We start from the raw sequence: 1125675 nt of genomic DNA on the forward strand, positions 1-1125675 counted from the left end.
CTCAAAAATGTAAATAGATGATATAGATAGGTAGATAGATAGATAAACTCTAGGCAATTTTAAAAAATATAACACATTATTATTAACTGCAGCCACCATGTTGAACAATGGATCTCTTGAACTTACTCTTCCTATTTAGCCAAAATTTTGTATTATTTGACAAAATAATTTTGTATTATTTTACAAAATTTTTATTATCAGGCCCTTATAATCAGCATTCTATTCTCTACTTCTGAGTTAAACATAATATTCCACATCTATGAGACAATGTGGACTTTGTGCCTGGCTTATTTCACTTAACATAATGCCATCCAGTATATCTTGTTTTCCAAATGCAAGATTGGCTTCTTTTAAAAGGGTGAGTAGCATTCTGTTGTATATATGTAGACTACATTGTTTTTGTTTACCTGTTGTTGGTTATTCAGGTTGGTTCTATATCTTGGATATTATGGATAATGCTGCAATAAATATGGGAGTACAAGTATCTCTCCAACATACTGATTTAACTTCCTTTGGATATATACCTAGCAGTGAAATCACTGAATTACATAGTAGGTCTGCTTTTAATTTTTTAAAATTAGTGTAGCTTCTCATAATGGCTGTACTAATGTAGATTCTCACCAGCAATGTGTGTGAGTTTCTTTTCTTTACGTCTTCACTGACACTTGTTTTTCATCTTTCCCATGATAGTCATCCTAACAGATGTGAAGTGATACTCCATTGTGATTTAATTTGTACTTTTCTGATTATTGGTAACCATGGGCACTTTTCCTACATCTTTTAGGCAATTTTATGTCTTCTTTAAGAAATTTCGAATCAGATTACCATGTTATCTGTGTTATTTCTATTCTTACTCTAGAATTTGAGTTCTTACATGTTTTGGAAATTAAGTCTTCACTAGATGTATGGTTTGGAATATTTTCTCCCATTCTCTAGGTTTTCTCTTCACTTTGCTAATTGCTTCCTTTGCCACACAGAAGTTTTTGAAGTTTGATATAATTCCATTTTCTATTTTTTTCTTTTATTACCTGTGCATTAGTGTTCATATCCAAAAAGTCATTGTCCACACCAATGTCATGGGGCTTTCCCCACAAGCTTTCTTCTAGTAGTTTGTTAACTTTCATTTAAGTATTTTTAATGCATTTTGAATTGACTTTTTTATATTGTGTTAGGTAAGAGTTTCATTTCATTCTTCGGCATATGGACATCCACTTGTTACAACATAATTCATAAAAGAGACTCTCTTTTCCCAATTGTGTGTTCTTGTTTTTCCTAGTTCTTCACATTTGAATATTTCATTCTTTTTTGAATTGTGCTGGGGGGGTCCATTGTGACTTTTACAAAAGTTCTTATAATATATCATACTTGAATTCACCCCCTTCATCATTCTCCTTTATCCTTTATCCTCCCATTCCTGGAATAGTTTCAACAGGTCTCAATTTTCTATTTACATACATGTGTATACAATATTTATACCATATTCACCCTCCTATACCCTTTCCTCACATAATCCCCCTTCAGACTGGTACCATACCCCCAGATAAGATTTATTCCGCCCTTCCGTTCTCTATTTTCATTTAAAAAAAATGGTGACATTCTTGTTTAAGATAGATATACATTGGTTTCCTTCTGACATTTCCAAGTATATATGTATTATAACCTGAATTGGTTCACTTCTATTTTGTTAATTGGCTACACAGGCATGCATTTATTTGTGGCATCTCCAGTTGGTTCTATTGGTATACAAGTCTGTTTTCTGCTAGTATCAAGCTGTTTTGATTACCACAGTTTTGTAGTATACTGTGAAGTCAAGTAGTGTGTTGTCTCTAGCTTGGCTCATTTTGTTCCATATTAGTTGTTTGAGCTGTTCAAGGTCTTTTGTAGTTCTGTGTGAATTTGTGTGTGTGTGTGTGTGTGTGTGTGTGTTTCTGGGGAAAATTGTATTGGGAATTGGACAAAGATTACATTGAATTTGTACATTGCTTTGGATAGTATGAACATTTTAACATTAATTCTTCTACTCCATGAGCATGAGGTATAGTTTCATTTATTTGTATCTTCTTCAATTTCTTTCATTAATATTTTATAATTTTCATTTTATATGATTTCCATCTCCTTGGTTAAATTTATCCTGGGTAGTTTTGTAGCTATTGTAAATTATTTTCTATTCTTGTTGTTGTTTTGATGCTCTGTTTTAGTGTACAGAAATCCTACTGATTTTTGTCTATTGCTTTTATATCCTGCAATATTTTTTTGTGGTAGGACTGGGGTTTGAGCTCAGGGCTTCATACTTGCAAAGCTGGTACTATACCACTTTAGCTACACATCTAGATCATTTTGCTCTGGTTATTTTGGAGATGGGGGCGTGTGAATTATTTGCCCAAGAAAATGTTCTTTTCTTAAATGTCCAAGGTTATAATCTTCCCAATCTCAATCTTCCAAGTTTCTAAGATTATAGGTGTGAGCTGCCGGCACCTGGCTTCTTTCCAATTTATTAATTCATTTATTAGTTCCAGTAGTTTTTGGTGGAGTCTTTAGTGTTTCTATATAGATGTCATATGCAAACAGGAACAGTTTAACTTCTTCTTTTTGTTCTTTCTTTTGCCTAATTGCTTCCAATACTATGTCTAATAGAAATGACAAGAGTGTGTGTCCATATTCTGTTCCTGATCTCAGAAGAAGATCTTTTTTAACTTTTTACCACTGAGTAAGATGCTAAATGTGGGTTTTTCATATATATGACTTTTAATTTGTTGAGATACTTTCCTTACATATCAAATTTGTTTGAGTTTTAATTATGAAAGAACATTAAATTTTATCAAATGCTTTTAATGCACTCATTGAGAAGATCATACAATTTTTGTGCTTCATTCTGTTATTGTGGTATATCATATTTTTCATTTGTCTACATTAAACCATTCTTGCATCCCTGGAATAAACCCCACATGACCACAGGGAGATGATCCTCTTAACATGTTGCTGGATTCTGTTTGATAGTGTTTTCTTGAGCTTTGTATCTGTGTTCATTAGAGAGGTTGGCCTGCCATGTTCTTTTCTTAAAGTTCTTGTATGGCTTTGGAGTCTCAGCATTTTATCTCTTCTTATTTTGTGTTTTTTAGTTGTTATTTTTGTAGGACTTTGTCTATTTCACATATGCTTTTCAAATTTATTGTACAGCACTGTTCACAATTTTCATCTTTTGTGAGTTTAGGATCCACAGAAAAGTGGTTGAATTAGTTTCCTGTGGCTGCTATAACAAATTACACATAAACTTCATAGCTTAAAACAACAGAAAATTATTCTCTTACAGTGCCAGAGGCCTGAATTCTGAAATAAGTTTCATAAGTTCAAACTCAAAATATTGGAAATGCTGTGCTCTCTGGAGACTATAGTATCATCCATTCCTTGTCTTTTCTAGCTTCTGGCAACTGTTGGCATTCTTAGTTCTGTGGCCATAACAATCTACCATTTAAGGCCATCGTCATTAAATCTTCCTGTGCTCCATTCTCATGTAGATGCCTCCTTCCTCTGTGTGATATCTACCTCTGTATCTTTGTATGAACATATTTGTAATGGCATTTAGGCTCTAGAGTGATCTAATAAACCTCCCCATCTCAAGATACTTAACTTTATCATGTCTGCAAAAGTGTTGTTTGCAAATAAGGTAACATTTACAGGACCTGATATCTCTGGTACTATTATTCAGCCTACTACAGTGATGCTCCCTTTTTCATTTCAAATATTATATACTTTGCTTTCCTCTCCCAATCAGTCACTCCAAATGTTTATGAACCTAAAAATTTGTCAAAGAACAAATGTGGATTTTTTTTGTTTCTTTTTTGTGGTGTGATTGCTAATGTGCTTTCCATTCTAACTCTTTAAGAACTTTAGTTATTTTCTCACTAGGTGCTTTATCTTTCAACTTCTTGAATTAGATGCTTACTCATTCATTTTCATCTTTCCTTCTTTTCTAGTAAATGCTAAAATGCCTCTGTGACAGAGTTAGTGCCAATCTCACTATATCCCTCTCCTGCTTTGTTTTTTCTCCAGGGCAGCGATCATCATCACCTCTTCTATACACCATGGCATCATTGTTTTGCTTATTGTCTGCCCCCATAGGAAATAAGCTCCATGAAGTATAGATTTTGTCAGTTTTTCTCATCCCTGAATGTGACATGTGCCTAGAACAATGCTTCTTATATAGACTGAGAAAAATACAAATTGAGAGTCCATCATGTGCTGGGCACTGTGGTACCTGGGTGAGATGTGAAAAACAAAACTGGCATACTCCCTGAATTCATGTGGTTCTGGGTTAGAGGAAGGACAGTCATTGAGTGAAAGATCAAAACTATAATGAGTCCTTACAAAGAAGAAATGCTGGCAGCTAAACAGTGTAAATTGAGAGCCCTAATCCAGCCTTTGTAGGTTTAAGAAGACATCACTGAATTAAAAATAGTTGAACTGAGAATAACTAGCTGTTAGCTTCCCCAAAGAGAGAGTATATAGGAGGAAGAATAAATTGGTGCAGGAGATCTTAAACAAAGCTATCCACCAAATGCATACTGAATGATAACAATTAGAGGTCAATTGTGAATCTCCCAGTTGTACTGTATTTGACAGCATGTAAGCCACTTTGGGTGCCATGGGTGTTTGATTTTTTGATTGGTTCTTTCAACTCCCAGTAACATCAATACACTCCCAATGTAATTGTCCAGAATAAACTGCCATACATCTTATAATATGCTTTAATAAAAATCATAAACATGAATTAATAAAATGGAACATAAAGCAGTTTGCATTATTAGAATATTTACTAAATTCCAGTTCTTTCTACCCACTCATGAAAATTCCTATTTTAAATTTTTTAAGATTGTAGTTTTTGCTTCCTCACACAAAATTTACATGACATTTCTGTCCATAGAGCATTCTCTGGCCTGTGTCAGAGCTTGGTAACATCTGGACTTGCTACTATTTTCCTTGTGCCAGATGCTTTTTATGGATGGGGAATTTGTTCTCATAATTTTCTGCCTACACCCCTCCCTTTAGTTTAAACATCATATTCACTTATCTCAGGTTTAAAAGTAGAGCTATTTTACTTGAAAGTAATTTTGCCAATATCCAGCTTTCTGTATACACCCTACCACCTGCCCGACAAAATGGGAGATTAAATTACTTCTTTCGGATTAGCTTTAATAAAATTATGTAGGAAGTTCAAAGTGGCAGAACTGATATATATATTTTTCACATCAAATTCATTTTTCATTGGCTTTTATCAAAAGGAGACAGAGAAAATGTATAATCACAAGAAAAGGGAATGAGGGGGTCTATAAAAAAGAAAATTAATAAAAGGGGGAAGGAAGTAATACATTTTCAATTAATTTTCCAAGGACCATTGTGATATCTGCTTTACTATGTCCATTTTGTGGGTTAGAAAATAAAGGAATGGAGAAATATAGTTATGAAGCAAGGAGGAGAGATTGGGACTTGTATCTTCATCTCTGTCTGACTCTATCCATCATCCCAGTTGCCTCTGAGAATGAATGTTGAGTAAATAAAGCAAGATGAAAATGAGGGAAACTAGAAAAACATAAGGAAAATAGTTTATTTCTTTTATATTAAGCTTTCATTAAACAACAATAGGTAATTAGGGGGCTTTCTGGACTTAATGTTATTCTTGAGAGCATGATTTTGAAACCAATAGTTGACTTCTGAGTATAACACTGCTAGATTTTGGAAATTCTCCTTATTTATTTTTAAAGATTAAGTCAAAATGTCATGAGAATCTTCTTTCAAGCAAATAATGCCTTGATAGTTATTTCCATGGAATGTGAAAACACATTGGTGACAAGTGACAGTAACAAGAAAAACAACAAGACAGTCTGCCATATTGAATTATGACCAGTTATGAATTAAATGGGAAGGACTCAAGCTCAAATTTTCCTTCCTTACACTTTACTTCCTAGAAATAAGAGATGTCTCTCAGTATGATCATAATCTAGCTCTTAGTTTTGTACAGACAGTAAGATAAAATAAAATATGATATAATGATCTGTAGCTTCCATTGGTATCTACTGGATGATGAGCAAGTATGCAGCTTTGTCCCCACCAGGGACTAAGAGTCTAGGAAAGGTATCAAACACACTTAGGTATTTGGAGCTATGAGAGGGCAAAAAAGAACAATAATTTTTACCAACGATACTCAATAACAATCTCAGAGAAGATCCTTTGAGTTGAAACCCCTGTACAGAAAATCAAGGGTCGGAAAACAATCTTTTACTAACCTTGTCTATCAGACACCAGCTAGGGTAATGCATCAAGTTTGGAGTCTTCAAATAGTTAAAAGGACCAGAGAACCTGGTAAGTGGTAAACAGGTATTAAAAAAAGGTTAGAATGACAAATAAGAAATAGCTTAAAGAATTCAACTGGTTGGAGATGATGAGAATTACCTTCAAATAGATTGACTTTTAGAAGGAACATTGGATGGGGCCCCAAAATACCTGGGTTTTTTTTTTTTTTGATGGTTACATGTGTGACTTTGTTCAAGTTACATCACCTTTTCAACACTTAGCTCCATCTATAAAATGAGGAAACTGCATTAAATTATATATACAATTTGTCCCAGCTGTAGCATCATGCTATTCTAGATAAGTGAAGGATGTGTGTGTGCTAAAGGTGATAAGAATCCTTATCACAGACAAACAAGAAAAGCAATGGCCTCAAATAAAAGGAAAAGAGTATGTAATTAGATATGCTCATCTCCTTTGATTTTGTTAGGCCTCTAGATATTATAAACTTATAACTCATAACTGTTTTCTAGGGATAGTTTCACCATAACAGATCCCGTTTATTTGGTGCTTCTATGGATCAATTATTATATTTAACATGTTACATTTATTATTTCATTTAATACTCAAGACCTGTAAGATAGGGCTATGATTTTCCCCATTGACTAGAAGGAAACTGAAGTTTACAAAGGTGAAATAACTTCCTTCTGGTCCCATATGCACTAAGAGGCAGGGCTTGGATTGGACCTTAGTCTGAAAAGCACTTGCCCTTAACCTTGACAGCCTCTTCCTGTCTTAGACCAATAATGGGCCACATCAATTGTGAGTTCCCTTCTTTGATTTTGTGATCATGGAAGGGCTGATAAAATTTTGAGTGCAACTTTTTTTGTTTTAAATGTTACCGATCAAGGAACAAATACCTAGTGTTTACAGAAATAAAAGTTCTATTACATTTCCTCATGTCAGAGTATACAGAGGGTTTAATGTGTTTCTCTGGGAAGAAAAGGAAATACAGCTGTTTTGCAGGTAATAACAGTTTATTTTATGTCCTATTTTCTTTAACAGTGATTGTTCTTACTTGGAAACTCTCCTGGCATTTTGTAGGCAATAAAAACGTAAAAGGAATGCTCTTTGCAGAGAATTTCACAACCCAGTTCCCCAGTTCGTAATCTTTGGCAAAAGGCATCTGTAATCTGATTCCAAAATGGTTTATCAATGCATCCAACAGATGCATAGGAACCAGGACTATGCTCTGAAACACCTCCAGACAACCTTTCTATTACTGGAGACTCCAAAGCCATTGTGTGAAAAAGAATGATGCCACTTTGAGAAAACACTGAGGAAAAGTTTAAAAAAACTGTAATTTAATGTTAATAATATTTAATTGCTCTCTGATTAAATGTCCTTGTCTAGGCTTAGTGGTGGCCTAGAGCAGAACAACAAAAGAATGTTCAGAAAAGTCTGTGAGGAATCATTCTTGCTTGCTTCTGCACATTTTGTCTCTGTAAGGCCCTATTTCAAGTGATCCCCAGGGAGCAAGTCTTGTTCTCTGAATTTCTTGGCTTTCTTTTAGGTCTTATTGGGCCTTACTTACTTTTGATGAATTAATCATGGCTTTATGGGCAAGGGCATTATTAAATTATTTGCCTATTTATTTATTTTTGGAAGTACTGGGGCTTGAACTCATTGCCTTGTATTTGCTAGACTGGCACTGTACCACTTGAGCCATATCCCCGGTTAGTTTTTGCTTTAGTTATTTTTCCAAAAGGAACTTGTGTTTTTCCCAGTCAAGCCTCAGACCATGATCCTCCCAATTTCTGCCTTCTGAGTCACTGTGATTATAAGCGTGAGCCACCATTCCTGCTGCCTTTTTAATTTTGGGAAAATAAAGTACTTATTTAAAAAACTATTGCTTTTTACTGAGCACCATGCTGGTTACTTTATATAAGTGAGTTCTGATTCTTCAAAGAGGCCCTTCAGATGAACATTTGCAGATGAGGAATGGGGGCTTTAAGAGGTGGAAGGATTTGTCCATGGCTGTACACAGATTAAGTGGGAAATGATGACAGCAAAATCCGTTCTTTCCCCAATGTCCTGCCTGTCCTTCCCAAGCCTTTTCATTTTTGGCTCTTGGCAACATTGTTAAAATTGTAGGCTTTCCAGGCTTCAGGCAGATTTGTGTATAAGACTGAGGAATAAGACTGCCTAGAAGTGCATCTCCCTTCAACTGAATTAGCATAGGAATTTCTATCCTCCTCGTTCATTCTCTCTCACTGTTGGCAAATAGCAAATAGCATAACAACAATAATAACACCTATCATATTCTCTTACAATTGTATAATACAGTACTTCATTATTTTGTTTCAGCTATAACAACGAGAGCTTAGTCCCAGTAGTGTTTGCTTCTCTTCATTTCTACATGAATATTTGGAAAAGTAAAAAGACTCCCTCTGGGACAAATAGGCACAGAGGAAATGAGAGTAACTACATTATTATTTTGTCCCATTGCTGGGGACTTTGGGGAACTTTTTATGAATGCGAGTAGTTGATGTTTGGCTTTTAAAAATGACAATGGCTTTTCAGGAAACAAAAGAGTAAGAAAATCTCATGATCTACTATAATTTATTGCTCTTAATGTTAGTATGTCTCCAGCGAAGCAGGTGAACAGAGGATATTGCAATATACAATATATTAAGTTGATGACCTAAAGGACAGTGAAGGCTCAGGATTCAGAGAACAGGACTTCTTGAGAGAGGAGGATACTTTGCAAGTGTATTTTCAAGATAAATTGCAGATCAGATCGCCAAAAGCAGCACCCTGAGATGCTGCCGGTCCAAAAGCATCAGCCATGAGCATTGATGCTAGTATCTGTTCACTGAAGAGAACAAGTGCTGCAGAAATTGCCCACAGGGAAGGCATGCAGGAGTCCCAAGCCACTCTAGTATGGTGAGCTGGAATTGGGCACCTATGTGCAAGTTAAGGACAGGCATCACAAACATTTCTCCAGACACAAGCTGCTGGGAGACAGATCCAACAGAATTTAGACATTTGCAGACTATAAGCAACTCCTGGAGGCAAGATGATCTTTTAATTTACTTTTGCACACATGGAAAAAAGAATCGAACTGCAAAAAGATTTTAAAATATGGGCAGTGATGTTTAGTGGCCAGTCAGAAATTTGATAGCTCACATAAGAATTTCAGAATGAGAAAAATTTTTCTCTTAATATGAGGAATGTTAATATTGTTTACAACCTATGTAAGGAGTGTTCTCTTCCTTGCTTGAGTATTTCATGTTAAAGAACTTTTAATAATTTCCCACATTTAGACAGGGCCGTTTGTAGAAGTCAAAAGGGACCTTAAGAAATTAGATAGCCAATGTTTCATAAAGGTTCTCTGAAATATCAGTGAAGATAGTAGAAGTTCAGGGATTTTGTCATTGTTTTGTAAGTTGTCAGTTTCTGAAATTGTCCTGTAAACATAGCTCTTATTATATTATTGAATATTTTTAATAAATATCTGCTATCTCCTGGTGTTTCCAGCTTCCAAGTTACCAAATACTGCAGTACCAAGATACTGAAAATCTTACTAGTACTTTGTGTTGGATAATAACTGACATATATTTATAATAATAGAAAAGTTAAATGTGACTGACCGCAGAAGACTTAAGAAAAAGCTAATCTAACATGAATGCTTGCTACTTGTTATTTAGCTTATAAAGTATCTATCAGTCTATCTTTGTATTTTACTTAGAATCATCAGAGAATAGGATGGGAAAAGGTAGCTGCCATCTAGTCAGCAAGCATCTGCTTTGAGGATTATTGGGATACAGATGTAAAACATTTACTCACCATAATTTCAATAATCTGATGAAATCCCCATTCTAAGGGATGCTGAGAATGACAAGGAAGGGGCAATTTGTCAAGGTCAAGCAGTTTATAAGTATTGAAAAAAGTATGTGTAGCTTCAAAACTCTTATTCCCAATTCTATTTGTTCTACATGGTCTTAATACATTTCAAATATTCATTATTTACACTCAGAACTTTTTTGTATTTAATGTATAGGACAAATGAATATGAGAGATACTCCAGAAGTTTGTGTTGTGCAAGGCTTATCTGCTACTAAAACAGGGATAATTCACAGAATAAATCCATAATTATTACCAATTTAAAGTATAAAATGTAGAAACTGCAAACGACTTTAGAGGCCTCCTCTTTTACTTTATAAATAAGAAACTGAGCTTCACAGTGACATGACTAGTTATAATTCATTATTCAATCACTTATCAAATTGGGCATCAGAGAATTTTATTTTAGCATTGTTCAAGCAGTGATCTTCAGGAAAAGATCTGTTGCTTGTCATTGGGATTTTTGGCACTGTTTTAAAAATCATGTTTGCTGCAATAAACATCTGTCCAGAAAAAATGAATTACTGGTACAGTCTCCGTGCCTGGGATTGTGAGTTTGAATGAAATTAAGTGTTGAATGGAATTAAACTGTATGAAGAGAAAGAGAAAAAAAAAAAGAAAAGTAGGGGAACTAATCTTTGCAGATTAATTTGGCTCTTCCACCCCAGTTTATGAGGCAGCAATCTTGCTATACTTATTGATTATAAGACAAGACTGCTAATCCCCTTAAGGTCATTAAGTGTACTTAATTAAAGAGCAGTTAGCAAGGTTCTCTTTACTAAAGTAATGTGGCTGTTAAAAGTGATTTGCACTTTACCAATACAGTAGCTATTAATCTGAAGGTCAATTTGTCATTTATATTTTCCCAAACAAATACATCTGGCAAGGCAAGTGAGCACTGATATTAACATTCTGCACTGTTTTGATGCACGGTATCTGTAATTGGCAATTAAGAAAGTATCCAGTTGTCCTATACGTAAAACAGAGTAGTCATGACATCATACCTCATTGTTTGCTTAACGATCTGATCTTTTTTCCACTTTTACCACTGGTGTTATAGGAAAAAAGAAAGCTATTTCTTTTAACCTGATGTGTTTCAAAAAAGAATGTGATCAAACAAAGGTAACAGACAAATTCACATTGTACAGTATTTCCTGAGACTGATTAAAAAATAAAAACTGAGTTTATGAAATTCATAGTTGGAAATCACAGGTTGCTATCTGTATTGTGTATGGTGTAGTTGTAGGAAAATGTGGATGACTGAAGTTGTTGTTCAATATTTTCACACACAGTTGTCTCAGAATTGTACTTGTAATATGGTGAATGTTCAGATACTGGATCAAACATTCATATGGATGATTACATATTGAGGAGATTCTAAGGAAAAAAGAAGAGTAATCACATAAAACAAGGTTTATTGCTTTCATAAATGTCCCAGGTTGTTTCCATTGGGTGGCACTGATATAACATGAACAACTGGAGTCTTGCAGAAAGGACTGGAGACATTTCTGGTATTCAAGAAGGTATGACAAATCTGGGTGGTAGCAGCAGATTGCATTTTAGACCATCTCCTTTCTCTCTTTTATCTAGGCTTCATTTCTGTTTCTCAACAGATTCAAAAAGGCAGCACTCTCATTTGAGGATATATAAGAAAACATTCAACTCCCAAGAGAAAAGAAGATACCACAAAACAACAAGATTTGATTAAGAGGGGTTATTTTCGATCTGTTACTCCAATTACAGTTCTAAAGGTTAGACCATGATAAATGGGGAGAGGAAAAACCCTTGTAATTTTGTAAGGTAAGCAGCAGGGGAAAATGAATCTAAGTGTCACGTTTTTGAATGACTGATAGGGAGATTCTTGATCCTTTCTGACTCCAGATCCTTTTGCAACCACAACAGCCATTTCCCAGGGGAATCTACCTTTGGAACCCAACCAAATGTGCAAAACCTAACAGTGCAGTGGGTGGTGTGGTTGGGATAGACTTTAATGAAAAAAACAGTACCCAGATCACATTTCTGGCTCTGGGGTATCAGTGTCATGGCCCTGAAATGGTCCAGTGATCATAATTTTGCAGTTGAGATGGAGAAGAATATCTAGGACACTTGATTCTTTGGAACAATCTCTGATATATTCATCTTTTATAGCCCCGACCATAATAGATCTTACATGCATATTTAAGACTCAGTTCTGCAGCTCCAAAAGGGCAATTTGATGAACAATGTCCTCAAATGGAACGTTCTTAGATGGCAATCAGTAGGGAATTAAACCTTGGGTTGGATCAGGCTGAAGCCGAGGAACTAGGAATAAGCTGTGAGGAGAATAACAAGAAACAGTTACTGAACATGTTTATCCTGCCAGGTGCATGGTTACCTCTCACATCCCACAACCACCTGAGAGTTCAGTCCAGTTTACAGGTTACAGACAGAGGCTTAGCAATATCACACCTAGGAAGTTGGCTCCAGGGTAAAGTGCTACTCAACTTTGTAAATACTTTAAGAAGGGAGAGGAGCAGATAAATCAGCAGTAAGGAGGGGCAACAGAATCATCCCCAGGGCACGCCTCACCACTACTCAAATACTGAAGGGCTAAAGATAACCTTCCATTACTCGTTATGATTCCTACTGCCATGGTGCATGATGGGAAAGATGGTAACTAACCTCGAGTGTGTGTGCCACAGGTTTTTAAGCTTTGTCTAGTCCAGTGAAAGATTTGAATCCTAAGGTAAAATTAACCAAATTCCAGAAAACATTTTTTTACCATGTTTATAGCAGTAGGATGGTGTAGTTATATATTAAAAGCTTACTTTATTATTCAGCATTTTCATCAACCTGAAGACGGATAGCTCCGGAATTATAGAAACCACAACTTGACTAAACTAACTGGTAACAGCACTTGCTTAGCCATGTGTGAAGCCCTGAGTTCAAACCCCAGTGCTGCCACAAAAAATAAATAAATAAAAAATACATAAACTGATGATTAAATTAACAAGTTCTCGGCTTTCACTCTGATATGTTCTCCTAGGTGTTTTTCTGTGTGCTTCTTTAGATTGCTTCTGCGTGTTTATGCTGGCCAATGTCATAGCTATATTCAGGACATCCCTTTAATATTCCTTCAGTGACTATTAAATTTGATTTTAAAAAATATTAATTTAGATATTTTCAAGCTGCTTACCAGTTAGCAGTATTTTTAATGTCCTATTTATCTAATACATTTGCTTGTGTTGTTTTTATAATCAGATAAGGGTCATTAAATCATTTTTGAGATTAAATACCACAAAACCATTTTTTCTGTCTATGTGCCCCATTAATATTGGAGATTATGCTTACTATGGCTTAATGTTTCCATTTTTAAATATCATTTATGTTAACATGGAGCGGCTCTGTTATCTAATTGTGAGGATTATTTCCATTACCTTCAAACATAATCTCTGTAAATATTGGCCTCTGTATTTCTTTGAGCTGACAGATTTTTAACCTTGGACATTTCCTAGGACATTGTTCAAAATGTTGTTATATTTACTCTTACTTGCTCAATGTTTTATATTTTGTGTTTTGTATTTTCACATGTAACAAGTAATTAATTGCAAATGTTTTTCTTGTTTTGTTAATCTATTATCTGAAACATTCATAACATAGAAAACTCAATGAACCTTCTTGTGATTTTAAGTCATACTGAAATAAGAGAGAGTCAAAGAGAAAGACAGAGAGATGGACACATAGAAAAAAAATGAATGGCAAAAGCAGTTAAGACTTGCACCCCTTAAATAGTCTCCCTTTTGATTTGAGATCAGACTCCACTGCTCTGAAACAGGAGAAAAAATCAACTGGCATTTGGTGCTCAAAGTTATGCACGTCACAGAAGCCCAAAGTCGCTTCTAGGACTGTATATCTTAAAATTTTTAGAATGCACCTATTTCAAGTATTCTTTTCTATTTTTAACACCCAGGTGTCCCACAACTCCCAGTTATTAGCTGAAACATAAAGTTGTAACTGTTATGCAACATCACACTTTCCATGATGGGAGAAAAGATCTTTTCCTACCCAAAATAATAAGACATCACTTTGCTCATTCTTTCAGCCAACAGAAGAGGGCATTACTTTGTGTACATAGAGTCTGTGACCTGCTTAGGTGCTGTTCTTGGTTTGGGTAGATCAGTTCCCTAGGCTGGTCTTTTCTATCATTGACCAGAGCACCCAGCACTTCCTTCTGTGCACCCTGCCCTTTTCTACAGCACCATCAATGATGCAGATGCCTTGATCTCATTGCTCACTAGATATAAGGTAGTATTGGCTATGCTCTCCGACCAGGAGAATGATTTCTGTCAAAGATAACTGAGAATGCAAGTTCGAGACAAGAGCCTCGGATATGGATTCAGGAGTCCTGGGTTAAATCCCTGCTCCCTCATTTACTACAGGAGTCACTAAGTCTCTCTAAATCTCAAAGGGATTGGACTATGAGCACATGATAAAAGTGAGAGCACACAAGGGAGGGGTGAGGATAGGTAAGACACCTAAAAAATTAGCTAGCATTTGTTGCCCTTAACACAGAGAAACTAAAGCAGATACCTTAAAAGCAACTGAGGCCAATAGGAAAAGGGGACCAGGAACTAGAGAAAAGGTTAGATAAAAAAGAATTAACCTAGAAGGTAACACCCACACACAGGAAATCAATGAGAGTCAATGCCCTGTATAGCTATCCTTATCTCAACCAGCAAAAACCTTTGTTCCTTCCTATTATTGCTTATATTCTCTCTTCAATAAAATTGGAAATAAGGGCAAAATAGCTTCTGCTGGGTATTGAGGGGGTTGGGGGGAGAGGGAGGGGGCGGAGTGGATGGTAAGGGAGGGGGTGGGGGCAGGGGGGAGAAATGACCCAAGCCTTGTATGCACATATGAATAATAAAAGAAAAAAAAATCTCAGTGTTGTTTCTTAACAATTATGATCAACATCACTACTCCTTGAGCTGCAATGAATGTTAAACTAGAAGAGTGTACATAAATATGTTTCCAACAGGTACCATTTTTGCATTTGCATACTTATGTATACATTATCTGTGCCATATTCATCCTCTAGCCCCTTTCACCACCACCTCCCCCACACACCAGAGCCAACAACCCCCCTCTCTGATTTTCTAGAAGCAAAAGAGATAAAACAAGAAACATGACGCTTTGCTAGTTTGAGATAAAGATAACTACACAAGGAGTTTCCTTGTGTTGTTCCCAAGCATATGTATATTGCAGCTCTAGTTGGTTTGCCTCTTCCAGTTCTCTTCACTCATCCCTAGTCTGCTTCTCATGGTGGTCCCCGCCAGTTTAAGATTTCTATATTCATTCCTATACAGTGAGCACATCAACCTCATTCAAGTTTTTGGTTTCCTTCCCTTGCCTCATCTCTCCATTGCACAGCCTTCCCTTTAGTGTGACCCACGTCCCATAACATTGCTACATTTGTTTTAGGTTTACAGTCCATATATGAGGGAGAACATGTGGCTTTTGGCCTTCTGAGCCTGGCTTACTTCTCTTAAGATGATATGTTCCAGTTCCATCTATTAACTTGTGAATGACAAAATTTCATTCTTTTTTGTGGCTGAATAAAATTCAATTGTGTATAAATACCACATTTTCTTAATCCTTCAGTCAGTAGTGGGGCATCTTGGCTGTTTCCACAGCTTAGCTATTGTGAACAGTGCTGAAATAAACATGAATGTACAGGTGCCTTTCTAGTAACCTGACTCACATTCCTTTGGGCATATCCCTAGGAGTGCTATTGCTGGATTGTATAGCAGATCTATTTCTAGTTCTTTAAGGAGCCTCCATACTATTTTCCAGAGTGGTCGTACTAGCTTCCATTCCCACCATCATTGTATGAGGATTCCTTGCATCTCACCAACATATATTGTTGGTGTTCTTGATGGTAGCTGTTCTAACAGGAGTGAGGTGGAATCTTAGTGTGGTTTTGATTTGCATTTCGTTTATGGCCAGGGATGGTGAGCATTTTTTCATGTGTTTTTTTAGCCATTTGGATTTCTTCCTCTGAAAAAGTTATGTTTAGTTCAGTTGCCCATTTCTTTGTTGGGTCATTGATTTAGGGGAGCTTAGTTTTTTGAGCTGCCTGTATATTCTGGTTATCATTCCCTTGTCTGATATATAGCTAGCAAAGATTTTCTCCCATTCTGTGGGTGACCTCTTCAATTTAGAGACCATTTCTTTTGTTGTGCAGAAGCTATTTAATTTAATTTGTTGGTACTTTCTCTTACTCGCTGAGGAAGTCCTTCCCTACACCTATTGCTTCCAGTGTATTTCCTGTTTTTTTCCATACTACTTTCAAGGTTTCAGGTCTGAAATTAAGGTTCTTAATCCACTTTGAGTTGATACTTGTAAAGGGTGACAAACATGGATCTAGTTTCAGTTTTCTGCAGGCAGATACCCAGTTTTCCCAGAAACATTTGTTAAAGAGACTATCTTTTCTTCTTGGTATGTTTTTGGCATCTTTGTCAAAGTTAGGTTGGCATAGCTACATGAATTCATATTTGGGTCCTCTATTCTGTTCCACTGGTCTTCATATCTGCTTTTGTGCCAGTACCATGCTGTTTTTATTGCTGTGGCTCTGTAGTATAGTTTAAAGTCCAGTATTATGATACCCCCAGCATTGTTCTTTTTGCTCAGTATTACCTTGACTATTCATGGTCTTTCAGTTTCCAAATGAACTTTAGGGTTGATTTTTCATTTTCTGTGATGCATGTCATTAGGATTTTGATGGGAATTGCATGGAATATGTAGATTGCTTATGGTAGTATAGCCAGTTTTACTATGTTGATTCTGCCAATCCATGAACATGGAGATCTTTCTATGTTCTGTAATTTTCTTTGATTTCTTTCTTCAGTGATTTGTAGTTTTCCTCCTCCATTAAGGTTATTTCTAGGTATTTGATTTTTTGACACTATTTTAGATGGAAGTGTTTTCCTATATTCTCTCAATCTGTTCATTGTTAGTATATAAGAAAGCTACTGATTTTTGTTAGTTGATTTTGTACTCTGATACTTTGTTGAAGCTGTTTATGGTGTCTCAGAGTTGTTTGGATATTTTAAGTATAAGATCATGTCATCTGCAAATAGGGATAGTTTGATTACTTTTTTACCAATTTGTATTCCTTTATTTCTTTTTATTCTAAGACTGTGTTGAATAGGAGTGGAGAGAGTGAGTACCCTTTCCTCCTTCCTGACCTTAGGTAAAATGGTTTCAGTTTTTCCTCATTAAGTATGATATTGACTAGAGGTTTGTCACATATAGCCTTCATTATGTTGAGGTACATTCCTTCTATTCCTAGCTTCATCAGAGCTTTTATCATGAAATGGTGTTGAATTTTATCAAAAGCTTTTTCATCTATTAAGATTTTTAGGTGGTTTTTATTGATCAGTAAGGAGATTGGCCTGTAGTTCTCCTTTTTGGATGTGTCCTTGTCTGGTGTTGGGATTAGTATAATTCTGGCTTCATAGAATGAGAGTCAGTGTTCCATCCTTTTCTATTTCATGGAAAAGTTTAAGGAGTATTGGTAATAGTTCTTCTTTAAAGGTCTGGTAAAATTCAGCAAAGAAAGGACTTAGGCTTTTCTTTTTTGGGAAGGCTCTTTATTGCTGCTTCAATTTCATTACACATTATAGATCTGTTTAGCTGGTTAACATCTTCTTGGTTCAGTCTTTTGGATGGGTGTATGTGTCTAGATATTTTCCCATTTCTTCTAGATTATACAATTTATTTGAACATAGGTTCTCAAAGTAGTCCCTGATGATTCCCTGGATTTCCTGGGTGTTGTTGCTATGTCCCCTTTTTCATTTCTAACTTGATTAATTTGGGTCTTTTCCCTCATTTAGGTCAGATTTTCTAGGGGTTGGTCAATGTTGTTTATTTTTTCAATGAACCAGCATTTTGTTTTGTTAATTCTTTGTATGGTTTTTGTGGTCTTTATTGCATTGATTTTGGCCCTTTTATTATTTCTCTCCTTTTACTTGTTTTGGTTTTAGTTTGTTCTTGTTTTTCTAGGAATTTCAGATGTAGCATTAGGTCGTTTATTTGAGAACTTTCTGTCTTTTTATTGTATACACTTATGGCTATAAACTTTCCTTTTAGGACAGCCTTTGCTATATCCCACAGGTTCTGATAGGTTGTGTTTTCATTTTCATTCAATTCCAGGAACTTTTTGATTTCCTCCCTTATTTCTTCTATGACCCACTGATTGTTGGGCAATGTGTTGTTCTGCCTGCAATTGTTGAGTATTTTCTGCTGCTGCTTTTGTTGGTGAGCTGTAGTTCTATTGCATTACGATCAGATAGTATGCAGGAAATTAATTCAGTTTTCTTATGTTTGTTGAGACTTGCTTTGTGCCCTAAGATATGATCTATTTTGGAGAAAGTTCTATAGGCTGCTGAGAAGAATGTATATTGTGCTATTGCTGGATGGATTACTCTGTAGACATTTTTCAATTCATTAGATCTATGGTGTCATTTAGTTCTAGGATTACTTTGTTTATTTGTCATTTGGATTACTTATCTATTGTTGGTAGGGGGGTATTAATGTCTCCCATTTCCACTGTATTAAGGTCTATATGTAGCTTTAAGTCCTTTAGTGTATGTTTACTGATATTGGGTGCACTGACTTTGGGTGCATAGAAGTTTGATAATTGTTATTTCTTCTTGAGTATTGCTCCTTTTATTAGTATGAAGTGACCTTCTTTATCCTTTTGAGTAATTTAAATGTAAAGTCCACTTTATCTGATATAATTACTGCTACTCCTGCTATTTTCAGGGGCCACTGGCTTGGTAAATCATCTTCTAGCCTTTCACACTAAGCCAGTGTTTTGTTTCGGTCAATAAGGTGGGTGTCTTGTAAACAACAGATTGTTGGGTCTTCCTTTTTTAATCCAGTTTGCCAAATGGTGTCTTCTGATGGGGTAGTTCAGTCTATTAACATTCAGTGTTAGTGTGGTGATTCTTGCCACTTAGTTGTTTTTGTTGTTCAAGGATTTGAGTGTTAGCAGCCAATTCACTGCTACCTTCTGAGTGCTTGTCTGTTCTCGTGAGGTTTAATACTTACCATTCTTTTGTGGTTATGTGTGTAGGATTCATTTTAGAATCTTCTGTATTGGAAGCTTAGTGGTCATATTTTTTTTTGTTTCTGTTTATTATGGAAGAATTTTATTCCTCCATCAATTTTGAATAATAGCTTTGCTGAGTAGAGAATCCTAGGACTGAAATTGTTTTCTTTCAGTGCTCAAAATACCTCTCTTCATTCCCTTCTTGGTCTTAAGGTTTCAGTTGAGAAGTCTACTGTGATTTTGATGGGTTTACCTTTATATATTATTTGTTTTTTTCTCTCTTACAGCCTTCAATATTCTTTCTCTGTTCTCTGTGCTATATGTTTTAACAATTATATGCTGTAGAGAGGTTCTAGTTTGGTCAAGCCTGTTGTATCCTGGGGACTTCCTATACTTGAGTGACAGCTCTTTCTTCAGATTTGGGAAATTTTGCTATTATTTGGTTGAATGTATTTTGTAACCCTTTGGATTCCTCCTCTTTTCCTTCTTCTATGCTCATGCAGGTTTGGCCTTTTGAAGGAATCACTGAATTCCTTTCACAACTTTTGAGTCTTTTGTAAGAGTTCTTCAGTTTTTAATTTAATGTATGTTTTGTCTTCAAGTCCTGAGATTCGTCTACTTGTTCTAGTCTGCTGGAGTGGCTTTCCCCTGTATTTTTTATTTGATTGAAGGGACTTTTTATTTCCAGGGTTTTTTTTTTATACTCATATGTGCATACAGTGTTTGGGTCATTTCTCCCCCCTTACCCCCGCCCCCGCCCTTCCACCCCACTCCCTCCCTTATCCCCCAAACCCCCTCACTACCAGGCAGAAACTATTTTGCCCTTATCTCTAGTTTTGTTGAAGAGAGTGTATAAGAAATAATAGGAAGGACCAAGGGTTTTTGCTAGTTGACATAATGATAGCTATACAGGGAGTTGACTCGCATTGCTTTCCTGTACGTGTGTTACCTTCTAAGTTAATTCTTCTCAAACTAACCTTTTCTGTAGTTCCTGGTCCCCTTCTCCTATTGGCCTCAGTTGCTTTAAGGTATCTGCTTTAGTTTCTCTGCTTTGAGGGCAACAAATGCTATCTAGTTTGTTAGGTGTCTTACCTATCCTCATACCTTCCTTGTGTGTTCTCGCTTTATCATGTGATCTAAGTCCAATCCCCTTGTTGTGTTTGCCCTTGATCTAATGTCCGCATATAAGGGAGAACATATGATTTTTGGTCTTTTGGGCTAGGCTAACCTCACTCAGAATGATGTTCTTCAATTCCATCCATTTACCTGTGAATGATAATATTTCATTCTGCATGGCTGCATAAAATTCCATTGTGTATAAATACCACATTTTATTAATCCATTCATCAGTAGTGGGGCATCTTGGCTGTTTCCATAACTTGGCTACTGTGAATAGTGCTGCAATAAACATGGGTGTGCAGGTACCTTTGGAGTAACCTGAGTCACAGTCTTTTGGGTATATCCCCAAGAGTGGTATTGCTGGATCATATGGTAGATCTATGTTTAGATTTTTAAGAAGCCTCTAAATTTTTTTCCAGAGTGGTTGTACTAGTTTACATTCCCACCAGCAGTGTAAGAGGGTTAATTTTTCCCCACATCCTCACCAACACCCATTGTTAGTGGTGTTGCTAATGATGGCTATTCAATGGGGGTGGTGGGATCTTAATATGGTTTTAATATGCATTTCCTTTATTGCTAGGGATGGTGAGCATTTTTTCATGTGTTTTTTGGCCATTTGAATTTCTTCTTTTGAGAAAGTTCTGTTTAGTTCACTTGCCCATTTCTTTATTGGTTCATTAATTTTGAGAGAATTTAGTTTTTTGAGTTCCCTATATTTTGGTTATCAGTCCTTTGTCTGATGTGTAGCTGGCAAATATTTTCTCCCACTCTGTGGGTGGTCTCTTAATTTTAGAGATCATTTCTTTTGATGAGCAGAAGCTTTTTAGTTTTATGAAGTTCCATTTATCTATGCTATCTCTTAGTTGCTGTGCTGCTGGGGTTCCATTGAGAAAGTTCTTGCCTCTACCTATTAGTTCCAAAGTATTTCCTACTCTTTCCTATATCAACTTTAGAGTTTGTGCTCTTATATTAAGATCCTTGATCCAATTTGAGTTAATGTTGGTGTAGGGTGATATACATGGATCTAGTTTCAGTTTTTTGCTGACTGCTAACCAGTTTTCCCAGCAGTTTTTGTTGAAGAGGCTATCTTTTTTCCATCATGTATTTTTAGCACCTTTGTCAAAGATAAGTTGGTTATTGTTGTGTGGCTTCATATCTGGTTCCTCTATTCTGTTCCACTGGTCTTCATGTTTTTTTTGTGTGTGTGTGTGTGCCAGTACCATGCTGTTTTTAATGCTATTGCTTTGTAATGTAGTTTGAGGTATCGTGATACCTCCTGCATTGTTTTTTTGACTGAGTATTGCCTTGGCTATTCGTGGCCTCTTGTGTTTCCATATAAATTTAATGGTAGATTTTTCATTCTCTTTAATGAATGTCATTGGGATGTTAATTGGAATTGCATTAAACATGTAGATTACTTTTGGAGTATAGACATTTTTACTATGTTGATTCTACCAATCCTTGAGCATGGGAGATCTCGCCACTTTCTATAGTCTTCCTCAATCTCTTTCTTCAGAAGTGTATAGTTTTCCTTGTAGAGGTCTTTCACATCCTTTGTTAGGTTTACACCTAGGTATTTGATTTTGTTTGAGGCTATTGTAAATGGAATTGTTTTCATATATTCTTTTTCAGTTTGTTCATTATTAGTGTATAGAAATGCTAATGATTTTTCTATGTTGATTTTATATCCTGCTACCTTGCTATAGCTATTGATGGTGTCTAGGAGCTTCTGAGTAGAGTTTTTTGGGTCTTTAAGGTATAGGATCATGTCATCTGCAAATAGGGATATTTTGACAGTTTCTTTACCTGTTTGTATTCCTTTTATTCCTTCTTCTCGACTAATTGCTCTGGCTAGGAATTCCAGTACTATGTTGAATAGGAGTGGAGATAGTGGACATCTTTGTCACGTTCCTGATTTTAGAGGGTATGGTTTCTGTTTTTCACCATTAAGTATAATGCTGGCTGTAGGTTTGTCATATATAGCTTTTATAATGTTGAGGTACTTTCCTTCTATTCCTAGTTTTCTTAGAGCTTTTATCATGAAATGGTGTTGGATATTTTCAAAGGCTTTTTCTGCATCTATTGAGATGATCAAGTGGTTTTTGTCTTTGCTTCTGTTAACGTGGCTTATTACGTTTATTGATTTTTGTATGTTGAACCACCCCTGCATTCCTGGGATGAGGCCTCCTTGGTCGTGGTGAACAATCTTTTTTGATGTGTTGTTGAAATCGGTTTGCCATTATTTTGTTGAGGATTTTTGCATCAGTGTTCATTAAGGAGATTGGCCTATAGTTCTCCTTTTTGGAGGTGTCTTTGCCTGGTTTTGGAATAAGTGTAATACTGGCTTCATAAAATGCATTAGGCATTTTTCCTTTCCTTTCTATTTTGTGGAACAGTTTAAGGAGGGTCGGAATCAGTTATTCTTTAAAGGTCTGATAGAATTCAGCAGAGAATCTGTCAGGTCCTGGACTGCTGCTTCAATTTCATTTTGTGTTATAGATCTATTCAGTTGATTAATGTCCTCTTGGTTCAGTTTTGGATGATCATAAGAATCTAAAAATCTGCCCATTTTTTAAGATTTTCGAATTTATTTGAATATAGTTTCTCAAAGTAGTCTCTGATGATTTCCTGGACTTCCATGGTGTTGTTATCTCCCCTTTTGCATTCCTGATTCTCCTAACTTGGGTTTTTTCTCTCCTCATTTTAGTCAGGTTTGCCAAGGGTCTGTATATCTTGTTTATTTTCTCAAAGAACCAGCTTTTTGTTTCATTAATTCTTTGTATGGTTTTTTTGGCTTCAAGTTCAATGATTTCAGCTCTTATTTTTATTATTTCTCTCCTATTTGTTTTGGGATTTGCTTGTTCTTGATTTTCTAGGAGTTTGAGATGTATCATTAGGTCATTGCTTTGGGATCTTTCAGTCTTTTTAATATATGCACTCATGGCTATAAACTTTCCTCTCAGGACTGCCTTTGCTGTGTCCTATAGGTTCCAGTAGGTTGTGTTTTCATTTTCATTGACTTCCAGGAACTTTTTAATTTCCTCTTTTATTTCATCAATGATCCATTCTTCATTAAGTAATGAGTTATTTAGTTTCTAGCTGTTTGCCTGTTTTTTGTCTTTACTTTTGTTGTTGAGTTCTACTTTTACTGCATTGTGATCAGATAGTATGCACGGTATAATTTCAATTTTCTTATATTTGCTGAGGCTTGCTTTGTGCCCTAGGATATGATCTATTTTGGAGAAGGTTCCATGGGCTGCTGAGAAGAATGTATATTGGGTAGAAGTTGGATGAAATGTTCTGTAGACATCAACTAGGTCCATTTGATCTATAGTATATTTTAGATCTAAGATTTCTTTATTGATTTTTTGTTTGGATGACCTATCTATTGATGATAATGGGGTGTTAAATTCTCCCACAACCACTGTATTAGAGTTACTGTATGCTTTTAGGTCTTTCAGGGTATGTTTGATGAAATTGGGTGTGTTGACATTGGGTGCATACAGGTTGATGATTATTATTTCCTTTTGGTCTACTTTCCTTTTATTTGTATGGAATGTCCTTCTTTATCTTGTTTGATCAATGTAGGTTTGAAGTCTACATTGTCAGAGATAAGTATTGTTACTCCTGCCTGTTTTCAGGTGCCATTGACTTGGTAAATCTTTTTTCAGCCTTTCATCCTAAGCCTATGCTTAATTCTGTCAGTGAGATGTGTCTCCTATAAGCAACAAATTGTTGGATCTTCCTTTTTAATCCATTTCGTCAAATGGTTCCTTTTGATGGGGGAATTAAGTCCATTAACATTAAGTGTTAGTAAGGATAGGTATGTGGTGATTCCTGTCATTTAGTTGTCTTAGTTGTTTGAAGGTTTGAATGTGTGTACCTAAATTGAGTTTACTCTCTACTTTCTTGCTTTTTCTTTTCCTGTAGTTTTGTGCTGGCTGCCCTTTCATTATTATGTTAGGTTTCACTTTCTGTGTGCTGAATCCCTTGAAGAATCTTTTGTAGTGGTGGCTTTGTGGTCACATATTGTTTTAGTTTCTGCTTATCATGGAAGACTTTTATTACTCCATCTATTTTGAATGATAGTTTTGCTGGATAGAGTAACCTACGGTTGAAGTTTTTTTCATTCAGTGCCCGGCAGACCTCACCCCAAGCTCTTCTTGCTTTTAATGTTTCTGTTGAGAAATCTGCTGTGATTTTGATGGGTTTACCTTTGTTATGTGTTTTTTCTCTCTTACAGACTTCAGTATTCTTTCTTGAGTCTCTGTACTTGTCTTAATGATAATATGCTGTGAGGTAGTTTTATTTTGGTCAGGTCTGTTTGGTGTTCTGGAGGCCTCCTGCACCTGTATTGGCATATATTTCTCTGTATTTTGGAAATTTTCTGTAATTATTTTGTTGAATATATTATGCAATCCCTTTGCTTGCACCTCTTCTTCAATCCTCATGATTCTCAGGTTTGGTCTTTTGATGGAGTCAGTGAGTTCTTGCATTTTCTTTCACAGATTTTGAGTTGTTTAATAGTTCTTTGGTTTTTCCTTTAATTACCATTTCATCTTCGAGTTCTGAGATTCTGTCTTCTGCTTGTTCTATTCTGCTGGATTGGCCTTCCATTTTGTTTTGCATTTCTGTTTCATTTTTTTTCTGAGGTTTTCCATATCCTGAGTCTCTTCCTCTTTAATATTTTCTGTTTTCGCCCTGAGTTTATTTATCTCTTTATTAATCATGTTATTTGTTTCACTTTGGTATTTATACAGAGCTTCTATTGTTTCTTTTATTTGTTCTTGTGCTTTCTCAAATTCTCTGTTTTTGCTGTCTTGGAATTTCTTGAGCATCTCTTGTATATTTTGGTTGACCATATCCAGTATCATCTCTACAAAATTCTCATTGATTACTTGCAGTATTTCTTCTTTCAGACTGTTCTTGTGGGCTTCGTTGTGTTCTTTGGCATAGTTTATCTTCGTTTTTTTGGAGTCTGGATCTGAGTATCTGTTTTCTTCATTTCCCTCTGGTTCTTGTACTAATTTATTGCTGGGGCAAACTGGTTTCCCTCTTTTTTCCATCTTCCCATCATTGCCCTTGGTATTGTTACTGTCCCTGTACTGTGTGCAATTAAGTATTTTCTAGTTTATAATAATAACAATGGTGATATCTAGAATGGAAGGGTGAAAGGAGAGGGAAAGCAAAGAAGGTAAAGATAAAGGGAAAAACAAACAAACAAGTAAAAAACAAACAAACAACAAAAAAAGTCAAAGAAATGAACAGGAGAGAGTGTACTAATCAACAGTAAGCTGAACAGGCATTAGAGAGACAGGGAGAGGATTAAAAAAAATCCTCAAGTTCAAATGCAATAAAGTTTCAGTCTTAATTATTTTGGTGTTAATCCCTAAGCCTCCAGTCCTGGAGATAGTGTCTCAGTAGTAGTTGTGTCATTGTCTCTTCAAAGTGGAAAAAAAGCAAAAAAACAAAACAAACAAAAAAAGCAAAACAGAACAAAATATCCCAAGTTCAAATGCAGTACAGTTTCAGTAAGTCTTTCAACATGAGGTTGTAGTTCAGTCGTTGTCTCATCAAAGGAAGAGAAAAGGAAAAAAGAAGAAAAGAAAGGGGTCTGGAGACAGTTCTGTGAATGTCTAGCTGAGGCCTCAACTCACCTGCCTGCTACTGTCAGCCAGCTGTTGCTGGAGGCTTTATTGATTGCAGATCTCAGGAGTTAGCTTAACACTCACCTAGCCCCTCATGCTTTGTGTACTTAGAGTTCTCCTGGGTGCGACTGCCACTGTTACAAGTTTCCCCTTTCCAAGCACACTGGGGGAAGTGGTGCTATACCCGCCTTCTCTGGCCGGCATGTTTATTACAGTTCACATGGGAAGTGTCCCTTCTCCCCTCTCCACTGGGGCTTTCCTCACACAGCCACTTTTACAAGCTTTCCTGCTCCAAGGTTGCTGGGCGTGTGCTGCCACTGCTGCCTTCTCCAGCTGGCTTGTTCATTTACAGTTCTGTGAGGGATTTCCTCTCCCCCACTCTTCAGCCCTCAGGGCGCCCCACCCTCTTTGCTACGTGTCTTTTGTTGTTGTTGTTGTTCATTCAGTTTGGTTTTTTTTTCTCCTTTTTCCCTGGGTGGGGGTCAGTCTGTCCAGGGGGCTATGCTGATCTGGCCCAGCATTGTTTGTGGGGGTACCACGTACCGCTTAGCTCACCTGGTGGTCTGCTTCTCTCGAGCTGGTAGGAGATGGCGTCTGGCGGCGTGGGAGCCTGCTTGGTTTCTCCATGTAATGTGGAGTGGGCATGCTTTGCGAGGGCTGGAGGTGTGGAGGAATCAGAGGAATCAGAGTTTTGCCTCTTCTTGATGGTTTTTCCTGTAAGGTGTATCTCCAGCGTCTCTCCAAGATTTTACTTTAGGAAGCATGCTTTCTGCTTCCTCCCTCTAGTCACCATCTTCCAGGGTTTTTGTTTGATTTTTTTTTCTGAAGTTTTCCATATTGTTGCTAAATTCCTCTTTCATATCTTGTGCTCCCTTCTTTACTTCATATATCTCTTTTTTTATAGATTCCTTTGCTTCACTTTGGAGTTTGTTGAGTCCTTTCTGAGTTCATTTAGATGTTTCTGTGTCTACTCAAGTTTTTTACTTGTGGTGTCTTGATATTTCTTGTGTGCATCTTGTGCTTTCTGGTTAACTGTGTCTTGAGCTTCTCCATGAGTTTCTCAATGATCTAGTCCATAATTTCCTCTTTGAGAGTGTTTTCGTGGGCATCACTGAGCTCATTGGTGATATTTATCATCGTACTGTTGGAGTGAGGAACTGGGTATTCATTTTTTTCATTTCCCACTAAATCCTCTATTGAATTGTTGGTCTTTTGGGAGGTAGGATTTCCTGGCCTCCTTCTTCTCCCCATGCACCTACGTTATTGAATGGTTCACTTGGAGATTTTAATCACTTGTTATCTCCCCCTTGACTCAATTACTGCGCTATGATTACCTTAGTTGTTAGCTAGGTTCATGTGCTATTTCTATTCTCTGACTAGGTGGTATAAATTAGCAATAACAGATTCACTGATTCAATGCTGGACCAATTATTTACCAAATATAAAGTGAACCCTTTGGTGATATTATCTATAAACCATGGAGATTGAGGGGATAAAGGTTGTTTGGGTAGAGGTGGATACTTAGGTATTGAAAGACCTGGTGCTGGAGTAAGGTGTAGGAAGGGGGAATGGATTAAGCGGTGAGGGGCAGGAAGCATGGGGTTTCTAGGCTACTAAGTTCCTAGTGTTGAGGTATAGTTCAGTCATTGTGGAAGAGGTGACATTGTCAGGGATTGCCGAGGGAAAGGAAGGATGGAATAATGTATAAAATTGGTATATTAGATATTCAGTAGGTGGTGCATCTTTTTATTTTATTTTTAATTTTTTTATTATTCATATGTGCATACAATGCTTGGGTTTTCTCCCCCTTGTCCCCACCCCCTCCCTTACCACCCACTCTGCCCCCTCCCTCTCCCCCCTCACCCCCTCGCTACCAGGCAGAAATTATTTTGCCCTTATCTCTAATTTTGTTGAAGAGAGAGTATAAGCAATAATAGGAAGGAACAAGGGTTTTTGCTAGTTGAGATAAGGATAGCTATGCAGGGAGTTGACTCACATTAATTTCCTGTGCATGTGTGTTACCTTCTAGGTTAATTCTTTTTGATCTAACCTTTTCTCTAGTTCCTGGTCCCCTTCTCCTGTTGGCCTCAGTTGCTTTTAAGGTATCTGCTTTAGTTTCTCTGCGTTGAGGGCAACAAATGCTAGCTAGTTTTTTAGGTGTCTTACCTATCCTCATATCTCCCTTGTGTGCTCTCTCTTTTATCTTGTGATCAAAATTCAATCCCCTTGTTGTGTTTGCCCTTGATCTAATGTCCTCATATGAGGGATAAGATATGATTTTTGGTCTTTTGGGCCAGGCTAACCTCACTCAGAATGATGTTCTCCAATTCCATCCATTTACCAGTGAATGATAACATTTCGTTCTTCTTCATGGCTGCATAAAATTCCATTGTGTATAGATACGACATTTTCTTGAACCATTCGTCAGTAGTGGGGCATCTTGGCTGTTTCCATAACTTGGCTATTGTGAATAGTGCTGCAATAAACATGGGTGTGCAGGTGCCTCTGGAGTAACCTGTGTCACAGTCTTTTGGGTATATCCCCAAGAGTGGTATTGCTGGATCAAATGGTAGATCAATGTTTAGCTTTTTAAGTAGCCTCCAAATTTTTTTCCAGAGTGGTTGTACTATGGGTGGTGTATGTTAAGGAGGTCAAGGTAGTGGGGAAATGTGGAGGGGAGGAGAGGAAGATGATGAGGGTGAAAGGAAAGAGATGAGAAAGCAAAAATTGGGGTAGAGAAAGGAAAGTGGGGCAATAGAATGCTGAGTGAATTAGTGTTAGGACAGAATGGAGAAGGGAGTTAGGTAACCGTAAGATGGCATAATGAAGTGGTGACACTTTAATTTTTTTATAGGGGCTTTGGCTAAGACTGTCCCTTCTTTAAGTTGGTGTGTTAGGTTGTGTGGCAATGAGTGTTGCTCCTCCCTATCAGACAGCCTTGAGGGTAGCTCAGCTCTGGGTGCTTGAGCCTGTGATTCCTTAATGGAGTGGGGCCTCTGGAGTAGGCAGGTTCTCAGAAGGGTCCAGTGAGGTGTTGATGAGTGAGCAGTTGCCAGACCCTTCCACTCTAGGGGCAAGCCTGTGAGTTAGAAATGAGCTTTTCTCTTGATGAGATTGTCAGTTTCAGCTTACTACCAGTTCATCTAAAGCAGTGTAGTGACTGGCTTTCCCCACAGGGGCTGCTGTGTTGCTCCATCCTGCTATGGGCTTTTTCAGCTAGTGTTCGGCCCCTCTCCCCCAAGCAGAGGGGAAACATTTCCTCCCTCTATTTGGCTACCAGTCTTTTTCCAGAGAGAGTGCAATCAACTCTCCATCTGTGATAGAATACGCAAGTCCCTCCCAAATAGTGCATTGTGCTCACCTGCAGGGTTAGCAGATTCGTTTGGTTGAAAACGGATCAGCTACAAGGCAGCACAGGGAGGTGGCAGACAGGTTTTGTGTCTGCTTGTGTTTGGTGGTCCTGGTCTTCCAAGATGCTTACAGTTCTGTTTCTGCAGTTCTTTGCATTGAGTTATAGGTGGATAGAGATCTGCATAGGTGGGTGGCAGTTAGAGATTCTGTGCCTGCACATATTATGGAGGGTCCAGGTACTCCCAGATGCTTGCAGGTCTCTGCCATTCTCTGTGTTGTGTTTTAGCTTTACCCACTGAGGGGGCGGGGGGGGAATTAAGAGAGACAGAAAAAGAAAGAAAATATAAAAATTAAAAAAAAAAGCAGCAGATCAGTCAGGGCTATCTGACCCTGTTCCCAGTTGTTCCTAGCCGAAGAACAGACTGGTGGACCAGCAACAGCTGCCTGCCCTGCACCAGGCTGTTATGCACTTTAAAATGTTAGTTTAATGCCTGGTCAATGAATATTATGTTCCCCCTCTATGTTGGCGGTATCTTGGTTACCAGAGAAAGCAATATTACCGGATCCTTGCTACCAGGAAAATCTGTACTAATTGTTTAAAATTGTGTAGGTCAAGGGTCCATCAGCTACCTACCATCTTGATTCTCCTCCACAAATGTGATTTTAAACTGTATAACAACATACAAAGGTTAGATGGCACCCAACTTACTATCAGTAGTAATATATATAAATGTGAATACCTTAGTAGCATCTACAATGTGTGGACTGATTTCCAAGTGTTTTATATTATATGTCATTTAATCATCCTAATCCTTGAGTGGTGAGTACCATGAATATCTCTGTTTTATAGATGGGTAAACTGAGAGATGAAGGAACTTGCTATAGAGTCACATTGCTAGTAAATGAATGAGCTGGAGTTCATCTCCAGAGACCATGTTCATACTATGCTGCCTCATGAATTACAAAACAATGATGAAAATAATGACAATTATTATATCAAAACTATTTATATATCTTCTTTATGAATCAGGAAGTTTGACTTTTACCTGAATATCCTTCTTTCCTTAATCATTAACCAAGTACATGAACAAATATTTTTGGTAAAGGGAATGACTCAGTGTACAGGAATTTAAAGTACATGTCCTCATCTAGTAGGTCAACAATCTCATTTTCTTTCCTGGTGACTGTGTTGTTAAGAACAGCTAAATTTAAATAGTGATATAATATTTTCATTTGATATGAAATATTAATGATGATTTTAAACTCTATTTTCAAGGAAATTATTGGCCACATCTGTGTCTACAATATATTCTGCTACCTCCTTTATTTTAGCTGTCTTCAATTTAGATAAAATGCATTAAACTTGTATTTATCTCTCTCAGGTATTCATGACACTTGAAAGATTGTTTAGTTACACTTGCACTTGTCATCCCCAGAATGTAGTTTTCCAAATGGAGTTACAATACATGCTAATCGATGTGAATGCATCCTAGAATTACTGTTAAACTTTGTCCATAATGTCTTATGGAATCCCCATTCCTCCTGATGGCAGAAAGTGCTTTAGTCAGTTAAAAGTGTTCTTAGTCCTTTTGGATTTTAACGTAATTCCAAACTCCCCTTCTTTATTCTACTGTCATGAAGAGCACTTAATTCCTGGGGTTCACATAACATCGCCCAGTCATGGAGAAGTTTACTTATGATGTCATCTACCGAGGTGGCTCCAGTTCTGTGGTGTCTATGGTCTTCAAGACCCATAGCATCAAGCCTTCCCCCACCCTTTCTTTTAACATTGATTAAATCTCAGCACCTACATAATTCTTCTGGGGAGAAAGGAAATTTGGGGAAAGTATTTTGTGCCCTACTTCTAGGCTTCTGGAAATTTGTGGGGTAGAGGTGGGGAGTGAGGTGAGGAAGACATTGTCTTCTGTCTTCTCTATCTGGACCTGCCCCTGTTTAATATCCTGACTTTTACTCCTCTTGTCTTGTTTCAGTTAGGTATCTTACCTGGGCCCCACATATGTGAACTGGAGGCCTTTCTGCTCTTAGGTCACCAAACTTATCTGGGGATTTTTTTGCCTTCTTGAACTCTACTCCCTCTCCATTCCTAGAAGGAAGATCATATTTCCTTTCTCTGACTGGGGTTTTGAGATGTGTAGAGAAAAATACAAATTTTTTTTATGGTTGCACATTTATAGAAATCTTTCCTTGAGAAGGTGTTTTCACCTAGACTAAGAATTTTTATGTGAAAGTCAAGATGATAATGGTTTTGTCCAAGGGTTTCAGTGTAAATGGATTCCTAGATTTAGGTACTCCTGAAATGGGAAGGTGGAGGAGGCAGATAGAGAATATGGGGCTAGGGTTGTTTGTGTGTGCCTTGTTGGCTTCATCTCACCCCATCCGTTCAGTTATTTTACTTGATTTTCTTTTCTTTTTAAAGATGAACGTTAGAGAGGTGTGATGCAGCTTGTGTTGCTGAAGATGATATAGTTGCAGTTCTGCTTTGTCCAGTACAAGTCTTGTTTCAGCCAGAGTGTTTGACTGCACATTGCAAGGCATTTGATCTCCTCCTCCTCCTTCTTTGTCTTTCTCTCTCTCTCCCCTTCTCTCTACATGTATCAAAGTTCAGGACTATATTCTTCCCTTCCATTTAAATTTTTACTCAATTATTTATATTTATGTTTTGTTAGCAACTTCATGTTTAATTCTAAAATGTATTGAACCATTAACATTTAACCAATGAGAATATATATATATATATATATATATATATATATGCAATATGCTTATTGTTTCTTTCCAGCTGCTTTATTTTTCAGATCTTTGCTGATGTGCCCATATTGCTTATGCCATCATTGTGCTAGGCAATGGAGATACAGCAGTGAAAAAAGTGGATAACAGTATTTACTTTATGGAGTTTGTTGCCTATTTGGGAGATGATTATTAGGTACTAACAACAGAAGATAGTGAGTGCTATGATGGTGGAGTAAAAGATGTTGTCTGTGTTATGGCCCTCATTTTCCAATTCTCTATGTGGTACAAAAATAGAAGAAGAGAGAGCTATTTTAAGTACATAGGGTCAAACCAAAGTCACATAATTCTATCACCATTCTCTGTGGTTAAGAAATAAAAATAAAGTTGGATTGTTAAGTTAGATTCAACGTTACTTGTAATGTATTGCAATTGACTAATTATAAATTTCATACTTCTCAGGGCATTAAAAAGATAATCGTTGACTAGAGAGAGGCATGTGATGAAAATGCTTTTTCCTTTATAATATAAGGAAATATGAAATACATGTAAAGAAGTACATTTTATTTCAAAATAACTATTATAGATATAATGCATGATTCAGATGAGTTTGACACAAATATTCTAGAATAATATTCAGAACATTCGTCTGTAAAAATAGCCTTGACTGGAGTGGAACTTAATAAGCCAGCATGGAAAGATGGCTTACTTGTAATCAACCGAAGTTTTTATTAGGAAAAGTTCATCAATGCAGCAAACAAAAACATTTAGGAAACAAATATTTGTATTATATTTTATGGTGGCATTTGTACTGATATTTTCAAAACATCACAAGAAATTTGTTTGGCTTTGTACCAGGAATCAAGAAGTAAGATTCATTCTTTGGGAGTCCTGGTTCCAAACTGTATATGTTTTGTAACACTTGTTTTTCTTTTCCTCCAGGACTTTGTTTTAAACAAAGATTACCTTTCACCAGAAGTGTGTCTGTAATAGGTAGCCCTATCTCTATGAACAGTGCCTGCCCCATGTCTAGACAGATGAATATGCAATTTGCAGGTTGCTGATTAAAATGAAAATCTGCATGTGTAAATGAATGTCTGTCACATTTTAAAGGGAAATTTCAAATGCAGAAAGAATATCATCCCCCTTTCTATACAATCCAATATCTTGAGTTCTTGTATACCCACTAAGTCTCATGCCATACCTTTTAAACAAAGAATGAACCTCTGTATGAACAGCAGCCAGGAAGACTTTGGCTTCATGGCTCTGCATGAAACAAATGCCCCATGAGAGCCTCTTCCTCCTACTCCTCCACTCCTCTGCTTCAGAATCCCTGGCTGTTGGTATTTGAGTGATGTAGCTGCAGAGGCTCATGGGATTTTCACTGGCACTGAGGAGAAGTCCTGTTTTAGATCATAATAGACCAGCTACTGGTGAAGAACACGGAATGTTATCAGTCAGCTTTTACACTGGAGCCTTGGAAAGGGGTTGGGGGTGGGGGTAGGGAGCAAAGAAGAAACTGAGTAGGACAAAATGCTGTACTCTGTGGAGGGGGTGTCCTGAGTTATGCTGGGAGACTGTGGAGTCACTTATTCTAAACTATATGTTAGTGGCCATTGGTAAGAATTAGTGTTCATTCAGGAAGTGGTAGCTTGAGAATAAGACACTACTGCTGTTATAGTTAAAAGAAGTCATTTTGTACACTTACACCTAAAAGTGTAATGAGGTGATTTCAAAAATCTAAAACTGCTTGCAGAAAATAACATGAAAGCTCACTATTTTCCTAGAGAACATAAAAGCAGCATGTGTGAGAAAAACACCCTGCTTTTTAGCTCTGAAACCAGACTATAAGGTTTTCCAGTTAGCTCATTTATCAATTTCTCACTGAATCATGACAACAATAGCAATAACAATAGTTGAAATGGTCAAAAGGCAAAATGTCTTTTTTCCAGAGGATGGAGGTAGGGTTTATTTCAGATTCATTTGTCTTGTCTGTGCCATCAGAACTGACAATTCATTTGATAAACTGTATTTTTTATATTTAAAAAGAGGGAAAACGTTTACTTGGCATATATTGGTGGCCATTGTGAGAGGTACAGGGGTTTAAAAAATAAGGATAAATACATAGAAACTCATAATTGATCATCTAGCATTTTGCTGCTTGTCATGTTGTAGATAATGATTGAACCTTTATTAATTGAAGGATGTCTATCAGAAGAATAAAACCTATTGCTAACGCTAAAGAGTGTTTGACTCTCCAGGTAAGGCCAGGGATGCTTCTCAGAGCAGGTAGTGTCTTCTTTTGGTTTTAAAATATGATTAAGAGTTCATAATTAAGAGAAAAATTGTCATCTTATATAGAGTGCTGGTAGCATAAAAGACAGAAGTATAAAATACAGAGCATATTTAGGAAACTGAGAAATATGTTGTGAATACAGCATAGGGTGCAATAAAATAGGGGGAAAGGATGTAGAAGGGGCTAGAAGGTGGAGAAGAACCAAGCAGCAAGGATTTTACATCATATTGAATGCTCAAGACAAATAGTGCCTGGTTTTTACAGGCCTTAAATATTTGTTGAGTAAATGAATGGGTAGATGAGTGAACAGGTAGATGGAATGGTGATGATGAGGCTGTTAATCTTCTTGTATAGGCATGGGGAAGTCAATGAATACTTAAGATACAATGGTGCTTTGTGATAGTTTTCAAAATGCTACTTCATTATTCTTTTATGTCACCTTACAGTGACATAAGTCAAGACTGTCTTTAGCTGTATTTATTAATGAAAGGTGAATACGTTCCCTCATATCAGTGTTGATACGGATATTTTGTTAAAATCAGGCAGAACCACCATGGATGAACAGTAAACATACTTGGGTTAGAGCATGAGATTATTTTCCAAAACAAAGACAAAGGGGAAGGAGGCATGGGATCAAAGGACCCACACAGACCCTGAGACATTAGAAAAATTCGAGTTTTCTTTCTTTTTTGAAAACTGTTCCTCTTTGGAGATTTATCTGCTACTCAGAGAAACCAGGTGAGTCAAACTTAGCCTCCAGTGGGCATTTGTCCTGATTCTCCCATTAGACACAATTTAGCACAAATTGTCAGTCTGTGCTGAGAATAGCAGGGGCTGCATTTGACAGAGCTTTGAGCAGAAATCACCACTTACTGACATTGAGTCATTAGTCAGCATTTTAGTCAGCATTTCAGTCAGCACGGGCCCACTGTGTCTTTCAGGACCCAGAAATTCACTGTTGCTCCTTCTAGAAAATCAGGAAGTTGGTGCAAAAGGGAAGCTAATTAATTTTACAAATAATAACAAATACTAATAAGGTAAATGAGACCATGAGAACAAAGTAAGATACACATTGCACTTTTTTTCCCTTACCACACAAATTGGTTTTTATAAATTAGTACATTAATGTATATATAAATCTGGTTGCTGCATACACCATTAATTTATTATCCCTTCCTGAGAGAAATGATAGCTATTCAGATTCTATTAAAAGGATTAGTTAAATTTTGAGCTTGCTTATGAAATATGGACTAAATAGCCCTGTTCCTCTAGAGTAATTGCTTTCTACTTTTGTTAATGATTTACTTTCTGAGACTGATTGAAAGGATGAGTTTTATCTTCAAAACAAGGATACGTCGCTTTTATCCATAAACTTAGAGGTAAAGTACTGAAATATGGAGGAAAAGGTTATTGTCTGGTAAGGCTTTGTTTACTAGAAAACCCCAAGAAAGTCTAGTTTGCGTAACTCTGAGTCAGCTTTAACGCAAAGAGATTTTCAGACAAAACTCAGGAGTTTTTCTTATATTTTTTAAAAATTTGATCAGCTTTCTGACTGGAAAGGAGGAAGAATATAGACAGTGGGAAATACGCTTTTCCATTAAACAATTTTGAGTATCTTCTCTGTTCTAGAAACTGTGAGGACTAAAAATTCAGTAGTGAATATGGTGTGTCTTGAGTTTTGGAATTCCTACTTTACCTTCTACTGTGCAGAGAATACAAACTAGATGTGCTGTATTGAGGTAAATACCAGGTGGAATTTAAAAAATTTAATTCATTGATCAATTTACTTATTCTCAGTGTATTACACAGACTTGAAGTAACTTACACATATACACCTTTGCAAAAGTAAAAACAGGTAACTGGAAGTGGTGAAAAGAAAAATAACTAACAAGGCCAGGGATAAAATTATATCCAGAAATGTCTATTATTTGGGCCCATATGATTGTAGTAACTTGAGATGGTCAGATTGGTCTGTAAGTTTCCCAGAGGCCAAGGCAAAGAAGAAAACAGGCTCATTTATGAGATTACAATGCTAAAAAGCACTGTTTCAATGATGTCATCTATTGTCACCATTTATTGAGCACTTATACTTCTCATTTGACTCTCCTAATAGCTGTTTTTTAAAAAAATGAAGGACAGGAAAGTTAGCCATCTTGCTGAAGGATATATATCTAGTAAATGGCAGAGCTGACTTGTGAGCCTGACCTTAACTCTCTATACTGGCCTCTTCTCTAAAGTGCATTGTCTCAAAGACCCATGGGAGAAACCAGTCACTGTAAGGTGACATTCTAGAGGCATTTCCAAAATGCCATGGAAATACAGAGAAGGAAATAATTCTTCCATATATGTGAGAGGAGGTCATGCAAATATAGAAACATTGGCTTATACTTGTTTATACATAAAATAATTTGCAGATTTTTAGGAAATAACTTTTATAATTACTCCAAATCCTTTCTCATTTTTGTCTAGATAAGCAACCAAACCACTATACATAGGCAATCTTTAATGGTTTTAGAAGAAATAATGTTTTGTTATTAAAATTGGCTCACAAATCTCAAGTTAAAAATATTGTACAGTGCTCAAAAAATACTTACATATGTGCCAAAATTTGCTTTCAACTTGTCACATTTCTTTAATCAACAGGCCAAGGATAAATGTAGTATTTCAGGCTGTTTGAAGGCTGATAATCAGTCTTGAAAATGGTATTTTTTAATGAGTTGCATAAATGCTTTGTGGTATTACTGAAATATCTTAATTGCTTTTATGAATGTATTTAATGAGATCCATTTAAAATGTGATGTTATTTACCTTATGGGACTAAATGACTCCACTCCATCCAGACACTGTACAGACCCAAAGGAACATTGCTTTTTGCCTGCGGTGCAGGGTGAACCAGAAAGCTCTGAATCCCACTGTTAGTCGCTCTGCTCTGTCTGTGTGAGCTGTGTGCTGTGCCCACAGGAGATCTGGGCTGGGGACTCTCTGTCCAGGAGCCTCTGGTCTGGTATCCAGGCTTAATTGAATAACAGCAGGGGTTTCAGCTGGAAAAGATGAGATGGCCAGTCAAGATGGCTACAAGGTCAAGAAACAGCCTCAGAGGAAGCAATGTTTAAGTCACGGAGTCGGTGGAAGATCAATTTTGGAGTCACTGAGTTGCTGAGAAGAGAAGTTCTTTATTGTGGAGTTAGAAAGAGGGAAGGCAAGGGGAATATCTATGATTCTAGAACCCTGAAAAGCTGTGTAGCTCAGAGAGAAAGCTCTTATTATTTTAAATCATTTTTACTCCCATCTCTTTTGTCCATGACATTATAGTTCATTCATTGCACTGTGTCTTAAGCAATTATAACAGCTAATTTATAATGAACACCTTTTATGTTCCAGGCACTGTACTAAACACTTTTGCATACATTATCTCATTTAGTCTTCCTAGTGATAATAATTGCTATTAATATCATTTCAATTTCACACAGAAAGAAACAAAAGCTTGGTGACCTTGCTGAAGGTTATGCAGATATTAGCTGCAAGATATAAAATTTAGTGTCACTAAGCCATCTTGTCATCCATATGCTTATTTATATTTATTTTTTTGAGTTCTATTTGCTGAGTTACAAATGACATATAGTAAAAATCCCTCATTTAAATGTACAGTTCATGAAGTTTTGGCAAATATACATAATCATATAACTATCAGCTCCATCAAAATGTAGATGAAAATATTTTTATAACCCCCAAAACTTTCCTTCTGCTCCTTTATAGTCAGTCCCATCCACTCACACATAACCCCAGCAATCAAACTGATTTCTGTCTCTATAGTGTTACCTTCTCCATAGTCTCAGAATAATGAAATAATATAGTTTAGGTGTTTTGTTTCTGGATTCCTTCACTTGGCATGTGCTTTTTGGATTCATCCATGCTTCATGCATTCGTAGTTGTATTTTTCCATTGCTGAGTAATACCTTTTTTTATGAGAGGATGATGATTTATTTGTGCATTCATCAGTTGATGGACAATCGTGAACTGTTTCCACTTCTGGGTTCCTGTGAATAAAGCTGCTATTAACATTTGTATATAAATCTTTGTGTGACATTTGTTTTCATGTTTTTGACTAAAATGTTTGCTAAGTAGTACTGTGTATGCTTAACTTTATTATAAGCTGCCGAACTATTTTACAACAATGGCTGTTCCATTTTGTGTGGGTTCCAATTGTTTTATTTCTTCACTAGCAGTGAAGTTTATCCAATCTATGTGTACAGTAATATCTCAATGTGATTTTGTTTAATATTTTTCTAATAGTTAATGATGTATCATATTTTCTTATCCTTATTTGACATCTGCATATTCTTTTGGTTGGAATATTTTTGAGCTCTTTTGTTACTCTAAAAAATAGTTCTTTTATAATTGAGTGAAACAGTTTATGTATTCTGGATATAATCCCTTTAAATCATTCTGTTATTCATTCATTCATTTCTCCAAATAATCAATTTATTGTCTATTCCTTATTTGTGTTCCCACTGAAATTCATGTTCACTTGGAACCATAGAATGTGACCTTATTTGCAGACATAATATCCCAGATGTAATTCATTTGGGATCTTGAGATGACATCTTTCTCAATTTAGGGTAGACCCTAAATCTGATGACTGGTGTCTTTCTTCTAAGAAGAGGAGAAGACTCAGAGATAAACATATAGAAGAAGGCCCTGTAAAGACAAAGGCAAAGATTAGAATTATGCTGCCACAAGCTGGGTCTTGCCTGGAGTTGTCAGAAGCTGGAAAAGGCAAAGAAGGATATCCTGAGTCTTTGGAAGAAGTACAGTCCTTCCAACATCATAATTTCAGACTTCCTGCTTTCAGAACTGTGAGAGTAAATTTCTGTTGTTCTTAAGCCTCCAAGTTTGTGATAATCTTCTTGTATCAGCTCTAGGAAACTAGGAAAATTATTAGGCAGCTAATAAGTCATATGGCAGGAAATAGAGGCTACTAAAATGAACTTCTTAAGAAGTTCAAAGAATGATAATATCAAATCAATTGACACATATTTACCAAAAGTACTTGCAAAATTTTTCAGAATTGGCAATATTTTTTCTTCTCTGTCTCCTCCTCCTCCTCTTTCTTCTTCTTTTTCTTCTTCTTCCTCATCTTTGTCTTCTTTCTTCTTCTCCCTCTCCCTCTTCCTCCTCCTCTTCCTCTTTCTTTCTTTCTTTTTCTTTTCTACTTTTTCATCTGAGACAGGTCTCGTTGTGTTGCCCAGGCTGGCCTGGAACTCCTGGATTCTACTAATCCTCTTGTCTCCGCCTCTCTTGTAGCTGGGACTATAGCCTTCAGCCTCTATATCTAGTGCTTGCATTTTATCTTTAAAAGGATGAATAGAGGTTGTTTGGTGAGATGTGGGGTGGGAAGAAGGAGCAGAAAGGCGATGTAGGAAGGGTAGAGATAGTGAAGTGTGAAGCCATAAGAGGCCTGGATGGGAAGGAAATTGTGTGGCTGTGTGCACAGCATAAAAGGGGTGTGGTGGGAGAATGGTTGCAGAGGCTGGGAGGTGAATATAGTCTGAACATCCTTGTATACCATGCATACAAGGGTTGTGTATGCAACAACCAAGAGCTTAATGATGGAAAACTGTCGTCAGATGTGAGCATGCTGGAGGACATGTGCCTAGACCTGAATCCTGGCTTGGCTTCATATTGTGTGGAAACTTGGGACCATTTCTATCATCTGTCTTTCATCTTTAAACAGAAATAATAATGCAGGAAAGTGCTGATGTGAGGTGTAGATAATAAAGCAGTCGTAATTCTTATCTTCCTCTGACTACTAGACATTGAAGTGAATGTTAGTCTTCATTATCTGGTGTGCATTTCATTAATAGAAAGTTCATTCTGGCCAGAGCATGGAGATACCTCAATCAGAGAAAACAGTTTTGAGGTAGAAGCAATTGTTTGAGCAAAAGTCTGCATAATGAAGATGGAAGAAGAGATTTGGGGCCCTGTTTTATATAGAATCAAAAGGTTGTATTGGTCCGTATGAGATGAATTGGGAAGGGAGCAAAGATGTTGGATCAAAGATTTCTGCCTTGAGACATAGAGGAGATACTTATGCTATTAACAGAGGTAGGAATACAGTTAAGTCATAGAATTTGAGAGTGGTTTGGAGGCAGAGAGTAGGGAATACATTTTATTTTAGATATGATACATTTAAGGTGTGTGTGACACCCAGATAGAGATGCTTAGAAGGCAAGTCAAAGGCATTCTTAATCCTTGCATTACATTTCTTGATGGGGTGGAGGTGATGAAAAAGTTACCAGGTCTATGGTGTAGCCCTGGTTTGAGCAGCTCAGAAGAAGAAAGTCTGTTCTGACTCTGCCACTTACCACCTAGGTTCTATAGGGACTGGTATTTCTCTGAGAATCAACTTTTTCATTTATAAAAACAGGTAAGAGTTATATTCTAGAAGATTTTAGTTATTTTAGTTTTAGGATAAATAAAGCAACTAGTGAATGTTAGGGTGCTTATAAATATTCCCAAAACATTAATTCTCTAATTTGTTCCCCACCCCCAACACACACAACCTTCCCTTGTTTTTGTGCTAATAGCAAAGTCTGAAAGGCTATCAAATAGATATCTATGAAGTACTGAGTACTATCAAAATCTATAATTAAGGGATACAACAAACACACTTTTGTTTTACTTTACTTAATTTCAGTCCCCAGAAATACCCCAATGTTGCAACTAAGCTCTGTGGAGCTTACATAAAGAGGACAATGTATAAGGAAATAACTGTCCTATGAGATGGTCTTCATTTGGTTTTTTGATGCAAGCATGTTGTTGCAATATCCCCATCTGCCTCTGTTTTAGTGCAATACCCTGGGTTTGGGAACAAGCTATTGTTCCAAAACCATCGTAGGGCATGGGTAGCATCCTTAAGGATTCTGACCCTACCTGAAGGTACTCTGTAGCTTTTCTCTCTTAAAGGGCTCGTTGTCTTTTTTGTGGTCCCTTTCCAAGGAACAAGGCACAGAATTATGCTCTTGGATTCTACAACATGATTTTAGGAAGTCAGAATACAAGGCCTATTCTCTGTTCCCTATGAGAGCTCTCACTCTTTTCTTCCTTTCCTGGAACTCTTTTTCCCCCAGCCAAATCCAAAGTAGCACAGATTAGAAGGTTTGGGAAAGATTGACAGGGTGCCCTACCCTTTATAATACTCTGTGCCCCTGCCTGTAAACATTTTATGACTATTTAGGGAGTTCTTTATTCCCTGAAAGGCTTTAGGTTTTTTAAATGAAAGTCAGAAACAGAGCCTTTTTATTTTTTAAATACCATCTTCTTTCCTGCCCTATCTTATCTTTTTGCAGAGGAAATAAACAGATTTGTTACTTGGAAGGAAAGAAGGGGTGTGAAGGAAAGTAAAAATCCCATCACACAAAAGGGCTGGTGGAGTAACTCAAGGTATAGGCCCCGAGTTCAAACCCAGTACTGATTAAAAAAAAAAAAAGAAAAGAAAAGGAGTAATCAGTTCAGCAGGGTTACCCCAATACTCTCAAGCATCTTGTTTAAACCAGACCTGACAAACAATTACTGATGATAATTGTAGACAAAATGGGGGAACCATTTAATAGATCTATAGTGACTGAGGGCTGGGATTCAGAAGAGGGAATGAGAGACTCCTTAGATTTAGCCTGATTAAGTAGCAGCCTATTCTGCCTAGTGTCTACATAAAAGGCAGGGCTTTTACATCTTGTTGAATAGTGAATGAACTTTTAGAGAGATTGTGTAATCTGGCTAGAGCACCTGTGTAATATAGATTCTTGTCTCAAAGGCATGCTCCTATAAAAATATTAATCATTGGAAGGCCCCAACATATTGGCCTAACCTACTCCATTTTGTAAAGGACTTCATCTTGTGTGGCAATAAGGCTGTTTTACTTTGCTTTGCAGAAATTGTTTTTCTAAACTCAGAAAGAACCCCACTTGCATCTTGTGGACAACTTGACCTTGTGATGTCATAGAAAAGACTACAAGCTAACAAAAAACTACCTTGCAAAACATGGAGAAACTCACCACCCCAGTCACTTCCTGAAACAGCTAGTTAAACCAAAAAAAACCAGAATAGCAACAGTGTTCTCCCTCTACATCTCAAATGGATATAAACCCCAGCCCTAACCTCATTCTGGTATCAGTCCCTTTCTTCCCTTGGAAAGTGAATAAAACTTTGCTTCTGCTTCAGTTCTTGTTTTTCTGTGAAATCTTTCACACACGCCCCAGCCTCATGGACTGGGACCTAACAATCATGGGCTTTGGAGTTCATCTAAGTTTTATAAAGCCCAACAGAATATAATAGACATATATTGTTTGAATAATCAAACCTAAAGTGTACAAGGACAAATGATAATGTTGCCTTTTAAATATCCAAAATATTGTTTGTCTAATTAATTAATGATATGGAATGTAACTGAACAAAGTATCTGACTGCAGACTTCCCTTCTACCTAAATAAATCTCAGAAGAGAAAATGTAATACTTCTGTCCTCTTGAAAAGTTTGTAAAATAGACCCACCTGGACTGCTGTGTTTTATCAACTATGGGTCACTATTGTCACAATTCTATACATCCATTATATGACAGCAATGACAACAAGAAATTAATGTTAGGAAAGTTGTGATATAAAAGATCAGGACAAGAATAGTAGAAGTTGAGACTGAAGTCAAACTGTTCTATTTGTGTATGAAACTAAAATTAGTCTGAAAGGATTTGTACTACAAATAGTAGAAATAATTCTAAGCATTCTACAAAGTAGGGTATGAAGACCAGGAAAAGATAAAAGTAACGGAAGTAAGAATCCAATTAATTTACCTCCCCTTAAAGGTGGAGCCAATTTGTTTTGTTAGTAATTTTGACAGTAGGAGAACTTTGTTAGAAAATGTTTTGAAACCTATAATTCAAGATGAAAGACCAAGCTCATACTATAATCCTTCTTACTCCACTTCTAAATAATGTTAGTTTAAGGATCAAAAAATAAACTCCATAGCCACAATGAAAGAAAAAGGAGAAACTGGTGACAAAAGCTATAAGAGAAAATGAGTGATGGAAACAGATGATTCCAGACTGAAGAAGTAAGTCATAGTTGAAAGCTAAATGCGACCTAATGCCAACAAAAGTGGAAAGTAGCACCTGGGAGCAGGATGGGCAATTCATACAGATGCACAGTTTTATTTACATACATTCTTCCTTCCTTATTCTTAAGCCAGGGAGGAGCAGCAGAGATAGAGGGTAGGGATGGGAACTTGAGTCAGTCTAACTGGAAGTCACTCAGCCATAATACCAGTCAGTGAAGCAGCTTAAGTTTTAACTCTCTGATGAATATAAAGTATAGCTTTAAGTTCCCCATATATCTTCTCAAGCAAGTTGCCCAAGTAGACTGTCTAATGGCTATCTTCTATATGTAACTGTATATCCCTGGGTACATTAAATGTTTGAGGAAAAGACATTATCTAAGAGAGGATGGATACAAAAAACAAATTAGTAACAGTGTTTGTATTATAAACAAGATGACTGTAGAATAAGTATAATTAATGACCATATAATGAATTCTTAGTTTAACATAAAAGTATATTAATTAAAGCTGGAAATTAAGCTTTATTACTGAAACAAAAAAAGTTACAAAATATAGCTGGATTAGCTCAATAGACAGAGTCTAAGATATCATTTATAAACTAGATGTTGAAGAATTATTCCAGATGTAGAACAAAGATGAATAGAAACAAGCACAAATATGTAAGACAAATACACTCCTTTTAATAATTTGTCTAATAAAATTTCCAGAAGGGAAGTGCAGAATATGGAAGATAGAACTAAACTATGAATAGAGAATAATTTCCTAAAATTGAGTTTGCAAATCAGAAGCATCAACTGTGCCTACAAGGTCAAATTCTAAAAATGACCTCACACCTAGGGTCAACATAGAGAAATTTCAGTAAGAAAAAAACTGCAAAACTCCAATGGTGAGGGTGAGTCACAACCGGATTTCCTATAGAGGCATAATAATCACACTGGCATAAAATTTCTTGCTTAAAAGCTGGGATATAACAAGGCAGAGATACGAGTTTTGAGATTTTGGAATAAATCAGTTTAAAAGTAGCATTTATACCAAATAAAAGTTCATTTTAAGATGAGAATGAGATAAAGACATTTTCAACTATTTAAGAACTTAGAAATCTGGCCATTCACAGATTGTGAATTTTTTCTGTGAAGAAAATCAACACAGGAAGTGGAAAAGGAATGCAAGAAGAAACACTGACATTCACAATAGTAAACTCATTGATATGTCCAGGCAAATGTTGACGATTAATTCACAATGCAGCGTGAAGCTAAAATTCCAAGTGACTTTCACGATAGGTGAGAAGATAGATGGAAGAAGAAGCAAGTCAAACTATACCAAAATTCTTCATTTCTTACACAAAAGGTGTAAATTTCATTAACTCCACATATTATAAGAGAAATAATATGTGGATAAAAAGCTGAATGATGAGCATTAAAGGAATATGAATAAAATATGTAATTGTTCACCAGCAAGGAAAAAGAGAATGGAGAACTTATTCAAATCATACAAAGATAGGGAAGGGGAAAATAACAGGTGATGTAAGTAAATTCCAAGATACCAGAAATAATAATAAGTGCCCAAAGATTTAATTAATTTATTTAAAAGACATTGTATGATTGGTTTCTGGCTTTCTAAACTTTTTGTTGAATTATATGTTCAATGATTGAATGTATACAAAATATGTCAACCACAGCTCTATTTTATAGAAACTGCACATTTTCACAAGTTTACGCACTGTTGAATTTCATGTAAGTGCAATCTGTAGGATGTACTCTTGCCTGTCTGACTCGTGTCAGCAATTACCATCACATTGGTGAGATTCAAACGTCATTGACTATTCAGTCTCAGTGCTGCACAGAACTTCACTGTGTGGACATATTCACTTTAGTATTACCTGTTCCAGTGTTGATGGACATTTGGGTGGTTTCCAGTTTTCAGGTATAGTGAATAGCACTGCTATGAACTCTGTAGCATGTAAACACACATCTTTTGGTAAGCATATGACTTATTTCTTTTGAGTTTAAATCCAGCATCACAACTTCAGTGTGTAAAATTTCTTGTTGCACCATGTCTTTGGCCCACACTTGGTATTTCTTTTCTTTACAATTTTGTCTATTTCGGTTCAGGTGGATTGTTATTTTGCCCATTTTTTATATTGTTTCTTTCTCTTTTTTATTGACTTGTAGGTGTTCTTTATATAATTTGCATTATAATTATTTGTCAGATGTGTATTGCAAATGTAATTTTTTTTACTCTCTTAGTCATATCTTTGACAAGTAGAAATTTTTAGTTTTAATGTAGAGAAATTTATCAATCTTTTCTTTTGTGGATGTCTTTCCCTAGCTTAAGTCATGAATGTATCACTCTGTGTTGTCTTCTAGAAACTTTGTTATCTTACTATTCACATTTGTAAATATAATTCATCTGTAACTAATTAGTGTATAGTATAAGGTATTGTTTCCTTTGTATATTAGTTAATTGATCTTGACTCACTCATTTAAAAAAAAGCAAAACAAAACCAATAAGCCTTTCTCACTACTCTGTCTGACGATGTTTCTGATACCCTATTCTGTTTCTTTGGAACATTTGTCTGTTCTCTTCACCAGCACCGCACTATCTTATTCTAGCTTTATTACATCTCAGTGTCTGGTAGAATTATTGATTGTTGGCCTTCTCCAGTTTCTTTTTTTTACCTGCTTAACTTTACTTTTCATCTTCATTATTATCTAAACTGTTCTTCATTTTTCACATATATAATTTTATAATTAATTTATCAATCCCTTTCTCCCCACCAAAACCCTTTTTGGGTTTCATTAGGATTACCTTAAATTTGTTGCTCCATTTGGGAAGATTTGACCTTGTTACAATATTGAGTCTTTCAGTTTCTTAACATGAGCTAGCTCTCAATTTATTTGCGACTTACTTTATTTATGAGAATAAAATTTCTTGGTTTTCTGTCTTTTATTAAAGTTATTGCTTTGATTTGCTTAAGGTACCCTAATATGAATTTTTAAATTTTAAGTTTTAATTGTACATTGATAGATTAAAATGTAATTTTTTTTCTATTTTGATATTAAACCTAGTCCCCTTGGAAATTTTTTTCATTGACTTCAATAGCTTATGGAATCTTTTGGATTTTCCATTCATCCATTAATGTTGTCTGCAAATACAACATATTTTTTCTGCTGGCTGTATGTTTCTTCCTTTTTCCAGATTATACCATTAATTTCTTTACTTAGCTCATTTTACTGATCTAAAATTTTAGTTTCAGGATGAATAGAAATGGTGGTGTCTATAATACTAGTAAATCCTCTGTATCTGCAAGTTTTACATTCATAAGTTCAACAAACCATGAGGTCTTGAAGCTTTGCTCAAGTGGTAGACCACTTGCACTTGCCTAGCAAGCATATTGTCCTGAGTTCAAACCCAAACCCTGGTACTCCAAAAAAAAGGAAGAAAAGATTCAAACAACTATGGATCCAAAAAGTCTTTTAACAAGTGTAGGCTTTTTTCTTGACATTATTCTTTGAACAATTCAGTACAACTGTTTTCATAACAGATTTCATTAAGCATTGTAAATAATAACCAAGAGATGTTGCCTTGATATTGGTAAGTTTCACTTTCCTGATTTTTTTTTCTTATTGGGTTTAAGTTTTATTAGTCTTTTCCAATAAAATTTTGGTTTTCTTGATATTTCTATTACATGGTTTTCTTTGTGTCAGTTTGGCTCATTTCTTTCCTCTTCATTTGGTTTTATTTTCTGTTAGAGATAAGTTCCTTCAATCATTGACTTTTAACCTTTTGTTTTTGTTGTGTATGTATTTAGATTACTTTTGTCTTTTGAGGATGATTTGACACTATATTTTTGTTAACAGCAAGCTCAGAATATTTTTATATTCGAGATCTGAATTTTCTTTGATTCATGAATTGTCTAGGAGTGTTGCTTCATTTCCACACTTGAGATGTTCTGCATGCTTTCTTTACTGATTTCTGCCCTAACATCACTCTAATCTGACCATGTGCTTGCTCTGACTTGAATCTTTTAAAATTTCTCAGAAATTGTCTCATGGCCACACATAGAAAACATTTTGCTTAAATAGTCTGTGTGTACTTTAAAACAACATAAATTCTGTCGTGATTATATACAGTATATTCCCTACATTGATAAGATCAAGTTAATTTTGCTGAAGAACCTTTTAATCACTATTAATCTATTTGCTAAGACAAGTAGGATAAAATCCTTTGCTGATGATTGTGGGCTCATCTATTTCTTCTTTAATTCTGTATATTTTCACAGGCTATATTTAGTAAAAGGTAAAAAATTTATATGTTTTGAAAAGAAACCAGAGTATTGTTGAATGCATTTGGAAGTTTTGGCTACAATCATGTATGTTTACAATTTTGGATTTTATTCTTATGAATTGACCCTTTAACATTAAAAATATGCCACTTTTTTTCCTACTAAGGCTTCTTACACTCTAATTTTCCTGAATTTTTATTATAATCACCACAGATGCTTTTGGTCAATATTTTCTTTTACTTTCAACCTTTCTAAGATATGTATTTTGTAAGCAGCATATAACCTGATAATCATGTTTTTAAAACTTAACTGCAGAAAAACTCCTTTTTGGATATTAAAGCCTTTTATTTTTTAGTTAAAAAATTAACAAATTAAGTATTCACATTAGTGGGGTTTCTTCCCATACATGCATTCAGTGTGCACTGATCAGATTCAATTGCCCTTTTCTCACTCCCCCTACACCCTTTCCAGGCTATACTGATCATTAGTCTACATTCATGTCAATTATGGGTCTCACATTAGAGAAAGAACTTGCTGTATTTGTTTTTCTGTGTCTGGCTTATTTCACTTAACATAATGACCTCCAGTTCTGTTCATTTTGCTGCAAATGACAGGATTTCATTCCTCTTTATGACCGAATAATGTTCCATTGGTATATATCTTACATTTTCTTTATCCACTATCTGTTGAAGGTCACTTAGACTAGCTTTAGACCTCAAATTTTATGAATTAGTGCCATAGTAAACATGGGTGTCCAGGTGTATATCTTTTTGGTAAACTTTTTTTTCCCTTCAGACTTATTTCCAGAAATTAAGCAGCTGGATCATATAGTTGTTCTCTTTCTGGTCTTTTGAGGAACCTCCATATTGCTTCTCAGAATGGGCATACTAATTTCCATTCACCAACAGCTCTTTTGTCCATGTGCTTCCCAGAGTTTGCTACTTTTTATCTATTTATCTCATTGATAATAGCTAAGGTGATTCTCATCATGTTTTTGTCTTGCATTTCCCTGATGGCTAATAGATTGAAGCATTTTTTCTCATGTATTTGTTGATTATTTGTATTTCTCCTTTGGAAAAGTATCTTTTCAGATCATTTGTTCAATACCAGATGTGATTTTGTAATTACAATCATTGTATCTTCTTGTTGAATGGTTCCTTGGATCATTATTATAATGACCTTCTTTGCCTCTTCTTATAGCTACCAACTTAAAGTCTGTTTTTTCATGTGTAAGTATAATTATTCATGTTCACGTTCAAATTCTGTCTTCTTGTAAGTTCATTTTCCATCTTTTCACCTTCAGTCTGTGTGTCTTTTATTGTGACATAAGTTTCTTGTAGGTAGCATATTAGATCTGGATTCTTTGTAATCCCTTCAGTCAATCTCCATAATTTAGTTGGAGAATTTAGCCCCACTTACATTCAACATTGTTCTCAACAGTTAAGGTCTTATTCTTTTCATTTTGTTGATTTTTCTTCTAGTTTTATTTTTTTTAAGATTCTTTATTCTCCCTTTCTTTGGTTTGATGATTTACTGTATTGATTATATTTATTTTCTACTTCTCTTTTGCATATCCACTCTCCTTGTGGGATTAATACTTCCTCATGCTATCAAGATAGTGATCTTTCTTTCCCTTCTGGATGCAGCATCCTTTTAAATGTCTTTTTACAATACTTTCCCCTCGTGTATATTAATTGCACAAAGGGGTTTCATTGTGATATTTCCATACATATATATAATGTGCTTTGATGACACTGTGACACATATTATGTACTTTGAGCTTTCTTTTCCCTCTTTCCCCTTATTTTTAAACAACTGTAATGGGTTTCATTGGTCTATTTTCATACATACATATAAAGTACTTGGTCATAGTCATTCCCTATTACCTTCTCCTTTTACACTCCACCCTTGTATTAGTTACCCCCAAAGTAGTCTCAATTTTATGTTTGTATCATTTTTAATATCTATATTATACATACATGAGAAAACATGCAATATTTTTTATTTCTGGCTTATTTGATCTATCAGTCACATATTGGGTTTCAAATACCACTAATTCCAGAGTATCTGGGATTGTAGCTGTGCCCTACCACACTCAGCTAACTTTGGTCTTTCAGTCACATATTGGGTTGTAAATATCACCTGCCATTGTGTCATTGAATGCCTCAAACTGTAGTTTTGCCATTGAATAAATAGAATATTGTGAAGAAATAGCAAAGAGATACAGAACTTTCTTAGTACAATTCCTATTACATTGTAAGCATTCAATAAATTTAATCATCAATAATGTTAGTTGCCTGAATAGTAGTAACAATATCAAATAATATAAAATTAAAAAGCAAGACTCCTGTATAATCTCAGCTACTGAGGAGGCAGAGAAGAGGTTGTAGTTCAAGGCCAGCCCAGTATAAAAAATGTTAGTGAGACAATCTGTCACATAACCAGCTTGGCATGGTGGCATACATCTGCTGTTCCACTTACTGAGAGATATAGGTAGGAGGACTGTAGTCTGAGCCAACCCTGGATGAAAATGTAGGACCCTAGCTAAAGAATAAAGGGCTGGAGATGTGTTCAGTTGTAGAGCACCTGCCCAGCAAGACAAAGTCCTGAGTTCAAGCCTCAGTACTGAAAACAGAAAAATGAAAAAAAATAAAAAGAAAGAAATACAAAGATTGAATATATAGTGCCAAATAAACAAAGAATTTGGAAGATTTGGAAGACTAAATAGGAATAAAACAAAAAATGACTAACTATATAAACAATAATATTGACAAATACACCTAGTGGTTATTTTAACCCAATGGTTAAAATAAATTTTTGTCTAATATAATTAAAAAGCCAACTAACAGTAAGTAGGGATGACAAAATTACAAAAAACAATTTGTTAATTTATTTATTAACAACATACACTACTTTCTGAAAAATACAAATATAAGATCATGTAAGAGAAAATGTCAATAATACCCCCAGTATTTAAGTTATCCAATAATAATATCTCCACACAAAACAAAATGGCAGTGCCAACTGGTTTTACTTTGAATCCTTCCAAATTTTTAAGAACATTTAATTCTTATGATACACTTTTCTAGAACAGAGTCAAATAAGGAAAATATCATATTATTTCATCAAAGTAGCAAGAACTTAATACTATTTTATAAAACTTACTATCTGATGCCATGAATACAAATGTAAAACTTCCAGATAAAATCCTAGAATATCTAGTTCACAATTTATCAAAAAAAAGTCAGTAAGACCAGGTAGGTTTTTTTCATTCCATAAATTATATACAGTATGTACATTGTTATGCCAAAATAGAAAAACAGAGTCTTTTCAAAACACTTAGTAGCAGTTATAAAGGCAGTATTAGTAGCACCCTAGAAATGCAAAAGCATATTGTTGACATTTTGAAAGATTAAATAATTACTGCAGCAGAACCCTAGGTGTTACCTTATAATTTTCCAACAGTGTGAAAAATGTTTACATTATATTAAGAAAAAGATAGAGATGCTTCTTCAGTAAATGCGATACTATATAAAATAAAAATAGGAACAATAGCTATTAGAATATAAAAGGAAATATCATTATTGCAAATGATATTCTGTATTTAAACCAATTAATCAAATGAAAATATATAATATAAAAATATTGTTCAAATATACAAATGTACAAAATACCAGTAGTTTTTTTATATACAGCAACAATTATTTAAATATCATAATGAAAACAAAGTGTTCCTTATGTGATATTATAAAAATAGGGATTTTATAAAAATAATAAGAAATATGTGGGACATTTATGAATAATTATAGTGGAACAACTTTTTTGGGAACTGAAAAGAAGTCTTGAATAAACTGAAAGATGTACCATATTTCCAATTTATTAAAGAATAACATTTTAAACTATTCTTTCTGTTCTTTCTTTGCAAATTAATGTACAAGCTTAATATTGTCTCAAATATTCCTAACATGACTTCTTTATTCAAATTTGAGTAAAGTAATTCTAATGATGCTAGAAGATTAAATGTCTGAGACCAATGACATTTTAAAGCAATAGAGAAATGATGAATTTACTCATATCCCTTGTTATTAAAACATGTCTTCAATATTAAGTAGAGTTAGTGCATAATAGTCAGTAGAATACTAGGTAAGAGTTCAGAAACATTTTCTATTACATATACGATCATTTTGCATATAAATGTGGCATTGCTACATTAGAACTGGGAATCAAATTGATGGTCTATTGATTACCTAACCTTAAAAATAATACTTAAGTTGAAAATGATACCATAAATATTAGAGGAATATACAGATGACATTCATACAATTCATGAAATAGTTTACATTATTTTAATCATGAAGTAATAAAGTAATCACAAAATGAAAAAGATGAATAAATCCAAATTTAAAGACAAAATTTAAATTTAAATGTTTTTTGTTGAAACAATCACATTTTTGCACATAAAAAGATGAACATCAGTAAACAGGAAAGAAATGAAAATCAAAACTATGGTGAGATACTACTTTACATTCATTAAGAGGACTATTAAAAATAAAAATATAAAGGTGTGTTACTTAAAAATAAAAATAGCAAGGGTATGATAAGTTTGAACCCTTGTGAGTATTGTGGGAAAGTAAAACGTTTCCTGTTTGAAAAATGGTACAGCAGCTCCTCAAAAATAGTAAACACTCAATTACCATGTGATCCAGTAATTTGGCTTCTGAATATATAACCAAAAGTATTGAAAAGATGAACATGAACAGATTTTGTATATTTATGTTCATGGAAGCATTATTCACAATAGCTAAAAGGTAGAAGCAACCCAAGTACCATCAATGGATGAATGGATAAGCAAACTGTGTGTGTGTGTGTGTGTGTGTGTGTGTGTGTGTATGAATGAACATTATTTAGCTTAAAAAGGAAGGAAATTCAGACACATATTATAACAGGTATTGGCCTAGAGATGTAAATATGTCACTTACCTATGTCAAGTGAATCAAACCAGCCACAAAGAGACAAGTACTGCATAATTCCACTTATATAACTCCTACCTATGGTAGCTGAATTCATAGAGATACAAAGAACAATATCTTTGGTAGTTAATCTTTACTGTCAATTTGATTGGATTCAGAATCACCTAGTAGATTAGTAAAGCATATCTTCTGAGAATGGGAAGACCCACTCCACCCTGAATGTGGGTGGGGCCCAGATGGAATGAAAAAGAGAGAGCCTGAAGTTCAGACATGTTCTCCTCTCCTCTCCCCTCCCCTCCCTGTCCCTCCTCTACCATCCTCATTTCTTTCTGGCCTCCATGACATGAGCTGCTGTGTTCCCATGATGGACTCTCACCCATGATGGACTCAAACTGTGAGCCAAAATAAATCTTTCCTCCATTAAATTGTTTTACTCATGTATTTGTCATAATCATGAAAGCCCTAGTAGTGCAGTGGTGATTGGGGGGGATGAGATATTTATATATTTTTTAATGTATCTGGAGTTTCAGTCTGGAAAAATGAAAAATTTCTAGAGATAATAGTTACAGTTACACTACAAAGCAAATGTACTTAATGACACTGAACTATGCACTCAAATGGTTAAAATAGTAAATTTTATATTATGTGTATTTTACCACAGCAAATAAAACCGAACTTTCTTTTGAAATATTAAAACATACACAAGAAGCCAGGAAAAATATTTTCTGCAGGCATGCTGAATTATTAATATCTTTAATACACAATGTATAATAAAGCTATTTTAAAAAATTGACCCTCAACTAAAACACAGACTATGAATTGATGAAATTGTGATGACAAATAATAATAGCATGTTCAAATTTACTAGCAAATAAATGACAATTTAAAGACAAGAATGGCATTTTATTTACCCTTTTCAAATCAGGGAAGATTAAAATTTGCAATATTTGGTATTGATGTTGGTGCAATTGATATGAGACTTTCACATCCTAGGTAAGAATGTGTAGGAGGGCGAATATAATGCAAATGCTGTGTAATTTATATAAATTTATATAAATGGAAAAATGAGAACTATTTAAACTGTTCCATGAATGGGGGGTGAGAGGGAATAAAGGAAAATTATAGAAGGGGTGAACTAAAGTATGACATATTCAATATATTTTAAGAACTTTTGTAAATGCCACAGCATACCCCCAATACAACAATACAAATGAATAAATAAATGAGCAAATAAATAAATAAAATCTCCATGGTCTTGTCAAGTTATGCCATTTTTAGGAACTTAATTTAGAACAAGTACCAGAGATGGGGATAAAAATACTCCTTTTGGCATTACTGCAATAGTAAAAATAATGTTAGTTTGAAAAAAATACTGAAACTCATTACCCTAATTTTTGTTAAAAATGCAAAGAGCAAAATGATTAGAAGAAAATATAGCAACATGTTTGAGGGAATCTTGGTGGTTGACTATATTTTTTATTAAATGTTTTTGTTTTTACAAAAGGTAAGTTAGTTAAAATAAAAGGTTCTATAGTGATCCTGTATTAGTTTCAGAACTTATTGCTAATGTTACTAAATAAAAATGTACTTGTCATTTATCTTTGTCTTATTTCACCTCTCCTCCTAGTTTGTTGAATCATGTTGGGAACTCTGCTGTTTGTAATCAGAGTGTACAGGCAGGAGGATGAAGAGGCAGATGGCTATGATAGCTTTGGACAGGAATGTCACATGCTCCCTGAAGTGACGAAGGACTGGGCACAGAACAGTTGCTGTTTGTGTGCTTTTTTCTTCACTCTCTGATAAAAAATCAGTAGACTTTATTTTTTCCATATTTTTTCCTCACAAGAATAAGATGAGGCTACAGGCTAACCATACAGCAACAGAATTTTACTTTTTCAGAAGTCCATTTTGCACATAGCCTATTTCAAATTATTTTATTTATTTTCTACTTCTGACTCCTTTGGCTTCTCTTTTTGTTCTCACTGTCTGCCAGTCCTATACAGTCCTCATCATCCTAAATTGGTGTTTTTACTAGTTCTGAAAGCTGAGTCTCATCACAGTACTTTGTTTTGTATGTTCCTCCAAAGCTAGACCCAGAGCATAGAGTATGGCTGTCCAGCACAGGGTGGACATCTTAACTGTAGACTTGCATTATTTCAGCTGTTTATCCATTCCTTTAATGCATCATTCAGCTACTAGCTATGCGTTGTGTTTGAGCAAGATGCTACATGCACAATGACCCTCTTTTTGAGTTGCTGAGGATATAGTGATTCCCATGGTTATTCTTCAAGTAATTCTTCCTGGTAGTGTGTGTTCTCCCCTATGCTACGTTCCATTTGGCCTTTGCCCATAGTACTTGCTTCTTTCAAACATTCACTGCTTTACATAGGCAGGCCATTTGCAAACTATATCCTAGTTCTGGTTCAATTCTGGAGTCCTGCAACGGTCTACAAAGTTCTCCTTTTCTGTGGTCTTAGGGCCTTGTCAAGTTGGGCTACCCTCTATTACATTCTCACTGCAACCTACACTTCAAATAGAGAATATTTATCCAAGTGGAAAGAATTCTACAACCCCTGTAGTGGTGCTTCAAGTTAAAATTATAGTTGACTCATTTGCCCATACATAAAATGATTCCCTGATTACCAATAACTTTAGTCTTACCAACTATTCATTTAAAACTGTGCTTTCCTTCTTGGTTTTCCATCCTTCTAATTTTTTTCTCAGGTGATCCCTTGAATGTATTCTGTTAGTGTTATTCTAGGACAACAGAATCAAAGACATCAAAACATCGTACAGTCCAAATGGACTGTTTCTGTGAATCTTAATTAAACTAAGGATTTCTATTCCATCCTAAAAAAAAAAATATTTACTTTTTCTAAAGCAAAAGACCAATTCTTATTTTCAAGGAATGAAAGAACTAAGTATGAGAACAATCTCTTGAGACTAGCAACAGTGTTCATAGTACTGTTAACTGAGTGCATGGTATATAGAGCACCATATTCAAACACTGTTTCAGTAATCTTTATTAAAAAACCTCAAGCAATAATTAATCCTATTATTATTTTAAATATATTAGGATATTAAGACTTGGATAGTAAATAATTTATTACAATCTGACACTAAATATTTAGGAAGAAAAACAAGATTCAAATAAAACTTCCTCTAAATTTTCACACAACAGACTGTCCTTAAAGGAACAATCTCAGATAATATTCTGTTAGGCATTTTCTTGTATTGAAGCTGTATTCTCTAAAGATTATGTAAGTGAAGAATTCCAAAATGGCAGCTAGAGGGAGGAAGCAGAAAGCCTGCCTCTTATAGTGAAATCTTGGCGAGATGCTGGAGATACACCTTGCAGGCAAAACCACCGAGAAGAGGCAAAACTTTGACTCCTCCACACCTCCAGCTGGTGCAGAGAATCTCCACTTCATGTAAATGGAGAAACCAAGAGGACCCCCAGGTCACCAGATGCCCGCACCCAGACGGCTTGGGAAGACATGGACAAGGTGAGCTAAGCAGTACGTGGTACTTCCACACACATCCCTGGGCCAGATCAGCATAGCCCTCTGGACAGACCAACCCCCACCTGGGGAAAAAAGAGAAACTGAGTAATAAGCAATAAGAACAATAAAGACACATTGCAAAGAGGGTGGGATGCACTGAGCACTGAAGAGGAGGGGAGGAGAATCCTTCCCAGAACTGTAAATAAACAAGCCAGGCCTGGCTGGAGAGGCTCTGGCAGGAGCGGGAGCATGCACCCAGAAACCAGGAGAGGGAAAGCTTGTGAGAGTGGTGGTGGGAAGAAAACTCCACATGAGAGGGGGGAAGACCCACCTCCCACATGAGCTATAAACAAACACACAGACCAGAGAAAACGGGTGTAGTGTCACCTCCCCCAGTGTGCTTGGAAAAGGGAAAGCTTGTAGCAGTGGATCCTGCACAGGAGAACTCCGAGTAAAAAAAGCCTGTGGGGCCAGGTGAGGGTGAAGCCCACCCCAGAGATCTGCATAAATAACGCCTCCAGCAACAGCAGGCTGACAGCAGTGGGCAGGCAAGCCACAGCCGCAGATAGCCATTCACAGACCTGACTCTTTTTTTTCTCTCTCCCTACCTTTGATGAGAAAACAACCAAACTATACCTACATGCTGAAAAACTTACTGAAACTGTATTGCATTTGAACTTGGGACACTTTGTGGGGTTTTTTTTGTGCAGTTTTGTTCTACTTTATGCGTCCCCTTTCATGAGACAACTACAGAAAACATCTGAGGCACCATCTCCAGGATTGGAGGCTGAGACAGACTCCAAAATTATTAAGACTGAAACTTCATTGCATTTGAACTTGGAGGGTTTTTTTTTTTAATTTTCTATTTTTCATTTTGTTTTATTTTATTTTATGTATATTTTTTCTTTCATTTACTTATTTTTTATTTTTATTCTTATCTTTATTCTTTTCATTTTTTATTTTCAATCCTCTCTCTGTCTCTCTAATGCCTCTTAAGCTTACGGTTGATTAGTACACTGTCTCTTCCTGTTTATATCGTTGAAACATTTTTTTTGTTTCTTTGTTTTGTTTTTTTTCTTTCTACTTGATTACTTGTTTTTCCCTTTTCCTTTAACTTCTTTGCTTTCCATCTCCTCTCACCCTTCCATTCTAAATATCACTACTGCTATTACTATAAGACAGAAAATACTTAATTGCACACAGTACAGGGACAATAACAACACCAAGGGCAATGATGGGAAGACAGAAAAAACAGGCAAACCAGATTCCCCACAGCAAAAAATTAGTACAGGAACCAGAGGGGAAGGAAGACAAGAGAGTCTCAGATTCAGACTCCAACAAAATGAAGATAAACTTTGCCAAAGAACCCAATGAAGCCCACAAGAATAATTTAAAAGAAGACATACTACAGGCACTCAATGAGAGTTTTATAGAGATGATACGGAATATGGTCAACCAAAATGTGCAGGAGACACTCAAGAAATTCCAAGACAACAAAAATAGAGAATATGAAAAAGCAAAAGAAGAAATAAAGGAAACCATAGAAGCACAGCATATAAACACCAAAGTGAAACAGAGAACACGATGAATAAATGGATAAATGAACTCAGGACAAAAATTGACAACATTAAAGACGAAACCACTCAGGATATGGAAAACCTCAGAAAAAAGAATGAAACAGAACTGCAAAACAAAACGGAAGGCCAATCCAGCAGAATAGAACAAACAGAAGACAGAATCTCAGAACTTGAAGATGAAATGGTATTGAAAGGAAAAACCGAAGAACTATTAATTAAACAACTCAAGACCTGTGAAAAGAAAATGCAAGAACTCACTGACTCCATCAAAAGACCAAACTTGAGAATCATGGGCATCATTGAAGAAGGAGAAGAGGTGAAAGCGAAGGGAATGCTTAAAATATTCAACAAAATAATAACGGAAAATTTCCCAAATCTAGAGAAAGATATTCCCATACAGATGCAAGAGGCCTCCAGGACACCAAACAGACCAGATCAAAATAGAACTACCCCATGACATATCATTATTAAAACAAGTTCAGAAACTAAGGAAAGAATATTGAAGGCTGTAAGAGAGAAAAAACAAGTAACATACAAAGGTAAACCCATCAAAATCACAGCAGACTTCTCAACAGAAACATCAAAAGCAAGAAGAGCATGGGGTGAGATCTTCCGGGCACTGAATGAAAATAACTTCAACCCCAGGATACTCTACCCAGCAAAACTATCATTCAAAATAGATGGAGCAATAAAAGTCTTCCATGATAAGCAGAAACTAAAACAATATGTGACCACAAAGCCACCACTACAAAAGATTCAGCAAGGGATTCTGCACACAGAAAGTGAAACCCAACTTAACCATGAAAAGACAGGCAGCACCAAACCACAGGAAAAGAAAAAGCAAGACAGTAAAGAGTAACTTCAACTTAGGTACTCTCAATCAAACCTTCAAACAACTAAGACAACTAAATGGCAGGAATCACCACATACCTATCAGTACTAACACTTAATGTTAATCCACTTAATTTACCCATCAAAAGGCACTGCTTGACGAAATGGATTAAAAAGGAAAATCCAACGATTTGTTGCTTACAGAAGACCCATCTCACTAACAGAAATAAGCATAGGCTTAGGATGAAAGGCTGGAAGAAGATTTACCAAGCCAATGGCCCCCGAAAACAGGCAGGAGTCGCAATACTTATCTCTGACAAAGTAGACTTCAAACCTACATTGATCAAATGAGATAAAGAAGGACATTCCATACTAATAAAAGGGGAAATAGACCAAAAGGAAATAATAATCATTAACCTGTATGCACCCAATGTCAACACACCCAATTTCATCCAACATACCCTGAAAGACCTAAAAGCATACAGTAACGCCAACACAGTGGTTGTGGGAGACTTTAACACCCCATTATCATCAATAGATAAGTCATCCAAACAAAAAATCAATAAAGAAATCTTAGATCTAAAATATACTATAGATCAAATGGACCTATTTGATGTCTACAGAACATTTCATCCAACTTCTACCCAATATACATTCTTCTCAGCAGCCCATGGAACCTTCTCCAAAATAGATCATATCCTAGGGCACAAAGCAAGCCTCAGCAAATATAAGAAAATAGAAATTATACCGTGCATACTATCTGATCACAATGCAGTAAAAGTAGAACTCAACAACAAAAGTAAAGACAAAAAACATGCAAACAGCTAGAAACTAAATAACTCATTACTTAATGAAGAATGGATCATTGATGAAATAAAAGAGGAAATTAAAAAGTTCCTGGAAGTCAATGAAAATGAAAACACAACCTACTGGAACCTATAGGACACAGCAAAGGCAGTCCTGAGAGGAAAGTTTATAGCCATGAGTGCATATATTAAAAAGACTGAAAGATCCCAAAGCAATGACCTAATGAAACATCTCAAACTCCTAGAAAAACAAGAACAAGCAAATCCCAAAACAAATAGAAGGAGAGAAATAATAAGAATAAGAGCTAAAATCAATGAAATAGAAACCAAAAAAACCATACAAAGAATTAATGAAACAAAAAGTTGGTTCTTTGAAAAAATAAACAAGATCGATAGACCCCTGGCAAACCTGACTAAAATGAGGAGAGAAAAAACCCAAATTAGAAGAATCAGAAATGCAAAAGAGGAGATAACAACAAACACCATGGAAGTCCAGGGAATCATCAGAGATTACTTCGAGAAACTGTATTCAAATAAATTTGAAAATCTTAACGAAATGGACAGATTTCTAGATACATATGATCATCCAAAACTGAACCAAGAGGAAATTAATCACCTGAATAGATCTATAACACAAAATGAAATTGAAGCAGCAATCAAGAGTCTCCCCAAAAAGAAAAGTCCAGGACCTGATGGATTCTCTGCTGAATTCTATCAGACCTTTAAAGAAGAACTGATACCAACCCTCCTTAAACTGTTCCATGAAATAGAAAGGGAAGGAAAACTGCCAAACACATTTAATTTAATGAAGCCAGTATTACACTTATCCCAAAACCAGGAAAGACACACCTCCAAAAAGGAGAACTATAAGCCAATCTTCTTAATGAACATTGATGCAAAAATCCTCAACAAAATAATGGCAAACCGAATTCATCAACACATCAAAAAGATCATTCACCACAACCAAGTAGGTTTCATCCCAGGAATGCAGGGATGGTTCACATACGAAAATCGATAAATGTAATAAACCACATTAACAGAAGGAAAGACAAAAACCACTTGATCATCTCAATAGATGCAGAAAAAGCCTTTGGTAAGATCCAACACCATTTCATGATAAAAGCTCTAAGAAAGAGAGGAATAGAAGGAAAGTACCTCAACATTATAAAAGCTATATATGACAAACATACAGCCAGCATTATATTTAATGGTGAAAAACTGAAACCATTCCCTCTAAAATCAGGAATGTGACAAGGATGTCCACTATCTCCACTCTTATTCAACATAGTACTGGAATTCCTAGCCTGAGCAATTAGTCAAGAAGTAGGAATCAAAGGAATACAAATAGGTAAAGAAACTGTCAAAATAGCCACATTTGCAGACAATAGGATCCTATACCTTAAAGACCCAAAAAACTCTACTCAGAAGCTCCTAGACACCATCAATAGCTATAGCAAGGTAGCAGGATATAAAATGAACATAGAAAAATCATTAGCATTTTTATACACTAACAATGAACAAACTGAAAAAGAATATATGAACACAATTACATTTACAACAGCTTCAAAAAAAATCAAATACCTAGGTGTAAACCTAACAAAGGATGTGAATGACCTCTACAAGGAAAACTATAAACTTCTGAAGAAAGAGATTGAGGAAGACTATAGAAAGTGGAGAGACCTCCCATGCTCATGGATTGGTAGAATCAACATAGTAAAAATGTCTATACTCCCAAAAGTAATCTACATGTTTAATGCAATTCCCATCAAAATCCCAATGACATTCATTAAAGAGATGAAAAATCTACCATTAACTTTATTTGGAAACACAAGAGGTTCGAATAGCCAAGGCAATAGTCAGTAAAAAGAACAATGCAGGAGGTATCACAATACCTGACTTCAAACTATATTACAAAGCAATAGTATTAAAAACAGCATGGTACTGGCGCAAAAACAGACATGAAGACCAGTGGAACAGAATAGAGGACCCAGATATGAAGCCACACAACTATAATTAACTTATCTTTGATAAAGGTGCTAAAAATACACGATGGAGAAAAGACAGCCTCTTCAACAAAAACTGCTGGGAAAACTGGTTTCAGTCTGCAAAAACTGAAACTAGATCCATGTATATCACCCTATACCAAAATTAACTCAAAATGGATCAAGGATCTTAATATCAGACCCCAAACTCTAAAGTTGGTACAGGAAAGAGTAGGAAATACTCTGGAATTAATAGGTATAGGCAAGAACTTTCTCAATGGAACCCCAGCAGCTCAGCAACTAAGAGATAGCATAGATAAATGGGACTTCATAAAACTAAAAAGCTTCTGCTCAACAAAAAGAAATGATCTCTAAACTGAAGAGACCATGCACAGAGTAGTAGAAAATATTTGCCAGCTACACATCAGACAAAGGACTGATAACCAAAATATATAAGGAACTCAAAAAAACTAAATTCTCCCCAAACTAATGAACCAATAAAGAAATGGGCAAGTGAACTAAACAGAACTTTCTCAAAAGAAAAAATTCAAATGGCCAAAAAACACATGAAAAATTGCTCACCATCTCTAGCAATAAAGGAAATGCAAATTAAAACCACACTAAGTTTCCACCTCACTCCTGTTAGAATAGCCATCATTAACAACGCCACCACCAACAGGTGTTGGCGAGGATGCGGGGAAAAAGGAACCCTCTTACACTGTTGGTGGGAATGTAAACTAGTACAACCACTCTGGAAAAAAATTTGGAGGCTACTTAAAAAGCTAAACATTGATCTACCATTTGATCCAGCAATACCACTCTTGGGGATATACCCAAAAGACTGTGACACAGGTTACTCCAGAGGCACCTGCACACCCATGTTTATTGCAGCACTATTCACAATAGCCAAGTTATGGAAACAGCCAAGATGCCCCAGTACTGACGAATGGTTCAAGAAAATGTCGTATCTATACACAATGGAATTTTATGCAGGAAACACAACAAGGGGATTGGACTTTGAGTACATGATAAAAGCTTTAGCACACAAGGGAGGGGTGAGGATAGGTAAGACACCTAAAAAATTAGCTAGCATTTGTTGCCCTTAACACAGAGAAACTAAAGCAGATACCTTAAAAGCAACTGAGGCCAATAAGAAAAGGGGACCAGGAACTAGAGAAAAGGTTAGATCAAAAAGAATTAACGTAGAAGGTAACACACACGCACAGGAAATCAATGTGAGTCAACTCCTTGTATAGCTATCCTTATCTCAACTAGCAAAAACACTTGTTCCTCTCTATTATTCCTTATATTCTCTTCAACAAAATTAGAGAAAAGGGCAAATAATTTCTGCTGGGTATTGAGGGGGTAGGGGGAGAGGGATGGGGCAGAGTGGGTGGTAAGGGAGGGGGTGGGGGCAGGGGGGAGAAATAACCCAAGCATTGTATGCACATATGAATAATAATACAATAAAAAAATAAAAACAACAACAAAAAGATTTATGCAAGTGGGAGTAGCATAGGGCCAGTTATACTATAGATGGTTACTGATAGATGAATTCTAATTTTACATTGTAATTAAATGTTCATGTGTGTGGAATGGGTAGCAATCATGCTGGTTTGGTCATCAGGCATGTGGGCTTATGCCTAAGCTCTGACAATAATTAGCCCTATCTTCTCTCATATGAAACTTCTACTTCAATATATTTATCTTACTTCTCAAACTACTTCAGTTATACTGATCATGCTCGTTTTTGTATGTATTTTAAAAACTACTAAAAGTATACCTTTACTCAATTTTTACTGTTCTTAATCATTTTACTAATTTTTGATCTTAGAATCCTTGGTCTTCTGAACTTAAAAATTATATTACAACTGGAGTATTCTTTATCTGAAATGCTTGTGATCAGATGTGTCTCAGATTTTGAATTTTTTTCAGACTTTAGAATATTTTCAAGTAGATAATTAGATATCTGGGGGATAGTACTCAAGCTGAAACATAAAATTTGTTTATGTTTTATGTGCACTTGATATAGCTTCAAGGTAATTTTATACAATTTTTTAGTGCATGTGTGTTTTGGCTGTGACCCATCACATGAGGTCAGGTGGCGAATTTTCCATTTGTGGCATTATGGGGGTGCTTAAAGACTTTCATATTCAGAAGTATTTTGGGATTTTTTTGATTCTTGAATGAAGAATGCTCAATCTGTAAGAAGCTATCTAAGTAAACCACATGGAAGAATAACGATGAGACTTTTTAAAAGTTTGCACCATTTAATATCCCCTCAATTAAAACAAAATCTCTTAATTTTTTTCTTTTAAGCAAAGCTATTTTTAATTCCAGTATAATGAATTTTATGCCCTTCATTTCACTCTGAATGTGAGTACACTTAAAATTTTGTCACTGTATGGGACTGTTTTAAATGTTATTCAACTGGATTGAGTTTTTATGACTATACACCCTCCCTGCTTAGCTCGCTGTTTCCTGAACCTATTGTTTTGCCATGTTTCTTCCTTCACTATGTTGGTGCTTTCTGAAAACTCTCCCTGGGTTGCACACAATCCAGTGCATTCTCATTTGGTGAGAGGGGCTGCCTCACTCCTAGCAGCAGAGCTTTTTGTAGAAACTTGACCCTTAATTATTGCCGATTGCCTATTTGGCTTCAGATCAGTCTGTGCTCTGCTTGCCTTCTGTCCTTCTTCGCATTGTGTCATTTTCATTTGCAGACCTACACCCACCTATTTGTCCCATTCACCAGTCATTAGCTTCCCTGCTGCTACCTGTCCCACTCTGCTTCACAGCTGTTACTTCACTGCCATGCTCAGACCTAGAAAGCCACTCTTGAATTCATCTGCCAGCCTTAGTCTGGGCCCTTGCCCAGGCAGAGGAGAAAGAATGGACAGGAATTAGATGGCCTGCCACATGCTATCTGAGGTGTCATGTTCTCACTGTGTCCCAGGCTAGCCTGAAATATCAATGTGAAGCTTTTATGCTTCAAACAAATACAATCTTGAGTCATCTGAGAGTCTGCATAATTGAAGAACTATACAATCACATGTTGATGAATTTTGAGCAAGGTAATACAATGAGAAATGTTAGGATATAAATATTGCATAAAAAAAGGAAATTCCCCTGAATTACTAGCAATATGTTTGCTAATGCTTTGCAAAATTTCAGAAAAATCTTAAAATCTGATAAACTCTACATTAGAAGGCTAAGTTGTATTTCTTTGCATGTTTTGATAAGATATGTAGTCATAAATATTGGACACCTTATTCTAAATAGTGTCTTTACTTGTGTTGTTGGAATATTCCTGTTATCTATAAAATCTCTCAACTTTCAAGAACAATTCAACACTCCACCACTTACTTTCATGAAATCTCCAATTAGTTCAGTCATAGTAGAGTGTACTTAGGCTAGTGGTGGATGAATACTGAGTTTAACCTAGAAAATCCAGGCTTTGCCACTTAGAGGTTGTCTGACTTTATTCCCGTGATTCTCATTTTCTTCATATGTATATTGACTGTAATAGTTTCTCTGTATAGTTTGTAGGGTTGTTATAAAGATCAAATGAGATAATCTAGAAAAGCTATCATAATTCTAGGTCTGGTGGTTCATTCTTTTAATCCTAGCAACTCAAGAAGCAGAGGTAAGAGGTTACTGGTTCCAGGCCAATCCAGGCAAACTTACCATAAGACCCTATTTCAAAAAAAAAAAAAAAAAAAAAAGGGCAAAAGACTGGGGCATGGATCAAGTGGCAGAATGCATAGCAAGTGGGAAAACCTGAATTTAATCTCCTAGTACTACCAAAAGAAAAAGAAAAAAATCACAAATATAGGGTACTATAGTGTAGTAGTTAGTAAACTATGATAATAGAGAAAGAAATCATGGTATTTCCTTCATACATGTTTATTCTACTACTTTTGGTCATCCAATTACAGAAAAATTTGGAAATTTACATTGGAAAAGGTACAATGAGCAACAGTAAAAATCCAATCATTGTTACTCTCTGGAAGATTTTTCCTTCCAGGAAGAAATTTAAAATCAGAAAATTCAATAAAAAGAACAATTTGTGGTTAGTATTTCCTATTGTTTCTAAAATTTTCCTTTTTTCTTGCAATGTAATTCATGTACAGTACGCAAATCTTATATGGACAGCTTGATGAGTGTTTTCAAGTGTGTCCCCTTGGGCAGTCACCACCCACGTAAGGGCACAGAATATTCCCAGCACTTTTGCAGGTCCTTAAACTTCATTTGATCCTCTGTCTTAAAAAGAGAGAATCATTTCACCAAAGGTAAACTCTACCTTTGTTTGAACTTCATATAAAATCAACGATAGAGCAAGTTCCTAATATATCTAGCTTCTTTCCCTCACCACCGTGTCTATGAGATTAATCAATGATTTTGCTTGTAGCGTTACTTCCTTTTTTTGAGTTTTATTTTGTCACTGTATGAATTCACAACAACTTATTTATGTATTCTACAGCTGATGGCCCTTTGGATTGCTTCCAGCTCTCTTCTATAATCAATTTTGATTGGAAATGGTTTTAGGAATTCATCCAATTTGTCTAAGAATTCAAGTTAATTGTCATAAAATCATCAACAATATTTTCTTTTATTTGTAATCACACAGCTTTTACAGTTTATGCCCCTAGTTTTGTAACTAATATTGCTTTTTATATATCTATTCTTTCTTTCTTGTCCAGTTATGCCAGAGGTTACTCAGCTTTAATAGAAAATCCATGTTTTCCCCAAAACCTATGAATAGGGGATATCTCTTGATTTTAGCCGTGAACAGGAGCTAAGCCTGAAACACTTGAAAAGTTAAGCTGCATATAGTCTTACTATAGTAGGCTTTTCCAAAATAATGAGGGGAATTTGCTAATAGTTGTCTAACTTAAACTATTATTATAATGGCACCTTCTTTCACTTACTTGTTTTTTGGTGGCACTAGGGTTTGAACTCAGGGCTTTATACTTGCAAGCAGGCACTCTACCATTCGAGGTACCCCTCTAGTCCTTTTTGCTCTGATTGTAGTAGAGATAGCAGGAGGTCTCATTATTTGCCAAGGCTGACCTCAAACCACTATCCTCCTGATCTCAACCTCCCAAGTAACTAGGATTACCCTCTTTTCAGCAAACTAACCTGAACACCTTCCCTTGTAGCCACATCCCTAGGGTTTTCTTTCAGGTTTGTGAGGTCTTGGTGACATAGTGGCTATTTGCAATCTGCCATCTTGAGACCAGTCTCATTTTTGTACTTATCTCTTGGGCACTTATAGGAGTGGCAGAACTTTGTGCCTAACTCACTAATTTGATGTCTCAGGATTGATGGTGCTGAATTGGGAAAGCTGAGGCAATTGTCAGTTCATTGTCTGCCTTCATTTATGACTGAGAGTTTCTGACTGTGGAGCAGAATTTCTAATCCTAGGTTGTCCATTTTGTGTCACGACTTCTAAACACAGTTGTTATGTGGTGGAAGAATTCTTTTCCCGTAATGATGCCCAAAATGAATGATACACTAAAGGACCAGAGATAAAATTTAAAGCTAATCCTTGAATTTATAAGGTGAGAGAGAAGCTAGCCCTTAAAGGATTTAAAAACAGGTCACTTACATGTTTTATAACAGGTTTGGATATTCCATTTGTCTAATTCACCCTGTTTCATAAGTTTACATTTAGACATGTTGCAAATCTCTAAACCCAGTCTTTAGAGATAATATCAGATGTTCCTTAAAATGTAAAAAAGCATGTGTATTTAGGAGAGGGTATCCTGGGGGGGGAAGATACAACAACTGAAGATCTAAAGAAACTTCTACCAATGAGCCAATCTTTTATATATAGTTTAGAATCTTATTTTTTATCACCTAACAAGAAAGAACATTAGAAAATACTTGTTGCATTCCTGTCTAATAGGGACAGATTATTTTGATTAAGAATGGATTGAGTTGCATGAATGTAGAAAAGAGGAGGGGTCAAGGAGAGGATAAGGTATACTGTTACTTTAAAATTATGCATGCATGACCCCATCCTGGTCCCTCCCACTGTTTGAGGTCCCAGCTGAAAGCTTGGGGAGCTCAGTTCCAAGAGGGCCACCACGCTGACAGCACTGAGTTTCAGGTAACCAAGTGTTTGCTGGGCAGAATACTTTACGTGGGCACCTGAGTCTTCCTTCCAACATTCCTGTTGCTGTGCCTTTATTTGCTAAGAGTAACTTGGGGTGGGGGTTACAGTAGTGTTATCAGGCGACAAGGGACAATGGTCCTTTTGAAGAGCCATTTGTTACACTGAGGGAAGTAGTTGAAATGCAATAAAGAAATGGTAACACAGCTTATCAATATGATTACTTACACAGTATTAGGAATCCATATTTAAACTACAAATACAAAGTCATATGAGGAAACACTAACACAAATGTTTGCTAAATATTAAGGTGCAGCACAGGCAGATGGTGTGGGGTTTCTAATCAGCTTTACTGTGAGCTTAAAGTTGCTGCACATGCCGGGATAAGGGGAAAGGCCCAAAGTGCTTTGCCAGCTTTATTTTGGGCTTCTGCAAGTTAGCACTGGGTTTCAACATATGGTACATGTGTAAAGAGAATCTATATGGTTCTTTACCTTGTTAAGTAGGGTAGAGAGTGCTATTACCCTGGGGCAGAGTAGAACCTGACATGGCTGTATGGTGAAATACATTATTCATAAATATTTATAAATAAAGAACTAAACTGGCTGTCTTACAGTCTTTTGAGCTTGATTTGTTCAATAAAATTAAGACATTTATCAAAAGAGTGAGTATTTTACTCTAAGCAATGTACTTCAAAATGTGTTTTGAGGAGTTCTGAGTTGTTTCTTGGAAGGGGCTCAAAGTCCTAATGCTTAGGATGAAATTAATTTTCAAAACTCTGCAGCTTTCTCTTGACATGCTATTTTTCTGATCCCCAGACAACAGCTTCTCCTCATGTCTTCATCCTTGCTAAGAACAACTTTGGAATTACCTCTGTGTGAAAACGTGTCTGCAGTTTCCTGAAGATGGAGTATCTCAACGTTACTTAAAGTGTCCTGCGTCAAAGTGCTGCTGGCTAGAGACACAGGCCTGATTATTTATTTAGGAATGCTTTATCAGGAGAAGAATGCTTTTTTGTAAACATGAGTCGCCTGGCTCTTTCACTGGGCTTTGGCTTATTTTTTCAGGTCATTGAAACATTGATCTTTGCCTGTTTTGCTTCACTGTCGTTGGCTATCTCGCAGGGTCTTTTCCCAAAGCTGGAGAATGTGGGAGCTTTCAAGAATGCTTCAACTGTGCCAGCCAGAGCAGTGTGTGGAATTCCAGGCCGAAGTACTTTTTGTCATAGCTCTGAGGCTGCTGAGAATCTTCAGTTGTGTACCCAGCAGTTCTGTGTTCAGGATTGCCCCTACAGATCTTCCTCCCCTACCTCCACAACCTTTTTTTCAGCAGACCTCAGGGACTGCATCACAGAGGAGCATGACCTGCATCCTCACTCCCATAGCAATTCTACCGCTTTTGTCTTTGGAAATAACCAGAATTGCTTTTCTTCCCTTCCTTCTCTGAGGCTGGTGGCAGCATTTACTTTAGCTGTGTGGTTGAAACCTGAGCAAGACGGTATAATGTAAGTAGTAGTGTGGGTTTTCAGCATTCCCAGGACCTTGAAAAAATCAGTAATAAGGAGAATTACTGCAACCTGAAGTCCAAACTAGAAACAAAAGCTAACAGTATGGAACTTGTGCCATTGAAGCTGGGCTACTGTGCTAATCTTTCCTGTTCCACGTTTACAATCCAAGTATTTGTTCTACAATATTTTCTCTTCTCTATGAATGTAGACCATGAAAAAGAGTGTGTTCATTGCAAGCAGATATGTTTACACCTGAATCATTTATTTCTGAGTAGGTTAGTTGAACCTTTGGCTCTGTCTAGCCTTTGGAGGCTAAATGAGGCTCAGTGTGAGTTTTAAGGCACAGGTGCTAGTAATACAAATTATTCATATTTTCAAAGTCTTGGTTTAGTTTTCCATATGAAAAGTATCACCACTAGACTATAAAATTTTTATTTGGCAGATAGCTCTCTGAGGACATAGAACTGAGTTTTATTCATCTCCCTTTTTCTAAGAAAAGATGTTTGACTTACGGAATATATTCAATAATATGAGTTGAATATATGAATAACGCTCCATCTCTAAAAGGATATAGCTTTTGGCTTTTACTTTGTGGTATTTTCCTCTTTCAATGAAATAAGAACCAATAGATAAGGAGGGGGGATTTTCGAAAACTTTCATGTTGTTGATCCCAACAGGAATGCTTCAGAAAGAGGAAAACAGCTTCCTTACCATCATTTTTGCTAGGCTGTTTAGTCACCTGATTTTCATTCTGTAATCTTTTCTCAAGCTGATATCTAATTTATTTCCCTTAAATAATATAAAGCCAATCTATAAATTTTAGTGAATAAGGTAGTTTTGTAGCATTTTTTGGCTTATTGTTTTGTTTCCCTGTAAGACTTCCAGCTCTTCTTGTGATGTTTACTTTGTGGGAAAGTGTTGGCTGAATATCTGAATACTTGTGAAACAAACCAGAAAAGTCTTCCCATCTCATAAGCAAATATAACTTAAATGTCTCTGGTGTTCACTTTCATCTTGCCAAGTGAGAATTCACATATTTTCATTTTGTTTTAAATTTGAAATGAAAAAAAAACACAGACTATTACCCTGATATCTATTGGACTGTTTAGAGAAAAACTTAATTTTTTTATTGTTGGAAAATATAGTAAATTCAAGCTCCTCTGTTTATGTAACTAGTATCCAAAGTATCATAAAACATTGTCTCTTGACAAATAGGGCTAGGATAAAATATTTTTCCAAGCTTAAATTCATCTTCTATTGGCATTGTTTCTTGTAAGTAAGACAGAGGAGTATTTATAAAGTTGGTAGCACATGGTTTATGGTCTTGAGAGCTCCTTCTTTGTATCAAGGTCATTTTCATTCTCAAAACTAAAATACCTATGGGAATTGGGGGAATTTCTGGGTGTTTGCACTAGATAAGTAAAACAAACAAAACATGGATTATCCAATTATTGTTTATTCAGGAGCAGAATAAATCCAGTTCCTAAATATTTTGCTACCTGCCTTCCTCTCAAATTTATTATCTACCAAAGCTAGTATGTTTACGAGCAAACAAAATAGCAGGGAAGATAATCAATAACATATTAAGAAATGCATTTTCAGTAAGCTTGGGGAAATAAGTCTGCATTTGGTAAATACATTCCTGAGTAATGATCGAATTCTCACTTGTAGATTTAAGCTCAAGAAAAATGAACAGAGGCAAACTCTTAGGTTGTTCAAGGCCTAGAAGCAGAGGATAAAGAGAAATGATTTCATTCCAGTAAATTACAAATATCCAGCTACTAAAGGGTTAAAATAATATGCAGTAGAATTTACTAATTTATGGCAGTAAAATTATTTGCCTAAATTAAAAATATACTTGCTCTCACATCTTACCAAATGTATGCACAAAGAATAGTAAATTAGTGTCTGTAAAAGTTGACTATTAATGTTTTCCAATCTTATTCTGACCTCTCCACTCAGGGAAAAAAATAAATATAAGTGAAAAGAAGTGATTTGTGAAAACTGTACCATTTAAGGAAAATTTTAAATCATCTTCAATAGTAATGCTTGGTTGACCCAATTTGACCTTTGCCTCTTGGATGCTTCTGATTGAATTTGACCTCTCTGTGAGGTCTTCTGTATGGCATGCATGTTTCTAAATGCAAAATACTAATAATCTAATGGAGAAGACAGATGGATTCTTGATCTTACCTCGGCAGCAAAATGTGTTGAGTGAGCACAAAGGAAGCCCCTTAAAGAAACTTGACAGGAAAAAGGGTTTCTGCACTAAGCATAATTGCAGAGATTCTGTGCTGAGTAGATGGAAATCAGGTGAAGAAAGAGTCCCAGGGTCTGAAAGATGTGTCAGTCGATAAGCATAGAGGTAACTCTTTAAAAATAATTTGGGTCAGGCATTGTGACACATATGTTTTATCCCAGCACTCAGGAGGCTGAGGCAGGAGGATAAAAATTTGAGGTCAGTCTGGGCTAAACAAAAATAACAATGGGCCTAACATGAAACCTAGGAATTTTCTAAAAAGTTTTATAATTCATCAAAATATTATTTTGCTGTGCTTTTATAAAAATCCAATGAACTTTCATCCAAGATTGTTAATGTTAGTTCAGTTTCTAAGTTGGGCTGTATGGTCAGGGAGAGGTTTGCCGGTCATCTCACCGATACTGCTTTGGCTTCTAGACTGATGGGGTAAGAGAGACTAAAGCTGTCCATTATCCTTTTTATCCTGGGAATTAACTGGAGTGGTTCTGACTCCAGGGCTAAGAATTTAGAGCCTTCTATCAACACTAAATTCTCTTTCCATTAAAACAGAGAAAGATTTGCACTGGTGACTCAATACCCAAGTGGGATGTAGTGTATCATACAACTTCCTATAAAAGAAATGGAAGAGAAACTAATGATCCATTAGGCTAAATGTTAGTTTTGAAGACTGATTCAACCCTGTTGGTTTCTATCATGAATCTCTAATGAAGGATGTTGAGGCTCTAGGGAATATATTGTAAATAAAAATTCTAATTTTTGTTGAAATAAAATGATTTCTTTATAGGAATAAAGCTGGCTTAGAATATAATGATGTTCAGGCACTTACTCATAGTGCACCATTTTGAGTTTGAGGTCACTTTATCACTGCACAATGCCTTAGCTTGTCATTTTGCTTGGATGCTGACCTTTTCTATCTTTTCTGGTTGCTTCCTAAGGTGTGTGATAGAAAAGACGCTGGATGGGCAGATTGTGTTCAAACTTACAATATCTGAGAAAGAGACCATGTTTTATTACCGCATAGTAAATGGTTTGCAGCCTCCAATAAAAGTAATGACACTGGGGAGATTTCTTGTGAAGAAATGGATTCATCTCAGTGTGCAGGTTAGTAAAATAAAAAATATTTAACATTTGGTTAAACACAAGGATCTATCTTCTTTTCTCTTCTCTAAATGGCATCTGCCCAAAAAATCTGAAGCAATATCTTTTATATTTTAGGTATATGTAAATGACAATTAAAGAATACAGATATTTCAGTGATCTAATGATGTATCTCTTGATACATAGCAGATTCCACCCTGGCTCCAAAATTGCTGTAAAACTCCCCCCAGAAGCTTCAAGACAATGCTATGTGTAGTAATAATATGTTCAGGAAATTTTTGTTTCATTTGCTTAGAGTATTTTATTTTGTTTAAAAATGTGTAAGAACTCTTTTTTGGTGTCTAGTACTGATTTTTCTAGTCATGACAGTATTAAAACCCTTGCCTGGTATTTTTACAGCTGTCTTTGTCAGATAGCATCTGATGATGTGAATAAAATTTGGCTGTTACATTAAAATGGTGACCTTAGAACTAATGAACTTTACACTTGAGGCACTCAGAAAGTGTTATATTATTATTTTAGTTGTCAACCACAGTTTGTGTGAGTCTTAGAAACTGTGAAAGGCTGAAATAGCTGTGAGATGTCTGATAGTTTTAATCCCTGGAATACAGGAACAATTTATCCTCTTGTTTATTCAGGACACTGGAATGACTCAATACTGTCAAAGGCCACCTTTTCCTTTCAAACCAGAGGTGCTATGTGTCACAGTTCCCAGTATGTGCTCTTGTAAGAGTGTCTACTCAGTGGTCAATGCAAACTCTGCTTGCATTGGAGGATATTTGTACCCTTACCCAATTTATGAAAATTATCTTTAATTTCTCATGTATATCCCTGAATCAGAAGCATATTTCTTCAGAAGGTCTTGAGAATGTTATGTGGTTTAAAATTATTATTTTGACATAGATATTATTTTTGACAATTTTAATACATTTTGTTCACTTCTTTGTTTGGGCTGATGGTAACTGTGAACTGCTGCCATCTCAATGACTTAAACAGCTTAAGAGTAATATATATATATATAAAATATTAAATGCAGAAAGGTAACTATGATTGATTTTAGGGAGATATTAGCAAAGTAGTATTTAATCAACATGATATGCCATACTGACTCAGAGCTTTCGGTTAGGAGATGAATTTAGCAATTGCTGTTGGCGGGAAACAGTGTTTTCATGCTACTAGGCTTGAGTGGCCATGCAGATGGTGAATTGTGGCTGACATCAGGCTCTATGGTACCATCTGATTGTTTTAGTCTTTCAGTACCCACCTCCAAGTGATTCAATAGTTAATAGATAGGGGACCCATTTGTCCTCTCTCTTTTTTTTTTTTTAATTTTATTTATTTATTTTTTCATTTTTCTTTTATTATTCTGTCCTCTCTCTTGAAGTTGACCATTCCATCAACTGACCAGTGCAACAGAATTGGGTTCTAGTGTTAAAAATGTAAAAACAGAAACTTAAAGAAAGGCACTCTGTAAAAGGTGCCAGAACATAGGTATGTTGCACAGTTTTATAACAACAAGGATTAAAAAAAAACCTTTCTTACTTACCTTTATTTTTGCCTTATCTGTAAAACTGTTCCTGGTTTTGGCAGGTAATAATATATTAAAATCTTTGAAAGTTTAAAATCTAAAGGCAAAGCAGTAACCAAGGCTGAATTACTTTCCTTAGAGGGCCTCTTGAACTCTGCAGTGTCATTTCAGTGCATGTCAAACATGAGTCACTTCTTTGTTCAGGTAAAATTTCTTTATACATCTTTACATTTTCTCCTTCTTTCAAGAAAAGGTTAAAGTACTTATGATTTAATGAAATTGAGTTGTTTTACAACTATTTGACTGTTTAAAAAAAAACTTACACTTTCCAATTTGTATACTTTATTTTTCAGTTATTTTTTTCTCTTTTTGACAGGGTCTATCTATATAGCCCAGGCTTCCCATGAACATTCATCACTTCTGCCTTAAACTCCCAATTTGCTGGGATAAAAGGCATGTACCACCAAACTCTGCTGTTTTAAATTTTTAAAGCACTTTTTAGTATACATCAATTGCTCAAAGCAATGAGTCTCTTTGGGACACGTCCATATAGTATACAACACACTTTGATCATATTAACCGCCGTTTTCCCTTCTCTTATACCACTCCCACTCCCACGTCCTATTTATCTTCCCTAATGCCTCCACTTCTAATATAATGCCCATTTTTTCACTTGATTCTACATTCCACATATGATAGAAAACATGTAATATTTGTCTTTTTGAATCTGACTTATTTTGTTTAATATGCCAACCTTTCTGTTTCACCCATTTTCCTTCAACTGACATGATTTTGGTCTTTATGGCTGCATAATACTCCATTTTGTGTGTGTGTGTATATATCACATTTTCTTGATCCATTAATCCATTGATTGATGAGCACCTAGGCTGATTCTACAATTCAGATATTGCAAATAGCAATATCTGAAAAATGGGTGTTCACATACAATCTGTATTGTATGCTAACTTCCAGTATATATCCAGGTGTGAAATATGGCAGCTCTATTTTTAGGTTTTTAAGGAAGTGCCATACCTATTTTCATAGTGTATGTACTAATTCAGTGCATTCCTACCAGCAGTGCATTCCTACCAACCTGCCCTGCATTGTTGTCAGCATTTGTTGTTTTTGCATTTCTTAATGATAGCCATTCTGACTGGGATGAGATGGAGACTCAATGTAGTTTGATTTGCATTTCCCTGATGGCTAAAGATGCAAAATTGTGTGTGTGTGTGTGTCTGTATTGGCCATTTGTACTACTTCTTTTGAGAAGTGTCTGTTCATTTCATTTCCTCATCTGTTGATTAGATTATTGTTCTATTGGTGTTTAAGTTCTGAATCTATTTATATAGTCTGGATATTAATCCTTTAGCTGATGAATAGCCGGTGAAGATTTCCTCCCATTCTGTAGATTGTTTCTTGATTCTGGTAATTGCATTGCTGTGCAGAAGTTTTTTAATTTGATGCAAATCCATTTGTCAAATTTTTGTTCTTATTTTCTGAGCTATTGGAATCCTATACAGAAAGTCATTGCTTGTGCCTATATCTTGAAGTGTTTCTATTAGATTTTTCAAAGATTCACGTATTGCGTTAAGAACTTTGATCCATTTTGAATTGAGTTCTATAGGTGAGAAACAGGGATCTAATTTCAGTCTTATACATGTGGCTATCAGTTCTCCCCATACCAGTTATTGAAGCAGCTGTATTTTCTTCAATGTATGTTTTTGGCAACTTTGTCAAGAATCAGGTGGCTGTAGTTGCAGGAACTTATTTCTGGGTTCTTACTCTATTCCATTGGTCTACATGCATGTTTTTGTGCCAGTATCATGCTGCTTTTATTTCTATGCCTCCATAGCATAATTTGAAATCAGGTAATGGAATATTTTCAGCATTGCTCTTTGTTTTTTCAAGGTTACCTTGGTTAATTGGATATTTTGTGCATCCATATGAATTCATTTTTCTAATTCTGTGAAGAATGTTAACAGTGACATTTTAGTGGAGATCACATTGAACACATAGATTAGTTTATAAATATGGCCATTTTCACATTTTTTTTTTCGTGGTTCTGGGGTTTGATCTCAGGACTTTATGTTTGCGAGGTAGGCACTCTACCACTTGAGCCACTCTGCCACCTACATTTCTGCAATATTAATTCTGTCTACCCATGGACATTGGAAGACTTTCCATCTTCTAGAATCTTCAAATTCTTTCTCTAATGTTTTATAGTTTTCGTTGCAGAGGTCTTTTACCTCCTTAGTTAGGTTTACTCCTAGACATTTTGTTCTTCTAAGGCTATTGTGAATGGGACAGTTCTTTTTATTTCTTTATCAGTGGGTCATTATTGCTGTGTAAATAACTAGTGGCTTTTGTATCCTGGTATTTTCTGAATTTGTTTATCAGATTTAAAAGTCTTTTTGTGGATGCTTTAGGATCTAAGTATAGGATGATAATGGCATCAAATAGGAAGTATTTGATTTCTTCCTTCCCTATTTGTATCTCTTTTATTTCTTTTCCATGCCTTATTGCTCTGGTTAAAATTTCAAGGAATATATTGAATAAGAGTGGTGAGGGTAGATAAACTTTTCTCATACCTGATTCAAGTAGAATTGCTTTCAGTTTTTCCTCACTCAGTGTATTGTTAGCTATGGGTTTTCATGCATAACATGTTTTACGTTGAGGCATGATCCTTTTATACCTACTGTCTTCAAGACTTTTATCATGAGGGATGTTGAATTTTATCAAATGCTTTTTCTGCATCTGTTGAAATGAACATGTGATTTTATCTTTGAATTTATTTATAGGCTGCCTAACATTTATTGATTTGTTTACATGAACCATCCTTACATCTCTGAAATGAAAACGGCTTGATCAAGGTGTGTGGTCTTTTAAAAAAGTTGCTGGATTCCATTTGCAAGTACTTTGTTGAAGATTTTTGCATCTATGTTCACCAAAAATATTGGTCTATAGTTTTCATTTTTGATTGTGTTCTTATCTGGTTTTGGTGTCAGGATAATACAGGACTTATAAAATGAGTTTGACAGCATTCTTCCCTTTCTATCTTATAGAATAGTCTGAGAACATTGGTAGTAGATTTTGAAAGGTCTAGTAGAATTCAGCAATAAATCTGTTCCTGGGCTTTGCTCTTTTGGGATTTTTTTTTTTATTACCGCATCAACCCAATTGCTTGTTATTGATATATTTAGATTTCTGTATCTTCTTGGTTCAATTTTTGTAGGTCAAATGTGTCTAGAAATTCATTCATTTCTCCTAGATTTTTCAATTTATAGAAGTCCAAGTTATCAAAAAAATCTCTTATCATATAGATTTTGCTGGTGTCTGCTGTATCATTTTTTAGTCTCTAACTCTATTAATTTGTGTGTTCTCTGTCTTCATTTGGTTAGTTTAACTAAGGGTTTATCAATCATGTTCATCTTTTCAAAGACTCAATTTTTTAGATTTCATTAATCCTTCATATTATTCTTTTAGACTACTTAATTAATTTCAGCTCTGATCTTTATTATTTCTGTCCTTATATTGGCTTTGAGCTTGGCTTTTTTGGGTTTTTTGGCTTATTTAAGTGTTTATTAAACTGGTAATAAACCCAGTTGGAGAAAACCCACACCCTTCAGGGATTTTATTAACCTTCAAAATGCAACTCTAGGAAGTTTGGAATTAAGAGCTGATTAAACATGAAATTTTTTTATTGTTGTGCTTGGTGTGGGTACATTGTAGTATTTACAAAGGTTCTTACAATGTATCTGATACATATGATATTTTTCTCTCCCCACAATTGCTGGAACAGTTTCAAAAGGTACCGTTTTTGCACTTTGCATTTATATACATGTGTATACATTGTTTGCACCATAGTCGTCCTTCTATCCCTTTCCCCACCTCCTCCCCCATCCAACTGGTGCCACCTGCCCCTGCCACAAGAGAACCTGTTCCATCCTCCTGTTCTCTGATTTTGTAGAAGATAAAACATAATAGATAAAATGACAGACATGATGTTTTGCTAGTTTGAGATAAAGATAACTACACAGAGAATGTCCTTGTGTTGTTCCCATGCATATGTGTATTACGGCTATACCTCTTCCAGTCCTCTTCACTCATCCCTGGTCTGCTTCCCATGGTGGCTTCACCAAGTTTAAAATTTCTATATTCTTTCTTATACAGTAAACACATCAACCTCATTCAAGTTTTTGGTTTCCTTCCCTTCCCTTATCCCTCCATTGCACAGCCTTCCCTTAGTGTGACCCATGTCCCATAACATTGCTACATTTGTTTTAGGTTTACAGTCCACATATGACAGAGAACATGTGGCTTTTGGCCTTCTGAGCCTGGCTTATTTCACTTAAGATGATATGCTCCAATTCCGTCCATTAACCTGAGAATGACAAATTTTCGTTCACTTTGTGGCTGAATAAAATTCAGTTGTGTATAAGTACCACATTTTCTTAATCCTTTCATCAGTAGTGGGGCATCTTGGCTGTTTCCACACCTTAGCTATTGTGAACAGTGGTGAAATAAACATGGATGTACAGGTGCCTTTCTAGTAACCTGACTCACAATCCTTTGGGCATATCCCTAGAAGTGGTATTGCTGGATTGTATGGCAGATCTATTTCTAGTTTTTTAAAGAGCCTCCACACTGTTTTCAAGAGTGGTTGTACTATCTTCCACTCCCACCAGCATTGTGTGAGGGTTCCTTCTTCCCCTGCATCCTCGCCTTGATGGTAGCTATTCTAACAGGAATGAGGTAGAAACTTACTGTGGTTTTGATTTGCATTTCCTTTATGGTCAGGGATGGTGAGCATTTTTTCATGTGATTTTTAGGCATTTGGACTTCTTCTTTTGAAAAAGTTCTGTTTAGTTCAGGTACCCATTTCTTTATTGGGCTATTGATTTGGGGGGACTTTAGCTTTTCGAATTCCCTGTATATTCTGGTTATCAGTCCCTTGTCTGATGTGTAGCAATTAAAGATTTTCTCCCATTCTGTGAGTGTCCTCTTCAATTTAGAGACCATTTGCTTTGTTGTGCAAAGCTATTTAATTTAATGTAGTCCCATTTGTCAATCCTGTCTCTTAGTTGCTGAGCTGGTTGTGTTCTACTGAGGAAGTCTTTGCCTATGCCTATTGCTTCCAGTGTATAACCTGATTTTTCCTGTGCTAGCTTCAAGGTTTCAGGTCTGATATTAAGGTCCTTAATACACTTTGAATTGATACTTGTACAGGGTGACAAACATGGATCAAGTTTCAGTTTTCTGCAGGCAGATACTCAGTTTTCCTAGCAACAAATGTTGAATAGACTGTCTTTTCTCCATCATATGTTTTGGCATCTTCTCCAAAAGAATAGGTGGTCACACCTGCATGGATTCATATCTGGGTCCTCTATTCTATTCCACTGGTTGTGTTTTCATTTTCATTCAATTCCTGGAACTTTTTTGTTTCCTCCCTTATTTCTTTTATGACCCACTGATTGTTGAGCAATGTGTTGTTCAGCCTCCAACTGTCTGAGTATTTTCTGCTGCTACTTTTGTTGGTGAGTTGTAGTTTTATTGCATTGTGATCAGATAGTGTGCAGGGGGTTATTTCAGTTTTCTTATATTTGTTGAGACTTGCTTTGTCTCAACAAAGATATGATCTATTTTGGAGAAAGTTTCATGGGCTGTTCAGAGAAATGTGTATTTTGCTGTTGCAGGATGGAATACTCTGTAGACATCTGTCAATTCTATCAGCTCTATGATGTCATTTAGTTCTAGGATTTCTTTGTTGATTTTTGTCTGGATGACCTATCTTTTGTTGATAGAGGTGTATTAAAGTCTCCCACTACCACTGTGTTGAGGTTTATATGTGTTTTTAAATCATTTAGTATATATTTAATGAAGTTCAGTACACATGAGTTGATAATTATTATTTCCTCTTGATGTATTGCTCTTTTTATTAGTGTACAGTGATCTTCTTTATCTCTTTTGAGTAATTTAAGTTTGAAGTCCACTTTATCTGATAAAATTATTGCTAGTCTCACCTGTTTGGGGGGGCCATTAGCTTGGTAAATCTTCTTCCAGCCTTTCATCCTAAACCAGTGTTTGTTTCTGGCAATCAGGAGGGTCTCTTGTTGCAAATAACAGATTGTCTGGTCTTCCTTTTTAATACAGTTTGCTAAATGCTATCTTTTCATGGGGAGTTGAGTCCATTAACATTTGGTTTTAATACAAGGAGGTATGTGGTGATTCCTGCCATTTAGTTTTGTTTGTTTTTGTTTGTTTAAGGATTTCAGTGAGTGCAGCCAATTCAGTGCTATTCTCTAAGTGCTTGTCTGTTCTCATGAGGTTTAATACTTATCATCCTTTCATGGTTGTGTGTGTAGGATTCTTTTTAGAATTTTTTGTAGTGAAGGCTTGGTGATCATATATTGTTTTCATTTCTGTTTATCATGGAAGACTTTTATTCCTCCAAAAATTCTGAATGATAGTTTTGCTGAGTAGAGAATCCTAGGACTGAAATTGTTTTCTTTCAGTGCTTAAAATCCCTTGCTCCATGCCCTTTTTGCTTTTAAGGTTTCAGTTGAAAGGTCTGCGATTATTTTGATGGGTTTACCTTTACATATTGTTTGGTTTTTTTTCTCTTACAGCCTTCAATATTCTTTCTATGTTGTCTGTGCTAGTTGTTCTAACAACAACAACAAAATGCCATGGAAAGGTTCCATTTTGATCAAGCCTATTTGGTGTCCTGGAGGCTTCCTGTACCTGAACAGACAACTCTTTCTCCAGATTTGGGAAATTTTCTGCTATTATTTTGCTGGATATAGTACATATCCTTTTGGCTTACACCTCTTCTCCTTCTTCAGTGCCCATGATTCACAGGTTTGATCTTTTGATGGAGTCTCTGGACTGTTGTTTATTCCTTTTGCAGCTTTTGAGTCTTCTGTGTAAGAGTTCTTCTGTTTTTTCTTTAATATCTATTTTGTCTTCAAGTCCTGAGATTCTGTCTTTCACTTGTTCTAGTCTGCTGGAGTGGCTTTCCCCTGTATTTTTAAAATTTGATTTAAGGAACTTTTTATTTCCAGGGTTTCTGTTTGATTCTTTATTTTGAGATTTTCCCTGTCTTGATTATATTCCTCTTCATATCTTGTGCTGTTTTCTTTATTTCATATATCTCTTTTCTTTTTATAATCTCCTTTGCTTCACTTTGGAGTTTGTTGAAGTCTTCTCTGAGTTCATGTACTTGTTTCTGTATCTTCTCAAGTTTTTTTATTTGTGTTGTCATTATATTTCTTGAATGCATCTTGTACTTTCTGGTTAACTGTGTCTTGTAGTTTCTTCATGAGTTTCTCAGTGATCTCATTCATAATTTCCTCTTTGAGAGATTTTTTTTGTGGACGTTACTGAGCTCATTGGTGATATTTATCATTGTTCTTTTGGGATCAGGAACTGGATTTTCATTTTCTTCATTTCCCACTAAATCTTTTATTTAATTGTTAGACATTTGGGGGATAGGATTTCCTGGCCTCCTTCTTCTTCCCATGCTTCTATGATATGGTGCACTTTTATGTTGTTGGGTGGCTAATTGTTGAGTTGATTTTAATCACTTGTTAACTTCCCCTTGACTCAGTTACTATGCTATTACTGACATAGTCATTAGCTAGGTCGACATACTATTTCTGCTCCCTGACTAAGTGGCATAAATTAGCAATAACAAATTTACTCATTCAGTGCTGAACCAATTATTTACAAAAATGTAGTGAGCCCCTTGGTGATATTGTCTATAAGCCATGGAGATTGGGGGGAATAACAGTTGAACAGTTGTTAGGTATTAAAAGAGCTGGCACTGGAGGAAGTAGCAGGAAGGTGGGATGGGGTGAGTGGGGGAGGTTTGTGAGGCATGGGAGTTCCATGGTACTAATTCCCTACTGTGTGTTGAGGTGTAGTTCAGTCATTGTGGAAGAGGATGCTATTGTCTGGAATTGCTGAGGGACAGAAAGGATGGAGTAATGTGTAAAGTTGGCATAGACTATTCAGTGGGTGGTGCATTTGGAGGAGGTCAAGGTAATGGGAGAGAGGGAGGGAGAGGAGATGAAGATGACCAGGGGGAAAGGAAGAGGGAGAAGATAGAAAGAGATGAGAAAGAAAAAGTTGGAGTAAAGAAAGGAAAGTGGTCAATAGAAGGCTGAATGAGTTAGGGTTAAGACAAAATGCAGAAGTGAGTTAGGTAAGAACAAGTTGGAAGAAAAAATGAGGAAGATAAAAGTTAAAATTGAAAAAATACAAAAAAGTTAATAAAAATTAAAATAAATTAAAAGTAAAGTAAAATAAAAATAAAAAAGGTTTATATACTTATAAAATCAGTTAAATGAATGTTGTTGAGCCTTTCCTGCAATTTCAGGTTGAAGTGGTGACACTTTTATTTTTTTATAGGGGCTTGTCTAAGACTGTCCCTTCTTAAGGTTGGTATGTTGGGTTGCCATGGCAATTAGTATTGCCCTTTCCTATCAGACAGCCTTGTGGGGGTGAGGGGTTCAGCTCTGGGTGTTTGAGCCCAGGCTTCCTTAGTGGAAGCCTCTGGTGCAAGCAGGTTCTCAGAAGAGGTCCTGTGAACTGTTGGAAAATGAGCAGTCGCCAGCCCCTTCCACTCACAGGACAAGCCTGTGAGTTAGAAATGAGCTTTTCTCTTGGTGAGACTGTCAGTTTCATCTGACTCTCAGTTTCTCCAAGGCAGTGTGCAGTGCCTAGCTTTCCCCACAGTGGCTGCTGAGTTGCTCCACCCCCGAATGGATTTATTCATCTCTGCATTCTTCCCCTGTCCCCAAAGTATGAAGGTATGAAGGAAATATTCCCTCCGTGTGTTTGGCCACCAGTTTTTCCAGAGGGGGTGTAATCTGCCCCCCAGCTCTGCTAGAATGTGTGGTTCCCTCCCAAACAGTGTGTTGCACTCACCTGGCAGGTTAGCAGATCGACTTGTCTGGAAACTGAATGGTTATAGGGCAGAACAGACAAAGGTTTTGTATCTGCTTGTGTTTGGCAGCTCCTGGTCTTCCCAGACGCTTGCAGCTGCTTTCTTTTTGCCATTCCTTGCATTACATTATTGTTGGTGAGGTTACAGACCCACTAAGGTGGAGAGAAATCTGCATAGGTGAGTGGCAGTCAGAGGTTCTGTGTCTATAAGTATAATGGTGAGTCCAGGTACTCCCAGATGCTTGCAGGTCTCTGCCATTGTCTGCATTGTGTTTGGGAGGGAATTAAGAGAGAGAGAAAAAGAAATGAAATGAAGAAAAGCCAGAAAACAGACCAGCAGCAGCTGCCTGACCCTGCACTGGGCTGTTTTGCACTTTAAAAAGTTGGTTTAAGTGTCAGTCAATGAATATCACATGCTGCTGTGTGTTGGCAATGTCTTGTTCGGCAGAAAAACCAATATTACCCAATCCTTGCTGCCACGAAGTCTGGAGTAATTGAAATTGTACAGGTCAAGATACAAGGTTCCATCATCTGTCTGCCATCTTGATTTCTTCTCGACTTTTTGTTTTCCAAGACTTTGAGATACATCGTTAAGTTATTTATTTGAAATCTCACCAATTTGTCAATGTAGATGGCTGTGGCCATAAACTTTCCTCTTAGAACCACTTTTGTTGTATCCCACAAATTCTGATATGGCACATTTCCATTTTCATTTGACTTTAGGAATTTTTAAATTTCCCCTGATTTCTTTAATGACTCACTGATTGTTGATCATGTATAGATTCCATGTGTTTGTAGAATTTCTTGCTGTTGATTTCTAGTTCCATTACATTATGATCTGATGGGATGCAAGAAATTAGGTTATTTAAAAATTTGTTAAGACTTACCTTGTGGTTTAAAATATGATGTATTTTACAGAAAGATCCATGAACTGATGAAAAAATATGTTTTTTGCAATTATTGTATGTAATATTCTGTAGATGTCTGTTAAGTCCATTTGATATTTAGTGTACTTAAATTCTGAGATTTCTTTGTTACTTTTGTTTGTCGGAATGACACATTTATTTGTAAGAGAGTGGCATCACCCACTATTATTATATTGGGACCTAATGTCCCTTTATACTCAGTAGTTTTTTTTAAGTGATATTGGTTGCACTAACATTGAGTGTACATGTATTTATAAATGTTATATATTCTTGATATATGTTCCTTTAACCACTATGCAGTGACCTTTGTCTCTTCAGACTGTTTGCTTGAAGTCTGATTTGTTAGATATGAGTGTAGTTACTACTGCTTCCTTCTGGATTTGATTTGCTAGTAATATCATTTTCAGTCTCACTTTATTTATGTCTTTGCTGTGAGGCATGTTTCTTGCAGGTAGAAAACACCTGACTCTCATCTTTTAATAGAATAATCCAAGACATATTTTTAAATTAGAAAATTAAAAAATTGTTTTTATTCTAGGATATAAATGAATGGTATGTCCTAATTTCTGTTGTTTTGTGAGTTTGTAATGTTTGTTATTCTAATTCTCATTTGCTTGCTTGCTTGCTCTTCTAATAGGATTTCATCATTCCTGTGTTTTCATGATTGTGTTTATCCTCCTGCATATGGGACTCCTGTAATTATCTTCTGCAATACTAGTTTAGTGGTCACTAGTTCCTGTATGCGTATCTTACAAGAACTTTATTTTTCTTAACCTAGAAGAATAACTTTGCCAGATGTAGTAACCTGGGCTGGCAGCTATTTTCTTTCAGGGTTTGAAATATAGCATTCCATTGTCTCCTCACTGTTAAGAGTTTCTGTTGAGAAATTTGCTGTTTTTCTGAGATGAGTCTGCCTTTATAAATGAGTTGGTCTCTTCTCTCACAGTTTTCAGTATTGTCTCCTTGCTCTCACTCTGGCCTTTTTAATTATAGTATGGCATGGGGGAGGATTTTTTCTGGTCATGTTTTTTGAGATTCCATTATTTTTTGAGGAAGGCTCTTGCTATAGGTCTTGCTATGTGGCTTGGAACTTTCTCTGTATCCAAGATTGGCCTTTAACATATGATCTTTCTGACTCTGCCTCCTGAGTGCTGGGATTATAGGCACACACCACTATGCCTGGCTATTTGGGGTTTTATATAAATGCCTATTATTTCTGGATGTCCATATCTGTCCTAAGATTTGGGAAATTCTCTGATATTATTTTACTAATAGGTTTTTCCATACTTTTAGTCTGTACTTCAGTGCCTTCTTCTACACCAAAACATATGATGCAAGTTTGGTATTTTAATTGCATCCCAGAGATTTTGCATATTTCTATTTTTTTCTTTGTTAATGTCTGAATATGCTAATTCATCAACCTTGTCTTCAAGTGGTGAAATTATCTCTTCTGATTGATCTAGTCTATTGTTGAAACTTTTCATTGAGTTTTTTATTTCAGCTTTTCATTTCTAAGATTTTATTTTTTCAAAGTACCTATTTATTAAATTTGTGTAGATTCTGCATTTTCTTTCTCATTTCATTCAGTTTTTTCCTATATTTTCTTAGACTTCCTCCATCTTTTTAAAAATCATTCTTTCAAATTCAGAACTTTATCCACTCCAGCCTCTTAGGAGTCAGTTGTGAGAGAGTTTTGAACTTTTTGAAGGACTCATGTTGCCTTGTTTTTTTCCCCCTTTTATCTTGTATTTCTATGTTGAGATTTATGTATCTGTTTGGATGAGTATCTGTTCCGTTTTTATGTAAGAGCTTTGTAGAGAACACCTTATATTGTTGGTGTGTCTCAGAATATTTGATTTTTGGGAAGTGTTGTAAATATTTACAATTGGATATCACAGTATAGTTTCTTGGTTACTTATTTAGTTTTAATATGATGCGTACTGTTCAGAGCCTGGGACACTACTTTCTTTGTAGGTCTCATAAGAATGGAGAACTAGTAAATCATTCAGATGTGTAATAGACAATGGATTATATGGAGTACACTGCAATAATTCATTTAGTCTTGTCAACAATGTATGGTCTGAAGTGATATGGAAGCAACCTATGCTGTGGCCCAACATTTGTGCTTGTGTCCACAGTCTTTCTGTTATTTCTCTATGCTAGGTATGGATGACAAGGGAAGGGGTCTTCTGGACCACTCTAGCTGTGCCTACTTGGAGCATGGTCATTGGCTTGGGTTTTCAGCCTTATTATTTAAATAAAAGTAGTCACTGCATTTTGAGGGCAGGTAGGTTGTTTGAAGAGCAAGGTTACTGGATCATAGCTGGGCTGGGAATGTGTATCAGCAGCAGAACATCACACCACATACTCAAAGTGTTGTGCTCAATTCCCAGCACCATGTAGAAGGAGGAAAAGAAATAACAGTAACAGCAACAGATAAGTGAATCAGAGGCAGAAATGAAATGAAAACCAAGTACCAGCTACAAAAGAGAATAATAATAAGAAAAAATGCATAAATAAGAGAAAAAGAATTACACACACATGCACACAAACACATTCACACACATAGGAATAAACCAACCAGTCAGGGAAGGAAGGAAGGAAGGAAGGAAGGAAGGAAGGAAGAAAGAAAGAAAGAAAGAAAGAAAGAAAGAAAGGAAGGAAGGAAGGAAGGAAGGAAGGAAGGAAGGAAGGAAGGAAGGAAGAAAGAAAGAAAGAAAAGAAAGAAAGGTCATAATAAATAAAAGTTTAAAAAAAGAGAAAAGAATCTTCTCCACTGGACTATCATTCAGGTAAGGGTGATTTTTCGGTACTTCAGAAAATCTGCACTTTTTTCTTTGTCTTTTTATTCTATACACACTTTGGAGAGAACAAAGACTGGGGGTAATTCACCCTGTTTTTTTGCACACCTGTTGGTCAGTGTGAATTGTTGGACTAGCTTTGTTTCCCTGCTGGGTAGTACAAGGTAGCATGGAAACAAAGTTGCCTTAGATGGAGTTTACTGTGGAAGGTTTAGCCCAGAACTAGGTTGAGATTGAGCTCAGCTGCATGTCTGGATCTTATGTGCCCTATGAAGCACTCACAGAGGGTGGGGGCAACAAACTGTATTAGGTAGTCAGGGTGCAGCAGGTCCCACTCTTTCTTCCACCCATAACCATGGTTTTCTGTGACCCAGTCCCTGCACACAGACATGCATCTACTTATTCTCCATAGTATCCTTAGCTTGATATCTGAGCCACCAGTCTTAAATGGAAAGAAAACTCCAGTTAGTTGTCTCCAACCTGAATCTCACTGTGTATATTTTTTAGTGAACTTTCTTCAGTGACATTCACTATAGCAATACTGAACCACAAGGTAAATGCTGGCCAGAACACTATGGAAATACTTGTTGTGAGTTTCAGGGAAAAGAAAATGTAGGGACATGTTTCTCAAAGGAATGACCTTGGGCACCACCTTCTCAAGATGGCTTCCCATTATAGCACCAGGTTTTCTTGCTGAAAAATGCAGGACACTTCTTAAGCACCAGCCGAATTTGCAGCTACCAGCTTAGCTAAGTTCAGACTGCCTCTCTGTTCTGAATTTGTTTCTGTGTCAATTACTCCTCACTACATCTCTTGCTCTTTCCCTTTCTGTTATTCCTCTCCTCTGCTGTGCCACCAGGTGCTCTTTGCTGATCTATTGTTTACAGCTCTCTGTTCTAGTAACCATAGTCTCTGGGTCTTTCTAATATAAAATTTCAATGAGGTCTCTTAGTCAGTCACCTCACTAAGAAGATTTTTTCTGGTTGCTTTGACTCTGTGCTTCTAAGAAACAAACAAAACAAACAAAAATGCTGCTTTTCTAATCTACCATAAAGCAATTTGCAAAGTTTAAATCATTCAACATTGTATATTAAAAGTACAGAAGTACATATCATCAAATATTAGAAAGGCCATTCAAATCAGTCATGAAACTAGATTTATTCAAATAAAAATTGAATTGTAATTATTTAAAATTGGGGATCTACTTAAGGCCCCTTAACATTAGACATCAGTCTGAATACATTTTCAATTGTAATGAAATTTATAAGAACCTATTTTATAGGAATTTAATACAGAAAGTCCTCATTCTTCAGAAGTTGTCGTAAGAAGAAGCAGTGGAGAGGACAGAGATAAGTGTTCGGACATCTCATTTAGTAGTCAAGAAATTCACTTGACCCAGTTTCCCCATTTGGGTAGTGAGAGGTTGAACATTTGAATAAAAAGAGTTCCCTCTAGATTATACATAAAAAAGTTAGGTGGAGTGTGGTATGAGGCAGAACTAGTTAAACTAGGGAATGGTACTGAGATGTGTACAGTTATCTAGATAGTGACAGAGCCAGCTGCAGAAATTAATGATCAGGGTGCATTTTTTTTCTGCTTTCCTAGGTTCTCTGTATTTATATAGAAACATTTTTTGGTAGATTTTGTGACTAGGATTTAGATACATGCAACTCATTACCCTTTCATCTTATATCTGCTATATATATATATATATATATATATATATATATATATATATATATATTATATATAAAATGTAACTTATTTTTGCAATATGCTGTTATGTGTTCTAATTGTGGTTTAGAGATTAAGGATTTCCATCATGTTAGGCATAGAATGGAACCCATAATTAATAGTTTAGTCAAGTTTCAAATTTGAAGTCCATATTTAATACATATGCATATTTCCATTCATCCTATATTTTTACAAGTTGATTTATTTATTGTGTTGTGTGTGTGTGTGTGTGCGTGTGTGTAAAAAGATGTATGTCTGTCCTCATGGAACGTCTTAGAAATCAGAATTTGACTTGCAAAGACTGGTGACATACAATTAATTATATGCTTTCCTTCAGATGGTTCCCTTAGTATCAGCTTCTCATCAATAAACTCAGAATTTTAATTTCCCCAAATCAGAAAAAGAAGAAATGGTTTTAAATTATTAAATCCCTGGGCAAGAAAATGACAGGAATAGCCAGACATACTGAACATCAGAGATCTAATTTCCAAAACAGAAAATTCCAATATTGTTACAGTGATGGATCTTAACAGCATTTATTCCAAAACTTAGCATTTTGAAGCTGAAACTTGTTGAAAAATGATTAGTTTTTAAATTAATATTCATTCAGGGACTTGAATCTGACATGATTGCCAATTTAAATTTCACTTTGGGGTTTAATATATTGGCTATTTCAAATTATATCAAGCTGAAATTCGTAATGTCATATTTTATAGTGGAAGTGGAAAAAATCAATTCACACTTTTTATTATCAAATGGGGAACACTGATAATATTAGCAGATTTTTTTTAAAAGCTTAGTTTTCATATTGAATTAGCACACATTATAGTTATTAAGAGATCTTTCTTTTCTAAGCTTTGCAATATGCAAAATAATTTTATTTCAACTTTTGTTATGTAGAGTGCATAACTTGGCAGTACACTCATTGAGTTGTATGTCACTTAAAAATAAAACCCCAGAGTGAAAATAGTCTTTGTTTGTAAATATTTTTATACATTGACTAGGACCAGTAGATCAAAGAACGATTAGTACAGTCATCATTCTAGTAACTGTGCTGAATTGCAATAAAACAATTACTATAATTTGAAGCTGCCAAAATATTACAATAGTGGATCCATAAAAAATATTTTAGTAACAGGTTTGCTTACATTTTCCATATTATTTTGAAGGCTTTTAAGTGTATTGACAATATAAGAGCCACAGAGGATTCCAACTACAACAGTATGAAAAAGAAAAGTTCTAATCTGATACAGTGAAGGGAAAAAGGAGAGTAAATAAAGTTTAGAAATTAATAGAAGGAGTTTCATAATCATAGTTTGTTCATGAAGTATGCTCTTTTGACTTATGTATTCAAGTTGAAAAAGGGAAACGGTTGATAGTTCTGGAGAAAAATGCAATTAAAGGAATATATGTTACCATAGATAAACCAAGCCTCACAATTTCTGGAGTATATGCTTATGTGCACACTTAATAAGGGTGTTTCCACATCCCTGTTGATTGAAGAAACATAAAACATCTACACAGATGCTCTCTTAGTGAGTTCAGAAAACTCTATCCTAGGATTTCCATAGAGACACTCTCCTATCATTACCCCTAGTTCAAGAGAATCTCAGCCATATTGTTCCTTTGATAATTTTCATTGCTTTTTTTCTGTAATTTTGTACATGTGTGGGCATGTAAGTATACATGCAAGTGTTTATTGAACACTTTTTATTTGTGCGAAGCCTTCTCTTTCAATGTTGCCATCTGAATGACATCCAACTTAGTAGAATAGTTTTGGGTTATTCAGAATTAAGTTAAAATCAGGAGAATTTATGAAGTTTTTCAGAATGATCACTTAAAATATGGTAGCTGTTCTTATTTAGCACTGATTTATGTACACTGTATTAAACATTTTACATGCTTACTTTTCAAATGCTAAAAATAATTCTACGGCATTGACTTACATTACCCTCATTGTAGAGATAAGAAAAAAAATGAGCCTTTAGGAGATTAAATTTCTTGTCTAAAAGTGTAATATTAAATATCTCAGACATTAAGTTAAAAATAATAAATTGCCATGAACCTAGGCCACTTTGAAGGTCTAAAGAGGTGTTTTCAAAGTTATCTGAACAACAAAAGAAAAAAACTACAAGAACTGAAAAGACCTATTTGTAATTTAGATATAATTTTTGTACATTTGTACATATTTATAAAGGAAATATATGCAATGCTTCAGAGACTTACATGACTGTACAAATAATTTAAGTTAATATATTTTGCACGTGGATCCCTCATTTTTACAAGTGTCTTAAATGCACCACAGAATGTAATTTTATAAAAAGTTCCACTTAACATATCTATGATTTTGGCAGTCAAAGATGAATTAAGCCACCCTGATCACCTGGTCCATGCCATACAGAACTGACTCTTTTTATATGAAAAATAGGAGCTTTTTTCTACTTGATTAGGTAAAGAAGTAAAACTATCTAAGGACACTGTGTGCATTTTTTCCATGTGATTTTAAAATACAAGATTTAGTCAGATGGCAGGTTTTAATTCCTGGCATTTCTGTTAAAATTATACAATCCTGGAAAATTCTCTCTCTCTCTCTCTCTCTCTCTCTCTCTCTCTCTCTCTCTCTCTTTCTCTCTGACAGCCTCCTGGTTTTAGGAAAGCACTCTATCACTTGAGCCATACTCCTAGTCCTTTTGCTTTAAGTTCAGTTTTTTAAAATTTCTTTTATTCATATGTGCATACAATGTTTGGGTCATTTCTCCCTCCTTCTCCCCGCACCCTCCCTGGTCTCTTGCTTTTGCTGAGGCTAGTCTTGGACTGTGATCTGCTTATTTTTACCTGCTAAATAGTTGGGATTACATGTGTGGATCACCATCCCTGGCCCTATCCAACTCTTCAAAATGTTAGAATACCCGTTACAATTGGAAACATATACATAACCCATTTAGCTTCAGCATAAATTTGAACAGATTGAGAAAATACCTGATAAAGCACTCTATGGTCTGTAAGTCCCTGCAGTGATGGAGTTTGTAGTCTGCTAGGAGGAACACTCAGTCAAATATCATGCCAATGAAGACAAAAGTGTATCTGTGGTAAGTGCTATTGACTCATATGAAGAATCATTTGATCAATTCTCTGAGGTCAAAGAAGGCTTCTTTGAAGAAATTATACTAAACAAACATATTAGTTTTCTCAGTCTGCTGTAAAAAGTTATCCTAAACTGTGTGGCTTAAAATAACAGAAATTTATTATCTCACAGTTCTGGAGGCTAAAAATCTGAAATCAAGTTGTTGGTAGGGCCATGTACCTCTGAGACTTCTAGGAAGGACTCTTCCCTGCCTCTTGGAGCTTCTGGACTTTGCTGGTGATCTTTAGAATTCCTGAATTTGTGAATGGATCACTCCAACCTCTTTTTTCATCACCAGGTGACTGTGGCCATGACCTCCCCTTGCATGTCCTTGTCTTCTCTTCTTGTAAAACAGCAGCCATATTGAATTAGGGTATATCCTAATCCAGTATGACTCATTGTAACCTGATTACATTCAAAATGACACTAAATGATTTGTGATGGTATGAAAGTGAGAGGCATTCAGTAGAACTATACAGTGCATTTTAAGTCTTGATCTTTTCCTGGGATGCCTGTATATTACTGGGATGCTGGGCAGTGACCAGCTCCCAGAGAGTCACATAAATCATGAGTAAAAACACTAACACGCTATGTACTGCATGGCTCAGCTATGACATTTGGTAGGTGAGGTATATTCAATGCATTTTTTACTTACAATATTTTCAACTTGCAATGAGTTTAGGGGGGAACTAATCCTTTTTAAGTCAAGAAGTACATTCAAATGCACATCCAAATGTCACATTCACAAGACATAATTCAACAGGTAGCACTGTGTATTCAAATGAAGTTATAAGGTTCAACTAGGCAATGGGTGTAAAGAAGAACATTCCATGTGTGCACAGAAAACAGTGTAAATACTTTTTTATGGAAGGGAATGTGTCGCATATGAGAGACTAAAAGGTCACTGTTCCTGGAGAGCAGCAGACAGAGTTAAACCTGGTATGAACTGCGGACCTATTGTCAGAAGAGACTGTGTTAAGTTTTCTTAAACGGGAGAGGGGCAGGGGCTGAGGGGTGAGGGGAAGGAGGGAAACTTGTGATATGAGTTAGATTGTATTTTGCTGAAGACCACTTTGGCTGCAGTGAGGGAGAAGAGGTTGTCTGAAGACAAGAATGAAGGGTTATTAGGATCTTTTCATAGCCCAAATGAGACTTAAGTATGACATGGATTGCAAAGGTGATAGTGAATATGCAGAGGACTGGTTAGCTTTGAGAACTGTTTAAGAATTAAAATTAAAGGGATTGTTGATAGGAAATGCAGTGTGTAAGGAAAAGAGAATTGCTGAAGAATCCAAGGTTTCTGGCTTGCATAATTGCATGGACAGAGGCTTCATTTGCCCACATAGAAACACTAGGAGATAATCAGGCATTTGATGCATAGCATGTATTAGCTAGATCTCAGCTCACAGCAATAAGTATATGCTATAGAAATCATTAGCATTACTGAGATATTAAAAATATTCTGATTCCCATACCTCGGTGTGTCTTCATTGGACTGAGATGAGGCTCAAGCTTTAGTTCTTTCATTCTTTCTGCCTTCCTGCCTTGATGGACTAAGGAGTATGCAACAAAATAACTAGAATTCAAGGCAAGAAATTATCTAGTCCAATTCAGATATATTAGGGAATATGCAAGAAGAAGGTGTGATGTTAATTAACTCTTGAAGGATAAATAGGCTTTTGATTGATGAAGAAGATAAAGGCTTAAATTCTATACAGGAGGAACAGGGAAAGTTCAGGTGGAAGATGAAAAAAATGAAAGGTGTCAGAAAAGAGGGGAGTCTTACTTAGAAATAAATATGTCACTGTTAGATAAAATGACTGAAAAAATAGCTTACAGGTATCACGTAGAACTATGAAGGTTTTTTTTGGTCTTTTTCTTCTGACAGGTAACTCATGTTTTTTCACATACTTCTAATCCAATCTAGGTAATAATTGTTACTACTAATTATCAGTAGTTATTATTACTGTGTTGCTATTAGTTATTACATAGTATATTCTATGTATGCATCAAAATAGTTATGTTTAGCTAATGTGCATAAAAAGAACATCACATGTTATACTATAGTGTTTACATTTGATAAGTCTGGATGTTATCAGTTTAATATTTTACAGCAAAAATTTAACACCAGTGATATCTTTCCTACAGGAATACATTTAATTAAGACATATAGCAAACTGTGAATAAATTAACATTTAACCCTGGAAACTGATATTTGAAGATGAATTTAGCTATTAATTTCTGCTACAAAATCACTGATTCTTGGCTACTACCTATAAAATGAATAACATATAACAAAGGAAAACATACACAAATACCATAGTCTATATCTATTACATGGTATACTAAAATTTAAAATTGCTATGAAAGAAGAGTGTTTTCCAATGTCCATTTAGTTTTTCAACAATCTCTGGTCTTGAAAATGCCACTATGGTAATTCTGTCAAATTTTCAATGCTTAAAACTTGATGGTACTGCTTTCTAAAACCTATATTATAATGGAATTGTCACTTATATCATTTTCATCTAAACGTCAAGTATAATAAGACTTAGATCATTTTTGCTTTCTTTCCTGGGTAGGAATTTTTGTGCCTAAAGGGCTAACTGATGCCTTCAGTTATACATGAACAATTCACACTAAAGTCAGAAAGAGCAGTGTGAATGTAACCTAGGGCAGAATTTGGCCTATGGTATGTATCACTTGGTAATGGAATGGAGAATATGGCTTTATTTAAACATGGACTTGAATGGTTTTATTTTCCCACACTTTTCCCTTGACATTTTCCTCTCTAAAATGCAACATTCAAAAGTATTCTGTGTAGCTATATACTGTTCTGGATGCATAATAATTATGTATATTCCAAGCTGGTTTATCTCTATAAGGGAAAGAAAGAATAATTGTTTAAAAATGAAGAAAACTTTTCCAAGAATAGAAAGGCTTTAATAGGTTAGTTAATTTTCCAGTGATCTAATTCAGCAGTAAAACTTGATATTCATAAATTATATATAATAAGTTCTTATATTAGATAGAAATTTCATTCTTCTTCCTAAAAGTCTAAAGATGAAATAAATCCCAAGAAAGTGAATTATATGTTCTAGAAGTAGAAAAAATTCAATAATTTTTGTTTATGCTTAGTATTGAGTTGTTTTTAGCCTGAATAAGGAAGGAAGGAAGGAAGGAAGGAAGGAAGGAAGGAAGGAAGGGAGGGAGGGAGGGAGGGAGAAGGGAAGAGAGGGAGGGAGGAAGGGAGGGAGGGAAGGAGGGAGGGGGAAGGCATATGACCTGGGCAGGATATTTGGGAGCAAAGTTGAGCACCATGGTGAGAAGCCTCAGTAGGGGTGAACAAGAAAGTTTAAAGTTGTTTGTTTTTCTGAAAAATAAACTCCTTGTGTTATTCTAGTTATTTGGACCAAATGTTACATATAACTCTTTAAGAATATGCTACTTTGAGGAATTTATAAAAGAAGTTGGGTTCAATGTTTTGGTAAAAATCAAGTAGATATCAAAAGCAGTAAAATAAATGAGCCACAGTTGAAATGAATTCTTTAGGAACATACATTAGGACAAATAGTGACCATTATCAATAAATTCCCTAATATATCTGCAGCAGTCTTAGACAGAGCATCTCAAAATTTGTGTCAAGAGGCTATTATCAATATTAAAGAAATGCAACATCCCAGAAAGTTTGACAACTTGGGAGAATTGAGCTTAGAGAGGTCTAGCACAGATATTTTATTTGTTATTATTTTACTTGTACATATTTATAGTGTACATTGTGATAATTTGATACATGTACACAGTATCTAATGATCAAATCAGAGTATTTAGCATTTTCATCTCCTTAAAGCATTTAAATTTTTTGATTAACTCTTAACAATTGCACATATTTATGAGATACAGTATGATACTTCAATATGTATACAATATGTTATGATGAAATCATGTCATTAAAGTTTATATCTCCTTGTCATTACTATATTCTTAAAGACTTCAAGATCCTTTCCTCTAGCTATTTAGACATTGTATGATGGGTTATTATCATTCCACTGTGCTGTACAATACCAGAACTTATTACTTTTCTCTGTGTTTTGGTACTTGCTACCCAACCGCCTTCTATTCTCCCCCATGCTCCCATCTTTCCAAGCCCGTGGTAATCACTATTCTACATTCAGATTTGCATTTTAGTGTAGAAATATGACAGTTGATGTGCTATTTGTCTTTTTTTTTCCTGACTTATCTCACCCATCATGATGACCATTTCACTACAAATGATAAGATGATTCTTTTATGGCTGAGTAATAGTTCATGGAGTAAAAATACCACATTTTCTTTCTTTATCTATTGATGAGCATCTAGGTTGGTTCCATATCTTATTCATAGTGCATAGTATGGCAATGAATATGGGCTTGGAGATATCTTTTTATATGCTGATTTCATAGTGGGATAGCAGCATCATAAGATACTTTTATTTCTAGTTTTCTCGGGGAAGCTCCAGACTGTTCTCTATAATGGCTGTACTAATTTACATTTCTTCCAAGAGAATATTAGAGCTCCCTTTTTTCCACATCCTTAGTGTATATATATATATACACTATATATATATGTATATATATGTGCATACATATATATGTATATATATGTGTATACATATATATACACACACACACATACGCACATATATACATTCACACAAACACACACATACGCAGTGATTTTATAACAGCCATTCTATCTGGGATGATAATATCTGATTATGGTTTATATTTACCAGATGGCTAATGATGTTGAGAACTTTTTAATAATATTTTGCCCATTTTGTTTTCCTCTTTTGAGAAGGGTGCATTCATATTACTTGGTCGCTTTTAATTGGACATTTTGTTATCAAGCTTTTTGAGTTTCTTATCTATTCTGTATACTAATCCTTTGTTGGATGAATACTTTGCAAAAAAAAATTCTTACCCTGTAGTCCTTTTTATTCTGTAAACAACACTAATATAAACAACACTAATGATGGTGTTGAGAAATAAATAATGAAAACTTTTCCACTCACAATAGCTACAAAAAATGTCTAGGAATAAATTCAACCAATGAACATTCTACAATGAAAATTACAAAATTCTGATGAAAGAAATTAAAGAGAACACAAAAACTGGAAAGTCCTCTTATATTCATTGATTAGAAAAATTAACATTGTTAAAATTTCATACTATCCAGAGTGCTTTACAGATTCAGTCATGTTCATGAATTCAAAATGTATCACAAACCTATAGAAATCAAAAAAGTATGTTATTGGCATAGAATTATACCCAAAGAATAATGGAACAGAAGAGAGTACCCAGAAATAACCTCCATGCATTTAGAGCCAACTGATTGTTGACAAAGGCACCAAAACATATGTTGGAGAAGGGACAGCTTCTCTGATCAATGGTGCTAGGAAAAGTTGATGTTTGCACATAGAAGATTCAAACTTGCCTATCTCTCACTGTATGCAAAAATTAACTCAAAGTGTATCAGACTGCATATAAGACCTGAAACTATGTAACTACTAAAAGAAAACTTTGGGAAACACTTCAGTACATTAAAGTAGGCAAGGATTTTTTAAATAAAGAGCCACAAAGTGCAGGCAACAAAAGCAAAAACAGATAAATATTTTTAAAAACTACTTTATTGAGATATCACAACATATAAAACTCTGTACATATTGGATATATATGACTTGATGGGTAAATATTTACCCATGAAAAGACCACATGGTGGAGGAGGCGAATTTAATCATGATATATTATAAGAACTTTTGTAATTGTCACAATGTACCCCCCGTACAAAAATAATACAGTAATAAAAAAGGAAAAAAAGATAATTATAGATTCACAGACACTTGTGGGAAATAATTAGAAGAGCCCATTACCCTTTACATATTTCCCCTCATTGATAATATCTTGCAAAACTGTAGTGAAATATTATAACCAGGATGTGAACATTGATATTATCCATTCTTATTCAGATTTCTCTAGTTTTTCTTGTATTGTATCTGTTTCTCTCTCTCATGTGTGATTAATTTTATACAATTGTATCGTAATTTTATATACCACAATCATATGCAGTCAAATCCTATCACTGCAGGATTATTTTATTTCATGTTGCCTTTTTATAACCATGTCAACCTTTTTCCTTATTTCTACTACTTCCCCAGATATATGCAAGTATTTATTAAAATTGTCTAGAATTTCTAGAATACCTACATAATGTAAAAATTGTTAAGTCATATATCAGGTACACGTTTAGTCCTTTAAGAAACTTTTTTCCAGTGTGGCTGTACTGCTTTGCATTCTCAACAGTGATATATGAGTAACCCTATTTCTCCAAATACTAAGCAGAATTTGATGTTACCACTATTTTTTTTAAAAAACATTAAACCAATCTGAGAGGTGTTTAGTGACTACTCAGTTTAGTTTTAATTTGCATTTTCTAATAACTAATAATGTAGAATATCTTTTCATTATTTGTTACTTGTAGATCCTATTTTCTGATAGGTTTCCCCATGTCTTTTACCTATTTTATACTTCTTTGTAGCTTGTCATTTATATTTCCTTAAGTGGGTCTTTCAAAGAGCAAAAGGTTTTATTTTGATGAGTTTCAACAGATCAATCTTTCCCTTTATGGATTGTGCTTTTTGTTGCTGAATACATAAATTCTTCCCCAGACTTAAATCCAGAATGTTTTATCTTAAAATACTTAATTTTATGTTGCTAAATTTAAGTTTGTGTTCCATCAGGTGTGAGGTATATTTTCATAGCCACTAGATGTCCAAGTGGTCTAGCACCAGTAACATTGGTTGTAAAATCTATCATTCCTCTACTCAGTTGTTTTACATATTTGCCAAAAATTGGTTAAGCCTGTGTGTTGGTTTATTTCTGAACTTATTATTATGTTCCACTAATCTGTGTGTCTATCCCTCTACCAGGGCCACACAGTATTGCTTAGGGTAAGACTTAATATCTGGTAGTGGACTCTCACATTACTCTTCTCTTCAACTTTTGAAGCCTACTTCAAGGCCTGTTCCTTTTCATATAAATTTTACAATGTATGTCTTTGCTTGCAAAATACCTTCTTGGAATTTTGATAGGCATTGCATTGTATCTAGGGATCAACCTGGAAAGATTTGAGACCTTTTACTACATCAAGTTCTCTAATACGTGAACATGTTATGGATATCTCCATTTATCTAGGTCTGTGATTTCTTTCATTGGCACTTTGTAATTTCAACATACAAAGGCTGTGCATGATTTGCTAAGCCTATTTAGAAATGTTTTCTTTTGGGGGAGTACTTATAGTTGGTTTGATGTTTCGAATTGTGGTTTCTATGGATCTATTATAAGATTGCAAAAATATGATTGACTTTTCTGGGTTGATCCTGTAGTTTAAAACTTTACAGACACTCACTTGTTAGTTTGGGAACTTATGACTTGTTAGATTTTTCTATTCTTTTTTTACTTGACATGTAATGTTTGTACATATTTATAGGATTTGGTTTTATGACTTGATACATGTACACAATGTATAATGATCAGTGACAGTAATTGGCACTTTCACTCAAGCATTTATCATTTTTGTGTTGGGAACCCTCAAACACTTCTCTAGTTGCTTTAAAAATATAATGAACATTGTCAGGTATATTTACCCTGCTGTGCTATCTAGAACTAATTCCTCCTATCTAACTATATTTTGGTACCTGTTATCCAACCATTCTCGATTCTTTCTCTTCCCTTCCATTTCTAGCCTCTCATGGCCACTATCCTATATCTACTTCTGTGAGATCAACTTTTTTAGCTTCCATATATGAGTAAGAATATTTCTGTGGTTGGCTTATTTCACTTAACATAATGTCTTTCTGTTCCAAGCTATGTTGCTGCAAATGACAGAATGTTATTTTTATAGCCAAATAGTTATCTATGTACATATTTTTTGTGCATTCATCATTCATGGAAACTTTGGCTGTTTTTATTTCTCCTATTACTTGTGAATAGTGATGTATTGAACATGAGAGTGTGGCTACTTCTTTGATTGGTATTTTTATGTAGAAAAGCATATCATCTCAATTACAGCAATGTTATTTCCAATCCGTGTTTTTCTTTCTTTTTTCCTTAATGCACTGGGTAGAATTTCTAGTACTATGTTGAATAAGAGTGGTAAAGCATACACTTTTTGCTATTCTTGTTACTAGGAGGAAATAATTCAGTCTTTCACCATTAAGTATAATGTGGCTGTATTTTTTTTAGGTGCTCTTTCTCAAATTGAGGACATCCTCTCATATTCTTAATTTACGGAGTATTTTTATTATGCATTAGTGTTTGAGTTTGTTAGAGAGTTTTTCTTATTTAAATGATATAATCATGTGATGATTTCTTCTTCAGTCTGTTAATATGATTGATTACATTGATCAATTTTCAAATGTTGAACTAATCTTACGCACCTGAAATAAATCTCATTTGATCTTTCAGTGTGATTCCTTTTACATGTTACTGAATCTGATTTGCTTTTTTTTTTTTTTTTCTTGAGCTAGGAATTTAATGTTTTAAGACCCTATCTCTTTTGTAATATAAACATTACATTTAGTTTAGTGCTGTAATCTAATGTGCAATTTAATTCAGTGTGTAATCTTAGTCCTATAAATTTCCATTTCCACACTGCTTTAGTTGTATTATGCATATTTTAATACTTTACCTTTGCTTTCAGTCAAATATGATTTGATTTTTGAAACTTTTTTCTTGACTCATGAATTATTTAGAAAGCTGTTGTTTAGTTTCCAAGCATTTGGAGATGTTTTTCTATTGTATTTCTATTATTATTTCTATTATCAATTTCATATTTAAATCCATTATAGTCAGAGAACCCACTGTATAATTTCAAATCATTAAAATTTATTTAAGATGAGGATGTAGCTATTCTTGGTTGAATGTTCCCTGTTCCCTTGAAATCAATGTGTACCTTGTTATTGTTATATGTATGTGATATATATGTGTGTGTGTGTGTTGTTACATACATATATCTGTTTAAATAACTTCCTTTGGTTGTCCTTTAAAAGTAGGTTTGACAAAAACAAATTCTCTTCTTCCTTTCTTCATTTGTTTCTCTCTGTATATTCCTATCTCTCTCTGCCTTTATCTCTGTCTCTTTCTTTCAGTGTCTCTGTTTCTCTGTCTCTCCCCTCTCTCTCACACGCATACACACACATAGCCCAAAGTTATAGAGTTTATTCTTGAGTTCTTCTATATCCTTGCTGAATCTCATTCTGGTAGCTATATCAATTGCTGAGAATTGGGTGTGAAGTCCCATAAGTTCTGTGTATATCTATTTCTCTTTGCAGTTCTATCAATTTTTGATTCATGTATTTAGTGAATACATGTTCACTCTGTTATTAAGTACCTGCATGTTAAGTTCATTATATCTTTCAGGTTGAGCAATCCTTTTAGCATTATGTAGTGTCTTCTTTCCTTCCTTCCTTCCTTTCTTCTTTCTTTCCAAGGTACTGGGGTTTGAACTCAGGATCTTATGTTTGTTACCCAGGTATTCCTCCAGTCCATTTTGCTCTGGTTTTTCTATAGATAGGGACACTGTTTTACTCAGTCAGGCCTGGACTATGATCCTCCTATTTTAGACTTTCTGCTGTCACTGGGATGACATGCACATGCAACCACACACAGCTTTTTTTTCATGAGATGTGGTTTCACAAACTCTGTCTGATCTTGGCCTGGAATTGTGATCCTTCTGATCTCAGCTTCCAAACTAGCCAGAATTACAGGAGGGAGCCACTGGCACTGCTTATAGTGTTCTTTATGTCCACTTATTTTGTGTATTTTAGTCTGTTACCTGATATGATGTAGTCATTCCTTCTTTGTTTTGATTAATGCTGGAATAATGTCTTTTCTCAAGCTTTTAATTTTACCCTTTTCATGTCATTGTATGTGAAGTGAATTTCTTATAAATAGCATATTTTTGAGGTGTCCTTTTTTAAAAATTCATTTATTCACATGTGCATAACTTGTTTGGGTCATTTCTACCCCTTCTGCCCCCACCTTTCCTCCCATCCCCCCTTGCTTCCAGGCAGAGCCTGTCCTGCCCTTATTTCTAATTTTGTTGAAGAGAAGAGATAAGCAATAATAAGAAAGACATAGTGTTTTTGCTAGTTAAGGACAGCTATACAGAGAGAATACTAGCATTGCTTCCATGTACAAATGTGTTATATGCCAAGTAGATTCATCTCTAACTGATCTTTACACTGGTTCCTGATTTCTTTCTCATGTTGACCTCTGTTGCTTTAAGGTTTCTGCATTAGTTCCTCTGCAGTGGGGACATCAAATACTTTCATGTTTTGGGTTACTTACCTATCACCATAACTCCAGTGTGAGCTCTCCCCTTATCATGTGACCCAAGTCCAACCACATTGCTGTATATGCCCTAGGTCTAAAGTACGCATGTGAGGGAGAACATACGATTTTTGGTCTTCTGTGCCTGGCTAACCTCACTCAGGATGATGTTCTCCAGTTCCACTCATTTACATGCGAATGATAAGATTTCATTTGTCTTCATGGCTAAAAATTCCATTGTGCATAAATACCACATTTTCTTGATCTATTTGTCAATAGTAGGGCATCTTGGCTGTTTCCATAACTTGGCTATTGTGAATAGCACTACAATAAACTTGGGTGTGCAGGTGCCTCTGGAGTAATCTGTGTTGCATTCCTTTGGGTATATCCCCAGGAGTGGGATTGCTGGATCATATGGCAGATATATGTTTAGATTTTGAAGAAGACTCCAAATTTTGTTCCAGAGTGGTTGCTTTAGCTTGCTTTCCCACCAGAAATGTACAAGGGTTCCTTTTTCTCCACATCCTCACCAAGACCTGTTGTTAGTGGTGTTTTTGATGCCAGCTATTCTAACAGGGGTGAGGTGGAATCTTAGTGTGGTTTTGATTTGCATTTCCTTTAGGGCTAGAGATGGTGAGCGTTTTGTCATGAATTTTTTTGCAACTTGAATTTCTTCTTTTGAGAAAGTTCTGTTTAGTTCCATTGCCCATTTCTTTACTGGTTCATTGAATTGGGGAGACTTATTCTTATTGACCACCTTACCAATTATATAGGCCATTTTAGCATTTCTTTTTTGCCTTAATTTTTCTTATAACTTCACTAGGTTAAATGCAGTTAACCTGAAATGCAAGCCTTTTCTTTTATGCTTCACACACAAAAAATTAACTGAAAACTATAAGGAAATAGCTTAAGAATTCAAGAATGATCCTCTGAAGCAGTTTTTCTCAATGGATGAGTTGGTCCTTGAGGGATATTGGGCAATGTCTGTGAATATTCTTGACTATTATTGAAAGTGATAAAAGTAGTTGGAACACTGGGAAGTCAGCTACTGGTATCCAGTTGGTAAAGGTCAGGGACCCTCTGAATATCTTACAAGGCACAGGACTGCCCCAAAAATATTTTACCAAGCCAAAATGTCAATAGGACTGAGACTGAGAAATTCTGACCCAAAATAATCAATCTATGCAAGTAGACCTCCCTCTCCAATTCAAAAATTCACTTTTCTGTGGTTTCAGTTACTCACATAGGTAACAATGGTCCAAAAATTAAAAATTAAAGGGAAAATTCCAGAAATAAATAATGCATAAATTTTAAATTGCCTGCTGTTCTGAGTAGTGTGGTAAAATCTAGTGACATCTCACTCCATCCAGTTGAGACCATGAAGTGTCCCTTTGTCCAGCATATTCATTCGGTATATACTGCATATGCTAGCCTCACTTAGCAGCCATCTTGGCTATCAGATTGACCATAGTAGTGTCAATGTTTCTGTCCAAAATAACCTTCTTTTGCTTAACAATGACCATAAAGGGCAAGAGTAGTGGTGCCAGCAATTTTATTCAGTACATTTAATAATATTAGACTTTGAACTATCCTTGATTTGGAACCACCACTGAGCATCTTGAAACATATTCCCTACGGATAAAGGTAGATTGCTACAAGCCATTAAAAACCTAAAAACCAATCAAATCAAAATTCAGGGCAATTTCTTGATATTTTTCTTATTCTTTTTCAACTCGTACAGAATCACATACCTATACACTAGTAGATCTGACACTTTCTTCAGTATCAAGAAACAGCAACAGTACAATCTCTCAATTTTTGTTTAAAGGTATAACATGGAACAGTCTAAGGAATATAACCAAAGCTTGCAATAGAAGTAAATATAATATATAATGTGACTTAAATAAAAAGAAAAACATACAAACATGAGTCTGAGTGTATGAAAATCTTTAATCAAAGACTTCTTGCTTATGAACAGTTTTCTAGTATTTAGTGTTTGAAGCTGGATGAGTAAGTAGACTCAATACATTTTTTAAATTCATTTATTCACATGTGCATACATTGTTTGGGCCATTTCTCCCCGCTACCCTCTGCCCCCTTCCTCTCCTCCCAATCACCCTTGCTTCCAGGCAGAACCTGTTCTGCCATTATCTCTAATTTTGTTGAAGAAAAAACATAAGCAATAATAAGAAAGACAAAGCATTTTTGGTAGTTGAGATAAGGATAGCTATACAGAGAGATTCCTAGTGTTGCTTCCATGTACAAATGTGTTACATGCCAAGTAGATTCAACTCTGACCTTTTCACTAGTTCCTGATGCCCTTCTCATATTGGCCTCTGTCACTTTAAAGTTTTGGTATTAGTTCCTCTGCAGTGGGGACATCAAATGCTTTCATGTTTTGGGTTTCTTCCCTATCCCCATACCTCCTGTGTGTGCTCTCCCCTTATCATGTGACCCAAGTACAACCACATTGCTGTTTTTGCCCTAGATCTAAAGTCTGCATATGAGGGAGAACATATGATTTTTGGTCTTCTGTGCCTAGCTAACCTCAGTCAGGATGATGTTCTCTTGTTCCATCCATTTACTTGAGAAAATTAAGAGTTCATTCTTCTTCATGGCTAAATAAAATTCCATTGTGCATAAATACCACATTTCTTAATGCATTTGTGGCTGTTTCCATAACTTGGCTATTGTGAATAGCACTGAAATAAACATGAGTGTGCATGTACCTCTGGAGTAAACTGTGTCCCATTCCTTTGGGTATATCCCTAGGAGTGGGATTGCTGTATCATATGGCAGATCTATGTTTAGATTTTGAAGAAGACTCCAAATTTTTTTCCAGAGTGGTGCATTAACTTGCATGTATATGTGTGTGGTTTTTCTAATCAAGTTTGATTAAAGAAGGGCAAGTACTTTTTGCCAAAAAGCTTCTGTGGTATGGGCTGCCATTTTCCTGGTTTGCTCCTAAAGAAGCAGTCTTCTGTTGGTGCTTATTTTATCTATGCCTGTTGGCAATTGTAAGTTAGAGGCTTCCACCATGCTTTCCCCAGGATATATGTGTGACAGTAAGAAAATCTATGGGGTTTACTGCTGTGGTGTTCTGTAAGTCCTGAGGTTCCTAAGTTTTTGCCTTCTTCCACTTTATAGAATCTTCCTATATTTGTTTCTGGGTTAAGTTCAGTACTTTTAAACTGTAGACAGAGCTCAAAACAAAGATAGACTATACCCAACAAAGAACATCCTGAAAGAAATCCTGCAAGAAATCGCTGAGAATTTTATGGACATGTTACTAAATAAGGTCAATCAAAAATTACAGAAGGAATGCAAGAAGTTTCAAGACAACAACAAAAAAGAATATGAGAGGACACACAAACAAATGAATGAACACATAAGAGCCCTAAATAAATACCAAAGTGAAACAGAGAACACCATAAATAGAGAGATAAATGAATTAGGACAAAAATGGACAATATTAAAGAGGAAATGACCCATGATATGGAAAACTTCAGAGAAAAGAATGAGACAGAAATACAAAACACAATGGAAGGCCACTCCAGCAGACTAGAACAGACAGAAGACAGAATCTCAGAACTTGAAGATGAAATAGAAATTAAAGGAAAAACTGAAGAACTATTACTCAAACAACTCAAAACCAGTGAACGTAATGTGCAAGAACTCACTGACTCCATCAAAAGATCAAACCTAATAATCATGGACATTGAAAAAGGAGAAGAGGTGCAAGCAAAAGGAATTTGTAATATATTCAACAGAATAATCACAAAAAATTTCCCAAATCTAGAAAAAACTATGCCCATTCAGGTACAGGAAGCCTCCAGGCCACCAAACAGACTTGACCATAATAGAACTACCCCACAGCATGTTATTATTAAAATAACAAGGACAGAGAATAGAGAAAGAATATTGAAGCCTGTAAGAGAGAAAAAACAAATAACATACAAAGGTAAACCCATCAAAATCACAGCAGACTTTTCAACAGAAACATTAAAAGCAAGAAGAGTTTGTGGTGAGATCTTCTGGGCATTGAATGAAAATAACTTCAACCTTAGGATACTTTACCCAGCAAAACTATCATTCAAAATAGATGAAGCAATAAAAGTCTTCCATGATAAGCAGAAACTAAAACAATATATGACCAGCAAGCCACCACTACAAAAAAATCCTTCAAGGAGTCCTGCACACAGAAAATGAAAACAAATAAAACCATGAAAGGACAGGCAGTACCAAACCACAGGAGAAGAAAAGGCAAGAAGGTAGGGAGTAACATTGATTCAGCTGCACACATTCAAACCCTGAAACAACAAAGACAGCTGAAGGACAGGAATCATCACATACCTATCAATACTAACACTGAATGTTAACAGACCTAATTCCCCCATCAAAAGACACTGTTTGACAAACTGGATTAAGAAGAAAGATCCAACAATCTGTTACTTACAGGAGACCCATCTCATTGACAGAAACAAGCACTGACTTCAGGTGATTGACTGGAAAAAGATTTACCAACCAAATGACTCCTGAAAACAGGCATAATAGCAATACTATCTCTGACAATGTAGACTTCAAACCTACATTGATCAAACAAGATAAGGAGGACATGTATACTAATAAAAGGGGAAATACACTAAAAGAAAATGACAACTATCAGCCTATATGCACCCAATGTTATTGCACCTAATTTCATCAAACATACTCTGAAGGACCTAAAAACATATATAAACTCCAACACAGTGGTGCTGGGAGACTTTAATACCCCCCATCACCAATACTTTGGTCATCCAGACCAAAAATTGAATAAAGAAATCCTAGATCTAAATCACACCATAGATCAAATGGACCTAGCTGATGTCTACAGAATATTTCATCCAACTTCTGTACAATACACATTCTTCTCAGCAGCCCATGGAACCTCTCCAAAATCGATCAAATATTAGGGCACATAGCAAGCCTCAGAAATATAAGAAAACGGAAATAATACCATGCATTCTATCTGAACTCAACAACAAAACAACAGTAAAAAAATATGTAAACAGTTGGAAACTGAACAACACATTGCTCAATGATCAGTGGGTCATTGATGAATTACAAGAGGAAATTAAGAGGTTCTTGGAAGTTAATGAAAATGAAAACATGAACTACCAGAACCTATGGGACACAGCAAAGGCAATTCTGAGAGGAAAGTTTATAGCCATGAATGCATATATTAAAAGGAGAGGAAGATCTCAAATCAATGACTTAATGCTTCATCTCAACCTCCTAGAAAAACAAGAACAAGCAAATCCCAAGGCAAGCAGAAGGAGAGAAAAAATAAAAATAAGGGCTGAAATCAATGAAGTAGAACCAAAAAAAAAAAAAAAATACTACGAATCAGTGAAACAAAACGTTGGTTCTTTGAAAAAAGAAATAAGATCATAAGATCGACAGACTCCTGGCAAACTTGACTAAAATAAGGAGACAAAAAACTCAAATCAGTAAAATCAGAAGTGCAAAAGGAGAGATAATAACAAATACTGCAGACATCCATGAAATAATCAGAGACTACTTTGAGAACCTATATTCTAATAAATGTGAAAATCTTGAAGAAATGGACAGATTTCTAGATTCTTACGACCATCCAAAATTGAACCAAGGGGACATTAATCATCTATAACACAAAATGAAATTGAAGCAGCAATAAAGAGTCTCCCAGAAAAGAAAAGTCCAGGACCTGATGGATTCTCTACTGAATTCTATCAGACCTTTAAGGAAGAAATAATACCAAGTGAAAAAAGTATGGAAATAGGTTTATTTTTTATACCATATGAGAAGAGACATATTTGCTTGATATTCTTTATTGAAACAACAGCAGTGCACAGTTGCTTAGTGCAAGATCCTATGTGGAAGTTAAGATTGGCCAGTATTTCTTCTGTTAGTATATATCACGGGTTGAAAATAACTTTTATGTCCCTTTCCTAGTAAACAAGTCAAATCCTTTTGCACAAAGCATTAGACATTGCTAACTAAAAAAGACAATAAATATCTACTATGTACACAAAATTTTTAAAGAGGTCTTAAGGTTACTGAAGATAGCAACTTTATGGTGTCTATTCTCAAGAAGGCATACATAGGAGAAAGGAAACAAACATTGGTGCAACATTGGGTAGACAATTTGGGAAGTAATATTTGAATAAAATGAAGCTTAAAAATTATAAAAGTTTTTGGACCAGCATTTTCAAATATTTAGAAAAAGATAAGAAAAAAAGAAAAGAGAAACACAGCCAACCTTCTCCAGACATTTTTCTGTAATATTAATGTAACTCCCTGTAGTTTTTACATGCATTTTATGTAGTTCTAACCATGGGGTATCCTTAATACCTACATAATTTTGTCTACTCTTCATTTCTTTGAACATTACATCATAGGTGATTTCCATGCAGCATCATAGCTTAAGGTGTGAGAGAATTGGTAGAGACTCTCTAAGCAAAGTGAAAGTATATTGCTATAGTAGGGACTGGTATGAGATTTCAGAAAAATGCAACAGTCTGGATTGATTTTTTTTTATAATGGAGGAAGCTATGCATCCTGGAAATATTTGTTCTTAACTGAGCAATTTGTCATGGACTATAAGCTGTAAGAGGGATGACAATATTTACATAACATTCAACATCTATCTACCTACCTATGTCTGTTGGTTTTTGACTAAGCTAAGGGTTTTGCATGTATCATTTTATGAACTCTTTATGAAGAAGGTACAGATAAGACTATTGAGACACAGAATTTTTAATGGAGATGAGCAGAGCACCATAAGCAGTATTTAACTCAATACATTTTTCTTAGTTGAAAATATACAGAGAGAAGAGGGATGAATAGAAAGTTTGTTCAATATAGTATGAAAACCTGGAACAAAAGCCTCTGGGCGCTGGCAGAATTTGCTTAAGAGGTCACAATGCCCAAGGGGAAACAACTCTAAGCAAGTCACTTAACCTCACTCACCTTAGTTCTCTTGTTGGTAAAATGCAGTGCTATGCAGACTCAATATGTGTCAAAAAATATCTGCAAGGCATTGTTTAAATTTGACCCTCTGGATTTCTTCATGCATGCCTGGTTATTATTTATTAAGATGTACTAGAGGCAAGTCTCAAATGGAAGGCAAAATAAAAGGCAGATCTGCAAACGGAAGAAATGAGGTTATGCACAATGCATCAGAAACTCTTATACTAATCCAGGAGAACTTTGCCTGTCAATCAAATCTATATTCATTACTTTTTAAGATTAATAAGAGTTTACTAACTGACGTTAGAGCAATGCGATGAGATCTTGGGGCTTCTATGGCCAGTTGATGACTGACTGACCAATTTCAAAAGATGCTATGGAGGATCATAAAGTTTAGTTCCATGTGTATTTTGATGATAGTTGTATCTATATTTAAAGCTTTCTGTCACTGGAAGCACTCTTGGTGTTGTCAGACTGTCTATTGGACTGGATGAGCTGCAACGTCTTGCAATTGAATGTCAATAAGACCAAAGCAATTTTGGTTGATTCATAGCACCAGCTTAAGCATATTCACTCGCACAGATTACATTTGACAGATAGTTACCTTCAGCTGAACTCTGTGGTTAGAAGCTTGGGCGTACTCTTGACAGTGAGCTTAGAGTTGATGCCTAATGTTTATTTCATATCCTGTTTTTACTTCCCTAATACTGCATGTATACATCTATATTTAAATAAATTCACAGCTGATATTCTCGTCAGTCTACTTGTTATCTATGGACAGAGTAGTGTAATGATTCAATGTCATTATTTTAACAAAAATACCTTTCACTCTCCAGTTTTAATTTTACTAAATTCATCCTGTAATGATTAGTTTTATCTACTTGGCAAGCAATTACAACACTGTAATGCAAGAAAATGCTCGAGTTGTGGTGGAGTGTTGGGGGAAAAAGCCTTACACCTCTTTTAAACTTAAAATCAGCTAAATTTGGTGCATACTTATAAATACTGGAGAAATAAATCCACATTTATTTGCCATATCATTATTCCTTTATCTTCTGTCAGTTATTTAGGTAGAACAGTTCTCCTACAAACTTATGGATAAAATTTTTCTTTTTGAGAATATTAAGACTTTTAAGGGGAATATAATTTAAATAGTCTATTCTAAACTGTTAATTGAACTATTGAAAGCATATAACACAATAGATGACAAAAATTTTAAACAATCAGTAAGAACCATTTCTGAATATTTGGATTGGGAAAGTAATTAAGACTTTTGGTTTTATGTTCAGAAAGAACTGAAATTATGGTATAATTCATTTATCTCTATGATGTTATTTTCTCAACTTCTGAGTTTTGTTAAATCCATAAAGAATCTGGTTGGGAAATTTAAGCAATACATAGATCCAAAGACCTGAGTCTAAGTCGTCTGTTCTTTACAAATGGCAAGGCAAAGCTCTGGAACCCCTTTATTTGAGTAAGCGAATGGCAGCTGTGTTTATATCATCCGGGATCTAGCTTCAACATGGTGATTAGAAAGCACATGTGTTTTGCTCATGCATTTCCATTTCTTCTAGAATCTACAATTTAAGACATCAAACATTTCAAAGTATGTAGCAATACATTTCACACAGGAGAGAAACTAATGCTAAAGTGAGTAAAATATTTTTAAATTTTAGTTTATCATTTTTACATTTACTTACATGTGTATAGGTATGTGTTCCCCCACTTCTGGGCAGAACCTGTCTCTTCTCCAATTTTGTTGAAGAGATGGCATGAGAGATAATAAGAACAATATAGCATTTTGCTAGTTTGAGATAAAAACAGCTGTACAGAGAGATTCCTAGCATTGCTTCCATGCATATGTGTGTTATAACCCACATTGGCTTATCTCTACCAGACCTCATCACTATTTTCCTGTCCCCTTCCTATAGTGCCCTCTGTCAATTTAAGATCACTATATTTGCTCCCATACAGTAAGCACATCAACCAGATTTCAGTTTTAGGTTTCCTTCCTTTTCTCTATTCCTCCCATGCCCATTCTCCCCTTAGTGTGTGACCCATGTCCAATAATATTACTGCATTTATTTTAGGTCTATAATCTGCATATGAGGGAGAACATGCAATTTTTGGCCTTCTGAGCCTGACTAACTTTGCTTAAGATTGTGTTCTCCAGCTCCATCTACTTACTTGTGAATGACAAATTTTTTCTTTTCTTTGTGGCTGAATAAAATTCTGATGTGTATAAATAACCACATTTTCTTAATCCATTCATCGGTAATGGGGCATCTTAGCTGTTTCCATAGCTTGGATGTTGTGAATAATGCTGCAATAAACATGGGTGTATAGGTGCCTTTGCAATAACCTGAGTTGTATTCCTTTGGGTATATCCCTAGGAGTGGTATTGCTGGATCATATGGCAGATCTAAGTTTTGATTTTTAAGAGGCTTCCATATTGTTTTCCAAAGTGGGGGTACTAGCTTACACTCCCACCAGCAGTGTATGAGGGTTCCTTTTTTCCCCATATTCTTGACAACATTTGTTATTGCTGCTGTTCTTAGTGGTAACAATTCTAACAGACACCGTTTGTCAAATTGGATTAAAAAGCAAGATGTGACAATCTGTTGTTTACAAGACACCCACCTTATTGACAGAAATAAACACTGGCTTACAGTCAAAGGCTGGAAGAAGATTCACCCAGCTAATGGCCCCTGAACATAGGCAGGGGTAGCAATACTTATATTAGACAAAGTAGACTTCAAACTTACATTGGTCAAATAAGACAAAGAAGGACACTTCATACTAATAAAAGGGGCAATACATCAGAAGGAAATAACAATTATCAACCTATATGCACCCAATGTCAGTATACCCAATTTCATCAAACACACTAAAGGATTTAAAAGCACATATAGACTCCAACACAGAGGTAGTGGGAGACTTTAATACCCCTTTATCACCAACAGATAGGTCATCCAAACAAAATATCAACAAATAAATCTTAGAACTAAATGAAACCATAGATCAAATGGATCTAACTGATGGCTGCAGAATATTTCATCTGACAACAGCACAATATACGTTCTTCTCAGCAGGCCATGGAACTTTCTCCAAAATAAATCATATCTTAGGAAAAAAAGCAAGCCTAGCAAATGTAAGAAAATAGAACTAACTCCCTGCATTCCATCTGATCACAATGCAATAAAACTAGATTTCAACAACAAAAGCAACAGCAGAAAATATGCAAATAATTGGAGTCTGAATAACACATTACTCAACGATCAGTGAGTCATAGAAGAAATAAGGGGGGAATCAAAAGGTAACCGGAAGTTAATGAAAATGAAAACACCACTTATGAACTTATGGGAACACAGCAAATACCGTCCTGAGAGGAAAGTTAATAGTCATGAGTGCATATATTAAAAGGACAGAAAGTTCTCAAATAAACAATGTAATGCTACATTTCAAATTACTAGAAAAACAAGAACAAGCAAAACTCCAAACAAGCAGGACAGAAATAGTAAAAATAAGGACCGAAATTAATGAAATAGAGACCAAAAAAAAAAAAAAAAAAAACCCACACAAAGTATTAACAAAACAAAAAGCTGGTTCTTTGAAAAAAATAACAAGACTAACAAGCCCCTGGCAAATCTGACTAAAATGAGGAGTAAAATATTTTCCAAAATTATTTTTCTTTACATTTATTGGCATTCTTTCTCTTTCAAAGATGAAAAAAAGTCATTTTAAAAAAATTTTTCTCTTTTACTGACAGCTAGTAAATGTACTGACAGTTGAGAAGCAGGATATAAATGTAAGTCACTATTATTTTGTCCACCTGATACCTAAGCATTAGTAAAAATGCCTAGCTATAACTTAAAATAAAAACTAATGTATTTCCTACCATTAGGAAGGGAAGGTGTATAGGAAAACTATTCTCTATAAGTAAAATGTGTTTGTAGTATTGCAATGCATTTAGAAATGTAGCTTCTTCATTAAAATGTGATTAGTATTTGTTGTAAATAACTATAATGCTTGTTCATTTTCCATTCTTTTACCTGTAAGACTTTTCAGAATGTGCATCTTTTTTAGAAATTAATTGAAAATATGTAAGTAGAGGAAAGAAAGCAAGTAAAAAAGTTAATGAGTATCAGATTAAGAATTTTCTCCTACTGAAATAAAAGACTGAAATTTTAAAATTGTGTTATAATTAGAAAAATACTGTTTAGTAAATTTATCCCCTGAAGAAAGACTGCAACTAAATGGAGAATTCTATTCTATGGATGGAAATTTGTTGTAATAAAGTGGACCAACACTTTCACCACAAAAGGGCTAATTCCTTCCTTGGAAAAGTGCTTTCTCACTTCTCTACATTGTAAATGGTAGCTACATTTCAAAACAAGGAGATAAAAAAGTACTAATGTTCATTTACTATTTACTTAGTGTTCAAAGAACTGCATTTCAACTTTTTTAAAAGTATTTTTTGGTCCCACTATTATTGTCACATATGCAATCATTGCTAAAGTGGGAAGGTTTGGCATTTATAATGTTTTTATATTGAAGCATGAATAATAAAGTAGTCAATTTCATCCAAGACCCCTTTTTATCTCTTTTCTTACAGGAAACTTTCAGGAAATGTGCCGTATAATGCCTTCTATTATTTTATTCTGTATCTGCCAGTACTTTTAATTGTTTATTCTTATGGGGTGTTTGTGCATGTGTAACTTTGTGAAAATTAGTCAGCTAAGATTAAATAGGGTGGTTTCCAGATCCTTGCTACTGTTTGAAGAGTAGTTTTGGGAGGCCCAAAAAGATCAGCATGCTAAGTGACAAAAGTCAGGAATTTGCTTACAAAGAAAGTGGCAGGAGGTCCCGTGGCAGGAGTCCCCCCAAGTGGGATCTGCAGCTTAGAAGCTATTCTCCACTCTGAGCCCTATGCATATGAACCACAACTCTATCTTGTCCTCTCTATCATTCTTTGATTTTTCTGTTAACATGGCATATGCATTTTGATCTGAATGAGAACAAAGCCCTGTGCAAAGGCCTCATGACATATGTAGAAAACTGCATTTGGGTTAGAAGTTATTGTGTTATCTTGTTTGCTGTGTCTATAATAAAAATTTATCTATGAGACTTACCTCATTTGGAATTCCTTTGTGCATTTACAGTACAGTTTCAAAGTCATAATATTAATATACAAGGAGTAGATGTCTTCCTTCTTTCCATTCATCCTTCCTTCTTTCCTTTCTTTCTTGCTCCCTCCCTCTCTCCCTCTCTCTTTCTTCTTTCTTTCTCATCTCTTCCCTCCCTCCCCCCTCCATCTTTTTCTCTCTCCTCCCCCTCTTCCTTTCATCCTTTCTTTCTTCCTTCCTTCCATCCTTCTTTCTTTCCTTTTTCCTGGCCTACCACTTAGGATCCTCTTGTCCCTGTTTCCTGAAGGCTGGGATTATAGATGTGTGTCAGCATGACCAGATATGAGTTTATCCTTTAAAAAAATGGCCAAACAACAAAACAGCAGTTAGGTGCTCACTAATAGCAATTAAAATGCAGCATTACCATAAACAATTAGTGAGTTCGATTTCTATCTTCAGTGGTTTATAGTTTCCATTAAAAAGGTCTTTGGTTTCATTTGTTTAATTTATTCCAAGGTACTTTATTGTTTTTGAAGCTACTGTAAATGGGATTTTTTTTCCCTGAGTTCTTTCTTAGTCTGTGCATTGTGGGCATATAGAAAAGCTACTGATTTCTGCAAGTTAACTGTGTATACAACTACTTTGCCAAAAGAGTTTTTGATTTCTAGTAGTTTTTTGTAAAGTTTTTGGGGTATAGGACCATGCCACCTGTAAATAAGGATAATTTGACTTCTTTCTTCCCTATTTGATTCCCTTTTCTTTCTTGCTCTTTTTTTATTGCTCTGGATAGGAATTTCAAAACTATATGGAATAGGAGTGGAGAAAGTGGACAGCCCTGTCTTGTTTCTGACTTTCAGGGAATAGTTTCAATTGTTCTTCATTTAGTATGATGTTGGCTCTAGGTTTGTCATATATAGTCTTGATTACTTTCAGGAACATTCATTCTATTCCTAGTTTCTTCAGGGTTTTTATCATGAAAGGGTGTTGGATTTTGTCAAAGGCTTTTTCTGCATCGATTGAGAGAATCATGTGTTTTTTGTCCTTGTTTCTGCTTATGTGCTGTATTATGTTTATGGATTTATGTATGTTGACCCATCCTTACATCCCTGGAATGAAACTGACTTTGTCATGGTGTATGATCTTTTTGATGTGTTGTTGAATTCTGTTTGCCAGTAGTTTATTGAGAATCTTTGCATCTATATTCATTAAAGATATTGGTCTGTAATTCTCTTTTCTGGTTATGTCTTTATTGGGTTTTGGAATGAGTGTAAAGCTGACTTCATAGAATGAGTTTGGTAGTGTTCTTTCCCTTTGTATTTCCTGGAAAAGTTTGAGGAGCATTGGTGTTATTAAAGGTTTGGCAAAATTTAGCCATGAATCCATCAGGTCCTTGGCTCTTCTTTGTAGGGAGAGTCTTAATTACGGCCTCAACTTCATTGCATGCAATAAAATTATTTCAGTGGTTAATATTTTCTTGGTTCAATTTTGGTTGGTTATATTCATCTAGGAATTTATCCATTTCATGTAGATTTTCTGGTTTACTTGAATATAGCTTTCAAAGTACTCTCTGATGATTCTTAGGATTTTGGTAGTATTTGTGTTTATATTCCCTTTTTCATCTCTGATTTTATTTAATTTGGTTGTCTCCCTTCTCTGTTTTGTCATGTTGGCCAAGGCTTTGTTGATCTTGTTAATCTTTTCAAAGAACCAATGTTTTGTTTCATTGATTCTTTGTATAGTTTGTTTGGTGTCAATCTCATTGATCATGGCCCAGATCTTCATTATTTCTCTCTGTCTGCTGGTTTTGGGTTTGGTTTGTTCTTGTTTTTCCAGAAGCTTAAGGTACATAATTAGATTGTTTATTTGAGAGATCTCTGTTTTTATAATATAGGCACTTATAGCTATAAACTTTCCCCTTAGCACAGCCTTTGCTGTTTCCCATAGATTCTGGTAGGTTGTATTGTCATTTTCATCAATTCTAGGAACTTTTTGATTTCTTCCCATATTATTTCAGTCACCAGTCAGTTTTTTAGTAGTGTGTTGTTCAGACTCCATGTGTTTGCATATTTTCTAGGGCTTCTTTTGTTGTTGAGGTCTAGTTTTATTCTGTTGTGATCTGATATGATACAGGGGGTTATTTCAATTTTCTTGAATGTGTTGAGACTTGCTTTTGTCCTAAAATGTATTTTGGAGAAAGTTCCATGAGCTGCAGAAAAGAGTGTGTATTACCTAATTTTTGGATAAAATACTCTAGATATCAACCATGTCTATTTGGTGTAATGTGTAGAGTACCTCTGAAGTTTCTTTGTTGATCTTTTGTCTGGATGACCTATTTATTGGTGACAGTGGGGTATTCAGGTCTCCCACTATCATTGTGTTAGCATCTATTGGTGCTCTTAGGGGTCATTGAAGTTTTTTTAATGTAGATGGGTGCTCCTGTGTTTGTGTTTGGTACACATATGTTAGGGATTGATATTTCCTCTTGTTCTTTTCATTAATATGAAGTGAACTTCATTGTCTCTTGTGATTAATTTTAGTCTGAAATCTACTTTGTCAGATATGAGTATAGCTGCTTCTGCTTGTTTGTGTGGTCCATTTGCTTGGAAAAGTTTTTTCCACCCTTTGACTCTAAGACAGTGTTTATTTTTCTCAGTTAGATGAGCCTCTTGTAAGAAACATATGATTTGGCCTTTTTTTACAATCCAATTTGCTCTTCAATGTCTCTTGATTAGGACATTGAAGCCATTTATTTTCAGTGTTAATATTGAGAGGTACCTGTTGTTTCCAGTCATTTTTGTTTCCCTGTTGTTTAGTTTTACCAATTCCTTGTTTACTGATCTGCTTGCTCAGAAGGGTTTATCTTTCTAGAGTCTAGCTATCTCACTCTAGCTTTTTTTCTATATGTAAAAGTCCTTTAGGTATCTTCTGTATTGCTGGCTTGGTGGTCACAAGTTCATTTAGGTTCTCCTTCAATTAGGAAAGATAGTTTTGCTGGGTAGACTAGTTGAGGATGATGGTTGCTTTCTTTTGGAGGCTAAATTATGTCTTTCCATGACCTTCTTGTGTTTAGAGTTTGAGTTGAGAAATCTGCTCTAATGGGTTTGGTTTATAGGACACGTCTTTTCTCTTTTGTAGCTTTCAGAATTCTTTTTTTGTTCTGTGTGGAAAGTGTTTTGATTATGATGTGTATGGGGGTGTTTCTCTTTTGGTCCTGATGGTTTGGTGTTCTGTAAGCTTCCTGCACCTGGGTGACTCTTTCTTCCTCAAGGCTAGGGAAGTTCTCTGTTATTATTTTATTGAATAGGTTGTCAATGCCTTTAGTTTGTGTCTTCTCTCCTTCTACACCCGTGATTCATAGGTTTGGTCTTTTTATGGTGTCCCAGGTATTGTTCATGTTCTATTCATATTTTCTTAGCATTCTTTCATGATCTTTTACTGTTTGGTCTAATTCCTCTACTTTGTCTTCTGTTCCTGATACTCTATTTTCAACTTGCTCCACTCTGTTCACCAGGATACTGAGTTGTTTATTTCAGATTGATTATTTTTTGGGGTTTCCATATCTTTATTTCTAATTTCTTTTCAGAATAGATGGAGAATCTATCCTGGATAATTTTCTTAATTTCATTCATCTGTTTGTTTGTATTTTCTTTGAGCTCATTTAATTGTCTATTCACATCTTCTTTGAGGTCAAATACTAACTTTTGTGTTTCTTCTTTGAGGTTGTTAATCATTTTACTATTTTTTGGGGGAATTCATTATTTGATAGTTCTTCCTCTATGCAGATGTTTGCATCCTTAGTGGTGGAATTGGCTTTTGATGAAGAGTGGTTGTCTTACTGTTACATTCTGCATTGAGATTTACACATCTGGACTTGTTTTGGTTGTGGCTTTTATTTCTTATGCCCCTGTAGTTGGTGTTTTGAGTTTTTTTTTTTCCTCCTGGAGCTCCAGCAGTGTTCCTCAGAGAGGGGTATGCTGGATATGTTACCTCTTGCTGTGTTCTTGTTGTGGTGTTGATTACCTCTTTTCTCCCCTCAGTGAGGTGGCTGGAATTCCCATTCTTTAATGGGGGCACAGGGGCTCTCTTGCAGTCTCAGAGGGGAGTGTTGGATCTCTGTGCACTGTGAGGGGTAGGCCTTCTAAGCACCAGCAGAGTAGCAGATTGCCACTCAGTGGAGGACCTGGGATTCCAGCTCTTGGATGGGAAAGACATGACTCTCCTGCAGGGAGGTGCAGTACGAAATGGGCTTCTGTGTACCTTGAGGGAACAGGGCTTCTGGTTCCACCTGCAGAGTAGCAGGTTATAGCTTTCCTCCCCCTAGTGGGGAATTTGGCATTCTCACTTTTTGATAGGGGACCAAGGGCTGTCTTGCTGTCAAGGACTGTGGGGAGTGCTGAGCCTCCTAATGCTCTGAGGGGAGAGAAGTCTCCTGGCACCAGCAGAACAGCAAGGCCTGGAGACTGGGGTACACTTGGGTGTGTGGTGGCAAGCTCCTGGCATTGTGTAGCAAGTTGAAGGAACCTGTAGGGCAGCAAGGCCAGTGGGCTTGAGTTGTTTGGTGCCACAAGGCAGAGAAGGCCCTGGTGTCTACTTGCACTGGAGCATGGGCGTCCAGTGCAGGCATGAGAGAATAAAGCCTGTGGACAGCAGGAGTTTTAGGGCCTGATTTCTTACAGGGGCATCAGGGAGTGCAGTTCAGTTGTACTGCTGCTTGCTTGGAAGAACCAAGTCTGTGGGTGGTGTGACTTTTGGGGCCCGATTTCTTCACAGGCTTCAGGGATTGCAGTCCCATAGCATTGCTGCTGGCTCAGGAAAACAAAGCCTGAGGACAGAGGGAGTTCCAAGGCCTGATTTCTCTCCTGGGCCTCTGGGGGAGCAGTTCTTTGGCACTGTCGCTAGGGGAACTGAGCCTGCTGGCTTGTGTCTTCTGTTACCTGTGGAGCAGCAGGATCCATGGGACCTGCTTACATAAGGTCACTGGTTTTCTTGGCATTTCAGGGTGACAGTAGCAGGTCATGTGTGTGCTGGGAAGTGGGACCTACCACCAAGTAATGGAGCCTAGAGTCATGTGGTGACTCTGGGGTGGGGAATCAGGAATGTTGAGCTGTAAGTCATTCTTCCCATTCATCCCATGGTTAGTTGCTTCTCTATTTGCAGATTCAGAGAGGGCTTTGCTTCTCTCTGGTTATGGAACCCCATGAGTGCCTTTTGGGGTCCTCTGACCTTCCTATTTTGGGATAGTTGGTTTCTGCTGATCTATAGAATGTCAACAATCTGCCAAATTTCCCTCACTCCAAAGGTGTTATTTTCACCATGTACTTGTTTTGATGCCTTCCCAATTTGGACACTTTTGATACCCTTGCCTTACGTGAAAATTGAGCTTTTTTTTTTTTAAGGAGAAAATAGTGGAGATGACTAAACTCACTGATATAAATTTATGGCAGTTTTGCCTTTAACTTTATGTAGCCAAGTCCTGGGCAAAGAGTCCCCCACCTCACCCCATCTAAAAATGCTATTCAGGGGAAAGTGAGTTACTGTGTGACACAGGGAGATTTGAACAAAAGAGGAGGTTAGAAGATCAAGAGAACCTGATGTTATTCAAATAGATATTTGAGTATAATTCCCACAGGAGAATTTTGCCACATACCTCATTCAGACAGTGTACTAATGGGGGACAGTAGCAAGAGGGAGGGCAGATGGAGATGTCCTTTTTAGTTAAGTGGTAAAATAAAGTCATTTATTTCTGTCTCTGGTGGCACTGGGCATTAAAGACCATGTGACACATTTTGGAAGTGCTGCTATAAAATAGATTTCAACGTTTGAGGATCTGTAAAGGGTCTTATTGAGTACTTAATAGCTTCTGTTTGCCTACTGAAGTCACTAAGATGCCAGCATCTATCTTATTAATATGAAAAGCAATTTGGCCCAGCTGGGGACTATGTATTATATTAAAACAAGTGTTTGTGTCTAATAATTATAGAATGTTCCACATTTGAAGGAAATTATCTAAATGCAAGAATATTGATCTTGGATAGTGCATGGATTTCTTGCATGGATTATTCCATGCAAGAAAACCTTTTTTGGGCAGCACTGGTGTTTGAACACAGGGCCTTGAGTTTGCTAGGCAGGTGCTCTACCACTGGAGCCACATCCTTTGGCATTTTTTGCCTTAGTTAATTTTCAGGTAGGGTCTCACGTTTTTGCTTGGGGTTGGCCTTCTGCCTCCTGTGTAAAGCATTGCTGGCCTATATCACCACACTTGACTTGTTCAGTTAAGATGGGTTCTCACTAACCTTTTTGCCTGACTGGCCTCAAACTGTGGTCCTCCTGATCTGTCCCTCTAAAATAGATGGAACTACAGGCATACCCCACCATGCCTGGCCTTAAAGAATCTTCTATTTTATTTTTAAAATTAGAGTTAAAAGTTTGACTCTATCTCTGTCAGGAGATTTGGACAAAAGAGAAGATTAGAGGGCCAGGAAAGCCTGATGCTATTTAAGTAAATATTTGTGTAGAATTCTCATACTGGAATTTGGCCAGATGCCAACCCAGTGCCATTTACATAAGTTACAGTAGCCTTATGAAGAGCACTTCATCACACAGACTCTAATAAGGCCATCAACCTTCCTTACTTTACACCCATGCCTTTGGTTATGTGTCTTTTCCTTCTCCCATGTTTCTCTGTCCTTCATTTCTTTTCTTTCATTCTCCAACATCTTAACATTTTATTCTACAGCAGTCTATAACATTTTTATTCTACAGTGGTCTATAAACATGCCACCTTCTCTGTACTTTAGCATTTTTGTCCCAGTTCTCCAAAGTCTCTGTCTTCATGAGTGGTGCTTCTTCCCTTTCCTGGCCCTTGCAACTGGAGGGTACTTGTTCATGCCCTCCTCATGCACCTTACTGCTGAGAGCTGGTGGGTATCTAGAAATTTCATTTTTGTTTTTCTTTCACTTTGTGTTGGAAAGAAACATTTTCTTTAAAGCTTGTCTTAATTAGTCATGTATCTTTCTTCAGTAGTTGCCTCAGGTTTTTTGTCAATGCCAGTACGTTGAATATCCCTCAGATACAATGAAAAATTCCATAGTATCTCTCTATATCATGATCTTTTGGTTAATAACCATGTACCCTTACCTTCTCCCCTTTTTGCATCTTATCCAGCCACACTAAAAGCTTTCTGAAAATGTAGCCCTTAAAATAACTTTGGGTTGCAGACCTATGTTCATCACCTAGACCCTTGTAGCTTCTTGGGATCTGTTGGGTTCATACACATGACTTCTAGTCAGGCCACAATGAACACAACAGCATCATAATCTTTCAACCATTTTCTTTTCCATTTCTCTTCTTTACTCTTAAGAACCCATCAAGACATTCACCTGTTTGCCTTCTTAATTCTTGCATATAGATTGTAAAATAACACTGAATTATTCTGGGCATTGGAGCCACTATAAATGAATGGTTTTCAACTGGAGCTACATCCTCAGGCAGCCCAAGAGTAAATTTCAGTGGTGCAGTTCTTGACTGAAGGGATATACATGACTTTATTTTTGGTACATATTGACAGATGGCCTTCAGAAAATCTTTGACTAGTGCAAGATCTTACCAAAAATGAATGATTGTCTGTTCCTCAGATTCTTTTCGATATGGGGAATTATCCTTTTTTTTTTTCACCAGGCATTTGCATCTCTAACTTATTTGTATTTCTTACCATACCTTGTGCATATCTTACTTATTCAGTGCTATTGGTCAGCAATATGTATTTTTTTCTTCTGAGTAATGTACCTTTCTCTCTCTTTGCCTCTCTTTCTCTCTCTTTAATAAAGGGATTTGCATTTTTTATTGGTAACTAAGAAGTTTTAATGTGTTTAGAAGTGGTTTCTGTCTGGCAATTTGAAAGATAGGAAATTTGGTTTTAGATATTCTATGAGTATTTAAAAAAATCTACATGCAAAAATAATTTAAATCTGTATTCCTCAATTCATAAATTTCAGACATGAAACTATATTTCTTAACTATAGGATAGTTAGGAAATTATGACTCCTTTGCTTTTAAAATTCTTTTTCCCTCTCCTCACATTCCAGTTTTTTAATAAGTAGGGATTCTTAACCCAATACAGGATAGGAAAATTCTTACTTAAAATTATGTTTTACTTCAAACATTATAATTTTTTACAGGTTACTAATATTTTTGGTGGTACTGGGGTTTGAACTCAGGGCTTTGCACTGGCTAAGCATATGCTCTACCACTTAAGTCACTTAAGTAAGATAGGGTCTTACTTTATTCCTGGGCTGACCTGGACAGTGATTCTCTCAGTAGCTGGGATGACAGGTGTGTGCCACCATGCCCTACTACTGATTGAGATGAAGTCTCAAGACTTTTTGTCTGGTTTGGCCTTGAACTGTAATCTTCCCAATCCCTGATTCCCAACTAACTACGGTAACAAATGTGGCCACTGGCACCTGACTTATAGCTGTTATTTCAAAAGTTAAATAATATTTATATGGGTGCACTGTTCACTGAACATCATTTTCTGTAACATACTTACCTAATTTGTTAATTTGGTTCAGCCTTCTACTTGGTGGGGCAATTTCTATTTTCTGAGTGGAAACATGCATGGGTATTTACCTTCTAAGTCCTGTACAATTAAGAATGTCTTTCTAATGTCTGTACACATGAACAATGACTTGAATTATGAATTTTTTTATCACATTACTTTTCATTCCTGAGCTTTTGATATGCTTATGTTTCTGGAGAAAAGTCTGAGAAAACCATAAGAATAATTTTTCTTTGTATGCAACCTGTTTAAATATGTTTTTTGTTTTTGTGGAACTCTTATAGTTTGCTTTCTTTATCCTTAAAATTCCAGGACTAGCAGCATCAATCTTGGTGTTAATCCATCTTTCTTTCTTTTCTTGAGAGCATAGAAATCTTTTCCTAGTTGAGTATATAGGTCAACATTTGAACCATTAAGTCATAATTTCTACAATCTTTGAGTTTTTGTCATAACCATTTATTTTCCTCAGGCTTCCATCCTATAATATTAATAGCCAATATAATTTTTTCCACTTCTGTCCAATATATGTAAAAATTGTCTTTCTCAAGGGCCTTTCTTCTTCCACTCAGGATCTTTAGTTTGGTGTTTTCATGACTTCTTGCTTAGCCTCATGCACTTTTCATTCTGTACCTTCTCCCTGAGAAACTTCATTCACAACTGTGACTTCTTATCACATGGTTACAAATTTTATAATTCCTAAATTTATATTGCCACAGCTCTGTCATTATGATTCCAAAATTCAAGTATTAATTTTCTAAGTTTTAGGATTCTTTAGTGTGGAACAAGATCTTTAATGACTTAGCTCTGATAATTGTTTACCTTCATGTACTGTTACTACCATTCTTGTACCTTTCCTTCCAGTAACATTGAGCTATCTGTTCCCCACATGTATCTATCTTCCTTACATTTGTACAAATGAATGTGGTCTTTACCAAAAATCTTCTCCCATACTACTTATTAAGCTTACACCAATTCCTACTTTAAGTCTCTTGTCATCAAAGTCTTTGAGAAATTGTGTAAAAATTTGAATAGAGATCCTCTCAGTTTTTCTGTGAAATTGTCACAATTAATGCATTTTTTAAAATTTGTGTCCTCTACTAAACTTTAGAACCGAGATAAAAGATGTTATTTTCTTTCCAAGCCCCTTCAGAGTTTAGCATTGTGTCTGAATGAAAGGATGAATGAGTGAGTGAGTGAATGGCTGGATGTTACCATCATCATTTATTGGAAGAGTTGAAAGCTTTGGAAGATGTTCAAGTCTTTCATATTTGGTCTGACTGTACATCTGCAGCTCATTTTCTTTCTGTAGACCTTGAATTCTAAAGACAGTGTTTTCTGGGTTTCTTCAAACCATGTATTTCATGGTCATTGTCATCCAAGATCTTCACACTGCCTTCACTCAGTTTCTTCTGCCTTGTGCAATTCTTCTTCCTGATACATTTCTCCTTCTTCTCCCTCCATGTTTTATATCTATGTCCCAAACAGTATAACTTCCTTTATAAAAACAAAAAAAACCCAAAAAACACTCTAATTACATCTCCCATTTGTCCTCTATTCCCACTTTCTCCTCCTCTCTGACCTTACAGCACTTTTTCTATTGGTTGTATGAAATTTGTTACATAGGTAGATTTTATTACACATTAGTTGATAGACTTTTTTTGCATTAGTTAGTTTTTTTTTATTTATTGAAGGTGCATAATTTATTCCTTTATACATGTTTAGAAAAAATAGAAATATATTTGTTACACATTGGATATTTAATATAAATAAATTTATAACCAAAAAAAGAAATTGAGTGAATTTGGTAAAAGATGTCAATAAAGGGAAATGATGTGTATTAAAATGAATAACTCAAGATGCTTTCTGAATAATGGGTGAGCATTTATAATTTTGGCAAATTATACATAAATCTTCTCCCTTGTCCTGAACAAAACTTTCACTTCTATTGGTGATTTCCTTGTTGTCTTTTCCAATGTACTGTTTGCATAGTCCTTCCAGTAGTCTCCTTTCAATAGTTTTGCACATCTGTGGCTAAACTATTGTCTCTGTTTTTTTTCTCCCACATTATTGTCTCACATTAATGTCATATTCTTTTCTCTCCACAAATATATCTGCATACAGCCTTCTCTGAACTCTACAGTAATCCAGGAGTTAGTGGAAATTCATTTTAAAATAACACATTTCTTAACTTTGCATACAAAGTAAAAAAAAAAAACATGCAAACTTGGGGCTCCTTCTACATTTCCTTAGAACTTTTTCTTTGGCTGTTTGTTAGCATTTCTGGTCTTTGATTTTCCCTGATTCTGGCTACGTATTCTGCCTGCTGCTGGGAACATTGCAGTTTCTCAGTGAATACGAGGTGATGGTACTAACATCCATAAATCTTTTTAACTACTTGGAAAGAGAGATTATTTAAAATGTGTGTTTGTGTTAAGTAACATTCCATTTGACTAGAGTGAATCTCATTCTTAGTTTTCTTTCAGTATCTAACCTCTTGCATTTTCTTTTATGTCGTTTCTCAGTGATTTTTTCAGTACCTATCAATTTAATGTCATCTTCAGATTTCATTAATTCCTTCTCACAGATGTAATGAAAACACGAAGTGATACTAGAGTTCCTTACTAGTTCTTCCCTTAATTCAGTAAACATCTAGTTCTAAATAATATTGCTCAATTCAAGCTCACATAAAATATTATTTCAAGTAAGTTTGGGTTTTCAAAATACATTGTCTGTATATATTACATATATATCTATATCTATATCCTTGGTTCAGCCATTTTTATTTTATGCATTTTGTTTTCCTGTGATAAGTTAATCCATTAAAATATATATTTGTTCTGAACTCTTCTTAGAGCACAAGTAGAAGCCCTCTGGGAAGGTACCTGTGATTTTTTTTATTGGATAATTAGCTTTTCAATTGTCTTATTTTCCTTAGAGAAACAGAACCTTTCCAGTTCCAGTTTTGGGACAATTGGTGCAATGGTTGGATTCAAATGGAATGACACTTTTCCCCCTTGTAAGTCTGTAGTTCCTTAGGGAAATCCTTGGAAATCTGTTGACAACTTGCTGTTATCTAGCTGGTGTAATGGTATAAATGACTTAGACACTGGTTACTGTGAAAACCTAAAAGAAAAGTGAAATTTTGAGAAGATCTCAAGTGAGTTATAAATGATATACTTAGACAGTGTGTAGTGCCATTTCTTACAGCTTATCATGTTTTCCCTGCTTGTTTTTTTTCCTGCTGAAAAGGATTTATAATTTCAATCTGATTAAATATTATTTGATCAAAAGTGTTACTACTCTAAGTATAGAAAAGGATACAATTCTAATGAAATTATTTTTAGGAATTTGCAAAAGTAGAAAACAGGTGAAATGAAATTTGCAAGGGAAGTCACAGCCCAGAGCACACATGAAAAGCTGTGACAGAACATTGAGTTGTCACAAGTGTAGAGTTGATAGACTTCTTGGGCAGGGGACAAATGGGGGTGACTGCCAGGACATGAGTTGTACACAGCACATAGAATCTGGACTGGCTTCTCACAGTCTCACTCGTTATCTACCATCAGGCTATAGAGGGTCTAGAATTATGACATCCAAAGCTATGAGAAAGCAGGTGGATGGAATCAGGATGCAACAAAGTCCTCATAACAAGAAAAAGGCATTTGTTACATACCCACACTTGCTAACAGTGGTTGGATCTTCTTTGGGTCGCATAGATCTGTGGACAGATCGAGTGTTCACGTTATAGAAATTTCAGAATATATAAACAGAGACTAGATAGAAAAAACCACAGAAATTATATAAAAAGTTATGCTACATGAAAGTTATGTCAAAAGAAATCCATCTTGAATCAAAAAGGCTTAGAAATTAGGACTAATGCAGTTAACTATTTAGAGCTGATTTTTTTTGCACATATGCATATTGAGGGATGAATATGGGGAGAAAAAGAAACCCTATATAAGCAGGAAATATACTGAGAGAAAAATAGTATCCAAAAAATAAAATGGTAGAATAAAATGATAAGAAGTTATTAGGTAATAATTTAGGTCTGTGTGGATGGTAAAGGGTTCCCCAAGATTATAGTAGTTAAATTGAGATCTGAGTGACAATAAGATTTAGTTAATCCTACATCTCTTAATCCCTACAACTCATGCTTTAAAAACAAATTTAATAAATCCCAAGATCTCAAATTAAATTGAGTAAATGTGAGCTATAATTCAAAGGTGAATTTGTGGATGGTAGCAAGCTACCACCTAATTATATTTACATGGGGGGAGTTATACTAATTTTCAAACATCCATTGTTACAAGTATTAGAAGATACAAAGCATCATTGAAATTTGCTTAACAGTAAGCAGTATGGGACAGACAAAGGGTATTATGGTTTTTTTTCTATTAGCTATTGTAGCCATGGTAATTCTCACCCTTACCTTTTAATCTTTTCACCTTTTAATACCTATCTTCATTCTTTGCTCTTTTTAACAATATACCTAAAGTAGTTATAAGCTCATTATTTTTCTTTTTAATGAGTAAAATCAACACACAAACGTTTTTCATACCAAGTGTTTTTATCAGGACCTCACACTTCTGAAGCCTGTCAACCTCTGTGGAAGTTTAATCCAGGCTTTGCAGAGAGAGAACTTTTCTACATAAATAGCCCCACCAAATTTTGAATTTTTTTTGGCAGGTGCGAATTACCTGGGGGAAAATGGCTTGTGAAGAAATATATAATCATTGGAGAATAAATATGAAATATAAAAATAAACATCAAACATTATTTTCAAAAACACAACTCAAATTTGGCAATTACCTTCATATGGTAATAGAAACATTCATTTTGTCCAAATTGATGGCATGGTCCAATTTTTTTCTGGTTGTAAAGAGGATGAAAGAGGAAGTGTCTAAATATTCTGCATTTGACTCATGCCTGCTTTTGTGTTTAGGGCTCAGAGATCTTTGTTTTAGAAGAATGATTTTTTTTTTGTGCAAACTGCATTGAATATATGTGCTTCCCTATTTTTGATTGAGAAAAAATTATTTAGTCAAGCACTATCATTTTCCCAGCTTTAGGACAGAGCAGACCTCTAAAGAAGGGTGATTATGAAGATTCTATTCTCAGTTCTACAACCTTTTTAGAAATGCAACAATGCAGGTTAGATTTCATAATCAACTTTTATCAAGGAGGTTAAAGAGATTTATATTTTTCCCTTGGTTTAAAATGATTACTTCATTTTATTTATAAGACATATTTTTAACAAAATTTGCTCAGTTCTGTCTTTTGAACTAAAATATTTCTAGGATGACACAATAGAGCTAGAAGATAAGTACTCAAGGAAAAGCATGCATTTTAAGAACATAAAATTAATAAATCCTTTTCTTATTTAATAGGATATTTCATCTTTAGGATTTTAGCAAGAGTAATACATGCATAGTGTGAGTGGGCACTTGTCTCTGCTTTTTGTGTCAGGACCATATTTGTAACTACAAATTACTGCTTAGGATCTTTAAGATGGTGATTATTATACTGAAAAGAATACAAAGAATCCTACTATGATACATTGTATCTACTGGAAACGGTGTATTGTGTAGGTGTAACAGTGTAGATTTTGTTGGTGATTTTATTTTTGGGGTATCAATTAATCAGTTCATATTTATTGTGCTTCTCCACAGTGTGTAAAACAGGCTCATCAAATTTGCAAATGACATAAATCTTGGGAGGATATAAATACATTGGATGACAGACGTAGCATCCTAAAAGATTTTGACAACCCAGAGTAATGGGCTGAATCCAACAAGATAAAATATAACATGGATAAATGTAAATTCCTGCCATTAGGTCCATGAAACCAGCTTCATATGTGCGATACAGGGTATATGTAATTTAGAAATGATGTCAGTCAAAGCTAAATAGAATTTTAGTGAACAGTCAGCTAAATTTAATTTCTCAGTTTTAGCAGCATCTTGTCATTGCCAAAACTTTAGCAAGCAATTTTAAATTGATATCAGGTACAAATTTTAAAGGTCAGACAATATCTGGAGCATTCCTGGAGCCAAATTTTAAGAGGGAGATATCACCGAAGCTAAACACATTTCTTTTGAAGAAGACTTAGGCAGGTAAAAAAATGACATTTTTCTTTACATTTCTTACATTTACATAAGCTTTCACATGGAAAAGGGAATAGATTTGTAGTGTGTTCTTGATAGTTAGAGTCCGGACTTAAGAATTGAAGTTACTAGAAGATATCTTTCAGTTTAATCATTTATAATAACAGCTGTTTAAAGATTAAAGGGTTCCCAAAAGTCTATAGAAGCATAATACCAGACCAGTTAAGCCTTAATAGCTTCATTTATAATATGGGAGTGATAATACCATAGTGGGGCAATGTAAGAAGGCAGAGAGATGACATAAGTAAACTGCTCAATACAATACTAGGCACATGGGATGTGAGGATGTTATCCTACTGACTGTGGGAGGTGTTAGCAGGAAGCCTCAGTCATAACTAATAGTCATAAAAGAGACACTCAATGGGTGCATCTATCAACTGAATGACTTTTGCTTCCAAATGCTAACTGGATTTAACTGATTTACTAAAACTGAATGTTTCAAACTGGCTATGAAGCCAGACAACCTTCTAGATGACCTTGAATAATTTTTGTTTTTAGTTCTTTGTGACCCATTTTATTACCTGTAAAATGGAGATAATAGCAAACCTCCCATGGGTTTCTGTAATGATAAAAAAAGATGGACTATATGTAATATTTTTAGAACAATGCCTGACATGTTAATTTTTCAATAAATGTTAATGTTAACCATCTTTATAATGCTGAAGTTACTGATATATTATTGAATGATATAGAACCTAAGATACATGTTTAAAAAAATGCTAAAAATTTAGGAAAATGCTTGTATGTAAATAATGTACATAAATCATAGGGATAGGAATAAATATCACATGATCACCAGCAAGTGAGGAGACTTTACTAATGAGACTAGAGGTTAGCTGATAGCAAAAGTTGGAAATGCCAAATTGGATGTTAGGAAAAACCTCAGAAGAACTTAGGTCTGGAATGGTAAGCAATTGAAGAGTGGGAGTTCATGTGTTCTTGGGCAGAGCAATGGAACAAGTGATATTTTAAAATAACCTTATCGAGTTTTCAGGATAAATTTCTTATGCTTAAAAGTTATAGATAGTAAAACAGAATCCTTTATGCAAATCCTTCTTTCTCTTAGAAATAGACATTTCTATTTCAGGGCAATTTCTATTTCAGAAAATCTGAGACTTTTTCACCTCCATAAAGTTTTTCCTTCTGATTCATATCATAGTTATCTTCTTTGTTTGAATTCCTTAACGTTCAAGTAGGTGTTCATCATGAGGGTCAATTTTAATTTAGAATGTGTTGTCAAACCACTATGTGTTAAATATAGTAAAAGGTGCTATTCAGGATGCTTAAAATGGTTTTACTTTCAGATAAGACTCATTGAGTTAACAAATTAGTATTCTTGGGATGTTTATGATTGTTATTAAGAATGCACATCCCATGGAGATGTACACCACACATGCATTATTGAATTAAGACAACTTCTCAAAGCAGCTCCTCAGAAAAGATGATACTTTGTTTACTGCAGTAAGATTTAATACTTAAGCCAGATGCTGATGGTTCATGCCTGTAAACCTAGGTACTTAGGAGACTGAAATCAGGTTTGTGGTTTGACGTCAGCCTTAGGCCAGAAATTTGCAAGAATCCCATCTCAACCAATATCTGGGTACAGTGGCATAAGACTGTCATTCCAGCAAATGGGAGGCTGAAATTGGGAAGAACATAGTTTCAGGCCAACCTGGGCAAAAAAACAGTTCAAGAGACCTCCATCTCAAGAGAAAAGAGCCAGGCTTAGTGGCATGTGTTTAGTCATCCCAGCTGGGAGGGGTGAAGCATAAAATAGGAAAATCTTGGTCTGGATCTGCATGGGCAAAAAGTGAGAGCCCGTCTCAAAAATAATTAGAGAAAAAAGAGCCAGAGTTGTGACTCATACTGTAGAGTGCCTGCCTAGAAAGTGTAAAGTCCTGTGATCAAACTCCAATACCAAAAAAAAAAAAAGACTCCAGTAGTTAGATTTAAAGCCATTGTTATTTATAGCTATTCAAACACCATCTAGCATGTTAAAATTATTTAGTTATAATACCTATAGTCTCCTTGACAGAAAGGATCATGATTTACTATTCTTGGTATAACTCATAGAGCCACTCTGGGTACTGGGCTGATGTTTCATTGAACTCAACTCAAATTAGAAGACTTTAGGTAATGGGAAAACCATTTTGCCAACTAAGGAGGTCAGTCCTTGTATGCTATTTTTTTTCCAACCTGAGTCAGTGGTTTCTTTGGGTTGTTGGTAGTCACTAGAAGAAGAATAGCAACATGAATCCAGCTTTTCAAGTGAACAGGTGATTTTGGACAATTAGGCCCTAGTCTAGGTAGACTTATATGTTCCTCTTATAACTGCTCAGCTAAAATGTGACTTTCATGCTTATTGAATTATACTCCTTGCTAATCAGTCATGAGAGTAGTAGGATAGTGTCAAGAATTCTTTTTTAAAATGTAGTATACTCTTGCACTAAAAGGGTGAGTGTGATCTCTCCTAGGGATATACACTTGACCAAGAATGTGGTTGAAATAGAATAAGAAACTCCCAGGGAATAAAGGATTGAGAATGACCTGCCCATCTATATTTTCTTTCCAAAGTGTCTTTGGATTTCTTTATGAGAGAATTTAAAGGCTCTTCTGAAATTGCTACTGGTTTTGCCAGTTCACTCATTCAAAGCACATGGATAAACTTGCAGAAGCTACACTCTTCCTCAAGACTAGACAATGAGACAGGTGGGAAGTTTGCTTTAGCAGAAGGCTTTTTCTTCACAAATCAGAAATTCCATAGTATATATTCCTATTTCTCTCAATAACTGACTAGAGGGTCATCAGGATGAGCTATTGCAAAAAGCCATCACAGTCTTCACATTTCTACATTATGGGGCCCCAGATCAGAATTGTAAAATAGGCTGGAGAATCTTGGAACATAAAACATGGTGCAGAAAACCAAAGAAGATTTAATCTTATTTATAGAAAGGTGGTTGGTAGGGGAGGAGACAATGGGAAAGAGAGGCTTGGAATCATCATTCATCATTTTAAAGTACCAACCAAGTGAAAACATCTTCTGCAATTCACTGCAAGTGACACTGAATTCTCCTACTAAGCAAATATGTGATGAGTTTATAAAAAAAAAAGAAGGTTCTGAACTCCTGACTACAGATATAATACAGTGAATACAGAAAATCAAAAGCATGCTTTCTATCTGACTCAAAATAAAGGTGCACTTAAACTTGTAAAAGACAACATTTTTATTTGAATGATATGACAGAGCTGTCACAGGAGTGTTACCTGCTATAAAGAAAGCCTAAGAATTATTACCTTTATTAGACCAGTGACACTGAGCTTTAGCCATACATTTCTAACTTCTGTCCCTCTACAGAGACAATTTTCTTTTCTTAAATAAACTGTCATGCTAGTGTTAATATATTGTTGGCTCTCTCATGCTCTGAGAATACTGCTGATATAAAACATGTATATGTTAGATTGGTAATAGTATCTTTAGTGTAGCTGACTAGAACAAATGTGTTTCTCTCATGGCTGTGTTAATGTGATAAAGGAAAATTGGCTGTTCATCAGCTTTTGGCTGGGTAAAGACAGTAGAGATGGAACCACATTCTTTTTTATGCATTAATACCACCGAGAACTTTTCACTAGTTATATTTCATGTGCCTGCATGTTGCGCAAAGATGTTGTAAAACATGAGATAATGCTACAAATAACAAAGTAGAAAAGCCTGTATCTTTTATAATGATAACAGTCAAACACCAAATGACAGTAACAGGCTGTAAAAAATGGGATGCAAAAAAAAAATAATGCAGCCCTACTACTCAGCAGAGAAGAATATATGCAGACCCCATGAGGAGGTGGTGTATGATCTTAGGTGTATTAAAGACTTCTTTTAAAGTAAAGTCAAATGTAACGTGGGGTCAGTCAATTTAAGAAAGATCATGTTTAAATAACTAGAGTGGGGAAAAACTATGTTGGGTAACTTTTTCTGATGAGTCAGTTTTACTAAGTAATCATGACCTTAATGTCTAGGTTTTTTGTTTTGCGTTGTTTTTGATTATGGGATTTTTGAAGGGGGCTCTTATGGCAAGGATTCAAATAATAAGTTAAAGATAGATGAGAATAAATGTTTATCTTCACTAATTTTTGCATGTCCTTTTTTTAAATAGAAAGGCATTTAAAATATCCTTATTTTTTAGATCAGTTGTAGAGTCACAGAAAAGCTGGGTGGCTGGTAATGATATTTCCTACATCTGCCTTGCCTTTTATACCCTTTTGTACTCAGTGCCCTTCCCCGCTATCAAAACCCTACCCCAAAGTGGTACATTTATTATATGGATAAACCTGTACTGATGCATCATTATCACTCAAAGTTCATAGTGGAAGAAAATTTTGAGTGTTATGGCTTGACATAATTTTAATTAAAATGTTGACAACCAGCCTTTCGATTGCTTGCCATCCCTCCTCCTCTCCTTCAGCCTTTACCTTCTCCAGAGCCTTTCTTTTGCCCTTTGAGTTGCTTTACTAATTTGAGTGACAATAATTCTGTTTCCATTTTCATTAGAAGCACTTGAACAGAAAGACTATTTGTACAGACTGAAGTTTATGTCAAAACAGCTGATCCTTTAATTTGGAATTATATGTAATCATCAAAGCTAGCGAGTAAATGCAACCTATGAGTATTCTTCATAAATGTTTGATTGAATTGTTCATTCAGGAATCACGTCACACAAAAAATAATTCCATATTTTTTTGCGGTGTAATCCAGGGGTCATTAAAGTGTAACGCATAGGTTATATCTGCTACCTATTTGTGTTAATGTTTTATTGAAACACAGCCAGGCTGCTTTGTTTACATATTGTACAAGGCTACTTTTGCCTTACTATATCACATTTGTGTCAGTAGCCATTTGACCCCCCAAACCAAATTATTTAACCTGCAAAGAAGAAATATTAACTGGTCATTTATGGAAAAATTTGTTAATCTCTAATGTAGATGGATAACAGTGCATCTTGATTGATTAGCTTATAATCTGGCAAATTTTTGTGCCATTTTATATTGACAAAGTATATTTGAAAATTATCAGTTGTTAGCAACATCCAAACAAGTAAATATCTATGAGTAGTGTCTCATACTGGTAAGTTAAATTATACTCACATATAATATATTTTTGGTATATCTGGTTTTGAATATTTCTCCCTGCTATATTCATTTCTGCTTTATTTCCAAATACAGTCATGGCAAATTTAATCATCATATAAAGAAATTATATATATATATACACGCATATATATATAATTTTGGTGTTGGTGGTACTGGGGTTTGAATTTAGGGCCTCATGCTTGATAGACAGGTGTTATACTGCTTGAACCACTCTGCCACCCAAGCAATAACATATTCCAAAAAAATTTATGAAGGCATGGCAAGCAGGCTGGTGACATTATGGGACAAACATTATACATACATATACTCTGGGAGATGTCATCACAGCACAATACCAAACTCTGTAGATTAATATCTAGATAATTTTGCTATTGAAATAAATTGCTTACAGTCTTTCTAACTGAAGAAAGTAGAGAAATAGTAAATTAACTTGAAAAGGACTGCTGGTATGTGGTTATTACAAATTAAAAGTCTGTGCACTTAAAATAATAATGGTGATGATTTCTTACAGGTGCATCAGACAAAAATCAACTTTTTTCTCAATGGTTTGGAGGAGGATAATACAGCTTTTGATGCAAGAACTCTAAGTGGTACAATTGCAGATTCTACTTATAGTAGTATACAAATAGGACAGAGCATCAATGGTAAGATTCTGTCTTCAGAATCCTATTTATTTTAACCATTACATTGTTCCTAGAAACAAAACGTAAAACAAATAGTGTTTAAAAATATCTAGGTATATTCATTTCCCGGGGCCACTGCAATAAATTGCTTTCAACTGGTTGGCAGCTTAATATAATAGAAATTTATTCTCTCAGTTTTGGACTATAGAAGTCTGAAATTAAGGATACATCAGTGTCAGTACCTGCTGGAGACTCTGAGAGAGAAGCCACTCAGGCCTCTCTCCTTTTGATGGCTGCTGGAAAACCTTAGAATTGCTTGACTTGCCACTGTAATAGCTTCAGTTTTTGCCTCTGTTTTCACATGCCTTCTTGCTTGTATTTTCTTCCCTGTCTTTTATTGTAAGGACTGCTGTCATCAGATTTAGGACCTACCTTCATGAGCATGAACTCATCTTAAGATCCTAATTTCAACTGCAAAAACTTTTTTTCCAATAATGTCACAGTTCCAAATTCCAATTGGACGTATCTTTTAGGGGGTCTACTCTTCAACCAACTGTACTAGGGAAGGTTTAAAATGAAAACTTGTCATTCTAATCAATTTAAGAGATAAGAACCATATATAATAAATGATACTTTTCCCCTCTTTTTGGATTTTAATGTAGGGCAATGTTAAATTAGAATTACAGCATGCTAGATAGAAACTGAGGAGTAACATTAACACGTAGTAAACCAGATCTGTGTTGTTCATATCTCCCACACTAAAAATGGAAAACATAGTTTAAGAAGATAATGTGTATTATATGCTGAGAATAACTGAAGTTGAAAAGAGAATAATCTTGAAATATTTACCTGAATGGTCTTTTCCTCTTAAAGTAGAAATATTTTATTATATAATATATGGTCATTTTAAGAAAATCCAAACAATATGGAGCTCTGTGAAATAGAGTATACTTTCCACATTTCCATCTTCAGAGATACAATTTAACTGGTTTATAGTCTTCCAGATTTTTAGTTCATATAGCGAGAGATATGGTTACCAATATAATAGCTTTCCAAAAAGGAAAGTGGAATACACACACTTCCTTTAAGCCCTCTAAAAATAAATACTCCTCTCCAAATGTAACCAAGCACATTTCATGTCAATAAATCTTCTCATTTAGATATACCTTCTCATTTATAATGGCTGCATTCTATGCCTTTGTAGAGTTTATAACAATTCTTATAATGTATATTTAGATTATTTCTAGCGTTTCAATATTATCAAACAGTTATTTGGTAGAAAATACTGCATACATACATTTTAGAATATATTTATCCATATTTATATTTCTATCTAGTATACACCTATAAATATATTTGAGCACTTACCTGACAGTACAGATAACCTGGTGTCCATCTGCCTGAGTTTCAATCCCCTGTCCCCAATTACTAGGTATATGAATCTGGAAAAACTCATTAAACTGTGGTTATCCCAACTTTAAGATGATGATGATGACTTCAGTACCTTAAGTGCCATGTTGTATCAGGCATTAGTACTTTTCAAACATCTGGTATGTAGTAGATGCTTCAGATGTCTTGATTGCATTTCATGTGTGAATTCCTTGTGTACCTGTGTTTACACTACATAGCTTGTTATTTATTTTTAAAACCCATTGGTGTTCATAATATTTTGTTGCATTTACCTTCTCTAGTTGTTTTTAGCCTGTAAACTTTGTGTTACAGATACTTTAAAACGTTATTTGAAATGTTTAATCAAGGCAAAGCATTCATGCAAAATAGTGTATAAATATTAGGGACATAATGACGAGTATATTGATGAGTTTTTAATAGTTGTCTGCACCTGTGTAACTCTCATTTAGAAAAAGTTAGACAACATTTCCAGTATCTCAAAGAGGCTCTCCTATTAAGTACCACCTCCAAAGATCTCACAAGGTATTCAGTATAGACCACTACATAGAATATTATCAGTAGAGAGCTCTATCACCTTGTTGTCTGTTCTTGAATTATCATGAAAATATGCAGTGAGTATTCTTGCATTCTTGTTACCCAGCACTGAGCCCATAGATGTATAGATATTGCATGTAGTTATAGTTTAGTTTTAAAAAATACCTGTAAACAATTTTCCTAAGTGGATATTCCAACCAGCAATGTTTGAGAATTCTGGCTGTTGCAAATCCTTACAGACTCTTAGTACTGCCAAATGGTACTGTTGTTTGCCATGCTGGTGGATACATGGTGCATTTGCTGATGATTAATGACCCTGACAATTTTTTCATGTGCATATTTGCCATGTAGATATGCCTTTATACGAAGTACCTACTTAAGTTATTATGCCAATTTTTAATTGGGTAGTTTGTCTTTTTCTTATTAATTTGTAGGAGGTCTTTAATATTTTGAATAAAAATACTTTGACAGACACTTGGCAAATATTGTCTTCCAGGCTACTTCTTGTAGTTTCATTCTCTTAACAGTGTCAATAAACAGAACTTCCTTAGTTTCATGAAATTCAATTTATCAATTTTTTTATACTTAATACTTTTTGTGTCCATTTTAGAATGTCTTAGCAAACCCTGATGTCATAAAGATGTCCTCTCATACTTTATTTAGGAAGCTTTATTATTTTCTCTCTCCAGTTTAGGTATATGCTGAGTCTGGGATGGACATTTATATATAATGTAAGGTAGAGAGCAAAGTTCATTTTTTCTTACCAGAATATTTGATTAATATAGAAACTTAAAGAAACAGTTGATATTTTCTTTCACTCTGCAGTGCTAACTTTGTCGTAAAGTGAATATCTGTATATGTTAAGATAGGTTTGTTTCTGAATTCTGTATTCTATTCCAATAATCTGTCTATATTTGGGTCAGAATATTAGTTTTAATTACTATTGCCTCATAAATGCTTTGATATTGGTCAGTGTAAGTTTCCCAGCTGTTTTTCTTTCAAGGTTGCCTTGGTTTCATTTGAGTTTTAAAAGCAATATTTCAATTTCCCAAAAAAAAATCTGTTGGGATTTAAATCACTAACTTTTGGGAGAATGGATATCTAAACAATATCAAATATTTCAACCCATGAATATTTCATTTTAGCAATGTTTTAGCTTTCTGTTGTATATATTAAACTTATTGCTACATATTTATTAGCTGGTTTTTACTTGACTATTTTTTAGAGCAGTTTTACTTTCATAGCAAAAATGAGTGGAAAGTGCAGTGTTCCTGGTTATTCTCTGCACCCATCGCATAGCTCCCCAGTGTCAACATTCCCCACCATAATGCTACACTTTTTATAGTTGATGAGCCTACATTGACTCATCATCATTCCAATGTCCATAGTTTATATTACAGTCTGCATGATCTCAAGTCATGACATGCTTTCACACATCATTTTTCCTTTTCCAGAATAACATCTATTTGGAATCATAGTTTTAGCCTTTTTATATTGGCTTTTTTATTGATGCTTTTCACCAACCAATTCTTTTTTTATTATACATTTTTTATTAGGATGTATTCATTATACAGAGGGGAATTCAAAGTGACAATTCTGATCAGACTTATATTGTATATTATTTACATTTCCCCCATCATCTCTCCCCCTCAGCCTCCTCCCCACTTCACTCCAATCAATTGCAAGAGCTTTTTTAGTTATGTTTCATATAGGTATAGGAAGTCTATCAACCATATACCATCACCTTCTTTAGTGAGTAATATGAATTTCCTCCATGTCTTTTCATGGCTTGATAGCTTATTTCTTCTTAATACTAAATAATATTCCACTTTATGGATGTACTAACGTTTATGTATGCATTCACCTGAAGGACATCTTGGTTGCTTCCAAGTTTTGGCAATCATGGGTAAACTGCTATAAGCATCCATGTACAAGTTGTGTGAATATAAGTTTTCAACTCCTTTGGTAAATATTAAACATAACTACTGGGCATATAGTAAGATGTGTTTTGTAAAAAGTACCAAACTGTCTTCAAAAGTGGATGAAATATTTTAAAATGTATTTTTAACTGATATAAAAAGCATACAAATAGAGTACCATGTAACCATGTAATGTTTGATATGGGTATACATCATATAATGTTTAAATCACATAAAATACCCTCAAGCATTTCTTGTTTCTTTTATGGTGAAAACTCAATATCATTTCTTTTACCTTTTTGAAATGTAAAGTATATTGTTATAGTTTATTGTAATTATTATTATAATCTATAGTTGTAACATAGTGCCTATTGATCAACCTTTCCCTAAGTCTTCCCCTCTTATTCTTCTGCCTGGCTTCTGGTGACCCTTATTCTACTCTCAACTTTTATGAGGTGAACAGTTTTAGATTCCACAGATAAGTGACATCATGTCGTACTTGTCTTTCTGTGCCTGGCTTATTTCACTTAACACTAGGATCTCTGGGTCCACCCATTTGCTGCAAATGACAGGATTTTATTCTTTTTCAATGGTTGTGTATAAATAACACATTTCTTTATCTGTGGGCATAGGTTATTTCCATTTCTTTGTTATTGTGAATACTGTTGCAATGAGCATGATTGTAGATGTCTCTTCCACATATTGATTTCATTTCCTTTGAATTTATTTCCACAGTGGGATTATTGAATACCTGTTTTTAATTTTTGAGGAAACTATACTGCTTTCCATGATGGCTGGACTAATATATATATTTTAACCAACACTGTGCAAGGGTTTCCTTTTCTCCATGTTCTCAATTGCACTTATTATCTTTAGTCTTTTGGATAGTAGCTGTTCTATGTAATAAATAAAGTCAAGTAAAAACCAGCTAATAAATATGTAGCAATAAGTTTAATATATACAACAGAAAGCTAAAACATTGCTAAAATGAAATATTCATGGGTTGAAATATTTGATATTGTTTAGATATCCATTCTCCCAAAAGTTAGTGATTTAAATCCCAACAGATTTTTTTTTTGGGAAATTGAAATATTGCTTTTAAAACTCAAATGAAACCAAGGCAACCTTGAAAGAAAAACAGCTGGGAAACTTACACTGACCAATATCAAAGCATTTATGAGGCAATAGTAATTAAAACTAATATTCTGACCCAAATATAGACAGATTATTGGAATAGAATACAGAATTCAGACACAAACCTATCTTAACATATACAGATATTCACTTTACGACAAAGTTAGCACTGCAGAGTGAAAGAAAATATCAAATGTTTCTTTAAGTTTCTATGAAGAATGCCATTGGTATTTAGATAGGGATTGTATCAAATCTGTAAGTCACTTTGAGTAGCATGGACATTCTATCAATATTGATTTCTTCAATTCATGCCTTTTCACTTTTTTGTGTCCTTTTGAATTTCTTTAATCAATGTTTGCAGTACTCATTGCAGGGCTCTTTCACCTTTCACCCTGTAGGTTAAATTTATCCCTAGTTTTTTGTTTGTTTATTTGTTTTGGTTGTACTGTGCACTGAACTTGGGCTTTCCATTTGATAGGCATGCACTCTACTACCTAAGCCATGCCCTAGCCCTTTTAATTAGTTATTTTTCAGACAGGGACTCATGTTTTTGCTTGGGCCAGCCTGAGCCCACAATCCTCTTATCTCTAATTCCTGTATAGCTGGGATTGCAGGTGAGTACAACCATGCCTGACTTATTTTTGAGATAGAGTCTCAGTAAGTAACTTTTTTGCCTGGGCTGGCTTTGAACTGTGATCTTCCCATCTCTCCCTGCATAGCCAGGATTATAGATATGGGCCACATACCCAGCTCCTAGATTGTTTTTGTATTTATTATAAATGGAATTAATGGAATTGTTTCCTTGATTTGTATTTCAGGTAATTCACTGTCAACGTATAAGTATAGCTGATCTTTTATGTTGATTTTGTATCTTGCAAATTTGCTGAATTCATTTATTGACCTTCATAGTTTTGGGGGAGATTTTGGATTTTCTATGTGAAATAAATTGTCATCTCCAGACTACATTTTGATTTCCAATTTGGATGCCCTTTCTTTTTTCTCTTGCCATACTGCTCTGACCAGAAATTCCAGTACTGTGTTGAATAAAAGTGGTGAAAGTGGCATCCTTGTTGTCATCTTAGAAGTAAAACTTCAGCTTTTCCCCACAGTTAGCTTTTTATAAATGTCCCTCATTATACTAACATACATTTATTGCATGCCTAACTTGTAAGCACTTTTATCATGAAGGGATATTGAGTTTTATTGTGCCTTTTCCACATTCATAGAGATATCCTTCGTTCTGTTGATGTGGTATATCACATTTGTTAATTTGCACACGTTGAACCATCCTTGCACCCATGGGATAAATCCCACTTTACCATGGTGAATAACTTTTTTAATGTGCTGTTGTTTTCAGTTTGTTAGCATTTTGTTTTAAGGTTTTTTATGTGTGTGTGTGTGTGTGCGTGTGTGGCACTGGGGTTTGAACTTGGGACCTCACACTTACTAGGCAGGCAGTCTTATACCATTTTGTTTAAGATTTTGTGTCTAATTTTTTTGTGTGTGTTGCATGGTTTGAACTCATGGCTTTGCACTTGCTAGGCATGTGCTCTATCACTTGAGATGTGTCCTTTTTGCAACGCTTTTTGTTCTAGATAGTTTGGAGAAAGGGTCTCGCTTTCTGCCCAGGTCAGCCTGGACCACAGTCCTCTATTTTTGCTGCCACTGGGACTAGAGACTTGTACTACCACATTCAGCTTTTTTCTTCTAATATGGGATCTCACAAACTTGTTTTTGCCCAAGTTGGCCTGGAATTGTGATCCTCCCAATGTCAGGCTTCTGTGTAGCTTGAGATGACAGATTGCCTACGTTTTTGTTGAGACTGGGTTTCACAAACTTTTTGCTCAGGCAGGCCTGAGCCTCCAAAGTAACTAGGATTACAGGCATGAGTCACTGGTGCCCAACTTCATGTATCTTTTCAACAAGGTTATTGGCCTGTAGTTTTCATTTTTTTTGTGTGTTCTTATCTAGTTTTGGTGTCAGGGTGATGCTTGTCTTGTTAAATGTGTTTGGAGGAATTCCTTCTTCTTCTGTTTTCTAGAATAACTGAATATAATTGTCACTGGTTGTTAAAACTTTGATGGAATTCAGCAGTGACACTTCCCCAGTCCTGCGCTTTTCTTGGATGAGAACTTTGGATTCTTGATTCAGTCTTGTTACTTGTTATTGGTCTGTTCAAGTTTTCCATTTCTTCATGAGTCAGTCTGGGTAAGGGGTATATGTCTTGGAATTTGCTCTGATCTTCTAGATTACCAAATTTATTGGCACATAGCTGATCACAATCATATCACTGATCTGTGGTTTCGCTGAAATGTGTCCCTATTCATTTCTGATTTTAGTTATTAGAGTCTTCCCTCTCCTTTTCTTAATTTAGCTAAAGGTTTGTCTGTCTCACAATAGCTGCACCATTTTGCGTTCCCACCACTAATGCATGAGAGCTCTTGTGCTCCCACCAGCACTGTTCATCAGTGTCTGGCGCTTTCAGTGTTCTCCATTTTGGCCTAACATGTACTGAGTTCATGCAGTTACACTTTGTATTTGTGTGTGTGTAATGCTGGGGCTTAAACTCAGGGCCTCTACCACTTGAGCCATGCCCCAGCCCTTTTGCTTGCAGTATTTATTCAGATAAGGTCTTGCATTTTTGCTCATTCTTCTGCTTTCACCTCCCAAATAACTAGGTTTGCAGGCATGCATCACCATACCCAGCCACTTTGTATATTTTTTTAACTTCATTTCTGATTTTGTTTTGTAATTTCATTTTTACATTTTGTTATCATTTAAAATGTAACCAGTGACCTTACTAAAGTCATTCTTAATAGCTACATAATCCTGTCATTTTGTATATAAAAGTTACTTGAAAGTTTTCAAATGTTTGCAACACATGCATAGAATGTAAATGGATTTAGGATTGTCCTCTAGATATTTATATAGCTATGAATTGTTACTAGTTTTCAAATAATAGACAATTTCAGATTTATCCCCATGGGACTGGAGCTATTTAAAGTCATGTCTTGTTTAAAGAAAGAACGTATATAATTTTGATATTCAAAGCAATGTTAAATTTGGTTAAATTTTCAAGTTCTGGTGTCAAACAAGCCTGGGTATGTTCCTTTGCTCTGTTTAGTTCAACTTGATCTATTGAGTGGCATTTTAATACATAATACACAAGGCTATTAGGACAATTATGTAAATGTGAAGTAACTGACAACTAGAGATAGGCACAATGGTTGCACTGAGGCAAGGGGATCTTAAGTTTGAGGCCAGTCTTGGGTATGTAGTGAGACCCTGTCTCAAAAACAAAACAAAACAAAACAAAGGAAACCAAATCAAACCAAACCAATAAGTGACAACCACTATTAACTTCTTTGAACATCAGTTTTCTTATTGTGGAACAATAAGGTAAGGATAATCTTTCCATATGATTGTCCTAAGGATCAAAAGCAAAAAAAAAATCCATACGTGACTCTATTACTTTAATTTGTATATGATCTTAGATCAAGTCAACCATGTGAAAAAGCAGCAATTTAAGGAAACTCTGCATTTAGAAACTGTGCTTCATTAATTAGTGTATTGAAAAACTTTTATAAAGTACTCTACATGCAGCATTTTTTAGTAACACATTAAATAGTGTGAGGCTTGTTTCAATGTTTAATCCCCATCAGTACTTCTAAAAGTGTGCTATTGTGCCAAATGTTGGTCAAAGTATTTGGTAGTGTCATAAACTTTGTCCACTTTGTACTGCAGGGTTAAATGACTTGTTTCTATTCTGCTTTAATATGCTAAACATGGAATTAATGCTTCAAAAAGACAGTGTGGACTTAAAGATGATATTTATTTTTAAACTATGTCAAAATAATTTTCACTTGTGATTGGAAATCATATAATTTGAAAAGGGTTTATTTCAAATGTTAGTTTTTATTACACTTTTCTCCTTTATGGGCCTCTAAGAGCTATGGGGGGAAAGGCTGTTTGAAATAATTTTTATCTTTACTCTATTAATTACAGGTACCATTGTACCTACTGTATCTTTTCTCTAATTAGAGATGGCACGTCCACTGGCTCATTACTTCTGCCTAATGAGCCAGGCTCCATGCCACCTCTCTAATCAGAAAAGAGATAGGTACAGAATGTTCCCATGGACTTATTATAAATCATTTTCTTTCTCTCATTTGCTCCTGTTTTTAAATAAAAAAAATTAAGTCACTGTCCTCCATAGTTTTGTCTATATCCAAGATGGTTTCATTCAGAAGAGGTAATTGTGCAAGAGATTTCTGTGAGCTAAATTAAAGATGTTCTCATGCAGTGCCAGTCCGAATGTCTCTGCTTTGGAAGAGACATTGCCTCAAACACAGGCATATCATGTGAGGGCCTACAGAAGATCAAGATGTATCTTTTCTGTCTTTTTCTGGTTACCTTGAACTTGATTCTGTCTTTCTGAACCCAGAAAGTGATGACTTTCCAATGTATGTAGGCTGCTACAGAGATTTTGAATATCACTTTAAAGAAAAAATGTTGCAATGACACTTTCTGTTCCTGCAGGACTTGTCATTGCCTTCTTTAGAAAATTGTATTCGGTTAAAGAAAGGAATGTTTTTCACAGGACAATCACCTATACATATTAATGAGATAAGCTGAGTTCTTTAGGCTGACTTCTAAATATAAAAATCAAAACACCTTAGACCATATCAACCATTGTGTATCAGGTCCTCTTTGGGGATATTTTCTTCAAGTTATAGATTTATTTCAGTGTTCTGGTTGGTCTATGGCTTGGGGAGTTTGTAGTAGCAGATAGACAGTTATAAGCTGTCACAAATGTCATTGTGGTCATTGTGTTATAGCCCTCCAAATTTTGGATTTAGAATTACAGAGTCATGTGAATAACAATGTTTTAGAACTATTTCTGAAGTCGTTTATCAACAGAGTTCTTATTCCCTATTAAAATTGAGAATTCCTACATTAGGTGTTCTAATGCGTAACATTGTCCTAAGAAGATCGTTGATCATCAAGGAATAGACATTCGAGTATCTATTAAAGTGAATGCTCAGGGATGAGAAAGGTATTCATCTGAGGCTAACTCTAACTTACTTTCCCTTCTGAGTTTTCTCCTTTGTGCACATCTTAATTCATTTGCTTGTTCTTAATTCTGAAGTTGGATTGCATCTTTTAATTTCTACAGTGTCCCCTGGGTCTATTTTTCTATTCTTAGCTACAGAAGCTCCATTTTCCTTTTGTTTCAGCCAGGATTATGCTAAGGTTTTTTTCTGAGAGAATGTTTGTTTGGAAGTAGGGAAAAGACAAGGAATAGAAAAGTATAGAAACTGATGAATTAAGACAGGCAAATGGAAGAGAGGAAGAATAAAGGAATCAAGGGAACATAGATTTATAGAGGGGTTGCTTTTTGAACCATTGCCTGAGGGCTACCTAGTAGTGCTATCAGGACAATTAGTTTAAAAACAGAGATGTTAAAATGTATGACTCACAACCATACTAAATAAAAACTATTGAGAATTAAAGCTTGAATGTAAAATGAGTAATCGTGGGTTAGTAGAGGAAAATGAAGGCAAATGCTTCTATAATCCAGCATTCTGAAGTTTCTTATTAGCATGATACAAGGTCCAAAAACATGAAAGAAAAATATTGAAACATTTGACTTGTAAACTGTTTAAAATTCTCACAATGCTTATCATTTTCTACTTTGGCCAGGAAAAATAATGTAATCATACCAGGGTGGGAAAGAGTTTGGTATAAACTGACAAACTATCAAAAGTAAAAATTGTGAGAGGAACTCAATCTAAGATCTGCTTTCAGGGCATTAGCTCAAGAATATAATTAGATAAGGGCTTAAATATATACTGAAACTATTCACTGTAGAAAAAATATAAAGTAGCAAATAACTGGAATAGTTAAAAATTTCAAAAAGGAATTGACTCTATCTATCTGTCTGTCTGTCTATCTATCTATCTATCTATCTATCTATCTATCATCTATCATCTTTGTGTAGTGGGGATTGAACCCAGTGCTACTGTATGCTAGGCAAGTGCTTTACCACTTGAGCTCTTTAGTTTTTTTATTTTGTTTTTGTGACAAAAAATATATATATATATATATAGCCTCTCTCTCTCTCTCTCTCTCTCTCTCTCTCTCTCTCTCTATATATATATATATATATATAGCCTAGGCTGACCTAGAACTTACAATCCTCCTACCTCTACCTCCCAAGCAGCTGGGATTACAGGTATGTGCCACCTTGTCCAACTATTTAAATAAATTTATAGCTAGAGTGGGATAGTAATACACCATGACAAAGTCATGGAAATGGGTTAATATGTATTATTGCATGAAAAATACCAAGTAGGTGGGAATCTCTTAATGTGTAACATATGGGTTATTATAAATATACAGATTTAAAAGTCTGGAAGGAGAGATGCCAAAGTGTTATTCAGAATGTTAACAATGTTCATCTCTATGAGTAGAATTGCAAGTTACTGTCTTTCAAATGTCTTTCTGTATTGATCACAATTATTTTTAGTAAAGTGTATTTTCATAATAAAAGGAAAAGTGTTTTCTAATGTTGGACAAAGTAAGTAATGGAAGAATTTCACAAAGTGGATTCATTTTATGACTGTAAATGAAGTTCAACTTTATATGCCTAAATTGCACAGTTTTGAGGGTAGTTTGAAGAATTTCGCTTGTTTAAATTTTGTATTGGTCACATGGCTAGAAGAAAATCAATTTGCACTGAACATTTAACTCATTATAAGTAAAAATTATTATCACTACCTCAATTAGTGTCTGAAAAGCAAGGCATGCGATGTAGAAAAAAACAGATTGGGGTTTGAATACCAGCTCTGCTTCTTAAGAGCCAAGTAACTTTGGCAATAAATTTAATTTCTCAATCCTATTTCCTAATTTTTTTCTCATTTGTAATATATATATATATATAGATATATACACACTTTTTGAGATGATTACAAATGTTTTAAATAATGTATGCTTTGTTCATGAAAGTCAAAGAAATTTTGCTGTCATAAGTATTAGTGTTAATTTAGATATTACTTGTTTATTGACTTTATGAAAAATTAATTATTTTAAAGTAATAATCATAAGCCATATTTAATTTTTTTGGTTCCATGCCAAGTTTTTCTTAGGCAGGGGAAACAATTTTAACTTAGAACAATAACACAGTACATGTTTGAAAATACATTTTGTTGTCTAGGCAACCATATGAAAAATCCTGGGTTCCACCTGAAGAATTTTTTCCATTGTCTGTAGTGCAGTCTAGTGAAACAAATTCCCATAACTTTTCAGCAAATTCCTTTAACTGGTCTTTACTTTTGAGGGATATTTTCATTGGCTTTTGGATTCCATATTGATTACCATCATTATTTATATTAGAATGTTACTTTCTTCTTGCCTTCACTGTTTGGTGAGAAGTCCACTATCATTCATGTCATTGTTTCCAGATATGGTGTATATTGTTTTCCTTTGAAGCTTGTAATGTTTCTTTTTTATTGTTCATATTACCATTTTGACTATGATATACAAAGGGATGATTTTCATTGTGTTTGTTCTGCTTGAGGTCTGCTCAAATTCTTGGATGTGAATTTGGTGTTTTTGCTAACAATCTCTTTAAATCTTCTTCCTTGAGCTGAGTATGATGAAGCAGGCCAGTGGAGGCAGAATCAGCAGGATTGTGAGATTGAGGCCTATCTAGGCTACATAGTGACACTCTGACCTCACAAAAAATATCTTCTTCCTTCCTTCCTTGCTTTTCTTCCTTCCCTCTCCTCTTTCCTTTCTTTCTTCCCTTCTTCTCTCCTTCCTTCCTTCCTTCTTTCCTTTTTCTCTCTCTCTCTCTTTTCTCTCTTCTCCATATTTGGTTTTAATTATAAGTCTTTAATTATATTTTTATCATAGCCTGGATATTGTCCCAAAGATTTTAGACACATTTGTATTTGTTTTTGTTTCCCTACTCATTGTTTTTGGTTAGTGTTTTTATTTGGATACTTTCTATTGACTCTCTTGTATTCATCTGATGCATCTTATTATTGTGTCTAAGCCACTGTTAAATCCATCTAGAAATTTTTTGATTTCTAAGTCATATTTTTTACTTAAAGTGCTTGCATTTGGCTAGTTTTTGTTGATTTCATCTCTCTGCTCACATTGCAACATCTAGTCACATACATGGTTCACTAGATTCATATTTGTTCATATTTTCACTAGATCTTTGAACATTTTTATCATAGATATTTTCAGATTACATCTGGGTCATGTCTGCGTCTCTTTCTAATGACACATCTTTTCAATGGGTCACATTTGTTTGCTTTTTCCTGTATCTTAAACTATTTTTAGTATATGACAGATTTTATGTAAAAGAATGGAAGATATAGAAGTAAATAATAATTACCTCCAAAATAACAACACTGTTCTATCAATCCTATAGAATGGGGGTTAGGGACAGGAAAGAAATACTATCAAATTAAACTGAAGTTTGTCTGTATGTGGGCTTTGTTACAGTTTCAGTATGATTTGGTTCACTACTGGTTTCAGATCTCTGAGGATAAGATCAAAATGCAGACAGACTCACTTTGTGGTTGGGTTCTCTGGAATTCTAATCTTTCTTTCCAGTCTGTATATTGATGATTTTCTTCTTCTTTGCTGTATTCCTCTACTTTTTATCTTTCTGTAGGTATAACTTCCTTGTGACAGGCTTCTAAACTTGTAGAATTTTATTCAAGTTTCTTTGGGACGTCTATTTACTGAGGGATTTAAAATGGCTATATAGATTGTTTGGCAGACAGACTCACTTTGTGGTTAGGTTCTCTGGAATTCTAAACTGTTTGGCTTGTTTTGGTTGATTGATAGCAAAATGATAGTTTCTCACAACATTCTTCTTTATTTTTTGGATGCTGTACTCAGTACTGGATGCTGAACTCAGTGCCTCACAGTTGCTTGGCAGTAACTCTACCACTTGAACCACTCCACCAGCCCTTTCTGTATGGGTTATTCTTGAGAAAAGTTCTCAGATGGGAGTGGCGTAGACCCTAATTCTCCTGCTTGTGGTTCCCTGAGTAGCTGGTATAATAGGCATTTGCCACTGAGTCCAGACATTGAATGAAATAGGGTCTTGGGACTTTTTCCTGGGGTGGCCTCACACTGAGAAGTTGGAGTAGCTAGGATTGTAGGTTTAAGTCACTGGGCGTGGCCTCCCTTGCAACTTTTTAATTGTAAACCAGACATAGCAATACATTACATGCACCCCTTTTCTTTCTTTGGCACACTGTGCTTAATTTTGCAACCCTCCAGATTCTCTCAGCTATGACCCCAAAGATTTTATTAGTAAAAATCAGGCACTGATCTTCTAGTAACCTAGTTTGATTTTTCCTGGATACTTTTATGTGTCCTAACTTTATCTCTGGCTTCAACTTTTGTATCTGTTTTGTGGTCATGTGACTTTTGTGCTGAGCAACATTGTTTAGTCTCAGTGCCTTGTAACAGGTGTCTGTCCAGAATTTCTTAATCATTTTCTATAGCACACAGATTTCTTATATTTCCTTATCTGTTCTACATATAATTGTACCAAGCAGCTTATACCCATTGTATTCTGGGTCTCACAATCCTACAACTCCTCTGGAATCTTCAAATGATCAAACTTCTCCCTCACTTCTGATATGCTCTCTTCTCTCTGAACTTAGTGTAAAGTTAAGTCTCTATCATGATTTCCTTGCATTGCATCTTAACTCCCCTGCCTTTTTCTCACTTTTGGTATTACCTTGGCAGTGCCACAGTTTTGGTTAAGTGTACCTAATCAGCATGACTAATCTCACCTTAAGTTCTTGACTGCAAACCCCACATGTGCACTAATGATGCCATTCAGTTACTGTGTATTTCCCTTATCCCTTCACCTCCCATCTCATGACAATTGCTTATACATGTTCTTCTTCCCCTGAACTCATTTCTTATCTTGACTCAGCTGACATTACTTCCCACTTCACTATAAAATTAACAAAAATCTTAAAAGAACTTCTGAATATTCACGACTGCTGTCTATACCCATCTTTGACATGTAATCTGCATCTGACCAGTAGTATTCTTGCAGCATCTCCCCCCATTTACTCCTATATTATGAATGGTTTCTTGTATGAATGGGACATTTTTCATGAGCATAAAAACATGATCCTTTTTCTATTGAAAAACAGTTGCTTGGACCCCCCTATTTCCTTCAGCAGCCAGTATCATTTCCTTGCTCCTTCTCTTTTGGTAAAATTCCCACATTCACTAATTGGAGTCTCAAGGTTCTGTTTTCCTATCTAGTGACTGCAGTTAGATGTAGCTAACCACTACACTTAAACTGCATTTGTCAAAATACTACTGATGTTCACATCAAAAGCCTCATAGTGAATTTTAAGTAATTTCCTTATTTGTTCCATCAGCATCATGTAATGGAGTTGATCAATTGTTCTTTAGTATATTTTCTTCACTTGGCATCTGAGACTCCATCACCTCTTGATTTGCCTCTGGATTTCTAGTTTATTTTTCTCAGTTTGATTTAATGTATCTTCTTCATCTATGTGACTTCTTAATATTGGTATCCCAGGCCTTAGGACTCAGCTCCATTCTCAACTCTATATGTACTCAGTCCTTTGAAGATTATCTACAGTCTTATCTCTTCAAATATCATCTAAGTTACTTGACTTCCAATTTTTATTCTATCCTAAAATCCAGACTGCTACATATATTAGACTCCTAACATGTCCATTTGAATGTTATTTTGAAAGTGTACTTTGTTAAAAAGTATTTTTAGCAAGGCACTGGTGGCTCACCCTTGTAATCCTAGCTACTCAGGGAGCAGAGATTAGGAGGATAACCTTATCTCTAAAAAACCCATCACAGAAAAAGGACTGGTGGAATGACCCAAGGTGTAGGCCCTGAGTTTAAACCCTTGTACCACAAAAAAAGTATTTTTAGACCACAAATTCCCTTGCCCATAGTCTTCCCCTTGGAGTCAGTCTTGCCAATACTTCTCTCACATTCCAAATCTTGTGTGTTAGAAAAATCCTTTCAAAATTTCTTCTTGTTTTGATTCCTTCTTACCACCCCTGCCAGAAACATCCTCGTCCAAGTCATGGTAGGCTGCTTCAGCCTGGGTCACTGCATAGTGCTTTCAATGCTTTTGCTTTTGCCCTCATTTTCTTTGTAACACAGCAGCCAGAGCTATTCTATTAAATCTGAATCAAACATATTATTTTTCTGGTCCAAATGCTCTATTTCCCCAGAATGAAAGTCAACATTTTTGCAATAGTTTATAATACAAAAGTGATCTGATTTCAGTATTTCTCTGACTTGATTTCTTGCAACATTTCTTTTGATCTTTTCTTCAATATTGAGTTATACTTCTATCATAGAGCCTTTATCTTATTAATTGCTTCATCAGTATAGAACTTTTTATCTCTTGCTGTGCATGAAGTTGACTCTTTACACACTTAGGTATGCTTAAATAGTACCGTCTAAAAGACGTCTTTCTTTCTCTCTGATTAAAATTACAAGTGCCAACTGCTCACTTTTGGTCCTCATTATACTGTTGTTTTTTCCCCAAAGTTCTCGTTGTAATAAATAAATACCTTAGACTTACTGTGGTTGTCTCTTTTTCCATGTAGAATATACATTTTATGAGTGCAGGGGTTTTTTGTTTGCATTGCTCTATTATCTATCCTAGGAGCCAGAAGATTGTCTGCAACATGGTAGCTACTGAATAAATATTTGCTGAATAAATGGATGGAAGGGTAGATCTGTAGTGCAGAGTTCAATGGGTACAAATCTTTTCACCTTAAACCATTTTGTTAGTTTTGCCTCTGTGACAATATTCCAGAAATGCTATCTAGTATACCAGGTTGGTGAGGATTGAAAGTGTGTATAAATAATTGAGCAGACACTGTGATTATGGTCCATAAAATAGAAAGAAAAAGAAAAAGGAAAAAGTAATATAAACAGTGTGAAATTGATCAAGGTACATTATATGCATGTATGTAAATACCTCAAAGAAACCCCTTTGTACAATATTATGTTAATAAAAAATTTCAAAATAATAAGAAAAAAAATAAGACAGAAGAAAATGGGAAATTGAAAATAATAAAAAGAATTAAAAAGAAATTCTGCTGGAATTTCCTCCAGACTGATTAGCTCCACTTATTCCCAGGGCTGGGGTACAGCCAACCAAGCACCTGTATGTGTCAGGATCCTAGGTGTTCCCTGACCTCACACAGAGAGTGGGGAAACTAACTGTACTGAGAAGATAAATAGCAGGCCCTATGCCTGCCACTTCCAAGGTCTACAGTTTTCTGAGACTTAGTTGCTGTGTGCAATCACATGTGCCTGTTCAGTTTCCAGGTCCTCCTCACCTGGCCCCCCAGCTTGCCAGTCTTAAAAGGAAGGTGAGCTTCACTCCCTCTGAGTGAGTTTACTTCAGTAGTGTTCTGCAGGGTCCACACTGGTGTCCAAGGTAGATACTGGCCAGGACAAAAAGGGGATATTTTACTATGAGATCCAGGGAAAGGCTTGGTGTGTCCTACTCAAGATGACTTTTTTTTTTTTACAGCATCATGCTTTTGCATGGAGATTTGCAGAGCTGGCCCACTATGGCACTCCCAGAACACATTAGCTTAAAGGACCTTTCTGTTCTACATCTATTTCTGTGCCAATTTTGCCAATGTATCTCTTCCTCTTTCCCTTTCTTTTAGCCTTCCACTCTGCAGTGCCACTAAGCCCCTGTGGGCTTGAGCTAATGCACTTTTTCTTGCCTCTGTTCAGATAACCAGTATCTCTGGGTGTCTCCAAGTCTTTATACAGAATTGAACTTCAGCAAATGTGTACGTGGCCCATTCTATGTATAATCAATATCAATAATCAATAATCAATAATCAATATTCCCATGCACCTATCGGAGCTTTGAGAAGCTCCCAATGGACATGCCATTCCCCAGCTTCTCCTTTCAAGTTTTTTTGGGTTTTCCAACTGTTAAGGCTGCCTTGGGCAACTGCAAAGTTAAACAGTTGATGCTAACTGTTTTCAACAAACATCCCGAGGGAAAGACTATTCCCATGAGGAGAAACCTGAGTCAATTCAAATCTTGCTATTTTTTAATGGTATTGCCATACAGATCAAATAATTATAATTGTCTGAGGATGGAGCCTTGAAAGCATTGCAGTTTCAGATTGGTCCTTCCAGTGGCTCCCAGGTTGTTTGTTTTCAGTTTGACCATAAACCATTTGTTTTCAAGGCTACCTGTTAGTTTCAGGAAAAACAGAAATAGAGAAGGTTAACAATGTGAAAGAAACTGTTGTTCTTCCCACATTATTGCAAGTCTTATTTGTTTCTAGAGTTCTGAAAAAGTTGATTCTACTTTCTTGGCTAATATAAACATTGCTTTTATGGAGAAAGAAATTTCAGTTCTTACTCTGCATTCCGATGATATCCCGTTATTTGTTCATCAAGTTTTAATATATAACTGTTTAACTTAAAACTGTCTTTTAGCTTTAACATACTGACACTGCCATGCTGCATTAAATTTATTAATATTGGACTGGAGAAATGGCTAACAAGTGCAAGACCTTGAGTTCAAACCATAATGCTGCTAAAAAAACTATAAATAGTAGTTCATGTTTGTGTTGCTAATATAAGCAGACTTAAAATTTAAAATTTTTATTGACTTATACATATATCATATGTAATTGATTTTATTTGCACTATTGGGGTTTGAACTTAGGGCTTTGTGCTTTCATGGCAGGTGCTCTACTGCTTGAGCCATACCTCTAATCTTTTTTGGCCTGATTATTCTGGAGATAGGGTTATCACTTTTTGCCCAGTCCAGCCTGGACTGTGATCCTCCTATTTTGTGCTTCCTGCCATTTCTGGGATAACAGATATATACCACCATGATCAGCTTTTATCTGTTGAGATGGGGTTCTTGTAAATGCTGGTCTAGAACCACAATCCTCCTGATCTCGTCCTCCTGCACAGTTTCAGATGACAGGAGCTATCAGCTATTGTTTGAAATAGCTCGTGAAATTTTTTCCCCTGGCTAGCCTTTGAGATTGATTCTCCCATTCTCTGCTTTCCAAGTAGCTAGGATCTCAGTAGTGAGCCACCAGTGTCTAACCTTTTGAATTGACTTTTATACATTAAACTGTTATACATATTAGTTCTGGTACCTTTTGTGTCAATTCACTGGGATATTCTAAGTAGATAATGATGTAGAGAATCCAGGCAATTTCATTTCTTCTTGTCTGGTTGGTGTTACACTTTAAAAAAAAAAACAGAACTTAGTCTTATTCAAACCTATTTCACTCTGACTTATTTACTTAGTTTTTGCATTTAACTAACTTTACTCTCTAGTCAGTTGTAGTGCAGCACTGCTTCTTATCTGTCATTACCTAGTTTCTGACTACATAATTATGAAGTCTTTCTTGTAGGTGTCATGTCTATTTCCTTGATCAATTTATATAACTTAGATCTACCTGTGCCATATGAATATTTTAAAAACAGAAATCTCTTTACAGAATGTTTATTCCAATGAATACATGTTAAAATTTGCAGCTAGCAAAGAAATGAGGAAAATCCATCTCTATGTCAGTGTCCTTAAATATTTTATGGCATTCTCCACCAAATCATAATTCTCTTGTTTGAGAGGGATGATTCACATTAACACTTGGTCCTTGGGAAACTTTCTCTAATTCTTTTTGGAAAAAAAATACATCCAGTACGAATTCTGTAGCAGTGATAAGGATTGTCCTATCACATATTCCAAAATGTAAAATTAAAATGGTTTTTAAAGGTTATAAAACCCAGCCCTTTTATTTTATAGATGATAAAATAGATTTTATTATCCCTCTTCAGCTGAGCTTCTCTTTAACTATTATTAAAATATAGGAAGTGAATTCTAATTTATCAGCATTTCAGGGGATACCTCCACTTCTACAATCCTGGTTTGATTTCCATCATTTTTCACCTGGATGACTGTAATAGCTTCTCCAGTGGCCCCTCTGCCTCTACTTTTCTCCCTTACATTCTAATCTCAACACTTTTGGATAAACCTGAGATCATATCACTTCTCTATTCACAATGCTCCAGTGACTTCTTATTTTACTCAGAATAATAACTAAAATCTTTATAATGGGCTATAAGGCTTTAAACAATTTGTAGTTCCATCCCTACTGACCAGTTACTTGTTACACTTAATCTTTCAATGGTGTCTCTTTCTTTCATTCCGCTCCAGGATGCTAGCTCCGTGTCCCTCTTCTAACATGGCAAGTACATTGCACTCATCGTCGGCTGCCTGGAACACTTGGTCCCTGGATATCTGCATGAGTCACTTTTTGGCCCCTGTCAACGCTGCATTCTCAGCGAGGGCTCTCTTTGAATGCACCATACCTACTAAAATCCAGCATGTTCTCTGTTCTGCTCTAATTTTTCTATTTAAAATTTTTCTCCTATTTTTGATAGCACTTAGTATGTTCTACTATATTATGTCAGCTACTCATTTACTAAGTTTATCTATCTGCTTGAGTGCAAGCTACATAAAAGCAAGGGTGTTCTTTTGTTAGTTGGTGTGTCTTTGGCAGCCGTGAAAGTGCCTGGCACATAATAGACTCCTAATAAATATTTGTGAATGAATAAATATACAAAAAATGAAGTCATCTTGACTTCATTTAAAGCCATAGTTCAGGCTTTCACAAAATCAGAGTGTTTCATCATCTTGGCTGTTTTTCAGTGATAGTAGACCTTCCAAAATCATGAATGATTAGCACCTATTTGTAATGATCTGATTCTTGAGATAAAACATTTCCCTTAGAGGTTTTGTATAAAACCCTTAGATAATATTTCATACTGAGAAAAAAGCTGGGTAACATGGACTGCATGTCATAAAATTATTTTTTCTCTTTGACAACTCATATTTACAAAAATAGGAAGTGTGGCTGTTTAAGTTTCCTGTGGCTGTCATAACAAAGTGAATGGCTTAATACAATAGAAATTTATTTTCTCAGTGTTCTGGAGGCTACGAATTCCTCACTGAGGTGTATTCAGGTCCCTGGTCAATTGGAAAACTGAGAAGGAGAATCCTTCATTAGCTTTTGCTAGTTTTTTTGGTTCCTTGGCTTGTAGCTGCATCATTTAGTCTGTCTGCCATCACATGGCCTTTCCCCTGTGTGTCTCTGTGTTCACATGCCATTTTCCTTTTATAAAAGTCACTATTTGTATTGGAGTTGGAGCTTACTTAAAATGACTTAACTGTAACTTGATTATATCTGCATATAGTATATTTTAAAATAAGATCATGTTCATTCATAAATACTAGGGGATAAGACTTCAGAATATCTTTTAGGTACAATTCAGCACAGAGCAATAAATTTCTTCATGGACAAGTGTGCTTTGAGTGTGGTGGGAGTCTTCCTGTTGTTCCATTAGTCAGTGGGACTAAAAGGAACATTAGTGTTGCTCAGGTTTTGTTTTTGACTCTAGACAAGATGAAGGTGAATACTAAAATTGTTTCAACTATCTTGTTTCTTTATTTCTACCATACTCTCTTCAACTTCACTGAGATGACCAGTCCCTCAGCTTTTCTCTTTTTCCTGGTTTATCATTTGTCATCTGGTTTCATGTTCCTGTCCACTTAAGTACAGTGGTACATCTTTTCTGCCCTAATGCTTGAATCATTCCTTTATATCTTCCTTTTTTTTTTCGGGGTTATTTGTTACACAGGTATTCTTTTAACTTGTAGACTATGCAAAGTTACAATCAAAATACTTCTTAAGGAGTTCTATAATTTTCCTTGTCAACCTCCCCATTCATTTTCTATAATGGCCATTACAGGTCTTTGCCATTCTCCTTAAGTCCACTTTACAACTACTTCCCCTTTCTCTCTGTTTCATTCTCCTTTTTTCCTCCATTATTAATTATTTGTTGAATAATTTAGCATGTGCCAGACACTTGGCTATGAGCTGGTGCTATACCAACTACTACTTTGTGTGTCTTGAGAAGGAAGTTTATTTAACGTGTTTTCATGTTTCCTAAGAAAGATAGAGAAATAAGTAGGCATTTGTAAAATAGAATAGAAGTGTACTTCACAGAGCTACAGGAGCTCATAGTAACATGATGGTCTCAGAAAGTTTTGCACAGTTTGTAATTAAATGCTTCCATAGAGACAATGGCTGGGGTCAGGCAGGAACATTGGAAGCAGAGGTAAATCAAGTGTAAAACCTTAGATCTCAGCGAGCTTGGCAGCTGAGGGGCTTTGAAAATTAGCTCAGCTACCGTATGGAGTCTGAAAGATGGTAAGAGAAGGACTGGGTGTGGATAAATATAAGTAAAGGTAAACAATAAACAGAAGACAAATCCAGCTTCCTTTATTCATGACAGACAACAGTATCTCTTGCCTCACAAGGCAAATTCACACTGTGATTTCCTCAGTTTGTCTCCACTCTTCCTCCAAAAAAAGCACATAAGCAGTATGACTTAGTTATATTCACATCTATTCTTCCCGTCATTCCTCCTACCTATAAGAGCACTATATCCTTCCTATACCCTTCTTATTTTGTTTAGTTTTAGACCCTGAATTCATATCAGAACATTACAAATAAATTTGCCTAGATGGCTAGGCAATTTACTGAATGAACAGTTTGCCACGTTTTCCTTGTTTCTTTTAAATGATTAAGAATTATCAAGCAACTTGTGTTGAAGATCATCTAAAGAGTGTTGCGAAGTTTTTGTCAATTCTTGTTGTACTTTGTGCTCATAATACAAGTTGAAAGAACAATTATTTTCACTTGTCTGTTTTTGAATAGATAGAATAAGAAATGCTGTTGAGAGAAGTCTGATTAGCAAGTCTACATAGAACACCATCTTCGTGGTGGATGTAAGCTTAGAAAGTGTGAACGATGGAGATGAAAATGCATAGAGGGAGCACAAAGAAATAAGTGTTTTTTAGAATGTACCAATTGAAAACATTTATCTTCATGAGGAAAAATCCATGTATAAAATAGTCCCAATTTTCTTCAATATGACATTGAAAATATAAATACATAAATACATATATATATATAATACCCATGTGTGCATGCATACATTCTTTTTTATGCCCCCAAGTCTTGCCATTCTTTGCTCATTGTCCCCTTCTGATCTTCTCAGAAGATCCTTTTATCTCCTGAGATCAACATCTGATCTGTTCTGGGTGTAGATTCTACTCCCCATCTTCTGACAAATCTTACTCTGCTCAGTTTCTCCTAACCATTAATAAGTAACAACAAAGACAAGTCAAACATTCTTTTTTTTTTAAGTAAAAACCTCATAATTTTATTTTGTCATGTGTAAAATAGTAAGAGGAGACCATTGTCAGATTTTATGAGTGGAGAAAAGACATTTCAAGTGAATTCAAACATTCTTTAGAAACTCCTGTTATCAAGACATTGGGAAAAATTTAAAGGTTAGAAGAAAACACACATGGGTAAAATGACCATCTGGTGAAATAGCTATTTCTCCAATTTTAATTTTTTAAGAGGCTAAATTATTGAATTGGCATTATACACTAGGAACCAGCATATTTTTTGTGTCCGATGACCCAAACTTTACATAGTATTTTACCTTTTACCAAGTTTTCTCTTTAATAAAAACAGACAAAAATTTAGAGATGATAGTTTTCTTATATATTTTTTTCCTTTTATATTCTCTAGAGCTTATTTGTTTTGGTAAATACCAAATATCTGCTAAACAAATTCATAAAATAATATGTGGATAAAGGTTGATACCTACCTAAGCCTTGAACAATCCTGTAAGTCAATGTAGATTGGTCTTTTAACCATGTTGTCTTAGAAGAATTCTCATTAGGTGACGAAATTTTGAAATTGAACCACAGTGTTGGTGAGATATGTGAGTAACTCAGAACCCATGAGTCGGAGGTTATAAATTTATCTTCGTTTTTGGGACATTTTCTACATAAGACATTAATCTAACTTTAGGGAGTCTCCAAGCATATTCTGGAGTTTGAGGCTAGAATAAGTGAAATGTAAGGGCAGGCAGTTTTCCTGTTGGCACTGCAAATACTGGGGAAATTGGAATTGAATGCAGATAACAATTAAATTTAGGGATTATGAGATGATAGATTTATAGGTTTAAACTCAAGAGAAATTTGATTTGGGAAGCAAAGCTATGAGTAATGTCAGTAAATAAGCTGGCTATGTATTCACTTTTATTTTAGTGTTTCAATGTCTATGGAGATAAATATGATTATTACCGTTAACTCATGTAGAATTAGAAAATGGATATAGGTCTTTAAGAATTGGAAAGGGAAGTGGCACAAACATGTTTTAAAAGCTTTGTAGCTTTAAATAAATACCACTTAAATATTTTTAAACAATTGCTTGGCCAACTGAGGCTTCTTGTATTATATACATACATATATTTTGCAGGTTTAGAGCAGTTTGCTGGAAGAATGCAAGATTTTCGATTATACAAAGTGGCACTGACAAACAGGTGAGCAGATGTGGTATTGTAAACCTTAAGAAGTATTTGTGTAAATGCTGAATTCACTTAAATAAGAGTACCATGGAGATTATAGCATTTTTCACATGTACAGCATTTGACAAACATCACTTAATTAATGTTTGCAGCTTGTTCTGGCTTAATCTATGCCTTCTACTCACTAGCCTATTTTATCAGTGACTCATAATATGAAGTTGATAAAATTCTCTACAAAGCCTTTTCTGTAAGAAAACTAGCTTTGTGAACATTTTATAGAAATTGAAATACATTTGTTTAAATGTTCTGTATGAAGTAGATTCTAATGTTTAAAAAGTATTGTATGTACATTTTAAAATTGCTTTGTTGAAATTATAACTAGAGAGTGTAGAATAATGAAAATGATTATTTATTTTGATGTACAAGAAAGTCTCAAGAGATTAGAATGTTACACTTGGAGATGAACGAATATTTGAAGTGTTATATATTATTCTATTTCTAGTGAAAAGTTATATATACTTGGGTTAGCTTTCATGAAGTGTTCCCTCATCTTGAGAGTAGGTACAAATCTTTCTTTTTTTTAAAATTAAAAAAAATTTTTTTGTTCATTTATTCACATGTGCATACATTGTTTGGGTCATTTCTCCACCCTGCCCCCCCTTCTCCCCTCTTCCCCCCCTCAGTTTCAGGCAGGTTCGGTTCTGCCCTTGTGACTGATTTTGTTGAAAAGACATAAGCATAATAAGAAAGACAAAGCATTTTTGCTACTTGAGTTAAGGATAGCTATACAGAAAGATTCCTGCTAACACTCATGTACCCATGTGTTACGACCCATGTTGATTCAACTCTAACTGATCTTTACATTGGTTCCTGATCCCCTGCTAGTGAAAACTTGTCATTTTAAGGTTTCTGTATTAGTTCCTCTGGAGTGGGGACATCAAACACTTTCATGTTTTGGGTTTTCTACCTATTCCTATGTCTCCCGTGTGTGCTCTCCCTTTGTGATCCGAGTCCAACAACATTGCTGAATTTGCCCTAGATCTAAAGTCCACATATGAGGGAGAACATATGATTTTTGGTCTTCTGAGCCTGGCTGACCTAGCTCAGAATGATGTTCTCCAGTTCCATCCATTTACCTGCAAATGATAAGATTTCATTTTTCTTCATGGCTGAGTAAAATTCCATTGTGTATAGATATCACATTTTCTTGATCCATTCATCAGTAGTGGGGCATCTTGGTTGTTTCCATAACTTGGCTATTGTGAATAGTGCCGCAATAAACATGGGTGTGCAGGTGTCTCTGGAGTAACCTGAGTCGCATTCCTTTGGGTATATCCCCAGGAGTGGGATTGCTGGATCATATGGCAGGTCTATGTTTAGATTTTTAAGAAGTCTCCAAAATTTTTCCAGAGTGGTTGCACCAGCTTGCATTCCCACCAGCAGTGGATTACAAATCTTTCTTAAGGCTTCCTAAAAGTACATAAATTTCAATGTCATTTAGAAATATACAAGTGAAATTCTGTTGTTGGTGGTTTCTGAAGTTTCTTTTCCATTTTACGACCAGTGACATAATATTATATTATTGTATGTATAAGTCTATCTCATTTACTCTTTTCAAAATAAAAAGGAAGAATGTTTATTCATATTTCTTCTTACCTTTGTCTAACATGCTTAAGAGCAATATTGCAGTAATTTGTTGAGAATGATTTTTTTTCCTAGGGAGCAAGGATTTCACGTTATATATTGACTTTGGATTCCATTCAAAACCTGATGTCAGTTGAAAAATATCAATGGGATTTAAAGAAATGTCACTTAATCAATGGGAAAGCTGCCTGACCCTCTATTGCCTCACTGGGATATAGGAGAGGAAGCCTGATTTCTCTAGTTAGATCTGGGTTACTGGCATTGGTCTAACTAAAATGTCTGGAAAGGTGTTATGAGGAAGAATGCCTAAAAATACAATAACTAATTCTGATCTAGAACAGGTGTATTGCCCTTAATGGAAAAATTAAATATATCTGCCAGGAGCTGGCATTCTTATTTGACTTTTGGCAGCTGGCATATGATCTGAAGCCATTGAAACATTTCAGGAAGCCAGAATCTGTACCAGATGAGTCACAGGAAACCATTAATGGCTTTGGCCTCATTCCCTTCACCCCAAAGGAAGCAGATAAAATAGGACTAGCCTTTTTATTCTTTCCTGTGGATGAACTAGATACACACTAAGTCTCATTATTTTCAATATATTATTGCTCACTGTCAGTAGCAAGTCAGCTTATCTATCTAAGTAAATGGTGATCTTCTACCTTATCACAAATGGGCACAGTGACATATATTTAAATAAATCTATTTGTTGATAATAAGAGCTTGAAGATAAACAAGAGCTCATATATGCTTCTTAATGTGAAAAGTTAACACTTAAAAATTTACTATAGTTGATAACACATTTTATAAGAATGAGAATATTTAATTGTCCAAGAATGATTTTATGTTCTTTTTAGAAAATTATTAAAGCTAAACAGTTACTCATCAAGGCATGAAAAGAGTGATATTCATTTGTAATAGTTCTTAGAAGTTCTATTACTGTGAAGCTATCTATCCTTATATTTTCCTTTTTGGCCCTTTCAGAGAGATTCTTGAAGTTTGTTCTGGACATCTGCCCCGATTGCATATTCAGTCACATTGCCACTGCCCCAGCAGTGACCCTTGTGTCCACCCTCTGGCACAGCAGTACTGCATTCCGAATGGTGCAGAAGACACGACCAATAATCGAGCTTTATGGCTGAATCCTGAAGCCCATCCTCTGTCCTTTGTCAATGATAATGATATTGGTACTTCATGGGTTTCACATGTGTTTGCAAACATTACCCAGCTTAATAAGGGAATGACTATCTCAGTGGATTTGGAAAATGGACAATATCAGGTAATTAGAAATAATGGAGTGTGCATTACTTTCCCATGGCTGCTGCAATGGGTTACTACAGACTTCATGTCTTAAAGCAAAGAGATAACTGCACTCTCACAGTTAAGACTAGAAATAGGAAATAAAGGTGCTAGCAGGTCTATAATCCTTCCAAAGGCTTTAGGGAGGAATCTTACTTGCTTTTTCCAGTTTCTCGTGACTTGTATTATTTAGCTTGTTGGCAGTGTCACTTCAAGAGTCTCTAGAAAGGAGGCTCAATTTTCCCTTTTGTTTCTTTTAAAGCCTCACTCTAAATCCATAATGATCTAATAGTGAGATCTTTAATTATATATGCATAAACCTATTTCCAAGTAAAGTCACATTCACAGATATGCAAAATAACCCAATGGATATACTTTTTTGTGGTAATTGAATATTACCTCACTAAATAGAGTCTTAAAATACATAAAATAAAGGAATGTAAAAGATGATATGGAAAGCTTAATTTTTAGAGATTTGTATCAAAATGATATTTATGAAATGTCAGAACAATCTTTTATATTAAGCATCACAAATTAATAAAATCTGAAGTGCTTATTCTGGATAACTACTTAAGAAAAGCATATATGAGATTTATTTCATGGAACTAAATGTTTATTGTTAATGTCTTCATCATAAATTTAATATTAATTTACACTTTTATAAAATCCTTGAGAGCAGAGACAACATAGTATTATAAAATGTGTTGCTTTTACTGTACATCTGAAGTTTCTGGATGTTCGTAAATATTTGCTTGTTATAATTATGAGGAAGCAAATCAATAATTGGAATGCAATAATTCCATGGTTTGATTTCTACTGATGTGTCAAACTTAAACTTCAGTTACAATAATTAACTTACTGTTTCCAGATGTTTCATATTATCATTCAGTTCCTTAGTCCACAAACAATAAGGATTCAAAGGAAGGAGGATGATTTAGATTGGGATGACCGGCAGTATTTTGCTAGAAATTGCAGTACCTTTGGAATGAAAAACAATGGAGGTTTGGAAAATCCCGATTCTGTCAACTGTCTTCAGCTCCCTAAGTATGAACATTTAAAAAACATTTAGTGGCTATTAATTGTATAAAATAATGGGTTTCATTGTGACACTTTTACATGTATATAACAAACTCTGATCACATTCACCCTTCACTACCCTCTCTATTTCACCATTGCCCTGATCCTCTTCCTTTTCCCCAAAAGGTCTCCATCTACTTCCATGTTTTTTTAAAAAAGTCTTGATAATACATCTGAGAAGTCTTTCTCAGTCTGGCTTATTTCACTTATCATGATGATCCACAGTTCCATTCACTTTCTGGCAAACAACATAAATTTTATTCCTCTTTATGTCTGAGTAAAACCCTATTGTATATATGTACTACGTTTTTTTTAATCCATTCATTCATTGAAAGACACCTAGGCTGATTCTATAACTCGGCTATTGTGAACAATGCTGTCAAAAATATGGGTGTGCAGGTATTTCTGTTGCATGCTGACTTTGACTTCTTAGGATATTTACCAAGGAACAGTTGAGCTGAATCAAAAGATAGCTTTATTTTTAGTTTTTTGTGGACTCCCTACTAATTTCCATGGTGGCTACACTAATTTACGTTCTCACCAACAGGGTTCCTTTTCCCTCACATCCTCTCCAACATTTATTATTTGTTTTCTTGATGACTATCATTCTAATTGAGGTGAGATGGAATCTCAATGTAATTTTGATTTGCATTTCCATTATGGCTAAGTTGAACATTTTTCCCTGTATGTATTGGCTACTTGTATGTCTTCTTTTGAGAACTTTCAGTTAATTTGTCCATTTATTAATTGTATTATTTGTTCTTTTGGTGTTTAATTTTTGGAGCTCTTTATGTATTCTGTGTATTAATTCTTTGATGAATAGCTGGCAAAAATTTTCCATAAATTGTCTCTTCATTCTGATTATTGAGTTTCCTTTGTTGGGCAAAAGCTTTTAAATTTGATGTAATCCCATTTGTCAATTCTTGCTATTATTTCCTGAGCTATTAGGATCCCTATTCAGAAAGTCATTGCTTATGACCCTATCTTGAAGTCTTCTCCCTATGTTTTCCTGTAGTAGTTTCAAAGTTTTAGGTCTTATATTAACGTCTTTGATTCATTTTTATTGATATTTGTAAAGGGAAAGAAGTAGGGATCTAGTTTCAGTTCTCTACATCCAGTTTTCCCAAAACCCTTTGTTGAAGGAAAGCACTTTCATTAGACTGAAAGCAGGACAGCTCTACAATGAGAATGGTGTTTCTGCAGTATAATATAAAATCAGGTATTGTGGTGCTGCCAGCATTGTTCCTTTCACTCAGGATGCTTTGACTATTTGTGGTCTTTTGTATTTCTATATATATAAGATTGTTTCTTGTCTCTGTGAAGAATGTCATTGGAATTTTGATGAGGATGGCATTGACTCTGTAGGTCACTTTAAGTAATTTAGCTGTTTTCAGAATAGCTATTCTGTCAATCCATGAACATGGGAGGTCTTTCTGTCTTGTAGTGTCTGCTTCTATTTCTTTCTTCAAAATTTTACAGTTTTCATTGCATATATCTTTCATCTACTTGATTAGCTTTATTTTTAGATATTTTATTATTATTGTTTAGACCATTGTGAGTAGGATTGTTTTCCTGATTTCTTTCTTGGCATGTTCATTTTTGCTATTGTTTGTTTTGTTTTCTGCAGCATGAAAATTGAAGCCAGGGCTTTGAACTTGCCAAGCAAGGGGTCTACAACTGAGTTACATCCAGTTTTAGTAGACAAATAGCTTAGTAATAACCTATAGGCTAGTCAACAGTGTAGCTGGTAGAGATCTTGCTCTACCACTGTCTTTTTTGAGGCAGACTCTCCTAAATCTCCCATCTAAATTCAATTTTAAACTTTGTTTAAAGTTCTTTTTTTCTTTCTTGCTTTTCAACTTTTTTTGGAAGTACTGGAGTTTGAACTCAGGGTATCATGCTTGCTAGGAGACACTTTACTACTTGAACCACACCGCCAGCACTAAAGATCGCGCAAAATGACGTAGTTTATTTGCAGACTCACTGGTGTTTTGCAATCTAGTATTTATTTTGTTTAGCAATTTATCTTCATTTACAGATTTTTCTTTATGCTTTCAAGGAAATGTTTACTATGATTCTTTGATGAATAAATATTATCTGCACATGAAATATATGGAATATTTTTCCAGAACTATTTAAGCCTTTAGTGATATTGCATAGTAATGACTCAAAGTTGTGACTTCTATTTTACAAAAATATGAATCAATATTCATGGCATTAAATTTCTTCCATCAACAGTTTTACTCCATTTTCCCGTGGTAATGTTACATTTAATATTCTGACATCTGGACCAAAGAATCTTTCTGGGTACAACGATTTCTATAATACCCCATCTCTTCAAGAATTTGTAAAAGCCACACAAATAAGGCTTCATTTCCATGGACAGTACTCTATTACTGAGCCTGCTGTAAACCACGGACACAGATACTATGCAGTAGATGAAATCACCATCAGTGGGAGGTAGTGTTCGTTACTCGTTTAAATTGGAGTGTGGTTTTCACTATACATTTTCAATGAGGTTTTTTTGTGCCTCTTTTAAAAAACAGAAAGATTTTAAAGAAATCTATATTATAGCCTTCATATTTTGAAATGGCATTCTACTCTAATTTTTTTAGATTTATATATGAGCATTTCTTGTATATTATATAGCATTGTTATGGAATCAACTTTCAAAAGTTGTTATGTTCAGATGTTATGACGGAAATGAGACTTAGTGTTCAAACACTGGCCCAGGATGTGTGAGTCCCCAGGTTTGAGCCTCGGCACTGCAAAAAAAAGTTCTGATGCTCTGAGTCTGACTTAGGTATAATTTAGCAAATATTTTACTGCGTTTATTCTTAAATATAATTTTTAAGTACTCTTGACCTCAAAGAGAAAACAACTTGATTTGGGGATGTAGCTATAGTACCAGACAGTTCGTAAGTATGGGGCTGGGTCCACATGAGTTTCACAGTTGCATAAGGAGTATTTGTTTTGCTTCAGAAGAAACGTGCTATATCCTTATTAATTTATAGTAAGTTTATAGATTTCTGATCATAACTGAGAACATGACACATAGGAAGTTTTCAAAATGGCAGGTGCAAAATAGAGAGCCTAGTATCTAATTTAGAAATGAACATTTAGAATATATTTAGGGTATTTTCTAGAAGAATGATATGCCTTGTTAGTAAGGGACATTGTTAAAAACAGTCCAGAATGCCAACTTTTGTTAAGTAATAGCATAATGAAAAGTAATACTATTAAATAGTCACCATCTGATTTTGAAACAAAGGACAAAAATTGAAATTCATTAACTCTGTTTTGCAGTTTATTCTGAGCCTTATATTCTTAACTGTATTTTGAAAAGTTTCACCAATTACCTTCCCTGGACAAATTTCCCACATGATTGGAATAGGTGCATGCAGTCAATCCCGCAACTCTGCCCAGGCTGGTTGAAAAATTACCTTAAAAAGTCAATGCAGTTTGGATATTGATGACAGTTCTGGTACTTCAGGATTAGTTCAGCACTATGATGAATAAACATATGATTTAATATAAAACTATTTTTGTGTTAATCTGATTAAAGGTTCATGTCTTCCTTGTTGGGTTCACACTGGGTGTATATCCACAGGCCCTTAAACATACTCACAGTTCACTTGTTTCCTGAGATTTGTATGATGATCATGCTCACAGGTGTCAGTGCCACGGCCATGGTGATCGTTGTGACATGACAAGTAAGCCATGCAGATGCCTCTGCTTTCAGGAAAGTTTCACTGATGGACTTCACGTGAGTTGTTTTATGCATGAAAATCTTTTGAAAATAGGAAAGGTGAATATAAATTCCATAAACTTAATTTTGCTCTAACTTCTGGATGTACATTAAAGATAAGTTGAATTGAGCTTAAATTTTTGATTATCCCTGAGGAACATTTTTTTGTATACAAAATTAAAAGCTAAAATCAAAAGTTACGTTTTAAAAAATAATCACAATTAGAGAAATCATAACTGACATGAAACCCTAATGTTTTCTTTTCCTTTCTTTTTCTTTCTTGGCATATCAGCATTATCATGTTTTAAAAAACAATGTTTAAGTTTTCTGGATAGCCTGACACTAAGCAAAGAAAAGTTTGACTTCAATATCTAGAATATATTTGCATAAAGGCATCAAAACAAAAAATGTAGGGTCATTAGTTTCATGGTAATCTTTGTGTCATTGAGACAACCAAGATTAATTGCTTATATCAAGAATTTAAGGTAATTAATTTGAAAAACCTATGGTAAAATGACTTTGAGTTATGTTATGTTAGTTTGTCTATGATGGTCAGGGGAAATCTCATAGTTGAGGTAGAAATTTAACTGTGTCTTTTGGAATAATAGGCAAGTATGAAAACACTTAAAAATCTGAGAGACACTAGTAGATAGAAAGGTCTAGCATCAGCATCTGCAATAGCCAGTATGGATGGATACACAGCAGCAGTAATAATCACTCTGATAATGAAAGTAGGTAGTGTGTTGTCTACAGTAAATGATGCTGTGAGCCACTGGCTGCTAGTTTATAAGAAAGAGAAAAGGTAGATGGAATGTATAGAAACTAATTTGGTTTAAACATTTAAATAAAAAAACTAAATCTTTTAAAAAAATAGCAGAATATTTAAAAATCCAAGATGAAAGACCTTTAAAAGCTAAACAAATGAGATACAAGCAGAAATATATATCTTAAATCATGAAAGAAGTTAATGACATGTTCTGTCATATAAATATTGAAAATTCTAAACAGTGTAAAGACCAACATAACTAGAGCATAGCAACAAGTGATGGATTGATTTATTTCATAGTAAAAGGTAAACAGTTAAGTTCCTTAAACATAAAAGTATTAAGAAACATTAATTTATTTAAAAATTAAGAATTATATTTTGGTATAGCATATTATTTAATATAATATTTTAATATTTTAAAATACTAAGAATATTTACAATAATAAACTTAAAAATATTAAGAAAAATATAGTAACCCAATTAAAAGGAGAAAAAACATGAGCAAGCAATTTAGAAAGGAAGAAATCGTAATAATCAACAAATTTATGAAAGGTTACCCAGCCTTAATTTTAATCAGGAAAGTGCATAATAGAATATAGCTTTTAATTCTCTCAAATTAGCAAAATGTTGAAAGACTAGTAACATTCATGGCTTGCAAAAATATAACCTTGTACACAGTATTGATGGGACTAACAATCAGCATAACATTTTCCAGGGTCATTTGACCGTATCTATTTAAATTAAAGTTACGTGGTTATCTTAAGCAAACAGAAATGTCACTTTTCTTTTTTATAAAAACATAGAACAAGAAGGCAGAACAGGTCCTTTCTGGGAGGTTGGGGCCAATGGGAGGAGGGAGAATATAGAAAAGGGTGTAGAAGTGTGACTGTGGTGGAAATATTTTATGCACATGCATGTAAATGGAAAAATGAGACCTGCTGAAACTATTCTGGGATTAGGGGGAGGGAAGATAAGGGAAAATTATGGAAGATGTAAATTAGACTATGATATATTGTTATAACTTCTGTAAATGTCACATTGTACCTCTAGTACAACAATAAGAAAAAAGAAAACAATAAAAAATAAGGTACAAATACAGTGAGTTACATTATAAATTGCTGTTATTCTAAAAAGAAAAGTTTTAATGACAAGTATATGGACCAGTTATGTTTCTGTCATTTTTTATTATATAAGTATGGGCTTATATGTTAGTGTATGTTAACTTTTTAGGCAATATCAGTGTCTATAGATTCATGTAGACTTGTCAACTGTTCTATCTCTTAGGCCCTGCCCTGTGTTTGTGTATAACACAGTTCAATTCTCTTGTGCAGTTTTTTGGGGGGATTTAGGGAATATCTCATTAAAAAAATCACGTGTCAAGATTTAACAAACTACATTTCTGCCAATTCCTAATCTAATTTTCTCCTAAATGTAGCATCAGTGTATAGTTCAGTGGCAAGAGCATTGTCTAAAATGTAGACATATTTACAATGTAGTTCTGCTCCTGCTTCAACCAGGAGTCTTTGGTTTGGTTATGATTCTCTTTCCTTCTTGGTACTCAAACCAAAACTTTCACCTTCTAGTTTTGATACAGTTTTTGTTTTCTTGATCACTGGTTTATGCTGCTGTTCTTTTTATTAACATGTTTACTTTGAACCATTAGTAAGTAGTCTTTAAAGAGAAAATCTTACATTTCTTGGATTTCAAATGTCTACTGCCTTAAATTTGGTTTGATGAGAAGATTAGGAGAAAAAAGTCTTTTTAAAAACAATTTTAACAATTTTCATTTATGACTTATTATATTGCTATAAAAAGTAAATTAATTGAGCTACAACCATGTTTTAAATTTTTTTTGTCAATTTGACTTGTTCTAGATTTTAAAGTTAAAGTGCCATTCAGTCTGTATTCCCTACTCCCTTCTTTTTTTTTTTTCATTTTTGTTTTATTATTCATATGTGCATACAAGGCTTGGTTCATTTCTCCCCCCTGCCCCCACCCCCTCCCTTACCACCCACTCCACCCCCTCCCGCTCCCCCTCCTCAATACCCAGCAGAAACTATTTTGCCCTTATCTCTAATTTTGTTGTAGAGAGAGTATAAGCAATAATAGGAAGGAACAAGGGGTTTTGCTGGTTGAGATAAGGATAGCTATACAGGGCATTGACTCACATTGATTTCCTGTGCGTGGGTGTTACCTTCTAGGTTAATTCTTTTTGATCTAACCTTTTCTCTAGTTCCTGGTCCCCTTTTCCTATTGGCCTCAGTTGCTTTAAGGTATCTGCTTTAGTTTCTCTGCATTAAGGGCAACAAATGCTAGCTAGTTTTTTAGGTGTCTTACCTATCCTCACTCCTCCCTTGTGTGCTCTCGCTTTTATCATGTGCTCATAGTCCAATCCCCTTGTTGTGTTTGCCCTTGATCTAATGTCCACATATGAGGGAGAACATACGATTTTTGGTCTTTTGGGCCAGGCTAACCTCCCTCAGAATGATGCTCTCCAATTCCATCCATTTACCAGCGAATGATAACATTTCGTTCTTCTTCATGGCTGCATAGAATTCCATTGTGTATAGATACCACATTTTCTTAATCCATTCGTCAGTGCTGGGGCATCTTGGCTGTTTCCATAACTTGGCTATTGTGAATAGTGCTGCAATAAACATGGATGTGCAGGTGCCTCTGGAGTAACAGTCTTTTGGGTATATCCCCAAGAGTGGTATTGCTGGATCAAATGGTAGATCGATGTCCAGCTTTTTAAGTAGCCTCCAAATTTTTTTCCAGAGTGGTTGTACTAGTCTACATTCCCACCAACAGTGTAAGAGGGTTCCTTTTTCCCCGCATCCTCGCCAACACCTGTTGTTGGTGGTGTTGCTGATGATGGCTATTCTAACAGGGGTGAGGTGGAATCTTAGCGTGGTTTTAATTTGCATTTCCTTTATTGCTAGAGATGGTGAGCATTTTTTCATGTGTTTTCTGGCCATTTGAATTTCTTCTTTTGAGAAAGTTCTGTTTAGTTCACATGCCCATTTCTTTATTGGTTCATTAGTTTTGGGAGAATTTAGTTTTTTAAGTTCCCTGTATATTCTGGTTATCAGTCCTTTGTCTGATGTATAGTTGGCAAATATTTTCTCCCACTCTGTGGGTGTTCTCTTCAGTTTAGAGACCATTTCTTTTGATGTACAGAAGCTTTTTAGTTTTATGAGGTGCCATTTATCTATGCTATCTCTTAGTTGCTGTGCTGCTGGGGTTCCATTGAGAAAGTTCTTACTTATACCTACTAACTCCAGAGTATTTCCTACTCTTTCTTGTATCAACTTAAGAGTTTGGGGTCTGATATTAAGATCCTTGATCCATTTTGAGTTAATCTTGGTATAGGGTGATATACATGGATCTAGTTTCAGTTTTTTGCAGACTGCTAACCAGTTTTCCCAGCAGTTTTTGTTGAAGAGGCTGCTATTTCTCCATCGTATATTTTTAGCTCCTTTGTCAAAGATAAGTTACTCATAGTTGTGTGGCTTCATATCTGGATCGTCTATTCTGTTCCACTGGTCTTCATGTCTGTTTTTGTGCCAGTACCATGCTGTTTTTATTGTTATTGCTTTGTAATATAGTTTGAAGTCAGGTATTGTGATACCTCTTGCATTGTTCTTTTGACTGAGTATTGCCTTGGCTATTCGTGGCCTCTTGTGTTTCCATATAAATTTAACAGTAGATTTTTCAATCTCTTTAATGAATGTCATTGGAATTTTGATGGGAATTGCATTAAACATGTAGATTACTTTTGGGAGTATCGACATTTTTACTATGTTGATTCTACCAATCCATGAGCATGGGAGATCTCTCCACTTTCTATAGTCTTCCTCAATCTCTTTCTTCGGAAGTGTATAGTTTTCCTTGTAGAGGTCGTCCACATCTTTTGTTAGGTTTACACCTAGGTATTTGATTTTGTTTGAGGCTATTGTAAATGGAATTGTTTTCATACATTCTTTTTCCATTTGCTCATTATTAGTGTATAGAAATGCTAATGATTTTTCTATGTTGATTTTATATCCTGCTACCTTGCTATAGCTATTGATGATGTCTAGAAGCCTCTGAGTAGAGTTTTTTGGGTCTTTAAGGTATAGGTTCATGTCGTCTGCAAATAGGGATATTTTGACAGTTTCTTTACCTATTTATATTCCTTTTATTCCTTCTTCTTGCCTAATTGCTCTGGCTAGGAATTCCAGTATTATGTTGAATAGGAGTGGAGATAGTGGGCATCCTTGTCTGGTTCCTGATTTTAGAGGGAATGGTTTTAATTTTTCTCCATTAAGTATAATGCTGGCTGTAGGTTTGTCATATATAGCTTTTATAATGTTGAGGAACTTTCCTTCTATTCCTAGTTTTCTTAGAGCTTTTATCATGAAATGATGTTGGATCTGATCAAAGGCGTTTTCTGCATCTATTGAGATGATCAAGTGGTTTTTGTCTTTGCTTCTGTTAATGTGGTTTATTACATTTATTGATTTTCGTATGTTGAACCACCCCTGCATCCCTGGGATGAAGCCTACTTGGTCGTGGTGAATAATCTTTTTGATGTGTTGCTGAATTCGATTTGCCATTATTTTATTGAGGATTTTTGCATCAATGTTCATTAAGGAGATTGGCCTATAGTTCTCCTTTTTGGAGGTGTCTTTGCCTGGTTTTGGGATAAGTGTAATAGTGGCTTCATAAAATTGTGTTTGGCAGTTTTCCTTCCCTTTCTATTTCATGGAACAGTGTAAGGAGGGTTGGTATCAGTTCTTCTTTAAAGGTCTGATAGAATTCAGCAGAGAATCCATCAGGTCCTGGACTTTTCTTTTTGGGGAGACTCTTGATTGCTGCTTCAATTTCATTTTGTGTTATAGGTCTATTCAGGTGATTAATTTCCTCTTGGTTCAGTTTTGGATGATTATATGTATCTAGAAATCTGTCCATTTCTTTTAGATTTTCAAATTTATTTGAATATAGGTTCTCAAAGTAGTCTCTGATGATTTCCTGGACTTCCATGGTGTTTGTTGTTATCTCCCCTTTTGCATTCCTAATTCTACTAATTTGGGTTTTTTCTCTCCTCATTTTAGTCAGGTTTGCCAGGGGTCTATCGATCTTGTTTATTTTTTTTAAAGAACCAACTTTTTGTTTCATTAATTCTTTGTATGGTTTTTTTGGTTTCTATTTCATTGATTTCAGCTCTTATTTTTATTATTTCTCTCCTTCTATTTGTTTTGGGATTTGCTTGTTCTTGTTTTTCTATGAGTTTGAGATGTATCATTAGGTCATTGATTTGGGATCTTTCAATCTTTTTAATATATGCACTCATGGCTATAAACTTTCCTCTCAAGACTGCCTTAGCTGTGTCCCATAGGTTCTGGTAGGTTGTGTTTTCATTTTCATTGACTTCTAGGAACTTTTTAATTTCCTCTTTTATTGCATCGATGATCCATTCTTCATTAAGTAATGAGTTATTTAGTTTCCAGCTGTTTGCATTTTTTTTCTTTACTTTTGTTGTTGAGTTCTACTTTTACTGCATTGTGGTCAGATAGTATGCATGGTATTATTTCTATTTTCTTATATGTGCTGAGGCTTGCTTTGTGCCCTAGGATATGATCTATTTTGGAGAAGGTTCCATGGGCTGCTGAGAAGAATGTATATTGTGTAGAGGTTGGATGAAATGTTCTGTAGACATCTACTAGGGCCACTTGATCTATTGCATATTTTAGATCTTGGATTTCTTTATTGATTTTTTGTTTGGATGACCTATCTATTGATGATAATGGAGTGTTAAAGTCTCCCACAACCACTGTGTTGGCGTTTATATATGCTTTTAGGTCTTTCTGGGTATGTTTGATGAAATTGGGTGCGTTGACATTGGGTGCGTACAGATTGATGATTATTTTTTCCTTTTGGTCTATTTCCCCTTTTATTAGTATGGAATGTCCTTCTTTATCTCGTTTGATCAATGTAGGTTTGAAGTCTACTTTGTCAGAGATAAGTATTGCTACTCCTGCTTGTTTTCGGGGGCCATTGGCTTGGTAAATCTTCCAGCCTTTCATCCTAAGCATATGCTTATTTCTGTCGGTGAAATGAGTCTCCTGTAAGCAACAAATTGTTGGATCTTCTTTTTTAATCCATTTTGTCAAGCGGTGTCTTTTGATGGGTGAATTAAGTCCATTAACGTTAAGTGTTAGTACTGATAGGTATGTGGTGATTCCTGCCATTTAGTTATCTTAGTTGTTTGAAGGTTTGATTGTGTGTACCTAACTTGATGTTACTCTCTACTGTCTTGCTTTTTCTTATCCTGTGGTTTGGTGCTGCCTGCCTTTTCATGGTTAAGTTGGGTGTCACTTTCTGTGTGCAGGATCCCTTGCAGAATCTTTTGTAATGGTGGCTTTGTGGTCACATACTGTTTTAGTTTCTGCTTATCATGGAAGACTTTTATTGCTCCTCCTATTTTGAATGATAGCTTTGCTGGGTAGAGTATCCTGGGGTTGAAGTTATTTTCATTCAGTGCCCGGAAGATCTCACCCCACGCTCTTCTTGCTTTTAATGTTTCTGTTGAGAAGTCTGCTGTGATTTTGATGGGTTTACCTTTGTATGTTACTTGTTTTTTCTCTCTTACAGCCTTCAATATTCTTTCCTTAGTTTCTGAACTTGTTGTTTTAATGATGATATGTCGTGGAGTAGTTCTATTTTGATCTGGTCTGTTTGGTGTCCTGGAGGCCTCTTGCATTTGTATGGGAATATCTTTCTCGAGATTTGGGAAATTTTCCATTATTATTTTGTTGAATATATTACGCATTCCCTTCGCTTGCACCTCTTCTCCTTCTTCGATGCCCATGATTCTCAAGTTTGGTCTTTTGATGGAGTCAGTGAGTTCTTGCATTTTCTTTTCACAGGTCTTGAGTTGTTTAATTAATAGTTCTTCAGTTTTTCCTTTAATTACCATTTCATCTTCAAGTTCTGAGATTCTGTCTTTTGTTTGTTCTATTCTGCTGGATTGGCCTTCTGTTTTGTTTTGCAGTTCTGTTTCGTTCTTTTTTCTGAGGTTTTCCATATCCTGGCTGTTTTCTTCTTTATTGTTGTCTATTTTTGTCCTGAGTTCATTTATCCATTTATTCATTGTGTTCTCTCTTTCACTTTGGTGTTTATACAGTGCTTCTATGGTTTCCTTTATTTCTTCTTTTGCTTTTTCAAATTCTCTATCTTTATTGTCTTGGAATTTCTTGAGTGTCTCCTGTACATTTTGGTTGACCCTATCCAGTATCATCTCTATAAAATGCTCATTGAGTACTTGTAGTATATCTTCTTTTAAATTATTCTTGTGGGCTTCATTGGGTCCTTTGGCATAGTTTATCTTCATTTTGTTGGAGTCTGGATCTGAGCTTCTGTTCTCTTCATTCCCCTCTGGTTCCTGTACTAATTTTTTGCTGTGGGGAAACTGGTTTCCTTGTTTTTTCTGTCTTCCCGTCGTTGTCCTTGGTGTTGTTACTGTCCCTGTACTGTGTGTAATTAAGTATTTTCTAGCTTGTAATAATAACAATGGTAATATTGAGAATGGAAGAGTGAGCTGAGATGGAAAGCAAGAGGTTAAAGAAAAGGGGAAAACAAATATACAGACAAGAGGGAGAAAGCAGAACAAGGTATCAGACAAGAGAGTTTCAAAGGTATAAACAGGGAGTGTTAGTGTACTAGTCGACAGTAAGCTGAACAGACAATAGAGAGACAGAGAGAGGATTGAAAATAAAAGATAAAAAAATAAAAAATAAGTATATGAAAGTAATATCTACATATAAAAATGAATTAAAATAAAATGGAAAATAGAAAATTAAAAAAAAAAAAAAACCAAAGAACTTCCAAGTTTATATGCCATGCAATTTCAGTCTTAATAATTTGGATGTCTGTCTCAATCTCCAGTCCTAGAGTTGGTGCCTCAGATGTTGTTCTGTAGTTGTCTCATCAAAGGGGATGCATAAAGTAGAACAAAACTACACTCACACACACACAGAAGAAAAAAAAAAAAAGCCCCGCCAAGTGTCCCCAGTTCAAATGCAATACAGTTTCAGTAAGTTTTTTGGCTTGCATGTGTAATTCAGTTGTTCTCTCATCAAAGGCAGGGAGAAAAAGAAAAAAAAGCGTCTGGAGACAGTTCTGAGAGTGGTATCTGCAACTGTGGCTTGCCTGCCTGCTGCTCTCAGCCTGTAGCTGGCGGTGTTATTTATGCAGATCTCTGGGGTGAGCTAGCACTCACCTGGTCCCACAGGCTTTGTTTGCTCAGAGTTCTCCTGTGCGGGGGCCTCTGCTACAGGCTTTCCCCTTTCCAAGCACTGGGAAAGGTGACACTGCCCCGCGTTGTCAGGCCTGCATGTTTATTTACAGTTCACGTGGGATGTGGGTCTTCCCTCCTCTCCTGTGGAGTTTTCCTCCCTCCTCTCACAAGCTTCCCCGCTCCTGGTTGCTGGGCGCGCCCTGCTCCCGCCAGAGCCTCTCCGGCCCGCCCAGCTTGTTTATTTCCAGTCCCAGGAAGGATTCCCTTCCCCCAATCTTCAGCGCTCAGGGCGCCCCACCCTCTTTCCCGTGTGTCTTAACTGTTCTTATTGCTTAGTACTCAGTTTCTCTTTTTTTCCCGGGTGGAGGTCAGTCTGTCCAGGGGGCTATGCTGCTCTGGCCCAGGCTTGTCTGTGGGGGAACCGCGGTACTGCGAAGCTCACCTGGTCCGCGTCTTCCCAAGCCGTATGGGCGCCGGCCACTGGCGGCCCCGGGGGCCCTCCTCGTTTCTCCATTTAACGTGAAGTGGAGATTCTCTGCCCCGGCTGGAGATGTGGAGGGGTCAAAGTTATGCCTTTTCTCAGTGATTATGCCTGCAAAGTGTGCCTCCAGCGTCTCTCCAAGATTTCACTATAGGAGGGTCGCTTTCTGCTTCCTCCCTCTAGCCGCCATCTTGGAATTCCTCCCCTACTCCCTTCTTGTTCTTTAATACAGACACTTTGTCCCTTTCCTTGCCATTAATGAATTCTTTCAATGACTTTATCCTTTTTTCCCAATCCCACTAATTGTCCACTTAAAAACTGCTCTGGGACGAGTTTAGTGGGATACTTGAACAGAAGGGGTAGAGCATGTTCAAGGCTCTAATGCCGGCATATTTTCCCTAAAGATGCTGCTACTGATACTTGCTTCTCATGCCGTCCTGTTTTCTCAGCTTCTCTTGCTTTATGTTGATGATCCAGTCTATCTCAGTCTCCTCTCTACCTTCCCTGTTTCTTCCTCTTAATGTCCTTTCCCATTTCTCCCCTCCAGTTCCTCACATTGAAGTGTTTCATATTTTATGATTCTTGGGTGATTTCATGCTTCTCCTTAAAAATAGGGGCATTAAATGAATTAAAGCTTATGATTGGTTTCAGAAGTCAAGTTGGGATTTTCAGACTTGGTCTCAGGTGCTGACTGTTACATTATGAACTAGTGGACTAATTAAGTATAATTTGTGTTGAGAGTGTATCTTAATGCTTCTTATCTAAAGAGTATCTTTTGAAAACAAAAATGAAAAAGTAGACTTGTGTTGTTTTTCCTCTGTTATATTTTGTTAGTTCATGAATTTAGCCATAAATAAAAAAGCAGCAAATTCAATTTACTTAGTAAAATTTAGAAAATGCAGCTGAAGGGAAAACATCAATAGACTATTAACTTGAATGATCTCTCAGTCCTGTGATATTTTGAACCTGTGTTAAAAGTGAAAAGTGATTTTATAAAATCATTCATAAGATGATATTTTCATTTTGTTATCATTCAAAATATCGTAATACATGTGGGGACTTCCGTATCTGAGAAAAGGTGCCTTATAATCATCTGAAAATCAACTTATTCAAGTGCTTTTCACACTTGTCCACTTTTAAAAATAGGTTTTGATGTAAGCTATTCATTTCCTATCGGGAGCATGTTCTTTTTAAAGAAATGGATTTAATCCAAAAACAATGTCTTCAATTCACAGTATTAGGCTAACCATTAAAGATATTACTCAATAAAACGTGATTTTGTGAATTATATTCCAGCCATTTGGCAAACAGATAAAAATGTAAATCTTAAGAATTTGCCAGTTCTTGGCAATTGCCTTTTCTATGAGAAAGTGTTTTTAGCAGAAGTGAAAACGAATGAACTGGAGAGAAAGGAGTAGAATGTTAAATTCTAGAGCAGGTTGCCATTCTAGGGAATTTTCTATTTGAAACACTCTTTAGTTGTTTATATAGTTGATGTCACAAAATAGTGGCCCAAAGGTGGAAACAAAGTTTTTACAGTTTTTTATTTGTTTTTCAATAAGAATTTTCACTTAAATTTTTATTTCTGACTTTTCTTATCAGAACTTACTCTAGCACTGTGTTGATGTCTTCCCATGTCAATAACTGGTCGATGAGGGTAGCCATTACCCTACTTACGGCTGTACTATGCTTTGATTTGTCACCACATGCACCACTGGTCATTTCCTTATATCTAGATTTCCTCACTTCAGCTAACTTTCTGGCTTCAAAGACTTTTGAGTTTGGAAAACTTATGAAGCAAAAATTACTCATAGTTTGTAAAATAGCAGAGTTCATGATTAATTGTTCTGAGTAAAACAAGATTAGCTCTCTATTGCCATAGTGTCACCTACTTCTAACTTTGTCATATCCTTTCATAAAAATAAAAAGTAACAGAGAACAAAAAACAGCTCAAGATAATTTATTAGCAAATATCCTGCTGATGCTGAAATGAACTTAGAGCTCCACTTACTGTTATTCACATTTTATTACTTATTGTTATAGCTGAAAATCTAGCTTGGGAAGGTTCAATGACTGTCCTCAGTAGTATCTGCCAAGGAATGTTGACATATTTTGGTACTATATTGGCAATTTAATGTATGATACATACCATAAAAATAATGGTATATTTCATCAATAGAGAGTATTTTTACAGTACTTGTCACATTTCTTCCCAAGAATGGCCAAAGCAGTAAATGATTAATTTACTGTGCTCATTTTTGGATTGATTCGAGACAAAACAAATTCAAAAGACTAGATACAACTCATTAACTTTTCAGCAGAGTTAAGCCTTTACTTTAAGATAATTAAAGGTTCACATGCAATTATAATAAATGATAGAGATTTTGTGTACTCTTTACTAATTTTGACCATAGTAACATCTTTCAGAATTAGTCTTTTTTTCTTTTAAATCAACTTTCCTGATGTGTTAGTTGTATATCCCAAAATGTATCCATTTAAGTATCTACAGTTTGATGTGTTTCGGTAGCTGTGTTCTTTTGTGTAATCACTGCAATCAAGATACACAATGTTTCCTTCTTCCCGAACATTTTCTTGTGACACTTTGAAGTCAGTGCCCTCCCAACCTCCTATATCAGCAAACCACCAACCTGTTTTCTGTCACTACAGATAAGTTTTGCCTATTCTAAATTTTTATACCATGGAATTACTCAATACACATTCTTTTGGTACATAGACTTTTAAACCTCATTCCACCACCTCTCTTTTGTAGATAATTCCCTAACTACTTGTCCTCTTAGCTTTATTGTTTTCCACTTGGGCAGATCATAATTCTCAAAAAGTATATGTTAAGCTCATATGAACAGAATATAACTTGGAAATGGAAGTTTGGGCTTGCATTTTGTATGTCAACTCACATGCTTGAATAGTACCATATATCTACCACTTCTCTTATCCTCTTTTCTTATTTAGTACTTCCTTAGTTTAAGAGTTCAAGTGTTGATAAAATCTGGCTTTAGGAAATGTGTCATCAGGTGAAAGTTGCATCCTTATGAATTTTCATTTTCCTTTAATAATTATGTTCACCTTTCAGGAGTTCTTGCCAAAAGTGATGCAATGATCAGTGCCCTAGCCAAGCAATGGGACTTTGTTGGCTACTTAGCTATTCTTCCATCATTTTGTGACATCATTACCTGCAAGGGCAGCCAAGCCGGCACAGAGTAATTTATTAGTGACCATGAATGCCTCTCTTATTTTTGGGCTCTAATTCGTGACCCCTTTTACATTAATCATGGATCTTATGAATTAACTACAATCAAACTTTCAGTATGCATTTGTGTTAGTATTGTAAATAGCAGAGCCAGCTTGAAACATTTTATATAATAAGCTTTCCTACCATTCAATAATTTGAATGGTGCTAACATCACACTCTACAATGCTTATTATGTAAATCACTATTTCCTGTTATTTTAGAGAACATATTCCTTTTGAACACTGAAATCCAAAAGTATGAGTCATTCTGACTAGTTGGCATCATATTTATATTATAATCAGACTTCATCCCTATTTATTTTTCTCTGCTCACAGAAAGATTTTATTCTAAATGTATTTCATATTATATTTAACTTTTTTAATGCTAGGGAATTAATTCACTCTTATATAACTAGCACTCAGGCAACTCATTTTGTGAAATCTATTTGAAGTTCATTTAGTGAGGCAAGGTCAGAAATGTAATTTTTTCTCTGACATATTGTGATGTCATTAATCCTTAAAAATACTTGCACTAGTTTTTCCCTGAGATATGTCCATAAAATAAATTTAAAGTATAAATTGAAAACATCAAAAAGAGGATATGAGCATGATGACAAATTAACACTCCCCTACAGAGGACATAAGTAGATATAATAAAATCACAAAAATATAATGAAAGACAGTATTTGGAGGGGTAAAACTAAAGAATTTTCCAATGGTGAGGGATGACATAACTCTTTTGAGTGCCAAGGGGGCTCAGAAAAAGAAATGTACAAATAGGTCCAATATAATAAATCTTATGATCACCAAAGACTAAGAGTAGATCCTAAAAGCAGCCAGAGATATAAAGACAAATTATAAGACATAGGTTTATAAGAAGCTGGTAATATTATATTTCACAATAGCCACAAGTAAAGCCAGAAGAGAATGGGGTAGTGTTTTTGAATTACAGAGAGAAGCTAACCAACAAATCTACATTTGTAATTATATCTAGACCATCAACTAAAAGGAGGGAAGAACAAATATATGTCAATATTGTCACCAATAGACTCTTAAGAAAAGAATTTTAAAGAATATATATAGTTCATTGAGAAATAATATTCCCAGAAAACATGCAAGAAGAAATTTTAAGCTTTTAAGTCAGCAAATATGTAGGTAAATAAAAATAAATATTGATACATTTAATATAAATTTATGTAGGAAAAGCAAGATACCACTGAATAATTATTAAAGAAGTATTTAAGGGAAAGGATGAAACTAACTTCTGTCTCCTCAATTTATCCTGTCTCACCTGGGGAGTATTTGGACACAGGATTGTTAAAACTGAAATCTAATCAAAGAACTAAAGTAAATGCAAATCATTCTATGAAAATGGCCAATATAAAAATAGCTATGTCCTATATGATCCTCCTGATATGGTACTCTGGGTTACGGGAGAAGGAGGTATGAATAGGAATTGCATCAGAGAATTCTTCTATAGAGAATTTATGTGGTAGTGAAACAACCGTTGTAATACAATAATGTTAAATATAAGTCATTACACATTTGCCAAACCCATTGAATATACAACACTAAGAATGAACCATAACATAAACTATGAACTTTGGATAATGTTGATGTGTCAATGTAGGTTCATCATTGACACAACAGATATAACCAAAATGGGGGGTGTAGATAGTGGGGAAGGCTGTATATGGAGGTGAGAGAGAGCACTCTATTTTCTGCTCAATTTTGCTTTTGAAAACTGATCTAAAAAGAAAAATATGTGAGAAAAAAATAGCATCTAAGAATGGTTTTATTTAAAGAGATCAAAGATCCTTAGATTATTCAGAGAAAGTGGAGTAATTTCAAACTTCAAATAGTATTTTCATTCCTAAAGATAACTCACTCAAAGCTGTGAAATGTAATATGCAGGGTCCCAAATTATAGAGCATGAAAAGGAATACAAACAATTTTCTCATTCCAAGATAAGGCAAAGAGGAGAGGAAAAGAAAAACGGGTAAATAGTACATAAAAATAGTACACAAAAATTCAATAACCATAACAGATTAGAATTTAGATATTGTCAGACTGGAAAAGAAAGAAAATCCTGCTATAATCTGAGCAGAGTCTGGTTTAGGATGAGACAGTGTCTCAGGGACAAATCAAAAACCATTAAATAGCAAGATTGCAGTAGAAGGCCAGCCTGGACAAAAAGTTAGTGAGATCACATCTCACCTGGCATGGTACTACATGCTATGCGGGAGACCTAGGTAAGAGGATCACGCCTGGACACAAATGAAACACCCTACTTAAAAAATAACTAAAACAAAAAATGGCTGGGTGTGTGGCTCAAGTGTATACTTCTGAACTTATATGCATATCATCACATAGTTTCAAAAGTATAAAGCAAAATCTGATAGAACTGGAGGGTGACTCTCTACCACTAGACTCATGTCAGCCCAGCAAGCACAAAGCTTTGAGTTTGTCAGTACTGCCATATATATATATATATATATTTATATATACACTTAACTATATATATATAATTAAGTATATTATATTTATAACTACTATATATACAATTTGTTGAGACTAGATTTATGGATTCATAAATCCATGATTAGCATTAATAATTTTCCATCTGATCTTGACATATATATACTTTCTCATTGTTGGAAACAAGCATCTGTTAACTTCAGCTTAAAATTTGTCCAATTCTCAATTGTTGAGGATTTCTGGAGTATTTTTTGATGACCTGCTTGATCAGTAACTGAATGAGATACAATAAAATCCTCTACAGTTATAGTGGACTTGTCAATCATTCCTTTTATTCTGCAGATTTTGCTTTAGTTATTTTTGAGGTAGGGTCTCAGAGTTTTGGCTAGACTCAGACCACAATCCTCCTAGTGATTCTCCCGAATCCCCTGGACTGGCCTCCAAATTGCAATCCTCCTGATCTGCGTCTTCCAACAAGTATCAACTTAATTATAAGCATGAGCCACGGCACCTGGCTACAAATTATATATGCTATGCAGTCAAAATATTTTGTAGGCATTAAATAGTTGTAAATACGACTTGTCAAGAAAAATCAAGAGGGAAATCCCCAATGAATTTTTTTGAGCATTTTATTAGTGCAATTAAATTTATTGAGTACTCATCTGCTAAGCACTACTGCATCTATAAGCAAAATGAAACTATCACCACTCCTGAGGAATAAGGTTTCACTTAAGAGTTGGTGGTGTGATGGTAGAAGGCAACAGAAGCAAAATAAATGCTACATACATAGTGTGTTAAAGTTTTATCTGAAGGCACAGGTCTTTATTTTGAACTTGCCAATTGAAGTGTGGAGGTCAGAAAAAAATAAAATGAGGGTATCGCACAAAAATGTGTAACAGCCAGACTTGTAAACCTAAGCTGAAAATTCTAAGGTGATCACATACACACTCAATTGAGTTTCTCCCAGGAATGCAAGCATAATTTAAGATTAAAAATATATTAATATAAATTACCACACTAACATATGAAGGAGGAAAACAACAGATGGTCATTTCAATAGATTCAGAAAAAAGCAGTTGAAAAAATCTAACACATATCGGGATAAATATTTTCAGAATACACCGAACTGAAAGCTTCCTTAGTTTGACAAAGTGCACCTTCAAGTTTCTAAGAACAACAGAACATATAATGGCAGCTCTCTTGAAAAAGTCCTTTTAAAAATCAGAAATAAAACAAGGATGACTATAAGATTGAGCTGGAGACTTTAGCTAGCTCAATATAAGATAAAGAAATAAGAACTTAAAAGAATTGAAAAGAAGCTTATCTGCCAGTGTTTGTTCTTGAGACAGCAAACACACAAGACTATTGACATAGAAAATTCAGGAAGAAAGTCTTTAGATGAATTATTAAGTATTACAAAAAGAGGCCAATAAGGTACCTAGATATAGGACATATACATAGAAATCTATTGCCTCTAATATACCAGTATCATTAACAGAAATTTAATTGTTTTTAAAATTTTTTATTTTTATTATTCATTTATTCACATGTGCATACATTGTTTGGGTCATTTCTCCCCCCTGCCCCCCGCCTCCACCATTACCCCCCTCCCCCCTTCACTTCCCGGGAGAACCTGTTCTGAGCTTTTCTCCAATTCTGTTGAAGAGTAGAAATAAGCAGTAATAAGAAAGACATAGCATTTTTGCTAGTTGAGATAAGGACACCTATACAGAGAGATTCCTAGCATTGCTTTCATGTACAAATGTGTTACAACCCAGGATGATTCATCTCTAACTGATCTTTACACTGATTCCTGATCCCCTTCTCGTGTTGACCTCTATCGCTTTAAGGTTACAGAAATTTAATTTTAAAGGAACAGATAATTACAGGAGTTTTAGGAAAATCTACCAAGAAGATATGCATGGATAAAACACAATTAAAACATTCAAATATTTAAATTATTGGAGAGCTACATCATGTACTAGATTTAATATTGCAAAGATGTAAGTTCTCTCTAATCATAATATAAATTCAACTGGATTCCAAACTATCAGTACAGTTATGTTCTGTAAATTGATAAACTGGGTCTAATATAATAATGGTAGGAAGAACAAAACCAACACAAGTAAATCTGAATAAAATAAGGATAAGACCTGATGGTATCAAGTCTTATTTTGAAGATAGAATAATTAGAAAAATAGGATCAAGGATCCACAAAGGAATCATTAACACATGGATGAGGGCATTTCACTTTCATGAAACTACTTAAATAATTGTAAGGAAATTCATTATTCATAGGAAAAATTGGATTGATATTTATAACAAAAATGCATATTTACAAAATATGATATAAATGTTCAAAAGAACACCAAAAATACAGTATGTATTTATTACCTCTGGATACATGAAGTACGAGCTATAAAGGAAGAAACTAGTAAATGTGGCTGCATTAAAATTTGAAATATCAAGTTGTGAATAGGCCCCTAGAATCCAAAAGAAAAATATGGAAAGCTTCAGATTAGCCATCAATATTAGCATTCTAACACTTGAGGCTGACAAAGTAACTTTTTTTTTTTTTTGCAGAGCTGAGGTTTGAACTCAGGCCTCATGCTTGCTAGGCAAGTGTTCCACTTCTTGAGCTACTCCACCTGCTTTTTTCTGTGTTGGGTATTTTCAAGATAGGGTCTCAAGAACTATTTGCACAGGCTGGCTTTGAACTGTAGTACTCCTGATATCTGCCTTTCAAGTAGCTAGGATTATAGGCACTATTTAAAGTAAGGTTTTTTAAAAAAAATTATATTATTGCTGTTTGGGGGTACATTGTGATACTTACAAAAGTTCTTACAATATACCATAGATGAACTCATCCTCTCCATCATTTTCCTTTATCCCACCTGCCTCCATTCCTGGAATAGTTTCAACATGTCTAGTTTTTCCTTTTTCATACATGAATATTTATTAAAGAAAGCAAAGTAGACAAAACACATGATTCACCAAAGAGGCCAGAAGTGAGGAAAGCTGCCACTCCCCAAAAAAGTTGATTTCACTAAACTAACATTTATACCCATCAGGATAGCAAGCATTAAAAGATATGAACCAGGTGCCTATAACCACTGACAGGAAGGTGCTACACTGTGGAAAATAGTTTTCAAATATAAAGATTGAACAGCAGTGAATATGAATGAATATAGCCTTTACCTCAACATGACCAGACATCTCAATCAGGACTGTAGGAAACTTGTTTCGGAATAATCCATGCACTATATATCATTTGTAATATTAAAGCATGAAAAACAATAGCACGTTACTAAGTGATACACAAATGTAAAGTGCAAATATCAAGACGTGACTGTGTATGTACACTGCTGAATTCAAATACTATCAGTGAGGAGAATGCTAATGGTAGTCTTATTTTTAAAGTTGATGAATAAGAGTACAGTTTGCTTTTATGTCACATGTAAGTGAGTTTACCTTAAACTTGCAATATTAATTTCCTAAAATATGATGATTTACTTACTAGGAATACACACAATCTATGTTAAGCATTAATTCTATTGCTGAAGACAGCATGGAAGTGACTAATTCAGTCTGGAATAACCATTACTAAATTCATGATTGTTGTGAACATTTAGAGTTCTTTTGTGAAGATTGATCACTTGATAGCTTTATTCATTCAACAAATATTTATTAAATGTCATCTTTGTGTACAACATTATACTAGAGAACAGCCATTATGCCTTGATTACAGATGCAAGTATTTGAAAATATTGAAGGACCTTCATTTGTGAAATTCAAAAAAGATTCCCTGGCAGACACTAATTGGTATAATAAATAGAGATGACTTCAGTGCAAACAAATGATTCTGGCTGACAATTAGTAATTAACAGGTAATATAAATATCATAGACATTTTTAATTCTAAAAGAAAAATTTAAATGCAGCAGTATTATTTGAAGGACTCTTACTAATGCTGCTGTCAAATCCAGTATGAGAAAACACATCCAATATGAAACTCCTTTATACACAAATGGCCACTCAAATGACTTTCATGTAAGCGATGTTTAGAGTTTCTTAAAAATTACAAAACAGCAATCATTCATTATGCTTTTTAATATATCAATTTATATTTGTATGATATGTATTATTTTGACTAGTTTCATAAAAAACATATTTTCTTCACTGAGTTCCATTATAGTAAATAGTAAAAGTAATTTTATATAAATGTAATCTCTACTTCACAACACATTTCCTGGAATATCAATACACTCAAATTATTTAAGCTGCAATAAAATAGAATTATTTTGGCACAGTGACTATCTGCAAATCCTGAAGTCCTTCTTCTGGACTCTTAGGGGAACACAGTGTGTCCATATAGGTTTTTTTAAAATTTAATATACAAAACAAGTCCCTTAGTTAACAAGGAAGAAGGTACGCAGGCCAAAGAAGAAATCAAATAGCAAGCAACACAATGTATTCATAATTAACAAGGAAGACTCCAGATTCCTCATGCAAATGGCTCCCTGTCTTTCAACCATTAGATGCACACATTTGTATTTAAAAAGCGTAGTCAGAAAATCGTGCTTAAAAGTGCAAAGACTATAGGACTAGTGGAGTGGTTCAAGCAGTAGACCACCTGCCTTCAAAGTGTGAGGCTCTGAGTTCAAACCCCAATACCTCAAAACTAACTAGATAAATAAAGCACATGAAAAATGCATAGACTATCAGTTATATTAACATAGAGGTAATAGGTGCGCTGAAGAAGTATACAAATAATTCTGCCCAAAGCCTTGTTTTGTTTTCCAAATGCAGATTTTGTTTCACATATTGTTAAAATTGATTTTATTGGGTAATTTTCCAATTCTCCATTTTTCTTTTCTTATAGAATTATAGAACAAGACATTGCTTAGTTGATATTGTAGTATTGTTGTCAGGGTTAGAAAGTTTCTAAATGTAGCCACCACATTTACAAGTTGTAATGCTGGATGGGATATAGATAGATAGATAGATAGATAGATAGATAGAGAGAGAGTTCATGATCATTGATATTTTTATTTTTATAAGGATATATATGTATATATTAAGTGTTCATGATCATTGTATTGTCAACTCTGTCTAATCAGAATTGTCCAAAACTATTAGTAGTGATTTAATTTATGCTACTAATTTCAGTAACTAAAGAGCAGGTAAGTGGACACTTTAGTTATATATGAATTTCTACTTAGAGGAAAGATAATTACTGAGAATTGAATATGTCATTGAGGTATAAATACTTCATCATTTCTGTCTTCTCAAAGGCAAAGTATGGCAATTGGTTTGGATTGCTAATTGAAATGACATAATTCATAAGTAAACATCTTTAGGTAAAAGTATTTGCAATTAAACATATAATGTTACTATTTAATTAAATAATAGTCACATTACGATAAAGTCCAGTATCACACCATAAATGCAGAGGCAAACACATCCTTTACTCCTGCGTTCATCAACTGTAGATCAATTGGTCACCTATTACATACAAAACACTGAGCCGTTTTCTATTGAGACTCTCTCTGTAATTAGGACCTTTATCTATGTCATGCTCACCAAAGTCAATCATTGATAATAAATAAGATTATCTAATATTACCTTTGCTGTTAGAGATACCTAAACACTCATTGAGTGGAACAAGTTACATGAGTATAATAAAGTTTTTATTTTTATAGGGATAATTTCCTCTACCCAGTAGCTAAAAGAAGTAACTCTGAAATTGCATTATTTGAATTATAGTTGAATTGCTCCATCCAAAGGAGAAAGGAACCTCCAAAAGAGTTGTAGGATAATTATTATTACTAGAGATTTAGGTTTTTATAATTCCCAACATGTGTGGCTGGTTTCTACCTAGGGGAAAAGAAAAATTTCATAATTTTCAGAGGTTCTCCAACTCATTTAAGCCACTTGGGAATAGTTTGACAAATTACCTGCTTTAATCCAGTAGGTAGCATTGCACTGAGCTCTAAAACATGAGCACTGCATAATCTCTCTGATAGAAGCAGACTGCTTCCTTCACTTTCCATACAGACATCTTTAAATTTTCTGGTTAGGAATGGAAAGACTGTCCTTGGGTTTTCAGGGCTCTGTGGTTCAGTTTGGATTCTGAGCAGAAAGTAAGGATGGACTGAATTCTTACCCTTCCTCAAAGAATATTCACTCTTAGAGCAGTACAGCATGGTGATTAGGAGCAAGGGCTCTACAGGAGAAAACCCAGATGCATGAACTGAGTGCCTTTAATGTGTAAGGACTTTTTATAGGCACTAGAAAAATTTCTGTGCTCAGAAATTTTAAAATTCTAGTTTACTTTGTAGTAGGTGACCTTGGGAAATTAGTTAATTTTATTCTCTAGTCCTCAGTTTTCTCACCTGTAAAATGGAGGTAACCTACTTCATAAGTTGTTGGAAAGATTTAGCCAGCTAATAATGATTGACACTATGCATCTGATCTATTCTTATTGCATGGAAAGTATTGCATGGGAAAGGTACTTGTGGTGTTTTATTACTGAGGGTAGAAAGAGAAATAACTCCCCCTTTTCTTGCATCATCCATTCATTTAATTCCTTAGTCATTAATGCATTCATTCCCTGACTCAGTGAACATTTATTGAACAATTGCAGTGTTCTAGACACTGTGGTATGATTCATTATGTCAGTGAAATCCAGTTCCTGGTTCAAGAAGCTCCATCTTAAGTGAAAACTGATCAGTAAATTAACTATCACAATATTTTGTAATAACAGCAATGATTTTTAATGTATAGCCCAAATATGCTTTTCTCTATAAATGGCTAATAAAAGAAGATATCACACATGGTTATCCTTTGTGTCCTTAAAATTTTAGCCCTTATGGGATGTAATAGACTTAAGGAAAAAAACCCATAATTTTATTTGTTTACCTTTGTTGAAGAATTCTTGTAAGTTTGTCAGTTATGACTTTTTAAAATATATACTTAAGAATATTTTTATCCATTGTTTTGAAATCATTCAAAAACAGATTAACTTCTCTGTTTTCTTAATCTATAATATTGAGGACAAGTTAAATTGTTTTTGATGGCTCACTGTCATCATTATGAACTTAAGTTTTCAAAGGCAACTGAGTCAGACCTAAAGGAGTCCCTTGCAAGAAGAACCTTACCCCTGGCTTCTAATCTTCCTGTGGACTTCCTGTGTGCATCTTTGACTAAGAGGACATTTTATCCCTCTGTTCTTCAAAAATACTTAATAGGCATTTAAGATTGTTGGATAAGTAACTGAATAAATGAGTTTCTCCTATACATAAATTACTTTACGTTTTCCTTTATGAAAATGTGTAGCTTCTCTGTAAACCTAAATGTGAAGGCATTAAGAAATAAGTGATCAACTTTAGACTGATGGGAGTGGGGTTGACAAAAATGCTTAGGGCCTGTGGATGATCTTTGAAAGACTGTCTTGTTACTCTGTGATAGTAACAGAAGAGCACTGTATTCCTGCTCAATGATCCAGAAGAGGGAAATGTCACTGTGTATTATTAGAATATAATGTAATAAAGTAAATTTCATCAGTGTCTTCCAGATTCAATGGTTATTCTATGATTTTCCTACCTGAACTTGTCAAAGTATTTGGCTGCAACTCAGTGGAGTTGATTAGTAGCCTTTAAGAAGCTATCAAAATGAAAGCAGTTAAATGAATCAGAGATCAAGGTTCTTGACCCTGATACAGCCATTGTCTAATCTTATAATTTGGGCATCCAGGGATATATCAGTAGGAATCCAGTTGACACATAAGAAACTGAAACATAATTAAAGGTGACAAATGATCAGCTGGAAATTGGAAACACACAAAATAGTAAGTCATTTGCTTCAGGGTGTACACAAAATATAAGATATGCATATATTTCCATCTTTTAAATGAAACTTTAAAGTCACTGATAAAAACTATGGATGAAAATTCAAAAATTTACTGATAATGCACTTACCAATTACTGTTTCTTCCATTTTGTCATAGGTTTCATTGTATTGTCTGAAAGGAGTTATGAAAAAACATAATTATGAAACCAAAATTTAATACCTTTATGAAGCTTTATAATCAAAGGATTGACTACAAAGCATCCCGTCTATTTTATCTGTCTTTGTAAACAACACAAAATGATAGTAGTGTAGAATTAGCCTTAGGATCAAAGGCCACAATCAATGTCAGTGAGTCATTTAGTTGTGTTAGTTTTAAAACAAATTTTAAAACAGAAATTTTGCAGTCATCTCTCAAAATCTGTGCTTCTATATATTAATTGTATTGATTTGAAAAAAATTGTATCATAAAAAATTCAATTCTTTTTACTATGAATTATTTAATTCTTTCCACTTTCATCATACTTGAAAATCATCTTATCCAAGTTTGTCTCTCATCTGCGTAAAATAAAATGAACATTTAATTTTCTTAGTGAAATACTTCGTGCAAATAATGCAAATGATGTGTAATTTTCTTGTAACCATTTTATTTATCCTTAATTCTAATACATTAACAATAAATGTTCCCTGTAGAAAAAAATGAAGTTATACAAAGTAAACGTTATTTGTAACCCTAATACCCATTGGTAACCTTCTTAAAAATAATCTGTTTCTATCATTTACACTGTATATTATTGTGGATACATTTATGGCATGTCTTTATCTTCTTAAAGTTGTATCTCTGTATCTAAATATAAATACATCTTTATTGAGAAAATAGGATTATATTCTACATTGCTATTTTCACTTGATTTTAAAATTCAAACTGAGTATTTTTACAAGTGTTTGCATTATATTTCTTTGAATATGCATGACTTTTTAAAAAAACTATTTCCTTACTTTTGGACATTGAACTTGTTTCCTTTTCTTCACTATTATCACTACCCATTCGCACAAATCTTTCACAAGAAGCTTTAAAAACTTACTGTCCTGAAATCACAGTGGAATTTCTAGATCCAATGGGATGTGCACATATTCTGCTCCTACTGTGAATGGATAAACTGCCCTCCTTTGGGTAGTGTCTGCACTGATTCTCCTTACAAATCCCTTTTATCCCAGCATAACAATAAAAATTCAAAATTATAACTATAGTTATTTTCTTTATCAGGAAAACATAGTATGTTACCTATATTTATCTAGGGTTTTGATTTTAAGCATGAAAGAGGCCAAGATTGTGGCTTTGGAGCATTGATAGAACCTTTAGTCTAGTCTTACCTACAATAAAGCTTTTAGGCTGACAATAAGGATAAGATCTCAAGTGAGAAATTTTTTAGAGCAAAAGAAAAACATAGTTCCATGGAAATAGCCAAGGAATGCTTTTTCTGGACTTGCTCCACTAAGTCATGCGGCAATATTCCACATTCAAAAGCCAGCAGTTGCTCTGTAGATGACAAACTGCATCTGTAATCAGTGTGACAGGGCCACTGGTTGTCACTTCCACCAACTTTTCCTCAGAACACACTTCGAGAAATAAAACCACCATTGGGCAAGCAAATTCTTCAACAAGAATATTTTTGAAGTAAATCAATAAAAAACAGCAACAAAACCCCCAAAACCCAAGGAAGGTTATTGTGTTAGTAGTAACACATTTGCCTTTGACTGAAGTTGTAGAGATAGGTTTATAAATATTAAGAATGAGGATATTTGCATGGCTAATTGAGCTATGGAAGAGAACTTAATGAGCTCATTTCTTTCCTTCAAATTCAAGGAGTCAGAAACTGAGTTTTCATTTATTATTTCCTTTTTTTTTTCTCCAAGAAAACATATCTCCCCCATACTTAATGCTACTAAAAGAAGTAAGAGTTATATCCTAATGATATCTGATGGCTCCTAGGAAATAGGTGTTCATAAGGGTGAAAAAAATTAACCAGAAGTAAATTTTGGTCTTGGTCTAGTCTGTAGGTTGCTTCTTCCAAAGCAAATCATGGACCAGTGCATTTATGATTACATAATCCCTTATGGTGTTATTAATAATATGTTAGCATGAGGAATCTTATAGACTGCTGATTATTTAGGTATTAAAACTAACTCTATACATGCAAATACATTTTGATTATTAAAAATTTTGACTTTATTTTTATGAATATTTATTAAAACTTGAAACATGTTATTTATTAAAGCTTCTTAATATATTTTTACTTAGTAAAATGGTATTGGTATTGGTATTATTTACCACTACTGATGCTAAATTTATTTTAAGAGTGAAAGCATAGTTTCCAATTAATCTATTAACTTGTATGATTTCCAGATCAGCAGGTCAAACAAAACAGTCAATGAAATTTACAATGAATTTCTTATTTTTTTTAAAAAAGTCTTGTTTTGCAATAGATATTTCTTCTTTAAAATGATAAAAATTATCTAGATAAAATCAATTATTAAAGTTGTGACATTAAGGACATTTCTATTAAAGTCAGACAAAAAACAAATATTTCTTTATCACCATATCAATTAATTATTATGTAAAAAATTCTGTCCAATAGAGTAAAAGATAAATTAAATATATCTTAAAATTATCAATAAATCTTTATTATATTATGGGGAAAAGGAAAATTCTGATATCTGGGATGACCTTTAAAATCATTAACACTTTAAAATCTTTTCTTTTTCAAAAAGAAGTCTCTCTAGCCAAGAAATAAATGAGCACTATTTGTCTTGTAATTTTGGCTTTACATACATAATAAAACAGTGATTAATACTTTTTCTAAAGTCAAAATAGAGAAGCGATAACATGATTTTAATGTGGGGAAAACACAATTCTCAGTCACTGATGATAGGTATATAATTGACTTTAATTTTTTTAGAAAGATTTTGGCCATATTAACAAAGTCCTAAAAATATTTTTAATAATGAAAGCATCATTGCATCTCTTTTAGTTTTCCTAAGGAAATACTGAGATACATTCACACTTCCCCCAAATAATACAATTTTTTAAAAAAGGTAAATATATAGTAATTGCAGAATGGTTGAATAAATTATTTTATAAAAATGAGAAATAATGCAATAAAATAATGATATTTAATGATAGTAGTCTATATAATAATTTGGTGTACTCTCATATTCCAAATTATGGAAAGAAAAAATGTACACCCATACTAGTTTAGGAAAAAATTGTGTCTTATTAATATTTTGACCTTTTTATAGTCTTAGCACCAGTGATTTTTATTTTCTACTCTTTTATTTATCTTATATTGCTTAACTGTTAGCTCTTCAACTCACAAATTGCCATGTAAATAACAGATGTAAATCCTGATGTGAACAATCACATAGCTTTCTTTCAAAGCCTATGGGTAACTGGTTATTGCACATTTATGTTTGATTTGTTCAGAGAAGCATGTGGTGGTTTTACCTTCTTATTAGGTAAACTCATATGATACTTTACATGTCAGCAAACTATATTTCTTTGGACATGAATGTTCAAAGAAAGGGAACTGGCCTACAAAAATAAAAAGAACATGAAGAAGGAAAATATTGGAAGTGAAATTCAAATTGAACACAAATGGAATTAGAGGAAAAACTACACTGTTGCCCTTTGAGAGACTGTAGATATGCAGTCAGAGCAACTTAGTGAAGGAAGGTTACCATCAGGGGAAATAGGATGTTGCTGGTGGTTTGGAATGTTCCAGGTGTTGCTTGATTTCTGTCCATGATAAGGATGCTGCTCCATGTGTAGCAAAAGAACCATACAGCAAAAGAAGCACAGAGAATAGAAAGAGAGTAAAGGTGTTTTATCAGTAAAGCGTAAGTATACCTCCAGGCATTTGGTGACAAGTAGGATAAGGGCTGCTGCCTAAATAGGGACAGTATACCTCGAGGGGTGAGCTGGGCAGTTGCAAAAGGACAAAACACATGAAACTGTCAGGGCTCGGGGTTTTGTACAGTAGGGTGAGGTTACTGAATGTTATGAGATTGAGGTCCTCCTTTATGTGGCCCCTCCCTAAATGGTTTGGCCACTGCACAGTGACTATCTGGGTTTGGGAAGTAATAAGCCTGCACATTTGAGCACTTGATCCTCTGTCCCTCTGGTGTAACCTTGACACAGGGAGTAAACTCTATAAGGGAATACTGAAGGCTATTATCTTAATCATTGGTTGAGGAGTGGTCCATTATGTCAATTGTAGACTCAGATATGGGTCATTATTAATATTATTTTTTTTTTTAGTGATTCTATTTCTTTTAAGGGAAGTAGCCTGCCTGGGAATTTCCTCCTCCTTGCCTAAGCTAACATTGATACAATGAATATGTGATGACAATCTGGAAGAAGCAATACCAGCCAAAACATTGCATTAGAGGAATTCTCAGATTCCTCTTGTGCTTCATAATACTGAAAGCACAAAGGTTGAAATTCTTGTGCTTCGTAATACTGAAAGCACAAAGGTTGAAATATTGGAGCTAGTCTAAATTTAAGAGTGAGTGAGACAGTTCGCCAAAGCATAGAAAAAATGCTTTCTTAGTATAATAAGATATAGGATAAGTAAGGCAAACACTGCTCAAAATACTGCTGGTGAGATTTTTTAACAAGAAATAAAACAACTTTGTGGTGTTTTAAATTGCAGAGTACTAAATTAATATTACTTTCATTGTTTTTATTTCCTTTAACAATTATAACTGAGAGTAGGGAGTCTTTAGTATTTCAACATATTTTTAAAGGTCATGGGGCAGTCATATCATGTCTATGATAGGCTTTTTTCTGATTTATAAAACATTTTTCAAAATAAAGTGATCACTGGATAATGACTTTGCATTTATGAAAATGACTTGTATATAAATAAAAAGAAAAATCACTTTCTATTTATTTTGATATTACTTTCTTTTTCTAGTGTGATTGCTGCTTGCCTCTCTATAATGACAAGCCTTTCCATAGAGGAGATGAAGTTCATGCTTTCAACTGTAAACCCTGTCAATGCAACAGTCATTCCAGAAGCCACCACTATGATGCCTCTGTGGACCCATTTCCTTTAGAGCATGGGAAAGGGGGAGGAGGTGTTTATGAGGATTGCCAGCACAATACTTCAGGTAACCAACAAGTAGCAAATTGCTGCCTTGGGCTCTGAGGCTATGTACTTCTATCTCCAAAGTTTACAGACTAAGGCTGGTTGATCAACTCTCTCTAATTTCAGATCATTATGCAGTTTTCAGAAATAGTGCTCTAACCTTCAACTATATTTTTTTCAAAGATGTAGTTGAAAGAGTTTCTTTTAAATGTTTCACACTATTTGACCAGACCACATATATATATAAGTAAATTAGCAATTCCCATTTTGAGTAGAGATATATACATATCCTTAAAGTAAGTTTCCTTGTGTCACTTTTATCTTATCTAAGTCATGTTTCCCACAGTGAGATGTTTAGCATACATTCAGATTTGGCCTAGGAACTGGTGATCTGGGAATAGTCTTTTTTCAAACACTAGTTAAATGCAGAAGTTGATAAAGAATTGTTCTGCACCACAGGATTGTAGACAAAGTTACAGAGCATTTTGACCAGTCAATAAAAATCACTGTTTTCTGGGCTGGCGGAATGGCTCGGGTGGTAGAGCGCCTGACTAGCAAACTACAAAGCCCTGAGTTCAAACCCCAGGACTGCCAAAAAATTACTATTTTCTGAAGGCAGTATGTTAAAAATAAAAATACACAGCATCTGAATTTGTAAAATATAATGGCCCTAGTCTGATGGACCTGGAGGTGCTCCCCTGAAGCATGAATGAATTTATTAGATAATTACTTGTGAAGTGCTGGCGATATGAAGATGAATAAGATGATGAATTTTTCTTGTCTTTGAATTATTGTATAGTGTGAAAGGTGAGAATTTGAGAACAATTCTCATGTAAGATGAGTGGTACCACACAGTACCAGAACGAGCAAACATTTTCAGTAAGGAAAGCATACACAATGGCCTAGAGAAGTAAGAAACAGGACACCTGTCAAGGACAAATGGCTGGTGGCAATAAAGGGAAAAAAAGCAAGGGCTCCTTCATAGGGGCTCTGTGAGCCATCATAGAGTTTGACTGTTCACCTGAGGTCAATGAGATGTCACTTAAAGATTTTATGTATTAAAACCTGACAAAACATCCACTTGGTTGTAGAGTAGAGAATGGATTGGAAGTCAAGAACGGTTTAGGAAAACCAAGTGAGAAAGAATGCTGATCTACATTTAAGGTGATATAGATAAGGTGACATGTATCAAACCAATATTTAGGATAGAAAAGTGAGAGAATTTGGTGAGCAAGTTATAGATAAGGGAGGAGAAAGAGTTAAGACTGATGCCTAATATTCCACATTGAACGGTAGGATCATATTGGGGCCAGCCACTGAGTTAAGAGGCACAGGAGGGTTAAGTTCAGGGAGAAGATGGTAAGTTTCATTGTGGGTATGTTCATTGTGTACTTCCAAGAGACCCAAGAAAAACTCTCCAGTGCAGAGCTGGAAACAGGTCAGAAGCTCTTTTGTTCTAGATTTGTTTATGGTGCTCAGAAAAGATCAGAATCATCCATATACTTCAGTGGCATTTTATGTTGATCACAGTTCATAAGTGTATATTTATTTTGATTTTGATTTAAGGTTTATCTTACCAACTAGACTGAAGAAAACTCTGTGGAAGAGTCTCGGTGGATTTGTGTAATTCGCTGAAATACTTGTGTTGAGCAAGCACACCACTTAGCACAGGGTTTAGAACATGGGAATCTCTGCATATCCTTGAATGATAGATTGGAGATACAGATTTGGGAGTCATCAACATATATACATGGAAATGTTCTAGAAATATTATAAATTCATTTAACTTTAAGTAGTCCTTAGCTAATATCCATCAGAATGTGAATATTTACTTGACTATTTCTCTAGTTTTCAAATATTGGCTGATTTCAGCAATATTTGAATAACATACATAATACTTAAAGGGAACATTGCTAGCTTTGAGTTTTATTTCAGTGTCTTTCATGCTACTCACATTCAGCTTAGAAACTCCTTACAGTCTATGTTTTTTCTTATATAAAATCACAAGAGAAAATTTTCAGTCAATAAATCACCAACTATAGGAATTACTGATATGTCAATATGCCAGACTCTCCTAATATTTATTATAAAATGTATTTGTCATATCTAAAGATAATGAATTTTGTTTTGATATTTGAAATGAAAAATTATGGTCACTAACAGAAGCATTTTCTCTTAATCATGTTAACTATAGAATAATTTATTGTAATAAGAACATTCTCCAATTTTTCAAGACTTACTTCTGGAAAAATATTTCTAGTGTTAATACCTTCTGTATTCCAACTGTATAAGTGTCATCTGCCACATGTGTAGAGATTTCTCATATTCTACTTTAGATTGAGTGTATGACCATAGAAATAAAGTTTTAGGTTTCAAGTGTATGGGCCCCTACAAAGCATGGCTTTTGAGAAATGTGGTATTCTATAACAGATGTGAGTTTAATGAAGGAAAGCACAGTTTGTAACAGGTTCATTGTTTCATATGCTCCAGATCACTAAATTGGCAGGTAGAGATGAAAGGTGCATTAAAATGGACATCCCGAAAATTATAGAATTCCCTCAAAGGAATACAGTCTTTAATTTTGAATTATGCAGCCAATTTTAATGAATTGGAAGTCATAATGCATAACCTTTTCCCTGACACAGGAAGGAACTGTGAACAGTGCAAGGATTACTTTTTCCGACAAGTTGGTGCAGATCCTTCAGCCATGGATGTCTGCAGGCCCTGTGACTGTGATAAAGCTGGCACTACAAACAGAAGTCTCCTTTGTGGTCAGGTGAGTTCTTAGCACTGAAGATAAGGAATTGCTCACCTCTGGTAACTAATTTAGGAGATGCTCTCCTAGTCAGACTGAAGACTTTTTTTATCAGGAGTCCTCTGTGTGCATTTGCATTTCAAAGAGATGGTCACTTTATAGGGGAATGTTCTGTAGGGTTCATTTTGAATGTGAAATAAATACTATTTACATGGTCCCTTGCATATATGAAAGGCTCACTTTAATTTTAATGTTGCAAATGTCAAAACATGGGCAATGGTTCCAAGTAATGTGGGAAATAAATCCCAATCTCATACATGGCTTAGAATTATTGGTGAAGCAATATTTATAAATAATCAGTACACAAGAATGGTATCCCCCCAATTCCATAGAAGATAACATAACAAAAATCACTCATATGAAGATCCAAATGGAAGTTATGATTGCTCTGCTGCAAATTTTTTTCTTTTGACTTATCTCTTCATTTGAAAGTACTATGATTTTTATAATTTTTAGCCAATTTTGCTACCTACTGAATAAATATTGCTTTCTGACCTACATGAATTCAGAGTTTAACCAGCCTGGGTTCATATAGCTACTCCAAACCAAAACAGAAATGGGTTGTCTTCAGCTATAGTTTTTGTCTGCTCTGATCATATTAATAAATGAAGACGGGTAAAAGAAAAAAATGTTTTGCAGAATCAACTCAATGACTGGTTTCATTTTTAATAAATATATATTTTAAAGAACTGAGAATACAGTGGTTGGGTGCATGAACTACAATCCAGTCACAGAACAATTTTTAAGTTAAAATGTAAGCATAATAAGCTCACGACAAAAGTGTTTGTTATATTACTTTCAGCATGTATAAAAAGGGCTTTCCAAAGCTGGCATGGTGGTTTATGCCTATAATCTCGGCACTCAGGAAGTAGAGGCAAGAGGATTGCGAGTTGAGGTTAACTTGGGCTACATAGTGAGAACTTGCCTCAAAAAATAATTAACAAAAAAACCATGCTTTCCAAAATAGAAGAAAAATGTGAACTATGACAAAGTACAGACTTAAAGGCCTTCAAAGTAACCATTGTGTTAATAAGAGACACCATATTCATCATCGAAGTGATGAAGACCAAAAAAATAATTAACAAGACAACTTGTATTATTTTATTTTGTGCTATTGAGGGACTGTTTTCTCAGAAACCATAATATAATTTTTCATACATCAGTTACTATAATCTGACTGGATCTTCACATATCTCATCTTTGGACATCTGCCATGAACTTCCAACATGTCTATCATCTTCTTGTCTTTCAAGCCTCAACTGCAATATTGATCAATCTTTGATGATATCTTTGCTAATCACCCAATTAAACAATATGCTCAATCACTGTCTTTCATATGGCCCCATATTATTTTTTTATTAGTCTTTATAAAGAGTGTAATTTTATAATAATTTCATGAAATTAATTAATCTGCTCACTTCATGTCTTCTCTTTGTTCAGCTTAAACAGAACAGTTTCAGTCATAGAATAGTGCACAATAAATACTTGTTGAAAAATGTTGAAAACATGAAGAGTGATTCTATATGAGCACTAATTTGTATTGAAGCATAGTATTTGTGTATACTAATGGTGCACCATATAGTAATTTCATATATGTGTATGTATATGTATTATACAGGGTAAGAAGCATTTTCATCTCTTCAAACATTAATTATTTTTATGTGTTGAGAAGTTTGTATTCTTCTTGTCATTTACAAAAACATCATACATTATTTTCATCAAGTAACCGCCCTTCCAAATATTTAGTGACTACTATTCTATTTCCTTCTTCTATGAAATCAATTTATTAATTTCTATAAATTCATGAGAACCTACTGTATTTATCTTTCTGTTTCTGTCTTATTTCACTTAATGTAATGTTTTCCAGTTCCATCTATGCTGCTACAAATGACAAGACTTCATTCTTTGTGACTGGATAATATTCCATTATATATGTACACACATTTCTTTACACTCACTCACTGATTGTTATCAAGGTGGAATATGTGCTTTAGTTACCATAAATATTGCTAAAATAAGCTTGGGAAAGCAGATACCTTTGGTATGCTGATTTCATTTCCTTTGGGTATATAACTAAAAGTGGGATAGTTGGTTAATATGATAGTTCTGATTTTAGTTTCATGAAGAACTTTTCAACTATTCTACATATTGTCTATACTAATTTATAATCCCAACAGTGTGTAAAAATCACCTTCTTTTTACAACCTTACCAGCATTTGTTATTATTTTTGTTAGCTATTATAACTAGGATAAGATGGGATTTCATAATAGTTTTGATTTGTATTTCTCAGATAATAATAGCAATGAATATTTTTTCACATAATTTTTGGCCATTTGGATGTCATATTTTAAGAATTGTTTACTTAGTTCTTTATTGCATTTTAAAATTGAGTATGTAGTATTATTTGGTATTAAGCTTTTGAGTTCTTAAGTATTCTGGATGTTAATCCTTTGTTGGATGAATAGCTTGAAAATATTTTCTGCCATTCTGTGGCTTGCCTTTTAATTCCGTTGGTTATTCCTTTGCTGTACAGAAGCTTGTTAGCATTTTATAATCCCACTTATCTATTTTTTCCATTCTTGCTTATGCCTTTGAGCTCCTATCTAAAAGAATCGTTGAATATACCAATAATTTGAAGTGTTTCCTATTATTTCTTGTAATAATTTTAGCTTTAGGTGTCTGAATCATTTTGAGCTGATTTTTGGTACAGTGAAAAGATCTAGTTTCATTCTTCTGTATGTGTATATCTAATAGACCCAGTGCATATTTGAAGAGATTATTTAATCTATCTTTGGTATGTATCAGGATAATGCTGGCCTCATAAAAAGAGTTTGACAAATTCTTTACATTTCAGATTTTTGAATAGTTTAAGAAGAATTGGAGTTAGTTCTTTAAATGTTTTGTAGAATTGTAGAAATCAAAAAGAAAGCCATCAGGTCTGGACTTTTTTAAGATGGGAGAATTGATTAATGCTTTGATTTAATTAGTGATTATTTGTCTATTTAAGTTGTCTATGTCTACTTGATTCAGTTTGTATGTATTCAGGATTTTATCTATGTCTTCCATTTAGCTGTGCGTTTCCAGTTTTCTAGTATATAATTTTTCATAACGGTTTCTTAAGATTATTTGTATTTCTGTGTTTTCAGTTGAAATGTTTCCTTTTTCATCTCTGATTCTGTGTATTTTATTATTTCCCTTTTTATGGTCAGTGTAGCTAGAGGTCTGTCAACTTTGTTTTTCCTTTCAAAAAATCAACCCTGGTTTCACTGATTTTTTTTTTTGTATTGTTTTCTTAGCTTCAATTTTATTTATTTATGCTCTGGTATTTATTTTTTCTCTTCTTCTAATTTAGGAAGGTATAAATAACTGTTAGGTTGTTTATACCTTTGTACATTTTGATGTATGAACTTATTGCTGTAATTTCCCTCACAGAACTTTTTTAGTGTACTCCACAGCTTTTGATGTGTTGTGTTGACATTTTCATTTTTTTTCTAAAATTCTTTTGTTTCCCTTTTAATTTTTTTATTATCTACTGGTCATTTAGGAGTACACTGTTCAATTTCCATGTATTTGTTTGCTTTTCATTCTTATGAATTTTGCTGATTTATATTACTACTCCATTATAATCTGAGATGACATGACGTGATTTCGATTTCTAAACTTTATTGAACATATAGCCAAACATATAATCTATCTTGGGATATATTCCACATGCTAATGAGAAAAATATGTATTCTACTACTCTTGGGTGAAATGTTCTGTAAATACCTATTAGGTTCATTTGCTTGGTATGCAGATTTTTCTTTGTTGACTTTCTCTATGATCTTTCCCTTGAAGAAAGTGAGGGCGTTGAAGCCCTCCATCATTATTGTATGAGTCTATCTTTCCTTTCATATCTAATATATTCTGGTGGTTCCATGTTAGGTGCATGTATTTATACAGCTGTTGTATCTCCTCATTGAATTGACATCTTTGTCAATTTATAGTGACATTCTTTGTTCCATTTTGTTGTGGTAATGGGGTTTTCTTTGTCTCTTTTTGCCATTTTTTAAAAATTTAAAGTGTCCTTTATCTGATATAACTATTCCTGCTTGATTTTGGTATCCACTTGCATGATATCTTTTCCAACCCTTCACTTTTAGGCTATGTATATTTTTAATCAGTGACGTGAGTTTCTTGTAGGCAACATACAATTGGGTCATTTTTAAAAGATAGCCAGTCTGTCTTTTGATTGGTGAATTAATCAATTTACTTTCAAGGTTATTATTTATAGGTAACAACTTTCACTTGCCATTTTGTTTATTTGTTTATTCAGTCTTTTGGTGAATTTTTTGTTTCTTTTCACCTCTCTTATTTATTCTTGTGATTTGATAGCTTTATGTGATACTGAGGTTTAAATCTCTTCTGCATTTATCTTTTATATCTCTTCTTCCAGTGAGTTTTGTGTAATTGTTCTCACAATGGTGCTTATCATCCTTTCATTTCTAGTGTAAAAATCCCTTAATTATTTTTTGTAGGAGTGGTCTGATAGTATTAATTTTCCTTAGTTTCTGCTCATCTAAAAATAATTTATTTATTCTTAATTTCTGAAGGATAACTTTATGGACATAGTATTCATTCTTGGCAGTGTTTTCTTTCAGTATTTTGACTTTATAATCCCTTTCATTTCTGGTCTACAATGTTGCTGCTAAGAAATGTGCCATAAGCCAAATAAACAGTCCATTATATGTGACATGATGCTGTTCTCTTGGTGTTTTCTCTTGCTGTCACGTTATATTATATGTAACCTGACATTTTTTTTTTGCTTCCCTGTTATTTCTATTGACATTTTGATACTGATACTCCTTGGTGAAGGCCTATCTTGGTTTAACCTAATTGTGGTCCTTTGAGCTTCTTGTATCTGGATGTTCAAATCCCTTTAAGATTTTTGTAAGTTTCAGCTATTATTTTATAACAGGTTTTCAATGTCTTCTCTTTTTATTCACTTTTTGTAATTCCCATAATACAAATATTTGTTCAATTAATGATGTTCCATAAGTTTTATAGCCCTTTTTCCTTCTCTTAAATTTTTTCTCCTTTTTGAGTGGTTGGAGTTTGGGGTATGTTAATTCAAAAGTTCTGCCCTTGAGTTCAGAAAACTTTTCTAGTCTATTGTGGAAGCTTCCATTGTATTTTTAAATTTTTCATTGAGATTTTTAGCTCTGAATTTCTTATTGGTCCTTTTTAATGAGTTTGATCTCTTTGGTGAGTTAATCATATGTATTCTGGAGTTTTTCCCATTTCTGTGTATTGTCTATATGTTTTCTCTTGCATTTCACTGAGTTGCCTTTTGATCATTATTTTGATTTTTCATGCATTTCATAGATTTTTTGAATTGGTATATATTTCTGGAGAGTTATTGTACTTTGGAGCTATCATGTTTATTTTTCTTTTTTTGTGTTTCTATGTGAATGTCTGTGTATCTGGTGTAACATTATCCTTTTTTAATTATAAGAAGTAGCTTTTGTAGAAAAAGATGTTTGTGTTTAGATAGTTTATAAGGTGGGGTAGATGTTTTGGTTTTGGATATAGGGAAACTCAAAAGTGTAGTCTCTGTGTGATTTCTTCATTTTTGTTTGATATTAGAAGAATCTTTGAGTGCTTTTAAACTTCAGTGTTTCACACAGATAGCTACATGACTTTGCAGTGAATGTGAACTTCCACAGATGTGTGTCCTCAGTCTCCACAGCACTGAACACTGCTGGCACTGGTATTTGTGTTGGCAGCTACTAAAATTTTGATGGTGTGAGTTGTGTATTCAAGTTCCTTTGGGCAAACAGAAGTGATGCCAAAGGACAGGATATCAGCAACCACTGCCCCTGAGTCACAGAATGTGAAGGAAACCTTGCTTAGTACCCTCAGGTTTGAATGTGGAACACTTCTTTACCTGCAGCACTAACAGCTGCAGTTCTAGAGTTACAGAATATGATGGAAACTCTAGGTCCTGTGCTATGCATGTAAATGATGTTGTCATTGTGGACTTGAAGATCTTGAACACAAAGGGTAACATCCCTGAGTTCCATTTGGTGGTTGTGTTTGGGGCTAGGGCCTGTGGTGCTTTTAGCTGCTTTTGGAGTTGTAGAACACAGATGATATCTTCTCTAGGTCCAAAAGGCAAGCACATCAGGTACTATGATTTTTGGCAATGGAAATTTTGGTCCCAAGTTCATGATCTGTGGAGAAGACCTTGTCTACCTGCTCTGGACCATTGCAGAATACATAGGCTTTGGTTCTGATATTCATGCTGTTTATGATGTAGGATTTGGAAGAAACCTTCCCTATATCTCATTGGTTGAGTATGTTTTTGTTGACCACATTGGAATCAAAGTAGATATCAATAACAGAAAGATAAATAAAATGTTTACTGTTACTTAGAAACTAAGCAATATACTTTAACATTAGCCCTGGGTCAAGGAAGATGTAACAGAAGAACCTTAAAAATACCAAACTGAATGTTAATGAAAATACAACATATTTTCATTCAAGTGCATGGCTGCTGGTAAGTCAGTGATAAGAGGGAAATTTATAACACTAAGTGCTTACTTAAGGAAATTGGAAAAATTCTCACATCAGTAATCTAAACTACTGTAAAAGGGCCAAAAAGGGGAATTACTACAAACAATAAAGGAAATAATGACATTCAGAATAGAAATGAGTACTTTTTAGAATACGGAAACAATAAAGAAAATCAATGAAAAGAAAACTAGCTTCTTGGGAAGATAAATAATATTTATAAAACTCTATCAAGACTCATGAAGAAGAAAAAATATGGATTATAAATAACAGGAATGAAACAGGAATCCTCACTGTGGATCTCTCAGGTAACAAAAATAATAAAGGAATGCTACTGGTAACTCTATATGTACATTTTATAAATAGATGAAATGTGGAAAAGTATAAATTGCTACAAAGCACCCACTATTAAATTATACTTTGAATAGTCCTGTAACTACTCTAAGTCTAGATGTTTTCACTGGAGAATTCTACTAAACCTTTAGTTCTGTGTCTCTAACAGAAGAAAAGGAACAAATATTCCTGAGTCCATTTCATGAATATTTGTATCCTGGTATCAAAATTGAACAAATCTAGTACATAAAACAAAAAAACACATACCAATATCTCTTACAAGCATAGATCCCAAAATTCTTAATGAAATTTTAGTAATTAGAATTCAGCAACATATAACAAGAATAATACACAAATACCAAGTTAGTTTTATGACAGGAAGGCAATACTGGTTTTGTACTTGAAAGTCAGTGAATGTAATCTATCTTATTTACAAGCTAAAACAAAGAATGTGTATGATAAAACACCTGAAATCTTATGAAAGAAACCAAAGAAGATCTAAATTAGTGAACTATTTTGTGTTCATCGATTGGAATGTGGCATAGAAAAGATGATCACTTGTTTCCAAATTAATATACAGGAAACATATTTATATCTATATCTATATCTATATATGTATATATAGATATATATACATGAAATCTGGCCAATGTTCCAGAAATACTATGTCAATGTAGACAAAATTATACCATACTTATGTGGAAATTTTAGAACGGTTAAGTAATTTCAAAAATGGAGAATAAAATGGGAAGTCTGTAGTTTGTACCAAAGTTTACCATATAGCAACAGTAACCAGGATTGTTCAGCCCTGAAGAAGGGACAAGTGTATAAATAAATATAACAAAATAGGGAAATAAGAAGTATGCCTAACCAGTTTCTGACATACATGTAAAAGCAACTCAGTGGAGCAAAGATATTGTCAATGAATAGCAGTGCTTATCAGAAATTAACTCAAAATGAATATCTTAATGTAAAATATGAATAATTAAACTTTTAAAAGATAACAAGAGGAAGTCTTTAGGGTATAAGTTTTGCTAAGGAATTCTTAGGTGTAGCACAAACACATAGTTCAAAAAGAACTATATTATAAATGGCAATTTGTCAAAATCAAAACTTTGTTCTACATAATAGGCTCCTAAGAGAATATAAATCAAACAATGAACTAAGAGAAAATATTTGGAAATTCTGGAGAAAAGAAAGAAGGAAGGAAAGGGAAGGAGGGAGAAGGAAAGAGAGAGGTTACATTCAGAGTACATAAATAAAACAATATAAAATAAAACACTAAAAACGTAGACAAAATCCATTGAGACATATGGAACAGGACATATAGATGGCAGACTGAGGACATGAAAACATCTTCCACATTTGCCATTAAGGAATGCAATCTATTAAAGTAGCTAAAATAAAACATAGTGATAAATAGTTGCTTATTATTGCTATAAATATTAAAACAATAATATTTAACAATAAAGTCATTAAATACAATCAAGTAAGAATGAAGGTAATGAAAGTCATAAAGAAAATATTAGAAAACTTTGGAAACATCAACAAAATTGACAGAGCTCTATCAAGACTGACAGAGAAACCATTCTGGAAAATAGTTTGGGAAGCTTTACAAAACTAAATATACACTTCTCACATAACAATTTCATCTCTGGGCATTTAACCTAGAGAAATGAAAATGTATGTTGTGAAAACCTGCACACATATTTTAGTAGTTTAATTTATAATAGACCCAAACAGAGAAGAGATCAAAGGTTTCTTGGAAGCTGAATAGTTACAATCCACATTGCATGAAGGTCAAATTACTTGTTTTGGTATTGTACTGTGATTCTGTGGAACGAAACATTGACAGAATTTAGGTTAAAAGTACATCATATACCCTTCTGCTATCTTTATAAACTTTTTTGAAGTTGTAATTCTTTCAAAATGAAACATTAGCACATACATAAACAGAGAGCAACAGAAAAAAAATGAGAGCGGTAATGACATCATTAGGAATTCTTATCATAGAAGACAACTCAAAATTGCTCTAAGAATTTGAGTGGAAATTGTTTTGAACAAAAACTCAAGACCCATTTTTAACCAGACTATCACTGTTAGTAATAGGTAAAGACTATGTTTGTATTTGTGTTCAAAATATTATCATTCACAGTCCCATATTAAAATATTTAATATGCAAAATGAAAAAAATTCAAGACAGAATAACATTAATCAAAAGAAAAAGGCAAAATATATCTTAAATAGTTCATTTGTCTTTATGATCTTTGAAGATCATTTCTTTTAAATGGGTATTTAATAATTTCATTTTATTCTTTTAAGGTCAAATGACAAGGTTTTTGTTTTGGGTTTTTTCCCCCCCAGAACTAAGGTTTAAACCACAGGCCTCATGAATGCTAGGGAATTGCTCTGCCAGTCTTTTTTGTATTTTGCTTTTGCGATAGGGTCTCCATAACATTTTGCCCAGTCTTGCTTCTGCCTCCTGAGTAGCTGGGATGTGCCTCCACATCTGGCTACAAGTTTTTACTTGTGATGGTTAATACTCATACAACCATAATGCTGTCAGTTTTGTTTACAATGTGTATAGACTTCACCTTATAGACAAAGAATGCAAAACATAATACTCTCAAATAGACTGTCTAAAATGGGTGAATACTTATGAATTTTGGGATGATAAATAAAAGAGAGACATAAAATAAAGGAAAAATTAGTCAATGTCTAACTTGCGAGTAGAAAGTCAATAAATATTTAGTTATACAAGTAACCAACTGAGAGAAAATACACATATAAAACCAAATATTTCAGAGAGAAACTAGATGCTTTTCTCCTAAGATTGAGAACAAGGCAACAATGTCTTCCGCTGACATTTTCCTGAAGGTCCTAGTCAAGTAAATTAGGGAGAAAAAAAATACACTCAAGTAAGAAAAGGAGAAATAAGTACAAAAGACAAATAAACCAATTAATAATGGGTAAAAAAATCTACATGGATATTTCTCCAAGAAAGATACAAAAATGTCCAATAAGCACATGAAATGATGCTAGACATTAGTCATCAGAAAAATGCAAACCAGAGCCACAAAGCAATACACCTTCATACCCATTGGGATGGCTGTAACTGAAAAGACAAAAACAAGAGTTTGTAAGGAATCATGAACTCCCTCAGACTGGTGTAAAGAATGTCAAATGTATACCCACTTTGGAGAATCTGGTATTCCTCAGAGCATTAAATATAGTGTTACCATGTGACCAAAGTTTAATTCCTCAGCATATAGACAAGCAAAATGAAAACATATCTTCACAAATCTTATTCATGAATGTCATAGTCACATCATTCCCAATATTATAGAAACAATCTAAATGCCAATCAACTGAAGAATGAATCAGTAAAATTGTGGGTAACTACATAGTGAAATGAATGAATGAATGAAGAAAGGATGAACTGCTATAAACTGTCACATGTACTGAAATCTTAGAAATGAAAGCAAAGGGAGGAAAGAAGAGGGAAAAAGAAGAAAGAAGATTTTTTTTCATATTTTTAAACAAAAAACACTTCTGAATGCTATTATTCATGCATAAAAATCTACCCTAAAAATTTGTGAAAAGAAATTCCTTAAAATGCTAATATTATTTGTTTGTGTTAAAAGCATTTTCCTTTAAAAAAATCTTGTTAATCTTTCCAAATCTCATCTGTTGATAATTTTCATAGTTAGAAAAAAATAGAATTTTCATTTAATCTCATTGTAGGTAAAGAGAGCTACATCTAGGAGTATTAATGCAAATAAAAATGATACAAGATTTCATAAATTTGAAACCTCCAATTGTCTATCTCTAAATCACATTCTTATTTAGCCTTGCTTTGTTCATGCTCCAAGTATAGAGACAAAGAATATAAGTTATTGGTACCTGTGGAAATATTGTGTCAAGTATAAATTCCCCAAATAATGTTATAAAACACTTTAGAAATATTTAGTATAATTTTCAATCGGATAACAGAATACACATTAAAAATAGTTGTCAACAACATCAGAATTGTAAAGTACAAAACTGAACTCAAGGACATTATTAAAATTCATAGAATTGCAATCCTTAATAATATTAGGGAGCATACAAGGAAATTAGGCAGTAGTTCAAGTCTCATTTTGCTATAATAACTTAGGAATCAAGCCAGTCCCAAATGGCCTGAGTGACTGTGTTGTGTGCTCTGTGTTCTGGAAGGAACTTTCCCTTTGGCACTTGTCATTTGAAACTCAATCCAGCCTCATGAGATATGGCATGTTTGCCTTATTCTTCCAGAAGAAATACTGTAATTCTTCCTCATTGAATGCCAAGATCTTGGGAATGGCATGAAGTAATGCTCTGAGTCACTGAATCCTAAATACTCATGCCAAAGTCAAGACCAAGAGAACTTCTAAGGCACAATAGCATTATTAATATTGGTGGGAGAGAGGAAAATGAAGAGCAGTCATTGTTTCTGAGGAGTTTTTACTATAGGGTCCTTGAAGCCCCAGCACTGCTGTATGGGTTTTGGAACATGTGTGTAAACCTTTAGATTGTACGCAGGAGTGTGTCTGTGTATTTTTCTTTCTTTCTGTTTATTTTTTCCTTTGTATTTCTGAAGTGAGAGCTTTCAATACTTTCATCACGTACTCCAAAAGGGATACATGAGCCAAAAATGTGGTAAAGAAACCCATTTGTCTCATGAATAGACATGGTTATCAGGACAGGTACGTATAAATGTGAGTTCCAAGGGTGACACTGCTCTTTTTTCTTGGTTATTTGAACTCAGTGCTCAAGTTATTTGATATGTGTCCTGAAGCTGTCCTATCCTTTTCCTCATCTAGTGTAATTTAAGTCCAGACAGAGCCCCAAGCCTATATGATGCTTTCTTCTGTACTTTGACATATGTGGAGAAGGGTCTATTAATCCACACTTAAAGTGTATGTATATACCCAGACAAAAAAATTAAAAAGCACGTATCTAGAAATCTCTACCTGCTCCTGCCCCAAGGTGGAAGTAAACTGGCTTCAACTTGCATTGCCCCTGCTCCTCCATAAGCTGCTATTCTTAGATTGCCTAGTATAGTCAGCCCCACAGATGTTGACAATCAGGTGAGGAGATTTCATTAAAAGGGCCTTGCAGATGTCCCAACTCATGTAGAAGGCATTCAAGAAATACTGTAAGACTATTCTCCTATTTAGAGTTTTCCCTATTGCTGCTACCTTCTCTCTTTCTAACTTTGTTGTGTTTTTGAGTTGATCTGAAGAAGGTGTGAAAGTTTAGCTATAACATTCAAGATATTAGGAGATCAGCCAGAGCATCTCAAACTTTTAATGTATGCATGAATACTCTAGAGATGCTTTATTAGGCAGATTCTGATTCAAGACATTTAGTTTGAGAACTGAATAGCTACATTTGTAAAAAGCCATATGCTGCTGATCTGTAGACCTTTTTTATTTAGTTTTAGAAAGGGTCTTGCTATGTAACCCAGGTGGCCTCAAACTCTTGATCCTCCTGCCTCAGTCAACCATGTTCTGGGATTACAGGCATGTACCATCACATCCAGCTTATAGACAATTTTTCAATATCCAAAGTGGTAGAATATGTCTATCCAAGGTGCACAGATGAAAGAAGTCAGATATAGATGTGGGTTAGGGAAAGGTATAAATGTTTGCTCATGCACACTCGTACAGGAAAGTGTATGCAGTTATGTGCACATGTATACACTCTTAGTCAGATGTGTATTTACTCTGCCCAATCCTCTGGATCCCATCTTAAAAACAAATGGTTTTCTAATTTTTCATACCACTGACCATTTGTGAACTTTAGGTCAAATTGTGCCCTCAACTGTGTCCTCAAGATTAGAGGGTCTAGCCTAAGATATTTTTTTTAAAAAACAGAAACAGAAAACAATAAATAAAGGAATATAAAAGTTGGATGAAAACTATAGTCATATGTATACAAAAAAGGAAAAGAATAGCTGATTTTGGTGCTCCATAAGCCATCAACAGACAGTGCACTAGCACCACAACATAAAGATATGATTAAGAGATAGAGAACGGGGTTGGAACGAATGAGATAAAATGGAAAGATAGCAATGAAGGAAGTATTTTCAGGTCTACTCCTTGGAAGATGGAATCATAAGGAATAGGGACCTCTTTCCAGAGTGATAATTTTCAAGGAAATACATAAAAATTTGAGCAGAATAAACTTTCTCTGTGTAATATACCATTTCCTCTACTGTATATCAATGCTTTCTCATCTGCTCAGAACAAGGCATTTATCATTAATTAAAACATGTCCAAAAGTCATCATGTAGGTGGATTTTCCAGAAATATATTTCCTTCTATTTTCATGACTCAATATTATATATATACACAAGAGAAAGATATGGTGCATCGTTCCCTCCACTTTTGAGGCACTTGACCCTGAACTGGTCATGTATATGAGGATGGGAAAGGATGGGAAAGGCGGTGGAAGGTTTAGAGTTTACCCAGATCTGACCCAGAGATGTGAGGGTGTGGGTATAAGCTGTGGGTCTCCCAGTTAGCTGAGTAATAAGTGATTGAGAATCTGAGAATATAGAGGGCCAGATTCATAGGGTAGGTATAAAAGTCCTAGAGTGTAAATGGGAAAATGAATCTGAGCTTAAGAGAGAGGGTACTACTAAGGGAAATTTCTAAGTCAAGGTTGTGACAAACTGTAAGTAAAATGAGGTTTCCAGCCTCAACTTAAGTTGAATTCAATGCTTGGACACATCTGGCATCCTGTTGGGAACTAGCTCATTTTCAAAGCCAGAGTATACAAACTTGGCCAAATAAATAACACCTTAGGTATTTAAAGCTAGATTCAATAGTGTTTGCACTGGCAGTGGCACTAGCTAGTGACTGTATGTTAGAATTCATTTAATTAATAATTGTAAGATAATGTGAAATAAGGCTCATTTCATTGTTACCAATACTAGCTTTCATAGGCTAAACAGATGTAACAAATAAACCTTTAAATATCTAATGAAATGAGCAGTATAGAGGTTTATTTCTTGCTCACACAACCTCCTCAAGGTAGCTTTTCCTAGTTTCTTGGTGGGTGTCCTTCACAATTAAGGGGTATAGGCTCTTTCCATAGCCTGGTTCTGCATTCCCTTGGGAAAGAAAAAGACATTGTAGAAAGGCAATTCCCATTTTTTAAAAGCTTTGATCCAAACATTTCTCTTTGGCTTTAATCCCCTTGGTAGTAGTTAGACAAACAGCTAAGGTACTTACCTCAAGCGCTAGATGAATGTAGCCCTTGGCTGGGTGGTCACTTCCCAGCTACAGTGTGACTATGGAAGGTGAGGGAAGTCTGCCTTCTCTGCTCAGTGTCCATGTGACACAAGGTATACAAACAGGTGGAAAGGCATTCTCTTCTACATGCAGAACAGGGTGGTTTCTTCTCAGTGAAGATCCAGAGAATTCAGTTGCTCATCAGTACCTTGAGATTGACAAGCCATTTGCATTGGGGGTAGTGCCTGCTTGGGGGTGGACTCTAACAGTGGAAGAGGCCACTGTGGAAGCACACACCACAGCAGCACACAGTGCCAGAGAACAGATGAGAGAGGAGAAAAATGCTTGTCTAAAGAGGAAAAGACTTGTTCATGGACACATGTGAAAGATGCTTTAGGAACAAGGAATGAGAAAATGGTCACTGTGCCCTCTCCCCTGTATTTCCAGAAGAGGGCGCTGGGAGGTGAGTGAAGTGTACAAAGAAAAAATTGTACAGAGGATGCTTATGAATCATAGATTTGAAGGTAATTTAAAACTATAAGATTTTAACACTTTTAGCAAGAAAAGTCACTGTAGGCTAGGTATAGTTTCTTGTGGTAATGATTAACAGGTGAAAATATCTTTTATTTAGATTGGAATAGTCTATCTATACATATGGACATGATAAATTTGTTTAAAAGATTAGTCACTATATCATATTGACCTTTTGAATGTATTTATGATGATATTGAGTTTTTTCATAAACATAAAAGAGCTTCTTACTCCCTGACCTGCCAAACCAATATGCAATGTGAACCTAGAAGTGTACCATAGACAGGTACACTTCTAGGTTCAAGGGACAATTGGTGACAAGTGTGCTAGTCTGTGGTATTCTCTAGGAATGGGGAGTATCTTAGCTCCTGGTGGCCCAGTGAACATGGCTTTCACTTTGAGCTGCCTACTTGTTTTGGTGTCATGTGTGGGACTGCTACTTTTGGAAGCACTTAAGACAGACTAACATGTTGATAAAAATGTATGAGGACAGAAACTAGTCTATAATGTTCCCAGATATTCCATTTCCTTTGAATTTGCCATATACAAAGAATTATGCAAGCATTAATTTAGTCAATTAATTCAGTCCTTATCAAAGTTGATGAAGTAGTTATTGATTTATCTATTATATTAATTTATCCATTGAGGACACTGAACCTCAAGGAAATTACATAATTCCTACAAGATGACACAAGTAATAATGAACTAGAGAAAAACATAGAACGTGTATTGTTTATTTCCAAAGCCCAGGTCCAACTTGAGGCTAGAGATACAGAGTCTACCTAAATATGGGATTCCATGACTGTGCATAGTGCTTTGCACCTAACCTGACCCCCATAGCAAACTAGTTAATTGAATATTTATTTGCACTATCCAGAAGTAGGAAAGAAGCACAACTACTTGTATATGCATATAACAAATCCATATGTATAACAAATCCTGTTCATTTAATCTTAAATGTTAAGAAATGTAAACTATTTAGAAAGTAACTTGCATGTAGTTTAGTAGCCAATTGGCAACAATGAAATTTTCAAGTGGAGATCCGGTTAACATTAAATAATTAATACATGTCCCTTTGTGCTCAATGTATACAAAGATTCAGCTTAGTATGTTACAAATACCAAGAAATTTGAATACTTTGTAAGGGTACTTAAAAAAATCTTTATATATTTATTTCTTTAGGTGGACACCTTACTCTTCTAACATATTTTAAATTTGCATTTCCACTCGTTCAACTAATACTGTGTTAAGCAGGCTTTCCCCTATGTAATTTCATAGCAACATTTATCACTTTTACTAAAACCAAAAACGAATGCTAAATCAAATGAGTTAACTTTTCTAAAAGTGTATTTTTATACATTAACTATAAACATGGAAAACATTTATACATGTTGGAAATACATGCAACTAAAAGAACTTTCAGTTTAATAAAGTCAAATTGCTACATTGTTAATGACTCCTATATTAATTTTGCAGCAAATTGCAAGACCACACTGGATAGTTGTGCCATTCAGATGACATTTGTGAAATGCTCCACTTTAACGTGGTGACATACATTAGCTACATCATTTACAAGTTATAGTTTAAAATCTCTAAGTAAAATAGATTTGAACCAGAAAAAGCATAGATGATGCAATATGAAATTATACCCCTTTGAGAGCTAAAAAGACTATAATTATATTGCTTCCTCCTAAAACCATTCAAGTATATAAACATTGCTGGGAACAGCAGTATGTGGGGACCCTCTTTGCACTTTTTCCATCTCAAACATTCAAAAGGTTGAGACAAAAATGTATTCTGAGCTTACTATGGCTTCATTTGAGCATGCTTTAGAATTTTACCTTTCTGCACATTCCTTAGAGACTATGGTGGGGAAGTTTGGAAAGCAGTTTCTCAGAAATGCCTTTTGGTGGGGGAAGGGAACTATAAAAATATACCAGCCTGACAAATGACAGGCATTGTGGAATGGAAAAGAAAAGCCCTCTTGGTTTCACACCAATGTAGAAGCTTTTCTTCTCAAATGAATATTTTCGACAGCTGAGCAAGATGATAAACAGCAGTATCACAAAACACTTAAATGGAAACAAGTATTATGATGTCCATTATTCACCTGGCATTCTCCAATTCGTGACATTTATATGTGGCAGAACCTACTGCAGATTCATTTATTTATTTTTGAAGTAGAATGAGCACCTTACAAAGGTAGCTTGTTACAATAATGTGGACTTTACTTCTCTAGAGAGGCAGAAGCTTAAGGAAAGAAGTCATTGTGCCTATAATGGAAATAAGCAGTAATTCTGAGTCCTCCTCATCTATGCCCAAGCAAGCTCTTAGCTGGTAGAAAATACTATACAGACAAATAGATGGGTGTATTTTCCTTTTTAGTATCTGCAGTGATGCAAATGATTAGGTATTTCATACAAGATAAGCATTACTGAACCTAATCTATTTCTAGAATTTAGATGTTTAGTAGTATAAACACTGCAATCTTGACTCATTTTAGAAAGATTATATTCTTTGATGTTCGACTATGGACCTAGCAGTAATTAGATGCATGACTAAGGAGAAAAGGTAAGACTGAATACTTAGGTACTGATTGACTTATTATGGTGGCAGAATATGTGGCCATTACTTACCACATTAGTTGTCAAGTGCTAGTGTTCATAAAACTCACCAACAGGATCTTTTAAAAATGAAGATTCCTGGCCTTGACATTTTAATTCTTTGGGTCTGGGTTATTTGGTTGTGTAAAATCAAAAGGTTCAACTTTTGAAAACAAGGAACATGTTGAATGTAAATTTACATATTGAGATTTTTTTCAGTATTTAAAAATGTCATGTATAAGACAAATATTTTTTAAACTACCAATGTGTGATTTTTAAATTTAAATGGAGAACAATTTAGGATGAGTATTCTCTAAAGGCAACCTTGTACTCATAACTAACTCCTTATGAAAAGTGGGTAGAAAATGTGATTACTGTAATCTTAAAATTTGCCAATATCCCTTAAGCATATTTCAGTGATATAACAATTAATTTTAAATGATTCATTTATACAACAAATATTATGTGGATGTGAATGTTTGCCAGGCACTATGCCAGTCAAGTGTGTGTAAAAGTTAATAAAAGAAATAATAAGAACTGCTAAATTTAACGTTCTTGAAGTGAATGGCTATTGGTATATTTAAGTGAACTGTTCAGGGTTTAAGTTTTTTATTGCCAACGTTAAATGTGTCCTAACCTCAGAATGTCTATAGCTAGCTCTCCTGCCCATCTACTCTCAATAGTTTCTTCTTAATGAGGGCTTGGCCATGGAAGTAAGCCCCAGTTAGCCAGTTTTAGAGGTTCATGGAAACCAGACTTCTCTGTCTCATCACTTGCCACTGCATAACTCTTAGGGTCACTTCCTATTTGGCCAGAAAACTCCTCCTTCCTCCTTCAGTGGCCATTCTCATATTGGCCCAGTACATTGTAGGCTCTCCAGTACTCAGATCTTTTAAAAGTTAAATGTCTCTTTATTTCTCCCACACAGGTACTGACAATATGCGGGTCTCATGATTATTGGTGGTTTATTTCCACTTGCTTCTCTTCAGGGGTTTCTCATGACAACTGATCATCTGGTTTTGTTTCATGACTTACTCATGTATTCATGACTTATTTGGGGAGGTGATGTCACTTTTTTACATGTTTATATGTTGGGATTAAGGAAACATAAAAACTCTATGATCTTACAACCATTAGCTTATGGTTTGGAAGTGATATACACGTTACTCCCAAAGGTTCATGGGTTGAAAGTTTGGTCCTAGTGTGATATTAAGACGTAATGGTACATTTAAGAGATGGGGACTAGTGGAAGGTAGTCAAGGGCCCCTCTCCTTCTCTGGACATGTTATTTCTACTGTTTGCACATACTCCTACCATTGTGACGCCATCTGCCATGTGGTCTTCACTAAAGCCAAACCAATGCTAGTCCCATGCCCTGCAGAATCCAGAACTGCTCTTTTTAGGCACCTAGCATCAGGTGTTGTGTTACAGTAACAGGAAACAAACAAATACACTATTGTTTCATTCTTCTAAAGTTATCTTTGTCTCTCCTGCTTAACTGAAACTGGCATATAGAATACTTGAAAAAAGAGTCCAAGCTCTTTTGTTATTTATCTTCCTAAGTTATGGCTTCCCTTTCTTCTTCTTTCCCAAACCACTTCACCAAACAATATTTGCCCTTCCTCCACTTCACTTATTCTTTACAACACTTAACAACATAGCATTTCTTACATCTACCTCTGCCCCAGCTTTTTCCTGGTCTCACTGTATAGCTCAGAGTCCAGACTAGCCTCAAACTACTTATGCAGAGCAGGCTGGCCTCCACTTCATGATCCTCCTGCCTCAGCCTCCTGAGTTCTGGAGTTACAGGTATGCACCACCACATCTGGCTGAGTTTCAGATTCTTATGGATATGGGAGGAGATGCCCTAAGCACAAGTGAGGATGAATAGAGAAATAAGTGTGGACAGCGACAGTCAGACATTTGAGAAGACTGCTTTCTGAGCACAAGAAAGATAATAGGAAAGAAAAAAAGAACAAGCTAAATGCAAAGTAACTGGAGAATGATAATAAAAAAGTAGAATTTAATCAATTAGAAATGCTTTAACAGTGAAAATGGACAAACTCAATCATTGATTGTTTTGAAAAGGTTAATAAAATTAATTAAAAGGAGATCATATATTATCAACATTAGAAATTTAAGAAAAAGCACATCATTGTGCATTCCATAAACTTCTAAAATTATAATACAATATTATGAGTAACTCTGCAAATATTTTAATAAATGAAATTATCTGAAGTAAATGGAATGGATAGATTAACACAAAATACAAGATAAAAGCAGAATACTAACATAAATATAAGAAGGAATAAAACATCTAAATAGCTCCATGAAAATTAAAGGCATTGAATTTGTAAAAATTAAAAACAGAATTAAAAAAACTGTCAGCAAGGAAAACTTCAGATCAATATGGCATCTCTGTTGGATTCTCCAATAACTTCAGAAATAAATCATATTGGTCTCACAAAAACTTGCCTAGAAAACTGAGCAGGAAGAGTATATATATTAAATTAATTTTGTGAGGACTACCTAACTCTAATCCCATCACCAGACAAAACATTAAAAAAGCCAATATGGATATTCCATATAATCATAGTTGTAAAATATCTTAACAAATTATCAAAGTGAATCCTGCAATATATAATTTATCATGACTGGTACCTACCTTAGGAATGCAGTTAACTTTACTATTTGAAAATCAGTTGAAAGCCAATTAATATAGTAATCCACATAAACAGAATAAAAAAATTTCATGTAATCATCTGAATAGATGCTGAAAAGCTTTTGAAAATATTCAAATAGTTTAATAATAAATAGTCTCTGCATACTAGAAATAGAGAGGAACTTCCTCAAACTGAAAAGGATGCCTGCATAAGAACCTACAGCTAGGGCTGGCAGTGTGGCTCAAGTGTAGAGCACCTGCCTAGCAAGGCCCTGTGTTCAAACCCTGGTACCACACAAGAAAAAGAGCCCATAGCTAACAACATACTTAATAATAAACATTGAACATTTTCCCTTTGAGAGCAAGAACAAAGGAAGGATATATGCTCTTAAAACTTCTATTCAAAAACAGATGTCAAGCAAGATGAAAAAAGTCATGGCCATCAAGAAAGAACTGCTGTTATTTGCAGAAAACATGATATTTTATGAGCAATAGGAACATAAGTTTCTTTGTTGTTGTCAAGTCCCCATACCATGTTATCACTCTCCTCTTCTATCAATCTGTTGTACAAAGTCATTAAAAATCACTTTATTAACTAAGTAGGAAGAGCGTGCTTTCTGTGTAAAGACAGCTGCAAGATAAATCCCAGAGTGAGATTTCCAGTTGATTGCTGTCACACCTTCCATCCTTTGTAGAAACTGGTGCCATCACTGAGGTAGGAAGGACTAGTAATGTTTTATGAGACTGAAGAGACATGTTGAGACCATGTCATAGAATTTTGACTTTCTTGGTTAAGAATTTGGAAGCCACTGAGTATCTTTGTGCACAAGAGTGACAATGGTACGGAAGAAGCAGTCGGAGAAGCCAACCCACTGAGGGGTGTAATAACACACAAGTTATTTACAGTTGTTGGTCCTTGGTTATAATAAATAGACTAACAACTTTACCTTAATCTTATTATTGGTTTTAATTTTTTTTTTCAGAAAAGGCATCCTCTTTTCTTCAACCAAGGAATTTTATTCTCACCACCTCTCCTTCAGAAGGCCACACAGTATCACTGTCAGAATTAGAGTGGATGAAAATTAAAGTGATAGCTCTTTATTAAGAATCATAGAGCCGGGTGCCAGTGGCTCACACCTGTAATCCTAACTGCTCAGGAAGCAGAGATCAGGAGGATCTCTGATCAGGAAAATAGTTTGCAAGGCCCTATCTTGAAAACAAAACAAAACAAAACAAAAATCACAAAAAAGGGCTGGTGGTGTGTTTCAAGGTGTACCACAGGGTTATATACGTTCAAACATTTGTTGAGTAACTAAAAATGAATACTTCTCTAACAAGAAAGAAAGAGTGTTAAAGAATTTCTATAAGAAAAGTCTACTATATTCTTTCTTAAGAAAGAGTTTTCTAAAGAATTGATTAAATAATTTTTTTTGCCCTCATTTGTATTTCTTTTCTGTTCAGACAAACCCCTCCAAATCCAATTTAATTTCCAGGCTAGACTTCCTGTTCTTAAATTTTTGACTTTACTTTTCAAATTCCTACTTTCTTTTGGCAGCATCAACATTACCTCATTGGCTTTTAGTGAGTTTTGTGTGAAGATGTCATCTGTAGAACATTTTGTCTTCAATCCCAGCAGCCAAATGAGTGCTTACAAAGACATATATTTATGCTGCTTTAAAGAACTGCTTCTCATTACTTAAAGTACGGTGACAGAGAACACAGATAAGTACTGTGTTCATTTAATTTATCTTGAAATCATACTTCATATTTCCTTTAGACATAGAAATTATATTTTCTCACACATACACACAAAAATTATGTATGGATTATTCAGTGCCTTAAATTTGTCTTAATAAAGTTCTAACTGTGAATATAGAGGATGGAAATAAAGTTGAACAAGGTAGTTATTACAAGATATTATTATTCTGTCAGTAATATCCCTGTCAAATTGATTGTGACAGTTGTCACTTAACTGTGCATATCCACCATTACTATGTGGGCTAGGACAGAAAACTTTTACTCTATGTTCCAAAGTTGGAGAGGTCCTAGGTGTGATCACAAGGTAATATGCAGCAACCATTAGTGAACATCAGTGCTGTTCAGAGAAATTCACAAGGCAATAACAGAATTGCTTGCCTAATTCTTGCACTGTACTTTTAGTTCCTCATTGGTGAGGCCATGACCTTAAGCTTTCTTGGATCTAGCTCTCTTCCTATTGTTATTAATGGATTTGTAGCTTATCAGGCAGAGTAAATTTAGCACAGTGGCTATGAACGTGAATTTGCAAGTGTCTGTCTTTCAATAAATAACTCGATCTTTCTTAGGTTTGGTTTTTTCTGCAAAATTAAGATTAGTGCATTTTCTCATGTGGTAAAATGACTACAACTCTTGCCACTGTACAGCCTACATTGTACTGTGGTTTGGGGAAGAGAGGGGGAAGATAATAATAAATGGTAAAATAAGTAAATTTCTTTACTAAGTGCTAAGGAAGAAATCAGACAAGGCACATCTTGGTGGATGGGCTGTCTTAAGAAAAGGAATTTTAATTTTAGATTTGTAGCTAAGGCAAATCTCCTTGCATAGGTGACATTTGATGCAAAACTTGAAGGAAGTAAAGAAGTTAGTTGTGTGATATCTATGGAAAGAGATCCAGGCAGAGGGGGCAGCTATGCAAACACCACAAGGTAGACACATTCTTGCTGTGTTGGAAGAATAGAAAGTGAGGCCTTGTAGCTAGAGTGAAATGAGCAAAAAAGAAGGAGCATCCCAAGTTGTCAGGATCCTTGCACAGATGCAAATGATTGGTCTTTTCACATTATAACTGTCTTCCCCACATTCATGAAGTACATTTGAAGGGTTGAAAAAAGTTGGCTATCAATCATTTGATGAATTTTCACGCCCATTATTTGTCTGTACCAATGTGGAATATGCAGATTAATAGTTCCATATAATCTGTACCAAAAATTTACTTTGCTCACTTTTACATTTATAGTCTGAGTTAATTCTGACAATAGATCCTTAAGGTAGATATTATTATACCCACTTAATAGATAAGCAAATTGGGATGTAAGTTGATGTTATTCAAAATATAGTATATACAGTAACTAATAATGATGACACATAACCCAAATGATTAAGGAATTTTCATTATTTGATAGAGGAGATATAGGGCATGAGTTTGTTAAATTCAAAGGAACAGTAGCATAGCAAGAAAGGGCATAAGCAGGCATGGGTGCAGAGTCCTCAGTTTCCAGTTAGGCTAAGTCCCTATTTCTCCTGGCTATGTCCTCATTTTCCCTTTGATCTTCGAATGTCAGTCACTTTTTCCCATAAGAATTATAATACTTCCCAGGGTTTTTTAAATAAATAGGAAATATTTAAAAAACGTCATAACATTCTGCCTGCAATATTGCAAGTATTCAAAAAGTTGTTGACATTATTATTATTGTAAGCCAAGGAGTGGTAGAGAAAAATTAAAAGATTCAAAAAACTTTTACTCAAAAAAATTTGCTGAACATCTTATCTGTGGAAAGCACTCACTGTTGGATCAGTGGGTGATGTCAAAATGCAAATGCTTATGGATTATAAGTACCTTACAGTATACTAGGGTGAAGTATTTTAATATAAGTATGTAAGAATAACCCAAGTTAGACGTGGTACAGATAACAATCAAATGCTGTTATGTTGTGTTAGCAACGGAGGAAGAAATCCTTTAGTGTGAGAGGATCTCAGTTTTGGAAAAGGCTAGCAATAGGTAGAGATAGCACTTATGGAAGGGAGGCAGTGGTGCCCGAGTTCTCCCGTCTGTTGAATTATCACCATGTGTCTCTGTGCTCTAGCATCCCTTTCAGTTTATGGGCATGCTGCTAGATCTTACATTGAATACTTTATAGATTGTAATTCCTCCTATAGCTGTTTTCCCATTTTCTTGCTTTCTTTTTCAGAAAAGCTTCTAGAAAGATTTGACTATGCCAAATCCTGCTCTATTTTCTTTGAAACTGCTGCCATCAGACTTTGACTGTCATCATTACACTGCAACTTCATTTGAGAAGATCTCCAACAGTCTCTGTCTTTTTAAATCTAAAGTAAATTCTCAGTTTTCATTTTACTGCCAAATAAGCATCACTGGACACAAATACTTTCTTATTTGCTTGGTTCCTCCCAAGTCCTTGGCTCTTTCTCTTTCTACTGGATGGCCTGCTCCTCTTACCTGACCACTTATTGTAGAGTGCCACTAAACTTTCTTTATGATTCTTTTCTCTATCTGTATTCATTCTCTCAGTTATATTTACTTCAAATGCCATCTATACACTGAAAACGTGCAAATCAGTTCACACTAATATTTTCAATTAAGTATCTGACACTTCACAGATATATCAAATGTAATGTGTCCCCAATGATCCGATTTCTCCTCTAAATCTGCTTCACTCAAAGTCTTTCCCACCTTAGTTAACCACATCTCCATCCTTCCAGTTGCTTAGGAAAAATGATAATATCCTCTTTCTCATAGTATCCTTTACATAATCCATCAGCAAATTGTGTTGATTTTACTTTCAAAAAATACTAAAGTCCTTAATTTTCATCCTTCTTACATTTAATACTTCCTTTGCTTATTTATTGTCTGGTGTTCTAAATATCAATGACAAATTCCTTCTCCAAATACTGACAACTCTTCTGTGTGCATATCTATAAGTTATGTGTGTTTGTGTGTATTCACACACATCTGTACAGCCCTCCCTTCTCAGAATGTCCTATCCTTCTGATCTAGTGTAGACCACTGGTTTTCTTAGTTCCTGTCCATCTATCTAGGACTTTCCACACATGTCTGAATCCTCATTTCCAGGACCCAATTCCTTCCATCCTTGTTGCTGTTGTTCATTTGTTTGATTCTTGCATCCATATTACTTACTAGCTTCCTAAGACAGGAAGTAAAATTCTTTAAGTCTTTGCAACTCTGGAAAATGTCTTTATTTTTATTCAAGGTGATAGTTTTATTTTACATAGAACATTAGCATTGCAGATACTTTCATTCAGAATTTGGTTACTAGGTTTCAGCTTTCTACGTTACTATAATATTGCAGAATATTGCAATAATAGACCGTTTTTCTTTGATACATGACTTATGGTTTTTCTGTACATTTTTGTATCTTCTTCTTAATTTTGGAATTTGAAAGCTTCATCAGCTTGCACATTGATGTGGATTTTTCTCCATTAATATTTCTAATACATAGTGAGCCTTTTCAAGCTGTGATTTGCTGTATGAAAATAATTTGTTTTAATTCTTTCATAATTTTCTCTCAATATTTTTCCTGCTCTTTTGAAATTCCTGTGTTTATATTTTATTTTTCATCTCTTTTTTATTACTGATATCTTTTCTCAAGATTCTTCTCGATTTTCTCTTTGAATCTTTTCATTGATACTTTTACTTTGCCTATTGCATTTTAATATTTTAGAGTTCTCTTAACAGATTGGTTTTTTTCTTAAGGCTTTTTTCTAAATTTATATCTGCAACTTTTATAGCAGATATTTTATTTAATTATTGTTGACTAATGATCTGTCCTGTTTCTAGTGTTTGCATTCATTACTTTTTTCTTCTTTGTCCATCTCCTCTTTTGTTTTAGTCCCTGTCTTTCATGTTGGAAAATTTCCACAAAGGTCTGATCAGTCTTTGCTGTCTCTTCCACTCCATAGTGAATGGTAAAGCACTTCCTAAATGGGCTTTATTTTGTGTTTATGAGCAGCAAGAGAGCTTTTTTTTTTTGCAAGGATCAAAGACCCAGGTACCCATTCTGGAAGTCTTTCTAGCTATTCTCTGCCAGTTGCCTGTTTATAGAAAATAAATCTGGCTCTTCGTTTTCTAAAAGCAATGCAGAAGAAGGGGAATAGGTAGGCAAGGCTTTGTATGTAGGTTTTTATTTAATCCTGACATTTCTACACTAACTCCTCTCAGTCACGAGCTGTTGATGATCTAATATAATGGAACTGGTTATTTTCAGTTTTTCTTGACAGGTAAGGTTGATGTCACTATGATGTTGTCTGTGAGGAGTGGAGACCTGAGAATTCTATATACTTTCTTGTAGATTCCTTCTAACTCATGATTCCCTACCTTGGCACTGGGGATATGTTGAACTGGGCAACATATTTTGGGGAGCTATTATGTACATTGTAGGATGTTTAGCAGGATGCCTGCTCTCTACCCACAGATTCCCATAGAGTTCCTCCCCCAACTAGGATAGCCAAAAAAGTCTCCAGGCACTGCCAAATGTCCTCTAGTGCCAAACTTATACCCAGATGAAAATGATTGTTCTGACTTCAGTCCTGTATTCTCTTCCTTATTTCAGTGTTTTGCTGCCTTCAAAGTTTAGAGATTTGGGGGGTTCTTTAGTAAAAATAAGTTCTCTTAGTTTAGGAGTCCAGTCCAGCTGGCTGCTATATCTTAGCTTTTCTGACTAGTTGAATAATTTTGTCTATATTAATTAATATTTCTTCCATTTTTGGCTTTTGCAATGTTTGCTGAAATTTAATTCTCTATTCATTTCTTTAATGGTAACATTAAATTTGTAGGTTATGCTTTTTAGATATTCATGTTATTCTTGTGAGGTATTGGGAAAAGAAGGCACCATATGCTTAATCCGAGTTTTATCAAACATATTATTTTTGAGCATAAATAGTTAAATTTATACTTTTCAAACAATGGCCCCAATTGGCCATTGCCTACATCCTTTTCCTTGAGAAAAAAAAGTTATTGTGATTTTCTTTTTTTTTATTTTATCATTTTTACCTTTACTCACATGTGTATGCATTATTTGCCTCTCCCCACACCTTCCCGGTGCTTCTGGGCAGAACTTGTTCCACCCTCTTGTTCTCCAATTTTGTTGAAGAGAAAACATAAGAGATAATAAGAAAAACATAGCATTTTAACTAGTTTGAGATAAAGATAGCTGTACAAAAAGATTCCTAGCGTTACTTCCATGCACATGTGAACTACAACCCACATTGACATTCCTTCTCTTCTATTCCTCATCGGTAAATCTTGTCAATGTATGAATGAACCATTTCTGGAATGATCAAATATTCCTCAGAAAATAGAATGTGTACAGTATACTTATCCTTTATTTCTGTCTTCCTGGGTACTATCTCAATCATCTGTATACCTAAGGATCAGCATGATAATTGTTAAATGTTCCGTATTTAGCCAAAATATCTTAGTGATGAACTAGGCTGAGACAGAATCTTGTTTTAGTTGATATTACTGAATGAAGTGAGAGTCTATAAATTTAAAAATTTTGGAGTAGTTACTACATAGAAATGAATATTTTTCTTCCTTTCTTTTGTTCAAAACCATGTGCACAACAACCAGTGTTCCTAAGTTCTACTGCTAGTTATACTGTTGTTTCCTAAGCTTCAAAATATCATGTGCTTCTGCTAACCTTTATCTAAACTCTGCTTTATGTCAGAATTAGCCTTCAGGAAAGTGTTGTGTGGGTGGGTTGATCAAATGGTAGTCCTTGAATAGCTGAGAGATGGCATGAGGTTTTGGTACATGCACTTCATTTTTTCTTGGTAGGTAGGCAGGAATATCTCTGCTAAAATTCTTTGGAGCTCTGTCTTATTTGGGTTCAGAGTCTGGAAATTATGTTAAACAGCTAAACAAATGTTTCTCAATGCAACTCCATCTATGATACAACTAATGAATTACCTATGGATTTTTTCATCTAGTATTCTCTTAAATTCAGTTTGTAGGTTTTTTGTTGTTGTTGGGTTAGACAACCTTGAGACTTCTATTTTCAACCAGAGTAATAGAAACTGACTTAATGGTTCTATCTGAAACAACCCAAATATGAGCATATTAAGTGTTTGCAAGACTTTGGTAAATGAGGAAAATGCCTCCTGAGATATAGAAAATGAATTATATGACTCCTACAATCTCCCCTATGTTACTGCTTTGAGAGAATTTTCAAACCATGCTGCAGGGAGCTGAAACCCAGGTGGAGCCATGTGAGTTCTCTAAGTTGAAGATAAAAAGCTGAGAGATCCAGAAATCCAAAGTGATTAGAAGTTTCACAAGAGGAGAAGGAAGCACAGAGAAATAATTTCAGATATGTAAAGAGTATATTCCTTAAATATTCACCTAAATACTTATCATTCTATTTGTGTGAGACTTGAGAAGACACAACCTGGAAGGATAAAAGGTAACTGCTTAGCATTCATGAGATGCTGAGGTTAGTGTCTGTTCCCCCTACCAACCTGGAGAAAACTAATGATTTACACGGCTTTGCATAGAGAATACAAAAGGGTCTTGACTGACTGGTGGAGAACACCCATAGGCTGATAACTGCTCCAGTATCACCTAATGCAGCTTTTTAATTTAATTTTATTATTTTTCTAATACATCTTAAGAACAAAACCCAAATACTTACCTGGCAGGGGAGATATCATGATCACAAAGTTGGTTTTCCCAGGGCGAGGCTTATCCATTGCACTCCAGATGCGTTGACCCCTGCCATTTCCCCAAATGTGGGAAACTCGACTGCATAATTTGTGATAGTGGGGGACTGCATTTGTGTTCTCTCCTATAAAGAAAAAAAATGAACAAGACCCAAAAGGAACTATTTCCAAGTAACTTAATTGCATCCCAGAACAAAACCCAGGAATATTTATAAGAATATTAGAGTGTCTAGAACCCAAAAAGGAAAAAACTGATAATATCTAATCAAATATTACCAGGCATGTAAGGAAGTAGAAAAATTCATCCCATAATGAATCTAAAAAAATCATTCAATCAAACCTTATTCAGCACTAAAACAGATTCTAGAATAATCAGTCAAGTATATTACAATATATATTTATAAATATGTGAAATAACAGATATATCTAGTAATGTCCAGTGTATATCTGTTATTTCATATATTGCATATAATTGCATATTGATGATAATTTTTAAATTAATATTTATATATTAAGGTCTTTATATATTAATTACTATATATGCATACATACAATGCTGGGGTTGAACCCAGGATTTTGCACATGCTAGGAAAGCATATTTCCACTGAACTACATCCCTGGCCCTCATTTCTTGGAGACAGGGTCGCACTTTATAGCTCAGTTTAGCCTTGAACTCACTATATAGTACGGGTTACTCTGGAAATTGCTATCCTTCTTCCTCTGCCTTCTGAGTACTGAGATCACAGGTGTGTGCCACCACACCAGGACTGTAGGTATTATGACTGCAGTTTGAATATTGAAAATGCTCCATAAAAACATGGAAAATATAAAAAGACACATTACAGTTCTAAAGAGGAAAACTGTGATGTGTGCAAAGAAAACACTGGCTGGAATTAACTGTAGATTAACAGTTGAAGAAAGTATTTTCAAAACTGTACCAATATAACCTATCCAAAATGAAATATATAGAGAAAAGATAGTTTAGAAAAATGTAAACAGTCTCAGTGAACTGTGGGAAAAATTCAAAAAGCTATCCCTCAGAGTCTCTGAGGGAGAGGTGGGTGGGGTGGGAACAGAAAAAAATATTTACATAAATAATGGCTGGGAACTTCCAAGAATTGCATCTAGAACCATAAAGTCAGAAACTTCAGAAGCTCAAGAGAACTCAAGAACAAGAGAAATGAAGAAAATTACAATGGGCACAAAAAAATTGAATTGCTTAGAACTCATTACCATTTTTTTCTTTAGTGAGAAAGACAAAATATTAAACCAACCAGTGGAAAAACAAATGATACATACAGAGGGGAAACCATAAGAATTACAACAGATTTCCTATCAGAAATAATGCGAAAAAGAAGACAATGGAGAGACTTTTTAAAATACAGAATGAAGATAAATTGTGCACTTAGAGTGCTGTACTAGCAAAAATATCTTCCTGAGATAAAGATGAAATTTTAAAAATTCAATGCAATAAGTTAAATGGTTTGTTATTAATTGACCTGTACCATAAGAAATAGTTAAGTCTTTCAGCAAAAAGTAAAATGGTGCCAGATGAAAACATGGATGTACACAAATAAAGATCTCTAAACATGGTAACTGTATTGATCAACATGTGAAGTTTGTCTGATCACTTAATTCTCTTTAAAATGTAACTGACAGTTAAATAACAAATAACACTGTAGTTAGGATGTAAAACATGGTAAAATATATGATAATGAAAAAATGATAACACAGTAGTTAGAAAGGGAGAATTGGAAATAAACTATTGTAAGATTCTTTTCTTAGTATTTAGGTCGTACTGGGGGTTGACCCAAGGGACTCTCACTTGGTAGGCAGGTGTTCTATCACTTAAGACATCCATACACCCTTTTAGTGTTGGTTATTTTTGAGATAGGGTTGCCCTTTATGCCCTTGGTGGCCTGTACTGTGATCCTCCACTTTGTGTTTTCCCATGTGGTTGAGAGGACAGACATGCCCCTTTGTACCCAGCCACTGATTGAGGTGGGTTCTCAAGAACATTTGCTCAAGCTGACCTTGATCCACCATTCTCCCAATCTCTATCTTACACATAGGTAGAATAACAAGCCTGAGCCTCTGCACTTAGTCTATTGTAAGGTTCTTATCCTACTTATGAAGTAGTTTTTCTCTTAAAGGTAAACTTCGCTAAATATATGGAAGAAACTATTAAAATAATAGATGTAGTTTGACAACAGGGAGCTAAAATAGAATCATAAAGAATATCAAATAATACAAAAGCAGAAAAGAGGGACCCAAAACAGATGGGACAAAAAAGAGAGTAGTAAGATGATAGATGCAAACTTCATCATATCAATAATCATGTTAAAGTTATATATTCTAAATATTCCATGTAAAAGTTAAAGATTGGATGATCAGATTAAAAATGTAAGACCTAACAAATTGTATGTATATGCTATATACAGAAAATGTATTATAAATATAAAACCCACACAGGTTAAAAGAAAGGATGAAAAAAGATATACATGCAAACACTAAGCACAGGAAAGTTATAGTGGCTTTATTAATATCAGAAAACAAATATTTTAGAGCAACAATGCTACCTAGGGTAAAGGTAATAGTTTCATATTTTCAAAGGGATCCTGTCATCTGTAGGACATAATAAATATTAACATGTACAAAAGAAAATAGTTTCAAAATATGGTAAACAAACATTGATGAAAGGGGAAGGAGAAATAGAAAAATTCAAAATTATAGGCAAAATTTCAATATCCTCTTTCAATAGTTAATAAAACAAATGGATGGGAAGTCAATAAGTATATAGATTTAGAGCAACACCATCAGACAACTTGACCTAATTGACATTCTGAGAACACTCTGCCCAATAGCAACTGAATACACATGTACCAAAGTAGAGCAAATTTGGGGCCATAAACCAGCCTTAGTAGATTCAAAAGGACTGAGGTCATATAAATTAAATAAATAAAATTTAATAAATTAAATACAATTAAATAAACAATACAATAAAATATAACTAAATAAAAAATCACTAACAAACTCTGAGATATTTCTAAACATCTGTAAATTAACACACTTCTATATAACTCAAAGATCAAAGAAGAAATCAAAAGGCAAGTTAGAAAATATTTTGAACTGAATGAAATGATAGTAAAACACATCAATATGGTAGAATGCAAATCTACCAGTATTTTGTAGAATATTAATAGCCCTGAATACCTAATGAGAAGAAACATTTCAAAAATATTGTTACACCTTATGAAACTAGAAAAAGAAAAGATATGACCCAAGCTCGGATTATGAAGCCTATTTCCAAATTTCTAACTACATCTCATGAGAAGGATTGTTTCTTTCCTCTGCTCACATGGCAAAAACTGTGAAAGACTAAAACTCTGATTCAGTAAGACCAAAACTTGTCCAAGATTATGCTTTAAGCTTCAAAGAGCAAGAAACTTTCCGTGTCCTGAATCATGAATACATATTTGTTACCAGAGATCCTTGTTATAGCTGATTTTCTTTCTTATTTTCCCCATTAGTAATAGAAATGTGATTATCAGTGGGTCACATGATTATAGAAATTAAACTACATTTCCCAGCATGCATTGCAGGGAGGTAGAAATGTGAATTAAGTTGTGGTTAGTGATATTGTGTCTGTTAATTTTTGCTGCTTCATTTAATGGTTTAGGACATAAAAACTTTTTTATTTAGTTTAGGATTCTGTGTTTTGGCTTAAAACTGGTCAGGACTGGCTTGGTCAATCTCTTCTGAGCTCTCTCCCTTGTTTATGATTAGCTAGCTGGTAGGTTGGCAGATAGATGACCTATGAGGGTCTCACTCACATTCTAGTAGTTTGCAAGCGACTATTTAATGGGGTGATAAGAGCAACTATGAGCTGGGGAACCTCAGTTCGCTTCACAAGTCCTCTAGTCCTCCCATAAGAAAGCTTGAGGTCAAAGTTCCCAGTTTAGCCAGAGAGAGTGGACTCCAAATTTCTTGACATTTTCAGGACATTGCTTGCAACATATTTGCTAACCTGTTGGCCAAAAAAAAAATCCACAGGTTAACCTCGGGTTCCTGTAGAAGGTATCTACCAAGGAGCATGGAAACAGAAAAGTGTATCTGTTTGGAAGGAAACAGATCTAAAACGGGGAGTTGTACCTTCTTTCTTTCTACTTTCTAGTAAGCAGGAATTAGCTTGAAATTGTAAGTAGATTTGTATTATCTCACATTTATAAAAGAGAATCTATAGCTGTAGAATCTACACAGGTAAACTTTGTATTTTCAACTGAATTTTGAGAATATGAGTAAAGTTAACATTTTAAACAATTATAAAGTGCTTAGAACATTTTACGTTCAAACTATACTTTAAGATTTCACTAATATAGAGAAATAACTTCTGTGTAGGTTAATAAAACACAAGTGGAATTAGTATTTGATGAATTTGTAGTAGAAAGTGGCTCGTGTGTGAGAGTTGTTTGTATTAACAAAAATATTTTGATATAATTTAAGTGTTGGCAGGAATGATGACAAAAATAATACTTTTGAGAAGTTCTGAGTGAAAAATTGATGAGAATTAGAAAGAAACAGAAAAGTAGGGTTGGTAGAGGGGCCCAAGTGGTAGAGTGCTCACTTATCAAGCTTGAGGCCCTGAGTTCAAGCCCCAGTACCAGAAAAAAAAAAAGAAAGAAAGAAAAGTAGACATACTTTAGGGAAGAACAAAGAGGAAGGAAAGAAAAGCCACACAATGGTAACAAATTGGAGTATGGACACCTACAAAAACTTCTGCTGTGGGGAAGCTAAAGAGATATGAATTGCAAAACAAAACACTCATTCCTTTTACACCCCAAATCTTAAGTTTAATAAAGCCATTTATTTTTTGAACAATTACTGTTCTTGAAATTGAAGCATTGACCAAGATGACACAGGGCAGAGCTCTCCAAGGGGAAAAAGATTTCAAAATAGAAAAGCAGAAAGTTAGGGTCAGGGTGACTATGAGCTCATCAATGCACACAGAATTTGTATGCATATAAGGAGCACCTTGGTCCTTCAACAAAGTGGAATTAGGGTTGCAGATTTCAGGTGCAAGAAAGTTCTAGTTGACACATTTAAATAAAAGTGTGACAAAATAATATAAAAGATAAAGTTTTGTTTCTCGCTACTTTTTCATCTCTTTTGCTTGATTTTTGAAAAAGTACACTTTGGGTTTTGGTTTTTTTTTTTTTTTTTTTTTTAGCAGCACTGGTGTTTGAACTCAGAGTCTTATGCTTGCTAGGCAGGTGTCTACCACTTCAACCACTCCTCCAGCCTGAAAGATTACTCTTCACAGGTGGGGAATGTATCCAATTATTTCTTTGGATATGCAGAATGTATATCCAATCCCTTCAGGTGTGTGCTGTCTGTTTGGAGCAGAACTAATATAAAAACACAGAAAAAAATCAGGACCAAATTATTGGGTGATGTACTTGAAGTGTTGGAAATACATAATCAGATGTTTGTTAGATTGTCGTGGCTATATGTAACATATTCCTACCAAAAATGCTATTTGTTTTCGTATGGAAACTCAGATGCTCTACTTGAGTAACTACCTAGTTTCTATGGGGCTGAATGAGAGTGAGGGTAGGAAACACAGCAAAGCCCAGAGAAGCACTTCATAGTACCTACTTGTCGTTCTATACCTGCATTTTTCTTGGAGACTGGGGTTCATTATCTAAAACTACATTTGGGGCATTTGCAACCTTTTATTTTTTAGACTTCAATATTTTAACATTAATTGTCTTATTTTGTCCTTTTTAAATTTTATTTTATTATTCATATGTGCATACAAGGCTTGGGTCATTTAACCCCCTTGCCCCCACCCCCTCCCTTACCACCCACTCTGCCCCCTCCCTTCCCCCCCCTCAATACCCAGCAGAAACTATTTTGCCCTTATTTCTAATTTTGTTGTAGAGAGAGTAGAAGCAATAATAGGAAGGAACAAGGGTTTTTGCTGGATGAGATAAGGATAGCTATACAGGGAGTTGACTAGCATTAACTTCCTGTGCGTGTGTGTTATTTTCTAGGTTAATTCTTTTTGATCTAACCTTTTCTCTAGTTCCTGTTCCCCTTTTCCTATTGGCCTCAGTTGCTTTTAAGGTATCCGCTTTAGTTTCTCTGCATTAAGGGCAACAAATGCTAGCTAGTTTTTTAGGTGTCTTACCTATCCTCACCCCTCCCTTGTGAGCTCTCGCTTTTATCATGTGCTCAAAGTCCAATCCCCTTGTTGTGTTTGCCCTTGATCTAATGTCCACATATGAGGGAGAACATATGATTCTTGGTCTTTTGGGCCAGGCTAACCTCACTCAGAATGATGTTCTCCAATTCCATCCATTTACCAGCGAGCGAATGGTAACATTTCATTCTTCATGGCTGCATAAAATTCCATTGTGTATAGATACCACATTTTCTTAATCCATTCGTCAGTGGTGGGGCATCTTGGCTGTTTCCATAACTTGGCTATTGTGAATACTGCCGCAATAAACATGGGTGTGCAGGTGCCTCTGAAGTAACCTGAGTCACAGTCTTTTGGGTATATCCCCAAGAGTGGTATTGCTGGATAAAATGGTAGATCAATGTTTAGCTTTTTAAGTAGCCTCCAAATTTTTTTCCAGAGTGGTTGTACTAGTTTACATTCCCACCAACAGTGTAAGAGGGTTCCTTTTTCCCCGCATCCTCACCAACACCTGTTGGTGGTGGTGTTGCTGATGATGGCTATTCTAACAGGGGTGAGGTGAAATCTTAGTGTGGTTTTAATTTGCATTTCCTTTATTGCTAGAGATGGCGAGCATTTTTTCATGTGTTTTTTGGCCATTTGAATTTTTTCTTTTGAGAAAGTTCTGTTTAGTTCACTTGCCCATTTCTTTATTGGTTCATTAGTTTGGGGAGAATTTAGTTTTTTAAGTTCCCTATATATTCTGGTTATCAGTCCTTTGTCTGATGTATAGTTGGCAAATATTTTCTCCCACTCTGTGGGTGTTCTCTTCAGTTTAGAGACCATTTCTTAGATGAACAGAAGCTTTTTAGCTTTATGAAGCCCCCATTTATCTATGCTATCTCTTAGTTGCTGTGCTACTGGGGTTTCGTTGAGAAAGTTCTTGCCTATACCTATTAACTCCAGAGTATTTCCTACTCTTTCCTGTATCAACTTTAGAGTTTGTGGTCTGATGTTAAGATCCTTGATCCATTTTGAGTTAATATTGGTATAGGGTGATCTAGTTTCATTTTTTGCAGACTGCTAACCAGTTTTCCCAGCAGTTTTTGTTGAAGAGGCTGTCTTTTCTCCATTGTATATTTTAAGCACCTTTGTCAAAGACAAGTTGGTTATAGTTGTGTGGCTTCATATCTGGGTCCTCTATTCTGTTCCACTGGTCTTCATGTCTGTTTTTCTGCCAGTACCATGCTGTTTTTATTGTTATTGCTTTGTAATATAGTTTGAAGTCAGGTATTGTGATACCTCCTGCATTGTTCTTTTGACTGAGTATTGCCTTGGCTATTCGTTTTCTTAGAGCTTTTATCATGAAATGGTGTTGGATCTTATCAAAGGCCTTTTCTGCATCTATTGAGATTATCAAGTGGTTCTTGTCTTTGCTTCTGTTAATGTGGTTTATTACATTTATTGATTTTCGTATGTTGAACCACCCCTGCATCCCTGGGATGAAGACTACTTGGTAGTGGTGAATAATCTTTTTGATGTGTTGTTGAATTCAGTTTGCCATTATTTTGTTGAGGATTTTTGCATCAATGTTCATTAAGGAGATTGGCCTATAGTTCTCCTTTTTGGAGGTGTCTTTGCCTGGTTTTGGGATAAGTGTAATACTGGCTTCATAAAATATGTTTGGAAGTTTTCCTTCCCTTTCTATTTCGTGGAACAGTTTAAGGAGGGTTGGTATCAGTTCTTCTTTAAAGGTCTGATAGAATTCAGCAGAGAATCCATCAGGTCCTGGACTTTTCTTTTTGGGGAGACTCTTGATTGCTGCTTCAATTTCATTTTGTGTTATAGGTCTATTCAGGTGATTAATTTCCTCTTGGTTCAGTTTTGGATGATCATATGTATCTAGAAATCTGTCCATTTCTTTAAGATTTTCAAATTTATTTGAATATAGGTTCTCAAAGTAGTCTCTGATGATTTCCTGGACTTCCATGGTGTTTGTTGTTATCTCCACTTTTGCATTCCTAATTCTACTAATTTGGGTTTTTTCTCTCCTCATTTTAGTCAGGTTTGCCAGGGGTCTATCGATCTTGTTTATTTTTTCAAAGAACCAACTTTTTGTTTCATTAATTCTTTGTATGGTTTTTTTGGTTTCTATTTCATTGATTTCAGCTCTTATTTTTATTATTTCTCTCCTTCTATTTGTTTTGGGATTTGCTTGTTCTTGTTTTTCTAGGAGTTTGAGATGTATCATTAGGTCATTGATTTGGGATCTTTCAATCTTTTTAATATATGCACTCATGGCTATAAACTTTCCTCTCAGGACTGCCTTTGCTGTGTCCCATGGGTTCCGGTAAGTTGTGTTTCCATTTTCATTGACTTCCAGGAACTTTTTAATTTCCTCTTTTATTTCATTGATGATCCATTCTTCATTAAGTAATGAGGTATTTAGTTTCCAGCTGTTTGCATGTTTTTTGTCTTTACTTTTGTTGTTGAGTTCTACTTTTACTGCATTGTGGTCAGATAGTATGCACGGTATAATTTCTATTTTCTTATATTTGCTGAGGCTTGCTTTGTGCCCTAGGATATGATCTATTTTGGAGAAGGTTCCATGGGCTGCTGAGAAGAATGTATATTGTGTAGAGGTTGGATGAAATGTTCTGTAGACATTTGATCTATTGCATATTTTAGATCTTGGATTTCTTTATTGATTTTTTGTTTGGATGACCTATCTATTGATGATAAAGGGGTGTTAAAGTCTCCCACAACCACTATGTTGGCGTTAATATATGCTTTTAGGTCCTTCAGGATATGTTTGATGAAATTGGGTGCGTTGACATTGGGTGCATACAGGTTGATAATTATTATTTCCTGTTGATCTATTTCCCCTTTTATTAGTATGGAATGTCCTTCTTTATCTCATTTGATCAATGTAGGTTTGAAGTCTACTTTGTCAGAGATAACTATTGCTACTCCTGCCTGTTTTGGGGGGCCATTGGCTTGGTAAATCTTCTTCCAGCCTTTCACCCTAAGCCTATGCTTATTTCTGTTAGTGAGATGGGTCTTCTGTAAGCAACAAATTGTTGGACCTTCCTTTTTAAACCATTTCATCAAGCGGTGCCTTTTGATGGGTGAATTAATCTGTTAACATTAAGCATTAGTACTGATAGGTATGTGGTGATTCCTGTCATTTAGTTGTCTTAGTTATTTGAAGGTTTGATTGTGTGTACCTAAGTTGAGGTTACTCTCTACTGTCTTGCTTTTTCTTTTCCGTTGGTTTGGTGCTGCCTGTCTTTTCATGGTTAAGTTGGGTTTCACTTTCTGTGTGCAGAATCCCTTGCAGAATCTTTTGTAGTGGTGGCTTTGTGGTCACATATTGTTTTAGTTTCTGCTTATCATGGAAGACTGTTATTGCTCCATCTATTTTGAATGATAGTTTTGCTGGGTAGAGTATCCTGGGGTTGAAGTTATTTTCATTCAGTGCCCGGAAGATCTCACCCCACGCTCTTCTTGCTTTTAATGTTTCTGTTGTGAAGTCTGCTGTGATTTTGATGGGTTTACCTTTGTATGTTACTTGTTTTTTCTCTCTTACAGCCTTCAATATTCTTTCCTTAGTTTCTGAACTTGTTGTTTTAATGATGATATGTCGTGGGGTAGTTCTATTTTGATCTGGTCTGTTTGGTGTCCTGGAGGCCTCTTGCATCTGTATGGGAATATCATTCTCTAGATTTGGGACATTTTCCATTATTATTTTGTTGAATATATTATGCATTCCCTTTGTTTGCACCTCTTCTCCTTCTTCGATGCCCACGATTCTCAAGTTTGGTCTTTTGATGGAGTCGGTGAGTTCTTGCATTTTCTTTTCACAGGTCTTGAGTTATTTAATTAATAGTTCTTCGGTTTTTCCTTTAATTACCATTTCATCTTCAAGTTCTGAGATTCTGTCTTCTGTTTGTTCTATTCTGCTGGATTAGCCTTCTGTTTGGTTTTGCAGTTCTGTTTCATTCTTTTTTCTGTGGTTTTCCATATCCTGAGTGGTTTCATCTTTAATGTTGTCAATTTTTGTCCTGAGTTCATTTATCCGTTTATTTATCGTGTTCTCTGTTTCACTTTGGTGTTTATACAGTGCTTCTATGGTTTCCTTTATTTCTTCTTTTGCTTTTTCAAATACTCTATTTTTGTTGTCTTGGAATTTCTTGAGTGTCTCCTGTACATTTTGGTTGACCCTATCCAGTGTCATCTCTATAAAATTCTCATTGAGTGCCTGTAGTATGTCTTCTTTTAAATTATTCTTGTGGGCTTCATTGGGTCCTTTGGCATAGTTTATCTTCATTTTGTTGGAGTGTGGATCTGAGTATCTGTTTTCTTCATTCCGCTCTGGTTCCTGTACTAATTTTTTGCTGTGGGGAAACTGGTTTCCCTGTTCTTTTTGTCTTCTCGTCATTGTCTTTGGTGTTGTTACTGTCCCTGTACTGTGTGTAATTAAGTATTTTCTAGCTTGTAATAATAGCAATGGTAATATTTAGAATGGAAGGGTGAGCTGAGATGGAAAGCAAGAAGTTAAAGAAAGGGGGAAAACAAATACACAGACAAGAAGGAGAAAACAGAACAAGGTATCAGAGAAGAAGGTTTCAAATGTATAAACAGGGAGCATTAGTGTACTAATTGACAGTAAGCTGAACAGACATTAGAGTCGCAGAGAGGATTGAAAATCAAAAATAAAAAAAATAAAGATAAGAATAAAAATAAAAAATAAGTAAATGAAAGAAATATCTATATATAAAAATGAATTAAAATAAGATGAAAAATAGAAAATAAAAAAAAAAAAACCAAAAAACCAAAAAACCTCCAAGTTCAAATGCAATGAAGTTTCAGTGTTAATAATTTGGGTGTCCATCTCAGTCTCCAATCCTGGAGATGGTGCCTCAGATGTTGTTCTGTAGTTGTCTCATCAAAGGGGACACATAAAGTAGAACAAAACTACACACACACACACACACTCACACACACACAAAAACCCCACCAAGTGTCCCAAGTTCAAATGCAATACAGTTTCAGTAAGTTTTTCAGCATGCAGGTGTAATTCGGTTGTTCTCTCATCAAGGATAGGGAGAAAAAGAAAAAAAAGAAGATTCCAAGATGGCGGCTAGAGGTAGGAAGCAGAAAGCAATCCTCCTATAGTGAAATCTTGGAGAGACGCTGGAGACACACTTTGCAGGCATAATCAATGAGAAAAGGCAAAACTTTGACCCCTCCACATCTCCAACCGGTGCAGAGAATCTCCACTTCACGTTATACGGAGAAACGAGGAGGGCCTCCGGGGCCGCCAGTGGCGGCGCCCATACGGCGTGGAAGACGCGGACCAGGTGAGCTTCGCGGTACCGCAGTAGCCCCACAGACAAGCCTGGGCCAGAGCAGCATAGCCCCCTGGACAGACTGACCTCCACCCGGGAAAAAAGAGAAACTGAGTAATAAGCAATAAGAACAGTTAAGACACGCTGGAAAGAGGGTGGGGCGCCCTGAGCGCTGAAGATTGGGGGAAGGGAATCCTTCCCGGGACTGTAAATAAACAAGCCAGGCGGGCTGGAGAGCCTCTGGCAGGAGCAGGAGCGGGGCGCGCGCCCAGCAACCAGGAGTGGGGAAGCTTGTGAGAGGAGGGAAGACCCACTTCCCACGTGAACTGTAAACAAACATGGCAGCTGGCAGGAGCAGCAGCACCGCCGAGTAAGCAGGAGCAGGAAAGCTTGTGAAAGTGGCAGTGGGAGGAAAACTTCAGAGGAGAGGGGAAAAGACCCACTTCCCATGTGAACTATAAATAAACACACAGGCCTGACAACGCGGGGGCAGTGTCACCTTTCCCAGTGCTTGGAAAGGGGAAAGCCTGTAGCAGAGGCTCCCGCACAGGAGAACTCTGAGCAAACAAAGCCTGTGGGACCAGGTGAGTGCTAGCTCACCCCAGAGACCTGCATAAATAACGCCGCCAGCTACAGGCTGAGAGCAGCAGGCAGGCAAGCCACAGTTGCAGATACCACTCTCAGAACTGTCTCCAGACGCTTTTTTTTCTTTTTCTCCCTACCTTTGATGAGAGAACAACTGAATTACACCTGCAAGCTGAAAAACTTACTGAAACTGTATTGCATTTGAACTGGGGACACTTGGTGGGGCTTTTCTGTGTGTGTGTGTGTGTGTGTGTGTGTGTGTGTCTGTGTGTGTGAGTGCAGTTTTGTTCTACTTTATGCATACCCTTTGATGAGACAACTACAGAACAACATCTGAGGCACCAACTCCAGGACTGGAGATTGAGACGGACACTCAAATTATTAAGACTGAAACTGCATTGCATATAAACTTGGAAATTTTTTGGTTTTTTTTTTTTTTTAAATTTTCTATTTTCCATTTTATTTTAATTCATTTTTATATATAGATATTACTTTCATTTACTTATTTTTTATTTTTTTTATTTTTGATTTTCAATCCTCTCTCTGTCTCTCTAATGTCTGTTCAGCTTACTGTCGGTTAGTACACTAACATTCCCTGTTTATACCTTTGAAACTCTCTTATCTGATACCTTGTTCTGCTTTCTCCCTCTTGTCTGTATATTTGTTTTCCCCTTTTCTTTAACTTCTTGCTTTCCATCTCAGCTCATTCTTCCATTCTAAATATTACCATTGTTATTATTACAAGCTAGAAAATACTTAATTACACACAGTACAGGGACAGTAACAACACCAAGGACAATGACGGGAAGACAGAAAAAAAGGGAAACCAGTTTCCCCACAGCAAAAAATTAGTACAGGAACCAGAGCGGAATGAAGAAAACAGATACTCAGATCCACACTCCAACAAAATGAAGGTAAACTATGCCAAAGGACCCAATGAAGCCCACAAGAATAATTTAAAAGATGACATACTATAAGTACTCAATGAGAATTTTATAGAGAAGATACTGGATAGGGTCAACCAAAATGTACAGGAGACACTCAAGAAATTCCAAGAAAATAAAGATAGAGAATTTGAAAAAGCAAAAGAAAAAATAAAGGAAACCATAGAAGCACTGTATAAACACCAAAGTGAAACAGAGAACACAATGAATAAATGGATAAATGAACTCAGGACAAAAATAGACAACAATAAAGAAGAAAACTGCCAGGATATGGAAAACCTCAGAAAAAAGAATGAAACAGAACTGCAAAACAAAATGGAAGGCCAATCCAGCAGAATAGAACAAACAGAAGACAGAATCTCAGAACTTGAAGATGAAATGGTAATTAAAGGAAAAACCGAAGAACTATAAATTAAACAACTCAAGACCTGTGAAAAGAAAATGCAAGAACTCACCGACTCCATCAAAAGTCCAAACTTGAGAATCATGGGCATCGAAGAAGAAGAAGAGGTGCAAACAAAGGGAATGCGTAATATATTCAACAAAATAATAATGGAAAATGTCCCAAATCTAGAGAATGATATTCCCATACAGATGCAAGAGGCCTCCAGGACACCAAACAGACCAGATCAAAATAGAACTACCCCACGACATATCATCATTAAAACAACAAGTTCAGAAACTAAGGAAAGAATATTGAAGGCTGTAAGAGAGAAAAAACAAGTAACATACAAAGGTAAACCCATCAAAATCACAGCAGACTTCACAACAGAAACATTAAAAGCAAGAAGAGCGTGGGGTGAGATCTTCCGGGCACTGAATGAAAATAACTTCAACCCCAGGATACTCTACCCAGCAAAGCTATCATTCAAAATAGATGGAGCAATAAAAGTCTTCCATGATAAGCAGAAACTAAAACAATATGTGACCACAAAGCCACCATTACAAAAGATTCTGCAAGGGATTCTGCACACAGAAAGTGACACCCAACTTAACCATGAAAAGGCAGGCAGCACCAAACCACAGGATAAGAAAAAGCAAGACAGTAGAGAGTAACCTCAACTTAGGTACACACAATCAAACCTTCAAATAACTAAGAAAACTAAATGGCAGGAATCACCACATACCTATCAGTACTAACACTTAATGTTAATGGACTTAATTCACCCATCAAAAGACACCGCTTGACAAAATGGATTAAAAAAGAAGATCCAACAATTTCTGGCTTACAGGAGACTCATCTCACCGACAGAAATAAGCATAGGCTTAGGATGAAACGCTGGAAGAAGATTTACCAAGCCAATGGCCCCCGAAAACAAGCAGGAGTAGCAATAGTTATCTCTGACAAAGTAGACTTCAAACCTACATTGATCAAATGAGATAAAGAAGGACATTCCATACTAATAAAAGGGGAAATAGACCAACAGGAAATAATAATCATCAATCTGTACGCACCCAATTTTATCAAACATACCCAGAAAGACCTAAAAGCATATATAAATGCCAACACAGTGGTTGTGGGAGACTTTAACAACCCATTATCATCAATAGATAGGTCATCCAAACAAAAACTCAATAAAGAAATCCAAGATCTAAAATATGCAATAGATCAAGTGGACCTAGTAGATGTCTACAGAACATTTCATCCAACCTCTACACAATATACATTCTTCTCAGCAGCCCATGGAACCTTCTCCAAAATAGATCATATCCTAGGGCACAAAGCAAGCCTCAGCAAATATAAGAAAATGGAAATAATACTGTGCATACTATCTGACCACAATGCAGTAAAAGTAGAACTCAACAACAAAAGTAAAGACAAAAAACATGCAAACAGCTGGAAACTAAATACCTCATTACTTAATGAAGAGTGGATCATCGATGCAATAAAAGAGGAAATTAAAAAGTTCCTGGAAGTCAATGAAAATGAAAACACAACCTTCCAGAAACTATGGGACACAGCTAAGGCAGTCCTGAGAGGAAAGTTTATAGCCATGAGTGCATATATTAAAAAGATTGAAAGATCCCAAATCAACGACCTAATGATACATCTCAAACTCCTAGAAAAACAAGAACAAGCAAATCCCAAAACAAATAGAAGGAGAGAAATAATAAAAATAAGAGCTGAAATCAACAAAATAGAAACCAAAAAAACCATACAAAGAATTAATGAAACAAAAAGTTGGTTCTTTGAAAAAAGAAACAAGATCGACAGACCCCTGGCAAACCTGACTAAAATGAGGAGAGAAAAAACCCAAATTAGTAGAATTAGGAATGCAAAAGGGGAGATAACAACAAACACCATGGAAGTCCAGGAAATCATCAGAGACTACTTTGAGAACCTATATTCAAATAAATTTGAAAATCTTAAAGAAATGGACAGATTTCTAGATACATATGATCATCCAAAACTGAACCAAGAGGAAATTAATCACCTGAATAGACCTATAACACAAAATGAAATTGAAGCAGCAATCAAGAGTCTCCCCAAAAAGAAAAGTCCAGGACCTGATAGATTCTCTGCTGAATTCTATCAGACCTTTAAAGAAGAACTGATACCAACCCTCCTTAAACTGTTCCATGAAATAGAAAGGGAAGGAAAACTGCCAAACACATTTTATGAAGCCACTATTACACTTATCCCAAAACCAGGCAAAGACACCTCCAAAAAGGAGAACTATAGGCCAATCTCCTTAATGAACATTGATGCAAAAATCCTCAACAAAATAATGGCAAACCGAATTCAACAACACATCAAAAAGATTATTCACCACGACCAAGTAGGCTTCATCCCAGGGATGCAGGAGTGGTTCAACATACGAAAATCAATAAATGTAATAAACCACATTAACAGAAGCAAAGACAAAAACCACTTGATCATCTCAATAGATGCAGAAAAAGCCTTTGATAAGATCCAACATCATTTCATGATAAAAGCTCTAAGAAAACTAGGAATAGAAGGAAAGTTCCTCAACATTATAAAAGCTATATATGACAAACCTACAGCCAGCATTATACTTAAGGGAGAAAAATTAAAACCATTCCCTCTAAAATCAGGAACCAGACAAGGATGCCCACTATCTCCACACCTATTCAACATAGTACTGGAATTCCTAGCCAGAGCAATTAGGCAAGAAGAAGGAATAAAAGGAATACAAATATGTAAAGAAACTGTCAAAATATTCCTATTTGCAGACAACATGATCCTGTACCTTAAAGACCCAAAAAACTCTACTCAGAAGCTTCTAGACATCATCAATAGCTATAGCAAGGTAGCAGGATATAAAATCAACATAGAAAAATCATCAGCATTTCTGTACACTAATAATGAACAAACTGAAAAAGAATGTATGAAAATAATTCCATTTACAATAGCCTCAAAAAAAATCAAATACCTAGGTGTAAACCTAACAAAAGATGTGAAAGACCTCTACAAGGAAAACTATACACTTCTGAAGAAAGAGATTGAGGAAGACTATAGAAAGTGGAGAGATCTCCCATGCTCATGGATTGGTAGAATCAACATAGTAAAAATGTTGATACTCCCCAAAGTAATCTACATGTTTAATGCAATTCCCATCAAAATTCCAATGACATTCATTAAAGAGATTGAAAAATCTACTGTGAAATTTATATGGAAACACAAGAGGCCACGAATAGCCAAGGCAATACTCAGTCAAAAGAACAATGCAGGAGGTATCACAATACCTGACTTCAAACTATATTACAAAGCAATAACAATAAAAACAGCATGGTACTGGCACAAAAACAGACATGAAGACCAGTGCAACAGAATAGAAGATCCAGATATGAAGCCACACAACTATAAGCAACTTATCTTTGACAAAGGAGCTAAAAATATACGATGGAGAAAAGACAGCCTCTTCAACAAAAACTGCTGGGAAAACTGGTTAGCAGTCTGCAAAAAACTGAAACTAGATCCATGTATATCACCCTATACCAAGATTAACTCAAAATGGATCAAGGATCTTAATATCAGACCCCAAACTCTTAAGTTGATACAAGAAAGAGTAGGAAATACTCTGGAGTTAGTAGGTATAGGTAAGAACTTTCTCAATGAAACCCCAGCAGCACAGCAACTAAGAGATAGCATAGATAAATGGGACATCATAAAACTAAAAAGCTTCTCTTCATCAAAAGAAATGGTCTCTAAACTGAAGAGAACACCCACAGAGGGGGAGAAAATATTTGCCAACTACACATCAGACAAAGGACTGATAACCAGAATATATAGGGAACTTAAAAAACTAAATTCTCCCAAAACTAATGAACCAGAAAGAAATGGGCAAGTGAACTAAACAGAACTTTCTCAAAAGAAGAAATTGAAATGGCCAGAAAACACATGAAAAAATGCTCACCATCTCTAGCAATAAAGGAAATGCAAATTAAAACCACGCTAAGATTCCACCTCACCCCTGTTAGAATAGCCATCATCAGCAACACCACCAACAACAGGTATTGGCGAGGATGTGGGGAAAAAGGAACCATCTTACACTGTTGGTGGGAATGTAGACTAGTACAACCACTCTGGAAAAAAATTTGGAGGCTACTTAAAAAGCTGGACATCGATCTACCATTTGATCCAGCAATACCACTCTTGGGGATATACCCAATAGACTGTTACTCCAGAGGCACCTGCACATCCCTGTTTATTGTGGCACTATTCACAATAGCCAAGTTATGGAAACAGCCAAGATGTCCCACCACTGACGAATGGATTAAGAAAATGTGGTATCTATACACAGTGGAATTTTATGCAGCCATGAAGAAGAACGAAATGTTATCATTCGCTGGTAAATGGATGGAATTGGAGAACATCATTCTGAGGGAGGTGAGCCTGGCCCAAAAGACCAAAAATCGTATGTTCTCCCTCATATGTTGACATTAGATCAAGGGCAAACACAACAAGGGGATTGGACTATGAGCACATGATAAAAGCGAGAGCACACAAGGGAGGGATGAGGATAGGTAAGACACCTAAAAAACTAGCTAGCATTTGTTGCCCTTAACGCAGAGAAACTAAAGCAGATACCTTAAAGCAACTGAGGCCAATAGGAAAAGGGGAACAGGTACTAGAGAAAAGGTTAGATCAAAAAGAATTAACCTAGAAGGTAACACCCACGCACAGGAAATCAATGTGAGTCAATGCCCTGTATAGCTATCCTTATCTCAACCAGCAAAAACCCTTGTTCCTTCCTATTATTGCTGATACTCTCTCTACAACAAAATTAGAAATAAGGGCAAAATAGTTTCTGCTGGGTATTGAGGGGGGGTGAGAGGGAGGGGGCGGAGTGGGTGGCAAGGGAGGGGGTGGGGGCATTGGGGAGAAATGAACCAATCCTTGTATGCACATATGAATAATAAAAGAAAAATTAAAAAAAAAAAAAAAGAAAAAAAAGAGTCTGGAGACAGTTCTGAAAATGGTATTTGCAGCTGTGGCTTGCCTGCCCACTGCTGTCAGTCTGCTGTTGGTGGTGGTGTTATTTATGCAGATCTCTGGGGTGAGCTTAGCACTCACCTGGCCCCGCAGGCTTTGTTTGCTCAGAGTTCTCCTGTGCAGGAGCCTCTGCTACAAGCTTTCTCCTTTCCAAGCACTGGGAAAGGTGACACTGCACCCGCGCTCTCAGGCCTGCGTGTTTATTTACAGTTCATTTGGGAGGTGGGTCTTCCACCCTCTCCTGTGGAGTTTTCCTCCCACTGCCACTTTCACAAGTTTTCCTGCTCCTGCTTACTGGGCAGTGCTTCTGCTCCTGCCAGCCACCATGTTTGTTTACAGCTCACGTGGGAAGTGGGTCTTCCCTCCTCTCCTGTGGAGTTTTCCTCCCTCCTCCACTCTCACCAGCTTTCCTGCTCCTGGTTGCTGGGCGCGCACCCCTGCTCCTGCCAGAGCCTCTCTGGCCCTCCCGGCTTGTTTATTTACAGTCCTGGGAAGGATTCCCTTCCCCCAATCTTCGGTGCTCAGTGCACCCCACCCTCTTTCCCGCATGTCTTTATTGTTCTTATTGCTTATTAGTCAGTTTCTCTTTTTTCCCGGGTGGGAGTCAGTCTGTCCAGGGGCTATGCTGCTTTGGCCCAGGCTTGTCTGTGGGAGTACCAGCGGTACTGTGAAGCTCACCTGGTCCGTGTCTTCCCAAGTCATCTGGGTGCGGGCGACTGGCAGCCCCGGGGTCCTCCTTATTTTGTCCTTAAATAATGATTCCAGTAGGTCTTTATTTGTCAGATGAGGAAAATTAGTCAGGGATAGATTTTTTCTTAATTTGAAAACACTTCCACATATTTGAAACTGAGTCTTAATTGCATATAATATTTTTGAATATCCTTAAAATTAACGGTAAGTCAAGCCATGTCTTTCCATACACAGGTTAATTCCCTCTCTGATAATTCTGCTTGCAAATATGAAAAGCTTGATTCAGTCCTAGTGGAAGGAAAGAGAAAGAAATGACAGTGACTACAAAAGAGCTTTGATGTCTGTTTCCACATCTCTGTGTTAAAGTACTGAGTTTTTATTGAAGTTCCCATATTTATTCCACATTTCATATATATGTGTACCTTATGAAGAGTTTTAACTCTTATCTTCTAGCTGGTATAGTATTATCTGTGGATATATTACTCTTCTCAACAGCAGTTTGAAGAAGAAAAATACTATTTCAGCTGTTTTGCTTGAAAATACTCTACACAAGTGCTTTTTACATATTTGGTATAATATAAACCAAGTAAATATAAATAATGTGAAAAAACACTATAAAAGAAAAAGAAACATACTTAAATACTCCTAAAAGGGGAACTGTGTAAAAAATATACCAGGGCAAGTCTCAGTAGTCATAAATTAATGCTATTAACTAAGAACTTCAAGTATAATTAGTACCTTGATGGGACTATATTATTATAGAAAGATTCTTCCTTAAACACCTGACATGCATTAAACACATTTGGACCAAAGAGCTAGTAAACGAGAAAGATAAAACAGTGCAGTTGTGAAGACTAAATTATCTGCTGGCTCTCTTCTATTTTCAGGGTTTCCATGTCTATATTTTGATTTCTTTATATAGTGCTTAATGCTTAATTCCCCACTTCCCTTTTAGTCATATATTCCTTACTTCTTTGGAATTTATTTTCATTCAGTTCTAAATTTTCACCCTGCTGAAGCTTCCCATGTTTTGTGTCAAGAGGAAAAATGCCTTATTACCTTCTTGTCTATTTAACATTTCAAGTTTTTTTTTCCCTCCCTGTCTTGTACCTAATGAGCAAATTATCTAAAAATAGATACGTTCATCATTCTACAAAATGTTGTATCTTCTCTAGATTGGAGGCCAGTGTAATTGTAAGAGACATCTGCCTGGCAGACAGTGCAATCACTGCCAGAATGGATTCTACAATCTACAAGAGTTGGATCCTGATGGCTGCCGTCCCTGTAACTGCAATGCCTCTGGGACAGTGGATGGAGATATTACCTGTCACCAAAATTCAGGCCAGTGGAAGTGCAAAGCGAATGTTATTCGTATGTGTAATGCAAAGTTTACAGTCACATCTCTATTACCATCTGGAATAAAATTCTCTATTTGATTTCTTAAGTGAAGAGTAAAGTTCCTTGCTCAGGGCAGACTGGAAAAAAAACAATTTGGATGAAATTAACTGTCTAAAAATGATTAAATTAATAATTCTATCAAACTGCAGCTTGAAGCTTAGTTTAATCAACCCTTTAGAAGTTTCTTTATTCTGTAGGTACATTAGTTCACATGGTCTCGTACTAATAAGTCATAGAAAAACATAATTTGCTTACTGCATAGATGTTTCTTTTAGAAAATTAGCACTTTTTCAAAATGTTTTGCACTTAATGAGTTTTAACCAAATCATTTTCATGCCAGTTTCCTTAACAGACAAAAATAAATGAATTTTTTCAAAATATTCTGTGCTACAGGGTCCTTTGTGATAAATCTTTCCATTTTTTTCTATTATATTTCTTTGAACTGTTCCTATGAAATGCAAAGTAAGTCAACATAATTCTACAGATCATGTATATTGCTAGGGTTAGTTATAAAAGGCCACATAATTTTAATTTTGTAATTCAGTACCAGGCTGATTATAATAAACAGCTACCTTTGGTGTTATTTATCATTTTTTTATACAGACATGCTTTTTTGTTTGTTACTCCCACAGGTATTTTTCAGAAATTAGATTTGATTATAGCAATTTATTACATCCAACATTTTTGAGGGGAACCATCACCACATAAGGACAAAATTCATCAAGTGCCTAAAATGCACTGTGTACATAATGCACTTTGAAATTTTGATATATGAGAATATTATGAGGGGAAAATTTCCTGATGAAATGAGTCCTGTATTGTAACTGAACATTTCTTGGTTCATTTTGAAGTTTAAAAAAGACCTTTGCCTTTATATTGTCATTCAAAACACCACATCATCACTGGTTTTTCTAACACTGACCTGAACTTTGTGATAATAAAAACATGTCTGGCAGTGGTAACACACATGCGTGCACACACACACACATACACACAAATGCATATATGCATATAAATACACATGTACATATCATTTTAACTACCATTTTAATTTCTGGACCATAACCTAATTTGCTTATTTCTTTTGCATATGTAGATTTTCATATGCCATGTTTCATAGTTTTGATATACAAGTATTTCAATTTAATTAAAAGTAATGTAGTCATGCCTAATGGTATTTCATAAGCTCTCTCTTGTTTAAAGAAAGATTACATCAAAGTGTATAATATATCTTGCCCTTATCCACCTCAAGCATACACTTACTTTTTAGAAAGAATAACTAATTTATAAAGAGAAGCACATCTTTGTATGTATCATATATAATGCTGAATGAATTTTAAGATCTTTGAATTCAGTCTATAAGGCATCCTTTGGTCTTTAATGTGAGGTATATTTTAAACTCAAGATGTGAAAACAAAAGTCAAACCAAGGCCTTTACAGACAATGGTTACTTCTCTCTGTCAAGGGACTCTCTCCTAAGATGGTTATATTGCAGAGCTTGGGGGAGGAACAATAATCAACATTTACTTAGGATTTTTTTGTCATCTTCCTGCCATTTATGTATTGCCATTTACCTGTGCTTTTTTTGTTGTTTGTGATAGTTTTCTTCAGGAAAATATAAATATGTATTTTGTGAAGACTAAGTATTCATTTTAATATTACTATAAATAATTATTTCTAGGGTTATTTCTGCAAATGCAGCACTTTTTAAAAAATATGAACTTGCTATGTTCATATTTGTATGTATTTTCCTAATGAGATTAGCAAGTAACCTTGTTCAATATTACCTTGTTAATAGGATAAAAGTAAAAACCTAGAAAATGCAAGTGTGTGTTGTGTCTGTTTCAGAAAGCAAACTGTTAACAAAACTGTTAAATCTTGCTAATGATTCTATCACCAGTAAAATACATTAGCACCAATAATTTTATTAAAGTAGGTCATTCATCTAGAATAAAAAGGGAAAAGAATGTGAATTAAATGCCAAGTGTGCTAACTTGCCTGTACTTGTTAACACCGAATGTGATGCCCTGTAGGCTTTCCTGAGTATCGTTAGGAATAGATTACCTGTCAGGAATATGTATGGCATATTCAAATAAGCACTGTGCATATTTTTAAAACTGATATGATATGAATCCATGTAGACCAATTTTAATAGTTCAAAATGAGTCATAATTCTTGTTAACAATACAGTTATTTTTAAAATTTGCAGCAATCGTGGTCCTTTTTTATTTTCCTTATTGAAATTAAATGATATGCCTTAGGTGAGTCATTCATCACTGTTAAAGAACTTGCTTTCCACTGGAGTTCTTAAATTGTTATCCATATATGTACATGTGTATTATGCATTCTCTCTTAGGCTGGCAGTGCTTTTCTACATACGAGCACCACAGTGTGTATTTACTTTCACTTTGCGACTAAGTGCTTTATTGCAATTATTGCAACTCTACATAGTTATTTTAATTCGTAGATATGTGAAGACTACATAAAGAAAAAATTGCTTCTAAATATTTATTATCCCATTTTAAAGATTCCTTTTTCTTGTAATGCCCTTTTGGAGACTAACCTAAGTTGTCAAGAGATTTAAGTTTAGGTGACAAAACATTTTTCTCCATTTATAATATATATTTATATATATATGTACTCCTTTAAGAAAAGTAATATAAAGAGCAGAATTCACTTACAGTTTAAAGAGGTATGTTCTGAATCACACAATTTGACAAGCAATAGGATTGCTTTATGAGCCAAGGAGAACATAATTTATATTAATTGAAGATGATAAACTATAGAAGCATGCAAAAGGATTAAAATAAAAATTGATCTGGATAAGTTTTATTTATATTAATTATTTAACTGTGTTATATGTCAGTGTATGTGTTTTTGTCACAAAAATAGTTATCAGCTTAATGTTTTATATTTTCTTCTCTGTAGCTTCAGTAAGGTATAATGAACAAATGAAATTGTATATATTTTGGGGGGAACAACATGATGTTTTGATATATACATGTTGTAAAATGATTAATTCAAGTTAACTGACATATCTATCATTCCTCATAGTTGTCATGTTTTGTGATGAAGATTTAAGATATAATCAGTTTTTGAGTATACGATATATTATTTTTTAGCTAAAGTCACAATGGCATAAATAGACTTTCAGAACTTATGTATCCTACCTGGAATTTTGCACCTCACTTTATATTTTATTAAACATTTTAGGGAATTCTGACTTCTAGGAAAATAGCACTTGCACTGTATTTCTAAATAATCACATGAAAAGGGGAAATAGACTCAGTACATGTAACAAAAGCAACATTTGCATTAAGCATTGTCTGTGGATTCAGCAATAATTAAAGTTTATAAGGGACATTTCACAAAGTTGTTTTTGAGGCCCAAATTTGAATATATAATCTACCATTTGTGGTACTGTCTATATTTTGTATCTGCATTAGATGTCTGCAATAGCGTTGCTTGTACTTCAGCTATTTTGAATGGAATTATTTTCTCATCCTCACCTTTAAAAAATATTTTATTTTTAGGGCTTAGATGTGATCACTGTAATTTTGGATTTAAATTTCTCCAAAGTTTGAATAATGATGGATGTGAGCCCTGCCAGTGTAACCTCCATGGATCAGTGAACAAACTCTGCAGTCCTTTTTCTGGGCAGTGTGAGTGTATAAAGGAAGCCAAAGGACTTCAGTGTGACACTTGCAGAGAAAACTTTTATGGTTTGGACATCACCGGTTGCAAGACCTGTGACTGTGACACAGCTGGATCGCTCTCTGGGACTGTCTGTGATGCCAAGACAGGGCAATGTGTCTGTAAGCCCAACATTGGAGGGAGACAGTGCAATGACTGTTTGGAGGGATATTTCTACCTACAACAAAATAATTCCTTCCTCTGTCTACCTTGTCACTGTGATAGGACTGGGACAGTAAATGGTTCTCTGTTATGTGACAAATCAACAGGACAATGTCCTTGCAAGTTAGGGATAATGGGTCTTCAGTGCAACCAGTGTGAGCATCACAGATACAATGTGACAATGGGCAATCTTCAAGGTTGCCAGATGTGCGAGTGTGACTCCTTGGAGACATTACCTGGGACTATTTGTGACCCAATCAGCGGCTTGTGCTTACCTAATCGTCAATGGCAAAGGTGCAATCACTGTCAACCAGGTAAGAGAAAACTTCCATACATTTCAGTGGGTACATACTTTCCTTTTTTGTCACCTCATAACAAGTTATTGCTCTGTTTCTGGTTTGGGGATTCTAAAAAGAATCTGACCTCAACATTGTTTTTGTACTTGTACATCAATGCAGATACAATGATTTAATTTGTTCAAAATCACCTGTTGTATGTGTGCTGCCATTTGTGGGGGAGAAGCATATTAGATGTTTCTTAGACTTATTTCATAACTGAGACTTAAAGTAAATCCCCTTTTAAACAATTGAAATATCTGATTGAGAAAAACAAGAGTAAATTTTTTATTTTCTAGAGAAAGAGAAACTGGAGTTATCTGTACAGTGCCAAATATTCAGATGATAAACTGAGTTTCTGAACAAACATGACCAAATAGTTTTGCTGAAGGGTCCATATGGCATTATAGTAAAACATCTAAAATTATTTTTAAATGCCACCAAATCAGTAAACTAGTCCACTATTACATTTCACTATAACAAAACCTGTCTTTCAATTTGTTTTTCAACTGGAATATAGACCCTGTCTATTGTTCTCTCTTTGCCTTAATGTAATTTTAACTAAAATAATACTTTATAATAAATTCATCATGATACCATGATAAATATCAATGTTTATCAGGTATTTAACAGCTATATTACTTGTTGCCTGTCAACCAAAATCAGCTCTGAGTTATCTGACCCAATGGAAATGAGGGTGATGCATGTTGAAAAGGGTGATAACCCCATTAAGGAAGGGGTTAGACAAAAGTTCTGTTATACATGGGAATACATCCAACTTAGGAGATTCATTTGTAGCTTTCTTTTGATATTGGGCAATGTGACTAGTCTAAAGAGACAGAAAGGAAATTATGCTAATTCTTTCTGAGGAGTAAATATTAGAAAACATGAACTAGTTGAAACATAAATGTGGACTATATTATAACTGATGTCCCATGAAACCCAAGAATCTGTAACAGTTCAGTGGGAGTTAGGAACTGGAATGCTTCTGTTGGTACATACTACTACTTTCTTTCACCATCTATGAAAAGCAGCACTCTTCGTTCCCCTCTTTGTCTTCATCACTTTGTGGCCACTACATATCCCTGATAACTACTTATAATTTGACTTCCAGAAACACACAGTGACTTATTAGCTACATCTTGGTTAAAATTCCAAAAGGGAAATAAATTCTCATGGTCTTAGTTTGGAGTAGGTGGCTCCCTCTGAGCCAATTCTCTGTAGGCAGGAATGTCAGGTGACACAAAATAATCATGGCTTCTGGGAACCAGTCCTTTAGGTAGGAGCAAAGGGTGTGTGTTCCAGAGAAAAAGGAAGATTAATGATAGTTGATGAGGCAGTCTAAATGATGACTACAGCATGTCGTGCTCCTGGAACTTTGGGTTCATCCTTTCAAATTTGCAACTAGTTAGATTTTTTTGTTATTTTAAAATGATATTTGTTCTGTTTTCTAAATATGTTACTTTATTTTTTTAGGCTATTACCAATGCTTGAATTCAGGGCCTTATACTTGCTAAGAAGGTGACCTACTATTTTAAATATGCCCCCAACCCTTCTTTGTTTTAGTTACTTCTTGGAGAGTGTCTTGTGTTTTTGCCTGTGTCAGGCATCAAACTGCAACTCCCCCCTACCTAGGCCTCTTGCACAGCTGTGATTACAGGTGTATACCACCATGCCCATCTTATTTGTTGATAGGGTCTCACTAACGTTTTGCCTTTGCTAGCTTCAAACTACGGATCTTGCAGATCTCCACCTCCCACATAGCTTGAATTACAAGTATGTGCCACCACACCTTCATTATTTTACTTTTTATAATATGTCTAATTTTAGGAATAAGATACTCAGTTGCTTGTATAGTCATGATTTACATATCCTTATTTCTAAGTAAATCAGCAAAAACATATACAATGAATGTTATATCTCTGAGTATTTATCTTTTGTTAAAATTGAATGTTTCATTCTAACCTTAATTGTATATTTAATATGTGTCACCTATTTTAAATACCTTCTAACTTTGGATAAAACTCTGAAATAAGCTTAATAAAACATCTTTCTTTAGTCCTTTCAGTGAAGTCCTCAAAACATCACCCAAATATTTTGGAATTCATAATAATCCTGTCTGTTGTCTTCTAGGTGTTTGTGTGTTGCGGCAAACCAAATATCAATTAATTAAAGAAACAGGCTCTCCCACCCAGCACAACAATAAAAATAAAGATAGAAAAAAAGGAGAGAAAAGGTAGGAGGGAAGGAGGGAAAGCAGAAGGGAAGAAGAGGAGGGAGGAGATGGAATTGGGAAACAGAGAAAGATGACATCCAGCCTGAACAAGGGCAAACATATAGGTCATATAGGTAAGGTGTTAACCAATCCCCAAGTAAGAAGGAATGAGAAGTCAACATCAGAGCTACGTTTTAGTTTGATTGTCTAAATATTTATGTTTATATCAAAACCTGTTCACCTGCAGTTCTGCTGCATTGCAATATACATTGGAAAATGTAATGAGGTCTTTCTGCAACATTCATGAGTGAAACTTCAGCAATTTTATAAAAAATAAAAGAAACAGGTTTTCAAAAATCTAATTAATGCATAAAGCTGTCTTATTTGGCTCTTTCTGGGATGGAGAAATACTGGATTTATTCTTTCCCTTCTCTTTGTGGTCCACACTGTGGTGATGTTGTTGTTCCCAACCCTAGGCTTTTCCCCCTTCCATGGTCTATGTCCTCTTTCCTGTCTATCCAATATAGTGTTAGCAGAATAATTCTCCCCAAACACTCCTTCAGTTATAAATAGGTAGTATGTGGGTTTCTTAAAATGGGTTTTCCTTTGCTAATCACTTAGCCCAATCTAGGCCAAACTAGATAAAGTTTTTATCTTCTGAGCTCAGTCTATACATTCTGTTTTACTTTCTGATATTCTCTGACTCACTCATTTTCTCCAGGCACTGCAACCACTTCACTGTTTTATGCCTGTTGTGTGCACTGTTGATTTCTTATCTATCTTAATGCTTTCATTCATTCTTCTTTCATTCATCCCATTGACATTCTTGCCATAGCCAAGACTGGTAATTTCCAAGTACAGATTTAATTCTTCTGAAATCATAAAGAAAGGGAATCTGTATAGGAATCATTTTTGGTGTTGGTTGGTGCCCTCTGATAAGCTACAGTCTATGATTCTCCATCACTCACTTAGTGAACCACAAATATTAGTTCAACATTAAGCATTGATGTTTTAAAAGGTGGCTTAGTTCAAACCTTTACAAGTTGATGAGGAAAAAAAGAATGAAATCTTGTCAATTGTGACAACATGTGTAGAAGTGGTGGTCATTATATTAGACGAAACAAGACAAGCACAGAAAGATAAGTATGACATGATTTCAGTCATATATGGAATATCAAAATGCTGATCTTATAGAAATTGGGAGTAGAATGGTGGTTACCAGAGACTATAAAGGGTAGAGGATAGGGAATTTGATCAATGGATGCTAAGTTACAGTTAGTTAGGAGTAAGAAATGCTGTTGTGCTATTTCACAGTGGGGTGATTATAGATAACAATAATATACTATATATTAAATTAAGAAAGGAGTTTGATATTTCAAGCATAAAGAAATGTTAAGTATTTAAGAAAGTAGATATGTTTAACCTGCTTTAAACATTATACACTATATACACGTATGGAAACATTGGATGTTATCCCATAAATACATGTAACTTTTATGTGTCAGTTAAAAAATAGGCCAAGTATATGAAATTGAGAGTGAGAAGACATGATTGAAAGCTCCTTTTCTTCCACTCATTGACTCTCTAGTAGCAGTCTGCCATATTCAACGAGAAGCCTCTACCTGTTCTTCCACTTGTCCATGTCAAGTCAGTGGAAAGTAGCTTCATCTTTCAGGTAGTATATGAAGGTACCCACATCACTTCAACTCACACGCTGTTGATCAGAACTGCTTTGTGTGTTCACACATAGCTGCAAGAGAGGCTGCCAAACAAGACTCCCCATCCAAAGTTCATATCAGCATTAAAAACTTGGGCCTCTGTTAGTATGAGGAATAAGAAAGAAATGGAAACTTGATAATTAGCTGTCTTAGCTACAGTAGGATTGGCCTACACTTACAAAATTAGCTGGCAGAACATTAGTTAACTTGGGAACAAATGCTTCTAATGAATGAGTTTGTTGGTGTTTATAGAGCTCTAATTATTAATAATTTAAAAAATGATCCAAAGATCATAAAGGCCTCTGCATCCTGGAGGAGACACATGAGGTAAATCTCTTCTCAGTTTCTTCAACTGTTTCTTACATCCTGTGATTTATAGATCACTGCTATCCTAGTCATATCTATTCTATTTCCTAGGAAAAGTCACCTTACTGTATCACTGGTTCTCTGGACATACTGATTTAGGATTAAGGTCAGGAAAAGCTAGTATAGGATTGTTCTATTTTGTTGGAAAGTACAGTTAACTCCTTTCTATGTGGGTACTATTGATTTCTTAATTTTACCAAAGGATTTTTTTATTTGCATCAGTAAGCAATACTTTCATTGAGCTTAAATTCTAACAAAGATACTGACAATAAATTAACTTGCAAACAAATGTGTAAACTTAGTAGCAATGTTGTCTAGACCCTTAGTTCTACTTAATTCTTTTTCTCTATTGCTAAGTGTTCAAGAATATTACTGTGGCTACCAAATACAATTTATGTATTCCTTATCTGTGTCTGCAATGATTCTGAATGCTTAAAACTTCCTAAAAGGTAAGCTGGACAGCCAAGCTTCTTATCCACAGTGAAGATATGTTGATTGTTGATTGGAAAGGAAATATAAAGTAGCCTAAAAGGAGGAATGGTGAAATCTAAGAAAACTTGAAGGATCTGGTCTTTACAATTACTTTTAAGGATTTGTCATTTTTCTCTCATGTTTGTTTTTCTCTAATTTTTCTTGCTAAAGGTTAGGAGTGCCCGATTCAAAAAGCAGTTCAATAGGACACCCTTGTTAAAACTCTTGATTATCAGTGCTTTCAATTAAACACACCCCTTAATGAGTGATCACAATGTACAGGAGTTATATTATTGTGACTATGCAATTGAATGACATAATCCAGGCCCTCAAGACTCCGAAACTCTAATTGGGGGAATGGAATAAGGCCACCAGTACAAGTGAACGAAATGCAAGAATGCTTCAAATGTGATAATTATCTCCATTATTAGTTATGGTGCCCACTGTGCATCCTCCTTTAAAGGAGAGGACAGTTGTCCTTAAACTTTTAAAAATGAGTTTTGTGACATCTATATTTAGGCAAAGAACAAGTAAGAAATTATTCTCCTAAAAAGTAACAAACCTGTACCAGATAAACCCCCAGATGGAAAGAACCAGGAGGAGAGAGAACGACCAGGATGGGATGTATAGGAAGAAATAAGTTGAGAGTGATTTTTGAGTGTTTTCATTTTTGAATTTAGTTTATGTGATTATCAAAATTTTCATGAGCATAATTTTAAAAATAAAAAAAAGATATAAAGACTCACAATGTCCTGCTCAATCTTTCTCTCTGTAACCACATTCAGCTTTCTTCTGGTTTTCATTTGTGCATTTTTAAATGACATATTTTTTAAATACTTAATTTTAATATTTGTTTAGTTCCTTATATTTTCTCCTTAACAATCTTTTCACTTGGTTATATCAATATCCAGTCCTTTCTTGTGACTATATAAATATACTCCAGAACTATACCTTACACTTTGATTATATTTCCTTTCTTGAAAAAAAGTGTGCTCACAAAGTTTTCTATAAATTGCTTATACATATCCAGGAAATAAAACTCTGTAATAGAACTGAATTTAATACACTGATCAGGGCTAGTGGCTCATGCCTGTAATCCTAACTACTTGGGAGGCTGAGATTGAGGCCAGCCTGGGCAAACATTTTGTAAGATACCCCATCTCCAATATAACCTGGAGGCATAGCTCAACCAGTAGAGCACCTGCTTGGTAAATGTGCAGCCCTGAGTTCAAACCCCAGTCTCTCAAAAATAAGAAAAAAGAAAGAATTTGATCAGTTCCTTGTTTCCCTCTGGATGTATCCATTGGCAGGACTTCCCGACTCTCTTGTTCTGATTTATGCTGATGGAGCTTCAGTTCTGTTCCATATTTTAGGTCTCACAGGTGCAGTTTTACTGGGGCTCTTCTGTGTTGGATCATCTGTTTCAAGAGTCTTACATATTTTCTTTTCTTGGTTAATTTGTGTATTGAACACATATTCCAATAGCATCTGAAAGGGGATGTAGGGGAGAAGCAATTTTAATTTTGAGAATTTTGAGTTTCTGTAGTTGTCTTTATTGTCTGAAAATGTCTAACTACAAAGAGCTCTTTGAAATTTTACTGCTATATGGAATCATTTTTATTCAACAAAATAAATAATTGTAAAGTTATCTTTTAACAGTGCTTTTAGAAGTGTCTTTCTTCCTTCCTCCTCCTCCTCCTCCTCTTCCTTCCTTCTCCTCCTCCTCCTCCTCTTCCTTTCTCCTCCTCCTTCCTTCCTTCCTTCTTCCCTCCTCCCTTAGAAATTTCTTTCTACCATCGCAATATCCCTGGTTTCACAAAATTTCATATGATGTATTTTTTGTCAAGGAATTGTTCCAGAAACTCAATGGACCCTTTTTCTATGAATTAGTGTTCTTATGTTCTGGGAAAATCTACAAAAAACCTTCACAGAAACATCTAGACTATTGTTTGACCAAACCCAACCTAGACAAGCTCATACATAAAATTAACCATCACGGGCAGCCTTTCCCACAGTCCCCACACTTACTATAAATAGAAAATAGTAGGGACTATTTTCAGGTTTATAATCTTATTGGGTGAAATCATTGCAACAACCTTGACTCCTCTTTCTTCCACAACTTCTCCCTCCTCTATCAAAACCAGTTCTGAGTACAGCAAGGTGGCTTACACATGTAATTTCAGCAACTTGTGAGACATAGGTAGGAGCATCGTGGTCTGAAATCAGACTGGGAAAACCGTGAAAGAACCTATCTAAAAAAACAACAAAAGCAGAAAGAATTGGGGGGCATGGATCAAGTGGTAGAGTGCTTGCCTAGCAAGTACCAGACCCTGAGTTCAAACCTTAGCCCTGCCAAAAAAAAAAAAAAATTCCTGCTGGGTTTACTTTAAGTGTATGCAGAGTGTTGCCACTTTTCCCTGGCCTCACTTATTCCTATTTGGTCTAAACCACCTTGTTCTTCATTGTGTACTATCCAGATGCCTCCCCAACTCCCTGCAGCTCCCCTTTACTTCCTGTTCCCTTGTACTTCTCAACATGCAGCCGAAGGGATCCCTTTCAAACACTAAGGCGGGTCTTGTCACTCACCCGCCACTGCATTTTCGCCATAGTTAGTAACACACAGGCTTGATGGACTGAGTAAGCATTGGGTCTGTAACGGCCATGACCTCACTACCACATTTGTACATTTTTTCCTCTTCAGTCACCAAGTTTCCCTACTGTTCTTTACAGTGTTCAATACATTTCTCCAGGCACTAGTAGAGTACCTCCAAGTGGGTGCTATTTAAATATTTACTGTATGAATGAAGAATTATGTTTTTAAAATACTTGAATGGCCTTCTTCTCTTTTTAGGCATCAGGATACCAAAGACCTGTGGGTATTTCTTTAAATGTCCTTAGAGAGGATGTGGTGTTCTGCCCTGCAAGGAGAAAAAAATAGTACCTTAAGTCTCAAATATATTTTTTAACAAGACAAGATACAGTATACATATATGTATACCATGTGAGTGGGGCTTAGTGTAATTTGAGAAGTTTTTGCTTTTTTCTGCCTTCTTTGTTTTGCTTTGTTTTTGGCAGTACTTGGAATTAAATTCAGGGCCTCATGCCTGCTAGGTTAGTTTTCCACTATTTGACCCTTTTTGCTTTTCAGTTTGTTTTTTTTAGATAGGGTGTTGGTGTTTTTGTCTGACCTGGCCTTTGGCTGTGATCCTCCTAACTCTATCTCCAGAGTAGCTGCTATTACAAGCATATGCCAGCCTGCCTGACTCCCTGATTCTGACTTCTTCTACCTTCTGAAATTCCACTTTGAATTTTGTTTTGGGATCATATAGTCTGTATCTATGAAGCTCACATTGAAGGAATAAACCCTTCTCTGAAGTGTCTTTACCATAAACAGGTATTTTGCAGCAGCCATCTCTACAGGCTGAGAAGTAAAATACACTTATGAAATCTGAAACTCTCATTCTATTACTTTAAATACATTTGAATCTTAGATCACATACCACAGGGCACAAACACTTCATGGGTTATGTGAGCAGCAAGGCATAGAGGGAGAAGAACAGGTAGGAGGGGGTGAAGTAGCAAGCCTAAGGACTTCTGTTGGCTTTTCCCCTGTGACTGTAACTATTACTGGTCCATGCTAGTCCACTGCACATAGATTCTTGTCCCACTTTCTTGAAAAACATTATTAAGAAAGGTGCGTATAATGAAATCTCATGTATTATTAACCTTACCTTACTACGAATGTACAAGGAATAGGCTTAATTCAACTAAAATTTATAGGCAATTTGTTAAAGCAGCAGTACCCATTAGAAGCTACATTAGAACCACATTGGTTTTAATATGCCATTCAATAACTTGAACAGAGGTTAAAAATGCTGCTTAACCTCCATTAAGTATTTTTAAAATGCTTTAATTTAAAATTATTTGGAGTGTGTGTACATATATGAATGTACACATACCCACACTAATAAATATAGCACTAAATATGTTTTCCCAGTTGCTTTTCTCAGTGCTGGATGACCTCGTAATGTTCAGCAGCTGCACTTAATCAGAGGCCAGGCCGAGAAAGGCAGGGAAGGATGTCACGGCATCCTGAGCCAGTGACCTTCCCTTGTCCTTGAGAACTAGAGGAAGAGAGGGTTTATTGAGGACTCTGCAGCTTTGGAATAAAATAAAGGCTAATTTATAAAGCAAGCAGCTTCTTATGATATGTTTCGTACTAATAGGACAATGCGTCATGCTTCCCCTGCTATTTACTTATGCTTTTATTTTATAAGTCATAGAGACTATTAGAATGCAAAACAAAGTATCTTGTTCCATTTAGAAGCATATGCTAGTGGTTAAATAATAAGCACATGATCCAGAATTGTGTGAAGACCCTGCCAAAGGAATTGGAAGCAGGAGCTGATATTCTGTAAAAATAAATACATCAAAGTTAAGATCTGATTATGGCACATGTCCTAGTGTTTAGTGAAACCACTTTCTAGGTTAATATGTTTTTCACAGAGAGAGCTGACTCTCAAAATAGAAACCTCTTCTTTGATAAATTGTTAGAAAAAAATCTTGCCATGGGAAATATAGACTACAATCTTAGGAATATGGGGGGAAAATAAGAATATTGACAAGTGATTAGCTAAACATTAATTTAGAAAATATCCTACTTCTGTAGAAAACTATCTAACAATAATTACAACGAGGGTAATGCATTATATTTACTATTTACTGTGTCTGGCTATGTAACAGGTCTTTACCTATAAAGCACATTTAATATATATAATATTTCTATGATAGAAATTTCTTACTCCCATTTTACCATGAAGGAAATGGAATGAAATTTAATAGAAAGAGCCATTTACAAGTCTAGGATAATCTCACTCCAGAATCCATACTTTGAAAGAATACAACTTTTTTAGATAACTTAATGTTTGTGTTAAACATTCATTAAATAAGTATTTAAGGGTTGGTGAAAATAGATATAATTACAAGCATTTGTAACCTTCCCCATTCCCTACATCACCTCCTCCTCATGATTCTGGCCTATTTCTTGGTTCAGGCCCTGGGTTATCTCATTTCTTGTGAAAAATATAATTAATAGGCATAAAATGAAAACTAACAGTGTCCTGTGACGTTGGAGCAATCAGAGAGTAAAGGGCTGAGCTGAAGGGGCTAGAAATGGAGTTATCTCCAAGAACTACATTGAAAGAGATTGTTGGCATGGCACAGGAGAGATACTTCAATACATTTGAAAGAAAACCAATGGATACAGGATATAAAAGTTTTGCTGTGAATATATGTATTCATTTTAATTTCCCAGACTTTATCAGAGATGCCATTTATATTCATTATTATATTATTATATCATTGGACATAATTCTTAGCAAACAAGCTTATGAGAGCCTTTTGTGGATATTCATATAAGTAGGAAAACTGGGTTTTCTATAAAACATAAAAGTCCAATAGAATGTTTACCAGGATTTGAGCATGTTCTGTCTTTTGTTTTAAGAGAATGAGATATTTTGGGGGGAAGACATTATCCTCTGTAGGTCTGCTCTATCTATTGATGTGGCAAAATTTATATTTTAAATTTACTGGTCCTGATTCTTATACATGATTTCCTGATTACCTAGGCTACTCTGGCCAATCACTCTTACAAGTTAAAGATTTATGTTTACCAATTTCCCTTTCAGTGTTAAAGAGATCATTCATATTTTAAAGGGCAACAGATACATATCAGTTCCTCCATCCATCCATTCAGCTATCTGTCCCTTTCATTTATATACCCAGTTTTCAGATACACAATCACAAGAGATTAAACCTTGATGGTTTAGTAGAAGAATCTGACTCGTGTAAATGTAGCACAATGTGATAAGTGCAATAAGAGAAACATACAATAAGGAGAAGTAGAAAAGAGATTGATGAATTCCTGATGGATGGGGAGCATGGAGAACTTAACAAAAACATTTTTATCCCGAGCTGGGTTTAATAGTAAATATCACAGTGTACCTCCAGCACAATAAAAAAATAAAAATAAATAAAATAAAACTGCTTAAAGTATTTTAAAAAAAGTAAATAATAATTGGAAAGGAACTTGAGGGAACAGCATCCCAGAAGAGGAAACAAAAGCAGAGCATTTAAAACATATTTAATTTAATTGAAAAAGTTTAAAGGTTTTTTCAGGAAAAATTCTACTTGAGCCAGTCATGGTAGCTCAAGCCTGTAATCCTAACTACTGCAGAGGAAGAGATTAACAGGCTCACAGTTCCAGTCCAGTCAGTGCAAAAAATGTTAGTGAGACCCCGATCTCAACCAATTAAAAACTAGGTGTCGTGGCATACACCTCTCATCCCAACTGTGCAGAAAGTGTAAATAGGAGGGTCACATTTATACCAAAGTCTGGGCCAGCCTTTGATATAAATGTGAGACCCTTTCTCAAAAATAACCAATTCAAAATGGGCTGGGGATGGGCGTGATAGAGATTAGGCCCTGAGTTTAAAACTCAAAAACTCAGTACTGCTAAAAAAAATTCTACTTAGAATGAATAATATTAATACTATTAAATTAAAGGATTAAATCCTTTAATTTGGTCAACTCTATGAGTAATAGTTCTAGCATTATTTTTATAAAAAATGCCGAGTGGAGAAAAGTACTGTTATTTTAATTTGGAAATTGCCATTGTTAACAGCATTTCATTCTCTCTGCATGCATTTGTAAACCTTTACCAAAGTAGGTTTTGTTGCATGATACAGGTGAGCCACAAATTCCTCCCTAGATCCATCTCTTTCTGTTATGTCCATGTTCTGGCTTAAGGTGAATTTTCTTCTAAATGGCTTGTAATTAGTGCTAAGCTTCAGCATTGCCCTCCTTTTCTGAATAAAGCCTAGAGGTTAAACTTGTTTTCTTTCTCCCATTTCAAGATGTTGGCAAAGCCTACTTGTTCATGGTCCTCGGGAGGGACATTGGGCTCCTTTTTTTGCTCAAGACAGGTACTGTGCTGTGCAAATGGCTACTCTAGGAGATTGTACCAGCTGCCTTGCTAATAGCTTTGAACTCTGTGGGTTCTGTAAACCTCATTCTGATCAAGCAATACTATTTTATGATCTGGTGGCAACTCTTTGCTTTAGCTGGATGACACATTGTCTTCCACTTGAGACCTACTTCTTCTGGGACCAGGAGTTAGCTGAAATAGAAAGAGAAAATAATAAACTTTAGCAGTGCTTTCTGCTCTGTATGCGTGAACTCTCGGCACTACATAATGCAAAGTAATAACATTGCCCTAATGATCATGCTTAAGTAGTAGTACAAAATCATTCACAGGGAAGAAAAATCTCCAGAAGATCAGTTTAAATGATACAGACAAAAAGGCATGGATCGCGAAGTGTACCTAATGGAGAGAGGTAAGAAATGTATTGTGTTAAAGAAAAAATTAAGGTCAGTTATCTTTAAACTACAATCAAGAGTTGAAGTTTAAGTAGGAGGGAAGAGAAAGTGTGGCTTTTGGAAATCATAAAAAGAGAAGTAATGGTCTAGAATTAGGCACATTCAGGTAAAGCAAGAAGTAATCTTTGAGCAGGAAGTTACCTGAGTCATTGCAATTAGAACTGCTTAAAAATAGGACGACTAGAATGCTGGTGGGATTAACCTTGATAATCATGCTCCTAAGAGGAGGAGGGAATTAACTGTGAGGTAAATTCCATCATAGTCTTTTTCCTGGAGGCTCTGTCTTCCTTTGCTGCCTACTTATGTGCTTTAACGCCATTTTTGTTTTCTGCTTATACTTCTGATTTTTCTATGTCATTCTTTACTTTCCAAAACTTGGACTACCCAATCTTCTGCACCAAGATGTACCCGCTTTGTATTTACATATTTATTTAATAAATCACTTCTTATAAAAATTATCCTTAATTGGTATAGAACTCTCTGTAGCTTGAAGCTATAGCAGAGTCCAAATTAATTCTACATCTAAGTATCTAGGCTAATGGGTAATTTGTCCACATTGGAGAGCTGTTAGTACATTCATGATGCTATCATCATGAATTTAAGGAGTTAGGTGCCTTCCCAGGAAGAAAAAATATAATGTATCACAACCATACTGCTCTAGAATCTTCGTAAATTTGGTACTTTGATCACCTGATGAACCAGGTGCAAGAATTAGAAGTTAATTGGCAGGGTCCTACCCTATTTCTAGAAATATATATATGTATTTTTTTCATGTATATATATATGTGTGCATGACAAATTTCTGCAAAGAAGCAAATAACATAATCTGGCAATAAATTACTATAAAAATGGTGGCATTAGTCAATGCCATTCAGCTGAGTGGCACGGATTGTAAACGCCTTCCTTTCCTTTTGTTGAGTACAGGGTTTTCTGTTTGCTGCCTTTGAAACTGTTTGAGAGCATAGACAGGGCCTAGGAGAAGGAAAGCAAACTAATTATTGGTGAATATAAAATAATAGCTTCTTTAAACTAGAGCCTCAAATGTGTTTCAGAATTTCCCAATTATTCTTTATTTTCCCCCTATAGAACAGATAGAACAAACATTTTGTGTTTCTGCTCTTTCTCCACAATATCACCAATATTTTATATGCCTTAGGAAAAGGGGACCAGAAACTAGAGAAAGGGTTAGATCAAAAAGAATTAACCTAGAAGGTAACACACATGCACAGGAAATTAATGTGAGTCAACTCCCTGTATAGCTATCCTTATCTCAACCAGCAAAAACCCTTGTTCCTTCCTACTATTGCCTATACTCTCTCTTCAACAATATTAGAGATAAGGGCAAAATAGTTTCTGCCCAGTATTGAGGGGATGGGAGGAAGAGGGAAGGAGTGGAGTGGGTGGTAAGGGAGGGGGTGGAGGCAGGGGGGAGAAATGACCCAAGCCTTGTATGCACATATGAATAATAAAACAATAAGAAAATTAATGATCAGAATTGTATACAATTCCTTTTCACTTGCCATTCATTAGAATCCCTCATTTGCTATTCATTAGAATCCATCTGTGATCCCTCTCTCTCATTGCTTTGGTAAAATTCCTTGTAGCATTTTTATGTGCTTATGTGTGTGTGTGCATTTGTACATGTGTGCTCATGTATACACCAAGATCACACAGCATTAAGAACTGTGTTTCCCTCATATGCCTGATCCTTTCAATCTCTGATGCTTTGTTAATATTGCAATTGTGACATCCTGCTTTCAGGTCCAAGAGATTTTAAAGAACTGGAGTGTATTTTTGAGTCACATTTTTCTTTTTCTTACAAGAAATAATATGGTTTGGGGAAGTATCTAAAATCTTTAAATTGTGTATGTGTGTTTAAGTACAATATTTATGGTGTTCATTTTTATTAATAATGTCTTTTATTATCTCATCAGCATTCATGTAGAGGGTGTACCATATACAAGCATTGTACTGAATATTGGAGACACCAATGACTTATAAGGTTGAGGTTCCTGTCTTAATGAGGTTACAGCATGATAGAAATGAGGTTGGATATAATTTTCTTGAGCATTAAAGGAAATAAGCAGGAAGCTATGAGACTGTAACAGACATACCTAAACTGAACTAGGAAAGTTACTCAAGGAAGTCATAAGACCTGACTTACACAGTAAACCTTGCAGATGAAGTGGGTTCAACCCATTCCAGCAGACAAAACAGCCCACAGAAAGGCCTGTAGGTGTCAAGAACGAAGAAGGACTGCAATGGACTGAGTTGGGGATAAGCTGTAAGATGAAGCTGTGGACGAGGGAGATGGGACTTAACTGTATGATTGAAAGCTGTGTTAGTTATTTAGATTTTTCATAAAGGAAACAGGAGGTCATTATATAGTTTTAAATAGAGGAATGAGACATTAAAAGTACACTTTGAAAAATTTTGTTCTAGCTAACCTGTGAAGAATAAAAAGGAGGGGGGAAAGAGTGTCACCAGTGAATGAGATGGCTTCTGGAGTTAAGTGACTTCGGCTTGAATCTGGGTTCTGCAATTTGTTAGCTCTGTCATTTTAGGAAAGTTTGTGAACTTTTCCAACTTTCAATTTTCTAATATACACAAAGTGGACGTAATAGTATCTGCATTGCTTGCGTTTGCTGTGAGAATTAAATGAGGTAATGAGTGTGAAGCCCCTTCTTTAGTGCTGGTACATGGTGTTAGGTGCGAGGAAGCTGGTGGCAATTTAACTAAGGAGGTGCCTGGAGCACCAAAGTGCAATGTAAATTATTTACTCAGGTGTTCCTTGGTCATAGTTTACATACAACCTCATTTGTATGGGGAATTGGGTAGTGTCATAACAGTCTACTGTTTTACTATGTAATCAAAACATTACCGTCCTAAGAGAAGACATACATAGAATAGCATATAAACTTTTTCATTTCTTCATTTCCATGTTTTTATATTTCTCCAGGCAATGCTTCTGGCTGTGTGCCATGTTCATGCCACACAGCTGGTGCTATCAATCACATCTGTAATAGCCAGACTGGCCAGTGCACCTGCAAAAATGTGTCCACTGCTGGCCAAAGCTGTGACCAATGTGAAGACCATTACTTTGGATTTGATCCTCAGACTGGAAGGTAAGTCTTTGTAAGAATGATTAATTAAATATGTTACTTATTTATATTCACAATTACTCTTTCTTGACTAATAATACTCCATAAAAAGTGTTCTTTTTTCATATACTTTTGATTCTTTGACATGTTGTCTGTTAATGGTGATCTTTGAATATTTATCAGAATGGGAAATATATTGATAATATAGTGAAATATATTGATAGGTATGCTCTGTATTATAGTCTGAAAATGTTGAATGAGAAAAAAATCTTAACTTCAAAATCTTATGACCTGTATGTAAAAAAATATAGGCAAACAGTTATTTGCTAGAAGAAAGTACACACAGAATAAATATACCTAAGGACCATAGTAGCTGGCATATGTGCTTTGATCTCTAGGGACTCCCAACCTCCTGAATTTAGTGCTTATTTTTTAGTTTGTTGAATTGCCTTGCTTTTCTAATTTAGGTTTAAACACTGAAGATAAGAAACCTAATTTTGTATTTCATGATACTGTTTTTCCAGTGGATAAAGTATATTCTGGAAATAGTCACTTTTCAAAGTAACACGTATTATATCATTTTGGAGAAAAGAGAGAGGAGAGAGGGAGAGGGGGAGAGGCATCAGATTATGAATTTGTCTAGAATTTGGACTATATGACTTCTTTGGTGTCCCTATTCCAAAGCAACTAATTTGTACTGAATTTCAATGATCTATAATATCAGTCAAATATATTTCTCAGGATGTTTGAATATTTAAATATAATAGCGGTGTGAGATTATCTGGGCCCTATTTAAATTTTAATTGTTTTTGTTGCTGTTGGTGTTGGAGATGGATCCCAGTCTCACATATGCCACGCACTCTACAGCTAAGCTGCACACCAGTGCTATCAGGGCTCTTTTAACACATTCTCCTGCTGCCTTTTGGCTCTCACTCTTCTCACGAACACATTCATTAGAGTGTGGGTAGGGTGATAGGGCACTTGTTGCAAAGGAACTCAAACTAGTTCATTTTTATTTTCTTTTAAAACTTATTTCATTAAAAAACTTTAGGAAAACTATTGCAAATCATTTATTAAACAAATTATGTTCTCATTTTATGTACATATATTTGTTAATCCCTGATACACTATTTCTCTTACCCTAGAAATCTTATTTTGGTAGTCTGAAAGCATTTACTTCTCTTCTCTACGAAGACTGCATCACTCTACAAGTACAGAAAGCACATGATGCAATGAATATTGAATAAAGAGGACTGTTAGGATTTTGAGAGTAAAGCTGGTGTCATTTGCTGTACATAACACCTCCTGTATATCTTCTTTTTTTTCTGCACTATTGGAGTTTTAACTCAGGGCCTCATGGTTGCTAGGCAGGCATTCTACATCTTGAGTTATGACCCCTGCTCCTTTTGCTTTAGGTATTTTTCTAGTAGGGTCTCATGTTTATGCCAAGGTTGGCCTGAACTGTGATCTTCCTATTACACTTCCCATACAGCAGAGATGACAGGTACACAACACTATGCTAGCTTTTATTGGTCAAGATGAGGTCTCATTAACTTTTTGCCTAGGCTTGCCTTCAACCACAGTTGTCCCAGTCTCTGCCTCCATTCTGTTCCAAGTTCACCCTTTTAAATTTTCCTAGTGTTATCACCTGTAACTCTCACCAATGACCAAGAGATATCTAAATTGTCTCTTTGTTTTCCTTAACTTAATTTCTTTAAATAAAGTCTTATTCCCTTCATTTTACCACTTTCTCGTCCCTTCAATGTTTTTAAATTCGAGGCTGCCCTTTACCCCACATTGCTTCTTTCTCTCTCACTTTCTATCTGTATCACTTCTCATTTCAGTTTAATCCAGGACCAAAAACTGCTTACAGAATAGTGTTCTCTCATCTATCACTCTGCAGTCGGCTTGGCGGGAACTGGAGTTGAATTCCCCGGGTTAGAAGGTGGATTGAAATGTTAACATAAATTGATGAGGAATAGGAAGAGCCAAAGAAGGAGGTAAAAGCTCATTGTTGGAAGGTACTTAACTTAATATCAAGAAAGCAGAATTCAGTCAAATGAAAGGGAGGTGCCAGAATGGAGTCTAGGACATAGAGCCAAAGTGAGAAAAGCTGGGTAGATTTTTTTAAAAAGGTTCAGAGTATGTATGGTTTAAAGCAAAAATATTTACAAGTCTTATGTAAATAAAATTGGATATTTTTGTATATCAAATCTCTTATGCATATGTAAATGTATTAGTGTATATAAATTGTATGGAATAATGGGTTTCATTATCATATTTTTATCTTTAGATACAATGAATTTTAATCATATTTATCTCCAAAATTTTCTCTTTTTGACTCATATTAAATTGATTCATGAAGGACACTACCTTTCTAAAACCAAGTTACCCTTTGAAAAATGATATAACACGTTTCTTCATCCTTATTGTGATTGGATTTATTCTTCCAGGTTTTCGGTCATTGCTATAGTTTGGATCTGGAATTTCCTCCAAACGCTCATGTCTTACAAGTTTGGCTCCTAGCTTGGTGCCTTTGGAAGGCAGTGAAACATTTAAGAGGTGTGGTCTAGTGGGAGGTGTTCAGGTCATTACGTATGTGCCCTCTAAAGGGAGAATGGGACCACAACCCTTCCTCTTTCTCTCTCTCTCTCTTTTTTTTTTTTTTTTGGCATATTCCCCAACATTCTTTTTTTTTTTAATTTTTTTTCATTTATTCACATGTGCATACATTGTTTGGGCCATTTCTCCCCTCTGCTCCCCACCCTCCCTTGCTTTAGGGAAGAACCTGTTCTGCCCTTATCACTAATTTTGTTGACGAGCAGACATAAGCAATAATAAGAAAGATAAAGCATTTTTGCTAGTTGAGATAAGGCTAGCTATACAGAGAGATTCCTAGCATTGCTTCCATGTACAAATGTGTTACAACCCAAGTTGATTCATCTCTACTTGACCTTTTCACTAGTTCCTGATCCCCTTCCCATATTGACCTCTGTCACTTTAAGGTTTCTGTATTAATTCCTTTGCAGTGGGAACATCAAACACTTTCATGTTTTGGGTTTCCTACCTATCCCATACCTCCAGTATGTGCTCTCCCCTTAGCGTGTGACCCAAGTCCAACAAAATTGCTGTATTTACCCTAGATATAAAGTCCACATATGAGGGAGATCATGTGATTTCTGGTCTTCTGAGCCTGGCTAACCTTGCTCAAAATGATGTTCTCCAGTTCCATCCATTTACTTGAGAATAACAAGATTTCATTCTTCTTCATGGCTGAGTAAAATTCCATTGTGTATAAGTACCACATTTTCTTAATCCATTCATTCATAGTGAGGCATCTTGGCTTTATCCATAACTTGGCTATTGTGAATAACGCTGCAATAAACATGGGTATGCAGGTGCCTCTGGAATAACCTGTGTCACATTCTTTTGGGTATATCCCCAGGAATAGGATTGCTGGATCATATGGCAGATCTATGTTTAGATTTTTAAAAAGCCTCCATATTTATTTTCAGAGTGGTTGCACTAGCTTGCATTCCCACCAGCAGTGTACAAGGGTTCCTTTTTCCCAACACCTGTTGTCAGTGGTGTTTTTGATGATGGTTATTCTAACAGGAGCGAGATGGAATCTTAGTGTGGTTTTGATTTGCATTTCCTTTATGGCTAGAGATGGTGAGCATTTTTTCATGTGTTTTTTGGACCTTTGAATTTCTTCTTTGACAAAGTTCTGTTTAGTTCAGTTGCCCATTTCTTTATTGGTTCATTGATTTGGGGAGAGTTTAGTTTTTTAAGTTCCTTGTATATTCTGGTTATCAGTCCTTTGTCTGATGTATAGCTGGCAAATATTTTCTCCCACTCTGTGGGTGATCTCTTCAGTTTGGAGACCATTTCTTTTTTTGTGCAGAAGCTTTTTAATTTTATGCAGTCCCATTTGTCCATTCTCTCTCTTAGTTACTGAGCTGCTGGGGTTCTATTAAGGAAGTCCTTGCCTATACTTCCAGAGTATTCCCTGCTCTTTACTCTACTAACTTCAGAGTTTAGTGTCTGATAGTAAGGTCCTTGATCCATTTTGAGTTGATGCTAGTACAGGGTGATAAACATGGATCTAGTTTCAGTTTTTTGCAGACAGAAAACCACATTTCCCAGCAACATTTGTTGAAGAGGCTGTCTTTTCTCCATCATATATTTTTTGGGCCTTTATCAAAAATAAGGTGGGTATGGCTATGTGGATTCATATCCGTGTCCTCTATTTTCTTCTACTAGTCTTCATGTCTGGTTTTGTGCCAGTACCATGCTGTTTTTATTGCTATTGCTTTGTAATATTGTTTAAAGTCTGGTATTGTGATACCTCCAGCATTGCTCTTTTTTCTGAATATTGCCTTGGCTATTCGCAGTCGTATCACAGATCATATCATCTGCAAATAGGGATATTTTGACAGTTTCTTTACCTATTTGTATTCCTTTTATTCTTCTTCTTGCCTAATTACTCTGGCTAGGAATTCCAGTACTGTGTTGAATAGGAGTGTGGATAGTGGGCATCCTTGTCTCGATCTTGATTTTAAGGGAAATGGTTTCAGATTTTCACCATTAAGTATGATGTTGGCTGTAGGTTTGTCATATATAGCCTTTACAATGCTGAGATACTTTCCTTCTATTCCTAGTTTTCTTAGAGCTTTTATCGTGAAGTGGTGTTGGATCTTATCAAAGGCTTTTTCTGCATCTATTGAGATGATCAAGTGGTTTTTGTCTTTGCATGGTTTTTGTCTTTGCTTATATCAGTGTGCTGTATTACATTTATAGATTTACGTATGTTGAACTATCCCTGCATCCCTGGGATGAAGCTGACTTGGTCATGATGAATGATCTTTCTGATGTGTTATTGGAGTTGATTTGGCATTATTTTACTGAGGATTTTTGCATCGATGTTCATGAAGGAGATTGGTCTACAGTTCTCCTTTTGGATGTGTCTTTGTTTGGTTTGGGGATGAGTGTAACACTGGCTTCATAAAATGAGTTAGGCAGTGTTCCTTCCCAATTTAAGGAGGGTTGGTATTGTTTCCTCTTTACAGGTCTGGTAGAGTTTATCAGAGATTCCATCAGGTCCTGGACTTTTCTTTTTTGGGAGATTCTTTATTGCTGCTTCAATTTCATTTTGTATTATAGATCTATTCAGGTGATTAATGTTCTCTTGGTTCAGTTTTGGATGGTCGTAAGTATCTAGAAATCTGTCCATTTATTCAAGATTTTCAAATTTATTAGAATATAGGTTCTGAAAGTAGTCTCTGATGATTTCCTGGATTTCCGTGGTGTTTGTTGTTATCTCCCCTTTGGCACTTCTGATTTTACTGATTTGGGTTTTTTGTCTCCTTATTTTAGTCAGATTTGCCAGCTTTTTGTTTCACTGATTCTTTGTATTTTTTTTGTTGTTGTTTCTATTTCATTGATTTTGGCCCTTATTTTTATTATTTCTCTCCTTCTTGTTTTGGGATTTTCTTTTTCTTGTTTTTCTAGGAGTTTGAGATGTAGCATTAGGTTATTGATTTGAGATCTTTCTGTCCTTTTAATATATGCACTCATGGCTATAAACTTTCCTCTTAGGACTGCCTTTGCTGTGTCCATAGGTCCTGTTAGGTCTTGTTTTCATTTTCATTAACTTCCAGGAACCTTTAAATTTCCTCTTTTATTTCATCAATGACCCATTGATTATTGAGCAATGTGTTGTTCAGCTTCCAATTGCTTGCATGTTTTCTACTGTTGTTTCTGTTGTTGATTTCTAGTTTTAATGCATTATGATCAGATAGAATCCATGGGATTGTTTCAATTTTCTTATATTTGCTGAGGTTGCTTTGTGCCCTAAGATATGATCAATTTTGGAGAAGATTCCATGTGCTGCAGAGAAGAATGTATATTGTGTAGAAGTTGGATGAAATATTCTGTAGACATCAGCTAGGTCAATTTGATCTATGGTGTGATTTAGTTCTAGAATTTCTTTATTGATTTTTTGTTTGGATGACTTATCTATTGGTGATGGGGGGTATTAAAGCCTCCCACTACCACTGTGTTGGAGTCTATATATGTTTTTAGGTTTTTCAGAGTATGTTTGATGAACATATAGGTTGATAATTGTTATTTCCTTTTGGTTTGTTTCCCCTTTTATTAGTATGGAGTGTCCTTCTTTATCTCGTTTGATCAATGTAAGTTTGAAGTCTACTTTGTCTAAGATAAGTATTGCTACTCCTGCCTCTTTTGGGTGGCTATTGACTTGGTAAATCTTCCAGACTTTCACTCTAAGCCAGTGTTTGTTTCTGTCAATGAGATGGGTCTCCTGTAAGCAACAGATTATTGGATCTTCCATTTTAATCCAGTTTTCCAAACTGTGTCTTTTGATGGGGGAATTAAGTCTGTTAACATTCAGTGTTAGTATTGATAGGTATGTGGTGAATCCTGTCATTAGTTGTTTTTGTTGTTTAAAGGTTTGATTGTGTTTAGCTCAATCAATGTTACTCTTTACTTTCTTGCCTTTTCTTCTCCTTTGGCTTGGTGCTGCCTGTCCTTTCATGGTTTTGTTTGCTTTCATATTCTGTGTGCAGGATTCCTTGAAGAATCTTTTGTAGTGGTGACTTGGTGGTCATAGATTGTTTTAGTTTCTGCTTATCATGGAAGGCTCTATTGCTCTATCTATTTTGAATGATAATTTTGCTGGGTAGAGTATCCTAGGGTTGAAGTTATTTTCATTCAGTGCCCAGAATACCTCACTCCATGCCCTTCTTGCTTTTAAGGTTTCTGTTGAGAAATCTGCTGTGATTTTGATGGATTTACCTTTGATGTTGTTTTTTCTCTCGTACAGTCTTCAATATTCTTTCTGTATTCTCTGTGCTTGTTGTTTTAATGATAATATGTTGTGGGGTAGTTCTATTTTGGTCAAGTCTGTTTGGTGTCCTGGAGGCTTTCTGTGCCTGAATGGGCATAGTTTTCTCTAGATTTGGGAAATTTTCTGTTATTATTTTGTTGAATATATTACAAATTCCTTTTGCTTGCACCAATTCTCCTTCAATGCCCATGATTCTCAGGTTTGGTCTTTGATGGAGTCGGTGAGTTCTTGCATATTCCTTTCACAGGTCTTGAGTTGCTTGACCTGTTTTTCCTTTAATTTTCATTTCTTCTTCAACTTCTGAGATTCTGTCTTTTGTTTATTCTAGTCTGCTGAAGTGGCCTTCCATTGTGTTTTGTATTTCTGTTTTATTGTTTTTCTGAGGTTTTCCATATCATGGGTCACTTCCTCTTTAATATTGTTAATTTTCCTCCTTAATTAATTTATCTCTCTATTTATGGTGTTCTCTGTTTCACTTTGTTATTTATTTAGGACTCCTATGAGTTCATTTATTTGTTTTTGTATCTTCTCATATTCTTTATTTTTGTTCTCTTGGAATTTCTTGAGTGCCTCCTGTACCTTTTTGTTGACCATGTCTGGTAACATCTCCATGAAATTCTCAGTGAATACTTGCAGGATTTCTTCTTTCAGGAGTTCTTGTGGACTTCTTGGGTTCCTTAGGGTAGTCTATTTTTGTTTTGTTGGGTTCTGGAACTGGGTATCTGTTTTCTTCATTTCCTTCTGAATCCTGAATTAATTTGTTTTTGTGGGGAGAATGGTTTCCATCCCTTTTTTGTCTTCCCATCTCTTGGTGCTGTTTCTGTCCCTGTTCTGTGTGTAATTTAGTATTAGCTAATTTACAATAATAAAACTAACAAAGCAAAGAAAGAAAAAAAAAAACCAAAAAAAACAAGAGAGAACCCCCCCAAAAAAGAATTTCAGGTTTAGGAACAATATAATTTCAGTCTTCGTAGTAGTATTACTCTTTCAGCATCCAGTCCTAGTGTTGGTATTTAAGCAAAAGCTCTTTCAGTCTAACCAGGTGGTTGGGGAGACTCACCAGTTTTTTTTCTTGTCTTTCAGTGTCAACTGCTTAGTCAGCTCCTCTCTCAGTAAGGTGTGGCTTGTCCTCAGGTTCTGGAGATCAGCTCAGTGGCCCACTAGCTGTCCTGCTTTGGAGTTGGGTTTTCACTGTGTTGGTTTATTGGGGGCTGTTTCTTTACCTTGAGCCCTTTCTCTGGGGCAAGGTCAGAGATCCATAAGCTGGCTCTTAGCTGTCAGCATGTTATGCTGGTTTGCTGACTGTTTTTCAATTTTGCAATGTCATCTGACTTTGGATATTGCTCACTGGCTCAGGAGATGAGCTTTGTGGACTGCTATCTGCCTTATTTCAGGCAGCAGCTTATCACCCACCCACTGTTGGCCCATCTCCTTTCCAGTCTTTGTTTACTGAAGTTCTCGTGGAGAGCAGCTCCTTGCCCCTCTCCCCTTCTCCCTTGTGCTCAGGGCACCATGCCCCCTCTGCTGCACGTTCCTTTTCAGTTCCTTGTTTATTATTCATTTTTTTTTTTGCAGGGCGGGAGTCAGTTTGTCCAGGGGGCTATGCTGTTGTATCCCAGGGTTAGCTGTCAGAATACTGCATGCCACTTATTTGCTCACCTGTTGATCTGCATCTCCCAAGCAGGTTTGGAGCCAGCATCTGGTGACACGGGAGCCCTCCTGTTTTCTCAGTGTAACGTGGTGTGGAGAAGCTTTGTACAGGCTGGGGGTTCAGGGTGTTGGAGTTTTGATGCTTCTTGGTGCTTTTTTTCTGCCAAGTGTGGCTCCAGGGTCTTAGCAAAATTTTTGATTTACAGAGCTCATGCTGTCTGCTTCTGCCCTCTAGTCACCATCTTGGATCCTCCCTTTCTCTTTTTTGCTTATCAGCCGTGAGTCAAATGGTTTTGTGCCACACACACTCCTGCCATGATGTACCACCATAGATCCAAAACAACAGGACCAACAGATCATGGACTGAAACTTATAAAACTTCTTTCATCCTTGACCTATCACATAACCTGCACCTAAACTAATTTCTACTCCATTATCCTTAACCTGGTCCACTTTTGATTACCTACATGGCTAACTTCATTGTTTTCTACTCTGAATCTGGGACAAAAGAATTTTGCCTCTGGGAAAAACCAACTCTTTCATGATGTCTCCATTCTGCTACACTCTGGGTCAGCTCCAGGGATGATCCCCCTGCTAGTGCCCTGAGCCTGCAACACTTGCTGAAAAACCACGTGCCTGTGCTGAGCAGAAGCACAATCTTGGGTGTACTTTTCATCACATCACTTTTTCACCCCCTTAGAACTATTGCCAGGGTCTTAAATTTCCTAATCTTGCCTTTGGAGTTTATCTAGGTCTTTACTTCACAGACAAATTAAAAAGAAACAGACACTTGTGTCTCTTCTTCTCTCCCCCTCCAGTCCATCTACATTTTCATACAATTTAAAAGTTTAAGCTACTCTTAGAAGAAAACAAGTATAATTTCCCCTCTGACATTAGCTTGTTTCCTATTTTTGACATGATTTCTCCTCCTGTTTTTGTCTTCTTTTTCCTGCCTTTCCTTCTCCTCTTCATCCTGTTTCTTCCCTCTGAATCTTGTTCCATTAAACTCTTCTTTTATTTTAATTTAAATCTCTCTTCATGGCTACATTATAGCTGTCTACAAATAGGTTCTTCATTACCATCTGAAATGCTCTGCTTTATGAGCACTTACAGTTATTGTCTGATCTCTCTCTCTCACTTACATTTAAGAGCAGGTTTTTTTTTTCTTTTTCATTTTCTTTCCTTCTCATCTGTTCCTCAGCCACCTCATTATGTACACGCATTAGCTGAACCTGCAAAATGTAGACATTTTTTCCCCTTTTTTTGGTAGTGGCAGGAATGGAACCTAGGACCTTATGAAAACTAGGCAGGTGCTAAACCACAGAGTTAAATTTCCAACTCTCTAGATGACTCTTAAAATTCTCATACAGATCTAGGACAAGGTATATTAGTAGATATAATGGGTAAACATGGGTTCAGGGAAAGAGACTTAGAAAACATGATTTCCCTTGTGGGAATAAGGGAGACATCAGTCCTGCTTTCTTACTGGGTCTTATTAGGTTTTTGTAGACCTGTTGAAGGGCAACATGGGTTTCCTTTAGTTGAGGAGGCCAAAGCATGATATCTCTCTTAGACCTAGCAAATCTAAATGAGGACAGACAGTCTGTTCAGGATTGGATATGAAAGCTGGAAGATAGTGCTCTGCAAATCCTGCACTCCGAGAGATTATTTGGACAAGGATCTGGTGAGGACTACAGGGAGGAGTCACAGCATGAGATTCCCTTACTATCTGTACAAAGTGCTACACAGAAGGCTAAAGAAGCCTGAGTAGATTAAAATATGAGATTCCTGTGGGCTACAAATTAATAAGCAAGTAGTTGGTGTAGAGAAGTATCTAATTATACAGAAACTGTAAGTGAGAAATACTTCATGGTGACAGAGAGGTCAATGAAGAAATTATAGAAGTACTTACTATCCCCAGTGAAAAGTTGGATTGAATATAGGCAAGGCCAGACACAGCAGCTTGCTTTGGGTTGTGCTAGCCTGGGGAGTGTGTACCATGTTTGTAGCCTTGAGGCAAGAAAAGAGGCATGTAATAAGAAGAGACAGGGCCAACCAGACAACATTCTCTGGTTGGAGACTTGCTGCTCTCATGACTTCCTAACCAGAAAACCAGAGAGAGAGAAAAATTGTTCTTTAAAATGCCTAATTAGAAGCCAGGCACAAGTGCGTCATGCCTGTATTACTAGTTACTTCAGAGGCTGAGGTTGCTGAGGATCATGGTTCAAGGTCAAGCTAGGCAAATAGTCCTCAAGACCCCCATCTCTAAAATAACCAAAGCAAAATGGATTGGAGGTGTATGTAGTCAAGTGATAGAGTGCCTGCTTTAGAATCACAAAGCCCTGAGTTCAAACCCACTCCCACGAAAAAGTGTATAATTGGAATATTGACTTAACTAACACATTTAGTACATTTGATTTTCAAAATTGAATCTGTATGTTCCAATTTAAAGTAACACTAGGCCTTTCTGTTGGGTCTGGAAGACTAAAGAAGCTGTGTAACTGATTCACTTTATATCCAGGTAAAAGGTAAGGAATTAGCTCCACCAATACATTTAATGGTTCAGTAAAAGACAAAAGTAAAATTGATTTGTTATCACTTCTTATGATTTGTCATTTTTCAAATGTGCTAATTATTTCATTGTATTCTCTGCTTCTTAAATTATCTCTTTCTTCAGTCTCTAAAATCCTCCTTCTCTGATTTGTTTCCTTTCTCTTTTGCTGGTTTCTTATCGTTAATATGCACCTTCAAATGATCATCTGTATCAATGATTATAACTTCTATAAGCATACTAATGACTCTTGAGTGTAGTCTCACCTGCTCAAATCCCTACCATGGGCATATGTTGTCTCTGAGTTTTACTCATGTGTTTCTCATGTCTTCCATTCTCAATGTAACAACCTAGAATTAATTCTCTTTGCATCACTTTTCTCATCTACCACTGCCCCCCCCCCAATAAAAGGTTTGGAGTCCTTCTCAGTTTTGATGGGATTAGTTCTGATATTGAATATAACAGAATCTACAGGCAGCCCCTGTAGCCAGGGAAAGCCAAAGCCACTGTACATATTAGAATGCTTCTTTGAAAAGAGTGGAAAGATGACCCTTCCCATGACCACTTAGGACCCACGGAGTCTAGCAAGATTTGACTCTTATTAAATCAGTTGTGTGGAAGGTTTGTGGTTTGAGTTGACCCTTCTTTTCCAGTGATGGATTCTGCTGTCTCTTTTCACTTTGACATGGATAAGCATTAGAGAGAAGACCCTCTTAGCACAAAAGGGCACAAAGGGAAGATATTTCAAAATGTCACAATGAGAAGTGCTTGAGTTTATATATACTTACCATTGAGGATGGGTAAAAATGGACTTTTCTCTTTATATGTGTCCCTTTCCTTTCTTGAATGATAGTGATCTTAAATGTCCTTGTTGATCCTGGCTGTTACACTATATATACTAACACTAGCTATTTTGAAAATGTGCACAAAGATGGATGAAATATATGGGATTCAAGAAATCTTTGTTACTTGCAGAAAAATTTCACTTATAGCCTAAGTGTATGCAGATATGCAGTATAAGAAAGTAACTGTTTCTTGATGTTAAAAAAAAGTTTAAAATCAACTAAAATTGATTAAATTTCCTTTAAACTCAGTGCTGTAGTGGATGTTTACAAATATAAATGTACTGCTTTCCAAAGTATATGATAGACTGTGTTTTATTGATAAGCAAAGAGAACATACTTTGTTTGAGGTAAGATCTTGAGATGTGCCACAAGCTTACTTTGAACTATTGAAACTCCACTTTCAACCTTTCAAGTTCTGGGATTATAGGTGCAATAGTACTGTTCTGGGTTATCACTGTGCTTCTTATTTGTTTGATTTTTCCTTCTCTGTGTTCAGACAATCTTACCTAAGATTCCTTGAACCTCACAGGTATCGCTTCCCTTCTTCATGATCTCTTTATTGTGCATAAAACTGTTTGCTGTATTTTTTTCTCTTGGTTTATTTTTACATTTTCTTAACACTTTCAGAAGCAAAATAAATAAAATAGACCCTTACCCTAAACTGTAGCAACAGTAACAAAAAATCTACACACCAGAGCAATAACTTCCTGTGACCAATCTGAAAATGTATTTGCTTATTTCCATCCAAGTGGTACATTCTTCGAAGTAACCTATCAGAAAAAAAAGCAAGTATTTTAAAGAAGCTGATCCAAGAGCAAACATGACTCCATTTACCTGTGACACATAAAACAAACATGATTTAATCAGTATTGAAAACAATGAAGCAGAAAAACCCTGCCCACTGAAAGATCAATAGAGCAAAAAGGTATATCTTATTTGTCTAATCCTAGAACAAGGAGAAAAAAAATGGGCCACATTCAATTTCTCTCAGGTCCATTATTTGACACAGTGCACTTCCTGGTGGTGCCCACAAGCTGACCTGAAACTGATTCCTCTTTCCCTCAGCCCCCAAGACTCTTCCAGTTCTGGTCCCTGCCCATGTCTTTTTTCTTACATAACTTCCACACATCTCAACGCTGATGGTTTCTTCCCTAATGACGAACCCTTTCTATATTCATTAGTTGCAGTTTGCCTTCTTTAAAGCCTTAAGGAGCTTGGCAGAGAATGGGGCTTTAGGGCAGTCGGAATCTTAAGTCTTAAATTTCTAAAACAAAAAGTAAAAATCTTCTTTCTCGGAATCATGTTTGGTTTTACTGCAGATGATCTGCATTTGAGTGCTATGCCATGGATTTGGTCTGGAAATCTTTTCACATCCTATTTCCAATTGATCTTGCATGATTTTTTTCCTCTTAGAACCAGATCAATGACTTCAAATGAAAGCAGACAACTTTCTTGTCAACTGATCTCCTTTCATGGTGTGATATGGGAAATGTGGGGAATATTCCACATAGATTCATGCTCCTCCTTGGCTTTTTGTGAGACAGCTGACTGTCCTCTGGGTGACATGGACCTCAAGTCTGTCATCGTGTACCAGTCTAGCCTGAGCTTGCTCTCAAGGTGGTGGTGGAATTTCAGGAAAAAGAGCAAAAATATACAAAGACATCTGAGGCCTATGCTTAGAGCTACTGCTTTGTTATTTTTGCCTTACTCTATTTGTCATTCAGCCATCCCATAAACAGGAGTAGAAAAATAGACTGTACTTTTAGTGGAAGGAACTATACAATTAATTGTAAGGGAACTGCATGGAAGGAAAATTCAAGCATTGTGGTTATATTTGCAATCTGTTATGATCACCAAACTATATACTCTCCCTTAATATAGATTGTGTGTGTTCCACCAAGAAATGCCAGTTTTTATGTATCAGTCTCATGTACTCAATGGGATATGATAGGAACGGCTTGGATGTAGGGCATTAGGATGTCTAGGTTTCAGTTCTGGTTTCTATTGAACCAAGAGTATTAGCTTCGTATTGCTGATATAATAAATTATCACAAATTTAATATCTTAAAACAACATGAATTTATTATCTTCTTGTACTGGAGGTCAGAGGTCCTAAATTAGTTTTACTGGGCAAAAAGCAAGGTGTCAGCAGGCCACCTGTGTTTCCCCTGGAGACTAAAGAAACAATTCTGTTGTTTGAATTTTCCTAGCTTCTAAAGGCCACCTACATTCTTTAACTCATGGCTTCTTTCTTCATCTTCAAAGTTAGCACAGTAGTGTCTTCTCTTAATTAATCCCTTACATTTTTTTTCTCACTCTCACCCTCCTGCCTTCCTTTTATAAGGACCCTTTGATGATATTGGCATTCTTGGAATTCCAGGAAAATCTTTCTATTTAAAATTCCTTTACCATATATGCAAAGGTTTTTTAACCAGGTAAAGTAACATATTCACAAATCTAGTGATGAGGACTTGGGTATTTGTGTGTGTTGGGCAGGGGTTGGGGGAGGCAGAATTCAGTCTGCCATACTAAAATTCAGCCATTATGGTCTGGGGATCAACTCTGGCTTGTCACCTGTTTATGTAAATAAAGTTTTATTGGAGCAAAACAATGTTCATTCTTTACATATTGTCTGTAGCTGCTTACCAGTGTCAGCAGCAGAGTTGAATTATGTCAGAGATATTTACTATCTATCTGGTATGCTGTAGATAAAGATTGCAGACCCTATTACTAGATATACTGTCACCTTGGGCTACTTAATTAATCTCACTAAGCATCATAGGATTATCACTGTATAGAGTTAGTAAGAACTTTGAAATTAATTAAGGTTTTTCTGCCTAAATCATCTTTTCAGAATAACTGATAAATGTTTATTTCTCCTCCAAAACATGGAATTAGAAAGATCCCACTCTCTCATAAAATAGCACAGGTTTATTTTCAGCAGTTATAATTTTGAATCAGAAGTTTATTCTTTTTATTGAACCAACAGTTTTATTTTTGTAACTCTGTTGCCTACTGTTATTCTGCCTCTGGGACCATAGAAAATAAGTATAATCTTTCTTCTATATGAAAGCATTTTAAGAATTTGAATCTGCGATCATGTTTTGAAGCTATTTGTGTGATTATGTGGAGTGTCATCAATGGAGAAGGAAGTAGGAATCTCAAACATACAATGTGCTAAGCAAGCTTAGCTTTTCTCTAGGTAACAGAAATATCACCTTCCTTGACTTAGATATGACCATTGCCTGAGTGCAAGGGAGTCACTGCCTTGATCTAGTTTTTATGAATTCCTACATTCATGCCTGGGAAAATTTCACTGAAGAGAGTGGTTTGGGGATTGTTAACTTCTTCCAAGATGGTATCACTGCCATATACTCTTCTATAAGCAATTGAGTATGGCTTTCAGCTCACACAAAGTAGATGGCCAAGCCCTAAATTTCTGCTGTAATTCTCATTCCAGCTAAGAGAATCCGAGTGCAATTAAGAGGCTGTGATAAGACTATACCTCCAGGAGACTGCACCTCTACTGCAGAGATGAAATGTGTTCTTCACTAGGAGGAAGTCAACCTCCTCCTTAGAGTACACTGTGGCTCACAGAACATCCTGCACTGGAAACTAACCCAAGAACTCCTGGTCTTAGGGACTTTGAGCAGAGACCAGTCCTTGAAGAAAAGCTATTCTTTTTTTGGGGTTGAGAATAGCCAGGGGAAGCAAGGTCATGTCAATAAAAAAGGGATCAAGAGAGCTAAATTGCCATTAGTTCTACAATACATATTTGGGTTATCACTAGGTTCTATCCTAAGTCTAAAGCTTTCCTGATGCTTTATTCACTATAAATTCATTTAGTCAGCAGTATTTATTGAATTCTGAGTTGCTAGCTCCTGTGCAAGGTACTGATGGAACAAAACTCTTTGCCCCAATTTCACCCATTTGCCTTGAAGCCTCTTTTCTTTATTCACTGATAATCCTTGTCTAAAATCCCTTAGCAATTTGAGATCTCCTTCTCCTTCATATTTATGTTGAATGATGTCCTGTAATTCTTCTGTCAGCTGTTTAGAAATCCAGGAGTAGCTGTGCTCTTCTTCCCTTCTCTTTTCAGTTTGTCACCCCCAATTTACCAATCATATTTTCTGAACATTTCTTAACTCTAGCCCTTTCCTTTCCATTGCCCTAATTTAGTAGAATCTTACCTCTGTTTATCTTCCCAATGTAATCATTCACTACTCCCCATTCTGAATTAATATCCAAAAATTATGAATTCTTATAATTTCACTCCTCTTGTTTTTATTTTTTTTCTCTTCCTGATTTGTGTGGCTTATACTGATTCCTTCTTAATAGAAGTTGAATATCTGTTATCTGAAATGAATGAGACTAAAAGTGTTTCAAATTTTGAGTTTTTAAAATTTTTCTGAATATTTGCATATACATGTAGTTTACATACACACAATGAATGTTATTTATGTCAATTGTTGTTTATTTTCTTATTGATTTATTTACTTTTGCAATACTAGGGACCGAACTCAAGACTGACTTGCTAGGCAAGTGCTCTACCACTTGAGCCCGTCCCTCCAGTCCTTTGCTTTTAATTTGTATTTCAGATATGGTCTTGCATAACTGCCTGGGCTGATCTTGAACTTCTGCCTCCTAGGTAACTGGGACCACAGTGTGCACCATCATACCTGACACTATTTAAATCAATTTGATGTAACTAGGACTTGAGATCCCAGACAGAAGAGGGGTGCACGATGAGAATTGGCAACAAAATGATCTCTATCTTAAGACTATCTCCTGCATCCCTTATAACAACTGACCCTCAGATAAAGTTTTAGACAATAATGTAGTATTAAGATACACTCCCTTTGCTGACAAATATGTTTCTATAATAATCTTCATGAGGCTAACTCTTTTTCTTACTGTTTGTTTAACTGGAAGAAACTCCCAGAAAAGGAAACTCTTTGAGATCTGTGGTTTAAGAGAGAGGACAATTAACTACTTTTCCATTGTATCTGGTTAAATACTGAGTTACATAAGAACCCAGACAGAGCAATACCAACAGAGCTGGTGGAGACTAGTGGTGCTTTACCTCTGTTTTGTTTATCATAATGAACTGATCAATAAACATCACAAATTGTTTATCTGTATAAATCTTGACAGATTACTCTTTACGAAATCCATTTAGCAAGTGAGGTTTTCCCATAAGGATGAAAAATGAAGATTTTAAACAGATTGTGGGAGAAGGTCTGGCTGTACCAGGAGAGTCAGTGTAATAAAGGTTCCTTTATGTTAATATTACAAAAACCATTTATCCTGGCAAAATCAATATCACAATTCATCTTACTTTGGTGTTTCTCTTTCCAAGCTTAAGATGTCTTTTCCTTTATTATGTATAATTTTGTTTTAATAAATGTGAAATGTATTTCATTTAGGAGGTACTCTTGAGGAGGGAGAACTTATAAAAATGACAGCAAACTTGTAGTTTATTGGCTAAAGAGTCTTGGAAATGTTTATAATCATATTTGAGTGGCTGAGAAATTTATAGGAATCATTTTACTTAAACCTTAATTGTGAAATTATCCGCTGTGTCCTTTGGGCTAGCAACAAACTACAATATTCAAAAAAGTCACCTCCATTGAACTTCATTTAGGGAAATTTTCCTCTTACTGATATTAAGCAATTATAACAAGTCAAATATGTTCAATATAATGATAGCTGGAGGAAGAGACTAAAAAATCAGGAGTAGACACATTTAATTACTCAAAACATTGCATGCTTTCCCAAGAAGTGATTTATTTATTCCATTTGGATTTAAAACTTAATATCCCAGGGATATTGACATAGCTGACTTGAAGTTATGCAAGTAGCAGTTGGCTGGAAGAAAATAGAACTGCATTAAGGAAAGGAATTATGTTATACACTGGGAACTATTACTCTAAATGTACTGTATGTAAAATACGTGTGATTGTCTCATGAGTGAATGGTAATAAAATGGAAACACTCAAGAGACGCTTATTCATGAATGGTGCAGTGATATATAAATACATATATAGACACATGCACTGAGAGAAGCTTGCTTTTTACAGTTCATGCTCACCAATATTACATTAAAAGCCTACAAACAATTACACTCTAAGTAATAGCATATAATGATATTAAGAGAGAATCAAATATTTTACTGTTTCTGTAATTCCATTTTAATTTCAATGCATAATTTTCTTCCAATCTAATGTCCTAAATAAAGGATGTATTTGAAATGGAGTTCAGAAGCAACGTGTATAGATACAAGACATGCTAGAGTTTTTTGTGTTGGGGGAGAATGTCCTTTTATCATGACCATAAAAAGGGCAAATTACAGTATGGTGGTTTTCAAGAGAAACTGTACTTTATTTATTCCCAAGGGGATATTAGTCCATAAAACAAATTTGCAGCTTATTTGTCAGCTTAAGCTTTTATCGGCCTTTCTAAGGGTGTTGAATGATTACCCAAGAGATCACACAGCAAAAACAGCAGTGGAGTAAAGTAACTCTATCCACATCTCTATTAGAACACATAGGTGAATCGTACCACATGGAGAGTCCTTGCGTAAATAGCCTTCTTGGGCTGTTTTTCCATCTTTAATACTTCATGTCACCAAAATTGCTTATTCTAATAAATGCCATGGTTGTATGTGTATGTTTGATTAATTCACCTGAGGAAAGAGGTTTCAATTTCTATCATGGCTAAATGGCAGTACTATTGTTTATAGATGACTTGAAGTCTAAGAAATTTTAGGTTTCAGTGAAGATATCCCATTATATTTATACTGCTAACATCTTTCCACAAATCAGAATTATATTCTATTCTCCAACCATTCTGGATAGATGAGTTCAGTGCATAAAATAGAAAATTAAACATAACCCCTATGAAGGTACCAACAGTCATTTGAGTCTGTGTTCCTAAACATTTTTAGTAAAATTTAGTTTTTATAGAGCTAAATATAAAATTTAAATAATTTTAAGGAAGCCATGACTGACCCCTCCTAGTTTTCTCTTTTATAACTAGATAATTATTTGAAAAGATTAATTTTATGGCTACCTAATTTAAATCTTTAGCTGACAGTAGAACCGCTACTATACGAAAACAAGGTTTACAGTATTCTTTATTGAATAACTGGTATTCTGACTAATTCAGAAGATGTGGTATGGTATGCAAAAATGATTTAGCACAGTTTTGAGACCATTAAATAGCTTATAAAGAGAATCTTTATAAACTAAAAAGAGAAGTTTTTTCTTCAATAGCATTTTGATAAAGATCTTTTCTGTTTTGTTTTATTTTGTGCTTTTTTAACTCAAGCATCCTTTTCAAAACACTGCCTAAACAGATCATCCCAATCCACAGTGTTATTGATATGTATAACTTATACTATGAATTCTTAGTCAAAATACTGTTCTTATTCATAGTTTGTCTTTTTTTCAGATGTCAGCCTTGCAACTGTCATCTCTCAGGAGCCTTGAATGATACCTGTCACTTGGTCACAGGCCAGTGTTTCTGTAAACAGTTTGTCAGTGGCTCAAAGTGTGACACTTGTGTTCCTGGTGCAAGCCATTTGGATGCCAACAGTCTATTTGGGTGCAGCAAAAGTAAGTGAACTTGGCCCATTGCCAGTACGTGAAGCACCAGGACCCAAGGAAGCGTATTTCATTCCCTTTCTGCACTTAGCAATCATCAGAGAGGTTCAGGCACAATATGGAGAATTCAGTTAAAAACCTTTTTAATTGCACTAAATGAAATTTGTGTTCTTTTCCTTGATTAAATGGTGACATGATTTTGTTTGCAGTAGGCTATTTACAACATTTTTTTGGAATGATAATAGTAGTAAGGTGACCAAATTCCTGGTTTTCCCCAAGAGTGAGAAAATTCCTAGGACATGAAATGTTCACCATTAAAATCAGGATAGTACTGGCTAAACTGAAGTAGTTGCTCACCCTACCCCACAAAGACATTTTCAGGTAATTTTCTGTGACAAATGGAAGATTTATTCTTATTGATTGTGAGTTTTATATTCATCCATAGCCTCAAGCCTAGGAACATTCTTCTATTTGTTGTTTGTTGATAGTGTATTAATTATTGTCTTTCTTTTTTCACAAATATTGACTCCTATAACTAACTTTCTTTTTTTTCTACTTTAAGTTCTATTAGTTGTGTAAATGTCTGTCACAGTTATATTTTTAATTCATTTAAGTCAAAAATTACATTTTGGTATCTTTTAACTTCTTGCCATTCTCTAGTACCTTACACTAAGCTCTGGAGGTCCCTTACATTTCTACAATCTCATAAAATATTGATGGCTTCTCTATGTTGACTGTAAGTTCCTATATCCTCACCTTTTCCAGAATGTCTTAGAATTGTCAGCTAGGAACATGTGGTAAGGAGCCCTCTAAACCATATTGTGCTAAATCTACCACAATGCTAGGGAATGGCACAAGTCAAGAGAGATCATCACAAACTAGTGTACCTCAAACTAATTTAAGGGAGAGAGAGAAGTCATAGAATATTGGGCTCTGCAGAAATTGTGCAAGATTTTGAGGTAATGGAACGCAGGATATAGCTAAAACTTAAGAAGATATAGTTAAATTTTGTCTGTGCAGTTTCTCTTCAGTATCTTGTATTTTGTCAATCCTGTTTTTTTGTGTAAGTAAAACTTTAACTACCTACATTTCCCTTGGGTAAGGACTATCACAAGTGCCTTTGTGCATAAATACAGTCTAAACACTAAATTTGGTTTTCATTGACTATTTAATTAATATTTGTTATTTATTAATTAGCTATATGATTGATTGATTTGTGCATAATAAAAATTATAGCATATTCTTTTTCTTTATGTATTATAGACAATCATTTCTAATAGAACTAGGGAAACCTTAAATAAAACCTACATAACATTATTGCTTTCGTACTGGTTCAGCCTCTCATTTTCTGTGCTGCTCCAGTTTTTGCTCACTCTTCTTGCACCTGAAATGTAGACTGGGAATGATGCCTTGGGCATTCCTGGAGAGTCTGGTCACTGGGAATCTAGCCTCCGTTTCTTGGTGGTAGGAGGCATTTACTTTTATCTTAAGTCTTTCCTTCTCTGGGTGAGATATTTTCAATCTTCCCAAGTGTTTCTGGCCTGTCATAACTTAAAAAGACTTTCACATTTCTAACTATTCTTTCCTGAATAGACTCCTCTTGATTTTTCCACCTTTTTGAAATCATGATCCTTAGTGTGGGATATATTCCTTTAACAGCTTGCCCTTGTTACTGCTACTGTTGAGGTTTAGATTTGTAAATATTTATAACACTGGGTAGAATCAGAGCAGCATCGATATTTTTCAATTAAAAAATAACTAGATAGGGTCCTTGCCTTCAAAGGAGGTTGACACATAGCAAGAGTGATGGACACTGGTTACAGGGGAGCAGGGAAATGCCGGTTGTGGGTTGAATGTGAAGGGACCTGTGTTCTTTCCTGTTCCACTTTGATTTTCATACTGCACTTGCTTCCTATCCTAGCAACAGCCAGCAGGAACAACCAGCTTCACAAGAAGGGGATGTGATTGAAAGGAATGTAGTGCTATCTATTGTTGAAACTGTGAACTACCTCAGGCTAATATTTGTCTCGGGGTCCAACAGATGTGAAAAATGTATTTTCCTTAAAAACTGAAATGCCTTCTGGTAGCCCTCTATGCAGGTTGGGACCTGTGGAATTATGACTATTATAATTTTCTACTTTTCCTGTGACCACTAACAGTAATTTAGCAATATCATCTGTGATTTTTCTTTGTAGGAGAGGTCAGTGTAGGGGACTAGGATATTATTTCCAAGGTGCAAAAGGATTGAGTTTCAATGAAGTGGTTAGACCCTCTCTAACAGAGTGCTTCTCTTGTAGTTGACTTACTTCTTTCTTATCAAAGTTAGTTTCATTCTTTCATGGTCATAGTCATTTTCCTTGATAGGAAAGATAGAAGCAAGACAGGGACTAATAGTTCTGGGATTTTCATGCTTCCTCAAAGTTTTATATATGCATACATACACATATATACACATACACTCTGAGTGGCATTAAATTTATGGTTGTGTACATGTTACTATAGAACAGCTACAGAATTTTTTGTTGTTTGATAGTACTAGGTTTGAACTCAGTACTTGCTAGGCAATTGCTCTGCTACCTGAGCCACGCCCCCAGTCCTCTTCCCCTTTTTTGGTTTTACTTATTTTTCAGATAGAATCTAGTGTTTTCTCCTGGGCTAGCCTCAGACCACAATCCTCCTACATATGCCTCTCACACAGCTGCATTATAGACATACATGATTCCCAGCTTTTTTGTGAGATGAATTCTGGCTAACTTTTTGCCTGGGCTGGTCCTCAAGCCATGATCCTCCTGATCTCTGCCTTCTGAGTAACTGGGTTTATAGCATGAGGCACCATGCCTGGCTAAGCTACAGAACACTTTCCAAAAATGTTCCTGAAGCTTATTTCTAGTCAATCCCCACTTCCACTTTTAGCCCCAAACAACTAGATATGCTATTTTTGATGTAATAATTTTTTATTTTCTAGAAATTTTGTGTAACTGAAATCACACCATACTTAGGGGTTTTAAATAATATTTAGATTTTTCTCTATAGCTTCTTTCTCTTAGCAATTTTTTTGAGATTCATCCGTGTTGTTGCATGTCTCAGTACTTTGTTCCTTTTAATTGCTGAGTACTGTAGCATTTTATGGATGGATTTACATCTCAATTTGTGAAAGATCCAGTTTTTCTATAGTGTCAGCTACATCACATTCTATTTAATAACACATTGTATTTTACTCCACGGCCATTCGGTGACTATGCAGTGGTATTTTATTGTGAAAAATTTGTATTTTGTTTTCTAATGATTAATATTGAGCACATTTTCATGTGTGTTATTTACCATGTGTGAGTTTTCATTGGCAGATGGCTTTCACAAATCTTTTGCCTATGATTTATGAGTTGCTTGCCATCTCATTGAGTTAAGGAATTCCTTATATATTTAAAATATAACATGTAAATATATTCTCCAGTTATGTGGATAGTTTTCATTTTCTTTATGATATGTTTAAAGAGAAAGTTTTTAATATTTACACAGTCTGATTTACCAAATTTTTCCCTTATGGTTCATGCTTTTGTATTCTAAAAAATCTTTGATTAATATTACATTTTTTTCAGTATTTTCATCTTATTTACATTTGTGAAATCTTTTGAATTATTATTATACCTGGGATGAGTTAAGCATCTAAGCTTTTAATTTTATTTTAATTTTTTAACACAATAATATGTAAATGTTCCTATAGCTTTTGTTGAACCAACTTTTGTAGAACAACTTTTCCCATTGAATTATCCAAGCATTTATGCAAAAAAATACATGCTATCCCAAAGCTAACAGTATACTCCATGGTTAAAGAACTTTTTTTCACCTAAGATCAGGCATAATACAATGATACCCACATTGTGATGGTCATTCAACATTTGTAATAGATGTGTTCTCCGGAGCAATTAACAAAGAAAAAGAAATGAAGGCATTCAAATTGAAAACAAAATCATATGTATTTGTAGATGACATGAACATATACATAGAAAGCTCAAAAAAATCACTAATAAAACTTCTAGAACTAATAAAACTTCAGCAGTATTGCATGTTATAAAATACGCAAAATTAGTTGTGTTTCTATAAACCAGAAATGAACAATTTAAAAAAAAATTAAGAGAGCAATTTCATTTATAATTTACCAAAATTTTAATGAAAGACATGAAAAACTTGTATATAGAAGACTACAAAACACTTCTAGGAGAAATTAAAGAAGGTATAAATTAATCAAAAGGTATCCCATATTTATGAATTGGAAGGTTTAATAGCACTGAGATAATAATACTACTGAAAGTAGTTGCATATTCAATGCAATGTTTATCAAAATCCCAGTGTTATTTTTTGCATAAATATAAAAGTCTATTCTAAAATCCAAGTGGAATCTTAAGGACCCCCCCCAAAGGCAGTCTTGAAAAAGAAGACAGTTGGAGGATTCATTCTTTATGATGTCAAAAATAATTATAAAGGTATAGTGATCAAAAACAATGTGGTACTGTTATAAAGACAGACACATATACCAATGGAATAGAGATCCCCCAAATGAACTCTCATATATGGGGACAATTGATTTCTACAAGGGTACCAACATCATTTGATGTGGAAAGCACAGTATTTTGAGCAAATAATGTTGGGGAAATTGATTATATCCACATTCAGAATAATGAATTTGTACTCTTACCTCATATTACACATAAAAAATAACTCCAAACAGATCAAATACCTAAATCTAAGAACTAAAACTATAAATTTCTTATAAGAAAACATAGAGGAAATCTTTCTTGACAATGAATTTGTCAAGAACTTCTTGGGTATGACTCCAAAAGTGTAGGTACAAAAGACAAACTTGATACTTTAAATATCATCCAAATTAAATTTTTTTTCTTTAGAGTACAGTATCAAGAGTGAAAGGATAGCCCATAGTGTGGGACAGAATCTGTACAAATCACATATCTAGTACGAGGTTTATTTCCAGGATTTATAAAGAGCTCCTACAGCTAAACAACAAAAACAAATAATCTTATTAAAAATGAGTAAGGACTTGAATAAAAATTTCTCAAAAACATACACATTTCACCACTAAGATATGAAAAGATCCCCGTGATTTCTAGTCATTTGGGAAATGCAAATCAAAATGATGAGATTCCACTTCACACTTATCTGATTGGCTATCAGAAAGTTAAAAATCAAATGACCTTAGGACTCAGCAATTCTACTTCTAGGATATAACCCACAAAATGGGAAACATGGACTCAAAGAGATGATTGTGGATTGATATTCATAGAAGCATTATTCACAATAGCAACTGCAGTAAAAATTCAATTGTCCATGAAAAAAATGAATAAAAAATATGGTAATATGCAATGGAATTTATTCACTGAAAATTAATGAAATTCTGATACATGCTACAACATGTATGAAATTTGAACACATTATGGCAAGCAAAATAAGATACAAAAGATAGAAATTTTCTGAGTCCACTTATATCCCAGAAAATAGAAATAGCTGTTACTAGAGGGTCAGGGGGCACCTGAGGAGAGTTTATTGGTGCATGGGTTCTGCTTAGGATAATGAAAGCATTTTGGAAACAGATAGTAGTAATGGTTGTTTGACAATGTAAATATAATGTTACTGAATTGTACATTTAAAATGGTAAAAATGGCTGGGCATGGTGGCTCACTTCTGTAATCCTAACTATTCCAACTCAGGAGATAGAGATTGGGAGGTTTTGCAATTCAAGGCCAACCTGAGCAAAAGTTCATGAGACTCCATCTCAACCAATAAAGGCTGAGCATGGTAGCATATGCAGTTATCCTAGCTACAGGACATGTATATAGAAGGATCCGGGCTGGCCTCAGCATAAATATAAGACCCTACTGAAAAAAATAACTAATGCAAAAGGAACTGGAGGTGTTCAAGTGGTAGAGTACCTGCCTGCCAAACACGAGGCCCGGAGTTCAAACCCCTGTACCGCCAAAAAAGATAAAAATAGTATTTATGTATATTATACCACAATAAAAATATATAGTTATCTATAAGAATGTGGGATGTATCTTCTGTTACAGTGATCCTTAAGTTCATTTTTATACCAGTTCTATACCATCCTATAACTTATTACAGCTTTACAGTTATAAAATCAAGTATTGTAAATCATTCAACTCTCATCTTTTTTTCTCAAAAATTTTGACCATCTCAGATCATTTGCATATTCATATACATTTTGGTATTACCTTGTCAATTTCTACAAACAAACTTGCTGAGAGTTGTGTAGAAGTTATGTTGAATCTGAAGGTTGATTAATTTAGACAATTTAGATGCAGAATTGACATCATAATAGTATTAAGTCTTGCAACCCATGAAAACTGTCTGTCTCTACCCTGACTGATATTATTTAATTTTCCTGGGCAATGTTATACAGTTAGCAGTCTTTGCACTACTTATACTTCTTTTACTGAAAGCATTCCTAAGGTTTTTATTCTTTTTATACAATTGTGAGTGAACTGTTTTCTTAATTCTACTTTCAGACTAATTGATAGTATATTGAAATGAAATTGATTTTTGTGTTGGCATTATATCATCTAACCTTGATAAATTTATTAGTTTATATAGATACCAAAAATATATTTATAAATATGTTGTATTCATTTAATAAACCTAAGACTATACTGATGTAATTGTTTTAAATAGTATTAGGTTTTAAAAATAATTTGAGAGAAAAAACAGAATTTAACTGAACACATGCAGAGTCTTTAAATTTACCTAAATATATTTCATTTCTGGTGTTTTACCTTTCTTCCCACAGATTCAATTTACTGTCTGTGTCATTTTCCTTTATTCTAAATCATTTTAAAAATATTTCTTGTAGGACTGGTCTTCTAGGAGTTAATTCTGTCCATTTTTAAAAAATTGAGAATATATTTTATTTTCATTCTTGATGATTAATTTTTACTACATATAGAAGTCTTGTCACTTTTAACTGGAAAAACTTTGAATTTTTGCTCCTAGCTCCAAGTCAAGTGAGTTCTCTCTGGTGTGAAAGCTATTGATATATATAATCAGTTTAACTCTGATAAAAGTAAAATACTTGACCATGGAACTGGGAGTATGTGAATAAGTCCAGACTTCTGATACTGCTACTCAGAGACCTACCAGCTTAACAAGAATGAACTTTCCTGGGCTGGAAGTGTGGTTCAAGTTGTAGAGCACCTACTCAGTCAGCTCAAGGCCCCCTGAGTTCAAACCCAAGTACCACCAATAAATAAACAATTAAATATATAAATAAAATAAATTTTTTTGATTTGCTGTTTGCCTTTGGTTGGTTTTAGGTTCCTAGAAATGTTTTAATTTTGTCCAAAAAACTGTTCCTGTAACCAGAAAACCTTAATTTCCTTATTTATATTTTATGATTTTTCTCTTTCATTGTTTTTATTATTTTATTTACTTTCATCTGTGGAAGATGTTTTTATATTTTTTTTCTTGATTATCATTCACTTATTCCTATCAACAGAATTCAGAGCTCAGTTTCATGGTTACTTGTGCAGTTAGGCATTACCATGACACCAACTTTTTGGCAAAAATTGTGTCAGTAAAAGTGATGTGTGGGAATCCTGGGCTGTGCTTATAGGCTAGGGCATATACTCCATTAAATGTGGAGTTAGTGGTCATCCACCTAGAACGCTGTAGAGACAACAAAACAAAGGTAGGGAGTCTAGGAACCTGTTTTACAGGACAGTTACTCCATCATAGAGGAAGAAAAATTTCACCTGGATCTTCTCTGTTTCCATCTAATCAACGGATGAATAGACTCATGTCCAAGTCAATAGTCCTCATTATTTTCTCTTGTGCATGAGAATACAGTTAATGAAGGAGCATTAATATTGTAAAACATAATCTCTGTGAGGGTAGAAGATATAAGAATATGTATTGAAAACTGTTGAAAAATGGGGGGTGGGAGGTAAAGGGATAAGGGAGAGTAATGGAAGGAGTTCAGTGGACCAAAGTAAAGTATACTGACAGCAAGGACACTTTGAGAAACCCCTTTGAACATCAACTTAGATATTAATAATGAGAAACAGGACTGTAAAATAGATACAGTGTGTGGGGGAGTACTTGTGCTGGTTGGGGGGAGCAGAGAACAAAGAAGATTAAGGTGAAGGGATATGGTTGATAGACTTCATATACTTTACCAAATAGAACAAAGAACCCTCTTGCAATAGTTTTAAGTGGATTCGAGAGGGGGTTGAAAGGGAGAGATAGTGGGGGTGATCTAACCAATGTACACTATAAGCCTATTTGGAATTTTGACAATGAATACTTCCTGTATAATGAATATATCCTAATAAAAAATTAATGAAAAAAGAATACAGTTCATGAACATACAGTGCTCTTCTTTTAGCTGAATGAGATTCCTACAAAAGAATTTAGATGTTTGGAGCCTTACCAGGCATCATTGTTAAATGTTATCTCATCATTTCATTTTGGATTTGAAGAAGGAAAGCAGCATCCATTTTTTTCTCTAAATTCGAAAAACTATCATCTTAATAACTCCACCATGTTATTTCTGTTCAATGTTCCTTTGACAATTTTAGCACCAGGTGCTCTCTATTGCTTTACTGGCATTCGACTCACATGTTCCATATAAGATATGTACATGATTCCATTAACACATTAACATAGGAAGTAATTTTCTTATTAGTAAATATTAATATGTTCCCATGGTCAAAGATGTCCTTTACAATTCTTCAGATGTAAAAATCAGGTGGCCTGACTACATATTTTGAAAGTAAAGAAAAAGAGGTGATATTTAACTGAACATTTCTTTTATATATATATATATATATATATATATATATATATGAGCATTTCATATGTACAGAAATGAATACAGGTAACCATCTTTCTTATCAAATTAACTGTGAGAATTAGAGAGTATCACGCTCCTACTGTAAATGAGAAAAGGTTCTGAAAGTTCAGTCCAAATTTAACTATAGTTATTTAACTACTAAAGTTTCCTAGCTTAGCTTCAAGCTCAAGGCTCCCAGACAGATGGATCTAGTCACAATGTTACACTTTCATTCCTTAAAAGGAAAGCTGGCATCTGCAAAAACCATTCTTGGCAATTCTGATCAATGAATGTGTGAATATTTTCTCAGAATTCTACTTTGAGTGAGTAAAGGGTAGCTTCCTGTTACCCCATGCCCAGATTTCATAATATTTATTCTTTTTAAATAAGTATTCTTTTTTATTGTTATCCTGGGTAAGGGTACATTGTTCGTACAATATGTCAAATATATCATATTTATTCTGAAAGTGATTTTGAACCATCTCTAAGTCTCTAAGTCTATGAAAATTCTCATTTAAATACCAAACAGGTACTATTTTGTCTAGAGAATGTCTTACCTGTTTTATTTTAAAAATGTAACAAATATTACCTGCTGTAGGACCCAGTGACACGGTCTTTAGGAATCCTACACATAATATATATGGTTTTATATATTTCATTTTCAATGCTCTTGAAATGCTGTCCTAAAAGGTAATTTGATTATATGTCTTTAAAATCGTGTATCACTCATGGGTACCGATGAAGCAGAAGAAGCTCCTAGTTGAAAATCTTGGCCTGGTATGTAGGATAACTTCACTTTACTATACCGTATGTCACTCTGTTCTGTCCTACAAGTCTTCTAGGCTCTGCACCAACAGGCTGTCTTGCACTAAGCTTTTTAGTTAACTTCCACTTCTAGGAGGAACCCACCAGCCATCAGGAGAGCAGGTGAAAAAGAAAGCTCCCTGGAAAGCTGACTGGGAATCCCCAGTTCCCATCTCAATTTAGAAGCAGTCTTGAATTGGCTATATCCCTCTGTAACTGGTCTCAGCTCCCACTGGGTAGAGCTCTTTCTATAGCCTTTTTTGTCTTTGAGTTTTGTCCCTCTTCAGGCTAAGAATAGCATGCAGAGAAGAGTTAACTTAGCAGGTTTGACTGCTTTTTTTTAGAAAGACCTGCTTATAAGGTTGGCCCTCATTTGACAACTAGGAACTTGGATTCCTTGAGTACTGCCTCTTTGTAGAACTGATCGAAGTAGATCAGAGTATCAAACTTTTATTTATTTATTTTTTTACAAACTACATGGTTTACACTTAACACCTCCTTCCCTTTTGGAAGTCTGTAATTTTGGGACATCCAGGTAGAAACTATCTACATGAGCACCCCTTAATAAAAGGCCTGAGTACTGAGCGTCCCTGTTTTTGTTTGTTTGTTTGTTTGTAGGTGGGGATCAAACTCAGAGCCTTGCACGTGCTAGGCAACGACTCTATCACTGAGTTATGTACATGCTCTTGTACATAACCTTCACAGAGCAACCCCTTGTACATGCTCTTCCAATGCATTGCTAGGGGGAGTTAAGCATGCCCCTTGTGACACCACTGAGGGAGGACCAGCTTGCACCTGGCTTCCCTTGAACCTCATCGATGTGCTTTTTCTCTGGGGTGATAGTATTTGATGACTCCTTGTTATAATAAATTTTAGCAGTGAGTAGGACTGTGTGAAAAGTCCTGCGGAGTTTCCTAGAGAATCACTGAACCTAGGGTTCAAGGTTGCCTGACATACACAGTAAGAGTTCTGCTGTTGCCATACCCTGAAGTTCTCACTATCTTTTTGTCCATCCTTTTGAAAAGGGTTCTTTTATTAAACTCTCCACAAATTACCTAATTTGAATGGAATTTCTCTTTCCTCTAGAATCCCCGAGTGAGTCAACAAAGAGGCTGCAGATATTTCACAAAAAATACTGATATTTGATGGATTCACTTCTTCACATGAATTTTTAAAAATTCTAAACAAAACTATTGACAACTTAAAAAGTAAAAAAGGCGGCAAACTTCACCCTTGACATAAGAGATGCATGATAGGTAATAATATTGCACCTTAAAATACCTTTAGCAGGTGTTGGTATATTCACATAGTATATTTAAATTATTAATTGATAACATTTAGATTATTTCTATCAGCAAGTATTATCCTTTACATTGTGCTCTGTGAAGCAAAGTAAAGCATTACACTTAATGGAATGGAAAATTTCCTCTTAAGAATAGAAAAAAAATATGTTACTTAAATTTCAAGTTTCAATGGAATTTGTGTCAACTTTTAAATTAAGTAGAAAAGAAATGTTATGCATCCTTGGGTGATTTCTAAAAAAAAAAGGCACAAATGAGCTTAATGTAAACTACTGTGGCGCCCCTCCAACTTTACTTGTGTCAGTTGCTTTGACCTATAAATTTGTTTTATGCTTACAGATGAAACACTTTGTTTTGGAGAACTCATGATGCATACTCTTTGTTTATTAATGTTTGATAAATCACATGTCTTCTTGGTAAAGTAATTCTGAATCACAATGATTTCTTTGCAGGGTATCTTACTTTGGTTAACTTGTATATTTATCGGTTGCTTTTGCTAATGAATGCTCTCTCAATTGTCATTTAGCTCCATCCCAGCAACCTCCACTCAGAGGACAAGTTCAAAGTTCTTCTGCTATCAGTCTCTTCTGGAATCCACCTGATTCTCCAAATGCCCACTGGCTTACTTACAGTTTATTCAGGGATAGTCATGAAATGTACACAACTGAAGATCAATACCCATACAATGAGTTTCAGGGGTTGGTGATGGAAAGATTTAATATTCTAAGACTTGATACATTTGTTAAGTTTTTGACACTAAGAATAAATGTTGCTGTGGTTTCCTCTGGTTAGCACAGAGGGTTTCAAGCAGAGAGAGAATTATAAATCTCACTAGTAATCAAAGAAATGCCATAAAAATGAAAAGCTTATTATCATTTGGTAAACATAATATTTATAAAATTCTCAAAGATAGAAAGCAAAGACACCCCATCTAGGATTGAGGAAGATGTGGGGAGTCCAGCACATTCATAAACTTCTGAGTGTCTCTGTGGATTCAGTGTTGCAACTCTTTATGTACAATAAATTGTTAAAATGTAAAAATATCCTCCATTTTTATATAGCAGTTTACACATTAACCTTACTTTAGGGAGTTTGTCTCAAATAAATAACCATAAAAGGACACAAAATTATAAGTGTCCTTTTGTATTATTTGTAATATTAATATTTTGGGAATGACTCAGACATCCAACAATGTTTCAGAATATGGTATATATAGCATAATAGAATCAATCCTGGTACATTAAATAAATTATAGGTTATGATAGCCTTAAATGATATTTTAATTTATAAATCAATGAAGAAAAAATGTTTATGATATTTTGCTTGAAGTCGCTAAAAGATGTTAAACAAATTTCTGACTTCCAATATTTTAATTTAAGAATATTGTAAAATAAGTAGATCTATAGTTTTCTCTGGGTACAAATATTTCAGAAAAATTATCAAATATTTCTATTATAATGGATTCACTTTTTAAGTTCTCAGAGACAACAGACTTTTAAAACCTGGAATCAGAATACTAACATTCAGTCACATAATATAATCATATGTATACATTGCCCTTTCCATAAAGATAGAGCGTAACAACATAAGCTTAGATTGAAAGGGGAAGGATATATAATATATATATATTATGTATTACAAGGACAATTCAAGAAGGCTATCTTTGCAACTGTAACTTTTATGTATGTTTTAAAAGAGTTTGTAGAAATCAAGTATTGGAAATCTTTTGTCTTTAAAAACATTTGCTTACATGTCTTAAATACAGCTTCCCTAAAAACAGAATGAAGAAATATGAATTTTTACAGATTTTCAACACTGTCTTCTCTGATTTTTGCTTTAGTCCTGCTTAACTGCAAATTAATTTTGAAAACTAGCTTAGGAAGCCTTGGAATAGTGATTCCAATTCAAGCATCCACTTTGTCCTCTTTAATACTCCAATGTCCAAATCTTTATTCAACATATAAAATTAGAAAATATATGAAGCTGTCTTAAAACACTGACATTCTATATCCTCCCTTAAAATGGATAGGTGTATGCCTTGTTCTTACATAGTAGGTGACTTTAAAACTCCTGCATAGCATAATTTTTCAACAATCATATTACATTTTGTATGTTACACTTTGAACCTAGTAATTGAATTGAATTTCGTATGATTTACATCTACTATAATATGTCCATCACTTAATTTTAACTCTAAATGTCTCTTCAGTGTTTCAAGTCTTCTTTGAAGTTAATGGGAAGTCTGAACTTCATGATGCAGATTGCAAAGGGAAATGAACATCTGTCTACATCTGCCACGTTGGCAAAGCATCCTAAAAACCTGCTACTAAAATGTTTATTTTCTTCCAAAAATCAGCATGATCCAGGTGTCCTGAAACTTAAACTTTTGTGATAGAGGAAGAGAGGAGTTATAAAAATACTGAAAGTGGTTTTGAAGTTGACAGTACCACTGGTTGAATTATCTCTGAATCTGCAAATCAGCATTGCCCTATGTTACATAAAGCTAAATTCAATAGCAAAATTAAATTTAAAACTGTCAATGGTACCATTCAATCCATGTTTTCTATGGCAACATATTGTGGGCTTTTTTTTATAGAATATTACATGTGAGTACAATACTCTGGCTCTTTTCATAATTACACTAATATCGAATCCAAATAACAGTTTCTTACATAATAAATGTGCATTCATTCACTAATCAGACATTTATATAATCCTATTAAACAAGGTATTATTTCCAAAGCCTTATTTTTCATTTAAAAATATCACTTTGGCATTTCTTGACAATCACTATAATTAATGATGTGAAAATTATCGGCATGATGGCATTTGAATAGTAAGAACAATTGGATAACACTGTCAGAACTTTGTATCATTCTAATAATACCCTCATGTTTATTACTTCATTTCCAGTGTATAGCTAGCATGTGCAATATGAAAAGGAAACACAATTTATATTCAGCTGAATGAACACAAGTCTTTGGGTTAAATAAAGGCATTAGGAATTATAGGTGGAGAATCATTGAACTTTTCAAAGAAAATTAATAGTGTTGTCTTCCAAGCAAGTTTCATCATTTGGGTGAGACCATTATTAGAGTTCTTTGTTAGAATAGACACTTTTCCTAGCTCGCCTGGCGGTCTTATAGGATTCTCCAGAACAGAAGTTTCTATCCGATTATCTTAGTACACTCATACATTATTTTCTTTAAAGCTTTCAGGCTATTTGGTGTTAGTAATAATATTATCATAAAGGTGGAATAATTCAAGTTTCTGAATAATTGTTCTTTTAAAATAAGCTTTAAATAACTTTTAAAGTAAGCTATATTTAATGGCCTCCCTAAAGAAAATATAATTGATTTGCATACTCATGTACTGTCAGAAGTAGAAGAGAAAAGTGTGGGAATCAGGTTAACACTATGGAATTATACCCAATTGGCACCCAATATTGTATTTGCTGTAGCCCCAATTTGGCTTGCTCAGAGGTATCTTATGTATCATAGGTGTAAAGAGAACAATTATCAGAGGAAAACAGCACTTTTGTGGTGATGCATATTTAGGGAATTCTAAGTAAATTATATACATACATACAAACATTTCTACTTGATTTTAGAACCAGAGGAATAGTATAATTCCTAGATATGATAGGCAAGAAGGGAATCAAAAAATAAAAATCATTCTTATTACTGATGAAAACCAGATTAAACACAAAGGAATCCAAAATACAATAGAGATACCTGCATGCCTATGTTTATTGTGGCATTATTCACAGTAGCCAAGGAATCAGCAAAGGTGCCCACCAATGGATGAATGGATAAAGAAAATATGGAATACATTCAGAATGGAGTATTCTGAATACTCATCAAGAAGGATGAAATCATGTCATTTGCAGGAAAATTATGTTAAGGAAAGTAAGGCAGATTCAAAAAGACAAATATTGCATGTATTCTCATATGTAGAATCTAGATTTTTAAAAAGACATGAAGATTGAAGAAGGTCTAAACAACCAGTGAATAAATAAAGAATATTACTCAATCATAAAATATGAAATTATGCCATTTGCAGGAAAATGGATGGAACTGGAAATCATCATGCTGAGATAGATAAGCCAAGCTGAAAAGTCCAAATATTGCACTTTCTCCCTCATTTGTGGAACCGAGACTTAAAATAATGATGATGTCTATGTTGATGATAATAACAAGATATAATGTATATGAGGGACTGGCTAGGGAGGGATCAGCAGGTGAGGTAGGGGAAAAGAAAGGATACTGAGGGGTGAAAAGAAAGGAAGTAGGCGATATGTATACACATATGAAGATGGCATAATCAACATAATGAAACCCCAAAAACACTGTTTGTAAAAGGAGAGGAGGGGGAATGGAAATATAGTGGGAGGGGTGAACGTGTTTAAGGCTCACTGTATGTATGTGTGGAGGTATTCCAATGAAATCCTTTCATATTATTAATGATGATAATTCAAAAATAAAATTAGAAAAGAAAGAAAAAGATGAAAAGGAGTCTATTAGGAGGAAGGAGACCAGGAATTGCAAGAGCGAGCAATAGTGAATGAAAATGATCAAATACATTATATGAATGAAAACGTCACCATTATTTTGCAAAAGTAATACTAACAAAAATACCAGACTAGAGGATATACTGTCTATCCTGCAAGGAAGGCAGATTTGAAAATAGAAACATTGGGCTGATCTGAGCATGCTTTGCATCCTTCTCCTACCCCATCCCCTCATTTCAGTCATGTAAGTTCTTCATATTTACATGGACATTGTGAATAAGAAGATGGTTCTTAAATGTCACTGTAGAGAAGTCTTTCTACAGGGAAACTAAAGGATGATTATTTCTACATGTGATAATTTCTTATGTTACCCAAAGATATTAATGTAGTTTAAGTTTAGGGTTTTTCATAAAAATGCATGTTAGTGAACTTGAGGATTTCATTTCTTCTTTTAGTATTCATTTCCACCTTAATATCATTATCATTTATTATTCTGTAGTACATCAAAGGCTCAACATAGCAACTGGTAAGATGGATCACTTAGTTCTGAGAGAAAGAAACAAAAGATGTAAGGAAGAAAAAAGAAGACAAGATGACAGGCAACTGTTTCTATAAGATTTTACTTCTTTTTTTTGTATCATAATAGTTTAATATCTGGACTGAAGTTACTGATCCTAGACAGTCAAAGCCTGATCCAAATAAAATGAGACAAGGAATGAATAGATATCTTTCTAGAAAATAAAAATATCAAGTGAGCAGAAAACATGCAGAACATCACTAAACATTAGCAAAATGGAGATCTAAAACACATTGAGATGCTATTTAAAATAGCTACCGCAACCCCACTTAACAAATGTTGGCTGGAACTTAGATCAAATATGTGCATACACAGCTTATGGTTACTTTTTTTGGTAGTACTGGGGTTTGAACTCAGGTCTTCATACTTGTGCTAGGCTGATGTTTTTATCACTGAGCAATTCTACCAGCATACACAGCTTTCTATAAGATTTTAAAAACTATTAACATTTTTTTGAATTTCTTTCCTAGAAGATAGATCAGATGTATAGGGAGAAGTCATTCTTTTACTCAAAATACTTCCATTCAATGCTTACTCCAGACCAGCAACTCTATCAGCCTTAAGAAAAACAAAGATGGAAGGATCTTTTCTCCTAGATGAGGAGAGTCAGATAAGTACACCAAATTTACAGTACAGTATATTAAATGTTGAACCAGAGCCTATCAGAATATTAAAAAAGCATGAGGTAAGTTTTGGGGTGGAGAAAAGGCAATCATACCAATTCTGGCCATGATGGTGATTGAGAAGCATTGAAAGTTTCACACTGAAGAGGTGATGTGAATTGGGTTAGCTAGATGTTGTGATAGAGGAGGAGTGATTGTCAAGGAAGAAATTGCACATTAAAAGGCATACAGGTATATGAAAAATAAAGTACATGCAGGAAACATGAGCTGTGCCATGGGCTTTGCAGGTGGACTACTGCAGGGAATGCTGCAGGTCAGGGAGGTACCAGCTAAGATCCCAAGTTAATTCCGAGACAAGGAGTTTACATGTAGCCCTGAAAGTGCAGAAGATTTTGGTAAGACATCACATTTTCAAACTCAGAATACTAATCCAGAGATAATAATCCTTACTTTAAGCAAGGAAAGCAATCACCTTGAGGTAAGCACTCTTTTAATCTGAGTATCATTTTTTATCATAACAGCATTAATAGGTATACTACTGTATCATTTAAATGCTTTTATTTAGATAGACTATAAATTGTTTTACATGGTATTCCTTATCCAAGTACATATCCCATATTGGCTCTATCATTATTCCAATTTCTTATCAAGTAAGGCTGCTCTAACACATCCTGATCTTTTGAGGTAAGATCTCAATTTTCAAAGGCTATAAGCACCCAGTAAGTACACCACAGAGGGTGGCTTCCCAGTGAGTCTTGGGCTTCACTAGGCATAACAAAGAGCTGGTCCCAGAGAGTTTTGTCTTCATAGAACCTCAGCAAACTTTCCCACCATTCAGGAAGACTGGATCTAGCCCTGGGTCCAAGGAAGTCTGGATCTCAGCCCTAAGGGAGTTTTCTGAATGTTTCTTCTTTGGGCATGAGGTGTAGTCAAATTTTGACCTATTACTTATGTTTCCAGTTACTTTATATTCTTTAGAGTATTTTCTGTGTCCCTTCGAAAGTAAAACCTTGTCAGTTAGGGCCTCAAGGCTCATGTCTATAATCCTAGATACTTGGAGGGCTAAGATAGGGAGGATTGCAATTCAAGGCCAAGCCAGACAAAAGTTTGTGGGACCCCATTTCAACTAATAGCTGAGTGTGGCATCACACACTAGTCATCCCAGCTATAGCAGGAAACTTAAAAAAGGACTGTGGTCCAAATTATCCTGGACAAAAAAGCAAGAGCCTATCTCCAAAATAAGCTGAGCAAAAAGGATTGGAGACATGGCTCAAGTGGTAGAGTGATTGCCTAGCAAGTGTGAAGTCCTGGGTTCAGATCCCAGTACTAAACCCAAAACAAAACTAAAGAAATCAAAGAGTCTTGTCACAATCCTTCTTTATATTAAACTTTGCTTGTGTAGATCATTCTGTGAGTTTTGTGTCCTGATTGACCTCTAATACTCATGCAATATATACTTTTATGAAGAATTGACAGTGACATGTCTAAAAGAATGATAAAAATTTTCTTTCACTTGGACACTCATATTGTTAGTCTTCTATTACCCTCTTCCCTTAACCATCATAACTAGTGATATTTAGGGGAAAGAAAGCTTCCCTCTTGTCCTTTGAAGAAGTTCCTTTAGAGGCTGCTGGCTCCTTTGTGCTGTGTAACTGCCTCCGTTGTGACCCTTGGCATCCTCATGGCATTAATTCCTGCTGCATGAAGTTGATGAACAGACACATGTCATCCTCAGTTGGTCAGGTGACACTCTTCATGAACACTCTACGATCTTAGCCTTCACTAGGGTCTTGATATTTCTGAGAACTTTCTGAGATTATCCCCCTACATCCTATCCAGCCTTTTGACCCTCCCAAAGGCTGAAAGGTCACCTTGCTTCAGTCACTAAAGATCCCATAGTGGGTCCACTGACTCAACAACATCATCATCATTCAGGAAACCAGACAGATTAAGTCAGATCTGAATGCCCATTATACTGTAAGTGTGTAAATATGCTGAGATCGTCACACGAATGTCTACATAATGAAAACCTCTACCACCTTCCACTCCCCCAAGCCCATGAGGGAGCAGGCAGCAATCGTTCTAAACATTTATAATTTTATGCAATTTCTTTAGGTCAGAAAAGGCAGGAAAGGTTTCAGTCAAGGTATCGGCCAGGTGACAGACTTGGCACTCAGTGCTAGCTCGTAGACAGTTGGCCTAGTGTGCTAGCATTTAACAAACAAACCAATTACACTGAGGAAGCAGTTATGTCTGTTTCAAAGACTGCAAGAACATCCTCTTAGATCTTCTATCCAAAAGATGCTTTAGGAAACAAAATAAGAACTAAAACCAGCTTCTAAACATACTTTACTGCAAATTACATTTTCCCACATTATCCCAAACCGTATTCAGTATTTGCCTTATTTCACTTTTTAAAATTATAATAGGCTCTTACTGGGTGGTAGGAGGTTGGTACCAGTGGGAGGAGGAGGTAGCTGGATAAAGGAGTAGGACGGTGACTATGGTACAAAAACTGTGTGCACATTTAGGTAAATGCAAAAATGATACTTGTTGAAACTATTCCAGGAATGGAGGGAGAAGAGATAAAGGTGAGTGATAGAGGGGGTGAATTCAAGTATGATATATTAGATACATTGTAAGAATTTTTATAAATGCCACAATGTACCCCCACCCAGCATAATAAAGGAACTAAAAAACAAAAAAAAATATGAAATATATTTTTATTCAATAGAGTAGATTGGTATAAGTAATGTAGTTGAATAATATAGAAATTATTCTTTACCAGTTTTTGGAATGTAACAGTCTCATTTTTTCTTCTTTATTCCAGATATTCAACATTTCTTAGATACTTCCCTGACACCACATACCTCATATTTATATTACATCAAGACTGCCAGTGTGCACAGTTTAACAAGGAGTATTGCTGTCATTTACAGAACAAAGCCAGGGGTTCCAGAGGGACACTTGAACTTAAGTTATATCACTCCTATTAGTTCTGACTTTCTAACATTTACCTGGGGTGAACTCTCCAATCATTTTGGTCCAATAGTGCAATATATTTTATCCTGCTCTGCTTTGGACAGCATTCAGCCCTGTGTTCACTATGAAGGTCATGAAACTTCAGCTACCATCTGGAATCTGGTGCCATTCACCCACTACCATTTTTCTGAACAAGCGTGTGCTAGTGGGGGTTGTTTACACAGTTTGCCCATTATAGTAACCACAGCCCAGGCACCTCCCCAAAAGCTGAGTCTACCTGGGATACTGAAAATCAGTCCCACAGAACTTCATGTAGAATGGTCTCCACCCATGGAGCTTAATGGTAAGAATTTAAGGCCGAGTCTTCCATTTCTTGAATGAGAATAAGAATCTAGGCAATTGGAATTGTGTATTAAGAGTCTGGAAACTGTATTTGTTTATATAACTGCATGATATTATATTTTGAACAATAATTTCTAAAAATATAAGATAGTATTTCTCCTGGTTAGTGGAACCAGTGTATTTCTTCTAATCTAATAATATATTCCATTCAATTAAATTGCTCCTTAAAAGGCTAATATTATCTTTGCTCTTAATGACATCTGCCATAACACAAATGATGTTGATAATTGGAAGCTCACTTATGAAATGCATTATATTTGACTGTGTCACAAGTTAGGGCACCCATAAGCAGTAAATTTTCTCTTTTAAGCAAGAAAAAGATATAAAATAATATGAAAAATATGTATATAGGCTAGCTGACTCCATTAAGTTAATTTTTGTGTTCATACAATTGAACCCTTGGTTATGTAGGCCAGAACAACATTCATAGATTTTTAGTAATTTATATCATGCAAATATTATGGCAAAACCTTTTCTCATATCTTTCAAGTTATTTGACAAAACTGGATAAAAATTAGTTATAGTATTTATGCAAATATGGCTTATGTTAAACTTAAATCACCAAATTTGTGAATATACAAGTTGGAAGTAGAGTATTCAAATTTCCAAAAAGGACTAGTCATCTTTGTTAAAAATTATGACCATCTGTCTTGTAAAAGGTTGAATTTACTTATGACAAATGATAGCCATTTTGTATTCATACACTATCTCATTTGGTTTGTTTTCCCTATGAAAGTGCCTCTAATAGCATTTCACACATCCTTGTATGCAACAGATTTTTTTAAAAAAATAAGTAGCTATCATCTAGATTACCAAATTGCTGTAATTAAGTTACCACAAAAAAAAATCAAAATTGACAGGTGATCTACTTAGAATAATATCAGCACTCTTTAAATGACCTGTCCTTTCCCACCACAAATACAACCCCTTTGTCTGAGTCACCTTGATTTTCTATTTATCTTTTCTAGGAGTAATTATAAGATATGAATTGTACATGAAAAGAGTGAGATCTACTGAAGAGAGTCAAGTGTTCCAGAGCAGTGGCTTTTTCGGTCCTCACCCACTTGCAGTATCAGCCAATGAAACTGAACTAAAGCCTCCTGAAACTACTGTATCCATCATTGGCTTGCAGCCATACATTGAGCATGAGTTTAGAGTGTTAGCTATGAATATGGCTGGTAATGTGTCTTCTGCCTGGAAGTCAGAAAGAACAGGAGAGTCAGGTAAAGATTGGCGTTTTGAATTCTATTAAAAAAAAATAAAACTGAATGAAAGTGCTGCCTGAAATTAAAGCCAACAGTGAATTTTGGAAAACAAGAATTATAAACTTATATGGACCAAGGGAGAACTTAGGTTAGTTACATAAGTAACTTGAGGCCATAAAGTATTTGCAGTAGGTTTTAGGGGGGAAGTAAATATTTTAGGTATTAATTCATTGGAAGGAGCACTTAACTATGATTATAGTCTTTTAGGAATTATTCCCCCAAAAAACAATTGGTTCCCAGTCCTGAAGCAAGTTTGTTGCCTGCCTCATCTTACTTCATATTCACCATAGTTTATGTTCTGTGGAAGAGAGAACTGTTACCAATTTTAATGTTCTGTCTTTGTGTTTCTCTTTCCAAAACCAATAATGTAGGTAATAGATCATACACAATCACAGAAACAAAAACATCAAAATCTATAATTTACATTGACATTATGGTAAGGAGGGTGGGTAAAGATATTAGTTTTCTTAAGGTATCTTTATTAAGGCAAAAGAGTTATTTTTTAATCTTCCATCTTATTCTTTACATTAAGCATACTTCAAGTTTCACTAACATTTAAGAGAACAAATGCACTTTTGTTATTCCTTGAATTTATAGATACCCAAAGAAACCTAAATCCTGATCTCAATTTGATGTGGTTGAACTGTACAGGATGAGGGTAACTTTAGGCTGATGTCCAAGGGAATCATTTCATGAATAAAATGTGCATTGTGCTTGAGCATCGCTTAATGACCGCCTGCCATCTTGGACAAATAATAGTGCCATGAGAGCACAAGTGATGAGGCATGGCATTCTGGAAGGGGAAAGCCAAGGTCAGAAATGAAAAGTAATGGGTGACACTGCAATACTGGACCCTCATAATCTTATGGGTCACCGGATAATGATAGTGCAATGAGGTCCTTTGGTAATACACCTTTGGTTAGCACATTTAAAATCCATATTAAGATCTCAAGGATGGCAGGGAGAAAATCAATCAAGACTTAACAAATTGTTTGGAGTTATTTAGAACAATTTAGATCTACCTCTTTCTGAAGGTAGCTTTATCTAGTTTGGCTCAGGGAAATATTTTTCTACATGAGAAATACAGTATGTCATTATGCGTCATTCTGAACTTTGTGAACTGGGACACATCCTTTCTTTGTAATTTCATTCAAATATTTATATGTGGTTATCTATCCAATTATCTACTAGCTATCTTTATGAACATAAGAATATTCCTAAGAGATGTTTTTGTAAATAAATATTGCCAGTGTGGTAGTACACACCTGCAATCCTAGCTACTTGTCAAGTTAAGATTGGGAGGGTGATGGTTCAAGGCCAACTTGGCCAAAAAAAAAGTTTGTGAGACCCCATCTCAATCAACAGCTGTGCATGGTCATATGTACATGCCACCTCAACTTTAGTGAGAAACATAAAATAGGAGGATCACAGTTCAACCTGCCAGGCAAAATGTGAGTTTCCTATCTGCAAAATAACCACAGCAAAATGGACTGGAGGTGTGGCTCGAGTGATAAGAGTGAATGCTTTGCAAAGCATGAGGTCCTGAGTTCAAACTCCAATCCCACCAAAAACAAAATTAGACATAGAATATGTGAGTGAGTCTGAAAACTGACAGGGACAGCATTTATGGTTTTGATGTTATTTTTGTCTTGATAGCTCCTGTATTCATGCTCCTTCCCTATGTCTTTCCACTCTCGTCACACTCTCTCAATGTGTCCTGGGGGAAGCCAAGAGAAGATGTGACAAGGGGAAAAGTCATAGGGTATAACATCACTATGATTTCTGAACAGTCACCTCAACAATCTGTTCCAGCATCATTTTCACAGGTATTGTTATTTTTAACTAGTTTCCTTTCAGAATTAAGGTAAATTTTGTTATCATTTAACATTTTCTGAAATTTCAGAACTTCATGACAAATTCTCCATCTATTCATTAAATGAGACATTTTTAACATAATATTGTATGTTTAAGGCATTTTGTATATACATCACTTGTTTTTTCTAATGTAAGCATATATTGAAACAAAGTTGGTATACTTTTGTTTCATAAGATCTACTTTTTCTAATTATCCTTAAACATTCTTCAATAAGTAAACTTTCAGCAGCTATGTATTATCAAATTATTTGGACATACAATAGTGTATTTAACCAGTTCAAAATCTGTTGATATTAATATTATGTCCTTTTGGAAATATGAATAATATAAGAACAGCTTTTATTACATTTTTATGTATATTATGAACAGCTTTTACGTACATTTTGTATATATTTCAATTTCCCTAAAAAAATCCTGGAGAACAGAATTTATCATAGGTTACACAAAAATTATGAATATAATTCATGTGAATTATATGAACATATGAATATGTTCAAGGATTTGTATATATTCTTACATCTTGACTTCTTTAGTAATTTATTCTCCAGCAAACAGTAATGAGGGTAATAATTATAGTTAACAGTTACCGAGACTTTACTGTTTCCAAGAATAACTCATCGGACATGCCTAACAATCCTGGAAGGAGAGAGACTCTTTTTCTCCCTAGTTTACTATTGTGACTGATGTGATTTATTAGACCATTTTACCAGCAGGGGGGTGGCCAATGGCTGAGGCTGCTGATGTCAATGAGATAAGTCATCTGGGCACTTGATTGTTCAGTACATCTTCTGAGGGACATACTCTTTGATGGGCAGTAACATGAGGTAAACAGATCTTCATACTTCATACCCACTTCCATAGAGCTATCTATTTGCTCTTTTCTTTGTACATCTTTTTCTTTTAATCTTTCTTCTTTTATGTCCATGACTAAAATAGCCAAGCAACTGCCATATTGTCCACATATATTTTGTCTTCAGCCACCTTTAGTTCCACACAAAATGGATCACTATGTGAAATTCTGGCCATTGAGAGGATTTCTTTGGTTGTTTCTTAGGAACATCAGAGGAAGTTATAGGGAAGCAAGCATCCATTTTTAACTTGTAATCATACCAAGACAACCCTGTGATCTAAAAACTGATTTTCTTCCTTTTCTTTTCCTCTTGAGACAACTCTCATGGGATTGAATGACATGCTACGGCTTTTGGCCATGCTTCTACCCAATTCTAGGTAGTCATTTCCATATTATGATGAATTTCTCTTGAGTCCACCTGCCATAAGACTTGGCATGTCAGAAAGAACCCATCTCAAAAGAAGTAGCTCTTGACTATATGGTCATTTGATGCCCTATGGTCACAAGCTCTGCTTTTACTGAAGCTCAGTAGCATGTTGGAAGTGTTTAGCAAATGGTCTAGTTTTCCTTTGCAAGATATGCTTTTGCACCAGACACTGAGGGACTACCTAGTGACTCTCCATGAAAGGATCTATTAGGCTTAATTTCCCAAATGGTTCATGGCCATACACTAAAGCCTAAATCTGTTGCAGGCACATCCCTGCTTTAGGATTTATTAAAAGTGGCATAATCACATATTGCCTGATAACTTGGATAGAACAGTATTCAACAGTGGGATATGGTCCCTGTGGAACAGGAAGTTCATCAAACATTGTACTTCCTTCTTAGTGGTGGATATGAAAGATGAAATACTTTATCTTTTACTTTGAACTGTATGTCCCAGAATACCTCAATTTAGATTCTCAAATCCTTCACTGATGTGGCAGACCCCTTAATCATTATAAAGTTGGTCTCCTACACTCTGGAGACAGGTTTTACTCTATGTACTTGCTGTTTCTTGTTTATATGACCCATTTAACATGATGTTATTGATACAGAGAACTAATGCCTCAGAAGGATTTTTGAGGTAGAGATTGGTAAGATTGCAGCTTGCGGCCAGCCTGAGCAAAAGTTAGCAAGACCCAATCTCAACATGTCAGACATGATGACACATGTCTATAATCCCAGCCATGCTCTAGAATGTAGGTAGAAGGGTCACCATTCCAGTCCAGTTTAGGCAAAAAGCATAATACCTTATCCAAAAAATAACTAAAACAAAAAGAGTTGAGGATATGGATCAAGTGGTTGAGCACCTTCCTAGAAAGCACAAGGCCCTGAGTTCAAACCCCAGTATCACCACTCCCAAAAAAGGAGGGTTTTATAATTTGTTTTAAAATGGTGATTATATGCTCTCAGATTGTCTTCTTTCAATGCATTTGATTATAACCAGCAAGATCCATGTGATTGCACAGTCCTTACTATCTCTACTCTCTCCAAGGTAGTCTTAGGAGTTTATTGCCAATGGAATTTAAAAAATTGCACCACTAGAGCAGTGCTGTGGGCTATCAGAATGGTGCTTAATACCTGCGATCCTTCTTGATTGCTAGCCAACTAGAGTAAGCCAGCTTCAGAATACATTTTGCTACGTCTCCTTCCTAGGAGTAGCCTTCCTGGTGCCACCCTCATAGGTCTAGTTCCACTAACAGTGTGCTCTGTGGTAGAGACTCCAGTGTGGGAGTCATATGGGGAGTTCTCTCAGAAAGAATCCCTGTAAAGTAGTAAGAGATGCAGCATGGAGCAGAATAAGAAGATGAAAAAGGCCTCAACTGATCCCGTGAAAAGTTCTGGAACAGAAACAACCTCTAAGGTTGTCCCAAATGGAGTGATGAAGTAGTTAAACCTTTGTACTTCCACTATATTTATTTTCTATGACTGTCATAAAAAATTAAAGTATAACAAGTGGCTTAAAGCAATAGACATTATTCTTGCACAGTTCTGGAGGTCAGAGAACTGAAATTAACGTGCTGGCAGGGCTGACCAACTTCCCTAGGCTTTATCAGACTTTCGTTTCTTGCCTCTTTCAGCTTGCAACAGTCGCTGGCTTGTGGAAACATAACTCCAGTCTCTGCCACTGTCTTCTTTGTGTCTCGGTCTCCTCTGTCTTTGTTTACTTTCCATTTCTTCTGTAAAAGCACCAGTCGTTGAACCTAAGGCTAACTCTAAGTACAAGAGAACTTAACTAACTAAGTGCCAGAAGGTCACTTTCTGAGGTTCTGGGTAAACATGATTTTGTAGTAGACACTTTATAATCCACTACCGACAGGTGTGCTATATTTTTCCTCAGCCATTTTACTGGATAGAGCATATATAACACAAAATCTTATTCTGTATAGTAGACAAAAATAGACAATATATAATTTATGATTCCTTATTGTATTTTCCCATTATTGTGGCTATGTGATGGCTGATTTGGAAATATTTTTTGATAGAAGCATAAGAAGTGCAATGCAAATCTTTTTAGTTTAGTTTTAGTTTAATGTACTGATCTGATGTAATATGATATTTAAGGAAAATTTACAATTATAACTTTGTTATGTTTCATTCAGTATTTATCCTTGATAATTTGTTGCTGTTTTTAGCTATTCTTTTGCTTTTTAACTTGTAAGATTTTAAAGTCAATAACCTATGCAAACATTCCACATGAATTTTATTGTACTCCCAAAGGAAATGTACTCAGCTTTGCAATCCTCTGTATTTACACTTATTTAAAAAATTATTTTATGTAAAGGTAGAGTTGTGTGTCACTTAACAACAGGGATATGCTCTGAAAAATGTACTATTAGATTTCACTGCCATATGAACATCACAGAGTGTACTTACGCAAACCTAGATGATGTAAATCAACCACTTCACGGAGAATACAGAAACATGGCACAACATACATGAGGCTGCTGCTGGTATAATTTGGCAAACTGCTTTACAGTGAGTGGAAAGTACACTACAGAATGATGACAAAATAGTAAATACATAAGCCATTCGTATAGTCATCTGCTGACATTATCAAGTATTCTGTATTGCCCATAATTTTGTGTGCTAGAGTTTTATACCACTGCCAGTGTAGCAGATTTGTTTACACCAACATCACCACAAGCATCTGATTCTTTGTGCAATGAGGACAGTATAAAGACTGTGAAGTCACTAGGTGATAGAAACTTTCAGCTCCCATATAATCTTTTGTGACCATGGTCGTATGTACAGTCATACTGGGCCATTGCTGGCCACAACATTTTGTGGAGCGTGTTAGTGTGTATCAGTAGCCCTAAGAAAAATACCTTTTTGTTCATGGTTGGTGTGCTTTCCGTTGTAATGACTTTTTCCTCTCTGTATTGTATCCACAGCCTAAGAAAATTTACATGGTTCTTTTGATCAACTCCAGTTATAATGATGGGGCCAATTTTCAGAGCTGGTTGTTTAATTACTTGTTTATGAACTTCAGAGTTCCTCTCATTCTCAGATCTGATACTTTCATTTGAAAGTGTATGACAAAGACAATATTTCAAAAAATGTAATGGTTTGATCTAATCTGTATGTGCTTGTTTGCATAAAAAAAGATAATTAAGAATTGACCTCATGTGGCTACTCGGCAATATGTTTAATCATTTTTCCTTTTTATTCTGTTTATTTTTAAAAGAAAAGATAGACTGATTTAGCACAGTGACATTGCTCTTTCTAGTGCCATCAGCTAGCATGTGGCATAACTACACTGGGTTACTTTTGGCCAAACACCATGGTTTGCTTTGGACTTTTTCACAGTAACAATGACAATGTCACCATCTTTATCTCTACCATTGGTGACAATAACCATACCACCACGCTGCTTTATGAGGCAATAACTTGGTTTTCTCATTTATCCACTCAGGAACTGGATTATTACCTCATAAAACAGTGTGATTGTACAATTATCAATTAAATCCTGGCTTGTTGAAACTCTTTAAAAAATCCCTTTTCCTAATAGCAGTTGGCAATAATTCCCTCTGTGTGAATTCATGGAACTTTGACTGCCAAGGTTACATTGTTTGAGTGGTTATCTATTATCTGATTATTATTATTATTTTTGCCTCTAAGCTGTTGCACACTGCTAAATCCCAAGACCTGTCTTACATTGTAAAAGGACTGAAGCCTTATAGAAAATACAGCTTTATCGTTTCTCTCTGCAATTCAATTGGTTGTGTAACCAGTGCTTCAGGAGCAGGACAAACTTTAGCAGCAGGTAAGTAAGTTTTAATGAGCATGAATATATATATTTATAAACAAATGCTTACAAAACTTCTCTGCTTTGAAGTTAGTGCTTTCCTGTTCTCTTCTGCTCCTTCATTAATCTTGGTTGCTCTCTTCCTTGACATTTTTAAATAAAAGACAGAGTTCCACAAGTTGGGCATGGTGGTGCATATCTGTCTGTAATCCCAGCTACTCCAGAGGCAGAGGTAGGAAGATTATGTCCTGAGTAAAATGGATGAGGGTATATCTGAAAAATAAACTAAAACCAAAAGGCCAGGGACATGACTCAAATGTAGAGTGCTTCCTAACAAAAGTGAGGTCCCAAGTTCAATCACCAGTACTGAAAAAAAAATAAACAAACAAATAAATAAGGAGTTATGCATAAGAGGTACTTAGGAGATGTGACTTGCAGTTGTGTCATGAGAAGAGTTATAATTAGATGAAAATGAGAGTGACCCCAGGGCTCTGCCACCAACCTGGGTCCTAGATGTGTCTTGACAGCTGTGAGAAGTATTTAGAAGACTTCTTATGAGGAGGGCTTTAGGAAACTAACTCCCTCACTGCTAGCATTTTTGGGGGTTGAGTCAGTCACTCCTGTCCCATGGGGGTGTCCAAGAATTTCAGGGTTGCTCTAGTATTATATTTTACTTTTATTGGATAGGCAGCTATTTGCATATTATTTTACCTATAAGTAATAAGAAGCTCCTATCTAAGGAGATGATTTGTATACATTTTTCTTGCTTCACTTAGAACCAGCTAGATTTATATAAGCCTGATTATAGGTATCACTAACACCTATATCATCCAATAATTTAGTATTTAATATATTTTCAAGTTAAAGTATTCCTGTCAACAATCCAACATCCAGATGTAGGGAGGTGAAGAGATTCCTAGATGAGTTATGGATATTATAAAAGCATATAGTTAGCTGAAAATATTCCACAAATATTCTTCTTAATCTCTTCAACCTAATATCAATAGATCCAATTCTGCTGGTTTAGTTCTCCTACCTCTGGTAAAACATGTTTGGCTCAAATTACCTCACCCAAGTACTTTTGTTTACGCCAATTTTCCATCAATACAAATGACTTCCACATTCCATGAAGTTATCATTTATTATCTCTATGACTGAATTCTGTATATTTGTATATTTAGTCTATATGCATTTGTTATGTATGAATGTATTTATGGAGTATCTATCTTATATAATCATTTGTGGACTGTGTTGTTTTCCTATATAACTATTTATGTTTACATACCATATCTTTCAAGTATTACTAAGTATGACTAATAGAGGAGGATATGTCTCTGTTAGGAAAAATGACACAATTTTGGGCAAAATATGAAAGGTTAATCTTGTAAATTGCAGAAGTAAAAACAGAGAATTAGTATAAACTTAAGACTGGCTTAGAGCAGAGTGCAGGATAGAGAACCCCCAACCAGGTGATTGAACAGAACTGGAATCTCGACTCTCAGGGTCATAAACACTTAAAAGTCATCCAGTGTGACTAGATAGCTAATTTAAATTTACTCTCAGTACCATCCCCACTTCCCACACTGGCTGTCCAACTTAAGTATGATGCCTGTAGTTGTAGAGGAACTACTACCTCTCAGTCAAATTCATACCATCTTTAGAAAACTTTTTTAAAAACAGTATCTTACATTGCTTGGCTTCTAATCCCCATTCTTTTTCTACTCCTTTGACAGCAATGTGAATCTAATCTTTCCTCCTCATGTTATATTCTGAATAACAACACACCCAGACAAGTCTTCTCTACTTCAGGCTGCATGCCATAGTGTCCCATTGGCACCTCATCTGCCACAGTTTCCATTGCTCAACAGCTCTGTCCTCTAGATGATCTAGTCTGTCTTTCCAAAAACACAATAAATGAAAGAAACTAAAGAGACATATGTCTGTCCCTAGAGACTAAATGGATCCTAGAGATGGAAAAAGAAAAAGCAAGAAAACTGTCCACAGAAAAGAACCTTCCTTCTCTAGGCATTAGTGATGGCACTTGCATTAATATCCTTGTTGGTTGCAGCAATGAGTTTGTTATGGTTTGAATATAAGATGTCTCCCAAAGCTTCATGGATTGGGGGTTTGGTTACCAGCTAATGGGCTTTGGGGAAGTGATTAGACCTGAGGGCTCTGACCTAATCAGTGTATTCATCCTCCCATGGATTCATAGTATAGAGTTATTGGAAGGTGGTGAAAAGTCATAGGTGGGGCCTAGTTGGAGGAAGTAATCACTGGGGTGGGTCATTGGGGGTTAAATCTTTCTCTGGTCTCTTCCTGAATTCTCCTTTTCTCTGCTTCCTGCCCACCAGGAGATGAACAGTTTCCTTCTCCACAAGACCCCACCTCTGTGATGGGTTAACGTGACCATGGAGTGAAACCATGAGTCAAAATGCATAATTCCTTCCTTTAAGTTGCTTCATTCAGGTCTTTAGTCACAGAGATACAAAAGTAACTAATACAGAGTTCCTGTTGCATAGCAGACAGTGCACAACGCAGGAAGGGCTCTGTGCAAATCACGTTTTAGTTACTGGGAAGGAGTCTTCAGGCCACTCCAGACCACTGGAAAAACTCTCTCAATTCTCTCGCTTCCTTTATGTCATCGAACACTAGAACCCTGAAATATCTCAAATTCTCTAAAAGCCTCATGGCTTTTAGTTACCTTTTTATATATTTATTTTTTAATTTGTGTTTTTGAGACAAGGTCTCCCTGCATAACCCAGGCTGGCCTCAAATTTACAGAATGCTTCAACTTCCTGAATACTGGGATTACAGATGTATGTGACAAAATCCAGCTTAGTTAGCTTTTCAAAATAAGAGTTTATTCAGATATTTTTGTGGTATGTCAAGTATTTTTTATTGTCCTTTTTGTGTTATCTTTATTTCAAAGAATTTTTATATATTTAAGGGAAAAATGATAAGCTAGAATGTAAGGGTTTGAATTTGGGCTTTGCAATTTACTAGCTGTGTGATGACCTTAAGTGAATCATGTAATCTCTGTTCTTTAGTTTTTCAACTGATAAGTAAAGATAGTATATATTGTATGGTTTTATAAAGATTAAAAAGAATTCATGCATATCTGAAGCAGTATTCATTACAGAGCAAACTCTTAATAAAATTTGTTATCATGATTACTGTCATATTATACAACATTCTCATCAGGCAGTGAGTAAATATTATAAAACTTCTGGTGCTATCAAAATCAAGAACTTGTTTTACAACTTTAGTTTCATATTATTACAATATATATGTAACAATGGATAGTCCTAAAACTAAGTTTATTGTGCAAATAAGGTTTAAGAAGACTTGTAGGACTGGTTGTTTTTTATCTCTGTAAGAAGGATATCATTTAGAAGTATGATGTGCATTTCAAAAATTTGTCCAAAAGATACAAATTTGAAGCTTACTGGTTGCAAAATAAGGTTAATAATGTTCCCTAAACACATCATCACTACATTTTCTTATGAAGGCAAATTGCAGCAAGCATCCACTTATTATTTAAAGCAGTGTGAGGGGTTCAAAGATAATCTATACAGTGTTTGGATTAAGGAGTTAACATCTAACAGGTAGAATTGACACCATGGGGACATAGGTGAAGGGCTCTCAAAAAGATTAAAAGAAAACTATGAGAACAGAAAATGGGATAGATGTCTGGTTTGGGAGACACGGATATTACCTCACTAAATGTTGCACTAAATGATGTTGTAGATGGCTATAAGTGATTGGTAAAAACTTGCAGGTATTTGCTTAGCGCTTCCGAAGCTTGTTCTCAAGCTGGCCTTGTTCCAGGTGCTTCTACTATAGAAGGTATGGTTATTGAAGACTTCTCTGGCAGTAGAGTCTTTCCTAGGGGACAATGAGGGTGTCTGTCACATGGGTTGATGTGCAGATAGAAAGAAGGGGATAGGATGGCATCTGAAAGGAGAAATCCATAGGTTCAGAATATGGAAATTGAAAATGATAGCAAATTTTGTAGACTTCAGTGCTGTGATTAAATGAAATGGGAAAGATGAAGAACATGTGGGGAATAAACACATGAGTTTAAGTTTGATCAGTAGTTAGAAACACATTCATGAGAATGATAAGCAACCAGCCAGCCCCAGAATGTACAAATCTGGAACTTAATGATGTAGATTTTATAATCATCTCCACAAGATGGGACAGCATGCTATGGATAATAATTAGTGACAACAGAGAAATGTTTTTAAAAAACAAATTGAAAGTGAAAGAGAACACCCTGGTAAATGTTTACATTTTGGAGAAAAGAGGGAAGAAGGAATATAGGGGAAAATGGCCAGAGTTAGGAAAAGAACATAGAAGGCACTGCCAGAAAAGCCAAGGGAAGAGAGAATTCTGGAAGGGGAATATTTTCTGTAGTGTCATATGCTGTAGGAAGACAAGAAAAATTGAATAAAAAGGAGGTAGGGTGACACCCTCTAGGGAGGGCTGTAATGGGAATGACCAGAGCAGGAGCTGGACTGTGAAGGACTGTGCAGACAGTGGCTTGGGGAGAGATTTGGGGAGAAATTTCAAACACGTATTCCTTTGTGTTTTTGTCAAAATTCCCCATTAATATTTTATATTAACTTTTGTTCCCATTTGAATTCCTTGCTTTTCTGAAGGAGAAATTATTGTAGTGGTATTTCTAGAAAAGAAAAGTTTATGTCTTAATCCCTTCATATGTTTTGTCAGAACTATTTGATTTCTCATCTGCCAAACAAAAAAATGAAATCATTTACGTGACAGTAGTAAGAGAAACACTTTTTGGTTATTGTATATTTTATTATAAAATATTCCAGTTTTAGATATGTTCAGACCAGTGAGAAACAACTTATTTGTTTTTATTTGAGTGCAAGGGAAAGCTCATTAATTGTATTTTCAATAGATGAATAAGCTTGATTTAAAATTTTTCCCAACATTAAATATTTAAGTAGAACTCATAGATATTAAGCCATAGAAATAAACAGTGTGCAGATCAGTCTTTAAAATAGCTAAATTTGTAATAGGAAAATAATACAAATTGAATTGTTGCTTTATGATTCTTCTTGCTCTGTTACTTTTTGTGACAGTATTGCAATTTATAGGACATGTGTTACCACACTGAATGCCAGTGGATTTATGGAAAACTTAACTCTTAAGTCTAACACAGTGATAGGAACTAATTATCAGAAATGACAAGAGGTGAGGAACCATTCAAAATATTTGAAAAAGAAGTAGCATTTCCACTTTTAGAAGTATCTAATCACAAGAAATATGTTTCTTCCTTAAATCTTCATTGCAAAAATCAAAAAGATGTGTGTAAAGTTTTACCTGGCTCTTTGATTATAAAGCTTTAAAGTTATAATTGAATCTTTTTTGTTTTAAGTATTTTTCTACTGTGTATGATTAGAATGGGTACATTTCATCCTGGATATTATATTGCTGCTCTTTTGGTTTTGGTGCCTGTCACTGTCTGAGAACTGATTTGAAGAAGGTATTCTCCTAGGAGCAGCTGCATGTCCCTCTATTGTAAAACCTTGAATCTTATCACTAGTAGCTTTGGAGTTGTTTCTGATTGTATGAGAACAATGACCTGATAGACTAGGCCCTCTTAAAATCCTTACTATACTTTTGTTCCCTGATATTTTGTACATTAAGACCAATTTCAACCTTTCTTTTAAGAAATTCCTTTTGGAGATGCATTCCTGAAGAAGCAATGTGATACTTCTTTTGCCTGTCATAAATTGACCTCCACAGAACAAATTATCAAAAGTGCGCATCTCCCATTATGTGAATAATTAGTGGTGCATTAAGTTTTCTCTCTGAATCCAAACTGAAATGTATAGTCTGATCGCTCCTGGGTTGAAAACACACATGGTTTTGCATGCAGGTACATAAGTCTTTTTATTGTGAATAGGACCCAGAGTGATTAAACAAGCACTCGTAATATGTTAATTTATAATTTTAATTACAACAATCTTGTATATATAGTCATTAGTGAATACTAATATAAATATTTTTCTACCTTTTTATTCATAATGCATAAACCAATCATCCAGTTACTTCTCTGAGGTTGCCTGTTTTTGTTTCATAATACAATCTTTGTTCTTAGTTATGAATGCATTTTGTTCATTCCTGTCTTGAATAATCCCTCATTAAGCTAGTCACTTTCTGCTCCATGCTAAAAAGGAAAAATTATCATGCAAATGTGGCATGCCATATTAAAAAGCACATTACCAAACACTTTTGTTGCTGTCCTTCAATTAGTTTCCCTTCTTTGAATTTAATTCCATTTGTTGTTAAACTACTGACTTGATGTATGGACTCATGAATCTGAGGCCGCTGCCAAGAAAGTGAGGAAAAAAAAAATCAAAGGCTCTTGGAAGAGCTGCAGAGGCGAGCTGAAATGAATTTGCTTCACCTTTGACAAGAACACTTGAACAGTGCTGGAATTCTCTGATGATTCAACTTGGCTAATTATCCAATTATTTATTTCAAGAATAAAGGCAGTGTTTTACAGTTAGAGAAGTGTAAAGCAGCCTGAGAAATTTGGTAATGACAGATGACTTAAGTAACTTCTAAGATAAACAGTATCTGTGCAAAAACTTGCCTCACCAAGTGTTTCCAGGCAACAGTTCTTCTGTCTTAGCATCAGTGAAATTTTGAGAACAGTGAAGGTTTTTCTGTTTGTTTGTTTATCTTGCTCTTTCAACAGAAATTATTTTACACTTGTAACCACCCTGTCAAATTTCCATGGCTCTTAAGCAATGTTTAAGTTGTATTTCTCTTGATTAAAAGCTTTTGGTTCAAAGCAATACTTTTTAATTGCCTAATGATATAAGTCAGTTCTTAGGAAAGAACCGTACATTTAGGAGTTCATTTGCAATATAACTGAAAAATTCATTGCATGGCAGTAAAACAATTTACTGTTAATTACAAGGAGAAGAATTTGCTGTAGCATGCTCACAGATTGCCATGAATCATGCAGCACTCCTAGAGATTTATAACAGATGTGTAAGTGGGATGAATTAGCAGGGTTTAATAACAGAGACACAAATCATGCAGACTTCAAGGAGCTTTAATTGATATACTAGAATGTGACGGGCATGAATCACTCAGCCATTCAACAGCACTGTAACATATGGTCAGCTCAATATGCTGCATCTTAAAATCGGTTGGTGAGTCGTTGGTTGTCCCATATGGTGGAAGCAATATATTTTTCATGATTAAAAAATACATCCATTTTTAAAGAAATATGATTGCAAAGCATGTTTGTTATTGAACAGTCACCTGAATGCCAAACTGCTTTTTTTTTCAGTGATTTTTTTGAAACATGGCAGCTTCCCAAAATAAATAAGGGCTACTACTTGTAATACCAGACCGCTGGAGGCATTGTGAGAAGCAAGTAGGTGCTGGTTGATGCACTTGAGCCCCAGCAAGCCGAAGGGAAGCACAGCTAATGAGAACTGTGATTGTTAGGGAAATCCTTTAGACAGGGCAAAACAAAATGAAAGGATGATGTCACTTTTGGAAAAGTTGAGGAATGCCCAATTTGGCAAATTCCTAAAAGGAATTTAATGGGAGATCATTATTTAGCAGGGTAAGAAGATGGCTGGGAAATACTGTGGCCCCTAATGTAACAATCAAATGAGTCACTTCATCCTGATTTCTTAATTAAATGTACAGTGCTTAATGAGCATTTGAAAAAAAGAAGAAACACTGGCAGGCCACCTTATAGACAGTATCACCAATGCCATGTCATTTGTGAAGAATGATTTCAGTGTGTGGAAACAGGTATCCTGGTTGAAGACCTTTACTGGTAGTGTGCAAATGTGTTTTTGTTGGAACTGGGATCTGGATCTGGCAGCATTCAGAAAAGCTTTTGCTGCATTAGTAACTCTGACAGACATGAAAAAGGAATATTGCAGCCTCAGAACTGTGCTGCCAGGATTTAATGTCAACAATTAAAATTTATTTTGATCCTTACCTAGTGTTTATTACTGTTTGTATACACAACAGACCTTACTAATACAGAGATGCACTATTAGATAGAATTACCATCTGTTCAGAGTGAAATGCTGGCATCTGTCTTAGATGCTAAAACTAAAATGATATTATTTGTAACAAAACAAAATTAACTGCTTTTTATTCACCTACTCCAACTTTAATGTGTGGATGTTTCCAAGGAAAGGATTTCTTTTTATGAAATAGGTAATGACCTTGGTCTGCTTTTAGATATATAACTTTATCAAGCTTTCTGTTGGCTTTCTTGGCATGCAGAAACAAGCTTTTAAAAATATTTTCTTAGCTTTACAATGCAGTTACTATGTTTTCTATAACATGATTAAAATATGTAAAAATTAACCTGAATCAGAGTGACTTTAGTCTGCAAAATATTTTGACAGATGTGCCCTAAAAGATCTGCAAAGAAAGAAATTAGGCAAAAATTCATCTGAACAAAGTTTCTGTAGATCCCACAGTGACACCTTTAGGAAAATATAGACGGCATCTTCTCTGATAGGCTATTGAAAATTTTTCTCCTGCGCTGACATATTTAAGATTTACAATTGGCACCTCTCCTTTTTTTTTGACAGCTCAACTATCCTTTTTTAAAAGGTCTCCAGCTTTTTGAAGTTAGAGAATTTGGAGGATCAAGGACAATCGTAGTTCCCTACTGATGCCAGATCACTGATGCTACTTTCTGAGAAGCCAGACTTCAGTTCTATATATCACAAAATAATAAATTGTGTCACAGCAGCGTTTAATGCATGTACACAGTGCATTAACTGTAACTGTAGTACATTTATTTGTACTGGAGGAGACTTGAAAATGATTAAAAAATCAATACTTTGCTGTCAGAGAAGCAAGTGTTACGATGCATTTAAGAAGTTAATTGCATAAGCCCCATAAAAGCTTCAAGTTTGGATAGCAAGGATGCCATAATTACAGTCTAAGCAGCTGCCTTTTATTAATGGTAGACTTTAGGAAACCATGGTTACTCTCATCATCGCTACTATGTGTACAGTTTGGAAATCATGGATTCTCCTCGCTATTCACCTAGCTTAAAATGCTGCTTATGTGCATCTTTCCAGAATGATAGCTAGTGAAGACAGTGTTTGTTCACCAAGTTTGCTCAAATACTCTAAAAGCAATGCTTTTTTTAGTCTATCTCTGTGTTACTGAACATAGGAAAATCATATTGGTATGCTATACTGGGCTAAGAATTAAAGGAAAAAAGCCAAAGAGGATCTGCTACCTTCCTGAAGGATTGAGGGAAGCAGTCTGTCATTCACTCTTTCATAGCTGATGAATTGAGAAGCATGACTTGAAAACAGTCAATCACACCATCTTGAAGCTGGAGAGATACTAGGCATAGCCATGTCTAAACAAATGAAATAACTGAAAAGTAGAAAGATCAAACAATGGATTGACCAGTGTCCAAAATTAGGGTCTTAAAAATCCAGTTTAGCACCCAAATTTTATCCTTCTCAGATTGATTCTGTTATGCATATACTCTCAAGAAGGTAACCAGTAAACAAGGAATTGACAAAGTAGATTTTCTTCTTTTCTTTTACATCAGAAAATAGTCAACAAAGCAGTAGTCAGTAGTCCCCGAGTTTGTGGGGAAAAGAATCCTTTCCTTAGATAGGAGACAGTTGCAGCAGAGTAGCTGCCCCTTGAGAAGTCATGGCTGCATCATCTGGACTTCTTTCTTGTGTCTTGGTCCCATTGCCTGTATGCAGGTGTTTTAGCCCAGCAGTGTTTGACAAATTGCATTTTTCTGGCACAGTTTTACACCTGTGACAAAACTCAAAATTATTTTTTATTGACAAAGTGCCTAAGAATGTCTTGTTAGTTTGATTCCTACATAACCCTGACTTACAGAAAAGCTGGTCATTCCTGAATGCCCATCTGTATAATAAAAAGTAGACAACATTTTCACATAATGAGTGACACAGCCATATATTATTCATAGACAACAAATTATTTCTTCTAAATACTCCGTTTTAGAACTGAAGAGATTTGGTTAGAAAGACCTGTGTCTCAGTAAGAACGACTGCTCAGTTTCTATACTATAATGCTCAAAACTCCACACTACATAAATTTTGCAAGTGTAAATTTATTCATTATGATATGCTATTAATCAGATTATAAAGTAATAAATGCTGCATAAAGAATGTAAATTAGCAGTGCATTTTATAAAAGAATCCCTGTAAATATGAAAGACTAGAAATTGGATTAACAGTGCTATTGAAAAAAATGTAAGATGGTTGCAATTTTATTTCAAGTAAAAAAAGACATTGTGTGTTATTCTTTGTCATAGTGGATGTTTAAGGTGATTTTTCTACTTTCCATTTAAGAGGATTTTCTAAATTAATCAGTCTTGAATGCAGATAAATTTTATTCTTTTACAATACATAATAAGAAAGGTGTGTTATTGTCATAGTGTCTTCTATTTGTATCAAAATTTGTTTAGCAAAACCTAAAGTAATTATGTTTTTGTAGCAAAAGCATCTATAGTCAAAGTATTTCACTGAAAACTTAGCCTCATGTTGTACATGGGAAAACTGAGGCCGATATAAACTTTAAGTGATTTTCTAAAATCTTTGGAGCCTGGGAAATTAAAAACTGAAACATAATCTCTAAAAGTAGGTACAGTCTTTCTGCTATTCAATGTTATCTATTTGTATGCTGCTTTGTAATTAAGAAATGCTTAAAGGCCCTATTTACTTGTATCTGTATTCCCTTTGATAATCTGTCAAATAATCATTCATTACCCAAATCTCTTGGTGATTCTGTGTGTGTGTGTGCATCTAGTCTAGTTTAATTGATTGACAACTTCACTTAATTCCTCTTTCTTATGTTAGAGGACCTCTGAAAAGAATGACACAATAGGATGCTCTCACCCTTTCAAACAGAGTTGGTTGACCCCTCTGTGTGAAACTATACAATATGCCAGCTGGAAGATTTTTTTTTCTTTTTAGGCAAAACAAAAAAAAAATGCATTCTAATTCAACTTGTTCTCCAGAGTAGACTTCCTAAGAACAGAATGACTTGGTGGGATAATTCCCCATGCATTGAAAGAAGTGCTCCCCAACTTGTCAGAGTTTGAACAGTCAACATTTGTTTAGTGGCCTTCAGTGGAAGAGTGCTCTTACTGATTGTAATCTTTTTGCCAAAATAAAAGCAAATAAGTGATCTCACTTTTAGGAGGTATTTAAACAAACAGAAAAAACAACTACAGAGCTGCTAGAATTTCCTTTTTTTTTGTTCTTAATTTATATCTGTCATTGAAATGTTTGTGGATTGTGCAGAAAGGAATCAGAATATGGTAGTGATGTGGAATTTCATCATTGCATCAGTTGGGTGGTTGGAGAGAAGTACAGGTGTATCAAATGTCAAATGGGACCTTGAAGAAATTCTTCCATTATTAAGACATACAGGAGACATATTCATATTTTTGCTAAAGATTTAGTTAAGATGGAATGGTTCTACAAGATTTTTAGCATTATAGAATGTTCTATTGGCTAGATGGCATTTTTGATACTAACAGGTTTGGGTCTCTGTGTCCTAGAACACTAGAGAATCTTAAGTGGAAAACAAGAAAAAATGTAACAGTGCAGCTCAAAGTACCATTTTTTGTGTATTCCTAAAAAAATCAAGTGATAAAAAATCATGTAATTGGTTCTTCACTTGTATTCCTAAGCTGAGGAGTAAAAACCTTAGGCAGCCCTCCATCCTCACCTAAATTCTTAACCAAGAGTGGTCTCCTAAAATTTTAATACAATGGTGGAGCTTCAAACTCTGAAAATGAGCTTGGAGGGAGAAGTTGTTTCTGGATGGCTTATCCTTTTATTGTGTATTGAATTATTTTGAAATGGGATCATAGCTTGTAGAATGAAATCTTTGAGAACCCACCATTTAGCTGAATTCTGGATAAGAATACCAAGAGAAATCATGCGTATAATTTACAGATTCATACATATATGAAAGAAAGATTACCACGTGGGTTTCAGTGGCAATGAACAGAACTGTTAATTTTCTTCTTAAATTGATGAACTTTTTTTCTCAGTGCCTTTTCTTCTTTACTAAGTGTTAAAATAGAATCACAGCTAATTGTTTCTCTTTGGAAACCTAGCCAACATCTAAATGGTAACAAACAGTAATTTTTTTCAAGCTCTTTTAAGTGAAATTTCTTTTATGGTTTAAGAGTTTTAATTCTTTTATGCATATCATTTTGATTTATGGTTATTGACAGGCAATGACACTGTATAAGGCTGTGTTAACATAGGTGTAAATTAAAAACCCACAGTCTTATTTTGAGTCCTTGGCAAATGGGTTTGGTGATTAAGACATTTGTTCCTTTTTCCACACTTTTACTTCTCAAATCCAACCTACATTTAAAGTGGGAATGAATTTCATCCCCAAAACTCCACTGTTTAAGAAAAAAAAATCAGGCCTAAACATTAAACCACCATTTTCAATAACTCAGTTATTAATCTGATCTCTTTTTCCAGGACGTTGAAAGTAAGATCTTAATTTCTGCTACTCCTGGATTTGCTAGGAACTGTAAGGGATTGCCAGTGCCCCAAGACCTCAGAAATCCAGGCTCTAATGGACCTGGGATTTGGGCACTGGGTACATACTGAGGCCACGGCCGGTGGTCTTGTCACATCAGGGCCAGTGGTACTCCTAGCTATTTCAGGGCCCCAGAAGCCGTCCAGAATCCACTGTGCCTAGACCAAAGTTTGTAAACTGATGTACTGTGGATGCTCATTGTGGCTTTCAGAGTAGTGTTCTCTTGTTGTTTCCATTTAAATACATTCTAAGCCTGGAAAAAAATCATAAAATGACATGAAAATGACTTTCTTACCAACGAAGATATAGAGATGGTAACTAAGTATATAAAAAGATGATTACGTTGTACGTTATGTAGGAAGTGCAAATTAAAGCAGGAAAGCACTACGCATCCATTGGAACGGCTCAAATATGGAACACTGACGATACTAAAACTCTGAGAATATGGAGCAACAGGAATTCTCGTTCGCTGCTGTTGGAAGGCAGTCTGGCACTTCCTCACACAATCAGGCATGCTCTTAGCATATGATCCAGCCACTGTGCTCCTTGGAATTTCCCCCAAGGAGTTGAAAAATTACATCCACACAAAAATTTGCGTATACCTGTTTGTAGAAGGCTTACTAATTGCCAAAACATGGGATCAGTCAAAATATTCTTCAGTAGATGAACGAATAAATTACGCACACAGAAAATGAAATATTACTTAGTGCTGAGTTATTAAGAAGGAACCTTAACTAAGTGAAAGAAACCAGTCTGAAAAGAACACATACTGTATGATTCCAACTATTTTGAAAAATGAACAAAAATCTTTGGAGTGAAAGTAGGTGTGGTTTCCAGGGTTTGAGGATGGAGGTAAGCAGCTAGCACAAAAGAGTTTGGGGCAGTGAATATTTTGTATATAGTAGAGTGATGGGTATGGACTGTTCCAAACCCACAGAACATACAACATGAAGAGTGGAGCCCAATGTGAGGTATGGACTTTGGGTGATAATGATGCATCAGTGTAGGTTCATTAATTGTAACAAACCACTCTGGTGAGTGATGTGGATAGTGGGAGAGACCATGCATGTACAGAAGTATGGTATACATAATGAAATGCTATACCTTCCTCTCTATTCTACTGGGGAAAACCACTCTTCAAAAAGTCCTTTAAATGACATTCTGCATTTTAAAAAAATCAATAAATGATTCAGCAACCTAGAGTCCTTGTTCTGGTATTACCCATTAATCAGTACAAATTAGTGCCGGTTCACTCCTGTCTTAGTTTTTAGACCCACCACTCCCTCTTATTTTCCCAACTAGCTCATTTCAGTAATTTTATTACCTGCTCAGCCTGTGTAAATTGTAGCACTGACTTGATGTCATTTTAAGACAAAGAGTTCTTCCCATTGTCATCGGTGAGGGTTTTTCCATAGGATTTTGCAGTTCCAGAGTGAGGAAGCTTCCACTCAGCTAAGGAAAATTCTCCAGAGAAGGAGACAGCCAGTGAGCCATTAGAGGTCAACAGGTTCAGAAATGTGGCCTTGGGGTACCTGCTTGATAAAAGGACTTTGGGGGAGCACCAACAGTGGCTATATAGTATATAACAGTTGTCATTTAGCAAGAAAAACATGAAGTTTTTTTCAAGAAAATGTCATCTAATTTTTAAAGTGTCACGTTAAGTGTTTATTATTTAAATTTAGTTTAGTCACCTTTGACATAAGCACTGTATTGTATATTCAGTTCTTAGTCATCTTTGGAATAAACTCTATATTGTGTTTTCAGTTCTCGGAACCACACAGATGCTTCTGACCACAACTGATCTGATTTTAAGTGCGATGTACACAAGTCCATGTGTACTTATATGTGAATATCTGTGTCTAGAGGTAGAAACTAGATTCTTGAATGTAACAATTGCTTTCTCATTTTTAGCACCTGCCCAACTGAGGCCTCCTGTGGTGAAAGAAATCAACAGCACCACCATCCACAGTAGCTGGCTCCCACCTGAAGAAGTAAATGGGCCCTCTCCTCAGAACCAGCTGGAAAGGAGAGAGTTGTCCTTCCCTGCTCTAATGGCTGCCAGGATGAAAGGAATTCACTTCATGGGAAATGAGTATTGTGAATTTTCCAGCACAGCTCACCCAGTTGGCAGAGGCTTTGCTGGTAAGTGTGTTTGACACTGCTTTTTAAAAAATGTGCAAAGCCCCAAGATGTTTTCTATTATTTTGACATCTTTTTACAGTGATGCTTTACTATATGCTTATTTGTAAAAATACCAATTCAGCCCTCTCATAACTATAGCCTGATTGTGTCAATTTGTTCATCCTTTTAGTATTATTTGGGTGTGAGGGGGAAATGGAGGCTAGAGGAGGAAAAGAAAGAGAATGGAGAGGCTGCCTCAATGGATCAAGGTATGTACTCAAGAAGGCCCTCAGACATTATTTACTAGGGTAGGTTTCTTAGAATATTGTTCACTAATATTGTTCCTGTGGGTGGATGAATTTGAGAAATGTCCCATATTATCCAAGCTTCTCAAAGTGCATCAAAGCATTAGTGACTAACAAGAATTATAAGAAACCCCAGGTACTGGTGGCTCATACCTATAATCTTAGCTACTTGGGAGGCTGAGATTGGGAGGATCCTGGTTTGAGGCCAGCTCGTGCAAAGAGTTCACAAGACCCCATCTCTAAAATAACTAGACCAAAATGGACTGGAGGTGTGGCTCAAGTGGTACAGTACCTGCTTTCCCAGTGTGAAGCCCTGAATTTAAACCTCAATTCACAAAAAAAGGAATTATAAGAAAGACATGTCACTTTATTTGGTTAAACATTCTAATAAATATTTGAAGCATTTTCCCTTCTTTTTTTAATGAAACAATTGTTAAAATCCCAATGTTTTATGGAGAGCATTATAGGAAAAACTAATTTCAGGGAAAACAAACTTCCCCTGTCGCCTCAGGCATGAAATTTAAAGGCGCTGAAATAAAATAAGTGTTAATATAAATGATATTTTATGCCAACTTTTTAAGAAAATGAAAGTGAATACAAAAAATCCTAAATCTTAAATCATAAAAAAATTGTATATGAAGGCAGGATTGGGCCCTCCACCTGCATGGCCCTGTCTCTTGCTTCCCCCTACTCTTGGCCTTACTAGTACTACAAGTCTGGAAGGCCCTTCATCTCTATAAATTACTCTTCCTGATAGCCTGATTCTAGTATATTCTAGAAAAGTGTGGTGACTCATACCACACAGTTCACATTTTTAATTTTTTTAAAGAAGTATTGGGGTTGGGCATTGTGGTGCATATCTATGATTTCAGCGCCATAGGAGGTGGAGATGGGGAGGATTGCAGTCAGAGGCCACCATGAGCAAAATGTTAATAAGACCCCATCTCAATATACAAGGCACAAGGGAGGCAGAGGGAGGATGATCAAAATCTGAGACTGGTCTCAGGCAAGAAGTTCAAACCCTACCTGAAAAATAACTGAAAAACTAAGGGTTAAGGGCATGACTCAAGGGGTAGTGTCTGCCTAGCAAGCATGAGTCCCTGAGTTCAACAACCAGTTCCCAAGTATGATACACACACACACACACACACATATAATCCTGTAAACCCAAAAAGATAAATCCTTCTGGTGCAAATAGCTAGTCTTCAATATGTGACATATGTAAGAACAATGCAATGGAATTTGAGCTCTAAAATGAAGTTCAAATATCATTATTTTCTTTTTAACTAAAACAGAACATAGTTTGCATTTTGGTGGGGTTAACGGCTGTCATCTGTTTGTATTGAATCACAATTTTGATTTAGTTGATATATATTGAAATGCATGCATGCTTAACAATTTTCCAATATATCAAAACTATTACTGAGTATTAAGTGTTGAACAATTGAGTTCTTCTGAAATACTACTCAACTTCTACTTAGTATTCTTACAATGGCAAAAATTTAAAAAAAGTTGGTATATGAAAAGGAATGCACTGTTCATAGTCAGCTCTTTCTCTCAAGCGAAGATAAAACCACCTCTCTGGTTGCACATTGGGTGTCAGGTGCATCACTTCCAGGAAACATTCGTTTCCATTCAGCTGGGGCTGGTTGCTGCAAGGATGTCAGCCTGCATTATCAGGCGAGCCAGCAGACAGATTTGTGATGGGATTGCCCACTGTTGCTGCATTGAAAGATAGAGTGGCCTGTCCACCGCTAATAAATTTAGTCATCTTCACTGTTTCCCTTGCTGGCCTTATATTCCGAGGTACAAGGGCTAGGGGCAGATGCAGTGTCTGGGAAGGTTTCCAAATTCCTCTTTAAAAAAGTTAGGCCATAAACACCAGCCTCACTAAGCAGAATCCTTCTGTCTGTAACAAAGCATCGAGATGCACAGACCCTGTGCTTAGAGCACACCCCCTTTGAAGGACAATGCAGGGAGATCTCTGTTTTGGCTAAAACTATTCCCTGGAGCTTTGATGATTCCTGAGAATAAGGTCTCCTGTGTGCAGGCTCATTCTGGGACACTGCTGCTTCCCTTTTTATTGGTAGCTTCGCCTTACTTTTAAGGTTCCTTTTAACTTTTAAAATAACCAGGTCAGCATCAAGCAATTGGTTGGATCCTTTGTCTTAATTGCCAGATTTCGTTAAATAATTTCATTGAGTTGGGTCATGACTTAGCTGTATTGACCCAATTAGAGAGGTTTTCAACTTGCTAGCTTTTTTAAAACTTGCCTTTTTCCTAGACAGAGAGGCAAGGTGTAGCTAGCATCTGATGCAAGTGTCACTTACGTAGTCTTTCCTTCCATTCCTCTGCCACCTATAAAATAAGCATCTTCACTCCCATAGTGCATGAGGAAATGAGGCTGTCGTGAGTGACTGTCCCAAGGCACCACTTTGAATTTTAGCGTTGACTTATGAATTGAACTCTTCTAATTCAAAGGCCATGGCCTGCCCCATAGGAGAAAGAAGGTTTTAAAGACTGCTCTTTGTATGTTGTGTTTTTAGTCAAGTACTCTGTCAGTTGAGCCACACTTCTATTCCTGTTTTCATTAGTTTGCTTTTCACTCTTTCCCGAAGCCAGCCTCAGACCATTACCCTCAGACCTCTGCCTATGGCATATTTGAGATTGTAGGCACACACCACCATGCCTGGCCTTAAAAGACTATTCTTTGGTAGTTATGCAATGAGGAATACATAAAGTAACATATTAACACGTATGGATAGGAAATGAAATAATTATCACCCAAATATTCCTTACCCAACACTGCCAAGATTTTGGAACTTACTGTTCAGTTAGTTTATAGGTAACAAACCATAGTATTGGTTATTTATTCATTTATATTCCCAATGACATTTGAGGATAAATTTTTCTTCTATAATGATTAATCCCAGAGTGTTACTGGAAGCTAGATTGCTATGTATGGAACAGCGATTTCAACTCATATTTCTTCATATTTTATGCAGTTTTTATATTCTGAGACTAACCTGATGAGCAAATCCTAGAAATCTCTAATGTGATGAATTATATGCTGAAAGTTAATAGTTCTAAGCAAACTAAAATGCTCTTTTTTTGAACTATTCATTTCAAACCTCAAATGTTAATTGAATTGATTTCTGAACTATGAATAGAAATATCAGTTAGCACTCAAAGACAAGCACGTGGTAATGTGTATGATTGCACATTTTTATATATGAAACATTAGGTGAGATTTCACCCATCAATGACTGGATTTGTAAATGTATTTGTAATGTATTCCAAGCTGGTGAGCGATATAAAATGTCATTATTTCAGTACAAAACAGGAGTCTCTTAAATAAGTCATTCCTCTTTCATATTTTCACCTTACATGATACAATGAGAACAGTTCAAGCTCATACATGTATGTTCTACATGCTGATTGATATTGTAAATTATTAAGATTAGTATGTAAATGATCTCTAAAATTCTACTTTAGAGCAAAACACTCAACTAGATAAAGCTTTTTTGGACTGTTTGTGTTTTTCTTCTGCTACAAGTGTTCCTTCAAAACTGTAATCTCCAGGAAGAATGTAGCACAGTATCAATCATTTACATCATAGTATAAATTTAAAAGCATGCCTTAACTCCCTCATTTCTCTATGATTAAAAGTAAAGAATTTGGAAGCAGATCAATGGATAAATTAGTTTTAAATATAGGCTACATTGTTTATTAGCTAAATGTAGTTAGACAAACCACTTAATCTGTTCTGTGTCTCTGTTTACTTTCCATTAATATTGGCATAATACCACATTATTAATATCTAGCAGGTAGGTGACGATTCAAAGAAATAGCCCATCTAATGAACTTTACACTGAGCCTGCCACACAGGTTACTTCGCATTAAACATTAGTTACTAACAATTATTCATTTGAACAAATAATTTTTAGCTCCTACTATGAGACAGTTTTTCTAAGTATGAATCCTCTGCAATTTATGAAATCAACATTCTATTTATTCATTTGCTCTTATTCTTGCAAGATATGTTTGGTAAAGTGTTATACCTAGGGTAAATAATATGAAATGTTCTGTATTGAAATGTGACAGTTAATGTTGTTATTGAAAATAGTTAAATTATCCACCTGGTTTATATATTGAACAGACTACTTTTTTAAAGGTCTACTGTTGCTTAGCTATAAATTTGAGGGTTGTATTTGGTGGTCAAAACTTTGAAACTCTAAAAATCCCAATTGTGTGAATATAGAATATTTAAGTAGCCACCAATATTTAAGATTGGGGTTCTTACCAAAGCATCAGTTACACTAAAAACTTAATGTATGTTTAAACAAAGTATGTGGCTATAATTCTTTCTTATAATATTTATAATTAAAGGTTAATATTAATTTACTCTTTCCTCTACTAATCTGGAAAACATAATGAGATAGACTGAACACATCAACATAAAATGAATGTTCAGTTCTTGGGTTGTATCAATAGGTATAAGGAAACAGCTAATTCAACATTGTTGCATGATCTTATAATTAGACAATCCCATAAACACCATGGTGAAATCGTCCCCTGATTACATGAGGTTTGCAGAACTTTCTCCTTCCAAAGCAGAAAAAGCCAGTGGCCATCCCCTTCCTTGTGCCTCTGGAAGGGGAATCATCACTGCTCTGGAGCAGGGTGGCAATCATGCTCTTTTTTTTCAGGAATGCTGAGTGAATCCACTTGATTTACACAAAGAGTTTAATACTTTACATGCAATCCTAGTAATCCACTGATAAAAACAGCAACTATAGTACTGCTCAGATTGGTTTTCCAAAGGTGACCCTCTCTCTCCTTGTCACTTTTTTTTTCCCTATTAGAAAAAGCATGTCCATGATCATTTGGGGGAAGGTTTGACTACTACAGTATCGGGATGCCAATCACACCAGCCTTTTAAACTGCCTTTACTGGTGTCCCTGCCCACAAATCAGCAACTGCCTTTGGGGAGATCTTTGTAGCAAGCCACTGGGGAAATGAGCACACATATGCACCTGGATGCAATTCCCTTTTATTTGTCTTGATGAAAAATGTGATTACTGATGTTGAATATCTTGCAGATAAGAACTCTGCACAGTTTCTCCATAACAATGCCGTTCAAGAACACTAAATGTCTGTCATTCATTTTTGTCTCGTAATAGTCACTTTCCCCCCAAATGGCTAACCTCAAATGCTTTAGGATACAAAATACCGTTAATCACCCAGGTATGAAAAGAAAAATTCAACATCCCCCCTGAAATCAATACTCTTTAAAAGCATATATTTTATGTACGTTATAATTTGGTATTTGTGTTTTATTGTGATTTTTTTATTATTTTTAGTGAATGAGGACATTTAAGCACTTCATTAAAAGAAAGCTGATTATGAGCAGTTATAGAGAAGGTGCAAGTAGGGCAAACTTCTTCAGATAGACTAATTAGTAAAAGCATATTAATTCTAACCTTCAACATGCTTGGTGTTCTAGTATTTGTTTTCCTCGGAGTGGAAGCAAGTAATTTTGTTAGGAAGTGCTTTAAAAAAGAAAAAGAAAACAAGAACCAAAACAACTAAACAAAACCTCAAGTCTTTCCAGGCGGATTTAAATCACAAATTTTGCTTAAACTTTGATGTTAGACTTTGGCCATAATTAGTGGAAAACAAATATATGAATCTATTCCATGGCCCAGCAGTTTAATGAAAAAGCAGAAAAATAAAGGAAAAAGTAAGAACATGGAATGTGGGAGCAAAGTGAAGGAGATGTGGCTTTTGTACAGTGAAGACACTGTGGTGTGCTTCTGATGGTGACAAAGTTAGAAGAGATGAGAATGTCTGCAGGAGTCCATCTGTATAGATGAAAGGACAAGGTCCAAATGCACATCTTATTAGAATAACAGAAGCCAGACTAACCCAGGGTAAGTAGAGATGTCTAGAAAAAAACATTATGATTACCTAGTTTTTACTCATTTAGTAATAAAGGTATTGGAGGTATTTAGTAAAGAGGTGTAAGTAAACAAGTGCTTGGGAGATGGCATCAATGACACTGATAGATGAGGGAGGACCATTTTCCCCCCTTCACTAAATTCCTCACAAGGGTCAATTTGTGAGTGACCTTGAATTTTAAGCTGATTCATTTGAAGTATGTTACTATTATGTTGCCTTTTGTTTGAAATACTGACATAGGTCTTTAGTAAACCACCATGCCAATATAGAATAATTTTTTCACAGAAAGTTTCAGTTAGCTCCTTTAATCAGTTTAAAGAATCTGTTTTTTACATGTTCTTTAATTGAACAAAGACATATCATCACCTGATGTACAAACTGCACATGTATTCACACATACTCATAAACAAATGCTTTCTGCTGTATCTGGGCTTTCTATCCAGTATGAAATGTACCTGCTTAAATTGTCCAGTGTCTTTTCATATAATATGTTGGGCATTCCAGAATCTTCTCCAAGACTGCACTAATACAAAATTGACATATGTTAATGACATTCTACATTAATATAGCACAGATTAATTTTAGTTCCTGTTTTTGCCAGCTTAAATGGGTAGAAATAGAAACTGATCAAAAAAATCATAATAGTTAGCATTATTAGTGAAACTAGCACTTATGAAAGTGATTGCCTTTTGATTTTATAAATATATACAAACTATTTGTATGTGTTTTCTCCAAAAACAATAAAATCATTTAAAGAAGTATAGGTAATAATTTTATGTTACTTAGGATAAGTATATACTCATAAAAGAGAATAAAGATTAATTTTAGTTCTTCTTTGAGAAGATTCCAGCAATATTATTGAAATGCTGTATCTTTCAAACCCGATTGTAGGGGCCTGAAGAAATGTTTGAGATCATGTGCCTGCAGTTCCATTTGAGTGAGGAAATTCAAGTAGTATTATGTAGATCTTATTTAAGGTGCATATATTGAAGAAGGTCCACAAGCATGGGCCTGGGGTATTTGTCTGGAGACACAGGAAGGAAGGCCCAGTTGCTTACACTCTGTGGACAGTAGAGCAGTTTGTTTGTTGGTTCTTTGACCTTAAGTATGACTTCAAAGGAGAGACATGCGATAAGAAGGAGAGGGAGATGGAGCACATGCTAAGACACTTAGGCCATCTAAGTTATCCGTGGCAATGGTTAATGTATCCTTTCCTCAATGAAAGGGCATTCTATGGTCATTCCATAAAAGAAGGCTAAGGACGTATGGAAATTATGTAATGATCCTCCCTTTCATATAGGTAGAAAATTGAAAAGCATTGTAGACACTTTTTCCTCAGCTTCTCCTTTTTGCTTTCTTCCCCTGAACCTGTTCTTCCTTCTGTGCTTGTCAGCCACAGTGGATGCTATTGATTATCTGAGATAGAAACCTGGGCACTGACCTTGAGTACTACTTCTCACTTCTCATTCTAGCAATTACTCCTCCACTGGCTCTTCTTCTTGCATATCTCTTAGAACTATCTGCTGTTTTATATCTACCGCCTAGTCCAAACCTGTATTTGGGCCTCTCTGCCAAGTTTCTTCTGTATGCTAATTTTTGAACTAATGATCTTTCTTGTTCCCTTGTTTAAAATCTTTCAATAGTTTCCCAATGAGATGCCTTGCACAAACTCTTTTCTGCTTATCTTTCAGCCTCATCTCTCTACCTATGTTCCTTCTAGTTTACTGTGCAGGTCAACAATCGTCTTTCAGACCAGTCATTTAATTATATTACATTCTCTCAGATACCCCAGCATGTGGACATACTGATGATATTGCCTGTCATGCCTTCCCCTACTTACAAGTCCTTCTCTTCTTCTCACCTGAATAATTACTACCTATTACTAAAGTTGGAGCTACATGTCCTCCAAATAGCCTCCCAACAACTCCTATCTCCCTCTCATATCAAATCTATATTAGGGAGTTTCTCCTATGTACTGCCACAGAAACCTGGAGTTTCTCTATGTTAGCCCTTACTACTATATTGAAATTGTTGTTCACTTATCTGTGTCCCATAGACTAAAATTATGACTGTCTTCTTGACAGTTATAGCATTTGCGCCTTGCACAGCATAAGACACATACCAGATGTTCAATAAATGTTTGTTGAACAAAGAATTAACTAAATGAGTGATAGAGAAGAAAACTCCATGAGAATGATTGCTTAACTATGAAGATTGCTTAACAGTGAATAGATTATACGTTTTTGAAAGCTAAATTTTGGGGAGCATTGATAGCTTAGAGTGATAGTTCAATTTTTATGGCTCCAATTGACTTTAAATGTAGAAAAAAAGTATTGTTATGCTTTATAACACTAGAGACTGAAAGTTCTTATCAGTGATCTTTAGTTAATGGTGGAGTTGCTTCTCTGTCAATTGTTAGAGTTTGAGAGTTATAACGTGGATTGTTTTCTGCTCTACCTCAGTCATCCCGTGGATTGCTGGAAACCGGTACTTGTATGTCTTTTGGCTGTAAGATCCCCTTAGACTTATTAAATTTTTGGGTTAATGAATATTTTGACACTTTTCCCTATAAACATATCAAAAGGACTTACTGCAGGAGGTTTAAGATGATAGTCATAATAAACATAAACAGTACAATGAAAAGCACTTTTAATCTTGAAAGTGCTTTGTAAACAACAATGATCAATGCTATGGGTGAGTTAACAGCATCCTGCTGATTGGATTCTATTTCAAAGGCAATGGAAGGATTGATGTGGGCAGTGTAGCTCAGAAAGCAGTCATGATGGTAGTAAAGAGAGCACGCTCTGGAGTCTAAAGTCATCTCCCCAAACTGGTAGCGTGCAGTTTTGCACAAATCGTTCTCGTAGTCTGCATCTCAGTTTCTTCATCTGTCAAATGGGTTGTTGTGAGGAGGTTTCTAGTGCAGGAGTCCCTGTAAAGGCTTGACAAACAGTACCTGAGTGATTATTTTTTATGCATTTATGGCTGGTGTTGTATTAATTCAGGACTTGAATTATGGGTCTTTCATTTCATACATATGCTTTATGTGCTTAAACCATATAAATCTCGATAATACTCTTTCTTGTCCTTCCTCTACTATGTGGCACTGATCTTTTCATTTTATTCAATCTATGAACTTCTGACCTATTTTTAGCTGCCATTCCACTTTCTCAAGAGGCATACATGTTCTGTATCTCATTTCTGGACTTCTAGTGGCTATATTTAACTTTCAGTATGTACTTGTAAGCACAACCCTCTTCCCTTTGGTTCATAACCAAGCTTCATAAAAGGAAGACTCTGTAGTGTCTCCATTTCCTCACCTACTAACCACTCCTCATCCTGCTCTCATGTGAACATTTCTGTCTGCTTCTTTATTTTATAAGTGCTTTTTTTAAAGATTATCAGTAATTTTTAAAACACTGAATATTAAAATAACTTCATCTTATATGTCAATAAACAGTATTGGTGTCATTTTGTCTTTTAAAGAAACAGAAAAATAATTCTTACTAAGTTTCTCTTATTTTCTGCAAACAGTGTTTTAAGCATTTGGTTTTTCTTTTTACATCCACCTTTTAATGGTGAAATTCAATCATTCATTCAGTCAATGTACAGTTCTTCCTCAGTTTCACCCCATTAACTAAATGCTATGATTGGTGTTGTAAAAAGAATATTAAGCAAAATGAGTAAACTAATGCAAGGAACTTAAAGTCTCACAGCAAAATTGTGCCTTAAACATAATTAAATCATTACAAATGGTTTTTGTCTCCTGCTATAACGAATATCAAAAAGTTCTAATGCCAAGCCTCACTAAACAAAGTCAGGGTCATTTGATAATTTTTCTGCCTATCTAAACAAAATTTTATTCTTTAGAAGAGGATAAAATCTAGACCCTTAACTATGTTTTACCCACAAAGTGACTCATAATGAGGCAGTAATAGCAAACAAAGGCAGAAATAGAGATCATCTAGATATTAAAGTTAGCAGACAAGAACCTCAAGCTAACCTCAATTAATATTTTAGACAGAATAAGGGATAAGATGGGAAAAAGAGGTTTAAAATACTTTACAAAATTGAAATTTGTAAAAGAATGAATAGGAAAACATTGCATTGCATATTAGTTAGCTTCTAGTCACTGTAATGAAAGACCTGAGATAATTAAGTTTATTGTGGCTCTCAGTGCTGGAGGGTCCAGTCTAAGATCAAGCAGTCTCATTTGCTTTGGGCCCTTGGCAAGGGCATTTCAGTGCCAGTGCATGGCAGAACTAGGAAGCAGAGGGACAGAGAAGATGGGCTAGGGTCACAGAATTCCCTTCTGGAACTCCCTCCCTATAAACCTAGGACCTCCTACAAGGCCCAACCCCTAAATGCCTACAGCACCTTCCATAACTCTACCATGGTGAAAAATATTTAACTCATGGATCTTTGAAAGGTACTATCCATAGTCAGTCAACAGCATTTTTAAAGTAAAATATCTGAAATTAAGAGAATATTGATGGGTTTTACACAAACTGGGCCTAGCAGAAAGGCAAGATTAGAAAATAATTAGGTGATCAATCATAATTATCAAAATTGAAGCTAGAAAGAAAAAAAGAAGGACCAACAAGAGAACAGAGAATAAGAGACATGAGTATATAGGAATCTGAGGACTCTGAGGGAAAAGACAGCAGATTTGAGACAGAAGCAGTATTTTAAGAATAATGATCAATAATTTATAAAATGTGAAAAAAAAACTTCATGCTAATTTTTACAGGGGTTAGCAATTCTTAAGCAGATAAATGTAAGCAAAGCCACACTCAGGTGTATGTGGTCAAAAAATTGCTCAAAATAAAGGATAAGAAAGAAAACTGCAGAATAGCTGAGAAAGGTGGGAGACCTCATTGTCAATGGAGCAAAAATAAGACTGATGACTGGTTTTCAATAAGTACCACAACAGCAAAACGAGTGCCAGAATATAGTGAATAATACTTTTAAAGTAATAAAATTAAAACAAAACATCCAATCTTTGTTAGTCAGCATTTCTATATACAGGGAAAATATCCTTCTAAAATGGAAAAATGAAATGTTTACAATTCATTAGCAAAAGCTGAAAAATTGTCACTAAAAGACTTGAATTGTAGAAATAATGAAGTTCATTAAGACATAGGAAGTGGTCCTATATGGAAGAGCTATGGGAAAGGACCCTGCCCTCAATACGTGGTAAACTATAATTAAAATTTTTGATAAAAGAAATAAAATAATAATGTATTGTTTAGGGCCAATATGGTTCTAAACTGTTGTAAAATTTCTGAAAAGTTAGGGAAGTTGAAGAATTAATACAAAGTAGAGTATAATAGAACAAGAATCTGTAACTTAACAAATTGTAAGATATTATGATCTGTAAGTAACAAGCAACCAAAAGAATATCTAAAAAATGATTATAGAAGAAATAATGAATATTAAATAAGCACATTCTTTAGCCAAAATTGTTGAGGGGAGGGATAAAATGTGATGAATAAAAAACTAAATACCACCATGGTAAAATACGCCCAACTACATCAGTAATAAATGGAATTTAATTAAATAGTCTACCCCAAAAAAAGACAAATAGTGACTGATTGGATTTTAAAAATCAGGATATATGTTGTTTATATAAGACACACTTTAAATATAAAAATAAATTTTGAAAATGAAAGATTAGGTAAGATATGTCAATATCAGACAAAGTAGATTGGGCAGCTAAGTGTGAGTATGGACAATAAAGGATGTTGCATAACAACGAAAGATACAATTCATCAGGGAGACCATTAGTCCTTATTTTTTTTCCTACTTATAACTTCAAATATACAAAAAACAAAGTTGATAAAAAAAGGGAAACAAAATCTCCATACTTGGTAGAAAATATATATATCCATCTAAGAATTTGGCAGAAAGAGCAAACAACACACTAGTATATGTTGAAGATTTGAACATGATAAATGATTTTATCTATATGTAGAACATATGATATATGTTATCATTAATTATCAAACTGTCCTTATTTTTCACATCATGATTATACATGGAAAAATTCAAAATAATCCATAAAATATTCAATTTAACAATTGAATTTTGCAAAAATTTTGGGAAAAGGTCAATATACAAAATCAAATATTTCTATTGAATAACAAAAAACAAGTAGAAAAATGAAAAGGTTTAAAGTGCCATGCATAATGGCACCAAATACTGAAAAGACTCAAAAAACAAATCTACTGAAAACACTGCAAGACCGCTACACTGAAAGCTGTAAACATTACTGTGAGAAATAAAAGACACTAACAAATGGAGATATAAGTGATGCTTATGGATCCGAATATTTATTTAATACTGTTAAATAGAGTCTTCCTAACTTTGTCTTTAGAATCCATACAGTGTCCCATAAAATATAGGATTTTTGTGGAAATTGTCAAGCCAAGACAAAAATTTGTATGAAAATGAAAGAACTTTGAGTAACCAAATCTATTCAGAAAAAGGGCAAAGCTGGAGGATTTACATAATCACATAGGAAGACTTCAGTGGGAAAGTCAGGCCAGTATTGGCATAAGGAAAGACAAATATGTGATAATTACCTAAAATAGATACATACAAATGTATCACCAAAACATGTATAAAGTTGTTCATGATTATTTTATTTCTTATAATCTAAAACTGTTATTCAAATTTTCATCAACTGTAGAATTACAATTAATTGTAATTTATTAATTTGTTGGAATTTGTGTAGCAATAAAAATGAACCAACTATTGCATCAGACAACATGGGTGAGTCCCATTACCTATTGGTTTGAGAAAGATGCCAGAAATGAAAGACCCTACTACTGCCCTTTCCACTTGTATAGGGTTTTTTTTTTTTTTTTTGGTGGTATCAGGACTTGAACCTCACACTGCCAGGCAGGCGCTCTATCGTTTGAGCCAAATCCCAAGCCATATTTTTGCCTGGGGCTGGGATGGACCACCATCCCCCTACCTATACCTCCCATGTAACAAACATGTACCATCACATCCAGCTTGTTGGTTAGCATAGGGTCCCTATAATTTTTTTTCTGCCCAGGCTGGCCTTGAACTATGATCCTTTTGATATCTGCCTCCCAAGTAGCAGAATTACAGGTGTGCACCACCATGCCTGGCCTTGTATAAGTTTCTATAACAAGGAAATGAATATGGTGCTAGAAGTCTCACTTACAAGTGAGAGTAAGTAAAAAGGAACCCTTTGAGAGTCTGGAAGATGTTTATAAGTATATATTCACTTCATCAATGTTCATCTAAATACACCTTGATAATTAGTGCATTTTATTATGCTATACTTCTATTTGAGAAGGTACTAAAAATGTAATTGTGCAAAGTCCAAAGGTAAGATATAGAGAACTACTGTAGTAGATAACTGGAACTTTCAATGCAGTCTAGAGGTAACTTAAAGTCTCCCAGAAGATGAGATTTTTGTATCTGAAAAACTCATGTTGGGTTAAGCAAAAGGAGGGTGGGGGACAGAGCAATCCATGTAGAGAAAGTGACAGGTGGAGAAGGCTTGGTACAGGAGGTGACGTGGTTTGTAATTATATGGATCTTTGTTCATTTACAAAGAAGCAGAATTAGGGGATTCTGATGCAGCCAGAGCATGGAAAACCAGAGCAGAGTTTCTAGATGAGAATGGATTATAAGAGGGACCAAATCATACAAAAGCCATCGCAGTGAAAATTCTGAATGTAAGGCCACAGTGTGGACTGGGCCCGATGTCAAGAATGTTTTTAAGAAAGGTTTGATAAATCCAATAGATATATTTACTGAGGTTGTACATACACTTTTTAAAGAGTAACTCAATTAAAGTGACTATTTGAAGTCAGTTGTCTAGGTATTTAGTATTGTCTACAAAATGTCTCACAAAATGTTAGAATTTCTAAGAATTAACCTGATGTACATCAAGTAGATATGCATGTGAGTAATTAGAGTACAGGAGAGGAGAGGTGGGGATGCAAAATAGATTTAAAGAAATAATGTCTGATTTTTTTTTCAAATTTGATAAAAACTATAAAACCACACATCTAAAATTTTGAATAAATATCAAGCTGAAGAAAACTCTGCCAATGTGCATCGTGATGAAATTACTGAAAAAATAGTGAAAGAGAAAAGTCATGTAATTATCCACACAGGAATTCTTTGGTCAGTTCACTAAGCCGGTGGTCCGGCAGTCCTGGTAGGGACTAGTGATTGCTGGGAAAGGAAGGAAGCAGAGATAAAAAGAAGAGACTCCTAGCTACTTAGGAGGCAGAGATCAGGAGGATCATGGTTCAAAGCCAACCTGAGCAAACAATTCCCCAGATCCTGTCTCAAAAATACCCAATGCAAATGAGGGCTGGCGGGGTGGCTGAAGTGTAGAGAGACTGCCTAGCAAGTATAACAACCCTAGTACCTCAAAAAGAAAAAGAGAGAACAGACTACTCTTTGGAGAAGAATGGAAATGAAAAGAAAGGAGAGAAGGAAGGGGCAATTAGATGTGAGTATAGCATCCAAGGTGGATTTTACTTTGTGTGCTCTGACAAAGACAAGAAAATTTATAGGTTGAGGATTATGATAAAAATGACATAGCAATTGCTGATTTTTTTTTAAAAAGAATGTATCTTGGTAAAAGATTGAAAACAAGAATCCCACCACAAATCTAGATCTATTCTGTTAAACATGTATCTACCATATAATCCAACTAACTGTTCCTCTAAGGAATATGTGAGTAAGAGAGAGGAAATAATTCATCCACACAAAAAGCATGTGCATAAATATTCATTGCCCCTGCATTCACAAGAGCCAGAAGCTGGAGATAACTTAAATGTCCATCAACAAGTAAATAGAAAAATAAAAATAAAATGAGGATATTCATAAAATGGAATGCTACTAAGTAATGAAAAGGAATAGTTGATATAAACAACATACATAACTCTAAATTCAATTGCTGAGTTAAGAAATCAGAAGAGTTCTTATTGTTAATTCCACTAATATAAAAACTTCAAAAAGAAAAATTAGTCTATAGTGACAAAAAGATTAGTAGTTCCTTGGGCTGAGAAGGAAGAGGGATGCAAATGTTCTGCAATGATCACAGGGATGATTTGGCAGGTGTGTGCAACTGTCAAAATATTGAATTCTGTCCTTTAAATGGATGCAATTATTACACATGTATAACATAAGTTATACCTCAAAAAATTGTTAAAACAAAGAATTATCCAAGTGATTCTTGTAACATTCAGATATGAGAATATCTGGCCCACACTATGATGAACAGTGCTGTAAAGGTTTTAGAGAAAAATCAACATATATATATATATATATATAACATATATATATATATATATATGTATATATACAGAGAGAGAATCATATATGTATTTTAGCATTATTTAATCAATAAGTTTTGTTGTGCTTTAGATAAAATCTTAAGTATCATGAGAACTGTGTACTAGGATCAACACTACAAATTTCACCTGAAACAATTTGGCATCCAGTTTATGTTACAGTGCTTAAGAAAAATGAGTTTTATTAAACTATGTTGACAATAAAACTCTTGTACAATAAAATAACACATTTTTTCTCTATACACAAAGGGGTTTCTTTTGATCTCAGTCACATTCAGGTCCAAATTTTGTAATCAGAAAGGACAGTAGTTTATCCGTTTTCAGGTATTTTGTCTTCAGGAGAAATTTAATCAGAAAAAATATGAAATAGCCATTTTAATATGCAGCTGGCCAGTTCTTGCTTTGATATGATTGCACTTCCATGATGTATTTTTCATAGCTCCTGTAATTGGTGTTAATATGCTATGTTATTAAGTTTAACTGTGAGAAAAATAGTTTGCTGAAAACTGATTTATTCTGCATACTTACAAATTCAGTAGTCAGAAAAAAATTAGGGAAATATAATTAAGGAGAGCAAAATCAATTTGTTACTCACTTAAAATGTGTTGAGTGGAGGCAGTGAGCGGCAGCTCCATCAGATGCTGGACCTTCTTGTTTATTTCATAAAATGGTGCAAATTAGAACTGTAATTTCCAGAGCTGTTAATGCCTCATTGAAAACTTTCAGCAAATATCCTATTTGAATTTTGTTGCTTATAATTAAGAAGCAACATTATCTCTGCTATGTGGGTATTCTATAAGGCAATACATTTAGGAATATTAACTTAAACTGCATATATAAAACAAAAACATCTCAAACATCACATCCTTGAAAAGGACACCAGCAGTGTCTGTTACTTTTTCCCAAAAGACTAATTTTTCCTTTTCCTTTACTCTTACTCTTTCTGTTGTTACTAACAACACTATCTTGTGTGCACTGGATACGCTATTGGATGATGAGTTCATAGTAGCTGAAATCTGGTAGACTTGTTCCAATGTTACAGAGCTTGTGGGAACAAGATCCATAACTGACTACTCTTAGCCACTGTAACGCTCTGATAATTTTCTGCTCAATAGTATACTGTAACCAAAACCAACAATCAATAGAAATAATTTTAAGATGTCCTTAAATACTGGATGAGGATTTCACCTTTAAAAAATAATGTCTGAGTTATAGATATAGACTTGGTAGTTGTTCCAGAGAAACTTAGGCTATAAATCTAGCATAGTAGACTACCTCTTACCAAGCAAGGACACACGACCACCTCCTTTGTGCTTTGGCCCTAACTCTACTGGTTGTAGTTAAGACAAGTAGAAAGTTTGATCCATGCAGAATGGTCCTCTTCTCTTGGGTGCTTGGAATAAGAATTCAGAGCTAACCAGTCAGTCTCTGTTATCTCTTGAAAATAACATATAAACTAAATGAAATGAGAGACAAAGACAAGTATATTTCCATAAGAGGAAGAAGGGAAGGATAAAGAAAAAGAGAGGGAGATGAGGGAGGGAGGGAGAGAGAGAGAGAGAGAATTAAAGTAGATGAACAGAGAGCAATAGAGAAATGATTAATGGGAGAATATTCCTGAAGGCTTTCCCACTCTCCATGCAAGGATCTTGGCTGTACTGCCAATCTGAGTTCAATTCTAGAATACATCATTATCTCTGAATAATAATATCTTTTCTTCTTGAGATAGTTTGGTCTGAATAGATAATCAGAGATTCTTAACTTGAAAAGAAGCCACTGGCAGATAAATGGAAGTTGAATCCATAGGAATAATTTAAATGTCTCAGGTTCAAGAACTGAAGGCATTCAGGGATAGACAGGGAAGGAATACTCAGATACCTAGTCAAAGAACTAAAGGAGACTCAAAGACAGACTTACAGACTAGGTAATGGTCATCAGTATAAAATGTTGCCCAACAGTCAGGGAGACAAAAGGCTAAAAATAAGTACTTAAATTTTGCTACTTTTATATCTCTATGCCCTGATAGCTGACAAAACTATTTTTAAATTTCATGTATGTTATAATTTTAGGTCCTTCCTGAAATTCTTAGTGTAAGGTCAATTTCCAATACATATTTATAATGAGACAATCATAAATTCCTTAGTTTATTTTCAAAAGCTATTCATTTACTTTAGTCAATGATTCCTTAAAGCTTTGATGAAATGTGTTTGGTTACTTTGCCTCTATACATTTTCAAGATGAAACAACATACTGAAATACTAAAAACCCTACAATCCAGAATTTGTCATTTGCCCTGGGATAGTTAACACTCTAGGAGACCTATCTTGCTCTTACCTTGATCTCTAAAAGGGCTATGTTTCAACTTTGGTCATTTCTCCTCAGATTAGTAAGGAAAATTAGCTACTTTGTTACTTATGCACTTTATAACATTGAAGCAACACATTCCTGGCCAATCTGATCAGATAAAATGTTCATAATTACTTAGAAGATAAAAGACTATCACCCCCACTCCAAATCACTTTAAATTCAATCTCCTGATCTGCATGGATTGTACTTTTTGTACTAATTTGCTAGTTCACCCATAGGAGTATTGGTACAGTGACTGGTTTCCTGATCTATATTTCCACAGTCCAAACAGCAGGTTGAAATTCTTTTCTGCTAAGCAGATGCAATAAAGGATCAAGTCTTTAGACATTTTAATCAAATAATTTCACTGGCAAATAATTTCATTATATTGTCTAAATTTGGCCCTCAAAAATCAAGTATTAAGCAAGTTTCACAATCCAGCTAAATTCTATAAGGCCATCTCTCACATTATATGTAGTAATTTGTTTTAAGTTAGTTGATCATTAGTTTCTTGTTTCTGGTTTTCTGGTAGAGTTTGCAGAAACTTTCATGTTAAATGAAGAATTATGTACATAAAACTCAGCAATACCTTACTTTCATTCTAATTACTGGTTTATAAAAAGCTAACTATGGGCTGGAGGTGTGGCTCAAGTGGTAGAGTATTTGCCTAACAAGTGCAAAGCCCTGAGTTCAAATTCCACTACCACTTGAAACAAAATGAAATGGAAAACAAAAGGCAACTAATTTTGTTGGGTCCTTTAAACCAGAAGAGTCACCCATGGATTTTATACTCTTCAGTATACTTTAATTACAAATAGGTGTATCATGTATATTTTTCTTATTTAAAAATAGTGCCATTTGTAGATACTGATAATATTTTTTTATCTACTCCGTATTCATTAAACTTAATATAAACCCCTTTAAGATTAAGCACTGTGACTACAAGAAAAAGCTAGTAAGATAATTTTACTAATTCTTGTCCTGAGGAGTTTTAAATTTATACTAGTTAACAACTTGGAAAAAGTCAAAATGTGATGCTGTTAAAAAGAAGAAGAAGAAGAAGAAAGGCGACTGCTATCCTGTGTTATATTAGCAGAATTGTCGAGGCTGAAATAAATAAGGTGATTTTTGGACCCCACTTGGCTCTTGGTAGGAGTATGGTGCTCCATTTGGGAAGCACAATTATTAAAGCGCAGACAAGTTTGGCAGAGGTTTCAAAAGAGAGCAACAAAAAATGATGAAGGGTCTTGAAAATGGGGCCGGTAAGGAAAGGCTGATAGACCTGAGGATGTTCAATCTTGAGGAAAGAACACAGAAGGGATGCATGATAACTGTTTATGGATGCATAAAGAGATGTTATGGGGAGAACAGGGACCTATTGTTCTCATTAGTCAACAAAGACACTTCAAGAAGTAATGAGTTTAAAGCATGTGGGGGAAAATTCAGATTAAATATTAGATTAAATTAGATAAAATTTTACTATTTAAAATTTTATGATTCTGAGCATAATTACACTAAGGAGACTAAATCAAGTTAGAATTGGCAAAGGAATGTAAAGTGAAAACAAATCATATCTGAATGTAGGGGGTTAATAATTAAAGAGCTTACATTTGCATAAAGTGTTAGCATATTTCAACACACTTTTACATATATTGTTTTACTGATCTCTGGATAGTTCTAGAAAATAGTCATGGGATAGATTGACTACTTTATGGCAGAAGGGAAATGGAATTTCAGACAGGTTAAATATTGTTCCTTTTTTTTCTTGTACCCAGTTAGACAAAACTAGTAAGTTGTTCAGTACGAGAGAAGCAAAGACTAGAAGTAGAGGGCTGGAGGTGTAGCTAAAATGGTAGAGCACCTAGCAAGTGTGGAGAACTGAGTCCAAACCCCAAAATAGAGGAGAAAAAAGGCTAAAAACCAGCCCTCCAAATATTCTGCCAATGTTTCTAATCATATCTTGGTACCTTCTCATTTGTAATCTGATTTTTATTGTGGAGGTTTATTGTTTAGTTCTTTGTCTTGTTTTTGTATCATTTTGCTTTTTAAAAAATAATATATTAGTTGTACAAAGTAAGGGGTTTCATTGCGATATAGCTATACATGCATGTAATGTACTTTGATCATTTTAAATTGTTAAATATTTCCCACAAGTTTCTTCTTTTCATATTACCTAAGGTGAGAATTTTGCAAAACATAATCATTGGACTAACAAATGATTTTGTTTACATAAACAATAAATAATCATGCATCTGTTTTATTTATTTATATCAATTATGTATCTTCCATTTATAACTGTGAAATAAATTTATCACTTTTGGTATTAAGTTTTGACATATCATTGCCAAACTGAACATAGTCTCTAGCGGTAGTGTAATCTGGGAAAACTGCTTTATACTGTTACCTAGCGTTGGAGCTTTGTCCAGTTCATTTCTATGAACTTCAAGCATTCGTCTTCTCTAGAAAAAAAATATAATATCTTCTGGATTTTTCCATGATTACAATGAGGAGCAAATGAGAAAATACATATGAAAAATATAAGCTATTCATTGTAATTTAGCCTTAAATTTAAGTGGTGGAAAAATGTGTTATTTTTGGTATGTTGTTTTATTTTGATAATGCCTTCCCAGTTTTATTTTCAAATCTGCATTTTTTCCTCCTAACATCATATTCATGAGGTCAAGGACAAAGTCTGTGGTCTGTCATTTAAAATGTACTAGTCTAATGTATGTAGTTAGTAATTGGTGGGTGACTGAGTGAATATTGGTTGATCAGTGTTTTCATTTGCATACCTCTATAGCTGGAGTGCTGAATGTCCCTGAAAGATCATTGCAGTAAAGACTTGGCCCCTAGCGTGATGCTTGGGAGGTGGGGCTTAGCAGGAGGTGTTTAGGTCACTGGGGGTCTAGGCATGGGCTACAAAGGTGATTATGGGACCCTACCCCTTCTTTTACTCACTGATACTTCCTGGTCATGAGATGAACTGTTGTGCTCTGCCATATACTTGTGGCACAATGTACCAGCATGCCAAAGGCCCAATGGATTATGAACTGGAATCTCCAAAACTGATATCCTCCAAATACAAGAGATAATTGGCTTATAATTATCTCAGGCATTTCATCCTAGTAATGGAAAGATGACTAACAGAGACACTATGTCTAATATGTGACATACATTACCAAAAATAATGTATATAGCAATCTTAATGTACTCCTTAATGTATACATTTTATGTCCAATTCTCGAATAGATCTTGAAAATATGAGGAATTCAAATCTAGTGAAGAATTTGCAGACCAATCCAATACTTTGAAAGAACAGAACTCTTTTTCCTGGCAAGGGAGTGGTGGATGCAATCATATTAACAAGGGAAGGTCACTTGATTGGTCGCTGAGAGCCTCATGGCATCTGAGAAGACTTGTTGGAAACCCTCAGCTATGCCCAGGAATTGTGGAAAGTGATCCAGGAAGCAGGCTAAATGGAAGGTTCTTAATACGCTGTGCTTGCTGGGGAATGGAGGCATTTTAGGGAAAATGACAGCCTCTGCATTCTTCTGCGTTGCTCAGTAGGGTGCTAGCATCCCCCATGGAGCCCATAGTTCCCCAGCAGTGTTACTGCAGACAGACTAGAGCAGGGAGGCATCCTGGGAGCATGCCGAACAGCTTAATGGCCCCCTGTGTGTGATGCCAAAAGAGGCTCTAATTTTTGTTTTCTTCTGAGATTATATTGCAGGTTCAAAATGGTAATAATCTTAATTAGAGTGTCAGGAAAAGTTGCATGATATGCTCCATGTATTATTTTTTTCAGCACACCAAGCAACAGAATGTGTTTGCCAAATCATGAAAGTTGGCAGAGAATGCAAGCTATCATTCCAGTAAATGGGATCTCTCCCCCCACCTCCTTGTCCCCATTTTCAAAATAGTTACAAAGTTTCAGATGCAAAGAAGTAACTCTCCCAAGGGGGCAATTTTATTTCATCAGTGGAGGAAAGACATATGCTGTTACTGATGAAACCTCTGTTGTAGAAGCAGAGCCAACCCCAGGGAAAACTTGAAGCAGGCGCTCCTGCCTCTGGCATCTCTGCAACAAACTTGGTGCCCCAACCCTCAGGAGCCCGTAGCCATTTGTCCACCCAAGGCTGTCTGGACTTCTTCCTGAGGCTTTTCCCCAGGGTCTCCTCTTTCCCTCTGATTGCTTGGAGCAGCTGCTTGCCTCTCTTAAGCAACATGTACCTGTCTTGTGCCCCTTCCCTCCAGCCTCTGATGTGGACTGCAGAGTGATCTGACACATGTCACTTTGATAGCATGTCAATGGTAGTAACATGTTTCTGGGCTTTTCTTGGTCTCACTAGGATTGTATATTCACTTCCTCACAGAGACCTTCTACAGATAATTTCAGAACTCAAAACCTGAGGTCAAATTGTAGTTTTGCTAGGAAGAGGATTTTTGACTAGTAAATCTTATTATGGCTATCCTCATAGGTCCAGTCACAGGTGAAAATTTTATTTTTTAGCAACAGATATTTACTGAATAACAATGATGCACCAAGCACTGTGTTAAAGATGATTGAGCAAACAAGGCACAATCCATGGCCTTAAGAGACCATGGAGGTATAAGATCCAAGTAAATTATTCATCTTCACTCTAAAATACTGCACCTATTGTATACATACCTACATGCAGTGTGTGTGGCGCTGAAGAGTCTAGCTAGAGAAAAGTCTGTCCTTGTAGAAACCACATTCTAGTGAGGTGCAGCAGGGAAACAGAAATCTACGTTAGTTATTTGTTCTCCTATTAAGATGAATTTTTTGTTTTCCTGAAAATTATTATAAAATTATTCATCTGCAGACCTCTGATTAAGAAAGTCATATTGTCTTCAATCAGATTTGATAATTACTAGAGATGCCCACAATTTTATTTTAAATACACTTAGAGCAGACCTCATTTGAAGGAGACTTGTGTTGAATTTTTCATAAAGTCAGTGAATTACCTTCTAATTAATTGTATGTGTTTTGTGTTTACTTACAGCAAAGTTTTCATGCATAATTTGCTCCTCACCAGAAGAAAAATAATTCCCATGTGTGCTCTGAAGAATCTAGGTTAGAATCAAGGTAGAGGCAGTTCAAAGATATGATTGAGAAACTAAGGCAAGCTCACGTGGCTGGGAGAAGAAGAGACAGGGCATGACTCTGCACAGCTCTTTTGTGTAAAGCATGGAAGATCAATGTTTATGTAAATTAGAGCTTGGGAAAGCACTGAACAGCAGGATCATATTATCAAAAATCTGGCTGATAGGTTTTGAACTCACTGAACTAAATCTGTTCAGAAGTACATTTTGGAAAGCCTAAATAAACATCAACACTATGGTCTCTTCTAATTCAGAATCTTACTTTGTCTATTTTCCAGGTGATAAAGCACTGACTGCTATTAGTGTTATCATCAAGCATATTGAGCAGTCAATCTGCAAGTTTAATAGCAATATGCAGCCATATAGTCCTGGAACTAGAAAAAAAGAAAATGGATTTTTGTCTTTTTTTTTTTTTGGAAAGGGGAAGAAAAATTCAACACCTTAAGTCAGCTGTGACTCTAAGGTCCATTATAACTTCAAAGTTTTTAACAGCCTATGCCTAGGGTGTGGGAGATGAATTTTGTTCCAAAGTGGTGACATGGGCAAATGTACACTTCTGGGAGCAAGTGCAGGCAAGTTGAAAGTCCATTCTAAGCACAAATGGACTGAATGTGGAAGATGGAATTCCCACACTTGCTTCCTGACCTTGGCTGATATTCCTCAGCAGTTGGTCAATAAAGGAAATAGTGAAGCTGAGAAAATGAGGGGATGAAGGCGAGGACAATCAGAGTTGGAAGAACATTGATAATAATAAAATGAGGTTGAAATCAGAATGGCGCCACAAGCAAAGGTGACTACACATTGTGGATAAGTGAGGGTAGAAAATGGCAGCTGTAGGTTTGGTTCAGCAAGAAGAAAACCATATATATTTTAAAGTTTATTTATATTGAATTTAAGTAGGAATATTCATCAGTAATTTGTTTTCCTGTGTGCTTTATCCTTTGCCATTCTAGCCTTGAGTTGACTTAAAATCTTTCTGAACTATGACTTCCTGACACATGTTCTCTTGTTTCTTTCATTAAAGAAGGTATTCTGCCCTGAGTTAGAAGCAGGGAGAAAATAGATGATATCACATCTACATGGTATTGCTAGAAGAGGATCAAATAAAAATTAAAAGTCCATCAAGTGATCAGGTAGAAGTCAATAAAAAGGTCAATAAAAGCCACCATAAGCCAAAAGAGAAGATTCAGTATACTGGAAAATGCCAGGGAAAATAAAAAGAAAAAAAATCATTGTAGCAAGATCTGCCTGTGGCCTCAGGGAAGTGCTTGATAAAATTAATTGAAGCTCATCACCCATGAAAAAAGGCCTCAGTTGGGACCATAGCTTCTTCCACTATGCAGCAGTAGTGGTTCTTCAGCTATTTTTGCAAGCTTGTTAACATGCCGAGCCCAAAACATTTTTGTGCATTTATTCATACTTTATTTATACTGCACTCTGCATTTTGAGTAACACAAAATGTTGAACAACCATTTGGTAAGATATAATTATTTCATGCTAGCCATTATTCTAAATACCAAGATACAAAGTTTAGTGAAGCATCCTATCTGCCTTTAAAACTCTCATACTCTGGCACCAGCATGAGATGAATTTTTATACATGGCTTTTATATAACAGTCTTGTTCTCCTAGCACCATATTTTGTCTGTATATTATGAAAACATGTTTTAGAAAATTATTTAAAGGAAATTGAAATAAGCACATAAAGACTGGTATCAGTAGATTGTTGTGTATATGTTGTAAGGGGTGGGATATATACATATAAACTTTATGTTATATATATATGTTCATACATATTTATATAGATGTTATTTTGTATGTCATAAAGTATAAGAAATATATACACATATAAATTTTCAATATTTTACATTTAAAAACATTTATCATGCAAAGTATATTATTCCTTTATGGCACTGATGGAAATGCTTGATACAACTTAATGTTTATGCTTATCATTATTAAACTGTCAGCTTGTTAGAGCTACCATAACCAAGCAACACAAACTGGGTGGTTTCAGCAACAACAATTAATTATCTCACAGTTCTAGAGGCTAGATGTCCAAGATCAAGCTGTCTGTAGGACTGTTTCCTTGTGAGGGCTGTGAGGAAGAATCTGTCCCAGGCCTTTACCCTGGCTTCTGGTGGTTTGTTGGCAATCTTTGGTGCTGTTTTGGCTTCAACTGCAGCACTCCTGTCTCTGCCTGCATCTTCACCTGGTGTTTCCTCTGTACCAGTGTCTGTCTCTTCACCTGGCATTCTTTTTATAGGGACACCAGTCATATTGGATTAGGGACCCTCCCTGCTCCAGTATGACCTCATTTAAACTAACTGCATCTGCAAAGAGCCTGTTAACAAATAGAATCATGTTCTGTGGTACGGATTTAGGACTTTAACATGCGAATTGAGGGAGGATACAATTCATTCACTCAGCATAAATGACAGAAAGTAAAGAATTTTTTCTGTTGAAAGAAATGATAACCTAATCATAAAGAGGAACAGAGCATCTTCCAAGTAATTCCTTGCATTTAATTTATTTAATAGAAAATTATGATTTTGCCAACACAGCATTACACAGTATGGTAACCAAAACAATTGGATGACATGTCAAAAGCTCTAATAACTAGTATTTAATCAAAGATGCATTATGTTTTTTTTTTTATGAAATCCATCCTGAAAATGTAATGTAACTAATTGGACAATTTATTTTAGCATGATGCCTTTTATATTTGTAGAGATGGCATGGCAATCTTGTCTTAAATTTTCCTCAGAATGCTCCGTTTCAGACATGAATAGCGTGGAGACAATAGTATAATTATCAACTCCTGCTGATTTTAGTTGCAAACACAACTCACCAACTCAAGCTATTGCTTATCATTCTCCTGTGTTCTGTGAGTTTATAAGAATATTAATATGCAAGAGAGTTCTTTGATATTAATCAAAGATACACAATTGTCTTCTCAGCTATTGTAATATGATAAAGTAATCACATAAAATACATGGAATGATAGACTTCATGTATTTTTTTTCATCATTTTTGGACTCTGTAGAATTTCAACAAACAAAATTTCTAATCATTTTAAAATTTTTGTTTTATGTATGGTTGCTTATATTCATAAGGTTTAACATATTAAGATGCATCTTTGTGAAGAGTTAATCTTTCTGAAGGATCGATGAATATATAATTGAGCATATGCCAATAACAGGCAATTGTTTTCATATATATGTGAGCCCAGTAGAAAAAGAGTCATTCATTGACAGCAGTCATTTTCTTATTTGGTGCATTTTCCTAACTGTATACCGTATGGGAGTCATAGTAAATAATCACAAAGATCCTCATTTAACTCTAACATCTATGATGTTTTTGTTGATGATGATAAAAGGTGACGGTTTCGTCAGCATGATCATAATATAATTGGGATTGGAAATCACAGTAAGAGTGATATTGACTATGAATAGATAAAAGTATAGAATTAATGTGTTACTCCTCATTGGACACAGACTACATTTTCTTGGCTGTTGAAATCTTATGCTAAATACAATAGCTTATATCTGGACAGTATTCTAAGTAGTTCACTTGTACTTTTTTAATTTAGTACCTCTTTTCTTTTTTGATTAGGTCTTTTGGAATATACATAAAAGCTTTTGTGTGAATTCACTCTTGTATCAAACTATATATGGCCCTTCGTTTTTTGTAGAAATATATAGAAAGAATATTCAAAACTTCTATGTTTTTTATACTTTCCTTTGGTTTGGAAGTTAATCTTTGAATTTATTTATATTTTAGATAGTGTTCTAATTCAAGAGTGAAAACTTATTTTTACAAAGCAGAGAACAGTTTTTGTTTCTGCTTATTTCTCTCAGTATTTCTGAGTCAAAACAAGTCTGCATTGTGTTCACTGGCAACTCAAGAACACAACACAGATCAGATATTCCATGAGCAACATGGTAGAGCAAATCATCTGATTCATTATAATACAAATATTGTAATCAATCATAATACTCACTGTTCCATAAATCCACAATTCTGTGAAAAGGATAAGAAAAAAGGAATTAAGCTATCAGAGAGTTTACTGAAAAAAGAAAAGAGATTTCCTGATTATCATCATTCAGAGTTAGTCAGACATATCCTGGTAATCCTTCATATTTTAAGCAATAAAATGAAAATCAAACAGAACCCCCTGGAAAGAAGAGCTTTTTATTTTTTTTCTCTAAAATGTGAAAAAATAGTATCATTTCATGACATAATGGATTTCTAGAGCATTAAATAGGAAGTAAGTATGGCCTTATAGTTCCATGGCCAACCTTAGTGCTTTCTTCTCCCTCAGCTTGTAATTCCACAGCAGAGGGAAGTGATCACCCATCAACAATTACAATGGGGAGCTGTACACTTATACTCTGGCTTTCTGAGTCTTGAAATACACTTAACATAGCTTCTCCATTTGGAGTTCTGTTACAGTCACCATCTCTGATGACTCACCCATGACATTTTACATAAGTTCACCTCTCTGTCAGTAGACAGAATTTGAGACATCTACAGTGGGCATGATTTGAGAGGGTAACAAAAAGTTGATGCTCCTGACATAAATTCACCTACAGAGTACTTGGTGCTTCCGCAAACTGCTTTTCCATGGAGCAGTGGTCTAAATGCAAAATACATTCATTGTGTTCAAATAATTTAGAAAATATCTTGTTTGTCAGTTTTTTGTTTCTTTATTGTCATTTTTGTTCATATTATAACATGATTTCTGGGATATTTCATATGCAAGTAAATGCTTATTGTGAAGCAAATGAAAAAGAGTAGCTATTTCCTAAACTTCATTGACCTTGGAACTTTTATCTTCCTCTTCCACCCAACGTTGCACTTATTTTAACACTGCATTAGCAGGGCCTTACATATCAACATTTTGGAAAATTGAGGATAAATATATGTTTTTCCTATTAAAAATGAATTCTTATCCCCCTGGGAGAGAAAATGCATTGAGCTTTTATCAGTCTTTAACATTTTAACCTGGATTAGCTGTTCTGCTCTTTCTAGATTATAAGCACTTACTAGCAGGCTTTTACTGTATAGGAGAGGAAAAGCTGGTCTGAAGTCCCACATATGTGCCCATGGTGGGAATTTCCAAGTGGGATACCAGCATGAGGTCTCCTGGGCTAGAAGAGGGCAACTTTGCATATTGTGAGGTTGTAACAAGGACACTGGGACCAATCATACATACGAGCTTTGTTTGCCTCAGGTTTCTCAGGCACTAGATAATAGTTACTCTATCTCTTAGCTCTGTTCATGGGGCTAACCTGGTTATCTTGAGGGCCAAGGGTGGCTAAAATAAGCAAGGATGGAAGTGTATGGTTTTTAAATGGTTGTCTGTGGCTGGCTCTGTAGGAATCATGACCTTCATCTTCCAAACCACTCCAATTTTGAAGAAAAAAATCTATGAAGAAATTATTAGATATTAAGTACTAAAAGTCTTCAAATATTTGGAAAATAGATTTAAAACAGTATGCATGACACATTTCTGGCCTTCAAGAACTTTATGATGTGGAAAAAAGATAAAACTGGATTAATACTTATAAGCAAGCAAACTATCCCAAGCATGAGAATGAAAAGTAAATTTTATTTCTTCTTTTCTGTAAAAAGGCAGCCTTCCTGGGACAAGGGACTAGAAAGACAAAATAATCCTTCTTTGCTCATGAAAGTAACATAAAATCAGAAAAAGACAAATGTCATAACACATTGAAGCAATGAAGGGTAGTATGGACAGTGCTTATGGACCAAATTCCTGGGCTGAGCTCTTTGATTTAGATCTCCTCTCTACCATCTTACTAGGTCTGTGACATCTTAACCAACCTGTGTATTAGTTCCACTGTGTGTGAGATGGGGGTGGTGACAATGATCACCATGCTTGTCTGATAGAACAGTCGCCAGGATTTGAGAAGTGAATGTTTGTGAAGTGTCCAGAAGGACACCTGACATATAGTAACAGACATAAGCTCCAATAGGTATTATTCGAAGGGGCTTTAGAAAGAAGGTAGCAGTGAAACAATTTGTGAAAAATAGGCACACTTTTAAAGGTCCAAGCGAATTGAGTATGATATTTTAAGGAGAGGGACAATCTTTAATAAAGGCCTTAATAGGAGAAGTCAAAGGGCGAGTTTGAGAAATGACAAACTGATCACTTTGTATAAAGAATTATTTTGTTGGAAAATAGTAGGAGATAAAATAAGAATGTTTATAGGTGGGAAAATTTTGAACTATAGACAAGGAAATGTGTTTACATATAACTTGTTTCAAATGAAGCCTAGACAATGTTTGATCCAGGGAGTGACATCAAAACCATTGTCATTTTAGAAGCTTAATCTTAAAAAAGGACATTGCTTTTTTAAATAGCCAATTGTTTTTTTAAAAAAATTCAACACTTAGGTGGGAAGACACGGATTCAAATCCACCCTTTGTACTCTTAGAATCAAACACTCTAAGCCTTGTGCCTTGATCTTTAAAGTAAGAAAAGTACCTGTAAATCACATGATTATTCTCAGTAGTAAATAAGTTTGATGGAACTGAATCAAGTGTAATGCTGAGCATATATAGTCAATAAGCTTTTAGTTAGATAAAATTATCTCACCAGGACAAGTGAAAAATGAAATTGGAAAAAAATATTGCAATGCTAATCCACCATACTCCACCTAATAAAATCCTTCTATAATCCCCTTATGATAGGGAACTCACCGAATTCTGTTCACTGTGATCTTCAAATTCTTGGCTCCAGAGTTATCAGCATTAAAGCATCCCATCTCATTTCTAGGTTACAGTGAAGTTCTCAAAAGTTTCCAGAGTCCCTGAGGTTATTCATCCTGAGTTGCATCTTCTGAGTTGACAACTGCAGAATGTATAAAAATACACTGGCTCTGAATCAGCATCTTTTTCTTAGAAGAGAAATAACAAATCTGGTTGGCAGTCATTTTCCAATCATTCTTCTGCCATGCAGAGGCTCTATAGTGACTCCATGGAAAGGAGCAACAGCTATTCTTCAAATAAAAGCAAAATTAATAAAAGAAAGCAGAGTAATTGACAGTTTTGCTACAACTGCATTGAATTTGAATTTTTTATACTTACCCTTCACTCATTGATTTTTAGGTTTTGCATCTCTTTGTTTGAGCCTCTCTCTCACTTTTGGATTGTGAAACAACGTATCACTGGGGTAATTTTCCAAAATCACCCTTTATTATTTTGTAAGTGGCAGGCAGCACAGATGGGTATTAGCAAGGTCTGGTACAAATGCCAGCAGCTGAGGTGGCACTATTGTCCTCAGAATATTCTCATGAAACAAATCAGGTAAAGAAGAGGAGGAAAAATACCAAAGCTGGCCACGACAGATGAAGCGAATCCAATAATAGACATCTCAGTGGAGGCATACTTACAATTAAATACTGTGTGACCTCTCCTTTCAAATTCACTTTCAGGAAATATATCCTAAAGGGGTGCCAAAGATACTGCTCTCGACTGACTCCCTACTAACTTCCTTGAAAGGAAACCATAGTCCTTTGCTTTCCAGCTAACCAATAAGTACTTCATGAAAAGAAGTTGGCAAATGTTACAGAAAAAGAATTTTAATCTTATGGCCATTAAAGAGCTGAACATGGTTTAAACTTTCCCTCCTTTTACCCCTACTCAGTTGTTGCTTTGATATATATTATTAGTGCAATGCTGTGACTCCTCTGTACTTCCCAAGAAGTTGGCAGTAACAATTTGGGCTGTGTTATATGACCTAAGCATTTGAAATATTTCTTAATGAAAACTGCCAATATGGACACTTGTATCTACAGCTAAGGTAGTTATGTCTGAAAACTGTTGCATTTAATTCTCTGCCATATTATTTGTAAACTTGGCATGGGAAAAGCAATAAACTTTCATGGAATCATCTTAATCAAACATACATTATGAAATCAGAGTTTATTCCAGAAAATCACATTATCATGAATTGTATTTCCTACATTCCTTTGGTTTATTGCAATACAAACAATAATTTCTTAAATAATAACCATCCCCACGTGTTGGACCAATGAAATTTACTATGTGCAATGGTTTCACAGTAAGTAAAATTGTTTAATCAAAGTTAGTAACATAACCATGTATCAAATACATTATTAATATTACATGGAATTTTTTTTCTTTAGATCTAGAAACTCTATTTTGTGAACTTATTAAAAACAATTTTTTCAGTTGGATATACTCTCTCCTGGCCTCAGATACCTTTTAAAGAAAATTGAGATAATGTAGTTATTATGAGAATTACTGGTTAAATACATGTTCTCGGAATAATGTCTGATGCAAAACTATTCTTCATTAAGTATTAATTGAGAGGAAAAAGAGTGAGTCCCGAAGTATCACCAGTACTGTCAAAGGAAGCCTTCTTAAACTTAGATATATATTTTCAATCTTTAGATTGCATTGAACTTTCCACTAAGGGAAAAGGCATCAAAACACATTTTGAAATGTAAATTTCCAAAGTTGCCAAAAATTAACCTAACTGCTAATTAATTGAACTGCTCTTTGAGTCAGTTCAATTGGCAGCTGTCTTACAGTGATGAAAGACCTAGGCCATTCTTAGATGATGTCTGCATGATGCCAAAAGCTAATTGAATTAAGCCCTTGTGGAAGAGATCAGCTAGTCCCCTCCTCATTCCCCAGATGAGGAAATGGGGGCCAAGAAATTTGTAGTGATTTGTTTACATCAAGAGATGAGTCTCTGTTGATAATCAGGACTTCCATCCCAGTGTTTTTTCCCACCACATCTCTTTGTCCTCAACTTTGGTTTCTCATGGCTATAGGACTGAAGAGGTAGAACCACTATAAAAAAATAATGCATAGGATAAAAGTGTCTTTATCCCAGACTGATTTTACTCTAACTCAGACTTTTTGGAAAAATGCTAGAAAATATGAAACTGGGCAAAAAGTCCACTGCATAAACAAAATGCATATTCATATCTCACATACCGAAATGTATACACTGCTCAGTGTACTAGTCCTCATTTATCTTGCTCTTTAGAGTATCCCTGGTTTTATCTGTGTATGTGTACTGTTCCTTTTACTTTAAAGAAAAATTTAACACTCAATTTCCAGAATGTGGAAGATGGGAAATATGTACCACCAAGGAGAGCAAAAAAGGAAAAGAGAGCTAAACGGGTTTTGCTGATAGGAGAAAAGAGAGTCAATATGACCTGAGAGTTAGATAAGATTTAAAGACCTTTCTTACTAACAGAATCAATGGTGATTTTTATTTTTTTCAAAATTGTTGAAATGAAAGCTTATTCAGTGATAACAAAGGAAAAGACAGGAACCTTGAAAAGCATTGATATCCTAATTCTTCCATTCTTAGAGCCATTTTGATATTAAGGCTGATGATCTCCTGAAATGTCATTCCTATTCACAACAGTATAAAAACAGAACATGTTGAATCACAAAAAACCTAAATCATATTTGTCCTACTTTAGAAAGCAAGGAAATATGTAATACAGTTTATAAAATATGTATTATGATTATTAAAATAATTTCATTTTTAAAAGAATATACTTCTGTTAACTAGAAACCTGTGTGTGGAATGCCTTATTACCTAACAGTATCAAATGAATGAGGTGTTACTGTCCACTGTCTTGCAGTAGAGACATGAAGAGCCCTCCTCTCCACTGGCAATCCTTAATTACAGTGAGGTTTTGGTGTGTCCCTTCAGGAGAAGGTCACCATGCTGACAATAATTAGGGGAAATGGTATTGAGAACATTACTGGGTGAGATGTGGTATATTTCTTACTTTCAATTATTTCCTCCTTGTCTGAATCATTACCATTTGGCAGATTTGCTGCTGAGTTTGTTGTTCTGATTTAAAACTTGTTGTAAGGTTGAATATGTTCTTATCTTGATCTTGTATTTCTGCCATGACTTGCATTTCTTACTGAGTTTCTGACTGGAACGGCTTTAGTTGTTTTTTGTTTTTGTTTGTTTTTTGCTGAGCTTTTGCTTTGTCTTGTTGAATATCTCTCTTGAGGTGTTTCTTTCCCCTTCTTCTTTTTTGTTGTATTTCTCCTTTGGCCTATTGTATTTCTTTGGCCCATTGATTAACTTCTTTTTTTAAAGTTATTCTCCTGCTCAGTCTACGCTGTATCTAATCAATATACTTCCTTGTTGTTGCAGGATTTCCAACTTGCCATGTTTTTTATCGGCTTTGAAACTGTCTAAAAGGGGTTTCTGTGCTTTAGCTAATGTGCTGTTGTCTAAATTTGCAGTGTTTCAGCTCATTGCACTGACTTTAATTTTGATGTATTTGTATTTTATCCAGTTCAAGTCATGTTTCTTTCCTCTATCAATTTAATTACTTTCTACCTGGGCAACATTGTGTTTATACAATGGCTGTTAAAGCAACAAAAGGTTTCTATTTAAATTACCACCCAGAACATCAACCCTGCAGCCTAAAAGATACTCAGAATACCTCTGTTTGACGTCTTACCTTCGTGTATGTAAGGAAACCTCAAATATCGAGAAAATTTTCTTTACAGAATTTTGTCAAGCCTGATTTATAGCTGGGAAGTCATAATGCAGGAGATAAGTGTAGGACCATGAGGTCACTGTACTGCTTCTCCGTCAGAAAAAACACTACACATATATGGTCCATCTCTCTTCACAAATTTATGCTCTTACAGCAGGAAAAAATAACTTTCTTAACTTACATTTAACATGGTTACCAAAGCTTTAGCTCTTTTCTTTTGGTATATATGAATATGTAACATAAAAATACCTAGGTCTGAGTGTTGTTCTAGAAATTCTAATTATTTTGCTGTTAGGTTTATAAGTCAGCAACAATGGTTGAATATCTGTTGTGTGCATTGCATTATAATAACTAGTATAAGAACAAATAATATGGGAAACATGGTAACTGCACTCATTTTCAAAGACTTCCAAAAATGGGGACAAAAAAGAAAAACATATGCCCAATACCTTTGAAAACCGAAACAATGACAATACCTTGATAGATGCATAATTGGTTATTTGTAGGGTTTTAAATTGCACATGTCCTCCAAGCATAAAAATTGCATTGCTCTTAGAAATGCTTAGGAGACAGGCTTACAGGTTCAACTGAATGTCTCTTATAAGTTCATTCATTGGCTAATGAGCCCAATCCACAAATGCTTTGATTTGTATCACTTTATATTTCCTTCAACAAACACTCGTTGAGCACCCATGCTCAACAGAGATGTGTAACTGATTTTTACCAAGGGCAAGAAGAGAGTATCTTTTTAAATAAATATTTTTGGGAGGGCTAAGTGCACCTTATGAGGTACTGGATTATCTTTCTAAACTCCAGTTTTTGAGTATGTATAATAGACATAAATGAATTATGGAAAAATACAATGACATTTCTGAAAACTTCACTAACCATATGTTGCACAGTTAGAGCTCAGGAAGTGTAAGGTATTTACTTTCCTTTTTTCTTCATCTTTTTAGTGTTCCATCATTCCCCTGTCAAATCTAAATGCCTGTTTTGTTTTTTTTTTTCACATCCAAGATTATTATGACCAACTGGGTTACTACACTTGGCCTTGATGTTCATACAAAGTGAGTTTCAGTAGTTTATTGCATGCAATATGTTGGCAAATTCTCTCACTGCAACTTTTTTTGGGGGTGGGGCGAGCCTCACATTTGCTAGGTAGGTGTTCTACCACCTGAATCCTGCCTCCAGTCCTGATTGCTAGTCTTTACCCTTCTTATTTCCAAGACTAGAGTCAGTAAACCTCTACGTATAGGCTCAGCCTGCCCTTTTCCTTCAACCAGTGCTGTATTCATCTAGAAGATTTATACCCATGCTTGAACACTCTCAGAAAGCCAATCTAGTTGAAGAATTTGGTCTTGTACCTTCTATAACTGCCAAACCCATTGTCTCTTGGTTCTGGTAATTGAATACTTTTATGTTTTTGGATACCTAAAACGTAACATTGCTGCATGGCTCATCCAAGGATGAGCTGCTAGACTGGATTCTACCTATGTGCTCACCTTTGGACTCTGGGTCTCTTCTGGATGCATCCCTTGTGCTGCACACAAATTGTGTTAACCTGGTCCTATAGTTGTGCTTATCTTTCAGTCTACAGCTCTCTATTCCAACACTGTTACTTTTTCTTCTTTCTTTAGCTAATGCCTGTCTGTTGTCTCCCTGCCATATTTTGAGCACAAGTATATTGCTATGTTCTGACTATATGATTAAGAATGATACATTCTCCCTGGGTTTAGTTGGGTATTCATAGCACATGCCCACCTATGTAAAATCATCTAGCTCCAAAGCTATATTACACAACTTCACTCCATGATATAATGCAGGCTTCATGTATGCTCACAAAATATTATGATTTTGTTCTTGTGAAAAATTCTACATTTTTGCTATGATTTTTGTGTTTGAAGTCTTTTGTGGCAATTTCTTTTAGATACAACTATTTCTGCATGAAATCCTTTCAGCACTTTAGAACCTTATTGGCATGGGTAAAGTATGAACTTATTCAAATTATGTTCAATATTGAGCAACATTGTAACCAATTTTGAGATATGTATAAAGGTAAATGTAGAGTTTTTATAAAATATAAAGCAAAGTCCAGTGTTGTGTGGAAGCACCTCCACACAATTGTATGACACGTGAGTTTCTTACTCCTCCAGTAGTCTAATTGATTGTTCATTGGGCTCACTCAGCCAAAAGTAGAGAGAAACTTTGTACAGACATCATTAGTTTTTCTCCATTTAGAGATTAATCATGAAGAGCTCTGGCTCTTTAATTCTGTAATTTGTATATTTAATGGGCTGCTGCAGAATCTATGACAGTAATTAGCATAGCCTGAAAACTCATTAATACGCAACAACGTGATTAATGCAGCATTAATGCAAACATGACTGAAGTTATTTGGGTTATGTAGTAAGAAGATTAAAGCTAAAATGTCCTGTTTGTTTTACCAGTGGTGAGTATAATAAGGTAGCAAAAAAAAAAAGAAAAGAAAACAGGTAGCAAAAATTACTTCCTTTCAAAAAGAAAGAAGCAAAATTTAAATGAAGGTGATTTCTTTTATCATTTAGCTCTGAAATTTAAGCAATAAACATTATATTTTTGACTTTTGTAGTTATTGATTTATTCATAAATTTTTCATTACCAAAGGTAAGTTCACAGTCAACCTTTCAGTTTATCCTAGTTAACCTTTTTGTAACTTTACCATATGTTATTAGTCTTATGTTGAAAACATCTTGAAAATTATACTAATCTTTGACCAATGCATTACCCACTTCTCTTTTGAAATTAATGTACATTATTGGCTATGCCAAATAATTAAAAGATATGTTCTTAATTACATAAAAGGTATATATTGTACCACCATCTCCCTATATTCATCTCCTAAGTAAATATTCATATACTTTATAAGACACTACCATCCAATACATTTTACTAAAATTGTCCAATATTTAATATAAAATCATGAAATATTCATTAATGTTTTAGAAGGTAGAACTATAAAAGTTTTGCTTATTGTTTTTATCTTGTCCTGTAGTCACATAAGGTTCTATATTTCCTTACTTAAATATTTTGTGCTCTATTAGTTACCTCCAAGTTTAAATGACTATTTCTCATTCTTATAGTCAAGTGTCAAGTCACTTATAACACTTGAAGCAAAATTTCCATTTTCATGTCTTACAATCTTAAAAGACTGAAAAACAAGCATATCAACTTTCTTATGTTGTTTTTATTCTAAATCTATATTAGGAGAATGGTTATGATTTTTTTCAATAAAAATACCAAGTGTATGTATTCCTAGGTACCTCACTCTTGGCTAAGCATTGAGGAAGAAAAATAAATACATACATCATAGTGTTTGGAAATTACCTTTTTGGTGAGGCAGAAGCTCCTTCCAAATTAAGGATTTCATTAGATAGGAACAAAACACTGCACCATAGGAAAAGACTATTACCATTACCTGCCACCAACAGATGGCACTATTAGTGGTTTGTAACATAACTAGAACCAACAGCTTTGCTAACAAACTTGGAAAATGGTCCCTTTGTAATGAGACGAGCCTCTGATAATAAAGTTAAAATGGCATAATTGCTCAATTTTATTTAACTAGGTACCTTGTGAAATTTTTATAAAAATTTTTGAGATGCTATATATAGACTACTTCACTTAATTCAAATACTTCTCATTTTATGCAAATTGACATATGGTGAAATTAAATGATAGCAGAAATTTAAAGAAATGTATTTAGAATTTGAAAAACTACCACTTTGAAAAACTAGTCTTTGTAGATAATCTATATAATATTCTATAGACTAGACAACTGATACTTACAAAGCTAAATAATTAAATTCTACTGAAATGTACTTTTGACTGTCGTTAAAAAGGGAATACTTAAAAATAAGAGGGAAAAATGCATGAGTGAGTAAAATCATTTGCTTCTAATGTTTTATTTCACCTCTATGGTTTTTAGTATACTAGAGAACTATTTAATCAGGCCATTTCCAAATTGAATAAATGGCTACTTAGTGATTACTGGACTATTTAGAGGTGGAATTTGGAGAGCTTCTTCTTATAAATAAGTGTTCTTTGAATAGTTCACATATAAAAGCATCCTAACATGTTAAATGGAACAGAATATATTCACTGCACAATAGCTCTGTCTATTCTTTATTTCTGTATAGTGATGAAATGACTAGCCCATCTAGAATGTAGCCAGATGACTTAAAGGGTGGCTGAATGCATGAAGTGTGGCATTCATTATAAATGGATGGTATCATAACAAGGAGGTTACCACAAAAGAATTTGAGAATCAGAAATTGGTTTGGATCTGGATTCTGGAAAAACATGAAGAAATGTATTTACTGAAGGTAAAAAAAAACAGGAAAACAAGGTCATCTCTAAACCCTAAGTTCTTGGAGGCCTGGGGGAATTGCCACATTTTTTTTCACACTAGTGTCCTCAGTGATGAACACTGCCTGGAGGAGATGCTCAAGACACATTTCTTAAAGAGAGTAAGGTCATACCATACCTTGACACAGAACTAAGGCTCTAAGTAAACTAAGCCCAGTAAAGGACACTGGACTTATGAGAAGTTGAAATGTTCAGGTGAGATTGCTAAGGCTTTAATTCTCATTAAAAAAAAGTCCAGAAATCATTCAAGGTGAAGAAGTCCTCTGCATTCTTAGATGTATGCAGGTATTCGAGGAACAGCTATCTAGAAGTTTTAGTTTTGTAATTAGTAAAAATAGACTTACGATATAGCATTTTGCTGTTTACACTAAACTGAGGTTCTCTGAAAGTAAATGCAGTCCATGGACAAGCCAATACCTAGGTAGGGCCAACTGGTTCTGGGTAGTTTTCGTGTATTTACTCATGTAATTAACACATTTGTGGAGGGTTACTCCCAAAAAATTTATGACAGAAGAAACTATCATTATTCCCCTGATAGAAGAGGGGATTAGGCACAGAAAGGTTAAATGATTTGCCCCAAATCACACATAAATCAAATGCAGGAACTAGTATTTGAACTCAGGAAGTTTGACTCTAGTATTTGCTTTTATAAATAACTAAATCAAACATGAAATTCTCTTTAGAATTTTTTTTGAACTGTCACCAAAGAAATTTCATAACAAAATATTATTAACACATTTGTGGGAGGATATCAGTAGTTTGAACGCTTTTGATGCTATAGGTTGGAGGTCAGGATGAAGGCCAGGCAAGGCATGCTGTTTAGCTTATGGAGAAGGAATGGGTGGTAAGTTGGAATCACTCTAAAAACATTGTTGGTGCTGTCAGTCAAATCCTAATCTTTTTCCAATTCTTTCTCCAAAAGTGGCTAATATATTTTAAGTGGCTTAATTTAGAGAAGATACAATTATAATAACCAAAACAACACAAAACTCATAAATAGATTTTTCTGTATAAAGGCAAACATTTCCCTGATTTTCAAAAACAAATTTGGCTTATTTTTACTGAACTGCAGTTATCTAATATTTCAGTGTCATGATGATTAAAGTGTTATGAATGAATTAATCACCAAATTCAAGTACTTGCATTGTTACCATGCAGAGCTGTTGTCCTCAATTTCCATATTAGCACAAACTATAGAAAATGGAGGTGCATAAAAAATGTACTCAGTTACATATAAAGACTCACATCCTTACAATAAAAGTGATTGTGAATAGTATAAACCACTAAAACTGTTATGCTATTTTATTCTTTCAATCATTAAATTTATTAGAATCTAAGTATTTTCAAAACATACCTTCAGGATAAATTTTGTAATATAGCCACTTTTTTATGGGTTAGATACTCGTCTTAGAAGGAGACTGGTTCATTTTACTAAAACTATCCTTTTTCTGTGGAGGGTCCCACAAAATGCCATTTTAATAAAACACTTGATTTTGATCAATCACTCATTACCCAATCTGCAAAGTACTACTAGAGACAAGGTGTGATTCTAGGCAGCCAGTAGACCTCTACTTTTCCTACTCCTGACAATTACAGTCTGGTGAGGTAAGGAAGGAATGGCTGCAGTCTTAGTCATTTTATGGATATGCTAAATCAACCACCATGAAGCAGGTGCATCGCCATTCTTTCCATTCTCTGTGTAGATGAGAGGGAGTTTGATATACTTACTCTAGCACAGTTAAAATTAGGTGTGTCATCAAGTGTTGATTCTGTAGGAAACCTTACTACCTTCTGACGTTTCCTTTGTTTGTTACTTTTTGTTTATCACAATGTTGGAACTTTAACCAACTCCTTCATTTTGCAATCCCTTACTTTAAAAGGAGGGATTGTTTCACAAAAGAACTCTGATGTGACCAAAACATAATTTTCAAAATACAGGGTCAGAAGTAGGACATTTTGAGTCCTTTGTAAGTATCAGAAAGTGGAGCAAGAATAACTGTATTTTTAAATTTCATTTTGTGGACCTCAGTTTTCTCCAAAGGAGTTAGAAATAGTTTTATATAGGTCAATTCCTTGAGATCCACTGAAATTGCTACTAGAGAGAACTTTTGTGTAATATCCCTAAGTTATTTCTTTGATGCTGTTTTGGATGTTGCAGATTTTTAACCTTTTAGGCTTGCCATAGAAATTACTGAAATGATTCCAAGGTCAAGGTCACTCAGCAATTGTACTGATACGGTATTAGCAGAATTTAAATATATTTTCCACAATGCTTGTTTTATAAAATAAAACAGGATATTTCAGTACAATTAAAATAATTTTTGAAATATCATTTGTTTGGCATGGATCAATATGAATTTAATTTTGTGAAATATGTATGTGCATGTATACATGAATTCTATGTACTAAGAATATATACATACATATATTCATATATATATATATATATATATATATATATGAACCTACATCTTCCTTGAGGTATAAAACATGAAAATAGCACTGATAAATATTGTGTATATATTTTAGAAAGTTAATTTTTTTGTTTGTCGAAATAAAGGGTAAAATTTCCAACTTATTTAAAGATACTTTCAACACTGTTTCCTTTACCTAAGCTTAAACACTTCAGTTGCTAGTCACTTATTAAAACACTAACCATTTTACAAGACAATAAGGTAAAGAATATTTGAAGAAGCCAAAATGTATGTTAAACATTCTGTCTTTGCTCTATAAAATAAGAAAGTCTTTTATATAGATTATAAATCAAAGCTTAATTAAATTGTGGAAAATTAAATGAAATTTAGTTTATAGTTAGGTTGTCCTGACTTCAATCTAAGAATTAAGAGTTTTCTAAAATAAGTTCAAACTGTTGTATTTATGTAATAAATGAAGTATGTATAGCTGTTAAGTCAATTGAAATTGAATACATACAGCATTATCACAGGAGGGGTTAAAATTTATCACTACTGGTGGAACCATTCTGATTCATAATGGTAATTTAAATAAAGTACTCAAGTCTTTCTGTGAAATATAAAGAGATTACATGAAGATATTGGTGTGAAATGCAATTGGAGTAATGTGGAGGAGGAGAAATACATAGATATCTGTACTTATATAGAGAAATTGCTTTGATATATAATGGAGATACAGAGAAATGTCTATATGTTAGTCCATATATACTTAAGTAGATAAGTAAGAAGATGTAGATATCTATCTCTAGCTGCGTCTATATGAAATTCTATCAAAAATTTCATGCACATATGGTCCAGAGTTTTATATTTGTAGTTAAGACTAAGGCTGATCAGAAGATGAAACCATCTGAGCTGTTTTTGTGCCATTTGGTGGCATTTTAGAACATTTGAGTAGTTGACTGCTCTTGATAATAGTATTTGTATTTACTAGTTCTCTCTAAAGGTAATCCCATTGATTTATAGCTTACCACTCACCTAAAATATTTCTTTTTATGAAAACATTCCTTGACTGGTTCTTCCATTTCTTTTTAGTCTCAAATTTTCTGAAACTTTGAAGTACATTGCAGTCATGTTTAGCTCTGCCTACCTTTCTCAGAATAGCAACTCAAGAAACATATGCTGAGAGAAAGAGTAAAAGTGTGTGAAAAATGGACTAGAATCATAATTACCTGAGACAAAAATAAGAATTGGACAAAGCAGCAATCAATATTCTACCTAATGCTTTAAAACCTATGGCAATTCTTACTATGTCAAGAAAAATAGATAATTCATATCATCTCTACTGTTATTTATTATGTAAATTTTGAAGAATGTAGACTATGTAATAAGATAGAAATAAGAGATAATGGTTATTAAAAAGGAGAAGACAAAGTTATCAAGTTTTTCCAGAAAATAATTGTTTATTTCTAAATCACAGAATAAAAGTAAGGTGGTTAGTTCTGAATAAATGCATGAAATAGGTATTTTTATATGACTTGACAGTAACAACTCTGAAAATAATCTGATTTATAGTGCTAATAAAAAATATCATGTCTGGTATAACTTGACATGCCGATTTTTCTTAAGGAAAGAACTACTTATACTAATTATTTTAATATTAATAGGAAAATATGAATGAGTTGAGAAAATTAAAAAACAAAAATAATGATATTGAGAGGAAAAATAAATTGTCAGATATTAGAAATATTATGAAACAAAAATATAGTATTCTGCTGCTCTCATAATATCAGTGGAACAAAATCAAAAACACAGAGTTTGACTCATGAGGATGTATTTTAATATGCTAAAGATGGCATTCCAATCATTAAACATTTATTCAGCAAATATTTTGAGCCATCTTTGTGCCAGCTATTGTTCAAGATGTTGGGAATGTAGAAGTAAATAAAACAAAGTTCCTTCTTCATATAATGCATTCTTTAGTAAATTTTTAAACAGATAGGGAAAAGACTAGATCATATCCCTATCTCACACTATATGTCTAAATAAATTACAAATTGAATATAGTGTTAAATGGCTGTTATATGTGTCAGACAATGAAATAATACCCTTACTATGGAAAGAGTATTACAAATCAATATTAAAGATGAAAATCCTAACTATAAAAATATGGCAAAAAAACACCCAGATGAAGAACTAAGATGAGCCAGAAATGAAAAAGCAGTTAGATGAAAATTTAATTTTTAAGTTATAAGTTCATGCACTTCTAAAGATTTTACAGATCATCCCATCATTGCCTCCATATCGAGAAACCTAAGAACTGTTCTCTTCAGGAAATGAGAGCCATAGCAAATATATATTTTTAAAAATCTGGTAGATATAATTTCTTGTATTTTTTGGAGACTACGAAGGCATCATTAGCCTTCATATTACTAACATTTATAGTATAATACTAACATTCACAGTTTTTAATTGTTTTAATGAGAAAGTAGAGGATTATTTCAAAAGATGAAAGAGGATATTCTTAGTTTTATCAAGATTGAGATAGAATAAAATTTGTCACACTCTCCATGCATTAACTTCTTGTCATCATTTTTTCTTTAGTTTATGCCACCATTATAAACATTTTGTTATTCATGTATTTAGAGGGCTGGTTAGGCATAAATATTTTATGAATGGAGACATGGCTAGCACCACCTAATGGCAGTCAAGTAAAAAGAAAAAGCTTTTCCAATTTAAAAACTAATTTGCATAATTTAAATTAAGCTATCTAGGCAGAGCCACTTCTGTATGAAGCTGAACTTTTACACTCCCTTATGTACCAAATAGGCAATGGAAATCCATCTCCAAGCAATTGAATTGAATGAGAATGTAGCAAAAAGGATATTTGGCCATGAAGCCAAGGACTCTGTGTTGCCTTTAGGAGTAAAACAAGAAGAAAACATCTGTGAGATAGAATATATTAAATTTATGTGAAATTTTTCTTTTTAATCTCAGGAACATATGCACTAAACTACACCTTCTACACCTCCTAAAAATTTGTCTTGACTATTGTATTGGTGTGTTTTATTTGCATTGTTTTCAGCAATTGCTTATAAATATTTGACCAATTTTATTCATTAGTCTAATAATGCATTCTAATAGGTAATTTTTGTAAAAACTGAGTCACATCTTTCTGGTTGTAGTATTTAAATTTTCTGATGAATATGACTAAGGAACATGCTTTGGATCAGGAATAGGTAACTCTTACCTGAGGATCTACCTATTTATTTCATGTTCCCTAGCAGGATTTGAAAAATGTGTTATCTGTCTTTCCTTAACATTAAGACCAATAGATTTGGTTAATTCACCTGAGTGCCAGTCTAGTGATGACTCCAGATTCTGACCCATATACTTGTCCTCTAAACACTTCGGTTTCATACTTCTTTCTACTGTAGGCAGAAGGGCCCCTACGCAGCTGTGGAAGTAGGTAGCTTTAAAATTCAACAAGCAAATGAATCTGGTGGTGGCTGTAGTGAGGAACATTTTGGGGAAGTGCCTTCTCTTTGAGTAATTTATTTCTATTTATTTACATGAAACATTTATCTCTTGCTACCTGATAGTCCTCTTCACTTCATTGTTCACCTACTGACCTGTAATTCATCCTTTATAATCTAGTGGAGTCTACACTTACCCTATACACTATCTGCTCTCATTTGAACAGAAGTAGTCACATTTTTGTTATGTTATATTTGTTAATTAGATTTCCCTTTGGTACTAGGTCTTCATAGTATTTTGTACTCATTTGGATATCTGGTTCATCTTCTGCAGGATAGATTCTCTGAAAGTGATTGTAATACCTTTCTCATTTATGTCATTTATAGGAAAAATAGCTTATTTTGTTAAAAGGGAAGCAAAGCAATACTGGGGGTTGAACTCACAGCCTTTCTCTTGCTACGATGGCTTTCCTACCACTTGAGCCATGCCTCTAGCCCTTGTACTTTGGTAATTTTTAAAATAGGATCTAATTTTATAACCTGGCCATCTTGGATCACAATCTTCCTATTTGTGCTTCCCTATGTAGCTGGGATGACAGGTGCATGACACCAAGCCCAGCTACTGGATAAGATGGTGTCTCACGGTCTTTTTATCTGGGCTGGCCTCAAACTGCAGTTTTCCAAATCTGCTCCTCTCAAATAGCTAAGATTACAAGCTTGAGCCACCACACCTGGCTTCATTGTTGAATTTTAATCTCATATAAAACTTGACTGACTTTTTACAAGCCCTGTATCAATATCTAGTTATAAAGTAGAAAAGTTAATCCATGTCATTGAAGTCTAAAAATAATTAGTGTCTGCTTTTGGAAACATATTCATAATTTTTGATGAATTCTTATGAGGGATACATAGTTTCTATATAAAGTGCACATTTAGAAATAAACAGGTATACTTTTAAGCATGAGAGACTCCAGATTTGCCTCAAGAAAAAGTTTTGAATATAATGATCAGCTAATTGAAAAAATGAGGTAAATATAATATGAATCTTTACCAAAATATAAAATGGCATTAAAAAGAGAACCACTATTCTAGAGGTAGTAACTATGCAATAAGAAATAGAACACCGGGACATAAATTAATTAGATAATCTTTTTCTACTAATAATTGTCTCATAAAATCCAAAATAATACATTGAAAGTATGGAAGTACATATGGAAGTATGTTTTGTATACAACGCGCTACAAAATTGTCTTGATTCAGGAAAAAAATATATAAAACACTCATCTGCACGTGCTTACAAAATCACTCATAAAATAAATAGGAATTTCTGAGTCCAATTTGGATTTAGAAGAATAAGACATTCTTTCTCTTGTTGACCACAAGAAAAACAAAGACCAGATGAGCATTTTTCCTTTGAGGTTATTAAAGTGTAGCAATGTAAAGAACCCTAGAGGAACTGAATTGTAGGAAGAATAAGGGGTTTTTAGGTACAGAGGCTGAGAACTTGGTGAGGAGCAGAGGGATATGCTATTGAAGATGGGGAGGCTGTTGAGGATAAAAAAGAAATCAATCATCTAGTTTAGATAATGGTGAAGTCTAGTGAGAAGAAAGGACCAAACAGCTAAGCACAAAACTCAGCTCCTACATGCAAATGCTTACAATCTTGAATTTTGTCAAGAAAGTCTCCATTAAAAAGTGAGGGTAAAATTGGACTTCTGTGAATTCTTCCAGTGAATGGATTCCAGAATCATGGAGAAATTTAATGCAAGTATGAACTAAAATATTTGTAATCTCAGCCCAATCCTCTTCCAGCTCAAATATGTGTACTATAATAAATGGTGGTATCTCCAGTGGTTGGGAGTTGTGCTAACCACAGATGAACTAAACCTAATGAAAGTCCAACTGTGGTTCAGTACAATCAAGAAAGGCAAACCTACAGATGACTGAAGTATTGTAATCAAAAAGCAAGGAATTTAAAGAAACTATTATAAACATTTCAAAGAATTTCAAGGTAAAATGGATACCATGAATGAAGAGCTAGAATATTTTAAAAGAGAAATAATAGCTCTAAAATATAAAGAAATGGAAATTATAGATCTGGAAGGTATCAACCATTTGATAAAAATATTAATAGATTGATTCATAAACAGTGCAGGATAAAAGTCTAGTAAATTTTAGCATATATCATTATGAAGTAATCAAACAAAAACTAAGACAAAGCTCGGACATTAGTAATTCCAGCTACTAAGAATGCAGATATTAAAAAGATCACAGACTAAGACCAGCGTGGGCAAACTTAGTGAGACCCCCACCTCAACAAATAAGCTGTGTATGGTGGTTAACATCTGTAATTCCAGCTATGTGGAAAGTGTAGGTAGGAAGATCATGGTCCAAGGCCAGTCCTGGGGAGGGGCTGAAGGAAAATAAAGCAGATAGAAATTAAAAACTGAGAAAAGAATGAAGAAAAATGAAAAATATATGCAAAAATAGAATATGTTTTAAAATTTCATTTGGAGATGATTGGCTATTCAAAGAAAAATATAAACATATTCTTCCATTTACAGCAGAGATAAGGGTAGCATATTAAAAAAAAGAACACATTTTGCAGAATAATAAGTGGAAGTCTGATGTTCTAAGGACCTTATATGTAAAATGGTGTAATATTAATTTGCAGTGGAATGTGATAGTTTAAGAATACATATGGTGATCCCCCAAGCAAATACTTTAAAAAGCTTAGCTCAAGAGATGAGAAAGGAAGTAATATTCAAAAAAATGTACTAGTCAAGAACAAGATCAAAAGAAGAGGTAAAGAAAGAAAGAAAACCATAGCAAAATGTTTAACTTAAGCCCAAACCATACCAATAATTATATTAATTATAAATACAAATATACAAAACACTGTAATGAAAAGGTAGAGATATCAGATGGTGAAAAGGGCTGGACTCAAATATGCCTTGTTCCATTCACATCATATGCTCAACAATTTGGTGTTTTTAATTTTAACCTTTAGGCTAAACCCAAATTATTAAAAAACTTTAAATATTTTCTTCATTACTTCTGGAATTTGTGCTATTTAGAAGGCGTATCTCCACCCACAAAATAATCAAGTACTCTCCTGTATTTTTTTTCAAGCATACTCGTGACTTCTTTTAACATTTAAAATTTTAGCTCAGAGTATCCAACTTTCCACAGGATAAAAATATTGCTATAAAAATACTTACACATCTTCTGAACCTATGTATTTAGAAGGGATTTATTCCCAGGATTGAGATGGCGAAATCAAAAAGTATGCATATGTTTAGAAGATATGTGAATAACTTAGTAAATACTGCTTCCTAGTTTTTTGAACTCATTATAATAATTCACTCTATGCTAGATGCTTATGAAAGTTACATGTATATCTTTTAATATAATCATTATTTTATTATTTAGTTAATATTCTATATTATACATCATTACATGTTATATATATATGCTTAGTGATACTGCATTTGATTTTTCATTTCTTGATCACTAACAATCTTAACCAGCTTTTTCTTGTTTATTCTGACTATGTTATTACCAAAAATAATATTGCAAATATCTTCTGCAATTTAGTTAGCTGTCTTTCTACTCTCTTACTTGTCCCTTTCATTAGACAAAAGTTGGTATTGTAATATTAGATTTTTCACTTATAATATAATTTTGCCTCTATATTTGCTCTTTGCTGGTGGAGATGTAGCTCGGTGTAGAGGGGTTTTCAAGCATGGGCAAGGTCTTGGGTTCAATCCCTGGCGCGGCAAACAGAACAACACCACAACAAAATAAAGCAACTTTTGTCTATTTGTAGCCTTGCATGTATATTGTTTTTATAAATAAAAATCTTAAAGTTTCAAACTCATTTACATGAAAGTTAAATAATTCCCTGCAGAACTTGGATGTTCAGACTGTTAGGCCGTGGATGTATGTCTATTTTATACATCTATGTATCCCACTAGCCTAGAATAGTGGCTGTATGAACTATGGTTCCTTAAATATTTCTTGAATGAGTGAAGATATATAGAGATACAAGAGAGGCTCTGCTATTTCTTTAAACTCTGGAAACAAAACCCTGAACTTCAGAATATATCATCTCTGTTTAACTTTTAAAAAAAAGACAAAATATAAATATCGGTAAGTGGGAAATGTGTATTTTTTTTCTTTTCTACTCATTTTAGTCCTTGTTGTTGCTTCATGTAAATATTTAAAGCAAAAAACTGGCTGTGGTCCACAAGTCTTCTTATTCTTGGGCTCGAGATGAAAACACATTTGTCCTTTTCTTTTCTTTTTCTTTTTCTTTTTTTTATTTGATGGTAATGGGGTTTGAACTCAGGGCCTGACAATGAAAACATTTGTGAGGCAGAAGAGATATCAGAGAAAGTTAAACTCAGCCATATTCAAACCTCTTGCTCTCCTGGGGTCCAGCATATCTGTTTTCATTCTTTTAGCTAACACAGGTCACACAGCTGATCCTAAGTCAGTAGATGGGAATGTATACATATATAACCTTCTTATGGGAAAAGAGGGTGTTAATAATTTGAAATACTTATAATTTTATCATTCTGCCTCATGGCAAATTCAGTAACATTTTTGTTAAAGTATTTTATGCATTAATCAAAAGATTGTTATGTTTTTAAGTAAATTCATTTGTGAATTACTGCATTTAAAGGATTACATGATATAATCATTCGGCTTAAGATAGGCTTTTTCTATGTCTATAGCAATAATTAACTAATTGTCAAGAGCAAGTTTCAATAGCTATGTGCATTTTCAATTTCCCCACAGAGCTCATGCAAAGGAAAATCATTTGTTATTCATCTTGGTTAAGTGAAAGGAAAAATGGGAGATTGAACTATTGGAAAAAGCTGAAAGAAGTCCATCTGACAATATCAAGTCAAATTTCCCTCTCCTAGGCTAAATCTTCCCTTCTCAAACAAACTTTCAATGATCTGTATACAGCTTTATATATTATTTGGGCTAAAAGTGCATTTCTTTGTTATATAGGACTTGGAAATTAAATGTTGTGTTTTTGAAAACAAATGTATTTGCATATTACTTGAATAGCATATAATAGTTGAATTATTCCCAAGTGCAACCTGGATAAATACTCCTGTAATTCTTCCTCTGATTTATTTTCATTAACCAGATATCCCCTGAGTTAAAGATGAGTCAATGTATTCTCCAATTGAGCAATTGTTGATATTTCCCTTACTCAAATCCTTGCTTTTACTGCTACTGAGATGACTTCCAACACACTAGTAAAGAGTTTTGCTGCCTTTTTGTCCCAAATTATAGCTATTTTAATGAAATAACCTTGAGCTGTTTAATTTGAAACCATTCATTTTAATTACAGTATATGATACCAAATATAAAATTAAAAAATATGACAAAAAAGATAACTGTCTTCTATTTCCTTTTTCTATCAGATTTTCCTAATGAGTGCTCCTTACCACTTGCTCTGGTCCCTTCCTTCAGCCTTTATCACCCAGCAGTTTGGACTGTAGCCATTCTAGTCAACTGAAAAAGACTGTCATTACCAGCTCCATGAACTTTTCTTAATTATTCTTGTTGTATGGGAAGTGTTTACACAGTTAACTAACCTTGCCTTCTTAATGTTCTCTTCTGTTTCATAATATAATACTGACTATTCTCATTGTACCATTCCTTTCACATTTTCTTTTTCCTAAATGTGGGCATTTCCCCACAACGTTCTTTTCCTTTCTCTGCATTCTCTCTTCAAGACATGCCAGTTGCTTGTCTGTTTTCCTTATCTCATCTTCTCTTCAGAGATTCAGTTTCTTGTTTCCAAACAGTGTTCCATATCATTAATATATGCATAATGCCAAAATTAAACATCTCCTTTTTGACATTTCTTTCCCTTGATAATGTTTTCTTTCAGTGAGTGGTGGAAGCATGGCCCCACACTGTCACCTCACATATTTTAATGAGTCTCTTCTGAAATTCAGTGTCCATTCTTTCAGTTTATTTAGTTATTTGTCCATCTGTAGTTAAAATCATCGTTTTTTCGCCAAACACAGCAATCTCCTAACTTTTTTCTCTGCAGATAAGTTATTTACATTTCCATACATTCCACCATTAGTTTGGCTGTCATAAAATCCTGACTTTGAGCATCCTATTCCTGCCCTCCACTCAATTTTTAACAATTTTTTTTCTTACCTATAAAATTAAATTCATATCAATGGCTGAGCCTTTGTCAGTCCACTAGTTAGAGGAGATGGGACCAATGAGGCTAGCATGGGAGTTCAAATGAGGTTGACTAGTGATTTGTTGGGACAAACTCTCTTTTGTGGAATGAAAGAGGGGCCAGGAAGGACCAGTACTCTAACAGCAAGAACATCATATCCAAGCAGGTGCAAGTAAGAAAATCAGAGAGTGTGAGGCAAGGAGATACGAAAATGATGATGACAAGTGTGCTGAAAGAGCCAGAAGCTTTAAAACCCAGGAGATGTAGATGTAGAGACAGGAAGGTCAGGAAAATCTTGAGTTGCCTCTTTGGAACATTTGTAGCCCATATCCTAAGCTTGTCATTTTCTCTGTAAGCCTTCCTTCATCCCTTTGGATCAAATTATATCTCAAATTATGTCTCTCCTGAAACTAAAGCAGATACTTTAAATCGACAGCGGCCAATAGGAGAAGGGTACCAGGAACTAGAGACAAGGTTAGTTCTAGAAGAATTAGCTTAGAAGGTAACACACATGCACAGGAAATCAATGCGAGTCAACTCCCTATATAGCTATCCTTATCTCAACTAGCAAAAACCCTTGGTCCTTCCTATTATTGCTTATACTCTCTCTGCAACAAAATCAGAGATAAGGGCAAAATAGTTTCTGCTTGGTAGCAAGGGGACAGGGTGGGAAGGGAGGAAGCAGGGGGAAGGGGGGAGAAATGACCCAAACATTGTATGCACATATGAATAAAATAAAACTATGTCTCTCCTATCACTTGCCACATCTCATTACAGTTTTTTTTTTACAATTGCCTTTTGTGTACACTATAACATAATGTCAGGCCCTGCTTGTTAATGTTCCTTTTTTACTGTGTACTAGAATACACAACAGCTGTTAATGTTCCATAGATGCTTATTTAAAAAATCTAAATCTTACTCCATGACTTCTGCATTCCTACATCCAGATTGATTCTAAAACATTTCCCTTTCCTCTAGTGTGCCTTTCATCTACCTCCTTTCTCTTCATCTAGAGTCTCAAAATATTAAATACACTTAAACTTTGTGTTATGCAGTGGGGGTGGAGAAAACATGGCTCCTGAAGTAGTTGCTCAATCCCCACCTATATCGGTCTTTCTGTTACCAACCCACTGAGGGGAGTTCAGTTGTTTAAAATCCTGGCTGAGTGCATTACTATTCAAATTTAAGTTCATTATTTATTCAACATTGTATTCCTGATTTTTTTTGATCCATGTATGTTCTGGATCTCTTAATTGATTCTCACAGTACAATTTGTCAGTTAATTTTATATTTCCAATGAAGCAGAAAATTCTTTGAGAACAGAGATTGTGCCATCTAGACTTTGTTGCCAGTTTCAATACATTAAGTCAAATGCCTTATGCACAGGAAGGTCTCCATACTCTGTGTTGAGTAAGTGGGTTACCCAGTGGGTTGGAAATGGTGCTATGTAATACTAGTGAAAAGGCATTTATAGGAACATTGCAAGTTGCTTCAGCTTCCTGAAATGGAAATTTCTGTGTGACACATACCTTTTATGTCCTCTATAGTGCTACTGTGTGGTATAGTGGGTCCATGGAGATCTTGAAATTTGGACTAACCATTTGGTTTCAGGAAATTATTCCTGGTGAGCTGTCATGGCAAGTCCTTTCACTTTTAGTATTTATTATGAGACTGATTCTTTCAACTTCATCAGTATTTAAACAAGGTTCCCTTTGCTTCCTTGACTATGTCAAAAATCCCTTTATTTTTATGACTCTGATAATGTTTTCACATTGATATTCTGAGTATCAATTTGGGGTTGACAATGTATCTTTTTAAAAAGGTTGATGATTTTTGTATACATTTAAGCTTCATTATATATTGATTAGCAGGAGTGTAGCTTAAGTTTCCAAGTGCTGGTTGACATTTAAAATGGATTATACTTAAACTCAAATGGCTGGGACCAACCCAGTACATTGCTACATGTAATTTCCTGACTGTATTCACTACATCACAAATAATAGTGAAAGCAAATGTACATTCATTAGGAAGAATCGACAAAATCCTAACACTGACTAGTTGATTGTGCTTGTCTCTCCAGGCATTAAGGCCAGCTTCCAAACGATGGTTCCTGAAGGTTTAATCGTCTTTGCAGTAGCTCCTGGCAGTCAGGAAGAGTATTTTGCACTTCAGTTGAAGAATGGCTGTCCTTCTTTTCATTTTGATACTCAGGTAAATTATTGATCATAACAGTTGATATTTTTGAGAACTCTGTGGATGCCAGGTATTGAGGTAAGTTCTTATGTTTTCATGGCAAGTCTTCATCAAAAATCTCATAGGGTAATAAGCAAGTATAAATATTATTGTTTCCACTTTACCAATGAAGAAAATGAAAACTATAAAAGCAGTGTGACTTGTCCACAACTAAAATAGCAGAACTAGCTTTCAAACCCATCTAGTCTTAAAATCTATGCATTTAACAACTAGCATTTCACCTTACAATGAGGATTAAAACATTTAGGTAAATTTGAGTGGATCTATTTTCATTTTCTTTGACAGAAAAAAATTATACCTTTGTTTTCCCTTCCCCTTTTATCTCTCCTTACTTCATTCATTATTTTACCAACAAATATTTAAGCATCTATCAAGTGCTACAGTGCTGCATCTTTCAGACACCCATACTTATAAAGTTAAATATGGCAGTGCTCCTGGGAAACAATCTGGAAAGTATATAGTAAAATAATCAATTTAAAATATCCATGCATGTTATGAAGGAGAAGTTTGGGATACTATGTAACACAGGAACAAAAAATTAAGGGTCTTTTTTTTTCTCTGAGTTGTCTGAGATGCAAAACAATGAGAAAAAGCTTCTTAGGACTGCCATGACAGCATGAGGTTGAGGTGAGCAGGGCAGGGGAAATGCTGATTATAGGTAAGGGAAACTCCTAGGAGTAGAGTTTCCAGGAAGAGCAAACAGCAAATGTTAAGTGCTGGAGATAGACAAGAACGTGGTATGTTCAATACATTGAGTTAAATCTGATGAGGCTAGCAAATAGAAACAAGGGAAAAAGGGGTAATTTAAAGTTAGTGGAGCAGCCAAGTCATTTATGGCCCTGTAAGCAAAAGTAAGAATTGGAATTTTTCCTGAGGGCAATGGGAAACCACTGAACAGTCATCTGAAGTTGTCTTCACTTTAATTAGACAAGCACTAGCAAGCATTTGATAGTAGGCAATGTATTGGACTTATGAGTAATTGAAGAATGAGAAAGACTCAGTAAAGACTACTTTCCATTTTCTCAGGTCTTCAACTGAAAACTGATGATTGAAGTATATCTCATACTTGTAAATAATTCTATACATTATATTCACAAAACTGGCACAACTTTCCCTCTGTATCTGAATTTCATCTAGGATCATCAACTAAGAACCCTAGGTGAGGATCACAGCTTCATGTACTCTAGAGATCCAAAGAACTTGGAGGGAGAGTCAGGGCTTATTAGACCAAGTGTGTCTTAGCATCATTCCAGGTACAAAAGGCAGGCTGAGTCCTTCCTGCTTAATGAAGCTGGAAACTAGGGATACCAGAGGCAGAAAGATTTCCCCTTGATGTCTTGACAAGGGCCTGGTAACTCCCTGGAGAGGGTATTAGAGGTCCTCAAGCCATAAGGCCTTCCAGATGCCTCCAGAAATTTCAGCTTCTTAAACAATGCTAATAGGTGGGTAGGGAGGGAGCAAAGAGATGTAGCATCACACTTAAGTAGACCCTGCTGTGTCTAAGAAATAAAACCAGCACACTCTCTTTGGGTCCCCCAGAGAAATGAGGTGAAGATGCAGCTATCACAGAAGGTAGGGCAGGTGGAAACTGAGGGGAAAATTTGGTACATTAAAGATTATCCAATTGTAGGACTGAAAATATTACTTTTTCATTTGAAAACTTTAAGAGGATTAATTAGATAGATACATTGAGCTTCAGATTGGTAGGTTGGGACATAAAGTTGAAAACATTTTTCAAAGTGCATGATAAAAATATGAAAAAAGTTAGATTCTACCAATATTATTAAGAAAAGAGTCAAAAGGAAGAATAAAAGAAAATAATAAAACATAAAATAGTAGAAACTATGATTAAGAAAGAATTGGTTACAGATTTGTTGAAAGAAATTGAGTAAGTTTTTGTTAAGGAGTAAATCCTAGTACAAGCTCTCTACCTGCCAAGCTAAGTGTTCTCTCTCTGTGTAAACACACACACCCACATTCACACGCACACTTGTTTGAACTTCTCAACGATTCTAAACATTTACAGTTTCCTTTTTATAGGTAAGAAAACTGAACCATGAATAAATTAATTTTTCCAATGTCACACAATTTTAAACTCAGGCAGTCCATCTCCAAAGACCATTAGCAATCCTACTATCCTGCTTTTCAGAGCAAAAGAAAGATGTTTCAGAAAAAAATGGTATCCATGCACCATATTGGAAGGGAATATGTTACCTAGCCATCTAACCCCAAGGAAAAAACAAGTCCAAAATACAGAAAAGAGAAGCAACTATGATATATTGTAAGAACTTCTGTAAATGTCACAATTACCCCCGTATTAACAGTAATATAATGAAAAACATATTGTATAATAAAAAAGAGAAGCAGTGATGAATAACTTAACAATATTAAGCTAAGCCTAAATATTTAATGATAGAGTGACTAGAAATTTGTCTTACAGTGTCAAATAAGAATCTCTGAAATTCTCTTGGGGATATACCCAAAAGACTGTTACTCCAGAGGCACCTGCACATCCATGTTTATTGCAGCACTATTCACAATAGCCAAGTTATGGAAACAGCCAAAATGCCCCACCACTGATGAATGGATCAAGAAAATGTGGTATCTATACACAATGGAATTTTATGCAGCCATGAAGAAGAACGAAATGTTATCATTCGCTGGTAAATGGATGGAATTGGAGAACATCATTCTGAGTGAGGTTAGCCTGGCCCAAAAGACCAAAAATCGTATGTTCTCCCTCATATGTGGACATTAGATCAAGGGCAAACACAACAAGGGGATTGGACTATGAGCACATGATAAAAGCGAGAGCACACAAGGAAGGGGTGAGGATAGGTAAGACACCTAAAAAACTAGCTAGCATTTGTTGCCCTTAACACAGAGAAGCTAAAGCAGATACCTTAAAGCAACTGAGGCCAATAGGAAAAGGGGAACAGGTACTAGAGAAAAGGTTAGATCAAAAAGAATTAACCTAGAAGGTAACACCCATGCACAGGAAATCAATGTGAGTCAATGCCCTGTATAGCTATCCTTATATCAACCAGCAAAAACCCTGTTCCTTCCTATTATTGCTTATACTCTCTCTACAACAAAATTAGAGATAAGGGCAAAATAGTTTCTGCTGGGTATTGGGGGGGAGGGGGAGGGGTGGGTGGTAAGGGAGGGGGTGGGGGCAGGGGGGAGAAATGAACCAAGCCTTGTATGCACATATGAATAATAAAAGAAAAATGAAAAAAAAAGAATCTCTGAAATTGAAGAGAAACAATGCAAGAGTAAGAAAAAAATACCACAGTGAAACAAATACCTACACATGAAATTAGTGACCAGAAGGGGAGGGAAAATTCAGTTTTAAAAGTTTTTAAAGGTATCAGATTAGTTGGGGAAGGTATTTTGGATTCATCTTTATATAAAATAATGAGCAAAATATTTTATTTTTCTAATTATTAGCAATTAATAATTAGCTTATTAGCTTATAATTCTACTAATAATTATCTTATTAGAAGCTAATTATTAGAAGCTAATTATTAATGGAATGAAAATGTTCCACAGAACATCCAAATAAAAAAGGTAGAAAAAAATACCAAATGCTAAATTGTAAAAATCAGGGGGGAAAATGAAAAGGAATGGTACAGTTAAATGGAAGAATGTCAGTGAGAAATAACCTGAATCTGATTTTCCTCCTTCAACCTATTACTACCTGGGGACATTTGAAAAGCCACATGGAGAAAAGCCTTAATCACATACACACTTATCTATAAAGCTTCAAAGTATACAACATAGGCTCATTTCACATTAATGATCTCATTTTGTTCTCAAAGTAGCCCTGTGAGCAGGGTATTGTTCTCACGCCTTCAGACCAAATGGTTTAAACAAAGTTACACAGTGGTTTAGTAATAGCTATGACCCTTGGTTTACTTTACTTATTTTGTGCAATGTTGTTAAGAATGTACTGTATGCCAGGCACAATAAGCAGTTAGGAACTAGGAACATGTAAATGAGAATTGAACAAAACACACCTCCTAAGGACACCAACCACAGGTTTTTCATCACAGAACTTTGAGTATTCAGTAAACACATACACACACATGCATGCATGCATATATACGTGGTCTAAACATATGGGATGAAGTGTTTGGAGAATTCAAATTGATGCTGCCATGTCTGACCACAGTCTCCTTCCTCTTTCTAAAGGATGTAATACTTTAAGACTACAGAATAGGAGGATGAAGGGCTCAAACAATGCTTCTCTCTACTCAGTCATGGGAGTGGCTGCCAGGAAATTCTCAGGGCCTCATCTTTTCCACCTCCTTTATGATCAGATAAACAGTCTGGTGCAAAGCTTGGAAAACATTCCTAGGGCACTGACCATCATTTCTTCTGCTTTATTCTTCTCTTTCTCCCACAAATACGGCAAATCCTCACCACTGCAGTTAACATTCCCAGCTGTCCCATCCCCACCCTGTAGAGGCAAACCCAACCTGGATACATAGTTGGTAGGTGCCAGCCAAGTTCTAATAAGATTGTGAGAGCCAGAAGTTTGGAGCTGAAGGGGGAGTACAAAGGGTTTAATGATACTGGGTAAGTGAATTTCTGTCTGGAATAATAATCTCTCTCTATAAGGCAAAAAGCTGCATGTGTTTTCAGCACAATGACAATTAACTTACTTTTTTAGAAAGTAAGGTATTGGTTGAGCAGGATTGCCCTAGGGTATATTTGAGAAAATGTAATCAGGTATAGTAAGTGCTCATGGGTCAGAATGCAATCTATGAAAAACTGACCTCAAGCTAGCAAGGGCTGTGTCCTTCCTTACCTCCAAGGAATTTGTATTTAACGCAGGTTAACTGGGCTTATTTGCTAACTGTACAATGAAGGGCCCACTTATTTTTAGGCAATTGTTGAAGCTGTCAGATGAAGGAAATTTTGAATTGACTTCTATTGTTTTCATTTGGGGGAGGAAGAATGAATACAGCTTCTTGTACAAAGTTAAAGCTTCTCCACCTTTAAAGTATAGAAGTTTGTTTTCTAGGTCTCCTGGTGGCATTAAGATTATTTATATTTTAAATTCTTTGGATATCACTTTGAACTATTTTTCTTTCCTTTTGTTTTTAAATGTGGACATTATCTAGTGAATAACTTATTGTACTCATTGCACAGGTAATTATGTGCTTAATGTCTTTGTTAGTACTGTGCAGTCCAGTGAAGACAAAATCTAGGTCTGTTTTATTCACAAATATGTCCTCAGGACCTGGCACAGTCACTGGAACAGAGAAGATGCTTAATAAATATTGTTGATACAGTGGTTGGTTAACTAATTTGAGAACAAGTGGTAAAACACTACTATTTATAATCAAATAAAATTAACATTTTTCTGTGTTAAGATTTCAGGTTTTAATAATCATATAAAAATTTAGTATTTATTTATTCTAATTTACCTGCTTGTTAGATACTTTTACTTTTATCAGAAAACAATAAGATGGTTATTTTCAAACTACTCAAAATACCCTCTGAATCCATTCAAAAACAATTAAAATTTGAACTGTGAAAAGAGTTATTTTCAGAGAATTTTAAAGTTACTATCTGGTACATAGCTTTAAAATAACTTGAGGTCACCTTGTACTTTGCTGTTTTTTAAAATATCTAAATAAACTTCAGTAATGAATCCCTTACATAACTGCAAATCCTAGGTTATAGATATACAAATTTGTTTTTCTCTTTCAACTATCCAGTGAATTCTGTTCAATAAATGTTTAGGGGGAAGGGAAAAGATTCTCCATAACACATAAAATTGGAAATATATATATTGAGGACTGAACATTTGGAATCATTGTTCAGAGACACAAAAGAAAAGTTAACTGAAAATTTAATTGCCATGTTTTTTGCTAAGGCTTCAAAATAGTTATAATCTTCTCATCCTTTATTTGGTTAATTTCAATTTTCAATATACATGATCAGATGATATGTTATTGTAATGACCCATGATTATCACCTCCATGTTCTATGCTCAGTGACATTAACAGAAGAGTCACATAACATTCTGCCTTCCCTGAGAGGGAAACTGTGAAAGCTAAATCTTCCAAATAACTCTGAAGAACATCTATTTAATGTGCCCTTATGTTTTTCCACTCAGAAAGATCAAACTGCATTATATGATACCAGAACTGACAAGAGAATTGTTCTTTTAACATTGGGGGTGCTGGTGAGGGAAGAGTCTTAAATAATCTTAAGATCATCATCAAAGAATACAATTCCACATTCCTGAAAGCACTGAAGCAAGTTTGGCCCACTGTGACTGTGCACTATATTCTTGGATTCTTCTCCAATAAACATGATTTCTGATGTAGAGCACTATTAATGCTTCAGATTGTTGCCAAACAAAATATGAAGAACCACTTACTTAGGCACCTGATCTTCAGAATGCAGCATCGTTTGTAACAATTTCAACGCTAACTAAGTACACTTTGATGAGACAGCATTTAATAAAATGCTCATTAATTTCATCATTAGCAAGGGTATGCTAAGAAGTAAGCCAGTTTCTTATGTCACGCCCAATTAGCATCCCATGCTAGTAATCCCATTAGTATTGCTGAATTCACTAATGGAAAAACTAATGGGCATGCTACTAGGGCACATTAATTGGGCACGACACCAGTTCTGGTTTTAATTATTAAACTACGTAAATGAAATGTGTGTTTCTAAAATATTAAAATGTTGAAATAGGGTTGGAAAAAATAAGAGTATGTAGAAGGAAACAGATACAAAGAAAGTCAACTCACAAAAATTCAAGGGCTAGAAAGTAAACTTGGCATTTGGTCATGTTTCTAGCTGACCAAGTAAGAAGTCTATAAAACTTGGGACACTGTCCATGGGAGAAGCATCCCACTCACACTCATGGGAAATTAAAAACTGGTTTTTTTTAACCATGGTAACATGAAATTCTGTATGTCGTGAACATTGTCAGATACATTATGAGGCCCGAGAGAAGCCAGTTAAGTGTAGGATAGACATGTTCTGTCACTGAAACTGTTAGGGAGATATCAACAGAAATGGTTGACGTAAGATATTGTGCTGGATATTATACTTTGGGCAATATAATTCTTCACATCTATTACATCAGATAATAATTAGTTTTCTCTTATGAACACCAGTAGAGTAAAGTTATTAGAGTTTGCAGGTAATTTTTGAAAAGTGTACATCTTACTCAAATTTGCTTTTAGTTTCAAATTTTTTACTGGAATATTTATTTTTGCTAAGGAAACCAACTTTTGAGTAAGAAATTTATGTTCATTTAGAAGATTTAGAGTAATTTTGTTTTTCTTTAATAGTAATAGTAAATGATGCTGGAGATAAACTGGAAATTTCTCTTACTTGGCCTGACTTGTTTATTAAGACTCAAAAAGATTACCACTGTGATAACCATAACATAGTGAAAAAGTACTAACTTTTTTCTGACTCACTAGGGTGGCAATTTGCTCTTCTCATTTTCTTTCTTTGTTAGTCTATTCTTTTGCTAATCTCTGTTCTTGGTGTCTGACATTTCCTAGGTCATATCTATCTAGGAAAGCATTTGCAGCTACATACTGTTTTCTTAGTCAGAGCACTACATGTTAGAAGAGAGACTGCAAAGCATTGTGTACTACACTTAAGTTCGATATATTAATTTCTCATTAATATTTAACGTGAATCTTATTCTTTCTTGTTAATAGTAGTTAAGTGAATGGAAGAGAAACTAATTTGCCTGATGTTTTCTAGCTTTTAGAACAAATTTTCAGTGCTATTTTGTTAGTTTCAAATGCTTCTCCTCTTTTTCATCATTCTGCCATGAAAATTAAATCCTAACAACTTAGACTACAAAACTCATTAACTTTCTTATAAATATAGGTACTCAGAGTAAAATTGCATTTGTAAAGATTTTTATTCCAAGAGTTCTTTTCAGACTTGGGCACTGTGGTGTTCAGAGACATACATCACAGGAAAGCCAAAATGATGGCTGGACATCATTAATTTTGAGTTCTGTTTGAAATGTGTGATATTGGCATAAGGATCATAATGTTGAAATTGGTAAATTGGTTTCTTTTTTTTATTCATTTATTCATATGTGCATACATTGTTTGGGACATTTCTCCCCCTACCCTCTGTCCCTCCCTCTCCCCTCCCATTCCCCCTCAGTCAGGCAGAATCTGTTCAGTCCTTATCTCTAATTTTGTTGAAGAGAAAACATAAGCAATAATAAGAAAGACAAAGCATTTTTGCTAGTTGAGATAAGAATAGCTACACAGGGAGATTCCTAGCATTGCTTCCATTTACAAATGTGTTACATGCTAAGTTGATTCATCTCTAACTGATCTTTTTTCTAGTTCTTGATCCCCTTCTCATATTGATCTCTGTTGCTTTAGAGTTTCTGTATTAGTTCCTCTGCAGTGAGGACCTCAAATACTATCATGATTTTTGGGTTTCTTGCCTATCCCCATACCTCCCATGTGTGCTCTCACCTTATCATGTGACCCAAGTCCAACAACATTGCTGCATTTGCCCTAGATCTAAAGTCCGCATATGAGCGAGAACATAGGATTTTTGGTCTTCTGAGCCCAGTTAACCTCGCTCAGAATGATGTACTCCAGTTCCATCCATTTACCTGCAAATGACGATATTTCATTCTTCTTCGTGGCTGAGTAAAATTCCATTGTGTATAGATACCACATTTTCTTAATCCATTCATCAGTAGTGGGGCATCTTGGCTGTTTCCATAACTTGGCTATTGTGAATAGTGCTGCAATAAACATGGATGTGCAGGTACCTCTGGAGTAACCTGTGTCACATTCCTTTGGGTATATCCCCAGGAGTGGGATTGCTGGATCATAGGCAGATCTATGTTTAGATTTTTAAGAAGGCTCCAAATTTTTTTCCAAAGTGGTTGCACTTGTTTGCCTTCCCACTAGCAGTATAAGAGGGTTCCTTTATCCCTGCATCCTCGCCAACACCTGTTGTTAGTTGTGTTTTTAATGATGGCTATTCTAACAGGGGTGGGGTGGAATCTTAGTGTGGTTTTGATTTGCATTTCCTTTATGGCTAGAGATGGTGAGCATTTTTTCATGTGTTTTTTGGTCATTTGAATTTCTTCTTTTGAGAAAGTTCTGTTTAGTTCAGTTGCCCATTTCTTTATTGGTTCATTGATTTTGGGGAGGGGGTTAGATTTTTGAGTTTCTTGTATATTCTGGTTATCAGTCCTTGTCTGATGTATAGTTGGCAAATATTTTCTCCCACTCTGTGGGTGGTCTTTCTGGTTAGGGACCATTTCTTTTGTTGTGCAGAAGCTTTTTACTTTTATGAAGTCCCATTTGTCTATACTTTCTACTAGTTGCTGAGCTGCTGGGGTTCTATTAAGGAAGTCCTTGTCTATACCTATTACTTCCAGAGTGTTTCCTGCTCTTTCATGTACATACTTTGGAGTTTTGGGTCTGATATTAAGGTCCTTGATCCATTTTGAGTTGATACTAGTACAGGGTGATAAACATGGATCTAGTTTCAGTTTTTTGCAGATGGTTTTTTGAAGACATTTGTTGAAGAGGCTGTCTTTTCTCCATCGTATATTTTTAGCACCTTTGTCAAAAATAAGGTGGGCATAGTTGTGTGGAGTCATATCTGGGTCCTCTATTCTGTTCCACTGGTCTTCATGTCTGTTTTTGTGCCAGTACCATGCTGTTTTTATTGCTACTGCTTTGTAATATAGTTTGAAGTCAGGTGTTGTGATACCTCCAGCATTGTTCTTTTTGCTGAGCATTGCCTTGGCTATTCACAGTCTCTTGTGTTTCCAAATGGATTTTAGGATAGATTTTTCAATCTCTGTGATGAATGTCATTAGGATTTTCGTGGGAATTGCGTTAAACATGTAGATTGCTTTTGGTAGTATAACCATTTTTACTATGTTGATTCTACCAATCCATGAGCACAGGAGATCTCTCCACCTTCTGTAGTCTTCCTCAATCTCCTTCTTCAGGGTTTTGTAGTTCTCCTTGTAGAGGTCATTCACTACCTTTGTTAAATTTACTGCTAGGTATTTGATTTTTTTTGAGGCTATTGTAAATGGAGTTATTTCCATATATTCTTTCTCAATTAGTTCGTTGTTGGTGTATAGAAAAGCTAATGATTTTTATAAGTTGATTTTGTACCCTGCCACCTTGCTATAGCTGTAAATGGTATCTAGGAGTTTTGGGGTATAGTTTTTTGGGTCTTTAAGGTATAGGATCATATCATCTGCAAATAGGGATGTTTTGACAATTTCTTTACCTATTTGTGTTCCTTCTATTTCTTCTTCTTGACTAATTGCTCTGGCTAGGAATTCCAGTACTGTGTTGAATAGAAGTGGGGATAGTGGACATCCTTGTCTTATTCCTGACTTTAGGGGAAATGGCTTCAGTTTTTCACCATTAAGTATGATGTTGGCTGTAGGTTTGTCATATATAGCCTTAACAATGTTGAGGTACTTTCCTTCTATTCCTAGTTTTCTTAGAGCTTTTATCACGAAGTGATGTTGGATCTTGTCGAAGGTTTTTTCTGCATCTATTGAGATGATCAAGTGGTTTGTTTTTGTCTTTGCTTCTGTTAATGTGGTTTATTACGTTTATTGATTTTCGTATGTTGAACCACCCCTGCATCCCTGGGATGAAATCCAACTTGGTCATGGTGAATGATCTTTCTGATGTATTGTTGGGTTCAGTTTTCCATTATTTTATTGAGTATTTTTGAATTGATGTTCATTAAGGAGATTGACCTATAGTTCTCCTTTTTGGAGGTGTCTTTGTCTGATTTTGGGATGAGTGTAATACTGGCTTCATAAAATGAGTTAGGCAGTTTTTCTTCCCTTTCTGTTTCATGGAACAGTTTAAAGAGGGTGGGAAATTGATTTCTGACAAATATACAAGAGTCTGTGAATATATTTGTATATAAGCATTCATTCATTTATTCATTCATTCTCCTAAGGGGTCATCAGTGGAAGTTACCACAACAAATGATCATGGTAAACAATATAATGATAGCAAATGGTGTGAAATAATTGCTATAAGGCATGAGGCTTTTGGCCAAATCACTGTTGACGGGCAGTATACAGGTAAGTTCTTCTTTGATATATATATATATATATAAACAGCTGTATTGATAATTCTGGTGTTGCCATATTTCTGATTGCTTTTATTTCTGTATCTCTACTGCTATCATAATCTCCATTCAATTTCATTTAAATTGCTGTTGAATTTATCTCCAGTTTGTTTCTAAAATGGTGAAGTCTGGCAACCAGTTTTTCATCCATGGAGAACTTCAGTAAGGCAAAAATAAGAGCAAAGTCACTGGTAACCATTCTCTATCTTTTACATCCTCTGCAACTTGCAAAGGCTTTTAGTTTCCTTCTCTTGTATTATTTTTGACTGCCAGGAAGGCAAATAGAGTAATGTAGTTATGTGCATTAAGACATGAAAAAAATCAAAGCTCAGAAAAAGGTAAATGATTTTTCCCAATTTATACAGTTAGTAACCAGAAATTTTGCACACATCTGCCATTGACTATATAACTTTAGCTTTCTTTCCATCCTACTCTAGATACCAACTACAAATAATTATAAAAATTACTAGATTGCATATGATCCAGGGTATTAATGTATTTGGGATATACATATGTTATTTTCACCTCAGCCCTTTTTAGGAAACATATAATTTTAATAAACTCCCACAATACTCTAGGTATTGTTCTAGGTAATCTGGATACAGTGAGCAAACAGAACTTTCTAGAGTTCACATTTTCAATGAGAATGGGGTGCAAAGTCAAAATAAGTAAATAAGTATTTTATGATGATAAATTCTGAGGGTGAAAAAGGAGGGTAGGAAGGAAAGGTACCGGTGTATATGTGTCTGTGTTTGGGTTGAGTGTGTATGTGTGTTGGGACAAATGCTACATTTTATACAGGACTGTGTCTGATATGGTGACAAGTGATCAGAGACTTAAAGGGATGAAGGAGCAAACCATGAGCATACCCACAAAAGCAGTGTTTCAGACCAAGGAGACGGCAGGTATCAGGGCCCTGAGATGGGAGCTTACCTGTGTTGTGTATCAAGGAAGAAGGATGCAAAAAGGTAGTGAAAGGAATAACAATAATACATGAAGTCACAGAAGTCAAGTTATATAGGACCTTGGAATTTTACTTTGTAAGAGAGAAGTCATTGGAGCATTTGGAAAGAGGAGTGACAAGCTGTATCCTCTTTCTTCTTCATTTTCTTTTCTTTTTTTTTTTTGTTAGTACTGGGATTTAAGGCAAGAACTCTATCACTTGAGTCACACCCCCAGCCCTTTTTGTCCTATTTTATTTTTGAGATAGGGTCTTGCACCTTTTGCCTAGACTTTCCTGGAACTGCTATCTTCCCATCTCCCCCTCTTACATAGCTGGGGATTGTAGACATGCACCACCATGCTGGACCCAACTTTTTCTTTTTTAAGGGATCACCCTGGCTGCTCTGTTGAGAATAAATTTAAAGGAGGAAAGAGGGCTAAAGCATGAAGGTCAGTAAATAGGCTTTTGTCATATCCAAAAATTCAGGTAAGAAATAGTGTGAAGAACCAGAGAGATAACTGTGGACATAATACAATTCTGGTTGAATCGTAAATGTCAAATTAACAGAATTTGATGAGGTAAAGGGAGAACAGGAACTGATAAAATGCTACTTGTGGACCAAACCCAGCTCATGTCTGCTTTTATAAAGTTTTATTGGAGCACAACTACACCCATTCATAAATGTGCTATTTATGGCTGCTTAAGGTTGTATAGTCCACAAAGATACCACCTGTCCCTGGATGGAATTTGCTGATGCTGTATGTCATGGTTTGGGGTCTTCATAACTGCAAGAGTCTAACTGCCAAAACTAAGGCATATAAGGCAGTGGTAAGAGATTTGGAAAGAGATGTTTAGAGTTAAGTTTTGAACGTGTCAAGTCTAAGATATCAATGGGTCATCCACTTGCAGATACCAATCAAGCTGCTGGACTTGCAAGTCTGAATTCAGGCAAGAGGCCCAGAATGGAAATAAAAAATGGGAATTGCCAGCTAAGAATGCTATTTAAAGTCAAGTGACCATATGTAAATAGGGTTAATTATGGTGTGGTAGGCTCTGGGAAAACACAAACCAGCTCTTCCCTCCCTGTCCCCAAAGAGAAGACAGAAATCTTAAACAGGTGCCTTGCATCTTTATGAAATCATCCATGATCTAGGACCCTCTGGTCTTTGTCTCTGGTAGTTTGCTCTGGTGTCCAGCCCACTACTCATCTGTCCAGAACCTCTGGGAGTCTGTATAAGTAGAGACAGGAAGGTGTTTGAGAAGGAAGGATGTCTGAGTCATATCAACACCATTATGCTGGGACTATGAGGAGAATCAGTGATGAAAAGAAGGAACAGGCACTGAAGTAAAAGAACGAAGACAGAGTAGTGCTCCACAGCTCAGAAGGAATTCATCATGCGTTAAATTGGTACAAATCACTTATCCTGCTGAAGTTGTAATTATCATTTCCTTCTCTATAGGATCCTCATCCACCCTGAATGGTAGCACTATTATTGGGAATAATACCAAGTTGTTTGTAGGAGGACTGCCACAGGGTTATACCACCCTCAGGAAGGATCTTGGTAAGTTTAATTATGTGTTGTTGCCTATACTTGTAATGGAATCAATTTACATTATTTGGATGTATGAGTAGGTATTATTTTCTGACTCATGCTATATTTTCTATATCTGTGCATCAAAATTTTCTATTTGGTTTCTCCTTTGCTAAAAAATCATGTATTAGTTGTGCTTATCTTATCAGTACCCAGTTCTTGGTATAAAGAGTCTCAAAAAATTTTGTTGGAAAGAATTAAACTAATTTCAATCAAAGGTGTATTATTTTAGGACTTATGCATCAGTTTTTCTAAGATTTTAAATACCATATAAACAACACAGAACCTAACTTGTAGGTTCATGTAGTTCTTTACCAATGTACATTCTATATGACAATCACTAAACCAATTCTCAGATAGTCATGTGATTACATGTGGTCTTTGTCACAACAGAGTTTATAAAATATATAAACAAATAATTCTAACTTAATGCCATAAATATTGTAATTGAGGCATTGATAAGGTAATTTCCATATTTTTAGAAAAAGAGAACTAAAAGGTCCTCTAAGATGAACTAATAAAAGCTACCATGATCCTTATACAAAGAGCATTCACCCTTCAAATGCACTGCAAACAATTCTTGGGTTTTTCCCAAGTCCTTGATTAGGATTACAAGGTGCCCCCCAATTCTGTTTCAGAAATTTACAATGTAGCTACATTATTGATACAAAGAAGTCAGGATCCAGGTAAGTATAATTTGTTCACAAGTGGCAGTATGAATGGAACTTTGGTAAAGAAGATAAGTTTTTGTTGATGTTTAAAGAAGCATATATTAGAGTTTTCAAGATTAATTATAGACACCTCTTTAGAATGCCTCTAACGGAGAGAAGATTTTTCATTTAGTAATTTAAACTGATGCAGAAGTTTCTCTGAAACAAACACACTCATACAATACAGTTTTTATTCCAGTTATTTTCCTTTCAGGGTAATTTCAAGTATAAGTACCAGAAGAAAGAACACCCTGACACCAAGTACCTTTCCTATAGAGGACATATCTCCAGAATAAATAAATCATTCAAAATTGGACTATAGATCTTTGCTGATGAATGCCTTCCCTAGAACCAAGTCATAAACTCAAAGCCAACATCAGGTCTTGCACACACAAGGAAGGACATAACTATTGAATGTGACCTCAGTTGCATGCACCATTTTCTTATTGATGTTTTTCTTGCTTTCTTTTGAATTCTCTCATTTGCTCTGTTTCTCTCAACTGCCTATTATCACAGGTGTACTATATTCATAATCCCCCCATCTACCTGGGCTAGAGAGTTCCAAATTTAAGATCACTATTGCACAAATTCCTAAAAGTGAAAGCAAATTATTGATTCACTTGAGTAATAGACTTGTTCATCATGATGAGGGAAATATACTAGAAACCATACATTGAATAGAAATACTTCCTTCAAACCTTATTTTGAAAAGCTATTATAGTGCTTTATTTTTAAGGTTTAGGGCAGGTGGATTTCTTTGCTAGTTTAAAAGGCAATGTTTTGCTAACACTGTAAACCCAAAGGATTTAAATAAACATCTGTTTCTGTAAATATGGTGAGTCCACCATTTAACTTATCTGGTGGAATGGTGTTTATGTGAATTACTTGAGGCTTGCAGTAACTAGATGGTGAGACCTATTGCGCATTTCTTTGGTTGTAATGGCATACAAAATTAATTACTTGAGAAGAATATTTCAAAATACATCATGTGTACTTTTTGATACCTACCAACTTTTGCAGAGATAATCCAAAAAGGTTTTGTGGGCTGTCTCAAGGATGTATATTTTATGAAGAACTATAATCCCTCTGTTATCTGGGAACCTCTGGATTGGCACAGTTTGGAAGAGCAAGTCAATGTGTATAACAGCTGGGAGGGATGTCTCACTTTGTTAAATGAAGGAGCCCTGTTTCCAGGAACAGGTGAGACACTAAATCAGACAATGATAGTTGCTTAGCATGTGAGTTACTCAGCTTTCAGTCACTATCACAAAGTATCTGGTATAATAGACTTATAAAGAGAAAAGGGTTATTTTGCTACACAGTTTTAGAGGTTCTAGTTCAAGATCAATTGGCCTTGTGGTCTTGGGCCTGTGCATATGAGACAGCACATCATGACAGAGTGGGATGGAAGAAATGCATTCACCTCATCACAAGGAAGTAAAAGAGAAAATGAGGAACATCTAAGGGTTCACAATTCCCTTCTGCTGACTTCAAATCCTTAGACTAGGTTCCATCTTATAACGATTCACCATCTTGCATTAATCCAACCCTGGACCTTTAACATATAGACATTTAGGGGAAATCAAGATCCAAACTATAGCAGTATGTATGCTCTAGTTTTGTCATATTTTAATCCCCTCTATTTTATTTTAACTTCATATGAACCTAGTATCATGGAAGTGCCTAGTGAAGTCATCATGAACAAAAACATGTTTTCAAAGTCTAAATATTTAATATAAGTAGTGAGATTCATAAATGCATTTTTATGCCTTCTCTCTGGGGGGCCATATGGTTCATGGTCTACATATGTTAGGCCCAAATACATTCATTTGTAAACCACATATTTGGAAATCAGATTGAACTTTACTTTGAAACATCTTTTCAAAGGAGTTTTGTTTAGTATATTTACTAATAAATACATATTTATCTCATTGTAAAATGAGCAGTATTCTTAAAGCATAAAATTTTAGCTATGTGTAGCTATGTAAGAAGGTAAGGAAGCCACTGTAGGAGAACCAGTGAATAGAACCATCCTTGCCATTGTTCCAAAGGTTCAGGAAAAGGTGAGGTCCATGGTTTACCTCCCACCCAGGGAACCTTGGGTGGGGTTATAAATTTTTTATAAATAATCTTCAGAACATAAAAGCTTATGATATTAGTAAAATCATATATATATATATACATTTTCATTGCATTTTCTCATAAATTCCATTGAGTTTTTCTTATACAACACTATTTATTGTTAATACTTATATGAAACAGTAATTATCTTACATGATACAATTACATGATTTAGAGAGTGAATTGTTGACTCTGAAAAGTTCTATCAAATTCATTTTCCATGTCTAATAAAATTGCAACAGGGATTTTATAGCATTAATTTGCATGTTCTTTGTGATATACTTGTGTAAAAACGGTGTGTGTCTTAGACTCTTATAACACTCTTAAAAGTCTGGCAGTGTGCTAATGCATACTCGTGTCTTTAAAGGGTTCCTGGAACTTCATTCAAATATGTTTCATGGTGGAATGGACTTTGAGATTTCCCTTAAGTTCAAAACTGACCAGTTGAATGGGCTGCTTCTTTTCATTTACAACAAAGATGGACCTGATTTTCTTGCCGTATGTTAATTAACTTATTCAAATTTACTTTACAATATCAAACCCAAATGTTAGTATTGGCCTGAACTGTGGTTTCTGATTTTTTTTATTGTAGTTTTTTCCCCCAAATAATTTTGTTTGTTTGTTTTAGTGGGACTGGGGTTTGAACTCAGGGCTTCACACTTGCAAAGCAAGTGCTCTACTGCTTGAGCCACACCTTCAGTCTCTTTTTGCTTGGGTTATTTTGGAAATGGGATCTCACAAACTATTTGCCTCATCTGGCTTTGAACTACCATCCTGCAGACCTCAGTCTACCAAAAGCTAGGATTACTAGTATAAGACACTAAATTACTTGGTTCTCCAAGTAATTTTTAATTGTAGTGTCCTGTGAAATGGACCTTGGCTTTCTTCATTTTAGTTGTATCCTCACCCTTGTCAGTCATCATGTACTCAATAAATATTATTGAGTGAATAAATAGTAATCATGTTAATGAGCTTATCTTGTGGTGATCTTTTCCAAGCATTTTGTAGTTGTCTGTATGTGCATAACTGTGGAGGACACAAAGACATTTATCATTTGGGTTTTCCTCTTGAGGAACATATGCTTCCATTGGTGCCTCACAAATCCCGCTATATTTCCCTTTAGTCCTCCATATTGCTACATCATTGCCATTGAAAATATAATATATATCCATTGCATCAAACAGTAATGTTAATTTTAAGAAACTCTTAAAATAAATTTAAAAAAATCAATACATTTAGACAAGAATACATTGAATGCCTACAATATGCTAAGCTTTCTTTTAGCATTTGCCATATAACAGTAAAAGAAGTAGACCTTCATAGAAGTTATACTCTAGTCTTCCATTAGGCTGCTCACAGATCACCCTTCAACAACTCTTTCTGTTCCCTAAGTGATTTTAATATACACTGCTACCCTCTAGAATTTGATAGACTAGAATGTTTCTGGCTGCTAAAATCACAAATCTCAAACTGTAACCTCATATCTTCTCAGCTCTCTGATCTTCTCATTTTTATCAAGACATTGAGAACTTTGGCAATTAGTTCACTTTCTACTTAACTTACTCTTTTCCTTCCTTGATATCATACTGCCAATGTCCACATCCCTATTTGCATCAGTCCAGCTACTTAACTTTTGATAGGTCTTTATAAGTTGCTTTTCAAAATACTCCTTAGCTTCCCTATTATCCTCATCATTGTCCTTACTTTAACAGTTTTCAGTGATGTTTTTGCAATTTCACTAGTTTCCAATGCATTCTTCTTCTTTTTTCTCAGTGGTACTGGGGATTGAACTCAGGGCTTCACCCTTGTTAGGCAAGTGCTCCACTATTTGGGCCACACTACCAGCTCCCTAATGCATACTACTTATGCCTGGGGAAGTGAATTTTTCATGCAAAATAATAGTGGGAAGAATATGATGAACTTTTTTTCATATCACTCAAATCTTCCAATAATCTGGCTTCTATGTAATTGGCAAGACTCTAACCCATATGTACCCTCTGTCTTACCTAACTTGGTACCTTTCTTTAAACCTAATGCCTCTATGCCTTTGTGCATGTCAATCTTCCTCATTGGGGGACCTCCCATGAATCTTACATATTTCTAAAAACCTTACTTTAATTCTTTCCTGATTTCCAGGGAGCAAAAGGCATATCTGTTTTCCATTATTCCCATGGTACCCCATTGCTTTCTCGGTTATAGCATTGCTCCCACATTCCATGTATGCCTTGCTATTAGTGCAATTCTTTGAACTGTGTTTTTCTTAGAGAAGCAGGTGTATGAACATAGGGTCTCAACATTTATTGAGTGAAAAGTACTGTATATTTACTTGGAGAACTTCAAAACAATGACATCGGCATAGGAAATATAATAATTTTTATTTGGTTTTAACAAATTTTCAACTGTTCTATAGCTGCTGATCTGACCTCTAAAACAAAATTTTAAAATGGTAGTTAAGATAATATTCATGTAACAGTTCAGAGGAAAACATGAGTTTTCCTTTACTTTGAAAATTTGATAAAATATACTCACATTAGAAAATGGTACATTAATCTAAAAGAATACACACAGAAGCAATTATGTTAGAGATTTAGAATAAAACTGAAATAGTGAATCAAGATATATTTTGCAAATCACTAACCAGTTAAAATAAGCTTCATCAAGCTTGACATTTCTTTTTCATATTTTCTTGTCACATTTTCCCCAAAATTAAATTGGTGCATGCAGTAGTATTTTCTCATTTTCTAGAAACTAAGCAAATAGACATAGTTCAAACTGATCTGTTCTTTTCAGTAATTCAGTCATTTATAACAGGACTTAATATGTTAACTATATATTTTTTAAAGCAAAAGCCTACATAATATCACATCATGTAGTATAATCATTACTGAGTATGAATTTGTTTGATTCAATACAACATTCTTCATGTCAGTTGTAAGCTTACAGAGTACTTCATTATGTTACTCCAGTTTGGTTTAGGATAAAGTAGAATAATTTTATATAGGGATTTCAGGGAAATTTCTTGTTTTTCTTTAAGAAATTGACCTTCTGCTCTGTCCCATGCTGCCATTCTGCCTTTTTATGTATCCATTTTCTTTTTTAATATGATACACAGATAGAGCTAAAGAGTGGAATATTGAGCTTCCAGTTAAATGCCCGTCTTGCCTTTATACAAGTGGATCTTTGGCTGGGCCTGTCCTACTGTAATGGAAAGTGGAATAAAGTAATTATTAAAAAGGAAGGCTCCATCCTATCAGCAAGTGTAAATGAACAGAAAGAGAATGCTTCAAAGGCTGGAGCCCAGCCACTGGTGGTGAATTCACTTATCTATGTGGGTGGAATCCCACAGGAGCTGTGGAGCTCTTATGGACACTTGAGTTTGGAACAAGGTAAATTCTCTATAAAGCAATTCACAAGTTTCTACAGCTCTGGTCCTACCAGGTTTGGGTGGTTCTGTGTTTTAAGACATGGCATTAGACTAGCCAACTTCTGCTGTCTTTTTTGGAGAGTTAAGCCCTAACAACAATCACTTTCCCAAATAGAAGATGTTTTCCTTAAGAGCATGCCGTTATATGATTTATAATCAACATATTTTTCTGACATGCCCTCAGCAAATATAATTTTGTTTTATATTTATATATAAATATATAAAATGAATTGCCTTACATTTATATGTATATAAATGTAAAGCAATTATATGCACATTGTGTATAATTGCATATTAATAATATATGTAACATAAATTATATATATTGATTATATTACATGTGGTTCTGATTTTTTATATTGCTCATTATTTATATTTACAGATTAAAAAATAAACTTATTTCCTGCACAGCCAGGAAAATGGCAATTAAACTCATTGGTTTTGTGGTAGGAACTTTGGTAAATGGCACAATGTACCCCCAGTGCAACAATAATAAAAAACAAATTAGTGTTTAGTTTATTTATATATATATACATATATATATGTATATATAATACATGTAAATTTATTTGCTCATGTATTTTCCTTGAAAACCCTTGTAGCTCCAGGTCTTTTTGATACTGATAATTGTTTGTATTTACAGATAAAAAATAAGTTATGTTGAAGTGCACATGTAGGAAAATGACAATTAAATTCGTTGTGTTTTGGCTGTTATGTCTGACATAAATGCTAATTATCTCCGTGCTCTTTCAATGGCACTTTCATGCAGAAAAAAGCCCATGAAAGTGTGGGCTTGGTTGAATTCCAAGCATCTTTTTGAAAAAAATACGTTTTTGATTATTAATAATCATCAGAGAAAAGCAAAGTGTAATCTAACCAAAGGAAACATTTACCTCATATGTTTGTATGTAATTAGAGAAAGTAGTCATTTAAAAGGGCAACTGGGCACGGTGGTGCACACATGTAATCCTGGCACTTGGGAGGCTGGGGCAGGAGGATCTTGGGCTGTGTACTGAGCCTGAGCCATGTGGTGAAACACCTAATTTCCTAAAGAATATACAAGTACAGTATGCATGACAGGCATGGTTCTGAGAACTTTCCATGAGAAAAAAGAGGGCTAGTTCTTCATAAGAAGTCTGAATCAGGCATTGTTACTCATGACCCCATTTTACAGATGAGAAAACTAAATATTGGAGAAGAAAGTAATTTGCCCAAGATGACCTAGCCATGGCAAGTAAGCAGACAGGAAGCCTGTCTGTGTCAGGCAACTGGGTGTCCTAGTCTCTATTGCTGGCACTGGCTAGTGCTCCTTCTTTGTGAATTGGAGAAGTCACAGTAGCCTCTAGCATGTGACTACTAGGCACGCTGTCATGTAGAAAATGTTCTCTCTGCATTTAAAAATCTATGTACCATGAATGGTTAAAATTTCCATGAAGCAGTCTTTGCCTATTTGGTAAGTACATAAAGATTTAAATGCCTTTGAATGGAAAATATATTGCAAGCTCTAAGGAGACTTTTAGAAGGGTAGTAGAAAGGAGTTAATGAATAACTGGGGTGTAAGACAGTAATGACATTTTCAAGGCACTTAAGACATAGCAGCAGCTAAAAATATTACATTCACGTAAGAGCTTCTCCAGATTTTCAGTCTTCTGAGGTTAGAAAGAACTTGAAAATTCTTTGTATGAGTTAGATTATTTGATCTTGTTTACATCTAAGGGAAAAGAGAACCCAACCTGCCTACTCAGGCTTGTGCTTTTGAATTATACCTAACACCATGACTATTGATGGTCTTAGATACATTGCTAAAAATGAAATGGAATTGTTAAAAAGTGATGATGCAAGTTTAAGGCATCAACATAGAGCCAAGGGGAAGACTTTTACCTACATGAAGTCTGAGTGTATGATTCTGAAAGATGTTTTATTTAAATTTTTCTCATTTCATTATCATTCATGCCAGTGGTTTTCAAACACTGATACCATATTGCAGTATAGTGAGCTGGAATACAGTAATAAATTAAAACTATTTATTATTTTTATTTAGCATTATTATTCCAGATGCACAGGGATTGTGTGGCAGGATTTTTAAAAACAACAGATTTTGTGACCCCTCCATCCCTTACAATTCTAACTCAGATGCCTTGAGTGACCTATATAGTGACACTTTTTAGGCAGTGATCTAGGAGAATGTTCACAATATAAATGTGCAGCAAACAAGTGGTCAATTGCAATAAAAATGAATCATGTACACTTACTGTATTTATTTCAGTCCAGTAACACTAGACTTAAAAATCTTTCTTCTTCCTTTTCTATTCTTCTTAATTAGCACTTTTTTCTCAAGACTTTATTTTCTGGTTATATTAGTGCAATTTTCTCTGAACCATTAATGTTATAATCTTTCTTTGAATCAAATGTAAAATTAATTTTTCTCTTTGTTTTGGAAATTCTGGACAACATAATTTGCTGAAGCTGTAACACCTCAGATTATGAGAGCTTGTTTTTTAGTTCTATCACTAGCTCAATCACTTACATATGGGTTGAACATGACTGCTCCATGACATGGAGGTCATAGGCTATTCTGTGCCTAAAGCCCCCAGAGGACAGGGAGTGGAGTGGGCAATCCACCCTGCCTGCCAAGTCAAGCGCCCTAGTGCAGGACTGCCTCCCCTGGAAGAAGGACTACTATTTTTCTGATTTGTCAAGCTCTAGGCCACCTTTTAGTTATTTAGAGGCCTAGGGGATCAGGAAGGGTAACAAACATAGAGCATCTTCTTTTTTTGCTTCTCACAAAAGCAAGGAAGCAAGAAAAAGAGGAGTCTCACAAACTCTCTTCTCTCAACGCCTTTCTCCTCCTCTTACTATCACATTTCATTCAAATTTTGAAGTCAATGAGAGAATGTTTCTGATGGTGCAAAGTTGAAAGAATCCTGCAAAGTTGGCATGGTGGAGCTTTGTTCCAACTGGAAGGATGCCGTAGGGAGGATCTTGCAGGAGAGCTCAGAAACTCTACTTGTGAGGCTGGAGGTAGAGGACTGTTTACCTAGGAGGAATGATTAGTGCTTACAAACTTCATTTTTGAACTCTCTAGACATTTTTCCTTATCTGCAAAATGAAAAAAGACTACTATCTCTATGGCCTTTCCAAAACTTAAAATTCCATCTTGTGAATTAATTTTTAAATTTTTTTTGCTTAAATTTTTAACTTTTAAAAATTATAGTGAAGTACAAGTAATATAAAATTTACCCTTGAAACCACTTTAAGTATACAGTGTAGTGGTGTTAAGCACATTCATGCTGTTCAGTCATTACCATCACCCATCTTCACAACATCTTATCTTGCTAAACTGAAACTCTATACAATAGTGAGACTTTTCTTACATGTTTATCAAAACTGCCTTTGTACTGAGACCATTTTACTGGTAGGGAAATTTGTATACAGAGAAGTTAGATAACTCAGCTATGTGCCATCAGAAAATTTCTACTTGTAAAAATGTAGACTTCTTTGCTTCTGAATTTTCCACCAGCTGCTTTTATACTGAGCTTCAGTACTTTTAATTCATTTCACCCAACTTATTCAGTATCTTCTGTGTGTTTAAGACAGAATAGCAAGATTGATCAGTCAGGCCTAAAGGAATGTGAATAATATCAAAAGGCATTTAAATGTTTTAATGTTTTAGTATGCGTAATAAGACATCATATAAATGCTGAAAAGAACGCAACTTAATGTTTTAGTATGCGTAATAAGACATCATATAAATGCTGAAAAGAACAATATGGTTTTTTTAATCTTGAAAGGAGTTAACCATGTTTTGGGGGCCTTTCAAACTTGACAGTGTTTGTACATTAAAAGCATTTGTGTGTTTCAGCAGTCTCTAACTCGGTCCTGTTTGTCCCAATTTTGCATATATTTCTGGGCAAACTCCTGCCATTCTTCACTGAGATGATGTCTCTTGACACAAAATGGCATGTAATTTGAAGCAACTGTTATTCCCTAGCTGGCTGGATCCCTTTTTTTTTGTTTATTTGTTCTCTGGCAAAAAAAAAAAAAAAAAGTAGTGGAAACTACACTCATGTCATCCATATTCTCTGATAAACTTTGCAGAATAATACTGGAAAGTGATTGTTCTAAGATCACCTGTGAAGAACACACATTCTGTGAAACTTGTGGTGTTACTATTGCCTAAATTGAATGTTGGGCCCTGCGATGCTGATGTGAATGCAAAACCAGTGTATATTCAAGTTTTGTATGTATGAGTTGGTGGAGTTCAGTGGAAATGGTAGAGCACAGCAGTATCTCTTTCTGTATAAGCCAATTTAAAAGGGACCACATTCCATACCTCTGAAATGATTAAACTCTTGACAGTGTTTAAGAATTCTAATATATTTTAAAACTATGTTCTCTCTTCTGCTATCCTGCATAAAATCCTAAGAATGCATTTCCTCCCAATGAGCTTACTGAATATCCATGCTATTTCAATTATTATTTTTTGACACTTAGCAAACACTGACTTATATAATTTTCTATATCCAAGGGGTATATGGATACTGACTTACCATAATATATAATAGTCTATATTTTACGATAAGAAATATAATTTAGAAAATGTGGCCTATAAAAGTAAATTAAACACTTCATAGCAACAAAAGTTGAATTCTAATCACCTCCAAATAGGTTTCCAAAATAACAGAAATACAACTAATTCCTTTTGACCTCTTAGCTGGATAAAAAGAAGCATAAAGAATTTCCCAAACAAGACTTGAAAGTTTAATAATTTAAGAAGTTAGTCTTTAACTAACTTCTTTCCCCCAAATGTAGAACTGCAGAGGACAAAAATGATTGGTAATTAATGACTCAAGCCTTTTATGTGATACTAATCCCTTACTATTTGCTAGGTTTCAATGGTTACGTGAAGGATGTTAAATTTACACGGGGTGCTGTCGTTAACTTGGCATCTGTGTCCAGCAGTGCTGTCAGAGTCAATCTGGATGGGTGCCTATCAACTGACAGCACTGTTAACTGCAGGGGAAATGACTCCATCCTCCTTTACCAGGGAAAAGAGCAGAGTGTTTACGAGAGTGGTCTTCAGCCCTTTGCAGGTAATGCGGAAGTCTCTAAATTAAATGCTACATATACCCTGTTCATCCCCTTTCCCTCCCTGTCAGCCCACCATTAATCTATTGGAGGGCTATTTTAATATTTCTCCTTCTTATTTCTATTTAAGAATACCTGTATCGAGTCATAGCCTTACACGAAGGAGGTTCAGTGTACAGTGATTGGAGTCGAAGACATACATCAGGAGCAGGTAGATTTCTATTTATCTTAAAATGTGTATGTGCACATACATGCATGTGTTTGTACATGTAAAGAAAAGAATACTGCCCTGAAATATTAAGTCTTTTGTAATCTTGTGACCTAGCATGTCTTGGCTTGAAAATATCAATGGCTAAAACACTTAGTCAATCAGTGCTTTTGATTTTTTAAGAATTTGTTAAATATTTACTAAGGCTTGATTCTTCCTTCTTTAGATGGAGAGAGAGAAAATTCAGGTATCTTAAGGATTTAATAAGACTTGCCTACCATAATGTATCCAAGACTGGGACCTTCATGGGCTACATAGATCCCAAGAGGATGAAGTCGGAGTCCCAGATAACATTAAATGGGGTGCCACCTTTGGACTTATGCAGAGAACACCTTTGAAACTTGGACCTGCTTGGAAGCAGATGCATTTGTTAACACATCGTTGCAGATGCTTGTGATAGTGTTGAAAATCAGTAGCATTTTACTATTGAGAGTTAGCTATTTGTCAGAAAGGCAAACCCATCTCCTGTAGTTGCCAACTTGTGTCTCCGGGACACAAATTGTTACACAGCAAGTAACAATTTGTCTAAAGATAAGTTTTTCACCATGATATTCTCTTATGCTTATCAACAATGGGTCACTACACCAGGCATACTTTGTGGAATTTAAAAGATAATGAAATACCTAGGTGGGCTGCTAACAATAATTTTCAAAGCTCTCTGCCTCTAGATTTTCCAGAAGAGAACAACTTGACACTTTTTCAGGATAATTTAAATAATCTATTTATAGGCAAGACAGTGAGGTGACTGATCCTTAAAATCCTTTTTATCTTCAAAGCAGGGAATAACTCTGATATAAACTATTCAGTTGTTACTGACATGTTTTCTACTCTTCTTTCATATTCCTCTACATTCTTTGAGTATGTTGGCAATTTAAATAGGTGTCTAGAAAGTGCATTGCTTACATAGCTCTAGTTCTCATTTTCAGTACCATCAAGAAAGTATGCAAATAGAGCTCTGAATTTATAGCAATGATCTGACCACAAAGTCTTATGCCATAAATTCATATTTACAATCTGACCACAACACCATGCAGCTACATGCTCCCCAGGGTTGGAGAATAATTGCACTATTTAATTATTTTTGAGTCAGTTTTGCTCTGTCCCTTATGAGAAGACCATCTGTTAGAGAGTACGGTACTTTGCCCTGTACCACATTTCAGAACTAATAAAATCAACATCTCTCCCCTTGTCCCTTACTCACAACTCGATGGTGTGGGTCATGTGTTTTCTATAGGTGCCCATGGTGTCTTAACTGCGCAGAGTGATTCTTCTCCTTTGTGTTTCCTCTCCTCCGTTATGCTCACTTTGTTTCCCTAAACCTGTCCTGTTTTATTGGCCTGAACGGTGAAGTTGAAGAAGGAGGATATTTGATGTGGGAAAAACAGAGTGATCTTCCATCGACAGGACTCAGGAGCCCATGAGCAGTTAAAGCAGGTCCCTCATCCATCATCCTGCCATGGAGTTCCTTGGGCCCTCTCTTTGTGTCCCTGTGCAGTCAGCTGTGATGAAGTTGTTACTTATCAGAAGTGCAGAGATATCTAATAAATAGTTAAAGTTATGGATTTTTTACATTATGGGTCTCAGCTTGTGAGGTTTTGCAGTTCCTTCAAACTTTCTTATTTTGTATTATCGTTTTGAGACACTCTGAGGACAATGTCTCCAAAAATGATTTTTGAAAAATCTGATGGGCAGAAGTTCCCCTACCCCCCAAAATGCAATTCAGAATATCCCATACATCATATCCGATAGGGCTTGTCTTTATAAACTTAATATGCAAACAATGGCATTTGGGAAATGAGACCAGCCATTCAAGTACAACACAATCACATGTGTGACTTTTTTTTTTGGCTGATGCATGGAAGATATAAAAATGTCAAACCACTGTGTATAATAACAGTGTAATTATCTTGCTTCAAAGGGGTACATCGTCATATTGCTCAAACTGGTTATCAGTCTACTATCCACCTCCTTCTTTATGAGTGATGTTTAAATGTCTTGGATACACTAAATGTTTTTGGGAAACCTGGACTAGACTTAAAAGAATGTTATGTCGATGGAGTTTTGATGGTTTTGAAATATCGCTTAAACTGAATGACTCAAGATGTGCAGTCATATTAAATCAATGCTGGAAAGTTACAACTCTAATAAATTGTATTTATGCTAATGGTTGAGTCTGATTTACTGCAGCCATTAAAAGTGAAGAGTAGGGGCAATAGTCTTCTCAGAACTGTCATTTTCTCTGTTTTCTCTTTTACTCATTCATAGCTCCACGAAGTGTGCCAACTCCCTCAAGAGTCCAAAGCATAAGTGGATATAGGATTGAAGTGACCTGGGATGAACCTATCATAGTTAGAGGTGTAGTTCAGAAGTACATTCTGAAAGCCTACAGTGAGGGTGACCCTCATTTGTCCCGGATGCCTTCTGCCAGTGCTGAGTTTGTCGATACCAGTACCTTCACAGGTACAGGCAATACCTTCATGGAAGCAATATAATTGACTACTTTCTTGTTTACATTATGAATAAAAATGTTCTGCAAGCTTTCTTTCCCCCAAACACATTAAACATACATGTATTTCACCTAAATAAAAACAACATGTGCCAGGCTGAGTGTGGTGCCCATGCCTATCATCCTAGCACTTGGGAGACTGAGGCAGGAAGATTGCTAGCTCAAGATTAGCTTGGGCTATATAATGAGACCATTTCTCAAAAAAACAAAAACAAACATCCATTTAAAGTGGTGGAAGCCTGCCTCTATCTACTTAGGTTGAAAAGAGTAATTCTACAAAGAGCATGGGCTTTCATGAGTATTTTGATTACAAGGTTGATATTCTCTTCTTCCCAAAAAGACTAGGACACAGGTGGCTGTGGACTTTGACTACTTCATAGACATTTTTGAGGGTCGTATCTATGCATACAGCTATAGCTTACCTATTTTACCATGCAAAACTTTACTCTTTGGGATTAGCCTAAGTTCACACCACCATTATTTGTTGTAAAATTGCTGATTAAACCTAATTATCTCAAGGTGGAGGACTATGAAAGCACCAGCAGTCTGACTGGCAAGTGGGTGAATCAATTTCTCACAGTGCAGCATATCATGAAGAATGATTAGAATGAGATCCACCCCTGCACACCCCTTACACATCACATGCAGAAATTTTCAACTCTGGAGGGTATTTTTCAGCTTATGAAATGTTAAAGCACACTTAAATGGATAAACCAAATTTAAGCTTTTGTCTAAAAAAGGTAAAAATCCATCAAATTTAGTAGAAAAAATTCCTCTATGAGCAAAAAATTTGTAACTTTAGCCATCAGAGGGATGTTAGAATAGGCTTAAGTTTCTTTCCTCTTCCCATCATATTTATTACTCAATCTAAGTCTTTATTTCCTTCTTTAACCGATTTTTAGAAAATAAAATCATACCCTCCACTTCCTTCTTCCATCTTCTTATATTTCTGATTAAAAACTCAACCTGACTCTACCTTGTTCCATGTTGCATGGGAAGATAAGCAGGTTGGAAGTCTTGGAGCAGTTTGTCACTAAAAATTCTCAACCCCCAACTTCAAATATACCTCCGATAATGAATGATTCTAATCCTGCCATGTTTCTATTATAAGCTCCCCCATTCTCCTATTTAACTATTTTGTATTTTTCCAAACTATCTGAATGTTAATCTCCCTTCCTCATCGCACTCCCCTGATGGCTTTATATTTTAGATCAAATTAGATACCATAGATGAAAACAGAATCAATTGTAAAGGATTTTTATTACTTGCTTGCTTCCAAATGTTTGTATTAATTACATTTGTCTGCCTGATGAGGTTTTTATTAGGGGTTCAATGATTTAATGCATGGGAAAAGACCTAAAACCATATCTGGCATATTTAGTATTTGTTATCATTTGACTTTCACTATCATTTTTGACTTTTCTCTCTTTTTTTCTTGCTTTTAACAGAGCTTTCCTTAGCCCAATAAAAATAAAATTTCACTGGGACGGGTAGATTGGCTCAAGTGGTAGAGCTCCTGCCTAGCAAACAGGAGGCTCTGAGTTCAAACCCTAGTTTTGCAAAAAAAAAAAGACTTAAAAATAAAATTTCAAAAATCTCTGGGATTCCAGCTCTTCCTGTCCTTCAGACATGTTGCTGACAGTTTATTTTCCTGTCCCTTATGTTTTTGACTTCTCTCTTCTGTACTACAGGGTGGCTCAAGACCATCATCAGTAGCTTGACATGAGAACTTGTTATTATGCAAAATCCCAGCTCAATTTCCACCTGATAAATCAGAACCCCTGGTCACCAACAATCCTGGCTTTAATAAGCCTTTGACTGACTCTGATGCCTGCCAAAGTTTAAGAATCATTGCTCTGGTGGATTCTTTCCAAGATCATTCAAATTCTGTTAATAACAACCTCATTCAAACCAATACCAAAAATTGTTTGTTTATTTAAATACTCCTCAAATGATGCTCCTTCTCTCCTCTTCCCAGACTTCCTTTAGTGCAAGGTAGCTAGGCACAATGTCCCTGCTTCTTCACCTCACCTGGCTTCTGCTTACTTACTTAGCCATGTTTACACATGCAGAACACGCTATGATTTCGTTTTCACCATTCCACAATATTCAACACAATAAATTTCTCAGCAATTCTTGAAATATTCCTGTGCTTCTATGATTTCTGTTCACCTCTTGGTTCTTGGGGCTCTCTTCTCAGTGTCCTCTGCTCATCCATTCTGAAACTGGACTCTTCAATATTTTGAAGATATCTCAAGATTTAGAGCAAGGTACTCCTCCTCTTTTGCTATAGTCTTCCTCCAGAAACCTCATCAATTCCTATGACATCAAATATTACAGAGTGGCTGTTACCTCTGAGTTGTAAATCTCACTGGGACATCCAAATATCTACATCCAACAAGCGACTGGACACACTGACACTTCCAATTGGCGACTTCTCGCCCTCTGAACTTACCATATCCGTAGCCCGAAACTTCTTCCCCGGCATTTCCAGTATCTATGGAGGACACCTCCAGTCACCCACTTAATCTTGCCTCTCCACTTTCCCTTCACACCTCAGATCCATATTTGTCAATCAGTTTTCCAAAATATTTGCTAAATTCACACATCTTAACCCTAACTGGTGATTTGGCCACATTACCACATCTCTTGTTTGGATAACTGTAATTCTCATCTGTTCACAGCCTTTTTTCTTTCTACCCTGGTCCTGAATCTGTACTAGTGTGCAGCTGATATCATTTCACTCTCCTCAAAATCTTTCCACTGGCTCTCCCTCAGTCACATTTTGACATTTTGTCTCAGTCTTCCCTTATGTTCCAGATTTCTATTGGTTTTGGTTTGTTTTTTGTAGTATTGGGATCTGAACTCAGAATCTAATGCTTGTGAGGCAGGCACTCTACTACTTGAGCCATGCTTCCAGTCCCTATTTTTTCAGGTAGACTCCCACTTTTTGCTTAGGCTAGCCTCAGATTGCAATCCTCCCATTTTAGCCTCCTAAGTAATGGGATCACAGATGCGAGCCTTCACATTCAGCTTGTTTGTTCAGATATAGTCTTGCTAAGTTTTTGCCAGGGCTGGCCTGGAACTATGATTCTTTTTCCAATCTCTGCTTCTGGAGAAGCTGGGATTATAGTTTGTGTCACTGCACTCAACCTGGATTTCCAAATTTGCTGTTGAAAAAAACCAATCTGTCTGTAAATCTTTAGTGCAGTTCCTCACAATGATCATGGGTAAACCCCTAGAAGAGGAACAACTGGGTCAAAGGCTCTCAAAATGTTATAGAGTCTTGGACTTGAAAGTCAAACATTGATACAAATTCTTGCTATGTACCTTCCCTGTTACTTGGGAACTATACACATTCTTCTGGACCTTTCTTTAATGCTTTCACCTTTGAAATGGGAGAACAATATTTACCTAAAAAGAAGGCTGAAATATTTAATGATATGATAACGCCAGCTCTAACACATTTCAACTGTGCTGCTTGGGCAAATTAGTTAAACAGTGTGCTTTAGATTCCTTAATGCTAATGAAATATAACCACTCACTCAAGAGAAGAAAGTGACCCATGTGTGTGTAAAGCACATCGCACAGAGCTTGACATGTGAAGTGTGTGACTGGCATCACACGTCTGCAAAGTTTGCATTGTTGTTTACCATATGGTAATTTTTTCACAAAGGTAAGTGATTTTTCTGGTGTTATTACTGCCAAATATTTGCCCAAATTTTATACAAATTATACTTCTAACAGCAAACAGAATACAAAATTATTCATTGAATTTCATCTCAGCCAACACCATATTTTACAATTTAAAAAAACTTTTGCAAATTTAAATGGCAAAATGTGTTAAAATACTGTTTTGGGGAGCCACTACTGGGGTTTGAACTCAGGGGTTTATGCTTGCTAGGCAGATACTCTACCAATTGAGCTATGAGCCCCGTCTTAAAAACATTGTTTGAATTTGTATTTATTTGATAACCAAAGACGTTAAGTATTTTCAGTCTTCGTTGATCACTCAGACTTCTTTGTGACAGGCCTATGTAGGTTCATTATTAAAATTTCCATGACATAATTCACTTCTCTTTTTGATCTAAAGTTGACATATAAAGACTATGCAAATTCGCTGCATGTGATGCAAGTCTCCCCATTTTGTTTTTACTTTCATTTGGATTCTATGCGGATTTTTTAAATGATTTTATGTCATCGTTATAGCATTTAAATTTTTGTTGCTTTTCTCTGGATGATTTGAATGATATTTATATTCCAATCAAAGTAGACTAATATTTATTTATATTATATACATATTGTATTGATAATATATAATGCTTTTTTGAAATGGCACTTATAAATTTATAGTAAGATCAAATCAGAAACTGGCTGCAGAATAGCATTATTTTTGGTGAGAACCATCAATGTTCAATTTTCAGTATTTCTTCCCAGGCGTCCCCTTATTTTAGTTGTCCAGACAACAGTTTGTGGAGCCAAGTCCATCCATGTTCAAATTCTCTTCTGCCACTTAGTTTATGATCCCATGATCTCACTCAAGTGTAAAATGATATTCCTATGTGGGACATTCGTCATGTATCAGTTGGGGATATTATGAAACCATGAAGACAAAAATGAATTACTTATATAAAATATTTTGTTCAGAAATAGGCACACAGTAAATATTCAATGAACTCATACTTGAGCTTATAATTTCTAAGTTACATTTTCTGAATCCTAGGATAATAATCATTTCTTCTTTTATTTTCTGATTTTTGTGTTGCTGGTTCTGCTCGTTGAACCTCCTCAGAAGAGTTATAGTTCCTCTGTTTCTATCCTATGATCTGCATTTGTTCTTCATCTTATACAGCTCACTTGAATTTCTGCCTGCCTCTCCGTTTTTATTGTAATCTCTCTTGATTGCCATTCACCTGTGTCTCTTGTTTCATGGGTTCTAAATTCTTGAGATTTCATTAATAGCATGCAACTGGTGATTTTTTAAACCTTACAGACTTTCAGATTTTCATCCTCCCCAGAACATGATAGTCTTCTGTAATTTGAGGGCTACATCTATCTATATACTCCTTTCAAACTATGATATTTCCATCAATTAAGTTCACCACCCCCATCAACCTCACCTCCAAAATTTCAGTTGCCCAATCCCTAAACTTATCTTTAGAATGGATATTTGTTCAGGAAATTTTTCAAATTGTTTTCATGAACAGCTGGTTGATGTTAATAAAACTTGCATAGGGTCACTTGATGACAGGGCACTTGAGGTGAATTTACAATCGCCTCACAACAATGCCAGGAAACTCACCTCTTGTCTTCCCAGTGTTTGGTGAAAGAGCATGACTGAGAGCTGAATGCAGAGCATCTGATTTAATTGGTCTGGAATATAGCCTGGACATCAGTCCTATAAAAAGGCCAGGTGTAGTGGCTCATGCTATAATCCCAGCTATGTGGAAGAATGTAGGTAGGAGGATTATGGCCTAAGACCTACCAGGGAAAAAATGAGAGACCCTACCCAAAAAATAACTGAAGCAAAAATAACTAATTAACTCAATAAATGGATCTCAGATAATTCTCTTATGCAGTCAGCATTGGGAAACACTGTTAACAGGAGTAATTTGTCATGTGTGACCAAGTATCAATTTTATCCAGAAACTCCTATGATAACTTCCTCCTCCCAACAGAAACTTGAAAATGTGGGCTGGAAGAAGATCATGTAATCATGTTATTCACATGACATATTTCATATGTTACTCATATCATGTATAAACATAAATAGTAAAACATTAAAAGTGCAGGGATTATTAGCAAAGGAACACTATAGGACAACAAAAATTAAGTGTAATGATTATCAAGAAGTGGAAAATTATAAACAGATAAGAAAGCAGAAAGCAAAAGAAGAACAAATGTTTAAAAATGAATATCAATCAAGAGAACTGGACAAATAGAATAGCAAAGGGAATCTTTACTGGTCATGAGTTGGGTTATCAGAGGATTCAGTGAGATAAATCCCAATAGCAATGAGAGTCCATGGGTTAACAGTCCCATTCGGGAGCAAATGGGCCCCTTTTGACCACAGAGTCTGCACTCTGTGTCCATGGAAGGCCAGAGTTCAGAGGAAGGAGCTCTTAGAGTTCATTTCCTCAGCCAGAGCCTCAGGGTAGACAACCCTTCAGTCATCAGTCCTGCATATCAGTAGACTGTTGCAAAGGTCTCCAATTAACTCTCTGTATGTAGCTTTTGCTGATTTTTCCCTGCAGCCCTGTTAACTTGCAAAGCTGCTGCCCAGAGAGACAGCCAGGGCATTTTCCCTCAAACTTAGTGCTGTTCAGAAAATGACTTCTCAATTTGGTTTGAAATGATGTCAAGAATGAGTGGGTTCAAAAATTAACAAGTGTACAGTATTTCTTTCTTGAGATCTTTAAGCACGTAAACTTAATGTTCATCAAAATTAGCACAGTGCCTGGTGCAGTGCTAGGAGTATAATTGCTCCATGGAAAATATTTTCTCAATTTTATTCTTGCATTAAATTGAACTAAAATCTCAGGTATATACCATTCTCCAGTAGACTAATAAATAATAAATTCTGTTTGTTATTTACTGTAGTTTAACAGATGAACCAATCATAAGAACTTTTCAGATGACTCAAATTTAAATTTATGTAGAAAAATGAAAGGTTTCAATTTATACTATAATTGATAACGTAGCTTTTGTCACTAAATCTAGTTCAGTCCTCATACCCTCATATGCACTAGAGTTTTTCATCTGAAAAAGTGGTTGTATACTGGAAGTCTCTGATCTCTCTCTCTTCCACAGCTATTCGTAATAATTAATGAGTCAATTTTGTTGGTTTTAAGGTGATTCCCAGATTTGTTATTAAATGCAACCCTCATACAAGATTCTGAGCTAGGATTTAAAAATCTGCATTTTACCCAATATTCCAGTCAGTTCTTTTGCAGATTTATGGACCACCCATTGAAAACAGTAATGTAGAGGAATAGCCAGGCAGAAGGCCACTTTCACCTGCTAGGCTTGAACTTATCCTTGCTTTGTTCCTTCCCCTTCTTCCATCTGCATTTGTTTTACAGCCAGAAAAATGCTAGGGAAAGTGAGAAAGTGGAATCAGTGTAAACAGGGCCTCTCACCTTCAAGAACAGAGCTGCTGAAAGTTTCCAGTGGAAAAGAGCTGAGAATTACCTGGGGATAGTGGCAAAACACAGATGCTTATTCGCTAGGTCTGGAATTAGTGTGGGAATCAATGTCTAACCAGTCTACACCCCACCCGTGATGCCTAGTAGAAAGGCAAGGAACTAACTATTTATATAAGAAAAAATAAAACAAACTTTTAAATTGCACATGGTCATTAGGTTCAAAGGTAGGTGAGACCAATGCAATCCAATCTATGAAGTATAATTTAAATGACTTGGTGAAGCCTTTTCTGCATGCATTTAGAACACAGTTGATTATACCTGGAAATAGAGCAGGCATGAAGACAAAAGTGAAAAAAATTTAAAATAGCACCACAAGCAAAGGATGCTCTCCAGCACTGAAACTGTTAGCTGGGAAGAATATGTGAATGATTTTAGGGTTTGCCAACCACTGATGAGCAAGTGAAACTCATTCGTGGCATGCCTTCGAAGAAAATGAAGCCTCAAGAGCCCCAAAGGATCATTGGTTAATGAAAACATAGAGGCACACACAAAACCATGCATCTATAGATTTTCCAAATAAGGAGTTGTTGGAGGGAATTTAAATCATAAGTTAGTTTTGATTTGTACCTGACTTGGACTTAAACCCAGCCATCAGTCCATCAAGAAGATTCTTGCTTCCCTTTCTTGATAGGTAGATAGATAGATAGATAGATAGATAGATAGATAGATAGATAGATGGAAAGATTGATGTGTGTGTCTGTGTATTAATGTATGTGTACATAAATGTATTACATATTTGATATATATGTATTATGTTCAATATATATTATCATACTTTTGTAAGAAGTCTGCAGAGACAACTGTAACTTAATACCATGCAGTTTTTCTATTCAACTGAGTATTCTCACTCCACAGTCATTAAAATGGCCTATAGATGCTCTTTGTACACCCATTTTATTTCTTCATTAGACTATAAACTCCTGAAGAACAAGTTTTGTGCTTTGCATTCATTTTAGGTCTTATGCATACCTTGTTCAGGGTAGGTGCTCAATGTACTTTTCCCCAAACAATGAAGGAATGGATAAGTAAACAAATTCAGCTTTCTGCTACTTACCCCTTAGTTAGTGTAATGTTAATATTCTGTTATCTTGCTGAGTTAGATTGAGTATTGAAGTATATACAGGTCTTTACCAAAGTCTAATCAGACCTATAGTTTCTCAAAAAATTTCTTGTGAAATAATGTACAGAACTATCACAACTTAAACATATATTTTTTAATATGTATTTCCTACTTGGAGGAAAAGTGCTGGTAGAGTGAATATAATGTGACGTTTGGTTTTGATATTTCTACCCCATAATGGAATTCAAGCACCATGTTTGTGCAATATAGACTAGTGGAAGCCAATACTGCTGAAATGTTGGTAATTATACAGAGTAGAAAATGTTCATTTATTTAAAAAATTATTCATTATATTCAAAGCTAGTGTTAGTTCCTACTTTTGCCATCTGTTTCTATAGGCTACCAAAATAAAGCCCAGATTTATTTTATGAAGTGCAATGAAAGTATTATGAAGGAAAAGCTAATAGAAATGGGCATATCATTTTTAATTTGTTTTACTTAAGAAACAGAGAACCCAAAATAATTGATTTAACTAAGATGAGACTTTTCTTTCTGTGGTAATAGGTGTCCACAACTGGTCAGCACACAGGTGGAATATTCATAGTGCCTGAGACTCACACATCTTTTTTCTGTGCCATCCTTAGGGATAAGTCTTCTGTCACATGGTCCAAGATGGCTTCTTGAGCTTCAACCATCCAGTCTGATTTCTACCCAGCAGAAAGGAGGGATGGTTAAAGAAAGATACACACAATTCACTCTAAAAGGTGTTCCTACACCTTTGGTTACCATCCATGATCAGAATTAGCCATGTGACTGTAACTAAAATGTTAGCAAATGCTGTCCTTACTCAACATTTGAGTAAGGATACTTGTCTAGATAAAAAAATCTTTCTACTTTACTGGGGAAGATTATAATATACAATAAGAGGGCAATTAGTGGTCTCTGCCACCATCAGCAAACACTAGAAGTGAAAAAAAATCCATTTTATGGTATTGCTCATAGATGAATTTTGAAGAAGTCTTTGCCAGTTTTTATAGTATTTTATAAATTAGTATCCATATTTATAGTTTATTACAAACTATTTCTTTAAATGTAAATCTTGAAAGAAATTGGCCTGAAAATTTCACAGCACAAACTATGGCTTATGACATAAATGATAAAAATAGAAATGATGTAATGCTCCTGCTTAGCTAATGTAGAAGAATTTCATTAGGTAATGCAGTGTTGATGAGTTAATAGCTTTGTCTAAATCTCCAGAATATATAATGTGCCTGAACTGCTTATACATTGTGAATGTACTGTGAGAGCTGATTTTTAAAACTTTTTTTTACAAGTTATTCATTTTATTTTATGAAGTAAGACCTGGCAGTCCAGGATTTGGCTTTCTGTTTGGTAATACATTGTACCATGGTTAAAAATGATGGTGATACATAAATTCTATGGAGAACACGGCTTGTCCATAATGTTTATAACATTCAGCACAAATATTTTAGGGTTATCAATCAGATTTGGTAAAGAAAAGGAATAGTCACCCCAAATTGTGTGTTTTCTACCCTTTTTCATTTTTATATTATTATTATGCTTGGAATTAATTGGAAAGGTTATATATGTAAGTGTGTGTACATACATATAGTAATAAACAAAATCTCAATATTTTACTTAGTAACACAAAGAAGAGTTTCTATGAATAAGTTGTTTTTGGAAAAGAATATTATAGGCAGATACACTGGAGGGTTCAAGGGGACAGTGCTACTTTCCTTTGCAGACAGTAGGTTTTAGTAGTAAATTTGAACTTCTGCATACATTTTAAGATGCATTTTAAATGAAGTATCTATTCCAAAAAAATTGCTATTATTTTTAGTAACACTTCTTTAACATTACTTTTTCCTTCTTGTAGACCTGGGGCTTAGGGCAGATGTTCTTTAGGAAGAACAAAGGACTTGGACTCAGAAGACATAGGCTGTGACCTTGGCCCTATGCTCTCCAGCAGTGTGAGCAACTTACATTGCCCTACACAATGGCAGCCCCTTCTCTACCATGGGGTGATGCTGTCAAGGATCTTCAGCAGGGAATATGGGATGACTTTCTTGTTTTTCTTTTTTTCCTGTCTCCTTGCTTGCCTTCCTTCTTAGATAGTACTAATATTTTCTAGGCTAATTCTATCGGTTTCAGTGGGAGCTCTGTATATAAGATAGAGTTAATACAAGCATGGGGCTTCAAACTTAGAATGAAAATGGCAGAGACTCTGTAGTTCTTAACCAGGAATGCATTGATTAAAATTTTGAGGTTAGATGTAAGCCTGCTGAGAGACTCTTAACTGGATAATGCTTTGAGGTCAATTAAAAATCACTGTTAAAACCATTCCTTAAGACTAGGATTAGGCCCTATGTTTTATAAAAGAAATAAGAGAATTTTTTTCCTATTTGTAAACAAAATCTGCATAGTGTTTGATGCAAGGCATATGATCTTTTGTGTTCTCTACCAGAAGTTTTAAAGAAAGTCTTATTAAAGGAAAATAAATGTAAAATAAAGTTTCAAAGGATCACCTTTGGTTTGGAGTAAGCTTGTTGATTTATCCATCTTTTGGGTAAAATGGAAATTGACTCTTTTTTAAAAATATTATATATTCTTATTTTTATTTAAATGTTAACAACAACAGCAACCAAATATAGCAACAAGAAGTCCTACCTCCCTAAGCTACTAAGAACCAGAGGAGAAGTATCCTGGGTGTGTTTCCAGATCTCACCTAGGCCATTAAATTTCCATCCATATTTAACCAATGTCATTATTCAGTTTCATGGGGTCAGTGTGTCAAAATGTCTGTGTTAGAACTTTAATTTATTTTCAGAGGTTCCTCTAAGTGGGCAGAAAGCATGGCACCTTGGATTGATTTACTCTCTTTAATCCATCCATTGGTCTGGTTGGGGATGTGTACTTAAAAAAATTGCAATTTATGGGTACTGCAGCAGAATCTTGAGCCAGAGAAGTCGCCTTGTCTTCTGTTCTCCTTCCCTAGCCATTTCTCTTTTAATAGGTGGGTTCGCCCATTGTGTCTCCAGGTGTAGTAGCAGCTCTGCCTGTGTGGTGTCCCTCACCAGATGGCCCTCTTAATAATGCCTTGCTCTGGTCCACCCTCACTTTCTTGATCCAAATGTGAAATGCCAGCAAATAAATAAGAGCATTTCACTCTGATGAGTTCTCCTGAGATGAAGGAAAGCCCTGGGGAGAGGAGGCTAGAAACAGCATTTCTTTTACTGTGACTGCTTCTAATTACTGGCCAGTAGATAGAAGGTATCAGTCAGGTTCTGTAGAATGAGAGAGAGAGAGAGAGAAATTTCTTCATATTATTCCACATGTCTTCGCTAACATGAAAATACTCGTTGGAGTCCCATTTGAAATATCATGTGTGATCTTTGCAAGGAGACTGCTGACTTTAGACTCGGGGTAGACAATTGCCGTGTGCAGATTTCACTGCCAGATTAAAAGTTCAACAGAAATGAGTGGGTAATGAGAGCTGAACAGCCAGTTCTTTAATTGAATTAAAAGCTGGGTGACATCAATGCAGACACCTGTCCAATTACAGACAGGCCAAGGTGTTTACCATTGCTGTACAAGTGATTCAAAGATGACAGAAATCTTTCCGCCCACAGATTAACATAATGAAGGAGAACAGATTACAGTGGATGCTGGCCAAACACCTAGGCTGGCAGCTGGGGGTGGGGTGGGGGAGGGAGGAGGAGTCTCCTGAAGTATGTAAATAGGAACAGAGTCCTTTCTCTCTTCTCCACCATGTGTTTTGGCTTTAAAAAGGATGCCACTTTGCTTTGTGTCTTAAGTTCAGTTTTCAGGCAGTGTTTACACTTGTCTGCATTTAGTCAGAGGAGTTAATCATGAAATTTCAACGTCAAAGCAAACTTCTCTCTTATTTTCTCATTTCTCAACACACAGAATCTTATTAGGGGCACAAAAGCTTGTGCAGCTGGTGTCAGCTTCACAATGATTTTCTCTTAGGTAGTCAGGGTACCTCCAGTTATTAAATATTTCTCTGGCACCTTTGAAACTTGAGGTTAGAGCCTAAGAAAAGTGTTGTAGATATTAATCTATCAGTCCACGGATACATTGGTTGCTCCCTGGGAGGATCAGGGTAAGACAGGGTGCTCTTATACAAAGGGAAGTAAATGAGTGGAGCTACTTTTTACAGTCAGTCAACAAGTTCACATTTTTCAAAAACTACAGATAGCAATAGCTGATGAAAAAATAGTACATGTAAAAAAAATAAAAGAAGTCAGATGTGATGGTACACACCTGTAATTCTAGCTACTTGTGGGGCAGAGGTAGGAGGTTTGCAGTCTGAGACTAGCCTGGGCAAAAGTATGACATGCTATCTGAAAGACAAACTAAAAGCCAAACAACGGGGGGTGTGGCTAAGTTCAAGTCCTAGTACTGCCAAAGAAACAAAAAAAGAAGAAAAGGGAGTAAAAGGATATACCTATACTCTCTGCATCCAGAAATCCTCCAAATCACTGTAAAAGACTGATGTTGCAAGCTTCCCCCAGCACAGGCTCTTCCTCTCCCTAGGTGGAAATCCTCAGAACACATGGTTTGGAACCCTATGCAGGAGGGCTCTTTAATCTCTACCTACCTCAATGTGTTTCCTTCCCTAAATAAAGTCTCTGCCTCCACTTTTTGAGTTTGGGCTTTCTGCACCCACTGTAGCCCACAGGATGCAATTTGAGGGAACGTACTTACTTGACTTCAAACTCCCTTGGTGTGGCATGTCAGGATTTCTCAATGTTAAGCATTAATGCAAAATGCATTATCGCTTAGCAGTGAGAGCTATGGCCCTCCTGGTACAGTGACTTTAATCTAGACACCAGTGTGCCTGTGTTTCATGGGACACTAACACTTTTAAAACATCAATAGTGCGTACTTTATGCTTATTGAATGTTTTTTCAGCTTGCCTTGTTCCATTATCAAGAAAGACTGGCAGGTTTTCTGACATAGTTGGGACCATTTTCTGATTGCACAGAGTTTTGTGGCTGAAAGAGAGTTTGAAAGGTCATCTTGCCAGCCTAGTGATAGGGACACTCTCAAATTAAAAAGACTTCCCTGTACTTTTCCCCCAAACAAGTCTTAAAGTTATCATTGTCAGGATCTGCATAAAGGAATATTATCGCATTTTCTCTTATTAGGTTTTCTGTGGTCACAGTTTTTCTGTCTGGGACTCCATTGTGTGTTCCATAGTATAGTTCTCATTATTATTTTAAATATAAACTGGAACAAACTTTCAGTTGTTATCCTTTTTTCAATTTGTCTTTTTTTTTTTTTTTGGTAGTACAAGGGTTTGAACTCAGGGCCTCACACTTTATAGGCAAGTGTGCTACCATTTAAGCCATGCCCCTAGTCTTTTTTGTCTTAGTTTGATTATAGATAGGGTCTTGCACTTTTGCCCAGGCTGGCCTTAGACTGCAATCGTCTTACCTTTGCCTCTTGAGCAGGTGGTGTTACAGGCATGCAGCATCATGCCTGTCCCCTAAATCTGTCTTTTGTTTACAATAGGCCTTCTATCATCTTAGACTGGGAAGTCAGAAGCCTATAAATATCCCTGTCCACTCCGCACATATGCAAAAATTCTGCTTCTTGTAATCATTGTATACAGTCCTTCTAGTGCTGTATTCTGATATTCAAATCCCTGTAAAAATAAGTTGTCTTCTAGAACAACTTTTTCCACGCAGATAGAAGAAAAGCTGATAATAAATGCCTTTTGGTATATTATCGTAGTGCTACTATGTTGCTGTTTTTTCTACAGACCATAAAAACTAAGCATGACTATGACACTTAAAGCAAGACCATTGTGATAATCACTCAAGGATCTCAAAGATTATATTCAAAAAGGGCACTGTGCTTCATCTTAGGAAGAGTTCACATTTTCTCCTTGTTTGGTAATAGCACGTTTTATAAGAATCAACTTTAACCCATTGTGGTAAGCTCTTCACATTGAGACTCAAAAGAGAAGGGCTGTATGTCCCTGACCATGGATAACACTTTTCCAGTTTTGTGAAGACCTCTTGGGTGGCCCTCCCTGCTAATCCTTAGTTGTAAGTGGACAAGAGGGGAGAAAATCCTTCTTGCTGAAGTAGGGGATATTAGCCTATATTTAGGGAAAGTTACTTAAATGATTTGGCAAACTTTGTCTCTGAAATACAACACAATGGACAAGTTTCCCCCTGAAAATAGGAAAGAAATGCCACTCCAGCCTCTGTAAGTACAGCATGTTTTTTTCAAAGTGTGATTTATAAACCATACTCACCTTCCACTGGGGATCCAGGTTTGGCAGAACCAAACCCATCAGCTTTCTTCTCCTTCTTCTTCCTGCTCTCCATTTTGCAGCTCTCATTTCTCAGTGTTTATTATTGTTTCACCTGGCATGAAATGGGAAATGTGAGCACTTTGATAAATGGCCTGAAAGATGATCTAGTTTCTCTCTATCATCTTTCTTTGAGAATCTCAAGGTTTATCTAGGAAACATAATACAATGTGGTGAACTTCCCTATCAAAGCTGGAGAAAGAAAGTTTGCTAAGAGAATTGGTGTCTGAATGATTGTCCTTCTGCAAATTTGTCTTTAATTAAACATAGGCATCTTATCATCTTTCATGTCCCTTTCTAAAAGCTTAAAACACTTTAATGAGACAACAAGATCCTTAAAGAAAGGAGGAGGATTAGCAGATCCACTGAATACATATATATATGTACATATATATATATATACACTTTAATTAGACATCAAGATCCTTAAAGAAAGGAGAAGGATTAGTAGATCCACTGAATACATACATATATGTATGTATATATATATATATATATGTATGTATGGTCACATGCGTATATATATATACGCATGTGACCATACATACATATATATACGTATATATGCATATACAAAACTAATACCTTTAGCGAAAGTAAGATTTGCTATGTGAAACACTGAAGATCATTTAGTGAGTTCAAACTCTGTATCTGGTTTGATATGATCCTTCTTACTTCTCATTCATCCCTTTCCTTCTAGTTTGATATAATAGTCACAATTTAAACATTTTACTTTGATTGAAAGAATAATGTCTCAGGATAAAGTATTTTGTAACAGCAGACTACAAAATTGCAAAATTACGAAACTGTTTTTTTATGCTTCTCAATGATATTACCTGGATGGATGACAAATCTTCATGCTAAGGATTTCAGATCACCAAGCTGTGTCTTTTTGGAGACAATATTCCTATGCCTAAATCATGTCCATTCTATGCCATATATGTTAACTGATGAACAAAGAAAACTAACCTCATACCCCAATATGTTTTTCTTGCCCACTGTGACGTTAAAAGTTTCATTCTCTGGGGGTTGATTCACTTCTTGTGAGTTTCTCATAATACTAATTCAGAAATGCTAGTTGTCCTACTTAGAATCTTCCAGTAGATTCTAAATTGCCTACAGAACAGATATAACAAATGCCAAAGATTTTTGTAAGGTTAGAATAACTAGAACATATTTTATGACACCTCAGTTTTGACACTAGAACTTGAGTGTCATGGAAGAGGCATTAAGAAATAGGAAAAAAAGGATTAGTGATGAAGTTCAATGGTAGTAGAGAACTTGCCTAGTCAGTTCCATCCCTGGCACTACAAAAAGAAAGAAATGGAAAAATTAAGTTTACAAAATAGTTTAGGATGTTGTATGTGGATTGGGGCATGTTGAGTGTGAAATAGCAGTGGGACACCCAGATGGGGACACAAAGTCTGCAGGTAGAAATCAGACCCAGAGCTCTGGGGAAATCCAAAGAGATATTCAGGGGATCACTGAGAGATGAGGCTTGATAAACTAACAAAAGGAAGTGTTTAGAGAAAGGAAGAAGCCTTAGGGCCCAATCTTGTGGGGGGAAAAAAGGCTAAACTATTTAATGGTCTGTGTGAGAATCATCAGTCAGTCAAGAAAAGATAGACACTTTCAGAAGTTTAGAAGAACAACTACAGAAAATTTACTGGCACAGAGAAGGTGAGGGATGGCAGAGTCCAGTAAGTGTACACAAGGCTTACTGGATTCAGTACTTAATAAACAACTAATAATCCTTAAAAGGTAAAATCATTTGGAAGCCTGGAGGCAGAAGCTGGGTTGCAATAAGAGTGTGATTTGAACCCAATAGCTCTGCACAAAGTTCTCTCTTCACATAGATTAGTGCTGAGCACTCTATATTCCTAAACTCCTTAACTTTGATAGAAATTTTCAGGTATGTATTGTATTATCCCATCTCACAGATGACTCCTGAGACCTCTCTTTCAAGATACAGCCTGTTATTATTATCTGTGTACAGATGAGGAAAGTAAGGCACAGCAATCTGAGAAACTTGCCCAAGCCCATACAGCAAATCAGTAGCAGAATCTGCAATTACACCAAGGCATTCTGGCCTGAGTATCTGTGATCTTTTCTACATGATGAGTGTGAGGATATGATAATGCTAGCTGGCTTTTAAGAGGCATTCAGTGGAATGAGAAGTTAAGTCTTAAAAGAAAGTGAATTCAGAGTGGGGGCTGTAGTCTGGAAGCTTCAAGAGGAAATAAAAACCACATCATGGGAATGAGGGAAAACAGAAGGTGACAACACAAGGGGGTTTTGAAATTAGAGAGAGCAGAATTTGGCATGAAATGGTCACATGTGTATGCATATTTATTTGTTGGCTTGATGTCATCTTTGGCCATGAACTGAGATGATGGTGCCAAGTGGATGGATATTTTCATATAGAACCATGGCAGAAAGGGTTCATAACCCAGGCAGATGCCTGGGGAGCTGCTAGAATTCAGACTTAAAGGCAGCAGTAAGGACTGAGGGCAAATAGGAGGTGCCAAAGCAAATGATGGCTTGCAGTCTTTGCATCATTCTGGCTCTTTTCTCTTTTAATTTTTAAAATTTTCTGTTGGGGAGGGAGGGTGACTAAAGAAATATGTATAGTAAAATTTGTGTTTGAATAATACATACATAGTGACAACAATATTGGCATCTTAAAACAATAATGTATTCTCTAGGCTACTGAAGGTGTAACTAATAAAGAGATATCCAAGGTGGGACTATCATTTTATAAGAATGATGACAATCTCTGGTTAGGATTAATGATTGGCTCTAAAAGAATTCCATGAGAGAAATAAAAGCATTGGTGAGAAAATGCATAAGTTATATTTTTGAAATTTTTTAATTCACAAGACTCACTAAGTAAAGAACTCTTGCCTTGATTCTGAATACCTGTAAACAAAGTGTGTTTTCATTTCTACAGGTACTTTTAACTGCTGAACAAATCTTATATATCTACCACCAAGCCAGGTTAATTCAATACTTCCATGTGCAACACATCCGTTAAAGACAGGTGTCTTAATTAAATAAACTAATAATTTTGCAAGTAGAAGTACAAAAGCATAATTATCTAATTTTCTAATTGTTCAACTGTGTTAATTTGCATATTTGTTAGCTGCAGCATAAACAAATAGTTCGTATATGTGCATCCTACTGTTAAAATAATGAAGCCACTCTTGGGAGTAGCATTTCCTAAAGTGTGTTAATAGACAGTGTGTTAAAAGGACTCCTTAGTTAAATATGGTTGAAAAATGCTAGGCTCAAGAAAATTGAATACTTTTATTTCTGTGGGAGGTCTGAGATCTGGAATGAGATAACCATTGTCTATATTGTGCTCTGCTTCAACAACTATATGTGGAACCCTCCTATTCTTAATGGGGGAAACATCAAATACTGTTTTAAAGATGACTTAACAATAAGTCAATCTCACAGCTTTTTCTCATGAGTTTTCCTATTCTACAAACAAAAGAGGCATATGTTCTTGTATTCTGATTCTCTTCCCTGTTCTGTCTTTGTCCATCTCTGTCTTTCTCCTCTCTCTCTCTCTCTCTCTCTCCCTCACACTCACACACACACACACACACACACACACACACACACACACACTGCTCTTTATAGAAGCTTATAGTAAACATGAAAACCTTTTTGTCCCTTCTTTTATTGTAGGCATATTGACAGGCTTACTACCCTTCAAAAACTATGCGGTAACCCTAACTGCTTGCACTCTGGCTGGCTGTACTGAGAGCTCACATGCATTGAACATCTCTACTCCACAAGAAGGTAAAGTAATTTCAAAGGTCTTGACTTCCACATTTCAGTCATGAATAATAAAATAGGAGAAGAGCTAAATGCTGCAAGGCCATTTGCTGGAAAACCCCAACCTAATTTGATGACAAAGTGCATTGCCAGGCCATAATTGCTCCATTTTTTGGGGGGGTGCGAAAATGAATCAAACTCCATACCCTTTAATGACATGCATCTTTAATAGCTGTAATGCAGATTAATGGGCTTTTTAATTGCTGTTACATTGTTCATGCAAGAGCCTTGTCATTAATATGAAGCATCTGAAAGATTAATGAAAGCTTCCTCATTTCACTATAGCTCAGAAGTAAATCTAGAGACAGTCTGACTAAAAAGAATTGATTGTATGGCACAGTATGAAATTGAGAATCAAACGGTTGATTTCCATGGTCTCTTTTAACTGCTAAACACTAGCACAGGCAACAATTATTTCAGTATGATGGATCCTCCAAATGCCCATTGAGGCATTATTAATCACTGCTCAGTTCCTTCTGACTTAAGTCTCACTTTTGTTGTACTTGGAACTTAGAACTGTTGGCATAAATTAATGTTTCAGAAAGCATACACTAAGAAGGCAGTGGAAAAGAAAATATTTTAGCACTCTAAAGTAAGAGCTTTGTGCAAGCATCCAAAAACATCGCTTCAAGAAATAACAGCTCTCAAAACATGTGAAGCATTGTTACTTCATATTTCTATCTCCTGGATGAGAAGAATTTTACATTTTTATGTGGTCTAGCTGTAAAGTTATTTGGGAAATTTAAAAGCTTGATCTTCAGGAAAAGAGTTAGTCTCTCTCTCTCTCTCTCTCTCTCTCTCTCTCTCTCTCTCTCTCTCGTATCCATATTCCAACTCCTCCTCTTTCCCCTTTAGGTCCTTTACCAAGCTCCATTTGTATAGAAGATATTAAAAAAAAAAGGGGAAAACATCAGTCCATCTGACAAAGCAGTGAGAAGAGAAAGGATTTTGTAAAATCTTTCTCTGACCATTTCTTCTCTGTGTTTCATGCCTGCTTTAACCAGAATCCCTTCTTCTGGGCTATGCCATCAGTGACCCATCTTCAACATTCTCTCAATATTTTTTCTACCTTGTCTATTAAATATAACAAATTTTCTCAATGTGTCATTGTGTCTTCTGGGGAACATGATTGTCACCCCCTTTTACATGTACTTCCACTAGCCTTAATATGACACAAATCACCCACCTCTCTCATTATTTTCTCTACATCTATTGTTCCCTGTCTAGATTTTGCCTGGTACCCTTCAAACTCATTTCATAGCCATGTCAAGGCAGATTCCATGCCCAATCAATTCACATTTCCTTGTCAGTCATTATTTAAAGAATTCCTAAACATAACATTTCTAAGAAGTTATTCCTAATTTACCAAATGATATTTATAATTTAGAGTCAATTTTTAAGTATTTAGTTTGTATGACTCTAATTCATTGACCACTGTATAAAAAAACTTCTAAATATTTCATTGTAGTTTCAATATATAATTAATATTATTAATTCTTCATTTTCTGGCTGTTTCTACAGTTACATAGAGGGTTTAAAAAAAAACACCTACTGTGAGCCACTCACAGCATTGCCTACCTCAGATCATAAGCTCCTCCAGGCGAGGGGACTTTCTAGCTGATGCATTTGCTTTAGTATGAAGTACCTTATATTGACAGTACAGGTTAATAATACTTTTGATGAAGTAACACAAATGTCAGTCAAGTGAACTAGTGTGAGTACTCCCCATCCATCAACCATGCAGACGCTCATAAATTCAGGACATTTATTTAGCACTATTCCTAAAGCAATTACTGACAAGCAGCCCACAAGTCAGGAACATTCCCATCCATAGAATTTCAGGTTTAGTCCATGATTTATTAGTTTGGATCTGAAAAGTTTGAGTTAGAAAAGCAAACTCAAATTAGACTGCATAGTTCTTTTTTTTTTTTCCACAGCTCCACAAGAAGCTCAGCCACCAGTAGCCAACTTACTTCCTAATTCTTTGTTACTCTCTTGGAACCCACCCAAACAAGCAAATGGTATTATAACCCAGTACTCTTTATACATGGATGGGAGGCTGATCTATTCAGGCAGTGGGGAGAATTACACAGTCACAGGTAAGACTTCCATTGCTACCAGTTAATAGTGAATAGAGATATTTGCAAGGTGACTATAGTGTATATGTATCTGAAAATGCAGTTTTTGAAACTGTATTGCTTTGTCTCCTGTTTACCAATCTAGTTTCATGATCCATATGGTCGGTCATATCAGTCATGAACTGAAGCCAGAGCTTAAAAACGTAGAAAATTGGTTTGTGCTGCTTCACCAAGGTGTGTGTAATCACTACTATAGATCCTCCACCACTGCTTACCTAAATCCTTTTCACCACTCTACCATTGCTCAGCTGCAGACAGATCCTTGGGAATGTACCAGGGCAGGGGGCTCCGCACAGACTACTTTGTCCCCCACAGATTGAATGATTAAAACTGGGAGCCAGCATGGTCCCCACTAACTGGCTCTGTGAGTGTGAATCAGTTGAATCAATGATAGCCATGGTCATGTGCTTAACTGCCTTAAAATCCCCTGAAATAAAGAATAATCTTAAGACTCACAAGTATGACTCACTGTGGGATGACTTTTAAATCATTCAAGGAGAAACATAGTATATAGACTCAGTTCACATAATGACACTTAAGTAAAATGAAGTAAGTTGTTGGAAGAGTTTTTGAATGAAGGAAGCCTACATTAGGTTTATTGTCTGGTTTCTGTATCATCCTTATATTTGTAAAGTATTATTCTCTTTCATCACATATCATTTTATATACTGTATCTGACTCTCAGGTGAGATATTATTAATCAAACATTGATTGATTTAAAAACTGAGGCCTAGAGATATTAGAATTTTTGTGAAAGGTCACGACAAGTTAGAGTCAGAGGTAGAATTAATTATTTATGTATTCAGATATCCACATTAATGTCAGGTACTAAGGTTATAACAGGAAGACAGCCAGACCCAGCCTCTCCTCTTATGATACCCAGAGCCTTCTGGGGACACATTCAGATGTTAGTGTGAGGCGTTTGTGGACAGCTGCATTTTCATTTACGTTTGTGACTGCTCTTACTCTGAGAATATTAAATGGACAATAATTACTTTTACATATCACTCATCATGATTGAGTAGAACTCTGTGATATTAATTCTGCAAGGAAGATATTGTTATCCACATTTACAAGTGATGAAATTGAAACTTAGAAAAGTCAAGGTAACACAATCTGTGAGAGTTAAATTTTGGTTTTTTATTTTATTATTTTCTTTTCTCCTTTTACTTTATCGTTTTTACATTTACTTACATGTGTATACATTGTTTGTGCCACCTCTCTCTCAATTCCCGGCAGAACCTGTTCTGCCATCTTCTCCAATTATGTTGAAGAGAAAACATAAGAGATAATAAGAAAGACATATCATTTTTGCTAGTTTGAGTTAAAGATAGCTGTACAGAGATTCCTAGTATTGCTTCCATGCACATATGTATTGCAACCCACATTGGTTAATTTCTACCAGACCTCTTCACTACTTCCTAGTTCTCTTTCCATAGTAGCCTCTTTCAGTTTAAGATTACTATATTCGTTCTTGTACAGTGAGCACATCAACCACATTCAAGTTTTAGGTTTCCTTCCCTTTCACTATTCCTCCTGTGCACATTCTCCCCTAGTGTGTGACCCATGTCCAATAATGTTATTGCATTTGTTTTAGGTCTATAATCTGCATATTAGGGAGAACTGCAACTTTTGGCCTTCTGAGCCTGGCTAACTTCACTTAAGATGATGTTCTCTAGTTCCATCAATTTACTTGCGAATGACAAAATTTCACTCTTCTTTGTGGATGAATAAAATTCCATTGTGTATAAATACCACATTTTCTCAATCCATTTGTTAGTATTGGGGCATCTTGGCTGTTTCCATAGCTTGGCTATTGTGAATAGTGCTGCAATAAACATGGGTGTGCAGGTGCTTTTGTAATAACTTGAGTCGCATTCCTTCAGGTATATAGTATTAGACTTTGGTACAAACCCAAGCATTCAGGCTACACTGAAGAGAAGATGCTCTGGAAACAAGCTACTTATCTTCCCTGAGACTTAATTCCAGAATTAAGTAAAATGAGAACAAATAAACTTTTCACCATTTTGTAGAAATTACACTATATAAAACATAGAATATGTTATTGATACTTGGTGAAGAAATTTTATAATTATCATTTCTTATAGGTCATAGAGTTCATATTACAAACTAAAAATAGATTTTTCCCTAAAATTATTGAATCACAAGATTGAAACTGACAGAACTACTTAAATTAAAATTGTAGATCACAGCATATATTTTATTAATAACAATTAATATTAAAACATATCATTGAATGAACTTCACACATGTGTTAGTAATTAATATATTAAGCACTTTTCTAGGACCAAAGTATGTCATTGTGCATAGTGGGGTATGATATCTTTTAGGCCCAGAATAGATGTTTCCTGTGAACATCCTTCTCTGATTCCCTAAGTATGACTTAGATATGCACCTGTAGGCTCACTGAAATATCTCTGTAGCCCCTCACCTTTGTGCTTGTGTTTGTGTGTGTGTGTTCTCTTAAACAAGATTGCTTGCTTGCCTAATGGTTTGTGCTATGAAACCATAAGTGCCATCAGGTCATGCCCATGTCTACTTTACTTGTTGTTGCACCCTTAAGACCTGTCACAGAGTGGGTAATAATGCGTTACCAGTGTTGGAGGAATGAATAGGTGAAGTCCTCTGACTCTTGGGAACAAAGAAAGAAGACAACAAAGTGAAACTGATGCAAGATAGAAATAGGTTAGTGAAAAAAGTGATAGAAAAAAGAAAACAAAAGGAAGTAACCAGAGGAAAAGAAACTAAGATCCCTTCCATGCACAGAAATTGCACAGCATTGGTCCACAAGGGAGTGGTAGAGCTGATGGCAGATGAGAAACTGTGATCCTTGACTATTTCCAAATGCACAGAATGATGTGAGGTGACATTGTGCAAAGCCAGAAAAAAGTAGTGTGAAGAAAAGGAGACCTAAAGTCACACAAATTTCTAATACCAAATAATACTACATTCTGCATTTTGTTTGGTTAAATCATCAACAGGTCTAGAACGAAAGATTATGGCAAATGTTACCATAATGGAACAACACAATAATTACCCAAATGATATTTAAAAAGAATACTATTTTTTAATAACCCACAATCATCTTCTCTAGCTCCAGTGAGCATAAGCTCTTCAATGATTTTCAGTTGTTGTGTAATATTTTAAAGATTTATAGCTCCAAAATCACTCGTGACATTTTTTTTTCTATAACTGTTTTCTTACAAGTAGCTATATTTCATGTTATTCTTGTCACCAAATAGCTTAAAATATAATGTCTGTTTGGACTTCAGTGTTGGTCAGTATGGAGGAGAACTAAGCCTTGAAGATAAAGGTGGGGTTAAAAGTTGTGCATGGTTGTTCTAATTTTACAGGTAGCAAAACTGAAGCCTAAACAAGTCAAGAAATTCTAGTCATTAATTAGAGGAACCATTTCAAATGTTGGTCTATCTAGTCCCCAAATCCATGCTTTTCATCTCTACATATTCTTCTTATTGAACTTTTATTTTCCCTCACCACACCTCTGAAAGTGAGTCAGGAGCCTGATTACAAAGCCCAGAATACCTGTATTAGTCTGCTCGGGCTGCCATAACAAAATATCATAACCCAGGTGATTTAAACATCAGAAACTTTTTTCTCACAGTCTGGAGACTGTAAGTCCAAGATCAAGGTGTTGGCAAGTTTGGTTTCTCCTGAGGCCTCTGTCCTTGTCATTTAGACATCTGCCTTCTCACCACGTCCCCACCTGGTCTTTCGTCTGTGCAAACGCATTGTCGGTGTCTCTTCCTCTTCCTTTAAGAACACCAGTCGTATTGGATTAAGTCTCCACTCTTACGACCTCATTTAGCCTTAATTTGAAGACAAAGCTTTGTCTTCAAATATAGTCATGTTGGAGATTATTCTTTCAATATTTGAATTTAGAGGGAACACAATTCAGCCCATGAAAGTACCAAAACAATTGCCTTTCTTACTATTAGCATATGCTAACTGTCCCCTTTTGCAGAGATTCTCAAATTGCATGAGAAATAAATAAAATGGGTTTTAAAAATAGCCTTTGACTCTGAGATTTTATACCTGTGATGCAATAAATTCAGGTCACTTATATCTTCAAATGTGTCTGACTAAAGTCAGCCAGGGAGAAGGCTGATGGGAAACTGCTCTAGCCATTCAGAGGGATTTAGCCCTTCCAGGTGTGTTAGCTCCATGCCACATTTCATTATGCTATGTATCTTTTTTGTGTTCATTGCTTGTATTTGTGTCAGAATACTTGTAACCTAGTATCTTCTCTATACTGAATAGACCTTCCATTCCATTGGGGTAAAACACATCTATGAGGGCTGGTGATGTCAGGAATATTGGCCAGTTAAGGTCACTAACGGATCTAGATAGTGCTGAAATGTCTCTTCATAGAAAGACTCAGAAATGGAAGACACAGTCTACTAAATTAGGGAACTTATTTATAACATTTTAAACATATAAAAATAATGCATACTTGTTGAAGATAATTTAAAACCTACAGACATATAATACCTGGCAATCCTATCAACAGAGAGAAACTCTTAATACTTAATGTAACTCTTTCTAGTATTTCATTATTTTTAGCAAAATTGAGCTATAACCTAAGTATAATTTTGCATCCTTGTATATTTCCTTATTATAACTATATTATCCACATCATTAAGTATGTTTCTAAAAATATATCAGGATATTTTAAATAACATACTTCATCTAATGAAACTACACCAATGTGCATAACCATGTGAACATTTATCTTTTAAAATTATGTAGTGATAAAATTTATTATATATAAATCATTATTTGCTATATTTGGAACAACCATGTGAACATTTATCTTTTAAAATTATGTAGTGATAAAATTTATTATATATAAATCATTATTTGCTATATTTGGAACAACCAAGTGAAAGGTAGTGAACTTTTACAGAATATTTTATATACATCACCAAATTGTTTCCAGAAAAGTTATCAACAGTGAATATTATATTTTTTAAATCTTTAATCCTTTTATGTGAAAACTATTCTTTTATTTTCATTTTCATTTGTAACTACCAGTTATACGGAATATTTTCTACATGATTATTAGTGCATATTTTACTCATCATGAGCAAAAAATTAATAGGGACAAGGAATAATTGTTAAATCTCATCAAGAGCTGTATTTCATACTCTGTTTTGCTTCGTTCCAGTGACCAGCCCTATTTAAAATTCTTGGCCTTCATTACTATCAAAAACTTCCTTAATAACTTGGCATAATTATACTCCTAAGTATTTAAAATATCAACATTTTCTTCTCACACCTCCATTTATTTGTGGTTTCCTTTTAAGTCTTCACATAGAATCAACATCCTCCCCTTCCTTATGCTTAGCAAATGGATCTTGCTGGCCTAGTGGATACAGGTAAAAGCAAATGCATTTCAATCCAGAAGCCGCTTAACATCCAGGTGCTTTGGATTTTTTCTTCTTCCACTTAAATATGTAGCATTAAAAGTCAAAGGCATTGCTGCACCTTGAGTTAGTACAAAATATATTTAAAAATGCATACAGTTCAAATTTTTGCCTTGCATAGGCCATAAGCTAGTAGTATGCTGGGTCAGTTTTGACACTGAAAAATGAATCCAGTTAGAGAACCTCCCGAAGGCTGTTGATGTTTGCTATAATAAATAGCACACACTTTAAGTCAAACTTTTTCATTCTGTATTCAAAGGTAATGGATTTTTCGTAACCATAGTAACCTTGGTGTATTTCTGGATAAATACATGAGGTATATACATTCTAGTTTTATTTTTGAATATAAACTACCACATTATGTATTACTAATAATATGAAAAATAGGATGTAGGTTAGTATAATGACAGCTTAAACTAGTATGCATTTTTCTTCTGCAAAAAATAAATATTTATCAAAAGTATAGGTTCAATTAATTTTTCCCCCAGTTTTGTGGTATTCTGGTAGTGCCATTTATCTTTTTTTGCAAGATCTCCATTAATCTCTTATTTCTGTCCTAAAACAGATTTTTAAGAATTTCAAGGTAAAAACAATTGTGATTTTAAAGCTTATGATTAAAAACAATATCAAAAGATTGGAGAACATATATTGATATCAATAGCAGAGCTCTTGTAGGTCGCTTAAGGCGTGTGTATATAGTATGTTCATGAATAGGTAGAAGAAAGAAAGCCTTTGTGAGACTATTCAACATACCAGGATTGTTTCAAAGTTCATGCTAGATAGCATCCTGATTGATGATGACCATTCAAACTGTAGCCAACCAGATCATTCTCATTTTAAATGAGCACCCTACCAGAAACTGGCAATCTTGAAGAAGTTTATAAGATGTTTCAGAAAAGCTTACAAAGTTTTGAGAAATAAGAACAGCAAGATAACAATAATCAGGGGAAATATACATTAACTATAGCAAGCAGGTTGATGGGACTTGTGCTTCCTGATGAGGAAAGAAGAGGGATCCCTCAGAAGGGTTCTGTTTTTATAGCTTACATTATTTTGGGTTAACCCATCCTGAGCCATTGTTGTTGATCGATTGGGAAATGACAATCTGGATTCTATAGGAAAAATAAATAAATCCTTGACACCAACTATAGCACATGTATACATTCAAGTGTATCATCCAATTAATCTGTATTAGTCTTACAGTTGAGCATAAATGACTGATTTCTGGAATAGGTGGCATCTTGTCACTGCTGATTCTAAGCTTCTATCAATAAGCCTAAGATAGTAAGCTGTGGATAATAGCTGTGTAAGAAGTATGCATTTGTGTGTGTGTGTGTGTGTGTGTGTGTGTGTAGACAAAATAGCAAGAGAGAAATTAAAAAGGAGAAAAGGAGAAGAGGGAAGAAGGGAAAAGATAGGGAAATGGAGGCTAAGAAGGAAGAAACGCAGATACAATTCTGATAAAGGCAGATAGACAATAAGTATTTATATCTTTAGCAAACTAAAAAGTACTAAGACTTTTGTCATTCTTATTTGTCAAGGTCAAAAAGCACCAAGTACAAACAGCAAAAGAGAAACATTCATCTTGGACTTTCCAAACACTTAAGCCTTACGATGAGAAATTTATTGAAGAAGAAGCGATATTGCATGTAGCACAATAAAAAACACTTAAAGGTTAGGTAATTCTAACCAAGTGTTATAAGGAACCTTGTCAACACTGTAGAGATTTGAACAAAATTACATTCATTCATGATAATGGTTTATGCAACCTTTCATAACAAATAAAATTTCACTTTAACCTAGATAGTTTCTTTTTTTAATTTTGCAGTTTTGAACACTACAATGCAGTGGTACTTCTCTTACAAAGTATTACCAAGGGGAATCCTGTTAAAATGTTGGTGCTTTAAACTATAGCCTGAGTATTAATAAGGCAGAGTATGTGAGGATATTCAGGTGAGGCCATGATCTCATCCATGAGTCACCATGTGTCCTTTTTATGTCAAAGCTATATAACATTGAATTTTACAAAGTCTAAACAACCTTGAGGATACAAGGACGAAAAGAAACAACAAACTATGAGAAGCACTTAGCGCCTTCAGAGGGCCAGTTACAAAGCTATTAATGCTGTGACCAATAGGTCCACAATAGATACTCAAGGCCTATCTAGATACCTTGAGTTAATACACAGTGGAAGATTTTTCAAAAGACTCTATTTAGTAACGAAGAACCAACAGAAATGAAATAACTTGTACAGAATGTTTCACTATCATGCTTGTTTAGCTGTAAACAATACAAGGTGTCATTCTTCCATGAACGTGTTTGTACAATGTACCAATATATAAAGAAAATACATTCATGTTTATATTTTAAGATCTGTGTCCAAATATGATTGTGATCTATTAACCAAATAGAACACTTTTATGCTCTCAAGTAGTAGGAAAGAGACTGTGTTGGAAGGGGATTTCAGAGGGAATGGTGCAAATGACATTCAGTTAGAAAAGCAGTGGAGTTAAATGCAAAAAAACAATGTGATAGAACATGTCCTACCATTGACAGCTTGACAAATAGAGACTGCCAATTATTTTTAATTTATTTTTGAAAACTCTTAAATTGAAAAACTTAGTACAGAAGAGTGAAGATATCTTAAGGGTACATCTTGATGAATATTTATAACTAAACACATGTAGGAAATCGTTACTCAAATCCAGCAGCAATATTAACTATACCCTAGAAGATCCTCATTTTATACCTTCAACTTTTGACTGCTCACAGCCTATAATGGTTGTGCTGTTCTTGCACCTAATATGAGTGGAGTCAAGTAGTGTGTCTCTTTTCTCAATTGGCTTCTTTTGGAGAATGAGAGAGGAAGAGTGAATCAGTGGAATCTTCTTCATTGTTATATTTGCACCCTGGGCTCTCTGACTTCCAGGAAAGATAGTATCATTGTTAAATTCCTACTTTCCAGAAAACCATTGAAAATTTGTAAAATGAAACATATCTCTTTTGTCCAAGTCCAATCTGCGAAACGTTTCATCTATGCAATTAGAACTTAGCACATTAAATCACTGGCCCATGCAAATGAGTGAAATATGCAAACCAACCATTCTAAATGCCCAACAATGGAATATTATGTGACTGTTATAGCTCACAATACTGTAGATGAATATTTAATGTGGAAACATGTTAAAAACAAACACATTAGCAGATGGAATATAGTAATCAGTCTTTTGTAGTGAAATGTATGTGTTTACCTATGTACATATTTATGGATGTGCATGAATAAATATAATTCAGGGGTGTATACCAAAGTGTTAGAACAGTTATCTTTCAGTAATTGGGATCCTAGTACTTTCTTTTTCTTTAGAGACTCTTTTCATTTTTAAACTTCTCTATAGTTTAGACATTAGAAATCATTTTTGGTTTTTTTTTTGGTGTTTTTCCCTGTTTTAAGGTATGTGATAAAATTGATACAAAGGACATTTTAGGAATCTGACTGCACTTACCCATTAACACTTACCATCAAGTTTTCCCTAGTCTTACCTTGATATTGAATAAGGTTGATCATCTTAGCGTTCTTAGTGCCTCGACTACTTTCTTTTGCCATCAAAATGGTACACGTATTTGATAATTTATCTCAACTCCCACATTCTTCCTTTTATTCACAAACTCTTCCATATCATTTCCCTGCACATTTGTTATTTGGATATATTATGTCTTGCAATATTAACCTATTTTAAATGAGGTAACTCGACTCAAAACAAGAATATAAGGGTATTGAGTAAAATTATTAGGTGATTACTCTCTTTTATAATCTCTATAATGATATAGATATTTTATTGAATTGGCTTGAAATGAATTAATTAGAAAAACCTCTGAGAATCTGTAAATTAATATTTTTAGGTAAATAACAAATACTAATGCTTAATTCAAATATAATTAATATTCTAAGCTTGATAAATAGCTTTAATGAAGTAGGCTGTTCTCATAGCGTCCTAAAAATTTTCATTCACTCACCCAATGTGTAGCAAAAAAAAAACTTTTTAAAAATTCTTGTTGCAATGTAATATCACAACTTATGTGGCTTAAATAGCAGAACTGTATTGTATAACAATGCTTCAGGCTGAGAAGCTCCAGCTGAAACCCTTGGTGGCATTGGCCCATTCTGAGGACTGTGACCAAGAATCTGTTCCATACCTTGCTTCTGGTGTCTGGTGATTTCCTGGCAATATTTGGGGTTCATCAGATTGCAGATTTAGGATCCCAATCTCTGTCTTCATCTTCACATGAGATACTCCCTATGTGCTTGTTGATGTCCAAATTTTCCCTTTTTAAAAGGACATCAGACAAATGGATTGGATTCACCCTAATGCCCTTATCTTAAATATTTACAACTGCAAAACCTCTATTTCCAAATAAGGTCACATTCTGAGATTCTGGAGGGGGTTAGGACTTAAACATATGAATTTGAGAGGGGAGAGAAAATTCAACATGTAACTCTACTCTATGTATGGTTGTATAGTTATTGCTGTGGTTGATAATATTCTAAAACTTCCTTGAAATACCTAAAAATGTTAAGGACAATAAACAGTGCATTTCAAAATCAGTTTGAAAATGTAGTACATTCCATGAAAATAAAATTGAGGGAAAAAAAAGATAATCATTTGTTCAGTGTCTGAAATGGTTCATTCACTCAATGAATGTTACTGATTTTCTTCTAGGTAGACACAATACTTTTCAAAATATTTAGGGTCCAACGGAGAACAAAAGATTCAAAGTCCCTTTTGTCATGGAGTTTTTATTTTAGTGGGAAATATTTTGAGAAGGCCTCATATTCTTCATGTTAGATTTCCTCTTATAATTCATAAATCAAAGAGATAAGGTTAGCATCCTCTGTGTAATTTCTATCATACATCTTTCCAGATTATTACTTTTCTGACTCCTTTAATACTCACTGATTCAATAAGACCCATGTTCTTTGGCCATAGGAAGTTCTTTTCTCAGAACTACTCACCTCTGCTGACTGCTACTTCTTATTGTCTGGTTCAGTAAAGACTTGAGTAGCTAGATGCCTTCTTCCCCCTTCTCTTCTCCAGGTTCTGGCAACACTCTGTGTGGTCTCAACTTTCATGTGTACAATCTACTAGGCAACTCAGCTTCTCAGGTCCTTTATCCTCATCTTTAGGAAGCTCAGATTTTCTTGTAAGTTTCTTACTCTTATTTCAGTATTCATCACCTAGAAGTGTTCTGTATCTAACACATTCAGTTCAAATACCCCATTTTTACATTAGTATTACAATGTTCTCAAATGAAAATCCATCAAATACAGGTTAATTGAATTGTTTTTCTCATTCCTTAGCCCAAGGTTCTGAGCTTTGCTGACATAGATATGACAAGTATGCAGCTTGATGGCATTCTTTTCTCCAGTGAATCTCCAACAGGCTTTTCATGCTTACTCTTAATCTTTATCCTCTAACCTGCTTTGTTCCCATTCAACAGGATCAATTCTTCAGTCATTGTCTGCAGTTCCTCATACTGACTGCTGCATTTTTGGTACTCATTTTTACTGGAGTAAATGTGGTAGATGTATATGATGACACCTCAAATTGCAATACTTAGATAAGATTCTTCAGCTTGTTGTCATAGAACTTATTAGCTGTTATACATCAGAATCAGTGCTATCTTTTCTCCCTTAGGAAACAAAGAAATATTCATTTTTCCATAGAAAATTAATCTCCCTTGAGCTTCCATCTTTTCCTACTTTAATGAGACCCTCTCTATCAGTTAGCCTTACCATTCCTGCTTTTTCATCTTTCCTCTTTTACTAGCTCTTTTCATCAGTATTTGTATTTGTATAAGTTCAAATTTCTTAAGTGTGATAGGAGGTGGGAAGATAAACATGAGAAAAAATATCTTTTTTCTGAATTTCACATCCCTCTCATGCTTCTTGCCTTGTCTTTTGCATCTTCACAGTCATATTCCTAACTTCAATTGACTCACTTTCTTTGCTTCCTTTAAGTTTTAGTTTCTTAGTGCTACTATAACACAGTATTTAAAACTGAATGCCTTAATGCAGCAGAAATTTAGTTTATCAAAGTAATGGAGGCTAGATGCTTGAAATCAAAGTCTTGGCAGAGTCATCTTCCCTCTGAAGACTGTTGGGGAGATTCTTTCCCTACCTCTTCCAGCTTCAGATAGTTGCTGGCAATCCATGGCAGTCTTTGTCTTATAGTGGCACAACTCAAATTTTTGCTTTTATCTTTACATGATGTTCTCCCTGTGTCCACGTGTCTTCCTATAATGACAGAAGTCATTGGATATATGGTAAGTTGAGGTCATACTAGTCTTCAAAGATCCTATTTCTAAATAAAGTCACATTCATGTATATGGTAATTTTGGACTTGAATATGTCTTTGGGAAAACCAAAATTCAACCTATGACATCTCCATTGACTCCAAACTGCTTCATCATTCAATTCAAGTGTTCTCACCTCAGTTGTCAACATTCTGGTTGTCTCCAATTTAAGGACAAACTTGAAGTCATCTTCCTGGAATGTTCTTCTCTTGGTGTTTGTAACACCAGACCCTCCTAATTTTCCCGTTATTTCTCAAGCCCTGATGTTTCTTTTTTCTTTTCTTCTTCCACCACAAATGTTGGCTTATCTCATAGTCCACTAAGAACATGTCATGCAGTATTCCTTGATAAAACTAATCGTTACCAGTAAATTACTGCTTCTCATTTTAGCAAATAGTAACACTGTTTATTTTTTTTCCTGAAACAAAGCCTGGATTTAATTGTGGGTCACTTCTCCTACATCCCTCACATTCAATCTTAAAATAAAATCCAAACTCCTTTTGTTGACCTATAACACTTTTATCTGCTCTTATCTGCTTTCTTGTCCTTATATCAGTCTCCTCACTCCTTTTATTTCTACAATGCTGTACTTGTTCTGGAATTCATGTTCTGAAGTCCTTGACATTGTCTTCCTTGAGTTCTCAGATTTTATAAAACCTTCTCTATTAGTTAGAATAACCCTAAATGATGTAAAAACATGCATGTGCATATACACACACAAGCACACATGAGTGCACACATGCATGCACTCAGGCATACACATGTACACTTCCTTTTGCAGTGCTGAGAATTGAACCCAGGGTCTTGCACATGCTAGCCAAGTCCTCTACCACTGAGCTACATTCTCAGCTTTAACACACACTTGTTCCTAACTGAAGAAACACAACAAAAATTTCTTATCCACTTAATAGAACTGAGCATATGAAGAGTTTGGTCAACAGACTTTCCTTCCTCAGAACAATCATTAAAGGACACAGATTCAAATTCTACCATATTTACTTGATTTACAAGGTTTCTCTGGAATTATCTCCTTTGTTACAACAGATGGGGAGAGACAATGAAGAATCATCATTAGAGAATTTATTGACTGGTTCTGGGAGTGAGTATGGCATTACTGCCCACAATACAATGGCTATACCTCAATATCATGGCCTCACTAAGTGTAGGGGTTTCAGTAGTCTGCTTGCTGCAATATACATATAGTAATTTCTGTAAGTCAAAAGTTTGAATGGGATTAGTTGTGTCCTGAATTTAGGACCCACAAAGCCAAAATTAAGGAGTTGATCAGTTTGGGTTCTTATGTGAGTACTTCAGGAACAACTTAGGTTGTTGGAAGAATTCAGGTTCTTCCAGTGATAGGCCCAAGGTCCCTTTATCCTTGCTAGCTGTTAGTCTGGGGTTATTCTCAACTTCTAGAGTCTATTCCCAAGGTCCTTCCACCTGGCCAGCTCCATCTTGGTAATAGAGAACCTCCATTGACTAAATCTTCCTCATGCTTCACGTCTCTCTGACCACCACAGAGAAAACCTCTGGCGTCCCCTGCCACGCCCACTATCCACAGCCTCACTTTGCATGGTTTCAGTTACACATGGTCCACAATGGCTTGAAATTATTAAATGGAAAATTTCATGAAGAAACAACTTATAAGTTTAAAATAATTTTTATTATAGGATATTGTTATGATTTTCTGGTTTTAATTATTGTTGTTTATCTCTTATTGTGCCTAATGTTTAAATTAAATTTTATCATATGTATGTATGGTAGGAAAAAAAAAACAGCTTATGTAAGGTTTGATACTATCCGTGGTTTCAGGAATCCCCTCGGGAAGGGATTGGAATGTTTAACCTGTAAATAAGGGAAACTGGTCTAAAGGTCTTATAATTAGCTTGGGCTCACCAGGATCCCCTTTAATCCATATTAATCATGTTCAGATGTTCAGGAATCCCATCAAATTTACTAGCTCCCTCCACATTCAAAAGGGAGGAATTGTGTAATGATGAAAGTCAGTAAGAATAATTCTTAGGGACTAGAGACGTGGCTCAAGTGTTCCAGCACCTGCTTTGCAAGTGCAAAGCCCTGAGCTCAAACCCCAGTACCACCAAAAGAAAAAAAAAAAGAATTCCCAGAATTTTTTCTAACACAAAGTATCACAGGTAGAATCATTCAAGGGTGGAATATATGTAGAAATTATTGGTGTATTGCTTACTACTCTTTTGTGAAAATAGCAAATGATCAATAAGCACAAGCTGTTAGTTTTAGAAATAATAAAATTTTTGTTCTAGCATAATAAAGACTCTTATTGTAAAAACTCCCCATTAAGCATGTATCTAAAGTACATATTCAATTTAATATAGGAAATATTTGTATGAACTACTATGTACATTGGAGGTTAGAAGTTACTTACATTACTATGATGCTATCTGTGTCATTCTTCCACAAATATACACAAATATACAAATAAATACAATGATGTCCCATCCGAGGTAAATTCTACAATATAAGTGAGAAAAAAGATAGAGATGTTTAATTGAATCTGGAAGATAAAGTGTGACAAAGGGATTGAATTTTGCAGGCTTTACATTACAGTTTCAAAGTCATGGAACTGGCTAGCTTAAGAAGCAGCATAGACTGGTCAAGAAGCACAGTGTGTCTCATGAAAATTAAATAGGACTTAGTCACTACTACTGGAAACCTAGGATAAATGGTCATTAGTGGGAAACAAAGACAGTCTCAAATAATCAATGATGCTAGGCTATGTTCAGATATTTAAACTTTGTTCCAAAGCAATGAAGAACCATTGCAGGAGTTTGGGTGAAGAAATAACACAGCTCATCAACATTTTAGGAAATAAGTAGTTGAAATATTGCTCTCAAATAGTTGGGGCTGAAACCATATAGCTGTCATGTCCATGCAGTAGGTAAAAGGACAAGTAAGGTAGAACTCCAAATGCAAGCAGCTAATTGGACTTACCAATACAGATGGTGAAAGGATGAGGAGAGGAGAGAAAAGCATTAGGTTTATTTGTTAACAGCTCTATTGTATTATATTTCTGTGCATTAGTTAGTGTAAAATAAAATCTGCTTATTTTAAATCCTTTTAAATAGTGTTTAAATATTTCCTGATGACACAATCTGCTAAAGTATTTACCCTTGGTACAGATTTCCATTAATCTTGTTGTAGATACTAAGCCTAAAACTGTATATTTTTAGGGGCCTCAATTATGGAGAAAAGCCTAGTGACATCATTATAAAACCACATCTGGATAAGCTTTGGAGTCTTTGTCTTTCTATCCGATTTGGGAAATTCAGCAAACCATCAGAGAATACCATTATTAACTGACCATGTATCTCAGATTACTAGGGTGCCCTTTCTTTAACAATACAGGCAGAGAAGGATTAAACCCCTAAAGCTGTAAATGATATAGAGAAATACCCAGTACACAAATATCAGGATTCTTAAGAGAATTGAATAGTGTTTAATACACAAGAGAAAAAAAGAGAGGCAGAAATTAAATTAAAAATATTATTTCATCAATATATTTCATTGTTTTTAGAGAGTCTATGTGAATATTTGGTTATCTAAAAGATGAAATTCCCTGAATATTTTTATAAATCTCTGCAAAATAATATATTGGTATCATAGATACAAAAATTCATGCCCAGGAAAGCTTAGGCAACTCTTTTTAGTCAAGTCAATCAGAAACTAAAAGGAAAACATTTTTATTCCCTCAACTATTTTACAGCTATTTTAAATTGGAAATGTCTTTTATGATATATTTGACTTTCTCCATGTTTAAAGTCTAAATGCTTCAAAAGCAGTGGCTGCTATTCATTCTTACTTATACCCAGTAAATATTTACTTATTTATTATTCTCAAGTCCTGACTTTTTCAGTTGTTAAGTGTTTGAAATCCAACTATTCCTTCTTTGCCTTTCTGTAACGGGATCTTTACTGCAACACATGGTCTTTCTTCATGGAATGGGGAATGCAGTCATCAGAAACTCTGACTTTATGCCCTAATGACTGGGAAACTGCCCCAACTGCTCCAGATTGGAAAACACTGAGGACATACTCCAATTGGTCCATCCTGGATCATATACTCAACTTTAGCACCAAATGGGGAAGAATCTGGTTACTAAAAGAAGAAAGACACATATAGCCCTTGAGGAAATGGCAGTGACCCAGGGTACAACACCAAAAGTTGACTACAGTTTTAAAATTTGGCTCATTTGTTAAATTAGCAAATGTTAGAAATCTACTGCCAGTAAAGCTCAGTCTTACTTACCTATGTATTAATTTTTGTGAATGTAATGGGTGAAGAAATCATCTTTAGAATCATCCAACTCTGCTTCTTACCTGTGTTCTTCCTTCTTTCCTGAAATTTAACCTATTTCTTAAAATTAAATCTCTAATTGATTGATTCATTTTTTTCTATTTTTTAATTTCTCAACTCTTGTCAGTACATGACTTCCTTTTTAAAATAATAAATCAATTTTTATATTCTTCCTCTACATTTTTGTGTTGAAGGAAGACCCTTCATCTCTTCTGAATTTTACCATCAGCATCATCCCAGAGCCCTCCCACACTGCTTTTTTTTTTTTGCAATGGTGATATATCTATTTATTTTAATATTATAAATTTTTGGCATCTCCCTTTGTTGGAATCTGATCTTATTTTTAATTTTTCTATTTTATTCTTATGTGCATACAATGTTTGGGTCATTTCTCCCCCCTTCCCCCCTCCCTCCCTTACCTCCCCCAACCCCTCACTACCAGGAAGAAACTATTTTTCCTTTATCTCTAATTTTGTTGAAGAGAGAGTATAAGCAATAATAGGAAGGACCAAGGGATTTTGCTAGTTGAGATAAGGATAGCTATACAGGGAGTTGACTCACATTGATTTCCTGTACGTGTGTGTTATCTTCTAAGTTAATTCTTCTTGATCTAACCTTTTCTCTAGTTCCTGGTCCCCTTCTCCTATTGGCCTCAGTTGCTTTAAAGTATTTGCTTTAGTTTCTCTGCATTTAGGGCAACAAATGCTATCTAATTTTTTGGGTGTCTTACCTATCCTCATACCTCCCTTGTGTGCTCTCACTTTATTATGTGATCAAAATCCAATCCCCTTGTTGTGTTTGCCCTTGATCTAATGTCTGCATATGAGGGAGAACATAGGATTTTTGGTCTTTTGGGCCAGGCTAACCTCACTCAGAATAATGTTCTCCAGTTCCATCCATTTACCTGCAAATGATAACATTTCGTTCTTCTTCATGGGTGCATAAAATTCCATTGTGTTTAAATACCACATTTTCTTAATCCATTTGTCGATAGTGGGGCATCTTGGCTATTTCCATAACTTGGCTATTGTGAATAGGGCTGCAATAAACATGAGAGTGCAGGTGCCTCTGGAGTAACCTGAGTCACATTCTTTTGGGTATTTCCCCAAGAGTGGTATTGCTGGGTAATATGGTAGATCTATGTTTAGATTTTTAAGAAGCCTCCAAATTTTTTGCCAGAGTGGTTGTACTAGTTTACATTCCCACCAACAGTGTAAGAGGGTTCTTTTTCCCCTGCATCCTCGCCAGCACCTGCTGTTAGTTGTGTTTTTGATGATGGCTATTCTAACAGAGGTGAGATGGAATCTTAGTGTGGTTTTAATTTGAATTTCCTTCATTGCTAAAGATGGTGAGCATTTTTTCATGTGTTTTTTGTCCATTTGAATTTCTTCTTTTGAGAAAGTTCTGTTTAGTTCAGTTGTCCATTTCGTTTTTGGTTCATTAATTTTGGGAGAAGTTAGATTTTTGAGTTCCCTATATATTCTGGTTATCAGTCCTTTGTCTGATGTGTAGCTGGCAAATATTTTCTCCCACTCTGTGGGTATTCTCTTCAGTTTAGAGACCATTTCTTTTGTTGAGCAGAAGCTTTTTCATTTTATTAACTTCCATTTATCTATGCTATCTCTTAGTTGCTGAGCTGCTGGGGTTCCATTGAGAAAGAACTTGCGTATACCTATTAGTTCCAAAGTATTTCCTAATCTTTCCTGTACCAACTTTAGAGTTTGGGGTCTGATATTAAGATCCTTGATCCATTTTGTGTTAATATTGGTATAGGGTGATATACATGGATCTAGTTTCAGTTTTTGCAGACTGCTCACCAGTTTTCCCAGCAGTTTTTGTTGAAGAGGCTGTCTTTTCTCCATCGTATATTTTTAGTGTCTTTGTCAAAGCCAAGTTGGTTATAGTTGTGTGGCTTCATATCTGGGTCCTCTGTTCTGTTCCACTGGTCTTCATGTCTGTTTTTGTGCCAGTACCATGCTGTTTTTATTGCTATTGCTTTGTAATATAGTTTGAAGTCGGATATCGTGATACCTCCAATGTTGTTCTTTTTACCGAGTATTGCCTTGGCTATTCATGGCATCTTGTGTTTCCATATAAATTTTTTTTTATTCATATGTGCATACAATGTTTGGGTCATTTCTCCCCCTTCCCCCCACCCCCTACCATGCCCCCTCACTCTCTTTGCTTCTGTTAATGTGATTTATTACGTTTATTGATTGTTGTATGTTGAACCACCCCTGCATTCCTGGGATGAAGCCTACTTGGTCATAGTGAATAATCTTTTTGATGTGTTGTTGAATTCGGTTTGCCATTATTTTATTGAGGATCTTTGCATCAATATTCATTAAGGAGATTGGCCTATAGTTCTCCTTTTTGGAGGTGTCTTTGCCTGGTTTTGGGATAAATGTAATACTGGCTTCATAAAATGTGTTCGACAGTTTTCCTTTCCTTTCTATTTTGTGGAACAGTTTAAGGAGGGTTGGTATCAGTTCTTCTTTAAAGGTCTGATAGAATTCAGCAAATAACCCATCAGGTCCTGGTCTTTTCTTTTTCGGGAGACTCTTGATTTCTGCTTCAATTTCATTTTGTGTTACAGATCTATTCAGGTGATTAATTTCCTCTTGGTTCAGTTTTGGATGGTCATATGTATCTAGAAATCTGTCCATTTCTTTATGATTTTCAAATTTATTTGAATATAGGTTCTCAAAGTAGTCTCTGATGATTTCCTGGACTTCCATGGTGTTTGTTGTTATCTCCCCTTTTGCATTCCTGATTCTACTAATTTGGGTTTTTTCTCTCCTCATTTTAGTCAGGTTTGCCAGGGGTCTATCAATCTTGTTTATTTTTTCAAAGAATCAACTTTTTGTTTCATTAATTCTTTGCATTTCCTTTTTTTTTTGGTTTCTATTTCATTGATTTCAGCTCTTATTTTTATTATTTCTCTCCTCTATTTGTTTTGGGATTTGCTTGTTCTTGTTTTTCTAGGAGTTTGAGATGTATCATTAGGTCATTGATTTGAGATCTTTCAGTCTTTTTAATATATGCACTCATGGCTATAAACTTTCCTCTCAGGACTGCCTTAGCTGTGTCCCATAGGTTCCGGTAGGTTGTGTTTTCATTTTCATTGACTTCCAGGAACTTTTTAATTTCCTATTTTATTTCATCAATGACCCTTGTTCATTAAGCAATGAGTTATTCAGTTACCAGCTGTTTGCATGTTTTTTGTCTTTATTTTTGTTGTTGAGTTCTAGTTTTATTGCATTGTGATCAGATAGAATACATGGTATAATTTCTATTTTCTTATATTTGCTGAGGCTTGCTTTGTGCCCAAGGATATGATCTATTTTGGAGAAGGTTTTTTTGGGCTGCTGAGAAGAATGTATATTGTGTAGAGGTTGGATGAAATGTTCTGTAGACATCAACTAGGTCCATTTGATCTATGGTATATTTTAGATCTAAGATTTCTTTATTGATTTTTTGTTTGGATGACCTATCTATTGATGATAATGGGGTGTTAAAGTCTCCCATGACCACTGTGTTGGAGTTAATATATGCTTTTAGGTCCTTCAGGGTATGTTTGATGAAATTGGGTGTGTTGACATTGGGTGCATATAGATTGATAATTGTTATTTCCTTTTGGTCCATTTCCCCCTTTATTAGTATGGAATGTCCTTCTTTATTTCATTTGATCAATGTAGGTTTGAAGTCTACTTTGTCGGAGATAAGTATTGCTACTCCTGCCTGTTTTCAGGGGCCCTTGGCTTGGTAAATCCTCTTCCAGCCTTTCATCCTAAGCCTGTGCTTATTTCTGTTGGTGAGATGGGTCTCCTGTAAGCAACAAATTGTTGGATCTTCCTTTTAATCCAGTTTGTCAAACTGTGCCTTTTGATGGGGGAGTTAAGTCCATTAACATTAAGTGTTAGTACTGATAGGTATGTGGTGATTCCTGTCATTTAGTTGTCTTAGTTTTTGAAGGTTTGATTGTGTGTACCTAAGTTGAGGTTACTCTCTACAGTCTTGCTTTTTCTTTTCCTGTAGTTTGGTACTGCCTGTCCTTTCATGGTTATGTTGGGTTTCACTTTCTGTGTGCAGAATCCCTTGAAGAATCTTTGTAGTGGTGGCTTTGTGGTCATATATTGTTTTAGTTTCTGCTTATCATGGAAAACTTTTATTGGTCCATCTATTTTGAATGATAGTTTTGCTGGGTAGAGTATCCTAGGGTTGAAGTTATTTTCATTCAGTGCCCAGAAGACCTCACCCCAAGCTCTTCTTGCTTTTAATGTTTCTGTTGAGACGTCTGCTGTGATTTTGATGGCTTTACCTTTGTATGTTACTTGTTTTTTCTCTCTTACAGCCTTCAATATTCTTTCTCGAGTCTCTGTACTTATTGTTTTAATGATAATATGCTGTGGGGTAGTTCTATTTTGCTCAGGTCTGTTTGGTGTTCTGGAGACTTCTTGCATCTGTGTGGGCATAGATTTCTCTAGATTTGGGAAATTTTCTGTAATTATTTTGTTGAATATATTATGCATTCCCTTCACTTACACCTCTTCTCCTTCTTCAATGCCCATGATTCCCAGGTTTGGTCTTTTGATGGAGTCAGTGAGTTCTTGCATTTTCTTTTCACAGGTCTTGAGTTGTTTAATTAATAGTTCTTCAGTTTTTCCTTTAATTACCATTTCATATTCGAGTTCTGAGATTGTCTTCTGCTTGTTCTATTCTGCTGGATTGACCTTCCATTTTGTTTTGCATTTCTGTTTTGTTCTTTTTTCTGAGGTTTTCCATATCCTGAGTCACTTCCTCTTTAATGTTGTCTATTTTCATCCTGAGTTCATTTATCTCTATCATGTTCTTTGTTTCACTTTGGTGTTTATACAATGCTTCTATACTTTCTTTTATTTGTTCTTGTTCTTTCTCAAATTCTCTATTTTTGTTGTCTAGAAATTTCTTGAGTGTCTCCTGGACATTTTGGTTGACCATTTCCATTTTCATCTTTATAAAATTCTCATTGATTACTTGCAGGATTTCTTCTTTCAGGTTGTTTTTGTGGGCTTCATTGTGTTTTTTGACATAGTTTATCTTCATTTTGTTGGAGTCTGGATTTGAGTATCTGTTTTCTTCATTTCCCTCTTGTTCCTGTACTAATTTATTACTGGGGGGAAACTGGTTTCCCTCTTTTTTCCATCTTTCCATCATTGCCCTTGCTATTGTTACTGTCCCTGTACTGTGTGCAATTAAATATTTTCTAGCTTGTAATAATAACAATGGTGATATCTAGAATGGAAGGGTGAGAGGAGAGGGAAAGCAAAGAAGGTAAAGTAAAAAGGAAAAACAAACAAACAAACAACTAAAAAAAACCAAACAACAAACAATAAAAACAGTGCCAAAGAAATAAACAGGGAGAGAGTGTACTAATCAATGGTAAGTTAAACAGGCATTAGAGAGACAGAGAAAGGATTTAAAAATAATCCCCAGGTTCAAATGCAATAAAGTTTCAGTCTTATTAATTTTGGTTTTAGTCCCTCAGTCTCCAAACCTGGAGATGGTGTCTCAGAAGTAGTTCTGTCATTGTCTCATCAAAGGGGAAAAAAACAAAAATAAAACAAACAATAAAACAAAAACAAAACAAAATATCCCAAATTCAAATGCAATGCAGTTTCAGTTAGTCCTTCAGCATGCAGTTCTAATTCAGTCATTGTCTCATCAAAGGAAGAGGAAAAAAAAAATGGTCTGGAGACAGCTTTGTGAATGTCTATCTGAGGCTGTGGCTCACCTGCCCACTGCTGTTAGCCAGCTGTTGCTGGAGGCTTTATTGATTGCAGATCTCAGGAGTGAGCTTAACACTCACCTAACCCCTCAGGCTTTGTTTATCTAGAATTCTCCTGGGTGCCACAGCCCACTGTTACAAGGTTTCCCCTTTCCAGGCACACTGGGGGAGGTGGTGCTACACCCACCTTCTCCAGTTGGCTTGTTTATTTACAGTTCATGTGGGAAGTGCCCCCCCTACTCTCCAGTGGGGCTTTCTTCATGTTAGGCACTGTTACAAGCTTTCCTGCTCCAAAGTTGCTGGGCAGGTGCTGCCATACCTGCCTTCTCTGGCCAACTTGTTTATTTACAATTCCGTTTTGGACTACCCCTCTCCCCACTTTGGTGCTCAGGGCCCCCTGCCCTCTTTGCTCTGTGTCTTTTTTTGTTGTTGTTGTTGTTTATTCAGTTTGGTTTTTTTCTCTTTTTTCCCTGGGTGGGGGTTGGTCTGTCCAGGGGACTATGCTGATCTGGCTCAGGGTTGTCTGTGGGAGTACCGCCTGCTGCTTAGCTCACCTGGTGGTCTGCTTCTCTCGAGCTGGTAGGAGCTGGAGTCTGGTCGCACAGGAGCCCTCCTGGTTTCTCCGTTTAACATGGAGTGGAGATGCTATGTGCAGGCTGGGTGTGTGGAGGTGTTGGAGTTTTGCCTCTTCTTGGTGGTTTTTCCTGCAAGGTGTTTCTCCAGCTTCTCTCCAAGATTTTACTTTAGGAAGCATGCTTTCTGCTTCCTCCCTCTAGTTGCCATCTTGGAATCTCCCTCCTATACTGTTAACAGTGCAATACCCTGCTATTGTCTTTGTAGCCAAAGTCTAAATGCCTTAAGTGATCTATTTTTATTCATTTCTGCATATTCAACATAGACTTAGAAATATCACTTATTATTTTCCTGGTGCCAAGACACAGCGTTAAACTTCATGAAACCTCAAGTTCTATAGTTGTAAATTGTCTTACCATTTCTTTGGTTAGCTGTGTAATATTAATAAAAGTAAAAACAGTAATAATTATTACTATTCCAAACATTTTGCAGAATTTTACATTTTAGTGTGCCTGAGATTCCACACTAAGTTATTTAATTTTTGGCTATACATACATATATAACATAACATAAGCAATGGGACAGTGAAATGTTATATAGCTTAAAAACTAATGAATGTTAATAGAAAACTAGTTAAATAAGATCTGGCCTAATATGTGTGATGCAATATTATGTAGATTTGAATGGAAAGAAAGGATCTTTACCCATAGGGGAACACTTTCAAATTATATTACAAAGCACTTGTGAAGAAAGGTGTATTCTCTACTCTGCTAGTGTTAGCATATTTAGTTGTATTTCTAGAGACCCAGAGGTATACATAAGAATTTAATAATTGGCAAGTTAGTGGGAGGAACTAGGTAATTGGAAAGCAAAGGTAAAAGGAGACTTAATTTCTATGTGAAGTCTTGTATCTTTTAGATATTGTATTATGCATATGTATTAATATATTGTACATTTAAACTTCAGTGCAATGTAAAAATAAAATGACAATGGTCACCCTTATTTTCAGGAATATGATCCAAAACCCACAGTGATGCCTGAAACTGTGGGTAACACTGAACTCAATGTACTATGTTTTTTTTCCTGTACATGCATAATTATGATAAATTTCATTTTATAAATTATACATAGCAAGACATTAACAAGAATGGCTAATAATAAAACAAAATGATAGCAATATGCTGTAATAAATGTTATTTAAGACTTACAAATGATTTCTGGAATTTTCCATTTAATATTTTGAGATTGTGATTGACTGTGAATAACTACAACTGTGGAAAGTGACAGTGTGGATAATGAGAACTACTGTATAAAAATGGGAAATTATAAATCTTAAAGAAACTGGAAACAAATGACAAGAAAATAAAGTTTCCCCACAATTTCACCTACTAGAGATAATAACTATATTATATTTTGGCTTCCTATTTGTTAATGCACAGATATGCAGAAGTAGTTGGAATGAGAGTATTTCACAAACTTCTACCACTTTGTCATAAGGCAAGCATACTACCAACTTACTAAATTATTTTCTAAATCACACTTTACATGGTTGTACTGTGCTTTAAACTATATATAATGTATTTGAGTAAACCATTGAAATATTTGAATTATTTCTTAAAGTTGTCTATTATAAGCACTGAAACCTCAGCATTACATAGCCTTCTGTTTGTGTACATTTCTAATTCCTTAAAATTAATTTGCCATGCATTTTGTGCAGTTTTTAAAATGATACATTATTATTCATGTATGGTAAATACTCAATACACATTGCAATGCTTACTCTTTGCATGGAATCTACATTACACATCTTTTTTTATGTTTTTATCATTTGTATTTTATTTTATTTTGCTTATGGTGATCTTCTAGTGAAGATAGTTTTGCTTAAACTTGTAGTTCAGTCTAGAACTATTTTCCATCATAAAGTCATACTTACATAGAAAAACTTGCATTTTTCTCACTTCCAAGAATATAAAAATGTTTCCTGTTTTCCTTATAATTCATGCATTCAATATACTGCCCCATGCCATACTTTCTATTAGTCTTTAAATTAATAAAGAATTAAGCCTAAAAAGAGCATTCCCATTCTGCAGATGAGGAAATAGAAATTCTGAGGTATTAAATTGGCTTGCTAGCATGGGAAAACCACTTAATGACAGAACGAGCACTAGAATTTTGGTTCTCTGAAAATATTCTGACTTAGATATCACAAACCTCATATAGTTGTTTCTTATAATAGAATGAGGGAAAAGCCAGTGAACTGTAGATATTCAGTGGTGTCAAAATATTAATACAGCATTGGTATCTTCATCTCATTATCAATGTATTCTTAAAGATAACATGTCAATTAAAATGTCTCTTTCAAATGTTAACTCCAGTTTTTAGAATCTCAAGCAAGCCTCCTTACTTTAAATTTGAACTATCTAATATCATACAATCATAGGTTTGAGGAGATAAATGTAGAAAAACAGATCTGTAGAGTGCAGAATAAGTAGGAGAGGGACTGTTTATTTTAAGTCAGCTAAAAACAGTGATGCAATGTGAACTGGAATTTTTGTGCCTTTGTTGCTGCATGACCACATATCATCTCTATGTCAGTTAAGTATTACCATGGAAGAATGTTTTCTTTTAATTCACTCACAGAAGTAGTAGGTCTACTAGTTAACTAGGTCTGCCATGACAAAAATGCCTCAGGCCTCACATTGTCTTTCCCCTGGACACACACCTCTCTGTGTCTTTGTGCATTCAAGTTTTCTTTTATTGTAAGGATTCCATAAGATTGGATTAAGACCCATCCTAATGAGATAACTTTAGCTTAATTAATGTCATATCTCCAAATATGGTTATATTCTCAAATAATGGGAATAGGGTTTCTTCATATGAGTTTTGGAGGGACATAAATTGACCCACAATAGTAGGAATCCTCTGCAATGATTATATACAAATGTTCTGCAAGATAGTGAACATTAAACAAAAATTTACATATATGAGCCCTTGGGGAATAAAGCCTAAAGAATATTAGAGGGTAAGATTTTCAAGAATGTTGGTTTGCAGCTCTTGAACTCACTCAATTATTCATCTATCCATTCATTTGTCTTTACTGACTATTATAATAAGGTTGGGACAATGTAAAGTGTGTGACTAAGACCTGACCTGATGCATATGGAGATATATGTGGCCTATAATTTTCTTATCTGTGTATCTCTTTCCTATCATTTACCATACTCATTTCTTCATTCCCTCCCTATGCTAGTTTTTTAAAATCTTTTTTGCAGAAATTATCTTTTCATACATACACATAATGTGCTATATCCCATGGATTCTGGTTTGTTGTATTTTCACTAACATTTAATTACAGGAATTTTTAAATTCAAATTCATTCCTTGATATTTTCAGTGACCCACTGATCATTCAAAAGGGTAGTGTTCAATCTCCATATGTTTGTAGGGTTTCTGGAATTTCTCTGGCTATTGATGTCCAATTTTATTCTACTGTGATCTCTTAAAATACAAGAAACTATTTCAGTTTTCTTGTATTTGTGAAGACTTGATTTATGATCTAAAATAAGATCTATTTTGGAGAAATTTCCATGGGCTGCTGAGAAAAATGTGTACTTTTCAGGTGTTGAATGTAACATTCTACAGATGTCTGCTAGGTCCATTTGCTCTATGGTATAGTTCAACTCTGAAGTTTCTTTGTTGCTTTCTTTTGTCTCAATGACATATGAATTGATGAGAGTATATATTAAAGTCACCCACTACTTTTGTATCTGGACCTATTTGTCCTCTATGTCCAATAGTGTTTGGTTTATTAAATTGATTGCACCAGCATTTGGTGCATATAAATTTGCAATCATTAAATCTTCTTGATGGATTGTTCCCTTTATTTAATATTTAGTGACATTTTTATAACTTTTGATTAGTTTTGGCATTTTGATTAGTTTTGGTGTGAGGTATAAATTGTCAAATGTGAGTATTACTAATCTTGCTTTTTTTTCACTTTCCACTTGCTTGCTGTTATCTTCCATCCTTTTACTTTCAGTGTGCCCGCATCTTTGCCAATGCAAACTGTCTGCTGCATATAACAAAATGTTAGATCTTATTTTTAATCCATTCAGCAATATGTATCTTTTAATTGGAAAGTTAAGACATTTACAATTAGGGTTATTAATGAGAGTTGTGTAAATTCATTGGTTTTCTTTTTCTCCTTGTTGATTCAAGTTCTGTTTGTTCCCTTCTTTCTCCCTTGTTCCTCTTAGGAGGTTGTTGGATTACTGAGTTGATCATGTTTCATTCTTTACTTCTCATTTCTTTATTCTTTGCTGAAAATTTATTGTTATTCAACCTCTTGCGTTTGTGACTGTCTTTCTTCCTCATCTGTTCCATTCAGTTATCATTTACAATGCTGGCTTAGTGAACATGAATTGCTTTATTTTGTATTTATCTTGGAAAGTATTTCTCCTTCAATGTTAGAGGATAATTTTGCTAGATATAGTAATCTCAGTTGACGTTTATTTACTCTCAGGGCTTGAAATATATCATTCTATCCTTTCCAAACTTTTAAATTTTCTGTTGAGAGGTGTGATACAATTCTGATGTGTTTGCCTTTGTAAGATGACATTTTTTCTTTGCAACTTTCAATATTCTCTCTTTGTTCTTTAGTCTTAACATTTTGACTATAATGTGACATAAAGAGTTGTTTTCTGGACAAATCTATTTGGGGTTCTATTTGCCTCCTTGTATTTAGATGTCTATATCTTTTCCTGCATTTGGGAAATGTTTTGCTATGATTTCCTTGAGTTGGTTTTCTTTGCCTTTAGTTTATATTTCAGATCCTTCTTCTATCCAATGAATTGAATTCTTTTTATTTCTTTTATTTAATAATTTTTACATTTACTTACATGTGTATACATTCTTTGTGCCACCTCCCCCTCCTCACCTCTCTTCCCCCCTCCCCTCCTTCAGGGAAGAACCTGTTCTGCCCTCTTGTTCTCCGATTGTGTTGAAGAGAAAGCCTAGGAGATAATAAGAAAGACATCATTTTTGCCAGTTTGAGATAAAGATAGCTATACAGAGAGATTCCTAGTGTTGCTTACATTCACTTGTGTATTGCAACCCACATTGGTTCATCTCTACCAGACCTCTTCACTACTTCCAGGTCCCCTTCCCATAGTGGCCTCTTGTCAGTTTATGATTACTTTATTCACTTCTCTACAGTGAGCACATCAACCACAGTCAAGTTTTAGGTTTCCTTTCCTTTCCTTATTTCTCCTGTGTGCATTCTCTTCTTAGTGTGTGATCCATGTCCAATATTATTTCTGCATTTTGGTGGGTCTATAATATGTATATGAGGGAGAACATGTGATTTTTGGCCTTCTGAGCCTGGCTAACTTCACTTAAGATGATGTTCTCTAGTTCCTTCCATTTACTAGCAAAGGACAAAATTTCATTCTTCTTTGTGGCTCAGTAAAATTCCATGTGTGTAAACATCACATTTTCTTGGTCCATTCATCAGTAGTGGGGTATCTTGATTGTTTTCCACAGCTTGGCTATTGTGAATAAATACTGCAATAAACATGGGTGTGCAGGTGCCTTTGGAATAACCTGAGTTGCATTCCTTTGGGTATATCCCTAAGAGTGGTATTGCTGGATTATATGGCAGATCAATGTTCAGTTTTTTAAGGAGCCTCCATATTATTTTCCAAAGTGGTTGTACTAGCTTACATTCCCACCAGCAGTGTATGAGGGTTCCTTTTTCTCTGTATCCTTACTAACATTTGTTATTGGTGGTGTTCTTGATGCTAGTCATTCTAACAGGGGAGAGGTGGAATCTTGATGTGGTTTTGATTTGCATTTCCTTTATGACCAGGGAAGGTGAGCATTTTTTCATGTGCTTTTTGGCCATTTGGATTTCTTCCTTTGAAAAAGTTCTGCTTAGTTCTGTTGTCCAATTCTTTACTGGTTCATTGATTTTTGGGGAGTTTAGGTTTTTGAGCTCCCTATGTATTCTGGTTATCAATCCTTTGTCTAATGTATAGCTTAGAAAATATTTTCTCCCACTCTGTGGGTGGTCTCTTCAATTTAGAGACCATTTCTTTTGTTGTGCAGAAGCTTTTTAATTTCATGTAGTCCCGTTTGTCCATCCTGTCTCTTAGTTGTTGGGCTGCTGGAGTTCTACTGAAGGAGTCCTTGCCTGTACCTGTTGTTTCCAGGGTATTCCCTGCTCTTTCATGTACTAAGGTGTCAGGTCTGATATTGAGGTCCTTAATACACTTTGAGTTGATACTAGTACAGGGTGACAAACATGGATCTAGTTTTAGTTTTCTGCAGGCAGATAGCCACTTTTCCCTGCAATATTTGTTGAAAAAGTTGTCTTTTCTCCATTGTACGGTTTTGGCACCTTTGTCAAAAATAAGGTGCACATAGCTGTGTAGATTCATATCTGGGTCCTGTTCCACTGGTCTTCATATCTGTTTTTATGTGAGTACCATGCTGTTTTTATTTTTTTTTTCATTTTTCTTTTATTATTCATATGTGCATACAAGGCTTGGTTTATTTCTCCCCCCTGCCCCCACCCCCTCCCTTACCACCCACTCCACCCCCTCCCGCTCCCCCCCTCAATACCCAGCAGAAACTATTTTGCCCTTATCTCTAATTTTGTTGTAGAGAGAGTATAAGCAATAATAGGAAGGAACAAGGGGTTTTGCTGGTTGAGATAAGGATAGCTATACAGGGCATTGACTCACATTGATTTCCTGTGCGTGGGTGTTACCTTCTAGGTTAATTCTTTTTCATCTAACCTTTTCTCTAGTTCCCGGTCTCCTTTTCCTATTGGCCTCAGTTGCTTTAAGGTATCTGCTTTAGTTTCTCTTAAGGGCAACAAATGCTAGCTAGTTTTTTAGGTGTCTTACTTATCCTCACCCCTCCCTTGTGTGCTCTCGCTTTTATCATGTGCTCATAGTCCAATCCCCTTGTTGTGTTTGCCCTTGATCTAATGTCCACATATGAGGGAGAACATATGATTTTTGGTCTTTTGAGCCAGGCTAACCTCACTCAGAATGATGTGCTCCAATTCCATCCATTTACCAGCGAATGATAACATTTCGTTCTTCTTCATGGCTGCATAAAATTCCATTGTGTATAGATACCACATTTTCTTAATCCATTCGTCAGTGGTGGGGCATCTTGGCTGTTTCCATAACTTGGCTATTGTGAATAGTGCCGCAATAAACATGGGTGTGCAGGTGCTTCTGGAGTAACCTGTGTCACAGTCTTTTGGGTATATCCCCAAGAGTGGTATTGCTGGATCATATGGTAGATCAATGGTTAGATTTTTAAGAAGCCTCCAAATTTTTTTCCAGAGTGGTTGTACTAGTCTACATTCCCACCAACAGTGTAAGAGGGTTCCTTTTTCCCCGCATCCTCGCCAACACCTGTTGTTGGTGGTGTTGCTGATGATGGCTATTCTAACAGGGGTGAGGTGGAATCTTAGTGTGGTTTTAATTTGCATTTCCTTTATTGCTAGAGATGGTGAGCATTTTTTCATATGTTTTCTGGCCATTTGAATTTCTTCTTTTGAGAAAGTTCTGTTTAGTTCACCTGCCCATTTCTTTATTGGTTCATTAGTTTTGGGAGAATTTAGTTTTTTAAGTTCCCTGTATATTCTGGTTATCAGTCCTTTGTCTGATGTATAGTTGGCAAATATTTTCTCCCACTCTGTGGGTGTTCTCTTCAGTTTAGAGACCATTTCTTTTGATGAACAGAAGCTTTTTAGTTTTATGAGGTCCCATTTATCTATGCTATCTCTTAGTTGCTGTGCTGCTGGGGTTTCATTGAGAAAGTTCTTACCTATACCTACTAACTCCAGAGTATTTCCTACTCTTTCTTGTATCAACTTAAGAGTTTGGGGTCTGATATTAAGATCCTTGATCCATTTTGAGTTAATCTTGGTATAGGGTGATATACATGGATCTAGTTTCAGTTTTTTGCAGACTGCTCACCAGTTTTCCCAGCAGTTTTTGTTGAAGAGGCTGCTATTTCTCCATCGTATATTTTTAGCTCCTTTGTCAAAGATAAGTTGCTTATAGTTGTGTGGCTTCATATCTGGATCCTCTATTCTGTTCCACTGGTCTTCATGTCTGTTTTTGTGCCAGTACCATGCTGTTTTTATTATTATTGCTTTGTAATATAGTTTGAAGTCAGGTATTGTGATACCTCCTGCATTGTTCTTTTGACTGAGTATTGCCTTGGCTATTCGTGGCCTCTTGTGTTTCCATATAAATTTAACAGTAGATTTTTCAATCTCTTTGATGAATGTCATTGGAATTTTGATGGGAATTGCATTAAACATGTAGATTACTTTTGGGAGTATAGACATTTTTACTATGTTGATTCTACCAATCCATGAGCATGGGAGATCTCTCCACTTTCTATAGTCTTCCTCAATCTCTTTCTTCAGAAGTGTATAGTTTTCCTTGTAGAGGTCTTTCACATCTTTTGTTAGGTTTACACCTAGGTATTTGATTTTTTTGAGGCTATTGTAAATGGAATTGTTTTCATACATTCTTTTTCCGTTTGCTCATTGTTAGTGTATAGAAATGCTAATGATTTTTCTATGTTGATTTTATATCCTGCTACCTTGCTATAGCTATTGATGATGTCTAGAAGCTTCTGAGTAGAGTTTTTTGGGTCTTTAAGGTATAGGATCATGTCGTCTGCAAATAGGGATATTTTGACAGTTTCTTTACCTATTTGTATTCCTTTTATTCCTTCTTCTTGCCTAATTGCTCTGGCTAGGAACTCCAGTACTATGTTGAATAGGAGTGGAGATAGTGGGCATCCTTGTCTGGTTCCTGATTTTAGAGGGAATGGTTTTAATTTTTCTCTGTTAAGTATAATGCTGGCTGTAGGTTTGTCATATATAGCTTTTATAATGTTGAGGAACTTTCCTTCTATTCCTAGTTTTCTTAGAGCTTTTATCATGAAATGATGTTGGATCTTATCAAAGGCTTTTTCTGCATCTATTGAGATGATCAAGTGGTTTTTGTCTTTGCTTCTGTTAATGTGGTTTATTACGTTTATTGATTTTCGTATGTTGAACCACCCCTGCATCCCTGGGATGAAGCCTACCTGGTCGTGGTGAATAATCTTTTTGATGTGTTGCTGAATTCGATTTGCCATTATTTTGTTGAGGATTTTTGCATCAATGTTCATTAAGGAGATTGGCCTATAGTTCTCCTTTTTGGAGGTGTCTTTGCCTGGTTTTGGGATAAGTGTAATAGTGGCTTCATAAAATGTGTTTGGCAGTTTTCCTTCCCTTTCTATTTCATGGAACAGTTTAAGGAGGGTTGGTATCAGTTCTTCTTTAAAGGTCTGATAGAATTCAGCAGAGAATCCATCAGGTCCTGGACTTTTCTTTTTGGGGAGACTCTTGATTGCTGCTTCAATTTCATTTTGTGTTATAGGTCTATTCAGGTGATTAATTTCCTCTTGGTTCAGTTTTGGATGATCATATGTATCTAGAAATCTGTCCATTTCTTTTAGATTTTCAAATTTATTTGAATATAGGTTCTCAAAGTAGTCTCTGATGATTTCCTGGACTTCCATGGTGTTTGTTGTTATCTCCCCTTTTGCATTCCTGATTCTACTAATTTGGGTTTTTTCTCTCCTCATTTTAGTCAGGTTTGCCAGGGGTCTATCGATCTTGTTTATTTTTTCAAAGAACCAACTTTTTGTTTCATTAATTCTTTGTATGGTTTTTTTGGTTTCTATTTCGTTGATTTCAGCTCTTATTTTTATTATTTCTCTCCTTCTATTTGTTTTGGGATTTGCTTGTTCTTGTTTTTCTAGGAGTTTGAGATGTATCATTAGGTCATTGATTTGGGATCTTTCAATCTTTTTAATATATGCACTCATGGCTATAAACTTTCCTCTCAAGACTGCCTTTGCTGTGTCCCATAGGTTCTGGTAGGTTGTGTTTTCATTTTCATTGACTTCTAGGAACTTTTTAATTTCCTCTTTTATTGCATCGATGATCCATTCTTCATTAAGTAATGAGTTATTTAGTTTCCAGCTGTTTGCCATGCTGTTTTTATTGCTATGGCTCTGTAGTATAGTTTGAAGTCAGGAATTGTGATACCTCCAGCATTGCTCTTTTTCCTCAGTATTACCTTGGCTATTCGCAGTCTTTTTGTATCCAAATGAACTTTAGGGTAGATTTTTCAATCTCTGTGATGAACGTCGCTGGGATTTTGATAGGTATTGCATTGAACATGTAGATTGCTTTTGGTAGTATAACAATTTTTACTATATTGATTCTTCCAATCCATGATTATGGCTTCCTCAATCTCTTTCTTCGGTGGTTTGTAGCTCTCCTTATAGAGGTCATTTGCATTCTTCATTAAGTTTACTTGATTTTTTTTTGAGGCTATTATAAATGGAATTATTTTCCTGTATTCCTTTTCAATTTGTTCATTGTTAGTGTATAGAAAGGCTACTGATTTTTGTAAGTTAATTTTGTATTCTGCTACATTGATAAAGCTGTTTATGGTGCCTAGAAGTTTTTGGGTGGACTATTTTGGTCTTTGAGGTATAGGATCATGTCATCTGCAAATAAGGATATTTTGACTATTTCTTTACCTGTTTGTATTCCTTTTATTTCTTCTTCTTACCATATTGCTGTGGCTAGGAATTCCAGGACTATGTTGAATAGGAGTGGGGAGAGTGGGCATCCTTATCTTATTCTTGAGTTTAAGGGAAATGGTTTCAGTTTTTCCCCATTAAGTATGATGTTGGCTATAGGTTTGTCATATATAGCTTTTATAATGCTGAGTTACATTCCTTCTATTCCTAGGTTCCTTAGAGCTTTTACCATGAAGTGGTATTGAATCTTATCAAAGGCTTTTTCTTCATTTATTGAGATTATCATGTGGTTTTTGTCTTTGTTTCTATTAATGTGCTATATTACATTTATTGATTTAGATATGTTGAACCATCCCTACATCCCTGGGATGAAGCTGACTTGGTCATGATGAATGATCTTTTTGATATGTTGTTTGATTTGGTTTGCCATTATTTTATTGAGGATTTTTGCATCAATGTTCATTAAGGAAATTGGCCTATAGTTCTCCTTTTTGGATGTGTCCTTGTCTGGTTTAGGGATGAGTGTAATATTGGCTTCATAAAACGAGCTCTGTTTCATGGGAAAGTTTAAGGAGTGTTGGTGTTAGTTCTTCTTTGAAGATTTGGTAAAATTCAGCTGAGAATCCATCAGGTCCTGGACTTTTCTTTTTTGGGAAACTATTGCTGCTTTAATTTAATTATTTTTTATAGGTCTGTTTAGGTGGTTAATATCCTATTGGTTCAGATTTGGATGGTCATAGTATCTAGAAATTTGTCCATTTCTTCAAAATTTTCCAATTTATTGGAATATATGTTCTCAAAGTAGTTTCTGATAATTCCCTGAATATTCTTGGTGTTTGTTGTTATCTCCTCTTTTTTATTTCTAACTTTACTAATTTAGGTCTTTTCCTTCTTCATTTTAGTCAGATTTGCCAGGGGCTTGTTGATTTTGTTTTATTTTTTCTTTGTATTTTTTTTGTCTCCATTTCATTAATTTCTGCACTTATTTTTATTATTCCTCTCCATCTGCTTGTTTTGGGTTTTTCTTGTTCTTGTTTTTCTAGGAGTTTGATATGTAGCATTAGGTCATTTATTTGAGATCTTTCTGTCCTTTTAACATATGCACTCACAGCCTTTGCTGTGTTCTATAGGTTCTGGTAGGTTGTGTTTTCATTTTCATTAGCTTCCAAGATAAGGAAAGATTTCTTCTTTTATTTCTACTATGACCCACTGATCTTTGAGCAATTTTTTATTCATTCTCCAATTATTTGTGTGTTTTCTGCTGTTGTTTTAGTTGAGTTCTAGTTTTAATGCATTGTGATCAGATAGAATGCATTCTTATGTTTGCTGAGGCTTGCTTTGTACCCTAATATATGATCTATTTTGGAGAAAGTTCCATAGACTGCTGAGAAGAATGTATACTGTGTTGTTGTTCGATTAAATATTCTGTAGACATCAGTTAGGTCCATTTGATTTGTGGTGTCATTTAGTTCTAGGATTTCTTTGTTGGTTTTTTGTTTTGATGACCTATCTATTGGTGACAAAGGGGTGTTAAAGTCTCCTACTACTACTGTGTTGGAGTCTATATGTGTTTCTAAGTCCTTTAGTGTATGTTTGATGAAATTGGGTGCACTGACTTTGGCTATATACAGGTTGGTAATTGTTATTTCCCTTCATGTATTGCACCATTTTTTAGTATGAAGTGTCCTGCTTTATCTCATTTGATCAACGTAAGTTTGAAGTCTACTTTGTCTGGTATAAGTATTGCTCCTCCTGACTGTTTTCAGGGGCCATTGGCTTGGTAAATCTTCTTCCAGCCTTTCACCCTAAGCCAGGGTTTATTTCTGTCAGTAAGGTAACTCTCTTGTAAACAACAGATTGTTGAATCTTCCTTTTTAGTCCAGTTTGCCAAATGGTGTCTTTTGATGGGGGAGTTGAGTCCTTTGACATACAATGTTAATATTGGTAGGTATGTGGTGATTCTTGCCATTTAGTTGTTTTTGTTGTTTAAAGATCTTGATTGTGTGCAGTTGAATCAATGCTACTCTCTGATTACTTGTATTTTCTTCTCCTGTGGTTTGATGCTTCTCGTCCTCTTGTGGTTTTGTTTGCTTTCATCATCTGTGTGCAGAATTCCTTGTAGAACCTTTGGTAGTGGTTGCTTGGTGGTCATACACTATTTTAGTTTCCGTTTATTGTGGAAGCTTCTTATTGCTCTGTCAATTTTGAATGATAGTTTTGCTGGACTGAAGTTATTTTCATGCAGTGCCTGAAATACCTTACTCCATGCCCTTCTTGGTTTTAAGGTTTCTGTTGAGAAATCTGCAGTTTTGATGGGTTTACCTTTATATGTTATTTGTTTTTTCTGTCTTACAGACTTCAATATTCTTTCTCTGCTCTCTGTGCTTGCTGTTTTAATGATAATATGCCATGGGACGTTCTATTTTGGTCAAGTCTGTTTGGTGTCCTGGAGGCTTCCTGTACCTGAATGGGCAAAACTTTCTTGAGATTTGGGAAATTTTCTGTTATTATTTTATTGAATATGTTATGTATCCCTGTGGCTGGTACCTCTCCTCTTTCTTCAATGCCCATGATTCTCAGGTTTGGTGTTTTGGTGCAGTCACTGAGTTCTTGCATATTCCTTTCACAGCTCTTGAGTTGTTTGAATAAGGTTTCATATGTTTTTCTTTACTTTCTATTTTATCTCTGAGCTCTGAGATTCTGTTTTCCACTTGTTCTAGTCTGCTGGAGTGGCCTTTTACTGTGCTTTTTGTTTGACTAAAGGGATTTTTTTATTTGACTAAAGGGATTTTTTTATTTCCAGGATTTCTGTTTGATTCTTTCTTCTGAGTTTTTCCATATCTTTATTCAACCCCTGTTTTATAATTTGTATTGTCCTTTTTTATTCATGCATTTCTGTTTTTATAGCATCCTTTGTTTCACTTTGATGTTTGTTGAAGTCCTCTCTGAGTTCCTTTATTTGTTTCTGTGTCTTCTCATGTTCTTTTATTTTTGTTGTTTTGAAATTTCTTGGGTGCATCTTGTACATTCTGGTTAACCATGTCTGGTACCTGAATTTCACAGAAATATTTTCCAAGATTTCCTCTTTGAGGGTTTTTATGTGGGTGTCACTGGGCTCCTTAGTGACATTTATCATTGTTTTGTTGAGGTCAGAAACTGTGTATCCATTTCTTAATTTCCCACTGAATCCTGTATTCAATTATTTTTTGAGGAGAGTGGTTTCCATCCCTTCTTCTTCCTCCCATCACTCCACTGGTGCTATGCAACTATGTTTTTGGTAGGATAGTTGATGGATTTGATTGCCAGATTTCTTTCCCTGATTTAATTTTTGTGTTGTGACTGACTTGGTTGTTAGCTAGGTTCATGTTCCCTCTCTGTCCCTGGCCTGGAGGTATAATTTAGCCATATATGTTCAATGCAAGACCCCTTGCTGATAATATCTGTAAACAGTCAGATTTGGGGGGGGTAATGGTTATTAGGCTAGTTATAATTTTTGGAGAATTGGTAAAGGTGGCACTAAAAAGAGGGGGGCTGGAAAAAGGTATGGGTGAGTGGGGTAAGAGATATGGGGGCTACTGGGTTTTGTGGCCTTTGTGTGTTTTGGGGTATATTTCTGCTGTTGTAGTGGAGGGTGTTTGTGTCAGGCATTGCAAGGGTTGAGGTTGTGTATAGTTGGCACAGTAGGCTAGGTAGCCGGTGGTGAGTGTGTAGGAAGGAAGGGTAGTGTGGTGACAGTTTAAGGGAGGATAGGAAGGGGAGGTGTATATGGGAAAGAGTGGATGAGAAGTGGCAGAGTAGTTGGGAAGGAGAGCAATGAATTGTAGTACAGGAGAAAGAGGACAAGTGAAGAAGGTAATAGCGATAACAAAATAGTAGTGATGAAGTTAATAGTACAGGAATGAAAAAGAAAAAAAAAGGAAACAATTAAAAAAAAAAACACCAGGTTCAGGAACCACAATTAGTTCTTTCTATTGGCAAAAGTTCTGGAGTTATTTCTTAGGTTTCCCATCCTGGTATTGGCATAGAAGCTCTGATGTGATCTCACCAGGTGACTGGCTTATGAGTGCTATGTGTTTTTTCTGTCCACAAGATTAGTTGGAATTGTGAGGTGAGGTAAGACTGCCAGCTCATGCGGGGTGGTCAGAGCTGTTGTTTTTCACCAGGCAGCAGCTGTGCTGCCCTTCACCTGCAGCTCTCTTTGATCTGCTACTCCTCCAGCAAAGTTGGGTAATTTGTTTTGAATGCTGCCCTCTGTCCAGATATCAGCTCTGGGATCCACCTCTTGCCCTGCTTTGGGAGGTTGGCCTGTTGCCCTATCCCTGCTCTCAGCCTTTGTGCTCTCCCTGATCTCTGCTGAGTTCTGGTGGCTCTTTTGAGAGGTTGGTTTTTTGCCCCACTCCCTTTCTCAGCCTTTATGCCTCTCCTGATGTCTGCTGGGTACTGGTGGCTCCTCTGGGAGGTTGGTTTGTTACCCTGTCCCCACTCTCAGCCTCTGCTGCTTTACACATGTGTCACTGAAAGTTCAGCTCCTTGCCCCACCCCTGTTCTCTGGGGCAGGTTCAGCATTCCACCCTCACCTCCACTGTTGGTATGAGATTACAATTCACTATTTATGTTTTCCGGTTTTGCTGTGGGGAGTTCAGTCTGCCCAGGGGCTGTGCTCCCGGACAGTCACATATGGTGTGCCATGCTCACCTGTTCCTTCTGGAGTTTCACACAGGCAGCTTTGGAGCCAACTGGTGGGAAGAAATGGCAGCATGACATAGGGAAGCTTTCCATGGGTAGGTGTCCAGGATAGCGCAGAGTTTGATTCTGATGAATGCTCTGTCTTCTGCTTGTTGGGAAAAGGAAAAAAACTAAGAGAAGTGGTTAGGGGTTTTTTTCCCAGGGCCTGAGGCTGGACATGCCTTTCTGGTTGTGCTGGACAGAATTTTTGCCATTTTTAGGTGTAATTAAAGGCTGATTTAAGAGTCAGTCTTTGAATTTTATCTGCACCAAATGTGATGGCAGTTATTATTTTTGCTAGGAGCAATTAGAATTACCCAAGTGTAGCTCCAATGTCTCAAGGAGGTTTCTGGTGTCACAGAACTTAGGAGTTCTGATTCCTTACCTTAGCCACCATTTTGAATCCCCCCAATGGATTGAATTCTTGATCTTGTCCCAGAGTTCTTGTAAGTTTTATTTATTCATTTTTCCTTATGGCTGTCTAAATGTAATATGTCTTTGATTTTATCTTTAGCCTCTGATATTCTTTATTCTGCTTGGTCTAGTTTACTTGTGATAATTCCACTGTTCTTTTTATTTGAATTATTGAGTTTTTCATTTCCAACATTTGTCTGTATTTTTTCTCAGAATCTTAATAGTCTTGCTGAGTTTCATCCATGTTAAGATCCAAATCTTGAGTTGACTCTCTTACATCATTCAGCTGTTTGATTCCTCTTTGAGGTGATTGTTCATTTTAAGTAGTCTTTTGAATTCTTTTTGTGACATTTCAGCCATTTCAGTGTCTTTGGATTCAGTCATTGAGGAGTTATATACTTTTGGAAGAGTCATATTGCCTTGCCTTGCTGTTTCATATTTGTTGTTTCTCGGTTGTGACTTCTGCATCAATTGGGATGGCTGTCTCTTCCTATTTTATTTGGTTGACTTCTAAATGAACAGTCTTTTCTTGAGGACTCAATTTCCAATACCATTCCAAGAAAAGTAAACGAACTACTATAACAGCAACTGCTTCAAGATAATGCTATATGCAGGCTGTGGGCTTGGCTAATTGAGGGTCAGTTGACAGCATCCAGCCTGCATTCACTTTAGAAGTTTGCCTTCTTGCACACCTGGAACTGCTCCTGAGCCAGCAACCTTTGCTGCTTGCAGACTGGGCAACTTCCCTCTAGTTCCAGGCTCCCAGTTTGTACACTCTAGAACAGAAATTGTCCTAGTCTAGGGGTTTCTTCCTAGTGCATATAGGAGAGTAGGGGGAACAAACAGCTCTGAGATCTGCCTAGAGAGGAACGATTACTCATTGATCTACTTGCCTGACTCAGAGCTTTATGCTTCTGCCTAATAGTAAATCACCCCATGGTAAATAAAGCAGTCTTCTGGACCAGGGCTCAGAACTCTTAGTCCTGCCCAGCAGCAACCACATTCTGCAAGGAGGCAGCTCCAAAGTGCTCTGGCTTGAATTTCTCAGACTTTGTGGTGATTCTCAAACAATGAGGCTCACATCTCACCAAAGAGTGGCTAGAGGTATCAGTTACTGTACCTTTATGGCCTGAGCTCCCTGCTGCCCAGATTTCTCTGTGGGTCTGAGTCTGACACTCACCCTCCCTATGACTGCTATGTCTTGGCTATGTCCCACTCAAACACTATGTGTAGGAGGTGATGTCTCCAGGATCTCTGAGTTATGATTATTTCTGGTTTTCATATCCTTAGAGTATCTCAGTTTCAGACAACATGCTACTGTCAAGATGGCAGCCAGCTATAGCTCTCTGAGATATAGGACTGACAAAATGGACTTCTCTAATGCTGGCCTGTCACACAGAGGATTTCAATGTTACACCAAGTCCCTGAAATGGCTTTAAAACTTGTGAGAATTTTCAACTTGTTTTATGCCTAAGGCTGGCATTCTTATGCCTATGTGTGGGTTTGGCTTTTTCTACTTACTTCTCCACACCCTACCTCTCCCCACCCCCCCACCCCCAAGTTGGGACTGGTGCTCTACACTGTTTCCTAATTCTCTCTGGTTTGCCTTTCTGCTTTTCCTTGACTTTTTCACCAATCTGTTGCCTCTTTTGTGATTCCTGATGCTTGTCCTTTCTTTATCTTTGTAGAATAATGTCTGTGATTTGTTACTCTAACTCTTCTGATTCGCAGAGTCATTTGGAAGAAACCATGTGACACCCCTATTACTCTATAAGCCCTTAATATTGTTTTTAGAATGAAGATAGTCCATTTTTTAAATTCATGTGAAAAGTACATGGTATTATGTTGAGATTTACTATAATACCAGACTGTGGGGATGTTCAGAAGTAGAGTAATTTATATGAGATGGACCTAAGTCACCTGGTATCAGAGAAGTGACATGTGCCCCAATGGTTGACATACATTAGGAAAGACTGTGCTTTCTATTTCTTGGCTGTGAAAGGCACCATAAACTAGCGCAAAAGTCATAAGCACATACCGTATGCACCCCTCCCCCTGAGAGATGCATCTCATAGCTACAAATATGACACATTTTATTATATTGAAGTAAAAAAATGGTCAATTTTTAAAAATATTCACAGTAGTTGTAGGCATAAATTATATATAATTCAACATAAAGTTTGGCACATATTTTATTTTAGTTTTTTGAGATGATATCTTGCTATGTTGCCCAGGCTGGTCTAGAATGTCTGAACTCAAATTATTTTCCTGCCTCAGTCTCCCAAGCAGCTGGAACTATAAGTGCATACCAGCATGCCTGACTGATTGGTATACATTTTAAAAATAAAAAACTTGTTTTACTGTGAGTGGGAAATTTCCAATGAATCTTGGAGAGTGACTGCATCTAGACAAAAGCACCCTGCTTCTTGATGAAAAATTCCATTGCCCCACTTTCTATGCTACTTATTCAAACATGGAATAACAGAAGAACAGTTTGAGTAAGAAAAATGCTCCAGTAGAGTGTTGGGAAGTTTGTTTCATATACTCAAACCTTTAAAAGCTATTTTGCAATGATGATACCATTGTATTACCCTCCCTATTTTTCCCTCCCTATTGTGGAATTGTATACAAGCCCAACAACTCATAGAATATACTACCAAACATGCAAATGCTTGAAGATCTATTTCATGTAAGAGATTAGAAAGTCACTTTCTGCCACTTGAGTAGCTGTATTATGCAAAAAATCAAGAGGATGTAGGTCTTAAATTCTAATAAGTTGGAACTCTGGGTGTCAAAAAGACTATATGGATATTTTAAGAAATTCCTCTGCTGAATCATGGCTATAAAGTTAAGCTTGTATTTTAAAATATAAATCAAACAAATGGTTTCCACAAGTACATACTTTCAGTATAAATCAAACTCTAAAAAACTTTTGTGTAGATATTTCTCAATACAACATCTGTGGGAAACTTGCTCTGAACAAAGAAAAAACATAAAAATTGAAATTCAGCTTTCATGTTTTTATACAATTTTGTTTTAATGGCATCTATATTCTACTCTATCATTTTAAATATAGTATTTAAATAATGTGCTGTAAATAAAATTAGCTCATAAATACTAACATTAACCAAACATTAATCATAGCATTTAAGGAGCATATCAAAGTATAATTTAGGAAATAGAAGTCTTGTAAAATTACTACCATGAAATGTCTAAGAAAATTCATTATAATTTCAGTAATGGTGAAGCTATATGCCAAATATAACTTAGAGAGAGAAATATGCTTGCTCTAAGACAAATAAATGGGTACATACTAATTTATTTTCTCTTTGTCTAATGAGCATAAGTGATCACTTGAATTTAGGTTTTGTCAATACTCTCATGATCTATTTTATATGTGCTTTACTGTATAAAATGAAAAAATGAAGAGCATAAAAATAAGATTTGTGGGAGATAATAAAATGTTAACTCTAACATTATCTTGAATTTTATGTCTCAGTATTTTGATGCTAATATCCTCATTTTTATTTATAAATAATCAGTGAAACTCTAGTTTTTCTCTAAATTAGCTCTTCTTATAAGTATGTTCAGTCTCCTTAATAGGACACACACTCTAAGTTGTAATTTTGTGCAAATATTCTTCTTAAATCATTTACCATCTCATACTGTAATTTACTGAAGCAATATAAAATGGCTTGGAGATGCACATATATCTATATCAAATAAAACATAGCATTCCTAAAATTTGGAAAACATAACACGGAGCAATGTTTAATTCAAAAGACATATCTGCCAACATCTTGTACAAATCTCGGTATCTGCTGCATCTCAGCATATAAGATATAGAGAAGATGCACATAGATATACCCCCAAAATATTTGTAAGGTGGGTAAATAAATGAATGACAAGAAAGCCATTTCTGTATGTGTATATTAAGTTGAATACATATGTTTCCTTTTGCAAGAAATTGACTATATGTTTTAGATTTAGCTGAAGAAACAATCTAGGCTTTATATGACTATATGATAAGTATTTTTCTTATATTTTATTCCCAGGATTTGTGAGCATTGATTAATGAGAGTGGTATCTAAATAAAAAGAATCAGTTCGCTTCTGCTGATTTTCATAATGGCTTAAACTTGTGATCTCTTAACAGTGTCATGTATTCTCCTGTATAAAATGCTTTTATGGCTGCTTCTCTTATTTTATCATCACAATAGTAATTTAATACAATAGTAATTTATTATTAATAGTAATTTATTATTTATTATTAATTTATTATTAATAGTAATTTAAATACAATAGTATTTAAATTTTATAATAGATAGTATTTATAATAGTATTAATTTTATAATAGATAGTATTAATAATAGTATTAATTTTATAATAGATCTTATCTTTCTAAAGTAGCAACTGCATCAAAGAAAAAAAATTGATTACGTGGTTATTAATCAAACTCAAATATATAGTTACTAACATCTTTGTCATTGAAGGCATCAGAACTACCTCAAATTGTGTCAGAACCTTTTATCCCAGTGTTTAAATTTTAAGTGCTATGATCTGGGGTTTCTGAAGGAGAATTTTGAACTTCATTTTATAATCTTCTCCGTAGTTCCAGTTTTTACTATGTATGTGCTTTCAGTACCCTCAACATTTAAAGAACTGAGTTCTTGAAGAAATTAGGAAAATGCAAATCATTAAACAAATGAGGGCATAATCAGTTTTATTAGCATTATTTTTAATTAACAAATATATAATACTGTTCCATGTCAGGTACTGTTTAAATGATTTACATATAAATTTAAAGTTAGTATATACTTTAGATGAGTTTAGATATATATAAGCAATCCTAGATTCAGATATATTGTTTCATATCTGTATCATACTGTTATTTTTTACTTTAGGAAGATAAAGTTTGTGAGTATATGTGTGTTTTATTATCCAGATGAGATTCTGTTATTTTTCTCTCCTTAAGGTCAATGAATATATCTTACTGTATTTTGTTTGCCTTTTTTGTTTGTTTGTTTTCTAGGTGGGGCTGGAATTTGAACTCGGGGCTTCATGCTTGCTAGGCAGGCACCCTACCACTTGAGCCATGCTTCTAGTCATTTGGTAGGGCTTTTGTTATTGTTTTTTTTTTCTTTCTTTCTTTTTAAACAGTCTTTGAGAGGAAAAGAAAGAAGTTTGTTTTGGAATGGCATAAAAGGAGAAAGAAACTCAGCTCTACCTCTTTTATTTTCAATTTCCTTCCCTAAATCTATGTTTTAGAGATATTGTCCATCTATGGAACACAGAGTCTGAAAGCACTAGACTTGAGGTACTGACCACCCATCAATTATACCCAAAAGTAGGTATAGATGGATGACAGATATAAAAATGGATTTATCTCAAATTATCTCAGGTCCCATTAATTCAAATATACAAATAAGTCTCATTAGTTCTAATACTCATATTTCACTGGCTCATTGCCTTCACCTGCTATAGATGATCTCTGCTTCCTGCTAACTAATCCTCATGTATTTCTGGGGAGTCCATATGGGTATTCTCATTTGCATTAAGGATCAAGCCTGACACCAATTGGCCAAATGCCATAGTTACTACAGTATACACTTCTGTGGAATCACCCTAGGTAAACACCATCATCTCGGCCTCAGGAATCTACTGTTCCATTGCTTCTCCACCAGTCACCTGAGACATTCCTGCTGTGCTTCCAGGTGTAGTAGTTTCCCACTAAGGGCCACCTTAGAGCTCCCTGGCCAGGTGGATACCCAGACTGCTCTGCCAGGTAGGACTTTCCCACTCACATCCTATACAACTCTGCCATTGCATATGGCTGGTGTTCTGCCTGATGCCAAAGCTGAATGAAGCTGTATTAAAAGTGGAGATGGAGGGCTGGTACTCTCCCTTGCATTTCTCTCCTTGTGTTAAGTCCTAAAAGAATACTGAGTGGATTTGAGTATCTTAAAATTTTATAGACAGTATCATTTTTAACATTAGACACAAATTTGAGTGAATGAACATAATAACTTCTTGGAATGATCTCAGTCTTCTGAGAACTGAAGCATCATGCCTGTTTCCTTCTTTTCTCAATGCAAATCTTTCCAAATGTTTTTCAGTGCTCAACACTGGGTTTTTGGGGTCATTTCAAAGCTTGTTCTGCAATACATAGATATATTGGAATCAGTATTACATCCAGAGTTGTTACCTCATTCCATGACTGCTGCATCCTTACTGCCAGTGGCAAGAATTCTCCTCTCCAGTTCTCCTGCAAGACTGCTTTTGGCAGACTGACCATCCACAGAAAGAAGGAAAGAGAGAAAGAAAGGAGGGAAGAGAGGGAGGGAGGGAGAGAGGGAGGATGAAAGGAAGGAAGGAAGGAATTACTTGACACCATCAAGTAATTCTATAGTTTAACTCAACTCTGAAAATAACTGTCTAGACTTGAGCCACACTCCATAGGTTTGCCTACACTTCAGATACCCCTTGAAATGTCAGGTCCCCAGTTTACCCACACTTCTGTCCAATTTAGCAACAAAGTCTTGGGTTTCCACTGTCTCCTTCCTCAGGTTTAATAATTTTTATCAAATTATCAAATAATTCAAAGAACTGGGGAAAATTCTGTACTAATTATTAAAATTTATCAGAAAAGCTATAAATGAAGGTCTAAATGGGTTCCAAGTACAGAACCTCTGTCCTGTGGAGTTGGGTTGCACCACTCTCTCGCTCCATGAGTATGTCCACCACTTCGGAGTCTACTCAGATCCTATGTATGTGTTTTTATGAGGGTCCTATTACATAGGCTTTATTGATTAGATCATTTGCCACTAATCATTCATTTCATCTCCAGTCCTTCTCCATCAATTTGTTGTTTCTTGTGACCAGCTTTCATCTTCAAGTTATCTAGACCCCTTCCAAGAGTCACTTAATTCAAAGAAAATATGATCCAATTTCCCTATTTTTATTAGGATGTATTTGTTTTACTGGGGGTTCATTGTGACAATTCCAAATAATCTTACATTGTACATTGGTTAGATGGTCCCCACCATCTCCCCTCACCCCCCACAAACCCTTCGCTGCTCCACTTAAAGCAATTGCAAGAGGTTTCCCAGGTCTCTTTTGTATATGTATATGAAGCCCATCAACCATATTCCTTCACCTTCATCTCCTATCATCCTTATAACTAAGAAAATTTCAAGGATTTTTGCCAGGAATCAGGCACAGAGACCAAATTCCTTTTTTATTATAACTCAATAGGTCAGCAGACTGGGAACTCCACCACTACAGAAGAATTGCTAGTAGACTGCAGTCTTGAGCCAGAATTCCTTCTTTGGGAAATTTCAATTTTTGCTCTTAAGGTCTTCAGCTGATTGGATGAAACCAAGTCAGATCATGGAAGATAATCTGCTTGACTTAAAGTCAATTGATTATAAATGTTAATCACATCTAAACAGTATCTTTACAGCAATATCTACTTTAGGTTTTGTTTGTTTGTTTGAGACATGGTCTTGATGTGTTGCCTATGCTGGCCTTGAACTCATGATCCTTCTGTCTCAACTTCTTGAATGTTGGGATTACAGGCATGTATCACCATTTCCAGTTACACTAGTGTTTCTTCAAACAAGTGGATACTGCAGCTTCCCCAAAGTTGATATGTACAATTAACCATTATTGATACGTTGTTTTATTTAGAATTATCATTAAAATATTGAATAAAATGTTAAATACTGTTGTAGTGTAAACACTTATAATACATGTGTTTTTCCTGCAGAATTGTTGTTCTTTGAAAGCTGCCATCTTAAAAGAGAAATGTCTGTCATTCCATGGAAATGATTCAAGGATAGATAATTCAGTAACCGTCTCATCATGGGCCCAAATGTTTCTGGTTATTAATTTACAGTTGAGGCACAGAAGATGCATCAGCTTTTAAAAATGCGGTACTTGCATATGATGCATTGTATTTTTGTTAGTAGATGCAGAAGCATAATTCTAATAAGATATTTATTTGCACCCTAGCATTACAATTTAAATTCTGGGAATCTATTGTGTGTATTTTACGTGCAAAGATACCAGGGCAACTTGCTCAGCATATCATTCCAAATTAAATTGCAAGGGCATATATGATGAACTAAACAAGTGGTGCTCTTCCAGCCCCTGCAACTATTACAGCAAATATCTAAGACATGAACACCCTTTACTGCAATATTCTGAATTCCGGGTTTTCTAGAAAAATGGACCAAGAGCAGAGACATTAAGCTCAGGGAGCATCTAATACAGAAGTCTCTTTTTGTAAATAAAAAAAAACCAAAATCCCACAAAAGCAAGGGTTTTCCCAAGTTCATGCAGACAGCCAATGATGGAGCCAGGGCTAAACAAAGGTTTCCTATTCCTCACTCCATTTTTAACATCCATTGCAATAATTTCTACAAAATTAAGTTACCCACATGGCATCCAGGAGTCTTCAGCTTTTCCCAGTCTGCATTTCCAGCTATGTTTCCTCCTTTTGTAAGTCCTGTGTCACAGCTAAACTGAACTCTGTTGAGCTAAGCTAAACATTTGTATCTAAACTTGTTCTAAAATTCCTTATTAATGCTCTTTGCCAACTCTCTGTATCCAGAACATCTTTCCTCTCTGACTCTACTTTTCAAAACCTCGACAATTTTCAATTTAAATGTGATCTGCTTCATAAAGTTGTTATAGTCATCCAGCCTGATAAAATGTTCTATTTGGAAATATTAAGGAAAATATTGTCTTTTTTAATGTGGAGAGATTTAAATTATCTGTTTAGCAAAAAAAAAAAAACCAACAATTCATCAAAATTATAAATCAAATGAAAAACTAGGACAAATTGCTTTATAGTATGCTTATTTGACAGATATTTATTAATGGTGTGTTAAGTAATAAACACTGTGCCAGGTGTTATATCCAAAAAATGGAGTTACTAACAATGAATTAGAAAGATAAACACTACATAAATATGGTCCAATTAAGTAAACAGGCACTTCTCAAAGGAAACCTATGTAAGTGCAGTGACAAAAATAATACCAGTAATAATAATGATAGTAATAATAAATGAGGTACTACTTAACATTCATAAAATTTATAAATACTTTTAAAAATCAAATCTCCATATGAATGAGGAGAGTAAGAAGAGCCCTTTCATATAATGTCCATAGAAGTGAAAACTAATACTTTATATAGAAAGTATTTTTGTTATAGAAATTCTCTCTCAATTCTTGTGTGTGGTTTCTATTCTTCCTTACCTAGTTCTGTGCTTTTGCTATAGAAATTCTCTCTCAATTCTTGTGTGTGGTTTCTATTCTTCCTTACCTAGTTCTGTGCTTTTGCCTTTGGATTCTCTAGGCTCTGTGTCTGCAGGCTTCAGATGGGCAGTGACTATGCTCCTTTCCCTTCGTAGAGCTAAACTCTTTTTTCAGCTTGGTGCAGACCTCAGGACTAAGGTGGCAGTGGTTCAACCTGTTTTTAGCCACCAAGTGTAGTATCATTCTTGAATGTTCCCCTTAATGCTCCCCACATCTTATAAATAGTCTCTTCCACATTTCTCTTTAATGAAATTCCATTTGAGTGTATTCTCTGTTCCTTGTTAGGATCTCAAATGATCCCCCCTTTACTTTAAAATCTACTTATAAGAGTTTACGTTAAAGAAATAATGAAGACTGTACCTATTAATATAGTAAATCTATATGTGTCATAATAGGAGTGAAAGATGATACTATTAAAGAGTAATTAATTCAAACTGGAAGAATTTGAAAAGGCTTACTATAGGAGGTGGCATTTGATTTGCATCTTAAGGCTGGCATGAGAGTTTGCCAAAAAACAAATAGATATGTCTTGCCACCAAAAATGATATCATGGCTCCTGGGGGTTGAGACTCATTACTTTCTCCTGCCATATACTGCCAAGTACAAAACTAGGTTGGAATAAGTATTTAATTAAAATTTAAGGGTTGATATGGGTCTTCATTGAAAACCATTCTCAGGTGATACTTCACAATGCCAGCAGATACTCAACAGTACCTGGCAAATAGTAAGTGGGATGATGACTAGCCATCATCATTACTGAATTCACACCATCCTGTCTTCATAGTCGGGTTAGGAACACTAACCACAGTTTGCTCTTTTCCCCTCATAGGTAGCCAGGCTTTCTAGTTTTCTTATATCTCATTATTAAATTCTTTTGCTTAACAATATGTCACAAGACATATTGAGTATGATCTTGGAAAATATTAACTGACTTCTAAGTTTATTAAAGAGTGTAATTAGTAGCAAACTCCATCTAAATGTGAGAGAAAACCCTTCAGTGTTGCAAAAAAAGTTTAGACAAGTTATACAACCAAGTTTGTTATCTCAATTTTCTCCTCTTTGGTTTGTGAGTTAACAGCATTGATGCAAATCGAAAGCCAGCTCTTACTCCATAATTCTCTATATCTCCTTGTTCATAGGCAAAGTAGTGAAGTGGATACTGAGGAGACTCAAGGGGTGGTGAATGCTCTAGGTTTACGTTAGAAAGTAAGCAAGGAAACAACCTTGGGTTCAATATACTATAATTTATTACAAAGAAAACATAGAGATGTTCAAGATAGATGGCTGAGAATGCTGTCAGCCTATGGAGTTTTTACAGTAGGCTTTTTTTTTTAAAAATCAGCCAAAGAAGAAAACAGGGAAATAAGGAATCATCATCCTTTATGATCACAACTGACAGTAAGTAACAGGTGGGATTTTTTATCTCCTCCCCAAACTACTGACTAACAATGCCTCGTTGTTGGGGCTTCCTTTCCACCAACACATGCCACCTGCTGCAATCATGATGGAGGGACAAGAACCTCCTCCTTTTTTTATGTCCAGTTTTCTTAGTGCAATAAAGGTTTTACTGTCTAACCACCAGGAGTGTCCAAAGTATTATGAGTCATAGAGTATGCTTATAAGAAGAGACATGCTTGTTCTCAAATGGTTTATAATACCATGAATAATTCTAACTGGTATAAGGATGCTTACAAGGGAGATTTATGAAAAGGACAGTTCAGTAGAGTGCAAACTGTGTACATGTTGAGAACAATCAGGAGATAAACCATGAATATGAATGTTGAACAGGTCATTGATAAAAGAGAGGGATGCAGATTTCTCTGATGAGACAGAAAACATAAACATATAGGAGAATTTAAGTTTAGTAATATAACTTTGATACAATTTTATGTAAGAATTCCTATCAGGATAAAGTGATTCCAGCTCTCCAATCTTGTTTAAACCCGCAGGACTGAATCTTGGTGATGGTTAGTTAATTGCTCACTTGGCTGAATAAAGGTTGTAACTAGTTAAGACTTCAATGAGGAGCAAAAAAAGCAGGGATGTTCTGGCTAAATAAAGCTTCTGTTTTTATGAATTGTAAGGTCAGAATCTTATTTTTCTGAATCAAAAATGCTGATTAAGCAATTGAAGCACAAGGGCTAACTACACGATGGCAGAGATGAATGCAATCTGACATTCTGCATACACTCTGGTGTAACTCACTGCTTTCTAGGCATCTATGGAAAATGCAACCTCTTATGTCTGTGCCAAGGAATCACTCCCATTGAACTGTCACCTGTGAGTGGTTATCAACTTAGAATATGAAATGACAGAAGATGTGGTCAGTTACTGCCTAGTGTGTTCCCAAGTTTTAAACATCCAAGGGATTATTCATGGGAAGGATACACAGAGAACAGAAAAGAAAGGTAGGGCTTGTTTACTTATGAAAAGTAAGAAAGAGACCAGATAACATGTATCCCATCATAAAGAAGTAAGAACTGATTTTTAATGTTCTAATGGGACAAATAAAGAACATATGCATTCCTCAGTTTACACCAGGGGTTAAAAGAACATCATTACCTGTTATTGGTTCATTTTGTAAATTGAGATCAATGAAATTCTGTGAACAATAGCATGAAATCAATCGTAAAACAGCATATAATTAATGGTCAGTATTGTAGATTATAGTTTGCTTGGCAGTAATCGGTGAGGTTTCCATGCACTGGGGTGCATTTCCTTGTAACACAGCTGAGGATAATGCCTGTGGATCCATGTCTAACACATATTAGAGTGATCTGTTTTTCCTTGTCCACAACTCCCTGTGTTGGATCTCATGCAAATGATGTAATCAAGCAAATGGAAAACAAGGTGTTGTTGCTGAGGGGCTCTGACAAACAGTGGCCTCATTTTTTCAGGGTTCCCACATCCTCCACTTACTTGACTCAGATTTGTGTACCTACCTACAATTGTTTAACTCCATTGATCCATTACACTGCCCTTGAAGGGCCTAATCCCATCTGTAGAGGCGGATTACCAGATCAGTTGCAGTGAAACCAGGAGGAAAGAGTTGTCATTACACTCTCCTTTGCTTTCAATTTTAAATTGGTGGCTTCACAATTAAAGAATACCTTAGCCCCACTTTCCTAAAACCTTCTTTTTCACTTCTTTTTAATAATGCTTCTTTAAAACACAAAGCGAAAAACCCCTTTCATTCCATTTGTTTCTTTCACACAACTACTCCCCCTACCTGCAATGCCTCCTCCTCTTTTCCAATTTTTTTTTTTTTCGCTTTCCTTCACCATCTCTTCCCATGTCACCAAGGATTTCTCAATCAGGCCACCTGTGCAACTTCCTCTACCGTGAATCCAATCAGATTCCATTCCCTTCTTTTTTCATGCCTCATTATTCAAAGAACACTAGGGGTGTTCTCCCTGCTTCATCTTCTTAAGGAAATACACTTCCAAGTATACAGTACAAGCACAAAAATGACTCAAAAGCCAAAAAGAACTACTTAATCAGATGGGCTTTCTTTGCACTATTGAGGTTGTGATTTTGAAATTTTTGGAATCAAAGAAAATCCACAATTTCTATCCTGACAGCTATGCTGTCAGGTTTCCCAAACCAGAAATGTGGCCTAACAATATAGTTTCTTTGGTGAATTAACTTACTGAGAAAAAAAATTGGAAAAAAATTTAATTCTGCACAGGTCCTAAAAGTCTTGGCTGTGCGATCATACATGATGAAGTGCTATTTGAGCATGTAGTCCATAAATCTCAGTTTTTAAGTTATATTCATGTCTCCTTCTCTGTGTACCTTATGTCCTTATTGTTATAACACAGCTTAATATCTGACTTCATTTCCATGCTACTTAGTAGTAAATGAGTCACAGTCACTTTGGAACTTTCTTTCCTTCTCTGATGGTGTGAAAGCATCCAGGTTCTTACAAAGGTCCTCAGCACTTAGAGCTTGGCTATCCATGTCACCTTTCTTCTCCATGCAAAGATGGGACTCTAGAGACAACCCTTGGAATCAGTCTAGATGTCTGTCCATCTTCATAGTTTCTCTTTTGAACTTGGGAAACTGATATGTTTGCAGGGTTTTCTGTGTCCTTGCCTGCCTGTAGACACCATGGTCTTTTCTTTTACTGGGCTGTTACGTGGGATACTACCACTAAATTTGAGGTGGAAAATGGAAGAGTACACATTTCTTGTTACTCCCAACATTATATCTGACTCTGAGTCCTTTCTCTGTTCCTTTAGTGACTGTTTGGAAGTTTTCTCTTGTTCTTTCTTCTTCCTTACCAGTCGCATTCTACTGTGTAAAAATAACTATTTTATAAAATTAATTATAAATTCTGAATTTATAATTTAAGTGAGGGAAATTTAGAAATGAGTAAGAAATATGGGATTAGAGGAAAGAAAGAATTGGAAAAATAAGTTAATATGATGACCATATTGAGTTCAGATCCCATGGTACAGATTGTAAAAGCATTGTAAGAGGTCAGAGAAGGGAGCCGTAGCTGCAATTTTAGACCCACTATGTACCTCAAGATAATTGGTTAAACCATAAATTGAGAGAAAAAAATGACCAATACTATAGAGATAAAGAAAAGAACAAGACAGTTATTGCTGAGTAGTCCTCCCAAGAGCTATTTTAAATAGGAAAACCTAAATCTAAAGTAGACTCTTTTTAATGTGTGTTCACTTGCAGACAGTTTAGTGGTATGTGAAGTATTATATAAGATGAGGAGATTTACTCAAAGCTGAGAATCAGGACAGTAGACATAGTAAATGACTGGGGAGGTGAAGAATTCTGGGGATCTGGAGAGTATAGTTTTATAATGCGTGATGAAAGGTCACCTGAGAAAAATGCAACTGTGGCAAATATTCTGAAAATAAGAAGGTACCAAGCAACTGGACATTGCATGGTGGTGAATGAGTGATTGTGTCTATGCAATTAGTGAAAGAGACAGGAAGTAACTGGCTTGTGGCTGCGGAGGGTAGATTTTACACTTAGAATATTAGAAATAGTTTCAAAGATGATCAAATAATGGGTGTCACTATGCTGAATGGTGAATAAATGAAGTAGAGGTGAAGGGCATTGCATTTGAGGAAGTTAAAGTGAAGCCAGATTGGGAGATGAGTCATTATTGAGGATGTTGGAGCTGCCAAAAAGGGAATTATGATTGAAAAGAAAACTGAGCCAATGCTGAAGTCATTGAGGAAAAGATAAGTGTGACATTGGAGGTATAATAGAGCAGTGTTAACTAGGTTTTAGGAAAATGTTCTAAATAATGAATTGGTATTGATAAATTTTAACTATTTTCTGCACCTATGTTATACATGAATGTTCATGTGTAAAATCTTAGAAAATTTGAAAAATATATATGGCCACACCCTCACTTGAAAAACTGTTAACATTGTGGCCTTCCTCTGTATCATGGGTTTTTGTTTGTTTGAATGAAACATTAATACTTAAAAGTTATGTTGTAGTGTTCAGACAGGTACATATTTACCTTCTAATTCTTAATGGTGACTATCCTTTATCTTATAATTAAAGCCCCCTCCATTAGTCAGACAATTATATTCATTAGATTTTTGGAGACTTTTAGACATCCTTAGACATTACTATGTTTCTGAGGTGAAAAATGGTAATTTTAGTAAGGGGCATGAAAGTCTCCCTCTGGTCTTGTCTATGCATTATTTGACAAATATTGCCCATTCCATTGGTGTAATTAGTCATCACAACCAGTCCCGGAGGTATCAGGATGAACATGATAGAAAATATCTTTTTATACTCAAAAAGTTTCCATTCTCCTCAAAAGGCTATAAAGTAAAGAAATAAACAGCAAGGACATTTCTGACTTATTTTGGTAACTGTAATACAGAAAGAAACAAGATGATATGATGGAGAAAACTTGGGGATGATGGTAAACATGTTGTTTGACTATCAAGGAAGACCAGTCAGAGGAAAGTCAGCTTGATGAGAAAAAAGTTAGCCAAAATCAAAAGAGAAAGTAGATTCAGATAGAAGGAATAATACCTTCAAGGGACTGGAAATGTGAGCCTGTGATGTTAGAGACAGCAATGAGTCTAGTGTTTGGACGTAATGAAGAGAAGTAGGTGCTAAATCAAGTAGTAACTCGTTGGCCATTGTTAAGTTTCATTTTAAGAGCAAGAAGAAGCACTGCAAGGTGTTACTCCAGAAATCAGAAGATCATGCTAGGTTGAAGCTCTTGCTTCCTTCTTCACTGAAGGCAAAATAACTCCTATAGATTCCTCCTACTATCTATCCATCTATTAGCAGTGCACCCACATAGGCTGTGCCCCCTTCTGTTGCTATAGATTATAAATCTCAATTCCTTCTATGTGCAGTTCTTCCATTTTTGTGCTAGATTAATTCTTTCACATAAATCTCTGGAAAGCTGCAGAAATTCTTTCTTTCATCCATTACCATTTTTTCCCTTTCTTTTGGACCATTTCCCTCACCATACAACAAGCTGTTTCTTTAATTAAAATTATATTTTTAAATCTTAACTCTATGTACACTCTATCTATTGCTTCATTACTCTGCTTTCCCCTATAACAAAACTCCTTGAAAACATTTATATTCATTGTCTTTAATTTCTCTTCTCCCATCCTCTTATAAACACATTAAATCCAGGCTTTGATGCCCACAAGTTTACTGAAACTTTAGTTGCACAATCACCAATGAATACAATATTGCTAAACCCAGTGGTCAAATGTTAATCCTCATCTTCCTTGACCTATAATCCTTGAAAATTTCTTTCATTTGACTTTCAGTAAGCTATAATCTCATTGCTTTTCTCATACCTTACCAGTCACTCTTTATCTCCCTGGTTGATTTTTGCTTTTATCAATGGCATCCTCATGATGGTCTCATAGGGGTTTTGCTCTTCTACCTCTTCTCTTTTCTAATTACATTTATCCCCCCTTGTGTTCTCAGACTTTAAATACCATCTATAGAATGATGACTTCCCAAATAAATAACAAAGTCCAAGGCTGCTTCTTGTAGTTCTAAACTTATATTTAGATTGCTTAATTAACAATCTTTGCTTGGTTGTCTAACTAACATCTCAATCTTTCAATGTCTAAAATTTGAATTCTTTATCTTCCCTTCCATGTTCTTCCCAAAACACGTTAATAGGTATTTCATTCTTCTCTTTGCTGGGCCCCAAAATCTTGACGTCCACTTTGGCTCCTCTCTCCTTACCTACAAAGCACTAGGAAATCCTTTTAGTTTTGTCTTTGAAACATAGCCAGAATCCAGTTAAGTTTTACTTGATTATTACATCCTCCACTTGATAATATTATAATAATCTCTTTAGCGGGATAAGTTTTTATGCTTTTACTCACTAAGGTCTATATTCCACCAAGCAGCCAGGGTGATGATACTCATGAAGTCTATGTCTGATTGTATAACAGCTTTTTTTAAAATCCTTAAGTGGCTTCTTAAGTAGGATCTCTCACATTAAATCCCCAAATTCTTCCAAGGACCTTTAAGGTCCATGTGTTGCTTCATTAGCTCTCTTACTTCTTTCTGCCTCATTTGCCCTGCTTCAGGTACATTGGCCTGTGTTATTCCTCAAGCACTCTAGGCATGGTTCTCCCTCCAAACCTTGGCTATTCCTGTTTCCTCTTCTGGAATGTTCCTCCTCTAGAATTCCCACAGCTTCCCACTCACCCCTTTCAGGTCTTTGCTCAAAATGTCATCTTCTGGATGAGGCTTTCATCAGCTCCTATTGAAAACCACCCCAATGCTCCTGATTCTTCTTACTCTCTTCCAAGTTTTCTGCAGCACTTTTCATATTTTATAGCACCAACATTCTTTTAAATCCTCTTATACATTCATTTTAAAGCCATGGTATCTCCTGAAAAAGGCAAAGTCATTCTTATCCAAAAACTATGCAATACTCTAAATAATCTAGAGAGAAGCCCCAATTATGAATGGAGGTTGTGTCAAGATTTGGTATTTTCTGTTTCAATCCTGGCTTGCCAGTAATTCCAACCCTCTTAGCCTAACATGATACTTAAAATTATACTCATTTGCTCATGCTACTTTTATCCAGTCTAAACTATCATACACATGGGTTCTTCACTTTCCATGAAGAAGATAGCTTGTGACTAATTATGTCAGGAAAATACACCAATCTGTGGCAGATACCTTGTGTGATTTTAGAAGGTAGGCAATCAAAGTCATCTTCAAAACATGGAGTTAATAGTGTAAAAGGGAGCAGAGCAGTCTGTGATAAAGCAACACTGATGTGATACTATGATGATGTATTTTTGACCACCAGCTTGACATAACTAAATGGCAGATGATCGTGGTCACATCTACAAGCAAATATCAGCCCTTTGAATAGGGTGACTTCTTTACCAGGACAAGATGCCTAACCCCAAAGGGTTCACTGGTCAACATACTTGTAGTATTCTGTGACAGTTGCAGCTGAGCAAGGCACTCTGATATGGCTAAGAGATATTCCAGAGTCACTCAGAATTGGCCACAAGGAATACAATTTCTGGATACTATAGAATTCTTCAGGCTCTATGCCCTGCTTGGATTTGCTCCTGAAATGACTTAGTGAAATCCCAGGGAATACAGGGAATTCAGGCATGTGGAAGAGATGAGAGGGAGAATAACCACCAAGCTCCTGCACATTGGTGGGAGAAGAAGGGGACAGGGGAATGTGAACATACTGTGGAACATCATAGCAGCATTTTATAATTATAGCCGAGATTGGCTCTGCTAGTAAGACTTGTTCTTGCATGAAGTTTTCGTGTAGTAAATAATAGTTTTCTCTCATGGTTTCATCAGAGTTCATTGCTCATGTTTTTTAACTCTGTAATTTTCATTGAATGTTGATGTAAGTGAAGGCAGCAGTTCTGGCTCATTCATGTACACAGGGTGCAGTTATTACTGTCATCTCTCAGCAGTCCTGGCAATGCCACACTACTTTACCATCAATTTCAAAGTGTCTTTGCAATGTATCTTCTGATCACTCTGGTTGGACAACATTGGACACCTCTAGGGTAGAAGTTGGAAAGAAAGCAAGATATAATCAAAAGCACCAGAAATCTCTCCTTAGTGAACAATGCTTGTTCTAGGGTAGCTTTCGTACTGTAAAATTATTATTTCATCTTTCTTTTGGTAATCTACATGTTTAACCAATTGATTGTCCTTTGCATGAAAATCAAAGTATTCTTTTTCTAGTTAACTTTTGCTATCAAAATCTATTTGCCTGAATTAGGTTGCATTTCATTAATCTTTTAAACATGAAATTGTAATGGTTCAAGGTTAATGAGATTTAAGAATATGTATTACTTAAGTTGTGACTTATTTCAAAGATGTTCAAGAAAATAAAGATTATTTTTGTCATGGGAAAGTCTGTATGATGTTCAAAGCTCGATTAACCTCACTGAGCTTTGGTTAGCTTACTGAATGCCCTCATGAGTGAAGGGTATTCTAGAATTGAATTAAGAAATTACTGATCAGTGTATTCTAATGCAAAAGATATGGTATCCAACAGAAAGGTAAACAGGTATAATGTACCTGGGGAAACAAGAGATTATTTCTATCTAGGGTACTATTCTACCTTTTTATGGTCATATTTCATACCTAGCTCAATTTTATTTAGATCATCTCATTCATTAATTTTTTTATCCATTGATTCAAATATATATAATCAAAATTTAACAGTATACCAGGCATTGTATTAGCCATGGAGGATGCAAAATGAGTAGTGTACCAATCCTTCTCTGAAGAGGTTCAGTACATTGGATCAGCTACCCATGTAAACAAGTAATGATGGCACAATGGTATGTCACACAAAGTACTGTGGGAGACAGAGGAGAGGATGGTAGCTCCACCTTGTTCCAGGGTGACAGCAGGGAGTATTAGGGACAGGTCTAAGAAAGAAGCAGGCATTTTTACTGAACCTGTACAATTTGAAGGTCAAATAATACTTGGTCAGGTACACAGGAGAAGAAAGAAATCTGGTAAAGGAATTGCAAACTCAAAGTCATTGTTAGAGGCTATATATTTGCATTTCAAAAGCAACTCTTGTTGTCTTCAAATATGCTTTAAAATAATTTAAATATCTCATTTATTTTTAACAGAGTCTTTGAACTAAGACTAAACCCAGAAAATGATTTTCTTGATCATAGGTATTCAAGAAAAAAAACAGTCAAATTGTTAAAATGTGAAAGTCAAACCAAGAGTTTGACTGACACATGTCTATTTAAATATAAGCACAGTATATATAAAGAATAAAACACCTTCAATTTTGTTGCTGTTGATTTTTATGGCTATTGATTCTCATGTTAAGCTTATTTTAACAGTTCTCAGAGGTAGGAATGTATAGGAGGAATGAGATCCTGAGTAAAAAGTATGATGCTAAATAAATTCTTCTTTCTTCTTTTCCCCTAGGTTTAGGGGTATTTACACCCCACCAGTTTATACTCGGTGTGTGCACAAATGTGGGATGTACAAACAGCTCCCAGTCTACACTGTATACAGCACAGCAACTACCAGAACAAGTGGATTCCCCAATTTTGACTGTCCTGGATTCCAGAACTATATATGTACAGTAAGTAGAAATGTCTCTGTCAAAAGCTGGTTCACTCAAGAATCCCAGTGAGTTCAATCAAGGGAAGGACTTGTGACATAAAATTAATTTTATTGTGATTAAATGCATAGAAATGATTAGATCAGTGGTTCTGGGAACCTTTGATTATCACTTGCCAACTTAATTTCCATTTTGTCTTTATGCAATCAGGCTGAGCTACATAGGTACACAGATTTCTGCACACACTTCACAGAAAAACTGACCACTTACAGGTCTACCTTCAGTTTTTTATACATGGAGCATTTTTTCTGATGATTTGACATTGGAAATATATAATTTTTTTAGTGTAAAACAGGACCTTCTTATTTCCACATTCCCATATAGTTAAAGTAAGGAAACTGACATATGAGCATGTCCAGATGGTTTCATATTAGTGATTCTTGTCCATTTCCTAATATATATAAGGGATGTCATAGTACTGCACTAAAATCCTAAAGTCCTTGCTTACCACCAATTAATGTGTATTCACATGTACATCTCTTGATTCAAGCTTTCTTGTTTGTAAAATAAAACTTGTCTCTGAATAAATTATGACATTCATTCAAGCTGAAAATTGTGACTCATACCCCATCATTCCATGTCGAAACTTTTACTGGCTTTCAGTCGCCCTTAAGCCCAAAAGATCTCCCACTCTGAGTATTTCTCACTTGACCTATTTCCTGTCTATCTTGTGATTTCCCTTCTCATTCTCCCTGATACACAGTAGCCGTCATCTGGAATACTGTTTACTCCTCTTTCAACCTATCCAAATTTGATAATTTGTCCTGAAAATTTCAGCAATTTGACATAGAGTTGATGTGTAACTACATTGTATTGTGTGTTTTTAGAAATTAATCTGTTCTGAGCATTTTGCGTGTGTGTGTGTGTGTGTGTCTACAGTGGCACAAATCCAAGTTCATATGTCTTTTGAAAATTCTGTGTATTTCAATTTTGACCTGAATGAATGATAAAAATGCTATATTTTTCCATTTGTAGATGGAAACAACCAAAAAAATCAAATGGAATTCTGGAATGCTATGTATTATATATTTTGAATCATACTCATGATTTTGTAATTTGGAATGTTATCCATAACAGTACCGAACCCTTCCGGGATCACACACTACCATACTTGTTCCCGGGTAATAAATATCTCATCAAGCTGGGAGTAAGTTCATCTTCTTTCTGTTACTTTCTCTGTCCCCATTCTTTCCCTTCCTTTGGTCCATCCAAAACTCTCATGTATTGATATTTTTACTGAAAATTGGCTTCAAATTTTAAATGTGAAGTCTGCCTATCCAATACCTGCATATTTATTTTATATTATACAAAATGATAAGTAATCATTTGAATCACTAGATTTTCCCAAGTCTAACTTGAGATTATCAGAAATTATTTTTAATTATTTGTAGAACATCATAATTGTTGACAGTTTTTTCTAAAATGCTTAGATTAGCAAGGTTCTTGACCTGGGGAGCTTGTATTCACTGAAAACAATGCACAGTAGGAAGATTTAGGTCTTGTATTTTTAAATGAAGGTTCAAATGACCCCCAAATATTCTTGATTGTTATTATACTGTGGTTTATATTGCACTCTTATCTTAGAAGAGCAGTCACTTAATAAAATCCCAGAATCAACATGGTTTAGAGGTTTCTTTAAGTAGACAATAGCATTTTTAATGCAAAATAGCACTTTTTAAACAAAGGTCTTTTGAAAGACCTTGATATTACAGTGGAATTTATACTCAGTGGTTCTTGTTGTTTTTTTGATGAAATATAATCTTTTTTAAGTTTAATAGCACATCTGAAAATAACTGAATATAAACATGAGATTGTCCCTATTTGTTTTAAACACACTCTTCATTTTATAGCAATACCTATATAAGGATATTTGCTTTGATAAATGCCATAGAAAATATTCTGCTCTTGATTATGAATAAATTTACATTTATGTAGACACTGTGTATGCATTCATTTTACTTAACATGCTCTTGAATGCTCTAAATATTATACCACGAGAAAATAAACTACATTCAACTATTGCTGTGCGACTTGACACAAAAACAAGGGCAATCAGACAATGTTAAAATCCTGTTTGAAATGACTACATGTGCCTAGGTGCTCAGCACAACAGATAGATTTATGAAACAATAGTTTTGGTTACTTACAGTTGTATTACTGAAGAAACAAGAAGTACTAACTTGATTTTCTAAAGCTCATACACAACTCCAGGCTTATTTTCAAAGTAAGGATAATAGCAAAATCAAGAGAGGTATCGATCAGTTGGAAGCAACCAAATTAAACAGAAATTGGGATTTTCATGATTTTTATCAGAAGGAGGCAAATAGCATGAAAAATTTTACTCTCGAGGCAATTTTTAGGATATGCCATGCAGTTAATTAACTCTATTTCAATATTCTATAGTTTATAATGTGGTAATACCTTGAAAAATAAGTACCACCAACCTCCTAGTCTGCTTTCTGAGTTTTAATTCAGATTTTCCACTAACTGTTTAATTTAAGGCAAATTCACTTATCCCCAGAGTTTTACTTTCTTTAGGCCTAAAATTAGAACATTGAACTAAATGATTCTAAATTTTATGATGCTAAAAACATAATCCCAAACAATAGTCTATGGAATCAAACCATATCTGTCAGCCACTGAGTAATGCTGATACCAGAAGTCATAAAGATGTGGCAGACTTTGCCCTAACACTTGTTAGGGAAATAAACTTGTTCACATTATTTTCAATTCATTAGGGCAGAAAATACCATAATGTATATTCAGGAAGTATTTAACCCTGTTAAGCAGTAAATTAAATGAACCAGAACATTTTAGGTATATCCTGGTTAATTGAGGGATTGTTGTATATTTAATATACAATTATTGTATATTTAATAACTAGCTTTCAAGGTCATTAGATTAATAGACAGAGACCAGGTTCCTAGCCTTTATAGATTGTCTGAGCTTGTTGACTAAGTGCTAGAAGACAAATTGTACAGATAACAAAGACTTTAAGCAGTTTTTGGCATAGAGGGAGACACATGTGAGATTTGAAGCACTATGTTTTGCTCCAAGCTTGGAGCAGCAATGTTGCTTGATGTAACTTTATTTACTCTATGCATTTGACTGGATTATAAAATTCTGCAACATAGAGACTGTATCTTTCAATATTTTATGTGCAGGTTCAAGGAAATACATGGTGGAAACTGGATGTTTAGCAAATAATTGTGTATGAATGAATGAATGGATGACCACCAAATACAGTTATTTCATAAAGAATGAGACTTTGACCACGTGTCTCACAGCTGTAATCCTTGCTACTCTAGAGACAGAGATCAGGAGGATCATATTTGGAGGTGGATGAAAAATTTAGTGAGATCCCATCTCAACTAATTTCTAAGGGTAGTGGGATGCTCCTGTCATTCCAGCTACATAGGAAGTGTAAATAGGAATCTGAGACTTTTGATATAATCAGATATTTTGCTAAAATACCTGAGAGTTGGGGATTGTGTGACTGAAAGCATGTGCTTTGTTCACTGTAGGAAATAGTATAACATGTTGCTGCCCTCAACAAAGGTTTATTTTGAAGTATGACAAAGTGTGATAGCTCCTAATAAAGATAATAAGGTAACAATTAAGTAAATAAACTATTAATACAAACAGGTCTCAAGGGAGGTGTTGTTTGATCATTTTTATGTTGCTGGCAGTCATTTGTCACTTGGTTTGATTGTTGGAAATGATAAGCTTGACTTTTCAAGAAAAGGTCATTATGACCTTGTCCCTTTTCTTCATGCTTTAAGACAGAGTGCAGTCTTCACACCTTGGATCCTATCTATATGAAAACGAATTATTGAAATAGAAAATGCTAGTTTGGGATTTTCCTAACATTATGATTTCAAAGTTAATTGATGTAGTTTTATTATTTTTACATTTTATTGTACCAAAATGGAGTTCCCTTTTTGGTCAGATGCTATTTATCATTTCAGGGTGGTGTTATGACATGAATTTTGGTTTTAAAAGACTATATAATTCAATAAAAGCTATAGGAAATAGATCAAAACATTTTATTTTAGTATTTTACACGTTTTTGAAGATCCTTCCATTTCATAAAGGCATCTTTAATTAATCTCACTATTTTGTTTAGTTTTTCCAAATTGAAATTTTAATCAGCATTTATTTTCATCGAATGCAGTGGTCTCAGGTACAGGCAGATACCTCAAGCAAGATACTGACTGATTCAATTCCATGTAGATTTTGTCTTAGAATAGACCAATCAGAAGTAACTTTAAGAACAGTCCCTCTAAATCCATGCAATGAGAATATGGGCATGAAGGGAACAAAGAGAGAGGGAAAGAGGAAAAGAGAAGAGGATGGGAGAGGAGAGGGGAGGGGAGGGGAGAGGGGAGGAGAGGAGGAAAGAAGAGGGGAGAAGAGAGGAGAGGAAAGGAAAGGCTAGGAGACGAGAGGAGAGGAGAGGAGTAGAGAAAAATTGCATTGTGTTTCTGTTATTTCAGCAGCCTCTAGGTACATTGCTTCATTTGCTGGAAAAACTCCCATAAATTCTTTTGATTCTTGAGAGGCTTCTTTGTCAAGTTGCTAGTTTACAGGTCTCAGATGACCCAGTTCAAAGATCAGTCCTCCCAAAGAGCATTGTTTTCATTTATCTTTGAAAATACCATAAAATTCTCAGAACAAAGTAAATTTTAGGTCACATTCTGTTTACAGAAATACAAAATTATATGCAATATAGTACAGTATTTCATTGGGAAGAGCTAGCAAGGAAAAGTTTTATTAAATGAAAGGAAAACCAAACAATCAAATGAGTGACAATCTGAATTGAATTTTGCGGTGCTATCAGTTTAACAATGAGATGCTGCAACATTTTTTTGCCCTAAGGAAAAAAAAAACCTGGAAAATGCAAGTAAATGCATTTCCTCTGTCTCTGAAGCCTGGACAGAATGTTCCACATTTCCTTTGATAACTCAGATAGGTCATACGGCATCTTTTTTCTACCATATTTTCTGGTACTCTTGTAATGAGTGTAACATTACACTTAAGTTTTTTTTTTTTTTTTCCCTGTTTTAATTTCAGGTAGCTATTTCTTGGTTGTCAGTAGAATTTCCTAGAACTTTGAGTCAGGGTTTGGCCACATGGTCAACTGTTTTTTCCTTTATCTGCAAAGATTTCATTCTTAGAAGGAATAGCTTTTTTTCTCTTACATATATAAACACATTCCATAGCTGAAAATCAGAGGAAACCTACAGGGGTTAATTATGCCCCAATTTTAATGCAATTTCATGCCCAAACCACAATTTCATTCATCTGAAACTTGCTTAAGCTGATGAGAAATTATCCTGAAGACATGGGCTACTGCCCTATTCTTACAACGGGGAGTGTGTATGACTATAAATTGTTGACCACAAATTTTTATTTATAATTACAGTGAAGCATTTGCAACTAGTTACAACTTAGCAAACAAACAAACAAACAAACAAACAAAAAACCCACAATAGTGTAAGAAAATATCTAAAAACCAGTCAGCCTCCTCCTATTCTTTAGGGAAAAGAATATTGACTGCTTCAAGTATCAGAAAATCATTCTCCCAATATGTAACTGAAAAGCACCAGACAGACTGAAAGAAATAAAGAGGTACTTAAGTTTTTTATATTACTAATATCTTTTTTCCATGAAAATGGAGTAAAGAACTGTCTGCTTTTTACATCATCCTATGATTTTGCTTCAATTTCTTATTGATTTTCATAAAATTTAGTGCTTTGAAAAGGATTTTTAATTTTCATTGTATAAACTGCAGTTGTAACCTGAAGAGATACTGAACAAAGCTTAGGTGTAGCTTTTCAATATCATTATTGTTTAAGGATCTAATTGCTAATATTTGCTACAGCTGTAAACTGGGAAAATCCTGTATATATATCTATGCATCAATTTCCTGAAGAAATGTTTGTCCAGTAAGTTTAAGAATAATTTACAGTTCATTATGAAACTGAACACAGAAGTTTAGGATGTCTCTAATACTCATGTTACAATTTCTGGCATTAGCAATACTTTATTAGGGAACAGGGGTTCTGTGACCATTTAAGATTGCCAAACATATTTTAATGAAGCCCATCTCCTCTGGCACATAAGTAAATTATTTGATCATTAAGCATTCAGTTCAAAAGTTTTTATTGAATAATAAATATTATTTTATTTAATTTCACATGGTATTGAAATATAAACATATAGGTCATGCTATATGACTAAAAAAAGCAAACACTGTATGCACATATGAATAAACGAAAAAAAAAAAAGCAATTACAATTGCCATAGTTCTCATAACCCCCAGAAATAGCTACCTGAAATTAAAACAGGGAAAAAAAAAAAACTTAAGTGTAATGTTACACTCATTACAAGAGTACCAGAAAATATGGTAGAAAAAAGATGCCGTATGACCTATCTGAGTTATCAAAGGAAATGTGGAACATTCTGTCCAGGCTTCAGAGACAGAGGAAATGCATTTACTTGCATTTTCCAGGATAGTTCTTTAAGTCATGTATTCTGGGTTATTTTCTTTTAGGAAATGACTATTTCACATCCTATAAAGGAATCTAATTAAATCTCAGGCTTCAGCATCGAAATACATTTGTTTTGAGGGGTAAAAGGAACATTATTTAAAAGAATCTACAACTTTTATTATGAATTCTCTTTCTTCCATGCTAAACTTTGAGGTGCCAGAGTGAAATGTGCTTTCTTGCATGTCTGTTTAGGTTTGCACAGGGGGCGGGTGCACAGTGAGTGAGGCCACCCAGGCCCAAACCGAGGAGACTATCCCAGAAGGTGTGCCAGCCCCCAAAGCCTGTTCCTATTTACCTGACTCCTTTAACATCTCCTGGACTGAACCTGAATATCTGAATGGTAAGTGAACTCTTTTAGCCTCAAGATAAAAAGATGATTAGCAAAGGTAAATTAATATTCTAAATGGCAGCTTATATGTGGTGCTTAATTTTTAATGATCATTTTAGCACATAAAATACCTGAGATAGTATCATTGTCTATAGTTGGGGAGATTGTGGCTTTTCAGCTGACACAGTTTTGGTGGCTCAAAAGTGCTCCCTTTTGATAGTTCTTGTGTACTGCATCTTACTGTTTAATGTGCTCCAGAAGAGGTGAAAAGAACAAACGAGGATTCCCAAAGAATGCTGCTTTGAGAGTGTCATTGTATTTTCAATGACTTTCGGTTTTTAACAGCCATCAGTTCTTCCTTGGAGAAGTACAGAGGTGGAAGATCATGTACATATTGTATTTCAAAATGCTTTTGATTTAATAAGTTTATCTTTAAAAAGGACACTTGGAACTCTGTATTCTTTAATATGCTATTTATAAATATTTCAACATGCGGTTTTTAAACAATGCATGCATTAAACATACATACATTTACACCTATTTAGCTTAAAGTGTATTGTGTGTATTTCCATGTGTTATATACATCCTTGTACAATTTAGAGGATTAAACTAGCCAGTTAAAATTCACTATAATAAAACCTCATTATAAAGAATTTTTAATATATTTTGGGTAGAAATTGCTTTTTTCAGTTATGGGAAGTATCTTTAAGATTCACACAACACAGGGCCATTGTTTCATGCCAATAGGCGCTTATGGGACACCAAATTTATCCCTTTTTAAAGCCAATATCAAGAAGAATTAATATCATAGAAACTGTTTTAAGTAAGTCATTACCGAAAATTGAAATGTTCTCTTTTAGGTTAATCAGAAAGAATGAAAGAAAAAAATTGAAGTTTTATTAGTTTGTCTTATGTTTACTCTGATATTAATTATTCCAATTCTCTCATTTTAATTAAACTTTTGGCAGGCAGTAGATATATTTGAGATAATAGAGAGTTCCAACAATTAGAGTGAGTGATTATCTCTGCTATTGAAGTTATTCCTGTACTATTACAAATTTCCTAATAAAAAATAAATGGATCTCTACACGACATTATATTAAGCAGTGGAAAATCTTGTCACACTTCGTACTCCACAAAGAAATCTAGTCCATAGGTGGCAATGAAAATGTTAATGGTTTGTTCTGATTGGATTGCTGTTAAATGCTGTTACATGATTTGCATAGTTAGAATGCTTCCTTTCATCCCAGTTGGAAATTGTAACTGAAACTACAGTTGTCTTGAAATCCTTGGTTATCTAGAGCAATACTTTCCACATTTTAAAGGTCTTTGCTTATTGTGCTTTGCACATTTGCAAAACATTGTTTAAGTCTACTCAATGAGCAAGAAGAAATGGGCCACTTTTTGCTCACACTTTCATGCTAGTTTAAAGGCTTGTACTTAATGTAGCAGAATTTTCAATATTTCTATAATGAAACTGATAGTAAAGTTTATAGGAAAGAAGTACTCTTTCTTTTTTCAGTTGGAAATCATAATCTGTAAAAAATTTACTAGCATGTATTAGTTGTATAAGGGGTTTCATTGTGATTTTCCATATATGCTTACAATCCACCTTAGTTAGGTTCATCCCCACCATCATAATTCTTCATCCCTCTCTCCCCACTTAGAATGATATTTACACGCTTCAGTGTTTTGTACACATATATAAAGTACATTGACCATATTCTCCCTCTTTTACCCTCTCCACTTATTTATTTATTTGGTAGAAGTTGGGTTTGAACTTGGAACTTTTCATTTACAAAACAGGTGCTTACTACTTGAGCCACAACTCCAGTCCATTTTGCTCTGGTTATTTTGGAGATGGGCTCTCACAAACTATTTGTCTGGGCTGGCCTCAAGCCAGGAACCTCTTGATTTTAGCCTCCCAACTTGCTAGGATTACAGGTGTGAGCCATTGATGCCTAGCAGGAATTTTCAATATTTTTTGTAAGGCAATGGTTAGACACGAAAAAACAGTTGTCATTAAAAAAGAAACTATGCTATTTTCTCCAAATTTTCCATTATTTCATTTTTATTGTTGATTTTCTGGTTAAGGGTAATCTGGTTTCTGGAAAACCTCTCATTCTGTGTCAGTTTTCAAAGTTTCTACAGTTTCCTTCAATGACCTGAGTAACAAAGTCCAAATTTACAGTCTGGTATTCAGATAACTCTCAACCTGTAACTCAAACTGCAGTCACACCACTTTGTAACACATCTTCCTTTGTAACCACCCTGGAATATTTATTTATGGCTTAATGTATTGTTGAATGACAGAGGCATGGAATCAAACATGCCTAGAGTCAAAAAATTGTCTCTGAAATAAAATTACTAAATTATCTGAGAAATTTGCTAAATTCCACAATTTGAGATTCATAATCCCTACTATCATCTTCCCATCTTTGCCACAACAAATCTGACTCATTCTTCTAGGATAACCATAGGTCTCTTATTCTATAAAATTACCCCACCCTTCCTTGAGTTTAAGTTAAGCCTTCACACTTTTCTTGACTATATAGCCTGCTACTGTGCCTTCTTAGTGTTACTTACTTCCTTCAGCTCAGGCTTAAAGTTATTTTTGTACATGTCCAGTATTCAAACTAGATGATTAAGAACATGAAGCTTTCATTTCTTTCCTTTTCACAGTCTAACACCACATTGTATCTTTATCAGTGCCCAATATTTAATTCATTGTTTCTTGTAAAAGTTGCCTTTATAGACTTCATCTTTATGGTCCCAAACAAATCTTTTCAAATAATTCTAAGTTCTGTCTCTCAAACTTTCCTGGTTATTGGAACCATCTTGGTGACAATTGATTTAAAAAGAATGGGGAGGAGGGGGGAATAAAAGAGAATGATAGAGGAAGTGAATTTAACCATGATATATTGTAAGAACTTTGGTAAATGTTACAATGTGCTCCCAGTGCAAAAAATAATTTTTAAAATATTTTAAAAAGAAGTAGAATGTAGAGTTCCACCACCGGTTTTCTAATTAATGAGCATCTCCCACTGCCTTGCTTATCACCAAAATCCTGATGAGCATTTGGCGCACTGTCCAGATGAAACTTCTCTCAGGGGCTCCTTCTGAAGACCCCTACATAGATTTCTATTACATCTGAAACTCGGCATGTCTAAATTGAGTTCTCATCATGGCCTCTGCTACTGTATCTGGTGTTTCTCCTGTGTTCCCTCTCTCACTAATGAGCACAACCCAGTTACGCCAGCCAGAAACCTTGACCTTGATCCTGATCACTCGTCACTTTTCTCCTCTCAAACCCCACTGTACCCTTTAGTGCAGGCTGCTCATTTGACTTACCTAGATAACTTCAGGGGCCTCCTTATGTCTTGAAAATTTTGAATTTGTTGTATATATACAAGGGCATCAATCTTGTGATATATATGCATGTGTATATATATATATGATATCAAGAGGAATTCACCCAATACTTGATCTCAAGGGTATCAAAAGCCTTTGGGGAACATAGCCATGTAAACAAATAATCACAAGGTAGAGATGGGCAGAAGTGCCAAGTGCAGTTTTCTGAGGAAACCTACAGGATGTGGGACTCTTGCATCTGCATCTTCATCCATATGTAGCAGGTCCAGTGACTTATATGCTTTTAGTCTGAAATAATCAGTAACAGGTGCTGCTTGCCTGCTTTGTATACTCACACTCCAGAATCTTGACTCTGTTAGTCAATGAGTCAATTATGTGCTTCAATGAATTTTTTTTCAACTAGGACTCCATCCACATGAGAGATTTGTTGATAAAAATTCCAGTAATGAGAACTAGGTAATTTTCTATGCTTGCCTATGTGTGACAAAATGTGAAAAATATAAAATGGTTCTAATGTAAATGTCCAATTCTTGCCCTTGAAGCAGTGGGTAGTCTTTACCTACCACGGCTTTGGAGACATACTCTTTTTTTGTAACTGATTCTGATTTAACTAAATAACTATGACCATTTAAGTCTAGTGACCATCCTTATCCAACGTGCTAAGATAATGGCTTACATCTTTATGGCTTTGACTCTTAAAGAAGGCAGATAAAGTCTACAAACCTGCTTTGCTCCACATTGTCTGAGGTGGGGTTCTTGTTCTTTAGGTCGTGACATGCTTCATGTATCCAAGAATAATGCTTGACACATAAAAGGGCTCAGTTAATATTTTGTTAATTATTGCTATGCAAAATGCAGGAAGTAGCAAGTTCTGGGGAAATTTTGGAGAAATCAGAGTCCTTATGAACTGTGGGTGGGAATGTCAAATGGTGTAGCTACTGGCGAAAACAGTATGAAGGTAGGTTCCTCAAAAACTATAAAATAGAATTGACATATAATCCAGAAATTCCACTTCTTAGAATGTATCCCAAAAACTGCAAATGGGATATCAAAGTGATATTTGCAAATATGTTCACTGTAGCATTATGTATAGTAGCTAAGAGGTGGCAAACAGAATGTCTATGGACAGATAAATAAACAAAATATTATGTATACATATAGTATAATATTATTTAGCCTTCAAAAGAAGGAAATCCTGTCCTATACAGCACCACAGATAAAACTTGAGAACATCATGATAAATGAAATAAAGCAGTCACAAAAAGACATACACTTTCCAACTCCACTTATATGAAGTATCTTCAATAGTCAAACACATGGAAAAGCATGTAGAATTAGTTACCAAGGCCTGGGTGGAAGGTGGAAGTAGAGAGAGTCTGCTCAGTCCTGGAGATCTGTTTCACTAAGTATGCATGCAGAGAGCACTCCTGTATTCTATACTCAAAAATAGTTAGGATGGTAAATGTTATTTATAAGTAAAATTCAGAAAAACAATTAAGAACTATGTTACACAACAAGGGGATTGGACTTTGAGCACATGATAAAAGCGAGAGCACACAAGGGAGGGGTGAGGATAGGTAAGACACCTAAAAAATTAGCTAGCATTTGTTGCTCTTAACGCAGAGAAACTAAAGCAGATACCTTAAAAGCAACTGAAGCCAATAGGAAAAGGGAACCAGGAACTAGAGAAAAGGTGAGATCAAAAAGAATTAACCTAGAAGGTAACACACACGCACAGGAAATTAATGAGAGTCAATGCCCTGTATAGCTATCCTTATCTCTACCAGCAAAAACCCTTGTTCCTTTCTATTATTGCTTATACTCTCTCTTCAACAAAATTAGAAATAAGGGCAAAGTAGTTTCTGCTGGGTATTGAGGGGGTGGGGGGAAGAGGGAGGGGGCGGAGTGGGTGGTAAGGGAGTGAGTGGGGGCAGGGGGGAGAAATGACCCAAGCCTTGTATGCACATGTGAGTAATAAAATTTAAAAAAAGAACTGTGTTAGATTAAAACAAACAAAACTTAATGATTACTAATCTCAGAAAGATATACATATGTTAGAGAAGGGTAAAATCATACTACTTGCCAGTTGTGGAACATTTCTCACTTAATATGGTAGAAAGATCTTTTCATAACTATTAAGTGGAGCTTGACTTCATTCTTTAGAGAGGCAGGGTAGAATCTCAATGAATGAAACCTCAGCTTAGTTTCCATATTTTGATCTTATAAATAATACCAGTTGCCATTTATTGCCTTGTCTGCCTCATACAGCTTTGAAACACTGAGTCATTCACTTGATTCACACCTAAGGCTTTGCTCACCTTCAAACATATCTTGTTCTTGATTCTAGTCCCTTGCTCATATACCTGCAAAAATGATGGTGTCACACTCCAGTTTTGTGTTTCTTTAATCAGAGCCCTTTTCACCCAACATTCCCTCTGGCAAAGGTAATCTTTACAAGCTGGGATTTCAGGCAGGATTTAAAACTCTCTAAGAAGAGCTACTTTTAGGTCCAAGGTACATCAGAACCCTTTATTAGGTGAGATCTTGACTCTTCTTTGCAATACCATTATCCACTAAAGAAACGTAGCACAAGGGATTATGTCTAATAAATTTGTGACTTGTATTGTGTACACTGCATAATGAGAATTATACTTCAGAGCTTCCAAATTCTCAGCCAAATTCCTTTTTAGATGCTTAGGCCTTAGAATCTTGAAATATGTTTTTTCCTCACACTTGAAGACTACCTTGCTAAAACAGCATAGTTATCTAACAGTGCCTCATTGTCTGTGATACTACTATAAATGTCAATGATATTTTAAATTGAAATATTTAAATATGTGTTTTTTAAAACCCTAAAATTTGGAATATAAAATTTATATCTGTTATTGATAACTAAAGTATCTTATAATTATTTATATCTTTACCTAAGTAGACCTACCTAAAATAGTTTCCCTGCTAGACTCTGAAGCACAGGAAGGCAGGAATCACAGGTACCTTGTCAGCTGCTCTAGTATGCCCCTGGCAGGGTGCCCGTGTTAGAAAATGTGGACATTATACTGCTGTTGAAAAAGCTAATATTCACTGGTAATAAGAACAAGAATAAAATGGTGTTTATGTTGATTGAGGAGACTATGCAAATGAAGCCGTACCATATGCATAAATGCTCATTTAGAGCACATCTCATAATAACGTAATAGAAACAAGATGATTTCAAAGGTAGTGGACAGGAAAGAAACCCCCTCTCTTGGCCTCTTGAAGGCTTAAATCTCATACTTAGTGCCTAGTCCTTCAGTTTAAGATTTTGTCAGCCTGGAAATCTGTAGGTATTCTAAATTCATTTGTTTATTTATTTACTTGCAGTGCTGGGGATCAAACCCAGGACCTCACACATGCTAGAACAGTGTTTTACCCCTGAGCACATACCCAGGCCACGATCTGCAGATAATCCAAAGAGAAACAGTGCATAGAGCTATGTCTGCTTTGCTTGGCTCAGAGTGAACGGATATATTATTACTGCCATCAGGATTTGTTAATGTCCAAATGGGCATATTAAGAGAAGAGCATAAGACTTGGACAACCATTACACAAAGAACCCAGAGTCTCAGAGAAATGAAGTGTTCTTGGGGAGTCTACAGAAGTAGAAATATTTCAGTTTTTTGTATTGGCCCACATTTGTTGCAATTTATATATGGACACTTATCAAGTCAGTGACAATCATGTCAATAAAAATAGAAAACTGAGATGATTGATTGTTCTCATAGACTTATACAGAGTGTCAAGAAGACAATGAAACATTGGAAGAACACTTAGTTCAGTATTTTGAACATATGTGCTCAATGGGTGGTGGAGAAAACAGTTAACTGCAGAACTTTCATATGCAATGTATACATGTTGTGCATCCCATGAAAAGATGATGCTGTAGAAATAAAGTTTTATTATGTATACACACGAAACTGTATGGTTAAATACTAATTAAGTATTCCACTCATGCATAGAATGAAGTATGTGATTTCCTGTTAACACAGTAATCATAACAATGATAGCTATAATTTATAACATTTGCTAGGCACAAATAACCTACAAAATAAGTGTTATCGCAGCGTTCAGATGTAGAAACTCAGATTCACAAGTATTAAGCAATTTAATTATTCCAAATCAAGAAAGCTAGTTAAGAAATAATGTAATAAAGAAACAAAACAAAGCAAATTGTGGATGACTAAAATTCATGATATTATTCACTGTAATATTCTGCTTCTATGTTTTGTAGAATTTCTTCTAGACATAAGAAAAGAAAACAAGAAAATTTAAAGTAACTTTTACTTGTTCAATTGCTTATTCTTGGTGCCAATATTCAATATTTTATGATCTCTGTTGTGACTTTTCTTTAGTTTTAAAGAAATAACTGCTTTTTTTTACTTTTTATTTAAAATAACTTTATAATTAAACAGTCGAAATGTGATTGTATTTTCTTTCTGAAAATTCTCAGTTTTAATAGGTAAAATGGATTATAGAATTCAGTGAATCACTTAGGAAAATGGCTTGACAGTTTTGAGCAAACCCTGTGTAACTTTTATGAAACACCTCCCATCAGTTTGTCAGGTAGAATTTCCCAAGCACAGTCTTTTTTAGATTCTGTCGATTCCATTTTTAGGAGAGCATAACAGTAATAAGGCATTATTCCACAATGTGAGAGCTCTTCTCTCTTTTCCTTTTTAATTGAAGGATCACGTATGCACATAGGGAGATATCTGCCACATTCAATCATCATCTGGACCTTGGGGGCAGCCCTCAGATGATATTCATATCGCCCACGCTGCACTGGAAAAAACAAACAAATATGTTTGGAGCATCTATATTCACTATGCATGTTATTTTTATGACACACTAAAGCATTGTTGTTTAATTCTTACAGTAAACAGAATTCTTCAGTGTAAATAGAGACACCCTGTATTAAATTTGCATTGTACTTATATCGAATTTCCTTCCTTATATATGACAACCTATTGAGCACCTTATGAAATACAATTTGACATAACATGATGAAGAGGCACAAAGATATATACCCCAGTGGATGTGCTTTATGGAGAATTACGATTCAGCTTCCCTGTGAAAATTAAACACCTTAAAAATTCAATCATTATGGAAAGAGGTGATAAACTTGAAACTGCTTACATTGGACAGTCAATGAGGAATAAGTATCCATTTTGTGGATTATCCATTGAAGAATTGAATGTATAGAACTGGGTTAAATAAGCTGGTTCTCTTTATCACCTAGAATAATATGATTTTTTTCTGTAGCAGTCTTACTGATTATTAGCACAAAAGACTAAACAGGGAAAAACACAAAAATATAATACAGTACAATTTAATAAAATAAATGACAGCAACATTTTCCTGTTAGATATTTATCTTGTGTCTTTCTAGATTGCATTCTGTACTCCACATTGCCCTGTGCCTTCCACGATTGTAGGAAAAATAAGTAAACAGAAGCTATAAAGCATAATGTTCTATGCACTTGAAGTTTGAATGTGTCAGGGCCAACACACAGCTCTATCTACCACTTTCTAGCTATATAACATGGACCAAGTTACTAAATCTCTCTCTCTCTCTCTTTCAAATTTGTTTTTCTCATCTGTAAAGTGAAAATGAGTCTCATTCACTGTGTCATGGGACTACCCCTTTCTCTGCTTTCCTGTTAGCTTGTCCTCAGCAGCAGTAGTGAAGAACAAGAGGGAGTGAGGAGAATGGAGTCTTGAAAATTACAACTCAGTTCCCTGGCTCTGGACTTTGAGCTATATTCATCTACCAAAAGCTGCATCTCCTCTCCAAAGGTCCTTTCCTATAACTCCAGTGTTTTCTCCAGATTTCAGAACCTGTTATTACCCTTTCTTCTATAAGCACAAGGATGTCACCTGGCTTCTAGCCCACTAGTTAGAATGGTCTGGGCGGAGACCTAGCTATTGCTAGGTGGAGAGAGTTTGTTGTCACTTCTCACTCTTCCTCTACCCCACCCACGTCTTTGTAAATGGTGCTTTCACTAAAATCTACCCCCCATCCCACCATCAGCTTCCTGCTGAAACCCTGACTGATTCATTAACTCATTTAATCCACATTTAAGATAAACATTTCGGGGTAGGGGCAGTGGGAACTGTAGAGATAATTTAAACTGCTTTAACTTCATTCTACGAGTGGCAAATGTTTAAAAAGCCCATTTTGTTAAAGGTTTTCCACACCATTCACATCTTGCAAGCAAATAAGGAGAGCCGGGTTCAGAGATTCCAGAGGCAGACCATTTATCTAATAAGTAGTAATCAACTTACTGGTATCTCAATAAAATCTTCCCATTTATTACTGGGAAATATATTTGTGGCAAGTAATGTCAAATAATGATTTGTAGTTTTTTTTTTTCTCTTAATGAAGCAATTCCATGTGCAAAATTTGACTACACAGATCAGTTTCTCAGGTGAACCTTATACCCTAACCAACGCAGACTTGGTTAGCATTCACCTCCACATTGGCCATCCTATTTTTCCTTCTATTCATCCTGATTGTTATTTAATAAACTTTGCATATGCTTAATCACGTAAGTCTGTTGTCTCAATTGTGTGATAAGTTTTATGAAGGCAGCAACCAAGTCTCCTGAGTTCCCAGTCTGTAGATCAATGTCTGGTGCACAGTAGTTTCTCTATAAATAGTTACTGCTGAACCAAATCACTGCCAAATCCCAAAGCCACTAAATTCAGAAGACTTTTCAAAATATTTCACAATACTAGAAGAATATTTTTGTTCTTTCTTGAGTGGGGTAGGGAAGGAATCTTACCTAAGGAAGTAGCATACATGTTTTAAAAACTGCTGGTTGATGACGGATTAGGTGCCAGTAAGGGATACACACTTGTGTAAAATTTGGTTTTGAGAGATGTACAGACTAGTTTTATAAAAGTCATGCAGTAAATGGCATAGTTCAGAATAAGAGGAGACAGTCTAGGGCAGGCTTCCGGGAAGAAGGGTTCAGGGCTAATTTCTTTTCTTTAGTGGGCATACATAAAATTACTAAGGCAAGTATCTACCCCAGGATACTTACAAAGTGTTCATAGTTACATTGACATAATAACCAAAATGCAGAAACAATAGAAATATCTAAATTTTTACCATATAGGAATGCCACACCAAAATGAAAATAGTAAAATATCGCAGCCCTCAACCACATGGCTAGAACTCAGAAAGGAAATGCAAAGGACATCAAACATAATTTCATTAATACAAGCTAGAAAACTATGCAGACCATATTGTGCTGTTTAGGAATGCATTCCTATCTAGAAAAGCATGAGCATCGCTCTTAAATTGTTGACAGTTACCTGGGAAGGAAGGAAGGGATTGGAAACATGAGTACGTGAGAGATTTCTGGGCAATATTCTTCTAACTCGAGTGAGCGTTACATAGCATTTTCCTTCTATTTTGTCATTAAGACATAATTTATGTTGTATATATTTTTCTGTTACATTCCATTACATGAGCCTAACAATGTGAGGAAAATTGTAATAAAGCTAAGTATAATATAATACACACGGGGAATCTGAATGTTTCTGGGCCAAAATAGTTCTACCACTTTTTAGCTGTTAACATTGACAAAGTTACTAAATCTCCCTCAAATCTGTTTTTCTGCTTCTGAATTTTCTGCTGTAAAGTAAAAATAAAACTCATTGTACCCTGTACCCTCATGGTTTTTTCCTGCAGGTTAAACGGATCCTGGTTAAATCACAAATACAGTGTTATTTTCCAGCATAAACTTCCTCAGACTTTCCAGTGTTTGCCTCTTCTTACCTGTCTTGCTCCCCTGAGCAAGAGGTTTTGTTTTTAAATCAAATGTTACATTTGGAGATAATTATAGACTGGCATGCATTTGTTGTAAGAAATAACAGAGTTTCTATGTATCCTTTACTCAGATTCTCACAATGCCAAAACTACAGTACATCACAACTAGGATTTTGACATTGATATAATCAAGGTACAGAGCAGTTCCATCACAAGACATAGCATTTTTAATTATCTAGTTGAAAACCAATCTTCTTTTAACTAGTAGCATAAACGCAAGTTAGTTACCTGGTAGCAGGCCTTTTGGAATTTTTCACCGCTAACTTCCTGTCTACCCCTGATAAAGGTACATCCTTTTCTTTTCTGAGTAGTGACATTGTCACACCATATTTCAGGCCAACATATCCCAGCCCTGATCATCACAATTTTTTGTTAAAGTACATAAAAGCGTAAAATATATTTTTGTCTTAGAATATATCGCTACTGAAATGTGCCATTACCACTTCCCTCCCTCAGTCACAACTCATTACTACACAGTCAGGAAAAATGGTTTAAAAAATTATTTCTTTTTTGATATTTTTAACTGCCCCATTTTTCCTTACCTGCACAGTCTTCCCTACTCCCGTATACTGTATACATGATTTTGGATTAATTTTTCTCTGTCACTTCATCGTGCCCTCGAGTCAGTTCACAAAAATGTCAGTTCTCTTGTGCGTTTTAAAATACCAATTCCTTGACGAGGCATTCAAGGCCCAATCTTCCTTTGAAGGCTCATTTTATATTAGACTCTATCCAGCTACAACAATAACAGTAAATTTTTTAAATTTCTTTTATTCATATGTGCATACAATGTTTGGGTCATTTTTCACCCCTTCCCCCTGCCCCCTCTCTTTCCCCTGCCCCCCCCACCCTCTTGCTACCTGGCAGAAACTATTTTGCCCTTATCTCTAATTTTGTTGAAGAGAGAGTATAAGCAATAATAGGAAGGACCAAGGGTTTTTGCTAGTTGGGATAAGGATAGCTATACAGGGAGTTGACTCACATTGCCTTCCTGTACATATGTGAACAGTAAATATTTTTAATTAGGATATACTTGTTGTACATGGGGGGAATTCATTGTGACAATTCCAAATTGGCTTATTGTACAGTGGTTGGCTCATTCCCATCGTCTCTCCCCAACCATCTCCCTACCCCACTTAAAGCAATTGCAAGAAGTTTCTTAGTTCTATTTCATATAAACATGTGAAGTCCATCAACCATATTCCCTCATCTTAATCTCCTTAATTCACTCTCCCTGCTCCTACAAGTACCCCCACAACATAGAGTACCTACTTTCTTTTTTGTTGTGTTCTGGGTGAGGGTACACTGTAGCATTTACAAAGGTTTTTATGATGTATCAAATGCATCATACTTGAATTCACCCCTCCACTGCTCTTCTTTTTCCTCCCCTCCCCTGATTCCTGGAACAGTTTCAATAGGTATCATTTTTGCATTTACATACATGTGTATACAGTATTTGCTCCATATTCATCCTCCAACCCCTTTCCCCATTGCCTCCCCCCCTCCCAGTGGTGCTAACTCCCACCATGCCCCTGCTGGAAAGAACCTGTTCTGCCCTCCTGTTCTCCAATTTTGTAGAAGAAAAAACAGATAAAACGAGAAACATGACCTTTTTGCTAATTTGAGACAAAGATAGCTACACAGGGAGATTCCTCATTTTATTCCCATGCATGTATGTATTATGACCCCAATTGGTTCACCTCTTCTAGTCCTCTTTATTCCTTCCTAGTCTTCTTCCCATGATGACCCCAGCCAATTTAAGATTTCTATATTCATTCCTGCACAGTGAGCCTATTTTTCCTTCTTGTCTTTCCTTATTAATGTTTAAGTGGGTGTTCAAAGGAGTTTCTCAATGTGTGCCCCCTGTGAGTAATACTTTACTTTGGTCCATTCAACCCCTTCCATTATTTGCCCTTATTCTTTTACGTCCCACTCTCCGTTTTTCAACAGCATTTGGTATATTTCAATATCTTTACTAAGCTCTACATTTTCTTAATCCAATGCATTGACAATTTCCTTTTCCCCACCAGGAGTACCCTTCTGAGTCTCAGGCTGGTAGCACTCTGCTTCCAATGGATGCCCAGCTGGATCTATGGAAGACCCATAGGAGGCCCAACTTCCACCTGACTACTCTGAAAACATTAGGCGCTCCTTTATCCAGAGCTGTTCCTCCCTGCCTATGCCACTCGTTTGACATAAAGTTTTTGTGGCACTTATCATCCTTGCTTAACTCTTGAATTGTTATTTAATTATACCTGCACTTTACCTTCTTCTCACTTCTCTAAGGGTAGATCTTATTTCTTATTCTTCCTGTCCCTTAAAACACCAAGCATAATACCCTTTAGGCAACTGACTTTCAATAATTATGTTAATCTTTTCACTGGGCTCCACTTGATTGCTTTTAGGATCACAGAGTATTCATCAGTTCATTGTTTGAGTGGGTACCCAAAAAATTTAGAAGAGAAAATTGGGCCACAAAGATATAACAGGAGTAGTAGCCACAGTGGAGTAGATTACCAGGTTCTGTGCCTGGATGTGTATCTGTGTGAAAGTAGAAAATACCTCAGCCTTTCCAGAAAACCATTCCTTAATCTTCATAACATTGCAAAGAACAGCTCATTTTTGAGTTGTCAGTGTTAGAGGAAATAATCCATATAAAACATGTGTAGTCTGATATCTGACTCAAAGTAAGTGATCAGTGCATTTTTTAAATAATTGCTTTAAATTATTTTGTGTTCTATGATTTTGAAACTACTTGCATGGCTTTCAAGAGCTTATTCTTTAATTTTCCCCAGAGGTACTCATGCATTCTCAGTACTTTAGTTAAAGAAGGAGAGCATCTCCTTAGGCTAAGGTTTAAGGTGTCCGCTACAACTATATTCATTAGCTTTTGATACTCAATTTAGGAATCTTAGATAAATGAAATTTATAATAGACTTACTAAATGTTTTTAATTGAATTTTGCAGTGTTTCATACTTTGCTGATCTTATTTATACCAAAAATCTTGCTAAGAAAAAAAGCAGTTATAAAATATGCTTGGATATCTTGATAAGAAATAGACTGTTTTTTTCAAATGATACTTTTTGTATATGAGTCTACCAGGAAGGCTATCTGTGTGCCCTTAATTCAGAATTTTATGGTTAATGACCTTGCCCAAACCAGATCAGAGGAAACACCTGTGCTTGTCTTGGGTTCTCTTTTGGAGTGGGAGTGGGGTATGTGGACTGGTTTCCAATTCTAAACCACAATGCTATCTCGCTTTGCCTCGGCTTTGAGATCTAGTTATTGGCTGGTAAGATCTGGACCAAAAGGCAGAAGAGCCAGTGAGGCAAATATGAATTTTTCCATCCTTAGAACAAGCTTACATTGAGCCAGCTTCCTGGTCCTGGGTTGGGGCACTCTTATTTCTTGTTGTTGGAAAAGGTGTGATTTATCACTGATTGCATTAGAGTTTTGAAATATGCCTCTCTGCCTGTAAATACAGAATGAACTAAATGGCAGCATGATACATCAAGATGCCTAAGTGGTTGTTACCCCCAGACATGAGATGATGTTAGAATCTAGGTGAACATGGAAATGAAGAGGGGTAGAATACAAAACCCACCAAAGGTCTAGGTGATTGGTGTTGAAGTGGTAGATGAGGTCAGAGGAAGCGTCAAGAATGACTTAAAAGGTAGACTTATTTACCCGACATACTTTGGCTCTACAGTTTGGTCCTATAATCCATCCTTTAGCTTTCCTACATAGGATGTCAAATGCCATTTACTAACAGATATTATATATGGGGGTGTGTGTATATATACTAAGGTTAGACTTCAGTTCCACCCACCTTTCAATTCAGGTGGCTCTTGGATACTAAAAAGTTTCAGAGCAGTCAAATTAACTGTCAAAACCCTCACTTAATTTCATTTTCAGCTCATTTGCCATGAGCCCATCTTACTCTCAGCCCTTCTCTCAATAACTGTCTATTCTTTACATATTCATAGTTGCAGGTGTCATGGTTTCCTAGTTTCTCAGCAGAGATTGTTAGGGGTTGACTTGCTAGAGTCAGATAGACAAAAAAAAGTACTAACTTTGAGACTGTCACTGAGGGTAGACGGAAAACTCAAAAAGTAGACACCGAAATGATAAGGTGGAGACACCCAGTAACGATCAGGATGAGAGCTGGGAAAGCACTCTAGATGTCCTCGGTCCCCCAGTTATATCAACTGAATTCAAGAATGCCATCTTTGAAGTTCAGAATCACAGTTTCAGGCTTCACAAAATGATTTAATTGCATACAATATATTTTGCTTGAGAAGACAGGTAAGTGCACAGTACTTAGTAGAGAGATTTTACTCAAAAATAGTTATGATTTTTAAAGTTCCTACTTAAGGATGAGATTTAGTTATAACCAAAATTAACTCCTATAAAATATCTCATTTCCCAATATGTCAGGTAAATGAGATATTATACACATAATCCTAGCTTAAAAGAAATTCTCTGTTCTCCAATTATGTAAGAAAAGGGAAATATTGACTTGGGTACTTTCTATCTGTGTTGAAAAGCAGGTGGAGTAGATAGCATTTCAGGGATCTTATAGTTTCTTTTGGCTTCTGCAACACATTGTTACACATAAGATTTTTTGGTGGGGATTATGTGATTGCCTGGCACCATATTTGTTGCCAGTTCTTAATTATTATTGCATCTATGTTTCTTGCTTTAAATTTAAAAGTATTAATTGGTTATTCACTGTGTATCTTTTATTTCATACTTTTAATTCATTTCTGCTTTTGTGTGTCATCTAGCATTAAACCAGTTTCTATAAGTACTCTTGGTTTCCATAGATGCTCATAGTAGGAATAAAGAATACATGCTGTCAGCCATACTTTTTTTTGGAGCCATAAGTGGTGAATTACAGCAAAATAAAGACTTTTCCCCCCAAAAAAAGTGTAAATCGAGAAAATGGACTTAGATAAACTGAAAAGTTAGCGTCAAAGAAGAAAATGGGTCATAGCACTAGCTGTATTAAAAGTGTTAACAGCTGTGTACAGTGTCTCACCTGTAATCCCAGCTACTCAGGTGGTGGAGATCAGCAGGATTGTAGTTTGAGGACAACCCTGGGCAAAAAAATATAATGAGGCCCCATTCAACAAACAAACTGAGCATGGTGGGAGTTGTCTGTAATCCCAGCTATTCAGGAGGCATTGGTAGGAGGATCAAGGTCTGTGGCCAGCTATGGGCAGGAAAAAAAAAAAAAAACCCTGAAACCCTATCAGAAAGAAAACTAAAGCAAAAAGTACTGGCGGGGGGTGGGCATGGCTCAAGTGCTTAGTAAGTGAAAGGACAGTGTTCAAACCCCAGTACTGCAATCTTCCCCCTATAAAAAGTGTTAACTAAATTAAAAAAAAAACTTAGATCCTGAGAGGACATATTGATCAAAAGCTAATTAGTGAAAGAGAAAATGTGGCAGGTGTTTAAGATAGAGGATATTTTATATAAGGAGTTGATGTTTTTTGTTTGTTTGTTTTGAGTCAATTTTTTTATTTATGTGGTGCTGAGGTTTGAACCCAGGGCCTAGGACGTACTAAGCATGTGTTCTATCACTGAACTATACCTCCAGCCCCAGGAGTTGGATATTTTATATTTGAGTTGACTCCAAACATGCTGAAAGGGCTGGAACAAAAGGGAAAATGTAGCAGGTAATGGATCCATATAAAGGTTGGTTGAGAAAAGCTGCTGCTGCTGTGTCTGCTGATTGACATTTGAACTCCTAAGGGATACTGGCTCAAGTGGAGCTGACTGTTCACAGTGTTCCCCTACTAGTGAGGTTGAGAATGCAGCTGAGCTGCTTCTGCCATCAAGGATGCTTGAGGCCACAGGTGTTTTGTTCCTCTGCGGCAACAGTGAGCAAAGACTTCTCTTGGAGGTCGAGGCTGGATGTTTTCTCTTCCTCCCTGCTTCTGTCTTCTTGGTAGTGTCTCCCATTGGCAAAACCTAATAGGAAGTCAGCAACCAAAAGAGCTGGAAAGGTAGTTAGTTCATAGGCCTGCAGGCTCAGCAGTGCAGAACAGACTGGCTGAGTAGCATGTGAGGTCATGGACAGTAGGTGAACAACTGTTCTGGTCACTCAGATTCATATACGTGATTCTACCTCCCAGCACCAGCAGCCATCATTCTGTGCTTCTGTCTAATATATTACACTTTATATGATAAAGATACTCTCAACCTGGGTCACTGTAGCCATAGCTAGGAGATGTTCATTTCCTTTTTAATTTAGGCACAATCTACCTGAGTATTTGTCAACTGGAAAACTAAGCTGTAAATTAGCATCCACTATCTTTATATAAATCCATAGGGAAGAGGAAGGAAAATTGGTTGTCATATACCAATCTCTATTTAATACACAAGAAATAATATATAATAGCATCCACATTTCTTGTTTCTACAACATGGCTGATATTTACGACTCCATCTCTTTGACCTCTTATCTTTTTGGGATCATTACCTAGTGGTGCCATCCAAGCATTCATTCCTAGAGTGACTATTGTCCTTAGTAGTCCTGTCATTACTGGGTTGCTTTAGATTTTCAATACATTTTTGATTGAATCTGGTCACATAAAGAGATGTCCTTGAGAGTGTCATGAGTGTGGTGTGCAGTGGGATACCTGCTTCTCCTCCCATATAGGACCTCTCTCTTTGCATTTTGGGATAGTTGTATGTGGTTCCCAAATTGCTGGGTACCATTCTCAGGTTCTAACTTAGCAGTACAGTTGTTGAATTCCATGGCTTAAATCTTCCTGTATGTGACCATAGAGGTGATCAAGTGTAATAGTAAGAGGAAATGTGCCAGCTCTTTCCCCATGCTTCCTGTTCCCTTGTTTTCTCATTCTGGAAAGACCAGAATCAAGCATGATTCCTAGTTCAGAGTCCATATAGTATCCCTTGGATTCCCCAAATCCACAAGGAGTTGCCACTCAGCTTGTCCTGAGATGCAGGCCCAAAAGGCCATTCCAGAAACCTGTCAAGATATGGGTCGATGAGAATTATTATAAAATGAATACCAAGTTCCATGGATGTTAGCTCACTGCACTACTTTTTTTTTGTCATGAATGGATTTCTTAGTCACAAACAATGTAGTAAGAGATATCGTGACTATGCATGCAAAATTCTGTAGCTTCACAGATTATGACACTGGCAGACCATTGTGAGCAGATCTGAAGGTGAGTTAATTCCCTCCAAGAAAAGACAGACACTTAGGAAAAGGACACCTGATGTTGTGGTTCCATGAGTAAGGCTATCCTGAAGTAATGATAAATGAAGGGAGTCTACATGAGACATTTGCAAGACCAAATCCATGAAGCAGAAAGTCAGGCCTCCTGGGAGTCAACTGTCAAGGACTTCCTTGATGATCTTGGCTTGGCTAGGGTCTCATTTCAAAATTCTCTATCTCTGAGCTGTCCTTTAACACTATCTGTTTAGCTAGTTTTTCAGATATGGAGGTATCTCTTTTTCCACTAGTCATAAAATTATCACTCTACATTAAATACTGACAGTTCTATGGTTCTGCATTTTAATTGATTTATTCATTGCATCAATATTTATTGGGAATCTACTATGCTGCAGGCTATAATGCTAAGTTCTGGAAATACAGGATAAGGAAGAGTCATCATTTCCTTGAGGACACTACGGTTTGCTGGGGAAATCAGACAATTGAACGGGGGATAGTAATACCAATAATGTGATAAATAAATAAATGCCATGATGATGGAGATAGACTGTGTGCAATGGGAGAAGCACCTAACTTCTTTGCTTGGCAAAAACTATCTGACAAAGGAACATTAATGGTAACTCCTCAAGAGCATACACAGGGAGGACATTGTGAAATTAATCATACTTTGAAAGCAGTTCTAATTTAGCCTGGACTCAAAGTTTTGTTTCCCATAGGATAATATTTAGTCAGTTTGGGAATTCATATTTCCAGTGAACACAGACACCTTTAGTTATACTAATCCTAAACTTCCTTTTCATGAAAATGTTTGAATTGAATAAATAAAATGATTATATTTGATAGCCATTTCAATCTGTCATGTTTCTAACTATATGATGTCATGAAAATACTCATGGCTTCACTTCTGAAATAATCTTTAGTTGATCATTAAAACCAGCTAGCCATAGTTTCTCTAACCCATTCATGAGTGTAATTTATACCTTTAGTGCAAGGCTTTATGTATAGGTGATTTAAATTTTCATTGAGAACATCAGCTCTGGAGTTAAACCATAGAGATTCAAGTCCTAACTTAACACTTACCTGCTGTGTAACCTTGAGCACAGATAGATCCTAAACTCTGTGCTTCAATTTCTTCACCTCTAAGGTAGTGATAATAATGCAAACTCTATTATAGGAAGACTGCGAGGAGAGGGTGAAGAAGAAGTCAATGTATGTCAGATACTTACAGCAGGGCCTGATACATCTACAATGCAGTTACAAATAAGGTCACTACTCATAGAGCACATTTATTGAGAACATTTTAGAAAGCAATAAAAATTATAAATGTACTCCACTTACTCATTTTTGGTCTGAAATATAAATGACAACAGTTAATGTGATACAATAGGAAAATTCTCCTTCTGGAACTACTGGGTTCTATTTCTGCATTTTTAGCTACTAGCTTAACAATTCTGTGTTGTATAGTCAAGCTACTTCTGTTCTTGGAAATGAGACAGGGTTTAGGCCAGGATGCTGTGATTTTTGTGAAGCCTTAAAACTAGAAATCTCATCAGGAAGTGCTTGCGTTCATAAGACATTTTGCTATAGTCTAGTGGTGGTACTAAAACCCAACTGTTATCTTCCCAGGTGTTATCACAAGTTACGGATTATATCTAGATGGTGTATTAATTCACAATTCCTCAGAACTCAGCTGTCATGCCTATGGATTTGCTCCTGGGAGCTTACATTCCATGCAAGTGCTAACACGCACAGCCAAAGGTTGTGCTCTGGGCCCACTGGTGAGTAAGTAAATTTCCATTCTCGGAGGCACTCAGTGTCAGAAGACATGTGGTATCAGAGAATAGCTAAGTGATGGTGACTCAGGCAGCACAGCTAGCCTTTCAAGCACGAGGGGAGATTATTCTTTTTATAAAAGTTCATTTAAGAGTTGCTAAGATTTTATATTCAACATAAATTTCAAGGCTGCACATACTTCTTGGGCAGGACAGAATATACATTTGCCTGGAAGAAAGATAAGTTGGCTGCTTTAACAGATACACATAAAGTTTTGCTTAATTTAGTGATCTATGGAAGGTGGCTGCTTTTCTTCCTAATGATGACACAATGACTAAGTAAGTTTATGATTAAAAAGTAAAAATTGAAAATCTGTAACTGCCACAATATGGCACCATTGCTCTCCAAAAGCAAGTTAATCAATTAAAAGGTTGAGTTTGCTTCACATCTTGGAATAAGATTTTTTTTTTCATAAATGTCTTACAGATTACTAAGAAGAGTATTGAAAATTATATTAATATCAGCTTTTGATATCCACATTTCAGAAATCTGTCATATCTATCTATATTTTATTAGCAGCTAAAAACTTGACAGAATCACTCTTTTGATTACTAAAATCATTTTAAATCCAATTAACAGTGCATAATTGTCAGACTGGCACAACATTCTTTAGTTTCAAAACTAAAAAACATCACATTATACTTCTGTACATTTTTCTTGATTGAAGAGAGTTAGCTGCTTTAAGGAAATATTCATTAGTTTTAGATTTTTTTTTTTTTTTGGCAATTTGCTCTTCCCTATCACCTTAATGCACTTTTTCCACTGAAGAGTTTATTATATAAATATTATCTTGAAAAATAGCTCTTCAGTTTAATTCTTGCTTCCTTACTTTTGATCACGCCTCCCATTTCATTTCAGAGATTTGGTTGCTTTCCAAGCAGCTAACATCATCCGTCGGTGGGGCTGAGCTTGAGTCTTTATTACACATTTTATAGCCAGACCCCTCTGATGGATACTTCCCTTTAAAAGCAGGAATGGCAACAGGCCAACTTTGCTTTTCCATTCAAAAATTTTAAAAAAGCGAAGAGAACAAAAGAATACTTCATATTAGCTTGAAACTTACATTTTTTCAAAATATAAACTGCAAATTGTGGTTCCAGGTACTAAGGTGGCCATGTATCATATCATGATGTCCAGGCAACTTTAAACAAGGGGGACACAGTTATCGATCTGTGTCCTGTACAGATAGTCAGTGACATTAACCTTAAGAAATCAAATGCCAGAGTGCCCTGATGGGAAAGGGAAAAACAGAATTGGATTGTAAAACCCACTCTGCCACAGCCTCATCCATCCTAGACTCAATCCTGACTTCCAGCACAAAGTGATTTTCTACCCTTGGTACTTTTCTTTATCCTGTACTCAGTATGCAAACACTTTTCCTGAGTCAATGATCTATCTCTAATCACTGGGACTGAACAACAATGTCTTCATTTAAAACAAGTCAGCTACATGCTGCCAAGAAGTTCAAATCCAGGGTCTTCAATTGGTTTCTGAAATATTTTTGTGCCACCTATAATACCTTTATGTCCTTAGGATACTATGTTTGTGAATATTCTAAATAGTCCAGGGTAACTACCACAACCATGAAGGATATTATAGATCCAGTTCCTTTTGTTGATGATTTTTTTTAATGTGTCCTTATTGATTTAATTCTATGAGTCAATCTTAAGAACCAGACCTTCCTAACATTAAGTTGTAATGTGATATTTAGAAATATTCAGCCAAATGTAGCAATGAAGTATGCATAGCTCTTAAAAGTATTCTTTAAAGACCAATGTTTCAACATTTTAAGTAAAACATTTCATTGACACAAAAATGTGTCATATCTATTCTATTGTTTTGCTAGCAGAAAGCAAAGAATGCATTTTTGAGAATCTAACTTTTTGTTCACTTATCAACATTCCTTAGTAATAGCTTCACTTTTGGAAAGAGAGTTCTGTTTATTTTGCCTCTTTTGTATATCTAGTGCCATTGTTATCCAGGCACACGGGAAATACTACTCAGTGCTTTCTATGATATGTATGTTCTACAGCCTCAAATGTTACCAGTATGGTTCACTCTTAAAATTGGCAAGTTGATCAGATAACTGAAAAAAGTAATAAAAAGAACAAATTTGTTAAAACAGGGTATTTTAAAAATTAAAAGTGTATCCATAAATTCTATTTTCTTACCATGTTAATATTATATTAACTCAATAGCTTTTGTCTTCCTAGATGGACCAAAGCTACCTGGTATTGATGGTTCAAAATGATTTGAATCCCCTGTGATTTGTTCAGTTCTTATGCATTTAAACGACATAGTTGACTTTTGAAAAAAAACGATAAAGTAAAAAATAATCCCCAGTGCATTAAAAATGCTAATATGCATTGTCAAATTTAACTCACTAATTGAGAATGTTTGGAACAATGGAAAAAATGAACATAGAATGAAGCAGCAAAGAACTTTTCAAATGCCTTCCCTGCTTTCAATTATATTAGAAAGAAACTTTACACATTTTGTGCCTCTATAATAAAATTCAACGAGTTTTCCACAGGAAAATCACTTTCTTCATCACACCCCCACCCTTTCCCAACCTAGCGGTGTTAGATAACGCTATTGGAGTGAGTCTAAGGCTGAGAATTTTACCATTGTGTCTGGCCTTGGAACATTCATTGGATCGATTCTCCTGGGCCATCTTAAGGATGAGCTGCACAAGTACAGGCACTGCTGAGAGGTGGTTAAAAGGCTGCCTTGACTTTGTGGTGATGATGTGTTGTGCTGACAGACTCACATGTACATCCACACTCATGCTGGCACTTTCATTTTTTGCAAAGAAGAAAATCAGTTTGTTATTTAACACATCAAAGTCTTGATAGCACTATATTATGGTCAAGAAAATGCCATAAGGAAAGCTGCCCAGGCCTCCTTAAGAAACATAAGTTTTCTACTAAGCTTCAGATTTCTCAACTGTTAGGAAGAAAAGTAATGCCCACCTTAAAGGGGTTTAAGGTTAAAAATTAAGTGAAATGTTATTTATGTAAGACTTTCTGGCACATGTTAAGAGTTTTATTATGGATAAAAATTTCATTAAAATGTTATGTTTTTATGGTGCATTTGCTTTCAAATATTTTTGTTGTGTCAAAGTAGGTTTCTAGGTCAAAGCCAAGCCAACTCTTACCTTCCCAGGTGACTTTTCCTTGATACTCCTTTTAAGGCAAAATAGATAAATAAAATGTGAAACACAACACACAAAAATAAAAGCAATAATTCCTGTTCAGAGAAGAGTAGTACAGCGCTAGTTTTAACATAGAGTAAAAGTCACAGTGCTTATCCAGATACTTATTGAAATTTTAAAAAATGTTTGCTTTGAATTAATCAAGTATTGGATAATAATAATATAATTATCTGGAATCGCCCTTAACTACTTAAGTTTTTCATGTCATTTTGTTTGGAATCATTTAAAATAATTTTTTGTGTAATAATTTGAACAATACATGTAGACCTAATGAAACTAACTCATTATTATGAAATATTAAAATGATGAATGGATATATTTTCAGTCTAGTTTTTTGTATATAACTATTTACAGTAAAAAATATTGGTAGGAATTGCAGATCTAAAGAACCCAATAGTATTTCTCTGATAAAAATACAACATCTTTTGACCTCATACTTATTAAAAATTAACATTGTCTTTTTCACATTTGTTTTCATAATTGGAAAAATGGATTCACCTTAGCAAATAAAGCCTCTATAATTGAGGATATTTGCCTGCCTTAGGTTTCATGTTTAATCATCTTTTTGTGAGATATGAGTCTGTCTGTACATTAAGGTCAAAAGGATCAACATACAATAAATTGTGAAAGGTCAAAATTTGTAAGTGATGCTTACGAGTTTGTGGTAGTTAACTAAACTGAAGCCAGTGATTAAAAGATAATAAAAAGTCTTGAATCCCTTTCTACTTTCATGCCAACTTCATCTTCCTCTTGTAACTTAGTCATTTGACTTATTTAGTTATTGGTCTCTTTCTTACCTTTGTGCACTTCCAGACTATTTTGTGTGAGAGTAGTAACACCACGTCAACTGCTTTTGTGGTTATACCTGAGAAATGGAGTCACTCAGGTGCATTTATTTAGCAGGAAGCTATCTTTGCCTAACCTAATAGTAACACTGTTTAGCAACAGATTGTGTGTGTGTGTGTGTGTACATATGTGTAAAGATTGACAAAAGCCAAGAGTCTATCACTTTCATCAGAAACAGGAAAACAGACCGTGTGCATTCCTTCTCTTTTGCAATCACGTAGCAATGATTTTTAAGCAAACCTAGAAGAGCCTGTGGTTATGCACAGCCATCAGCACAATCACAGTATGAGCTGATCCACATATTCTGGAAATCACAAACAGCTACCTTAGTCAGGAACTCAAATTCTCTGCCTTAACAGCAGGAGGAAGAAAACATGAGGTATGCTTTGATCCTGCTGACAAAATGAAGGATTCAGACAAGACGTTACTGTCAAAATAGTTTACTTCACAGAAAAAAGAGATTCTTTGAAGAAATATGCTCAAAGCGAAGCATGTACTTATTTTATTTGTAAACAAAAATAAATCTTTTTATACTCCCAGGTGGAAAATCGAACTCTAGAAGCTCCTCGTGGAGGAACAATAAATGTGTTTGTCAAAACAGAGGGATCCCGGGCAGCCCATATGAGATGGGAAGGACCTTTTTGCCCTAATGGACACTTAACATACTCAATCCTTGTTACTGGGATTTTCTACGCAGATCAAGGTAATTTGTGTGAAGTTTTTAAACTATAAATAACATTACAGAGCAATCTATTTGTATCTGAAATCTTTCATTTAGCCACAGATTTTAATGTCTTTATTTTTCCTAAAACATAATGTGTACTGATGAGCCAGAGCAATAGTTCTCAGTGTGTGGTCCCCAGAGCTGCTGCAACAGCCACAACAGATGAATTGCTGGAAATGTGAATTCTTCTGCCCAGGCCCTACTGAATCAGTTTCTTTAGAGATGGGATTCAGGTTTTGAGACACACACAAGTTAGAGAAACAGCCATCTGCTTTACAGTAGTCACCCCTTATCCATAGTTTTATCTTCTGACTTTTCAGCTACCTGCGGACAACTTCAAAGATATTAAGTGGAAACTCCAGAAAGAAAAACTATGTCTACATGATTTTATCATAGAATATTGTTATAATTTCTCTCTTTTATTATTATTACTGTTAACTTTTATGCCTAATTTATAAATTAACTTTATCATAGGTATGTAAGCACACACACACACACACACACACACGCACGTGGGGTATGGTTTCAGACATTTCCTTAGGGGTCCTGGAACATGTCTCCCACAAATAAGGCAGGGGGTGGTGACTGCTGTATTTCTCTTAAAATGCTAGTTAAACAACAACTTGAGCTTTAATTTTGCAGCCCATCTTAAATACGCTATTTTGGTGTCCGTTTTTATATCTCCTAACTAAATTGGTAATTCTGGTGTGTATTCTAATAAATTGACTGAACATGGAGCCATAGGGTCCCTTGAAATATTATCAGAACTTTCTAATTCAGGAAGTTAGGTGCTGTGATAAAAGGATGCTTATTTTAAAACACAGGATATGTTTTACTAGACCATTTGAGTTCATATTTTTATTAACTGTTTCCTTTTATCATTTTCCAAAGTAATTATGCTATTTTTTTACTAGATGTTTTCAATATTCATTTTTAAACTAGTAGCAAATAGGCAAGATCAGTGTAGTCACACATACTGTTAAAAAGGAGGTTAAAATATCTTCTTATTTCTGAAATATCTTTGACTACTAGTAAGATTTAATAACATCCTCAAAATGTAAGAACAGGTGAGGAAAAAAGAAAAACCCAGACCTTTTGAAATTTGAAGGGGGTGCTCTGACTTGCATACTATATGGCAAGCAAAGGCGCAGTGAGTGGAGTGCATGTCAGAGTCTGGGCTGATCCCCTCAAAGATTGGTATGTTCCTTTTTTATGCAATCAGCTCTTTGATGTATACTGCTGTGAAGCACTTGTAAGATTATGAGGTGAAGGAGTGATGATCGATTTGAAAAAAGAAGCAACATTTAGGCCGGACCCATGACAGCCCAGCTGTTTCAGCCAAGGCAGCTGGGTGAATAATGCAGGAGCCATATTCCCCCTTGTGTTTAATCTTGCATTGTTTTTGCAGAGAAAATTTCTGCTTGCCTTCTAAGTCATGTCATCTTTGGTTGTCATCCCGTCTCTCAAACCATCAAAATGGTATTAAATGTTGCAAAGCTGTGCAGGAAGAGAACTTTCAAAAGTCAGAACCCATTTGCAGAGCAGCCCTTGTAGAAAATGTATTCTGTTCTCGGCAGAATTTTCCTTCAGTTCTTTCCACTGAGAAGTTTACTGATTTCTCCCAGTGGAATCTGCTGGAATTTATCGGTTCATGGTCGGCAGTCACAGATTAAGGTAAATGTCGATCCGTAATGACCCTCTACATGTTAGTATTGCAGTAAAGCTGGGCTTTTATGTCAAAGATATCGGAGAGGGAGCTATTACACATGACAGGGGTGATCAAGGGACTCCAGACCAAGGCAAGCATTATTAAATATTGACTAGTTCTGTGATTTATGTAGAGCTGGAGGAAAAAAGTGACTTTTTAACCATTATATATTCTTCAGCAACGAAAACCAGCCATTTATCTCCTGCTAGTAATAAAGAACAGAGTGCCTGCATATTTTAGTGGAGGGAAAACCTGGTCTTATAAATGAGATGAACTCCTTCATGATAACATTTCAGTTTGTTAATTGCCAAAAGCAAAACAGACAAATTGGAAGCAATTATGAGATTTGACTTAAAGAGTTTTGCGTTCAACTCTAGGGTTGAAAGGGGGTGAGCTGGGAGGAACATCTTGGAATGGGCTTCAGGAAATTCATGCCATTGGTTACTGTCACTGGAAGGTCCATGTCCACTGTTAAGTGAGAGGATTTCAAATACTGTCTTGTCCTGTCACCCATCAGCAGCTGGGTGACATTTACTCTGAAGATAGGGAGGTCTGAATGGCTCTATGAGAAGCGAATTAAACATTAATTCCTCAAACTTGTTTAAGTTATCATCTGTTCACTAGATTTATACAAAGCTTATTGAATTGTCGAATGGTTAATTGGTTATTTCCTTGACATAATGAACAACTGTATTTCATCCTTTCTTGTAATGGCTGCTAGGAGGTGATGGTTGGAATTTATCAGATAGGGAGTTCAGCAGGGGAAGCAAGCTTAACTTGAAAGTGCATGTGCCCGCAGCCAGGTTACTATTTTTCAGAGTAGGGTGTTGGGTTGTCTCTGTAAGATACCCACCCAGAATTCCTGTTCTTCATGTCAACTCAGATCCGAAACCAAAAACTGTACAGTCAACATTAGGTTTCATCACAAGTGAGGCAGAACATATTACAGTGTGATTTCTCTTAAAAATTATTTGCTTTTGACCAAGTGTTCTATTCCTCTTGAATCAAAATCTGAAAGACAAAAGGATAAGCAGTTTAGTTGTCAAAACTGTTCTAAAGTCTCAGAGAAAACCAGTGTGCTCTGTTTCTTCTGCATTTTTCGAAATATTGTATATATGCAAAAGTAAACACTTATTTCTTCCTCCATCAAATATTTATAGTCTTCTTCCCATGATACAACTTCTTACACAAATAATACCAATTTTTACACACTGTTTTGCACTATTTTCTTTTGACTTAGTAACTTCAGAGATATCATTATGTCAGTCCCTAAAGCACTTCCTCCTTCTCCAGACAGCTTCAGGGCACACCTTATACATATTTACTTGAACTACTTCCCTATTGATGGACATTTAGTTATCCACAATCTTTCATTATGTCAAAAATGCCTTAATGAATAAATATATAGGTTGTGTCATTTCATACTTTTGCAAGTATAATAGTAAGATAAATTCCTGAAAATGCATTATCTGGTCAGAGGAAATGTGAACTTGTAACATTGTAAGTTATTGTCAAATTTCAATCCATAGAGACCATGCAATTGAAAAAAAAGCATGAGAGTAGTGCCTGGTCTTTCCATCCTTATAATCAGAGTATGTTGTTCAATTTAACATTTGCCAATTTGATATGCTAAAAATAGTTTCTCATAGCACCTTGAGGATGATTTTTCTCTTATTAGAAATTGGTTTGAACATATTTCCATGTTTTCAGCTTATTAGCATTTCTTTTCCAGTGAACTTTATTTTAAATAAAGCTCTTATTGAACTTTATTTAAAAAAAGAGCTCTGTAATTCATTAGGAAAATCTGTTAGAGGATAGCAGTGTTTTCCTGATGTTATTGCTTTTCTAGCACTTACATGCATTCTTTTAGAAAGAAGCATTTACATTCAAGTCATTTGGAATTTGTATGATTATATAGTGTACAGATCAAACCTTATTTTTTTCCAGAAAACTTTCCATTGTTTAAAAAACATTTATTAAATAATCCTTATTGTTCCTCCACTGATTTAAAAAGGTTTTAAGTTCCCACTTTTATGAATAAATATGTCTGGAGAGTTATGTGCCTTTATTTACATTATCATAGTATTTTAAGTATTAAATCTGTAGAACATGTTTTAAGGCCTTTAGGTTGAGTTCCCCTCACTTATTTTATAGACATTCCTATTTATTGTTCCTCATTTTCTTTCAAACAACACTTAAACATTTCTAATTCCCTCCAGAAGTCCTGACACTATTTTTCTAAGAATGAAACTGAAATTGTAGGTAACTTAAGTAGAAATCATATCTTTATGATATTGGGTTTTCTAATCAGTAATATGATTGTACTTAGATTTGTCTTCTGCATCTAGAGCTTAAAATTGTCTTCATATAGATCTCACTCATTTTCTTTGTTTATTCATTGCTATTTTATAATTATGTATGACAATATGATTATAAATTATAAAATATAAATTTCTGTATAAGATTAATAACTAGCCAGCTTAGAAGAGCTACTTTCCTTTTTAAAAATTTTTATTGGCATATAATAGTTGTACAGAGGGATACATTGTGATATTTCTATTATGGGCTTACAATATGTCTTATATTTACCCCCTTCATAGTTTCCCTCTTTCTAATCTCCCCCGTTCTGAGAAGAGCAACTTTTTAAAGATGATGTGTAGATTGCATGCTCAGATACCTATTTTCAGAAGACCAAACTTTCAATGTCTATTATCTATTATATGATCATTCATTTAACTGTGACAAACATCTTTAGTCTTTTTGTTATTAGGATTTGCTGTCATATTCCCTAAAGCATAGAAATTTTACCAGGTGGAAAATACTACCTTAAGTAGACTCTCAAGTAGTTTTTAATAAAACAAATCTGAGGTGAATAAAACAGCATCTAACTTTGAACTCAAAAGAGCTCTGTCATTTTACAATTTGCAAACAGAGAAGATAAATTGAGTGCACCAGTCAAGTTATTCTCAAGCAAGGAACCCAGGTGTTGGTATGACAAGTAAAATAGAGCTAGTTATGGGGGAGACTTTAAAAACCACTGGACCCTCCTCTTTGTTTCAATTATGGATTACAATAGCTTGAATGTGGAAATGTAATGAGAGAATGACAGAGGAAGCACAAGCAAATGTGAATGGCAAAAATTAACAGATAACGAAAAAAACTGGTATATATTAGAATGTGTTTTCTGTCATTTGCTAGTGTCCTTTTACTACATAAAAGCAAGGAGTAGCACTTAGTTCTGTAGGATTCTACCTGATTTGAAACATCCATTCAATTTGTAGGAACATATGATGCAAATTAGTTTTTCTTGGGTCTGCAAGTGCCATTTACTGACCTGGAATAAGTGTTTTGCTCAATGGCTCTCGGGAGTGTATTACTCACCTTGCCTAGGTGAGCAGCCAACTCACAGAAATCAGTAGACAAAATCTTCAGCATTTTTCTCTTTACATGTATGAATTAACTAACAAATTAAATTATAGGTAATAACAGGTTTGCAATTATTCCTTACATATATAACATGGGACTTTATTAAGGCAATGTCTGAGCTAAGTAGTGAAAACTAAGCTCATTTAAACAGTGGCAGTGGAAGCACGGCTCACATGAAAGTGTTTTTAACATTATAAATTCTGTTTAATTTGTTTAACCAGGTATATAAAACAATCCACATTAAGAATTTAGGTTTACATAATTATGTTTCAAAATATATTTTCAACTACATGTGATAAAAAACCATCCAAATGCCAAGAAAGGAAATAGAAAATAACTTTATGAGGGGAAAAAAGAAAATACCCTGCGTGCCTATGGAATGTTTTTATGAAGCCAGTCTCCTCTCTGCTATTAGACCTTAGAGTCTTTCCACTGCTCCTATTCTTTGTAGACAATGCCATGCCTTACACACATCCTGCTCTTTTCTAAACGAGTGATTGTGGAGTCTTCTGCAAATTGTTTAATTCTTCATTCTCCTTTCTTTTGAATGAATTGGGAAGTGATCTTGTGGCTTGATAACCTGACAGATTGTTTTGTGTCTGAGTTTCTGAGGCGAAGCACCAGGATGTGCTAATTGCAGAGTCCTTCGTGTGCTGTTAACTTTCACCTGCTCTGAAAAACTGGATTATAGCATAGTTTTCATCTTCAAATGTCCCTTTCTTCTAACCCCCTATTTGTGTTATGGTCCAGAATAGAGAATTTTATTTGAGAAACAGAAAATATGTATGGATCATGGAGAAAAAAGAGGCCAGTGAAAATGATCCTTCACCATGAGCAAAGAGAAATGATATTCTAGTATAAAAAAAGCAGATCAATGAATTCATATTGGTGTAACAATCATTTTATGGATCTCTGAAAATTCTTCTTCCTGAACATACAGAGGTGTAACAAATAGATTTTAGGCAATTGTCTTCTTACCCCTTACCCAGGGGCTACTTCTGATAAGGAATGACTTTTTTTTAAAGGGAAGCCAGAAGGAAAGGACATGGAAAGTAAGGGGGGAAAAAAAAAAGGTATAAAATTAACATTCATCCTATGTTTTCTTTGCTCACAAGAATTAGTGCCTCTGATATAAGAACCACTTATCTTCCCTTTTTTTATTTTTTGCTGTACTGGGATTTGAATTCAGGACCTTACAAGGCAGGTGCTCTACCACTTGAGTACTCCATTAGCCCTCCATTTTTTACTTTTTTTGTGAACTGAAATTTTAAATATTCTACAATAAATATACCTTTTCTCTGTAGTAAAATTTTTTAAAATAGCCAGTGAAAGCAATTTATTCCAAAGCATAGTAATTTGAAATAATCCCATTGGTTCCTGGTTGAAGGAATTGGAGGGGTGAGTCAGAGTCCTGAGGGGGATAGAAGGGCATCTTCACCATAAACTTCAAGGATTACTCAGGAAAACTCTTTGGGTGTCTTGTGGAATGTTAAATTTTCTGTTTTCTTTATGTTTTGCCTGCATTTCTCCCTCCAAGAGTTGCTAATAATAACCAAGAGAGGATGCTGCAAATGAACTAGGAAACTAAATATGAGTGGTCAGAAAAGTAAAGGAGACTATGTCTACCTGGGGAATAAGATGGGCTTAGGGAATTATTGAGGAGGGGGAGATTCTAATTTTTTTCAGGTTACATGGTGATGAGTAGGGACATGGAGTTTTCACTACAGGGAGATCCCCTGAAATGTAACAGGTGCTTTAAGACCAAATAAGATTTGTCTATGTAGAAAAGACAGAGGAGTTGAAGTACAGTGGCTCCCAATGCCCCATTGTCTAAGCACAAACATTTCCTCCATTTATAACTGGACTCAGTTTCTCATTCCAGCATCATGGGTATCAAGTGCTTGCCCTTTGGCATACAACTCCATCCAGAAATAAATGGAGATAAAAAGAAATTGACAGAGCACAAGCAAAGACAGTATGACTGGGTGGAAAGTAGGTGAATGCATATCTTAAAGTACCTTAAAATCCTAAGATCCAGAATAGATTTACTTTCTCCAGACTTGATAGTCAACAGAAAGAGTGTTTTCAAGTGTCAGTATATTCAAATGCTGTGAATCTCAAAGAATCTTGAAAAACCCAAGAAAAGGCAGTCCATCTTTCAAGGTTACCTAGAGATATTCAGGGACCTTTGCACACAACCTGAATCTGTAGATGTCTTTCTTCCCAGCATACACTGTATTTTATAAAAATTACAAGGGAAGAAAAAAAAATCTAGAAGCATTTGTTTTCTTGGAAGGTAAAAGAAAATAATTATTTGTGAGAACCCCTTAGACTTGCAAGGAGTCTGCAGGAAGGCTAATGCTGTTAGGAAAGGGACAGCTTTGTTTTATAGTCCCTGATGTCTGTTTTTTAGTGTGGAGGGAAATGTGCACTTTTAGAGCTGCTCTTGCAAGCCATGCAGTATATCTGACACGTTGCCCTCTGGGAAAACCCGCCAGTGGGGGAATTGTTCCGGTGATGCAGTACAGCTTGTAACTTGGAATCCCGTCGGAGAACTTTGTAGTTGCTTGTCAGTCAGTGGGAAGATAAAAGAGGCTGCTTCTTTTCAAGCAATTTGAATTCATTTCCCCGTAATGAGTTAGAGGGTCAGGCAGCAGGAGTGAGCTCGCCTGAGCTCTTATAAAGTGTATTTCGAGGGCGGAAGAAAAGAGTGGCAGCGATAAGAGAGTACAATGACTGTCTCTCTGGTGCTGCTGCAGTGTGACATGACTTGTCGTTTGTCCACTTCTTTTTCGGACCACTTGTCCTGATTTCGGGGCCCATATTTTCAGATGGGAAGGTCAAAGAATGCACCCACTCTATCCCAATTTTTGAAATAAAAACTCAACGAATGAGCACTAAAACTTAAAATATAAAGCAGCAGATGACGGTCTGTCTTACACCAACACTCATCAAGGACTGACATGCTAAAGATGTTTTACTGATGCCATGCAATTATTGGTGACAATTATTTTGGTGACATAGAAAAGCTTAAATGAGGGTCATGGTATGCTTTTTTGGTTATAGACAACAGCCCTGGACCTCTGTCCTTAGCCATTTTCAGATGTTGTTTTTAAATCAGCACAAGAGACATCAGGAATGATGAGTATAGGAAATTGATCTTAGGTTCAAACGAGTGTTAATTTGGAAAGCAAATTTCTCTTATGCATTAAAAAATTAAGATTATTATACCTTTTAATAAGTTACAACACATTTCCAGAGGTATAAACACACACACACACACACAAATATAAACATAAAGGAAATTTTAAAACATTTTATTTTGATTAAAAATAATTACTGTATCATTGGAAAAAATACAAATGTGCACAATGAGAGATATGTCATTTTAAACATTTGACTATAGACTTTATGCTCACTGAATGTATTGACTTCTGATTGTATATCGTGTCACGGCCAATAAAGCTATAGAAATGTGTAATTAGGACATATTCTTCCACAAGAATGGAGTTAAGCATCCATTTATCAAACTTATTTAAGAACTCATCTGTTCTCAACACTCATACAGCAGCTTATTGAATTTGTGTCTGATACCTAATTGGCTATTTTCTTGATATAATGAATAAGTGCATACTCTGTGCTGTTGTGTATTTCAATATACAATGTTGAAATGCAAATCATAACTGTGCCCTGGGCCCTGAGTCAGAGGGTACAGCCCACAAAGCCAAGAGGGGGTACAGAATTTCAGTGCTAAGTTCACCTTGCAAACTGTGGAGCATCTCTCTGCGGAAGTGTTTCTGATCTAAGGCTTCCTGAAAGGAGATTGCTAGAAGGAGAACGTGATCAGATCACCCCAAGTGATATATCTTAGGCTTTGGAAATTTTTGCCTCATCGAAAAATAAAATTTCCATTTTTTGAGAGGAGGAAATACTGAAAGCATTTAAAATTGCCTAAACCGTATTTTGGGGAATTTCTACTATATACTTTAAGTGGTAAGGTTCACTTGGGAAAGCCAGCCAGGAAGCAAACATATATTGTATCTATAGTTACATACCTCTGTACACTGACTGGTATTGATTTCACATGCTTACTCATTGTGGCAAGAGTTCAGTATTCGTTGAAGAAATAGCGATATTAAAATCAGTTTTTAACTATTTGTAGACTGAAAGTATAGCCATTATACCCAATTGTCTAAGTTTTGAGTGAGGAAGTTCCTAATAGATAAGTAGAAGTTCTGAACTGATTTGAGAAGGAAGTTGAAGAACCAGTTACATAATAAAATAGAAAAAATTAGCCATCTAAGTCCAGTGTCCTTCTCTAGCCTCTAAGATACATCCTATAGCCAGGGCTTCCCTTCTCTGATTCCTGCCTCCCATGGAGATCCTGGAATGGACATGCCTGGATGATGAAGGGATTTCTTTGTCAGGTAGACTTACAAGGATCACAAGCTTTATTATGCATTTGTTCTTTAGGAAATAACAATACAGTTGAGCATGGTGGTACATGCCTGTGGTCTTAGCTACTAAAGAGACAGAAGTAGAAGGATCACAGTCCAAAACTGGCCAGGCAAAATTACAAGACTATCTGAAAAACAAACTGAGTAAAGGATTGAGGGCACGACTCAAGAGGTAGGGTGCTAGCTTAACAAGTACAAGGGCCGGAATTCAAACCACAGTTTGGAAGGGTAAATCTTCTTTCTGTACACTAAAAACATCCCACTTAGAACTAATATTTCCCAATTTAATATGGTTCTTGTAACCAGTGAGTTACTTTACTAAATTTTTAGTGTTATAGAATTTAAGGATCTTAATGGGCTACTTAGGAAAATTCAACTTTTGAATAGTTTTCAGAAGTTTGGATTTTTATTTATCAATAGATTTGAAGAAAAATTTCATTTTCCCTAGTCATATACCTTTTAAGAGATATCAGAAGTTTTATGTCTGAAGAGAAGAAATCTGAAATCATAGAATCAAATTTTGATATGTGTTCATTTGTATGTTCATATTTTTCATGCAACAATTCTGTGTCTAGCTTGTTTTTATGGAACATGACAAATAATGACAAGTGGTATGGAGATAACAGTGAAACAAATGAGGCACTGAGGGCCTTGAGGCCTCAAAGGGGAGAGAGAAATTGACCAAATAGTCATTGAGATATATTAATAAACATTTAGTTGAAACTATATATCACTAATATGTTGCACAGTATGTTGCTTAGTATAAAGTGGAAGATCAGGAAGGAACTTTTAAAGTGGGCACCATGGGAGGGGAGGATACAAGGAAAGGATATAGAAGGGTGAATATGGTGAAAATATCATGTACTCATGTATGAAAACTGAAAAATAAGACCTGTTGAACTATTACAGAAATAAAGGGAGGAGGAATAAAGAATGATGGAGGAGGTGATTCAATTATGATACCTTATAAGAATTTTGTTAAATGTCCAATGCACCTTCAGTACCACAATATAAAAAATTTTTTAAAGTAGACAGCCTTTAGAACAACTATAACAGACATCTAGCTATCGATTCATAGAAGAACAAAAAGGAAGGGAAGAAGATTCCAGACAAATGGCACTTGTTAGGGATTTAAGAAGGGCAAAATTGCGGTTGATTTGAGGGAATGAAAGAGGACTAATGTGCCTACAACCGAGTGAATGAAGACAATGGCATAAAATGAGGCTGATAAGCTAGACAGCAGCTGGTTCATCCAGAACCATGGAGGCTGTTTTCAGGATTTTGTCATGGAATTTCAATAACTGTGAAGAATTGTTGATATTTTTCATTGTTACACAGAGACAGCTGTTACTTAAATTAAGTAGCTATAAGTTTATTAGTTTAATGTGACTTTTTTCTTGAGATAATTTTATTAAAATGGTACCAGTTATTAATATTTTCACTTCAGCATGTAGTCATTTTGTTTTTACTATGGAGGCCTGTGTATGTGTGTGCATGGATATATGCATATATAAATGTATTTGCGATCTTACTACAAACATTTCTCAGATTTTTTGTTATACAGTTAGTATGCCATTAATATTTCTCAAAGCACATGTATAAAGCAGTCTCAGTAGGCTCAAACTATGACATGGTGTGAATGCACTGAAATATATGAGCCACTCCCTTTTTTTTGGACATTTAGGTTTATTATTTTACTAAGAGAAAAAAATATTCATTTTAACATGTACTTCTGTAATATTTCCTTAATATGTACAGCTAAGAAGGAATTGCTAAATTAAAGGTCAAGAGTATTTTTCAAGATTCTTGACATCCTTTGGCAAAATGCTTTCAAGAAAGCATCAGTTCACACACCTCCTAACAGTGTACAAATATGTTCACCTGGCTCTACTTGAGCTAATTTGATAGGTAAAAATGGTAGGTTGCTTTAATTTGCATTTCTTTTACTACTATTGAGCACAAACATTTTCCATGTGCCTATTGTTTGTGGCTGTGTTTCTTATTTGTCTGCTCACACATTTTTGCCCAAAAGATTTTAGTGGTTTTAAAATTTTATTTGAAATTCACAGCAGTTTAAATGTTATGGATAATACTTAACAATCATTACAGCTTGAAATATGTTACCAACTCATCTTTTTGGTTTGTTTATAAAATCTAGGAAGTAGTTCTTTTATTTTTGATAATTAAATCTTTCAGTTTATTCATTTTTGTTCAAAGGTCTTAGTTCTTCATATATGCATATTCTCCCAACTCAACACTAAATTGAGTTGAAAAAGTGCCAATGATATTTTTATGGACTCTTCTTATAAATTAATTGTTGATGAGTTCCTATATTCAGATATTTCTCATCTGGAAATGTGTTATGATTCCATTCAATGGAGCACTTTAAATCTCATAATAAAGTCTTGTTATTTTTTCCATAAAGATCTCCTCTTTCTTGGGGCTATATTCAGATATTTTATTTTTGTGTTTGTAATTATATTCATCTATTTTTATTAAATATTAAAGAAATCATTGCTGCCACATCAGTGTTTTTAAAACGTGCCATTTTCATCAACAGTTTCTTTAAATGTTTATTAACCTCTGGGTTAACAATTTCTCCAGCTCCACAAAGTTAGAAAATACAGAGATCTTTATTTTTAAAGAATAAAAGTCTCACCCACTCACCCACTTGTTATGTGAACTTAACTAGGTATAGCCCATTAATACATTGAGTGAACACTTTTATTTTAAATGAAAAGACCTCTAATTCAAGTACTTTATCAAAAACATAACCCAAACAATTTGACCATTTTAAATAAGCTGCAACCAAATTAGTTGCCTAGCTTCCAGTAATTAACCTGATATTATTAAACTAAACTTACAAGGTAAATAAAAGAGGTTTAAAATATTCATATCTATTTGTGTTCATTGAGAAACCCAGCAGTTCTGGTTCTTGAAAAATTTTAAAACAAATAATGAGATTTGTATATAGAAATACTTACCAAGTTATGTATAATAAAAATCAAGTTGGATGGGGTGGGCCAATAATGTTCCTAAATGTCCAACTGTATGAATTCAGTGTATTCTGGTGAATATATTTATTAGTACACCTAAAAAACAGTGAGCATCATAAAATTTTATAATTGCAAAAGATGATGGTAGTTTGTATATACATATCTGCAAACATATATGAAAGAATACACATAAAACTGCACCAAAATAAGGGCTGGTGGAGTGGCACATGTGGCAAGCCATGAGGTCCTCAGTTCAAACCCAGTACTGCCAAAAACCAGTGCACCAAATTATTAAGAAGACTACAATGATTATCTTGATATTTTAGATAATCTTAGCTTTCCTCTGCCTCCTTTCTGAGATACTCTTAAAATTCACAATAAATAAATATTTGTTTCATAATCAGACAAACAAGGAATGGCTGAAGCTAAGAGAACAGAAAAAAAGGAAGGCTAGTTTGTAGCATGTTTCATTTTATAGCCAAACTCTTAGAAGATTCTAGGAACGAGGCTTTAAAACCTCAACCTCAAACTCTCATGAGAACCTGGGAACAAAAGCCTGGAATTCATTATGTGAGGGGTGTTTTCAAAATCTTAAGACTTCAGCTTCTTTCACAAGCCCAACCAATTTCAATTATTATTATCATCTTGTTCTTACTTGAATCCCTTAAACTTAAAGTTGCTCATTTTCCCTTTTCCCGATAATTTATTCCACTATTATAATAGGGCTTCTTGTTATCTTTTTGATTTATACCATTTCCTGTTTAATGATTTACTCTGTCTGGTATATGTGCAAAAGTTATCATACAAGACAAATTATTTTGATATAAAAATTATGGTACCATCAAACTGAATTAAATTATATTTCACTGTAAATAGAAAAATGTATTAATTTTTTTAAAGGCTTTTTATGCTAGTGAGGATAAAGTTACCTTCATATTCTTTCATTAAACACTGTGACAGTACAGGCACGTCAACAGAACTGATAACAAATCAACTCAGTCCTTCTTATAACACTTCCTTCCAAAGATGAGCTCTGGAATCAGCTTTCTTATAAATGCAAGGTTTTGAGCAGAATCTGTTCAGTCTATGAAAAGTTTCACCTCCATTTTGTATGAATGTGTGAAGGCAGATCTTGGAACAATGTTTTCTTCTATTGGTTTAGATGAAAAATGAGCCTACATTTTAAATATACATTCAAATTTTGCCTTCAGTGCATCAGAACAGTATTGCCTTTAAGCAAAATTTTAGTTGAGATAATATGTTAATTTTCTCACTAAGTCTATACATATATATATATGCAGATACATATACTTATAGAATATTTCAATTCAGATGATCTATTTTTGTTAGACATATTTAATGTGTTCAGCTTTCATAAAGTTTTCAGTTAAGAAAGTAGATTCATATATCATGCTGTTCTGAACATATTTAAGCATTTTCTAGTAACTGAAATAATTGTTAGTTTTTAATTAACATTAAATAAAGTTACAAATTCAGTTCCTTGTATTAGCTCACTTCAAGTGTTCAATAGAAACGTGGATGGCAGCTCTGGTGATGGTTGAGCACACATGTATAACATGCTAAAGCAGTGGGAAAGTTAAACCAATGGACAGCTGTTGGGAATGTTTTGTCTAGTACATTTCAAGAAATGTGAAGTGATTGGGTTTTTTTCCTCATTGAATCAGCTGGTTGGCTCAATAGATAAAAATCAAACAATGCTTTCATTTTATGTAAAAATCATTTCTTTTTTGCAAGATCCTCCAGTTTTCTATAAGGCAAATATTCATACCAAATTATACTGAAAGTAATCTCCCATTAACATCCTGGTTCCTCTTAGGATAGCCCTCAATTTAACCATGATCTACTAAGTTTTGAGTAAAATAAAGCTTACATTAAGCAATATGTGTGTGTGTGTGTGTGTATGTGTGTGTGTGTGTGTGTGTGTGTTGGTGTTTTACACCATATTTTGTACTGGCTTCTCAACTGCCTTATAAATCATGTAAATAAATACAATAAACATTTATTGAGTGATTCCATAATATTTTGGATCTACAGGTCCATCATTCGTGATGACATGTAGAAGTTGGCCTAGGAAAGCTAAAAGTATGTCATATGTCAAATAATGCCTTCCATCAAGTTTAGAATAGCATTTCTTCCCCAGAATTACAGTGTTGTGTAATGGCACTTGGCTGTATTGGCATTTCTGATATGACTTCTTTTGGCCAGCTCAGCATTCTTAAAAAATAAATAGTTTTTCCAATCTGTGATTGAAAGGGTTAAATAGTACCAATTCATTATCACTCACAAAAGGATTTATTTTGTTCTCATAAATCAGTTTTATTCCACATTTTTATTATTCCCTTGGGTGAGCTACTCCAATTGAAATCAATACGAGTGCAAGTGACACAATCAATCTAGATATTTGATTATGGATTGGAGATCCCCAGGCCTCCTTTTGAGCTGGTTTCTTTTTGATCATTTTCCTGAAGAACTGAATATTCTTATTGGCATCTGTGAGTTATAAACATGTTTAAAAAGCAGATAATAATCTTCATTTTTGTACTGAGAATGGGAGCCTGAAAAACGAATAGGGATTAAGGTATTTAAAATATGTGACTATAACATTATTAAGCTGTCCAAATTTTCAAATATTTTTCTTAAAATGAAGTCACGTTTTAAAATAACTTTATTCTTTCTTTTAGCAAAAGCCTGTTAAAATCATGGGTGGTTATAAGCTGTATTCTTAGGGAGTTATTAGGTGAGTAACTATTTCTCATGACAGAGGTGTGATCTATTTTCACACATTTAGTTTAGAAGTGAACCATGCTAACAGGTCTAGGTTAACAATAAGAAAACAGTGAAAGTAAGTAAAATGCCTTTAAAGGGATCCAGGCTGGTTCTTTTCATTTCTGTATCTACCCCAGCCTAGAAAGACACCATCTGGGGGATTTAAAAGAGAAAAACGGTTCAACTTTAAATTAGAGAGCAAAATTGATTAACTTTGCTCAAGTGGCCAATGTTTTCAGACTCTTGCTTTACAAACAAATTTATATCTTATTATACTTTACTTATTGAATGCTTAATTTGAGACTCATGGTACCACATTATAGTTCTGTTGCCTCTGTTCTTGGTTCTTGGTTCTTAGGCAAAATTTTTGCACAGGCACAATTAAACCATTTAATAACTTATTTAAAAATATGTAGAATAGGTAAAATTTTATGCACTTATTTGATTTTTTTAAATAAATTACAAGGCAATATTAACGCTGCAAATATTTTAACCTTGTTTAGCCATTTACTTATTTTCACTAAAATCTGTAGAAGACTATGATTCATGTTTTGGCCAAATGACCTACCTCTGATTTTCCTCTGGAAGGCCCATAGTTGTGAATGTTTTAAAAAGTCTTTCATAAACAGTAGAAAGAGAGATCCAACCAAAAATGACTTTTTTCATCCAAGGAATCATTAATACTCTTCAGTTCCTCTTATTAAGCCATTAGAACAGCAGCTATTACTGTTTTATAAGCAATACACATGAACTTCCATTGCTGACCTCCCAAGGCATGTGGAGTTAGGGAACTATCGATATTTTCTTCCTACTTCTTTCTCTTTTAGTGACTGCATTCATAATTGCTGGACAATGAAAGGCATTCAATGCATTCATGGAGTTATAGTACAGTGGTGTAACACGCAGCTATAATCACAGTGTTCTTTCTCTGGAAAGAACCACTGCAGTGTTTAAAGAGAGTTTAGTCAAGAGAATTAATCCACAAATGGAAGTGACTGCCTTCATGCAGGAAGGCGGGTATTTTTAAGAGGCAGTTGCTTTAGTTGTTAAATTTGGAGGTAAGCAAACTTCTTCTAATAAGGACCAGAAACCTTATTAGTAAACATTTAGTCTTTGCAGGTAAAAATATCTCTTCCATAACTACTGGATTTTGCAGTCACAACATGACAATGCCTGGAAGTATCAGAGTCTTTGTTCTAATAAAACTTTATTTATAACAAGCATCTGGCCAAATTTGGCCCGTAAGTTATGGTTTGTAGACCTCTGGCTTTATTATAATTTATTTATAAGTTAAAATATAATGTAGCTACTTTCCTTGGATATTTGAGTCCTTTTATGACTTTTTAATTTATAATGCTAATTTAAAATTCATGTAATACAGAAAAATAACATTCACTAAAAATATTACTATTTTCAAATAATCAGTGTTAACAAATGGTGAACATCATTTCAGATCTTTCTCAACTCATGGTTTTTTTTAATAGCAAATAACAAAAATAAATTTGGTTAATGAAAACAAAGATGAACAATAGTGAGGGAATTCAATAGTTGAAAAAGTTGTCATGAAATTGAGAGAATTACATGTAAGCAAAAGCCATAAGCAACATGGCCCAGACAAACTTGCATCTCAGGTAATGCACACGAGGTCACCCCTACTGGAAGAAGGACCACCACTCAATTGCCTGGACAATCACAGGTATACTTCTGGGTTCTCAACAAAGAATCCTTGAATCAGCTTTGTCCCCAAATCAACACAGTGCTTGACAAGATGGCCAGCCTGATTTCTCTTCCTACCTCTGTGTACAAGTTCAGTTTCTCTCTCTTCAGGTCCTCTTCTAGGAGAGATTCATTCTCATGCGTTTCCTTAATTTAGGAAATAAATTAAGGAATAAAATATAAAAAATTTTTATTTTTTAATGTTTTGTTTTCCCCCATACAAAATATTTCTTTGACTCACCAAAAGGTGCTTCAAAAATACATATGCTGACGGGGCTAATGTGTGAGCAGTAACACCTGTACAGATCCCTAAAATAAAAATTTAGGATGCATTCTCATGCTTTTCCTTAATTTATATACCTGCTTCTGCAAGCAGAGTTAACAGTTGTGCTGTGAACAGGAATTCACCATGGATTTTTTTTTCTGTTCTTAGGTTTCAAAAGGGAACTATTCCTTTATTCCTTTCCATTTTTGTATTTTCTCCCCCAAAACTGTCAGCTGTTCTCATTGTGTTAATGGTACTGTTATTTTTCTAGTTTTATTTCTATTTAATTAAATATTTTAGGAGGGCAAGTTTGTAACACTGCTGAATTTATCCATTCTTTTCCCAAAACAAAAATGTTTCAAATCTCACAATGTATTTCCAAATAACTTTCCAACAAGATGTTTTATACCCACAGCTTAGAAACTATACACACAGACTCTAAGATGGCATCTGATGATCCACAATTCTTGGTTTCATGTCCTTGTGGAATGCTCTCCGCTGAGTGTGCTAAAAACCTGAGACTTTCTTCTAACTAATGGGATATGACAAAGGGAATGGGATGTCACTTCCATGAAGATAATAATGAATAAGATTATAGTCTGGGCTGGTGGAGTGGCTCAATTGGTAGATCATCTGCCTAGCAAGCGTGAAGCCCTGGGTTCAAACCCCAGTAGTGCAAAAACAAAAACAAAACACTGTAACTAATCTTGTTAGGAGGGTTAAAAGCAAGCAGCCATGTAGGAGAGGCTCACATGAGCAGCCTCCATCCAAAAGCCAGCAAGAAACCAAGACCCTCAGTCCCCACAGCATATAAAGAACTAAATCTTGCCAACAGCAAGCTGAATTTCAAGGTGACCCTTCTTCATTAGAGCCTTGACACAGGGCTTCAGACACAGACAACATATCAACTGCATCTTTTTGAGACCCTGAGCAGAAGAACACATAAAGTGTGCCCAGACTCAGAGACTGAGACTCTAAATGAATATTGTCTTGAGTTGCTAAGTTTTTGATAATACCGTAACACAATATATATAACTAACATCGAACTGTGTGACTATAGCAAATAAAGCTGCTAGAACCCACCAACAAAATAATATCCTTCTCACTCACAGTCACTGTCCTCAAACTGAGGAACCTTTTCAAAATGTATAAATCCTATCAATAAAAAAAATTCTAAGCACTTCATTACATGATGAGTGATAGATTGTGCTATGGGATCAATTATGGCAGTTGAGTTATCCGCTTGTTCTGAGTAGCACTAAAGGCTCAGCCAGGGAAGCATGTTTAGTAAGATTGTACTACAGCTCCAGAAAGAGACATTTTTTGATGATAAAACAGTCATGCTCATGTCTACTGTTTAGTTTGGAAGCTGGAGACCACTTTCTATGGGGGAATATTTGTCCAGCTAGCTCTTAGGTATGGAAATGATGGAAGTTATCTGTTCATTTGGAAAAGTAAGTTTCCCCAATTGGGAAGAACTAAGTCAAAGTAGAAAACTAAATGGATCAATTCTGATTACAACATAGTTGATGAAAATCGATCACATTTCTTTAATCTCTACACATACACATATTCCCTTTCTTTTTAAAAAGATTTTATTATTAAGAATAATTTCAGGTTCACAGCAATGTTCAGAGGAAGGCACATCCCCTGTTCTATAACTTCTTTCTGATGTTAATAAAATTTTAAAAATCCATTTAGGAAAATCTGGCTGTGGTATATAAAAAAAAAAAATAACTAAAATAAACCTTGCCCCAACGATTTAAACTACTTAAGTGGGAAATTGTGAAACATTAGGTGTACTCTGACCCACGTATTTTTTTTTTTTAAAGAGCCAAAACAGAACAAACCCAAAAGCTCCTCAGGATCTGTACAGGTGTTACTGCTCACACATTAGCCCTGTCAGCATATGTATTTTTGAAGCACCTTTTGGTGAGTCAATGAAATATTTTGTGTGTTTATTCCCCAAAGTACAATTGTCATGCTAGCAGACTAACAATTTAAAGAAGAATCAAAGAATGACAGCTTTTACTAGGTGACAACTAATTAAAATCACTATTAAAGTAATTACAGTTATGGTAAGAAATATGACACATTAACAGAACACTGTCTTTCTCAGAGGACAAAGTGGTACACAGATTACTTCTTTCTTTCTCTTTCAAAATGTCCTGTGGAAAGGAAAGCTATGTAGCTAGATATCAATAAATATTTTTACATTATCATAAACTTAAGGCTAGGTCAAAGTTTCCATTGACATGTATTAATTACAAACTACATGTCTAGCACCTTGGAAATCCGAGCTATATGATAATAGTATTTGGAGGACATGCTTTCTGGGTAAAATAATTTACAATAATATTTTGTAAAGAATAAATAAAAGTAGCTTAAATATTAATATGTGCTATCCAGAGTGACCTAGAATTCTTAGCTCACAGTATACCATTTGATGTCTTTTCATTTTTTTTTTTTCCTGGCAGAGTTCTGTGCTAGTGAGATGGAGCTGAGCAACTCTAAAATTGAGACCTCAATACAGGGAAAATATAGCATTATTTTACAGCTGGAAGTGGGAAAATTAGTTAACACATTTTCTACCTTAAGGTGTAATTGGATTCAGGAAAAGGCTAACTTAAAGCAGGACTAGGTCTGACATATAAAATCCTCACAAGGTAACAAGAATCAGTTTGGTTTGTTCGCTGTCATTTCTCATTATCCTCTTTGTCATGAGAATGGATTCATGTTGTGCCATTTTCTGTTCTTGTTACAATCTTTGTCACATGAATAAGATATCAGGATGTTAATGCCTGGCATACAGTATTCCAAGTGTGATGAGGCTGTACAGGACTATGCTGACCTTTGCAATATTATGTATTCTGATTGGTTGTTCACTTCACCTCTTTCCCACAAGTTAATAAGGCTGTAAAAAGAAGAGAACTGAAATGGCCAGCCAGTCAAATTATAGAATATTGAAAAGGTCAGAACAGTACAGCACAGAGGAAAAAAATTATGGAATATATGGTGCATTAAAATTCTTGTGACAATGATTACAACCAGAATGGGAAGGATACCCATTTGTGTTATTTCAATCTAGAGGCTCCCACAGGATGGTATCGCTAGGATAACAATCATTTATGAACCTTTGCATCACATGTGTGAAAATACAATTGGTTTTTTACTTTTAAAAATTGCATAGAAAATGTCCTCCTATTCAACAAATAAAAACATCAAGCTTTTCACCTTACAAAATGGGCATTGAGGTCATTAACACTTACTAGGACTTCATAGTGGAAGCTGAAGAAGCTTCTTTACAAGTAAAACCTGTAGGCCATAGAAATACATTTTGACTATTTCTTGATTTAACACTTTTTTCTCCAAAGTAAAATAGAAAAGTAGGACTGAATGACTTAGCATCTTTGAAAACCCTTTGAAATGTAGAATATGTGAAATATCCTGAAATAGCATCTCAGAGAACTTTGTTTTAAACATACATAACATATGCAAAATTAGTTTCTTCCTGGTGATACTATATGCAAAGGATATTTCTTTCCCCTGCACCTCAGTGAGAGAAAGAAGAAGACAAGGAAAGAAGGAAGGGAAAAAGAAATATAGAACACTTAAATTAGACATTCTAAAGTTACTGTTCTCAGGTGAGCAATAATGATTACTCGCTTTTAAAACTGCTTTATACATATCTTAAAATTTTTTATAGAGCAGCTGTGATAGATTTTGTAGTCAGAAAAGATAGATTTTGTTTTAACATTAGCTTTATACTCTCTTTAGATGCATTGTTTCAGTAATAGAGTAAACATTCTATAGCCCAAAGTTAAGGTCTAAAGACATCACTAAAAAAGATGCCATATATGATCTAGTTACTTTTAGAAGCATAGGAAATGAATTTCAATCATTATGTTAAGACCAGTCTAACTGTAGACTAAATAACTCAATCGATAGTTCTTGAATTTCAACATGCTGAAGAAAAAACACCCAGTGATTTCTGGAGCTTGCCCTCTGATAGTCTCATTTAGTAGGTCTGGGATAAAACTCAAGGATGTGAATATTCATGAGGTCTCCCACAAGCGATTTTGATGTAGATGAACCTTGGTACACTGGTAATAGACAACCAACCTATTGTGCAAAGAGTTTAGTGAAACCCCCTGTTAAAGTCCAATGGCGCAGACCAACCCAGAGAGTCTGTGGTTGTGGGAAGCTCAACTAAAAATTACAGTGGAGGTGTGATTTTGGAGAGTTGCAGTTCCAGAATACAGAATCTTAAGTGGACTATCACCATCCACTTATACTCACAAATAGGGTGAGAAATGAGGCTGATCAGACAGGAATGGTCAACTGTGATAGGAAATGCTTATCACTTGAGCATTTTTAGCTTGATTTTTGAGGCTGAACCAACATGGCTGCATTTTCCAGTCCAGTGAAAACAAAGCTTATGCAGTGAGAAGAGGTAGAGGGAGCATAGCCCACAAAACAGGGGTGATTTGAGGCCTTGCATTTTTAAAAACCTCTCCCCAATATCTAATGGAGCCCAAAGGGCAAAGGAAGAAAGAGTAGATAGGGAGAGTGAGGTAGAGGAAGAAGTGAAATCTGAACTGTAAATAAGCTCCTTATTTGGTTTTGAATCTGGAGGTTTTTGGGCTTCTTGGGGAGTTGAAATTTCTGTCATTTGCTCTAGGTCTGTGAGTTGAACTGAGGGCTAGTAGAGGTGAGGAACATTACTTAAATTGTGTGGTTCCTAGAGGTGCACATGTTCTTTTTTGAACTGAGCAAAATGGTTATGTAATTGCATACTTCTCATAATTATTGAGTAATTATATTCTTCTTATAATTACTGAGTAATCATTGTTCTATAACTAGAACTTAATGTTACAACTAATTGTATAATTACCATGTATTAATGTTGTTATCTGGGAAACTTAGAATAAAGTGGTACTTAATATATTTCCCCCATCATGCCATTTTCAAAGCTAGCAATAGTATTTGTTTTGCAGCTCAAAATTTGCTTCAAAAACAAATAAACAGACTATAAGGAAAATACCTTCACCAATATTATAATCATAGATGTTTATACTTTGATCTTGCATTTGCACCTGGCTAAAAATTGGTAAAATTATGCTCTCATGACTTAATTGTAGAATTTTTGTTGTTGTTTTGTAATTTTCAATCTTTTGTAAGATGTGCAAATTATACTACTTCAGAGTGAATGGAGCATCTGCTGGGGTCTCTGTTGGGTAAGGTGACCTTTTTGAAATTTTACAACTGAGCATGTGACAATGGCAGCAGTTGTTTCAGGCTGTAACTGAAAATGCTTCCAAGGAGTTAAGTATCCTGGGAACTTGACGTCTTCTGATGCTAATCATGTAATTGTTCTTAGACAATGATGAGGAAAGACTTGCATTTAATCTTAACCAGATTTCCCAAGTGCTGGAAGAATGTTTTATGTATTTTGGACATCTGCACCAAAGTCTTCCATGCAGTTGGAACTCGATGACCTTCAATCAAATCAAGTTGACTAGATGTAAAGAACCTATAGAAGCTAAAATGACATAATTTGGAAGTATCTTTTCAATGCATAATAAAATTATCAAATAAGTCTCTTTAGCAGGTTTTACAATTTCTTGCTAATATACATTACATTGTATGAATGTATACATATAAATATTCAGATAGATGATAGCTATCTAGCTAGACAGATAGATTGATAGATAGATAGATAGATTTAGGAGTAAATTATCTATTTCCATTTAGGTTCTTGAAGTCATTTTTAAAGCTTTGAGTATCTCTTTATCTGGCTTTACTGAAAACAAATAAAAACCATTATTCCCATGTATCCAAATGTACCATTTATTCTCCTTGGAATAAGACGCTCCTTTGAATATACCAATTTTAATCCAGAATAATAAGTTATTGTATACTGTAGGAATTTCTATTGGCCATGAAAGACACAACTATGTATCTTATAGCTAATTTTTAGCTTCTTTCTCTATCTCAAAATTTTTATAAGTATCTTTTAAAATATTTTTGCATATTTTACAGGTTTTGTCTGCCTCACCCACATTTCATGAAAATGGCTATGCTATAAGTAGTTCTCAGACCCCCTTTTGCATTATTTGAGCTCAATTAATTTCAGAATTTAAAATATAACCTGATTGGACAATGACATATGGTAGTGGATGAGATTAGTGTTGTTTGGTTAATCACAAACAATGTAGTAATACATTATTAGATTGGGAGTGGTAGAGAATTAGTAATTGGTAATTGCTACTGAAGAAAAAAAACTATAGGGTATATACATTTTTTGGTTTGTTTTTTTGGTGGTACTGGCTTTTGAACCTAGGCCCTTGCCCTTTCTAGGCAGGCGCTCTACCACTTGAGACATGCCCCCAGCCCTTTTGGGCTTTTGGTTATTTTCAGACAAACTCTCAATTTTGTTTGCCATGGGCCAACCTTGGACCCTGATCCTCCTCGGTTGGGTCAACAGCCTGGCCCCAGGATGCATGCTTCTTAAGCACTTGCTAACTCTCACTATTTATCTGGAATGTATCAGTTGTATGAATTACAAAAACAGTAGCATCATTCCTACTTATTTTGATCACTGTAATGAATGAATTGGATGTGTTAGCTCATAATACTAGGTTCACAATGTAGTAAAATTAAAGTATGTACATTAATGGGAATATATCCAAAGCCTCTTAGGCAAGTAATGTCATGGTTCTATTTATGTAATATATTTAGGAACTCAAAGAAAATATTCAAATAATAGGTGTTTATGTGCACACATTATATGCTAGATATAATAAAGAAATGTTTCATATAACTTTCACAGTAACTGTGCTATAATAATCATTTCCAGTTCACAAATAAAGAACTGGAGATTCAGATATATTAAGTGACTTGGCAAAGAGTGCATTACTAAAAATATAAGGACATGTTCAAATACAGGACTTTCAAACAACTAAATATATGATCTTTTCCTTGAACTATACTTCACTACTAAAATGTGTTAAAACATATTTCTTGTAAACATTGCAGAATTTCTTTACTATACAAAGCAAGATCATTTGTAGTATGTGGTTATCTTTTATTTTTAATCATTTAGTCAATAAAGATTATATCAGTACCTGAAGATCTCACAAATATACTTGTTTTTTGCCTTGTAGTTCAATATCCTGTGTTTTTTACTCATTTCCTTTTACCTGCAGAATTTGTAAGAAAGATGAAATGTACATATAATTAAAAGTGTTTGGGCAAAGGAAGAAGGCCTATTTGAAGTAAATACTGTGATTTTCATGATTCTTTTTCTGTATTTTTAAAGACTAATTATAGCACATTCTTAATATTTGACTAAAATGTTTTGATACCTCATGTAAACTTTTGAAAAAAGTACCTGGTGTAAACTTTACTGCAAAGTATTAATGTTGAAATTGAAATGAATGTTATGATTTTCAATTCTAATTCTTTTCTTATTTTAACACTAACATCTAACTCTTCTTAACCTTGAACATAATTCAGTGATGCTGGAGAGAAAGTGTTGTTATTAAGCACAGTGCTTTCCTACAACCTGAACAGACAGATTTAGGAATGGGTTTGGCAAGGATCTGGGTGAGGGTGGTGTGACATGGATGAGGATACATTGGAAGTGATTCATTTTGTACAGCTAGGCAGCTTCTGTGTTTTCCCATACAGCTGAAAACAGATCTTCTAACCAAGCTGAACACATTTCACCAGGATGCATGCTTCTTAAGCACTTGCTAACTCTCACTGTTTATCTGGAATGTATCAGTTGTATGGATTACAAAAACAGTAGCATCATTCCTACTTATTTTGATCATTGTAATGAATGAATCTGTTGTGTTAGCTCAAATAATACTAGGTTCACAGTGTAGTAAAATTAAAGTATGTACATTAATGACAGCATAATGACTTTTAGGATATTTTGACCAATTATGATTTAAAGAGGAATTAGGTATAAAGAAGTCAACTCAACTCTCAAGCAAAATGAGCAGAAAATTCCACAGTTGAGCATATATGAAATATCTGAGATATATCTGAGGTTACTACTTATCACCAGAACCACTATATTTGGAGGAGGGAGATGTGTTCTTTCTGTTTTCACAACAACAACAAAAAAATTCAAGGATAAAAAACTCAAAAAAATATAATTCATCAAGCAAGCAATTTATATGTAATATTTTTACTTATAGACATGATACTTGTCATATACTTTAGTACCATCTTCAAATATCAATCAAGTTATTTTGCTCACTGTGATGAATGAATTAGAAATTTTGACCCAGGTTTCATCTTGTTCATAAGGTAATAAAATAAAAACATGCAATTTTTTTTTTTGGTAGTACTGGGCTTTGAACTCAGGGCCTTGCACATGCTTGACAAGCATTCTTCCACTGGAGTCATTCCTCCAACCCTTTTGGACTTTAGTTATTTTTCAGAGTCTCATGTTTTTGCCAGGGACCAGCTACATTCTGAGATATTCTTATTTATGCCTGCCATGTAGCTAGAATTGCAGATGTAACTACCATGTCTGGCTTGTTTGTTGAGAAGTGCTCTCACTAACTTTTTGCCCAACTGGCCATGATCTGTGACGCTCCCAAACTTTGTCTCCCAAACAATTGAGATTATAGGCATGAACCACCATGCTCTATCCTCAAAGTATACATAATGGTTGGAGCACCTGCAATGCCTCTTAGAGTGTTCTGTCATACTTTTATGTAGTATAATATATTCAAGAACCCAAGAACATACTCCAATAATAGCAGGAAAATACTCTTAAATCTATGCTAATTTTAATAATTTCCTTCTTTAATCAGCAGACAATAACTACACCCTTCAGAGTGGCACAAAAGTCATGCACCTCAGTGAAGAGACAAACCTTTGGGTGCCCATCAATGAGCCGGTTCCCTTTACTGGCTATACAGTACTAGTGAACGCTTCCAATAGCCAAGGCAGCTTGACAAGCAACCACGCAACTCTTGTAATGCCTCCAGGGGGTAGGTCTGTTTAAAATGTTTGCTGTCGCACCATTGAACACCTTGTTTATTATTGGAATTAATTTTCTTTTAGAATTTAGAGGTTTGATTGTATTTCTACCTATTTGGTTGTTTTGTTTCATTGATTCTTTGATATTCTTTTATTGTTTTCTTAAGACTGTTTTCATCTTCTACCATGTATGTATGTGTACCTATGTGCTAAACACACACATGTATCTCTGGCTTTCTGCCTGTTAAAGACTGGAAAATGGTTTTTTTTGGAGATGTCACATGGGTGACACTTGACTTAGAGTCCAAGTTCATGTATTAAATTTGAGCTTTAATTTTTTACTTCAAAGGATTCTCACTCCGGGTTTTCTGAAGAACTAATTTAGATGTATACTAAAGGCTTTCCATTTGACAAAAGAAACAGAGTATAGGTTAATAGACAGAACAGGAAAACTTTACTCTTCACACTTCCTGTACTATTGATTACACTGCAGTAGTGCTACTTTAATATGTGAAATGGAATACAGTCTGGATGTTATGATTTTAAATATTTCTATTGAAAATTGAACATTAACTTGGTTCAAAATTACCATAATTATTCTTACTGTGGTCTGTAATCACGTTCACACTTGTCCTAACTATTTCTGGGAACTCAATGCTAAGAAGAAAACTCCCTCTCAGGATGGTATGTATGGTCCTTGAGTACAAAGCTGGCCTTAGAATAATGAGAGCATGATTCACAATGGAATGTTTAAGAATGTATAGTGTCCATGGCACAGTGGTTCAGTGCCTGACAAGAAAGCTTGAGGTCCTGAGTTCAAATCCTGGTATGACCAAAGAAAATGTATAAAAGACAAAGACTAACTATGAACACACACACACACACACACAAATAAAAAGAATGTAGAGGGTCTGACCATATCCAAGGGGAAGGACCCCAGGTCACCCAATGTCTGTCCTATAGCCAGACTGCCAGGAATCAATGTATTCTGGAGCAAGGGAGAATGCCATGATATTGTCATCAGAGAAGCTGATAATCAATCTCTTTGTGGTCATGAGTTCAAGAGCAGCTAATGCCACATTACTGAAAAAAAAATTAGGGCAAATCTGTAATGAAACCTCTTCCCCAGGAAAAGGTTCGTTACCCGTGGTAGCATACAAACCACTCACATTTTGTACCTTATATGACAATGTGACAAAGTAAGAATTGTTGAACAGATGTTTTCTAAGACACTTGAACCTCTAAATGGCAGAAGCTACATGATTTAAGAAAAGAATACTTAATGTGTTGGAATTCATTAACATGAGTAGCATATTTCATAAGCCAAAAATTAAAAGAAGAAAGTGAATTTAGGTAAGTGCTTATGTTAAAATTGAGACCAAATCACAACACAAAACAGAACAAGGAAATTTTGAGTGAGCATATCTTCACTTTCACTCTAACCCACATGCTGGAAGTGAAATAAAATGGTGATAACTCTAAACATTAGTATGGGACATCCTTTATTCACATTTAGAAATTAAAGAGTAATCAGTGCTTTAGTGGAGACTTAAAGTTACACAGTGATATTTCTTAACATGATGCATGGAATATTTAATGAGCTATATATTAATTTATAGCATTTACATTGGTTTAGATCATTTATAATTTGTAGCAACTTAGCTTGTATTCACAAAATAGAGTACTTAATTCATTGCTAGTGTATTTAAGAATGCATGAGTTAATAATTGGGTTGATGTACAGGATGGTGATTCAGTTGCATAAAAATCGCATCCTTTGCTAACTCAATACACACATGTCTGGCAACAGACAGGTTAATATCCCACAAGCAGGAAGAAATTATGACATTGTTCTTTTGGTGCTGAAGCAGAATAGGTGTTAAGCTTATCTTCATCTCTACTTTGTGGATCCTTCTCTGTGTGATTATTATAGGGGTCTGCTGGCCCACACTGTCTGGGCTTAATCTAATCTTTCACAGTATGTATTCAGAAATGCAGAATTTGGAGAAGTCCTTTTACCAAAAGAGGAAGCAATTGTCTTTAAAGACAGACAGAGATTTGCTCAAGTTTATTACAGCCATTAGGACATACTTTCTTTCATCATTAGATTGTTGTTGATTACAATTAGGAAACTTATAGCTTTGAAATGATCTTTTTTATGACCTTGTGGCAGTTTAAAGGTGATACCTCATTGATTAAATAGGTTTTAGTTCATGCTTCCTTTTAGTTAATGATCTGAAAACATATTATCCTGATTTACACATAAAAATCATGCTGAAAAGCATGTGGCATTCACTAGAATGTGTGTGTTTAAGTAGAATTAAATTAGTACTGAGAGTTATTAAAGAAATCTTCCATGCCTTTGTCCAGTGAACTGTGTTCCATACTGAAATGAATAATAAATGAACCGATATACAGAAGTGAACCAACTTCTGGGCAGAGAAGGTTCCTTGTGCTATTTACTTTTCCATTACATTTGGGTTGTTATCATTATTGCCATTTCCTTGATTTCAGTAATAAGGTCTCTTCTATGGTGATGTTGAGTTCCCAGCATCTTTTGATGCCGAATTACATAAGATTGGTAATGAAAATATCCTTAGCCATGTTTTATTATTGGTATAGAGTAAAAGCATAACAATAGAAGACTTGGGCAAAACAAAAATGCTATTTTTTTCTTCATCAAATATGGCCTGGAAAACCTCTTTAGCCTTGGCTGAGTACACCTTATTTTCAGGTTTCAACTTAGAAATCAGTCTATCAGCCAAGTTATCTTTACCAAGCAAGGCTGAGAGAGGGCTTTTCTGTATTCCAGAGGAAAATCATATTATATTGAAATTACCTGTTTAATTTGACCATTGCAATCTCTGCTTATAAAATTGTTTCTTATTCATATAAGAAACATAATGAATAACTGAATGAATAAATCAGTCAAGAAAGCCTAATTGCCAATTCTAAATCATAAGTGTATCAGTGCTCAGTCTTGCCCAGCCTTCGTGTCTACCAGAGCAAATTTCTATTGTAGCCAACTTCAAAAAATTTGACCTTCTCTTATATACTGTAGTCCAGAGTAAAAGTGCTGAGGCCATGTAAGTATAATTACAGCCCAGACTGTCCAGAGGGCAAGTACTGGATTAAGAAATACTCTCATGTTTCATTAACTCACCATTCTTTGATTTCTCCCATATAGTGGTTACTTTTTCTCTGGTGAGCATGGGAATATTGGAATTTGTAAAGGAGAGGTAAGGGAGCAGGAGGTGAAGAATCTTACCATGCAACCTCTCTTAGTTGAATGGTTAGGGAACATCTCATTGGCTAGTAGCTATTGCTTTTTCTGATGAGATAACACTATGATTTAAAAATGTGGTAAACCCATGTTATTGGAATTAAAGAAAGGTTATGCTTCCAATAACTCAGTATGTAGATTGAGAGTGAAAATCAAAATAGCACAGACCTTATTTTTAAAGTTCGTGTTCAATATTATTTGGAGAACTGGAGTTGTATCTCTTATTTTCAGCTCGGCACATATCCTCCCCTAACTCTGGGCACTCAAGTTTTTGTATTTTGGTTGTTTGAAATAACATAATACTCTTATTCAGCTCTAAGATACTCTTAGAAATGAAGAATATATTTAATCTGAGCTCTTGAATAGCATTATGGTACAGGTTCAAGAGTTCTAGGAAAAGAATTAAAAAAAAACTGAATCCAAATGTTAATCCATAAATATGAAACTTTCTTATGGCCTTTACCCCTGGAAGGTCTGGAGTTACTAATGGGGTTAGGATTTCAACGCTTAATGGGGCTCGGTGCATTAGTGTTTTGTATGCATGGAATTCAGCATTCAGTTTAATAAGTGGTTGACATTGGTGATGTCCCTTAATTTGCTTAAATCTAATTGGCTCTTTTATCAGTCAAACCTGTATGGATTGGCAATTGATCAGAAAGGGTCAGCCATGACTCTGCATGTAGTTAAATGATGGAACCACTATTTAAAGTCACACTTGCATGGTAATAAGCAAAGGAAGTACAAATGAGCTTAGGGGAGGAAGGCAAAGAAGCTTAGAAGTTTTGCAGGATCTTCAAGTACAGAACAAAGGCATTATGGAGTATATAAATTTTAAATACACTGCATTTTGCCTCCAGACTTAAACCTTTTTTTCCAGATGAACTGAAATCTTGTCTGAAACTGTCTTTGTTACATCAAAGAACTACTCAGAAAGCGAAAAGAGACAGAAGAAGCATAAAAGGGCATAGTTTAAAATGATTAGTGACAAATTCCATACTGAAGAGCTAGAAACAGATTTTTTATGAAAGTTTTATGTTTTTCCAAAAGGAATAATTTTCTTCTGTTTATCTTTTTCTAAATTTCTTTAATACAACAGTGAGAAGAACTCAGAGCCACCTTAGTTTGTGAACTTAATACAGCTTTTCTCTGACAGTAAATAGTGTGTGATTTGTATCTTTAAATTCATGAGAATTATTACAATTTATGAACTCACAAGCATACTAGTCTTGGAGAACCTGTTTTATTTTCCAAAATGTGTTGTTAGAAAAATCAAAAACTGAGAGAAATGGAAGATTGTTGTGAGTGCTTTGTGTAGGAGGGTGTTTTTTTAAATTTTTGTTAATATCTGTCCTTTCCCTGATCCTCTTGCCACCTAAAACATTGAAAAGAGTAAAATCCACTAGGAATTAGAATTTAGCCACATTTATTTTTTATAAATAAACATAGACTTTGAAACATAGATTTCAACCCACCTTTTTCATTGTGAGCAAATCCATAAGTATAACCGAACCTTTGTTCATTTATAAAACAGGCTTGGTGGTAATTCCCACCTGATAAAATTATTTGTGGAATTCAGCAACACAATATATTTAGGGCGTTTAGCACAGTAACTATCTTGGTAAACATCTACTGAGTGCTACCTGTTTTTTCAACCTGTATTAGCCCATTTTCTGTAGCTATACCAAAACCCTCAAAACTGGGTATTTTATAAAGAAAAGATTGTTTTTAATTCACTGATTTGGAGGTTGCAGGCATGGTACTGACATCTGCCTAAGCATGGTGAGATGGTGATGAGCCTTTTCTAGGCTCATCGTGGCAGATAGCATCACATGCAAGAGGAAGACCTCACATGGCAAGAACGAAGCCTGAGAATGGGGAAGGGCCAGTCATACTCCTTTATAACAACTCTCTTCTTTGCCAGCTAACGGATTCCCAAAGAACTACATTATCTCTTCCAAGGTCTGTGTCCCAGTGACCCGATTTTCTTCATTTAGGCGCCACCTCTCAATGTTCCACTACCTCGCAATATTGCCACACTGGAGGCCAAGCTCCCAACATATGAGTCTTTGTGGGATAAACCACATTCATATCATGTACTGCTAACCTTTTTTCACTCATGCAACCTGGAAATGCCCTACAGAAAGGATAAGTAAAATATCAGAATCTTTTACACACCTACAGAGAAGAGAATAATTTTCTCTTGCTACTTTCCTAATTTCTCCTACACTCACCCTGTAGGGTATTAACATGAATATGGCCAGACCTGTAACTCTGCTAAGGGGTGGTCATGTATATAGGAAGAAAAGAAGCAGAAAGGATGGGAAGTGATTTTCCATTTGAAATATCCTTCACTGACCCCCAACCCATGCCTATGGATCATAATTTGCCAATAATTTTTGCATTGATCTCTCATTAGTAATCTTAGGATTTCAACAGGCAGAAAAGGCACACATTTCTTTCTCTTACTATAATTTTCTTTTGTACTCATGTTAAACTACTTGTTGAATACTATTTTACACTTACTCTTTAATCTATTATCTGTATGTTTTATTCTTTTTTTATTATTCTTTTATTCACATGTGCATATATTGTTTGGGTCATTTCTCCCCCCTTCCCTCCTCAGTTCCAGGCAGGTCTTGTTCTGCCTTTATCACTAAGTTTTGTTGGAGAAAAGATACAAACCTAATAAAGAAGACAAAGTGTTCTTGCTAGTTGAGTTGAGGATAGCTATTCAGAAATACTCATAGCATTGCTTTCGTGTACATGTGTTGTGACCCATGTTGATTCATCTCTAACTGATCTTTACCCTGGTTACTGTTCCCCTTCTCATGATAACCTCTGTTGCTTTAAGGTTTCTGTATTAGCTCCTCTGGAGTGGGGACATCAAACACGTTCATGTTTTGGGTTTTCTACCTATTTCTATATCACCCAAATGTGCTCTCCCCTTGTCATGTGGTCTCAGTCCAACCACATTGCTGCTTTTGCCCTAGATCTAAAGTCTGCATATGAGGGAGAACATAGGATTTTTGGTCTTCCGAGCTTGGCTGACCTCGCTCAGAATGATGTTCTCTAGTTCCATCCATTTACCTGCAAATGATAAGATTTCATTCTTCTTCATGGCTGAGTAAAATTCCATTGTGTACAAGTACCACATTTTCTTGATCCATTCATCAATAGTGGGGCATCTTGGTTATTTCCATAACCTGGCTATTGTGAATAGCACTGTAATAAATATGGGTGTGTAGGTGCCTCTGGAGTAATCTGTGTTGCATAGATTTGGGTATATCCCCAGGAGTGGGATTGCTGGATCATATGGTAGGTCTATGTTTAGATTTTTAAGAAGTCTCCAAATTTTTTTCTAGAGTGGTTGCACTAGCTTGCATTCCCACCACCAGTGTATAAGGGTTCCTTTTTCCCTGCATCCTCACTAACACATGTTGTTGGTGGTGTTTTTGATAATGGCTATTCTAACAGGGGTGAGGTGGAATCTTAGTGTGGTTTTGATTTGCATTTCCTTTATGGCTAGAGATGGTGAGCATTTTTTCCTGTGCTTTTTTGCCATTTGAATTTCTTCTTTTGAGAAAGTTCTATTAAGTTCAGTTAGCCATTTTTTAATTGGTTCATTGATTTTAGGAGAGTTTAGTTTCTTAAGTTCCCTGTATATTCTGGTTATCAGTCCCTGTCTGATGTATAGCTGGCAAATATTTTCTCCCATTCTGTGGATGGTCTCTTCAGTTCAGAGACCATTTCTTTTGTTGTAAAGAAGCTTTTTAATTTTATGAAGTCCCATTTGTCCATCCTTTCTGTCAGTTGCTGGGCTGCTGGGGTTGTTTTGAGGAAGTCCTTGCCTATACCTATTAGTTTCAGAGTGTTTCTTGCTCCTTCTTGTGGTAACTTCAGAGTTTCAGGTCTGATATTTAGGTCCTTGATCCATTTTGAGTTGATACTAGTACAGGGTGATAGACATGGATCTAGTTTCAGTTTCTTGCAGATGGGCAACTACTTTTCCCAGCAACATTTGTTGAAGAGGCTGTCTTTTCTCCATCGTATATTTTTGGCACCTTTGTCAAAAATGAAGTGGGTATAGTTGTGTGGATTCATATCTGGATCTTCTATTTGTGTGTCTTATTCTTGAGCAAAAACTTTCCTAGCTTTGTAAGCTAAGCCAAAGAGAGGAGTTCGAAATGTTATACAAGATATTTTTCACCTTATCTTATTCATCTTCACATATATATTTTGAAAACCTAAATTCATCAAATAGCAAAGCTTGTCAGTAGTTCAGAAAATGTGCTCTCAAATAACTAAATGGAATATTGGCTTCTTAAAATGTTATTACTTAATTTGTGCTCAATGATATTATGAAAAGAATAATTTGCTAGTCACAGGTTTTTATTGTAGTAAGGCAGGTAATATAATCTGCTAAAAGTCAGTGGTGGGGCTCCATCTGGCCAGATGGGATAGAAGCAGAAAACAATTAATCACAGATTTTTTGGATTTATTTTTGTTTAGATTTAGGGGACATCTCTTATTGTGTAACAACCAAAACATTTCAACTTAAGATAACTACTCTCTACTATTTCTCACATGCATGTGCAAGTTGCCAGAATGGTTTTTCCTGCTCATGTGGCCAGGCTGAGCAGTCCCTAGAGCATAAGGAGTCAGCATTTCAAAAGACAAGACCAAGAATGAATATAGAATTTTTAAACCTGTTGAAACCACCATAAGTAGGGCACTAAGGTAGAAAGAAGGAAAAAACAGGAGATGAAACAATTCAGGTCATAATACATATATACATAGAAATGTCATTAAAAAAAACTCTCTGCATAGCTATCTTAAACAAACAAAAATGTTATTTTTTTCTTGTACAAAATCAGAGAGCAGAAGGACAGAATAGGTCCTGTCTTGGAGCGGGATTGGTAGCAGTGGGAGGGGGCAGGATTGGGGAAAAGGTATAGGAGGGTGCGTATAGTGCAAATACTGTGTACACATGTGTATAAGTGGAAAAATGAGACCTGTTAAAACTATTCCAGGAATAAAGGACAATGATAGAGGGGGTAAATTCAAGTATGATATATTTGATATATTGTAGGAACTTTTGTAAATGCCATAATGTACCCCAGCCCAACAGTAAAAAAAAATTTTTAAAGACAAAAACCAAATGTTCATTTACTTACCAAACCTATGCTTGCCTCAAGCTGGCCAGAACAAGTTTACATTAATATAACAATCTCCCATAAATGTCTAAATAATTGGTTTTCAGAAGATTGTGTGTGTATACATGCAGGTTTTATACAGATATGATTTTTGTATTAAATTTGCCCTGTTTTTGAAAAAACAGGGGAAAACAGTTTATTGAATATTTTCTTGAAGGAGATACAAAAAAAAAACTTAATGTGAAAATTATTATTGACTCTTCAATATTATATTTCAGTGAGTATATTTATAGAAATAGAATCTTATTTAAAACGTTTGTAACTCAATACTTCTTAAGGGAATACTCTGAGTTCTTTTTATATGTGGGTGACTTCAAAATTATTTTAGTTAGTTCTCAAAATTAAAGCTTAGGTATTCAGATTTCCACTTACATTTATGAGTTGTGAGAGCAAGGACGGCACTTCTAGTCCTACTGCCTAGGACAAAGGATTTGCTGAATACCTGAATGACCACAATATTTCATAGTAGTTACAACTTGGAAAATAATCTTGAAAATTATCTTTTGTCATTCTTATGTCCTTTACTAGGATAATTATTTTTCAGAATTGAATTCAATCTAAAATTGGTTTACCTTAGTTCTGTGAAGATTGTCATAGCAGTATAGATATTAAAACATAGGGCCCTCTTGAAGCACATGTGAGTGTGTTTAGTTCTTTGTTTTAACAACCATTTTCAATTAACTCACCTATAAAAATTGGTGGTTGGACACAACTAAAAATAGTTGGTTAAACAGACCAGTTTTTAGAATCTAAATATACTCTGAATACAAATTTAATTTAGAACACATAGTTTTGTATTTACCAACAAATTTTTAAATACAAGGTCAAGATTTTTTATTATATTATTGTTGTACAGGGGGTGCATTGTGACATTTACAGAAGTTCTTAGACTATATCATGGTTGAATTCGCCCCCTCCATCATCTCCTTCCTTAGAGTGTAAGTTTGCTATCTTTAAATTGCACCTATAAGGTATAGTTCCTGATTCTCCCTTTCTTACTTCCTTAAAAAGAGAACAAAAAATATAAAGATACTTAAGGAACAATCTAATACAGAATCTTTCTAGGTTTTTATAATTCTTCCAGTTATTTAGTTATTTTCCCCATACTATTTTGACAGCACTGTTTAAAGTCATAATTTAAAATTTTACAAAGCAATTATTTTTCATAAAGACAAGTTTCCATTATTTTCATCAATCTAAGTAATATTAATTAAGTTACAAAATAAAATAAGAAGTACAACTGACATAATAGTTTTTGGAAAATAAAACACTTCATATGTGTAGATTCTACTTGTAGCTGTAGAATTTTGCCCTTGAGACAAAGGTAATTAACTATCCATCTCTGTGCATTACAGAGTAATTGAAAAATGTTTATTAAACTGGCATATCAGCTAAGAATAGTTAGTGAAGGCAATGTCTACTAACATTGAAGGTGGCAGGGTGACCCATTCTCAGAGCAACCATCCCATTTAGGAGAGCAAGACAGTGCCATCAAATTCTTCTTTCCGGCTAAGTGTTACAATAGTTATGTCTTAAAAGGAAAAAAATAATGCACTGGTTATATCCCTTCAGTTGGTTAGGAGCTGAGCCTAAGATTTTTGGCATGATTTTCTCAAGTAAACTTGTATTTCTTCTTCAGCTTTTAAAGGAAAGAACAGAACTTTCTTATTTCCTAATTTCAACCAAAATCCCTTTCTAAGACCTCAGAGGAGTAGATTGTGGGTAGCACTACTGACCAACCATTGGAAGTATAACATCATTTCAGCACACAATCTTTAAGAGAATTGGAAAAAATAAGAAGCTCCAAAAACAGGGATATACCAAAAAGAAAAAAATTTGCAAATGCAAACCCCATTCTATCTAGCACTTTTCTCCATATTGTAGCACTGCATGCTATAAAATATCTCTATGTCTTTTGAATTCTCTACTCACTCAAATGTCGAGATGCTACTCTCTAGAATGAAATTAGTGGTTCTCAGAGATATGTTTCCTTACCTTTTGTAAATATGGAGCCCTTTGGCATGTGTTTTCTGTTTGTTGTCTCTTCTACATCCACTTAGATTTATTTGCAATATGCAAGTTAAAACTTCCATGTGTAGGTGAACATGATATATCTTAAAAATTGAAAGAATGCACAGTCAAGGAAATAAAAACACAGGTTATAAATTGAAATCGACAATAAGCTAAGATGGTATATTAAGAGGGTAGAAGGAAAGATAAGATTAACTCCCTTTTAAAATGTAAAAGCCACAATGAAGATGTAGGATGGTGAGGACTAGTATTCTTTAAAACAACAGTCTACCACATAAACAGATTGTCTTTACTTTCAGTATATTAAAAGCTACGCAAGTCACATTACATCCAGTTCTTATGAATCTTTGGAATAGTTGTGCATAACATTTTACTTCTGTGTATATCTTCCAAATGTGCTGCTATTTTTTCTCCTGGAAAAAAAAAACCATTGAAAGTAATAAAGTAGGTGAATTCAACAAATAAAAAATATTTGAATTCTTAATAAAATAGTGCACTTTGAGAGCGCTTAGTAGTCCATTTAGTTTAAGCCACACTTTCTTCCAAATATGTTGTAAAGAAGAGAACTGAAGCATTTGTGACTGTCTTAAACATGCCTTCAACTACTTTCATGAAAATTCTTACCTCTACCTTTGTGGAATTGATATTACCCTTCTCTGTGTGTGCGTGAATGCCTGTGTGCATGTTTGTAACATTACCTGTCACGAGCCAGAGAGAGAGATAGATTCCTATTTTATAATTTGTGAAATTTTCTTTACTTTCCATACTCATCTGCTTGACAGCTAACTTCCCACTTATAAAAGGGACTAACTTTAGAAAGGGACTAACTTCTGAGCCATAGAGAGGAGGGAAGAGAACTTTGAAGTGTGCTTACCATGGACTGAACCAGCCTCCAGCAAAGGGCTCTCGTGTGGTTTATATAGAAACACACACCCACACACAATTAAATGCTATCTTTAGAGCATCCTGGGGCAAGGCAGAGAGACCAAAAAAAGAAATTGATATAAAATCGCATTTTTCCTACATTACCAAGGGAGAAGGGTGGAGGATATTGTTCCTTTAAGCTTCATTGGTATTAAAAATCATATTTTTTAAAAGAATCAGTGCAATTCTCCTGTTTTTTATCTCGAAAGAATGGTTTATCTATAACTTTAAGGTTTAAAAAAAATCATGTCTGTCTGACTGGCTCTGCAGTTTAAAAGCAACTTAAAGTTTTATTTGAATTCTTAGAGTGCCCTAAAGAAATTTTTGCTTTATTTCTTAAAATAATCTTTTATCTTTTATTTTTCTTTTTTATCCTAGATTCTATGCCTGACTTGAATAAATTCTATGAAAATTTACCTACCTGTATAAATACTCTTACAAAAGTGAGAGTATCCTTAATATAACTTAGATACTTAGAGGCATATTTCCAATCTGTTTTCATTAGCGACATCAAGAAATTCCATTGTTACTTCCATAAATGGGTATAGATGCCCTAGATTCTAAAGGTTCCAGAGCTTGTGATGAAAAATAGATTGTGACAACAGCACACAGATTCATTACAACTAGTCTGATATTCTAACTTTTAACTGATTTGGACAAATGAAACTGCAATGTGTGGGTGGCTGTGGTATATCTGAAAACTTGAGTGCATTACTTAATACTTAGTTGATGAAACCAATCCCTCCTCTCACACTTCAATGATCACTTTGGAACTTATTTTTATTTTAATGTCTCATGTCTTATCTACTAGAGTATAAATTCATGACAAAAATAAAATGAGTGGATGAATAGTGGTAGAGAGAGGAATCATAGCTGATCTTTCTATCTGCCCTCTCACCAATCACATTGGCCCTAGACACATAGTAGGATATTAATAAGGCTTACTACAGTAGCCCCCCCCAATCTATGGTTTCACACAATCTGTAGTTTTCAGTTACCCATGGTCAACTGTGGTCTGAAAAATATTAAATGGAAAGTTCCAGAAATAAACAATTCATAACTTTCAAATTGCATGCTTCTCTGAATAGTGTGATGAAGTCTAACATTATCTCCATCCATTTCTACAGGATGTGAGTTATCCTGTTGTCCAGTGTATCCACACTGTATATTCTACTCACCTGCTAGTCATTTATCAGCTACCTCAGTTAGCAGCTCTCCTGTCATGGTATCCTAGTGTTTATGGTCAAGTAACCTTCATTTTTCTTATTGATGGCCCCAAAGTACAATATTAGTGATGCTAGCAAAAGAGATATGTAAAGAAGTCATAAAGTGATGTCTTAAGGTGAAAGTCCTCAACTTAATATAGAAGAAAAAAAGCATTTGCTGGGTTTGTCAAGACCTAAGACAAAATGAATTTCTTTATCTGTGAAATTGTGAAGAACAAAAAATAAATCCATGCTGGTTTTGATCTTTGTTGCTAATCTCTTATTGTACCTAGTTTATAAATTAAATTTCATCATCGATATGTATGTATATATAGAAAAAAATTGTTTATTTAAAGTTCTGTATTATCTGTGGTTTCAGATAGTACATATCCCTCTTATATAAGGAAGGACTGTTGCAGCATGTCCCCAGGGAATAATAGTGGCTTTGTGTCATTTTTGCACCCAACACATCTTCACTTTTTATTTTGATTATAGGGCTCCAGTTTCCCTTTTCATTCTCTTCCATGCTCAGAACATGTGTCACAGTGATTTATTTTTTCAGAAATGACAGGTATTCCAATCAAAGCCAATGAGATGCAGTAAAGCAGACCATATGTCATGCCTTGCATTTGAACTTGGGATTCTACTGAACCTCCTGCCAGCCATTTGCCCCTCAGAGTCTGGGAGTGCAGTGAGTCTGGAAAAAAAAGAAAGCAGTGTGGACCTGAGAGGAGGTTGATGGGTGGGTTCTGGTGACCTCTTAAATCTAGCGCTGCCTAAAACCAACTCTTTTTCCGGATTTTTCTGTTGCAGGAACCAATAAATCCCTGTTGTTATATAAGCCTCTGAGAGTTGGGCTTTTCTTTGCCACTTGTAAACAAAAGTGTTTAGACTAAAGGGTACTTATGGGAAAGGAACAACAATAGAGAACATAGAGGCCTCATGCCTCATGCCTTCTTGAAAATCATACCAATCCATGAGAGCTCAACATATGTGCTGGTTTTTGACTGAGCTCTCAAATGAGGAAATTTCAAGAAGCAAACCTTCTGGGAAGTGAAATAATAGGTAACTGATCCCATTCTGAATCTTCTCTGTTTTCAGGGCTCAGAGCCTAAAGTTTTGCCAAAAACTTTTGAACTAATCAGATCTTTGATCATATCTAAGCAATTTACTTAATTATGCTATAAGTCTCCCATCACTAAAATGGCAGACTTAAACCAGATTAGTGAGGCTCACAATCAATCCCAGACCAGGAGCATCATTACCTGGGAATTCATTACAAATACACATCCTTGAGCCCTTCCCTCTACCTATAGAATCAAAGTCTGAGGTTGAAAACAAGCAATCAATACTGTCACCCCAAAATCACTTGGATGCATGCCCAAATTTGAAGATCATCTCTAAAATGCACTCCAAGCTCTGGCCAAGTGTGGTATTTCACATTGCTGATTCCAGCTATTTGGAAGACAGAGATAGGTGATTCACAGTTTGAGGCCACCTTACACAAAAGTTTTGAGACTCTCTCTCAAAAATAATCCAGATGTGTTGGCACACACCTGTAATCCCAGGTACTTAGGAGGCAGATGTAGGAGGATCATGGTTAGAGTTTGACCCAAGCAAAAGCATGAAGGCTTATCTGAAAAAATACACCAAAAGCAAAAGAACTGGAGGCATAGCTCAAGTGATAGAGTGCTTGCCTAGCAAGTGCAAAGCCCTGAAAATAATGCTGTCAAAGCAAAAATATTGTAGGATCTTGTCCCTGACTCTATTCTGCACTTATAATTCGGATACAGAACTACTGAGGGAAAAGTAGGCTGACAAGGCCTTTAAGTACAACTTGTCATTGAACATAGAGGCTCTTTCCAATGTAAGGAAGTTAGTATGTTGTTGCTCACAGTCTTCTTGTATGGACAAGAACAGATATCATGTATAACCATTTCCAGATGTTGAGCCCTACCTGTGGCACAAGAAAGCAACAGGCCTGATGTTTTATGCACTGAGAAACACTAATCGATCCTACTGTGAAGATGCTGTCAAGAAGATTTCCTCTGCTCTTTGATTCCTTCACAGAACATCTGTTATAAGGAGCTCCATGAAACTAAAACCTGATTCTCTTCCCTCTGGGGAATTTTCTTTAATGAAAAGTTGTGGCTACACTTCCTCTGTAGGGTTTTGAAATGTGCTTTGTCAAGTCAGTTACATCTTTATCCTGGATTCCAGGGATTGCTGGCTGTTAGACCTTATAGTTACTATTTTTCCTTCTAGGAGTTCACAAACACAACTCCACAAAATAGGTTGTAATTACCAATTGCCTAGAGAAGAGTCAAGATGATGTAATATTGTATTTGATGAAAAGAGCTTATTGATATAGTGAATATTCTTACTGAGCTAGCACTCACTAGGTGTAAATGCTGGGGGCTTATGCATTTCTGTTTTAAATTAGCATATATTTATTGTACAAAATAATGGTTTCATTGAGACTTTTTCATGCATGCATAACCATGTACTTTGGTCATACACTAACTCACTTAATACTCATAAACTATATGAGGAAATTGCTGCTATTATTTTTATTTAGAAATGAGGATGTTGAGGAAAGGACTGGCTTGCAACTAGTATATTAAGGTCATGCACCTAATAAAAAGCAGAGACCACATTTAAACATAGAGAAGGACTTACAGATGCCTAGTTCAGAACCTTTACACTCTACAATTTATTTATATGCCTTCCAGTGAACTCGCCTACCTTGTCTTAGCAGAGGAGTGTAGATTCTAGGCCTCACTGGTCAATGAAGTCTGAAGAAGTACTTGACTCTATAACTGTGTCAAGTCTAATTTCAAGGGCATTGTATTGTTTTGTGGAGACACTGAGTGTTGAAAACCTATTGTGAAAGGACTAGAATCCTCCCCTCAGTTAGCTATGTGATCTATACTCTTCAGCTTATGATCTAATGAGATGAGAGACAGAAAAAAATTCAGTTAAACAGATAAAAGAATCATTAAGCAGAAGCAATATTATGCAGCATACAGTCTGTGTAGAAGACAAAAAGACAATTAGTTGGACTTATCCTTTCCTTGTTTGGTTACAAGTACCTATTCACCACCGAGTAGTTTAACCAACCTCTTTTACATTCAGCCATGCACTCTACCATATATTTTAATTAAAAGAGGAAGATGTTAAAATAGCACTTACATGGATCTATTTATGAGAAAAGGTTCATAACTTTCCTGAAAATGTTCTCTTTCTACACATTCAGCTCTTGAGTAACCTGTGAGTTGTAATATACATTTCTTCCTTTGACTATGATAGAAAATTTAGATTTTCTTATTTGATTTGCTGTTGTAAATGATTTGTGCAGGTATCAAACAAACAAATTTCATTAAAACTTGCTCAAATACATTTACTCAGAATATTAATATATACCAATGGTGTCATTATTGTTAATTACTGAGCTATCCTCTCTTTGAGCCAATATTAAAATTGAATTCTTTTGGTTAATGCTCAATATATCTCAAAGGAAATGGGTAGAGGTGATCTTCAGAGTGCACATAATTTGTACTCTTGTAAAGAAAGATTTATCTCATGGTACTACTTTCGAAAATTTAAAACCTTCTTTAAGAGAAAGAGGAAGAAAGTCTATAGTTGTAAAAGAAAGAAAGGATGAATGAATAAATGAATGGGTGAATGAATCTTTTTTTCCTATACTAAAAGTTTTCCATAAATAAATTTTAAAACACTACAGTCAGATGAAGGCATTCATTTATGAGTGAAATATTCTAGCGTCCAGTATCCCAAATACTGAATATGTAGAGAAATTAGTCCCTGGAATGGTCACCGAAATGACAGTATGTGTCTTCAGGTCCATCAGGGAAGAGGAATACTTTCCTTATCAAAATCTGAAATCAGGAGCATGCCTGATGAAAAAGGATCGAATCTTGTTGACATAGTTGACTCTACAAATAAAGAATTATTTTAAAATTTACAGTTGTTAAGCAGTGTCTGTCAAATTATAAAATGCAACTAATTCAGCACCTAATGCCCCTAGTATTTTCATTTATTGACTCTCTCACCTTGGAAAGTCATGTCCTCTCTTGGCCTTTATTTTTTCATCTGTAAAGGGGTTTCATAATCACACATCCTTTCTGCATGAGTTTAGGCAAGGATAAAAATTGTGTGTGCACAGATCAGCTGGTGCTTAAGTGGGTGTTCAGCTATTTGTTTAAAAAAAATTAAGCATTGTACATATTAAACACAAAATTTACATGTTATCACTATTAATTTGAAAATTAAACTAACCCATAAACATGTAAATTTTTATTTCCTTGATGATTCCAACAATTTCCTCTTAAAACAAAATGTAAGGAAGCAGCAGCCCAGTTGCCATATACTAAATTATAAGTGAGAACTAATTTGAGGATCAAAGACAGTCTTTGGGAGATGTGCTTGACTGGGAGGAAAAACCTTAGCTGTCTCCCTCTATCTCATGTATTTGTTCTCTCTGTCTTGGAAATATTCCTCCCCACAGTTTCTGAATCTTGATGTTTAATTTAACACAAAGGTCTTTGAGAAGCACAACAGGGGGTTGTTCCTGGTAGTTCTGGCATTGAGGAAATTGAAATGTACGTGTTTTTTCTCATTTATCAAAGAAGGGCAAGAATCTGAAGTGACATTTTATATCAAATGAATTATGAACTGTGTACTTTGTACCTAAGGGAACAACAACTAAATTAGGGCTTTAGATTTTTTAGAAAGAGAGAGCAAGCGAGAGAGACACACACAAAAATAGGTTTTTAATAAAACATACAATAATTTCTGTTACTGTGTCTGACAGCAACATGGATGGATGAAGTCTTATTGTAAAACTAGTAAATGAATTTAGCCTACTTTCTTGTAAATCTATGGAATTTAAATATATGTAAGAGATTTTCTCAGAAAGATTAAACCTAATTTTCTGATATTACTGGGCTTGATGGCCAGAGAAATATCCTTAATAGTTATCTTAGCTATGTGTCAGTGCTTGCTGCCTTAGAAAAAAATCGCAAATTCTTACTTCCTGAAAAAAGATGAGAGTAGAGGTTGTGTGAAAGGAAAACATAATATATCAAATAAAAATTACATATATATGTATGAAAATGTCACATGTTATCCTTTCTCTGTTTATTTTTTTCACCTATACAAATATACTCAGACATGAGAAAATATTTAAATTAATGTTTCAGATTCTGAAATCAGTCAGATTTAGCTCATATCTTAATTTTCTTTCCTGTTCTGTATCTGACTTTGAGCAAGGTCATACTTTGCCTCAGTTTTTTTAATCTGTGAAATGGAGTTAAAAATAGCATTGACCCTTGGAAGACTACATATAGTAATGCTCTCCTTACACACAGCAGACCACCATATGCATGGTAATCCCATGTTATACAGCACAGTTTTATCTTCTCATATGAATGGGAAGACTAAGCAGCAATAACTCAGCTGGTTCCTAAAGCACAGGAAGCATCAAAATAAACTTCCAAGGTTAAGGTGGACCATGTCATGTCTATGCAATATACCCAATTCTGATACTAAAGCTAGAAATAAATAACTACCACTAATATCCTGATTACATGTGTTCTTCACAATAACCTAATGATATAATTAATCATTACAGTCAAATGAGTTTTCTTTTGCTATGCTAAGGATTGAACCTGGGGCCTTGTACATGCTAGACAGGTACTCTATGACTGAGCTACATTCCCAGCCTGAGTGAGCATCTTTTTAAATTATTCTCAAATTTTGATTCTAAACTCTACTACCTATGAGCTGAACACTTAGAAGTCTTTCAGCATTTTAAATTCTTCTGATGACTATTGTTTTACTCTTCTTAATGGAGAATGTGAAATAAATGATCTAGTGAGGAAATGGATGAATTCTGACTCCATTCTAGCTGCTGTAACAAAATAACATAGACCCAAATGGCTCATGAACCACAAAAATTTATTTCTTACAGTTCAGAAGGCCAGGAAGTCTAAGAACCAAGCACCAGCTTTGATTCTGGTGACAAGTTGTTTCCACATAACCAGACATCTCATTCCAACCTTACAGGGCAGAAGTCTCATCTATGTGGGCAGTAATCCAATTCATGAGTGTTCTGCTCCCATGGCCTAATTACCTCCTGAAGTCCCCACCTTCTGATATCATCACTTGGGAGGGGTAGGGATTTCCATAGATGAATTTGGGGGCAGGTGTAGAGATTCAGACAATAGCTGATGCTCTATATCTAGTCTATTTTATGACTAGCTCTAGTTATTAGTTGAGTAAGCATTTAATTTATTTGAATATAACATATAATGCTATGCTTAAGATGAATTTTTATAAACAATCTCTTCTGATTCTTTAATCATTAAATTGCTAAAATTTTTATTTAAAGATCACTTAATTTCCAGGTACTTCATTATATTCCAAAATAGTATATCCAGTGACAAAACAGTCTAAAATACAATATTTTATTTTCTTCACCATCCAAGTCAGTTCTTTGTTATTCTTGTTAGATATATTAAATAATTCCTTATTTAATGTATTCTTTTAAAAACAGTTGCTTTGACCCTAGCTTGAATTTACTCATTGCTAAAATTATTTATTAACCATTGTAATCATATCTATTTTCAATTTCACAAAGGCTAAATGCTTCAGAGAATTATTTTAACTGAAATGCGTGAGCAATATTTGAAGTAAATGCAGAATTGATCAGTTAATATTTTGCTGCACATATTTTAAGTTATTTTTCCAGCTGAAAATTTTCTCTGTCTTTTCTAAACAAAGTGTGCTCAAATAACCAGGTATGCAAGGAAAAATAAAAATTTAATCTACACTGTCTGGAGACTAATTGAATGAATATGATGGTGTTTAAAATAATAGGAAAACTAAGATATGCTCTTAACAGTAGCAAAAAGAATTCAAATGTCAACAGCATAGGCTTAAGTTGAGTATCTAAATCTAGAAAATCCCTGTGAGGAAAAACAGCAAAATTTGGTTGGTGGTTGAGATACAACAATAAAAAATTCTTCTGGGCATTCTGACCACCAACTTCAGGGCCTCTAATTAGTCTGACAAAGTGACAGTTCCACATGCTAGTTGAACAAATAATGTATCTAATGAAATTCAAAGTCCCTATTTTTCTCTAAGCACAATGATGTACATCAGTCACAACTCTGGGGTATGTCAAAATGAACACAGGATGACAAGTAATTTGAAGCAACTCTTTAATCTTAAACTACAAAGAGAGGTGGAGGTGAAAGTATATGCTGCCTTAGTCCTATGGATGCTAATGTGAAGTTGAATTTTTTATTTCTCAAAATGGTCAATAGCAATTAGTATTCAGTGGTGTCATTTTATTCTGGTGGCCTGACCCACCTCTGCTCCCTCTTTGCACGTTACTCCTATTATATACTGTAACTGGGAATATCCTGACTTCCTTTCCATTCTAATTAGAGTGTTCTTAGTGAACACATGAGCCATTTTTCATTTCATGGAGAATAATTACTTGAACCCAGTGAGAGATCTGTCCATTGGGCTTCATGTTAGTTTTGACAAATATTTGCACTAATTTTTTTGGCCATATTCTCACGCCAGTGAATGTTGGTGAAGTTTTAGGGTTCCTTTAGAAATGCAGTCCAAAATAAGTCAGTTAAAAGATCAAAGACAAGAATTGTGCCAACTTCAGGTTTCATTAAGGAACATACTCTAAAATATTTCATTTGGGCACTGACGTAAGTAAATGTTGAATTTTTTTAAACAAAATTCTATTTTAAGCACATTCTTCCTTCTTAGATACAACTTTGGCCTAAATTCTTCTATAGTAGACAAAACCTTGAGAAAATACCAATTTTTAGGTTGAGCCTGTAAAATTTATAGCATCTTATTTCTCTAGAGCCTTTTCTAGAGGCTCTCAGAATCAAAAGTGCCTTTGTGAATAAGAAGGAAAAACTGCTGAACAGATAGAGAGAATCAGAACAAAGAGACACAGTGACAGAGATGGAGACAAGTTCTTCAAACTTCTGCCCCCTTAAATCTCTTTAAGATTTAAGTGGCACAATTTAAAAGACAATTTTTCCCCAAAAATGTCTTGCTTCCTTCCACATTTCAACACTCTTCAGTAAAATTTCTTCACTCCTCAGAGCAGTGTCCTCACTGCAAACTGGTTCCCTAGGCTGCAGCAGAACCCAAAGAAAGAAGGTGGAAGGAGTCCACCATTTTTGTACCTATGAAGAAGAACAGCTTTCTGGGTTGACTGAGTCATTTAAAGGACATAAAATTAAAGTCAGGAACTTGAGTTTGGAGACAGTTGCTGGATTCAGAGGGCAACTCAATCAGGTAACAGCTGTGTGGTCTTCACTGCATCAACAGTTTCCTCCATTCACCTACTTTGCACATAGAATTTTTATGAGGATATATGAAGCATTTAATCTAGTACCTAATTTATGACTCTGTACTCTGGATTTTAGTGTTTTTATCTTTACTGATGAACCTTATGATGCTAACATTAAACTTGTCCACTTATTTAATAAATTTAACATAATATATTTAAACTCTACCAAAAACACTGAACTTTGTTCAACTTTCATTTATCCCCAAAATATTTGATGTGCTTTTTCAAGTTACTTTTCCTTGGCTCAAAAGGTTTCTGGAATAAATACAGTGCATTCCCTCATAGGACTGATGGTCGCCATCATCTTGGTGTTTTCTTTTATAATTGCATTTACTGCATGTTTTGAATAGATAATTAGGGATCTCCAGAAGACACTGGGATGGGTCAAGGTTCTTAGATCCTGATTGTACTTTGTTTGGGAAGGGGAAGTTGTCAATACACTAGGAAAAGGGGTTTGTATGTGTTTATAAATGAAAAGTAAAACAACATAAAGGTAGTTAATGCTAACTTAGCTTCAAATATAAAGCTGTGTTTTCCTTATTTGGTGGGAAAATTATAAGTGTTTATTTTTAGAAATCAACAAAATTAATTCATCGGGTATTATTCTCATATTATATAAACCTAAAAATTATCTTATTTAACATTTAGAACACATTTCAGACTTAATCATACTGTATAAAACTTATATGGACAACTAAAAGAAGTCCAAAACTTCTTCAGACAAGTAAAAGAGCTTTAAGAATGTGTAGATTATTAACTCATCATATTTCTTTTTTGTTTTACTTTGGCTCTTAAGACTCTTAAGAAAAAAATCTGCTACTTGATGACAAAGGTTCAACTTAGTCTAGGTTCTGTGATGAAATTTTCTGATCCTTTCCTTTCATTATTAAGTTTTGTTTTCTTGTGCCTTATTTCAGTGTTTGACATTTACTTTGGGAATTAGGTTAAAAGGAATAACATATATCTAGGATTTTTTCCTACTCTTTTTTGGGATTCTTATATAGTGGTTTTACGGCCCGAAGAATCCTTTGTGCTCTACCAGTTCCTCCCTCCTTCCTCTTAGTCTCTGCAACCCACTGCAATAATTTTGCCTTTCTTTTTTTTATGCATCATCTCTCACTCTCTCATAAAAGTGTTTCAGTTTGTTCATTACTACATTATTACGAGATTATGAAACAGACCAGGCATATAGTAAATGCCTTCAAATATTTGCTGAACTAAAAATTATGTTACATGGATATTTTATGTAGTTTATACATAACTATATATATATTATACAACATGTAGTTACATATGTTGTATATCTAAAGGTACAGTTATCATTTTGATAAGGATACTAAGAAATGGACCGCTCATACCTTGGTGATGGAGATATAAATAAATTTACTTTTCTGGAAAATAATTTGTCACCTAATATCTGAAATGACAACAACATTCATTTGTATTCACCTGACAATTCTAAAAAGCATCTAAGGAAGCATTTATTACAATACTCATGATATGACTTATAATACTAAAAAAATAAGCTTTGATTAGTAAGTGTTATATAAAATACCACATGCAGTTATTTTGAAAAATATTTAGTGGCATAAGGAGTTCTCATCATATATTGTTAAGCAAGCACTGTGTATTAAATAATATGTAAGTATTCATCTTAATTTTTAAAATTATGCATACAAATATTTGCATGGAAAAGACAAAATGTCTCTAACAGATTAATGCTGGCTGTCTCTGAGTGGTATAATTAGGGATAAGCTTTTTTTCTTTTCTTTGGTAATTTTCAAATTTTCATAATATGTAATGTATTTGTATTAGAGAAATGTATACTTTTAAGAAAGAGTTCTGTAAGAGCTAAATTTGGGTCATTTAGCATTTAGAAATGCTAAATGAATGATAAAATGAATGTATAAATGAAAATGTATAAATGAATGATAAAATGAATGTATAAATGAAAGATAAAATGAATGTATCTTAAAGTAGTATTTTGCCACAAAGCAAATTTTGGTGGACTTTGACTAATTCCTAAGAGTGGGCAAATTTACACTGAAATAAAATATTTAAGCTCTCTAAGCCTTGGTTTCTATATCTATACTATAAAGAGATAACAGTACAATTGTTGGGTATAATTCTGGGGCTGGAAATAATTATGTTAAAGAATCTGGCACATAGTATGTGTTCACAAATTTAGCTCTAATGAGAGTACTTTGTGAACAATAAATCTATTTTAATCTACTTGTTCCTATTTAATGCTGCTCTGTTTGTGCATCCTTGTGCTCAAGGTTGAATGTCCATTTGTTAGCACATCTGCATATTCCTCATAATTAATATCTTTTAAAATGACATATGGTTTAGTGACTGGAACTCGAGTCTTGCCTTCTGTTTTCAATTTGTTCATGACTCAATGACTCAGTATATGTGCCTGAACTTTAATTTTCCATTCTGGAAAATAGAATTTAAAATCCTTGCTCATTTGTAGCTCTTTCAAAAAATAATGGGGAAATATGTAATTCAAAGCTTTTGAATATGTGCCAGGCTATTCAGCAATTCAGCAAGGGATAAAAGATATCCATATAGATAAAAAAGATATGGTTTTTTTGTGTTATACAAAGAAACTTACGTGAGGATGCCAAAATCTAATACCTCTGGTGAGGGGGTAGTTGGGGTAAACTTCGAATCCAGGTGGTATTGCATGTGAATAGAATCAGCTCAGGCAGAATTGCTGGAGCCTGAGGCACTGGACTGAGACTAAGAATGTGGTTAACCTGGGAGAACCATCTGAACCTGCCCCCCACAGCAGTGCCTGTACAAGCCATGGTCCTCTGAAAGGCAAGAACCAGTGCACCCCTGAAAGTTTCTATCTTATGAATCCTCTAAAGTAGTCATAACTCTTTTATGCTATGTGCATGTTTTTTCTGTAATAGCTACTTGAGTTGTGTTATCTGTCTATTAAATATAAAATAAATGATCATACCCTCTTTGTGCCTATTCTGCCTTTGGCCACTCCTGATACAGAGTATTTACTGTCTTTTTTTCTTTTTTTTTTTAAACAAAATTGGATTTAACACAAATCAATATAGATTTCATTGGTATTTTAATGCTAAATTTTATTGCACTATTTTGAAATGCACACACATACATGCAAAAAAAGTGCTATGGTAATAGTTGGTGGAATACCCTGAGAAGGAAACTGGTGAATAGGGAGGTACAGTGATTTTTTTTTCTCCTTGAAACTTTCTTCCTTTGGTTCCTATGGCTATAGTAGTCAGCTGCTATGTGGGGGTGGGGGGAAGAGAGAGACTCTCTGGTTTTGCTTTATAGAGCTCCCCCCCAGACTTCTGTAAATCTGTACAGAGCAAGGTTTAGGACATAAGAAAATAATTTTGTTTGTTTGTTGGGAGATTTTTTTAGGTAGAGAAATGTCCAAATGTATACTCATTTAAAAGTTTAATAAAATCGTATGCTCAAAAAGTTATACTATCTAGACTAGTACAATCTGTAATTTATTTATTGCTTAATGGTTTATAGTAATTTTGCCTTCAAAAGAAGGTTGAATTTGAAATTTTATTAAAACTTCCCTTCCTTTGAATTTATAGATGGGGCAGCCGTTTTTATCCAGTTGCCACATAGAATTAGTATTTACTGGACAAGATGTGTTGATTCAGGAGGCTGTCTGTGGAGTGTTTGCCCCATGAGGGTCATATTAAACTTGAGAGAAGCTTTTTGAGCAACATGGCATCTTAGAGCCAATATATCAAGCTGATAGATACAGGGCTCTTCTGTTAAGAAACCAGGGGTGGAATTATGGCTAGCTCCCAGTTATTGCTTCAGTGCTAAGGGGCCTCTGAGGAGTAGAACTAGGATAAAAGGGGTTAAACAGAGGGGAAAGAAAGGTTTCCAGATTCAGCCTTACTGAAAGCACACAGAATAAGTAGATATAAGGAATTTAAGATGTCATTTGTTCGGAAATTTGCAATTTTATATGAGCAAATCATGACCAATTTAATGAGCATATTATTTTGTTATTGTTCCGAGAGCATACATGAGACTTAAATTATTATGAAACCCACTGTGGGGTTCTCTTGTATAGTTTCTCAATAGAACAGTAGTGTAGGGATTTTTTTTAACACATGAAGGTATTTGTGTGCATATTAAGAACTGTAATTTTTTTGATGTTAATGATCATTCAGAATTTAGATTATCAATGATATACTCCTTGATGTAGAAAAATTGGACAGAATAATAACCCAAGTGAGGGGCATAATTTCATATGCTATATGCAAATTACCTATGTTTTTTAAGTGCTCAGTTTATATGTGTGTACTTGGTACAAATGAACTAATGAATATACATCAACTACAAAATCAGTATGATTTTAAAAATGTATGTTCATAGATAAAATATCAATTAAAAAGTCTTTAGCATTGAATGTCCTCCAAACTGAACATTCAGAGCTAAGCTATTTGTTAGTTGGCCAATATTGCAGTAATGCAATCTTGTTGCATTTCCTGGTCATGCCATATTTTTACTTCAAAGAACTATTTCGTCTCTTTCCAAGTATCCAATTCATCCTCACACTTTGGCCCTAAGCTGATGGCTTTGTTTTTAATTTTATCACTGAAAAAAATGGGCATCATCAGAGTCTTTACTATTTTCCCATCACTGATTCTGCCCAGTGCCCTGCATCTTGGTCTTTGCATTCACTTCTGCACAATTGGTGAATACCCTGCTCTTTGCAACAGCCAGCAGCTCTGGCTCTCCATTCAATTTGCATGTGCCCTGGACTGTCTCTCTGTCTCCACACAAGGACTTTGCTGTGGAAATTATTCCTTCTTCTCCTGTATTGATATCCCACTCCCATTTCTTACTGGATTCTTCCAATAGTCATGAAAATAAGTCACACCTTTTTTGATACCAGGTATTTCTCTAGCTGTTACCCCATTTTCTACTTTACAATGAATCATCTCAAAAAAATTGCCTAAGCTCACTATATGTGCTCATTGCCCCTCATCTCACCCTTCTCTGGTCACACTGCCATGCCTACATCTGCACTGCATCCATTCTTGGTAAGGTCATCAGACAACTCCACTTCTCCAAATACTGAGTTTAACTCCCAGTGTTCTTTTCCTTAAATTCTCAGTACATTTAACAGTACAGTTTCAGTCCTTCCTTTTCCATACACTTTCCTTCGTTGACTTTCCATATCCACCTTCTCTTAGTTTTTCTCCCAACCCACTAATCACTCCTCAGACTCTCATACAAAGAGGCTACACCTAAAATTTCGGTGGATTTCTGGACTCAGGTTTCTGACCTCCTCTGTACAACTGCTATCTTTACTCACTTTCTAGTTTATTTCATCAAGTCTCACCCTTTAAATATTACAAATGCATTGGCCCAAACTTCTACCTTACATCTGCAACCTATATCTGCAACTTATTCCCTGATATCTCCACAAAAGAGTACCATTCAAAATCCCTCTTAAGTATTACACGGACAAAATAAAACTCAGTCCTCTCCATAACCTGTTAGTCCACTCAGTGTTTCTCATTCGGGAATGACACCTGAGTGTTGGGTGAAACATTAGGATTGCTTTGACTTCCTTATATTCTATTAACAATACACTCCCTATTTAAAGGCAAAATATTTTGCCACTTCCACTTCTCATTCATATCTAAGCTACTGTTATCTGTTGCCTGGGTTCTTACAGTAGTAATGCCCCTATTTCCACTCTTGCCCCTTGTCCCCATTTGCATGAAGTCCTATAATGCTGATGATGGTGATGATAATATTAGACAACTAATAATTTCAGGAGCCCCAAAAATAAGGTGCTATATGTACATGTCCTCTGCTCTTCACAACTATCCAATAAGTGAAAAACAAAGTTTAGGTTTTCATAGTTGTCCTTTACCACATTCTGCAAAGGCTACCAGCACCATTTAGAATGAAATCCAAAGCTCTTACTGTGCCTTTCACTGTCGCTGAGGACCTGCCTTTCCCTCCAAGCTCTTTATCTTTCCCTTTGCCTCTCCTTCCTCAGCCTGCTTCAGCCACACTAGCCTTTCTGCTGTTTAGTGAACACAACTCCAGCTTTCCCCTCCTCATTGCCTCTGAGTTCCCTGTTCTCTGGCCGGATTGTTCTTCCTTTAGCCATTCAGGGCCATCTCTCTCATGTCATTGAGGTCTCTGCTCAAATATCACCTGATTCTTCCTATAATCTCCCTATCTGATCCAAACTGTCATCTGATAACTAAAATTGGACATCCTTTCATTCCTTTTCACTTTCTCTTCTCTTACTGTTTTTGTTGTAATTTCTAGGTACATACCACATCTTGCATCCCTTTGTATCTTTTTTATTGCCTTCTCCTTTCACTTAAGTATAAGCTCCATGGGGCAGGGGTGGTATCTATTTTACTCAGTGCTGTTTTCCCTCCATGTAGAGAACACTACTTAGGACAGAGCGGTGTTTCAATAAATGCATATTGAACACATGAACCAATTATCAGTGTACTCAAAACTCTTACAGAAGACTGGTGAAACACATAATCTAATGTTTCCATTTTCATCACTGGCCATTCATTAGCCCCATGGTTCATAGGCATGTTCTCCTGAATTACAGAGCATGTAAAATCCACAGCCTACACAAAATTACCTAAAAGAAAGTTGGAAATTCATCTTAATATTTCATTTTTCATCTTTTCTCCTTTCTTTTTCACCAATGACTTTTAGTAATCTATTGTTACAAAGAGCTTATATTATATTAGAATTCCTAAAAAATTACATTATAGTAATGATTAAGTTATACTAATGCTAATGGAAGTTCAGATAAGTCCTATGTGGCAATAAGAAGAAGAATAGACAACTAATAGTTTACAGAGCCCCCAAAATAAGGTGTTCTATTTACATGTCCTCTGCTCTTCACAACTATCCTATAATGGAAAAAAATGCAATTACTTTAAGGATCAGAAAACAAACATAGGCTCAGAGTTAGTAGGTGATTTTCCTATAGCCACAAGAGCTTTGTTTAATTTGCTTTGAAGTTACTGACTAGCTTTGGAACAAATGTTGATATAAGTTCACTCAGGTTACAGTTGTTAGAAAAATTAGTTAAATAACCAGATCTTTAGTAGATTAGGCTTTAGTTTCACTCATTCTTGCTAGGCCTTCTAGAACCATCAAAACCTATTTGAGTCAGAGCAGGAGCACTGTGAAAAAGAATAACTGACTAACACACATGAAGAAAATTAGTTTTCATATTTTCTTGGATGAGAATTAAAGCTAGAATATACTATATTTATCATTAGAAAAACACAATTTTAGCAAACTCTCCTTCCTCCAAAACAGGACAAGGAGAAAAAAAAAGGCCACTGTGTTTAGGTATAGTGGCTTGATTCAGGTAACAATGGGTGGCACGAGTGGGAGGAATGTAAGACCCAGACTGCTTCAGTGTTCCATTGCTTGGTCTGTTGGGTAAAGAGTTAAAAAGGTATTCTAACATTTGCTTCACTAAATTCCCTCCATGCTTTCAATTAGATAAACAAAAGTACAGGTGGGAATGTGTTGCAAGTTCATTTGTCTTGCTGTTTGGGGGCTGGCTTTTAAGGCTGAAATAGTAATGTAATTGTGTTGAGATGAACAATAAGGAAGTACAGTAGTTCAGGAATGAAAATGTTAAATTCAATGGGCCATGTTTAACATCGCTGTTGATCCTGAGGAACAGTTTTTCCAGTATATGGAGCATTTCCACTCCATCCAGCATATGTTCTCCACAGTTTTCTCTGCTCTAATTCATCTGTGTTTTTCGACAGCTCCAGATGGCGTGCTGCCTCCCAGGCTTTCATCTGCCACTCCAACCAGTCTTCAGGTTGTCTGGTCTATACCAGCTCGTAACAACGCTCCAGGCTCTCCCAGATACCAACTCCAGATGAGACCTGCCTACTCCAACCACACCTTTCTAGAGTGAGCATTCTCTGTTGTGCATCTTCCTATCAGCTGTGTTATAGGGTGCAACATAAGCATTTTGAAGACTGGGTCAGGTCTCATTTGCAATAAATACAGATTATCTTCTAAAACTTGAAACAAATAAAAAACAAGCAAACAACCTACTGGATTCTAATTTGTTTTTCAAAAATATCTGCTTTTCATACATAGCATTGAAAGTAAGATTTCTTCATATTAAGTCTTTTATGAACATAGGTATTGCACAAAGCCAGGATACACATGAAACTAACAAACTGTGATTTGGACTATGTTGAGAAAATTGTAGTAGGTATTTCAATTTGTTCTAAACATCTGACATGGAAATCAGTCTCAATGCCACTAGGACTTTTTTTTTTTAATGCAATGGTACAAATCCTCAGCTAATGGCCACTTATTTTGAAAGACATATCATTTGATGGCACAGAATAACAATACTTAAATGTATGCTTCATTCTCTGAAAATGTTATGTAGTAAGATTTTACTTACTTTTTATATCTTTGAATGTCTAGAGCTTCCTAATTAGCATTTCTTTCCAATATAGATTATTTCCCAATCCTTCTGCGTCGTTAAACTATGAAGTGAGAGATCTTCAACCATACACAGAGTACGAGTTTTGGTTGGTTGCCTCCAATGGATTTGGCAGTGCACACAGTTCTTGGATACCATTCATGACTGCAGAGGACAGTAAGTAGTCTAAATAATGCAAAACCAAATATCTTCTACACGAGGGAGTCTTGAATGTCTTTAATTTTTCCAAAGCAAGGAAATGAGCCTCTCCTATTTTCTTGTTAGTAAATGACAATAATCTTTTCCAGGGCAAGAGAGGGGACCTAGGTGGTCAGTCCCTCAGAAGAAAGAAAAATGTGTGCTTGGGATGTTGGAAGATTAGGCCTACTCACAAGAAGTAATTCAAAATAAATTGTGATATGGTCCTGTTCTATCCTTCAAAGTTCACTTAGGCATCCTGAAAAAGAAAGGTTGTCATTTTTTGCCCTATGACTGCATATTCTCTGGCAGGCAGAACAAAATGAAATATAAACATTAGGTCAGAAGAATGCTTATAACATCCATATACTCACTCTTGAAAGACGATCCATTCTACTTTTATTCACTCCCAAAATAATAGCATCCAGGATAGAGAAGGAGAATCTGATCATAGTGATTCTGCATTGGTTGATTGCCTTACTCAAGCAATGGAGAATTTTCTAGATTTTCATTAAAGTTACATTTGTGTATGTATGTGTGTGTGTGTGTGTGTGTGTGTTTACTAAGTTATATTTTAGGAAATAATACATGGATATAACATTTGGTTTTATATAAATTGAGTCTATAAAAGCATATATATTAAGAGAAAACTAATATTTTTAGGAAAGTTGGAAATTAAATCAAACCACACAGAGTGAATGAGGACACTGTATCTTTGAACAATGAGGTATTTAGGGTTAATCTTGTCAAGTCTTTTAATCACAGGCTTCTTAGAAGATGTTGCTCTGTTGGCCAATTGCCATTCTGGCTTTATATCCAATAAGAACCTGAGTGACTTTCAGAAGGCTGGAAATTAGTGCAGAAGTATAGTGTTTGAGACAATATCAATTATACATTAAGTAGATTGTTTTTATTTTTATAATATCTTTAATTGTATTACTTTAATGATGATAAAAACATAAAATGAGAGCAAACTAGAACAAAGTACTATCTTTAAAGTTTATTTCATTTAAAAAGCACCATTATGAAAAATAACATAAAATATTTAATCCATTTCTCTCAACTCCTAACTACTTCCTGGGAGCAAGTTAGGTTGTTTACAAGGGCACATCCAGTATTTTTGGTCTTAGAGTAGCATTTAGTAAATTACCAGTACAGCACAATGAAAGATACCTAGGACCTAGGGAGCACTAGGGTAAATGTTATACATAGGCTGAGAATCAGATATCAAGGCCACCAATAGTGTTCAGACTTCTGTATAGAGAGCTCACCTCAAAATAGATTTTTGAAGAGTAATTTTCTTAGGAAAAAAAAAAACAACTGAAGGTAGATTTTTGATCTCTTTCTTAGATACAGCTTCATGCTTAAAGGCCCTCAATAAAGGTTAACTGAAAATAATTATTCAGCCCATTGCAGAGGTGATGGCTTAATAGAATGCCAGGTTGGCACTACATTTGTATTCCCCCAGGGAAAGAACAAGACTCAGATTTCCTTACTGGTAATCTGCCTGCAATCTTTACCAAATCAGGACCATGACTTTCTATCCACAGGCAGGACAGTACCACTTAGATAAACAAAGTTCAAAATATTGCAAATTACAAATTAGCACATCACCCTCCATTGAACAAAGTTACTTCTTGTCTCCTCTTATATAAAACAAGTCTTACAGATTGTATGTGGTTAGAATTTTCATGTAGAGACCCTGCCATTTTTGTGATATTTAGGGACTGTGTTTGGGGTGAGTGGTTAGCCCTTCATTTTCCTTAAGTAACATTTGATTATGTAGCAGTTATGAACTCAAGATACCCAGCCATCATTTTTATTTAAATACTTTCCCTGAAATGGTTGAACTGGTCCTTTCTCCACTTAGCGTGTACACTGTTAAGTCACCCACATTAGCAAAGAGTCAGAAGCTGACCATGTGCCCCTACAGGTTAAGTTCCCAGAGCATACGCTGAGACATGGTGACAGTGTACACTATATTTTGGATGTCAGTGGATATGGATGCCATGTCTGAAAGGATGTGCAATTGAGTTGACAAAGACTGAGTGATTGGCATTGGGCACAAGTAGTTTTTCTGTCAAGGCTCCAAAGCATTACTTATAAAACCACCCATGCTGACAGCTCCATGCCAGAATCACACTTCAGTCTTGATCCTGACCAGCACCTCCCTTTTGCAATTTTCAATATAGAAATTTCACATATCATATTACAGAATGATACAGAAGAGTCACCTCCTCATGCCCACATTTAAATTTCCTTCCTTCAACAGGCACCTCTCTCCACCAACCACCGCCTCAAAACTTCCCACTTCCCAAATAGGTCACCCATCGCAATATTTTTAGTGTGATCTTTCAAGACAGTGATATTTGTCAAGTTTGTGACATGGCTGAAACCAGAAAGAGAAACGTAGGCAGGAAATGAACTACAAACAGAGAAGCCAGTGCTTGGTTGCAAAGAGATATTCTCATGGACAGACAAGGGCTGCAAGGAATTTTAATAGATTTTTTTTCAAATAATTTGTCATTTACATTGGTGTGCCACCAATATCCAGTTCCATGCATTTTTAAAAATCTAGTGTGCTGGTGCCAAATAATAATAACGCACATTTCCTATGAATATTTTAAATCCTGTTAAACGTGTGTTAATAAAAGATGTTTGTTCCAGCCAACTTGGTCAGTGTAGTGTTAGAATATTTGCAACCAGAAAAATACAAACAGCACACGATTTTTTTTTTTAATGTGCTGTTGGCAGTATCAGCACATGGGAGGTATGCAGTTTGCAAAAATGGATTAAGATTGTGTTAGACTTGGGAACATACGATTAATAAAATGAAGACACCTAGCTGCTGAAAATTTTGATATTTTAAACCCAAAATAACCATCGCTCCTGACCCTCTTCCTTTTCTTTTGCATATTTACAATTGTTTTCTTAACAGTATATGAAGGTAGAAATTGTAGTTGGTGGAGAGAGCAAGTTTCTCTGAACCTCAGTTTAAATGTGGTTGTACTCTTTTGCCTACTAAGATCCTTCCTTGTGTAAAATATGAGACAATCCCACTTTCTTTAAAAATGTTGATTCCCGAGATGGAGAAAAGTCAGATAATCTGTTTCTCTCAAGGTTGTCAGGTAAGTAGATTAAAATATGAACTATCTAGTTATGTCAGTCATTTTAATGATAAACATATATGGCCTACAAAAGCAATGAGATCAACTAATGAAATTGAAATTGTTTTCTAAATATCACTTCCCTAGCTCAAAACAGTCAAATCCTGAATTAGTTGTAAATTATTTAGTTGTCAGATATTTTAAAGAATTGGATCATTTTCTCAAACTTACAGTTATATTTTTAAGTACTAATCTAAGTACTTAAATAACATTTGTAGGATTTGAACAGTTTATTTTGCGGATTTACTGGACATTTTTTCATGTGGTCATTATTTTACTAAGACTAATTATTTCACTAAGTATGACAGATGCATCATATTACTTGTACAGTGAGATTTGACTTACGATTAGCATACTATGGTTATTCTTTGCACTAAACTATATTTATACTATGAACAAAGTAATAAAGTATCCTAGTATTGGGGTCCTACTTTACTTTTCCCCTTAGCAGTCTTCATTCGTCTTTCAGATTCTTGTAGCAGTTTACAAAATAGCCCAGATTCTTCCAGAAAGACATTGCAATGTTCATTGAAATCCAAATACAATATAACAGGCTGCTTTTTCTTTTGTTGCCTGAAAAAATCTAGTCATTCATCAAGCTCAAATGTTACTTCTTCTGTGAGCCTCAATCCCATTGCTCCCTTAGATCTCTGGTGTTATTTACCTGTGCAGCATCACTATGCCCCTCTGAGTTGTAACTTCTTAAGACTGAGGGCTCTGTCTCACCTATCCTTGTATCACCAGTGTCCTAATTAGAACAAGTGCCTGGAAGAATATGACATAGAGAAGGTGCCCGAAACTTGCTACTTGAAGTATTGATTAAAAAGAGTTTGACCTAAGCAAATCCATAAAAACTCAATCAAGTACATGTTCACTGTGTATTTACTGTATATAAACCAGGGACTGAAAGGAGCATGAAAGTTATAAGGAGGAATAACAAACTAGTTTTCCTATGAAACAAGAGATGCACCTAGCAAAACCATAGATTACACAGACATGAAAGCAAGGGCATGTCCTCAAAATGGAGTATCAGGAATATCTATCTTTAGTAGAGGAAATAGGAAATTATATGTATTTGGTGTTCACATCAACATCAAGTTTCCAATTTGCTTTGTCACAATTGGTCCAGAAAAATAAGAAAGGAATCAGTGTAGGAAGTGCTCACTGACACATGAGGTTGTGGTGGAGCTCTTAGGGTATTGTCAATGGCTCCAGCCTCTGGGCATGGGACATGAGGGAGAGAATGAGAGCCAAATGCAAGGAAGGGTCATTCAAAGTGATATTCATTTTTTGCTGTGATCAGAGACAGGCAGCTGTCTATTTCAACATTCCTATGTTAATGAATGTTCTAACCAGAGATGCCCCGAACCATGTGCCATCCAAAATGCAGGGGGTGGAAGTAGGGAGGTATAATCAGAATTGGAAAAAGATTTCCAAAAGGAAAACAATTTTTCTTGTTCTTATTCTAGCAACTTGTAGTAAGAGTTAAATACTGAATCTTGTGACAAGAAAGGGAGGTAAAAATGTGGTATGAAATTTGATGAATTGATCAAGATAAATTTCAGAGTAAATTTCTTCATATCATTGAATAAGTGCATGTGTGCCTTTAGAAGTCTTTAATTTGAAAAGAGGCAAACCTCTTTTCATTATTAGTGTAGAATTTGAGGCCTCAACCTATACCCTTGAGAGAGCGGTATGCAAAAAAAGTAGGGGCATTTTTAAATGAGGATGCAGCATATTTACATCAATTTTGTTTAATGAAGAAGTATGATTTGAGGAAGTCTATAAGCCCTGAATTCAAACCCCAGTGCCACCAAAAATAAGAAAAGAAATATGAACTACAAGTTTTAGAAGTGCTACATGATTATTTTGTTTTCACCACTCCAAATGTCTTTCTCAATTGCTCTAAATATTATCTTCTTCATGCTGATATGTTTATTGTTTCATACAGTGATGTAGGTATCTATTTTACACACAATAGGAGATCTAGGGTCAAAAGTAACATATTTAATCCTCTGATTTTGAGAGCAAAATGGCTCTGCATGTTTGTCACTATATATTTTTTCTGCTGTTGCATAGAAAACTGCCCCAAATCCTTATATTTCCAAAACTAATAAAAGCATTTTTATGATTATTTTTATAGTCTTATCTTTTTTTTTTTTTGATGCTTCAGAATTCCAGTCTTCAGGGTCCAGGAATTTTTTTTTATATTCTTATCTTTATATCCTAAGATGGAAAGGAACTTAATCAAGCCAAATATGTCCCACAGAAAATCCTTTGAAATGATGGATTGATTAGTGAAAAATTCTTTCCATCTGCCTCAATTTCCCTCCTAAGCCCTTGAATTTCCTTTGAACATGTAAAGTACACTACTCTTCCAAATGTGGAGTGTTGATAATTTCCATGTTACTTACATCAACTGAAAATAATAAGAAGTTAAAATCTTTCTAACCTCTCCTATGTTTAAAGAAATTGATAAAAATAACTTTATCATGGCTGCCATATTATTATTGCTTCAAATTTGTTGAGTGCTCATGATGTACAAGACACTTTGACAGAAACTATATCACGATTCTCTCAACCTATGCTATCTGTTGGTTATTCACTAAAAATATTTTTAAAGCTATTTTTGTTCTTTAGTCAATATTTGGACATTTTTAGTGGACTATGCAGATGATTCTATGCTAATTGTCACACATTACTATTTAATGGCAGTTTTGAGACCTTCAAATCTTAAATTCTTAGAGAATTCAAATATCTGAAAAGTGGTAGTTATTAACAAAAGAGTGGGTATTTATCATATAATCACTTCTTTAATACCTGTCTATAAAAGAACATTCTATAATGCTAAAATGCTACATAGGTTCTTTTAACCATGTTATCTTACTCATTTTTTATAGGCCTCAGAAACTCTAATTTTCTAAGCTTGATTAAATAAGTAAAAACAAGAGAAAAAATTGTCCAAGGTCTGAAAGAGATACTGTGAGAGGTCAGGAAGTGACCTCTGTAAACAGAGTTAGAGAGCTATATTTAGAATGATGAAGATGAAGTTTTGCCTAAATATAGTGGTTGAATCTGTGACCTTTAGTTCATCTAGGCCTTGTTTCTGACTTCATGGCTTCTCACATTAGGACATTTTATTTTGAACCCCAGACTCTCAAAGAAGCATTCACTGCTATTCACCTCACAATATGTCCTAGTATTGAAAGTCAAATCATTCCTCCCAAGCTGTATTCTGTTGTCCTGAACTCAGGAGAAATGGGAAAAACAGCTCCCCGATATTGGTTCTCTTACCTGCACACTATCAAACAATGTCCTTTCCAGACCAACAGACTGCTAGCCTTCAGATGTTCCTTTCACTAAATCAGTGGCACTAATGTTGTAGCTTCCTTTTCTATTGGTTTTCAGGAATCTGAAAGTTCATTTCTGTGCAACACTGAAGTGTACATTCTTAATATTTGTTTTAGAATACAACTATTGTACCCACTTCATTATCACAGGATGAATTTTTTTATCTTTATCTTATTGGTCTTCTTACATTTGGATCATTTATTATGAGCTGTCAAAAATTCTTTGGGGAAGAAGTTGGGGTATAAATAATAAATTGATAAAAGAATTCATGATTAAAGAGAAGATAGAATCCATCAGTTCTCTTCTGCTAACAGTAGTGGATATCAAAAGGCTACCTTAACATTTAGCATATAAGATACTGCTTTATCTAATTGTACCACCGTATCTTTGTCTCCTCAATTTTTAATTCACTGGAAAGTTTAAGGGATACTTATTTATGGAGTTGATATTACCAAAAAGAGTTTTTAAATGAAGTTGGGTTTTTATTAGAATGGTAAAAAGTTTCTTCAGGGCAACACTGAAGAACATAACAGAATGCTGTTGGATCGGTATGTAGAGACTCATAGAAACCACTGAAATTTATCTGCACCCTCAAGTTGCGAGTCATTTATAGTGTTTATTCACACACATACGAACACACACACACACACACACATACACACACACATACACACAGACCCTCCCCAACATACACGCCTAAGTATAAAAATAATATGCAGACTCTCTGTTAATAATTTCATGACTCTCTTTTTAGGCTGGGACAGAACTTTGGAATATCATGAACAAAATAATTTCCCACAAAAGATCATTTCATTTGCCAAAATGAAACTCCTCTCCATTGTTAATGCTGTAATAAAATGGTCTGAAATATGAATATGCAATCTGACCAGAAAGGATGCTCGTGTCCCCAGCTCCAGGAGGGAGTTCTCCAAACAATTACACCCATGGAGAGGGCTGTACAGTTGTATTTTCATCACCGGCCAGCTGAGCTGTGCGCCTGTCATACTTCCCAGTCTCCCCTCCAGTGACAGCCACATTGACAACATGTTATACTCCACATTGATTTTACAGTTAAAGAGCTGATTGTGATATATAGGGATTTTAAGAATTCAGCTGAGAGGCTGACTTTTGCCTTTTATCATTCCATTAAAATTTTATAACCATCTTTTTCATGTCATTTCATCCATGAATTCTTACTTTAGAAAGTGATAGCTACTGCTGTGAGCATAACTTTTCTCATGTTCAGAGCTTTTTATTGTATTAGCCAACTACCCCAATTATAGCTATTACTCATGTTTTACATAATTGTGGTGACCCTTTCAACCATGCAGTAGCAGGCCAGTTGATTTGTATATAGAATTAGATGATTCCACTTATCATTTTAAAGCACTAAATTGAAAGAGTGCCAGAAGTCAGGTTTTAACACTTCCCTAGCCAAAGGAGCTAATTAAGCTGCTTTCAGCTTTCTCTCCTGAATCACACAAGTGAAAGAACCCTTCCCTTCTGCAGCAAGAGCAAGGGGCACTCTCAGACTCCCTGAGAGCGAAGCTAATAAAATGTATGCTGGCTTTTAAGGAGGAAAATCATGAAATTGAAATTGAACATCTCTTCTTTCTCAAGATAAGAGATCATCTTTAAGGAAAGGCTGTGTTCTGTGGGAGTTTGAAGTGCAAGTTCATCTCATTATCATGGATGTTTCACCTATAATACTATCAATGTATTCAGCAGAAATAAAAGGCTTATCCTCTTCATCACAGAGAACAAACTGCATCATTGTTGTTGCTTTTCCCTGAAGAAACTCACAGTTTGAGAGTTCACATAGAAGGAATAATTATGCAAGATCCTGATGAAAACCCTAATAGAAAGATATTCTGATTTTTTATGTGTGTATTATTCTTTTCTCTAGAGAAATGTGAGATATGGTTAGACATTAAAAGACTTGAATTTCCACCATTGATTTTATGAGCCTCAATCTCAGAGGACTTGTTTTTTTTTTTTTTTTTTTTCCAAACAACATTGACATCTTACAAGACACACTTGCTTTTGTCTGGATGACAAGTATAAATAAGAAAGGAGCTATATCCCCATTTTGATAGAATAATTGCTACTGCATACTAGAGAGAAAAGTAAAAAATGTCACACAGGTTTTAAGAAAGCTTTAAAATGAAGGCTAATCACAGACTAAAATGGAAAATGTGAACCATACTAAGATCACTGCTCTTTTAGGGTTTCTTTCTTCAAAACGGACACATGACCAAATTGTCAGAAATGGCTTGAATTCAGGGTTTCTGCACTGTAACATCTTTTCCCTCAAAAAGTAATTGTGATCCTACCATCAGTCCAGTTGGTGACAAATACATAGATCCTGTGTGTAAAAATGTGCTCATATACCAGCCATTATTACAGTCACTGGCTTCGCAAAGCTGTGGTTGCCTTTAATATTTAGACTTTTGGTGGAAACTGAATCTCTCTCTCTCTCTCTCTCTCTCTCTCACACACACACACACACACGTAATCAATGCCATTTTAAACAATTACTAAATCCAAGTATATCTTTTTTAAAGATTTTCAATAAAATCTAATGTTCACAGAAAAATCTCATAAATGTCAAAATTGCTGTGGGCAGAATAGGGGGATATAGTATTTTCTTGATCTGTTGTAGCAATTTATAGATTTCAGGCCATGGTTTATAAGAATGCTAAATGTTCTGGAATTACAGCTGTTACTGATCAGTGATTGAGCCAGATTTGTGTTATTGCACCATGTTCTTGCTTGTACCTAGAGAGCAGTAAAGCCGCAATATAATAAAAAGCACCTGCATTTTAAATGAAATTTCAATTGAAAAACTTAACAGCCCTTCAAATTGCAGAATTTAACGCAGCCCAGTAAAGCTTAAATAACACTTTGCCTCCGCAGGCTGAGGGGTTTGCATTCAAGGTGACTTGATTGTGTCGCATGGTGAAATTATTTACAATTAAGGAATTTCTCTGGAGGGCTGCAGAATATTTGCTGTTCCACAGCACCTATGCAGGCATATGGCGGGCCTTTTTCAGTATTCATGGGGCCTCCTGAACCTTTATGATAATTGAATCAGTTAGAGTGCTGAGTGGAGCAAGCATAAAACCTGTTAACCTAAAGGTCAGATCTGTGCATTGTTTATTTATCAGTAGGTGAAAGAGCTAAATCGGCAGCTTCTGTCACAGTCACAGTAAAAAATCACCTATAATATTAACAGGGAGTAGATAAATTGCAAAACATGGATTAGAATGATAAGCAGAAGCAAGTATAATATGGAATATATAATGAGAGATGCTGGAGGATTTTGCTGGGCTGTAAAATGTGCAGGTCTGTTATGATAGTGTTATTGATTACAATTAGTCACTAGGTCTCTAGAAGAAAATGTGGTGGAAGCTAGAACTTTGGTGATAGCTTCCCTCTTTGTTTATTTCTCCTCTATGTCTTTACTTCAAAAAATCCTCATAGTACTTTTTCATCATTAGCTTTAATAAAAAGAAGTGATTTTGATAGATCTGTCTCAGGAAGGAAAATGACAATTTTAGTTCAATAATATTCAACAAGTATTTCATGTACATTAATGCCAAGGCAGTCATGGTGCTTATCTTTATGACATTTATTTGTTTGCTTATTGGTCTTTACCAAGTATTCATTTCTATACCCTTCTAGAGCAGTTATCATTCATTTTAGCTTTAGTTTTGAGGAGAGGTGGGAAGTTTCCAAAATACATGACTTCCTAGATTTATTCTACTTTGTAGAACCTGGACCTATGGATCCTCCAATTCTTCTGGATGTGAAGTCAAGAATGATGTCCATCACCTGGCAGTGTCCTTTAAAGTGCAATGGGGTCATTACCCATTATAACCTTTGCCAACATGACCATTTATACTTGAGAACTTCTGGAAATGTCACTAATTACACAGCAATCCATTTACACCCATATACTGCCTATAAGTTTCATATAGAAGCCTGTACTTCAAAAGGATGCTCCCTCTCACCAGAGTCCCAGACAGTATGGACACTCCCAGGGGGGCCAGAAGGCATCCCAAGTCCAGAGCTGTTCTCTGATACTCCAACATCCGTCATTATATGTTGGCAATTCCCCAACCACCCCAACAGCTTGGTGGAGAACTTCACAATCCAGAGAAGAGTCAAAGGAAAGGAAGACATTACTACTCTGGTGACTCACCCAAGAAGTCATTCCATGAGGTTTCTTGACAAGGCTCCTGCTCTTAGCCCATGGACAAAATATGAATACCAGGTGCAGATGAGCACACTAGATGGAAGCACAAACAGCAGTGCTTGGGTAGAAGTCACGACAAAACCTTCACAACCTGCTGGGGTACAGCTGCCAGTGATGCAAGTGCTGGGATCCAATGCAGCCAAGGTAAGACACTGGCTTCTTGCAGACAGGATTTACCCTGACCCACTCTGTGTTGAACAGAACCATCTACTGACAAAACGTGTGTATTTGTTGTTTTAGGCATTAACTGGAAAAACTGGTTTTTGGCCTTTGGCCCAAACTGTCTTGAATTCCATGTCAGTTTTTCATTTCTCCCTGTATCCCCTTAATTATATTGTTGAGATGCTTCCATTTGCTTCGCACACCTGAAATACTTTGAATGCCACAATGGGATGCTTAGCTTAACCACCACGTCAGGTTTAAATAGATCAGAAAATGAGAAGAGGTGGGAAAATACGGAGGAATGGATTAGCATATTAACAAAAATTGCAATTACCAATATTCTAATGTTTTTTAAGAATTAAAGAAAGGAAATGATGGGAAAATAAATAAAAATAGCATATTACTGGGGTACCTAGAAAGCTTTTAATTATTTATCTCATTCTTTTGGGAATGAACTCTAGAGGACGGGATAACTACCATTGTTTTGGCTGGCATACAAACTTCATTCAAGGGAAATTAGTGTAACCAAACAGGAGGGAGTTTTGTAGCTTAGAAGCCTCTTTTGTGTAAATACACACATGCTTCCATGGATTCAGTCTTGTACCACTGCCAAAAGCATTGGTACAGTAGCTTGCTCATCAGAGCATAACACAAAGGACATTTGCATAACAGCAAAGTTCATCTGTTGGAATTATCACTTGGATAGATCCAAGTATGTATTCTCTTTCCCACCAAAGGCAAACACTGGGTGATGCTAAATAGTGAAGATTGTTGAAGAAGTTTAATTTAGCCTCAAACTAAAAGCTATTTTAAAAAGTCTTTATTAGTTTCATATAGAGTGGTCAAAGCAATGTCTAAAGTATATGTGATTCTGTTGATTAAGCACTACAAGGAAATTAATTTTTAAGTACATGATATGCAATGATTATTATATGAATTGGGAAATCTTAAGAATGGCCCTTCATTCAGGTAGAAACAAAAACAAAACAAGGCAAAAAAAATTAGAGTTATTAATCACTCCAAAAATGACTTTTTTTTTCAATCCTGGAGGATTTTTGTGAAACTTTGGGAGCAATACCAAACAATGTGGTGTAACATAACAAACATAGTCCCTTCACAAAGCCAATGCTGCATAACAGACATTGTTCTGGACTCTTTATAACAAAAATTTCATAACTAGGCACTGCTGATTGCTGCAGATCTGAAAAAGAACAGATGTTTTCAGAGGAATAATAACTAGTGTACACTTCTGCTTGATTCAGCATATATAAACAAAGGTCAATAGTATTTGGAATAAGTTGCCTGGCTCCTTATTTTTCTTCCCTTTTGATTTTATAACATCATCCAGGAATGAAACAATACACATGGTCTATCAGCTTGCTAGAGAGATATAGATTAGTTTCCCTAGGGTGATAAATCTCATGGTGAGTAGTCTGAGGTCCACAAAACAGTAGCAATCCCAGGTCAGAAATCTAAAAGTTTTAAGAAGTTTCCTGAACTATATAGGCAGGGTACACTAGTAATAACTTATTTTAAATCTATACCTTTTATTAATTCTTTTATAACAAAATAAAAGCAATGAACAGAATATGCAAGAATATTCAATTTAATCTAGTGTTTCATGATACATTCAAATTTTGTTAAAATAACATATTTTTGTTTTAGTATTATTGGCTAAGATTATGTTCAGAAAGATCTTAAGACCATCAAAGTACATTTTCTAAGTGATATAATTTATCAGATAAACAGATATCTGATAGTGAAAGAATGACTTCTTGAAAACTGCAAGATTTAAAGATCAAAATTGTAAATACACAAAATAATTATGAGAAATAACATAAAGATAGTCATTGATGTGCTGGTTAAGAAAGTCATTCAATATTTACCATGTAGAATGGATCCAAGTATTAAAATGAAGAAAAATTTTAATAATGTTATCAATATAGTAGTATTTATTGAACATCAACACATCCTTTTGAATGCCTCTTAGCCGCGGAGGAGAAAGTAGAGATCAAAAAAAAAAAAGTCCCTAGGCATCTTTGATGGAATGCAAACAAACACATAAATAAAATTCCCAGAAGTGGCAAGCACTTGGGGGAAGAAAGCAAATCAAGTTAAGAAGAATAGGAAACCCCAGCTGAGAGTGTGGCAAGTTACAAGTAAGCAGAGCTGGCATTTCACTTGGCCTGGTCCATGTTCTTTTCCTAGCACAACGGCTATGTAAGGTTTAAAGGTTATTTTGGCCCGTGGCTCTTGAGGTCCAAGGTTGAGGAGCCACACATCTGGTGATGGACTTCCTGCTGGCAGAGTCCCAAGCCAATGCACAGCATCATGTGATGAGAGGTAGGAAGCATATGGATTGCATATGTCTCCCTCTACTTTTTTTTGTTTGTTTTTTAGGGTACTGGAGATTGAATTTAGGGCCTTGCACTTGCTGAGGCAAGTGCTTTACCCCTTAATCCGCACCCCAGTCCTCTTATAATGCCACCAGAATGTAGACCTTATTTGGTCTAATAACATCCGCTAAGTTCTACCTCCAAACACCACCTTCATATCTCACAGTGAAGTCTAATCCACTTCAACACGAGTTTTCCAGAGGACAAACCATATCCAAACCATAGAACCACCCTAGTTCTTCTCACTTTTATGTCATGTGTTCTTTACATTATATTCTGTAATTCTTGTAAGAATTACAGTCCAACAGAGAAAGCAAGGGAAATTACACAAATTTACAAATTTGAGTCAACTAGAAAACAAAAAGTAACATAATAGTAAACATAATAGTAAGTATAAAAAGAGGTGCTATGACTTGTCATAACTGTAAGTATCAAAGAGGGAAAATTAGAGCACAATGGTACATTAAAATCACATTCTTAAAATCTGATTACAAGGAAAACAAATATATAACCTCAAAGAAATTTTGACATGTAAAAAAATGAAAGCCTTGCACTTTTATTTGGTATTTAATTTCCTGAGAAAATCATTTCATTTTTTAGAGTTGGTAAAAAATGTTCTACCATGACTAAAACTGATAATTCAAAAATAAATATAGATCTAAAACTTGTAAATGTAATATCAGCAATTTTTTTTCTGATTTTGAGATCTGGTTTCTTTTTTTTTTTAAATTTTTATTATTCATTTAGTCACATGTGCATACATTGTTTGGGTCATTTCTCCCCCCTACCCCCTTCTTCCCCCTCCCCCCCACACCCCCATGGTTCCAGACGGAAACTATTCTGCCTTTATCTCTAATTTTGTTGAAGAGAAGACATAAGCATAATAAGGAAGACAGAGTGTTTTTGCTAGTGGCGTTTGATGGAATTAAAGAAAGAAGGAATTTGGTTACATTTCTTCTATGTACTGTTTTTCAGGCCTGGAGCCAATTAAGTAACTATCGATATACAGAGCAATTCCTAGCATTGCTTTCATGTACAAATGTGTTACAACCCAAGTTGATTCATCTCTAACTGATCTTTACACTGGTTCCTGATCCCCTCCTCATGTTGACCTCTGTTGCTTTAAGGTTTCTGTATTAGTTCCTCTGGAGTGGGGACATCAAACACTTTCATGTTCTGGGTTTTCTACCTATCTCCATACCTCCCATATGTGCTCTCCCCTTGTCATGTGGTCCCAGTCCAAACACATTGCTGTATTTGCCCTAAATCTAAAGTCCACATATGAGGGAGAACATAGGATTTTTGGTCTTCTGAGCCTGGCTTACCTTGCTCAGAAATTAAGCAGTATATTAAAAGAATACTATCCCAGGACAAATTTGATTTGATTCCAAAAATATAAGGATGGTTCAACATCAAACAATCTGTCAATATGCTTCCTATAATGTTAAACAATTAAAAGATGAGGGCCACAGTTTTTCAACAGATATAGAAAAAAGGACTTGTAAAATTCAGCAGTTATTTATAACAAAAATGCAAAGTCAAATCAGATTTGGAAGGAGCTATTTAAAGAGAATAAAGTCAGTGCATAGATTGCTGCACTGAAGCTCTTAGGACAACGAGGACTCAGATAATAAAAGGCAGAAAGAACTAAGTTGTGTAATTGTGATGCCCAGAAAAGTCTCTTTTATGGTGATGTCAGGACCAAATACCTTAAGTCCTTTCCCTCACCCCCATTTCTTCAGTTAAAGCACAGTAAAAGAGAGCAAACCTGCAGTTCTCTGCTACTCTCCCTGCAGTTCCTCACTCATCTCAGATAGCTCAAGTCACTATCTGGTACATTTTTATCTCCTTTTTATTAGAATTACACAATCTATGTCTAGACATGCAGACAAGGATTGTCTCCTCATGTTAGACCTCAGGATACTAAAGCACAAAGATTTTAAGTTTTCACTTGAAGTCACACAGCTTGGGACAGGACTTGGACCACATATCAGAGAAATTTATTCTTAGCTCATTCTCAGTCCACTATCTCATTTTTTTACTTTCTTTTCTTTTTTTTTTTTTTGAGACATGTTTTGTGGCCCATGTTGGATGCAAACTCACTGATGTCATCCAGATTGGCCTTGAACTCTCCATCCTCCTGCCTCAGCTTCCCAAGTACTGAGATGAGAGGCCTGAGCCACCACACCTAACCAATGTATCAGTCCTCATAAATACTCTTATTTATAAAGTTCTGAAGTGGCGTTTGATGGAATTAAAGAAAGAAGGAATTTGGTTACATTTCTTCTATGTACTCTTTTTCAGGCCTGGAGCCAATTAAGTAACCTACCTGTCGTAGTTTCTGTTTAAAATAGAAAAGTTTGACAATGCCATGATTTTGAAGAACTGCTTCTCAGGGGTATGAAAGATTTGGCAGAAGTTTCTGACTCCCTAAACATTTAATCAGCTATCTGTCCTATTTTTCTGAAAACTTATAAGTAAAAAAAATATGAAATCTAAATAATCATGAGTCACTCAAATCATTTTTAAATTTTTTATTTCTTTTATTCATATGTGCATACAATGTTTGGGTCATTTCTCCCCCCTTCCCCCCACTCCCTCTCTTTCTCCCCCCACCCCCTCTCTTTCCCCCTACCACCCTCTCTTTCCCCTGTTCCTTCCCTCTCCCCCCGACCCTCTTGCTTCCAGGCAGAGACTGTTCTGCCCTTATCTCTAATTTTGTTGAAGAGAGAATATAAACAATATTAAGAAGGACAAAGCATTTTTGCTAGTTGAGATAAGGTTAGTTATACAGGGAGATTCCTAGCATTGCTTTCATGTACATATGTGTTACATTCTACGTTGATTTTTCTCAAACTGACCTTTTCTCTAGTTCCTGGTCCCCTTCTCCTATTGGCCTCTGTCACTTTAAAGTTTCTGCATTAGTTCTTTTGCATTGAGGACATCAAATACTGTCATGTTTTTTGGGTTTCTTACCTATCCTTATACCTCCCTTGTGTGCACTTGCCTTATCATGTAACCAAAGTCCAATCCCCTTGCTGTGTGTGCCCTTGATCTAAAGTTCACATATAAGGGAAAACATTTGATTATTGGTCTTCTGTGCCTGGCTAACCTTACTCAGGATTATGTTCTCCAGTTCCATCCATTTACTTGCAAATGATAAGATTTCATTCTTCTTCAAGGCTGAGTAGAATTCCATCGTGTATAAATACCACATTTTCTTAATCCATTCATCAGTAGTGGGGCATCTTGACTGTTTCCATAACTTGGCTATTGTGAATAGTGCACATGGGTGTGCAAGTGCCAATGGAGTAACCTATGTCACATTCCTTTGGGTATATCACCAGAAGTGGGATTGATGGATCATATGGCAGATCTCCGTTCAGATTTTTAAAAAGCCTCCAAATTTTTTTCCAAAGTGGTTGCACTAGTTTGTATTCCAACCAGCAGTGTACAAGGGTTCCTTTTTCCCCACATCCTCGCCAACATCTGTTGTTGGTGGTGTTTCTAATGATGACTATTCAAATCATTTTTGATAGGCAAACTACCTCTGAAATGATCATTGGAAAATTTTCAAGTGTTTCCAAACATTTCAAAGTTTCAACTGTTTTCAAACAAAATTTCAAAATAAAATTATTGCTTTAGCTCATTCATCTCTTGCTTGTTCAGGGCAAGAATGTGATTTTTATAAGGATGCAACAGTGTTTATAATTTATAATTATAACGCTTCCTATGTATAATTGACACATAGAAGATCATAGGAATGATCAAAAGAAGATTAAAACTTGAAAGTTTTAAGTTTTTGACACACTGTATGGTCTTAAGCATAGGAAAGAACAGACTCCAATATTTAGCTAACTCACTCCTTATAAAGCTTAGGCACATTTATTTGTAGTGACGGCTCCAGCATGTTTTCAGGAGGAGATCAGATTCAATACCACTCCTGTTAGCCTACTGTCTATAATAATGTTTTTCTCCACATTGCTATGAAATGTTTTATATAGCCCTTCTAAAATTTTTCTATAGAACTACATTCAAATTTACTACAGTCAAAAGGTATATTTTTCAAAGTTTGCAACTTTTTAAAAAATGGGAAAAATAGCTAATTTCTGAATGTAAACATTTATGATAGAGAAAATAGGGATTTTTAAATCTTCAAATACCATCTGCAGAGCTATTATGTCAACTCTCTAAATCTTTGTTGGTGAATATTTCATTCAAATTTTATCTTTGGAACATTTTTCTCAGCTTAAGTACCAAGTTCCAAGTCAATTCACTGTTAGTTCAACTACTAATACAGTCTGTCCCCTGAGTTTTCCTTCAAGAGTTTCCTGACATGAATTCTTAGAATATTCTGATTCGAGAAGTTAAGGAAGTCATAAATTCCTAAGATAGTCTGGTTGAATTTAGTGCAATAGTCCTTCTTTTTTTCCATTTGTGTTACAAGTGCTAGGAATCTCATTGAGTTTGACCTTGACTCATTTTTCACAATCTCAGATGATACTTTCAAAACCAAATAGAACTCTATGTCTGTCTGTTCTAGTTGCTTCCAGTTTTTTTTATCTTTTCTGCACCCAAACAAATTCTCTGTGTTCTTTGTCAGCCTCTCTTCATCCTAGCATCTCTTTTAGACTTCTCCAAGGAGATTAACAGTGTTTTCAGGCCTTGGGTAGCAAAATTTGTGTAGCTATTTGTCCATTGTTATTATAAATTTCCATACTCATCATTAGACAACTGCCTAACCATCATGATGTGGGAGCCCATTTTGTCACCAATCATAAGTGAGAGTGTTATCATGAAAATCTCAGGTCATGTTCCTTCTGGAAGAAATTTTCTCTTTGATTTAAGATGGAAATTTTGGTCAGTTCTACTCTGGTTTAGTTTTTCTATTCCTTTCTAAAAATTTGTAATAACTAAATAAAACAATTAAAATCTGAACAGTTAAGTGACACTAAAATAAATCATTTTGATAGGGAAGCCATCTCTGAATAAACTGTTTCCTTCAGGAAGCTATAATTCTATTTAAAAGTTCATTTCTTTCTGATTTTGATTTTGTGTGCAACTACCAATATAGATATGAATACATCATCCTGTTAATATCTGTCTCTTATGGTTTCAAAATAAGTATGTATTAAGGAAGAAAATATATAATCTAACATGCTATGACTATAATTATTTACTGAACTCCACCTGTGTGTTCATAGTGCTAAGAAAAATATACAACTTGGGCCCTGCTAACCTAATGTTACCTTAGGTCTATATTTCTATAAGGAATGCTACAAGGCCACAATAGAAGAGATGAAATAAGATAACATGTAAATAAGTAATTTTCAATGGCCTTTGCATGTTTTAAGGTCTTTTTTCTTCCATAAAAAGAGCATGTCGCCACTAAGCTCTAGTTAAATTAGCTCCAAAAGAAAATTAACTTTAGACATCATGAGATTCCATTACAAAATGTTCTTTTCTTTTGATGGTCAAGTTGATGCAAACAGAACCATTCTTTGCTTGCCTTCTGCACATTATCCCTGAAAATAGAATGTTGTTAGTGCTTTACTTACTAAATTATGCACAAGTAAGATTCAGAAACTCAATTGTGCACTTCAGAAAGTGCAGATAAGATTTTTTCCCCCACACCCCCCAAAAAGTTACTTAAATATGCATATTAACAATGCAAAGCAAGGATCTCTGATGTTTCCTTTAATTGAGTTATAAACAAGAAAACTATCAATTCCTGCTGCTGCCCTATTGATGCATGTGGATGTGTGAATTTTCTCCATGTGTTTTCTCTGTGTCCTTCAGAACACCCATAGTGGAGATGAATCACCAAGGTGTGTATTAGTCTGACAGTCCTAGAAAGTATCAAGACTAAAAGCCAACGCCAGGAAACAGCGTTTCAATTGGTTCCTGGTGTACTGCTAATTGATCCCAAGCCCTTCATTACTGTCTAGTGCAAAGGGCTAAGTAGAAAGTAGGCATTAAGAAAATGACTTCACTGCAAATGAGGCAGAGGGAAATTCTAGGCCTGTGAACTGCAGTTGCTCTGTTCTTGTATTGTCATACTGATTCTAAGTTTATCTTTTACTTCAGATCACTTGGAAACCCCTACTTATCCCAAACGGAGACATACTGAGCTATGAGATCCGCTTGCCTGACCCTCACATCACAATAACCAATGTAACTGCCTCAGCCTTGAGTCAAATAATTGCTCCTCTGATTCCTTTCACTAATTATTCTATCACCATTGCTGCTTGCTCGGGGAGTAACTCATACCTCGGAGGGTGCACGGAGGATTTACTTATCTATGTTACCACCCACCCCACATTACCGCAGGAGGTCAGCCCATTGTCAGTGATTCTGCTAAGCAAATCATATGTTGGAAATTCTTGGCAACCACCATCTAAGCCAAATGGACCTAACTTGAGGTAAGAGAAAGTGACTGTTTGGGTGTTCTGTAGGCTTATCTCTCCAGGAAGTAGGGAAGGAAGCTTTGACTCACATCTGAACAGAGAACTAATTCCTTATTGGATTACATTCTCCTCTCCCCTGTAATACTGTATTGTATATCTTGACTTACATGAAACCGTAAAAGTTCATCAAGGTAAAAATATCCTCATAATATTGAGAAAACCACAAACACTGAAACAACAGTCATTTTTCACAAAGTATTCTCTCATAATCCTCTTGATTTTCAAAGTATATTTTTATTCTTAGCTAAGCAACTCTGATGCATGATCTAAATAACAGAGTTCAATAAGTATGTCTCCAAATGATAAAGCCAACACTGTAATACTTTGGGACATTAGGATTATCTGGAACCTGTACAGAATGTGGTTAGGGATATAAACAAGATGAAAGACAATACTTGTGATTCTAAAATGACTTGGTACCAACCTGAACTTGATACTTGGCCAACAATATGGAGTTAATAATATTATCATTGTTTATGAAGCATTGATGGTAGAAGTCTTAGGAAATCATTAACTTGGTAAACTTTTTGTATTTCTACTTTGTGTGACACTAACAATAAAGATTTGGCAAACCTGACATAGAAGAAATCCCAAATCTTAACCATTCTTGCTGGCAATAATAAGATGTGAATATAGCTGATAGTTATAAATTAGTTGAACATATAACACTTGAGCCAGAAAAAAAAACTGTTTAACTGAAAACAACTTCATCATAGCAAACTTAAGATGTTGTTGTTTATGTTTTCATGCATGCATCATAGACACGTACCACAGGCTAACCTGAGTTCTGGTAGTAACATTAGTTCAGAGAATCCTGATGTTCCGGCTTGTCTTTTGCTTTAGATATGAGCTTCTGAGACATAAAACCCAGCAACCACTTGCTTCAAATCCCCCGGAAGATTTAAATCTGTGGCACAATATTTATTCAGGAACTCAGTGGTTTTATGAAGATAAGGGTCTTAGCAGGTGAGATTACAAAAACCATAAAAACAAATGCTGGCATTTAGTTTGGGGCACGTTGAATAGTTCAAAGTATCTTAGTGTCTTCATTGTGTGAGCTTGTTATCAGTTATGCAATAGAATATGTTTGGCTATTATCTGTGGTATTAATCATTGAACTGTAACAGTCAGCGTGTTTAATGTTTGCCATCTTAACTGCATGCTTAACGTAAGCCTTTGAAGTCAAACCTGTAGATGTTTGAGACTTAACCTATTGCCTTTGTTGCAGCTCTATCCAGACATGAAACTTAATATAGAATTTAGAAATCTGGAACATATGCAAAACTGTGGAAATTACTGGGCTCTTGTAAATGCTTGCTGTTTCTGGGAAGTAATTGGTTATAAGTCATTGGTTCAGTTTGCAAAAAAAAAATTATTGCGTTACTAGGATTGAGACTTGAAAGAATTTAATTTTCAGTTTCAGAGGTCAACAAATGGGCAAATAGGCAATGTCAGAAAAGCATACTGAGTGGTAGAGCAAGGAGATCTGGCTCTGTTTCACTCTGTGCTAGAGAACTACATTCATGACCTCAGGAAAAATCACCCAACTTCTCTAGGCTTTTGTTTTCCACAGAATAAGGTGATTTGGTGGTAATAAATGGCTTCGAAATCTATGTTGGACTAAGCAATGTAATCAAATTTCAAAAAAGTATGAATACTATTTTATAAAAACTTTCATATCATATTTTTCAGTAACTTTTTATAAAGTTGGTTATGTTCCTAGACCCACCACTGAGTAGTCATGTTCTGAACCCTGTTACAACTCTAGTCTTGTCTACCATCCCTTCCTTACCCAGGTGTCTGGGTTCCAGTTACATTTGTATAATATTCAGTACCTCCAACATGCAACACTGGCCCTCATAGCTTCTCCCTAGTGCTGCATTTTCCTGTTGCCTGACTAGAACCTTCTTCCAATTTTGCCCTAGAAATTTCTTCCTCCAGGAAGACCACCTGCCCACTCTCTCACAGGTCTCAAACATCTTCCTTTTATTATATTTCCATAGCACATCCCTTTTGCAGTGCACTACATGGCTACTTGTCTCCGCACCATATTACATTGCCAAATCTACCACAAGGCTGGAGCTCTGTCTACAACTTCGCTCATCTCAGTCCCTTGCATAGTCCCTACCACTTAGTAGATACCCAAACACTTAAGTGAAAGATATTGTTAACTTAATCCAAGATTGGTTATTTAATTTCTCATTGCCTTGGGAATATATTAACTGTAGTGTTATGCTCTTTAGAGGAATGAGCAAAATTTAGGAACATTTTCCTGTCCGTTTTAAGGATTTTGGTGGGAAAATATAATAGATAATTGTAAAATTCTTTGGAAAGAGGCAGGATATAAATCCAATCAAGCAACAGAATAAACACATGAAACTGCCACATTTGTAAGTCAAAAATGGTCATTTGTTAGCAGATTCTTATTGCTCAATGTAAATGTCATGGTTATCATACTATTCTCAACTCTTTTGATCCATCGTTGCCTTAATTTGGTCATCCGTATATGATTATCCCTTCAGTGGTAAAAATTTATTTATTTAATAATTCATTTTTTCTTATTATACACTGAGTCATATAATAAGGAGCACAAATATTCCCTGCCTTCTCAGAGTTCACAGGCTAGTGGAGAAGCCTGCTCCCATCCCTGACAGGAGCTGTGATTTTCACACAAATGCTTGCTATCACAGTTAACTGCAGGATCACCATTTGTGCCCAAGAACACCATTTAGAAAAGAAAGTTTCTATGACCCAGGAACTCTAAGTGCCTCAACTATAATGATTTCCAAAATAAATAAAGCCTGACTATTTAACATTCCTGAACCTGAGTTTTAGCCAGGAGATATTCAGCAAAAACATAGAATAAGGCTCAGAAAGCTCATTTTGTTTATTTGCAGAAGAAACAAAAATTTCACAAAGAATTAGTACAAAGACCCGAAACTTACTTTTGAATTTTATTGATTCCCTTATGGAATCTTGAGTGAGAAGTCTAAATCTAAGTAAGAAAGAAAGAAAGAAACATTTATTAAGATGAAATATGAGTTGAGGTAAACATACTCATGACAACTACTTCTGGGAGAAAAATGTGCGTATAATAAAGTGGAGCTGAGGGGATATTTTGACTAGCCTCATAATGCTGAATGTCAAAGGATTTTTTTTCCTGCTAGGACTAACAAAGATTTCTTTTTGTTTCTGTTCAAGTAATTGCTACATCCCTGGTGCTTAAAATAATAATAATAATGATAGTAATAATAATAATATGAATTTTTTCTTAACATTTAAAAGAAATGGCATGAATCTTCATATGGGCCTTCTGCCCTTAGTAAGTCCTAAAATACTCAGGGTCCTGTTAGCCCAAAGTGAGTGCCTCAAAAATCTGAGTGAAAGCTGGAAATGAATCCACTGTGGTCACATGCAGCCATTGTCTACCCTGACAGAAGCCACACGCCAGCTGTGGCTCAAATGGCAGAGGTGACATCATCCTGTACTGCTGCACATTGTGTTGCAGCTTCTCCTTCTTCTTTTTTTTTTTTTTTTTAAATCTTGTGCTGCAGTTTCTTAATGGCCTTTGCCCTGGGCCTATATAGTTGTCCCTGGGTATTTGTCAGGAGATTGGTTAAAGGAGCCCCCACAGATACCAAAATCCAGGGATGTCCATGTCCCTTGTATGAAATTGGGTAGTGTTTGCATATAACTACCCATATCCTCTGACATACTTTAACTCATCTCCAGACTGTTTATAATACTTGCATGATGTAAGCATTATGTAAATAGCTGTTATACTGCATTGTTAATAAAATAAGTCTGTACATGTTCAGTAATAGAAGTAATTGCTTTAAAATATTTTCCATTTATGGTTGGTTGAATCTGTGGATGTAGAACCCCAGGATACAGAAGGCTGACTTTATTTGTCTTGATGCTTTATCCATTTGGCTATGTTTTTAAAGTTTCTAATTAAATTCTGATACTTTTAAGAAGGATATGCAGTTTCTTATTCCCCCAGATTGAACTATTTCCTATTTATTTCTTAACTTAAATCTGCATAAATAAAGGGAACATTGACATGTTTGTTCCAATCTCTGCTTTTTATTAGTATGACTACATTTAGAACCAGCTTCTAAATGGTAGTTCTCTTGATATAAAAGATAAAATGAACTTAGATTCCCAGTGTGTATACCTTTATAAATGTATTGTGAGAGTAAGTATAAATTTAGGCTGATTTCCTTGTTTGAATATTCTTTATTGATTAAATAAATCTTTATGATATATAGAAAAGCATACCAATTTAATTAAAAATATCATATGTCCTGAAATTTAGATCACTTTTTATATCTACATATGCAAAACAAAATATTGAACTAATTATCCACACAATTTAATCCAAACAAAAATACCTGTGCTCTTATGGTTACTTCAGGTAAGGGTTAATTTTTAACTGAATTACACAGCTTGGTTGCTTGATTATTGATACTTGCTTTGCCTGTGTAGACACGGACAAACTCAGTGTAACTGCGGGTTTATACTACTTTTCAGTTTCTAACTTTTCTTCCTAAATAATTCTGTGCAAGGTGGCCAGGTTATAGTTGTTGGGGGAACCATAACTTTGGGTTTGCTGACATTTTCATCACTTGGAAAATGTAGTGAATGTGTCAATCTCATCTGATGACATCAATGTGAGTCAGGCAGGAGTTAACAAGGGGCAGTGGCCACCCTCCCCTTACAGTTTTCAGCACCTACTGCTGACTTGATTCCTCAGATAAAACCACCAAAAACACAGTGTAGCCTGTCCTTTTTTGCCTTGTCCTCTTGTCACAGTACAAAACATAATAGAATGGGTTTTTTCCTAACTTACAGATTATCATCATTTAACTGCCATTAAACTTATTAAGTATGTTCCAACTCCTATTCCTTTTAGTTATTTATAAACTCTTCAGAGCATTTATTTTACACCGACAATTTGGATAGAGACCACCATGAGATTCCTCTCAAGAATCTACTAATTATATTATCTTTAAATGAAAACATTCAAAATTCTTCAATTTTCATCTTATTTGCAAAGAAAGGCTAGACTTGTTTTAAAACTCAGATGCTTAAGCTATATATAAGATAAATTTAAATCTTACTGCCATAGAATCTACTATTTTTTAAAACTCACTAAAAATATTTCAAATTATAAGATAAAATATTCAAAAGAAGACAACTTTTATTCTGTTTCTTCGTAATGAGATTAATGCACACAGATGACATTTTCTGCTTTGCTAATAGGGAAAGACTAGTACTTCTCATGATATGTGTTTCAGCTGGAGTATAAATATATTACAGTTGGAGCTATTAAATGAAGAAATTAACTGTACATAGAGAGAATAAGTGATCTACCAAGACAAAATTGAGCCTGTTAGTTTCTTTTTCTAGGAGTGAAAGCCAACTTCTGTCAGCATTGGTGTGCTGACAGAATGCACGTCATTCAAAGTGAGTGAAAAATGCATCTATTTCACATTCAAATTAAACTGGTAGAATCACAGCACTGTCTCTATTGGGATTTTTTCATTGCTGTAAATTTTCCTCATCTTATCCTTTTCTGAGTGCCATCATTTTGTTTCCTCATGAAAAAAATAAGTCTCTAAATCTGAAGGAATGCATTTTAGCATAGGAGGTTTTTGTGCCCTACGAAGGTTGTTTTCTTTTAAAAAAAATAATCTTTGTATTTCTTTCCTGTGTTGATGACATGGTACAACAAAGACAAAAATTATATTAACATTATTTTAGGTGTGGAGTTCTGGTAGCATAGATAGGTATAAATAGCTATAGAAACATAAGTGGTAATTTTCACTCACAAAAATTGTATCATATTATAAAAACTTTCAAGTGTGATAAACCTTATTCTTCAATTTCAAAAGCAAAATTATCAGTAACATTTTTTTAGACTCAACAAGAGATTCAAAGGCTTGGATACCTGCCATCAGTGGAAATTTTTAATACAGATTGAGGCAATGGAACATTATTGCATTCTCATTTTTTGTTTATTGATTTATTCCCATAAAAATGTGAGTGTATAAGGAACAGTATACTACACAAGGTTTCTTAAATCCTTGTTTGCATGAGATTATGCCCAAGCATAGTTTGGGTTGTGGCAGATATGAGGAAGAATTAGCAGAAGAAATAACTAAATAGCCTGCATTTTCAGAAGAATGATTTATATTGGTGACAATATTGACACATGAATTCTGTTAGGACATCAATAACGTTGACACATTTTTAATTCTGATTAAAATAACCCGAGGCATTCTCTAGCTCCAGTGACGAGTTCTGTTGGTTCCCCAAGCACAGCAGACATTTTCAAGATCCAAGCCTTCACACATTTTGCCCTGGAATAATATCTGTCACTGAACAAAGGTCTTCACTATACTAAATACCACTTGACACCAAAACCTAGCCCAAATGTTATCTCCTCTGGGAAGACCTTCCTGACTAGGTAAAATTACAATAGATGCTCCCTCAATTTTGTGTTTCAAGAAAAAAATGAATAAATGCTTTAAATGTGCTCCTTTGAAAAAAATTCTGTAAAAATTTATATGCATTATGGTTCTAGGAGGACAGATATCAAGTTCATTGTGGTTAGCATCTGGTGCATTGTTAGTATCCAGTAAATATTGCTTGAATGAATGAACAAATGAATGGATGATGTGATGGTATATCAAACACAAACAAACAATATAGCTTTTTCAAAGCAGAATATTGCTAAGCTTCACTCAGGATAATTTCTTTATTGGACAGATAGATTTTTGTGTCACTAATCTACCAAATTATATATGGCCTGAACTTTGTGAGACTAACTGCTTTAGTCACTTAAAAACATCTGTTCATACATTTATAAAATCAGCTATTCAAAAAATAAGATAAAAAAATGGCATCATCTAAACAATATCTAATTTTCTAATTTATTGGAATAACAGCCAAATCTTGAAATGAGTATTGTCTCATAAGTTTTTGATGTATATTGTCTTTTACAAGAAAAATACAATAGTCATGTCTGTAAGACAAATGCCTATCATATTTGATGTGGGAGAGGGGGACTGAAGGATATCTTAATTGTGATACCCAATATTCCTAAATAGACCTTCAAACAACTGGTCTGACTTGCTGTATTATAGACCCATATTAATATAAGCATTCGTTTACTTTGTACATTGCAAAAGTTGTTTCCTATAGGGTTTGGAATAGTACATTCTTCAATGTACTATTTGGAGTACAGACAGTATTTAGGGAAGAAATGAATTCATATATACGTATAAATTTCACAATGAGTATATGATGTCAATTGACCAGTTTTCTTCCAAAAGAATTATTTTATTACTGATTAAATGGAATATCCTATTTGATATCAACAATCAACACCTAAGTCAATTATAAAAACAACATACGTAGAGTGAATGGAAAAACCACTTTAGGCCAACACATTCTTTTTCTGATACGAAGTGGTGAAGTACAAGTCAACACATAACTATAGACACATCATAGGCATATATCACCACTAAGTAGAGATTGGGTTTCAGACACAACGAAAATAGTACTTTTAATATTTTCTTTAAGAGAATCAAGTCTTTTTAACCATTGGAAGTTAAAGAAAATTGCAAAAGACTGATGCATAGTATCAGCAGTGAGATGCCTATTGATTTCTCAATTAAAGAAAGTAATGAAGAATCAAAAGAATCTGATAATTTAAAGTGAGGAAACTAGAGGCCCAGTCAGCCCCGATTACTAGTTGTACAAAGTTAGACAACCCCACTTAATTTCTCAGTTTTTGTTTTTTTATCTATAAAACACAGAATACATCTTGTTATTTGAAGCAGATAAACGCTAAAGACATCTCTTATTCTAGAATTTTAATACCACCTTGAAATCAGCCAATTGACTTGCATCTATTACCATAGAATGTATCCTGTTGTATATTTTCCCATGCCTAAATTATGATAGAAACCCTTAAAGTATCACAGGAGCTCGGTTTTACAGAATTTACTCACAACGAACTATCTCACTGCCACCTCATGCTGTTAATTTCACTTATAGAAAAAAAAACTGGTATTATTTTGAAGCCATAAAGATTAGTAATTGTATAATAGCATAGGCATGTGGAAGAAAATTTCAAATATTATAGAAGAGGAGTTTAGGCATCTAGACTCTAGCTAAGTTCCTTTTAAGCAATCTTATGAAGTGAAGTGCAATTGTAAGTATTTTACCCGGAAAGAGAGCTAATGAAGCTGAGGTCACTGGTTCAATTCCCATGTGAGCCATTAGCTTAACTTCATTCCATTGTCACAGACCTGCCACCTTCTTAACCCTGACTCACCATCCTTCATATTCATCCTAGTGGCTGCAAAGGAAGTTTGGCCAGATTGCTTGAACACATAAGCAAAAATCTACCCTCTTTGCTAGAAATATAAGTCAAAGGTCAAGCCCCAGTGATGTGACATCATCCCAGTATGGACAGACAAAATGATCATTATGACTGTTATTGTTATCATCAACACCAGGATCACAATCGTCTTCACTATGCCTGAAGTCCAGCATCATAGCTAAGAAAGCAGGTTCTGCAATCAGACTGTATCTGATTCTCAACTCAGGTCTTATTTATTAGTTCAACGACTTAGACAAGTTAGTTAATTCTGAAAACTTTATTTTCCTCAATTTCAAAATAGGTATGGTAAGTCTACCTTGTTTGTGTATTTATTGCATGCTGTTTTGGCCAAATGTGGTTAAAACAAATACATGAATAAAAATCAAAAGAAATTTCAAAAACAAAAGTGGGGCTGATAAAGGAGACTAAAAGAGGAGGAAAAGAAGGAAAGAAAGATAGCAAATAATAATGAGATATATCGCATCTGTATGTGAAATACATCACATCCTGACACAAGGAAACACTGAAAATAACACAGGTTAGGGGCAAAAGGGAGAGGAAGTGCAGTGGAGAAGGGTTACACCGACTTAAGCACAATGCATGTACAGTTATAATACGAAGACAAAAATCCCACTGAACAGTGAACAGATACCTAAACAATGAAGGACAAGAATGAAAAACAGGTCACTCTAAGGGGAGGTCACTAATGGGAGAGGAAGGGTAAAAGAAGGAAGTAAAGAAGGTGAATATGGTTGATGTACTTTGTATACAGTAATGATGTAAAGTATTTAAACCTGTTGAAATCAACCATATGAAGGGGACTAAGGTAAAAAAGAGAAAAATGGAGGGGATGAACCAATTTAGGATAATATGTATAATACATACATACATACACACACACACACACACACACACACACATATATATATATATATATATATATATATATAATACATATATACTTGGAAATGTCATAATGAAACTCCCTTACAGATATCTTAAACAAAGATTTCATTTTTCAAAACTTGAAGGACAGGAAGGTAAAACAGATCTTGTCTGGGGGTTGGTACCAGTAGGAGGGAGAAGGACATAAGGAAGGGGTGAAGGGGGACAAATATGGTGGAAATACTATGTATTCATGTATGAAAATGGAATAATGAGACTTGTTGAAAATATTCTAAGAATGGGTGCAGGAAGATAAAGGAGAATTATAGAGGGGGTGAATTTGACTAAGATATATTGTAAGCACTTTTGTAAATGTCACAATCTGCCCCCCAGTACAACAATAATATGCTAGTAAAAAGAAATTTTAAAAATTTTAAAAAAGAAAATTCAGAACAAAAATTTTTAACAACCACGTATACATTACACAGCTCAGTTGATGGTGAAGAATTCTCAGTCACACTGTGATAACAAGCACCGTTGCTGTGGTCACACAGACTAGTTAGTACTTGCTAAAAAGCATAGAACATTATTCTCTTACAGTTCTCAAGGTTAGAAGTCCCACACCAAATTGTCTTCAGGACCAACCTCTAAAGAATCCTACCTTCTTCAAACTTGTGATGACCCCAGGCATTCCTTTGCTTGTGGCAGCAACACTCCTGTCTCTCCCTGTGTCTTTACCTGACCATCATCTCCCTGTGTGTATCTGGCTCTCTCATGGTTTCTCTTTTCTCTTACAAAGATGTCAGTCACTGGATTTAGAGCACTCGCTAATCCAGATGACCTCATTTTAACTTAATTACATCTGCAAAGATTTGATTCCAAATAAAGTCAAATTCACCAGTACCAGGGATTAAGACCTGAAAATGTTTTTCTTTTTTTTTGGGGGGGGACACATTTCAATTCATGACAGCATGCAAAGCAGAAAAAAAGAAAGGAAGGAAGAAGAGGAGGAAGGGAGGAAAGAAGAAAGGGAGAAAGAGACACCCATAGATACCCAAGATGTTTGTAAAGCAGAGAGATACAGAAGATCAAATGCTAACATTTCTTTAGGAGAAATAAATATCTAAGGTGCCTCAAAAAACCACTAAGCCTTTACCTGTAAGCAATAGCAAAGTAACATCCTTAAATGTGAGGCAGAACCCTGAAAATGTACTTTTGGGCCATGAGTGGAAAACAGAATGAGACAAACAGATTTCTTCTTCTGGGCGGTAGCAAAACGCTGTAAGAATCTTGATACAATTTTGGTGAAATTATTTAACTCAGTTCTTGAACACTTTGAATCATGACTAGAAGAAAATTCTGCACCATGACCAGAGGAAATTGTGAAATATTGAGACAGACACTGTGAACCTGGCTTTGAAGGTATTGGAGGCTAGGTATCTAATGACCCCAGATTAGGTGATGATCTGAAGACAGTGTCTCCTCAGGATGGTCATGTGTTGTCCATAAAAGTCTCCATAAAAGTCTTTGTGTAGTCATAGCCGGATTTTGTCTATAAATACCATTTTCCTGTCCAGGCAGTCTTAAAACAAACAAAAATAGCGTGATTGGCTTCTGCCCAAAAGAGCTAAAGGGATGAAGAACTGGTGGTTTCACTCTATCATTGATTTTAAATATGATTTGGAAAGTGCTTTTCATATCACACCCAGTCTAGTTTTCTCCTTCTGCAGTGACACTCCATTTCCACTGGATAGACTCAAGTAAATATGTTGACATTATGACCAAATACAGCTCCCTGTAGCAAAACTCTCAGCAGGAGGATCTGTACATTTGGTCACAGTTCTGATTCTATTTAAGGGTTTATCTGTCTGCAATGAGATTATGGAAAGGAGCACAAGTAGAGGAAGAATATGATGAGGGATTCTGATATTTGAAAATGGATGAGTTTCCCAAAAGATGAGCATAAAACTCTCAGGATCAAATTCAGACAGTGAGCAGGCAGGTTGCCAGCTTTGTAATTACATCTTGAATTGAGCTGTAATCCTCATCACTTCTGAAAACAATAAGAATATAAAAATGATAAACCACATTTTAAAAATACTGATATTTGCTTAGAATTCCTAATAAAATATTTTCTTGACACTTTGGTTAAGGCTGGAGAGTTACAAAAATAATAATATGTTTTGTGTAAGGAAGATAAAGGAAATAATGTATTTTCAAAGAGGAAAAGGAAACTGAGAATTTTGTAGAAGGAAAAAAAAGAAACCATGTATTTCATGAGGAAAAAAAGAAATTATGTATTTCGTTTTCTGCAAAATTAAAACTTATACGAGTCTTTTTCTTTTCTTTTCTTTTTTTAACAAAACAACCTTTAGGTTTACAACCTATGAGTATAAGCTCCTTGTACACAACAGTATGGGTTTTACACCAAGCCAAGAAACGACCATTACAACACTAGCTGGCCTTCCAAGGAGAGGAGCTGATCTCACTGCCCGTGTTCTTAGCCTCACAGCCATAGATGTGAGATGGGCTCAGCAAAGTAAGTAAGCTGCTCATATCTCTCTTCCCCTTCATGTGTTAATACCCAAAGGAATTAAACATGGGCATATTAAAAATAAAGACAAAAAAAAAAACAAGATCCTTACGCTGTTCTTCTATTTTTTTTTTAAATTTTTATTAGAACATATTCATTATACCAGGAGGATTCATTGTGACTATTCTGAATATGCTTATTTTATACATTGGTTAGATCACCACCATCATCTCTCTCTCCCTCAACCCCATCCCCATTCCACTTAAAGAAATTGCAAGAGGTGTCTTTGTTCTAATTCATATAAGTATATGACGTCCATCAACCATATCCCCCCACCTTCATTTCCTTCATTCACCGTCTCCCTCCCACAAGTACTCCACACACTGTACCTATTTTACAGTCCTGTCCTTCATTATTAATTCTTAAATGATGCTTCTTAAGAAGCAAACTGTCATACTTTTTCAACTTTCTTGGACTTGATTGTCCACTCCATATTCCCTTTTGATGGGGAATGTAGTTATTGCCACCATAGCAACTTGACAGAGTTGTGATAGAAATGTCCTGCAGTATCTTGGTACAATGCACTATTGTGTAGCTTTCTGCAGAGCCACCCCCCACATCTTGTAAATGTTATTTGTTAGCAAGAACTACAACTACATGATAGGACTGTTTTTTGAGTGAATAATTTTTAGTGCTGGTTGTGGACAGAATTCCAACTGGATACAAGGGCAAAAACACCTGGACAACATCACTGGGGTCACTTCAATAATCTAAGCACTGACCTTGATTCTCATCAGACCACCTCTTCATCTGGATTTGAAAGAGCTCACAGAGGAATAGAGGAATCTCATTTCTTCTTGCAACTTTGAAAACAATAATAATTGAAATTTCAGAGCTACTTAGTCAGTGGATAGCATTTAACACGTGATCTGTTAATCTGTGGAGATCCATTATTACAATCATAAAAAAAACTCTGAATTTACCATGGAAACATATATTGTAATCATTTCTTGCCAGTATTACTTGAGTCCTGGCAAATACTTGAATTAAAACATGTTCAGGTATTACCAAATATTGAGAAATATCTGGTTTGCAAAGGCTCAATTAAAATAATTTGTTTTATGTTGAAAATCCTGCCCACTGAGCTAATTATCTATTATTACGTTAAAGATATAAAATTACTACTGATTGGGCAGTAGTAACCACATAATTTTGAGCCAGCCTTGAGTTTTATTACAACCTAAGAAAAGAAATACTTCACTTAGAACACCTGAGTAAATTTTCTCCAATGTTCAATGTTCTATGATGTCAAAGGAGAGTTGAAACCAATATTTGGTGTCATTAATTGTAAATTAAAATCAGTACTTGTGTTGGTCAGAGTTCTGTCACTTGGAAAAAACAACTGAAATAAATCAACTTGTAAGGAGGAAAGCTTATTTTGACATATGGTTTCAGAGTTTAGCCCAGGGTTAGTCAGTTAGCTCTGCTGCTTTGAGGCCTGTGTGTGGCGTGGTACTAACATCACAGAAGGAATACATGGCAAAGGAAGATGCTCACAGCAGGGCAGCCAATAAGCCAAGAGTGTGGCAGAAGAGGACCAGGGTCTCTATATCCCCTGCAAGGGCACACTCCCCAATGACCTAACTTCCTTCCACTAGGCCCCACCACCTCCCACCTTCTAGTAGTGCCAAGGGCAGGAGACTGACCCTTTAGCATATAGAGCCTTTGGGGAAAATTCTGGATCCAAAATACAGGAGTACTGGTTATGATGATCTAGATTGCCACCAAATAACCCATTTAAAAAAAATTAACTCTAAGGTTTTTGTAAAGTTGTGGGTTTCTACTGATCTGTGGCACTCATACTGAGATCATTCAAGCTATTTTAACAAGTTAATTGGTCTTATGATTATCCACTGAAACACCTCTGGGGAAAATGCAGTTTTTATCTAGGAATAAATTTTTGTATGTAATATTTTCACTCATCTCCCCCTTCCTCTCTGCTCCACCTCACCGTCTGATTCACCTTAAAAGCCTGCTCATAAAGGTAGGCTCCGCGCCCCCTTGTGACATTTGAATACTTCGGTGAAGATCCAGCTGCTGAATTTTCACCAAAATAGGTCCTTTATGTTATAATTGCATGCCTGAAGTAAGCATGCTTATAAAAACTGACAAACCTAATAGATCTGAAGCAGCTCGCTGAAGTTTCATTACCTTAGTAATCTGAACCTCTGACCTTCGGGATGTAGGTAATGCAATCTGCTGTTATTTCCATTCATACCTTAGAAATTTTTCAGATAACTATTTGTGAGCACAAAGGTTAAGTCTGAGAAGAGGGTCAGCTTTGCAAAAGCTTCTTGCATTATCATTTTCTTCCTTTGTGCCACCTGCTATCTTAAGTAAATTAACTGCCCACTCCTGTACAAAAAGGCCACCTCATTTTTGCAACTTTAATTTTGAATTGTTTTCTTGATTGGTAGAAAAAAATTGTACCTAGCTTACTATGCTAAACAGCACAAAACTATAGATTTAACATATCTAGCAGTTGAAAATCATATGAATAAATTTATATATATATATATTTCCTCAGTAAAAATTGCCTTTCAAAATTTCATGAAAAATATTTTTACAAGCATATTCTTTCTTTGCTATGATGCTCTGTGTATGTTATGAAATGTGAGGTAGAAAATATCCATGCATTTCTTCAATTTGATTTTTTTGGGGGAACAGATTATTTTAAATTGGCAACATATAGGCCATATTTTCTTTCTCTGGTTTCCATGCCTGCAGCATCTTTGTGTGTGTGTGTGTGTGTGTTGTACTGAGGCTTGAACTCAGGGTCTTCACCTTGAGCCACTCCACCAGCCTTGCTTCATGTGGGTTTTTTTCGAGATAGAGTCTCGAGAGCTATTTGCCCAGGCTGGTGTAGAACTATGATCTCCTGATCTCTGCTTCCCGAGTCTCTAGGATTTCAGTCATGAGCCACTGGCGCCCAGCCTGCCTACAGCATTTTTTTTTTTAAAATATTATTTTGCCACCATGTAACAATCAAAAGATTTCACATAAAGATGATGAGTTTGACATTCATCTTAAAAGTCAAATGATTGGGTGAAACTTTTCCTGCACTGCTAAAAAGAAAATATCAACAAGCACTGAATAGTGACCATTCCTTTAGGTAGGGGTGCCCTCACGATCTGGCATAGTGCCCATCTTCCAGGTCCCAGTAGAAACATGAGCTCCTTGCCCTTCTTTACAGAAAAAGAAATACTCTGGCCTAAATATTACAACATATTGGTGGTAAAAAAGATCACACTTTTAAAAAAAAGCATTAAGAAAAAAACACCTTCACTTAAATTGTTGATCCTCAAAAGAGTCTGAAGAAATAGAAACTAGCATTTAGTCCTTAGCAAAAATTATAGTTAGTAAATAGCAATTCCCAAACTCACATTTAAAGCTTAGGCATCAAATCTGCTACTTCTCATGTATTTTGCCCTAATGGTTATTAGCATCTTATCAAGAATGATTTGATAAGATCCTTCCCATTTTAACTGCTTTCTGTAAAACAAAAGGCAAATAAGAAAATGCTTACAGAAGGGAGTGTGGCTGTGCTTCCTTGGAGGCTGACCCACTGACAAGGTCAAAGAATTCCAGACAAGACTGTGTGATGGCTCACACCTTATAATTCCAGACATCTAGGAGGCAGAGATCAGGAAGATCATGGTTTGAGGCCACCCCTGGCAAAAGAAAAAAACAAGTTGGTGAGCCCCCCCCCATCTTAATCAGTAAGCTGAGTGTGGTGGCACTCATCTGTAGTCCCAGCTATGTAGGAGGCATAAGTAGACTTGCAGTGAGAGGCCAGCCCTGGGCAAAACTGCAAGACCCTACCTGAAAAATAACTAAAGCAAAAAAGAGGTGGGGCTGTGGCTCCATTACCACCACTACTATGACTCCCCCTGAAAAAAGGATGGCAAGAAAAGAACAAAAAGCATCCTGGAGGTAGTAAAAGAGGGTACTGGCAAAGAGGATGTGAGCTGTTATCTCAGTGCTCACAATAGCTCACTGTCTCCCACTAGCTCATCCACATCTTCAGGTGCCATTCCTGTCCCGTATTACTCTTGCCTTGTTCCTTTTTCCCTCTTTTTCTTCCATTGTCCATCTTCCCTCTTTCTCTTTTTCTGTTCCTCCCTCTTTTCTTTTTTCCAAATATTTTCTTCTGCAAATATTTACTCATCACTTCCTTTGTCCTGGGCACTTGGTGTACAACATTAATGACCTGATTCTTGTATGATATTATCAGTGAGCTCCCCAGAAAATTTATTAAGTATAAAAGTATCACTATTAAGAAAGAATTTAATAGCACAGAAAAGCATCTGCCTCTTCCTCATCTCTTAATCAGAAACCAGATTTTATAATAGGATGAATTTCTGACTTTGTGTAAATTTATCTGATCTATGTAATAATAATTTAAATAGTTCTAAGTCTCACCACCTCTAACCACTGTTGTTAGCTTACCCTGTTCCTTGGCTCTCTTTCCCACCATTCTGGTTATCAAAGCAAATAGACAGTACCACTGCCTTCCCTCCCATTTGTTCTGCTCCTGTCATAATCTTGTCCTCTATCCTGTTCTCTACTGACGTGCTCCTCTTACAATCAGTGATTATCATCTAATGACCTAATCAATGCTCTCCTATGTACTTCTTTGTGGGGACCAGCACTATTCTATTAAGGATCCCTTACTGTCTGAAATGTTCCCCTAAGCATTATCAACCTCCCATCTCACCAACGACTTCTTTGCCTCATCTCCAGAGTCTTCCTTTCATAGACCAATTCGCCTGTTGGTGATTCCATCTGTTCTTACAGTCTCAAATTTTTCTAACTAAAAAAATGATTGAAAAGCCATATGGATAAATGATTTTAAAAATAGGCTTTAGAATCAGGGAGAGAAATTTGAATCTCAGTTCCAATATTTTCTAACATTATAACATAGATCAAGTCACTTAAACTCATGAGATCCTAGGTTCCTAAGCTGAGATAATGCAGATAATAATAATTGCCCTAAAATGTTGTGATAATTAAATGAAATAATGTTTTTAGCACTTAGTAATCATTTAGTATTGGCTTAAGGTATTATTCTATTTCTGAAATGTACATGGTGTTTTCAACATCATTTTACAAAAGATGAAACAAATTGGGAAACCTTGTCTAATAAAATCTTGGACATAGTGTAAGACATTCTGTAGTGGGTACAAATGTATAAAAAATATGTAACTTTATTATAAGTAACCTGATCTAGCTAAAAGGTAGAACTTGGTAAATCTAGTTGCTGTGGAAGTAATCACTAGCTATTTCATGGTATCTGTTTTCCTTTTCCTGGTTACATCTAATCTAGAGATTGCATTTGCCAGCTTTCCTTGCAATTAGTTGTGGCCATGTAAAATGCCAGTAGAATATGTTGGTATCAATGAAATATAAGATGTGTATCTTTCAGGCTTTAACTATAGCACATTGGGTATGTACCTACTTGTTCCTTCTCCACCCTTCCTCTTGACTGGAATCTGGACTTGGCCATGCTGTCAGTGTCAAAGTGATCCAAAGTTACATAAGAGAAAGCACCTGGGTATTTTAAGACCACTTGGGCAAAATCTGTTATGCTCACATTGAGGCGATGGTGTGAGATATAAATGAACATTGATTTTATTTAAATCACTGCATTTGGGAGATTTTTGTTTATAAGCTAACGCATCCCTCTTGGTCCACATTAATTCATTTAAAGAGAAGAAATTAGCTATCCTGTTTTCATACCCAAATGTTGTATGTTGAATAATAATGTATCTAATATACTCTCTGGCAGGCCACCAATATGAAACAATGAAGACTAAGGTAGCTCAGGAATTTCCAAAGAGCAGTTACTAGTTATTGACTGATGCATAAACTACATAGAAGACATGAAATACATTGTTAGGAAAACTAAGGAGGCTGACTTGTATCATTGTCTAAGAATAAAATGTTCCTACTTCCTCATGTAAGCATTATCTACCCTCAGATAAAGAATTTTTTCAGGAAGAAGTTTGATAAGCTCAAATTTTCCCAGAATGACTTAATTGATGACAGATAGCTCTACAGTGTAGAATGTGGAAAATCAGGATCTAATTTGGAGAATCCATGAGCAATATTAACACTTCTATTACAAAATAAATTTATCAGGGATCTTTTGGGTTTTCACATTTGAACAAAATTACCTCTCAATGAGGCTGTAAATGAGAGACAACTGAAGAACTCATTCCTAGATAAATAAATTAGGAGACCTATAGAATGGAAATTTTACTATAATTGAACTAGATCAGGACAAGAAACTTTGTTGTAAAGGGCCGTATAGTAAATACTTCAGACTTTCCAGACACTACAGTCTCTGTTGAAAGGACTCAACTTTGCCACTTTGCAAGTGAACACCAATAGATGATTAACAAGGCCCGGCTGAGTTCCAATCAAACTCTTTAGGACACCAAGATTTGATTTCATATAATGTTATATCTCATAAAACACTATCCTTCTTTTAATTTTTGCCCACAACCAGCTTAAAACATAAAAAAAAAAAATTTAGCTCACAGGGTTCATAGGGTGTGTAAAGACAATTGGTAGACTACATTTGCCCTCCAGGCCAGATTAAACTAATGGACCATAGTTTGCTGACCCCTGATCTAGATGCAAAAGAAATAGAGGACATAATTGACACTGATAATGATCTCCAAAAGATAATCCAGAGCATGTAAGGAGTATAATTTAATTGCTATTCCAGGAAGACTTTCAACTAGCCCACATGTCATGGACTGAATGCTGTGTTCCTCTACAATTCACATATTGAGTTCCTAACTCAGAATAGCCATATTTTGAGATGGGATTTTTAAGTAAGTAATTAAGGTTAAATGAGATCATAAGGGTTGGACCCTGATTTGCTAGGACTTGTGTATATAAGGAGACAACAGAGCTCTCTCTAAGTCTCTCTACCTCTATCTCACTCTCTCTCTCTCTCTCTCTCTCTCTCTCTCTCTCCCTCCCTCTGTGAACAAAGGAAAGCACAGGTGAGGTCTCATTAAGAAAGCAGCTGTCCATAAGCCTGGGAGGGAGCCCTCATCAGAAACCAAATTAGCCAGAACTTTGATAATAGTGAGAAATAAGTTTTATTGTTCAAGCCACTCAGTTTATAATATTTTGTTGTGGCAGTCTGAGCAGATTAATACACATGTAACAACTATTTAAAATTATTTGGTACTCGATTACAGAAGAGAACAATTTGTTCTATATTTGAAAATTTTCTCTAGCTGAGACCACATTTCTGACAAAAATTGGAAATCACCACCAAAAATGGCATTTGATAGCAAAGATCATGTCCAGCAGTTACAGCTTTCTTCATTTCAATAAAGTTGACCTGATATGCTATAGCTCCAGCAATGCCTTCTCAGATAAATTTATGTGGCTCACAATGGGCTATATGTAACAGAATTAGAATATCTGAGAAAATATTTCTAAAATGCATATCTTAAATATAGTTTTAAAAGCAATCTAAAAAGAAATTCCCATTCCTTCCAATTATTTCAAATACAAAATAGTATTTATGCCTCAGTTCTCAATTATATAACTGTAGCTTTTTTTCCTTTAACTTTTTTTCCCTTTAACTTTGAAGTTTACCTAGTTGCCACAAAAAAACACTTCAAACTCAAGAAGTCTCAAATGAAACAACTTTCTAAACCTCCATCCTATAATTTTGCCCATGCTTTTTATATTTTTAAATGGGATTTGTCCAGAAGTCCAAACCAAGAACCTGCAATATATCTGTGTTATTTCCTTATCCCTTTCTAGACTTTTATGGGCCATTTATCCTTTCCTCTAACATGTTCACCATCCCATAGGGCCTTTGAGTCTCCCCCTGGGTGGGAAAACTAAAGACATCAAAGATGGCCAATTGCTCCTAACACCTTAGTCAAAATATGGTCACATGACTTCAGCCAGATGCAAAGGTTCAGAAAATGTAGTCCAGTTACTGGATAAGCACATTGGTCCTGGTGAGTTCTAGGAATATTTGCCATAACTATTATCTTTCTGGTGTATTTTAAATGCTATTTGTAGTTAATGATGCCTTCTTCTATTTTCCCTTTCTATTTTATGTATAATAAATAACTTAATATACCAGTACTTTTCATGCCTTTCTCACCTGTCACTTTCAATGTTTGGTTTATAAATTGTTATTGTTAAATACTATTTACACAAGTATTTTCTTAATATAGCTTAGTACTTATCATTAATTCTTAAACTTTCCCAATCTTGAATTTTGGATCTTGATCCATATTTCTGTCTTCTGGAGAATATTAGGAAATAGGGCCTAGATGGAGGTAGTAGGTCACTGGGGGTGTGCCTTGAAAGCTATACCTGGTCCTCTATCGCTTCCTCTCTCCCTCTCTTTCTCTCTTTCCCTGCCTTCCCCTCTCTCTGCTTCCTGCCCACCATAAGGTCAACAGCCTCTTCCTCCACAGGATTCTACCTCTATGATATTCAGCCTCACCTCAGGCCCAAGATAATGGAGTCAGCCAATCAAAAACTGAGTCCTGAACCCTGAACCAAAATACATAATTTTCCCTTTAAGTTGTTCTCTTAGGTATTGTGATCACTGCTACAAATAGCTAACTTTCACACTTCATTCTTTGATACTGTGCATTTTTAACTCTGCAAATTTTTTTTCAATGTAGGTTTTAGTTCTGCCATTACTTTTTATATTTCTTTGCTTTTGTTTCTTTCTTTTTTATTTTTTTGCCTTGTTTGGTAGTACTGGCATATGAACTCAGGGCCTCACACTTGCTAGGCAGGAGCTCTACTACTTGAGTCAATCCATCAGCCCTGCTTTTCTTTCTTATTCAAAGGAGATACCTTCTCTTCTCTGTCTTCCTGTCTTTTTTTTTTTTATGATTCTAAGCACCTGATTCATAGAGGGTTCTTTTTCATAAAGTCATGTCCTTTGTCATTTGGGGAAACACCATGCAAATATTTTATACAACTTTCACCATCTTCTCTTAGAAATAATAGCATACAGAAAATAATTCTTCATGTAAAGTTTCTAGACCATGTTTCCCTTATGAAATATGTAACATATATTCCGCTCTAAAAAAGGAGAAATGCTTTCAGTTCCAGCTTTTCTCAATAGACAGGGAAGGTAAACTTTACTTGCCTCCAATCCTAGCTACTTCAATATCAATATCCTTCTTCTCTCAGAGGTAAATTCAAGGTTAGCAGCTTTTAATTTTGTGCTGGTCTGTTGAGCTAAGCATATGTCTTTTGTTTCTCAAAACTGTTCAGTGACTAGGAAGAAACCATTGAACTTTAAAGACCTTATTTGAACAGTGATAAGGTATACTCCTACGCATGTACTGCTCCCAAAATTTCTCAATTGATGACAAGCAACGCAAAGATACTATTTGTGTTTTGGACTCTGGACTGCGACATCTACATGAATGAAGAAAGAGAAGTGCCAAAATAGATTTGGCAAAAGGCAGGATAAGATAAAAATCTGGCACTTGTCCAGAGATATTTCCTGTTTCTGGTCTCAAGATGCCCTATAGTACACAGTAAGACATAAACAATGGGAATGAACCACTGTCTTTCCTGTCTTCCTTGGGACAATAGCTTCCGTTGGATTTCAAAGGGGATGACATATAGTACAAGGTTAAGAATGAGCATGTAATAGGATTTCATCTAGACATTGACATATAATTTATGCTCACCTTGAACTCATGGTCCTAGTCCCAATAGTTTAAATGTATATATCTAGGTATGTTAATTGGACTTGGTAGAGATATAAGGCACATTTAATAACACAAGTAAAATCCCTTTATATTTATAAGTAGAATTTGGAAGCACTTCATAATAGCATAAGGGCTTGACTTTCTAATTAGCCTGCTTACTTAAAGTACTTGTAGTTTACATGAACTTCAAATCTAACATATTGTCCACTATACTGCAACAACCACAATTAATAATACTGTAAGTAATATCTCTAATGAGAAAAAGAACTTTCACACTGGGTTTTCTGAACTTGACTGGTACTATCATTTAGGAAATATTAAAAGTTATGAATAAGCATTCCTGTGCATGAATAATTATGACTTCATTGTTAAGCATGTTTACAATTCAGAAAATAGAACCATCTCAATCCCTAGAGTTTTCCAAATCAGTTTTTAATGGTTTCCTATATAAACTCTTCCAACTGTTCTGTCACACCATTCCTTTTTAAATTTTGCTAGAGATAAAGTAGAAGCAGTACCATGCTTAAGAAAAATGAAAACAAAATTAAAATCTTGGCATTCATTTTTTCAATGTAAGATCTTCATGCAAAGGAATCCTTAAAAGGAAGTCCTATAAATTCCTAAAGTCGTGTAACTTTACATGACAGGTTAGAGAAATCGTACTTCAATAACCATAAAGAGAAATGCTACTTTTTCCTTCCAATATGTGGACTAGTGGTGCTAAACTGGTTTGGATGTATAATTTGACGTGGACTTTTAGAAAATTTTAAGCCAGCATTCTACCCTCAATCTAGCATAAACCAAGGCAAGGGTCCTTGGTTAAAGTCTTCAAAAAGAATACTGATGCAAGTAAAGCAGTAAACTACTTCCTAACTTAAACATATGATGGTTCTTGCATCTTGTTTTTAAATAATCACTGGGGCCAGATAGCAAGAAGTAGAGCTTAGGACAAAGAATGAAGAAACTGGGTAGAAGAAGAGGATAAAACCAATAGACTAGTTTTTGACCGTACAACGATTGAGGAATTGATGAATTATATCTGAGACACAGGTAGTGATTAATTTTGGTATCTTTTAAGAGCTTGTTTACATCATAGAAACACTTTGACTAAAGTGGTTGTAATCCACTGTAATCCCAGCACTTGGGAAACTGAGACAGGAGAATCTCAATTTTATAGCCCAGGATATATCCTGTTTCAACAACAACAACAACAAATAGCCAAAACCAAACAAAAAATAACAGTGAATTAGAACAGAATGAGAGCCTTGACTAAAAATTTACATACCATTCTTGGATCCTAGTGAGCCAGTCCCTAAGGAAAATATGCATATAGGCTTGCTATATGGACAGTTTACATAAAAAGGTATCTATGTGAGAATTCTAAGTGCAATTTAGTGAACTTTGTTAACAAGTTAAAAAAAAATGTTTTTAGGATCTGTGTCAAGAAATTTCTTCATTTGTATTAGCATAGACCTTTCCATGGGATTATGTTACTTATGAAAGTAGTTGTTCATGTGTTAGATACTTTTATTTTACTTAGTTTCTTTTCATAACAGTTATATCAAAGTTTTGAAAAGATTTGAAAAACTATAAGTAGCATAATTAAAATATTTAAAGGAAACTTGAAAGTTTATGTTCCTATAAAAACATAGGAAAACATGTGCTTTAAAAAGTACAATCTAACACCATTAGCACCACCACAGAGAAGGTTCCAGAACATTTTATAAAGCAGAGTTTCCACTTGCTTTCTTTTCTCCCATGCTAGTAATAGCTAATGATAGAATTTACCTTCTGTCTTGCCTTCTTAAGGTCCTTTTAGATCGGCCACATTTATAATGTTCTGCACTTACTGTTAACAGCTTTTCAAGAACTACAGGGTGATGTTGAAAATTATACACTCCTTTGGAGTTCTGCTACCTCAAATGAATTCCTAAAAATCCTCCCAGATGTAAACTTTTATGTCATTGGCCACTTAAACCCAAACACAAAATATCGGATTTTTATCTCTGTCTACAATGGAGTCCACAGCATCAACAGCACAGTACTGCACATAACCACTTGCGATGGGGGTGAGTCCAGATTCTAAAAGATACTTGGCTTCAGGGATGCCAGTGAAATTGATTGATTCTTTCTAGAGTTGAGATCAATCATCCCTCCATTATAAAATTTCCGGTGTGGGAGGGAAGGGGGTTGGGGCTAAAATGCTTAAGTGCTTGCTGTTGTCAAGTGGCAGATCAATAAGTGGTCCCATTGAAACAGCAGCACAAGACTCTAATAATGGGATATTAGCCCAGTTTGCTTCCATTCTGTTCAGCGAATACTTACTTTGGAGCTGAGTTCACATCAATAAATAGTGACGTTTAGGAACTATTTTTTTCTTTAAGATTTGCTCTCCAAAGCGGTATGCTTTTCAAAACAACAGCCAAGCAAGCCCGGTAAGGGCCCTCCCTGAGTCACCAGAAATGGTAGGTGGAAGTTCAGCCACTGAGAAAAATTGCCTATGACTCATTTCTAAGCCAGTTAGCAAGGAGGAGAAAGCAGGGAAGTAACTTGTACATCTGAAATGTATTTGGAATGGTCTTTGTAATCTTTTTGGCTTTATAAAGTCTCATTATAAACATTATAATATCATTACCTCCCAAGCAAGTCATTAGCAGAGCCCTTTAAGTGTGGAACCCATTTCCCTTTGTGGTGCCAAAGGTCAACACCTTTTGTTTATAAAATAGGATGAATCACAAGGACAATTTTTCAACTAGTTAAGATGGGTTCTTATGATAAAAATAGGTCTTTGCATAGTTATTTCTGACATGCTTGAATAATTGTGTAATTTAACGCTAAGCAAGATTTTTTTCTAATGTTAGATTTCATCATTACCTATGGTAATCAACATTCAGAATCATTTACATAATGACAATATTGCATTATTGCTTCATATTGCTTGAGTTACATGCTAGTAACATCAAATGATTTTTCACGTTCCACCAGCCCCGATGCATTTGAGTTTTATTTTTTGCTTAAGAAGCAAATTTCCTTTTCTTCTCTCCCCACCCCCCACCTGGGAGGTAGAGAGTGAAAGAATGGAAAAAAGACAAATAATAGATATGTGTTAGAGGTGTAGACGGGTGAATAATTTATCATCATATCCCACTGGTCACATAGTATTGAAGATTAGCGCTATGCTGATGGTATAAAGCACTTTGCCACCAATTCTTATGGTTTCTAACTGAGAGTATAATAAGCCAATTTACAGAGGATTTCAGACTGTGATAACTTCATCAGAGGGAAGCAGATAAGCAAGGAACCCTTTGCTAAGCCTAAATACTAATCTGCATTTAGTTTAACAAGTGCTTTTTCAGAGACAGCTGGAGTTTATTCATTTCTTCCTTTAATTCTAGAGCCTCAGGGCATGCTTCCTCCAGAGGTTGTCATCATCAACAGTACAGCTGTACATGTCATCTGGACATCTCCTTCAAACCCAAATGGTGTTGTCACTGAGTATTCTGTCTATGTAAATAATAAGCTCTACAAGACTGGAATGAATGTGCCTGGGTCATTTATTCTGAGAAGGCTGTCTCCGTTCACTATCTATGACATTCAGGTTAGAGCATTGTTTTCTGATGGTTAAGCTTATGGATATGTTAAATAAAACATGTTGATCTATGTCTGTAAGTTGTTATTCTCTGACCTGGCTACAGATTATTTATTTGGTGGGAATGGGAAGAGAGAAGAGGAAAATTGATCAGAATTAAATCTGTTTGCTGTGGACAAGCATGTGAATCTCTGGAGAGGGAACCATGATAAGATGGAAAACGATGGTGATGAGGATGGTGATGAAATTCTTACTGGCAAAATAAAGCTAATCACGCAATCTAAATACATCTTGCTGGTTGCCTTCTTCCTCAATCTTTTACTGATATCAATATAAGAATCAGCCTGTGAATGTAGAGATACTCTTTCTATTCCAGTTCTGCTGTTCACTAATCTAGTATGTTCAGGGAAGTGACATAACTCACATGGTGTCAGTTTTTTTTTTATAAGGGCAATAGATGAGTTAAAACTTCCAATCCACCCCTAAGCATTCTTGATTCTGAATGCAACAGGAACATATAAATGAAAACGGAGCAAATAAAAATGTTAAAGGATTTTATCTGAGGATGAGATAAGTATATCCATTCAACAGATGTTTGATGGCCCCACCTATGTAAGACAGTTATATTTAAACATTTTTGCCCTTGGAAATCTTTGAGATTCTCATGATATCAGTTCACTCTGTCCTAGAAAAATGTTTATGTACTTACATGACAAAATTTAATACACATTTCAGAGAATGTATTGACAACCCAAAACTCAGCTCAAGTAGACCTCGTTAGGGGTTTACATGACCCTAAAAGTATAAAAAAAAATCTGGACTACTAAGCCATATAAAAAACAAAACTTATCCTTAAGGAATTAGAAATCTTATTCAAATGTCAAGATACAAGAGATAAAAAGGTCAAATGTGCAAATGAGTGAAGAAATATGTATTTCAGAAGCTCAGCATCTATAGAGAAGGCATGCAATTTAGTAAATGTTTAAATTATCTATACTACTTCTAAAATTCATAAGAGCTTCATCAATAATTTTCAGAAGATATTTAGTGTAGAAATTTTATTGGACCCCACAAACTTTTCACTGGTTCCATTCACTTAGTAGCGCCTCCTTTTTCCATGTTCTATCTCCTTATTGTCCTCACATTTGAGAGCAAAACACAAATAATCATGCAGCTACAACCAATACTTCAGTCTCCCCCACTATGACCTAGAGGTGCAACTTCCTAAGAAAACCAAACACAAAGATATTTGATTTAAGAAGAAAGGTACATTGAATATTTTTTTATTGCACTCTGTCATTTCCATTAACCTAAGTTAACTTAGCATGATTTTGTGTTCATGTTTCTTACAGTGAGTGTGTGTGTGGGTAGACTATGTATAAGTCAAATTATAAAATACAAATCATGCTCAAAATAATTATGAATATAACTTTATGTAAAAGGTTAGCACAGGAAGGTGATGGAGGATTTGTTATGTTATCCTCTTTGGGACTCTGGTGGAGGAAGCTGACTTCTGAACACATGAAAACTGAAAACACAAGTTGGTGGTGAGAACACTGCGTGCTGTGCATTCCTGTGGAGCTCAGCCATCCGACTGTAGAGAAGTACCAGTGTCTAGACATTTTCTAATATGAAAGGCTTCATGCATTCCTACTGGCTTGAGTCAGTGGTGTCCTGAAGAGAACATGTTTTGATGAGACTTGGGTTATGGAAACAGAAAAAGAGACAAAAGACAAAGTTGAACCCAATACTTGTGTTTTGTTCTTAGTCCCTAAGGTGTTCTTGTTTCTGATAACTATATTTTTATGACACCTTTTGCAGTCCAGCAATGCTGCATGACACACTACTGCTTTTCTGGATTTTTTGGAGAGAAGTCCTGGGTTTGAACTCAAGGCTGTGTTCTTGTTAGGCAGGAAACTCTACCACCTGAACCTTGACCACAGCCCTTTTTACTTTAATATGTTTTTGAATAGGCTTTCACTTTTATGCCCAGAACAGTCAGGACAGTAATCCTCCTATTTATGCTTCCCACCTAGCTGAATGACAGCTGCATCCAGCTTTTTATTGGCCAAGATGGGATTTTCACTAATTTTTTGCCAGGGCTGGCCTCAACCATGATCCTTCTGCTCTCTACCTGAATAGCTAGGATTACAGGTGTGAGCCACTGTACCCAGCCATTTCTGAAAATTTGCATGTTAAATTTCAATGACTTTTATTATCATAGCACATGTGGTTTAGTTCTGTTTACAGACAGCATTTAATTGACATGCTTAATAACTTAGAATTAAGCTTCTCTATGTTGACCCTTTCTGCAAAATAGCAATTGATTTTAAGGCAGGTAATGCACCCAAGTATCTAATCCTGAAATAAATCCTCTTAGATATCCCTTTTAAAATGAGTAATAATTTTAATTTTTATTTGATTTTTATCTCTTTTTAATATAAATATGGTACACCCTTATGTTTGTGCACCAGAACTACATCCCATCATAGAGCCTGGCAACATTACATTAGTAAGAATGAAAACATTGCATATGCTTCTAAAGTCAAAAGAAAAGCTTTGTGGAGGAATCTCTGAATTAACGCAAGTAGTTTAGAGCATAAGACTATGGTTGATATTTAGGTGAGTGTGCAGGAGGACATAGTAAAGCCCAAAACAAATATCCCACATCTTACCAGCTTATTTATATTTCCTAACTTCTCTGTCTCCCAGTTGACATAGTTGTTAAAATGTAGATGTGAGGACTCTCCCTCCTATGCGGCAGCTAAAAGCAGCTGCTCTGAATGTGGGATTGCATTAATAGAGGCTGGGAGTGATGGACAGTTGGTGGGATAGAGAGAGATTGCATAATAGGTACCAAAACACAGGTAGATAGTAAGAATCAGTTCCAGTGTTCCCCAGCAGAGTTGGGTGATGATATTCAGAATGACGTATTTTGCATTTTATGGATAGCTAGAAGAGAGGAACTCACAGTTTCTAACCACAAAGAAATAAGTAGATGGAAATGCCAATTACCCTGATATAATCCTTACACACTGTGTACATGTATTGAAATATTATATTGAACACTATAAATATATACAATTATTGCATGTTAATAAAAAATTTAAAAATATTTGTTCAAGTGTCACCATAAGACTTGGCACATATTAAATACATAACAAATTCAATTGAGTTGATTCTGATTTTTCTCATTGTGCATCATAGAGTCAAATATTTTCTAATATGTGTAAAGATAATGTCAATAACTATTACATCATTATATTGTAAATTAATCTGCCTTAAAATTATTTCTGATTTAATTATAATTATTCAGAGTGAGGCACCTTGTAAGTGTTTAAATCTATTAAATATTACCTCAAAAGGTTATCTCATATCAATAAGTAATATAATTGATAGTGTTATAAAATCTGCCTCAATTCCTACTTAGATGCAAGCAGCCCTAGGAATAAAATGACATATCTACTAAATACAATGTGAATCACATTTGTCTTTCCCTAAATGCCAATGGAAAAATCAAAGAACTGCTTCACTTAAAACACAGAATCTCTGTTTAAGGACCAATAGTTTCTCATGTCCCTCCTCCTTTTATGTATTAGATACCAAAAGTAAGTTGGCACTGGACAAAGTGCAGTTTCCCTTTGGTTTATCCTTCAGTTGAGAGCAGAATGATGTCACTTTGTGGATGTGCCAGTAGCAGCCTTTTGTATATTCATTTGTCTCTCCTCCCTCCTGCTGGATGGACTCCTCTTGTGTTACCAATGCTTGATGAACCCCATTTCTAATCTTTAGTTGTTCCACCCTCCTCAGTTTTTATTCAGATTAGGTGGCAGAATTAAAGAGGTGAATGATGATTTCCTGCTGTGATTAAGGTAAAAATACCACTGCAGCTGGAACAAATGGATATAAAATAGCTAGCCATATTGGAAGGCTTCTCTAGGCTTCATTTTTCTTCCATTAGACATTAGCATTTAGGCTATTTGTCGTAAAGTGTCAAGACTTCCAGAAGATATCATCATTACACTACTTGGTTATAGATCTAGAGAGCAGTATGCAGTGATACCCTATTATGCTTGCAAACTGTCACCTGGGTGTCTTCCATTCCTTGACTGTGCTTTGAGTAGATGAATGTCTTTCTCTTTCTGAATATTTGGAGCCAGAGACTAAACATCACCATTCTAATCACTAAATCAATTGTCCTTAACCCAATTCTGCATTCCTCTCTGAACTTCACCCACTACAGTCAATTAACATCAAAAATGAACATTTACTGCACCCCAAGAGGCCCTAGAGGACTAGAAGAGATTCATATGAAGCAAGCGAAGGTGGCAGTCCATTGTCAGTCTGTATTTTGAAGATAGTTGATTTTTTTCCCTTCTAAATTAATGATTGCAGGTTGAAGTCTGTACAAAATATGCCTGTGTGAAAAGCAATGGAACTCGAATCACCACGGCAGAAGATACTCCCAGTGATATACCAACACCTCTAATTCATGGCATCACATCAAGGTACCAATTTTTTAATCAATTAAAGAGTTTGATAGTAAGAAATTATAACAAAATCAAAGAAATCATTTCAGCTGTGAAGAGTTGCTATAAGTATGCATGTAGATCTAATTTTTGGTATTTTTTCCAGATTTTAATCTTCACTGAACATCCAATAGTATTAAACTGATTTCTGTGATTGAAATTCTCTTATTTAATAATCTGTGAACAAATACTTAAATGTACAAGAGCCTATTTTTTATTTTTTATTTTTATTTTTTTCATTTTTCTTTTATTATTCATATGTGCATACAAGGCTTGGTTTATTTCTCCCCTCTGCCCCCACCCCCTCCCTTACCACCCACTCCACCCCCTCCCGCTCCCCCCCTCAATACCCAGCAGAAACTATTTTGCCCTTATCTCTAATTTTGTTGTAGAGAGAGTATAAGCAATAATAGGAAGGAACAAGGGGTTTTGCTGGTTGAGATAAGGATAGCTATACAGGGCATTGACTCACATTGATTTCCTGTGCATGGGTGTTACCTTCTAGGTTAATTCTTTTTAATCTAACCTTTTCTCTAGTTCCTGGTCCCCTTTTCCTATTGGCCTCAGTTGCTTTAAGGTATCTGCTTTAGTTTCTCTGCATTAAGGGCAACAAATGCTAGCTAGTTTTTTAGGTGTCTTACCTATCCTCACCCCTCCCTTGTGTGCTCTCGCTTTTATCATGTGCTCATAGTCCAATCCCCTTGTTGTGTTTGCCCTTGATCTAATGTCCACATATGAGGGAGAACATACGATTTTTGGTCTTTTGAGCCAGGCTAACCTCACTCAGAATGATGTTCTCCAATTCCATCCATTTACCAGCGAATGATAACATTTCGTTCTTCTTCATGGCTGCATAAAATTCCATTGTGTATAGATACCACATTTTCTTAATCCATTCGTCAGTGCTGGGGCATCTTGGCTGTTTCCATAACTTGGCTATTGTGAATAGTGCCGCAATAAACATGGATGTGCAGGTGCCTCTGGAGTAACAGTCTTTTGGGTATATCCCCAAGAGTGGTATTGCTGGATCAAATGGTAGATCGATGTCCAGCTTTTTAAGTAGCCTCCAAATTTTTTTCCAGAGTGGTTGTACTAGTCTACATTCCCACCAACAGTGTAAGAGGGTTCCTTTTTCCCCACATCCTCGCCAACACCTGTTGTTGGTGGTGTTGCTGATGATGGCTATTCTAACAGGGGTGAGGTGGAATCTTAGTGTGGTTTTAATTTGCATTTCCTTTATTGCTAGAGATGGTGAGCATTTTTTCATGTGTTTTCTGGCCATTTGAATTTCTTCTTTTGAGAAAGTTCTGTTTAGTTCACATGCCCATTTCTTTATTGGTTCATTAGTTTTGGGAGAATTTAGTTTTTTAAGTTCCCTGTGTATTCTGGTTATCAGTCCTTTGTCTGATGTATAATTGGCAAATATTTTCTCCCACTCTGTGGGTGTTCTCTTCAGTTTAGAGACCATTTCTTTTGATGAACAGAAGCTTTTTAGTTTTATGAGGTCCCATTTATCTATGCTATCTCTTAGTTGCTGTGCTGCTGGGGTTTCATTGAGAAAGTTCTTACCTATACCTACTAACTCCAGAGTATTTCCTACTCTTTCTTGTATCAACTTAAGAGTTTGGGGTCTGATATTAAGATTCTTGATCCATTTTGAGTTAATCTTGGTATAGGGTGATATACATGGATCTAGTTTCAGTTTTTTGCAGACTGCTAACCAGTTTTCCCAGCAGTTTTTGTTGAAGAGGCTGCTATTTCTCCATCGTATATTTTTAGCTCCTTTGTCAAAGATAAGTTGCTTATAGTTGTGTGGCTTCATATCTGGATCCTCTATTCTGTTCCACTGGTCTTCATGTCTGTTTTTGTGCCAGTACCATGCTGTTTTTATTATTATTGCTTTGTAATATAGTTTGAAGTCAGGTATTGTGATACCTCCTGCATTGTTCTTTTGACTGAGTATTGCCTTGGCTATTCGTGGCCTCTTGTGTTTCCATATAAATTTAACAGTAGATTTTTCAATCTCTTTGATGAATGTCATTGGAATTTTGATGGGAATTGCATTAAACATGTAGATTACTTTTGGGAGTATAGACATTTTTACTATGTTGATTCTACCAATCCATGAGCATGGGAGATCTCTCCACTTTCTATAGTCTTCCTCAATCTCTTTCTTCAGAAGTGTATAGTTTTCCTTGTAGAGGTCTTTCACATCTTTTGTTAGGTTTACACCTAGGTATTTGATTTTTTTTGAGGCTATTGTAAATGGAATTGTTTTCATACATTCTTTTTCTGTTTGCTCATTGTTAGTGTATAGAAATGCTAATGATTTTTCTATGTTGATTTTATATCCTGCTACCTTGCTATAGCTATTGATGATGTCTAGAAGCTTCTGAGTAGAGTTTTTTGGGTCTTTAAGGTATAGGATCATGTCGTCTGCAAATAGGGATATTTTGACAGTTTCTTTACCTATTTGTATTCCTTTTATTCCTTCTTCTTGCCTAATTGCTCTGGCTAGGAATTCCAGTACTATGTTGAATAGGAGTGGAGATAGTGGGCATCCTTGTCTGGTTCCTGATTTTAGAGGGAATGGTTTTAATTTTTCTCCATTAAGTATAATGCTGGCTGTAGGTTTGTCATATATAGCTTTTATAATGTTGAGGAACTTTCCTTCTATTCCTAGTTTTCTTAGAGCTTTTATCATGAAATGATGTTGGATCTTATCAAAGGCTTTTTCTGCATCTATTGAGATGATCAAGTGGTTTTTGTCTTTGCTTCTGTTAATGTGGTTTATTACATTTATTGATTTTCGTATGTTGAACCACCCCTGCATCCCTGGGATGAAGCCTACCTGGTCGTGGTGAATAATCTTTTTGATGTGTTGCTGAATTCGATTTGCCATTATTTTGTTGAGGATTTTTGCATCAATGTTCATTAAGGAGATTGGCCTATAGTTCTCCTTTTTGGAGGTGTCTTTGCCTGGTTTTGGGATAAGTGTAATAGTGGCTTCATAAAATGTGTTTGGCAGTTTTCCTTCCCTTTCTATTTCATGGAACAGTTTAAGGAGGGTTGGTATCAGTTCTTCTTTAAAGGTCTGATAGAATTCAGCAGAGAATCCATCAGGTCCTGGACTTTTCTTTTTGGGGAGACTCTTGATTGCTGCTTCAATTTCATTTTGTGTTATAGGTCTATTCAGGTGATTAATTTCCTCTTGGTTCAGTTTTGGATGATCATATGTATCTAGAAATCTGTCCATTTCTTTTAGATTTTCAAATTTATTTGAATATAGGTTCTCAAAGTAGTCTCTGATGATTTCCTGGACTTCCATGGTGTTTGTTGTTATCTCCCCTTTTGCATTTCTGATTCTACTAATTTGGGTTTTTTCTCTCCTCATTTTAGTCAGGTTTGCCAGGGGTCTATCGATCTTGTTTATTTTTTCAAAGAACCAACTTTTTGTTTCATTAATTCTTTGTATGGTTTTTTTGGTTTCTATTTCGTTGATTTCAGCTCTTATTTTTATTATTTCTCTCCTTCTATTTGTTTTGGGATTTGCTTGTTCTTGTTTTTCTAGGAGTTTGAGATGTATCATTAGGTCATTGATTTGGGATCTTTCAATCTTTTTAATATATGCACTCATGGCTATAAACTTTCCTCTCAAGACTGCCTTAGCTGTGTCCCATAGGTTCCGGTAGGTTGTGTTTTCATTTTCATTGACTTCTAGGAACTTTTTAATTTCCTCTTTTATTGCATCGATGATCCATTCTTCATTAAGTAATGAGTTATTTAGTTTCCAGCTGTTTGCATGGTTTTTGTCTTTACTTTTGTTGTTGAGTTCTACTTTTACTGCATTGTGGTCAGATAGTATGCATGGTATTATTTCTATTTTCTTATATTTGCTGAGGCTTGCTTTGTGCCCTAGGATATGATCTATTTTGGAGAAGGTTCCATGGGCTGCTGAGAAGAATGTATATTGTGTAGAGGTTGGATGAAATGTTCTGTAGACATCTACTAGGTCCACTTGATCTATTGCATATTTTAGATCTTGGATTTCTTTATTGAGTTTTTGTTTGGATGACCTATCTATTGATGATAATGGAGTGTTAAAGTCTCCCACAACCACTGTGTTGGCGTTTATATATGCTTTTAGGTCTTTCAGGGTATGTTTGATGAAATTGGGTGCGTTGACGTTGGGTGCGTACAGATTGATGATTATTATTTCCTTTTGGTCTATTTCCCCTTTTATTAGTATGGAATGTCCTTCTTTATCTCGTTTGATCAATGTAGGTTTGAAGTCTACTTTGTCAGAGATAACTATTGCTACTCCTGCTTGTTTTCGGGGGCCATTGGCTTGGTAAATCTTCTTCCAGCCTTTCATCCTAAGCCTATGCTTATTTCTGTCGGTGAGATGAGTCTCCTGTAAGCAACAAATTGTTGGAGCTTCTTTTTTAATCCATTTTGTCAAACGGTGTCTTTTGATGGGTGAATTAAGTCCATTAACATTAAGTGTTAGTACTGATAGGTATGTGGTGATTCCTGCCATTTAGTTATCTTAGTTGTTTGAAGGTTTGATTGTGTGTACCTAACTTGATGTTACTCTCTACTGTCTTGCTTTTTCTTATCCTGTGGTTTGGTGCTGCCTGCCTTTTCATGGTTAAGTTGGGTGTCACTTTCTGTGTGCAGGATCCCTTGCAGAATCTTTTGTAATGGTGGCTTTGTGGTCACATATTGTTTTAGTTTCTGCTTATCATGGAAGACTTTTATTGCTCCATCTATTTTGAATGATAGCTTTGCTGGGTAGAGTATCCTGGGGTTGAAGTTATTTTCATTCAGTGCCCGGAAGATCTCACCCCACGCTCTTCTTGCTTTTAATGTTTCTGTTGAGAAGTCTGCTGTGATTTTGATGGGTTTACCTTTGTATGTTACTTGTTTTTTCTCTCTTGCAGCCTTCAATATTCTTTCCTTAGTTTCTGAACTTGTTGTTTTAATGATGATATGTCGTGGAGTAGTTCTATTTTGATCTGGTCTGTTTGGTGTCCTGGAGGCCTCTTGCATTTGTATGGGAATATCTTTCTCTAGATTTGGGCAATTTTCCGTTATTATTTTGTTGAATATATTACGCATTCCCTTCGCTTGCACCTCTTCTCCTTCTTCGATGCCCATGATTCTCAAGTTTGGTCTTTTGATGGAGTCAGTGAGTTCTTGCATTTTCTTTTCACAGGTCTTGAGTTGTTTAATTAGTAGTTCTTCAGTTTTTCCTTTAATTACCATTTCATCTTCAAGTTCTGAGATTTTGTCTTCTGTTTGTTCTATTCTGCTGGATTGGCCTTCTGTTTTGTTTTGCAGTTCTGTTTCGTTCTTTTTTCTGAGGTTTTCCATTTCCTGGCTGTTTTCTTCTTTATTGTTGTCTATTTTTGTCCTGAGTTCATTTATCCATTTATTCATTGTGTTCTCTCTTTCACTTTGGTGTTTATACAGTGCTTCTATGGTTTCCTTTATTTCTTCTTTTGCTTTTTCAAATTCTCTATTTTTATTGTCTTGGAATTTCTTGAGTGTCTCCTGTACATTTTGGTTGACCCTATCCAGTATCATCTCTATAAAATTCTCATTGAGTACTTGTAGTATGTCTTCTTTTAAATTATTCTTGTAGGCTTCATTGGGTCCTTTGGCATAGTTTATCTTCATTTTGTTGGAGTCTGGCTCTGAGTTTCTGTTCTCTTCATTCCCCTCTGGTTCCTGTACTAATTTTTTGCTGTGGGGAAACTGGTTTCCTTGTTTTTTCTGTCTTCCTGTCATTGTCCTTGGTGTTGTTACTGTCCCTGTACTGTGTGTAATTAAGTATTTTCTAGCTTGTAATAATAACAATGGTAATATTGAGAATGGAAGAGTGAGCTGAGATGGAAAGCAAGAAGTTAAAGAGAAGGGGAAAACAAATATACAGACAAGAGGGAGAAAGCAGAACAAGGTATCAGACAAGAGAGTTTCAAAGGTATAAACAGGGAGTGTTAGTGTACTAATCGACAGTAAGCTGAACAGACAATAGAGTGACAGAGAGAGGATTGAAAATCAAAGATAAAAAAAATAAAAAATAAGTATATGAAAGTAATATCTATTTATAAAATGAATTAAAATAAAATGGAAAATAGAAAATTAAAAAAAACAAAAAACCAAAAAACTTCCAAGTTTATATGCAATGCAATTTCAGTCTTAATAATTTGGATGTCCGTCTCAATCTCCAGTCCTGGAGTTGGTGCCTCAGATGTTGTTCTGTAGTTGTCTCATCAAAGGGGATGCATAAAGTAGAACAAAACTACACTCACACACACACAGAAGAAAAAAAAAAAAGCCCCACCAAGTGTCCCCAGTTCAAATGCAATACAGTTTCAGTAAGTTTTTCAGCTTGCAGGTGTAATTCGGTTGTTCTCTCATCAAAGGTAGGGAGAAAAAGAAAAAAAAGCGTCTGGAGGCAGTTCTGAGAGTGGTATCTGCAACTGTGGCTTGCCTGCCTGCTGCTCTCAGCCTGTAGCTGGCGGCGTTATTTATGCAGATCTCTGGGGTGAGCTTAGCACTCACCTGGTCCCACAGGCTTTGTTTGCTCAGAGTTCTCCTGTGCGGGGGAGGGGGGCCTCTGCTACAGGCTTTTCCCTTTCCAAGCACTGGGAAAGGCGACACTGCCCCGCGTTGTCAGGCCTGCGTGTTTATTTACAGTTCACGTGGGAAGTGGGTCTTCCCTCCTCTCACAAGCGTCCCGCTCCCGGTTGCTGGGCGCGCCCCGCTCCCGCCAGAGCCTCTCCGGCCCACCCGGCTCGTTTATTTACAGTCCCGGGAAGGCTTCCCTTCCCCCAATCTTCAGCGCTCAGGGCGCCCCACCCTCTTTCCAGCGTGTCTTAACTGTTCTTATTGCTTAGTACTCAGTTTCTCTTTTTTTCCCGGGTGGAGGTCAGTCTGTCCAGGGGGCTATGCTGCTCTGGCCCAGGCTTGTCTGTGGGGGAACCGCGGTACCGCGAAGCTCACCTGGTCCGCGTCTTCCCAAGCCGTATGGGCGCCGGCCACTGGGGGCCCTGGGGGCCTCCTCGGTTCTCCGTTTAACGTGAAGTGGAGATTCTCTGCGCCGGCTGCCGTGTTGACGCGGCTGTGTCAAGAGCCTATTTTTTAAAATGTGGTCTGTAGTGAATCTTTTTATAAAACAAAGTACAATTTTAATTGGAATGACTACCTTGTAATGTAATATCTTTAAAAATATATTTATTTATGTATGTGAGATTGCCCTTAAGTTAGAAATATCTGTCTATATCTTAAGCTGACTGAAATTACCATAAGAAAGGAATGAAGAAAATTACAGGAGATAAACCAATTGGAGTTACAATACATACATACATGGAAATACCACAAGGGAACGCCCTGTGTTTATATCTGTAGCCTTTTGTTGCTGAGAAATGGCCATAGTTTGAAAGTACATAATTTACAATCATTATTAACAGTCCTAAGAAAACTTAATATCATTTCCCAATCCCAAAGTGAGATGCTTATCCACCCATGTGCATCAAGTGGAGGCTAGAGAAAGAAATCTGAGCATGCCCACGTTGTATTTTTGCCTTTCACCTACACACATATGTACAAATACAAATACGCACTGAGAGCATGAAATAATCAATCTGTTAGACAATGTTGTAATTCTGAAAGAGTCATTCATAACAGATTGAAATTTCTAGGCCTTTTTTTAAAATCAGTGCAAAAATAGGTGTAAGGGCCTTGACAACTAATGACTAAGGTAATTAAAATAACCCAATAGCCTAAATAACCGAATTCTTAGCACCTCGTGGCAAGAGTCATGTTGACTTAAGTGTGTTTTCTACCAAACACATGAATGCTGATCTGATTTTTGATGTGCTGTTTAATTGATAATCCTCAAGGTAGATTTTTCCTTACTTATTCAAGGTAGACATGTCTGTACCATGCAGGGCGGAAATAGTCAAGTTTAACGGACACCAGAGACTTTTATTTATTCTTTCATTAAATACATTTGTGGCTATAATACAATAGGAGTCAAAATGAGAATAACACATGACTCTAAATTTGCAAAGTTCCAGCCTGCTGTGGGAGACACTCCTCTAAACAAAGTACGTTATAGCACAATGTGAAAAATGCTACAATTGACATTTCAAGTATGTGCAAGAAGAATGCAAGGAGAAAAATTCCAAACTCTACCCAGCATTGCCAGTGAAGGCCTCCTGGAGGATGAAACATTTGAATTTATCCATGAAAAAAATCCAAGGAAGATTGGATGTTGTCAAATTCTTGTCTCTTAACACCTGCAGGAATCAAGTCTAGGTGAATGGGACAAAGGACTATGTCTTAGATAACATGCTTATTTGCTACTAAAAATAATCTCAAGCCCTTATGATAAATTGAGCAAATGTGTGTTTCTACATTTTGTCCTTTAAGATTTTTATAAGTGATAACAGAAGGAAAATAATGTTTATTGTACTAAAGATTACTTATATCCAAATAAGTTAACTTAGTGGCAGGACCATTTAAAAAATCAGTATACAACAAAAGCAAGAAAATTGAGAAGAGAGATAGCAATAAAAGAGAGATTTCAATACAATTTTAGAAGTGATATTTATGAGGAAGAGGAAAATTTAGTTCAGTGGAGAAATTTACAACCAAAATATATTGGTTGGCAGAGGAGAATAGTAACAGGAAACAAGTGAATTTTCCTGCAGAGATTCTGAGCTTCTAAGCACTTAAAAGCTTGAAGGATTGTGAAGAGGGCAGGAAGGTGGGATAAGATTCAAAGCTGAAATCATGAGATTAACTGAAAGATGATTGGTACCCAAGGTTGCTTACCTCTGTATATATATGCAAGTTCCTATTTCACTTCTCCCACAATGCAAAGTTCATCTACCAGGATGTTAGACATACATGCTCCAGAGAAATTGAAAATGAACAATGGTAAGAATTAAGGATACTAGACACAAGGTAGCTGAGATGAAGGACAGAGGTAAAAAAAAAATGATAAAGGGATACTATGACACAAATAGCGGGACCCTTGGTTCCTTTCCCCAGTTCTGCTCTCAAAAGTAAGTAGTCAGTAATTAATGCCTCCTCATAAGAAACTGGACATTCTTCTCTAGAAAAAAATGAATGACCCCAAATAAAATACCTTCAGCTAGCAGCACATGGGGATCCTCCAAAAAAAAAAAAAAAAAAAAAGAGTTTGCCACCTGACACTCAGTAGGGAAGTATCTCAAACGACAAAACTCACTCATGCAGCATGCAGTCAGCTGGTTTTCTTTTAACCTTTATTGTTATGATGGGTGGGGTTCATTGTGGCATTTACACAGGTTCTTACAACATATCAAATCTATCATAGTTGAATTTACCTCCTCTACCATTCTCCTTCATCCCTCCTTCCCCCAATTCCTGGAGTTTAAATGGGTATCATTTTTGCATTTACTTACATGTGTACACATTGTATTGCACCGTATTCACTCTTCTACCCCCTTTCCCTAACATCTCCCCCTCCTACTGGTGCCAACCCTTCTCCCTGGGCAGGACTTGTTCCGCCTTCCTGTTCTTTGATTTTATAGGAGAAACAAAAGAAAAGACAAAATGAAAAACATGAAGTTTTAGCTTGATATAAACACAGGGTGTTCCTTTGTGGTATTTCCATGTATGTATGTATTATAACTCCAATTGGTTTATCTCCTGTAATTTTCTTCATTCTGCCTTAATCCCTTTCTTATGGTAGTTTCAGTCAGTTTAAGATTTCTCTATTCATTCTTGTATAATGAGCATATCAACCCTATTCAAGTTCTTAGTTTCCCTACCTCTCCCTGTGTGAACTCTCCTTACTGTGGGCCAGTGTTTCATAATATCAGTCAGCTGGTTTTTTGTTTTGTTTTGCTTTTGTTCTGTTTTGGTTTGGTTTGGTTCATTACTCTTAAAGCAAAATAAACGATTTAATAGACTCACAAACAATGCAGGTGAGGAAAAAATATTATAACCTCAAAGAAATAAAGGACCCTCTATCCATGAAACATGCACAGGGTACTAGAAAAAAGTACTAGAAACAGGGCACTAGAATAAAGGAACAATCAATGGTAGGAGGAAGGGACCACACAGTTATTAGAAGTCTGAAAGCTGAGTTCAAACATTGGAAGAAAATTTGAGGGACTGTCCCTGAAAATACAATAAAAGATAAAGATAAAAAGGAAAAAATGTTAAGGAAACATCTACAAAGTACAAAATTTGAATAATAAAAGTTCTGTAAAGAGAAAACAGAAGAGAAAAATAATCAGAGAAAGGCACTAAGAAAATATTCTAGAATGAAAGTCACTGGGACGCAGATTTAAAAATTCCTCATGTGCCAAATAGTGACTGAAAAGGAATTACACATAAAGAGATGTTATCAGGAAATTTCAGAATAGCAGGTTTAAAAAGTACATTCTAAAAATTTCCAGGAAGAAAAGAAAGATCAGGTACCACATGGCATTGAGAATTTGATGAAATTAGCCATTCGTGGGAAAAACAATGAAACAATGTCTTTGAAATTCTGAATCAAAAAAGCTGTTCATTGGCCAATATCTCCCCATCCCCACCCATCCCCACCTTAGCCCTATTGAGCAGCAAGGTGCTTATAGTTAGTGATATTTATACTCATGAAAAACATGGACAGTGGATGTTAAGTACTTGCATCATAAAAATGGTAGCTATGGGGCTGGGATGTCACTCAGTGATCGAACTCTTGCCTAGCATGTGTGAGGCCTGGGTTAGATTCCTAGCACCAAATAGTTACCATTTTTTTGTCTTTTCTCTTTTGGTGCATTAAGTCAAAATATTCCCTCCTGCTGCTCCCTTATTGCAAACCCCTCTTTCAGCCTTTCCTGAACAGAACACTGTACTTTTCTAATCTCTACAACTTTGCCTTTTCCATATAGTTGTATAAATGGAATCAAACAATATATAGTGATTTAACTCTGACTTCTTTCACTTGGTGCAATGCATTAAAGATTCATTCATCTTGCACATACTAGTACTAGTTACTTTTTGCTACTGTATGGTATTCTATTATATGAAAGTACCACAATTTGTTCATAGTTTGAGTAGTTTTCAGTTCTTAATGACTATGGAGAAAGTTGCTAAAAACATTTATATACAAGATTTTGCATGGACATTGGTTTTTATTCAATTCACTTGGGCAAATGAATTGGATGATTGAGTCATAAGCACCTGCCAAAGTGACATCTTGCATTCCTACTAGCAGAATATGAGTTTTTGAGTGATCCACATTTTCACTAGAACTTGATGCTTTTTTCTTTTCATAGCTATTTAATGGTGTATTATTACGATGTAGAGTTACATTTCCCTAATGACCAGTGAGATTTATCTTTGCATGTGTTTGGCATTTTCGTCGAAGTGTCTCATCAAATTTTACCAATTTGTTCATTGGATTCTTTGTTTTCTTATTATTGAGTTTTTCTGTATGTATGTATACATATATATATATATATATATATATATATATATGTGATATAATTTAATATCAAATAATTTCCAAACATTTTCCCCCAGTCTATGGCCTGTTTTTTCAGTTTGCTTGTGTCTTCAGCAGAGAAAAGGTTTTAAATTTCAATATTCTGATTTATCATTTTTTCTTTTAGAGCTTATGTATTTGGCATGTGTACAAGAACAACTTGTTTGACTCTAGGTCACAGTTTCTTCTAGATTTTCCTCCAGAATGTTCACATGTTTATATTTTGAATTTACATCTGCAATTAATTTTGTGTTAATTTTTCTATAAACTGAGGTGTGGGACAAGGTTAACTGGAGGGAGTTTTTTTTCTCCCTCCTTTGTTAGAGCAAGCTTTCTCTAGCTCCTGGTTATTATTGAACCTAACTGGGACTAACTGTGGGCAACTGGAGATTCAGAAAAGACACAAGATAGACAGACAGAAAGTGGAGTCAGGTGTATTGGGTGCTCAGGTGGAGACACACAACCCTCATTGCTTCTTTTCTCTATCTTTTTTCTTTAAGGCCTTACTCCTTTATAGTTCTCTAAAACCTTGCCTGTAAAGTCTTCTTTAAAACCTTGCTTAAAACCTCTTTCCTTAGACTCCCTCTGTCCAACGTTTTCTCTTAGCTGTTAATTTCTTTTAAAGTCTTTTGCCCACAGGCTTGAATGAACCATCTCTAGCTTTTTTAAAGCCTCGGAGCTCAGACTTGTAAACACACACACCTAAAAACTGCTTATGCATAACTCTTAAAATCTCTGTCCTCTATCTTGCACTGTCTCATGTTCTCTTTGGCTTTTCTTTAGCAATTCCCCTTTAGCAGTTCTCCTCCAGCAATTCTTTTCCCTTCCAAATGCTTCCCACACCCAAAAGCAAAAGCAAAAGCCAAAAGCCAAAAGCGAAAAACCCCACATCCCAAAGCAAGAGCCAAAAGCAAAAGCCCCTCTTCCTCCTTCAAGGGGTCTTTTATACCCAGTGGTAAACAGGGTTGTGGAGCAGCAGTTCTCAGGGAAGGGTGTGACATTGTAACAGGAGAAACCTCCATTCCTGCTTCTCTGAATGTAAACAATTTAGGAGATGCAGCTGTTCTGCTTCCCTGTTTTGTGGCTGGGGCTGTGCCTATCTCAGCTTACAGATGAAAGCAATTAAGGTGCCTCTCACTTTGCTTACGTCGAGTTCTCATAGGCTTCTGGTAATCCGCTCTCCACAGTTATCATTTTTTGCATATGATTATGTAATTGTTTCAACACATATTTCTTTTCCATAATTGCTTCTTTTGTGGGGGTGCTTGAAAATGTTCTTTTTAATAATAAAATACAATTTCTTGTTGTTGATAGGTAGAAACAAAATTGATTTTATTATAGTAATCTTGTATTCAGCAACCTTACTAAAAACATTATGAATCTTAGAAGCTTCATTGTAGATTCCTGAATTCTACATAAGTCTTTTACAAAAAAGAAGCAATTTATTTCTTCCTTCCTAATCTGTATGCCTTTTTTTTTTCTTTTTCCTCTCTTATTGCACTGGATAGTTCAGCAAGGTAATAAGAGCACATCTTAACTTATTCCTAGTCTTTGAAAAAAACCTCCCGTTTTTTACCAGTAGAGATAATGTTATTGATGGTCATTGAGGAGTTGCCTTTTTGGAGGTTGAAGAATTTAGTTTTTGTTTCTAATTTGCTAAGAGTTTTTATTATAAACGGGTAGGGAATTTTGTCAAATGTTTTCCCCACATTTTACATTTATATGATGTCAGTCATATTGATTTTAAAACAATTAACTAGTTTGTGTTCTCTAGACAAATCCCAGTTGGTTGTGATATATTTTTCTTTTTACATATTAGTAGATGTAATCCACTATTATAATGTTGGAAATGTTATAGCTAGGCTGGATGTGGTGGCTCATTCTGTAATCCCAGTTACTCAGGGAGTGGAAATTGGGAGAACAGTGGTTTTGAGGCTAGCCAAACAAAAAGTTAGTAAGACCCCCATCTCAACCAATAAACTGAGTGTGGTGGTACACACCTGTGATACCAGTTAAGTGGCAGGTATAAATAGGAGGATTATAGTCTGAGGCCAGCCCTGGGCAAAAATGCAAGACCTTGTGTGGAAAATAGCTAAAGCAAAAAGTACTGGTGGCATGGCTCAAGTAATAGAGCACCTGCCTAGCAAGCATGAGGCCCTGAGTCCAAACCCCAATACCATCAAAAATATAAATAAATATTTTACATCAACTTTCATTAAATGCATTGTACTATGCCTTTTTTTCTCATTTTAGTATCTTGGTGATTCAGTACCTATAAAATGATTTGAGAAGTATTCCTTTCTTGTGTTTTGTGAAGAGATTATGTAAAATATTATTATTTACTTTTGAAATGTTGGTAGAATTTACCAGTGAAACCTACTTTTGCCTTGGAGAAAGGATTTTAACTCATAATTCAATTTCCTTAAAAATTTAGGATGGTTCAGGTAAGTTCTTCTCAAGTGAATTCTATTACCTTATGTGTACAAATAGTTGGTTAATTTTGCAAAACTTGACAAATTTATGGACAGAAAGATGTTTATGGAGTCTGAATTGATTTTTTTCTTTCATTGTAAAATCACCCTAAAGCTTTATCAATTTTGTAGATCTTTTCAAGAAGTCTTCTAGTTTTATTGATTTTCTATCTTATTTTCTGTCCTTTATTGTTTTCTTCCTTCTTGCTTTTTGTGTCTAAATTTTTAAAGAGAATAGCTTATCTCCTAGTTTACTTCTCTTCTGGTTTGAGAACATAGTTTTATGTTTTTCAATTCTTTTTTAGTTAGGAAAGGTTTGTTCCATTGCACAGAATACGATCTGTCTGTCTTGATAGACTTGATAGATCTGTCCATCTCAAGTCTCGATGGGGACTTGAGGGGAAAATGTGTTCTGCTCTTGTTAGAGTCTTGACTAAAAGCCAATTAGCTGAAATGGAGTGATAGTAATGCTCACACTATCTTTCTATTTAGCAATTTTTTGTTGGGTAGTTCTATCAATTATTGTGAAAAGAAATTTGAAGTCTCCAAATGAAATTGTGGATTCATCCTTTTCTTCTTTAGATACACCAGCTATTGTGTCATGTACATTGGTGTATTATTATTGGGGTGCATACTCACTGAGGAGTATATTCTTGATAAACTAACTTTTTTCATTACATATATCTCTTTTTCTTCTTCATAATTTCCTTGTTTTTAAGTTTATTTTATCTGACATTTGCATAGCCACTCCATATTTATTTTGATTAGTGTAATTTTGAGTGGCTTGGGATATTTTTCCTGGATGTTTTAAAAATTAGATTGTGATCATCTGAATCCAAGTAAAACCCTCTAAATAAAGTTGAAGTTTTTCCTTGCTTTTATCTGCAGGTGACCAGCTGGTTAGCTTTTGCCTGCAAATTCCATTTTACCTTGTCAGTAACTTAAAATTCAGTTCATTTTTCAAGTTTTGCTATGCTACTTTATGTGTGTCTCATGCATGTACCTCTCAATGAGTAACTTTGGACATAGCTGGGAAATTAGATAAAAGTTCATATTTCAATGTCTTTACTACACTGCTTGAATTTTTACACATTTAAGACCACCACAAATATGCTACTTGGAGATGATTCAGGAGTCATGTTAAGTAACAGAAAATTGGGAGATATTCTAGCTTTCTCTTCTCTAAGATTTCCCCAAACTTTCTTGTTCTCTGGGTCTCATCTTCCTGGATGTTTGGCTAAATGATGAAGTTTCTCTTAGAATTTTTGCTTCCCATCTGCCTCCCAATTTATGGAAACTTGGGAACAATGAGGTAGGAGAAAAATTGAAAACACAACAGAGATTCTCCTCTCTCCATATTCTTTGGACCACAAAGGCCTTTTTTGCTGACTCTCTGAATAAAAAACTGAGCTTTCCTTAGGATTATAGATTCCTGTTTGGCCACAGCAGCTACAGTATTGGAATCATCCTCAGGACAGGGACAAGACGTAAAATAGAGAAAACAAAACAAAACATGAAATCCCTCCCTACTCTCTGATTTGCAAGGCTTTTTTTGTTGTAGGTTCTTTGGCCAGAAAGACTGGGTTTCTCTAAGATTTTGCTTTCTCAGTTCACACTTTCACACTGAAACTGCCCTTGGGTTAAAGATGGCAGAGGAAAGAAATGGAAAATTCATCCTCCAATATTTGTTCTTCACAGTTTGGCTCTCTTCTCAATCTGCCCACTATTACTTGCATTTCAGAAGCCTCAGATTGTCATGTTTTGTAATATGTGCAGTCATTTCCATTGCAGTCAGTGGGAGTGATTGGCTCCAATGGGGTTCCACCATATTGGCCAGCAAAGGAAGTCCCGCTCCACCATACTTTTCCTTATTACAATGCCTTTGGCTGATTTGTCTTTTTTTTCTCTCCTCAGTCACAGATCTAGCAAAAAAATTGATACAAATCATTTACAACCAAATATTGGCATGCAAAATCTTTCCTTTCTTAAAATGATCCAATTGTAGCAGAGTAACTGTTCCAAAAGCAAGGCTCTAATGAGCAGGTACAGGCTGCCAAGCCATTAATCAAAATACACCAACACCAAAGCAGTTAGCCTCCTGTGTACATATTATTGTTTGTGTAATTTCATTATACTTCTGGCAATGAATACTTGTTAATTATGTTTCTTTTCTGGTTTTAAAAAAATCTCTTTTATGCTAGCAATATGCAAAATCAAATGAGAAATTCTCCCAGAAAAATATCAGTAGACTGACTTAACTTCTATAATGTTGAAAATAATCTGGTTTCTTATGAAACATGTATTTCATAGATGCTTTGTTTATTTTTTAGTAAAATTCAGTATCACTGAAATAAAGCATATACTTTAGTAACACATATAGATAACTTCTGATCCTGTTTGATCTTCTGCATGGAGTATGCATCAACTAACTCATCTTTGTCTTTGACCTTAACTTATCCCTTGCTTTCATCTGCAGTTCAAGACATTATAATAGGAAAACCAAAGCAAAGATGCACATAAATGTAGAAAGATCAGACAGGCTGCTCTAGTTTCATAAGCTGCTCATCCAAAAACAAACTCTGTTTCTACATTGCATTTTCCATACTTGTCATATTATCATCAGTTGCTTCTTATCCCAAAGGAATACTAACTACTGATCGATAGCCCAGACATGTCTGGCCATGCCCTACACATGCCCTGGGTAGTTCATTTATTTGCCTTGGTGGATTTGCTAGAGTGGAATTTAATCAATAGCTAATTCATTAATTCTGGTCCTCAAGAATGGAGAGACTGTGCTGGATGAAGATAGCTGGCTTGCTTCTGGCTTTGATTGAAATATGACAAACACTCCAGCTAACAGCTTCACTGGCTACTGGGCTGCCTGTGAAGTTTACTTATTCATTCTCCATAAAAGGAAAAACAAGAAAGAGATTTTATTACATTACTGCTTATATTCCAAAATGTGTGATTTCCAGGCATGAAGCTCAAGGGAAAACAGAGAAAACACAGATCTTGTATTTTATTGCTTTTAATTGGAACCAGGAATTTTGTTTTTCAGTTCCAAATCAGTTTGGGGGTATGATATTGATGCAGAGTCTGAGGTATAATGCTTTTGTAGTGCTCACAAATAATTGTTTTTAAATTTGCCTCAAGATACTGAGTGACATCAATGATATTTTTATACACCAACTTTTCATAAATGTTTATGATAGCAGCATAGATAGGCTGGGTGCCTCTAAATGAAGGTTAAACCATTATCATCATCCATAAGTCCCTGTACATTTTCAAATTACTTCACTTAGAGTTGAGTATAGCACAAGAGATCAAAGCTCATGGATAAAGAGTTCCTTTTTTGCCTCACCAAATTTGAGGTAATACTATAAGGATCTTTTTTTTAAATACTGCAACATTAGACATCAGGGAATTTATTCATCTTTTATCTGTCTTTGATTTTCTCTTGCTGAATTTTTCAGTGATTCATAGCTTGAGGTGAAGTGACAGTTTTACCTATATATATTATATATATATATATATATATATATATATATATTACCTATATATATATGTATATATAAATGTATATACATGCATACATATAGCTGCATATATGTATATATGCATATATATGTGTGTATAGATATATAGATATATAGATGTATGTATGTATACACCTTCCCCCACTAATATGGAGTAGGAAACTGCTTTTAATTTGGAGGGGAATTTTCTGCTTAAAATGTTAAAAAGATACAGGAAGTTCTTTTGTTTTTTTTGACAGCACTAGAGTTTGAACTCAGAGCCTTGTACTTGTTAGGCAAGTGCTCTACCACATGAGTCATGACTCCATCCCTTTTTGCTTCCAGTTATTTTTCAGATAGGGTCTGCCTCAAGCTGGTCTTGAACCATGATTCTCCTACCTGTGCCTCTCATATAGCTGGGATTGCAGGCATGGAGCCACCATGCCCATTTGAAAGTACTCTCAAAAGAGAATTTGGAGTACATTCAGGACTGTAATGCCAATCTCATCAGTACCCATGATCACAGTGACTTTCAGGAAATATTTTTTTGATGGCCAATGAGTTCTGGTTTTCCAACTCATTGTTAGTTTGACAAAGTCTTCAATAATATGGAAATTATTCTTGAAGCTCTGCCATCCCTACTCCCATTCCCTCTCTGCCTTCTTCTTCCCAAACTCATCCTAACTTCTCTACCCCCTGTAGCTCCCACAGAAGCAGCTCAGTCACTGGGGTGCCTTTATGCTTCTCAGCAAAATCCAGTTCTTCCTCCTAATTCATTTCAGCCTGGTTCTCTGAACACTCATTGATTACTTTCATTGGTTACATTACAAACCCATTCATTAATTCTGGATGTTCTCCACAAAAAAATTCACCTTCCTACTCAGATGGTTTGAACATTCTTATAGTTGTAGTTACATAGACATCTTTTGAGATGTGACTTTGATATCTCCCTCAGTTCTGTGCCCTGTCTCCAGTTTCTATTGATCTTCTTTTGTGATATCCACCCATTCCTTCCATAACCTTGAGTCAGAACAAACTTACCATCTTTTCCAGTGTCCATTTCGAGAAGTGTACTGTCATCCTGCCTATTATGAAAGACATACGTCTTTGACTATTCCTAATTCCTATTCATTAAACACCAATCCCAGTTTATCTTCTTCTCAAACATCTTCTCATATGTGTTCTTCATTTCCAGCACCATCACCATGGTTCATGCTTTCATCATTTAAGCTTATATAACCAGCTTGGGAGCTACCTTAATTCAAAGAGGAAAATCTTCACTTTTCATCTACTACTTACACTCCTTTGACTCTCCTTTTCTCAACTCTTGAATACCTTTCAGGAACATCTTATAACTTTCAAATTATTTTTAGTTATGAGTCTCACTTTGGTAATTAAGATTCATGATCAGGTATTTAAAAGTCCATTCTATCCTCAGCAAAATATTAAGCTCACCTCTAGTTCAGAGCTTCTCTCATTGCTGGGTGCCAGTTGCTCACACCCATAATCCTAGCTACTCAGGAGATGGAGATCAGGAGGTTTGTGATTCAAAGCCAGCCTAGGGAAATAGATCGAGAGACCCTATCTTGAAAAAACCCATAAAAAAAATGACTGATGGAGTGATTCACAGTGTAGGCCCTGAGTTCAAACCCCAGTACCACACACACACACACACACACACACACACACATACAAATATTTTCCCATTTCATAGGCTCAGACCTGACTGTAGCATGTTCTTCCTGTCTCCTTGCTCATTTTTGCCTATTGTCTTTCATTCAGATGCATCACCCCCCCCAATTATTATTTCATCGTGGTTACTGGCAGTCATAACGCTCTGTGTGGCAGGTGACTCTTTCTTAAACAATTGCATGTTTTTCTCAAGAGATCCCCGTGAGGAGCTCCACATCACTAGTTTCCCTGACATAAACGTTGCCCTCCATAGCTGATCTCTTGTGGTCCTAACAGAGCAGAACATGACCTTTATCATTTTGGCACTCACCTGTGTAAAGCTGGGTAAGAAGAAATGACTTTTCCATACTGCCTTCTAGCTTCAATGCCATTTTGTATTTCACAAAGTGACTACTGGAAGTGATGCCTACTGTGATGTTGATCACAATATTACATAATATAAGAGATAGAACAATAATTCTATTATCAATATGGCACTTAAAAATAAATGTCCAACTAGAATGTCTGACCACACAATAATAACTTCATGTACTAAAATGTGTGTAGACATGGTGGCTTTTATCAGACCCTGTTTAAGGTCACTTAAATTTCAGTCCCTGCTGCATTGAGAGATAAACACTAAGTTATTTCATGAACTAATCTATAAAAAAGATCCATTCAAAGTTTTGCAGTTTGTTTATGTTATGAGTGTACACCTTGCAGTCATCTATGCAAAAAAATCTCCAGCTTTTTTCCCCAATAGTTAATACTCTTCCTAGGGCTTAAAGATGTTCCTCCTATTTTACATTGAAATATCAAAGCAACACAACCACTAATACCATTAATAATGGTGCGTATTTCTCAACAGTGTTGTTCATTTTCAAATCAGAAAACACAAGACTGTACAATGTCCTTCCAGTTGGTTTTAATGAGAGATATAAAAGTCTAAAAACCTCCTACTCATTGATTATTTAACTTCATATCATTGATTCAAACTGCCAGAAGCTGAACTGTTTGTGTTAACACTAAAAATATAAGTAGGCTCACTTAACAGTTACTTTGCACAGGAAAAGCAAGTCAGAATGGCAAGGTGTTCTACATCCACCTTACTAGTTCACCAGTTTTTATGGGTAAGTCACACCCTTGAACATCGCTTCAATATAGTCTCATCTGTAGTTAATTATGCAATGAATGCAAAAAAAGTATCTACAGAATACGGAATTAATTTGACAGGCACTTTAGAATAATAGCGGTGACTCTACTAGTAATCTATAAAACTGTCCTCTCATAGATGACATTAATTTTCTGTCCACAGATTCTTATTACTAAATATGTTATGTTTGTCCCCTAAAATGAAATAATAAAATTTTAGCTGTCTTTTATTAAAATGTCATGGTTTATCTTGATGGCTGCTTTTTAATGTAAATGTTTGGGCTTAATTAAATTCTTAAAAGTGATATCATTTGGAATTTTGATAGGAAATGGGCCCAGGAATTTGGCCCATAAACACCTATTTCTCCTTAAAATGAAAGATACACTAAAAATTTTATTTCAAGCTGGTCATGGTGGCTCAAGCCTATAATCCTAACTACTTGGTAGGCAGAGATTGGAAAGATCACAGTTCAAGGTCAGCCCAGGCAAAAAGTTTAAAAGACCCTGTCTCAACCAATGACTGACCACAGTATTACACTCCTGTCATCCCAGCTAGGTAGAAAAGCACAAATAGGAGGATTGCAGTCCAGGCCACCTGGGCATAAAGCAAGACCCTATCTCAAAAATAACCAAAGCAAAATGAATTGGCAGAGTGGCTCAAGCAGTAGAGTAATGCTTAGCAAGCATTAAGCCCTGAGTTCAAACCCTGATTTTCCCCTCAACAACAACAAAATGATGCTTCACACAGTGGTAGAAAAAGTGCTCAACTTTATTACAAGATTTTTATAATGAAGACTTTCGAAGTATAGAGAGAGGCTCATGTGTGCTTACTTTACTATAAGGTGCCAACTCAAATGTTTTCCATCTAAAAAGTACTCTGAAACTATTTCTGATTGGTTAAATATTACAGCTTGAATCCTAGAATTACAAAAAGGGAATTAATCTTAAATGAGAGTTTCATTCAATTTTTCAAAATAATAAGAACAAAAAGAATAATCATTTTTACATTCATATAGAAGTTTTCCTAGCCATGCTACCCTGCCAGAATATGTCATATTCAAATCTCTGGAGCTTTATTAAAAACTTTGAACTATTTTATGTCTATAGAGCATATTAAGAAAATACTAAACATAGTATGTTTGTGTGATCTGGGTCACATTTTTCTAGCAGGTAGACCAAAGTTCTATAGCATTAACCTGAGAATAAATAATCTCGCTTAGCAATGTCTCCTCTGTGAACAGTTTTACATTATGATCTTACTTACTACAGCAAGTAAAATACTAATAGATGATTGAAAATTCTGTTAAGTTTTGACCAGATGTGTACCTTCATTGTATACCCTCCATTCCTGAAAAAAGTCATACCTGTGTTAAAATGAGATTGTAGCTCAATGTTTAAAAATCAAATGTCGTCTTTAAAAACATGATGACATAAAGGCATTTGTTATGGAAATCTCCAATTCCTATATTTCTGGCCACAAAGCATACCTGACCCGAGTTGTTGGAGAAATAAATTCATTTAGGTTATTCCGAACTGAAGATATACTGAAGTAAAGTACATTTGAAGGAAATTAGTACTATTAAAGATTTTCTCAATTTGGGCTGCCAACAATAGAGAGGCAAGAAGAAAAATCTAGATGTAGATGGTTGTTGGCATTCTTTCATCAATACCAAATACCATGGCAGCATCTTTGTGACTTTTACAGAATTTCTCAAATCACTACAAGATGATTATCAGTGTGACAGACATCATGTAAAACAGAATGGAAAAACAAGGGAGAAGGTGGCAGATGTGTCAACAAAGCTAAAATTCCCTAGGAATCCTGTAGCTGTCTTCCACTTGCACCCCAGAGCACCTGTGTCATATCACTAGTCCTAGCTGAGGTAAGGCAAAGGAGAAGGTGCCCAGAGATTAGGTTTGCCACATTCTCATTTTCACTCTGCTTACAAAGCCATGTTATTTAGGTCTTACCTCTCATCAAATTAAATGTTATGTTGATTTTCTGTTATAAACAGTGATATTTTTTCTTGTCTCTGAAACTTAAAAGTGAGTGACCCCTGGACTCATGCCATGAGTTATTTAACCAAGCTAAAATAGTTTTGATTGATTCTGAAAGCATTATATGGCAGTCACATACTAGTATATTTTAAATATATGTTAGTATCTATACCTTCTAATTTTTAGCTAAAAAGCTGACAATGAAGTAGAACTTTTGACCAATTTGGGACATTAATTGAAAAGGAAAGGAGGCTGATAGCCATAATTTTGTCTTCTCAATGGTACTGCTTCCAGTTAGGTATGGTGGTGCACATCTGTAGTCCTGGAACTTTGAAATTGGAGGCAAGAAGATTGAGAGTTCGAGGCCAGCCTGAATTATATAGTAAAATGCTGTTTTTAATAAAATTATTCTAATTTTTCTGTCTGTTGCAGATCCCTTCAAATAGATTGGATGACTCCAGGGAAACCAAATGGCATCATTCTTGAATATGATCTTTTACGAAAAACATGGCATTCATGCCCCAAAACCCAAAAGCTAGTGGAGAATCACAGTAATAAGCTCTGTCAGGCAGTAAAGTGTCAAAAACCTGAAAACATCTGTGAACACATTTGCTATTCTCCTGAAGCTAAGGTAAATGGTCACAAATCCATCAGTGAAGTGTGTTTTTCTCAGTAAACATTTCTATTAAAATCCCTGGCTTCGTATACCTGCTATATCTTTAGCAATATTTCTACTACTTTATCATGACCCCATGGAAAAGGAAGAATGCTGATAAAAGACCTATCATCCTCATGAGCATTTTAATCTTCCCCTTTTTTTCATCATCTTTACAAGGGATATGGGTTTATTCTAATGATAAGAAAACTCCCAAATTTGTATTTGCTTGAGGGAATTGAAATATTCTTTATAACAAATCCATTTGGCCACAAATGGGTATTTATTTACATGACACTGATGAGTAACTGTAAACTGTAAACTGAAACCCTTCATAGTTTTCAGAAATATTTTAAAATTATGGTCATTTGCAGATTAATGTTCATATTAGTTGCTATTTAGGAATCAGATCAATAATACAGCTAGACAGAGAGTTTGCAAATGGCTTTTATTGATAAGCACCACACAAAAATCCTTCGTTTGAAGGTAGGATTTCATACAATGAAACAATGTTCCTATTTATCAATAACATCACAAATTCAATGACTAAAGCTACTACTAAATTCATAGGATTCACTATAACAGAATCAGTAATCAAGAAAGTGCGTTCCTGAAGCAATATAGATCAAAATACAAATTATAATTGCTTACACAAGTTTAGCAGTGGTTACCACTTACAAACTGCATAAAGCCAGCCTGTGGCCAACTATACATTTTTGACAGTCTCCAAAATTGTCAGTATACCTGAGTTTTATATCAATTTAAGCCAGTAATATGCACTCTGATGAGCATACTTTTGTAAGTTTTAATTTCATGAGCAAATTTGCTCATAAAAAATGCTTGCTATGAGTGTCATCATCCAGTGCCATAAGAATTTGTTTCTTTTTCTCTTCACTATCACTCATCAAGGTTCAGGGAATAAAGATGTCAACAACAACAACAAAAATAATGTTCTCCATGAGAAAGATAAAATTCAGAAACACATTCAGCAAAATACAGAATTCACACCTAGATTGTTTTTGCTTCTATTATTTCAGTATGTACTATACAATAAGAAGTTGACAAGTGAAGCATAATTATGTAGCCATATGAATTAGTGATTTGAACTTTGTCAAGCATAGGAAACAACATTCATCAATATTGATTCTGGTAAAATTCTGATAGCAGTTTAGGTTCATATAAAGGATTTGATAATAGTTTTTTAACTAAAGCATAGCAGTGAAGTTAGAGTAAAACAGTAAAGTTAGGAAAGATAATGCCTTCATTTAAGTACATTCTAAAACATCGAAAGGTAAATGTTCTTAATATCCATATTCAATAAAAATACACCTATTATGGAGCAAAGAAAAGATTGAGTGTAATAGCATATTAAAAACATACAGCTAAGATTTCTATATACACAGACTAAACTGTTTATATTACTTCTACCATATCATACTTTGATATCAAAACTGTTTTTATAAGCTTTTGAAGAAATTTAATAATTAGTAAAAGCCTCTTTGATACAGCATTTCTAAACCCAGTATTTTTTTTTTCAGAATAGCAGAGGGTTATTTAATATAATTTTAAATCAATAAAAAAACTAAGAGCAAGAAAAAAGACACACATAGTCCAGTACTCTACAAATAACAAAGATACAGGTCATCCCTTATAGAGAAAAAAAATGTAAATTAAAGAATAAGGAAAAAAGAAACAAAGGTTAACCTTTATGAAAGTGACACAAACAAATCTCATCTAATAATCATGAAAAGAAACATCACATTCCATTATTGCTGTAACAACATTTTACATTGTTAAAAAGAGATGCAATATAGAATGTTATATAATGATTCCCTAAATAAAGTTTTATTTTAAGGATTTTAAGAGGCAATACAGGTATTGTTAGTGAAAGAAAAAAAAAGGAAGTCAATTAAAATTTCAAAAGAATTTGTTGGTAACCTTTGGTTTGTGGTTAACTATGTAGGTAGAAAAGAGACTTTTATTGGGAGTCTAAGAACCTCTTGGCTAAATCACTATAAATATCAGGGGACCCAAAATACTCATTCAAGCTTTACCACATAATTGTAGTCATGGTTCTCAAATCCCAGTGAATATCAGCCCTGGAAGGTTGGTTAAACACAGAATGCAGGGCCCCACCCCCAGAGATCCTGATTCCCCAAATTCAGGGTGGACTGTGAGAATTTGCATTTCTGACATGTTCCCAAATGAGACCTCTGCAGCTGGTCCAGGGGCCACACTTTGAGAATCACTAGATTATAAAATTGCTTTTGAACACCATAGAGCAAGGAAAAGGCCATCTATTTAAAAATCAGCCACACTCAAATCAGCTCAAGTTATTGAAATTTCCCTTTATGCTTTCTGAGACAATGAACCTGGAGACTGAGTGAGAAGATTAGGGAACACTCTTGTTTATGGGAAGACCTCCCAAGAGAAATAACTGCTTGAAAACGCTCCCTTTCCGACCCAACAGTGATCTAAGCCAGTTTGGGGAAGAAGAAAGGCACATGTTTCTTGTGATGGATGGCATTGCTAATGAAAGGATGGAAGCAAACCAGTCCTAAAGACTTTCCCAACAAAAGAAATTCATTATTGCAGGTTTGCCAGGGCTACCTAAAGAGCCAAGGGGTGGACTTTGGATTCCATCCCAATTTCTTTGCTTTTAGTAACTTTTGAAAATGAAGTACTAAGCTAGTGGAGCTGTTGAAGACTTAGAGATGCTGCTAGCCAGGGTGGTGCATGCCTGTAACTTTAGCTACTGGGAGAATGCTACAGAGGCAGGCAGATGGCAAGTTCTAAGACAACCCTGGGCAAAGGTAATGAGTCCCTGTCTAAAAAACAAAATACATAAAAATAGGCTGGGAGTATGGCTCAAGTGGTAGAGCACTTGCTTAGAGTGGGGGGAAAAGACTTGGAGATGCTACATTCTAAAGCTATTTTGTTGAACTTGGATCAAATGTTGGGGGATGCTGGAAGTATCACCAAGCAAAAGGAGAAAAAGCAAATGCCTTTAAATAGTGGTTGATTTTTGCCTGCCATGGGATGTATCTCTCTAACTAATGTAACGTATGAAAAGTACAAGTTCTGAGGCTTCTTTCTAGCGACTCTTCAGTACTTCAGTACTTGATTTGTTATATATACAGCATGTCAATCTCTCAGACTTCAAGTGAGTCTGCAAATAATTATTTGATTGTTCAAGCACATAATTTCTTCCACAGCTCCCGAAGAAAACACAGAGTTAAAAGGGCCTTTCAAAATTAATTTCCATATAAATTTTCTTTTTCTAAAATGTGTTAGCCTAATATATATGTGTATATATATAGTTCTATTAAGAACACCTTGTCTGAAGATTGGGCTTGTAAATAAGTGATCATATAAATTATAAGGAAAATTCAATTTATTAAAAAAAGAAGGATCAGTAGGAGTCACTTTTCCTACATATGTTTTTTTTCAACTTAAGCATCCATTAAAATAAAAACATATATTTGAAAGAAATTGTTCATATATACTTCTAAACATCTTTACATTGGAAGCTTTAACATTCACAAGATAATTTGTATTTATAAGATGTAATGGAGAGCAAAGCATGGCTGAAGACTAGTTTTAAAAAGTTCATTTGTAGAATTTGAATGATGCTGGAAAATACATTTTTTAAACCTTTGGAATATAAGTAATATAATCTCAACCAAGGTCCTATGAGAAAACAATTCTATCACATGAGATCTAATACTATTAACTAAACCATTATTTCCTTAAAACTGGATTCCAAACTTTCAGGTTTGTTGTACTGGAGTGCTCTATGACCCCCAGCCTGGATACCACTGTTGTGAAGAAAAATATATCTCATCCACCCTGAATTCAACTGGAGTTTGTGGTGGTGGCCAAATACGAGAAGTACAACCAAGTCATCAGTGCTGCTCTGGGTATTACGCTACAATTCTCCCAGGTGAGGATCATTTCCAGGTATGCTCAATAGCTAGGGGAAGCTCATGACTCATGTCAGCAAGTTAGTTCAGATTTCTCCCCAACAAAAGCTGAGCCACAAACATGCAACCAGAGGCCTGCTTTAAATGTTATTTCTTACTTTACCTTTGTTGACATCTAAGCAAGGCTATGGAGAAGCAAAAGGAAGAAAGAATATCAGAGACTGACAGTATCTACTGCATAAGGCAATATACCTGGAAATCTAGTCACTTCCCTGTATTTTATGACTTTATTTCTTTCATGTGGCTCAATATTTCACCATCAAATCTGAAAGTTGCTGCCCTACTCCATTTTCATTCTGAACTACACATGCATTGATCCTGGATGGATGATAGGTGCAGATTCCACTTATCTGAGAATTCTAGTCCACTGTCAGTGTCTTCTCATGGTTCTAGGTCTTGCAGGGCTGGGAGAGATGCAGCACAGGGTAGCACAATGCCCGAGGGAATGTGATTAAGAATGATAGGTAATAACAATGGCATTTATGAAATCCTAACTCTCTGGTAGGCTTTACATATGATACCTTAAATCATCTTCACAATTCTAGGCAATCTATATCTTACCTGCAGTTTACAAGTAATAAAACAGATTTAAAGACTGTGGGTAACACACCCACATTGGTGAATACCAGTGAACAAGATGAAATGTGAACATGAACACAGACAACTCTCCAAAACCTATGCTTCCTTTTCACTGCCTCTTTAAGCAAAGCACACTAACGGTACTAGAGGTGAGGGACCTCCTGCCTTTGTGATAGCAGAAATAAAACTGAGGCAGAGAGAATGATTTTTATAGGCAAAATTTTAATCGAAAGGGAAAAGAGATTGAGGCTGTCCCTCAACAGAGAAAACTTTTATTGGGTTGCTGGAGTGATTTAGAATCAAGTCATAAGGATGGTAATTTTAAAGAAACTTTTTCCTATGTCTTCAGAGATTTATTCCTCTCTTGTGTAAGATGTGGATCGACAGCCAGTTAGTTTTGAAGACATCAGGGAATCACTTGCCCCTGACAGGTTTTGTCTCTGCAATAAGAATGTGAGGATAAGGGCAGGGAATAAGGGAAGGTGGGCACTTTACTTTTACTTTTAGTGGTTAGTAGGTTATGGATCAAGGGCCAATAAAGCATATGCCTCTCATCTCATTTAGGGTCCCTGTCTACTTCATTAACATGTGTTGACATTTTTAAGGACTGTTCCAGACTTCTAAACTTTTACCTTACTATGACTGTCACTTACAATCTGTCCTGGAAAAATTTTTTCACTATCCCCTAAGGTTGTGTGGGGGCTTTAGGAAAGCTGAATGCCCTGGGATGCAGAGTTAAACATGGAATTTATGCTAAACATCTGGTTAATTTAGGCATTAATTTATTTTATTGTTTTTACATTTACTCACATGTGTATACATTGTTTGGGCCAATCCCCTCCCCCACCAATTCCGAGCAGAATCTGTTCCACTCTCTTGTTCTTGGATTTTGTTTGATGTGTATTACAGCTGACATTGGTTCATCTCTACCAGAACTCTTCACTACTTCTTACTCCCCTTCCCATAGTGGCATCAGCCAGTTTAAGATTACTATATTCACTACTCTACAGTGAGCACATCAACCACATTCAATTTTTAGGTTTCCTTCTCTTTCCCTATTTCTCCCATGTTTATTCTCCCCTTAGAGTATGACCCATGTCCAGCAATATCACTGCATTTGTTTTAGGTCTATAATATGCATATGGGGAAGAACATGCATTTTTTTGGCCTTATGAGCCTTATGTCACTTAAGATGATGTTCTCCTGTTCCATCCATTTACTTGCAAATGACAAAATTTCATTCTTATTTGTGGCTGAATAAAATTCCATTGTGTATAAATACCACATTTTCTTAATCAATTCATCGGAAGTGGGGCATCTTGGCTGGTTCCACAACTTTGACAAAGTTGCCAAAAGCATACGATGGACAAAAGACAGACTCTTCAACAAATGTTGCTGGCAAAAGTGGTTTTCTGACTGCAGAAAACTGAAACTAGAACCATGCCTATCACCCTGTAATGGAATCAACTCAAAGTGGATTAAGGACCTTAATATCAGACCTGAAACCTTGCAGTTAGTAGAGGAAAGAGCAGAGAATACTCTGGAAGCAATAGGTATAGGCAACAACTTCCTCAGTAGAACTCCAGCAGCCCAGCAACTAAGAGAAAGGATGGACAAATGGGACTACATGAAATTAAAAAGCTTCTGCATAACAAAAGAAATGATCTCTAAATTGAAGAGACCACCATGGGAAAAAAATCTTTGCTAGCTATACATCAGACAAAGAACTGATAACCAGAACATACAGGGAGCTCAAAAAACTAAACTCCCCCAAAATCAATGACCAAATAAAGAAGTGGGCAACTGAACTAAATAGAACTTTTTTAAAGGAAGAAGTCCAAATGGCCAAAAGCACATGAAAAAAATGCTCACCATCCATGGCCATGAAGGAAATGCAAATCAAAACCACACTAAGATTCCACCTCACTCTTGTCAGAATAGGCATTAATTTTTAAGTGTACTTCATACTCAGTATAAATATATCCATCCGAGGTATGTGAAATGAGAAATTGTCTGGCCCATTCTCTTGCAAATCAATGGAGCAAAATGAAACTTGAAGTGGTTAAACATTATACAAGTTCCTTAAAGATTGAGAACTTCACTCTTGTCATTTTCCCTTACAGTTCAAAGAAAGAGTGTTATTAATTCTGATTCTCCAGCAAAATACTGCCATAATTGAATAACTCCTACCAATTTTCTAAGTAAGAAAATACATTGATGGAAATAAGGATTTTGTAGGAAAGTGCTACCTTCTTTATCATATTATATTTCACAGTTGTTAGCAACTAATCAAATACTGTCAAATGCTTTACTCTCTCCAAAAATTTACAGTTGAGGAGTTTTCATCTATAATTTTTGTCTTGCTTCCTTGCAAATAATAACTTTTAAAATTATAATTGTAGTATGAGACGGACATTTCCTGGTTCTCAGTTATTACCATCAGGAGACTGTAGGAAGCTCTTCTAAGTGTAGTGTACAAGTCACTTGACAATTTTCAGTGTTAGAATATTCAACAAATTATTCAAATCCTCAAAAATCCTCTGACCCTTAAAATTAATGAGAAATACTTGGTCATATCTATCACTGCTTTTAATTCTAGAGAGTTACCTGTTCCTTTTTCAATCCTAGGTTTAGAGTTAAGAACACAAACCTACTTTTGTTCTATTTCAAAATGAAATTTAACATTATTTCTAAAAAGTAAAATAAATAAAGGCCATGAGATTTTTATTGATATTATAGAAAACTTTTAATAATTTTCAAAATAAGAGTCTTAAAGTCTCTGTATCATGAATATATATGGATGTATATCTCATAGAATAAATACATGTAAAAATTATGATGAAAATCATATATATGTGTATTGCTCAGACCTAAAGCATTCTAACTTTTAACAAACTGTTGAGTAAGCCCACAACTGGATTCTTTTTAAGTAGTTCACTTTTTACAGTATTAGAATGCCTACCCCAGTGACAAGAGAAACAGAAATGCAGTCTCATGGAATAATCAAAGACAGTGTTCTGCTCCAGTCATTAATCTCAATGTGATCTAAATGAAAAGTTTCTTTCATGACCTCTGTCCTTAGTCCCTGGTTTTGTTAACTAGTTTAAAGTTGTTTATATTAAGAAAGAAAGATAGTGACCTAAACTGTCTTGTTTCTAAATGTAATTAAAATCTGATAACCAGTAGTCTGCCCATTCAAGGATGAGATGGCTGTAGACATTTTGATATTTACAGATGATTCTGGAATATTAGTTAATAATATTTACTTCCTTTTTTCTTCTCAGGACTTTCCTTCATAGTGTCCCATAACAAAGAGCAGCAGAGAAAAGAATGCTCATTCGCCCCACACTTCTTTTTATAAATATGCTAATGACCCCAACTAAATGTTAATGTGGGTCATTCTTTGATAAGAATAACAATTAACTTTTAGACTGCATTGTAGCATTTAGAGAGAAAATATTTCCAAGCCTCGCTTGAAATAGATTCATTTTGAGAGGTTAATGAGGAGGTGACTGATCCTTATGTCTAATAGAGTTTTTTTGAGGGGGAAAAAAAGATCAGTTTTATTTTTAAATGATATAATCCACATCTCTTTTTATGAAGTCTTTCCTCCTGTCAGTAAATGAAGATTCTGAGGGATTCAGGAGGCTCTGGCTAAAATAAGCTAAGCCAATTAATACTTTGTATATTTAAAAGAGGCTCTTCGAAACAAGTTCTAGGTATCAGATGTTGGTGAAAGAGGCATCAGGTAGTGGGTTTTCATTCTGAGCCATCATCAAATTACAGACTAGAGATTCTTCTGGAAGTTATAAAAAGTGACTTTTGGGGTCTATGTTTAATCCTGGTAATCTCATTTACAAAATGGAATTTTGTCCACTGGATGCATTAAATTGGAATTTCTAAACCCAAAAGTGAGCTGATTTAAGAGTGAGCAAAGAAATACAAAAGTAGCATCTGAGAGCTATTTGAAATGTCTACCACTGAGACTTATTCCTAGGAAAGAATGAAGAAAAGGTAGCAGGAATTATGATAAATAAATTACCCCAAGTAACAATTAGATACTGTTATAATCTGGTGTCTGCAGCTATGTCAGAATACCACTGACTAGGTAATTATAAACTATAGAAGCTTATTTGATTCCTGGTTCTGGAGAATCAGAAGTCCAAAGGCATTAGACTGATGTCTAGCAAGGGACTTCACACCACATAATCCCGCAGCAAAAGTCAGAGGCAAGAGAGGGTGTGGCGGACAGGAGAAATTGGACTGAACTCAGGACATTCCACAACAATCAACTCACTACTGGGACAAAAGCACTAATCGACTCAGAATACCCCTGACCCACTCATCTGCTAGCTGTCTCACCTCTCAAAACCATTACAGTGGCAACCAAATTTCACCATGAGATTTAGAGAAGATATTTTGAATCATGAAACTTATATATACAATCACATACAGATTTCTTTTTTTATGTCAAGGACAGTTATGGTTAGACCAGGGCAGCTACATTCACAAAGAAATAATTTATCCTTCCTGTCAAAATTTATCCTATCCCTGCTTGATTCTGTCTTTCTAATAAAAGACAGAGCAAATATTCTCCAGGGTCCTTTTTCCTTCTAATGTTGACTATTGCTTGTGTGTAGACTAGACATAGAGGTATCATTGTTCTTGTCTTCATCTAACTGCTTGATTAAATAGTCAGTTAGTTTGGTCTGAATTTTCTCTTTTTCTGAGCCATGGTATGGCTTGTCATTTATGCAGCAGGGGCAGTCTCTGCTATTCTATTATTTGTTTTCTGGGAAGTTGAGGTATGTGTGTCACTTTTAGTGAAATCGGTATGTTCTATGAAACCAGATATGGCTTTGTTAGTTTTTTCCTATTTATGAGACTGGATTTTTATTGTGAGAAAATATCCATAACACAAAATTTACCATTTTCAACAATTTTTCAGTGCACTGTTATTTACTATATTTACATTGTTGTGCCACTATCACCACCATCCATCATGAAATCTCCTTTATCTTCCTAAACTCAAACTCTGTGCCCATTAAGCACTAATTCCTAATTCCTCCTTACTCTCTACCCATGGCAGCCAATATTGCACTTTTTGTCATTGTGAATTTGACTTCTCTAGGTGCCTCGTGTGATTGGAAGCAGACAATATTTATCCATTTGTGATTGACTTCTTTCAGTTACCTTAATATTTTTAAGTTTCATCCATGTTACAGCTCAGGAAAGGATTTCATTACTTTTTTTAAGTGTGGATAGTAGTCCATTTTATATGGATGTCACATTTATCCTTTTAATGGATAAACGAATGAACATTTGCTTTGTATCCACATTTTGGCAATTGTGAAAAAGCCACAATGAACTCCATACCCTTGATAACATTTATTTTCTGTTTTCTTTCTTTCTTTTTCTTCCTTCCTTCCTTCTTTTCCTCCTTCCCTTCTTCCTTCCTTCCTTCCTTTCAGGAAGGAAATATCCAAATCCCTACTGTGGTTTGGATATTATTTAGATGTCCCCCAAAGATTCATGTGCTGGAAGCTTAGCCCTCATTGTGTCAGTGTTGAGACCTGATGGGACTGAAGAGGTGGAGCCTAGCAGGAGGTGATTAGGTTATTCAGGGCACTGCACTAGGAAGGAGGAAGGAAAGAAGGAAGGAAGGAAGGAAGGAAGGAAGGAAGGAAGGAAGGAAGGAAGGAAGGAAGGAAGGAAGGAAGGAAGGAAGGAAAGAAGGAAAGAAGGAAAGAAGGAAGGAAGGAGGGAAGGAGGGAGGGAAGGAGGGAGGGAGGGAGGGAGGGAAGAAGGAAGGAAGGAAGGAATCAACTATAAAGTCTCAACTATGTGATTCTCATAGTTTGGGCTAGGGGCATGGCTCAAGTTGGTAGCATACTTGCTTAGCAAGTGCAAGGCTCTGAATTCACATTCCAGCACCACCAAAAATATTGTTTGACCATACAGTTTACATGTAGACTCTCTATTACATACTCTATATATCTTTCTTTGTATAAGTAACACACTGTTTGATTGCAATAGCTTCATAGTAAGTTTTGAAATCAGGAAGTATGAGTCTTACAACTTGGTTTTTCTTATTCAAGATAAGTTTGGCTATTTGGGATTTCTTCAGATTCCATATGAACTTTAGAATTACTTTTTCTCTTTCTGAAGGAATCATCAGAATTTTGATAGAGGTGGTACCTGCAGATAACTTTGGATAGTATTACCATCTGATCTGAACAATAGAAAGTCTTCCAGTCCATGAAGTTGGATATTCTTAAATCTTTAGTCATTTCTTCTTTAACTTCTTTCAGCAATATTCTATATAATTTTTAGTATACCAATCCCCTTGGTTAAACTCCTTTTTAAGTATATTATATGTTTAGTATTATTCAATTTTTTCAGATTATTTATGATTAGGGTGTAGAAACACACTGAATTCTTTCTTTATTTATTTTGTATCCTGAAACCTCACTGAATTTATTAGTTCTAATGTGTTTTAAAAGAAATCTTCAGAGTATTCTACATGTAAGAGCAAATTTTAGGTCATGTTTTCTGAGAAAAAAGATAGTTTACCTTGTCTCTTTCAACTTGGATTCCTTTCATTTTTTTATCTTATATAATTTCTCTAGGTATGCCATCCAATATTATGTTGAACACAAGTGGTAAAGCCCAGCATCCTTGTCTTATTCCTGATCTTAGAGGAAAATATTTTGGTCTTTCATTGTTGAATAAGATGTTAGCTGAGGGTTTTCCATATTTGTTCCTTATTATATTGAGGTAGTTTCCTTCTATTCCTATTTTTGGGTGTTTTTATAAAGAAAGGGATTATATTGATTTTTTTATACATGAAATGAAATGACCATGTGTTTTTTCCCTTCATTTTGTTATTATGATAGATTTTCATTTATTCACCCATTTCTTCATTCCAAGAATATTTCCTACTTGGTTCTGTATAAACCTTGTAATATGTTATTAAGTTCAATTTGCTTATATTTTGTTCAGGATTTTTGCATCAGTATTCATAAGGGATACTTGTCAGTTATTTCTTTTCTTATAGATGAGTTAGGAAGTGATCCCTGTTCTTGTGTTTTTTAAAGAGTGCAGAAAGATTGGTGCTAATTCTTCTTTAAATATTTAGTAGAATTTACAAGGGAAGCCATCTGGACCATAGCTTTTCTTTGTTAGGATGTCTTTGGTAACTCATAGAAAATGTTCAGATTTTCTATTTCTTCATGATTCATTCTTAGTAAGCTTGTATTTCTAGTGATTTCTTCCTTTCACCTAGTGACATAAATTTTTGAGCAGTGAATTTGAGCAAGAAAGAACTCTGAGATAGCTGCTGAGAGTCCTTGTTCTACTTTTACACTCTATATCTTTGCATTCACAAATATTATTCCACATTTTTATATGACTGTGCTGAGCAAATTTTCTTGCTTTTACTAACCAAGCTGGAGGATATCCAGGCCTCACAAGGAAATGAACTAGTTAATATAGAACAGGAAGTCCAGGACTATAAACTTCTAAGGTAATCCTCAACTCTTCAGTTAAATTGTTTATTTTCTTAGAAAAGCTTATCAAGTCATTAATTATATTATAAAATTTTTACCTGATCATGGCTTAAAGCTGTACAACCCATCAGGTTTGTCATCGTACTCATGTAATTTATCAAACATAATGAAAGTATATTGTCCAGAGTGGTATGTTTAAGAATGGGCAGTAAAAGAAAGGGTAAAGGAACTGTTGAAAGTGCATGAAAAAGTAGAGGAGCAGGGCAAGGGGGAGGGGAAAATTAACGTCCAGAGGCCAAGATGGAAAACTACAAGAGTTGTCTAATGAAGTAGAAATGAGGAGTAAAGACTGGATTTTAGATCTATGAATTTTTATTAGTCCTTTCTAAGGTATCCTTAAGGGAAGCAATTTTTAACTTTCTGTCTTTAAGAGTTTTTTCTTTCTTTTAGAGACTTCTCCATACCCTCTAAAAAGAAAACCTGACAGTTGATATGTTTAATATTTGAGTCTTTTGATCTTAATGCACCAGGCCAAAGATTATCTTATCTTTATCCCAAGTGTCCCAGAATATAATAAGAAGGGGAGTGTGAATACAATGCATTAGTGAAACTCATTGTCTGCCATGGCCCAGCAAAGTATAAATGTGCTGACTTATATTGTTTTTACCTCCACTTAATTAGCCTTCCCATTGATGGTATTTTGCTCAGTTAAATAAAAATGTTTTCCTAAGAAAATTATAATCACAGGCAATATAAATTTATCTATAGTTGGTTTCTAGATCTAACCCACTTTCAAAAATATTTCACTAAACAGAGAAGTATTCCTAGACATTTCTTTCTGCAATATCATATAACCCCCAACACTAGACCTAATGTGTTCATTGATTAGGGAAGAAGAAACAGGAAACATAGCTTTACCACTAAATTTATATATGTGTATGTGAGCAGGCACATGTGAACTTCTTTAATAGAAAATTTCAGAAGTGTATTGAAATTTTCCAACTCCAGTATTATGGTATACTTTCTAGTAATTCTGTCAAAATGACTGTGCTAAAACTCAGCTGTGAGTCATAACATATTTCTTTTAACTTGTACAATGATTGTGATTGTCCTAAATTGACAGGTGAAGTACGCTGTCCAGATGAGCAGCACAATCGGGTTTCTATTGGCATTGGTGACTCCTGTTGTTGGAGAATGCCTTACTTCACCTCAGGACACCAGATTTGCTATGCAGGGAGGCTCCATGATGGCTATGGCCAGCAGTGCTGCGGTAGAGAGATTGTGAGTCAAGATTTAGAGCACCGTGGTGGAGAAAAGGAGGGTGTGTTTTACAGCCACCTCCCAGGTAAGGGCCCTTGTCTACCTTTAGTACAGGCAGAATCTGAGAAACAGAGAGGAAGAGAAATTTGCCCTAGAAATAAAACCAGCAAGTAGTTAAAGCTAACGTTAGATGTGTCTAATACAGCAATGGGAAACATACTACACAACAAATAAAAACATAATCTCCTATTTTTTTCTGTCATAAAATACACCAAAATTATTGCAAAAAGTGTTACATCCATCAAGAAAGTCAGTTACTAACACAGTACGTGAATGCATTAGTTCTAGATCAAAATAATGTTGCCTAGTAAATACTAATAGTATATAAAATTATTGAAATGATAGTATAGTGTAATTCTTTACTTCCTTATTCTTTTATAGTTATGAAGCCAATATTAATGTTAAAGATAAACATCACCATTGAATGAGTATTCACTTTCTTACAGGTGTCATCCCACTGTTTTGTTCATTATTGCTACAAAATTAATTTTTATAAAACTTTACAAATAGTTACTATCATTATTTACATTTTAAAAATGGGTGTAGTTCAGTCATATAACACATTCCGAACATGTGTGAGGCCCCGGGTTTGATTCCCAACATCACAAAGACACATAATAAATAAAATAAAAATGAGGAAACTAAAATGTGGACATTAGAAACTTACCCAAGATCATTTAACTGATCAAATCTAGTGTTTTGGAGGAGGTAGCTTAGACTTACACAATTTAGAGACTTTTTTTTAAAAAAATAAAATTATGAAAGCAAAACAAATGTATATTTATTTGTAATAAGAAAATTAATAATAAAAATTATAAATCTGAAAAAAGACCTAGAAAATCCCACTAACATTAAAACAGTATTTTTTATCCCACAATTCCTGGTATCCCTGTACTAGTTTTCCTTCTAACATACATAACACATACCCTTGATCACCTCTTCATATGACTCTGACTTTTTACTATAACTAAAGCAGAATAGAGGGCTGGGCATGTAGTTCAGTAGTTGAGTGCTTACCTGGTCTGCACAAGGCCCTGGGTTTGAGCTTCAGCACTAAAAAAAAAAAAAAAGATAAAGGAGAGAAGGATAGATCGATAGATCAATAGATAGATAGATAGATGATAAATGATAGATAGATGATAGGTAATAGATAGATAGATAGATAATTCTGTCTTCTCTGTCACATGGCTAATTATGATTACTTTTTAAAAAGTTATTTAAAGTTTAGAAAAGTGGTTTTAAGCTTCAAAACTGTTATAATATTATGTAAATGTTTAGGATGATGGTCAAATTTGGGGAAATTTCTATTGAGAATCTTTCTGGTATTTCTGGGCATTTAAATTTTTCTGGTCTAAAATAGATTTGCAGTGATCTGTCTTAAATATCCATTGAATTTACATCATCAACTGTGCTTCAAGGATATTCATTCTATGTGTCTGAATTTGAGTTGTAAGTTATCATAGATGTCACTATCCTGTCTTGCAAATCAGCAAGAATTATAGATTTTCTAATGTATTTATGGGTTACTTCACTTCAAGATTTGTATTATCAAATAATCAAATTGTGTATACATTGTTTCAATTCTAAGTCCATCATTTTCTTTTAACAGGTTACTACTTTGGGCATGATCTAAATGTATTTTGATATTATTCTCTTCTTGATATTAGAATGGTCTTAATTCTACTTCTCATTTTTATACCTTTTCTTCATATTATATTAATTTTTCTATTTCTCTTCCTTCAAAACCTCTCTTCAATTTGCATCTGAATTAGGTGGCTGTAATTTTTCATCTTCCATATCTTTCCAAGTTGCAGCTAAAGTGGCATACTCAATGTTTAACACCATTTTTATTGACTGACTGAAACTGTGTCTACAATTACTAAACCCAAAGTTATTATTTCCCAGACTCAACTTCTTTTCTGGCTTTGTCAATTTTATTATTGAAGTGCTGTGTTTAGTAGTTTCCATCAAAACTTTACATAGAAGAGATAAATAAGATCGATAAAGATCATGATCTTTATCTATAACACTATAATAATCATTTTAAAAAATTGTTATTTATGGATAACTTCTGGATGCTTTTCAAATGGAGAAGAAACTATAGGAAGGTGGTAAAGAATTCACAGCTCATCTCCATCAAGACATGAAATTCTGTAATCAAACTCAGAGAGGAACTGGAGAGCTAACACTTAATGAAGCTTGAGCTTTGGGGTCTTTTGCTTGAATGAGTCCTTTCCATGGCAAATGTGGTTATATGCTTTTGTGAAATTTGAAAAAGTATAATATTTCACTACAGTTGTATATGTTTACTCTCTTTTACCTTTAACCCTGCTCTTGGTGATTTTGTGTTCTCATATTGATTGAAGATAAAGTAACTATAGCAATTTTGAAATCTAAGTAGAAGTTCAATAGGTTGCTTCTAAGTTCATCTGGGAGTTGTGTCCATTACTGCAACCACAGGGGAAAAGAGCAAAGAGTAACACATATAGCAGTTTTTAATGACAATGTCTAGAAATATTAAATGTTTTTATTAACATTTAATTTACTAGAACTCAACTGACAGTTGACACCTAAGTATAAGGGAGTCTGGTAAATTTTTCCATGAATCTTACACCACAGTGTCTAAGAAGGGATTGTAACTCACCCAAAGTGACTACAAGTCTATGTTCTTAAACTCTATAAGGACTCTGGTACCAGATACAAGCATTGAATACTTTCCAAGTCAAACCACATCATTGTTCATTAACACTATGAGCAGGTCCAGTATAACATAAACACCACGGTGCACACATTTAAGGAATGACCAGGAAAAAAAAGTAGACATCTGCCCTTTGTGAACCAAATACTTTGAAAAGTAAGAAGAAAAGTTTCTATATGTAAGCGCTTGAGTCTAAGGCAGAGAGCTGTAAATTATAGCCCAGGGACACTAGGCAAGGTCCCCAAGACTTGTTTCGATAATCTGTAAGTTTAGAACTATTTTCATAATAATACTAAACTTCCTGGGTTCTTTTAACTCTCATTCACTCATGAATGTACAGTGGAGATTTCTAGATGTTGTGTCACATGTGACATTGCGTCAGATAGAAAGCAACAAATATGAGAGTTCAGTTGTTTTCTATTAAACTAAAAATTAAGCAGGGTTGCAAAAAAAAAAAGTAAAGCAATGTCATTCCTCTCACTAATTTTTCCAGTTTGGAACACTTTTTTCGTAAATATATTATGCATTTATTGCTATTTTTAAATGAAATAACGAGTACATATTTCAAATCCAGTCTTAAATTCTAAGACAGTAAGTATCAGCTGATATAACCCATATAGACAAAAGCTTGTTTGAGTCCTCAAGAATTTGTAAGACTCTCAGGGGTCCTGAGACTAGAATTTGAGAACTAATGCTTAAATGCACAATAACATGTCTAAAAAGTCATGGTACTTGGCTGATTGTCCTGTGCTAAGACTAACTCATTGATTATTTCCTCCTCTTTTAAATGAAGTAACTGGAAGCAGTAGCAGAGAGGATGCCAAAGTGTGACCTTCTTAAACCCATAATAGGTCAGAGTTTTAAAATCTTTGTTTATCATAGCTTTTTAAATTAGTCACTTGTCATATTCCTTCATTCAACAAATATGTGTCCCCTAGAGATTATGCTCAAGAGATAATTCTTATGGATATAAAAATTGCTGATATTCCATTTTTGTCCTCAAGAATTTATAATCTAATCAAGGAGAAACGTACCCAAAATACCGTACACAGGCCTAAAAGAGAGACGACAAATACATACATATTCTTTCTTTCAATTTTTTATTAGTGAATATTAATTGTACAAAATAATGGATTTTTTTTTCATTCTCATACATGCATCTAACAAACTTAGCTCATATTCACACCCCATTGCTCTCTATCCCCTACTCATTGGCCTTCCTCTTCCCTGGTACTCCAATGCGTGCATCCACAAGACTGAGTGATCACTCCATTCAATGTGAAGAAAGCTAAATGTGAAGTGTACTTTTGAATTGGAATCTTAAACAATGAGTAGGACTTTGAGAGGCATAGCTTGCCTAAAGTTCAAAATTGGTAATTGGCAAAGCATATCCAAGTAATAGTGAGCCCTATGGTTTATTGGCGGTAAATAGCCTGTGTAAAGCACTAGAAGGAAATAAATCTGAACAGGCAAAAGGTTTTGAACATTAATACTCTGGGAAGCATCAATGTGATCATAAGAATTGTGATTTAAGGAGATTAATTAAATTTGAGTGACAGAACGAATGAAAAGGAGAAGGAAAGAGAAGTCGGAACACTATTGCCATAAAGTAGAATGCGTCTGTTCTAAGAAATGGATTCAAGGTCACTGTCTACGAGGACAGGGATACTTAATCTTTTCCTCTGGATTTTTTTTTTGAAAGTTACAGACTCTCTCATTTCAAATAAAAGTATATAGAAAACACACAAAAATTTGCCTGCAGTTTTTACACCTTTGAAGTCTATTCATGGAACCAGGTTTCAGAACAATTTCTTTATTTATGTCAATATGATTTTCTGTACCAAATTATTCTTAAATTGTGACATTCCCCAACTCCTGTAAATCAAGATTAGCTGTAGAGGTTCTTATACTTTCTGCAACTCTAACACTCTGGTAATCATGATGGAGTAGAGGACTAACACTTAAAAAAGGAGGGAGGTCGCTTTTTATTCTTTTGACCTTCCTGTAGCTTTCACTGAAAACAGGTTCTGCATGTCTTTTTCCTCCCTGTGCTGGCTGTGACTCCTTCCTAGAGTCCCTAATGACTCTGACCTTGAGGACCTTCCAGAATGTCCATATGGACCTGTTTCTCTTCAACCTACTACACACTATACCTGCCACACAGGGTTTTTAGATCTTGTCATAGTGTTCTAAGCCTGGCCTCTCTCACTGCCTGGCATTGTGTGTCTGCCACGAGACCGGGCTGGCTCATAAAACATCTCTTTATGTACTTTATTACTTAAACTCTTTTATTTGCCTGCAGGAGCCCTTTAACAAAATCACATTGAATTGACTTTCTCACACCAAATCAAATCTCCCTGGTCCCAGTTCAGTTGTCTTTGTCAATATGTATTTTATAAATGGAGTGAATTAACAGATGCTGTTGGAACAGAAGTGCTGGGGTAGCGTTTATGTTTTTAGTGCTCTCTCTGGGCAGATGAGTTGTGTAGGACTGTTATACAGGTATCTCGGGATGAAATTCATGCTCGTCATTTCAGTGGATATGTATTCTTAACCATTTTCTTTGAATATATTTTAAACTTCTTTATTACTCATTTTTTTCTGAGTGTTTGTTTATATGGTTTTATTATTTATGTCATCAATCTTGGGTTGGACTTGACACATCCCTTAGTTTTAGAATATGAAAATTAATGCCTCTTCTCTCATTCAAAGTAGACAGGATTTTCTGTTAGCCATGAAAAACTGTTCATTAAATGCTTTTGGAATATATTCCCTTATTTCTACTAGACATTTTGTCCATGCAGCCTTTGATATGAAACTCTAGATTGAAATTGTTTTAGAATAGAACATTGAATTTCCATGTCCTGTACTGACTTCAACAGAACGAGGGACTACCTGCCACCAGTACAATGCACGTTTCACAGATGGAATTTAGAAACTGCAAAGAGGGAAAGGTTAGATACAGAAGTCTGAGATGTAAAAGTAGTACTAAAAGAATATTTCCATATGATAAGTATAATATATAAATACTGTAAAATAGATTGCAATGACTTGAGGAGCACGCTTACTCTCTCTCTTCTTTCTCAGTTTTGTGCTGGTAGCCATAGAGCCACTAATTTTATGTTTATCCTAAGAATAACTTATCACAAACCTTTTTTTCTTTTCTCTTGGCCTAAAAATCACTTGGATTAATATGAGATCTCCCAATCAATGCCAGAGTTCAATCATGATTTGTCATCTTCCAGACTGGTTTTTACTACAATACCACTTTTATCTCCAAAGCATGATGCTTAATTCTTGGTCTTCTCTTAGATGAAAAAAATGGATCACCAGTTTTGCAGATTAAATTATTTAGAAAGTCATCAAACAGATGCATTTATAAATGATCTTCTTTTTAGTCCTGTATAGTAAGTAAGTGTTGGTACCATATTTGACATATTGGTAATATTGAGTAAAAAATTATCCCACCTAAACTCTTTTCTCTCTTGTAGCCAATGCAATAGAACCCATCCATTGGCTATATATACAGTTCAAAAAAACAACATATGCTATCTGATTTGAAAAATAAACATCTACGAGTTCAATGTGTACTATACCACTTTAATAACATCTGCATTTTGTTCAAAGAGACTCTTCACCTTTGTACAAATTTAATGAAGAGACTCTGGAAGAATGGACCAATCCATCAATAATGCATGGCCCATTTTGTTTTTCTTTAGGCATATTTAGAATTGTGCATCCTGTGTGTCAAAGTTCAAAAGTCAAGTGCTACATGTGATAAATTAAGTAGGGGTCAAAAGTTATTGAAATGCTGTTTCAAAAGACTGTGTGTCTCTGAATTTGCAGCTCATTCATGCTGAAGTGATGCACTATGGGAATTACTACCAAACCCTGCTCTGCAACATCTGCTCTCCCTAAGTGAGTTAGTGCACGTCAGACATCTTTATGTCAGAATATCGCAGTGATGGATGCAGTCTTCAGAAAATGCTGCATAAAAATCTGGTGTGCCGTTCTGGCCATTAAGTGAAATTACTATTTAAATTAATGGCACTGTCACAGTTTATCTGTGCAAAGAATGAACGCTGATTAGGGTATTAAGTAATTAGCAATTTATCACACTGGAACAAGGTTGATAATAATTAAAGAAGTAATGGTTTACCAAAGAAACTAGAAAGGGAGTCACTTCTTGTTATGTGAGTGAAATCTTGGCTGAAAATTTCAATTCAGTAAAACAAAGATGAAGTTCTTTGTGAAAGAAAGCATCCTTTTACTTTTCCTAGTGTAAAAACAGCTCATTATCAAAATTTTAGTTGACCTGTCAAAAGTCCCTCAGAGCGATCAGATGACTGATTAGGAGTTTTGAATTAGGTCAGTGTCTGCATTTTGATTTCATACTTAAGGCATGGGGAAACCATGAAGCAATTTGAGAGTAGAGGGGGAGAATATATTCTGCTCTCTAAAAGGCCAGTTTTCAGATTTTGATTGCTCTTTAAAATAGAAACATGAATAGTTTTAAGAAAATTGCTAGAGGAAAAAAATGACAGTCAAGGATCCAAGGTTGTATTTAAATGTCTGATCAGAAGGCAGTAGAAAAAAATGTCCAAACAATATAAAACTTGAAGCTATGGGTTTTGCTTTTATTTTGCATGTGTGTAAGCACACACAGCTGTATTATGTATTTTTGCATCTATATACATACATCCTTAACCCCCATAATCAAGACTCAGTCTATAATGATAGCCCTGATATGGATGTTTTACTTGAGGAAGCTTTTCCTAGAAATGTTGAAACAATAACAATTATTAACAAAACACTATTTTTAAATCAATCACTTTGAAGAGCTCTCACATTTAGAGCAACATGGCATGTCGAAACTCTGTTATGATCAATGTATATTACTAATGAAAAAAATTAAATATTGGGAGTTTTTTAATAGAAATGACAATGCTCTTTAGAATAAAGTATAGATAGCCATCTTTCTTATGGCACATGTCAAACTAGTATCTACTTAATGATTTTAAAAAAGCATTTAAACTCTTGGTCTGTTGTTTGTAGTGTGCTTCATAATGTAGGTGTTCATGCAGGGTCAAATTAAACAATTCAGGACCCCAGGGAACTTTGAATTTGAGGTTATGTTATCACTTGGGACAAATGATAAATAAACAAAATTCTAATTAGAGTAAGTCACTCATCTCATTGTGCTGCTACATAACAGGATATAATTCTAATATGATAACACTGTGATTTGAAGTCTAGGCACCTTAATTTCTAGCTTAATCTAACTATACAGTATTGTTTATTTATACATGTTTTTATGTCTTAATTTCTGCTATATTTCTTCTATGGCAATGTCTAAATCATTGAACATAAACAAGTAAACTCATTTTGGTGGGTTAGCATCAGATATATGTCTCTCATCCAAATGTGAGAACTGATAATCCTCTTCTCAAGTCTTTCTCTTGGTGCCCCCAACCTCACAACCGTATCAGGCTAGTGGCTGACTGGTGCACCTGATCTATGAACACACCCAGCTGTTTTTAGGTGTCAAATCTAAGAGAGAAAGAAAGGTTACCATTGCTTCTAACAAGAGGCAAATAACCATACCCTAGACAAAGACAAGAAAAAAACTTACAAGGCATTTTCACATCTGGGATTATGCTACCTTTCTACTCTGCCAGGCTTCTTCATCCAGAGTGCCTGGGTGACCTACCCTCCCTTGTGAATTTCTAGGGCTTTCTCTGAGTCCTTATAGTCGAACTAACCTTCTTCTGCAACAAGATGTTATCACCACAAAATGGGAAGGCAGAAATCCTATATTTTTTTATGGAGCACGAGCAGATTTCTGGCCCAGCTGAATGATTTCTGAACAGTTCCTCTTGTGTGTTCTTTTCCTAATTAGTGTCTAGTTCTCTTGGTAAGAAGGACCCTCACTGCACATTTAAATCACCTTGGTAGGGAAACACTACCTTAGGTACTGCACCTTTTCTGAAACTGCCCAAGTCTGACATTTTTATACTATACTTTATAGTAGCCTTAGTTTTCTTCCCTTTTTTATTTCATATTCATATATAACATTTTATCGTTGCAGGGATGTTCTGTTGTGGGCAGGATTGTGTGAATATGTCAGATACCATATGCTGCTCAGCTTCCAACGGAGAGTCTAAAGCACATGTTAAAAAGAATGACCCAGTGCCAGTAAAATGCTGCGAGACTGAACTTGTTCCAAAGAGCCAGAAATGCTGTAATGGAGTTGGATATCGTCCTTTGAAATATGTTTGCTCTGACAAGATTTCAACTGGAATGATGATGAAGGTAATTGATAGAAAGCCTCTCAGAGATGCTGCTTTGACAATGGAAAGAGAAATACATTGTTCATAACTATTTTTCTAAAATAGGAATATAAAAACTCCTGTGTGCATTATTCATTTTCACATTACATTCATATTAATACCGAATGAGTTCACTATGATTGATGTTATTGCAATGAATTCTAAAGGAATTAATAATGATTAGCTGTTCTCTGGGAAGCATTACCCAGCACTTGAGATGAGTGTAAGATTGAAAGTCTGTGTGCTCAAATAGCCAGCACAGGTTGTCCCATTCCTCTACATGGTACGATTTCAGGACCCTGAGTGCTGTGGATGAAGATGGAGGGAAATTCTTACTCCTTCCATCTAGTCTGCAGACCATAACCCACCATATTCCTTTGTTAGAGACTCTAGATAAATCTAATTCACTTAGTTGTGTTTATATGATATTACTTTAGACAGTGCAAGATGAGGAAGTGCCTCTGTCAACCACAAAAGTGAGTAATCATTTATGTTTATATGCTATGAGGCTTCCCATGCAGTCATGTCATATTTGTAGGGGTTAAACTTGACCCAAAACTCCAGAAACTTATCATTTTAAGGAAAGAAGTATGGACATTTGAGAAAACAAACATCCTATCATGTTCTAGAGTAATCTGTCATTACAAGATGGCTAAGCGTGAGTGTGTTGGTCACAAACAGAAGAAGGGCACTTACTGAATGAGGCACTACATGGTTATTGTGTGGACATCATACACTTTGAGATGTGAAAGCATTCTTATGAGGTTTTTAGGGCTCCAGCAAGCACTTTGTAGCAATGAATGATTAAAAATAATACATACCATTGATTACATTTTTAGGATGAGGCTATTTCTCCATACTGAATCAGATAGTGTGTTGTAGGTTGTAGGTCTATAGGTTCCATTGTGGTTCTGGAAAGCCCATCTCACAGAGACTTCTGTCTTTTGTTCCCGTCTGCACTGGTTCTCTGTAGGATTGCTATGCTACTGGCCCAACAGACTTTACTGAAGCAGTCAACTCAGGAATTTCTTCCACCTCTTTCTGACACTAGTCTGCCTGGATTCTTGACCTCAAATTTCCCTCTTTTTGGAGAATTTATCTTCCTGGGCATAGATGCATGGAAGATAAATTTATAGAGAGCTTTATGTGTAAAATCATCATATTCTACCTATCTATCAGGTTAATAGTTTGGCTAGAAAGCTTGAGGTTAAAATCCAGGTCTACTAAGCATTTTGAAGCCATTTTTGCAATTCTTTAGGCTTCACTGATATTTTTATTCCCGTTTCTTTGTAGGTACCTACATTATTTTTCTTCTGAAGGGTTAAGAAAATGTGCCATTCTGTAGATATTATTGTAATTCATAATGATATAGTTTTTGTGAACTTTTTCAGTCTAGAGTTTGTGGTTTTCAGTTCTTTGAGATGTTACTTTATTATTTATCTTATAGTCTGCTCCCTCTTTTATCTCTGTTTTCACTTACTAGTTGGGAGCTGGTTTTCCTAAACTGCTCTTATAATTTTTTTTTCTTCTTGCTTCTCATTGCCTATTGATTGACAGTTCATTTTTTTCAATTTGATGAGATACTGCCTTAACTTTATCTTTCAACCTTACTAGTGTATTTTTAAGTTTCAACTATTTTTTTTCAATTTTTAGGTATCTGTTTTTACAATTGTAATTTATTTACATCATCTTACTATTGTTTCATTCCCAGAATGTCTGTTTTTAGGATTCTGAAATATTCATTTTGATGTTGCTTTTTATTGTTCATTTGCTTTATTCTGGGATTGCCTTATTTGCTTATTTGGTACTTTTTAATTTTCTTCTTTTCCTTACCTTATTTCTGCATCCTCTGAGTTCTTTCTTTTTTTTTTTTTTTTTACATATTTGGAAATAACTTTTTGTTAGAGCCTGACTTTGTTGAGGCTTGTTATGCACAGACACAGCCTATTCATCAATAGAGAACCCAGTCAGGTAGTCATGTGGCAGGGATGGCTTTTTGTCAAGGAATTGCACTTTCAAAAATCTTTAACAAATATATCTAGCAATCCTTACTACTCTACCCCAGAACAGTGTGGGTACATGTATGACTGTCAGCATTTGAAGAGTCCAGTAGGAAAGGGGAGTAGAGTTCTTTATGGGCAATATGTAGGCTTAATTTTTCCCATTCGCCATATTCACTGGTTCCTGGCTCTCTATTTCTTTTAATTTTGTTAACCCTTTTCTGAGATTCTTTCATTTTGGAATTCATTGCCAAATCTGTCTTATAACCTCATCCCATGGAGAGTCTTAGTAGTTTATGTCCTTCCTTGACACCTGTCCTAGCACATACTTTGCAACTACTTTTCTGTGACATACCAGAGCTCTCCAACTGCCCATCCTCGGGTTTCCATTTTTCTTTTCCACTCCAGACTAACCACTAAACCAATGCCACATATTTTAGGCTTTTGGTTATTATTATTATTGTTATCATTATGGCTAAGTAGACTGCTAAGGTTAAAAACAAATGCGCAAATGCATAATGGATCCACAAAATGAAAAATTTTCAGCTTTATTAAGATGCAATTGACAAATAAAAATTCAATTATATATATTTAAGGTAAACAACTTAAACACAACTTCATTGTGAAATGATCACCACAATTAAACTAATTAGAATATCCATTGCCTCCATAATTGCCCATTGTCTTTCTTTTTTCTTTCTTTCTTTTAAATTTCACTGTGTATGTGTGAAAGAGTGTGTGGAAGGCTTAGAGTCTACCTTCCTAAAAATTTTTACAAATTTTTCATATTACAATTAAATGTGAGTTGAGCAGCTCTTTTCAAAGCAGCATCTTTGGAACCCAAATCCTTTTCATCTTGTGGTACTTCACACACAGCCCTGAGATCACAATACAGAGAAAGAGAGGGACCGCTTGTACCTTTATGGGTCACACCTGGATACCGGACACAGGCATGTTCTTTCTTTGCACTAGTCATACATTCATATCTAGTCATGTGGATTCTTCTACACAAATAGACTTGAAAATATACTTTTCCCCAGGGAGAAAAGTGAAAAGTAGATATTTCATAGTACATGGCATTGTTTCTGCCACATCCATCTACTTTTCAGCTGCCAAAAATGTTTGAGCTAATCTGGGTGTGTCACTGTGCTTCCTACTTCCTTAAAACTTTTAGTCCCAACCCACCTGCTTTTTGGGGTGGGGGGTGAACTCAGGCACCTGCTTGCTAGGGCAAGTGCTCTACCACTTAAGCCATGATGCCAGCCTTACTTGCTTTGGTTATTTTTAAAATAGATCTTACTTTGATTCCTCAAGCCAGTCTGGACCTTTAGCCTCCTGGTTATGCTTCCCATGCTGGGAAGACAAGCATATGCCGGTGCTCTCAGCTATTGGTTGCAATGGAGTCTCAAAAAAGTTTTGCCTGAGCTGGTCTTCAACTGCAATCTTCCTGATCTCCACCTCTAGTGTAGCTAGGATTATTGGTGTGAGCCACCACCATGCCCAGCTTTAAGCCATTCTTTTACTGTCATTTGTGAAGGAGAGAACTACAAGTGCTCAATTTGCCATGTTTAAATGGAATTCCCACTGTATTTTTCTTAAATGATATCATTTTGACTTTCTTGGAGAGAATAATTTAACCTATCTAAAAAGGGAAGTTGAATGATCAAAGTTTAATAGTGAGAAGTATTGTAAATCCCTTATGCTACTTCCATTCAGGAAAGCAAAGTAGATCTCTGCTTGATATGACTCTTACCTTATTTATAGCTCCTGTGACTTGGAATGATTAAGTATTCAATTTCCTCAGATTAGACCACTTGTCAATAATATTAAAAAGTCCAGAGATTCATTGAATAAAGGGTTTATAAATATACACATTTGTGATGAAAAATTTGATTTTCTAAAACCTACATAAATACTATTTCATATATAGTCCAACTTTTCTAACAGCACAGGAAGTACAAATTCTCAAATATCACATTCTTAATTTTCTCCAAAATATCATTGGAAGGTATCAAAGTAATAATAAGAAAGTAATGACTATTGTTGCTACTTGTAGTGTGTATAGTAAACTTTAGGCATTCACAGGTGTAATCTCATTGATTCATACAGTGAATCTTCATGGTAAATTTAATTTCCATTTCTTGTACTCAAGAAGCTGGAGCTTTGAGAGTATTAGTGACTTGACCAAGTTCACTACAAAATAGCAAAACTGGAATGTTAATCCAAATCTGTGTGATTCCAAAGTAGCTTCACTTTCTTGTATAAAAAGCGCCTTCGTTTCTTGTTATGAATTTTAAGATACTCATTCATCAAGAAAGAGAAAAAGAGGTTGATTTGAAAGACATAAAAATCTATTCTACATGTCTAAAGGAAATTTTAAAATCCTTTTCTCCCTCTCTACCCATCCTTACCACTGACAGGAAACCCAAAAATGCAGGACTCCATGCCCAGCATCTCTGGAGGCCACAGTGTACTGTGGCCGGTGTGACTTCAGCTCTTCTAGCCACGTTTGTACTGTGATAAGAGGGCCTCACAAGTCCACGGGGAAGGCATCAGCTGAAGAAATGTGCTCGTCTTCTGAAGAGACTGTTCATTTTGGAAGTGTAAATACACATTCCTTCACAGGTAAATTGAGCTGTCTACCATGACTGCATAGGCTAGTGAAAAGCCACTGAAAATACAGATTATCTCACTCTGACATTCTTCCTTCTTAATCTGATATTAATTAACCTTATCATCCTTTGGAGCCAGCTAGTTACAAGATATATAAAGGGACAATGTGACTACATTTGAAGTTAGTACTTTAAAAAATTTAAATTTTTTAAAATTTAAACTTAAATTTAAATTTTAAGCAAGGATGTATACTATTTTAAATTCAATCTGTAGAAAATAAAGAACAGAGAAATAAATGTAATGTGCCTTTTTCTGGTATACTTAGTTAACTTAGGATGAATTTTTGTTTCAAATGTTTGAATGAGGCTTTCAGTGATTCCAGTGAATTAATACTGATACATTTTCAGGCAGAAAAAAGAGTGAGACCTGCATAATTATTAGTAAAATCTAATAGCATTACTCGAGGAGGAGATCAACTCATGCCTGGTATTTCACCCCAGAAAGCCGATCATATTCAGAACAATAACCCTCACAGCTATTGAAAACATTGCTTCTAATCATCATCGTGACCCTACTGAGTTAGTCCAAAATGGTGTTGCTTAGTACTGGCTGAGCTGAAGAAGAAGCACTGTAAAGTTTAGGATTATATCTAAATAGTTCTTCTCTTTATTATTTTTTTATTTGTCTATTTATTCAAGACCCCACAGAACGTGTTTCAATTTTTTGAAAAACATATGTGTATGTGTCTGATTTATCATCGAGAACTATTAGAATCTATTTAAGTGACATAATTCAAGCAAGCTACAGTTAAAAAAAAATGCTCTATTCCATCATAAATCATCATTCTACTTTAGTCAGTCAGTGGTGGGTAAAAATGGAAAATTTCAGGAATGAAAAATGTCAGGCAAGATATTGAGATAAGAGAGGAAAGACTAAGTAAGAGAGAAAGAAGTAGATATAAAGTTGATTGAGCAAATTATTTCAACTCAGTGCTGGGTTCAGTATTTCAAACCTTACCTCAGTTACCCATAAAGCCATAATCTAAGTACAATCATTTTTACAGATCAGGAAACTGAGGATCAGATCTGTACAGGGGCGCTTGCTGTGGTAAGGAAACAGATTTGTATCATGTTGTCTTCAAAAGGAAGATACTTAGAAGCTCTCCATGTACAGGAGCTCTTCTCAGCCTGCTCCACACCTTCCTCAAGCTGTTGTTTCTACCTCAAAGATTCTTCTTCACCATTGTACCCAAGGCCCAGGCCTAGATGCATGTCCTCTGTAGAGGCTTCCCAAGTCTGTCCCTTCTATGGTCTGCTCCTATGGCTTTGTTTATAAAGTTTACTGCTTTTACCATGTGTCTTCTGCATTTGGACACTTGCCCTAGCTCTCCTATTAGATTGAACCATTCTTACAAATAATACATCTTTTTTATATTTAGCACACTGCACATAAAAAATATCTATTGCAATGAATTTAATTAGGAAAGGCTTCGGGACAGAGAACAGTTTATCCAGCCTCCCAATCTCCTACTCTCAGTTAAAGATTGAAGTCATGGACCCTCATTTAAAAATTATTGAGTTTCCATCTTGGAGAGTTTCCTATTTTTATCTAACCCTTGTAATCTAAGTCAACACTTTGAGGGATTTTAAGACATACTTGCAATATCCTTGTCCAGAAATGAATAGATGTTTCCATCTACTGATACAACATTATGAAGGCTTTTAAAATCCACATTTCTGATTGCTTTGCCTGCCAGAAAATGCTATAAATTGAGTATGAAAAACAACAAACCTTCCTTTCTCACAAAAAGTGTTAAGCACATGAAAATACCATCGGAACCAATTTAGACTAACAAGTAACACATGTTTAGAAACTTAGACTTAAAATCTGACAAGGGCAACAGTGATCAAAGTGCATTTATTCATGCAATCATACATTTCTCAGAATGTATTACAGAGCTGGGAATGTAGCTCAGTGGTAGAGTCCTTGTCTGGTATGCATGAGATCCTGGGTTTTATCCACAACATCCCCAGAAATATTTTTGTTTAATACCTTCTAATAACCAGTCACTATATCAGGACCAGGAGTTATAAAGACAAGTAAGACTTTGCATTGGTCATTTAAAGCCTATCTGAAGAATTTCCATGGGTGAGTTGATGTAAATACATACTTACATGTAATGCCATGAGTGGTGTGCAGGTAAGTACTGTGATATATGTAAGCATCATCATTTTCTTATACTTTTGATAAATATTGTCAAGGATACCTCATGCAGACTTGAGCAGTTAGGAAAGATTTCAGCAAAGGCCTTATGTCTGAGCTGAGAATGAAAAGCCAAGTAGCAACCTGTGAGGTTGAGGGAAGGTAGAAGAGGCATAGAATGTTTGCAAAGCCCAGTAGCAAAAATTTTAAAATCCCATTATGTTGGAAAACAGCAAGTACATCAATATGGATGTAGCAGAGAATAAGAGAGAGAAAGTAGTGAGATTAATGGTCAGCAGTCAAATTACCTTGGGTTTTAATGCCACATGGAGCAGTTTGTCTTTATGCAAAAATGAATGGATTGTAAAGATTTTTGAGCAATAGAATGATAGTTACATGTACATTTTGAAGAATTACTCTGCTATTAAAAATATTGAAATAAGACAAGTGTGTATGTGACATTTAAGAAATTAACAAATAGCTGGGTACAGTGGTTCAAACCTGTAATTCAAGCTATTTAGGAGGCTGATCTTGAGGGGATCATGGTTCAAGGCCAGCTCAGACAAAAAGTTTGACAGACTTCATCTCGACAGGAAAAGATGGGAGTAGTGATATATGTCTGTCATCCCAGCTATGGCGGGAAGCTTAAAATAGGAAAACTATAATGAAGATGGCACAGGCAAAAAGTGAGGCACTATCGCCAAATAACCAGAGCAAAAAGTGCTGGAGGTGTGGCCAAGAGGTAGAGTGACTGATTTGCAAGCCTAGATCCCTGGGTTCAAACATCAGTACTGGAAAAAAAAGAAACTAACAAATAAATAAAGACCAAATATATCCTCAAGCCTCTCAAACCATCTGATGTTGGAAGAATAGCCCCAAAAAATATATAGAATGACTTTGAGACAATAAGTTTAAGAAAGAAGAGGCATGGGGACTCTGAAAAATGAGAAAGATTGTTGAGGAAAGGCAAAATTTCAACAAATGATTCTGTATGTATGAAGCTAAGACAGTTTTTAGAGGCTGTAAGTATCTTTGAAAGTCCAAAATTCATAAGAAAATGAAGAAATAAAGAGAGGAGATAAAAAAGGGGTTGAAAAGCAGTGAAACAAGAAACAAGGAATGCCTCACAGAGGGCTGTATTGACTGGAATTAGAAATGGTGAAATGGGCTTGAGGCGGTTGGGATAACAATTATTAGCAAAGAACAGTTTTATCTGCAGCAGCAAAGAGATGTAAAAATAATGTGACATCTGTGGGTAGTTGGATGACCTGGGCAGCTGAATTTCACAGGGTCACTCAGGGATCAGATTTTTTCCAACTTGTGGTTCATTATGCTTCCAGTGCCACTGTCACCTACATGTGGCAGCCTTGGTACCTACAATATCCTAGTGCCATCCCATCAGAAGGGGATAAGAATGATAAAAGAAGGTGGAAGATTTCCTTTTCAAAAAGTAATGCAAAGGCTATGGAGGTGGTGCACACCTGTGATTCCAGCACTCAGAGGGCTAAGGTAGAAGAATTGTGAGTTCAGGGACAGCCTGAGCTACATAGAAGTTCCAAGCCAGACTGGGCTGTATATTGAGAACCTGCCTCAAAAAAACAAAACAAAACAAAAGACAAAATGAAAAATTGATTCAGAAGCAGCCTGTTTTCCTTCCATGCTCCTTCTTCACAAAATCTAAATCATGTGACTACACCAAATTACAAATAAAACTAGGAAATCTAGTCCCTAACCAGGAGAAAGAGAATCAAGGACAGAAGGAAAAATTGAGGATCAGCTGGTGTCACAAAGGACAAGTGTCAAATACCCTCTTGTTAGAGAAAATGGAGACAGAAGATCATTGTTTTAGTCAGCTGCCTGTTGTTGTAACAAATACCTGAGATAAGCCAATTTATAAGGAGGAAGTCTTGTCCTGGTTCACAGCTTTGGAGGTGTAAGTCCACCATCACTAGGCCCCATTGCTTTTAGGCCTGTGATAAGGCTGCAAATCAAGGCTTTGAGTGTGTGATGGAAGGAGCTATTTACCTTATGGTAGTCAGAAAACTAAAGAGAGGAAGATGAAAAGACTAGTTTTCCAACATCCCCTTCAAGGGCATGCCCCTGATGACCTGGGTTCCTTCTACTAGATTCTACCTCTTAAAGGTTCCTCTACCTTCCAATAGCACAATAGGTCCAAACTATAGCAATAATCATTCATATTTGTAGAGAAATTTACATCTTATGAAATTTTGCCATATATTTTACTGTATTTTATTTTCATATTAACTCTGCATCAGGTCCAGTTTTATTGTAAGGAGATGCAGGTAAAGAGATTGTGGCTCAAACAGCCCAAGCAGATGGGCTGAATTAACCCTACATCTAATGGAGATAGAGAAGTTAGCCAGGCAGTTGAGGACAGTCCTCAATCAGAGAAAGAGTCACCCAGAGAGAGTGGGGCAGGGAGTGAAGGAGAGAGGGAGGGAAGGAAAGGAAGGAGAAAGAAAGATTCAAACATCACGAAATTCAGTGAGCACAAAATAGATTTAAGTAACTAAACTTTATGGCAATTATTTGTAGCATTTATACTTCTGAAGTTATTAAAGCTTAATATGGAACTAAGACTTTAGGAATACCATTGAATCACAAGGGTCATTATCTAATAAAAATTTTTACCAATCCAAAAGCTCAGCAGGTTTGGTTTTGTTGTTTTAGTTAGGTTGGTTGTTTTGGGTTTTGGTCTCAGTTCTGGTTTAGGTAGAAAAGGAAAGGAAGTAACCAGTGGAGTATGCATTATTTTTATTCATTAATATGGTATCATCACAAGCTAAGTTTTAAGACTTCTGTCTCACATGAAGACTAGTGGAAAAGAATAAAAGATGCAGATATGAATCCACAAAGCAATATCCACCTGATTTTTGACAAAGGTGCCAAGACATACAATGGAGAAAAGATAGCTTCTTCAACAAATGTTGCTGGGAAAACTGAAGCTAGATCCATGTCTTCAACCCTATACAAATATCAATTCAAAGTAGATTAAGGACCTTAATATAAGACCTGAAACTTTGAAGTTAGTCAACAAAAAGTGAAAATACACTGGAACTTTTGGGCATAGACAATAACTTCCTAAATAGAATTTCATTTGCTCAGAGACTAAGAGAAAGGATTGACAAATTGTACTACATGAAACTAAAAAGCACAATAAAAGTAATGGTCACCAGTTGAAGAGGCACTCCACAGAATGGGAGAAAATCTTTGCCAATTATACATATGACAAAGGATTAATAACCAGAATATATAGGGTGCTCAAAAAACTAATCTCCAGAAAAAAAATTGACCCAATGAAGAAATGGGCAAATCAACTGAACAGAGCTTTTTCAAAGGAAGAAATCCAAATAACCAAAAAACACACGAAGACATGCTCAGCATCCTTGGCCTTAAAGGAAATGCAAATCCAAACCATGTTAAGATTCCACCCCATTCCTGTTAGAATGGCTACCAACAAGGACAAAAACAACAACAATTGTTGGCAAGGATTTGGGGAAAAAGTAACCCTCATACACTGTGGGAAAGTAAACTAGTACAACCACTGTGGAAAACAGTATGGAGGCTCCTTAAAAAACTAAAAATAGAACTGCCATATAGCCCAGCAATATCACTCCTAGGGATGTGCCTGAAGGAATGTGAGTCAGGTTATAATAAAGACACCTGCACACCCACGTTTATTACAGCACTATTCACAATAGCCAAGCTATGGAAATAACCCAGATGCCCCACCACTGATGAGTAGAAAAAGAAAATGTGGTATTTATACCCAATGGAATTTTTTTCAGCCATAAGGAAGAATGAAATTTTGTTGTTTGCAGGTAAGAAATTTAAAACAAAATAAAAATAGAAAAAAAAAGACTTGTGTCTCATGCAAGTATGTTATAATTCATATGATATTTTGATGAAATAATATTGACAAAGTAATAGAAAGTATGAATGGGTCACATTTACAGTCATAAAACTGTGAGACGATGTTAACAAATCTGTCTCATGTAGAAATAAAGAACATGAACTTGTGAAACACTGGCGTCTAATCAAACAGGAGTCTAGTGCTTTAATTTTCACTCATTCTTTAATGAATACGTTTCTCTACTCAGAAATGGAGAATTCTTTTCCATTGCAATTCCATATCTCCACAGCTAGAAAACACTTAAAATGTTTTTTGATGATTTGGCAAATAATGAAATTGGAGTTTTATTTATACACAAAAGAATAAAGCATTAAGCATTTATTTTGAAAGGTTTGAAGGCTTCTTTCTTTTGGTGGCACCAGGGTGGAACCCAAGCTTTGCACTTGCTAGACAAGTGCTCTACCACTTGAGCCATGCCTCCAGCTGTTTATGATCTGGTTATTTTTTTCAATAGGATCTTGTTTTTTGCGAGGCTGACCTAGACAGCAATCCTATTTATGCTTCCTGCCATACCTGGGATAACAGATGTTTACCACCACATCCAGCTTTTTTCTATTGAGATGGGGTCTCGAGAACTTTTTTGCTTGGACTTTCCTAGAACCATGATCATTTTTTATCTCAGTTTCCTCAGTAGCTTGGAATCACAGGCCATGCCACTGCACGTAGCCTTTGGTTGAGATGGGGTTTCCCAACTCAGGTTGGCCTTGAACTGCAATCCTTCCAATCTCAGCCTCCCAAGTAACTAGGATTATAGGTGTGAGCCACTGGCACCTGGCTGTTTAAAGGTTCTGATTTTTTTTTTCTTTTGGTCTTATCAGTGCTGGGGTTTTAACTCAGGGCCTTATGCTTGTTAGGCAAGCTTCTACCACTTGAGCACACATCACTTCAGGCCCTGATATTATTTTTTAATGATGGTTAAAAAAATAAAATGAAGAAGCCCTCATGATCTACTTTCTATCTTTCCAGATGTGAACCTGGAGCCCTACACAATGTATGAATACAAGATTTCTGTGAGGAACAGCTATGGGCAAGGATTCAGCGAAACTGTTAAAGCCCCCACAAAAGAGGATGTGCCTGAAGGAGTGAGCCCCGCAACATGGACGAAAATGGACAATCTCAAACATGCAATTGTCTTAAACTGGAAGAAACTTATACAACCAAATGGTATGAAGTGACTTTTAAAATAGAAGTAACCAAATCTTGCAAATCCAGAAGGAAATTGAAATCACTGTAAGCTACATTTCACTGGCATGCATCTAACCACTAGAAAGTATTTACTGAAAAGGGAACTTGACTTATGTACCAATTAATCATTCACCTTATTGCATAGCATTCTTACAATTTTAGTCTAAGTAAAAAAAATAATTAAAAGTTCTTTGAATCCTGGCCATATGTCTGAGCTGCTTTCAAATAAGCAGAGCATGTGGGAAAGGCAAAATAATTCTAATACTGAAAGTCAATTTGGTTGAGAGTGAAGAGAAATAAACACAAATGACCAATGCTCTATATCAAAAATTCATCTCCTCCATGGGACAGTAATTAAGAACTGCTGGAGCATAGTACTATAGTAACAAATTAAAATGCTGTGTTGTCTCATTTCTTCAGAGCACTAAGACATAGTCATTTGCAAAGTCATCTGTCTACATCTTTTAGGTCCTAATATTTCCTACATTCTTCTCCGGAATGGAATTGAACACTTTCGGGGAACATCACTGAGCTTCTTGCATACAAAGGGAATTCAACCATCTCAGGAATCTTCATACCAGCTGCAAGCTTGCACAGCTGCTGGCTGCACTTCCAGTAGCATGGTAAGGGAAGTTTGTCTAAACTCTGGAGAGAAGGGTCCATTGGGAGGGATGTGTGAGTGTCCTGGGTGTGAGTGATTTTTCTAATGACAGAAAACAACTTAGTGTCCATGTGTCTCCTTAAATGGGTGCTAATACTTTTATCTTGAAAGAGAGATTTATCCAAAGGGAGATTTATCCAACACTAATGTTATATTAATAAAAATTAAATGCCGATATCACCTTGTCTTCTTCTTCACCCATTATCTTTAGAGAATTGCTATGGCTTGACATGATGTATACCCAGCCAATCTCATGCTAGGGCTTGGAAGCAATGTAACAGTGTTAAGAGGTAGTGGGACCTTTAAGAGGAGTTTGAGCCATGACAGATCCCCCTAAACATAGGGGTAATACCCAGTTGGCCCAAGCCGGTGAGTTCCTGCTCTCTGGGACTAAATTGGTTCCCAGGAGAGTAGGATGTACATAAAGTGGGCTGCCTCTCTTGTGTTTTGCTTCTTTCACGAGCACTGAAAGAAGCCCTTGTGCCTTCTGCCATGAGTTAAACAGCATAAAGCTCTCAGCTGATGCAGCCACTGGTCAGGCTGCCCAGCTTCCAGAACCATGAGCCAAAAATAGAAATCTCTTTTCTTTACATTGCTCAGTGGTACTGTTATAGCAACAGAAAACAGAGCAAAACAGTAACAGTCTAGAAATCCATAAAATTTCTGAAACAATTCTTCAGTCTAAAAGAATTTTGTATTTAAATATCATTTCAACAAAAATTGCCTGCCTTTTTGTTATTGTTGTTGTTACTGGGAGTGAACTCAGGGCCTTGCATTTGCTAGGCAAGAGCTCTACCACTTGAGCCATACTGAGTCCTTTTGCTTTTAATTTGTTTTTTAGATAAGGTCTCATACTAACTTTGCCCAAACTGGCCAAAATCTTCCTACCTCCACTTCCCATCCCAAGTAGCTGAGATTATAGACATGTACTACCACACCCAGTCCAAATTGCCTGCTCTTAATGCACAGAAAAAAGGTAAAATTATCTGGCACAGAAAATAAATATTTCCAATGCTTCTATAGTAGCTTTAGCAAGAAACAATGATGTCTTAAACTCAGGTCCCTCTGGTCAGAACAGAGAGTATCAGAAAGATGCAACAGACAGCAGAGGACTGAATCTGCAGGACATGATATTAAACTTACATAGAGGAATAAAAGGAAGGAGCCATGGATAATTTCAAGATGTCCCTTGAGCAATTTGTAGATAATGGTACCATTCAGTAAGCAAACATAAAAGTAAAAAGTGTTAACAGAATAAGATTAAATTTTAAGTTTAAAAAATTATTTAGACAAGGGGCAGAGAGAGAACAAGGTGGTAGAAGCATACATTATTTGGCACTTTAAATAAAAATATCTGATCAGATGCTGGATTAGGTGACTGGAGTTTGCTAGAAAGACCTGTGTGGGAAATTGAAGTTTAACTATAATCATCAAAGAAGACTCTAGAGACAAAATCAGAGCACCACAGATGCTGGTGAGCATTGGCAACTCTACAAAATGAAGACAAAAATCTCACAAAGGAAACCAGAAAGAAATAAACAATATACAAGGAACCTAAGACCCATTTCACAGAAGATAACCATGTCAGAGCAGCCTTGGAAGAAGCCCAGAGACAGCTCTGATTCTTTCCATTTGGTCCAGACTTGGGAAGAGCAGTGTCTTCACACACTTGCAAGAAACAAACAAAACACTCAGTCAAACCCACCAGCCAGAGTACACACATGCAGTTTTGTTTAACGGATCCCCAGAAAGGAACTCTGAGCCCACAACCACTAAGCCAGATGGCAGCTGGCTGGCCCAATCAAAAGTTATGGTGGGAATGGTCTTTGAACCATTCCAGGCTTTTTGCAAACACATGGTTCATGCCTACCAGATGCCAAAACAATTGGGTAAAAAGTGAAATCAGATTTAATTCTATGAAAAAACAAATGCAGCCAGTTTTTTATCCAAAACTCTATTTTGACATTATTGACTCAATAACTGGTGGCTTTTTGTCATATTTTTTTCTTCTCACTTGGTTCTTTTTCTAGAATATTGGCGCAGACAGTGTAAAATCATCTCGAGTATCACAGGAAGAGTACAGGAAACTCGGCCCATTTATACTGTTCAGAGCATATTATATGCAAGCAAGTTCAGATGTAGGTTTTGCTCCATATTTACTGATGCTTAAAATGTACAAAATCAGGCTGTTAAAATGCAAAGACACTGATGGGCCATATGGAAGAGAGTTATCAAGAGTTCTCTAGGAAGACAGTCTGCCAGCCAGATTTTACTTGTTTAAACTGAGGGCTGCACTCTGCCGTCAAAATTGTTGTTGAACCTGTTGTGATAAATGGTAGTCTGAGACTTATGTAATGTATTCAAGGTCAGATTTCATTGTTTAAATAGGATGGGAGGGAAAGAATAAAAATAGGGGATTGTTTCTCCAAGCCCCTGCTAATGATATGCCAGGCCAGGCAACAACATTTTAAAACAAAAGTGACATTCTCATTGATCAGGATACCTAGTGCACTATTACAATAAATTGCTGTTTAATTCCTGTGTTTTCAGGTAGTTGCAACTACTAGCCAAGGAGTTCCAGAGAGCATCCTGTTACCAAGAATCACAGCCTTAAGTGCAGAGGCTCTGCATCTGAGCTGGAGTGTCGCTGAGAAACCCAACGGCGTCATGAAAGAGTACCAGCTCTGGCAGAGCGGGAAAGGTCTTCTCTATACTGACACCAGTGACAGGAGGCAGCATACGGTCACAGGTGAAAAAACGGGAAACCTACTGGAGGAGGCTGTCACTGTGGTTAGGAGGGGCAAAGCATCCCAGGGGTGTGTGTTTGATATATGAGGTCACTTCTAAAGGACATGTTCTCTTGACATATGGTCAGGTCCTACTTATCCATGCTAATAGAAGAGCCCACACTGGCAGCAATAAGCCACAACAGCAGATAACTTCAGAAATAATTTATATTTGGCTTTGATATGCATTATGTGCAGGGCTTTTGCATCGGTATTAACTTTTTTTCAAACAAACAGTACCACGCATTTTCATTCCCCAAGGATATACTCATTGATAATGGGACCAGGACAGCCAAGAGTGGACTGGAAGGCAGGCAAAAATCAGCTAGAAGGTGACATTTGTCTACTAAGTGGACAATTAATACACAGAGCCAGGTGACAGTTGACTGGTTGTAACTGTTATTATTATTAGCATTAGCTGATAGCAATCGTAATGTTTTTATCAAGTAAGCATTGTTTATTATAATTAGCTTTAATAAAATAATAATAATATATAGTACAGTATATGATTAGGTAATTGCTTTTAGTGGTTGTAATAATATGCTTTAACTTGAATGGTTTTGGGGGAGGAATTCGGGGTGGTTGTTTTTGGTGGTACAGGGGGTTGAGCTCTGGGTTTCACACTTGCTAGGCAGGTGCTCTCCCTCTTGAATCATTTTGCCAGCCCTTTTTGCATTGGTTATTTTTATTATTTTTTATTGTGCTGGGTGGAGGTACATTGTGGCACTTACAAAAGTTCTTATAATGTATCAAATGCATCATACTTGAATTCACCCCCCTCTACCTAGTTATTTTTGAGATGGGGTCTCGTTGTGCCTGGGGTAACATGGACCACAATTCCCCTATTTGTGCTTCCCCATGTAGCTTGAGATGACAGGCAATGTCATGCCCAGCTTCTATTGGTTGAAAACTTTTTATGCCTGCTGGCTTTGAACTAAAATCCTCCTAATCTGCACCTCCCAAGTAGCTAGGATTACACTGTAGACTTGAACCACCACAACTGGCTCTTTTTGAATGTCACTTCTGAAAAGAAAAGATGTGGTTTCTGGAATACCTAGTCTGCAGCAGTGGCTTTAACATACAACCCCAACACCTTGTCTTATTGTAATCATAGGCTTTTCACTCCCTCATATTTCAGTAGGGTGATTTTGTCATTTTGTGTCCCTGACACTCAAATGCAAGGTCAACAGGGCAGGCCCTGGTCTGTCTTGTTCAATGCTATTCCTTTATTCCTAGAATAATTCTTAACATGTCAAAAAGTTAATAGATGCTGACTAAATGTTTGTGGATAAATGAATGTAATAAACGCCAAGAAATCACCATGATACTTGCCTTCACTACCCAACTCAACTCCCATCACAAGCCTAAGGGGCTGAGAGAATTCTTACCACCATTGTATTAAAAAGCATAAAGGAGATTAGTTCTTTACTTGAGTCAGCTGAATCATGCCAGTTGTATAAGTTTAGATTCTGAGACCACAGGCAAGAATTGACAAATTTTCACTTTTTCCCCATTGTTCAACTGCCTTTTTCTCAGGCCTCCTGAGTTAATGACCTTCCATTGGACTCCATACCTTGCAGGGTACATTGGTAACAGAGACAATGAAACTTACATGGAAATGTAGAAAGGCCTGGAAAAATGTGCCTGATTTATAGATGCAGTCTATCCTCCACAGGTGGAAAACAAATCCATGACTTGTTCTTAAATTCTATAATTTTCTGACATACAAGAGCATTCATTGGCAGGATCTCCAATGTTTTTGCAAAAGTACTATAAGATGCTTGATACATATGCACATGGTGTTCCCAACCCTACGATTCTGAGCTAACCTGTAATGTGGGAATGGAGAGAGCCCTGATTAATTCACATAATCAAAATGGTTTCTTATATCTATTTCACTAGAAGTGAAAATAATCAAAGTGATTGAAGTAGTGTTTTATCAAAAAAAAACTTTAACTTTATATAGCGCTTTGATATTTTAAAGAACCATTTATAGTTTGATTCATTTGTTTCTCATCCACAGCTCCATAAATGAAGTTTTTTAAATAATCTCATTTGAAAGATGAAAAAGAAAGGCTAGACATGGTAGCACATGCCTGTAACCCCAGCTACTTGGGAGGCAGAGATCAGAAGGATTGTGTTTCAAGGCCAGTCCTGGCAACAGTGCAAGACCCTCTCTGGTTTCAAACCCCAGTACTGCCAAAAAAGAAAGGAAGATGAAAACTAAACTACTTAGGGTGTCCAGGGTATTTACTGCCTCCTATAAAGAAATCAGAATACTGTTAAATTCCAAAAAAAATAAGTTGCTGTGTCTAGAAAGTTCATTAAGTGCTCTAAAGTCAGTTTGCTGCTTCAGAGATTCTCTCAGCAATAGGGAAGACTGACAGACAAGTGAAGGAGTTAATGGCACATCGTGTAGAGCGAATGCCCGTCCTCCAGGCAGCATCAGTGATGGGAATCAAAGGAATGACTTGGAGTAAATGATAGCGCAACAATGAATGTCAGAGTTCTGAAAGCTGAGTGAGGGCTGATGAAGATTTTGTATCAGTCATGGTTTCACAGTGAACTGAGACCAGAGCTAAAGAAATGTCTTCCTTTAGTATCTACCTGTTCAGCAGACATTGGTTTTGAATAGTTGCCCACCATTCTAGTTTGCATTTTGTAGAAACCAGCATTTGTATGTCAGTGACCAAATTCAATTACAATGTTCAAACCCACAGACTGATGGCCTCATTAATTATAAAATAATTGTAGTTTTCTTTAAACTCCTTCACTCTGCCAGTCCTTCCTTTCATTGTTGTTTTAAATCAATATTTTTATGTCAGAGAGCAATTCAGACCCACACCCTGGTGCCAGAACTTTTATTAGAATAAACATTTTAAAGTTTTTCTACATAACTTTAATTTTTACAAAACCATAAAGTGAAAAAACTCCTTTAGTAGTCATTTGATCAGTCCCTCTGCTCTATTTTGACTACATTTAGAGACTCTTTCACTTGGGCAATACAGTCCAAAAGAGGAATTTCTCTTCCTCCTCCTCCTCCTTCGCCTCCTCCTCCTCCTCCTGGTCCTCCAAATGAGAAAATAAAGCTTCACTTAGCACAACTTTACCAAGTAGAGAGTCTCCTGTATGTAGTCTCTGTGCGACAGGAGCATTTGCAGGCATGAGACAGTCTAAAACCTGAGATCTACATAGTTATGCATTTTATCTGCCAGGGAAAATTCAGTTCCCTGGTTAGCTGACTGACCAAATGTAGTGCAGAAGTATTTTTATGATGTGAATGACTATTTTATTGAGTTCATGGCATGGAGTAAAATAATCAAATTTATTTCCCATTCCATCTCAGCTATTTGATGAAAGAGCTGCCTGGGCCCCTAGGAGAAATGTTTTGATTTTCTCATCATTTCCAAACCCTTGAAGCTCCCTAAGCAGCCCAGCACTAATGAAGCTGTAGAGCGAGTCCTCCTGGAGCCTGAAAAATCTAGGTCCTTAGGATGACAGAAGGGAAAGCCAGCTCCTTGCCACAGCCCCAGTGTCTCCATGCTTATTTTTAATTACCTTGAAGCTTTAGAAACATGATCCCGTAAATGCTTTGTGGGAATAGTGGCCGAATGCACTCATCACGTGAAATCCATAAATTGCTTATAATCCTCTCAAGATGTTAAAAAAAAAGCATTAAGTAATTGAAGACAGGAAGTCCTCAGTTAATTATTTAGAGGTGTTATCAATGCTTTAAGTAAACTGAAGCGTTTTCTCCTATCTCACTGAGCTGAAGGCCCATGGGGACCAGGGAGCAACAGCCGTCATCTTCTCGTATTCACTAATGCAAACAGCGCATGGCCGCTTGTCAATAAGAGACCTTTTATATCATTTATTACTAAACACAGCCACCGTCCTGTGCAGAACAAGCTGGATGTCAATTATGGCATTGTTTCTCTTTGGGTTACCACTGCTTTATACACCAGCCTTCTGATGTGGGCTGAGAGATGTGAGGGAAGGTAAGAGAGTTAGTTAAATCATAAAATCCACTAAGAAAAATAAGTGAATGCTGTCCTGTTTAGCAGCAGGTCTGAGAAGGGCCTATGTGTCTCTTACCTCAGGAAAACTTCTAAAATAATTCATTAGAAGGTGTTCATCATTGCATTTCACTTAGAAGGAGAGACCTACTGTTAAATTAGCAGAGAGAGGACTATTTCCTTCCCCTCCCCATCCTCTTAGAACATAATGTAAATTTTTTGTGCTAACTACCATAAATCCTAACAATACTGTTTACAGCAGAAAGTGTAATACTACTCTTATCTAATGGTATGCTGAAACATCTGTTACGCATCCCTTTTGAGAAAAAGAGAACATAGTTTGACGATCAATGTTACAAAATTCTTCGGAACAGGATTTTGCTTTTGTGTAGCTCTACTATGCATTCCAATAGTATCCTTCCTCTCATTGAATTTATTACACTTGATCACAATATCCTTTATTGTCTACTCTTCAACTAATAGGTAAAGCTTTTTAAGGACTGAGACAATAGCTTCCTGTTTGCCATTGTGTCACTAGTACCTCTCGTATTACTATATTAATATATTTTTTAAATGTGTGGAATGAAAAGTGAATAGTAAACTACAGCATCTAAATTATTATATATGTTTAATTATAGATAAAAATTCCACTGTCAAACACATGTAAATCTCAGGCAGGACTGGTTATATAATTTACAAGGTCCATGGCAAAGTGAAACTTTGGGTTCCCTTGTTCAGAAATTATGAGGAATTTCAAGATTCTGAAAGAAAAGCTCTGGCTTGAGCATGGGATGACTAGGCATGGACTTTATTTGACTGCATGGATTGATCACAAGCTACTGAAGCTAGTCTCTGGCAATCTGGACTTAATTGGCCCTCTGTTTCTTTAATTGAAACAGAGAGGAAGAAACTAGGATGGAAATCATGTCCTTAGAACAGCAGCAGGAGTTTCTCCTATAGTTGCCTGCAATGCTCTGAGCTGTATTTCTTCATCTACTAGCTAACCACTGACCACCAAGCACTGGACCTGAGGAAATGCAAGGGCCAACTAATTTTATTTCCATTTTCCAAACCTGAGGAAAGAAACTCTGAGTCTGACCACTTGCAAAAAAACAGTGACATAGCATCAACTACTCATTTTCCCTTTCTTTAAACCTGCTAGTGTGTACAATATTAAAGCCAATGACTTATTGTCAACAGCTGCCTAGACACTATTCTTTAAGAAATAATCCCAGATATTCCACAGTCCTTTTCCTGAGTAATCTCTCATTCTGTTCTTTCTCAATGGTTGTATGCAGTCCCTTCTCTCTGCCATGTTCTAGATTTTGTGAGTTTAAAATGTTAACAGAATTTGTTGCCACCTGATACTTTGTTTTCAGAGAAGAAAACTCTGCCTGAAAATACAGAGGCTTCATTCTGAAACAACATTGAACTCTAAAGAAGAAAATGTTTATTATGATATTGTTACCAAAAGCAAAACCAAGTGTCTTTCCTGAGTGATTATCTGAAAAACAGTCATAATGTTGATCTGTTTTTGGAAAAAGAGTTTGCCAAAGCAATAGCTCATTTAGGAAATACTTCTTGGGATAAGTCTGATCACTAGAATATTGGCGATGGGAGGGAATTTCACCTGAAATACAGGATTGGCGATGCAAAGTAGCTTGTAGCAAGTAGTCAGCACTGAAAGCCATCAAATTATTTTGCTGGTGTTTGTAATGAAAGAGTCTCTTTGTTTTGATGTTCATAGAATGTGGATATCATACAGAGCATGGTTAGCAGGACCAACAGCTGCTCTTGGAGGAGCCAGAAATGGGTGTGGCTGAATGACACGGGAACTGCTGGGATCGTGAAGAGTGGTCCCATTAAAAAGCAGAGGATTTTATGTAACATGTGAACTACTGATTTTTTTTTTCCTTTGGTAGTAGCAGAGTTTGAACTCAGGACTTTGCACTTGCTAACAGGTACTCTACTGCTTGAGCCATGCCTCTAGACCTATTTTCTCTACTTACTTTGGAAAAAGGGTTTCCATTTTAGCCCTGGTTAGACTAGACCATGCTCCTTCTAGTTTATGCTGAGAGGTGTGCGCCATTAAACACAGTTTGGGGGTTTTTTGTTTCTTGTTTTTTGCCTGAGTAGGTCTGGAACAGTGATCCTCCCCAACCTTAGCCTCCCCTGTAGCAGGATGACAGACACATGCCATGACACCCAGCTATTGATTGAGATGGGATCTTGCAAACATTTTTTGCCCAGGCAAACCTGGAACGAAGGTCCTTTGGATCTCAATCTACTAAGTAAACTTGAGACCCTTGCCCAGCTCTTAAATATTTCTGAATTAAATCCTGTACAGTATATCATAATATAAAATGTATCTTAGGTGTCTGTGAGTAATTCCATGATGCCTTCATGTATCTGTTTTGAGCATCTAGATTTTCACATGTAATCAGATTAATGTAGAGTCCTGTTAGAACTCCATCCTTCATAGTCAAGATTGCCAATGGATACTGGACGTTCCTGGGAATCTGTGAGTAGAGATGCTCTAGAGGGCATCGCTAAGTGAGACCCCAGGCAAGCGAGGACCAAAGAAAGCACCATTATTAGAGTATAGCATACTGGTTGTGGAACCCTATGGGCCAGGCCAAGTACCCAGTTTGTGTGAACTGATTCCAGGACAGGTTACATGCCCACAAGAAGGTTATTTACAAAACTCAATAACCACCTAACAAAACTTTTGAAAGCAATTCAAGCCTCTTCCCACTGAAGCTGATAACTAAACCATCTGACCAAAGAATTTGTGGAATTGCAATTTTTTAATTGTCACATGAATTGTACATATTTCTGGAGTGGAATGTGATGTTTTAACACATTGAGTAATGTTTAAATCAGATGCCTGTCTCATCAAACATTTATCATTTGTGGTGAAAACATTTCAAGTCTATTATTCATGCTTTTTTGAACTATACAGGACATTATCATTTTCTGTAGTCACCCTACTATGCAATAACATATCAGAAATTCTTTCTCCTAATTGTAACTTAGTACCCATTGATGAACCTTTTGAATTACATATTTTGTAGGACATGTCATAATTCTTTCAAAAATAACAGATGGCAATATTGAATACTTGGCTGAGTGCTTTTAAAATAGTACTTACTAACTGAAATTATAATAGACAAAGGGTCTTTTCCTAACCATTTACCTAGAGATTAAAAATTAGAAGCAAGCTGTTCTCTATGGAGTACAGCAAATGTAACTTATAGAGATGGGGATTTTGTTTGCCAAATCATATTTTTATAAACCATGGGCAGACTTTTGCAGACCCTTTTTAACACACATTTATTCTTGAAAGTAGCATTACTTGGAAGTGCAATTGCAATGAGTTTGGTTATACTATGCCTTTTTCCTTTAAAAGAGAACATGATTCCCTATAGGGAAATTCAGGAAATTTGTAGCCACCGTTATCTTCATGATACTGAAATGTTAAATGCTTGGCTTTTCTCCATGCATTTGCCTTTCTCTACCCTGCACCTGCTATTTCTTACTCTTCTAATTTGATACTGAGCACTTGAATGATGTTTTCTTTTCTCCTTCTACTCTTCGACTTCAGGATTAAGTTACTGTCTCAATGGCTCCTCTGAGACATTACTTTATCTCCCTCTTTTCATCCTGATCAGTTCATGAGTAGTTTTCAATTGGTATGCCCTTTTCATTGCCTGTTGCTAATATTTCATATATATCTCATTTTAAGGACTACCAATAGAGGCTTACTTAAAGTGACAGCAGATTCCAGTTGAAATGTGTGGGTTTTATTGAGTTTTACAGAGTCATATACATGAAAGGTCATTCAGTTCATGTAAATCTTTCATGCCTGATAGTAGTTGGGATTTTACTTGCAGATTATTTGAACTGAGGCTTTAGTAGGCCAATCCTTATATGAAAAATAGAAGTTCTAAATAATATAGAAAATGATGGGTTTAGCTAGTGTCTTCCTTCAAGCTAATCTGAAGCCCATTTAAGCAGTTTACACTCTCCTGCCCACAGTTCACAGATAGGAAAACTGAGAAACCTGGGGGCCAGGAAACTTGCCCATGGTCATGACTGATAAGTAGGTAACTCTGAAAACCCAAACGGTCTAACTTGAGACCTATCTCCTAACAGCTGTGCTCTGCAACCTCAGCACATGACTTACTATAATATTCAAAGTGAATATTCAGATATACATTCCCACTTGGATTTTTTTCTATGTGAGTGGAAACTTCACTGAGCTTTGTGCTACCTATGTCATCATTTTGATTACAGAACTAGGAAGCCCAATCCACTTGTTCTAGGCCACCTTTCCTAGTCCAACTACACAAATGTCAGTCCTGGCCTCATCCTCTCTTATCTCTGTGACTATACAATATCCTCTAACTCTCCAGGGATACTTTCTTTTTTTAAAAAAATTAATTTTTAAGATATATTCATTGTACAGGGGGGGGATTCATTGTGACAACTCCAAATGGGCTTATTTTGTACATTGGTTAGATCACCCTCCCTGTGTCTCCCTTGCAACTCCCTCAATGCCCCACTTAAAGCAGTTGTAAGAGGTGTCTTTGTTCTATTTCATATAAGTATATGACGTCCATCAACCATATTCCCTCACCTTCATCTCCTTCATTCACTTCCCACAAATATGGGCACACACACTGTATTGAATAGTCCTGTCTTTCATTATTAAAATGAATGGGCGTTAACACATGTATCAAGCACTTAGTGTGGAAACTGATTTTGTTAATGCCACAGAGTACACAGAACAAAGCCTATTTGGTTTTTTGTTTTGTTTTGTTTTTTGTGTTTTGGGTTTTTTTTAATTTCTTTTATTCATATGTACATACAATGCTTGGGTCATTTCTCCCCTTCCCCCACCCCCTCCCTTACCCCCCCTCCATCTCCCCCCCACCCCTTCACTACCAGGCAGAAACTATTTTGCCCTTATCTCTAATTTTGTTAAAGAGAGAGTATGAGCAATAATAGGAAGGAGCAAGGGCTTTTGCTAGTTGAGATAAGGATAGCTATACAGGGAGTTGACTCACATTGATTTCCTGTACATGTGTGTTACCTTCTAGGTTAATTCTTCTTGATCTAACCTTTTCTCTAGTTCCTGGTCCCCTTCTCCTATTGGCCTCCGTCACTTTAAAGTTTTTGCATTAGTTCCTTTGCATTGAGGACATCAAATGCTATTTTTGGGGGGGGGGAGTTGCCTATCCTCATATCTCCCTTGTGTGCTCTTGCCCCATCATGTGACCAAAGTCCAATCCCCTTGTTGTGTTTGCTCTTGATCTAATGTCCACATATGAGGGAGAGCATATGATTTTTGGTCTTCTGGGCCTGGCTAACCTCGCTCAGAATTATGTTCTCCAGTTCCATCCATTTACTTGCAAATGATAAGATTTCGTTCTTCTTCATGGCCGAGTAGTATTCCATTGTGTATAGATACCACATTTTCTTAATCCATTCATCAGTAGTGGGGCATCTTGGCTGTTTCCATAATTTGGCTATTGTGAATAGTGCTGCAATAAACATGGGTGTGCAGGTGCCTCTGGAGTAAACTGTGTCACATTCTTTGGGGTATATCCCCAGGAGTGGTATTGCTGGATCATATGGCAAATCTATGTTTAGATTTTTAAGAAGCCTCCAAATTTTTTTCCAGAGTGGTTGTACTAGCTTAAAGCCTATTTGTAGTAGGTGCTTTGTAAACTTTAGCTTGTACGTTACTAATGTAACTTTATAGCTAACGCCTTTGAAAATGAGAAGTCTCAGAAAATATACTTCATATATAGTGTCCAATGAAAAGAGAAGTAAAAGCAGAATAACCACCAAAACAACCCCAAATTTTAATTTTTGTTTGTTCTTCAGAGGTTTTGTGTTGACTTCATGCTTGAATTAAATCTTTTCAGCATATTTCTTTCCAGAGCAGCTATAAATAATACAATTGAGATTTGTCAATTAAAATATTATTCATGAAAAGTGGTGCTGTGATGGCTTCTATTATTTTTGTCTTTATGTTGCTATTTAATAATCTGAGGGAAGACAGTCATTGGTGAATTTTAAAATTATATTCCATATGTGATGACAAGAGCATAGAGCTTGATGGTAAAGTCAGATATTTTTGTCCCGACCCTAACATGACCTATGACCATTCATCATTCACTGAACAAACACTTAGGTTTTTTGTTGTTTGTTCATGGTGGTATGAGAGTTTGAACTCAGGACCTTGTGCTTGCTAAGCAAGCTCTCTGTATTGCTTGAGCCATGCCTTTTTTCCTTAGTTAATTTTTTTAAGATGGGGTCTCATAATATTTGCCTGGGCTGGGCTGGTACCGTGAACCTCCTATCTAGACCTCCCAGGTAGCTGATATTACAAGCATGCACCACCACACCCAACTTGTTCTTTCAGATAGTGTCTCACTAACTTCTTATTTTTGAAGGGGGGTGGAAGGAGGGACCACCCTGGGCTAGCCTCTACTCAAAATCCTCCAATCTCTGCTTCCCATGCAGATTGAGGCATGAGCCATGAAAATATTTAATTCTTTAAGCTTCAGCCTTCTTACCTATGAAGCAGAATAATAATTCCTAGTTTGGTGGTATTCAAGGTAAAACCTCTTAACATATATGATAGCTCATTCCTATTTTTGCTCATTCTCTCTTCTATGAGCCTCTAACTCTTTTCAACTTGTATAAAGGCAAATCACCCAGGATGAGGTAGTGCCAGCTGCTATGGCACTCATGTAAAACATGGATGACTCCCATGTATAACATGCTCCTGCGTGTGGGCATATGGCACTGAGTATAATTTTAGGAGTAATACTACTTAGAACACTTTGCCTTTCAAGCAAATACACTTAACAAATGGACACTATTGTCCATGAAAGTAAAAAAAAAAAAATCAGGTGTTAACTTTAGTCATGGCTCATTCAAGTCTCCTAAATGATGCTTGCAGATGCTAAATCTTTTCATTTCTGCTCCATTCTCAGGCTCTTGGTGTTCAAAAAAAAAAAAAGAAGACGAAGGAATTCCAAGCAGTTAAAACCAAAAGTTCTAGTCCTACATCTGCCTTTCCTTGACTTGAATTGTGTTACACACTCAATTCAAGAAGAATGTGGAACCCTGCCTACACCTGGGTCATATGTCTACCTCTCAGATCATATGGGGTCCAAATAAACTCCAAATAAAGCAGAAAGCCTGACTGTGCTCAAAAGACTGCTTTGTCCAAGGAAAATAATATCTTTGTTATAAAGAGACTCAGGAATGGCTCCTGGAAAGTAACTACGGTAGATGTAAAGTTGTGTGACACATACCATGACCTTCTACTAAAATGAACCTGTGCATTTTTACCCTTTTATCTTACATGGCCCTTTAACTTGGTTGGCGTACCCACATTTCAAGGACAGACACAAACTGTTAGACTAGGACCTTCAACTTCCCCTTTTTTTTGCAGCCCCCTAACTTCCATCTTGATTCTCTCATTCTTTAATCCTCCCACCCAGTCACCATTTGTGTTCCCCTTTTTTTTTTTCTGGGTGTCTGATTACTATATTTTTATTTTTTTGATTTTTTTTTTGTTTTTCCAAAGTGCTTTTTTTTCCCCTTTGTTCATATGTGCATACAATGATTGCGTCATTGCTCCCCCCTTCCCCCTCCCTTTCCCTCCACTCCCTTCCTCTCCCCTCCCCCACTTCCAAGCAAGAACTGTTTTGCTCTTATCTCAATTTAGTTGAAGAGAGAGTATGAACACTAATAAGGAGGACCAGGAGTTTTTGCTAGCTGAGATAAGGATAGCTATACAGGGAGATTCCTAGTATTGCTTCCATGTACACATGTGTTACTTTCTAAGTTGATTCTTCTCAAACTAACCTTTTCTCTAGTTCCTAGTCCCCTTCTCCTATTGGCCTCTGTAGCTTTAAAGTTTCTGCATTAGTTCCTTTGCATTGAAGACATCAAATACTATCTTTTGGGGAGGGGGAGGGTTACCTACCTATCCTCACACCTCCCTTGTGTGTACTTGCCTTATCATGTAATCAAAGTCCTACCCCCTTGTTGTGTTTGCCCTTGATCTAAAGTCCGCATATGAGGGAGAACATATGATTTTTGGTCTTCTGGGCCTGGCTAATCTCGCTCAGAATGATGTTCTCCAGTTCCATCCATTTGCTTGCAAATGATAACATTTCGTTCTTCTTCATGGCTGTGTAAAATTCCATTGTGTATAAATACATTTTCTTAATCCGTTCATCAGTACGGATTACCAAACCTGTGAGAATATCACAAGATCTTAAATCTCAGTATTTCATATACTGTCACTCTATTTTTATTAACATGTATTAATTGTATAATTAATAATAAGATTCAGTGTAATATTTTATTACTTGCCTACATGTTTTTTGTTTCCTGTGCACTGGTCAAGTTCAGCTTCTGTTGTCTTTCCTCCCCACCACCAGTGCCTTCAGAACCTCTAGTACTCACTATTCCACATATGAGTTTAAACATGCAGTACTTGTCTTTGTATGCCTGGCTTTACTTCACTTAGTATAATGCTCTCTAGTTCCATCCTCTTTTCTTCCTGCACATAACAAGGTTTCATACTTCTTTACAATTGAATAACATTCCATTTTGTAAACATACTACATTTTCTTTATCCATTCATTCATCTATGGGCACTAAAGATCATTCCATATCTTGGCTATTATAAACAATGTATGAGAATTCTTTTTTCTCCACATCCTCCCCAATATTTGTTATTTTTTTAATTTTTTTGAGAATGAGCATTCTAACTATGGTGACATGATATCTCATTTACATTTCCTTCATGATGAATGATACTGAGTTTTTTTCCTATATTTGTTCCTCATTTGTATTTTTTCTTTATTTTTGGTGGTTTTGAGGGTGTTGATATGTATTCCAGGCTGGTCTTGAAATTCTTCTTCTTCAACCTCCCGAGTGCTGGAATATCTTTCTTCTTTTGAAATGTGTCTATTCAGATCATTGGCCCATTTTTAAAAAAGTTTTAGCAAGGATTTATTTTAGTACAACAGGATAAAGTATAGACAAAGCAGGGGAGAGAGAAACATTTCCTATTTACCACACAGGAAATAGGAGCAAAGACTCACTCAGTGGCCCATTTTAAATTAGATTTATTTTGGGGGTTTTTTAAATTTCCTTCTACATTTTGGATATTAATCCTTTGTCAGATGGATAGTTGGCAAATATTTTCTCCCATTCTGTATGTTGTCACTTCACTTTGTTGAACGTTACCTTTGCTGCACTAAAGATTTTTAGTTTGATGCAATCCCATCTGTCCATTTTTGCTTTTGTTTCCTGTGTTTTGGTGCTATACCCAAAAAATTATTGCCTGCACCAATGTGTTGAAGTGTTTCCCTTAAGCTTTCTCCTAGTAGTTTCAGAGTTTTAGGTCTTACAGTTAGGTCTTTGACATATTTTAACTTGACTTTTGTACTTGGTGAGAGGAAGAGTCAAGTTTCAGTCTTCTTCATATTAATATCCAGTTTTCCCAGCACCATTTGTTAAAAATGTTGTCTTTTCTCCAGTGTACTTTTGGCACCTCTGTTGAGAACTGTTTGGCTGTAGGTGCATGAGTTTATTTCTGGCATCTTTATTCTATCCCATTGGTCTGCGTGTGTCTGTTTTGTGCCAGTACCATGCTGTTTTGGTTACTATGGCTCTATAGCATGTCTTGAAAGCAAGCATTATGATGCCTCCAGCTGTGGACTCGTCTGGATTTGGCAATATGTTTGAACTCCTCTGACTTCTGTTCAAAGCTGAGTTCTCCATCTCCTCTTAATTCTGCTAACCCTGTAGCTTCAAAAGAATCATAATCCCTCCACCAGCCCCATCCCCATACTCTGCTGGGTGAACCTGCCTATTCAGTTTAAACACCTGTAACAAACTCCTTGAGCTCGCCTCTAGTTTTCCAGAAATTCTTAAGTACTGGCTTCTGCAGAGTTCTAGGCCATGTATGAAAAGGATTCCACTCAACTCACTTCAGAAAGATTTGTAAGGAAGCAACAATTGCCATTTTGTATACATGAATTTTCCTCTTAAATATTATCTCATTACAAATTTCCTCAGTCCTCTAAGCAACTTTTGTACAGAGCTGTAACAATGAATCTTCCCCTATTACCCATCCTGAAATTTTCAGCAGTTACAGCATGTCTGAAACCAGACCAGACAGAATGCAAAATTAGGGAGGGAATCGAAGTCATTGTTTTTGTCAAAATATTCCAGAAAACCACATTTGTGGACCAAATGCCTACTGATGTATCTTGACTTTTTCCCACCATACTTAAATCTGGCATTCAGAAAAAAAGAAAAAACTAGGAAGTATTTATTTTATTCACAAATTGCATTATTTTTTGTTACTATTTTCTAATTCAAGAAGAGTCTCCAAATCAGTGAATAGATGTCCATGGAACTTTCAGGAAGGACCTATTTGGTCAGAGCACACTAGAGACTGACATCTGAGTCTTGTGGCCTCATAACTTGTCATCCTTATAGAATACTTTTGTGGGTTTGCTCTTCTCTAAACAGCACTTAGGTAACATTGAACTCCTAAAATGGGCACTATAGGAAGAAAAGACCAAAAATATTAAAGATACCGTGCTTACTTTCAAAGAATTTGCATTCTAACTGAGAAAGTAAAGTATTCAGATGAGATGGTGTTACAGTGGTCAAAATGCCCCTTTTCAATAGTAGGACATTTTTAGGATCAGTCTGCCACTGCTACCTGTGACTTTCATTCTTGAAAGTTTCCTTCCATTTTCTTTTTAGCTCTATATTTTGTAATCTTAGTATTTTTCTCTAAGCTTTTATCAAACATATATGACTTGGGTATGACTTAGATCTTTAGTCATATTCCTCATCTATAAATCAGGTAAATATCAAAATTATGTAAATCCTCCATAGCAACCAAATAGAAGATTATAATCAAATAAGTACCTGCATCTTATCACTAAGTTGATAAAGAAACACAAAAGGCCCTGAAGCTGAATGCTGGAACAGCTCCAGCTGTAGAACATTATTGCTCTAGAGGAAAACCCAGACTATTTCTCCTGTCCTAAATGAATCAGATCATTAATTTTTTCTTTAATTTAACAAGCACCTACTTTCTGCCTGTCACACTATTTGAAGGATATAGTGCTAGGCAAAACAAAGTCCTGACTCAGACATTACATCATAGAGGAGAAAACGGTAAGTTAAGAGACACATACTAAAGCAGAGAGTGTTGAAGACTGTGAAAGAAGAAAATCATTTAAGGAGATAAAAAGGGATAGGTGTATTATTTAAATAGAGTAGTCAAAATCATTTAAAATGTAACATGCAAGGAAAAATCATAAAGGAACAGAGTGACATGTGAACATGTCTGAAGGAAGAATCACTCTACCAAAAAGAACAGAATGTGTGAAAATGGAGTTAGAAATGTATGAAAAATAGACGTAATAATCATTGGGTTCGTGCTATAACCTAGCTCATTGATTTGACATATAGACTATTCTTTTTTAAAGTTTTAAGAAGGATTTGGTATTGTTTGAACTTTCACAGTAATCAAAGGAAGATCTTTTAAGTGTCAGTATGCCCCAGGTCGAATGCTGCTGAGTCTAAATGTTGCTTCCACTAATATAAAATACTACTCTAGTTATCCCATTCCATCTTCTCATATAAGCTACATGCTATAGTGATTCCCCATTTTACAGATCAGTAGACCAAGGCAAAGAGAAGCTAGGTAACTTGTCCAAGGTCACCAGACACACAATGGTGAAATCTAACAATATACAACTTCTGTCATAAACATATTAAGTCATTCTTGTATCCCTCAGAAATTATTGAGCAGTTACTGTGCTGCATCATATTCTAAATACAGAAGAAGTTAATAAGCACAGTCCCGTCATTAAATTATCTCCATTCTTTGAGTCAACACCAAACATATTCCCAAGAGTGTGAGATGGTACATTATAGGTACAAAGGGTAAAGAAATACAAAGTTACGTTTTTTTTTAAGTGTTGGGTGGTATAAATGTGAATTGACTATGGCTTGCAGCTAGAAAAAAAATCTTGTATCTAACCTTTCATTTTCAAATAAGAAGCAGTAGCAGAAGATGGAGTAGTTAGTCTGGAGAAGAGAGAACTCAGGGGGAATTGATAACTGTCTACAAATATTTGAGGAACTGTCATGTGGAAAAGAAATTAGATTTGTTCTGTATGTCTCCAAGGATGGAAGCAATAGAAAGATTTCTCCACAATATAAGGAAGGACTTCCAAACAAAAAGAGGAGAACCTCAGACTCTTTAAAGATGAAATGGGCTGTTTGGGGGAAGTAGTGTCCTAACACATAAGCAGAACAGCTTCTTCAATAACTTCTTGTACAGGGGAACAAAGAGAAGGATAAATGGGTTACATGAATTTTAAGCTTGCTTTTAAAGTTGACAATTTATTTTTATCAGTGATAAATGAAATTTCTATTGCTATTTTACTGCTTGAGATGTTCATATCTTTGTTAGGAAGTGTTTGAGGGGTCTAGGCTTAGTGATAGAGCACTTGACTAGCATATGTGAGACCTGAGTTTGAATCCCAGTACTGCAGTGTGTTCTAAAGGGGTATTGTTAAATTTTTTGAATATCATATCTAGCTCTGAATGTTACTTCTGGTACTTAATTGATGGTAAAAAAAATCCTCTCAAAATGTACTTAATTTCTTATTTGCTCTTTCTAGGCCTCCAGCCGTACACCAACTACACCTTCACACTTGCGGCTTGTACATCTGTTGGCTGCACTTCAAGCGAGTCTTTTCTAGGTCAGACACTGCAGGCAGCCCCTCAAGGTAATGGAAAAAAATATTTATGATTTGGGAGAAGAAACTATCATATGGCATTTAAAAATGAACTCTATGAACTCTTTGAAAACAAAATAACAAAGAAGGAATAAAGTTGACAGGGACAAAATTAAACACTACCCTAGGTTTCCATTGTTCAGGTTTGACTTAGTTCTGTGTAGCCTCTCAAGGTATGTTGCTTCAATTCCTTAAGCCTTTTGGATTTACTTTCCTGTGGAAAAGTTATGTATATGTATGTACTATATACCTATTTTAAGTTCTTCCAGAATGCTAACATTATGCCAATATGGAGCACCAAACATGTAACAAGCACCATGCTTGCTGAAGTTGCCTATGGTATTTATTGCTTTCCAAAACTTATAATCAAGTGAGAATGACAGCAAGCTAATTAAAATAATCTGAAAGATGATGTTAAGAAAGAGCAAATGAACAGAGTGCCTAGGTTAATCTGAGGAGGGAGAGATTACAACCCATCATAGACATTAAGAAAGGTTTAAGGAACGAAAATGTTGACAAAGAAACAATGGAGGAGATGTACAGCCAAGCACAGTTTGAGGGAATGTAAAGTAAACAGACTGGTAATATCTACTGAATTAAAAATCTTAATTCCTCATGACACAGCAGTTCTATTTTCATTATATATGTCAGAAACTATACCACATGTGCAAGGAGAAATGTACCAGGTAGAGAAAGGACATGTCTTGGTACATAAAGGTACCAGTAATTTTTTTTTATTGCTTAATGGCAAAATGCTGAAAGCAAAGCAAATATCCATAAGTTGGAGAATTGCTAAATAAATGTTGTTCTTCTCACATTGTGGAATTCTCTGCATTAGTTTAAAAGAGTGAGATGACCTGTTCATATAAAGAGGAAGTTATAAAACTGTATTAATGTTTTATGTATAAGACACATGCAGACGACATTCATTTCTAATGTTAGATAAATAAATATATAGAAAAACTTCTGTAAGAATACTTACCCGCCTAATGACAGTGGGTGCCTGTGGGTGGGGACTAGTGTGGGTGATGTCATTTACTGTGGGGAGACAAGTATGTTCAGGAGCTTATGTTAGGGATCAACTTTTTTGTTATTTTAGTATCTTCTGCTTTTCACATAGGGAAACTGAGGCATAATAAGATTATAAACAGGAATATGACATTAATTACCATGGTGGCGTCCTGAACTACTTGTCCATTACTCATCTAATGAAAGGACTGTTGTACCTCAGAATATTAAATCTGAACTTCCTACCAGTAAATGGGGAATAAAATGGAAAATTCCACATATGGGGCATATGGCTCCTCACCAGGAATTCACTAATGATGTTTTCTATATAAAGAATGCTTCATGTCAAAAAGCTTAGTGTTCCTTTGAAAGGAAGAAACCAGCAGTGGATTTTTTGGAAAGGTAAACTATCAAATGGATACTCTGATGATAATGGATAATTTCTAAAGGATCTATCAACCACTTTTGGCTGAAACTCAAGCCTGATAAAATAGCTAGAGTCTTTTTTTCCAGTTTATCACCAAATCCATATATTTAAATTCTTTTAAAATATGTGTATATTATCCCATTTCTCCCAACAAAATTCAGATTTTATGACTTAAAAATTATAGCTTTCAACAGTGCAGGATCTATGACATGAGAAATGTCTTCAATTTTTCAACATAATGCACCATTCCTTTAGCACAAATAGCTATGAAAAAAAAATAATAAATTAAGTGGGGTTTTCCCTGCAGAAGAAACAAGGATTTCAGTCCATTATAAGTGCCATCTGTGTAAAACCTGGTTGTGAAATAAATGAAGCTTGAATTCTTAACTTGGGAATTGTAAGAGAACAGATCATCAATAGCATTAATACTGTTGTTTTATGCAAAAAAATGCAAACATAGTATATCCTTTTAAATTACTAACATGGATATAACTAATTATAAAATGCCAGTTTTGAAGTAAACCAGACAGAGTTTGAAGGTCTAGCATTTGAGAGCCCTATGTACATATGAAAGAATTAAAAGAAGTGTTTGTTCACAGCCATGCTGAGCTTTCCTCATTCTTCTCTCATTTTCAATCAATTCTCTACAATTTTATCCTTATAGAAAATTGTATACCTTTTTTCAAATAGTGGAAAGAGTTTGAATTGCATTATTGCTTTCTTTAATTATAGTGAATACCATCACTTTGAGCTTTAAATCATTTTAGAATTAAGTTGTACAAAATTGTCAGCATGTTTTCCTCCACATTGGTAAGGGTGAAAAGAAAAGGGCAAAGAAGACCAATCTGTCTTATTTCATTCCAGATTCCTCTTCCTCTGCCCTTCATTTAACCATTGATTCTCCCATGGACACTTCCTTTGTTCTGTACTTATAAATTCATAATCTCTTTTGCAATTCTCAAGCCCTAGATTTACATCATAATAAAGGCTCAGAGTTACCTTATCTGAAGTTTGCACCAGGGCCATAGGTTTAAGGTCAGTGCCTCCACTGATCCACTAGTAGTTATATTTACCTTTCTTTCTTTTTCCCTCTCTCAAGTACCACCATCCACCCATCACCTACGATCCAGGCCTGATATTCTTAATGTTTCCTTTTGCCTTATATTTCAGTTTATAATTTTTCATAAAAATCTAATCAATTTTGAATCTTGAAGTTTTTTTAATTGTTTTTCTTTTCCATTCCTCTGGCACTGCCTTTGTCGTAATCCTTCAAACTTCTCTGGGTCCTCCAAACTAAGTTCCATGCCTTCGGTCACATTTCATCTTTCTCATTACCCCCCCTCCCCAACTCTTTTTCTCCCTTTGCCAAAAGAGGCATATCTCCCATTAGTCACCTCCATAAAATTGTATTTCCTTCCAGGAAATCATAAATCCATATTTCTTAGGTAAAGCAAACAGATACCTTAAGTTTTAACCTCTGCCAATCTGGTGAGCCTGGTCCTCCTCATCTACCATGAAATCCAGTAACCATCCTGTGGTTCTCAAAATCCTATTTCTCTAGGACTTTGTTTCTTTGGGTTTCCTTGTCCTGGGTATCTTCCCCTACAGTCTCCTCAGCTAACTCCCACTTGTTCAAAATTTGGCTCATATGTCTCCCCTTCTGGCAATCTGGCCCTCCCTAGAACCACCTCCTTCCCACTGCTCGTATCTACTCCCACCCGCAGTCTATGTCAGGTCGCCTTTCCTAAGTGCTCTCCCCACCACTATGCTTCCTTCTCTCAAAGCACTTATCATACTGGATTATAACTATTTCTTTGCATGCTAGGAGACCCTTGAAGGGTAAGGATAATGTCTTTATCCCCATATCCATATTGCCCAACACAGAAGATGACACAAATCCAGGAAGAATATTGACTACATTAACAAATAGTAAATAGTCCAGAAAACAATGCATCTCTGACATGAGCTAATAGAAAACTGGTTCTTATCATCAGATTTTAGGAGAAATCCAATCCACAATAAATGTTGGGCTATTTTAATTGAAATGAAGATTTGCAGGAGCAGGAGAAGTGGGCAATGAAACTCAAGATAAATTTAAAATAAAACTAGTAGATTTTTCTTTTTCTAGTAGTCAGTATGTCAAAAGACTTACTAAGACTTACCTTCTGATTGTTGTTATGCCTCTGAGTTAAGGCAGCCCTGCCTTATTCTCCTAGATCATTACCATCCACCTTCCCTCATCACCATCCACCCCCTTCCTTTGAGTTGCCTTAACTCTGACCTTCTGTTATACAGAACAGGGTTTGCTGGTACCATCTAAGACTTGGAATTGGGTGTAGGAGAGAGAAGGATTCATTAAGACATCTCAGCAAGGATTGAATCTACACTACCAGATGTTTCTTTCAGTTGTTAAGATAGCAGTGTCCCCATATCACAATGCAAATAAACTACTTATTTACATATTTGAACTTCATCTTATCAATCAAACCAATGGATGCAAAGTTACCACCTACCTGAGCAGAGCTTTCACCAGCCTGCACAAATATGAAACACAGCTTTTATTTAAAACTTGAAACACACCCCAAATTCTGTTTCATTTCACTTCCTGAGTACCAGCTCCATATTCACTGGCTACATTGACAGGTTCAAACTGGAAACTAAACAATAGCCTTCATATACCTGTATCACTTTTTAACAAACATTCTCAAAGGTGAGAAACATATGACTGTGGCAAGCAGATTATAAATTAAACCTTTATACTTTATCTCTTGAATCAACAAATTAATGTCATGCTTAAATCAGAACTCTAAATGATTGATTGAGTCATCTAGCAGCTATTGACAGATAAACCCAGACACAAATGTATACCATGACCTGTAGACTACTTTCTTTTCAAGAATATGCTACTCTTTCAAAAGTTGATATGCTTGAAACATTTTGAAACTTATTTAGATTTTTTTCAGGATTTAGCTAAATAAAAAGTTTTCTTCTACAAATGCCAAAACCTTACCCTTTACAGAATAACTTACACAAGAGATACAATCAACCAAAACTGTTGATTACAGGGAACCTAATATAATGAAATGATTATTGAAAGCTCCTTAAGAGAGTTACAGTGTGTATTCAAAGCATAACTAGATGACTACATAAAGTGAAAGAATTGATTTTTCTTTTTACTAGATTCTCCATCACCAGATTTGTACCTTTATGAGAGTACTTGAATGTTTGACCTTGAATTACAATGTGTGTACATGGTATCATTTACACCTGTGGGTAAACTCATTGAAAGAATGGGCTACATCTTTGTCATCTTTGCATTTCCTAGAACTATATGCCTGACATAGTATTTTTCAGGAGTTAGCTTTACAATAAATTTATTCATTCAACATTTATTAGCAATTGTGCTACTTTTAGACATACATTTACAAACTAGACAGAGAAGATCTATGTCCTCATGGAACCCAACTTTGCTTTTAATCAGGAGAAAGGAGTGGATCACTCAGTAATAACAATATAGAAATAATATGTCAGAGAAAGATGAAAATGATGTTATGAGTATTAAGAGAGAAACAGGAAAGACCATGTGATAGACAGAATTAAGTTGGAATCTATTTAGAAAAAGCTAGCATTAGGAAATGAAAGTCAAATAAGGTATTCTGGATAAAGTAAAATTTACACAACTGAACTATCAGAAAAAAGTGCAAAAATGTCTTGGTGTCAGGAATAGATGTGTTCCAAACAGAAAGAATGCAAAGTTACAAAAGCCCAGAGGTAGGAAAGACCTTGAAGTATTCTTGGAATAGAAAGGAATCTGGTGTGACTGGAGGCTTACAAGTGATGGAGAGAATGGTGCTAGATAGGCTAGAGACAGAAAACTGTGGGACCATACAGGTCCTCATAGGAATTGGGATTCTACTGTATGAATAAATTCAAAAGACTTATGTATTTCACAAAGAGTATAGTGGAAGATATATACACTTTTATAAAGACTCCAGTTGAATAGAGAAAGCCGTGATTTAAAACACAGAGACCAGTTGAAAGGGTATATAGGAGTTCATGAGAGGGAGAGAATTGTGGCTGCGAGCAGAAGGGGTACAGTAAGACAGAAAGAACCATAAAGAATATATAGAACTTGATGGGTTTGGGGGAAAGAAAATGAAAACCTCAAGAATAATTGCAAATATGTTGGCCAAGAAAATATATGGACAAGATTGGGAGGTTCATGAAGTGTAGAGAGGAAACCAAGAGTTCTGTCTTAAATATTTTAAGTTTTTGATATGTAAGCAGTCATTCAAATGAAGTGTCAAGAAAACAGCTGAATTCAGGAGTCTGAAGCTCAGGGGAGAATATTAGTCTAAAAATATGCATTTGAGTGTCTTCAGAATATTTATACTCAAAAATTAAGACTGAATAGAGATCACCTAGAAGGTGGGTGATGGAGAACAGAGAGGGGAAAAAAGGAGGAAGGAGCAGATGAAAGCAGAGGGGTGGAGAGAAAAGCAAGCCTAAGTCTCTTAGGCACTACATTATTTTTAAATGCAAGAAGGGAAGAACCGGTCAATGAGGCCAGAAGGAGTAGCCAGAGTAAAATAAAGAAAACAAATATATAATGCATGGTATAAGAGGGAAAGGACCATTCTTATTTGTTGACTTGTATAATTCAGGTGACTACTAGATTGTGCTTTCTTCCACATAATTCAGGTAAATACTATCAAAGTTTAAATGCTTAGATGTCTCTCAGGCCTATACTCAGTGATGGCCAAGATAGAGACCTCTTCCACCACTATTGGTCTGACATTCAAAAATAAAATAACAAGGAAAATATTATTGTCCTCAATAATGGATTTCATCACCAAAGTAAATTAAATGTATTCTTATTGTTCATGGTGAGACTTTTTTTAATCAGCAGATTAAAAAAATCACAGTATGTGAAGTGACTGTATGACTTTTGATAATGGCATTAATTTTATCTTTAAATAAAACATCATTGTGTCACGTTTGCCAGGAGTTTGGGTGACACCTCGACACATTATCATCAATTCTACAACAGTGGAATTATATTGGAGTCCACCAGAAAAAGCCAATGGTCTCATTTCTCAGTATCAGTTGAGCCGTAATGGAAGCTCGCTTTTCCTGGGTGGCAGTGAGGAACAAAATTTCACTGATAAAAATCTGGAGACCAACAGCAGGTAACTGAAGGAAATCTTCACCAATCACACAGGAAGATTTTTACAAGTCTGAAAAAGAATATATCCCAGTGAAGTGTTATTATTTAATTTCTTTATTCATTAGCCTTAACAATAACTAATAAGAATATTAAATCAGTTTTAAGACTACATGAAATCCCTCTAAAATAGTCTTCTATTTGACAGGAAAACATGAAATCTTTTAAATATATAAAATACTCAAAGCATTTAACTTTAAAAATTGTATGTTTCTAAATTAGCAATAAAAAAGATTCAAAGAGTTTTGCTACACATTAACTATTTTTTCTTCTCTTATGTTTTCTCTCCTTGCTACACATATGTACGCAGCAATAGTTTTGGAGGGGAGAAGTGCAGATATTTCTCATCAGAGACCAAACAAATCTTACATCAACAGATGTTTTATTGTAGAGGATGGAGAACAATTGTTTTTGTCGTGGAGACTAACAGATCAATTAAAAAAAATCTCTTCTACCTAACATAATCCCCTGAACATCAACCCATTTGAAAATAGGGAAGACTAATTCTAATTTTCCCAAATCTACCAGCATACTTCAAGACATTCCTGAAATCCTCAAAAATAAAACTTCCTGGAACTTTGGAGTAGGGGGTTAAAATGGAATTGGGAGTGGCAGAAATAGTGATGATATAAAGAGAATTCTGTCAGTGCTAGAAAAACTCCCAAACCCATGGTAAAGTTTCTGGATAGGAAGCAAAGAGTTTATAATTTGTCACAAATTTACAGCAAAGCAATGGACAGAAGAATCGGAAGTCATTGTTCAATTCTCCTGTGCATTATTTCAATTCTTCTTTCTTTAGGTATATTTACAAGTTAGAAGCCAAAACTGGAGGTGGTAGCAGTCTTAGTGATGACTACATTGTCCAAACACCAGTATGGACACCAGAAGAAATACATTCTCCACATAACATCACAGAAATCTGGCCTTATTCTGTATTTGTAGCTTGGACCCCACCAGGTAAAGAAATAAAATCTCTGTGTGTGTGAAATAATTTAAAGGAAATAATTGTAGACAAGAATGGAAATATCAGAAGGACACAGTCTGTCTCATAGATAAATACGAATGGAATAATCCAGACTGCCCTCATGAGTGTATAACTGCCCAAGTATGTATATACATGTATATATGCAAACAGAAATCTATAGATGTAGACTAGTAGATATATGTGCCTTCATATCAAACCCCTAATTTTTTCAAATACACAATCTAAAAATGTCTTTTTACTCATGTATATTCAAGGCAAGCCATATATATTAGAATTACCTTAAACATTCGTTTTCACAGGGCTCCCTAGACTGGATTACTGGCATTGTATTATTCCCTCTATATTATATCAATGAAGGAGGAATTTGGAAAGACAAATTCTGCATACCTAGAGTTGTGAGCAATTATGGTAGCTACATTTTGCCTCCCTAAGCTGTGTTTCCTTCAGTGAGCCATTTAGTCACTATTGAATTTATTTTGTGATTCAGTGCACTATTATATTTTAATATAAGTATTATCCTCAGATAAAATCCTGATTGCAAGCAGTCAGGGTGGTGCACCTCTGTAATCATGGCTGAGTAGGAGGTGGAGTCTATATGATCATCAGTTAGCTAGAGCCTGTCTCAAAAACAAAATAAAAACTAAAGGGCTAGGGTATGGCTCAAGTAGTAACAGTACTTGCCTAGCATGTACAATGCCCTGGGTTCAATCTCCAGTATTGTAAAATAAAACAAACAAACAAACAGCAACAAATCCAGATTGCTTCAACACTGTGAAATAAAGATTAGAGTGAAATATTCCTTCTTGATTTTTTAATATAACTTCATATGGAGGGCTTTTTGTCCAAGTAAAATTTAAACTGATTAAAATATTAAATGCACATTTGAAATATCTGATTTTATTTTTATTTTCAGTTCCTGGGGACAAATCCAGGGCTGGCTTATGCATTCTAAGCAAGTGATTTACCACTGAGTCCCTAAAATTTTCCATTAACCCTTTTTGGCTTTGCTCAGAGTCTTGTACATGTGAGGCTACCACTCTACCACTGAGCTCCATCCTCAGCCATTGATTTCATTTTAATAGCTAGTTATAAAACAAAATTGAAACTGGTATATATTACCTGGATCTTTAAAATATTCTACAGATAGACATGATCTTTTAAATGAATTTTTGCCTTTAGTTACTTGTTTTTTTAGGAAACTATGTTTGCTCCAACATTTGCTGAATCCTAAGTCCTTCTTTTTCAAAATGACTAAATTGGTAACTATAGTATGGTATTGGTAAATGTTCAAGACTTCTTTCAAATTTCATAGAATTATGTCATTTTGTGTCTGAATTCAACATCACATTTTTATGTTGAATGTATATTATTTTCCTTAAGAAAAGTGTCATTGTGGAAAAAGATATAACTTTTGCTTATATAACATAACCTTAACTCTTGCCTATCTCAAGCTTAGTAAAAATTTTTCATTCCAGTCCAAACTCAGGGGAAATGTAGAAAACTTTACACATTAACTCTGGCCATTTAACCAATGCTTAATAAATCTGTAAAATCCAGACCTATCTATCTTTTAGTTTCAGCTTCATAAAATCCACTATAGAAACCCATAGTGTATGGAAAGATTAAAATCTTTAAACTTTTTTCCCATTGTCTAAAAGTATTTCAAACTCAGTAAACAGATGATTTTGATGTATGTATAATCTACAGCTGATTTTTGGAAAGTACCTCATACTATGTTTTGATTTAGATAATAAAAATATTTTTCTCTCTTCCCAAATAGTCACAAATATGTATTTCAAGCAGAAAAAAAAAAGAAAACTTGTTATAAGTAGAAGTAGCTTATGGGTTCACAATCAGTTTTCTACATATTTGTTATAGCTTCTGCCATTCTAAAATGATTACATCATAGGCCAAGCTAATACTTGCCCAAAAAGTCAATATCTATACTTTCCACGCCTAAATATTAGAATCACCTGAAAGGTGTATGTGAAAACAAATTTTCAACCCCAAGCTTACTGCATAAGAATCTCCTGGGACTTTTCAATCTAAATTTTTTAAACCTTCCCCACATGACTTTGCCATGCCACCCAGTCTAGTAACCATGGACCTTACCCACCAAGCAAAATCTGTCAATTACACCAATTCTCTGAAAATCTGAATCAAACCAATTTCTCTTAAATGTCTAAAGTCAAAATAGTGGTTGATTAATTGATTTTTTTCATTGCATTTTGTTTTGTAGTCCGTATGGTTTCCAAATATATATATATATATATATATCAAAAAATTACCTAGGCAATTAACTGGATTTTAATTATCAAATTATGGTGCTACTGATATCAAAAACTATGTATTAGTGCATGCTAATAAATCCTACTGGTAAAAAAGTAAGGTATAGGGAATATGTCAGAATAACCAAGGGAAGCATAACTATGATCACTGATGGCAAATACCATAGACATACATTTGTGTTAATTGTCATATTTTCATTTGTTCAATCCCCACTGTGTGCCAAACACCTTAAAAAGCACTTCCCAAGCACCTCCTCTGCCTTACCTTAGTTAATTTTTATGCAAACCCTAACAGACAAGTAACATTATTATCTGTGTATTACAAAATTTAGATTTCAAAGAAGTGATATAATATGTTCACACAGCACAGCCAGGATTCAAATCCAGGTCTGTTTTACAACTACATTTTACAAATAATTCCCTCCTGTCTTTGTCAGAACTCTTAAATCCAAATCAAACTTATCACTTATTACCGAAAATCTCTCAGATGTATGACACAAGAACTCTGGTTTTTTAAATAATAGTGCAGAAGGCCAAGAAAGACAGGTAGGTGTTGGTGAAAACCAAATGATTCTGGGAGAATGTTTTTCTAGGCATGTCAAGACCAGAAGAACTATTTGTGAAAAATGGTGAATCCCTGAAGGCAAACATGTACCTAGCAACAATTCTCTCCTGCAGCGTGAAAGAACTAGCAACCAGAGCGCTCCATACACCCATCTAAATGTCCAGAAGAAAGAGTCATGATTTAGCAAAACTGGATTCCAGGTGCAGGAAGATTTTCGTTAGGTGGAAAGAGGGGAGAATCATTTCTCAAATGTCTGTAAAGGGATTATTCAAAGATTCTTTTAAAGCCTTGTTAAATATTCTCCTGCATTCCAGGCAAATCCTGGTCTACTTTACTTCATTGTGATCTGATAAATGTTAGGAGTAATATTACCAAAATACTACAACCTCTAAAAAAAATTAAGAGTTCTGCTGTTTGTGTAATATTTGTACCTCCAAACCAGGTGATAAACAAACAACAAACTTTATAAAAGTAATTGCAGAATTAGTAGAATAACAAAATAGTAAATATACTTCTAAAATGTATCATAGACAAATATAAATACACTTTGGATGTCCTACTGCTTAAAATTGTTCAAACACTTGATTTAAACAGCCCACTCCTGCCACCACGTTAACTCAAACACACACACACACTCACACATACCTTATTTAAAGACAAATAAGGCATATATACATATTTTCCAATGACCATTAGATGTTATGTTATAGATGTACAATTTTTTAACTTTCCAGAAAAGGGAAAGTATTGGTTTCTATGTGGAATGAGTCCCAGTATTTGGTTTTCCTGGGGCCTTGGACAAGCTGTACAATGTCTCTAAAGTCTAAGTTAGCAATCATAATAGAAAATGCTTGCCTTGCATTGTTTTTATAAGAAGTAAGTGAGATAGCATGATAAAACATTTAGTTCTTTATGCAAGCTGGCCATTACAGTTTGAACCTACAGACACCATATAAACCAGGTTGCTTTATTCTCTTTCTTATCTTTCACTAACTTGAACCGTGGATGAGGATTTATTCCTACTAATGAGAGAAAAGATGTATGTTACCTCAATGACTGAAAAATTATAGAAAATTAAGAAGCAAAGACTCCATGGAACATAAATGGTTTACTCAGAAAAAGAATGGAGATAAATAGCCCTGCTGTTTAAGAATCTAAACATTTAAAATTATTTAAACTCGAAGATAATAATGAACCATTCTAATTTATCAAAATGATGACTATATTTTGAACTATCCTAGCCCTTAATCATGTTCTAATTAACAATGACATTGCCTTTAGCATGCACTTTTTTCTCAGTAAGGATAGTGAGTTATTTAAGTTTAATGTGTAATATCAAAATACTGGTACTTTTCCTTTCACATTTGTCTTTTAGTCCATTAAAGAAAAGAATTGGCAATAATGCTTCTGCTGAGAAATCATTTTAATTAATATTGCTTAGGAATATAAATGCTTTTTATTAATCAAGTTTTGATTAAAAGTTAGCCACAATATGGCCTATCTATAGACTTGAGATATCTTGGTGTTCTGTTAGATTGCCAGTTTATAGTGTTTTAGATCAGATACTAACTATTTATAAAGTTAAAATTGCAATTGAGCTTTGTAAAAAAGAAAATTCACATCACATTAATTGGGATTACCCATCATTGACAATCTCTTTAGCTTTCTCTCTAATAACCAAATAACAAGGACTGGTGAGTTTCAAAAGAACATACAACTCATTTTAATGATTTTTGTTTTATTTTGCACAAATAAATATATCTAACATTATTGAATTTTCAGGTAAGTTAGCATTTTGTTAAGAGATAAACACATATCTTATTTAACAATCTTAACTTTACATAGTATATACTAATCTTTTCCTCATTTTACTAATGAAAAAGCCCATTTTGAAATTCTAACCAATTTTGTCTAGGTTATTCATCAAGGTAGACATCAGAGGCAACCAACCTAAGATACAGTTCCTCACTATTTTTTTTACCTGACTGATAGAGAAAGGAAATAATTTTTTATGAGTTCTGCTATGATCCAGTTCAAAATCCAAAAAACAATTTGTTGTAGATATAGAACACAAGAATGACAACAGTATAATTCAAGGGCAGCCCATATAGTAATCCAGTAGAGTCACTTTATTTGTAGCTCAAAGCTTCATGAGATATAATTAATTTGCCTATGGGTAGATTGATTCTTGTATTCAGTTATTGAACCGAATATGGTTACTGAATTCTGTTCATGAGCAAAGCAGGATTTTGGACATACACTGAGAGTTCTACACTGAGAGGAATGAGGCATTGTCCCCTCCTAACAGGAATCCTGCTATGGGGTGAGGTAGAAAAGACTGAAGACAATAATTATTATACAACCTGTGTCAGTTCCCACATAGTTGGTGTGGGCCTGTTTCACTTCCACTCCCCTGTGGATATAATCAAGGTTCCCCTACCTGTACATGGGAGAATTCTTAGGCCAGTGTGGTTAAAAACACTGTGTTTTAAGGGCAGTCAGTGTTTTGAAGCAAATGCTGCTATCAAACTGAATTAATAGTTTCTTCCTCTTAGAATTGTTCTTGTTCCAGCTCCTTAAAAAAAAAGATTTAAAAAAGGCTTATTTGATTGACTTATCCCATTGTAAAGTATGCACCTGCTGTGAAATGAAGCCACAGAGAAAAAAAAAGTTGAATAATTTAACTTTTTTATTTGTAAAGATAATCAGGGTTTTTCTGATTACATCTTAACTTCATAAATGTTAAATAACCTATCAGCATCTAGTTGTTGTAAATTATGAAAAGGAGCATTGCAAGGAATATTAACCAACGAAGTCCTTGTTCTTTAGTGAACAAGAAAATGTGTTATGGCAGCTCGTGATTGTGTGACTGGTAACTTTGACACCAAATAACAAAACTGCCATTTGCACTTAGGGTAAATTGGTTCACTTGAGCTTCCAAGGCTCCTCTTGCTCTGACATAAATTTATGAACTCGGGAACTAACCAAGTCGTGTGGCTTCCCAGCTGACTCTAACAAATATGGCCATTTCATTTCATTTAGTCATCAGAATACCAGGGGGTTCGGTTGTTTCAGACTCATTGCAGATGGTGTAGGGTTTGCAGGAACACAAGAGACTTTCATGTCACAGCCCTGCAAATTATGACAGTAGAGGGGGCCCTCTTTCCTAAATGCATGTCAGTGTTTGACATGTTCACAGCTTAAAGAAGTATTTTTTGTCTCAACACCTCAGAGGAATATATAAAGGACATTTTTTGCCAATTAAGAACGAAGTGAAAAATACATTTGCCAGGTTCATGCTTTGGCTAGCCAAGTGTAAACCTAGATCAAGATTATGTCTCTATTTGAACCATAGTATAAATGCAATTTCTACGAGCCCCTAGGAGTCCTCTTTTTGAGAAGAGAAATTTCCTCTTGAAGGGTGCAGAGCATGGAAGCAGACCAATAAGTACAAACTAAAGACACAATGAACCAAGTTCCAAGGATTGGGAAAAACACTCTAATTTGCCACTGAGAACAAATAATAGAAAATCTTCATAGTAATGCAACTTGATCAACTCTAAGCACACATAAGAAATAAAGCTACAATAATCAAAAGATTGTTGTAAAGACATTTACTTGAATGACTATACACTTATTAAACAGAACAGTAACTTTATATGAAAGATGGGTTCAGAATTGCTTGAGGGAACAGGAAAACAGGGTCATAATAGGGTTTTTATTTCATTTTGTTTTATGTCTGTCATTTATTTGGCACTTTGTATGTTGCAGGAATGTTTTTAAATACTTTTCATATATCTTCTAATGTAATACAACTCTTTATGAAGTGGCTGTTAGTGTCATCATTTTGCAAAGAAGAGGTTGGCATTTCTAGAGGCTACTTATTGTGCTAGTGGTCATCAGGCAGTAAGGGCAGAGGAAAGATTTGATCTGACTCCACTCTGTGGTTTGTCTTGTTCAATAAAATGGTGGCATATTTTTCATAAATGTGTGCTTGTAAAACTCTCCTATAAGATCTACCCCAGGAACAAAGAAGAGGGAATAAACATGTAATCCAGGGAGCTCTAAAACCAACATGAAGCAATCATCACAAACTTGCAATTTCTTTAAGGTCTTGTCATTTATCTTAAAATTAATGAAATCTGGTGTGGTATTCCAATGCATGTGCAAAAAATTGGAATGCAAAAAAATGTGTATCAAAAAAATAATAATTTATCATTTGGGGAAATATGTTTTATATTATTCACTGTTATATTCCATGATACTAGAAAGACCTAGAGAAATCCAACCCCAGAATCAAGTTCAATGCCCAGGCAATTCTTCCTGTCTTCATTTTATCATAAATATGTGGATACAAACAGCAGCATTTTTTCCATTATTTGACAAGTGATGTCAGGATAACAATAAGAAGAAATGCCCAAAATGTGAGGTGAAATGTTATGACATTCCAACATACTCCTAATTGAAATTTCCATAAACACATCTTCCTGCTTCAAGGTCAAATTACAAACTGAGAGGTCCCTGATTCATCCTCCAATCTTTTTCACTACCTCTAGCAGCACTTGCTGAAGCACATTTTTAGTCAGGAAAGGGATAGGGGATTCTGATTATGCTCCTATTTATTTTACTTGTGATGTACTGCATAGGTTTCCCTCACCCATTAATGGACTAACAGCCTCAAATGGTCTCTATAATCCATTCTCTTCCTACAAGTCTCAAACTTCATTTCAATTATATCAATCTGGTTGGGAGCTGTAAAAACACTCCCAGTTTTGTCTTGCACTTGAGAGGCCTTGAAGAATGGCTCCTAAATAAGTCCATGATGGGTACTCACTATACTAAGAAAGAGAGAAGGGAAGTTATTTAAATTTTCTAAGCATTCAATCTTTACCATAACATATTTTTTTTCCTTCATGGAAAAAAATAATATAGAATTCTTTATTACCTGAGACTGATCAGAAGTGTCATAGGTGAGGCTAACTTTTCATCCTATGTCGGAGCAGATTACCCATGGTGAATTTATTTTAAAACAATTGCAGGAAACTAAATTTAAGTTGTTCTTTGAGTACATCATAGACAGTAATTTTCAACATAGATACATGGCTGTATCAGCATGAACTGTTTTTGCAGTCTTCTAGTTGATTCACTTGAGATAACTTCAGAGTTTTCAACTCTACAAGACTCTTGCAAAAGTAGTCCTTATTTACCATGCATATGATTTTCTAATCTCAGACATTTTGGGAATAAAAACTCATACTCAGTTTTGGGGGGAAAATGAGATTCTGCCAATTTCCTTGGCTCAGATAGGAAAATTGTGCATTTTTCAAATTTTGCAAGTAAAATAAATATTCCAGAAAGAAAGTCTACATTTGTTCTTGTCTCTCAATATTCTTTGATATGAGCCCACAAACATCCACAGTGTGTGAGGCTCGGTTTAGGAAACTGTTTTAAGAACTTTAAATAACCACTTGCAACTTGCTTGTTCCAAATGGTGATTCTGACTGGTTGATTATTTGTTTCTCTGTATCTAATCAGTTCCTATTCTGTCTGTCTGCATATGTTCTCTCAAAACCATCCTGCTATTTTCCCCCCAGCTCTCCTAATCTCAGATGCCATTATCAAGAGAGCATATAAAATTAGAGGGCTAAACTTTGACATCAGATACACCTGAGAAATCGCTACCCAAATAATGTTCAGTCTTGCAAAAGTGACTTAAATTCTCTGAACCTTAGTTTTCTTATCTTAAAAAAAGTTACCATCCAATATTGTGTTCATTCATTCAGTCAATTGGTAATTATTGAGCTACTGCTTTGTGCTGAAAGTTAGACACTGGGACCACATTGGGGGAAGAAAAAGCTCCTTACTTTATGAGGTTGGCATTCTACTAGTGTTAAAAGAGATAATGCAGTGTGTGCTTGGAAGCTCACACCTGTAATCCAAGTTACTTTGGAGGCTTTGATAGGGAGGACCATATTTTGAAGCCAGAGCAAACTGGACCAGAGTCATGGTTCAATCAGTGGAGCACCTGCTTTGCAAGTACAAAGCCTTTAGTTCAAATCCCAGTCTAGAGAGATAGAGAGAGAGAAAGAGAAAGAGAGAGAGAGAGAGAGAGAGAGAGAGAGAGAGAATGTCTGCATCATTCACCTGCCAGCAATGTTATCATCCCAAAATATAGGCTGCTTTTTGTGTTAACAGTGTCACTGTCTTCTTATTGCTAATTATATATAAAACCCAAATTCTTAAAGAAATCATAAAATATAATGGTCATTTGAGTTTAGGAGCAAAGAAAGCAATGTCTACTCTAAGGTTCTTAACCTGAGGCTTCTAGCGTAGGGGCATGGGAAGATGGTTTTGTCATTAACTGAGAGAGGAAACTCAGGAAGAATGGGCTTGGGGAGTGGAAAATGTAGCCAGTTCTGTTTGGGATCTTCTGTTGAGGTTGCATTCTCTGTGGAATATCCACATAGAAATACCAGTAGGTGGTTAAAAATCTAACATTTAGGAGAGATATAAAGTCAAAGATAAGAATTTAGGAATCAGAGATAGAATGGTAGTAGTTTAAGCTACTAGGACAAATGCAATAGATAGTTTAAGCAAGATGTTCTATGTGGAAAATAAAAATTCTCTGTATGGTTTCAAAATTCAGCACAATCTAGCATCTTTGCCGAGGAAACATCAATCCATACTTCTGACAGTGATCAAAATCCTCAGAGAATCTTAATTTGCATCCACCCTACAAAAAATCCTGGGCATTTTTGGTTTGTACTGCCTCTTCCACTCTTGAATACTGGAGATACAGCTACAAAAAGCAAAGTCACATTTCATTCTTTAGACCTCATCTCTCTGGAGTCATTCAGTCCTAGGCTGTTTTCTCTGTGTTGCTGGCTATAGATTCTGTTGTTTCTATAGTCATGGCAAACTTGTTAATAATGAGATGGGTAACTAATCTCATAAGTGTTCTAAATTCTCAGATCAGTGAGATAATTTAGTAGGAAATCCCATTATTTTCTTAATTAAAAGTTTCTGTCCTCTCCTTTTAAAAGTATGCATGCTGCTCATGACCAAATGAAACTTAACAGGCATTTAATTATATGAACAGATTGTGGATAGGCTAAAATGACAAGACTTCCTTTCTTTAGGAAGAAATGGTGAAAATGATAGTTATTGGACTCAAATTTCATATGTAGTTAAGGCCCATAAGTCTCACTGACAGAGTGGACTATCCTGACTCAATAATGAATACACTGGGAATTCTCTAGGTAAGCTGTGATTTGGATATTTTATGAGCTATTATGTCAAGGATCCATGTCAGACAGGCTGCATACACAATTCTCCAAAGAAAAATTATTGTCATAAGCAAAGGTAGTGTTTTTTATGTACTTTAAGAGTAAATGAACCTATGAAAAGTATATGGCACCATTCCTAACTGCCTTATATTTTAAAAGTGAAATGTGTCTTTGTTTTTATTTGCCAATAGAGTATATCTTTGAATATAACTGTTACAATTTTTAAACTGGTGATGTACATTTCTTGCTTTTTAAATATGCAATTATAATATTTTGCATTTTCAGTTTGTGCAGCCTATAATTGCTGTATTAAACAGTTGCCTTTCAATTATAACATTTTAAATATGCATTCTTCTTAAAGGACAAACAGTTGTTGACCATTCTGCATAACATACTTACATGCTTCTCTCTGTCTCTGTCTCGCTCTCTCTCTCTCTCTCTCTCTCTCTCTCATTAAAGGAATCCTCATTCCCAAAATTCCTGTGGAGTATAACAGCCTACTTGCTGGAAGTATGACACCTCTAACCTTCTCTGTTGGTCACCGTCAATCCACTCTCCTGGAAAATCTGGCTCCATGCACACAATATGAGATAGGGATTCAAGTGTGTCAAAATGGTGAAAGTCTTTCAGACATTTGGCCTGAGCTTTTACGAAACAGTCTTTAGAAAAAATTTTTCATTAAAAAGGAATAGGTTCTCAGTCCAAATACAAAGACTAACATTTCATTTCTTATTTGTAGTGGACTATTTATCCAGAAAAATCAGATCCTGACATCAGGTGAACCATTATGCATTTCTGCACAATAAATCATGAATATTTAAATACACTAAAATGGTGGTTTTATATAGTCTTGTTTTATAAGGTTTTTTAAAAGAAAAACACCTAGGTCACACAAAGGAGCCATTGGTGATATAAAACTAAATGTACAAAACTTTCATAGAAAATGTATTTATTTGGTTTTATTTAAATTTTATTCATGAGGGGGAAAATGACAAGTTATTTAAAAGTTGAATTGCACCCAAATGAACATTATATATTTTACAGTGCTTCCTTGAATCTTATGTCATATACCTAAACTATTACCTTGCTTTTCATGGCTTAGAACTGTGGCCTGCAAATTAATCATCTATCTGTATTATATTAAGGAGAACATTTCCATTTTGCATTATAGAGATTAATAGGTATAACTCTATTACATATATATGCATATATCCTATATATAATATATAATAGCTATTTGCTAAGGAAAGATGTTACTCATACTGGTGCAAAAAAGATTTTGCTTCACCTTAGTGGTTAAAGAAATTTACCAATGTAATGTTCAATGTGTAGTTGGAACTTCCATATTATGTGTCCTTAGGAACCTGTGCCTCCAGTTGAGTTCTAGTTTCCATAGAGTTGATTAGGATTTGAAGGCTGCAATTTTGCTACGTTGAATTCTTAACAGAAATTGTGAGTCAGCTTGCCAACTTCTGACAAACCATACCATGGCTCATTTGTTTTAGGGGTATTGCTTTCATTGATCTAGTCTTCAGCTGATCAACATGGCATTTCTACTTCCTTAAGGGAATGGCATTTTTTATTCCTTAAGGGAATCAAATCCTTCTTATCATGTCTTATGATAAAGACGAAGACTAGTGCTAGAAACTTTTATGCATTATCCAAGGAACAAAGCTATACTATTAGCATGTAACCTTTTTGCCTGAAATCTGTTTGAAAGCTGAGAGAGTGTTTTCTTGATTTAAGGGCAAAGTCATCTTCTAATCTCTATATCCCTTAAATTGTAATAAGGAGGTACAGTAGCCTTCAAAATAATCGTTTGATTACTGTGTATATGAAGAACATTTTAAGATATTGGCAAAGATAAAATATTACTAAGAGCATACAGAATGTGTGAGTCATGCACACATTTGTAGAATTCAAATGCATTGTCACTTTCTAACTAGAATGGCTGCACTACTGCAGAAAGTTCATGTCTGACAAGCAAATGCTTAATTGCTACACCTGTATAAATATGTGGTTAATAAGTTATCTGAAAATTATTCAAATGTTCAAATCCTATAGAGATTTCATAGTATTAGTCTAAAATTTATATACACATATATATACAAAAGTTCAAATAAAAAGATTTTCATGGCAACGTGATCTTTCTATATGCACATGTAACGGTTTGCCTTGCTTGAAAAATTACTTAAAGCCCTCTATTATTTTTCAAGGAGGCTGTGGAGTTAGCAGTAGGATGTCTGTCACAACATCTGAAGCAACTCCGACGGATCTTACTTTCCCTGTTCTCCTCAAGGCACTGGGATCATCTTGCATGGAGGTTAAATGTATGCCATCTAAAAAGCCAAATGGAGTCATCATCAACTACTTTACTTTCAGGTAAGGTTTTGGTTACTTAGGAAGGTGTAGTATTCCAGCACTATAGCATCAAATACATTTTCTACTTCCTTAAGGGAATGGCAAATCCTTCTTATCATGTCTTATGATAAAGATGAAGACTAGTGCTAGAAACTTTGATGCATTATCCAAGGAACAAATCTATCCTATGAGCATGTAACCTTTTTGCCTGAAATCTGTTGGAAAGCTGCGAGAGCCTAAACAGCCTTCTGTTGGGTGAAACAGTAGGACAGCGCCCCGAAGACTTACTAACCAAGAGAATAAAGTCTTTCGGGAGGAGGAAACAGATCTGGGGGGAGAACTGTACTATACCCCATCACTTATTAGGTAGACTTGGAAAGATTGCTTCTTACCCTCCAAACCTGGTGCCTTCCATATGCAGGAAGAGCAGATCCATGGCTCCACTCCAGTTCCCCCTCAGTTCCAAGGAGTCTCGGCCCAGCTGGGTAAATGGCATATCTGCTGTTTATTTACCCCATCAAGTGAAAAATTTAAGTGGATCTATCTAATGTGAAGAAAAGAAGAGAAGCAAGAGGGCATGGGGGAGAGAGGGAGAGATTGAAGAATGTCTGGGAAGAATTAATGAAGGGAACAGAGAGGGAAAGAAAGAATGAAGGGTTAGAAGAGAAAGAGAAAAATAAGTAGAAGAGAAAGGAGATAAGCAGAAAGTAAAAGAGTACAGGAGAAAAGACCCTGACAACTGAGAGCTTGATATTTACAGTATAAAACACAAGACACTGGCAGACATGCAGGATTTGCAGATTGCACACCCTGCTCCAAAAGCAACGTATGCACGTTAAGCAATAAAGGTACAGCATTCCCCTCTCCACCCCACATTCCCCCTGCACATGTTTCGTTAGGCTCTCCAACAGTCTCATACCTCCCCTTGTTTGGTCCTAAGGCCCTGGATTCTCACTGAAACTTCCTTTAGTCTTCTCTATTAACTTCAGACTTTGAAGGTCTTTGATTCAGATCCATGTTCAGTTCATAGGTTCATCGGAAAAATTATGAAAGGAGAAAGTACTATTGCATTTCTGGTTATGTAAATGACATTACTGAAAATGAGCAAGCCAAATTTCTTCTCAGCAAACATTAATTTGAAGAATAATAGTTCTGATTCAAATACACGTGAACATGTAAAAATGGCTAATGTGAATTTACATTGTACGCTAAGCACATTACTGCAGACTCTAAAATACCCATCACTTGAAATAGTTTTCTTTCATCTATTTAATGCTAATTGTATGAGAAAAGCACATCAAATTCCTATTCTGAATAAAGGGAAATAAAGTATCTGTTAGAGACCAGAGCGTGGCTTCACTCTGTTGGTTTTGTAAATAAAGCTTACGATTGCAGTGACTATTCCATGGCAGATATAGAGAAGGAAAACAGGAAATATAATGCAGAAAGCCTGCTTCAATGAAAAGTACTGTAAATTGAATTTGACAGCATTTGATGGCATTTGATTATTCTAGTCACAGCCAAACAATGATATAAAGAGTAATATGAAACAGAATGTGTTACTGCCTAGCAGACTCAAAAGCAATAAACCTTCCTCCAATGTGACACAATCACTTCACAATCATAATTGTAGCCTGTTTGATACCTCTGAGTACAGCAGAAGGGCACTGACTGACATAGATACATTTTGTTTTTTATTTAAAGTGAAATGAAAATGGCGCACTGGGGCTCCAGATACAATCGTTATATTCACCTACATAGGCATGAATCACTTGGTAGTTATTTCAGCTGAAGTTTAAATGTGCTTAGACAACAACAATATCAAATTTTTCTTAGATAGCTGCAAAAAAAATCGGAAATTTGTAAGGACAGAAATAGAATGTAGACACATAGTTCTTTTTCACTCTGAGACTGCATAGGACTGCTACATACTTAACACCACAAGCCTGCAGTATTTCGAAGAAGGTTATGGCATGTAATTCCTGCTCCATCATTTGCCTCCTCTTTCTTCTATCACCACCAAAGGAAATACATTTGACTCAAACCAAAGACAAGGTTTGGCCTATGCAGATAGTGTCATTAAGTTAGGGAAAGGCAATTTGCCAATATCATTTTGAGAATGCTTGTTGCTATTCTCACTGATCCCCCCCAAGTCATTCTCCCCCCCACCCAGTTATTCTATTCTATTGTTTTAATATTGCCTCCAGATATCATCCTATTAAGACAGTGTCTGCCCTAATAAAGAAATAAGAGGTTCATGACAAAACAAAACAAAAGAGCCTATTCATACTATTCAAACTTATGATTACTCCAGCTTAGTTTACCTGTTAATTAGGTTACTTTGTTGACACATGTGAGTCTCACACACACACACACATACACAGTTTGCCTATGAAGCTTTTTGATAAAGAATAGGACCAAAAATTTAAGTTAGTGTTTTAAATTTTCTTTATCTACAAAGAATAGACAAAACCATCTTAGGCATTTGCTTCCTCCTCACAGTGAGTTTGGTTTGTACAACGGTTCTTCAGTGTTCTCCTGTTTATCATATATCAATAACCTTGTAAATGGCAAAAAATCTCATCACTTCCATCTACCAAATCCATCAAAGATGTTATCTTGGAACTTAACAAAAGGTCTGATAAAATTAATCTCCTCTGACTAGAAGCTTCCATTTTAATAGTGACTAAATTGCATGGGGCTTATATTATCATGAGCGTTCCTTTTAAATAAATACAAGAAATTCAGCCATGTGCATTAGAAAACAAAAATGTGTACAAACACATTATCAGTACTGTAGAAATAGAAAAAAAGATGGTGAACCTTTCTCATGAGTATTCCAAAGATTAAAGGATAAAATCTGAGATGGTTTTGAATTATGATGATATGAGGGGGTATGTCCAACCAGGAAACTGAAGATAATGATTTTATACAATGGATAATTAAGCTGACTGAGTTAACTAAGCAAAGATGAGCATTAAATCAAAGGCAAGGAATTTTGGTGTAATTCCATTTATGTTGTGTGGAAAATAGGTATTGGGATACACACATACACACATATGTCTACTGAGAGAGACACAAAGATCTGTAAATTCTGATTCTTATTACCGATGATCTTTGCTATAGAATACACTATAAGACAAGCTAAATCACCAAGCAGAAAGGTGTAATATGCAATACAATGTGAAAAATAGAAATTTCAAAAAATTTAGAGAAACAAGGATTCCTCTCTCTCTTTCCAGGAATATTCATGAACTGTTTCAAAAGTTGATATTACTGAGACTAGACCTTCCAAAATAAAACTTTAGTGACTATTTGTTATAATAGTTGGAAAACATTAATCATATAGGAGATTATGAAAGTATTATTCCATCTTCATGACTTACACCTGGCATATATAATTCTTATTGATAGAATTAAATGCTACTAATTTTAATATATTAATATTGATGTTCCCTTTATTTTACTTTACATAAAAGGAATCATATTGTTCTACTGGAGTATTTACTGTTAATTAGGCTTTGCTCATTATATGTTAGGGAAGTCTCCCTTTTGTGGTCATATTAAAAATAACACATGAATTATTTCTTCCACTGTTTTATGGTTCTAACTCTTGTCTCTAAAATGGAAAAAAATTTGTTTTCATGAATGAAATAAGAATTTCTGTGTTTATTTTTAAAAATCTAATTTTTCAACACTATTTTATAAATCACTAATTCAATATGGCACCCATACAAAATTCCCATGTGTCATGTGATTCCTTTCAGAACTTTGTATTGTGTTTCATTTGTGGTAGATAGGATTTTAGCAAGTAGAACCTGACAGTGAAGATCCTCAGTGAATAAAATCATTAGCATAAAGAAGTTCATATGAACAATTAGTAATTAGTTATAAATTTACTAATGAGGTAACTGAACAGATAAAAAGAAAACTCTAAGATACCATGGAGGCAGAAACTGCCAGAAACAGCTGCTGCCCTTAGGACTGAGGGAACAGAAGGAAATGGTTAGAATTATTAAAACTTAGAGATTCAGGGGAGGTGCCTAGTAGACTGGGATCAGACTTCCCAAGAGGGGGTTCTTGCCACTAGTGCAGATGCCAAGGAGGAAGTAAGAAATGGAGTTGGTTTCTCAAGTATAAGAAAAATATTGCGTGTTGGAAACAACTACCCCTAAAGGGGAAGGAATTTCTACTTTCAAAGAGAAGAATCCTTGCTGGGGTGATGTTCACATAAATGCTACCAAAACTTCCTGATCGCCTTCTGGCGCCCCCTGTTGGCAAATACCAATGTAGAATAAGCTGGTTAAAGCAGAAGTGGATGTCAGGGACCCAGCTGCACTCTCATAAAGCCAAATATAGAAGGTAAGTTTAGAGCTGAGAAACAGTAACTTAATAATAGGTACATTTTTCCAGTTAGCCAGTTTCATAGAATCTTGGAGCCTTCTTGTCATCCAGTTAGCCACCCAGATATTGCTTTGAAAGATTCCTATTGCATAATACATTGTGCTAGACGCTGAGAATACATAGATGAGTAAGATAGAATCCATGTCTTTAGGGAATTTGCAGTGTAGTATGACAAATAGAAAAAAGAAAAATATGCTACAATATAGTGTGACAAGTAAATTAGTAAATAAAATAGCACATAGAGGATATGATAACTGCATTTGAGAGGAAAGAGTTTCTGAAGAAAGTGACTTAGGGGTGAAGTTTTAAAAGATGAACTGGAATTAGCCTATAGAAAGGAGAATAAGAAAGAGGATTAGATGAGGCTTTGCAAAAAGAATGGACAGATACTAACGCCACAGAAGCATGAAATACCATGGGATATAAGTGAACTACAGGCAAGCATTTCATTATGACTGGAATATAAATTGAGAACAGAAATCTTAGGAGGTGAATCCTGAGTAATAAGTATAAGCCAGTCACAAGACAAATCATAAAAGTGTTTAAAAAAGTATTGCATCTTAAAAGTTTTGGAAGATCTTTGACATCTCTTACTGCAATACCAGAGTATCCACTCATGCCACAAAGCTTGATAATTTAACCTTGTCAAAGCATTTTATAAGTCATCTGTATTTCCATCTCCCCGATCAGCAACCTAGTGCACTTCTGCATCTATTCTCTTATGGACTGTTGATGACCTTCCTGGTCACTGCCTCACTAAATAACTGCTAGATAGGTCCTCAGCATAACTTTGAACATCATCTCTAAGATAACTTCAGCTGTATCATGCACTGCATTTTACCCAGTGATTTGCAGGTGAGTTACTGTATTTGATTTCTTACAAGACTTCTAAGAGGTTTGTTATATACTCTGGGCTATGAAAACTAGAGAACACAGGATAGTTTGTCCGAGGTCATTGAAGTAAGTGGCAGAGCTAGGACCTGCAACATACCTCCTCTGATTCCAAGTATTTCTGCCTGTTTACTTACATTCAGAGTCTTCTGACTATTCTCTGTGGAGTAGGAGGTAATTCCATAATCTTACAGATGTTATGGAAAAATGCTTTGGTTGTAGGATTTTGTTTTAATTACTGTTCAAGATAAGCAGTGACAATTGTTGGTAGGAGAGAGGAAATACAGAGCTCTTAAAAATGTCCTACATTGAGACAATATGAGGTTGAATGCCTTTTAAAATATATAGCTCCTAGTTTTCAAACCTGCATTTGTTTTCCTCAACATTAAATTACCTCTGGTTGGAAAAATACCTTACTGAAGTACCTCTCACGTGAGCTTAAGCAAATAATAACCATTTAGCTATTCACAGAGAACTGAAAATGTGATTTCTTTAGCCCCAGACTATTCAGAAAAAACAGTTCCAGTTAAATGAACAGCTGAAGATCAAATCTTAAATAGATTAGGAATAATTGTGTTCTCAGCCACTTCTGCTCAAGGTGTGTTCAGACATAAAGAGACTCTGATTTTTAACATCATAGATGGAACATTTGCCCCTCTACAATACTAATTTGTTAAGCATTCAATAGTGATAAGAAATACTTAACCAGACTGGATCATTTTATTGTTTTAGTGAGTAAACTTGAAGCTAACATCACACTTAATCTTTTAAATAGTATAAATTTTTAAATTCACCCTTTCAAGCAAATTTTTAAACAATCTCATTTCTAGAAAAAACATGACTAGATTTCAATGAGGAAATTCATGAGAGCTTAATAAAAATTAGCCAAGTAAGGCTAAAGCAAAACAAACTAGAAAATTATTTCCCCATAGAAACGTGCAGGTTTGTTTGTGATATTATATTCCTAGCAAACACAGTTTGAAAAATCACGAGAAGAGCCCTTGGCCATGAGCCTGGGGTTCTCATTAGAGTGGTTCCCTCCCAGTGACACACCCGGTACCTGGTATGCACAGCAAGTACAAAGGCCAAACTCTGCAAACCTACATGGAGTGCAGAATCTGGTCCACACATGGTGGCAGGTAATAATGATATGGGCTGCCTAACAGTAATTGCAGGTCACTGAGAGGTATCCATGAAGCCTCTATAGCCTACAGCAGGAAGCTTGTCATTGCTCATACCTAGGTCATAGTGATTTATCAACTTGAGAATCATCAAATTCCCAAAGGCAAAGATTGCTCATAGCCTGCATTTTTTGTGAAAGGTACTATCACTTACTTTGTCTTAATCACCCTTTAAATTTTGATGGAGCTGGGTAATCTGATATGGCAGCATGTACATTTCCCAGCATCTGAAGAGTGTGCTAATTAAACTCCTATCAACCTGGAAAATATTGATTTATTCACTGCTCTCTTCTCAGCTAGAGAGTGAGCCAAAAGAAAAGGGCCAGTCTCTTCCTTACATTCTTCCCCAACTTACATTTGTCCCTAAATAAGATGTAAGGATTAATAGAGCAAAGATGAGGAAAAGTCATGAAATTATGTACCTTTCTGCCATTCATTTGGAAATAATTATTGAACACTTAGTAGGCTGAGATGCTGGGAATAGATATGTAACAAGCCCAGTTCCTCAGAACCTTCCCTTCTGTCATAGCTGCATCACAGCTTTACACCTGTATCAATAAAGAACTGTTCCAAATGAGATATCAGATATTTAGGGCCATCTAGCAATTGACAATTCCATTTCTCTTACTTACATGTTTTACTCTTCAATAACAAAAGAATATGAATGGATCCCAGTTTTGATATGAAAAAAATCTAAACTAACAGGGCTAACCACCTTCTCAGGTAGGTGAAAGAATTTTTTGAGAGTACTCTGCATTAGTAGAGTAATTTGACTTTTGCTGTTTAAATATCTCTCAAGAAAATTCCCTTATACCACTTACGTTATTTTTATTAATTTGCACACCTATCTGGTCCACTCAGCTCTGAACTCTTTCAAGTAGAATGTATTCATTTCTATACCCCCTGCTCCTGAGACAAAGCTTGTGTGCAAGTGATTAATAAAGGTTTGTTAATAACAAAAAATATATAAACTGTATAGTCCTTTCCTTGGGAGGTCATAATTTATTTAAAGAAAAGAAAATTCGAATGGAAAGAAAATAAGTGGCATGTGGGAAGTGAATTTAAAATGCTTTTCAATCATCCTGGAAACAAGTGCAAAGTAACATTGTACTGGCTAAAAGAGAGAAAGACTGAAAGCATGAAGAACAACTCCTGATAGTTCCTCCTCCTACAGTATGCTAGCCTGGACATTTCACACAGTAATCTCATGGTACCCTCAGCAGCAAGAGGGTCAGTCCCACTGTGCAAACACTTTGAAGTCTATGTAATCAACATATTTGCTCCCATCCTATTAACCAAAGACAGTCATATGCCAACCTCAAGGTGAGTATAGGAGCATTCTAGCAAAAGGCATGGGTATAGAAAGATTTAAAACAAATCAGAACTCTTCCTGCAATCCACCTACCACAGAATGGTAGGGATTCCAAATAACATCAGCCTCTAACAATTGTACATTGTATGGTTCCAGTTGTGCAAAACTAAAACCCCAATATAACTACATGTGCACACACACACACACATATGAATATACACATAGAAAACAAACATAATGAGCCATATTGATAGTGCTTAATATATGTTTCTGGATGTTAAAAAAATTAATTAATGGTTCCTTGTGTGTGTGCTCTTTTAAGGAAATGAGTCTAGAAAATAATATAGCAAGATATGATTATGGGTGATGCTTTGCTTATTTTTTATTTTTCTTTTGTCTGCTGTGAAATAAATGCACTTTATAATGAGTCTAATATTTATATATACATACACAGATGCACATACAATGTCATTGTCACTAAGAAAATGATCTTGAGCCAGGCCTCTGGTGCATTCTTCCAGCTAGTCATTCTTCACCATAACCCCAGGAATGAACACTTGGAAAGTTGAGTTGGTATCAGATTCTACTAATAAACGCTTTCTTACTCTCCCTGTAAACCTTGTTGTGAAGTGTACAGCTGTCATTGGTTGCCTGTTTGGTTTCTTTTCAGATGTCCTGCTGGCATGGAAGACGATTGTCTTTTGTTTGTCTGGTCACAAGGAGCCTTTGAATTTAGGGATGAGACAGAGACTCTCAGGCCTTTCACATTCTGTGAATATCAAATCAGAGTGCAGAACTCCAGGAGTTCAGTGGATAGTCTGTGGTCATCAGTACAGACACTGGAAGCCCCACCTCAAGCCCTACCAGCGCCTTGGCCTCAAGCCACCAGTGCACATTCCATTCTGCTCAATTGGAGGAAGCCAGAATCCCCCAATGGCATTATCTCCCAGTACTGTGTGCTCTACCAGGAGGGACGAGATGACCTGACATTTAACAGCTCTACTGTGCATGCTTTCCCAGTGATGGTAAGAACTTAGAAAAATAGCCAGTACCCAGGTTACTGGTTAATAGGTTGAAATTCATTTTCTTATCTGGCTTGTCATTTTTCTTCACTTAGGGCTTAAATAGATGAAAATTTTTCACATGTGAAAAGAAGCAATGTGCTCATAGGGATAAGATGCTGAATTGAGTATGAGGAAAGCTGGGGACCAGTTTGCAGACCACAACTAATTTGTATTGCTGTAAGCAAATAAATGAATCTCTCTTTCCCTGAGTTCTGCTTTCCACATCCACTTAATGGAATAATTCAGTATGTCCCTCTATACCTCATAGGGTGAGATTAAGATAAAATTAGAATATTTAATTTTCTAAGAGCTGATAAACAGAGAGATAGACAGATATATCCTTCTGTGTGTGTGTGTGTGTGTATGTGTGTGTGTGTGTGTGTGTGTGTGATTAAGGTCACATACACAATAAAAGTCACATGTACTATAACTTAGTTTTGATATTTCTTCTGGGCTAGCCCTCTCTGATGCATAAAATGACTTTATTCCATTTACCTATTATCTCCTGAGAGCCTTTAGTATGCCAAGCATAGCTTGATGTCTTATGAGACACATGGAAGCATCAAGACCCTTGTTTAAAGAGCAGTATTCTTTTGTCTTTACTTTTTTGCAGCACTGGGGTTTGAACTCAGGGCCTCATACTAGCTAGGCAGGTGCTCTTACTGCTTGAGCCACTCCACCAGCCCTTTTCTTTTTTAATATTACAGAGAAAAGACTTGCACATGAGAAAAAATAAGAGAAGCAGTGGATTATCATCTATAATGTCCATTACTCTGGCACTTAGATCCCAAACTTAACTACCTACCAGTCATAAACCACAACACAAACGAGAATAAAATCACATGTATACAACAAAAGCATTAGACAAGAAACATTCTTGGAGGCTGAAGGAAGCTCTCATACTGACGTCTTCAGGCAGAATATGAAATGTTAGGAGTTAAAATATATATATATAAATATATATATATTTATAGTTTTCAAAATATTCCAAGACTTTATTAAATAAGAAAACCCCTCTTGAATAAGAACAAAATGAACAGATAGCATAAAGCATTAATAAAACTGTGTTTCTTTGTTTCAAGACTATGAAGCCCAATTTATGTAAAAGTAAACAGTTTGTCCTTAAGAATCCTCAGAAAAGTTTCCATTGGATTCATCAGGAAAATCCCATCTGAACTTTTCAAGCAGTCAAAGATATCTTCCACCAAGCAATTCAGGCCAGTATTCAGACATTCTGGGCACTAGGCTAAGTTTCCAGGGCATCTAGCCACTATGACTCTTACAGACTGGTACATTTCAAAGACAACATCAGAAAAAATAAAAACACTATCTTTGAGTTTCGTCCATTCCTACAGTCCACCATTTATCCATTGTTCTCTACTACTCACCAATAGAGAAGAATGTCCCTTGATCCTAGTCAAATTTCTTTTCCCGTAATAGAAGTCCTTCTCTTTCTGATTAGGACAGCATGACTTTTCTACACTAGTGCAATGGGCCTTTAGTGCTAAGAACAAAGAATTGATGATTCTATCAACTTTGGCAAATGTCAAGTCATTGAGAATTATGTTCAGTATGTCAGTATCAGTACTATGTTTTGGGGTCTGCTATGAAACAGGACCCTTGAGCAAATCAGCTACTGTGCAGCAAGGTGGTTAATCAAGTCTACACCACAAGTTGTTCACTGCTCAGCATTTGAGGAAGGTAAGCAGATTGCTACTGAGTTTCTGCTGCTTGTATTTAGATGACTTCCTTTTAAATTTCTCTCCAAGTACCTTCTTGGATCTATTTACTATTTCTCTAATTCCTACCCCCACTAATATCTTCCCTGTCCCTCTTCCATTTAATCTCTGCCTAGGAAATTTTTCAACTCTTTTTTCATTGTCCACTCAGCCTAACATTCTCCAGAGCAAAGGAATTCTATTTGCTATTAACGAGACACAGAATCTACCCTACAGTTGCAGAATTACAATTTAATCCACAAATTTATAAGAGGTATAATGAATGTCCCTCATTTAGTTCTTTTTTATTGGGATCCCATCTCTACACATGGGGCCACCAGTAAATTGCCCATGATAATGGAGCCATCACTGTCTTGTTCCAGTGTCCCTCCAGAGTTGTTCATAGACAGGTGGATGTTGCTGGGAGAGCCACATAAAACAGGTGCAATGGAGGCATGAGTCCTGCTGGTGGTGGCAGTGGATGGAGAACTGGCAGTGGGGGCCCTCCATGGGGGTGAGGAGTGTATGTGTTGGCAGGAGCAGTGGCAGCAGCAGCAAAGGCAGCAGGAGAGGAGAAATGGAAAGAGTGTGGCTTTTAATGCATCACTAGCTTCTCTCCCAACCTCATGAAAAGTCATCTCCCTTTGAGTCAAAGTAGGTCCTTCTAAGAGGAAGAGAGAGAGATCAAAATTATTAGGGTCTCTTTAGACCAATATCCTTCACTCCTGAAAACAGGTTTTAGTTACAAGTTCTTAATCTTCCTTCCCAATTAGCTCTGTGATGAATGGTGCAGTGTCAGAAGAGAAACTGCTTGGCATGCAAGAGTTCCATGGTGGTATTTACAGGAAACACTCCTGGCGAGGCTGGCGATATTGCTACCACCATTTGGGTTTGTTTGCTTTTTCTCACTGGCACCTGCCATCACACTGGCAGAAACAACTTGGGATTTAAAGGCAAAGGTGGTTTACCTGTTTGTCTGTGCTCTAAGCACATCCCTGCTTGCCCCACAGGGTTATAAAACATCAAGCCAGAGCATACATTTGCCCAGTACATTAAAAGATAAATGGTACTTCACTTTGTGTGGGGAATCTAGCATAAGGTGCTGAGGAGTAAGCGAATTATATGGGTCACTAAAAGCTGGCTTCTAATCTAAGGATAAGATCCAGAATTACAAACTCTAGTTTCTAGATCCTAGTTGCCAAACTCCCCTTCCCAATGTCAAGGAGGAGGTATTCCAAATTTCCTCATGTGCTTGTCTCAAATCTCTTTACCATGAAATAGATATGTGAAAAAAATTATAAGATAACTTCATAATTACCATATTATGGAGAGTTTGTGAGTAAATTGATGAATTCACTTTCAATCCCATTTTTCATTTTGGCTTTCTATGATATAAAATTTTATTGCTCTTTACATATGATCTTAAATTGGTAGTAGTTCTTAATATTTGATGGTTCTTGTTCTTTCCTCCATGGGCTCCTTTCTTAGATAATAGAAACAGAAGATAACAAATTTCTGAGAGGATTCACTTCGTAACTGTTTCTAATGTAAAGAAAAAATAGTAATGAAAACAGTTACCATATTTTCTATGTTAACTCATTTCAGATATGTTTTTAAAACCCAGTCTAAGTCAACAGCTGACTTGTGTTTAAGAATGTACAGTGAGGAGAAGAGGACATGATCGTTTTCCTCCTTCTTTAGCTTCCCCAGGATCAGAGTAGAGTGGCAGAGGTAGGAGAGAGAGGGAAAGGGATGGAAGAAGACAGGGAGAGAGAGAGAGAGAATATTAGGCAAAAATTAGTAAAGCCCTGCTAATAATATTGTCCTAATATAGCCATCACTTTCTGTGGTACAGGTGCACCATTAGTCTCTGCCTAATTTCATATGGTCCATTTTTGTTATTGCTCTAGCAGTTCACTCATGACGTCTCTTGTTTCTGGAGGCACCTCTCTCAAGCAAGCAGTACATATTGGGTCCTATTGCACTGACATTCCTTTCTTGGCATCCATTAGTCCTATGGAAAACTTATTCCACCAAATAATGAAAGTACATCTTGTCCTGTTACTATTTTCTCTACCAGGCCAACTATCTTGTGTGAGACCTAGTCAGACTCCCAACTTCAGAATTCGTTGTATAAGCAGCATATGTCATCTTCTGTGTTGGCCCATGATCCCCAAAGCCTGGGGTCACATAAGGATCTCAGAAGATCCTTCTCCATCCTGGCTGCTGCTTCAAAACTGCCCCATGAGTCTCTTGCTCAACAGAAAGCCTCCTGCCATCTCACCTTTCTCATGACTCAATTCTTCAAGTGCTTGTCTGGGACATCCCTCATATGCCTTAGCAGGGAACTGAAGAGAGTACTTATTACTCCCCCAAACAGTTCTGGTATGTCACTAAATGGCCCCAGCAACCCTGTAGTTTCTCAAGCTAGACCATCTTTAAATCCTCCCACTTCCTTACTTCACGTCCAATCCTCCTCTAAGTCCGATTGATTCTAACTCCACACTCGATTCCTTGCTCTTGAAGACTACCTTGGTATTTTCACCCACGTTGTTTCTTCCTGGAACGATGTCCCCCTTTACTTCAGCTGTCCTCCTTTTCACTCCCCAAGACTGAAGCAAAATATTGTATCTCGCAGGGTTTTTGCATTGGTTAATCAACTAATTAAAACACTTAATATACGAAGTACTGAATATGGCAATTTAAGTAAACTATAAAACTTTAGAGGTCCTACCGTTTGAAGTAGCAGAGCCTGGAATAAATTAGCAAATGTAGATAAAGTCCTGATTTGTGTAAAGCAACTATACTTGCTACAACTATACTTTGAATGTTTCCTGATGCCAAACTGTCAATTTCTAAGTAGTGTTCCAAAAACCAGATTTGATTCTATTTCTTTTCTATGTTGTCTACAGAAAGAATGTATGTGTGTGGTTGTTTTGGTTTTTTTTAATCTTTTTTGTCTCCCTAAAGTTTAATACTGTCTATCTTCCCCACCACCATAATATCTCATGCCTGTCACTATAACTGCTCTTCTCAGTAAATGGCCACAACTTCTTGAAGCGCTGTTTACCTGTCATCACACACAGAGGACCCTGCCCTTCCTCTCTTCCCTTAAATTTGGGTCATATCATCAAAACATGAGATCTCTCCTCTCCTCTCCTGTCCTCTCCTGTCCTCTCCTCTCCTCTCCTATCCTCTCTCCTCTCCTCTCCTCCCCTCTCCTTTCCTCTCCACTTCTCTCCTCTCCTCTCTCTCATACACACACACACACTTCCTAAATCACACAGATTCTGCCAAACTGGCATCTGCCTACTTCATCAATGCCAAACAACAGACTATCAGTACATGATGGGCCGTTGGTTGGGAGACTTTGTGACCTTTGAGCCAAGTATGTTGCATTTTCTGGCCTTTAACAGAGTTATGAAACCATATTTAGATATCCATGAATCCCAAGAACCCTTGTCAAAAACAGGTGTGAATGTAAAATGAACTAGTCTACATACTCTAACAGACCCAGACCATAAATCAGAATATGTGTCATTTAGCAGAGACAGCCTGCTGAAAGCGGCAGGGAAGGGCAGATGTTAATTGAGCTACTCTAGTCTTGTCACAAGTGGAAAGTGGCCACTACCAGAGCAAGATGGCTGCCCCTCAAGTACCCTATTACAGCCAAGAGATCATATCCTTCGCTCTGCAAGGGCTTATGGGTGAGGGGGAAATCATACACAGATGACCAATTTTTTTATGGTTCACAGCCGATCAAAGTGAAATTCAGCAGCTGTTCAGGACAAGTGACCACTGTAACGGCTGTAATATAACCTACTAAATAGAGAGGGAATTGCATTAGAGCAAGAGGTTAGCTGTGATTATCAGCAGGTGAGTGCTTTATTGAAGTTGAAAGACCATTAACATTGATAGAGTAATTATTTCAACTTGAAAGTAATTACCTTGATAGGTGATAACTTCTCTAGTGTTCCCAGATTTGATTGGGCCAAACAATTGTGAGCTCCTGAAGCCTAGAAAAATATTACAACAATACTGTGATTTCTAAATTACTGAAACCACTGTTGGAATATTATAATTATGCCGAACAGTGAAAAGATTTTGCCTTACACAAGCTAGTGACCTCTCATGTAGAGAGAGACATTTGCTTTTTAATCCAAATGCAGTGACCCACACCCACCACCTGTGAATACATATGTGATGGGTTTGCAAATGAATTTTCTTATCATGGTACGATTTTTAAGGTGAAACATCTTGTTACTGCTTTACCTGGATAATATTAAGCAGAAACTGCTAACATCATTGATCATACTTGTGAACTGGGAGAACCCAGAATAGGAGATATTTTCTGTCTCTGCCTCACAGGTTTTAAATTTGCATAAATTAAATATTTTAATAATAACTACACATCAGTTAAAAAGTCTAGATGCCATGTATTGTGGATCCCAAATTTTAGGATGTTTTGTGTTTATCTACACTGGGTATCAACAAACAAAATGGAAGTTGAAAACCTGAGCAGTTGTTTCCTTGAAATCCCATGAATATATGAAAATTGCAAGTTATTTGCGATTGAGGGCCAAGATACCTCACATCTAACTTGGTGGTTGACCAAGAAATATCATGGGGTTCATCCATTAATTAGTTTCTCTTTAGATTAGTTACTCACTGGTAGATTCTTTTGAGAATCTACTGTGCCTAGAAACTATATTAGGTACAAAGAAGAAATAGTCTCTCTGGGACTCCTGGTATAGTTGGGGATGGATAAGGGACATATTACAATAAGCAACTACTATTATTCATGTAGGAGCATTGAACTCATAAACACCAAAAAGAACCAAGGAGAACTTTAACTCAAACACCTGATTTCAAGCCTCACACTCATTCTACAGGACCACAAACCATTGATAAGCAAACACAGGCATCATGATTCTTAGTCATGCTGTCAGAAAAGATGGATGTAACATCACCCTAAAGTTCTTGGATGATTCCTTGGGCCTTTCTATCATCTTGGCAGGGTTTGATCAGATGATCAGCCAATGGATGACTATCTTTTTGGCAGCACTCACAGGATTTTTTTCTAATCAAAATCTCAGGCTGTCCTAGGGACAAAACAGGTTTCCACCTGTTGTCTAAGAGCCAATAAAGAATGTTTTACCAAATAGGTAATGGGTTTCCTCTATCTCCCCATCGCAGTCTGAATCAGTCTGAATTCTTCTTCATAGACCATCACTGGATCTTCCTTTTGGAAGAAGCCAAAGTGCAGAAATCTCCAACAAGCCAAAACGACTCAAATTTGGCAAAAAAAAGGGGGGGGGAGGGGGAGGCTTGAGATGAAACCATACCTCTTAGGAAAGTGATAAGAATTTATAAATTAATTTGTAAATCTTGCCACTAAACCATCCAAAGAGTAAAGAAATGTAATCAATCAGAGTTCTTAGGATAGCAGGCTCACTGTGTGTCATATACAGTCAGACTAAAGATTGTGTTAAGGAGCCCCTTAGGCACTCTGAATTTAAAATAAATGCAATAACTCATTTTTAAACATTTTATATGACACTTGGATTATTAAATATTCACATTACAAAACCAGAGAGTTTTAATCCATTCAAAAAGGTGCATTGTCTAACTCTGAAAGATAACGGTCATGTCTAGATAGTAAAATTATAGTATATCTTTAACAGATGTAAATGTTACTTTTTGACAAGCTACAAGTAATGAATTTTATGCTATGAGTTCCTATTGGGTGATTATGATACAGAATTTTATTTTTCCTAAAGCAATTACTAATGTCATGGCTGGATACCTGTGCCCATTAGTGGCTGGTTCTGTGTTTTTTTAGGATGGTTATTGATCTCTTGCTGAGCTGAGATTCAGGTTTTATGCCAGATAGCTTGATTAATGGGTTGGTTTCTATAAGTGGACTGAATGGGGATAGAAAGCAGGGGCAGCCTTCTCTGCCAACCCCAAATCCGTCAAGACGCATAGCTCATTATGAAACAGTTATCAAGGATACATGAAAAATTAATTGGGCTCAGTTTGATTCTGAAAAGAATCGGCTTTCTACTTGGCGCCCCCCCACCCCACTCTTTCCAGATGTTGTGCACCAGCCCCTGGAGAAACAGCAAAGGGAGATGTATTAATACATTGTATTGATTAGATCAAGACCCCTGACAGTTATTTGTAGAGATACCATCTGGCTGCTGTTCGAATTCCTTCACCAAAAACAGGACGTGACAAGTTATTAATCTCAACTCTCTTAAGTATAGACAGTTGCCTTTTCTGCTAAAGCGCATTTTACCATTCTGTGGGAGATGGAGGCAGACCTGAAGGGTGCAGAAATTAAGGTTATTACACAAATTGAGCCATATGGTCCAAATATTTCAGCAAGAAAATTGCCAGGCAATAAAAATTGCTCCTGCCTTCCTAATGGTGTAAATTACAGTTTAACCATGGCTCTAATGATGTCCTTCTGCCGCGCTTAACTACTGTTACATGAAGGACATTGTTTTAAAAATATAAAAAACAAGTAAATGCCAGCAGCGTGTTTTACAATCTGTTAGTGTGTCATTAAGAACACTGTCAGAATTACATAAACATAATGGCAGGCAACCCAGCATACAAAAGAACTCTGGAAATAGAAAGTGTCTTAAAAACTCTCCTCTTAATCTCTGTAATGTCAAGAGGACAGTCCTCTCTGAAGTTTGTCAGGGAGCACAGCCCTGTGCAGACCTTTATTCTCATTCTCTTGTGTGGCCCAACTACAGGATTTTCTGAAGCAAGTTTCACAACCCATTGTGTGCCAACTTACACATCCTATACCACATCCTTCCCATGTACGTACAAAAGTTGATTCAAAACAGGTGAGGAGGGAGTTGGCCAATTCTAAAGCTCAGAAGTTAAGCTTTTTAAGTCAACTTAAGGGGTAAGACTCTACTCTCCTTCTTAACAGTAACAGTAATATTAAAAGAGCAATTTTTTTGTATTTCAGCCGTATTTCTGAAGAAGCCAATCCTATTATTTAGGACACAATTAAGAGGAAGCTTCTTCAAAATAAGCCTAACCTTTGAGTTAAGTTCAGGGTTATATTGAATGACTCTTACCTCTCCACTGTTTTCTATGTAGCATACCAAAAACACCCTGGCACTTAGAGAGTTTCCAGATAGATCATAAGAATATCAGTGTTTTGTTCTCTAAAATTGTGCAGTTTTTCCAACTCTGTGGCCTTCTATGATATTGGAAACTCATTTTGTTAAGTTAAAATTGGGGAAAAAAAGCTCTGCAAAAGGAGTTACATTCAAAGGAAAATGACTTTTAATTCCCAGGACAGGTTTATCTTTTCTCTTTTCTTCCCCATTTCCCACAAAAGGAAAAGGCCTGGGGTATAATTTTCCCTTAACCTAAAAAGAAAAAACAGTAAACCAAACAAAAGTATTGTATTCACTTGTAGGCATTAATATTAATAAGGCCTAGTTAAATTATTATTTCCTCCTGGTCCAGAAGGCAAGGGTAACATCTGTTGACTGGACCCGTATTCTGCCTGGAAAATTCTCTTCCAAGGTTATCCCATGGCTGACTCTCACACCTTTTTACTAAAATATCACCCTAGGTGAAGCCTTACCTGGCCTACCTGCCCTCCTTACATGTACTTTCTATTGCTCTTCTCTGCTTTATTTTTCATCTTAATACTGAATTTTATCAGTATGTATTTTGCTTGTATATCTTGTTTACAGTCTGTGTCTCCCACCAGAAGGTAGGCTGCTGTGAATAGGGAGTTTTATTTATTATGTTCCCTTTTCTCCAGCACCTGGGATGATGTCACTTTTAGACAAACCTTTAGGTCATGAATCCATGAATTAATAAATTGATGAAATCTCTCTAATGAGCGAGATGACTTGCATTTTATTTCTGGTTCATACCAAAACTATTACTATAGTCTAGATTTTTTAATTGCCCAGTAGTGCTTTATTTGTACACTAAAAGGGTATCTATATTTTCACAGCTAAATCAAATTGAAGAATCACATATATGTTCCAGTTTTGATCTATAAATTCAGAACTTTCTACATAAAATGTGGCACTTTACACATCCCACCTCATTCCACCTGATTAACCACTCTGTGAAGTATTACTATCTATACTTCATCAATGAGGAAACAGAAACTCAGAGACATGCCTAACATCACACAGCTGGCTGCAGTGCTGTGAGTGACTTGCAGTTTTTCTCCCTGCTTCTACAGTCTATTCTTTCCCTGTTCATTGTTGCCTCTTGAGTTACTGCCTAAAGAAACAAGATGTTATTTATGAAAAGCTAAATTACAATGAAAGTAACAAATTACAGTTCAGTAGGTCAAAGAGATGCCACATTACTTCATATGATTCATTGCCTGGTATGAATATAGTAAGCAATTTTTAAAATATTCAAAGAATTAAAGGATCACTTGGGCTGAAAAAGTTCAGAGGAGACTTTGGGGAGAGATCTGTGCCTTAAACAATGAGTAAGATTCATATAAAATTAAAGAAGGGAGCAGGCAGGAGCCTTCAAGCAAAGAAGCAGAAGTCTGGTTTTAAAACATCTGATGACAAGTCTCTGCTTCCAAAAGTAGAGATTTTTTTCAATCTGTTGCCATCTATTGGGTTGAAATCAAAACAAAACAGATTTTGTTTATTTTGCAATAGTGGGAATTAAACTCAGGGCCTTGTACTCTACAACTTGAACCATACACCTAGTACTTTTCCTTTCAGTTTTTTTTTTATATAGTATCTCCCTAACTTTTTCTTGGCTAGCCTCAAACTGCCATCCTTCTACATTTGCCTCCTGAGTAGGTGGGATTATTATAAGCACATACCACCATGACCAGCAAAACTACAAATTTTAAATATATATATCTCAAAATATTCTGCATCAGATGCCTAGCGGTACCAATGAGTGAGGTGGCCTGCAGTATGGGCCATGGGTCTGGTGTCAGCAAACATGGGTTAGAGGCTGACTGTGGGGCCGCTCTTCCTCAGGTTATGATGGAGCTTGCCTCCCTCAAAGGACAGCACCTGCTAAGGCCAGGCAGGTCAGAGCCCCTCTCAGTAAATAGTAGTTAGCATGCTCTGAAATAGGGTTTCAGAGAGGTTATCATTGTGTCATGTGTCAACAGGGTCCTGTCTGGAGATAGTAGTACAGAACTTTTTTAAAAAAATAGGAAAAGACAAAAATGTCTCATTTTCTTGTTGTGCCTTCATTACTTAGCAACCTTTTCCTCCACACTTTGAAATACTTACCAAAATTTGTTAGTTCCTGGCAGAATGGTCCTGTGGAAGATGATCCAAAAGCCCTCATGCGGTAATGGGGAAAGAAGAAAGACAAGGCTGGCCAAGAGGCAGTCTATGAATTTGGAAATTACTTTTTTTTTTTTTTGGCAGTACTGGGGCTTGAACTCAAGGCAAGTGTGCTACCACCTGAGCCACACCCCCAGCCTGAATTTGGAAATTAGAGGAAGCTTCTTGGAAGTTCAATGTGAGATACGAAACTCACTTAGACTGTCCTCAAAGTTCACGATGTTCCAGTGACATCCAGTTACTCCCAGGCAGTGATGGATCATAACCCTAACCTCACTGGGTACACTGTGACATTATCATTGATTGGGGACAGTGCCTGAGGCCAACTGAGAAGACTTCAACCAAGAGCACTGATCCCAGCAAAGGTCCTGAGGACACACATGCTGTACTTGTCCTTGGGATGCTAGAAGAGCCCCTGAAAGAACTAGGGGGAAAGAAGGGCAAATCGTGCTTCTGATTACTGTCCTGTTGACCACTGGATGCCAGACTATCATCTTTCTACCCAATCTTATGTACTACCTGATTTAAAAGAAACCAAAAACACACGTAAAAGTAGCTTTCTAAAGTGCTCTGTACATTGAACTGTGAATAATTTCCTTCCTTCATGGCCCACCATGTTTCAGAAACACCATAATTAGCACATTTGGGTTGAACGAAGTGAGAGCCTCAGGAGAGCCCCTCTCCTTGTCCTTTCTGATCAGAAGGACCTAGCCATCATACCACAAGCCTTGGCATTTTGTCTTTAACAGAGTGATAATTATTTATTAGTGAAATATATGCTTATTATATTCAGAAATTAAAGTTGTTAGGGGACATTGTGCATCCCAGTCCCTGTGGCTGGAGGATCACATCTGTTAGAAATAAATCACTTAAAAAATTATATTAGTTTCACAGACGGTCAAGAGTGAGCGAGGGGAGGGAGGTGTGAATAGGCTGAGGAGGCCTGATTTTAAATCTTGTGAAATAGAGTGTGGTCAATATGTCGTCAGCACATTATAGTGTTCAGACATCAGCTCCATATTTTTCCTCTTTGAACCCCAGGTGGCCAATTAACAGTATGTGCTATTTATTCATTACAAAATAGGCAGGGTAAATTGAATGGTTAGACTGGCTAATAAGAATTCTTAGCAAGGAGTAAAATAAAAAATGATGCATGAGAATAGACAAAGAAGGAAGAGAAGAAGGGAAGAAGGAAAGAGGGAAGGAAGGGGGAGGGAAGGAGAGAGGAAGGAATGAACAAATGAACGAATGAAGGAACCAAAGAAGGAAAACCTTTAAGGAATTCCAAAAAAACAAATTGGAGGAATTTTCATCTTAAATGTATGTATGTGGAATTTCAGTGAAATCAGGATATTCAGATGGAAGGATTCCCTTTGCATAAATCATCTTGCTGAGATACATCCTCTTCAATCCCCTCATTTGTATTTGCTTAGAGTACCCCTTCTTCCTAAGGCAGAAAGACAGTCTCAAGTTACTTCCAGCAATTATTACTACCATTAGGCAGTTTAGAAGTTGCATTTTCTAGCAAGCAATGCTTTTTCCTTTCTGTTTGCCTTTTAGTAGCTTTCTATTCATCTCTAAGCCACTACCCAGCAAACAAGAAGCTTGTGAATTTACTTGATCTTGTCAATACTCATTTTTGCAAATATGAAAGAACTTAAGAAGGGATTATAAAATGCTCTATCTACACAATTAAAATTCCATTGAAACATGTGAATTAAGCATATTAATTCATGTATTTTCATTTTGTGACCCACTCAAAGATTAGATGCTTTTATATATCTGCCATTGATTCCTATAAATCTCTCTGTCTCTCTCTCTCTCTCTCTCTCTTCTTTTATAAAGTATACATCAGAAGAAAAAACTGGAAGAAAGAGAGGATTTGAGACTTTTTCAACTGCCATGACTTACCATGCAGTGTTAGTAGATGGCATGCCTCCAGGATCTAGAAGCTAAACTGATGGTTTTCCAGAAATAAGAAATTCTGAACTTTCACCCTTAAAGATAGATCCAAAAAGATAGTGCTAATGTTTTTTGTTTCCGAACTTTTGAAAAACTTAGTAATTCTCATCCAGAAATTAAGTATCCACACATGGCAACACCTAAAAGAAATAGCTCAATTGAATGCACCTTTGAATATCAAATACATCTTTTAAAAGTCAGTATTTTTTTCATCAGTGATTTTTTTTAAAAAGAAATTAATATTTTAGTGTTTGTAGTCTAAAGGGTCTGTTCATTTTGGATCCCTCAAGCTGACCCCTCCTCCAAATGGTGGGACCCTTTTCTCTGCACTAGATGAGTGCCTCCTACTGGTTGTGTCTACATATTGTGCACAACTAACACACAGGAACCAAACATGAGCAGTTATCCTCCACCTAAGCAAAGGTTTTTACAAAATCTTTGCCCCTTCTTGTTTTAGAATGACAGCAAGTGTAGAAGTAGCCATAGTTCACTGTAGTTTTCTTTTTACTGCTGTATTATTGCACCCTGTTGGGGGATACATCTGAGCATTTCATGTGTCCTACTTTTAAAATGCCCAGATGGTTGCTACGTGCTTTGGTTTGAATTGGGCAGCCATCATCTTTCATGCTCTGTAGTCTGCCTTGTTATCAAAGAGACATGAGACAAGGAAAATTCTTCCATTTTTCAGCTCCTCTTCATCTACTTCTAGTCACCCACAGTGAATGATACACTCGCACAATTGTTAGGATGACAGTCACCATGATAACTGAACATGGCTTCCCTGGGATGGGTAGTTCCTGTGCACTGGTGACTCCTGCTTCCCTCCCAGCACTGAACCCTGTGTAACTGATTACATACAATCATGTAAGTGAGACAGTTGTGAGAGGCAGTGTAAATATTTTATGTCTTGCCAAAACCTCTTATATTTGCATTGTTCCTCTTCACTCTAGTCTTGAAGCTTAACAGAGAATTTAAACCAAATCATTCAAGCTGAGAAATAGTCAGAAAAACTAATAAAACAGAGGCAACATTGTAACTGGTTAAAATAGCCCAAGTGCACAATAGAGATTTGGTATGATTTTGAGACATGCACATTTTACAGGGTTTTTGTCTCCAACTAGATTCTTCAAAGTACCACCTGGAAAATGACCACTGATATCATTTTTACCAATAATAGTCAGCACTATCCATAGGGATATAAGTCAAGGGAATTAGATTTTTTTTAATAAATTATCTTTGAGCATTTATCTCTCAAGAAATATTACTGAACTTTGTCCATTTGAAGATAACCTAAGAGAGTTACTTGTTCTTATTTTAGAATTTTATTCCTCATAAAACAGTGATAAAATTTAAATTTTATTTTCAAAGAAAAAAATTAATAATAGCTTTACTGAAGAAAAATATTAATATCACTTGTTGTCTCCAAACTTTTTGAATATGTACTCACATAAGTGATAATTTGGGGGGCAAACATCCCCATTTTATTGTGTATGTATATAAATATATATTTACTTATCTAGAAGTTAGATCAGATAGCTAATGCTTATGCCATAAGACTGTACATTTTAAGGGGGAAGAAATAAGCAAAGTCAATAAAATATTTGATTAATTATGATTTGATTAAAATTAACATCTTACCAATAGTACCTCAAACCACAGTACACACTTATTGAAATAGTCATCATTAATAAGGCTGGGTGTCAACCTATTTTTAAGTGATAATTTCAACAATTTTTGTCCACTTTGGCCAAATATTGTTGGACCCTCAATGTTTATACCTCATACTGTGGCTAACAGAATGCTTGAAGTAAGAAGTATCAAATTGTTAGTGTTGTGTTTGAACAACGGCTTTTGATTCTTTCAGGAATTTTGAAAATCACCCTCATTTCCAGATAATATGCTTGAAATCAGATTATATCATCTATAAACCCATTTAGCATAGAACCATAAAGTGTAATATATCACTTAATACTAAAAGCAAACAAATAAATGATATAAATACTGCCAGCTCCTCTATGTTGCAAGGCTTCCATTCTCCTTTTTCCAGGTACTGGCGACAAACTTCATTCGTTCACTCATCCAATCAATTTATGGGTGTACACGATATATGATGATAGGTAGACAGCAGTGAATAAACCACACAAAACCCTCCCCTGTTGAAGATTTTATTCTTGTGTGGAAATAAAGAATATAAACACTATAAGTAAGTAAGCATATATGTAGATAATGTCAATGATGAAGGATAATGCATATGTGGAAATAAGAGGTTCTGTCTTGAAAGTCAGGGAGGTGTTGTGTTATCCACTCATGGAGGGGGTATGGATAAGAAGTGTTGACTTGTTGATAGAAAGGATGTGGTATTTTTGACAGGGAAACCTTACAAGAAGATGACATTGGAGCAGAGATTTGAGAGAGGAAAGGAACAAACCATGCAGTTAACTAGAACAATCTTAGTTCAGGTCTAAGAATAGCAGATTCTAGGCTTCAGGAGTCTGGGTTTAGTCCCTCGGTGGTCCGGTTAATCACTATGTTCACTGACCTTCAGACCAGGACTCTGATAGATCATCTTCCACCACTGACATCCCTTTAACATCAATGAAGATAAACACTTCATTGACTAGGACTGTAAAACTCCGCCATCAGATGAATTGTGTCATGTGGACTTTTCATGAGTTTCCAAATCTGTTTTTTGAGCTCATAACCATCACATCCTGGCAATGAAGACTTCCTTGAATGTCAGTCCATACCCTTGCTTTCTCATCCACTTCATTTCCTCCTAATTCTCCAAAAATGCCTATATTCTAGGTAAACCAAAATAAGACTAATTCATTGCAAAATAGAAATGTCTTTTCCAGTCACTATATCTAGCCTCAAGCCCAGGAGCTCTTGAAAATGTCCCTAATCTTACTTTGGCACTTCCATGATTCCATTTTGATTATCTGCATTGAATATAATACAACTATTCTTTTTCTTTTGGTGGTGGTCATACTGGGTACAGGGTCTCATGCTTTGCTGGGCACATACTCTACCACTTGAGCCACCCCATCAACCCTTATAATGCTAGTCTTGTATCACATAGCTCTTGTACCTTTCCAACATGTTGCTATTTAAAGTTCATCCATGCTGAAAATGCAAATATTTTATGACTTCCTCAGCCCACAGTGATTTCTTATCTACATACCTTTAGTACTTAGTTTCTGTTTGTTAGTATATAAGTTTTATGAATATGAATCTTAGATTTTCAATGGGTTGCAGTTCCTAAAATCCAGGATTTGCATGCTTTCTACTTTTTCCTCACACACTTTTGTGCCTAGCACCATTCTAGGAAAGGAATAGGTGCTAAATAAAATGCATAACTATGTCTATGACTTTCAGACCATATATACCAATGTCAGCACTTTCCTCTGCTCCTCTTTGAGCCAACTGTATGCCAGGCATTTTCCCTAAGGTCATCTGATCCTCACAAAGCTCACAAGAAAGGTGTTTATTGTTAGAAACCAAGACTTAGAACAATTAGATCATTTGTCTGGGTTCCCAGTGTGAGTGGTAGAGTGAGGACTTGAACTCCAAACTTCTAAACTAATATCTTCTTTGATTAAAGTGTCTGGACTCTCAGAGTTGTCTCATGTGGGGCGGGGGGAGGGTATCTATTACCAGGGATTGAACACAGGGTCTTCCATTTGGTAGGCAAGGGCTCTACCACTTGACCTATATCCCCAGTCATTTTGCTGTTGCCCAGTGTGATCTAGGACCCCGGTCTTCCTACCTTCAACTCCTGAATAGCTGGATTACAGGTATGCACTACTATGCTTATCTTATTTTTTAAATACAGCCTCACTACCTTTTGCCCAGGCTGGCATCAGACTACAATCCTCCAATTTCTATCTTTCAAGTAGCTGGATCAAGTTTGCCTCTTTCCTCACACAATTAGTCACAGGGCTTCTGGCAAATTTTCTTCTTGAATGTGAGACAGGAGTTCATTTTTGCCTCTTTTCTAAGATAAAACAAACAAATTAAAGATTCTAGAGCAATTAAAACTATATTCAAAATGTCAATCTCATCGCATGCTTTCTATCCTAAGTGAGGAATTTTTCCTATTTTGCCAAAAAAATCTGATAAAAATGATTGTGTAAGTTAAAAACAACCTCTGACTTGCCTGTATGAAAATAAGAACCACAACTACTAGTTCTCAAGACAAATAAAAGTTGTTTTTATTTCTAATTAAGTATGCTTAGCTTAAGTACATTTTCTCTTAAGGTGTAATGACTAAAGCATGATCATTTCTTTTTGTTTATTCATTTAAAACGCAAATAAAAGCAGATAATCAATAGATCATAATCTAAAACTAGAGGATTTACAAGTTAATAAGCTTGAGTCAATAGATATTCCATAACGAAGCTTTGAATGCTGAACCTGACATAATTTGCTTTGCACTAAGCTGGTTGACTTAATGCTTTAATTTAATTCCAATATTAACTGAAAAATCCAAAGAAAAGGGGAAATTTTAAATCCTATTATATTAAAATGTTTTCTAAGCAACAACTCAATATCATACCCCAACTCCTTAAGTGGGTACCACTGTCTACCCATCTGCCTGAATTCTGATTTTTGATATTCAGTTAACCCCTTTAGAGCCTGGTAGAAGTTTTGTGGCTGCCTCTCAATGGTCTGTCTTCACAATAACTTTTCTGTTAGCCTCAGTGTCATTATGTCTTTTGTTTCATAATGCCTGCTTTCCTTACTTACAGCCAAACTGTTAGATTTGTATTTAATTACAAAGCAATTCTTTTATTTCTCTGGAAGATACCCAATCTGACTCCTTGAAAAGCAAAGCAGTAGACAAGTGTAGGTCAAGAAGCAGAAGGTAGCCTTTCTTGGTTCCCTGCAAGGAAGATATGAGAAATTCTCTCTACCAAAAAATGGTACTTGACAGCTCTGTCTTCCAAAGCCTGCTGGCATTAGTAGGGTGGTGAGAGTGATTTAATGCAATATCCAACACTCATTCAAAGTCATGAGTGTAGACTGACTCTACAGTCTGAAGGTCCCAGGTCAAATCCTGGTTCTGCCCCTTATAATTATACGACCATGGCCAGCTCGCTGCCACTAGGTTTTCATTCCTTTTCTGAAAAATGAAAGTAATAATAGCGTCTCCCTTAAGGCTTAAACAACTCAATATACATAAAGTACTTGAGAAAAACTTACTGTTAGAATACTGTGAAGTGCTCTTTAGAAAAAAGAATTAAAAGGATAAAGAACTTCATGCTGAAAATAATTCACCAGTCACTGAATATGGTGGTCAGTGGCGTCTTTCACAACAGTTATGTACACATAGCCAGGGTCCCAAGTGCAGCATTCACTCGCACCCTCCCAACACCAATGCTGAGTTCCTGGGTCAGTTTTTGATTGGTGCCATAGCTATCCCACTACAGCCAGGGGGCAGTGTGTGTCAGCTGCCCCTTAACCAGGCTGACTTTAGGTTTTAGATTCTGAGTATTGTGACCAGAAACAAGTTAGCTCAATTTGTGAAAGTAAATGGACTCAGAGTTATACTCTGGTCATTTACCAGAGGGGACCCTTTTCTATTCAGAGAGGGTAAAAAGAAAATAGAACTGAAATCTCATTGGTTTTTAGGATGAACACTTTTTCACATTTCTCCGTCTCTGAAACTGCACGCATCTGACAGCCTCACAAGTGCTGTAGGTGACAGTTGTTGTGCACTTGTCATTCCCTGTGCCTGCACACACTTGATCAATGCTGATCGTAGTCACATCACTTCCCTGAAGTTATGTACACTGTTGATACTACACATCTCCAGTTTAATTGCCATTTAAAATGCCTTCAAAAAGATTGCACTGTGATTTGGCATTAAAACAAAAAGTTATTATAGATACAAAACAGCACAGAAACAGCCATACCATGTAAGGCTTTTAAAAAAAAAAAAAAGCAGCCACCTATTCCCATACAAGTGTAAAGGAGTCTTTCAAGAGATATAAAATTAAAACTCTAGGCTATAAAAAAGCATGATATTCTCATTCAGTTGGGAGCATTTTTTTTCCTTCTTAGGGATACATAAAATTACATTTTTTAAATAGATAGAATCTGAGATTTAAAAAAAATTAGGTATATGTCATGATAAGTTTTTTTTCCCAAACAGCTAGCATATTGCCAATAAGATAATGTATTTAAATAAAAGATAATTTATGCATTCAGCAGACATCTATTGAGTGCCCAGATGGTGCCAAACACATTTTGTATCCCTAGTCTCTGTCCTCTAAGAGTTCAAGGTCTACTGGGGAGAAAAGACAGGTAAACAGATCACTATAAAGCAAAAATAAGCCAGAAACAACAACAACAAAAAAGTAGAGAACAGAAGCAAGTAAGTGTCTGGAGAGACAAGAAACTCTTCCAAATGGAGGTGACATTAAGTGTGTTTTTTTTAAAGCTGGTCAGAGGTTGCCAGACATGGAAGGGCATTCTTGAGTAAAAGCAAGGCCTCACTGAAGAGTGTACTGTAACTGGGCCCTCTGCACTAAAGGGCTAGGGCACAGGGTGCAAATGTACAGGAGTGGGGCATGGAGTGACAGAGGCATATCCAGAGAGCCAGGCTGCAGTTCTTCCTTGTAAGGACTGGCAGATCAAATTTCAAGTGCTTCCTCACCAGATCTTGGCTCTGGCATGCTTAAACTTCAGGAAAATTGGAACTTGATTCTTCGACTTGACTCTGGTAATAAATTTGGATCTAAGTAATGTTGGGTAGCATTCAGAAGTTCCAAGGTGAACAATTAGGTGTCTCTACCTGAAGGTGTCTTTTCCTTAAAGCTAAGTAAACAGGGATAGAGAAAACCAAACTGAAAGCCAGATGTGGACCTCTCATGTCAAAGCAGAAGTGGGGTTACAGAAAACAGATCTAGAAGCCCCAAAGGCCAGGCTTCAGATGTGAACAAAATCAACCAGATTCTGTAGCATTCATTTCTGACAAAGGCTTCAGGATTGTCTCAAACTAAGAGACAGGGTGGAAGACGAGAGGAAGGATCATTCTAGAGACAACCACAGAGAATAATCTTTGGTCATGTTGTCACCTCATATCAAAGATGGCGCCTACATCTGAAGTTTGATAACCACACGTTCTCTCACTGAGATTCAATACCATTTGTAATTTATGCTGAGCAGGGTCTCTATCTGTTGACCCTCCTCTCTTCAGCAATAACTGACTCAAGGCCAAGAGAGCCATTGTCTACCTAACAGCCAACTGCTCCTCTTTCTGCAGATGCACAGACGGCAGTCAGATGGCTGAGAACTAAGGCGTGAGGGTGTTCAGACTGGAAATTGGTAGCCCTCTTTGGCAGTAAATAAATAAAGAAAACAAGTTAAGAGAAAGTGAAAGCAGAGAGGAGTAGCATCTATTAAGACCTAGAACTTGTTAAAAGTAGGAGGATCTGAGTTCAAGGCCAGCCTGGGCTGCATAGTGAGACCCTGTCTCAAACAAAGAAGAGCCAAAATTATTTTATGTGCTTGGCTTCTATCTTTTCACTTTCTATTTTTTCCAAAACCACTAAAATGAATTCCCTATAGCTAACTTGAATATTGACTATGCCAGTTCTTATCTGTCCTGTAACTGTGGATAGTAAGTTTGAAAATCTGGCTGTCATATTTCTTATTGGAAATTGAATTCTGTGTTTGATCCTAGCACTGCCAAACTCTATAATCATTTGTTTGTATTCATTAGAACTTGAGATAGTAAACAACCATATTTCTCATTCTTCAAAATTCTGCTACCTACCTCTCTTTGTCTTGTACTGCCTAGGATTACCACTACAATAAGAAATAGAGGCTACCTGTCATACGTGTCATCTTAATAGGTAGACTTTTAAAGCTTTATCATTAAATGTGATTTTTGCTATATGACGTTAAGTTGATCAACTTAAGGATGATTACTTCAATTTGCTCATGGTCAAGAGATTTTGATCATGAAGGTATGCTGAATATTGTTGGTTCTAAGATGATGAAATCCAAATCTGCTTTCTAAGGGCTCCATCCAACATGGTCATTGCATGGTCATTGCAACATGGTCAATGCTGGTGCCTCTCCCTCAAAACTCATACGTGGAAATCTATTCCCCGATGTGATGGTGTTAGGAGGGGTCCTTGGTAGGTAACTAGGTCATGTGGACTCTGCCCTAACAATATTAGTGCTCTCATAACAGAGACACAGGAAAGCTTCCTCACATCTCCTGCTGTATGAGAATGTAGTGAGATGACATCTGTGAACCAGGAAGCAATCCCTCCCAGACACCAACACTCTGCCAGCCCATTGATCCTAGACTTCTCTGAATTTCCAACTGTGAGAAATCAATTTCTGTTGTTTATAAGCCACTCCATCTATGATGTTCTATTATAGCAGCTGATCAGGGTCCCAGAAACTCTTTCACAGGGCCTACCAAATCCTAACTATTTTCATAGTAATAACTGTGTCTTTTTACTCTCACCTTCTCAAGAGCACACAGTGGAGCTTTCCAAAGTCTGCGTGGTATGTGAAAATGTTATTGCTCTGCTAGCTAAAGGACGTGTGCTTCTGTATCTTGTTCTATAAAAAAATTCTTAACTTTTAAGAAAATTGAGGTGATGAACCAAATTGGGCTAATATATATATATTTATATATAAACATGGAAGTACCTCAAGGAAATTCTGTGTAGCTATCTTAAACAACCAAAACTGTTAATTTTTTTTCCTTCTTTTCTTACACAAAATCAGAGAACAGGAGTGCAGAACAGGTCCTGCCTGGAGGGAATTGGTACCAGTGGGAGGGGGAAAGAGGTGGGGAAACAGTGAAGGAGGGTGAATGTGGTGCAAATACTGTGTACACTTACATGTAAATGGAAAATTGATATCTGTTGAAACCGTTCCAGGAATGGGGGAAAAGGATGGATGAAGGAGAATGATGGAGGAGGTAAATTCAAGTATGATATATCTGATACAGTGTAAGAACTTTTGTAAATGCCACAATGTTCCCTGACCTAGCACAACAATAAAAAAAAATCTCAACTTTTTAAATTTAATATGACAAATATTTATAGATACAAATCACAGGAACAAAACTTTTAGAGTATCTTCAATTACTCAATTATTAAAAAAAAAAAACAAAAAACAAGGCCATGAGACCAAAATGTTAAAACTTCTAATATAGTTGACAAGTACACTTGAACTCAACATCGTAACCCTGCACCTGGCCAGGGGGACTCTGAACAGGTCATTAGTTTACCCAAGCCTCAGTTTCCTTACCTGTAAACTCATTGTTTTACGTAAAGATGAGATGAAATAATGTACTCAGAGCACTTTAGTCCAGGTCTAACATTGCAGGAGCAAAACTTAGCTCAATAATAATCTATCTTTGCAATGATATACAAAGGAATAATAAACTAATCATTTTTATTCCCAATGGGAAGAACTGAATAGCTGGGGTTGGGGGGAGAAGTCAGGGAACTGTTCATTGAATATTTGTCATTAAAAAGGTGTGATTTATCAAAAGTAATAATTTAATTAAAGGTTCTATTATAAAAGAAGGCCGGGTGCAGTGGCTCATGCCCGGTGGTACATATCTGTGGAAGAGGAATAGGTAGGAGGATTACAGTTGGCATCAGACCCAGGCAAAATGCTCAAGGCCCTATCTGGAAAATAACCTAAAGCAAAAAGAGTTGTTTTGCAAGCAGAAGGATCTAAATTAAAATCCCAGTACCACCAAAACCAAATAAATAAATTAAATTTTAAAAGAAGTGTCTATTCCTTGTAGACACAGGGCTGGTAGTACACATACCACTTCACTTCTTAGGAAGCTTTGTCATTGCATGTTCATCTCTACTAAAATCTAAGCACACAATAACGGTGGCTGTGGCATAAGCACACACAAGCCATGGACACTGTCATTAGCTAAGTCAACTCACTGAGGCCTGCATGTACCCATTTCTGGTTTGTCATTCACCAATTTCTGGCTAATCTGGTTTCTGTAGGCCATATGAGAATGAAGCCCTCATTTAAAAAAATATTATACCTTTCTCTGCATGATCAGTCTCTACCTTATTATTGAAGAAATCTCATCAGTACGCAAATGTACTATGATATCACACACATACACCCTCTTCTTTTGTTTGTGTTTCAAGATGAGGTCTTGCTATGTTCCAGTTTTTAAAATGTTCCCCCCTTTACAGCCAAACTTCTCAGAAGGCTCCTGCTAACATTCACTGTTTCTAATTGCACACATCTGGTTCTGTCCTCCATCCATACCAGACAGGGTCCTGTCCTTATCACTCTGCTAAAAGCTCTATGATGGCCACTTGCCACCAATACCAGAGGTCTTTCTATGCATATTTTGCTTCTAGTACCATTCAACACTGCTAACCACACTTGCTTTTATGAAATATCAGCTTCTATTGCTTTCCAAGGGTTCGCGTCCTACCTGTTGTCTTCCTGCCTTAGTGAGCAACTCTTGGCCTCCATCACTGACTCCTATTCTGCTGCTGTCCTCTCAGCCTCACCCTGCTTCTGCTGTCATTCTCCTCTAGTCTCCCTGCCTCTCTTCGTAGACTCTCTTGATAAGCCCACTCTGCACTATCCTTTTTAGCCCCTGCCTACAGTTTGAACTCTGCCCATAGTCATTGATAGCATGTGTGTTTTTTGAGCACTTACCCTGTCACAGCCACAATTAGAGGAGGTGAAGACACAACAGAGAATGAAGCAGATGTGGATGCCAACCCAGTGCTTCCCACACTCTGGTGAAGACAGATAGGCAATGATCAATACTTACAATAAATATGCTAGATGGTCTGTTGGAAAGTGAAGAGTGCTGTGCAAAAGAAAAATATGAAAGAAGGTAAAGGGAATCAAACATGGGAAGCCACAGAAGGAGGTGGTGGATTGCAACTTTAAGTAAACTGAGTTTCCCATGGAGATTTGTGGGTGATATGGGTGACAAGTGGAGGCAACAGCCAGTCCTGAGGCCTCAAGGTAGGAGCTTGTTTGGTGTGTTTGAAGGACAGAAATGAGACCAGCATGGCTACAATATGGCTTGCACGGGAAAGGAAGATGGGAGATGATGCCAGAAGGAGAATGGGAGAGAAGGCAAGAAGAACAGGTTTTGTTATGGACTGTGATGACATGGGGACCATTACAGGGTTTTGAGAAAAGGAGTGACGCACTCTGACTTATGTGTGGATAGTGAGGGGTCAAGGTTAAAACTAGGAAGACCAGGTAAGGAGACATTTGCAGTGATGAAAGTGGGAGAAAATGGCACAGACCAAGATGATGGTAGTAGTGGTTGAGAACTGTAGGATTTATGATGTATTTTGAAGTTAAATAAATCAACGCCATTTCCTAATGATTAGATGTAAATGTGAAAGAAAAACAAGATGAATCCAAAGTTTTTTCAGAGTTGCCAGTGATTAGGAGGAAAAATAGAAGACTGCAGGTGAAGCAGCTTTGGTGGGTTCATCAGACACATTCCAATCAGGAAAACAAAAGACTGTGGACTTGGAGGAGGAAACTTATAGAAATGAGTGTCACTGTCCCCCTCCCTGAACCTAGTGTCTCTCACTGCCTCTACTGACTTCTGTTATGGACTGGACTATGTTCCCCCAAAATTCACATGTTAAAGCCTAAACCTCCATTTGTCGTGTCTGTGTCTGTATTTGGATATAGAGTCTTTAAAGAGATAGTTGAGGTTAACTGAGATCAAAGCAATGCTGATCCCCTAAGACTGATGTCCTTATAAGAAGAGGAAAAAACACCGGAGAGCTCTCTTTCACTCTGCACGTACACAGAGAAGTGGCCCTGTGAGGACACAGTGAGAAGGCAGGAGTGACAGACACCTCACCACAAGCCCACTTTGGCCTATCTTGATCTTGGACTTCTAGCCTCTGCAACTATGTGAAAGTAGCTTTCTGATTTTAAGCTGCTCGGCCAGTGGTATTTTGTTATGGCAGCCTGAGCAGACTAATACAACTGCCTACATACATTCTTACAGAACAATCAGAATGATCTCTTTAAAACCTAAGAGGAGTGATGTCACTCCCATGATTAAAGGCCTTCAATAACTTTCCTTTGAACTTGGAACCAAATTCTGATGTCTACCTTGGCCTGCAGGATCCACACCACCTGGCTCTTGCCCATCACCTTGACCAGATCCCATTTATTCTCCTTCTCACTCAGAGACCTCGGTCACACTAGCTCCTTCTCAACAAACCCCAAGTTTGTTCCCACCTTAGAGCTTGAAGTTCTTGCTTTTGCCTAAACATGTCGCCTCTGATTCTTCATCAGACTGGCTTCCATTGCACACTTGCCTGAATGTGTCTTCCTCAAGGAGCGTCCTTATTGCCCCTTATAGCAAGGATCTCACCCTTCCATCACTGAAGCTAATCACCAAATAGTGCATCACTAGACCTGCTGTCTTCATAGTTTGCCACATCTTCTAAATCTCTCCTCCTCCTCCTCCTCCTTCCCCTTTTCTTCTTCCTCTTCCCCCCCCCCCCACTTATATTTTATTCATTTTCTCTCAATTTTCCCCATTATAATATAAAACTGAGTAGGGTAGTGCCCTTGTCTCCTGTGATTTCTGCTATGTCCTCAGCGATTTAGAAGGTGCCCAGTATACAGTAAGTCCTTAATAAGTATGTATTTATTCACAGATTGCTTAAATACAATGGCTGAAATAAAATTATTTTACTTACATTTTAGTGCAGATTTGCTCATATTTCAGTAAAATAGACTATCAGAGTAGAATTGCTGGGTCACACACTAGCACATTTTTAATTTTGATAGATCAGAAGTACTGCTTTTTAATATTTAGTGTGACTGATTTGCCACTTTAAAATTTAATTATCACAAATTTAATTTTTTTCCCTTCTCCTTTGAAAAATGTGCCATTTCTAAAACCATTCTTTTCTTCCCCAATGTTTTTATGGTAACTGAGGCATCATCATTCATATTTCAAAGACTTTAGCTTTATTGATTAAATTGATACAGCCAATTTACTTATTTTTTAAAGTCTGTGAATTGAATCTTCTTTTTTGTCCTGACCCTCCATTTTACAGTGAGTTATATTGTAATGAGAGAAAAAAATACCCTCCCCTGTCTGTCTTTTCATGTATCATCCCTTTTCCTGGGTGTAAATTTGTTTAAGTAAAGGCATTAAAGTGTACAGAGCTCTGACACATGAATATTCCAACCTGAACATTTGACATTTGAAATTTGCAATTATTATAACAAACGGCCCCTAATTGATTATAATTATACATTACACAATGATCTGAAAACAGGATGTGCATTCATAAGTTCTCAAAATCTTTGAAGTTCTATAATGTTACTGCATTTGTTAGAATCCAGAGCTAAGACAGCTTTTACAATGGTCTGTGCCTTGAGCCAGCCTCCTTGTGTTTCCCCCAATGGCACTGACAGCCCTAACCTTTTCCAGATGCCAGGTAGGTGTTTGATCTGTACAAGGGACCAGGGCAATGGTGGGGATGGCTCTGCACAAACACATCCCCACCATCAGGAAAACGCACTTCAGGTGCACATGGTTCTGTTAGTGGGTCAGGACACAGGCAGAATAATTGGCTTTAGTTCAGTTCAGTTGTTATAACCCCAGTCTCACTTTCTTTTAGCTCAGAAAGAAAACCCCATTTCTAAAGAATCATTACAAATTTTGATTTAGAACAAACATTCAATACAGATTTTTAAAAATCTTATTCCTAAGAAAACATCCTTCGATTACCCTGTACAAATGGTGATCCATACTTCCTGGCAGAACAAGTAAATGAATGAATGAGTAAGGGAATTCCTGCTGAGTTTATTATTTTGTCAGTCATAGACCATAATCTACTTCACAATAGGGAAAAATTTTGAACTGTTTTCATTGTTCCTTCAAATTGCATCATGGAGCTCTTTCTACATAATCAGTCCTTAATTTTTTGCCTAGTGTCACATACTGTTTCCTAACAAGTGTAGTCAAAAAAACTTCAGGGTGACATTTTCAGCACTCTCCAATCCTGATCCTAAACCCTTCCCAGCCCCAATCCCCACAAACCCCTGCACCCTGTACATTTAGCTCACTGAAATGCCAGTCTTGGTTTTTCTCCCAATCTCTTGCCTATTTGGTATTAAGATTCCACATCTTTCCTGGCCTGAATCAAATGCCAGATAATCAAATCATGTCTTCCCCAAATCTACACCTCTTCCTCCCATCTAATGGAAGTATCTCCTTTGTAGTTCTCTGGCACTCATATATAGCACAACCACATTCTGGTGGTACTGACATTTGAACTCAGGGCCTCACACTTGCTAAGCAAGCACTCTATCCCTTGATCCACACCCCTAAGCTCTTTGGCATTTGTTATTTTTCAGATAAGTTCTCATGATTTTTCCCAGGGCTAGCTTCTAACTGAAATACTCCTATCTCCATCTCCCACATAGCTGGGATTACAGTCATGTACCATCACACCTAGTTTCTTTTTTTTGACTGGGCTGACCTCAAACCCCAATTTTCTTATCTCCACCTCCTGCCTAACTTGGATTATAGGTGTGAGCTATCAGGCTCAAACTTAGCACTATCACACTTTGAATTGTGTGTATCTCTGTACATTATAGATTAGCAATATTAGATTCTAAGTTACTCAGAATCAAGAGCCTGTGTTTCCCATCTTGACTCTCCATTAAAACTTTACAGAGTATTTTTCAAACAAGATGCTCAAAAATGTTTAAAGAATTGAACAGTGGCTGGCTGAGAGTGCTAAATGTTTCCACTAACCATTTGGCAGCCCCACGGGACTACTTAGTGATGTCACAGAGCACACACACACACACTTCTCAGGCACACACAATAGGCCATGAACCTGGAGGGTATTTTGTTTTCCTTTCTTGCACTGTGAGTTGATCTCTCATTCTGCAGCACCTGTGTGTGTGTGTGTGTGTGTATGGGAAATGTTTCTGAACATGCTAACATTTTGCAATCTCGGAAGTCTTAAGCTAGACTATCAAAGATAAATATTCAAATTTGGTATTTCTCTAGGACAGTGAGGAGATCATTTCTGTATCAACATGGATTTGATGTGTACAAAATAATTACTACATATAAATGTGCTGGTCAGCCTTTGAGGAACCCAACCATTACTTTTACAAATGGAAAAGAAAAACAGCCCTACAGAACCCATGACTCAAATTATCTGACATTTCCAGATTTCAAAAATCTGGAAAAAAATATTTTGTTGATTTGTCAGCATTACAATGTATAGAAGTCATCTAATTGGTCTGGACATGGTGGCACTTCTATAATCTCTGCTATTCTGGAGGCAGAGATTGGGAGGATTGTGGTTCAACTTTGGTCAGGGCAAAATTTAGCAATATCCCACATCAATCAACAAGCCAGGTATAGCAGCTCACATTAATGCTAGCTACACAGGAGGTCATAGGTTGAAAAATTGCCATGTGTGGTCAACCTAGACAAAAACGTGAGCATCTGCCTGAAAAAAATAAAGCAAAAAAGGGGCTGTGAGTTGGCTCTAGTGGTAGAGTACCCACCTAACAGACATGAGGTCCTGAGTTCAAAGCCAAACTAAATAAATGAATAAATAAAAGTCATCAGTTGACTTGAGGCACTCTGTCTAAATCCATAGCTTTTAGGTAACAGTAAATGAGAATATGAACTGCTTCGCATGTTTTATTTATTATCTGAGCCAGGAACTCCAGCCCTTGTCTATAAGTATTCCTTTCTTTTGTCATAATGAGAAGGTGAAATATAACTTAATGATAAAGCCTCTGAGTGGTTGGTTTTTAATTTCAATTGCTCTGAAGCTCTCTTTGTGTAAAAAGACAGACTTTTGAAGTCACTTACTTTCTGGAACTTGACATTCATGAGAACTAAGGAGATGAAGGAACTCTACTTGCTGGTCAGGATTTATAAGTCATTCATTTTGGGATGAGAAGCCCAAGATAAGGGAGAATAGTAAGTGAAAGGCAAAGGTAAAAGAAATCCCATTGACTTGGGATGAAGTGGATGGTGACCAAGAAGATTAACCCTTTCCAAATTGTAATAAGCACTCGTAACTGTCTGCTGATGGACACAGTAGGGCCTTATCCATCACTGTTTGGGTTCATTACTGGGAGCAGGGTAAAAAGACTCCTAAGGGCTAAAGTAAGTGGGTTTAGTGAAAACACACCACAAAGACTAGAGGGAAGGCTCTGGAAACTGCTGGATCATCAGATCAATAGGCTCAAAGATGACTAAGTTAGGTAGCTTTATGCAGTTTAAACATTTGTGCAGGGAGCATCCCCATGCAGCCTTTTATTGACAGCTACAGATCAATGGTAATTTTTGATCATTTTCAACCTACATAAACCTATTGACCTCATGGCCACCTTTGGGGCACTTCAAGTCGTCAAAAATAATCAGAGGAGATGGTGTAAAATTGTCAGACTGCCAAAGACTCCACGTAGTTTCATGTGTCCCCAGGAGCAGAGTTGAGAGGTTAAAGTGTAGTTCAAATTGCAGGCAGAGCCTCAACTGGCAGAGTGTCCCACAGAGTCTCGTCTTCATGCCTCATAAAATAATGCCCTGATTTGTATCCCCACTCTGAGCCTCATGCATATAAATTTTAAGAAATAATAAAAGAGGCTAAATCTCATTGAAAGTATTAGGTTGTGGAGAAAGGATTATCTCTGGGAAAATATTTCTTCCTGTTTTCCTTCCTTGAGTTATTCTCTTCATCTGTAGCCCAGCAAAAGTGGAAAATATATTTCTAGAAGGAAAATATGAATAGGACATGGGGACATAGCGTGGACAAAGATGAAAGGGAGGCAAGTGCAGATTGGTAGCCCAGAGTGAGCAATAACAAAAAATACAGCACAAAAGAATCAATGGAAGGAAAGTGAAGGTGAAGAAGGAAAAAAGTATTGACAGTGAAGAGGGAGAAGCAAGAATTTTAAATTCAAATAAACTCTGGAGAAGAAAAGGAGTGAAGGAAAAAGGGAAGGGTGAAATGAAGAGAAACAAAGGTGCAAAAGGAAGGAAAATATTTTTAATGATGACTTTTACTAGTCCATGGGACAGAATACTATAACTCCCTAGGAAGCTGCTGGATCCAAAATATTTTAAGTCCACAGTGCTCAAGCAAAAATTTCGAATTTAAGGAAAATAGCAAGTAACTGAATAAATAAAGTAACACAACCCCATCCACAGAGTGAACTACATCCAACTTTTGCAATAGGATTCTAAAATTGTGAACTTCAATGTTGGAAATCCATTCAGTAGAGTATTTTATAATATAAAATACTTCCTAAAATATAAGTAAATAAATTGGCAAGGATGGCTTTGTCAATTTTAAATTCTCTTCACTTTTCATGTAGCCTTTACTAATCATTGATAAAAAATGGCTATTAATAAGATTTGTTTAAGGGGTGTGTGTGTGTGTGATTTATATCTCTGATTGTTTTGGTAGCTCTTTGAAATAATAAAGTAACTTAAGAAACTGTGCTCGGTATAATTTCTCCTCTACATCTCAACTTGTAATTATTTCTATTTCTTTTAAAACAGGTAAATCAGTCCAAAGTAAGCAAAATACTGTTGTAATCACCCTTTGTAGGAACATCCCTCTAAACACCTGTGCCAGGCATGCATGAACTTGAATTTGAGACGTGCAGGTCAGCTTCTACATTAGGTGGTGGAGGTTGTGAGGCCAGGGCATTTTGAATACTTCTGCTGCCAAGGATCTGAGCCATAAATGTTTATTAAAAGAATCTCTAACGGAATCAGTTTTGTTATTTTGAGTGGTTGCCGGAGTGTGTTGGATGACTGAGTGCTGGCTGTTAACCACTAAGTACTCGTGTGCCCGGAAGTGTTTGAAAGCATTGCCACCTAGGGGCGGAACAGAACTCCCAGCTCTGAAATACACTGAAATTGACCAGGTGCTGCTATTGACAATATGCATACGCTTCCGCTCTATTGTCCACATGCTTTTCACGTTTCTTCTGACCAAGGCTATCTCTAAGTGCCCCCTGCAGCCTACCTTTTTATTTATAATCTGTTGGAGGCGATTACAGTTTGCTTAGGAACTTATGATTTTTTTTTGGCATCTATTACTAAATATTCTGAACAAAGAATTATTCTTTTTTGCATTATTAATCTTGCCCATGTTTGTGCTATTTCTGCAGAAAAGGAATCATTGATCAGAAAAGAATGTTTGTAATCAGGACTTGTAGCATCTTCAGATTTAATATTCATTATGGTCTTTCTAGTTATATGCTATATTTATCTAAAAGACCAATCCAATGTTGTGGAGAAATAAGTTTTTAAATATTCATGATCTAACTTTTAATATTTTAAAAAAGAGAAATTAGTGTTTCTGAAAAATTTGTTTCAGAGTCTTGTCACTTAGCAAATGTTTAAATATTAAAAGATTTCAAGAGGTTAGCATGTAATATCATAATGAGACTTATTGAAATAGGAAAATTGACTTTATAAGTTTCTGACACATGAAGGAAATTGTATTTTTTTTTCTGCCTGCATTTAAGACATAATAAGAAACATTAACACAGGGAAAATTTACAAGTAACAATTGGAGAAAACAATGTCAAAAATTTTATCTGCAGTGTTTTAGTTGTATCTAACCAATTTGTTTGGAAAATGACTCCGTTACCTTGTTTTAGATTTTATCCAAAATGATATTTGGCTATATGCAAATTAAGGAGAACTCATTACATATAAGTGTCTGATGTTTTTGGCTACCCACTTTCAGAAATTACTTCCTCTTTACCTTGTATTCCTCCCGCCTTGCCCACAAAGAAAATGAGACAACTGAAGACTATCTATCACATCTAAACATCTAATAAACCAAAGCCCATGTCACAGATCATTAAACGTAAATATCTTCCTAACCCAGACAAAACTTCCTCATGATCGCTGACATCCAATGGGGATGGTATACACCAGAAAACGCCAATTTGGATGTGTGTGTATGTGTGTGTGTTTATCTATATACAAATTACTACCCTACTTGCAGACATAACTCCTACCTTAAATAGACATATCCACCCAGTCCAGATGTGGGAAAACCACCCCAGGGCTTTTCAAAACATTAAGATCCTTAGCTGCTGTTTAGCTATGCAAAATATGTAAAATGCTTCTCTCCAAGCAAGAAAAACCAAACAACATAAAAAACCTATTTCTGCTATCTTTTTTTTTCTTTTCTTTTAAATCAACAAAAATGAAATTCTCAAAGACATGATTCTCAATTACTTTGGACATGTTTTATGTTGTTAGCTATGGTGCTTTAACAAAGATACTTTCCCATTTATATTAATAGCTGACTTCTCTAAGGGTGTTTGTACATTTATAGTTCAATCTGCTTGTTACTCTTTTCTTGCATGTGTTAGTTTTATTGAATTTGTAGGATATAAATATACACCAAGAGAATGAGGAAGGGAGATATATAAACAAATAGTACTGGGGATTAGAGAGTTAGGATTCTTTGGGTTAAATCTCCAAACACTGATAACCTGGTGGGTAATTAGTCCAGTCTGACTTGCAACTTGGTACCACTGACTTTCATCAGGAACTGAATGCAGCACTGATATGGGGCACCAGAGTTGGTTTGTTTGTTTGTTTGTTTTTTAATGTTCACATACCACATATTTTGGTTACAGACTCTGAAAAGGCAACGATCATCTCTGCTCCATACTTTCTGGGTATGTGAATTCATACAGAATTAAGTAATATATTCAGAGTGTCAAGAAGAACAAGAAAAAACACTCGTACTTTTCTTCCTGATCACAACTCTGTACACTAATTGTGCTGCTGTTGCTGCAGTTCCTTTGGCCAGGTACTTCAGAGAATTAACTTCCAACCTGTATTGTCACTTTCTAAAATGTAACCTGTCAACTTTCTTACAGGGAACAACCCATGAAGCCCACCTTCTTGGGTTAGAACCATTCACAACCTATCACATTGCTGTGGTGGCTGCAAATCATGCAGGAGAAGTTTTAAGCCCCTGGACTCTGATTCAAACTTTAGAATCATCCCCAAGTGGACCGAGCAAGTTTACCGTAAAACAAAAAGAAAATGGATGGGCATTGCTGCTCCAGTGGGTAGAGCCTATGAGCGCCGAAGGACTGATTGAGGTAACGTCTACCCCGCGTGTGGAATCACATTTGGTGTCCTCCAGATAAATAGATGAGTCCTGACATGCCATCAGGTCACTGTGGGAAAACTCCCTTCACAACTTACTTAATTCTGCTTGATGGCTCCTCTAGGCACACACTCATAGATCAGAGAAAAGTAGCTCATGAGTGCGTGTGTGATGCTTGTGTGAACCCAGCATTGTGCTGTTCCCCATACGTTACCTCATTTAATCCTCACATTAGCTCCACTAGTGGGAACCACTAGACTTCATGAGGCGCATAAAGGCTAACCAGCTGCTTGAGCTAACGATGTAAATGATGGAGGTGGGATTTGAAGCTAGGAAGTCAGACCAGATCTCAACTCAAAATGACCATGTTCTTATTGCCTCCTCAACTCTCCACCTAGTGATCTGAGGAAACCTTGCCAATTTTGCCCTTTGGACAAAGCTCACTAAGCAAGTCACACGTGTCTGCTAATCACTGACTTCCCTATGTAGCCATGAGAAAATCTTATAAATATCACACACATATGTCAGTTTCACCAGCTTATAACAATGAAGGAGGTTACATTTCTATGAAGAACATTTTGGTGCTTTGCTCTGAACCCTTGCTCACATGAAAGCTATACCCTTTCTCCCTTTCTCATGTTTCTCCCCAAGGGTGGTGGCAACTCATCTGCCCCACCACACCCACTCCTACCTCTACCTCCAGTCTCCTCTGGCCCTCCTACACTTAGGTCTTCATCAACTACTTCTATAGTCAGGAGCTAAGAATCCCCAGTCCACAACTACTACAATCATTTCCCACTCCATTCTGTATGGCAGAGACTTCTATGGTTATTCCACATGAAATAGTTAGTACTTTCAATGAAGTATCCCTGAAAGATACTTCATAAGAGCAGGAAATTACATGCAGCAATAACTTAGAACTGAACCTGAATCTTGCAGGCCCAGTCCATCCTCACTGGCCTCTCTGTTGGCTACTTCTGCCTAGCTGTAACCCTGATACCAATAACAGAGGCAAGCCACTTTCCACCAGCCATCCAACATGTGATAGACACCGAACTCCCCCCCATACACACCCTGGGGCAAGAGGCTTGAGCCTTAGGATCCACAACTTTAAATTCTAAATTACAGCCCCATGGACCCCATCAGAGAAAAGAGTTGCTCCCTCATTTCCTGCAATGCTTCTCCTTCAGGCATGTTTCCCAGCTCAGAGCCCGCTTCTCCTTAGAATGATTGACAAGAGGAGCGTTGACTCCTCTTACCTTCAATTACATTTCACCAAATATTTATTGAGCTTCTACTAAGTGCCAGGCACTTACTCAAGAATGAACAAGACAGAAAAGGTCCCTGCTGTCACAGCCCTTACATGTATTCCAATAAGTGTGTGGGAATATATCAGTGATGGGGGGGGGGACAGAGAGGCAAACAATAAGCTGATAAATAAATATGCAAGGGAATTGCAGACAGCAATGGATGCTATAAAGAAAATTAAATAGAGTAATGTAATTATGCCTGCTCAGGCTACTTTAAAATGGACAATCATTTGAATTGAGTTGACATTTGAGCTGAGCCCTGAATGACAAGACAGAGTCAGTCATGTGGAGATGTGGGGGCAAATGTTCCAGACAAAGTGAGCAGCAAATGTGAGGCCTGAAGGCAGGAATGAACTTGGTATATTCAAGGAAAGGGAAGAAATCCAGTGTGGATGAAGCACTAGGGAGAAGAGAAGATGGCACTAGAAGATACTGGGGGCATTGGTCAGAAGTGGGACATGGTCAACCTTCTGGGCTACAGCACAGGGCTGAGAATTTGTTTGGGGTGCAATGAAAAATGACTGAAGACTTTAAGCAAAGGAATAGCATGACCAAATTTGTTTCTAAAAAAGTCACTCTGGCTGTCGTGTGGAAAATGAGGTCTGAGAAGACCAATAGAGTTTAAAAGCTATTGGATAATTCAGAGTGGAATTGATGATGCCTCAAATTAGAGTAAGAGTTGTGAAGTCAAGAGATATGGAAGATTGAGATATATTCAGAAGGTAGAGATGAAAAAATTGTTAATAGAGTTGATGTGGTGCATGAAGGAAAAAGAGTGATTCAGAATGACTTCTAGGCTTTGGCCTTGAGCCGGTGACTATGAAAGAAAGATAGGAAAATGAACAGGTTTGAGGAACAGGTAGGCAAGCAGAAGTACAAGTCTAGCACTCTCAGGAGAGGTCATTCCTGAGAAAAATATTTGGAATCTGTGAGAATAGACAGGGTTTAAAACCATGGTGCTGAAAGAGATCCCCTATGAAGAGAATGTATCTAGTAATGTGGGGTCTTATCACAAAGATCAAGCGGTGAATGGGAAATCTGAGTGGGATGGCTTCTGGAGAAAATGGCACAGGAGGAAACACAGACAGCAACTTATTCAAGAAGCTTAGGTGGAAACAAAAACAGAGAAATGGAGCAGTAGCCAGGGCACTGTGGTATTGGAGAAATTTTATTTAAAAATCAATGGAAGATACTAGAGAACAGTTAAACGCTAATGGAAATAACCAGAGAGGGAGATAAGCTGGTGATACAGGAGATAGTAATTGCAAGAGTGAAGTCATTAGGAGGGAGGAAAGGGTGGGGGGCAGAGCTTGGGTGGTCTTGAATAGGGGCACAGATACTTCTGCCACAGCAAAAGGAATAAAGACAAATACAGATACTTCTCAACTTGTGGAGTTACATCTAGATAAGTCACTGTCATCTCAAAAATGTGGTTTAATACACCTAACCTACTAAGCATCATAACTGAGTCAAGCCTATCTCAAATATGATCAGAACACTTACGTTAGCCTACAGTTGAGCAAAATCATCTCACAGACAGCCAATGTTATAATAATGTTTAATACTTATGTAATTTATTGAATACTATACTGAAAGTTTAAAAAATGTCTATATGGATATGTTTTCTCACCATTATAAAGTCAAACATCATATGTCAAGGCATCATAAGTCAGGGACTATCTGTAGTATAAGCTAGATTGAGAAGGATATGGGGGCAATCATACATAACAGGAGCACATTTGTTTCTAATGGGTTCTGTTTTTCTCAAATTTGTGTGATGTCAACAATCAACTCTGAGACAGGGAAATGGGTATTGGCAGTTAATGGGGAAAGGAGAAACCATAAAATAATTACTTTGGAAAATGAGAGAGCAAATGCATAAGGGAATAAAACAGGATTGCAATTTGGTAATTACCTATTTAAAATTTATGGTAAGATTTAAAGTGAGACCACTCAGCATGTGTATTAGTCAGCTCTCTGTGACTACAACAAAATACCTGAGGTGATTAACTTATAAAAATAAAAGTTATTTTGGCTCATATATCTGGGAATCCAAAATATCTTTGGTCCTCTGACAAGAGTATGAATGGAAGAACAAAACTGCTTACATCATAAGCCAGGAAGCAAAAGAGAGAAAAGGAAGAGATTGAGGTTCCACAATTCTCCTTGTAGGCACAGTCCCAAGGACTTAAGGACTTCCTCCTGAAATCAACACCCTGGGCACCAATTTTTAACACAGGAGCCTTTGTGAGACACTCATTCAAACCATACTAACTTATTTGAATATTTTTCTCCACACCCATTCAGGCACTTGGGTGTAGAAGGAGAGATGAATTCAACATTGGCTAGAGATTTGCCAGGATAGTAGCAGGGCCAGCATTTGGGGCCAGGAATCCATGGAGACTTACAAGTTTATTATGGAATCAATGTTCCCTTCAAAAAATATGCCACTCCCCTCCCCCTAGGAATATGTTCCAACCCTGGGACCCCCCAACAAGAAAAACATACCAAAATACAATAGTCTAATACTGATGTCCAAAAGTGTATCCTGTTTAATCTTAAACAATATTAAAGGAGAGTAGCAATCCAGTCTAAGTTAAGCTTCAAGAACCATCTTGCTGTGGTTCTGATGCATATACTGTGCTCTCTGGAGAACCATAAACATGCAGGGTGTCATCTGCAGGGGCGTGTCATATCTCCCAGGTACCCTGAAGCAGGAAAAGGGTAGGAAACCACTGACCAAAAAAGTCTACATTCAAGTCAAACTGCTTCCCACCTTTGTAAAGGAAAAAGAAAAAGAAATGAAAATTTGCTCCATGCTTAAATGATGAGTGTTCAGATGGTTTCCCCCAAAACCAAAGAATGTTTTGCACCAAAGGAAGCAATCAATCATGGTTTTGTTCTATCTCCTTGCTATCAAAATTATATAAATATGTGTATATATATTACTTATGCATGTATAATTATATATAATTACACATATTTATAGCATATATATGTGTGTGTGCCTACACACTTATACACAAACACATACACACAGACACATTTTTAGTCCTGGTTCCTTGTAACAACAAATGACTAAGCATTATAATTCCATTTCCATGGAAGATAGATAATTTCTATAATTTCTACTTACCCTAGTCAGTATGCAATCAAAAATACATAGTGCCTATAAGATAGATTTGAATACTCTTTCCTGTTGTAAAAAAATGGAAGAAACCTCATGAGCACTGCTTAAGTCAAAGAAAAAAGTCCAGTAGCCCTGGGATTTAGATAGATGCTTACATATGATCCAACCTCTAAAAAAAAAACAGTCATTTCTCTTTCTGTGAACCTTACATTAATGCGAAAGATCACATTTCCAAAATTAATAACACAATGCTTCTTCTGGATTAGATCATCAAGACCAGGAATAAAGGGCAAATGTTTAAAAAGGGCTAACTAGCTCTAAAAGGCAATTCCTTTTGCTTCTCTTTTCCTCCAGGCATACAACATCTTCAGTGACAGGCTCCTGGAGTACAATGGCTTGAATCACCAGTTCCTCTTCCGACACCTGCATCCCTTTACTCTCTGCACTCTGACCCTGGAGGCCTGCACCAGGGCAGGCTGTATACTCTCAGCACCAAAGCCACTCTGGACCAGGGAAGCCCCTCCAGACTCTCAGTTGGCTCCTGCAGTGCGGTCTGTGGATCCCACCAGTGTTGTGCTACACTGGTCTGAGCTTGTTAATCCAAATGGAAAGATAATTCGCTATGAAGTAATTCGCAGATGCTTTGAGGGAGAAGCTGGGAGGAATGGAACAATGCAGACCAATGAGAAAATTGTTTTCTCAGAATATAACATTGAAAGGAATACATTTGTGCACAATGACACAGGTCTGCAATCATGGAAATGGTATGACTATGAAATCTGCACTTGGAATTCAGTGGGACATATCTGTAGTTCCTGGAATGCGGTGAGAACATTACAAGCATCCCCAGAAGGTCTCTTTCCACCAGAGATATCCTATGGATCTATGAATCCCACAGAACTGCTCTTTTCCTGGAGCCCACCCAGACAGTCGAATGGTATTATCCAGTCCTACAGTCTTCAAAGGAACGGAAGGCTCTGTCCTTTCAGCTTTGATGCTGCGACTTTTAATTACACTGACAACAAGCTCCTTCCTTCCTCCACCTACAGTTATGCAGTCCTGGCCTGCACGAGTGGAGGCTGTACCTCCAACACACCCACCAGCATCACAACTCTTGAGGCTGCTCCATCTGGAGTCAGTCCTCCAGTTCCTTGGGTCATCAGTGCTAATCAAATAACTGTATCTTGGTCTCCACCATCACTTCCAAATGGAAAGATCACTAAATATCTGCTTAGATGTGATGGTAAGGAGTACCTTGCTGGGCAGGGCCTGTCTCTCCTGGTTTGCCACCTGCAGCCTTCTACTCAGTACAGTTTCTCCCTCATAGCCTGCACAAATGGAGGATGCTCAGCCAATGTGATAAAGTGTGCCTGGACAATGGAGTCCCCACCAGAGAACATGAACCCCCCAACATTGCAAGTCATAGGCCCAGAATCAGTAGAAATCACCTGGAAACCCCCAAGAAATCTAAATGGCCAGATCAGAAGTTATGAACTTAGGAGGGATGGAAACATTGTATACATTGGTTTGGAAACTCGCTATCATGATTTTACCCTCAGCCCAGGTGTGGAGTACGGCTACACAGTAACTGCCATCAATAGCCAAGGGAGTATTTTGAGTCTAATTGTCAAAGGTGGAACCAGCCCCTCAGCTCCCTCAGGGATGGAGCCTCCAAAACTGCACGCTACAGGCCCTCAGGAGATCTTAGTGAGTTGGGACCCTCCAGTGAGGACAAATGGTGATATTGTCAGCTATACCCTCTTCATCCATGAGTTGTTTGAAAGAGAAACAAAAAACATACACTTAAACACAACACGCAGTTCTTTTGGTACACAGTCATTCACAGTAAAGCAGCTGGAGCCATTTCACAGGTAGGTAGCCACTCTGGGTTTCCTGAGAGCAAGCCACTGACCTTTCTATTGTGCAAGGTCTAGTGGAGACTCTCAGAGCATGCTGCGTGATGTCCCTGTCCACTTAAGTCTCCATAGAAGACAAGCCACATCTTCATCCCACCAAAGCCTGCCTCCACAACCTCTGGAGAGCAGAATTCTTGCCAGCGTTGTTTTGACATCAGTTTCTCAGGAAGGTTTGTAACTCATCACCTTGTTTAGAACAAGTAGTGCAAACATGGGGCCAATCCCCTAAATTGAGTGCCCCCCTAAAAACATGCAGACCCCCAGATAGTTCTCAGAACCCCAGCTGGTCGCCTGAGCCAAACTGTGAACAGAATAGACAGTAAAACATGAAAAAGTATCAGTCATTGAGAACTACTGGCCAGACTTACACTGAGTCAAACTTTCTTTTATGGGGAGCTCTTCTTATCGAATCTAGTACTTCTTCCAGGGAAAATGAGGTTCTTCTGTTTCCTCAGTCCCGTCAGGACTCCCTCAGTTCTGAACTCATGACTTCACAGATGGTACTGCTTTGCTTTGTCATGTTTTCCTGGCTCTGTGAATGGGTAGAAGTATGCCGCCCTCACACAAAGTAATTTTGCCTCCAGCACTCTTCCCGTGACTTAAAGAATTGCCTGGCATCTTTTCCCATCACATTTTAAGTAACTTACATCCCCAAAGAGAAGAGTAATAAAAGGCATTTTATGCTTAAAATTTAGTAAAATGAGCAGAACCACTTAAAAAAATTTAAAAACTGGAAGTGTTGATTTCTAGTCACCAGATAAAATTCAGTGATAATTGTAGTCTACTGATGTATAGATTATATACTCCCTATAATTATCTCTGATATATAGTGCTGTTTAAATAAAACATTCAAGGTCTTATGCATCTACTCCTGACAATTATTTAGGGTGGTATTAAACATTAAGCAGTAATTAAGGCTCTCTCAGGTGTCCTCCATAGCTAATCCGCATGCTATATGAGTTGGCCTTTATCTTACTCTGACTCAGGACATTACAAAGGCCCACAGTAGCTGCAAAGCCATACATTTTCTACTGGCCTCCTCTGTGACTGACTGTCCACACACGTATCAAAAATCATGTCCATTTGATCCTCCTTTGAAACTGATGTTCAAAAACTTTTCTAGAGAAGACAGTGGTTTTCCACATGTGAAAGGGACACTTTTTCCAGGCTGGAAAAGAAAGAAATTTGATTAACTTGTTAAACCTACCAATGACATTTAAAAATTCATGAGACACTCCTTCCAATTAGACACTCTAATTGGAGCTATAAGTGACATTAAAGCAGAAAATCACTGCAATACAAAATTGAAGTTCATGCAGCTTTTTGTTTTGTTTTGTTTTGTTTTTGAGGATTTAAAGCATACCAGGTTTACTGATACTGGAAGCACCCACCTTTGAGTACAGTAAGCAGGAATGCCCTAAAACTGGCCCAAGGCTTAGAAACAACCACATAATCCAGAAAGAGAATAATCTCTATGTGGACAATAAAAATATATCTCTCAGAATTGCTTAGATGTCAGATCTGCCATACACAGCTATGGATTTACTCACCAATAAATTGGTTATCCCATCAGAGTAGAGAAGGGTAAAACAGGAGAGAGAGGGAAAGAGGAGAAGAAAAGGGGAATAAAAGAAGTTACAAAGGAAAAGAGAAGTTTAATTAAGGGAAAATGCAAAACAGAAAGCAAACAAGCAAGGGAATATAAGCAGCGACTAAAGGAACAAAGAGAGGAGGCAGAAAATAGCAGAAAGGGCTATAAACACAAGAAATAAGGGGAGGAAGAAAGGTAGCTAGGTGCTTGAGGGGATACAAGTGGTGTCAGAGCATCAATGTGTGCTGGGAATAGAGGGAAAAAGTGCCCACTTGTAGCCATAGGCACTTAACACTAACCACAGTCCCTTTCATTCAAAAGAAAAAGGTCCCTGCTATGTAAATAAACCTTTCCAAGTGGCAGATACCAGCTATGAGGCAAAACATAATTGATTAGTTGAGTTTAACTGGATGGTGATAAGGTGTCTCCATGATGGATAATCTAGTGTGTAGCTGGGTTAACTTTGGCCCCAAAAGGTCTTTGTGTGGTGTAAGAGAGTCTGTTTTAAGATGTCAGGTATCCAGTGAGGGGATTTATTACCACTGAGACCTAAGTCCAGGTTGTTCCTTCATGACCTGGAAAAACATTCCTGAGGAATCATTTAGCCCCAGCTGCACAGATGGGAGGAGTCCAGGACTGCTTCCACTGATTTGTACTCCCCAGGCTGCATTCTTCATTGCAGTGTTAAGTAATTTTGCATGATACTGGGATTTTTATGCTGGAAATAATCTTCAATGTATTTATTCCCTGCAGCTTTCTTTAGGGGAAGAATTGTGCCCACTCACCAAACAGATTGAGGGTCTTTCTTTTAGTTTGGAAAGTCAGAGGATTTAAAATGTTCAAAATGTTCTATGGAAATAGGACTTAATTACTCTTTCAAAGTTAGCTATATATAAAAATAAATGTGCACTTGTCTCTTTTCCAAAAACAGTTGGTCTTTTAAGGAACTGTCCCATGCAGATCTATTTTATGGGTCACCTGTAATCTTCCTTATTATCCTGCAGGTATGATGTACAAATCCAAGCCTGTACCACCCAGGGATGTGCATCAAGTGACTGGACATCCACCCAGACCTCAGAGGCTGCACCCCTGATGCAACCTGCTCCATATCTGGAGGTACAGATGGTGCCAGAAGAATTCCAACCTACTGTTGCCCTGTGGTGGACAGGACCACTCCAGCCAAATGGAGAAGTCTTATACTTTGAATTGTACAGGAGGCAAATAGTAACTCAACTTGGAAAATCCAACCCAGTGTTAACCTACGATGGAAGCTCAAGCTCATTTATGGATTCTGAACTATTGCCTTTCAGAGAGTATGAGTATCAGGTAAGAAATGTGTATTACCAGCCATTCAAGCCAAGATTGTGGGCACCCATTAGAACTTGCCCATAAAAATTGCTTGCAAGTTGAAAAGCCACTTAACGAAATGTGGTCTTAAGGAGGGTTACAATATCCTCTCAAAATTTTTAAGCAGTGAATGAGGAGGAAAGACTATGTTAATTTGCCCTCTTCGTTTCCTTGGTTCTTGATCCATGTGATATATGCTTGCTTTTACTATGTAGGTGTTAGTGAAGTATTTGCATTTCTTATTAAGTGGTTTCTTTAAGCTTCCCATGGACAGTGTTACCGTGGTAGGAGATACTGCTTGCTAAAGGATCCCTTTGAAAATAACTCACTAATGGTAACAAAGAAAAATAAAATTTAATGGCAAACATCTCTAGCCAAGATGCTCAAGAAAGATATGGAATGTTAAGGAAAGTCTAAAGGGATGTGACTAACATTCACATGGGAATTAAGTAAGTTTCATCTGAGAATGGCATAAAAAATAAGAATTCTCATAACTTTAAAAAGCCAAGAATTAAGAATAATATTCTGGATGTCTTTTTTAAATCAACGGAAAATTTCTGTTATGCTTCTGCTGTTTTGACATCAAAACTCACATGCATTCCCCTTGTAGTAGTGACCCTCTTGGAAAAGTTTATCATAATAAGAGCTCATAAAATCACCAAGAATAGGGTAAGCATGTCAGTAAGTATGATGGTTAGAGGGAATATTTAAGCATGAAAAGAGCATGTTTTAGGTCAATAATGTTTAGACAAATTATCCAAGGAAGTTAGAATCAAAAATCTAAATACATTCTGGAATGGTCTGGAGACATAAATCTAAATTTCTTGGTTGCAATTCTAAATCTAAAAACCTCTTAAACACAATAGTGATTTCTTAGTCAGGCCCAACTCATTCACCAGCAAAATCTAATCTAAGTAAGCTTAAGACCACTTACAGTAGTTACTTATCCCACTTAAATATGAATATTTGTGTGTTTTATTAAAGAAATAATGTATTTTATAATAAGATAGCTAACCAGATCATGTTGGAGATATTGCAAAATGTACAGTGTGTGCATTTTAGTCCTTTCTCAAATCTTAAAACACATGAAGCTTTAAGGATTAAGATAAGGGTTGAAGCTTATGTCATGAAGAAACAAAATTCCTACTGATGTCACAGTTGGAAACAGAATACTGTTAGAAACAGTCAGGACTTATGTGGCCATCCCTTTGTTCTGTTCTCATTATCTTCACTTAAAAGTGTCAGGTTATCAAAAATCCCTCCGTTCTCCATTATCTAATCTCTCATGAATAAAAACATACCTTTATGAGAGAGTCAGATGGAATTGGCATGAAATCTTTGACCCAAATTAGACAAAACTAAATCAACAAAACATACTGAGCACACATTAGTGATTACACCTTCCCTCGGCCTTGTGTTGTGTCATTAGGTTAAATATTGGTCACATTTTCTGCAGAAGTCTCATCTCCATTTTCTCAAGAATGGTAAATTCCAAGCATGTATTTTGTCTCTTGTTAAATTTCCCATCAGAAGCTACCCATGATCAAGGGACTTACATTTCAGAGAAGAGACAAGTTCTGAATCTCAGGCCATGCTGTCACTTTTGTAACTCCTACACTCAACTCTGTCACAGGCTTCCTCCATACTCATCTTGCCAAGTAAAAGTATTTAATTTGGTCTCATAAAAAACTGGTCTCAAATTTGCATTTATTAACTAATCCTATGTTGTTACAACATAAGAATAGAGAGCAGAAAAAACTGGGTTTATCAGCCCCAGGTTTTATGGAAAATGACATTTTGAAAGGCAGAGGTTAAATGCTGAGTTAATGATTAGATTTATTTAACATGTGCAAGTTCTGAGCTTATATGGACTCTGAGTATTTCTATAAAAGCCATCAAGGAACTCACGTGCTGAAGGAATTTATTTCCCTTTAACAAAAGAACATTTTGTCTTTGAGATGAATTTGTATTGCTCTCAAGTCCACTCGAGGAGCACTTCATCTGCAAGCTGCCTTTGAGGGAACACCTTCCCTGTCCTAGACACAATCTGTTCACCTAACAATGATTTGAATCTTCTGCACTGAACTGTCTTTTGAGATAATTAGTACACTTGCAGAGAGTTAAAAGCAAAGAACCGAGAGACTTCCCAAATGTATGGGACTCTTAAAAGGGTGATGGTGCTATAGCTGAGTATGTGGCCATTCACATTGTATGCACTGAGCATGTCAGGTGTGCTCACACGGCCTTCCTCCACTGCCCTACATGGACTGGTAGCGTGGCTTAAGCAATAAGAGTGCCTACCTAGCAAGTGAGAGACCCAGAGTTCAAATCCCAGTGCTGCCAAAAATGAAAAAAAAACCCACATACACCATCCTTCATCATTCTACTCACCTCATTGAAGGCACCTGCTAAAATTTAGTGATGGGACAGAACATGGCAGTCTTTCAAGTCGAAATTAACTCATCAGATCAGTTGGTTAGTGATAGAAAAGGATAGCGTGTGAATATGTTCTGATGGCCAGAAGGGTGAAGAAATATCTGGAGAAAGACCATAGAGGGCAAGGGCCAGCAGATGCCGTCAACATCTCACAGTAATTCATAGACACATCTTGGGTAACTCGCTCATTTGAGGAAAAACTATGTGAAGCTAAGTGTGATAGTTGACACCTGCAATCCTAATACTCAGGAAGCAGAGATTGGGAGGATCCCAGTTCAAGGCAAAACCTTCCTGATTCCATATTTCAATCAACAAGCCAGGTGTGATGTTCATACCTGTAATCCCAGCTACTCAGGAGGTATATGTAGGAGGATCAAGGTCCTATGCTGCCCTCCCCCAACCTCCAGAGTCTAGGAGTTCAGTTCAAGTGATAGCACACAAGCTCAAGGCCCTGAATTCAAACCCTGGTACTGCCAAAAAGAAATAGAAAAAAAAAAAAAGAAAGAAAAAGCTACGTGATTTCAAGACACCTTTTTCCAATAATACCTCAATATGAAATGCCCTAAAGATAGAGGATTACTCAAAATTGCTTGTTTAAAGTACATGCTCTAGTTTGGGATCTGGAATGTCAAAGGTTCATGTGTTGAAGGCTTGGTCCCCAGCTGGTGTACTATGGGGAGGAAGTAGAAGCTAGGAGATGGGGACTAGTAGGAGGAAGTAGGTCACTGGGACAGGCTCTTGGAGGGTAAGGTCACCATGAAGCAGACAGCTTTCTTCCTCCACAAGTTCTCAATGGAGTACAGCTCACCACAGCTCCAAAGACACCAGGGACAAGTGACCATGGACAGAAACTTCTGAAAGTGTGAAACAAAGTAATTATTTCTTCTATATAAATTATCTCAGGTATTTTGTCACAGGGACAGGAAACTAACACAGGATAGATTCCTGAGGGGATTGGGTAGGGACTCCAGCAGTCTATGTTCTTAACAAGCAGCTTGGATGGTCCATCACTAACTTTCTCCTTGAGAAATGCTGCCCCAGAGCAGCAGTGTGCTACTTTAAGCTTGATTTTTTTTTTTCAAGTGGTGGTTTCCTAAATCATGGGTTCTCAGCCCTGGCTGCACATTAGGGTCACCTGGGGAACTTTAATAACTTTGATGTCCAGGCCCAAGCTGTGCTACACTGTAGTCCTGATTCTGGGTGGGTCTGGGTATATCAGCTGTCCAAAAGATCTCCAGGTGATTCTAACAACCACCTAGGGTTGAGTATTGGCACAAACTCGCATAAACAATCACCTCGGTAAACAAAGTCAACTTCCCACAAGTACCTAACTCACATGGTAGAAATTGGTTACTAACCTATGGTCTATCCCTAGCTTTCTTAAGGAAGAGTCCTACAGTTTGGATATGAGACGAAAGAGGAGATCAGAATGTATTATCTGGAAAATTCATGTCTCAATGAAATCATTTCTTTTCCTCATGGATTTTGTTTCATTGCTATGATTGTTGTTTTATTTTCTTGTGTTTGTAGCTTCAGAGGCCTGGTCTTCTGTAATAAATGTAACATGATTTGAAACTGGAGTTTTTGGGTTTGAGTCAGTTCAGCACAGTTTCTAGATTTCTGAGATTCTGAAGGACCAAACTCTGAAAGACAACATTTAATAAAACCAGTAAGCTCTAAAATCTGAATCAAAAATTTAAAAATGTCATTTTGTATTTCATAAGAAGCAATGTAGTACAGACATTCTCTGAGTTTCAAATACAATTTCATTTACCAAAATCTGGTTCTTCAACAACCCTGTAAATGTGTTTTCACACATAAATGAGATACTTCTATACTAAATGACATCCTTCTGTACTAAAATGAGACATTTTCCTTAGTGAAAATCACCGCTTATTTAGTAGAATATTTACAAACCCATTATGACTTGTTTTCTACAAACCACTCATTTCTGTCTCCAATCCTTTCAAAATTGGCTATGCTAACATGCATCTCCAAATTCTGTGTGGGAACATTCTTGGTTATTGAGCAAGCCAATTCCCACAGGCTTTAAGAGGGACCTGGATGGGGCTACTCCATAAGATGTTTCAGTTTGCAGTTTCGTTGATTTTGGTTTTTAGTCTTTTTGTTGTTATTCATTGCTGGGTTTGGAACCTAGGGTCTTGCACATGCTAGGCAAGCTCTACCACAGAGCTCCATCCCAGCCTTTTGCAGCTTTTACCTCAGGGAGTGAGCACAGGGTAATGAGTAGCTCTCCATAATTGTACATTCATATTCATACTCTTGCTTAAGGCGATGACTCACCACGGAGTTGCAAGGGCCTGCCAGGACCCCCTCTTTCACTGAATCATGCTGTCAGTGACTTAATTAGTTTTCCTGAAACTTCCCCACTTTGACAGATTTTTGCAATAAGCACCCACGCACACTCCAGAGCCCAGAAGGCTTCTTTTGCCTCATGACTGGGTGACTGAGAAGCTGCAGGTCAGCGTCTGGCTCACTGGTGTGGTCCTGGGGCTGTGCTGCAGGAGCCCACACAGGGCAGCAGTTGGCTACTTGTAATCCACCAGCACTGTCCCCTAAGGAGATGATAGGAGGGTGGGTTGTGAAGGGACAGAAGGGCTCCTTCCTGTCCCTGCCAAGGCAGTTGACTGAAGACTACAGGAGGGTGGAGGCCTTCCCTTTACCAACCCACACAAAGGTACCAAAGTGTAGGTGATGAGTCAGTAGGGGAAAAATTAGGGACAGCAGCTTCTGGTCCTTCTGGATACATGAGCAAACTAACCTCTTTGAGTCTTTCCTTATTGTCTTTGATCAGGCTTACTTTAACAGGGTGGCTTAGACAGCAAGCACTTATTTCTCACAGCTTCTGAGGCTGAAAAGTCCAAGGTCAAGGTGCAAGCAGCTCCCATTCCTGGTGAGGGTCACTTTCTGGTTTGCGACAGCCATCTTCTCACTGTCTCTTCACAAGACAGACAGAAAAGGGAGAGGAACAGGGCGAGAAGGGAAGAGGGAGGGAGAGAGCTCCCTCTGGTCTCTTTCTCTTATAAGGATACTAATCCCATTCATGAGGGCTTCATCCTATGGGAGCTAATTTCCTCCCAAAGGCCTTCCTGCCAGATACCACCACACTGGACATGTATGGATTGGGAGGACTCAGACAGTCAGTCAGCAGCACGTACTCATCCATAGAGAGAACCTTCCTCCTATCCTCAATTCTGTGGGACAAGTCAGGGTGATCTATCACTATGTCATTGTTACAAATGCAGAGGAAACTTATACTACTCTTGCTTAGCCTTTGTATGCTAAGTTTGTAAAACCTAACACAGTAACTCCTCATTCAAAGCAGCTTGATTTTCTAACAGTGTTTAAGTTGTAGTGATACAAGTGAGTATGTGAGACCAGTTTCAGACAAGAAAGTGATTGTATGGTTGATTATTTATCACCAAAATGGACATATGAAAATATCAGCAGTGTTTTCTGTTATCGAAATCTAACTTTACTTACTAATAAAATTTTTTAGTTACAAATATATTAAAACATTGAAATATAAATAAATAATAGACCTAATTTACTCAGTTTACTACATATGAGTCCCATTTATGTCTTTGAGAAAATGTACAGTACCAACAAAGTATCCAATTATGTTATACCAATTAACAGAAGACCAAGTTAAAACAAGTTAAAAACACGGGAATGGTTTCTGCTTACCTGTCTGGGAAGGACACTGAAAGAATTCCTTGGAACCAAGAAAAAGATGCCACCAGGCCTTGGAAACCTGGCTGCAGGACTCCATGCTGCTTTCATAGCAGTTCATACATAGAAACTATTCAACCAGTATAACAATAATAGTTATTGTTACCTTACTTCCTCCTTAGAGTGCATAGATTTCTCTCTCCAAATAGTCCTAAGCCCACCAAGAGAGAGACTCTGACTGAACCCTCTTGTACCATCTGCCTTCCTGTGAACCAAGAGAATAAAGCTCAGTGATCAAACAGGCCTGGTCCAGGGTCCTCTTTCTGCAGTTAGAGCTACATGGGAATGTGGGAAATGCTTTCAGCCAGAAATAAGAACTGCTCCTGTGAAATATTTAAGAACCCTGTGCTCTTTCAACTTGGATGCTTACAACGTTCTAGGTCTCCAAATGAAAAAGCTTATTTTAGATCACACAACTTGACAAGATACTTAATTTCATATTGCCTGCCTTTTATCATTAAACAATGAGAACTAAGTAATCTTGTGTGTCTAACAGTACATCTGGATAGAATGCCTCAGTCCCTACCCTGGCCTCCAGCCCTATCCCCACTAATCAAAAGAAGGAAGTGCTTCCTTTCAAGAGGGAAAAGAGCCAGGCTTATAAAATCCTTTTGTCTATAACAATGAATCATTATAAAATATTAGACTGTAAAAATCTCTAATCAAAAGCACAATTGACTCTGAAGGTATGACACCCCTCTAAACAGGCAGCTCTACCTTTCATGTCCTTGTCACCTTTCTCCTCAGGGACCGAATCCTTTGCCCACATAGCGAAGACTAACACTCCTCCCCACTCCGATGGTCTGATTGATTTTTCTGTGCCTGGATCCTTGGTTCATATTGCTTGTTTTCTACCCATCACCCTGCCTTATCCCTCCCTCAGCATTTTCCGTATCACACTTGGATACCACTTATTGAGCCTGTGTTCTGTTTGGTTTTGGACTTGCATTTAATTAGGTGTTAATCTCACTAACGTATTTCTGATCAGCATGGAGGCTTTTGTTTGGTTAGCTACTCCCACAAGAACTAAGCTCCCTCTACCCCACCTCCTCAGCAGCTCAAGGTTTTAAATGATTTATTGATATTGTCTGACTCAGGCCTGAGACTGAAAGCCATTAGGACATTCCCACAGATAGAAAACTCAGGTCCCACTAAGGCAAGGGGCCCTCAATCACATTTTGCCCTCAGGCATTTTGTTCCCAGGTGAGATCATCTCTACCATCCTGTGTGAGTACATTCAGGAACTCCAGTTCTGCCTGACTTAGGACTCCATTCTTAAGCTTCTATTGTTGACAGTCTTCATAGTGCCTTGGAGACAAGGCACTGGAAGAACAGTTGCTTCTCACCAGTAGGTTCTCACCAATAGGTAACTCAGATTTATATTCCACCTGCCTCCATGTTGGCTATTTGCTAGAAATAAAATGTTGAACACACTATAATTGTCTCCAGCTGAATGAATGTGTATAATTCCAACCTGCCTTCATGGCTCTTCACAAACACTTCTGGTTCCATGATATGACCATGAAAAGAAAGCCTCCCAAAGTCATTTGAAACTTAGGTCCTGTTTAAAAAAAAAATTGAAAAGGATGAAGTGTATTTTACTTATTGTCCTTTATCCTATAATTTAGGCCCTCTCCCAAATGTTCATCCTTATGGCCAAATGCCTCTCTCAGACCACCCTGTTGTTGGTACCTATGGTTCAAAATGCTCTCTCCCGCATCTATCAGGATCTCAACAGGAAACAGATGGCAGACTCCAAAGGGTATTAGAAGAGAATTTAATGAAGAAAGTATTTATGGAGGTGTGAGCAGAATTTGGAAAATCACTAAGAGATGTTAGAGTACCCAGGGACCAGCAAGAGCCAAAAGCTGTTACCTTTGAGGACTAAGGGGACAAGGGAAGAAGCTTTGAGAAAGAATGCAACCTTGTCAAACCATGGTGCCAAAGAGAGGGAACAAGAGTAATAAAGACTCTGAACTCTCTCCTCCCTTGGAATAGACCCAACTGGAAAGAAGCCAGAAGAGAAAAGACCCCAGGTAGGGCAGTCTGCAGAAGTCAGGCTCTTGGGGCACAAAGACAGGCTGAGAAGGTCAGAGAATGGATGTGGAGGAGAGCCAGCACATTCCTCATATCTCAGACTGGAGCCAGTTCTTACGCTGTATATGGCATTGCCTTCTTCAGTCGACCCTTTCTGGGATAGAACATCACCTGACAGGCTTTGACTTCCCACTCTCTGATTATTGATCAAACACTAAGTAAATCTGAAGACTTAAGGTGGATTTCACATAAGCACTTGAACCAATGCTATATTTCCATCAACTTCTAAATAAGTTTAGCCTTGTTCCCAATGAAGCAATCAGATTTACAGGTGGAAACAAAATGTTAACACACTTAAGTAAATCAGACGCCTTCAGTTGAAATCTTTAAGAAGTTGGTTGAGACTTCTTCTTGTTCATTGATTTATCTATCTGTTGATGGATCTGATCATTACTAAGATGCCTATAAGTATCTAGGAAACTGTACAGTGCTCTCTTTGATGCCTATAGGCATATTCCTAATAGAAACCAGAAATAGAATTCTTGCTCCTATATTTTCTTTGTTCCCATGATTGGGGACTTTTTTGAGAAGTTGTAATTAATAATAAGGCAAAGAATGCCATCCAATGAACAAATTTTAATGTTTAGAGCAATATTTCTTAAAAGTCAGGCTTTTTTTTTATTCCAGCCCTCAAAGGTCTAGAGTTAAGAAAGACACCAGAGTGATGTGTGCTAAATTCTCTGCTGGAAGGGGTTTTAAATATCTTATTGATTCGTAAGGACTAACTACAACCCAGAACTGCATTATGGAATTGCTGTCTACTCCTATTATCTTCAAAACCTTCAAGTTACTCTGTCTTTCACACAAAGAATACTGTAGTGATCACTATTATTTATTTGGTGTTTGCTATGTGCTAAGGGTGATGTTGAGGACTTTATGTATATTAACTAATCTAATCTCATAGCAGCCATTTGAGATAAGTGTTACTACTAACATCATTTTACAGGTGAGAAATCTGAAGAAGTGAGAAAGTAGGTAACATGGCCAAGGATATAGAATAGGGAAGCTAAAGAATTCATATTTAAACTTTTAAAGTCAGCTTTGAAAGACGGTGTTCATAAATTGCATTTGTATACAATTCTGATGCTTTCAAAATCTTTACAAAATATTTATAAATGAATTTATCCCTCACTCCATCTCTTAGAAATTTATAGAAGCAGTATTGCATGTAAATCTCAGAATAGACCACTAATGTAAGTATTGTTATTTCTTCTGCATAACCATGAACCTACTTGACTTAGCAAGTTACCAAGTCAAAAAGGGGAGAATCAGAGAATTTATACACATATGTAAAATACATATATATACATATATGTGGAATAATATATAAAGATATATAGAAATATAGATAGCTATAAAGAGACAGAAAGATCACCCTACAATGTATTGTTGTTTTCCTTCTAGCATTAATCATTACCTGTTTGTTTTATTTGTTTTGTTTATGGATTGCTTCTCGCTACCTGGATGTTTATTTCAGCCTCGTTTACTGTTATATGTCCAGTTCATACACCAGTGTCTGGCACATAGAAATTGCTCAATCAATATCTGCTGAGTTTGTATATGATACATAGTCATACTCAGTTAACTGTACTATCATTCCTAGAGATGTTAATCATAGTTGATTATGATCTTAGCTTCTCTTTCAACTTATTATATTCTCAATGCTATATCACTTAGAGTATGGCTATGATTTACTTAACATGATGGAATTTCAATACCTGTACACGTTTTGAACAGTATGGGAATCACGTGAGTAGGACTTGCCTCTGTATAAAATGTAATGTTGTTTAAAGCATTATCATGGGAGCAGAGATGAGTGCCATGATGCCATAGTGATTCCGCCATCTCCCTTTTGGGGCTGCCCTCCACAGAAATAGCCAGTCACTGCCTAGCTGTATCCCAGGCCAACCAGCAGCTTGAGCACTTGGAAGGTATGTCCAGACCTTCTTCCAACAGCTTTATATGGAAAGGAGTAAAGAATTTGGACTTTTTTTTTAATCACTCATCTACAATGGAAGGCTGGCTCTACCACTTAGCAAGTTGTATAAACTTCTGTTTGCGTCAATATCCTCATGTGTAAAATGAAGTAATCATACCAACCACATAGGATTATTGAGAAGAAATAGATTATCCCAAATGACACTAAAAACAGCATAAGTGTAAATCTATTAACTACTTTTATTTATGTATTCACTAGGAGATTTGGATGGTGCCAAATTCCTGTTTCCTCTCAGAGAAAAAAAAAGACATAAGTAATAAAAATTAGCAAGTAATAAATACTAAACTTTCATTATTATTAAAAGTGAATTAGGGTTAGTTTCAGTATTTCTCACTGTCATTTAAAACATAGTAAGCCAGTTTTTTCTTCCTTTTAGTTTAGAAAAGAGTCATATTCATATCTATTGAATAACTCCAACGAGCCAGGCTATATACTAAGCTGTTGTGACAGAAGACACCTATTTCTAACAAGGGAAATGCCTTGTAACTTTTTTAGTAACTTCACATCTCTGAATTTCAAAAGGGCTAGTAGAAAGTGAGATGATGTCCTGTTTTACCCTTCTTTCCCTGTGTGCCCAGGATTCAATTAAAATCATGTTCTATCTTACTGGATCCAAAGTGTTTTATATGAGAGGAATCTAGAATACAGGGACTGTTTCTGTAGAAGTGTGACTATCATGTATCTAGCAAAGTACCATGCAAACAAAGATGCTGAAAAAAGCCTGTTTGATGATGAAAGAAAATCAGATAGGTATATAGTGAACTAGACAGCCACACAGAGCTTTTCAGCAAATGATTCCTTTATGACTGGAGCCTGCAGGGTTGCTCATGAAATAAAGTAGTGTTGTAATCATGTAATTTCAGATTTATTGCCTTTTCTTTTCAGCCATCAGCATCTCTAACCACAATTTTGGCAAATCACATTTTGGCATGTTGCTCTTCAAACATATTCAAAACCCACGACAAGCTATTCTTTAAAAAGGCATTAGCATGAATGCCATGGGAAAATATACGCCAAGGTTGTAGATGAATTGATATGATTTTCTTGATTGTATCTTTTTATTTATGAGGCATAATTTATGAGCACTGGAGAGCAAACTGCAATGAGTGATGACTAGCTACAGCCCAAGTCATAAATCAGGAGCAGTGAGGGAAGTGGTGATTTTGATCGAATCTATTGAATTAGCTGTTGGCCTTAGCCAATACAGGTATTGGAAAGACCTTTTTAATATCTATTTGCGCCCCCATGGGAATGTGATAACAATCACATTACATGCCCCTAGGAAACAAATAATTTAATTGTTTGCCTGTTAACATGAAACCTGTTTACCGTACTTATTAATTACTAGAATGGCTGTTCATGTTGGATTTTTTTTTTAATTTCTGATGTGAATTGGTAAGGAAATATGTCTATATTCTCTAGTTTTTATAAACAGTGAGGTTGCCTCCTTAAAGCTGTTTGAAATGAATTTGTCCTCAGAATTGTTGAAGTGCTTTTTCAATCAAAAACAAAAATGTCCTGATTACACAAGGAAGCATGTTTTAGAATATCCCAGAAGTTACAGAAAACTCAAAATTTCTTCCATATCTTACCATTCTGGGAGTTAACAGCTACAATATGACTCCTAAAATAAGCCACCTGGAAAAAAAGAAAAATCTCAAATTGTTCCAAGGGCAAGAATAATCAGCATCACTTACATTAGGAGTCATAGATCAGAGGTTCTTTGTGTGTGTGTGTGTGTGTGTGTGTGTGTGTGTTTAGGTATTCCTATATTCCATTTTTATGTGGAGAGCAGTACCAAATACAAGTCCAAACAAACATCAACTATGTGCTGATGATACAGAAAACATCACTAAGTATACTTCTTTGGTTTTTACATGACTTATACATTTTCCCAACCAAAAGGATCATAAAATATTTTACATTCAAGGGATTTTCGTCATGACATAATAAAGGAAAATTACATTAGGAACCCTCTTTGAATTTACATTAACAACTTCATTTTCCATGAAGACTACACTTTGAAAATATCAGTCATAAGGAAGAAAGTTATTTTAGAAAGATTTTCCTCAGCCATTGAGATAAAGCATTAAAATGAAAACTCCTTACCATCAAGTATAGAAATTGCACTGAAGAATAACTAACCTATTGACATAAGCACCCAAAAGACCACACTCTGACAGAATTTTGAATACATCATCCCTTCTCCCATCCCTTGCTGGAGTGGTGGCCCTTTTCTTTTTCACAATTGTTACAAGGTTTCTGTTCACACATTTTTGCTTTCCTCTTAGAATAAAATTTTGAGAAATGTTGGGTTGAGAGGAATTTGAAACATTTAAAATAATATTCACTTGAGTAGTAGGGGGGAAAAAAGATGTAGCAAGTTCCAGAAATATCAAGGTTTTCAGGAGTGAAAACAAGGAGGCAAGTTGTGGTCCTGCAAAGTTAGTGAACTGTGGGCTCTTTTCATAACTGTGATAAATACAGTAACAAACTTCATGATGATTATTGAAATTGTGAAATACTCAGAGATACATTCATAATGTTTATTTGAATGACGGAAGGTAGTAAACCAAATGTAACGCAAAGTACAACTCTAAACAGACATAATATGAAGAGAAACTGAAAATTGATAGTGGGATGAAAACCAGATGGTTTAGACTATTGTTTAGGTAAAAGGTAGGTAGGTTGGTAGGATAGATGGATGGATAGATAGATAGATAGACAGATAGAAAATAGATCTATAGATATTTGATAGATCAACCAACAGACATGTAGGGCTGGAAAGATGTGACACTTTTCATCACCCATCATTAGGGTCACAGTCCTATAACAAAAGACAGCATGAGAAAAGCATAACAAATGTGTTTAACCAAAGTTTTATGTGACACAAGAATCTTTAGAACTGAAGACTCAAAGACGGTGGAAAACTATTTCTATGCTTAGATTCAGTGAAGGATTTGGGATTGAACAAAGGCTGATGATCTAATGGTGATTGACAGAGGAAAACTCATTAAGCCCTATTTGATTTGGGCTTCTTCTTGGCCTTTCTGTGTAATACTCCTTCCCGCCGGGTATGAGGGCAGACCCTCTGGAATGAGGATCATCAAGAGAGAAGGGGGAATGTGACCTTCCTATGTTTTACGTTTGTTTGGGAGGAAAGGAGAACTAGTTTCTGTGACTCACTTCAAGGGAGAAAGGGCTGGAGAAACAGGAGAACGGGAAAGGGTCAGAAAGACCTTGTTTCTAAGGCCTTTTAACACCTTTTTGTTCAAACTACTCAGCTCACCAAGGCACCACAGTTTGGGATATGGTGTTTCAAACCCCAACAGAAAGATAAAAAGATAAGAGTAAGATAAAGTATTGTAAAATCTGTTTTGTTATTTTTATTCTGGACCCTGAACTGTACTTCAGTTTTTTTATCTACTGTCTGTTCACAAGATATTTCATTTTCTGAGTTTTATGTTGATTTATTAAAACTAAAAGTTTCAGGGGACTGGGAATGTAGCTCCATGGTAGAGTGCTTTTCTAGCATGCATGAGGCCCTGGGTTCAATCTCCAGCATCTCCTCCCCCAATTAAAAAAAAAAAGTTCAGGGCATATTCAAAAGATCAGGACATATTCAAAATTGCCTATGCAAAATCTCTACTGCTTCCTCCCCCTATGTTAGTCAGCTTTTCATCACTGTGACAAAACACCAAAGATAAACAACTTAAGGAGGAAAGATTTCTTTTCGCTCTCAGTTTCAGAACTTTAAGTCCGTGATCATTTACCCTATTGTTTCTGAGCCTCTGGAGAGAAGAACACCATGGTGAGGAGTGCGAGGTAGAGCAAACCTGCTTATCTCATGGTGCCAGTAGCAACAAGAAAGAAGAAGAGACTGGACATAAGATATACCCTTCAAGGGCATGCCCCCAATAGCCTAATTCTTTTAAATAGCTCCCACCTCCTAAAGTTTCCACTACCTCCCAATATCCTATTAAGTTATAAATCCATAAGTGGATTAATCCATTTATGAAGTCAGAGTCCTCATGATCCAACAATCTCCAAAAGGCCCCACCTCTGAACACTGCTGCATTGGGGACCAGGTCTTTAACACATGAGGTTTTGGAGGGCAATTAAGATCCAAATCATAAAACCACCATATAAAGGTATCTCCAGGGCTGGCGGAGGAACTCAAGTGGTTGAGCATCTGCCTAGTAAGTGTGAAGCCCTGAGATCAAACCCCAGTACTGAAAAAAAAAAAAAAAGGAAAAAAAGACATATTCAAGTTTTGGTGCATTGTTTTTCAGCAGAAACCACAGGCAGAATCTGTGTTGGTATTTTATTCTGAACCCTGAACTATATAGTTCCTTTAGCTCTTGCTTTGTTAGGTATAGACAAAAATTCAGTTGGTTTCTATAATGGACTATTTTTTTAACCTCAAAAGAGTGAGAGAAAGAGAGAAGCAGAGACAAAAACAAACAAAGCCTAAGACAGACAAGACAAAGACAGACAGAAAAAAATTATCATTCACAGTTCCAGTTTGCCGTTTCTTCTGTTATTTGGTATAACAGAGATGCTGCCTTATGGTACAAGTTTTGTGAAATCCACAATGCTTCATTATCTCAGTCAGCCTTCTCTTTATTGTAACTGTTTTCATTTGCACAGTCACTCATGTAAATGGGCTGATCCTGCTTTACATAAGCATGTTGATTTATATGAATGCTATTTTGATCTCAAATTGATTGAATATGAAATAAAAGTCTAAGAAAAAGAGCAATGTGTTATGAAGGTGTCCTGTCAAAGACAAAAGACCCTAGGCCGTACATACATTCCCCGTTAGTGCCAAGGAATTTTGTGTTGCCTAGATTTTTGAAAAAAAAAATTAAAGAAATACAGCAAAACACTATACTACTGAGGCTCAACTGTTTTAAAGTACAATAGATTAAATTATATTTGAAAATAAGACTCCAGTAGTAAAAGCCTAGCAACGCAGGAAGGTCTGAGGTTCAGTACTGAGGCAGGCTATAGTAGGAAAAGTTTAGGGCTCATGTAGCTTGCCTGGGGATGGCCAGACCCTCACCTGGCTGGGAACCCGCCCACGCCCCTCCCCAGTCGTTCTTTATTGGGTGGGAACTTCCTGGGCCTGACCTCCTGTGGAGTAGTGTAGGTTTTAAAGGCACCTGAAAAAGAAAAGTTCTCTCTCTGCCTGCAGACTCCACCTGCGACCACTCTTTCCTCATCTAGCAGAACAGGTGACTCCCCTTTTCTCAATAAAGTTATCCTACCTCACCCCATCCACCTGCTATGCTTGAATTTTTCCCTTTGGAGCACAAAAACCAGGGTCTTCTGATCACAGACTGCACCAGTGCCAGTAACATTAGGACCATGACTAAAGTTCTATATACTCTTCAGTTACCAACTAAAGCCCTGTTCTTGGCAAGGAATTTGACATTGACATTTGTACTTTGCATTTTTTCCTAGAATATTGTCTTTTCAAACCTTGTTACTCATCGTGTAGTAAAAGGCACCCCATCCCTCCCCCTGCAAAGGTATTTTCAGTAAAAGAGGTTGGTCTGGAGCTGTCTGAGGAGCCAGAGACCTTCCTCATCAGCGCCCAAATCCAGTTTCCTCATCAGGAACCAGTATTCCTACTCTTCCTATTGCGGATTGACCTTGGCCATTTGAAAGGGTCAAGAGTAGCTACAACTGTAGTTTGACCTGGACTCTAGCTTCAAGGAAGCTCAGCTCTACCATTGCTAGCAGTTTCTGCTCCATACTTCCCTAACCAATCACAGGAACCCCAGTGCTTCACCTGAGGCAATTCACTAAACTCGTCTGTCCATTCTTGTAAGCTAAAAGACTTACCCAACCAGAATTGTAGGTATTCATCTTTGGACAGGTCATTTAATTTTTGTGATCCTGAATGTCTAATTTATGCATATGGATAACATTCAGAATCAAAAACTCAGCTTCAGTCCCACTAAACAAGATAGTGAAATTTTCTGAGCCTCAATTTTCTTACCTGCAAAGGGGGCTGATAATGCAGCCTTGTAAGTCTGCCCTTGTGAGGACTAAGTAAATTAACATATGTTAAAGTGCTTTATAAAATGTAGGGTTTATACAAATGTGAGCAATTATATGCAAATGATTAGAGAAGGTATCTGAGCTCTTAAAAGAGCAGGTTTGACTATGTAAGTAGGTTAGTTGTGTCTTTTAGAAAGGGGCTGCTGGCAATTCTATCAGCAAGGGGCTGGAGATTTGCATTTGACAGCAATTCAACCTTAGAAATTTGCTTTTCCAAAGGAATGGGGGAGACGGGCAGAAACGCTGATAGGAGTAAGCCTATTAAAAATCTGTCTAGTGTTTCTTCTCTTGAAGGTATTATTGATGTAAAACCAAAACAAAATCTAAACTCTCACTTCAAAGTATTCTGACAAGTTTTTCTAAATATGTTATACTTTGAACATTCTGCGTGACTTTTTATCCTGCATGCTTGGAACATGCATTCTATAAAATTAAACAGATTTTCCAGAGTTATCTTTAAAAGCTCAAAGTAAAAATTTAAATATATATATTTTATGTTCTATATATAGAGGGTAGAACACAGCCAATGAGAAAAAAATTCCCTAGAGGTAAATTTGCATGTGAAAGCTTACTAAGGAATACTTCTAAACACACCGACAGTCTTCCTGCATTGCCACTTAGATCTATCATTCTGATTGATCACTGTGTAGTTGGCTATTATTGGGCCCTAATTTAACCCTATACACTCACATATCCATCTACTCTGTCTATCGCACCTGACATTCTACAAATTACTTACTCATGCAAATGATGACCTAAGGCAACCTTTTAGGATATTCGTGTTTAATTATACAAATAGTTCTTGATAAATAAAATTATACATCTTTCCATATGTTTATTCACTCCTTGATGAAAGGAAATTTAATTTTCATGCAGATTTGGTGGAGACAGTGTTGAAGAATTGCTGAGTTTTATGGAGTCTGCAGACCCATCCAGTTTGCAAGAGCTGACAAAATCTCCCTACTTCCCCTTGTAGAAATAAGCAATTTTCATTAGGTTTAGATCCACCTGCTGCATGCTAAAATTCTAAAGGGCCCCCTTTGTGTTCACAGTCCTTTGTGATTTTGAAGTTGCAAAGTCCAAAGTTATTTTATTCTGTTATCTTTAGTTGGTGATTTTTTTTACAGCCTGAGGATATCTTACATTTGACTGGTCTTGTTCATTCTCTTTGGAGGTCTGGGCAGTAAATTCAGCAGGAAAAGCCCCAAGTAATTGGACATGGTGTCGAACAGGACCTGCTCCTCCAGAAGGTCTCAGAGCCCCCACGTTCCAAGCAGTCTCTTCAACCCAAGCAGTGATCAACATCAGTGCCCCTGTGAAGCCCAGTGAGAACATCAGTCTCTACCGGCTATTCTCCAGCACCAGCGGGGCCCAGACTGTGGTGAGCAGCACTGTCTCTGAACTCAACTTCAGGACTGGTTTATCTTAAAAGTCATTATGATGGTGCTCTTGCTTTTTCTTCCCCTCCAGCCTTCTTTCTTATACTTCTGTTGTCCTCTGGTGAACTCTATAGCACAATGATCCTTCAGAGAAGAAAAAATGAGTCATCAGGAAACATATAGAAAATATGAAAGCTGTCATGAGAAAAATGTTTAAAATGGCATTAAAAACTCCACAAATGTAAGAAACCTAAGACTTTAGAGATAAGAAAATTGGTTTAATTTATTAGAAAAACATAGTCCAAGCACTTAACAGAGTGGCTATGTCTTACCACAGGGTCTTATTTCAGGGTTAAACAATAGTTATAGTTCATGGGATAAATATTAATATGAAAAAAAAAAGAGAAAAGAATATCCTGGGAATGCCCATTTTGACACTCATGAGTCTCTAACAACACAATTAAAATTTAATCCTTCTCGGTGAATTTGAGAATGTTCTAACCTTTCATAAGAGACAGCAAAACTCCTTAGTCAGTGCAGCTGTGGTTCCACTGTTGGCTTAACATTGTTGAGATACATCAAGAGACAGGAGAGTGTGTTCAGGAAAAACTTGCATGTTGGGTTTTAGCCAAGCCACTTGCTGAGAGAGATGCTAAGAAGCAAATAGGCCAGTTCCTGCTATAGCTTTATTTAAATGAAGAGACTGAGAACCATGAGAGAGTCTCCTGTCTCTGTCAACTGGTGCCACTCTCCCATTTCTCATGAATAAGTGGAGATTATAATACTTGTTCACACAAATCTCATACAGAGATTGTGCAGATCCTGGTATTACATTATAAATTATTTAGACCAATTTAGGGAACAATTTGGGCAAGTGTGGAGAAAAACTCTGCAGCCAGAATGTCAGACATTGAAACACAATTTCAAAAGATGACTCACATACAGCATAGGCTTGTATTGAATGTTAAAGGAATATTAGCATATCTTTTTACAGGGCTTAGTATTCAGTAAATATAGATGATGTAAATACAATCAACCCTTGATTATCTATGCTTATAAAATGATAATATTAATAAACTAAAATAATTTCTATTTGGAGTACATTGTATGCATTTTTAAAAAAAATAATAGGTAGCTCTTCTTAATTATGTTACTTATGTTGATGAAGAAATTAATTTTCAGTTTCTGAGCTCCTCTGAGCTCTTCTTACTTAAACCACAAGGTCGAAAGTTTTCTCTGAATAAATTGAAAAGTTTATAATTCTACAAAGATGATTGGTTTTGTAAAAATCAACACTCTTCCAGAAAAAGATGAACTTACAATTCCTTAAATATCTGTCCCTGTTCCTAACATCAGTCTGAGGGGATTTTTGACCTAGAAATTGCATGCAGGTTACATTGGCAGAATGTGAAATTTGATGCCTAGCAACATAATTCAAGTACAGATGATGTGTTTTTGAAAGGCATCATTCTGAAGGTCATAAATTTTGATGAGCCTTGTGTGTGCTTGGTGCCATTTTCTAGTATCTTCCTAAGGTTAGATAATGGATAATATTGTGCTTTGTGATCTCTAGCCTGTTACCCCTAACTTCTATTGAATTGTTACATTGCTAAACATTTTTGCTTATCTAAATCATGCCTCTCCAACTGGGTTGGCAATTCCTTTAGGGCAAGTGCTATGCTGAGTGCCATGTTGCACCTCCCAAAGTGGCACTCTGTCCATAGCAGGTGGAATACTGATAAACATCTGGTCTTTGACTAGGGGTGCTGCCTCATGACATTGTGTCTCCTCCCAGCTGTCTGAAGGCACGGCCACCCAGCAGACACTTCATGACCTGCAACCCTTCACCACATACCATACAGGGGTTGTGGCCTGCACCTGCTTCAACTGCTGCATCAAAGGGCCAACAGCCAAGCGAAGGACTCGTGCTGCTCTACCTTCAGGACTGTCCTCTCCTGTGGTCCAGACGTTGGCTTCAAGGACAGCCTTCTTCCAGTGGAGTGCCCCACTCTTCCCCAATGGTGTCATTCAGAGGTAGTGGGTCAGCAGGAAGGATGAATACATCACAGGGGGACTTGCATACAGACATAGGGCCAACCAGTAGTCCCAGGGAGGGCTTGCTTATTGGACAGATACTTATAACAAAATAATTCATTTGAGTAATAATGTTACCTGCAAAGTGCTTAGATCATAAAACCAACAAATATAGACAGGTAGGTAACAAAGCGGTCCTTAAATCAGAAGGACCATGCAATGTTTTTGCATTCTTTAAAAGAACCAAAGGACCTCATGGTCATCTGGAGTCATACATTCTACAGGCCTTCACTGGAGCAAAAGCAACCTCTGTGTTTAGATTGGAATTTCCCTGATCTAATTTAAAATGTTATTATGAGCCACTGTTTGAGAACAAAGGAATTATTTCACTCAGAATAATCTGGAGAAAAGAGATTTTCTTGTTCTAAACAGAGGAGAACCATTTATCCTTCTCTTCTTAAAAGAAACAAATATCTTTTCTCATGAGCAAAAATGACTAGCTGTTGGGTAGATAGCAATGTGTATACAGATTGTGATTTCTCAGGTTACCTTTGCTGCTCATTTCCAACAGTATCAATAAAGTGTTTCTGAGAGAAGTTTCCTGATCGTGGAAATTTTAACAAGCTTGGGTTCCATGAAAACAAAATGTCTTATCACAAAATATCACCAGTTTTAAAAGAGAGAACTAAACTAATTGCATTGCCTGGCTTCTCTTTCTTTCACTCTAGCTATGAGCTCCAGTTGTATGTGGCTTGCCCTTCTGATCCAACCCAGCCCTGTACTCCTGATGACACAGAGACCAAGTACACTGGGCCAGAGCAGAGAGCCAGCCTTGCTGGTCTCCAGCCATATACCACCTACAAGCTCAGAGTGGTGGCCCACAATGAGGTGGGCAGTATGTCTTCTGAATGGATCAGCTTCATCACCCAGAAAGAATGTGAGTACAAGAAGCTGCTACCATGAGCCAGGAAGGAAGGAGGAGTTTTGTTTTTCTTGTCAGTACTGGGGTTTGAACTTAGGGCATCAAGCTTGCTAAGCAGGTGCTCTACACTTTAACTAGGCCTCCAGCCTGGAAATCAGTTTCTTTTTTTAAAGGATTAAGTGTTTAGTAACAAGGAACATATTAGGACATTGATGAAGATGACTGTTAGAGAAAATATGGGATTTAACAATACAGAGGTCAAGGGCAAATCTAGGAGGATTTTTCATGTTTGAAAAACAATCTGTTGAAAACCAGTTTAGAAGATAAACAGTAGGGAAAAAAGAAATGGGTTAGCACTTGTAGACCACTTCCATTTTTTTTAAATGAGGCCTTGTTTTTATTTCACCTTAATTCTTCTTTTTCTTTTTTTTATTAGTGTATATTCATTGTACAACAGGATTTCATTGTGATATTTTCACACATGCATATAATGTACTTTGACTCACCCCCTCTGTTACTCTTTCTTATTCTTCCCTCTCCTATTTTAAAACAATTTAATGGGTTTCATATATATATATATATAAAGTACTTTGATTATATTCATTCTCCCCTCTTCACCCTCCCTCTGCCTGCTGGTTCCTCCCCCAAATGATCTTCCCAATTTTACACTTGTGTCATTTTAAAAATATTATTTATTTATTTAGGTATTTAGTTATTTATTCATTTTTGGTCTAGATTCCACATATGTAGACTGCTTTTTAAATAAGGATTTTTCCCTCCCTTTCTTTTCAGGGTATATAGCATTATCCCTTGCATTTCTACAAAGTATCAAGACAGCACATCAGGAAAAGCAATAGGGCAATTGAATGTAGGAATGGGCAGGTCACCAATTAATTGTTAAGCCACTAATTAACTTTTCATAAAATAATTTTGGATTTTAGAAGATATATATACATTTTGTTTTAAAATAAGAACTCAGAACTGGCTACATCATTTGTGGGATTTCTTGTTCAAAAATTCCAAGACAGCATTAGACTAAGCCCAGGACTCTTCAGGGTAAGACACTCTTCTGTCTGCATGAGCCCCATGTGGGTCACAGAAGCATGAAGTTGATCCCATCTGTAATTCTACAACACAGAGGCAACCACTGCTGATAGTTGAGCATGATCAATTCCTTTTCATTACATAACTGAAATAATGATACAATTAAAAGCTTTAAGTTCTATTTTTTAAACTTGGCATTATTTTATTGGTAGTCACCATGTCATTAAAATACTCATTAGCCACCAATTTTAATGACTATATAATATTCCACATATGAATTGGTTTTGAAACCACAGTCATTTTAGTAGTTCTCTTAGTCAATCTGATGAGAAAATCTTTGGGAACAAAGTCTTTGATAAGAAAAGTTTTAGGGTTTGGTATTTTAAAATTTAATGCATGGAATGGGGAAAATCTTTTCTTGAATATGCCTGATTATTTTCTTAAATTTTAAATTAGATCTTGATAAATGAAATTTACTGCATCATGTATTCTAATATATCAGGCTTTGGATACTTATTTCAAAATTGCTTTCCAGAAATACTATATTAGATTATAATCTCACCCAAAATAAGAACTATGTGTTCATTAAAGTCTTACACCTCATACAAGGACCTTAGCAAGTTAGAGCAACAACTTGCCAGGGTGTTAGTATTAGATCATGTTTAGAGAGGACAGGATTATTCCTGACACTGTGTCAACATCTCACAAATAACCCTTACAACAAACCTATGAAGTACTCTTATTATCCCAACTTACAGATGAGAAAACTGATGCAGGATATGGACTACAATCCCAGGGTGCCATTCATGTAGGCTACGATCTGAGCTGAGGCTCCTGAATTTAGACACTACAGTGGCCCTGACCTACAGCTAGATCTCAAGTATCTAAGTGGCCAGGTTCCACATCTTATAAGTAAATCACCACCAAGCTCAGCTGCACTCTCAGGACTACTGAGTTTCTTTGCTCAAATAACTTCCAACTCTGCACTGAAGATTTCATACCTTCTCCACCCTTCTCAAAGTTCCCCCTACTTCCCACTTTTTCTCCCCACGTGCCCAAACTCAGGCTCACCCAACTTTCCATTTATCTTCTGCAAACTCCTATGCCTGTGATTTACCAGGAAAAGAAGTTGCGTGTCAGTAATTTGCTGACTTCCTTCCCACTCCAGACAGCCTTCCACAGGTGTTTGCACCATACTGTGGACGGTGAGGAAAGGATGGTCCTTCTTCTGTCTGAAACAAACCTGTCTCCCATGTGCACTCCATCCTGCACTACTGTGCATCCCTGACACTGCTTACTCGCCAGTGTAGCTCACTTCACACAAAGTTGCTTCTCTTTTTAAATGCAAAGTGCACCTTAAGGACCAAGGTGGGCAGTTGGATATGGCCATTCCCTAATCAGGGACAGTACACTGCAAGGGCTCAGGAGGCATTTGGACAAACTCCTCCTTTCTGCTTTTCTTCCACATTGGAGAAATGACTGCGAGAAGAGGATATTGTGGTCAGACCTGGGTGCAATAAAACTTGAGTTGCTTCTGTTGAAGACTTTCTGGCAAGGTCTTTCCAATGTTTTAGTAAGCAGGCAACAGGGGGATCCTTCTGGGATCCTTGAGGCTTGATTGCCCACCTAAAAAGGGAAACAAGGGAAAATTAGTCACCTTAAGAGTTTTCTCCTTTTACACAGGCATCCAGGAGAGGAGATGCTCTACCTGGGAAGGGGCATCCCTCTCTCTCATGCTCTCTTGCCATGTCACCTGTAGCTAAGTTTGTGGGGAAGACACTTAGGTATATCCAGCTGTAGTCACCTGGCTAGAATGACCCTGATCAATTTTTTTTGTCTGTTTGCCTTTTGACTCAGGTACCTGGTTCTCCTCTACCAGCTGAAGGCTTGTAATTTAAAAAATAACTCTTATCAGTGAGGGGCTCTAAAGCAACCAGAGAGCTTGCGTAGCTAGAGGGGGACCTTTGTGGAGGTATATATGGGGACTTTTGATGAGGTAGACTTTTGTCCCCTATATATCCTGTGAGACATATACATTCTATGAAAATAGAGGGAACATCTCAAGGCATTGTTTTGTTGTTGTTTGTTTGTGTTTTTTTGCTGCAGAAAGGGACAAAAATGGAGACCATTGAGGTCTCTATCTCCTTAGGTAGCTCTCTGGTAAAACACTCTTTTCTTTCCTGAGAGCATACTACAGGAACCTGCTTCACCAGATCAAGCAGATGCCTTACAAAAACAGTTAAGCCCAAGTTAGAGAGTAGTTCTTTTTGGTGTACTCAATTGAAATGGGGGCTGCAGAAGGGACACAGGAGCTCCTGAGGAAATAGTCTAAGGATTAGGTTTTGAATGGAGGATGTAGGGCTCTCTCCCAGACCCAGCTAAGGAAAGAAGCCCACTGCTGGATAGGACAAAGGGGGAGGCCACTCATCCTGATCTACTTGGGAAAGAAGAAGAAGAAGCTGAGAGCTGGGGGAAAGAAAGTTCCCAAGCTCAATGCATGAGGGATTTTTGGTCATCACTGCTGTCCAGGCTGATCCCACCAGAGGCAGTACTGAAACACTGGAAGCAAGGGGTGACTTCCACTCTCAAGCCATGGGAACTGTGAAGAAAGTGTAGAGATCTGATTGTCTGTGTGCCCAGGGCATAGCTAGAGGGATTCAAATTCTTAGCCACCTTTGAAGCCTCAGGGCAAGGTAGGAAGTTGCATTTTCAGCCTTCAGGTCCCACCAGGGAGTTGCCCCGGCCAGAGCACCCTTACAGCTTGAAGAGAAACTTTCCTTCCCACAGGCCATTTTCAGACCTCTTCCTTAGTGGGTCAGATCTGAAATCGAGAGTATTTAAAGAGGGATGGAGCAAGAGTTGAGAGAAAGAAGAAGCTTTGATACACTGAGGTTTCAGCTCCACCCATGTAGCATTGGCAGTCTGGTATAAGCCCCCAGCTGGACCCCAATTTCTTGGGTTGCCTGCTTTAACAGCTGTAGAGGGCTCAGAACTTTCCCCCCAGTTTTCCAAGGGAGAAACTCTCCTTAGCAAGAGAGAGAGAGAGAGAGAGAGAGAGAGAAAAGTTGGCCTGAGATTTCCACTATAGCTAAGTGGTGGCAGGGTGGTGGAGGACGGAGGTGGTTCCTGGAGGATGGACTGGTTGGATCACAACCAGTCTTTACAGAATTCTTTTGAGGATTAAATGACATAAAGTATGTCAAGTGCTAAGGGCATAATAACTCTTACTATTCCTTCAGGAGAAGTTACATAAATCCATGATTCCTGATTGTTTTGATTGCTTGCTTTTTTTCCTCAGGAATTCTCCAAATCCTATGGGACCAGGTTCCTATTTTCTTACTATTTGAGAGCTTTCTGTTTAATGTACTACTATAATATAGAGAAAAGTAGAAACCTACTGGATTAAAATGACAGAAGTCACACACAAACTCTATTATGATATTCTATTATGATATTCGGCAGAATTAGTGTACAGATATTGAAAGATGTTGGTAACTTTTCCCATTTGCCAAAAGTTTCCTTATGGTTCTATGAAAATGTGTTACTTTGAAAGAAAAGAATCTTTAAGTTTTAATCGTATCATTACAAAAATATAATTAGTCCTTATTTTGTTGAATTTCCTAACATCAGCAGCAGATGGTTTTATTTTTTTAAAGAAAAACTGCTATCCAATTTATTCATAGCACTCACTCCTTTCTTTTCTTAAAAGCCAATTTAGTATATAGATGGATCTTAATGTGTTTGCAAATGTATTGATTATTTTGGAGAAAAGATCTCATGAAATTAATCTCTTCTTACTTAGCAAGATGATTCGCTATCCCTTCATTTGCTTTGACAAAAATTATTCATTTCAAAGATGAACCCCGGTTAAGGACTTTTTGTTTTCTTCTGTTTTAGTAAGAAACACTGAAAAATGAGAAAGAGGACATTCCTGTAAAGTTACTTCTATAGCTGATATAATACTTAGGAGACCTGAGCTTGAATATATACTAATGTACTATGCTATTGATTGATTAGTCAGTAGGATGAATTATTATACTCGAATTGCTTTTTGCAAGGCTTTTTAACTATCTTAGAAAACAAACTAACAGTTCAAGAAAAAGCTTTAAAAATAAATGGGTGCCAAAAGAACATAATTCACCATCTAAGCAGTATGGTTTGAGAAAAAAAAATATATTAACTTCATCTAGTCCTTGGGGCTTCGTAGCAATAAATATTGATTTGATATGAAAAATAGCTATCTACTGTAGTTAATAGTGCTAAGGACACTTTACCTGTTAAAAGAGGCAAAATGCAACAAAATATGAGCTCCAGGGTTATGTGGGTGAGCAGATCCATTGTATGTTAATAGTTTTATTTATAAAACACCTCGCTCCATTGATTTTTTTAAAGCAGGTGCGAAGAAGCTGAGAAAGCATTTCACAAGTGTTCTCATTTCACCCCAACATCAGTTTATTATTTTTAATGGGTTTCCAGCAATGCTGGGGGTTGCTTTATTTTTGCTCATATTAGAACAAAAAGAAGCACCCATTCACTCCATGGAGGTGACCATTTCTAGAATGTATAACTTTCTCCCAGCAGGGCCTCAGTACCGAGTCCCGTTTTCAGTAGACAGCAACATGTCCACAGTGCGTGTAGACTGGAGCAGCTCTTTCCTCCCGAATGGCCAGCTGATGGAGTATGTGTTAACCGATGGAGGACAACGCATGTACAGTGGCCTTGACACTACCCTCTACATCCCAAGGACACCAGACAAAAGTTAGTTTCTGATTCCTAGTGTAAGGAGCTCTGTTCCCCAACTTTATGACATGTTAAATTTGAAATGTGACCAGATGTTTGATATTAAAATGACTTGGTTTTAAGTGGCCACTTCTTGTGGAAAAGTTACAGCTTGGGGTAAGTAAAGTCTTCCTTCCCATTTGCTGCCTGATGCATTCCAGTTTAATGGCGTTCCAGGGGACAGCGGTGCTTGCACATGACTTGAACGTACACAGGAAGAAAAAAAATCACAAGACAGGCTGAGTTCACAAGACAAACAGCACTGCACGTAATCAGTGAATGCCCTAAAGTAAATACATGCTTAGGATTTCAGAGATTTTCTTGCTGTAACTCCAGCTTCCCAACAGCCCAACCAGCTAATGACCATCTTCATGTCAGAAGAGCCCGGAAGAAGCGGTTTCCTGGAACTCTCTCACTGTCAGTCCCTAAAAGAACATTCCTTTCTCCTCTGAGACTCAATTCCTCCTCCCTCCCTAATTGCATGTCCTTTATCTGTTTTGTTTTTAAATTGAAAAGAAAAAAAAAAGCTTGACAAGGTATAAGGCGTTTTCGAGTAGTCTACATGGTCACAGAACAGATAGAGTTGTATCGTTTCAAGCAATCTAGATTTATACAATAAGTTAATGAGTATTTTTTGGCTTGAGAATGCTATGTATTTTGGCTAAAAGATAAATAATGACTGCAGCATTGCATTTGTAGTATTTGACACTTAACATTAATTTTAAAATGATTCAGCTGCACATATTTACAGTCACAGTTCTTGGTCACCTGGGCAGCTTGATGTAAAGGAAAGAGGGCCTGAAGTTGGCAGAGATAGGTTATACCTGACCAGACTTCTAACCATCTGTGCAACCTTGCAAGAGTCACAAGTTCCTGACTACTGAAAGAGGAATTTATATCATATGATTTTCAAGATCACTTTTGAGCTTTTGGTCACTTCATGAAAAGTATCTCTTGAAAGTTTTACAGGAACAGGTTTAGATCAAATGCAGAACAAGGTATAGTTGATCTATCATCCTTTATTCCTGTGGTATTTCTTCTTTTCCTTTGTTATCTAAGCTGTAATCTTCTTTATCTCTATTGCTTATAGATATGGTATTATTACACAAGTTATAGTTTTTTTTCTGGATGATTTTTTAATTAGAAATACATTCGCATATTAGATGGCAGTCAGCTTGTCATCACTATCACAAATATTGAGACAATCAACTTATAAGGAGAAAAGGGGTTTTATGACTTGTAGTTTTGAAGGTCATTCTGTGATCTGTTGGCCCCATGACTTTGGGTCTGTAATAGGCAGCACATCAGGACAGGAGTACATGGTAGAGGAAAGTGCTTACCTCAGGCCCAGAAAGCAGAAGAGAGTGAGGAGAAGCTGGGGCCCCACAATCCCCTTCAGGGGCATGTTCCCATTGACCTAAAGACCTCCCCATGGCCCTATCTCTTAAAGGTTCCTCCACCTCTCAATATCATCATCACAAAGACCAAGATTTTAACACATGGCCTTTAGGGAACATTACACATCAAAACTGTTGTATTAGGTAAAACTTGACAACTTGCTCTGGAATCTTATTTTCAGATTCTTCATGGTATGATACTGATAACTTGCTCTTTCAGAAGTATACCCATTAGTAAGTGTTGAGTGACTAAGTTATTTACCAGTTCTTCCTTTTTGTCTAGCCTTCTTTTTCCAGGTCACCTGTACTACAGATGTAGGAAGTGTGAAGACACCTTTGATCCAATATGATACCTCTACCGGATTTGGTAAGCACTTAACTTATATTAAATTTAGTGTAGCACCTACCCATTTTCCTTAAGAAAACTCCATATTTACTGTGCTAATATATTAGCATAGACTTTGTGGAAGCAATTTTTTTGTGTGTTAAAAAAAATCCTTTTTTGAAAAGTCCTCATGGAACTTACATTAGACAAGGAGTTAAGATTACTTTTAAAATACCAAATTAATGAACTGTAAATGTGGAAAAGACCAGCGAGTTCTGACTAAATTCTCATGAACAAAAATTCTGTCTAACGGGGTGCCAATGGCTCACACCTGCAATCCTATCTACTTGGGATCAGGAGGATCACAGTTCAAGGCAGCCCAGGCAAACAGTTAGTGAGACCCCCCCCCATCTCAATCAATAGGTGGGTGCAGTGGCATATGCCACCGAGCTACACAGGAGCCTGAGATCAGGAGAATTGTGGTTCCAGGCCAGCCCAGCCAAAATAAAGTTTGCAAGACTATTACAAATATCTTTAAGAGATTGGGGTGTCACAAGAGAGACTGCAACACTCAGAAGTCAATAGGCAAGGCAAAATTTACTTCTGCAGAAGGATGCACCACACCAGGAAGTCTGGGAGGTATGCACACTGGGTGGGAAGTCCGCAGGGGTTTTATCTGACACCATGCTGTCCCTCTTCTGCCCCTGGATTGGGCAGGTTTTGGGCTCACAGTCTACACAGTTGGCTAATTAGAAAGGTTTCAGGTTAGGAGGGGGCTTTGGGAACAAAGAAGTTTTAGAGAAGCAATAACAGTTTTCGGTTATCAGCTCCAGAACCAGGACATCTATTGGAATTCTTGCTTTGGCCAGCTGAGGATAACTACCCTTTGTCCTTTCTAAAACTTTTATCATGTTAAGCAGAATCCATGAAGCAAGCATATGGGGAGCGAGTTAGTGAGACTAACATCTGAACAGCAGTGATTACTGATTAAATCCTTTGACAGAAAAGACCCAAACTAAGTTGATTCTCACAAAGACCCCATCTCAATGAAAGAAAATCTGAGCATGGTGGTACACACCTGTCATCCCAGTGACAGAGGGAAGTATAAATAGGAGGATCACAGTCCAGACTTACTTGGACAAACAGTAAGACCTTATATCCAAAATAATCAGAGCAAAAAGGGCCTGAAGTATGGGTCCAGTGATAAGCACCTGTCTGCCAAGCATGAAGCCCTAAGTTAAAACTCCAGTACTACCAAAAACAAAACAAAACAAAAATACTGTCTAAGGAGTTTTATGGCTTTGTGTTCAGAAAGGTGACATTTAGAGGGCACCAGAGAAAAGAGAGATGAGAGGAAAGGAGAAATCTAATTTGTGTTGATCTTAATGATAATGTTCTGGATTCAGAGCCTAAAATGGTGAATTTGGGAAATATCTTGCCTATATTCTCCATAAAAGATTATGACTTACTATTAAAAATAAGGAATTTAGCTGAAGACACAAAACTGCAATTTTTAAGGCATATTTAAAAAAAATTTTGTTTATAACCTTTGAATCTAACATATATAGTATTTTATAATTTCAATTGTCAAGTTGGAGAAATGCCAAATCTTTTCCCTTAGGACAGATTTGGGACTGATACCTTACTTATATTCTAGTAATTAATATTATTATCAAATTTGTACCCATGTGTACTTTTTGGTGGTATTGGAGATCAAACCCAGGGCATTGCACATACAAGGCAAGAACTCCACCACTGGAGCTACTCCCCTAGCCCTTTTGTTTTCACTTTGTTTTTCAGACAGGGTCTTTCTATCTTTGCCCAGAATGGCCTCGAACTTGCCATCCTCCTGCCTCACCTCTCAAGTACTGGGGTTACAGAACTGCATCATCATGCTGAACTTCATGTTTACTTTGTTTTGAAAAATAAACATGTCCCCAAATTCTGAAACACATTTGAGCATATTGTTATCAGGAATAGTTTCAATCTGTAGAATATTATTCAACTTCCAGACTTTACATATCTGAGAGCCACATACAATTGCACACAACACCTTGAGTGATTCCTCCCAGAGCTAATCTCATGCATTTAATGGCTGGGAGATAGAAAAGACCTCCTTTGGTATTCGTTTAGTAAGCCCAGTGTTTCCACAAGTGAATTCTCTAGTTCTTATAGACAACAGGAATATATCCAGGGATGCTCTGGAAGCTTGTTGCTAAGATGACAAGTCAAATGTGGTTTCCCTATTGACTCCCAGCCCAGGACATTTTCATCAGCAATAACTCTCTGGACTAAGTGGACATAAGAATCCACTCAGTGTGATTGTTTATTACACAGTTTCCCAGGCCCCAGGCAGAGATTGAGAATTAGGGGACTAGAATTAGGGATATACCCAGTGATTCTGAAATACGAGCCCAGGGCCACATGTTGACCAAGCCAGTATCACACAAGTCAGCACCAGAGATGAGATAACTGTGACATGGATTGTGGGCTGGGTTTTCTTTGCAATTTAGGGCCAGTCACTGGAATTCTGCCCCCTGACCATGAATCCCTGATCTGATCCACAAGGTGGAGTCCCTTAAAGTGAAAGGGTACTTTGAGAAAAACAACAACAACAACAACAGGGAGGGCATAGAGAGACACTATCCTGCTTTTAAGCTCTTTATAAAAGAGGAAAAATCTCCAGTGAGCTCCCAAATAAGAACTGAGTTTCCATAGCTGAGTGCTGAGCTATGAACAATGGCTCTTGTGTCTGGAGGCTGGGCTCTGGGCAGAAAAGAGGGAGAAAACTCTGAGGACTGTACAGTTCCAAGATGTGCTGCCCAAGTGATATCCATAGTCAGTTTTAATTTTTATGCTATCACTTCTAAAACATTCCCATTCTGTTGCCTGAAGGCAGCCTCCAAGCAGGAAAGAGGCAGGGACCTCATTTCCTTCTGACGGTTCTGAGGGCCATTTTCCTTTTGAGGTTTCTCTGAGGCATACTGCCCTCCATTCCCCTAGTAAGGGACCCACTGAGTCCATCAGATCAATTCCTGGAGGTCCAGCCCTGTGCCACACAGAGGAAACCCAACCTTTCTCCTGTGTAACCAAGGTTGGTATTTTTTTAATCAAACAGCATGCATTGGCTCCTAATGAAGAGATTTTCAATCTGCTGGAGCTTGTTCTGAGTTTTGGCTCCAACCCTGCATCTTAGAGTTGAGGAAGCGGTGAACCAAGGGGTCAAAGTGACTTTTCAAACAGCAGATCCAATCAGAAGTGGAATTAGAGTTAGCAGAAGTTTCATCCTCTCACAGAGTTCAGAATTTGGTCTTCATCCCTTCTTTTCCTCCCTTACATATTTGCACTCCAATTCTGCACTCTTCCCTTTAACATGAATGTGATACACTGGTGGGCTCTTGATGTCCTTGAGGTGCTGGACACAGGAAGTTCACCCACAGAGCGAGTAAGCATTTGCCCCTGTGTCTGTTTGTCCTTCTGCCTCTGGTCACAGGCATTTCCTTTTGATGGGCATCTCTCTGGCTCTCTGGTGGCAGCAGCATTGGATGCACAGCTTCTGAGCTGGCCCCAGCAAGTGATTGGGTGGAAGCGGATCTCCGAGATGCCCTCTGCTCAGTTTGCCAAGCTGATGGCAGGATTCCACTGCCTTAGGCTCCTACAGTGACCCCTGTAAGCCTTTCTCCTGTACATCTCAGTTCTTCCAGCTTCCCCACCCTTCCCAAGACTTGATAATCCTGCTGCTGCCCATCCTCCATTCCTAGAAAGCCCTCGTCATGTGAGCTGGTTTAGGGTCAATGCTCACTGTATTAGTCAGCTTTCCATCACTGTGACAAAATAACAGAGAAAAATAACTTAAAGAGGGGAAGTTTTATTTTGGTTTTCAGTTTCAGTCCATGGTCACTTGGATCTATTGTTTTGGGACTATGGTGAGGCAGATAGTCACAATGGGGAGGATGTGGTAAGAGATGCTTACCGTAGAGTGGTAAGGAAACAGAGAGAGAGAGAGAGATTGAGTAGCTGGAGACAAGAAAACCCTCAAAAGTCACCCCCAGTGACATACTTTCCAACTGGGTCCCATCTTTGAACCCATCAATAGATTAGTTCATCAATGAAGTTAGAACACTTATGATCCAAACATCATAGTGGCTCCACCTCTGAACAATGCTGTCCAGGGGACCAAGCATTCAACACATGAGCCTCTGGAGGACAGTCCAGATCCAAACCTAGCACTCATTAAATATGAACTTTTATAAGTTTCTTGTACAGAGAATCACAATGACATTTAACTCAAGAACAGAAATCAAGGGTCAGTGTCTCACTGCTAAAGAATTTCTTTCTATAGGAATCTTCCCCAAGTGCATTTAACTTTTTCCTTTTTTTTTTTTTTGGCATTACTGGGGCTTGAAGTCAGGGCTTCATGCTTGCTAGGCAGGCATTCCTGTTTGAGCCAAGTGTCCAGTTTTCCCAGTGCATTTAAATGATGGTTTGCAGAGCTTTTGCTATTTAACACAGAGGCCAGGGAACAAGATCTATAAAATGACATATTAGCACAGGCTGTTAATGGAAAATAGGATCCAATATCTCAAAATCCAGTTTGCACAAAAATTCTCAGGAATGGGGCTGCTGCACATAATTAGAGGCCCTTGCTCCCAAGGCTCACAGTCAAGGGTCAGGAGAATAACCTCAAGGTTACTTTAGTAACCCCTTTTAAAAATTGCTGCCCTCATCCCAGCCATATTTCCCAAGGACTGCCAAGGCAATAATGGTTTCCAATCAAAACAGCAATGACAAAAGTGCCGGTGAGGACTTTGCAGGGCTGAAAGGTTATATCCCTGAACCATTACCCTAGCCTGCACACAAGTGGAAACAAGCATCACAAGACACACTGCTTCCAATAATTTTCTAATTTACTATCAAATAACAGTGCCACAGATCACAAATCTGCCTTCTATGAAATAATGGTTCTGTTTTCTTTCTCTGGGGTTTACAGGCTTACTGCTAACAACACCTGGAGAAAAGAAGGGATTGGCGAGCAAAAGCACAGAGTTCTACAGTGAGCTGTGGTTCGTCATGTTAATGGCAATGCTTGGCTTGATCTTGTTGGCCATTTTTTTATCCCTGATACTACAAAGAAAAATACGCAGGGAACCATACATCAGAGAGAGACCTCCTTTGGTACCACTTCCGAAGAGGGTGTCTCCATTGAGTGTCTACCCACCAGGGGAAATCCATATGGTATGTATGGAAAAATGTGGCCCTTGCCCTATCACTAGGTGATTTGTAATGAATCCATTCATCTGTTCTAACAGCTTTTTGATGGAGTATTTAGGTTTCTATGTATACAATCATGTTATCTGCAAAGATGAATAATTTAACTTTTTCCTTCCCTATTTGGATACCATTTTATTTATTTATTTTTTTTGCCTAACTGCTATTGCTAAGATTTCCAGTATCATATTAAATAATAGTGGTGAGGGTTTTGTTCCAGATCTTAGAGAAGAAAGCCTTTACCTTTTCCTCATTCAGTATAATGTTAGCCAATGGCTCATTGTAAATTTGAAATCCATTGTATGCCAAATTTTCTCAACATTTTCATCATAATGGATGCTGAATTTTATCAAGACATTTCTGCATCAATTGAAATGAACATATGGTTTTTGTCCTTTATTCTGCTGATATGGTGTATCATGTTTATTGATTTGCACATTTTGAACCCATTCTTGCATCAATGGGATGAATCCTACTTGAGCATGGTATAGGATCTTTTCGATATGCAGATGGATTTGGTTTGCTAGTATTTTGTTGAGAATTTTTGCATTTATATTCATCAAGGATATAAGTCTACAGTTTTGTTGTGTTTCTCTGGTTTTGGTATCAGAGTAATGCTGGTCTCATTAAAAAACTTTTTTGGGGGAGTCAAGATGGCAGTTTGCTCATAGCTCCAAACTCTGGTTGGACTTCCACAAACTCAAAGGAACGTGGAAACTGAGAGCCCTGGAAAGATACGTCCCGTGCCCCACAGGCAGTGAGAAGCAGACCTCTGCCTAAACCTAAACCGACTGAAACAGCAGAATACACAGAGAAACGTTTGCAGGTCTGCAGTCCCACCATGTGCTGGATCTGAGTACTAGAGCTGAGCAGGTAGCCAAGTACGGGAGAGCTGAAACCTTCAGCCCAAGAACTGTGTGGAGAAGGTTGGCACTTAAGCAACAAAGGTGCCCAGTGGACAATCTGCTCAGGAAACCTGTGGGGACTTGATGAGCAGAAGTGAAGCCACACTTCTGTGGCTGTGCTGTGGCCCACAACAAAAGCCCTCTATGGAGCCACAGCAAACCTCCCTAGAGGGTGTGCATCCCACCCTGGAGCCCAAGTGATTCCCACCACTGCTGGTGAGAACCCCCTTGAGCACAAGTGGAAAGCCTACAAGGAACAGGTACCCAACAGGGAAAATTTACTAGAACCAAGCAGGAGCCCACGGAGGACACAGGGAACAGGTCACAGTATGGCAGCACTGCCATCAGGGAGCTACACCTCCAACCCTGGACAAAACCCTGTGCTTGGTGCATAACTACAGTCTGTAATTTCTGGGGATCTTGAGAGATGGGAACAATGAAAATGTCAATGGGGCGAGGCTGACCAGGGGTCAATACAAATGCCAAGGAGTTAGATCTACAAAAACCCCTCACTCTATAGCACCAGTCACCAACCCAGAGGCAGGTATCCAATTTAGCCTGCCATCTAGTGGACTGAAAGGCCCAGATGCAGAGGGGTGAGAGAAGAACAACAGCAATAGAAAATTTGCAATTTTTACATAAAATTTTTGTCCATTGCTGCTGAAACTGTAATGTAGATCTGTTTACTTGCAGCTATCTTTTTTCCTTATTTTTCTGTGCATTCCAACAGCAGTTTCGCCTTCTTGTTCCCCATTTTCCCTCTTTTGACCTACCTCCCACCCACCCCTCTCACTGCAGGCATTCACAAGACCCCCATAAACCACCATCAAGTTTACAACCCTAAACCTCTCTTCTCCCCTTCCTACCACCCTTCCCTTTCTGCCTGTCAACCACCAGAAAAATTCCCTAAATATCAATCTCCTTTCTCTTTGTCTTCCCTCCCTCAGTCCTCCTTCAATATCAATAATTTCAATAGATAAAGGGATTCCCAGATATTTTTTTTCTCTCTTTTCCAGTTCTGTGAAGTTTACATTTGTTCAATTTTCTCCAATATTCTCCCTCCATTTCTCCCCTATTTTATTACCTAGCTAATCTTTCCTATTATCCTAATCTGTCTAATTAATGCTTTATGTTATATCAGCCACCACCTCCTCCTACTACATAAACTTTTCACCTGTTACCCACTAGACCTTTCCCTCTGTCTCCGTCCCATCACAACTCCTACTACCTTTAACCTGCCAAGACCATGAAGATTCATCTTTGTTCCAAGTGAAAATCGAACACACTGGAACAGTAGCACTAACTGATCTTTATCAGGGATTACTGCAACCTCAAGGCTGCAGTTCAATAACTGAGACAGCTTTAGTAGCTAAGCTTTCTTTCCCTATTGGAACAGGGGACAGAATTCATCTTGAGAATAAGAAGTTGAAGGGACTGATATTGAGTCACTAACCCCCCCCCACCACATCTTGAGCCAAGAAAACACACCAGAGCTCAACCACCACCCAGTGCTACACAATCCTTCATAAAACCCCAGTCATGGGGACACAAGGGACTGGAACCCCAATCCAAAACCAACCTCAGATGTATAAGTCTCAAGGCAGAAACATGAAACAGCAAGGCAAGAGCTCTCCCTCAAAAGCCAACTCCACCACTAAGGATCTAAGCAACAGTAAAGACTAGGAAATATCAATTTGAAATTCCAAAAAATAATAGAAGAATGATTAACGAGCTCAAAGAAGAGACACAAAAGCTAGTGTCTTAACTCAAAGAGGATATGAATAAATAACCAAAAGAGCTCAAAGAGAATTCAAACAAACAGATGAATGAAATTAAGAAGGCCATGCAGGATATGAAAGAGGAACTCAATAAACATTTAGAAATCCTGAAAAAGAATAAATCAGAAATGAACAACTCAGTATTCCAAATAAAAATCTCAATTAAAAGCTGGTGAACAGAGAGGAGCAAGTTGAAAATAGACTATCAGGACCAGAAGTTAAAGTAGAGGAATTAGATCAAACAGAAAAAGAACAGGAAAATATCCTAAGAAAATATGAATGCAAAACAACTGGGACACCATGAAAAGACCAAACCAACAAATCATGGGTAGAGAAGAAGTAGAAAAGATACAAACAAAAGGCATAGATAACCTATTCAATAAAATATTAGCTGAAAAATTCCCCAACCTTGAGAAAGAGAATAACATCTAGGTTCAGGAAGCTTACAGAACATCAAACCATCAGGACTAAAAAAAAAAACACCCCCAGACATCTCATAATCAAACCACTCAACATACAGAAGAAAGAAAGAATGCTGAAAGCTGCAAAAGAGAAAAGACAAGTCACATATAAAAGCAAACCCACTGGAATAACAACAGATTTCTCAGCACATACTCTAAATGCAAGAAGGTCATGGAAAGACATATTTCAGGCCCTGAAAGAAAACAACTGTCACCCTATCTATCCAGCAAAATTATCCTTCCTAAATTGAAGGAGAAATTAAAACCTTCAACAAGGAAAAATTAAAGGAATTCATGATCACCAAGACAGCACTGCAGAAAGTATTTAAAGGACTCTTACACACAGAAGAAGAAACTAGAGTGAGACAATAAGGTGCAGGAAAGAATAAACCCTTTTGACCATGAAGACCAGTAAATAAGGAATAGGTAAAAAGTAAACAACAGGGGAATAAAAATGAAGAAAACACCACTCACCTCTCAATACTAACACTGAATGTAAATGGCCTCAATCCTCCAACTAAAAGTCATAGAATAGCAAACTGGGTTAAAAAAATACCCCATCATATGTTGCTTATAAGAGACTCATCTCACTGAAAAAATAAACACTGGCTTAGAGTAAAAGGGTGGAAAAAGTTTTTCCAAACAAATGAACCCCATAAACAGGTAGGAGTAGCTATATGTATATTTGACAAAGTAGACTTTAGGATAAAAATCAGTCAGAAGAGACAATGAAGGTCACTTCATATTAATTAAAGAAACAATTCATCAAGAGGAAATATCAATTCTTAACATATATTCACCAAACATAGGGGCACCCAACTACATTAAAAAACACTAATGGACCTAAAAGCACAGATAGACCCTCATACAGTGATAGTGGGAAATCTAAATACATCATTGTCACCAACAGATAAGTTATTCAGGCAAAAGATCAACAAAGAAACTTCAGAACTACTACACGTGCTAGACTAAATGGACATAATAGACATCCACAGAGTATTTTGCCCAACAACCATGCAATACACATTCTTTTCTGCAGTTCATGGAACTTTCTCCAAAATAGATCATATTTTAGGACACAATGCAAGTCTCAACAAATTCAAGAAAATTGAAATAACCCCCTGTATCATATCAGATCACAACAGAATAAAACTAGTCCTTAACAACAAAAGAAACCACAGAAAATATTCAAACACATGGAGACTGAACAGCATGTTGCTGAATGATCAGTGGATGACCAAAGAAATAGGGAAGAAATAAAAAAGTTCCTAGAATTTAATGAAAATGAAAATACAACCTACTGGAATCTGTGGGACACAGCAAAGGCCATGCTAAGTGGAAAGTTATATCTATAAGTGCCTACATTAAAAAAACAGAGACTCCTCAAATAAAAAAATCTTATGATGTACCTTAAACTTCTAGAAAAACAAGAACAAACCAAACTAAAGACTAGCAGATGGAGAGAAATAATAAAGATCAGGGCCAAGATCAATGAGATTCAGACCCCAACAAAAACTATACAAAGAATCAATGAAACAAAAAGTTAGTTCTTTGAAAAGATTAACAAGATCAACAAACCCTTAGCCAACATGACAAAAAGGAGGAGATGAAAGACCCAAAATAATAAAATCAAAGATGAAAAAGGGGACATAACCACAAATACTAATGAAATCCAGAGGATCATTACAGAGTACTCTGAAAACATATATTTATTTTTTGTTGTTGTTAATAACAGGTTTTTTTTGTTCATTTATTCACATGTGCATACATTGTTTGGGTCATTTCTCCCCCCTACCCCCTGCCCTCATCCTCTCTGCCCACTTCCCCTCACTTCCAGGCAGAGCCTATTCTGCCCTTATCTCTAATTTTGTTGAAGAGAAGACATAAGCATAATAAGAAAGACAAAGCATTTTTGCTTTGTCTATACAGAGAGATTCCTAGCATTGCTTTCATGTACAAATGTGTTGCAACCCAAGTTGATTCATCTCTAACTGATCTTTATACTGGTTCCTGATCCCTTTCTCCTGTTGAGCTCTGTCACTTTCAGGTTTCTGTATTAGTTCCTCTGGAGTGGGGACATCAAATGCTTTCATGTCTTGGGTTTTCTACCTATCCCCAAATGAAAACATATATTTAAATAAACTGGAAAATCTAGACAAAATGGATAAATTTCTAGAGGCATATAACCAACCAAAATTGAACCAAGAAGTTATTAGCCACCTAAATAGACCTATTAAAAGCAATGAGAATGAAGCAGTAATCAACAGCATCCCAACAAAGAAAAGCGCAGGACCTGATGGATTCATGGCCAAATTTTAACAAATATTTAAAGAACTAATACCAATACTCCTCAAACTTTTCCAGGAAATAGAATGGAAAGGAACACTACCAAACTCATGCTATGAAGCCAGCATTATACTCATTCTGAAACCCAATAAAGATGGAATGACAAAAGAGAATTATGGACCAATATCTTTAAAGAATATAGATGCAAAGATTCTCAACAAAATACTGGCAAACAGAATTCAACAACACATCAAGGATCATACACCATGACCAAATCGGTTTCATTCCAGGGATGCAAGGATGGTTCAACATATGTAAATCTATAAATATACTATAGCATATAGACAGAAGCAAGGACAAAAACTACAGGATCCTCTCAACAGATGAAGAAAATGCCTTTGACAAAATCTGATACCCTTTCAGGATAAATGCTCTAAAGAAACTACAAATTGAAAGAATGTTCCTCAACATAATAAAGGCTACATATGACAAACCTGTAGACAACATTATACTAAATGGAGAACAACTGAAACTATTCCTGCTAAAGTCAGGAATGAGACAGGGATGCCTGCTTTCCCCACTCCTATTCAATATAGTTTTGGAATTCCTAGCCAGAGCAATAAGACAAGAGGAAGAAATAAAAGGGAGTCAAATAGGGAAGGAAGAAGTCAATCTATCCCTATTTGCAGATGACATGATCCTATACCTGAAAGACCCTAAAAACTACCAACAAAAAAGAAAAAATAAACTTTTGGCAAAGTAGCAGGATACAAAATTAACATACAGAAAGGAGCAGCCTTCGTATTTATCAATAAGGATCAGACTGAGAAAGAAATCAGGGAAATAATCCCATTTGCAATAGCCTCAAAAATAATAAAGTACCTTGGAATAAATTTAAGAAGGAAACCCAAGAGCTTTTCAATGAAAACTATTAATCACTGAAGAGAGAAATCAAAGAAGACATCAGAAGATGGAAAGACCTTCCATGCTCATGATTGGTAGAATTAGCATTGTGAAAATGGTCATACTTCAAAAAGCAACCTATATATTCAATGCAATCCCTATCAAATTTACAATGACATTCTTCACAGAAATAGAAAAAGCAATCCTAAAATGTATATGAAAACACAAGACCTCGGATAGCCAAAGCAATTCTGAGGAGAAAGTCCAATGCTAGAGGTATCACAATATCCGACTTCAAACTATACTACAGAGCCATAACAATAAAAACAGCATGGTATTGGCACAAAAACAGACAAGAAGAACAATGGATTAGAATAGAAGACCCAGACATAAACCCATACAGCTACAGCCAAGTGATACTCGACAAAGGAGCCCAAAACACAGGATGGAGAAAAGACAGCCTCTTCAACAATGTTGCTGAGAAAACTGGATACTCACATGTAGAAAACTGAAACTAGATCCCTTCCTCTCACTCTGTATCAAAATCAACTCAAAGTGGATCAAATACCTTAATATAAGAAGTGAAACTTTGAAACAACTACAGGAAGTAGTAGGAAATACATTGGAACAGATAGTCACAGAGAATGACTTTCTCAGCAGAACTCAAAAGGATCAATATCTAAGAGAAAGAATGAACAAATGGGACTGCATAAAACTAAAAAGCTTCCGCACAGCAAAAGAAACAGCCACTAGAGTCGAGAGATAGCCCACAGAATGGGAGAAAGTTTTTGCTGGCTAATCAGCAAAGGGCTAATATCCAGAATCTACAGGGAACTCAAAAAACTTAACACCCAAGGAATCAACATCCCAATGAAGAAATGGGCACATGAATAAAATGGGGAATTCTCAAAGGAAGAGGTACAAATGGCCAGTAAATACATGAAGAAGTGTTCAACTTCCCTGACTATTAGAAGATGCAAATCAAAACTACACTAAGATTTCATCTCACCTCCAGCTAGAACTGCCATATTCAAGGGCAATAACAGCAACAAATGGGGGCAAGGTTGTGGCAAAACAGGAGCCCTTATACACTGTTGGCAGGAATGCAAATTAGTACCACCACTATGGAAAATAGTACGGAGACTCTGCATACAGCTAACAATAGAACGGCCATATGATCTAGTGATCATATGGGCATCTATCCAAAGGAACGTTAAGTAAGGATACAATGGAGACTCTTACGCATCAATGTTCATTGCAGCACTATTCACAATAGCCAAGCTATGGAAACAACCCAGATTCTCTGCAATTGATGAATGAACCAAGAAAATGTCATATAGATACACAATGGAATTTTACTTGGCCATTAAGGAATAATGACATGTGGTTGGAAAGCAAATGGATGCAATTGGAGGACATCATGTTAAGTGAAGTAAGCCAGGCTCAGAAAGACAAAGGCTGCATGTTTTCTCTCATACATGGAAGATTGGGGTGGGGGGAGGGTGAATGAAGGAGATTAAGGTGAGGGTATGTAGACTTCATATATTTATATGAAATAGAATAAAGAAACCTCTTGTAATTGCTTTAAGTGGGGCAGGGAGGGAGTGGAGGGGGAGAGACAGTGAGGGAATATTATCAATGTACAATAATAAGCCTATTCCCCCTATACGATGAATATATCTTTTTAAAAGGCAACTTTGGAAGACTTCCTTCCCCATTTTATTGGATTTAGTTATTCTTTAAATGTTTTATAGAATTCAGCAGTAATGCATCAGGTCCTGAACATTTTTTAGATGGAAAATTTTTCTGGCTTAATCTTAGTTATTATCAATGTGTTAGATTTTCTATTTCTTCTTGACTCAGTTTTGTTAGGTTTTACATTTTTTTCTTAGATCTTTTGTATTTCTGTGGTATCAGTTATCATGTCTCCTTTTTCATCTCTTATTTATCTGAATCTTTTCTTCTTTTTTTCTTGGTTAATCTAGCAAAAGGTCTGTCAGTATTGCTTATCCTTTCAAAAAACCAACTGTTTCATTGATCTTCTGTACTGCTTTGATTTTATTCTGTGGTTTTGATCTTATTTATTTTCTGCTGTTTATTATTTCTTTCATTCTACTAACTGGTTTTTTTCTTGCATTTCTTAATCTTTGAGGTGCACTGTTAGGTTGTTTATTTGAGAAATCTCTAGTTTTCAATGTATGTTTATTATATACCTCTTTGGTAACACTTTTGTTATATCCTACAGATTTTGGTATATGACATTATCACTTCATTCCATAAATTAAAAAAAATTTCTTCCATTACCCACTGGTCATTTAGGAGCATGTTATTTGATTTCCATGTGTTGTACATTTTCCATTCTTCACGTTCATTTGTAGTTTTATGCCACTGTGATCTGAGAAGATACAGAGTTTCCATTTAAAAAAATTTATTGAGTCTTGATTTGTGGCCTCACATATGATCTATCCTTGAAGATGTTCCATGTACTGATGAGAATTTGTATTCTGCTGTAAATATCTATCAGGTTCACTTGGTCTAGTGTATAGTTCAACTGAGATGTTTCTTGGCTGATTTTCTGCTTGGATGATCTGTCCATTGAGGCAAGTAGGGTGTTGAAGTTCCTCATTATTGTATTGAAGTCTATCTCTCTCTTTAGATCTGATTTTATGTATTTGTTGGATGAATCTATGTTTATAATTGTCATATCTTCTTGTTGAATTGATCCTTTTATCAATATATGATGACCTTTTTTCTCTGTACAGGTTTTTAAATTTAAAAAGTTTTAGCTGAAAGTAGTTACTTTTGCTCATTTTTTTGTTTCCATTTGTGTGATTTTATCTTTTTTCAGTCCTTCACTGCTAGTCTCTGTGTATCTTTATTAGTAAAATGAATTTCCTTTCAGCAGCACATGGTTGGGTCATAGGTTTTCTTTTTTGTTGTTTGCTTTGTTTTAATTTGAGGCAGGGTCTCACTGTGTAGCTCAGGATGGCCTAGAATTCATGATCCTCCTGTCTTAGCCTCTTTAATTAATACTGGGATTAGAGGCACACACCACCATGTCCAGATTTTCCTTTTTTTATATTAATACAGGCCACTCATATCTTTTGATTGGTAAATTTGATCCACTTATATTCAAGGTTGTTATTGATGAGTATGAACTTTCTTCATACTTTTCATAGGTATGAAAAGTTCTATTTATGAAAAGTTCCACCTCTTTTATTATTTATTTCTATAATTTGGTGATTTCTGTCATGCTGATTTCTGTCATTCTCTTTCTCTATTATATATTTTGTTTGTTATTTGTTTATTCACGTTTTCATGGTAGTAGTTACCATCATTTCTAGTACACAACTCCCTTAATTATTCCTTTTTGGGATAGTCTGATGGTAATGAATTCTCTCAGTTTTTGCTTATCTGAGAAAGACTGTTTTTCCTTAAATTTTAAGGATAATTTTGCTGGGTATAGTATTCTTAATTGGTAGGTTTGGTTTTTTTTTTTTTCAGTATTTTGACTATATCATCCTATTCTCTGGTCTGTAAGGTTTCTGCTGAGAAATCTCTAAATCTGATGGGCCTTCTCTTATATGTGACTTGACATTTTTCTCTTGTTTAGGTTTCTTTGTCATGGATTTTTGACATTTGAACTGTACTATGCCTTGGTGAAGGTCTGTTTTGGTTGAATCTAGTTATGGTCCTTTGAGCTTTTAAATTTGGATGTTAATATCTATATAAAGATTGGGGAGTTTTCAACCATTATGTCCTGAGATGCACTTTCAATACCTTTGCCCTTTTCTTCACTTTCTGCAATTCCCATCTTGCAAATATTTTATTGCTTCATGGTGTTCCATAATATTGTATGTTTTTTTCATTCTTTTCAGTTTTTTTTTTTTTTCTGTCTTACTGGGTTCATTCAAAAGATCTGTCCTTGAGCTCAGGAATTCTTTTTGCTGCTTGTTGTAGTCTGTTGTGAAAGCTCTGTGTTGTAACTTTTCATCTCATTTATTGAAGTTTTTAGTTCCAAGATTTATGGTTGGTTCTGTTTTATGATTTTTCTGTCTTTGGTGAATTTCTCAGTCATATCTTGCATTGTTCTTCCATTTTTATATTATTTGTATATATTGTCTTATTTCTAGTTTCCCTAAGAACACTATTTTATTCCAAGCATTTCATAGATTTCTTCGAATTGAGATCTAGTTCTAGCAAATTAATGTTTTCCTTTAGAGCTGTCATATTTCATATGTCCTGGGTCCTTACATTCATGTATTCATATCTGGTGGCTTTTATGAAGTAGCTTTTGTAGCGAAAGGGTTTTTGTTGTTGTTTAGATGATATATGTCAGTTTGATAGGTGTTTTGGGTTTGTTTATAAGGGAATTCAAAAATGTAACTCTTCATCTTTGACTGCTGTCAGCAGTGTCTGTGATTGCTTCAATAGACATCAGCAATTCATGAAAGTAATTATATGACTTTATAGTTGGTGTAGGTTTCTAATGGTATCTTAAATCTCCACAGTCAAGCCCTAAAGGCACTGGGGCATCTGGCAGCACCTGCCACAATCTCGGTGGTGTGGGATGATTGTCTAGGTCCTTCAGGGCAAGTACAAGTGATGGCAAGGGTTGTAGTACCAGCACCCATAGTTCCTAAGCCAGAGGCTGGAATGAGGCTTTTTCTAGGTACCACTAGTGCTTGTGGGTGGTCCTGGCATCTGTGGCTCCAATAATCATGGAGTCAACATTTTGGAACACAAAGAGGACTTCCCTAGGTTCTGTGGGTGATTGCAGTTGGTTCTAGGGCTTGTAGCACTGGTAGCTGCTTTTGTGGAGCTGTGGACCCAGATGATAACTTGTCTAAGTCCCAAGAGACAAGTACAAATAGTACCAGGGCTTTGTGCACAAGCATTTGTGGTACAAAGTCTATGGGCTGAGAAAATGTTCCCTAGGTTTTCTGAGGCATGTACAGGTACACTTTAAGCTTGTGGCTCTGGTGTACTTACTCTTTGAGGGACAGGACATAAAGGTTTTTGCTAGGTCCCACAAGTTAAGCACAGGTTGTTCTATGCCTTGTGGGTTTGATAGGTCTGTTCCAGGGGCTTCAGGGTTTGGGGGCACAGAATGGCCTTAGGATAGGGAAAATTCTGATGGGGATGAGTCTCAAGATATTGATAGTTAACAGTCCTGGAGCTGAAGAACACAGGCCCTTTCCCTGGTTCCCAGGGACAAGTTTGAGTGATGCTGGGGCTTTTTGAACCAGCAGCTACAGACCCAAGGCTGTGGGTTGGGAAGGAGACCTTTCTAGATTCCACCCATCAAGTGCAGGTATAGGCAAGGGTTGGGGACACTAGTTACTGTTTCCTGAGCTACATGCTTGGCTGGAAACTTTCCCAGCTCCTGAAGCATAGGCACAGGTGAAACTAGGATTTTTCCTAGGGACTGCAGTGGCTTCAGTTCCAAGGTTGAGGGCTGTGAAGGGGATCTCTCTAGAGTGCAGTGGTGGAGCTCAGATGTTGGTGTAGGATGGGGCCACTGCTGGTTGCCTTCCTGGATCTGCAGAGTTAAGCTGGGACTTTTCTCAGCTCTGGATGCAACAAGAATGGGTGAGACCAGGATTACTCTGCAGTGGCTGCAGTCCCACAGGTGTGGTCTTGGAGATTTCTCCCGCCTCCACAATTCCCGCAATGCAGGTTTAGGTGGGCAGCCATAACAGCTGTTGGTCCTGAGGTGGCAAGACTCTGAGGGGACTGTCTTTTGTCCTGGGAGGTATGTACCAGCCTACACTTTCTGGAAGAGACAGATATTTGATTGCCAGCCCCCTATGCCAAGATGGAATCTAGTAAACGCGGTTGTAGTTTGAGTTGTGGGAACTGGGGAAGATCCAAAGTGAGTAACTTCTTTGGTGCAAGGGAGTCATTTTTATGTCAACTGGCTCCCCAAAACTGGATTTAAAGCTTGTAAGTATACCATGGATTTCTCTTACAATGAGGAGTCATATCTACTGTTATGATCAGGGTTGCTGGCACTTGCTTACTTACATCAGTTGCACTGGGTTTCTGCCCTAGCCAGGACAGGGGATGAAATTGAGAATTGCTTTCTTCTATTCTCCAAGTTGCCTTTCTGATGCTCTATGATGTTTAGGGTTCCTGTCACTACTTTGCTAATTTCCAAAGTTTTCCCTTTCTGACTCCTTGAAATATACTTTCTGCCTTTACTGCCCCAACTCTTTTCTATGGCAATCATGTGAAGGGGAATTCTATTCAGCCATATTGGCTGTAAATTCCTGAAACCATTTTAAATAAAGGACTGATGCTTCTGTTTTTTTTTTTTTTTTTTCTTCTTTCCTCAGTTTGACTCTGTGGCTGATATATCTGATGTGTCCAGCAATGTCACCCTAAAAAGTTACACCCTGCACTTTGAGGTACCTGTGCTGCATGAGTGCATGCTATTTTGCATGGTATGTTAACTGCCCAATAAGCAGCAGGAACATTTCATTGATGGGACCAGTTAAATCGGAAACCTTGGATGTTTAGAGTAGCTGGACTTTGTCTTAGGGCACACTCTAGGTCCTAATCATGCTGACATTAATATTAACATCATGCCTGACTCATCTTGCAGGCTCAACTCCAATTACAATAGGGAATGAAAAAAGAGGGAGGAAGGTGTCAATTTCCCTATACAAATCCAGTTTTATTTTTTGTGGAACTGGGGTTTGAACTCAGGGGCTCACACTTGCTAGGTAGATGCTCTACCACTTGAGCCATTGCACCAGCCCCCAAATCCAGGATTTTTAAGATGAAATACAAACTGCTTACCTAGAGGGCAGCCATGAGAAAGTATTATTCACTGTCCTCTGGGGGAGGGGTGTTCTTAAGTGTTGATCTGCATGCCCATATGCATGATAAGATTACCTGGTTCATGTGCCTTCCATCTCCCTCGTCCCACTGCTTGGCAAGCTCTTGTTTCACAGGGAACAACAGCCAGAGCACCAGTACTTGAGTATTCTAGGTGTCAAAAGCACTGGCCACCTAAGCCCCAGGATTAGCTCATTATCTCATACTTATCAAAAAACAAGGGCACTGTATTCTAGGGTCTCAAAGCTGCTGAATTCTGTAGGAGGCTCTGGGGAGTCATTCCCTTCATTCACCATGTGTGAGTTGCAGTTCCCTGATATCTCAGGCCTATTTTCTTTATATGTTAATCACTAATAGCAACTTCCTTTTCAGGGATTAGCTGACACCAAAATTCCCAGGTCTGGGATGCCTGTGAGTATTCAGAGCAGCCAGAGCATGTCTGTACTGCGGATCCCAAGTCAAAGCCAAATCAGTCAATCCTATTCCCAGGGCTCTCTCCACCGCAGTGTCAGCCAGCTCATGGACATTCAAGACAAGAAAGTCCTGATTGACGACTCGCTATGGGAAACTATCATGGGTCACAACAGGGGCCTTGTGAGTTGACTCTCTCACCCAGGAGCCTTTCCTGAACATTACAGAGGGTCTTGGTAAAGAGATGGCATAAAGCTTCCTGAACTTCACTGAACACCACCCCACAAGACTAGTGCATTCACTTGCCTGATTCTGTGGTAACCCACTTATTTATCAGTGCTAATGCAACTGTTTGATAAGCAGGGTGGAAAATTGTCTTTTGTTCTCCTGCTGGACATAAATCAGCAGAGATGAATACAGTATACTTTATTAACGTGGGGCAGGAGGCTGAAAACATTGGAACTGACCCAAATTAAGGCACAAAGTGCAAGCACCTGCTTTACTTTGGGGGTGGGGCAGGGAGGAATACCATTTTCCTACTGGTTTGTTGAGGACAAGCCTTAAAAAGAAAAACCTCTCAGTGTATCATGAGGGTGCTGCAATTTGTGAGCTTCGTCTTTCATAATCTTAGTCCGGTGGTACAATAACTGACTCTGAATGATAGCTTCATTATTTATGAGCCCCCTTGTGGCTGAGACAACTAAAATCCCAGAATACTGACCAATCATCAGACTTTATCATTGTGCTATCTACTCTATGTCTGCTGGAGTACCATCCTGTTGTGCTAGTTAGGTAACAAACAGCTAAGTAAGACCTTAGCTTCTGTTACTTCTTGGAGGCAGAATTAATCTCTTCATCACTTTCAACCATCTGCTTCTGCTTTTTGACTCTCACTCAAGTACTCCTCACTTCTTCAGAAAACCGAGGCTTACAAAGGTTAAGATATGGCACAATGCAATACTCAGGTCACATTCTGGATTAGTCTACAGTTCATATGTATATATGATGTCATCCTTATAATAAGATAAATTTAAAGAACTGTCTTAAACCACACCTTAGGGCTGAGCATAGAAGATTAGGCTTTTAATAACTACTTACAGAGTATTTTTTTTACACCAAATCAGTAGACCTATGAATTGATAAGGAAGTACCTTTAACAATAAATATTGTAACCACTGATGCCTGGCTTACTTTTCAGTATGTGGATGAAGAGGACCTGATGAATGCTATCAAGGGTTTCAGCTCAGTGACCAAGGAACACACCACATTCACCGACACCCACTTGTAAAGGACAGAATCCCTCAAGAAGTAAACTGGATGCAGCCTCTGTAACCCATCACTCCTGAGTTGTTACTGACTTGACACATCATAAATGTTGAATACAACTGTCTGTCACCCTACAGTACTTTTAAGAAATCAGGGCTGTTTTGAGATTGGTCCTTTCTAATAGAGATCTAAGAAATGTTACTTTTCTGGTTGTCTGAAACAAGGTATAACATCCATATAAAAATACTTGTTTTCCACTCATCTCTGGTGGTGATACCACTGATTAAATGAACAATCAGTGGCAATTTCAAGATGGCCCACAGTTGTTATAATGTTCCTGGTTTGAAAACAAAGCAATTCTAGTAAGAGGATGTCGTTGCTGCTCCTTTTGATCTGCTGTTTACATCAGAGCTGATATTATCCTGTAAGGAATAACTATGCTAATGAAATAATGCAAAATGAAATCCCAATTTCAGATCATGCTCCATCAGAGGAAACAAACTTTGCATTACAGATACAGTTTGCTAAAGGCTCTACTCTAATCAATTTGTTAAATATACACCAAGCCTTCTGAAAGAGCACCACATAACATGTCTGTTCTTGCATTTATGAGTCTTTAGAAAAATTTGAGTAAACAGCCAATTTACATTTCAGACAAAAGAAATTGTTTCAATAGAAATACCTCCACTTCAGTCAATGCTTTTACTTCACATATTTTACATAGCTTTGAAACTCCAATCAGCACTTTTCATAAAATTCTGTCAGTCACTGAATACCAAGTAATACTGACATTTTCGACTCAGCACATTTCAAATGAAAGCCATTATTTTATTTGCAACATTCAATTAGACTACATGGAATTTTAAAAAGTAAAAATTTGTGCTTTCAGTTCTGAAATTAACACATTCACATGTAAGCACAAAACTGTACATGTGTGTACACCTCATACACATTACTCTGAACTATACCTTTATTTTAGAGAACTCATTTCCTTAGCCCTAGAGTAAGAATGAATGATATGCGATACTGACGTTTTTATTAGCATATATTAATTGTACAAAATGGTTTCATTGTGGTATTTCTACACACACATACAATATACTTTGATCAATTTTTTGACATTACTGGGATTTGAACTTAAGGCCTTACACTTTCTAGGCAAGCATTTAACCACTATAGCCATGCCCTCAGCCTGATAAAACAAATTTCTACAATTGAAAAGTTTCTCTTTGGATTACAAGATTATTGATAAAAGTCCTATGGCAAACAAAACATGTTTCCAAGTCATCAGCATGAAATTAATGATATTTAAATTTGTTCTTCCTGGGAAACAATATGAGACCATTCTTATGCCTTCATTCTTAAAAGGTTTTAATGATTGCATGAAATTATTTTGAAGTTTTCTCATACATAAATTTGACAGTATTTTATGAATCTACTTCCAAAGGCAGGTGGACTTTTGCAAGACTAAGTTGACAAAAACTTAAACATTTAACCTATTTATTCTGCATGAAACCATGAACTGCTCGCCATGGTACAGCAAAGATTGTGGACTTTTGGGGGAACAGCAACTTTATCCAAATCTGTGGAAAAGCAGGTCCTCAGACTGACCAACACCTAGACAAATTTTGCCAACCCTAAGTGTCAAAAGCACAGACCAGTATTAAACAGTTTTGCCTCTTTGTTGCAACTGCTGTAAACAAATCTGGGGAAAAAAAGGTGCACTTTTAGGAGAAGCTGTGCAAATTTATTTCTTACAAAAGTTATACATTTTCTGAAATGGAAATAGACAATTGGCTAGTTTGGTGGGGTTTCTTCCCACTTGCTGAATTTGGGTCCATTATTTAAAGCTGGCACAGATGTGCCTTAACCATGGCTAAGTATGGTTACCTACATCATACAGGGAAGAAGTGGCCTTTTCTAGTCACTAACCTGCATATTTCCCCCCTTTTTTTATTGGAGGTACTGGGGTTTGAATTCAAGTCTCATGCTTGATAGGCAGGTATTCTTTCCGCTAGACCTTTTTTTTCCTGAGATAGGGTCTTGTGAACTATGTGCTCGGGACTGGCTTTGAACCACAATCCTGCTGATCTCTGCCTCCCGAGTAGCTACAATAAGAGGTGTGAGCCACAGAGGACAGGCTTCCTTATCCATGGCACACACTTCTGCAAATATGATTTTCTAGTCACAGACGGTCTCAGGAGATAGGACTTACTCATTATTTTTGAAAACTTTACTAGTTTGTGTATTTTTTAAAACACAGTCATAAAATTGCAAAGAACACAAAGAATAGAGAACTGCAAGGGATTGTTTTAAATCACTGTCCACTTAACCATCTAATTAGATACTCTTAATTATTACACGAATTCAGTTAGTGGAATAACTTACTTTTGGACTCTGTAACTCAGGGTGAACATAATCCTGTATGGCTTCTGCCCAGAACACAATCTTCTGCAACACTCCTAATTTTCCTTGAATCTATTTCAGAGAAGAATCCTAAGGTTTTGTTTTTGCTAGTTTAAGTGGCATTACATGCCAAGCCTCTATTACACAACTATTTAGATCCACCCCCAAGATTCTGATCCAGTAGGGTGGGGCTAAGGCATCCGTACTTCGAAATCTTCCAAGTGTTGGTAACGCTGAGAACTAGCAAAGCAAAGCAGCCTGGAAGAAATCATGTATGGAAGCAAAACACTCTACATAGGGACTATGCTCCCTGCTCAATGGTTCTCCCTTTCAGAGCAAATGATGAGCCCGCCAATGAACTCTTGAATCTATTCTGTATCTCCTCTGACTCAGGTCTTATTACTTGTATACACCACATTCTCAGCTTAAGAACTACCATGTTTTGTTATTCCTAATATTATTTGATGAGTGCATAGTTGTTTTTATAGGCTCTACTAAGAATTGTGTTTATAGATGATCTTCTTTAATTTCTACTAAATGAAGAACCTAAACACAAATTGGTTGCAGTACCTTATACTAATGTAAAACTCATTTTGTCATCCATATAAAAATAATTCAACTGGAACAACCTGTAAATAAAAAATAGGCCAGTGAAATAATTCAGTAATAAGGAACGCAATTAAGTCACACATGAATAGTTCACTTCTAATGTGCAAATATCATGTAAATTAATCTAAAGATGGTTTGCTTAATAAATATTTAAATGTGAACCAAGTTTGATTTAATATATTTATGACAAAATGCTCCTAGCAATCCTGAGTTACACATAAATGGTGATAAAGCATACCCACTTAAGAAAATAGGATGGTGTGGGTGTGTTCTCAAGCCATGTACATTAGAATCAACTGTGATTACCTTTTTCAAGATGTAAGTCCCAACTACTAGAGATTCCAATTCAGCAGGACTAGAGTGGGCTTGGGCGACTATTTTAACCTCAGGTGATTCTGATACATAAGCCTGGACCGGAAAGCCAAGAGAAAAAACAATAGGCTGTGCAAACAGGAAGATCTGGGATCAAAAGTTGGCTCAGTACCTGGCTACATTATTTATCTGCTGTGGATCTCAGGGATACCATCTGTGAAATGAGGAGGGTATTTACCTAAGCGGTATGATGATAAAGTATTTAGAATCAACAAATTACCTGAGTAACTCTTCATAGTATGAATTACCAGTTTTCACTTGTCAGCAATCACACAAAGTACACAAATGCATTTCAGTATTTTTATTCTAATCACAATATCCTTAAGGTGGTTATAAGGAAAAAATTTAGGCAACTGGGAATAATCTGCTCAAGGTCGTAAGGCACCAGAGTAGACTAAAATATCTAACACTCAAGTTTAAACTCCAGTATATGAAAAAAACAAGATTTGACTAATAGCGTACAGCAATCCATGGTTTAGTCTGTTAGCTTTTTTGTGGAATTTTACTGTGTAATTGTTCTCATTATCTTTTTTTTTTCTTTAGTGGTCTTTTATTCTTAAAAACTATTCCATTAATTTTCTTACTTGCTCACCCAATTTTCACACAACTGTCAGAATAAGGGAAAAAAGTATGAGATAATTAGAATCCTTAGTGATTCCACAATTTATGGCTTGCCTAACATTTTCCTCATTTATAACTTAGTTTTTATATATATTAACTTCTCCTACTCCTTTTATGTTATTATTATAGGGAGAAACAAAGAAATGAACAAAACACAAGTGGGTACAATTCAAACAGGGTAACTGCTCCCTAAATAACTGAAAACAACATTGTCTTAATAATTTTTATTTGGTTTCATTGATAAATAGATACAAGAGAATTTTGGAAACCACTGGCAATATAGTAAACTTAAAGAATTTATTTCAACTTCATTTATTGTATTTCTCGGAATGGGAATATATATATATTATTCACCAATAAATGCTTAATGATTTAAATTTACACTTAGCCTATTTGCATAAACGTGAAAATCATTCTAATTAAATGAAGAAAAAAATACAAAAACTTCTTTTACTCTTAAAACTCAAAATATATTCAAAATAACATTTTTACAAGAGTCCAAATCTTTGCCAAAAAATCCAGAACTATAGTCCCAAAGTGTAACACAATGGCCACAATTAATTATCTTGATTATTAAACACTGAAAAAATATGGTGGCTCCTCCAGCAAGGCAGAGTAGCAGCTGAGAATTTCCCCTTCTGGGCACACAAAGCTTTGCCCTTATTATTATTTTTACTTCATCTTTTCAAACAGATAATTGCTCCAACTTAAACTTTTTACATGGACTTTTTTGTCATTGAATATTGGCGATGCACACTATGATTTAAGAACTCCCAATATGAGAATAAGAAAATGACCCATAATTAAAATAAAATGACCACAAAATTCTTACAACACAGTGGAACTTGGTAGTCAACATCAATAGTGTTTCTGAATTACATGGTATTTTGTCACAAACATAGCACCTCATCAAATACCTGGTAAATATTTTGCAGTCACAATAAGGGTTGGGAGCCCAGGTTCCTAGAAAAATTGTGTGATTCACTTGAGATAACAAGATTGAAAGACAAATCTCAGGCATAACTGAGATTAGGAATGCAGGTCACTGGGTCACATGCTCTAAGGGATACTTACCCATGTGAGCACTATCCTAATAAGACATGGTACTGTAACAGAACCAACAGACTCCTGCTTTACAAATGATCTGTCACACGTGCTTGCAAAAACATAAAATTTCAAAATGTCAAGAGAGATGATTATTGTCTCTCTTTATTTCAGGTAATTCTGTAAGAAGATATTTTATCCTGTAAAGTTTTAGTGTAAAAACTAATGTGCTAAAATCCAGGATACTTTAATATTCATCTAAATTTAACAAGACTATCATTCATTTTGGTGAGTTTTTCACAAGCTGTACTCTTGACCTGAAGAATCACTTTTTTTATGCCGAGGAGATGGGGTGGTCTTTGTAGGAGATGGGGATGCAGTACCAGGCGAGTCAGTTCCGCCATCAGAAGTACTTGGTGATGACGCCAGATACGGAACTTTCTTTCTTCCAAGGAATCCTCCTCCTTCGAATCCTCCTCTCTTCCTTACCTCCACTTTATTTTCATTTTCATCTTCTGAAGACCTTTTCTTGGATTCCGAAAAACCTTCAGCTATTTTATGCACTTCCAGTCCACTATCTAATTCCTTCAAAGTTTTTATTTCTGTTCCAGGAGACTTTCTCTCAGATATATTACATTCCCCTGTTGCCCACTTCACTTCAGCTTGTATTGGACCCAAGTTACCATTTTCAGGGACAGTTCTTTCTATATTTCTGTTCAGATTAATAGTCTGGAAGTCCCTGTAACTGTGAAAGCTCTCAGTCCTTCTTGCCCTGGCTAACAAAGGACTCTCCCTGTAAGGCCTCACAGAGCCATAAGTAGCGGCTTCATGGATGGTTTCATGGTGCTGAAGCTGAAGGCTGAAATATAGCATGGAAAAAGTTAATTTCAAATATCACTTGGATTTCTCAAAAGCATATCAGATTAATTACACATTTTTCTCTGTAAAAATGTAATTATCTCATGATCTGTATTACATATGATTACCAATGACAATAATACCATACATATATTCAGTGAAGTTAGACTTCTGAATAACTGAAAAAGATGGAAAAAATTCTTTAAAACCAGTAAGTACCCATTATAATTCAGTATTTAGCCCTTGGTTTTTAGAGTCTAAAATATTTAGTTAATATGATAAAATAAAAGGCATACTATACTGTATTGAAGTACATAATATCTAAATGTGAGATTAGACAAGTTAATGTATTCAATTCGATTAATATTATCCCTGAGGCAAGAGGGATAATTTATGTACTACCCAAGTTAGTATGATTCCCCTAATTCTGAGTAAATTCTTGATGACATAATAGGCATTCTAACTGGCAGTACTTTATGAAATAAGTTAAAGGGGAAAATGGGGGAGGGATAGCTCAGTGGGAGAATGCATGCTTAGCATGTGTGAAGTTCTGGGTTCAATCCCCAACATCCCCCTGCAACAAAGGCAAAAAAATTTTCTATGGAAAGAATGAGATATGCATATAGATGATAAATTTACTAAAACTTTAAAAAATCGAGTATCAATGTAAATTCTGAATTAAAAAATACAGCCTACAGCATCTATGTGATTATAATATGTCAGTTGATTTTCCTCAAAGCAATCAATTCAACTCAACTCTTTAACTTACCTAGAATTTGATTCCCGCAGGCGGCTATGCTGAACCACAGAAGTTGCTGGACTAATGTTAGGAGTAGCACAGCGAGACGTACTCAAATCACACTGGTCTAGTAATTTGAGTAGCTCTTCTTCAGTTGGACCACCTATATCTTAGGAACACAGCACTCATTATAATCACTTAAGTCAAAGCCTGCACTTAATGTCAAACATCTTTCTGTAGGAGAACCTACCCTTATCTTCACTTTTGTTAACCATATCCATAGCAGTGGTCAGATCCCACATTTGAATGCTGCCATTTGTATGGCCTGTAAACAAGTAGCGCCTTGGCCTTGAGCCCATCCTACTGGATCCTTCACATTCTCTCACTGTAAATGAGGATATTGTAGTACAGTCAACAGCTTGGATCTCACATATTCTGCAAAAGATATTACATAGATGTAAAAGCATGAGAAGCAATACTTTTTATAATTAAGATGTCTTAATTTCTTATTTGCAAAGTTACAGTTGAATACATATCTAAAACAGACTTAAAAGGGTCAAGACAAGTCAGCAGGAGTAAAATTCAAGTCTTGTTAACTTAAGAAAAAGTTCTTCTACATTAATGTATTACCTAACTGAAATAAGGCAAATAATTAAAATCACACAAACAGAAAATTAAATAAGGGTTAGCTGAATTGTACTTCAGTGAGTAAATCTGAGCCCACTTTAAATCAGAGATGAAAACACTTATTACTTTTTAAGAATGACTAGTATCAGGCAAATGAAAGGTCAAAAAAATCAAAGTAGAAGTAAAATTCACATAAATATGAGAAACATTACAGAAATAGAGGATGAAGCTTAGCTGTACTTCCTAGTAGCCAAACACTAGGAGCAAAAGGTTAGCCCTGCACATCACATAAAATGCTAGCCTCATTCTTGATCTAAAGGGAAAAGCTTTTTAGTATTTCACTGAGTATGACATGTGCAACAATTGTTTTTATAGACATTATCAGATTAAGAGATTTCTCCTTTTTTCAGCTAGGATTTAAAAAAATTATACACGAATTTTTAGTTTTCGTTTATCAAGTGATAATTTTTCTGATTGTTGTTAATGTAGTAACATTTATTTTTGAATATTTGTCAACTGGTTTATATGTCTTTTTAAAAAAAATACCCACTAGATTCCCAGTGTATGTTTGGAGTAAATCAACTTTGACATGTGCATGAAACAAATATGATTTTGCTTTTCTCCCCTATGGAACTGATTCCTCAGAATTTTTCCTTCAAAATTTTCTGCAAGGATTTTTCCTGTTCATTTTCAATAAAATCCTTTCATGTCACGTCTCTCAATAAAAGCTTGAACTTTCTTTAAATAACAAACTTTGGTTCACAACAGCTTCATAAAGATCCGATTTTCTATTCAATTCTACAGTAACTTGTGCTTATAATTTTTATAACTATAGTTTTCTCTCTGAACCACAAACTTAAAAATGAAAAAAATCATCATGCAGAAATTATTTATAACTGATTACAACACACTGCTACTATACAAAAAGGAGGATTACTAAAACTGATCATGGGTAAGAGACACTGCATTGCTAGAGTATGCAATACCAGTTTTAACAAACATTTGGCAGTTTCTTTACTGGATATTCAACAAACATTAAACACAGTGATTTATAACATTTTATGAGAAAAAACAATTTGGACTCTAAGTACACTACACGCTCCTAATACTGTCTTCAAAAATATATACCATGTTTTTGACAGCTTTGTAAGTATAAAAATCATATAGCAATGGTGGCTACATACAGTGAACTTTGATGGAAAAGAAAATTTATCATCTCTCAAAGAGTTTATTCATAAAAATACTATGTAATAAGGGACATGTTAAAAACAAACAAGGAATTTTAAAAACATCAGCAGCATCAGCAACATTTAAAGGAAAATCAACTTGTTTATTTTTGTCTAGGAGTTTTACTCTTTTCTCCTGTTAGACATGTAAAATCCTTGTTTTTAAAGTGGAGAAATGCTAAAGCTCATTCTGAAGCTACAATTAATAATTTTAAAAGAAGTGAAAGTTAAGTCAATGCGAAAAGAAAAGGAAACTTACTTCTATTGAGTATCCAGTACAGTCAGGGACTATCTAAGACATTTTATGTTTTTAACTCATTTTATCCTATGACATACTACCAAAACAGCTAAACTTTATTTTGTAAAGAAACTGGGGATAGGGGAAATGAAAAAGCTGAAGTTGAATTTACACAGCTAATAAAATGAAGTATTATAACTAGAATTCAGTTCATCTGGTATCAAATTCACTGTTTTTGCCTAGTTTGCTAGAAATCATTTCTGAAGACAAAGGCAGGAAAACACTGCCAGTGCCACATAAGGGAGCATTCACACTGTGCAAGTATTGAGGAGACACATGAAGACAGGATACCTCTTCTCCCTGAGACAGGGGATAAAATATGAAATGAAACACGGGTAGTAGGCTGAAAACTGTGCCAAGATTATGCAAATTGTAGTTATTATTGTTCAAGCTTTAACTGCCACATCATCATTTTTATTCTGTACAGGGATACTGACTGTCAGAAAATCTATAATATATTTTATCTGAGAGATGTAACTAATGCATAAGACAGGACAGGAAACATTAAAATTCTAGGGCTCCCATGCCCAGGAAGAAACAACATTTTTAAGAAAAAAAATTAATAGTTATGTTTGGCCATGAAAAAAGTTCAGTATTATTTTTCTACCACACCACTAGTTCTTCCCAATTGTCCACAGCATCAGTGAAAATCTTAAATAAATCCTACAGAATAAATTCCAAGTATACTGCTCTCATTTTAACTTCTAATAATCAGATAATAAATGAACTTCTCAGTAATTTGTTTCTTCTAGTTGTACTTTCATAAATATATAAAAGTACACGTTTTACAAGACATAAAGCAATTTTTGAATCTAAGTAGCTATACAGTAAAGTGTTACCTCTTTCCAGTAGATGAGAGTCTTACAAATAGTTTGTTAGTGATAGGAACAACTTTCTGGATAAACACTTGTTGATCATCTCGCTCTCCAAATGGCCCTTGGTCAGAAAAACAGCAAATGTTGAAAGTTCATTAAAATTTCATTTGTATTATTTTAGAAAAGGAACATTCTAATACCCTCTTCCAAAAAAGAGTTTCTCATAGTGATCAATGATATTGAGGTCCAAGTCAAAATCAAACACAAAATACAATAAAAGCACTTCAATTTGATTAAATATTTAAAAAGAAATACACAATATTTCAAAATTATGTTTTATAAACTAAGACTTTAAAAACTGAAGACAACTGTATTTACACTTCCAAGAGACTGGATGGAACTTTTACTGTCTTTGAAAATGTAGTTAAAGTTTGTTTGTTTTGCTCTGATTCTTATGACTTACTAAAAAGGGGGTCTCGAGTGATATAGCCCAGCAGTAAAATGCTTAACATGCCCAAGATCTGAGGTTTGTTCCGTAGCACCATCTTACATATGAGAAAACAGAAACTAAAAGATTAGTCAACTAGCGATTTTATAGGTCCCATGTGATTGACCTCAAAGCTATCTGGTTCCAGTCTGGCTCTTCACTACACTATGCGGTTGCTCAATGACTGAACAACTTTCTGATGTCTAATCCTACTGAAATGGAGGTAACAGTCCTCATCCAATAACCTATAAACAAAGTCAAGAAATAGTGGTAATGAATAAAATACCTCGAATGACAGAACTATAGAATTTCTCTCCCTTTATATCAATACTTTATATTGATCAGAAATGTTCCCATAATCTAACTCTTCACACCTTAATCATCTGCCCACCTCCATCAATTTACAGTTTCTCCAAAGTCCCCAACTTGGCACCACAAAATATTCTCAGATGTGTCCTATTTTTAATGGGGAAGAAAGAGGATTCCAAAAACATGACCTTGGAACTTGCTTGCTCAATTACTTCTTTCTTTCATGGTCACCCCTAATACCTATTACTCTACTACCTATTACAATCTAGATTCTACCCATACCATTCTCTATTCTGTTCCATTGATCTATGTATCTATCTCTTAAAATATTGTAAGGAACATTATAGAGAGGAAAGAAATATCTCCCTAGCCCCTTTATTTTAATGGTCTTTAAAATTAATTCACAGAGCTGTTTCTAGGTACCTTTTTGTTCACATTACACCTGCTCTTCTTGAACAATTCATCTACTCCCAAGATTTTCAACTACTTCTGATATGCTGCTGATGCCTCACACACATAATTTCTAGTTATGGTCTTTCTCCATAGCCCCAACCTTTATCCCTTCATACCATAAAATGGCATCGACAGGCACCATTACTCAAAAATATACACATCTGAATTCATCTTTTTCAAAATAAGCACCTCTTTCCATTATTTATTTCAGTTAATGAAACTCAGTTCTTTCACTTCCCAAGAATCAATCTGTCAGAGTAGACTTTGCTCTCTCAAACCTGCCTCGTATGATCAATCACCACCATGTTTTTTTGGTTCTTATTGAATGATCCTTCTTTTTTAAAGATAATTAATAAATTCTCCCTTTCTGGTCTTCTTGCTTCACTGTTCTCTAAGCTTTCTTGGACATGCACATGAAGACTGAATTATATATAAAACCCCTATCAAGTGTCAATTTCAAACTTCCTCAAATACTCCCCCCATTACTCATAAGATAAAAATCTAAACTCCTCATTTTAGTATACAGAGGCCTTTATCCTATTAGCCTCACTCACACCCCTGTAATCCAGCATTTAATAACCATTCCATCATTTTCCAAACTTGGCAGTTTCTCGTGGCTTCCATCCTTTCAACATGCTGTTTTCTCACTTAAGAATGTCCCAATTCTAGAACTTCCCACATCCAACAAAGACCTAAAAGCGTTGTATGTGTCAGTTCAAACATTAAGACTCTATGAAGTTCCTTCTAAATGTCCTTTTCCATCAATGTTAAGAGGAAATTATATCTACTTCATAAAGTTCTCACAAACACTAAATGAGAAGGTATAACACCAAGCACAGCTCCTGGTCCTTTCTCCCTTGAGTGCTGGTAAGATGGTGCCTTTGTGCACAGTGGGAAAAATACAATTGCTTCCTTTCTATTCTCACTGCTCACTTTACCATGTGCTTTTTTCTTTTTTATTTCTAGAATCTGGTGCAAAAGTACTTCAGACAGTTGATGAACAAATAAAACTATAAACCTGTAGTTCTTAGCATCATATGGAAGTCTGAGATCACACAGCAACTGTTTGATGACACTGAACATTTTTTTTTCTAAAAACTTAAGACTATAGTAGCACAATTCTTCTAAGTAGCCTATGTTTTTTTAAAGGAAGTATTTTGAAATCTTTACTATGGGAGCATATTTTACATGGATATAAACTTCACTTTCATGAAAATCAATTTTAATACACCCCTTCCAATTCTCCATTGGTGCTGGAATTTCTGCTTATACCAAATGTTCAGGAAAGTGTATTACTTAACAATAGGTCCTCTATAACTATTATAAGAACACAGGGACATAACTACATAAATAATATAGACAATAACAATATAGATTCTTTCAAATGAGCCCTGTGGGGAATAAACTGTCTCCATGATGACTATTCTTGAGTGTATATATACATATATGTGTGTGTGTGTGTGCACATACTCGTGTACATGTATGTATGGTATAAAGACAGGCAAATTAAACTAAAAATTTTGCTGAAATCAGCATATCAATGGAGACTTGCTACACTGTTTCTTAACGGATATAATGCCATCAATATGTACTCACAAATATGCATATATAATGAGCTGATCATATAAAAACAACAGCCCTTTTCTAGCTTCAAATTTTATGTTCCATAGATTACTAACAACAAAAGAAAAACTCTTAAAACTTTCAAACGTGTACAGGTATCAAAGCGTTAGCCAAAAATAAGAGGCCAGCATTTGAAGAAGGCATTATTTAAATGAGAAAATGAAAATTCTGCTCTCATAACTTTTTAAACATATGAAAAATGTTTCAATAATGTAATTTTGTATAGTCACAGTATCTAAAAAAAATGCAATTTTAATTTTTCATGAATTTCAAAGTTCAAATGGAAAACTGTAAGACTAATTTTGAGTACAGCTGACACATTTCTTCTTAGCTGCCTGCAAATATCTGACTCACCTATGTCATTTCCAGAGGAATAGCTACCATGACTCTCTGTCTCTTCCAAAGACAGTATCTTGAAAGATGCTAAAGGAGTGGAACCTGGCTGAGTAGAGATCATTCCTCTGAATCGTGTTACTGTCCATGTCCGGACATGATTGTTATCTGCACAGACTAGGAAAGAAAGAGAACACAACAGGTTACGAAGTACAGATTATGAGGGCATCACCAAAATCCCTCTTTTTTATGTTAACTTTTTCACGATGATCTACATTAAGTAACTCATAGTACATATTAAGTGGCAAATGATTTATTTACCTTAAAAGTACCTTAGCTAACAAGTGAGAGAATTGAACATGGTTTATCTTGCTGTGAAAATAAGGAATATAAGTAAATCAATGGATCATTATAATAATAGTCTATAGGATACAAACACAGAAAAAGGTTTTAAAAAGTGTGAGAAGAGGCTAAATATTATCCTTTTGGTCAAACTACATAGTGAACAGGTGCCTAGTTTAGTTTTTCCAACCCTAGAAACTATTTTTGCTTATGTTACTCAAATATTAAATAACCTACAACAGGAATTACTGAAGAATGATTGTTATAAACATTTGTCAAATACCTTGTGGGAATCAGCTATTTACTGCTCATTATAGTTATTTAAGAAAATTAAGATTCTATACTAGAGCTGAGCATTATTTTTATATAAAGTAAATGTCTGCATTAAAAAACATGGTCCAGTTAGTTTTAATTTTTCATTGAAATACTATTAAACGAGTATATAATGGGGTATTTCTCAATCTACTTCCATTTTTGTTACCCTAATTCACCTAATGATTACCCTATTCACCAAAAAATGAGTATCACTTATTGTGTATTCTGGCATACCTTAACTAAAAAATCTACTAATTTATTTGCCATTTACAATACTTCAGAACATTTATTTAGAAATGAGCTTGAATACTAAGAAAATATGTGAAACTTCTATGAACATACAGTATTTCCTACTGGGTAAAATATAAACTACATATTTTAAACCAAACTTTAGAAAGAAATTTAATTTTGACAAATAGCAACAAGTACCACATTTTAAATCTTATGTAAAAAAATTCTCAATTCTCATGTCAATTTTCTGCTTTAAAAAAAAAGCAGACATTTACTTTTATATTGTTTGATCAGTTTCATGGGAAATAATTTCCTGTTTCCACTATTAAGTTTACTAGGATCCATTAAAATAATCTAAATAACTAGCTGACTCAATTGGGTAACTGCAATAATTTTGTTAATATTAATTATTATGTAAGGATTTATTTCTGGCATTAGAAGACAACTGCAGGAAAAGAATGTGATTACATTTATGCTGGTATCCACTAGGTGGCAGAATAACATAATTGAGAATATATAAGTAAATTCAGATTTTTGGTTAACTAGACAAGTTCCTTGACAAATTTATTTACATTTCAAACCTACATGAAACGTTTCATGTTAAAATAAAACTTAAGTCTGTAGTTCATTCTCTGGTATCACATCCTACAAATAACATTATAACCACCAAAGTAACTGCAATTATCGCTATTTCTTAGTATTGTCACATAAGCATCCCAACAGCCTGGCAAAACAGGCTATGGTCTTACAGGGCAGAATTGCCTTGTTTTATACAACATTTATTCAGTGTCTTTTGTATACCAAAAGCTATGTGAAAGTGCTAAGACCAGGGTGGAAAACAAAAGTTCCTACAGTTGCAGAACTTACATTCTGTAAGAGGAAGCTGGATGATCAGCAAACAAATATATGATCAAGTCATTAAGTCTATGAAGAAAACAAACTAATATATTAGAGAAAGTTATTGTTGGATAGAGGTTTGGCAAATTCAGACTGGTGGCCAAGGAGGCCTCACTGAAGAGGTATTTGAAATAGGACCTGAATGACAAGAAGGTAGCCAAACAAGTATCTAGAAGGAAAACACTTTAATAAAAGAATAAAAGCAAAAGTTCTAAGGCATTTTTAAGAAATAGAAAAGTGGGATGCTAGAGTTGCTCAAGTGGCAAGACAGCCTGCCTAGCAAGCGTGAGAGTGAGGCCCCGAGTTCAAACCTCAGTAATGCAAAAAAAAAAAAAAAAAAAAAAAAGTAAACTAGAGGGTTGTGAACAAGAAAATCTCTTCCTAATGAAGAGACCAGAAAGGTAAACAGGATCTAGAATACAAACAGCCAAATGGACCATGGTAGAAATTTTCATTTAATTTTTTTTGAGACAGCATCGTCCTATGTAGCCCAGGGTGGTCCAAAACTCTGGATCCTCCCGCCTCAGACTTCTGAGTGTTGGGATTAGAAGTGTGAGGCACCATGCCCAGCTTAAATGTAAATACAACAGGAAGTCATTAGGAATTAGATCTGGACTGCTTTTCTAAGAGACATTTTTGACTGCTGTGTGGAACACGCACCATACGGAGACAAGATAAAAGCATGGGGAAGGTGAGTTGCTACTACAGTAGCCTCTGGGAGAAATGATGGTGATTTGGGCTACTAGGCTGGCAGCAATGGGAAGTGATCAGATTTGTAACACAGGCTGTAGCAAACTCAATAGGATTTGCTGCTGGACTCTAGGCTATGTGGGAGAAAGGGGAGGAACCAGAGGCAGTTTCACAATTTTCAACACAGAAAAATGAGTAGATGGAGATACTAGGTACTAAAAGAGATTGAGTCATCAGTGATAAAACGTTCTATTTTGTCCAGAAGTATGGACACTAGTTAAACAAGTTTGCAATTCTGGATGGTCACAGGTGTGTATTTACTTTTAGGCATTCTTTATATAACCAAACTTAATATATGAAAATGATATTGAGAAAAAATTTTAAGTTGGACAGGAACTGCTCTACAGAAGAGTTAAATGTGAGACTCCTCTAAAAAGTAAGCTCTATGATATACTTCACAATTTGATTTTTACAAAGCCTTTTAGAGATAATCTATCATATACAATGAATTTCTTCAATGGAATTTTACTTTGTGATTAAAAAAGCAGTGTTTGTTAAACTACAAAATTAGTATCCAACATTTTACATGTCTTGTTGGACTGGACATATGGCTCAGCAGTAGAGCACCTGCTTTACAAGAGCAAAGCCCCTGAGTTCAAGCCCCAGTCCCACCAAAAAAAAAAAAAAAAAGCACTTATAAGTTACTGCAAACACAAAAATGTTATTTTCTTCAAGCAATGTTTTTTATATATTCTAATTCTTAATATTTTTATAAGATGATAAAATAGCAAAATACAAATCTAAATCTACTTTAGTATTAAAGCATAAGATAACTGATCAAATTTACACAATTCAAACTTAGAACAATTTTTAATAAATTCTTTATAAAAGGATTATGATAAATATTTTGAAATGAAATACGCCATGGAACAAAACATTTGAATAACGAATAAAAGATAATATACCTCCTAAATTTCTGTATATTAAACCAGGCAGTCAACTCTTTGAAAGACAATCATAACATTTTTTCAGTTATTAAAGTTTTCTACCATTTCTTTTAGAATACTTTTCTCACATAAAATACTATTCTTTCATTCTTTTACTTTGTAGGCATACAGAGAATAACACACAGGGCCAAGTCATACAGAGGTGGAATTCCTTCCCAATAATAATAGTCACTTTACCAGAAACAAGATGCTTCTCTGACAGCATGATTTTTGTAACTGGGCTTCGGTGAACTGTGAAAGTCTGAAAAAGCTGAGGACCTGACCCAAGTGTCTCTGGGTGCTGCACAATGACTCGCACTGCCCCAGAGCTCGTACCATAGGCGATCTCAATCCAGTTACCACTGACACCTACAGAGTCGAAAGGTGAAAGATGGTACATTAGGTAATAACAAAAGGAAGGCTAACCCTTGCAATTTTTCCCTATGCTGAAAATGGCTGAGTGGAATTCAGGGCTTACGACTAAAATCCACACAGCAAGGAAACCATAAGACTTCTCTGGTCATCTTAAAGTCATTATTTCCTTTATAAATCTTTTTCTAACCCTCACTCCAAGATAAAACTGCTCATCTATTCCCTTGTACTATCCATTAGGTTCCATTATGGCAACAACACCCTGATCCACACTAATTTCTGCATCTTTACATCTGTTCTTTATCAACAGAGACTAAGGCATAACTATTCTTTTGTTATTGGTTACCTTCCAGACTGTCTGAGATATAGTATCTACTCAACACAATTTAAAGAACTAATAAATCTACAGGGTCAAGACTGCTACTGAAACAACCCTCCATGTGACTACTAGTCTAAAATTTATCTTTTACTTCAGCTAAAATATTGAATCGTCCTTGAATAATCACAAATTATATATACTATTTACAGTTTCAAAACACTGGACTCTGGCTGGGAATTATAGCACAGGCCTGTAATCCCAGCACTTGAGACTGAGGCAGGAGGATCGCGAGTTTGAGGCCAACCTGTTCTATACAGGGAGACCGTGAACACATGCACACCTCACTGAATTATAGCACAACACACCTATTACATTGCTTACTTCACACTTCCCTTCGTTGCCTCTTCTAATCAGGTCAGGTTCAGCTGTGGCTCCAAAAAAAAAACTAACTGCCCAGACCCCATCACAAGTTTAAAGATAGGATGGGACTCAGTGACCTCTATTTTTAAAAACTTTCACAGATAAAAGAACCTATTAGTTTTACTACCTGTTCTGCTTCACCTGAAAAATATATGAATCAAAGGAAAAAAAAAGCATGCCTTGGGAAATACTTTTGCTAGCCTGGAAGACAACTCCATTTTCATGCTTTCAAAGTCTTCTTGCTACCACAAAGTAACTTTGGATCTGTGAAATTTTCCCAGTTTTAACTCTACTTCTAGATTAGATTGAAAACAAAACAAAACAAAACAAAAAACATCAACCTCATTCTACTATTTCTAGGGCAGGGATCAGCTAACTTTCTATAAAGGAATAAACAGAAATTATTTTAAATTTTGCATGCTATACTATCTGTCACAACTCTGCTCTTTCACTGTGGTATAAATGCAGCTAAAGACATGTAAAATATTTTAAAAACAGCTGGCTTGGGTAATTTCAATCCAACTCATCTGCATATGATAGAATATTTCTTTCATATTAAAGACTGTGATTTCCTTTAATGAATTCAATAAAATTCTTGACAAGTAAAACTTTCAAATGTATTACTACAGGACATATATTAGTATTTCTTACAATTCCTTAAATTACAGGCAAGTTTTAAATTCTCCATTTTTTCAATCCTTCATTTGTTTTAATACTTTGCAGAGCTAGCCTGTTAATTTTATTACTATGGTCCCTGAAGGATAATTATAAACACTGAGGTTCTAAATACAATGTCTTTTTTCCACAAAAATTAAAATTCTCAAGGGACCGGAGACGGAGCTTAGTGGTAGAGTGTTGCCTAGCACAAGGCCCTGAGTTGGATATCCAGCACTACCAAAAATTTTAGACAGCAAGTTTATTTTCTAATACAAACTAATAATCTAAGAGGTTTATTTTTTGTGTCTTTTGTTAAAAAAAAAAAAGCTCCTAATTTTAAAGTACAATCAGTTTTTTAAAGGGCAATGTACAAAAGATTTGTTTTTCCTAATTTCAGGCTTTACAAATACAATTGAGAAAGGAAAATGGCTGAACTTCTCATCTCAAATTATGTTCATTTACTGGTCATTTTTGACTTCTCTGTAAGATAAAAGTTGTATTTTAAATTACTAGAGATGAAATCCTTAGCACTGCAGAACTCAAAAAGGCCAGATTAGTCTTACCCAGTTGCATAGTAAACTAATGAATATTAACACATTCTCAAAAGAACATCAAGAATTTTCAATAACTGGCCATATACTAACTTGTTTTGGGTGTGAGGTAAACACTCAGAGCAGTAATAGCATCATTTGAAGGATCATGATAGAGTTCAGTAACAAGAAGGTCATTATCCTTCATTCGCAAAGGGAATTTCTGCATATCTAAAAAATAAAAATGTTAAAGAGTATTAAGATAATACATTCATTTAAAATGAAAATAGAAATGTTTTCATTTAAAAATATTTTTATTATATTATTGTTGTATTAAGAGTACACTGTGACATTTACAAAAGTTACTACACTGTATCATAGTTTAATTTATCCCCTCTATTATTCTCCTTAAAAATACTTTAAACCAGAGCATTTTAAAAGTCTACATACTCACCTATGTAATATATTGACCCATTGTTGCATCCCAGCAGAAGGAATGACCCAGCAGTGTCATAACTAGTTATAGGAACAACATCTTGAACCTGATGTAGTAAGATTATTATTAGATGTTAGGAAGTCATTATAATGTTTTCTATTCAATTTCCTCAAAACTTCATTTTGATAAAAAGCAATCCATGTGCAACTTTACGAGGTCTTTAAAAATTATTTTTTCAAGCACAAATGTATAAACAGCCATACCATGGAGAACTATGAAGAACCATCACTAGTTTCTTCTGAAGGTGTTTTTTTAAAAAAATTGTATTTCTCATAGCAGCTGTTTGCTTTCTGAAGTGAGATGTATTGTCTTCTTTGCCTGCATGTGATCACTAGATCATAGTCCACCAAAAGTGGAAGGCCAAGTCTGACAAAATACATTTCTCCCTTCTCTTTCTCATGTGAAAATTTAAATGAGCTGTCCTAAGTCACATGGTAAGGGACAGAATTAGAATTAGTAAACAGAACAAGTGACAACAAGACAGTACTTGATTCTTGATAATTTACTACAATTTCTTTTAAAAGGTAATATTCTCTATTTTCATTCTCCTTACTCAAGATTTTTATCTATTTTCTAGGAAATGACTGGGCAGAAATTCTCCTACATCTTTGCTTTTTTTCCCAAGCACTGGAATTAAAAAATCAAATCAGTCTAGTTTGACAATGACTGCCTATATATGTGCTAAGAGAAAAGCAAAAGACATGAGTTTTACTACAAAAAAGCAAAGGCAGCCAGAAAAAAACACAAGAACGTAGTAGCAATAAGTGAGATTAAATGAATCTGCCTTCGTTATTGTCAGGTGAGCAGTGCATGTATAACTTCATAGATGACATTTAAATGAAATATTAGTCTCCAATTTTTGAAAAACAAACAAAAAGATTTCCAATAATTTGTTAATCTCAGGATCTCTGCAAAGAACCCCTAGGTCAGGTTTCTCATAGAGCCAACGCCAACATGTTCTGTTAACAGATAAACACTGCAAACATTTCAGTGATTCAAGCAAAGATGGAGGCTTTATACATCACTAACCAGTCTTCTCACCCTAGCCAGCTGGAACATTTTAGCTCCAGTATCACAGGAGGAGTGTCAAAGCAGGAAGATGGGGACTAGGGACAGATAAAGCCATAACATGCCCCTCCCTTTGGATTTTTTTTTTTTTTAAGTGAGAGATCAGCAGCAGCCTGGAACTTCCCAAGGCTCATCAAAGAAAAACATTTGTATCATTTGTTCTCTGGGAGGACATGCCCTATGGTCAGACACTTGATACCTCTTTTACTGTAAACCCTTACTTACATCCTGCTGTTCTTTCCAGGGCATCAGTTCAGGAGGGAGAAGATAAGTAGGATTCATACTGCCAAGTCCTCTCCTAGCACAAGCAAGGAAACCCCCTCTGCCTTACCCTAACAACTTTATGTCAGGAACCCAGGAGGCCATGCTGCCTAGTATATGCGGTTCAGTCATGTGGTCACAAATATAAGTTGGAAATGAACTTTTCTCTCCTAAGTTTATCATTTATTTTTGTCTAAAATTATTTACAAGTTAAAAATAATCATACTTACCCTTCCAAACAATAAAAGGCCCCTAGAATCTTTTAACACAACCTCTAAACCTATAAAATCATTACCTTTATTGCATGTTTTGGCCTTCATCTACTTATAAACCATCACTTATCTAAATGTATAAACATATTTACCAATGTATTTTTACTTCTTCCCCTTCAAATGTAAATATTCTTATCAAAAGGCATTTCTTAATAGTCTCTTCACTGAGCATTATGAATGAAATTTTCTGAAAACATCTTTCTCATTCACATTTGAGTGATAATTTTGTTGTTTAAAATTCTAGATTAAAAGTTACTTTGCCTACCATTTTGAGAACAGTCCACTGTTTTCTGGCTCCTACTGTTGGTAATGAGGTCTAATCACACACAACCTATTATTACACTGCAGACACATTGATCATATTTTGATTGTTTTATTACAACAGCATGTACATAGCCTGGTAAGACTGTACATTTCTTTAATCAATATTTGTGTCTTAATTTCTCCAAAATTGTTAATAGCTCTCTGTTTCTTTTTGAAATAGATGTTTTCATCTTTTATCATATTTTCCATCTCTGTCTTGATTGTGAATAATTTTCTTGGATGTATCTGTCAATTCATTGTCTTTTAGCTGTGCTTCTATTCAACCCATTGAAAAATCTATGTTTTAGAGCTTATTTAAAAATTTTTCAATAGACTTTTAATTTCTAGTATTTCATTTTCTCCATTTTTCAGATTGGTCCTATTCTTCATTACAGTCTGGTTTAGGTATGAAGAGCCCCCAAAAAAGCTCATGTATTGAAGGCCGGTGGCCCTAGTGAGTCTACCAGAAGGTGATTTGATCACAAGGGACCTAACCTCATCAGTGGATTAGTTAATCCACTGATGAGTTCATAGCTGAATGTGCTATTAGGAAGTGGGGCCTAGCTGCAGGAAGTAGGTTATTGGGCATGTGACTCTAGAGAGATTATCTTATCCCTTGAACCTTTCCTCTTGCTCACTCTGTGTGTCTGGGCTGCCATAAGTTTAGCAACTGTGTTCCACCATGCTCTCCCCATCATGTTCTACCTTGCCACAGGCCCACAATGATGGAGCCAAGTGACCACGTAATGAAACCTCTGCAACCATAAGACAAAATAAATCTTTCCTCCCTAGGATGACTTCTCAAGTATGCTGTCACACTGATGGAAAGGTGACTAACACATTGTTTCTTCCTTTATCTCTTTAATAATTTTGAAAATTTACAGTAGTTTTCTAATAGTTCAATTCTGTCCAGTTGTGAGGGTGCAAATACTATTTTTTACATGTGCTGACATTTCCCTCCTTTGTTTCTATGTCTGGAGAAATTTGGAGGGATGTGAATTATAAGCTCATTTTTGGGAGAAATGAATGTTGCTGCGGATGTCCTATGTGCCCTCTCTCATAAGTGTCCCATTTGGTTTTATGTCTATATCAAAGAGTGGAAATGGTCCTAGATGAGCTTCTCAAACTGGGGTTTTCTTACAGTGAAGGCATATCTTTATGTTCAGTTCACATTATTTACACTCCTAATTTGAATATTTTGCTTTCAGTTTCTCATGGAAGGTTTTTCTTAGTACCATTACTCTGCAATCTAAGACACCAAACACACGTCAAACTTTCTTGCTCCAAGACTACTGGATGAGCTTCAGATTTTATGCAAGAGGCTCCATTCCTTCTTTCCCATGAAGCCAAGCCTCCTATTTTTGCTAAAATCCCAGACCTTACAGCCTTCATCTTGACATATGGTATACAGTGTGTATAAAAAAATAAATAAAATGTAATATTTAATATAGATATTATACACAAGGTTTCATTATTTGTATCCAGTATTTCTACATGCAGAAAGGGGAGACTTGTGTCAGAGAATTTAACTATCTTACTATAAATTCTAGGTATATATGCTTAGGACAGTGGTCATTATATAACAGACACCTAAAAGCCAATTCTCTCCCCCATGGAATTATGGGCCCAGAATTCCAATCACCCTATTCCTACATGTAAGGGTTTGTAAAGCTATTACAAAAAACAAAAACAAAAACAACCTGCTCTGATATCATGCTACAGTTGCCTCACATTAGGAAAGGAGAAAAGTTAAATTAAAGAAGCCTCCCTGTGCTTGTGCAGCCTAACTCACCAGACTATACACATTCAACCTGAGTCCTTGGTCCACATCCAGTATTCCCTCCTCAGACTCAGCCTCCAGGGCTCAGTTAGGGGGTAAGCTGATACTGAGACAGTAACTTTAACTAAACATCACATCTACAGTTCTCAAAATGAACACAGAGAGAGCACTCTGGTCCTTTAAGAAGCAAGGTGTGTAATGGCTTTCCAGGACTAACTTCCAAAACTGTCTTGTTCTGATATGGGAAAAAAGCATGCATAATCTATGTTTCTAATATAAGGCTAAACTTAAATTCAAACAGGTTGAAAAATAGTACTTAAAATTTGCTATTCTCTGCTATGTAACTTAACCTACACTATCTACATGACAGCACTAATGAATTCTTTACCATAATCTTCTTTTGAGACACAATTAATATGAGTGTATATTGTGTGTGTAAAGGGAGAAATAGAGAACAAGAAACTAAAATATTTGTTTCTTTTCCTTATGTAAATTAGATGCAATGCTTTTTTATAAAGTTTCATGGTATTTTACTGAAACTGTCTTGGTGAGGGACTACTATAAAAAAATTTTGGCCAGATCTGGTGGTCATGCCTATAATCCCAGCTACTCAGGAGGCAGAGATTGGGAAGATTGCAGTTCAGGTCAGTCTGGGGAAAAAAAGCTAGTGAGACACCCATCTCAACAAATAAGCAAGACATGACAGTTCACACTTGTAATCTCAGCTACTGGGGAGGCATGGTGGTCTGAGGTCAGTGCCAGGCGAAAATAACAAGACCCTATCCCAAAAAAACAATGCTGAAGCAAAAAAGCACTGGGGATGTGGCTCAAGTGGTAGAGTACCTGCCTAGCAAGCACCAGCCCCTGAACTCAGATCCCAATACTGCTAAAAGAAGAAGAAAAAAATAAACCCCAACAATGGCTCTTCATCTTAAATACACTCCTCGTCCCTCCCTCTCTTTCTCCCTCTCCCTTATACATTCAGAGTTATGACTTCCAAGGGCTGCCCCATGTGCTTTCCATGATATTCATGCAGAACTGTTGCTAAAGGCCAAATCAGAACCTATTCAACCACTGTCCCAGAAGCTACTGGAATCAGCCTCTGGTCAGATCAGAGACTGAGATACCACTAAACACTATCTCAGCCATACACTACAAAGAAACTGAGCTTGCTGGGTTGTAAGGCTTATTTGCTGCATGGATGCTCAACTTTCCCAGGGTCTTTCTGGAATGTGTAACAAATTGACTTTGTCAGAAGCAGTTTTCAATTCATGCATATACCAACCAGAAGCATCAGCTGATATGTAGCTGTGCACCCTAAGTATCCACCTTAAAGCTACTGGTACAGTTTATAGGATCTCAAAGATACTAAAACTTTTTTATGTAGTTTTGAAAATCGTAGTAAAATACAAAAAAAGATAATAAAGAACCTGTTCCTTCAAAGATGTACTTTAGTGCTTTTAGGTATAGACAGTGTAGTTTCCCAAGCCAGCGAAAGCTCAGGCTTCACATAATGAGCAAAGAGAGCGAATGCTTCATAAATCACAAACCTCACATTCCTCGTTATAGAAATACCACCAGCAAAAGAATTCTTCTGATCAACTTCTCGCTCCCTAACTTTACATCAACCTCAACCAGTCCCTTTCTATATGCTTTGGGCATTATGTTAATGCTGACAATCATTTATAATACCCTCTGTTGTGCCTATATGGGAGACACACTAGAGCTAGTATCTTCTCCTCCACAAACCTGACTTCTGTACCTTCACTGAAAATGAAGCCTTGCTTTCCCAGGCTATTAATTCCTTCTCACATCAATTCCTCAGGACCACAGAGCCATACATCCCAAGAATTCTGCTCCATAACCTAAATCCTGCCAGATCTCTGCCCAGACTGTCATTTTCAAATCAACCCATCACCTTTGCTGGGAACTGCGTCGCCTAGGTCGGGCTACTTTTATCCCATTTTCTACTACTGGACATTGTGGACTCTGAATGTCCATACTGAAACTCTTTATAGTTCCCTGACCCTTAAGCAATCACAACATTCATCAGTGTCTATGGAGGATTGGGTCCAAGACCCCTCAGGATACCAAAATCCTTGGATGCTCAAATACAAAATGGTGTAGTATTTACATATGACCTACACACATCTCCCAATACTTTAAGTCACCTTTAAGATTAATTACATTATCTAATAAGATGTAAACTATATTGTTTAACTGTTTAGGGAATAATGGCACAAAAACAGTGTATGTGTTTGGTACAAGCACAATTTTTCTCTTTTTGAATACCTTCAATCTATGATTGGCTGGATCTGTAAATGCAAAATCCATTGATATGGATGGCTTGACTACTTTCGAATCAGTCCAACAGGTGGTTTAAACTGGCTATATCCCTGAGAACTGCTCTAATTCTAAACCCTTAAACTTCAGACCATAACCACTTTCTTTCTAACAGTTCTCATTCCTTGTAGGTTATCAATCTGATTAATTTCATTTTTATCCCTTGACATTTCTACATCTTTCTCTGCCTGGCTAACCCTTTACTACCACTTTCTGAACTCAAAATTCCAACAACCTTGCCATCTTTACATTTTCTTACCCCTGGTGCATTATATCCCAAATCAAGTCAATACTCTGCTTTCTCTTCTCTTCCAGTTCCCAGTTCTGAGACCAGATCACCTAGGTCCACTATAAATGTATGCTCCTTGGTAACACACTTCCAGTGCATTTCTCTTTTCTCAATATCTGTCACAGAAAAGAAAAGAAGTGTCTACTCTCTGTTGGGTCACCCTCTCCAGATGTGCTCTGGAGCCCATAAACTCCTTACTTCTATAGGACCAAAAACCATCTGCATTCTTTCAATCTTCAGATGCTTTTTCTACAACTTCTCTCACTGGCTACAAGCAAACTCAAGCTTCTTCTAGCCAGAAGAAAACATAAAATACAGCACTGAATATCATTTTTTTAAAAATCTAGCCATATCTTCAAGGCATTATTCTGGTTTTCTGCTTTCTTTCACCACCAAACTTCTTAAAAGGTAACTCGGAATTTTGTAAACCCTAATCTATGAATTCCTCAGTTCCTCTGATCTGGTTTTCTCCCACTAAAACCTAATTAACAGACTTTCACAAATGATATGCTGTCAAACCCAATGTTATTTTTCAATCACTTCAATATGTGTCCCTTTGGTATTCAGTCTTCTCTCCTGACCTCATAAATGCTGATGTTTCCCTTGAGCTTTAATTTGGCTTTTCTTTCTACATACCCTCTCAGTGGAAAATTCTTCTTTTTAAAATTATCACAAAAGTATAGTGGTTTTGAAATACTTATTTCTACCCCTTTCTTCATTACTAAATTCCAAAGGAGTATTCCCAGCTATATGTTCAATACCTGCATATGGATGTCTATAGGAATTTCAAAGTAAACATATGTTAATTGATCTATTTATCCTTCACCTTATCCACTATCATATCTGTTTCTCTTACTGTGTTCTCTATCACTTCAAAATATTAGTAGCTACTCGACTGTCAAACCCAGATACCCCAAACTAGAAATGCAATTCCTCTCTTTCACTTTCTATACCAGTCCTGCCAGTTTAGAAAGTTTCTGAAATGCTTTTCCATGCAGACTCATCTTTACCATCTCTGTAACCAGAAGGGAATGACATTCACTGGACCCCAACTAGATGCACTCATCTCCAGTTCACCTTTGCTTTTAGCCACCAATGTTGTCCTTCTAAAACATGGATTCCTGACATTCTTAATTTTTCCTCTTTTCTTCGGAATCAAGTATTAGTCAGTTTTTAGTCTTATCTCCTTATTCTTCAAGTACTTGAGAGTGTTTAGCTAACTATTTTCTTACAACAGGTCATATATTTCCATACAGATCTGTGCTTCCACTCAAGAAATGAAGCTTACCTGGACTGCCATGTCCACACCATGGAATTAAGAACTTTTAAGGAGATGAAGAAAGGATAAGCCACAGTTTAAAAATTTACTCATCTTCCAAAGCAACATAAACTCCTTGGAAAATAGTATAATTTCTATATAGAAACAAATTTATTACTAAATATATCAGTATTCTGCACCCTCAAAAACAGAAACAATATGAATTCTACAATGAAAGAACAGACACATAATCAATATAATTTTCAGTAATCTTTTTACTTGTGCAATATGCTTTAGTTGAAACTAACCTGCCAGTGCTGAGTGACGGCATTCCACACCCCCACCTTCCCCGTGTGACTTGTGGCCACCAACTGGTTACCGATAAAGAAGAGGGCATCTACAGGAACACCAAGGCTGAACACTCCTTAAATAACAAAGTAAATAAAGAGGTTACTCAGTCACCATCTTTAGAATTAGTCAAAACTTAGATTAAAAACATCTTGAAGGTTACAAATTTAAACTTATTCTCATTTCTACAAATTCTGGGCTAGACTTGCTAGGGACCAGAAATAGGAAGCTGATAAGCTTACACAGAATTCCTAGAACAGAGGAGTCTGTTCTAAACAATGTCACATTGGTGTAACACCTTGTTATCTGAAGCTGTGGTTCTCATGGCAGATTTAAAGTGAGCAAAATAAATAGAAAGGTACCGGGATACATATCAGAAAATCACCGCATTTTTATAAAATCTATAGGAAATTTAAATAAAGTTTGCTCATGGACCTGATATCTGGAACCAATGATCAAAAGTCACAGGCTTGGCAACTGTAATTGCCCAGACAGTATCTAAACATTTAGAAATAAGAAAAAAAACAAAATCCCCAGCAAATCACATTCTACTCAAAACAAGCATTGAAGGCTTTTTACTCAGTTTTTACTTTTAACCCACTGTTTCCCAACATATTGTTATCAATTTAATTAATTCAAAAGACACCGTATTAGGCTTTGGATTAAAAAACATAAAAATGGATATTACTAGGAACTTACAGTAGAAAAAAATTACGAACAAAAAATTGTAACTTGCCGGGCTCCAGTGTTTCGTGTCTACAATCCTAACTATTCACGAGGCAGAGATCAGCAGTATCGCAGTTTGAAGCCAGCCAGCGCAAATAGTTCACAAGACCCTACCTCAAAAACCCTTCACAAAAATAGGGCTTGTGGAGTGGATCAAGGTGAAGGCCCTGAGTTCAAGCCCCAGTAACACACACACACACACACACACACACACACACAAGGGCTTGTGGAGTGGATCAAGGTGAAGGCCCTGAGTTCAAGCCCCAGTAACACACACACACACACACACACACACACACACACACACACACAAATTGTAACTCAAAAATAACAGAAAGAAGCATGGGGTATAGTAGTATCCATAGGGGGTTGAGAGTGTATACTGGAAAAGAAGTCATCTGAGCTGGGTTTTTAAAAAGGTTGGTAGGAGCTCATCAAATTGGAGATGGGGAATGCACATCCTAGGGAGTCTGAGGAAAGGGAAGCAGAGGTACAGGTGAGGGACATAGTAAGGCAAAAGATCAAGCATGACAAGGCAAAGAACTCTAGGTTCACCATAGACACTGTTCACTGACTTTAGCAAAGTACTGTCCGAAGAGTCAAGAGAACATGGATTGGGATCTTAACTCTGAAAATATCTTTATTTTCCACCTTTCTGGTTGGTTCTTGATTATCTCATCTATAAAACAGAGCCCAAGCTAAATGTGTCAACAATCATGTTCACCTTGAAAATATTCTAATCCAATTCTGGTTTTTAAATAGTACTATCATAATTAATTGAAAAACACCTTCCAGGAAATATCTTTTATCTAATAATGCTAGAAAATAAGTCTCACCCATAAAATACTGGTTTTTGGCCAAGGATGAAATAAACTTTCCACTTCAAAGCTGAAAGTAATTGCTTCATATTACATGTAATTTTGGGGATTCTTACATAATGGTATTTTAATTTTGAGGCCAATTTTTCAAAACATCTGAAGGCAACTATATTCAGACCTGTGGCCTTTATGAAAGGCAGAAATAAAAGCAGGAAAACCAACCAACATTGATTTTACTCTGAAGAAGGATGCGGTTCTGGAAAATCAAGGAAGACATTCTGAGTGGTCTCAGGAAATTTAAAGTGTCACTTCCGCTGAGGCTCAACAAGCCTGACCACTTATCCACGGGGAAGACAACAGTATAAGTACTGACAAGTTCCTCTCTTAAGGGGCCCTCTCAGTAAAATATCGCTTATAGCAGCAAACCAGTAGCACTGCCTTGTATAAGTTACAATGAAGGGAGTTCAGCTGCTGAGAGCTCTATCATGGATCCACCAGCCCTAATTTTTCTGTGAATAGTATTGTCAAGTTCTGAAGAACAGCTGTAACAACAAATGGTTTCTTTTACAGGGCACAAACAAATGACTATTGTTCCATCTCATAACGCTGCCAACTATCCCGTTAGCCTTTGAAATCTCCCGGAGGGTGGGGGTAGGAGAGAAAGCACAAGTGCTTTCCTTTCTGTACAATTGCCAGTGTGCTGCAATTTCAAAAGCTTTAATATTAAAATTTGTATTTTAAAGTTACTAGGAGAACTTTTGTCGCTAACCTGATAAAATAAATGGTATCCAATTATTCCCACTTTATAACAACAAAAAAACTGGGCAAAACATGAAGCAACTGTTGTTAGGCCTTGAACAACAAGCAGCAATGAGAAATGGGATCACAAGAAAAGCACTACTTTACCCTGGTTATATGCCAGAGGCACTTCCCTGCACAACACAGAGAGGTGAAATCCAGCTAACAGTGATGGTTTCATTGAGCTGAGGAGGCATGAATTTGAGGCTAGCATCTGTGGGTAAGGTACAAGAAAGAAAAATATGTCAGGATGAAGATGGAAGCAAAGTTCAGCGAGGGTTTCCCTAAGGCCAACTTGCCCCCAACAGGATGAAAACACTCCTGGAATAAAAGAAACAGGGGCTATAGGCCTGAGGGCTGACTGGAGAGTCCAGAGGCCGTGTTGAGAGATGAGGTAGTTCCCACTCAATGAAGAGAAAAGTGAACACCTCAGGCACCCACTTAAGACTCAAGAAAGGCAACATTTCTGGAATAGGGACCACACACTTGGGAAAAAAACATGCCCTAAAATTAAATACAAAAACAAAAGAGGCTACATACACCTAACAAAGCAGAAAAACAAGCCTAACAGGATCAAGATCATCATCCTATAACCTAACTGCCTGTCAGAGTAAAGACCACTTCTGTCCCCATGTAAGTTTGTTTCTAGTCCATCATTACTAAATAGAAAAGTGAATGTTCAACTCCATTTACATCATGCCAAGCTGACTTATTTCCTAGTATATATTTATATACCTGCCATTTATGAGTATAAATTTCTGTTCAGATTTTTATTAGTGTAGACTAATTGTACAAAAGGGTTTCATTCCATACATGCATATAACGTACTGTGATGAAATTTACCACCTCTATTCCTCATTCTTACCCACTCCACCATGTTAAAACAATTTTAACAGGCTTCATTATTTTCACACATGAGTATGAAATACTTCGATCATATTCAGCCCCCTTTCACCCTATAGTCCTCTACCCCAACCCCATTTTAAATTTGTCATTCTTGTGGGGTTTTTAGGTCTAGATTCCACATATGATAAGGTACAATTATTTGTCTTTCTCAGTTTGGCTTATTTCACTTAACATAATGATTTCCAGTTCCATCCATTTTTCTGCAAGGGCCAAAATTTCATTCTTCTCTATGGCTGAAATCCACAACTTGTAAAGGAAGGCAGCAGAATCCATATCTCCTACTTAATGTATCATGCACAAGTCTAACACATTATTACAACTTTCTAAACACATGAAGAAGCAAGAAACTGTGACCCAAAGTAAAAGCAAGAAGATCAGATATTGGAATTAGCACACAAAAGTTTCTTCATCAATAATTATGAATGTTAGATTTAATAAAAGTGGATATAATATGAGCAAAAAGATGTCAGGAAAGAAACATGAACTATAAAATGGAATCAAAAGGCAAATTCGAGGGCTGAAAAGTACAGTCTTTTAAATGAAAACTCAACAGAGAGGATTACCTGCAGATTAACTATTGCAGAAAAAGGGCAAAAAGGCATTAAAGGTAGATCAATAAAATTTATCTAAATTGACAATGGAGAAAGAAGAAATTAGGGGAAAAACAGTACTTCACTGACCTCTACGAAAACATGAAGTGATCTAAATGAGAGTTACAAAGGAGAACTAAGGGAAGAAGGAGGAGAAAGACAGGAGAGAGAAGGTACAGGCTCCCTTGCAGTTGTGTCAACCAAAAATGTCTCTGAATATTTCCAAATGTTCCCTGGTGGATAACAATATCCCTAGTTGTGAACCACTAATCTAGAATATATAAAAAATACTTATAAGTGAATACTAGAATGACAACCTCAAAAAAAAGGAGGTGTAAATTATTTGAAGAAGACATTTCTCAAAACAAAACACACAAATGGTCATTAAGCACATAAAAAATGCTCAATAATGCCTCTGGGACAACATAGCAGACTAGAAGTTTCCTCCATGCAACTCCATGAACGAAGAAGAATGAAGGTAACAAAGGAAAGAATATATTCTGAGGACAGAGAAGAGTACCAGGAGTCAAGAAAGAGGAGACAGAACAGTTAAAAAGCAGAAAGGCAATGCAGAGAAAAGTAGGAAGCAGTTACAGCTCCATTCAAAGTTCCCCAAGTGAAAGGTAACCTGAAGCCTCAACCACCAGGTAGGCCAGGCAGCCATGAAGCCCTGAGTTCAAACAGGAAGGAGAGAGGGAGGGACAGAGAGAGGGAGGCAGGAATGGAAGAAGGAAGGAAGAAAGGAAGGAAATGAAGACACTAAAGATGGAAAGACCTTCCATGTTCATGGATCAGCACAATTAATGTTATGAAAATAGCTATAAATTACCAAAAGTATACTTCTGATTAATGCAATCCCCATCAAACTCCAATGGCATCCTTCACAGAACCAGAAAAAAGAATCTTAAAATTCATATGTACACTTGTATTGTATAAAAGACTTCAAATAGCCAAAGAAATCTTGAGCAAAAAGAGTAATGCTGGAGGTGTCACAATGTTTGACTTCAAATTGTACTACAGAACCTTAGTAACAAAAACAACAAGGTATTGGCACAAATTCAGACATGCAGACCAATAAACCCACGTAACTACAGACACCTGATTCTCGACAAAAGTACCAAAAACCTACAGTGGAGAAAAGACAGCCTCATCTACAAAAGATGCTTGGAAAACTGAAAAGCCACTTAAAGACTGAAGCTAGATCCTTATCTCTCACCCTGTATCAAAATCAACTCAAAACGGATCAAACACCTTAATTAATGTAAGATCTGAAACTGTGAAACCATTAGAGGAAAACGTAAGGAAAGCACTTCAAGATACAGGAATAGACAACACACTTTTTGAATATGATTCTAGTAGCTCAGGAAATAAGAACAAGAATTGACAAATGGGATTGCCTAAAATTAAAAAGCTTCTGTTCAGGAAACCATTACCAGAGTGAAGAGACAGTCTACAGACAGTTCATCTGACAGGGGATTTTCAAGAATATATATGAAAAGTCAAAAAATTAAACACCAAAAGAGTAAATTATCCAATCAGTAAATGGGCAAATGAACTGAACAATTAGTTCTCCAAAGAAGAACCACAAATGGCAATAAATACATGAAAACTGTTTAACATCTTTAGCCATCAGGGAAACCCAAATCAAAACTACATTGAGATTCTACCTCACCACAGTCAGAATGGCTATTATCAAGAAAACAAACAAACAAAACCCACAAAATGCTGGTGAGGATAACAGGCTTAGAAGAAACCACTACACTCTTCGTGGGAATGTAAATTAGTACAGCCACTATGAAAACCAATATGGAGGATGCTCAAAAAACTAAAAATGGGGCTAACACACTGGCTCACGCCTATAATCCCAGTTACTCAGGAGCCAGAGGCCAGCCAAGACAAAAAGTGAGACCTCTACTCAACAAATAAGCTGAGCATGATGGTACAGTCCTGTAATCCTAGTTACCTGGGAAACACAGACAGGAGATTCACAGTCCAATGCCAGCCCAGGCGTGAATGCAAGATTGTATCTCAACAAATAACTAAAGCAAAAAGGGTTGGAGGCATGGCTCAAGTGGTAGATCACTTGCCTAACTAGCACAAGGCTCCAAGTTCAAACCAGCACTAACAAACAAACAATAAAACCCCCCAAAAACCATAAAAACCCTAAAAATAGAGCCAAGAGAGGTGTCAGAGGCCAGCCCGAGCTCCAGGACAAGCTCCAGGTCTGGGCTACAGGGTAAGACTTTGTCTCAAAAAAATAAAAACTATGGGCCGGGCGCTGGTGGCTCACACCTATAATCCCAATCTCAGGAGGTAGAGACCAGGAGGGTTGAGGTTAGAAGCCAGGCCAACAATAGTTGTAAGACCCTATCTTGAAAATACCTAATACAAAAAGGGTTGGTGGAGTGACTCAAGGTATAGACCCTGAGTTCAAGCCCTGGTACGACAAAATAAATAAATAAAAATAAAAACTATGGAATCAATCTAACCAATGTACAATGTAAGGCTATTTGGGATTGTCACAATGAATCAATCCCCCATACAATGAATATATGCTAATAAAAATGAAAAAAAAAAAAAAACTAAGCTAAAAACAGATTTACCATTATCACTCTTATGTATGTACCCAAAGGAACCAAAGTCAGCGTTCAACAGAGACACTTGCACACCCATGTATCAAGCAGTGTTGTTCACAGAAGCCAAGTGATGGAATCAGCCTAGGTGCCTATCGGTAGATAAATGGATAAATAAAATGTGATACACACACAAACATACATACACTATATGTGTGCCAGTTTGGCAGTTTCTCATAACACTAAACACACACTTTACACATGACCCAGAGAGTTATAGTCCTATGTATTTACTTTAAGAAAACATGTCTAGAAAGACTTCTATTTGAATGTTAACTGCAGCTTTATTCACAATATACCTCAAAATTGGAAATAAACCAAATGCCCGTCAACAAATGAACTGAGAAATAAATTTTGTGTATTAATTCAATGGAATAATTATTACTCAATAATAAAAAGAAATGTACCACATGCAACAACACTGATGAATTTCAAAAGCATTACTTGAATAAAGGAAGCCAAACAGGAAAGAATTTCATTTATTCATATGAAATTCTAGACAAAAGACATCTAGTTCATGTTAGCTAAAGGCCTGAACTGTATAAACAATGGGCCTTATTCTGGACACTAGCTTTCTTTCTGGGAATCTGTAATCTTGCTACATTCCTAACTTCCAGTAATAACCTTGAAAGCCAAGTCTCTAATGAGTTTCCCTAGTAGACATTTCACAGGTATTGTCACAATTTGTTGCTGGAATAATCATGCATGTACTGTGAGATTAGAAGAAAAGTCCTGGAAACTTGGATTTTGACCTTTAATTTTGCTTTGTATTCTTTCATTGTAATAAATCATAGTGCTGAGTTATGTGAGTTGTCTCAGCAAATCATTAAACTGGAAGTGATCTTGGAGATCTCTGGCACAGATAAATAATTCTGAGTTCAGAGGAGGCATCTAAATTAGATACAGAAATATGCAAGTCATCAGCACACAGAAGGCACTTACAAACTCATGAGGGTGCAAGAGAACACTAACAGAAAAAATGGAGAGGAAAAATGGAGTGCAAGGGCTGAGCCCTGAGGCACAACTATTCTGAAGTCAGGCAAATGAGGATATGCCATCAAAAGGAATTAAGAAGAAACAGAGTTAGCATGAAAATCACAAGTTATCCTAAAAGTCAAAAGAAGAAAGGTCTTCAAAGGGAAAGGAACAGTCAAACAATATAAAGTACATGAAGACTGGAAACGGATCATGAGATTGAGCAAAGAGATGTGGGTAACACCAACAAAAGCGTTTTTTACGGAGTGGTTGGAAGAAATGCATGATTAGAGCAAGTTCAAGAGAAAGCAGAAGAGAACACTGAAACAGCAAGACGAGGTAACTTCTCTTTTGTCAGAATCCTGACATTAAACATTCCAGTGACTCAAACTATGAGGAAAAAACATTACTGGGGTTTATAGGTCACTCAGTTAATGATACTCTTTTTTTTTAACAGCACCCTAAATGAAGAGAACCAGAAATATGGAGCAAAAACTGAGAAACTATAGCTTTTGTTGTTGCTTTTAAGACAGAATCACAATGTGACTGTATAGTGACATAAATAATCAAACATAGTGAGAAGATTTTACGATGGAACAGGAGGGATAACTACTAGAACAAAGTCCTTGAGTAGGTGAGAGGAAACAATATACAATCGAAGAAGTTGACCTTAGCTAACGCAGAAACAATTTAATCACAGTAATGAAAGGGACAACAAAGAAATGTTAGCAGCAATGCACATAGATGAGCAGATGTAATGGTAAGAACTTAGAGAAAAATCTCTTCTATCTTCTCAATGAGAAGGAAGGTGCTGGAAATTTAGGGAGAAAGAAAAAAGTAAGGAACAATCATGAAGGAGAGTGACAGGGAGAAAGTAGCAGGATTGCTAGGGAGCTTTAAAGACCCACTAGAGACCAAGGACTGTTTTATGTGCCTGAACATTTCTTTTTCCCAGCTGTATTTAGCCACAGAGATGGAAGGGTGGACTTGGCCAGGGTGAGGTTTCTCCATCTTTAACTAGGGCAAAAACAGAGGAAAGAAAATTGAGGCTCTATTGCTAGAGAGTGATTATGAAATTCCAAGCCTGAGGAAAGGAGAAGTAAAGAGTAAAGAGATTCCATTGGAGTAAAAGGAATTTTAAGGTGAAGAACTAGAGCTGGAAACATCAATGGACTGAAGGATAGTGACTCCAAGAATGGTTTAACATTATATGAAGTCTAAGTCCAGAGGACAGGAGATTCAAAACCAGAAAAGCAGGGAAGGGAGGTTAAGAGAGTCAGAAGGAGGACGGTTAGAGCAGTGATTTTCAAAGCTGGGCCTGAGAAACACTATGGTTCCCACGACACTATTTTCAAGGTAATTTTCAATAATGGCCTTTTCTTTTCAACCCCCACCATACCCCCATCTCTTCTCTCTTCCCAAACAGTCACCCTTTCATGTCTGTTTTTTTTTTTTTACATCTAGATTCCACATGAGAGAAAACATAGTTGCCTTTTCTTTATTCATTTTCTAATGTAGAAAGGAGTTTCCATCACGTGATGAGGAGATCATGACAGCTAACGAATCTGATAAGCATTTTAATTTTTCCTAGAATAGATAACTATCTATTGTTGTGGGTTTGGTGCATAACCATGTAAATTTCCTGGGATTAATTCAGTTTATTCTAAATACTTTTACTGTGCTTTTATTAGCTATCTTCAGCTACATCTGTCATAATCTCTACAATCTCATCATTATCCAATACATGCTACTTTAAAATTCAAGGTTTCTTTGTGCCTACAAAGAAACACAAGCTCTTATGCAGTCACAACTACCTTAACACTGTCTAATCAACATCAGGAACACACACTTATGACTACTGCCCCTAGTAATAGTCTGGTCATCTCAGTCTATAAAGAGCGCTCTATGATGATCCCACCATCATGAGCTCACCTAATGATGCACAGTCTGCTGTTAAAGAATAAATGGCGTACAAATTCATGCCTTGTTCTAGAATACTAGTAATTTTTTAAGATGCTTTTGAAAATTTTCTAAATCTTTAAATTTCACCAAAAATGTTTACAATTTAATATTTAATTCCACAACCTTGTTTTTGTTTTGTAGTGTTGGGGATCTAACCCAGGGTTCACCCATGCTAGAAAGCACTCTACCACAGACCTACATGCCAAGCCCTAACACCTACTTTTAATGTGTTTTTCTTTTACTTAATAATGAATCATCAGCTTAAAAAGAGGAACTTGAACATTCACCTGTTTAACCCACAACTATACAATTTTGAACCTAAACATGCTTACAAAGATAAATATGATATATCTGAGTTCTTTGACTCACAGAAGGGAAGACTAAAGAAAGTGGGCAAAGCCAGAAATAAAAATTTAAGAATAGGGCTGGGGTGTGGCTCAGTGGTAAAGTGCTTGGATACCATGTATGATGCATTGGATTTGATCCCCAATACTGCAAAAAAAAAAAAAAAAAAAAAAAAAAAAGTCTGTCACTCAACCATATAGATATTAATAACTTAACTATTGTGTCTCATGCAACAGAACACTTTTGAGTAGTATACTATCAGCTGTGGGCTCATTAAGGCCAAATACTTGAGTCTAAAGAAAAAGAAATTATTTTAAGTGAAGATGTGACAAACTCTTTAAAAGCCAGAGATTGTTATAGACATTACAGCTAGGAATGAAAATGCCAGGGAAGCATCTTATAAGGTAAGACATAGCATCACTCTGGCTGGAGAAGTGCCATCATCAATTGCTGGAGACCTGTAAAGCCTTAACAAATGACAATGCTGCATGCTTGCAAGATGAAAAGTCAGTCCAAGAGATGAAAGTCCTGACACTTTTCAATGATACAGTAACTCTTCTTATTAAAGATTTGGCAGAGGCAGTATTTTATCTACATTACATGACTATCTTACAAATACATGACTATACAAACATGGCAAGACCTAACGTTTTGTTATATTCATCTGGTATTAGTATCAATTTATTATCAAAGATCTTTTATCACAATGCCTGTCCATAAACACAAGTAATGCTGAAATATTCAAAGCTTTTTGTATTTCCTCATTTACTCTAGAGCATCTGTGCTTATGACTACACTGATGATGCAAAGCAACACTGGGTAAAAACAGCAGGTACCTTAGCACAAATCAAGGCAGTAGCACTGAACCATACTAATGATCATTAAATTCTTCTCTGTCACACGCACACACTTTCAGGGAAAGAAAAAAAGGCTTCTTCAGCTTACGAATGTCCCTGCTGCAACAGCCAACAGCTGTACTGATGAAATCTCAATGGTAAGTATTCTTCTTAGTAATCTGTATAACTAAGAACTAGGGCTGCATCCAGGACAAATGCCTTCATAACTGCTAGGCTGAGAGCTATACGACCTGCTGTTTTTTTCACTCAATACTATTTTTATTTGAAATGATTAAAACTAAGGCTATTGTGATTTGACTATCTGTCAGCACGTTCCTCAAAAATAAACAAAGTAAGTCTTTGCAATTTCAAGGAAAACAATAGGTGATATTTGTTCCCCACAATAAAAATTCAAAGTTTTCAAGGAAAGATTAGTATTCTTAACTTGTACATGCCACAGTGAGTGTGACAACTTCCCAACACAGAGTTCAGATATGTGACACAAAGAATTGCTTATTATTGCCCAATGAAAGGCATCAACATTTGGAAGATTTGCATAATTCAATAAACCAAAATCTTCCAAACGACCAACACATGATGTTACAAAATCAGGCCTGGATAAAAGATCAAAGTACAAAATAGACTGAAGAATTTTAATTTAACAGAATATGAAAAGTTCAGTGATTCACAATTTTGGTATAGGACCCAAGAAGAATGCCCACAACTATATGAAAAGGCTACAAAAACATATATTCTCACAATTATATTGCAGTAATAGGCCAAACTGTCTTCATATAATTCAATCAAAACAATGTATCATAGACTGAATGTTGAAAGAGATGCCAGAATTTAAACTGACATCAAAGACACTAACAAAACTATAACCAATACCACTTTTCTCAAAAATTTTCTCTTTGGAAAATAAACCAATAGAGAGTAACTATATAAGGACTCATGGTCTGGAATAACTTTTTAAGAGTGTTATAAAGTTTCGAGACTAAAAAATTTAAGAACTTATGGTAAAGAAGCAATGACAGTAAGAAGAAAGTTCACTATCCCACCTTCAAACCCAGTAGTATGAGAGGTAAAGAAAAAGCAGCCACCACTGAGCAGTCAGGTTTCTATTAGAGCAAACTGGTAAAATGAGGCTTCCCTCTCTTCTGAAACATCAATTTTCTTCATCTACCAGTTTACTTCTCTCCCACTGAGTAGTCTTAGTATTACTGGACCTACAGAGGTGTGACAACTCTAGCTAACAGTCCAGGTTAGTTTTCACATTCTGAGCCAATCACTTCTAAACTTTCAACTATTGTATATACCAGCACAATGCAACATCAACAAGATTCTTCCTACCAATTTCACTTCCACTTCCGCCATCTTGCACACTCCACAGGATAATGCTACTCTCTGAGGCCACAGCAACCATTTTGTCTTTGTCTCCATGTGGTCCTCCAACCACTTTTGCATTTAAAGCCACTCGTTCAATAGTCCAATCTAAATATGGGCTTGTGAATACTTGTTGCCATCCTGAAGATTCTTTGATTCTATTAGAAAGAATAGATACATAGTGCAGTAGTAAGCAAAAAGAATACAAATCAATGTACCAAAAATAACAATAATTAACCACAGCTACCCATCCATCTTTATATTTAAAAATAAAATTGTCTCATGTATAAGGACATAATTTTATTCCAGATGTATCTCATACTTACATAGGACATGTGACCACTTAAAAAGAGGTAAGAGTTCTATTTTTCTCCAAAAAATAATCTAAGTCCCCTCAAACACTTTAAAACCTCAAAAGAAAAAAAAAATGGTTGTATTGGTTGTATCTTTCGTATTTCCACAACAAAGTCTACCTATCATTTTCTTTTTTTTTTCAAGTTAAGTACAAATTTATTATCACATAAAAATCTTTAAAAATTAAGTAATTTAAAAACAAAAACAAGTAATTTACAGAAGGATTACAGTATCTAGAGATAATCTAGTGTACCTTTCAAAATGTACTGATACATTAAAATCAATAAACATCCAGAGAAGGTAAAATGTGAATTACCTCAGAAGTGAGATTGATTAGCTCCACCTAAGATAACTGTTAAGCACTATGTAGATTATGAACACTAAGTGGGGAGGTGGCCCAAACAATGTACACACATGCAAGCAAATGCGAAAATGATAAAAAATAAAATAAAATTATACACTTTACAAAAAGACCACTTAGGATTTTGAAGGAATTTCTAAATTCATAATGAGAAAGCAAAGGAAGTTGTCTACATGCTTACAGTAGAAGGGTGGATATAGCAAAGGATAATAAAGATTTACATGATAGATGGATTCATCTTCCCAGAATTTGCAAGATTTCAGGATTAACTTTTAATGCCATAGAAATCTACAAAGCAGGTATAAACATATTAAGTTTTTGTGGCCAATTATTCTTCTGGTTTTAGCTGGCTACTAAGCACTGTGTACATGAAGATTACCAATACAAAATTTTGAGTAACTTTCTGACATAACAATGACAAAGAAAATCAAAGTGGTCACATGTTACCTGTACCAGGAATCACCAATCTGTCTAAAAAATATTTACACAATAGATGATATAAATTGAAAAGGAAACTCCTTCTCAAAATAACTTTAAGAAATTATATGCAGTTTAAGCAGAGAAGAAATTAAATATTTGAAATAGCAATCAAACAATACTAAGAATATATGTGTGATGGAATTGAAAATTTGACTATAACCTTTTAGGGAGAAAAGGTAAAATCAATCCAGTCCATAAAAATAATCAATATTGTAACACATACATTAAAAACCACAAAATAGAGATGGTACAAACTACATAGAATCTATTGTAATTTCTGTAAGAAAGTAAAAATATAAACACTACCTATCCAAAAAAGGAAAAATATTTTCCCTCAGAGGGTGTATAATTCAAGTGAACTAAATTGGTTTTGCCCTGTATATACAAAGTCTATCAGAAAAGATAAAGGCTTAGACCTCAGGTGGACCCAGACTGAAACAAAAAGATATGTTTATAGAGATATACAGAAATTCATAGAAAAATGGGAAGAAAATGTGAATAAGATATAGCTCCAAAGGAAAAAAAACCTTGATATAAGCACTGGGAGAAGTAACCAATATCAAGGAACATATAATAAAAGAAAAGATGATTATTGGGGTTTGGGGAAAGGGAATTAATAAGACTAGATGCTAGAAAAGAAGAAACAAGTTTTACTTTTTAGAAACAAATTTTAGAAGCCATAAAGGAAATTCACTGCAACACATCCGAATTAATTGTTGAACAAAGATGCCAATTCAGAGGTAATATTCTCAGAGTCTCAAAAGGAACCAATCTGGTTAAATCCAACCAGCTTCTCCAAAGACTCTGAGTACAAAACTACCTATCATTTTCTATGGGTAAAAATGGTCAACAGCTATCAGAATTATTCCTTTCAGTTATTAATCAACTTAAAAGTTATTATTACTAACTAAAATGACACATTAAATCAACTGTTTCTGGCAAATTAAGAAAAGAAAGTACACCACACATTCTAATACTGCAGAACAATTAGATGAACAAAGAAGAGGGCTCTGAAAATTGGTTTTAAACTTCTAAATGCAGACTTTATGGGACTACTAAGTCTCTAGATGTAAAACTAATGTGTTATTTAATACTTAATTTCTTCAATAAGTGTATCTGTCTACTTTTAATAATTTTCTGCCCTATCTGAATTTAAGTCTTTGAGACATTCTACACGATTATATAGCCTAGTTAGATGGCCTAGTTACGTCATTATGATTAATGATTCAAACTAGTATATATTTTCAAAGTTACACTAAACAGTTTATGTAAATAAAATTGTAATTTTTCTCTTCACCTTACCTAAAAAGAATAAATAGATGAGAAGAAACAAAACTATTTCATTACATACTACTTGACATACTCTTTGAAAAAAATCAAACTTAGGAGGTGTGGGTATATAGCTCAGAAGGTAGATTTAAGAAGGAGCAGTAAGACTTCTCAGTAGTATCAGTTTATACTCTCTGGGAAATATTTAAGACATATAAAGACTACTGGTAATATTTACTAAACATCTGCCAAAGTAAAATCAAACTAAATCTATTAGATGATAAAGAAGTAGGTGAAGGGCAGGCAGAGTGGCCCCGAGTTCAAACACCAGTATCATCAAAAAAAAAAAAAAAAAGTAGGTGAAATATGCAGGGAAAAGAATTTATTGCTAAAAGAAACAACTCTCCAATTTAAAAATATAGAATTACAATTTTTAAAAACTATCCTCTTAAATAAAGAGCAAACCCTTATAAATTACAGAGTACCTGTAACACACAGCAAAATGTGCATATGCAGCTACAATCCAGTTGTGGTGGCCAGCTACTATCAACACCTTTCGTGGATCCACAGGAAATCCTGTTAAATTTAGAAAAAGAGTATTTTACATTCTAAAACAGGAGTTGGCAAATTATGACCCATAGGCCAATTTCAAGTCTTCTGCATGTTTTAGTTCAGTTTGGTTGGAGCACAGCCATGCTCATTTGATTACATATCGTCCATCATGTTTTCACACTAAAATGGCAAATGTGAGTAGTTCAGTAGAGGTCGTATGGACCTCACAGCCTCAAAGTTGAATTTCCTCTCTGGCCCTTAACAGATAGCTCGCCAACCTTTGTTCTAAAGAGTCAGAGCAAACACCACATAGCATTTTAAATAAAAATTGTGTTAATGAGACTTTCTAGATATATAGATTAAAAAGAGGTAAGGCGCTGGAGCACAGCTGCTCAGTGGTAGAATGCTTACCTAGCATGTGTGAGGCCCTGAGTTTAACACAGAGCAGAAAGAGATGGGGGGGGGGTGGGGAGAGGGAGAGAGAGAGAGAGAGAGAGAGAGAGAGAGAAAGAAATAGACAAAACTTACATATTTTTAAAAATAATAGCATTATGGAGAGATAGACACATGCACTTTTCTTTTCTATGTACATAATCTTTGCTTACCCAGCCTAACAGTTTCCTCTCCAGTTCCAGAGAGAACAGGCTGTGTTCCACTTCCCCGGGCTTCCCCCTCTGTAGAGTTTAGGCCATTCCTACAATCAGCAGAGGACCTAGCTGTGTTGTTTATTTTACGACTAGGAATACCTACAAAGGTGAAAAGACAAATTTATTTCTAAGTTAACCTTTCAAAAATTAAAAATATCACATTGTAACAGAGAAATGTGAATTTCATTATATCTGAAACAAATTTTCAAACACAGCAATTTATTACAAATAATAAAAACCAAAATGAAGATGAAAAATATAATTTAACAGATATATGTCATATTGTTTATAATAAGTAAGACTTACCATATTATGATCCACTTTGCCCAGCAAAATGGTCACTAACCCAATAGATCAATCATAGTCTGTGAGCCAGTCTTTAAATTATGGAACAATTGCCAGGTGTCAGGTACCATGTACTAATTCAACTACTTTAGAACTGCATTTCCTCATACTTTCTAAAAGGGGAGCCTTTGTAAAAAGAGATATCTTGCTTAGAAGCCCACTAATACATGGGCAGAGGCAGAGCTCTTCTAACTTGAAGTGGGGCTGAGATGACATTGACATCTTTCTGAAGAGTGCCTGGGGTTCTACAAAATGGATCTGTAGGACCCGTGACATACATGAGCCCTCTGATAGAGAGGTTAAGCAGTATGTGCAGAGCTGAGTACTTGCCATGGAGATCTTGGGCTCACACAGCTTATCTGGTCCTTTACAAGAAGTCTGCCAAGCCCTACTCTATAGCATAAACATATACTGTGACTTTACCTTTATAAAAATCAAAGTTCTTACTATTTCTAGATTTATATAATAAAAACAGTTTTTCCTATTTATGTTTGTAGTTGCTTAATGATAAAAACAATTTTTTAAATGGCTGAATAAATTAAAGCTGAAATACCTGGTGGGGGCAAGTAACCATGAAAAAGGACACTGCCACAGGATGACCGCTCCAATTCTTCACATAAGAGAAGCCTTCTCACTAAAAACATTTCAAAGCAAACTTGTCAAGAGTACATGCAAACAGAAAAACAGTGCTCCATTTTTATTTTCTCTAGTTAAAGAGGATAAGGAAAGAAAAGGGAAATGGTTAGGTTAAATCAGAGTTGACAACATCTTTTTACTCTGAAAATCCACAAAAACTAAGCACTGAACTATTCCGTCAAGTTAGGACCAGACGTAAAACACGTTTCACTTGAACAAATTTAGTGCACAAAGAGTCAAATCACAAACACAAAATACTGAGAGAAAAACACCTACCTAATGGAGTGATTCCATAAAATTCTGCTTCATGCCTGAGAACATTAATACTCACTCCCCTACAAAGAAATAAACAAATGGTGTACATTCTTTTTGATGTACATTACTTTTCTCCTAATATCCTTAATCATTTGAAAACTGAATGTCAATAGAAACATTTGCTACCTACTTAAAAACCATTCATACACAGATGACTCAGATGAGTAAGTGAGAGGTTAGGGCTCTGTAGGGTTCATACAAATGAATTACCAAAAAGAACGTGACTAGACAAACAACACAGTGGAAACCATTCTTTTATGGAATCACTTTTAATTTTTAATGTAATTATTTCTACACAGATTTAACCTCCCCATTACACTAGAAGCTCCCTACATATTTGAGCTATTTTGTATTCCTTCTATACTGCTTCTATAGTCATGTAATAGAAATTACTTGGTGAATGAATTAAAAAAATTGAAAATTGGATTTAAAAAAAGACTAGCTTTAGCAAGGACTATCTTATCTGGATGAAGATAATGTTATTTTATACTAGTAAAGTTAATAGAAAAATTAAAAATTTTCAATGTAAGCTTCAGAGTTTACTAATGATTCATTTTAGGTTTCAATTATAATCTGCCCTTACTTTAAAAACAATCCCTGGCCTTAATAAACATGTGTAATTATGATATTAAATTGTTCTTATTTATGAAACTCATTATGGTTAGTGTAACACAACAATGCTTAAAACTTCCTGATTCCATTTCAAAACCATTTGTGTTAACAGTACAGCAGTACTGGCCAATTACAAGGTGGCTCAGTACACAAATCAAAGTTCTTGAAGAGCTCCCTTCTCCTGGTAAGGACAGACTAACAAATATGGTAATTAATTATAGTTTCATGCAAAGAACAAAGTTAGAGCACATTTGTTTTTTTTTTAAATTGCTCCCCAGCTTTTTAGAAGACAGCACTTGGAGAATTTAAACTTTCTACACTTTTTTAAATGAAAAAAAAGGTAGTATCTATAAGAAAAGCAGTCAGAAAATATAGACATTGAAAATAATTTTGCTTTTCATAGCTGATGCAATGTGAATTAGTTACAAGGACACCATCTAATAAGTAAAATGGATGAAAATAATCTTACTCAAGAAGTACCTCGGAACATACCAACGTACCACCTCCAACCAACTCCAAGCCAAAACAGCCCCCCTGAAAGCCTCCATGTTCTTTCACTCATTTAATAAATATTATTTTGTATGTATTATTGCTCTCTTTTTTTAACAGTGAAAATATACCCGGGAACAAGCCAGACCAAAAATATCTTTTCAAGAAACTAACCTTCTAGTGAATACAAGTCAAAAAATCAAGTAATATAAAGAAGCAGCTAAAATAAACACCTAGATATCTAAAAGTTGTATGTAAAAAACACAGGCCTTAACGAAGTTTATCTGGAATATATGAAATAAAAAAATAAAATTTCAAAAAAAAAAAAAAATCATGTAGTAAGCTCTCCTATGCATCAAGTATGGAACTACGTCCTGGGAATACATAGTGAACAGTAGCTGCCATTCTGGAATTTAAAGTCTACTGAAGACAGACTACTGAAGAAAAAGTCAAGAGTGCCTATAACAAGTGCTGCTGTGATGACAGGACAGGAAGCTGTGAATGAGACATTAGCAGACAGAGCAAAGGCTACCAAAGTAATCAGATGTGAAGATCAGGAAGAGTTCCCAAGTGCTGTAAAAGAAATTAAGCAAGGGCCAGATTACTAACAAACAAGATCAAATCCAAAATCCTAAACCAATTAGTCCTACACAACATACAAAACAAGGGTTTTAAACAGAGTAGCAACCCAATCAGATTCACATTTTTAGAACACAATTTTGGCTGTGATATGGACAGGAAGGAACACAAGGTAAGACGACTGCTTAGGAGGCTGTTGGGGTACTCTCAACAAAGTGGTGACAGTGGCCTGTACCCCAAAGTTTAACTAAGGAAAATTTTAATCAAAAATAATCTTGGCAAACATCACATGTTCTCATTTGTGGAAGCCAAAAAAATTATCACACAGAAGCAGAAAGCAGAATAGAGTCCATTAGAGGCCATGAGACAGTAAAGGAAGGGAGGAGGGAACAGTGAGCAAGTGGATAATAGGAAGCAGTTATGTTATACAGCACAAGAGGGCACTGTCCTCTACAATAAATCACACATTTCAAAGTAACTGAAGAATGGATTGAAGGTTACCAGCCCATAGAAATGATGATGATTCAAGAGATGGAAATGCCAAATTGCTCTGACTTGATTATTACACATTATATGCATGAATCTAGTTACAATACTGCACCCCATAAATTAGTACAGACATTGTGTCAATTAAAAAATAGTCTCAGGGAAAAAACTTTATATACCCAAAATACATAGCTATCAGTGAGAATTTACTTTAAAAAGGATGAATTTCTTACCTTAAGTCTAGTTCTTTTGTCCGAAGAAAATTTAAAATGGGTGCAAATGCTGCTGGATCTCTATCAATAAATATCTACAAAAGAAGAATTTTATTTTCAAATTAAAAATTAAACTTCTCCCTTTAATACCTGAAATACTAATAAGGAACAGCGATTCAATTACTTAAATATCATACTCCCTTGATTCCATTCCTAATTTTAATGTTTCTAAAATCAGAATGCAGCTATAACTGTGTGTATTTAATTTGGTAGTGTCAGTTTTCTCATTTCTATTTACATTTTGGGGGAAAAAGACATCTGAGGAAACAGTTTTATCTGAAATATTCTAGAATTCCACAAATACTTTGAAAACATTATATATAAGTAATATTTTCTTATATTGCCAAATCATTAACTATTGGTGACAGTGGATGTGACTGTATTATACAACTTGTGAATCACTAAAATGTCAAGAAAAAAAAAACAAAAACAATGTACTTTTATAATACACTCAGGGGTCATCAAAAAAAAGCAAACCCTGCACACTGCTCTTAAAGCTGGGAAAAGAATATTTTTCAAATATCACTTTTACATTTACAGCTTTACTAGCTCAATTTCCTCAAGGGCTGTAAACAGGTAATGGCAAAAAAAAAAAAAAATCTTTTAAAATAACAAATACAGAACCACAGAATAGATAAGGAGAAAGTAAAATACTTTAAAATGTGAAATGTTACTGGTAACATTTTAAGGAAATGTGTACCAAGACTACTTTGAATCAGTTACAAAAGGTCTAACCATAAAATTGAACACCTTGTAAAGCTTATCTAAGTCAACTGACAGGAAAATGGTTGCTAATAATAAAACTTTTTATACTGTGATCAATTATTTATACACTATCAATGAAATTCTTGCTTTTGATTTTAGTTGAGTCAATCAGAAATTGAGCAATCATCTCATATTTGTGGGGATCTTATTACTGATGAGGACTTTTTATAATTTCATATGGACTTGTCTGCTCTGCTACCTTATTCATCTGCACATCTCACCACAGCAAATAAATACCACTGGTCACTTCATTGCCTACAAACAAAAAGCCTTTAGACTTTGTGAGATCCTACCCTCCTTAACACTAGTCATTTCATGCATATTTTTAAATGCATAAACTGATTTTCGGACTGAAATTTTACAGGTCTTTACTTTCCTCACTATACCACTGCTTACAACTTCATGAGGTCATTTCCCAAAATAAGACTATGTGACTTTACCACTCTAATACCAAGCTATTTTCACATTTCTATTTATGTTACTACTAAAGTTTCAATTATTGATTAAAGAACTTATTTACTCTATTGCCTACAATTTCTCTCTAATCATGAATATTTAAAATTGCTGTATGAAGTATTTCCTCTTTAAGGTTCTCTTTCCTGTTTAGAAACACTACACATGCTAAGAAATTAAAAAACAAACAAACAATGCCACTGTTAGTGGTAATTAAAATGTCAGCTTTCCTAGCCTCTTAGAGTCACTATGTACTAGGGACCAAGCATTAATTGTACTAATTTAGAAATACACATCAACATTATACTCACAGCACCAGTTTCATCTCGAAGTGTTGAAATTCTTCCACTCAGCAAACTAGAAGCCATTAAAATAAGCTCAAGTTAGTTTTTAAAATCTGAGCATGAATAAATTATTTATCAAATGTCAAAGACCAATACACATGAGTATTTGTCTCAAAGTTTAAAATATTTCTATTTTAGCCAGGCGTGGTCAAACATGCCTGTAATCACAGCACTCAGTGGCTGAGGAAGGAGGAATACAAGTTCAAGGCCAGAATGTTCAAAATAGCAACACTCTGTCTCAAAAAAACCAAAAAACAAAGACAAAAAAATTTCTATTTTAAGAGCTAACATTTAGGAGCTGGGTATGGTGGTACACACCTGTAATCCCAGCACTTAGGAAGCTGAGGGGACAAAGGGATCACAAGTTTGAGGACAGCCTGGACTACAATAGCAAGACCCTATTTCAAAACACAAAAAGAAAAAATAAGCACAAGAAGGGTAATATTTTTATTCAAAAAATTAAAGTCTCAGCTGACAAGTAAAATTAGTATTTTGGCAAACAATCAAATGCATAATAATATGACAAAGAATTACATGAATTACCTGGAAAAAAAAGAATCTGGAATCCACATAAGAGTTTGTCTTGAGGTACTAAATCTGCAATTGAAAATTATCTGGTATTACAAATGAGAATATGATTCGAAATTTCAGTATTAGATGAGTTGCTTTAATATACTGGCTAATGATTTACAAATGGTTGAATAATTTCAGAGTTAAGATTATTCAAGGAGCTCTTAGCAAAAATCAATTAATTCTCTACCATATCATACTTCCTTAAATAGTACTTTTTGATCCATCACAGGAAATCTCAACTTCTCAACATAACCTTCAAAATTACCTTTAAATTCTATTTAATCTTTCCAAACTGTCTTCCCCACAAAAGACAGAACTTCCTAATATCCCTAAGCAGTTCACCTTCACCATCATTTTGATATCTTCATGCCAGCTCCGTCATCCGCTTCATGTCCAATAACTCAAGTCTCACCCATCATTCTTGATACTATTAAGGTTTACAAATCTGCAATGGCTTTCCCAAATATTCTACTCTGTATCACCTTTTGAGCTCTTATTAACTCCACAGCAAATTACGCATTCAACACTACCTTTACATTTATGTAATAGTCTTAGGCTATTTGCAACTGTTGCATTCACTCAAGTAAAAATCACTCAGCAGATACTACTGTTCTGAAACTAAGGACCACTTGATCAAGTCTGCTTATTACCAATTCTGGAGGCAGGCATCTTTAATGAAATATAACAGACTGAAGTAAGTAAAAAAATGGCAGAAACTGATATGACAAAGAAGTGACACAAGCAGTGCTCATCCAGTCCAACCTACTGTCTGAATGCTTTCACTTTAAGACATCACACTGAGCTACAATGTTACTTGGCAGACTTTTTTCACTCCACAATTGTTTTCTGGTATTACATGAAATTTCTACAAACTTATTTTTATCTTTCATATTTAAACTAAACAGGATGACTAATAGTGGCAATGGCTGTCATGTGATATCACCAGGAAACATAGATAAGCCTCAGTAAAATGGCTTAGGGAATGTTCAGATAGTGGTAAACACTCTGTGGTCTGCCATCCCCTAAATCAGTAGCTTGGAATTATCAGAAAAGTGGAAAGTGATTACTATTTCATTCATTTCATTGCCCTTTCCCACCTTCCAAGTGGCATGACAGAAAATAGTGGACTGCAGGCCAGGTTGTATCAGAGACTCACTTATCTCTCAACTTGGCAAGTCCTGCACCAGTGGAGGCAGTTAAGGATTCAAGATATTTTATATCTTTTGATAAATGACTATTCCTCAAATAGCTGTCCACCCACGTTTTGAACTTATTTTTTGGGAATGCATTTTATATACAGTAGTGTATGTTCTCCTTAAAGTGGGTAGGGGGTGAAGAATAACCCCATAGTGCCTGGCAGCTAGCAAATACTCAAAATAAACATTTGTTGAAATTGAGGTATGATAAAGACTGTGAATAAACAAGGCAATACTGAGTGAAAAGAGAAACACTGGAGATATCACAGTACCTGACTTCAAGCTACACTACAGAGCCATAGCAATAAAAACAGCATGGGACTGGCACAAAGACACACACATAGACCAATAGAACAGCACACAAGACTCAGATATAAATCCACATAGCTACAGTCACCTGATTTTTGACAAAGGAGCCCAAAACATATGATGGAAAAAAAAACAGCCTCTTCAACAAATACTGCTAGGAGAACTGGTTCTCTGCATGCAGAAAACTGAAAACTAGATCTTGTCTTTCACTCTGTACTAATATCAGTTCAAAATGGATCAAAGACCTTAATGTAAGGTCTAAAACTTTGAAACTACTCAGGAAAGAAATAGGAAAACACCAGAACATACAGGCATAGGCAATCACTTTCTAAACAGAACTCCAATTGCTCAGCAATTAAGAGAAAGGATTCACAAATGGGACTACATGAAACGCATCTGCAAAGGAAACAGTCACTAGACAAACAGGCAGCCTACAGAATGGAAGAAAATCTCTGCCAGCTATACATCTGACAAGGGATTAATAACCAGAATCTAGAGGGCTCAAAAAAAAAAAAAAAAAAACCAAACAACTAAACTCCCAAAGAATCAAAGACCCAATTAAAAAAATGGGCAAATGAACTGAACAGAAATTTTTCAAAGGAAAAAGTACAAATGGCCAAAACACATGAAGAAATGCTACTCCTGTACTATCTAAGAACGCAAACAAGAACCAAAGTGGGGGGGGTGGGGAACAGGGGGATTCGGGGGGGGGGACAACCCTCAATCACTGCTGGTGGAAATGTACAAGCACTATGGAAAACAGTATGGAAGTTTCTCAAAAAACTAAAAATACAACTCCCATCTAATCTAGCAATACAGTCCTAGGCACGTATCTAAAGGAATGTAAGTCAATATACAATAAAGACAAGTGGTAGTACATCTGCCTAGCAAGTGTAAAGTCCTGAGGTTCAAACCCCAGTACCACCAGAAAAAAAAAAAAAAACACTTCCACACCCATGTTTATTGTAGCATTATGCACAATAGCCAAGCTAAACGAATGCATTAAAAATGGATTTTTACATACAGATGTACAATGGAATATTATTCAGTCATAAAGAAGAATGAAGTTTTGTTATTTGCAGGTAAACAGATGGAACTGGAGACCATCATGTTAAGTGAAGTAAGTCAGGCTCAGAAAGACAAAGGTTGCATGTTTTCTCTCATATGTGGAAAATAGATACCAACAGAAATGCCAGCATTATCATATATACATATGTATACAGAACATCTTTCCAATAGCAGGACTATTAGAAGAGCCTCCCGACAGGACAGAAAGAAGAAAAAAGTGACAGGAGGTGAGTAACACTGAAGTACATCACATCTGTGTAGGAACAAGAGACAACAAAATACACTGAAAATTGTTGAACTACAGGGTTGAGGGGAAAGGGTAATGAAGAGTAAAGGGGGAGGAAGGGTTAGACTGACTAAAATACAATATATTTATAGGAAAAATACCAAGGCAAAACCCCACTGAGTAATGAACACACACTTAATGAAGGAGTGTAGAATGGGTCATGTTAAGGGGAAGGGCCTAGTGGGAGGGGAGGTAAATGAAAAGGGTAAAGGAGGTGAATATGGTTGATGTATTTCTACACATGTATGACTATGGAACACTGAAACCTTGCTGAAGTCATTTTAAGAAGGGAATGAGGAAGAGGGAGAGTAATGGAGGGAATGAACTAAACCAAGGTGCATTGTACACATATATGGAAATGCCACGATGAAACCCCCTGTACAACTAATATATACTAATAAAAAAGTTTTTAAAAAAAGAAATTACAGTGTGATAAGAAGAACCATACTCTTTATAGATTCAGTTAACCATTTTATACAAAACTGAGACAGTGATTCTCAGGCACAAACTGTAGGCTTTCTATAGTTACAACAGAGCATTTCCATATTAGGTATTGACAAACAGATGTCACTAAACTGCCCACTTTACAAACTATTTAGTACTATCAGTGTCAAAAGCAGCAAAAAAGCATATGTACAGTTCCATAAAAAAGTTTGTTACAGCTTTATTCTCAGTCTTATGCACTACTTTTTTTATTATCAAAACATGCTTTTCAATCACAATTAAGAGATTATCTCGGCTTCCTTCCTCTAACTTATGACTGTACATCTATAAGGAAAAAAGATTCTCTCACTGACTAAAGGAATGACAGTGAAAAAAGAAAGACAGTGAAATAATTCAATTATTATCTATCCATATGTAAACTACATACAGTTTAGAGGACACAGGGAAGGAAGTTAACTAACAATTTCATAAGTTAGGAACCATCCAAGCGTGGCTAAGCAGTTCCCACACTCATTAATCTCACTAAGATAGGACCCTTGTGGGGATCACTATGCATGGCTGTAATGATCCTAGCACTCCGGAGGCTGAGGCAGGAGACTGGCAATTGGAGGCTAGCCCTGCCGGGATACATATGAAGCTCAAGGAGAGTCTGAGGTCACACTGAGACCTGATTCAAAAACAGAAGAAAAAAAAAGGAAAGGAGCTACACACAGTCTGAAGAAAACATGGCAAATTTCCCAATGTATATTTCTTAGCTAACTCTTAAAACAATGAAAAGCAGATTACCACTAGTTACACAAAACTTAATCAATTAAAAAAATCAGAAAGACTTATTCACTCTGTTTCAGAAGCCATCAAATTAATCCCAAGCAAGAATAGTTTATAACTTTGTTGTGCTTTTTTTTTTTTTTTTTTTTTTTTTTGCAGTACTGAGGATTGAACTCAGGTCTTGGACTTACTAGGTAGGCCACTCCACCAGTCTGCCAGGCCTTTTTGCAATGGTTAATTTTTTATTTTTATTTTTTTGGTAGTATGGGGTTTGAACTCGGGCCCTCATGGTTGCTAGGAAGGTGCTCTACCACTTGAGCCAATCCAACAGTCCCCTGCATTGGTTATTCTGGCTATTTCCTTCTGAATTTTACTTATGACTTCAAGGCTTCAGTTCTATGCCAAAAGGTGGTTCTCCCAGAGGCAATTCCTCAACTTCAACAGCAACTACATCAGGACTTTTTCTCTCAGACTGACTTAAGTGACTTAATTGTGTTCATCTGTGTTTTTACACGATATAGGTGACTTCAAGCTGTCTTCTAGCTCTAAAATGATGCAAGAGCATGTAATATGAAGTAAACCTAGAAGATATTCTTGGAATACTCAGTTTTGATTTCTAATAGGTATATCCTAATAACTCTAAAGACTGTTTAAACTTTTAACTTCTATTTTTTATTCCTATCTAACAACTTCGGTCTTCTGCATTGTCCAAACCAGTAATATGTTTATTATCTTATTTTGTACTCTTTGCTATCATTTACAAAAATTTGGAACTTGATTAAACCAAGGATCATAATTAATATAAAGTAAAATGTTAATAGTGCTTTCCACAATCTAAATTTTTAAACTGAAGTCTGAAGTCATGAGTAAGAGTTCAAGCCACTTTCAACATACAATATATATAAAACTACCGCTTAATTTTTATTACTTTTTTTTTCTTGGTGCAACTGAGGTTTGAGTTCAGGATTTTGTGCTTGCAAAGCAGGTGCTGTAATACTCGAGCCACACCTTCAGTCCACTTTGCTCTGGTTATTTGGATATAGAGTCTCGCCAACTACTGGTCGGGTCTGCCCTGGAACTGTGAGTCTCTGGATCTCAGCCTCCCAAATAGCTAGAATTACAGGCAAGAGCCACGGGCACCCTGACACCACTTAATTTTTATCTAATACGTACATCCTTTCAAATGTCTGCAAAGAAATACACTGACAATCAATAGCAATTATAAACCAGTGTAAGGATTTTAAATGACTGGGAACACTACTCTTTAGCAGTAATCCACATTGAAGACCTACTCCTATGAATTATTTTCCATTTTTGCATGTGTAGCTACCTGCAATATTCTCGCGTAATTTGGGGGACAGATGCATTTCTTACACAGGAGGTATAAATCAGGCAATAATGTTCCAACTAGGGGACAGGCAGAGTGGTTCAAGTGGTGGAGCACTAACTAGCACGTGTGAGGCCCCAAGTTTAAACCCCAGTACTGCCAAAAATAAAAAAGTAAATAAAAATTTTAAAACTACTTCCTATAATAATGTGGAGACTTTTCAAACTCTTAAAGCTTTGCTTTGGAGGGAAAAAAGTGACAAAGAACGAAACACTGCTGTTTCTTATGCTTAATTCTCTGGCATACCCAGAAAACCATTAAGTGTTTGGGATTAACGTACTACAAAATTTTTTTTAATCGCTGTGGTTCACACTGTTGTCACTTTACACTTTTTAGGCTATTCATTAAGTCTTAGATGTTTAAAACCGGTCATGTTCTCGAGCACATATTCCACAGCTCCGCACGGTTTATCTCCTACTATGCCCAAAACTTCAAGCAGAGCGGGTCTACTCCCTTTTCTCAGGAGGGTGACTCATAAGTCATGACAAAGCCACAAGAACTGATTCCCCCTCCACTCCTCAGCAAGCTTAGTAAAAGGCACAGAAAGGGAGTGGATAAAGAAGATCTTTCCGTCCGCTTCCTTCATACCAATATGCAAAGGTTCCTAGAACCCACTGTTCACCCCGCAGTTTCTGGACACACTACACGTTAGACACAGCCTTCGAATCCCTGCATCGAGAGACTCTGAAAATAATAATGCAAATCTTGGGCACGCCTTGCACCGAAATCAAACCCTGCCTGCAACTCTCTAGCAAGCCTCACTAACCCCACACCTGGCTGACCCGAGACGGTCCAAGCCCAAGGCCAGGCTCCTACAAAATTAATTCCCCCAATACAGTGGGACATTAGCCGAGACAGGCCCTGCATCGTCCCCCGGGCGACACCTTAGGCAGGGGACGACACAAAGGAGGCCGGCGACCTCCAAAGGCACGGGGTCGTTACGGGAAGCCGCGCGCCGCGCCGGGCCAAGTGCACCAGTGCCCAGCTGCCCCGCGTGTCCCGCCCTCCGGCCGCCCCGGCCCGCGCGCGGCTCACCTGGTCCCCCCCACGTTCAGCTGCACGATCTCGCCGCTGCCCGCCGCCGCCGCCGCGAAGTTGCCGCAGTGGCCGCCCGCCATCTCCGGAGGCTCCGGTCGCGCACGCCGCACCCCCTCCCCGGCTGGGTCCGCGGGGCCCGGGAGGCAGCGGCGGTGGCGATGGCGGTGGCGGTGGCGGCGGCTGCAGGGCCAGCGGGGCGGTGGCGGCCGGAGGGCGGTCGGCGCGCGGAACGTCCCACCTTCGCGGTGGACCTGCGGGTCTCGCTCGTGTCCGCCTCTTCCCCTCCGCTCCCGCCGCGTGCCAAGGCCGCCCGGCCTCCACCTCTCACGGCCTCCAGGCCGCCGGTCCTGCCCAGGCCTGTCCTCAGCGCTGGGCCTCCAGCGTCGCCGCCGCCACCGCCACGGCGGCCGCCGCAGCCACAGGCGGCCTGGGAGGAGGGGTCACCGCTCGGGACAAAATACCGCAGCGCGCACTCTTCACACGCCGCGCCTCGAGAGGGAGGGGCGCAGGAAGACTGAGGGAGCCGAGGCTTCTCGTCTGTGGGCGGGGCTTCCTGTCTGGAGGCGGGGTTTCCCCGAAGAGGGGGCGGGGCGCGCTTCAGACGGCCGCGGCCCACGCGGACTCCGCTACTCCCCGGGACTGAGATTCGCAGAGTTGGGGAATCCGGGCGAAATGTTCCGAGCATCTTCGGAATCCACCTTCTGCACACGGATTTGGGGAGGACGGGAGAATTTCCCTAGAGGAGGTAGAAGTTGATACCTAAATGCACATGTGCAGAAGTAGTGAAAATTTGTGGAATTTAGCACACTACGGCGGGGCTGGGGATGTGGTTCAGTGCTAGAGTGCCTGCCTAGCATGCCCAAGGCCCTGGATTCAAGCCTCAGCGCTGCAAAAAGCAAAAGCAGAAACAAAATGCTTTATAGCGCTTTATCTGTAAGACTCCTTTCCTTCCCTCTTCAATTTCATCCCCACTCTCCCAAGAGATTTTATTTTGTTAAGCAGAAATGGAAACAAGAAGACCAAAACAAAAAACTCAGGCTGTGGACTGTGTGCAATGTGTTTAGGGATATAGTAACTACTCAACTAAGGCTAGATACACACACAGACATCATGCAATGCAGTATCATTGTTTATTAATTTACTTTTGCTTTCAACATTGCATATTGGAACCTAAACCTTAGAAACTACTAAAATATATCTTTAAAGTGTACTAAACTGCACTACTACAATAACTGATGTCAGTCAGCTAGCAAAAGCTGTGCATTATATTTCAAAGTTCATTAGTTTGTGGTACTAAATTTTCAGCACAAGTTGTATGTTGTTTTAGTTTTACTATAGTAATTCAAAGTGACATCTTACAAGATGGTAAGTTTTTATTCTCATTGTCATCATTTTTAAAGTTCAGCTGGCAAATATACCAGTGACATAAAATACTTTATCCAGATTTGACTTAAATAGGATGGTAGTACTTACAAAGGTAAAGTAAATATTATTTACCCCAGATAGTGGTGATCGGGTTAATAATAATAGCTAATTTGTGTTTATTGAGGGCTTACTATGTGCCAGTGGTTTAAACATTTTTTTGTTACTTTGTCTTCATGACTGTTATCACTATTATAAAAATAGAAAACTGGGACTTAAAATGATCAGAAAACATTCTCAAAATGACATAGCTGGAAGTGGCAGAGTGGGAATCTGAATTCAGGGTCTTCTGAGCATCACACTGCACCTCATTGCTCTCTGCAAGATGAGTAGCAGTTCAGATTAAGGTAGAAGCAAACTAAAAATCCTTCCTATTTTTGAAGTTTAGCTGTCTTTGCCCAAACTCACAATGTCTGGTTTTATCAGGAACTGAAACTCTGCTCTCACATTTGTAGAACAGAATTAAATGATAAATATGCCACTTAATTTTCCCTAAGCCTAGATCTTGGAAGAAGGACAGAGAACACTTGCTATTTCTTTTTCCTAAAACAAATAAATGAAAAAATAATCATCTCATTACACATGAATTATTTATGAGCAGGACATCTATCTTATCAAAAGGGAAAGATCTCACTATTTCATAAAACAAATTGTCATTGCTCTTGATATGTCCAGATCAAGGAGTCTCTGATGGCACGTTTCATTCATTAAACTTAAGACATGACTTAATTTTTAAGAATAAATTGGAACAGCATTAATAAATTCAAAGACAATAAAATGAGAAAAAAAGATTTGCAGTATCTATCAGGAATATGATTTAAAATATCTGATTGCATGTGTATTCACATGCAATTAGTAATGGAATTATAACTAATGAAAACACTAAATTTGCTTGCTAAAACAAAAAAAATGCAATATTCATGAGGTTAACTAAAATTGAAAAGTTTGGGAAAATCCACAATTGACAAGAGTACAAAATGGTCAGATTAATGCATTGTTGATTAGAGTTTGAAAGGATATAGTTTTTGGAGAGCACTAGTGAGTATCAGCATTTTAAGTATACAAACCCTTGACCCCATAAATCTCTTCTGGGAATATTTCCTACAGACACTGTACATGTCATTGTGAAAAAAGCTCATGTTCATTGGAGCAGAATTATTATAAAGCAAAACCTTAGACTCAATCGGGAATCATTTTCAAAAATGTATCACCTATTATGACTCTTTGGGGGTCAACTCTCTATGACCCAACCAGAAAAAATGTCCAGGCATATGATTTAGTTGGGGGAAAAAATGAAGTAACAGGATAATACATTATGAATATAATCTTACTTATTTTTAAAGCCAAAACTAAAATCATGTTTTATCCACTAATACTTCTGTATGGAAGTGCATATATTAAACCGAAAAGAATAGAAACCTGTAGAAAGGTCTTAAAATTAATGAAGGGAATGCAGCTATGATAAACAGAGATAAAACCTTTTAACTCTATATTGTTTCATTATTTACAATGAGTTCTCATTCATATATGATTTGTATGTATGTTATGTATGTATAAATGTATAAGTAGTGTGGAGTCAAGGTTGACCCCATGACATTTTAAAAATATTTTTATTTAAATATTTACGCATATAAAATAGATTCAATGTTTAAATAACATCACTTTTAATTGCATGTTAAATTTGAGATGTCTAATTGTATCAGTCTGTTTTCTGCTGCTACAACAAAGTAATTGAGGATAGGCACTTTATACAGGAAAGAGATTTAGTTAGGTCACAGTTTTGGTGGCTGAAAATCCAAGTTCAGGTGGTCCTATCCATTCAGCTTCTGATGAAGGCCACCTCAGATGTATCACAACATTGCAGAGACACAGGAACAGAAATGGCTTCATTTAGAAAAGGAAATTATTACGTGCAGAAGAGATAAAGCCGGTGGGGGGAATGCTTTACACCAATCTTCTCTGTTGAGCCCTAACTTACTTTGTGACACCAGCCTTACTTTATCCTTTCCAAGGTGACCTAAGACATTCAACAAGGTCCTACCTCTCAAAGATTTTCCTACTGCAATGTCATCACAATGAATACCAAGCTTCCAGTGCCTTAATGTTTCAGGGAGACACTGAAACCATGGGAGACCAGTCCTCAAAAAGTCTCATGTAAAGGAGTATGTTTGTTTATTTCAAATTTTTGGAGGATCAATATTTGGTCCTACTGCACATGATTAAAACTTACCACATGCCACATACAACTTAGCAAACAAGGTTGGTATTGTTTGAATTGGTGCCTATTCAATGAGGAAAAAACATTGTTGATGTGCTTGGCTGAGGCAATGTCAAATTGCTATATTCTTGCTTTCATTTTGCACTAATTTCATTGTAGACTATAACAAATGATTTGTGCACTGAATTAGACGGTCAAGTAAGATATGGAGTAGGCAGCTGAATAAAAGAGCCTGATGTTGGGAAGAAAGCTCCAAGATGAAAATTCAAACCTCAGTAATACCTTCCCCCCCAAAAAAAGAAAAAAAACTTTTAGAAGATATTATTTGTCCAGGTGTGGTGGCTCACTCCTATAAGCTCAGCTACTTGGGAGGTGGAGATTGGGGAGATTGTGGCTCAAAGCTAGCCCTGGGCAAAAATGTGCAACCCTATAGGAAAAATAACTAAAAATTAAAAAGGTCTGGAGGTGTAGCTTAAATTGTAGAGCACTTACCTAGCAAGTGTGAGGCCCTCAGTTCAAACTTAAGTACAACCAAAAATCTGCAGAAAGGTATAGGAACAGTCAAATACTGATGTTCAGTTCAAAACTGGGCCCGGCAGGTGTTCCTCACTGGTTTACTGTGTAGAAAAAAATGAATTCTCAAGAACCTGGTCATTCCTCCTGTAACGTTTCCAGTGTCCTCTGTTGATAAAATTTATCATTAAGACAGTTGGCAAAGAAAAACATAGTAAGGGCCCAGATAATTTTTATTCATAAGATAATAAAGTATAAATTTATCATATATGTATTTTTATTTAAGATGGATTTCTTATAGAGTACGTATAGTTGGATGTCAATTCTTAACATATAATCTGAAAATCTCTGCCTTTTAATTGGAATAGCTAGACCATTTACAGTTTACGTAATTGCTGACATATTATATAGTTACATTTAACCTGATTAAGTTGTTTGTTATTTCCTAGTAAATTATTTTTTGATGGGACTGGCATTTGAATTCAGGGCTTAAACTCAGGGCTTTGTACTTGCACAACAGGCAATCTATAGTTTAAGATACACCTCCAGTCCTTTTCTTTTTTAATTAATTGTTTTGTTGTATTTTTCTTTTTTTTTTATTTTTTCCTTTTTTACTTGATTTTTTGGATTGCTTCTACATATTATATGATTTGGTTGTGTCAATTTAAAGATAAGAACTGGCAAGTCCTGAAGTGTTCTGCAGTAATTCAATCGACAAAACTATTGCAAGGTTCTCACACTTACCCCTCCTAAGAAAATACTAACTTCCCTGAAATAACACTTTGAGATATAAAGTGCTTAAAAGGCATTTAGTATTAGAAAACTCCCTGAGATCACACACAGGTGAGTGTAGAATGAGACAAAAATAGGAATCTGAATAGAGTTCTTTGACCATCCAACATTAAGGGATTGAGGAGGGGAAGATCCAGTGAAGACCAGGAAGGAGCACCGGCCAGATGGAGGTAAACCAGCAGAATGTGGGGTCTTTCAAGATAAGAGGTCAAGTGGATGCAGACCAAGAACTAACCATTGCAGTTAGCAGTGTGAAGGACACAGGTGAGTGTGGAAACAAGAGCAGCTGCAGTGCAGTGGTGGGAAAAACAGCATGTTTGGTGTTTCCTGGAAAGAGGACCAAGGAAATGGACCAAGAAAGCAGGGCAAGTAATGGCCTTTCTCACATAGCAATCATCCTAGTGGCCCAGGTGGTAACTAGAAGACACCATGTTCAGTCAATTATGGGCTACCCCTAGTCTGTGGACAGAACCATAACCCAGATGTTGTGGTAAAGGTTGTATAAATATCAACTCCCAAATGTCATTACATAACACCATCCATCTACCTCCATAGAATTCAAGGCCTCAGGCTTGCTAGGCAGGGATTCTAACACTTGAGCCACAGCTCCAGCCCTTTTATTTTTAGTTATTTTTTCAGATAATATCTTGCATTTTTGTCCAGAGCCCAACTCTAAATAAGATCCCACATAGCTAGGATTACAGACACACTCAACTATCTCAGACTTGTTGGTTAAGGTGGGGGTCTTGGTAACTTTTTGCCTGGACTAGCCTCAAACCATGATCCTCCCAATCTCTGTCTCCCAAGTGACCAGCTGGTATTACAGGCTTATGCCTCCATGCCACCTACTTTTTCTAACTCTGGACACAGGCAGCATAGGCACAGGTAGAAACCCCAGTGTGAGCTTCAATCCCAGCAATTCCTGCCTGGTGGTGTTCAAAGGACACCTCTCTCCTTGCTCTTGCCCTCTAGCAGTAGACTGTTCTTTTTTTGTGAATGTGTGGTAAAGGCAAAAGATTCTCAGTTGTCCTGACTGAGCTTCACTCTTTGGCTGGCCCTGTTCTCCTAGACTGGGAGGGTGGGGTTTCCTCAGTATTTCTACCTCTTGTCCATGGCACCCAACTCTGCTATTCTTCTATGAATGTTAGAAAAAATCAAATTGAGTCTACCATCATCCCACCCTGAACTCACCTGATCTCATCTGCTCTTAGAAGCTAAGCTGGGTTGGGTATGGTTAGTACTTGGATGGGAGAAAAAAACAAATTGAGTATCTCCTCTGCTTTCACACAACAGAACAGAAAACACCTAGCACCAGCTGTGTGAGGATTTCTCCCCAGCATCAATCCAACAATTAATTCCGCAGCAAAGGGCCCTCAGCCAGATGACCTCAAATGCAATTAAATTTGGACACCATCTATCCTAAAGATAGTATCAGATCCCACAAGTTGAAGGATTAGTCCCAATACTGCCCCTTCTACTTCAGAGGCCAGTTGAGAGCCTTAGGTTATTTTATGTGTGTTTTGGCTGACAGACTGGCTGTGAATTCAGTTCCTATAAACCCCTACTTTGGTCCAATTAATTGGTTGAATGGTGCTAAAGTTTAGATTTTGAATGTCCTTCTAAGACCCATGTGTTAAAGGCTTGGCCCCCACCTTGGCACTATTGGAATGTGTTATGAACTTTAATAAAAGGTGGTCCAATGGTAGGTTTTTGGATCATTGTGGGCACCCTTGAAGAGGATTGTGGAACTCTAGCCCCTTTCTCTTTTCTCTTCCTGGCCGTGAGCTGAATGGTTTTTCCTCCACCACATGCTCATGCAATGATGTGCTGCCTTGCCCAAAGCCACAGGGTCAACCAGTCATGGACCGAAACCTTTAAACTGCTGAGCTAAAACAAATCTTTTCTTTTTATGAGTTGATTATCTCAGACATTTAATAGAGTAATGAAAAGATGACTAATACAAGTGGCTCATAGAACTCAGGGTAACACATTTACTGGTCCATTACAAAGGATGCTACAAAGGATGAAGATGAAAAGGTGCCTAGGGCAAATTATGGGGAAAAGAGTGTGGAGTTTTTGTCCCCTCTTTGGACATACCACCAGCCAAGAACCTCCAGGTGGTCAGCTATCTAGAGGCTCTCCAAACCCTATCCTTCTGGATTTTTAGGAAGACTTTAGTGTGCAGGCATGACTGAAGCATGGGCAACCATGTTGAAATATAATTGGACCAAGCAGTATCATTTAATGTTAATAGTATGGGTGGGGGAAACTAGCAAGGCTTAGCTACTCAAATTTTTCTTAGCCCTCTGTGCAGCATTCCTTCCTCTAGGGTACGGAACAGGGCCCCTGTGGAATGTGGAGGGTCTTATTGAGGCAAACTAAAGTAAGGAAAGTTCAGACTTACAGAAAAAACAGAATTAGATTAACCATGCTTTGACTCAGGAACTACCCTCCCCTGCCTGGGGACCACCCATACCCCTCCCCACTCATTGATTATTGTATGAGAATCACCTGATTCTCCCCTTCCCATAGGTTATCATAGGTTTTTAAAGTACCTGAAGAGCAGAAACACTGTCTCTTGGCTTCTGGCTTCCACCTGGGCCTCACCATGCTCCTCTTTGTATTTCCCTTCCCTAACTTTTAATAAAATCCCTTTAAACTCCCTTTAACAAACTCCTATGTGTCCTGCCATGGATTCTTCCCAGTGGGACACAAAGAACTTGGAAGTCTTTTGATCACAGAATTCACCAGTGCTGTTAACACTATGACCTACTATTGGACAAGGAACATATTATAGAAATTTTCCTTATAGCAAACTCCAATAGAAAATCAGAGGAGAACGGAGGCTTTTAGGACTTGCCTTGGGGATGGAGCTATGAGCCTGGATCTCTGGAGGAAAAATATGATGTTTATCATAATATCTACTGTGCAAAGTCTTAGAAGGAGCGTTGCCTAACCTCCTCTCTCCTGTCACCTCTGCCAGCATTAACAAGCTTGCGCTTTGGAACTATGCACTGTCCTGAGCCCCAGCGAATTTCTTGTTCTTCCCACAATCAGTAGATCTTTTCCTGAGCTCTGGAGAAGGGAGGATTTCCTTCACCAACAAAAGGATATTTCCTCTTTTATTTCCTTCTCTTTTATTTTCCTTCTCTTTTATCCCAATATTTTTATAATCATCCACAAGAGGCGTGTGGGAAATAACTAGTGGGCTGGTGAGAGAATATCTTATTTCTGGCTCTCCCAGTAACTACAAATTGTCCCTTAGCTCACACTCACTTTTATGTGTTTGTTCACTATTTTCTTCATACCTGCTTTTAGAAGGGCTATCTCATCTTTACCTGCTCTACAAAAGGTAAAACTGTCACTTGAGAAAGGAAGGGGATGAGGAGAATCCCTGATGTAAAAGAAGGGAAGGGGAGCTTTGACAGATTCTCCATTTCCACACAAATCACAGAATCTTGAAATCCATGATAAAAAGAATTTTGAGGGGTTTCACACTCACACAAAAAGAAATTCACAAAGTGTAAGTTTAGCAAGGATTTATTTAGCAAAGCAGAATAAAGACAGCGAAATAGAAAAGGGAACAGGAGTACTTCATGCCTGATCCATAGAAGGTGGGAGCCTAAACCCTCAAAATGGTGGTCCCTGTCCCAGGTATGTTTGTGTCCTCTGAGTTGGTAGATTCCAACTTGAACCTTTATCTAGATACATGGTCATGTCACTGAGCTACCACTAATTATTTTGTTAAGTTCTCAAGCATGGATATAATGGGTTTAAGATGAGTTTATTATTATCTAAAACATGAAGACAAGGGGATTAGAATGGATATTATTATTCTTCAAAACATGGAGACAATGGGTTTAATATTTGGGCATTCCTTTCTGGTTAAAAAAATATCCATTTACCAGGCATGCCTTTATTCTTGAGTCTCCCAGCTCATTCAAGATTGCAACTTACTTAACATCTAAAAGAAGAGAGTGTGATGGGAGGATGCTTCTAGCTCTTCATGATTTTCAGCTTTACTTCCTAGTTCTGTCTCAGTTCCTGTATCCAGCTTAATTTATATATATAATGTGTGTGTGTGTGTATATGTATGCATAAATATACCTAATTTTTAAAAACAATTTCCCAGTAACCTTATCTTTCTATGTGGCTTCATTTTCCTCCTTATTTACTTTGGTCACTTTTAATTTTAAAAGGGGTTGCAGATGGTCAACAACCCATCTTCTTCTGGCTACTTCTTGTTGAGAACGGGTATTGACCCTGCATTGCATAAGGACTCCCTACCTTAGTCAAGAGCTGACCTGGGAAATTCAGTTGGTAGAAATTCAGTTTGCAGATTGCCAGAGTCAGGACCTAGAGATCAGGAGAATTTTGGTGATTCTTTAATTAAAAGAGAAATAAGTGATAATCACCTTCTAAAAATGAAAATAGTGTTTTGTATATAGGCATAAAGGTAACAACACTCCAAATGATCCACGGATGACATGCGCAGGAATTTCAGGTGCTCAGGGTTCTTGAGCCTGCTCTGAGAAGGAACGCACAGGTGGACTCCAACAGCAGAGGTTGGAAAGATTTTATTTGTAGAGATGAGAAGAGAAAGACTGCATAGTGGAGAATGTAAGGGGACCCTGAAACCAGTGATCCCATGAGTCAGCGTGGGGAGTGGGGTTTTATAGCCTTTTATGCATTGCCTGAGGGCAGAGATGTCTCTCAGGTGCAGACAGAGGTTTCCTGGGAAGAAGAGGTGTTTCCTTGACCACTTACCACCTTTTGGGACCTCCTGCAGTCCGTCCTTCACTAAGAAACATCATAAAAACACTAAGCAAATATAAAGTCTGTGGACTTAATATATTGAAAACATCTACTATTTACAGAAACATTTTGGAAGATTGGCTATGATAAAGATGTCAGGCCATAATAAGTAGCTCATGGCTATGGAATTTGTGTCTCTCCAAAGTTCTATGTCTCCAAACTAGTTAGTGCAGTCCTTCCTTTTTCATTAGCCTTTATTTATTTTATTTATTTCAGGAAGCCTTTTATTTTTCTTTTTGGTGGGACTGGGGTTTGAACTCAGGGCTTCACACTCACAAAGCAGGCACTCTGTGGCTTGAACCACACCTCCACCCTTCATTAGCCTTTTATTGGCAGTAAGAATTTTAGTCTCTGATGACTCTGGCTATTTCTGTTTTGGCTGTAAGGTCCTAAGAGAAATAAGTTTTATTCTTAAAGGTGAATCCAAGAGCACATCCATGGATGTGATGATATCTACCAATTCTGAAAATAAGTCACAGTCTGTGGCATTCTTCCCAACTTCCTGAATAAGAACTGCTAATGTCACAGTCTACCTTTCAGCTCCATAGAGAGTGACAAACTTACCGAAATCTGGCATTCCTTGGCTTGGGGCAGGTATCAGTAACTCTTTTAAGTTTCTGAAAGGATTCCTGTTGCTTCCCAGCTCACTCCAGGTGTTTACAATTGTGTCCTTGCATTTGCCTGAAAAGGGGCTTAGTTCAGGGGTCACATTTTCTCTTAAATGACCGGGACTATGGGCTTCAAAAGAGGTTTGGAAATCAGTGGAGATAGTCTTCCTTGTTTCTATTCAAGTAGAAATAAAGGTTCCCCTTCGATCAGAGGTGCCTGGAAGGCTTAGTGTCAGATAACTATGTGTGATAACTTTCTCCATAGCCTCTCAGCTTTAGTTACTTTCAGAAGGTTTAGCACAAGTGACTATATTTTTTAGTTTGTTTTGAGACAGGATCTTGCTGTGTAGGCCATACTGGTCTGGAACTTACTGTATACCCCAGGCTGCCTTCAAACTCATGATCTTCCTAGTTCAGCCTCTCAGGTGCTGGAATTATAGGTGTGCACTTCCATACCTTGCACGACTCCATTTTTATTTCATTTTTTAATCTTTTTGCAATGTTGGGGTTTGAACTCAGAGACTTGTGCTTGCTAGGTGGGCACTTTACAATTTGAGCCACTCCACCAGCCCTTTTTTGTGGTGGGTTTTTTTTCAAGATGGGGTCCCTTGAACTATTTGCCTGAGCTGACTTCAAACCTCAATCCTCCTGATCCCTGTCTCCTGAGTAGCTAGGATTACAGGTGTCAACTGCCAATGCTCAGCATGATTCCTTTTTTATTATGACAACTTTCCCCTTGTCTCTGAACAGTTTTTCTGAAGATATTGCTATTTAACCACCCTGTGGTTAATTGCCCCTTGTACTGGAATGAGATTTTCCCTGGATGGTCTGATGTGATTTCTATGTTATGTGCCGGTGACGAAGTGTTGTAGGACGTTGTCCAGGGTCCTTGCCTTCACAGGCCAGAGAACTGGCTCGTGAGGCAGCCAAATGATAAGCCAAAGCTGGTACACAAAGTAAGATTTATCAGAGAGAAAGGAAAGGTACAGATAAGGTACTGCAGCAGAGCCCGGAAGCCGATTCCCTGCTCAGGTAAAGGCTGGGGTTTTTATGGACATTTTAACTCTGGCTTGGGGGGTTTTCTCATTGATCTTGCATTTCAAGGGGTTTCTTTTTTTTTATTTTAATTAATTAACTTTTAATAAAATTTTTATTTTATTCATATGTGCATACAATGTTTGGGTCATTTCTTCCCCCTTCCCCCTGCCCCCTTAACTCCCTTACCCCTCGCTACCTGGCAGAAACTATTCTGCCCTTGTCTCTAATTTTGTTGAAGAGAGAGTATAAGCAATAATAGGAAGGAACAAGGGTTTTTGCTAGTTGAGATAAGGATGGCTATATAGGGAGTTGACTTGCATTGCTTTCCTGTACATGTGTGTTACCTTCTAAATTAATTCTTCTCAAACTAACCTTTTCTCTAGTTCCTGGTCCCCTTCTCCTATTGGCCTCTGTCACTTTAAAGTTTCTGCATTAGTTCCTTTGCATTGAGGACATCAAATGCTATCTTGTTTTTTGGGGGGGAGTTTCTTGCCTATCCTCATACCTCCCTTGTGTCCAAGTCAGTTGCTGTGAAGGATTTGTGGGATCTTGTAAGGCAAACAGAGGCTGACTGTCAGGATGCAGAGAAATACAAAAGAAAGCATCCTTTAAATCTAGTACAGAGTAATATTGGGCTTTTGAGGGTATTTGAGCCAATAGAATATAGGGATTGGGAACAATTGGGTGGAGGGGAGTGACTGCTTCATTAATGAGCTGGAGACCTTGAACCAATCTCCATTTGTTTGGCCCCTTGCAGACAGCAAAAATAGGGGTATTGTAGGGACTGGAGCAACTAATTAATAGCCCTTGTTTTTTTAAGCAATTTATAATAGGTAAGAGGCCTTGTCTTCCCTCAGGCTTGAGGGGATATTGTTTTTGATGTGGGAACTTTGCTGGATTTTTGAGTTTTATTTGAATAGGGAGGGCTGTCTTGGCTTGCCGTACAGTCATCCCATCAGTCCGCACTGTGGGATCTATTTGTTCTTGAAGGAGGGGGCAGCAGAGATAGTCACCTGGGGAGAGGAGAATTTGAGCTTTTAATTAAGATCGTAAATCCCATCCCAGCAGGGACACTGGAGTCTCAGGGACTATGAGGAAAGAATGACAGAAGAGGAGGTCTCCCCAGGAGCAGGCCAGAGGCCAGGTAAAATAGCACTCTAGGGGCTTGCCAGATATGCCCAGAATGATCACTTTTGTCATTGGACTGGGGACCAGGAGAGAAAGGTAAGACAGAAAAATGGGCTCCACCATCTAGAAGGAAAATGACCTTTTGCTTCTCTACTGTTATGACTACCCAAGTCTCCTCAATATCGATATTAATAAGTGGAGTGTGGACAGGAGGCCCCAGGACCCATCAATCCATAGGAGGTGGCACCTCACCTTCCATCTGGAGACGGGGGCACTTAGACATCCAGTGGTTACCTTTGCAGAGAGGGCAGGGTCCCAGGGGGGGCGGGGCTGTCTCCTAAGCTGTCTCCCCTTAAGCATTCCCTGTGGAAGTGCCCTCCTGTCTACAACGGTAGCAAACTCGAGATGTAGGCCCCAGTCGGGTGGGGCCTTCTCTGAGAGCTGCAATGAGGTCATGGTGTTTTTTGTCTTTTTCTCTCCTTTTAGTAATATCCTAGTTATAATATACAGACATGGCTAGTTGTATTAATTGGTCCAGTGATTTTTCTCCTTTAGCCACAGACTTTTGGAGTTTTCTATGAATATCTGACTGAGTTAGATATTTATCTTTGAGGAGAACCTCTCCCACCTGTGATTCTGGGTCCACTGTGGTATGCTTTCTGATAGCATCCTTAAGATGCTGCAGAAAGGTAAGTGGGTTTTCTTCAGGGTCTTGTTGTACTACAGTCACCTGGGAATAGTTTAGAGATTTGACTTTGGCCCCTTTTAGCCCTTCTACTATAAGATGGATGAAGTGGCATCAACACCATTCATCTTCATCATCATTTTGATTCCAGTGTGGGTCTGCCAAGGGGACTGCTTGTGCCCCTGTGGGCATGGGCATATTTATTTCCTCATTTTCAGGCACCACAGGTATTGGGGCCCATTGTAAATGATAATCATTTCCAACCTGAGTGACCTGGGCCAGAACCCATTGTTTTTCTAATGAGGAAAGAGTTTGGTCTAGTAAAAGCATAATATCTTTCCATGCCAATTCAAAAGTTTGGATCACAGAGATAAAGGCTTGGATGTATTGATCTGGGGCATCAGCATAGCTGCTCAGATCTTTTTTAATTCCCTTAGATCTGATAGCAGGAAGGGGACATAGACTTGTCCTCTTCCTACAATTGCCTGTTGAAGCACCCATTAGAAGGTTCTGAATATTGGTGTGGCTTAGGAGATAGGGCAGTAGGGGTGGGGGACTTGCCATTGGTAAAGGGCTCTTCTGGTCCTCCTTTCCCATGTTTAGCCTGTGGCCTAAAAAGAATAGCCAGCATTTGAGTATCTAAATAGCAATTGTGGAGCCATTCTGGGTGGTCTTGGAGATAAAGGAAAAGTTGTATATAGGGTACCTCAATCCATTTTTTTTCCTTTTTACAGAAATGGTCTAATTGGAGTATGGTGTTGTAATTTAAGGAACCCTGTGATGGCCATTTTTCCAGGTCTTCTAAAGGATATTGAGGCCAAGCCTCAGCACGAAGAAAGATGAGGTTTCTTTTTTTTTGAGGTTTGGGTCAAGGTCCTTCTAATGTTTCAGTAGACAGGCCAGTGGAGACCACTTGGATACAGAGGCTGGAAGACTGGAAGGGGCGGGTCCCATCTAGAAAGACAACAACAATGAACTGGGTCCATTCCCTTTTTGTCAGTGTCCTGACTGGGAATGACCTTACTAATGAAACCAGGCATCCCTGTCTTGTGACTTTCCCCACATCCATGACCAGGATGGAGGAGAGTGGACTGGTCGGGTTAGGTCACCTGACCAATGCAGTGAGAAGAGAAAAAAACCCAAAACGTTAGGATCCTGTCTTCCAGCTAACAGTAAGCAGCCTCTTTAATAAAGCCTAACTTTTAAATAAAGGAATACATCATAGAAGGGCATTTAGAGGGCTACCTGGGGCAATAACAGTGCCATGAGGGAAAAATAGTGCTAATATTTGGAGGAAAAGTTTTTATGTTGAGGCCAAAAGTATAGGAAATTTTAAATGTGAAGTTCAGAGACCACAGTATTTTGGGACTATACCCTTGAGATAACAATTAGCTTATGAAGGCTGGGTCAGTCAGGACAAAGGCATAGGGTGGGGCTGGGAACCCGGCTTGAGCAAAGTGCCATTGCCCCCTCCCATGCCCACACCCAGGATGAGTGTTCCCATCCTACAGCCTGTTGCCCTTCCCCCCTTCCTGTGTACGCACGCCTGCGTGCGTTTATTTTTATATCATCTCTTTTAGAAGGAGTGGAGGCAGGTCACAGTCCCTGCCTTGTGTGGCTGGCGGCTTTGGATGTATCTTATGGCAGGTGTTTCATTGCGCCCAGGGGCCAGCATCCCTGAGCACAGGCAGGCCTGTTTTCCCTCCTCCCCTTGTTGAGGGGGAGAGTTAGGGCATGAGCGGGGCAGCCACAGTTTTTTAAGTTTTTTTAAATAAGCACTTTTGCCTCGTGGCTTCCTAGCAGCTGATTTAAAGTTGCCTTGGACTGAGAGAGCTGACAAACTAGTTGTGGGAATAACTTAAGAAAGTCATAAGGTACCATGTTATAAGTTTTTCATGGGAAACCAGGATCCCAGTAAAGCCCAGGGAGGGGAAGACAGAGATAAAGGACAAGGTGGGACAAAGGAGGGAACTGAATGAGTGTATTTTCCAAGTTCACCGAAGGAAGCCCATAGCTATCTAGAACAAAAGGGTGAGGCTATTTGTCCTGAACTGTTTGGGAAAGAGTAAGGAGAGGCTGAAGATTGGGAAAAAGAGTTTCCAGGCTCAACACATGAGGGATTGTTGGTCATCACCACTGTCCAGGTCGATCCTGCCCAAAGGCAGTACTGGAGCACTGGAAGCAAGAGGTGACCTCCACTCTTGGGCCATGGAAACCAGGAAGAAAGCATGAGAGATCTGATTGTCTGTTTGCTGAGGACATGGGTGGAGGGGGTCTGAGACTTAGCCACCTTTGGAGAGCCTCAGGGTGGGTCAGAAAGTTGCATCTTTAGCCCTTGGGTGACACTGGGGAGTGCCCCACCAGAATACCTTTTTTGGCTTGAAGACAAACTTTCCTTTCCACAAGCTGTTTTTGGACCTCCCCTTAAGCTGGTCAGATCTTGAAAGTGAGAGTTAGAGTTTAAGGAGAGGAAAAACGAAAAAAAAGCCTTGGTGCAGTGAAGTCAGGTTCCACCCATGTAGTGTTGGCAGTATGGTATAATCCCCCACCTGGCGTCTGAGTGTCCTAGATTGCCTGCCGTACAGCTGTAGTGGGCTTGGAGCTTTTCCTCAGTTTCCCAAGGGAGAAATCCTCCTTAACCAGAGAGAGAGAGAGAGAGAGAGAGAGAGGGGGGGTTGACCCAAGAGTTCCACCATAGCTAGGCCGTGGTGGGGGGGTCTCTCCTGGAAAACAGACTCCATCAGAGTGCCGGACACTCATGGTCACATTCCTAGGCAGCCTTTCCCAGTTTGGCACGACTTATACTGACCTTGGTTCAGAAGAGATTGGGTCCCTTCGTGCATCACCAAAATGTTATGTACCGGTGACGAAGTGTTGTAGGACGTTGTCCAGGGTCCTTGCCTTCACAGGCCAGAGAACTGGCTCGTGAGGCAGCCAAATGATAAGCCAAAGCTGGTACACAAAGTAAGATTTATCAGAGAGAAAGGAAATGTACAGATAAGGTACTGCAGCGGAGCCCGGAAGCTGATTCCCTGCTCAGGTAAAGGCTGGGGTTTTTATGGACATTTTAACTCTGGGTTGGGGGGTTTTCTCATTGGCCTTGCATTTCAAGGGTTTTCGTAAGTGAACTGGTTTGGTTAGCACATTTATTGGGGGAAGGAAACAATCTTGAGAGCATTTTGCCCATCAACCTTGTGGCAGATCTATATCCTTGTATCTCTTCTTTAGGATGCAGGAATGCAGGCCTCCATTTCCTCAGGATGCAGGAATGCTATTGCTGTCTGGGTGGGGATGGCATACTTACTCATCTGCCTTAGGTACTCAGACCCAACACTATGTCCAGGGAGAAATAATAGACAGCTGGGAGTCAGTGCCAATAAGACCTTTTGGCCAAATTTACGAAACTAGGAGATTTACCCTCAAGTTTAATTCTTTGTCTGTTCTGTAAGTGATGTCCTGGCATCTCAAAATACTGCCTAGATTGCTTTGTCAGAAGTTGTTCATCTGTAGAATGTCAACAGACACAACAGTTACAAGGAAAATACAAAACACCAACAAGAGCAAATATTTAACAAAACTAATTTATTTGAAAGTAAGTATTTGCTAGAGTCATTTTCCATGACTTTGATTTTAAATGCTTAGAGAAGAATCCAAACCTCAGATGACAAAAGACTTAGAATAGCTATGGTTAGAATATTTAAAAAACATTCTGTAATTGATAAAACACCATTATTTCTATTGCATACAGCTTCTGGGATAATAATCACAATTGATGGCTTTATGTCAGGACCAACAAGCTTTCTTTATTGTCCTTTTAAAGACACATTTAAATTTTCAGTGTAAAGATTGACCTTAAATGTGTACGTGTATGTATGTATCAAATAATAGATTAATTTTATACAGAAATACCCTTTTACTTTTGTCTTTTTACAATAAATGAATAAAATTTAATTGAAGTGTAATGTACTTCTTTATAGATAAACTCTCTAGTGGCCAATGACCTTTTTTTAAAAATTTTTTTGTGGGACTTGGGTTTGAACTTAGGTCTTCTCTCTCGCAAAGCAGGTGCTTTAGTACTTGAGCCACACCTCCAGTCCATTTTGCTCTAGTTATTTTGGAGATGGGGTCTCATGAACCATTTTCCCGGGCTGGTGTCATCAAACCTGGGTCCTCCCAATCTTAGCCTCTCTAGTAGCTAGGATTGCAGGCATGTGGGCACTCAGCCTCATTCTTTTTTAGTTACTAGCATGGGAGTGCTGGGAGTACAATGTCAGCACAGGTCTAATTATCTTGGCTTAAGGATGATACATGATACAACTAGGAGCACATGAACACAAGTCTGTAAAAGGACTAGCACTACTAACAATTTTAATTTGGAAGAAACCAGCCTGGTAATGTGTTTTCCTAAGCTTTGCATTATAGAGGTATTATTTATTTGGGGAACATAAATTTAAAATTCAAAGAAGTCATCAACAGTTAGTATCATGGCTATACAAAATTTCATTATATATTAATGTAGCTTACACCTGTGGAATAAAATTTAGACTCTTTGGCAAGATAGAATAATAGGTGTGCTGCACAGACAAAAATCAAAGCTTTAGACTTGGTACAAGTTTAGGGGACAGTGGTCATAAGTAGACTTATTTTCTGACGTACAAGTGCATCTCATACATACAAAAAAACACCTCATTTAAGCCAAATAGATAGAGGAAAAGTGATTTTTTTTTTCTTGGTAGTACAGGGGTTTGAACTCAGGACCTTGTGCTTGATAGAAAATCACTCTACCACTTGAGCCACACCCCCACCCCAGCCCTTTTTACTTTAGTTTCTTTTCTAGATGAGTTCTTATGCTTTTGGCTGGCTGGCTTTTGACCATGAGCCTACTATCTCCATCTCCCAAATAGCTGGGATTACAAGTATGCACCATCATGCCCAGCTTGTTTCTGAGATACGGTCTTGATAACTTTTTCCCCAGGCTTGTCTTGAACCATGATCCTCCTATCTCTGCAGGTGTGAGCCACTATTCCCAGCCCCATGACAGTGTTAAATGTCAGGATTGCCCAAATGGCAGTTTTTTTTCCATCAGAAGAGTACTGATTACAAACAGCAGAAATGTACCAAAAGTTTCACTGACTATTCCATATGTTGAAGTTTTCACTACAGTACATGTTGTATAAAAGCACCTGTTGGTCACTTTGTATTTATTAAACTTATATACCTTTAACTCTTAAATATCTGCACAAGATTTATTTTTTTTTTTTCATTTTTCTTTTATTATTCATACGTGCATACAAGGCTTGGTTCATGTCTCCCCCCTGCCCCCACCCCCTCCCTTACCACCCACTCCACCCCCTCCCGCTCCCCCCCCTCAATACCCAGCAGAAACTATTTTGCCCTTATCTCTAATTTTGTTGTAGAGAGAGTATAAGCAATAATAGGAAGGAACAAGGGGTTTTGCTGGTTGAGATAAGGATAACTATACAGGGCATTGACTCACATTGATTTCCTGTGCGTGGGTGTTAACTTCTAGGTTAATTCTTTTTGATCTAACCTTTTCTCTAGTTCCTGGTCCCCTTTTCCTATTGGCCTCAGTTGCTTTAAGGTATCTGCTTTAGTTTCTCTGCATTAAGGGCAACAAATGCTAGCTAGTTTTTTAGGTGTCTTACCTATCCTCACCCCTCCCTTGTGTGCTCTCGCTTTTATCATGTGCTCATAGTCCAATCCCCTTGTTGTGTTTGCCCTTGATCTAATGTCCACATATGAGGGAGAACATACAATTTTTGGTCTTTTGAGCCAGGCTAACCTCACTCAGAATGATGTTCTCCAATTCCATCCATTTACCAGCGAATGATAACATTTCGTTCTTCTTCATGGCTGCATAAAATTCCATTGTGTATAGATACCACATTTTCTTAATCCATTCGTCAGTGCTGGGGCATCTTGGCTGTTTCCATACCTTGGCTATTGTGAATAGTGCCGCAATAAACATGGATGTGCAGGTTCCTCTGGAGTAACAGTCTTTTGGGTATATCCCCAAGAGTGGTATTGCTGGATCAAATGGTAGATCGATGTCCAGCTTTTTAAGTAGCCTCCAAATTTTTTTCCAGAGTGGTTGTACTAGTCTACATTCCCACCAACAGTGTAAGAGGGTTCCTTTTTCCCCGCATCCTCGCCAACACCTGTTGTTGGTGGTGTTGCTGATGATGGCTATTCTAACAGGGGTGAGGTGGAATCTTAGTGTGGTTTTAATTTGCATTTCCTTTATTGCTAGAGATGGTGAGCATTTTTTCATGTGTTTTCTGGCCATTTGAATTTCTTCTTTTGAGAAAGTTCTGTTTAGTTCACGTGCCCATTTCTTTATTGGTTCATTAGTTTTGGGAGAATTTAGTTTTTTAAGTTCCCTGTATATCCCTATTTGCAGACGACATGATCCTATACCTTAAAGACCCAAGAAACTCTACTCAGAAGCTTCTAGACATCATCAATAGCTATAGCAAGGTAGCAGGATATAAAATCAACATAGAAAAATCATTAGCATTTCTATACACTAACAATGAGCAAACGGAAAAAGAATGTATGAAAACAATTCCATTTACAATAGCCTCAAAAAAAAATCAAATACCTAGGTGTAAACCTAACAAAAGATGTGAAAGACCTCTACAAGGAAAACTATACACTTCTGAAGAAAGAGATTGAGGAAGACTATAGAAAGTGGAGAGATCTCCCATGCTCATGGATTGGTAGAATCAACATAGTAAAAATGTCAATACTTCCCAAAGTAATCTACATGTTTAATGCAATTCCCATCAAAATTCCAATGACATTCATTAAAGAGATTGAAAAATCTACTGTGAAATTTATATGGAAACACAAGAGGCCACGAATAGCCAAGGCAACACTCAGTCAAAAGAACAATGCAGGAGGTATCACAATACCTGACTTCAAACTATATTACAAAGCAATAACAATAAAAACAGCATGGTACTGGCACAAAAACAGACATGAAGACCAGTGGAACAGAATAGAGGATCCAGATATGAAGCCACACAACTATGAGCAACTTATCTTTGACAAAGGAGCTAAAAATATACGATGGAGAAATAGCAGCCTCTTCAACAAAAACTGCTGGGAAAACTGGTTAGCAGTCTGCAAAAAACTGAAACTAGATCCATGTATATCACCCTATACCAAGATTAACTCAAAATGGATCAAGGATCTTAATATCAGACCCCAAACTCTTAAGTTGATACAAGAAAGAGTAGGAAATACTCTGGTGTTAGTAGGTATAGGTAAGAACTTTCTCAATGAAACCCCAGCAGCACAGCAACTAAGAGATAGCATAGATAAATGGGACCTCATAAAACTAAAAAGCTTCTGTTCATCAAAAGAAATGGTCTCTAAACTGAAGAGAACACCCACAGAGTGGGAGAAAATATTTGCCAATTATACATCTGCACAAGATTTAGATAAAGTTTAGACAATAGCTTTAAACATTCTGTTACAGACATATAGTGTATTAAATATATTACAATCACCTAAAAAGTCAAAGGCATAAACTGATCACTTCAAAGACTTTGACACAAACAGATTTTCAAACGAACCTTGACTCAATCATGACTCAGTTTCGTAAATAGTCAAAGCCTGACAGAATTAACAGAAAACACAAGAAATTGTCTTGATAGGATACAAAACATTCGTTCTTAAGTCAGATTTTTTGTAAAATATCCCTTAGAGCAGAGCAATATTTTTAGGGTAGCCTTGTTACCCTAGAGATAGAGAATTAGGCTTTACTTTTACATCACTGTTAAATTTTGACATTGAGTTGCATATAGAATAGCACATGTTAATTAGAATCTTAAGTCTTAATAATCTTATCCCGAGTGAAGACCCAGCAGGAAAGCAATGTTAAACTATTTTTTATACAATAGCATAATTTACAAAAACATATTTGTTAATAGGCTTAAATATACTGCAAAAGAAAGTTTAATCTAAATTAATTATGACAGAATGAAGCAGGTTTAGCTCTCCTGTCCACATCTAATTGAGTTTTATAGAGCTTGGATTAAAGTGATCTTTTTTCCTTTATTCCCAAGTGTTTGAAAGTTAACCATTGAAAGCTTATATTTCAGGTAGACTTAACTGAGATGAAGACTTTGAATAATCATTTTTTAGAAGAGGTAGCAGATTAAAAAAAAAGGCAAAAATAGTTAAGAGGCAAAAGCTTGTTGTCTACACTAACTCAAAAATAGTAGTCCAAGAATGATTCTAATGATATGAGCATACGTGCTCACATGCAAAAAAGTTTTAAATTAGGCATTCCAAGAATGTCAACTTAAGTGTGCATAAAATGAGCTCAAAAATGAAAAAAAAATGAAGTGTCTGTGAGTAAATGGTCAGTTATTTTCTGAAATTCTAATTAAAGATAGTTTTGCCTGATGCTTGTTTAATTTATTTATATATTGCTCATATTAATTGGAGCCTTTTTTTTTTTTTTTGCAGTACTGGGGCTTTTACTCAGGGCCTTCACCTTGAGCCACTCCACCAGCCCTATTTTTGTGAAGGGTTTTTCAAGATAGGCTCTCATGAACTTTTTGCCAGAGCTGGCTTCAAATCATGATCCTCCTGATCTCTGCCTCCTGAGTAACTAGGATTACAGGTGTGAGCCACCAGCTCCCTGCTTAATTAGAGTCTTAAGCCAAGAGAATCAACTTCAGAGAATTCCAACATGTCAGTTTTTGCCATGCATTATTGTGAAAGATTAACTTTTTTCTGGTGATCTCTCCTCCTTAACATCCCAAATCTTTAACATACATCCTAAGGGACAATCATCAGGAATGCTAATGACACCTCCCATCTTATTTATCCTCTAACTGCACCTGAAAAAGGGAGAAGGAAGGAAAGAAAGCACCACTTTAATTTTCTAAGGCTTCCCCTTTTCCTGGGAGTTTCCCCCACCACCACTACACCCCAGTGAGGAGGACTATCTTTCCCCTCTTCAGAATGTGTCGATAAACAACTTTGCTTCGTCCTAGAGAAGAGTGTCCCTTCCGCCCAGAATGGTGATCTAGCCTGGTTTCCAAGAGCATCTGGTACTCTCTGTTACATGAGAGTCTAACAAGGCATGTTAAGACAAGCAGCTAGGATCAAGAAGGAGCAGGATATTATAATAAATAGGCTTGTCAGGTGGCAAAGCAAAGATCTTTAAGATTTAATCTTAAAAAATGTTTATTTTGTTTTTCATTTGTAATGATCCCTATTAATAGCTTGCTGTGGGTTAAAGAAACAGTTTTTTAAATAGTCAAACTTTTTAAAGTTAATTTAGGGATCCAGGACCTTGGGGACAGGGTTGGTTTTTCATGTCATCCTCCAAATATAAGAAATGGATGAGTCTACTCATTCCATCCATCTTAACCATCGTAGAGAGGTTCTAGGAGTGTAACTTATGATAAGATCCTTTTTTCATTATTATTGATGTAAAACAGACAAAAGTCACAAAAGAGTAAATGCCTTATTTAAAGTGCCATTGTGGCTCTCAAATAGGGGTCACCCTTCTATCTTTCAGCCCAAACCACATTATAGGATACTAATGACTGTATTCCAAGCATAAAGGACAATTAGACTCCCCACATATATTTATAAATAGAAGTTTGGACAGTTATTCTGCATTCTCTCCCTAAAACAGTACTTAAATGCCATTTAGAGTCTTTATTTATTCAATGTTTCTAATCCTGGTCATATATGAGATTCAGGAGACTGAAAAATCCAACCAGTGCTATGCTTCCCTTTGGGATCTGCCTGCCATGGGGCTTCTTTCCTCCCATTCCTCTTCATCCATTTTAGCACCCCATCCCCATTCCTCCTGAAAGCCAGTCCAGACAGGCAGCAGAGCAGGATGCAAAGGTAGTGAATTAATAGAAGACATGGAAGAAGCATGCAAGGTATTAGAAGAGAAAGCCTCCACCGTAGCTAAAAGATGGATTTAGAAAGGAAGTGTGTGTGTGTGTGTGTGTGTGTGTGTGTGTTCCAAAGCTAAGTGTCTTCCTTGTAAGCTCCACCTCTGGTTGTGCTCACAAAAATCTTCTGTCACCTGAGAACCTGAGAAAAGAAAGAGATAAGGAGGATCCCCAACAAGAAAGAAGGGAGAAGAATCCTCCACTCATCCCCCTATTTCCAGGCAAATTGCAGAATCTTGAAATCCATTTCAAGGGAGTTTATAAAAAAAAAAAACTCACAAAATAGAAGTTTAGCAAAGAGTTATTTACCAAAGCAAGGTAAAGTCAGAGAAATAGAAAAGGGAAAGAGGAGTACCTCTTACCTGACACACATGAGGTGAGAGTGGAGAGTTTCAAAATGGCAGTTTTTATCCCACGTCATTTGTATCTTCTGAGCTGGGGGATTTCAGCTTGAACCTTTACCTGGATGTGTGGTCACATCATCTAACAACTGCTAATTATTACACTAAGTTCTCAAGCCTGGGACAATGGGTTTAAGGTATGTCTATTATTACTCAAAACATGGAGATCATGAGTCTAATATTTACGGCATTCCTTCCTAGAGGAAGCATCCATTCACTAGATCTGCTTTTATTCCTGATCTCCCTACTTATTCAAGGAGATTGCAACTAAACATCTGAAAGATGGGTGAATAATGGGAAGAATGTTTGTTGCTCTTATTGTTTTTAGATTTACTTCCTGTTTCTGTCATAATTCCTGAACCCAGTTTAATTATAAATGTAATTTAAAAAATTCCTAGTCATCTTATTTAATCTATCCTGTCTTAAATCCACTTATGGGTATGAGTTTCATTCTGTTTTCAGAGGGGCTGTTAGTCTTATGAAGTCAGTTTGTATATTTGCTTGGTGGCTTCAGCTCTCTGATGGTCTTTGAAAAAAGACTATTTAGCTTTTTTCTCATTGGTTATAATGTTGTGAAAACAGCATTACCCTTACATCCTATGTGCAAGTGGAACTTACATGTTACTTATACTATAAATTCAAATGCTGTATTTTGCATCTCTTGGGTATCTTTCTGCTCTTTGCTTTCTTCATTCTTTAAGTACCATTTGAGAGCAAAAGTCAGTGTTGATCCATATTCAGTGATGTAGTCAAACCTGAATACTCTAGGTTAGAAATAAGTTAGAAAATTTGCTTTTACAGTAAAGAAAACCATGTCACTATTTAAGAAAATTCTCTGTCCAAAGAGAAGATGAACAATCAAATTATTTATAAGACAGTGAATAAAGACTCAGAATTCTGAAAAACAGAAAGCTCAACAAAGTTTCTCTATGTTCCATTTGTGGGGGATAACTTGTCTTTTCCTTCAAAGAAATAGAACTATATACTCAATCCAGGTAAATCCACTTTAAAGCATCAGCTCGTTATGCTTAATTTGTGGCTTCTAGGAATATTAAATGTTAATCTTGCCCTTTACCTCATCTGAAGTCGGTCAAGAAGGACTGTGAACCCTGACTTCTACCAACAGGAGAAGGGGTCAGCATTCCATCAGGGATAAAAGTGCAAGGGGACTTCCTGCATATGTGCTTCCTTTGTTGGTTGCCCACCCTTCTGCAGAAATAAAACTGTTTGCTTTGCTGACTGATTCCTGAGTCTTATCCAGAGATTTTTACAACTTATTTAAAATAATATTAACATAACCTTATAATAGTCACATTATTTTTATGCCTTCTATTGGTGAGTTTTTTGTTTGTTTGTTTGTTTTGTTTTTGGTAGCACTGGGGTTTGAACTCAGGGCCTCATGCTTGCTAGGCAGGAGCTCCTACCTCTTGAGCCACTCCACCAACCCTTTTTTCCTTTTTGTGATTTTTTTTTTTTTCGAGATAGGTTCTAGGGAACTATTTGCCTAGGGCTGGCTTCAAACTTTGATCCTCCTAATGTCTGCCTCCTGAGTAGCTTGGATTATAAGCATGAGTCTCTGATGCAGAGCAGATCTGGGAAATAATCTTTTTTACTTTAGGTCTAAAGCAAGTCATTCAAGGTCAAGCTTACTGGATATATATTGTTTACTCTTTTTCTACCATCAAGGCAACCTGCTTTTCTTCATATGCAAAATAACTGGTAGCAATGACTACTGGGATTACGTCCTTTTCTCAAGTAGGGACTTCCTCTAGAGATGGATTCCCTCTACTCTTCTGAAGATGATCTTGCATTATGGAGTGAGAGGTATGAAAAGTTGAGACTTAATCCTTTCATTTCCTCCACTTCTTATAACTTATCTAGGTTTCCTGAGGGGTTGGGATGACCCAAACAGTTCCATTTCATCAACATATGTTTGTAGATAAAAGAAGTTTTGAATCATGGCACAAAGCCATGGGGCACTTGAGCTCCTGGGCAAGGTTATCTGAGTCCCTGATGCAGAAGCTCACAGAAAATGGAGGTGAGAATAACCAGAGAGCCAGTGACACATGCAGAGTTAGTAAATACCAGGAAAGGCAAATGTTTCAAAGTTCAGAATCAGAGTTAAAAAAAAAAAGTCATAGAAATGAAAGTGTTACAGGAGATTTGTGTAGGACTGAAATCCTCCACTCAACCTTGCTGGTGTAGGCGATTAGCCAGAGGAAGCATTGGCATTCTTGGTTCTTGTCTCATGAAGCCAAAGGATGAACTTTACCGACAAGGAAGTGTGAATGCAGCAGTAGAAAAGTTTATGCGGGAAACAATGAAAGCTTCAGAGTGAAGGGAGAGGTCCCAAGTGGATTGCCAGAGAACTGATACGGTCTGAGGTCTTTATCCATTTTCTGCAGGGCGTTGCTCAATCTCTGTGCTAATTAGGTGTGTAGAACACAGCATTCTGGCTGGCAGTGTTCTGATGGGTCATGTCCTAGTCTTTAAACTGTCCTTATTCTGGTCAGTCCTGCTTTCCTTCTTTCTACCCTTTAAGATCACAGGGAGGTCATTATAGAGGTTTCCAGGGAAGTCTTCTATCTCAAAAGGATTAACACAAGAGGAGAAGAAAAATGCTTTTGAGGCTTTAACCAAGGAGAACTTGATTTTTGAAACAAATTCATATGTGAGACAGATCTTCCCTTCCTTAGGTTTTTGATAAGTTAGAAGCCAATTCCAACTAATAGCTAACCTAAGAATCACATATTTGTATGTTATTGAAACTCAATGTTATTTACTAAGTACTAAATTAGAGCTACTTATTTTGGTAGTGAAGACATAGTCTTCTCAAGGAACTCATATTTTTATAATATGTAAATTATAATATGTGTCATAGATTGAGTTATGATGAATGAATGGTATACTGTGGAAACACAGAGACGCACAACATTGGGAGTTCTGAAGGGGATATTTAAGCTGTTGTTTAAGGATGAATGAAGAGGACTTGCTTACCCAAATAAGGATGATTGAGGTATAAAATCAAATGCCCATGAAAAGGCACAGCATGGTTGAGGAACTGAGAACAAATGGTGGTTATTGGGGATAAGTCTGGGAAAGAGACATAAGGAGTAGAAGAGTATAAAAAGAAAAATAGAGAAATAGATAAGAGACATTGTAAAGGGCCTTGTGCACCAAGCTGGATAGCTTCAGTTTAGTATACAGACATTGGCAAATATTAAAGGCTTTTTAAATATAGGAACAGCAAGGTGAAGTTTGGGGCTGGCTGTGGTGGTCATGCCTTTAATCCCAGCTACTAAAGAGGTAGAGATCAGGAGAATTATGGTTTGAGGCCAATCCTGAGCAAAAAATTAGCAAGACCCTATCTCTAAGAACAAGTTGTCAATCAAAAAACTACAAGACAGTATCTGAAAAATAACTAAAAGCAAAAAGGGCTTCGGGTGTGACTCAAGGGGTAGAGCACCTGCTCCAGCATGAAGCCTGGAGTTCAAACCCCAGTACCAAAAAAATAAAGATGCAGTTTCTGCACCAGAAAACTCAGTGTGACAATGGAGTTGAGAAAGGACTATTAGGTGGTCGATGAGTGGCCAGGGGTCTTGCTAAAGAGGCTGTAACATTATACAGGTAAAGATGATGGAGACCGGAAGTTCATCAGTGTTTTACCTTGAGTACTCAGACATCTGCACTGTGAAACACTTCAACTGGAGCTTTAAGACAAACTCAGTGGAGTTCAGTGCTCATTGAGCTCTAATTATCAACCAGAGCATTTTTTTTCTGAATATTTTTAAGGCTATATTTGATGAAGCCTTTTACGAACACTCACTTCTCTTAACCAACACTTGCACAGAATAAGTGTAGGTAAGGTGACTGTCCATGTGTAGAGAGGATGTGAGGGTGTAGATACCTGGGCCTTTTCTCTCCTCTTTTCACCTGGTGCCTCTCTGATTTTGGTACTGTGCAGCGTTTAGTAATCTATTCATAGTGCAACATAGATATCTAACCAAATGCCTTGGATAGCTAAATGGACAGATCCCAAGTAAGGAAAAAGAAGGCTTTCCACACTAAATGGAACACTTTTTAAAATTTTCATATTTAATGGGGAAGTAAAGGAGTATTTTTCCAATTTAAACACAGCCAAGAGCAGTGGCTACCACATTTCAGACTAAACTTTCTGAATTTTCTTTGTTTTTAGAAAAACATGCTTTCTAAGATGAGAGAATAAAAGACCCAAATGAATCTTAAAAGCAGCTTGGGATTTGGAAAAGCTTTTATGAGACAGTGTTGTGATGAAATAAGATTAAGCAAATCAGAAACATATGTCTCAAGTTTTCATTGAAATTCACATGAGTCCCACAATGGCATAACTTGTCATAATTCTGTAAAGTGTTTACAGACTTCCTAGGAAAAACACAGCACATCACATCACAGTAAGCAGCACACAAGCAAGTTATCTTCCTCTGAAAACATCACTCACATGTGTGTGCACATACACCTATACCCAAAAATGCTCTGTGACTCTGTAATGCAAAGATGTATCATTCACTGCCTCAGTCTGCATCTATTGATAAGAAATCCCCTTAGACATGAAGGTTGTATCATTATCCTGAAATTCAATTAAGGTTAACATTTTGAGAAGTTTCAGTATTTAAAAAAAAGGAACATTGCATTTCCTTGAGTTATTTTCCAATGTGTAATGTCTATACACTACACTTCAGAAATTGTGTCTTCATATGAGTTTCTGTCTTAGAAGTACGTACTATGCATTTAATCATGACTGAAAGAGAAAGATGATTTCTCTTCTTGCCTTCACATATGTCCAAACAATATACTTCTTTAAAGAAATTTTATTGCTTTACCAATACATTTCATTAAATTTGGAATCATCACTACAGGAAAAGAATTCACATTAATTTACTTAAGGAAAAAGAATAAAGCTTAACAAATAACGTCACTCAGGCGAATTCTGGGTTCTAATTCTGACACTGAAATTTAGCAGCTCTGCAAATTTTTTTTATTTTTAGCTTTCTGAGTCTCAGAATACTCCTTCATAAAAGGACATTAAATATGTCACCGTACATGCCAATGTGGCATAGGATAGAACTTATTCATTCATTCAATATTCTTTATAGATCATCTACTCTACATAGAGCCTTGAGAAGTGAATGAAAAACAAGAGCAGTCTGTGCTGTCATGAGATTTGCAGACCAGTTGGGAGAAGAGACAGGTAAACAGGCAATTTTGTTAGCATGAGACACCAGTAAACTCATGGAGATTCATACAAATACTTTTTTATCCTTTTAAGAGCTGGTAGCTTACAATATATGCTTGGAAGTAATACCCTTCCTGTTGGAGTGGAAAGGGAGACTCAAAAGATAGTTTCAATGAATAATAAATGGTTGCCAGGCAGACTTCCAGCCAGGCACATCCTGTCAACAGCAGGGCCTCTTGTTTTGATGTGCTTTAAGAGTAATGCACCAGAGAGTTTGAGACAGAGTGGAGTGGATTTGTGTAGTACCTGAAGGTAGATGGAGAAGATAGCTAAGAGAGGATGAAGAGTCCTGGTGATAGTGGAAGGTAGATGGAGACACTGAGGAAGAGAAGCAGCAAAATGTCAAAGGAGATTTCTTTCCTTAAGCCATTTACCGTGCCAGGTACTTTATAAATTCCATCTCACTTATCTCCCCCCTAAATCTTAGGAGATAAATCAGAGTAAATTGATTTTTGAGTGGGCAAGATTGAATATATGTTTGTATATATAAACATATACACAAATACCATCTCTTTTGTCTCCTCTGAGACATCCCTAGTAAATTTAACATTATTCACTAGTATTTTGTAGAAGTGAATTTTAGGGAGGTAACTTGAAAAGAAGTTTAAGAAAACTGTTGAAATATTGGTTATACATTAAAGAGGAATTTAAACCAATATGAGAGAGTCAGTTACTGCTTCCTGAAAGAGGTGTGATTTGAATAGACTTGTGGATCTTTCCTCAAAGGATTTAGCCAAAAGATAGAGGATAGGGTGTAGGATAGAATATTCAGAGAGAGGAACATGTACCAAGAAGGAGAGTCAAGAGCACAATACAGTTTGAGGATTTGCTAAATGTTAGTGTTTGCCACATGAGAGTAATAGAACATGATGTCTATCACATAAGACTTGTTCCAATTTTTTTTCTCTTGTTTTCTTACTTAACCATGGATCAATCAGGCTTATGCTGCCCATGAATGTTATGAATATACCTTGAGGACATCGAGTAGTTCAAAACAGCCACTTCTGCAAAATAAGTGATGTTAAAGGGAGTGAGTCAAGCATCCATGCCTACTTTAAACTATTAAAAAATGAGAGCAATTCATTTGATCAAATACATTCATTCTTCAATTGCACCATGGTCTGTCAAAGTTGTCTTCCCCCAAGCATCTCCCAAATCAGGTGTCTTCAGTGTTCTACAGGGTGATTAGAATGGAAAGGCCTTCACATTGTTTGCCTCCTTTCTCTGCCAATTTTTCTCACACTGTTGTAAAAAACTACATAGAAGTTTCTCTAGCCTTGATCCTTGTTACAGTCCTTAATAAACCAGTTCCAAGTTCCCAACTGGAAAATTGTTTCTGATGTTCCCCAAGACTTGGTTTCCTTCAAGTCTTATCTTTCCTTCCTTATCTTCCATTAATCTCCAATATATAAATGTCTACCAAAATTCCCCTTAAAAATACCCTATAGCTGCATATGTCAATGCTTTTGTTCATTGTCCTTACTTTGCTTGACACTTACACCTTCCTGTGTCTATGTAGAAAGCACCAGTCCAGAGACTTTCCTGATTTCTCATTCATCACTCCCTGTGAATCACAGAGATGGATTCTCATTTGAATTTTCACTGATCTTTCACTTTTATGAGTATTTTATAGTTCTACAATATGTGTCTGCATCACTGTGGTGTTACTATAATCTGTGTTTTGATCTGTAAAGTCCTTGAGGGGTAAACACCTCTGGCACCGGTAACTGAGTGAGGCCAGTCAACTCCAGTGTGCATTCCTATATGAAAACATGTGAGTCTCTCTAAGTTTCTGACTCCTTGTCTGCTTTAATTTGTCAACCAAAAACCATTTATATGTCACGTGCCAAGCATACAGCATTTGAGGCCATAATATGATAATCATGTTTCATGTACATCTACAACTTTGCTAAAGGGATGTATAGAAAAACTAACCATCAATTTATTATATGAAACTGTTAAATCTCAGTTCTATGCAATATTAAAAAGAGAAGTGTAAGATGTTCTTAATAGTGCCATACTGCTCTTGACTTAATCCTTTCCAAAATGCTTCCTTTTTTTATAAATGGTACTGGCGTTTGAACTCAGGGCCTTATGTTTGCTAGGTAAGCACTTTACCACTAACCTTGTTTTGTGTTGTAGATTTACAATAAAGGGCCTCATGAACTATTTGCCTGGCCTGGATTCAAAACATGATCCACCTTATCTCTGCCTCCCAAGTAGTTGGGATTATAGACATGAGCCACCGGCACCCAGCTCCATAGTGCTTCTTAAACTTATAGGCTATGTAAAACAAAACTGTATCTTCAAGATACTGGTTTGTCTATTAACTTGCTTTATATGGAATCTGAATTTGCTTTGTACCATTGGTTTTGGGGTTCTCCTTAATGGAGGCTACTCTACTGGAGCAGGAAGCATTTTCCACCCCCCATCCCAGACATGTTCTCCTATAATCTAAATATTTTCCAACTTCACTTCAAAACATCAAAACATATTAATTGCTAGCACTTTAAAATGGGGGAAGGGTGAAGGAGGGAAAATATGGTCAATGTACTTTGTATACATGGATGAAAATTGAACAATGAAACTTGTTGGAATTGTTTTAAGAAGTAAGGAGAGGAGATGAGGGAGAATGATGGAGAGGGTGAATCTAATTAAGACACATTGTAAGCACATATGTAAATGTCACAATGAACCTACCTCTACAACTAATATATGTTAACACAATTTTTAAAAAAACGTATATTGCAGGAAAAGAGCATTACTTATTCAAGAGAAAGCCAATGTAGTTAGATACTAAAGATGAGGAAAAGTGTTTGATAAAGTGAGACTGGAGATGCAAGCATAGCTCAGAACATGTAGGGCCTATAGAACATGAGAGGGATTTTAGCCTTTAACTCAGGAAGAGCAGGAAGCTGTTGAAGTGGTGCAATGGGGGTTGTGTGTGTGTGTGTGTGTGTATGTACATGCAAAGGAGACATGACTAGACTATAGACTCATTTGCAAACATATGACATCATCTGGGGTGAGAATGGAAAGAAAAGTCGTATTTGCTAAAGTGTGGACAATATGAAGTTTTCAAAGAGTGAGCAAGAATGGTTATACTATTATGCTACCCAGATAATGCTGAAATCAATAGATTAGGCTGTTTAAAGAAAATATGGAGATAGAAGTGTTGAAACATTTTGTACACTACACATGAGAGCTGAATGAGATGGAAGAATCAGTAATGACCTGGCAACTGGGTAGAAAGAGGTGGCATTTTTCTTTTCTTTTATACCTTTTATTTTACTTTTCAAAGAATTGACAATTAAAGAGGTACCTTATCATTTTCTGAGGCGAAGACACAAAGAGAAAAGTTTTGGCAATACCATGCAGTCACTCAATGAAAATAGGGGTGCAGGGTTTGGGCCATGACTGACAAGGGCTTCTAAGTTCACTCTGGGTATCCACATTAAGCTAGTTGATGTATAAGGCACACCCATTTACTAATTCCTCCAGTCCTAAGGTGAAACACCACTTCCATTCAAACTTCACTCATGAGAACTAATTTGTGATGTAACCTAACACAAAGGGAACAAAAATAAGGGACATAGCTATTTAATGGTAATATTATTTATAATGTAGTACCATACTAGATGCAGTGAGAATGACAAAGACATATACTCAAAGTGTTCATAACACATACTATATTGGGGATGGGGTAAGCACAACTCAGAAGCACAGAAAAAAGAGGCATCATAATCAGGTTTGAAGAAAGGGCACAGAGCTAGAGGCTACCATGTCGTTCCATCATTTTAGTTGGACCACTTCAGGGGAGAAGTTGCGAGTTGAGCACCTCTAATCTGAAAAGTCAAAATCCAAGATGCTACAAAATTCAAGACTTTTTGAGAAAATCTGAAAGTTTTTATTTTGTAGCATTTCAGATTTCAGGTTTTTGGAATTAGAAACACTTTTGGTCCCAAGCATTTTAGATAAGAGAGTCTTGATCTGTACTTCACTTCTCTGTCTTCATTTCTTTACCTGCACACACAGTTTGGGTTAATTTCCACGGGTCTGGGTTGCCTACATGCTTATTCATATAGCTACTGACCTTTGGCTAATGGTAAGGGACTTATTATGTAAAGGTAAATGCTGTTCTGTCTGTATCCTGCAGTTGTTTTGGAGCAAGGTACATTAACTGGTCAACATTATTTAGTAAAAGTAATAAGATTTATGTATTGCATCTGGTTTCATTGGAGGTTGGGATCTGGGGTTAATGTTTCAACAATTAGAACTTCACCTAGCTGGGATGAACCTAGTAACCATGGTAAGCCAACCTTCACAAAGAAGACATTTCAGGCTTCTTAGTATGCAGGTCCCTCATGTGAATACTGATGCTGGTTTTAGACCCACAGACAAAAATGAATCCTTTGCAAATGAATCCTCTCCATGCTAACCAGTGGAGAGACAAGGATGTTTGTGCCTAAGACTTCAGAATCCCTTTGAATACACATTCTTCTTCTTCCTCTGAGGGTGAACTAAATCTTGTGTGCTCTTTCAGATATTGATGTCCAATTACTATGGAACAAATAATAGTAACGATAATGATCTACACATTCTATTGTACTGAGGATGAAATAAAACAATTGATGCATAGTACTGGGTCCATGCATGGTGCATTGCAGGGAGTAGATAGTATTTTTAAGAGACCAGCAGAGTTGTGAACTTGACCAATAACAAGGAATGCAAGGGATGAAACACTACAGGCATATGGGGAATTTGCCCAAGGTTGTATACAATAGTAAAAATTGGAAAAAAAATCCCCAAGGAGAGTGGATGAGTAAACTGTGCTATAGTCACACACATGGTGAACGTGAAGGTAGAGGATAAAAGGATATGTATTGAAAGATGTTGAAAAATGAGGGGTGGGAGATAAAGGGGTAAGGGAAAGTAATGGAAGAGATTGAATGGACCAACATAAAGTATACCCACAGTGGGCAATTGAGACACCCCTTTGAACACCCAAATAAATTAAATAAATAAATATTTCCACAAACAATATTATGAAAAGCAGGTCATGCTAAAGGGAAGTAATATATGGGAGAAGAAGAGTAAAAAAAGGAAGTTAAGAAGGTGAATATGGTTGATGTGCTTTCTATACAAGAATGAATATAGAATTTTAAAATCTGTTGAAATCACCATAAAAAGGGACTAAAGTAGAAAGGAGAAAAATAGAGGGGATGGACCAATTTGGGTTATAAAAAATATATATATATAGAAATGTCTCAAGAAGAATTAATGTAGAAGGTAACACACATGTACAGGAAAGCAATGCAAGTCAACTCCCTGTATAGCTATCCTTATCTCAACTAGCAAAAACCCTTGGTCCTTCCTATTATTGCTTATACTCTCTCTTCAACAAATCAGAGATAAGGGCAAAATAGTTTCTGCCTGGTAGCAAGAGGGATGGGGGGAGAGGGAGGGGTCTGGGGGAGGAAGGGAGGGAGCAGAGGGAAAGGGGGAGAAATGACCCAAACATTGTATGCACATACGAATAAAAGAAAAAAAAAAAGAAATGTCACAATGAAATACCCTGTAGAGCTATCTTAAACAAGCGAACCTCTCATTTTGTTTTCTTTTTACAGGAACAGAGAACAGGAAGGCAAAACAGGTCCTATCTGGGGGCTTGGTACCAGTGGGAGGGGAGAGGATATAAGGAAAGAGTGTAGAAGATAAAAATATTATGTATACATGTATGTAAATGAAAAAATGAAATTTGTTGAAACTATTCCAAGAATGGGGGGAGGACGAATAAAGGAGAATGGAGAGGATGAATTCAACTGTGATATATTGTAAGAACTTTATGTAAATGTCAAATTGTACTCCCAGTACAACAATAAAAAATTAAAAATAAGAGATTAACACTACCAAAAAACAAAACAAAACTATGTTGAGTACTCAGAACCATGATTAGACATGCACCAAAGTTTGAGATTTCATATTTGTTTTTAGGTTAGCAATGTTTACTAGATTATTAAAATATGCACACAAAGGAATGTGTGCAGATGTAGAATCAACCATCAGTGTCAACTGAGATAAGGTATCCAAAGTTTTAACAATGCAAAACTCTAATTGGGGAAGATCTTATTTTTCTTTAGAGGAATTCCCTATTTAAGAATAAAGAGACCAGATGAAAACGAAAATTTTGGAGCACCAACAACTTAAAGTGAAGAAGAAATTAACTTTTAGTGAAAAGGAAAATATTGATCCAGTACGTAAAACTCAGATTAAACACTTTGAAAAAACTTTTTAAAAAAACATGTAAGTGAATTTTTCAACTTGACCACTAGATGGTAGCCTTCTTCCAAAAGTTGTTTTACCCGCAACACATCTAAGTTCTGTTTTTATTTTATTTATTTTAATTTTTTTAAATATAAATATGCTTATAATTCTCCAGTGGGATAAAATGCAAGACACATCTTCCATGTAAGAATAAGCCTAATATTATATACTTGCATTACAATTATATAAGGCATGTTTTTGAAAAAGCAATTGACCATTGCATTACATGGAGGTAACGTGATTTGGAAAAAGGCAATCGGTCATATCTTCTACGGCAAAACATTCTAAAGACACAAAAGAATAAAGTGGCGTAATGAGAAAGACAACGAAATCCTAGACGTGAATGATCTGCTCAACACATCAGACAGAATCTTCTTCTATTTCTAACACTTTCTCAACTCGGGCCCAGAATTTCCTCCTTTTCAGGTGTTATGTGCTTGGTCATTTTTTCATCACCTCCATCCTAGGTGCAAAGGTGACCTCTTTGCTGTTCTTCCGTGAATCACTGCACTTCCTTTGTGTATCTCCATTACGTCTCCCGACGACTGTGCAATGGCTTATTTGTTTCTCTGTCTTCTAACCCAGCTGGTAACTCTGGGGCATAAGAACTACATCTGTAGTCAGAAAGTGGTGCCTGTTACCTATAGGGAACCAATGATTGTGCTGTATGAACTCTAAATTTCTTAAATATCTGTAAATGCTGCCACCCATTGTGCCAAGATATATATATATATATATACATATATATATGTATATTTCTTCTATTCATATGTGGATGCAATGTTTGGGTCATTACTCCTCCCTACCCCCGCCCCCTTCCTCTCCCCCGCCTGCCCCCCCACCCCTAACTTCCAAGCAGGAACTGTTTTGCCCTTATCTCTAATTTTGTTGAAGAGAAAGTATGAGCACTAATAAGGAGGACCAAGGGTTTTTGCTAGTTGAGGTAAGGATAGCTATACAGGGAGATTCCTAGCATTGCTTCCATGTACATATGTGTTAGATTCTAAATTGATTCTTCTCAAACTAATCTTTTCTCTAGTTCCTAGTCCCCTTCTCCTATTGCCCTCTGTTGCTTTAAAGTTTCTGCATTAGTTCCTTTGCATTGAGGACATCAAATGCTATCTTGTTTTTTTGGGTTACCTACCTATCCTCATACCTCCCTTGTGTGCACTCTCCTTATCATGTGATCAAAGTCCAATCCCCTTGTTGTGTTTGCCCTTGATCTAATGTCCGCATATGAGGGGGAACATATGATTTTTTGTCTTCTGGGCCTGGCTAACCTCGCTCAGAATGATGTTCTCCAGTTCCATCCATTTACTTGCGAATGATAAGATTTCGTTCTTCTTCATCCAAGATATTTTTTGACTGGCAAAAAATTCAAATAAAATTGTCATCTTCATCCTCTGCATCCCTCTCTAGTGTTGTCCATACCTGCACAGGTGCAGGTGTTGAAACCAATTGTACTGAGAAGGCTGAGGGTACAGTTCAGTGGTACAGTGGTAGGCGCTGAGGTGGAAAGTGCTGGGTTTCCCTAGCACTGAAAAACAACAACAACAAACTCTTATGATAAAGTTTAAATACCTTGAGTTAACTTGATATTTTGTGAATTTGGAAAACATCTTTAAAGTTATATACTTTTATGACAATAATGCAGTATAAAAAGATGTAGATAAAAATCTCACTTCAGAGCTTTGTAGAAGCCATTTAATTACAAAAAATATAAATATCAATATATAAATCAATACTATGAATTTAAAGGTATGGAAATATATCATTTCATGGTGCTTTAAAGAACCATTTATGAAATTAATGTGATTACCTGCTTCTCAAAGAGATAGTTCTTGTCTAATCACTTTTGGGTTTTTCTTCCTTCCTTCCTTCCTTCTTTCCTTCCATGCTACTAAGATTTGAACTCAGGACCTTTTGCTTTGCAGGCAGGGGTTGTATTGCTTTACTCATGCCCCCAGCCCTTGTCTAACAAATCTTGAAAAGCAAATAAATCTGAATCTAGTTATTATTATGATAGGTGCTGTGAGAAGTGAACTATCTTGATTTCATTTGTATAGAACATTTGCATTTTAAAAAAGGTTTATCCAATATCAGAAATTACCATAAAATTTTATCTTAAAAACCATTTTCCAATACCACGGATTCTATTTTACTGCATGTAATACACATATTGTGTAAGTTGAGTCTGCTAGATCAAAATTCAAATTAGAAACTCAAGTGAGCACATACCAATAGGACTTTGATGATTATGTGTTTTTCACACTAATACAAAAATTCTAATTGTGAGTGAATAATTTCAGAAGGCATTTTAGTTTAGTTTATATTTACAGTATTTTACTATTTTTATTTTATTATACTGAAAATTAAAATATATTTCTAAAATTTGTTGATTGTTTAACTTAAAGTATTTCCCCCCCAATAGACCCACATGTTAGTTAGAGTTATGATATCATGAAGATGTAGCAAGATTTTACTCAATTATTGAGGCAGTTTTTTCATTTTGTGGCAATAACAAGGAAATAATCAAAAACAATGAGGATTTCTAACACTTCACAGTCTGTAAAAATCTCTTTTGTGTTTTATATTTCATTTGATTGATACAACAGTGTCCAAAGCCAAGCAAGACAAATATCATTTCTTTCTCTACTTATAAAAAAGGTATTAGAAACTTATGGATTTAAGTGACATGCTTACTAACATACAACCAATCACAGACAGGGCTTAGTTTGCAGCCCTGGTCTCCTGAGCCCTATTCACATAGGTTCTCATATTTTTCAAGATGTGTTGACAAGAATCAGAAGCTCAGGGATTTATTCTTATTTCTGTAATATAGACATTAGCATCTAACTATTTTGAGATTTATTTTCCTTGCCTGGAAAATGAGGATATTAATATATGTTTCTTTTATTTGAGTAGACTGCTATGAGGTATTTTCAAAAACTATTAATTCCCATTACAGGTATTAATTAAATCTCTCAAAAATGTGTGTGTGTATGTGTGTGTGTGTGTGTGTGTGTGTGTGTGTATTTAATGTGATTGATCCTGTAGACTTGTGAAGCAAGGATCAATGACTCTTGGGAGTAGAGTGTCTTCTAGGTAACAGAACACTTAGCATAGATTGCAGGTTACCAAGCAACATGGAACCTGAGATCAGGTAAAGATACAGTTTAGTCCCGTTCAGCCATTTCTCAGTAGTGACACCTTTGACAAATTTCTTATACTCTTTTTAATTGGGATACATTTCTAAAATTAGGATTGACATACTCCCTATTGTTAATATCATAATACTAACTAGCATGCAGGTTTATTTAAAAGTTTTATTTTAACTTGTACTATATAGAAGAAACTTTAATAGCCACAAATTAGCCCTATTTCAGTTTTCAAGGGAAAAAAAATCATTGAATAATAGTTTGTATGAAATAGGCTAGTACAGCCACACAGAGGCGCTCTTTACTTACTTAATATTCTTTATTTCAAATTTTCTGAGTAACGTGATTTGTAAAGAGCAATACCATATTATATCTGAGAATTCATTGTGTGTGCATGTGTGCGTTTGTGCATATGTGTGTGTACATATTCTTAAATATCTCAATCACTTACTACAAAGTTATATAAAGAATAGTAGTCCCAAATAGTTGAAAAGTAGAAAATTATCATCTTGTAATTAAACAAAAAACCCCAAACAGTATCTTGCTCTGATTGTGTAAGAGTAAGCATGCACACATATGTGCCCAAAGTGACTTGGTGATGGAAGTGGTGATAAAAGCACAAGAAGCCTCTAACAAAGTACTTAAAAAACTCTCCACAAAACCAGGCACATCAACCAGTTGACTTGGTTTCCAGTGGTATACTGCCCTAACAACATGCTACAATCTGAGAGGTCAAATATAGGACCAGGAAATGGTAGCTTTAACTAGGAAGTCATGGACTTAATCAACAAAACAATATTATTGAAGACCTTTTATTCATATGTGCATACAACGTTTGGGTCATTTCTCCCCCCTTCCCCCACCCCCTCCCTTACCTACTTTGTCCCCTCACTTTTCCCCCCTAGCCCCTTGCTGCCAGGAAGAAACTATTTTGCCCTTATCTCTAATTTTGTTGAAGAGAGAGTATGAGCAATAATAGGAAGGACCAAGGGTTTTTGCTAGTTGAGATAAGGATAGCTATACAGGGAGTTGACTCGCATTGCTTTCCTGTACAGGTGTGTTACCTTCTAAATTAATTCTTCTTGAACTAACCTTTTCTCTAGTTCCTGGTCCCCTTCTCCTATTGGCCTCAGTTGCTTTAAAGTATCTGGTTTAGTTTCTTTGCATTGAGGACAACAAATGCTATCTAGTTTTTTGTGTGTCCTACCTATCCTCATACCTCCCTTGTGGGCTCTCGCTTTATCATGTGATCAAAGTCCAATCCCCTTGTTGTGTTTGCCCTTGGTCTAATGAGGACCTCTTATATTAGAAGTGTTGGAACTGTTAAGTTCCGACATGACCCACAAGTCCCTGTCAATGAACTATTGCTTAGAAGTAATTCTGGTTTTTATTTTTTTCTATTAGAGACTTGGTGAATTTCATTCAAGAAGAAAAGACAAGGAAGGGCATTGGGAATGTTTAGAACATTCTGGTCATGAAGACACACAGTCTTGTTAGAAGGTTAAGCATCTTTCTGGGAAATCTAGCTGGAGATACTGTGGTGGAGGAGATGGTGAATGAAGCAGCCCACCATGTCCTACCTTGCTTTGTCAGGGCAAGGAAAGGATGGTGGAGGACCACCTGAACTTACCTACCTCTGAGAAACTTGCAGAAACCTGTTGCTCTCAACACATTTATTGAGCATCAACCTTTTCAGACACAGGGTGTCAGGCACTACATATAGAATCACATGCATATAGCTCTAAGCTCAAGGAATACACTCATGAGAATAGGCACGGGTACATCATGCAACTCCAACAGTGGAAAGTTCCCTGAGAGAATAATACATATATCTGTTGGTTGTGAGGTTATTTCACCAAGTGCTCACGCATACATCATAAACATATATGTAAATTTAAAAAGGAGGTGGAGCTGGGCAGGGTGGTGCATGCCCAGAATCCCAGCACTCAGGAGGCTGAGGCAAGCCGGATTGAGAGTTCGAGGCCAGCCTAAATTAAATAGTGAGACCTTGTCTTAAAAATATTTTAAATAAAAAAGATAGAAGGGGAAAAGGAAAAGAGGAAGGGGAGAAGAAAGGTGGTGAATATGATCAAATACTTTATATGCATGCATCAAAATGTTCTAATGAAACCCTTTACTTTGCAAAATTAATATACACTAATAAACCATATTATTTAATTAGCATTGGATATCGATGAGGCATCACACTTAATTCTTTTTCCCCCATCTTCTCATTTTAAATTCTGTGTTCAAATAATCCTAATTCTCACAAACTCCTGAAGGGTAAGTACTGTCATCCTTATTTTACAAATAGAAGAGTAAGATTGACTGACTGCCACGAAATGAGGTATCTGATCCCAAAGCTTTGAAAACTATAGACTCAGGCATTCTAACTCCAACTCCAGTGCTCTGGTCACTGTGTGAAGGACTGAAAGATGGCTGAATAAAATTGATCGCCCCTGATGGCAATGGTAGGAGAGAAGAACACAGACGTAGAAAGTACATTCCAGACCAAGGGAACAATGTGAGCTACTGCACAATGAACAAACGGTACTTCAGGCTTGCTCCGACTGCAGTGGAGTCCGCAGAACATGATACGCAGAGTCAGGCAACAAAATAAGTAGAGCTTTATTAAGGCAAGAATATTTGGTGGTTGAGACAACTCCACGGAACCTATTCACTCAAAGAAATATTCCTTCAATGGTTTCTCGTGTGACCAGGTGTCAACACCTGTACATGTAACCTCTCTGTCAGAATGTTTCTCTATCAGATTCTGTCATGGCAGTCTCTCCATTCCTTTCTGGTGCCTGTTCAGATGAACTTTATCAGTGAGCTGGACCACCTTATGTGAATTACAACCACTGACACCCTCCTCACTGGTTTGTTTTTCTCCATAGCACTCATCACCACCTAACATGATACCTTTGTGTATTTGCTTGGCACCTATAAGGTCTGAGATGGCAGGGAATTTTCCTGCCTTGCCCCCATCAGAACTTCAGTGCCCAAATAATAAAGAGAAGGTAGGAGGACACTGCAAATTTATATAAAGTCAAATAGTTAACCAACATTTCATGAATAATGCAGTATTATTACTTATAGAGTCACTTTTTATTAAATATGGTAATTTATAATTTTGGTAACTCATTTTCTCTTTGATTACTCAGCACAGACCATCAATGAGGCATTGAATTTGGTGGATGCTCTAATTCTACTTACAGAGGACGATTGTGGGTGTAATCACCACATTTCATCATAAGATGCCACCATCCAAAAGATGTGCCTATATTTTATGTTTCAGTAAGAAAGAAAAAAACTGCAAATAAATGCTTTTCCAAATAAGACTTTAATTTCACATGTCTGAGAGAGATATTTAAAACTTACTTAAACACAGATTTTTTTTTACTGCACATCACTCTTGTACATACACAAACAGAAAAATGTAAGTGGAAGAACTGCTTAAAGCATTCCTAAAATTTCTTCATATTTGCACTTCATTTTTACAATTTTTTTGGTCTCAAAATCATTGAGATCTACATCTCTCACACAATACTATTTCATTAAGACTTTGGGCAACCAACACACTTCTTAAAAAAATATTTCACTACTGGTTTTTGAAATATTTTTTGGAAAGATTTTTTTTGAAAGATTCACTTTCAAGCTGCTGCTGCAATACTAATAGTGAAGCTTTTTTGGTCCTACCAGCAAGTGTCAAAAGAAGTTTTTTTGATGCCAATTAGGAGTTATATGCCTTCCTCAAATGGCCTTAAGCGGTTTATTGAGTGACACACCCAGGGGCGCCTGTTATTGTGTTCTATTACCTGGAATAACAGCCAGGTTCCTGGGTACATAGTCAACACTAACCACATCCCAATTACAGCTTAGCTAAGAGTGATATGTGACAAATCATTGCATAGAAGATGCTCATTTTTAGAGCTGCTCAAATTTGAAAAAAGTATGTCTTAAAAATGATAAAATATGGGAACTGAAAGGGCAGCTTTCAAGCTATTCCCAGCTAAACATTTCTTGTATTTGTACAATTTGTACTATCAAGGAGTCACATTTTTATCTTGTAACTTTGATACCAGGGAAGTGGTCTTGTATTGTACATTTGGATTTTATATTCATTTATAGTCAATAGAAGTGCTATTAGCTAACAGTTACCTAGTACTTAGTCTTTGCTTGACCTTGACTTAAGTACTTTTCAAATATTAACTCATACCATTCACACAATCACTCAGACCGATAGCTATACTATTATTATTTTCATTTTACAAATGCTAACTGACAAATAGAAAAAGAAGTCACTTAATATTACTAAGCTAGTAAGTAATAGAACTTGAATTCAAACCAAGGAAGTCTGGTTCCTAGAGTATATCCCAAGTGCAAAAGAAATTAACCTTCACAATTCTATTGTAAACAACATATTATTCCATAACATCTGACCTGGCTTTCAGTTCTAAATGTAGCTTTTGAGTGTTACCTTTGCATCTAATTCCTGCTTTGTCTCCAGATTTATGTTTAATTCCTTTCTCAGAAAAACAGCTTTCTGTGACTGATAAGGTGCAAGGTTTCTTAACTTCAGCATTAATGATATTTTGTGTTGAATAATTGTGGGTACTGTCCTGTGCACTCTAAGAAGTTTAGCAGCACCCAGGACCTCCACCCACTAGGTGCCAGCAGCACTCCATAGTAGGGGCACTGGAATGTCCTCAATACATTGACAGCTGTCCTTCAGGAGGCAGACTCTCACCTGGTTCAGAACCTCTAGGGTAGAGGTATAGTGGGTTCAAAGTAGTTTCCATGGATAGGGTAATTGATGGGGGTGAGATGTTCTTATTCATGGTGTGTACAGTTCTAACTCTGAAATGACTAGGCAGAAGAGAAGGGTCTATCTTATCAATGCAAGCCTGTTTTGGTATATCCTTCACCAGTGAAGGAGGGCAAAGAGGTAAGTTATGAAGAATGTTGGCAGATGGAGGAATAATCAGAGGTATTACTAACATTTCCATGCTGGACTTATGCAATACATGAAATTTTTATTAATATTGGCGTTCTATAAAGGGTTTCATGAAAGTTTGACTTGTAAGTAGTCTGTTATGACAAAAGGAAAATAAATATCAAAGTTCAACATTCTTGTCCATGGAAATAGACAATGATTCTTAGTAATTTAGTTATGTGTTCCTTTTACAAGCTCTAAATACATTAGAACAAAAGAATTAAATAAAGACAAGTAGATAGAGTATCATCTTTATGCTAGACTCATGAAGAAGTATATGTTGGTAAATTTATTGATGAAATACTGCTTATCAAAGTAGTATATACTAGAAACTTTATTGTATATCTGATTTTGAAGCTTTTGTTTTTACATATTTAAAATAACCTAGGGTGAAGGAAGAGAATATAATATAATTAGAGGAGATGTTATTATGGTCTGTCTTAATGGAAAGGTATTCTCATGTTAGCAATTAAGAACTCAGTCTCTGGAGTAAAAACAAATGATGCCTCTAAATTTAACATATACAATTATATATATATATAATACAAAAGAATATTTATAGAAATATTCTTTCTTGGTATTTACTTGGTAATTTTGATATCTTCATACCTTTATCATACTTACAATTTCTTATTTATTTAAAAAGATACTTTAAATATACCTTTTAATTCTAATACCTATGATTTTTGCTTGTCTTTGCAATTTGAATTTCTGCAGAATTTTGCTCATGGTGCTTTTTAAGTTACACAAGTGTTTAGTGAATTTCCAAATTGTGAACTCTTTCTACAATACTAGTATATTGGATTTTTAAAGCTCTTCTAGACACCTGGAGGCTTATCAAATGGAACACACTTCAGATTCTACTTGTGTAATTTTTAGGTCATACTTTTAATGTTTGGGCCACAGGAATAGCAGCTAATCGTTTATGACTCCTAAGAAAGTTTTTTTCACTCCCATCTGACTCAGAGCCAAGTCTGGAGCAGCAAGTCATCTTCCCCAGCATGCATCTTACCTGATTTTTCCACTGCATATAGAATATACAGTGAAAATATACAGGAAAAATAGACCTGCAGGTATACCAGCTTACATAGTGGTCTTAATTTAATTGCTACCCAGTCATGCCCCTTTGTGTGCATGACTATTAAATCCCAGGCTCTATACCACCAAGGGTTAGCAGATACTCTTTGGACAAAGAAATAGTATTCTTATCTCTATAAGAAATTGTTTCATTTTCTTTACTATAAGCCATTACCCACTGGTCATGCCACTTTCTTTGTGAAGCCTTCTTTGAAACTCCATCCTCAGCTTCTTCAAAATTAACCAAGTACTCCTACTTCATTGCTTCTACTATATATCTTTTTACAGACTCTCTAAGAATGCATGGCATTTAGTTGTTTCTGCATATTCTCCTAATTGATGATAAAGTCCTTTAAGTGCAAAGTGTGTGGTTTTCTCAATCCTGCATCTCCGGCACTTATAGTATATTGGCTTATAAATTTTTAGGTGATGGAATGAATGAGATTATGAATGAACACTACCATTTTCTGCTTCCATACCTCTGTCATGATGTTCTTATGTATAAAAAGTCCATTTTTGGTAACATTCTTCTTGCTCATCTCTTACTCTTGACGTCACATCTTTCTTGGGGCCTTATTTAGAAGCAATCTGTTCTATATTGTTTTGGTAATAAATGATTTTCAAATCAGATAGTTCTTGTCTCTATGATTTATGCTGTTTCCTGTAGGGACTATGTCATTTGTCACTCTCACAGTGCCTCACACAGAGCTGTGTATAAGGTGAGTGCTCAGTAAATGCTGTTTGATTGTATAGAAAAAAGTAATTTTAAGGCATACCTTAGGATCAAATCCTAAACCCTAATATTCTATCATTTGTCTGCTTCTGTCACAAATATATATTTTCCCATCTTTAAGTGTTTTGATTTTGTGAGGAACTAAAACTCTGGTAATAATATTAATGAGTAGGAGCTGATAATACTTACTGAGTTTTTATCCTATGTTAGGCACTGTTCTAAGTGTTTCACATGTATTAATTAATTCAATTTACCCAGCAAATGCAATGGGAGAGTTGTCAATTTAAAATATACAAGTGGAGTTAGGACGAGGCAGGAGGATCATGAGTTCAAAGCCAGGCTTAGCAACATTAGCTTAGTAAGACTCTATCTCAAAAGCCAAATAAAAACAAAAAGATTGAGGCATAGTTCAGGTACTATGGTAGATTGCTTACACAGAAAGCATGGGATCCTGGGCTCAATCCATAGTACTTTAAAAAAAGAAAAGTCAGCTGGCAGAATAGCTGAAGTGGCCTATCTAGTAAGCAAGAAGTTCTGAGTTCAACCCCCGGTGCTGCCAAAAATTCGATTAAATGAAGTAAAACAAAAAGATGGACACAAGTGGATTGAAAGTGAGCAAGTAGAAAAAGATACCACAGGTATGTGGAATCCAAAAGAAAGCAGGAGGGCTGATGAACTGCAGTAAAAGCACCTGCCTAGCAAGCCTGAGGCCCTGAGTTAAAAAACCAGCACCACCAAAAATAAATAAATTTAAAAAGCAGGAATAGCTATACTTATATAGAATAGGTTTTATGTAAAAACTACAAAGGAGACAAAGAATGTCATTATATAATAATAAATGAGTGAATCCATCAAGAAGATAAAATAGTTATAAATATATGTGTACCCACTATTGCAGAAATTAAATACATAAAGCAAATATTAATAAATGTTCCCAAAAAGAATACAGGCATAGTACAGGAATAGTACCCATCACATTCACTAATGGATAGGTCATCAAGATGGAAAATCAACAGGAAAACATTACACTTGAACTACACTTTAGAAAAGTTGCCTGAAGTACATATACAGAACGTTCCGCTCAACAATAGTAAAAGATACATTGGAATGTACAGTCTTCTTGAAAGTACATGGAACATTTTTTGGGATAGATCATATGCTAGGCCACAAAAATGTAATGACAAACTTAAGATACTGAAGTCATATCAAGTACCTTTTTCTATAGTACTAAAATTAGAAATCAATAATTGAAGGGATTTTGGGAAAGTCACAAATATGTTGAAATTAAGTAACATGTTCCTGAATTGATCAAAAAGAAATAGAAAGAGAAAAATATCTTGAGAGAAACAACAATGGAAATACAATGTACCAAAACTTATGGGATACAGCAAAAGCATTTCTATGACAGAGTTATAAGAATAAATACCTACATCAAAACATGAAGAAAGAGGGGCTAGGGATGTAGTGCAAATGGTACATTGCTTGCCTGTCAAGTGCAAGGGCCTGGGTTCAATCCCCAGTATCACAAAAAAAGAAAAAAAGATCTCAAATAAGCAGTTTGCCATTGCACTTCAAAGAACTAGAGCAAAGAACAAAGCAAGGTCAAAGAGTAGAAAGACAGGAATAATAAAGTTCAGAGTAGAAATAAATGAAAAAGAGACTGGAAAAATAGCAAAAAGAATCAACAAACTAGGAATTGGAAATTTGAATAGATAAACAAAATCAATAAACTTTAGTTAGAAGAAGAAAAAGGAGAGAAGAATCAAATAAATAAAATCAGGACTGAAAAAGGAGACATTGTAAGTGACAACACAGACATACAAAAGATCATAGGACACTATGGTAAACAATTACACACACAAAAAAATTGGACAAAGTAGGGCAAATGGATGAATTTCTAGATACATGCAGCCTACCAAGAGTGAGTTTTGAAGAAATGGAAAATCTGAATAGAGCATAATCATCAAGGAGACTAAAAGAGTAAGAAAATTTCTCACCAAAGAAAAGCGTAGGACCTGATGGTGCACTGTTGAATTCTATCAAACATTTAAAGATCTAACATCAATCCTTCTCAATCTCTTCCAAAAGATTGAAGAGGAGGGAATACCTCCAAACTCATTCAACAAGGGCAGCACTACCCTGATGCCAAAATCAGACAGGGACACTAAAAAACAACAAAACTACAGACCAATATCCTTGATGAACACAGTTGCAAAAGTCTCCAACAAAATATTAGCAAAACAAATTCAATAACACATTAAGAATATCATTTGCCATGATTAAGTAGAATTTAGTTCAGGGATGCAAAGATGATTCAATAAAAATAATTTAATATAACACATTAGCAGAATGACAGATAAAAACCATATGATTATCTCCATAGATGGAGAAAAGCTCTCAAGAAAATGCAATATCCTTTCATGATAATAACTCCTAACAAATCAGACATAGAAGACTGTACTTGAACACAATAAAAGGCTGTTTGGGACAAGCCTGTAACTGATACACTCAATAATGAAAAGTTCAGGCTTTTACCTAAGATCAAGAAGAAAATAAGGATGCCCACTCTCACTGCTTCTATTCAACAGAGTACTGCAAGTCCTAGCCAGAGAATCAGTCAAGAGAAAGAATAAAAATCATGCAAATTAGAAATGAGAGAGTCAAATGAAGAGTAAAAGTGCAGCACTTTTCTCTTGCTAGCACCCTTCCATGACACTCAACATTTAGCATGATGATGGGAATGGAACAGCTTTTTGGTAGACTGTCATGAAACCAACTCTTTCTTTGAAAAGAAAAAGTGTCTTTGTTGTTATTATTATCTATGGAAGGCAGAAGTGGGGAGAAATGCATTTAAAATTTAAAATAATCTACTAATGATCATATTTTAAAAAACCCTTTATAAACTGAAGATCATTCTTTTGTCTTTTTTAATCATTGTACATTACTACTCTTTTTAACTAGATTTCAAAATCTGTGGCGATAGAGATCAGTCTTAACTTTTTTATTTTTTATGATTAATTTATTTATTCATTTTTGTGGTACTGGAGATTAAACCCAGGGCCTCACCCATGCTAGGCAAGTGCTCTACCACTTAATCCATGCCCACAGTCCTTTTGTTTGTGTTTTTGTTTTTTGGTGGTACTAGGGCTTGAACTCAAGGCCTAGCAAGCACTATACCACTGGAGCCGCGCCCCCAGCTCCATATATTGTTTTTAAAATAGGGTCACGTTAACTTTTCCAGGCTGTCTTCCAACTTTGATTCTCTTGCCACCATCTCCCAATTTATTTTTTTCTTTTTGGGTGGTATTGGAGTTTGAACTAAGGGCTTCATGCTTGCTAGGCAGGCATTCTATCACTTGAGCCACTCCACCAACATCTGATTAATTTTTTTAACAAAAAATATATATATCCACAGGACTTGGGAGAGTGTCGAGCATACAATAAGATATTGTTGGTTAAAATATAATACAAAGTAACAGCTAAATTTACTTTAATTCTACAAACATTCTTGGAAGGACCCCTTATGTGCTGGCAATGGTACAAAGATGAACAGATGTGACAACTGCCCTCAAGAAGCTGAGAATCTAGTGCAGAACCACATGCCATTGTTAGGAGGACAGGATTCATTTCTTAAAATTTTCACTGTGATTTGCAGTAAGGACCCCATCACCATTCATTATGGAGGTTGTGAATTCAGTCAATGACATCTTATTAAAAATTCTGTTTCACACAAGTTAGATTACCTGGAAGGCTTTATTTATCATAGATAAAGGGCTTTTGGTATGCCTTGGAAAAATTTGCCCTCTAGCTGCTGGTTAAATATCTAGTACCCAAATTGCAGAAAGAAAAATGATTTAGAAATAGTATTTGGTGAAAATTGTATTTATTCTCTTTATGGTAACATATACATGTACTTTTTTATTATGCAATGCAGAGAAACAAGGAGACTGAGTAATTCTCAAAAGAATTGTGACTCTGTAACTTAACAGCTAGAATAACTGACATGAGTGAAACAGTAGAAAATTCCTAGAGTTATGAGGATAATTCAATGAAAAAATCAGATAGATTCATCTCTCCGGGTCAGAGACATAAGTATCACCTTTTACAAAACCTTTAGAGGCTATTCTACAATTGCCTCCTGTAGTAGACAAAACAAAAATGAAAAAAGCCACACTATAAGGGCAGTTTTACTGTCATAAACTACAATTTAAAGGATTTTTCTTATATTCTGCTGTTAGTGGAAAGGAAAGCACATACTTGATTTTTACTGCTTTTTTAAGAAAAATCTTATTTTTCAAATGTGAATCAGGACAGACATTCTGGAAAAAATTCTCAAAAAAAATTAAAAAGAAATAAGACAATGCAGTTAACAGAAAAAGAGATAAGATTTTGCCCACAAATGCTCTGGCAGTAGAAGGTGACGTCAGTTGATGATTGGCTTCTCTTAAATCCATCAAGTTTCTAAGACAGTAAGTTTTTAAAAAGCACTGCAATGTGTGGATTCCGGTTGATACAGAGAATGGTTCTCTATGACTGGTAGTTCCTTCTCCCTAGAGTTCTTCAAAGTTAGTGGCTGCATATTGCTTACTGCATGGACCTCTTCTCTCTCCTAGGAGTCCTTTCTTCCTTAGCTACTTATCAAGTGCATTAGGCATCATGCAATGTACTAGGAAGACAAAATAATGAAAAGAGGGTGTACACCTATCCTATTGGCTCGTGTGAATTATGGAGGCCAAGGAGTCCGAGGAGTCCCTGATCTGCTGCCTGCAAGGGAGAGAACCAGGAAAGCCAGTGGTGTAATTCAGTTTGAAGGCCTGGGAGCCATGAGAACCAGCATCTGAGAGCACATGATATGGGTGTCCTAGCTCACAGAGAAGAAAATTCGTCCTTCCTCTACCTATTTGTTTTCTTCGGGATGTCAACAGATTGACAGATACCCATCCCATTGGTGAGGGTGGATCTTTTACTCAGTCTACCAATTCAAATGCTACTATATTCCAGAAACACTCTCACAGCTGTACCCAGAGATAATGATTTTACCAGCTATCTTGGTTGACATGTAAAATTAACTATCATAAGAAATAAACTAATAATTAAAAAACAAAACTGAAAAGCAAAAATGGTAGGAGTATAATAATAAAATGCTAAAAAGAGATAAAAATATTTGTATTACTAATGGAAGCATAAAAAATGGTATTTCCAGGAATAAAAAAGAAGGTAGAAGAGGATGAGACATTTCAATTAAATCCTAAAGATGTTATTTATATGAGAGGTAGAAAATCATCCTAGCAGAAAGACTATTCTGCCCTTTTTTTGCAATAAAACTTTATTTATTAATACTGAAATTTTGATTTTATATAATTTTTAGACATCAAAATAGTCTTTTTCTCCATCATGTGAAAACAAACTAAAACTTCTTAGCTCATGAACCAGACAAAAGCAAGGACTGAACAAGATTTGCTTTGGAGGCCAATAATAAATGAATCTTATTATTCTTGCTCTGAATACTTCAATCACTCTATTAAATACTGTGGTCTGTTTTGAGAATAGCAAAAATTTCTTGAGGGAGCAATGCATCATGGAGGAGTCAAAGAGAAAGATACTGTTTCCAAGCATTATAATTTACCTCATAGTGCTATTTGCTTACTACTCCTTTGTGTCTTTCTTTTCTAATAAAATTTAGAGACAGTCAGGCATGGTGGCATAGACCAGTCATCCTGGAACTTGGAAGGCTGAGACAGGATGGTCATGAGTTTGATGGCAGCTTGGACTGCACAGTGAAACCCTGTCCCAAAACAAAACAAAGCAAACAAAAAATAAAACTTTAAAGATGGATTCTGGTCTATGAGTCTATGATTCAGCACTTGTCTATGTCTCTGACTTTGTCTCAGGCACACTGTCCTCCAGCCAGTGGGGTCTTTTCTTAGCTTTTTATTGCTGATCTCTCCACACCTCTACATCTGCTTCGCCTCCTGCTTCATCTGCTCTTCCTTTACCATGTCTGTGGCTAGTTCACTCTCGTCTTTATATTTTAGCCCTTCTTTTCCCATATAGGACTTCTTTGGCTACCTTAGCCAATTTAAAGTCTCCTCCTCAGTATTTATCTTTATTGCTATTTATTTTCATAGTGATCTGTTTAACTTTTAAAAAGTTGTTTTGCCTGGATCATTTCAAATGGATACTTAAATGTTATGCTAACCACTATATCCCTAGCACCTAGTCAGGGGTTAGTAATCATGTCGAAGAGGTCTCTTTGGCAGCCATGAAACTTCCCAAAATAACATTTTTAAAGCCATAAAATAATATAAATGGTATTATAAAGGTTAATAAGTATATTGAAATACAATCATTAAAATAAAAACCCCAATGTTTGATAATAGTAGTAAACAGAATTTTCAATAAGATGTAGTGGTGCTGTGGTTAAATTATGATTATCATAAATAAACTGTGACCTTTGTTGGTGACAAGCAAAAGGTACTGCTCATAATTATTAAGGAAAGCCATTTAAGCAAGGCTGAGATGATCCAATTTATTATAGTTTGGGACATGATCTTGGTCTTGACACCACCATGGTAGGGATTCACAGAACTTTGCTCTAGGCAAGACCTGCCTCATCTCCCTAGCTCCTCTTTCTCTCTTTCTATCTTTTTCTTTCTTTCTTTCTTTCTTTCTTTCTCTCTCTCTCTCTCTCTCTTTCTTTCTTTCTTTCTTCTTTCTGTCTCTTTCCTTCCTCTCTCTCCCTCTTGCTCTCTCTCTCATTCTCGCTCTCTCCCTCACTCCTTCTCTCCCTTCCTTCCTTCCTTCCTTCTTCTTTCTTCCCTCCCTACCTTCCTCCCTTATTGTTTTTGTGGTACTGAGGATTGAGCCTAGGGCCTCGCACATGCTGGACAAGTGCTCTACCACTTAAGCCCTGCCCCACACCTCCACTCCAGTCTTTAGAATAGCCTAGTTCTTTTGAAACTCCTGCCAGTTGACTATACCATCCATTCCTAATTCTTATTTTGCACATTTATTAAATTCTTTGTCATTTTCATTCATTTCTCAAAAATTTTACCTTACGCATGTACCCTGTTGCTCACTTCAATTAACACTTGTGTTATGATTCATGGTAATGTAGATACTCATACTGATGATTTTCCAATATTCCTTGACTTCCTCACTCCCAATGAATTTTGTCCTCATGTTACTTTAGCCATCCACTCACATCATCATGACTGGTATCACCAACAAATGCACCTTTTCCCTGTCTCTTTGAACTGCACCCTCAAACCTGTAAGGCCATCGCCTTAGCTAGAGGTTGAGGATGGGGAGTGGGAGGAATGCTTCCAAGAAGGAAAGCCACAAACTTTGGTTCTTCTTTGAATCAGTAGCATTTTTACAATTCATTTTTAAAATCACTTTCTATTGCTTTCAAAATTCATTTTAATACCTTCCCCGATGTTTATATTTTTTAGAAGAAATAACTAGACTTTGTCATGCTGCAATTCTTTCCATTGAGTTATAATTTTAGTTATTGATGAATAAAAATGAGTTTGTTCTAAAATTATTCTATTTAATTCTTATAGCAAATTTATAAATTAGAAACTATAATTATTCTTTTTGTTGATAAAAATTCCAAGGCACAGAGAAATAATTAACTTACCTAAAGTTACACAACTAGCAAGTGATAAATATAAAATTTAAGTGCAGATAATTTACTGAAAAAAGTAAAAGGTATTGACCTTTTTTAATTGATTTTTTTTTTTGTATGTGCAAGAAACATACTTTTGTCAGTTCTGGCTCCATCTAGCCTCCTTTTCATACTTGGTGTATCAGTTAGTTCTCTTTTGGTTGCAGGTAACAGAAAAGAAATCAAACTGGGTAAGGATGAAAAAAGAAACTTGATGCTCATAAACCCAAAGAGTGGCCTAGGATAAGGCTGGTTTCAACCACAGCCTAATTTCTGACTTTCTCACTGTCTCTACTACTTTATGGCATCTCTGATGTGCTGGCTTTATTCTCAGTCTTTATGTGGTGTCCAAATGACTGTAGTAGTTCAAGTGCACTTCTAGTTGGAAAGAGAAAGTCTCTTTTTAGATAGCTCTTACCAATGTTCTCTCAGTCACTGTATTGGGACCAGCTTTGGACAAAATGGTGGAAGGGCAAATTCCCAAAGGAAACAGTGCTGTTAGAAAAGGGAGAACAATGATGGTTCCCATTATAATTCTCACCAATATACCAACTGTAACTCAGGTTTGTTCATCTGATACTTGAACCTCTGAGTTTCATGTAAGACGTTGGCAAAGTGTCCACTGTTTTTTATTTTTTATGCCACCCAAGTTCTACCAGTCTGATAGTAGATTTCATTGTTCACATAGGTGAACACTGATAGTATGGTTTTATACCTCTTGACCTCCTGGATGTAAACGATCCTTTATGTACCTTCTCTGAATGAAAACTGTTTAAATAACACTGTACTTAACTATCTGCCTGCATATCTTTTCCAGTAGACCATAGGTTCCTTTCAGTTGGGGTTACAGATCTTCATTCTAACATATTATCTACCATATGGCAGCTAACTAAATACATATTTGTTGCTAATGTACTAACTTAATATACCTTTCAGTAAAACTTGCCACCATGGGATTGCAGTGGAGAAAACACTGTAGAGTTGAGACTGACAAACTGTCAAACTGGTTGTGGCAAGTGAAGGCAGTACAACATCTAAAAATTTAGGTCTATTATTTTATGAGTGAGATTCAAGCAGAGGAAAAAGAGAATGAAAGACAGGTTGAAGAAGAAAGGTATTGTCAAGAAATTAAAGTTGTGGTGAACTTGAAAAGGAGATTTATTTAGAGTGACAGAGGGGAAGAAATTGATAGTTAAAATTAGAAATTGCACAGTTCATACAAAAGTGAATCAGATTAGACAGTGACAAAGTTTATGCCACAAGGACCTGCAAATGAGAAAACAAACTCAACTTGAAGTAAAGATCTTGAGAGGGAAGACTTGCTTAGCTGTCAAAACTCAGCTTTTGAAATCAGACTTGGGTGTATAACACCTGTGTAAACTCAAAATTGAAAAAAAAACCATTTATCTCAGTTTTCTTAACTATAAATGGAGGTTAATATCTATTTACAATGTTTTTGTAAGGATTTAAATTGGGCTGAAATACCATTAAAATTAATTTCTTATTTCTTATTATAATTATTACAGTAGAGTAGGTAGAACTGTAAGACTAGAGACCTTGAACTAGAGTCAAGGTTCTTTAGGTGATAGAAGAAGCCAAGCTAGAGAAAAACTGTGAACCAGGAACTAAAGTCCTCAATTCACTTAGCAAAGTGGCCCCGAAAAGTAGAAAATGAAGTTAAACTGCTACAAATGGGAATGTGAGGTCCAAAGAAGGAGCTCTTGCTAAATGAAGACGGTCACCACTGCCTGGAAGCCACAGTGAAGGAGGCAGGAGAAAGAGACCAGCAAACATCAACTTGTTCTTTGGAATAATGAAATAACATGAGCATCAAAGGAGAGAGGAGGGTTAAAATGAAGTGAAATGAAAGTAGTAAAGGTGGGGGGGATGTGGCTAGTAGAGAGTTTACCCTATAATTGAACCCTGTAGATTTAGGGGACTTAAAAGCAAGAACAGCTTACCATTGGGAGGATTGCAAGGAAAGAAATGCCTTCAAAAGTCCAAGTTCAGTTAAGGAGAAGTAATGGAGGTGTGTTTTTTGAAGAAGTAAAAATGAAATGAAGATTTACTCCTATACACATTTCCAGACTTTTCAAATATTGTCTTGTCATCATTTTCCCTATCCCCATTTTCCTTCCTCCCCATTCTCTCTGGGTTCTCCCTCATACTGCTTCAAGTAGATATTTATTTTGGACCTTATGCATTCTATCTCAGACTTAGAGCTGCCCTTGGCCAAATAAATTATTATCTCACCATTCTTTGCCACAGGCTAAACACATTCCAGAAATCTAATTCAAAAATACTTGGAAAATTCATACAGTAATTATTGAAGGGCATTTCCTCAGAGTACTTTAAGCTGATTCATGGCTCCCAGCTATTATGTCGAATGTAAAGGACCAGTCAACCACTGCAGAGAGCAGAAAGAGATTAGCTTCAATAGTTTGAGAAGAAACAGAAGTTACTTGCAGGAAAATAGAATAAGTCAACTGTTCATGCTCTCCAGCCTCCCTTGAATAGCAAAGAGCTATTAAAAACATGTCCTTTTTTCCCTTTTGGAAAGTCCAAGAGTCATAGTTGTCATGTCTTAGGCAGACCTCTGTAACTGAAACCCCTTCCTTTCACATTTAACTCTTTCTTTTTCTTCTCCCTCAAAATGAATATAAACTTATGACAAAGAAACAAAGAAGTAGTCATTTTCCAATAAATTTTTGAGTCATTGGATTTTAGGAGTTAGATGTTTACCATCAAAACCATCTGAATGTGGGTATGATTATGGATAGGAAAGTCATTAACAAGAGCTTTGGTTTTGGGGATTAATAGGATAAAATAAAAAACAAAAAAAACCTTCAGAGACTCATTTTGTTACTCCAAGAACAAACTTCTTCAGATTTTGTGGTTGCTTTTGATTCTTATGTAATCCGTGGTGGATGCCACACTTATATCTAATATTAAGAGTTACCAATTTAATTTTGTACTCTCCTAATTTTGCAGATGAGAAAATTAAAACCCAGAAAAGCAAAGTAATTTTTCTGAGGTAACACATTCAAGGAGTTATAGATCAGAATTCTATAACATGAATTTTTTGTCAGTAATATTCTGCCTGTGACTGAAATATTAATGATTCATTTCAGAAACAAAACTATGGATACTGTTATATTAAAAGCTGTAATGAGAAGAGCAAACAAGATTTATAGACACTTATTTAAATTAACGCTAGTAGACTGGAAACAGTTTTGACCAGGTGTATTATTGAAATGACAATTTTCCCATTATTATAAAATAACTAGGGAAAATACATTCCGGTCTCATTTGCAAATATTTTCTTTCCAAGCTGATATTGAGTGGGGATGAGGCACTGGAAAAATTTTAACATTAATTAACAAGTTGAATCTAATTAGATAGCATTTAGGAAGCCAAAAGGTTAGCTTCAAGATAATAATTTTTAAATATCCTCAAGGACTAGGGTAGAATTACCATGGATTTATAGACCAGGTCCTTCCAGCCAATGTTTTCTCACTTATCCCATGGCATCTAACCTCCCTTCTTCTTCTAGGGCCACGTCTGATCCCAAGCATCAAGTCACTTGCTTCAGTGTGATGTCCCATGACATCTCTCCAGACTTTTCTCACCATGATTATCACTTCTTCTCAGTCATCTGTCACTCTAAGCGTTGAACCTGACTTTGAACTTGGAAATGGGAATGGGAGGTCTGTACAAAACACTTTTGGGGAATCACAATTTTAGGTGATTATTCTTCAAAAATTAAGTCCTGATGATTTTATGTGTAGTTCAAGTAATATGGATTGCTGAGTAATGGACCAATTCTACTAAATTTAAACCTGCTATTTTATATACCTAAGTTAATAACTGCAGAGTATTGCAAGACCTATAATTAGCTGATAGAATCAAAGTTCTTCCTAAAAGAATTAAAAGTAAGTTTCAATTCAATACATTATTTGTGTTATTTCTGTGATTATTCCTCAGCAAAGTGAATTATACCAACTTCAAGAATCTCTCTTCCACGTATGCCTTCTTGTAAGCTCAGTGTCATGACGTGTAACCGCTCTAGCTGTCCTCCTCAGCTTCTGCTTTTCGATTCATCGTTGAATCTGATGGTTGGGATAAGTGGGAAAACTGAAATGGATCTTACGTTGGCAATTTCTTAGGTGTCAAGATAAAAATTGTCACAGGTTATTACAAAAGGATGCCAACTTGGACTTCTTTTTTGACTTAACATCTCTAAAAGGGAAATAAAACATTCTTCTCTATTTATTATGTTGCCTATATGGTAAATGAAATAATTTTGCTTTCACTGTTTGAGTATTGAAAGTAAAACATTTCCTGATTTGAATTTTCTGTTTTGAGATTTATAGGCAAACTCAGTTGGTGTCAGAAATGGACAGCAGAGAGAGAAGACAGAAAGTCAGGGTAACAATGGCAGGAGTTTAGAGTAGACGAAGCGGGGACTGGAATTTATCCAAGTACACTAGAAGTGGAGCTAAACACTAAACAGCACTGTATTTTTTTTTTTGATAACAGTTGGAGTTAATGCAATGTCTTATACCTTTTTGAGAGACATTGTTTAAATAAAAAAATCAATGCTGTGATAAAGTTGCAAGTGTAAATTTGATTTGAAGGTAATGGAACTCACCATTCAGTCTGTTTCAAAAATGTTTTCTTTTCAAGTTATTCCTTTTCTTCTGCATGTCTTGAATTTCCTTTGGGCATAGTGTATTTCTTAATGAAAATACCTCCCAACTCATCACAGGCTCTTCTTGTAATATGACCCTTAGTTCACTGTCAAGAGGTGCATATGTCCTTTTCTCTTGAAACTGGTTGGCTCCTTGTGATTGTCATCATCCAGTGTAAATGTGATGCTATGTGAATTCCAAGATTAGACCAGAAAAGGAGAGACAACTTCCACTTAGCTCTTTTCCTTGTGACATTTGCTCTTGGGATGCACACTTCTTACTGTGAGGAGGCCCAGGACATGTGTCCTCCTATTCAGTCCTCCTATTCATGATTCTGATGGACAGGCCCCCGTGAGGTCCTAGTTTGCAGGCTGGCAGGAACAGTTGATTACCAGTCATATGAGGGAAGAAGCCCTTGGAATGATGTTAATCCCAGGCACCATTTGAGTATAACTTCATAGATGTCCATGGACTGAGAAGTGCTTACCTATGCTCAGTCAATTCTCAGAACTGTGAGAGAAAAGAAATAGTTGCTCTTGTTTAATGCTCTTGAGTTTGGATGGTTTGTTATGCATGATGTTATTACTTGACCCAGCAAAATGAAAGCTCTTCAAATTAAAATAAATGTCTTAATCATAGAAAAATAAAGCATAATAGAACTAAAATTTCAGAATATTGTATATCATGTCAAGATAGAGAGGAACCTCAAAAAGGATGGATTTGTACTCCATCTTCCCATTTGCTTCGCTTCTTTTCTGTGAAAGAAAATAGGAGTGATATATTCCAGTCTTATCAAGGCTTTATCTGTAGCCTTTCCAGTTTTTCCAGTGGTAGCACCTGTCTTTATATTTTCCCAGGGTTATTGCTTTAATTTAATTTTAATTGCCAGAAAGGGTGCTAGTTGGGAAATTAAATTATATAGTGGTTGTAGTCTAAGGTAACTGGAGAAACATGCAGATAGTTCATTATTTTATGGGTTTTCTTTCCCAAATTAAAATGACAGTAAATGTGTGTCATTTGCCTTGTATTGATGAACCTAGAGAGACATGTCCATAAGTCGTGCCTCTGTGAAAGGCACATGGCTTGGATTCACCACATCCTGTTCAGGGAAACTTTGAACATTGGGGTTACATGATGTTCCTTATAGCTACTGAATTTACAAGGGCTATTCATCCACACGATGTTATGCTCTCAGGGAGCATGATGTGAGACGTGGGTGGTAATCAGGAGGTACCAAAGACGTTGAGCAAGATTCACTTGCTTCAGAAACATCACAGGAAGCTTATTGCTTCCTTTATGAGGCATTTTTGCACATCTTGTGATAGACAGCAAAGAAATAAGAAGAAAATCTTGAAGTACTAAGGTCCCGGAGCTATCATTTACTATCTAGATTGGATTCTGCCTTGCTAAAGAAAAGTGGAAGTTAAAGTCTAAAATCGAGAGAGCTTGCAGAATGCCAAAATTAATCCTGTAGCCTTAGACAATTTTATACATGGCAAAATGAGCATGAACCTCCAAAGTTGTGCAGACTAATACCTTCTGTGCAGGAAGGGGTCCAGACAGCTCTTTGTCCTGCTATAAAGAGTATCTAGGGAGAGCAACTCCACTGTTTTCATCTTGATAACTGGTTCAAAGGTCTAAACATTTTTACAATCAACCAGAAAAGTTCTGTTTAGACAGAACAGATTTCAAAAAAATCTTTCATATATATATCATCTTTGCCATTGGGGAGACACAACAAACTGAATTTTTTTTTCACAAGCCATATGGTTACAACGTACAATGGCTCTAGTTCCTTTTAAATTTCTTCTGAGAGAGCGAAGTCTCTCACTCATGCCTCCTTCTTATTCATGTGTTAGTGAATTTTCCAATCATATTCTTTCCTCTGCAATCTACTTCCTTTTGGCAAAATTCATGAAGGTCCTTGTCTATACTTTTATCAATTGTTTCAATTCATTATTTTAATTTAATATTATTCTTTCTCTCATGTGAAAAGTTTATAAATAGGATATTCTGGTCACAAAAAGGACTTAAGTTCATTAGTATGCACAGAAAATAATGTCCAATGAAATATACTCATCCCTATTGCTGCTCTCAAAAATGATTGTTTAGTTCAAAACTTTAAGTAATGTTTTGATAGTTTCCTACATAGGATGTACCATACAAATACTCACATTTCTATAAATGTTCTAAAATTTAAAAAAATCCTAAAAGCATTTTAGATTGGATGTACTCATATAGTTTAAAATGATACACATATCCATATAGTTAGTAGGTACATGCAAAACATGAAATCAAAAGAACCCAGATATTTGTGGCAAAAGGAAATTTAGCCTGTTTTCTATATTTGCACTTTATTTAAAATAGCAAAATCAATTACCATGGAAGAACCTGTATTGATAAACTCTGTTCTACATCTATCAGGATCTGTAAATATAAATTCACATGTGTTTGTTTTAAAAATTATTTTGGAGAAGCAATTTCTTATCTTTAGTGCCTTGTTTTATTTTTCTAATAATATTGAATAAACTGTAATTTTTGTAATATAGCTCACAGGCCAATGTTATAGTAATCCACTTTTAGTTCTTTATGCTAGGAGAGGGTAATAAATAACAAAGCTAAGAAAGTGAGGAGTAGGAGCTATCAACAGCTCAGTGTTGGCAGGGTCACTGATTTATTTCTCATTGTTAAACATCACTGTTGAAATCTGTCAACCAGCTTGAAGGTCAACTATAAAAGTGTTAATAAATATGAAACCCAGACCTCATGCTGAAGAACAGTGAAGAATAATCAGAAAACATTCATTTCCTTGGCAGGGATAATGAGCTATAATAGTCTCACCTGATTTTCTTCTACAGTTCCAAGTTCAAGGATAACAGACTTTTTCACTGTGGGAATAATACAAGCTTTGTAATAACTTTAGCCTAGGACTACATAATAGGATTAAAAAGGTATGAATTTTGTTTAGTTGAACAGCATGTACTGAGTTTGCACTGTGAATAGAGACCTTTACATGAGGCTAGAAAAATTTGTTTAAGTAAGATGTGGAAAAGATGAAGGAGGGAAGCGAATCAACCAGGAGACAGGGGAGAACAGAGCAAGTCTTGAGGGAGGAACTGAACTTTAACAAAACAGAGCCCAAGGATACAAACAAAATTTCCTCATCTAACAAAGTCATCCCCATGGCTCAGACCTTCCTTTTGTCTTGCTCTTTGTCCTGGCTTATTTCAATTCAAACTTCAAAGAAATCTCCATTTCCTGACTTCCTGCAATTATTCCCTCTTTTCTTACCCTTTATAGAAGATAGGAACCATAATCAGACACACAAAGATAACTTGAAGCTATATTGAAAAAATAACAATCTGTGATTTCTCCTCTTCACCTGTCAACCACATCACACATGAATACTAATGGTGTAATTTAATCTAGCTTCAGTTTTAGTTTTATGTGGCTTTTCACATAAGAAATTTGCAAATCAAAATTATTGTTGTTTATGCTTTGTGTCCCAAATTTTGGTTTTACAATTTATTTTTATTTATTTATTTTTTGTGTTTCCTGTTTTTTGGTGCTGGGGATCGAACCCAGGGCCCTATGTATGCTAGATAAGCACTTTACACTGAGCTACCTCCCAGGTTGGGCTTATAATTTATAATCATGAATCCATTCTTCCGGGCTGGTGGAGTGGCTCAAGCGATAGAACAACTGCCTAGCAAGTGTGAGACCCTGAGTTCAAATCCCAGTGCTGCCCCAAAATGCATAAATAAAAATAAATCCATTCTTCTTTTAAGTAATGATTATTTGTTAACTACAAAACTATATTTGATTTTATATCAACATGACATGTTTTAAAAAACACAAGTGAGAAAGATATGTATAGCTACTAGTCATTAATTCTTCAGACAATATTTATAATGTAATTGGTCAAAGGAAACATATAAAATAAACCATAAAGTGTGGCTACTACCCGTTTAACCCATTTCTACTCATGGCAATTCACAACCCATGGTGTGCAACAGAGGATGTTCTGGAGGCATGACCTTGATATAAAATCACAGCAGGATGAGGCTTACTGTAATTTTGTTGGGTTCCCCAGTGGTTCAATACAACTCCTTTAGAGGGAGGAATAGACGTTTAATATCATGATAGGAAGTCAGGTTTCATGGAGGGATGCATTGATTTATATTACCATTATAAAATATGTAAGTATTTTGAGATGAAATGTTAGAGCTGAAAAGTTCTTAGAGGCCATCCAGTCCCACTTGCTGTGCAACAAAGGAATCACTCATTCCTTTCAGCTGTGGATCGTAACTCATTTCATAACCCCTTTAGAGAATCTGAGGAAAGTATGGGCCCTTGCCCTGAGCACATGCTCATACAACATGAAACTTTATAGTCACACAACATATTTGAATCCATGTTGTCATGTATTCATTCATTAAGCAAATATTCAGCAAGCATCTGCTAGTATGTGCATACCAGGTATTGTGTAGACAATTGGAAGACATCAATGAGTTCCTTTCTTCACAGGACTTACATCCTGTTGTTCACATTGCTGGATTTTTCCCTGGTATAAATTCAATGTTTCATAAATAAGCAACTGTTGAAACGTGCCATCCTTGCCAAGTTATGAACTATAAAATAAGGACTGCATCATCATCTAGTAAGGTTTCCTTGCTGGCAATGAGATGCCATAGACTCACACATGTTAGTAATCTTGCTGCTGAAGTCAAGCATAGTTGCATTGAATAACTTGCCTGCCAGCATTTGGTATAATAATGTCTTGTAGGGTTGTTGTGAGAGTTAAATGAGATGCTGTACATAGACGCTCAGCAGACTTAGCTGGTATAACCCTAATCCTATTGGTTTATGAAGTCCCTTTAATTAAGGACCAGAACATTTAAAACTGAAGAAAATAAGAATCAAGCTAATGGATTGAATAAATAAAAAATAAAAGATGATGTGGGGTGCATTTATACTTTTTAAGTTCACCTTTTGTCCTTTGCCTCAAAAAATGCTAGTTTAAAAATAGGTTTTCTCAAGTTCCACATTTAGTTATGATCCTATGCCATAGAACTTACCCATAATAGGTTTTATTTAATGATTTTGTTTTATAGAGGTGCTCAATGAATAAAATAAAAGCCACTTTGAAATAGATTGACCAGACATGTTTTAATAGTCAATTATTTCCTCAGGTGCAAGATCTTGGCTTTAACGATTTAAAGTATTCTATAATTGGTTTCTCAAACATGACCCATCCTGTTAGGTTAGAAGCTCAGGTTCTCTAAGTTTGAAGGGAAATCTCAATATTTTGAGAACACTAGTGCACTTGTCCTCACACTCTTCAAGCTGATGAAGTAGCTGGTGAAATGCCCTATGCCACATCTTTCTACCATTTCTCCATCTATTTCAGGGTGTGACGGTATTAGAATGATTGTTGGAACACAGTAATTTCAGAGGCAATATTTAGGTAAATTTCATTTCTTGAAGGTGCCATAGAGATAACGTTTCTTTTTCTTTTATTGTAAAATGCCTGAGAAATCTGACAGTAAAGTACAACCTGACATTGGTAATTATCTTACATATGCATAATACATGAGCTAGGGGCATTGTCCTCTTCATCTTCTCCTTGACCTTTGATTTGGAGTCCTTGTTCTATGCTAATATGTACGATGGCTTGGATTTTTTAAATATGATTTTATAGACTTACATTTAGCATATCGATGGCTAGCTAGAATAAACATAATTTAAGAGTAGGAACTCTCATTCCCCTGTTTATTCTTTACCTAGTAAAGACCCTGACTTATTGTGTGCTGCTTTTAAAATTTAACATATGACCTGTCATTTATAAATTGATTCTTAACTGCTGCCTTATGTAATTTGGCACCATGTTGAATAGCTTGTAATCCACAGCAAACACAAACACCTGACATTGCTTCTCTGTTTTGATTCAGTTCAGACAACTCTCTCAAGAAGCCATGTTCTATGGCACTGAATAGGAAGAAGCTCAGGAGAGGGAGACAAAGGCTTTTATTAGTCTTGAAGGAAAAGACAGAATCAGACAATCAAAACTTCTCTAGTATGGGCATGTGCAAATTTCACAATCACACTATTAAATTTTGCATTGGCAGATTGTTAAAGGTGAAGTTACCTGATCTCCATGTGTCAGGCTGGCAGCCAGAACCATTCCTTTGAAAATATAACCTATAAAAATTCTATATCTAAGCCCAAGGCTAAGTAGACACAGAGGCTTTCTCAAACCTTTAAGTTATGATACAGAATATGAAGTTGGGGTTTTGATGATTCACAAGAAGACTCACCATCACAAACTGCATGGAGATTAGGGCTAATTTATTTCTTCAGCTTTATGTAGAATTTTCATAGCATGTAGCATCTTATAGCATTGAAAATCGAAATGCCTGTCATGTGCAGAAGGAAGACCTATATAATTGAATAAACTTGTTGGTTTGCTTGGTCATTTTCAAAGTGCATTTTGTGTTATCATCTTTTTCTTGTGGTGTAAACAACATAACCAAACTTACTATCTTACCCATTTTCTCCCCCCCCTTTTTTTTTTTTTTGGTGAACTAGGGTTTGAACTAAGGGCTTCATGCTTGCAAGGTAGCACTCTACTGCTTCAGCCACACCTCTAGTTCCCATCCTAACCATTTCAAGTGAATAGCAGAGTTGTGTTAGATACATGTACTTTGTTATACAACAGACCTCTAGAACTTTCTCATCTCGCAAAACTAAATCTATACACACGTTGAATGGTAACGCTACCCTTCGGCAGCTCTTGGCAACTACCATTCTACTTTCTGTTCCTAGGAATTTGACTGCTTTAGGTATTAGATGTAGATGGAGTCATAGAGTTTTGAGGGGTTTAGTGACCGATTGACTTCACTTAGCATAGTGTCCTCATGTTTTCATTCATGCTATAGCATGCAGTAAAATTTTCTTCCTTCTTAAGGATGAATAATATTTCATTGTATGCACATATAATACTTTATTTATCTATTTGGCTATCGTAAAGGGTGTTGCCATGAACATGGGTGAGTAAATATATCTCTAAGACCTGAATTCTTTTGAATATGTACCCAGAAGTAGGAATGCTGGATTATAGAGTAATTATATTTTTAATTTCTTGAGGTGCCTCCATGTTGTTTTTATTACAACTGAACCATGTTACATTCTTAACAGTGGACAGGAGCTGCAATTTGTAGGCATCATTGCTAACATTTGCTATTTTTCATTTAAAAAATTTGTATTTTTTTTGCAAGAGGCCATCCTAATGCATTGAGGTTGTTATTTCAGTGTATTTTTTATTTGGATTTCCTTATTGAGCAGTGATGTCAAGCATGTTTTCATGTGCTTATTGGCTACTGGCCAACTTCTTGAAGAAAGACTACTCAAGTCCTTTGCCCATTTTTGATTAGATTTTTTGCTGTTAAGTTGTAGAAGTTCTTTACATATTTTGGATATTAACCCCTTATCAGACCTATGGTTTGCAAATACTTTCTCCCATTCTGTAGGTTGCCTTTTCACACTGATGACTTCTTTGGCTGTGCAATTACTGTCTTTTTAGAAGATGCCACTTCTTGTTTGTGACTTGCTTTTTCATATTGAATATATGTTGTCTGTTTTTGATGAATAATGTGCTCCTGTCTACAGCTGATAGACTACTTGAGATTTTTGGGTTTGGGTTGGCCTGAAGATTTGGAACGATGCCATTCCTCAAAGCTGCCACCAAATGTTCCATTACCATGGCAGTGTAGCATCTATCCACACACCATGGAAAAGCTTTCTTCATAACCTCCATCTTGGAATCACCTCTTTTCAGTCCACATCATTCTATCAGTGGACTTTGTCCTACTGCTGATTGCTCTGCATTCTCTAGTACACATTGGTTACCACAAAGTTTTAGGAACTTACACCCATCCAAGCTTTCATGATCAGTGATTGGATTCTGTCATTGATTGGTGAACTCAGAACTACATTTAAAAGTTACAAGTTATATAAATTCAGAATCTTGCTCTTCTTTTTGGGGGAAAGCTTTAGTTGATGCTGAGTCACCACCATTAACCTCCAAGGATCCTGGAGGAAGGCCTCCCATGATTCCTCCACCCTATCTCCCAAGCTCAGTGGGAAGACCACACTTTACATTGCTGTTGACCACAAGACATGATAGAATATGACCTATGTGTTTTTTGCTTATTTGTTTATAATCTGGTTGTTTTGTGGGTAGGGGAGACAGATAGTACCAGGGTTTGAATTTAGGGCCTATGTTTGCTAGGGTGGGTGGTCTACAACTTGCGATGCCCCAGCCCTTTCCTGCTTTAGTTATTTTTCCACAAGGGTCTTGCATTTTTACCTGGAGCTAGCCTTGGACCAAGATCCTCCTACCTATCTCTCCTGTATAGCTGGTATGGCAGGTGCACACCACCACATCTAGCTTATTGGTTGAGATGGGGTCTCACTAACTTTTTAGCTAGACTGGCCTCAAACTGAGATCCTCCAGATCTCTGCCTTCTGAGCAGCTGGGGTTATAGGCATGAGACACCATTCTTGTCTTTATAGTCTGTTATTTTTGCACCTGACCTTCTTTATTTCTATATAAACAAGATCTGACTGGACTTATGCCTAATGAAATATATTTTATTGTGTATATTCAGACTAGGACTATAGAAATTTAAGCAAGAAAAAATTGGCTTAAACTGAGTGAGCCTATTTTATTAGCTACAGCAAGATTTCTTGATTATCAGAGTGATTTGAAAAATGCAAATATCATAGTAAAACTTGAATTTAGCCAGTCCTTAGTATGCACCACACATGGCAGGAAGAGGTTTATGTCTCCCATAAGACTTACCATAGTCCTATGAAGGAGTGGAAATATGAGTTCCCATGCACATCTAACATATGCAGAACTAAGGCGCAAGGAATGCTATGAGAGTTGGGCAAGGTCAACAGCGAGGACCTGGTTGAGCTGGAACTTAAAATCAGATGCCCCTGACTCCAAATTCCACCTTCCTGCTTATGCAAAGATTATTGAAAAAGAACAAGATCCCAACCAGGCTGAAGGAGCTCAAGAAAATGGTTAAATTGAGTTGATCTGAAAATAGAAAGGAAAATTACTTATTACTGCTCTGTGTTCTGTTGCTTTCAACTTTCCTCTGTCTGTGCTTTGTGCAATTTCCTCCTGAGAGACTATCAGCAGAACAGATTCTCAAGAACCATAAGCTGAAAAGATGACATGAATACAAGTAGAGAAGAGGGCAATATGTCTTACGTTTCAATTTCATGATAATAGGCCAATCTTATCGATAGAAGTTTACCTAAAAGCTCTTCTTTCCCCATCTCACTTCTCTCACAAAGAGAGCATCCCTCATTCCAGACTTTCCAAAGTACTGTATAACAAGGGGCCTTTTGGGGACTCTTAGATTTGGAGACACTGCTAAATAAAATAAATAAAAGATAGGCTCTGAACCTAATCTATTAGTAGCCCATTAGTAGTTCATGGACTTTCATCCATGAACTTACTTTGGAGTGGTTTGTTGGTATTTTAAGTGCTTTTTGATTATGGGAAATAAATTGGAAGACACTAATATGAAAAAATGCTGCCTGTGAAGATGAAAGTTCATCTATATAATTTTAACAGGTGCTAAAAAGCATGAATCATACAGGGATTTAAAGGCCCTTTTTTATTTTTTGGTGGTACTGGGGTTTGAGTCCAGGCCTCACACTTACTAGGCACATGCTTCACTGCTTGAGTCAGGCCACCAGCTGCTTTAGTTATTTTTCAGATAGGGGCTCACATTTTTGCCCAGGGCAGACCTGGAGCCACAGGTCCCTTCCTGTGTCTCCCATGTAGCTGGGATGGTAAGTGCACATCATCACACACAGCTTATTGGTTGAGATAGGGTCTCATTAATTTTTTGCCCTGGCTGGCCTCTAACCACAATCCTTCTAACCTCTGCATCCAGAGTAGCTGGAATGACAGACATAAGCCACTGTGCCTGGCCACTCAAAAGGTACTCTTCATTAATATTTAAAAGAGATCATTTTTCACTTTTTCCATTGTTAATGAAGAAGACGAAACCATTGAGCATAGTCCTCAGTGCTTGCTGGGATGATTTTTTCCCTTGCATATCCATGTGTGTCTATAGCTCATCTATAGGATTGACATACTGTCCACAGAAGAGACTGAGGGAAAAAGTCATTAAACCTTTGCTCTAATTCTCAGTGAAGAGCAATGTCTGATAAAAAGATGAAAAAACTGGCAGTAAGATATATATGAACTGAGGAGAGCTTATTCATAGATAGTACAAAAAGTATCTCTATAACTGGCCAGAAATTTCCCTGGCAGGAATGATAAAGTAATAGACTATAATCTTTCATGACAATGTTTGCTGGTGTTAATAATTTGGATTTATTCTTTTACTCTACATTTTGATGAACTATCTCTATAGAGAAGCCTTTGTTAACGATACCTTGAAATTCGTATCCTTGTGTATGAGATACTGTAGAAGGTTCTTAATAATTAGGGTAGCCTGTATTTTACATGTTGGTGTCTGGTTATTTATTAACTGATTCATGAATTATAATTTTAACTACTCGTGTCAATTTTCTATTGCTTTTGTACCAAATAACCACATATTTTAGATCTTAAAACAAGAACAAATTTGCTACATCACAATTCTTGGAATAGATATTCAAAATGGATCAGCAAGGTTGCATTCTTCTGCAGACACTAGGAGAGAAGCTGGTTCCTTTTGTATTACAGCTTCTAGAAGTTGCTTGCATTCCTTGGCTTGCAACATCTTCAAAGCTGGCAGCAATCTCTCTCTCTCTCTCTCTTTCTCTCTCTCTCCCTACCATCACATCACTTTTCACCACTGATACTAAGGCTTCTGTTCTTATTTATGATTACACTGGGCCCAGAGTTAGTCCAGGATAATCTCAAGATCCTTGCATTTAGCGAGGTATGGTAACACACACCTGTAATCTCAGCACTCTGGAGACAGAGGCAAGTGGAACATGAGTTTGAGGCCAGAATGGGCTACTTAGTGAGACCCAGAAACAACAACAAAAACAAAACACCACCACCATCCAAAACGATCCTTCATTTATACATCTTCAAAGTCCCTTTTGCTATGTAAGGAAACATATTCATATATGCCACGGATTAGGAGCTGGACATCTATAGGGATAATTAATATGCCTGCCACACTACCTAAGTTGCTGGGTTTTAGTATCTCTTTAATCTTATTCCAGAGAAGTCACAAAATGTCAAAATCTTTTTCAGTTTTATTTTTATTACACAACTAGTAATAAACACATAAATGTGTACTCATTGTAAAGTGTGAAAATATTATGATCGCACCAGGGCTTACTTCACCATCACATTTAATTTCCAGATCCTCTTACTAATGGTAACATATTAAATAATTAAACATATTAAACATACATTAAATAATGGTAACCATTATTAACAATGGGCAATTTGTATGCTATGAGGCTTTCTCATGCTATTGCATGAATAATTGTCTCCACTAAAAATGGTACTACTGATATTTTTTAAAAGTATAAATGAAAATATACTGTACATTTTTGTGTTCAAATTGGTTTTTCCCAAAATGCACTAGAAGTTTGCAGAACAGACACACTATGGTTTGATTACCTTTTCTTGGTTGATGTATGCTTTTCTTATTTTCATTCATTTAACAAGCAATTTTAATGCATGCTCTGATTCTTCACCTATTCCTCTTTGCAGACTTATTTCTGGTTCTCCAGAGAAGATCTCAGGGGCTGGCAGCAATGAGACATAAAACAGGTGTGTTAAAAAATGCAATGAATGCCACAAAATTGCTGTCCAATGTGTCAATAAATAAATTTCACCAGCAATTTTCAGGAATTTTTATTTTTCTCTTAGGCCAGGTAGCATTCGATATATCACCTTTTTTCTGAATTGGTTTAAGAAAATGGTTTCTTGTTCTTGTTTAAATGCCTGTCTCTCATGTTTATTGGTTATTTGGCATTCCTCTTTTGGAATTGTCTATATTCTCCCCCATTTTGTGGGCCTTTGAGATATTCAGATCATCATTTCCTAGGTGTGTTAGGGGCTGTGTTCTTCTTTAATCCCATCCCACATGTCAAAGAGTACAATCCTTGAATCAAAATTTAATAAAAACCTATCCCATTTTTTCTGAGTGTATGGATTTGTACATTAAATAAACATACTCTCTCTCATTTCTAGGAACTAATGGTGGGAAGAGGAACTAGAAACATGTAGTCAGTTTGGTCTTGAATGAAAAATGTAGACAAAGTTCATAGGAGCCATGCAATTTTTGTTTTTGTTTGAATGTGTGCATAGGGCTTTGCCTGTATTAGACCACGTGGCAAAGGGCTAATTGCCCCCTGAGACAACCCTTCAGCATCTGTTTTGTCAGTCACATCAACATCACTTTTAGCTAGAACTCAGTCACCTATGGCTAAAACTACCTAGAAGGGCGGCTAGGAAATAAGCCTAGCTGGTGCCAGGAAGAAAAGGAGAGGGTTTTGATGAATAGTTGAGAGGGAGCAGGTACAGAACTTGAACTTGAACTTTTTCCTACAAGGTCTAACGTTTGTTTGCTTATTTGCTTTTGGCAGTACTGAGGTTTGAACTACGGGCCTTGCACTTGCAAGGCAGGCACACTACTGTTTGAGCCACACCCTAAAGCTCTTTTTGCTTTAATTTATTTCAGATAGTCTTATGCTTTTGCCCAGACTGAACTGGACCTCAATCCTCCTACTTATGCCTCCTATGCAGCAGGGGTCACAGACATGTGCCACCACACCTGGTTTCTTTGTTGAGATTGGGACTTGCTAACTTTTTGCTTGAGTTGGTCTCAAACCACAGTCCTCCTGATCTCTACCTCCTGAGTAGCTGGTATTACAGGTATAAGTCATGGTGCCAGCCTCCCTGCCCCTTCTTTTTAAATGTAGCTCATACTTGTCTCAAACTCAATCCTCCTGCTTCTACCTCCCAAGTGCTTGGAATATAGACAAGCACCACCAAAGCCAGCTTAAGTTTTTAAAAAATTAATCATAATGCTTTTTATTATCCACTAGGAGGACAGAATTAGAAATTGGCTTTTCCTCAGAATAAATGCTATCTACTGAGACTTTCCACTGTGTTAACTGCCACAGTGAGACAGACCTAGAGCTCATTTGTAGAGAAATGTCAGTCTCTCTTCCAACTGCCCAGGTTCCCAGCCTTAATGCAGTCTTTCCATTTTATTTTCAGGACTTTTGCATTCAAGACCTAAGGTGGAGCCCTGTCCTGAGTCGATAAGCAAGATTAAGTTTCTCCTTTGGTCTCTGTTGAGGTTCCCCATTGCTATTTTCTGCTACAGGGGACACCTTCAAGTGTACCTTAGGAATCATTCCTTCCTGCATTGTGACTGGAGGTTGTCAAGGCCATCTGGAAGCATGCCTCACTCACCAACCTTTTCCTAGTGAACAAGTTTCCAATCTTCCTCCTGCTTCTTTGTTACATTCTGAATAACCTGCTAGTCCCTGCTGAGACATCCTAGTTCAGGACAGATTTTCTAATAGAAAATCTGAGCTTAGAGTTGGGAAAAGCTCTTTCATTTTTATATTGCAGGATTGTAAATTATTGAAGCTCTGAAATACACCATCCATCCCACCTTGATCTTTGCTGGCTGTGTATGAAGTAGCTGAATGAAAAGAAAATGGTTTAACCAGTGCATTTTGGAATGGTTGATACTTATCAACCAATATGTTACCAAATGGCTAGAGATTCTTTAAAAAACCTTGAGTTCCCTTTTCATCAATCTACTGTTATTTTTAGTTACATTTGTCATTTTAACTTTTTGGGCATTGTAATAAATACCTTAAATCTCCTCTAGAATGTTTTCACTGAATGACTATTTATAAAAATGACAACTATAAAATGCCCATAAGGTATGGATTTTTTGACAGTACTGGGGTTGAACTCAGGGCTTTGCACTTGCTGGGCAGATGCTCTACCTCTTGAACTATGGGCCCAGACCATGGATGTTTTCTATTTGTGTTTATTTCTTCATCATAAACAAATTTTCATTCTGTAAATTCACACAAGAAATAAAATTTATGTAAATTATTTCACACAGTATGAGACCAGGTAAAGGACAGGCGTAAGAATATAAACATGTGTTTCTTTAAAACTTCCTTTCTATATCATATAATTTATGAGAATAGTTTAAGATAAAAAAAGTCAGAGTTTCTAGGTGCCCCTGTAAACCAATATGCAAAACCATGAACTCGGCTGCAAAATTGAAAGCTAAAAGGATCTCAAATTATTCATAAAGAATTTTCTTGTTGAACATGATGTAGGGGCAGTATTTTATATTTTTAGACATCCATTTAGGTACTCATGTAATGCGATTTTGTGATATTTTCAGTCTAAGCCATTAATACCTACTACTATTAGTGCCTACTGTTAATATCAGTGACTGTTGCCCTGGTTCTTACTTGACCAATTGGCAATAACCATTTATCCTCTGGGTGCTGACTCTGTGTAAGATGACATTTTCTTGCTGCCATACACCCCATCAATCTGTAGATATTGTTCATTATTTACTAGTAAGTGTTGTTCACTACCTGATATTTAGTTGATTCATTTATGAGGTTAGCCTTGCTGTCATGTACAAAAGGCACAATTGATATCATTATTATTATTAATTGTTATTATTTGCCAGGGGTTAAACTCATGACTTTGTACATGCTAGGCACACGCTCTACCACTGAGCTACACCTCCAGCTTAGCATAGTTACTTCTTCCTTCCTTCTTTAGCATGATCTTTAATTAAAGAGAAACAACTGATACCTGCTCATACATCACAACTTAAATGTGAAGACATCACAATTTAAATACATGTGAAGACACATGTATTTACTGAATTAAAACATTTTCAAAATCACAGCTTGGTATATTTTTCTTAAGGCATAAATTATTCTATTTAGAAATTATTTTCCTTGGTGGTGTTGGAAGAAAATTACAATACAGCCTATAGGTGCTTAATTAGAACATATGATAGGTCAAAGCACTGAATCTTTCTCAGAGCAGCAAAAATAAAATCTCTAAAGAAATATGGAAGTACCATGACTTCACAATGTGAAATCAAAGTCATTCAACAGTGTGAAATCATACATCAGCCTTCAGTGGGTTTTATACTGGCCCCAGAGACTTAACAGGTGGTCCCATAAAATTAATACTTTTACTATTTTAATTTCATTTTTTTTAGCAGTTGAGACTGGAAGATCAAGCACTAAAACAAAGTGATTCTTTCAAATGGCTGTGATGATTTTCTCCCAAGGTATACAATTTTGGATAGAATTAATGATTCAAAAAATGCTTAGCATTGGAAAAGTGCCAGCAAACTGCATTGTTGATGTTCTGCTTTCCTTCCCACTGAATTCTGTGTTTGAGGGCTCTGGATAGAGGAAAGAGCAGGAAACAATGTCTGTCAAGTGTGTGAGGGCCTGGACCCACCAGCAGAACTCACAGTCAGCTAAGGGCTGGTTATGACAATGCATAAAGCAAGATTCACCATCTTTGGTGGGAGACTCAGACAAACAAGATTTCCTTATTGTAGTTGTAATTTTTTATTTTACTCCTAAGTACCCAGTTGTGAAGAAACCATATTCAAGAGTCTTATGACAGTTGGCATTAGTTGGGAAAATATATTTGATATTGGGTACTGAACAATTTAGAAATGGTAGGAATTTATTAGTCAAAACCAGAGAGTGAACAAATGAAAACTTCGGATATCTCCAGCTATTTATGTTTAATAATTATTATTCTAAAAATTTTAAATGATAAATGAAATAAACCAGATCTTTTATGGGCCCAGCACTCTTCTGCTGTGCCACTCTGCTAGACCAGGTCTTTTAAATCTTAATTATTTTTGTTGAGCTTATTGAGTATAATTTATATGCAGTAAAATTTGCTTTATTTTGGGTCAAGCCTTATGCTTACATCTATAATCCCAGTTATTGGGAGGCAGAGACAGAAGGATCATAGTTTGAGGCCAACCTGGACAAAAAGTTAGTGAAACCCTGTCTTAAAAAATAAGCCAGGAGTGATGGTGCACAGCTGTGGTTCCAGCTACCAAGAGGTGGAGTTAGGAGGATCTGAGTCCTAGACCAGCCTGGGCAAAAGCTAGTGTGAGACCCTAAAAGCAAAACCGGCTTGGGGCATGGCTTAGGTGGTAGAGAGCTTGCCTAGCAAGTTCAAGGACCTGAGTTCGATCCCGAGTACTGCAAATAAATAAACAAAAAAATTGCTTCTTTTTAGTGACAGTTGTATGGGTTTGAGAAAAGCATACAGTGGGGCTTTCATCACACTCAGGCAGAGAACAATTCCATTGGCCCCCAAGCTCCTTCCTGCCTCTTCACAAGCAACCTCTCCTAACTCCTAACTAATCATGGCAGTCACTGATTTCTCTTCTGTCTGTGTATTTCTGTAATAAATGGACCATGCAAGACTCAGTCTTTGGAATCTAGCTTCCTTTAGTGTAATGCATTTGCAATTCATGCATGTTGTTGGGTGTTATTAGCAATTTGTCTATTTTAATTTAAGTAGGATTCCACCTCAGGTGTGTAAGAGAAGCTGATGTAACTCTGCTTACTTATCCATTCTTTATTTTATTTTAGTTGTTTTCAGTTCTCGGTGATGAATAAGAAATGAATAAAGCCAGTATTAGCATTCATATACAGGTTTTCGTACAGATGCCACGTTTCATTTTTCTTGGGTAAATATGTATGAGTAAAATTTCTAACATGTAAGTGCATAAAACTATTTTGGAGATAAAGTTTTGCAAAATAAACATACAAATACAGAATAAACGATGCTTATACGTGCATAAGTTAATTACCTTAAACACAACTAATTTCAGACTTCATTAGTAACTTGTTTTATGCCTATCTTTTCTTTCTTTTTGCCAACAGACAAATATATGAATTTTCTAACTATGAAGTACATTCATAAGACAGAAAGCAACAAACTTATACAGGGCAATTCAAGCTGCCTGGGCCCAGCTGTACTTGAAGTACAGACACACACATGCAGCTAGAAGGCCAAAAGTTTGGCACTAGGCACTAGCAGGACAGACTTCTGTGGGGTCTAGCAGCCATCGGTACAGCTCAGCACTTTTGAAAATGCCTATATATAGATTATATATCTATATATATCTATATATAGTGTGTGTGTGTGTGTCTGTCAATTAGACATTCATTACCGTGAGAAAACATTTAACATAAACAGACTAAAGAAAGGAGTTGCTTATTTTGGTTCATGGTTTCAGTGGTCTATGGTCTCACACACACACACACACACACACACACATACACGAAAGTTCTCCACAACCAGGAGCCAGGTCTTTTTGCAATCCGGGAGACTAAGTCAAGGCTTTTGCTTTTAGTCTGTTTTTTCAGATAACTTTGTGCCAACTTTGCCAGGATTGACCTCAGACTGCAGTCATCCTACCTCTGTCCCCTGAGTAACTGAGGCTGCACCATAATGCCTGGCTTATTTTTGAGATAGGGTGTTGCTAACTTTTGCCAGGGTTGGTCCACATCTGCTTCCTGAGTAGCTGGGATTGCAGATGTGAGTCACTGCCTCCAGCCATATTTACTATTTTTTTATGCTTCTTATATCTTCTGTTTCTTTGTCATTTTACAAAAGTTTCAAGTTAGCTTTGCTTACTGACAGTATTTTTTCTTTTGACTAATTGCAAGATTAAAATGTAATACCTCCCTTTTTTAAAAAACAAAACAAAACAAGCTGCACTAAGTTTTTCATTTAGTTTTGTTATGCTACTATTTTACCTTTTGGTAATAGATTCACTCACTATAAATTGAAAGAGTTAGCTTAATAATGTAAATACACCCTAGATAATGAGAATACACATCAAAAACCTCATGTTAGGCCTTACATTATTTGCCTATCTGGGACTGTCTTAGTCAGTTTCCTGTTGCTGTAACAGAGACCAGGTAAGTTATAAAGAAAAGCAGCTCATTTTAGTTCATAGCTCTGGAGGCTGGGAGGCCCAAGATTCTGGTACTGGCATCTGTTCAGCTGCTGGTAGCACCTTGTATTTTTTCATGTATGACAAAAAAGGCCAAAGAACAAAAGTGTGTGTGGGAGAGAGGAGAGGGGCTGGATTTGCTTTATAACAACCACATGTTAGGGTTTGAATATGAAATGCCCTTAGTCCCCAGGGGTGGTGTTGTTTTGGGAGGTGGTGGAACCTTTAGGTTGGGGCCTAGCTGTAGGAAGTGGCTCATTGTGGGTGTGCCTTTGAAGCTTATACCAGGTCCCCAGGTCCCTCCCTTCTCTCTGCTTCTGGCCACCATGAGAGGAACAGCCTCTGCCATATGCTTCTGCCTCACTACAGGCCCAGAAACATGGTGCCAAGTGACCACGGACCACTGAGACCTTGAGCCAAAATCAGCAACTCCAGCCTTCAGGGTGTTTATATCAAGTGTTCTCTGAATAACAAAAGTCTGCCTGACTCTCCATTCTGTGAGAAAGGCCTTAATTCCTCTCATTGCCATAATTGCCTCTTAAAGGCCTCACCTTCCAACACCATCACACTGGCAACCACATTCCAACATGAGTTTGAGAGGGGACAAACCATATCCAAACCATAGGAAGAACTTTGTGTGGACTACCAACATATTGCCAAGTGTCTGGTATTATCCTCACGTATTTTGTGTTCTTATAATAAACTTGAGCAACTAGGCAAGAGGAAAGGAAGGGAGTGGGACATAGAAGAGAAAAGAAGAGAGGAGGAAGGAAGGAAGGAGACAAAGCAGGGAGGAAGAAAGGAGATAATGCCTTGGATATTCCATCAACTGCATAGTCAGTATTTATCTGTCTTACTTTGAAGACCAATTAGCTGATAATACCATATATTTAGTATTCACAAAATGGAAGCAGCGGAATGGATAACTTTCTTCTTGATTTACACTTCGTTTTCTGCTCTTCAGGAATTATAACACTAGAGATCATTTAAACTATGTCTATAACACTTACTTGTACTTGAAAAAAATGAAATTTACCTTGAGATATAGTTGTCAAGTGTGATTTTTTAATTTCTCAGGAGCTTTTAACAAATTAGAACAAAATGACAGACTTGTTAATTTCTTAGCACAGGGTGTAACACAAAGAACACAATAAATTATTTTAAGCTGTAATTGTTATAGCTAATAGTAGTTACTGTCTTTACTCAAAAATATGCCATTGGTGTGTTTGTATAATTCTATACAGCTAAACACTGCTCAAACACTTATAATAATGCTTTGCCAAATTTTCTTAGTACAGCAGTATCTTTTTTAAAAGAATTTGAAATTAAATATAAAGTATATTTATAGGAGAAAAAACTTTCAAGTAGAAAAATGCAATTTAGTTTTAATGAAAAATTAAACACATGCAATTCTGAAAGACATAACTCCATAAAAAGCAAATGCATTGTTATTTATGCTTTTGATAAATTTTCCTGACCTCCTACTATCTATGACCCATGTGCATGTTTGAAGGCACTGACAAGGAAGTAAAATGCAAGACAGCCAAGCATAACTCAGCAAACTATGGCTCATTGGATAAATCTTTTTTTTTTTTTTGCTGTACTGGGGCTTGAACTCAGGGCCGACACCTTGAACCACTCCACCAGTCCATTTTTGTGATGGGGCTTTTTTAAGAAAGGATCTTGCAAACTGTTTGCCTGAGCTGGTTTTGAACCGCAATCCTCCTGATCTCTGTCTCCTGAGTAGCTAGGTATTAATTGCCATTATAGTCAGGGACAAGATAAAGATGCTACCACATTTACTTAATATTATTTTGGAAATTCTAACTAATGCTATAAAGCAAACCAAATAAATAAAAGGTATAAATATTGGTAAGGAAATTAAAATTATTATTTGATGATAAAAAGACTGAAAATTAGAACAAACAAAAATCAATTACACAGTAAATAAACTGACATAAAATCTATAGTTTCTTTCATGCAAGCAAAAACCAAATGTATAATAGAAAAAATCCAATTATAGTGGCAATAGCAATTATAAAATAATCAAGTAAACTTAAGAAAGCACTTTAGAAAGCTAATGAAAAAAAATTCCTATGTTATATAAGAAGAAGCTTGAGAAGAGAGACATATCATATTTCCAGGTTGGAAGCATAAATATTGTCAAGCTGATAATTTGTCTGGAACAAATTGATAAATTTGTTCTGTAGTGAATAAAAATCTCCACTATAGTCATTCAGGGACTGAATCACAGACAGCAGACTCTAAATATTCAGAAAGCCCAGTGGAAAACATGGGTAGTTTCACTAGTGAACAAAGAAATATGTGCTTCTTCTGAGTATGCTATGTTGTCTAATTGGCAAGAATAATAAGTATATTAATACCTGTGACTGACACAGGTTGGGGGACTCAACGCTAAAAACACTTTCTCAGGGTAAGAAATGCTGGTTACGAGGGGACCAGTTAGATAGATACATGCCTGGGTAAATTTAATCATGGTGAAGTGTGAAAGAACAGAAGAGGTCTACAGAACTAGAAGAAAAATTATCATCAGTAAACATCTAAAGAGTTACTGCTGTTCAAAAATCTGCAGTAATCCTTGGGAAGGTTATAAAATAGTCTTGTTTTATCTATTTATATACAAGGACAAGATGAGCTCAGAATAATGAGAAAATAGTCAACAAATAGTATTAAAGGTACAGATTTAGTTAGTAAGTTTGTTTGTTTTTTGAGGTAGGGTTTTGCTATGTATCCTAGGCTGGCCTCAAATTCATGATCCTTTGTCCTCAACCTCTAGAGTGCTAGGATTACAGGCATGCACCATCATATCTGGTCAAATACAACTTCACTGAAGCAAAACTTATACACAATGAAATGCATCCATGAAGAATGTCATGAGAGAAGTTCTGACAAGTGCAAAATCACTTGTATCCTCACTTTCCCATGCAGCATGTCGCTCATCCTAAAATGTTCTCTGGCTCTCCTTTCAGTCATTTTTCGTGCATCCTGGCTTTGGACAACCACTACTGTGCTTCCTATAACTATAGAGCAGGATTTTTTCCTTCCCAGAGTTTTAGATGACTGGATGAAGTAAAAATTATATTTCTTTTAGCTGGTTTTTCCCACAGCATAATGATTTTGAGAGTTACCCGTTTTTCAATATGAGGCCATTCCTTTTCACATGGACTGTAATATCCCACAAGCAGCCATCTATTGGTGGGCATTTGGTTGTTTGCAATTATTTGAAAAGCTTCTAAGAACATCTCTGTGTTGCATATATCTAATATTTGGTTGGATACATGCTTTCATTTCTTTTGCTTAAATGCATAAAGTGGAATTCTTTTTCTCCTTTTTTTTTTTTTGGTGGTACTGGGGTTTGAACTCAGGGCCTTATGCTTGCTAGGCAGGCACTCTCCTACTTGAGCCACTTCACCAGTCCTATTAAGTAGAATTCTTGGATCTTAGTAAATGCATGTCCAACTTTATAGGCAGCTATGAACTGTTTTTCAAAGTGGTTATACCATTTTATATTTTCCATCCTTGCCAAAATCCTACTGTCATTTTTTTTTTTTACTTTTGGGCATCCCAATAGTTGTGTGGTGGTATCTTAATACAATCTCAATGTGAATTTCTGAATAATGATGATGACCATGTGATTTGTTGGCCATTTGTCTCTTCTTCATAAAAGTGTCTATTCAAGTCTTTTGTCCATTTAAAAATGGGTTTGTTTTCTAATTATTCTATAATTAAGATTATATAATTTTTAATATAATCTAAATCCAAATCTTTTGCAAAATACAAAGTATTTTCATTTCTTTCTCTTTTTTTATGGTTCTGGGGTTTGAATTCAGGGCTTAATGTTAGGTAGGTGCTCTACCACTTGTGCCACCCCAGTCCTTCATTTCTTCATAGTGTCACTCAAAGAGCAAAAATTTTCAATTTTAGACAAGTCTAATAATATCTGTTTTTCTTATGGTTTGTGATTTCTGTGATTTAAAATATTTACCTAATTTAAGATTCTGGATATTTTCTTTTGAAAGTGTTAAATTATAGTTTATGTTCATTTTGGCTTAATTTCTGTGTATGGTGTGAGATAAAGATCCATGTACCCCCTCTCCCCGACCAAAGGACTGTCATGTTGTTCTAGCACCATTTGTTGGCTAATGACTGAGGTAGGCAGTGGTAATCAAGGTCATCATTTTCTTAGTTCCACTTGTAGACAATGGCCCAGCAGCATGACCAAGCCATTTCCACTCAACACAGGACTTCACCAATGGTAAGTCCTTGCTCTGTATCTCCATACTGGACTGCCAGAGACTGTTAGATCTCTATTGAGTTGTCTGTTTAAATCTTTTGCCTATGTAAAAATTCATTTGTTTTCTAATTGCTGAATTACATAATTTAAAAAATATAATCTGTATTTAAGTCATGAACTGATAGCCTTCTCTGCCCTATTCAATTTTGCTTTCTTCTCTTTACTTCTCATGTGGTCTTTCTTACTACATCCTTTCCACTATTAATTCTTTCACAGCATCTCCTTCTAGACAATACAACAATGATAACTTCCCTTTCCTCACTGAATTACTGTGGCACCTTTACTGAAAATCAGTTGACCATATAATTTTGGTTCAATTCCTAGATTCTACTTTGTTTCATTGATCTTTATTCACTTTCTTATGTCAACACCTACTGTCATGATTAATGTAGTCTTATAAGAGTATGAAATAAAGTAAGTTAATGCTTCTTCCTCAGTTTTTCTTGTCTCTTCTAGATACTTTGAATTTCCACATAAATTTTAGGATTAGTGGGTCAGATGATTTTTATTTCTTCTCTTTTCTAAGGTTTCAATGACATGTATCTTTGTCTGCTAGATATTATCCTCAATCTCTGATACTCTGTTCTTATTGTCTTGTTTTTCTCTTTTGCTTCATTTTGGTTATATTTTATTGCTACATCTTCAAATCCACCATTTTTTCCTGCATTCTCTAATCTTATTCTTTCACATACAGTTTTATTTCCTTTATATAAATTAAATTTATTTTAACCACTATATAAAAGCATAAAAGTTCTGCAGATTAGCAGGGTGATTAAGCATATATAGTATAATGTTTAAATCAGGTGAAACATTTTTGATTCTCCAAATATTTATCATTTCTTTATAGTGAAAAATTTTCAAAATTCTTTCTTCTAATTTTTTGAGATATACAGTGCATAATAGTTACCTATTGTCACTTTACTGTGCACTAGCACACCAGAATATCTTGCTCCTAACTGTATGTTGATACCCATTAATCTAATCTTTCCCTATTCTCTCCTCTACCCCAACCTCTCCTGTGCCTATCCATACTCAGCCTCTGGTAACCTCCATTTACTCCCAACTTCAGTAAAATCTACTTTTAAAAAAAAAATCCCACATATGAGTGAAATAATGCATAACTTGTCTTTCTGTGCCTGGATTGCTTCATTTAACAGAATGATCTCCAGTTCCATCCATATTGTAACAAATGACAAAATAGAATAGTGTTCTTTTTATGACAAAATTGTATTCTGTTATATATACTTACCATATTTTCTTTATCCATCCATCAGTTGATGAACACTTATCTTGGCTTTTGTGAACAGTGCTGCAAAGAATATGGAAGATTACATGTTTTTCAGATGTACTGATTTTATTTCTGTTGAATTTCTACACAGTAGAGGGACTGTTGCATTATGCAGTTTCTATTTTTTTTTTTGAGAAACCAGTATACTGTTTGCCACAATGCCTATACCATTGAAATTCCCACCGAGTGTGTGGCGTTTCCTGCTCTCCACATTGTCACCAGCAGCAGCACTTTTTCCATTTGGATAACAGCTCTTCTTACGGAGGAAGGGCTGTCTCTCTGTGGTTTTGACTTGCATTTGCCTGAGGATGAGTCGTGTTGAGCATTTTTCCGTGCACCCATCGACCACTTGATGTTTTCTTTTGAGAAAGTCTGTTTAAATCTATTGTCCATTTTTAATTGGGTTATTTGGAGCCTTTTTTTTTTTTTTTTTTGCTATTGAGTTTTCTCAAATATTCTCATCTAGTTAACTTTTCATTTCATTTCCTGCATTTTCCATCCTTGGAAGTTTTACTTGGTTTATTTTTATGTCCTTCATATTTCTCTGCATTATGTTCATGTTTTCTATAAGCATTTAACTATACTTATAATAGCTATTTTAGTATCTAGTACTAGAACTAGTATCTGCTAGTTCTATCACCTCTGTCTGAGAAAAGGTTTCTCACCTTTTCTTAAGTGTGGGTCACATTTTTCCTATTTCTTAGCATATCTAAAATGTTTTATTGGATGTTGAACATTAGAATACATTCTTGAGAGCTGGAATTTGTTGTCTTCCTCTAAGTGTATTAGACTTTGCTATTCCCACAGTATAATTAATTGTGGATCAACTTGGTACTTTCAGTTTTTGTTTGGGCAAATTTAAAGTAGACTTAAGCTGGGTTTAGTGTTGTACACCTGTAATCCCAGCACTCAAGAGGCTAAAGCAGAACAGTCACAAGTTCAAGAAAAGCCTGGCTACGTAGAGAGTTCGGGGCAACTTGGGACACATAGCAAGACCCTGTCCAATCAAAACAAAGAAAATAATAATAGCTTTACTCTAGAGATAAATCAGTCTTCCCACTAAAGATACAAACACTCTCTTGGTATCGTAAATGAATATCCTGCTATTCATTGCCGGTATCTGTTCATGATACACAGAATTTACACTTCACAGGCCTTTATGACTCAGGAATGATCTGGCTTGTAGCCCATTCTTTACCCATTCTCCTTTTTTTATATTATAGAAATTTTTATTAGAATATATTCATTATATAGGAGGGGATTCATAATGACAGTTCCAATTAGGCTTATATTGTACATCGGTTAGCTTACCCCATACTCTCTCCCCCTCAACCCCCTCCCTACCCCACTGAAAGCAATTGCAAGGGTTTTCTTTGTGCTATTTCAGAAAAGTATATGAAGTCCATAAGCATATAATCTCACCTTAATCTCCTTCATTCACTCTCCCGCCTCCCACAAACACACACACTGTACCTTTTTTACAATCTTGTCTTTCATTATTAAAATTTAAGTTGATGGTCAAAGGAGCTTCTCTATGTATCCCTGCCATGGATATACTTTATTTTGGTCTGTTCAACCCCTTCCATTACTCTCCCTTACCCCTTTATCTCCCACCCCACTTTTTCCAACAGCTTTCAATATACATCCTTATATCCTCTATTTTCACAGATTAAAATTATGTTTTACGATATTACTAATGCTCCATTTGCCCATTTTTCTTGAACTTTCCCCTACTTACCTTTGACTTAGTCTCCAGAAGCAGACTTGGAAACGTGGTGCACGTTGGGGTCACATTTGTCTGAGGGATGCGCTCCTCTCCGGTATCGCGATGCATAGTTCAGTCACTTCAATTTCTTCCTCTGAATTCATTGAAGCATTATGTTCTGTGTGGGATGCCTCTGCTTACACTGTGTCCAGAAATTGCTGCCAGGCAAAAAACTAGGGTGATCATAGGGGTCACTCACCCTGCTTGTTTCTCTTGCCTGGGGGAAATGAGTTCCCCACTTTATGCTTGTATGAAATAAACTTGTTTGTCATGTTTTGCTTAGTTTTCAGGTGTTTGTATTTAATTTTGGTTACCTGTCATGTTTGCAATTGAAAAGCAACACAAAAACCTTTTAATGAAGGATGTCAACATTAGTCCCTTTGGAGCACAGATCCTTCAATGATCTGTAAATTATTTGCAATATTATGTCCTGAGCAACCTAGTAAATGCATATTCTTAGCACCTACCTCAATCTTTAGGGTGATTTTTAAATTTCATGAAGTATGGGTGATTCTTAGAATCAATAAATTTTGATCATCTTAATATTGGGTGTCCTGTCATCTGCAGTTGAAACACTTCCATCTTGCTGAAACAAGGAGTTTAGGATAACAGAGCTGGGTGTCTTTCAAAGAGCTCAGACATGGCAGCTCATTTACACAGAAGTGTGCTCTGTAGTCAAGGACAATGAGCTTAGTCCTTGAATAATTTCTATAGCTGCTTCCTCGGATTAGGAGCACCCAGGCTGTGTTGTAGGTAGATAGGTAGAATTCTTTTCATTAAAAAAAAAAAGATAGCACATATTCACCAGCTTACTGTGATTACTAAGAAAAACTTCCCCAAAGCAACAGAGGGTGTCATTAACTGCTGAGCAGAGCACTAACATGACTATGGAAAATGCCACCTGGTGTTTTAGAGATGGTGATACAATAATGTGATGCAATGCAAGGAAAAAGGAACCCTCAGAAGCAGTTCCTGTTTTGTCTGCTCTCCCTTCCTCCAACTCAGCCAGGCACCAAGCTGTGTTAGTCACTTAATGAGCTATTGTCTTAGGATGCCTGTATCTGAGCAGAACATGTTCAGAAACAAGGTATTTTAATAAGAAATAATGATAGAGTTTCCTGGTAGTAGTAATGAGCTTGTGAGGGATATTTCATTTGTGTGTGTGTCTGTGAGTGTATGACGAGAGAGAGAGAGAGAAAGAGAGAGAGAGACAGAGAGACAGAGACAGCGAGACAGAGACAGCGAGAGAAAGAGATGCTTGAATTTGTAAGCGGCAAATAGTAAGAATTACATGCATTATTATTATCCATACAATAGAATATTACATAGTCATAAAGAAGAATGTGGTATATTTAAACCTGTATGTTTTATGAACATAAACAGTAGCAATAATAATAGGTAGCACATACAGAGAAAAAGAAAAGAGATATGTTACCTTTTACTAGTAGTGGTCATCTCTAGAAAGTAGATTTTTGGGTGGAAGATTTGTCCTCTCAAGGTTAATTACTTCTGTAATGTCTGAATTTTGTATGATTTGGGTAATCAGAAAAGTAAGTACTAAAACTCAAAGGGACTGTCAACTTTCCATAATTGAAAGGCTTGTCTGGTAGATCCATAAATCAAGAAACCTGAAACCTGCCAGCAGAAGAGTTTAAGTATTTATATATGTCTAATTGAGAGAAGGATGAATTTTATTTTAAGAATGTGAAGCAGAAACATATGAGTTATTGTTTCTGTTTCACAGGTATTGATCATCTCATGGTCAGTGGGTTAACAGAAGGGTTCTTAGATAAAAGAAGATGAAAATCTTTAGAGTGATGAGAGGAAAGAAAAGACTGTGCCAAGAAGTAAGTGTGTATTCCAAGACATGAATATACAATTGAGTCCCCAGGCCAGTTATGAGAAGATGATCAACTTAATGGTGCCAGCAGCAGGAACTGACACTCTTCACGTGGTTCATCTCACTTAATCCTCACATGGATTCTGTGAGGACATAACTCTCTGAGCCTCAGTATACTCTTTTGTAAAATGAGTATTATGACTGAGCTTGCTGCGAGGATTAAAGGACATGGTAGGTATTAACCACTTAGCATGGTGTTTGGGACACAGTAAGAACTCACTGAATGTTAGCAATAGTTATTATTTTCATCTCATTTTACAGACCTAGAGATTCAATCTGAGCCTTGTCCATGTCCAAGCACTACTAGATGGGAGCATGAATCTGCATCCGGGCTTGTGTGTTCCCAAATGTATTCATGTGGACTGGTGACATTGTGGAGTCCAGAATTCACTTCCTGAGTGGTCCACCTACTTCAATGATTGTTTTTGCAACAATCATATACAAAGATGCCTACTTAAAACCTCTACTGGTGGTAGATAGATGTGCTCATTGATGGACACACCAACTCAGACAGTACAGTTTCTAAAGAGGCCACATTGCATGGACAGAATTTCAGCTTTGATTAGATTTGCAGACAATTATCAAAGCGTAGGGTGTGATCACTTTGTTTTCAAAGGGAAGAGAGCAACATGCTGACAGCACAGTGATTGTGGCACCAATGTGACAGATGGCAGCCTGGGATTCTGACCTGCTTTCTCCCGTCTGCTGCTTTCTTGGCATAGTAACTTTGCCAATGTAGTGGGAACTGATCTAAGGAAGAGCTTATTATGGGATGGGACAGGACAGGGTATGATCTTTGCTACTGTTAATTTGTAAGGATAAAGTATGATAAGTTACCTTTACCAGGGAAAAGATATTCTAGGTGACGGAAGAGGAAGTCAGAGAGGTGGAAGTGCAGAGGAAAGGGGATGTGTGTCTTTGGTCAGAAGTCGATCATTTTGGAAGCTGGGCTGACAGGCCCAGCTGGTTTACCTTTTTTGAACCAAATTAATATTTTAGCTTTCAGGTGCTATGAAGAAACTCCTGGTTTAGTTATTCAAACTAAAAAGGTGTTGTCTGATATAGAAATAGGGGAAAAATAAGGGCATAGTTAGGAAGTAGCAAAAATAGGGTTCACAATGCAGATGTTTTAGGATAAGACCCATGTGCCCACATAGAATGCAAACCATGATTGGAAGACAAGTTTCACTTGAATCCCACCCAAAAACTAGAGGAGACTTGTGAGACCTGCTTATTGCTCCTATCTGGCACCACCATCTGTTATGAGTCCCACAGTGGTTGGGACAGCACTTAGTATGGACCTGTTTGTCCATGGTGACCATGGAGGCAGAAAGCATAATCTTGAGTGTTAGTAACCCATATGAGATTCTGGCAAATCTCTGGACAGACGGAAATCTTGAACTTACGAAAATGGCATGGAGACATTCAGTCACTTGACTACATAGGAAGATCCTGGTTCTCTCATCTCAGGCAGATGGGTGCAGAAGAGTAGATTTCTGAACCAGTGAGGCTACAGCAGGAAAGACTCTCCATGCATGCTTGAAAGTAACAGAAGGGTGTGTGTGTGAGGAAATAAAAGGAGACGGGAGAATCAGAGAAGTGGATCAGTAAAGAAGTGTGTTTGTAGGTGAAGCTTGGAATTTTCTGGAGTATGAAAATAGTCACCCAGAGCCACTTAAAGAGTTGATGATTCTTGGAAAGATATAAGGAAATGGTGTAGGATGGTGAATGTGGTGAATGAGTACATATTATGTACTCATGCATGAAAATGGAAAAACGAAACCTGATGAAACTATTTCAGGAATGGGAGGAGCGGGGAATAAGGGAGAATAGTGGAGAGGGTGAATTCAACTATGATATATTGTAAGAACTTTTGTGAATGTCACAGTGTACCCCCAGTACAACAATAATGTTATAAAAACATGTAAATAAAAGATTTGATGATTCTTATAAGCACACAACAATGCTATCAGTGGTGGTAGGACAATTCTATGATTTTTGGGGGGGCGTTGTTTTTCTGTATGTTCTACTTCTGGTCCTTTTATAATAAATACATGCTAGTTACATAAATAAAAACACTCAAAATAACTTTGACCAAATTAGCTATAAAAGAAAAACAAAGGAGCAATTGTGTGCATTTTCTGAGCTTTAGAAGATGTGAGATCTCATGCTTCTCCCCACATCACTTGCCTCCCCCGACCCCCACAGCGTGCACGCGTCATTTCTAATCAGCTTTCAAAAGAGCACAGTTTGCAAAGAGAAAAGTAGTAAGGATAATTTAGTCACCTTGCTTTGACTTGAAATGAAGGAGTTTGCTTAAACCTTTTAACACAATTTTACAGTGGTTTTTAGGCAGCATTCTTGAATAATACCAAAATATTATTATCTTCCAGCAGGTAGCCAGGCCTGTTGGGAGCCTGAACCAAACCACAGCAAAAGGATGAAGGCGACTGAATCTCAGCTTGTGAAGGGCTCCTGCCACTGAAGACCAGTGTGCTACCCATGCTGCCTTAGTTATTAGCACTGACTTAGTTTGAAAGGCATAAATTCAAAGATAAAACATTCTAGTTTGCCTCCATTATTTGTATATTATGAATGCTTTTCACTTTATGATGCCTTGAAGCAACAAAAGATGTTGATAAAAACATGTTTTTGTTCTTGTTTTTAACAAAAACCATTTAGGAAAACTATCCTGTGGAATATTAAACTAGCTATTCCACTTGAATGTCTATTTGGATATTATATATACATATTTCTTATTTGAGATGAAAAGATAAACATTGCTAGAATATATCAAACACTGGGGTTTTATGGCTGACTTGATTGAATTTCTTTTAGGAAACAACATTGCCATTGCTAGAAATTAACAAACAGATGAATCCATTAGAAATTTTCCATTAAGTGGAGGGAAATATTTCTCTATTACAAAGAAATAACTGTAGCGAAAATTACTGTGTTTTTTAGTCTGGCTTGCTAGTGGTGTACAGCAGACAATGCATTTCCACTTTGGTTCAAGCTACTTCTTTATAGAGAGCTCGACCCTTCCAACCTTGTTGAGATCCCCAAAGAATACTGCAATCTAGAGGTGTCCAGAGAATCAATGTGGAAGAACTGAAGTTGAAGAATTTCTTAGATATTGAGAATGCATCACTGTGAGCCAATGGAAAACTCATTTGATCCTTCAGAAATATGTACTTTTCCTTTTGACTCTGGGCTCCAGTGGGCGGTTTGTAGCAAAAGACAAACTAGTGGGCGTCTAAGAGAACAAGGAGTGGTACAAATCCATGCATTGAGGCATTGCTTTGATCTGGCTTTGTGAGTGATTTACCATTCCTTTGGATTATTCCTATGAGGATTGAAAAAAATGCTTTCACTGGTTTCTGGCTCAGTGCTTGTTCCTTTCAAGGATCACCATCTCAGGAACACACCTGCACTCTAGCAAAGATTTTTGTTCCGGAACAAAGGGAGGCGGAAAGTCATTCTGAAACATTCCAAACTGCTTGGAGTATGCCACGCATTCTCAGACTCTCTTGTATGTTAGATCATTCTCATCACAATGTCTGCTAATGCCTTTTGCGAACAGGAACCTTTGCAACTGTATTGAGGGAAGGTAATGACATCAACAGCTTTCATAGATCTCAAAAATATATGATTCCCACCAGTATGATCATTTTTTTTACATCAATAACAAAGTGGATATTTTTTGGTAAATAAATACAGGAAACTGCTTTTACATTTATCTGGAAAAACAGGATCCAAACAAGCAGAGATGTGCAAAACATGTTAATTTGAGAGTTGAATTTTTAGCTTTATGTACAAAGGTCATTCAAAGAAAACCAAGCAAAAAAGCAAAGTGAATGCAAAATTCTAGTGGAAGAAGTTGTCAAGAATGGTGAAGGGTCTGAGGTTTTACCCTGTTTACAAGCTAACAGGTTAGTGTGGCACAGTTTCATGGATGCTGATGGAAGACAAGAGAGTCCTGTGTCAGAGGGGAAAGCTAGCTTATTACTTACAGCAATGGCAGTAACCAGTGTCTGCACTTGGAGTTGCTTCCCTGAGCCTGGCTTCTCAAAGAGCGATCCAAAGAAAGTCAAAACACCTGCATTGCAGGAGAGGAACTCTGAGCTTTGGGTGGCCAAATCTTTTAGAAAGAGCAGTAGGTATGCTTTGCTCTAGGTCTTGCATGAGACTTTATCTTTATTATACTAAATAGATGTTAAGCCCACATTTGCTACATAAGTCTGTAAATCAGCCTTCTCTTAGCCCTGAGGGGAGACATTATCTGTATATTCCAGGGCTATTTGCTAAACGAACATATTTGAAACAACAGTCTAGAACAAAGGGCAAGCCACTGATTTACTTGCAAGATGTATAGAAATGTGAGAATGCCAAGGAGAATTATCTCCTAGTAAAAGTATTTATTTGGGACATGTGATAATAGATTCTAGTCTTAGCCACTAGCATTTGAGTTCAGGTAATCAACTATTCACTCAGTCTTTCACAAGGGAATGAGTAACTCACTCATTCAATCAATGAATCAGTCTTTAAAAACAGATTACTTGCCACTTGCCGTGTTTAAGAAATTACAGAAACAAAAAAGATGAGCAATGAATACATATCCCTTAAGAGTTTACACACTAGTGGAAGAAACTAATTAAAAAGGTAACAATAATAATGTTAAGTAAAAGTAATACTACATGTTCACCATGCAGAAAATATTCCTGGAACACATCATGACTACCTTTTCAAGCTTCTTTGTACTTGTCATTAGGTTGGAGCAATTAGTTCTGGACCATTGGATGTGGACAAAAGTGATAAAAATTAATAATAGAAAAGGTGTTTAAAATATGCCACAGGACCCTGACTGTCTTTCCCTACCATGGAATTCATGGAAGACAGCCAGAGTCACATCAGATTTATATGAACAAGAAACAAATTTTATTCTCTCTTCTTTGTGAGTGAGGGAACTGAATCATAAGATAATGTGCTAAATATTATAATAGAGTTTTTTTTTTTTACCACTTTGAATAAATTCAGGCCAAGAATTCTGACTTACTCAGTCAATTTACGGCTCTTACTGACAGGAGCAAGGAATGTACTCGTCTTTCAAATCAAGAAAATTGTTATAACCATTAAGGGCACAGAGTCAAGGAGAAGCCTTATTACATTTTTTTACTTTTACTTTTTTTTTATAAGAAATGCTTAAATATGTTAAGGTGAAAGAAACACATCATGGAGAGGCAGAGGAAAGGATAAAATTATCAAAGGAAACTTCTTGAAGGAAAAGTAAAAGAACCAGGTCTAAATAAGCTAATAAGCAGATGGAAAAAGGAGGAATAAACATCTGAGTGATGGCTTTGGGAAGAATTTGCTTTTATTTCAGGCAAGGGAGATAGAGAAAGCACTGAGAGAAGAGGGTTTGGCATAGATTCCTGGCATTGGCAGAAAAAAATAGTTATGTGTCATCTCTATTATGTACCAAACTCTTTGTTGGAGACTTCACACATATTTAATCCACTTGGTAGTCTGGAAGGTAGCTGTCAATTTCACCATTGTTTTATAGATGAATTAACTATGATTCATTGAGATGAAGTGATTTACCAATGTTATATAGCTAGTAAGTATCAGATCTAACTAATTTGACTCCCTACTGCTTGTGTGGTAAAATAATATGATTAGGGAGACAGAAGGGACTAATTTTGACAGCACTGTGGAGGAATTTAACTCAAGTTGCCTGTGAGTGGCCTTCACCTTACACTGCCTGTGTTGAGGAAGCCACCAATGGATGTACACTCAGCACCTGCACATAGGCTCCAAGAGAGCTGTAACAAGGTTTGAAAATCAATAATTGGTCAACAAATTGGTTCTTATACAGAAATCAAGTCACTATTTTTTGCCAATGACATTAAGTGACTTGAAAGGTAGTGTAAGCACCACGCAGTGATAACCTCACCAATGAGAAAGCCAGTTGGAGGGGAGGGGATTAAAAGGTGATGTCAGACTTTTGATATCTCACAGTCACATTGTTATCCTATTAGAACTAACCTGATTCCTTTGAGGGTTCTACATGACCATGTGATATATAGCAAGTCACTGGTATGAGACTGCATTAAAACTCTGGAGAACATTTATTATCTAGAATTTTAAAAACAATTTTCAAGATCTGAAATTACAGAATCCAAATGTCATTTGTTCCAATAAGTTATATTTCCTATACTTAAGAAATACATGAGTTCTCAGTAGGTTCCAGAAGTAACATGAAGTAAATTTTAAAAATGGAATGAAATGAATGTTGGCAGTGCCATTTGTGCCCATGTTGGGAAACTGGGAGGATGAGAAGTTTAGCATGGATTTCCTGGGGCTCTCATCATCCTGAGCTCTACTCAGCAGTAGAAAGTGATGCTGGATGGTGCATAAAGTAAGCAAACAGGATTTATAAGGTAGGCTTGGCTGATGTCCTGCTTACTTGGCCTTGGGAACTTTATAACTTTTTTCATCATAGCACTGCTTACTTGCAGGTTCAAGAGGACCAAGTAGATCACCATCATGTGTTCCCATAACTGCCCAGAAAAGGGCCTATTTTCTGCTTAAAAACACAGCGTTCTCAGAAGAGTTCTCTTGCTTGGCAACACAACTGAAAAATGGCCAAAAAAGGCTTTCTCTATTTTGTGGATTAGAGACAGGTCTACAAGCTGAGACAAGTCCTTGACTGAGAGAGGCCAGAGTCCTCTTTGAACTCTGAGCAGTCTCTCCTAGGGCCTTTCCAGGTGCGTTGGGGATTATGCAGCTTCATTCTAAAGAGGCAGAGTCAAAGACCTTTTCTTGTTTCAACAGCTGCTTTCCTGTGAAGTCCTTGTGTGATGATCTTTTCTTCATTTTTATAGCTTCAGACATGCTTCCTGGAATTTGAGTTCTGATTCTTGCTTGCTTAACTTCCTGCTGTCTGGTTGGGACAGTGCTTCAGTTTCCAGCCTTCATAAGGATTCTAGTTCTGGGTTTTGCCTGGCCTTCCCTGGGTGTGTCCCATGTCCCATCTCCTACTTCTGGCACTCATTTAAAAGTCTATGCTATTGGGGGCATGGCCCAAGTGGCAGAGTGCTTGCCTAGCAATCTCAAGGCTATGAGTTTAAACACCACTACTGTCAAAAAATGCATTAATTAAAAGTCTATGCTAATTCAGCACCACAAATATGTATCAATGACCTACTACATCTCTTACCTCTATAGTACATCCAAAACATCTGAGTGAAATAGTCTTTTTAAATTTTATAAATAAATGTATACTTAGAAATTAGGTAAATATGCTAATGCCTGCCACTTATCAATGTAAGTCATCATTAAATATTTGAGACCTATAATCTATTAATATGACATAGTACACTTATTAGCATTCCTACAAAGCTCTTAAACACTCATAAAAATTGTGGTATTCTTTGGGTATTTCTGTAATCCAGGGTAACAATGCAGACTTTGAAGTGTCCAGCTTCATCTGTGACCACTGGGCCCTACATCCTGTATTGCATCCAAAGTGACTTTCTTTCAGCTCCTCAAACAAGTTGTATTCCCCCACCTCTTGGTTTTGGAGGTACAAGACTATCTTTGGTAAGAACACCTAAGAATGAATAAGCAGGTACCTTGCCAGAGTTGATTCAGTGCCTCAGTATCTGAAGGTCAGACTACAAAATTGTCTTTCTTTTTACAAAATGTCCTTTTGAACATTTTGGAATTTTGTATCATGTGCACGTAGATACTATAACTGAATTAATGTACATGGTGATAATTTCAATCCAATGCCTATAGGGCAGAGTTCATATTCATTAGCCTGGCGTTCTCTGTCTATCATAATTGATCCCTGAGCACTCATTGCTACCCGATCTCTCACAGTTCCAACGTGTGAACGCTCTGCCAGCACAGCCTATACCTTTGGTATTGTTGGCCTAAGATCAGCAAATTTTCTCTAAATGACCAGAGACTAAATATTTTAGTCTTAGTGGGCTACATGGTCTCTGTTGTAACTACTCAATGCTGCCACTGAAATTTGAATTTTATGTAATTTTCACTAGTCATGAAATATGGGTTACTTTTTAAACCATTTAAAAATGTAAAATCTCTTCTTAACTTATGTGTGTGTGGCAGGGAGTGGGTCAGATGTGGCCCATATGTTGTGTGTGCCTTCCCATTTCCATCTCTGTCTTTGACTATTGCCTAGACCTCTCTCCCAATCCTCTGAGGCCAGCCCTATTATGTCTCCTTCAGGAAGCTTCTTCTGCCACCCCACCCCCTATGACTTCTTCCTCTCTGATCACTTGTAACACTCAGGGAACTAAATCATTTATTTCATACCAAATTGTGACGTCTCTTACACTGATAATTTCAGAAATGACTTAAGTCATATGATGTGTCTTCAAAATATCTACCCAGCTACATTTACATTTCTCCAGGTCAGAAAGTTTATATTACATTCCACTGTGTCTCTCATAAGCCTAGCAAGTATTGTAATATTCAGTTGTTGAAAAACTTAAAGGAAAATCAAGTCCAGGCTGTAAATGTCAACCCCAGCTGTTTGAACATTATGGAAGAAGCAAGCAGAGAGAAGTTGGGTGTGGGGGCCCAGGAGTCAAGGTTTTAGAGAGAGAACACACGCTGTACAGAAGTGGAGATCCATGGCTTCCTCCCATTTATTATCTGCCAATGCTCACGAATGGAGGGAAACAAGGCTGAGAAACCTATGCAGTAGGAAGATAAACACCGGGCCTCAGGACCAGGGCACCTGGACGTGAAGAAAGGGAACTGAAGAGATGTCAGCTCAATATCTACACAAAGCCTTCCTTCAAGGAATTCAACAGTGCTGAGAGGGGAGAGGTGTAAGAATAAGCAGAAATATTGCCAAGGGACTACAAATCCAAGGAGAGCTTCCTGATTTGTTTTGTTTGTTTGTCTTGAAGTTTGGTGAGGAGACAAGTTGAAGTTCAGAGCTGTCCAAGAAGGAAGAGCCTAGTAAACATCCAGGTGTTCAGCTGAGATGTCTGAAGAGCTACATCCTGAATATGATGGGAAACAATAAATAAAACGGCACTTACAAAATCTGAAAGTTGTTTGAATCATCTCAAGACTTGATGGGATGAATAACTTACCCATAATCTAGCTGATTAGCAGAGGTAAACTAAATACTCTGTGGAAAAGTAACAGCTTCTATAGGCTTTTTACATAAAATGTCATTAATGAGAATTAATGAGCATGTGAGAAAACAACACAAATGAATGAAAGACAAGAGAAAAAGAGACTGTAGATAGAGTCATAAATGCTCCAGCTACGAAAATTACCAGATAATCTTTGCCAAGCGTAGTGGCACACACATATATCCCAGCTACACATGGGGGAGATAACAGGAAGATCGTGGTTTTGAAGCCAACCCTGCCAAAGTTAGCAAGTCCCTACCTCAGTATTAAAAATACAAAAATGAGGCCTGGTGGAGTGGCTCAAGTGGTAGAATGCTTGCCTAGCAAGTATGAAGTCCTGCGTTCAAACCCCAGTACCACCAATAAATAAATAAATAAATACAAAAATGAAAAGAATTTAGGGCATGGTTCAAGAGGTAGAGCACTTCCCTAGCCTGTGCAGGTTCTGGGTTCAATCCTCAGTATTCCAAAGAAAGAAAGAAATTACCAAATAACCTTTAAAATAATGATAATTAATGTATTCATAAAAAACAGGAAAACATTGAAATTATAGTCAGAGAACTAAAAAGTACAAAAATGAAAATTTTACAGCTTAAAATTACAACAACTGAAATTAAGAAGTAATAACAGGGAACTTAACAAAAAATTAGAAACTGCAGAAGAAATGATTAGTCCATTGGAAAATAGGTTCATAGGAGATGTCCATACTGATGCATCTGGAAAAAAAATCCCTAACAGACAAATGGGCTTGGTAAAAGGTTAACATAGAGATAATCAGAGTCCCATAAAAAAGAAAGAACGAGATATAGTTATTTGAAGAGATACTGTCTAAGATATTCTAAATTTAATTATAAATCTTAAGAAGAGACAAGAATCTCTAGGAATCCCATGGAGAATAAAAGAAGAGAGAAATAAGGCACACCATAGTACAGATGCTCATTTTTTTTTTCTGATAGGACTGGGGCTTGAACTCAGGGCTTCTGCTTACAAAGCAAGTTCTCTACCGCTTGAGGCACACCTCCAGTCCATTTTGCATTGGCTACTTTGGAGATGGGCTCTTATGAACTATTTGTGTTGGCCTCAAACCTCCATCTTCCATCTCAGCCTCCCTGGTAGCTATGATTGCAGATGTGAGCCATTGGCACCTGGCCAGAAAAGAGATTCTTCAAAACCTCTAATCCAAAGGAAACAAAGATGCACTCATAGTTAAAGGAACACTACAAGACAAAAGATGTCTTTTCAGCAACTGGAAGACAAAGGAAATAGTTTTAAAGTCTTAAATGACTACCACCTAAGAATCATTCTTCAAAATTGAAAGTGAAATAAGTCACAAAGAACCTGGGGAAGACATGTCATCAGCAGACACAAATTCTTCATCAGAAGAAAACTAATTCCCAATGCAACCATGATAAAGAGGAAAGGAAAGAAGACCAATGGACTGTGTAAATGTGTGCATTAAGCTCTACAAAGTATTGACCTTTAAAACAATTAAAATAGTCTGATGACATTTCAAGTGCATAGGTGGAAATAAATGCATGAAAATAATAACACAATTTTCAGAACGGGTAAGTGGAGTTAAGAGCTAGGTGAGGTGGTTCCCACCTGTAATCCCAGTTACTCAGGAGATAGTTACTCAGGTCACTGTTCAAGCCTGCTGGAGCAAAAAAAAACCAATAAGACCTCAAAAAACAAGTTAGGTATTGTGGTATACATTTGTAATTCCAGATAGGCAGGGAGCATATAGGAAGATCAGGGTTCGAGGCCAGCTCATGTAGAAAGCTAGTGAGATCCCATCTTCGTCAATAAGGTGTGACATGGTAGTATATAATCTCAGCTACACTGAAGACATAGGAAGGAGGATCATGTGGCTTAGGCAAAAAGTGTGAGAGAACCCATCTGAAAAATAAGCATGGAAGTAAAAAGTGCGGGGAATATGGCTCAAGTAGAAAAAGCATCTGCTTAGCAAGCTCGAGGCCCTGAGTTCAAACCCCAGCACCACCAAAAGAAAAATATGGGGTAAAGAAAGTACGAATTTAAGATAGACTGCCATAAAGAAAGGAAGCTTGTTGTAATTTCTAGGGTAAACATCAAAGAATAATATAAACACATCAAGTTAATGAGAATTGAAAAGTGAAAAACTCCATTTCCATTCACCTAAAAAAGGCCAGAAATTAAAAAACAGGAGACATAAGTAGGTCAAGTAGAAAACAAGTGATAAAAGGTAAGATTTAAAGTCAATTACAGCACTGGCACACTAAGTGCAAGTTGAACAAATAATGCAATTAAGTGACAAAGCTCTTCAGACCAGATTAAAAGACAAAACCTGACCCGTAAATTTTAGGGCAAGCAATTTAAAATAAGTACACATAAATGTTAGAACAGAAAATGGTGGAAAATATGTACTATACAAATGTTATCAAAAACAGAATTGGTTAAGTCATGGTAAATGCCAAATGAAGCAGATATTGAAGGAAAATTGGTATTCAATGGGAAAGTGTGGATTTTTTAGGACGATAGAACAGACTTGTATCTGGACAATATTGCCTTCTCTCCTCCTCCTTCTCCTCCTCCTCCTCCTCCTCCTCCTCCTCCTCTTCCCTTCCCTTCCCTTCCTCTTCCCTTTCCTTCCCTCCCTCTTCCCTTCCCTTCCCTTCTCTTCCCCTCCCTTCCCTTCCCTTCCCATCTTCTCTCTCTCTCTCATAGATAATACATGTGTGAAATATACAAGTTTACTGTAAGAGCTGGAGATTTAACAGACTCCCCTCAGTAACAAATATATATTCAAGCATCAACAGTCATAGAAAGGTCAAATGACTGCAGAAGGATTTAAACAACCAACACCTAAAACTTGTCTCAAATGGCATATATGGAACATTGTGAAAACTTCAGAATATAAATTATTTTCAATTGCTTATAAAATAAAGTGTAAATACAATTCAAAGGATTAGAAATTATAAACCCCTAGAAAAATGTTCATAAATAAAAGAAAGAAAATGAGAATGATGAATATCAGGAGTCAAAAAGGGGAAACTGCCATGTGTTCCTCAAAAAATTTAAAACAAAAAACAGGATATTTTGAACAACAGCTTGCCAAAAAATTTGACAATTTAAGTACACTGGACAAATTCCTTGCAAACCATAGTATATAAAAGTTAACAGAGGGCAAATTTAAAGGCTGGATAATTTTAAATCTATTAAATAGGTGGAATACATAATTTAAAACTTTTCACAAATACTCAGCCTGGAAAGCTTATTGGTGATTACTCCATTTTTAAGACAGCAGTAACACTAATGTTATGCAAATATCTTCAGAGAATAGCCAAAGCCAGCATTACCTTAATACCAATATCAGATGAGAAAGTAATAATAAAATGAAATTTGAAGACAATCTTAAGAGCAATAGAGAAAAAAACTGGATCAAATATTAGCAAATATCTCTTTATATGTTAGAAAAGCAATACGGCATTACAGAATATAGGTGGTTTATTCTACAAATGCAAGGTTGGTTTAACATGTGAAAATCAATCTATTGTTAAGAAAATTAACTGAATAAGATAAACTATGGTCAACATAAAAACACTTGATAACATTTGTTACTTATTAATTATAAAGTTCTTAGAAAATTAAGAACAGAAAACATTCTCCTCAGTCTTATAAGGGCTATTTATGAAATATCTACAAAACTTCATATTTAATGATGTAACATTGAAAGATTTTCAAGGGAGTTCAAAGACCTAACAAATAGTGTTCAACAATTTCAGAGAAGTCCTAGACAGTTGAATAAACAAAATGAAATAAAAAGTAATGTCAAAGGGAAAGAAATCTATTGTCATGATTATATATGTAGATAATTCAAAATGAATTTATGGATAAAATATTAAGATTAAAAAGTGAATTTTGAAACATTAATGATATAAAATCAGTAGGAAAATAAGTGGTTTCCAAAATTAGTAACAAACTGTTGAATATGAAGCTTAAAATTTTTTTAGATTTAAGAATTAAGTTTTAAAATGAAAATTTTAATTACCAATACTTAGGGATAAATCTAATGAAAGACATAAGAGAATACCGAAGTCCTGAAAACATTACTGAAGAAGAAGATCTAAATACATAGAACAATATACTCTGGTAATGGAATAAGCTGTCGAATGTTACAACGATATCATTTGTCCCTATAGATTCAATACAATCCCAGTTAACATTTCCATAGTTTTTAAGAGGGGAAATATAGAACTCGTTTTAAATTTTATATCATAAGGCAAAGAATTGAGTATTGACAAAGTAACTTTGAAGAACAAAGTTAGAGAATATATACTACTGGCTATTTAGTCTTATTAGAAGATATAATATTCAAGAGCATGAATCTAGCACCATGCTGGAGAACACGCCTTTACCACACGGAGCTTTGGGGGACACAATATACAAACTATAGCAACAGGACACATAATCTTTGAGTTGGTAATTCTACTTCTAGGTTAATTCCCAAGGTAAATGCTTGTATTTGCATCAGAAGACATGTAGCCAAATGTTCATAGTGGGTTTTTTGGTTGCAATACTCCAAACAACTAACATGTCCATCGACAGACAGGATAAGCACACTTTGATACATTCCAAAGGAGCCTGAGCAACAGAGAAGCAATTGTGAAATCCAGAACAGATCGTACAGACACAATGTTAAGGAACGAAGCCACACCAAGAGCACAGGAACCTACATTTTTATGATTCTCTTCACTTGAAGTTGAAAACTAATCAAAATTACTTTTTGGTGATAGATAGTTGAGTAGTTACTGGGGTGTAATACAAAGAAGGTTTCTTTCAATTATCTCCATCTTTGTGCTAGCTGGATGGGCGTATTTCCCTACACATCCTCTCTGAGCTTTGTTCTCAACATCAGCGCACCTCCCTGTATGTCTCCTGTACTTAAGAACATTAAAAAGATTACAAGGCCATATTTTCTGACATCTTGGATTAGGCATGAACACAGGATAGTCTAGAATTGGAGAATTTGGTCCTATATTAAGATGCTACTATTTTATCAGAATATTCATCAGGGAAATAAGCATAAATATTTAATGCACATATTTTTCAATAATAAAAGAACAATTTGGTTGCTTTTTATACTTTTTAGTACATGAATTGATTCCCATATTTCTTTTTTTTTAAATTCATATTTGCATACAATGTTTGGGTCATTTCTCCCCTCTTCCCCCACCCCCTCATTTACCCTCCCTCCCTCCTACCCCCTTCCCTCCATCCCCTCCCTCTCACTGCCACGCCCTCACTACCCAGCAGAAACTATTTTGCCCTTATCTCTAATTTTGTTGAAGAGAGAGTATAAGAAATAACAGGAAGGAACAAGGGTTTTTGCTAGTTGAGATAAGGATAGCTATACAGGGAGTTGACTCACATTAATTTCCTGTACATGTGTGTTACCTTCTAGGTTAATTCTTCTTGATCTAACCTTTTCTCTAGTTTCTGGTCCCCTTCTCCTATTGCGCTCAGTTGCTTTAAAGTATCTGCTTTAGATTCTGTGCGTTGAGGGGAACAAATGCTAGCTAATTTTTTAGGTGTCTTACCTATCCTCATACCTTCCTTGTGTGCTCTAATCCCCTTGTTGTGAGGGAGAACATACAATTTTTGGTCTTTTGGACCAGGCTAACCTCACTCAGAATGATGTTCTCCAATTCCATCCATTTGCCAGCAAATGGTAATATTTCGTTCTTCTTCATGGCTGCATAAAATTCTATTGTGTATAGATACCACATTTTCTTGATCCATTCGTCAGCAGTGGGGCATCTTGGCTGTTTCCATAACTTGGCTATTGTGAATAGTGCCGCAATAAACATGGGTGTGCAGGTGCCTCTGGAGTAACCTGTGTCACAGTCTTTTGGGTATATCCCCAAGAGTGATATTGCTGGATCATATGGTAGATCAATGTTTAGCTTTTTAAGTAGCCTCCAATTTTTTTTTCAATGTTTGTACTAGTTTACATTCCCACCAACAGTGTAAGAGGATTCCTTTTTCCCCCGCATCCTTGCCAATACCTGTTGGTGGTGGTGTTCCTAATGATGGCTATTTTAACAGGGGTGAGGTGGAATCTTAGTGTGGTTTTAATTTGCATTTCCTTTATTGCTAGAGATGGTGAGCATTTTTTCATGTGCTTTTTGGCCATTTGAATTTCTTCTTTTGAGAAAGTTCTGTTTAGTTCACTTGCCCATTTCTTTATTGGTTCATTAGTTTTGGGAGAATTTAGTTTTTTGAGTTCCCTATATATTCTGGTTATCAGTCCTTTGTCTAATGTGTAGCTGGCAAATATTTTCTCCCACTCTGTGGGTGTTCTCTTCAGTTTAGAGACCATTTCTTTTGTTGATCCGAAGCTTTTTAGTTTTATGAAGTCCCATTTATCTATGCTCTCCCTTAGTTGCTGTGCTGCTGGAGTTCCACTGAGAAAGTTCTTACCTATACCTATTAACTCCAGAGTATTTCCTACTCTTTCCTGTATCAACTTTAGAGTTTGGGGTCTGATATTAAGATCCTCGATCCATTTTGAGTTAATATTGGTATAGGGTGATATACATGGATCTAGTTTCAGTTTTTTTGCAGACTGCTAACCAGTTTTCCCAGCAGTTTTTGTTGAAGAGGCTACTATTTCTCCATCGTATATTTTTAGCACCTTTGTCAAAGACAAGTTGGTTATAGTTGTGTGGCTTCATATCTGGGTCCTCTATTCTGTTCCACTGGTTTTCATGTCTGTTTTTGTGCCAGTACCATGCTGTTTTTATTGTTATTGCTTTGTAATATAGTTTGAAGTCAGGTATTGTGATACCTCCTGCATTGTTCTTTTGACTGAGTATTGCCTTGGCTATTCGTGGCCTCTTGTGTTTCCATATAAATTTAACAGTAGATTTTTTAATCTCTTTAATGAATGTCATTGGAATTTTGATGGGAATTGCATTAAACATGTAGATTACTTTTGGGAGTATCGACATTTTTACTATGTTGATTCTACCAATCCATAAGCATGGGAGATCTCTCCACGTTCTATAGTCTTCCTCAGTCTCTTTCATCAGAAGTTTATAGTTTTCCTTGTAGAGGTCATTCACATCCTTTGTGAGGTTTACACCTAGGTATTTTTTTGAGGCTATTGTAAATGGAATTGTTTTCATATATTCTTTCTCAGTTTGTTCATTATCAGTGTATAGAAATGCTAATGATTTTTCTATGTTGATTTTATATCCTGCTACCTTGCTATAGCTATTGATGGTGTCTAGAAGCTTTTGAGTAGACTTTTTTGGGTCTTTAAGGTATAGGATCATTCATCTGCAAATAGGGATATTTTAACAGTTTCTTTACCTTTTTGTATTCCTTTTATTCCTTCTTCTTGACTAATTGCTCTGGCTAGGAATTCCAGCACTATGTTGAATAGGAGTGGAGATAGTGGGCATTCTTGTCTGGTTCCTGATTTTAGAGGGAATGGTTTCAGTTTTTCTCCATTAAGTATAATGCTGGCTGTAGGTTTGTCTTATATAGCTTTTATAATGTTGAGGTACTTTCCTTCTATTCCTAGTTTTCTTAGAGCTTTTATCATGAAATGGTGTTGGATCTTATCAAAGGCTTTTTCTGCATCTATTGAGATGATCAAGTGGTTTTTGTCTTTGCTTCTGTTAATGTGGTTTATTACATTTATTGATTTTCGTATGTTGAACCACCCCTGCATCCCTGGGATGAAGCCTACTTGGTCATGGTGAATGATCTTTTTGATGTGTTGTTGAATTTGGTTTGCCATTATTTTATTGAGGATTTTTGCATCAATGTTCATTAAGGAGATTGGCCTATAGTTCTCCTTTTTGGAGGTGTTTTGCCTGGTTTTGGGATAAGTGTAATACTGGCTTCATAAAATGTGTTAGACAGTTTTCCTTCCCTTTCTATTTCATGGAACAGTTTAAGAAGGGTTGGTATCAGTTCTTCTTTAAAGGTCTGATAGAATTCAGCAGAGAATCCATCAGGTCCTGGACTTTTCTTTTTGGGGAGACTCTTGATTGCTGCTTTAATTTCATTTTGTGTTATAGATCTATTCAGTTTATTAATATCCTCTTAGTTCAGTTTTTGATGATCATATGTATCTAGAAATCTGTGCATTTCTTTAAGATTTTTGAATTTATTTGAATATAGATTCTTGAAGTAGTCTCTGATGATTTTCTGGACTTCGATGGTGTTTGTTATTATCTTCCCTTTTGCATTCCTGATTCTACTAATTTGGTTTTTTTCTCTCTACATTTAGTCAGGTTTGCCAGGAGTCTTTCAATCTTGCTTATTTTTTCAAAGAATCAACTTTTTTGTTTCATCAATTCTTTGTATGGTTTTTTTGGTTTCTATTTCATTGATTTCAGCTCTTATTTTTATTATTTCTCTCCTTCTGTTTCTTTTGGGATTTGCTTGTTCTTGTTTTTCTAGGAGTTTGAGATGAATCATTAGGTCATTGATTTGGGATCTTTCAGTCTTTTTAATCTATGCACTCATGGCTATAAACTTTCCTCTCAGGGCTGCCTTTGCTGTGTCCCATAGGTTCCAGTAGGTTGTTTTTTTCATTTTTATTGAGTTCCAGGAACTTTTTAATTTCCTATTTTATTTCATCAATGACCCATTGTTCATTAAGCAATGAGTTATTCAGTTTCCAGCTGTTTGCCTATTTTTTGTCTTTACTTTTGTTGTTGAGTTTTAGCTTTATTGCATTGTGATCAGATAGAATGCATGGTATAATTTCTATTTTCTTATATTTGCTGAGACTTGCTTTGTGCCCTAGGATATGATCTATTTTGTAGAAGGTTCCATGGGGTGCTGAGAAGAATGTATATTGTGTAGAAGTTGGATGAAATGTTCTGTAGACATCAAGTAGTTCCATTTGATCTATTGTATATTTTAGATCTAGGATTTCTTTATTGATTTTTTGTTTTGGCGATCCATCTATTGATGATAATGGGGTGTTAAAGTCTCCCACCACCACTGTGTTGGAGTTAATATGTGCTTTAGGTCTTTCAGGGTATGTTTGATGAAATTGGGTGCATTGACATTGGGTGCATATAGGTTGATAATTGTTATTTCTTTTTGGTCTATTTCCCCTTTTATTAGTATGGAATGTCCTTCTTTATCTCATTTGATCAATGTAGGTTTGAAGTCTACTTTGTCAGAGACAAATATTGGTACTCCTGCCTGTTTTCAAGGGCCATTGGCTTGGTAAATCTTCTTCTAGCCTTTCATCCTAAGCCTATGCTTATTTCTGTTGGTGAGATGGGTCTCCTGTAAGCAACAAATTGTTGGATCTTCCTTTTTAATCCATTTCATCAAACGGTGCCTTTTGATGGGGGAATTAAGTCCATTAACATTAAGTACTGATAGGTATGTGGTGATTCCTGTCATTTAGTTGTCTTAGTTGTTTGAAGGTTTGATTGTGTACCTAAGTTGAGGTTACTCTCTACTTTCTTGCTTTTTCTTTTCTTGTAGTTTGGTGCTGCCTGCCCTTTCATGGTTATGTTGGGTTTCACTTTCGGTGTGCAGAATCTCTTGAAGAATCTTTTGTAGTGGTGGCTTTGTGATCACCTATTGTTTTAGTTTCTGCTTATCATGGAAGACTTTTATTGCTCCATCTATTTTGAATGATAGTTTTGCTGGGTAGAGTATCCTGGGGTTGAAGTTATTTTCATTCAGTGCCCGGAAGATCTCACCCCATGCTCTTCTTGCTTTTAACGTTGCTGTTGAGAAGTCTGCTGTGATTTTGATGGGTTTACCTTTGTATGTTATTTGTTTTTTCTCTCTTAGAGCCTTCAATATTCTTTCCCTAGTTTCTGAACTTGTTGTTTTAATGATGATATGTCAGGGGGTAATTCTATTTGATCTTGTCTGTTTGGTGTTCTGGAGGCCTCTTGCATCTGTATGGGAATAGATTTCTCTAGATTTGGAAAATTTTCTGTTATTATTTTGTTGAATATATTACGTATTCCCTTTGCTTGCACCTTTTCTCCTTCTTCAATGCCCATGAGTCTCAGGTTTGGTCTTTTGATGGAGTCAGTGAGTTCTTTCATTTTCTTTTCACAGGTCTTGAGTTGTTTAATTAATAGTTCTTCAGTTTTTCCTTTAATTACCATTTCATCTTCGAGTTCTGAGATTCTGTCTTCTGTTTGTTCTGTTCTGCTGGATTGGCCTTCCATTTTGTTTTGCAGTTCTGTTTCATTCTTTTTTCTGAGGTTTTCCATATCCTGGGTAATTTCCTGTTTATGTTGTCTTTTTTTGCCCTGAGTTCATTTATCTCTTTATTAATCATGTTTTTTTTTTCAGTTTGGTGTTTATACAGTGCTTCTGTGGTTTCTTTCATTTATTCTTGTGCTTTTTCAAATTCTCTATTTTTGTTGTCTTGGATTTCTTGAATGTCACCTGTACATTTTGGTTGACCATATCCAGTATCATCTCTATAAAATTCTCATTGAGTACCTGTAGTGTTTCTTCTTTTAGATTATTTTTGTGGGCTTCATTGGGTTCTTTGGCATAGTTTATCTTCATTTTTTTGGAGTCTGGATCTGAGTATCTGTTTTCTTCATTTCCTTCTGGTTCCTGTACCAATTTTTTGCTGTGGGGAAACTGGCTTCCTTGTTTTTTCTGTCTTCCCGTCGTTGTTCTTGGTGTTGTTATTGTCCCTGTACTGTGTGCAATTAAGTATTTTCTAGCTTGTAATAATAACAATGGTGATATTTAGAATAGAAAGGTGAGAGGAGAGGGAAAGCAAGGAATTTAAAGAAAAAGGGAATAACAAATAAGCAAACAAGTAGAAAAAACAAAGCAAACAAAAAACAAAAAAGTTTCAAAGCTATAAAAAGGGAGAGATAGTGTACTAATCAACATTAACAGGCTTTAGAAAACATGAACAGGCTTTAGAGAGACAGAGAGAGGATTAAAAAAATGAAAAAAATAATAATAAAAAGAAAAAAAAATCTCCAAGTTCAAATGCAATAAAGTTTCAGTCTTAATAGTTTTGGTGTTAGTCTTTCAGCCTCCAATCCTGAGATGGTGCCTCAGAAGTAGTTCTGTCATTGTCTCATCAAAGGGGAAGAAAACCAAATCAAACAAAACAAAACAAAATGACACAAAACAAAAAAAAACCACAAAGTGTCCCAAGTTCAAATGCAATACAGTTTCAGTTAGTTTTTCAGCATGCAGGTGTAGTTCGGTTGTCTCATCAAAGGAAGAGAGAAAAAAATAGAGTCTGGAGACAGGTGTGTGAACGGCTATCTGCGGCTGTGACTCACCTGTCCGTTGCTGTCAGCCAGCTGTTGTTGTTGGAGGCTTTATTTATGCAGATCTCAGGAGTGAGCCTAACACTCACCTGGCCCTGCAGGCTTTGTTTACTTAGAGTTCTTCTTGGCGCAACTGCTGCTGCTACAAGCTTTCCCCTTTCCAAGCACACTGGGGGAGGTGACAGTGTACCAGCTTTCTCTGGCCTGCATGTTTATTTACAGCTCACGTGGGAAGTGGTCTTCCCCCCTCTCCTGTGGAGTTTCCTCCCACCACCACTTTTACAAGCTTTCCCACTCCTGGTTGCTGGGCATGTGCCGCCGCTCCTGCCTTCTCTGGCCAGCTTGTTTATTTACAGTTCTGTGAGGGATTGCCCTCCCCTCCTCTTTGGCACTCAGGGATCCCCGCCCTCTTTGCTACATGTCTTTTTTGTTGTTATTGCTTATTATTCAGTTTTTTTTTCTTTTTTCCCTGGGTGGGGGTCAGTCTGTCCAGGGGGCTATGCTGATCTGGTCCAGGGTTGTCTGTGGGAGCACCATGTGCCTCTTAGTTCACCTTGTGGTCTGCATCTTCCCAAGCCATCTGGGTGCTGGCATCTAGTGGCAGTATGGGAGCCCTCCTGGTTTCTCTGTTTAAAGTGAAGTCCTGATGCTCTGAGCAGGCTGGAGGTGTGGAGGAGTCAAAGTTTTGACTCTTCTTAGTGGTTTTTCTTGTAAGGTGTATCTCCAGTGTCTCTCCAAGATTTTACTTTAGGAGGCACATTTTCTGCTTCTTCCTTCTAGCTGCCATCTTGGAATCTTCCTAATTCCAATATTTCTGTCATGAGTAAGTTATTTCACATTCATCTCTTTCTACATGTATACAGGAAAATGCCTCCCAATTCAACTCTAGAATGTGTTTTTTGTCAACTGCAGTTTACTGGCTGAGCATCAATTTGCCTTCATGTCATGGTATGCACCTATGCCTGCATCCAAGCTCTGTGTCACAGTGACCCAAAGGACTAGATGTCTTTACTTGTGCATAAGCTTTGCTCTCTGGCTGAGCACCTGCTGCTGTTCATTTGTTCAGGGATGTTGGGAATCCAAATAATGACTTGTGTAACTGGCATTTGTGCATACTGCTTTCTATAGAAAGTAACAGGAAGAACTGGAGGGGAGGGAGGGGAGCTTTGGCTGATTGCAGAAAGGAAGAAACTCCCAAAGAAAGTTTTTCCTGTTAGAGCAGAAATAATCTTCCACACACAGTCCACTAATTATCTCTCCCCTGCCCTGCCCTTCATTCCAGAATCCCAATCTTATTAGACTTGATGGATTTGCAAGAAGTGCCATCTAATAACAATATCCTCTTGATTTAATCTGCCTTTTACCCTGCAGCTCTGCTCCAGCGTCTTAAGAAAGATCAGACCTGATGCCACATTAAAAGCAGGGTCAGAGGGATGAAATCTTTCATTGTTTCACATGAAAATTACTTTTAGCTCATGATTTGTGGTATAAAAACTACCCCACAGATCAAATGTCAATTTACCAGCTACTTTGGAGAACGCATTTGACACTGAGAATTTCTTATACTATAGTGTCCTAAGGTTTTTATATTTTATAGTTATTAAAAATTCTAAGCTTTTTGTTGTAGTAAAACAAAAAAAAATGTATGATAAGACAGTATGCGATGGAAAATACTGTAGGATAGTCATCCAACTGAGAAATTCATAATAAATGAAATACTGTTTGCAGTAATTTTCCTGTTTCCCATCTAACCCTCAGAAAGATACACAGTACATTGCAGAAGTGGTATGGCTTGAATATGAAATGTCCCCCACAGGCTCATGTGTTGAGGGCTTTTGGTCCCCAGCTGTGGCGCTATTTTGGGAGGTAGTGGAAACTTTAGGAGGAAGGGCATGGCTGGAGGAAGCAGGTCACTGCTAGCATGGTTTTGAATGTTATACCAGGTTCAGGTACCTTCCCCCTGTCTGCTTCCTTGTCTCCTGTAAGGTGATCAGCCTCGCCTCAGTCCCAAAGTAATGGAGCCAACCGACCAGAGGCTGAAACCTCATGAACCAAAATAAATCCCTCCTCCTTTTAAGTTGTTTTGTCATGTATTTGGTTGCAGTGTGAGAAAAATACCTAATACAAGTAGGAAATTATTTTCTCAGATTTATTGCTGTTTTCAGATATTTCCTTACATGCTACACCTCATTGCCTTTGTCAATGAAGTTGAAATTGAACTGTAGGATAAAGATTTCTCTCTCAGATTGATTCTAAGACTAAGTCTGCTATAGACACTTTTTCACTAAAAACTATGACAGTCAGCTAACTCAAATGGCCTTCTGTTCTCTTAGGGGCACTGAGACACATCAGATGGAGGTTTAAACCATGTCTTGATGCACCAGAGGCAACCTTTCAAATCAGCTCTTCTTCCTTTTCCTTTGAGGGATAATTTCAGTGTGATGGGTTATGGAGTAGAAGTAGGGCTCATGAGCAAGCTAAATTCCCTTCTGGGAAAAGAGAGTTGTATTTTTACATACCTATGTTATATCTTTAAGTTTCAAATCTTCTATGCTTGGTAAGGAAAAGATGTCACAGAAGAAAGCAAGGGGAAAAATATGGTCAACTTTTTGAAAATTAAAATGATAGAAGTCAGCAAATAATAGCAATATCATCACCATTTTACACCAAAAATAAGCCCCTTGTTGGAAGTCATGCCAGTAAGAGCACAGAGTAGAGCAAGGCTATAAACCTAGGAAGACAGGCAGCAGGGTAAATACTTGAGACCCTCATACTGTACTGCTTCTGCAACAGAAAAAGAAAATGGGTAGGAAATGATAGGTCAAGGGCAAGTTAAAAAACCCAGGAGAACTGAATCTAGTTGGCCCTCCATTTATGTAGGTTCTGCATCTGGATTCAACACACCACAGATCAAAACACTGCACCTGTACTGAACATGTACAGACTTTCTTCTTGTCCTTATTCCCTAACTGATACAGTGTAAAGACTATGACATAGTATAAATAACTTAGAGATGATATAAAGTATATGTGAAGGCATGCATAGGTTATATGCAAAACATGATGCCAATTTATATGAGACTTGAGCATCCACAGATTTTGGAATCTGTGTACTGTCCTGGAACAAGTCCTCCATGGACATGGAGGGAAGACTGTATTTAGAAACAGAAAAAAAGTTGGTGATGGTAGAAAATTGGGAAGGGAATGGAAAACTAATGGGACCCATTTCCCTGGAGGCAGGAGAGGAAATAAGTAGAAGCTAAAGGAAAGCAAGGGCACCTTTTCCTCTGGCACAGGAACAGGAAGGAAGGAAGGGAGAGAGGGAGTGAGGAAGGAAGGAAGGAAGGAAGAGAGAGAGGGAGGGAGGAAGGAAGGAAGGATTAAGGAAGGAGGGGAGAGAAGGAGGAAAGGAGGTAGGGAGGAGGAAGAAACACGTAAGAGAAACGGGTTTAGAATCATGAGAAGTGATGATATAAATCCTTTTCTTGGAAATCTCATTTTTCAATAAGGAAGGAAAATGTACCTATTGAGAATCAGGGAGAGTGGAACTTGGGACTTAGGGTGAAGGAGAGGTAGAACAGAGAAATGGGAGCTTTGGGTCAGTGTGATATGTGTTTGGCAAACTGCATTTTTGTGGTACAAAATATTCTGATATTAAAAATCTGAAATTTGAATAATTTACAACCTGAGATAATGTTAAATGACTGAGCTATTAAATATGTATGTGAAGACAAAAATGATCTCTATGAGTTTAAGTAAGCATCCATATAAGGGTGTATAAACCCTCTATTAAAGGAATAGGTTTTACTTTAGTTAGAAGACTTTTCAAAGTATAAAGTAAATCTGATCATATCAGAACTTGTGCAATAATTCTAAATCAGAATTTCTATCTATACACAATGAAGCCAAAGAAGGGGAAGGCAAAGTTTTTTAAGCAAAAACAACTTCTCAATTAGGCATGGTGGTGCACACCTATAATCCCAGTACTTAGGAAGCTGAAGCAGGAAGACCACAAGTTTGAGGTCAGCTTGGGCTATATAGGGAGACCCTGTCTAAAAAGAAAAAAAAAAAAAAACGATGGAAGGAAGGGAGGGAGGGATAAAGAGAGAGGGAGGAAGGAAGGAAGGAAGGAAAGATGGAAGGAAGGAAGGAAGGAAGGGAGGGAGGGAGGAAGAGGGAGGGAGGGAGGGAGGAAAAACATTTCTCTGCCCTCAATATGAAGATTTCATCTCCAACACCTCCCCAAATAAGTCTTCAGAGAGATTTCTTAAAAATTACAAGACAAAAGATAGGTTTATTTGAAGATGAAAGAATTAGAGGAAATGTTTAGATTGTCCTAACACTATTTCCTCAGCATGCTTCTTATAAGCAAAATATCCAAATCATTCTTGCATGAAGCTTAAAATGTTTCACACAAAGTAGTTAATATCTTAATGCATGCATGGCATTGAACTTTGTCTTTTGAAGTTGCATTTAAACATAGCTTAAAAAAAAGGTTTCATCTTAAAATATTCACTTTTTTTGGAAGTACTGGGGTTTGAACTCAGGGTGTCACACTTGCTAGGCAGATGCTCTACCATCCAGGCCTTTATACTTTAGGTATTTTTCAAATAGAGTCTCATGTTTATGTTAGGCAGGCCTGAACTATGATGCTCCTATTTTAAGCTTCCCAAGTAGCTGGGATGACAACTGCATGCTACCATCTCCAGCTTTTATTGGTTGAGATGGTGTCTTATGAACTCTCCCCTCCCTGCACCAGGACTGGCCTGACCCACAATCCTCTTAATCTCTACCTCCTAAATATCTAGGATTATAGGCATGAGCTATAGTTCCCAGCAAAATGTTCACTATTTTTACATAATCTTTATTTTATATCCTTAGCTTGCTATTTCTCAACAATATTTTATTAATTCTACCATTTAATATTTAAATCAAAATTATAATGTATTTAAAATTTATATATACATAACTTACACTTCAGTAAGAATTTTTCTGTTTACTATAATAAGTTTTAGTTTCACTGGTTTTTAAAAGTGTTATGAATTCTGAATATGTACTTTTAAAAAGCAAAATGCCGGTATTTCAAAATTATCATGAATGAATACTGAAATGCTAGTTTGTTGTTTTTCTGCACTAATGCAATCAGAGCAATTGGAGAGACTAGCATTAAAATGACTGATCACAAGTTTCCATCTCTGCTTGTCATTAATTAAAGCCAAAGGCATCTAATAAACTGAGTACAGAGGGAGGGGCAGTGCAGCAGGAATCTAGTTAAAATAGGCTATAAGCCTCTCAGTGTATCAGGCAAGGGTCAGTTAGAGGAATAAGAAGTGCTTTTGTAATTTTAAGTGATAAGTTGTTTACTACAGACAATTAGATGCTTAAAAACAAAAACCACTGAAAAGCTTAAAAAAAGAAAATCCATGCCCTATGCTGTGTCTTCTATGGAAGACTTCTAAAATAAAATGGTCAAACTGACCTGGCCAGCAAAGCAGCAGTCTCAGTACAACTAGGAAACTGGAGAATTAGGAAGGACTGCTAGAATCAGAGAGTTCATGGGCACTCTGTGGCAGCTGCAATGCAGGATCAGGAACACCCTATCTTTACTGCTCCAGTTGCCTCTTGACGCCTACCTACCAACTTGACTCCTGGATGTGGGAAGGCTGCTTTCATTGCTACCAACACTTCTACAACTGTCTTTCAACACCACAAAGTGGTTGAGGGGACACTGATAAGTCCCTGTAGAAAAACTTATGTCTCAATATCTTTGCTTGTCAGATGCAGTCTTTAAAAGCACCAGGAATACAGCTCTGTCTCACTCCTGCATCCAAACCTGACATGAATGGGTCTAAGTGGCACAACAAAAACCCATAACCAGTGAGTTCCTGTAGTTCAACAAGATAAAACTAGAAAAAAACACTGTTGAGCAAGTCAGTTCACTCTACCCACCACAACTAGACCATAAAACTAAAGCACAACTAGTTCATATTCATATTGACTATTATGATAGAAAGTTACCAAGAGACACATGAGATATCTAAAGTAATCAACCTCTCTGCCCCCTCGAATTGCTTCAGTTTTTCCCTGAGATTTCCTTTTGAAGGCTTGTGTATTGATTTTGGGGGGTGAATAGGGATAAAAGTTTTAGTTATTTTACTGTGAAATTTAACAGATTTAAAGTACTGAATTAATTGGACATTCATGAGTCATGTATCATGAAGCCTGCATAAATTTCCTAGGATTATTTACTTAAAATTTATGAATGACATTTTTCAAAATTTCCAGATCAGATTTTTCTAAAGTGCAATTTCCAGTTCCCAGATATGGTTGTAGTGTCTTTTGAAAAAGTCAGATGTGAAGGATGCTGTTTACCACCTATGCTCAGAATCGAAATTTTCCCTGGTTATCAAAGAATATGGAACTGTATTGCAGTGTCTCATTCCATCCAAGTTTCTGTTTTTTCCAGGGATGTGGCTTTTAAAGAGGAAGTTTATCTTCCTATCCCTCTCTAGGATGGAAGTTCTTAGCATATTACAAAGGGGAAATAATTCCCTAACTATTCCCTGACCTCATCCCCTCAGAGGCTGTATTTTTAAACAAAAGGTGCATTAGTACAAAGATGCAGGCTTTACACTCATTTCTTATCTCAGTAAAACTGACTGCAAATGTCAAGTTTAGGGTGATCTCTTTGTACCCACTGGATTCTCTCATCATTCTGTCTGTTTTATTCTTCTTTACAGATAACTTGACAGTTCCCAGAGCTTATCCAGACAATACCAAGACTGAATCACAGGCAAATTCTTGGATGGAAAATAGAAAATTCTATCCATTATATGGAATCTAGATACCTGGATGTTTGATATGGAGAGACCAACACAGCTGGATGATGCTGTCTGTGCCAGGAATGTGGGTGGCAGCAGAGGTAGCAAGAAGAAAAGAACCAGGGCTGAGAGAATGGAGAATAAATCAAGGGAAAATGGATGGGGGAAGAGGAAGGTCAGGCCACACACACAGGAAGTTCCCAGGACATCCAGGGCCAGGAAAAGAGGTGGGATATAATTAAGTAGTGAAGGTCACTGCAAGGCCAGTGTATTAGGCTAAGGCTAGGTTTTAGCTTTGTTGAAATAATGGCTAGATATCTTTGATGTTATTAAGAACACATCCAGGATTTTCAAATCTCTTTAACAAGTGAAAAGTTAAGAAACTAACTTTATCACCTTTGTCCTGTAAGATTTTTCATATTTTCTTGACCTTTAGCTCAAGGACCAGTCTTTTGCCCAGAGTCTTCTCTAGGGATCCACAGGTATCCAGGTCACAAAGACTGGGAATCACACTAGTGAAAATCAATTCTTCATTTTCAAATTACCCATTTTCCTGGAGGAGTGGCAAGGGGAGTCACTAAGAAGTTAACTTATTTATTAGGGTGATGCCTGCCTTACACAATGAGATAAGAAACATTCTCTTTGCTTCTATTTTCTGAAAGAAATTGTATAGAGCTAATATAATTTCTTCCTCAATGTTTTGGTAGAATTTATCTATGAACCCATGTGGGACTGGCACATTTCTTTTTTAGGAAGGATATTAGTAATTAATTCAATTTCTTTCACAGATATAGACTATTCATAGGATCCAATCTTTATTGTGGTTGTTTTGGTAAGTTTTACCTTTCAATGAATTGGTCCATTTCATCTAAAATGCCACATTTGTAGTCACTGTCTTCTTTATAATATTCTACTATTCTTTTTTTTCTGGTGGTACTGGGATTTGATCTCAACCTCATGCTTTCTAGGCAGGTGCTCTACCACTTGAGCCACTCAGCCAGCCCACTGTTATCTTTTGAACATGCCTGGGATCATTAGTGCAGACCCCTCTTTTAAGGCATTTTCTCTCTTTTCTCTTTGGTTAGTCTTCTTAGAGGCTTATCATTTTTTATTGATTTAGTTTTCAAAGAACCAGCTTTTGGTTTCATTGATTTTCCTCAGTTGTTCTGTTTTTAATTTCATTGACTTTGCTCTGATTTCCATTTCTTTTCTTCTGTTCCTTTAAGATTAAATTATCATTCTTTCTCTCGTTTTATAGGGTGAAAACTTGGATGGTTGATTTTAGATCTTTCTTCTTTCCTAATATATGTACCTAATAAAATTAAGTTCTCAGCACATGCTGCTCTAATTGCAGGCCTCAAATTTTGATAAGTTATATTTTCATTTATATTCGGATAAAATATTTTAAAATTTATCTTACCCACCCCAGTTAAATTTGTAAACACTTTAATATTCCTAATATTTTTCCTTGTTTTATCCCTTCTTATTTCTTATGCTTCTTTATTATACATTTTATGTTCTTTCTCTCTCTCCATATATAAATTCCACAAGGACAAAGTACAGGCAACTCTGTCATTTTCATTTCATGATGTAGTACACATATTTAGGACTGTGCCAGATATAACTAGGCACTTAATATTTGTGATTGAACTGAGAAGGATTTTATTAAAAGTTTGACACACAAATGGAGAAGGGGAAAATGATCTTCAAACCAGCCTTTAAAAAACTTTGACATTGGTTTTTCACTTTTAAAAATGTTGCTTCTCAAATTGTGTATGGATTTTTTGATAGATTAAGCTCCACGCAATGTCTGAGTGAAGATATGTGCCCATTTGATCTCCTCTGGTCAGAACAGAGCATGCTTTCAATACAGTGCACCAAGAATATTTTTATCTTTCTAGAGTCTATCTGATCACAAATTCTGGCGACTCTGAATCAGAGACCTATTCTTTCCCATCAAACCATAAAATTATCTGCTCTGTGAATCATGGCATATAAATCATATTGCTATGTCTACAAAGAAAAGAAAAATTATAGAATGTGATTGATCAAGGTATTATCCATCTTTGAGCACAATGAAAGTGACATGAATTTTCTCAGACATTGTGGGTGGCCAAATCAATTAGGATATGGGAAGTCTGGCTAAAATATTTCTTATCCAGAACTTGAGGTCAAGATTTATCCTTTATAGAAGTTATAAAGAACTGATAAATGTTTGAGAATATAGATATATTTGCCCTGATTGAAACATTGCCCAGCATCCTTTCACTTAGGGCTTTGATAATTTGTATATTCTGTTGATTAAAATTTAGTCTATTAATGACTTTGATTATTTCAACATTCAAATCACACTAAGTGATTGATCCTGGTGATCAGAAAGCAGTAATTTCTAAATGACTTAGAACAGTAGTTCACAAAGTGTGGTCCCTGAATCAAGAGCATCAAGACCTAGAACCATGCTTAAAATTCTCCAGAGTTAATCCCACTCAAAAGCCACTGGATCAGACTCTTGGGGTAGAGCTTGATATATGTTTTAGTATGACTTGAGATGGTTTGATGAGCACTAAAGTTTGAAAATCACTCTTATAAAACCATATTTGTGGGAGAAGATGGTACATAAATCTCACAAACACTCAGGGTTGTAGCACCTTGTTGGAGTGTTAGGAGTTTAATCCTTGGGGGCATGTCTTCCAAAGTAAACAGCATGTAATTACTCCTTGCATTACTCACCACTGTGAAAGAGGTACAAGGTTCTGTGTTCATCTTTGGATTTCTTTTCTTTTTTTCTTTCTTTTTTTTTTGGTACTGCAGCTTGAACTCAAGACCTCATGCTTACTAAGCAGGGGCTCTAACACTTGAGCCACTCCTTCAGCCCCTCTTCTTTGGATTGCTGAGGTCAATGCTACCATATTTCTGTGTACTGCTTTCACGTATTTACTGAGTAACTTGGAAGGTCACCAAAATAGAGCAGAGTTTGGAGCTCTGTCACTTGACTGGCAGATGCAATGGTGGTCCAGCTATCTATCACAGATTGGGGTGTTTTATAGAGTTTCTGACATGCTCAAGTAGGTGAGTTCTAGAACAGAACTTGAACATTCTGGAGGAAAGGCACACCCTCTTCTACAAACAACTACTTTGTGTTTAGAAAGAGATCCTGGTTAGCATTGGGATCCTGCTAAAATAAAGATTTCAGTCAGACTTTCTATATCCTAGTGAATTTGAGCACCCATGATGGCTGAGAAAATTCATTACTTTTATTGTGCCCAAAGATGGATAATATTTTAATCAATCATGTTCCATAAATTTTCTTTTCTTGATCAACAGGTACCTGCACTACCACTTATACACTGAAAGCCATCTCATCCTCTAATTTCTAAATCTCTGAAGCAGGGAGTGTGAGATTAGACCTTGTCAGCTCCTGTAAATACAAGTAAGTTGCATGCCAGTTGTTTAGACTCCATGACTCCTGTTTATTGTAGTTGTAACTTAAGCCATACCTAGCATCTCCTGGGCACAGCAACCACTGTCCCCTTCAGAAACAGCTCCTGGCCTGCTTCCTCTAATCAATTAATAGAATAAAGAATGGGACCTGGTTTACAAATAGTTCTGTGTGCTATTTTGGCAGGAGATCAGTGGGCAGGGATAAAGCCACTCCCTGCTTTTGGAGGCACACAGGCTGTGGCAGCAATGACAGAGCCAGTTCCTCAGTAGGGATACTAATGTCCAGTTCTTGCTGAGTGGTGGCTGAGAAGTTCCAACAGCAGAAGTGAAGTGCCTTAGGCAGAATCACTTAAGCGTGGACTCCTGAGTGAGAGTACAATTTTGTGGTAGGAGGTACCACAGCAGTGGTAGGAGGTATCAGCAATGGTGAAGGCAGCTCTCCTAACATGGCACAGTCATCCCCCTTCCCCTTTATACTTCCAACCCTTCATATATCATCTCAGACTTCATTTTCTCATGTGTGTGACTCCAAGATTCTGACTGATGGGGAGAATTAGAGCCAATCCTCTACTCTTAAAATATATTATCTAGAAGTAAATGTAGTAATATTATAAAGAACAGTAGGCCAGACAAATAAACCACGTTTTTTTCCCCCTTTCTCCCACTTGCATAAATAGTTCCAATTAAGTTTGCAGTTGCTATGATTACATAGTTGGTACTAAATATGTACTCACTAACTTATTGGTTAGTGAGTTAGGAGTTCAGCTCTGAAAACTTTCCAGTGTTACTATTGAGAGTTTATTCTCTCTCTCTCTCTCTCTCTCTCTTCAGAAAAGTTGGGTTCCACAAAACCAGGATGTGCAGAAAACTGTTTCAGCTAGGCATGATAGTACATGTCTGTTGTCTCAGCATTTGGAAAGTTGTGGCAGGAGGCTCATAAGTTCACGGCCAGCATGGGCTGCTTAGTGAGAACCTATCTCAAAACATAAACCAAACCAAAACGAAACAAGCAAATAAAACCTGCCTGCCTAGTACTAGTTATAACACTGTCATTTATGTTATCTCCTTTTTGAAAAAACTCAAGCCCTAATATTACTTAAACACAGTTACACAGAAAGTCCCGTATGAGGGGACTATGGAGAGGCAGGAGAAGAAAAGGGAATGCTAGACAGTGAATAAAGTGAAATATATTGCAGGTGTGCATGAAGATAGTTTAATGAATTGCACTTAAAGCTGTTGAATAATAGGGGACCAGGGCCACAGAGAAAGTGTAATAGAGGGAGTTAATCTAATTAAAGTATGATATATACATGTGTGAAATACCAAAGTGAAACCCCCTTGAACAGTTAATATACAGTTAAAAAATGAAGGAAGGTAAAGTGATCCTGTCCAAGGGTAGGTACCAGTGGGAAGGGGAAGGGTAAATAGAGAGGGTGAAGAAGGGAGAATATGGTCAATGTACTTTGTATAAGTACATGAAAATTGAACAATGAAAACTGATGAAATTGTTCTATGAATGGGGGGAAAGGGAGATGAGGGAGAATGATGGAGGGGCGAATCTAATTAAGATATACTGTAAGCACATATGTAACTGTCACAATGAAATACCCCTGTACAAGTAATATATGCTAATAATAAGTCCTGGAGATTGGCAACATAGATTGCTCCTATTTTTCTACTGAGACAAGGCAAAGACAAACAACTCAAGTATCTTCTTGAGTTAACAAGCACTAGAGACAGAGTCCAGCATGGATATAAATTCTATAATACTCTGGAATATCTCTTCTAAAAGGGCCAAAGAACAAACAGGATGTTTTTATTAACCAAAGTTCTTCCAAAGTGATATGTGCACATCTGGATAGTGGTATTATGAGTATATTTCATTTTATTTATCAAAATTTTTCCATAAATACTCGCTAGTTATAAAATTACTTTGAAAATAAACAATGACAAAAGCTTTTGTAGCAAAAGCTTAGGACATCTCTTGTCTGTGCTTGGTTCCTGCTCATTTTCTGGGCAACAGCAGTGTTCTGGGAACTGAACAAGCTTATTGACTGGAAATAAAACACCATGTTCTTTTCCAAAATCATAGAAAAATGAGTTAATACAGAATATTATTTATTTCACCTTTGAATTTTCTTAAATCTTTGAGTCTTGCTGCAGATTTGTTCTGCAGAGGGCAAAAGGAATGGCTGATTCTTCCAAATGTATGTAACAAGGGTCCTATTTAGAGGTACATAATTCAACCATATTTCCTGAGTGAAAATTTTTCCTACTTTAAGTGATGTCTTTGCCTACATCATTATTTCATGATGTTCTGAGAAGAATGTTATCATTTTCAGGGGCCAGGCTTCCTCAATGAATTTGAAAGACACTGGTAACTCAAATTCCTTGATGTTGAGTCATTTATGTTATTTCCCCTTTGAAAATTGTCACAGCACTAAGAAAATGCATTTGCCCTCATATTCACTTCACATGTTTCTTAATAATTCTTGCAAGACCTGAATCTTTCCTTTCCCTGCCTTCTTTTTTTTTTCTTTTGTTCCTGTAGAAGCAGTAAGTTCCAGTTTCAGGACTATGCTGCCTGAGTTTAAACTCACTTTCTGGCTCTGTGACCCTAAATAAATTGACAAATAATCTGGGCCTTACATGTGTAGCAGAGATGATAGTTTCCACTTTCTAGGGTTGTGAGCATTAAATGGAACACTCATGAACACAAGCCTGGCATTCTTTACAACTAATATAAAGGGCACAAGCATAAGATACAGTTGAACCCATTTGCACAATTGAAAATGTTCTTTCTTTAAATAAGAAAATTTGAGCATATGATAGGGCTTAGTGATCCAAATTACCAAATGCATATTCTGATGCTTTGACTAGTACTGCACTTCATCCTGGTTTCCCTTTATTCACAGAGATTCCAAATTAAGGATATCTATAACTGTTAAGTCACCTATCTTTGATCTCTTACCTAGACCTTTTTCTGCACAGCCCAAGTAGTAAGAAAATTAAAAAGTTGTCAACTTATTTGTGCTTCTATATTCACAGCATCTAGCAGGTGCCTCTTTCCTCCACTCTTTTGCTGTCTCTTTCTCGAAGTAGAAATCACGACATTCGCTATACTCATCCCTGACTTCCAAAGTCAAGACCTTCTCACTAAATGATCTGAATTTCACTGCCAGGATGTTGCTGCTTTTCAGATGATGGCTAAATCAGCTGCTGGCCTAAAACAAATGCAACATATTCATTTTTTATCTTCAACAAATTGATTCTTTTCTTCTGGTAATAAAACTGAAAAATCACAGGCTACTAAAATGAAGAATGCCATTTAAACTGCCTGTCTATCAAGGATCTCAGATGTTAGCTCTGGGCTGTTAAGAGGGAGAGAGGCAAGGTATAATTAGCACTAATAGCTGCTTTTATAGTCTCATCCCACCTCACCCCAAAGAAAGTCAATGTATTCTACATTTTAATAATGAACAATGAGTATGCAGGCTGTGCCCTGACATTCAGGGCATCAGTGGTTTAACCTAGAACACTGCTTTTTAGCTTTCCGGTCCTGCTTCTAGAAAAAGTCTTGGAGACTGGCTAACTTTTGAAGCTGTTTTGAAAATGTCCTTGTTTCTGTGTCCTCATTCAAATCTCTTCTGGGAATAGTTTGTTCTAGGACATCCTGGTCAAACTCATGGTGGGTACTCCAGGAAAAAAAAATTGATCTTCAAATAAAAACTCTCAATTTCCCAGAAAAAAAAATGACTAAAGTTTTACAACGGGAAAATCTTTACAACATTGTAATGTAGAGATGCTAAAAGTCTCTCCTTAGACCACTTCCATTCTCATCCCACTTCCCCTGTGCTGAATCTATTAGGGAAGAATTTGCGTCTGGTTGTTGTTAGATCAATGAACTCTGCTCCATGTGGGGGCTTCTGTGAACTCTGTTTCACCTCTTCGCTGGCTTCTTTGGATTACTCCTACAGATTGGCTTTATAACCAGAATACCTTTTCTTTCTAACAAATCTTTTTTGAGGTAATGTTAATAACCACAAAGTACAATGTTAGTTGTGGGAGAGAGAGATACCAAGATGAGTAGGAAGCCTTCAAAGAGCTTAGGTTACAGGTAGGCAGATGGTTAATGAAATATTTGAAATAATCACAAGATTGTGGACATAGCTGAAGGACAGAAACCTGGGGGAATTGGTTTGAGAAGCAGCAAAAGGTTAAGTAAGACTGTATCAGGGAATTCTTAATAAAGAAAGCAGGAAACCTTGAATAGGGTTTTTAACATTTAACAGGAGTTTTCCTGATAGAAAAGGATATAGTATGATTTTCATGGGAAAGGAAAAGCAGATGTCCAAATGTTCAGAAAAGTACAGGCTAGTGTCTCTCCCCACCCTTAGGCAAATTTGTTTCTCCAGATAAAGTATGATTTGGACCAGCTTATTAATGACAATAGAAACATTTATATAGATAACAGAATTTTATGGAGTAGTGAGAGGACCACAGAATGTTCTAGATAAGCTGTGTTTAGTGGTTTGAGGAGCATGGGTTCCAAGGAGAGCCTCTGAGGAGCACTGGTGTTGCTGGGAAAAGTCTGGGGCAAGTAGGTTGCAAAAGCCAGGCTCTGTGTGCCATTCCAACCCCTTATTTCAACAGAGAACAACAGAGAGGAGTCTTAATGGTTCTTTTTTGGGCTACTGGTTTTGTGAATGAAGAAAGGGGGGCCCACTGAGCTTAAGTAACTCATCTAAGCTCATTTGAACCAGAAAATCAAATTCCTGACTTTTGCTTCAGTTTTTTTTTTTCTAAATTGTACTATCTTCCCTCTTACGCATTCAAGTTATCTATGAATTAAAACTTTTAGGACTAGAGTTTTAACATAATAAAAAACCAACTGAGCACAGTGTTTGTAGGTCATAAAATAGATTTTTCATCAGGCACATTCCCATAGAAATACTGTTAGGGAGGGCTACTCTTTCTCCTCCCAGCAAGTCAGAGAAATGCCCATGGTTCAATGCTGTTATGTAGCTCTCTGGGTGGCCAAGGATGGGTACCAGGTGTTACCATGAGGAGCACACAACGTCATCATATGCATTGTGACTTCCTTACGTTTGACATTCTTTTTATTCCTTATATTCAAGGTGCCTTTTGAGACACTGAGAAATTTTTAAAATTTTTAATTATTTGAATGGTCTTGGTTATCCAACTCACTATTGATAGCAGGATAGTGGCTGGTGAAGTATGTACGAGTTCATGAAGATGTTCATATTTCTATCTTAGAAGCATTCTTTCTGAGACATACACACATATTTGATGGTACTGAGATTTGAGCTCAGGACCTTGTGCTTGCTAGGCAAGCATTCTACCACTTCAGCCATGCCTCAAACCATTTTTGCTTTTGCTTATTTTCAGGTAGGGTCTCATGTTTTCACTTGGATCTGCCTGTACTGTGGTCTTCCTATGCAGTTGGGATGATAGGCATGTACCATCATTCCAAGTTTATTGGTTGAGATGGGTTTTTACTAACTTTATGCCTGGGCTGGCCTTGAACTGTGATCCTTCTGATCCACGCAACCTGAGTAGTTAGTTTTATAGCCATAAGCTATCATACCCAGACCTTTCTGAAACTTATCCACCATTCTTTCACCCAACACCTACATAGAGATATCATCATTGAGGAACTATGCTTAATATTCTTAGGGTATGCACATTAGCTCAGTGGCAGCTTTTGGATTTTTGGTTTTCATTTATGAATATACCTACTTCTTCATTAAAGTTCCACAGTCTTTCTTCAATTAAAAAAAAAGATACACAGTACTCTGCTCCTTTAAGATGTCTTAGAGGCAGCACTTCTGTGACAGCTGCATCCACCCACAAGGGGACCCTCATTCCCCCATTTGTAGTCACTGGTTGTGTCTGCCCCTACAGGGGGACCTGGATGAGCCCTTGATCAAGAACAGGAAAGTTTCATTATACAGGGTAACATCATTTTTGATAGAACAAGAACACTATGGGGATTCTTTTTCATCTTTAAGATCTAGAGTTTTGAGAAAGACTTTTGGTTAGAAAATATAAAATTCCTGTGGAAATTCAGTTTTTGTTACTCCAAGTTTTCTAAGTATAAATTTGATGTGACAAGTCTGATTCTTCCCCTGAAGTACACATCTTCAAGCAAAATCAGTGACTGCTTAGAAAAGCTATGCAGAGGATGTTTAGTAAATATCAATGCAATGGCCTAGGCTTTTGCCTATTTATTAAAAATCTGAATAACTTTTAATAAAGTGACTATTCAGGAGACATCATTGTGGAACAGATGTCTAATTGCTTCCTGAAGTCCATGTTTTCCTCCTGGTCCTAGGCTTACAGCTAGACTGCATGTCCCTACTGCCTTTGCAATTAAGTGTGGCCGGAGGATTGAGTTCTAGTCAATGAAATGTGAGTGAGAATGATTAACGCCTAGGTCTGGTTCATAAAAATCTTCCATGACTGCTTACTTATATCATTTCCTCTTTCCAGCTAGTTGGAATGTCAGTCACCCAGGCATGGCCCTGAAAGCCATGTGTTGAAGATAGCAGAGCTTCTCTCAGTCTGGCTCTCTGAGTACTCATGAGAAAAAGGACAACCACAAAGGTGTGTTTACAGGTTTAGTACCTTCCTGTAAGCATAAATGTAAATTATCTAAACAAACTAACTAGTTAGCAAACAAACTAAACCTTTGTGTCTTGTTTGAGCATTACATATTTTGGATCTATTCATTACAGCAAATAGGGTATCCTAATTAATATAGACTGAAAGTAGATATTCTAGAATAAGGCAACTAATTCAGGCAAGAATTATGACCTGTACTAAAAGTCAATGAAAAGAAATCATGGCAAGCAGGAAAAATAATTCAACTTTATTGAGTTCCTATTGCCTTTCTCCTAGTTTTATCAGACTCCTTAGAGGCTTCTATTGCCTTATAGGTCAATGATGGTAAATGATAGTTCAATATTTTATATACATAAAATAAAAAATGTACATTTATGTTTAACAGTGGTGCAATGTGTTCTCAAAGAGTTCAATTCAACATGCCTGAGCTTGTGTTCAGCTGGACATGTTCTGCTATGAACAAGAAGTATGTGATTGTTAGTTCTCAAGAGAATTATTTTAAAGTCATGGAAAGAGTCGAGAGTGATGGTCTCCGTATGATTCCTGTGTTTGATGTGTTATGCAGGACAGCATGTTTTCCTGGTGATTTTGACAGTGTTTACTTTTACAAACTAGATCATTTCAAAGATTCTTTACACAATAGGGTCAACTTCATGATCATGAATGATGAAACTAAATTTAGTGATAAGATCCAATTTCAACCATAAGGGCTAAAAATTGTTCAAATTATGATTCCTGGTATGAAACATGTGCAGAATTTTCTAGATTTATAAAAACTCCTGATGATAATAAATTCATTTATTCTTCTTAATTAGAATGCTTTATACTTTGCTTTTGAATAGTGGGTTATTACCATCACCACATTTGTGCTTTATAATCTGCCTGTGAGACAGCAAGAGAAATTGTGAGGGCAATTATATAGATGAGAAAATTAAAGCTTAAGGGAAGCATAGTAATTTTCCCAAGGACCCATAGCTGGTAAGACATAAGGCTGAGTCTCAACCATTAGTCTTTTCCTGCTTATACCATTTGTTTATATATGCTTCCTTGCATGTTATGCCTTCTCAAAAAAACTATCTAACAAACAAAATTAAAGGAGCTGCAGGTCCACTATATTTGGGAACCTGGATTAAAAAGATCCAAAGAGACTAATAAAAATGTGTTAAAAAGCAAAATTCATGATTACATCTTAACAGTTTAGCAAAATATATGTATAACATGTATTCAGAGACTTAGAAAGTAAGATGAGCTAATGCCTATAGGAGAATCTAGCACAGTTCTTACAGCCTGTATTATGCTCTCAGTAGATGTTAATTGGAGCTGAGTCTTCCATTTCAGCAAAGCTCTTACTTTCTTGAGGATACCATCTGCAAAAGAGAAACTTCTGGGAGTTGATCGGTGTGAGGAACAGATAATACAGAATAGCCAGGCAGTCCTATAAAACATTAATATAACAAAGCATGTCAGAAAAATTTACTTTTGGTTAATTTTTATTGACTATTCCCTTGTAGTTCAAGTCTGGAATGAAGTACAAACATTTTATCTCAATTGGCATTTGGAATAAAGAGAATTCTGTAGCATGGCTTCCTTATTAGGTTGCCCAGCAAAGAGTTTGATTACACAATGTGTTACCCTGAGCAAATAAGACAACATAATGCTGGGGGTAAAGGGGCAGATGGGAAGGTGGCAGGGAGGGGGAGACTTCCAAATATCAAAGGAGACATTGAGAGAGAAGATACTGAAGTTTGACTGCTGCTGTGGGTTGAATTGTGCCCCTTCTTCAAAAAATATGCTGAAGTCCTAACCCCTGTAATTGAGTAAATGTAACTTTATTTGGAAAGAGGGTCTTTGCAGATCTAATTACTTAAGATGAGGTCACACTGAAATAGGATGGGCCCTTAATTCAATCTGACTGATATTCTTAAAAGAAGAGAAGAGCAGACACACAGAGGAACAGCCCTAGAAAGATAGAGGGAGAGATTGGAACAATACATCTATAAGCCACAGAGCACCAAAGTCTGACAACCACTGGAAGTTAGGACCAGGTACAGAAAGACCCTCTCCCAGAGCCTTCAGAGAGAATGTGCCTCTGAGTCCTTGACTTTGGACTTTAACCTACAAACCATGAGAGATCAATCTGTCATTTAAGTTACCCAGTTGTGGTATTTTGTTATGAGAGCCTTAGGAAACTAATACAAGTTCCCAAGTTTGAAACTTGGCTTTATGACTGTTGTTCTGTAATCTTGGCAATTGTTTTAGTTTCTCTAAACTTGACTTTCCTCAATGGTAAAAAACCAAAACAAAACAAAAAAGAAAAATGTTTCCAAAAATATACTTATATACCAGCCCTACAGAACACTAAGAATAAAATAAATAGTAAGTATAAGAATTAAGTAAAAAAGGTAAGTCCTTGAATCTGGTGAGTAGCAAGCCATTTATAAATGTTAGCTAATATTAACTTAAAAGGAGAAAAGCAACAAAGGTAAGTCTTACTTTAAATATGCATTTAAACATGCCCTTACTTTAAGTATACTTTGATAATTACAATGCTGAAGCATAGGATTACAGAAATATTATGAAAAAAGAGAATAGTAGGTAGTCCTCTTAATTAGTTCAGAGATATAAAAATAAAACAACAAAGCCATCCATTGATTCATGTACCTGTTTTCTAATGATTTTTTTCAAATCAATTCTAATGGTTTCTAAAATTAAAACTATAAATATAATCTTTTAGCACAGGGTGTTCTATGCTCAATTATTTCAAAACTTAATTTTGTGTTGATTCTTTATGGATCTGAGGTTGCTCTCATTTTTCAAAAAATATTCTACAGGTCATTTAAAAATGCTTTGCTCAAATTACCTTTTACTTTATGCCTTAGGGCATAAGTCTGGACATATCAGAAATATTTGGACCAAATATTACTCTGGGAGGCCACATGAACTTTACTTAAGGAGAAATCAGAGACATAAAATGAGATCTTTTTTGTTTACTCTTATGTATAACATCCAAATGAGGAGAGTTCTGCATCTAGAACTATATTCTGGTATAATGGTACCTGAGCGGTAGGGGTGAATGGAGTGTTTCTTAACATCACAAGATATCAGTGACCCTTCTAGTCCCACTGTAGGCTCCTGGCTTTTCTGTCCATTCACATGCATTCACATGTGTGTATGTTTATATACATTCTACCAAAATTCTTTTTTCAAACCAACACTTTATCAGTACCTTTATTGTCTGTTTTTGTTCTTTCAACATAAAGGATCCAATTCATATTTAAGTATACAAAATGGAAAAAGGGAAGAAATCTTTATGGCCAACACTTTGATTTTCTTTTTAAATGTTCCTTCAAATTGCTACACCTTAGGACTTTGCTAAATAGTCTACCAAAATTCTTAACTGCTTGCCATCATGTTATACAAAAGCAAGTAGCAATGAGGTTGGTAGGTGAACGTTAGAAGTGGAAGGATAATAGTAAAATCAGCAGTAATTAACATAATCTGCAATGAAAGTCAAGAAGGGAACAGACCAGACAATCAGAAAAAGTGTTCAAAAGAGTCAAAGTCAATGTATGCATAGAAGCACCTTCATGATTGTTTTTTTCTCCCACATTAACATGTAAGTGAGTATACGAATGCACATGGATGCAAAGATATTCCTTATCTACTGCCAGTGTTAAAACAAACAAAAATGTCAAATTTATTTACATTTAATCAATTATCATTTTCAAAACTCCTCTGTACCTAAAAGAGATGCCTAGAAAAGACAGATTTGTATAAATAGCTTTTCTCTATACTACTATTTTAAAGAATCATAAACTGAGTCCCAAGGGTTGAATCTGTGCTATGAGTATGATTTTTTGATCCTTACATTTTTAATTACTGCCACAAAAACAAAGGTTTTGCCTAAAGAACTAAATTATTATTTTTTTGACACATTTAGATTGTTTTCTTTTATTGTTGTGCTGGGTGGGGTACAAGGTGGCATTTACACAGGTTCTCAAAATGTATCAAGTGTATTGTATTTCTTGATTCATTTTTTAAAATATGAAGATCTAACAACACTGGTGTCTAATTTCCATCTAGCAATTAACTTTGGCTAAGTAGCAACTGACTCTTAGCAAGAGAATTCTCTGTTGCTTTCCTATTCCCACACAGCTGGTTGCATTTATTTATGCTTCCTACCTAGCAATTGCTAACCTTTATGTTTACCACTTTCCTCTATGGCATCAAAAACCCAAAACAAAACCTATGGTATTGGCAGCATTGCAATGAAGGGCTAGCATCCTGCAATGGGGCTAGTAGAGTTTTAGGGCATTATTTCAGGTATTTGTTTATCCACTCACTCAACTGTATGTGCAGGCACTGTGGAGCTGCTAGAAGAGACTCAATGCCCTGGTTCATGGAGCTTGGAGTCTATTGGGGTAAGGTGTGCATTTAAGTAAACAGTTATAACAGTATGAGATGAATGTGTGAAAGAGCATAATAAATGCCTTTGGAAGGTGTTCTGAAGCCTATTGGAGAAGCATATAAGTCAAATTTCAGAGGCTCAACAACGGCTTTTTATAAAAATGCTTTTAGGTTGTTATCATAAAGAATGGAAAGAATGATTTGTAGATAGATGAAAAGCAAGAGAGAGAATTTTGCTGGTATTAAAATATAACATTGCAAAGACTTGGAGATGAAAAGAGGGATTGGTGAATTTGAGAAAATAAAATGGCTAGAATATGGATTATAAAGCATAATGGTGAATGATCACATAACAATGCTAGGTAGTCATTATTAAGAGGAATCTGAAACTGTATTAAAGAGTTGGAATTTTAGCTCAAGTAGTTAGGAGCCATTGAACAGCGTAAAGCTATGTAAACGATATGAGATGTGAAATTTAGAAAGTTACTTTTGTTACTATGTGGAAAGCAGATTGAAATAGTCCAAGATTAGAATGAGAAGGTAAAATGGACTGGTGGGGGTAATACAGGATTGACACAATGACAACTTGAATTAGACAGTGTAAATGGTTATAGAGGCAACGGGTAGATTTAAGAAGTACTTAGGATGTAGCATTAACTGGATTTGGCAATGGTGGATATGGATGGTGAGGCATAAAATCCAAAGATAGGAAGATTAGTTTTAAATAGAATGATAGACAATTGTAAATGGGTATGGATTGAAGTATGTTTGGAGGTAATTGGAAGCAGGATGAGTTAACATGTGTGGGATTCTATTTCCTTTTTTCTAATATTTATGAGAAATAAACATATTTCCTAATTAGCCATATTTTTAATGAACTATAACCATATAGGATTCTTTTCATTAAGGCATAAAATAGAGGTGTCTAAGTTATGGGCTAACTTTCTTTGTCTTTCTTGGAATGTTAAAGTGTACTTATTTATTTTTTAAGTTGACAAGCCTTTATTTTCTCTAGAAAGTAGGAGATAAAGCCATTGGTTAAGAGTAAGGAGGAAAATTATTGGATCTAGAGCTTGAAAGAAATATAAAAAATTAAAAATAATAAACAAAGAGGAGTTGAAATTCTAAATTCAAAAGAATTTTAAGAAACATTGATGGGGCCCAGTATAGGCTACATACCATCAACTTATGGTTGCACCTGTTTGTGTGCTTTTTATTTTGTAGTGAGTATTTTAGCAGCATGCAGTCACCTAGGAGTGGGAAAACAAGATGAGCTTGTTAATTTAGTGTTTATAGTTTGCTCTATGAAGACTGGTGTATCAAGTTCTTTGAGAAATTAATAAGACATTAGTGTAATGGTGCACTAACTAGTGTAAACTAAGCAGAAAAGAAAATGAGGACAGGAGAAAAAAGTGGAAGTGTCAAGTGACTGCAGGTCCTTATGCAAAAACTGGAAAATACGTGAGACTAAAGAAATGCAGTGATGTGACCAGCAAATAAAGAAAGCATCTGTAGTGAGGGTTGTGGAAACAGACATCTCCTGTTAATGAAGAAAGCGAGGGCATGCCCCACAAATTTTCATGGACATCTAAAGCAGAGTAGAGGTAAAGGTGTTTGAAATTTAAGAAGTGAATGAATTTGGAGGTCAGAGAGTAGTCGGGTCAAGAGGGATTTAGAGTCATTGAAAATGTGGCAGGACTTGGGGATAGAGGAGAAAATGTTGAGCGAATTGTTAGAGCCTAGGTGTAGAAAAGATTGCTGATTATTAACACAAAGATGAGAGATTGAGGTGTATTCACACAAATGATAGGAACTGTAAGAAAATCTTTTGTTGGAAAAATGATGCTCTGAAAACGTAAATAGAAAATAAGGAAAACCAAGGAATATGGTGAAAACTTCTTGTTGTTTCCTTATTTTATTGACAATGCACACAAAACTATTCCATTACATTGTTTTCCATTTTATCAGTGTATGCATTAATAAATACTGATTTAGGCAGAGATCTACATATTTATGTTGAGGATTTCATAATTATTTTGGGGCAAGTGTTATGCCAAAATTTATGTTCTGTCATGTGAAAGATTAAATAATACTTAAATTATTATTAAATAATAAATCCCTGGTCTTCCTGGCTAATTATTGTAATTTCTTTGTGGCACAAAGCAGTCCATTTCTTTTGTTTTTACTGTGGTTCTAGGAAGAATACAAAAGCCAGCAGCTTTGAAAAGATATTTTGAACAAGACAGCCAGGATTCAAAATATGATTTTGTAATGTTTATTATTTCAAATCATTTTAAGGATTTTTACTGTACTGGTTATTATGCTGTTAGTTGTTTCGGTGATAAAGAGATCTCCCAAAAGAAATATTTTCTTGTCTAAATTTACCAAAGCCCAATCTCTATATTTTGGCTTTACTTCACAGGTTTTGAAGAACCTAAAAATTCAAAGCAAATATTTTTTCCAGATAAGTACTAGAAAGTCGCAGATGACAGAATTGGTTCTGATATCTGTAAAGTGCACCAATTAAACTGATGCTCTTTAGTGATATTTTAACCTGCTTTTAATGATATTGGACCAAAGTCATGAGGTAGATACTGTTATTTCCTGGAATAGCTCTATATAGAAAAGAGAAATTTCTCCTCTCCTTTCCATGTTTTCTGTTTCCTCACTCCTTTCTTCTTTATGGTTACTTGCCAAAATGGATTCCAGTCACCCAAGTTATCCATTCCCAAGCATGCTGTTCTCATTCTGTCTTCTCCATCAGTGCATTCTGTTTCCCTTTTCAACAGCCCTACTTTACCAGGGGTAACTCATTAGGGAAGCTCTCAGTAGACAACTCTATCTAACCATGTGCATGCTTCTGTTTTCTAATAACTTAATAATATTTATAGTTCACTGTTCATTTTATTTATGTAAATTATGTCCACATTATTATGTTAGTTATTCTACCATAAGATAATCATGTTATTTCATTGTAGTTTCATTTGTATGTTCTTTCCACCAAATTGATCTTTTGGTGCACAGGATAGATGTCTTTTATCTTCATATCTTCAACTTCTAGCACAGAACACAACACATTATAGACATTCCTATCACAATTGCCCTCCCCTTCTGCAACAATTGGTCTTTGAGTCATATATATTTTTTTCTCTCCACTTTGATTTTACTCTGTTAAGATGCTTAAGTTACAGGTATTACATGCTGTTCAGAAGTCTGTTTAAATTGAAAGAGCAAGTCTCACCTGTGGTTTCTCACAGAATCATGAAAGGTTGGTTTAAGTGTTAATTAATAAGCAAAGAATGGTCCATTTTCTTCCAGAGTGTAAACTTCTTAAATATATGTGTCAAGTCTACAAAACTGTTGCTGACTAGAACTTTGAAAAGACATAGAAATAGACACTAAAGACATTTTAGTATGAAGATTAAAATATTAAATGCAGTTATAATAATCGAAACACGAAATTCCAAGGCAGAGGCAAGATAGTATTTTGAAAATAACACTGTATTAACAAACATCAAAAGGCTCAGACTTTAATCTGATATCACAGTTGGATGGCCCTGAGCAGTCTACTTCATCTTTCTGGGTAAGAATTCTCTTATTTGTCAAATTAGATCATTGAAGGATAAGATCTCTGAGATTCTTTCAGCTTTTCAAAACTACCATACTTTAATGTTCTTTACAAAAGTGTAGGGAGCTATATAATTCAATTGCAATTGTTAGAAGGTAGTGAATATGCCAGTTTCTTTAGAGAGAAAAATATGCATTATCAATTTCATGGAGGTTATGGAGGTATTTCAAAGAGCCTAAAAAACTAAGTAAATGAAAACTGTTCATCATATTTCATAAAATGTGTAAGGTATCATCAAGTTAACTATAAACATTTAAATTTATAATTGAGAAAAGTATGGCTTCAGGAGCTAAAGTACTTGCTTAATGTAACACTCAGCAAATAATTGAAAATTATGGCAGGATTCAAGGAAGTGATTAACTCTAAGAAAATAGTTTTTCTATGTTACCAGTTGTTTGCATCAAAGGGCCATTTTAGTAATAGCTAATAGTCAGTATGATGGCAAAAATTACTTGCAGGAGATACTGTTAACTCTTTAATGCATAGAGTTCTTACAAATCCATGAAAAGTTAATCAAGTAATTGAAAAGTATATAAAAATAATGACCATACAACTTACAGAAGAGATTAAAATGTGATTAATATTTCCAAAATTATTTGCTAAATTCAAACAAACCTAGTGAGTTTCTTGAATAAATGCTCTATAGAAAACCACATTAGTGAATTGGATATTTTGTAAGCCCACAGATGAGGTTTTGCTCTTAATAATATGGAGAGGGAAGGGAAATACATATCTTCAGTGTTGATTCCATTAAGAAGAAATTGCTGCCTTTCCATGGTGGGAGTGCTCTGATTGAATCAGCCTATCACATGGTAGCTGGATGACTCCTCTCTTGCTCATCCCCTACTCCCCTGGGAAATTGTGGGGCTTTGTTGTTAAAAGCTCAAGAACACAACAGTGACCATAGCAAGTGACATGGGGTTTTGTTGTTGTTTTTGTTTGTTTGTTTGTTTTATGGTGCTGGGAATCCAACCCAGGGATTTGTGCATGCTAAGCTGTGCCTCCAGCCTACAGATCAGCCTTGATGAGTAGAAACCCATGACTTGATTTTTGAGAACATACTCTGCTGAAAATGCCTATTTGCTTGTTATGTGCCTATTCTGAGAATTACATCTACAGAACTGATCCCAACACCTCCTTGTCATCAGTTTTCCAATCTTGTTTCTTTTAAGACCATGGGCCATCCTGATAACCCATTGAATTGATTTGCCTTGAATCAATTATCAACTTTTATCTCTGGCCATCTCTCCCATGAAGCAAAGTGAACAACCAAGGACATTGCTCAAAGTTCTGTCCACTGGAATGATTTCCTTTTACTACATTTCTGCAAGACTAAGCCTGACTGAAGTTATAATGCTGTAGTTATTCATTTTGGATGGTGCTAACATATTGTGCAAAACTACATACCAATCTGGCTAAAGTTTTACCCAACTAGTAATAGGGAACAAGAGGTGATGTAGCAGTAGTAGAAGTCATAATAATTTGGATCACTTCCTCATCCACATTATGTAACTTTCATGACCTATTCATGGCCATTCTCATATGTATCACTTGCATTTACTGATGGTCTGTTTCTGTGTATGCCTTTATGAATTGGAACATGAGACAAAACCTCAATCAACTTAGCAGCTTATTACAAAATCTCAAATCTATGTCATGACTCCCCTTTAGGGTCTTGCCAAGGATTTTCATAGCATATCTATTTATCTGTTACAAACCTTTAAAAATCCAATAGATTTGCTGGGTCAGAAGGTCCAAATGGCAGAGAAATTTCAGTGGCAGCCTAGACCAGCTGCAGAGATTCTCTTGCCCTGTACCTCACTCAAACCTGGCAGTAAATTAATTAGAGTAAGACACTCAGTTGAGTTATATTTTCTTTAGCATCCAAAAAAAAGATGCACTGGGTATTATGGTAGGAAGTTAGTAATAGGATGTTCTAAATGCAGCAATTTGTCTTTATCCTTGGGAGATATATCTTAATTTATTCCAGGCCGCTTTAGAAATTTCACTGAAGCAACTAGCCACTGAAGTTTTGTGGGGATTTCTCCCAACCATTTTGCTGTATCCTGCTTACCAGGTCCTATCACCACAATATTATTAGCATATGGAATGGACACTCTATCCTACGAAATGGTATAATAATCATCATATGGCCAGTACAGCAAGTTTGTTTGTGCTTTGAGAGTTAAAAATACAAATAATGCTTAAAATAACTGCAGCTACAATGAATTCTTGATATAATGAATTCTATCAAGAGGTAGAAATTACAAAAAAAAAAGGACATTAAAAGCATAAAGGATGGGAATAGGGAGTCAAAGTACAGAGTTTTTCTTTGTAGTTAAGTTGTTATTATCTTAAAATTGCCTTCTTTAAGTTCTGATGCTGTATAAGAACATCATGATAACCACAAAAAATCTATGATAGATGAACAAAATATAAAAAGAAAGGATTCAAAGCAGACTACCACAGGAAACTATGGAACAACAGAGTAAGATGGAAAAAAAATGGAAATAAACAAGATTCACAAAACTACCAGAAAGAAAATTATAAAGTGGCAGTGACAAGTTCTTACCTAGCGACAATTATTTTGAATGTAAATGAATTCTCCAGGCAAAAAACATAAAATGGCTAACCAGACTAAAAGAATAAACACCAAGGTCCAACCATGTGCTGACTACAAGAGATTCACTTCACTAGTAAAGACACACACTGAATGAATATGAAGTCATGGGAAAAATGTATTCCAAAAGACTGCAGGAGTAGCTATATTTATGTTAGATAAAATAAACTTTAAGAAATAAATTATGAAAAGAGGTAAGAAGGCCATCATATAATGATGAAGAGGTCAATCAAGAGGACATAATCATTATAAATATATATGAACCTCACATCTGGGCATTTAAACATCTAAAATAGTTATTCAATGATATGAAGGGATAGATAGACCACAATATAATAATAAGTCACATCAATACTGCAGTTTCAACAATGAAAAGATTATCTTGACAAAAAATCAATAATTAAACACTGGACCTGAATTACACTTTATAACAAATAGGTCGAACACACATACGCAGTACACTCTATCCATCATCAAAAGAATGCCCTTTCCTTTGAGAGTACACAGAACATTCTTCAAGACAGATTATACATTAGGTCACAAAACAAGTCTTTAACAAATTCAAGAAGATTAAAATCATATCAAGTATTTTTCTGATCACGTGATATGAAACTAGAAATCAATAACAGGAGAAACTTTGTAAAAGGCACAAACATGAGGAAATCTAAGTAACATGCCCTTGAATAGCCATTGAGTCAGAGAAGAAATAAAAAATGAGGTAAAAAATAAACACCTTGAGAGGAACAGATATTGGAAACACATCCCAAATCTTAAGGAATGAAGCAAAAGCGGCCTTTAAGAGGGAAATTTATACCAATATCAGAAACAAAAGAAAAACTCTTGAACAAGACAATAATATTATACCTCATAGGACCAGACAAAGAAAACTAAAACTAAGCCCAAAGTTAGTAAAAAGAAGAAATAATGAAAATCAGAGTAAAAATAGATAAAATAGAGATAGAAAAAACAATAAAACTAAGAATTGTTTCTGAAAGGAAAAACAATGTTCACAAAATCTTAGTTATACTAATTAGGAAAAGTGAGAAGATGCAAGCAAGTGAGGTAAAAAAATGAAAGCAGAGTCAATGCTGACCCACAGAAACCCAATGGACATAAGAAATTACTATAGGTAATTATATACCAAAATTAAATGCTATAGAAGAAATGGATAAATTCCTAGACATTCAACCTACTGAAACATAATCATAGAGAAATAGGAAACCAAAATAGAACAGAAAAATAAGGAGCTGGTGGAGTGGCTCAAGCAGTAAGAGCTCTTGCCTAGCAAGTGTGAGGCCACAGTTCAAACCCCAGTTCTGCCAAAAAAAAAAAAAAGACAGAAATTGAATCACTAATAAATAATTGCCCAACACAGAAAGGCTCAAGACAATAGGGCATCACAGCTGAATTCTATCAAACATTTGAAGAACTAATACCAATCTTTTTCATACTATTCCAACAATAATCAGAGCGAATACTTCCAAACTAATTTTAAAAGCCCAGAATTACCCTGATACCCAAGTCAAACAGGGACACTACAAGAAAAAAAAATACTGCAAGTCACTGTCTCTAATGAACATAGGTACAAACATTCTTAGCGAAATACTATCAAACCAAATGCAAAAGCACATTGAAAGAGTCATTCACCATGACTAAATGGGATTTATCCCTGGGATGCAAGAATGTTTTAATATATGAATAATAAATCTTACTCACCAGATAAGTGAAATGAAGTATAAAAATCACATGATCATCTCAATAGGTATAGAAAAAAAATCTGACAGAAATCAATACTCTTTCATAATAAAAAATTTTCAACTGAAAATACATAGACTGAATGAACTACAAAACAATAAAATCCATATAAGCCAAACTCAGGTAACATCACATTCGACAGTGAAAAGACGAACCTTTTCCCTCTAAGACCAGAGACAGAACACAGATGGTCACTTTCACCATTTCTTTTCAACATACTTCCGAAAGTCCTAGCCAGAGCAATTACGCAAGAGAAAGAAATAAAAGACATCTTATCAGGAAAGGAAGATGTGAAATTATCTGTTTACTAACATAATCTTATATAGAGAAAATGCTTAAGATACACCAAAAAATATTAGAACCAATAAACAAATTCAGTAAAGTTGAAGAAAACAAAATCTACATACAACAATCAGTAGCAATTCAATAAGCTAATAGTAAATTATCTGGAAAAGAAATAAAGAAAACTGTCCATTTACAAAAGCTATGAAAAATAAAGAAATAGGATACCTGGAAATAAATTTAACTAAAGATGTGAAGGATTTTTATAGTAAAAAGAATGGAGCACTGATGAAAGAAATAAAAGAGGAGACAAATATAAAATATAAAATATGGGACACCATGATCATAATTGGAAGACTTAGCACTGCTGCAATGTTCATGCTCATACAGCAATTTCTAATGTAATTTTTCACAGAAACAGATAAACAATCCTTACATTTTTATGGAACTACAAAAGACCACAAATAGCCAAAACAGTCTTGAGAAAAAAGAACAAAGCTGGAGGCATGACAGCACTCGATTTCAAAATTTATTATAAAACCATAGTAATCAGAATACTGTTGTACTGCTATAAATACAGATTCACTGAACAATGAAGGGAATAGGATAGAAGGTAATAAGAAACCTTACAACTCCACTTGCTTTTTGGGGCATACTTCCATAGGTGAGACAATAGTTGAGAACTGCCCAGTTTGAGCCTCAAGTGACAGAAGAGTGAGTTTAAATAATTACAGAATGCTATCAAATACCTTGCATGTTAGGTTAGGGCAGAGGACTAGAGGTTTTTAGCCCTAAGTTCTGATAATAAAATGTATTGTTGTCCTGCTAAGTAAATGAAAAACATTCCTGGTGTCTTTTCTGATAAATATGAGAAAAAGTCATGTCAGATCAATAGCTGCATACTGGTACAATGGTCTGTGTGAATTTGCTCTAGCACAGAAGCACAGAAATCACTTTTGGAATATCAGCTGCAATGAGAATCACAATTGATTTAGATTGTGATAATTTACTAGATTGTGATAATTTACTGTCATTCGCCAATAACAGTAAATCTGTATGCTACACAGAGAAAATAGCTTAATTAATTGAATAGGCATAGGCTAGGGATTCTTTGCTCTGCCAAGCTCAAATTTCTTCTGGTGGCACTGGTGGCTCACACCAATAGTCCTAGCTAATCAGGAGACAGAGATCAGGAGAATTGTGGTTCAAGGACAGCCAGGGTAAATAGTTTGAGAGACCCTGCTTGAAAATACCGAAAACATATATACACACACACATACACATACACACACACATACAAACACAAATACACACACACACAAACTCAGACACACACACAAATACACACAGATGCACACACACATACACAAATGCACACATGCAAACACATGCACACACACGCACACACAAGCACACACATACACAGATGCACACATACGCACACACACACACACACACACACACACACACACAAGGCTGGTGCAATGGCTCAAGTGGTATAATGCCTGCTTAGCCAGCAGGAGGCTCTGAGTTCAAACCCCAGGGCCTTCAAAAGAAAAAATTCTCACACAGGCTTTTCTACTATAAAAACTCACTCCATTACTAATGGAACCAATATGGAGATTCTGCCCCTTTCCAGAGTAGGCTCTGTCATGAATATGCATTCTACAATGGAGGTAATGACCAGAAGTTTGGCTGGGGACAAACTGACCCTTTGGAGAGGTGTACATGAATCTAAATTCCAACAATCACCTGACCTCTGATTGCGCAGTATAGTGTTTAGGGTTCCCTAGGATTAAGTCAGGTGGGAGCTAGTGTTCAGCAGTCCCTGGACACTCACCAGCAAGTTCCCAGCAAGTTGGGAAGGTTTCATAGAACATTTGTAGTAAAAATGTTTGGCTATGAAGCAGGGTACTTCTTTATGAGGATCTATCCTTATTTTCATTCAAGGAGCCCTGGGTCTCTGAATGACCTGGGCACTGGGTTAGAAGTATCCATGTTTGAAATTCCATTCATCACGCTGAGGTTTTGTTTGTTTTGGTGGCTTATGTCAAATAAAGCTTGAATTGGCCACTCATTTATTTCAGTCATGAGGATACTATGGTCACTTAGCCACTGATGAGTGTCAAGTCATTTTGATTACTGTTCTTTCACAGCATATCTAAGTACTTCTGATATGTCAATTTATTTAATGCATGCCATCATTAAGTTCAGGTTTTACCTAACCAACCAAGTTACTTAAGCCAATGAGTTAAATCCATTTATTTTGCTAGTATTCTCATATAACAGAACTGTCCTAATCCAGCATTGCCTTCATTCTACATCAATTGAATACCCATTCATTTTCTCTATCATGAATGGGTACTGATGATAAAAATTAGCAGAATCTTGTAATTTTGCACTTCCTTCCAGGTCAGACATTGAATTTATCCCTGAAAAGACCGCTGGGAGTTGAATTTAGTTATAACTCTAAAAGCAATGCAGGAAATTCTTTACAAGGCATCTCTGTCAGAATAGATTATAGCAATTTTTGTTTGTGTATTTTCAAGGAAATAGGTCAACATTAAAAGAAGAAAGGCTATTTTACGAGCAAGAAAACCTTAGAAGAATTTGGAGATTGAAATTCTTTAGTACACCTGGGATCTGCCCAAACGTCCCACCTCAATTTTGGGGGTCCTTTTCATTCTCGTTCTCATCACTACCCAAGCTTTAACACAGGAGACTCTTGAAAGATAAAAAATTACTTTGTATTATAATTCAGCTAGTTTTAGGATTAGATTTTGGATTTAATTTTCAGAAATCTCAACCTGCAGAAACACAACATTTGCTTCCAGACAAATATAGAGGTCCTAAAAGACATGAGCTTATCTGTTTCTTTCTTTAAGTTCTCCAGCACAGTAAGAACAGATGGTTCCACAACCTTATGTTCTTTTTTTCTAGTATGCTGTTCTATTACAACAGAAACTTAGCAACTCATCACTAACAATACCAATGTACAAAACTGCAGGTGTGCTGATAATAATATAAGTAATTACAATGGATGCACAGGCAGTATTCCATTTATCATTGATCACAGCAGAGGACTAATTCTATTTTCACATCTTTTAGATGTTTTACATCTTTTAAGTTTTGTTCTTGAACAACTATTGGTACTAAAAAAGGTGTCCTCTTAGATTTGCCCAGGAAACAGTAATAGTACAAATATTATAAGCTTAAGGGGTTGAATCAAGAGTTAGGATTTAGACAAATGTGGGTGGGTATTGGTGCAGATGAAAAAGCAAGGATGTCTGAGAAGTCATGAGTGTCTGGTCACCAAAGCAGAATAGAGAACTGAGAGTTGGAAAGGTAAGGGTGAGAGAGAGAGAGAGAGTGAGAGAGAGAGAGAGAGAGAGAGAGAGAGAGAGAGATCTATAAAGCTGTTTCATCTGTCTATGCTTTACTATGAGAAACCACCACAGTTGCCTAAGAATAATGACTTCCACTTTTCTTCTACATTCTGTTTTTTAAAAAATTCATTTATTCATATGTGCATACATTGTTTGGGCCATTTCTCCCCGCTACTCCCCCATCTTCTACATTCTAAATCTTACCACCAGTAAGCTCTAAACCACAGCTATTCAACAGAAGAGATTCTGGGCAATAGTTAGAAGTGGATGTGCCACTGTTAATAGTCCCTGAATTGACCTTAGTAAGAGGCTCACATTCCTGTCCAAATGTATCAGGGTCTTTGGCTTCTCTTCACAGAAGCTTCCAACTTCAGAATCAAATCCTAGAGCTGGAACAGGGCTCCTGACAATAGGAACTTGAGTAAGGCTTTGAAAATTCATACTTACCGTCTCTACATCTTTGAATAGGAGCACAAGTGGTCAGAGAAATAATGTGTTCTCTGTGAGGAATTCTGTGTGAAATCTTGCCATCAAACCTAATACATACAACATTATAAATCAAAGATTCAGTAAAAAAAAAAAAGAGAACATTAATATTGTTCATGTTTTTCTAAAGTAAGTCAACAACATTCTGGAAGTGGCCCACTGGAGCTAGCTTGTATTAGCTATGTGAACCAACGATTAAATATTTGGGAATTTTGCAAGCTGGTTGATATCACTAGCTTGAAATTGGCCAAAGTGATAGTTTCTGCATAGCAGAAATTGGGAACGAAACGTAACTTTTTTTCCCTAAAGATCCAGCTCCTTTTTTTCTAAATATCGTGACAGACCACTTCATTGGGTTTATCTACTGTGAATATACCTTTTGACAGCTCTAAATTCTAGACAAACTCAAGGTTCTTATGTAGTAGATTTCTGATTGTATCCAAGTTTTATGGCCTTTTGAATTTAGAAATACTGACTCGATGTTGAAATAATTAATAATTAGAATATGAAGACGGTTCATTTAGAAAATGCATTTAAGATACAGACTGCAGAAACATAGAGATCTGGTTGAAGCCATTTGTAAAGATAGGTAATATCTAGAAGTTTAGATTATATATTATTTTGTACATCACAGTTTCATCTCATGTTGTGCTCCTTATGTTGGGCCCACCTAAGATAACTCTCTATATTGTACATGTACAGCAACAGAAATGAACAATAATTAGGTAATTTCATATTAAATCAATTTTTCAGTAATGATGGGTGTTTTGAAGATAGTTTTTATCAGTATGAAACCTAAGTCAAATATGAGTAATTAGTTAATTAGTCTTATGTCTTTTGAGCAGCCTATTTATTTTTGTGGTTGAACTCCCCTCATAATTTACTGAATTTTTTGGTAATTTTTCAATTAGCAATTTTCAGTCAAAACTAAAATGGTAGAAATACTAAATTTAGATGAATATTTTGCATGTAAGCTTTAATAATTAAGGTAGTGTTTACAAATCATAAAAACTATCTGTTGTAAGTACTCAATTCCATGTCATTTAATAAATTTATAGAGTTTAGGAATTATCATGAAAATTTAATTTGATAATATTTATATCATACAAAGTTTGGGGGGCAGTACTGGAGTTTGAACTCAGAGCCTCATGCTTGCCTAGGCAGGTGCTCTTATACTTGAGCCACACCCTCACTCCTTAATTTGGTTATCTTTCACTTTTTTGCCCATAACTGGCCTCAGACCACAATTCTTCTACCAATATTTCCTGCATAGATGGTATTCAGAATGAGCCACTGTGTCCAATCCCACAAATGTTTTTTAGACTGTTTGTCATTAATCCCTGTTCTTGTCCCAACCCAGACAATTAATCTGCTTTCTATATCTGTAAATTTGTTTATTCTGGACATTTCATATAAAGAGAATTACACAATATGTGTCTATTTTTACCCAGCTTATTTTGATTAGCATAATATTTTGGACATTTATCTCTACAGACTATACATCAGTATTTCTTTTCCTTTCATTACTGAATAGTATTCCACAGCATAGGTTTACCATTTTTGTGTATCTGTTCACCAGTTCAAGAATATTTGGATTCATATTAGTTAACATGAGTAATATTGCTATGAATGTACAAACACATGCAAGTCATTTTGTAGACATATATTTTCATTTTTCTTGGGTAGAATTTCTGTGTTGTTGGATAAATTTATTTTTAACATTTTCAGGTATGACCAAATTGTTCTAAAGTGACCATTTTATATTCCCACCAACACTGTAAGGGGATTGCAGTTATTCTGCATATACATGTACACTTAGCAGTGTCTATCTTATTCATTATGACCACTCTGGTGTAACTTCAACAAAAATACATGATTTGCACCCTAAACACTAAAATATATATAGTCATATTCCAAGGACTTCAATATTTTGTATTTTCATTTTTATTCACTTGAAAATAATTTCTAATTTTCTTTCTAATTTCTTCTTTGGCTCCTGTAGAAGTGTCCTGTTTAGTGTTCATGGGCTTGGAGGCCTTCTGGATATCTTTCTGTTATTGGTTCCTAATTAAATTCCATCCTGTAGAGAAGACATTGTTAGTATGACTAATATTTTTTAAATTGAGATTTGTGTTGTGCATTAGCATGAAGTCTATCTCAGACAGAAATCCATATGAACTTCAAAAGATTGTCTATACTCTGCAGTTCTTTGCTTACAGTGTCCTGAATAAGTCAGTTATTTGGTATTGTTGTTCAAATCTTCTATATCCTTACTGAGTATTCTTCTAATTTTCCTATTAATTATTGAGAGTTAGATATTAAAATCTAACCATTACTTTTGAACTGTCCATCTTTCCTCCCAATTCTGTCTGTATTTGCTTAGAGTCTTTAGCGATTCTGTTGTTAAGCACACATATATTATATTGTATTATATTATATTATATTGACATCTCAACCTTTAATCATCCTAAAATGTCCCATTCATGCTTTTAATAATATTTATCACCTAAAAATAATTTTTCTGATATTAATATTGCAATTCCAGCTCTTATTACTGCTTTCATGATGTATGTTTTCTCAACCATTTACTTTCAATCTCTTTATGTTTCTGAATTAATGTATTTCTCCTATAGACAGTATGTAGTTGGATCTTGCCCCTTATCACTTTACAATCTCTGCCTTTGAAGTAGGGCATTTGATCTATTCAAATTTAACTTAATTATTGATTTGTGTTGATTGGATTTATGTCTGCCATTTTGTTATTTGTTTTGTATTTGTCTTTTTATTGTAACGGCTCTGTCCTCTTCATTCTTTGCGCTAATCACATTTTTAGTGTACCATTTTAATTTCTCTGTTAATGTTGTCGTAATGATTTTGACTCATTTTCTTACAGATTGCTCATTACCATATGCATCTTAATGTATCAAAATCTGTTTCAGAACAATACTAACTTAATTCTGACTTTCTGATGAAAATTTTAGATACTTCACTTCAAATTATCTTTCCTCTCAATTTTTGGCTATTCTTGTCAAATATATTATGTTCCAAATTCAATAATAAATTGATATAAGCATCGATTTTTGTTTATTACATTTTAAAGAAGTTAAGAGGTATAAGGAGAATATATTTAAAGTGTCCTTTATTACAATCTACATATCTGCCATTTATAGTAGTCTCATTTCTTCTAGTATTTCAAATTCCCATGTGGTATTAGTTTCCTTCATCCTTAAGGATTTACTTTAACATTTCATGTAAGCCAGGTCTTCCAACAATCAACTATCTTTATCTGGAATCATCTTTATTTTGCTTTCACTTTTGAAAGGTAGTTTTGCTATATATAATTCTTATTTGAGAGTTTTTCCTCATTTAGACTTTTAAAAATTAATTTAAGTTAATTGACATATAATAACCATACCACAAAGTTCACCATATTTAGCCGACAATTTAACATTTTTTCATATATTTGTAAATTTGTGACTCAGCCACACCAATTCCAGAACAGTTTTCATTACCTAAGTAGAAACTCTCTACACATTAGAAGTCACTCCTATTTCCTTTCTCAAACTCCTGGAAAACACTGCTCTACTTTCACTATTCTGGATTATCATTGTGAACAAGATAAACCAAGCTCAAAAGGCCAAACTTCATGGGTTCTTACTCATTTGTGGAATCTAGAATGACGATAATAATAATGATGAATGTAAATAAGGGACTGTCTGGGGAAGGGGGAATAAGCAAAAGGGGAAGCAGAAAAGGAGAGGATACTGAGGGGTGAAAAGAATGAAAGTACTCTGCATATATACATATGAAGACAGCATAATGAATGCCACCAAACACTGAAAGAGGTGCTGGAGAGGGAGGGAGGGAGGAATGGGAATGTAATGGAGGGGGTGAACTTGTTCAAAGAACACTGTACCACGTGTATGGAATTATCACAATGAAATCCCCTCATATTATTAATATATAATAAAAAATGAAATAAAAATAAACACAATTATACATTGATCTTTTGTGACTGTGTTCATTTACTTATATAACAATCTCAATTTTATCCATTGTATTATGTATCAAAATCATGCATCAAAATTCATTCTGTTTTTTCATTTGTTTGCTTTGAGACAGTATCTTGCTACATAGGCCAGGCTAGGCTTTGAACTCAATCCTCTTGACTCAGCCTGGGTCACTGGTGTGTGTAACCACACTCAGCTAAAATCCATTCATTTTTATAGCTGAATAATATTCCATATTTTGGATAGGCCACATTTTGTTTATCCATTCATCAGTTGATGGACATTTTTGTGGTTTCCAAGTTTTGAATAATATGAATGCTGCTGCTATAAACATTCAATAGAAGTTTTTTTTTAAATGAGGATATATTCATTATACAGGGGGGATTATGCAGACGTTTTTGTACAGACATATGTTTTTATTTTTCTTAGCTACATAACCCAGCATAGAATTGATGGGTTAGATGATAACTATATGCTTAGGTTTTTGAGAACCTACGAACTACATTCTAGCTGCCTCTGTTTTGGCACCTTAAGTAGATCTTTCTACTGTCTTTGACTTCTGTTACTTCTGATAAGAAATTAAGTTTTAATTGCTTTCTGTCTTGCTGTTTTCAAGATTTTCTCCTTGCTTTTAACTTTCAAAGTTTGACAATGATATATTTAATTGTGTCTGTCCTATTTGGGTTTCATTGACTTTCTTGCATGGTGTATGCCAGATGTCATGTTTTTCATAACATATAGGACATTTTCAGCCCTTCTTTCTTTCTCTGTCTTCTTACTCTGGGCTTCCATTACATATATGGTGCTGTATTTTCTATTGTCCTATACATTCCTGAGGCTGTGTTCATTTTATTTTTCAATATATTTTCTGTAGTCTTCTGATTAATAATAATCTTTATTGATTTATATCTTTAAGTTCATGGATTCTTTTCCCAGATCAGACCTGCTGTTGAGTACAGCTATTATAATTTTTAATTTTTGAATTTCCATTTGGTTCTTTTATAGTTTGTATTTCTTGGTTGAGACTACTTCGATGAGATGAGTTATTGTCATCATATTTTCCTTTAATTCTTTAAACATAGTTCTCTTTATTTCTTTGAATATAGTTATAAGAGCTTCTTTGATGTCTTTGCTACATTCAACATCTGGAATCACTTGGAACCACTTTCTGTTCACTGCTTTTTTCCTCAGTATTGGTCACCCTTCCTGTTTCTTTGCTTCTGTCATAAATTTTGCTAAAATCTGGAGACTTTAGACAATGTGTTATATTATCCAGATTTTGTTTTTTTTCTTTTTGATTTCTGATGGAGTAAAATAATTGCCTCTTGCCTGTTTCCCTTTTTCGTTTAGGTATGAACAATTTTATGTGTAACAAGCAGTGCATGTAGTTTATGTGGAATTCATGGCTCATAGTAACAACTTACACAGAATGTTGCTTATCTTGCTGAACCTACATTAGGAATGCATCTTATTTCTATGCATGAGCCCATTTGGTTAGTTTTTGCTCATTGATATGTCATATTTCACAATGGTATCTTTTTAGTTATCTTATGATTGATACGGCTATTTCTAAATTCTTTAATTGTGAACCACATGACTAAAAATATTCTTTTTGGCATCTCACCATGTATTTGCACAAACTTATCTTTAGTGTATAAATCTAGAATATTGCTTGGTCATCAGGTATGAACAGTTTCAATTTTGCAAGTTAATTCCAGAGAGTTCTCTCCTGTACTATCTCTTAAATTGCAGAAGCTCTGTTATTACATTGATGGCTAGTTCCTACACTGCAATTTTGGGTTTTTTTTTCTTTTTGCAAAGATTTTGCATAGTTAAGAAATTCAAAACATTCAAGAAATACTCTAAACAGGTCTGGGAATAATAAGGTGAACAGTAAGTCTGAGTGGTTGGCTGAGATGCACTGAACCTGGTAGAGGAAATGAATTATATGAAATGGGCCCTCTAGCAAATCCTTTGTGAGCATAGAGTACCATATGGAAGGAAAACTACAGCACCACACAAGACTCCAGAGATGGTTTTTGCCTTGATCTTCCATCATAGGAAACATATTCATCAGAGGTCAGTCTGAGCAAAGGAGGATTGAAAAATATAGTTGATGGCTCTGAGGCAGAATGGTGTTAAAAAAACTGAATCATAATTCAATTAAAGAGAATAATTGGTTACTCCAGGGTTACATTTGTGTTCACTCTCTCGTGGACAACACAGCAGAGAAATTATATTACCTTCTGGGGTCATTGCCCTGTTGTACAATCCAAGCAGAACAGCTCCTGCTGGTCCTTTTAGATGCTAAAAAAAGGAACTCTAAAACTTAAGTTTCAAGGCTATTAAGCATCCGTTTAAGTTGAATGGGATATTTAAAATATGCTAAATTTAGGGGACATTAAGCAATTAGAAGAAAGTCTAAACTGTATAGTACTGACAAGCAAAGAAGCCAGATGACTAAAAGGTCAACAGGACTCTGGCAGTGCACACAATGATATAGCACTGCATGTCTACCAACACATAAAACACTCAGGAGGCAAAACTCCTTTGAGAGTGGTGCGTGGAGACCACAGATCACAGCTGGCTCAGCCATAGCTGCTTTCAGTCTTCTATCAACTTAGATGCACTTTGATTTTTACAAACATTTTTCTTTTGTTATACTGGGGTTTGAACTCAGGGCCTCATGCTTGCCAGGCAGGCTCTCTACCATTTGAGCCACTCTGCCAGTCTAAACATCTTCCTGTTATTCTAAACTTTTTTGCCCTGGTAATTTATATCTGTAGGACACTTCAGCAGGATAGAAATTCAGGTAGGAGTTGATGCTTCAGACTTGATTCCAAATTCCATGGGGCAGCAGGCCAGAAGATCAGGTAGGGTTTTCATGTTACAGCCCTGAGAGAACACTTCATTCTTTAAGAAACATCAATCATTGCTGTTAAAGTGTTCAACTATCTTGAGAAGGCTCACCAGCATTATGCATTATTCAAAATCACATCTAAGAAATATTTTGACAGCTACATTTAGGCTGGTGTTTGACTGAACCACTGGGAATCACAGTCTTGGTAAATTGACCCATACAGTCAGCCATCACGCTGGGCATGGTGGTTCAAGCCTTTAATACCAGCACTCAGGAGGTAGAGGTAGGAGGATCATGAGTTCCAGGCTAGCTTGGGCTAAACAGAATGATGTTGTCTGAAAAACAAATTAGCCATCACATTCTCCATTTCTATATTGACTACTTCATACCTATGCTTTCATCACCTCATGCTTGAAATGATTGGAACAGACACCCCGCCCCCCGCCAATGCTGGTCTTTCCTTCCTAGTCTGTCCACTCTTCAGTTCACCTTCTTAATGCAATCCTTATATTCCTAAAATATTTTTCCCTTAAGGTTCTCCATTATCTTGCCACACTAATTTCCAGCTGTTCCTAATTCTCTCCTCTCACTGCAGTCACTCTTCTTCTCATGACCTACTCATTCTGTGCAGGTCATATCACAGCTGGGTTGTCGCACTTCTTCTCAGTGTTCTAACATTCTCCATTGAGATCATAACTATGACAATTTCCATGGAGATCTCTGTAGTATTTACACCATCTATCATTGGTTCCATTGGAGTTATAGTTACTTATTCTCTACTTGTTTAATAAATGCTAACTTTATTACCTAGATTAAAAAAAAATAGAGAGTAAAACACTCAGCTTTTAAGGTAGCTCCCTAAACTGATATTCAATAATTACTATACAGACATATATTTATCTTTACCCCCCCCTCAAAATTTCCAAAATAGTTTAGAGTATTTTTCATCTAAGTCATTCTCAAATGTGTCTCAACGGTCATTGCCTTGCAGAAGGTTCCCCTTACTTTCTTACCTGTATTTTAGCAAAATTGTCTTAACTGTTCTCCATGTCTCCCACCAGGATCCTCTCCAAAGTTGCCTCCATGTTGTAATCAGAGTGGTTGTGCTTCAAAATCGCCAAGTCAATTTGTTCTATGTAAGCATAAAATACCTTGTTTTCCCTCGTTGCAACAAAGTTCAGACTTCTTTACATGGTTTATAAAGTGGTTCAAGAGATATAGATATGGAGATATAGACAGATAGATAGAGTTATCAATAGGTACAGGTATAGATAATCTGCTTACTGTTACAGCCCAGGCTTTGTTTGCTGCTTCCATCCATGGTGAGCTACTCAAAACAGCTTCATTTTCTTATGAGTCTTTGCTTTTGTACATGCTTAAGAGACACATAATTCTTGTCATTTGTCAACATAATATTTATTGAATTGATTCTACATCTGCCAGGCATTTACAGATATACTAAGGGTTCTTCTGAACCCTCTAGTCTAGTAGGAGGACAGACAAATAAAATTCCATGTAACAATAGCTACTTTGGACTGAGAGTTTGTTATTTGCCAGACCAGACTAAGAATTGTGCATGATTTATCATTTCTAGTCTTTTAATCTTCACTGTCACACCATGGGGAATAGAGCTAGATCCCACAGCTTTGAAATCTAGAGTTCATGTGATTAACCTCTAGACATTTTCTGTGTGTTGAAAGAGTTAAGGGGAACCACATCATAGGAAATTTCATTAATTCTTCATGGTACAGAATCCTGTATTAATAAAAGAGAAAATTAGATGATATATAGCTAATACTTTTCCCTTCCTATGTTGCGGTGGGCCTGCTATTTTGCTTATTTTTTTTTCATGGTAACAAATTAGAAAAGTGCCCTACATGTGGCAGGTTCCAAAAGAAACCCTGAAAGTTCTACTTCCTTTCCTTCAGCCATCTCAGATCACTTCCCCAGCCCTCAATGTATCAATGTCAGAGCAGAGCTCAAGTCCTGATTCTTGCCTTTTATTAGCCATTTGATCTTGAGAAAGTATTTAATCTCTCATTCTTAATTTTCTTGTCTGTAAAATGAAAAATGCAGCAGCTACACTAAGTTTTAATGAAAGGTTTTACTCAGGAAAAAAATCAGATTTGCATTTTGAGCTAATTAATACTAGCAACTGTGTGCAGTTGTTTAAAGTAACAAGTACTGATGGACTCAGCTATAGTACTGGCAGAAGATAAGGAAAGAAACAAACTCACAATATCTATGTACTAAAGTCTTATCAACAAAGTAATGGAAGAAGGAGATGGTGCTCTTGACATTTCTTAATTACATAGACTGACATAAATCCCTAAATTTCAAACTTTTTCCTTATTATAATTCTCAATTAATTTTCATCATTTTCTGAGTCTACTGAATGAAAAGTTCACATCATAGTTAATTGCTTGCAGAAAAGCATATGATTCTGTAAGGGATGTGGTTATTTAATGGAGCAACAATGCTTAAAATTCAGACAAAAATTTGCAATTCTGACCTACCTGTAGGTGAAGGAGTTTAAATGGCCTAAATCACAACTTTTCATGTAGTAATTTGAGACAAAATTTTAAAGTTGAATTAACAAGAAATAGAAATTAATGCATTTTATTGTAAACGTGGAGGTAACTGCCAGAACAAATGCACAGAGATGTTTAAAATTGGTCTTTTCATGGACATTAGATCAAGGGCAAACACAACAAGGGGATTGGACTATGAGCACATGATAAAAGCGAGAGCACACAAGAGAGGGGTGAGGATAGGTAAGACACCTAAAAAACTAGCTAGCATTTGTTGCCCTTAACGCAGAGAAACTAAAGCAGATACCTTAAAGCAACTGAGGCCAATAGGAAAAGGGGAACAGGTACTAGAGAAAAGGTTAGATCAAAAAGAATTAACCTAGAAGGTAACACCCACGCACAGGAAATCAATGTGAGTCAATGCCCTGTATAGCTATCCTTATCTCAACCAGCAAAAACCCTTGTTCCTTCCTATTATTGCTTATACGCTCTCTACAACAAAATTAGAAATAAGGGCAAAATAGTTTCTGCTGGGTATTGAGGGGGGGCCAGAGGGAGGGGGCGGAGTGGGTGGTAAGGGAGGGGGTGGGGGCAGGGGGGAGAAATGAACCAAGCCTTGTATGCACATATGAATAATAAAAGAAAAATGAAAAAAAAAATTCTAAAATTGGTCTTTTTAAAGATTGACATTAGCAGGCAATTAGGTCTTTGAGAGAAAGGATCCTGAAGCTGTAGAGTCAAGACTCTGTTTTTATATTTCAAGTTAGCTCACCCAGATGCCAAGTAGAGGAGTGCTGGAAGACATTAAGCCATACTAATCTCCAGGAGGTGTCCCCTTCCATACAAAGGTCCTGAAGTTGGCAGGATGTCCAAGGTGAAAGATCACACTCTAGGGAAAGCATCTACCTTACTTAAACAAGGACCTTTTAGATAAACAAGGGCCTTTTAGATAATGAGAGTTCTATAACATGTAACTCTGTGAATGACATTTAATGTTCCAAATCATTCAAATAACCTAATACTGAATAACTTAAGAATCTGAGTCTAATTTAGTGTTTGAAAGTTATACTGACTTGTAAATTAATGTTATTTTGAGTAGGTGAAAAATGACATGTGCTTTACATTGAATATCAAGTTCATCTAACAAATATCATTACTTTTCATAATTATTCTATGCTTAAAAGCTGCATACTGTGCTAATTTATCAAACTAAAGGGAAATTAAGAAATACTAGATAATTAATGAGATGTGAAACTTTAAGTGAAAATATATGACTTCAAATGACTAAAAGCTTATACGACAAACATGAGTAGGACTAAGACCTCAAATTAACTTGTCATGTCTGTAAAGTAATACGGCAAGCTTGATATTAATATGTTGAAATGTGACTGAAGTTTATTATCTGCATCAATATTATATTCACATTTAATATAATTTAAAGAAGACAGCTGGAGCAGTATTCCTAAAAGGGAGAGGAAAACTGTTTGCTGTAGATATCCTTGCTACTACTGTCACGAGACTCTTCTCGTGGCAATCTTAGCCAACTGCAGTCCATAGCATCTCTGCTGATTTCTTGTACTCAAAACCTGTTTTTAATACTTTATTTTATTTTAGCATGTATGGGAATTTTTAGAGTAGCAAAGTCTAGGCTTTGACCATAACAAATATGATACTGGCAATATTTTTAAAAGCTCATATATTACCTTGGAGGGCTTTTGTGGCTCCATATCACTGATTATTTATTTCACTGATTTGCCTTGTTACTGTCTGCTATCTGGAAACACTGGCTTAGCTCCATAATTATGGAATATAAATTATTCATATCAGTACATTCTCCATCAGTGTGAGTGATGTAATATTGTGCATTTCCATTTAAATAGTAAGATTATCTCATTTTAATCATAGCAGAGATGTAGAAAGTCATATTAAAAAGTTGAAAGCAGCAATACCTGTAATACTCAGTTATAATCAGATCAGTACATCTAATTAAAGATTCAATCAGAAGGTGAATTTATCTACATTATAGAAGAGATCATCAGAGGTAGACCATTATTGGTGGGATCTGTAAAGCAAGGTGCTGAGAGAGGAAAGAGCTTGGCCTATGAGTATTCTGGTCCCATTGGAATGCAGTACCATTTGTGGCGATGAATATACTACTTTAAATTGGCTTCATTTAATACTGGATACTCTAATTGCTTGATTTTATTCCTTGTTTACTAAGATACTTGTTGGCAAAGTTTTCCCTATGATCAAAGAGGCATAATCAACTGAACATCAACAACTATAAATTAATAAGTTAACAGTATCATAAAAATTTTAAATTAGTAAATTGAAATTCATGTTTTATATACCAGTCAACAAAGCAACCTTGTATTCTTCCCCTTCTGACCTGAAAAGTGTGGCTATCTTTAGGATGTTGTCTGCTTCCTAAATCTGCAAAGCTGAGGATACATTCAGATCATGAGTCATCATATGAAAATGAGTCTCTACCACAAAGCCTCCAAGGAGTTTCTTTCCTTTTTTATAGCTTCATTCGCTAAGCGTGCCTTCCTACCTATAGAGAATATGTTCAGGTTATCTCTTCTACTGGACAGTAGTTTCTGGAGAGAAGAAATTTTGCTCAGCCAATATGTGTAGTCCCCAAATTCCACAGTGACTTATTCTTAGTAAATGCACTCAAGGAATGAAAGGAGAAGACAGAGACTTTGCCTTCATAATTAAGTTAATAAACACATGATTGAAGGCCCCTAGCAAGAGGAAAGCTTATCATTTGTTACACTTCATTTGAGGAAGCAAATTATAGCTGTTTTCCCCACCCTTCATTTTAGTGCCTCCAGAGTGATGAACTATAGGTATAGCCATTGGCAAAGACCCATGGAACTTAATTATTTACAGGTACAGAATATTATAATGTTACCAGTGCAAATAGCCTATCTAAATGGCCACATAGCCATAAATTCATCAATTTTTCAAAAGTACAAGCCTGAGATCCTATGTATTTACCATGATAAATAAAAATAAACAGAGGTACTCTACAAGGTGTATCATATAATATAAATTTACATTTATTTAAATTATACATGAATCCCATTAAATGTGGAATGACTATGTGTTAAGCACTGTTCTGCATATTTGCTTGGCAAATATTGATTTATATAATCCTCACAATAATCCTGTTATTTTTATTTCATAACTTAGAACACTGAAATACAAAGATGATAAATAACATGCTTAAGGGTACATCTCATAAAGATAAGACTTACTGTTCAATCTAGTTCAAGTCTGTGCTCTTATCCATTATACTAGCATGTCAGCTCTCAGTAAAGTTGGATTTCTAAAAGATATGCTTCACATTACTCTTTCTTATTTATTCTAATTGTCTTGTTTAGTCATTCTAAAGTGAGAAATCCTAGGTCAAAATATTATGGGTGTTTAAGGTTAAAGTTGAAGGTCTTGTTATTAATTAACTAGTAAATTTAATTTATATACTTTAAAAGTTTTTGGAGACAGGATCTTTCTATGTAGCCCAGACTGGCCTTAAGGAATCTTCCAGCTTCAGCCTCCTAAGCAGCTGAGATGTTAGGCACATGCCATCCACTAAACTTGTCTTAATTTATATGCCTTATATAAATCTGACAAAAATATTATTAATGCATTTAATCATGAACTATTTTAAACACTCAGAAAAGGAGCAAAACATATGTTATACTTCCATTGCTTAGATTTGACAGATGTTAACATATAGATATATGCACTTCAGAATTCTATCTTTAACAAAATGAAAAGAACTATGAATCTTCAAATCACAGCCTTAGATATGCCAACATTAGTGAAGGTGGGTATATGAAAGTGGGAGAGGGAAGGCCCATGGCTACAGATCTCTGAAAAAGCCACAAAGAGCATTTTTCCAAAGAAACAAAGTCCCTCTAGGTTGTGAAACCAACAGTCCCTATTAGTAACATGGAGAAAGCACAGGGGTTTGAGGGAGGTCTTTCCTTGGACTTGGTAAGAGACTGACAATGTTGGGAAAGTTGGGAAGGAATCATCCACACAAGCCATGTTTGCAAGAGGAGTGGTTTGGCAAAGCAGGAATCTAAGAAAGAAGACATGGTACAGCTCTGTAACTCCTGGTGGTCAAAGAGAAGTGAAGGGTCTTTCAGATCTAAAAACCTGGGATCCTGTGCCATTGGTCCTGATTATAGTACCCTCCTGCAAATAGAGGTCTGAGGAGACCTTTCTGTTCAAAGATGAGTCATTAAACATGCTGTATGTACAAAGATAATAAAAGGTACAGAAGAAATATTTATAAGCAAAATGTTAGCATGACATAGAAGAAAAATATATCAGTGTGATTTTAAAACAAACAAGTTTAATGAAAATATTACATCTTAAAAACAAGAGCTCACCACAGACTCATACTTTGAGGAATATAGTGTTAAGATCAGAGGTGGAGTTTAGGACATGCCAATGTTGAGGTGCCTATTAGTCAACCAAGTGAAAACATTAATAGACAGCTGAACTCATGACACTGGAGTTTATGAATGACCAATAATAAAGAATTTCAAATGATGCATATTCATTTTAAGATAGCTAAAATTTTATTGTACCTCTTTTTATTTACTAATTTACAAATAAACACATTCAAAACATAATTTACCATTGGTATGTCTTTTTATATACAACCAAGTCTGTACTTGTAGATGTATTTGATCATTATGGAATAACTCCAGTGCCAAGCACCTGAAGGGAGAATATTCAATATTCATTGTACTGGATTCAGTTTACCAAATCGATTTTCACTGGTACTTGTCACCCCATCCACCCACTGCATATTCTAGCTGTAAGACTCAAATTTCAGGTCTTTCATGTTTACATTTCCTTCTTATTCATGTAGGTAATGCTTATAAATAAAAACAAGCAAGGAACAGTTTCATTCCTTAGTCCTGGTCTGTGGGACTAACTCATGTCATAAAAGCATTTATTGCCTCTTGAAAATGGTAGGAGTTCTGCTGCCAGAATTTGGGTTCTTATATTGTCAAGTTTCCAATGTGCCTTTGGATGGTTCCTTGTCTTAATAATATCCATTAATAATTTCATCTCAAGACATGTCCCAGAAATTTTGCCAGCTGCTTTCTTTGTTCCTTAGACTTTAATTTAGTTGTATTTTAATAATTGATTGGCAGAAAGGATTTTCTTAAAATAATCTGTGTGCTGATGTGTCCTCCAACTTGCCATAATTATTTATTTCAAATCATACATATCTGTAAAATATGAAGGAAGAAATAGTTTATATCTCATAAATATGCACCTATTAAATAGAAACTTTGAGTGACAATGACTAGAGAGACAAAGATCAAAGGGTTCCTTCCATGATATCAATGTCATCCTGGAGCCAGCTGTAGTGTTTCAAGTGGAACCCAGGAGGTAGATTTATTTTAGTCAGAGAGGCTGGCCTAGAAGCAACTTTTGGCTTTGAAATTTTCTGTTTCATTCTTCATCTGCTTTAGGGAAAAATGAATTTTATCAGGATACTAATTATTGATCATATTTTATGGAATGTTTGAGCTGAAGTATTCTAGACTCTTCATTTCCCAGATATGAAAGGTAAGCTGCAGATGAGCTATTTGGATAAAAAGGAACATTGTTTTATAGCAACAAGTTTTCTCCTAATAGACAACAAAGTAGAGTCCTACTCTGCTTGGCTTTAGAAACTCTGGAGTCTACAGAGATCATTTCCAAAAATGAGAATTAAAAAAAAAAAGATGTTTGAGGATAAAGAGATGATTTTTCTCCTCTTCCAGATTTGTTAACATTCCAACAGAGTGATCTCAACACTATTTATTGGTTAAAGGACCACTTGTTGTTGACATTTTTTCTCTGTTGAGATAGTCATTTTCTGAACCAAAATAGAATAAAATTGGATCTTTACACTGCATATACTTATGTGTGTAAGTAACATTTTGGAGTCGCTCTGGAAAGGCTGTTTTTAAATGTTTTGCAAGAAGTTGAAATGGTCATGAAAGTCAGTAATCAGATGACATATTCAAGGAAACCACTAAAGAAAGCAGAAATCAGCTGAGGGTAAAAGGAAAGAATAGACACATAACATCATTGAAGTAAGAAAATATACCTTATATTCTCTATGGTAAAGTAGGAAAACATATCTTGGTTGAAACATGCATGGGGCATGACAAAATTTCTCAATCTGAGACAAATATTAGAATCATCTGGGGATCTTTAAAAAAAATACCATTGCCTGGATTTCACTCCAGCTCAAATAAATCAAAATAGAGGTGGGACTTGGACATAGGGACATTAGTATTTTTAAAAGTTCCACAGGTGATTCTGTTGTGCTGCCAAGGCAAAGAGTCACCAGAGCAGGGCAATAAAAGGAACAGAAAAAAATGTAAGGTCTTGGAATAAAAGAATAGCAACTCATTCCTCAGACTGCAGCATGAAAGTGGCCTGCTGATCTGGAAAGAAGGACTAAATTCCTTTCTTGATTTTATAGGATCTATCATTTTTCTCCATCAAACAATGAAACCAGCATCTGAATAGACACTGTGGGGTATCAGGAATATTTAATTCTTTACTACTTGGAGCAGAAGTCCACCCCAAAGCCACTTTCTTGTGCACTTAAAATAGCATGGCTTTTCTCCATTTTTCTGTCATTTCCCCTTTAACATCCTTAGCACAGATGTAGCATATTCACACAAGAAGGAACCATTGCATTTCTTTGGTATTTAATCCAGAACCTCACTCACAAATAATTTTTGCTTTCTGTAGGCTAGTATTGCCTTCAGCCTTGCTCAAAGAAAAGGCTGGCTCATTAATTCAGCAAACATTCCATGAAGGCTCATTGTTCCATGCACTGTCCTAGGTGCAAAGAACACAACAGTGAAGAAAACAGTAAAAAAAAAATGTATATTGTAGTGTTACCCTGTATTGTTTCTATTGTCAAATTGTAGTGATTTGATGGAGATACTCAAAGCTTCTAAATAGGTTTATGTATTTTTTAGTTGCCTTGAGAAAAATCCCTCAGTAGCTGCTTTTGAATGTTTTTTCACCCTGAAAATTGTTAGGTTTTTTTTTCCCCAATCAAGAAACACAGTTTCTTTGATGAAGTCAGGGCTAGAGTCACTCTCAATTCTTCCCTCATGTATACAAATCAGACTAACTCCATTCAGAGTGACTCGAGTAATTTCAAGTATCCAGAGATGTCTTTCAGGGCAAATGAATGTCCTGAAAGGGTTTTTCCTAGAAATGGCATCACTTTAAATTATCCTGTAAATTACAGCACACAATTGGTAAGAAAATGTTAAATAGCCAAAACTTTTTTGTTGTACTTAAATTCATGGAACTATAATAGTTAAAAATGAGCTAACATTTCTTGAAGAAGAGTTGGGTTGAGTTTTAGCTCCAGGTGGGGAAAAGCTTTGAAGCAGAAATGGAGAAAAGTAGTAGGCATCTGAGATTTAGTTATGTATGTATGTATTTATTTTGGTGGTACTGGAGTTTGAACCCAGGGCCTCAAGTTTGTTATGCAAGTGCTCTACCACTTGAGCCATACTTGAGTCCTTTTGCTCTTGTTTGTTTTTCAGGTAGGGTCTTGTGCTTTTTTGCCCAGTTTGGCCTCAGACACCAACCCTCTTACCTCGGCCTCCCAAGGAGCTGGGATTATAAGCATGCACTATCATGTCCAGCCAGATTTAGGGTTTTAAAATCCTCCATGATAGGAAAACTGGTCCTGCTCCACTAGAATTCATGGGACTAGATCAATAGACACTTCCATGATGCAGAATGGGAGCAGAGGAAAAGCAGCATCGTTGCCAAGGCAAGACAGAACACCTCAACACCAGCAGTCAAAGCAGCAAAGCTGTGACAGCTAGGGAGGAAGGAACCAAGGATGCATGGATCCTGCTGCCTCATGATTGACTCCTTATAACAGCAGTTAGGAGTATAGGTGGCCTGGGATCTGTGTCAGAGAGAAAGTGTAAACCTGAAAACAGCCCAGTACAGTGACTGTGGTAGCTTTGTGCATGAGAGAGGAGCTGAGCTCAGAGTAATAGAGTGAGATGCAAACTGTGAAATGTATGAAGAGATGAAAGAAATTGAGGAAAAAACAATTACAGTGAAAACAGTGCTGAGCTCAGAGTAATAGAGTGAGATGCAAACTGTGAAATGTATGAAGAGATGAAAGAAATTGAGGAAAAAACAATTACAGTGAAAACAGTGCCTCTGGACTATAAGCTCCTTGAACTCAGGAGTCTGGATTTATTTACCTTTTTGTCCTCAGCCTGGGGCATGGTATAAAGAAGCTGTTCGTATTTGCAAAATTAAAGCCAAGGTAAAGAGCGACAGCTACAGTTATAGCAAAGGAGAAGGAACTGAAACACAGCACCTGCAGCTCAATATTGGATGCTGCGGTGAATGTCAAACTCTGGCACACAATGCTAGGGGAGAGAGGGGAACAGAGGAGAGAGAGAGAGAAAGAGAGAGAGAGAGAGTGTGTGTCAGAGGACAGAAATGAATTTAGAAAGTGACAGAAGGATAGTGGGCTTGCACCTTATTACATTTAATTGGGGAGAATTCACCCATATAGTTCAGCTTGAAAAAATGAATCATCTGGAAATTCCAATCCTCCATTAGGCTCAAAGAGCAGAATTCTTGAACTGAGCCTAAGACAAGAACATGACCTCTTTTCAGATCTCTCTCTTGATCTCAGAGGCTGCCTCTCTTAATGCAAGCATTATGCCAGGTTGGAGGTAATTTTACAGTTTAAAGGCACAGTTTTTTTTTTCAATACAACATGGTTTTTACTTCACCTGGTACACAAAGCTTGGGGAAGATAAGCATGTTGAACCTGTTAAGAGAATGTAGGATGTTATGCAATATGGTACCATGTTCATTACAGCGACTTTATCTCTAAATTAAGCAGAGGTAGTTGACTTTTAATCTTATCTTTTTAATCTTATCTGTGATTAGTAGGTTTATAAAGAAATTCAATGTTATCCTGAAAATTATCATCATCCTTATTATTATTATTTGTGGGACTGGGGTTTGATCTCAGGGCTTCATGCTTGCAATGCAGGCATTCACAAAGCAGGTACTCTACTGCTTGAGCCAAACTTTCAGTCCATTATTCTGAAAAATTAATTAAATAAAGAATATTAACTGATTTTGTCCTAAGTTTGTCTTCTTTTTCAATATGGTTTATCAACATGCCTGGCAGTGAAATAGTTAGAAAAAAGGAATGAAGCAGGAATACTGGGCTGATTGACGTTGGAAGAAATAAAGTCCCCACACAGTGACAACAAAACCCCACAGCATTGGGTATCCAATGAATGTGAGATTATGTGCTAAGTTTTCAGTAAATGTAGAAAGCAAAAAAGGAAAATTCTGTGTGGACTCTTTTGCTTTTTTGAAGAAATAAATTTAAAATGCAAAACAATTTAAGAGTCTTATAAAATGAAACATTTACAAATTGTTACAAGAAACAATGCAATTTAAATCAAGTACATATAGATCAAGAGGCTTCACACCCTTAGGTCATTCCTGACTGTAATGCGGTACTTCCAAAGGCCTCTTTTCCAGCCTCCCCCTATCCATGCCCTATTCAAGGCATCATGATGATCTTTCCCTTATATCTGATCATGAAAGAAACGGTACCAGGCCTGCATCCCCACCCTGCAATCACACAGCCCGCCAAATAAACAAACAGATGCACCAGCACTTTTGAAATAAATACCTGTCAGAGACAGAACTATTATCAGCTACTCCAAAATTGCATTTTCACCTGCTTCTGTGGGGTGTGTTCCTCTTATTTAGGAGGAAATGATTCTGAACATTATTTAAGGAGCGTCATTGGAACTAGCCTTTTTTTTCCTTATCTTCCTCCCCAGTGATCTCATTGACTACTAAGAAACGACCTGGTATAATTGAAAAAGTCAATGGATATAGTCCTGATGCTTTCAATATGAGCAAGAGGAACTGTTTCTCAGATGTGAAGATTTGGCCAGGAAGTTGTTCCCACTGTTTTAGGTGGATTCGTGCAGCAGAGATTACTCTCAGTATTCTAGTACTCTTAAGACTCTAGCCATTCTCTTCCTTGGAGGGCTCTGTGTGGCAGTTAGACCTTACTACAGAGTGTCTTACAAGCAGAAGTGAAGCAGAGAGCAGAAAACATGGAGCTAGAGTCAGAGGACAGTGGAAGAGGACTTAGCTACAGTTTGGCACTTGCTGTCCATTTCTCATAGCTCCACTAACCAGCCTCTGTAAAATGAAAGATTTGGAACACATAATTCTAAAAGATTGTTCCAGCTCTAAGATGCTATGCTTTATTAATTCTAGATAACCAGAAAGCCCCTAGAAAACAGTCACTGAAGATATATATCTGTCTTGAAGACATTATTTGTAACTTCCAAGCTGTTCAAGGTACATGGAGGAAGTCTGGAAAGTTAGGTACCTAGGTTTCCCAGACAAAGACCTTGAAATTTCTTCTAAATGGATTCTATTTTTTTTAGAAATTTTCACCTATTAGTATATAATAGTTTACAAGAAGGATTCATTGTGATATTTACATATGTGCTTACAATATGTCTTAATTAGATTCACCCCTCCATAATTTTCCCTCATCTCTCCTCCTTTTAAGAAAAATTTCAACAATTGATCTATTATCATAGACATATACGAATCACATCTACTATATTTGCCCTTCTTCCTCCTCTCCATTTGTCCTCCCCTCTCCCACTGCTACCCACCTCTAATTTACCTTCCTAATCTTCATTTTTTAAAATATATATTGATTGTTCAAAGGGATTTCACCTTGTTATTGCATACATGTATATATTGTACTTTAATCAGATTATCCTCCTCTTTTTTTTTTTTTTTAACTGTGGTATTAGGGTTTGAACTCAGGGCTTCAGGCTTGCAAGGCGGGTGCTCTCATGCTTGAGCCATCAAGCCAGATTAACCTCCTCTATTGTTCACTCCCTCTATTGCCCTGCTCCCCTATGATTCAGCAGCTTTAAATGCGTTTTGTTATACTATCTTCACATACAGATGCAATGCACCTCAATATTATTCACTTTGTATCATTCTTTTTTCCTCTCCTGCCTTGCCAAAGTTCTATGGTCAGACAGACCCACAATTACAATCACGTTCTCTCTGGGAGTGTGTGTGTGTATTCATGTGTTTAAGATCATATCTGTATTTGTGTGTACATTTATCTCATGGGTCTGGGTTCCCACATATGAAGGAAAATATGCAGCCTTTGTTCTTCTGAGTCCAGCTTACTTTCCTTAACATGGTGATCTCCAGTTCTGTCCATTTACCTGCAAACACTGTTATTTCATTCTTCTTTAAATCAATTCTACTTAACACCCTCCCCCTCTCCGTATAGGCAGTTGTAGGAGGAGGTTCAAACAATATAGTATAATTTCTAAAAAAAACACAAAAACTGCCCAGTTATTTTCTAATGGCTCTGTCACACACCCACCTGAAAACTGACTTACTGTAATCATCAAGAAAAATTGCATATTTTTTGTATGGTGTGTCAAATACTTAAAAGCAAACTTATTTACTTAGGCTGCAGTTGAATTCACTACAAAATGGCATTAACTAATTAAGATAATTTAAGAAATGTGCTTATTTATTTACTTATTTTTAGTCTGGTGATAATTGAAGATAAATGAGTATGGAAAATGTGACACAGGGAACCAAAACAAACCACTAGTGGAGAAGAAAAATGATGTAGCCCTGTATTTAGTGATAGCCTTTCTGCTAAAAATTCTCAGCACACATTTATAAGTTATAACATGGTTTTGTTTTAAAGCTCCCTTTTCTTTTTTCTTTTTATTTTATCGTTTTTACATTTACTCACATGTGTATACATTGTTTGCCGCCACCCCCAACCTGTTCTGCCCTCTTATTCTCCAATAAAATGGAATTTTAAAATACTATGCAGATAAAAGGGTCTTCTGAAAGATACTTGTTTTTAATGGGCTTTGAGGGAAATGTAGTGAAATGTCAAGGAACATGAACACATCTTCAGTACTTCCCTAAAATTAATATCAGTTTATCCTGTGAGCACAGCCCAAAGCTCTTAGGTTTCTGTGCCATCCTTCTCTATAAAATTGGAACGTAACACTGAGTTACTTCATACGGTGGATACAAAAAGACAACTACAAAATGTGCTAGGAAGAATTAATGAAATGAAACCCTGGCCAAGAAAATCACTTACAAGTAAGAACAAAATTCCCAAACAGGTTTGCACTCCATTCAGTAATGAACTCCTTGTTGTTTGAGTCACTTGTCAGACACTGCTCACAGTGACCTAGGGACAGGTAGGTAGGCCTCCAAGGGCACACTAATCTGTGGGCTACTGAATTCATGGCTGAAGTGTTAGAGCTATTTTACTTTGTCACTGCTACAATTCAGAAAAATCAAGGAAAATCTGAGATTTTAAAATAGTTTAATTAAATTTAAAGTAAATTGATTAATCTAATTTAAAGATTGAATAGCTAATATATTTACTTCATTATAAAACTAAAAATATAAGCAGTATACATATAATTAAGTGTGCTCTATCTATCTGCCCAATACCTTTCAAGGAACTCCTGGCCTCTTACTGCTCTTCCTTTTTTTTTTAACAGAAGAATGACATTTTCATTATTTTTATAAATATAGAATCTAAGAAAATCAACTAAAATTACTAGAAAAGATAGGTTATCAAGTTACGGGTTAATATACAGAAAGTGAATTTCTCTGTCTATAAATAACTCAGAGAAAAATGATTTAGAGATAGTTCCATTTATAAATTACCAAAGACAAATAATAACCAAATGAATAAAACTTATAAATAAGCTTATAAAGCAGCATGTTAATTCCACATGAAGATATCCTTAAAATTCTGGGGTATAAAACATTTGAGGAAATAGAAATATTTAAAAAGAAATATTTAATCTACATTTTTATGTGGTTCCAATAAAAGTAATTAGTACTCAATATCTACTTTTTAAAACTATATTAACTGATTTAAACTTTAAAATGCAAAACATGCATGCAAAAAAGTCAAAAAGATGAGATAATTTATGACAATGGTTTCTACAGTCATTAAAACAATGTTAACCAGTCTTTAGCTGATTTTAGACAAACTGACCTGTATACTTAGAGAACCCCCTTTGCTTGTCTTTTTTTTGGGGGGTGGTACTGGGGTACCTGTCTCACACTTGCCGGGCAGGCATTCTATCACTTGAGCCATTCTACCAGGTCTGTTTTTCCTTTCTATTGTGTCTTTATCAAGATGTTCCTTTCTGGTAAGTGTAGAAGAGAAAAAAAGTTGTACAGAAATAGAAAATATCTTGTCTTGCTGGAAATAAGAAAAGTGTGTATTTATTTTCATAGCTAAAGAAAAGACTTGACCCTTATAAAAATATTATCTTCTCAGTGTAATCCCACAGTTGGAAATAACTAGTTAACAGTCTCACAGGAAGTTACTAAAAATAGGCATGCAGTCAATTACTGTAATAGATTTCATTCTGTTATGTATGTTATTACAGTGTCTAATGATGAATTCTAATTAGAGTATCATGAACTCAGTTTTAGCTGTTCATAAAGCTATACAGTGTGCATCCCTAGAATGAAAACACTGGAAGCCATTTCTATTATGCAGTTTTAAAACGCACATCAGCAAGTATAGTGGCCTTGATAAGAAGTAGGGTTGTATTTGCTTTTTAAGTAGTTGAAGTCTAGTAGATGTGGGCGAAGCGTGGGTATGGTTTTCTGGCAATGGGGTAGTCTACCAGTTTGATGTGAGACACAGTTCAAATTTTCTACAGATAGATCTCTTCAAGGATTTTGAGCATTCAGGCCAATCAGTGACTGTCTTGGCTTTAGGTTAAAAAAAAAAGCTGTTAAGTTAAAATTCATGAACTAGAGGAATAGGGTTCTGTATGATGAGTCCTGTCCATATTCCTGCTGGGACTTTTGTTCTGAGGAACCATTAGGGAGAAATACTGACAGCATTTATGCAATGTGCTCACAGCGTATGAAGTTCAACAAAAAACCTGCCTCCTACTTGCTTATGCCTCAGGTCAAGGGGATAAGTTTGATGCATCTGAATGCCCTCACCTCCCATATTTGGGTTTGCATGTCACTCTAATTTGCTTCTTCACAAAAATAAATATCTAAAATTCTATTTATTCGTTCCTCTAGAGATTTGGAGCCAACTTTCATAGATAATGAAAATCTTTACTTTTACACTATATTCCTAATACTTTATATTGACTTAAATTTTTCTTAACTAGCCTCATTTTTATTTTACTTTTTCCACATACTATTTTTCCTTTTATCTTGGTTTATATAATTTGAATCTACCATTTTATATACTTAATAGGCTATCTTGCTAGCTATATTTAATACCAGTAGTTTTTAATAACTGAGCAGAAAATAAAAAGTAGGATCTTCTAGTCTTTCTTTCCTTCCTTCCTTCCTTCCAGCCCTTTATGCTCTGGTTATTTGGAGATAGGATATTGCTTTTTGTTCAGGCCAGCCTGGATTACAATCCTCCTATTTATGCTTCCTACTGTAACTAGGATTACAGATACATGCCACCACACTCAGCTTTCTTCCATTGAGATGTGGTCTCACAAATGTTTTTGCCCAGACTAACCCCAATCCTCCTGATCCCAGCCTCTCATATAGCTTAAAATGACAGGCATACACCCCTACACCCAGTTATTGGTTGAGATGAGTCTTGTGAATCTCTCGTTCATACTGGCCTTGAATTACGATCTTCTCCTTATCAGCCTCCCAAGTAGCTAGGATTACAGACATGAGACACTGGTGCCCAGTTATTTATTTCTTTTATTTTTAAAGATTGAGTTCACATTCTAAAACCTCTGAGCAGCTCAGTTATATTCATTTGTATTCCAGTGATACTTGGTTTTCTACTTTTACTATCACCTAATAAAATATATTGTGATTAGTCAGGACTCTTTCAATGCAGAAGACAGAAACTCAATTCAATCTGAGTTGAACAAAAATGGGATTCTGTTGGCCTTATGTAAATGAAATGTTGCTGAATGTGTCTGATTCCAGGCATGGCTGACAGCAAGGGCTCAAAACACTATAATCAGAGTGCTGTGTTACTCTCCACATTCCTTTTTTCAATGAAAAGAAAAAGAATTTTCATCCAATAATTTTGCCATAGATGCTCCAGAGAAAACTCCAACTTGGGCCACTTACTCCTCCTTCAACAGAGTACTGTAGATAGTCATGAGATCACTGATTTTCCAAGACAAGATGGCAAGGACTGCTCTAACCAAATCATAGGGAATTTGTCCTCAAGGGAAATATGTGAACCATTAACAAAGGAAGGAGAAGGGAGGTCCTAGCCAGGCAAAAATAGGACAAATTTCTATACACTGTGATATTTGGCTTAAAGTGAGGGGTAAAATTCTGTCCAGATGACTTTTAAGATACTGGGCTTTCAAGACATTTATGTCTATTAAAACATAAAATAGATTTCAAGTGGCTTGAAATGAAATGCAGGGAGAACCTCTTACAATTTAATCAGGCACAGAGCAACAGAGAAAATGGATGGTACCCTTGAGTTAGTGAGAACAAGACAAATGATCCACTCCTTGAAAGAATGTAATTTCCATCTAGTAGAGATCTGATGAATAAAAATAAGAAGAAAAATAAAACATTTTAAATATACACATCATTAAATATCAGGTTTCTCCTTGATTTACTGGCAAAAGAATATAATAAATAAGCATAGAGGACTAAATATGAGAAAGAAATAGTAAAAGAACGGAAAAAACTGGAGAAAGGAAGTCATAAAAGACAATTATGTAGAATTTAATCAGCTTATTAATAAAAACAATGACAACCCAATAATGTCTACCTGACTCATGATTGGGCCATATAAAGTAACACATTAATCAGTACAGTCTGCCATGTATATATGTATATATGTAATATATTATACTTATATGTAATTAATGAAAAAGTAAAAAGGACTGGAAAGACAATAACAAATTAATCTTTAATACTATAAAATTCCATACACTGACATGAAGAACCAACAATTTGATTCAGAGCCTACTAGAATCCTAGAAGAAAAGGAAAATAGAAACTTTTATACAACATCAAGCATTCAGCTATTTGGAAAAAAAAGGTGTTTATGGCACTGCTGTAAGAATGAATCACCCTATCACCAGAAAAAGCTTATGTGATGTAATAGTTAGTACCCTTAGTGCCAGTATCCTTAAATGTCCCATGTGATAGCAAGATGGCTGCCTTCAGCCCGACTCACTCCAGTGATGACAGATGAGCTGATGACATCACACCAAACTGAAATCCAGGCAAGTAGCTGGATGGCAGTTGATAATGCTGTTGGAGACTGTTGGGCTATAGGTAGATGAAGAAAGAAGAAATGGACCTTTGGTTTGTCCAATAATCAGACAGAATCTGGCCCAAGAGCCTAAGTGAAATAAATCTTCTCAAATATATCCTTTTGAGGAATTCCTGTGACAAGATGACTCTCCTTGTGGTAACTTAGATTGACTTTCTTTATGTTGGACTGTTCAAGATGCCACACAATACACACTCTGTGTCTGGACTACAAAATAGCAATATTTTAGCAAGAAAACAGATGTTAGAAGTATAACTTCTAACAGCTGAATTCTTCTAAACAGCATAAGTTAAAGGGAAGAAAGATTTAAATATATACTAGTTCCAAAGCAGAGATGGAAATCAAAGTATTTAACAACAAGTCTGGCACTGATGAAACAGAACAGATGCTCACTGCTGCACTTTGTGTGGGAACAGGATTCTGGATGCCAGGACCTCCTACTGTGTGGATCATCCATCTTTAGTTATCAGATCATGGAGGGGGGAGCAGTGTGATGAAAAAGAAGAGGAAGAATTGTGGGTACCTAGAGCATCAACTCTCTTTCAGTTGGACTATTTTTATCTTTTAACACACATTCTTTGGTTATAGGATTAGGTATAAAGATAAATGATGCCTTATATAGCATCTTACAGTGACAGAAAGTTAGTAAATGCTCAAGATACAAAGAAAAGCACAATAATGGGGTACATCAAAGAGACGAAGGAACTAATAGAAATAATTCCAAACCTGGAACAGTTTGGAACAATAAGTAGTATTGTACTATAAAACAAAGTAAAAACAAAGTAAAATATCCATGAACTATGTCAATATAAATAAATGGTTACAAATTAGTAAGTATGTGGGAGACAATAGCTAAATCTCCCTTGCAGGAAAATTCTAAATAATTTGTGTAGTATTCCACTCTAAAGGATATAAAGCATTATTCCTTAAACAGAAAGTGTAGTATGCATAGAGGCACTTCCTTCCAAAGCGAACAGTATAGTAAGGGAGAAAAGAATGGTCTTGCCGAGCTAAAATCTGACAAACACTAAATCAGGTAATCAAAGATAACATCGACAAAGGAAAGTCATATTGATAGTCTGTTAAATTGGTGTGATGAGAATAATACTTTTTCTCTTGGTTTTGATCCCCCAGACTCAAAGCTTCAGTCTAATAATAATAAAGACACCAACAAATCTCATTGAAAGACATTCTATAACATACATATAACATCCTTTTAAAAATTCATTTATTCACATGTGCATACATTATTTGGGTCATTTCTCCCCCCTACCCCCACCCCCTTCCCCTCCCCCCCACTTCCAGGCAGAAACTGTTCTGTCCTAATCTCTAATTTTGTTGAAGAGAGAGTATAAACAATAATAAGAAAGACAAAGCATTTTTGCTAGTTGAGATAGGATAGCTATACAGAGAGATTCCTAGCATTGTTTCCATGTACAAATGTGTTACATTCTAAGTTGATTCATCTCTAACTGTCCTTTTATCTAGTTCCTGATCCCCTTCTCATATTGACTTCTGTCACTATAAAATTTCTGTATTAGTTCCTCTGCAGTGGGGACATCAAATACTATCATGTTTTGTGTTTCTTACCTATCCCCATACCCTCCCGTGTGTGCTCTCACCTTATCATGTGACCTAAGTCCAATCACATTGCTGTGTTTGCCCTAGATCTAAAGTCTGCATATGAGGAAAAACATGCAATTTTTAGTCTTCTGAGCCTGGCTAACCTTGCTCAGAATTATGTTCTCCAGTTCCATCCATTTACTTGCAAATGATAAGATTTCATTGTTCTTCATGGCTGAGTAAAATTCCATTGTGTACAAGTACCACATTTTCTTGATCCATTCATCAGTAGTGGGGCATCTTGGCTGTTTCCGTACCTTGGCTATTGTGAATAGGGCTGCAGTAAACCTGGGTGTGCAAGTGCCTCTGGAGTAACCTGTGTTGCATTCTTTTGGGTATATCCCCAGGAGTGGGATTGCTGGATTATATGGCAGATCTAATAACATCCTTAAAATTGCAAATTGGTTATTGCAAGTAAGAGAAATCTAAGAAACTGTCATAGCTGACAGGAGCTAAGGAAGCATGATGCGTATATTCAATGTAGGGTAGCCAAAAGTACATAAACTAACAACCAAAGAAATCTGAATGCATACGGACTTTAGTTAATGATAATACATGAATACTGGTTCTTTGGTTGTGACAAATATGTCACCCACTTAACTGAGGATGTTAAGAAATACATAAATTATATGATCATTGAAAAGATTTATGATTATCATCCTATGAAATTGCCTTTTAAATCTGATTGGGGCAAGAAACAAAAGAACAGAAAGTACATTTGTACTGGAATTTATGTTTATCTATGTTGTAAACTATGGTCTTTATTTTCTCATTTGCACTTGAGTTACTATCTAATATGCTTTTGTTTCTGCCAAAGGGATCTTAGGATTTCTTTCAGCTAAAGTCTATGAATGAGAAACTCTGTGTTTTTATTTCCAAATGTTTCAACTTATTTTTCATTTTTAAGGATAATTTTGCTTGATATAGACTCCTTTTAAATAAGTTTTTAAATTTATTTTTCTTTCTGCCCTTAAAAGCATCCTCCTACTGTCTTTTATCCTGCATTGTTTCTGATGAGATATTATCTGTTGATCTTATTGCGAACCACTTTATATAGAGAGTCATTTTTTCTTACTGCTTACAAAATTTTCTCTTTTTGCAGATTAATAATGATTTGTCTTGGAGAGAATTTCTTTGAGTCTCTTCTTATTGAACTTTTATTTATTTATTATTTTTCAGTACTGGTGTTGAACTCAGAGACTTGTACACTCTAGGCAAACACCCGCACAATGAGCTATACCCCAGCCCTTTGTTGAACCTCTTGAATGTATGAATTAAATCTCTTTCATTGAATTTGTGAAGAGCTTGCTCATTATCGATTCAAATAGTCTTTCTGCACTTTACTCTCTCATCTTTCCTTCTGAGGCCCCAATAATGTGTATGTAAGTATCAGCGTATTGTTCCACAGGATTTTATGGTTTTATTCCTTTTTCTTCATACTTTTCTTCCTATTTGCTTAGACTAAATAAAACTGATTGACCTCTGTTCTCCCCCCTGATGCTTGACTCCCCCCCCCACAACTCCCAGTTCCTGTGAGCCCCTCAAGCAAATTTTTTATTTCAGTTATTTTATGTTTCAGCTCTTAAATTTTCATTTGGTTCCTTTTATAATTTATTATATACATACTTAGTAAGACATACTTCTCATACTTTCTTTTAGTTCTTAGGCAAGCCTCAAACTAATGATTCTCCTGCCTCAGCCTCTTGAATACTGGAATTATAGACATGCACCATTGCATGCCATTTTGAAGAACCTTCTTTGGTTGTTTAAAAATGTTTTAAATATGTAACTTAAAGCCTTTGTCTATTAAATGCAATGTCCTGTTTTCCTTAGGGAGAGCTTCTATTTAATGCAATTTTGTCCAGTTTATGGACAACACTTTTACTTATTTATTAAATTTATTTCTTTGCCTTAATTTTTCTGTTGAAAACTATACATCTTAAATAATATAATGTGACAATGTGGAAATCCATTTCTCCTCCCTCACTGGGATTTATTACTGCTATTACATTGTTTCTTTAGGGATTTTTCTGAATTAATTCTGCAAAATCCAAATTATTTGTCATGTACAGCTGCTGAAGTCTCTGCTTGGTTAGCTTACTAATCAGCTAGTCATTAGACAGAGGCCTGGAATCAGTGAGTCTTCAGGCTTTAGCAAGAGTCTCTGAGTGCACATTTGGGCCTTCACCAGTCAGTCAGGCCATTAAGAACTCTGCCTAGCCTTCACTTCCTTTCCATGCAGAGCATTCTGACTTCTCAAAATCAGAAGAGTTAAAGCCCTCTAGGTTCCCAGGAATATGTCAGACTCTTTTATTATTATTATTATTGTTGTTGTACTTGGGATACATTGTGACACTTACAAAAGTTCTTATATCAAACTTGAATTCACCTTTTAAGAGCCCTATATGGACAGTTTATTGTGCTTTCCTTTTTTAGCATTTTGGTTAGCTTTTTGTTTTTTTCAACATTTATTCACCATGTAAATCGGCATCAATGTTAAACAGTTCTTACCAAATGTTTTCAACAAATATCTCAGGGAAAAACCTATTCCAACTAGGAGAGTTCCAAGCCAGGTCAAATCCAGATAATACTCGTGAAAGGGCTTTTCAAAGGAATGGCTAGATAGGTCAAATGATAGCAATGACCTGGAAATGGGCCTTTAAGGAGCTCTGTCCTCCTTCTGTTCCTCCTTTTGTCCCTCCAAGTGGCTCCTAGGCTGCTGATTTTCGCTGTGATCTCAGATGGCTTCATTTCAAGATTACCACTGGGTTGTAGAGTGGACAGTAATAAGCAAAGTTAAAACACAATAAGGTCACTAAGCTTACATTTATATTTATTATTATGTATAAATGACATTAATGCACTTGAAGTTCTTTCAAGTTTTTGACTAATTTCCAGAGTTCTAAAAATGTTGATTCTGACAATGTTTGCCTGTGATCTCATGGATTTTATGGAGGAAAAGCTTTTTGGAGCTCTTTGTCTATTGTTGCCACTCCAAGATGCTTACTTTAAAAGCACTGTAAGACTTTGTATGGTTATTCCACACTTCACAACTGAGTGTCAGCTTCACTGGTGAGCATGTTTGGCATGACTTACCAACTGTGAGCTATAAATCTGAGCCTTAATTTTTCTCCATATCTGGATAAGATATTAATAATTTTCTTTTGATGTTAGGCTTATCTGGAGATCTTTAGCTTACGTTTGACCAGATGTCTTGCAGATGGAAGGTACTAATTATTTCTCTAACACTTCTCAGTGTCTAAGGTGCAATAGCTTTTATTCTCTCTGCTGAGACTATGCTTGACATAGTAGTCAGAGGATCATGCAGAGCTTCCGCAGAGCCATCTCCCTACTACATAAGATACTGGCTTCATAATACTGAGTCTTTGATGGTACTGGGGGCTTTGAACTGAGAGCCATGTGCTTGCTAGGCACCACTTGAATCATGTCTCCAGCCCTATAATATTGAGTCTTTATCCATGATATAACACTAAGCCACCTGTTCAAAACCATTTTCAAATAATCTCTCCAAACCAAAACCAACCAAACAAAAAAGATGGTTTAAAAGAGGACAATATTTTCTTTGGCATTTTTTTAGGTTTTTAAATCAAGGAAAAGAGTATAAAGATGGTCATGCATATTCTACCATTTTAATGTCAATAAATTTTAAGAAGGGAAGTAAGAAACTAAGAGGGCAAGCAGGGAAGGTATAACAATTATTTAAAGAATTGCATCTTGACTCTGTCTATTCTCTAAAATATTCTGGAGAGTGTAAAAAATATCCAATCTAGTCTGCTCCCCAGAGAAATTATATCAAAATCTCTGGGAATAAAAAACAGGTTTTTGTACTTGCTGAAAGCTTCCAGATGATTCTGAAGTACAGTCAGGATCGAAAACCACCAGTGTAAAGCACAGTGCCACACCATGTGTCCTCACAAAAATAGTTAAGAAATCCTAGCCCTGGAGAACCTCCTGCCTGGAGTCTGTGGAGGAGAAGGCAAGTAGCAAATAGCCAATATACCTGCAAGCAACAAAACCATGTTCTGAATATCTTTGCATAGTATGTATAGGCATTAGTCACTAAGTTAAAAGACAAGAGTCCTGCATTCAACTAACACTCTTAAGTGTTTAAAGGTACCAGACTCTGTCCTTTATTACCTAAATCTACAGTCTTATTATTAACATATTTATGATTTCTAAGCATTGCATTTTATGACAGACTTTTAAACTTGTTAAATGGGTACTTCTTCAGCGATCCATTGCATTTTTCTGTGACTATGTCCTTCCTACTGTTGAGGGCTTGAATATAATTTCTTTTACAAAAAGGCAATTTTAGAAAGTGGTAGGTCTTTTAAAATACCCTTGTTAGCAAGATTAAAATCTGGAAGTCTTTTATTGATGCTCCCAATGGGAAAAATAGTTTTAGTAGTCTGTAAAATCTGAAAGTCTGGGAACCACTCATTTGGAAAATAATTGATGTCTGTATTTGACGACTAGCTTAAGGAGCACTAATCCAAATTACTTCAACACCAGTGTTTGTAAAATATTGTGGTTTTGGAATGTGCAATGTCAGATGCCTTTATTTTCCCATCATGGCTTATAGAACAGCTCCAGTTAGGTTTTCTCCTATTTTTCACTACAGTATTATTTCATTTTACTTTTTAAGAATCAAAGTTAGCACTAGAGCTTACTGGAAGAAATTATAGTCATAGCTAGCACTTCCAACTTTAAATCCAATTTGTTTCCACAAGAGTTTTGCATCTTAGAACTAAGATAAATGAACAATAACAACAACAACAACAACAAAAAAACATTTTCTTTGGGAAACTGATTTCTCAACTGAGAATACCATACTGATGAACAGAGAAACTTCATCCTACCCATGAGCAAGCACTTGGAAACAGTTTAATAATTTTTCAGTTGTGGCAACATATTGTAGCCATGTCAGTGGAGTTCCTTTGTGAGGTAATCAGCAAAATGTCTATGAAGGATATGCTCTCACCATTCCACTGGGGGAGGGGGTAATTGAATCTGTTTATATGTGTCCATGCACACACATTATTATTGTTATTCTTTGTTCGTACTCTTTTCTCTATTCAGGCCTATTTTAGATCCAAACTGGAAGCTCCCAAAGACGTTAGAAGCTATGGTGTTTCCAAGGGTTAGACTATGTTAATCAATTTGTCATCACTGTGGCAAAATACCAGCGCAAACCAAAACCAACTTAAAGGAGGAAAACTTTATTTTGGCTTATGGTTTCAGAACATAGTGACTTGGCTCTGTTGTTTCTGGGCTTGTGGTAAGGCTGAACATCATGGTAGGGAGAATGTGGTAGAGCCAATCTGCTTACCGCAAGAGGCCAAGAAGGAGGGAGGATGAGGGACAAAATAAATCCTTCAAGGTCAGGCACTCCCCCAACTAGGTTCTATGTCCTAAAGTTTCCACCACATTCCAGTAGCTTATTAATCCATAAATATAATAAGCTATTAATGAGGCCAGAGTTTTTCATGATCCACTTATTCCCCCAAACTCCCCACCTCTGAATACAGCTGTTTTGGGGACCAAGCCTTCCACATGAACTTTGGAGAGACATGCAAGATCCAAGCCAAAACAAATCCTACTGGATTTTTCCTGAGTCTTTTCTATTCTAGCTGTCATCTGTCTTGTCTATGTAAGTAAAGCAAAGATTCAAACACCATCCAGTGAATTCAATACATATGAAGAGAAACAGATCCATAATTCAGTTAAATCAGGCACACAAAAGAATGGAGTTGATAAAATTTAAAAAAGAAAACCATTTTCCTATGTCATTAAAACAGTGCATAGCTCAGAATAGTTGCTCACTTGCTTGATTGAAAGACTACCTGAGTAGTGGTCAGAAAATTAGATAGGTATCCCGTGCCTTTTTGCTGTTTGTTGCATAACTAACTTTATGAGTAGGTCTCCAGTGCAGGACTTCTTGCTGCAGATCTCAACAGTTGTCCACTTCCATGCCTAAGGAGCCAATTATAAGAATGTTTCAGGCTGCTGGAGTTGCTCAAGTGGTAGAGCGCCTGCCTAGGAAGTAGGAGGTCCTGAGTTCAAGCTCCAGTACCACCAAAATAATTTTATAAGAATGTTTCTTCAAAGTTTTCCCTAGGAAAACTTTTCCTAGAGGAAAGAATTGAGGAGATAAAGGTGAAAAGAGGAGAAAGTGATTCTTACCAAAAAGGTGGTCACTCTGACTGGCCAGTCCAGCAAAGATAACAGTGTTAAAAATTGGTCAACATCTTATCTTGGGTCTCATTTCTAATACAGAGCAAATGCTTGGGTTTTTAAATTCTGTCCCTCAGCTTGTATATGATTAAGTAATAAAGTTATTTGAGAAAGTAAATGATCAAGTTAGGGTCTGAGGGTCAATCTGATGAGCTGAGTGGGGTTTATTGTCAAGTTCATGGATTTAGGATCAGACTACTACTGATTGGTCATGTCATTCCTCTACGTGAATTACAATTTATCCATCTAGAAATAAGAATACCTGATGCTCAAGGCTCTTGGAGTATTTTATTGGGTGCTCTCTTGATAATAAATGATTCGTTATAATAATAGTGATATGAAAGTGGAGTGAAAAAGAAATAATAACTATTAGGAGAACAGTTATTATGTTTAAAAATATGATTCTTTTGTAAGGTAGGATGCAGCAAGTCCTGCATCCAACTCATTGATATGCCCTATTATATTCTACCCACAAAGCAAATTGTACATCTCCCTACTTCCTTCTGTACCCTTTAGCAGAGTCATAGACAATGCTCACTGGGAGCATCCTACTTATAAAATTTTCTAGTGTACTTACTGGTTCCTAGTTTCCACTCTTATCTACCCCTCAGAAATCTACTCCACAACAATTCTGAAGACTAAAGGTCTATGTCAAGTAGTCAGCAGGGCCATGTCCTCTGTAAGTGCTCTATGAAAAATTCTGTATTGCCTCTTTGAGCTTTGCATGGCACTCTTTGGCTTGTGACAATATCACTCCAATACCTGCCCACCTCCATCTTCACATGACTCTCTTTTCTGCCTCTGTGTGACTTATGTGTTCATTCTTATTGGATTTAGGGAGCTTTCTAATTCAGTTTGATCTCATCATTCTCCTTACCATAAGTATATCCACAAATATCCTATTTCCCAGTAAGGGCACATTTTGAGGCTCTAGGTAGACATAAAATTGGGTGGGGGGGAGGCACTGTTCAATCAACTACAATCTTATAAGATGATCTCTTTCAGATACTGTATCCTAGCCATTCTGACCTTTCAAATATACTCATCTCAATCACTTCCTCAAAACTTTTTTTTTTGAGGTGGGGGCGTCTCTTTATGTTGCCTAGGCTGGTCTTGAACTCTTGAACTCCTTGGGTCAAGAGATCCTTCTACCTCAGCCTCCTGAGGGCTGGATCTATGGGTGCATGCTACCATATCAGGCTATCTTGGGGCTTCTGTATTTTCCCCTTCCTCTTCTGCAGCATCTATAACTCCTTCTAAATATCCAGCTTAAATATCATTTCTTCCTTGCCCTTAACTATTTTTAAAAACCTCACAAATCACTCAATAACTACTCATCTCTCACTTGCTATCCTATGAACTTATTTTCTTTATTGCAACAATGCCTTTCCAAAATTATCTTTTTTACTTTTTCTTCATTTATTTACTTTTTAATTAATTTATTTTAATCTTAAATCATTCCATTCTAAAAGAATATAAAATCTATAAGAAAGAAACTATCACCACTTTTTTACTATTACATTCCCTATTCTGGTCTCAGTAATAGAAATATAGTAGCACTAAATGTTTGTTGAAGGAATGAATGACCAATTGGAGAATGAGTATAAATTGGAGGTTAATTGACCTGGATCCTAGTAGCGACTTTGCCACTAAGTACCTATGTGACCTTGGGTACTACATGTAACTTCTCTTCTCTGGTTATCAACTTATCTATTTAATAAGTGAGGGGCTGATTATTTTTTAACTTTTTGATTGCAAGATTCTGTTACTACAACTTCCAATAGGTTTTTGACCACACACATTACACTTACAAAGCTTATAGTGGGACTAAATTAGTGAACTAGTAACAGAGTTCTACATTTCAATACTTGGGGGAAAATCCATTTTTCTTTAAAACTTGAATCTTTATGTAGGTGCTCATCAATTCTATTTTCTGTTTTTCAGTTGGTTCTAGTGCATATTTCAGGTAGTTTAAATCCTATTAATAAACTGGGTCAGAAAGTACGTAGAGCTGCTGTAGGCGTGGCTCAAACAGTAGAGCTCTTGCCTAGCAAGAGCTAAGCCTGAGTTCAAACCCCAGTTCTGCCAGAAAAAGACTGAAAGTGGGATGCTGTTTTGCTCAACCATGCGGGATAGAAAATTTCAAATGGTGAAAGATTTGAATTATTAATCTAATGTTAGATTACTAAATTAATGAGTTCAAAAGAGAAAATTTGAATTATTCTCCTAACAATTTAATAGCAATTCAGGTCAAAAAATTCTGTAAACATACCCTATAGACATTGTTTTTCTTTGAGAACTCAATGCAATGAAGCCTGCCTGAGTACAGACTTTGAATTTGCTTTCCAGAAGAGAATAGAAAAGAAGATATTTTCCATTCAAAGCTGACCTCCTACTGGAACACAACTTTAGTACCAATACTCCCCAAAGGCAGAGGAACATAAACTTTCAATGACTATTTCAATATCTGCCACTGTGCTCATTATCTGACTAATAAAACTAATTTTGTTGCAGCCATTGCAGGGCCCTGAAACATAATAGTGGATTCTAAATCCAAATGTGTTTTATATCCAGAGCAGCTGCTCCCCTCTCGGCTATCTCTCTGAGATGTATGATTGTGGAAGGTCTATTTTTTACATAACATATTGAAATCTTCATCTCAACAATAACAACTTATAAATATGATGCTTCAGATCCCTGGTGGAAGAGCATACAATTTATTAAACTTACATATAAATAATGTGACATGTACTGAACCATCCACAGTCCTTCATCCAGTCCCCATTCCATCCATGGTAGTTGTCTGGATATTCCTCAACATGTGACCAGGCAACATGTGAGTTGACTCAAATGTGATATTTTCAATTATTTTTAGCAACCAAATAGCTGTGTATATCCCCTTTTAGCTAATGATTAGGAATGAAATATATATCTGTATACATACCTTGTTTTCCCCAAAGTCCTATCTTAATTGCAATAGCATGATGAGTCTTAAAATACTTTACTCTGAAAAACAAACATTTATTCTGCCATTTATTTAATGATTAAAAACTTTTCTGAAGTGAGAACTGTGAGGGAGAATGAGCACACAATTACATTAGTTGCAACAGAGTATGAGAGCAGAAAATTTATCTTAGACATTTGAATGATAAACATAAGTCTATCTGCACCTTTCCTCTCCCACATCCCTCTTTTCTTCTGCCCACCTCCTTCATCCCCTCTTCCTGTTTTTTTTTAATCTATATAGCTAGATATTTTTGTCTACTCTTAACTAGTATTTAGGATATTTTTAAGAAGTAAAATGAATGGGCCAAATTGAAAATAACAGCTTGTAAAACTTTTCTAGTTACTGATCTTACTCACTTGGTTAGAGGCAGTAATGGCTTATCAGCTATGGAATCCATGTATGGGACCAGAATTCCTTGATCTATAAAGTCTATGCTGATTTTTAAAAATCCAGTTATTGAGAATTATTTGGTGTCTAACATAGTCAAAGCATTGTGGCAATACAAGCATACTGGGGAGAATTTTGATTCCAAGAGTTTTTCAATTGAGTTATAAGAGTAGAAAATAAACCACTGCAGTGGTGCATACCCATATTCCCAGCACTCAGGAGGCGGAAACAGGAGAATCATGAGTTCAAGGTAAGCTTGGGTCATATCGTCAGGCTCTGTCTCCAAAAATAGCGAAAAAAAAAAAAAAAGAAGAAGGTAAGAAAAGGAGCAGTAGTATATAGATAAAAATTAATGAAAGTGCAAGGTTGATGCTAAGGTCTCAATCATACACCTCAGAATGCAGGTCTGCTTGATGTAGAAAAAAATTGGTTTTTAGTTTTAATTATTATTAAAATGTAAAACTGGGAACAGCTATGTGGGAGACCTTAGAGTTACTAATCTTGCCTATGACCACCTCTGTACTCCAGCAAAGCAGAGCAGAAGACAGCACTCTGATCTGGATGTGCCAGTTCAACCTCAATTCTCTGGAGTTTCTACCAGGAAGGAATGGTTCTAGAACACCTTACCTTAGCTTTTTTCTCTCTCCCAAACCTCTCTTGCAAAATTACTCAATATTAGTCTTCAATAAATGTTGCCTCCTATCTTCCGAACCTCCATTTCTCAATTTGCCTAATTATTACCGTCATGAAGTCATTATATAATCAGATAGTACCACAGCCAGTAAAATATCCCATTTACTCTAGGTAGTCAGAAAATAGGAAAAGTCAATGAAGGTCAGAGTCATCTTGGAAAGCTTAAATAAATGTATGAGTCATCTAGATGAGAGTCTGACACAGAGACCAACACTTAAGAATAATCAAACTATTTAAAATAATGAGAATAAGAGTGAACTTTACTATAAGTGGGTAGTCCCGGAGGGCTACACATTCAGCAACTTGAGTCTCTGCCTACATTTGCATGAGGAATGAGGAGCTACAGTAAAGTCATATACTTACTACATCTACACCTGAGAATGAGTTGGTTAAACTCACTTGAAATCCATGCAAAATTTGATTGCTGCATAAAATGTATACAAAGTGTAATAAGCTAAGCAAAGTAGTCAAAATATTGAAAGAGGTCGGTTTAACAGGTTAACATAGTTTCAATTTCTTCAGGGTCAGAGTTCTCTTTTGTTGCACAAAGTAAACAAAATGCTGAGTATATCTCTAAGATATTAGCAGTACAGCAATCTCAAATAACCCTCCAGAGTGTATGATACTTTCAGCTTGGCTTTTGACAATCTGAGTAGATTTTTAACTTATTTTAGCTGCATTTTAAAGAGAATTTTATTCTCAGATTTTAAATAACACTTGTTTCATCAATTCAAGGTTGAAGTTTTTGCTCATTTTAAGTTTCTTCTGTTTTTAATTTACAGATAATAAAATTGACCAATTGTAAATATATAATTTGATGATTTTTGTATATGACTTTAAAACTACAACCACAATCATTATATAAAACACATCTATTGTATATAAAAATTTCCTCATTGCCCTTCTCATTCTGTCTTCTCAAGACCCCAGTCACCACTATTCTCCTTTTCTGTTTCATAGTTTTCTACATAAGTGGAATCATATGATATGGGGTCTTTTGTGATTTCATTCTTTCTCGGAGTAGCATGTTTTCGTGCTCCTTCACGTTGTTGCATACATCCGTACCTTATTCCTTTTTATTGCAGAGTATGTAAACGTCTTTGCTTCTGAAGACAGCATCCGGAGCAACTAAACCAAGGAGTAAAAAAGAGTTAATTCATAGTCTTACTTGCAACTAAATCATGGAGAGAGGTGAGTGCATTGTTATGGCTAAGGAAATCACTACAAAGATTAATTGAGCCTAAAAAAATGCATCTTCACTTCTGTTACTCCTCTAGCATAGACATGTCTGTTTTTTTGATAGTGAATTAATTTTAAAAACTCTCTAGTGTTTCCAGTATGTTTATGCTTTGCTTTTTAAAGTGGTTAAACAGTTTTTTAGAAATTCTTTCCTTGAACTGAATGAAAATATACTTCCTGAGAATAACATAACTCTTTTACCGTTTTCATTGTTTATCCTGCTGCCCATGTTAATTAGCAGAGGCATCTGTGCCTACCTACAGTGTATTTTCCTTTATAGGAAAATACTTTTTTTTTTTTTTTTTTGCTGTTAATGGCTTAACTTGAAATGAGGATATATGCTGGAACTTCATAGAGAAAAGAATTGTTAGTCAAACAGCACAAACATCACTAAAACAGAAACACAAAATAAAGAACTATTATAATGTGAAAAAACAGGCAAGTTCAACTGGTTAGTGCCCTTTTAATGTTCATTCTTTGAGCTTATAAACTTTTAAGTTTCAAATTTTGTTCCATATTGTAAAACATAAGGAGGAAGAAAATATTGAATTTTGTTTCATATTCTTAATGATATTGTAAAATCCAATACCACTCACTTAAAAATATGTATTACTAAGGAACCAATGAAGAAAATAAAAATATAATAATATCAATATTCAAATATATAATAAAAGAAAACAGGAGTTAGGAAATGGAAAAAACAAGAGGACAAACAAAGAAACAATAAAATGACAGATGTACTTTCAAACTATCAATTACTGTATAAAATAGTCATGAACTAAACACTCGAAAGACAGAGAGAGTGAGAATAGTTAAAACTGACAAACCATGATGTTCTCTACAAGAGATGGACATTAAATGTAGACACACCTAGAGTAAGAGTAAATGGTTAGAAAAGCAATACGTCACACAAACATTAAGCATAAAAAGGTTAAAATGGGTATGCATAAAAAACAAAAGGTTCAAAACAAAAATGATTATAAGAAATAAATATGGAAATTTCATAGTGAGAAAGAGCTCAGTTTAACAGGAAGACATAAAAACCATCAACATGTATCCAACAACTAGAAGTTCCAAAATCCCTGAAATTAAGTGGAGTAGACAGTCTACAATTATAGCTGGAGACTTTAATGTTGACCATCAGTGGATAAAACAAGTAGACAAAAGTTTGATATAGACACTGGTTATTTCAACCCTACTAATAGTCACATTTTCCAAATATTTATAGAGCACTACACTCTGTAGTTATAGAATACTTATATTTAAGTGTATATGGTATATTTACTGCATATGCTGCACTTCAAATCAGACAGGACAATTCTCTATCCAAAGGCAGAATTGAAGTAGGAATTTTCTTCTCCTCTTCTCCCCTCCCCTCCCTTCCCCTCCATCTCTTCCCCCTTCTGTTCCCTCCCCTCTTTTCCCTTCCTCCTCTTCTCTCTCTCTCTCTCTCTCTCCAAATGCCAAGAGCAGTAAGTATATAAGGTTTCTGGAACTTTCACATTTTTCTGGTGATAATGTAAAGTGTATAATCACTTTGAAATAAGTAAAATTAATAATATTAAAGTTGGCATTAAGTGTGTACAAAGATTAAACTTACACCTACCATAGATATTCCACACTTTAGTATTTACTCTAGAGTAACAGTGGCACATTTTCACCTACATTCTTGTACATTATTTTCCATGGTAGCTTTATTCATAATAACTCCCAAATGGAAATAAATGTATACCAGTTACAGATTAGATAAACAAAATGTGAACACTACTCAGCAGTGAAAGAAAGAAAAGGAAGTGAAAGTAGCCAGACACAAAAGAGTATGTATTATATGATTCCATTCGTGCAATATTCTAGAAAATTCAAAACTAACCTAAAGTGGCAAAAAGCAAATCAGTGATTTTCTGGGATTATCATGGAGAAGGAAGGAATGGTGACTAAGGGTCATGACAGATCTCATGTGTGTGATGGTGTAATACAATGGTGCACCCACGCACCGAAACATCTAAACGAGTGAAGGCTTAGAAAAGCAGTTTGTCATACAAACATTAAGCATAAGACAGCTAAAATTACTGTGTTAGTATCAGAAACAAGTAGGTTTCAAAACAATCAGGTGCAGTGGATTCTATGGAAATTACACCACCATAAAGTTGAATTTAATGTGATAAGATGACTGACTGAGCCAGGCCTGGTAGATGATACCTGTAATCCTAGCTACTAGGGAGGTGGAGATTGGAAAGATAATAGTTACAGGCCAGCCCAGAAAAAAAAATTGTGAGACCCCATCTCAACAGCAAAAAGCTGGATGTGGTGGCATGCACCTGTCATCCCAGCTACTGCAGAAAGCATAAAACAGGAGGATCTCAGTTCAGTCTGGCCTGGGGAAAAAAAATGAGACCCTATCTCTAAAATAGCCAGAGCCAAAAGGACTAGCGGTAGAGCACCTGCATAGCAAGTACAAAGCCCTGAGTTCAAACCCCAAAACCACAAAGGAAAAAAAGAAAAAAGAAAAAGATGGTTGACTGAATGCACATTGGAATCTCCGTCAGGATGAAAAAAATAGCAAAATATCAATGTTCATAAACAAGAAAGAGGTGTTTTGTATATTAGAAATGAGAGGTTTAACAAAGAAGAAAACAAAATAAAAGAAAATCAGATGGGAAAACACTTTAATAAACAAAGGACAGGGACAATGGTTTAAAGCCAGGAGGAGATAGTGTTGGATGGATGCCAGCCACGTCCCATCAGGTTTGGCATCTCAGTGCCTGTATGGATCACACAGACTAAGTGTGAACTTGTAAAATCATGGAAGCAGTGGACTGCATCAGTTACCTAGGAACAACCATACCACAGGACCATAAATGCAGCAAATATCTGGCTCCATTCCACTGTAGGGAGCAGAAACAGCTAGGAGTTAGAACTCCAAATACAGATACCCAGAATATACATGGCTTAAAGTTGTGTCCCAAGTAGACTATCAAACCTACTCACAAGAGAACTGTCATAATTCTGGACACACACAATCTAAAGAAGACAGTAAAAGACTCAACAAACAGAAGAAATATTGCCAAAGAAACAAAGATGAAAAAGCTTTCAAAACACTCTTAAAAACTCTTTTTAAAACATCTCAGAGAGCTGAAGGGAAAATAGCACCCATAAAATGTGACTGGATATTTGATAGTCATCCTCATAGATCAAAATTATTAGCCACAAATATAGAGAAGATTTCCAAAATAATAATTTTTCAAAGTTTTGAGTGAAAATACTCAAGAATATCCCTAGGGTATGTTCAGTTTGTGTGTGGGGGTGTCCCACCATGTGTGTACAAATGGTGAGAATGATTTGGAGTCCTTTAAAGGAAGAAAGATGTAATATCAAAAGTAGAAGGGAAAGAAAAATAATGGGGCTTTTTTTTGAGAAAAAAAAAACTAAATGAAGAGAGAATTTGTTGGAAGAACAGGCAACTGTATCCTGATGTTTTTCTGGATTCAGAATTGGGTACTTCTATTCAAAACCTGTCTGTAAGATATATACATTAATATATCCTTACTACCAACTACATGATAATGAGTTCCCTATTTTAAGGTATGTACATGGGATATATTCCCATATTTATATGACTTGACTTTTCCTCTAAGTGCTAGATATTAGATCTGTCATTGTGAAAGATAAACTTGGATATCTTAGCGATGTCTCAAATTTGACAAGTTTAAAGCTGAATACTTAAGTCTTACCAGCAACTGTCTCCCCAACTCCCCTTCCTCATCTTCGCATCACACCACCACTGACAAGAGTTTTGAGCTCTGAATATGGACATCTTCCTTGATTTTGCTATTTTGCCACCATCACTACATGAATCAGAGGCAATTGTAACCTATCTACAAACTATGCCAACTTTTGTCCTCTGCTACATGTGGGATTGAGCCACTATCATCTCTTGCGTTGACTTCTAATAATAGCCTCTCACTCTCTCTTAACCTCTACTTTTGCATTTCCTTTAATGATCAAAACAGCAGATAGAGGCTTTCAAAACAATAGCCAGATCTTTTCTCTCTCTGGCATACAATCTTCCATTGGCTTAACATTTCCCTTGGAATCAAATCCAGAACTTCTACCATGGGGTGTGATGTTTTGCTTGAGGTCACTCCTCCCTGACTCTCCAAGCTTGTCTCCTCTTCCTCTCTCCTTTCTCACAAGGCTCCAGGTACAATCACAGTTTTCCAGCTACTTGACTACAAAAAGCTCTTGGCTCTTTGCATAGGCTGCAAGAAGGCTCTTTCTCCACTCTTCACATCACCAGGTCCTGCCAATTCTTCCAGGCTTTGTTTAATTTTCACCAATTAGCAAAGTCTTCTTTGACACTATTTTTAAAATGCACCCCATTGTTATTTACTATCTCAACCACTAGCATTTTTAGCTATTTTAAACATGTGCTTTGTTTTTGGTTCACCTACTCCTGCTTGACTATAAGCCAGTACATGAGGACAAGAACTTGATCCACCACCAACCTTACATGAGTAGGCAACTTGTGTGTGCTCATGGAGTAATAATTCTGCTTATTTGGACATGCTGTAGATGAGGAAGAGCATGAAATTGTGTAATTAATAATGTTTGTATTAATTTTAACTGCTTCATAGCAATGATCTATATAAGAAGCTCTATTTGCTTATTCTAAGTTAAATTATTATTCTATTCAAATTATTTAAATAAACTGAGCCAACAGAATTTACCTCGCTACAATTTTATGGAAAAAAGACTGTCAATAGATGAGCAACAGTGAGATTTGGAGGACATTCCATGATGCTTAGTGAGCATTTTCTATGAAGGAGTTATTCATCTGCAGGAAAGAAAGGGCCTCATTAGCTCCCTGAAGATATAAAATTATACAAAGGAAAGCCATTAGGTTGAATTCAAGACATTAAGGCAATATTCTAAAATGACCTTTTTATGTGCATGAATAGCAATTTAGGGTTATGTGAGGTTACTGGCAGAATAGCTTTTTCACCTGTCTCTTTGGAGATTTTGGATAGAATGGGGTCGTGGGGGTGGGTGTTGTATTACTGTCATTAAAAGCAGCTCTGAACTCTGAAACAATGTATTTGAAAAGCCCATTTTTTTTTGTTCTTGGCAGCTTCCAAGTTACAGAGAGTGGGTGGCAGTTGACTTCCCATTTTCATGTAGTGCCAAATTCCTCAGGGTTTGATTTGATCAAAATAGCAGGTAACTTCAGCTGAGTGATAAGAAATTCAGTTGGGGAAGAAGGAGAGAAGCAAAGATTGGAAGTAGGTCCAGCTAGTGTTTCTCTGTTTTTATTTTGCTGGCAAATATGGACATCAACTCCTATTAATTTGACTGAATGCTTCATATTTGGTTTGTTAGTATTGATGGTAACTGTCTAAGATTTTGCTTAAACATTGGGATCCTGTGAGAACCTGTTAGTCCTGATTAACTTCTCCACTGCATAAGTTAAAGATGGTAAGTCAATGTGTCACACAGAAGACATTATGGTCTAATCACTTTGACTTTTTATGTTGTGACATTGATAAGAGTGTTGTGAAGGGGCAATTCCTTGTCTAGGAGATACTATTATTAAGGTAGAAGGAAAAAAACTAAGCGTGACGAATTGATTACTCAAATAGCCCTATTTATTGTTATTACTTTTTTACTCTTCCTTATAGTCTCACTTTTTGGCAATGCCCTCCCACAATGATTCGTGTGACTTGTTTTGAAAAATGGGATAGTAGAAAGTATAACACAAAAAGAGACTGGAGACGCACCCCACATAAATGGAACTTACTCCCTTGCTCCTTTTGAAGCCTGCCACCATATGAGCAGGCATAGCCTAGCCTACTGGAGCTGGAGAGCCCTGTGGAGAAGACACAAAGTATCCCAACTAAGAATCAGCCAGACCTCCTCTTAACCAGAAGCTCACAGGCAACTGCAAGCACATGAGTGACCTACCCTGGCAGAATTGCACAGTTGAGTCCAGCCCCAGTATTTTTTTGATCAACACAGTAATGAGATGGCTTAGCGTTTGTTTTGTAGCAAATAATGGCTGATATACCAAGGTAAAGATAATAGTAGACTCATCCAAAGGAGAGGAACAGAAATCAAGATCCAGCAGATATTTTACCTATGGTAGCAAACCATCAGATTAGTAGGTATTCTGTGAAATGGAAGCCATTGTCCAATGGAACCAATGTCCTTTGGAAGATTTCAAGTGTGTGGGTGCTATTGTCAGCCCTTCTTTAGGAGACCTCACCAAACATCTCTTTATTGACTGTGTCATGCAAAGAAGCTGGGATAGTTTCAAGGTCATTATAATTACAGAGCCTTTGTCCTTTTGAAGTTTACTGGAAGGCTATTTACTAGGAGGCTCTTTCCATTGCGGTCTGATTCTTGTGTGGCATATTTTCCATAGCAGTACTGGAAAGACTCCTTAGGAGACCTCACTTCAGATTACAGAGATGGCCTTTACTGAGGCAAAGAAATGTTGAGTTATAGCTTACAATTTGCTGCCTTATTTCTCAAAGACCATCACTTTTGTTTGTCTAATTCAAGAAGGCAAGGTGTGAGGTTGTGGAGTAATTAGAGGTCAGAGAGCAAACTTTCCTGGCTCTCTGAAATGACAAGAACCTTAAAGCATGCCTTTTAAACAATACAGCAGAGCAAGAGCTGCTGGGAGAAAACAGAAGCTGACTCCCTGATAAAAAGGAAAATAACATTCCTGAGGAATCTCTTTGGATGGGCTAGATAGCAATTTTGTATTTCTGTAAAATTAAATTAAAGGCTTTAAAAGTGTTAAGTTCATCTAAGAGAGTCAATCCAAAAAGGCCAATTGGAGATATGAAATATTGTGCCTGGTACATTTTTTATCTACTTATTTTTAATTGCTGTGCTGGGTGAGGTACATTGTGGCATTTACAAAAGTTTTTACAATATATCAAATATGTTATAGCTGAATTCACCACCTCCACCATTCTCCTTTATCGCCCCCCACCTCCCATTCCTGGGACAGTTTCAACAGATATCATTTTTCCATTTACATATGTGTGTACACAGTATTTGTACCATATTCACTCTCCCACACCCTTTCTCCATTTCCTTCCTCCTCCCACTGGTACAAACTCCACCCAGGCAGGACCTGTTCTACCCATTTTATACAATGTGTACAAGCTAATTCAAACATGATAGGTATTCTCCAATAGCCACAAAATACAGGCTAGGAGGAATTCCAAACAGGAGGAAGTACCACAACAGTATCTGTGGGAGCAGAGCACAAGGCTGGAATCTCTAAAACTGTGAGCCAAAATAAACCTTTCCTACTTTTTAGTTATTTTACCTCAGGCATTTGTCACAGCGATGAAAAGCTGCAAACATAGTAGGTCTTCATTGTAGGTGCAGTTCATCTCTTGTCATTCCTGTAGGGAGAAGGGTCAAATGAGGTCACTAGGGCATGGAAAGAGAGTTATGTAAAGTCAGCCACTTTAAGAGTAACAATGAGTTGCAAAGAACACAATCAGCTCAGTTGCTGTTAGAAAAATGTAACCCTAACCTTAATTTTTTATCTCCTTCCTATGTCTTTCCATGATGCCCACTTGGTCAAACCCAATTGGAGTTAGGCTCACAAAATCCATTGAAATAGCTCATGGAGATAATTTTCTTGAACAAGAATACAAGGTGAAAATGAGTGAAGAATGTATCTATTTCATCAAAGCCTACTCTTGCCCTTTATCTAATTCAGAAGTCCAATACAGGAGTAGGACATAATTCATGCTCCCAGCTGAAAAGTACATGCTCGTTGCTGCTGGTATTCTTCATATAAGGAAGGAGTAGATTTTAAAAAGGAGGAGAAAAGCAGTAAGTAATAAAACAGGTGTCAAAGTTCCTGCTTCCTTATCTGGTATGAGGTCTAAGATTGTAATTATTGCTTTCATTCCACGTTTACCCTGTTTTTTGCCAGCCCCTCAACTAGTGGGTGGCTGATTTCTGAAGAATCTGAGTATTTAGTTGTTCTTTCTTTATTGGATTTCTGAGTTTTTCTTAATAACCAGGCTATTGGGGGAGGAAGTGACAAGAGATCACTTGAACTCTTTGGGTTCTAAATGCAACTTTGTTTGCATCTACTACATAGAAGCACCCTAATTTTACCCAGCAAATTGGGTCAACTCTACAACCAGTAACTTCTCTGTTTGTTGGTTTATCTTCATGAGGAGCACAAGAAGGCCAAAAGAGTGTTCTTTGTTGTATTGTATCAGCAATATTACAATTTTAATGTAGAAATCTTTTGGGTACTAACAACTCCAAATCTACTAAACCTGAGGGGATTAAAACAGTTCAGCAACAATTTTGATCTTGTAGCTCATTGTGATCCTTTTACCTTTACTTTGATTATCAAGTGGCCTTTACCAATCAAAGATGCCATTACTGCCATCAAGATCACTAAACCCATGTATAGAAGCATATTCTCCTGCCATTCCTAGTCCTTAGAGGACAACCACCACAATGCTTCTAAGATACCAACACTCCACTCAAAACTGGATTTCCTGATGCAGCATCTGTTCTCCAGGCTCACCTAGATGTACAGTGGCTGAACCAGTCACACAAAACATATGCTGACTTCCTGAGGCATTTGAACTTTTTTTCTCTATAGAAGGCAAGGAAAGTTCTGGCAGTTTGACTTCCATATTTTTTATTATAAATTTTTATTAAGATACATTCATTATATGGGGGGAATTCAAAGTGATAATTCCAATCAGACTTATATTGTACATTATTTACATTTTCCCCATCATTTCTCTCCCTCAGCCCCCTCCCCACCCCACCCAAAGCAATTGCAAGAGATTTTTTAGTTCTGTTTCATATAGGTATATGAAATCCATCAACAATATACCATCACCTTAATCTACTTCCTTTACCCTCCCCTCCCAGTAGTACCCCTCACCCCCCAACACACTGTGCCTATCTTACAGTCCTGGTTTTTGTTGTTAATATTTAAGTTGACATTCACAGGGGAGTGCTTTATTTTGGGCTGTTTAATCCCTTTGATTGCTCTCCCTTGCCCCTTTACCTCCTGTCCCCCCATTTTCAGCAGCTTTCAATACACTTCCTTATACCTCTACCTTCACATTTTATGTTATGTGATATTACCGATGCTCTATCATTTTCTTTTACTTTCTCTCTTTCCCTAAGTTCCATAGAATCGTTCCACTATTACAAACATGTTCTACTTCTGAGTTTGTATACGATCATGCTTGTTTTTGTATATATGTTTATCTTTGGATCTATCTTCCATGTATGAGAGAAAACATGCGGCATTTGTGTTTCTGGTTCTGGCAAACTTCACTTAACATTATGTCCTCCAATTGCATCCATTTACCTTCAAACCTCATGTCATTATTCCTTGCAGCTGAGTAATACTCCATTGTGTATATACACCATAAATTCTTGATCCATTCATTAGTTGTAGGGTATTTGGGTTGTTTCCAAAGGTTGGCTATTGTGAATAGTGCTGCAATGAACATTGGTGTACAGGTATCTCTACTGTATGCTTTCTTATGTTCTTTTGGGTAGATGCCCAGACAATATCTGTGGATCATATGGCAGTTCTATCTCTAGTTTTTTGAGGAATCTCCATAATGCTTTCCATAGTGATTGTACTAATTTGCTTTCCCACCAGCAGTGTATAAGCGTTCTAGTTTCCCCACATCCTCACCAGCATTTGTTGTTGTTATTACACTTGATTATGGTCATTCAAACCGGGGCAAAATGAAATCTAAGTGCTGTTTTGATTTGTATCTCTTTTATAACCAGGGAAGCTGAACACTTCTTCATGTATTTACTGGCCATTTGCACCTCTTTCTTTGAGAATTTCCTGTTTAATTCATGTGCCTATTTCTTCACTGGGGTGTTGATTCTTTGGGGGTTGAGTTTTTTGAGTTCTTGTAGATTCTGGATATTAGTCCCATTCTGTGTGCTGTCTCTTGAGTCTAGTGACTATTTCCATTGCTGTGCAGAAGCTCTTTAGTTTGATGCAGTCCCATTTGTTCATTTTTTCTCTTAGATGCTGAGCCTTTTGAGTTCTGTTTAAGAAGTTGCTCCCTATACCTATCTGTTCTAGTGTGTTCCCTACTGCTTCTTGGAGTTGTTTCAAATTTTCAGGCCTTATATTAAGGTCTTTGATCCACTTTGAGTTGATTTTGGTACAGGGTGAAAGACAGGGATCTAGTTTCAGTCTTCTACATGTGGATATCCAGTTTTCCCAGCAGCATTTGTTAAAATGATCATTTGTCAATGATCAACTGGCTATAAATATGTTGGTTTATGTCTGAATCTTCTATTCTGATCCATTGGTCTTCCTGTCTATCTTTGTGCCAATACCATGCTGCTTTTATTGTTATGTCTCTGTAGTATAATTTGAAGTTAGGTATTGTGATGCTTCCAGCATTGGACTTTTTGCTTAGAATTGGCTATTTGAGGTCTTTCATGTTTCCATACGTACTTCATGATTGCTTTTTCTATTTCTGTGCAGAATGTTATTGGAATTTTGATAGGGATTGTGTTGAACATGTAGATTGCTTTTGGTAGTATGGCCATTTTCGAAATGTCAATTCTACCCATCCATGAGCATGGAAGTTCCTTCCATCTTCTGATGTCTTCTTCAATATCTCTCTTCAGAGGCTTATATTTATCATCAAGAAGGTCTTTGGTTTCTTTCATTAAATTTATTCCAAGGTACTTTATTGGTTTTCAGGCTATTGTAAATGAGATTGTTTCACTAATTTCTTTCTCAGTCTGTGCATTGTTGGTATATACAAAAGCTACTGATGGCTGTATGTTAATTTTGTATCCTGTTACTTTGCCAAAAGCGTTTATGATTTCTAGTAGTTTTGGGGTAGAGTTTTTGGGGTCTCTTAGGTATAGGATCATGTCATCTGCAAATAGGGATCATCTGACTTCTTCCTTCCCTATTTGAATCCCTTTTATTTCTTGGTCTTGTTTTATTGCTCTGGCTAGGAATTCCAAAACTGTATTGAATAGGAGTGGAGAAAAATGGACAGCCCTTATTGTTCCTGACTTTAAAGGGAAGATTTCAGTTGTTCTCCATTTAGTATGATATTGGCTCTAGGTTTGTCATATATAGAGCCTTAATTGTGTTGAAGAACATTCCTTCAATTCCTAGTTTCTTCAGAGATTTTATCATGACAGGGTGTTGGATTTTGCCAAAGGCTTTTTTCTGCTTCTATTGAGAGAATCATGTGGTTTTTGTCCTTCTTCTGTTTATATGCTGTATTATGTTTATGGATTTACATTTGTTGAACCATCCTTGCATTCTTGGAATGAAACTGACTTGGTCATGGTATATGATCTTTTTGACATGTTGTTGAATTATTTGCTGGTATTTTGTTCAGAATCTTTGCATCCATATTCAGTAAAGATATTGATCTATAATACTCTTTTCTGGTTACATTTTTATTGAGTTTCAGAATAAGCGTAATGTTGGCTTCAAAGAATGAGTTTGGTAGTGTCCCTTCCCTTTCTATTTCCTGAAAAAGTTTGAGGAGTATTGGTGTTAATTCCTCCTTAAAAAGTTGGTAAAATTTGGCCATAAATCCATGAGGTCCTGGGCTCTTCTTTATAAGGAGACTCTTTATTACTGCTTCAATTTCATTGGATGTAATAGGACAATGTAGGTGGTTAATATCTTCTTGATTCAATTGTGGTTGGATACATGCATCAAGGAATTTAACCATTTTATCTATATTTTCCAGTTTACTTGAATATAAGTTTTCAAAGTATTCTCTAATGATCCCCTAGATTTCATTAGTATTTGTGATTGTGTCCCCTTTTTCATCTCTGATTTTATTAATTTGGATCTTCTCACTCTTCTGTTTTTCATGTTGGCTAAGGGTTTGTAAATCTTGTTAATCTTTTCAAAGAACCAACTTTTCATTTCAATGATTCTTTGTACAGTTTGTTTGGTTTCGATCTCATCAATCTCAGCTCTGATATTTATTATTTCTCCATCTGCTGGTTTGGGGTTTGGTTTGTTTTTGTTTTTCTAGGAGCTTAGTTTATTTGTGAGGTCTCTGGTTTTTTAACATAGGCACTTATAAACTTTCCCCTTAGTACAGCCTTTTCTGTGTCTCACAGATTCTTATAGGTTGTATTTTCACTTTCATTGGATTCTAGGAACTTTTTTATTTCTTCCCTTTTTACTTCCATCACCCATTGGTTTTTCTGCAGTGTGTTGTTGAGTCTCCATGTGTTTGAATATTTTCTGGGATTTCTTTTGTTGTTGAGGTCTAGTTTTATTCCATCATGATCTGATATGATGCAGGGGGTTCTTTCAATTTTCTTGAATTTGTTGAGACTTACTTTGTGTCCTAAAATATGATCTATTTTGGAGAAAATTCCATGAACTGCAGAAAAGAATGTATATTGCCTAGCTGTTGGGTGAAATACTCTGTAGGTATCAACCATGTCTATTTGATCTAGTGTGTGGAGTAGCTCTGAAGATTCTTTGTTAATCTTTTGTCTGGATGACCTATCTATTGGTAACAGTGAGGTATTAAGGTCTCCCACCATCACTGTGTTAGCGTCTATCTGTGCTTGTAGGGCCATTAGAGATTTTTTAAATGTAGATGCATGCACTGTGTTTGGTGCATATATATTAAGGATTGATATTTACTCTTGATGAATTGTTCCATTCATTGATACAAAGTGACCTTCATTGTCTCTTCTGATTGATTTTAGTCTGAAGTCTACTTTGTCAGACATGAGTTTGGCTACCCCTGCCTATTTATTGGGTCAATTTGCTTGGAAAACTTTTTTCTACCCTTTGACTCTAAACCAGCATTTATTTTTTTCAGTGAGATAAGTATCTTGTTAACAACATATGGTTGGGTCTTCTGTTTTAACTCAGTTTCCTAGTTTATATTTTTTGATTGGGGCATGTTTCATTTGTATTTTCTTAGCATTCTTTCTTGGTCTTATTTACTGTTTGGTTTAATTCCTCTACTTTGTCTTCTGTTCCTGATACTCTGTTTTCAATTTGGTCTACTCTTTTTGCCAAGCTTTCTACTGAGATATTTATTTGAGATATTGAGTTGTTTATTTCAGACTGATCATTTTTCAATCTTTATTGATTTCCTCTTTCATATCTTGGATAGTTTCTTTAATTTTACTCATCTGTTTGTATTCTCTTTGAACCCATTTAACTGTTTATTTATATCCTCTTTGAGGTCAAATACTAACTTTTGTGTTTCTTCCTTGAAGTTGTTAATCATTTTTACTATTGTTTTTTGGCATTCATTGTTTGATAGCTCTTCCTCTATGCAGGTGTTTAGATCCTTAGTGGTGGAATTAGCTTTTGATGGAAAGCAGTTCTTTTGCTGTTTCATTCTGGATTGAGATTAACACATCTAGAGTTGTTTTGGGTTAGGGTTTTAATTCATTGTGCCCTTGTAGTTGAGGTTTTTAGTTTTTTCTCCTAGAGTTCCTACAGTATTCCTCAGAGAGAGGTATACTGGATATGTTGCATCTATTCTTGTTGTGTTGCAGATTACCTCTTTTTTCCCCCTCAGTGAGGGGGTTGGAATTCCCGCTCTTTGATGAGGGCATGGAGGCTCTCCTGCAGTCACAGTGAGGAGTGCTGGGTCTCTGTGCATTGTAGGTGGCAGGCCTTCTAGCACCAATATAGTATTTGGTTAACACTCTATGGAGGAGCTAAGATTGCAGTTCTTGGACAGGAGAGATGTGGCTCTCCTGCAGGGTAGTGGAGTGTGAAGTACTGTGCTTCTTTGTACCTTTGGGGAAACAGGGCTTCTGGTGCCACCTGCAGAGAAACAGATTATAGCTTTCCTCCCCTTAGTGGGGAAATCTGGTGTTCTCACTCTTAGATAGAGGAGTGAGAGTTCTATGCTGTCAGGAACAGTGGGGAGTGCTGGGCCTCTGTGCTCTGTGAGGAAGAAAGCCTCCTGGCACCAGCAGAATAGCAAAGCCTGAAGCCTGGGGTTCACTTAGGTGTGTGGTAGTGGGCTCCTGGCACTAAGAAGGAAGTTGAAGATACCCATGGAGTGGCAAAGCCAGCAGGCTTGAATAGTCTGGTACCCACAAGGCAACAGAGGCACTGGGGAATACTAGCATTGGGGTGTGGGCTTCCAGGAGCCACAGCAGCTGCTGCAGGCATGGGGGAACCAAGGCTTCAGGCAGTGGGAGCTCTGGGGCTTGCATTTCCAGGCATGGGCTCCAGGATGGCAGTGCAGTAGCACTGCAGGCACAGGGAAACCAAATCTTTGGATAATAGGAGCACTAGGGCCTACTTGCCCATGCAGGCTACCAAGAGCCATGGTAGCTGCTGCCAGCTTAGGTGAACCAAGCCTGTAGCCACAGGAGTTCTGGGGCCTGATTGCCAGCCTGGGCTTCCAGGAGCACAGTCCAGTGGCACTGCTGGCAGTGCAGGGAAAACCAAGCCTGCAGGCAGCAGGAGCCCTGGGGCCTGCTTAATGGTGCTGACTACTAGGAACCATGGCAGCTGCTGCTGGCTAGGGGAACCAAGCCTGCAAAGCAGCAGGAGTTCTGGGGACTGATTGCCAGCACAGGCTTCAAGGAGTATAGTACAGTGGTGGTGCTGCCAGCTTGTGGGAACCAAGCCTGATGGCTTGCACCTTCTGTTACCCATGGAGCAGTGGGAGTTGTGGATGCCAGTTTCCCTGGCATTTCAGGGTGAAGGTAGCAGGTCCTGTAGTAGGGGTCTGCATGGAGCTTTGAGTTCCTGTGTGTGCCTAGAAGCCAGACTTACTGCCAGGTGCACCAAGTAATGGAGCCTGGAGCAATGCAGAGACTTCAGGGGTGTGGGATCAGGAGTGTTGAACTGTGAGTTGTTCTTCCCATTCTTCCTGTGGTTAGTTACTTCTCTATTTGTGGATTCAGAGGGGGCTTTGCTTCTCACTGGTTATGGGACCCCGTGGCTGCCTTTTGGGGTCCTCTGATCTTCCTTTTTCAGGATAGTCACTGCTGGGCTATAGGGATGTCAACAGTCTGCCATCTTGCCCCTCCTCTCTAAATCTATATTTTGAGTCCTTAACCCAGAACACTATCAACCTACTCCTTAGAGTTCAAGACAACAAATTCATTCTGAATCTCAGCTAGATGAGACATATGTCAATATTGCCAAGTCTTCTGCTCTACCTCATTGACTTAATACCCTTAGAATCTACTTTCATATATGCTCTTTGGGTTCATTGCAATAAGACTTGACTTTGTCCTCAGCCATGTCTGCCTCATTAACTTGAACTGTTTCAAAGTCATCATTGAGGTCTTTTGGCTCTGATTTGCATATTAAATTTCTATTTTCTCCTTTTCTGCAGTGCACACTCACTAGGGTTTTAAGTGGAAGATAAGAGACTCCACAAATCTGTAACCATAGAGCTATTCATTCTTCTTTCACTATTACTCTCCTTGCATCTTATTTTATGTTACATCATGAATAATTTGAGTAACTGGGAAGTCTATCTGGCAGTCAGCATTTTTGGATAACTTGGTGGAATAATGGTTTAGTCTATTTACCTTTGTAGGTGTCCCTTTGATCAATGGGATTCTCTTACATCTAGACAGGCTAAATTGCAAGAATCAGAGTTTTAAACTTAAGCATCTAATCAACAACAAACACTTGACCTAATTGTAAAGTATTTCTCTTTCTTTATTTTAGTTTTGCCTTCCTTGTTGTCCTTGGATTTCATTAAAAAGTTCTTAAATGATTAGTTGATAGCAGAAATGGAATCAAATGTTATTGAAAATCAACATTTATAAACTAGAAATTTTGAAGAACTTAGTGCTAAGAAAATAAATTAAATATCAGTATAGAAAGTAAGTGAAACAAAATATGTAAGTCAGTGAAATGTAATTACATCTGTCATTTCTATCTTATTTTCAAGGCAGAATGGCTCATGAGAAGGTTCAGGCAATGTCCTCGATGTCACTTCCACAGATAAATCTGGGGCTCCTTTTAAATCTTGTTACAATAAGGTCATTTGGAGGTGAATGTCAGAACAAAGCTTATTGCTTTCCAGAGCAATGAAAACAGGAAATCAAATCCCAGATGTCTCTAGAAAGCTAGATAATAATCACAGATTTTGTGCTTCTAAAAGTGTTGCTCAGCCTCTGGTTTTGTGCTTTGCTTACAAAGACAGACATTCATGTATCCAAGCATAGGACTTTAGCAATTGGCCCTAAGTCAAGAGGAAGTGTTTTCACTACTATGTGCTTTCCTTGAAGACAAGAGCAGGCCATCTTCTTTGTGCCTGGGAATTCTCCAGGTGCCTAGTGTTTGACCAGGAATATAATGGGTTTTCAATAAATAAAGAGAGTTGGTAATGACAGCAGGCTGAGTAGCTAGTTCTTGGATTTGCACCTGAGAACTCATTGGTAGTCTGAGTGGCTGAGCTAATGCTACATATCTCTCTGCTGTGTGCTCTCTTTTCCTGGTACTCAGGTAGGTCCGTGTGAGGATCATCATCTTCAAGCCACAAAAGATCTTCAGTCATCCTAAATGCATAGTGTCAGATTATAAAGGTCAAGATATTGAACTGCCTCCACTGTGGACCAGCTAGTGTGCTGGAGGATTATTTTCATAAGAGTGAAGGCCTTACAGTGCTTACCTTTACCTCTAATTTTTACCACCTATCAAATATATTTAATCCACCTACCTTTATAGTTTATATTGCCTGTTGCTTATTCTGGCAATGAAGACTTTCCACTTTATCATCTCACCTAAAATTTTTAGTTTTCTCTTCACAATGGAGGCAGTTCAAAATCTTGACCTTTATAATCTGCCAGAGCACTTATTATCCATTTGATTTAAATTTAGCAGTATATTCATTAAATTCTCTGTTCAGTTCCTGAATTCTCTTAAATTTGGACTTGTGACTTGTATTCCTGTTCAACTGCATTCTTTATTTTTGCACTTCTCAGACTATCTTGGGAAAGCCATTGTCATTTCTACAGCCACAGTGGTAAAATGAGAATAATATCGACCTAATAGAGTTGTTTTGAGGAGAAAAATGAATCTTTGTAAAAGTATTAGAAACTTGCTTTCTGGAGAGTACTATATAAATATTAGCTATATATAAAAACTATAAAGTTATAAAATAAATATATGAATATTTTATTATGCATACATATATGTATATATGTGTGTGCTATCTTTCTCTTATATAGCCCTTGTTACTTGGATATTCTAGGATTAGTTATTTACTTTTTATGGGTTCTTTATTCCTTTTTTATATTGGGGAAATTCTAGTGACATATCTTCAAGCTCCCTGACTCCTCTGGGCATGTCTGGTCTATCAGTGAACCCATCAGAGATGTTTTTCATTTCAGTTACAGCATTTTTTATTTTTAGCATTTTCTTTTGATTCTTTCTTAGAGTTCCATTCTTTCTGAATGGAACCAATGTAATGTTATCTGGTATTTTTTTCATTCAAGTTCTTGACATATTAGTCATAGTTATCTTAAAATTCTCTATCTCATAATTCCACTTTTATCATATCTGAGTCTAGAGCTGATAGTTTCTTTTTCTCTTAGGTATAGTTTTTTCTTGTCTTTTATCATGTCTTATAAACATTTATTTAAAGATGGATATGACTTGTTAGGTAATAAGAATGAGATAAATAGTCCTTTAATATGAGGTTTTGTGTTAATCTGGGTAGATCTGGACTGTTCAATTTTTGCAGTAGCTGTAATCTGATACTTCAAATTCCTTTAGTGTCTTTGTTTTTGTCTTCTCTATTGTCCCTGGATTTCATTAGAAAGTCCTCCTTAAATGGAGGTGGCACCTTGCTGCTCTTTCAGCTGTAGTCCATTGTTATTATAGTGGTGTCTTGTTGGTAAGGTGTAACTTGTGGAAGGGAAAGTATTCTGTTCTGTAACCTTATAATTAAATCACAATCTTTTAGTGGATCTATGCTCCTGTCATTGACCTTTAGAAGGTTTTCTTAGCTCCTCTTACTTAGATGAAACAGAAAGCCTTGAAAAGGCTGGAATAGGGTAACTGCTCTGTTCCCTGGTGGGATAAAGCTCTGGTGAAGATTTACTCCCTTGCATAGCAGGGAGCATCCTTGGTCATATTTCAAAATGGATACTTTTCCCTAACCTTCTGGAAACACAAGGGGATTTTTTCACAACTCTTTACCATGGAAACTGGTGAAGTTCCTGGAGTAAAGGCCCATGGAAAATGAGAACTTCACCAAGAATCTCTGCAACAATGGCTTCCACGGGTTTCTCATTCTCAGCCTGCAGCAACTTGGCAAAGTGACCATTAAATTCACCCTGCCAGTTTATGGCTCCTGTGACTTCTGATAACAGGAACAATAGCTCTGCTGTGATTTTCTATGTCCTCACATCTCTCCAGATTTGAGGGTTTTTACAGCCACCTCAATTCTTTAGTACAAGAAAAGCTTCAATGATGTTCTGTTTGCTGAACTTTTTTCTAGTTATAAGGACAGGAGTGGTGACTTCCAAGCTACTTATGTGTCACAGTGTGATAAGTGAGAATGCTAACTTTATAAACATTTGAAGGCTCATCTTCTTCCCTTGATTTCAATGTAGTGTTTTGATTCTTTGTGACTCCTCTTCAATGATATTACCAAAAAAAAAAGAAAGAGAAGAAAAGAAACCTCAATTCAGGTTTGTGTTTTTGTACTAAATACAGAATTCAGTGTAAAACTGTCTATTGTTTTGCAGGCTTGTTTTTAGGTTGGTGCAATGTGAACAAAAAAATGGATCATGTCATTTTCTTTTTGATCAACCCCCCCCCATTGTCCTATTCTTACCAGCTCATTCAGGTTAAGCATTCTTCATATAAACCCATTTTTTTTTGTACCACCTTCCTCCATCATGGACTTTTTCTTCCTGTATTTATCACATCTTACTCAGGCTTTGGGACCCAATTCAATATCTATATTCCTAAGAAGACCCACCTTTTCTATCAGTAATGATATTTTTGTCCCCAGAATTCTTTTACATTGTTGTTATTGTTGTTGTTTTGCATTTTAAAGACAAAGTCTCACTATCTAGCCCAGGCCAGCCTTAAACGCTCAATCCTCCTGCCTCAGTCTCCTGAGTGCTGGTATTATAAGCATGTGCCACTATACCCAGCTGTCCTCTGAATTCTTATCACATTGTGTTTATTTATACATATCTATAGGAGTGGAGGGATGTTTGTTTAGGGTTTAATAATATGATGGCTTGAATCGGGATTAAAAAAAATCATCTGTATTACAGGACATCGCATATTTTGTAAGTGATCAGGGTGCAAGAAACTGATTATCCTGCTCCTTGTTCATTTATCACTTAAGAGCTTTCATTAGTACAGAGGACACAATGGGTACTAATGAAGAAATTCAATCACACTCATCACTAGAATTCACAAAAAGCACAAGCTCCATCCAGTAAGATCCCTGCTATATGCTAATGACCATGAAACTGGTATGGCTAAATTTTGAAGCACATTTGACTTCTCCACAAGTCTTAGCCTCTCATTCTTCTTTGACAAGCATGTATTTTTTTTCTGAGATCAAAGTCCAGGCCTATTAGGACTTCTTTGTACAACTTCAAGCCCTTTGCCATCTACAGTAAGCAACTTGGCTATAAAGCTATTGGATGATAACTGAAAGTGTGGATTGTGTTTTAATCAATCATTTTATTTGTAATACAATTTATTCATCTTCACTAAACAACTTCTTCTCTTTCTTGTTAAAAATAACTTGCATTTCATAGACATTTCTATAAATACATCCGATTTTACAGTGCTTTCCATATATAACCAATGTGGTTTCTGCACTTTGACCATGCAGACACATATGTGTCCTGTGTACCATTAACTTAGATTTGCCAAGAAGCGTTCTTGATGAATGTGTGGATTGCCCTTTTTTCCAGAGTCAAACATATGGTTTTGGCACCAATTATCAGACCAGCCCTCTGCTCAGCACAAAAGTGGAATGTATTGGATTTGCTTGGGTAAAAGTTGCTCACGCAACATTTCCAAATGCCGAGCCTTTTTCAAAACTCATTTAAGTTGGTTTTAGGTGTGATGTAAAATCAAGAACAATACCTATCCTGTCTGCTTTGGATTTTTTGCTCATGCTACCATTGCACATTAATTGTTGTATTATAGGTTTCTATGTTACAAGGGAAGAACTAATTTACGAATGGTGTCAAATAAGGATTAATGAGAAATTTCCACATCAATAATTAAGAGAATAGCTGCCAATCTCTTAAAATGCAGCAGCTGAGTGTAATGATTTTTGCTATTATTAAACTATGTTCAGATGTAAAAATGGAAAACCCAATTGTAGAGTTTATGCTTATCTGTTCAATCAATGGAATAGATGACTATTCACTTAAATCAACGTTATTAAATCCTTTGGCTTATATTAAATGGCCTCTACTGGATTCTGAGTCTCTGGAAGAGAACTCCTGCCATGTTCTAGAGTTCCTGACATATCCATTAATGTCACTTTTTAAAATTTCTTTAAGAAATAGCTACTGAAGTTTAACTCTGTGTCAATCACTATAGTAAGTACTAAGGATACAGCCATCGCAAAGTCCTTACAGAAAATGAGTCAGACTAGATAGAGACAATAAAAGATAAATGAACAAATAAATATATAATAAATAAGTAATGTGAACCAAAATAAGTAAGAGTGGAAGGACAGTGACAAACAGGGTAACATCTACATATAAGTCTAAGTCCAAGTCAAATGTGGGAGTGAGCCAGTCAAGCCAGTCAAGCAAATATCTGGGAGGTATTTGAGCTGATCTGAGAGGGGCAGTATGTACAGATAAATCCTGAGGCCAAAGCTTGTTCAGCCTGTTGGGCTTAGTGGCCAGGAGAGCCCTGTGGCAAAGGCAGAAATGAGATCAGAAAAGTTGCACTGGGGATTGTCGGCGAGTGTGATATGAAGATATTAAGGGATGCCTCCCTAGAGTCCAGTAGAGAAAGACTGAGTTGGCCTCATAGTAAATGTTTGTAGAATGAAAAAAAAAAAAGATAGCCAGGCTTAGGTGGCTCATGCCTATAATCCTAGTTACTTGAGAGGCTGAGATCAGGAGGATCATGTATCAAGGCCAGCTTGGGGAAATAGTTCATGAAGTTCCATCTCCAAAATAATCAGAGCAAAATAGATTGGGAGGTATGGCTCAAGCAGTAGAGTGCCTGCCTTCAAGTGTGAAGCCCTAAGTTCAAACCCCATTCCACCAAAAAGAGAAAATGCTAACTCTTCCATGAATGGGCGGTAACAGGTTTTCATCTTATTTAGTTAGTTGATTAGTTAATTATTTTGAGACAGGCTTTCAGTATGTAGCCCAGGCTGGCCTTGATTTCATGATCCTCATGCCTCCATCCCTAAAATTCTGTGATTATAGGAGAGCACCACCAGTCCCAGCTTTCTCTTATTTATTAAATCTGATATTTTAAAATTATAAAAAATGCATGTTAACTGTTTCTGGGTTTACCATTTCAACATATGTCATAGAAAAGGAACATTTTACCAAGATATTGTGAAATTAAATAAGAGACTTCAGACTGTACATGAGGGAGCCCAGAACCATGTTCTAAGTGGAACTTTCTTCTACCTAAAAGTAATTAGTTTCAATCTTACCATTACCATTATATGTCAGATAATATACTAATTGTCTTATATCTCTTACCCCATTTTTCTTATTAACATAAGTATCCATAATCCCCAGTTTTCAGATGGGCATCACAGATATTAAGCAAATTGTATGACAATTTGCAGTCAATATGATGATGATAATATTTATTTCATACTTATAACCTATATTCTAGGTACTTTCTAAGTACTTTACATGCATGGCATAACTCACTAATAACTGTGAAAATACTATTATTACTTTCAATGTTCTGTAGATGGGAAAGTTAAAGTCTGGAAAACTTAGAAAATTCTCCAAGGTCACATAAGTAAATGGCAGTGTGAGACACATTCCCTGAGGGTAACTGCACAGCCTACACACCTACTGCCACCCCATATACCATGGCCATGTGGTTCAGAGCACAACCTATGTCTCTTACACCTGTCTATATTCTAAGCTTATGTTTTTCCCTCTAAGTTTACTAAGAATGTCAAAATGCATTTCAGCTGCTTCTTCTCTTTCACCCCAAGTGAAACTAAAACTCAAAAATTCATCTTGATTACATGGATGAAACAGACAAATACTCTGGCTTGGCAAGGGGAAATCAGATAGCTTGTTTCCTCTTTGACTCCAGAGGAGTCACTTGCTTTGACTCCAGAGGAGCAAGTGCTGTGTCTGGGAGAAGTATAGAGAAACGGTGGGCTGAAGCAACAAGCCTGTGTCAAAGCACACATGAACACAGAGTCTAAACCCTTCCATGGAACATCATCCAGCACCATACATAGGAAATCTTATCCCACTTCTGGAACTGAAAGTAGACATCAATGTGACTCTCTGGACAGTGAGAGTTACCAAGAGTATGGAAGTATCACAGACATTCAGAATGCATGCAGACAACACAAGGTAAAGGGTAAGATATTAAAATCCTAGTCATATTGTCCGGTTTAAGTTTTTACTGATTATTAAATTTTATGCACTGTGTAGTTAAGCTTTCATCTTTTTCTTTTTCTTTTTTTAGAGTGGGTTTCAGTGTTACTGGGTTTGCTAGCTCAAGGTGATCCAAGGACGCCCTGTCCTTCTGTCCTCTACTTGAGAATTTTCCATGTTTTCCTGCAGGCCAAGCATCCTCATGGAGGGAAGAGCTGCCATATGTAGGTCCAACAATCCCTACAGGGAAAAAGAGAAGTTGGAAAATACAGTTTAGGCATCCCTACCAGACATACCTTTATATCTCTTCGTCAGTTTCTGATTCATATACCCTCCAGTAATTCATCCTTAGCAATGAAAAAGGCCCAACTTAGCTGGTTCATAAGAACCAGTATTTATCTCTAGGTAGGGTTATCCTCCATTAAGTCCCATGGGGTAAGGGGCAATACCAAAGCAAAACCAGAACTTTGCTCCCAGAAAACAAAGAATAGGATATGGAACTGATAACAAACAATGTCACCTGTGGATGACCAGTCAAGCCTTGCAAAGCTACTCATATTATCCTCCGAAATGCCCTTGTGCTGAGATTCTGCTTCATGGCTTCAAAATGCTGTCAACCTGGATAGTAGTTATGCTCATGTTTTTTACCCCAGACTATTACTCAAGAGATGGTGTCTAAGCTGGGGGTATTTATGAAGGAGCCCTGTTTTTTTAACATATGCAAGGTAAATGGAAGTTGCAAAGAACTGTCCTTGGGCATACTGTTAGAGAATTTCTCATTGCCATTTGAGTTGAATTTTGCCCTGAAATTATGTTTCCATATTTCAGTATAGCAGTGAAATGTGGGATGGTAAACGCAGGGGCAAGAATTTATTCTCAAGCTTGTCCTTTCTGAGTTTTTTGAGTTCGTAGTAATGTTGTTAGTGCTTAAAGAGAGAAAGGAAAATGCTAGCTTGGTTCCTTGTTTATTGAATACAGCCTACTTTAAATTCATTTTATTTTTCTCATAGCTGTATTTGATTTTCATCTGTGTTTTGGTGGCTCAAATAAATGTTTGGCTGGACCAGCTGGAGAGGATTTGATACCAACAGGAATCACTTTCTAAAAAATAGTTGACTATGAAAGCAATGGAAACTTAAAACCTAAACATCACAGCATTTTTCTTACTGAGAATACAAATTAGCACCAACCACACAGGCTAATGGGACACATCTAACAACACAGTGTACACACCTCAATTTGACATTTTCATTATAAATCTTCTATAAAAGACACTAAATAAGATGCTGAGGAGAATTCCTTTTAAATAAGCATTTTCTTACATAGACTTGCTTTCCGTAAGGGGAGAAACCTGTTCTTCGTTATCTCCTTATAATTGTTCTGCTATGGACACTAGTGTTTTTAGATGCCTATTATTCATTACCAAATGCAAGGATCACCTCTCTAGTCTCCTTCTCAGCATCTCTGCAGTATTTCACTTTATCATTCCCTTCTTGAACTTTGCTTTCCTCTGGAGATCTAGACTAATATATTCAGTAGACTGTCAGTGATAGGGAGTATTTGCTGATGAACATGGAGCCATATGTAGTATGAGTCTACCATCAAGTCCATGGTCTTAAAAATAGAGATCTAGGCAGTAAGATGGAGGGGTTTTTTTTTTTTTGGTTGTTGTTTGTTGACTAAATTCAGAAATAAACAGCTGGATCATTGTATAATGTGAGTCACCAGGAAGAAGACACTAGAAAAATGAAGTAAGGAGATAGACCAGAGGAACTGCAAGGAAGCAGAAAAGCAGAGAACTTTCCTCACGCAGCAAAAAACATAACTTGGAGAAGATGTGATTGTCAAAATAATTACTTTTCAAGGTCCAGAGTCATTGTGATATTGGAGAAAAAGAATCATCCCAATACAAATTGGTAGTTCAGGTAAGAAGGAAAGTTCTGAAGGTCCTATGCCTGGGGAACACGAGTCGTAGAGGGGCACGGACAGAGGGGCTGTGCCACTTGGATCCTATGACACTGGCCACTCCTATCTTTCTTGAGAATTAGTCCTTTTCTATTCCTGATTTGCCTCATCATCTTTCTTCTGCAACATAGTAGGTCTTCAACTCTCCTCTTGCCTTGATAATTTCACTCATTTTTCTACATATCTCATGGAATGCCTGCACCTAAGTTCATGCTCTGCTTTAAAACCAAGTATCTCCACTAAGCTGCATGTAGATGTCACCAACACACCAAGGTAAATGCTCCTTCTTCATCAAAGCTAAACTTCCTGATATTCTAATTTCCTTTGTTGGTCTTATCTTCTTACTCGTCCTGTCTTGACACCTCAGAATCTTGGAAAATAATTTTCTCCTTATTCTTCATGCAAAATCCTGTCGAATCCTAGGCATTCTGACTTTTCTCCTCTCTATCCATTCTGTCCTTCATTCCCGTGGTCATTACCTATATTCAGGCCCTTACATCTCATATTGTTTATTATAATTTTCTCCAAACTGGTCTTATAGCTTCCAGTTGATTTCCTTTTTACTTTATCCTATAGAGCCCTGCTTAGTAATTTACCTCAAGTGTACTTCTAATAAACTCCCATTGCTGTTCGAAAATGACCACAATCTCTCCATTACCACTGCTGGTACTGTACACCATCATTAAATTCTCACCTGGATTACTGCAATAGACCTCTTATAGACTATTACTACTTCTAGTTACCTTGACTCCAATCAAGTAGTAATCTGTGACCAGAATAAGTGTTTCTAAAAGCAAGTGTGAGCACATTAGCTCTCTACTTACAACACTTCGATGGCTTTCTGAATTTCTTAACGTTCTTTCAAAGAACCCTCAAGATCTATGCTCTTCTTTTTGTCTTACCTCTTTCCAACAATCCTAACCTCTCCACAATCCTGTCAGGGTACAGAACAAAAAGGAAACTGAGAGCAGATGTTTCCTTCCTCTTATCAGACAGGCAGCTCATGCGAGTAGGCACCAATCTTCTCCTTAGCAACTGGCTTGGAGCCACTGTGTAAACAAAACCCAATGTTGTGTTTTCGTAATGCCAGAAACCATGTTGGTTGAAAATGAAAAATTCAGGCCATCATCTGGAGGCATCTCAAATATCCAGATGTTTGGCATCATGTTGACAAAACAGCCAGATGATAGAGAAAGAAATTTTAACTTTTCCAGTTAGACTGTATTTTGGTCTCTAGTAGTCATCAAAGGGGCAAATATACACAGTGACTTTCTTGAGAAAATGAACTCCAGGTGGAATTAAAAACACCAGACAGCTAAAGAAGATTGAGGACTGTGGACATGGCACTTATATTATTCCAAAGACAATAAAATCCTCTGAATTGTGCTATATTGGTAGCAAAAGTTTTCCCTGTAATTGGTTGATGCTCCCCACATCAACTGTGGCAATGACATACACATCTAGAAACTTTCATAGATACCTTGACCCGCATTAGTTTTGTGTCCACTTACATTGCCCTGAAATGACTTGAGTGATTTTTGTGTGCAAATCGATATAGTTACCTGAAGGAATAGCCTTGTTTTAAGGGTCTGAACATTTCTGGACCAGTGTCACATAACCAAGACAAACTGAATTGCTGAGGAAAGTCTGATCCAAGGCAAAAATTTCCTTCAAACACAAAAGGCTGTATGGAAACATTCAGTGGCAAAATTAACAATATCGGTTTTGAGTCAGCCAAAAGGGAAAAGTACGTAATGGTTTAACTTACCTATCAAATCTATAAGAAGATGTGCTACAACCCACCCTGAGTGCTGTAGTAACAGGCTTAAGAATTTTAATAAGAAAATTTTGCTTCAAGAAACAGAGTGCATGACATTACACATTCTTCAATTCACAGACGCATTGCATTTCAATATTATCCACTCCCTATCATTCTCTTTTCCTTTCCTGATACTGTAATGCACTGTAAACTGTTGAATAATAGCAGAGCAGGGATATAGAGAAAGAGAAAGTGATGTAATCTGACTAAAGTACAAAATATACATGTCTAAAATACCAAGGGAAAACTTGAACAATCAACATACAGTTAAAAAAAATGAAGGACAGGAAGGTAAAACAGATCCTGTCCAGGGGTTGGTACCAGTGGGAGGGGGAAGGGTAAATGGAGAAGGTGAAGAAGGGTGAATAAAGTGGATATATTTCATATTCATGTATGAAAATAGAGCATGAAACTTACTGAAGTCGTTCTAAGATAGAGGGAGGTGAGATGAGGGATAATGATGGAGTGGTGAGTCTAATTAAGATAAATTGCAAACATAGATGTATTAGATCAACTTTTTTTTTTGTACTAGAGTTTGAACTCAGGGCCTTATGCCTGTTAGCCAGGTACTCTACCACTTGAGCCACTCTACCAGCATAAGCATATATGTAAATATCACAATATTTCACCCCTACAACCATTGTAGGCAAATAATAAATACCTTTAAAAAAGAAATGCAGAGAAGTCAATGTAAATAAACCTATGTAAGTAGTTTATTGAATTTGTTTTGGAGTCCTTTAAAAATGAAGTTTATTTAAAATTTAAGTTTAGGAAGTCTACCAACTGAAGCCCTTCTGTGTCCAGAGATATTTGCTAGTGATTCAATATTACCTTGGCAAATATTCACTGTTAAGGAAGTCAGCTATAATCACTTGTGACTTGGGGAATCTTGGTTAAAACTGTTTGCTGTCTTAAATGTGCGCTCTCTGGACAGTGTTCTATAATCACTCAATGTATAAATATGAAAAAGTTTTCATTGCAAAATTTATCACCAATTTATTGAAGTTCGTGAAGAAAATGTTTGTTGAATGGAAAACAATTTCAAAATGGGAGGTTAGCAACACACATGATGTGGAAGATTAGCAACCACGAACACTGGCGTCTATATCACAGTTGAGCAGTAATGATGACAAAAACTCCTGTTCAAAGTAATGGTAATTCAATTATGTTTCTTATACTATATAAATTCTTTAACCTGTTAGAATGTGTGGAGAATATCACATTAATGCATTGTTTAAATGAATGCATTTATTGCTTTCATAGGAAAATTATTTGAGTAAAAATAGCTTATAGAATCTCACTACAGCAATTGCATTTGTGGCTGCATCAGTCATGTATCTTTTGGAATTTACCTAGCTAAACACATGGGGACTATATCAAATGGGCTTCAGGTATCTTTTCAGCAGTAGTATTGCCTGATTTTGGTAGAGAATTGACAGATCCGTCTGATCTATGTTCAGGACAGAGCTAGACTTCAGGGGAACATGAGCCCTTTGTTTTTTAAATCATGACAGCCCTAGAGCCTAAAGAATTTTCTGAATTCTAAGAAAGAACATGTGTCCCTGCTTCCATGAAACAGACGAGGGTATTTTATGGTTTTAGAGGGAAGGCAAAAGTTGAAAGCTTCCTGTGGGTATAAGTTATTACTTGGGAATCAGAGCCCTATTAATTTCCATATATATATATACACACACACATCCTGTCTACTCACATGCATAGGAGTAATTAAAGTTTCGAGTGGAAAGCTCTTTCCCACATGGGACACAAATATGATGCTGAGACCAAGTACGTGGAATTCATAGTCAAACATTTGGTTATGATTAGCCCCAACTAGTATACAATAAAAATACATTCAAAGAGCGTGGGTGCGTGCACAGCAGAAGGCTGATAGTTCTTTAAAGTTCTGTTCTATTATTAAATTTCGTCTGCTTTCATATTAAACTTCAATTAAATATTCTCGTTAGTTCATTGGAGTAGGTTTCCATTCAAAATGAACATTTGTCAGCAGATGCATTTATAAACATCTGTGGTTTTCCTTGGGTATATACGGTGTCATTATCCAGACCATCTGGCCATTCCATTATAGTGTTTCTTATTTGGGCTTTCTCCCTGACATGATAATTTATCATCTTTAATTTGCTTGATTTCTTCAGAGAGAACTTTTCCTTCTCTCACACCTCATGGAACCAAAAAAAAAAAAAAAAAGGTGGGGGGGCTGACAAATTAAAAAGGTTACAAGAGGTGGCAAGACCTTTCTAAAAGGTCACTGAATGGCCTGGCTACTATTTTTTTTCATTTTTCTTTTTACTACTTAATGTACCCTGATTGGAGAGAACGATCAATTTAAAAGCAGAGCAGAGCAATGCTGCATTAATATTTTTTAAAAGAAATTATTTCAGAATATAAATATTTTCTGGGATTTATTGGTTTATTTGTTTCTTTAATTTTAGAAATCTTGGCCACTTCTGAAATGATTAAGAAACAGCAGCCTTCTTTTTCCAGGGCTTATCAGCAGTTTTAGTCAGAATGGTGCACAAAGAAAACAGAGTGCATGAGTTTGCCTTAAAAGCTCCAGTCATAAGCAGCATGGGGACCTGGAAGTGCGAAGCCCTTTCTTAGAAGTAAATAAGGAGGAAATTTTCAAAGTGCATGACATTATATGGAATTAGCATCAATGTGAAACTAGTGTATGAAGATGCTGGTGGTCAAAGAAAAATAAACTCTGTGAATCACATCCTTTCACTGATCTTATTATGAATATATAAATGATTAAACTTTGATTATTAAAATCATGTACAAAGTTTTAAACAAAATTGTGTTAGGAAAACAAAATGTTGAATGTGGAAGAGTAAGTATGGAGTACATCAGTGATCTAATAAACCCAGCAGGTTAGTTTGATCACTTTAGAAAAGATCAAACAAATAAATAAATGAATATAAATAAGTAAATAAGAAAATTTAGCTTCTATAGGATCAGCAAATATTTATCCTTGGTAATGGCTGTGAATTGAGTTAGAAAAAAATGGCAGAATTTTATTTAAAAGAGTAATTGATGATACAGAAATAACAAAGGAAGAAAAGTATTTTAAGATAAATATACTTTGTAAAACTGCACTTTGCATGTAATATTGTATATAGTATAAATATTCAAATAAACAAATGCTGTTTTGTTCATCTTGGACTAGTCTACAGATCTTTTTTGCAGTGAAAGTGATAGTAAAGTTTGTTAAAATAATAGCACACTTTTGATAGACTAAAAGTGGATCATCTCAGGAAGGGAGGTCCAGAATGAGTGTGACCAGTTTTTGGTGTGTGTGTTGTGTGGGGCAGTACTGGGGTTTGAATTCAGGGCCTTGTGCATGTTAGGCCAGCATCTACCACCTGAGCCACTCTTCCACTCTTTTTTGCTTTAGTTTATTTTTCAGATAGTCTCCCACTTTGCCTGGGACTGGCCTTGGACTTTGATCCTCCTACCTGAACCTCATGTGTAGCTGGCCTTACAGGTATACCCTTACCTGCCTGCTCCCAAATTCTCAAGTAAATGCTTAGGAATGCAAAGATATGTCGTAAGAGATAAGGAGGGGAGTATTGATCTTACTTGTCGCTCTTTCAAAACTCCTTGGGAATAACGTAGGTACACAAAGTTCTAACATCATCTTGTGAATATCCTGTAGGAATTTACACTTGACAATGATCATGAGTGGTTGCTAACCTCACAAAGAGAGACAACTAAGCATTATGTGCCTGCTACTGGAGCTAAACACCACCTATGAACTAGTTTTCCCTAGAAGAAAATTGAACCAACACTGACTAAACCACTCCATCTATCTAACCACTTCAGTGAAATAGGGAGGAAAATGGCTTCTATGGGAGGCAGTCAGAAAAATGCAGATTGTGGGAAACTCCATAGGAGAAAATGTAGTCTCTTCAACAAAAACTTGAAACAACAATAGATCACAGAGGTACCTAGACATTGTCATAAATTTAGAAAGCTTCCCAGCCAATTACAAGGTATTGACCTCATGTGGATTTAAGCAAAATCAAAACTATATTATAAATTATAACTGGATATATGATGATATTAAGGAAGTTAAACTTTGTTAGATTAAATAATTAATAATTTGTAATTATATTTTAAATGTCCCATATCTTTTAGAGATACATACTGAAGTATTTAGAGAAAAGATAATGTGATGTGTAAAATTTTCTTTAAAATAATTTGAGATAGTGTTAAGTGGGCATGGGAGAGATAAATAAGATAGAACATAAGTTGATAATAAACAGTATGTACTATTCTCTCTTTTTTTTTTTTGTTTTTTTTTTTTTTTTTGATGATAGTGAGCTCAAGTGCTCTACCACTTGAGCCTCGTCACCAGCCCCCAATTTTTTTTGAGGCAGGGTCTCACTATGTAGTCCAGGGTGGCCTTAAACTCTAGATCATCTTGTCTCAGCTACCCAAGTGCTAGGGTTACAGACATGTGCCACAAGCCCTGGCTCAGCTTTTATACATGGAAGAAATTTTCCATATTAAATATTTTATAAAAGAAAGAACTAGTAATTTAAAAGAAATACCATTATATCACATATTCTTTAACATAGACTACTATCTTAAATAATATACTAATATAATATGAAAAAGTTATCTAAAGACCCCAGAAAGGTACTCCCTTTGAAAATCAGTGCATGCATGTAGAAGACTAAAGGAAGAACCCTGTCTTCCACCCTATATAAAAATTAACTCAAAATGTACCAAAAACCTTAATGTAAGATCTGAATCTTTAAACTACTAGAAGGAAACATAGGGAAAAACATTTCCAGATATAGGCAGAGTGAATGATTCTGAATAGAACTCCAATAGCTCAGGAAGTAAAAGCAAGAATTAACAAATGGGATTGCATTAAGTTAAAAAGCTTCTGCACAACAAAGGAAACAATTACCAGATTGAAGAGACTGCCTACAGAATGGAAGATAAGCTTTGCCAACTACTCATCTGGTAAGAGATTATTATCCAGAATATATAAAGAACTCAAAAAATAAATACCAAAAGAGCAAATAAACCAATTAACAAGTGGGCAAATGAACTGAATAGTCAGTTTTCAAATGAAGTACAAATGGCCAGCAAATACATGGAAGAACATCGTATCCATAAAGGACATGAAAATCAGAACTACATCGTGATTCCATCTCATCCCAGTCATAATAACTATCATGAAGAAAACAAACAACAGCAAATGTTGGAGATGATGTGAGGAAAAAAGGATCCTTTTACACTCTTTTTGGAATTGTAAATTAATGAAGCCTACTACAGAAAGTGGTATGAAGTCTCCTCAGGAAGCTAAAAATAGAACTATCATATGACCTAGTGATACTAGGTTATACCTGGTATCCAGGGTTATATCACAAATAATTAGTCAGCATTCAATAGAGACACCTACACACCCCTGTTTTTGCAGCATTATTTGCAATAGCCAAGCTATGGAATAAGCCTTAGTGTCTATCAACATATGAATGGATAAAGAAAATTGGTGCATATACACTATGTAGTATTATTCAGCCAAAAAGATGAATGAAATTATGTTATTTGCAGGAAAATGGATGGAACTGGAAGCCAGACTCAAAACGACAAATATCACATTTTCTTTTTTTTTTTTAAACAGGGTTAATTCACTTTATTTTTATATTTAAAAAATCCTATGTTGTAGCCACAGCTGGAACCTGGGTCCTCTGCACAGAGACGCTGGTATGGGTTTTCACAAGATGGTTAGTGAATTACTGATAGGAGACTTGGTGAACACGCTCTCTTTCCAGATGTTGGGGGTCAAGTAGCTGTAGGTCTTGGAGATGGCATCAAAGGTGGCCTTAGCAAAGTTGTCCAGGGTGGCAGTGCAGCCCCTGGCTGAAGTATAGCAGTCATCAATACCAGCCATCTGCAGCAGCTTCTTGGGCATAGAAGCTGACACAATGCTGTAGCAGAGAGGAGGATCAAAGGAAAACAGACTAGGCCTGAGTCCTGAATAAGTAGCAGGGAGGTAGGGATGGCAGAGCAGAGAGATAAAACCTGAGAAGTCTGAACATGAGGAAGGTCACGAAGCACCAGGGAGAGGAAAGTCACGTAGCACTAGGATAAAGTAGCCAATAATATTGAATATAACCATATATGGATTAGACCTTGCTTTTTGCTTTTGTAACCTGCTTGCAAGGATATATAAGGTGAGACCCCTTTGTTCTCAGGGCTCAGCCTTTGGACATGAGTCTGCTGAGTCTGTGCTGGCACAATAAAATGTTACTTCCTGCTATTTGCCTCAGAGTCTCGTATCTCAGCTATTAAACTTCACAACAATGCCAGTGCCCCTGTGGACAGGGATGAGACACACCAGTACAGAACCACAGTGGTCTGAAACCTTGCATGGGACAGTGTGAGGCTTGCCAATCTTGTTCCCCCAGTAGCCTCTCACACAGAGACAATGGAGAGCTTGGCCAAGATGATGGCCCTTTGGATGGCAGTGACTACCTCCTTGGAACACTTAACACCCAGCCCGACATGACCATTGTAGTCTCAATGGCTACAAATGCTTTGAACCTGGTGCGCTGGCCAGCCCGAGTCTGCTTCTGCACAGGCATGATCTTCAAGACCTCATCCTTGAGGGACGCCCCCAGGAAAAAGTCCATAATCTCAGACTCCTTGATGGACAGGAAGAAAAGATAGGTCTCCTCCAAAGACTTGATCTGCATGTCCTTCACCAGGGGGCCCAGCTTGGTAACAGGGATCACTCGTTGTCTTCAACCTTGCCTCCAGGAGCCGCACTGCCTGGAGACCACTGCTGGAGCCTCCCATGCCTAAGCCCCAGGACCTCTAGGCCCTCCCGCTGCACCCAGGTCATCTGCTGGTGTTTCTCTGGTGTTTTCCCAGAGAAAGAAGCTCACGTTTTTTTCTCATATGCAAAAATCTAGATTAAAAAAAGACATGGAAGTGGAAGGGGTACTATTTGGGAAGAGGAAGGGCACCAGTAGGAGGGGGAGGGGAACACTAGGGGGGAATGAGGAATGAAGATGATCAAAGTACATTATGTACATGTATGAAACTGCCAAAATGAAACCCATTATTTTATACAGTCACTTTATTTTTAGTGATATATGTTAATAAAAAAAGACCAGTGCATGCTATGCTATAGTCAAACTATAATGAAATAATGACAGACTTTAAAAATTAAAAAAAAATTTTGCTCTTGTCAATAATGTACAAGAATCAACAGAAAGGTGACAAAAGATAAAATAATATGAAGAGATGGCAATTTTAATGATCTCCTCAGATAATAGAACTGAAAGAAAAGCTTTTCACTCCCTGTAACTCCACATCTCTGAATCACTTATTTTCAGGTAAGGCTCTGTCTTGAAATAAGAAGAAATCATCAGTCAGGAAATGACTTGGGCACTCTGTCATGCCCCCAGACATAGTAAGAGGAAACCATCAGAGAAGAAGTGACCTGAATGGTTCTCTGATGCCCCCAGGACACTGCTATCCAGACTCTGTAAGATTCCTCCCCAACTCTGGTATTCCATCCATGGCATCCCACAGACTTGAAATTGTGTTTCTTTTGGGATCTTTTCTTTCTTTCAGTGAATCAGTGAAAAAGTCCTGATTACCCTTGTTTGTCAGTGTGTCATATAATTGCTCTCTTTTCGCATTTTCTTTCCAAATCTGGGTTCTGTTTAATGAATCCTCATATTACTTACAGAATTGTCTTTTTAAAATGTTAAATTCATCACACCACCCTATACTCAAGAACCTTCAATCGTCTCTTTTTGTTTGCTGCTGAGCTATATTTCTTTGCTCAGAAGTCCAGATTCTCCTAAATTTGTCCCCCAGCCATCTCCAGCTATTATTTCTTCCTCTCCACTATGAACTTTCACTCTGTCCTTCAGTTCTGCTGTTCAACCTTCTCCACTCTGTTACCTGCAAGGCAATCTTACAGACTCTCTTGTCCTTTGTCTATGGAGTTCTAGGTTAAATACAGTCTACAGACTTTTAAAAGACATCTGTCTTTAAGATAAAGCAGAAAAAAAGCTGAGCGCAAACTATTTACCCTCTGTCCTAGTTAGAATCACAGTAAATTATATAGAATTTCCAAGTAAAAGGGGACTGTAAAAGTTATACTCTGCCCTTGCAAAGCCAAAGTGTTCATTAGATAGTTCTTTTTTTTTAGTTTATGCTCCCCTTTTCCAAGGAATGCCTCACAGCCTTTGTCAGTTTTTAACTTTATACCAAACTCTCCATCTTCTCATAGTTAGGTCATTGGCCCTATCTATTATACTGGTCCTTAAAGATAAAAGCTCAGTTGCCCTCCTTATAGCACTTTAAGCATTTTATGGTAACTATGACTTTGACTACTTTTCTCTAATCTAGAAATTTCCAATATTTAAAACTATGTATGAAAGCACACATTTTTCAGACTTATTACTTCCCCAACTAACAGAATCTACTGGCCAAGACTTCTTTTCACTGCTCACACGACCTTAGAGGAACTGTCCTTGGCAGACCCCATACTGCATGTCTTGCCTTGATAGATGTCTGGCTCCCCTGTCATTTGTGAGTTCAATAAAATCAGTGACTGTATCTTTTTCATGCTGTATTCCCAGTACCTTGGTCCAGTTACTCGTACTTGCAGTTTTTATTGATTTTTGAACAAATAGATAAATGCACAGGTTCCAGTTATTCTCCTTCTTAATGTTTTGAGTATGTCTCTCCCTCTCAGAAATGAATTCTATAGTTCCAGTGAAGTCCAGTCAGTATCGGGAAGATTGGAGCCTTCCTTGTTCAAGATAGAACATCAAAGTTCCTAGAAGGCAACATATGATGGCATTAGTATCTGTTTCCAACTAGACTCACTCTTGGCTCACAAAAATCCATTTTAAAATAAAATCTAATTCTCTCTTTATGCATTACAGCCAAATCTTACCTTCCTAGCAACTGTAAGTGTATGAGTAGTTCCTTTCTTTTTACTCAAATATAAGAATTGGTATTTAGTCGTTTTAAGTTAATTCTCACTGAATCTATCAAACCATCCTTTAAGATTATCTTGGATTCTTAGACTGTCATTCATTTTATTTGTTAGAAATGAGTCATCATAGTCCTGTCTAATGCACTGATAAAAGTATACATCCATTCATTTATTCAGTGATTACTTATTGAGCATCTATTAAATGCAAGCACTTATTCTAGATGTTGGGGATCCACTGGTGAAGAATAACCCTGTTCTCAGCCATCATGAAGCTTATATAACAGGGCAGTAGTTTTCCAACATTAGAATTTAGCAGAATAGCTTAGAAAGACTGGTAAAAACAGATTACTATGGCCCCACCCCCAAGGTTTCTGATTTAATAGTTCTGATTGTGGGTGAACTTTATAACAAGTTCCTAGGGATGTTGATGTTGCTAATTCAGTGACTATACTTAAAGAATCTTTAAGGAGAGACATTTATTTAAATGTCAAGGACATAATTATGAGTTTTCAGAACTAAGGACAGATTGCTGCTTATAGAATATTCCAAAGTTTATTTCATTCTATATATTGTATCTAAATATAACACACTATGTTGACTAATTATGGTAAAAGAGATCTTCTATCATTTGGGGGAGAAGTAGAAGACATATTAATAGAAAACCAAACTCCTGTTAAATAAATTAATCAGTTCATTTAATTGAAATAAAATATTTAATATAATACTTGATGCTGTGCTATTTTTCAGATATAGTGACTTAACAATAGTGACTAATACATTAGGTTGAATAATATTCACTCAAGTACTCAGTTCAGAAACTAGTGAATCTCTTAACATTTTATTAATATAAATGTAGATGAATAAATCAATGAAGGTCAGAAAGTTAGGTCATTTTCAGAGAAGTGATGCATAGATAAAGACCAGAATCTGAACTTGAACTCACATCTTCAAAAGGGAACAGAGTCCATAGTATAAGAGAAGTGAAATCTTCTAAGTCAGTCTCTATCATCAAAATATGAGTCACCAAGAGTTTGAGCATTATTTTTACAAGAGCAAGTAGGCTTAGAAACCCCCATGAAATATGAAAAATGATGTATCTGGATGTCTTGGAAATGTCCTCTAATCTCAGGGGATATTTGTTGGAAGAAGCCAAACTGTACAATCAGCAGCTGTGATCTGACAGACTGGCTCTTAAGAAAATTCAAGGAGTGGCCAACCCAGATAGGACCTGTTAGGCCTGGTGAATCATGCTGTCTCCATTCCCACGGAAGCGATGGGTAGGTGGATTTTCAAAGTTTGCAACTTAGGGTATTCTGTGTAGCTGTGTACAGGTGCTCTTCTCCCAGACGACAATGATACTGTAGACCTCCCACAATGGTTTATTTGAACCATCCCTTGTGCTGTCCTTGAGGTAGGCAAATCCTACTTACTACTGAGCTAGAGTCTTCCCCACACCATTACAACCTATAGGATTTATTAGCTCGTGAGGTGAATGGTTCGGCTCCCAAATATTCCAGTTTTTTGGCTTTCTTTCTGTCAATGACCACAAACTTTTTGAAACATATTTTTGTTTATTTTAGTCTTTGCCTGATTTGAGTCAACTTATAATTCTTACTCTAACATTTTACAAGTATTTATCTACCTCATTAGTCTCTAAGTTTCTTCAAGGATGGAGGTTACATGATTTCTATCAATTAAATTAAAGTGAAATAAAATCAATTTTGGTTAAGAATCTCATATCACTAACAAAAAAAAATTGAGATTCCGGATAATGTATAAATTCACAGGGAGAAGTATTGGGTTTTTTTTTTATAAATAATGACAAAATAAGCTTCTATTGGCTGAATTAAAACCATATGTTGAAACCTGAAGCATCAATGTGATGGAGATGGGGCTTTAGAGAGAGAATTAAGTTTAGATGATGCTTTGAGGGTGGGGCCCTCATGACAGAATTACTGCTCTTATAAGAAGAGTTGCCAGAACAGTTGTACGAATAGTTGTGCCCATGCTTCTCTCCAGACCCTTACTTTACCCCCACTTTTCCACCTCCACATATGATAGCCCTCTACGAGTCACGAAGAGTGCCCTCACCAGAACCCAGACCTGCTAGTGTCTTAATATTGGATCTGTATCTTCTAGAACCACAAGAAAATAAATTTCTGTTGCTTAAGCCACCTGGCCTATGACATTTTGCAAGGGCTGCTTAATCTAAGACACAGGCTTAGTGTTTTAAAATAAAACTTAAGGATAAATTAATTAGCTTCACTAATAGTGCTTTTAGAATTCTTCTGCAAATGATAGAGACTCAGGATGACTACCCAAAGTCTAATGTTGCTGGAATTTTGGACATTGTGAATTCAAACTTGATTATTAGCTTTTATTGTACACTATTGCTGATGTAGCCTAAGAAATTTATACTAAATGACTTTTGATGCAATATACAAACTCAGCAGTAACAGCAAAAAACAAAAAAAAGTGGGAAAAAACACATTCTCTGAAAAATCAAGGACATTCAGAAGACAGCATAGGATCATAACTAACTTGATTAGACATGCTATTCTTAGAGAACATAATTTGAAATGCCACACATACTCACCTGAACTACAGATGTATCTTAATAGACCATGGTAGAAAACCAAGTTGTGTAAATGACTTGGAAGGTTTCTGAGGATACCGACTGGCCAAGAATCAAAAAAGCCATCCTCTGAGTGAATCAGATGTTCAGATTTCCAGTAAAGATTCAACAAATAACTATCCAAGTGCGTTGACGACAGTGAGCTGCCAAAACAACAGCTCTCTGTTTTCCAAAGCAGTACTTGTGAACAATCGATAAACAAACTGTCAAAGAAGTTGCACATCTGGACAACACAGTTGCAAAGCTAATTTTGGTTGGAAAAAACCATACCTCCAGTTTTAATTTGGGTGTAATTTTGATCAGGGAAAGAATAATATTTTGGGCATTTCTCATGTTTCCACAGACATGTACAATAGTGCTATGGACTGCCAGACCAAAGATTCTGGTGAGTACAACACTTAAAGAGGGGTCTAGGAGAGTCCAAAGGCTTTATCTTGTGAACTGCTCCATGGACCAGTAAGTAACCTAGAATGCTCACTATTACATCATAGATTTGTGATCGCAAGATCCGTATTAGATAAATAACTTCATTCTTATGTATGTTTATTTCCTAAAATTTAGGTAGACTGCTACTAAGTGGTTGATGCTATCTGGTCCATAAAAAACATTAAGAAGTTTCTCTTGTCTTATAGGATCGTGGTGAGTTTTACACTCTTAGAAAGGAGTAGCCATTATTATCAAAGTAGTCAAGGTCTTCTAGGACTTCCATTTAGAGCATTTAGATCATTTAACATGTGCATTTAATCCTTCCCTAACACCTGATGTCATTATGACCTACTTAAATCCAATGTCTCCAAGCAATGACATCGGAAAACTGAACAACTTTTCCCATTCCAGATCTCTTGTAAGTGAAAAATAGGCACATTTGTAATGACAGGACTCACTGAAGAGTACTTATAAGTGCAGAGAGAAAAGAAAGTGAGTGACATATATGAGATTGCGTAACTGGATCCACATAAAAGTCAGATTCATTCCACCATATTCTTAATCCGTCCTGCATCTCCCCCGAGTAGGCTATGGTCAATGGTGTGATACAGCTGCCTTCTGTTCTGTTATTGCAGTGAACTCTTGATAGTTTCCATCTGTAGTCTGAACCACCTCTGAAGTCTACTCAGTTCAGATTACCACCAGACGAAGGTATGAAGAGCCATCAGCACTCAGCTGTCAGGTTCACCTCAGAATTCCTTTCCTGGCAGCTTTTTATCACTATTCTGACAGAAATGCCTTCCACTTGCATATAGTTGAGCTAACATGTTTTACTAACCTAGGTTCAAAATTTTAAGTTTCAGTAAGGCCAAAATATAAAATTAAAGATTAGAAATGAGTTAGAGAAACTTCATTTTTACAAGAGTTGAAAACATGACCAAGCAATCACAATTACCCCAAATAATAATTAATTCCTAGTGTAAAATATACTAGTTTATAGAACCTGCTTATTGAAAATTTTACCTGCAACTGTACAGGAACAAAACAATCCAAGTTTATGCCAACACTTCCAACACTTCATACTTATCAATTATATTAACTCATTTTTAATTTACATTCTATGCTGTTAATCTGCATGACGTATTGTATCTTGTTGGTAGTATATAATTGGATCAGTGAGTATAAAATAAAATTGGATATTTAATCCTATTACGGCAAGTAACCTAAGGAAGTAAGTCAAAGAAGTTTCTCAAAATTGTTACTGAATTCTGTAAGCTCCAAAAATTCTCCTTATTTAGGCAAATTTACAGAAAACACTTGAGATAAGAGGACTTGGAGAGAGAGAGAGAGAGAAGGATGAGGATCACACATTTCTTATCCAGACCCAATATAGATTAATAAATCACAAACAATGGAATCCAGAGAACATCCTCATGCAACTCTGAGGGTATTTCAAGGAACCTTCCCATCTGCATTCTGTGCTGATCCCTTTCATATTGTAGATCCCTGAGGATGACTCACAGGAAATTGAGGTTTCAAAAATATGTTGTGTTTTTTTTATGGCATTTCTCTACCTTCACTGTAAAAGTTTTAAAGCTAAGTGGCTTCATGGTTGTATTTTTTTCTCATTAAGTTTAAGGAGAGAAACTCACTTTTTCAATTTTTTTACAACTCCTTTAATCATAATAATGTTTATGCCTATGTGACAATGATGACAATGATGATGATGGTCCTATTGACAGTTTTAAAAACATTCTAACAAGTAATGGTAAGAGTGAAAGAGAATGAAAAAGAAATCTGGATAATGGATAAGACTGTGGTCTCAACACAGCTGTTGGAGAACCATTAAGTGCATTCAGCAATGTTATATATTATGAAGAGAGTGAGGTATACACTCACTTCGAAGTGTACACAGTTAGATGGAGGAGTTGGAGACAGAGTGCATATCTCCAACAGGAAGTGAAGGCAATAGGTGTCAAGCAGACACAAAGTACAATGATCCCTCTTATTGGGGAATGATTACTTTCAACTGAGGATCATTGGAGCTTTTGTGGAAGACTGACATTTGAAATAGGTCTGGAGGATTGTCTAGACTTTCTCTAAAAATACCATGATGAATAAGGAAGAAACTTACAAAGGTAGGGTTGTTAGGGTGACCTCCTCCATCCCTTCCATTCTTTTTTTTTGCCTTCCTTCCATTCAATACTTTATATACTACTAGTGTAGAATGGGCCAGAGTAGAGGTTCTCCCTAGTGCCTAGAGTGATGCCCAATGCAACAGTATTGAGGGGCTAGTCTAAGTGAACCTTGGTGGTAGAGTGTTTGCCTAGCATGTGTGAGACCCTAGGTTCAACCTCCAATTCCACAAAAAACTGTATAAAAATGGAAAAATGGGCACAGTGTGTATATATATATATATATATACATAATATATGTGTGTGTGTATGTGTGTATGTGTGTGTGTGTGTAAACTTAGGTTTGTGAATAATTCTAATTTTCAGAGTAAGGGAAAACTTTCGTGTTATGTCACATGGAATTCAATTTAAAAGACTTATGAGCACCTGTATCAACCACCCATTGTTTAATTGTGAGAGAAATAAAAGAATGAGAAAAAATTCATGTTTGTTTTCTGATGTCAAGAACAGAAACTATATTTTTATTTATTTGATAGCTATTTAGTACCTACAATGTGTCAGCTACTGTATAAAGTATTGTCAGAAGAAATGAATGATTCTGTCCCTGCCAATGAAGTGCTTAAAATTGATGAGGAAGAAAGATAAGAATAAGTGATACGACTCGAGTAGACTTTATCTAAAATGCTAGGGACCAGAGTGTTTTAGGTTTTGGATAGTTTCAGATTTTGAATACTTTCATAACAAAATGAGGTATGTTGGGGAATGACCCAAGTCTAAACAAGAAATTTGTGTTTCATGTATTCCTTATACACATAAGGTGAGTGTAATTTTATACAATATTCATGGTATGAAATTTTTCACTTGTGGCAGCATGTCAGTGCTCAAAAAGTTTTGAATTTTGGATTTTCCCATTACCGATGTTCAACTTATATAAGTTTATGATGTTAATGATAATATCTACTTCCAGGTACAATACCAGGTAACATGAATCTATTATTTATTTGGCGTACCCACTCCCTGATGGGTACCCACTCCATTTGACAGATAAGGATTTAAAGCTTAAATAAGCCAACAAACTTGCCCAAGCTCACAAAACTGTTTATTTTAGTGGTGTTGGGGATCAAAACCAAGTTCTCATGCATAGTAGGCACATGCTCCTCCATTGAACTACATGTCCAGCTCCACAGAATCCTTTTATATGGTAGGTTTGAGATAAAAACTTTCAGACTCAAAAACCTGTGCTCTTAGCACAGGTTCTGGCAAAATCCAGAAGAGGAGCAAGTTGTTAACAGTGTCAAATATCTCTGGAATAAAGAACATGATTTTATTGACTATGTTTAAAGTAGTGTGTTAGTCATCTTTCTAGTGCTATCACCAATACCTAAAGTGATCAGCTTACAAAGAGAAAAGGGTTGCTTGAGCTCACACTTTTCGAGGTTTCAGTGCATGATCAATTGGACTTGTTTTGGGACTGTGGTGGCACATCATGACAGGAGCACATGACAGAGCAAAACTGATTGCCTTGTGGTAAGGAATGAAAGAGAGAGGGAGGAATGGGCTAGGGGCCCACAATCTCCTTGGCATATCCAATGACTTAAAGACCTCACACAAGGCCCCAACTGAACCTAATGACTTTGCCACTGAATATAGGTAAGCCACTGTCTTGGAAGTAGATCCCAGTTTCTCAAGACTGACACCATTGCTACTATAACTGACTTATAAACAGAGTCAGATCTCAGCAAGCTTCATGAGTCAAGTACAAAATCTGACCCAGAGAGAAACAATTTATACACAAAATTGTCTAGGAGTCACTTCTAATGGGGAGTAAAAACAAAAAGAATGGAATGAAAAGCTACATTGTATCAATTTATCAGCAGAAGTACAATTTTGAAGGATTCTAGATTTAATAGGTTAGTCCATAAAGCTAGAACTGATTCTAGCAATTTCCTTTTTGTTGTTGATGATTGAAATCTGGACCTACCAAGTGTCTTACATTTACTTACATGGAGATGGAAGAACTTCTACCATGACAAGATGAAATGGAAGGAAGCCAAAGGTTTAGGAAAGTGAGAATGTTGGAGGAATTGCATAATGTCCAAACTTTACACCAGTCCTCCAGCTATATTCCCCAAGAAGGTTTAAAAAACAATTCCTCCAGCAAGCTGATGAGAAACATAAACATGCAGAAAAGAATTTGCCTCTTTCTAAAGCTCTGTGAAGGCATTCTTTCATAATTATAAACCAGGCATGAAAATGGTGAATATCATAACTGAGATGGAGTTCCTATGTTTATTTTACAATGACAGTCTGGAGTAAAAGAGTACAAGTGGCAGTCTTTAACCACCAAAGACAAGATGGGCACTTTAACCATAACGGCTAGCAGAGACACGGTAACTGCCAGAATGTTTGGGGGTTTGTTCCTGTTGTTAATTTTAAATTTTTTTCCAGCTTCATTAAGGCATAATTGATAAATAAAATTATATACATTTAAAGGGTACAAGGCAATTTGAACCTTTTTGAAATATATATACATGGTGAAATTATTACTGTAATCAAGTTAATGAACATATCTATTATCTCACATAGTTATATTTTTGCATGTGTGGGATGGAAATACTTGAGGCTACTCTTTTTTTTTCTTAATTATCTTTCTTCTTTTTTTTCTTTTATTATTCATATATGCATACAAGGCTTGGGTCATTTCTCCCCCATGCCCCCACCCCTTCCCTTACCACCCACTCCGCCCCCTCCATCTCACCCCCACCCCCTCAATACCCAGCAGAAACTATTTTGCCCTTATTTCTAATTTTGTTGTAGAGAGAGTATAAGCAATAATAGGAAGGAACAAGGGTTTTTGCTGGTTGAGATAAGGATAGCTATACAAGGCATTGACTCACATTGATTTCCTGTGCATGGGTGTTACCTTCTAGGTTAATTCTTTTTGATCTACCCTTTTCTCTAGTTCCTCGTCCCCTTCTCCGATTGGCCTCAGTTGCTTTTAAGGTATCTGCTTTAGTTTCTCTGAGTTAAGGGCAACAAATGTTAGCTAATTTTTTAGGTGTCTTACCTATCCTCACCCCTCCCTTGTGTGCTCTCGCTTTTATCATGTGCTCAAAGTCCAATCCCATTGTTGTGTTTGCCCTTGATCTAATGTCCACATATGAGGGAGAACATATGATTTTTGGTCTTTTGGCCCAGGCTAACCTCACTCAGAATGATGTTCTCCAATTCCATCCATTTACCAGCGAATGATAACATTTCGTTCTTCTTCATGTCTGCATAAAATTCCATTGTGTATAGATACCACATTTTCTTAATCCATTCATCAGTGGTGGGGCATCTTGGCTGTTTCCATAACTTGGCTATTTGTGAATAGTGCCACAATAAACATAGGTGTGCAGGTGCCTCTGGAGTAACCTGTGTCACAGTCTTTTGGGTATATCCCCAAGAGTGGTATTGCTGGATCAAATGATAGATCAATGTTTAGCTTTTTGAGTAGCCTCCAAATTTTTTTCCAGAGTGGTTGTACTAGTTTACATTCCCACTAACAGTGTAAGAGGGTTCCTTTTTCCCTGCATCCTTGCCAACACCTGTTGTTGGTGGTGTTGCTGATGATGGCTATTCTAACAGGGGTGAGGTGGAATCTTAGTGTCGTTTTAAGTTGCATTTCCTTTATTGCTAGAGATGGTGAGCATTTTTTCATGTGTTTTTTTGCCATTTGAATTTCTTCTTTTGAGAAAGTTCAGTTTAGTTCACTTGCCCATTTCTTTATTGGTTCATTAGTTTTGGGAGAATTTAGTTTTTTAAGTTCCCTATATATTCTGGTTATCAGTCCTCTGTCTGATGTATAGTTGGCAAATATTTTCTCCCACTCTGTGGGTGTTCTCTTCAATTTAGAGACCATTTCTTTTGATGAGCAGAAGTTTTTAGCTTTATGAGGTCCCATTTATCTATGCTATCTCTTAGTTATCTCTTAGTTGCTGTGCTGCTGGGGTTTCATTGAGAAAGTTCTTACCTATACCTACTAACTCCAGAGTATTTCCTACTCTTTCCTGTATCAACTTTAGAGTTTGGGGTCTGATATTAAGATCCTTGATCCATTTTGAGTTAATATTGGTATAGGGTGATATACATGGATCTAGTTTCAGTTTTTTTGCAGACTGCTAACCAGTTTTCCCAGCAGTTTTTGTTGAAGAGGCTACTATTTCTCCATCGTATATTTTTAGCACCTTTGTCAAAGACAAGTTGGTTATAGTTGTGTGGCTTCATATCTGGGTCCTCTATTCTGTTCCACTGGTTTTCATGTCTGTTTTTGTGCCAGTACCATGCTGTTTTTATTGTTATTGCTTTGTAATATAGTCTGAAGTCAGGTATTGTGATACCTCCTGCATTGTTCTTTTGACTGAGTATTGCCTTGGCTATTCGTGGCCTCTTGTGTTTCCATATAAATTTAACAGTAAATTTTTCAATCTCTTTAATGAATGTCATTGGAATTTTGATGGGAATTGCATTAAACACATAGATTACTTTTGGGAGTATCGACATTTTTACTTTGTTGATTCTACCAATCCATGAGCATGGGAGATCTCTCCACTTTCTATAGTCTTCCTCAATCTCTTTCTTCAGAAGTGTATAGTTTTCCTTGTAGAGGTCTTCACATCTTTTGTTAGGTTTACACCTAGGTATTTGATTTTTTTTGAGGCTATTGTAAATGGAATTGTTTTCATACATTCTTTTTCCATTTGCTCATTGTTAGTGTATAGAAATGCTAATGATTTTTCTATGTTGATTTTATATCCTGCTACCTTGCTATAGCTATTGATGGTGTCTAGAAGCTTCTGAGTAGAGTTTTTTTGGTCTTTAAGGTATAGGATCATGTCATCTGCAAATAGGGATATTTTGACAGTTTCTTTACCTATTTGTATTCCTTTTATTCCTTCTTCTTGCCTAATTGCTCTGGCTAGGAATTCCAGTACTATGTTGAATAGGAGTGGAGATAGTGGGCATCCTTGTCTGGTTCCTGATTTTAGAGGGAATGGTTTCAGTTTTTCTCCATTAAGTATAATGCTGGCTGTAGGTTTGTCATATATAGCTTTTATAATGTTGAGGTACATTCCTTCCATTCCTAGTGTTCTTAGAGCATTTATCATGAAATGATGTTGGATCTTATCAAAGGCTTTTTCTGCATCTATTGAGATGATCAAGTGTTTTTTGTCTTTGCTTCTGTTAATGTGGTTTATTACATTTATTGATTTTCGTATGTTGAACCACCCCTGCATCCTTGGGATGAAGCCTACTTGGTTGTGGTGAATAATCTTTTGGATGTGTTGTTGAATTCAGTTTGCCATTATTTTGTTGAGAATTTTTGCGTCAATGTTCATTAAGGAGATTGGCCTATAGTTCTCTTTTTGGAGGTGTCTTTGCCTCGTTTTGGGATAAGTGTAATACTGGCTTCATAAAATGTGTTTGGCAGTTTTCCTTCCCTTTCTATTTCATGGAACAGTTTAAGGAGGGTTGGTGTCAGATCTTCTTTAAAGGTCTGATAGAATTCAGCAGAGAATCCATCAGGTCCTGGACTTTTCTTTTTGGGGAGACTCTTGATTGCTGCTTCAACTTCATTTTGTGTTATAGGTCTATTCAGGTGATTAATTTCCTCTTGGTTCAGTTTTGGATGATCACAAGTATCTAGAAATCTGTCTATTTCTTTAAGATTTTCAAATTTATTTGAATATAGATTCTTGAAGTAGTCTCTGATGATTTCCTGGACTTCTATGGTGTTTGTTGTTATCTCCCCTTTTGCATTCCTGATTCTACTAATTTGGGTTTTTTCTCTCCTCATTTTAGCGAGGTTTGCCAGGGGTCTATCGATCTTGTTTATTTCTTCAAAGAACCAACTTTTTGTTTCATTAATTCTTTGTATGGTTTTTTTGGTTTCTATTTCGTTGATTTCAGCTCTTATTTTTATTATTTCTCTCATTCTATTTGTTTTGGGATTTGCTTGTTCTTTTTTTTCTAGGAGTTTGAGATGTATCATTAGGTCATTGATTTGGGATCTTTCAGTCTTTTTAATATATGCACTCATAGCTATAAACTTTCCTCTCAGGACTGCCTTAGCTGTGTCCCATAGGTTCTGGTAGGTTGTGTTTTCATTTTCATTGACTTCCAGGAACTTTTTAATTTCCTCTTTTATTTCATCGATGATCCATTCTTCATTAAGTAATGAGTTATTTAGTTTCCAGCTGTTTGCATGTTTTTTGTCTTTACTTTTGTTGTTGAGTTCTACTTTTACTGCATTGTGATCAGATAGTATGCACGGTATAATTTCTATTTTCTTATATTTGCTGAGACTTGCTTTGTGCCCTAAGATATGATCTATTTTGGAGAAGGTTCCATGGGCTGCTGAGAAGAATGTATATTGTGTAGAGGTTGGATGAAATGTTCTGTAGACATCTACTAGGTCCATTTGATCTATTGCATATTTTAGATCTTGGGTTTCTTTATCGATTTTTTGTTTGGATGACCTATCTATTGATGATACTGGGGTGTTAAAGTCTCCCACACCACTGTGTTGGTGTTTATATATGCTTTTAGGTCTTCTAGGGTTTGTTTGATGAAATTGGGTAAATTGACATTGGGTGCATACAGATTGATGATTATTATTTCCTTTTGGTCTATTTCCCCTTTTATTAGTATGGAATGTCCTTCTTTATCTCGTTTGATCAATGTAGGTTTGATGTCTACTTTGTCAGAGATAAGTATTGCTACTCCTGCCTTTTTTCGGGGGCCATTGGCTTGGTAAATCTTCTTCCAGCCTTTCATCCTAAGCCTATGCTTATTTCTGTCAGTGAGATGGGCCTCCTGTAAGCAACAAATTGTTGGATCTTCCTTTTTAATCCATTTCGTCAAGTAGTGCCTTTTGATGGGTCAATTAAGTCCATTAACATTAAGTGTTAGTACTGATAGGTATGTGGTGATTCCTGTCATTTAGTTGTCTTAGTTGTTTGAAGGTTTGATTGTGTGTACCTAAGTTGAGGTTACTCTCTACTGTCTTGCTTTTTCTTTTCCTGTGGTTTGGTGCTGCCTGTCTTTTCATGGTTAAGTTGGGTTTCACGTTCTGTGTGCAGAATCCCTTGCAGAATCTTTTGTAGTGGTGGCTTTGTGGTCACATATTGTTTTAGTTTCTGCTTATCATGGAAGACTTTTAGTGCTCCATCTATTTTGAATGATAGTTTTGCTGGGTAGATTATCCTGGGGTTGAAGTTATTTTCATTCAGTGCCCTTAAGATCTCACCCCATGCTCTTCTTGCTTTTAATATTTCTGTTGAGAAGTCTGCTGTGATTTTGATGGGTTTACCTTTGTATGTTACTTGTTTTTTCTGTCTTACAGCCTTCAATATTCTTTCCTTAGTTTCTGAACTTGTTGTTTTAATGATTATATGTCGTGGAGTAGTTCTATTTTGATCTGATCTGTTTGGTGTCCTGGAGGCCTCTTGCATCTGTATGGGAATATCTTTCTCTAGATTTGGGAAATTTTCCATTATTATTTTGTTGAAGATATTATGCATTCCCTTTGCTTGCACCTCTTCTCCTTCTTCAATGTCCATGATTCTCAAGTTTGGTCTTTTGATGGAGTCGGTGAGTTCTTGCATTTTCTTTTCACAGGTCCTGAGTTGTTTAATTAATAGTTCTTCAGTTTTTCCTTTCATTACCATTTCATTTTCAAGTTCTGAGATTCTGTCTTCTGTTTGTTCTATTCTGCTGGATTGGCCTTCCATTTTGTTTTGCAGTTCTGTTTCATTCTTTTTTCTGAGGTTTTCCATATCCTGGCTGTTTTCTTCTTTAATGTTGTCTATTTTTGTCCTGAGTTCATTTATCCATTTATTCATTGTGTTCTCTCTTTCACTTTGGTGTTTATACAGTGCTTCTATGGTTTCCTTTATTTCTTCTTTTGCTTTTTCAAATTCTTTATTTTTGTTGTCTTGGAATTTCTTGAGTGTCTCCTGTACAATTTGGTTGACTCTATCCAGTATCATCTCTATAAAATTCTCATTGAGTACTTGTAGTATGTCTTCTTTTAAATTATTCTTGTGGGCTTCATTGGGTCCTTTGGCATAGTTTATCTTCATTTTGTTGGAGTCCGGATCTGAGTTTCTGTTTTCTTCATTCCCCTCTGGTTCCTGTACTAATTTTTTGCTGTGGGGAAACTGGTTTCCCTGTTTTTTCTGTCTTCCCGTCATTGTCTTTGGCATTGTTACTGTCCCTGTACTGTGTGCAATTAAGTATTTTCTAGCTTGTAATAACAACAATGGTAATATTTAGAATGGAAGGGTGAGCTGAGATGGAAAGCAAGAAGTTAAAGAAAAGGGGAAAACAAATACACAGACAAGAGGGAGAAAGCAGAACAAGGTTTCAGACAAGAAAGTTTCAAAGGTATAAACAGGGAGCGTTAGTGTACTAATCAAGAGTAAGCTGAACAGACATTAGAGAGACAGAGAGAGGATTGAAAATCAAAAATAAAAAAAAATAAAGATAAGAATAAAAATAAAAAATAAATAAGTGAAAGAAATATCTATATATAAAAATGAATTAAAATAAAATGGAAAATAGAAAATTAAAAAAAAACTAAAAAAAACAAAAAACCAAAAAATCTCCAAGTTCAAATACAATGACATTTCAGTTTTAATAATTTGGGAGTCTGTCTCAGTCTCCAGTCCTGGAGATGGTGCCTCAGAAGTTGTTCTGTAGTTGTCTCATCAAAGAGGACGCCTAAAGTAGAACAAAACTACACACACACACACACACACACACACACACACACACAAAACCCCACCAAGTGTCCCAAGTTCAAATGCAATACAGTTTAGTACGTTTTTCCACTTGCAGGTGTAATTTGGTCGTTCTCTCATCAAAGATAGGGAGAAAAAGAAAAAAAAGAGTCTGGAGACAGTTCTGAGAATGGTATCTGCAGCTGTGGCTTGCCTGCCCGCTGCTGTCAGCCTGCTGTTGCTGGAGGCATTGTTTATGCAGATCTCTGGGGTGAGCTTAGCACTCACCTGGCCCTGCAGGCATTGTTTGTTCAGATTTCTCCTGTGCGGGAGCCTCTGCTACAAGCTTTCCCCTTTCCAAGCACTGGGAAAGGTGACACTGCACCCGCGTTGTCAGGCCTGCATGTTTATTTACAGTTCATGTGAGAGGTGGGTCTTCCCCCCCTCCTGTGAAGTTTTCCTCCCACTGCCACTTTCACAAGCTTTCCTGCTCCTGATTACTGGGCAGTGCTGCTGCTCCTGCCAGCCGCCATGTTTGTTTACAGTTCATGTGGGAAGTGGGTCTTCCCTCCTCTCCTGTGGAGTTTTCCTCCCTCCGCCACTCTCACCAGCTTTCCCGCTTCTGGTTGCTGGGCACACGCCCTGCCCCTACTTCTGCCAGAGCCTCTCCGGCCTGCCCGGCTTGTTTATTTACAGTCCCGGGAAGGAGTCCCTTCCCCCAATCTTCAGTGCTCAGGGTGCCCCACCCTCTTTCCCGTGTGTCTTTATTGCTCTTATTGCTTATTACTCAGTTTCTCTTTTTTTCTCTGGGTGGAGGTCGGTCTGTCCAGGGGGCTATGCTGCTCTGGCCCAGGCCTGTCTGTGGGAGTACCACGGTACCGCAAAGCTCACCTGGTCCTCGTCTTCCCAAGCCGTCTGTGCGCCGGCGACTGGCGGCCTGGGGGCCCTCCTCGTTTTTCCCTTTAACGTGAAGTGGAGATTCTCTGCCCTGGCTGGAGGTGTGGAGGGGTCAAAGTTATGCCTCTTCTCAGTGATTATGCCTGCAAAGTGTGTCTCCGCGTCTCGCCAAGATTTCACTATTGGAGGCTTGCTTTCTGCTTCCTCCCTCTAGCCACCATCTTGGAATCTCCGAGACTACTCTTTTAGAAAATTTCAAGTACAATAAAAACTATTTATTCTGTTGTTACCCCTGCTGTTCATTAGGTTTGTAGAACTTATTCATCTTACAACTGAAAGTTTGTATCTGTCAGTCAAGGTCTCCCTATTTCCCCTCCTTCTCCCCTGGCAAGCATACTTCTACTCTGTTTAGATGTGTTTGACCTTTTAAAGATCTCTGTGGCTGTTTATTTCAGTTAGCATAATATTCTCCAACTTCACCCATTTTGCTGTAAATGGAAGATTTCCTTCTCTTTAAGGGTGTATAAGATGTCAGAATATTTTAAACGTCAGAGATTTTTAACATTGACTAATTGATCAAGATGTCCTCAGGAATAATATATATTATACATATAATTATATATTATTTTATTATATTATAATATAATATATTATTGTTTATTATAATAATATAATATTATATATTATATATAATAATCATATTATATTATATTATATTATTATTCTATGTAATAATATTATATATATATATATATATATATATAGTCAACTAAAATGTTTCTTAATCTTGTAACAGGCAAAACTCTGCTTGCTTGGTGGCCAAAAACATGACTAGAATTGCCACAATAGAGAATTAATAGCTTCTCACTTCACTTTGTGACCTAAGAAAATTAATAAACCTAACTCTTTTGATAGAAGAAGAGGTTAGATCTTTTGAGGGAGGAGGCTACAAAATTGCTATATATGCATCCTATGAATCTCTCTTACATTTTCCCCAGAGAAATTTGAAGTCACTTATTAAAGAAATTGTGCACTGTGGAAAAGGAAACACCCTGGTATATTGGGCACCACTTGATGCCCAACTAGTTGACAATAAGTTCTATAATTAGTTGAAATAATTCCTATAAATGATACACCTTACTATAGCCTACCAATAAGAATGAGAGCTTGCTGTGATCAGGTGAGAGGTACTATCTAAGCCCAAAAGTAAACTACTGGTTTTCCCCGTGATTATTCGCCCAGTTTCTGAGTATTTAATAAGTCCAGGTATACTTGGGCAGTGACAGCATCATCCTTACACTGGCCATCTGACTCATGACGTAAATGCTATTATTGTAGAAAGGATTAAATGGAAAGCACTAGAACTTTTTCTTCCTACCAGGATAGCAACCCAAACCAAATAAATCTCTGGTAGAATTTTAGAAATTAGAATTTACCAAAGACATAAAACATTCAGGGATGGTGATAGCAAAAACGTGCCATTTCACTTGTCCATTTGGTTGGGTATAAAGTAGATGGATCTTGGAGAATAATCATGATCAAAATGAATCAAAATGTGGCTCCAGTTACAATGGCTCTTGTGTATGTACTATCTTTACAGGAGTAAATGAATGTAACTTCTGGCACCTGATAGCCATTGACAAATGTTTTTTTTCTTCTTACTAATTTGCAAAGGTTGCCAATAGTTTGCTTTTCTTCCAAGCAGGGCCAGTGACATACCTTTACATTTTTGTTTCAGAACTATGTTACCTTTCTTGTTCTCTTGCTAATGAGCTGTCCATGTATAACACAGAGGTCTTATTAGTTCCACATGACACTACATTAGTTTAGTACATTGTTAATGTTTTGTTAATTGGAACTCCTGTGTATAAGGCAACAAGTATTTTAAATATGCCCTCATATGTAAATTTTAGAGTGGGAGATAAATCCAGTAACATACAATGATCCTTTCACTTCAGGTCCTGGGATCTGGAGAGTCTCAAGTCAACACTGTAAGTGAAAATAAGATGGCCCTTGAACCATCCACCACTAAAAATGAAAATGCACAATGCTTGATGGTCTGTTTATGTTTGTTCTTGAGGTAATACATGTCAAATTTCAGTGTTGCAACTTTGAACCACAAAAGGTGCCTGATTTGAGAGGAAATCAGAGTAAGAGTAGGGTCTGGTGCCCTTTAGTACAGAGCAGTTATGACCCAGTATATTCATGTTGGAGGAAAATAGAGATGCTGTATGGAGCCTCTAAAACACCAATAGCATAACCATAGTGCAGGCCTTTAGGGTTTTGGTGGACATTTATGTCCTCTTTTACAGGTAACTTTTTTCTTTGCTTACTATTAGACAAAACACCAGACCATGGAACAATGAGTGGCCATGTCACCTGACATCTCTATTAGGATTAGTTGCTGTCTCACGAAGACATAGGTTGGACATTACTATATTTTGATCTTAAGTGTGTCCCAAATGTACAAATGGTTAAAGATTTGATCCCCAATGTGGTGCTGTTGGGAAATGGTAGAGTCTTTAGAAGGTGTGGCCTAATGAATGGTCTTTTGGTCATTAAAGATGTACTTTAGAAGGGAATAGAGATTCCAGCCTTCTCCTCTTCCTATCTTTTCTTTCCCAGCCATGATGTGAACAGTTTCCTCTGCCACAAGTTGCTACCAGGATGTGCTGCCTCACCACAGCCCCAAAAGCAATGGAGTCAATCAATCATAGACTGAAATGTCCAAATATGTTAGCCACCATAACCCTTTTCTATTTATTATCTCAGGTATTTAGGTACAGTAATGGGAAGCTGACCAACACAGCCATGCACTGAAGCAACCTGTCACTGAGTAGAAATGAGGAGTTTGATCTTGTTCAAAAGGTGCAAGTAAATTGTATGATTTCTTTGACAATAGTTTCTGCTGCTTTTTCTCTTTCCTATAGTCTCATGATTTTAAGAGCAGGAAGCCAAGGAAGAAAAACCTCAGGTCTTGTTCACACATGGTTCATACAATATGCTGACTGTCTTAAAAATGGACAGATTTAGCATTGTCACATCATTCAGAAGTGGCCCTGAAAAAGTAGTAAAGGAAAACCTTATAGTGTCAGACACTGAGTAGTACATGTGGTTGCTAACCTCTCTAGGCTTAGACATAATCAAAACGATGAATCTACACTGGTTCATGGGAAGCTGTTAATGGTTGAGCTGGATGGTTATAGACTTGAAAAAAATCTACGTGATTAGAATATGATGACAAAGAGGTATAGGGAAAGAAGTGATAGAATTCTCAAACTAGGCACAGAGTCTAAAATTATTCATATTACATGTGAATGCTCACCAAAGGAAATCTGAAAAAGTGGACAAAATGATAATTCTGTGGATATCAGTAAGTCCCTTATCTCAACCTCTGCCATGCATGCTAAGTGAGCCAATGTGCAAAGTGGCAATGGTGATAGACACAGAGGAAATGCATGACACACATGGCCTCATCAAGGTTAGGTGCTTAACCTGCCAACAGCATGGACCAATACTGAGTACCATTAGCATCATTACTGGGACAAACACATGTTGTGGATATGAATTTTCTTTGATATACATCATATTTTCCCCAGAACCACCTTTGATGGATTTGCAGAAGTATTTTTTCATTTGTCTGGATATTCCATATGACATTAACTCAGAAAAAGAAACTCATTTCACAGCAAAAGAAGGTAGCAGTGGACTCATATACATGAGGTAATTGATCTTACCATATTTCCTCAATGGCATACTGAACTCTTGCATAATGCTACCAGGTGGAAGCCACAACCTTGAAAGCAATGGGGTTCTCTCTCCCATGGTGCCATATATGATTTACATCACAGACCATTTATGGTACGATTTCTCCCATAGGTAGTGTAGATGGGTCTTGAAATTAAGAGATGGAAGTTGGAGATTTTTTTTTTCCGTTCCTGTAACTTTGGGCATTGTGAATTTAGAGTTTTGGGGTTCCTAAACACAAAGTTTGATTGCTACCTCACCATTTTAGCCTTGTTCCTCTGAACCAGGAAACAAAAAATGGTGGTGCTCTACTGACTATAGCTATTGATCCCAATTAAGGTGAAATTTGGTTGGTGGTACACAAGGGAGACAGGAAGAACCATGTCTGGGGCTTGGTGAATTCTTTGGGATGCCTCTTAATACTTACATGTCCACTCATAAAGCTAAATGCAAAATTGCAATAATAACAAGAAGATAAGACCAACTCATGTTGGTATCAACTTTGGTATCTCCTAACCAGGTACATTGCATTCTCTCTGCTCTTGTTTTGTTTCTTGACTGGACTCCTACTAATAGAAAACCTTAGGACATCTACACTAATTTCTTGTAGGTCGGGCAGGGAACCACTGAAGGAAGAAAAAGAAAATAGATCAGAAAATCAGAGAAAAAAAATCTTAGTGAAGAAATTAGGAGAGTTGGCAAGAGAGAAAGTGTTGGACTAGGGGAGTTGTCTGTGATAAAAGACCTTGAGAAATATGTGGGTGAGGTTTTCCAGAGATTTGCTACGTGGGATGCTATGGAATCCCTCCCTTTGTCCTTTGACATAGGGCACAGTGAAAAGTTAAACTGCTTTGCAGCTCATTTTGGATGTGTATTGCAGGGCACCTGGCATGGCAGAAAATAACCAGCAGTAAGTGAAAACCCTTAAAAGATACAGATGTCTTTGGAGACAGTAAATATAAACAAATTTGAAAGGAAAGAAGGGGCAGGATCTAGCTCATTTTCCAGACTCAGACTCAGGCTAAACATAAAGTTAGAAGAAGAGAATTTGTCTGGAAATCTGGGTGTCTGAGTATAAGCAACAATAATACTGCTGACGTCTTCCAAAATGCTGAAAGTGAGTGATTATTTATGAATACATAAATTAAGGGAAAAACATAATACTAATATCAGAGTATAACAGTTCATTTTGACTGTCTAATGTGCAATTTTGAATGGTCTTAGATTAAGTTATAATCATGCATTCAAACATGTGATATATGTCTAATCAACTTTCTTTCTCTCTGAAGTGATATTTTTAAGACAACAATGGCCATAATAACATGAAATCTCTAACATTGTCCATGGAGCCCAAAATAGGGACCTCCCATGGGGAGATCCTCTTATGCAAAAGACTTTGGTTCTTAAGAAACTACTCTTTTGTGCAGGGACTCCAGAATAATAATTGCTATTTGTTCTTAATTCTGCTCTTCAGTTAAGAGTTTCCCATACATTTTTCCTTAACCAAATATCTTATTTGTAAAAACTAAAGTGTCATTAAAAAGGAATTCTTATCTTCTGTATACATTTCCCTACCCCAGACACACTATAAACTTGTCCTAAAACTGCACTTCACTTAAGGTTACTATAGTTACTACCAGTGTAGTCATTAATTACACAGCCAGGGAATAAAAACATGGTGGCTTCCCATAACAGTGAAAGAAGTTGGCAGACATCCCCCTGTGGAATGCCATGAGGTTGCCAGTGGTAGCCCATAGCAGCTCTAGACATGGGGCATTTGAAAATATCTACAGCTCTGTTTCCCCCAAATTCACACTGAGACTGGTTCACAATATATGCTTAACCTCTAGTTTAGTGAAAATTTAGTTATAAAAACATTGCTTCAGGAGTGATCACTAGGGTAAGTTTGAAATAGCTACATCAGTGTAATGAGGGATTGAAGACCATTGGTGACAGGACCAATTCTAGAAAACTAACCAACTGACATCATGATAGAATCATGGAAGGACCATCAACAAACCCATGAAACCCATGTTTCATCCTACATGTCTTCATACAGATTGTAATACTTGAAAAGTATAAATTTAAGGTAAATTTATAAAACTTATGTATATAACTGATGAGGAATAAAAACTGAGACATAAAATTCTTACTAGATTATGGCTAGATTGTGTGAAGCTGATTCCTATCTCAGTCAATCCTCAAACCTTGTATTTGGTAGATAACAGTAAAAGATGCATGAATTTTATAGACCAGGAATATCAGTTCTCTCATTTGTGACATGTATTAACTTAAGTAAATTATTTGGTGTGGCTAAGAGACATGGTTTCCTTATATAGAAAAGGAGAATAATACAATCTACCTTCTTCTATTCTTGGGATGATTTAATGTCAATATTTATAAAGCCACTGGTTGTGCCTAATATATAAGTGCCCAGTAAAATGTACAGTCTCCCTGTGTATATAGAAAGAACAAACAAACACATCCCATTGTCTCCAGATAATTCCTGGGGATTCATACATTTATAAAATTGGCCAAAGGAGTAAAAATGTAAAGTCTGCAACTTAGTATGAAAACTCTAAGTGAATTTGAATCTTGGTAATAATCTTAATTTTTTTTACTACATATTTCTTTTCCTGCGAGCCTCTTCAACACTTTTAATACAATTTAAATTTGAATTATAAATTAAAACATTGGGAAAATGACAATCAAAATACATTTTCTAAAATGTTGTTAACCTTTATCAGTGTTATTGCCTATGCAGGTCTCTGCTGAACACACAAGATTTCAGAATTCAAGCACACTATCTGATAATAATTACTGTAATCACTATACAGACTAAACATTTAGTTGTGACATACATCTTCTGAGAAAACTGTATTTTAATAGTTAAGAAATAACTAGCAATTCTACCTCTGTTCAGTGTAGGGTAAAAATCTCTCATCTGTTTTGTTCTTGCTCATGTTAATTCTTTGTCATCCAGTTGATCACTTAGGTCCAATAGGGCCTCAGTCTTTCCTGATTCTATGCTTTCTGATCTGCTTCTGAGACATTACAGTCAGAATTGCCTTGGAGACAGATAAATAGCTACTGTATGGGCAATTAGAGGAAGAAATATTCTACTTGGCAGCATGCCGACAAGCTTTCTAAAGATCTCCTGCAGGAGAGTGACAATTAAGTCTTGCAAAACACATCTACAAGCTCCATTGAGTGAAATGCCTCTAAAAAATAGAACAAACGCCATGACACCTTTTGTCCCAAATAGGGCCAGGGCCAGGGTGCCCTGGACATTTCTCTCACAGCTTCTGATGGAAGGATCCTGCTTTTGTGAAATGAAGTTGCAAATGAAAGTTACTGAGTTCTTCTCTGGTGCAGGGAGGATACACTCAACACTCATCCCTTCCAGTGTTGACATGAATCAGTGCTACATTCATCTCTGAATTGCTCAACTGGTCTACCCTTGGTCCTTTTCCAAGCTTTCATCATGGTAGACAGATTTTTAATAGCTCAGGAGATTACAAAAAAGACACCTTGACTTTGAAGGTACAGTATCAGAAATTTTAATCTTGAGGGATTATTAAGTCCCAGCCCTGTATTTGCAAGATAAGAAAACTTACTTTTCATCATACATCAGGAGTTGGCCAGCTAAGGACAGAACCAAAACTAGGGGACTTTCTATTTCAATATGAAGTGTTCTGTGGTCAACCTAAGAACCTATTTTTCAGTGCCAAAAATCAAATGCGACCAATTTCAGCAAATATCATTAAACAAATTTCAAAGACTAATAAAAAATAGTAATTTTCCAAGAGACTCTTCATTCAAGTCCATTTAATGAACACTGTCTAAATGTTAGCATTTCAGACATAATATACACATTCTGGTTCAGGAAAATATTACCTTGTTAAAACTTTTGACTAGACCCACAAATGGAACAGATTGTTTCTTGCAATTGAACGTTCAGAGAGTTGACTTAATGTGTTAAGAGACTGAACTTGTTCTTTCATTCTGTGTCCTAAAGTTGAGTTGATATGCTATAATGTTTGAATGTGTTAAGCAGTCAAAACACTTTCTAGTTCAGAAATCTCTTCAACCCATCAGGGTACAGAAATAGTCATCAGTCAAAAGATGAATGTGGATAAACCTTGTACATGCACAAAATAAAGAGCTTACAAATATAGCAAAGAAGAAACTGCTAGTTCATTTAGATATTAAACCAATGGCCTTTAAATTTGAGGAAATCAGCTCATTCATTTTTTTTGTAGCAACCCAAGGATTTACCTATTCTGGTCTCCAATATTGGAATAAGTCTCTCTTCTCTGTAACTATTGCCCAGGTGTATTTTATGGGGAAAATTGGTATGAGGCTGACAGTGACTTTGCAGGAGTAAAGAGATGCATATTTTAGTGCCTCATGGACACATGTTCTAGCTACTACACTATGGTTACTGCACCAATGCTGATGACAAGTGATGAGCAGACCTGAAATAAGAGGAAAGTATGGTCTCAGAGTCAAAGATTGAGTTCACAGTTGGGCTACTTCTTGACCTAGGGCAGGATTAAGCAAGTGGCAGTGAAGCATTGTCAATGTTGAGTGATCCATTGGTAGTCTGGAAGAGCAGGTCTATAGTTTGTTATGGTTGCATTTTCATACATGTATGTAATATACTTTGATTATATTCACCACACATTACCCTCTCTTGTCATTTTTCCTTCCTCCCATTGATCCTGTTTCTTTTATGAAATAGTCCTCTTTCTACTTTCATGTCAAAAGAGAGGACTCTTAACTCAGAAAAGAGCTGATGCTTCCAATGGATGGATTTTTGAGGCATTTTTATAGGAAAAATACTGGCAGCACTTACTGTGACTGTAAATTACATGAGAACCTTGTGAATACAGGAAATAGGGCCTTCAGGAATGTAGCTTAGAAAGTGGGAATATCAGACTTGGGTGTGTGTTTCTTCTAGTGCACTTCAGCCATTAGATGGTTATTAGTATTTAGATGGTAACTATTATAATAACAACAAGATATTCTTGATGTTAAGAAACAAGACTCTATAGACACACAGGCTACGGTTTACCAAGGAACTTGGTTTGTAGAATCTGATACCATTGATGAACTGGGCTTTTTGAGAAAATATTCAACCCAAGAGGCACTTGAGAACAAGTTACCTACTGTTTATTATTCCTTCCAAAGCATCTCAAGTCTAACAAAAATTACAAACAACTTTTGTTACAACCTTCTTCACACCCATTGCAAGATTAGCTTCCTCCTTCCCTCTCCTACTACCTCCCTTCTACCAAAATCCTGCATGCACACGCACAAACTTATACTCCATATGCAAAAAGCTAAAGCCATTTGCCATTAAAGATGAAAAAAAGTAACCTGTCTTTAAGGAGCTATAATTCAATACTCAAAGACAATATATATTATATAAATTGTATGTGAATGCCAAGAAAAGAAAATATGTTCTCTCTGAGTAGATTGGTTGATAATCCTATTTCAGGTCATCAAAGAATATGTATCAGTAGACTAACATTGTCTAAGATTTTTTTCCTTTCCTCTCTGTAGACCACAGCTATAAATATCTCTTATTCCCAGCAATCAATGGTCTATACACAAGACACCCATTCAATCTTAGTTCTGATTCTTTGGATGAGGTTTATAACTCCAGCTTCTCAAGAGGCAGAGATCAGGAAGATCATGGTTCAAGGACAACTCAGGAAAAAGTTAGTATGAACCAATTTCAACCAATAAGCTGGGCACAGTGGTACATGCCTATTATCCCTGCTCTGAGGAGGGTATAAATAGAAAGGATTGCAGTCTGGACTACCCCAAGCATGAGACCCTACCTAAAAAATAACTAAAGCAAAAAGGGATAAGGATGTATCTTAAGGGGTAGAATGCTTGCCTAGCAATTGAGAAGTACTGAGTTCAAACCCCAGAACTGCCAAAACAAAACAAAACAAAATACTTCAGTTATTAATGGCTATTCCACAGCATTTTGATAGGCACATGTCTAAAATTTAATCACTAACATTTTATCACTGCATTTATTTTCAACTTGACAATGTTTCTATTCAACAGCCTTTGATCTACTCAGGTTTCCCTTAAAATTTCAGAAAGATTTAAGAAAGCCTCATAACTCTGAAACTCAATGTACAAAACAAGTTGTTCCAGGTTAATCAAATATATTGTTAGGGATTTTCCTCTTACTCTTATCTGAATACTGATCCGCAAGTGTTACTTAAGCCAGATCTTTGTGGTTGTTCTAATGTCATTTATTAAATGCAATTACATAATTGCCTCATCCTGTACAGATGGAACAAACACACGGGTATTTAAAGGGAGAAAGAATCAAAATATTGAGAAACTCTGAGAATTTAAATTAGTTCTGAGCAAGCATGAAGCACAATTTAATTTTAGAAATTTGCTTTATCTTCTGGCCATTGCATGAAGACACTCAAGAAAGAAACGAATGTAGTCAAGACAAAGATTTCTGCTGCCCCAAGGCCATACCCCATTGTCCCCAACCTTCACCAGCCCCTGTTTTCTGGACTTGAATTGCCTTCAATTTCAGATAAAATTTTTCTGCTCTCCTTTTCCCTTGAAAAGGAGACCTGTTAAGGTGTCAGTCATTTATTATATAAGTTTCTCTCTACTCCACACCATAATTTTGGAAAGAATATAATACTAATACTTTCTTATTTTTCATTTATACTTGTTATTGTAATCTCTGCATATAAGATTTGATTGCTAAATTATATTTTTAAAATAACATGTGTTGATACAATACTCTATACCTCTTATCCTTAATATACTTACTCTTGGGGTTTTTTTGGGTAGTATTAGGGTTTGCCTACTATATTATTCTTAGTCATCAGCCATACAAAAACATAAATAGCACACTGTATTTTTATATTGATATTATAGTCTATACGTTTCTATATATTTTCATATAACACTTGAATATTCAAATTATAGTTGATCACATTTTCTCTTATACTTTACTGAGAAGTGACTTCATTTCTAGTTTTTTATAAAAATGTAGCAGAGACTCAAATTTGAGCCCAAACTGAAACTTATTTTTTTGTAGTAAAAGTAATAGAAAAGCTTATTAGGAGAGGAATTTAGTACAACAGGATAAAAGTGGGGAGAAATGGAAAAAGGAGAAACATTTCCTGCTCACATGAAGGACATGGGAGCAGAGATTCCCAGACCTGAAACTTAGATAGGTCTAGGTACATCTTGCTAACTGATATACTGTCATGACAAAAGCCTTGTCTGGGTAGCATAATTGGAAGAGAGGCATGATGTGATGACGTGTGTGCTGGGATCAGAGAGTAAGAGTGATTTTCTGGTCACTGCCATTTAAAACCCATACACACCTAGTTCTGCTATATAGACTCATTTTTTTTTATTGAGGCAAAGGACTGCAAGTAAAAATTAATAAACTCACATTTCCACTATTGAGATCTTGAAGCAAAATTGCCTTGGGATATTCACTATCATTTCACACCAACTGTGGCATGACTTAAACAATGAAGATTTGCAGAAATCAGGGATGGTGTATTTCATGACAGTGGGAACAGTTGTGGGAAATGGGAGAGGGCAGTGCCCACCCAGTGCAGGAATGAGGCCCACAGGGAGACTGGTTTGTGGGAGTCACCTCTGGAGCCTCCCAGAGATAACTGGGAGAAGAACATTTGCCAGAAGAGGAGAGAAAAAATTTCTAAGAACTTCAAGTTCTTACTAATCGAATGACTAAGAAATCCTACTACATAAACAACATATCGAAAACATTTTGCATTTAAAGGATTTCTCCTCCTTAAAATTATTTCCTCAGGATAATATCCCACAAGTGAGAAGTCTTTATAAACTCTGGGGTAATATTTCAGTTCTTTTGAAAATGTATATTTTTTTCTGATGGGATTTTTAAAAGTCAGTTCTTTAATGAAAATAGTGGAAAAATATTTGAGAGTAAACGAGACTCCTGAAACTGCTTTGCTTTCCAGGTTGCATCAGCTCTCACATTCTTCATTCTCAGGTGGCTGACACTGTTAACATCTCTTCTTACTCACTGTAATTGACCAAAGAAAGAAGTATGGCTTCTGAATAGATATAATTGGATATTCTGTAATTATACCAACTTATTTAAGAAGATTGAATCTAATCTTGTTTAAGAGATATTAGACATGCATATTCATTTAAAGGGTAATAGAAGTGTGCCTGGAATATTTAGCTTATGTTCAGTATCACCCCTGGGATATTCCAGAATCTTCCTTACTTCTAGGTTAGCCCTTCATGTTTAATTTTTTTTTCTTATCTGATAGGCTAGTCCCTTAGAATCTGAAAGATAAACAATTCCTGTCTCAAAATTAGGCAACAAAATCAAGTCGAATTTTTCTACCTGACAAAAGGATTCTTGGCTAAAGAAGCAAAACCCTACAAGGAAACACAGAGATGTTCACCCAGATGTACTTAAAAAAGTTAGTAATGAAAATATGCATTTTCTTTTACATTAAATATTCCTTTAAAGAATAGGAGATGTTATTTCTACTTTTATTTCTATAGTGAGCTACACTGATGATTTCTTGCCTGTGGCACAACGATTCTTTTTCACTGAAACTATAATTAATATTCCATGACAACTTGTAAATAGAATGAAAGTCAAAAACCTCAGCCTCAGGCTGAAACTAAGCTTTAAATTTTTATCGTTCGCTTTTCCCCTTAAGCCATGACAAATTATTCCCTTTGTCACAAATGTACTTTTAGTCATAAATGGTAAGACATGAGTCTATATGTGATTAAGACTAAAGTGAGGTCAAAATAAGAGTGAGTGAGTTTTATTTTTGAGTTTGTCAGAGAATGAGGACCCAAGTGAACATCTTCACTATACTCAATGCAATTGATCAGTGATGATCTAGGCAAACAAAACTATTTTAAATTCTCAAAAGTCTTCCAGGCCACCAGAAGCTGTTGAAATAAGCAAGCTTTCTTCCTTCATGTAGACTATATGGATCCAGGGGGAAGAAGATGGTAGTGCTGAAATTTGGAGCTGTAATTATTCACCATCAAAACCAAGGAACAAGAAGCAGTATGAAACCTGCATTGGTCCTCTCTCCTCTCACAGACTAAGGAGTAAACTGCCTGTTGCAGTGATGGGGGGAACCCATTCAGATTTCCCCTTATGAAAACCTGCTAGATAATGTGTAGCTCATGGACCACTTTTAGCTTACGCACTTTTGGATGCACCACATGTGCTTCTGTAGTGCTGTGGGTATAGAGGACCTAGACTATTCCTGTCCAAGGCAGGACTCCTCCAATGGAAGCCTTGGTTAAAGTTCTCCCATTTTAGAAAGCCAATCTAGCTGCTCCTCCTTCTGTGTGACTAAGCTGAGATCAGTACTGAACCCCCAATTTGGCACTCTTCATCAAGAAATTAACTTGTCCACTTGGTTTTAAGTTGGCTATAATCAGCTCTTTTCATGGTATCTTCAAAGGGTCAGTAGTTTGTCTGCATAGAGACAGATAACTTTTGGGTATGGATTTGCCTTTCTATACACAAAGTCTCAGCAAGCAACACTATTCAGGAACTAAGAGAATGCCAGATCCATAGACCTGGAATACTATACAATACAACATAAACCCAAGGGACCTACTTCATAGTGAAGGAAGTGAGGGAGTGGGCCCTTGCCCAGGGAATCTACTTATATAATATGCTACACCATTTAGAAACATCTGTTTTCAGAAGCGTTGAAACAACTATTGAAAATACAACTATAGCACCAGCTTGGAGGCATTTCTTTTTAAGGATGAGATATTACCCTTCAGGATGCATTAAATCAAGACCTCTAGATGGTACTGTATCCCCAGTAAGAAGGATACAAGTCTGGGAATGAAAAGATGAGAAGTGTTGATCCATTCTGTCATTCCAAATGACTCATTGGGAAATCTGCTCTTCAGGGTTGTACATCCAAGTACCTGTAGGAGGCATGCCCTTGCAAAGTACACTTCAAGCATCCTATTGATCTATAAAGCTTTGCTTGGTACTAGGACACTCTCACTCTGAGCTCCTTGGATTCAGGGTCCAGCATGTAAGAATAAGAGGCACCATCTTGGCAACAGTAATTGACTCTAATCAACAAGGGAGTATTGGGTGGCTTTTACATAATGGAAGTGTAGACAAATGTGGGGAATGTTGGTAATTCATTTGTGTGTCTGTTGGTACTCAGTTTCCTAATTATTAACTCTAAATGGACACAATCAACAACCCAGTTAGAGATAGGTATGATTATCAAGGATTTGGTACCTTCAGGAATAAAGGTTTGGGCCACACATTTGAGTAAGGTTTGGATCACCTTGAGGGGAATTTAACATGAATAGTAGATTAAAGAGAAAATAATTTCCAGTTGTGGCCCTGAGACCAATTGCAGGAATGTGGACTATAGGTCTTACTACTTCTTCTAAGTATCTTCTCAGGAAAAGAGACTATGAGAGCCACAGAAGATAACTCTCCATGTATGTATGGAAAAGAGGAATATAATAACGATGGAAATGTCCTGCTCAGATTTTCCTTTAGTAGAAATTGTTATGCAGAGCATAGCTGATCGATAATATCTATCTCCCACATCTTGGCTTCCATTCATGTGAGGCAATGCTGCTACCAGGTTTTTCTAAGCTAACATCTGAATGTAAATTTTTGACTAGAAGTGGGTCATCTCTTCCTGCTTTGGGGTTTCTTTAATTGTGAAATTTGGCTGAAAATTCCCCCATTAACCTGACCACAACTTTCTCAAGTTAAGATGTCATTAGTAGGGTGGGCTCTTAGTCCATATGATTGCTGTACTTATAAGAAGAGGGAAAATTGGAAAGCATAGAGGGAAGAAAGCCGTGTTATGACAAGGGCAGATATTGGGGTTCAGGTGTTACAAGTCAAGGAATGCCTATGGCAATGAGCAGCCTGAAGATATGAGAAAGGACCCTTCTTTAGGGGCCTTGGAGGTGAACATGGCCTTTCCAACACCTTGATTTCAAATAACTGCGAGAGATAAATTTATGTTGCCTTAAGCCATTTGTTTTGTGGTGTTTTCTTATGAGAGCCCTGAGAAAACTATTCAAATACTTTTCCCAAATAAATCTCTTGCATATCAGACCCTATTTTCATAACTGAGTCTTGATAAACCCCAACAGTGACACTTATTCTCAGACTAGGAGATTAGAAACAAATTGACATGACCCATGGATATGGGGGAAGAGGAGGGGAAGGAATAAAAGGACTTCAAAAATATTCACCGTCTCCTTAATGTCAAAATCCTTTCACCAATGTTCACTACATCTCACATATTAGCTCTTCCATGAACTCTTCTGTGAACCTTGAGATGAGTAGCCCTTCCCCCTTCAAACACAGTGGTGTCTCATAACTCTGATACCATATACTATTTATAATTTATGCTCTTTTTGTAGGTATCTGGATGAAATTCCATTTAACAACTGATAGTTGTTATAAAACTGGTATTATAGTATATCTGATTCTTTAACATTATTTGTCTTAAATCTTCATGTGCAAGCCCTCCAGTAAAACCCAGTTTCATTTTGCTTTTGAATAAATGAGAATATGGGATTCTGAAATGATAAGTTATGAGAGCCTGCAGCAATCATCTATTTAAATTTTTGGTGAGATGTCCTATATTATATACATTAGAATATGAGGTAATGAATTTATAAATTCTTTAGAATAATGTATAGTGACTGAGGAAATAACTCAGTGGTCCAACACAGGCTTAGCATGCATGAGGCCCTGGGTTTATCCCAGGGCTGCAAAAAAAAAAAAAAAAAATCCAAAGAAACAAAACACCCAAAAAGAACAAAAAAGGTGTAAGTAATATATAAAATAAGTGATTCTGTCTTATTCAATCAAGTTACAACATAGTTTGACATGTGGTTTTATTGAGCTATTCATATCCTCTGACACCATTTATTACTTCAAGCAAACATTTGTGAAATGAATAGCTAAGAACACTAAACTCTGCCCATGAAACAGAGGATACTTGTTGTCAAATAGAGACATTAACAGTTTCTTTATCACTATGCCTATATACCCTAGTGAGTCACCTCATACAAACAAAAATTAAGCTAGAACTTCCTGATCTTCCAAGAGTCATATATTCACCATAAAGTAGAAGAGCAATACAAAATGTTTGAACCTACAAGAGGTTTGCGATAGTTTATGGGTAAGGTACACAGCCACCTCTTCCAACTCTCATACAGACATCAACACACCACTTGTTTTTCATATTAAGGCAGAAAGGAATTATAGATCCTGTTAAAAATATTATTCAGACACAAATCTATTTTCTGATGGTAAAGCATGCATAGTATGTAACTAAGGCATACTTAAACAGTCAGCAAGATGTAATGTGCTTTCTTTATGAAGAATTAGTATCTTATACCTCTATTTCCACTTTCCCTTTTCTTTTGCAAGATTTACATTTAAAAATATGCTGGGTGGATTATGAGTTCCTTGAAAAGTAATGATCTACCCAAAAGTAATTTAATTAGTTCACATTACCAAAAAGCTTGATATTCTACCTGAAATCAAATATAATTTTTATTGAATCTATGTATATGTGTACTTTGTACTTCCCTGCTCTTTGAATATTAGGTTAACCCAGTGATTCACTTTTTATCTAATAGATTTTAAGTGTGACTCTAAAAACTAGGCCATAAAAAGAACTGTAGCTTCTTCTTTGTTCTTTCTCAGATACTCATGTGGTGGGAAGCCAACTGCTATGTGTGGAGAGGTGAACGTGGTAAAGCACTTGGTACTCCTGCCCACATCCATGTGGGAGAGCCATCTTTGAAGCAGAGTCTCACTTCCTGGATAAGTCTTCATACGTGGCAGCCTGAGCCAAGAGCTCAACTGAAATCTCACCGAAGACCTATAGCCAGACCATCCAACTAAGGCATTCCTGGGTTGGGATCTTTAGAATCTTTGTGAGATAACGAATGTCTGTTTTAAGTTGCTTCATCTGGGGATAATTAACTAATATAGATTCTTTATTGTAGGACTTCTCAAGTTTTAGCTTGCTGAGTTAGTTGTGGTACCTCAGGTGGAAGGATCTACTATACAGTGAATTCCACAATTTTTGACCACAAAATATTTTGCTTTCCTCAAAGAATCTCGAAGGATAAGTGTTACACAAAATATTTTGGAGAAAAGCTGAAGTGACACTTTGACACTTCACAGTCACATCTTGAGAAGTAACAATATCAAAGCAGTCAATTTAGTGAAGTTCAGAAAAGCCCAGATACCCTTGGCTAAGTAGGGTGAACTCAAAAACTGTTCCAAACTTTGCTCATCAGTGCAGCTCCTGCAAGGTGCAGTGGGTGTGGCTATACCAACCTGGCAGAAACTTAGCAGGGTCTGAATAGATAGGTAATTTTCTTTTAAAAGTCATTGCCAAAACGATTCATGAACATTAGTGCCTCTCCTTGTAATGTTGGTTCTGTTCCATCACTTGATTATAAGACATGATCATGAGGCAAATGGCAAGGCTTTTTTAATAATCTTGTCATGGGGAAAGCATCCACAAATCAATAGGAAATGTATTTTTTTCTTCTTTTACTGAAAGAACCTCATTTTGCTGAAGGAAATTGCTCCTTGAATTCAGATGAGATTAAGGTCTTTTCAGGGTGAAGCTGCCATTGCAGCAGGCTTCCTCAGAGAACATGTAGGGAGAGGCTCAAAGATTTACCTGAGTCTCCAGGGAAAAGGGTTTTTGAGAAAAGTTAATTCCTAAGCCACTTACCTCCAAAACTCAGATCTAGCAACACAGACTCATGGCAAACATAGTAAATGGAGCTCCTTGTTATCTCCCTTGGTTATGGTTTGCCCGTGGATGGAGCAATGTATAAATTTCAGATCACAGTGGCTCAAAAGTGGCTTTAATTCTACTATATCTAAACCTAATCAAGGGAGCTTTCTGTTTAGCACTTGAACTGAGTCAAGGCAATTTAGAGGGAACTGCAGGCAGTAGACCTCATTCATCAGTTTCACTCCTTAGGTTTAAACTGGTTTTGCATCTAAATTGATTCTCTAATAGGATCCTTTAGTTTTTGGAGGTCTCTCTACTGCATATGTTTAATTGGTGTTTCCTTTCTCCTGGAGTGTGTGATTTCCTATTGGTGGATATTCCTGAATTTCTTAATACAACATACATAATTGTTTAGTTCTGTAGTTATTAAGTACGAGTGATTTTTGCACTGCAGGAGACATTTAGCAATGTCTAGAGACATTTTTTTAAAGTTATTTGCTTTTTTTTTTTTTTTCCTTTGATGGGACTGAACTCAGGACTTCATGCTTGCAAAACAAGCACTCTCAGAAATATTTTTGTCATATCTTTGGGCTACTCTTAGTATCTAGAAAGTAGAGGCCGTGAATACTGCCAAACATCCTACAATGTACAGAACAGGGGTTTAGAGGCCAATTTAGTTAGAAGACAAGTTATATTTTCTACATTGTGTGTTGCATTTAGCTGTTAATCACAGTTCCCAACTACAGTAAATTTGTGGTTGAACTTGCTATTTGTCATAGGTTTACCTAGCTTGCTTCACTTTGCAATCACACTTGAAGTGAATCAGAAAACTTTAAATCTTTCAAGCCTACACCACAGCTGTGTCATTTTAATGCATCCAACATGACTGTGTATTTCTCATCCTTTTTAAGATTCTACTTGAAAAATATCCCAAATGGAATGTATGAAAGAGATCAAACATGGAAGATAGAACTGGCTCAAGGGAAAAGTTTATTTTCAATTATAAACTATCAGTAAGAAAGATCCCATACATTTATCTACAAATTATAAATATACTTATTTCTTATTTCTAAGCACATCTCACAGACATCACATCATGACCAACCATGTTGGCTGTATCTAACTTGGTTGACATCAGTCTCTATGTAGAAACTGCATACCTCTCACTAGCATATTGTCTAGAAAGTTCTTCAATCCATATTCAATTTATAATGACCCATGCCATGTAATTTGCTTAAATATTAGAGAATAACACTCTGAAATTTCTGCTATCCAACTGTTATTAAAAATCCTTCAGCTCTAAGTGCAAACTTGGGGAACTATTTCTGCCTAATCCTCCAGACTATTTTAAAGTGTGATAATAACTAGCTATCAGATGGGGGATACTTCTCTAGTGATGGAGCTCATAAATTTGCATTTCAAAACAAATTTTCTAGTCATTCTTAGAGACACTAAAGTTTGTACAACTTTACAAATTCAGAATTTTACAAAGGCAGATACCATACACTTGGATCTTAGTATTTTGGTCCATGAGAAAAGAGCTTCCACCCAGCTGAGATTGATGTCTACCACTCTCATATATGTAGAACTAGTGTAGGGACTTTCTTAGAAACCACTGTAACACTTTTTGTGGGGATACTACAGGCAGATCCTTGTGTATCACTCTTACCTGTACAACCCCTGAATAAATCTGCATTATTAGAACTCTGTATGAGAAGACCTTATTTTCAGGAGACATAGATATACTTTCTCATCATGGCCCAAGAGAACCAAATCAGTTTGTTCCCCAGAAATTGAGAGCCATGTAAGTAGCTCAGTTATGACTTCCACATTAAAATTTAAAAAAAAAAATTCTCGCTGTAGATCTGACATTCTCCAATATACAAAGTCTATAGTTGCCTTCAAAACAGAGCGTGAACCTGGGATATTTGTGATATCCCAGATAAATGTGATATTTGGGGTGTGTACTAAGAGGAAAGGGAGTGAGGGCCATAAGAGAGGGCAGAGGACAGCCCTAGTCAAGGCTGTGGTTGCAGCTGGTGTACAGCCTCAGCCTGGTCCCACGAAATCCTCTAAAGTGCTAGCTGCAGCAACTGAAGGCAAAGGTGTCTGTATTTTGTTATCCTCTGTCAGTTATTGGCTGTGAAT

At 36.0% G+C, this 1125675-nt stretch overlaps 2 protein-coding genes, 1 non-coding gene and 1 pseudogene across 6 annotated transcripts; 2 read left to right on the forward strand and 2 right to left on the reverse strand.

The window, feature by feature from the left end:
- Positions 1 to 67582: 67582 nt before the first annotated feature.
- Positions 67583 to 827162, forward strand: Ush2a (usherin). The gene is made up of 72 exons (XM_074048325.1): positions 67583 to 67623; positions 68445 to 69130; positions 72329 to 72494; positions 134411 to 134543; positions 158977 to 159040; positions 161654 to 161948; positions 162837 to 163012; positions 165284 to 165505; positions 166718 to 166811; positions 194872 to 195067; positions 197691 to 197821; positions 246634 to 246829; positions 250390 to 251025; positions 266213 to 266378; positions 285724 to 285887; positions 297361 to 297519; positions 305375 to 305869; positions 306897 to 307151; positions 308850 to 309019; positions 314023 to 314167; positions 328661 to 328891; positions 381085 to 381215; positions 392238 to 392364; positions 394815 to 394916; positions 396677 to 396856; positions 398145 to 398275; positions 400890 to 401163; positions 406091 to 406294; positions 406420 to 406500; positions 427389 to 427502; positions 429476 to 429637; positions 487688 to 487847; positions 488862 to 489033; positions 494633 to 494780; positions 514850 to 515001; positions 519657 to 519819; positions 546030 to 546209; positions 575063 to 575213; positions 575777 to 575919; positions 586232 to 586860; positions 595362 to 595696; positions 596585 to 596707; positions 607397 to 607560; positions 619202 to 619411; positions 620738 to 620940; positions 625327 to 625439; positions 648236 to 648434; positions 652233 to 652401; positions 661652 to 661873; positions 670635 to 670858; positions 675296 to 675500; positions 682591 to 682788; positions 683278 to 683432; positions 686021 to 686219; positions 703028 to 703135; positions 709585 to 709768; positions 710603 to 710760; positions 721387 to 721542; positions 723144 to 723309; positions 731747 to 732101; positions 765076 to 765303; positions 770106 to 771622; positions 774263 to 774584; positions 792134 to 792340; positions 794134 to 794372; positions 795101 to 795309; positions 800920 to 801096; positions 802798 to 802881; positions 807830 to 808074; positions 820779 to 820850; positions 821656 to 821877; positions 822893 to 827162. Exons 2-72 carry the CDS (start codon positions 68649 to 68651, stop codon positions 822980 to 822982), a joined length of 15438 nt encoding a protein of 5145 aa, XP_073904426.1. The 5' UTR covers positions 67583 to 67623; positions 68445 to 68648; the 3' UTR covers positions 822983 to 827162.
- LOC141414160 (U1 spliceosomal RNA) lies at positions 226214 to 226377 on the forward strand. Its single transcript, XR_012439244.1, has one exon. It is a non-coding gene; the product is annotated as a U1 spliceosomal RNA (small nuclear RNA).
- A 15-nt stretch (positions 827163 to 827177) lies between the features above and the next one.
- On the reverse strand, positions 827178 to 878109 carry Kctd3 (potassium channel tetramerization domain containing 3). Of its 4 annotated transcripts, none has more exons than XM_020185313.2 (18): positions 877958 to 878109; positions 871435 to 871488; positions 870859 to 870904; positions 869291 to 869364; positions 866853 to 866911; positions 866494 to 866574; positions 865554 to 865694; positions 864882 to 864972; positions 861900 to 862090; positions 849918 to 850033; positions 841994 to 842081; positions 841654 to 841770; positions 839440 to 839610; positions 835802 to 835957; positions 832600 to 832696; positions 829860 to 830044; positions 829640 to 829772; positions 827178 to 828871 (listed from the first exon to the last, which is right to left on the reverse strand). In XM_020185313.2, the coding sequence occupies exons 1-18, from the start codon at positions 878038 to 878040 to the stop codon at positions 828310 to 828312; spliced, it is 2445 nt and encodes an 814-aa protein (XP_020040902.1). In that variant the 5' UTR covers positions 878041 to 878109; the 3' UTR covers positions 827178 to 828309. The 4 variants fall into 4 exon arrangements, with proteins under 4 accessions (XP_020040902.1, XP_020040901.1, XP_020040903.1 ...); XM_020185312.2 differs by having other exon boundaries at positions 829640 to 829778; positions 877958 to 878108; XM_020185314.2 differs by lacking the exon at positions 839440 to 839610 and having other exon boundaries at positions 829640 to 829778.
- A 209691-nt stretch (positions 878110 to 1087800) lies between these two features.
- LOC109700242 (small ribosomal subunit protein uS5-like) lies at positions 1087801 to 1088866 on the reverse strand (annotated as a pseudogene).
- Positions 1088867 to 1125675: the final 36809 nt, after the last annotated feature.

The sequence above is a fragment of the Castor canadensis genome, chromosome 11 (genome assembly GCF_047511655.1).
Source record: "Castor canadensis chromosome 11, mCasCan1.hap1v2, whole genome shotgun sequence".
Taxonomy (NCBI): domain Eukaryota; kingdom Metazoa; phylum Chordata; class Mammalia; order Rodentia; family Castoridae; genus Castor; species Castor canadensis.

Excerpts from the sequence above, each read along its gene's own strand:
- Ush2a (XM_074048325.1), top strand. The coding sequence starts at position 68,649 with ATGAGTCGCCTGGCTCTTTCACTGGGCTTTGGCTTATTTTTTCAGGTC. Across the intron at positions 625,440-648,235 it reads ATTCATGGCATCACATCAAG|ATCCCTTCAAATAGATTGGA; the intron begins GTACCAATTTTT and ends TGTCTGTTGCAG. Across the intron at positions 723,310-731,746 it reads ATCAACTACTTTACTTTCAG|ATGTCCTGCTGGCATGGAAG; the intron begins GTAAGGTTTTGG and ends GTTTCTTTTCAG.
- Kctd3 (XM_020185312.2), bottom strand. The coding sequence starts at position 878,040 with ATGGCGGGCGGCCACTGCGGCAACTTCGCGGCGGCGGCGGCGGGCAGC. Across the intron at positions 850,034-861,899 it reads CGGAAGTGGAAGTGAAATTG|GAGTGTTCAGCCTTGGTGTT; the intron begins GTAGGAAGAATC and ends TTGTTATTTAAG. Across the intron at positions 832,697-835,801 it reads TTCCTCTGGAAATGACATAG|GGCCATTTGGAGAGCGAGAT; the intron begins GTGAGTCAGATA and ends TTTCTGACCAAG.